We start from the raw sequence: 975,175 nt of genomic DNA on the forward strand, positions 1-975,175 counted from the left end.
TGCCTGCTTACCCCATCAGACCAGTCCGTTAGACTTTCATTTCAGCTTTAATTTCACTTCATCCATTCATTCGTTCACTCATATTCAGCATTGACTCTCTTAGTCACTGGAGATGTAGAAATGCATAAAATCATGTTTGATTTCCTGGGAACTTACATTCTAGTGGGTAGTTGACAATAAACAGATAGAGAACTAAATATTTAAGTTAACATCATAAAGTGCTATGAAGAAAGCGAAAGTATGTGTGGAGATAAAGAATTACAGAGAGTGGACAGGGAAGGCCTCTCCAAAGAGGTATTGTTGGAACGGAACTATTTTTAAAGTAAAGGAATGAGATCGATGAATGTTTGGTGAAAAGGTGAGCTAAGAAGGCAGAAGACCAAGTGCAAATGTTTTGAGACGGGAAAATGTGAGTGTGGCAGGAGAGCATGAGTGAAGCAGCTGCGCAAGTCCTGACTGAGGCCCAGTGGTGGTGATGGTGAGGTGAGAAGTTGTCACACCTGAGACATCAGTGGAAGACAGGATTGGCTGCTGTAGGATGAGAGCAAAAGGGGGATCGAGGGTGCCCCCAGCTCTTTAGCCTGAACTGTGAGTGAATGGAATGACCATTTTTGAAGGTGGAGAGATTAAATGAGGAACAAGTTTGGGAGTGGATGTTACATACCCAAATAGAGAAGTCCCACAGGCGGCAGGATTCTTGGATCTGCAGTTCAGAGGAAAGATGGGAAATAGAAATATGAAGTGGATGGTCCAGTGACCAGGTGACATTTTGCCAGAAGAGGCATGAAGACCCTGCCTTAGAGTACTCCTTACCAGGCATGTCGATTATATTTACTTTAAAAATGTCTTCTGTTTTCCCAAATAACTATATTTCTTAGCTATCCTTTTTTAATTTTAATTTTAATTTTTTAAATTTGAGACGGAGCCTCGCTCTTTCACCAGGCTGGAGTGCTGTGGTGCAATCTTGGCTCATTGCAACCTCCGCCTTCTGGGTTCAAGCGATTCTCTTGCCTCAGACTCCCAAGTAGCTGGGACCACAGGCACGTGCCACCACGCCCGGCTAATTTTTTGTAATTTTAGTAGAGACGAGGTTTCGCCGTATTAGCCAGGATGGTCTCAAACTCCTGACCTCATGATCTGCCCGCCTCGGCCTCCCAAATTGCTGGGATTACAGGACTGAGCCACCGCGCCCGGCCTTATTTCGGTTTTTTTAAGAGACAGGATCTTTCTCTGTCACATAGGCTGGAGTGCAGTGGTACAATCACAGCTTTCTGAAATGCAGTGGTGTGATCACAGCTCACTGAAGCCTTGAACTCCTGGCCTCAAGCAATCCTCCTGCCTCAGCCTCCCAAGTAGCTGGGACTAGAGGTGTGTGTGCCACCATGACTGGCTATTTTTTTAATTATTTTTTATAGAGACAAGGTCTCATCAAAGAGGCTGGTCTCAAACTCCTGGCCTTAAGCAAACCTTCTGTCTTGGCCTCCCAAAGCACTGGGATTGCAGGTGTGAGCCACCACACTCATCCTAGATTTCATTTCTACTTGATCGTATTACATATCAATTTCTAGTTAGTGTATTTCGGGAGAAAAAAAAGCAGAATTTTAAACATTCTAAAATTTTAGCTTTTTCCTGCTGTGGACTATTCCCCTCGAGAGAGACTGAATCCGTGGATATTTATATAGTGTCAGACTCACGATAGTCTCTAGAAAGACTTTATTTAAGCTCATCAAAAATCTGTTTATTTATCTAGAGTGTCCTAGCTGTTAAACATAAAATGGCCATCGAGAGTCACCACGGAATTGAGGAAAGCCTCTAGGATGAAAGATCAATTCCAAAGAGTAAAAAGAACTTGGTAACATTGGCTCCTTGTGACAGATATTGTGACAAATGTGCCATTCTAATTCAAGCTGTTAATACCAGGAGAAACCGGGTGTGGGGTAGAGAAGAACGCTTTGTACTACCTTTGTAATTTTTCTGTGACATTAAAGCTATTCTAAAATAAAAATCTTATTTAAAAAAAAGAACTTGGAGAAGCAGAGTTAATGCACAGAGGAGAAGGAAAAACATAACATTGATATGTTCAGGGACAAAAGAAGAATATATTGTATTCAGGAGAAAACAGCCTATGATATATAAAGGAACATTTAGATAAGAAAGAGCTTTGGGGGCTGGACGTGGTGGCTCACGCCTGTAATCCCAGCACTTTGGGAAGCTGAGGCAGGTGGATCGCTTGAGCTCAGGAGTTTGAGACCAGCCTTGGCGACATGGTGAAACCCTGTCTCTACAAAAAATACAAAAGTTAGCTGGAGACGGCAGTGTGTGCCTGCAGTCCCAGCTACTTGGGAGGCTGAGGTGGGAGGATCGTTTGAGCCCTAGAAATCGAGACTGCAGCGAGCTGTGATTGCGCCACTGCACTCCAGCCTGGGTTACAGAGTGAGACCCTGTTTCAAAAAAAAAAAAAAAAAAAAAGAAAGAAAGAAAAAAAGAAAAAAAGAAAGGAAAGAAAATTTCTTTAAGTCTCTCATAAATCTACAGTATTTTGGCATACATGTAGTTTTGAATACACACCCTTGACTCCATTCCTGAAACTTTTCCTTAGATGTCTTTTAAGTGCCTTCAGTTCATCATGAGGTTTTTCAATGTAGGGGTATAAAACTGAGTTATTCAGACTAAGTTTAAAATAACTTGTAGTTCATTTATTTATCCACCGGCATATTTTCCCGTTTGCATCAGAGCCTCACTCGCATTCCCATCCCTTGTCCTTCTGCATACTCACTCTAATGCCTTTGAGTATACTTGTAGCTTTGCAAGACATACAGTGCCATTCAGTGTCCCAATTAGTCATGTAAAATTTAAAAAATGAGGTTCAGTCCACCCCAAGATAGCTCTAGTCCTGTGGCCCAACAAAGCCATTGAAGACCCTAGTTCCTTTGAGATCCTTGCTCTGCTACCTACCAGAATATTAACTTCCATTTAAGACCAATATCAAGATCATCTGAAGGCCAACATTCCTCACTGGTTATAAGACATCAGTCAACAGTCACCGGTTCTGTATGATTGCATTTACGCCTAGGCAAAGAGAGACTGGTTTCCTGAGGTTTTTCTTAAAAGCAAGTAACCAGCTTTCTCAGAGACTCTCAGAGCCCGGCTCAAATCTCAGAGACTCAAATTGGCTTAGCTCTGCCCATCCCTGAATCAATCAATGTAAAGAAAGGAAGGAATGATCCTAACAAGGTCCACCTTGGAGCTGTAATCTATCACTTAGATGGTACCATTGCTACCCAATGGGAAGGATAGAATGAGTATTGGGAGTCACAATCCTCTAAAGCCACCTCACTGTCTCCCTGACTTTATTTTGCTTTCCTCCAATTCATACAACACAGCAACCGTCTGACTGTGTAACGCATCACTTATAACCCTTCCATGGTATGGTAGCTGGTCTTCAAAGATGGCCCTCCCACTTAATTATACCATCTAGTATTCAACCTTGAATCTGGGTTGTGTCAGTATTTGCTTTTGACCAGTACAGTATAGTGGAAATGATGCCATGTGACTTCCAAAAGCAGATAATAAAAAAACCTTACTGGCTCTGCCTGAGACTCTAGAAACACTTTTTCAGGATATCCCCTCTAGGAAACTAGTCTCCATACTGTGAGATGCCCCAGCCACAGGAAGCAGCCATGTGTAGGCACAGTGATTGACAGCCCCAGCTGAGCTCCCAGCAGCAGCTGGCATCAATCACCAGCCGTGTCAGTGAACCACCCTGGACATCCTGCCCAGCTGAGCATTCGGATGACTGCAGCCCCCAGCCAAGCCTTCACATGACTTCCCCGACTGACACCTCTCCCTATGTGAGACCTCAACTGAGAACCATCCAGCTGAGCATGGTCAACCTACAGGACTGGGATAGATAATATTACATTGTTGCTATTAAACTGTTGCTTTATGCCATTAAGTTTTGGCATAAAGTAACAGTTTAATATTATCTACCCCAGTCGTGGGATAAAACACCCTCTGAGAACTCTAACTTTAGAATGGCATAAAACCCCCTCTTAGAAATCTGCACTGCTTTGTTTCACATGATGAAACCTAAGGACTTTATTGTGTATGAATGGACTAACATCTGCCTTCTCCATAGATCAAAGATTGGAGCTGGGACTATATATGTATATGTATATTTTTGTTTGTTTATTTGCTTTGTTTTGTTTTGGTTTGAGAGGGAGTCTCACTGTCACCCAGCCTGGAATGCAATGGTGCGATCTCAGCTCACTGCAGCCTCTGCCTCCTGGGTTCAAGCGATTCTCCTTCCTCAGCCTCCTGAGTAGCTGGGACTACAGGCATGTGCCACCACACCTGGCAAATTTTTGTATTTTTAGTAGCGACGTGGTTTCACCCTGTTGGTCAGGCTGGTCTGAAACTCCTGACCTCAAGCAATTCACCCGATTTGGCCTCCCAAAGTGCTGGGATTACAGTCATAAGCCACCTCGCCCAGCAGGGACAATATTTTTGTTACTGTATTCTCAAATATCTAGAAGATAATAAAGAATTATTAAATAAATGAGCACCTGTTTTGCTCCCTTAACTCCACCCACACCTGTCTATGATAAACACACATGTCATTTAAAAAAGTTATTTTGGACCCTAAGTCCTGAAAATGTTCAACAGGGTGGTCTTAAATGGCCCATAAACTAAATTCCGTTTTGCTTAAATAGGAGCTTATTTTATGCTTGGAGAAATTTACAAGTTTCAGTTCAGGATACTACAAATAAGCAATTTATGATGATACAGAATCATCTCCCAAATCTTGCATTACTATGTCACACACTTTTTAAAAAGTCTAGATTAACATGTTTAGACGACCCTCCCTTAAGGATGAACTAAGTTGATTGTCTAACTGATGTATTTCATTAATATGCCCAACTGCTAGTGCTTAGGGATGACCAGTGAGGAGGTTTTTGGGGGAATTAAATCTTAGTATTGTCTGGGCGCGGTGGCTCATGCCTATAATCCCAACGCTTTGGGAGGCCGAGGCGGATGGATCACGAGGTCAGAAGTTCGAGATCAGACTGGCCAACATAGTGAAACCCCGTCTCTACTAAAAATACAAAAGTTAGCCAGGCACGATGGCGTGCGCCTGTAGTCCCAGCTACTCGGGAGGCTGAGGCAGAAGAATCGCTTGAACCCGGGAGGCGGAGGTGTGATGAGCTGAGATCGTGTCACTGCGCTCCAGCCTGGGCAACAGAGGGGGACTCCATGTCAAAAAAAAAAAAAAAAAAAATCCTAGTATTGGAGGAGGTCTTGAAAGTTAGAGTCTTTGGTAGTGGACAAATACTCTACACATAGATGTTAAAAACAATCTTTTCATACTCTATTATAAAAAAGTGGAAACATCATTCAAAGTTATGGCTGGCTGTTATGAATGTTTCTCCTACACATACTATCTGTGTGACCTTGGGTGGGTTGCATAACCTCTCTGGACCTAGTTTCTTCAACTGTCAAATGGAGATAAGACTGTGGATTGGGCGAAATTAGTACCTGCAATGTGCTGAGGACGGGGCTGGCCCTAAGAGAGTGCTGACTGCGGGCTTTTTATCCCAGTGTCTATCACGGCAGCAGGATCTCGATGCACAGTCACTAAAAACACGGTGTTCAAGGTCTGAACCCAGACTCCATGGCTTAACCGGCTCTAAGACTGTCGATAAATTATTTAACTTCTCTAAACCTCTGTTTTCTCATCCATGAAATGGGGATATTAATAGCTACCTGATGAAATGAAGATTGGATGAAATCAAGCTGTGGCTGTTAGCACCTGGCACACTGTACCTCCCTCCATCCAGGAATGCCAGGCCACAGCTTGTATGACTGTTGGGCAGGAAGGACCTTAGGAAGCCATCGAGTTCAAGTTCTGTCATTTTTCAGAGGCAAGAAGCCACGGCCTGAGGGAGAGGGGATGAAGTGACTTGTTCGAAGGCACCCAGTGGAGACAGAGACAAGTAGAAACCGTGTTATAAATGAAAACAATCATGTATAGCTGTGTTCTATGATAACATCTACATTTCCACTGTGTTACTTTGCAGTGGCATGGTGCCTTTGATTCCAGAATTTGGAAACATTTCCTGTTATCCTGCTGTTACTCAATGGGATACAGAGAAGCAGGCATGAACTTGTCCCAATCACCAGCCCCCTTACCCCTCAACTGTCTTTTAGTAACGTTGTCACAGACAGTGGGTCCTCTGTGGAGGAGGGGCTCAGCACTGGGGGACCTCTGCCCCTTAGGGCCTGGGGCAGAGGCTGCTGGGGCCAGGAGTCCTGGCTTCTTTCAAATGACTGTATTGGTTTTTCATGAAAATTAGTTGCTTAAAAATCAGCAATCTTTAATACTACTATTGTGCATCTAAAGAGAATATCTACAAAGAGTGTCAAAGGCGGAATCTGATACATATTTGGAATGTGGAAAATGGTCCCAGTGCCTCACCTCCCTTGGAGGCTCATTGAGACAAACCTGGAGGGGGGTCATGAGCGACCACTGAGTGACCCCCCCAGGGAGCTGGGCCGCTCCAGGACCTGACACGCCTCTCTGGGGCGTCTGGGGCAACTCACCGTCACAGCAGAGTGCTGGAGCTCTGCCTCTCACATGAGAAGCTGTTGCTTAGTGTGGCTGCTCCTGAACTGGGCATTGCAGGAGACCCTGATGCTCTGTCTCTGGATCAACCCAGACCTGCTCCAGTTCAGCTGGGGAAATCCCCTCCGCCTCCTGAAAGAACAGAGTCTCACTCACTTTTCAAGTCTGAGTGCCACTTTATTTTTATAAAGAAAACAACATTTCATCTACGTCTAATTTCCACAACAAAGAAAATAAATCTAGTTTCCTGTGGAAGGAAGAGAGTGAAGATTCACACGGCCAAGGAGACAAAGTTAACAATCAAACTGCTTATAGGACACTTTAATCATGAATTTCAACTGCTAAAACGAACACATGTAAGAGGAAAAAAAATCCCATTTCCATGTTTAACTCTGCTGGCCACACCAGACAGAACAGCCAACCTAAAGTGACTAGGTCCTTGGGCCTCAGTGAAAGGAAATTTGATTTTGAGGTGACCTTCCGATCCTGCAGGGTCTGTGCTTAGGGTCAGAGGAGAGCCAGAGGCTGCGGGAGGGGTTAGGCGTTTGGGTTTAAATTCCGTGACCACGCCCCCTGCTTTCTGTCCTTGCCACACAGGAACAGAGCAGGACTCGCCTCCTGGGCCATTGCAGGGAACAAAGGAGATGGCACCTAGTGAGTGCTTAGGACCACACCTGGCACATAGGCCTTTGCTATTATTATGATGTCCCAGAAGAATCCTAATGTTTCAAAATGAAAACTTTCCACAAAAAAAAAAAAAAAATCTCTCTACATTTTAACTTTCATTTTGCTTTCTGTTCATCTGATTTTCAACATACTCACGATACTTCTGACTTTTGAGTACCTGTCACATTTTAGGCTTGATGACGGGAGATTTATTGTAGCTCATCTCCATTACTCCTCACAACAAAGAATAACTTCACAAGGTGCGTAGGGTTTCAGACTAGGAAAGTGGAACTGTGAGCTGGCATTGGTCAGGGACACTGTCCTGGAGCAGATAAGACTCAAGTTGGGTCATTTGGGAGGTGGAAGGTGACTGAGAAGGGCTGGGTAGAGGGTTGGCAGAGGAAGTTTTCCAGGGGAAGGGAACGGCCTGGGCAAAGGCGCGGAGGCAGGGGTGGGTCACCGTTTACCTGCTCAGCCAGGCCACCTTCCCCAGGGAAGAAATCAAAGCTCCCCAGATCCGCCAGCGGTCTCTGAATGCCACTGATAAATTCAGTTGCCCAGGCGTCTCCTATTCCTGTTCTACTGGCTGAGATGGGTAACTTGGCCTGAAATGCAGAAAGTAGCTTTTCAAAGGCCTTTAGCATGTCCATTTTAGCATGACTTACACGCATGTTCAACCGAGTCTTTATAGATTTTATGCATTAGAATACATTACCTATATATTCATATATCTACACACACCTACATATATTTACACACTCATGTATGTGTGAGGTATATATACATAGCTATCAATATTCTATTGGTGCACTACTACAGGTATCTTCAGGGTAATAAAATATCCTGATATAAGAAGGTTTTGCTTTAATAACTCTGTCTCTCCCTTCTTCCATCTCTTCTTTCTTTCCTCTCCTTCCCATCTAATACATTTCTTCGTTAGAGGAAGGTCCTGAGCATGAAATAATTGAGTCAATCCTGCTTGTTAGATTGTCAAGGATCATGGGGCTCTGGACCCAGCTTGGGTTCCAGATGTGGCATGAGCATGGAGGAAGACAGAATTAAAATTGGGTTCTCTTGAGAGGGTTCACATTTGGGGGAGCTGGGCTGTGGAAGGAGGCCACAGTCAGCAGAAAGCACAGGAGAACCAATATAACCCAAGACCAGTGAGATGGATTGGCCTCAAGTCCTAGCTTTAAGGCTGTCAGCACATTAAGAAATCCCTGTTCTTTTGGTTTACTCATCTGTACAATGGGGATGGATAATCATGAAGATAAAATAGGTAAATAAGAAGTACCTAGCAGGAAGTAATAGACAGTAATGATTAGCAGGTGCTGTTATCATTAGACAAGTTCCAGATTGAATGGGGACAGGAAGGCAGGGAGCCTTTGCCAGAGCCAGCTCAGGGAGTGACTGTCTCCTGGTGATCCAGCAAGATCCCCTGCCAAGATAGGACCAGACATGCCCATATGTGGCTTCGTCAGGTCGCCTGGGATGAAGAAAGCATTCACACATCGTCTGGATATAAAACGGCTGGTGGATGAGAAAAAAGGAACAGGTTTATGATTTCAGCTCCCTTCTTCCTTCCTGCATGTCAGGGTTAGGGTTAGACTGAGTTGGATCCTGTGAAAGGAAATTAAAATTTGAGACCCCAAACTCATATAGCCAAAGGGAAAAGTAAAGCTGGGAACTGGGTCACGCAAACCTCCCTCCCCCTTTTGCCTCCTAAATAAGATGGCTACAAGATGAAAAGCTCCTTGCCTCCGCCATATTTTGCCCACAAGGAAATTCCTAGTGAGCTGTTAACATTTCACCATGACAGTGTAAATTCCTAGCTTATGATTACAGACGCAGTCACCCCTGGCCCACCAGACACAAATGCATATGGGATTGTTTCCCTGCTCTGTTTTCTCCATGTTATCTTATGTAAAATACAGATTCCCTGCATTTTTCCTCTGCCCCATTTGTCTATGTTATCTTATGTAAAAATGCAGATTCACTGAACCAGACAAAAAGGCATGAATGACTATTTTTCCCTACCCGCCTCTTACATGAAAATTATGTACTTCTCAATATATCGCCCTTTCCCCTTTAAATTTGGAGCCCTCAAAATCATCTTCGGAGAAAGGCATAGACCTGTCTCCCAGGCACGTCCTTAACTTTGGCAAATAAATTTCCTAAAATGATTGAGACTTGCCTCGTCGTTTTTCTCAATTGAAAATCCCATTAGATCTTTAACACAAAACTCCATTGTACTTTGTGTTTGAAACCTCAAGCTCCCAAATGGAGTTGCTGGTTATTTATGCCACTGGCTGGAAGACATTAACGACCACTGTTGCTTCACTCCAACTGTGTGAGTGTCCAGGTGCGTGGTCACGCTTGTCTGAACCCAGACAGCATCTTCTTTGGGTGGGAAAAGTTGAAGGAGCCAAGGAAAGGAGGCGTGTCCTTTGGCTTCTTGAATATCTTGATTAGGATCAAGTCCCGGGGTTTCTGGAGTAAAAACACGGGAGAGCTACAAGGAGCAGAACGAGTTCGACAGCATCAAATCTCCTTTGCTGGACTCCTTTGAGCCCGATTTCCTAACAGCAGGTTTGCACAATAGCCTCCAGGAGGTTACAGGGCTACCCATTTTCCCACTGTGTTCCCTTTTCATTCCTGGGATTAAATACGGGTTTAAACCCTGGAAAATCTGTTCCAGAGTAAGCGGTTTCCCCATTCCAAACCATTGCTATGGACACATGAGTGCTGAAACCTTTCAGGATTCCTGAGGGAATGAGCAGGTGGTTAGAAATGTACTGACTGGCTGGGTGTGGTGGTTCACACCTATAGTCCCAGCACTTTGGGAGGCCGAGAAGGGTGGATCACTTGAGGTCGGGAGTTTGAGACCAGCCTGGCCAGCATGGAGAAACCCCGTCTCTACTAAAAATACAAAAAATTAGCTGGGTGTGGTGGCGGGCGCCTGTAATCCCAGCTACTTGGGAGGCTGAGGCAGGAGAATTGCTTGAACCCGGGAGGCAGAGGTTGCAGTGAGCTGAGATCACACCACTGCACTCCAGCCTGGGCGACAGAGCAAGACTCAGTCTCAAAAAATAAAATAAAATAAAATAAAATAAAATAAAAATAAAGTACTGACTAATAAAATAAAATAAAATAAAATAAAATAAAATAAAATAAAGGTACTGACTAACATGCATTGCTGGCCCTACTTCTTCTCTCCCTGTAAGGAGAATTGGCCATGTAATCACCATAAAAATAAAGAGGGCACAATATTGTTGGTGCCTTTGCTCCTCTAGTTATGTTGTTATTCTACACATCCTTGTTGTAAAAGACTCAAGGCATGATTAAGGGTATAGAAGAAAACACAGGGCTTTTTTACCCACACGCCTATTGTCACTTCCCTTCCCAGCAGAGGCAAACACTTAACATTTGGTGTGTCTATCCTGGGATCTTTTTCAAAGAATTTACGTTCATATTTATGGGTACATTCACCTATGTCTTTTACAAAAACATCAATGTTACCTTACCACACTTTTACATTTATTCAGAAACATGTGGCCAGGTGCTGTGGCTCATGCCTGTAATCCCAGCACTTTGGAAGGCTGAGGCAGGAGGATTGCTTGAGCCCAGGAGTTCAAGACCAACCTGGGCAACATGGTGAGACCCCCATCTCTACCAAAAATTGAAAAAATTAGCCGGGTATCATGGCACACACCTATAGTCCCAGCTACTCGGGAGGCTGAGGTGAGAGAATTGCTTGAGCCCAGGAGTTGAGGCTGCAATGAGCTGAGATGGTGCCACTGCACTCCAGTGTGAGCAACAGAGCAAGACCTTGCCTCAAAAACAAGCTAGCTAACTAACTAGCTAACTAACTAGCTAACTAACCAGCTAACTAATGAAATGTGTGGCAGGGACTGTGAGGAAGATAAAATGGTAAGAAAACTAGACCCAGTCTTCATGGCACTGTTTAGGGCAGGAGACAGAGATGAATCCCAAATCGCACACACACAGACCGTCCTCTGGCAGGCACAATCCAGGAGCAGAGGAGACAGTGCTCCCAGTGTCTGGGGGAACAGCATATGCACAGGGCTTTCAGGGAACTGAGCAGGCAGAGGGCCAGGGCAAGGCGAGGCAGAAAATGTTCTGGAGCTTCAGCTTCCTTTTTAAAGGTGAAAAATGTCTTTGAGACACTTCCTTGTCAGTATCAATATGACAGGGCATTTGGATAGCTTTCTTGTCGCAGACAAAAGCTGCACAGGAGATTTTGCAAGAAATGAGTCAGATTGGGAAACTAGGTCGATGCTCCAAGCATTGGGGGTGTGTAAGAGAAAGAGGGAAACCAGCACGCCCTGTGGGGAGGGGTGAGTCATCCATTCACCCGTTCAATAGGTACTTCCTGAGCACCTAGTGTATGCCAGGCACTGCTTTGGGTCCTGAGAAGGCAGCAGTAAAGAAAGCCCTCGTGGAGACCATCAGTAAAGGAGGTGAGACACATGGGAAGACAAGTAGTCAGGAATTAATAGACCTGGTACGGTGGCTCATGCCTGTAATCCCAGAGCTTTGGGAGGTCAATGCAGGAGGATCGCTCAAGACCAGAGTTTAGGACCAGCCTGGGCAGCATAGCAAGACCCCATCTCTACATAAAATAAATGATCACAGTGGTGTGCACTTGTAGTCCCAGCTACTTGGGAAGCTGAAGCAGGAGGACTGATGGAGCCTAGGAGGTCAAGGCTGCAGTGACCTGAGATTGCACCACCTCACTCCGGCCTGGGGAACAGAGTGAGACCCTGTTTCTAAACAAAAACAAAAACAAAGAATTAATAAGTAGAGTTGGAGTTGATTGCTATTCTCACGAGCCTCCTGAATTTTTTTCTTTTAGTAACTCAAATCTGGGCTAAGGAAAAATGATAAACAGAGGTACTGGCCACAGGGAGCGGAAAAATCCAAAACACGACTAAGAAATTCGGCTTTGGATGAGGTCATTGTTATGTGCCGAATTTTGTCTCCTCAAATTCACATGTTGAAGTCCTGAGCCCCAGTACCTCAGAATGTGACTGTATTTGGAGGCAGGGCCTCTAAAGAGGTAAGTTAAAACAGGGTCATTAGCCTGTAATCCCAGCCCTTTAGGAGGCTGAGGCGGGCGGATCACCTGAGGTTGGGAGTTCGAGACCCACCCCCGCCTCCCAAAGTCCTGGGATTACAGGTGTGAGCCACCACACCTGGCCCTAATTTTCCTCTTATATGAAGTTATCTTGACTGTCTAGTCTTTAATGTCTGGCTCCCAAAGAGGTGCAATAACAATGGACACCCATCCCTTTGTGTCTCTGTGATCAGAAGTAGCAATCACTAATCAGACCACAGATCCCCAGTAGTTGCAGAATAGGGATTTTTTTGCCTACCCTGGTTCCTGCAGGCTGTGTGCAAGTTGCTTCAGGAACATGTACACAGCTGCCTGCCAGGGTCTGGGGGGCTGGTGGTGGTGGTGGGCAGCTGCTATTGTGTTAGGAGATGAAATCGACCAAAATCAACTACAAGTAATCCCAGCCTTCCCCTGGAAGTTAGAAGCCTTCAATAGACTCTAGATTTTCAAAATACTACATCAGAAAGATTCCGCCAGTGCAGTTGTTGTCTCGGTGGGGAGACAGACTCCGGGTGCCTCCTACTCTGCCATCTACCCAGAATTCTCTCAGGAGCTCAGTCACTTTTGCACAAGTGGAGGAGCAAAGCCACTTCTGAGTGGAGCCACAGCAAAGCTTCCTGACACCCCGCTGTGTCCCTCCATGTACTCTCCACTCACAGAAGTAGCACCTCATCCATCACACTGAGCTGGCCAGGGCCCATTGTGGTTAACACAGGGAAGACAGTGGTAGCAGGTGGAGTGGCCTAACAAGGAGGCTAGAGCCCTGGCTCTGCTGCAAACTGGCTGGGTGACTTTGAACTGGCCTTCACTTTCTCATTTGTAAGATGTAGTCGCTGGAGTCAAAATCATTGGAGAACCTGAATAAAGCTGTATTCAGGCCCACCAGATGATACAGCCATCCTGTGACCAGGAGAGCACCTTAAGGATAGAAGGCTTATGTTAAGTTTTGTGCAACAGAAATATAGAGGAGCCTGGGCTCCACTGCCCATTTTTGGGTTTCTTTTCTTAGAGAGAAAATAATTTGGGGTCCCTGTGACAGTGGCTTATGTATTTTTTTTATTGTCTGCCCCCTTCCTGCCCCACGGGAATAAGAATTTGCCTAAATGTCTAGTAGAACGCTTGGCACAAAAGAAATGCTCAATAAATATTTTAAAAGCAGTTTTGTTGAGATATTCACTTACTATACAATTCACTCATTTAAAGTATATGCTTTTAGTATATTCACAGAGTTGGGCATAGAGTCTCACTCTGTCACCCAGGCTGGAGTGCAGTGGTGGGATCTTGGCTCACTGCAACCTCTGCCTCCCGGGTTCAAGCAATTCTCGTGCCTCAGCCTCCTGAGTAGCTGGGATTACAGACGCCCGCCACCACGCCTGGCTAAGTTTTGTATTTTTAGTAGAGACTGGGCTTCACCATTTTGCCCAGGCTGGTCTCAAACTCCTGACCTCAGGTGATCTGCCCGCTTCAGCGTCCCAAAGTGCTGGGATTATAAGCACATTAAATTTTAGAGTGTTTTTATTACCCTCAGAAGACACATCATGCCCCTTCTCCATCACCCTCCACCCCAGCCATTCCTACTAAATCCTAGGAAAACACTAGTCTACTTTCTTTCTTTCTATATTTGTCTATCCTGAGCATTTCATATAAATGGAATCATGCAATATATAGTCTTTTGTGACGGCTTCTTTCACTCAGCAGAATGTTTTCAGATTTGTCCATGTTGTGGCACAGATCAGTACTTCATTCCATTTGATAGCTGAATAATATTCCACTGGATGGATATACCCTCTTTTTTTTTTTGAGATGGAGTTTCACTCTTGTCACCCAGGCTGGAGTGCAATGGTACAATCTCAGCTCACTGCAACCTCTGCCTCCCAGGTTCAAGCAATTCTCCTGCCTCAGCATCCCAAGTAGCTGGGATTCAGGTGCCCACCACCATGCCTGGCTAATTTTTGTATTTTTAGTAGAGATGGGGTTTCACCACATTGGCCAGGCTGGTCTCGAACTCCTGACCTCAGGTGATCCTCCCGCCTCGGCCTCCCAAAGTGCTGGGATTACAGGTGTGAGCCACTGCGCCCGACCGGGAAATACCCTCTTTTGTTTGTCCATTCATCATTTAGACATTTGGGTTGTTTGGACTTTTTGGCTATGATGAATAATGCTGCTGTGAACATTGTGTAGACATACATTTTCAATTCTCTTGCAGATCTAGGAGTGAAACTCTGGGCTATAGAGTAACTCTGTTCAGACTTTTGAGGAACTGCCAGAATTTTTTCCTACACCAACTGCACCATTGTATCTTCCTCCCAGAAGAGTATGAGGTTTCTAATTTCTCTATAGTCTTGACAAGACATGTTGTTATCTGTCTCAATAAATGTTTTGTGACCCATGAACGAATGAAGGGGAGGGACCGGAACAATGCAAAAAGGATGCTGAGATAAGAAGGGATTGAGATAAACCTGTGAGAATGGGGAGCAGGGGGAGGGGAGAGCAAGCAGAGACCGGGCTGGGTGTAGGGAAGGCTGGAGGAAAGTGAGGTGTGAACAGGGAACATGTGAAGTAACGGGAAGGACAAAAGCACATTCTCCATATGGTTGCATTCTTTTAAGTTTACTGAAGTATGACCTGGATATGATCTATCTTGTGAATGTTCTGCATGTACTGGAAAAGAACGTGGATTCTACTCTTTTTGGGTGCTTATGTTGTAATTGTCCTATGTATTGCACATATATCCAAGACCCTATATGACAATGTTATCATTTTTATTTTAATTGTCATACATATTTTAAAGGACTTAAGCAGAGAAAAATTATTATATTCACTTACATAGTTAGTATTTCTTTTGCTCTTCCTTCTTTCCTGAAGTTCTCATTTTTCCTTGAGCATCATTTCACTTTCATCTGAAGCAATTCCTTTAGTCTTTCTTTTAGAGCATGTCGGCTGGTGACAAATTCTTAGTTTCCTTTCATCTGAGAATAGAACAATTTTGCCTTCATTCCTGAAGGATATTGTAACTGGATATAGATTTCTAGGTTTACTTCATTTTTTCTAGCACTTACAAAACATTCCAGCCAGGCACCGTGGCTCACACCTGTAATCCCAGCACTTTGGGAGGCAAAGGTGAGCGGATCACCTGAGGTCAGGAGTTCAAGACCAGCCTGACCAACATGGTAAAACCCAATCTCTACTAAAAATACAAAATTAACTGGGCATGGTGGCGCATGCCTGTAATCCCAGCTACTTGGGAGGCTGAAGCAGAAGAATTGCTTGAACCTGGGAGGTGGAGGTTGCAGTGAGCCAAGATCTCGCCACTGCACTCCAGCCTCGGTGACAGAGCAAGACTCCATCTCAAAAACAAAAACAAAAACAAAAACACAAAAAAACATTCCACTGTCTTCTGACCTCCATGGTTTCAATGAGAAACATGTATCATTCAGATTACTGTTCCTCTATGTGTAATGCATTATTTTTCTGTTTTTTTTTTTCTATAGTTTCCAGCAGTTTGATTGTGATACATTGAACATGGGTTTATTTGAATTTGCCAAGTTTTTTGAATCCTAATATTGGGAAATTTTCAGCTGCTATTACAAAACAATTATTTTTTTATCTACCACAATCTTTCTCTTCTTTTCTGGGATGTCAATGACATAAATATTAAACTTTTTGGCTTTGTCTAACAGGTTTTTGAGGCTGTATTCCTTTTTTTGTTTTTCAATCTTTTTTTCTGTCTAATGTATTTCAATCCATGTATTTTTCTATTGCTGCACAACAAATTACAATAAATGTAATGACCTGAAACAAGATGTACATTTATGATCTCATGGTTTCTATGGGTCAGGAATCCAGACACAATTCAGGTGGGTCTTCTGCTCAGTTCTTCATAAAGTTGTAATCAAAGTGCTGGTCAGGGTGTGTTCTCATCTGGAGGCTTGACTGGGGAAGCATCTACTTTTAAGTTCATTCCTGTTGTTGGCAAAATTTATTTTCTTGCAGCTGTATAACTTTTTGCTAACAATCAACTGGAGTCTACCTTCAGATCCTAGAGGCCATCTGCTTTTATTTGTCATGTGAGCTTTGTCAACCTGACTACTTACTTCACCAAATGCTGCAGGAGACTCTGTATCTTTAGTCTGCTAGCAGGATGGAGTCTAATACAATGTAATGCAATCACAGCTGTGACATCTTGTCATCTTTAGCATATTCTATAGGCTAAAAGGAAGTCACAAGTCCCATCCACACTTAAGGGGAGAGGTATATAAGAGCATACCAGAAGACAGGGGTCACTGGAGAGATCACCTCAGGGTCTGCCTGTCAGAGTCCACCCTCTGTCTCCAATGCTTCATACTAGTTCCTGTGTAAAAAATACATCCATCCTTTCCCAAGGTCCCCAAGAGTTTCATCCCATTGTAGCATCAGCTGAAAATCCAAAATCTCTTTATTTAAATCAAGTCAAGGTGGTACAGATGAGGCTCCTGAGTCTAATCTATTAAATGTAGCTCTTAGGGCATAATTCCTCTTTTCCATGTGTAGATCTGTGAAAATAAAGAGACAAGTTATCTGCCCCAAACTTACTCAAAATATAATAGTTAGGCAGGCGAAGCATTACAACTGTAGACATTCTGGTTTAAAAGGGGAAAAATGGAAGATTAAAAAGGAGTCACTGATCCATCAAAGTTCTGAAGTCCAGCCAGGCAAAATGTTGGAAGTTCCTCAATTAGGTTTCAAGTCTTCCAGGTCTTGGCTCCAGCTCTTGGCTCTTGATTCTGTCCTCTGAGTCATCCTTTATTATTTTGTGAAAGGATGATGAGAAAGAGAAGCCTTCTCTTGGAATTCATTCTATTCACATCAAGCATGCAATTTCAGGTTTCAAGCTGTTTTGAATCCAGGCCAGAGGATTCCAAAGGAAAAACAAATCCAAGAACTTCATGGCTGCATTGTTCTTACTTGGGCTCTAATCTCCTACAGTGTTCCTGCCATCATCTACTTTTCAGAGTCCATAGACAGTCGCTTCATTCAATCCAAGGTTTGAGCTGCATGCTATCGCAGAGATAGGGTATTGTGCTTATTCCATCTTCACCAGAACCAAAACCATCAATTATTTATCTAAAACATTTAAAAATAGAATAGACAGTAAATTTACATGGTACAGAAGAGTGAAAATCCTCTGTTTGCACTGTCTGCCACTTCTCAGTTCCCTTCTCTGGAGGCTAGCAATGTTGTTAATTTCCAATGTATTTGTTCAAAGAAAATTTACACATATGCATGCAAATACTAGTATAAACTTTGTGTCCCTCCTTTTCACAAAAAGTTGCACACTATATACTGTTAGACGTTTTGCTTTTTTTTTTTTTTTTTTGCTTTTTTCAACATGATGGAGATTAATCCATCAATACGGCAGCATTTTCTTGATGTCTTATATATGGCTGCTTAGTATTCCATTGTGTTGAAGTACTAAGATCTGTTTAACTATTTACTACCCTGAAAACAAAGCCACAGTGAATAATAAACTTACCCACACATTCTTCCAAACAAGTAAGAGTTTATTTGTAGTATAAATTCTTACAAGTGGAATGGTTTAGTGAAAGAGTATGGTGAGTTTCTAATTGTTGTAGATATGGTCAAAATTTCCTAAGAGTTCATATCAAGTTATATCCCCTCCCCCCACAATCTGGGAGAGTCCCTGTTTCCCCACATCCCTGTTAACACAGCAAACTATTATAGTTTTAATCTAAAAATATTGTAGTGTCATTGTATTGGCAAACTTCCTTTTAATAGAGATAAAATCATCCATATGATAAAGTTGAAAATATTACATTTAATAAAGTGAGTACTCCTGTGAAATCTCCATCCAGATCAAGTAAGAGAATACCACCAATCCACCAGAAGGCCCTCAGCTTCCCTCTTGGTTATCAACCCTCCCCAAAATAGCTACTCTTCTGAGTCTATTACTGTGGAAAGTTTGCCTACTCTTGAGAGTGTATCAGTAGAATCATGCACTACGGGCCTTTGGACATCTGGCTTTTCCCCTCCTTAGTATTATGTGTGAGAGGTTTATTTATGTTGCTGCATGTAGCAATATTTTATCATTGTTGCTGCATTCCTTCATGTGAATGCAAAATACTTGTAAAATATATTCTCCTCTTGATAGATGTCTGTATTATTTTGTTTCTTGGCAAGCACAAAATAATGTGCTATGAACATTTGTGTCCATGTCTTCTAGTCTATATATCTAGGCATTTGTATTGTGTTGCCAGGGGCAGAGTCACTGCATTCTAAGGGACACATACGTTCAGCTTCAAAAGATGCTGCGACTCAGTTTCCAAAACAGTTTTTATCAATTTACTTTCTCCCTAGAAATGTGTGGAAGTTCCAGTTCCTCAACACCCTCACTGACTTGGCATTTCCTGTCTTTTAAATTCTAGCCATTTTGGTGGTCCTGTGGTGGTATCACACTGAGGTTTTAATTTGTGTCTCCCTGATGAAGGTAAAGTTGATATCTCTAAGGCGGTGCCTGCCTTTTTCTCGTTGGTTGTATGTATGCATGCGTATACACTCATAAAGTACATTATACATAAAAGGCATATAATTTGTATATTTTGTATACCCATAACTGATGTCTAGATACACCCTGGATATGAGCCTTTACATAGACACATGAATTGCTAATATCTTCTACTCAGAGACTGGTCTTTTTGTTCTCTTTTGGTCAATGGAAGCTCTTAATTTAAGGTACTTCAATTTATTGTGTCTTCCTTTAAAATTGGTAGTTTTTGTGTTTTATTTGAGGAAACTGCCTATCTCAAGTTCATCACAATCATCTCCTAAGTTTCCTTTTAAATGTTTAATACTTCACCTTTAGATTTATCATCCACATAAAATTTAGAATGTATTGACAGTGTGAGAACCCTAAAACATGAGCTCCACTTAATTCCTTTCTGCCACTTGTGATATTATCATTTATGTCCACATATATTTTAAAGCCCTTGTTATGACTGCTGTTTGAATAGTCACTGTTTATTTAGACTTATCCCTATATTGGCCATATATTGGTTCTCTTTATTCTTTTTTTTTTTTTTTGAGACGGAGTCTCGCTCTGTCGCCCAGGCTGGAGTGCAGTGGCGCCATCTCAGCTCACTACAAGCTCCGCCTCCCGGGTTTACGCCATTCTCCTGCCTCAGCCTCCCAAGTAGCTGGGACTACAGGCGCCCGCCACCTCGCCCGGCTAGTTTTTTGTATTTTTTAGTAGAGACGGGGTTTCACCGTGTTAGCCAAGATGGTCTCGATCTCCTGACCTCGTGATCCACCCGTCTCGGCCTCCCAAAGTGCTGGGATTACAGGCTTGAGCCACCGCGCCCGGCCGGTTCTCTTTATTCTTTTCTGCATTAACATATTTTCATCTATAATCCCTTCTGACTCAAAACTTCCTTTTAGTATTTCTTTTAGTGTAGGCCTGTGGAGGTGAATTTTTTTTTTAACTTTTTGCTTGTGTGAAAAGCTTTAACCACTTTCATTTTTGAAGTACAGGTGACTCTTGAACAACATGGGTTTGAACTATGCAGGCCCACTTACATATAGATTTTCTTCCATCGCTGTCACCCTGAGACAGCGAGACCAAGCCCTCTTCCTCCTTCTCCTCCTCACCTACTCTATGTGAAGATAACAGGATAAAGACTTGTAAGATAAACTACTTCCACTTAATAGTAGATATAGTTTCTCTTTCTTGCCATTTTCTTCTTTTTTTTTTTTTTTTGAGATGGAGTCTCGCTCTGTCGCCCAGGCTGGAGCGCAGTGGTGTGATCTCGGCCCACCGCAAGCTCTGCCTCCTGGGTTCACGCCATTCTCCTGCCTCAGCCTCCTGAGTAGCTGGGGCCACAGGCACCTGCCACCACACCCGGCTAATTTTTTTTTGTATTTTTAGTAGAGACGGGGTTTCACCGTGTTAGCCAGGATGGTCTCGATCTCCTGACCTCATGATGCACCTGCCTCGGCCTCCCAAAGTGTTGGGATTACAGGTGTGAGCCACCATGCCTGCCCCTCTTACCATTTTCTTAATACCATTTTCTTTCTTTAGCTTACTTTATTGTAAGAATACAGTATAGAATAAATGTAACATACAAAATATGTATTAATCAACTGTTTATATTATGGGTAAGTTTCCAGTCAGTAGTAGTTAAGTGGTTAAGTTTCTGGGGAGTCAAAAGTTATAGATTTTCGACTCCATGAGGCATCAGCAGCCCAGCCCCTGCATCACACTAGGGTATAGGATTATAAGCTGACAGTTTCATTAAAGTACCTCAAAGATGTCATTCCATTATTTTCTCACTTTCATGATTTTTTGAGGAAAAGTCTTATTGTTGTTTCTTGGAAAGCAAAGTGTCCCCACCCTCACCCAGACCCATTCTCATGAATTTGCAGCAGTTTAGTAAGATAAGCCTAGGTGTGGTCCTGTATTTATTAGGTTCAAGGTTTGTAGAACTTCCGAGCACTACAGAAGTTATGTAGAGTATCTTTACTCTGTGGTTCGATATTAATTTTGGAAAATTCTTGGCCAGTATTTCTAACATTGCCTTTGTTCAATTCTCTCTTCACTCCCCTTGTACTCCAATACGTTCATGTTATACATTTTCACTGTTTTCATGTGGTACTTTGATAATTTTCTGTATTTCCCATTCCTTCCTCCATTGGTCTGTCTGAAATATTTGTATTCATTCATTTTCCTGTCCACTAATCCTTTCTTTTGGGTTTACCCTATAGTTAAACCCATGTATTGGATCACTATTTCCAATGATGTGTTTGTGTGCTATAATTACCATGTGTGATGGCCATGAGAATGCACCCCTCTCTCCAGCTGCAGGGAGTGTAACTGACCATTGGTTTCCACAACTGCGCTCTGACATCTATCACTGTGTTTGTGCCAACGCTGTGATTCCCACAGGCTGCTCCCAGCCAATGGCTGAGCTCAGCAGGGATAGGACGCTGGCCTGACTCTGAGAGATGGGGAGCTGATTGGACAGGAGAGTGTGGCTTAAGAACACTCAATATCCTTGGCAAACATGCCTTAAAACTGTGCTGCAGCCAAAAGTCCTTCTACGTAATCTTCCTTCGCTTCCTCCTTTCTTCTCCCAGGGACACAGGAGAAGGATTTTCCCAACGGATTTCTGGTTAATTTATCCTATCTAGATGTGTTATTGAATACGGTATCCTGAAAAGATGCATGGTTTTCAAATTTTCAATATTTGTGTATGTGCGTGTGGTGTGCATGTGCATGTGTATGTGTGTGGAGTGTATATGTAGTTGTATTTTTGTGTGTGGGGTTGTATGTACATGTGTGTGCGCACGTCTATGTGTGGGGGTGCATATGTGTGTTTGTATTTGTGTGTGGTATGTGCATGTGTGTGTTGGGGGCTGTACCGGGGGTGGTGGAGAATGAAAGGACACACACAAAGACAAAGACACACAGAGAACATGGCGGCCGCGCTCAGAGCCTCCGCCTCACTTTATTTATACTCCATAAACCTCACGTCAGCAGAAAGAATGCAATGCAAAACAAACTTTCTTTTCCCACATGTAACCTTTTACTCAGTTCCTTGTTTCTATGCTCTTTCTTATCTGCCCGCCTTCTTGGCGCCTACAGGAGTTCATTAAAAGTTCAACTGGAGATGCTGTCCTTGAGCCCTATCTATTCTCAGCATACTGTTTTCAAAGGCCCCTGCATTTTTTCCCTTTTAATTTTGTTTTGCCTCAATCCTAAAAAGGTAGCCCATATTTGTTTCTGTGTTTTCTTTTGTTTTTGGAGGCGACGGAGGGAGCATCGAATCACCAAAAGAAGTAGACCCAAACTAAGTGCCCAAAGCAATATACTTCTAGAGATTGTAGAAATCCATGTTTTCATCTGGGTCCATGGGTTAAAGGCAGCAAGGCGCTGCCCCAGCTCCTGCAGGGTTACAGTTCCAGACAACACATGTAATTGTTGTCGAAATGCTTCAGAAATGTTCTGAGTGAGCTCTTGAATGTCCAAACTAATATTTTTATGGCCAACTAATAATTTTCGGATTACAGTCCAATTTTGAGAGATGTTAAAAGGCACAGGCGTTACACAAAATTGAGTGGAATTCCAATCACATTGTAATGTTACTCGAGTACTGAGTACAGTGAGCTGATCTCCAAGCCATGTCAATGCTTGCTCCATGTTGTCCAATCTTTCAGCAAGTTGAGAATCAATGTTTCATTGTTGAAGCCATAACCGGTGAGATTGTTTATGCCATTGCTGCACAAATTCAGCATTTTGTATGCTTTGATGAAGAGCAAGTCCTGCTACGGCCGCAGTGGAGGCGATGGCAACAAAACTCATCACCGAGGCAATTATAAGTCCAAGGGCACGGCGGGTTCGCTGAAGAGAAGTCCAAATATAAGTTTCAAGAGGTGATGCCCCCCACGGTCGCGTAAGGTTAACAGGTAGCCAAATTTCCTTACGAGCCCTGAGGATATAAATATCCCCAGCAAAGTTGTGCCACCAGGAATGATTGAGGCAAGACAAAAATGTACACATATCTGTACAATTAACAATCCCCATATCATTATCCCATGTCAAATTCCCTGCTAATAATAGGTAGGGCTTACGGACACAAGCAATAATATATCGAGAGGTATTTCGATATAACTGAATATAAAAGGAGTTAGTTGGGTTAGAAAGATTAAGGGACATATTCCCCACAAAAGTGCTAATGGCATCGCCTGCAGCTAACAACTTCCAAAGATGACTCTGTACTTGTAAAGAGTGTCTAAGATGTGGCATAGGTGGCGACAGGCCTCCTTCACGCCAAACCAAGGTTTCATTACCATCAGCAGCAATACTTTTATTTACCCGGTGCCATTTCAAAGGTATGTGACTAAATTTTGTTTGAAAATCACCGTGTACACTCCAATCAGTTATTTGCATACCATTGTATTCTAATAAAATCCAGGGTTTAGTTCCCCTACATTGTTGCCATTCCAATACCTCTATATTAGGGGAAACCTCTGGAATAGGACAAACAGGTAAAGAACTAGGAATAGTCTCATTACTATATACAATATGATTATACTGAAAACTTCTAGTTACAATAATAACAGTATTAGCAGCCACATGACTATGATTATAGCGAACAGCCCAAGCTTCATGCGATTTTCGGAGACAATGAGGACTATTTCCCATACATATTGGAAGTCCTTCCACACCAAATTGGTATGTGTTGTTTATAATTCCCGTTTGCCGTTCTATATTGTCTTTGTCTATATAGGGGGACGGCATCCAAGTAGTGTCATTGGTGAAAACCTTAATTTCTACCTCTCCCCAGGCGACTCCTTGATACAAGGGTGGAAAGGGAATATAAGCCAATATTCATACAAAGCCTCACTAAGAGAAATAAGTCCCCCGCCGAGGCACATCCAACGAAGGAAGAAATGCATGCTGAATCCAATTTTCTTTTCAACAGGGTTTCAATCGCCTTATAGGAAACCACTCAGGTCCGCTCCCTGTAAGGACAAGAGCATATCCCCGTCCCTGCTTTAGAACTTGGCCCTGTACATACTTATCTTCTTCATTAGGATACCAGACCTTTAAATTGTCAGCAGGGACTATCACCGAGGGAGGTGAGGAAAGATGAGTTACGGCAGTGGAGTCTTGCAATTGTCTCCACTGATTCAAAAAATTTAAAGTAAAAAGAACCTTCAAAATCTGGTTTCTGGGGGGCTCATTTTTTCCTTTTTGTTTTAATAGTTGAGTTTTTAAAGTTAAATTTGCATGCTCAATGATGGCTTGACCTTGACTGTTGCCAGGGATCCCGGTGATATGTTGAATATTGTATTGCTGTAAGAAAACTTGTAATTTATGAGAGACATAGGCAGGGGCATTATCAGTTTTAAGTATAAGAGGAATGCCCATGATAGCGAAACAAGCTAAGAGATGTGTAATAACAGAATCAGCTTTCTCAGATGGCAACGGAGTGGCCCATTGAAAATGAGAAAAAGTATCAATGGTATGATGAACATATTTTAATCGTCCAAAAGAAGGAATATGTATAACATCCATTTGCCAAATTTGATTAACTTGAGTACCTCTCGGATTAACTTCAGGATGGAAAGATGGAATGCTCAAAGGAGCACAGGAAGGACAAGCTCGAATAAGAGAACGAGCTTGTTTACGAGTTAAATGAAACTGTCGTTGAAGGCCAGAACTATTAGTGTGATGTAGAGCATGTTCTTGTTCTGCAGCCTGCAAGTGGCTAATTAGAAGTGAATCAATCTGAGTATTACCATGAACTAATGGTCCAGGAAGTTGAGAATGAGAACGAAGATGAGTGATGAATAAAGGAGCTTGACGTTGGCTCAAAGTAGAAAATAACAAGGAAAAGAGTTTCTGAAGAGAAGAAGTAGCACAAAGAGGTAAAGTGGCCTGAGAAATATAAGAAGTAACATAAACGGTATATTGAGAATCACTAACAATATTACAACCAGTAGTAGGGAAATCAAGTAAGACCATGAGAATAGTAAACAATTCTCCCTGTTGCACTGAGGGATAAGGATAAACTGTAACTCGAGATTGATGAACACTCCAATATCCAGCCTTACTATTGCTACTAGCATTGGTAAAAAAGGTAGGACCTTGAACAGGAAATACAGAGATTGGTGAAAAAGGCAACACAGAATGTTGCCTAAAAAATGAAAAGATCGGAGATTTAGGATATTGGGTAGAAAATTGTCCAACAAAAGAAGCGCAAGCAACTTGCCAAGAATCAGAAGTTGCAAGAAGATGAGTGATCTGACTATCAGTGAATTGAGAAATAATTACGGAAGGATCTCCTCCCCAAAGTTGTCGACAACGATGTCGTCCTTTGATGATCAGTTCAGCTAAACGATCAATATAAATAGTTAAGCGTTTAGATGTTTTATTGGACAAAAAGATCCATTCTAGCGGCCGATTGGTCTGATGAATCATTCCTGTAGGAGAATGCAAAGTATGAAATAAACAAAGGGAAAGGGGAACATCAGGAAGGATATAATGTAAATGGGCCTTTTGAAGTTGCTCTTCCACAAGCTGGAGTTCCTGTAAAGCCAAAGGAGTTAAATGACGTGAGCTGTCTAAGTGACTGTCTCCTTCTAGAATAGAAAAAAGATGTTGTAACTGATATGTTGGTATTCCTAAAACAGGACGCATCCAATTAATGTCTCCTAGAAGCTTTTGAAAATCATTTAATGTTTTTAAATGATCACGTCGAATTTGAATTCTTTGGGGTCGAATATTTTGCGCCCCCAAGGTATAGCCTAAATATTGAATAGGAAAATCTAGTTGAATTTTTTTCTTGAGCAATATTAAGTGAATAAAAGGAAAGCTGAGTTTATAATGATACAAAAGCATCTTGCTGCTTTTCTCTGGTGGGTGCAGCAAGAAGAATGTCATCCATATAATGATATAAAAGAACAGAAGGATGACGCTTTCGAACAGGATCCAAGGCCCTATGGACAAATTCTTGACACAAGGTAGGGCTGTTTAACATACCTTGAGGTAAAACTTTCCATTGATATTGAGAAAGTGGTTGTGAATTATTAAAAACAGGGACAGAAAAGGCAAACTGCTCACAATCTTTTTGATCCAAAGGAATAGAAAAAAAAAATCTCTTAAATCAATAACCATGAGCACCCAGTCTTGAGGAATCATAGAAGGATTAGGAAGGCCAGGTTGTAAAGATCCCATAGGTTGAATACATGCATTAATAGCATGAAGATCTGTTAATAATCTCCATTTTCCATTCTTTTTCTTTATGACAAAGACAGGGGAATTCCATGGAGAAGTACTAGGCTCTACATGGCCTAAGGATAATTGTTCCTGAACTAAGTTTTCCAAGGCTTCAAGCTTTTCACGTGTTAAAGGCCACTGTTCAACCCATACAGGAATATTAGTTTTCCACTTTAAGGGAAGGGCTTGAGGCTGCTGAACAGTGGCTACATGTTTAAAGACTTTTTAAGGGGGTTGTAGCCCATGCGGAACATCATATTGTTGGCAGAATTAGAAACATGAGGAATAGAAACAAAAGCTCCAAATTGTTGTAATAAATTTCGCCCCCATAAATTTAGGGCAATAGGAACAATATAAAATTGGACTTGGGCCATTTGACCATTTGGCCCTCGACAATTCAAAGATTGGGAACTTTGATACACCTCTGAAGTGGAACCTAATCCAGTAAGAGACACAGCAACAGGCTGTTTAGGCCATTGTAAAGGCCATTGGTCAGAGGCAATAATGGAAACATTAGCTCCTGTATCTACCAAGCCCTGAAAAATTTGTCCCTCTATTTCGAGAGAAAACAAGGGTTTTTGTTGAGTTACTAACGTTTCCCAAAAAATATGTTTACCTGTGCTTCCAAAACCTCCAGTTCTTTTTTGCTTTCGTGAAGGAAACTGAAAATAGGGTAATAAAAGGAGCTGTGCAATTCGTTGCCCCTCTTTAAGGGATATGGGTTTATGAGCCTGTGCCATAATTTGAATTTCTCCTTTATAATCAGAATTTATAACACCCAAATGAACTTGTAAACTCTTTAAAATACTACTACTACGTCTTATAAGCAATCCAACAGTATGTGGAGGTAATGGCCCAAAAATACCTGTAGGCAATTTAACAACTCCCATTTCTGGGATGAGTTCAACAGCCTGTAAAATTGACACATCAGCAGCAGCGCTACCAGAAGTAGCGGAAAAAAGTTGAGTTAGTGAAAATCGGGGGTTAACATTGATTGATTTGCCTGCTGATGTTGGTAACCCGAGCTGATTGGAAATTGCAAATGAAGAGGGCTTGTATTGTTGCTGGGGCCCCAAGCTGAAGGGCCCCTCTGCAAGTTTCCTGATTCGGAGGTTAAATGGTTACCGTATTTGTCTACTTTAGAGTGACATCGGTTAGTCCAGTGTCGCCCTTTGCCACAACGGCGACAGAGCTCAGTGGGAAGCTTTTTAAATCCTGTTTTAGGGGAGTCACTCTTATTAAGTAACTTACGACACTCCTTTTTAAAATGACTAGTCTTTCCACATTGAAAACAGACCCCCCTTTTTGCCATGAGTACTTTAGATAAAGCTCTAGCAAACAATTGTGCGTTATAGGCAGCCCCTCCCACTCCGGCACAGGCTCTAATAAAATCTTCTATTTGCAAATTTCCAGCAGCCTTTAGAGGGCGCAACAACCTCTGACATTCTTGATTAGCATTTTCAAAAGCTAGTGTGGTTATCAGAATTTTGCTTGCTGTCCCATTACCCACAGTTTTCATTACAGCATCTTGGAGCCGAGCAACAAAATCAGGGTATGGTTCGTTAGCACCTTGTAAAATCTTAACAAAAGACAAAGCAGTTTTTCCCGATGGTTCTACTTTACACCAAGCTTTAAAAAAAAGTCCTTTAACTTGTGATAATGCTATGTCATCGAGCCCAGATTGAGCCACGGTAACAAACTGGCTAGTACCTGTTAATTGCTCCTCTGTTGGTCCTGGAGGATTTCTAGCAGCATTGCGGCAGGCCTGTTCTTTGGCATCCTCCAGCCACCAACTACGTAACTGGAGCCACTGAGAACGGTCCAAAACAGCCTTCCCCAAAGTCTCCCAATCAATAGGCAAAAATAAATTTTCAGAGGAGAAAGAGTCTAAAAGCCCCATGACAAATGGAGATTGAGGGCCATAATTAGCAATAACTGCCTTCATTTCTTTAAGGAACTTAAATTGAAGGACATTATACTGCACATTCACACCTCCTTGAGGAAATTGATCATTAGGGCCAAAAGGTTGCCTAGTAATGGGGAACAATTGTAAAAGATCCTCATCCTCTTGAGAATCCAATACCTTAATTACAGCTTTAGCAGTAGAAGCAGGGACAGTAAAAACCGTGCCTGAACGAGGCAACATTTCCACCGGCGGTGGTGGTGGTGGAAAACTATCCTCCTCTGCCGCTTTAGGTGCTGGCAGGGATGGATGAGCCACGGGAAAAGTAAAAACAGGAGTGGCTGGAGGAGTAGGGTGAGGGGGAGATAACTGCAATTGCAAAATTTGTTGTAACAATTGAACAACGGGCTGAAGCTCCTTTTGAATTTTTGATTCCTTTTCCTGAGACACATCATTGTGCAAAGGACCTTCCCCCTCAGTTACAGAATTATCTAAAGGAGGGGAAATAGCTATCGGAGACTTCAAAGATTCCTCATCTTTACCCTCCTTTTTCAGAATCTGTCTCTAAGAGCTCCAAAGCCTGAGTAATAGAGGCACAGAGAGCCCACAAAGGTGCCGGCATTACATCACCGCGCTGATGCGCTTGACGAAGGGTCTTAACAACCTGTTGCCAATCTCGTTTATTTAACTGGACTTCAGTTTGATATTGAAACCAATCACAATGTTGTTCCACATGAGCAAACAATTTCCGCAAAGTTCTCTCTTTTGTATCAACTCCAATTGAAAGTAAAAGCCCTTGTAATAATCTTAAATATTCTGAGGCCAAGGAACTGGAATTCCCCATAATGAAAGCTTAAGAAGGTTCCCCTTAATAATATCCAGGCCTTACCGGCCCCTAGGGGGTTCCCCTTCTTGTTCTCCCCTACTCACCCGTGCTGACCCTGCTCGCTGCGCCACTTGTTGGGGGCCGTACCGGGGGTGGTGGAGAATGAAAGGACACACACAAAGACAAAGACACACAGAGAACATGGCGGCCGCGCTCAGAGCCTCCGCCTCACTTTATTTATACTCCATAAACCTCACGTCAGCAGAAAGAATGCAATGCAAAACAAACTTTCTTTTCCCACATGTAACCTTTTACTCAGTTCCTTGTTTCTATGCTCTTTCTTATCTGCCCGCCTTCTTGGCGCCTACAGGAGTTCATTAAAAGTTCAACTGGAGATGCTGTCCTTGAGCCCTATCTATTCTCAGCATACTGTTTTCAAAGGCCCCTGCATGTGTGTGTGTGCGGGGTGTGTATGTGTGTTTATATTTGTGTGTGGTTTTTATGTGCATGTATGTGGGGTGTGTTTGTATTTGTGTGTGGTGTGTATGTGCATGTGTGTGGGTGTGCATGTTTATGTGTGCAGGGTGTGTATGTGTGTTTGAATTTGTGTGTGGTGTGTATGTGCATGTGTGTGTGTGTGTGTGGTGTGTATGTGCATGAGTGTATATGTGCATGTGCATGTGTGGGGGGGTGTGTATGAGTGTCTGTACTTATATGTGATGTGTATGTGCATGCGTGTGTGTGTGCATGTGTGCACGTGCCCAGTTCTCTCTGCTGAGAGGGCCCAGAAGAATGACAGGCCAGAAACAATGAGCTCACATACAGCAAGCATACATTGTTTTCTGAATATCACTCTCCACAAAGGAAACAAGGGTCCTTGGAAAATGCCTGATTCCAAACATGGGACAGAGAAGAGACAAGATAACTCAACACATCTTATGCCAGAAAGTAATTAAGTGCCCGACAATATTGGAGCTTGTGAAAGGACACAGGAGTTGGCCTGAACTCTCTCTCGCCAATCAATAGGAGATAACTGGCTGGAGGAGATGTTATAGGGTAAAGGTCTGTGTCCTCCCCAAATTCATGTTTTGTAGCCCTATCTGTCACCCAGTGTAAGGGTATTGGAGGTGAGGCCACAGGGCTGTAATTAAGATTAGATGCAGTCATGAGGGTGGGACCCTGAAGATGGGATTATTGATCTTATAAGAAGAGACACCAGAGAACTTGCAATCCAATCGCTCTCAATCTCTCTCCCCACAAGCACAATGAAGAGGACACGTGAGCACACAAGTGAGACAGTTTCCACCTAGAAGCCAGAAGAAGAGGCCTCAGAATGATATCTACCTTGCCAGCACCTTGATCTTAGACTTATGGTCTCCAGAACTGTGAGAAATAAAATGTTATTGTGTTAATGACCCAGTCTATGGTATGTTCTTACAGCAGCCAGAGTGGACTAAGATAGGAGACAATTAAGCATCAAAATAAACATTCACAAGAATAAAATAAAATAGGAGCCTATGAGTACATACTTATGTAAATTAATGAATAAATAATAAATGAGAGAAAAGGAAAAACTATTCCTTGCAGAGAAAACCAATTAATAAATGAGAAGGAATGATGTCTGTAGGGCTCTGCATTGCAAGCATCATAGCAACACATGATTCAGGTTAAAAAGAACAGTGGATGAGCCAGGCGCAGTGGCTCACGCCTATAATCCCAGCACTCTGGGAGGCCGAGGCAGGCGGATCACCTGAGGTCAGAAGTTCAAGACCAGCCTGGCCGTGGTGAAACTCTGTCTCTACTAAAAATACAAAAAATTAGCCGGGCATGGTGGTGTGCACCTGTAATCCCAGCTACTCACGAGGCTGAGGCAGGAGAATAGCTTGAATCTGGGAGGGGGAGGTTGCAGTGAACCGAGATCGTGCCTTTGCGCTCCAGCCCAGGCAACAAGAGCAAAACTCCATCTCAAAACAAAACAAAACAAAACAAAACAGTGGATGAAAGTGTGTGACAAAGGCCAGGATATCTTAGCCTTCACATATTTCCCCATAAAACAGTTTATTAGTTACAAATGGAAAAAAAGGAAACTTACAGTGGAGAAACCTAGTGAATATCTCCTTAACCCAATAGTCAAAGTTCCTATTACCAAACTGAGGCAAACGGACCCCATGGGACCCCAAGGCACATGGCCTGAGAGGTAAGTGCCGCCCTACAGGGTGAGCTGAGGACAGAACACCAGTTTTATGATAATCCTCCCCAAACACCTTAACGTGAATCATGTAGACAGGCCAGACTAACTCAAACAAAATAACTGGTCTGTATTCTTCAAACTTTCAAGGTCATAAAAGACAAAGACAGCCTAAGGAATATCTTTACATTAGAGGATAGTGATGAAGAATATTACTGGGACAATGGACAAAATTTGAATACGGACTGTGCTTTCGTTAGTATCATGTCAATGTTGAATTTCCAGGTTTTTATCCTTGTACTGCTGTTATGCAAGAAATGTCTTTGTTCTCAAGTATTTGAGGGGTAACAGGGCAGAGTATCTGTAGATTATTACATACATATGTTATATATATAATGTAAATATATGTGTGGATGTGCATATATATATAGAGAGAGAGAATAACAAAGTAAATAGGGCAAAATATAGAAGGTCTTTGTATTATTCTTATACTTTTCTGCAATTGTGAAATTATATCAAGATTAAAGATTGAAGATTATCAAAAGAAATACCTCAACAAAGAAAAACAGAAAAAAGCTTATAACAATTTCTGCTTTTCATATATAAATATTAAATATATATGATATAAATATATTATATATAACATATATTTCACATATATTATATATGAAAAGCAGAAACTGTATATACATACAACTGTATATATATTAATACATCTATATATTTATATTCCACACCCCTCTGAAGTTTCATAATTCAAAGGCCATGCTGAATGATCAAGTATCACAACGCCATCACCAAAATGCCCCTCCCCGATTTGTCCCATCCTATAGTCCAGGGATGGCTTCCTCCTTTCCCACAGGCCAGCTCATTGTAGATGGGCGACCATCCAGCCTGCACGCTGAGCCTTCACGTTTAACTGCCACCTGTGCCAGAGCTCCCTGGAACTCCAGGGCAGGAGCCTTGCAGCCGCTGGGAGCAGCCGTTGGCCTAACAGCAGCAGCTCCTCCAGGTTGTTGGAGAACTACAAATAGACTATCAGGCCTCCTTCTTCCGCTAAGATCTTGAAATCTCCCCAGGCAGGGAAGCCCTTGGATTGTGGCGTCACCAACAGCAAAAAGAGAGCTTCCTTATTCTGTAGGGTGATCAATTACAAGCCCTTGCAGAATTCCTCAGGAAGGATATCAAGACCTACATCCTCAATTCTTTCCCTATTCATTTTTCAGTAACAGCCTGCGATGCTTTTAAAACATGTCATAAAAAGCCTGTGTACTTATAGCTGGGTTTCTGCTTTCAAGTGAAGTTTTCTTTTTATTTATGAAACAAATTTCTATATTCTTTAAAAAATTGTGACAGGAAGTGGTGCTTTGAAATACAGGTAGCACTATGTTTAAAACATGTCATAAAATTAATGAGTTAGGGTCGGGCGCGGTGGCTCACACCTGTAATCCCAGCACTTTGGGAGGCCGAGGCGGGCAGATCACCTGAGTTCGAGACCAGCCTGGCCAACATGGTGAAACCCCATCTCTACTAAAAATGCAAAAATTTGCCGGGTGTGGTGGTGTGAGCCTGTAATCCCACCTACTAGGGAGGCTGAGGCAGGAGAGCTGCTTGAACCCGGGAGATGGAAGTTGCAGTGAGCCGAGTTTGTGCCACTGTACTCCAGCCAAGACTCCGTCTCAAAGAAAAAAAAAAAATCACACAAACACAAATTAATGAATTAGGAAATTAACTGGGTGTATAACTCCTAAACATTCTTCAGTTCACTTTCCTGATTTATCAATGTTAAGGCTTTGACTGAGACTTAAAACTAATGTTTGTGTGTGTACTTATATACAGGCGCACACACATATAAATACAGTTTTATCATGTTTTGTAACGTCCAGGCTCACAAAACTCCTAGAACTTTAGCGCCTGATTTGGCACCTAAGGACTTTGTGATCCCAATGCCTGTGCTGTTTCACTGTTTACAGAAAAGCCTGCACTAGAAAATACTTTTTCTCCTAAAAGCCTTTCATAACCATGCATCACATGTATGTATATTTGAGACGCAGCCTTGGTTTCAACAAGCTCCCTATAATTACATGTAATATAAAAGCATCCTAATTGAGCCCGACAAAGTCTGTAGATCAGATCCAAAGAAATACGCTTTCCAAGTACATGAAGTTTAGTTGCAAGGGAATCTGTGGTATTTCCTCTTACGATAAGAATACAAGATGCTGTTAAGTTTTGTTTTAGCAACAGAAATAATCAAAATTGTGTAACTGATTTCTCTGTGGCACATCTTTTCTAAGGAAATTAGTGTAGGAATTGATTTTGATAGAGAAGTCGCAGTGCCACCAGTGTTGCTGCCTTCATGAAAATCACATGGCTGGAGGAGGAGGTGAGGGTGTGGTCCTTACTGCATTCTGTTAGTCCAAACTGTGTCCACCCTTTTGCAGGCCTTGGTCAAAGTGAAACCTTCCAAGAGGGTTCGGGCGGTATGAGACATCCTGCCTAACCACTGACCACAAGGCAGACAAAGGCTCAGCTGAAGAAATATCCCCATTACATCCTGCAGCAAACAGCCAAGGAACATCCCTATCACATCCCATTGGGAAAAGGGCCAAACCACCTGATCATAGGAACATCTTATCAATATCTTGCCGGGCAGCAAGCCGCACTGACCAGACGCCTCCCACCTCGGTCTATAAAGTACCTCAGCCTGTAAGTGGAGGTGGGCTCTGGCATGAAGCTAGTCCCCCACCTCTGCAGATTTATGCTGGACGTAAATGCCTGCATTTACTGTTGATCTGCCCCCTCTTTCTCTCTGTGTCTTTCTTTAACCCTCGCCTTCCCTTCAAAACCTAACACATTCTACCTGTGTTTGATCAAGAACTCTTATCAGAGTTCCACTCCAGCATATGCTGGGATCATCTGGCATTTTAGTTCAAGATTGCTTTTATCTACTGACAGTATTTTAGACTTAACCATAAGTTGCTGCTTATGTTGTTGGCATTCTTGTGTCCTACCTTCCCCTCTTTCTTGAATCCAGTTTGTGTTTTGCACTAGAGAGAAGCTGCTTGATGAATTCTTTCTGAAAAGTCTGTATGTAGTGAATTTTCTATCTTTTTGAATGCCCCAAAGTGTCTTTAGTTTGCTTTTACACTTGAATTATCATTTGCCAGCCTTAGAACCTTTGAGGAAGTGATGAGACTAATCATCTGAGTGACTGGTCGGTCCCTCTGGAGATGGGGGTTTCATGTGGTTACATTAATAAATGGTGTCCATGGTACACAATGCTCACCAGTAAACTATTTCAAGATGTGCTCAGTGTAGAATTTCAGTGCCTATGTTAAAATTTAAAGTAATCTCTAACTAAGAAAACAAAATTTTAAATAGTACTCATTCTTAATCAAGCAAAAACACTGTTTTTGCCCATAAAAGAATTAACATTTTCTCCAACTATACAATCTAAATTTAGAAAATAGTCTATTCCCAACCAATGTGTCTTAAATCTGGCCAGTCACTTCAGAGTTTCTAAGAGCTTTGTGAAGATCCAGGTTTATACATTTTGCTATTATCTCTATGTTTTTACTCTTTTCTATTGGTAGTAAATTATTTTTTATGACTCTTTAAAGAGTCATATGTTAAAACCTACTGTAGTGTCTCTTTTCTATATACATATTTAGGTTGTTTTACTTTTTCCACATTTGCATTGTGTGTGTGTGTGTGTGTATATATATACATATATATTCCCCCCCACCCCCACAGGCTCTTGCTCTGTTGCCCAGGCTGGAGTCCAGTGGCATGATCTCAGTTCATTGCAACCTCCACCTCCCAGGTTCAAGCGATTCTCCTGGCTCAGCCTCCCAAGTAGCTGAGATTACAGGTGCCTGCCACCATGCCCGGCTAATTTTTGTATTTTGAGCCAAGATGGGGTTTCACCATGTTGGCCAGGCTGGTCTTGAACTCCTGACCTCAAGTGATCCGCCTGCCTCAGCCTCCCTAAGTGCTGGGATTACAGGCATGAGCCATCACACCCGGCTTATGTATATTTTTTAAAGAAGCACCTCTCTTCAATGCTTTTGTTGGTTAGTGGAGAATTTCCTTTCGTTCTTACTATAAAAATAGGGAAAATTAAGCTTTAACAGTGTGAATGATAATTATGCAAATAGTCAATAAATGTGGCTAATGAATACATTAGAATGGTGTAATATTGGAGGGTAAAAGGGGGAAAAAAAACCAAAATTGAAACCAGAGTAAAAATGCAACACTGGTTTTCTACATAAACATGCTCCAAAAGTCATTGAATGAGCTAAGGAGATATATGAGCCTTTGAGGGCCGGCTTTCATGCCTAAAGCGCTGTTCACTTAACTGGAGTCATTAACGTTTGGATCAACTTCAATTCAAGAAGCTGAATTACAAAGCCAGAAGCTTTTTATGTTACATGTGATCCAGTTATAAGACCAGTGTAGTTTATTGAACGTGAAAAGGAAAAGGCAATGCTCAGTATGTGAATGGTGCAGTGTAAAAAGCTGCTGCATAGCATCTGTGCAGCGTTTCAGAACACACATATTACCTCTTAGGCTCTGGGCCATGCAGATCACACATTTGCCCAAAAGTAGGTACGTATGTGAATCAAGTGGAAGAGAGTATACACATATTCATTTATTTGCTCCATTATTTTTGTTCCCCATGAAACAAATCCCAGTGTAGTTTCGTCAGATTACCCTTAATGGCATGCTGTTTAAATATGAAATTCAGTTTGACTGAGGATTCTAACCCCTTTAGTCCCACATTCCAGTTATGTAGGATCCAATTATAGGTCAGTCTCTATCAGCTATCAGCACTTAATGACATGTTCCCTTCTTTCTGCCTCTTTAAGTGAAATGAATGCCAAAGAGAAGTACCAGTCTGACCTGTGGTTAGAAATCGAACACCTGAATAAGGGTGAGGTGCTCAGATCGAGAAGGGTGTGGGGCTAATTGTCATCCAAATCGGGACCACTTGTACCACACTTTCTTAGTCCATTTGGCCACCAGAGAGCCAGCTTACCATGCAGCTGTGAGAATAGCTCCCATAAGCCAGCCTAGGGATACTGCCTGTGTGTGTGTGTGTGTGTGTGTGTGTGTGTGTGATCTTTTTTTTTCTTGTGAGACAGAGTCTCACTCTGTCGCCCAGGCTGGAGTGCAGTGGCGTGATCTTGGCTCACTACAACCTCTGCCTTCCGGTTCAAGTGATTCTTGTGCCTCAGCTTCCTGAGTAGCTGGGATTATAGGCGCCTGACACCATGCCCAGCTAATTTTTGTATTTTTAGTAGAAACAAGGTTTCGCCATGTTAGCCAGGCTGGTCTCAAACTCCTGACCTCAGGTGATTCGCCCACCTTGGCCTCCCAAAGTGCTGGGATTACAGGCGTGAACCACCACACCTGGCTGTGTCTCATCTTTTCAAATAAAATGTGAAAAAGCCATTTTTTTGCTTTTATTTTTAACACTACAGAGGTCTTTCTATGATAGTAAAAACAAAATATTTTGTTTTAAGTGGAACTACCTTTTTTTAATACCAGGAAATATTTCATAAAAATATTTTTTGTAATTGGTTACAGTTTTAAATTTCACGCCAGGTTTTACTTCCCAGTTTTGGGATGCTCCCATGTATCCAGCATGAGACAAAGCTGTCCCGGCAATATGAAAGTGTTTCCACGGGGCATGGTGGCTCACGCCTGTAATCCCAGCACCATGGGAAGCCAAGGTGGGTGGATCTCTTGAGGTCAGGAGTTCGAGACCAGCCTGGCCAATTTGATAAAACCACGTCTCTATTAAAAATACAAAATAGCCAGGCATGGTGGTGTGCACCTACAATCCCAGCTACTTGGGAAGCTGAGGCAGGAGAATTGCCTGAACCCAGGAGGTGGAGGTTGTAGTGAGCTGAGCTCATGCCACTGCACTCCAGCCTTGGCGACAGAGTGAGACTGTCTCAAAATAAATAAATAAATAAATAATAATAAAGAGAAAATAAAGTGTTTTATGTTCAAATTGGTGGTCATTTTTCCATTATGAATGAGTGGCCCATCTACTATCTGTATGCGTTCCCTGCTGTGGTACACATTGGACTGGATCAGGGTGGGGTAGGCCTCCCCAGGCTGATGAATCTCCGGGGATGGGGGCCGATTAATGAAGAATTTAGGCTAGGAAAGCAGTGGTTGTCCAATTAATATGTACAGATTTACTTTTTCATGGACAACAGAAGAAACAGTGATTCAGTTGAACTAACTTGTCCCTGTGGGTGCTGCAGGTCAAATCCCTCAATTATGGCAGGTCAAATTTCTCAGTTGTGATCAACCCCTACAGGTCAAATTCAAATTTGTTTTCTTTAGTGGTTTGATTTTTGGGAACATTTTTTATTTGAATTGAGAAAATTTTCATTTAACCTCTCCCAATGGATTGATGTTTATTTCAAGATACACTGCATCCCATACTACGAATTTTGGGCCATACTATAGTTGATACCTGCAATTTTTTGTCACAGAGTATGGAAGCATTACTTTGAACTGCATCCGATACAGCTTAGTGGTCCAGGTCATTACTTGCAAATCAACTAGTCCTGTTTAAGCCACAAAATCAAGTATCATTGCAGCTAAGAAGAGGGAAATATGGGTTTTTGATGTTGTAGAAACTACCCATCAACCAGCTAGTGGTTATGTGGAGCTCAGTAGTGACTCTTCCCAAACTCCACAGCCTATTTTGTAATGCATAGTTCTACCTTTTACGCTGATTCATGAGCTACTTGTCATAACATCCAGCGTCTTCTTGGTTTCCAACATGCTCAGGTTAACTATAATGATCCCAACTTCCATTTTGTGACACCTCATGGCACACATACCCCAAAACCAGAGTTAAATGTAAAGCAAAGTACAAGAGCATGAGAGCATTTTATTGTGATGTGTTGAACTCGTATTTGGCCAAATTCATGTGGTGTGATTGATTTGGAAATAATACTTTCAATTACCTTTCACCACATCTATCAGAACAATTTCCTGTGAACTAATATATTTTGACTTACGGTTTTAGTATGTTTTAGTACAAATATCCAGGGACAAATTCTTCAACCGAATACATCTGAGAGACAAATCATTCGGTTGATCTGAAACAGTTAAAGAGAACTCTATCTACTCTTGCAAAAATGAAAGCCAAGATAGGTTCTAATTCTAGAGAGGTGCCGAATATATTTCAGGTAGCTGTGGCCCCAGGGCAAGTGCTCCAACCATGAAGGCCTGGGCTAGCTACAGAACAACAGAGAAAGGGGACACTTGGAGTCTCAAAACATTGACTGCTGGGTCTGCTGACAGCTTGACATTTTTAAGAAGGATCCTAAGGGAGAAAGACGATTTCTGATCATAATGCTTTTGAAGTTAACATTTAACCCAGATTTTTATTTATTTATTTATTTATTTATTTATTTATTTATTTTTTGAGGCAGAGTCTCTCTCTGTCACCCAAGCTGGAGTGCAGTGGCGTGACTCTTTGCTCATTGCAACCTTCACCTCCTGGACTCAAGTGACCCTCCCACCTCTGCCTCCCAAGTAGCTGGGACTGCAGGTGCGCACTACCACACTCAGCTAATTTTTTTAATACATTTTTTGTGGACACAGGGTGTCACTATATTGCGTAGGCTGGTCTCGAACTCATGGGCTCAAGTGATCTATCTTGGTCTCCCAAAGTGATGGGGTTACAGGTATTAGCCAGTTTAACCTGCGCTTGGCCTAACTTAAGAGTTTCATTGTTCTCCATTATTTTCTTTTTGAATATTGCAGAGCAATAGCATGCTTTTGCAGTATCATGGCATTTCTGAACACAATGCCTTTCTGATCACTGTGCAATCATGTTATCAGAAAAGCTACTGGCAATGCTAATTGCTAAAGGCATGCTTGTTAGAGAAACTTAAAATTTGTGCTTTTTTCATCTCTAACATTTAACTACAAGTGTAGTCATTCTTTAAGACTTCAATTTGAATATCGCATATTTAAAATTAGTACAGTTGCTAATTTTAAATAAAATTAACAATGGGTAAAATATGGCATTTAAAAAAAATCCCTTAGAGGAATCGGAAGTTGGAAGTAGTTGGATACTTTATTCTATATAAATAATATCTTGATACCATGATGAAAGTTTTGCTTATAATTAAATATATTTGTTTTATGACTGCCTGTGTTCTTATGAAAGGTAGCTTAGGTTAAGAAGTGCCACACCAGGGAGCTGTGAGGACTAATGTGAACTGAATACTTGGAGTGCGGAAAAGCCAGCCTAGGGAAAGCAGCCATTGTTGGCCTGGCCAAATTTCTGAAATGTCCTTGGGTCTTCCAAAAAAGATTTCAGGATTTTAAAAAATGTAATGCCATTAGGGAAAAAAAGCAATGATTTGACACAGGGGAGTTAAATCATTCATGAAAACCGATATAATTTATTTTTGTACTTTCATTATAGGTCTACCACGAATTTGCTAAAAATGGTTTCATTTGACATGGAGAATGCTAAGATATATTGAATATATTTAATATATAAATAAACATGAACATATTTTGGTTTAAATATGAGCATGTGATAAATGTGATTACCTCTGAAAAATATGGTTTGAGAACAACTTTAAATAGATTAAGACTGGAAAAGGCAGGAACATTGGTTTCAATGTTTACCATTGCCTTCCAGGTGGAGAGCAGCAGGACTTGAGCCCATCTTTCTGGGTGCATTTTCATACAACTTGCAACACAATGGCTCAACGAGAAGTAAGGACTAAGCTTTATGAGCACATTCTACAGCCACCTCAGAATCACTCTGTCGTCCTAAAAATAGCATTTTCCTCTTGCACTCAAACTATTTTAATATAATTCCATGTTAGAGAACTGCGGACTTGATATAAACATGTAAGAAACAAGCAGGTATTGGTGGAAAGTAATGCTGACAGTTTATGTAAGTTGTAGACATATCTGTATTATAATCAAAATGACTAACAATATTTTACATTGTGAACTATGACACCTATACAGAAAAGTGCATAAAACACCTGTGTAGCCTCCACTCAGTTGAAGATGTGAAATGAGGCTGATGCCCCAGAAACATACCCCTCTAGGTTACAACCCCTCCCTCCCTGCTGGCAGGAACTGCTGCTCTGGTGCTCATGTTAATGACTGCCTTACTTTTTGTGATATTTTAATAACCTCTATATGCATGCCTACCTAAATAATATGATTTACTTTCACGGTGTATGTAAATGGAATCATACAGTAGATTTTTTTGTGTCATCCACACTAGGTTTGTAAATTTCATCCATGTTGTCGCATGCAGCAATAATTTGCCTGTTTTGCTATATAATATTTTATTACATGAATATTCCATAATTTTTTTTCATTCTATCATTGATGCACCTTTGGATATGTATCTGGCTCCAGTCAGGAAAATAGAAACGATGCCAGTTGTTTCAATAGAGACATTTTAAAACAGAGAACTGGTTAAGCAGGGATTGGAGGACTAAAAAGGCCCACAGCAAACAGGGAAGCCACACAGAAGCAGCAGCTGCGAGGAGCAGCTCTGGGCTGGAGAAACAAAACAGAGACGCCGGGCTCTCAGAACCTAGAAGCTTGGAAAAGGCGCAACCCAGACATCCGGGGCAACACCCCAAGGCTGGTTTTCAGGGTACAGAAAGAAAATGTGGACTGGAACTGACTGCTGCTGCCAGAATAAGGCGCTGCTGCCAGAAAGGAGGGCTCTGCAGGCAATCATAAATTACAGGGCTATTGTGCACTAGGGAGGAGGAAACACTAGGTTTTTCAGAGATGATAAACACTGGCTCTAAGTTGAGGCTAATTCCTGGGACCTAAAGCACCACTATTGTCCACCAGCCAGGTGTGTCGAGAGTTCCCTTGGGGACACAGCACTGAGCAGGACCCCTGTCCTGCCCCCCGCATCACGACATGCGGAGTCCCCTGTCCATTCATGTCGAGCTCCCTCATTACACAAAATGTTATTTAAAATGAAGGGTGGGTGCTTATAAAATCTTTCTGGGGGCCAAGCGTGGCGGCTCATGCCTGTAATCCCTGCACTTTGGGAAGACGAGGCAGGTGGATCAAGAGGTCAGGAGATCAAGACCATCCTGGCCAACATGGTGAAACCCCGTCTCTACTAAAATACAAATAATTAGCCGGCTGTAGTGGTGCTCACCTGTAGTCCCAGCTACAGGCTGGGGGGGCTGAGGCAGGGGAATCACTTGAACCCAGGAGGCGAGGCTGCAGTGAGCCAAGATCGTGCCACTGCCCTCCAGCCTGGTGACAGAGCAAGACTCCGTCTCAAAAAAAAGAAAAAAGAAAAAAACCTTTCTGGGCCTACAAAAGCAGGCTCTGAACTGAGCTCCCAGGAGCACCTCCTGCCCCAGCATTGCTGGGCCTGGACAGCAACCACCAGTGTTAGGAGAAGACGACACATTAGGAAGCTGCCACCACCATGCAACCCTCAGAGCCCGCAGCTGCTGCTGGGCTCAGGGCTGACACTGCCACCAGAGTCTGAGAAGCCAGGACGTCACCTACAGAATAAGAATGCTCCCGCTGCATTTGGAAGCCACCACTGTGGCCGTGACCTTCAATATCCACCTGGGAGCATCGACACCAGTAGAATAGATGCTCTGCATCCTGCACCTCTCCCTGCTGGACTCAAGAGTCTCACTCAAATTAATCGTATCAGTGGAACTTATATCAGGTCCAAAATGTTAGTTGCAAGGGAGTTGGGAAGTATAGATTTTAGCATTTCAGCCTCTACAATAGACAAAATTATAATGGAGGGTGAGGGAGTTGGCCCATGATGGCCACCACAATCCAGTCTCTATTTTGTCCAAAGAGCATGTGGGTTCTTGTCTCACACAACCCGTGTAGAAAAAGCCCCAAGAGCTTGTCCAGTGCCTTCTCAACAGAAGAAGGGTCCCCTCCACCTAGACTCACCGGAAGGTGTGGGCACAGCCTATGAAGGCCGTGTCTGGGTAAGTGTCAATATTTTGGATTTAAATAAACTCTAAAAAGTTTATTAATTACCTCTCACTTTGTGAGCATGTGTGTCATATATAATCTTTGTAATATACAATGTAAATTACATTATGTGCAATTGAAAATTTTTGTTCCATCCTAAGAAAATGACTTCACAGTGCAATATAGCTGTTCCCAGTAGGATATTTTGAAATGTTCCAAAGTTTTCTGCTGAGACCTTACCTTGTGATGAACAAATGGTGAAATCCCTATAAATGATGTAGCTTTGACTCTCCACCCACTATAACAAATTATGAGTCTAAACTGAAATCATCTTGAGAAATATTTAAAATCTGAGTTGAACGTGAGGCATGCTATCAAATTCGAATTTCATGTTTCCTAAAGGCAAAACTATGACTGTTATTTTAATTAATCACTAGTGCTAACTGAAACAGTATCAATTTTATTTTTACAACATAAAAGTCATTCATTCCTCAAAGGAATTGCTTTGTTTTTAGAATTTCATTTATGTTGTATAGTTCTGTTCTGTATCTTTAACAAGAAAAGTGACTTCTTGTCATAAATTTTTAATATTTTAATTTTACATGTAATAATTGGATAGTGTTTGATGTTTCCATTTGGATTACTTTCATTCATCTTTAAAACATCAAAACTAAAATTTCCAAAGAAAGCTGGAAGGAAGAAAGGCTGGTAGAGAGTGTTGGCTATGGTTTGTGACTTCAAACTCTTCCTGTATGATCTAAATGAAGAAAAAGATTGAAACCCAATGTCATAGTGAGTCAAGTGATTGATATGAGGTCAACTTTGTAAAGGAGAATTTTCCTAATCCCAAAATCTGTGAATAAAAATGCTTTCTGGGCCGGGCGCGGTAGCTTAAGCCTGTAATCCCAGCACTTTGGGAGGCCGAGACGGGTGGATCACGAGGTCAGGAGATCGAGACCATCCTGGCTAACACGGTGAAACCCAGTCTCTACTAAAAAAATACAAAAAACTAGCTGGGCGTGGTGGTGGGCGCCTGTAGTCCCAGCTACTCGGAAGGCTGAGGCAGGAGAATGGCATGAACCCGGGAGGCAGAGCTTCCAGTGAGCCGAGATCCGGCCACTGTACTCCAGCCTGGGCAACAGAGCGAGACTCTGTCTCAAAAAAAAAAAAAAAAAAAAAAAAAAGCTTTCTGATATTTTCTTTAAATGATGTCATTTAAATTTATGTTAAGCCTCCAATTTTCTCCATTGCCAAGTGAACTTTAACAGAGATTTTTTCCTAAAGTTTGCATCACCACCTTTGAGGTATAGATTATAATTTGGTGAGATGCTTATAAGAGTTTTTCAGCCAAGAGTTTATTTTCTGATTACGTATATGTATGCCTATGTGTATGTATGTATATAGTAAAAAAGGAAATAAACCTCAAAACCAGACATGAAAAACATTGAGATATAATTCATGTTCCATAAAATTCATTATTTTAAAAGTGTACTATCCACTGGTTGTTAGTATATTTACAAGATTGTGTAATCATCACCACAATCTAATTTTAGAACATTTTTATCACCCCAAAAAGAAACTCCATACTCATTAGCAGTCACCCGACATTACCCACTGTCCCCAGCCCCTCCCAACCACTACTCTCTTTTGCTTTCTGTCTCAATGGACTTGCCTGTTCTGGGCATTTCACGTAAATGGAATCATGCAACATGTGGTGTTTTGTTGCTGGCTTCTTTCATCTTTCATAATGTTTTCATGGTTCATCCATGAAGCTTGTACCAATCCTTCATTACTTCTTGTGGTTGATATCCATTATCAGATTGAGGAAGTTTTCTTCTATTCCTAGTTTGTTGAGTATTTTTATTTGGAAAGGGTGTTTGGTGTTGTCAAATACTTTTTCTGTGTCTACTGAGATGACCGTATGGATTTTTTTCCCTTTTATTCCATTGACATGTGCATTACATTGACTGGCTTTTGTATGTAGAACCAACCTTGCATTCCTGGGATAAATCTCACTTGGTCATGGGTTATAATCCCATTAAATGCTGTCAGATTGAGGTTGGTAGAATTTACTGAAGTTTTTTACTCTAAGTTCATACAAAATATTGATCTGTGGTTTTATTTTCTTGTGATATTTGTCTGGTTTTGGTATCAAGGTAACACTGACTCAGAGTAAGTTGAAAAGTATTCTCCCATCTTCTATTTTTGTTCATAATATTCCCTTATACTTCTTTTAATTTCTAAAAAGTCAGTAGTAATGTTCCCTTTTTTATTTCTGATTTTAGTAATTTGAGTCTTTTCTCACTTTTTTTCTAGGTCTAGCTAAAGGCTTGTCAATTTTGTTGATGTTTTCAATGAACCAACTTTGTTATTTTCACATTTCTTTACTATTTTTCTGTACTGTAGCTGATTAATTTCTACTCTAATCTTTATTGTTTCCTTCCTTCTGCTTGGTCTGCATTTAGTTTGCTTTTCTTTTTCTACTTTCTTTTCTTTTTTTTTTTTTGAGATGGAGTCTTGCCCTGTCACACAGGCTGGAGTGCAGTGACACAATCTTGGCTCACTGCAACCTCTGCCCCATGGGTTCAAGTGATTCTCAAGTCTCAGCCTCCAGAGTAGCTGGGATTACAGACATGTGTCACCACGCCTAGCTAAGTTTTGTATTTTCAGTAGAGATGGGGTTTCACCATGTTGACCAGGCTGGTTTTGAGCTCCTGACCTCTGGTGATCTGCTTGCCTTGGGCTCCCAAAGTGCTGGAATTACAGGTGTGAGCTATGGTGCCTGGCCATTTTTCCAGTTTCTTAAGGTTGACAGTTAGGCTACTGATTTGAGATTTTTCCTCTTTTTACATGTCAGTAATTATGCCTATAAATTTCCCTCTAAGCACTGCTTTTGCTGCATCCTATAAGATTTGTCATGTGGTGTTTTTGTTTTCATTATCTCAAAGTACTTTCCAATTTCCCTTTTGATTTCTTCTTTGACTCACTGGTTATTTAGGAGTATGTTGTTTAATTTTCACATATTTATGAATTCTCCTAATGTTTTTCTGTTACTGATTTCTGATTTCATTCCATTATGGTCAGAAACATACTCTGTATAATTGCAGTTCTTTTAAATGTATTGACTTTTTTATGGCCTAATATATGGTCTATCCTGAAGAATATTCCATGCACACCGAAGAATACATTCTGCTGTTTTGGGCAGAATGTCCTATGGATATCTTGTTATAGTGTTGTTCAAATTGATTTCCTTGCTTATCTTCTGCCTAGTTGTTATTTTCATTATTGAAAGTCAGGTATTGAAATCCCCAACTGTTTTATTTATTTATTTATTTATTTATTTATTTATTTATTTATTTTGAGACAGAGCTTTGCTCTTGTTGCCCAGGCTGGAGTGTAATGGCGTAATCTCGGCTCACTGCAACCTCCACCTCCCAGGTTCAAGCAATTCTCCTGCCTCAGCCTCCCAAGTAGCTGGGATTACAGGTGCCCACCCGCCACCAAGCCCGGCTAATTTTTGTATTTTTAGTAGAGACAGGGTTTTCATCATGTTGGCCAGGCTTATCTTGAACTCCTGACCTCACGTGATCCACCCTCAGCCTCCCAAAGTGTTGGGATTACAGGCCTGAGCCACCACACCCAGCTCCCAACTATTGTTTTTGAATTGTCTTTTTCTTTCTGCAGTTCTGTGGCTGACTTCTCACTGTGTCCTCACATGGCCTTTTCTGTGTGTATGCATATCCCTGGTGTCTTTTCCTGTTCTTATAACAATGTCAGGCATATTGTTTTAGTGCCCACACAAAGGACCTCATTTAACTTTAATTACATCTTTTTTTTTTGAGGCGGAATCTCACTCTGTCACCCAGGCTGGAGTGCAGTGGCACCATCTCGGCTCACTGCAAGCTCTGCCTCCCGGGAACACGCCATTCTCCTGCCTCAGCCTCCTGAGTAGCTGGGACTATAGGCGCCCGCCACCGCACCCGGCTAATTTTTTGTATTTTTAGTAGAGACGGGGTTTCACCGTGGTCTCAATCTCCTGACCTTGTGATCCGCCCTCCTCGGCCTCCCAAAGTGCTGGGATTACAGGCATGAGCCACCGCACCTGGCCTAATTACATCTTTAAAAGAGGTTCTATGTCCAAATATAGTCACATTGTGAAGTGTCCTGGGGGTTAGGACTTTAATGTATGCATGTTGGGGGAGCATAATTCAGTCCATAACAGTATTTTTCTCTCATCCCTTTAAATGCATTCTCCCACTGCCTTCTGGCCTCCATAGTTTTGGGAAGAATTCCTTTCTTAATCTTATTGAAGATCCTTTGTATATGATGAATTGCTTCTCTGTTGCTGCTTTCAAGATTTTTTTGTCGGCCGGGCGCGGTGGCTCACGCCTGTAATCCCAGCACTTTGGGAAGCCGAGGCGGGCGGATCACAAGGTCAGGAGATCGAGACCACGGTGAAACCCCATCTCTACTAAAAATACAAAAATTAGCCGGGCGCGGTTGTGGGCACCTGTAGTCCCAGCTACTCGGGAGGCTGAGGCAGGAGAATGGCGTGAACCCGGGAGGCGGAGCTTGCAGTGAGCCGAGATCGCGCCACTGCACTCCAGCCTGGGCGACAGAGCGAGACTCCGTCTCAAAAAAAAAAAAAAAAAAAAAAAAAAAGATTTTTTTGTCTTTCAACAAATTGTTTATGATATCTTGGAGTTTATGTTACTTGCAGTTTGTTGAGATTCATGGATGTTGTAGATTAATGTTTTTCATCAAATTTAGGAAATTCTCAGCCATTATTTCTTCAATTATTCTTTCTTTTCCTTTTTCTCTCTCCTCTCTCTCTGGGACTCCTTTATGTGTATTTTAGTATAGTTCATGTTGTCCTGTAGGTCTCTGAGGCTCTTTTCATTTTTATTCACTCTTTTCTCTTTCTTTTCATCAGATTGGTTAATCCTAATTGACCTATCTTCAAGTTCAGCAATTCTGTCTTCTGCCTGTTAAAATCTGCTGTTGAGCTTCAGTCATAAATTTTTTATTTCACTCATTATACTCTTCAATGTTAGGCTATTTTGTTGCTTTTATAATTTGTCTCTTACTGAATTTTTTTTATTGGTGAGACATTATGAGAATACTTTCCTTTAGTTCTTTCGTCATAGTTTCTTATAGCTCTTTGAACATATTTAAAATAAATGATTTAGGTCCTTGTCTAGTAAGTCCAGCATTTGAGTTTCCTCAGGAACTGCTCCTACTGACTTTTTTCCTGTGTTGCCAAACTTCCATGCTTCTTTGCATGTTTCATAATTTTTTGTTGTTGTTGAAAACTGGATTTTTTACATAATAAAAGTAGCAACTCAGGAACTCAGATTGCACTCCCTCTCTACAATTTGTCATTGCTTCTTGTAGTTTTTTGTTCATTTAATGGTATTTCTGAATTAATCTGTAAAGTCTTTATTCTTTGTCATGTGTGGTCACTATAGTCTCTACTTTGTTAGCTTAATGATCAGCTAATAATTGGTCAGAAGTTTCTTTAAACATTAGGAACTAATAAATCTTCCAGTCTTTGCTGAGGGGTTCCTTGTTTATATTGGGGCCCTCCTTCAGCACTCATCCAGGCAGGTTACGATTCTGTCTGAGCCTTCATGTTCTGTTGTGAAGAGCCTCAAGAACATTGGAAGAAATGTTGGCTAAAATCTTCCCAAATCTGGTGAAAAAATTAATCAACACATTGATGATAAGTAAGAGGTGAAACCTCATGGCCTTCGTAGGGTCTTCTTGAATTTGTGCACAGTCCCATGCATGTGAATGGCTGTCTAGATTCCCAGCAATATGTCAGAGATTTTCAAAGCCCCTATGGACCCCACATTCCTTAGCTTTCCCTTATATGGCTTTTTGTTAACCTATTGTTTTCCCCAACTTTTAAACACTGCCTCAGACATTTGTGATGTTAAAAATGCTTGTTTATAATTGTTTTCCATAAGTGTCCCCTGGGGAATAGAGTTTTCAAACTGAGAGAGCTCTGAGTCAGGTCAAACACACCAGGTCCTTTCCCCTCCCTTTTCCTCCCTTCTGTTCCCTCAGGTTCCCATGGCTTCTAGCATGCACTGTGAATGCAGGCTGCCATTTTAAGATTATTGAGGAGCTGGAGAGTGGAGCATGAGACTAGGGCAAGGTAAAACACCACAAAGCTTACTCTTCTTACCCGGATTTAGCTGTTTTTCTTGAATAAATCCTCAAGAGTGCCAAAAACTTTTGGTTAACTTACAGGGTGCTGAAGAAATTGATTCTGACACATTTTTCTAGTTTTCTAATTGCTTTTATGGAGGAGAGAATTTTCAGAGATCCTTACTCTCATTTTCACTGACATCACTTCAGACTCCCATGGAGTGTTTGATAAAGGATACTGAATCAGTGAACTTGTAGTGTACATATCCTAGTAAGGAAAATGCAGTATGGTTCCCTGTTACTTCTGGCTTTTCTGAATGTTGTAGGCCCCTCTACACTTTTCTCTCAGTGTCTCTTAACATCTGTCCTAGACCTTCTTGTCTTCCTCCTCTGCACACTCCTGGGTGATCTCATCCCTTCCTGAAGCTCCAGGTGTCACCTGTACAGTGATGGCTCAAGGACCTCTCAGCCCTAACTTTCTCCTTATGTGAGTCTCTACATTTATCCTAATTTTGAACTAACTTCCACTACTCATAAACTCTATATTCTTTATCTCAGCTAATGTCACCCTTCTCAGAAATTTGGCAGTGCCTTGTATGATTGGCACAGGAAACCAGATAATCTTGGAAGGTGACTTTAGAAAGATGAAAGAAGCAGTGGTTTTTTTCAAGTAATAAGATAATTTGGGAGGTTGTGTGTGTGTGTTTGGGGTAGGTGTTGGGGATCAGAGAAATGAAGGCATACTGAGGCCAAGGTCCACCTTTCAGTAGTCTATTCTTCAAGTGGGATGAGTGTCTGCACCAAGGTAGTGGCTATGAGAATGACAAAAGAAGAGATGGGAATGAGAAATATTACTCATTCACCTCATGAAATGTGGAATGTGACAGAAAAAAAGAAAATGGAAAGAAGAATAGTAGAGGACATTAAGGTTTTAATTCACTGAGACTGAGAGATTGAAATTAACATTGACAGTAATAAGGATATAAAAAAGAATGATTGTATTAGGGAAAAGAAATGAATTTCACTTTAGATGTTGAAGAAGTAGAAACATGTCAAGTGAACTGAATCAAAGAGATTTCTACTTTCAATCAAGATGGAGTAACAGGGATTATGTTTAACCTTCTAGTTGGAACAACCAAAAATTAATTTTGTGGTGCTGGACATTAATAAATGAAGGGCAGTGATTCCTGAAAAATGGGATGCAAGTGACTTGAATTCTGTATTTGCTCTAGGTTGCTCCACTGAGAGAGTTTTCAGTGCCAAATGTGGGAAGTAGAATCCCAAGCAGAACCAAATGAGCTCCTGAGTTGAGAGATGAAGGTGGGAGTCTGGGCTGACCAAGGCAGCCAGAATTCACATGACAGAGTACATGAAAGTGGAGAGCTGGGGAGAGCAGGAGAGGTGAGTGAGGGTGAGTGCTCACATGAGTGAGATGGCCCAGAACCCACAGAGAATCTCAGTCAAGGAGTCAACACATTACTCATCAGCACAGTCATGTGAGGAAACTATCAGGGGTTAGTAAAGGAACCACCAGAAAGAATTACAGGGAGTTGTGCCTGTTCCAACCAGCCAGACTGAAAACCTCAAGATTTGGTAGAATATCAGAGGGAGCGTCCTCAGTGATGGCAAATAATTAGCTTTCCACAAATGTTTTCTGGTCCCACCTAAGAAATATGAATTAATTCATTAATTAGAGACAGGGTCTTGCTCTGTCACCTGGGCTGGAGTGCGGTGGCATGATTGCAGCTCACTGCAGCCTCCACCACCTGGGCTCATGCAATCCTCCTACATCAGCCTCCTATTGGGCAAAATTCGGCCCCCGATATTTCACGTGGGTCCTTTTCTATTTTCCCTAAGTGTCGGCTGGTCTGAGAAATAATGGGAAAGAGTACAAAAGAGGAAATTTTAAAGCTGGGTGTCCCGGAGATACATCACATGTTGGCAGGTTCTGTGATGCCCCCTGAGCCATAAAACCAGCAAGTTTTTATTAGCAATTTTAAAGGGGAGGGAGTGCATGAATAGGGTGTGGGTCACAGAGATCACATGCTCCAGGGGTGACAAAAGATCACAAGGCAGGAGGTCAGGGGGGATCCCAAGGTCAGGGCAAAACTAGAATCACTAATTAACTTCCATGTCTAGCTGTGCACACATTGTCATTGATAAACAAGGTTCACAAGCAGAGAACCGGTCTGACTAGAATTCGCCAGGCTGGAATTTCCTAATCCTAGCAAGCCTGGGGGCACTGCAGGAGACTAGGGCATGTTTCATCCCTATCTACATCTGCATAAGGCAGACACCCTCAGAGTGGCCATTTCAGAGGCTTCCTCTGGGAATGCATTCTTTTCCCAGGGCTGTTAATTATTAATATTCCTTACTGGGGAAAGAATTCAGCAATATTTATCTTACCCATTTTCGGTAATAAGAGAAATATGGCTCTGTCCTGCCCGCCCACAGGCAGCCAGACTTTAAGGTTATCTTCCTTGTTCCCTGAAAATCAATGTTATCCTGTTCCTAAGGTGCTATATTTCATATTGTTCAAATACACATGCTCTACAAACAATTTGTGCAGTTAACACAATCATCACAGGGTCCTGAGCCAACATTCATCCTCAGTTTATGAAGATGATGGGATTAAGAGATTAAAGTAAAGACAGGCATAGTAAATCACAAGAGTATTGATTGGGGAAGTGATAAATGTCCATGAAATCTTCACAATTTATGTTCTTCTGCCATGGCTTCAGCCGGTCCCTCCGTTTGGGGTCCCTGACTTCCCGCAACAGCCTCCCAGGTAGTTGGGACTACAGGTGCATGCCATCATGCCCAACTAATGAAACAATTTTTTTTTTGTAGAGATGAGGCCTCTCTATGTTGCCCACGGTGTTCTCAAACTCTTGGCCTCCAGTAATCCTCTTCCCTAAGCCCCCAAAGTAAGTGCTGGGATTACAGGTAGGAGCCACTGTGTCTGTATTCATCTACAAATTTTGAAATCAAGACTTGAGGGAATGAACTCTTTCCAAATTGCTGCATTCCTATAAATGTAAAAATATCTAGTATTCAACAAGATAACATCTACTGTGTTAGGCATACCCAGCATGCAGAGAAACAGGAAAATGAGACACATCACGAATCAACCAATCAAAATCAATCCAGAGCTCACATAGATGTTGAATTAGCAGAAAAGAACATCAGAACAGTTATTATAACTATTTCATGCTTTCAAAAAGTTAAGTAGAGATATAGAAAATATAAAAAGATTCATGTCAAATTTTTAAAGATAAAAACTTTTTTTTTTCTTTTTTTTTAAAGATAGGGTCTGGCTTTGTCACCCAGACTGGAGTGTAGTGGCGTGATCTTGGCTCACTACAACCTCTGCCTCCCAGGCTTAAGCCATCCTCTTATTTCAGCCTCCTGAGTAGCTGGGACTACAGGCGTATGCCACCATGCCTGGCTAATTTTTGGAGACATGGGTTTTTGTCATGTTGCCCAGGCTGGTCTTGAACTCCTGAGCTCAAGTGATCAGCCCACCTCAGTCTCCCAAAGTGCTGGGATTACAGGTGTGAGCCACTATGCTGACCCAAAAACTCTTACTTAATTTGAGATGAAAAATACATGGAACATGATTAATGGCAGATTAAACATTGCCAAAGACAAGACATAGCAATAAAAACTATTCAAAAGGAAATAGAGAAAAAGGACTTTAAGAAACTAAACTGTAGAACACCTTCAAGTAGCCAATAATATGTGTAATTTCAGTCGAGACAAGACATAGCAATAAAAACTATTCAAAAGGAAATAGAGAAAAAGGACTTCAAGAAACTAAACTGTAGAACACCTTCAAGTAGCCAATAATATGTATAATTTCAGTCCCAGAAGGACTGAAAAAAGGAGGGACAGAAAAAATATTACAAGAGAAAAATGGCCAAAATGTTTTCAAATTTGATATAAACTATAAATCTCTTATCCAAGAAACTCAATAAAGCCCACCAATAAAAAATATTAAGAACTCCACAAAGATACATAGTAATCAAAGTACTGAACCCTAGTGATACAGGCATAGAGGGATGGGACACACCTTATGAGAGATTAGCAAAGTGAAGGATGCTGCCAGAGTTCTCATCACAGATACTGCAATCTGGGAGGATATGGACAAAATATTTTAAATATTAAAAGAGGAGATACTGTTAACTCTGAATTCTGTACCTAGTGTAAATAACTTTCCAAAATGAAGGTGACATAAAGATATATCTAAGCAAAAAAACCTGTAAGAATGTATCACCAGCAGACCTGCTCTATAGGAGATAAAATAGGAACTCCTCAGGCAGAAGATACCAGATAGAAATATTGATCTGTAATAAGGCATGAAGAGCTCTGGAAAGTAACTGTGTAGGAAGATGTATAAGACCCCTCCATTAAAAAATCTTGAAATGATAATTGAATTTTGTACAAAAATAACAACAGTGTTCTGTGTAGTTTGTAACTTATGTGTAAGTGAAATGCAGGACAACAATAGCAAAAGGTCAGGAAAGGGAAAATGAAAGCATGTTGCTGGAAGGTTCTTATACCACACATGAAATAAGATAATAACACATGAAAGTAGGCTGCAATAACTTACAGTTGTAAAGCAACCACTAAAATAACAGAACAAAAAGTTCTGTTATCATCATATAAGCCAACAAAGAAGCTGAGATGGAGTAACAACAACAAGAAACCAAAAGAGGGCATCGAAGAGGAAAGGGGAGCAAAGAACAGGTAGATTGAGTAAAAGATGAATAACAAGATGACGGGTGTAACCTAACCATTTCAAAAATCTTGTTAAATCTTCTAAGCATCCCAATTAAAAGGTAGAGATTGTCAGCTTTGATGAAAAAAATCAAGACACAAGTACATGCTGCCTGTAAGAAATTTTAAATATAAAGATACAAACACATTAAAAGATTGAAAAAGATTTATTGTGAATCAAATGAAAGCTAGAGTGGCTATATTCATGTCAGATAATGTAGACATCAGATAAAAGAATATTATCGGGGTGAAGAATGTTATTTTATAGGGAGAACAGGGTTGGTTTCTCAGGAGAACATAACAATTCTAAGAATAACAAGCTTCAACACAAATGAAACAAACACTGATAGAACTCAAAAGAGGAATAGAAAATTCCACAATTATAACTGGGGATTACAACACTCACTCTCAATAATTGGTAGAACAAGTAGAAAAAAATCAGTGTAGATAAAGCAGACTTAAACAAACCAAACTATCGAACAACTTGATTTGATTTGATTGATGTTATAAATCAGTCCACCTGACAATCACATAATATAAACTCCTTTCAAGCAAACTGAAGATGGAACATATTCTGCACCAGAAAGCAAGGCTCAAAATATTTGGAGTGATTTAGGTCGTATGAAGTATGCTCTCGGACCACACTGGAAATAAATTAGAAGCTAATAATGAAAACTTTTCTGGAAAAACATCAAGTATTAGAATGATAAATTACACATGTGTGCATATTGCAAGGGCTAAAGAAGATTTCAAAAAGAGAAATTAGAATACATTTTCAGCTAAGTGAGAGTGAAAACAGTATTTCAAAATGTGTGAGATTCTGATAAGGCAATATTTATAGGTAAAATTATGGGATTAAATGTATTACTAGAAAAGAGGACAGTTTTAGATCAATTAACTACCCCAGCTTCTGCCTTAATAATTAGGAACAGAAGAGCAAATTAAACACAAAATAAAACAGTTTTGGAAATACTAAGGATCAGAGTGAAAATCAATGAAAGAAAAAAATAGAGAAAAATCCATGAAACCAAATATTTATAAACCTCCAGCAGGCTCATCATCCAAACAAAAAAGAGATAAATTCCTAATATCAGGTATAAAAGAAATTATATCAGCACAGATTTTGTAAAAATTAAAAATGGAGTAAGGGAATACTGTGTACAATGTTACCCAATACATTTTATAATTGAGATGAAATGACAAATTTTTTGAAAGATACAAATTGCTATAGCTCACTCAAGAAGAATTAGATAATTGAGTAACTCTATATTTATTAAAGTAATTGAATTTTAATTAAATGCTCAGCCCACAAAGAAAACTCTAACCCCAAATTACTTCTTTGAGGTTTTCTGTTCAAACCTCTAAGGAAGAAATATTACCAATTCTATATAAACTCTTTCAGAAAATTGAAGAGCAGGAACCAGTTACCGACTTAGCAAAGCTAGACTAAGATGTTATTTTAAAAAAACTGTAAACGAATATTCTTTTTGAATTTAGATGTAAAAGTTCTTTACAAAATGTTAGCAAATCAGTTCCAACAATACATAAAAATTATATTGTACTGGCCGGGCACGGTGGCTCACGCCTGTAATCCCAGTACTTTGGGAGGCCGAGGCAGGCAGATCACAAGGTCAGGAGATTGAGACCATCCTGGCTAGCACATGAAACCCTGTCTCTAATAAAAATACAAAAAATTAGCCGGGCGTGGTGGTACGCGCCTGTAGTCCCAGCTACTTGGGAGGCAGAGGCAGGAGAATCGCTTGAACCCGGGAGGCAGAGGTTGCAGTGAGCCAAGATCACGCCACTGCACTCCAGCCTGGGTGACAGAGCGAGACTCAGTCTCAAAAAAAAATTATATTGTACCATGGGCAAATATAATATATCTCCGAATGGTTGGTTGAACATCCTCAAATCAGTCAATGTATTGCACCATATTAATAAATGAAAAAAGAAAATCATATGATCATGTCAATAGATGCAGTAAACACATTTGATGAAGTCATATATTACATCTAGAACATTTAGAAGGGAGCCTCCTCATCCTGATAAAAGCCATCTGTGAAAAATCCTACAGTTAATATCATTATTAGTAGCGAAAGACTTAATGCTTTCTCCTTTGTCTTATCAGGAACAAGACGGGATGTTTGCTCTCAGCACGCTTACTTAACAGTGTACTGGAAATCCTAGCCAGACAAGAAGCTGAAACAGAACACATCCAAAATAGAAAAAAAAAAAAAAAAAAAAAAAAAAAAACTACACACAGACGAAATGAACATCTACATAGAAAATTCAATATAAAACACAAAAAAGCTATTAGAAGTAATAAATGAGTTTAGCAAGGTTGCAGGATACATGAACAATATACAAAAACAATTGCATTTCTTTATACTAGCAACAAATAACCAGAAATTGGAATTTTAAAAGCAATGCCATTTAAAATAGCATCAAAATATATTAAACTCTCAGGAATAAACCTGACAAAAGATGTGCATGACCTGTACACTGAGAACTGTGGAATACTGAGAAAAATTAAAGAAAACCCAAATAAATGGAGATTGCACCACTGCGCTCCAGCTTGGCGACACAGTGAGACTCTGTCTTAAAAAAAAAATAAATAAATAAAATTTAAAACTTCTATTCTTTGAAATTTACTCAGAGAAGGAAACAGAAGCCATAGATTTGGGAAAAATATTTGCAAATCAAATATGACAAAAAAACTTGTATCCAGAATGTATGAAGAATTTTAAAAACTCAATAATAAGAAAATAAACAACCCAAATTTTACTTTGTTTTTTTTTTTGAGATGCAGTCTCGCTCTGCCACCCAGGCTGGTGTGCAATGGCACGATCTTGGCTCACTGTAATGTCTGCTTCTCAGGTTCAATTGATTCTCCCCCCTCAGTCTCTTCAAGTAGCTGGGATTACAGGCACCCGCCATCATGCTCGGCTAATTTCGTATTTTTGTAGAGACAGAGCTTCACCATGTTGGCCAGGCTGGTCTTGAACTCCTGACCTCAGGTGATCCACCCACCTTGGCCTCCCAAAGTGGTGAAATTACAGGTGTGAGCCACTGCTCCTGGCCTCAACCTAAATTTTAAAAATGGACAGAGTATTTGAACAGGTCCCTCAACGAAGAAGATACACGTGGCAAATAAGCACACCAATGGATGCTCAACACCACTAGTAGTAAGGGAATTCAATTACTACTTACTGGAGGCTAAGAGACCAGTTAGGGGGTAATGGAAGAAATTGTGGATTAAAATTATGTATGATAGAAGCTGTTAGGATGGAGAGGAGAGGATATGAGGAATAGAATTGCAAAAACTTCATACTTGGTTGGAAGTGGAAGTTGAGATGTAAGAGAATGAGCAGTGATTCTCAAATTTCCAACTTGAGCAAAGGAGTGGAGGTCACTGATAGATACTGAGATTGTGAAACACAAGGTGGAGCAGGTCTAGGTGGGTATGGAGGAAGGGATGTGATCATTGAAGTATTTTGTTTGTTGTTGTGTTGTTGCAATATTTTAAGTCAAATCCCTGGCATCGTGTTGTTCCATCTCTACACACTTTAACATGTATCACTAAAAGTAGGGACACTTTCTCCCATAATCACATTGCCGTGATCGCTCCTGAAGATATGCTCAGTGATTCTGATGATCATCCCACACACAGTGATTCTGCTGGTCATCCCATACATAGTCCACAGTCATATATACTTGATTATTACAAGTATGTCTCTTTTTGCGGTCTGTTTGTTGGAATCAGAATCCTGACAAGGTCCACCCTGCACACCACTTTCTCACAAAGGTCCCGTCATCCTGAGCAGTCTTCCCTGCCACTGACTTGTTCTCCTTCACAATGTCCCACAATCTGCACCTGTCTTTGTGCTCCCTCATGGTGCTTCTTCACTTCTTCTATGTCCTGAATTTTCTATAATGGGAAAGGAGCGCTAAGGCCTGGTCACAGGAACACTTCATGAACAGTACTGTGTGTGGCACACAATCTCTAGCCATCCCACCTGTCACACTAAAATTGATGACTCATTTTTGGTGATGTCAGCCTGACTCCTCAGACCGCTGAGTAAGCAGAGTGAGAAGGGAAGGGGCCTTCGACCAGTGGAAGACAAGCACAAACAACAGGGAAGAAGAATTCAGGGAAGTGGGGAAAATTGAGGGGGCAGCACCATGGGAGCTGAAGAAAGAAGGGTCGAGTGTCACTGGGCAGCCAAGAAGACAGAGACTGAAACAGGTCAGATGGTTTTCACAATTGATGGCTGATAACTTATATGAGAGCAGCTTTAATGGAGGGATTCAGGTATAAGATTGCCCTGGATGGAGTGTGAATAAGGGTGGGAAGCATAGGAATATCAATAACAATGTCAAGAATTTGGTTGTAAGACAAAGGAGAGAGATGGGAGACGTGAGCATAGGAAGAGGGATGTTGAAAAAAGATGTTGTGTTTATTCTGTGGTTGTTTTGATGGGAGACATCTTCACGCTAGGGGGTTGAATATTTAAAACCCAGAATGAGCTATTATTAACAAGGTAGAAAGTTCCAAAAATGTTTCTGGGTGGAAGGTTTCACTGCTTTGTTCATTAATTTCATATACTTGTCTAACTCTATACTATTCTCTTTTGTTGTGAGCTGAACTGGTCTAGGAGACACAGATTTTGAAATGTGATGAAATTACTCAATAAAGTTGCTGTTAGATGAAGGTGTCAGAACACATTTTTGTCAGACTTTGACCATACAAATTGAAGATACTGTATCATCTGACTCACGGGCATCACTTGTTTTTGTCTGTATTTATTTGAACTGTGTATATATTCCAAATTTTTTTTTGATGTAGTTTCTGTATGATAATACGAATATTGTAATGGGATTCTCCTGGGTTTCTAATCCAAAGTTTTTTTTAGAAAAATTAATTTGGGCTTAGCAGATAAAATTAATTGTGGGCCGGGCACAGTGGCTCATGCCTGTAATCCTAGCACTTTGGGAGGCCAAGGCAGGTGGATCATGAGGTCAGGAGATCGAGACAATCCTGGCTAACATGGTATAACCCTGTCACTACTAAAAATATAAAAAATTTAGCCAGGCGTGGTGGTGGGTGCCTGTAGTCCCAGCTACTCGGGAGGCTGAGGCAGGAGAATGGCGTAAACCCAGGAGTGAGCCGAGATGGCACCACTGTACTCCAGCCTGGGCTATAGAGCGAGACTGCGTCTCCGAAAAAAAGAATCATGAATACTATATGACTCCATTTGTTAGACCTTTTTGAAATGATAAAGTTTTAGAAATAGAAGTTACTGATTAGGGGTTAGGAAAGCAGGGGGAGGTAGGAAGGAGGGGCAGGGGGCTATAAAAGGGCTTGGGAGGGACTCCCCGATGGTCCTGGAACCATTCAGTATTTTGACTGTGGTGGTGGATACAGGAACTCACACAGGTGATAGAATTATACAGACATTAATACACACACAGTGAAAGCAAAACTAGGAAAATCTGCCTAAGATAGGTAGGTAGATGGAATCACATAATTTTAAGGTCAAATTATCTTGTTGAAGGGGACAGTCTGGGTCCACTCCGTGGAGTTCACATCAAAGATGTCCACTGCATTTTCACTGCGCACCGACCACCGAAGATTTAAGAGCAGTTAACGGCCAGGATATGTAGAGTATGCATAGCATGAGCCACCAAAAAGGAATTTTTAAAGGAAGAGTTAAAATAAGTGAGATTTTTTCCTACCTTCACCAGTATCAGCTGTGGGAAATACTTTCGGAAGGGCTGTCCCACCACATAAAACATTACATTTCCGCTTTTCCAGCGCTCTTTTTTTTTTTAAGACAGAATTTCCCTCTTGTTGCCCAGGCTGGAATGCAGTGGCATGATCTCGACTCACTGCAACCTCTGTTTCCCGGGTTCAAGCAATTCTCCCGCCTCAGCCTCCTGAGTAGCTGGGATTACAGGCACCTGTCACCACGCCTAGTTAATTTTTTGTATTTTTAGTAGAGATGGTTTCATCATGTTGGCCAGGCTGGTCTCAAACTCCTGACCTCAGGTGATCTGCCCGCCTAGGCCTCCCAAAGTACTGGGATTACAGGCGGAGCCACCGCACCTGGCCGGCTTTTCCAGCATTCTTAACGTGAGCCAGTCACATTTATTGCTTGATACAATGAATTCAAAAAGGAGATGAGTTATTTCAGAAGAACCTTTTAGTTACTAATGGCTTTTTAAAAGCCATTAAAAAAACTAAATGGCTTTTTATTGAGGTCAGTAATTTCAGATTTTTAAACCCATGATATTTATGTTTTTAAATTTCATCAATATAAATGGTTGAGTTTCTTTGAGACGGGGTCTTGATACACTGCCCAGACTGGTCTCAAACTCTCGGGCTCAAGCAATCCTCCCACCTCGGCCCTCTGAGTAACTGGGACTACAGGTGTGCGCCAGCACACCCAAGACTCAATATAAGATTGTATTTCCACTGGATTGATATTTTTCTTTTTTTTTTTTTAAGGCTACACTATTTGAAGGATGTGTTTTAAATAGAACTCTTAATAAAGCATTGTATATAAGCAAATATTATTGTAACAAACTTTTAAAGTATTTGTTGAAACGGTAGTCTTGTTTTTTGTTATTTTAGGCTGGACCCTTGAATAGTGAAAGATCCCTCAGTATTTTACATTTGGAGACAATCAGACCAATATATTTCAATAATAAGATGGCAAGTAAGAAACAACTTCTTCCTAGTAGAACCAGTTCTAAGAAACCGTTTTTCTAACTGACCATCCGAGGTCACAGAGCCGGCACGTGGAGACGCAAGATTTCAACCCAGGAGTGTCTGGCCTTAATATCTGTCCTCTTTACCCAAAGTTCCCCATGCACTCAGGGCAAATGTGGTTCTCCTGCAGCTAGCAGAGTTGTATAGATAAAAGCATTTACCTGTGGCACACTGCAGTCATTTTTCAGTGGGACTTCTCTCGGCGTGGAAGGACAGAGGCTTCTGTAACCACCGCTCACCATTTACAACGCTCATTCCTCTCCCAGCAGCACCTGGGTCTAGCAGTGCCCAGGCTACAGCGCACAGGGAGCCCGCCCGGGCCCGTGCCACGCCCCGCTCCAATTTCTCCCACTGACAGTTCAGACTCTAGTAGATCTGGAGTGGGAAAAAGCCACAATAAACTCATTTCTTTTCTCTTTTTTTTTTTTTTTTTTCTGGTTTTATTTATAGGATAGAATATCTAGCATTGGTGTCCTAAGGCTACTGTAACAAAAGGCCACAGACTGGGTGGTTTAAACAACAGAAACGCGTGGTCTCACAGCTCTGGAGGCCAGAAATCCGAGATCCAGGTGTCAGAGCAGAGCTGGTTCTCCCGAGGCTGTGAGGGAGGACCGGCTCAGGCCCTGCCAGCCTCTGTGGTTGCAGCCGTCTCTGGCCTGCCCTGGCTTGCAGAAGCGTCCCCCGATCTCTGCATTCTTCACATGGTGTTCTCTGTGTGTGTGCCCCCACATTTTCCCTTTTTATAAGGACACAATCATCGTGGGTTGGAGCCCACCCTAACGACCTCATCTTACCTCGATCACCTGCAACGACCCTGTTTCCAATTAAGGTCACATTCACAGGTGCTGGGAGTTAAGACTTTAACACCCTTTTGGGGGACAGAATGCAACCCTGTAATAAGCTGTCTTACTTTCGTTTTGGAGTCTAAGATGGTTTTGAGGTTTCTGCTTGACGGTTTTGTTTAGGTCTAGAAATTAAGACCTGAAACAGAGTGGGCCCCAGATTCGGGGATCCAGAGAAGAGTCGCGCCTTCCTCCAGAATCAGGAGAGGGGCCAGGGGAGACTCAGCCTTCCCTCCAGCAGGGGGCGGTGTGGGGCGAGGAAGCTTCAGCCTTAATGGCCCTGCTCGCCTCCCTTTCCTGCATTGGGTCTCAGAAACGCTTTGCTGCCTTAAAAGAATGACAGCTGTTTTCATTTGTAAAAAGCCTTGCCCTTTATGCTTAATTACCCTGCAGCATAACTGAATGCTCTAATACACTTAAGCTACAAAAATCTGGTAGGAGAAAAAAGTTAGCCTAGAAATGTGAGGTCAAATCAAAGTGGAAGCCCCAAGGCAATTGCTTTCTGCTTCCAGTGAAATGAGGTCATTTTGTAGGTACAAGCAGCAATAGAGTTATTTTTAAGTATTCCTTCGGTTGAACATTAAACCACCTATTAATGCTGTGTTTATGTTCTTGCTAAATTTTCCACAACAATTCACTTTAACTTTTAAAAACCACAACAGTCTAATTTTTGTGCAGTTCACAAACAACTGGAGATTAACAGATGGGAGGCATTTAACAATTTAAAGAACATTGCCGTTTTGTTTTAAAATTTATATAAATGAAGATGAGCTGGTATCACCAAAAGCAAATGGCCTGGCGAGTCCACAGCAGGCGGTGTGGCGTCAGCCTGATTCCCAAAGGGACAGGGACTCTGTCCAAGGGTCTGTGACCACCGTCCCTTCACTCGGGGGCCAGAGGACAACTCACAGGCCACATGATAACTGTTGTAATTTAGAAGAAAAAGAGAAATCTCTGAAACTCAGGCAGAAGCACCTGTTCCTTGCACTGAGCTGTCTTCTCCTTTTATGGTAGTGACTGAATTTAAGTGTAATACGTTGATTCATTTCTCTGTGAATGTGGAATAATTAATTTATTTTTTTTTTTTTTTGAGATGGAGTCTCACTCTGTCACCCAGGCTGGAGTGCAGTAGCGTGATCTCGGCTCACTGCAATCTCTGCCTCCTGGGTTCAAGCGATTCTCCTGCCTCAGCCTCCCAAGTAGCTGGGATTACAAGCATGTGGCGTCACACCTGGCTAATTTTGTATTTTTAGTAGAGGCGGGGTTTCACCATGTTGGCCAGGCTGGTCTCAAATTCCTGACCTCAGGTGATCCACCTGCCTCTACCTCCCAATGTACTGGGATTACAGGCATGAGCCACCACACCTGGCCTGGAATATTAACATTTGCTATGTAAGCCTCCACGTGATGCAAATGTAGAACAAATGCTCACATGCAATGTATGTCTCGTAATCATTCTGTGAACACATGAATAGCACTGAGTATGCACAGGGCTTGGTTCCTTCCTGACCCTGGGTCTGGAATCCTTTAAGATAACCTTGAGTCAACAAGCCATTAGTAGAGGGTGGTATTCTACAACTGACTAGGCAGAAAAATAGGCTGATCTTCTTTTGAGTTATAAATAAAAACACTTTGAAATAGTAGAAATTCTTTTAAACGAGCCATAATTATATGAAAAAATAATGGGGAAGAACTTCTTTGGTGTCTGTGGCTGTTAAAGACAACATGATTTTTACTAAAAACTAAGATAATTTTTAAAAATCCGTTGAGGAATGAATATTCTTAGCCATTTACCAAGTTTGTAATCAGACGTCTTCCATAAGCTACTGTTGAAAAAGTCACCAGTGCAATTTTGTCTTTGTCAAAGTTGATTGCAGTAGCACGCTATTTGTTTATTCATATCTAGAGTCATAATGTTCTTTTTTTTTTTTTTTTTTTTTTTTTTTTTTGAGATGGAGTCTCGCTCTTGTCGCCCAGACAGGAGTGCATACTCAGCCTCACAAGTAGCTGGGACTACAGGTGCCCGCGACCGCGACCGGCTAATATCTGTATGTTTTAGTAGAGACGGGGTTTCACCATGTTGGCCAGGCTGGTCTCGAACTCCCTACCTCAGGTGATCCACTCGCCTCGGCCTCCCAAAGTGCTGGGATTACAGGCGTGGGCCATTGCTCCCGGCCCATAATTTATAATAAAGTAGCAATTCCCAAAGTGCAACAGAAGCTCTTCTAATTTCAAACATGAAAATTACTGAAGTGTTTGTTTCAGCTGGTGCCTTCTGTTGTTTTCCTTTTCCATCTTCAAAGAAGACCTGGGACGGGAGCCAGCAGTCCTGCCTGTGCCCTGCCTCCACCCTGCCCTTCCTCATGCCCAAAGACGACAATGCCTTTGTTTCTCACCATCTATGTTATGCTGAGGTATTTCTATGCATATAATACCTCGTTCTGTTGCTTTTGAATTTTTTTCTACGAAAATTTCCTGGTTTTACCTTAATAATAAAAATAGTAACATGAACACCTCGAATCTGTTGTAAGCCTCAATTAGGATAAGGCGGTCCTAGGGAAATGGAAGCTTTATCTAGAGAAATGTGGGCATGGGGAATGTAGTCATTGTCTGGGGCAGTGGTTCTCAAAGTGAGATCCTTGCATCAGTAGCATCTACATCACCTGGGAATGGGTTAGACACAGAAACTAGGAACTCCGGGGGAAGGCTCAGGTGTCTGCGACTTCACAAGCTCCTTAGGGGATTCCGTGCAGGCTGCCGTTTGAGAACCACTGATCTAAGAAAATGGAGATTGGTTTTGGTGTAATAATGGAGATTGGTTTTGGTGTAGTATCAGCCTTGCTAGTAATTTAAGCCTTGTTTGGGGCAGTGGCTCTCCACTGTGAGCGATTTTGGCCAGTGAGGGTCACGGGCAAGGTCTGGAGACGAGTTTGGTTGCCACAGTTGGGCAGGTGGGCAGAGGCTCCCCAAACCGAGGAGTCAAATAATTCTCCAGCCCAAACTGTCAATAATGAGAGGGCTGAGAAATCCTGATCTAGAATAATGTGGGCCCAGGATAATTTAAGCCCCATCAGCTCCTATATAGGGGAAATGAGGCTGTAGTTAGGGTGACATAGGCCTCATCTAGTTTGACATAGTTTTTCTTTATAGTACTTTGTGCCTTACTCTGGGCACTGGGCCTTCCTTCGAAGCTTATCTAGGGAGACCCCTCTTTAGGGAAATTCACAAGGTGAGAGGTTCCTGTCTAGTCCCAGTGCCTTCGGTGAGGCCTCTGCTTCCGGAAGTCCAGCTGCTCCAACCTCTTTCTCAGTGGCTGGGGCGGCTGCTGGACATTCACGCCACCTTGTGGCCACCGGTGCCACAGCAGGTGCATTGCCTTCTTTGTGTCTCCTCATCATAATTGTTTACCAATAATGACTGATAAGAGTAACACCAACCCTTGTAGGATCCATGTGTTTCTTGGGAAGTGTTTTATAGAGAGTGGTTATTTATGAAAGGACGTCATCGGTAAAGTAACTTTGAGACTTTTATAAGTAAATGACCTACTCTTGCTCCCTTTTAAAAAATATTTACAAATACAATGATAATAAAACTCATTGCATGAAAGGGTTATGTCTGTTTCTAGGCAAGCACCTTATTGTGAAGGATTTAGTGAAAGGCAAAGATGATAACAAAAGTTTGAACATTGCTTATATAAATTCCTAATGTTTTATGGGACAATTTAAGTCAGAATAATAGTAACACCCAATCATTTTAAAGTACGTTTATTTCTTGCAAATATTTACTGAAAATAATTCATATGAAAGAGCTACCATTTTAGCTATTTTGGGATTCATATGACATAAAACTGTGACATTATAATTTTTTTTTTTTTTTTTTTTTGAGACAGAGTTTTACTCTGTTGCCCAGGCTGGAGTGCAATGACATGATCTCAGCTCACTGGAACTTCTGTCCCCTGGGTTCAAGTGATTCTTGTGCCTCAGCCTCCCGAGTAGCTGGGATTACAGGCACCCGCCACCGTGCCCAGATAATTTTTGTGTTTTTAGTGGAGACGGGGCTTCACCATGTTGGCCGGCCTGGTCTCGAACTCCTGACCTCAAGTAATCCGCCCGCCTCGGCCTCCCAAAGTGCTGGGATTACAAGAGTGGGCCACTGTGTCCAGCTGGCATTATAATTTTTAATAAACTTTATTGAGGTTGTAATCTAAACTTTAAAATGCATCTATTTTAAATGTACACTCAGTTGAGTTTTGAGAAATACATACATCCTATGGAAGTGGGACTGTGTTGAAGACACGCGGCATTTCCATTGCCCGAAAGGGTCCTTCCCACCCCTCTGTGGTCATTCTCCCCCCACTGGCCCCAGATAATACTGATCCTGTCACCACAGATTACCTTGCCTGTTCCGGAATTTAACATGACTGGAGTCATCAGTATGTATTGTGTTGTGTCTGCCTCATTTTGCTTGGAATAATGTTTCTGAGTTTCATTCATCTTGCTATGTGGCAGTAGTTTCCTTTGACTACTGAGTACTATTCTGTTGTATGGAAACACCAAAATTTTGTTTTTATTTTTACCTACTGATGGACATTTGAGCTGTTTCCAGTTATTGGCTGTTATTAGTAAAGATGCTATGAACATCTGTGTTACAAGTATTTATAGAGACATATGTTTCCACTTCTCAAGGGTAATTACTGATGAATAGAATTTCAGGTCTTATATTTACTATATATTTGCTTAATTACATGAGAAACGTTCAAATGACTACCAATTTATATTTCTACCAGGAATGTGTGATAGTTTCCATTAAATATATGACATCCTTGCTTTCTCATACAGAAATGTATGCTTGTCAATATTTGGTGTTTTTCTGGTGGTTTATTTTGGTAATTTTTGCTATGTTAATGGGTATGTAGTAGTATCCCATTATGATTTTAATTTGCATTTCCAGAGAACTAATGATGCTGAGAATCTTTTCATATGCTTATTGGTCTTTTTTATCTTCTTTTGTAAAATATCTGTTCAAAAAGACAATTTTACCTAGTCTTTTACAACTAAAATTGTGTGGATAATTATAGATTTATATCACATGCAGTTGTAAGAAATATCCCTTCGAATAAACTTTCCACCCCTCTCTCTCTCTCTCTACCTCAGTAACTCTTGGATTTGCCACTTGAAGGGTATTTTCTAGATCTTCTAGGCCTACTTCATTCTTTTTCATTTTTTTTCCCTTTTGTCTCCTCTGTGTATTTTCAATTAGCCTGTCTTCAAGCTCACTAAATCTCTTTTTTTTTTTTTTTTGAGACAGAGTCTTGCTCTGTCGACCAGACTAGAGAACAGTGGCCCAATCTCGGCTCACTGCAACCTCCGCCTTCCAGGTTCAAGCAATTCTGGTGCCTCAGCCTCCCTAGTACCTGGGATTACAGGCGCCTGTCACCACACCTGGCTAATTTTTTCATTTCTAGGAGAGATGGGGTTTCACCATGTTGGCCAGGGAGGTCTTGAACTCCTGATCTCAGGTGATCTGCCTGCCTCAGCCTCCCAAAGTGCTGGGATTACATGCGTGAGGCACGGGGCCTGGCCCCAAGCTCACTAATTCTTTCTCCTTCATGATCAATTCTGCTATTAAGAGATTCAGATGCGTTCTTCAGTATGTCAGTTGCATCTTTCAACTCCAGAATTTCTGCTTGATTTCAAAAAATCATTTCAATCTCTTTGTTAAATGTGTTGATAGGATTCTGAATTGCTTCTCTGTGTTATCTTGAATTTCCTTGAGTTTCCTCAAAACAGCTATTTTGAATTCTCTGAAAGATCACATATCTCCGTCTTTCTGGAATTGGCTCCTGGTGACGTATTTATCTGGTGAAGCCATGTTTTCCTGGAGAGTCTTGATGCTTGTGGATGTTTGGTAGTGTCTGCGCATTGAAGAGTTAGGAAGTGTCATCTTTGCCGTTGGGCTTGTTTGTATCCATCCTTTCTGAGAAAGCTTTCCAGGTATTCCATGGGACTTGGGTGTTGTGGTCTAAGCCATATCTGTATTAGGGGGCACCCCAAGCCCAGTAACTGTGATTCTTGCAGACTCATAGAAGCACTGCCTTGATGGTCTTGGGTAAGAGCCAGAAGAATTCACTGGATTTACATTTTGCATTTTAAATTTATCACCATTTAATTTCATGTAATATGATGCCAATTCAAGTATATTGTAAAAACTTTGTAACAATATATTTCCATTTCCTCCTCCCATATTTTGTGCTACTGCCATTCTTAGGAAAACCCCGAACTGTGTCTCCTCTGCATTCACACCAACACAACAATCCTCACAGAAGAGTTCTGAGACCCCAAGTATGTGGGGCTTTCTCCTCACCAGCAAGCGAGCAGTCACCTCTGCAGCGGGCACCAGCTGGACATCCTCCAGTTCAATTCCAACTCTATCTATCTGGAGATGGCATCAGATCCCACAAACAGGGCCCAGCCTGCAAGGCTGCCACTTCCCCACCCCCAGACACCAGTTGTAAGTCCAGGCCTCTGGAATTTCTAATCAACTGGCTTCAAGCTGGGCTTCCCACAGCCCCTCTATGGGTTTGATTAATTTGCCGGAGTGGCTCACAGAACTCAGAGAAAGGCTTATGTTACCAGTTTATTATGAAGGACATTTTAAAGGACGCAGATGGGCAGCTAGATGAAGAGATACACACGGGATGAGGTCTGGAAGGGTCCCAAGTGCGGGAGCTTCCGCCCATGTGGAGTCAGGGAGGGCCCCCTCTCCGCACGTGAATGAGTTCTTCATTTTTAGTTACCCATCATGTGTTCAGCTCTCCAGAAGCTTCCAAACCCTGTCTTCTTGGGTCTTTATATGGGGACTTTGTTGGATAGGCCTGATTGAAGCACGGGCGACTGTGTGGAAATGTGATTGGACAAAATGGTCCTAAACCCAGTAAGGCCGGTGTGTTCAGATTCTTCTTGGCCTCTCTGCAGCCTTCCTTCCTCCAGGGCATGGGACAAAACCCTCTTTGGAATGAGGGTCTCATGACTCACAGTCAGAGTCCTGCCGTGGGCGGGGGAAGGAAGGGCAGGAGAAGGTGTGAGAGAGAGATTCTGTTTACTGTCACAAGTGCTATAAGAGTTATGAACCAGGAACTGTGGATGAAAACATGTATGTGTGCGTTTCAATGACATGTCACAGCCATACTTTATTCATTCAGTTGTTTCTACATATGTTCTAAACACCATCATACTTTGTTATTATTTTTGCTTAAACAGTAAATTATTTCATAAAAAAAATTATGAAAAGCAAGACAAAAATATTTTATTTTTATCTGTATATTTGCCTTTTCTGTCACTCTTAATTCTTTGGTGTTTGGTAACGTGTTTTGTTTGTTTTATCTAGTGATGTACATTGATTTTTGAAGGGATAAGATAAGTTGCCTTGGGAAAAATTTCACTTTCTGGATTTGTTTAATGATTGTTATGTTCTTCTTCCTCTGTTGAATATTCTAGAGCTGGGAGAATATATCAGACATCTATTGTATATACAGTCGTCATGAAATAGTTATTTATATGCAAATGCCAGCTTTTCAAAAGCTGATGCCCATTTGTATAAATTTATGCTAGAATTTGCTAATACATTTGTTTCAGAAAGATTTGTGAAATCAGATAGTGATCTCATTAAATCTTAGTATCAGCATGGCACATATTAGATGCTAAATAAATGCTCCTGAGGTCAGTTTTACGATGAGAAGAAACGATGGCTTGGTAGGGCCCCATAAGGAATTTTGATTTCATTCCCCGTCCCTGACATTCCCACTGGTAGAATAGGTCCTTGGCTTTCACACCTATTTCCTTTTGGCATTCGAAATCAGAACCTCAGAAGCAAAATTAGGCTCCAGCTTTGGTTTAGAGTTTATCTTAGTAAACACAAAATATTGGTGTCAACATCTCCATAAAGGAACATGTTTTAATTGCTGTTAACATGAGAGAATAAGATGAATTCAGTTCATTCTTTGAACAAACTTTCCCCAGGCGTGTGCCTTGCTAGGATCTATCCCAGACAAGGAGGGCACAATTAGTGCCATTTCTCCTGGGCACTAATAGGCTGGGAAAAGAAAGATACTTCCAAGCAAAAGACTCCAATATAGTGAGATGAGCTTGATTTTAGAGGTAGTACAAGGAACCCTGGCTTCACAAGGAAAATAAGGCTTAGCTCTGCCTGTGCCTGAGCAAGGAGGTCGCCAGAGAAGAGATGATTGGGTTGAGTTTTGAAGGTAGGGTAGGAGTTTGGTATAAAGGGAAGGTTATTCCAGGTAAAATGACCAGCATTTGTAAAAGCAAACAGCAGCTGCTTTCAACTGGGGATGATTTTTCTGGGGCACATTTGGTAAAGTCTAAAGGTGTTTTGGTTATCAAAACTGGGGGGTGGGTATGCTATTGGCACGTGGTGGGTAGAGGCCAGGTCTGCTGCTAACATCCTACAGCGCACAGTCCAGGCCCCTACAACACAGCTCTCCAGCCCCGAGTGTAAATAACGCAGAGACTGAGAGACCCTGATGGGAGGCATGAAGCACTGTGGCTTGTTCTGAAAACTGTGTTTTGTGTGGTTGAAGTGTGCGGTGGATTGGTGAGGAAGGAGAGTCCGAGGAAAACGGGAGGACCTGAGACCCAGCAAATGGACCGGGTGCTGCAGCTGCTGCTCCTCGGCTCGGATCTCACCCCGAAGGAGACAGGAGTCACCGCAGTGCTTTTGGAGAACCAACATCAGCAGCACTCACACATGGCAAGGTTGCCCTGACAGTAATGCCCAGATGGATGGCAGAGCAGGGAGGCAGCTGCGGTAATTCAGGGCAGAGATGGGGAGGGTTTTAAAGAAGAGCAGTGAGACTTGGTGACCCTCTGACTGCAAGAAAGATGAAGTCACGGATGGCCGCTGGGTTCCTAGCGTGACGGCTGGGTGACTGTCCCCACGCACTGAGGCCAGCAACACCGCACAGAGGAGCAGGCCTCTGGCGGAAGGTGCTGAGCTTTGGAAGGTGAAACACATCTTGAGAATGAATAACGTGTCTAAGGTCGCCCGTGTGTGGACGACAGGGCCAGGAGGAAAACTCAGGGCTCTGTTGTTCTCTCTCTCGCAGTAAGTGACCAGAAACTTCGTAACAAAAGATTCACTGGGAAAATCCAGAGGAAGTTAGAGCCCAGCATCCAAACGTAGCTTGCTTTCGGCTTCCTCATCCCCTTTTCGGAGTCTTGCCTGGGTGCTCCCAAAGTCTCGACAGCACTAGTGGGAATGCGGCCAAACAATAAGGCTATTTTTTCTATACCACCGTGTTTTATTCTTTGGCTACTCTAATCTGTATCATCAATTCTCTGATTTTTTTCCGTGCAAAGGAGAAATAGTTAATAAGTCGATGGACAATGAAGTTGGCATTAATCCTCTGCAAAACTGCAAATGTGAGCTCACATACTCATGAGGCTTGTGCGTGGACAGGCTGTGCTGCCTCTGCGGGGCCCTCCTGCTTCTGCTCAAGGGCCAAGGAACAGTGCACCCCAGGGAAGCCTTCAACTGGCCCGGGGCCCGGGGTTTCAAGTGTGTGGATGTAGGAGCGGTAAGACCGTTGAGGTCTCACTCAACTCCACTTCTTGCTCCCCGCTCTGTGCCACCTTCCAGTCTTCCACACTCCTTTGAGAACAACAGAACAGGAGAAGGTCTCAGGTGAGCTGTTTAGGAACCACCTTGCTTTACAATGGCTTTTATAAGGGATTTCAAGGTCTGTACGTCCAAATGTAGACACAGAAATTGATGGGAATTAACCAGAGAAAACATAGAACTGATCAATCGCAAGGCAAAGTTGCCACGTAGACATACACAGGTCCTCTTGGTACCAAGCTATTTGTGAGCATGATGATAGCCAAGGCCATGAGGGATACTATGTGTTTAAAGATGTGCCTTGATGAGAAGCATAAACCTGACTGATTCCTCGTGGGAGAAAAAGAAAAGTGAAATCTGAAAAACGTCTTTGTGTAAGTCATGTAGCGACCGCCTTGCAGTGACGACCCTGAGCTCACACAGGCTGCTGTCCCTGCCGGCTCTTCAATGGAAGGGGAAGGCAGTGTGGCAGGCCAGAGCTCAGTACTGGCTTCCAGAGGTGGAGGTCGATGTCTTTATGATGTTCTTGCCTCTGGCGGGGATAAAGTCTAGACCACCTGCAGGGAGAATAGATGTCCATTAAGGTAGCAATACTTGTGATCTGCAAGTCTCTCGACAGCTTACGATCGTGTTCTCTGCAAAATGTTTCCACGCTTATCGTTCATGTTCCAAATCCCTGTGTGGTGGTGCATTTTCTCTCGTGGAAATTCCATTCTCACAAATGGAAACCATTTGCCTATGGCTTCCACCCACCAGTGGCTTGACTACAGACAAGTGTATTACCCATGTTTTTATTTATTTCTGTGTTCTTGGTGCTGTCGTATCTGGGGCCTCTCTGGCTGGGGACAGACTGCTCCTCCCAGGGCCAGCCAATTCTTAGAGGTGATAAACATGCCTTTCACAAGCAAATTAACTGCTCCTATAGGCTCCTCCTTCAACTACCTTCTTTATGTGGATGTTATCCTGCAGGCTAATATTCCCTCACCTGGTCACCCCAGGGCCAGGCACCGGACTGCTTGGGGTGGTGGCTCCCATATCACATCCATCCCCCTGCTCCCTGTAGGACAATGTCACCCTAACCCCCCCTCCCACCCTCTCAGCTCCTGCCACGTCCAGTTGGGCATCAGGTCTTTCTAGTTTTGCTCTTTTTAGGTCAAAACTACCAGTTTTTAACATTCTTAAATATGTTTCAAAGTTTTGTTTTCTCTCCCGAACCAGTTCAGCTGCCTCTTGCCCTGCTCAGCACATCTTTCACCTGAATGCTGCTCCTTCTGGAAAGCTGTCGCCTCCTCCCTATACCTAAGTGAGTATCTTCTTAGCACCAAATAGAGGACTTTGGGGACATGACTTCTTCCCATGTCTCCTTTTGAAACTCCTAGCGTGCTTCTATCCAGCAAAGATTTCCTGATAGCAATACAGTCCTCACTTTGCATAGTAGTCTGTGACCAGAAGATTGACCATGCAAGTCAAAACTATAAAGTGATCTTAATAATCAGTGGAAAAAATTATGAGTGTTCTGCAACCTTTGAATTTTTTTGTCCCAGCATTAACAAGTCTCTTACCATTGCATATTGTTTTCATACGAACACATGAAAACAAAACTCAGGAAAACGGATATTCATTTTGTATGTTGTAATTTAAAAGCATTAGACACATTGAGAATTAAAGTGTTTTATTTCTTTATAAAAAGGTATAATCCCAGCACTTTGGGAGGCCGAGGCGGGCAGATCACGAGGTCAGGAGGTCGAGACCATCCTGGCTAACACGGTGAAACCCTGTCTTTACTAAAAATACAAAAAAATTAGCCAGGCGAGGTGGCAGGCGCCTGTAGTCCCAGCTACTCGGGAGGCTGAGGCAGGAGAATGGCGTGAACCCGGGAGGCGGAGCTTGCAGTGAGCCAAGATCACGCCACTGCACTCCAGCCTGGGCGACAGAGTGAGACTCCGTCTCAAAAAAAAAAAAAAGTATCGAAAGCCAGGCTTGGTGGCCCCAGCCACCGCCTCCTGACCAGCAGTGTCAGCACCCCCAGAGGCAGCGCCACAGTGCCCTTTCCCTGAGGTCTGAACGGTACTTCCGGGGCTGTCACTCTTCCTTTCTTTCCTGCACTTTCATCTTTGTTGGCCAATCTGCTCTTCCAGTTGTTTATTTTTGTAACTTTCCGAGTGGGTTTATTACTGGGAACCTACGAAGCAAGACGACTACACGTGGTGTTTCCCCTACAGAAGCCAAACTGTGCTTGGGGAGGGGTTCTGAAGGGAGTGATGTGGTTGGTCACCGACCGCCACGTGCTCCTGGTGTTCATGTAGAGGTTGGCGGGCAGAGGCGCCAGCACCAATGTGTGCACTTTGAAGGCACGGTGATAACTGGAGTTTGAACTGTTACTAAACTAAACTGTGAGCATTCAGGGCAGTGAAATCTCTCCAAGAACCCCCTTCACGTCCAACCAACAGCCCCCCGGGCTGCAAGCGGCCCAGGACAGCTTTGAATGTGGCCCAACACAAATTTGTAAACTTTCTTAAAACATTATGAGGTTTTTTTGTGGGTTTCTTTTTTTTGCCATTTTTTTTCCTTTAGTTCATCAGCTTTTGTTAGTGTTAATGTATTTTATGTGCAGTCCAAGACAGTTCTTCTTCTTCCAATGTGGCCCAGGAAAGCCAAAAGATTGGGCACTCCTGATAACGTGTTTTGCTGGCGTCACTGGGTGCTGGGAGAATTGGGATCCTGCAGAGTGAGGACTGCCCAGGGGTGTGACATCTGCACAGTTACAGCTGAAAAGAGTTTCCTACAGTGGGGTTTACTGTCCACTGGGGACAGTGATGAGAAGAGTTCACCATGTAACTTTATTCTCAGGTGCAACTAAGTCCTGGACACATCCTGCTGTTCTGACACAGCTTCACTTCATGCTCTCACTGGGGCTACATGGACCTTGAACCCTGCCCCGTCAGCTTCTCCATTCCTCCTGACCTGTCGTGAGTCAAATCTGATGGCCTCATCCACAAAACCGATCCTTTTCTCTTTCCACTTGTCCTTCCTCATCTCAGTCCTCAGAGCCCATGCTGCCCCTGCCTCTGCATTTCACCAATTAGTGAAAACTACCATTTCTGGATCTTTCCAGTTAGACATAAAGTTCTCCAAGATCCAGAACTACCCTAGAATCTTCATTTATAGACTCTGCCTTTGCCATGTTTCCCACTTTGCAAATCTTAATACTATAGATGGTGCGAGCATCGGCCCAGCTATTCATTCAGGGAAGCCACTCAAGAAATGGATGACAAATTCTGTTGCAGCTTCTGCTGTGGGACTAGTCCCCGATTCCTTTCCCCATTGCTGTTGCTTTAGTGAAGGCAGTCATCTCTTTTTCAGGTCTCCGGTTCTGGCTTCCCTTTCAGCCACTGTCCACTATTCTGAAGCATTGCTTCTTTGACCTAAGTCTGATACGGCACATTCAGGCCTTACACGGATCGCTGTACAGACTCCCCATTAGCACAGCAGGGATCTTCAAGGAGGGTGTGAACAGCCCAGGGAATGCCCGGGATTATCTATTAAGGTGTGGAGAGGAAATTGTGGGAACTCTAATTACATTGATTGTCACCTAAACAATAAGCATTTTTAAAAAATTACTAGTGTTATATTAGTACACGATAGTATATGTGTCTAATGCATGCACATGTACAAATGAGCTATGATGTCCAAAATATGTTTACTGCTTGAGTTATCCCCAAAGTATAAGGCAAAACTAGAACTAAAATAGGCATACCTTACAGCAACTTGTTTAAATTTGCAACAATAAACATAGTAAGAATCACATCCTAAATGTGTTTTCCATGTCCTGTTTCTGAACCCCGTGAGTGCTGAGAAATGCACAGTTATAGGCATCAGTGTCATTCAGGGACGTGGCTGGGGTCCCCCAGGAGGAGTGGCAGCACTTGGGCCCTGTTCAGAGGACCCTGTACCACCATGTGATGGTGGACAACTGCAGCCACCTCATCTCGGCATGAGGGGACTTGACGGCGTGCATTTCCTTTTTTTTTTTTTTTTTTTTTGAGACAGAGTCTTACTCTGTCACCCAGGCTGGAGTGCAGTGGTGTGATCTTAGCTCACTGCAATCTCTGCCTCCCGGGTTCAAGTGATTCTTGTGCCTCAGCTTCCTGAGTAGCTGGGACTACAGGCGTGCACCACCACACCTGGCTTTTTTTTTTGTATTTTTAGTAGAGACAAGGTTTCGCCATGTTGGCCAGGCTGGTCTCGAGCTCCTAACCTCAGGTGATCCATCCACCTCGGCCTTCCAAAGTGCTGGGATTACAGGCATGAGCTCATACCTGGCTGCATTTCCTTTTTAATTGCAATGCATGTAGACCCATTTCTAAGCTCAGGGCTGTTCAACCCTGCAGCTTCCCCCTGCATGGTGTGGGATTCTCCTCCCTGGGGTGTGAGTCTATCTATGTGGCTAATAAACGGGTGCTCACCTCCTCCATGCAGTGTCAGGCATGTGTGTGCAGCCATCCCCCTAGGCCTAGGGCAGGAATCCTCCTGCCCCATGGGGTAAAGGGGAGGCACCTGAAACACTCTTCCCTCAGCAGCCACAGAGAGCCTGATAAACTTCAGAGCACGTGCTCTCCCGAAAATCCTCCAGTGGCCATTCCTCTCACCCAGCAGAGACACCTCCCTCGCCCACATCCATAGGCCGCACACAGCCTGGCCCTGTTACCTCCACTTCAACCCTCTGCGCTCACCTTCACTGACACTTGAGCCACAGTTCCTTCCTCCTGGGAAATAGCAGGCATTTATCCCTGCTGTCCCCCCGACCTGACATGCCCTTGCCACACATAGCCACGTCACCATCCTCACTCCCTTCACAGCCATATCCCAACATCAGCCTTTCCACAGCTTTTGCCATCACTCTCTCCAGCCCCCAGCTGGCACTCCATGTCCCTCATCCCGCCTTTCTCCTGCTCCATTTTCCTCCATAGAACTCCCTGCTGATGTGCCATGTACTCTACCGATTCATTTTGCTTTTCCTCTGTCTGCCCAACTGGAGGTAATTTTCTGCTCAGCAAAAATGTTTGTGGCTCACAAACAGTGTGGCCGTGTTCTAGCCTCCCTGCCCCATCTGCACTGCGCGTCTCCCCTTGCCCCTCCCCCGGCACAGCCAGGTCAGCTGTGGTTGCAGAAGGCTGTCCTTTGCATGTTGGCTCAGCCTACCCTGGGGCTGGGCCCAGGAAGCCCCAAGCCCAGAAGTCATTTTCACTGCCAGTGTGGACTTGCTGGATTAGCTCACCTACCAGAACCCTGCTGGATCATCTCCAAGAGCCAGTCTCAGGGACCCTGAGGCCGACTGTGGAGCAGCTGTCAACATGGTTTTGAAACGCTCAGCCATGTTAAAAGTGCTGGCAGCCGCTGCCTGCTGAGGCGCACGCGGCTACGGTATCTCACTTCTGTTACAGTAACATGGCTTTGCTTGAGGACGGGATGAAAGAATAAAGATGCAGCCTGGGCAACATAGTGAACCCCATCTCTACAAAAAGTAAAAAATTTAGCCAGGCATGCTGCACCTGTAGTCCCAGTGACTCGGGAGACTGAGGCGGGAGGATGGCTTGAGCTTGGGAGATCAAGGATGTTGTGAGCTGTGATCGCGCCACTGCACTCCAACCTGTGTGATAGAGCAAGACTCTGTCTCAAAAAAAAAAAAAAAGAAAAAGAAAAGAAAGAATAAAGGTTAATTCATCATCTTGGACATAAAAAATATTTTCTTGAGTGTTACTCAGATGTGTTTTTACTTCCTGCCCTTCCAAGAAAAATACTAGTGATGGTTCTGCCTCTTTCAGCTTGGAGAAGACCACCATGCCCGTAAATACGGAACAGTTAGGTCTGAGCAGGCGTAAAGAAAATCTCCATTGTGTGGTGTTCTCAGCACAGTTAGTCTGGAATGAGTAAACGTGTGTGAGGTAATTGCCATGCTTTGTGGCAATCAGACCTACAAAGGGGAAGGTCACAAATCACCCAGTAATACCACTTTGCACAAAGAAATTGGGAGTGTACATTTCTTTTTCTTCTTCTTTTTGCTTTGTTAGAAGTGGGTGTTCACTTTATCTCTGATGGCATGTGATTGTCATGAAGTCAGTCGTGATGATAGCTCTCAACTCCAAACTGCTGAGACCAGGGATTACCTCAGCCATCTATATCCTGCACACGGTGCCTAGCACTGGCTGGAGCTCAGCGAGTATTTGTTGAGTGAGTGAATCAATCCTATTTCGCCTTCTTGCCAGTTCTGGTCTGGGTGGTCGGTACTTTCCTTCCTGAGTATCGTGCAGACCCAGGTTTCTGGCGTCTGGGCTCATTGGCTGATGTGGGAGCAGCCTCTTCCTTTCTGCAGTGGGAATCACTATCCAGAGCCAGGTACAGGCCCCGGAGGAGGGTCCTATGGGGCCACAGGTCCAAGGCCCTCCAGTTCCCTTTGCCTGGCTGGGGTTTTGTGGAAGAGGAAAGCCAGTGTCCTGAAATGATTCCTTCCTCACTGCCATCAATACCGGAAATACTCCCAAGGGATTTAGAATCAGAAAAATCACATTTCTAAATTTTCTAAGATGAACATGTATAGCTTTTATACACAGAAAAACCATAGTAGAACACAAACACACATACAACCTCCCCTGAGTCTTGGGAAAGCTTGTCACTGGGGAGGTTAGCGGAAATTGCACACTTTTCTCTGCTAGCTGGTTAAAAGTCTTCAAAAACCCTGTCTGAATTTAATCTTAGGAAATGGAACTTCATAGATGGTTCAGGAATGTAAAGATTCACACATCACAAAATATTTCAATGTATTTGATGCCTGATAAACATGTAAATATCAGAGTGTTGTGTCTTTGCTTATGAGTTGTATATTTCTATTCGTTTTAATGGTTATCACGATTTTTTCAAAAGATCTTTAATGTAACAGTGATTATTTTGGGTTACTGTGTAAGAAAGCTATTTAGCCACTAGAGGGCAATGTGACACAGCACAAAGTAGGTCTTGGTTCAGCTGAAACCTTTACTTTTCAAAATGGGAACATACACCAGCCTGGCCAACATGGTGAAACCCAGTCTCTACCAAAAAAAATAATAATAATAATAAATAAATAAATAAATAAATACAAAAATTTGCCGGGCGCGGTGGCGGTCGCCTGTAATCCCAGCTACTCAGGAGGCTGAGGCAGGACAATCGCTTGAACCGGGGAGGCAGAGGTTGCAGTGAGCTGAGATCATGTCACTGCACTCCAGCCTGGGCAACAGAGCGAGACTCTGTCTCGAAACAAAAAACAAAAACAGAAACAAAACACAACAAAATGAGAAATCAAAATGGAATTTTAAGGAAGCAGGCACTTTTATATATGTCCATGTTAAAGTTCTAGAGCTGTTGATAAATATAAAAACAATAATTCTAAGTTATTTCAGTAGGATTTATTCATTGTTTTATTAATGCTTAATATTTTCCAATTCACCTTTCATGTATATGTATTCTATATAAAATTTGTATAAAATGGAGAATGACGTACTATCTAAAGTGTAAAAAACACATATACATGTATACATACACAGATATATAGATTTTGCTGTTGTAATTATAGAAGAAAACAATGACCTCGGTGCCATTACAAAAGCACTGGATTTTTCCACGTTTTTCTTTTCCTTAGGGACTCAGAGTTGCAATGAAGTGACTTTTGAAGGTTCTGTCTTGTAATATTGTTCTGCTGTTGTATAAATTCAAAAAGCCTTTGTAACAACAGACTATTCGAATTAATTTACCTGCATTTTTACTTTATTTTTGCTGAAGACCAGAGTTTTATTATTATTCAAATCAGACTTCCTGAGCATTTGGGGATCTAAGTGTTTTTTTTGTTTGTTTGTTTTTGTTTTTGTTTTTGTTTTGAGATGGAGTCTCACACTGTTACCTGGGCTGGAGTGCAATGGTGTCATCTTGGCTCACTGCAACCTCTGCTTCCTGGATTCAAGCAATTCTCCTGCCTCAGCCTCCTGAGTGTCTGGGATTACAGGTGCCTGCCACCACTCTCAGCTAATTTTTTGTATTTTTAGTAGAAACAGGATTTCACTATGTTGGCCAGGTTGGTCTCGATCTCCTGACCTTGTGATCTGCATCCCTCAGCCTCCCAAAGTGCTGGAATTACAGGTGTGAGCCACCGTGCCCGGCCTAAGTTTTTAAAGATAATTTGGTGGGAAGGGGCTAGGGAAGTGGGGAGTGCTGATTGATCAAGTTGGAGATGGAATCATAGGGGGTTGAAGTGAGGTTTCCTTGCCGTCTTCTGTTCCTGGGTGGGATCTCAGAACTGATTACCAGTCTAGGTGGTGTCAGCTGATTCATCTAGTGCAGGGTCTGCAAATTCCTTCCTGAGGTTAGCTAGGCCTATGCCCAGGAATGAACAAGGACAGCTTAAAGGTTAGAAGCAAGATGGAGTCGGTTAGGTCTGATCTTTCACTGTCATAATTTCCTCAGTTATAATTTTTGCAAAGACTGTTTCAATCCCTCCCTTAGGGTTTCATAGCACCTCATTTTTAAGGTGTGGGCTGTGAAGATGGGAAAAGGCCATTGATCGCTCTGGCTTCTTCCCACTGACAGGGACATAGTAGGCTAGGTGTTGACCCCAAGGTGAGAGGAGTGGAACTGCTTCGCAGCTATCTGAGCTGTTTAAGCGTACTCACACAGGCCAGGCTGAGGTTCCAAGGCTTTCATGACAAAGGCACTCATATTCTCATGTACAGTTTTAGTATGACATTTAAGCAAACAGTGTACAATAAGGTAAATAGTGAGTTCTAAAACAAAGAGTGCAATTACCAGCTTTAAAAGTAAAGATTTAAAAGCATTAGTTTGGGCACTTTTAGCCTCCCAAAATTTAGGATTCAGTCTAAATTGCAGAAAAAAAAAAAACAACTAACAACAGATGTACTGTAGTTTTTGAAACATAATTTTTCTCTCTTCAGTCCTTATTTTTATTAAATAAGGACCAATTTGTTTGTGAAATAAACTTTAGTTTTATTATACTTGGCATGATTATTTAAAAGCACAGCAAGAATAAGTATTTTTCACATAGGCCTTTTAAATTGGCTTTGATGTAACTCTGTATAAAGAGTCTCAGATAAGACTTTAAAGCCCATCCCAGCCATGGGTTTGTACCCTCAAATGCCTATGAGTTGGGTAAATTCCTCTCTTTTTGAGATCCCAAGATAACTTAAGATTCCTGGGCCTGTTGGAAAGTGACATTCTTTACTTACCGTAGGTTAGGAACCCTGTACAGGGATTGTGTAGACAAAGTATGAGGCCAGTTTTCCCTAGGGGTTTTTATTGGCTCTATAAGTCAAGTTTGATTCCTTAAACAAAAGCATGCCATTCCAGTCAAAGCCTTTGTAAAGTAACCATTTTCTCCAGTTGTGTCCTGTTGCAAAAGAAAACATTCTTAGTGCACTTATGCAAACAATTATGTTGCCATAAATTAAGAATACTTGCAAATAACTTCCAGATTCTGGAGAAATCAGGTAGAGAGAAACAAATATGCTCTAAAATTTTGTTCACAGGAGTATATTTTACTCAATTGTTAAAAGCTGTAAGTAGCTCAAAAGAAATGTTTTCTTGGCTCTGAAAAATGAAAAGAATCAGCCACGTTTTAAACAAAAAAAAGAAAAAAAAGCAAAGGAAAAGATTAGTTCGGTTTTCTATTAGCTCATTCCATTCAGTAAACTCCTGTTCTGTTTAATATTCATGAACATTTCAGCTTTCTATGAGAGTCCTAAACATTTTTTCCTTTATTCTAATGTTGCAATCTCCAAAGCTAGCAGAAACTTGCATTCAAGAACACCTGTCAAAGTTTTATAGCTGATTATAAAACCATCTTCTAAAGAGGATCAAAACAAGACAACAATTGTCTGTGGATGAGAAAACATTTTAGGGCAGCCACAGTCAAACACAATTGACACGAAAATTTGTAACCTCTGTGGCACACAATAATTTAAAATAGCAGTTATAATTATTACTGATAACGTATGCTAAGGCATATCAGAATTATAGGAATCTTACACAATTTTGAAACACATGCTAATAGCATATTAATATGAATATAACCCAAAGAAAGTTAAACAGCATCTTATAATTGGCTGTATTTCCTGCATGATTTTAATATATTAAATAAGCAGACTATGTCTTTTTGGACTGTAGGGGACCTATTGTTTTTTAATTTTGAATTTGATCTTGGCAGCTTTGTCAAATATCAAGGGTTTAAAACACTAGATGTCACAAAATAGAATCCTAGGTCACCATAAGTCATTTATTTAGCCAAAATGATGACTCACAAAGTTTTAAAAAGGAAAAAACCCTTAGTTTGATAGAAAAGAGACTCAGCTTCTCAAACTACAAGACCCAGTGAAGACAGCATGAGGCCAGTTGAATCGGTCCCTTCTCTCTCCCCTCCCTTTTTTGGGGTTTACTTAAAGGCAAACAAAATTTTTTCATTGTCTCTCAATATTACATAAGAATCTTTTTCAAAAGAAAAAACAAAATTTCATGTTTGCATTAGTGCATCTTTAATGCTAAAGCTAGTTTTTAGTAAAATTTAAAAAATCTATCCAGTTTTAATTAGTTTGACCATAAGTTAATGTTTTTATAAACCTTTTTTTTGAGACAGAGTCTCACTCTGTGGCCCAGGCTGGAGTGCAGTGGTGCAATCTTGGCTCACTGCAAGCTCCACCTCCCAGGTTCATGCCATTCTCCTGCCTCAGCCTCCTGAGTAGCTGGGACTACAGGCACCTGCCACCACACCTGGCTAATTTTTTGTATATTTAGTAGAGACAGCATTTCACCATGTTATCCAGGATGGTCTCGATCTCCTGACCTCATGATCCACCTGCCTCGGCCTCCCAAAGTGCTAGGATTAAAGGCATGAGCCACCGTGCCTGGCCTTTTATAACCCTTTACAATTTAGTTGTTGTTGTTTTTACAGAGCAGAACCATATTTTAAGAAAACTCTGTTGTGCTTTTATTCCAATGTTCAACTTATGGTAAAACTAACAAATACCCCTTTAACTTTAGCCAATATGTTTACACACAGAATCTCTTTTACAATTAATTTTTTATAAACCTTTCACAACTTGCTTAAACCTTTAGATTTTTCCAATCTCACTTAAAACAATACTTTAACCCTCTGAACTTGGGCAAGAAATCCATATTCCCATGCCTTCTTATAATCTTTTACCAAAAGTACATTCTCCTTTTCTTACACACCTTGCATGTGGAACTTTCTTCAGCAGCCTCAAATACCTGTTACACTGTTAACTCTGTGCAACTTCTATTTTTGGCGAAAAACCTGGTTAGTAAGCCATTTTAATGATGTACCAGGTGTGGAGCTTACGACAGACCCAGGACAGAAGTGCAGGTAAAGTCTGACTTTTTCCAGCATAGCTATGGGGTGTGGCTAACTCCACATGTACCCAGCACTTACCTAGCAGTAAAGCAGGCAAGTGTATAGTTATGAGTCATAGTGGCATTTTTATGAAGCATTTAGGCAGCCTAATAATCTTTAAATTGTACAACATTTCTTGCATAAATTCCCTTTCATGAATCCTATCATGACTTAGACCATTTATTACATGCTTGGACTTTCTGACTTGTTCTAAACATCTCTCTTTTTAAACAACCAGTCATTTCACTTTAGGATGAAAATTTACCATACAAGATCCTTTCTTATACAAAATATCTTTCCTTTATAACCTTCTTTGCATAGCTAGGGGGCTAATTTCACATGTCACCAGGCCTTATCTAGAATTTAATGACTCCAAGCTAGGTAAATTGAACAATTTTCAAAAGTTAAAGAAGTAGTTTATGATCTTAAAGCATTTAGCAAACCTAATATCAGACCCAATTTAGACTACATGTCTAAATTTTGAAGACATTTTTATTTTACCAATAATTTTTAAATCTGTCTTTATCACCAAAAGATTACTAAAGTTAGGTGAACTAAAGGGCATTAGTTTTAATTTATCTGGCAAAATATTTTATTTAAGTGCTTACTTTTCTTTAAACCAATTAATTATAGCTCTTTTATGTAAACATCACACACACAACATATATAAATACATAGACAAACAGGATCCACTAGTTGTAAGGTTTTTCATTTGCCAGTTCTTAAGTTTCCTAATGGGATTATTGGATTCAGGCTAGAGCCCTGTGAAAAACAGGGCTGGGAAAGCATGCAATTGCTAGGGCCTAATAAGCTGGCACAGCTGGAAGGCAAAACAGATCCCCCAAATTAAGGGTACCACTTTATATGGAATCCAGGATTCCCCCCAAAAGAGGGAAATACTACAGAAGAAGCTAGTGTAGTACTTCTACCCTGCATTCTTTTTTTTTTTTTTTTTTTTTTTGAGATGGAGTCTCACTCTGTTGCCCAGGCTGGAGTGCAGTGGCCAGATCTCATCTCACTGCAAGCTCCGCCTCCTGGGTTCATGCCATTCTCCTGCCTCAGCCTCCCGAGTAGCTGGGACTACAGGCGCCCGCCACCTCACCCGGCTAGTTTTTTGTATTTTTTAGTACAGACGGGGTTTCACTGTGTTAGCCAGGATGGTCTCAATCTCCTGACCTCGTGATCTGCCCGTCTCAGCCTCCCAAAGTGCTGGGATTACAGGCTTGAGCCACCGCGCCCGGCTCTACCCTGTATTCTATTGTAAGACAATCCAAAGCCAATCAGCCCATTTTGTAGTCAGCCCATCCCCCATGGAATTCTCATCTCTCAGTCAGTGTAGGGATGTTTTCATACCTTCTAGGTGGACAAGAGCACACTTCTCTGACCCAAGCATTCAAGGAGCCAAGTATCCCTCCTAATTGCCATTAGCAGTCCCTTATAGTATATTTCCTATCTGGCTATTACAAACCATGGCTGAAAGCTCTCCCATAATGTGAAGCAATTTTTGATATACCCAAAAGTTAAAAAAAAAAGTCAGTTAACATGATGTAAAATTGAACCGAGACTTAGATTTCGAGGGAGATCTATCAACTTTCAGTTCCTGGGGTTCCATAAGGAAAATGGAGATTTTTCCCAGAATGGGCTCTGTAGTGCCTCCTCTGTTTTTCCCTATGAATCCCAGGCTGTTAGAATTTATCTAGGTTCTCTCATGTGGGCTTCAAGAGTGGCAAGAAGAAAAAAATGGAGAAAAACAATATAGAAGAAAAAAAACTTTTTCCAGAAAGACATGAATCAAGAAGAGGAAAATATAAAGGCTTTTTACATAGATATTGTTTGGATACTTTATTTATTTATTTATTTTTGTGATCTGGTCTATGTTTTCCAGGCTTGTCTCAAACTCCTGAACTCAAGCAATCCTCCTGCTTTGGCCTCCTGAAGTACTGGGATTATAGGCATGAAAACAGATATCCAGGGTTACGTCACCCAACCCTGGATGTCTATTTTTAACTAAGCAGCTTTTAACCATTGAACTCTTTTGTTTAAAAAAAATCTTTAAAAATCTCTTATTACCAGACTCTAGTGAGGACAGCCAACATTTCTGGCTTTTGAATTCTATACCAGGTAACCTCTCACATGAAACTAATAAGTTTTAACTAAGGTTATACTTAACCATGAACTCACAAAATGTTTCAAAGAGATGGTAAGCAGTTTTTTGTTTTTTTTTTGAAAACAATATTTAGAATTTCCCCAGGGTAGTTCAGAGAAAGGAAAATTCAAGACAGGAAATCAGATGCTATCCATGGGCGGGGGGTGGGGGGGAATCCTCAAAAAATGGCAAAGTTACACAAATAACAAACCAGAAAGGAATCATTTCCAAAGCCAAGAACTGAACCAGGGGCAGCCACTGTCAAAAGACAAAAGCCTTGGTTACTGCATTAGAGCATTCAGCAGGTTCTGTTGCTCTTTCCAGAAGTAGCCTAGAGTAGCCAATTTCGAGCTTGCAAAGACTTTAAACTGCTCAAGATAATTTTTAGGGCTATGACATGAATCCCCAAATTCCTGTCTGTTGGATGGCAGAGACCAAGAGAAAGTATCCCCACATGGTCACAAGGTTAAGGTCTCAAGCACATAAAGCAAAAAGAGAGAAACATCATATGGCACTGGTCTCAGGGACCCCCAGCAAAGTTTATAAATTACCAGCTGCTAGGCTGGCTTAAAAAGCAGGCTTAAAGGGGTCCTAAGCCCACCTTCTCTCCTGTGATACCTCTCTCTCCATTAAAGAACAAAACAGAAAGACAAATTCTTAGCACAAAGTGCTCCAGATTTGCTACAGCCTAAGACTAGTCTCACAAATCCTTTTTTCTATTAATCAAACCTTTGCAGAGGAGACAAACAGTGATGTTTACCATTTGCATTCACCACCCCCCCAACAAACACACAGAGGGAGAAGGAGAGAGAGAGAGAGAGGAAGAGAAAGAGAGAGAGAGAGAGAGAGAGAGAGAGAGAGAGAGAGAGAATTGGTAAGAATTTCTTACCCTTTTTGTTTGCCAGCATACCAGGTTTCTGGGTTCCCTTTCTCTGCAGCTTTCAGAAGAACAGAGCAGCTTTGATGACCCTGCTCACTGTATTACAGCTATGGGAGCCAAGCCCCATTACAAAATAAAATCATCCTTTTCTGTTTGATGGAACCATAGGCAAAAGCTTCTCAATTTTGCAAGATACTGCCCAACAGGCTGCATAGGGAATCAAATCAATATTTTCCATCCCAGCCAAAGCAAAATACGTATAACAAAACGACACAAGTTACCTTGTTCAGCACCAATTTTGACCTGGCAAGGCTCAAACTTTCTCCTGTTGGCCCCTGTTATCTTTGATCCACTCCAGGTGGGGAGGGATGACTTTCAAATGGTAATTCAATGTGTAATCTCTGAGCAAGACAACAAACCTGACAAAAACAAGCAATGGGGAAAGGATTTCCTATTTAATACATGGTGTTGTGAGAACTGGCTAGTTATACACAGAAAATTGAAACTGGATATTTTCCTTACACCCTATAAAAAAACTAACTCAAGATAAATTAAAGTCTTAAATGTAAAAGCCAAAACTATAAAAACGCTAGAAAAAAATCTAGGCAATACCATTCAGGTCATAGACATGGGAAAATATTTTATGTTGAAATCGTCAAAAGCAATTGTAACAAAAGCAAAAATTGACAAATGGGACCTAATTAAACTAAAGAGCTTCTGCACAGCAAAGGAAACTATCATCAGAGTGAACAGGCAACCTACAGAATGGGAGAAAAATTTTGCAATCTATCCATCTGACAAAGGTCCAATATCCATAATCTGTAAGGAACTTAAGGAAGTTTACAAGAAGAAAACAAACAACCCCATTAAAAAGTGGGCAAAGGACATGAACAAACACTTCTCAAAAGAAGACATAGATGTGGCCAACAAACATATGGAAAATAGCTCAACATCACTGATCGTTAGAAAAATGGGAATCAAAACCAGAATGAGATACCATCACATGCTAGTCAGAATGGCAATTATTAAAAAGTCAAGAAAAACTGATGCTGGTGAGGTTGGGGAGAAATAGAAACACTTTTACGCTGTTGGCAGGAATGTAAATTAGTTCAACCATTGTGGGAGACATTGTGGCGATTCCTCAAAGATTTAGAACAGAAAATACCATTTGACCCAGCAATCCCATTACTGGGTATATACCCAAAGGAATATAAATCATTCTGTTATAAAGATAAATGCATGTATATATTCACTGCAGCACTGTTCACTGTAGCAAAGACATGGAACCAACCCAAATGCCCATCAATGATAGACTGGATAAAGAAAATGTGGTACATATACACCATGGAATGCTATACACCCATAAAAAAGAATGAGATCATCTCCTTTGCAGGGACATGGATGAAGCTGGAAGCCATTATCCTCAGCAAGCTAACACAGGAACAGAAAGCCAAACACCACATGTTCTCACTTATAAGTGAGAGCTGACCAAAGGAACACATGCACACAGGTATGGGAACAACACACTCTGGGGCCACTCAGAAGCAGGAGAGAGCATCAGAAAAAATAGATAATGCATGCCGGGCTTAATACCTGGATGATGGGTGGATAGGTGCAGCAAACCACCATGGTACACACTTACCTGTGTAACAAATCTGCACATCCTGCACATGTATCCTGAAAGTTAAAATAAAATAATAAAAAAATTAAAAATACACGAAAGATCTGAATAGACATCTCTCAAAAAAAGACATATGAATGGCAAACAGGTATACAAAAAGGTGCTTAACATCACTGACATCAGAGAAAGGCAATCAAAACTACAATGAGATATTATCTCAACCCAGTTAAAATGGCTTTTATCCAAAAGACAGGCAGTAACAAATACTGGCGAGGATGTGATGGGAACCCTCACACACTGTTGGTGGAAATGTGAGTCAGTACAACTTCTATGGAGAACTGCTTGGAGGTTCCTCAAAAAGTAAAACCAGAGCTACCATAGGATCCAGCAACCCCAATGCTGGGTACATACCCAGAAGAAAGCAAATCAGTATATTGAAGGGATACCCGCACTCCCATGTTCCTTCTAGCACTGTTCACAATAGCCAAGATTGGAAAGCAACCTAGTTAGTGTCCACCAACAAACGAATGGATAAAGAAAAGGTGGTGTACATACGCGGTGGAGCACTCTTCAGCCATAAAAGACAGTGAGAGCCTATCATTTGCAATAGCATGGATGGAACTGGCGGTCATTAAGTGAAATTAGGTAAAGAAAAACAAACAACCATGACATGTTCTCTCTTATTTGTGGGAGCTAAAAAGTAAACAGTCAAACTCATGGAGATACAGAGTGGAAGGATGGTTACTGGAGGCTGGGAAGGCACAGGCCGAGAGAGGTGGGGATGGTTAATGGATAAAAAAGGTAATTAGAAAGAATGAATAAAACCGAGTATTTGTAGTATTTGACAGCAACAGAATGCCTAGAGTCAATAATAATTTAATTGTACATTAAAAAAATAAAGAGTATAATTGGATGGGTTGTAACACAAAGGAAAAAGGTTGGAGGTGATGGACACCCCATTTACCATGCTGTAATGATCATGCACTGCAGGCTTGTATGGATCTCACATACCCCATTAACATAGACACCTACCGTGTGCCCACAAAAATAAATATTAAACTTTTAAAAAATTATGAAAATCGTCATCAAAATTCACAACGATCAATGAATATAAAAAATGTACATTCTATGTCTGAGTTGATGCAGGGCAAGAATGTATTAAGAGAGAAAGAACTGCAAACAAACAACATCCTGAGAGCAAGAAACCGGAGAAATAACAGAAACTCCAGGGAGAAGCCTAGATCTTAAAGAAGCGAGAAACTGAAGGACTGGCACAGAGATCTCCACAAAACCAGGTGACACTTGTGTTCCAGGAAACAGAATAGAAAAGGGACTCAGGGCTGTCTCTGACAGGTGAGCAGCTAGAGTGGGAGGGAGGGATCCGGGGGACCCAGGAGGGTGGAGGGACCCAGGGCTGGGAGCTGAGGGCGGGGCTGTGCTTCAGCCTCCTCCTCCCACTGCCCCTCCCCCTGCCCCCAGGAGCCCTTTGTGAGGAAGAGGCCCCAGCTCTGTGATGCAGGCCTGGGCCCCACTCCCTAGACCCAAAGGGGATGCCCAGCCCTCAGTTGCTTGAAGGCGACATTGCACTTCAGAGGAGAAAATGCTCTTTCCTCTGAAGAGCCCTAGTGCCACATGGCTGAGCCCCAGCTCCACTCCCTGGATGATGGATTTCATCCTCACCAGTGTGTGTGGCCTGGTGCTCCTCTACCTGTTACTTTCCTACCTCCACAGTGACCCGCCCTCACCCCCGCCCGGGAGGAAGAGGAGCAGCAGGGAGGTAAGGAGCCCTCAGCCCAGCCCCACAGAGAAAGAGTCTCTCTTCTTTTCCTCCCCTCATTTCCACTTTTCCCAAACAACGAGAGACGCTCCCACGATGGGAAATCTCGTCATCCCTCTAGGGCAGGGCAGGGCAGGCAGGGGGAGAGAGTGGGCGGAGGATTCCACCCCCAGCTCCCAGACCATCTGTGGGGTGCGCAGGGGGCGTCAGGGCAAAAACCAACACCAGACTCAGTGGCGACGACCAGGGTCAGGAGAGGAGTGAGGTCTCTGTGGGAGGAGAGGCCCCAGCCCTGCCTCATCACCCCCTTCCTGGGCCAGGTGCCTGGGGGCCCAGCCTCCTCTGTGTGATCTGGGTGTGATCTGGGAGCTGTGCTGAGCCCCCGAGAGCCTCCCACAACAGCCTGGATTCGCCTGTGGCTGCACCCCGGCCACAGCTGCTGCTTCCTCCTTCACCACAACCCCATGGTCCCGGCCTCCTCTCCATTCTCTTCCCAAGCAGAATCCTACCGGCAGCTCAGAGGCGCCTGCAGACCTGAGCCTGGGTGTGCCTTCAGGGGAGGAGCAGGGACTGGGAACAGCCGGGGCGGAGCCACACAGAAAACCCCTCCTTGCATTTTCCTAAGAAGGAAAACGGAAAACATTTCATTCACGATAAACATGAGTAAAAAGCACACACAGAGCTCCCTGAGCTAGAGGCAGGGCGCCGTGTCCTTCATGAGCACTGCATGTGTGCAGCTGGTCTGGGGAGAGGAGACTGAGAACTGGTCCCAGCCCCTCATCCTTTCTTGCCTCTCAGCCTCAAAGGGAGAGAAGGGGGAGGTCCAGGAGCAGAAAGAAGATCTCAGCTCTGAAAGGTGAGGCTCTGCTGCTCCCCGGGACTCCCCAGAGGTGACAGCATCGCCTGTGCCCGAGGAAGTCATTTGCAGAGGCCTGAGAGGGAAACTCCTGGGAGGGAAATCGGAACCTGGGGCCTCAGATTCCCTGTGGGAATGAAGCCGGGGGCCTGGGACCGGGATTGCCCATAAGGGGGCGGTGTGGGGAAGGGACCAAGGCCTGCGGGGATATGGGCGGAGGTCAGGGAGGCTCCAGGTCCATGTGGACAGCTGTGTACCTCGGCCATGGCTGACTCCTCTTTGAGACCACCCGTTTGCTCTCCCAACAAGATGGTTGTGACACCCATGAAGGGGTGGACTTGGAAGCGCTTTTTGCAAATGACAAAATGCTGCACAGTGGACACCTTCCTGTCACCATCAGGGCCATGTGTCCTTGGACACAGATGTGTGGGCTTCAGGGTCTAGTTCCCTGTGGTGGCCCCTAAAGAGACATCCACTCAGCCTCCGTGAGGTTCCCAGGCAGCGCCCTCTCCACCATAACCCTGTCTCCTGACTTCCAGCTTGCAGAAACCTCCTGAGGGAGCTGGAGGAGACTCGGGACCTGAACAACCTTCTGGAAAGGTGAGGAGCTTCCCCCTTCTCTCCATGTCCTCCTTCCTACCAGGGCCTCTGATGCAACCCTAGAGCCTGCTGGTGATCTGGGAGGGAGAGGTCCTGGGAAGAGGAGAGGAGAGGACTGAAGCCCTGGGGCAGGCTTAGGCAGAGCTTTGTGAAGTCAGCAGTGGGGGAGGTGGAGGAGCTGTAGGCCCCAGGTGCCCACCGCTCCTGGCTTCCTGGCCCCACCTGCCCCTGGCTGCAGCTTGTGCCTCTTGTCTCCTGCAGCCACCTGAGGAAGCTCGCTGGCGAGGGCGGCTCCCATCTGCCATTAGGTGGAGACCCCCCGGGTGACGTGTGCAAACCAGCGCCTGCTAAGGCCCACCAGCTGCATGGGAAATGCATGCCAGATCTGTCTCCCACCAGCTTGTCCCCAGCAGCTCCCCCAGCTCCTCTGGCCTCCACCCAGTCACCAGGTCCGATGACCTTCTCAGAGCCTTTTGGACCACACTCAACCCTGAGTGCCTCCGGGCCTCCAGAGCCCTTGCTTCCCCTAAAACACCCTGCATCCCGGCCACATGTGGTTTTTCCTCTTTCAACACAGCCGCATGGTCCCCTGACCTCTCTACCTCCACCCGACTCCAGCCTGGCTGGACTTCAGTGTGGCTCCACAACACGCCCCGTCCCCAAGAGCTCCCCTCTACACAGCCAGGGGCCGCCTTCTCCAACCAGGGTGATCTCTGGCCTTGGGCGCTCCAGCGATCCCATCTGGGACCTCTATTGCTGGAGGGAGGCTGCCACCACCTGGGGCCTCTCCACCTGTTCACATGGCAAATCCCAGCCACAGCATCTTCCCGACCAGCCCCTAGAGGCTTCCTTCTGGGGAGACCCCACACCCAGGCACGTGGAGGTAGGTGTGTGCACATTCATCCACCCTGACGTGCAGAAGCTGCTGGAGACTCTCATCGCCAAGAGAGCGCTGATGAAGATGTGGCAGGGGAAAGAAAGGGAACGGGCCAACCACCCGCAGATGACATCGCTGGGGAAGGAGTGGGACATCACGACTTTAGATCCCTTCTGGAACGTGTCAACTGAACCACAACAGCTGCCCCGTCCTCAGCAAGTCTCTGACGCCACAGCCGTGGGGGACCACTTGCAGCAGAAATGCAGCCAGCTTTTCTGGAACCTCCCATCTTTCAACAGCGAGTCCCTGGTAGCCACAGCCTGGGTTTCTAGCAAGCCTTCCTCACAGAATGCGCACTCCGTATCATTGGATGAAGCCTCCACTTCTCTTCCAGGTGAACCTGAGGTCGAGGTATCCTCAGAGCTTTCCCAGGCACTGCCTTCCTCACAGAATGCACACTCTGTATCATTGGATAAAGCCTCCACTTCTCTTCCAGGTGAACCTGAGGTTGAGGCATCCGCACAGCTTTCCCAAACACCGCCTTCCTCACAGAATGCACACTCTGTATCACTGGATAAAGCCTCCACTTTTCTTCCAGGTGGACCTGAGGTTGAGGTATCCTCAGAGCTTTCCCAGGCACCGCCTTCCTCACAGAATGCACACTCTGTATCATTGGATAAAGCCTCCACTTCTCTTCCAGGTGAACCTGAGGTCGAGGTATCCTCAGAGCTTTCCCAAACACCGCTTCCCACAGAATGCACACTCTGTATCTTGGATGAAGTCCTTCTCTTCCAGGTGAACCTGAGGTTGAGGTATCCTCAGAGCTTTCCCACACCGCCTCTCCTCACAGAATCACACTCTGTATCACTGGATGAAGCCTCCACTTCTGTTCCAGGTGGACCTGAGGTTGAGGTATCCTCAGAGCTTTCCCAGGCACCGCCTTCCTCACAGAATGCACACTCTGTATCATTGGATAAAGCCTCCACTTCTCTTCCAGGTGGACCTGAGGTTGAGGCATCCTCACAGCTTTCCCAGGCACCGCCCCAGCCCCACCACATGGCCCAGCCCCAACCTTTCACTCCAGCCTGGCCCCAGTCCCAGCCCCCGCCTTTGGCTGGGATCCAGACCCAGGCCCACCTCTCACCCCCTGTCCCAAGCCTACCGTGCTCTTCTCCACCCCAGATTAGGGACTGTGGGGCATCTTACCCGACAACCCAGGAGAAGACAGAGTCTGTCATCCCCACTGGAAAGGAGAATCTTGAATGGACCTTGAAGAAGCGACCAAAGTGGAAGAGGGTTTTGCCCTCTCTCCTCCAAAAGTCTCCGACTGTCCTGAGCCAGCCCACTGCCCACCTTCCCCAGGAGAGGCCAGCCTCCTGGAGCCCCAAGTCAGCCCCCATCCTTCCCGGGGTTGCCACCAGCCCTGAGCTCCCAGAGCACCGGTGGCAAGGAAGGAGTGCCATCCACCAGGAGCAGTCCTGTGGCCCTCCCAGCGGATTCCGGGCATCTGGGGACCTGCCGCCGCCTGAGGGGGAATTCCCAGGGAGGCCCCAGAGTCGGGCAGCAGACACGCAGGAGGCCCTCTTGCCCTCCCAGGCTTCTGGATTTGCAGGGAAGGGCAGGAAGGATGTGCAGAAGGCCGGGTTCAGGAGCTCCGGAAGGTTCTCTGGGAAAGGGTGCTTACGGTCCAAACTAGGGCCAGACCCAAGCCGGGATCGAGGCTCAGGAAGGACCTCAGTGAAGTTTCTGGAGGAAGACAAGGAGGAGGCGGAAGGTGACATGTGGAGGCCCTGGAAGTACCAATCAGTAAATTCTGCACCCAAGGACCCAGACAAGAAGCATCTGGAAAACAAGCTGCAAATCCATCTGGCCAGGAAGGTGGGGGAGATCAAAGAGGGCTGGATCCCCGTGCCTGTGCGTCGCTCCTGGCTCATGGTCAAATGTGCTGTTCCCCAGTCTGACGCCCACAGGAAACCTGGGAAGCTGGCATCCTGGAGGGGTGGGAAAGCCCACGCGAACACCTCCCGCGAGCTTTCCTTCCTCCAGCCCTGCACCCAGCAGATGCTGGAAGTGCATCTTCTAAGGTTCCGTGTGAGACACAGGTGGGGTCCAGACCTCCAGTCCCTGGAGCCCATAAATGTCTGGTCAGGTGAGGCTCAGGCCCCACCCTTCCCACAATCCACCTTTCCCCCCTGGGCCTCCTGGGAATCTCGGGACGAGTCTGCAGCCAACGTTCCCATTTTCCTGGGAAAACGTCCTCAGAACGGTCCAGGAGACAACAGAACAACAAGCAAGTCAGTCCTGATGGTGAGTGGCGCTCTCGCTTCCGCAGCACCTGAGCAGGAGGAAGCCCAGAGGCCCCTGAGAGGGTCCCAGTCAGCTGACACCCATGGGCGATCAGAGGCCTTTCCAAGTCGACATGAGGACAGGGGGTTTTCTCAGCCCCCCACATGCAGCCTTGTGGGCAGAACCTGGCAGAGCAGGACTGTCCTGGCATCCGGGAAACCCAAACCCAGACTAGAGGGGAGTATGGGTTCAGAAATGCCTGGGAACGAGGCAAGGTTTGAGAGTGAGAGCATGTCCCCAGGAGACGTGTGTAGTAGCAGAGCCCTGCAAGAGCTCAGCATAGGGTCCCAGTGGGCAAGGGCAGAAGATGCCCTGGAGGCACTGAAGGTGGGGGAGGAGAAGCCCCCCCGCTTGGGACGTCACCGTGGGAGCCAGTGTGAGGACAAGTTCAGGAAGCATTCAGGTGGATCTGAGGAGCACGGGGGCTCTGGGGACCACTGATAACCCCTCAGGGTCTACAATCTGTGTTGCTCAGGATCCAGAGCAGCTGCGCCTGAAAGCGCAGGTGGTCAATGAGATTGCGCTCCTAGTTCAGGTGGATTCAGAGGAGCAGCCACCAGGCCGTGCCTCGGGCGTCCTCCTCCAGGATGGAGCCATAGATCTGTGCCTTCCAGGCCGCCACGTGGACATGCTTCCCGCCACAGACAGGCTGCCCGCTCAGACCCCTCTGTCCACCCCCCAGAGTGTGTCCAGTAAGAACACGACAGTTTCCCAGGGGCCATGGGCCCTCCTATGGAAGGGAGGGGACAGCTCAGGGCAGCGGGAGCCTGGGAGCCCGAAAGCGAAGGCCCCACAGAAGAGTCAGAAGACGCTGGGCTCTGCGGACAAGGGCGAGGCCCGCAGGAGACCCAGACCAGGGGAGCAGGGACACGGCTCCAAGGGACCAAGGACCTCTGAAGCCAGTGGGAGGAGCCACTCTGCTCACACCAGGGAAATAGGAGACAAACAAGAAAGGAAATACAACCAGCCTCAGCCGGAGAAACGAGAGACGCCACCTGAAAGCCACTTCCGAAGAAAGATTGGTCACCATCCACGGGGTCTACACCCCAGGAAAACAGGCGCAGGGTGGGAAGACGTCCTGGAGAAAGGCAAGCCTGGGGCAGATGCTGTCCAGAGCTGGGGGTCTGGCCCAGCAAGGCTGTTTATGGACTGCATGGTTGATGAAGCCTGGACCATCAGCAGAGTTGTGGGGCAAATCCTGGTGGACAAACTGGGGCTTCCGTGGGGACGTGGTCCCTCAGACGTCAGTCGCCACAAAGGTGACCTCCACGCCCAGGAGAATGTGCCTTCCTGCGGCCACAGGGGTCACTGCCACCAGGAACATAGCAGAGAGATGAGAGCTCCGGCCTGCAGCCCCAAAGCCACCCCCAGGGGCCACCACTGTCCTGTCAAAAACAGGAACATCAGGGACAGAGACAGCAGATGGGCCCCACCTCCCCGGGAGCCTGTGTCCCCAGCTGGCTCCCACCACCACAGGCCACGAGTGGCAAGCGCCTCGGGTGGCCCCATCTGCGGCCGCTGGAACTGAGGTCTACACAGGGGTCTTGCCTCCTGAACCAGAGAAGGCTTCTTGCACGTCTCCTGGGGGCGACGGGGTTCTACTCAAATAAAACTGACACCTACACGTTAAGCCTGTCCTGCCTGGTGATCACAGCCATGTGTTCCCGACTTTGACAGAGAAGTTCCCAATACACTTGGTTTCCCTGCAGAGGTGGTGGCTTCTGTCTGTGCCATGCTAGGGCACAGGAAAGGGCTCAGCGTCCGCTCCTTCTGAGTGCGGCTTCCAGAATGGCTGTACCTGGAGGAGGCTGGCAGGGACGTGGAGGACCCCCTCTTCTCCCTGTCCAGGGAGAAACCGTGTCTGGTTTCCAAGCTGGATCACGACCCAGAGTCTTCAGGACGTGTAAGGACAGCAAACCCTATGGCGACCCCACCGGGTCTGGCTCACTGCATCCCCGTTCTCACTAAGGTAACTTCTGTACTGCTGTAGGGGCTGGGTCTGCAGGGGCCTCACGGCCTGAGGGGCTGGTAGGCTCCCCTGAGGCTGGAGCAGTGATGGATCCCAGCAGCCTCCCTGCCCCGTGGTAGCCTGGGAATGTGGGGGTGTCCTGTACTGGCCCTGGGTCAGAGGCGGGACAGCTCCTTCCCAGATGTCCTGGTGGGGAAGAGGTGACACCCTCCCCAGACCCTTCCCTGCCTGCTGAGTTCCGGGACGGACCTGGGCCCCGCCAGCACTTGGCTCAGCCTTGATAACACCGCTGGGTTTGCGTCTGGTGTCCCCTGTATCACTCTCCAGAGCAGTCTCCTGGCCACTAGTGTGGGGTGTCTGTTTCAGGAGGCACCCAGGGCTGCTGCCTGGCCCCCTGGCGGGACTCTGCGGTCAGGAACCACAGGAGGGGACCTAGGCCCAGGGTGGGAGGTGGGAGAAGAATCCGGGAAGACGAACATAAGTTCGCAAGTGCAGGATCCACAAGCTGCCCACAGCTGTAACCAGAGTCCTCACAGTCCGGTGATCATTACAAGTAAAAGTGGTCAGTGCCACTCCCAGGGCAGAGGGACCCAGAAGGCAAGGGCTGGCCTGGGTGACACAGCACATCTATAGCTCCAAGCCCAGGTGCTGGCAGGGGACACACTGGGCCTCAGAGGATCTGGTCACATGGTTCACAGGGAGAGTCCCCACAGGGCATGGTCCTGGGCTCCTCCATCCTGGTGCTGGGTCCCTCCTGGCCATCCCCAGAGAAGGCAGGAGCAAAGGCAGGAGCTGGTTCCCCAGAGGGCTCTGCCCAGGGAGAGGTCTGCACATGCAGGGGTTGTGGAGGCTGAGGACAAGGGGACAGGCCTGTACCCAGGCGTGGCGGGACCCATGCTGGAGACCTGTTTGGAAAAGGCCCTGGTGTCACTCTGGGCGCCCAGGCTACTGCTGGAGCCAAGTCCTGTCTGGGGTGGTGACCTGGGCAGCCCCAGTGTGGGCCCAAGATCTATGGGACCCCGGATCCTGGGACCTGCAGCAGAGGAGCCCCAGAGAGACCCCCATGTACACCCCACACTCAAAGATTCTCACATTCATAGAGATTTCAGAGATTCCCCATAGTGACCCCCAGAGACCCCAACAGAGAATCTGACTGCGATCCCCCCATGAAGACCCCCCAGAGGGACCTCCCCACAGAAACCCCTGACAGATTCACACAGAGGCCCTTCAAAACCTCCACGGAGACCCCCACGGAGACCCCCACGGTGACTCTAACAGAGACCTGCACAGAGAAATATATCAAGGTCGCTTTGCCACCCCCTCAAATCCCAAGCACTGCACTTGGTGAAAATGAGCGGCATCTACCTCATTCCAGCAGCGCTTTCTCCTGGCCGCCCTCTGCCCTCTTCTAGAGAAGATTCCGAGAGAAACCGAACAACAGAACAGCCTCCTCTGTCAGAGGGCGTCCGACTCACAGCGACCCCCGACCCGCCGGCAGACCCTTCCCCAGATCACCCAGGCCCAACCCCCGTGCTGATATAAAGGTGCAAGCGCTCCTGACAGAGCGGTGGGAGTTTCTCTGACGCTGTGCCTCCCAGGCCGCCCTCAGCCCCTCAGGCCGGGCTCCCCTCACTGCCAAGGGAATCCGCCCGCTTGTCTGGGTCGGTCTTGCTCATGGACTCCTCCTGCGGGCCTTGTGCTGGAGCACATGGAACAGGAAGGATCTCGGCTTGGACACAGCTTCCTCCGAAACCCTTCGACTCCCCTTCGAGGCCAGGCTGCCTGTGCTGGGTTCCCCGCCCTGGCCCTTTCCCCTGTGACAGCCTCTGCAGGCCTGGACATGTTTCTCCCAGAACCCTGAAAGCTTCTGGTGGGCCCGGTGAGGAGGGGGCGCGCCTGACCACACTCCCGCTACTGTCCTCTGTTATAAATTATTTCATAACATCTTAGTTAACGGGCACAGGGATCCATGCTTCCTTATCTGCCTCATACATAAGTTGCATCACTAAAATCATATTTTCATAAAGGGTCTTAACTCTTTCCAGTAGCTAATATAATGTGTCAAGGAAAATCTGTAAAAATAAAATGGCATTGATAGTTCAAATTTAGTGGTATAAAGAAATTTCCAGATTCAAATTATTCCATCTAAGTTACTTATTTTATAGGTGAAATATGAATGTTCTAGTAAGTTTTTTAATTCTTCAAAGTAAACTTCTGACGTTTAGAGAATACAAACTAAAAAGCAATTTTGCTTTAAAACATTCTTTCTAATGTGCCACAAATTCATTTTAAAAAACTATTACCAAAGAGGATATTTTTTAAGTAATTTAAATATACAACTTGCAACAGACACACATACTGTAAATCCACTCTTCTGCAAATGAGGAGCAGCTATATGTTTACCTTAACATCCAAAATGCTGAATCTATACAACGGGTTGCTTATTTACAACCACATGTAAAATAGGGTATTGATAAATAATTCTGCATGCGTATTTGTTCTGTTTGATCATTTTTAAAAATTATTGAAAAGAATTGAAAATCATCCAAAACATCATCTGTTTGAAAGGTGTTAGAAAAGAGAGGGTAGAAAAATAGGACTGCATTCTTATTGCCTAATGGTTTAACCTCAGTTATAAATACACACGTATTACACATATCTATGTGTGTATATGTGTGCACATGTCTGTATCCCCATACATACATATGTGTGTGTTGTAACATCATTCAATTAATATCATCCATTCTATCTTTTGCTGGAATACACTGTTTTTATTATTCTACAGAGCAGGGCACATCACAATTAATCTCTAGACTTGAAGCCCGAGTAACTATTCTCTCTCCAGCAGTTTCTGCCAGTTCTTGGGTTTAGAAATTTCCTCCCTGCTCACCTCCACTGGCAGCATGTCTATCTCACCTAAGGCCCCCTGGTTCCACTCCTAATGCTCCGAAAATGTGATGAGCATAAAGAGTTTTCCTCTCAGGAAAACAATAATGGCTCGATCACTGATTCATAAAGAAAGGTTAATCTATTTCATTTGTCTATTAACCTGGAAAAGCATATTGAATATTTTTCTTTTTTAGAATAAGTACAGGTACACATTGGTCTTTTACTGAAAATAAAAAAAAAATCATTAAAAAGTACATATAAATAAGAACAAAGTACTTTTATCTAGCCCTAGATCCCAATAATTTTTTAGAACTGTCTTTTCCTAAAAGGTTTATAGTAAAATCTTTTATATTTAAGTTTGCAAACCATTTCAAGTTAATTAGTGTATAAAGTGTGAGGTTTATACTGAGATTTTGAGCTTATAAATGTTTATTTGCTCCAGTAACATTTATTAAAATGACTATCCTTCCTCCTTCAATTGCTTTTGTACCATTGTCAAAATGAGTTGGGCATATTTGCTTGGATCAGTTTCTGAGTTCTTTATTCTGTTCAGCTGACTTATGTGTCCATCTCTCCACCAATATCATGTGCCTTTTCATATAAACTTAAAATAGGTTTATCTATATGCGTAAAAAATATGTGGCTGGGGTTTTGATATGAATGTCATTAAGTCTACCCATCCATCTGAAGACAGTTGACATCTTTGCTATCTTGAGTCTTCCAAACCATTAATAAGGTATGTGTGAATTTATTTAGTTCTTCTCTCAATTCTTTCATGTACATTTTGTAATTTTTGCCATCTTGATTCTGCATGTCTTGTCAGATTTATGCCTAAGTGTTTTCTTTAGAGCAATTGTAAAGGTATTTTCAGTTTCCACACACTCATTGTTAGTTCATAGAAATATGATGAATTTTGGAGGATGGATCATTTATCCTGTGAACTTGCTCAATATTATTATTTCTACAAGACTTTTTTAGTTTCTCTGAGACATTACGAAGACAATCGTGTCATCTGTAATAGAAGCCGCTTTCCTTCTTTTTTTTTTCAGTCAGTATGCCTTACTTGTTTGTTGCCCAATTGTGCTGACTAGAACTTTCGGTGCTCTGTCAAACAGCAGTGGTGAGAGCAGACGTCTCTGCCTTGTTTCCACCCTCAGGGGAAAACCATTCAGTCTTTCACCATTAAGTATGACATAGCTGTTTGTTTTTGATAAATATTCTTGATAAAGTTCAGGAAGTTTCCTTCTATTTCTATGTTTCTGGAAGTTTTTAATCATAAAACTGTGCTTTATTTTGGTAGATGTTTTTTCTGCATTAATTGAGATAGGTAGCATACATATTTTTGAATCATGTTTCTTTGTCCCAGTTGATATTCCTTGTGTTTTAATTGACACGTGTACATAATTTATATTTAAGATAACTGTAATATATATGTTAATGCCTAGATGTTCTACTTTATTTTCTGCTTGTTCATTCTCTTTTTCTTTCCTCTGCTGTCTTTCCTTACCTTCTGTGAGTTACTCAAATAGTTTTAGTATTACATAATGATTTCCTTATATAATTCTTTTAGTACATCTCTAAATAATTTTCTTACTATCTTTACCTTATTATCATTATTCATGTGTAACTGACCACAGTCAACTGGTATTGATGTTTTACCACTGTAAATGAAGTGTAGAAACCTTATTTCCATTTAGGTCCTTTTACCTGCCTTGTTTTTAAAAATAGAATTGCACTGAGTAACACATCTAATACACTGGATGCTGCAACAGGCGGTGTTATAATTTTTGTGCAAACATCAAATATGATTTTTAAAACTTCTGAGATGATGCATAACCTATGACATCCTTTTACATTTTTCCCATTCTCTTATTGTTTTCTTTCTGAAGTTCCAATCATTCTTCTGATATCATTTAGCTTCTGTTTAGAGGACTTACTTTTCACCTTTTTACGAAAAGTTTTGGTAAAACACAAATTGTGTCAGTTTTCCTTCACATAAGGATGCCTTTATTTCTCCTTCCTTTTTGAATGTTATTTTTGCTGGACATAGAATTTGCATTTGACAGTTTTTTTCTTTCAGGACATAAATGTTGGGACACTTCCTTGTATCCTACACTGTTTCAGATGAGAACTCTATTGCCATTTGAATTTGTATTTTTATAAGTCCGTATTGTTTTTTGGCAGGTAGGCTTTCAAGAATTTTTCTTTGTCTTCTGTTTTCAGAAGTTTTTATATAACACGTTTTAATATGCATTCCTTTAGGTTTATCTTATTTAGTATTTACTCAGCTACTTGATTCTATAGGTTTCTGTCTTTGTCAAAATTAAGATGTTTTCAGGTATCAGTTTACTGACTATTTTTCCAGTCCCGCTATTTCTTTCTACTCTCTTTCTTGGTCTCTGATGATACATAGACTCAATATTGTGATGCTGCCTGACAGGTCGCCAACGGTGTTCTCTGTTGTTTCGTTTCGTATCTATTTTTTCTCTTTTGTTCAGAATAGAATCAGTAAATCCTACTGATTTGTCCTCAAGTGTACTGATTCTATCTTCTGTCTTCTCCCCTTTACTATTAAGCTTACCCAGTGAAGTTTTATTTCAGTTGTCTTATTTTTTAATTCTTTAATTTCCATTTGGTTAATTCTTATAACTTCCATTTTTTTTTTGGTGGAGATTTTCAAGATTTACATGTGTTTCAAAAGAATTCCTAATTGCCTGCTGGTACCACCTCACTCAGTCTCATTGCAGCTGTGTCAGTGTGGAGGTTTGGTTCACCCCCGGTTCTACTGACACCAGAAGTGAGGGGGCGGGAATTGGAGATGATGCCACCTTGTCAGTGTGGTTGATTTGGGTGGCAGCAGAGGCTCAGCTTCCTGATGGACTTCAGTGACACCCGGTTAGGAAGGCGACACTAGCCTGCCTCACCCTGCCTCAGTCTCATTGTTGCTGCATGAGTTTGAGGCTAAGCTTACCTCTGGCACCTCCAGACACCACCTTGGCAAGGGAATTGTAGAACTGTCTGCTTTTGCCAGACAGGAAATGGAAGAACAGCTTCTTTCTTGGTCTGTTGACACCACCTTGATAGAAATACCGGAATGCCACCTTCTTTTGCAATGTGGAAGAGAGAAGATTTACCTCCCTGCTTGGCCCCCCGGACACCATCAGGCAAGGGAATCAGAGCACTGCTGCCGCCTTCCACTCCGTGGCAGTGAAGTGGATCATCAGCCCCACACTGGACTCCACTGAACTCTGGTGTTTGGGGGGTTTCCATAGATGTTTGGCTATAGTCAGGTGGGTATTCCTTGCTAGGCCATTATTTTCCAGGTTCTTTGGCTGAGACAACTGGGTTTTTGTTAGGTTTGGTTTTGTTGTGTGTGGTTTCTGGTTGGAGGCTTCTGCAGCATTCTCCCCAGGGCAGATGAGAAGAATAGGAAACCCAAGGAATGTACCACTGTGTCATTCCCCAGGGAGTCTGTCTTGCTTAGTATACTTTTCCAACATTTCCCGTGCTCATTTGTTGTTTTCTGCGCAGGGTTTCAGTTAGAACACAAAGGATGTGATAGTAATGAGGCTTCTCCAGCTGGGCTGAAAACAGATGTGTTTTTGTCTTAAAATCATAAGAGCAAGTATTTTTTAAAATACTTGAATAGGTTGGTGAGAATTCTGGGGAGAATTAACACACCACTGGGAAAGAAACATTTCTCAACACTGCAAGAAAAAGTCATTCCACAGCAGTGACAACTCCAGCTCACATAATCTACAACTGACTTACTCATTTGTTCTCACCTAGTGTCAGAATTATCATTTGTCCCTGTGATAAAATTACCAACCAAAGTGGAGTGTTTCTATGCAGCTTGTTTGGTCTTAACCTTAGAGAATCCAATCAAAATACCATTTTCCAAAGTGTCTTTGATCAGTTTCTTTTTCCTCCTGGAACCCTCTGACTTCCTGGTGGATTTTTTTTTTTTTTTTAATTTGCAAAAAATAAGGTGAGGTTTTGTGGTGTAGCATTTGGTAGGTTTTGAGAAACCCATAGAGACAGGTGTCCACCATCCAGCGCTACACACAACAGCTGCATCACCCTAAAATTCTCTGTGTGATGCGTTTGTGATCGACTCTTCCCTTTCTCCTAATTGTGGGCAACCTCTGATCTGTTTTCTCGACCTATAATTTTGCCTTCTCCAGAATGTTATACAAATGAAGTCATACAATATGTAGACATTTGGGGCTGACTTCTTTCACATAGCAAAATACATGTAAATTCATCTGTACTGCTGTGTAAGTGAATAGTCTGTTCCTTTTTATTACTGAATAGCAGTTGACGGTATTGACACAATAGTCTATCTGTTCACCTGTTGAAAATGTCTTGGTTAGGCCAGGCGCAGTGGCTCAGGCCTGTAATCCCAGCACTTTGGAAGGCCAAGGCAGGTGGATCACGAGGTCAGGAGATCGAGACCAGCCTGGCCAACATAGTAAAACCCCATCTCTACTAAAAATACAAAAAATTAGCCAGGCGTGGTGGTGGGCGCCTATAATACCAGCTACTTGGGAGGCCGAGGCAGGATAATTGCTTGAACCCAGGAGGCCGAGGTTGCAGTAAGCCAAGATCCTGACATTGCACTCCAGCCCAGGTGACAGTGTGAGACTCCATCTCAAAAAAGAAAAAAAAAAAAGAAAGATGTTTCCATTGTTTCCAGGATTTAGAGATTATAATTAGAGCTGCTAAAACATTTGCCTAGCCTATAGGCTCTCATGTGAACTTGTTTTCATTATACATTAATACATGTATAGGAATGGAATGGCTGAACCTCACACTAGACATCTGTTTTTCTTTATAAAAAGCTGCCAAATTATTTCCTAAAGTGACCGTGTCATTTTACATTCCCAACAATAATGAAAGAGAATTTTTGTTGCTGCACATCTTCAGGAATACTTGATATTTTAATTTTTTATTTCCGTTCTAAAGGCATGTAGTAGTATCCCATTATAGTTATGATTTGCATTTCCCTATTAATTTATAACAATAAACATGTTTTCATATGTTTATTTGCCATATGTCTGTCTTGAGATGTATGTGCTCAAGATTTTTGCTCATTTTAAATTGGATTGTTTGTTTTGTATTGTTGAGTTTTAAGAGTTCTTTATACATTCTGGATAAAAGCTTGTGTAAGATACGTGACTGATATGGTTTGGCTGTGTCTCCACTCAAATCTCATTTTGAAATGTAGTTCCTATGATCCCTATGTGTTGTGGGAGGGACCTGGCAGAAGGTAATAGAATCATGGAGGCAGGTTACCCCCATGCTACTGTTCTCATGATAGTGAGTGAGTTCTCATAAAATCTGATGGTTTTATATAGGGCTTTTCTTCCTTTGCTCAGCACTTCTCTCTCCTGCCACCATGTGAAGAACAACGTGTTTGCTCACCTTCTGTCATGATTGTAAATTTCCTGAGGCCCCCCCAAGCCATGTGGAACTGTGAGTCAATTAAACCTCTTTCCTTTATAAATTACCCAGTCTCATGTAGCTCTTTATAGTAGGGTGAGAACAGACTAATACAGTGACTTAATAATATTCTTCCCTGTTTGTTTTAGTTTTTTGCTCTTGTAATGGTTCTTTCATAGAATGAGCATTTTTAAATATGATAAAGTCTACTTTTTATTTTTTCTTTTATGGATTTTGTGTATGGTGTTTTATCTAAAAACTCATCAATGACCCCAAAGTCATACCTAATTTCCCCTGTTTAATGATAGTATTTTATTACTGTATACTTTACACTTTTATATGGTCTATTTCAGTCCACTTTTGTAAAAGGTGTAAAATATGCATTAAAGGTTCCTTTTTTCTTAAACATGGAGAGATCCCATTATTACATCCCTATTTATAGAATAGGTTATACTTTCTCCTTTTCCTCTGCACCTTTTTCAAAATGCAGTTGAATATATTTGTGTGAGTCTATTTCTGGGGTCTCCATTCATTCTGTTGGTCTATGTGTCCAGTGTTTTAACAATATTTTAACAAAACCACAATATTTTGAGAACTGTAGCACAATAGTAAGCCTTGTAATCAGTAGTTTATGTCTCTAACTTTGCTTTTTTCAGAAGTGCTTTGACTATTCTAGTTATTTTGTTTTCCATGTAAATTTTAGAATCTACTTGGTGATAGCTACAAAAAAAGAAAAGAAAAAAAAAGTACAGGAATTTTCATTGTTAATACAGGAACTCTACAGATAGAAATGGAAAAGACTGGCATCTTAACTATATGGAGACTCTGAATTCATAAATATTTCATTCCCCTCTTTTTACTTAAATTTTCTCTTATTTATTACATTTATATTTTGTAGTTTTCGGCATACAGATCCTGCACTTCGAAGTACTTAATTTTTGCTTCTATTTGAAATAGTAATTTAATTTTTTCAACTGTTAATTCCTGACACATCAGAAAATTATTGACATTCTTTATTCACCTTTGAAAATGAAACATTGTCAATTTCATGTATTTGTTATAGAAGCTTTTTGTAAATACTGTAGGATTGTGTATATTAACATTTGTTTTATCAGCAAATAGAGGCAGTTTTACTTCTTCCTTTGCAATATGTATGTTATTTGTTTCTTATTCCTGTCTTACTGCACTTTGCAAATCCTCTAATACAATACCGAATAGGACTTGTCCCAAGTCTTAAGGAAACAGTCATTCAGTCATCACCATTTAGTATACAGATTTAAACATATATCCTAAGTTCTTTTATTCCTAATTTTATGAAAGTTTTGGTCAGAAATAGATGTTGGATTTTATTGAGTGCTCTTTCTGCATCTCTCGAGATGGACATTGTAAAAATAGTCTTTCTATAGCAGATTACTTGGATTGGATTTTAATAGTGAATCAGTCTTATTTTTATTGGACATAATGAATCATCCTACATGGGTAGATGTTCAATTTGATGTCACAATATTTTGTTGATATTTTTTCATATATGTCCATGACTGATATTTGTCTATAGTTTTCTTTTCTCTCAATATCATTTTTTTGTTTTGGTGTTAGTGTAATGCTGGCCTTATAAAATGAATTAGGAGTCCTCTCATCTCATTTATTTTCTCTAAAAGATTGTGTACAGTCAAACTTTTTTATTCTTCAAATATTTGATAGAAATCAGCAGTGAAACAACATGTGACTAGATTTTTTGGTAGATTTTATTTACAAATGCAATTTCTTAATTAATACAGGACTATTGTTACCTGTTTCTTCTTCAGTGAGGTTTGGTAGTATGTGTTGTGTCTCTAGAGGAATTTTTTTTTAATCTCATCTGTTAGATTTGTGTGTGTAAAATTGTTTGTAGCATTATTTATTTATGGCATAGTGTGTATTGATATCTTGTCTTTCAGTTCTGCTGTTAGTAATCTGTACTCTCTCTCTTCCCTTTCCCTTTCTCTCTCGTTTGGTTTTCAATTTCACTTATTTCTGCCCAAATTGTTATTAGCTCCTTTCTTTAGTTTCTTAGATTTAAGTTGTTCTTCTTTCTCTATGTTCCTAAAGAAGAATCTTAGGCTACTGCGGTGAGATTTTTATTCTTTTCTAATATCCACATTTAATACTCTGCATTTCCGTCTAGGCACTTTTATACAGCAACTCACAAATTTTCATAGGAATTATTTTAATTTTCCTTATGTTCAGAATACTTTTTAATTTCCTTTGAGACTTCCTCATTGTCCTGTCGGTTATTTACAAGTGTGTCACTGTATTTCCAGAATTTGAGAATTTCCCAGAAATATTTGTTATTGATCTCTAGTTTATTATGCTCCAAGAATATCATGGTTCCTATTTTTAAAATTTATTATTGTTTATATAATGCCCTAAAATGTGGTTTGTACTTTTGCTGGATATTTCATGTTTATTGACTATCATGTGTTCTGCTATTCTGTAGAGTGTTCTGGGCATTTTTTTAGGTATCTTTTTTCTATCTTGTTACTCAAATAATCTTATTTGAGTATATATTTGAGAAATATATAAGAAATCTTATATATAATATAAGAAACATATAAGAAATCTTATATGTTTCTTATATATTTCTTATTGCTTTTCTGCCTACTTGTCCGATCATTTATCAAATGAGAAGTATTTAGTCTCTTATAACTGTATTTGTCTAATTCGCTTCCAGATTGATTAGTTTTTACCTGGTACGTTTTAAAGATCTTTTGTGAGGTACATTAGATTGTTATGTCTTCTTAGAGAATTGACCCCTTTATCATTTTGTGATGTCAGTTATTATAATCTCAAAAGGTCAGGTGTAATCTCATTGTGATTTTAAAACAACAACTTAAGATTGCAAATTAATATACTACCAATATGTAATTTTGGCTGTTTCTGTATTACTATCTGAAGGGAAGTGCAGTCAAGCAAGCCTCCAGATGTCTACAGAACATTAGAAAAAACTAATGGTAACTCACATATAGTAGTAGGCTACGTAGTTGGCTACTATGGAAATAGTTGTGTAGTACATTTGAGTTGAGCTATTATATATTTTCTTGTGATAATATCACTAATATGACTCATTATGAATGCACACTCACACATTTGAAGCTTATAATTTTTTGTTCAGCTCTACTGGTATTCTGAGCACTGTCATTAGTAAATCTTTTTGTTTGTTTGTTTTGACTTTGTTTTTAAACCAGAGTCAAACACTATTAAGATTCAATTTTGCATTCACAAAAGGATAAGAAGTTGTTCTGTGTCTCCAATTCAATTCCACAGCAATGTTTTTATGTTGGGATGAAAGGAGAAAAGTGGAAAAAGAAGAAGATGGCAAGGAATAGACATTTATTCATCTCTCCTTTCCTTAAAAGTAAACATTCTGGGATGATAAGCAAAATTCAAAATTGGAATTATGTAAAAGTTCCTCCAGACATTGAAGTGGTATCATTGTCTGGGGTAAATACTCAAGGCTCGTTGTCTCACGCTGTGGAAAATCAAGGGCACAGACACCCAAGAAGTGAGTTTAAGAGTGGAAGTTTAATAGGTGAAAGGAAGAGACGGGAGAATAGCTCTCTCTCCTGCAAAGAGGGAGGGACCCCCTCGTAGGTCTTCTGATTTTGTGGTGAAATGGTTCTTCCAGTTTTTTGTGGTGAAATTCACAGGGTTTTATAGACTAGCTTGAAGAGGCAGTGTCTGATTTACATAGGGCACTAGAGATTTGTTGAACCAGGTGTGCCATTTAAATAGTACACGAAGAAGCTGGCTGCCCAACCCTATCTTTTATTATGCAAATGGTTCTCTACCTGGCTGGCACCATGTTACCTGCTTCTTTACTGCACACGTGGTTACAAAGAAAAGGGAAAAGGGAGCTGCCATGTAGAACATACCTAGCCCCCAGGTAGCCCTTTCCTATTGGCACAGCTGCCGGTATTCACTTGTGTAAGCATCCAGCTTGCTTATCTATGTCTGCAGCTGGATTTTACAGGCTGCAGAGAAGCCTGTAAAATCTCTTTGTTAGAGAAGAAATGACTTTGGGGCTACTTTTTATTAAAAGGGAAACCTTGCCGAGGACTCCTTTTCCCTCACTAACTGCCCAAATAATTTCTTTTTAGCTCCTGTGTCAATATCATTCTTTAGAAGAGGTTGAAGAAATGACAAGCATGGCAGCAATAATGACAAAATGTAAACCCTTCCATCGAGCATCCAACAGAACTGACGGAACCCACAGCTCCTGCCCTCTTCGGAAGGTGAACAGAAGTGGAAAGTAAACATCAAACACCAGTTGCCTAGATCCATCACAGCTAACATAATATTGAGATGATTATCAATATATGTATCATGGGAGAGGAAAATGAATTGGGTTTATAAAGAAATCGAAATTCCAGTACAACTCCAAAATGGAAACCAACTTTTTAGGACTAATTATGGCAGTAGAATTGATGCATTATGAAAAATATAGTGAGAGCATTAGGGGAATTTGTCAATTGTTTCTTAATAAAAAAGTATTAAGTTTAAAAATCATCATCAATATTTTAAAAGGATAAAAGAAAGAAAAAGAAATGCACCTTAATTTTAAAATCATAGTGACTAGGAATATTAAGTGTGGAAAACGTCTCCAGATGGTGTCTCTAGGAAGGAATTTAGAAATAGTTTGTCTGACTCTGTGATTCTTTGGATGAATAAACCAAACCCAAAAAGGGGCCTGCATACACATAGTAAAGGTTCTTTCAGAAGTCTTATAATCTTCTATGGCTTTATTATAAAACTGTATTTCATGAAGTATCCAACTCCATAAATCAATAACATTTCCTCTCTAAATCCCCTTTTATTAACTAATGCCTTCAGGTGCATTATATTATAAAATTCACAGCTATAAAGGATAAATTTATGATTTTTCACACTGAAATCTATACTTGCCCACTTATATTCTTTACTTTCCCACATCCTCCTGTTTTCTTCTGTGCCATCCAAACTGTTCCAACCTCTGCCTGTTACCCTCTGCCTGCTAATTGTTTCCACATTTTCAGGTTATCTCTGTAGCAGTACCCCATTATCCTGGTACTAATTCCCCGTATTAGTCCGTTCTCACACTGCTATAAAGACATATCCAAGACTGGATAATTTATGAAGAAAAAAGGTATAACTGACTCACAGTTCTGCATGGCTAAGGAGACCTCAAGAAACTTAACAATTGTGGCAGAAGGCGAAGGGCAAGCAAGCAGCTTCTTCACAGGTGGCAGGAGAGAGAAAGAGTGGAAGCGGGGAAGTGTCACAATTTAAAAACCATTAGTTCTAGTGATAATTCACTCACTATCAGTCAGACTTCAGGAAGGGTATAACATTAGCAAGAAGTGACATGGGACACAGTCTGCAAGAGATGATGACCCATTCCCTGGGAACACTGCCTGACCAAGAAAACACCAGTGAGACACGTCCACCACAGGCTTCAGGAGCAGGAGCCAACTCACCTTCAGGGCTAAGGCTAGATAAAGCACCCGTCAGCAGACAGCAGCAAGCTGAGGACCTGCACGAGGGGCCAGCATACAGCATACAGCATACAGCAGGAGGTCTCCTCTCATCATCGAGGTCCTCAAGGGCAGGAGCCGCTTATGTAAATCCAGATCCATCTTGGAAAGAAGCAGGAAAAACACAAAGAAATCTGAGCACTCCTAGAAGGTGCTTGCCCATCCAATGGGGGCTACCAAATCTGACAGAGAAAAGGAACTACCTTGTCTGAGGGTGATTCTATAATTTGGTGTACTTGGTAGATTAAACTCACTGATGACTCCACCTCCCTGAAGGCTGTTGATAACACTGAAAACACATCTGGTTGATTCTAGTTTGTTTCACCTAGTAACTTGGGATCTATACAGGGGCCTGGAGACTTCTGAAGCTGGAGAGGACCATGAGGGAGTCAGAGCAGAGGAGTGCTTTGATTCTACATGATGACTCTATGGCAGCATCTGCACAAATCTGGTTTCAGAGCTTCTCCTCTCACATGCAACCATCCTGTATTTCAGACAAACTTTGATTTTAAAAAGTTACATGGCCACCAAGACAGTGTTTTGTGCATTATTACATGGGCATATTTTGCATAGATACTATTATGATTGGTATGTCCCATAGCACTGAACACTCACAGTGCATCTGCAGGGTCATTTGAATTAAAACAATCAGAAAACAATGGTGGCTTAAAAATAGAACATCTATTGGCCCTAAAAGATCTAGAGCCTTTTAGGGAGTACAAGTAAACAATTCAGGATCTGATGTGCAGATGCAAACATTTCCCTGGACTTCATGCACCTTTATAAAAATGTGGTTTTGAAGCCACTTCATTGTGATTTGAATTTCATGGTCTATTACTTGGGAACACAGGCCAACTCCATCAGGCTCCTGGCCTGTGAATGAAAGTTAGGAATACACAAGAACTATGATTTTGTTTTTTAAAAAATGAAGAAAAAGTTTACTATTATCACAAGATTTGCATCAAATGTTTTTGTGACATTCTGACTTATATCAGGAGTATATATGCTTCCAGATATTTTAAATTATTATTTGCTCTTTGCTCATATTTGTTGATAACAGATGAACACAGTCCATATTTTGGGGAAACATGCTCAATGGCTCAATATTAGAAAGGCTGAGAATTACAAGGTGAATAGAAAAAATCCAATCAGTTCCATTTGTCTGCATCCACCTTCTGTTGTGCAATAAATGATATAGTATTCTAAAATGTAACATTTGATAAAATTAAATTAAAAGCAATCTTATTTCCACTGTCTCCAATGGAGTCTTCCATCCATTTGGGCATTTTTGGCATTTTTGGGCATTAGAACCCATGATTTTCAGCATCTGACTTATGAACAGAGTAGCCCCTGTGTCTGGAAATGAGTGCTTCTGCAAGCATTTTTGGAAAAAAAAAAAATCTATATGCTTTTTCCTAGTCAATTTCTAGCAGCTTCTGGTAAGACCAAGCATCTCACCACGAAGCCTGCACTTACAGATCATGTGACTAAAGAGAATGTGGTACTGAGAGCTGGAAAACAGCATCATCTGAAATGCTGCTGAGCAAGCAGGATCAAGGATTACCAAGAGTAAAAATAGTTGTAAAAACAAAAGACTATCTTCACAAGCAAAATGTAGAATAAAAGCTCAGCATGGCTTACTCCAAAATAGTTTGTTGTTGTTTTACTTTTTTATTTTTATGTCTGTGTTTTTACTTTACTTTTTAAAAGATCTTTTTGTTTTAAAGATCTTTTTAATTGTACTTGGCATACAAAGTTTCTTAAGGAGATATTTGATAAGAAAAAAATGAAGATCAATATTATATAGCATGTCCTTATTTAGAATGCATGGATTTCAATAATCTTACTTTTGTAAGATAAATATTAAGTATCTTTAATCTGAGGAAATACTGAGGATAATTAAAATACTGATGAAAACACCCTGCATAACAATGAAACCCAATTTTCAAGAACTTTATATTTATATCTAATGGCATCGATTTTTTCAAGTAGCTTATATGTTTTACTTGTTAAAATATATGTTCAGGCATTTTCAGATGCTATATTTTGAGCAATTTATGTTCCTTTGTATAAAAACGTAAGACATATTACACCAGGGTGGATGTTTTCTTACACATGTTATCTGGAACCTAACTTCAGACTTCAAGGGGGGACTCTGGAGGAATCATAGATAGAGATTTCAAAAATAAACTCTGTGTTCATTTAACCCTATGTTGAGTGATGAAGGCAACCCATTATTATCTCTACAATCACCAGCTCTGTCATTAGGAAGCTCATAAAGAACAGTGAGGAGACCAGGAGTCGTAGTGTCCAGAGCCCCTCCGGCCCTGCCTCTCTGCTCTTGGTCCTTGGAAATGCCTGAACCTGCCCAGACTTCATCCCTATCGCTGCCCTCCACCTGTTTCTTTCTTCTATTTACAGTAGTTCCCACTATCTGCAGTTTTCTGTGGTTTCCCTTACCTAAGTACAGTATGAGATATTTAGAGAGAGACCACATTCACCTTACAGAGTACTATTACAGTTGCTCTGTTTTATTATTAGTTATTATTGTTAGTCTGCTACTGTGCCTAATTTATAAATTAAACTTTATCATGGGTATGTATGTATATGAGAAAACATAGTGTATACAGGACTTGGTACTATTCCATGTTTCAGGCATCTACTGTGGGTCTTGGAACTTACCTCCATAGTAAAGGGATGCCTAGTGTATTGCTATTGTTTTTCTTTTTCTTTTTCTTTCTTTCTTTCTTTCTTTCTTTCTTTCTTTCTTTCTTTCTTTCTTTCTTTCTTTCTTTCTTTCTTTCTTTTTTCTTTTTCTTTCTTTCTTTCTTTCTTTTTTTTTTTTTTTTTTTTTTTTTTTGAGATGGAGTCTCGCTCTGTTGCCCAGGCTGGAGTGCCTTTGTGTGATCTCGGCTCACTGCAAGCTCCACCTCCAGAGTTCACCCCATTCTCCTGCCTCAGCCTCCCGAGTAGCTGGGACTACAGGCGCCCACCACTGCGCCCACCACTGCGCCCAGCTAATTTTTTGTATTTTTTAGTAGAGACGGGGTTTCACCATGTTAGCCAGGATGGTCTCAATCTCCTGACCTTGTGATCCACCCGACTCGGCCTCCCAGAGTGCTGGGATTACAGGCGTGAGCCACTGCGCCCAGTCTGCTATTGTTTTTCTAATAAATATTTTATTATGCTTCATAAATCATAGAAAAAAACATAAAAATGTAAATACATAAATAAAGTGCATAGGTAAAAATATAAAATAGAAAACATAAAATGTGGAACACATTCTATTTGATTAATATTTGATGTGTGTTAAATCAGCGACATACTTTAAAACCATAAAATACCTTAAATATTAAGTTATTTTGAGTTTGAGGGGGTTATAAAGTGGCTAAATTTCTATATGTATGTAATCTAAAATCATATACAGACTTTTGTCAGTTTTCTGTGACAAGTATAATGTGTGATCAGCTAAAATTCTTAGCAAAAGTTGTGATATCCAGAACAATTCTAATTCTTAATAAAAATTCTAGAACCTTAAAGACTTTCTGAATAAATAAGAAATTAAGGTGATAAGAGAGATCACCTTCTTAAAACAACCTACAAATACTATAGCGTAGACCAAAAGATTTTAACCATATAATCATGCATTCTAATATTATTTTCAGCACTATATCACGCTCAGAATTTTCAAAAAGGCTGAAACTACTATATCTGAGGAGTCATCATCATTATTATAATCATCCACATTTTATACCCTCCATATTTTACTCCATAATAATCTAAACTGAAGAGAATTAATGTTAACCTTTGATTACAAAGCCAAAGGAAATGCCAATGGTTTCTAATAGGAAACACACACAGATAATCCTTCAGAAAGGATACTGATAAAGTATGCCATCTAAATCATTTTTTAGAAATGGGCATGGAGTCTGATAGTAATATCAAGGAATATTTAATGAAATGCACATTATATTTCATCAGAGCAGCAACACATATAAAAAATAAATGTCATCAACTGACTGCCATTCTCTTACAAAAGCTAATTTAAATTTAAATATGAAAAGAGTATTTATAGGTTAAAAATTTATTGGTCTGTGCAGCCTGATACAGAAGAAAAACTTTGAACTACCTTTTATAATTACTTCTTATCATTTTCAGAGTTATTAATTTTTAAAATTAAATATAATGAGAATCAGATGATCTTATACTTTGGGATATGTTTTGTTCTTAATATGTGTAAACTTCGCAGTGCCACAGTGCTGACTGCAGTAGAGCCTGAATCACAAGGGGATCCTCTCCCTGCAAATCAGGAACAGGCAAGTCCCTCGGGCTTGTTTAAACTAATGAAGTGCAGTGCTTACTTAATTTTCACAATCTTTTAACAACCACTGGAAAATGTGGATGTGAAGCTGATATTAGAGTAACTACCAGACCAAAATAGTTAATTTGATAATGTAACTATAGTGGAAATATGACTTCGAATGACACTATATTTTTACTGGGATATTAGAAATGATTTGAGCAATGCCTTGAGCAGAAATCTCAGGCCACAGATTGCTTCTTTATGATAAAAGACCTTGTCAGTGGACAATATGGGCATGATCTCCATCCTAACTCAATCTGTCTCTTCCCTACTAATCTATTTCATCATTGACTCGGTATGTGCATTTGATTTTTAAGTAACACAGTAAAATTCAAGCTATGCTGAAACTCTTATCTTTGAAATAGTATATAAAGAAAGAAAAACAATTCCACCGTGATATCTCTGTTATTTACAACAATGTATTCACATGGGGCACAGTTAATTTAATTAATTAATTTATTTATTTTTATTTTATTTTTTGAGACAGAGTCTCATTGTGTTGCCCAGGCTGGAGTACAATGGCGGGATCTCAGCTCACTGCAACCTCTGCCTCCTGGGTTCAAACAATTCTTGTGTCTCAACCTCCTGAGTAGCTAGGATTACAAGCACATGCCACCATGTCTGACTTTTTAAAATTTTTTTCCTTTTGAGGCAGAGCCTCGGGGCACAGTTAATTTTAAATGATATTTCCTGAATTGGTCAATCTTTAACAGAAAAATGAATCTACCCCTTTAAGTAGTGATTTTTAAGTGTATTAACTTATTTAATCCACTGAACTATTATTTATGCAGTAGAAAAAGTAATTTACTCAATGACACTTGAGCAGCATGAAATGGTTAATACGTCTCCAAAAAGTAAGCCATCATCTTCCTTCTCACTCAGTGAAGGATGGACATCCTTATTTTCAGCAGTAGCCTTCTCCTGTTCTCCAGGTAAAGTCTTGGGACAGGTGTCATTTTCCCAGGGTCTGCCATGGCATCTTCACATCCGTAGATGCTACATGGTGGCTTCTTTAGTTCTCCCAAGTGGCGATGACACTGGCTCATCTAATGGTTGTTTTAGCAATTCATCATCAGCTCACATGACTAGCCACCCTTCCACAGCCTGTTCTAAAATGGAAAAGGGATGGTATAATTGAAAATCATCTATAGCCTCCAATAATAACTCCCTTCTGACTTAGATCTCCATTATGAGCATTTACTTGCAATCAATAGAAAAGGAAGATATAAAAAAAATGATTTATAGTAAAAAAGAAGAAAGCTAGCAAACAATAATATGATGAACCCGCTTTCTTCAGTTCCATTAAAATGCTATATAATTAATTTTGAGCTATAGGAATGAAGATTAAGAATGAAAATAATTCTCTCTGAGAGAAAATCATGATAGATTAACAAGAAGACAATAGAAGACGTGCCGTGTCTTCAATTAAGACTGGAGGCCAGGCACGGTGGCTCATGCCTGTAATCCCAGGCATGGGAGGCTGAGGTGAGTGGATCATGAGGTCAGGGGTTCGAGACGAGACCAGCCCATCCAATATGGTAAAACCTCATTTCTACTAAAAATACAAAAATTAGCTGGGTGTGGTGGTGTGCACCTGCAGTCCCCGCCACTTGGGAGGCTGAAGCAGAAGAATCACTTGAACCTGGGAAGTGGAGATTGCAGTGAGCCGAGATCATGCCACTGTACTCCAGCCTGGGCAATAGAGCGAGACTCCGTCAAAAAAAAAAAAAAAAAGGCAAACCCAGGTCCATGGCTGCTGGACAGCTTCGAGAGGATGCAGAAAGAGGAGTGAGGCAAGGCAGAGGTCACTGGAACTTCACAGTGACCTGCAGAGAAGAACATCACATTCAGGTTCACACACTGATTAAAGCATCTCTTTCTTCTCCTCTTTATTTCTCTCTCTTAATTAGTTAACAAGCTAGGAAAATGCTAGAACTTGTTGTAAAATCAGTCTTGATCAGAGATGTGCTAGTAAATGTTTAACAACAGGCTCCTAAGGAAAATAAAACTCTTGATTTGCAACATTTGTCATTTTCTGTGGTGTAAATACTCCCATCATGGCCAATTAAAGCTATCAATTTGAAGTCACTGAACGTAAACTTGGAAAAAGATACACCACACCATCCCATTATACAGTAATTCTTCCATGCAAATACAAGATATGTAAACGACGGAAAGAGTACAGATGGAAGATGTCATAAAGTAAGTAGTAGGTGATGGGTTTTGAGAGTTCATTCCCTTTGTTTTTAATATGACTTACTTAATTGTAAGTTTGTACTTTAGCTTTTAACAATGGCTGTGTTTTAACAACTGGCTTGCAAAATTTATGAAAGGCTAATAATTGGCTCTGGCTAGTTACTAAAAATTGCTGCTAAAAATTGCAGCTAAAAATTGCAGCACATCACTACACAATGGAGAAATATTAGTGATATTTTTCCTTTAAGATCAGGAAGAGGACTTTAACAGGCATCATTGCTTCACTGAACACTGCGTTCAAAGTCCTATCCGTACATAGGAGAACATTTAAAAATAAAAGTACAATAATTGAATGAAAACAAAAGAGCAACAGTCATCATTTCCATGTGATGTGATTGTGTAGGTAGAAAATCCAAAAATAACTGACTAGCTATCAGTTCAACGTACAAAATCACTGTACTCCTAAACTCTATCCATACTTAGAAGTAAATTAAATACAATAGCCAACAGTAACAGAACATATGAAGTATCTAAGAATGAATCTTATAAAACTCTGCCAGACATTTATGAAGATTATTAAAATTGTCCTAAAAGACACAAAGAAGAAACTGGCTGGGTGCAGTGGCTTATGCCTGTAATCCCAGCATTTTGGGAGGCTGAGGTGGAAGGATTGCTTGAGCCCAGGAGTTTGAAACCAGCCTGGGCAATATAGCTAGACCTTGTCTCTACTAAAAAAAATAATAATAATAAAAAAGAAACTACATAAATGCAGCCTACAAGAATCACAAATAGGAAGGCTCAATATTTTGAAGGTATCAGTATTCCCTAATTTGATCTAAAGATTCACTGAAGGCCCAAGGAAAAGCCTACAAGGATTTTTTCTATAGAACGCGAAGAAGTGCCCTACATAGGTAGCTCAGAAGTCCTTAACATGGGGTACAAATATCATTTAGGAAGTCTGTAAACAAAAATTTAAAAACTACATCTTTATTTTCACTAACTTCTCCCTTTCTTCAATTATGACTGTAGACAAACCACACAAGCGTCGGCAGTGCCTGTGCACTGTGCACCAATATAAGTCACGGACATTTTCAAAGCAATCACTGCCGTGGCTTGTGAACTAGTGTTCAGTGTGTCAGAGCCAAAGCAGAGTCACTAATGTAAAGAAATCTCCGACAGCTGGGAAGGCCATGAACAAAGGGTTCTCACCTTGTATTTCTGATAATGAAAAAGACTACAAAACCACAACTTTGCCCAAAGGTTATCGCAACCTTACACAAAAAACACTTCTGCTAGGACATCTGCCCAGCAACTGCCTGTTCAACCTCAGACTGGCGTGATCCTTGTTATGGGTATGTTATTGATATAAATGTTCCACACATTATACAAATTCATAAAAATCTATGTGATCAGTCACCATTTTGATTGCTATGTTAAATATTTTCTCAAGTAATATCTGTATGGATATATTATTAATGTCAACATCCTAAAGATTATGTAAAATGTATAAAAGTCTGATGGTCATCACGTGATGTTGTCAGTCATAATTTTTGCTATGTTAAAATGACGCATGTAATAGAAATAACTAAATTTTCTTGTTGATTGGGAACTTTCATCAGATTTTAACCACGGTTATTCTGTTTTTGTCATCCACAGATACTGTTTTGAATACTTTTCTAAAAACATTTGCAATCAGGTCTAGTTCCAAAATTGCTTTTTATGGAAATGACTAGCAAACACTCTAAAACACAGACTCATGATAACTTAAAGATTAATGAACTAAATAAAACTTTCTAGAACTCTACTAAAGAAACTACCAGGTTCATAAAACTGCTAATCCAGACCAAGCAAAACAAAAACATTAGTTGCAAGAAATTACATGATGAAGATAAAATTTTTATGACTTTTATTTAAAACATTGTCGGATTTTTACTTAAATGTTTTGTTTTCCATATTTAAGAAAATTCTTTCTTGTTAACTATCTGCAGTTCCCCACAATGTGATAAAGTATACTTTTGTGAAGATGGAAGCCTGTGCTTTTTCTTCCTACTGATTCCTCCCAAGTTCTAAAACTATTTTTGAAAAGTCTTACTTTTGTTTATGTAAGTTCAATAACAGTCTCCTTTGCCTTTATAAGCAGGGTGCAACTGGAAATACTGGTTACATTACCAAGTTTTTGACTGGGATGTCATATTTAAGAAAGTGAGCAGAATGTCTGGCCTCAAGAGTTCCCAGTCTTACGATGAGTGAATAAAAGTTGTCACTTCTTGGCAGGCCCAAGAACCTTAAAACTATGTAAAATCTAAAACGTACCTTGGTTTGGCTTCCTAGCATCAATCACATTAAATCTGTGATTCTTCCATGACCAATACAGAGAGAAAAAGTTATGTTTCTAAAGAAAATTTTAATACACCTGTCATTGATTGTAAGCCTGTGTGTGGTTTTCAAGTTCTTATTATCTTCCTGTTGACTACACTAGATCCTAAATTTTCCTAACTTCCTCCAATATTTGCCTGTAACTCTCCAACTCAAAGGCTACACTATTTCTAAAGCCCTATAAGCTGAAACCACATACATTTTAAGCAATGAGCTTCATGCCTGGTGTATAGACCACATAAAAAAGTTCACCAAACCACCCAATGTCATGGCTACAAACCAGGAGAAATTAATGTTTCCACACTGTAGACAGCTTTTCCCAAGATGTCAGAACAAAACTCCTTAATGAGACTTACCCCCTTTATTGCTGCCTTTTTCACTTAGTAGGATAATGGTGTAATTAAAATTTCACAATCAATCACTTCCTCTTGGTTACTTCACAGAACCTAACCTAAAAAGATCCTTTAGTTTCCATTGGTTAAATAAAAGTGTCTGTGCTACTGCTAATACTACATGCTGTACCTGGATAATTCCTCTGGGAAAGTTGAAGTCACATACACAAAATAAGCAAACAAGCCACATGGTTACGACGGGTCTCACCTAATTACCTGTGGCAAATGATTTACTTAATTGGTTATCTCTAAGTGTAGGTTCATGGCTCAAAACCATTAGTAAACTAGAACTGTCATATTCCCATTAAGTTTACTTTGTATTTTCCCTTCTGAAACTTTATATGTTATTTGTTAAATTTTCATGGAAGTACAGCTCCTACAAAATAATGCTGGCCCAGAACTTTAAGATGACCACAAAAGACTACAGAGCAGACAAAATTGAGCTTAATAATGAACTCCAAGTAGACTTAGCCGAAGAGCCACTCTCTTCAAGGGTTTGACATTGACTCCTGCTCATCAATCACGCCCCCTACTGTGGCGCAAGATCAGCAACCGAAATGAGTCTGTCCTGGCATCAAGGAGCATCAAAATCAAACCACAGGATGATTGATAATGACGCTTTCAGAGAAATATCTTGATCAAAGAGGAAATATGAAAGTCATCAGATCACAGTGGAGTCATTAATGTAAAGAACACCGTGACAGACAGAGCAGGGAAGGCCATGAACAGAGGATTCTCATGTTTGTGTGCCTAATGATGAAAAAGACTTTACAGAGACCACAACCTTTCACAAAGGCCATCACAACCTATGCACACACACAAACACTTCTGCAAGGACATCTGCCCAGCAACTGCCTAACCTTGGACTGGCATCGCCCTTGTTACTAATCTTTGTAGCCAGTGGTAATTATTTGAAACAATTATGTAATCCTCCTTATTTTTTTCTTTAAAATCTTTTGTCTTCTTTTACCACCCTGACTACACACATAGTTTACTATGGCACATGTATTCCCACTGCAATGTTCTATCCCCAAATAAATATCTTTTAGAGAGACTCTGTTATTTAGGCTGACAGGCTGACAACCTCGAAATATTATTTCTGTTCCTCATTTACTTCAAAATAATAGTAGTTATGAAACATCCCTGTGTTTTGTTATTTAATGTACTAATAACTAAGGATGCCTATTATAATTTCTAATATATTGATATACGCATTTCAATATAATTGCTTTTCTTTGTAATCCTATGTACGTATTTTATGGATTTATAAGCATTACTCTGAGAAGGCGCTCACAGGCTTCAGTAAACTCTGAAAGGGATGGGGGCACAAAGAAGGGTTAAGAAGCTCCCACAGCAGGCATGTGCACTGGAAGTATGGAGTTGTTAAGTTATGACCGGGGCATTAAGAGCATTTCAGGAAATTCCAGAAGACTGGGGTTATCTTGAGGCACAGCCAGTGCTAACTGGAGGGTGAACATGGCGACTTCTCATGGGCACCAGCATGCCGGGCAAGGCAAGCTGCATTCTTCTCCTTGTAGGGAAGGAGGTCCCAGGAGCAGAATCAATTTCTTCAAAGCCACACAGCTGGTTGAGGGCAACTGCGGATTAACTGCATGAACTATGTAACAGGAGCCTGCTCCCTTTCCCAGCCTCGCCCCGGCTCTGCTCCTGTAAGAGTCTCCCAGATAGCCATGGCCCATGGTCCCGCCTCTGTCCCCTCTGCTCATAATCACGTCGGTTCGGTGTCCTCCCTTAGGTTACTGAGGGCCGGATCGGGAACCAGGCCTCTCATCTTGGGACATCTGTCAACTTCCCTAAGCCTAAGTTTTCTCATCTGTGTAATGGGAAAAATAATACAACTAATAGAGTTGCTGTGAGAATTAAGTGTTTGCTTTTCTTATTGTTGTTACGGTAAAACAAATCATCACACATTAATTCCCTTCAAATGAGTCTATTAGGAGACTTCCCCGTAGTGAGATACAGAAGGGAGCATTCACAGTTCCAAATCATATTGTCATTCTTTCCTCCAAAGCTTTTGTGATGTAATCTTTCCCTTGGAGGAATTTTTAAAATGATAATTTTCTTTATAACCCTAAGTTAAAGGCTTTAGAATCAATAATTAGTTGTTCCAGTTGACTCTAACAGTCAACTTTGAGAATGCATGTGGCAAAAACGAGGTGGCCACCTCCTACACGGTCCTTGGACAGAGACGTCGTCTCGGTGTTGCTAACTAATGACATCCATACAGGGGACACCCAAATGCCCTCTAAAAGCCACACTGACTGCTCCTTTCAATCTGAAAGGTCCATATTTTATGCTAAGGTTCCTGGATCAAAAAGTGATAAGACCTAATTTAATTTTACTTTTTCTGGAAACATTATAAAATATTTCAAATTCACTATATGAATATTATTCTTATCAATAATCTGACAAATAGTATTCTACTCCCCAAAAATAGATGAATCCTGAAGTACTTCAAATCTACAAGAATTATTCACAGATCATTTTAAACAAGGGAGATGGCAAAACAATTGTAAAAGATAACTATTTTTCGCTTTGGGAAAAAGCAAGCTGAGTATGAATAAGAAGCTTTTAAAAATTAGCATATGAAAATAGAGAACACTATAGTTAGCTAGGCTAAAGCTATGTTATTCATCTTCTTAATCACTACTCATATTCATTAAGAAATGATTGTATGGAATAATCTCAATTTTGGAATGCATCCACCCTTCAGAGGTTCAAAGGTATTCAAAGTCAGGTTTTCAGAGAAGCTAAAGACTCTAACGAGAAAGCAATGATCCATTATAATGCGTTTTACAGAAAAACAAATACATCACAATTGTTCATGACTTCTCCTTGATTCAGTTAAGATTGTTCGATGCATCCTTGCATGCGTTCTTCCATATACAATTCATGATTAAGAAATAGTCAAGCCTTGTCTCAGTATTTACACCTACTGTAATGCCATGTTAACCCATAGCCTACTGTTTGTCCTGCAAACAGAACAACATTAGACTGAAATAATAAAACAATTCTTCAGTTTTTGTTTTTAAAAATTATGTAAATATATATTTTTTTCCAGGTGAAATCTTAGAAATTTGGAACTTTCCACAGCTGGGAAAAATACAGTTGGCTTAGTCCTCCCAATCAAAGTGAGACAATCTCAGTGTTTTCCAGGCCCTTGATCTCCTTTTAGAACTATTTAATCTACCTTTCCTCTCAAACAAAAACATTTCCAAGCAGGATTTATTGATTAACTACAGCCCATCAGTAATAAGTTTGCTCTTAATTTCTTCAGCACTTTTCAAATCTGTCTATACACGATTCTATATAAATGGTATCTTTTCAGTAAGCATTATGTTCTGAACTGGATGAAAATTTTTTCAACACAGAAAATGCATGGTTTTCAGTCCTCAACACATCATAATGGAACCTATTCCCTGGAATGAAAACGAGTGTGTGTATAAACTGCCCTGGAGCTGGACTTCAACACTAGTTGCTTCTTCCAAGTGGACAGCCTCACGCCACATAACTTGCATTCCTTCACCACGCAGATTCCTGATCCCAGTCTTCACTGCTTTGGGGACCCCAATTCCGAACGTGGCCAAGTGTTCCGGGGCACTGACCAATCTCCAACCTTCAGATTCACTCCCAGGGGAGAGGAGGTGATGACCCCCTAAAACCCACATTACATTCAAGCTCATAAGCATGGTGAGCAGAACCCACTGGAGACTCTTGCGTGGTTCTGGGCACCCTGGCCTCCCCATCCACCTCTGTCCTCACCGGTCTCTGAGACACACAGAGGCTCCAGTTCATGTCTGCAGCTACCCTACGTGGTTTACACTTAGATGAGCCTGAACAACCCCATCAAACCCGACTCTGTGACCGTCAATATAGCCCAATATGGTAAGGAGGGGAGGGTAGAGGTGGCCTCTAATTTCTTGTTTGTTCCAGTAAGTTATGGAACAAACTTACTTATTATTCCAGTAAGTTATGGAACAAACTTACTTATTATTACATTCTAATAATAGCACAAGGTTATATTTTTGCCAAAAGAAAGAAACTACACATTGTGCCTGGTTCTTGACTAATTTACTTCGCACATATAGGTTTATGCCCAACCATTAGCAGAGACCAAACTGAAGTACTTTTGTTTTTACTTCTAGGCTTCCTTTCCTGCTGTGATAGATGTAAGGGAGGAGACCACCCTCATATCGTCTTATGCCCAATTTCTGCCTCCAAAGAAAGAAGAAGTAAAAACTAAAAGGCAGAAATGAATCCACAGGCAGACAGCCCAGCACCGCACCCTGGGCCTGGTAGTTAAAGATCGACCCCTGACCTAATTGGTTCTGTTATCTATAGATTACAGACATTGTATAGAAATGCACTGTGAAAATCCCTATCCTGTTTTGTTCTGATCTAATTACCGGTGCATGCAGCCCCTAGTCACGTACCCCCTGCTTGCTCAATCAATCACGACCCTCTCATGTGCACCCCCTTAGAGTTGTGAGCCCTTAAAAGGGACAAGAATTGCTCACTCGGGGAGCTTGGCTCTTGAGACAGGAGTCTTGCCGATGCCCCTGGCCGAATAAACCCCCTTCCTTCTTTAACTCAGTGTCTGAGGAGTTTTGTCTGCAGCTCGTCCTGCTACAGATGTACTTGTGACTTACTTCATAGGTTTGGATTATGGTAATTGCATTAACTGAGAGATGTTTCATGAATAGATTCAGATCCAGATGTTGCCTGTAAGGTCATTCCTCAGGCTGGTCCTAGTGGCCCATGCCTGTAATTCTAGCACCTTGGGAGGCCAAGGCAGGAGGATGACTTGAGCTCAGGAATTCAAACCAGCCTGGCAACATAGTGAGACCTTGTCTCTATTTTAACAAATTATTCCTCAGTGCTTAAGAATTCACTTTTAATCATAAATCAAATAGTAACACTATAAGAACAGTTTGTCATCAATTTTAAGGTTGCAATGTAGCAAAGTAATGCCCATCCATTGGAATTACTAGATTTCATTTTGTTTCACCCATTTCTTGTTTAGAAAAAGAAAGTGCAGCTCACTGCCAGTGCAGTATTCTTGGGGCAAACGGGAAGTGGGGTAAAGAAAATCATTGTTCTTATCATTAAATTACACCTCAACATTCCCTACACTGGAGTGGATTCATACTGGTAATGTTTCTTTTAAATCACATCATTTGTAAAATGCCTTTTTTTTTAAGTTTAAATTACAAAAATAGCATCTTCTAAATACTGAAATCCAAACAGCAGAGAAAATTTAGTTGGGCACATACTTGTTAATAAAAAGAGCCTTTTGTTTAACATCTAGTCTTGAAATCTGTGACGAATATACACAACTAGTTTTAAACAAAGATTTCTTCTTTATCAGTAACCTTGTGACTCAACTTGACTGAGGAAAGACATAAAAACTAAACTTTCAGGTTTTTCTTCCAATTATATGTCGGGAGCCTTAGCTCTTGCACTTAGCCCGGCAACTCGATCAAATGTATTGCTTTGTGGTCTTAAAATTGTGCAAAATCATGTGATTACAGAACCTTGAGAGAATCAAAACTCTGGGGAGAGAATTGTTCCTGTTTCCTTACTGATTGCCCTGCTTCGGTGCCTTAAGAGAAAAAGGATTTAGACCTGTTTGAAAGACAAATTTGTATAATCTCAATCATTAGTCACACATGGCCACTGAAAACATAGTCAGCAAACAGAACAGATTCCAAACGATGGGGGTGGTTCTAAAATCATAACCAGTGCCACTTTAATGAATCATTCTACTCATCTTGTAGGATCAGCATGTTTTTATAAAGAACCAGTATTTGCCTTTATTTCTTCTGCTTTCACTACACTGCCTGGCACATGATAAGCATTTGATAAAAGCCTCCTGAATTAACTTCACCACAAGTTGGATTGCCCTTTGTAACCCGAAATCTTGATATCTAAGTTATATTTCAATTCTGACATATACTGAGCTTAAAGCATTTAAACAGCCAAATTCATCACAGGAGGAGAACTATGCAGTTTTAATTTCCCAGGCTCAGACTGGGGTACAGATATGATAGTGGGAGGCAGGAAAACATAGATTAAGCAAAGCATTCTCTTTCTCCCTCACAGGAAAGGATCCATCAGGAAGCATTCGTTTCATAAGACATTCCTGTTCCTGACCTTCAACAAGGTCATTAAATTCCACAATCCATCACAATCAGGGATATTTTTCAGAAAGAATTCACAAGTTGAAAAAACAGAACATTTCTGCACTGGAAGAAAGCAACATTTCTAGACTCGTCAAGATTGTCCAGTTCTGTGCCAAGCAATACAGAGAAATAGGCAAAGCTGTGCTCCCTGGACACTGACACCCAAAAAACCCTTTCTCACATATTAAATTATGTGGAATATATGAATGAGATTTCAAGAGGTTCTGGCTAAAGGGAACTGGCTCCTGACGCTGCACTTGCTGGGCTCTCTGGGGCCCAAGCAGGCCTTCTGACCACTTCCAGGGGCATGGAATCCCTGCAGGTAAAGCAAGAGTCGTGGAACTTGAAAATGAATAAAAAAGCAGTGCCTGTGACCTTTTAAAAATTGACAATTCCCCACCCCCACTCCTGAAACTCTGATTTCCTATGTGCAATTTCCTGTGAGCCCCAACAAACCAGAGTATTTAGAATACTCTGACAAGGTATTCTGAATGACAAGGAAATGCACACTTCGGCCGGGAGCTGAGATCTCCAGCTCCATGGTGGGTGTCTCGCCTGGGCTTGGGGTCAGCTCAACGTGGGCCACTGGAGTGTGATCCAAACTGTACTTTCATCCTGGCAGTCCCAGGGTCTCAATTATATTCCGTGGTTGAGATCCCACTACTGGGAGAAAGGTGTGCAGTGTAAAGACACATTCAAGAATCCAAAGCCCCATTTACCTAGTGCTTGCGAAGACACACTGAGGCCACTTGGTGCTTGACTGGTATTGGTATTAGTCTTGCTCTAAATAGTCAGCTTTAAAAGTTTGTTGTTGTTGTTGTTGTTTGTTTGTTTGTTTGTTTGAGATGGAGTTTCGCTCTTGTTGCCCAGACTGGAGTACAATAGCATGATCTTGGCTCACTGCAACCTCCGCCTCCCGGGTTCAAGCAATTCTCCTGCTTCAGCCTCCTGAGTAGCTGGGATTACAGGCGTCCACCACCACATCTGGCTATTTTTTTAAAAAATATTTTTAGTAGAGATGGGGTTTTACCATGTTGGCCAGACTGGTCTCGAACTCCTCACCTCCAGTGATCCGCCCACCTCAGCCTCCCAAAGTGCTGGAATTACAGGCATGAGCCACCACACCTGGCCTAAAAGTTTTAACAATCCCTAACTTATTATCTGGAGAACTGCCTTGACTGCACATAAATCTGAAATATCAGCTTCAAGGAGCAAAATCTATTTTTCTAAACTCAAATTGCTACTGGCTTCTATAGAATTCTCAACTTCTATATTCAAATTGTTTAAAATGGTCACAAAGTAATCAAGTATGTATTATTTATATTTTTCTGCTCAGACATCTGTTAACATGAATTACCAAAATTTTGTAACTTCCAAAATTATATTAATTAGCTTGATTTAATAACTCCATATTGTATATATCAAACCATCACAATGTACCCCATAAATGTATATAGTTATATGTCAATTAAAAATAATATTTAAAACTCACAGCTACATTCTATAAATGTTGCTTCTAGATATGTCACCTTCTTAGAGAAACATATATTTCCCTGAGTGAATAATTTATTTTGCAACTTTGGAAAAAATTTTTATCCTGCGAGTATCTCAGTTTTTTCCACTGAAAACTGAAAATGAAATTATTTAATTCCCTCTCTATTATATTATTGTAGAATAATTGAAAATTGCTACACAATTTTTTTAAAACCCTATGAAGGACATACAAGGACTTAATGGTCATTTGTCTTTACAGGAAATATTTCTTCTAAGTGCCCATGTGACTTAAAAAACTTACAAACACTTAAAAACATTAACAATTGCTATTAAATTTGATCCATAAATATAAGAATTGTTGGATTTTCAGGGCAAAACTTAAGTCATGAGAATTTCTTGTTCATTGTCGTGGTAAGAACATTTTGGTGATTTCTAACTCTCTTATCCTTTGGGGATTCCCACAACGCATATGTTGGTCTGCTTGCTGGTGTCTCCTAGTCTTCTTGGGCACTATCCACTTTTCATTACTCTTTTTTCCTTTCCGTTCCTCCAACTCAATAATTTCAGTTGTGGTTTGCTCAGGTTTACTTCTTCTTTCTTCTGCTTGCTCAAATCTGCTTTTGAATCCTTCTAGTATATTATCATTACAGGCAGGATACTTTTTAGGTATACTTTAGATATACTACAGGTAGTATACTTTTTAGATATAGGAAGAATTTTTTGGTTCCCCCTTATAATTTTATATCTTTATTAATAATATGCTTATTTTTTCCAGGCATAACTTGTTTTGTTGTTCATGTCTTCCTTAACTCTTCGAGCATCTTTAAGACAACTGTTTTAAAGTATTTGTATAGTGTGTGTGTGACATCTGGGCTTCCGCAGGTTTTGTGCTGATTTATTTGGTATCATTCATGGGTTATAATTTCCTGTTTTGTTATATGCATTGCTTTTTGTTGTAGTTGTTGAAAACTGGACATTAAACCTTATAATGTAGGAACTCTGGAAATCAAAATTTCCCCCTTTTTCTGTGGCTTTATGGGCTTAAAAAAATTGTTATATGATGCCTCTGCGTTGGGACTAAATCTGAGTTGAGAACTTAAGGTCTTCATCATTTCTTTTCTGGGCTTGTTTCTTTCCTTTAGCATGCATGGTAGCTTCCTCAATTTCCCACATATGCAGTTGTTTCTGGAAGTTCAAAAAAACAGGTGTGGCCGGGCGCGGTGGCTCAAGCCTGTAATCCCAGCACTTTGGGAGGCCAAGACGGGCGGATCACGAGGTCAGGAGATCGAGACCATCCTGGCTAACACGGTGAAACCCCGTCTCTACTAAAAAAAAATACAAAAAAAATCTAGCCGGGCGAGGTGGCGGGCACCTGTAGTCCCAGCTACTTGGGAGGCTGAGGCAGGAGAATGGCGTAAACCCGGGAGGCGGAGCTTGCAGTGAGCTGAGATCCGGCCACTGCAGTCCAGCCTGGGCAACAGAGCAAGACTCCGTCTCAAAAAAAAAAAAAACAGGTGTAACTGCTTTAAATCTTCTAGGAGACATTTCAGGTGAATGCAGATTGGAACAGTGGTGACTAGCCTCCATGCCCACACCTCAGTGATCAGGGAAACATTCCACGATCTCAACACAGAGACCTGATATTTGCAGGGACAGGATTTTATTGCCCACCCTGGCTCCAGCAAGCTCCCTTGCCCCAAAATGTCAGTTATGACCCCCACAGCTGCCTGACATGGAACTGTGGTTGGTGATAGACAGCTGCCATTGTGCTGAAGGCTGAAATAGAGCAAACATTATCATAATTTAGCAGCCAATCTGTTCCCTGGGAGTTGCAAGTGTTCACATCAACTACAGAGTCCCGAAATATTCACTTCAGAGAGCCCCTTTCAGTATAATTGCTGTCCAGGAGGAAAGATGGATTCCTGGTGGGTGTGTCCTATTCTACCATTTTTCTTGACTTCACTCCCCTAAGGATCAATTTTAATAGAAAAGCACAATTATCCGTTTTTTTGTTTGTTTTTGGTTTTTTTTGAGACTCAGGTGACTCTCCTGCCTCAGCCACCAGAGTAGCTGAGACTACAAGTGTGCACCACCATACGTGGCTAGTTTTTAAATTATCTGTACAAATGGGGTCTCCCTATGTTGCCTAGGCTGGTCTGGAACTCCTGGACTCAAGTTGTCCTCCTGTCTCGGCCTCCCAAAGTCCTGAGATTACAGGCATGAGCCACAGGCCCCAGCCCATAATTAATCTTTGAAGCATATTGCTTTCTTTGTATTAGAGGACCTTATTTACTCCTCTTTTATTAAATTTAGATTTTCTATGTCTCTTTTTATTGGCATCCGGAAATAAATTTTTCTAACCTAGACAAAAATTTTCATTTTGATTAATCAGAAAATTACATTACACTAACATCCTAGTCAGTCAAGTATTTATGTGGTATTTTGGTCCTAGTTTGTGGGGTGACCGTAATCACTAGCTTTGCCATTACTGCCTTTAGAGTGTGAATTAACTATATATGTCTGAAGGTCTTTGGGGAGAGAACCTATGCTCTTGCCATTCTCATTTACTATTAGAGCAACAACTGTTTTCTGGGGACAGTCAGCTCAAATGGCTTCAAATTCTTAGTAACTCCACAGTAAAGAAAATAAGTGGATAAATATAGATTTCGGCGTGAAAATTCATAGATTTACCTTTTGTATTTTTTGCTTTTTTTGAAACAGGGTCTCACTCTGTCACCTAGGCTGGAGTGTAGCGATCACAAAGGCATCACACAGAGAAATTTAGGTTGATGCAGCTGCTCTGTGTAGTGCTGGGCGGTAGACACATGTCTCTATGGGTTTCTCAAAACCTACCACAAGCTACACCACACAAACTCACCTTTATTTTTTGCAAATTAAAAAAAAAAACATCAACCATAATATCAGAGTATTTCAGGAGGAAAAAGAAACTGATTAAAGACACTTTAGAAAATGTTGATTGGATACTCTAAGACAAAACAAACTTTATAGAAACACTCTACTTTAGTTGGTAATTTTGTTTATCACGGAGGCAAATGATATTTCTGACACTAGGCGAGAACAAATGAGTAAGTCAGTTGTAGATTATGTGAGCTGGAGTTGTCACTGCTGTGGAATGAGTTTTTCTTGCAGTGTTGTGAAATGTTTCTTTCCCAGTGGTGTGTTAATTCTCCCCAGAATTCTCACCAACCTATTCAAGTATTTTTTAAAATACTTGCTCTTATGATTTTAAGACAAAAACACATCTGTTTTCAGCCCAGCTGGAGAAGCCTCATTACTATCACATCCTTTGTGTTCTAACTGAAACCCTGCACAGAAAACAACAAACGAGCATGGGAAATGTTGGAAAAGTATACTAAGCAAGACAGACTCCCTGGGGAATGACACAGTGGCACATTCCTTGGGTTTCCTATTCTTCTCATCTGCCCTGGGGAGAATGCTGCAGAAGCCTCCAACCAGAAACCACCAATAGGCACAGAAAAAAACCAAAACCAAACCCAACAAAATCCTAACTCTTTTAACCAAAGAACATGGAAAAGAATGGCCTGGCAAGAAATGCCCACCTGACACCAGCCACACACCAATGGAAAAACCCCCCAAACACCATAGGTTAGTGGAGTCCAGTGTGGAGCTGATGATCCACTTCACTGCCACGGAGTGGAGGGCAGCAGCAGCACTCTGACTCCCTTGCCTGATGGTGTCTGCGGGGCCAGGCGGGGAGGCAAATCTCTCTTCACCTGGTGAAAGAAGGTAGCATTCTGATATTTCTTTTAGGTGATATCAACAGACCAACTAAGAAGCTGTTCTTCCATTTCCTGTCTGACAAAAGCAGACTGTTCTACATTCCTTCGCCAAGGTGATGTCTGGTGGTGCCAGAGGCAAGTTTAGCCTCAAACTCCTCAAACTCATGCAGCAACAGTGACATTGACTGAGGCAGGGTGAGGTAGGCTAGTGTCACCCTCCCCACCCTGCTGTCACTGGAGACCAGCAGGAAGCTGAGCCTCTGCTGCCACTCAAATCAACCAGACTGACAAAGTGTCGCATCTAGGCTAACTAGTACTCCAATTTCCCCCCACTTCCCGTGTCAGCAGGGCCCAGTGGTGAATTAAACCTCCATACTGAACCAGCTGAAATGAGACTGAGTGAGGTGGTACCGGCGGGCAATTATTAACAGGAATTCCTTTGAACCAAATGCAAATCTTGAAAATCTCAGCAAAACAAAAAGTAAGTTATAAGAATGAACCAATTGGAAATTATAGAATTAAAAAATACAGCTGAAATAAAACTTTACTGGGTAAACTTAATAGTAAAGGGGAGAAGACAGAAGATAGAATCAGTACACTTGAGGACAAATCAGTAGGACTTACTGATTCTAATCTGAACAAAAGAAAAAAAATAGATACAAAACAAAACAACAGAGAACAGCCTCAGGGACCTGTCAGACAGCATCACAATACTGAGTATATATATCATCAGAGACCCAGATGGAAAGTAGAAAGAAGTAGTGGGACTGGAAAAACAGTCAATAAATTGATATCTGAAAACATCTTAATTTTGACAGAGACAGAAATTTACAGAATCAAGTAGCTGAGTAAATCCTAAATAAGATAAACCCAAATAAATTCATATTGAAACATATCATATAAAAACTTCTGAAAACAAAAATTTTTGAAAGCCTGCCCCCAATCTGAAACCGTGTAGGACACAAGGAAGTGTCCCAACCTTTTTTATGTCCTGAAAGAAAAGAACTGTTAACTGCAAATTCTATGTCCAGCAAAAATAGCATTCAAAAAGGGAGAAATAAAAGCATCGTTATGTGAAGGAAAACTGACACAATTTGTTTTTTACCAAAACTCCTCTTAAAAATGTGAAAAGTCCTATTAACAGAAACCAAATGATATCAGAAGAATGACTGGAACTTCAGAAAGAAAAGAATAAGAGAATGGCAAAATGTAAAAAGATATAACAGGTTACGCATCATCTCAGAAGTTTTCAAAATCATATTCAGTGTTTTTGCAAAAATTATAACGCTGCCTGTAGAAGCATGCTGTGTATTAGATGTGTTACTCAGTGCAATTCGATTTTTAAAAACAAGGTGGGTAAAGGGACCTACATGAAAATAAGGTGTCTACACTTAATTTAAAGTGGTAAAACATCAATATCAGTTGACTTTGGTCAGTTACAAATGAATAATGATAATAAGGTAAAGACAGTAAGAAAATAATATAGAGATGTACTAGAAAACAATATAAAGAAATAATTATGTAATCCTAAAACTATTTCAGTAACTCACAGGAAGGTAAGAAAAAAGAGCAGAGGAAATAAAAAGAGAATGAACAAGCAGAAAATAAATTATAAAGTAGAACACCTAGGCCTTAACATATACATTACAGTTATCTTAAATATAAATTGTGAACACTTGTCAATTAAAGGACAAGGAATATCAACCTGGACAAACAAACATGATTCAAAAATATGTATGCTACTTACGTAATTGATGTAGAAAAAGCATTTGCCAAAGTATAGCACAGTTTTATGATAAAAACCTTCAGAAACCTACAAATAGAAGGAAACTTCCTGAACTTTATCAAGAGTATTTATCAAAAACCAACAGCTATGTCATACCTAATGGTGAAAGACTGAATGATTTTCCCCTGAGGGTGGAAACAAGGCAGAGACGTCTGCTCTCACCACTGCTATTTGACAGAGCACCGAAAGTTCTAGTTAGCACAATTGGGCAACAAACAAGTAAGGCATACTGACTGAAAAAAAAAAAAGAAAGAAGGAAAGCTGCCTCTATTGCAGATTACACAATTGTCTTTGTAATGTCTCAGAGAAACTAAAAAAGTCTTGTAGAAATAATAATAAGTTATTTAGCAAGTTCACAGGATAAATGATCCATCTTACAAAACTCATCATACTTCTATAAACTAACAACGAATGCATGGAAACTGAAAATACCTTTACCATTGCTCTAAAGAAAACACTTAGGCAGAAATCTGACAAGACATGCAGAATCAAGATGGCAAAAATTACAAAATGTGCATTAAAGAATTGAGAGAAGAACTAAATAAATTCACACATACCTTATTAATGGTTTGGAAGACTCAAGATAGCAAAGATGTCAATTATCTTTAAATTGATGTGTAGACTTAATGACATTCATATCAAAACCCCAGTTCGATTTTTTATGCATATAGATAAACTTATTTTAAGTTTATATGAAAAGGCACATGATATTGGTGGAGAGATGGACACACAGGTCGACAGAACAGAATACAGAACTCAGAAATGGACCCAAGCAAATATGCCCAACTCATTTTTCCAAACCCAAGAACTGGCAGAAACTGCTGGAGAGAGAATAGTTACTCAGGCTTCGAGTCTAGAGATTAATTGTGATGTGCCTGCTCTGTAGAATAATAAAAACAGTGTATTCCAGCAAACAATAGAACGGATGTTACTAATTGAATGATGTTACAACACACACATATGTATGTATGCGGATACAGACATGTGCACACATATCACACATAGATATGTGTGATATGTGTGTATTTACAACTGAGGTTAAACCGTTAGGCAATAAGAATGCAGTCCTATTTTTCTACACTCTCTTTTCTAACATCTTTCAAACAGATGATGTTTTGGAAGATTTTCAATTCTTTTCAATAATTAAAAAACTTTTCCAAAAGAACAAATACGCATGCTGAATTATTGTAATACCCTATTTTACATGTGGTTGTAAATAAGCAACCCGTTATATAGATTCAGCATTTTGGATGTTAAGGTAAACATATAGCTGCTCCTCATTTGCAGAAGAGTGGATTTACAGTATGTGTGTCTGTTGCAAGTTGTATATTTAAACTACTTAAAAATATATCCTGTTTGGTAATAGTTTTTTAAAATGAATTTGTGACACATTAGAAACAATGTTTTAAGGCAAAATTGCTTTTTAGTTTGTATTCTCTAAACATCAGAAGTCTACTTTGAAGAATTAAAAAACTTACTAGAGTATTCATATTTGACCTATAAAATAAGTAACTTAGATGGAATAATTTGAATCTGGAAATTTATTTATACCACTAAATTAGAACTATCAATGCCATTTTATTTTTACAGATTTTCTTTGACACATTATATTAGCTACTGAAAAGAGTTAAGACCCTTTATGAAAATATGATTTTAGTGATGCAACTTATGTATGAGGCAGATAAGGAAGCATGGATCCCTGTGCCCGTTAACTAAGATGTTATGAAATAATTTATAACAGAGGACAGTAGCGGGAGTGTGGTCAGGCGCGCCCCCTCCTCACCGGGCCCACCAGAAGCTTTCAGGGTTCTGGGAGAAACATGTCCAGGCCTGCAGAGGCTGTCACAGGGGAAAGGGCCAGGGCGGGGAACCCAGCACAGGCAGCCTGGCCTCGCAGGGAGTCGAAGGGTTTCGGAGGAAGCTATGTCCACGCCGAGATCCTTCCTGTTCCATGTGCTCCAGCACAAGGCCCGCAGGAGGAGTCCATGAGCAAGACCGACCCAGACGAGCGGGCGGATTCCCTTGGCAGTGAGGGGAGCCCGGCCTGAGGGGCTGAGGGCGGCCTGGGAGGCACAGCGTCAGAGAAACTCCCACCGCTCTGTCAGGAGCGCTTGCACCTTTATATCAGCACGGGGGTTGGGCCTGGGTGATCTGGGGAAGGGTCTGCCGGCGGGTCGGGGGGTCGCTGTGAGTCGGACGCCGTCTGACAGAGGAGGCTGTTCTGTTGTTGGGTTTCTCAGGGAATCTTCTCTAGAAGAGGGCAGAGGGCGGCCAGGAGAAAGCGCTGCTGGAATGAGGTAGATGCCGCTCGTTTTCACCAGGTGCAGTGCTTGGGATTTGAGGGGGTGGCAAAGTGACCTTGATATATTTCTCTGTGCAGGTCTCTGTTAGAGTCACCATGGGGATCTCTGTGGGGGTCTCCGTGTAGTTTTGAAGGGCCTCTGTGTGAGTCTGTCAGGGGTTTCTGTGGGGAGGTCCCTCTGGGGGGTCTTCATGGGGGGATCTCTGTCAGATTCTCTGTTGGGGTCTCTGGGGGTCACTATGGGGAATCTCTGGAATCTCTATGAATGTGGGAATCTTTGAGTGTGGGGTGTACATGGGGGTCTCTCTGGGGCTCCTCTGCTGCAGGTCCCATGATCCGGGGTCCCATAGATCTTGGGCCCACACTAGAGCTGCCCAGGTCACCACCCCAGACAGGACTTGGCTCCAGCAGTAGCCTGGGCACCCAGAGTGACACCAGGGTCTTTTCCAAACAGGTCTCCAGCATGGGTCCCGCCACGCCTGGGTACAGGCCTGTCCCCTTGTCCTCAGCCTCCACTACCCCTGCAGGTGCAGACCTCTCCCTGGGCAGAGCCCTCTGGGGAACCAGCTCCTGCCTTTGCTCCTGCCTTCCCTGGGGATGGCCAGGAGGGACCCAGCACCAGGACGGAGGAGCCCAGGACCGTGCCCTGTGGGGACTCTCCCTGTGAACCATGTGACCAGATCCTCTGAGGCCCAGTGTGTCCCCTGCCAGCAGCTGGGCTTGGAGCTATAGATGTGCTGTGTCACCCAGGCCAGCCCTTGCCTTCTGGGTCCCTTTGCCCTGGGAGTGGCACTGACCACTTTTACTTGTAATGATCACCGGACTGTGAGGACCCTGGTTACAGCTGTGGGCAGCTTGTGGATCCTGCACTTGCAAACTTATGTTCATCTTCCCAGATTCTTCTCCCACCTCCCACCCTGGGCCTAGGTCCCCTCCTGTGGTTCCTGACCGCAGAGTCCCACCAGGGGGCCAGGCAGCAGCCCTGGGTGCCTCCTGAAACAGACACCCCACACTAGTGGCCGGGAGACTGCTCTGGAGAGTGAGGCAGGGGACACCAGACGAAAACCCAGCGGTGTTATCAAGGCTGAGCCAAGTGCTGGCGGGGCCCAGGTCCGCCCCGGAACTCAGCAGGCAGGGAAGGGTCTGGGGAGGGTGTCACCTCTTCCCCACCAGGACATCTGGGAAGGAGCTGTCCCACCTCTGACCCAGGGCCAGTACAGGACACCCCACATTCCCAGGCTACCACGGGGCAGGGAGGCTGCTGGGATCCATCACTCCTCCAGCCTCAGGGGAGCCTACCAGCCCCTCAGGCCATGAGGCCCCTGCAGACCCAGCCCCTACAGCAGTACAGAAGTTACCTTAGTGAGAAGGGGGATGCAGTGAGCCAGACCCGGTGGGGTCGCCATAGGGTTTGCTGTCCTTACACGTCCTGAAGGCTCTGGGTCATGATCCAGCTTAGAAACCAGACAGGGTTTCTCCCTGGACAGGGAGAAGAGGGGGTCCTCCACGTCCCTGCCAGCCTCCTCCAGGTACAGCCATTCTGGAAGCCGCACTCAGAAGGAGCGGACGCTGAGCCCTTTCCTGTGCCCTAGCATGGCACAGACAGAAGCCACCACCTCTGCAGGGAAACCAAGTGTATTGGGAACTTCTCTGTGAAAGTCGGGAACACATGGCTGTGATCACCCAGGCAGGACAGGCTTAACGCGTAGGTGTCAGTTTTATTTGAGTAGAACCCCGTCGCCCCCAGGAGACGTGCAAGAAGCCTTCTCTGGTTCAAGAGGCAAGACCCCTGTGTAGACCTCAGTTCCAGCGGCCGCAGATGGGGCCACCCGAGGCGCTTGCCACTCGTGGCCTGTGGTGGTGGGGGCCAGCTGGGGACACAGGCTCCCGGGGAGGTGGGGCCCATCTGCTGTCTCTGTCCCTGATGTTCCTGTTTTTGACAGGACAGTGGTGGCCCCTGGGGGTGGCTTTGGGGCTGCAGGCCGGAGCTCTCATCTCTCTGCTATGTTCCTGGTGGCAGTGACCCCTGTGGCCGCAGGAAGGCACATTCTCCTGGGCGTGGAGGTCACCTTTGTGGCGACTGACGTCTGAGGGACCACGTCCCCACGGAAGCCCCAGTTTGTCCACCAGGATTTGCCCCACAACTCTGCTGATGGTCCAGGCTTCATCAACCATGCAGTCCATAAACAGCCTTGCTGGGCCAGACCCCCAGCTCTGGACAGCATCTGCCCCAGGCTTGCCTTTCTCCAGGACGTCTTCCCACCCTGCGCCTGTTTTCCTGGGGTGTAGACCCTGTGGATGGTGACCGATCTTTCTCCGGAAGTGGTTTTCAGGTGGCGTCTCTCGTTTCTCCGGCTGAGGCTGGTTGTATTTCCTTTCTTGTTTGTCTCCTATTTCCCTGGTGTGAGCAGAGTGGCTCCTCCCACTGGCTTCAGAGGTCCTTGGTCCCTTGGAGCCGTGTCCCTGCTCCCCTGGTCTGGGTCTCCTGCGGGCCTCGCCCTTGTCCGCAGAGCCCAGCGACTTCTGACTTTTCTGTGGGGCCTTTGCTTTCGGGCTCCCAGGCTCCCGCTGCCCTGGGCTGTCCCCTCCCTTCCATAGGAGGGCCCATGGCCCCTGAGAAGCCGTCGTGTTCTTATTGGACACACTCTGGGAGGTGGACAGAGGGGCCTGAACGGGCAGCCTGTCTGTGGCGGGCAGCATGTCCACGTGGCGGCCTGGAAGGCACAGATCTATGGCGCCATCCTGGAGGAGGACGCCCGAGGCACGGCCTGGCGGCTGCTCCTCTGAATCCACCTGAACTAGGAGCGCAATCTCATTGACCACCTGCGCTTTCAGGCGCAGCTGCTCTGGATCCTGAGCAACACAGATTGTAGACCCTGAGGGGTTATCAGTGGTCCCCAGAGCCCCTGTGCTCCTCAGATCCACCTGAATGCTTCCTGAACTTGTCCTCACACTGGCTCCCACGGTGACGTCCCAAGCGGGGGGCTTCTCCTCCCCCACCTTCAGTGCCTCCAGGGCATCTTCGGCCCTTGCCCACTGGGACCCTATGCTGAGCTCTTGCAGGGCTCTGCTACTACACACGTCTCCTGGGGACATGCTCTCACTCTCAAACCTTGCCTCGTTCCCAGGCATTTCTGAACCCATATTCCCCTCTAGTCTGGGTTTGGGTTTCCCGGATGCCAGGACAGTCCTGCTCTGCCAGGTTCTGCCCACAAGGCTGCATGTGGGGGGCTGAGAAAACCCCCTGTCCTCATGTCGACTTGGAAAGGCCTCTGATCGCCCATGGGTGTCAGCTGACTGGGACCCTCTCAGGGGCCTCTGGGCTTCCTCCTGCTCAGGTGGTGGGGAAGCGAGAGCGCCACTCACCATCAGGACTGACTTGCTTGTTGTTCTGTTGTCTCCTGGACCGTTCTGAGGACGTTTTCCCAGGAAAATGGGAACGTTGGCTGCAGACTCGTCCCGAGATTCCCAGGAGGCCCAGGGGGGAAAGGTGGATTGTGGGAAGGGTGGGTCCTGAGCCTCACCTGACCAGACATTTATGGGCTCCAGGGACTGGAGGTCTGGACCCCACCTGTGTCTCACACGGAACCTTAGAAGATGCACTTCCAGCATCTGCTGGGTGCAGGGCTGGAGGAAGGAAAGCTCCCGGGAGGTGTTCGCGTGGGCTTTCCCACCCCTCCAGGATGCCAGCTTCCCGGGTTTCCTGTGGGCGTCAGACTGGGGAACAGCACATTTGACCATGAGCCAGGAGCGACGCACAGGCACGGGGATCCAGCCCTCTTTGATCTCCCCCACCTTCCTGGCCAGATGGGTTTGCAGCTTGTTTTCCAGATGCTCCTTGTCTGGGTCCCTGGGTGCAGAATTTACTGATTGGTACTTCCAGGGCCTCCACATGTCACCTTCTGCCTCCTCCTCGTCTTCCTCCAGAAACTTCACTGAGGTCCTTCCTGAGCCTGGATCCCGGCTTGGGTCTGGCCCTAGTTTGGACCGTAAGCACCCTTTCCCAGAGAACCTTCCGGAGCTCCTGAACCCGGCCTTCTGCACATCCTTCCTGCCCTTCCCTGCAAATCCAGAAGCCTGGGAGGGCAAGAGGGCCTCCTGCGTGTCTGCTGCCCGACTCTGGGGCCTCCCTGGGAATTCCCCCTCACGCGGCGGCAGGTCCCCAGATGCCCGGAATCCGCTGGGAGGGCCACAGGACTGCTCCTGGTGGATGGCACTCCTTCCTTGCCACCGGTGCTCTGGGAGCTCAGGGCTGGTGGCAACCCCGGGAAGGATGGGGGCTGACTTGGGGCTCCAGGAGGCTGGCCTCTCCTGGGGAAGGTGGGCAGTGGGCTGGCTCAGGACAGTCGGAGACTTTTGGAGGAGAGAGGGCAAAACCCTCTTCCACTTTGGTCGCTTCTTCAAGGTCCATTCAAGATTCTCCTTTCCAGCGGGGATGACAGACTCTGTCTTCTCCTGGGTTGTCGGGTAAGATGCCCCACAGTCCCTAATCTGGGGTGGAGAAGAGCACGGTAGGCTTGGGACAGGGGGTGAGAGGTGGGCCTGGGTCTGGATCCCAGCCAAAGGCGGGGGCTGGGACTGGGGCCAGGCTGGAGTGAAAGGTTGGGGCTGGGCCATGTGGTGGGGCTGGGGCGGTGCCTGGGAAAGCTGTGAGGATGCCTCAACCTCAGGTCCACCTGGAAGAGAAGTGGAGGTTTTATCCAATGATACAGAGTGTGCATTCTGTGAGGAAGGTGGTGCCTGGGAAAGCTCTGAGGATACCTCAACCTCAGGTTCACCTGGAAGAGAAGTGGAGGCTTTATCCAATGATACAGAGTGTGCATTCTGTGAGGAAGGCGGTGCCTGGGAAAGCTGTGAGGATGCCTCAACCTCAGGTCCACCTGGAACAGAAGTAGAGGCTTTATCCAATGATACAGAGTGTGCATTCTGTGAGGAAGGCGGTGCCTGGGAAAGCTGTGCGGATGCCTCAACCTCAGGTTCACCTGGAAGAGAAGTGGAGGCTTTATCCAGTGATACAGAGTGTGCATTCTGTGAGGAAGGCAGTGCCTGGGAAAGCTCTGAGGATACCTCGACCTCAGGTTCACCTGGAAGAGAAGTGGAGGCTTCATCCAGTGATACAGAGTGTGCATTCTGTGAGGAAGACGGTGTTTGGGAAAGCTGTGAGGATACCTCGACCTCAGGTTCACCTGGAAGAGAAGTGGAGGCTTTATCCAATGATACAGAGTGTGCATTCTGTGAGGAAGGCGGTGCCTGGGAAAGCTCTGAGGATACCTCGACCTCAGGTCCACCTGGAAGAGAAGTGGAGGCTTCATCCAGTGATACGGAGTGCGCATTCTGTGAGGAAGGCTTGCTAGAAACCCAGGCTGTGGCTACCAGGGACTCGCTGTTGAAAGATGGGAGGTTCCAGAAAAGCTGGCTGCATTTCTGCTGCAAGTGGTCCCCCACCGCTGTGGCGTCAGAGACTTGCTGAGGACGGGGCAGCTGTTGTGGTTCAGTTGACACGTTCCAGAAGGGATCTAAAGTCGTGATGTCCCACTCCTTCCCCAGCGATGTCATCTGCGGGTGGTCGGCCCGTTCCCTTTCTTTCCCCTGCCACATCTTCATCAGTGCTCTCTTGGCGATGAGAGTCTCCAGCAGCTTCTGCACGTCAGGGTGGATGAATGTGCAGACACCTACCTCCACGTGCCTGGGTGTGGAGTCTCCCCAGAAGGAAGCCTCTAGGGGCTGGTCGGGAAGATGCTGTGGCTGGGATTTGCCATGTGAACAGGTGGAGAGGCCCCAGGTGGTGGCAGCCTCCCTCCAGCAATAGAGGTCCCAGATGGGATCGCTGGAGCGCCCAAGGCCAGAGATCACCCTGGTTGGAGAAGGCGGCCCCTGGCTGTGTAGAGGGGAGCTCTTGGGGACGGGGCGTGTTGTGGAGCCACACTGAAGTCCAGCCAGGCTGGAGTCGGGTGGAGGTAGAGAGGTCAGGGGACCATGCGGCTGTGTTGAAAGAGGAAAAACCACATGTGGCCGGGATGCAGGGTGTTTTAGGGGAAGCAAGGGCTCTGGAGGCCCGGAGGCACTCAGGGTTGAGTGTGGTCCAAAAGGCTCTGAGAAGATCATCGGACCTGGTGACTGGGTGGAGGCCAGAGGAACTGGGGGAGCTGCTGGGGACAAGCTGGTGGGAGACAGATCTGGCATGCATTTCCCATGCAGCTGGTGGGCCTTAGCAGGCGCTGGTTTGCACACGTCACCCGGGGGGTCTCCACCTAATGGCAGATGGGAGCCGCCCTCGCCAGCGAGCTTCCTCAGGTGGCTGCAGGAGACAAGAGGCACAAGCTGCAGCCAGGGGCAGGTGGGGCCAGGAAGCCAGGAGCGGTGGGCACCTGGGGCCTACAGCTCCTCCACCTCCCCCACTGCTGACTTCACAAAGCTCTGCCTAAGCCTGCCCCAGGGCTTCAGTCCTCTCCTCTCCTCTTCCCAGGACCTCTCCCTCCCAGATCACCAGCAGGCTCTAGGGTTGCATCAGAGGCCCTGGTAGGAAGGAGGACATGGAGAGAAGGGGGAAGCTCCTCACCTTTCCAGAAGGTTGTTCAGGTCCCGAGTCTCCTCCAGCTCCCTCAGGAGGTTTCTGCAAGCTGGAAGTCAGGAGACAGGGTTATGGTGGAGAGGGCGCTGCCTGGGAACCTCACGGAGGCTGAGTGGATGTCTCTTTAGGGGACACCACAGGGAACTAGACCCTGAAGCCCACACATCTGTGTCCAAGGACACATGGCCCTGATGGTGACAGGAAGGTGTCCACTGTGCAGCATTTTGTCATTTGCAAAAAGCGCTTCCACGTCCACCCCTTCATGGGTGTCACAACCATCTTGTTGGGAGAGCAAACGGGTGGTCTCAAAGAGGAGTCAGCCATGGCCGAGGTACACAGCTGTCCACATGGACCTGGAGCCTCCCTGACCTCCGCCCATATCCCGGCAGGCCTTGGTCCCTTCCCCACACCGACCCCTTATGGGCAATCCCGGTCCCAGGCCCCCGGCTTCATTCCCACAGGGAATCTGAGGCCCCAGGTTCCGATTTCCCTCCCAGGAGTTTCCCTCTCAGGCCTCTGCAAATGACTTCCTCGGGCACAGGCGATGCTGTCACCTCTGGGGAGTCCCGGGGAGCAGCAGAGCCTCACCTTTCAGAGCTGAGATCTTCTTTCTGCTCCTGGACCTCCCCCTTCTCTCCCTTTGAGGCTGAGAGGCAAGAAAGGATGAGGGGCTGGGACCAGTTCTCAGTCTCCTCTCCCCAGACCAGCTGCACACATGCAGTGCTCATGAAGGACACGGCGCCCTGCCTCTAGCTCAGGGAGCTCTGTGTGCGCTTTTCACTCATGTTTATCGTGAATGAAATGTTTTCCGTTTTCCTTCTTAGGAAAATGCAAGGAGGGGTTTTCTGTGTGGCTCCGCCCCGGCTGTTCCCAGTCCCTGCTCCTCCCCTGAAGGCACACCCAGGCTCAGGTCTGCAGGCGCCTCTGAGCTGCCGGTAGGATTCTGCTTGGGAAGAGAATGGAGAGGAGGCCGGGACCATGGGGTTGTGGTGAAGGAGGAAGCAGCAGCTGTGGCCGGGGTGCAGCCACAGGCGAATCCAGGCTGTTGTGGGAGGCTCTCGGGGGCTCAGCACAGCTCCCAGATCACACCCAGATCACACAGAGGAGGCTGGGCCCCCAGGCACCTGGCCCAGGAAGGGGGTGATGAGGCAGGGCTGGGGCCTCTCCTCCCACAGAGACCTCACTCCTCTCCTGACCCGGTCGTCGCCACTGAGTCTGGTGTTGGTTTTTGCCCTGACGCCCCCTGCGCACCCCACAGATGGTCTGGGAGCTGGGGGTGGAATCCTCCGCCCACTCTCACCCCTGCCTGCCCTGCCCTGCCCTAGAGGGATGACGAGATTTCCCATCGTGGGAGCGTCTCTCGTTGTTTGGGAAAAGTGGAAATGAGGGGAGGAAAAGAAGAGAGACTCTTTCTCTGTGGGGCTGGGCTGAGGGCTCCTTACCTCCCTGCTGCTCCTCTTCCTCCCGGGCGGGGGTGAGGGCGGGTCACTGTGGAGGTAGGAGAGTAACAGGTAGAGGAGCACCAGGCCACACACACTGGTGAGGATGAAATCCATCATCCAGGGAGTGGAGCTGGGGCTCAGCCATGTGGCACTAGGGCTCTTCAGAGGAAAGAGCATTTTCTCCATCTGAAGTGCAATGTCGCCTTCAAGCAACTGAGGGCTGGGCATCCCCTTTGGGTCTAGGGAGTGGGGCCCAGGCCTGCATCACAGAGCTGGGGCCTCTTCCTCACAAAGGGCTCCTGGGGGCAGGGGGAGGGGCAGTGGGAGGAGGAGGCTGAAGCACAGCCCCGCCCTCAGCTCCCAGCCCTGGGTCCCTCCACCCTCCTGGGTCCCCCGGATCCCTCCCTCCCACTCTAGCTGCTCACCTGTCAGAGACAGCCCTGAGTCCCTTTTCCATTCTGTTCTGAAACACAGGTGTCACCTGGCTCTCCTTATACCTTGGAGATCCAGGCCTGAGCCCACCCATTTCATAGCCTTTGAAACTCTGAAATTCTCTTAGCAATCTAGGTGGTTTCCTAAGGATTATTTTAGAATCTCCTGTTTTCGTAATTTTCCCACACCCTATGTTTTCTACTTTCGTCACCCCAGAATAGAACTTTTAAATTCATAAAACTAAAAAATATAATAAAAACAAATAAATTAAACCTCCAAATGACATTTTTATGTTAGGAACATAATTGTGAGTTACCAACTTATGGAGCTTGCTGTAACAAAACCTCAAACACTTCGTTATTTTCAAAGCAATAATTAAGCCTTTACTTATTCTCTTTAGATCTTTCATATGTTGTCCTGATCCATTTTTTCTTTCTCTGCCCCAAATACAGTCCTCACTCTCCTAAGTGTTGGAACATGTGTGCTCCACCATAAGCCAGGAGTGGTTTGGGGTGATCTGAGGTCCAGCTCCTTTGGGTGGAGAGCAGGGCTGGGCACTTCATGCCAGGCTGGAGTCCAGTGTTCAGCAGCCTCTTCTGATATCACTCATGTCCTCCGTACATACTCTTTTTTTTTTGAAGCGGAGTCTCACTCTGTCGCTCAGGCTGGAATGCAGTGGCACAATCTCGTCTCACTGCAACCTTCCCCTCCTGGGTTCAAGCGATTCTCCTGCCTCAGCCTACCGAGTAGCTGGGACTGCAGGTGTGTGCCACCATGCCCAGCTAATTTTTGTATCTTTATTAGAGACTGGGTTTCACCATATTGGCCAGGCTGGTCCTGAACTCCTGACCTTGTGATCCGCCCGCCTCGGCCTCCCGTTCGTATTCTTTGCTCCACAATGTGTCCTGTTTTTCACCTCCTGCCTGCTCCAGACCATTGGGGCCTCGTGTCTGGCCCGTACCTGATAGGTAGGGTACTTTGAGCCCTGGAGGAAATGTTCTCATTATACTATTAGACGTCTTTTGGGCATCTGAAACTCAGGATTAGAGATTGCACTTTTTAATCACTGTGTGATACATTTATTCAATACTTGAAAAGTGGCCTTGAAAATCATGTATATCTTTGTCATGCGTTCTATGTAGCCTCAATGGGAGTGAGACCATCTGAGTTTATTTGGGTCTGTTCTCATGAATATGCACCTTCAAGAGCACATCTGCTTTATCTACTGCTGCTTTTATCTGTCTACAGTCTCTTCCTCCTTTGTGAGATTGTCCCTGGGGAGACATGACACTCCCTAATGTGTTAACTGGGTTAACTGGCAAGAGTGGAGACCCCAGTGACGCCTGCTAGGATCACTGGGAAGTATGGCGGTAAGTTCTGCTTCATTTGCAGGGAGCCTAAGCCTGAGAAGTGGGTCTCATCTTGACCTGCACAACTGGGCTTGGGCATGCAAGGAATTGCCCCACCACAGGCCACTGCCAGGTCAGTAGGTACGCTCTTTGTGAGGAACAGGAACTGGAGATCAGAGACAACTGGTTCACATCAGCTCCACATTTAGGGAAAAGATTCGTGTTAGGTTCCATTCCTCCTCAAACCTGATGTTCGCCTTTCTGGATAAACGAGAGGACCGTGTGGGTGTGGGGGTTCCCGGTCTCTGGTGGGCTGTGTGCATGTCTCCATCCATGCGCCTCTGTTCCCTCCACAGACTTCACTCTGCAGGCTCAACTCTCAACTGCTGTTCATCCAACCACCCACCCACCTGCCTGCTGCAACGAGGGCGAGGCTTCCCAGTGCCAGGCCCTTGCTCCTACTGCTGCAGGGAAATGAACCTCATGGCCTTGCCTTGACAACCACCCCCCAACCACACACACACTTTCAGACACGGTGGTGCCCACAACAGACCCCTGGGGGCCTTTGTGGGACACCACACCTGCTTGGGAAGAACTGGGCCTCTCATCTCCCCTGGGCCGACCTGGGAGCCTTCTTTTGCCTTCCTGCCTTTGTCAGCCCGTGTTTTACTACAGCCGATTGCTGTTCCTCACGGTGCCTGTAGGACCCTCCTTCCTGCACACCACAACCCCTGGTCCTCAGGCATCTCCAGAGTCCTGGGAGTATTCCTGGGCTCTGGTGTGGACTGGAGTTGCAGCTTTGATCTCACCCCAGGTTTCCACTGCAGGGAAGCAGAGGAAAGGGGAAGAATTCCTTAGAAAATGAGAGTGAGGCCGGGCGCGGTGGCTCACGCCTGTAATCCCAGCACTTTGGGAGGCCGAGGCAGGCGGATCACAAGGTCAGGAGATCGAGACCATCCTGATTAACACGGTGAAACCCCGTCTCTACTAAAAATATAAAAAATTAGCCAGGTGTGGTGGCGGGCACCTATAGTCCCAGCTACTCAGGAGGCTGAGGCAGGAGAATGGCGTGAACCCGGGAGGCGGAGCTTGCAGTGAGCCGAGATCCCGCCACTGCACTCCAGCCTGGGCAACAGAGCAAGACTCTGACTCAAAAAAAAAAAAAAAAAAGAAAAGAAAATGAGAGTGAATTTCTCTTTGGAAGAACAGCTTTCCCCCGCCCCCCATAGTCTCTGATCATCCTTAAGTATTTAAAACAAACAAATATACCCACACAGGCACTTCCTATGGTGAAGCTTAACTTCCTGCAAATATCTCTCATGTTGCAAACATATGAAATGCATGCACCTCACCTGCACAACCTTATCATAGTCAATGTCTGTCTGTCTCAGTAGAGACCTTGAGGTACCTTTCCTAGTGTGTTTTGATTGTCAACCTTTGTGGACCCCTGTGCATTCATGCTTCCCTAACTTCTGCATGAGGAAAACAGATAGGGGAATGCGGGCTAGCAGGAGAGTGCTGCGAGTGTGTGTCTGGTGGGCAAGAAAGAATGATCATCCTGCTGACAGTCTTCCTTTGGACTTCATAGTTAATCTGGAAATGTGCTTGAAGAACAGTGGAAACACTTACTGAGTACGGATTGTTGATTCTATGAACTCTTTGGTACACCTAAATGCTTAGGCATCCAAATTTTATAGTTATTATGCAATTATACATGCACACACTTACAGATTATAGGAAGACAATTTTTTATATGATAAAAAAGATAATCTTGGTTATACCAACAGACAAATTGTTCTTATTGACTGGGCATGGTGGCTCACCCCTGTAATCCTAGCATTTTTGGGAGGCTGAGGTGGGTGAATCACCTGAGGTCAGGAGTTTGATACCAGCCTGGCCAACATGGTGAAACCCCATCTCTACTAAAAATACAAAAATTAGCCAGGCATGGTGGTGGGTGCCTGTAATCCCAGCTACTCGGGAGGCTGAGGCAGGAGATTTGCTTATGCCTGAGAGGCGGAGGTTGCAGTGAGCTGAGATTGTGCCACTGCACTCCAGTCTGGCGGACAGAGTAAATTTATTTCCAATGTATACATATTTTCTTTTCTTTTTTTTTTGAGACGGAGTCTCGTTCTGTCGCCCAGGCTGGAGTGCAGTGGCCGGATCTCAGCTCACTGCAAACTCCGCCTCCCGGGTTTACGCCATTCTCCTGCCTCAGCCTCCCGAGTAGCTGGGACTACAGGCGCCTGCCACCTCGCCCGGCTAGTTTTTTGTATTTTTTAGTAGAGACGGGGTTTCACCGGGTTAGCCAGGATGGTCTTGATCTCCTGACCTCGTGATCTGCCCGTCTCAGCCTCCCAAAGTGCTGGGATTACAGGCTTGAGCCACCATGCCCAGCCTGCATATTTTCTATCACAGAAGAATTTGCTGCATAGTTAACTCAGTTAGTAATCACCAAACTCAAACAAATACATCCTTAATTAGTTGAACGAAGATCTTTTAGTGGAGCTATAACTCAAACTCAAGGCTACTGTATTGCCAAATAGCAAGTGGTTTAGTGGAACTAAGAAACAGGAGCATAGCAAGGAAGCTGGTGGTTACAGTGGGAAGTTATTTATTCACTTTATACTTACTTATGCAGCACTTATGAAGAATCAAGTAGAGTTCTAAGTACCTTTAAAATGTAAATCTTTGAATATTTAAATAAGAAAAGCTGAAGTATGGGATAAATAATGTATACCTGTAGGGTCTGAGGCACAAAGGGCATCACCAGCATGTCTGGAAAACAGAATTACTGTTAGGCGTGAGTCAAACTGTAGCTCTGCATTTTGATGAATCATTCTTACCGGCAAGTTCCTACTATATTACTTTTCACCAAAACACGTTGTGCACTTACCGTTTCTGAAGAGGCCATGCATGTCAACTCTTCTTTGCAGTTTTGATCAAATTTTTCCTTCTGCCTCTTCCCCATAGTTCTATAACCTCTAAGCCATGTGTCTTAGTCCGTACAGACTGCTATAACAAAGCACCATAAACGGTGTTATAGGACCAACAGGTGCATATGCCCACTACACAGTAACAGACCAATTACACCGAGACAGCAAGCGCTGTAGCAGAGAACGAGTTTAATGATCACAGGGATGGAGCAAGGAGATGAGTGGAGACCCTCAAACCCATCTTCCGGAGGAGTTCTGAGCTGGGGTTTTTAAGGAGATTGTGGAGAGTGAGGGATAGAAGATTGGGGTTGTTGACCGGTCCGGGAAAGGAGGGTGAAACCATCAGGGTGTACAAGCTGCGTTCTTTGCTGAGTCAGCTCCTGTGGGGTTCTTCAGACCCACTGGCATCAGTCGTTGCATTTGTATGCAGGACCCAGCAGACTCCCTCACCTGGAAAACAACATTTTATAATGTTCAAGTTGCTGCCTATAGAGCAGTTATGGGGACTGTAATCTCTGTGACGCTGAGGCAATCGGCATGAAACAACTATGAGGAAGGGGGACAGAGAGCAGCTGCCCTCGTGGTTTACGCTGAATGTGCTGCAAGCTTTGCTTATTTTCATTTCTCCCCCTCCCCTCCTCCCTAATTAATTTTATAAAGTTTATAGGGATGGATTCAACAGGGTGACTTATAAACAACAGAAATGTATTTCTCACTGTTGTGGAGACCGAGAGGTCCAGGATGGGGACACCAGCAGATTTGGTATCTGGTGGGGTCCTGCTTTCTAGTTCATACATGACTGACTTTTCACTGTGTCCTCGTGTTGAAGAAGAAATAACTGAGCTCCCTTGGGCTTCTTTCAGAAGGGCACTAATCCCATTCATGTGGGCTCCACCCTCACACCCTAATCACTTCCCAAAGGCCGCATTTTCTAATACCATCACCTTGGGGGTTAGGATTTCAATACAACAATTTAGGAGGAACACACACATTCAGCACCTTGATTCAAAGTTTAGTTCTCTAAAAATGTCTTTGCGGAGAATTTCAGAGAACCTAGAGTAAATTTCCACATGTGCATCATTCCATTTCCCCTTGTAACGTCTGTTAAACCACTTAGTGGCAAGGGCTTGGTGGCAGAATCATCTACTGTTATGTCTAACTCTTTGATGATACGGCAGACCTCTGGAGAACAGAAGCTATTTTGGATAAAACGCCTGTTCAAGTTCAAGCAGCATAGAGGTACCTTGAGTTTCTGTGAACCTAGGCCTTTTTTTTTTTTTTTTCCAGGCAAGGCCCTATTAGGGTTGGAGACCTTTGAGAAACACCTTCAACACAGACCCCCCACCCCAGCAATCCCTCCAAAGACCTACACGGAGACCCCAAAGAGATACCCAGAGACCCACACAGACAGCCAGAGACCCAGAGACCTCCACAGAGATCCCCATGGAGACCCACACAAACACCTCCGCAGAGACCCCACGGAAATTCACACAGAGACCTTCGGGAGAGACCCACACAGAGATGCCCAGAAACTCACACAGAGATTCACTAGTGACCCACACACAGATCTCCACAGAGACCCCCCAGAGACCCACAGAGGGACCCCACCAGAGACCCCTACAGAGATTTCCCCACAGAAATCCGCACAGTGACTGTGAGAGAGGCGCTACAGAGACCCACACAGAGACTTGAGAGACCCCCAGGGACTTACACAGAGACCCCCCCCACAGAGATCTCCCAGAGACCCATGCAGCTACCTCCACAGAGAACCCCACAGAGACCCTCAGAGACCTCCACAGAGGCTCACATTGAGAGACCTCTGCCTGAGACTCAAACCCAGAGAGAACTCAGAGACCTGGCACTGAGAGCTCCCCAAGGACTTCCTTACAGGAGACTTGGAGATGAGCATGAGGTCTTTCTTTTTTTTGTTTTTTGTTTTTTTTTTTGAGACGGAGTCTCGCTGTGTCACCCAGGCTGGAGTGCAGTGGTGCGATCTCGGCTCACTGCAAGCTCCGCCTCCTGGGTTTACGCCATTCTCCCGCCTCAGCCTCCGAGTAGCTGGGACTACAGGCGCCCGCCACCGCGCCCGGCTAGTTTTTTGTATTTTTAGTAGAGACGGGGTTTTACCATGTTAGCCAGGATGGTCTCGATCTCCTGACCTCGTGATCCACCCGCCTCGGCCTCCCAAAGTGCTGGGATTACAGGGTTGAGCCACCGCGCCCGGCCGAGCATGAGGTCTTTCAATGCAGAGACCTCCCGCGGAGAGTGCCTCTCTCTGCACCACACAGGCGTCTCCCAGAGCCCTCTTAGGAAGACATCATGCAGCCTCCCGGACCTTCCAGAAACCTCACAGACTCCCTCAGAGACCTCACAAGGAGTCCTCACACGAGAGACTCACAGAGACCTCCCCAGACACCTTGCACAGAGACACCAGGCAGTGACCTCCCACAGGGACCACACATGGCCACCAGGCACTCACACAGTGACCTCCCACAGGACCTCCTGAGCACAGACCCATAAACCTCTTCACAGAAGCCTGGCCCAGAGCTCTACAGACTTCCAGAGAGTTCCCCACAGAACTCACCTCAGAACACACAGAGGCCTCCCATGGGCCTCCCAGAGACCTGTCACTGAAGCCTCCCTCATTAACACCTGGGGCCTGAATCTCTTCTAATCAGCCACACCCACCAACCGTGGCTTCTGATCCCTACAAGTTCAGCAGTAGGAGGGTGAGGGGGATGGAGTAGAAGGGCAAGAGAAACACCTGTGTTGGGCACTGGGCTGCCAGGAACCCCTGATGGTAGGGGTTTATAGCAGCTGGACTTCATAGGAGCATTCTGTGCCACTGCCAGGGGTCTTGAGCCTGCCCTTCCTTGTCAGGGGAAGCACTTCCTCTGGCTAGTTCCCATAGTTGCCCTATCAACCTCCTCATCATCAGGCAGTACCCTATCTGTAGCCATCCTCCTCCCCTTAGAACCTGGCTTTGAAGCTGGGCCCACTTTTGCTCTAACCTGGTGGGGGGTGAGCAGTTATTCCTGATGCAGCCTCTTCTCTGCTGCTGCTGCCACTCATCCAGCCCTATCTTCCAGGATGGCTCGAGGATGTTTCCCCAAAAGCCAGGGGAACAAGGGTAGGTTCTCAAAGTTGGTCCCTGGGTGCCCCTTGTGGAGGCAGGGGCAGAGGTACACAGAACACCAAGAACACGGAAAACCCAGGCACCCCTCCCTTGTCACTCCCCAAGTTGCTGCAAATGCTCCATGCACTCCCCTCCCGTCCAGGTCCTGCCTGGGTGGTCCAGGGCCTCCTGTTGTGTTAAGTCTTCCAGCTGCTATAAAGCAACCTAAATTCATGAAATTTTTCTTTCCCATTTTCAATTAACTTTGTTGCCTGCTTCTACCAGTTTATTTAAAAGAGCATTTGTGGTCCCAGGAAAACAGAACTCAGATATAAGTTTTTAAAATTTTATATAAATTTGGAAATGTAAAGACTTAAGCTTAACTCTTATTACTATTTATGTAATATTGGCACTTGCCTCTACAGATATTTGCCAATTTCTCTCTCTTTCCTCTTCACCAAAATTAGAAGATATGTTTAGAATTAGCTGTGAACATAGTTCAATGTGCTGTGGTAGAGAGTCCCTGCATGCTCTGCCTGGACTGCCCCTGCCTTCTCTCTAGGACCATCTATACCTCCCTATTCTCCAGACAGCTAAAGTCCTCTGGGTCAACTCCAGCGCTGCAGACAGCATCCATTCTTAGAGGCTATGGACTATGCCATTCTGGTGGTTAGAAGTTTTGAACAATATCCATGCTGATCTGTCTTTGTTTAAAATTTTGATATTTTGAAGTTCATCATGGAGTTTTTGCCTAAATTTGTGTCCTTGGAAATACTGCATTAAAATATTATTTGTCTTGACTACCAATTTTTTTTACTCCCCTTAAATTATGCACATGACTCTTATTTGAGTCACTCTAGTCTTTGCCCATCCTCATCTGCCTTAGTGTTCAATTTTCACATGGTTGGAGCTATTCACTGTTTCATGGAAACCATTAAAATAGTGAGAATGGTGTCAGGTGCTGCTGGACACACAGACTGTGATGTTGTAAAATATGTATTTGGTCTTTGACCCTGTTTCTTGGCATACAACTCTTAAAATCCTTAGCATCTCCACAGTGATGTCTTTTTGTATGTTAATGAGTTGACTGGTGGCTGAAGGCCCCTAGATAACTTCAGGATGAGACAGGCCCTGGGAAGACTGGGGCTGGATTAGAGGGTTGAGACTCTCAGCCCCAACCTCCTGCGAGGGGAGAGGAGCTGAAGGTGAGGTGATCACCAACGTCCAGTGGTTTAATCATTCATGCCCACATCATGAAGCCTCCGTAAAAGCCCAAAAGGTCAGGACTGGGAGAGCTTCCAAACAGCTAAACCCTTGGAAGTTCCTGAAGGGTGGTGCACCCAGTGAGGGCATGGAAGTTCCATGCCCCTTCCTATACTTCACCCTACATGTCTTTTCTCTGTATCCTTTGTAATATTATTTATCATGTTGCAGAAAATCAAGAGAACAAGAGAGATCTCCGGGTAAAGCAGGAGAATCTTTATTGAGTGCACTCAGACCCAGCGGACTCAACATCCAAAGACTGGACCCCGAACAAAGACAGGTTTTTGCTTATACACCTACTCCTAAGTGGTGTGAACATGAATGTACAGAAGCAAGACAAAGGCAGTTAATCAAACTAAGACAGGTTCATAACTCAGGTCTACATATACTCCTTGCTATTCAGTCCAGATGGTCATTATCTAGATTGGTTCAAAGGAGTTTTGCAAAGACTCATATTGCGATCCCCACCATAGCACCAGCTGGTTGCAAGCTAGACCTGCTCAGGCATGTCTGGTAACCTTTGCTATACTGCTTAGATGAAAAGGCAGGAACCTACAATCATTAACTATAGGAAAAACAGGAACTCATACAACTTACAGAGCAAGGAGCAAGGTAGAGTTACATAGCAGAGGGGATAGGATTTAAGGGGAGGTTTGCTTATACTCAAAGGAGAGATAGGAGAATTTAATCTCCTCCTATTCTTATGTTAAGGGAGTGCTGGGAGAGTCTTCAGAACACAATCCTTTGAGCTCTGACCCTTAGATAACATTATTGAAACTTTGCCTGTTACGGCCTTTGAGATGAGCCAGCCTAATACAGGCAGCTTGTTTTTGCCCTTTTAATTTTTATTTCTCCTTTCTTTCGTTAATATCCCACCTCAGTAATAAACCAGTAAACATAAAAGTGCTTTAGAATTTATTGGGGACAGGCTTGTAGTTGCCCTAAAAAGAACTGGCTCCTGCAGAGGCTTGAAAACGCCAGGCTCAGGGCCAGGGGTTGGTCTCCCTTGCTGTTGAGCTGATCTGGGCAGAGTTTTCCCCGGGGTTGGGTTGGTGGAGTGTGGGTGGGGCCCTCATTTTGGGGCACCTGGGGACACTTCTTTGCTAGCCTGCCATATTACCCCATAGGAGCCTGTACATGCCTGGACTCTGGGTGACACAGGGGACATGGGGACAGGCATTGGCAACCACTCTTGCCCACTGGTGCCCACAGGCACGGGAAGCAGGCAGCACATGTCCATGCCCAGCTGCCAGGGTTGCATTTTCACCAAGGTCTATGTAGATGGAAACATTCTGCTCCCCTCCAAATTCATTCATCCATCTTTCACTCATTCATTCATTGATGACCAACAGATCTTCAGAGTGCCTACCATGCTCTGCACCCTATGCTAGGCACACTGCTGAAGCTGCTATTCTAGAACATTCTGATTCTCAGCTCCTTCTGTCTCACCTCCCCCCTGCCTCGCCCCCACCGCCCATCACCCTCACTCCCTCCACCAGCTCACAGCACCCTCTTCAGCAGAGGCAGCCCCAGGAACATTTCTGAGAGATGGTGGAGAAAGCTACGGGGAGGTTCCTCCTCCTTCTCCTTCTGATCCCTTTCTCTCTCTCACCTTCTGTTTCTCCCACTCCCTCTCTGTTTCTCTTCTCTCTTCCTTTCTCGTTAACTGGGTCCACCTCCTCCTCCTCTCCCCATCCCTCTCCTTTCTTCTCTCTCTCCTCCTCCTTCCCCTTCTGATCCCTTCCTCTGGTTCTCCCTCTTTCCAGATCTCTGTCTCCCTCCTCTCTGTCTTTCTCCCCTCTCTGCTTCTTCTCCAGTCTTACACACACACACACATACACAGAGAGAGACACACACACACACCCCATAGCTGTCATCGCCTGAGATAACTGCAGCACAGACATGAACCTGATCTGAGGCTCAGCGTGTGAGGGGAATGAAGAGGCCCCTAAGATGCTTCTGAGCGTGTGGCCCACGTGCCCATCCCTTCTCATCTCCGTCTGCAGCACCACCCTTTCGGCACCCCCAGCAGCCTGGACCCTGGGGCTGGGAGGAAGGTGGGGCTGTGCTGGTGCAGGGGCTGGGCCCTGCTCAGGAGGCGGCATCAGGAGGAGGCTATGTCAGGAGAGTGGTCTATGTGAGCTTGGGCTGTGTCTAGCACAGCCATCACCAGGGTCTCTAGAGATGTGTGTGGGTGGATGGGATGACATGGCCAGCTGCGTCCTGGCAGGTGAGCCTCACCACCCCTCCCCTGATGGCCCAGCTCAGCCACTGACAGCTGGAGTTTGGGAGGAAGGAGGCTCCACTTTGCTCTGACAGACATCATTGCAGGCCTGAGGTTGTTCTGATGAGGGCGGGGCCCACATGCAGAGGGCACGGACCCTTCTCCTCACCTCCTGTGGTGAGCCAAGCCTCAGGCCAGTGTCCAGTCAGGGCCTCCTATGGGTTGCCTGTGTGCCAGGCTGGTCAAGGCAGCACCTGGAGGGATAGAGCCTGCCTAGCCCCATGGGGGCAGAGGGGCAGGAGCCTCCACCTGGGAACAAAGGCCCTGTGGGATCCGAGCTGCTGAGCCAGGCGGTCTCTGTTTCTGTTCCCATGGCCACCTCCACCCCCAGACCTAAGTATCAGATGCCAGGATGGACAGCAGCCAGTAAGCATGCCCGGTTCAGCCTCCCTGATGGATCTGTCCAGGCTCACATGAGACCATAAAAGGCAGTCCCAGCAAGCCTGGCTGCTACGTCCTTCTCTACCTTCTTGGGGGCTGCAGGCCCCTGCATTTCATTATCTTGGCATCAAAAAATAAGCGACAACAGCTCTGTCTACTTCTTTTGTGGGGGAGAAAAGTGCTCAGAAAACTGAGCCAACAGCAAGGCTTTGCATTTGAGCGGCTCTGCCAACTTCCAATGATTGTTCGAGGAAGCCAGTGGAGGGGAAGTGGGTGCCCTATGTTGAAATGGGATGAGGCTGGGGCCTGGGATGGACTTGAGGGATGGGAGGTGGCAGAGCCAGTGAGGGGGTCGGAAAGCTCCCTCTGGTAGGCCCAGTGTGACCTGTGGAAAGGAAAGAGGCAAAGCAAAGCCGCCTTCGCCGATCTGACTGCCAAACCCGAGTGTTTTATGCTGTGCCCTGCAGGGCTGGCACCATTATCCAATAAAGTCTCCATTTAGGATAAAGCAGTTGACCTGTTTTGAGAAATCTGATACATGGCAAAGCTTTCTGAGATACCATCTGAGATTTAAGATTGGAAATCTCTGCATCAGCCTGTCATTTTGTAACAACGGTCGGTGGTCAGGAAATTTCCCGTAGACCTTCCTTCTGTGATATGTTGAGGTTTCAAACGGAATTGGGTGGCAGGTTGTGGTTGTAAAGATATGTAGCCAGATGGGCTGAGGTAGGAGGCACTCTCTCAAGCTCCTACATCCCCCGGTGAGGGCGAAGGGGAGCTTCCATTTCCCATAACAAAAGAAAAACTTCGGCCAAATTAAATTTATAGGAGTTTAACTGAGCAATGAATGATTTGCCTTATTTGAACATGGTTCGAATAGTTGGCTGCATTTAACTGACCAAAACTCGGTGATTGGCACAAGTGTAGGCTATGATCTGTTTACACCTCCGCTTGTTATAGTTCACAAAGTACAGAGAAACCTTTAGGCCGAACTTAAATATGTAAGGAGGCAGCTTCAGGCTAAACCTCATTTAACACCCACAACAAGCAAACCGATGGAACTCGAGGCCCCAAGGCAGATCTGGCTGGAAATCCAGCCACCTTCAGCAAAGGGTTAAACAAATGAATGGGTGACCGATGCCTGATCAGTTACCAAAGACAATCATGATATTTGGGGGACATCTTTGGTGAGGGTTTCTTGGGAGAGAACAGCCTGATGTCAGGCCCCTGGAGGAAGATAGCATCCTGCATGCCCCGAGGAGCTGAGCGTGCCTCAGTCGCGGGCCTGAGGCTGCTCTGCTCTCCCTGGGAACCTGGACTATGGTTAGGGGCACAGGTGACAGGAAAGGGCCTGACCGTACCCTGCTCTGGGGTCACACGAACCCTCCCCACACCCTCCTCAGTACTGAGACAAGGACACATCCTCAGCCTCCGCACAGACCTGGCAGCCTCACCCGGCCTGCCGACCCTAGAACAGCGGACCCCCAGGCCTCCCAGTTCTCCCTTGGCCGCCACCCTAGCCCTGGGTTTCCCTCCCCAGCTCCAGGTGCCTGCGAGGGCTGAAGGCTCAGGGTCCACTTCTCCCACTGGAGCGGCACCCAGGAAGAGTCTCTGTCCCCCAGCTTAGTTCTCTGCACCTCAGAGCTGGGAAGAGGTTTGCAGAACTGGTGGTTGTCTAGGAGCAGGAATGTGCTTCCTAGGCTGGGCACAGTGACTCACACCTGTAATCCCAGCACTTTGGGAGGCTAAGGTGGGTGGAGCACTTAAGCCCAAGAGTTGGAGACCAGAATGGGCAACATGGCAAAACCCCGTCTCTACTAAAAATACAAAACTTAGCCAGGTGTGGTACATGCCTGTAATCCAGCTACTCAGGAGGCTGAGGCAGGAGAATCACTTAAGCCCAGGAAGCAGAGGTGGCAGTGAGCTGAGATCGTGCCATTGCACTCCAGCCTGGGTGACACGGCCAGACTCCTCAAAAAAGGAGAATGTGCTGCCTCCATGGGAAAGGCTGGGCTCTCTTTAACCTCCCCCAAAAAGTTGTGTATGTGTAGAGAGTGTGTGAAGTGTGATGGATGTGGTATGTGATGTGTGGTGTGTGGTGTGGGTGGTGTGTGTGTGGTATGAATGTGTACATGTGGTGTGTATGTGATGTGTGAGGTGCATGTGTGTTGCATGAGTGTCGTATGGTAGCGTGTGGTATGAGTGTGTTGTGTATGGCGTGTGCAGAGTATGTGTGGTAGAGTGTGTGTGGTGGGTGTTGTGTGTGGTGTGTGTGGTGGGTGTTGTGTGTGGTGTGTGTGCTCTGTGTGTGATAAGGTGTGTGTGTGGTGGGTGGTGTGTGTGGTGTGTGTGCTCTGTGTGTGCTAAGGTGTGTGTGTGGTGGGTGGTGTGTGTGGTATGTGATACGTGTGGTGTATGTATGTGGTATTTGTGGTGTGTGTGGTGTGGTGTGTGTTGTGTGTTTGTGGTATGTGTGGTGTGCATGTGGTGTGCCAGTGTGTGTGTGGGGTGTGTGTTGTGTTGTGCCAGTCTGTGTGGGGTGTGTTGTGTTGTGTGTGTGGTGTGTGGTTTGTGTGTTGTGTGTGTGTGTCATGTCGTGTGCCTGTGTTTTATGTGTATGTGTTGTGTGTGTGTGGTGTGGTTTGCCTGGTTTGGTGTGGTTGGTGTGGTTTGCGTGTGGTGTGGTTTATATTGTGTGTGATGTGTGTGTCATGTGCCTGTGTGGTGTGTGTGTGTGGTGTATGTTGTGGTTGTGTATGTGTGGTGTGTGTAGTGTGTGTTGTGTGTATGTGTGTTGTGTGTGGTTTTGGTGTGTATTGTGTTTTGTGTGTATGGTGTGTGTGCGTGTGTGGTTTGTGTGAGATATGTGTTGTGTGTGGTTTGTGTGTTGTGTGTGTTGTGTGTTGTGTGTGGTGTGCATTGTGTGTGGTGTGTCTTGTGTGTGGTGTGTATTGTGTGTGTGTGGTGTGTGTGTGGTATGTACTGTGAGGTGTGTGTTGTATGTTGTGTGTGTGGTGTGTGTGTGGTATGTACTGTGAGGTGTGTGTTGTATGTTGTGTGTGTGGTGTGCCTATGTGGTGTGTGTGTGGTGTGTATTGTGTGTGTGTGGTGTGTGTGTGGTGTGTGTGCGGTGTGTGTGTGCCTATGTGGTGTGTGTGTGGTGTGTATTGTGTGTGTGTGGTGTGTGTGTGGTTGGTATGTACTGTGTGTGAGGTGTGTGTTGTATGTTGTGTGTGTGGTGTGTGTGTGGTGTAGGGTGTGTGTGTGGGGTGTGTGTTGTGTGTGTGATTTGTGGTGTATATGTGGTGTGGTGTGTGTTTGTGGTGTGTGTGTGTGCAGTGTGATGTGGTGTGTGCAGGTCGTGTGTATGTGTGTGTGTGTCTGAGAGAGAGAGGGAGACAGAAGGGAGGTTAGATTTTGAGGCTCAACGACTCATGTCACAAGCGGTAGCGTGTCCCTGGATGGACATGGCTCTGGGTGTGTGGTGATGGTGGGGTTTGCGTCCTCCTGACCCGCCGTGCTGTGATCCAGAAGTGCTGCGTCAGGGTCCTAGCCCTCTTTGGTGTGGGGCAGCCGGGCCTCAGCCCTCCATGGCATCTCCCCGGGGGGCATGCAGGCGCTGGGAGGCTGAGCTGGGAAGGAGGGCGCCTGGCCTCTGCCTCTTCCCCTTCTCCCGAGGTGAGCTGAGGTTAGGGCCCTGCCTGGCACCGCTCCTCTCCAGCAGCTCTGCCTGTGTGTCTTGCTGCAGAGTCTGGCCCCGTGGAGGCTCATCTGCTCCATCCAGCCTCTGAGTAAGGCACTCCCTGTCCCTCAGCCATCTTCTCTCTTCTCCTCCAGATGCACCGGTCTGTAGAGTACTGTCTGCTTGACCCGCCCCACCATGGGCTAAGTTTTGAAGGGAAAGGAGGCCTGCAAATTTGCAGATGTGAGTCAAGCTACCCCCAAATCATCTGGTGCCTTGGGCCTTGGTTCCTAAGGAATGATGTCTACAAAAACAACACAGCACTGACTACTGTGGCTTCTGGCACTGGCAAGGCGGGAGGCAGGGGCTTCGTGAGCCTGGCTGGCTATAACTGGGCATGTGGACTTTTTATCTTGCCAGGTCACAGCCGTGGAGCTGGCCTAGTCCATAAGTGGACAGCTGCCTGTACCACGCAAGGTTTCACTTCTAGAGAGGCAGGGTCCTGGCAGAGGGCCTTGGGCCTGGCCTTGGGGAGGGAGAGCCCTCACAAGCAGTGCCATCCCTCAGGTGCCCAGTGGGGTCCGAGGAGGGTCCTAGCCATGTGCTGGTGGGCTTCAGAGGCCTTGGTGGGCAGGTGGGGCAAGGACCCAGTTGTAGACAAAGAGCGTTTTCAGTACCCTTCCTCCCGGCAGGGATAGGGGCCTGCCGAGAATCCAGGTGTGTTACTGGGGCAGGCCTGATGGGCAGGGCCAGGTCAGCTCCTCTAGGCTCCATTTTACACGCAGGCCGAGGGGGCATGTGGACCCTTGCTCTGGATTCGGGGGGTTCCTGCAGGCTCCACAGCCAAGCCCTCCGCATGGTCTCCAGTTGGCTTAATATACAGGCAGGAGGAGGCTTCCCTGGAAGGTAAGTTTTAGGTCTGAGAAATTCCACAGCAAGGGGCAATGCAAACAGTGAGGGAGATGGGCGGGAAACGGCTGCTCACAAGCGTGTCGGGACCATGTTCTACACAGAGACCCTGCTCAATCCAGAAAGCTCTGAGAGGACACGCCACTTAGGGGCTCTGGAGGTTGGCATGTGCCCTGGCGTTGTAGAGGGCACATTCTCAGAATGGATGTCTTACTCAGGGAGCTTTTCCGCTGATGGTGATCTCAGGTCATGGAGGTGAGCCACAGGCACTGACTGGCTGGCCCTGCTTGAAAGCAAAGCCAGAAGAGCTTCCCTGCCAACCTTCCTTCTCTCAGATCCCCCCAAGTCTGTGATGACTTTGGAAGCACTGAGTCCTGGGTTCTGGAAGCTTGTTGTGCCTGGGATAATTGCTCTATGGACCAAAGCTTGGCTTGTTTTCTAAGCCCTGTGGGTTTTAGGCAAGTTTTTGACAAAAGATTTTTTTTTCTTTTTCTTTTCAGACGAAGTCTCGCTCTTGTCCCCCAGGCTGGAGTGCAATGGCACAACCTTGGCTCACTGCAACCTCTGCCTCCTGGGTTCAAGCAATTCTCCTGCCTCAGCCTCCCAAGTAGCTGGGATTACAGGCACACACCACCAGGCCTGGCTAATTCTTGTGTGTTTTAGGTAGAGATGGGGTTTCACCATGTTGGCCAGGCTGGTCTCGAACTCCTGACTTCAGGTGATCTGCCTGCCTTGGCCTCCCAAAGTGCTGGGATTACAGGTGTGAGCCACCGTGCCTGGCCGACAAGGATTTATGCAAATTTGTATTTCTGCTAGCTTTAGATGAGAGCCTTGATAACAGTAGAGCGTCTTGTTAAGTTCTATCTGGAATGTGTGTCATTTCACTGGATTTAGACAAGGCTTTATACCTTTGAATGACAGGGTGGGTTACTGTCAGGTGTCTCCTAGAGCTTCTCACCCCAGCCTTCATTTTACTCTCCCAGGCGTTTATTTTGAGCCAAAGTGCAGCAGTATAAAAATGGATTTTGCTCTTTTGGTGGCTGGCTATGGCTATGAAGGAGCAGAACTGAATAAAAATAAATACTGGTTGGTGAAGAACAGGCATAAATTGCCAAAAATACTTCTATTTGAAATTCAAATTCTTGTTTAGAATCAGTATTTTGGATACAGGTCTTAGATTCTTTATCCTATTTAGGTTAAACACAGAATGTTAACGTTTGATTATACCATTAAGATATTGTCACAAGTGGTATCAAGGTAATATTTTTACCTTTGCATTGCTAAATTCTGAAATTTTTCTTAATCTTGAAACATATCTGGCTGAAAAACATCCAATTATTTTTCTCCCTCTGATTTTGCAGTTCTGTGAAAGGCCACAGATGGGATGGAAGTTACGTGTAGGTTATGACTCAAGAATGTATAAAGGATGAACAAAAACATTGGCCTCTCCTGATTCTTTCTGCTAAGCCTGTGGCCTCTCGCACACTGTTTAAGTTGGGTCTTCCTGTTAATTGCCCAGTAGATTTTATTGCTGGAAAACCTGCTTTTCTTTCAGCTGGAGTGAAGACTGGGACATGTGTGGCTACATACAGATGGCCAGAGACCGGAATAACAACTGCAGAGTCGCCACGCTGGCCACCCTTCCTATTGTGTGAGCTGATGGACGGTGAAGACGAAGGACTTGACTGGGGATGGCACATACATGGGAGGACTTCATCTGAAATCTACCAGCCCCTGCTGTAGGATGCACACTGGCATCACTGAAGATCCAAGGGTGATTTGAATTCTGTGACATTTTCATACTGGCATATGTTACCACTATTTTGATTACTGCTATAACCAGCTTTGCATTATTGATTCACTGAATGGCTTTAGATTGTTTTTGCTTTAAAAGGATGGATAAAATTTTACCTGTTTAAATAAAACTTAATTTCACTTGGAGTGGAGGGACTTCTTTCTGTTTTTGACGTTTTGACATTCGGTAGTGTAGTCAAGCATGTAACTGGGCTCTAAAGATGGAACTGCTGTGCTGGAGGTTCACTAGGAGGAAGAGTGGGTGGCCTTCTCACTCTTCTACGAACAGATACGCAGATCTCATGTCAGTTGCCCAGTGGCTATGTCTGACCCAATCTTTGATTGGACAGAAAACGGACAAATGACCTATGAGGACAAAGGAAACCTGTGGTCTTTGCAGTGGAGGCAGGACAGGGCACTAAGGCATTGTCAAGGCTGTTTGTCTTTGGGTCCTCAAGGGACACGGGATAAACTCCAGCGTTTGCGGCTGAGCTTCAAAGGTGGTGTGCTGGCTTTGGAAGGTGGAGGACCAGATGAGAGAACCAGAAATGAGGATCTATGGCTGCATTTAAACCAAGCTGCCCTATCCCTGAATAATTTCTTAATAAATAGGAACAACTTCCCAGATTGTACTAGCTTAAAAAGCACATAGTTTCATCATCTGTATGTTTTCAACAATCTCATGTTCCCCCTCAAGAAATATAAACAATAAGTGGAAGTGTTTAGTGAATAGACTCTATATCCCAGAGGAGGGTAACCAGGTACACAGCGGAGTCTCAGCTCACAAAGCCTCCAGCAGGCTCTGCTCAGGTCCATTTGGATTGGACCACGTGCCTTGCTGGGCTCTCCTGGGTGGTCCCTCCTGAGTACTTGCTAAAATTTCACACTTTTTGACCTAAAATGACAAGTGTGGCATCTGAAGTGAAATTCTTTGGATTTTGTAATGAAAATAGCCAGTGTGGTAGCAAGAAGACTTGGGAGACTCCAAAGCTAAATCTATTGTACTGATTGGGACCTAGGTTTGATATAATTTGAATTTATGCAGCATCCGCTATGTGCAGGTCATCACCACAGTGGAAGAGACAGGCCCTGACCTCAAGGAGCTGCAACTATTAGAGAGAGGGAGGTCATCAGGGAGGGCCTCCAGGAGGAAGGGAATGCAGACATCAGCCAGAGCAGCAGTCAATATGAGAAGGTGAAGAAGTCAGCATCTTAGCAGAGACTAGCACGTCAGCAACCCTGAGTCAAGACCCTGTGGTGAGAGACCCTGAGGAAGTGACTGCATCCAGGGTTTGGGTGACGAAGCTTGCCCAGTGGAGAGTTTGGACACAGGGGAACCACTGAGGGGGCGGACGCAGTGAACAGACTGTTCCAGTTCTTTCTTTCTGTCAAACTACCCAGAAACCCAGTGGCTTGGAAGAAACATCTTTCACATCTGTCTGGACTCAGCTGCATGGTTTTTACACAGAGGTCTCTATCAGTGCTGGAGACGTCGTAGGCTTGACTGCACTGGACATCAGTGAGGCTCACTCACATGGCTGGCCACAGATGCTGGTGTCAGCTGGATGTTCATCTTGAGCTGTTGACCAGAGCACCTGCTTGGGGCCCCTCCATGGCTTGGGCTTCCCATGCATCAACACTGGGAAATACATGTATATATGTATTCGAGGTCCATAAACTGAAAACACTGAATTTCGGCCAGGCGTGGTGGCTCGTGCCTGTAATCCCAGCACTTTGGGAGGCCGAGGCGGGTGGATCACCTGAGGTCAGGAGTTCAAGACCAGCCTGACCAACATGTGTTTCTACTAAACACAAAAAATCAGCCAGGCGTGTTGGTGCATGCCTGTAATCCCAGCTACTTGGGAGGCTGAGGCAGGAGAATCACTTGAACCCGGGAGGTGGAGGTTGAGGTTGCAGTGAGCCAAGAATGTACCTTTGCAATCAAGCCTGGGCAAGAAGAGCAAAACTCCATCTAAAAAAATAAAAATAAAAATGAAAAACCACTGAATTTCATCAATGTTAATGATCACCTCTATTGGTAAAAAAAAAAAAAAAAAAAATTAATCATAAAAAGTATTACCAGGAGATTTGGTCTCATTCCTTTTATATTACATTTAAAAAGTTTCATAATTCACATATTTAAATTTTTTTTTCATATTTACACTTTCAACAAGTATGTATTAAGCACATTTTATTAGGTCGTGCTGTGCTGGGTTTGGGGACATAAAAGTGAAGCGAATACTCACACTCCCTTCCCACGGAGCTCCTGTTCCCAAGTGAACAAGCAGAAGGCAGAGCAAAGCCTGGAACAAACCACGTGCAAGTGCCGCACTGGCGAGGCTCTAACGGGAGCCCAAGGGCAGTCGGGGCACACGCCAGGGATGTGCCGCCCTCTAGGAATCAGGGCAGGTCTGATCAAGGACCATCTGATCCCTTTTTTTTCTTTCTTTCTTTTTTCTTTTGTTTTCATTTTTCAACTTTTACTTTACAGTCAGGAGTACATGCGCAGGTTTGCTACAGGGGCATATTGTATGATGCTGAGGTTTGGAATATGAATGAATCTGTCACCCAGACAGTGAGCATAGTACTCAATAGACAGTTAGTTTTATTTCAACCCTTCCCCCCTCCCTCCTTCTCCCTCTTGTATTCCTCAATGTCTATTGTTCCAATTTTTATGTTCATGAATGCTCATTGTTTAGCTCCCACTTATTAGTGAGAACATGTCATTTTTATTTTCCGTTTCTGCATTAGTTTGCTTAAGATAATGGTTTCCAGCTGCATTCATGTTGCTGGAAAGGACATGATTTTGTTCTTTTTTATGGCTGCGTAGTGTTCCATGGTGTATGTGTACCACAGTTTCTTTATCCAGTCCACTGTTGATTGGCACCTGGGTTGATTCTATGTCTGCTATTGAGAATAGTGCTGTGATGAACATATGTGGGCATGCGTCTTTTTAGTAGAATGATTCATTTTCCATGGGTATATATCAGCAGTTGATGTTGGCTATTTATCTTATATCTTGTGAGCACAATAGTTGACAGGCAGAGACAGACAACAATCAAATAAACAAATGTAGAGTAATTAAGGCCACTGATTTTGAAATGGAAGAGTTCTGGGTTTCAATCATGGTTCAGCTTCTTAACAGCCATGCAACTTTGGGCAAGGCACTTAAACTTGTAGAACTCCCATTTCCTCACCTGTAAAAGGGAAATTTAAAATGTGAGTACTCTGAAGATTAAAGGGGATAACTCAGTGATGCTTAGTATACAATCCCCAGTCCCCAGCATAGAGCCACTACTATTCTTCTTAAAGGTGTTTTGTAACCTAAGAGTGCCCCTATATCATTGAAACACCCTGGTTGGGGTCTTACCTTGAGATAGATCACTGAAGATTTTAGATAGAATTGTCAGAAAACACAGGAAAGTAATATGCCATGTGACAGGCCCTTGAGACCTGGGGAGAGCTGGTCATCTGAGGTCTTAGGACAGAGCAGAGATGGACAAGTTAGGGACACAGGACCATAAACATGACCTGGAGCCATGCTAACACGCTGCCTCTGCTAAGCTCTCTGCTACGGTTTGATGTATGATTAAAAAACCCCTGTGCCTGAGGGTTTCTCAGCTAAACGAGTTCTCCTCATCATTGCATTCTGCCCTGTTTATCCTTGGTTATTGAAACCCATATATGCGTGATGTGCTGTAATAGGTCAACCATGAACACCTTATCCGGCTAAAATCCAATCTTGCCAGCCAGTGACCCATCTAGGAAGCTTGTGTTCTTCCCCACCTTCTTTTGCATTCTCTCAGAAGCACAAGCATGTCAAAAAGCACTTTCTTGACTATTAGCAAGAAAATAACTTTCTCGACTTCTAACGGACTGATCATCGACTGTGTTCTGCTGGCAAACTGGAGTTGAAGCACACATGAATGAACGTTTGCCTTAAAACGTCAGTCACTGAAAGACAGCCTTGGAGCCGTGCTGATGACCTGTACCTGGCCCTGCTTGTGTCATTCATGAGGGTTTCCTTGTCCTGATAGAGAAACTGAAACCCCCATGCCAGCCCACATTTGCCCAAAGCAGCAACGGGGATACTCATCACACCATCATGTCCCATCTTATCTTTTTTCTTAGTTTAAAAATGATTCCATTTCTACAGGATCAGTACTTACTTACGAGGGGAGCAGGGCTAATGCCCTTGACTTAGTTGTACTGACTCCTCATTAGATGGGGAATGTGTCAGTATTTTCAGCAAACCTTGAATGTGATGAAACATTTGCTAAACTGTCTCCCAGTTTCAGAACAAGCTAACACACTCAGGGGCTCTATTTACAGCAATTGGGTGGAGTCAGGAGTGGGAACACATCTTGCACTGTCACCTTGATTAACAATAGCTCTGACTTGTGGGAGGACGGTCAAGTCCTGTCTCCTGTAACATGGGGCAGTGATGGGTCAGGGTCATGGCTCCTGCATTTGGGTGAAGCCTTCTCATCACTTTTAGACAAACAAGTGCAGGACGACCGCAGGCCTCCCCACTTCCATCAGCATCCTCCCAACTCCCCCTGACGTCCCTCATGAAGCTCCCCACTGATTCAGAGATCTCGTCCTGAGGGGCTAAAAGAAACATTCATTAACCCATCTAGAAAGTCATGAATAATTCATGAATTACATTGAATTCATCCCTAGTATAACTATCTTCAGAAATTCAGACTTGGTAACCCATTAAAACATCAAAATAGTCAAAAATATTTATATCCACAATGAGTTCTTAATAAATGCCCAATGCAGAACAATATAAATTAAACCAAAAAAGTACAAATTTTGTGCATTGACAGGGGATGTGGGGGGAATATAGCATGTTTGTGTGTGATCAAAACTTTTTATCAGCTTTAAATAGCCTATCATAACTATAAATTTTTAAATGTAAGCTCCAGAGTAACCAAAGAGAAAAAAATTATACCACCAGATATGTCAATGAAATAAAGGAATCAAAGCTTATCAGTACAGAAACTCACCAAACCATAAAGGAAACAATAAAAGAAGAAACAAAAGATCTACAAAACAACCAGAAAATAATTAACAAAATGACAGAAGTAACTTCAGATATAGAGTGGCCGAATGGTTTTTCATACATGTTTCCCTAGTCCAGACACCCAAGAGTATGTCCTTCTCTAGGGCATAAGAAAATCTAGAGTTATATTTAGGATATCATAATGTGTGGGGAAGAGTGGACCGAGCTGGCATGCTCACAATGACCAAATTATGTTGGTCACATTTTAATCCAATACATTGATCCACAATTAACTTGTAAATAAATAAAGTACTTGCTTTCTAGACACATTCCAGGAAGACCAGAGAAACTGACTTTTATCTATATGGAATAATCCACTGGCAAATTTCTTTTAGGATAGACCAAAGCTGATCTAGAACATAATCTTTACATAGCTGGATCCTTCCCATCAGACGAGAAAGAACATCTGGGTTGAAAGGCTCCATTAGAAGAGCAATGTGGGATGGTGCTGTGCTGACAACTGGTAGTCCCTGCCCTACATCTTTGTAGAGGACTGGAGCCCAGAGTGGGCCATGGTCAACTTATATGTTGAAGTGAAGACCTCCTTCTAGGTGTGCATGTGCTTATTACAGATATGCCACGGTGTGAAGTACCCCAGGACTACAGGAATAAATAAGAATACATGCTGTATCCATGATCATGAGGCACACAGGCCAGAGTGCCAGCTGTGGAATAGCACAGCTCGGGTCCAAAGCCTGGCTGGGCCATGACCACCTGAATGACCTGAGTAATGAGCTCAGACAAATTTGTAAAAAGAAGTGGAGGCCCTGCCTGCCAGCGGGCTATGCGGTAAGAGGCAGCATCCAGTCAGGTCAGGGCACCGTGTCCTCTCCTTGGAAACCTGCTCAGCGAGGCTGGAGGTCCTCAAGGCCACGGCAGCCATGGAGAAGGCGGGCCTGGCTCCAGGCGGCACAGAAGCACTGGACAGGTGCCCCGGGGGAGCCTGGCGGGATCTGGCTCGTCCTGCGCTCTGCTTCCAGGTTCTGGCCCTGTAAACCGACGTATAGGGCCAAGACAGGGCCATTATGTGTCAGCCAGTGCCTGGGTCAGGCGCCAGGCAGGAAGGACTCTGGCAGATCAGCCCCACAATGCCCACAGCCCTACAGGGTGGCCCATCCAGGGCCACACACCTGCCCCCAGAAGCAGGACGTCCCTGAGGCTAGAGAGTCCAGCTGGACCGGTGGAGGGGCCTCATCCTTTGCCCTTTGACTCCTCTTGTAGGCGCCCTCACTGGGCACCTGCACACTCCTCCACACCCTGGCTCTGTCACCAGTCCCATTGTGATGTCATAAGCTCCCAGGTGCCCAGTGCGCACCCAGCCACAGAAAAGTGGGTGACTTAGGAGTATCCTCTCCACTTCTGACCCCTAGTTTCGTCCGCGCACAACTTGCTCAAAATGGGCAACTCGCTAAGCATATTTTGTTCCTGGTTCCGCCGCAGGTCCCGGCGAGGCCGTCGGCAACGTGCTCGTCTAAACGTATTTTGTTCCTGGTTCCAGCGCAGGTTCTGGCCACACCATTGGCATCGTGCTCGTCTTGTCTGTGAGGCCTTCCCAGCTGGCTGGGCTCACCCTGCGGCTCCTGCACCTATGCCTGCCCCTGGAACCCTGGGCTGTTCCCGATTCCTCTTCTACCCTCAGCGACATCCTGGGCCTTCTTTTCCAGCCAGGTGGGACAGCGCCCCTACGAGGCTGTGTCTTCTCCCTCAGAACAGAGGCACCCCACCGAGGGTCCCGCCTCCTGTGGTCTGGAGCCCCCCCTCAAGGAAGAAACCCGTGCTGTCTGCTCGCAACTCCATGATGTTCGGACACCCCAGCACCGTGAGGATCCCTCGTCTCAGATGCAAGTTTAACCTCCGACTGCCTTCATTAGATGAGCAGGTGATCCCAGCCAGGCTCCCGAAGACAGAAGAAGAGCCCGAAGAACCAATGGAAGTGGATCAGGTAGAGACCCAGGGGCAGGAGGATGAGAAAAGGGGCCCCTGTAGCAATGGGGAAGCAGCTTCCACCTCTAGGCCCCTGGAGACTCAGGGAAACCTCACTTCCTCCTGGTGCAGTCCCAGGCCCTTGGAGGGAAATGTCCATCTCAAGAGCTTGACAAAAAAGAACCAGAGTGACAAGGCCCAGGTGCATGCAGTGAGTTTCTACTCCAAGGGCCATGGAGTCTCCAGCTCACACAGCCCTGCTGGAGGCATCCTTCCCTTTGGGAAGCCTGACCCAGCTCCAACAGTGCTCCCTGCCCCAGTTCCAACAGTGCTCCCTGCCCCAGTTCCAACAGTGCTCCCTGCCCGAGTTCCAGCAGTGCTCCCTGCCCCAGTTCCGGGCTGCTCCCTGTGGCCAAAGAAGGCGGCCTTGAAGGTGCTGGGTAAAGACCACCTGCCCAGCTCTCCAGCGTTGCTTATGCGGGGGAAGGACATGCAGCGCAAAGATCCTCCAGCTCTAGGATCAAGTAGCTCTTCTCCACTCAGAGCTGCCGGCCACGAGTCCCGCAAAAGAAAGCTGTCAAGGTCACCGCTGCCGCTGCCACCGACCCCTCCCCTGCAACTGAGGTGGGATAGAGACGAGCTGCCCCCACCCGCTAAGCTTCCCTGCCTGTCTCCTGAGGCACTGTTAGAGCTGGGTCAGGCTTCCCAAAGGGAAGGACGCCTCCAGCTGGGCAACATGGATAAGAACATGGGGGTGTTAAGTAGAACATCAAAATCCAGGAGACGAAAACAGCCCCTTGGGAGGAGAAAGAAGATACGGCAGCGCAGGCGCCGTGGCTCACGCCTGTAGTCCAGCACTTTGGGAGGCTAAGGCAGGTGGATCACGAGGTCAAGAGATCAAGACCTGAGGAGCATCTCTGCCTGGTCCCTGTACCATCTGGGAAGTAAGGAGCGCCTCTGCCCGGCCGCCTCACAGTCTGGGAAGTGAGGAGGGCCTCTGCCTGGCCACTGCTGGGTCTGGGAGGTGAGGAGCGGCTCTGCCCAGCGCCACCCCCCCACCCCACTGTATGGGAAGTGAGGAGCATCTCTGCTTGGCCGTCTGACAATCTGGGAGGTGAGGAGCACCTCTGCCTGGCCACCAACTCGTCTGGGAGGTGAGGAGCGCCTCTGCCTAGCACCACCCCCCCACCCCACTGTATGGGAAGTGAGGAGCATCTCTGCTTGGCGACCTCACAATCTGGGAGGTGAGGAGCACCTCTGCCTGGCCACCAACTTGTCTGGGAGGTGAGGAGCGCCTCTGCCCAGCGTCACCCCCCGACCCCACTGTATGGGAAGTCAGGAGGGTCTCTGCTTGGCCACCAACCTGTCTGGGAGGTGAGGAGCACCTCTGCTTGGCCACCAACCCGTCTGGGAGGTGAGGAGCGCCTCTGCCCAGCTTCACCCCCCGACCCCACTGTATGGGAAGTGAGGAGGGTCTCTGCTTGGCGACCTCACAATCTGGGAGGTGAGGAGCACCTCTGCCTGGCCATCAACTCGTCTGGGAGGTGAGGAGCACCTCTGCCCAGCGCCACCCCCCCCCACCCCACTGTATGGGAAGTGAGGAGGGTCTCTGCTTGGCCACCAACCCGTCTGGGAGGTGAGGAGCGCCTCTGCCCAGCGCCACCCCCACCAACCCCACTGTATAGGAAGTGAGGAGCATCTCTGCTTGGCCGCCTCACAGTCTGGGAGGTGAGGAGCACCTCTGCCTGGCCACCAACCCGTCTGGGAGGTGAGGAGCGGCTCTGCCTGGCCACCAACCCGTCTGGGAGGTGAGGAGCGCCTCTGCCCACCCACACCACCGTCTGGGAAGTGGGGAGCCTCTCTGCCCCTGCTGCTGTGCAACCCTCCAAGTGTGAAGTGACATCCTTGTGTGTGATATTTCTGCCTTCCCCAAGTTTGCATTTTCGACATTAAAGTTTACATTTATTTATTTATTTATTTATTTTATTTATTTATTTATTTTTAGATGGAGTCTCACTCTGTCGCCGGGGCTGGAGTACAGTGGCGTGATCACAGCTCACTGCAAGCTCCGCCACCGGTGTTCAAGCGATTCTCTTGCCTTAGCCTCCTGAGTAGCTGGGATTGTGGGCACACACCACCATGCCAGGCTAATTTTTTTTTTTTTTTTGTACTTTTAGTAGAGACGCAGTTTCACCATGTTGGTCAGGCTAGTCTCAAACTCCTGACCTTGTGATCTGCCCACCTCGGTCTCCCAAAGTGCTGGGATTACAGGCTTGAGCCACCACACCCAGCTCAAGTTTACTTTTTAATTAAAAAATAAAAAATAATAAAAAACGACAACAAGAAAACAGACAGATAGAGACGGTCCTGGACAACACAGTGAAACACCTTCTCCACTGAAAATGCAAAAATTAGCCGGGCGTGGCGGCGGGCGCCTGTAGTCCCAGTTACTTGGGAAGCTGAGGCAGAAGAATGGCTTGAACCTGGGAGGCGGAGGTTGCAGTGAGCCGAGATTGCACCACTGCACTCCAGCTTGGCGACAAAGCGAGATTCCGTCTCAAAAAAAAAAAAAAAAAATAGTAAGACATGGGAAACTGCAGTGCCACCCAGCCTGCCCCTGCTGTCTCCACACCTGCTGAGACTCCCTACCCTTGGCCACCTACACTTCACAGATCCCGGCTCCTCCTCCTACCTCTGACTTGACCCACGTGGCTGCTGGGTCCCTCACCCTGCCTGTCCCTCCACCTTTGCCCACACCAAGAATTGAGTAAAATTTGATAGCCATAATTCCTAACTCTCCCCCTGGCTCCTCCTGCTGACCTTACCCCCATTTGGGGGGTTCGGCCTTATGAGAAAGGAGGCTGCTCTCATTCAGCTACAGTTTCAGTGCCTCTGACCTCTCACCCCTGCCCAATACCTCCTAGCCCCGCATCTTTCTCCTTCCAGCCTCCCTTCAGAAGGTAGCCTCCTACACCCATATGTGTGCATTCCTCTCCTCCTCTTTCTTCCCCTACTCCTCTTCCAGCCCCTTCCACTGGGATCCCTGCTATCACCCATCAGCTGTTGAATTCCACAGCAGCCATTTCCACCATCACAGCAAGGGCATCTGACCACCTGACCTTGCAGCCCCCTTTAGGCCCTCAGCTCTTTGCTATGGACATGACTCCCGCTACTAACGCTGTGGCTTTCAGATCTTCACCAAGCTCCAGAGTGAGCAGTCTCTTAATTTCCCAAATTCAATGCACAGTAGAGGCACCCTGGAAAGACATCGGCCTCCGTCTGCCTGGCTACATTCATATTCTCCAGCCCCACCCCTCGGCCCACACTTGGGACCCCCTGATGGGCAGCAATGAAAAGCCTGTGTCCCCAGTGCCCCTGTTTTTCCGAGCCTTCCCATCAGGGCTCCTCCAGGCACCTCCAGTTTAGGGAGCCGCACCTCTGCAACATCCTCCCCCAGAACAGATGGTAGGGACGGCACCACAACTCCTGCGACTGGACACAATTAGGGTTCTCATTCAGAAAGAGCACCTGAGGCCCACTGGTACACACAGGTGGTACGATGGGGAACAAATAAGAAGCAAGTCTCCCTCCACATATGGTCCCCATGAATGGACATTCCTCCTGGAGGAAGGGGCTCAGTCCCTTGAAGTTAAATTTAAGCTGCTCTCTCCTTATAGAAGCCAGAGGCCCAAAACCTCAAAGTGTGTGTATGTCTGTGTGTGTGTGCCTGTGTGTGTGTGTTGGAGGGTGTGGGACTGATGAGCCCAATCAGAACCACAGTGTATTTGAGACACTCCCCTGTGGGCAGAAGCAGCGCCAGCTTGTCATCATCAGCTGTGCCCTCCCCGGCTTGACTGTTAATCTGGCTGACCCGAGTCCCCAGCCAGGTCTCTCTTCTTTGAACTGGCAGGATGCCCGCTGCTCTTTACAGGTGCCCGTCTTCCCCTTGCCCATTTACTTTGACGGGCCCTTCTCTCTCCTGATTGTGTGTATTAAAACCTTATTCTTGTTGCTCTGCCTCTGCTCATGTGTCTATATATTTTATAATATATATAATATATTTTAATTTTTTATTAAATATTATATGTATTAATTATATGTAACCTGAAAACTAGATATAAAGAATGTAGGCATGTAGATATCTTGCAACAATGAAACCGAAAGAAACTTGCAGATCAACAAATGTAGGGACCTCATAAAATTCAAATGACAATTTTAATGTAATGGAACAAAGGCAGAACAGTCACTCCCCTCCACAGTGAGAAAATGGAGCTCCCTGCCCACGTGCAGACTCTCCTGAGATCCGCCTGTTGGCGCCATGCTTTGCAGTAACTGGATGCTTCCACCACTTGTTCCTATGTAAGTTACACAGAGGCTTCCTTTGTACATCCTGTAATGAAATCTTTTGGCCTTCACTTGGTGAGAACACAATATTTCATATTAACTCCCTGTGCATTCTTTTTTTAAAAAGAATTTCTCTATAACAAAGAAAATGTCACACCCTGGCATAAAAAAAAACGTTAAATAGATTAAAATGCAGGCCTTGAGAGGGTATGGAAGCTCTCTGTTAAGTCAATCATCTAAATGAACCAAAATATGTTGATCTTCATCGGTTATTCACATCTCCAGCAATATGACACTGTAGGCATCTGATCTCCTCCATTAACATTTTATTTACAAAATCAGGCTTCAGGCCAAAGCTGAGTGAGTGCTGCTGAGTGACTCAGCCCCTACAACCGGAAGCATAAACTTCAGCCCTGACCACAGCAGAGGAAAGGCTGGTGCTCCCCTCACCTTGAGTGCTCATTTGATGGAGAAGGGCTGGGCCTGGGCCCTACCCATCACAGTGCTGGTCCTAGTCCCTGCCCACACATGGTCTGATCTTCTGTGATCATGCAGTATAAAGGTACTAGAGCTCAAGGATTGCATCTAACTCCTGCACCCTGGATCCCTGCCAGATGTCTATATGCTGGCCCAGAAGGCTATGTGCCCTGGGGACTTAGAAAGGTCACATGATTCAGCTGGGCGCAGTGGCTCAGGCCTGTAATCCCAGCACTTTGAGAGGCCGAAGTGGGCAGATCAACTGAGGTTGGGGGTTCGAGACCAGCCTGATCAACATGGTGAAATCCCGTCTCTACTAAAAATACAAAATTAGCCAAGCATGGTAGCGGATGCCTGTAATCCCAGCTAGCTACTCAGGAGGCTGAGGCAGGAGAACCACTTGAACCTTGGAGGCGGAGGTTGTGGTGAGCCGAGATCGTGTCATTGCACCCGAGCCTAAGCGAGACAAGAGCAAAACTCTGTCTCAAAACAAAACAAAACAAAACAAAACAAAACACCAGAAAGAAATTTCATATGATTCCTGTCTCTATGAGCTTCTCCTGATAAACACATCTCCAGTAACCTCAGGGCGGGCAGGGTGGGGGAGTACGGGGCGATCATATTTTCAGGGCATTCCTTATTGATGCAAGACACTGAGAACCACTACCTAAAATATTTGAAAAAGTTTACTGCAATGATATTTGAAGAACCTATATAAAATAACTAAACAAACATAAAAACGTAATTGAATTTTACTTGAATATGTTCACAGTATAAACTTTAAAGTATATAAAATGAAAATGATAAGAAGAACACGTGCAAACACTTGGAAATTAAAATGTACATTTTTAGGCTGGACACGGTGGCTCACGACTGTAATCCCAGCACTTTGGGAGGCCAAGGCAGGTGGATCACCAAGTCAGGAGTTTGAGAACAGCCTGGCCAACATGGAGAAACCACGTCTCGACTAAAAATACAAAAATTAGGCAGGCATGGTGCCACGCACCTGTAATCCCAGCTACTTGGGAGGCTGAGGTAGGAGAATCACTTAAACCTAGGAGGCGGAGCTTGCAGTGAGCCAAGATCGCGCCACTGCACTCCAGCCTGGGCAACAGAGCGAGACTCTGTCTCAACAACAACAACAAAAAATGAACATTTTTAAATTGATTAAAGAGGAAGTTCTGAGGAAAATTTAAAAAGGCATAGAACTGAATTAATATAAAAATAAAATATATAAAATGTGATAAGATCCTGATAAAGCATTGCTAGTGGAAAATTAAATGGCATTGAATGCTTATATTTGAAAAAACAAAGGTCTAAAATCAATAATATACACTTTCACATAAAGAAACCTCTCTAGAAAGGGCGAAATAAAACAGAACCATGAAGAAGGAAGGAAATAATAAAACACTATAACCAAGAAGAATTTTTTCCAGAAACGTAAGGCTGGTTCAATACTCAAAAATTATCAGTGTAATCCACTATATTAACAATTTAAAGGAGAAAACAAAAATGGTCACATCAATTAAGGCGGAAAAAGCATTTGGCAAAATTCAACATGACTTATGTTAAAAATTTTTAGCAGACTAAGAATAGAAGCTCACAACCTCAACCTAATAAAGAACACCTACAAAAAACTAAAAGCTAACATCATGCTTAATGGTGAAAGAATTAATGCTTTTCTCCTAAGTTCCAAAATGAGGCCAGAAGGTCCTTTCTCATCTTCTTTTCAACTTAGGACTGTAGGTCCTAACCAGTGCAGTATGACAAGAAATGGAAATGAAGACATACAGGTTAGAAAAGAAGAAATATTACCATTAATATTGATGGATGACATGATTGCCTATATAGAAAATATCAAGGAATCTGCAAGAAAACTCTTAATAAATGATGATATATTACTTTATCAAAGTCTAAGGATACAAGAGCAATATATAAACATGAATCATATTTCCAAATACTAACAATGAACAACTTGAAACAAAAACTAAAAACAATGTCATACACAACAGTTCCCCCAAATTGAAATATTTTGGATGTAAATTTTAATGTGATAAAAGCAAGATAATTATAATGAAAGGAACCAAACAAGACCTAAATAAGTGGAGAGACATACTACTTTCATAGATTGGAAGACTCAGTATTGTAAAACATCAACTCCCAACATTTGTTTTTTTCAATATAGAGAAGCTTATTCCAAAATGTGTATGGAAAGGTAAAGAAATTAGAATAGCTAAAACAATTTTGGGAAGACAGAATAAAGTTGGAGGATATTAAGACTTGCCACAAAGCTATAGTATAAGACAGTGTGGTACTGTGGAAGAACAGATATATTGTTCAATGAACAGGGTAAAAGAATGCAGAAACTGACACACACAAAAACAAAAAACTGATATTTCACAAAAGTAGAAAAGCACTATAATGGAAAAAGGAATTGTATTTCTAACAAATACACAAGTTAACTAATATCAATAAAAAGTTTACTGCAATGATATTTGAAGAACCTATATAAAATAACTAAACAAATGAATCAGATTTAAATGTACACTTTAGTACACTTTTAGTACCTTTTAGTTCCCTTTTTTGGGTTGAAAGCGAGACATGATACACTGGGCAAAAGGAACAGAGGTAAAGAGGTCGTTTGTGTAAGGCTCTGTGTTTATCTAGCTGGTAGTTAGACTGTCTTTACTGTTTGGTGTTGCTGTAGGTGTCAGAGGCAAAATTTACTCTTGTATCCTTGTTAGTATCTCCCCTGTTGTCTTTGAGTTTCCCTAGAGACTCCTTATTAAATAAGTGCTGAGACAGTCAATTCCTTCCATTATAATTCCCTTATTATACAAAAGTCCTACTGACGTGGTGGTGAGGTGCTTATATGGGAGAAGAAATGTTCCATAGTCCTGTGATTAGGTCGCAGGCACAGTGCACAGTGAGCCTATGCTCCCAGGCTGTGACCTGCACACGTGCTTCTCAGTAGCCCGTGTCCCTGGTGGGACAGGAAGGCACAGGGAATTGGAGTTTAACACGTCTCTTTCCCGAAGTCAGTTAGGTTCGGATAAAACCCCAATACATTAGGCTCTGCTAAAAATAGTTTCTCTTAAGGATAGGCTTTAGGAAAGTAGAACTAATGTTCTGCTCTTATTTCAAAATGGTTACTTTTCCCATCGTCCTGTCAAAATCAGGAGGGGATTTTTCTCTGATCTACACCCTGAGAATCCGGTAAGGCTACTGAAGGTAAAACTCCTGAAAGTTGAGGCTCTCCTAAGACTGGATGTGGAGTTTTTAACTGTCAAGCTCATCCACGTTGAACCTTCAGCACTTTGACAATTACAGTTTTTAGGTTTTCCTACCCCAGGATTGGCTCCAATGGCCAGCTTTTACATCTCAGCTTCCCTTCAGATTAACTGGGATTCTCTGTATCTGCCTGTCTCCAGTTTTGAGGATCGTAGTTTGCCCTGTGACCTCAATTCTCTGACGGATCTAAGAAGAGTTGTTGATTTTCAGTTTATTCAGCTTTTTTTTTTCTTGGTTTGAGAGTGGGAGTGATGACTTCCAAGCTTCTTATACTCAAGTCGTTCATTGATCTTGGTTCATTTCATTTCCCTCCCATAGCTTGTCTGGGGATGACTTTGGCAACAAAAGTAGCAGCCCATGCCAGGGCACCATCTGGGAAAAGAGGGTGGCCCTGATCATGCCTCTAGGGCCCCTCCATGCCCCACTCCAGTCTCTCTCTTCGGGAGTGGATATCTGAGGCTCACTTTGTGGACAGGTCAGAGTAAGCCTCCCTCAGGTGTCTGAGGCTTGGATAACAGGCGTCTTGGGTGCAGTCTGTGGGACTGGAAAGAACAGTGTTTGAGCTCTCTCAAGAGAGATCTGAGTTTCAATTTCTGTTTCACTACATACTACTCATGATATCTTTAAAAAGCCACTCAACCCTGGCCAGGCGCGGTGGCTCACGCCTGTATTCCCAGCACTTTGGGAGGTGGAGGTGGGCAGATCATGAGGTCAGGAGATCGAGACTATCCTGGCTAACATGGTGAAACCCCGTCTTTTCTAAAAATACAAAAAATTAGCCGGGCGTGGTGGCAGGTGCCTGTAGTCCCAGCTACTTGGGAGGCTGAGGCAGGAGAATGGCGTGAACCCGGGAGGCGGAGCTTGCAGTGAGCGGAGATGGCGCCACTGAACTCCAACCTCGGCAACAGAGCGAGACTCCATCTCAAAAACAAAAAAAGCTACTCAACCCCTACAGGCTGCAGTTTATCTTTACAAAGAAACTAAACCAGGATAAGGATACTGAGCACTTACGTTGGTTTCAAGTAATAGGGAAACTGTGTGGGAACGGAGACTTGGTTGATCTGTCGTGTGGACTAGGTTATGTATCCCCCTCCTTCGGTTTAGAGGCCTGAAAGCATCCGGGAGGACAGGAAATCACCTAACCCCTGGAATGAGGTGTGTAACAGGCAGGCCCTCAGGACACAGCCAGCCTGCAGCTGCCACAAAGGAGGAGAATAGTGGCTCTGGGGCCAGTGGAGTGGCTAATACTCTAAACAGAACTGCCCAAGCTCCCCCAGCCTCGTGGAGAACATGCGTGGAGCACATGCTGTCTTGGTAACTCACTGACCTCTCAGAGTCCTGAGCAGCCCTGCTGTGAGACCCCATAACTGAGCTTACCACCAGGGGAGGCAGCACTTTCTCTTCCACTTCCAGAGACCGCTGAGCTCCAAGGCTGGACGCTATTAGCGGACATATTACTAGGCATAGCAGTACCTCAGTGGTGGAACTCTGATCAGAGGCAGGACTGCTGGAAATGCCCCTACAGGAGTGGATACTTTGCAGACACTTTCTTCAGGCCTTACAATATTATTTTGGGATGAGAGTTCCTGCATGAGTAATAGAGGGTTTAAGCCGTGAGGTCCTGGTGTTGACGTGTGTGTGAGTCCATCTGTGCCCCTTGCCTGTGAGGGTACAGGAAATGTGGCCAATACCAAGACTGGGGACAATGTGCACTGGACCTTTTGGATGGTGCCTTGTCCACATGGACATGTGCTAAATGGGAGCTCTCCCGTTTTCTTGTGGCCTCTGAAGGCTGGGGGTAGGCTGTGCTGAGACCTCTAGGAGTCCTGCTGGCTGCACAGGGCTGTGTCCAGCAGGCTTGCAGGAAGGACGGCCTAGGACACTATTTTGAGGCTTATTGCTGGGGCACCTGGGTCAGCTAAGTAAATAAGGTAATACCAGGCTCTACCACCTGGAGGAGTGCAGACTTTCTGGGGCAGGGTTCGCCAAGGGCCTTGGACAGGAAGGAGCAGGTTGATGCGGGACTCGGGGCTGGGGAGATGGGCAGTGGGTCAGGTGCCTGCAGACGTGGGGAAAGCAGGGCCTATGGGACAGGTGAGGAGGAGCAGGAATTGTTCCTAGGAGCAGAGCTCTGAGCACGGCTGACCTAGACCTCGGCTTTTGGCCTGGCATCGGGACCCTTTTCCATCGGCTTCTGTCAGTCGTTCCCAGACCCTCATGTTTTGAAAGCACTCTAGCTGCAGGCCGGAACCCTCTTCTGGCTGGGATCCTGCTCCTCAGTCCTGCTCCATTACTTGGTGCACCAGCCACTTCCCTTTCCTGTCTCCACTGGGAGTCGAACCTCCCCCTCCACGCCCCAGGAGCACTGTTCCTCTGCTTCAGAGAAGCCCTTGCTCCCTGGCACTGTGGACACCAGGTGTGGTTTCAGCTCCTCTGAAGGCCTGGGTGCTTCCTGGGGCAGGAGCAGTGTGAATGCAGACTGACCCCTTCCCTCCCAGCTGGTGGCCTCAGCTCCCTCAGCATCCCTAGTGACCCCCACCCCTGCTTTCCTCCTAGGAGCCCACAGTTGAGATTCTCTCTGTGAGGTCGCAGGTTTCTGCCCTGGGAGTCAGACAATGAATCCTATGGAAAAGGCAAGCACTAAGGAGCAGGAGGGGCCTGGGATGGCGGTGCGGGGTGGAGGAGGAGCAGATGACTTTTATTGGGTTTGGTTTTGTGTTGCCAAGCTTGATTTGGGGAATGGCAGTTGACAGACAGAAAAGCCAGGATTAGGAACCATTTAGAGGGACAGTGGGCTGGGGAGAGGGAGGGTCCAGCATGGACACCCAGGCCTGAGCAGAGAGAAGGGGTCAAGGGGCTCTGTGGTCATCACAGGGTCTGCCATGGGGCCCTGAGAGTAAGTGGCAGCAGGAGCCAGGTGTGTGGCAGCACAAGGGCTGCGCAGGGCCCAGGCAGGCCAGCAGCCCTCAGAGGCTTGGGTGGAGAGCGGGTGTGAGGAGCCAACGCGGGGTCAGGAAGAGGGGTGAGCCTCATGACTTCGTCGATCCAGTTGGTGAAGTAGGTGACCCTGGTGAAGATGCTGGGGTAGGCAGGATGCCAGCAGTCCAGGCCCCAGCTGGCCAGCCCAACCAGGACCCAGGCACTGGGGAGGTAGCAGACTAGAGGCCCCCCGGAATCACCCTGCGGACAAAGAAAGAAGAGTCAGCTTTGGGGGCTGAGTGTGTCTGAGACACCGGGTGGCACAGTCGGATGCTCTGCCTCCGCTCTCTGAGTCAGGGTCCCGCTGCAGACCCACCAGATAGAAATCTCCAGGCATCAAGCTCCTGAGCCGACCCTCAGGACAATCATGGATCTGAATCTATTAGCACGTGAACCCACCCTCTGCCCTCTACACCCGGAACAACACACTGCTTGAGGCCTAGAGGGGACAGCTGGATGTACAGGGCCTGAGAGGAGCCGAGTCTGCTGGCAAAGTGCAGCCAGCTGAAAGCTCTGCGCAGAGCACAGCTCTTGTGAACCCTAAGCTGCAGCAGAGCATCCCCTCCGGGGGCCCCTTCCTTTTTTTGTTCATTTGGGCCTTTGGTTTTCTCTCAACTTTTTGGTAAAGTATCTTTAGAAAGTGCCCATGCCCAGGCCCCGTGGAGACAGTCCACATCACTAGGGAAGCAGGCAGCGGTCTCCAGAAAGTTGCTGGGAGTTACTGGAGTCCTGAAATGCTGTCAGGGTGAGATCCTGCAGTTGAAAGCCCCCTATATCATGGGCCAAAAAGTGAGACCCAAAGAAAGGGTCTCATCCAGGCATGGTAGTTCACGCCTGTAATCCCAGCACGTTGGGAGGCCGAGACAGGCGGATCACGAGGTCAAGAGATCGAGACCATCCTGGCCAACATGGTGAAACCTTGTCTCTACTAAAAATACAAAAATTAGCTGGGCGTGGTGGCATGTGCCTGTACTCCCAGCTACTCGGGAGGCTGAGGCAGGAGAATTGCTTGAACCCAGGAGGCAGAGGTTCCAGTGAGCCAAGAACATGCCACTACACTCCAGCGTGGCAACAGAGCGAGACTCTGAAAGAAAGAAAGAGAAAGAAAGAAAGAAAGGAAAGAAGGAGGGAGGGAGAGAGGGAGGGAGGGAGGGAGGGAGAGAGAGAGAGAAAAGAGAGAAAGAAAGAAAGAAAGAAAGAAAGAAAGAAAGAAAGAAAGAAAGAAAGAAAGAAAGAAGGAAGGAAGGAAGGAAGGAAGGAAGGAAGGAAGGAAGGAAGGAAGGAAGGAAAGAAGGAAGGGAAGGAAGGAAGGAAGGAAGGAAAGAAAGGAAGGAAGGAAGGAAAGAAAGAGAGAGAAAGAAAGAGAGAGAAAGAAAGAAAGAAAGAGAGAGAAAGAAGAAAGAAGAAAAGAAAAAGAAAAAAGGGGAAGGGGAAGGGGAAAGGGTCTCATCTTCAGGGTGGTGGGAGGCAGGGCCCACAGCCGGCTCTTCCACCCATTAGTCCAGTGTGCATCTGGGGCATCCAGTGCAGGCACTGCTCTTGGGAAACACGGGGAGAAGACAAACCCCCTCCCCATGGTGCTTAGATAAATAAGCCAACCGACCCTATGGAAGTGGGAGGACATTTCATATCCATGGATCACAAAAAGCTTTCCTGAGCTTACACTGAAAGTAGGAAACAGAACCCACTCTGTGAGGTCCAGAAGAGAGGGCCCAGTTGGTACAAACCAGGAGAGGACGGGGCAAGCCTTGCGGTAGGGAGCGAGCGGGCAGAAGGAGGTCCCAGAGCCACAGAGGGGCGGCTTGGAGAACTGTATGTTGGAGGGTGGGGGACACAGCAGCTGTTTAAACCATCAGTCTGGTGCCATGTAGAGAAAGAATAGTTGCTGAGCACCAGGTAGAGAGGAGGGACCAGGGAGGCAACTACAGGAGGGAAGAAATGGTCAGATTTGGGATGGCATTTTGAAGGAGGAGCCAAAGGACTTGTGGACTCTGGCCTTTTCTCACAACCAGGGAAAAGGTGTGGAGACAAAAGGAAGAAGGCTGAGAACTCGGCTCCGGGGTCTCCAGCACTGAGAGGCTGGGAGGCCCAGCCCACCTCAGGCCCTGTACATACAGCTGTCCCCTCTAGGCTTCAAGCACTGCGTTGTCCCAGGGGTAGAGGGCAGAGGGTGGGTCCACGTGTGATAGATTCAGATCCATAATTATCCACTCCGAGGGTAAGCTCAGGAGCTTGATGCCTGGAGATTTCTATCTGGTGGGTCTGCAGTGGGACCCTGACTCAGACAGCAGAGGCACAGAGCGTCCGACCGTGCCACCTGGTGTCTCAGACACACTCAGCCCCCGCCCCCGAAGCTAACTCCTCTTTCTTTGTGCTCAGGGTGATTCAGGGGGGCCTCCAGTCTGCTATCTCCCCAGAGGCAGCTGGTAGCAAAAAGTGGGAGTGGAGTGGCTGGCGCCTGGCAGCAGGAGCTGAGCGCAACACACGCTGATGCGTCAAGGGAGCAGTGACTCTGGCAAGGCAGAGGCTGCGGACAAAGTGGCTCTGGTGGCATGAGAGGGACAAGCCTGGATTGGGTGATTCAGTGCAGTCAGCCCTGGGAGAAGTCGTCAGGGAAGAAACGTGGAGAAATGGGCAGTAGCTGGGGGAGATTTTTGCCATGGCTTGACGTGGGAGGCATGAGAGGGAGAGCAGGGGACACAGGAGCAGGGGAAAGGCCCTAGCGACCCAGTGCTCAAGGATGGGCTGGCCCAGGGTGAGCCATCAGGGCAAGGGGGAGAGACTTGGCAGATCGGGGTGGGCAGATGTGGGGCCAAGAGGAGCGAGCTTCTCATTGCTTCATCTTCTCCGTTTGATGAGAAGCAAGACAGCACACTGACAGGGAGGGGCCTGGGCTGGGGGAGTGGAGGCCAGGGGAGAGAGAGGGGGTGACATGGTGCCGTCACTAAAGAATGCTCCCGGCCGGGCGCGGTGGCTCAAGCCTGTAATCCTAGCACTTTGGGAGGCCGAGACGGGTGGATCACGAGGTCAGGAGATCGAGACCATCCTGGCTAATACGGTGAAACCCCGTCTCTACTAAAAAATACAAAAAACTAGCCGGGCGAGGTGGCGGGCGCCTGTAGTCCCAGCTACTCGGGAGGCTGAGGCAGGAGAATGGCGGGAACCCGGGAGGCGGAGCTTGCAGTGAGCTGAGATCCGGCCACTGCACTCCAGCCGGGGTGACAGAGCGAGACTCCGTCTCAAAAAAAAAAAAAAAAAAAAAAAAGAATGCTCCCAAAGACATCCACATTCTCATCCCTGGAACCTGTGACTGTGTTATCTTACATGGCATAGGGGATTTTGCAGCTGGAGTGAAGACTCTTGAGATGGGAGATTATTCTGGAGTGTCTCAAAAGGCCCAACATCATCACAAAGTTCTTTATAAGGGAAGGCAGGAGGCAGGAGGGTCAGAGTCAGAGGAGGAGATATGACAACAGACACAGAGGTCACACTGACAGCTTTGAAGACGGAGAAAGAGACCACGAGCCCAGGAGTGCAGGCGGCCTCTAGAAGTTGGAGAAGGAAATTGAATCTCCTCTAGATTCTCCAGAAGAAAACCCAACCCTGCTGACACCTTGATTTTAGACTTTTGACCTCTAGAACTGCAAGACAATAGACATCTGTGGTCTCAGCTGCCCAGGTGGTGGGGATTTGCTCCTGCAGCCCTGGCAAATTCATGCCCGGGGTCTTCTTGGGAGTGGAAAGTGCCTTCGCTGTCTCAGATCCGCCCTCAGTGCTTCCCTCCTCGGAGTACCCACCCAGCTTGTTTGAGGGCAAGAGGAGGCCTGGTCCTCCAGACAATGGTCCCTGGCTACTCCAGGCCTCAGCGATCCATGCAGGTGAACCACCAACATCACGCTTGATTCTGGGCCAGTCTGGGAGAGATGGGAAGGACTCCAACGGTCTCCTGGCCCTGACCCCTGGGAGCTCTGAGTAGGCAGAGGAAGTTCCAACATTAATGACTACTGTGGAGACAGAGGAAGCCACGTGTAACTTGGTGGGCCTGGTGGTGAATTCCACATTGAGTGAAAGGGTAGGTCTAAGATAGGCCCAGAAGAATGAGTGCAACTTAGATAGAGGAAAACAGGCAAGGCCAAGAACATGGAAGCCAACACTTATTAAGCACTTGCTTAATGCCAGGCATGGTGCTACATTTTCTACAGGAACCTTATGAAGTGGAGGCTGTTAGCAAGCCCACTGCACAGGTGAGAAAACTTGGCTAAGGTCACAGCACATGCAAGTGACAGAGTGAAGACTGCAACCAGCTCTGTCCTGCCCGCAGTCTGAGCACTGAGTCACCCTGCAGCTCTGTCTCTCCTCAAAGCTGTTTTTGCGTGCCGCATGCAGGGAAGAGAAGAGAGCCACGGGATGGAGGCGGGGACCACAGCAGACGACTCAGCAGGAGATGAATCCTCATGGAATCTCACAGACAGGCAGTGGTGGCTGAAAGGCTCAGGAGATGTCCACCTCAGCGGTGTTCTCAGCCTGGGCAAGGAACTAGAGGGCACTGTGGGATGTCCAGCAGGCAGGTAAAGTGTGCTGGCCCTGAGGCTCCAGGGACACGGCCTTCGCAAGAGAGGCTGCTGGAGAACAAGGCTGGAAGGGAGCTGGACTAAGGACTTGTTGGCTGAGCTCCACCAGGGCTGGGCATTGGGCAGGCTCCCTTCTCCCCCTGGGGTACAGATGACTCTGTGAGGAGAAGGGGCCAGGCCACAGCCAGAAAGGAGGAACAATAAAGTATGTGGATGTGGACAGGAAACCAAGAAGCCTGGAGCTGGCTCCCGCTGGGCAGGCAGATGGGCCGAGCTCCCTCCCACTACTCAGCTAGCCTGCCTGGCGATATTGAAAACAGTGCTGCCAATGAACCCTTCCCATGGGCCGGGGGATTCAGGGCTCAGACTAGGGGGCAGGAGAGACCTGGTGCTAGTTTTCAATCTATAGTTTTGCTAGCATTGTGGCCTTAGACCATTTCCAAGGGCTTGCCATAACACACTGCCACCACCTTGGTGGCTTAGAAGCAACAGAAATGTATTCTCTCACAGTTCTGGAGGCCACAAATCTGAAATCAGCTTCCAGAATGCCTGTGCTTCCAGGGACACACTACCTCCAAAGGCTCTAGGGGAGGAACCTCCTTTGGCTATTCTGACTTCTGGCAGCACAGGCATTCCTTGGCTTGTGGTGGCATCCCTGCCCTCTCCATGTCTGTCCGCACATGGCCATCTTCTCCATGTGTATCTCTATGGCCTCTTCCCCTCTTTTAAGGACACCAGTCATTGAATTTAGGGCCCACCCTAAATCCAGGATGGGTTCATCTTGAGATTCTTAACTAATTACATCCATAAAGATCCTATTTCCAAATAAGGTCACACTCTGAGGTTCCAAGTGGATGCTATTCTTCCAACCACCTCATGGAGGAGGCCTTGGAATCCTGACACAGCTGATGAGGACCCAGGCTCAGGAGGTGAAGAGAATATCCCAGGTCACAGGGCAGGCACATGTGGTGAAGCGATGTCTCTCATTCCAGGGTCCCAGCGCTTTCCTGTCTGCCCCACAGTGGTGTCTATGCAAAAGCTCAGCCCACAGATGCCAGCTCAGGAGGCTACAACCTGTGGGAGAGGTTGTGGAGGCAGGGTTGGCCTTGGAGTCACAACACCTGGGCCCAGGTTGTGCTGCCTCACTTAGACTAACCACTTTTCCTCCCTGGGCCTCAATTCAATGAACTTATGTACAGAATATATAAAGAGCTCCTAGAAGAAAAAGACAGACAACCCAACAGAAAAATGAGAGGAGAAAAAGGACTTGAAGGGAAACTTCATAGAAGATATCTAATAATAATAAACATACAAAAAATTTTAAGCCAAAAACCACTACACACTCACCAAAATGGCCAAAATCAGAAAAGATGAAAAAGAATAAATGTTGGTGAAAAAAGAAGCTCTCATCCTCTGCTAGAGGGAAGGCTGTTTGCCATCCTCTGCCACAGCTGAACACACAGACACACCTTTTTATCTAGCAACTCTACTCATGGGCTTCTATGTAATAAAATATATTCCTCTGTGCCCCAAAGACAAATACAAACATGTACATAGCACAGCTACTCATAATACCTCCAACTTGGAAACTACTCACATACTTATCCAGTGTAGAATTCAGTTCACACAACAGCACGCTATAGAGCAATGAGAAGGAACACACCGTAACAACGTGTATAGTATGGACGAATCTCAGAAATACACTGTTAGGACACGAAAGACTGCTGACTGTAAATTCCACTTACAGGAAGTTCAGAATACAAGGTGTTAAAAGTGAAGATGTTGGTTACCCTTGGGTGTTAGTGATAAGGAGGCACATGGGTGCTTCTAAGGTGCTGGTCACATGTGTCAGTGTAGGAAAGTTCATCAAACTATATACTTATTAATTATGTACTCTCGTGTGTATATATTATGCTTTAATGAAAAGTTTAAAATATATTAAAAAATGCTGTTTGAGGATCCTTCCAGCAGATGTCCCTGCTGCGATGGGCTGGGGAAGGGGCTAGTCTAGGGGAGACTTCTGAGGGATGGAGCCCAGGAGGACACGCAGAGGAGAGGAAACAGGAAGTCCACGGGACTCCACAAAGAGAGCGGAGGCAACACAGAGACCCGTCCCGAGGGAAACTGAGGCCAAGAGAATATGCAAAGGAAGAGTGGAAATGACCTTACTCACTTTGCAGATGGACTTTCCTGTCGAGAAGTCCCCCACACACAGCATCTCCTCATGCACAGCGTAGGTCTCGCCTTGGCCAGTTCTTTGCCCATATAAGGTATTACAGAGTGTGTTCTCAATGAGGCCCACCTTGCCCTCCTGGAGAGAGAAGGGTGGTGACAGTTGCACTGCAGAGATAAGGGGGAGGTCAGTGACATGCCCTGTAGGTTAACTAAGAAAGCTCAGGCTACTCAGAGCCCCTACTCTGCCTGACTGCTAACCACAATCCCCCAAATGTAGGTTTTCTCAGAACTGCTGAGCTTTAAACGCTGCTTCACTCTGCTACCCATCCTTGATAAGCTTCTCTTCTTTTTCTCAAACCTTTGCACATAGTCATCCTATTCCTTCTACCTCTCTCATAGCAATAGATCACACCTCTTATTCTACAAGAGGCAAATCCCACCAACACATGACTCATTTATTGGGACTTAGCAACTATTCACTGACCAACTTATCCTTTCATGAACTGTCCTATCCATTCTCCCTCCATCCATCACTAACCTTTCTTCTCCACCCATCATCCCATCCACTCATTCACCCATTCCTCCATCTACCTATCTTCCCACACATGCCCATTCATCCACTCACTTTTCACACATTTGCCCATCCATCCATCCTTTCATCCATCTCTCCATTGAGCCTTCCATCACTCATCCACCTATCCTGCTCTCCACCTATTGACACATCCATCCACTTCATCCTTCCCCCCTCACCAATCCTTCTATCTACACATCTATCCAAACATCTATCTACCAACTCAAATATCATCCATCCATCCACCCATCCATCCACTTATCCCTCCATCCATGCAGTAACCCATCCTTCTATCCATCTATTATCCATCCATTTATCCATCCCTCCATCCATCCATCCACCCTTTTACTAACCCAATCACTGATCTATTCACTCATCTATTCAGCTATCCTGGTGCTGTCTTTTACATGCTAATGATATAGATAATTTTTAGTAGAAAGTGACAGATTATATGAAATAATAAAGAAGTTTAAAAATATTTTAGATTAAGTGATATGAAGAAAATAAAACAGGAAGATGTGATAGAGGGGGTTGCTTATTTTAGCTCATATGATTAAGTAAAACCGAGAAAAAAAAGCTGAATAGTAAATGCAAAGAAGTGATTCATGCAAAGATTAGAACGACAAGCAAGCTAAGAAAAACAAAACAAAACAAAACAAAACAAAAAAAACAGCAGCTAAAGGCCCGAGATAGAAATAGCCTTGAGATATTCAAGGAGTACCCAGGAGGCCCAAGAGGATGGGGTGGGGTATGTGAAGGCTGCAGTAAAAGATGTGGTATGTAATGGCTGCAGTGAAAAATGAAGAATGGAAAGGGTGCATTGGAAGGTGAGATATGTCATTGACTGCAGCAGGAGATGGGGTATGTGAAGGGTGCAGTTGAGATGGGGGATATGAAGGGTGCAGTGGGAGGTGGGGGATGTGAAGGGTGCAGTGGGAGGTGGGGGATGTGAAGGGTGCAGTGGGAGATGGGGGATATGAAGGGCCCAGTGGGAAGTGGGGGATGTGAAGGGCTCAGTGGAGGTGGGGGATGTGAAGGGTGCAGTGGGAGATGGAGGATGTGAAGGGTGCCGTGGGAGGTGGGGGATGTAAAGGGTGCAGTGGAGGTGGGGGATGTGAAGGGTGCAGTGGGAGATGGAGGATGTGAAGGGTGCAGTGGGAGGTGGGGGATGTGAAGGGTGCAGTGGGAGGTGGAGGATGTGAAGGGTGCTGGGATTGCAGGCGTGAGCCACCAGGCCTGGCCGGGTGTCTGGATTTCATTCTAGGCACAAATGAGAAGTTACTGTAGAGTATTGAACAGGGAAGTGACATGACTAATATTTAAAGTAACACTGACATCCACGTGGAGCCTAAAGTGGGGGCACAGAAGAATGGAAGCTGGGTGACCAGTTCTGAAGTTAGAGGCAAGAAATGCTGGTCTATCAGTGTCATGCAGCACAATGGTACCAGCCCAGGAGCGCCAGTTGGGATATTAAAACAAGTATATATTGCTTCTACCCTCAAGTCATAACCAGTTGTGTGTGTGAATGCTGGGAGCCAGCCAGCAGATGATCAGGGAAAGCCCCCTCCATCTAGTAGTCAAAGGTCATGGATGCTGGCAGAGCCCCACTCAGTGAAGACATATTCTATCAAAAATACATACAGCACCTCTGTTGAGAAATACTGACCCTACACATAATTAAACATATGTTCTTCCTTTTTCCCCTTAACATCATACCATAAGCATTTCCCTAAACGATAAACACTCCTTTCTTCAATAAACACTCTTGTGTATAAGTCTTTGCCTACATTTCTTTTCTACCCATCTAACAGTGAAAACACACACGACTCTCTCCTCCGTTATTCAGTCACGTCACAAGACTGTGAAGTAGATGAGTGGCCCAGGTTAGGATAAGAGCAAAGTGAGGTTCAGAGGTGGTCAACAGTTCTACGTCGCAGTCATTCTAATGGGATCACGCAGCCTCCGAGTGCAGAGGCACCACGTGTTTTCTCTCCACTCTTCCCAAGCACCTTCCCAAGCAAGGGACGATCCAAGTGTGTGGTGGTGACCTAGAATGGGCCAGCCCCCAAGCATGTCTTTGGAGTTCAGTTGAGTCATCTCAGACCCATGACTGTTTAAAACCTTACAAGAGTGGCTCACGCCTGTAATCCCAGCACTTTGGGAGGCCAAGGCGGGCAGATCACCTGAGATCAGGAGTTCAAGACCAGCCTGACCAACATGGAGAAACCCCGTCTCTACTAAAAAGACAACATTAGCCAGGCTTGGTGGTGTACGCCTGTAATGCCAGCTACTCGAGAGGCTGAGGCAGGAGAATCGCTTGAACCGGGGAGGAGGAGGTTGCAGTGAGCCGAGATCATGCCACTGTACTCCAGCCTAGGTGACAGAGCGAGACTCCATCTCAATAAATAAATAAATAAATAAATAAAACCTTAAAATGAAGAACCACGAAGACTCAAAGAACCCAGATTCTGGATTCGCAAAAGTTTAAGATTCCCAGACTTTCAGAGCCTGGGACTCAAAGCTACGGGATCACACTTTCAGAACTAGAAGGGCCCCAGTGTGGTGGTCCTCACCTTACCGGTCATGGAAATGAGGCACAGAGGGCCAAGTCCAGTGGCTTCCTCTTTGCCTGGCTAAGCCATCCTTCCTTCTTCCCCTTCACCTCCCTCTCCCTCCCACCCCTCCTCCTCCCGCCTCTCCCACACCCCCTCACGGTCTTCAGTGAGCATTCCCCAGCCGGTTATCCAACAGGACACGTTACTGGGCAGCTGCGTGTCCTGGGATGGGAGGCAGGCGGGGACAACGTAGGAAGTGAAGTTCACAGGCAGGTGCAGCTGCAACATGGCAATGTCACTCCCAAAGGGGTGGAGCTTCTCAAAGTCTGGATGGGTGATGATCTGGTGCACAGACATCTTCTGGGTGTGCTGGGTTTGATGATACAGTTGGGTGTTTCCCAACAGAACCTGATAGTTCTCCGGGGCCTGGGATTTGCTGGAGGAGGAAGGGCCCATTTTTACCATCCTCTGGGAGTGTGGGGCAGCACTCTCTTCTTACATCCACGTGTAACTGCCCACACACCCCTGGGTCCTTCTCCCCGAACATGATTCCAGGTAGCTTTGTATCCCCCTTTCTGAGTCAGGAGCTTTTCTTTCTTTGAGGCTAATGGATATTCTACTCACAACCTCAGGACATGTGGCCTCCCCAGTACACCCTTAAATCAGAGGAGCAGAGAATCCTAGTGCCAGAAAAGTCCTTGGCAGAGTCATCACATCGAGCCCTTTTATTTTACACAAGAGGAGCTCTGGCTTAATTCTGGCTCCAGCCTGACCCTTCTGAAGGCTACCTATGACCCGCTTCCTGGCCTGACCACCTTTCCTGCCCTCCCCAAGGGTGTCTTCCCCACTGTTGTGAGCACTCACAAAGGATTTGTTCAATGTCCAGATGAGTGCATGAAACTGGTGCTCTCCTTGTTCCTGAACACAGGTGATGAAACTTCTGACCTTTGTGACTTTGTTCACATGGGTCAGCCACCAGGAAAGCCCTCGCCACACTCCCCATGCCAAAGCCTCCCCTTCTGGCAAGTGCCTGCAGCTCCTCGTCCTCCCTCAAGACTGCAGCGTCTCTCTGGATGCCCCGGCCTCACGTCAGCTCTTCTCACCCATTGTGGGCTTTCTCTCCTGCATCCTGCTTGTTGGAGTTTGTGCCTCGCCTTCCCATAGAGACCCCTTCACTTGGGGTCTTGCCACACCCTGTGCCATAGAGGGTCTTGGGTGGTGTGACACACGGGAGATGCTCACAGCGCCCAGTTGGAACCTCAAAGCCACTAAGTGCCCAAGCTGACTCCATACCTCTCCCTCTGGGTCCCTCCATGACCGTTGAGAAGCTGGGCACAGAGTCAGGTTCAGGAGGGTCAGAGGAGTTGCACCCCTGACTGTCCACGTCATTCTCCAGGGTCAGGGGGCCCCATTCTTTCCACCCATGCATGCACTCTGGCACAGCTCCTTCCAGGCATACAGTTTTACAGAAAAAAAAGCATTGCCTGGCTGCTGGCTACACGCAGAGTCCCCAGTCCCTGCCTGGAGTCTGACTCACAAGAGCATGGTGGACACTGAAGAGAAACCTGCAGGCGGCCAGCACAGACACTGCCAATGCTCTCAGGCATGTCTCGGTTGAACAGACAGACAGGGGCCAGGGAACTCCCTGCCAGCGTTGAGGATGAAGGATGAGGAGGATCTGGGCAGATGGAGGGACAGTGGGTGGAGAGTGGGGGGGACAGTCGTGGTGGAGAGGACTGCAGGTCAAAGGCAGGCACTGCGTCAGTTTGGTGGCAGCAGACTTGCCCAGAGCAAAGCCCAGAGGAGAAAGGCATAAACCCCCCAGCCCGCTAACCCTCGTCCCTTGCATCTTCCTCCCCATCAGCCCCTCTGCTGGGGCCCAGGGAAGGAGGACTCACTTGAGAAAGCAGTGGGCTGTCGACACCAGCCAGCGGGAGTCGATGAGGACAGCTCCACAGAGGTGCGAGCTCCTATACAGCAGGCTGGCCTGCCATGGCCACTGACCAGCTGCTGCGTCCCGGCCACCGTAGATCTTCCCCACCACCTTAGGCTTCCCACACACTGTGGAGACACCCCGGTCCACCTGTTAGAGACACTAGTGGTGCCCATGAATGCCACCCCAGTGAGGCCTCTGCTCTCTTCACAGATGGGAAAACCAAGGCCAAAGAATAGGTGACCTGGCCAAAATGACTGAGGGCTTCCCCAGCGTCTGCCTTCTATGGCCACTACCAGGACCAGATGATAGAGTACAACTGAGCAGGCTCTGTGGGAATGAGGGCCCAGGGGTCTGGCAGGCAGGGCAAGGCTGACCCAGGGTGGCCACAGCAGCTCATCCGGACCTGCCAAGGACTGGTGGACTGGAATCCAGCCCTGGGACTTTATTTTCCTCCATCAGAACACCTGTATGCCTACTTTACAGATCAAAGAACTGAAGGTCTCAGGGGTGTCCAAGTGGCTGTGCCCCCTGCATCTCACTCCAGTATCCCAGGGAGAGAGATTCTCAGGCAGGAGTCTGTTGTGCTGTGTGACTTGGGGAAACTTGCTCCCCCTCTCTGATTCCTGATCTTCTATTTTTAGAAGGTGAGGGGATGTGGCTGATGTGGACAACTTTGGTTCTGAGACTCACACCTGGGAGGGGAGCTGTGGGCCTAGACCCCTGAGACCCAGCGTCCTGATCCCTGGCCTACGCTTCCAGGCCTCAAGAAGGGGACATGAGACCCCAGGGCCCACCCTACTCCCAGTGCCCAGCAGCAGTCCTGGTGCTGTCTCCCTCCACCCAGCCCCCACACCAGGTCCTGGTGCCCCGTCCAGTTCTGTGGGCCCCACACTCAGTCCTGGGACCGAGACGGGCAGCCTGACCCACCTTGCTTGATGTCGTTTCTGGAGCCACCTGGTTGGGAGGGGAGGGGAGCCAGACAACGGATTCGGTTGACTTCGGGCCCTGGCACCAGGCCCAGAGCCCCGCCCTCCTCCCCACCGCCTCCGGCCTGCGGTTCCCCCATCTCTCCGTGACGCCCGCCTCTCCCGGACACTCCTCACCCCACCCGGTCTTGCCGAGCCCTCGACCCCTGCCCCCGTGGCCCAGTGGCCCCCTCAAATGCCCCCTGCCCCCTGCCCCCTGCCTCCGAGGCCGGCTCGGCCCCACGCCCTCTGCTTCACACGGACCTTGGGCTCTGACTGCGGGCTCCCGGCCCTGCTGCGCCCCCAAGCTCTCTTCGGCCGCCCCCGAGCTCTCTCTGGTCTCCCCCGGAGCGTGCGAGGGGCTGGGGGCGCGGGACGGTGGGGCAGGGGCGGCCTCTGGGCTCAGGAGCAGCAGCGGCAGCAGAGACCAGAGCAGGGGCCCCGGCTGGGCTCCGGTCCGCGTTGACCCCACACCCATCGCCTGACGCAAGGGCAGAAGGAAGGGGAGCTGGAGCCGACCCTGACCCCCGAAACAGGCGGTGACTCCCAGCCCTGGCTCCTGGGAAACAGGTCCTGACCTCGCCCTGACCCCAGCCCCAGACTGGCGCTGAACCCAGTCCCTAACCCCGTCCCAAGACAGCCCCTGACCCCGCCCTGACCCGCCCCGTGTCCGACCCCTGACACCCAGGAAGCAGTCTTTTGCCAGAGAATTCCTTAGGCAGCCGCAGGTCCCAGAACAAAGGAGAGGGTGAAAGCTGCCGGGAGCTTGTCCTTCTCTCCACTAGGGAGACAACTCACAGTCTCCAAAACGCATCTCCTTTCTGGGAACTCTTTATCTCGGCACCTTGAAAGCTGTCATCTCGCCTAGTGTTCTGGGCTCCAGTTGCCTTTTCTAGATAGCTGAGGAAGAGGTGGAGAACTGGGGCCAAGACTTGTCAAGAGTTTCCAAGGGCAATTTGGGGAAAAGATGAGAGGAGGACGTGAACATCTGTCCCCAGCTGGTTCATTGACTTACCCCCGTAATCTTAGCACTTTGGGAAGCCAAGACGGGAGGTTCACCTTGAGGCCAGTAGTTCAAGACCAGCCTGGGCAACATAGCAAGACCTCCCCATCTCAACTCAGAAAAAAATAATAATAAAATAAAATAAAATAAAAACAGCTGTCCCTAGGTGGAAGAGGCTTGGGGTTTCTCTTAGGAATACCTGTTTCATGGAACTGCGGGGACGACACCAGTCCCCTGGTCTGAGTTGGCAGCACAGCTCCACTGCACAGCCGTGCGGGTTGAGAGTAGTTTCAATGTCCACCCTCCTGGAGCCATGCTGCTCAGAAGGAATATTGTCTGAGCCACATATGTAACCTTAAATTTTACAGTAACAACATTCAACTAGAAAGAAATAGGTGAAATTGATTTTAATATTTTTTATTTTACCCAATATGTCAAAAAATTATTGTTTCCACATATAATGCAGGTAAAAATCATCGAGATAGTTCACATTCTGTTTTCCATGGTAAGTCTCCAAAATGTGGTGTGTGTCGTGTTGTCTACTCACAGCACAGCTCAATTCGGCCTCGCCATGTTCAGGTGCACAATCATCGTGTGTGGCCCAGGGCTGCTGTCCTGGACAGCACAGGACAAGTGAACACAAACTCCCTCCTTGCTCTTCTCCTCCCACACCTGCTAGCCTGTGAGAGGAGAAAGCAGCCCTTCCTGGGTTCAGTGTGATAGTTCATGGTGGCTGAGACGGGCCCGAATCCCAGGGCTGCTCTGAGGGAAGGAGCTCAGTCTGGACTCTGGCCTCCGCTCTTGAAGAAATGGAGATGTGGTCGGGCGTGGTGGCTCACGCCTGTAATCGTGTGGTGGCTCACGCCTGTATTCCCAGCACTTTGGGAGGCCGAATTGGGGGGATCACGAGGTCAGGAGATCAAGACTATCCTGGCTAACATGGTGAAACCCCGTCTCTACTAAAAATACAAAAAATTAGCCGGCCTGGTGGCGGGCACCTGTAGTCCCAGCTACCCAGGAGGTTGAGGCAGAAGAATGGCGTGAACCTGGGAGGTGGAGCTTGCAGTGAGCCCAGATCACGCCACTGCACTCCAGCGTGGGGGAGAGAGCAAGACTCCGTCTCAAAAAAATAAAAAATTAAAAAATTTAAAGAAAGACTGTTAGGGGAGCCAGAGATCATCTCTAGCCCCCCTTTTAGTTCTCAGTGGGCTCTTCATCTGGATCTAGAAACCAAATTGACACCAGGCAGATTGGGTTTTTTTTATATATAACAAATCATTTTTATTTCTTTTAACCTATTATTTATTCATTTATTTTGAGACAGGGTCTCTGTTGCCTGGGCTGGCATGAAGTGGTTCGATCACAGCTCACTGCAGCTTTGATCTCCTGGGCTCAAGTGGTCCTCCCACCTCAACCTCCTGAATAGCTGGGACTACAAACACATACCACACCCATCTAATTATTTTTATTTTTTGTAGAGATGGGGTCTCACTGTGTTGCCCAGGTTGGTCTCGAACCCCTAAGCCTCAAGTAAGCCTCCTGTCTTGGCCTCCCACAATGTTGGGATTACAGACACGAGCCACTGCCCATCCTGAGAGCGGGTAGATTAACAAAAGAAAAGTATACAAATTTCATTAGTTTTACACGAACATGAGGATCTTTACAAGAGCGTGAAGTCTGAAGAAGTGGCCAAAGCAAGATGCTTTTACACTTTTTAGATAAAGAGCGATAAATTTAAGAAAAAACGACGGGACAAAGATAATCTGGCAACAGGCAGTAAGTTTCCCAGGGGAGTCACTAGGAGGTATGGGGGGTGTCAAACTAGTGAAAGACAAGGGTTATTCATTAAGTATATTTATTTAGGTCCATTGCGGCCTCCGGTTCCCAGTTTCTGGGGATAGGGCTCTTGATTCACCCTGGTATGGCGAGGGTGCCCCTTCCAGAGGAAACTTTATGGCTTGTTTCATGCAAGAAGAGACACGTCAGCTTGCCCTTTCTGAAACTACAGTTTCTCCAATATTATCAACTCAAAATAATCAATATACCAATCTGACATATTTGGGATGGCACATCCTTCACTCCTTCATTTCCTTGGCTTGGAACTTCACTAGACGTTTTTGAACATTAAAATCTGAGTTGGTAGCTGTGGAAAGAAGAGTTGAGTTAGTAGCTCTATCACAGGGATCTGAAAAGGGAGAGAAGAGCATCGATTAGGGGAGTGGACAAACAGAAGAGAACAATCTAAGCACAGTTTCCACACTGCAGCAAGCCAGCCTCCCCTTGCTGGGAGGAGGTTTGTCCAAGAAAATGTTTTAGCCTCACTTATTTCATGAAAAACGTTCGTCTTGTCTTTTAAGACATGTCGATTAGACTCTATATGTCCAGAACAATTTACATGAAGTCAGTATATTTTCATTCTTTTTTATTATTTATTTATTTATTTATTTATTTTTTTGAGACAGGGTCTTGCTCTGCCACCCAGGCTGGAATACAGTGGCATGCTCATGGCTCACTGCAGCCTTGACCTCCAGGGCTCAAATAATCTTCCCATCTCAGCCTCCCTAGTAACTGGAACTACAGGTGCATGCATGCCACCACACCTGGCTAATTTTTGTATTTTCTGTGGGGATGGGGTCTCACTATGTTACCCAGGCTAGCCTCAAAATCCCAGGCTTCACCAACACGCCTGCCTCAGCCTCTCGAAGTGCTAGGATTACAAGGATTAGAAGCGTGAGCCACCACGCCTGGCTAGCCTCTCAATATTGAATAGAACTCTGCCCCATTGGTGATCAGGTGACCACCCAGGTCCTGGAGCCTGACCATTCCTGCCTGCTTGTATGAACAAGGGTAGTGGCTGGCCCCTCTGCTTCTGCAGCCCCCTTGCTGAGGCGGCTGGTTGCTCTCAGAGCTAGCTAAGGTCACCAACTTGGTTTTGTGGGACATGCACAAGCCCTAAGTAGCCATGCGCTGCTCTGAGAGGGCTCACCCTGCCTTGGGCCAGACTCCATCACTGGCCAGGGCCACAGCAGTCTTGGTTTCCTCCAAGGTCATGGCTGGAGTGCCCATGGCACCTCTGGTGTCTCTCTCCTACAGGGGCTTCATTTGATGCTGGGCTGGACACCTCTGGATTTCAGGCTTGGGGCGTTTGAGGGGGCTGTGTCCCATAGGAGGTCAGCATGAGGACATAGGACATGCTGTTGGCTGGCCAGAGCTATCAGGATGACACACACACCCTCCCCTCCAGAGGCCTCCAAGTCTCCAGCTTCCCTGTGGATGCTGGTTTCAGCTGGCTGAGGGGCTGTCTGGGGCTTCCAGGCACTTGCAGGGTAGGCTGCTGTCCTGGCTCCTTCCAGACCACGGAATTCCATTGCAGTAACTAACCACCAAACAATGAGTGGTTTGTCCTGGGCTGGGGGCAGGCAGGCCAGACCCTGAGCCCCTAGGGCCCCCAGAGAAAGGCCTGTGGCCCCAGGCTCTTTGGAGACCCCCTGGTGCCACTGAGGGCCTCAGCCATGGGGACAGCCCAGCCAGGTGAGGGTTGGGCAGGACCAGGCTCCTGTTTTCCTGGGACTACCTTTATGGGCTGCTGGGCCAAGGAAAGCCAGCCCATGCTCTCTGGGGAGGGTCTCCAGGCTGGGGGAGGCCAGCAGAGGCCTGGGGGCTGAGACACTCGCTCCAGGCCAAGGGCCATCCTGGGGACTCTTCAGGTTTCCCTGAAAGGAAAGGAGGCTCGGTCAGCTTCTCCACCCAGCCCATCTGACCCTCGCAGGGATGGGACCCATGGACCTGGATCCCTGGAGTCCTCGTGGTCCCTGCATAGCCCTCCTGAGTGACACTGAGGACACTGCTGCGGGCCCTGATCCCAGAGCGAAGGGTGTGTGCCATCCGGGGATGGGAGCTTTCGGGGCATCTCAGGCTGCTCCTGGGACAGCCCCATGGGGTTCAGGTGGCTCAGTCTCCCTGATTCACACCCTCGCCCTCACCTCTGCTTCAGCCCTGATTCAGAGCAGGTGGGAGAGGCCTTAACTGTCATCCAACCCACTTGCCACCTAACCTGGGGCCTCTCTCCACCGTGGGTAACATGCCCCCAGGGCACTGGGCTCCCCCTGTCCTCTGGAGCCCCCTCTGCCCTCTGTCCTTTCCAAGCCAGGCCTGGACCGTTCCCACACTCAGTGGAACCCTCACTTCTGCCCCTTGGCCCAGGGTCCCACCTCTGCCCTTTCCCTGAATCCTGTCTCTGAACACTGGTTCTTGCTGCTCTGTGGCTCAGGGCTTGTCCTGACCCCCTTGGAGGGGTGCTCAGGAGTGAGGGGTCCCTGTTGCTCTCTGGGGGGCTGCTGCAGCTCCTGGATGGTCTGAAGGCTCCTGTGCCCTTCAGGTGGCCCTCAAGGGTGTGGAGGAGGGGCTCAGTGGTGTCCGGCCTACATCGCCCATCTCCTCTTCGAGGCATATCCAGTAACCTCTCGGTCAGCACCTGGCCGGAGGCTGAGCCAGGAGGGGCTCGGTGGTGTCCGGCCTACATCGCCCATCTCCTCTTCGAGGCATATCCAGTAGCCTCTTGGTCAGCACCTGGCCGGAGGCTGAGCCGGGAGGGACTCGGTGGTGTCCGGCCTACATCGCCCATCTCCTCTTCGAGGCATATCCAGTAGCCTCTTGGTCAGCACCTGGCCGGAGGCCAAGCCTGCCTGGTTTTCAGAAGCTTCTTGGAGTACAGGAGGAGGAGGAGAAGAAGAGGAAGGCCTAGGAAGCAGAGCTTGGGGTACCCCAGGCACTCCCCACTGTTTTCTGCTCCAGATGGTGAAGCAGGAGGGCACCTCAGGCTGGAGCCCCCTGGGGGCAGGTTGCACTTTATTCTTTGAAGCTGTGCCAGGGAGGCCTGTGGGTGCCTCAGCACCACGTGTCCATCCGGGCCTAGGCCTGGGATAGCATGTTCTATAGAAACCCATCCAGGGACAGCCTCAGGAGGTGTTCTAGGCATGGGGGTGGGCATCAGGCTGGGAAGGGCCCTCTGGGAGGGGCCAGTGCCCAAACCCTGCTCCCTCCCTGGTGCTTTGCACTGAGCAGCTGCTGGATCACCTGCCCTTGGGGGTACAGTTGTGCACAGGAAGCCACAACTGGTGGGAAGCCTGGCCAGGGAAGCACCCACCACACTCCTTTTATCTGTGTTGTGTCGGTGGTGAGCCTGGTGTCTGGGAGGACCCGTGGTGCCCTGCCCAGCCCACCAAATGGGGCAGGGACAGAAGGCACTATGGCTTTAAGTTCCCATCACTGGGCCAGTGTAGCCATCACCTGGCCCAGCTGTGAGGCCCCATGGGCAGCTGTCCATCCACAGCGTCTGGCAGGTTTTTGCTGGTCAGCAGCTGAGCCAGTGCCAAGAAGGCCTCCTTCTCCTTGGGGAACATCAGCAGGACAACAGCGACCTGGCTCACACCCTGGCAGTAGCCCATCTCCTGCAAGAGTCAAAGTCACTGTGTCAGAACCTCACGTGGCAGGGCAGAGGTCACCTGGGAGGACAGACCTCACCTGAGAGATCTGAGGTCACCTGGGAGGCCTAAGGTCACCTGAGAGGCCCCCACCTCAGGCCTTGCAGGATTTGACACTAGGCACCCTTCTCCTGACAGAATAGACCCAAAGCACACAAAATAAAGCCTGCTGCCTAGAAAAGAGACAAAAGAATGTTGTGTTTGTTTTGTGCTAATGCTGTTTAATTTTGTAGCAAACCGTGACAGTGCTGGTCTTAAACTCCTGGACTCAAGTGATCCTCCTGCCTTGGTCTCCCAAAGTGCTGGGATTACAGGCATGAGTCATTGTGTCCGGCCACCTGCTCATCTTTCGTTGAGATTTGGGCATCTGAAAAAACAGTCATCTCTCTTAGCCTTTATAGACTGGCTTTGTGAAAAGGAACAGCATCAACCCATTAGTTTAGCTGGAGATCTTGGGGACCTCTTGAATCTTTTCTAGGGATGTAACTTCTCTGGGTTTGTGTAATTTCCTGAAGAGGTTTGCCCCTGTTTCTTTTTAAGGAACTCATAATTTCTTGCTCCCCTTGGTATCTGTTTATGATACTAGCTCCTGCAGTGCTGTAACAAGGCTATACCTCTCACATTTGTTCTCAGCAGCCCCCAGTCATCCAAAGTACGACACTGTTCCTGTCAGTGCTCCGAGTCACATGAACAGAAATCCGTCCTGTGGTCAGCCCCACTATAAGCCAGAACATGGGACATACATTCCACTCTACTCTTTCCCTCTTGAGAAAGAAGGTGCAAGTGGGAGATACTTCCAGATTGTGCCGCACTGTGCGTGGTACTGGGAGAACCTATGGTATGCAAACGTAATGGACTTTCTCACCTGCTTCAAATCAGCTCTTCTTGCTTCTACGTTCACCTGGGGTATTGCAACTTTTTAACTCATTTCTGAAAAGTTCTCACAAAGGCAATTTGGTCCATATAGTGTTAAGTCAGTGTCTCTATGGGAGAATGAGGGTCTGGGGCTTATTTTTTTTAGTTTTTAGTTTTTGAGACGGAATCTTGCTTTGTCTCCCAGGCTGGAGTGCAGTGGTGCAACCTCAGCTCACTGCAACCTCCGCTTCCTGGGTTCAAGCGATTCTCTTGCCTCAGCCTCCTGAGTAGCTGGGATTACAGGAATGTGACACCATGCTCGGCTAATTTTTGTATTTTTAGTAGAAATGGGGTTTCACCATGTTGGCCAGGCTAGTCTCAAACTCCTGACCTCGTGATCCGCCACCTCAGTCTCCCAAAGAGATGGGATTACAGGTGTGAGCCACCACGCTCGGCAGGGCTATTAACATTTTGCCATCTTGCTGATGTCACTCACCACTGTTTTTTCATCACTTTACTTTCTGTTACTACAAGATGTTCCAGACTCATCTCGTACATTCCCAGCTCCAGCTCTAGAATCAGCGATTTTTCCCAGGGAAACCTAGTTCCCTTCACGGGAAAATTGCTTTAGGAACCACGATCTCAGCGGGGTTGCTGCCACTTGGTAGAGCACAAGACCCAGTAACTCCCTAAGAGTACATGGGAGATAATTTTAAGACCGAATTCATGTCTGAAAATGTCTTTAACTTCATATTTGTTTGATAATTTGGTTGTGTAGAATATAGTTAGAAAACTTTCCCCGAAGAATTGGGGAGATTCTCTTCTTGCTGTGTTGCTGAGAAATCAAATCCTTACTAAATTGTTCTGTGGTCCCAGAGGTTGAAAAGAAAAATCCTTACTAATTGCTAATCTTTTCTATATCCCTTTTGCTTTTTTCTTTCTAGAAACTTAGTCTTCTCTTTATGTTCTGAAATTTCTGTTATGTGCCTTGGGAGTGAGTCTATTTTCATGCATTGTGCTAGACATTTGAAGTATCTTTCACTCTGGCTGTAAGTTCTGCAAAATTTGTTTACATTAATTATAATTTTCTGACCTTATTTTTCTTCTTTCTGGAATTCCTACAATTTGGATACTGGAACTCCTGGACTCTAACTTATGTACAATATCTCTTTTCTCCCACCTTATATATTTAATCTATCTAGCATTTGGAAAATTTCAACACTATTTTCCAATGATTTTTTTTTCATTTATATTGTCTTATATTAACAGGAACATGTTTTTTCTCCTCTTGAGATTTTCATGTTTTGTAGCATTGTTATTTTATAGATGTAGTATCTTGTAACTCTTAGGATACTAACACATTTGGCAGGGGGAATGTTCTTCTCACTGCATCGTTTGATTCCTCAAAGTTGCTTTGGTTTTCTCTTTTGGTTTTGGATTAGAGGCTTTCACTACATCTCTGGTAATTCTAGATGGGAGTCTCCTGAATAAGAGATTGGGGGCTAAACACTGACCTGAGTATGGGTGGGACTTCTCAACTTCAAAGTTCATTGTTCAGAGTGAGCCTTTTTCCCAGGCAATACTTGGTGTCAATCTTTTATATTCTTCTTTGGTATAGTGGACAGTATATATAAAGCCACTTAATCTTGTTTCCAGTACAGTACTGTGTGTAAAGGAATTTGGCCTTGCCCTTGGGATGTTATGCTACATAGGAATGCCTTTGTTTACCTGGGGATCCTGGGTCATACTGAATAGCCTTGACAATACGATTTATGGCTGGGGTGGGACAAATCTATATAGTCTTATAGTGGTGGGGTATAACACATCAAAAATACCAACGTGATTCAGGGTGGAGGTTTTGGGTCATGCACTATCAGCTGACCTAGAGACTGATTAACCACATGGACAATCAATCATGGATATGTAAAGCACCCTCAATAAACACTCTGGGTTCCAAGGCTTGGGTGAACTTCCCTAGCTGGCAATGCTCTGTGCATACTGTCACACATTGATGCCAGTAGAGTAATGCTTTCTGACTTCAGAGAGACAGGACAACAGCTGTCTTTGGTACTTCTCCTGGGCTCTGCCCTCTCCTCTTCCTTTGGCTGATTTTGATCTTTAACATTTCCCTGTCATTAACTGTAACCATGAATACAAAGCTTTCATTGAGTTCTGTGAGTCCTTCTAGCAAATTATCTAACCTGAGGGTTGGTTTTAGGAATCCTCCAGGCTTAGAAGTACTCGCCTTCCATTCACTCTGACTTCTACCAACCAGTCCCTTTTTACCTTCCAGATGCCAACTGTGGCGGGGTGGGGTTGGGGGTGGGAATAAAGAGTTGCTTAGCAACATGGAAATGGGAGAAGCCATAAGGCTTCCCAGTGTTGATGTGATCTTCCCTATTTCCAGGCCTCTTCCACCTTTCATCCCAGGGGTAACTGGTGCTGTGAATTCTGAAATGTAAATAAGTTTATTAGTTTCTCCATTGATTTAGAATTGGGGTTTCCTGGGTCTACCAAGTTAGTTAACACCATCTATCTGCTTTCCAACTCCCCAAATTCTGGTTGTTTCCTCTATTTTCTCCAACTTGTGGGTTTTTGTGTGAATGCATCTGCTGTAGCAGCCATAGGGATGCACCATTCAGATCTCCCTTCAAAGTTATCTGATGTGAAGAGTGCAGTTGGTACTTTCAGATCCATCAGGGCATTTGTGCAAAGGCCACGCTCCCCTTGGTCTCCTCCCAGACACTGACTTGAGGAAGTCAGCGGAACAAAGCCAGGCTATTTCTACCCAATTCTGAACTCTACTAAAAGGAATCCTTGCCTGGGAACTCTCCATTGGCCTGGCCGACTTTGTCTTAGAGTTGCACTGCAGTCTGAGTTTTTGCTAATCAATCTTTGTTTTCTCTTGTTACAGGTGTCAGACCCACACTGGAGTCTGAAGGCTCTCTCGACCTACGCCTGCTCCATCTCTGGTTTATCCTCCAGTTGTGTTTCCTCTAATAAATTCTTGCACATCTAACTTTGTCATGTCATCTGCTTCTTTGAGGACTCAAATGATCACCCAGAATTTTGGGAAGAAGTTTTATTAGATATCTAGTCCACTGTCTTAACACAGAAACCACTGTGAAGTTTTTACGTTCTTCAAAGATGACACATTTCAAGTTTCATCTATCTGTGGGAGAATGAATTACTTTCAACACATTTATATCTGAGTTTGTTTATTGTTCTGATTTACTGAAACTTAAAATATTCCATCAAATTATCCAGGAAAATCCAGGTGGCAGAAATATATAATATGTCCATTTCATCAAGAGGTCTCAAATTTTAAGAGGCCAGAAAATGATATATATACTATGCCATTTAAATCACTTCTACCTTCTATACTGAAGAACTCAAGTATAGAAATAAACTGTGGTGCTGAGGTAACACTGTAACCTGCTCCCAACATGACTGCATAGGTGTCTAAGGTTAAGTGTGAAGATTACTGTGAGGTCTCAAGTTACTTAACTCATCAATCCCATTTGTATTTCAATCCAAGCAGCATATTTTACATGCACCTGAAGGAAACATCTTCAGTGTGTTCATGTGTGTGTCTATGTGCAATCAGGGAAAGGCTGACTGAACAACACTGAAAGGGCATGCTAGAAGTCTGCTGTTGTTGGTAATACAGAAACATACACAGTCTTCATATTCAAAGTCTTCACGGGGATGTCTTCTGTAATTTCTAGAATGGAAAGAAAAAGTTGAAAAAAAAACAGTATTTTACCTATTGGGGGTGAATATTTAAAAAAAAGTTAACTGCTGTGTAGTAAGGAATTTGGCCTTAACCTAAGAGTTCTGCCCTTTGCCCCAGCTCCTGAGTGGAATCTCTAAATCCTTGGAATTTCTTAGTAGGAGTCTTTGTTTCTCATGGTGGGCACATTCACCAAACCTGACAGTTGTTGCTAATGAGGTGATTCAGTGTAGTGTTGGCCACGACAGAAAGACAAAGTATACGATTTAGGATGAGGACGCTGGGTCGCATGGTATTATCAGCTGAGAAAGACAGCAATCATGCCTAGAGAATGAAACCTCAAAAGAAACTGACACCAAGGCTCAAGTGAGCTTCCCTGGTTGGTACTACAGTCTCTGTGTTGTCAGATTAAGGGATGGGAGAAAGAAACATTATCCATGACTCCAGGGGTATCTCCCTCTTGCTCTCACTGGTTCTAATGTGTATCCTTTCCCTCCCCTAATTCAAACCATGAGTGTAATACCTTTCCGTGAGTCTGAGTCCTCCCAGCAGGTTACTGAACCTGAGAGTGGTTTAGGAAAATCCCTGGAACTTGCAGTTGGTGCCAGCAGTGATGGGGGTCTGATGTGGATCCTTTACTGAGTTCATAGAACCCTAACTCTGTGCAGGTGGAGTCAGATTTTGGACAGACTCCTGGAGCCTTCTGGAGGACTATGCCATCACTTCACAGTTTGGCTAACTCTGGGTACTACCAAGATGGTTATTTTTCTTCATAAACAGATACTTCCTATGTCTACAAGAAAAGCCCAGAAGCTGTGCCAACTCAGTATCCCAGATATGTGGTTTCAAAATATGATTCTCTATAATTTGAAGAACAGCTATTTTCTATGTCTGGAGAAATAAGAGTACATAATAAGCCTAGGACATGTTTGCTATGTGAGAAAGCAAGAATTTACCAAAGACAAAGGATCATGTTAAAGAATACATGATCCAATATGGCCAATAAGGAAAACTCTGAGCATCCAAAAATATAACCCAAATGCAATTGATTAAAACACAGTGAATATACCACTCAAAAAGAAAACAAAGAAAAGAGAAAATTTAAAGTTATCTGCCTACTGTGGAGCATTTTGCTTCTAGTCAGATCTGAATTTAAAGCAAACAGATGACCTTTCTTTAAAAATAGCTCTTCTCCTACCTAGCAGGCAATCCCAGATGTGAGAACACTCTCAAAGCTACTTCCTTAATCGATAATCACAGGACCTGGAGATGATGTTTAGAGTTTAGTGGAGCAAGCAAGAAGACATTTAAGAGTTTCTAAAATGGTCAACATTTTGTGGCTCTTCTAATTTATCAAGTTACTGATACTTTATGAAAGACAATTCTGAGAGAAAAGGCATAATGAAAATGAAGCTACAGACACTAGATTGGAAAGATACTGAATTAGAAAAAGTTCCATCTTTGTGGTAATCTTAGGTAAATCACTAAACCTTTAAAAGCTCTCACCTACTAAACTTTTGCCTAGCTAACATCACAGATAAAGAGAATTTCACAGAAAGGCAGCAGAGAATACAGAAAGGTTATGTGAACTGCAGGTAGTATTATAAATACATAATTCACACAGACACGATTCTACCCCTGACCAGCTTCAATCATGCCACTGCATTTACATGCAAGAACAAGTGAGAGACAAATGTCATCTTCAGCTCCACTGCACAACAGTACTTGGTGACCAATGGATCTGAGAGACAAGAAAAGAGTTATGAATTATCTCTAAAGTTTTATATAAGCTTATCAGAATAGAAAGCTACATTATTAGATGATCTACTACCATACCACAATGAAAGAGCCAAGTGTGTTCGAGGGAGAGTGAAAAAAGCCTTTGATAGAGTGAAAGACTCATGGACAGAATTAGCAAGACAGGAAAGGACAGAATCACCAGAGCAGGAAGGATCTTGGGTGGAAGGGAAGATTCTGAAGCATAAGAGAATACGGAGCTTTGGGGGCTCTAAGCGAAGGAACAAAATCGAGGCAGGAATGTTCATGAAGACAGCTCCGGCGGAAGAGTACAGCCTGCAGACTCGTGACTTTGATGGACGATGAGGCCCGAAACTAGATGAGAGGGAAAACGACCAAGGAGAGTCACTGAAAATAAACCCAGGGAGGGAAAGAGGAACCCAAGAAGAAACAGAGCTTTAGTATTTAACATTATGACAGAAAATTTACAAGTATGATATGCAACTAAATTAAAAAAAAAATAGCTGCACAGGAAGAAAATGGGAGAATTCCACAGGCCAAAAATAATGACTCCCATGGGGTCTGGTGGCCTAATGCTTTGGGCACTAAAGAGCTAGGAAAGCAGGGAAAGAAACGCCTCTGGTGTATACACACTGGGAAGTCCAACAAATCTCTGCTGAAGAAACTGGAACTTCCAGCCAAAGGGTCGGTCTGAGTAAGTGCCTTCACCACAAGAGAAAAAGTGAAGAGAATGTAATCGGTTAATAATGGCCTTTCAAAGATACGCCCAGGTTCTAAATTCCCAGGAGCTGTGAATGTAACTTTATTTGGAAAAAGAGGAAACAGAAGAGAAGGAGGCAACGTGACCACAGAGTCAGAGACTGAAGTGATGTGGCCACAATTTAAGGGATGCCTGGAGCCACCAGAAGCTAGAAGAATAAGGAATTCTCCCACAGAGACTTCAGAGAGACTGTGGCCTTTCTGACAGCCTAATTTCAGTGTCTGGCCTCCAAGGCTGTGAGAAAACAAACCTGCTGACTTGAGCCACCCCGTTTGTGGAAATCTGTTGCAGCAGCCACAGACACCATACAGAGAGAACCGCCTCACTTAGCTTTGTTTTGCAGTAGGGATATACAGATCCTGTCTCCATCAGAACTCCTGGCCTTTGTGTATGACTGGGAAAGTCATAGCTTTTTTTTTTTTTTGAGACGGAGTTTAACTCTTGTCATCCAGGCTGGAGTGCAGTGGCCAGGCTGGTCTTGAACTCCGCCCACCTCAGCCTCCCAAAGTGCTGGGATTACAGGAGTGAACCACCACGCCTACCCAGTCAGTCACAGCTTTCTTAACATTCTCCCTATGGTCCAAAATAATTTAGTTTAAAGTGGGTCTGGGTTGACAGTGTCTCCAAGGAACTAGACATATGCTTCTTAAAACTGGGCTTCAACAGAAACATAACAGAACAAGCAAAGCAGATGGGCAATGTAAATAGAAAGATGGAAACTCTAAGAAAGAACAGAACGGGCTGGGTGTGGTGGCTCACACCTGTAATCCCAGCACTTTGGGAAGCCAGGAGTTCGAGACCAGCCTGGCCAACATGGTGAAACCCTGTGCCTACTAAAATTACAAAAATTAGCTGCGCATGGTGGCTACTCGGGAGGCTGAGGCAGGAGAATCACTTGAACCCAGGAGGTAGAGGTTACAATGAGCTGGGATCGTGCCACTGCACTGCAGCCTGGGCAACAAGAGTAAAACTCTTGTCTCAAAAAAAAAAAAAAAAAAAAAAAAAAGAAAATGGTAGAAATCAGGAGGCAGGGGTGTGGTGGTTCAAGCTTGTAATCCCAACACTTTGGGAGGCCAAGGTGGGAGGATCACTTGAAGCCAGGAGTTCAAAAACGATCAGCCTGGACCTTATAGAGAGGCCTTATCCCTACAAAAAAATTTTAAAATTAGCTGGGCATGGTGGCACGTGCCTATAGCCCTAGCTAGGAAGGCTGAGGTGGGAGGATTGCTGGAGCCCAGGAGTTTGAGGCTGCAGTGAGCTGTGATTGAGCCACTGCACTCCAGCCTGCATGACAGAATAAGACCAAGTCTAAAAAAAAAAAAAATTCAAAACACTGTAACAGAAATAAAGACTGCCTTACACCAAAAAATGTACACCTAGGGAAATCACAGTTAAACTGCAGAAAGTAAAAACAAAGGGAAAATCTTCCGGAAGCAGAGAAAAGACGCACCTCACCTGCAGAAGAACAAGGGTAAGATAAAAAAGCCAAAAGTATCCAGAATGTAGCATATAAGGACAAAAGGAGGGGAAATAGGAAAAGAGAATAAGAGGCAGGATAGAGTGAGCAAGTCCATCTAAAACATGTCTAAACAAGGTGTTAGAAGGAGAGAACACTAGAGAGAATGAATAAGAGGTAAGTTGGACAAGATGTCTGGCAATTTTCCACAAGTGCCAAAAGACACAAATACTGATGCAGAAAGCCCAATAAATCCCAGGCTATCAGGTGTCACAAATAAAAGGATGGGATGGTAAAAGTTTTGAGTTGAGATGTCAAGAATGGGTATAAACAGAAAAAAGCAGATCCCACAAAGGGAAGCTGTCGGGGGAAGTGATTGCAGTGGCAGCAATATTAAAGTGAAGACGTTTGATGTGTAGCAGGATTACAGAACGAAACTCAGAGGGTAGGCTAAGGATGTCAACAGAGAAGCTGACAGAGCAGCCACAGAAGCTGAAATCTCTGAAGTGAATAGTGCTAAGTGGGAGAACGGGAGGAGGAGAAAATACGCTACCTGACACCAGCTAGTGCAAGTCGCCATCCTTAATTTCTATTTTCTAGATAATAGAATGTGGAATATGTCAACTGATGACCTAGCTCTTCACAGTTATGTGTCTCAAGGAGAAAATGCAGGTAAGCATGTTTTATAAACTGCAGGTAAGCATGTTTTATAAACTCCCTTTATAAAGGGAGGTATAATGTCAGCTGTAAGTTTCCTTCAGGCTATTTTACAACCTTGTGATAATTTTGACTTTCGGGAAAAAGAACAGTTTTAGGGTCAGCAAACATGCTAATTTACCTAGAAGCATGTATTTTTAATAACATACACATGTAGTTTTTAGATTTAGCAAAAAGTAATTATCCTTTTAATTGCTATTAAAAAATTATATTATTGACTGGGCGCCATGGCTCACGCCTATAATCCCAGCACTTTGGGAGGCCGAGGCAAGCAGATCACCTGAGGTCAGGAGTTTGAGATCAGCCTGGCCAACATGGTGAAACTCCATCTTTACTAACAATACAAAAATGAGCCAGGCGTGGTGGCGGGCGCCTGTATTCCCAGCTACTCGGGAGGCTGAGGCAGGAGAATCCCTGTTGCTGGGTTGAAGCCCCGGGCCTGAACCCGGGAGGTGGAGGTTGTAGTAAGCCAAGATTGTGCCACTGCACTCCTGGGAGACAAAGTGAGACTCAGTCTCAAAAAAAATGGAAAGGAAAGAAAATTATATTATGGTAAATTTCTGGGGAAAGAATAACAAAACAGGATTACAATAGTACTATCTTACACGTATATGCTACAAATGGTTAATGGCATCAAAATCTACTTTCAACAAAAACAAAAAACTTACGGTCCATAATCTCCTTACCTTGCGTTTGGGTCTCATTCAGAAACAGCTTTAGCTTCCTGCTCCGAAGGCCAAACACCTTGGCTGCTTCATACAGAAGACCTTGGTGGGTGAGTCCATTCTGCCCAAGCGGGTTTTCAAGCAGGAGAGTGCCCACTGTCCCCATTAAACACTCTAAGGAAGAAAGAACAAACTGGATTAAATCTCGAGAGTTCACCCTCCATCTCCAATAGAGGTGGCCACTGCGGACAGCTCTAACAGGCAGTGCTGAGGCCAGCAGCGGGTCCAGGAGGATGAGTGTGACCGCTGGAGATGCGGTCCATGCAGACACAGCTCTGAATATTTCATAGAGGTGAAGGGGAAGGGGAAAAAGAAAAAGAAAAAGAAAAACAAAACTTAGATAAAAGCCCAGCAGCTTGTGGGGCAGATACTCAGTACACAGTCAAGTGAGGAGCCCGAAGACTTCAGTACAAACGTGCACAACGAGGATCCTAAAATATCAGGAAAGTATACAAGTTTTCAGAACATTTTCTGCAGAAAAGAAAGTAAAATTAGAGATTAAAATGTTCTGGCACTCAAACAATTTAATTATCATTTTTACCTAACCAATTTTTTCATTTCCTAACCATGCCAGATGGATGAGAGTCTCTATAACACACCAAAAGAAAAGCCTGTGGTTGCTCCCCAAAGCAGCGGGGGAGCCCACACTTTAAAGCAATACTTTGAAGCCGACTAGAAATATACACATATTTGAATATTAAAGACAACCTCAATGCCCAGCACCCCACAATCTGCCCGCTGTGGGGAGGCACATACCTTGTGGCTCTGCATTCAGGAGCTGTAGGTTGATATACTGACAAAGAAGAGTACTAGAACTGCTGATCAGAGAGGGAGCCGATCCTGCAGTCACACAAAGTGTTTTTCCACTAAGACTCAGTAGGTCGGTTTCGTTTTGTATTTCTAAAAATAACAACAACAATTCTTTCAGGGTTAATGAACAATTCAAAACTGAAGTCATTCAATTTTTCCTATTTAACTATCATGTATCTTTTTACAACAATGCTTTCCACTTAATTTCTGTTTATCAAAAGCCATTGCCTTTTCTATAAAACCAGCCTTTAATGATATGCAATGGTAGGAAATCTTAATGTTGTAAAATAAATATCGTAATATTCATAATCTGAAATACAGGGCAAATTGTTTTCTCTATTTTAGTATTTTCTCTGCATAATACAGCTCCTCTTAAAATTTCCTCCTATATCAGAATCTCAAGCTTCACCACGAAAAGCTTACATTAAAAAATGCTAATTACAGTCAGAAGATGTTATTTGACGCAGGAACAGATGTGGAAAAAAGCATGATACACAGAACATATGCAGCGTAATTTCATTTAGAGAACATTAAATGTTGCTTGGGAATGCATGCACAGGCAGATGACTGCTAATGGTTGTGATACAGGACAGGCCCACAGGGCAGCCTCCAAATATTGAGTGGAAATGGCAAGTATGAGACTAGGCTGGGGCACTGGCTCAGAGGAACCTGCTGCACCAGTGGCTAGATGCCCATTCTCAGCCTAGGCCCACATGGTCTCTTCTCTCAACCACAGGTGTGGCCTTATAGGAAGTCTTCCAGGACTGGCTGGCAGAGAAAGAAGACATTTTAGGGCTCGCTGCGTAGGGCTTACTGCACAATACGCTGTACCATCCGAAGTAGACAATTACAGTCTTACGGCCCTGTTCTGACTCTGGGTAGCCCTGAAGAATAGTGATGGGTGGAAATCCTACCAATGGGCACAACTTCATTCAGTGCAGCCGGCTGGTCATTTTGCTCGGAGAAACAGCTAGGAGTAGATCTACACTGATTCACGGACACTGGCCAATAGCTGGACTAAATGAGAACAGCCAGGGACTCAAAGAACAGAATTAGAAAACTGGTGACAAGGAAGTTAGGGCAAGAGGTATGTGGACAGATCTCTTCAAATCTGTCAGAATGAGAATTTTAAAATGGGTGGGGCTGGGCACAGTGGCTCACACCTGTAATCCCAGCACTCCGGGAGGCAGAAAGGGGAGGACTGCTTGAGGCCAGAAGATTGAGACCAGCCTGGGCAATACAGCAAGATCTCCTCTCTACAAAAAAGAAAAGAAGTAGCCAGGCATGGTGGCATGTATCTGTACTCCTAGCTACTTTGGAGGCTGAGGTGGGAGGATTGCTCGAGCCCAGAAGTTTGAGGTTACATTGAGCTATGACTGAGCCACTGTACTCCAGCCTGAGTGATAGAGTGAGACCCTGTCTCTAAAAAATAAAAAAAAAAATTCAGTGGACATGACCTACTCTGCCGCCAGCCACTTCTGCCCTTGCCCAATGGATGGATGAACAAAGGGGCCACCCAGGCATGGGCTCCGCAACATTACTTCCATCCCCTAAGGTTGATTTTCCTACAGTTGCTACTGTGTATCCCAACTACCAACAGTGGGGACCATTACCTGAGCTTTCAATATAGTGTTATTGCCAGGAAAGACGAGCCAGACTCTCCATGGCAGCTTGGTTATACTGCAGTTTCCATTATGGGAAAAGGCAGTGATTTGGTCTTACTGGAACACACTCCTTTTGGACATGGATTTGCCACTGTCACCCATAATGCTTCGGTCAAACCCACCATCCATGGACGCGGAGAATGTCTTATTCACCAACAGAGCACTCCACATAGCATTGCTTCTGACCAGAGAACTCATTTTTCAGCAAATGAAGTGTGGCATGACATGTTAATATATATTAGCCAATTCTTATTTTTCCACTCTCTTATTTCCTTACCATATAACACGAAATATTTTAACAGGTTAACCTTGTATCTCAGTAAAGTTAAAGAATAGCAAAAAGGGGAGGTATGGCTCAGCTAGAAGAGAAATCAACATCACCCAAAGAAGGATAAGGTAACTTTCTATCTTGTTTTGGGTAATGAAGTTAGCATCTTTGAAGCAGTACAAGAAAGAGTTGAAAGTGTGATTTTTAAACTACTAGGGTCTTTATTTGGAAGTTAAATATGGTTTAAAGAGCCATGTATACATGTCAAGATCACAATGAGGTGAACTATGGTGGTTTCATCCTGTGTCAATGCAGCTAAGCTAAAACTATTTCCCAGGTTCTCTGTCTGACCTGGTTCTGGGTAATGGCTTGATCACAGAGAAATCTACACAGGATTTGGAAGGTAGAAGTTTAGTAACAGTCATTATGCTAAACAGGCTAACATGGGGCCCGTGCCCTTGGTTTTCTCAGGTTGCTGTGGATCTGTCGACTTGTTCAGTGGGACAGTGAGCAGCCCACGCTCCTGCCTCTGCTCTTCCAACTTCCAGGCCAGGAATGTGTGCAACTCTTTGGAAAAGTACACCAGCAGTTTCTTCTGCAAGACACCGGACTGTCAGTGTCAGATGCGGTCAGAGAGATGTGCACTCCAGCCTGTTTTTGCTTTTCTCTACTTCTCATCCTACAGTGACTTTAGGCAGAGATCCAGCTTTCCCCTGACTTACACACCACCTTGGTGGAACCCGGTTAGAGATTTTTCTCAGACCTCTAACTTGCTACCTTCTTGTAGACCTTTACTTGCTTTCTCCCACATTGCTTTTGCTTCTCCTATCCAACCTTTAATGGATACAATAGCAAACAGTTTTCCAGTGGTTCCAACAATTCATAATCCAGCAGTGAATGAGGGTTCCTATTATGCAATATCCCTGACAACATTTGAGTCTGTCATATTCTTCTAGTTTTTGCCAATCTGGTGGCAGTTAATAGTACCTCACTGTGGTACTACCTTGAAAGTTCCTGATTACCATTAAGATGTACCCGTTGTTCCTTAGTCGGCCATTTGCATTTCTTCTTTTAAGTTATTTAAAAGTTTCTGAAAATGAGCATTCAGATTCATAAAATGAGTATTAGTTTTCTGAGGCTGCCACAGTAAAATCCCACAAACTGCAGGGGGCTAGGGAATAAAAATAAAAGAAATTTACTGTCTCAAAGTTCTGGAGGTCAGAAGTCTGAAATTAAAGTGTTGGCAGATGTGCTCCCTCTGAAACCTGTAGGTGAATCCGTTTTTGCCTCTTCCTAGCTTCTGGAGGCTCCTGGCAATCTTGGTTGTTTCTTGGCTTGCAGCTGTGTGTAACTCCAATCTCTGCCTTTGTCACTACATGGCATTCTCTCTGTGTGTCCCTATGTCTTCATATGGCCACCTTCTTATAAGGACAACTGTCATACCGGATTAGGGGCCCACGCTACTCCAGTATGACCTCATCCTAACTAGTTACATCTACGATAATCCTATTTCCAAAGGTCACATTTAGACATACAAGGGGTTAGGACACATCTTTTTTTTTTTTTTTTCCAGAGGTCACATTCAATACATAATAGTGGGAGAATGCATCTATAATTCTTTAAAAAATTTTCATGTTTGCTTTATTGAGAATCCAGATTTAGTGAGATCCAGGCATTGTGTTTAATAAAGTTAAAACTCACGGTTGGGTGTGGTAGCTCACACCTGGAATCCCAGCACTTTGGGAGGCCAAGGCAGGGGGATTGCTTAAGGCCCTGGGTTCAAGACCAGACTGGGCAATACAGTGACTTGGTCTCTCCAAAAAAAAATTAAATAAAATTAGCCAAGCGTGGTGGTGCATGCCTGTAGTCCCAGTTACTTGGAAGGTCAAGGCAGGAGAATTACTTGAGCCCAGGAGGTGGAGGCTGCAGTGAGCCATGACTGCATCACTGTACTCCAGCATGGGTGACAGAGTGAGACCCTGTCTCAAAAACAAAAACAACCTCACAAGGGAGGACTCTGAAGGCTGAAGTCCACCAGCTGGCTAACAGGTGACAGGGAAGGATTAGAACCATTAAGCCCAGGGTTTTCAGTCACATCATACAATGAGAAGGCATGAACAGACACTGCTGGCAGGCACTGCTGAAGAGCTGGGCCCTGACTCAAGAGAGTCAGGAAAAATGCAAAAGTTATATAGTACAACTGACAGCAAATTAAGACCTTCACCAATCCATCTCAAGTCAAAGGACACAGGCTCCTCTCACTTTCCACATACCTGTTTCATCATGGAAGACAGCCAGCTCTGTATTTTTCACACCAAAAATGCTAGTGACAACACTCTTCAGCTTTAAAAGGTCCAACCTATTATCACCTTTTGGATTTTCCAGGAGCAACACTCCACCTAAAAAGTCACAAAAACGACACCTCAATCAGACAAATAAAACTGAAAAGAAAATGTTAAATTTGGAGGAAAAGGGATACAAAGGGGTTCAAGCCCTAATTATCTTCCTTTTCTCCCAACTATACACTATATATATGTGTATATATTACTTATTATATATATAAGAGCATACCAAGGATGGAGATATATATATATGTACAGTGTATATATTGCATATATACTATATAGCATATATATATCTCCATCCTTGGCATGTGTTTTGGCAATCCTTGGTAGACATGGTCCAGGCATAGAACTCTACCAGGCAATCTGTTCTTGTCTTTTTCTAGATTAAAATCTTTGTATTCATGATTCTTATTTTTGATTCTCATTTTTCATTTTGTGCCATTTGTATATCCCCACAGGTCAGGATGGGCCCCGATGTTGATTTATTCCGCACCTTAGATTCATGTACAGATATTTACTTTATTAATATATTGGAACATTTTGAGTTAACTGTAGAGCCAAATGCACATAGTGAGATACCACGGGCCCTTTACCCAGTTTCCCCCAATAGTGACATTTTACAAAACTACAGTATATACCACAACCGGCATACTGACGTTGATGCAATCCACCGATCCTATTCAGACTGCCTCAGTTTTACTTTTACTCATTGGGGCATGTGTACGTGTGGGTATGTTTAGTTCTATGCAATTTTATCACTCGTGTAAAATCCTGTACCCATCCCCATCATTAAGATAGAGAGTAGTTCTGCCACCATGAGAATCCTTGTGTTGCCTTTTAATATCCATACCCAACTCCCTTCCAGGCTCACTCCCTCCTTAACCCCTGGCAAACAACAGTCTCCATTTCCATAATTTTATCATTTAAAACATGTTATGTAAATGCAATTATACAGTATGGAACCTTTTGGGACTTTTTTCAGTTGGCATCAATTTCTTTTCTTTTTCTTTTTTTGAGATGGAGTTTAGCTCTATCACCCAGGCTAGGGTCCAGCAGTGCGATTTCGGCTCACTGCAACGTCTGCCCCCCGGATTCAACAGATTCTCGTGTCTCAACCTCCCAAGTAGCTGGGATTACAAGCACCCACCACCACACCTGGCTAATTTTTGTATTTTTTCAGTAAAGATGGGGTTTTACCATGTTGGCCAGGCTGATCTCAAATTCCTGACCTCAGGTGATCTGACTGCCTCGGCCTCCCAAAGTGCTGGGATTACAGGCGTGAGCATCTGTGCCTGGCCTCAGCTGGCATCAATTTCTAAGGATTAAAATAAGTTGCTGTGCTAATTGATAGTTGTTCCTTCTTATTGCTATGTAATGTTCTATGATATGGATATACCACAGTTTAGCCATTTATCTGCTGAAGAATATCTGGGTTGTTTATAGTTTGGTGCTATTATGAATACAAGTACTATATACGTTGATGTGGCAATGAACATAGTTTTCAGTTCTCTGGGATAAACACCTAGGAGTGCAACTGCTGAGTCATTATAGAAAGCACATATTTAGTTTTCTGGTAATGCCAAACTATTTTCCAGAGTGATCATACCATTCTATATTCCCACCAGCAATGTATGAGATGCAGCATTTGGTGCTGTCACTACTTTCAATTTTAGTCACTCTGATAGGTGTGTATTAAGACGTCAATGTAATTTCAACTTGAATTTTCCTAATGGCTAATGACATTAAATATTGTCATGTACATTTCTGTCATTTGTATATTCCCTTTGGTAAATGTCTGTTCATATCTCCACCCCATTTTCTAACTGGATTTTTCTTTACTGTTGAGATTTAAAAGATCTTTACATATTCTAGAGACGTCTTTTGTCAAATATGTTGTTTTATAAAGATTTTCTCCCAGTCCGTAGCTTGTCTTTCATCCTTTTATAGGATGTTCAAAGCAAAACCTAAATTTTCAGTTAGTTAAATGTATCACTTTTCCCTTTTACGGACAGTGCTTTTGTGTCAAGGCTTGAAAACTCTCTGTTTAATGTTTAAATGAAAAATCTTAAGACATTTCCAAAAGCACTAGTAGAACACTTTGGCCACTGAAGCAAGTAACCTTAATTTATTCCATCTGCTGGGAACATACTTTAGATTCAGCTATTGTTTCATAAAACTAGTGTGTTTTATATTACAGTACCTGGTACATGGCTACAGTTTTCAAAAGAAAGCTAAGAAATCTGCTTGTCTGTATGTTTATATATGCCTGTGCATGTAGGTATGTTACATATATGTGTTCTTTTTCTTTTTTTTGAGATGCAGTTTTGCTCATTGCCCAGGCTGGAGTGCAATGGCACGATCTCAGCTCACTGCAACCTCCACTTCCCGGGTTCAAGTGATTCTCCTGCTTCAGCCTCTCGAGTAGTTGGCATTACAGACATGTGCCACCATGCCCAGCTAATTTTGTATTTTTTTTTTTTTTTTTAGTAGACATGGAGTTTCTCCATGTTGGTCAGGCTGGTCTTGAACTTCTGACCTCAGGTGATCCGCCTGCATCAGCCTCCAAAAATGCTGGGATTACAGGCTTGAGCTACCGCACCCAGCCATGAGTTATTTTTCTACCTCCAGATGGTATGGTCAAAAATTAATTCATAAAAGATTTCTATTTAATAGATTTAAAGAAAAATAAGCATTTCACATAAATTAAGTATTCTCTCAGCAACACAGAAACCAACACAAATGCTTTTCAAGTTCATGTGACTTGGGTAAGAATACATAATGCAGATATACAACTTTTAAATCCTACCAGGATTTACTATCAAATAAGTTTATGTTACCTCCACTTGATATTTATAATTATAGAACTGAGTTCAATCTATGAACAAATGTGCAAGTGGGTGCCAGTATCCATTACTTTACGTTTACTGAGCACAGCGGTAAAACAAAAAAACCCCATCTATTAAACTTTTTAGGATTCTTGTTTTTGTGAAGACTGCCAAACATACACATGCTGTAAAAGTAGCTAACAGAGAAATAACTTGATGGTAGCTAGCTCTGTTTGTGTTATGTCTACTCAAAAATAGCTCCCCATTGGTAATTTACACCCTTAGGGTTTTGCTAATTTAAATGATGAATATTCATTGGATGTGTGTTTGTTGAGAGAAAAAGACTAATTTTTGCCCTAAAGTAGAATGACTTGTTTCACAGTAAGAGAAAGGAAGAATTTAATCCAAAACAGAACGGATATAAGAAAGTTGTAGTAGGTTTGTGGAAGAGAAATCTTGGAAAAGGAATTTTACGTGTGGTCAAGCTGGCTAAGATCTGAATGAATTTATTTATAAGTTATCAAAATAATAAGCCTTAATAATACCAGCACTTTGGGAGGGTGAGGTAGGAGGATTGCTTGAGGCCAGGAGTTCAAGACCAGCCTGGGGAGTCGTAGTGAGACACTGTCTTTACAGAAAAGAAAACAGAGAAACAGAGTCCCCTCTATTAAAACTGCTCAGGTCTTTTTATAACTGTGTAACTTTCTATATTTGCCTTTGAATACTTTTAATTATCACGCTGGTTAAATGAGTGACTATAGTTTCAGTGACCTGAAATCCTATTAATCAAGTGTTTTAAGCCTTTGACATTTTTTACTAGCTTCCCAAAATCAAACTCTAAACTTAATTCTTTCTGACCTCGAGCTAACTTTGGGAGCTTCCAGAGGCACCCCGAAATATCTCAAGAGAATTCTCTTTCATTATGAAGAGAAATAGTAAACAAGTCAGACTTATTTGACTATGTTAGATCTGCATAGGAAGCACTGTTAAATAAGAAATGATGTTTAACCTTCTTTGAGTTAATTTGTACAAATAATGTGTTCCAGAAATTGTGTGCAATTCCTAGAAATCTGATAGACCTGGTCTAATGTTATCAGTACAATTCTAGTTACCTTAAAATGCTATATACCACAGAAATAACTAAACTTCCTTGTCAATTGCAACATTACTATAATGAACTCTCATCGGATATTTAACCATGACCATTTAAAGTCTTGTCATCCAACGACAGCTAATTGTTTTACTCTGGTACTTTCCTGAAAGCTATTGTAAGCAACTGTGAATCTAAAGTGTTTCATCTCTGAGGAGATACAACGGAAAGGACTCTGACAAGTACAGGTTTCTGGTGTTACGGTCACACCATTGGACTGGGTAACAATTTCTAGAACTCTAGTGAAGTAATTAACTAATTCATGATGCCGTCACAATGGCAATGACATTTTAACCTGAGTTTGGGAGGGGACACTCAAACCACAGCAGGATAGAAGAGACATTTTTACTATATTGAATCTTCTCATCCATAAACATGTCTCTCCACTTATTTAGATTTTGTCTGATTTTTTTCATCACTATTTTGTGGTTTTCAGTATACAAGTCCTAACATGTTTTATTAGGTTTACATCTGAATATCTTTTTTTGTGGAGAGAAGGTCTCACTCTGTGGCCCAGGCTGGAATATAGTGGCATGATCATGGCTCACTGCAGCCTCTATCTCCTAGGCTCAAGTGATCCTCCCACCTCAGCCTCCTAAGTAGCTGGGACTAAAGGCGAACACCACCACACTTGCCTAGTTTATTTCTTGTAGAGATGGGGTCTCACTTTGTTGCCCAGGCTGGTCTCGAACTCCTGGACTAAAGTAATCCTCCAGCCTAAGCCTCCCAAAGTGCTGGGAATACACGTGTGAACCACCACGCCTGGCCTAGCATCTTTTTTTAAGTGACTGTAAATGATATCACACTTTTAATTTCATTGCCCACTTGCTCATTGCTAGTATAGATTGCTAGTATGAAATAAAATTCATTTTTGTATGTTTATCTTATATCCTGTGACTCAAAAGTTTTCTTTTTTTATAAGCGATATGATTTTTATTCAATTACTTTGGAAACCCAATTAATGCTTAAATCCAAAGGGTACAGAAAAAGGCCAAACATTTAAAAATAACAGATTTAATGATGATTTGTATGGGTTTTTTTCCTCATAATATGAATGCTTTCAGCAGGACAGTAAATTGCAAAACATATCAAATCATATTAAGGCAGAAGACCAAGCTGTGGCTGCATTTAAAGCTATTCCTAGGAAAATAACCTTGGAGTTGGGAGCTCTTCTTCCCAGATGTCTGGTCAACTGACTCAGGAATGGCCAGTCCTGGAGTCAGTAGATGGGAGAAAAGGCCCTGCCTCTCTTATCACTGCTCATGCTGCTGGCCCTCTGTGACGAGAACACTGTTCTTTTTTTTTTTTTTTTTTGAGACGGAATCTTGCTCTGTAGCCCGGGCTGGAGTGCAGTGGCCGGATCTCAGCTCACTGCAAGCTCCGCCTCCCGGGTTTAGGCCATTCTCCTGCCTCAGCCTCCGGAGTAGCTGGGACTACAGGCGCCCGCCACCTCGCCCGGCTAGTTTTTTGTATTTTTAGTAGAGACGGGGTTTCACGGTGTTAGCCAGGATGGTCTCGATCTCCTGACCTCGTGATCCGCCCGTCTCGGCCTCCCAAAGTGCTGGGATTACAGGCTTGAGCCACCGCGCCCGGCGGAGAACACTGTTCTTGTTTACATTACTCATTCACACCACTGACCATCCATCTGACTCCTTCTACAGGGTAACCTGAGACAGCCAGGATGTTGGCAGGGATGGACCAGCTCAATGCCATACATCACTGAAGTTGCACAGCAGTTCAGGGAACCATGTACTGTCTGAGACATCATCACAGGTCTAAATAAACACACAACCATCATGGGAGCAGCTGGCGTGGGAAGACCAATATGGTGATCCCAGGTCACATCTTAAAACCAGGCAATATGATGTTTTTTTTTTTTTTTTTTTTTTTTTTGAGATGGAGTTTCATTCTTGTTGCCCAGGCTAGAGTGCAGTGGCACGATCTCGGCTCACTGCAACCTCCGCCTCCCAGGTTCAAGTGATTCTCCTGCCTCAGCCTCCTGAGTAGCTGGGACTACAGATGACCACCACCATGCCTAATGTTTTGTATTTTTTTGACGGGGTTTCACCATGTTGGCCAGGCTGGTCTTGAACTCCTGACCTCAGGTGATCCACCTGCCTCAGATCCCAAAGTGTTGGGATTACAGGCGCGAGCCACCAAGCCTGGTCTATTTTTTTAGGTGTTTGTATGTACACTCCTTATGATTTTCTATAGAGGAAGCTTTATTCCTTTATCTGCATGACTTTTATTTCCTTTTCTTGCCATGGTCCACTGGCTAGAACTTCCAGTACAATGTCGAATATGAGTTGTGATTGCCTTGTTACTGATTTTAGGTAGAAAGAATTCACGCTTTCCCCATTAGGTAGAATGGTAGCTGTAGGATTTTTGCAAAATGCTCATTATCCAGTCTACAAAATTCTCTTCTCTTCCTATTTTTGTGAGGATTTTCATCATGAATGGGTGTTGAATTTGATCAAATGCTTTTTCTGAATCAACTGCTACAGTCATGTAATCTTTTAGTCTGATAATATGATAATTACATTGATTTTTTTTTTTTTTTTGAGATAGAGTCTCTGTCACTCAGGCTGGAGTACAGTGGTGCGATCTTGGCTCACTGCAACCTCTGCCTCCCGGGTTCAAGCGACTCTCCTGCCTCAGCCTCCTGAGTAGCTGGGATTACAGGCGTGTGCCATCATGCCTGGCTAATTTTTGTCTTTTTAGTAGAGACGGGGTTTCACCATGTTGGTCAGGCTGGTCTTGAACTCCTGACCTTGTGATCTGCCCGCCTCAGCCTACCAAAGTGCTGGCATTACAGGCGTGAGTCACCGCACCCAGGCTACATTGATTTTTATTTTATTTTATTTTATTTTATTTTATTTTTTGAGACGGAGTCTCGCTCTGTTGCCCAGGCTGGAGTGCAGTGGCCGAATATCAGCTCACTGCAAGCTCCACCTCCTGGGTTTACGCCATTCTCCTGCCTCAGCCTCCCGAGTAGCTGGGACTATAGGCGCCTGCCACCTCGCCCGGCTATTTTTTTGTATTTTTTAGTAGAGACGGGGTTTCATCGTGTTAGCCAGGATGGTCTCGATCTCCTGACCTCGTGATCCTCCCGTCTTGGCCTCCCAAAGTGCTGGGATTACAGGCTTGAGCCACCGCGCCCGGCCTACATTGATTTTTAAATACTGAGCCAGCCTTGCATCCCTGGAATAAATCCTACTTGGTGATGGTGCATAATTCTTTGTATATATAGCTGAATTAATTTATATTCATGAGGAATATCTGTTTTCTATCTTTTTTTTTTCTTTTTTGAGATGGAGTCTCAGTGTTGTTGGCCTGGGCTGGAGTGCAATGGCACGATCTCGGCTCACAGCAACCTCTGCCTCCTGGGTTCCAGCCATTCTCCTGCCTCAGCCTCCTGAGTAGGCTGAGATTACAGGCGCCCGCTACCAGGTTCAGCTAATTTTTGTGTTTTTAGTAGAGATGGTGTTTCACCATGTTGGCCAGGCTGGTCTCCAACTCCTGACCTCAGGTGATCCACCCGCCTCAGCCTCCCGAAGTGCTGGAATTACAGGCATAAGCCACCGTACCCGGTCTATCTTTTCTCTTAATATTGTCTCTATTTGGTTTTGGTAGCAGGTTAATAACCACATAAAATGAGTGAACTGTTCCTTCCTCTTCTATTTTCTGGAAGAGTCTGTATAGAACTGGTATTAATTCTGGTAAGAATTCTCCAGTGAAACTGGGCCTGGAGATTAGTTCAGAGATTTTAAATTACGAATTCAGTCTCCTTAACAGGGCCATTAAAATTATCTATTTCATATTGTGTGAGTTGTAGTAGTTTGTGCTTTTTAAAACAAGGTTCACTTCAGGCCAGGAACAGTGGCTCATGCCTGTAATCCCAGAACTTTGGGAGGCCAAGGAGGGCCAGATCACTTGGGGCCAGGAATTTGAGATCAGCCTGGCCAACAGGGTGAAACCCCACCTTTACCAAAAGCACAAAAATTTGTCGGGCATGGTGTGGCATACCTGTAATCCCAGCTACTCGGGAGGCTGAGGCGTGAGAATCACTTGAACCCAGGAGGTGGAGGTTGCAGTGAGCTGAGTTTGCATCACTGCACTCCAGCCTGGGTGACAGGTATCCAAGTTGTCAAACTTACATATGGAGATTATTCACAGTATTTGCATTATCTTCTTGATTCTGGTAATCTGTATTGATAATTCTTTTTATTCCTGATATGCAACTGTGTCTTCTTTTTTCTTTATTAGTCTGACTAGAGGTTTATTAATTTTGCTGAATTTTTTGGTAAGAACCAGATTTTTATATCATTAATGTTCTCTATCGTTTGTTTTCAATTGCACTGATTTCTTCTCTTATTTTTATGTTTTTCCTTCTTCTTACTTTGCATTTATTTTGCTTTTTTTCCTATCTAGTTTCTTGAGTTTAGACCTTAAGTTATGATTTAAAACCATCTTTCTTTCAGTTCTTAGTGCAACAGATTTCCGTCTCAGGACCACTTTAGCCACATTCCACATATTTTGATGTCGTATTTTCCTTTTCACTCAGTTCTATGTTTCTTTTCCTCTTGAGACTTTTTCCCTAATCATGGATAATTTAAAAGTATGTTGTTTATTTTTAAGAATGTGGAGATTTTCCTTTTATTATTCTATTACTAATTAATAGTTTGATTCTACTGTGGTCAGAGAACACACTCTGGTTTCAACTGTATTAATTGGTTGGGGTTTGTTTTATGGCCCAGGTTACAATGTATCTTAGCAAAGTTCTGTGAGAGCTCGAAAATAATTTATATTTTATAATTTATATTCTGCTATTTTTGGGTGAGGTGATTACTGAAAAACGTACGCTGAAGTCTCCAACTATAGTTACAGATTTGTCTATTTCTCCTTTAATGTCTGTATCTTTTTATTTCATATATTTTGTAGCTCTTTTGTTAGATGCATATAAATTTAGGATCACTGTTTTCTTTGTGTACTGACACTTCTATCATTATTTAATGCCCCTGGTAATTTTCTTTGCTCTGAAGTCTGTTTCATCTAATACAAACATGACCATTCCTGCTTCTTTTGATTAATGTTTGCATAGTATTTTTCTACCCTTTTACTTTCAACTCACCTGTATCATTATATTTGAAGTTTCTCATAGACAGCATATACTTGGCGAGTGTGTTTTTAACAACCTGCCAATCTTTGATTTGTTCTGTTTGTTTTTCTGAGACAGAGTCTCACTCTGTCACCCAGTCTGGAGTACAGGAGCGCGATCTTGGCTCAATGCAACCTCCGCCTCCCGGGTTCAAGCGATTCTCCTGTCTCAGCCTCCTGAGTAGCTGAGATTACAGGCGCCGCCACCACGCCCTTAACTGTTTCACACATACCTTAACTGACACTGCAGAGGAGGTGCTGGTGGTATGTGGCCTCATTGCTGCCACGCATTTGTAAATGGGAGGGATGCCTTGTTACTGCCCAGAAGGGATGGAAATCTAGGCTTTCCATGTGGCCTCCACTGATGCCGCCAGGCAGAGGGGCTCATTGCTGCCCCCCACTAGAATGAAAGTCCTAGCTCTCTACTTTGTCTTCTCTGATACCCCTGTGACAGGGGAGGGGTCCTCAGCTTGGCAAGGGTGAAGTCCAGGCTCCCCACTTGGCCTTGGCTGATGTGGGTGGTGGTAGGGCCATAGTTTTTTCTATGGTATCTGGCTAGAGTAGAGCAGTTACTGTTTCAAAATTTTCTGTCTTGCTAGGCTGCCCATCTCTTGATCCTTTGTCAAGGGAGCAGAATTTTTGTTGAGGCTTTTTTGGGTCTGTACTTGACACTTCCAGGTTGCCAGCTTCTTAAGTTCCAAGTTTGAGTATAAGAGGCAGAAAAGAAAACCCAGAACTTACTACTTTTAGGTCAGTTGCTTACAAGGTCCTCAGCTGGTCTGCTTTCTTCCTTACATCTGTGAGTCTTCTTCTGCTTGTTTTTATCTATACTGTCCAGGCTGTTTAGATGTATTTAGCAGGAGGAATAGGGAAAACTATATCTGCTTCATGCTTCCACAAGCGTAAGTCCAATCATTTACTTTAGTGGATTCATTTTTCTTTTTCTTTCTTTTTTCTTTGGTGAGACAAGTCTTGCTTTGTCACCCAGGCTGGAGTGCAATGGTGTGATCTCAGCTCACTGCAACCTCCACCTCCCAGGTTCAAGAAATTCTCATGCTTTAGCCTCTCGAGTAGCTGGGATTACAGGTACCTGCCACCATGTCTGGCTAATTTTTGTATTTTTAGTAGAGACGGGGTTTCACCATGTTGATCAGGTCTTGAACTCCTGAGTAATCCACTCGCCTCGGCCTTCCAAAGTGCTGGGATTACAGGTGAGAGCCACCGCGCCTGGCTGTTTTTTTTTTTAAATTGAGGCAGGGTCTTATTATGTTGGCCAGGTTAGTGTTGAACTCTTGGCCTCAAGCAATCCTCTCACCTTGGCTTCCACAAGTGGTAGGATTACAGGCATGAGCCACTGCATCTCGCCTAGTGAATTCATTTTGATGACAATTAAGAAGAAAAAGTTACCTATTAAATATGATTAAATAATTCTTCCAATTCCCTTAAAAACATCCATAAGTTTTTTGGGTTGTTTTTTCACATCCATAAATATAACTAAAAAAAAGTCATACAAATTATGGAATTTACTCTTACCTTGTTCACTGCCATTTGCACAAATGTTAAGATTGACATATGCACAAGCAGGACCAGGAAGGGAAGATCCTCTGGTGAGTGTAATTTCCAGTTCAGATCCCTTCAACTAAGCACATGAGAACATATGACTGAGTAACTGTGACATCTGACTGCAATGTGCCACACCATCACGTGACACAGTGACTTCTCAGTAACAACAAGAGCTGTATACAACTCATAACATATTCAATCTCATTACTCAAAGTATCAAAAGCTACAATTTATATCCCATTTTTCTTCTCTTTTTATCCTGGTCTCTTAAAAATATATGCTCACTAAACCAAGTCAAATAATTACACAATATGCAAAATAGAAAATGAAACTACTCTGCAACTCGTCTCACTGAAAAAATAAACAGCCACCGTCAGCCCCTCCTTGTCTTGTCCTGCTTGTCTCATAGAATGAGACAGGAGAAAATGATTAAATAAGTGACTGAGATACACTTTAAATGATCAACTTTTTTTTTTTTTTTTTTTTTTTTTGAGTCAGGGTCTTGCTCTGTCACCCAGGCTGGAGCGCAGTGATGCGATCTCGGCTCACTGCAACCCCCACCTCCTGTGTTCAAGTGATTCTTCTGCCTCAGCCTCCCGAGTAGCTGGGAATACAGGCATGCACCACCATGCCCAGCTAATTTTTGCATTTTTAGTAGAGATGGGGTTTCACCATCTTTCACCCAGGCTGGTCTCGCACTCTTGACCTCAAGCGATCTGCCCAACTTGGCCTCCCGAAGAACTGGGATTACAGGTGTGAGCCACTGTGCCCAGCCTAAATGATCTACTTCTAAGTTATAAGCCAGTATCTTCCCTACCTTTAATATCATACTTTCATAAGTATATCTAAAATTCCTAGATGTAACAACAGAAATGCTACTGTGATTTTTCTTTTTTGGTACTGTACTTTTATGGAGAACCCACTACCAGAAGAGTTAAATGTTTCTCAAGCCAATTGCTGTTTACTTTTAATGATAATTACCAGAATCCACACACTGCCTTTCCTAGTTTTAGAAAAAACAGGCTCACATAGCCATTTTATTTCCAGGCAAAGCTCATGTACCCTCCTGGCTACGTTCCTCAAGAGAACTGTTGTGAAAACAGTTCTGTCTTCCTTCCCTGCTCCATCTTTTCTGGGCTTCCACTCTCTGACTCTCCCCACTACTGTCCAGAGCAATACTTCACGACTGAGAGCTGTGCCAATCTCTACTGTGGGACAGAATATCAGCACATGAGCACGTCAAGTCAAACCTAATATAAACTCTTTAGCAGTTCAATGGAGCTCAGGACTCACCTGTGTTTTTTCTTGAATAAGGACTTTATCTGATGGAGAAACTGGATAGGGTTTCAAGGGAGCTTTTATGGTGGCAAATATGAACTCTGTGTGGCTTTCAATAACATTATTCAGATATCTTCCTTCCGACTTCGCTTTATAGTACACTGTGATTTCATCAGTTGGAACCAGACTGCACTGAAAGCACACACAGAAAATCTTAAAAGGGAAGTACATTCTATTAATCAGAACTGAAGGAAGGTACTGTAGAACAAGGGCTATGGATCCCATGCTGAATCATCACAGAAGGGCAGTCACCCTTCCCTGCCTGCTGGGTGATCTGTAAGACTAACTGCATTGCAGTATACGATTAGCTTTGTGTCCTTTTCACCACCCTTTGGGGACAGGGCATGTTTCTTTTCCTAGCACAATCAGTACCTCATGAATGTTGAAACCAAGAAATAATTTAGAACCCACTTACAAAGCTCTGAACTGATTCAGAGATCATAAGCACCCACTTACCTGCTGGAACAGCTTCCTCAGACCCTGAACTGTCTGGGAAAAAAGCTGTATGGTAGCTGTCACTGCCCTCTGCAGGGCAAGAAATTCATGATTCTCTCACTAGCAGGGGCTTTCCAGCCCCTCTGCTCTCCAGGATGAGCTCTGTGCATATTCCTCAGCTCTCTAATAAGGAAAAACTACGCAACTCTGTCCAGATCCGGGAACCTCCCCTAAGCTAGAAGCCTGTCTATGCTGACTACACCTCTGCCCTTCTGCAAAGATACTATCACCTCTGATTACCTTCTGCCCCAGCCACAGGGGCTGTTTTGTAGAAGCCCAACGGAGATCAAAAAATAAAAAATAAAAAAAGGATGGGAAAATGCACAGGCTGGCTGAAAGCTACAATTTGGGAGTGAACACATGGGGAGAGGAAGAGGAGTGCCTTTCCTGCAGAATGCACTCCAAATGACTATAGATTAGCGACTGTCATGCACTGATCACTATGGCTTGTACTACCTGCCTCTCCTATCTTCCCCCAACAACCAAAACAAACAAAAAGCTAAAACGGTAGCTTGTTCTTAACTGACTGACTAACCTTTTTGCGAAGTTTCTGTATGCGATTGATGACTTCCCGAGCCATTCCTTCATCTACCATTGACTGGTCAGGAGTGACATCTAAGAGGACCAAAGCCTGTGGGGATGAACAGTGCACACCATGACAATCAAATAAGGAGAAACACTTCTTCCCAATTCAGCAAAATGTTATTTAAATCTTGAGAGTCTATAATGCAGCACTATTCTTTCACACAAATGAGCAAAAGCAATAAAATTAATCTAGTTTATCATTCAGGTACTTCTTCATAATCAGCTAGTCCTCCATTTCTGGAGAAAGGTGTGCAGGTTTTTGTTTCTTCTTTTTTTTGTAGGGCGCTGCTCACAGGAGATGCCCTGGGACCACCTCTTATCAGAGTCCCCTAACATGACTCTGCTTTTTGACCATCTAAGAAATAGTATCAACTCTTCTAATAAGTAAGATCAATAATCATGAAGCCCTTGGAGCAGCACAGCTTTTCAGGCCACAAAAAATGGATCAAACGCCTCAGAGCAGTCAACTCCAAGTGACTTTCTTATACCATGACCCCTGTGATCTTCAGGTTTGTCAGAATGACTCAAAACAAATTATACGATGGACCACGAAACTTTTTATGACTTAAACTGCCATATTTTTGCTAAGGTTAAAGTTTCTATCTCATCTATGCTGAAGGTTGCTGATTATGATGTAGCAATAATGACAGTACCACTTCTGTTACATAGCACATTGCAGAGTAAAATACACTCTACAAAAGACTTGTACATTAGGCCTCATCTCATTTACCTTTGAGCAAACAGAGAAGAAATGACTCGGCCAGGCGCAATGGCTCACGCCTGTAATCCCAGCACTTTGGGAGGCCAAGGCTGGTGAATCACGAGGTCAGGAAGTCGAGGCCATCCTGGCTAACATGGTGAAACCCTGTCTCTACTAAAAATAAAAAAAGTTAGCCGGGTGTGGTGGCGGATGCCTGTAGTCCCAGCTACTCGGGGGGCTGAGGCGGAAGAATAGCGTGTGCCTGGGAGGCGGAGGTTGTAGTGATCCGAGACCACGCCACTGCACTCCAGCGTGGGAAACAGAGTGAGACTCTGTTTCAAAAAAAAAAAAAAAAGGAAATGACTCACTTCACAAAGGCATCAGAGGTAATGAAATGGATGATAAACTCAAAACTCCAGTCAGTGCAGGGCCACTACAACATGTAAACCATGTCAAGAAACATCACATGATGACACTTTTGTAAGTGTGGACAACTTTTCAGGCCCCTAACATCTGCTGTAACAAGGAAGAACTGCCCACTGTCAGTGTTTAGAAACCCCCTTCTTGCCTTCCCCTGCCTTCTTTCCCAGCTATGATACCTCCGACTCCTTGCCACTGTCTTCCCATGTAGAGTTCTGTACACATCTAACTTAAGCGCCTGGGTAAAGGACTGAGCAGCTCGGCTTTCCTTTATGGAGGTGCTGCTCTACCTTCCCCTGCACATGGTATGCTAAGCACAGAGGGACCCCTGCAATATCCCCAAACCCACATGTGAGATCTTAACAACTATGCTGACTGGGGATGTGTGGTCATGACTGCAAAGCGATAGCCTCTTCTCCAACATGGCAAAAAATAATGACCCCGGAATCTAAAACAGCCTGCATATTCTCTTCAAGGAGTGTTCCCTGACCACTTTCCCTCTATACCAATTTCTGGATAGTAGCCCTCTGTGTACTTATTTCTACCAGATAACTTACCAGGTAGAATACTAAGAACTGGCTTAATTTCAGGTGTCCTTGACTGACTCGTCTTAAAGGGTTCATTTTTGTGTAAGCCCACACTTGGGACAATTACATGTAGAAATCACAAAATGCTTATGTATTCATTAAACAAATGCATATGTTAAGGGTATAATAATATATTAGTTTAGCAAAGCCAATCTAAACCACGTAACTGGTTTATTTTTACCCTGACACAAGCTGTCAATGCAATCAGGAAAGGAATAGGCAAATACTTTCTCCTCTTAGGCTCTCATTTCTTGGTAAAGAAATGTTCTAGGAAACAGAAAAATACCTGAGCATCTGAGTGTGCTTCAAACTGCGCAGTCCCACCTGTGGCCTGATCAAAGGTGTACATGAGGCGGATGTCTTCATCATGCAGTTCATGGCCTTCCACAACAATGGTCCCTATGGAGAAGCCGCTACACTGTTAATCAGCTTCCCCTCCTCTTCAAGCTGCCCCACTACCTATGTATTATGCCCCTTTTTGATGAAAATTTCACAACAGCAAAGCCACAGAGGCTTCAAGAGATCATTTCCCTCTGACTCATGTCATGGTTGTAGCCAAGATAGGACAAACTTTCTTTAGATTACACTATGTTACCTTGAAGACAGTTAAGTCATCACCAGTATCTACTGTTTTATATAAATTCTCAGGTCCAAAGACATGACAAAGCTAAGAGAAGGCACCAAGAGGCAACAAATGCTCACCATACACAGAGCAGCAGGACATAATGAAGAAAACACAGTCTTTACAGAGAAAGTGAACTTAGGTCCACTATTTGCTGGTTGCATGACATGGTGTTCTGGTACCTGCTGAGCAAGGTGTGGGGAGGCTAAAATGAGACAGGCAGTGTGCAGTACTGAGCATCACGCCTGTCCAGGGAGGCCGTGCACAGTACTGAGCATCACGCCTGTCCAGGGAGGCCGTGCACAGTACTGAGCATCACGCCTGTCCAGGGAGGCAGAAATGTGCACAGCTGCTGATGACAACACCCCTGCCGATAGGGAGGCCCACTGTCGTCACTGATGATGACCTTCTTGGGCTCTGAGAACCAGGGTGTCATTTTTATGTTTACTTTGTCACTGTGTTCTGAAGATGATCCTGTTTTCCATCAGTGCAGAACAGTCCACTCAGAAACTAGGCTTTCAATTTCAAATAAGGTTTATCTCAGGAATTTTTGATGCTTTGGCTATCTGGCGAAACAATTTAGATTTGTGACTTGAAGGCTCGTAACACTGTTATTTTAATATTTTGAGTTGATTAGTAACTAGTAGTAACTTGAGTTTTAGCTGCTAATGTCTTATGTTTTATTAATCCTATCTAAATATTTGGGGAATCCTAGGGACAGTTCCCCCAATTTCCTTAGCCACTCATCTGATTTATGAATCCTCAAATCTCTCTTCTCAAGACATCTCCCAGCTTATGATCTTCAACTTCAGAGGAAGCCCTAAAAATAAATAGCTTGTGCCCTAGGATAGTTACAGGATGTCAGACAGCCACACTCAGACCATGTATGACTCTAATCATGGCAGAGCCGCAAATTTCTGGGCACCCTGAAATGCTCTGTATAGGGGTGGCAAGATGGGGCTGATTTCCCTTTCCTAATCCCATCATTTGGCTAGGTACCCCACACACTGTTTTTATATTACCCTACACTTTCCCTTTATAATAATTATCAAAACCATAATTATTTTCCCAAATCTTCAATGTCAGCAAGCATCATGAGAGTAAGGAGAAAATCATCCTAGGCTCCAGGGATCCTCCCACTTCAGCCTCCAGAGTAACTGGGATGGCAGGCGCATACTACCACACCTGGCTAAGTGTGCCCAGCTGTTTTCTTTCTAAACAGTAAGAATTATTTATAATAAACATTTTTATCAACAGGAAAGTTTTATTTAAGAAAAGGATGGCCGGGCGCAGTGACGCACACCTGTAATCCCAGCACTTTGGGGGGCCAAGGTGGGTGGATCACCTGGGGTCAGGAGTTAGAGACCAGCCTGGCCAACATGGCAAAACCCTGTTTCGACTAAAAATACAACAATTAGCCAGGCGTGATAGTGCACAAGCTGTCAACAGTATCAGGAAAGGCATAGGCAAATACTTTCTCCTCTTATGCTCTCATCTCTTGGTAATCCCAGCTACTTGGGAGGCTGAGGCAGGAGAATCACCTGAACATGGGAGGCAGAGGTTGCAGTGAGCTGAGATTGTGCCACTGCACTCCAGGCTAGATGACAGAGTGAGATTCTGTCAAGAGGAGAGAAGAGAGAAAAGAGAAGAAAGAGAAGAAAAGAGAAGAAAAGAAAAGAGAAAACAAAAGAGAAAAGGAAAGGATGTGAGTGATATTAAAAGTCAAACAGTAGCCTAAAAAATACCCCTCAGCCTGAGGACATGAATGGTGCCCTTGCCTATGTAGACACCTACCAGTCTTCTGGAATTGCTCCAGTTCCTCATTGCTCAACTGCTTGATGGACGTCATCACTGCCTTAAAGGCTCCCTTCAGACGCTTCCCCAGGACCATGTGATCTGGTTCTGCCCTTAGTCGAATGCCATACTTGTTTTTATCTGTAGACAGTGTAACTTTTCGAACATTCAATTCCTACAGTTAGTGCACAAGAGGAAACAAAACTGAGAAATGGAAACATATGTTACACAAAAACATATGTCCAGAGTAGCATTATTCCTAAGAGCCAGAAAGTAAGAACACCTCAAGTGTCCATCAACTGTGAATGGATAAACAAAATGCGGCATACACATGCAATAGAATATTTGGCAATATGAAGGACCAAAGCACTCATACATGCTACTACACAAATTAATGTGAAACATTATGCTAGGTGAAATATGCCAGACATAAATATTACAAATTGTATGATTCCACTTATATGAAATGTTCAGAGAAGGCAAATCCAGAGACAGCAAATAGGTCCATGGATGCCGGGAAATGGTCAGATATTGAGGGGAAAATGGTGTGTGAATGCTAATGAATACTGGGTTTCTTTCTGGGATGATGAAAATGTTCTACAACTGTGGTATGGTTGTACAGTTCTATAAATATGTTTAAAAAGCAGTGACTTGTATGGTAAGAAGAAAATGCTTGTTATGAAGATCTATCAAGACAGTTGAGCCTAACAGAAAAAGGACTCCAGAACCAGAAATATAAACTTCAGCCCTCAGAGGTAACCTCTGTGCAAGCAATTTCAGAGAACCACAAGGTTAACTCTCAACTAAGCGGAAGATCAGTTAAACAGAACGCTTCATGCTTCCGTCATGCTACTGAGGATTACTGAGGTGGCAGGGATGGTGATGGTGCAGCAGCAGATGGGAAAATGAGAACAATAGCTTGAAGCAATTAATACGGAATGGTTAGTTTTGCCATGATATTTGGCTACATTAATTAATCTCATTTTAAGTGAAGTAATTAATTTTTAAAATTTTCAGCTGGATGTGGTGGTGAAAACCTGTAATCCTAGCACTTCGGGAGGCTGAGGTGAGAGGATCACTTGAGCTCAGGAGTTAGAGACCAGCCCGGGCAACATGGCGAAACTCCATTTCTACAAAAGCCTGTACTATTATGCCTAATTGCAGCCATTTGGGAGGCTGAGGTGGGAGGATTACCCGAGCCCAGGAGATGGAGGCTGTAGTGAGCCAAGATCACATCACTGCACTCCAGCCTGGGTGACAGAGCGAGACTCTTGTCTCAAAAAAAAAAAAAAAATTATATTTTATGCATATCCACAGATACTAATTTCAGAATTTACAATCTAACTTTTGGTTTCTAATATTCTCTGGAATTTTCAAGCAACTGAAAACCAAATATAGAAATTAACATTTTCTACAATAATGATTTTAAGTATTACCTGTGAAAAGAATAAACAATGAAATTTTAAAAAATACTTGTTTTGTATCATCACAAAGAAGATAAGGTAAAACATATTTGTTTTTAAAACATCATGGAATAAAGATGTTTTAAAATATCATGGAATAAAAATGTTTAGGAAAACAACTGACACTATAATCTAAACTTTGACCCCAAAACTCCACTTCTGGAATCTATCCAATATCCACACACTGATACACGCATATATATACACACATAGCTTTTGTTTGTAATCAGAAACCTAAACTTCAAACAACAGGAGAGTAATTAAATAAATCATGAAGTAGCCAGGAAGTGAGACTCCAGGGAGAGATGGGGTGGAGAGAGGCTCACTATGCTAGTGCTTCGACTTTTACATGCGAGGTCACTTGTCACTTGCATAATTTGGAGGAACAAAGTTTCTTTGGTAGTTATCAAAAAGTACTTCAGAAGGCCAGGCACAGTGGCTCATGCCTGTAATCCCAGCACTTTGGGAGGCCGAGGCGGGCAGATCACTTGAGGTCAGGAGTTTGAGACTAGCCTGGCCAACATGATAAAACCCCATTCTCTACTAAAAATACAAAAGTTAGCTGGGCGTGGTGGTGAGTGCCTGTAATCCCAGCTACTTGGGAGGCTGAGACAGGAGAATTGCTTGAACCCAGGAGGTGGAGGTTGTGGTAAGGCACCACTGCACTCCAGCCTGGGTGACAGAGTGAGAGACTCTGTCGAAAGAAAAGTAAAGTAAAGGAGAAGGAAAAGGAGGAGAAGGAAAGGACAGAACAGAGAAGAACAGAACAGAAGAGAACTTCAGGGAAGTGAATGAAGATGATAGATGATAGGTAAAGAAATTCATTGATCTTGAAATATTTTTAAAAGAATTATAACAAATTTATGTTGATTCCAAACACAGTGTAAAATATCATGGATTATTACATTTGTTATGAATATACTAATAAAAATAAATTATACGGTCATTATGTACTTTGAGGATTTTTCATCAAAATAATGTTCTAAGTCTTTCTGTACCAAAAACAGACAAATCATCTACCTTACCTCAATGATATACTTCTCCAAAGACTTGATATCTTTAAGAGCTTCTGGATCTTGATGGATAACCACGATTTCTTTCAAAGGATACTAGGAGGAAAAGGGAGGGGAAAGTTCACTCAGGAGCCAGTCCTCTAAACTGAAGAAAAATGGAATATTAAATGTTTATTTGAATCTCAAGCTCTAGACTAGTCAGGCTGGGCTAGTACTAAGTCATTCACACTCTCACTGCAGAAAAGGAAGAAGGCCATTGGTGGAAGCTCTCTATATTAAGAAAGCATTCCAAAGACTTAATTATTTAGGTCTGTGCCATGTAAAATAGAAGTAAAATTTCAAACCTTTATGGGAATGGTTTTTCGGTCTCTGATCACTCTTCCAAGTTCAATCACAGACTGCATCTGAGACATTGCACTCTCTGTTTTCCTGTCAATCAATTCTTCTCTGAGTGGTAGAGGTAGGAATATGAAAGAGATTAGATTTAAAAGGAGAAAATTGAAGGTACTAGGCATGCATAAAAGAGGAAGAGGGTCAGGCTAGAGAAGGGTGGCTAGGCCCTCCTAGTGAAGCACCGGGGGAAGGGCGGTGCAGTACCTGCCGCTCAGCACCCAGCACCTCCCCAAGGGGCCCCCATGGGTCATGCCCACACCCCACCTGCTGCAGCTCTACAAAGGGGTTCCACACCAAGCATCCCTGCTACCATGTACCAAAGTGGGCCCCATCCTGCAGCCTGAGGAGTTCATGTCAGCTGGGGTGGGAGGCAAGGCACAGATGGAGCTGAAGCAGGGAAATGCCTCCTCTCCCCAACATGTCTGAGCAAGTCTCCCCTCCTTGGCACAGGTGAGGCTTATTTCTATTTGATTCCTACCGAACACGGGGCAGCATGAGGTAGTGGATGCTGAGTGTGTCCTTGTCCTGAACAGAAACAGGGTCAATCAGCACCTTTAGATTCTGGTACATCAATTCAGTGAGAAAAGGTGTGTAGGGAGCCTGTATGAACACACAGGACATCATGTCAGTCATCAACAACTTATCTCATTTATACTCAGAAACAACTAAACATGTTAGAGAATGACACAGTAATATGCACCAAAAGGGGCATGAGGCTACAAAACATGCTCTGTGAATGAGAAATGGCCTCATATCCCTGAAGCATAGCTGCAGGACTATAGCTAGAAAAACCTAAAGCACCTCTAGAATTCTGAAGGATGTCTAAAACAGAAAGAGGAGCACCTAATGATGTATCAGCCAAGTCAATATGCACAGAGGACTGACTGTCCCAAACCTCAGAAACCTCATCTGTAAACTGGGGAAAATATCCCCTGCTTCACAGGATGAAGGTGATGAGATCAGGCATGGAGAGCACCAGGCACAGGACTTTGTACAAAGCAGATTTTCGTTCGGTTAAGGAATAAATAGGAGTCTTATAGCATGGAGTAGCAGAAACAGGATAAAAAGAACTAAAGTTGGAGCCGTTTCACTTTTATATTATTTAACTAATATCTGACCTGATAGGAACATATATCAAACTACTACTTGCATGTCTTCCTCTCAATGCTAAGTTAAAGTATCGTTTGTGATATATATATATATATTTACTCAGACAGGTATTAGCTGAAGAACCTCCCTGTTACTCACAATTATGGCAATCCACATTAAGATGAGCTATGTCTTACTTTGAACTGTAGATCCTCGTTCTAGAGCCAAGGGCCCTGACATATATTGTACTGCCAGAGATTGTAAGAAAGAATCTAGTATTTCTTAGTCCTTACTTAACATGTATAAAGCTAACAAGATTTCTGAAAAGGAACTAGAGCTATAAGGTGTTATAAAACTTACATTTCTATTTTTGGCAGAATAATACAGGATAGATATAAACAGAGGATACTGCAGCAAGTGGGTGCCGAAGGCAGCCCATAGGCCAAAGGGTACTAGAAAGAAGGCAATCATCTTACCATAAGTCTGCAAAGAGAAAGCAGAACACTAAACAAGGTTTCTAGGGCCATGACACAATCCTCCATCCCATTTTCACCCTAATGAATAAAAAGCAGACATAAACATTAAACTGCTAAAGTGTTTATCATTAAAAAAATAAGTTTATTAAAAAGAGGCAATCTTCAAAGAGCATGCAGCATACAGACAGGACAAGAGACAGAGAAAGGAGAAAGGGCCACGACCACAGGCCATCTAGGGTCGGTGCCATCAGGGTGGCCCTGCAGGGCAGTGCAGGAGGCCTGGCAAGGATGTGCACCTGCTGTTCCACTGACTATCCCCATCTGAGGTGAGCTGATAGGAAAGCAAAGCCTAACTGCAGGACCCGAAAGCTGAAGGTAGAATGGATCTACCCACAACAGACAGAAACAATTGCTAACTGAAAACTTTAAAGTACCTTTAAATAAGATTTCTTATATTAAAAAAGTATACACTGTGTATTAAAAAAAAAATGCCAATTCATTGTAGGAACAACAAAGATAATAAAAAAATTTCAACCATAACTAAGTGATCCAGAGACAACTACTGTAAGCATCTTAGCCTATGTCCTTCGAGATACATCTGTGCAAAAATGAAATTACAGTTGTGTTACAGGCTTTTATTAATGCATTTTAAGACATAACTGGCCAGGCACAGTGGTTCACATCTGTAATACCAGTACTTTGAGAGGCTGAGGCCAGTGGATCACCCGAGGTCAGAAGTCTGAGACCAGCCTTCTCTGCTAAAATACAGAGAAGGTGAAATCCTGTCTCTGCTAAAAATACAAAAATTAGCCAGGCGTGGTGGCAGGAGCCTGTAGTCCCAGCTACTCACAAGGTTGAGGCAGGAGAATCGTTTGAACCCGGGAGGCGGAGGTTGCAGTAAGCCGAGATCATGCCACTGCACTCCAGCCTGGGTGACAAGAGTGAAACTCCATCTCAAAAAAAAAAAAAAAAAAAAAAAGAAAAAGAAAGACATATCTAATGGGTAGTGGGAGCCTTCACTGGGCCTACAGTAAAGAGACCTCGCTCTCTCTACTATGCATCATTGTTATTTACGTACCTGGCTTAAGTCCTGAGACCAGGACCTATGCTCTGCTCATCCCAAACCCCCAACAGCTATAGGAGTTCTGTACAGAGCAAATAACTGACTCCCTTGTGGTAAAAGGAAGTACCCCTCTCAATATTAAAGTCGTATCTGCCAATATTTTTATAAAATATTTGCATGATTTTATTTTGAATTTTAAGAGGTCTGCTTGGTGTAGTCCTGTTTGTGCCCTGACATTCTCCCTCCAATATAACATGTACATAATTGCGTTGTGAAAATAATGCAAATGACTTTTAGAACTTATAGATCCCTATCCCTCAAACGACAAATACAGTTAAAATGCAATGTAAAAGGAAAAGAAAAACAAAGCTTCAAAAACTGAGAGCATTTGAAAATGTTCCTCTCCCTTCTGGCTATTCTCATATTTCTTCTACTTTCAAACTTCATACACTTTTTGCTTTTCCCAACAATAGTCTGCACTTACCTTCAATCTTCTGCGGTTCATTCTAACATACCAATTGGTCAGAATATCCACAAACTTGACCAGGCGAGGCACCACAGTATAAAGCCTATAAGCTAAAAGTAAGACAAGTCAATCAGGCAGCAAGTGGGTTACCAGGCATCTGCGGTGGGGAGAGGGCTGGATACAACAAAGAATGGGCAGCTCCTTCCATCCAAGGGCCTCTACTTACTAAGGAGAAAAGAACCAAAATGAAGCAATCACATAAAGACTGTTTGAGGATGTGCTACACGGCAGTCAGGGTGTTTAGGGGTGCACACAAAAAAACCACCATGTGAGTCACATGCGAATTCCCACTGGTCAGTGAGAAAAGGCAAAAATTCCAGTATGTGTGGATCAAAGTCCAAGGCTGTCCACTACACAACTGTAGGAAGTGCCATTTACACGGAGTTGTGCAATTTGACAGCATCAACAATGCCCAACTTCTTTCCATTGTATTACACTGTACTTCAACTAAAAGTCGAAAAGCACAAATCAGATGTCAAGAGGCACAGCATAGGCCAGTGATTCTCAAACAATAGCAATTTTGCCCTGCGGGAAACATTTGTCAATGTCTGGAGAAACAGTTTGCATGTCACAACTTGGAGGGTAGCATGGTGCTACTGGAATCTAATGGGTGGACCCCAGGGATGCTCCTCAGTTATAATGCACAGCACAGCCCCACCACAGAGGATGATCTGGCCCAAACTGTCCACAGTGCGGCAGTTGAGAAACTCTGACACAGGCTATGAATAAAACAGAACTGGCCTTCTAAACATTAAAACAGTTGAGTAAAAACAGCAACAGAGGGAGTGAAGGTCTTGAGGCATTAGGAGGATTTGAAGGGTTCCCTGAGAAACTCAGAGATCAAGTAGGAAAGAAAGGGTGTCTAGCCAATTGTGTCTGAGGCATGGCTTATTTTAAGGATTCTCATTCACCTCCCCTTTAATTCACAGTCTTTGTTGCATAAAAACAAACACCAAAAACAAAAAGAATAAGACCAACCCACTTAGAAACAAATACAACTTATAATAATGCAAAGAGTCCAGGGAGTGTTAACGAGGCTTCTGGTCTAGGCTAAGACATGAGAAGTTGCAACAGGCAGAGCTGCTCTCTGCTGCTTTTCACAAAGACCAGAATTCAGGTGCCAGTGGGCTGAGCTCCAGGCCAGAGTTGTTAGTTGGTCACACTTTCTTCCACAGGTGATTTCAGTAACTGAGTCCTGTCTAAATGATTTCTAGGGTTCACGGCACTTTTTATCTTCCAGGAAGCTCAGCATTCCTATGTTCTGGTTTCAACTCTGAGGGAGTAAATGAACCCAAATGAACCCCACATACAAAGAATAAACACACAACACACGGGGCATTCCTATGTTCTGGTTTCAACTCTGAGGGAGTAAATGAACCCAAATGAACCCCACATACAAAGAATAAACACACAACACACGGGGCATTCCTATGTTCTGGTTTCAACTCTGAGGGAGTAAATGAACCCAAATGAACCCCACATACAAAGAATAAACACACAACACACGGGGCATTCCTATGTTCTGGTTTCAACTCTGAGGGAGTAAATGAACCCAAATGAACCCCACATACAAAGAATAAACACACAACACACGGGGATAACAGCAGCAGCCACTACCCAGGCCACCACCACCCTGTGAGGCAAGTCCTCTCACACCCACAGTGCTGCTGAGGGAGTGGAGGACATGAAGCTGACAGGCTGGCAGAGCTGGGACTTAAACACGACCCACAAAACATGGCTGCCGACCTCTAGTTTCCAGGCAGACCAGGCTCCAGCCAGGATACACACTCTCCAGACCCAGCTTCACAGGAGGTCATGGCAGCTGGTGCCCAAATATTGAAGGGGCTCGGGCAACAATCCCATTTCCCGCCCACTCGTATCACTCAGGAGGGAAAAGCAGACACAGGTGTGCGCAGGTCTGGGGAGAGTGTGCTGGGCTCCCAGCGCCCTCACCAGGGCAGCAATCAGCCTCACTCACTTCCATCTTCATCTATGTCTATTTGAGCAACAGCTGGACTGTCGTGATCCTTCCACATGTTTAACAAGGTGGATAAATCCTTTAGCAGTCCTTTTGTGCTAAGTGGGGCAGCACCGCCCACTCCAGGGAGCAGCATGTGACCGTATCTAGGTTAATGGTGAAACCCAGGTCTGTGGCGGCCACTGCTCCTGCCCAACAGCAGCAGGAACCACAGGGCCCTGTGAGGGTGGATTTGTCTTGCCCTCTTTGGCCCTCATTGTGACCCAGGGCCTCTGCCCACCCACTTTAACGGATTGTCTGAGGTGTCCCAGATTTCTCACCTGGACCTACGGTTGTGACTATCTCAAACCTTAAGGAAGGCAACGCAACGTACTTTTTGAATCTCTGTAAAATTACCCAACAAACTCACTGTTGTTAGTTAATAGAAATACAGCAAAATGTCCATTTCATTATTGCTCTTCTGACTTTTCTAATTTTTCTGGAAAAGAAGGGGACTATTTAGTAAAGAAAATAGACCTAAAAATAAGTTATAAATGCATTAATAACAAGTATTATTTATTGAGTACCTATTATCTGCCAGCTACTTTATGGAAATCGTCTCTACTCAAGCCTTACAAACACTACTGGGTATTCTGCAGATAAAGAAACTGAAGGTTAAGATAGAATGAGTAACAGTGGCATCTGATGGCACAATGGGGTGATTACAGTCAACAACAATTTCTTGTACATTTAAAAACAACTAGAAGGGTATAATTGGGATGTTTGCAACACAAAGATATGATAAATGCTTGAGGTGATGGATATCTCATTTACCCTGATGTGATTATTACACACTGTATGCCTATATAAAAATATCTCCTGTACCCCATAAATATATACATCTACTATCTATCCATTAAAAAAAAAAAAGGAAATTGATGGTCAGACTTTTGGCAACTCTGTGGATTGGGAACAAGTGGTAGAGCTGGGCTCTGAACCCATGGCTATCCAGCTCCAAAGCTCTTCTGTGGAGTGCTGAGACCGCCAGGACACCCCTAAACACAGAATTCCCCAGGGCTTTTTTTTTTTTTTTTTAAAAGATGGAGTTTCACTCTTGTTGCCCAGGCAGTGGTGCAATCTCGACTCACTGCAGCCTCCGCCTCCCACATGGTTCAAGCAATTCTCCTGCCTCAGCCTCCTGAGTAGCTGGGATTACAGGCACCTGCCTCCATGGCCAGCTTTTTTTTTTTTTTTTTAAATATATTTTTAGTAGACACGGGGTTTCGCCATGTTGGCCAGGCTGGTCTCAAGTTCCTGACCTCAGGTGACCTGCCTGCCTTGGCCTCCCAAAGTGCTGGGGATTACAGGTGTGAGCCACCACACCAGGCCAGAAGTCCGCAGGGTCTTGAAACAAAGGCATCACGACAATTAACAAGCCTTAACAAAACTATATGAGAGGTAAAAGGAAACAGTTAATTTTCTGTATCTCTCAATATTTCCACTATTAAATATCAAAAGGGCAGTTACAAAGAGAAGAGTCCTTATTCCTGGGAGGACAGACCAAGAGAGACTCACCTGCCATTTCAGTTTCAAAGAAGCCAATGAGAGACTGCATGAAGGACAGGATCCACCGGTCTGTAATGTTGGGGCTTTCTCTAACAGTGTTCTCATTGTAGAGAAATTCTATTTCTTCCTCCTAGGAATGAACAATTAATGAAATACTTGCACACTTGGGAAGAAAGTTACTATGAGGAAATAAACTTCTTAAATCACTTAAACAAAAATAAAAAAATCCCAGACCCTACTGGCAATGTGAATTTCTGATTTTTAGCAATATTTTCAAGATAAGCACCAACGTGGGACATTAACCCCTCAATTAATTAATCATGTTTTTGAGTAAACTGAAGACAGTTTAAGAAAACATTACTTCTCTGCACCAAAGAGTAATTATGAATTGAGAGATATTCTAAAATCTTGTCAGAAAGTGTAGGGTTATTACTTTAAACCTCAGGAAGGAAGGACAGTAAACCTGTCTAGCATTGAATGATTGTCCACAAACTGAAAATGAGTACTGGAAAACAATTTCCATGCTAAGGCTGTTCATTTTACCCAGAAAGTTCTATCCCACTCCTTTTGCTTTGCAAAATCCTCCTTGATCTTAAGTCCTTGCTCCACAAACAGAACTCACGTCCTGCTTTGTTTCTCTGGCAGCACCACAACCAGGCTGGCAGGGCAGTGATAATGTGACTCTTCCTCTGGGTTTAAGCCCCTGATCATGGAGTCTGTGTCTTGCTAGTATGTTCAGATGGGCCCTGGCTGTAGGGAGCTTTGACCCCGCCTGTATTCCTGAGTCCCACACCAGTGGAGGCCTGCAGAGTGCACCTGCCCAAGGACTGTGGGCCCTACTTGGCAGAGAACCACATGCAGGAAAGGTGGCAGGGCTGCAGAGAGGAGGAAAGCTGGGATCCTGGGGAAGATGATAATGCCCTTCTCAATTCCTGGGGAAAGGTTACTCTGAGAGCCTCAGGTGAACAAGATGTGTCCTCTTTAGCAGAACAACCAGAGACCAAGGAGAGGAGAAGGAAGTGACCTGCCTGCTGGAGTGGGATAACAAGAGTTCATTTTTCCAACCAGCTTTTTGAACTGCTCAAGCAGGAATAACATCTCACTTTCATTCAATGGTTATTTACTTACAAGCAATTTTACTTGTAAGGTGCTGGAGATCAGATGTGCAGTATCGGATCCCTGACCCCAAATCAGGTCTTGAAAGCCCACATAGGAACATGTGCAATGAAGGTGATGATGGCCCCTGACAGTGGTCAGTTGTGGGGCATGGAAGGTGGCTCTAGAGCAAGGGCTTCTGAGGTGAGAAAGTAATCCCGCGTGTGGAGGTGACTGCCCTTGAAGTACACTTCCACATATCTCATGACTGTTATTTGTGACCCTAACAACCCACTGAAAACTCCATCAAGAACTGCTATCACTCTCAGATTAGCCCAAATGCCACCCCACTGAGGGGGCTTCTCTGACCAACCATCTCAAGTGGCCAGCCCTAGCTAGCCTGTGACTCCGCCTTCACTGGGTGGTCTCTCTAAAAGTAGCTGACTCTTTACTATCTCTCCCAATTCCCACTCCACTGGTTCCACAAAGGGAGGGGCGTCTCACTCAACATGGTGTTTCTGGAATCAAGAACCGGCTGACTAGGCTTGGCGCAGTGGCTCATGCCTGTAATCCCAGCCTTTTTGGGAGGCCAAGAAGGGTGGATCACCTGAGATCTGGAGTTCGAGACCAGTCTGGCCAACATGATGAAACCAAGTCTCCACTAAAAATACAAAAAATTAGCCAGGCATGCTGGTGGGTGCCTGTAATCCCAGCTATTGGGGAGCCTGAGGCAGTGCCCGAACCCAGGAGGCAGAGGTTGCAGTGAGCCGAGATCGTGCTACTGCAATCCAGTCTGGGTGACAAGACTGAGACTCTGCCTTAAAAAACTGGTCGACTAAACAACTATATGACATAACTCTTTTGCAGGCTAGGGCCCAAGGTCTCGGCATAGCCCGGACCCTAGATCCCTTCCGCACCTGCACGTATGACCTCCCCATGGCTGTAAGTTACCCCAGCATCAGGCAGCAGAGAACAGCAGCTCTGAAGTCTCTCACAGTTTGGTGAAGGGAGCGCTATGGAGACTCGGCAGGTATACGTGCAGCCCTGTACAGCCCATACCTTCTGAAGCCTCAGAACGTTCTGGATTAAGAAGCGATAGGCATTGTACCATGGGAGCAGTACATCCTTAAGGACATCCCGCACACCCTCCTCTTTAAAGCGGAGGTTTTCTGCTCTCACCACAGGGGAGTTAATCAGATACAATCTGGAAGAGGGAGAAAAATCAGAAAAGGTACTTAGACAGTAAACCAATTATTACTACTTGACATATTGAGAGAGCAAGATGAAAATCAGTCCTATTTTCTACAAAAGGGGGAAACTATAAATACTCTTTGAGTGGTCAATTTAAAACTCACAAAACTCACTCTCACTTTCTGTAAGAGACCTACCAAATTATAAAAGGTATATATAATCTGACACCAAAATATGGCACTGTATAGCACACAAATGCATCTTATGCCACTCTCACTGCAGGACCAATGGGGTACACCAGCACTAAGAGGAAGGCTGGCCTGGTCCTTGTCAAAAGCCACTGATTCCCTCCCATGGACACGACCTGCACATCCGCTGCTTGCAGAGAGAGGGACTCACAAGGAGGTGCCTTCACACAGCACAGTCTTGACATCTAGTGGCCAGAGCTTAGGGATACTGCTAAACATCCTACAAAGAATTACCACCACAAAGAATTACCCAGCCCAAATGGCCAGCGGTGCCAAGGGTGAGTCTAAGAGACAGTGGAGAGTTGGGGGTGAGCTCCACTAATGGCTCCTGGGCAACACAGGTACTGTGTGAAAGTGCTGAGTCACAGGCCTGGGCATTGGTCTCATGCCTAGGACATAGGGATGCTGAACAAGATCTCTAGGTCCCTTTCAACTTGAACACTGTGTGATTTCATGATTATAGCTACCTCAAGCAGTGGCTCTAATTTCTCCAAAAGCTTTTTAATATTAGTTTTTTATTACCTCTAGCATAGATATATCTCATATGGCTCTGTAAGCACAAAAGTAAAATAAATGATGAAAGAGAATTCTAACATCCACAAGACAGGGAACCTAGAAAGAAAGTAAGGCAGAGGCAATCAGCATCTAGCCTGGGGAGGACTTGGACAACTCAACAACACCCAACACAGGTTCTCTTCCTCAAATAGACCTATAGTTTAAAAATGCCTTTATTATTTAGAAAACTATTTTGGGGGTTTAAAATCAACAACCATACCAACACAACATCCAAATAACAGAGATATGTTGCTAAAAACCTAACTATAAACCAAATCTAAGAATAATGACCAACAGTATAGGAGATGCTTACATAAAAAAACAACAGATACACACAAGGCAAAGCACTGGTTTGTACCTGAGGGCATCAGCACCATACTTCTGGATGATGGAAACTGGATCTGGATAATTCTTTTTCCGTTTACTCATTTTTTGGCCATCACTTGTAAAACAAAAGGGAGATGCCAATTAAGTAAATCAGTATCACATACGACCTTGATATAAGGATACAAATCATTTGCAAACAGGAATATACAAAAGGAAATGGGAAGGAGTAACTTAGACAGAAGTTAGTGCTACCAGGCCGGGCATGGTGGCTCACACCTGTAATTCCAGCACTTTGGGAGGCTGAGGTGGGCGGATCACCTGAGGTCAGGAGTTCGAGACCATTCTGGCCAAATGGTGAAACCCTGTCTCTACTAAAAATACAGGAATTAGCTGGGCATGGTGGCGCACATTTGTAATCCCCACTACTGGGGAGGCTGAGGCAGGAGAATTGCCTGAACCCAGGAGGCAGACTGCAGGGAGCCAAGATGGCGCCACTGCACTCTAGCCTGGGCAGCAGAGCAAGACTCTATCTCCAAAAACAAACAAACAAACAAACAAACAAACAAACAGTGTTAAGGTACAATGGTAAGATATTTTGTTAATATTTGCAAACTTCGTTTTGAATATCATAGTAAGTCCATGAGGAAGCTTCGGGGCAGACTGAAGCAGAAAGATGTGTCAGAATATATTCCAGAGAAATGAAAACTTACATTATCATAAAAACCTATAAACAATTGTTCACAACAGCTTTATTCACAATTGCCAAACGTTAGAAGCAACCCAGATGTCCTTCAAGAGGTAGATGATCAAACAAAGCATGGCATATCCATAATACAGAATGCTATTTATCCATGGAAAGGAATGAACTATTGGTATGTGCAGACATCTGAAATCTCAATGGAATTATGTGGATTGAACAAAAGCCAGCCAGGTGCAGTGGCTCATGCCTGTAATCCCAGCACTTTGGGAGGCTGAGGCAGGTGGATCACCTGAGCTCAGGAGCTCGAGACCAGTCTGCCAACATGGTGAAACCCTGTCTCTACCAAAAATACAAAATATTAGCTGGGTGTGGTGATTCATGCCTGTGGTCCCAGCTACTTGGGAGGCCGAGATCGTGCCACTGCACTCCAGCCTGAGTGACAGAGTGAGACTCTGTCTCAAAAAAAAGAAAGAAAAGCCAATCCTCCCAAGTTAGTTACTGTATAATTCTATTTATATAACATTCTGGAAATGACAAAATTAGAGATGGAGAAAAAAACAGTGGTTGCCAGGGATTGGGGATGACAGTGGGAAGGTAGGAGGGGAAGGCAATGTAGGAAGTGAGCCTTTGATGTTGAATTCATTCAGTAACTTGACCATGCTGGTGGATACGAGACCCTACACATGTGATAGCTGTATACACATTAATGTGCATAAGCAAATAAGTATATGTAAAACTAGGGAAATCTGAATAAGACTGGTGGGCTATATCAATATCCTGGTTGTGATATATACCATAGTTTTGCAAAATATGTGACCACTATGGAAACTGGGCAAAGAATTTAAGGGATCTCTATTATTTTTCATGATTGCATGCAAATCTACAATGATCTCAATACAATTTTCCTTTTTTTTTTTTTTGAGATGGAGCCTCACTCTATCACCCAGGCTAGAGTGCACTGGCGTGATCTTAGCTCACTCCAATCTCTGCCTCCCAGGTTCAAGCGATTCTTGTGCCTCAGCCTGCAGTAGCTGGGGATACAGGTGTGTGCCACTGCACCCACTAATTTTGTATTTTTAGTAGAGACGGGGGTTTTACCAAGTTGGCCAGGCTGGTCTCCAATTCCTGACCTCATGTGATCTGCCCACCGTGGCCTCCCAAAGTGCTGGGATTACAAGCGTGAGCCATAGCACCCAGCCCTCAAAACAATTTTCAATTAAAAAAAAAAAAAAAGCAGCACACATACTACAGAGGCAGACTGCCTGGGTTCAAAATTTGCACTTATCACTCATTTGCTGTGTGTCCTTTGGCAAGGTGCTTTTTCCTGTCCCTCAGATTCCTCAAAGGTTACAATGGGATAATTATAGGACCCATCCAAATGGTTCTGGGGATGAGTTAAAATGTGAAAAATGAGTTAAAATGTGAAAATGCACACAGTGGGGCCTGGCAAAAATAAGGATGTACAAAAAAAATAAGGATGCACAAAATGTTAGGTGACATCCTCTTTCTTCTCACACAGCATAAAAAGCAGGATTTTTATGGGTAAATATTTCATTTTGAAATTTTTATTTATGTTTATTTTTATTCTTAATGACTAGAGGTAATAAAGTAAAGGAAAAATGAGACTTCCTTATAAAATTAAAAAGCAGGAAACAATGCCCACTGGGAGGAAGTTTCAGATGAGGGGAAGAATGGGATCTGGTGGCAGAGCACCTGGGTCAAGCCTAGTGTGGCTGTCACTAGCTTTGATCCTGGGCACCTGTGGTCTCTAGAACTCATAGCTTCCTCATGTGTTAAAAAAAAGGACAACAAAATCTACATGAAAGGACCGATGTACAGATTAAACAAGATCTATAAACAAAAGTACTTCATAAAATAATAAGTTTAGTAAATGCTATTTTATTACTAGTAATATCACTAGTAGCACTGTTACTAGTAATAGCTCAATCTGAAAGTCCTCCCCTTCCTCCTCCTCCATCAGGCTTAGCTCTCACACACTCCTTCTTGAGAAACAGTGGAGACAAATCTCCACCTATCACTACAACAAAGTTGACTGCTCGCACACACTCCTTCCTAAGAAACAGTGGAGACAGAGCTCCACCTGTCACTACAACAAAGTTGACTTACCTTGCCAGGACGAGCCCATTCACAATTACGTTCTTGAAAGGCGGTTGTCCAAAGAGGGCCGTGGACAGCACCAGCAGGGTATAAAACCTGAAAAAAAAAACCCCAAATGGTTCAATAAAAATAGAAATGAAGTCCAAGCATAAGAAAGAAACTGTATTTATTCATTGAACTGAATTTCTATTTTTGGTAAGTCTTACTTCTTGATAATCACTTAAAGCAATGATTCTTAACACTGGTTACTGAAAAAAAACGGAGACACAGGACCCACCAGAGACCAATCAAATTACTGTCTATGATTTGAAAAAAACATCCAAATAAAGGTCTGGAGTGATTTACTGACCATTTCTCTGTTACCAGGTCTCCCAGGAAGTCTGTGTGGAGAGCCACATGGCAGCACTGGGTGGCCTCTCAGGACCACCCAGAAGCACCTAGCTGAAAATGAGGGATGGGTGTTGAATTTGGCACAAGATCATATGGAAAAAACAATTTGATGACAAAAGATGCAAAATGCACTCTCATCCAAGTGATAAGGCAGACTAGAAAATGCTTTTATTCTGTAAAATGCTGTGTACCTCATTCATGTGCTAGCTAACTTGTTCCCCAAATGAACTCATATACCTGACCACTTTCCCGGGGGTGATGCTCTTCTGCTTCTCTGACCTAGTCCTGCACCCTAAGAACATCAAGGGACATGAGCTGAGGAGACCAGACCCCATGGTTAACATAAACACCGAACCAGATATCCCTCCCAGTTCTAAAGGAGAGTTGGGAGGAGCCCTGGTGCCCAGGAGAGGCAGCCCAGGCCTCAGGGATGGAGAAGGAGGCAGGTAGCAAGGACACGGGACCCACATGAGGACTGTTACCAGCTAACAGACTTTGCTATTCCTCAAAGGAACAAGCTCATTGGTAAGGCATCTAGCCCTTTCTAAAAACAGAATTTGTTCTGGGTAGCTGTTCCTATAGATAAAAAGGACTGGAATCTGAAGACAGCACATTCCAGGACTCGAAGACTTGAACTCAATGATTACCCAAAGTCGTCAAAGAGAAAAAATGACACCAACAATTCCTTAAACATACCCCTGCAGAAACATTACTATGAATATATAATTAAAACCTGGGCTGGGCGCAATGGCTCATGCCTGTAATCCCAGCACTTTGGGAGGCTGAGACGGGTGGGTCACTTGAGGTCAGGAGTTCGAGACCAGCCTGGCCAACATGGTGAAACCTCGTCTCCACTAAAACTACAAAAATTAGCTGGGCGTGGTGGTCCATGCTTGTAGACCCAGCTACTTAGGGGAGGGTGATGCAGAAGAATTGCTTGAACCCAGGAGGTGGAGGTTGCAGTGAGCCGAGATCACACCACTGCACTCCAGCCTGGGCAGAGTGCAAGATTCCGTCTCAAAAAAAAAAAAAAGTAAATAAAACCTGGCCCAGCAAAAGCCCACCCATGAAAAGAAAGTAATTCACCTTTTTCCAATTAAGGAACTGCTTTACATAAGGCATTAGATAAAAATCAATGCCCAAATCCTCCCCCATATGTATATTTTAAAAAATCTGGATTTGTTTAGAATGTTGATTTATAAGGCTAGCCTCAATATCTGAGCACACTACCAACTATCCCTCAAATTTCTAGCACCCAATCTACTGTCTTTTATGCCAATACTCATTAAACATTTGAGTAAATGATCTGACGTAAGCTAAGAACACATATTGTTTTTTATCATTTAAACGTCCAGTATAACATATATATTCCAAAATGCCAGCGAGATAACTCAAATTGTAAAACTACAGCCCTATTGTAGTGGGAGATTCCTACTCAAAAGGCACTTTAATGTCCGTGCTTGGTGGTTGGGGGGAGAGGGCAGGAATGTAGCCTGTCTTACTTGCCACAATCTCTCCATCACCCAGTAGATAAATGGCAGCGACTTAGTAAAACACTCCCTAAATAAAATGAAATCAAGAAAACATGTGATGAAAGAACAAGGGGGCATACCATCCTCTGGTTTGGTCGATGCCCTCGGCAATGAAGTCTGCAGGAAAAGCATCCTCAAACTCCCTCTTGTTTTCAAACGGGTAATGAACCTGAGCATAGGGCATGCTCCCACTCTCAAACCAACAGTCAAACACTTCAGAGACGCGGTGCAAGGATCCCTTTCCACAGCGTGAAGGAATGGTCAGGTGGTCAACGCTAACAAACAGAAAAGTAGCCATTTCTATTAACTGTAAGCATAACAGAACTTGCAGTTTAATTGCTAATTACACAAAACCCTGACAAGACATCATACACACTTGCAAACAGAAATATCAGCAATTCTCAAAGTCTTTCAGAGCGCGCCATGAATCCTCCATCTCAAAGGTTATGAACCATTCACCTCACATTTCACAAGACAAAGGCCACAATACTGCCATATGACATGAGTCATCAACAAAGTAATTCATCAAGCTAGTCTTCCATGTGTGTCTCTGTAATCTGCTAGAGACCAGGTCTTAATAGGAGAACGATAAAACTGAAGTGAATCGAACATTTAGAAACTGACCTCTCTCTGTGGAGATCTGAGATCTTTGCTCCTGACAGTTCTTCAAGTTCTGCCACTGACCCAACGCATACTACCTGTCAAAAACAAAGTTCAACAGCAGGAGCTCCTCAGAGCCAAACAGAGCATACTGAGTTAATTGATGTAACATGCATGTTTAGTGTGAGAGACTGATGATTTTCCTTTTCCTTTTTTTTGAGACAGGGTCTCACTCCCATTGTCCAGGCTGGAGTGCAGTGGCACAATCACAGCTCACCGCAGCCTTAGCTTCCTGGGCTCAGGTGATCCTCTCACCTCAGCCTCCCAAGTAGCTGGGGCTACAGGCAGGCGCCACCACGCCCAGCTAATTTTTTGTATTTTTAGTAGAGACAGCGTTTCGCCATGCTGCCCAGGCTGGTCTCAAACTCTTGGACTCAAGCTATCAGCTGGCCTCAGCCTCTCAGAGTGCTGGGATTACAGGCATGAGCCACCCAGCCTGAGACTGATGATTTTCTATAAAGGCACATTAACACACCACTCTGGGCTGAAGGATAGTATTCGCTAATGTGGCTTCTCTCTCATGAAAGGCACAGCTTAGTCTTAGTCTCTGAAGAGACCAGGGTTGACACCGCTCCTTTGTTTCCACCCAACATCAGAGGGAGTCCCTACCTAGAGAGAATCTTAAACATTCATAGCCATACTCTCAATGGGTATTAGGGTTTATTATGTGCAAATCGTCAAAGTAACCGGCATAAGTGAAACATCTTAGATTATTTCTCTAAGGCATCTTAGTTTCCTCCTGGCACCTGAATCTGGCTCATTAATCTAGAATCTTCTCAAGAAAAAGCTAGAGCTAAATTATAGTTGTACAGTACTTAGTGGTAGGAATACATTCTGAGAAATGCATTGTTAGGGTGATTTCATTAGGCAAACATCACAGTACACTTACATAAACCTAGATGGGATGGCCTAAAACACATCTAGGCTATATGGTGGAGCCTATTACTTCTAGGCTACAAACCTGTATAGCATGTGGCTGTACTGAATTCTGCAGGCAACTGTAACACTATGGCAAGTGCTCTGGTTTTCATATGGTTTGTCCCCAGCCACTCTCATGTTGAAATTTAATCCCCAGTGTGGCAGTATTGACAGATGGGGCCCGATGGGAGGCGTCTGGGTCACAGGGTGCATCCCTCATGAACAGACTAATGCAGTGAGTTAGTTCTCACTCTATTAGCTCCTGTGAGAGCTGACTGTTAAAAAGAGCCTGCCCCTACCCCACCACCCCTGTTTCTTCTCTTGCCATGTGATCTCTGCATACTCTGGCTCCTGTCCAGCCCTCCATCATAAGTGGATGCAGCCTGAGGTCCTCCCCAGATGCAGATGTCTAGTCTTGAACTTTCCAGTCATCCAGAATCATAAGCCAAATAAACTATTTTTCTTTATAAATTATCCAGCCTCAGGTATTCCTTTGTAGCAACACTAAACAGACTAAAACAGGAAGTATTTGAATTTCCAAACATTATGAAACACAGAAAAAGTACAGTAACCATATGGTATCATAATCTTGTGGGACCACTGTCATATATGTGGTCTGTCACTGACTGAATGACATTATGTGGCACATGACTATATTGTGCTTGGACCCAATCAAAGCAATCAGACAAAGCCACAGGATGCTAGGATTATGTCCAAGTAAAGAGCTGAGAGATGGGGCAGGCTGGGGCACTCAGAATGGAGGAATCATCTGATAAGGGCCACACCAGGAGGAGCTGCTGTGGGTTCTCACCCAGGGAGCTTCTGTTCCTAGTAAACACTGGTGACCTCTTTCTCTGCCCTTCCTGTTCAGTCCTGAAAAGTCTTCTGATTCAGCTACTTCACTGCTGCCTTTCACCTTGATTCACCAAGGTCCCCAGGGTGCTGCTGCTCGTCACTGCTACAATGCTGTCAGCTTTGGACAGAAGGACAAACACAGAGATCTACCTGTATAGTAAATCCTCACCTAATGTCACAGAGAGGTCCCAGTAGCTGGGACTAACTGGTGTGCACTAATTTAACAAACGTTTTTGTAGAGATGGCACCTCACTATGTTGCCTAGGCTGGTCTCAAGTATCTGGCCTCAAGCGATCCTCCTGCCTTGGCCTCCCTAAGTGCTGAGATTACATGTGGGAGCTATCACACCCGGCCTAAAGTCACAGTTATCAAGAACCTCTGCATGACATTAAGTGAGGACATAGTATATGCACACATCTATATATCCACACACATCCTCTTATTCATTTGATTTTAGAAGTTAAAGGTCTGTAATGCTTTGGTAAATTTCTTTTCAAATTTTCTTTTTTTATCATCTATGAAGTCAGTTTAACCATAAGCTAATAACACACCTTAATGCAGGGGGAAGAAAAGACAGAGAAACACAAGAAAAAAACATTTAAAGTGTAGATTTCCCTGAGAAAATTGTATCCTTCCATTTTTACAGAAGAAAGTTTTATAACTTGCAGTTAATTCAAGGAAAAAAAGTAAAAAAACCCTAAAAACAGATTATCTTATGTCATGATTATAGAAAGCAATAAAGAGGAAAAAAGAGAAATAAGAAGGGGGCAAAGAAAAAAAAAAAACCCTATTCTTTTAAACCACATTCAGATTTCATGAACAAAATGCTTTAGCAAAAATCAACACAAGGAAATACTGCCCTGCCTCACCTCCTCAAAGTCATCGCTGACCCACAGTGGGATAGGTGTGCCCCAGTATCTGTTTCTGGAAACTGCCCAGTCACGTGCATCTTTCAGCCAATTTCCAAATCGTTTTTCTCGTACCAACTCTGGGACCCTGCAATAAACAGATCACACAACCAATCACGTAAGAACATCAGTAATTCAAACATGGAAAAAGCCAAAATGTAAATAATATTCACAGGAGCCTCTGTATAACGCTTTGTGGACCCAACACTCTGGAAACGTGGCACTCACTGCAAAGAGAACGTCTTCTAAATGGACAGCACAGCATACGCAACAGTTTGTGCTGCCATCAATGACCTACATCCAATAGATAACCCCACAGCACACAGGCCTCCCATGTCCTCTTCTTCAACTGGAGTACGGCTGCCACATACCTCTAACCAGTCACCCTAACTCTAGCCAGCCTCATCCCATACAACTCTAGTCTTCACATTGTCCTCACCATAGCAGTTTTACTGAACTCATTAAGCAAAGGCCAACAGGCCAGGGGACTGGTAGCTGCTCTAGCAGCCCTCTCTACAGTCTCCTCTGGTCATTCTTGGTCTTGAATTTCAGGCTTTGGCAATGAGGCAAGTTCCCTAGAATCCTTCTCACTTAACTGGCCTTGCCTGCCCTCTACCACGAAGCCTTCCTCCCCTCTGCATCCATCCTCTTGCATCCCTCCCACTGCCAGTACTCTCCATTCCTTGAGGTTCAGCTTTGCAGAAATCCTTTTCAAGCACAAGGCTGAGTCAGGGTAGGCTACCAGACCTCCCCTTCTTCTCTTGGGCACTGCAGTTACTGCCCTGTACTTCAAAGATCAGTTTATATGCCTGCACCCCCTTGAGGCTATCTTACTAATATTCTATATCTAGTAACTTACACATTAGGGCAACTAATTAGCTTACTAGCTCTAAAAATGAAAAGCTGTCTTTTGAGAAATCAGGACCACTCTGCTAAGAAATATTAGAAAACTACAGTTTATAACTATTTCCTTTGCTGCCCTGAGATTCTCCCTATTCTCCTAAACTCAAATACAGTTTTCTAGAGTCTAGTTGGGTCCTTCTGAGAAGTAAGAGTGGTGATTACTTTTAAAACTCATAGTGAAAATATTCATCTGAAATACAAAGGTTGAAGCCTTGCTTCATTTTGTACCCAGAGGCTGAAATGATACCTCTTGGGCTATCACCTGCAGGACACATATCAGCTGTGGAAAGCAAAGGCTTCTGTGCTTGGAGCTTATCCATACAGTCAGGCACAGGGTACATCATCCACTGCAGGACTGACAAGAGTAAGTACAAATGGGTTTTGCAGGTATCTGAAAATAATGTTTACTCTGAAAATGACTATTATTGAAGGCTAGCAAACTCTGGCAGTACAGCCATATTTTTCCAAGGTCATTTCATTCCATAAATCAAATAAATGGTAGTTTATCATTTCCAATGAGTTTAAAAAGAAAAATACTCCCTTACATACTTTATCACAAGAAGGATGTTACTTCTGTTATGTAACATTATTTGAATTACTTTGTGTTCCTAAACACACAGAATAAAAGATAGCTATTATAATACACAATAAAAGATGGTTATTAAAATTATAACTTGGGGGAAGTATAAACCACACTTAACTAACCACATGACAAAAGACACTGTGAAGAAACACATCTTACTGCTCACCAGTAGCACAGGTCATTGTTCTTTAGGAGCTGGTCCACCATGTTCTCCACTCGCACAAACCAGCTGGGCACTGCTTTGTAAATCAGAGGAGTGTCTGATCTGGGGAAGCAGAAACACAGACATAGCTGCTCAGGCTGACAATAGTAGGCACTAGGGTAAGACTGCCTTTTCATGTCTTATTCACAGCATCATCACTTACTTGGCCTTCTGCTAATATTCATTTTTGTTATAGATAAAATCATCTAAGACTTCAAAATTGGCCATCTCTTTCCACAATAGTAAGAAAGGCAAAAACTAATACAAGAACTAGACCAGAAAAAAAAAAGTTCTGCTAGTGACAATTATCTAAGAAACAATGTCAACTTCAACTTCAGCATAGAAGAGGCAATGTGGAAACCAAACATGATGCAACCGAACACTTCATTTTCACCCAGACTTTTATAACGTGGTCTTACAGTAAACATTAAAATCACATTAAATTTTTCAATAAATTCTGTTACAAAATTTTAGAGATGTTTCTCATCCTAAAAAAAGTGTGGCCACAACACAAAACAGATTTGTACAGGTCTATTTTTCTCACACAGTTCCTTAGGACAGCAACAATTTTAGCCATTCATAAAACTCTCCTAGACCAGGCACTGTGGCTCATGCCTGCAATCTCAGCACTTTGGGAGGACAAGGTGGGAGGATCATTTGAGCCCAGTAGTTTGAGACCAGCCTGGACAACATGGGGAAACCTCATTTCTATAAGAAATGCAAAAAAGAGCTGGGTGTGATGGCACCACCTATATAGTTCCAGCTACTCCAGAAGCTAAGGTGGGAGGATTGCTTAAACTGGGAGGCGGAGGGTGTAGTGAGCCATGACTGCGCCACAGCATTCCAGCCTGGGTGACAGAGTGAGACCCTGTCTCAAAACAACAACAAAATACAAACAAAAAACCCAACTCTCCTAAAAATGAAATAAGAAGGTGGCTTCCCAAATCGACTCTAAAGGATAGAAATGAGATGAACACCACAATATGATGGAATGTGCACATATAGTAAGTGTAAGCACAGACTGGAAGCTCTAGCTACAACACAGTCTTTGTTTCTTCTGACCTCCAGCAAAAAGGGTAGCTGTGAGTGAAGGTGCTGGCAACCAGAAGTCGGCCTTGTTCCTTCAAAGTCCTGATGATACTTTTGTCAGCATCCTATTAAAAAAAAATTAAAATTTAGCCATTAAAACATACTACAATACTTAGGAACAATAGATTACTAGAATCTGATACCTTGTTACGAATAAAAGACATAAATAACAAATATTACTATTTTTAGTAACTAACTTTAAGCAATTTTCAAGTACATTCCACAACATTTAAGGTCATACAGTTTTCGATCTGAAATGATTACCCCAAGGTCACAAAGTTGCTTCATGAGGCATAAACTGGAGTTTTTCTGATCTCTCCCCGTGAAATTTCAGCATGCTTCCTCTAAAGATATGAGACCCTCTGAACATAACTGATAACATCTATCTTTACTGATTTTATGTGATGACAAAACTAAATAAAAACAACTTCCTAAAATTACAATACAATTATAAATGATGATAGAGACAAATCAGAAGTAACAGACACCCTTCTATGCCATATGGATTACAGACCTTCACATACTGTCCTGCGAAATCTGTCACCTCCGCTGTGAAGCAGCCTGAAGCATCCACAGGGCAAACGGGGAGTGAGTCTTTCCGAATAATGTTAAAGTCCATACAGATCCGATAGTCATCCTGAGAAAAGGCAAAAGGGAGGGAAGAATAAAACAGTTTATGTATGGGTGTGAGCATGAGGTAATAGATTCCCAAGGTAATTGTTCTATATTGTAACATATACATGTCATCAGCTTTGTCCTATAAACTGAAGGTAACTCAAGACCATTCGGAGAATCAGAGCCCCACAGTTGGACAGGGGTTAGATCATCCAGCCCAGTCTTCTCAAGTATTATTTCCCAGACCTCCATATGTAGCAGAGTATCCACTAAATAAGACAGACGACGTACTTCAATTTTTTAAGTAAAGGAATTCAGAAAGCAAAGGAATAAAAGAATGGCTACTCCATAGGCAGAGCAGCCACACAGGAATGTTTTAAAACTAAACCAAATTTGATTTATAACAGCAGCATGCACATCTGAAAAACCTAAATACACACAAATATAAGGCATGGTCCGTTAGTATTACATGGCGCTTGATGTACATTTGGATTTGCACCCTCTCAAGGAAGACCCCAAAGGATGGCAACACTGATCCTTTGAAAAGTATTTACTTTTCAAATAAGCAAACTGTGTCTCAATTGGCATTGCTTATACCATGATGCTTCAGGAATATATTTTGAAGACTGTTTACAATAATTAGAGCAAATACTTAGCAAAGCGCTATGTGAGACAGTATTCTGAGCACTTTACACACGCTCACTTAAACCTCACAATGCTCTTAGACAAAGTGGCATGAAAAACAAACCAACAAAACACTTCACAATGATCCTGCAAAGAAGGCAGACAGATGTTCTATGTTTTCACCAGGCGCTCCCCTCGCACTAACTAGCAATCATTCCTATTTTACAGATAGGAAAGTCAAGGTACCAAGAGATAACTCAGCTGTGAAGCAGCAATGCTAGGATTCAAAACCAAACAGCTTGGCTCCAGAGTCTATAGTCTTCATCACTGTGCTATGATGCCTAAATACAAAATTAAAGAGACTGCCTTATGTTGGTGAAACCACACTCTGGGTTGACACCAAGACAAGCTGGAAAGCTGACACGCTTCCATCTGGATCTGTGTTCACCTCTCCCTGTGCTGAGGCTGACTGGTGTGGTGTCATGTGGGTGGACAGGGAAAGCCCCTAGTGTAGCAATTTGAACCACTGAGTGTGGAGCAAGTAACTTTACCCAGTGCATTAAGCTAAAAGCAGCATTCCTGAATGCATCCAGAACTAGTGATGTTCAACTGATGACGCACAAGTGCAAAGACTCTGCAGAGATCAAACACTACCTTGCCTGGTGAAGACAAGCGCAACGGAAGGCCTCTCAGAAAATGTTTACCAAGGCTGGGTGTGGTGGCTCACGCCTGTCATCTCAGCACTTTGGGAGGCCAAGGCGTCAGATCACCTGAGGTCAGAAGTTCGAGACCAGCCTGGCCAACATGGCGAAACCCTGTCTCTACTAAATATACAAAAAATTAGCCAGGCATGGTGGCAGGTGCCTAAAATCCCAGCTACTTGGGAGGTTGAGGCAGGAGAATCGCTTGAACCTGGGAGGCAGAGGTTGCTGTGAGCCGAGATCACACTGTTGCACTCCAGCCTGGGCAACAGATGGAGACCCCTCTCAAAAAAAAAAAAAAAAAAAAAAAAAGTTTTCCAAATGGCGTTAAAGGCTATAAAGAATGAATCATCTATAACATTAACATGCACAGCATTCAGAATAGATATATGAGATATAACTCTAGAGTTAATGACAAACACCTATATTTAACAAAGAATACACGCAAGTATAAGGCATGGTCTGTTAGGAGATCTGTCAGGAGGCTAAAGCAGGAGAATCACTTGAATTCAGGAGACAGAAGTTGCAGTGAGCTGAGATCCTGCTACTGCACTCCAGCCTGGGTGACAGAGCAAGACTCCAGCTCAAAAAAAAAAAAAAAAAAATCCCTAAACTACAATTCAAAACCAAGAAGTTACCTTTTTATTATCTACTAACAGTGGGGTAACCATACCAGTTAATTGACCCTAAAATTATTATGAACAATATTTGACTAGTTCCTAAAACTCTTAAGTAGTATTATCAAGAATGCTTCCTTCCATCAAAATGGACCAGGTATTAGGTGATTATTAAGGAACTGCTGACTTTATTGGATATAAATAACAATGGCACAGTGGCTATACTGAAAATAAAAGTCCTTATCAGTCAGAGATGCAGCTAGAATTACTTATACATGAAAGACATGAGGTTGAGGATTTGCTTCTAAATCCTCCAGCCAAAATAAAAATGTGTGGTACTGTACAGAGGAACAAAACAAGAGAGATTACCTAAACGTTGAGAGTTAATGCAGCTGGATGATGTGAAAAAAAGAATCTATTATAATATTTTCTTCTGTGTATGTTTCAAGATTTCCATAATAAAAACTCAAGTGATGGTTACACTAAAAGCCCAGACTTTACTACTATACAACATATCGATGTTAAAAAAATTGCACTTGTACCCTCTACTTCTATAAAAATAATAAAATCCTAGAAATTAAGCATGAAAGCAAAATGGTAAATGAGGGCAGACTACTGTCACTGCCTTTTAGAACAAAGTCACATTTCCAATCCCTCTCACTGTCAAAACGATCAAGACTAGAGGAATGTGTATGCAGGTGCTACACCATGCTACGGAGGAGGCAAAGGAAGTCCAGAAAGGCCGGGTAACTCACCCAGGAACTGCCCGTTAGTGGCAGCACGATGATTTAAGGTGAGAGGTGGTTTACTGTAAAGCATGTGCCTTTATGTTATTCTGTTTCTATTCACACACAAATTACATGAAAAGGAATGTGTTTTCAGAAAAATTATTCTGGTCAAAATATAAAATTAACTGTAGAGTACTGTTTCGAGGGGAGAGGTCAGATTCCCCCTTCTGAACATTTAATTGAGAACACAGCAGAAGTGATGGGAATGGTCTGTATCTTGGTGGCTGAGACAACTGCATGTCTCTAGATGCCTGTGAAAACTCACAGAACTGCACACCAAAAAGAGTTTACTGGATTTGGCCCACTCTTTCCAGAAATCAGCTCGGGATGAAAGGGAATTGCAGATACAAATTTTACAAGCCATCTTGCAGGCAGTGAGCCAGCAAAGAGGCCTACCTGGTGACCCAACGTGATGAGACACAGGACACCGTATCTATGAAAAGTGGCTACCGACATACTTCTCAAATACATTTGCCAGACTTATGCTACTCACAGCACCAAAGTAAGGAGCTTGGTGGACAACCCCTGTGCCTTCTTCTTCCTTCACGTAGTTGTCAACCAGCACAGTGAAAGCGCCATTCTCTTTACACTGGAAAGAAAGGACAGTTGGCTTCAGGGATGAAATATTAATGTGTTACAATGTTAACTTTGTAACAGTTTTTCCTAAGAACCTGAAAACACTTTTAACAGGTAAAATTATTTTCAGAAATAGAAAAGAATAATTCAGGCTGGGAAGAAACATGCTAACTCAACACATTTTTTCCCATAAATAAAAAGTTACCACTTACAAATGAAATAATTATCTGGAGACTGGCATATAAAAATTTCTAATTTCCTTGGTTACAAACTGATGTTTTTCATCAGTTCTCTCTCTCCCAACTTTTTGCTCCCAGTATGTAGTTTAGGATACAGTCTCAGAAAGCATGGTCCCTAAATTGTTCACTTCCTGGTACATTTTCAATCACTTCATATGTTTCGCTTCTCTTTTTCCGTTTGACTCAGCTCAAGTTATTCAGTCATAAAGGCAAATCTTGAAAGGAACAGGTGGGAGCCACGAGTAGTAAGTTCTACTTACAGGTACTCCACCACCTTAATACTCAGGGGAAAAGTATTCCATTTCATTTTCTTTGCAACAGCAATATCATCACGTTAATACATATAATGCTAACAGACCTACTCTTCCTACTTTTATCTCTTTACATTTCTTTCCACAAACCCTTGTTTCTACCAAACTGGCCCTCTGATGTCCTTCCTTTTTGCATTGGTAAAAAGTACTTTCACGAATGATTTTCACATTTAACTCCTATAATCCTGTGAACAAGCTATTAGTATTTCCATGTCTTAAAAATATTCTGGCTGTACTTGCATTTCACAGATGAGCAAACTCAGAACAAAGATTAAATTTAGTCTTATCCACATCACATAACTAACAGTGATGAAGCCAGGACCTGGAACAGGTCTTCTGGCTGCAAATACAATGTTATTTTCAATTACATCACAGTACTTGGTTTCTTTGGAACTTAAAACTAAACTTGAAAAATAACCATAAAATTTTAATTGCTGTAACTCAAATCACCTTGAAACATTTTAGAAGTTATGGTATGACAGGTGCTAAAACTTCAATAGTTTAAACAGAAAGACAGAATACATGGGTCTTTAGAATTACATGTATACTTAGTTACATGTTCTATACTTAGAAGCAGTATAGACAAAATCACTGCATCTTGTCTCAGGGTCTACTTTGGGCCTACCCAGGCCGTGGTTGGGCTGCTTCCACCCAGGTCAGTAGATACCAACCACCAGGAGCCGCAGTGCTGCTCCATAGGCAGTGTCCGCTGACACAGCTTCCCTTGATACTTCAGAACAAGTATATTTCAGTGAACATCAGATGATTCTGTCCTGGGTCAAACGATTTATAGTACCTGTCTAAAGTCACCGAAGGTTTCAGGTAGTTAGGTAAAGTTTATTTAGTGAGTAGGTGTTATTCAACTTATATGTACCAAGTGCATATTCCAGACAGACCTCTACTTAACCTAAAGTTCCTGTCTAGTGTGTCCACGTGTATTTTCTCAGGGGGTTGATTTTTTGGGTTCTCAACAGGTTTTGTGATTCAGAAAGGTAAAGAGTCACTGATCCAGTGGAAGAGATTTTAGATAATAAAAAAAAAAACACAACATAAACCAAAGTATGTTAAGCTATATGATAGGAGAATGGAATGAAGTAATGACATTTTCCAAGGGAGAAACCAAAGATGCATTTCAGAAAACTTTCAGATGACATCTGAGTTCAGACTGGAAGGGTGAGTTAACTCAGCAGATAGCAACATAAAGAAAAGATGAAGACTTCTAAAATGGTAGGAAAACTTAATGAAAAAAAAAAAAAAGGCAGGGAAGCAGGAAAGGGAAGAGCCAGTTTGACTGAATAAAGGATACGTCTAAAGTAATGTGGAAGGATGAAGTCAGGAAGCAGGTCTGCCGCACACTGACTGGGGAGAGCACGTCCCGAATGCTGGGAAGTAACTAATGCTTGTAGGGAGGAATGGGATGAGGGCAGAGCATATGTAAATCCACTGGGCAGCAACATGGGAGGAGGAAGAAGGCTATTATGTAGGCAATGAGAAATGTGGGAAAACACTCAAGAGGCACAAAAGTGAAGAGGCAGGTAACAGACACACTGTGGATAGGGCCCAAACCACAGAGGTCTCCTGAATCAATCAGACTTGTCCCACATGGAACATAAACAACAGAGGGTTCAGCGAACATTTTTTTCTGGGATGGGATGTAAGTGATATGTCTAGTTGATTATTATTTCCACATAACCATAAGGCCAGGTCTGCTCATTATCTCATTTCAAGACCTTTAAATAAGGATAGAGGAATTCCTCCTTGACATTATTCTTTTGGTGAGAGTGTGGGAGTGGTGACAACAGGGTTTGCAACTGTAGCTGTGGATTCTTCATTGTCAGAAAATAAAACCACATAAAACAACTTTATGACTCTGAAGAAACTAAGGTGCTAAATGTATGAGCTCTGTCGTGGTGCCTAGATTTAAAACACCTGCCTCATTAACCTCCTGGAAATAAAATTGTGTTTATCTTTACACACAGTGTTACTGTGATTTACTATCTTAACTTTGTCAAAACAAACAAACAAACAAACAAACACCTCAATAAATACCCTGGGTGGTATGTAGACTACATGCAATAAAAATATACACCTAAAAATCCAATCAAATGTAAAGTGATTTCTCATACAACTTGAGAAAAATGTTCAAATAAAAAATCCCAGCTTGGCCGGGTGTGGTGGCTCATGCCTGTAAACCCAGCACTTTGAGAGGCCAATGCGGGTGGATCACGAGGTCAGGAGTTCAAGACCAGCCTGGCCAAGATGGTGAAACCCCGTCTCTACTAAAAAGTACAAAAATTACAGCACGCCTGTAATCCCAGGTGCTTGGGAGGCTGAGGCAGGAGAATCCCTTGAACCAGGGGGACAGAGGTTGCAGTGAGACAAGATCGTGCCGTTGCACTCCAGCCTGGACGACAGAGCAAGACTGTCTGAAAAACAACAACAAAAAATCCCAGTCAGGCACAGTAGCTCACGCTTGTAATCCCAGGAGTTCAAGACCAGCCTGGGTAACATAGCGAGATTCTGTCTCTACAAAAAATTAAAAACTTAGCCAGGTGTGGTGGTGTGTGCCAGTAGTCCCAGCTACTTGAGATGGGCAGGGGAATCACTTGAGCCCAAGAGGTCAAGGTTGCAGTAAGCCGTAATCGTGCCACTGCACTCCAACCTGGGGGACAGAGGGACAGAGGAGACCCTGTTTAAAAAAAAAAAAAAATCCTCTAAAACAAAAAAGCAACACAAACAATTTAATTTTGTTGGCACTAAAGCAGACTTTCTGGATTCAAGTACACTCATAGAAGCAATGTCAATTCCACTTATCACAACACTCCAGCTATCAAATAATCAGATTGTGGAGGGCCCCCACAGTAGCGGTCCCTAAGCTTACCTTCATGAAATAGTCAAACAGGGGCCTGTACTTCTTGCCTTTAAGATAGGAACCAGGAAATCTAGAAAAGGAGAAGGGTAAACTCACAATTAGATTAAAATCAAATATGACGCTACAGCCACATCAAGCTACCACTCCCCTCTGGTTTACTGGCTTCTTAGCCCTAGCCATTAATGCTGTAATGTGTGACTGCAAAGTATTAGTATTAGTACTTCAAACTAAATGTGAATAATGCAAGCTTTTGGATAATAAAGCTTCTCTCTTTTTAAAACTAAAGACACACACACAGACACATGCACACACACACACACACAGAGCAACTATTTGAATATTCACCTTTCAAGGATCTCATAGTCACTCTCCAATTTATAAAGGGCTGACAATCTGGCTTCCATTAAAATGAATAATTTTCCTCTGGCAACATCTATGAGAAAAAGGAAAAATGTGGACTTGGGTTATATTCTGAATTTGGCTGATTCTAAAGTATACATCAAGCATACTGTTTTCCTAAGAAGCTCCTGTACCATGTGCCTCTGGTGTGCCCAGTACTCACAGAGAAATACTGCAAAGAACACTAGGGTATACTGCTTCCCAAACATGAAAATGACAAAAACATCAAATGCACGTAGGCAGTCGGCAGTTATTATTTATTGCTCAGATATCCATTTTAAGTAAATCGTCATTTTTTCCTTCATAGGGTAAACATGTCAATGTTTAAAAATAACACTGACAAAGTAGCTCACAAAGTGCGTGCCACATATTATCATCCCCTCTCAGACATTCTCATTTGGGTATCTATTGATCCAGATATTTTTCTATGTATATACTAACAAACATACATGTAAATATGTAAGTTCTTTTTATTTTTTTAATTGAGGTAATATTCTATCTGGTTTTGCAGCTTTTCACTTAAACTGTCAACATCCTGCCATGTATTAGCAGATACAGACTTTTCTCATTCTTTTGAAGAGCTCTATAGGATTCCATTTTATAGAGGTATGAGTTATTTCTAACAAGTTGACAGACACTTAAATTGTTTTCAAATTTTCACTACTATGAATACTGGGATAATGAACGTCCTTGATGTATCTGTGTACTCTTATTGTAAGTGTTTCTGGAGGATATCGGGGGCATCCTAGGAAAAGAAAAGCTGGAGCCAATGTATGAACAATTAAAACTTTGATACTGAAAATCTAGGCCAATTTAAACCCTCACTCATAAGTTATATTACATATCTGAGATTTACTATAGCCTATGTCATATATTTAGTTCACTATAAGTCTCTATGGGTCATTGCAAAAGCCTTTGCAATTTATTGAAAAACTACTACGAATAAGGCTGCCACGCCCTAGCTCTGACCTCACAGGAACTTCATTGTAAGTGGAGCCCACATTTTCTGATAAAACTCAAAGTCTGTCAAGCACAAGAGTTATACACAGGTAGATGGGTGATGTGTCTTGAGATCTCAGTCAGATGGCTGCTGAGATTGTCAAGCTCACTGTAGAATGGCCAGTGACCCACCAGTGACACCGAGAAATTGTGCAGATGGGACTGTCCTTGCTCCAGAGAAGCAGCTGCAGACACCTGAGCCAGGTCTCTTTGTGGCCAATAGCTCTTTCCAGCAGGTCAACTCTTAGTCCTATTTGCTCCCAGGAAAGAACAAATAAAAAACTCCCTCTGTACCTTTTTTCTGATACCTAATCTTTTCCCATTCCTTTCTCAGTATTTTTCCCTTGTCAGCACAAGCTATTGTTCAATTAAGTTGACTGTTTTAATACAACTATTTAAAAGAATCATGGTAACCATTCTTACAGAGCATTAAATACATCTACCATGTTGTGTAATCATTACTATTATCAATACCCCAAACCTTTTCATTTTCCTATACTGAAACTCTGTACTCATTAATAACAGTAACTCCCCCTTCCCTACCAGCCTCTGTCAACCACCATTCTACTAGTCTTTGCTCTCTGAATTTCACTTCTCGATACCTCATCATGCAGTATCTGTCTTTTGGTGACTGGCTCATTTTAATTAGCATAATATCCTCCAGGTTCATTCAAGGATTAGCCTGTATCAGAATTCCCTTCCTTTTTTAGGCTGAATAATATTCCATCATATGTAAATACCCTATTTGGTTTATTCATTTATCCAATGAGAGACACTTGGGTTGCTTCTATCTTTTGACTATCGAGAATAATGCTACTTTGAACATGGGTGTCCAAGTAACCGTTCAAGACTCCTTTCAATTCTTTGGGGAAAACACCCAGAAGTGAAATTGCTGGGCCACAGTGTTAATTCCATTCAGCTTTCTGAAGAAATGTTACTGTTTTCCACAGCAGCTGCACCATACCCTTTTTCCTGACAATGAGTTTTTCTTTTTCTTTTACCGCCACAAAACTATCCAAACCTGAAGGTATATTTGTTCACAAAGTACCAAACTTCTTTTTAAATCTTGGAAAGGCCCTTGTTGAGACTGGTAACTCTCTACCAGGGGACATTTGAAAGGCAGAAAGTTCTCAAGTTCTGGTACCAATTACTAGTAACGACGTGATGCCACATCGCTGAATCTTAGATTCTTCATCTGTCACAGGGGCATGGTGTGGAAAAACATACTATAAACGGGAAATTATAAGAAAATTTTATGTTCTACTTTTTACGTCTCTGTATTATTTTGATTGTTGTGTTAGTTCTCAATTAGAAGGGAAAACAAATGTTTGAGGTTATTTTTCTAACTAAGTCAGCTTCTTTTCAAATAATTCTATTCTTCATGCAAAAAGAAAGCTTTCACATTTTCCAAAATATAAAATTATCTTATCCATACTAATCATAAGTAACCAGTCTCCCACTTACCTTTAATCTTCACATATTGCATTTCTGGATTGACACAGACAGCAAGGTTACTAGGTAGAGTCCAGGGAGTGGTTGTCCAAGCAACTAAAGATACAGTTTCATCTTCTTCCAAAGGGAACGTTACAAATACTGAAGGATCTTGAACATCCTAAAATAAATTGAGGTAAAGTATTGTTTTACAAATCCACAATAACAGACACCTAAGAAAAAGGAACTGATCCTAAAGAGGAATAAAATAAACACATGATTCTTGTGCCTCAGCCTCTCGAGTAGCTGGGATTACAGGTGCGTGTCACCACATGTGGTTAATTTTTCTATTTTTAGTAGAGATGGGGTTACCCCATATTGGTCAGGCTGATCTCAAACTCCTGACCTCAGGTGATTCTCCCACCTCAGCCTCCCAAAGTGCTGGGATTACAGGTCTGAGTCACCGGGCCTGGCCTCTGGTAACTTTTTAAAGTAATGTCTAAGGAGGAACATATGATGGAGGTTTCAGTATTATGATTATTTTATAAGTTCATGAAGAGTTAGATCAAAAAGATAACTGTTCTGGAATATGGTTATCTTTATGCCCAAAATACCAAAAAGATCCTACTAAAGCAACACATACATGAAATTGTAATAAACCCATATAAATTCAGCTTATTAAATAAGAACAAGATTGTCTCCAACTTTGTGGCAATGTTTCAATACAAAAATATCAAGGATTTAAAAATAAATAGCTCTAAAGTAGAAAAAAAAAATCAATCCCCAACAAAAACAAACTGCAATTTAAACAAAGTGACACGAGAGCTGTTAGTCACACGTAAAACATCAGACAAACCTGAAATAAGGGACACTACTATTGGCCTGTACGTCCTCAAATATGTCAGTATTATGAAGCATAAAGAGACTAAAGAGTTGTTTAAGATTAAAGAAGGCTGGAGATAAACCACTGCATGAAGCACAGGATGCAGGTCTTTTTTTTTCTTTCTTTCTTTTTAACTACAAAGGACACTGCTAGGATAAGCAGAACCCAATAAGACCTACACATGAGGTAATATAGTATCAGTGTTAATTTTCTAACTCCAGTTATTTCAAACAATGTTATTGGTTTTAGGAAATATGTAGTTTTTAGAGGGAATGGACCATAATTCCCGCAACTTACTCTCAAAGGGTACTATGCCCCACTCCCATAAAAACAGAGAATAAAGCGAATGTGGTAAAAGGTTAACATTTAGGGAATCTAGCTGAAGGATATAAAGAACTCTACTTTTCTGTGAGTTTGAAACTACGTCAAAATTAATTTTTTTTCTTTTCTTTTTTTTTTAGACAGAGTGTCACTCTGTCACCCAGGTTGGAGTGCAGTGACGTGATCTCAGCTCACTGCAACCCCCGCCTCCTGGGTTCAAGCATTCTCCTGCCTCAGCTTCCTGAATAGCTGGGACCACAGGTGCGCACCACCACGCCGAGCTAATTTTTGTAAAAAATTAAAATGTTTTAGGCAGGGCACGGTGGCTCATGCCTATAATCCTGGCACTTTGGGAGGCCAAGACAGGAGGATTGCACGAGCTCTGGAGTTTGAGACCAGCTGGGGCAATATAGTACGACCCTGTCTCTACAAAAATAAAAAAAAAATTATCTGAGCGTGGTGATGCACATCTGTGGTCCCAGCTACTCAGGAGGGTGAGGCTGGAGGATCATTTGAACCCAGGAGGTCAAGGCTGCAGTGAGCTGTGTTTGCACCACTGCATTCCAGCCTGGGTGACAGACTGAAATCCCATCTCTAAAAATAAATAAAAGTTTTAAGCCAAAACACATATATATACACACACACACACGTATATATACATATACATACACATATATATATATTTTTGAGACAGAGTCTAACTCTGTCACCCAGGCTGGCGGGAAGTAGCACACTTTTGGCTCACTGTAGCCTCAACTTCCTGGGCTCACATCATTCTTACTTCAGCCTCTGGAGTAGTTGGAACTAAAGGTTCATGCCACCACTCACAGCTAATTTTTGTAATTTTAGTAAAGATGGGGTTTTGCCATGTTGCCCAGGCCGTTCTTGAACTCCTGGACTCGAGCAATCCACCCAACTAGGCCTCCAAAAGTGGGGGGATTTCAGGTGTGAGCCACTGTACTTGGCCAAGTCAAAAAAATTTTAAAAACCATTGGTTAACAACCAATACACAGACCACTTAGAACAGAGGTCAGCAATGGCCGGGCGCGGTAGCTCACACCTGTAATCCCAGCACTTTGGGAGGCTGAGGTGGGTGGATCATGAGGTCAGGAGATCGAGACCATCCTGGCTAACACAGCGAAACCCCGTCTCTACTAAAAATACAAAAAATTAGCCAGGCGTGATGGTGGGCACCTGTAGTCCCAGCTACTTGGGAGGCTGAGGCAGGAGAATGGCATGAACCCGGGAGGCAGAGCTTACAGTGAGCCGACACCACGCCACTGCACTCCAGCCTGGGCGACAGAGCGAAACTCCGTCTCAAAAAAAAAAAAGAAAAAAAAGAATAGAGGTCAGCAAACTATGTCCCTCGGGCCAAATCTGGCTCATCACTTGTTTTCATGCAGTGGGTAAGCAAAGAATGGTGACAAAATTGAGAACATTTTGCCTGAAAAGCCTAAAATATTTAATTTGCAGAAGAAAGTTTCCCAACCCTAGTATTAGAACTAAACATAAGTATGCTCTGTGACTCAGCTGGGCACAGTGACTCACGCCTATAATACCAGCACTTTGGGAGGCTGAGGCAGGTGGATCAACTGAGGTAAGGAGTTCAAGATCAGCCTGGCCAAGATGGAGAAACCGTGTCTCAACTAAAATTACAAAACTTAGCTGCGCGTGCTGGCAGGCACCTATAATCCCAGCTACTCGGGAGGTTGAGGCAGGAGAATTGCTCGAATCTAGGAGGAGGTTACAGTGAGCTGAGATCACACCACCGTACTTCAGCCTGGGCATCAGAGTAAGACTCCATCTCAAAAAAAATAAAAATCAAAACAAACAATACTCTGACTCAATAATTCCACTACTTGTTATATAACCAACGGAAAAGTGTACAAAACCTAAAAAGACAACAGTCACCATGTGTTTAAGTCTTGGTAGATCCTGATTGAAAAAAAAACAAAAAATAAAATATAACCCCTTGGGAAATGATTAAACCATTAGAAATATGAACTGATGATGTTCAGGAATTAAATAATTCAATAATATTAAATTAAAAATATTAAAGGTAGCTGGGTGCAGTGGCTGACACTTACAATCCCAGCACTTTGGGAGGCCAAGGCAGGTGGACTGCTTGAGCCCAAGAATTCAAGACCAGCCCATGCAACATGGTGAAACCGTCTCTACAGAAACACATAAATTAGCTAGGTATGGTGTATGTTCCTGTAGTCCCAGCTACTCAGGGGGCTGAAATGGGAAATTACTCGAGCTCGGGAGGTCAAGACTCCGGTTGGCCGAGATCACGCCACTGCACTCCAGCCTGGGTGACAAAGTGAGACTCTATCTCAAGAACAACAACAACAACAACAAAAAGGGAATTGCTAATGACTTTTTAAGGTGTGACAATGAATGCTAATATGGTAATGTTTAAAGAAGATAAAGATTATTTATGAAAGATCTATATTGGATTATTTCTTGATGAAATAATATATCTGGAATTTGTTTCAAAATTGGGAGGAAAGTGGGAAAGAATACGTGTATGAATGAGGCAAAATTAGCCAGTCATTGGTTGCTGGGGGCCTTAATGGGTCTACAGAAATTAATTATACCATTCTGTCTACTTTTACATGTCCCTGAAACTGCCCACATTCAAGTGTTTTTAAAAAGCAACCAAATAGACTGGGCGCAGTCTCTCACGCCTGTAATCCCAACACTTTGAGGCCAAGGTGGGTGGATCACAAGGTCAGAGTTCAAGACCAGCCTGGCCAAGATGGTGAAACCCTGTCTCTACTAAAAATGCGTGGTGGTGGGCACCTGTACTCCCAGCTACTCCGGAGGCTGAGGCAGAGAACTGCTTGAATCCGGTAGGCGGAGGTTGCAGTGAGCCGAGATCACGCCACTGCACTGTAGCCTGGGTGACAGAGCAAGACTCCGTCTCAAAAAAAACAACTAAATATATATTAAGATTTGACAAAGGTAAGCCTTGGAAACCTTGTGTTTACTGCATTATTCTCTACCCTGTTAAGTGCTTAAAATATTTTACTGAAAAAATACAAACATGAGCACAATCAGAGAGGTAGTAAGGAGATAACAGAAATCATCATACCTGCCTTACAAGGATTTACAAAGATCAAACAGGATATGTGAAAGCATTCTATAAATAAAAAGTGCTTTGAAAGGCAAATTTTACTAATGTAATTTTCAAACCTAGGCCATGAAACAAGAATTCCAAACAAGTCAACATCCTTTAAAAACAGTGGGTCAGATAAACTTTCAAAATGGAAAACAACTCAGTATACACACATGAGAAGAGAAAGTTCACATTTCAGAAGACTCACTAGTATTTAATATCTGTCTAGATACGGTATAACAGTACACCCTGTAAACATCAAACACGTCTCAACACCTCAATCATACCAATAACAACAACTGATTCTATTTCATCAGAAGAGAGATAAATACCATTTGGCATCTCAAATTAATTTTTTTCCAAATACCGTTAACAAATAAATGGTATCATGAGGTTCCAGATAAGGCATAAAATTACCCAGCCTTTAAGAAATGATGACTACAGGGAAGTATGTCAAAGCTGGACTTGTTAACCCAACAGAGAGGAACAAAAATACGGTTAAAACAAGCAAAACCTATCACATTAAGACACATCATAAATCCAATGTGGAAAAAAAATCCCTCATCTTAACAGAGCCTTAGTATACTAACTGGCAATGTTTTCAGCACTCAGAAAGAACTGGCCAAAGTGACTGATGTTGTGGGCAACATTCCACATTGGGTGTACTTGGGAATACCTACTGTGATCATAACTATTCAACTTCCACCTACAGAACTCAATGCTGAATAATGTCTCTACATTTCACGTACCTTGTAATTCTGGTGTGACTCGAAGTTGGACAGTGGAGTGTTACATGCCGTAGAGAAGGGCATGACTTTCACACCTCTATAAACAAGGCCTTTATCATAGAGTTGTTTGAAGACCCACCTGGTAAGAGATGGAGTTTCACAATTACATAACCAAAATTCTATTTCTGAAAAAGCAATCACTTACACCATTTTCTGTTTGGAGTTTCTGTCTGCCAAATAAGTGAAAAAACAATGTCTTCCATTGGGAGACTGGTGGGTAAATTATAACAGATCAATATAGTAAGACATCAGGTAGACATTAAAATGCTAGTATCTACTGATATCAAATGATGTTTAAGACATAATGTTAACTAAGAGAAGCAATTGGCAGGCTGGGCGCAGGGGCTCACGTCTGTAATCCCAGCACTTCGAGAGGCCAAGGTGGATCACCTAGGTCAGAAGTTCGAGACCAGCCTGGCCAACAACGTGAAACCCCATCTCTACTAAAAATACAAAAATTAGCCAAGCATGGTGGTGGGTGCCTGTAATCCCAGCTACTGAGGAGGCTGAAGCAGCAGAATCGCTTGAACCTGAGAGGCAGAGGTCACAGTGAGCCAAGACTGCGCCACTGCCCTCCAGCCTGGGTAACTGAGTGAGACTCAGTCTCAAAAAAATAACAAGAAAAGTCCTACATTCAATAACAAACCTGTTGCCAAAGATTTTCAGAGAAATAATGATGGACTCAAAAATAAACTGATTCATGCTAGTGCACTTCTCCAATAATCAATACAACAGAATATTTATAGAATATTTATGATATTTACAATTTTAAATAAACCTACCAGACAGATTCCATGAATTGTGGATACAGAGTTTTGTAGTCATTGTCAAAGTCAATCCATCGGCCAAGTCTGCTAACAGTAGACTTTAAACATTAATATTAGAATAGTATTAGACAATGATATTTATACATCAACGTTTGTTTACTTCTATTGTCACCACATATAAAAATTTTGGGAAAATAGAATAATCAATGGTACAAGTAAATCTATATTGCCAACAACATACTATGTAAGGTTAAGAACCAGTTTTCTTGGCATTCATTCTACATGCACAAAATGTTATTTACAAGTATAAATATTCATTTATAAAAGTCTACCAAAACCAACACTTGGCAAATATCACAGGTATAATTATTACTGGCAAAAACCATCCATGGATGTTAAAATTAATAAGTGAATGTATGACAAGAAAAAGAATATTTGGAAAGAACCTCCCCACAATATACTTATTAATTACAAAGGAAAAACTACAACTTTACAAAGCAGAAAGCTGACAGCACCTTAACCAAGTGAACAAAGTTATCACCATCAATGAGACATAACAACAACACATGCCACCTGATACGATGCACTGAGAAGGGCACAGCATCACTTCTGTGGCATTGTCACAAAAAATGCATAACCTAAATCGGGAAACCTCAGACACTGAGGGACATTCTAGAAAATAGCTGCTCTGCAATCTTCAAAAGTGAGAAGGCCATGAAAGACAAAAGACTAAATAAATGTTCCACACTCAAGAAGACTAAAAAGACACGACAACTGAAGGCAGTATGTGATTGGTCAGAAATAAAAATTAATGGGGCAACTGCTTTTGAAAATTCTATTAATAGTATGGTTACTGAAGATGTTAGCAGCTGGGAAAGATGGATGAAGGATATAGGGGAACTCATCATACTACTTTTTCAATTGTTTAGTAAGTCAAATTATTTCAAAATGAAAAGTTAAAAAATTGAAAAAAGTATTTGAGAAAAAAAGAAAAGGCCTATATATCTACATTATACTTATCAGATTTTTCCCTATTGGTGATCATTCAAGAAAGTTAGATCAATTTAGGCACACAGAAGTCAGAAAAGAGATGGTTCAGTCTAAGCTAACAGTTTAAGTAACAGGGTTGAAGGTGGAAGCTAATACTTTTTCTACAAAAAATAAATTAATAAAAAAAGCACAAGGGACCACAAACCATTTCAATGCCCATTTAATAACTACATTTTCTGTTCATTCTACTGAAAATAACCCAACATACCCTCCACTCAGCAGAATATCTCATCACAATTGCTCGGCACTGATTGTTATACTCTGTAATCCCCATTTTGGCCACATCCTCTGGTCCTCTGATTCCCAGTGTCTTATCAATTTCATACTCCTGAAAATTTGTGATAAGATTGTTACCACTCTGCCCAATGAAAACAACTGCAACTATGCAACTCTAGAAAACAAAACAAATCAAACTACAAATACTATAGAAATGAAGTAGAAGGTCTGACAGTCAACATTCATCATACTTGAACATATTACATGAAATCTAATGCTTATTAAAAAATCAGAAAATTATAAAGCTGGATACTCAAACATACCACAGGTAAGCCATGACAATCCCATCCAAATCTTCTGTCAACATGAAACCCACTCTGGTGAGCATATCTTGTAACTATATCTTTAATTGTACCCGCAAGTATATGTCCATAGTGAGGCAGTCCAGTCGCAAAAGGAGGACCATCATAGAAGGTAAATCTAAGAGGTAATAAAAATATATTAAGTCATTTAAAAACAATCAAAATTTAAAGCATTTTTCTATAGATAGCTGTTGTCATAGTGGAGTCTTTAGGAAGGAGAAAAGCAGCAAGGTCAGGAGACATATTGACAGACATAATTGATTTGATATTTACTGGTGGTCCTGCCTTCAGAAAGGCTATAATTGTGGTAAAGCTGCAGAGACCTCCATTTGATTATTCATTTTTCATTTATTAGTTTCATGACATAAGGCAAGTTATTTATCCTGATCTTGAGTTATCTCATCAGTAAAATAGGGGAATAAACCCCTCTCTCATAAAGTTTTTGACCAGAGGAGATATACAATGAAAACAGTGATGACTAGTCTCTTTCAGGTGAATGAGGACTACTATAGTAGCCTTCTATGGGGTACTTAGGTATAAGTGCCTATATGAGGGTGGTGATGAAGATAAAGGTGGAAAGAGGGTGACACAGAGGGTGACATAAATTTTACTCAAATGACCTTTTAAAGAAACCAAATTTACCCTAATAACTGAGAACTCATTCATTCAATGTATATCTACTACTGAGTACCCATTATACAGACAGCTGGGGGACTCTGGGAATAGAAAGATTAATGAAGAGTATCTGCTTTAGGCCACGCATGGTGGTTACACTTGTAATTCCAGTACTTTGATAGGCCGAAGCAGGTGGATCACTTGACGTCAGGAGTCTGAGACCAGCCTGGGCAACATGGTGAAATCCCGTTTCTACTAAAAATACAAAAATTAGCCAGCGTGGTGGCAGGCGCCTGTAATCCCAGCTGAGGCAGGAGAATCACTTGCATCCGGGAGGTGGATGTAGCAGTGAGCAGAGACTGCGCCACTGCACTCCAGCCTGGGTGACAGAACAAGACTCAATCTCAAAAACAAAACAAAAAAAAGAGAGTATCTGCTTTAATGGAATTCAGTCTAAAAAATGACTATTATTAAGGACTTTCTCTTAACCTAAAAAATTCACATACTTTGGTTTATGTTTTGATTGCTTTAAGCATTCCTGAAAACAATTAAATTCAGTCCAAAACTCCAAGATTTTCTCTTCTTCCGCAGGAAAATTTATGTTTTCTGGAACTTGTTGAACCATTTTGTTGCTGCAAAAGAAATCAAATTTATTAGTGTCAAAAGAGAAATCTAGGAATAACAGAGTACCATATTACTAATGTGGGTGTATATTGATGTACAATTTACATACTGTAATGTACGAAGTGTACAATTCAGTCGCTTTTTAGCACATTTACAAGGTAGTATAACTAGTAATATCTAATTTCAAAACGTTTTCAACCTCCCCTCCCCACCAAAACACCCCAAAACCATTAGTAGTCACTCCCCACTCTTTCTTCTCCATAGCCAGTGGCAACGATTTATCTTCTTTCTGCCCCTGTAGATTTACCTATTCTGGACATTTCATATAAATGTGAAAATTTGTAAGAATCATCTATATGTGGCCTATTGCATCTGGTTTCCGTAATATGTATTCGTACTTCATTACTTTTGATAGCTGAACAGTATTTCATTTCATGAATATGCCACAGTTTGTTTATCCATTCATCATTTCCTGAATACCTGTATTGTTTCCACTTTTTGATAATTGTGAACAACGCTGCTATGAACATTCATGTATAAAATTTTGTGTGGATCCATGTTTTCATTTCTCTTGTGTTTGTAGCTAGAAGAAGAATTTCTGGGTCACATGATAATTCTGTATTTAACTTTCTGAGATAATGCCAAAATGTTTTCCAAAGTGACTGTACTATTTTACATTCCCTCAGCAGTGAATGAGGATTCTAATTTCTTCAGATCCTACCCAGCACATCTTATTGTCCATCTTTGGATTACAGTCATTCTAGGAGACGTTAAGTAGTATCTCCTGGTTTTGATTTGCATTTCCTTAGGGACTAATGATGCTGAGTGTCTTTCCATGTGCTTATGGGCCATTTGTGTATCCACTTTGGACACATACTTATTTATCCTCTGCCAATTTTCTAACTGGGCTCTTTTTGTGGTTGGGTTTTAAGGGTTATTTATATACTCTGGATATAAATCCTTTATCAGATATATGATTTATAAAAAGTTGTCTCCTGCTCTGTGGGCCATCTTTTTATTTTCTTGATGGCATTTTCTGAAGCACAAAGATTTTTAATTTTAACGATGCCCAATTCGTCTATTTTTAGTTTTGCTGCTTGAGCTTTTGGTGTCATCTAATAAACCATTACCTAAACAAGGTTACAGATTTTTTGCTTACATTTAGGCCACAAATCATTTTGAGTTATCTTTGTATATGGTGTGAGGGAGGGGTACACAGTATTATTTAATATTCAGTAATGGTAGACAATGTTTCCAAAAGTAAGCAAGAAAATCTCGGCAATTCTATCTGATGGTGCAAAAAACTCATTGATAATCTGAAGAAAAATATCTCAAAGTAACTAAGAATTTTCTTACCTACACTCACATGACAGAAATCAGTTCTCTTGAAGTAACTTCATATTCTCTTTGAGGAAAACTGGTAAAACTTTAAAAATCTTAAAGCTAAAAAGATGAGAATCTCACATTCGAATATAGATTCCAGTTTTTTATTTTACCCTTTTTTATTGCTTACTCACGATTTTTATGAAGGATGAGTCCTATACCTTTCTGGTTTAGTCCCGTGAGAAAAATCTTAAAGTGTCTTTTAAAATGTTTTGCTAATAACCTCATGCAGAGACACTTGATCAATCTGCGACTTAAGTATCTAGTGAGCCACCCTTGAGACTTTTCCTTCTCAAAGTCTATTTACATTTACTTAACAATTCTAACAAGGTGGGTGACAAGCTTTCCAAGTCAATATCAGATTAGAGTGGGATAGAATTGCTAATAAGAGAACAAACAGAGAAGATAAAAAATCTTAAGTACTCAAGAACCGCAACAGTCCAGGGTAATAAACTCTACAGGAAAAGACACACTACTACATACCTCAAACAATTTTGAAAGCATCAAAACATCATAGTCTAAGCAAGTTATTGATTCAAGTTATCACACACAAAAAAAAGTCTGTGAAAGTAGTATCTTGGCCGGGGGCGGTGGCTCAAGCCTGTAATCCCAGCATTTTGGGAGGCCGGGACGGGCGGATCACGAGATCAAGAGATCGAGACCATCCTGGCTAACATGGTGAAACCCCGTCTTTACTAAAAAAATACAAAAAACTAGGCAGGCGCCTGTAGTCCCAGCTACTCCGGAGGCTGAGGCAGCCTAAACCCGGGAGGCAGAGCTTGCAGTGAGCTGAGATCCGGCCACTGCACTCCAGCCCAGGTGACAGAGCGAGTCTCCGTCTCAAAAAAAAAAAAAAGAAAGTAGTATCTTTCATTTTCTTTTACCCTCATTAATTTTTCAGATGTGTGAGTGCCTCTAAGTTTAAGAAAAAACGGGACAAGAACAGTTGGGCTGTTTAACTAACTGAAATAGCTATTTCCTATCACAGTACACCATTAAAAGGTATTAAATGGAAGTTGTAAGGCATTTTAGATCTTCAACTCTTACTATAACCTCTAGCCTTTCAAGGACCAAAGTAAGTGTTTGTGCATTTACTGATTTATTTAGGTTCACTGGGTACCTTATCAGAGGCCAACTCAGACTTATGGGATTGTTATCTGAAGACTAACAGACTTTGAGATACCAACACATTCTAATCTCTTCAAGGCTGGTCCTACTATGGCCCACATCTATGGGAGCTTATTAGAGATGCAGACTTACCAGCCTCACCTCACACCTAGGAGTCAGAACCTGCATTTTAACAAGATCCTGAGGGGATGAGCATTCACATCACAGTCTGAACAACACCACTCGTGCACTGTTCTGACAATTATTCAGGAATATCTATCTGATTTTTTGTTTTTGAGAAAATAAGATTTAAGCTTTCTGAGAAAAGTACCATTACTTTTTTTTTTTTTTTTGAGACAGTGTCTCACTCTGTCACCCAGGCTGGAGTGCAGTGGCACAAACACGGCTCACTGCAGCCTTGACCTCCCTGAGTTCAGGTGATCCTCCCAGCTTAGCCTCCCAAGTAGCTAGGACTACAGTTATGCATCACCATCACCACACTCAGTTTTTTTTTTTTTTTTCTTTTTTGGAGAGGGATGGTTTGTAGAGACAGGGTTTTGCCATGTTGCCCCAGCTGGTCTTCAACTCCTGGGCTGGGATCCTCTTGTGCCGGCCTCCCAAAGGGCTGGCATTACAGGCGTGAGCCACTAGGCCTGGCCAGCTCACTCAGCTTTTACTGTGTTTTTTAGGGAGTCTCTACTTTCCTCAAAGATTAAGAATCACTGCACTATTATGCCAAGCATAAAGACTCAGTATAACAGTATTGTCTATTCAGGAAGAACCATGTACCAGTGACCGGGCTATGGCGGCTGCTGAGGAGAAGCAGCCTCCATGCATAAATCACAGGATTGCTATGGCCCATCGAATCCACTGGAGAGCTGTATATGCACAACAGCATCCAGCAACCACAGGGCAGGGGACAGGGCATGTTAACCTTGCACAACAACCTTCTTGTGCAGAGGGACGCCATCCTCTTTGCTTCCCTCTTATTATAATCCAGGCCCTTCACTCTTTCCCTCTCCACAACTCCTTCAGGTCATCTTAACCTCAACTTCCTGTTCAGCAATTTCGAGACCACCTTCCTTGATATTCACTACATATTATTCACATTAATTCATATTATTTTGCCTTAATATATTTTGGAAACACACACTAAAACCATGATAATTCTTTCCACAATTGCTTCCCTTTTTAACTCTACCGTATTAGCGTTTCCAGTACTCTTCCCATTACCTAGGCATAACATTTTTGAGTCACCCCGACACTGCTCAGAAGATACACACATCCAAGTAATCATCAAGTCATGTGGATCCTACCTATAAGTCTATTTCTGTTGCCCCTTTTCATTCTCCTCTAAATCAATTTCTGCTTCCCCTTTTATTCTCAGGTCTTCATAATCTATTAAGTCAAATGTAACCTGAAGGTGGGACCATCTCAAACGTTTCTTCAATTTAGTTATATCCTATTAACATAGACTCCACAGGTATACTCACGCAAATGTACAAAATATGTATACAATGACATTCACCGAATAATTGTTTCTGCAGGCAAATAACTGAAAACAATTTAAATAGGGTGACTGAAGTAAATTACGGTACATCAAACTCAGCCATTAAAGGTAATAAATTAGGACATATAAAAAAAGTACTGCCTATAAAGTCACAGCTATACCAATTTATACTATGTATATCATTCTCAAAAGATTGTACTCATTTCAAACACCACTCATTCAAAAAGGCGACCATAAATTCCTAAGGCTGGAAACGAACGAATGGCAAGCCCCGAAGAAACACGTTCTTTTAAAAATTAAATCTTGTGCTACTGTTTCGGGGCTGTAACGCGTGCGTGACCCTCACCTTTGAGGGCCGGATCCTGCAGGGAAGAAAAAGCGTACCTGAGGGGCCCCCCGTGCCTGGACGGCCCCGGAGGCCAGCAAGCCTGGAAGAAATTCTCCCAGCGTCCAAGCTGCGACCCGGCGCGTGGAGGTGATGCAACGCGCTGAAAATGCGGGATCCAGGGAAGGCGGCCAGCTTCGCACCGGCCAATCAGTGCGCGCTGCCTGACACCTGCCAACAAGCCAGGCGCCGATTGGTCACGGCGGACATGATTACGCCCACTCGTCCGTCTGGTGCGACGGTGGTGCTTGGTGGCTTTGCGGCTCCGCCTGGAAAACGAACCGGCGCTGAGTGCGGAGCTGTGCGTGCGGGTGGTGTCCGTTCCGGTAGTTTAGACCGAGGTCGCCCTCGGGTTGTGGACAAGTCTGTGTAGGTGAAGGCCCACTGGGAAGGGGCGCCGAGGTCGGGGCTTCATCTTGTTTGCGTTTGTATTTATCTGACTGGACACTTCGTACCTAAAATTCATATCGACAAACAGCAATTTCCGGAGAGATGGCTTTAATAATTATACTTTTGGGCCCTGAGCCGCTGACCCCAAAGCTGCTTCTCCTATCATAAATGGCTACGTGAAACGATAATAACAAAAGGGAAGGAAGGGCCTGACAACCAGGTTTAAAAGTTTTCTTGTATTTTACTTAAAATGTTTCCGGTAATGAAAACATTGCAGAAACAATTTTTTTAAGAAGCGGTCTCATTCTGTCGCCCAGGCGGAGTGCAGTGGCACGGTCATGGCTCACTGCAGCCTCGACCTCCCCGGGTCAGATGATCCTCGCATCTCATCCCTGGCCAAGTAGCTGGGACTACAGGCTAGCGCCACCACGCCCGGCTAATTTTTGTATTTTCTTTAGCAACGGGGTCTTGCTGTGTTGCCTAGGCTGCTCTCAAACTTGTGGGCTCAAGCGATCTGCCTGCCTCAGCCTCCCTAAGTGTTGGGATTACAGGCATGAGCCACTGCACCCGGCCTGCATACTTATTTTCATTGCTATGAGTCTGCTTGGTACCTTACTGATCTGCTGGTTAAAATCTGGAGCCTTGCAAAGGGCAGTAGGCCTCGGGCTTTGGCCCCAGAGCCTCTAAAGGAAATTCTGGATCTTGCCAATCAATATAGTAGTTCAATTACTGCTTATTGTATCCATTAGAGGGATATGAAAAATTGATCTGGCCTAGAATAGGTAGAATGCAGTATCTTATTAAGTTTAGGAACATTTTGATAGTCTGTTTAGTATATATTCTACTTTACTTACCATCTTGGCCCTGTGTGTGTGAAGGATTAAAGTGGTTTCATGTCCTCCATCACGGGTAACTCAATGTTCCATGACTATACTCACATAACGTACATAATTTAGTAGCTGCAAATCTTGTTAATTAACTGAAAGTATTTGGAATGTGTTTGAAGTTTTCACATTCCTGCCACCTTGTTTGGTTCAATTTTGTCACCTATCCAGAGAGCCCAGATTAGAGCCAGACAGAGGGCTCTTGGACAAATGTGAGGTAGGCCAAGTCTAATTATTTAAAAATTTTATTGAGAAACATTTATATTAATAGTACTATTGTGTTGGAAATAATGCTCAAAATCCTAAGGAAATTGAACATTCAAAAAGGATTTTCAGCGAAGCAATTTACTTCTGTGCAGAGGGGTGCTTATTCTTGGCCAGTCACCATGAGAGCACACCAGAACAAAGGGGCACGAGAGCCTTTCCCCCCTGACGCAAACCCTGCCCCTGTACCTTTTCTCCATTGGCTGGAGTTGGGCCTCACAATCTAAACTAACCCTGCTTGGTGAAACATTTTAACTTTCTTTAGATAAGGTGGGCACGTAAGAGACCGGAAAGGGGGAAGGGGTGTGTAGTGAGCTAGAGAGCTGGTCTCTCCAGATAAGGAAAGCAACGTGAGCTGGTACTGATAACACCTGGCACTGTGGCCTGTCTGGGCATGTAACAAAGGCAGAAAGGAAGGAAAAAGGGAGGAGGGAGGTACTATGAATTAAAGAATAAAGGATTGATCAGGCTATTTGAAGAGAAACCTCATCATGTCCCACAGTTGGAAGGTATGGGAAGACTAAATCTAGAAAAAGTTAAGCAAATGAAAAAATTCCAGCCAGAAAGTTAACTGTAGTCAAAATATATTACTTGGACTGAAGAGGAGAATAATTTTTTCACGTCTTCAGAATATGTAGTGTCTGGTAGTGAAAAATCAAGAAATCAGAGCATAAGCATGTTAGGTAGAAACATGGAGATAAATACTAGAGAAATTAAATTGCTGAAGGTGATTTTATCTGGGGAGCAGGAACTGGGGGTGGGAAAGGCTAGTTGATGTTACTTGTCTGCTTGTGAAGCATGTGCCGGATTTAAATTATGGCCACACATTCTGACACTCCTCCCACTGAGAAGTGAGGATCTGTGTCCCCTCCCTTTCAGTCTGGTTGGGTGTGTGTGTCAGTTTAAACCTATAGAATCAGTGAGGTGACTCTGAGCCAGTTTTTGAGCCAAGCCTTAAGAGACTGGCAGCATCTGCTTCCTGCCTCTGAGAATACTTGCTCCTAGAGCTTTGTTGCCATGCTGTAAGGAAGCCCATGAACAGGGACTGAGTGGGCCATATTAGAAGCAGATCCTGTAGCCCTGGCTGAACCACCCCAATGAAAGCACACAGAGCACAGATCAGCAGTCCTAATGAGTTTTGACCAAATTGCAGTATTTGTGAGTAAATGACTGTTACTGAGATGATTTCCTATGCAGCAGTAGAAAATAAGGTATAAACTGTGATCTACATCAAGAGAAGGTAGAACGTGTGAATTATTTATCCTGCTGTGTAGTTGTCCCCACTCTCCTTGAAGTCTGAAGTTTTGGAAACCTAGGAATCCAGAATGACTCTTCAAGTTACTTAGTTCCTTGGACCCTTATTTAAAACACATACTGAGCATAAGCACTGGGGACATAATGGTTAACACACCAGATGAAATCCCAACAGTTAAAGAGTTTATATTCAGCATAGGTAAATCAATAAATACTAATTTTAGGTACACACATCATGGCTCAATGATAGGCCCTCGGAACTGTCTATGTAATACTATTTTTTTTTTCTTTAAATGGAGTCTCACACTGTCACCCAGGCTGGTGTGTAGTGGTGTGATCTCGGCACTGCAACCTCTGCCTCCTGGGTTCAAGTGATCTCCTATGTCAGCCTCCTGAGTAGCTGGCATTACAGGTGTGAGCCACCACACCCAGCTAATTTTTGTATTTTTAGTAGAGACGAGGTTTCGCCATGTTGTCCAGGCTGGTCTTGAACTCCTGACCTCAGGTGATCTGCCCACCTCGGCCTCCCAAAGTACTAAGATTAGAGGTTTGAGCCACTGTGCTGGGCCTATAGAATACTATTTCACACAGAGCCCACTTTGATAGGAGGCATGTCTTGAAATCTAGGCAGGTTGGTTTATTTAATGTAATATTAAATCTGTTTCCCTATTTGGGCTCAGGGTCCTGACTCCTAATTGTGACTACCTATCTTTCAGACACTTGGTATTTTTCATAAGCTTTTGGCTAATTAGAATTTTGGGATTGGTCTGCATCTAGATATTGTTCCCTAATTCCTAGAGGCCAATGACAAGATAACTCTGTATTTGGCTTCCTCTCCTGGTCCTCACAGAACTCTTATATGATATTGGTCTGCAATGTCCTATATTTCAGTTAGCTATTCACCAAAACGCAAGTATAAAACTCAACGTTGACTTGTAATTCATCAGCTTAAACAAAAATGACAAAATGGAAGGTGTATTTGACATAATCAGAAATAAACATTTCAAATAGCCTATAATTCACACAAAGCTTAGGCTAGAAAATACAAGTACTTTGACCCATTTATTAAAAAAGGCTTCATGTAAACCTTGCATGAGAAGATGTCCATTAGTTACTCAGGATAGAGGGCAGAGATTATATACAAAAAGTATTTTCGAGGACTATCTTGTGCTTCCTTTTTTAAGAAGTGGAATTTAATTTTCTGAAGTAACTAGGAAGAAATGCAGAGGAGTTCCATAGAAAAAGATGGCAACCAGAATGATATTCCATCAGCCAGATTTTTAAAATTCCTTCACTCTGAAATTTCTTCTTTGTCAGCTAAAACTATTTTCTGAGTCAGTTTCCTTAGGTAAGCCTTGTTCACATTCAGTATCAAAACCAACTGACATTTATTATTTTGGTTTCATTTTCCTTTTTGCATCTTTATGTTTCTTCCGACAATCCTAGGGGGAAAAAAAGGCTTTGTTAATAATAAACAAATTGTTTTTAAGATGTTCAGTAGATAGCAGTAAAACTTAGGTTATTCTCACTGTCAGGGCTGTGGAAACCTATTTTGAAAGTGCTGTTTTGAAATCAACAGGGCATATTGGCATTTTTGGCATTAAGTGTTTATAATGGGAACTACAATTCAGTCTTGAAAAATCTGATGCTTTCCTGTTACTTTATAGACTTGGCTGGACTCTGGGACCAGTCACTCAATTGAGCCAGTCTGCGGTCTCCTCACCTATACCATTCATGAGTTCCCTTTCAGCACTGTAATTCTAGATAGACAACAACATGTCTATTTTAGGAAATAACATGGAGAAACACTCACTCACCATACGCAGGTTGTTTGTTCTGGCCTCCCAAGAGTTCCTGCTAATATTACTTCCTACTCCTCTCCAGAATAAGTCAGAACCTACTAGGGGAAAAACAAGAAAGATGAGGCAGCAAACTACTAAAATGGGTAATATTCTAAGTGTTGGCATTATCAAGGTCTCCAATTCTAGTTAAGATCATTCTTTTCCCTCAGTTTCTACTTATTTTTAAAAATTAGTATTCTTTCTTTCCAAATGAAAAATATGGTATTGCTTTTACTGTTTATATATATCATTTACTATTATGAAACTTTGTTTATGCTAGGCTTTAAGAAATGAGTTCACCAACATCCTGAGTTTTCACATGGACTTTTATGGTACTAAAAACTTAGGGGTTTTGTATGCCTAACATCTAAGGAAGCCCCTGGAACAAAACAAGCCTTTGCTGATGAGAATGAGTGGGCAAAGAAAGTGGTGAGTGGGGAGTTCTCAGTCCTTGACAGCTTTACAAGTTAACATTCATCAGTGTGAACAAACGGGGTTAAACCACATGACACTACCAATGGTCAAAATTCCTGGATGTGAATTATTGTAGCTGTACTATTACCTGTTCCATGTACGTGATTTGATGAAAAAAATGGACTGACCTTGAAGTCTTTCATCATTCTTAGAGAAAAAGAAAAATCTAGTGGTCTCTTTCTCAAGTAATGGTGCTTCTCTGAAAAGAAAGAGGACAAAGGGAGAGAGAGAGAGAAAAACAGATAGGTATTGGTTGGTTTAATTTCAATATTTAAGAATATATTCAAAACATAAATACACTATTTCTTAAGTATATCTTTTATTTTTTTTTCTTTTCCCTCTAGAATCCAGGGGAGCAGTACTCTTAAATATATCTGCTTTGTATTTTGCACATTTTGCCCTGAGTTAAAATAACCCTCCCTCTAACGTTCTTCTATCTGAAGCTTTGATAATGAAGACTTGTTTAAGTAGAACCTCTATCCTTCCTGTGTTGGTTGCTGATACTCTCACTCCCGTCACTGCTACCCCAGTTGCCAGTGCCTCCTATGGGTAGGCATCCAGTCAACTGCAGCATCCTGTTTCCAGACCAGTGACTTCACTGTCAGGCTACCTTCCCTTTTCTGTGCACATCCTATCTTCCCCTTAGTGCTATCCAAATCTCATGGAAAAGGAAACACACTCTCCATTACAAAAAGGCTAGAGAACACTCTGACACTGAGATGGCCAGGCGCAGTGGCTCATGCCTGTAATCCTAGCACTTTGGGAGGCTGAGGCGGGTGGATTACTTGAGGTCAGGAGTTCAGATCCAGCCTGGCCAACATAGTGAAACCTCGTCTCTACTAAAAATACAAAAATTAGCCGGGTGTGGTGGCGTGTGCCTGTAATCCCAGCTACTTCGGAGGCTGAGACAGGAGAATCGCTTGAATCTAGGAGGTGGAGGTTGCAGTGAGCTGAGATCATGCCATTGCACTCCAACCTGGGTAACAGAGCGAGACTCCATTTCAAAAAAAAAAAAAAAAAAAAGCGGAGATAAGAAAATTTAGTTGTCATGTGAGCAGAAGCTAAAATATTTCTAAACATGTCTAATTCAGATTTTACAAATTATGAACTATGCCTGCAAAGAAACAAATTGCTTACCCAGGACTGGACTTTCTGTGATCTGTTTCTTCAGTAACATCTTCCTCTTCTGAACTGCTGTCTTGGAAACGAGGGTCTTCCTGCCAGACAATCTTTCCAGGTTTCACTGTTTCGACTCTGTAGGTCTCTATATCATTACGACAACAAAAGATGGTGGGATTGTAACTCCACAGCCAAGTATTTCTGAACACATTCATTTGATTACTTTTACCATGTAGACATATCTAAAGTTCCAATATGTTAATCATTAATTTAAAATCGTATCAAAAAATAGGTAGTATCATCTTCTTAGATTTTTCAAATATTTTCAGAAGCTACTATGATAATTTTGGCATCGCTAGAATGATCTGATAAGGACAGCAGTAATATAAAAAAGTATAAAAACTAAAGGTTTACAAATGAGCTATATAATTTTTTAAAATGACACCTAAAATAACCATGGCATCTGTGCTAGCATGAGAAACCTAAAATATAACATGATACAGGGAAATCAGGTTTCCCTCTTGTCTATAAATGAGAAAAGGAATATGTCTTTACATTTTCAGTGCCCAAAACTTTTTGCTAGAACTGCTGAAAAAACTACTGCTATAAGATCAAGACAATCACCTCGCAAGTCTTCAAAATTTCCCAGGTACTTAAAAAACATCTTTCAAGTTGCTGGTGTCTTTAGGACTCATTTCAAGGTCAATTTCTCACGTTTTGCTCTCAAAGTTAGAAAAATTATAGTTACTATTTATATCATGCCAACTCTACTCAACAGTTTAGACAAGAAAATGAAGTCTTATTTGCAATAATTTTTGAACAACTACTAGATTGTCATACTTCCTTTTAAAGTACCACAGAGTTGGTACTATCTGCTAGTGAACCGAGATCGCACCACTGCACTCCAGCCTGGGTGACAGAGACTCCGTCTCAAAAAAAAAAAAATTGTTATCTACCAAACACATGTATGGTATTTTAACTGCTGATCTTTAAAGTAGAATCATTGTAGTTAGGTATGTGTGTATTCTGTATACGTATTGCTTGCTGTTACGGTGAACTGCCAGAAAGCTTGAACCCTGGGTGAGGAATAGCTCAGGTGTTTTTTAACCTGTGGCCCATGTTGGCCTTTAGAGGTAAATCTCTAGAAATGAAATGCAAAACTGTATGTACTAGTGTTTATTCTTCTCTCTAGGTTCTGGCAAATCTTCAGGGATAAACTGTGCAATAACTGGCATATTGATGATATGGCATATTTGTATAAAACCAAGGTTACTTTTATCTTATGTGTAACACTAGTTTTCCATAAGTCATAGCATCTTCAGCTTCATTTAAGATACAAAGTTATTTAAATATATGAATTACCATACTTCTTCCTGACTTTTTACTTAACAGAAAAGATGCTGTACCTTATTCTCTGGCTTCCCTTCATATGGAAGCTAGTAGAAGTTTGCTTCCTTAAATGCAAAAATAGTTTCTATCACAGCTTCAGGAACATCGTGTTTATGCTCCTGTGACACTAAATCTCAAATTATCTAGGTAGAAGAAAGAATCCTTTCTTAAGCTGACATTAAATCGGTTACACTTAATGCAGATTCAATCAATTAAGTTCAAACTGACTAAAATCAAAAAGTATGGGAAAAAAGAAAAGTACCTTCCTTTATGTCTTTAATGTCCGAATCAAAAAAGGAGAATGTGAACCCGCTGGGCTGCTCAGCGCCACTGGTCAGAGCTGCAGGGCCCTGGATTTCCTCAGGTTTCTCTTTAGCACAGTCCTCATTCCAGGGTGTGTCCTCTTCCTTTTCACTGGTATATTTTGTAGTTTGGAATATTTCTTTCAGATCCATAGCAATATTATAATACATTTCTTTAGACACCTCAGGTAGCTTCTCAGCTTCCTCCCTTTTCTTTTTTCGTTTTGCTTTACTGAAATGACATATATAGACATGTGCATCAAAAGAAACAAGTTTTGGGAAATTTCCAGAAATCAGGAAAAGAAAAAATCCTGGACAACTTTAATTCTGCCCTTTCAACAACCAGGATATAAAACTCTACTAATAGACAAATAAAATAAATAAAACTCTACATATAAAACTCTACTAATAGAAGTAAAATCTTGACCAATAAGCTTTTTTTACACAAATCTCAAACAGCTGCATGAATCATATTCTATCATCCTCTGAACTACATTCAGAAATTATGCCTAAACTATACAGCTAGGTGTAAGGAAGGACATCACTTAGCTTTACTAGGCCTCAGTTTCCTCATAGGCAAAATGAAAACTGTAGGCCACATGACTCCTAAGATACTGGGAATTTTACCAATATCTGGTAAAACTGTAAATCAGTTATAGAAATGAATTATAAATATGTATAGTTTCTTTTGAAATGAAATTTTTGTTACCATGAATCTATCTGCTCTATATTTAAGAATGAATATGCTTTTCTCTTTGATCTTGGACAAAAAGTTACATGGCAGTTTCCAATACTGAATTTTGAACTAAGAAAATATTAAAATTCTTTTTCCTTTAAGACCAGGCCAAAATTTGTAATGTATTACCTAAAATAATAAGTGAACAGGATATCCAAATAACCCTTCTTAGTGGTAGAGACCATCTCAAAGAGAGAAACTTTTAATATTTCAGTAAATACACCAATCTGGTTAGGTTTTAAGACAGATATACTTCTTATGACACCAAGCTCTATAAAAAATGGTAGGCAGTTCCAAGTGATTTTCATTTAACCACCACATGGTGGCTTTAAAATTTGTCCAAAAACTCTTTGTTACTTCTTCCTTCAAGAGGTGGAAGTTAATTCCCTCATCCCTTGAGTGTGAGCTGGACTTAGTGACTCTTTTAATGGACAGAGTAAGGCAAATGTCATGATACATAACTTCTGAGACTAAGATCACAGCAAAAGCCAGAAGGACCTTGAAAAAACTGTTAGTAGAAACCATATGGCCGGGCACGGTGGCTCAAGCTTGTAATCCCAGCACTTTGGGAGGCCGAGACGGGCGGATCACGAGGTCAGGAGATGGAGACCATCCTGGCTAACACGGTGAAACCCCGTCTCTACTAAAAAATACAAAAAACTAGCCGGGCGAGGTGGCGGGCGCCTGTGGTCCCAGCTACTCAGGAGGCTGAGGCAGGAGAATGGCATAAACCCGGGAGGCGGAGCTTGCAGTGAGCTGAGATCCGGCCACTGCACTCCAGCCTGGGCAACAGCGAGACTCCGTCACAAAAACAAAACAAAACAAAACAAACAAACAAAAAAAGAAACCATATGGTCTTTGAGGAGGTTGCAGATAAGGGCTTAAGAGAAAAATAAGGTAAATCCTGTTGGAAACTGGAGAAGAGGGAATGCTTGTAATACAGTGGTAGAAAGTTTAGTAACACTGTCAACTGCATTGTGTGTACTGTGGAAAATGGAAAATGTACCTAATTAGCTGGGTGATCTAGCTAAGGAGATGTCCAGGAAGTGTTACAGGTATATTCTGGTTTCATCCTACTGATTACAGTAAAATAGGAGAGAATGAAACTAAAGGGAGGAATATTTTTTTAAAGGGAACTAGGAATTCATGGTTTTGAAGACTCCTAATCTCCAGAAGGCAAATGACATGAAATTTAAGAAAGGGCTTCTAAGCAAAGATCGACTCTATGACAGCCTTAGAAAAACATGGTCTAAAGAAGGGGTTGACAAACTATGGTCCATGGGCCAAGTCCAGGCTACTGCCTACTTATGTCTGAACTGCAAGTTAAGAAATTTTTCTTTTTTATCATTTGAAATGACGGGGAAAAACAAACACCATTTCATGACATGGAAAAATTATATGAAATGAAAATTTCAGTGTCCATTAATAGTTTTATCAGCACACAGCCTTGCTCATTTCTTTACATATTGTCTGTGGCTGCTTTTCTTTTACAAAGGTAGAGGGGAGTCTTCACAGCAGAGACGATCTGGCCTGCAAAGCCTTATCTACTATCTTGCCTGTCACAGAAAAATTTATAGACCTCGGTCTAAAAATAAAACAAAATTCTTTGTTAAGACCCTAAAAAGAGATAAGAAGCTTCCAACTGTTACCCAGGAACAGTGGTGCACACCTGTAGTTCCGGCTACGTGGGAGGCTGAGGTGGGAGGATCACTTGAGCCCCGGTGTTCAAGGCTACAGTGAGCTATGATTATGCCACTGCACTACAGCCAGGTGACAGAGCAAGACCCTGTCTCTAAGATTTTACAAAAAAGAAAATAAACTTTAATTGTTCAAACAATAGGGTTTCTATGGAGGTTAGAGGCATTATCTCTCAGCAGTTTCAGTAGAAGCCCAAGGTTAAAAAAACAACAAAAAAGGCTTATCGCAAAATGATATGTGTGCCTTTCATCTAACAGAGTGAATTCCAAGAAGATTCAGATAAACTATGAAGATTTTAAGAGAATTATATTATCAGAACTACCACTAGACTGGACTGGTAGGTACAGGAACATTTCAAAATGAATAGGCTTTTGGACTCCCAAATTTCCTTTTTTTTTTTTTTTTTTTTTTTTGAGACGGAGTCTCGCTCTGTCGCCCAGGCTGGAGTGCAGTGGCGCGATCTCGGCTCACTGCAAGCTCCGCCTCCCGGGTTCATGCCATTCTCCTGCCTCAGCCTCCTAAGTAGCTGGGACTACAGGCGCCTGCCACCGTGCCCGGCTAATTTTTTGTATTTTTAGTAGAGACGGGGTTTCACCGTGGTCTCGATCTCCTGACCTTGTGATCCGCCCGCCTCGGCCTCCCAAAGTGCTGGGATTACAGGCGTGAGCCACCGCGCCCGGCCTGGACTCCCAAATTTCTATAAGCAAAAAGCAGGTTGAGAAAACTACTCAGCTGTAAACCTGTGCCAGCACTTATGAAAAGAGAAGGATGATCCAGAAAACGGAGTCAGGAAGAATTATTCCTAGGCCCTCAGTCCTAATCAAAGACCTTCCAACATTTGTCTCTCTAGATTTCAGAGTTACTATGGATATGTGACTCCTTTGTGCCTGTTTTCCTTCATTGAACAGTACCTATAGTGGCTATCCAATGCCTGTTCCACCACTCTATATTGGAGGAAGGGTAGATAACTTGCTTTTTTAGTTCGTAGGTCGTCTTATCAAACAGAACTGCGCTCAAGGTACTGTACTTAAGGAGTAACAGAGAAGCTTCATCTGTACCTAGATCTGATTTGAATGATGATATCCTGGATTTTGAGCTGATGTAAAGGGATGAGGCTTCTTAGGAGTATAGGGAAGGGGTCAACATAGCCGTATTTGTTCCATTGTCTGAAATACGGATTATCTGAAATAATACACAAATATCCTACATTGGAGGGAATATTAATATGACTTCTATTTTAGTCTAAAATGTGATTCTTTTTAAAAGAATCCTTTAATTTTGGAACAATTTTAGGTTTACAGAAAGTTACAAAAATAGTAGAGTTCCTAAATAGCCTTCACTTTGGTTTCCCTAATGTAATTTTGTATGTATGTAACTATGTAACTGTATGTAACTGGAATATAATTGTCAAAATTAAAAGATTAACATTGGTAGATTACCACTAACTAAACTCAGACATCGTTTTGATTTCACCAATTTCTCCACAAATTGTCTTTTTTGTTTCAAGATTCAGTTCAGGATACCACATTGCCTTTTGTGATTTTCGTGGCTACTAGCAGTTGGAAAATGAAGGATTTAAACCAAGCTGTTACTGGTTGCTCTATATATTCCCCATATTTATCCAACTGACTGCACATCTATAGGAAGCAGAAGCTCCTACCACACTAGATGGTTGAAAGGTTGCCCCCCAAAAGCTATGTCCATGTCCTAATTCCTGAAACCTGTGAATGTTAACATTATTTAGATAAGGAGTCTTGCAGAGATATTAAGGTAAGGGTCCTGACATAAACCATCCAGGATTATCCAAGTGGGCCCTGAATGCTATCACAAGTGTCCTTATAAGAGGCACAAAGAGGAGAGACAGACAGAAAAGAAGAGGCCATGTGAAGATAGAAGCAAAAATGAGAGTAATGTGGTCTCAAAGCCAAGGAACACCAAAGGATTGGTGGCAGTCACTAGAAACTAGGAGAGGCATAAAACGGCTTTGTTTCCCTGAACCTCTAGAAGGAACATAGCCCGTTCAGTATCTTAATTTGGGACTTCTAGGTTCCAGAACTGTAAAGAAATAAATTTTGTGATTTTAAGTAACTAAGTTTATGGTAGTTACAGAATTCACAAGAAACTAATACAAATAAAAGGCATACTAGAGTAGGAGTACATATCATTTATCCTCTGTCAAAAGGTAAGAACTCCTCCACCACATCAATAATTTCTCTCTAACTCTACCTGCACTACCCCTACCCCACCAATCTTAATACAGTGGGACCAATGAGTAGGATATTGGTTCCTATCTACATTTTTAATTGTCTGAAATGAGATTAATTTACCTGATCTATTGCTAAAAGAAGTAGCTCTATTTACCTTTCTTTTGGTTTATCATCTCTTTTTCTTTCGTAAGTGGCATGGTCTTGCTTCGTTGGATCATAATGTATGATGTCCCTACATAAAAAAAGGAGGGCAGGTTGGAAGAGAGAAAACAGAACACTAATACAAAAAGTAAATAGCAAATTATAATTCAGCACTAGGAAGATTCTAATTTTGCAGCAATAAGAAGCCACATGACATCAAAGAAGATAACGAGGATCTTACTAAAAATAATATATACTTCTTTTTTTTTTTTTTTTTTGGAGATGGAGACTCGCTGTGTTGCCCAGGCTGGAGTGCAATGCCATGATCTTGGCTCACTGCAACCTCTGCCTTCCAAGTTCAAGCGATTCTCCTGCCTCAGCCTCCCAAGTAGCTGGGATTACAGGCATGCACCACCACACCCGGCTAATTTTTATATTTTTAGTAGAGACGGGGTTTCAGCATGTTGGCCAGGCTGGTCTCCAACTCTTGATCTCAGGTGATCCGCCTGCCTCAGCTTCCCAAAGTGCTAGGATTATAGGTGTGAGAAACCGCGCCTGGCTGAAAAAATATTTTAAACTACCTACTTTTGAGATTTCCTGGATTTTTTTTAGCTTTTAAAATGATTTTAAATATACTAAAATACATACAGGTAAAATGATATACTATCTGAGATTTGCATAAAACATTTCATTGTGTAAAGCAGGGACTGGATAAAGGTATAGAAGAAAACACTGGTCACATGTTGGTGACTGTAAAAGCTAGGTAATGGTGTACAGGGCTTTCATTACGTTAGTCTCTCTAAATTGCATGCCTGAAAATTTCCATAACAGTTACATTTATATAAATAGTTTTACAGTTACTATTTAAACTGTTTTCCAATTGTTTCACTAATGAAAGCGATGCTGCTATGACATCTAAGGGTATAAATACAGAAATAATTTAAGATTAGTTCCTTGAAGTGAATCATTGGGTCAAAGGTAAGTATATTTGTAAGGCTCTGATACATATTGCCAGCTGCCTTCCCAGGGCATTAAAAGAGACCTAGTTTTAAATTGAGTTCAAGAAGACATTTATGGCAAAGGATGATGTGGTAGAATGGGATGGAACATAAAACATACTTAAATTTCTTAGCAGCTACTGATCCTTTGTTTGTAGAATTGCTTAAGTTGATTTGCAAAACACTTTGTACAACATTCAGGGCTTTCTTCTTTTCTTCCGCAAGCTCTTCTTCCTCAGCCGTTTTCTTTTCATTTACCTCTTTGAGGGAAAGGGATAATTACTAATCTCTTGGAAAAAACAGCCTGAGAAGTCTCAATCATCAAATATTTACCAAGTACCTAAACATGTACAAAATCCATTAAGACAGGAAGAAGAAAAGTTTAACCTCATTTCACTAACCTCCATATCCCAAGACCCTCAGCCATAGCAAACTCAGAAAGTCTGCATGACCAGATAATGAAAAGTCCTACTTCTGTTCCTAATTATGAAACAATCTGAATTTAATGGCTTTCAGTAGCAAGTCTAAAACTTTTAAGGTAAAGATTGGCAAATGTAATAGAGCAAGATACTAATAACTACAGTGATTCTAGACTCTTTGATTTTTTTAGCATTCTAAACATAATCTAAATTATGTAAATCTAAAAATGATAAAGACAGTGAAAAATGGTAATGGTATATCTGACAATATTAGTGGATAGTTGTTTCAGTCTTTGATTCAATAACAAGTATTATGGGAAAACAACCATATGCCCTACACATACCAAGGCATCATGGAATTTTACAAGCTACTATCCTCAACTACTACAAACAGACAAAATATCAGAGAATAAAGTTAAACAGCTAGTTTGGATTATAGAAATACAAAAGTAGTTAAGCCTGTATGACTTTCAACTTACTGCAGGATATAAATAACCAACTAACAGAAACTAGAATAAAATGCTGATTTAAGTACTCTACAGGGATGCCCCCAAAGTTTCTAAGAGTTCAAAGGAAGTTGAGGTAGTGTTTAACTGAATCAAAAAATGCTTTATAAGCTAGGTAGAGTTATGAGGTAAGAAAGATAAAGTTGAATCCCTAGAGGTAGTAGGAAAGCATGCTAGGTGTTGGAAACAAAATGAACACATATATTGAAATAATAAAGTACAAAAAGTTTACATTGCGTTAAGTTGAAACATGGAACTGCTAATTTCAACAACTTTTAACTATCAAAAACATCAATTTAAATTTTAATCTAATAACCATTAGGGAAGTAGAATATAATGCTGAAAAAGGCTCAAGGTGATATAGGCTGGCTGTGTTGCTTACTTGAGACACAATATTGTGCCTCAAAATTTGGGAAGTGATCAGGTGCAGTGGCTCCATGCCTATAATCTCAGCACTTTGGGAAGCTGAGGCAGGAGGATCACTTGATGCCAGGAGTTTTGAGAACAGCCTGGGCAACACAGCGAGACCCTGTCTCTGGAAAAAAAAAAAAATTAGCTGGACATGGTGCCACGTGCCTGTAGTCCTAGCTACTAGAGAGACTGAGTTTGAGGTTACAGTAAGCTATGACTGTGCCACTGCACTCCAGCCTGAGGAACACAGTGAGATCCTGTCTCCAGAAAAGTAAAAAATGTTGAGAAGGAAAGAAACAAACAACGGAGGTTCTAAGAATGGACACGCCATCAACACAGAAAGGTTGAGAAGAGCTGGTTTGGACTTGCTGAGTTTTAACACAAACTCAGGGAAGTCTGTGGAAAATATCCAACAGGCATTGATGACCAGTTGTTAGCTCAGCAGAACAGCAAGGAAGAAAGAAGACCCAAATTTGAAAAACAGTCACGTGCAAGTGAAGGCTAAAGTTATAGGGACTTACGGAACCCTGGGAAGAACCCATTATTGGAGGCAACAGAAAAATTAGGAATCAAGAGTTAAGAAAACCAGGAAGTTATGCAATTGGAAGCAAAGTGAACATTTCAAGAAGGGATGATCAACAGTGACATATGCTGTAGGTTAGCTGAAGAGGATGTCATTGGAGACAATGCCACTGCACTTGGAGAACAAATTGTTTATGGCTTTGATGGAACACATACCCAAAGAGTTGTAAGAAAACAGACAAAATTGGCAGAAGAAAATAACCTCTCTGTACCTTCTAAATGAAGGTTATTCTCCAGGTTCTGTTCATTCTTGTGTTTTCTTTTTTTTTTTTTTTTTGAGACGGAGTCTGGCTCTGTCGCCCAGGCCGGAGTGCAGTGGCCGGATCTCAGCTCACTGCAAGCTCCGGCTCCCAGGTTCACGCCATTCTCCTGCCTCAGCCTCCCGAGTAGCTGGGACTACAGGCGCCCGCCACCTTGCCTGGCTAGTTTTTTGTATTTTTTTTAGTAGAGACGGGGTTTCACTGTGTTAGCCAGGATGGTCTCGATCTCCTGACCTCGTGATCCACCCATCTCGGCCTCCCAAAGTGCTGGGATTACAGGCTTGAGCCACCGCGCCCGGCCTATTCTTGTGTTTTCAACATGGAGTTTTGAGTGAGAAAGTCAGGTAGAATACAATGCTGGAAAGAGCTCAAGGTGATGGAGGCTGGCTGTGCTGCTTCTTGCAGAATAGACAGACACTGTGCTTTCAAAAGTTGGAAAAGGGCCAGGTACAGTGGCTCATGCCTATAATCTCAGCACTGAAACAGAATTTGGGAGGACCCTAGAGAATTCATTTTAAACCTCTCTGAACCTTGGTTTCCTGAAACAGTCCAATACTGTTAATAATCACCTCAAAGAATTGAGAAGATCAAATCACAGATTGTTTTCAATAAAAAGCCAACTGCTACTGAATTAGATGTGATTTACTTTTTCACTTCAAATTTAGAACTGAAAGAGAGATGGAGTAGAAACTTGAAAACTGGCATGGTTAGAGGAATGGCTTTTTTGGGACCACAAGACCTAACTGTGAGTAGAAAAAGGAAGAAGCTAGAAGGGGAAGAATGAAAATGCCAGTGATGAAAGGGGTAATAGGAAGTAGGAATGGTGAGGATTAAAATGCAGATTAGATTAATTCAGGAAGGATAAAAAAAAAGAAGTGCAGAGAAGTTCTGAGATTAGGAGAGGGAATTAGGGAGCTCATTCAAGCCAGCTACGTAGGAGGTAAGGTGTTTTTAAAAGGGTAAGAGGAGAAGATCCTGTAGAAAAAGTTTGGAAGTACTGCTGTGAAAAATGCTATAGTAAGTGAAAGAAGTAGAATTAGGATGCTTCTGATAGCATCATTACTCTTAGATACATTCAAATAGGGATAAATTCAAGTAGAATGGCATTCCATGATACACAGCTTTAAAACACAATCTGCACCAGGTATGCACATTGGAGGACGATGAACACTCTTCCTTTTAGAAAGCCAGGAGTGACTTAACCATCTTCCATGGCTTCACCCAGAACCTGCTGATCAACTGACACAGGCTGCCAGGTAGGAAACTCAACTTCTTCTCATACCAAGGATGGGATAGAGGAAAATGGGACCTTTGGTGGATGCTATTTATTCCTTTCCTTTCTGGCAGCTCGAAGTAATTAAATTTTCCTAAATTACTATGTAAAAACTTAGTATTAACTATACACTTGATTATAAACTCCTCAATCCAATGTCTTGAGATGGAGAGTTTCTTCATGTGTTAAATAAAGGAGGTACACTAGGTGATTTCTCAGTGTCCCCAGATATGACATCAGGACTCTGGACAATGAAGCATTTACCTTCCTGTTCCTCTTCACTGTCACTTTCTAGAAATCGAGAGTCCATGCGGAATCTGTCATCAGTGCCAAAGTGCGACTGTAAATCCATGAGCTACACAGACAGAAAACATACATAATTGATAGCCACATTCCCAAGAAATTGCTTCTGACGAAGACTGTCAATGTACACCTCCCCACACACTGAAATTCACTACATTAAGATGTTTGCCTACCTCCTTCTACCTATGAACCAATCAGAGAGGATCACAGAAGACTCACTCCCCAAATAAACACCCCGATGCTATAATGTAGGTTAAGGTTTGCCTGCATTTACTCAGATTTAAGGGCTATGTCAAAAAATAAGGACATGTCGCAAGTTTAATTATTTTCAGTCTTCACTAACCTTCTGTCCCGCTCTGCCCTCAAACTGAGGTTTAATTTTGAACCTATTACTGTCATCTTCAGAATCAGATTCCTCATCATCACTGCTATCAAACAGCTTCCCAGATGTTTTACCCACAGACTCCTGTGAAGAAACACAAACGTTTATTAATAGCAGAGGCAAACAAGTAGCATTTCCTTCATAAGGTAATCTTCTCCCTCACATTGAAAGCCAATAACCCAGACTCATCTACCAGGAATGAGTAAATGGTGGGTCAGGTGGAAATTCCTGACTCAGTGAAATCTAACTGGCCTCTGGGATCACTAATCCAGAGGCTCCCCAGTGAAGCCTGGATTTGGGGAGGTAGTTATTACATGCAAGAACAGTTTCTGTAGTGTTTCACTAATATTGATGTCATGCTGCAGATGCTGTGGAGAATACAGGTTCATATATAAAAATCTCCAAAACCCCTTAGTCTCAATGTGTGGTGACCTGGCAAGCCCTGGGTCTCATTGGGGCTCTCAGGAGGGTTTTATGTTGAGATTGGCAGTTGTTTATGATGTGGATCTGCAGAAGTAGATGAATGTCCACAGGGACATCCTGAACTTCTTTCTTTTACCCTTTCCTCTCCCGGATGGCTCTGCTCCTGAGTCGATGTCTCCTCTGTTTCACATTCACTGTCAGAACCGAAGATGATGTGCGTTGGCTTATCCTCTGGATGACCATCCTAGGGAGGCCATCAAAAGCATTGCATCTTAAAAAGATTGATGACGAAGACTCCAAAAGCAATTGCAGCAAAATCCAAAATCAACAAGTGGGATCTAATTAAACTAAAGAGTTTCTGCACAGCAAAAGAAACTATCAACAAAGTAAACAGACAATGTACAGAATGGGAGAAAATATTTGCAAACTATGCATCTGACAAAGGTCTGATACCCAGAATCTATAAGGAACTTAAATCAATAAGCAAAAAAACAAACAACCCTAGTAAAAAAATGGGCAAAGGACACAGCAGACACTTCTCAAAAGACATACACGGCCAACAAGCATACAAAAAAAATGCTCAACATCACTGATCATTAGAGGAATGCAAATCAAAACCACAATGAGATACCATCTTACACCAGTCAGAATGGCTATTACTACAAAGTCAAAATATAACAGATGCTGGCAAGGTTGCAGAGAAAGGGAAATACTTATATACTGCTGGTGGGAATGTGAATTCATTCTCCCACAGTGGAAAGCAGTTTGGCGATTTCTCAAAGAACTAAAAACTATGATTTGACCTAGCAACCCCATTAGTGAATATTTGCCTAAAGGAATATAAATCATTCTACCATAAAGACACATGCATACATATGTTTGTTGGAGTACTATTCATATTCATTGGAGTACTATCGGAGTACTATTCAGCAAAGACACGGAATCAACCTAGATGCCCATCAATGGTGGACTGGATAAAGAAAATGTGGTACACGGGCCCCACGGAATACTATGAAGTCATAAAAAAAGAATGCAATCATGTCCCTTGCAGCCACATTGATGGTGCTGGAGGTTATTATCCTAAACAAATTAAGACAGGAACAGAAAACCAAATACTGCATGTTCTCACTTATAAGTGGGAGTTAAACGTTGAGTACACATAGGGGAGCAGTAGGCCAGGTACAGTGGTTGACACCTAATATCCCAGCACTTTGGAAGGCCAAGGCAGGCTGATTGCTTGAGCTTAGGAGTTCGAGGCCAGCCTAGGTGACATGTTGAAACCCCATGTCTACAAAAATACAAAAATTAGCTGGGCATGGTGGCATGTGACTGTAGTCCCAGCTACTCAGCAGGCTGAGGTGGGAAAACTGCTTGAGCCTGGGAGGTGGAGGTTGCAGTGAGCTGAGATCATACCACTGCACTCCAGGGTGACAGAGTGAGACCCTGTTTAAAAAAAAAAAGGGGGGGGGACAATCAAAACTGGAGTCTACTTGAGGGTGGAGGGTGGGAGGACAGTGAGGATTGAAAAGTTACCTATTGGGCCAGACACAGTGGCTCACACCTGTAATCCCAACACTCTGGGAGGCCAAGGCAGGCGGATCACCTGAGGTCAGGAATTTGAGACCAGCCTGACCAACATGGTGAAACCCCATCTCTACCACAAATATAAAAATTAGCTGGGTGTAGTGGCAGGTGCCTGTAATTCCAGCTTCTCAGGAGGCTGAGGCAGGAGAATTGCTTGAACCTGGGAGGCGGAGATTGCAGTGAGCCGAGATCACACCATTGCACTCCAGCCTGGGCAACAAGAGCGAAACTCCATCTCAAAAAAAAAAAAAAAGGAAAAGAAAAGAAAAGAAAAACCACCTATTGGGTACTATGCTGATTATCTGTGTATCTGGGTAACAAAATAATCTGTACACCAAACTTCCAAGACATGCAGCTTACCTATGTAACAAACCTGCATCTATACCCCCAGAACCTAAAATAAATATTGGAAGAAAAAAAAAAGCATTGCGGCTTAAAACAACCCAATCTCAAACTGAGTATGTCTAAACCTATCACTCCCTTCCCCTGCCAAGTCTACTTCCTGCCCTTTTTCCTTATCTAGTGAATGCCATCACCACCTGTTTATTTGCCCAAGACTGAAACTTACAATTCCTCTTTCTATCCCTATCCAGTTATCACTAAGTCCTAGCAATTAAACTTCTTGGTATCAATTCAATCAATCTATTCCATTGCTGTTCTCATGGTTTTGACTTTCCACCTCCCCAAAGGCTCTCCTTGGTTCCAGATGGACCCATTCGATTTGTTTTCATCATAGTCTGAAGGATCTCTTCCCAAACAGAGGTTGACAAACTTTTTCTGTAAAAGGCCAGACTAAATATTTTAGGCTTTGCAGGCCACATATGGTCTTTGTTCTGTATTTAAAAACTATTTTTAGCTTGAAGGCTGTACATAAATAGGTCATGGGCTGCACGGCCTTTGAGGTGTAGTCTGTCAACTACTGTTCCAAAATACACAATTAAAATTCTTCTCTCCTTCGCTTAATCTTCTCTCCTTTGCTTAAAATTCTTCACTCCCTTTTCATTTTATGAACAAAATCAAACCACTAGCCTCATTTCTTGCCACCTCATGCTGCATAAGTTTTAGTTACACCAACTGAAAACATTCACCCTTGTATAAATGTTCCTTTTTCCTAGAATGAATGCCTTTCTGCTCCCTTCCCACCCTTTCGCCTGGGCCTGACCAATTCCCACAGATCTTTTCCTACTACTCAGCTCAGACTATAGAAGCTCCCAACTGACTTGGTGTGTCTCCTGTGTGCTGCCAGGGCACATGGGCACAATCTCCTCCTGGCCCTGTGTAACTGAACTGTGACTGTCAGCATGCCACGCCATGAGCCAAAAACTGTATGAAAGGCAAGATCATCATCTTCATACTATAAATCTGGCACTTACTATCAAGGTGTACTTAACAATTGTTAGAAGAATGAACAAAAGCCCGTTACAGTAAATCTTGAAGACTTGGCAAGGTATAAATCACTTGACAAGTGACTTATATGTAAATTCAGACACATTTGAATACATTACTTAACTATATCAGGTATAGCTTCTAAATGAAAGAAAATTATAAAGAAAATTTCAGATAAACCAGATGAACAAGTTAACTCAAGAACCAAAACATGAAACTGGTGAACACCAGGACAATCAGCTCTATGGAGGCACACCTCACTTCATGGGAAGGAAAAGCTGGCCTTTGTGAATTCTTGTTAAATCCATACATTGAAAATACACTCACCAACTTTGCCAGAGCATTATGCACCAGCTTCTTCTGCACTTCTTTTGCTTTTTGCCTCGCTTCCAAGGCTGCCAAACGCTTCTCATTGTCTTCAGCATGCTTACCTTTAGCACTCAGATCTGACGAATTACTAATAGAAAGTGAGAAATCAGTTTTGATTTCCCAAGTGTCCTTGGATGAGACCTTTGGTGATTTCTTGAGAGATGTGAGGCTGCTTGAATCAGACCTCTCTTCCTCTGAAGCTTCTGTCTTTGTGGTACTATGGCAGCTGTCTTTGTCAAAGCCTATGTTGTGAGTCTTTGCACTAAGACTTAAGGACTTCTTACCTTCTAATGGCCCAGAAATAGGATTCATACTTCTGTTTTCAGAACTTCTAGGGGATACTGCCTTGCGATCCTGGCTCTCAAAAGTGGTCTGTCTTTTTTGAGGCTGAATATAGTTTGGGCCATTCACCTTCTTTGCACGTTGGCATGGAGTCAGTTCACCTGATGAGCCATTAACATATGGGGACCCATCTTCCATGGATATGATACTGGGATCCTCATGTTTCATGGAATTCTGATCTTTATTAATATTGTTAGAGGCAACATTGTCTTTCAAGGATTTTTTCATCGACTCCTTTTCATATAGACAGCCTACTCCCTTGAAAGCCTGGAATTTTGGCTTTAAATTGTTTTCCTTTGGTTTCTGTTTGCCACAGGTGTTCTCTCCTTCTAACAGGGAAGCCACAATCTCCTCAGGATGAATACACTGTTGGCCTCTGCGGAGGCAAGTGGGAGCCTTGGGGCTTTTGGAGCCTCTGTCAAACTTGCACTGGGTGGTGGTTTCTGGTCCATCACTCTCAGTATCTCCATTTGGAACCTTCAGATCACTGCCAGCCAATTGTTCCAAATCAGCTAAAGTGAGATTCACACGAAGGCAGTTTTTCATCATGGCATTATACTCCTCATCTCCTTCAGAGTCAGCTAATTCTGATGCAGAATCAGCATCTTCACTGCTACTGGAGTTAGAGGGAGATTTACGATTAAGAGACTTTAATCCATGACCAAGGGCTGACTCTACATTGCTTTTTCTTTTTTGTAGTTTAATACAGTGATCAGAAAGCTCACAGTTTTCTCTATTTTTCAAAGAAGTTTTCTTTGTAGATTTTTCCATTTGTGAAAATTTTGTACTGTTTTTGACCTTAGCAACATTTTTTTTCATTGCAATGATTTCATCTGTATCTCCTGAGTCATACTCAGTATCATTTCTCATAATATCATCATCACTATCATGGCAAGAGACATTATTTTTGATACCTAAACCTATTAAAGAATGCAGTTTGTGAATGCCTGATTTGAAATCATCCCTTACAACTTCAAAAGGTTCATTTTCAGATTCATTTATTGAGGGTTGTGTAGTTCTCTGCAGGTTTTCCTCTTTTGCAATCATCATTCTCAATTCATCTTCAGAATCAATATCATCATCAGAAATGCTATTTCTCTTCTTGGCAGTTTCCAAGCCAGAAGTCTTAAAAGGTAGATTTTTAAGTTTCTGAGTATCAGAAACAGGTACAGGAGATGATTTAGAAGGAGTAATGGAATCACAAGTTCTTTTCTCTGCAGCCTGTTGCTGTGTTAAGGGTGGTCTCTCTATTACCCTCCTGGGCCTTGTACTCATGGCCAGAGACCCAATGGAACTCTCATCCTTCTGCACTTTTATCACCTTCTTGGGAGGGCCATGAAAGTCAGAGAACTCTCCTCGCCGTTTCTTACTCATAGGGTCATTCCCTCCTTCTAATTCCCAAGTCAGGCTGGATATAGGAATGGTGTTTGTGAAATCCTCCCCTATCTTCTTTAGGTTGTGGCAGTATTTTGAGGGATCATATTTTATGACGTTACGCAAGTCAAGAAACAAAACTAAAGCACTTGGTTTTAGGAAAACTTATCAATCTTTGACACAAAAATTACTGCTTAATCTCAAATAAGTCATTTTACCCCCCCTTTCAGTTTCCTGTAAAAGAAAATGAGGGCTTAATTAGGTTACCTTTCAGGGTCTAAGAAATTGAGCTTTCTATGACATTTTCTGAGTTAAAGTCTAGTATCACCACTATTAATTGGCAGAAATTACTCGGACTGTAGATAGCTATTATAGCAAACCTATTCAGATTATATTATAGGTACACAGGTCTCAGGACTATTTTCTGTAAATCACAGAAATCCATCCATCGAGCTGATACAGTAAAGCAAAGTTCTGGGTTCAGGAGAACCCGGAGGACATGGCCCCGTGTGTGTGTTTTTTTTTTTTTTTTTTTTTTTTTTTTTTTTTAAATTTATTTATTATTATTATACTTTAAGTTGTAGGGTACATGTGCATAACATGCAGGTTTGTTACATATGTACCGTGTGTGTCCTTTACTCTCAAACTCTTTTGGCTATTTCTGTCTTCTCAGTTCTTACTCATCCTAACTGATTCTCCTAGCACAATAACGTCCACTTCACATGAACTCACTCTCTGCAATCATTTTTAGGTCTTTATTAGAAAGCTGGGCTGGGCACGGTGGCTCACGCCTGTAATCCCAGCACTTTGGGAGGCAGCAGTGGGCAGATTACATAAGCCCAGGAGTTCGAGACCAGCCTGGGCAACATGGTGAGACCCCGTCTTAAAAATAAAAATTAGGCCGGGCGCGGTGGCTCAAGCCTGTAATCCCAGCACTTTGGGAGGCCGAGACGGGCGGATCACTAGGTCAGGAGATCGAGACCATCCTGGCTAACATGGTGAAACCCCGTCTCTACTAAAAAATACAAAAAAACTAGCCGGGCGAGGCGGCGGGCGCCTGTAGTCCCAGCTACTCGGGAGGCTGAGGCAGGAGAATGGCGTAAACCCGGGGGGCGGAGCTTGCAGTGAGCTGAGATCCGGCCACTGCACTCCAGCCCGGGCGACAGAGCCAGACTCCGTCTCAAAAAAAAAAAATAAATAAAAATAAATAAAAATTAAAAATTAAAAAAAAATCCAATAAATCTTTACCAGGACTATGTTGACATTATCCAGGAAAGATTCTAGTTAACATCGATGTGTTGTAATGATGGCTGTCATTTGCAGATTCCCTAAAGCATGTGAATAGATAAGTATTAAGGTGCTTTAAGCTATCACTCTTTTTTGTTTTGAGACAGGGTCTCACTGCTGCCCAGGCTGGAGTGCCATGGCATGATCGTGGCTCAATACAGCTTCAACCTTCCAGGCTCAAGTGATCCTCCCAACTCAGCCTCTCCAGTAGCAGGGACCACAGGCATGTGCCACTGGGCCCAGCCTGAATTTTCTTTTATTAATATTTTTTGTAGAGTTAGAGTCTCACTATGTTGCCTATACTGGTCTCCAACACCTGGGCTCAAGTGATCCTCCAGTGGCCTCCCAAAGTGCTGGGATTACAGGTGGGAGCCACTGCACCGCACCTTAAGCGATTACTCTTAAAAGTCCCTTTGTCCAGTAACTACTTATACATGTCAGTTATATGTGAGGTGTGGCAAAAAGTGTCTATTGTCTCTACTGTCCTTCAATGTTTTCCTCTTTGCCATCAGCAGCTGCCATTGGTGGAAAGCTGGAAAGTGGAAAAGAAGAAATCAGTACTTTCTTAACTTTGAGCCACCTGTAGGGAGGGCAGAAGTCATAGCTACGTCCAGTGCAACTAGGGCCTGGATTCCGGTAGTGGCTTCAGTGGCACAGTAGCTGTGAGCTCTGAGGACACACGTTTTTGCTTCTCTAGTCCCAAGGGGGTAGTGGTTTATTGCAGTTGTCAATCAGTGGGCAATCTGACCTTTGGCTTTTGCTCCTCCAGCACTTGTTTAACTAACTGCATATACTATATTCCCTCTGTTTGAAACACCTGCTACTGTTTCCCTTACTGACTGACACCAAGGTTAAAAGCCAAAGAATACATCAAGACGGCTGGGTGCGGTGGCTCACGCCTGTAATCCCAGCACTTTGGGAGGCCAAGGTGGGCAGATCATGAGGTCAGGAGATCAAGACCATCCTGGCCAACATGGTGAAACCCCATCTCTACTAAAAATACAAAAAATTAGCCAGGCATGGTGGCACACACCTGTAGTCCCAGCTACTTGGGAGGCTGAGGCAGGGGAATTACTTGAACCTGGGAGGCAGAGGATGCAGTGAGCCAAGATCATGCCACTGCACTCCAGCCTGGAGGACAGAGCAAGACTCTGTCTCAAAAAAAAAAAAAAAAAGAAAAAAAGAGAAAAAAAAGAATATATCAAGACACACTGCTCAGAATTCCATGATACCGGTCTTCAAGGTCTTAGACAATGTGACCTCATTGAATAGGCATTAGAATTTGCTCACACTCTGCTCCAAACAATTTCTCAACCCACCATCCTCCTGCTTGTCCACGTATTTTTATCTACTATTCCTACTCCCTGGACTACTTCCCATCACTTCTGTTAATTCACAACCTACCTGAATTCTAAAGCCTTCTTTAATGATGGTCTCCGGGTCTCTCACGCCTCTTTAGCTCCTTCAGCAATGGCTTTGAATCCATGTATGACAATATGAATACATTAATAAACCAACCTGCCTCTTTGGCACTCATCATTTGAATTACTTAATTGTATAAAACCTCAATCCATTTTCTCATGCTCTAATTGTTTCATACATGTAGGTGAGTACCAAGAAACTGGGAACATGCAAACAAACACCTAAAGATTCATTGATAGAGACAGTGAAATGCTAAAGGTATTTTACAAGTATCCATCACTGTGGTAAATAGTTACTTTGACAGGTCAAAGGATATTTTACGTTTATGTTGATTTTTAAGGTGAAGAACAGGTAAGACTCTTCCAAATTTGCTCACAACCCAATTCTAAAAGAAAAAGAAAAAGAATTTATTTACTATATGTGACACAAATGGAAAAGATTTAATAACAATATTAGGTAAATACAACAAAAAAATCAGTGGGCTATGATTACTGTTGGGTTTACTTTTCTGACAATGAGTTACCAAAGAGAAAAATTGTGAGAGGAAAGGAAAAAAAAAAAGGGAGATTTGGAGCAGCTATCAATCCCAAAGTAAACCATGTAGGATGGTTTACAAAAAACACAGGCTGCTAATTTAAACAGGCAAACTTGGGACCTGCCTGTATTCTTGGCTACCTATGTCCCTTGAAAGTCCACCTCTGCTTGAGTTTTGATTTTTCTCTGTAAAATGACAGAGAACTATGCTTAACTAAGAGTTGTAAATGCACCTTGAAAAATCATAAAGTCCTATCTATGTTAATTGCCTCAAGAAAGGGGAAAAGAGGAACTGGTTTTAGACATGACACCCACGATCACATGATCTCAGGCATCGGTTCCCAAGACCATGTGATTGGCTCAGGCTACAGAGGAGACTCACCTTATGCCCTGGCACTTCTGTCCCTGGCACAGCTTTCATATGGAAATCCACTCCTCCTATCTTTTCTAACAAGTTGGTGTTATCTGTTGTTGATTTTTCTTTCTTAGCTTTTGCTTCCTCTCTCTCTTGGGCCAATCTGAATCAAAAAGAAAATACAAATAAAAGAGTCAAAACAATCAGCCACGTAAAATGGCTATTTCACTTTAGGTGAGCCTAAATGAGCACTATAAAGTAAACAGCTTTGTAGTACTAAAAACCAAAATAAAACAAAAATGCTTTGTTAGTAGCATAATAGTTTACCTACTTATCTGAACATACAATGTTTTTATTGTAGAATGCTGGAAGACAGAACCGTGAAGAACACAAAACATATTCCGTATCCCTCATCCTATTGTTAATATTTTATCTACTTAACTTCATCTTTGTTCTATATGTAAATATACACATTTTATAATGTAATCCAAATATCATAAGCACAGTTGGGTACACTTCATTTACCAACTTATACATTCTTTGAAAACATCACTATGATTGCTGCACAACATGCCTTTCCATCGATCTACTGTAGTTTATTGACCAGTCCCTTACCACCAGCAACTGAGCAATACAGGGTTGGACAGCAGTGAGAAGCTGTGCTGTCAGGGCTGTCCCACCACAGCACGAGAGTTCTTTTCCTAGCCCACCCTCTACAGTCAGTCTCCTGAATCCCTGACATGCATGCTCACACCTGTGCTCTGCTCCAGTGGATGTCCCAGTTCCCCTTTATGGAAGACCAAGACTATGGATCGCAAGTTCTCTCAATTTCCCCCTTTCAATTTATACGTTTGACATTTTATGTTGTTTCTCTCCATTCACTCTTCCCCATGACGAAGGTATCTTTTGGAGCCCAATTTGTTAGGTCTTGATTATCTGTATCCTCCTAATGAGGAGAATGCCACCTCTTCTGATTCAAATCACCGCCGCCGTCTTCAAGCCTGGACAACTGCACAGAGCAGTCCTCACTGGCCTCTTTGCCTCTGTCTCCTTTATGTCCCAGAAAAACCATCAGACCCATGCTTCTCAGGCATATTCACGCAGATACTCCAAGCAGCAGCACTGTGTGTTCAACCTGCTCAGCATGGGGCCCCAGTGCCTGCACACAGTAGGCTGGCAACTGCTGCTGGAATGAAAGGTATATAACCACCCTGTTCACAGTCTGAGGCTTCAGCTGAAGAACAAAATCAAATTCTCACCTTTTCCATAAGACCAGTCCCCAAAACATGCCTCAAAGTAGCTGCTTGCCACTTGTTTTAGAATATATCTGTTCTTGTTACATTTCATTGGTCTGGAACAATCTTATCAACTCTCCTGGTCATTCTATCTTTTTCTTTTTTCTTTTTTGGAGACAAGAGTTTCACTCTTGTTGCCCAGGCTGGAGTGCAATGGCACAATGTAGGCTCAGTACAACCTCTGCCTCCCAGGTTCAAGTGATTCTCCTGCCTCAGCCTCCCAAGTAGCTGGGATTACAGGTGCCCATGACCACACCCGGCTAATTTTTGTATTTTTAGTAGAGACGGGGTTTCACCACATTACCCAGGCTGGTCTTGAACTCCTGACCTCAGGTGATCCACCTGCCTTGGCCTCCCAAAGTGCTGGGATTACAGGCGTGAGCCACTGTGCCCGGCCTCTATCTGCATATTCTTAAATTGTTTCCTATTTTGAAAACTCCCCAACTAACAATACCTTTTCTTCCTGAAAATACCTTTAGGATTTTAAAAGCTCTAACGGCTTTTATAATACATTGTCTTGTTCTTAAATCACTTGCATAATCACTCTTATGCCTGTCATACAGTGATCTCCTATTTTCTTTATATTTTTGTATGACACCAGCGTTAATAGTCAAAATCAACATAAGCAATTCAGAAGTCTACTAAAATTTAAATGCAGACAATGCTAAGATTCTGCAACTCCATTTTCTGATATAAACCTAGTGAAACACCTGCATATACATAGGATACGTGCTCTAGGATCATCTACAACCATGAAAAAGTAGAAACAGTCATCAGTGGGAAGGGACCACTACACTGTGGTATAACCATTTTCTGAAATAGTACTAACAATTGTTATAAAGGGAGAAGATCTACATTGCTACAAAAGGGTGTGTTAACAAAGAACAAATAAGTACATATATACTTTTATAGCTTATTACATACATACGTAAATGCACGAAATTATCCTTTTTGTTGGTGTCTGGCGTGAAGGGATTCAGAGTTCAAAGGGATTTCAGCTCTACTTATAACGTTTGAATTTGTTAAGAATATAATACCATATTACTTGATAATTTGAAATAATATATAAAACCACTTACAATATTAAAAAAAAATAGGGTTTAAATCCATGTGAAGCAAAACTTACCTGTGCAAAAAGCTTTCTTTTGCTAGTTGAATTTGTAATGTTCCACCTTTCCATTTTGTTTTATTTAAAACAGACATACCTATAAAGTAAAGAATTATTACTCAAGTACATGGCAATGAAAAATATTTCAGCTTGTGCTTTTTCTAATTATTTAGTATCAAGAACAGTAGGCTTGTTTATCACAGAGATCCACGGGAAGTGGAAGAAAAGAAATGAGACCTGGAGAGAGGGAGCCTAGGCTCTTGTCTCATGTTGACAACTTACCAAGAGTCTTTACACTCCCTGTCTCACAGTGTTACTAGATTGGAATGAGGCAAAACGTGTAAAAAGTAAAGCAAAATTCATTTGCAATTTGTTTATAAACAAATGTCAGGAACCTCTGAATAACTGACATTTAATGTATATTTTATTGTTATTTCCTATAACTATAAAACAATCATCTTTTCAGGTGAATCAGAGGACACTCTGGAATCCTACAGCACCTTAATTTTATTTACCACCTCATACTAATTATCACTGTAGAACTTGTAGATGAATTAACTGTGAGTAACTGAACTGTTTGAATTACTATGCCCTAGTAATTGATTTCTCTGAGTATCTGCTATCAGCTTCCTTAATAATACCATTAACAGAATTTTGTAGGTGGTAGATACTATACTAAATACAAATGTATCATTTATTTTTGAGACCGAGTGTCCCTCTGTCGCCCAGGCTGGAGTGCAGTGGCACGATCTTGGCTCACTGCAACCTCTGCCTCCCCAGTGATTGTCCTGCCTCAGCCTCCCAAGTAGCTGGGATTACAGGTGCCTGCCACCAAACTTAGCTAATTTTTGTATTTTTAGTAAAGATGGGGTTTCACCATGTTGGCCAGGCTGGTCTCAAACTCCTGACCTCAAGTGATCCACCTGCCTTAGCCTCCTAAAGTGTTGCAAATGTATCATTTAATTTAATTATCACAGAAATATTATGAGGCAAGCACTATCTTCTGTCATTCATCACATAAGCAAACTGGGGCTGAGAAGTTTAAATAACTGCCACAGGTCACAAAGCCTAGTTATGTATTCTTAACCACAACTTCACATTTGTCACATATATTCCTCACTGAAAAATAGAATAAAGCATTCTTTTTGCAAATGAAATTACGAAAGACTGATTGCCCTCTTCCTCTATTAGCATGTTCCCTTTACTTATTTTCTGTGTCTTTTTTCACTTTTTGGCCTCCAAATAACTAGAATATGCTACTGTGTCAGTGGCAGTATGGATTATCTCCCGTTCTTCATCGAAGGCCACTGTTTTCCCTTGACTTTACTAAACTTATCAACAAGAGATTTCACAATTTCAAGGATATGGTCTTACAAGGGTGTATTGTAAAGCTCCCTCCTTAAGAGTGTTTAGTGACAAGGATTAGCTCCCAAAGAAATGATCAGACTGAAGGGGAATGTGGCATGATATTCAGTGGGATATATGTAACAGGCAGTTTCTATGAAAGTTTGATTCCTTGTCCAAAATATTTGAGAATAGCAGTTTTAAGTAAACTTACTAGCAAGTGCTACCATGTCCGCTGATGCCAAATGCAATGGACCTAAACCTGCTGAGTCAAACGATACTGGAATTCTCTTGATCAACTGCTGTCCCTCTAGATAACATAAAAACGGCTGTGGAGGTTTAGGCTTAGAACCAAAGGTATTCCAAGTTACAGAGTGATACAAACTGGCAAATAGTATAGAAAATTTATGATGATCTTACATTTTTTCAGGTCTGCTTCTGCTACACTGATGTTGATATATGCAAAGACTTTCTGTGGGTTTCCTAAAAAAAAAAAACCAAAAACCAAAACACAATTTATTTAAATTTTTATCCAGAGAGCAATGTAAAAATGGTTGTTTCTAAATTAAAAAAAAAAAAAATTAGTTCTTGAAAACTTATTCTTTCAAGCATAAACCTGGTTTTTTATTTATTGGCTATAAAAATAAGCATGATTATCAAAATATTCCAAAAAATAAGAAGAAAATGTACAGTAGTCAGTTAAGGAAACATTTTGATTGTATGCTAGTGATAGTCTACTTAATGGGACACTTAATCAATGTTAGAAAATTCTAGCTCTCAAAACTGGAAGTTAACATGTTTCTGAAATCAGATGTTTAGAATTTAGAATTTTTTCTTATTTCAGAAATGAATTCTGGTCAAGTTCCACATCACACATTGTATCTCCAAAACATCACTGAAAACTTTTGGTGTTCAGAGCTAACATTTATCTTGGGGTCGTTTTATTTTCTAGTACTTAACCTGAGTTATGTCTGCCTATAACTACCCAGTGAAGGACCATAAATTTACCTTGGTCATCTTTCCGTGTGATGATCTCCACATCCGAAACTTCTCCAAATCTGCTGAACTGATTTTGTAGGTCTGCCTCAGAAATGTTCTGGCTAAGGCCACCCACATAAAGGCGCTTCGTCTCTCTGTTCACTTTCATGAAGGCTGGTCATATACTTGGTGTGTTCTAGTGGGAAAAGTAATTTTCTGTATACAGAGAAGAGTTCTTTCCCTTAGTTCTTCTAAAATCTAACAAAACTACTACTTCCTCTGAACCGTCTGTATCAAATCCGTCTCCTGGATCTGTATTTCACTTCCGATTGTATTGCTTCCAAATTTTAGTCTTGGAGGTTTTGCCGAAGCCCTACATCCACATTTTTCATGAATGTACTTTGGAACAGCAACCCTATACCCATATAGATACAGGTCCAGAGGTTTTTTTCCTCCAAATGGCCATAATATTACTCTATCCCTCTTAATGTTACGTATTCACGTTTTTAGATGTTTTTCCTTGATTCATTCATACATTCATTTACTGTCTGTAACAAAGGCTGATAGAAACAGGATGTAGCAGGTAATGCACTAAAAGATAAAAAGAGCTAGTCTATCTCTTCCTAATAGTCTTCGCCCCCAACCTACTCACTCCAGCCTTCTTTCTCCGGGAAGACCCAAAGAAGTGAATACAGAGGCTAGGAGCTCCTGGAGCTCCTCATAGTCACAAAAGAATTAAACAAATGGCACAATATTATGTCACAATAAAAGTGCTGCAAAGTGGGGTTCAGTCACAAAGATCAAGTGATATAGCGAATACAGACTTGTGTTTTTGCTACGTGCCTGCATTGTACAAAGTAGTTTGCACGTTTCCCACTTTTCAGAAGAACAGAAGAAGTTAAGTCACTTTCCCAATGCCATACCGAAAATTAGTGAATCCAGGATTATAATGCAGGTCTAACTTCAGAACTTGGAATTCTTAACACTATACTATGAAGGTTGCTGGATCACAGGAGACTCAGGAAAACTTTTCCAGAGGTACTAGGGCCCATCATATCTCTCATTTCGTTTAGCAACCGGCAGGCTCTCAGCTCTCGCCCTGCCCTTCCCCAACAGCTGAGACTCTTTCCAAACGAGACTCCCAACCAGCGTCCCCACATGGCATATATTCTGGGCAGAGCTCCGGCCTACCTCTTCCTGACAGTCTCCGCCCCCAGCCTACCCACCGCAGTCTTCTTTCTCCGAGAATTCCCAGAGAAGTGAAGAGAGAGGCTAGGAAACGGCCCTGCGACTTCTCATGCTTGAAACCCACTCCTCACCACGTCGTTCACCTAACGCCAGCGCCGCTGCAGCACCTAACTTCTGGTCACATGTCCCAACGGACCATCCTCTCTTCCTTCCTACTCGATTTCCAATCCAGCCTCCTAAGGTTCCGTTACCACAATTCAGTTCCCAAGAGCTTTTAATTTCCTTTCCCGTCCTCCCACCTTCCCTGACGCCTCCGTCACCTCCCCCTCAACGACCGCAAAAAAGCCCAAACCAAAATCCCCTAGTTTCTATTGAACACTATCGCTGTGTGTACCAATTCCTGGACTAGGTCGGCCTAAGTGAGGAAGTAGGGGGAAAAAAAATAAAGAGACACTCCCCTCCACGTGATCCCAGCCCTGCCTCTTCAGTGACGCACGCGGCCGGGCGGCTCCAAGGCTGCCGGCTGGGGTGAGCAGCGGAGCACTTGGGCTTGGAGTAGCAAAGAACACGCTCTCCCGAGAAAGTATAGGCACTGATTAGACAGCCAGGGAAACGTGTGTAGGGAAGTCGAGGACCCAGGCTCTCGGGCGAGCGTGTAGTTGGACGGACAGGGCCGCGGGGGTCACGCGGGGCTCTCCCGCCTCCCCTCCGCGTGAGCTCCGGGATGGTCCGCGCCGGGAGCGCGCGCGAGGCTTGAAGCGCCGGTGAAGCGCTCAGGTCCGAGTGACAGCGGCGCTGCCTGGCAGGCTCGGGTGAGCAACGCGCCATGGACGCAGAGCTGGCAGAGGAGCGCGTCTTGCAAGCTGAGATCGCGGCGGTGCGGCGAGCGTGTGAGAACCCACCGGCGCCCTGGGAAGAGAAGTCCAGAGTCCAGTACGTGACCCCCCAAGTTCCCTAGGCTCCGCTGACCGGCGTTCCCGGGCCAGGCGGGTGAATCTCGGCCTCCTACTCCCAGCCCCAAAATGTGGGCATGAACTGGTGTTGATCCTTTCATGACAATGGCCTAGAGTTGGGAGCAGCTCGTACGGCGCCCTGCTGTAAACGCCTTGCAGATTATTAGCTCGTTTAATCGCAGTCGTCTGTGTGGATGACTGACAAGGAGAAAGTCTTGACTATGTCCCTAGCTAGATAGTTCCGCCTCCAGTAAGCAGAGGTATCTCTAGTGGGGATTTAGTAACTCCGTTTGATTTCATGGCATTTGTTTTTAATGGGTCAGCTAACCATGGCAAGTGATACTGACTTTTTGTTTACGATGACATAAAAATTCCTTTGAAAAATAACTTCGGTAAAAAAGTAAGTTGATATCAAGAAGAGTGGTTAATATAGCCTGTAGGAGAATTTGACATTCCTCTAAGGTAGGTGCTACTGTTGGCCCTGTTTCATAGTTGAAGATACTGAGGCTCAGAGGGGTTAGGTAGCTCGTCCAAGGTTCCAGAGAAAGGAATTGTCAGAGATGGATTAGGAACCCAAAAATTTAACCCCAAAGTCTGGGCACTTCTGCTTTGTTGAAGGAGAGGGAGAGAAAAGCTCTGCAGCCGTAATTATGTATCATCATCTCAAACATGGAAGCCTCGCGAAAACAAACTATCTTCAATTTTTGAGTCAAGACTAATTTGACACAGGTGCAGAGAGAATGAGATTTTTTTTTATTTATTTATTTATTTATTTATTTTTCCTGAGCTAACTGGAGAAGAATTGGTAGAAGATGGGAAGGAGGAGATCTACAGAAAATGTCTGCGTGCGGTCGTGAAAGTAGAGGAAGCTGTGACTGGTAAAAGGGAGAGGAAACAGGTGTGCCCCTCCTCGAGTGAGAGTCATTGTGTTAAAGACCGTTGCTACTTGAGGTGTGCTCCGCAGATGGGATGCTTTAGCATCACCTGGCGGTTTGTTAGAGCGACATCCTGACCAACTGAATCAGAATCTGCATTTAAAAAAAGATCCCCTGCCCTGACAGATGATGTGTGTGCACACTTTGAAGTTTAAAAACTGGGGAAAAGTGTTTTCTTTACTAGCCACAAGATTTCATTAGTCCACATGGTAAAGTAGTGTCAACTGAAAAATCATGAGATCTGCAAATTTTGAGAGACTGTTTCTTAAAAAGGGTTGCAGCCTGCAAAGTGGCCATCCTGACAGGCTGGGAAGCATAGTCTCAGGCAAAGCAGAAAGGCCCGCACTTTGGAAGAGGAGGGGTTGGGGCAGGGATTTATGATGGATGAGTGGGCTATGTATACACATTACAACAGGTTATAGGAGGGGCTATGAATATTCACAAAGGGAGATGTGCTCACGTGTACTGAATAAACATGCATATTACATACATTCCATGTTCATTTTGGGGAACTGACTTAACATTTAAATGCATTACAATTAGGCCCTGTATGTCAAAAGTTGAAGGAGGGAAGCAAAGGTACTTAAGTACACAGGCTTTGTAAACCTGTTAGAACAAGTCCATGGTTGGTGATCTTATCAAAAGAAAAATTTTTGAAATTATTCTCTTGTCCTATCAAAGCCTGTGGAACACGGGAATCAGTTAGCATCTGGTGGTGGATGAACTGCAATTATTTCAATATTGCTTATCTGGAGGCCAGTGCTTGTTTAGCCACTAGAGAAAAAAAAAACATTGTGGCAGTTAGAACATAGTTCATTTTTTTTGGAGACAGAATTTCGCTCTTTTTGCCCAGGCTGGAGTGCAATGGCGCGATCTTGGCTCACCGCAACCTCCGCCTCCCGGTTTCAAGCGATTCTCCTGCCTCAGCCTCCCGAGTAGCTGGGATTACAGGCATGCGCCACCACCCCGGCTAATTTTGTGTTTTTAGTAGACGTGGGGTTTCTCCATGTTGGTCAGGCTGGTCTTGAACTCCCGACCTCAGGTGATCCACCTGCCTCAGCCTCCCAAAGTGATAGTTCATTCTTTTAAGTGTAGGGGGTATGTGACTTAATCCTTGCCTGGCATGGCCTTAGGTCTTGTTTATAATTTGGTATCTTATTGCCACAGAGTCTGTTCTGCAACTCTTACGATCTCTGTTTTAACATTAATGCTGGTCAGTTGTGTCTATCCCAAATAGGAAGGGCTTTAATGAGGTGTGTCTGACCTCCCGTCCTGTCATGGTTAAGAGCTGAGTTTTTAAGGTTTCTTTGGGGTCCCCTTGACCAAGAGGGAGTCGGTTTGGGTGATTGTGGGGGTGGGGTAGGATTTTATTTTTAGTTCTTAGTAAATTATTTATATAATCTGGAACTTCTCAGTGGTTAAATTGGAAAGTCAGATGAGTCCATATTGTGGGAGACATTAAATGTCAGTTCAGGGTGTTTGGACTTAACCGTGAGGTTTCTTTTCACTATAGTGGAGGAGGAGGATTGGGACCTGTGTACCAAGCTATTTTTTTAAGTGATTGTAAGTGGTTGGATGGATTGGAGGTAGGAAAATTGTAGCTAAATTATTCAGCTATATCCATGTGTCCACACTGTGGCGCCAAATTGCCTGCTTTCAAATCCTGTCTCTGCTATTGGCCGAGTGATCTTGGTTAAGTGAGCTCCCACTTTCTGTGCTTCAGTTTCCTCCGTGGTAAAATTATACCCAAGTTTTTGGGTTGCTGTGAGGACTAATTGAGTTAATATATGTAGTTCATTTAGAAGAGTACTTGCCTCATAATACTAACTAACACTTAGTAGACCATTGACCTTTAAACTTGTGTATAGATTCATTTTAAAGGAAAACAAATTCTTGCAAGCTCCTAATTCTGACAAATTTTTATGCTGTGAAGACCGACTTACCAATAATAAAACCACAAAGTGAATAAAATTCAGACAAATCCAAAATAGCTCAAACTAACATCGTTAGTTGAAATACACAAATATTTTGCTCAAACTAAATAGCTGCTATGAATAAGAATATGCAGATTTTCTTTTTGTGGCAAAATATACGTAAGATTTACTGTTTTAACCATTGTTAAGTGTTCAGCTCAATGGCATTAAACACTTGCACATTGTTGTACTGCCATCACCACTGTTCATCTTCAGAACTTTTTCAACTCCCCAAACTGAAACACCATACCTATGAAACACAAACTCCCTACTGGCCACTCTGACAACTGCAGGTTCTTTTTTGAGTTCTGCATATCCAGCCTTTAATGATGACTTGGTTCTCTTACCATTTTGCTCTATTGGAAATACCTTGAAATTTTCATTCATAGCTTGCTGTGACATTTGGTGTTCACTTGTCAGAAGCTCATTTATATTTATGGCTTTTTTTTTTTGGAGACGGAATTTCGGAGTGTGGTGGTGCGATCTCAGCTCACTGCAACCTCCGCCTCCCAAGTTCAAGCGAGTCTCCTGCCTCAGCCTCCCGAGTAGCTGGGATTACAGGCACCCACCACCACGCCCAGCTAATTTTTTGTATTTTTAGTAGAGTCAGAGTTTTGCCATGTTGGGCAGGCTAGTCTTGAACTCCTGACCTCAGGTGATCTGCCCACCTCAGCATCCCAAAGTTCTGGGATTACAGGCGTGAGCCACCATGCCCAGCCGCTCATCATTTATATAGGAAATTTATCTCTGTTCTTTTTTCTTTTTCTTTTTTGTTTTGTTTTTTGAGACAGGGTCTCACTCTGTTGCCCAGGCTGAAGTGCAGCGGCATGATTATGACTCACTGCAACCTCCACCTCCCATGCTCAAGCAACCATCCTGCCTTAGTGACCCTCTACCAGCCAAGTAGTTGGGACTGAAGGCATGGCATCTGCCACTACGCCCAGATAATTTGTTGTGTGTGTGTGTGTGTGTGTGTGTGTGTATTTTTTGGTAGACATGGGGTTTTGCCATGTTTTCCAGACTGGTCTGGAACTCCTGGGCTGCCTCAGCCTCCCAAAGTGCTGGGATTACAGGAGTGAGTCGCTGCACCCACTCTGTTCTTTTTTCCTTGACTTCTATATTTAATGTAATTTGTGGGGGCATCAGTCTACGATGGCAAATGCAAAAGAGGCTGTGGTAGTTTCATGATACGGGATATACTTACGTTAACATTTTAAATTAGCATTAAAACAAAATTTGAAACAATTTTTACAGATTGGGTTCTCAGTGTGAAGACTATAGCATTAGATTATTCTGTGTAGAGATGGTGTAAGGTCATAATAGCATTGGCTAATGTAGTAGAATTAGAAATACAAAAGGAAGAATAGTTATGTGAGGAGCAGAAAGGATGGCAGTAAGTCCAGATGTCAGGCAAGTGAAGGAGCCAAGGATAACTTCCAAGGTCTGGAGCCTGACATACCAAGAGAAAGGTTTTATTATTAACAAATGTAGGGTAATTTAGAGGAAAAGCAGATTCCAAGAGAAACCATTTGGTGAGATATCAAGCTAGATCTACCTTGCAGGAAGAAGAGATATATGGTTAGAGGTATATTTTAAGAGTTACTGGCATAGAGGAGCTAAGGCTAATCAGTTAGTGTTCCTGCAGAATGGAAGAATACATATTTAGAACAGCAGAAGTAAGAGTGTTTGGGTTTTCCTCTAATGTTGGAGACAAGAAGCCGACCCAAGATCTAATGAGAATTGGGATAATTATGCCCAAGAATCTAAGGAAGGGATGTTTTAAGCTGGCAGGAAAAGTCAATAGTGTAGAATGTAGCAGAGTGTTTAAAGGAAATAATGGATGACAAAAAATAAAATACCATCTAACACAATTATTAGCTAAAATTTCTTCTTTTTAAAAAGTTTTTAAAATTTTTTTTTTTTTTTTCCCCTGGAGACAGAGTCTTACTCTGTTGCCTAGGCTGGAGTGCAGTGGCGTGATCTTGGCTCACTGCAACCTCTGCCTCCCAGACTCAAGCAATTCTCCTGCCTCAGCCTCCTGGGTAGCTGGGATTACAGGCACCTGCCACCACGCCAGGCTAATTTTTTGCTTTTTTTTTTTTTTTTTTGAGACGGAGTCTCGCTCTGTCACCCAGGGTGGAGTGCAGTGGCCGGATCTCAGCTCACTGCAAGCTCCGCCTCCCGGGTTTACGCCATTCTCCTGCCTCAGCCTCCCGAGTAGCTGGGACTACAGGCGCCTGCCACCTCGCCCGGCTAAGGTTTTGTATTTTTAGTAGAGATGGGGTTTCACTGTGTTAGCCAGGATGGTCTCGATCTCCTGACCTCGTGATCCGCCCGTCTCGGCCTCCCAGGCTTGAGCCACCGCGCCCGGCCTAATTTTTTGCATTTTTAGTAGACAAGAGATTTCACCATGTTGGCCAGGATGGTCTCAAATTCCTGACCTCAAGTGACCCACCTGCCTTGGCCTCCCAAAGTGCTGGGATTACAGGCGTGAGCCACTGTACCAAGCTAACTAAAATTTCTTTTTTTTTTTTTTTTTTTTTTTTTTTTGAGATGGAGTCTCGCTGTGTCGCCCAGGCTGGAGTGCAGTGGCCTGATCTCAGCTCACTGCAAGCTCCGCCTCCCGGGTTCACGCCATTCTCCTGCCTCAGCCTCCCGAGTAGCTGGGACTACAGGCGCCCGCCACCTCGCCCGGCTAGTTTTTTGTAGTTTTAGTAGAGATGGGGTTTCACTGTGTTCACCAGGATGGTCTCGATCTCCTGACCTCGTGATCCACCCGTCTCAGCCTCCCAAAGTGCTGGGATTACAGGCTTGAGCCACCGCACCCGGCCCTAAAATTTCATTCTTGTTCTCAAGGAAAATATATTTGTATGTTCTCAATGAAGAATGTCTAGCTATAGTGATGTTTAAAGAGATTTGCTATTTCTTTTCCCTAAAAAACTCTTTCTTACTATAAAATGTTCTGTGATGTTTACTTTTAGAAATTAAAGTTAGCTAATTGATTTTATTTTTTAATTTCTTTTTTTTTTTTTTTTGAGATGGTGTCTCGCTCTGTCACCCAGGCTGGAGTGCAGTGGCGCAATCTCTGCTCACTGCAAGCTCCGCCTCCCGGGTTCATGCCGTTCTCCTGCCTCAGCCTCCCGAGTAGCTGGGACTACAGGCACCCGCCATCACGCCTGGCTAATTTTTTGTATTTTTAGTAGAGACAGGGTTTCACCATGTTAACCAGGATGGTCTCGATCTCCTGACCTCATGATCCACCTGCCTCGGCCTCCCAAAGTGCTGGGATTACAGGTGTGAGCCACTGTGCCCGGCCTATTTTTTTAATTTCAAGACATCTTTTAAAATAATTTGAGAGGTAGGAATTTAGGCTGGAATTTCATGGGTCAGAACTCACATTGTAATTTTACAAAGTACTCCTGTTATAATTTATTTTAAAAGTATTTCTAATAGGTGGAAATTTGGAAGTATAATTTGGTTACATATGTTTTTTGTTGAAATTAAAGATTGTGGGCCGGGCATGGTGGCTCACGCCTATAATCCAACATGCTGGGAGGCTGAGGCTTGAAGCCAGGAGTTTAAGACCAGCCTGGGTAATAAAGCAAAACCCTGTCTCTACAAAAAGGAAAAAGAAATTAACTAGGCACAGTGGCACACCTGTGGTCCCAGCTACTCAGGAGGATCCTTGGAGCCTGGGAGTTCAAGGCTACAGTGCACTATGATTACACCCCTGCGCTCTAGCCCAGGTGACAGCGAGAGACCCCATCTCTTTAAAAAAAAAAAAAAAAAAGGCAGTGTTAGTAACCACACTGGTTTTGAGAAAATTCTTTTTTTCTTTTTTTCTTTTTAATGGGGGAAGGGGACTTAATAGGAAGAGAGTAAGAGGGACAAAATGGGAATGCTTTGAGGAAAATGGGGGTATTAGATGAAACACATGTTAGTAATTGGAGTGATTGTTTTTGTTATTTGCCTTTTAGAAAATCTTTTCAAGCCATACACCAATTCACTTCGGAAGGATGGAAGTCTTCAAAAGATCTGAAGAATCAGCTTGGACATTTAGAATCAGAACTTTCATTTCTAAGTACGCTTACTGGCATCAATATAAGAAATTACTCCAGGCAGACAGAAGACCTAACAAGCACTGAGATGGCAGAAAAGAGTAAGCATTTTTTAAAAATCTAGACATAGTATTGAAGCTTTCCTTATTATGCATAAGAAATTGGTTGTCATACTGGATTGAGAAAATGTGGCACATATACACCATGGAATACTATGCAGCCATTAAAAAGAATGAGTTCATGTTCTTTGTAGGGACATGGATGAAGCTGGAAACCATCATTCTCAGCAAACTATCGCAAGGACAGAAAACCAAACACCGCATGTTCTCACTCATAGGTGGGAATTGAACAATGAGATCACTTGGACACAGGAAGGGGAACATCACACACTGGGGCTTGTCATGGGGTGGGAGAAGTGGGGGATAGTATTAGGAGATATACCTAATGTAAATGATGAGTTAATGGGTGCAGCACACCAACATGGCACACGTATACATATGTAACAAACCTGCACATTGTGCACATGTACCCTAGACCTTAAAGTATAATAATTAAAAAAAAATTTGGTTGTCGTAATATTGAATTAAAATTCTACAAGGTAAGTATTTGAAAGTATGGTTGTGGTAAACATGTTTACTCACATATCTTTTGAACATCACGGTGTTCAAAAAGCTGCCTGGGCCAGGCCCCGTGGCCGTGCCTGTAATCCCAGCTTTTGGGAGGCTGAGGCGTGTGGATCACCTAAGGTCAGGAGTTTGAGACCAGCCTGGCCAACATGGTGAAACTCTGTCTCTACTAAAGATGCAAAAATTAGCCGGATGTGGTGGTGGGCACCTGTAATCTAAGCCACTTGGGAGGCTGAGCCAGGAGAATCACTTGACCCTGGGAGGTGGAAGTTGAAGTGAGCCGAGATTGTGCTGTTGCACTCCACCCTGGGGGACAGAGCAAGACTCCATTTAAAAAAAATAAAAATAAATAAGCTGCCTGAGGTAAATATTAAAGAACAGACAGAGTTTCTTTTTCTCTTTTACCTTCTCTCCTTCCTGATGGAGAAGAACAGACACAGTTTCTATCATTAAGTACCTTAATAGTCAAGTAAATACTAATAAGTGAATAAACAACAGCACCATTAATTTATACATCTTAGGAGTTGTTCAGCACTGACATGAAAGCTGCCAAGATAAATGTTTTAGCAGCTGGACCTTTTGCCGGAAGGAAAGTTTCGGGTCCCAGTGACTAGATTTTATTGCCAAAGATCTGTGATGCACTAAGAGATAAAGGGAAGCTACTGCAGCTGTGCAACTGGATGTCAAGAACTTTGGTTGTCAAGAATAACATTCCCAAAAGCAGAAATCATTTTTCGTGTGTTTCCTGACTTTTCCACTGAAAATAACCCTCGTGACAGGGGAGAGGGTCTTGGGCAGCCACTGCGGGGTGACTGAATTACATATAGAAATAGAGTGATGGGATTTGGAGACTTAAATTACTTGAAAGGAAGAGATGGAATGCAGAGAGAATAGAGAATGAGGATAGGCCGAGTATAAGACTTTTACTAGCTGAAAAGCTGCAGCACGAAGAGTAGGCGTAGAGTCATGACAAAGCTAATGTGGTTTGAATGGGAGATTTCAGACAGGGACATCACAAGAGTTGAAATGCTTTTTTTTCTGTCTGTGAGTAATATGTGCTTATTTTAGCAAACTTGGAAAAACACAAAAATTATAAAGAAGAAATACCATTTTAAAGCCAGAAATCTAAGTAGTTGTAGGAATTTCTTGAAATTAATTGTGAAGTAATTTAGCAAGAGTAATGGCATGGGAAGAGAAATATCTTGTTTTTTATTTTTTTGTTGTTCTTTTTTTCTTTGTTTTTTTTTTTTGTTTGTTTGTTTTGTTTTTTTTTGAGATGGAGTTTTGCATTGTCACCCAGACTGGGGTGCAGTGGTGTAATCTCAGTTCCCTGCAGCCTCCACCTCTCAGGTTCAAGTGATTCCCCTGCCTCAGCCTTCAGAGTAGCTGGGATTGTAGGTGCGTGCCATCATGCCCGGCTAATTTTTATATTTTTGGTAGAAATGGGGTTTCACCATGTTGGCCAGGCTGGTCTCGAACTCCTGACCTCAGGTGGTCTGCCCGCCTTGGCCTCCCAAAGTGCTGAGATTACAGGCATGAGCCACTGAGCCCAGTCTATGAAAAATATTTTGAACAGGAAAATAGTAATACAAACTGACAGTAATAGGCATATGTAGTATAATCTGCATGTGAAAGGGTTCTATCAGAATAAGCCTTGTGACGATGTAGTGTCGGTGTCACTGGTTTTCCGATATTTCTGTTTCTCTTTTTCACAAGCATTGCATAATTTCATAAAGAAGTTAAACAGCTGTTAGGCTTCACAGGTTAAAAATGCTTGAAAGCCTTGTCATCAAAGACTGTATTTTCTTATGTCACATTTTATGTTTGTTATGACACGTAAAAAAGTTCCCAGGCAAAAGTGAATAGTTGTTCCTAACAGAAGTGATACAATATTATTCAAAATGGTTTTTCTAATACTACTGTATTTTGAGGCTTTTTAATCTATTAAACTGAGAACAAAACAGTTTGATTTAGTGGATGTGTTTGGTGACGTATGATGCCATCAAATCTTTAATTAATCAGATAATTACTGTGTCTGGCCCAGGCACTTGGCCAAATGCTATTTGAAGTCATTATCATTTTCCATAGCTATTAATTGGGCAGACACAGTTTCTGTGGTGTGTTAATGAATGTAGCTGAAGCTAGGTAATCAAATGATCTTGATTTCCTTCAAAATAATCATGTGTAAAGAATGTAGACTTTATTGCAGCTATGCTTTTATTTCTCCAAACATTTTTAGAACTCTTCTTTTGGAATTTCCTTTAGTGCCTATGATGATTCTTTTAAATTCTCCATTTTGATTCTGTAAGAGTCAGTTTACAAACTAAGTAATGGAATTTGGAGTCCAAAATTAAGTGTTACCGCAAAGTAATGAGAGTAGTTTTTTTGTTGTTGTTTTTTGGGTTTTTTGTTTGTTTGTTTTTGAGACAGAGTCTTGCCCTGTCGCCCAGGCTGGAGTGCAGTGGTGCAGTCTCAGCTCACTGCAGCCTCCACCTAGTGGGTTCAAGCAGTTCTCCTGCCTTCGCCTCCCATGTAGCGGGGACTACAGGCGCACTCTGCCGTGCCTGGCTAATTTTTGCATTTTTAGTAGAGACAGGGTTTCACCACATTGGCCAGGATGATCTTGATCTCCTGACCTCGTGATCCACCTGCCTTGGCCTCCCAAAGTGCTGGGATTACAGGTGTGACCCACTGTGCCCGGCCGAGAGTAGTTTTTTAATTTATAGTTTTTATTCTTGTCTTTTAATGAGCTTTAAATGTATGTTGTTAAAAACATGTGGATGGGCTTGATACATGGATTGATGGTTTTGAAGGACTGATCCTCTTCTGTGGTCCTTAAACTTTGTTAAAAATACACCCTTACTCATTATTTAAAAATAAAAATCAGGCCAGGTGCAGTGGCTCACGCCTGTAATCCCAGCACTTTGGGAGGCCGAGGTGGGCGGGTCACTTGAGGTCAGGAGTTTAAGACCAGCCTGGCTAACATGGTAAAACCCCGTCTCTACTAAAAATACAAAAATTAGCTAGGCATGGTGGTGCGTTCCTGTAGTCCCAGCTGCTCGAGTAGCTGAGGCAGGAGAATGGCTTGAAGCTGGGAGGTGGAGGTTGCAGTGAGCTGAGATTGCACCACTGCGCTTCAGCCTTGATGACAGTGAGACCCTGTCTCAAAAAAACAAAAACAAAAACAAAAAACTAAAAAACCGGTGTGGTGGCTCACGCCTGTAGTCCCAGCACTTTGGGAAGCCAAAACGGGTGAATCACTTGAGGTCAGGAGTTCGAGACCAGCCTCGCCAACATGGTGAAGTCTGTCTCTACTAAAAACACAAAAATTAGCGGGCCATGGTGGGGCATGTCTGTATTCCAAGCTGCTCGGGAGGCAGAGGTTGCAGTGATCGGAGATGCTGCCACCACACTCCAGCTTGGGCGACAGAACGAGACTCCATCTCAAAAGTAAAAAATAAAATAAAAATCAGTGTGTTCAAGTAAAAAAGCATCAAACTGAAAATTTATCATACTACATATATGTATATGCAATTTATGTATGCATAGTGTTCCATAAAGAAAAAATAAAACCTGTACATAAAAAAAGCCTGGAGACTGGAGAGATTAGTAAGTCTCTCTGGGTCTGATTTCTTATGTGCAAAATAAAGTGGTTGCCGTAGATTACTTCCAGGATTCCATCTGCATTTTTTCTTTACCACATTTTTGGCATATTTATTTTTATGGACAAAGCCTAAGGTCATCTAGATTTTCTCCTATATTATCTTCTAGGAGTTTTAGTTTTGTATTTTATATGTAGAACTGTAATAAATTTTGAGTTAATTTTTGTGAAAGGTATAAAGTCAGTGTCTAGATTTTTTTTTTTTTCGCATGTGGATGTTCAGTTGTTCCAGCACCTTTTATTGAAAAGACTATCCTTTCTCCATTGAACTGCCTTTGTTCCTTTGTCAAAGATCAGTTGACTATATCTGTGTGAGTCTATTTCTAGACTTTCTCTTCTGTTCTGTTGACCTATTTGTCTACTCTTTCACTAATACCATACTTTCTTGATTACTGTAGCTTTATAGTAAGTCTCTAAATCAGGTCGTTTAAGTTCTTAAACTTTTAGTAAGTCTCTAAATCAGGTCGTTTAAGTTCTTAAACTTTCTTTTGGCCGGGCGCGGTGGCTCACACCTGTAATCCCAGCACTTTGGGAGGCCTAGACGGGCGGATCACGAGGTCAGGAGATCAAGACCATTCTGGCTAACATGGTGAAACTCCATCTCTACTAAAAATACAAAAAAATTAGCCGAGCGAGGTGGCGGGCGCCTGTAGTCCCAGCTACTCGGGAGGCTGAGGCAGAAGAATGGCATGAACCCGGGAGGCGGAGCTTGCAGTGAGCTGAGATCAGGCCACTGCACTCCAGCCTGGGCGACAGAGCAAGATCCGTCTCAAAACAAAAAACAAAAACTCTTGAAAATTATTCTGGCTCTTCTGAGTTTTTGCCATTCCATGTAAACTTGATAATCATTTTGTTGATATCCAGAAAGTAACTTGCTGGAATTTTGATTGGATTGTATTGAATGTACAGATCAAAGTTGGGAAGAACTGACATCTTAACCGTAGTGAGTCTTCCATAGCCATTTATTTAAACAATTCCACATCTAATCCATGATTAAGCATTGCATCTAGCTGTTATGTCTCTTTAGTCTTAATCTGGTCAATCTTCTCTGTCTCTTACGACATTGACATATTTGAAGACCACTTGTATTATAGATTGTTCTTCAATCTCTTTTTTTCCTGATAGTTTCCTCTTAATGACATTCCTGTGCAATTTTGGCAGGAAAACTATGAAAGTGATGTTTTGCTCTTACCAGTACATCTAATTAGGAGGCAAATTATGTCCGTTTGTACCATTCTGTCTTTTTTTCCTAACTGCTTATTGAACAAACCTTTAACCAGTCTTCCTATTTTGAGCCCCAGGTTCACCTCCTATAAAGGTACTTGGTGCTGCTGATTCATAGTAACCCATCTGGTATTCTGCTGTGTAAATGGACTTGCTTCTGGGTTTTCCTCATTTGCTGGCTTAGGTTTCAGTTTTCCTGGCTCTACCAGGTCACTTTCACTTGTCCATGTGCTATCTAGTTCATCCATCTGATTTCCAGCTTCTCAAATCCAGTTGTTCTTATTTTTCCTGTTCCCTTTATCCTTGTAGAATCATGCCCTTCTAAAAGTAACGTTATTAGCAAAACTAGATGACTACATGAAGTCAGGATCATGCCTACTTACCTCTTGGGGGTAGGGTATAGCCTGGGAAAGGACATTAAGGAACCTTACAGGTTCTATAAAATTCTTGTGGCATGATCTGAGTGGTAGTTACCTGGACAACCACATGTGTAAAAAGAAATATTGAGCTGTATACTTAAGAATAGGGCATTTTATGGAGGCCGGGTGCAGTGGCTCAAGCCTGTAAACCCAGCACTTTGGGAGGCCGAGACGGGCGGATCACGAGGTCAGGAGATTGAGAACATCCTGGCTAACACGGTGAAACCCTGTCTCTACTAAAAAATACAAAAAACTAGCCGGGCGAGGTGGCGGGCGCCTGTAGTCCCAGCTACTTGGGAGGCTGAGGCAGGAGAATGGCGTAAACCCGGGAGGCGGAGCTTGCAGTGAGCTGATATCTGGCCACTGCACTCCAGCCTGGGTGACAGAGTGAGACTACGTCTCAAAAAAAAAAAAAAAAAAAGGATAGGGCATTTTATGCATTCAAATGTATGCATGTTATATCTCAAAAATGTCATTTATCACTGTCATTTTAGTGCAGTTTTGAGAAATAGCAGAGGTAAACGCATGGATTCAATTTACTGCCTTTAAAAACTAGGTAGTGTTAGAAAAATAAAAACCATTGAACAGTTAACATGATTCAAATTTGTCTAGGGTTATACTAGTACATTTCTACTTCTTACCATAACTTTTGGTATAGTTGAAAACTTGGCCAGGTGCGGTGACTCATGCCTATAATCCCAGCACTTTGGGAGGCCGAGGTGGGTGGATCACCTGAGGTCAGAAGTTTGAGACCAGCCTGACCAGTATGGTGAAACCCTGTCTCTACTAAAAATACAAAAAATTAACTGGATGTGGTGGCGCACACCTGTAATCCCAGCTAATCAGGAGGCTGAGGCAGGAGAATTGCTTGAACCTGGGAGGTGGAGGTTACAGCGAGCCAAGATTGCGCCATTGCACTCCAGCCCAGGCAACAAGAGCGAAACTCAGTCTGGAAAAAAAAAAGAAAACTAGAAACACAAGTTATCATTAATTTTATTTTGCAAAGATAATCAATTTGGTTTACATTCTTCCAGAGTTTTTCAATGTAATTGCTAATGCAGACTTTCACACATATACCTACATGTATTGTAGATATTCACACAAAATTAAATAATAGGCATTTGAAGAGAATGGTTATTTGCAAACAAAATATTTGTTTTTCTGGTTTACAGGTATAAGAAAAGTTCTACAGAGACACAGATTATCAGGAAATTGCCACATGGTTACATTTCAACTTGAATTTCAGATTCTGGAAATTCAGGTAAATTAAGAAGCATGTTGTGATAACAGAGGTACTTCTGCTATGACAAACAATTCCCACACCCCAGCCTTCAACAGTGGTGGATCTGAAGAGGAGTTCATGAGCCAGGGCCCCCATTCATAGCACATTTGTGCAAAGTGGTACATTTTCAAAATTTCAGGTGTTAATAGCCCAGCAACTGCATACGGTAGTGTTGCTGTGAAAGCCATAGGTGATTTATTGAAGGACAGGTGGCAAGATGCTCCTGGGCTCCCAGTGCAATTCCATGAGATTGTGGGAATAGTCCTGGGTGTCATCAGTAGTTAGGTGATATGCCAGCCACCTAATATCTATTAGTTACCTGTTGCTGCTTCATCAATCTCCATAATATTTAGCATTTTAAAACAACCCAAAATAGGCCAAACATGGTGGCTCATACCTGTAGTCTCAGCATTTTGGGAGGCCAAGGCAGGAGGATTGCTTGAGCCCAGGAGTTTGAGACCAGCGTGGGCAATGTAGTGAGACCCTGTCCCTACAAAAAAATTAAAAATTAGCCAGGCGTGGTGGTGTGCACCTGAGCTCCCAGCTACTCCAGAGGCTGAGGTGGAAGGATTCCTTGAGCCTAAGAGATCGAGGCTACAGTGAGCTGTGATTGTGCCACTGTACTCGAGCCTGGGTAACAGAGTGAGACTCTGTCACACATACAAAAAAACAACCAAAAATACAATCATCCCTCAGTGTCTGTGAGGGACTGGTTCCAGGACTCCCTGTAGTACCAAAATCCATGGATGCTCAAGTCCCTTATATAAGATGGTGTAGTATTTGTCTATAATGTACACACATCCTCCTTTATACTTTAAATCATCTCTAGATTACTTCTAATACCCAATACAATGTAAATGCTGTGAAATGGTTACTGTAGTATATTGTTTAGGGAATAATTATGAGAAAAACAACTTGCACGTGTTCAGTACAGATGCAACCATCTGCATCTGTAGATTTTTTTTTCAAATATTTTTGGTCTGCAGTTGGTCAGTCTATGAATGTAGAACCATAGATAGGGAGGGCTGACTATGTGTATTAATTATCTCACCTATTTTCTGTGGGTCAGGAATTTTGGAGCCACTCAGTTGGGTGTCTTTGCTCAGGGCCTCTCATGAGGTTGTGGTCATCTGGGACCACAGCCATCTGAATGCTCCTTGGGGCTGGATGATCTTGCACATTGTACTGAACTGCTGAGACACAACAAAGGGAGGAAGATTCATTTGGCTAAGACCTTCACATAATATCAGGAAGCAGGAAAGCAAAAGCAGACAGAATGATAATAAGTAAACCCACTGGCCAGGGTGCAGCAGAACACGGCTCAACCACCTTCAAAGGCTGACTCCAAGAAAAGTTGAAAGCCGGAGAAAGCAGTTGAAAGAGGAGAAAGCAGTTTCAACCAGTTGGTTTTGCCAGTTGGGCCAACGGAATGTGTGCAAAGAGGAGGAACAGAACAGGGAAGGGCAGTGAGGCTGCGTTGACCTCAGCTCATCAGATAACTAAAGTGGTGTAGAGTATTTATTGTAACTGAGTCCTGTGGACAAGCTGCATGCTTATATTCAGGGTCATGTGCCAGTATTCCTTATCCTTTTCATCAGTGTCCTTAGCCACAAAAATTGTCCCAAGTTTCCCATTTAGTATGAGACAGGAGTTGGTTATGGAGTCAGGACCTTTCCTCCTTCTGTGTCAGATAGCCACTCCCTAACTAGTCCCAAGGATTTGGTACAGTTACCTGGGTTTGGAAGTTTTGCTTCTCTTTGCAATCCAAGTCTCCATTTGCTATTACTGGCTCTGGCAGGCTGAGGATGGGCTAGGGGTTGTCTAGACCCCCTCATTTGATGGCAAAGCTCCTAGCTTGTACTCATCTTAGAGTATCACTCTTACACTGCCAAAGTGACCAAGAAAAGGTGCCGTGTAGCATTGCCAAGGCCAGTTGAGCGGGATACAAAACACATTTCAGCATGTTCAGTGTGTCAAGGGCATGGGTGGACATGCCCCTAAATGGCTCTAGGGGACTGACATTGTTCCCACATGGGCCCTAGGCCTTGGGGATGTACACGGTCACCAAGGAGATATCACATGACCACAAAGATCATTTGCTGAAGACTAAAGCAGAGAATGGATCCAAATGGATTGGTATTATTTAGGCTGGACAACCTGTGCCACCACCCCAGGCTTTTCCTTTAGGCGGCTGCTGGACTCCTGGATGTTGTCCCTTTGTAAAAGGTTTCATAGTCTGACTGACTATATTTTCTTTCTTTGTGGCTGATGTGAACTTGACCTGAGAGTGGTAATCTACTGAATGCTCTTCTGTATGCTGGCATCCATTAATGGGCCAAGCTTGCAACCCATAGCAGGTTGGTGGAATCATAATCCCGTGGTCCACTTCCATCTCCAAAAACGTCTGCACTCTAGTATATATGTCCAGGAAACTGCTCAGGGGAATCCTAGCAGCCTTGGGGTCTTGCAGGCTTTTTCTACTGTAAGAGTTCATCTTTTTCACAGTTGCCTCATAGGTTATGTGGAGAGAAGCTCCGTTGTGGGCAGAATTAGTCTTGTCCTTGAGAGGCTTGTCCACAAATCTAAGTGAGAAGGGAAAGATTATCCTCTGACATTGAGGTGGATGAGCTTCTTAGTGGAGTTGTACCTTCCAGGATGGGTTGTACCCTAAGATTGATTGGTATGCTTCTTAGTGGGGCTATGGCCTGAGACATAACGTAGACTATAGTATCCAACATAGACTGCAATATCTTCACTTTATTTAAGTTGCATACTTCAGTCACCTTAAACCTCTGATGGAAAGTATCAGATAGTAATTTGATGCCTTCCTGAGTCAGATAAGGATGAGGTCACGGTGTAGAAGACATTTTTGATAATGTGATATGCTCCTGAAGAATGACTGCTGCCTGACCAGAGTCATTCCCGGCATGAACTACCGCGTGGTTTGGCCCTGCTGGGCCTGGGTAACCACCCCAGGACAGCACAAACAGGGCAGAAGCCAGGCAATGGATGTCCTGCCACTTAGGTCCTGCAACCCCTGCTGCTGTGGCCACACTCTGCCTCCTACCAGACAGTGTTGGCACTGACCCAGACCTCAACAGTATTTTACGCTAATATTCTCATCCTCGTGCCACGAAAGCATGATTGAAAATTTTGTGACCGTTTGGTAATGGCCTAAGCTTACACTGTTAGCTCACATCTGAATGAATTAGAATCAGTTGAGCTGTGCCTCACAGAAAACTTAAAAATAAAGGTACTAGAAGTATATTTCTCTATTACTTAAGTAAACTTGTATGTTTTCAAGGGCTAATAGGGTGGTTTTATGATAATCAGGTTCTACCATCAGCCACACATGGCTTCAAGTCATGGTGCAATGATCATATTAGCATTTCGGGTATCAGGAAGAGGATGGGCAAAGAAAGGCTCACCTGTTCTTTTAAAGGACACTTTCTGGAAAGTGTACACTCATCATTTTCACTTATGTTCTATTGGCCAACAAATTCATATAAAGGATGCTGGAAATTTAATCTTCATTATGCTTGGCCATATGGCCAATGAAAAACTGGGACAAGAAAAAAGTATAAATAGAGGAGACCACTAGCAGTTTCTGTCCTATATGCTTTAGGGGATGCAGGGGGAAAAAAAAATCTAAGGAGAGGGACTGTTGATATATTCTTTGAAAGACGTAGAACCTAGTAATTGCTGAGTCTCTAAAGAGAGATGAGTTGTCATTGTTCACGTTTAAAAGTGTGTAGGTGTTTTGGGACTGATTGGTTTTACTAACAAAGTGCTACAGAAAGAGTTTGTTCTCCCTGGCTGTGTTAAGAACTCTCACTTTCTCTCTGAGCCTTTTAGATTTTGTGATTCTTCTTGAAGACCAGACTGGTAAACAAGGTGTTGGAAGAAATTACAGACAGCTCTGTAATCATCAGGGTTTTTGGAGTCAGTTGTGTGAGAGGCACCAAGAGTTCTTACTTGGGGAGGGAAAAACAATTGCTTACAATTCTGACATAATAACCTGATGAAAAGTTTTTGAAATTTTTATTATTTAATGGTAAATTCTAGCGTATTCTATACCAACTTGTGTATGTATGCCTTTAGGAACATATCTAGTAGAATTGCTGAGTCAAAGGAAACTTATAAATTCTGATTGATAGTGGCAAATTGCCTTCTAAATAGTTTTACCATTTTACATACTGAGCACAGTTCTACATTTTTGCTGTGAAGACTGATAAAAAAAAATGACAGAGCAACCTTGTGTGTTCTAAAACATTTTTTAAAAATAAAATTTCCACTAGAGGGAGAGGTTTAGCTATCTGAAAATTAAAAAGTAATCTAAATAGTAAAACCCTCAATTTACAGAATATTGTTGTAATAAAGTTATATTAATATAATATTTGAACTAAACATGACCTCAAATCATGTTAATAGAATGTTAGAACACAACGATGACTTATAGTTTGTCTGGGTCAACCCTATTATTTTATAAGTAAATGGATCCAGAGAGTTTGAATGATTACTCATGTTGGTGCAGCTATTGTTGTCCAAGGTGGTTGGGACATAGAGCTCTGTTGGCCAGATTTACTTTCTGGTGTTCTTAGTAGTACATTTGTGAAGAGTTGTAAGGCCATCAGAATTAACATTTATCAGCCTTTCATAATCCAAGCAATATAGTCAATTAGATGGGTAGGAGTTTGTGGGGAAAGTGGCAGGTTAAGTATGTTTCCATAACTTCTGTCCCAATGAAATGAACAAAATTATTCAAAAAATAAGCAATTTTTTTAAATGGAAGAGAATACAATTCCATTATCACAGGCTCCAAAGGAAATCTGTTTGATATTAATGACATTTGATTCTAGACACTGAAATCCGATACAGGGTGCTTCATCAGGGGTTTATAAGTTTTACAAAGTTAGGCTGGCCACAGTGGCTCACGCCTATAATCCCAGCGCTGAGGGAAGCCAAGGCAGGAGGATAGCTTGAGCCCAGGAATTAGAAGCCAGCCTGGGCAACATAGTGAGACCTTGCTCTAAAAAAAAAAAAAAAATTTTTTTAATTAAAAAAAATTAGCCAGGCTTGGTGGCTCACATATATAGTCCTAGCCACTTGGGAGGCTGAGACAGGAGGATTGCTTGAGTCCACTAATTCAAGGTTACAATGAGCTGTGATTGAACCACTGCATTCCAGCCTGGGCAATAGACCAAAACTCTGTCTTAAAAAAAAAAGGACCAACTTAATGGCACCCTTTTCCTAAAGATCTCTACCCATGATCCTTCAGTTGTAGAGGAGAATGAGAACTGCGGGCTTAAATGGACCATAGTAGAAAGGAATGTGCTGCTGAGACTCATGTAGGGGCTTTGAGGTCAGATTGTTTATAAGGTCTCTTCCCTTATTTACCAACTGGGGAGAACTGACCTAGTTAGCAGTACCACAAGCAGGGGAGAGATGGAAAAACAATATTTTGAAGTCAGCTTTTGAGTTGTTGAACAGGATTCTATAACCCAAACAAAAAAAATTTTTTTGCCTATCCTAATGGATGAAAAGCTGAAATCTAACATGTATCTACACATACCTGACCAAGAGACCAGATGTGCCCCTGAGACTTTTTCTTTCCTTTTCCTTTCTTTCGTCTCTTTTTTTTTTCTGGTAACAGTTTTATTGAGATATAATTCACATACCATATAACTTACCAGTTTAAAGTGTATAGTTCAGTATTTTTTTTAAGATATAATTTATTTGGAATACAAGCTTTGTTTCACAAGTTTATTATTATTATTATTGTTACTCTTTTCGAGACTGAGTCTTGCTCTGTTGCACAGGCTCGCTACAACCTCCGCCTCCCAGGTTCAAGCGATTCTCCTGCCTCAGCCTCCCGAGTAGCTGGGATTATAGACGCCCACCACCACGCCCAGCTAATTTTTTGTATTTTTAGTAGAGACGGGGTTTCCCCATGTTGGCCAGGATGGTCTCGAACTCCTGACCGCCTCGGCCTCCCAAAGTGCTGGTATTACAGGTGTGAGTCACTGCTCCCGGCCAAGAAACCCTATATTCTTTACCTGTCACCCTTCAATTCCCCCTTCTTTCACCCAACCACAAAGAACCAGTTTTCTCTCTCTGGATTTGCTTATTTTGGACATTTCATAGAAATAGAGTTATATAATATGTGGTCTATGTTGTCTGGCTTCTTTTACTTAGCATAATGTTTTCAAGGCCCATCCACGCTTTGGCATTTATCATTGTGGAGATGGGGTCTCACTGTGTTGCCCAGGCTGGTCTTGAACTTCTGGGCTTAGGTAATCCTGCCTCAGCCTCCCAAAGTGTTGGGATTAGAGACATGAGCCACTATGTTCAGCCCTATGTACAAGTTTTTAAGTGGACTTAAGTTTCTGTTTTGTGGGGATGTATAACCAGGAGTGGAATTGCCAGGTCAAATGGAACTACTAATGGTGACGAATGATGTTGAGCATCTTTTCATGTGCTTATTGGCCATTCATGTATCATCTTTGGAGACACGTCTATTCAGATCTTTGGCCCAGTTTTAAATTGGGTTATCTTTTTTAAAATTGAGCTGTAAGAGTGCTTCTGGAATTTATGTGTTGATTAGAAATGGTGGTAGGATGCCCACAGAGAGCTTACTTCAACTGCACCTTCTCTTGGTAATTTCTACCCTTCCCTCAAGCAGATGAAAAACTAAGCAATGACTATAAGCCATCAGTATCTCTTTCTCCAACAGCTCAGCATATTACGGGGCAATCAGATAGTACCTAGAGATGTAGGAAAGAGAGTCAAGGAGTTTCCACTCACTGTAGTCTTAGGAAATAGCAAAAATGCTGGATTTACTGCTGTTCGTAACAAATCGGAGCCACAGAGTTCAGAGCACAAAGATGGAACGGGGCCGGGTGTGGTGGCTCATGCCTGTTATCCCGGCACTTTGGGAGGCCAAGGCGGGTGGATCATGAGGTCAGGAGATCGAGACCATCCTGGCTCACACGGTGAAACCCCGTCTCTACTAAAAATACAAAAAATTAGCCGGGCGTGGTGGCGGGTGCCCATATTCCCAGCTACTCGGGAGGCTGAGGCAGGAGAATGGCGTGAACACGGGAGGCAGAGCTTGCAGTGAGCCGAGACTGAGCCACCGCACTCCAGCCTGGGCGACAGAGCGAGACTCCGTCTCAAAAAAAAAAAAAAAAGGTGGAATGGAGTTCTTTCATCATCATATCGGGCAATGTGATTTAAAATCACAGCAAAAATGCTAACATTAAAAGAAAGGAAGTTAAAGAAATGCAGACAAATTCAATTAAGAATAATTAATCCAGGAAATAAAACAGCATGCTATATAAAAGCTGTTCTGACTCTCAAAGTATAAAGAAAATTGAGTAAGAGAAAAAGCTGAGAGAAAAAGAAAAGAATAAAATGATTATAGTACTGAAAGCTACATTATCAGTATAAGGGAATTGAATATGGAGGATATGCTTGAGAAAACTCATCTGTGAAAGCAATTGAAAGGAAGATAATAAATCTAGAAGACAGACAATGGAGAGCCAATATATGATTTTTCCAAAAACAAGAAGAGCAAAAAAAGTAAAGAGAAATTATGGGCAAATACATAATAGAAGAAATTTTACTAAAGTAAAAGGGAAAACCTGAATCTGCAGATCAAAATAGTTTAACAATCCCCATCATTGAGTATACAGTTGTTTTTGTTTTCTGTGATAAGTAGTACTGTTATGAATATATTTATTCATAGATCTTTGTCTTCATTTCTCATTACAGTGCTTACGGATAGATTCTCAGAAGTTAAATTACTGGGACAGAGATTAGGAATATCTTTAAGATATGCATTGTCACAGTGATTTCTAAAAGGGTTATGCTAGGTTTCAGTATATTTACTAGGATTAACATTTTTAGTCTTTGCTAATTTTATAGGTAGAAATGGCATCTTGTCGGCCGGGTGCAGTGGCTCACGCCTGTAATCCCAGCACTTTGGGAGGCAGAGATGGGGGGATCACGAAGTCAAGAGATTGAGACCATCCTGGCCGACGTGGTGAAACCCCGTCTCTACTAAAAATACAAAAATTAGCTGGGCATGGTGGCAGGCACCTGTAGTCCCAGCTACTGGGGAGGCTGAGGCAGAAGAATCGCTTAAATCCGGGAGGCAGAGGTTGCAGTGAGCTGAGATCGCACCACTGCGCTCCAGGCTGGCAACAGAGCGAGACTCTGTCTCCAAAAAAAAAAAGGGCATCTTATCTTATTGTTTTAATTTACAGTTATTACTGGCGAGATTGAACTTACTTTCTTTTTTTTTTTGTGGAGATGGAGTCTCGCTCTGTCACCAGGCTGGAGTGCAGTGGTGCGATCTCGGCTCACTGCAACCTCTGCCTCCTGGATTCAAGCGATTTTTCTGTCTCAGCCTCCCAAGTAGCTGGGATTACAGGCGCCTGCCATCACGCCCAACTAATTTTTTGTGTTTTTAGTAGAGACGGGCTTTCATCATTTTGGCCAGACTGATCTCAAATGCCTGACCTCAGGTGATTCGCCCACCTCGGCCTCCCAAAGTGCTAATAGGCATGAGCAACCATGCCTGCTTGAGATCGAACATTTTCGTACATGTAAATTGTTTTTCACTTCTGAATTTTTAGTTCATATCCTTTTCCTTTTCCATATCCCTTTGTCACGTTTATGGTAAATACTTAGTTTATTGCTTCTCTTTTATTATAAAGTCATTTTTTTACTTTGCTATTTTGTGTTTTTATTTAATCATATTTGCTAATTTTTTTCTAATTTTGCTTAGAAAGTCTTTCTTCACTTAATAAATTAAGTTTGTATTTTCTCCTCACATTGTTTCAGTGTTTAATTTACATAAGTAATTCATTTGGAGTTCATTTTGGTTTTTGTTATAGAATAAGGATCTGACTTCATTCTTTTAATAACCAATATTTTTGGTTTCATTTCTTGATTACTCTTTCCTTTTATTTGGTGGCATTTCATTTTGCATATTTCAAAAGTATTTTTGTCTTTTTGGAGTTTACCATGCTTTGATACATAAATTTTATCTTTATTTTAGAATAAGGAGAGATTATCTTCTGCTGTTACTGACCTCAACATAATAATGGAGCCCACAGAATGCTCAGAATTAAGTGAATTTGTGTCTAGGTAAGCTATTTAACAAACTTATTTAGAGAAAGAAAGTAAATTTACACTTTACAGTTTTAAGTTTACCTTCTCCTTTTCTTAGTAAGTAAATAAGTCTTCTCTGAAAGTATAACACCACTATTGTGGCTTATATTTAAGCCCGTATTCTCTATATCTATCATTCTTTCATTTAGTTTATATTTATTGCACATTCACTATCTGCTGGGTATTAAAATGTGAGCAAAAAAAAGATACAATCCCCAGTCCTCATGGGATTGACAGTCTAGTGGAGAAGTCAGGTATTAATCAAATAATGGCAGAAGTAAATATAAAATTATGGCTGCATTAAATGCTATAGAGGAGAGTTACATAATGCTGTTGAAGTATATATCAGGAATTTTTGTTTTTTATTATTTCTATATTTTGTTTTTAAATTAGTGATGGGGTCTCACTATGTTGCCCAGGTTGGTCTCAAACTCCTACGCTCAAGCAGTCCTCCTGCCTTAGCCTCCCAAACTGTTTATCAGGAATTTGACCAGCAGAAAGAACATGATATCATTTCCTGAAGCTTGAGCTGACATCTGAAGAATGAGTAGGTGTGAACTAACAAAGAGGGCATAACTTTGCTGGGCACTGTGCCAGCAGGGAGCATGGCATCTGTGAGCAATTGACGCAGGACCACAGTGGCAGGTGGAGGCAAGAGCCTAGGAGAGTGGTGTAAGATGAGGCTAGGAAATTAGGTGAGGTCCATACTACCAGGAATTTGGTATAAAAAGTTTTATTACAACCCCAGGACCAAGTGAAACTATTGAAAAGTTTTGAGCGGGGCCTGAGGAAAGCAAAAGTATGGCATCATAGAAAGAATTATTCTGGATGCTATAGGGAAATGGAATGAAGGGGTGCAATCATTGATACAAACGAGTCAATGACTAATCTTTTAAAACAGTTCAGGCAAGAGAAGTTTGTAGTTTGGACTGAAATGATGGTACTTAGCTAGATGGATTTGGGGGATAATTAGGGAGTAAAAATCAGTGGGCGTGGGATTGCTTGAGTAAAAGGGATTAGAGGTCATTCACAGGAGATGACTCTTTGATTATGGTGGTTCTGTCTGCTGTTAAGGGAAGGTTGGAAGAGTACCATTGTCAGGTGAGATTATGACTTTATTTTGGACATATGGGACTTGAGTGCCTTTGAAAACACTGAAATAAAAATGAGAAAGAGGCAGCACAGAAGAGGTGGGGGTGGGATATATAGAACACTGGAATTATCTTCTATTGGGTAGGAATTAAAGCCTTGAGCAGGAATGAGATTGCTTATGAAGGAATACAGAGTGAAACTAGAAAAGGCCCTAGAACTGAGCCTTGAGGAATTCTAAAATATACTGACTGAATAGAAGGGAAGGATCCTGCAAAGGAATTAGAAAAGGAACTATTTGAGAAGTAGGGAGAATACCAAGAAAAGTGTTGTATCATGGCAGAGATCACATATTTCCTTTTGTTCAGACCATGGTTTGGAAGTAGCATCTGCTATTTGGAAATACAAAAGGAAGAATAGTGAGATATCTCTCTTCCTGTAATAATGAGCATATTATCGTTACTTAATAAATACTTAATCTCAGCTTCTTGGGCAATGTTTTAGACTGGGTTCCCATTTTGTGGAGAGTGACTGGTATTTTAGAAAGGGTGCTGAACATAGGTCAGAAGACCTGGATTTTAGTCCAGATTCAATTACCTTGTGTAAGTTGCTTCTCTTGGAGTTTCTTTCTTCTTTATCTCTGCTGTTATGCAATTTAAATGTTATATGCCTAGTTATGAATTTAGTTTTTCATTATAGATCTGTAGTTTTTTGAACAGGATTGGTATCTTTAGGTTTTGAAAAATATTTAGTCATTATTTTATTGACTCTTGCTTCTACCTTGATCTTCCCTTATCACAGTCTACCTTCACTTTAAATAGTAAACATTTCACATGTACTATAAGAACAGCAGTATACTTTCCATTTATTTTCCTTCAACTATTGTATTATTATTGTCATACAATTGTCATACACTTTTACATGTTTCAAATGTCTCAGGGCATTGTTACTATTTTTGCCTTAGACTGTCAATTATTTTTTAAAGCAATTAAAAATAAGACAAAACTTGTTTTGTATTTTTGAGATAGAGTCTTACTCTGTCATCCAGGCTGGAGTGGAATGGCATGATCTCGGCTCACTGCAACCTCCGCCTCCCAAGTTCAAGCAATTCTCCTGCCTCAGCCTCCTGAGTAGCTGGGATTACAGGCATCCAGCCACCATGCCCAGCTAATTTTCTTTCTTTCTTTTTTTTTTTGTTTTTCTTTTTTTGCATTTTTGGTAGAGACAGGGTTTCACCACGTTGACCAGGCTGGTCTTGACCTCCTGACCTCAAATGATCCACCCACCATGGCCTCCCAAAGTGCCAGGATTACAGGTGTGAGCCACCATGCCTGGCTTATAAAACATGTTTTTGTATATTTATCTTCATTTTTTCATTTCCAACATTCTTCATTTCTTTATATTGATTCAGATTTCTAACTGCTATGCTCCTTCTTCCTTGAGAACTTCTTTAACTTTTTTTTTTTTTTTGAGACAGAATTTCACTCTTTTTGCCCAGGCTGGAGTGCAATGGCACAATCTCAGCTCACTGCAACCTCTGCCTCCCGGGTTCAAGTGAATTTCCTGCCTCACCCTCCCAAGTAGCTGGAACTACAGGTGTGTACCACCACACCCGGCTGATTTTGTGTTTTTAGTAGAAACGAGGTTGATCAGGCTGGTCTCAAACTCCTGACCTCAGGTGATCCACTGAACTCAGCCTTCCAAACTGCTGGGATTGCAGGCGTGAGCCACCACACCCGACCCTTTAACATTTCTTACTGTGCTGGTCTGTTGGCCGTAGTATCTATCAGCTTTTGTTTCTCTGGAAAGGTCTTAATTTTGCCTTCATTTTTTTGAAAGATATTTTTGCTGGCCATAGAATTCTGAGTAGATAGGCTTTTAAAAAGTATATGTATTTAAACATACTCTTTCATAATCTGGATTGCATAGGTTGTGACAAAAAGTCTGCGATGATTGTTGTCTTTATTTTTCTGTATTAGTGTGTCTTGTGTGTGTACTTGGGACAGCCTTAAATCTTTCTCTTAATTTTGCATTTTTGTAGTTTGTGCTATGTTTAGGGTATATTTGTGTGAAAATTATCAACCATGTCTTTTAAAGTATTTATTTTGCCCTGTGTCATTCTAATGACACATAAGTTAGACTGTTTGACATATTGTCCCAGCATTTGGATGCTCAGCTCTATTTCTCTCATGCCTTTTTTTCTTTGTATTTCAGTATGGATAAGTTCTATTAGCCTATCTGCAACTTAGCAGAGTCTTTCCTCTGTTGAAGTACTGTTTGCCAGGGGGCCCTTTTAAGGAGATCTTTATCTTGCTTTTAATGCTTTTTATTTCTTGTGTTTTCATATTTCCTGGTTGGACGTAACAGAGTTTGTTTATTCATTTACCCATTGAAGGATATCTGGGTTATTTTCAGTTTTTGGTGAATATAGCATATTATAGTTATATATACATTTTTTTTTTTTTTTAGATGGAGTCTCGCCCTGTCACCAGGCTGGAGTGCTGTGGTGTGATATCAGCTCACTGCAACCTCCGACTCCCTGGTTCAAGCGATTCTCCTGCCTCAGCCTCCCAAGTAGCTGTGATTACAGGCATGCACCACCACCCCTAGCTAATTTTTGTATTTTTAGTAGAGACAAGGTTTCACCATGTTGGCCAGGATTGTCTCAATCTCCTGACCTCATGATCTGCCCACCTCGGTCTCCCAAAGTGCTGAGATTACAGGCGTGAGCCACCATGCCTGGCCTATATATACATTTATGTAGCATATTATAGTGTATAATATAGCATATTATCTTTATATATGTGTATATATATACACACACACATGCATTCATGCCGCTACATTCATATGCTATAAATATGTATATTATGTACACAAACACACATGTATATGCTGCTGTGAACATTCACTAGAGGTTTTTGTGTGAATATAAGTTTTCTTTAGGGTACATAACCAGAAGTGGAATTGCTGAGTCATATAAGAGTATGTTTAAATTTATAATAAACTGCCAAACCATTTTCCAGAATAACCATATTGTTTTGTATTCCCACCAGTAATATGTGAGAATGACTGTTAATATTTTTGTGAATTAATTTCTGATGGTCACCTAATTTTAGATTTAATAGTCCCAGGAATTTATTGTTAGAATAAAATCTTGGAATTTTTATCCTAAATTTATCTTTATGTTCGCTTTATACTTGAGAAGGAGACATTTGGAGTTATTTTTGTTTCCTGACTACTTTAGTTGAAATTGAAATGGGTTACTGCCAACATTTTATGAAAGAAATCCATGACATCTGTTTTACATTTAGTGAAGTTTGGACTTTGCTTAGGAAAAATAAATGAATTACAGTCATTCTTACAGCTGTGAGAGCCAACACCCACACCCACACACAAAATTTCTTTCTATATGGAAAACTCTTATGTGCTGTAGTACAGTATCCTTTATGAAGATGCAAATGGAAGAATGAAGGAATTGTGAATCTTTTAAAGTTCACTGTAAAAGAACAGTCTTTTCCTCTGTGTGTGTGTTTAAACTTGAGTCATCATAGCTTTTAAGATTATTTTCATGGCTTACTCCCTCATCACATGATTAAGAGTTTATTTTTTGCTCACTTGTTTGATGGAGAACGAAATATCATGTCACTGTGGCCTTTAAGCACAAATGAACTAATTTCTCCTCTTTATAGGCCCATACTCTTTGGAAAACAATTTTTTTCAGATGTTAAAATAATTTTTAAAATAGTTATTAGACTGACTTTTAACACATAATCTCCAGTGTTCCCTATAAAGTACACGCTTATGCAGCTTTGTGTTAATTCAACTATTATTTTATGTTCTTTGTTTTCAGTGAATCTACTTGGTTATTTTGGTCCTGTACTGCCCTTTCTTGCCTTCCTTTAGATTATTTAATTTTTTTCCTATTTTTTTTATTTGGCAAAATACTTGCAAAATCTACCAACTCAGCCATGTTAAAGAGTACACTTCAATAATAGTAAATACATTCATTATGTTGTACAGCCATCACCACTGTCCATCAACATAACTCTTTCCTCTTTTAAAACAGAAACTTTGGCCGGGCGCGGTGGCTCACACCTATAATACCAGCATTTTGGGAGGCTGATGCAGGCAGATCACGAGGTCAGGAGTTCAAATCCAGCATGGTGAAATCCTGTCTCTACTAAAAATATGAAAGTTAGCCGGGCATGGTGGCACATGCCTGTAGTCCCAGCTACTCAGGAGACTGAGGCAGGAGACTTGCTTGAACCTGGGAGGCAGAGGTTGTGGTGAGCCGAGATAGCACCACTGCACTCCAGCCTGGGTGACAGAGTGAGACTCTGTCTCAAAAAAACAAACAAACAAAAAAAACAGAAACTTTGTACACATAAACAATAACTCCCACTTCCTCCCTCTCCTCATCCTCTTCATCCTCTAGCAACCACCATACTACTTTCTGTCTGTGTGATTTTGATTAAGTACTTCATATAAGTGGAATCATATAGTATTTGCCTTTTTTCTTTAGATAGAGTCTCGCTCTGTTGCCCAGACTGGAGTGGAATGGCGTGATCTTGGCTCACTGTAACCTCCACCTCACCAGCGATTCTCCTGCCTCAGCCTCCCAAGTAGCTGAGATTACAGGCACCCGCCACTACGCCCAGCTAATTTTTGTATTTTTAGTAGAGATGGGGTTTTGCCATGTTGGCCAGGCTGGTCTTGAACTCCTGACCTCAGGTGATCTAGCCATCTTGGCCTCCCAAAGTGCTGGGATTACAGGCACGAGCCACCATGCCTGGCCAGTATTTGCCTTTTTTGACTGGCTTGTTTCGCTGAGCATAATGTCAAGGTTCATCCACGTGGCATAAGTCAGAATTTTTTTCTTTTTCTTTTCCTTGTTTTTTTTTTTTAAAGCACTACGTAAGCTTTATTTGCACCATCTATATAAGATAGTCCTGGCCATGAGTGGTGGCTCATACCTGCAATCCCAGCACGTTGGGAGGCCAAGGTGGGCAGATCACCTGAAGTCATGAGTTGGAGACAAGCCTGGCCAACATCTGTACTAAAAATACAAAAATTAGCTGGGTGTGGTGGCAGGCGCCTGTATTCCCAGCCACTCGGGAGGCTGAGGCACGAAAATCGCTTGAACTGGGGAGGCGGAGGTTGCAATGAACCAAGATTGTGCCACTGCACTCCTCTGGGTGACAGAGCAAGACACCATCTGAAAAAACAAAAAACCAAAAAAACCTAAGATACTTCTATGAATCTGTCCCATTGAGAGAAGACAGGACCTTTTCTCTCAAACCTGTTGCTTAAAGCCTGTGTGTGTGTGTTTGTGTGTATGTATATGTATATGGGAGTTTATTAAATATTCACTCATGTGATCACGAGGTCCCACAATAGTCTGTCTGCAGGCTGAGGAGCAAGGCGAGCCAGCCTGAGTTCCAAAACTGAAAAACTTGGAGTCCAGTATTCAAGGGCAGGAAGCATCCACCACGGGAGAAAAATATAGGCTGGGAGGCTAGGCCAGTCTCACCTTTTCACATGTTTCTGCCTGCTTTATATTCACTGGCAGCTGATTAGATGGTGCCCATCCAGATTAAGGGTGAGTCTGCCTTCTCCAGCCCACTGTCGGAAATGTTAATCTCCTTTGGCAACACCCTCACAGACGCATCTAGGATTAATACTGTGTATCCTTCAATCTAGTTGACACTTAGTATTAACCATGACAAGTCCACCCCTTGTCAACTTGAACCTATACACATCTCCTAAGATCATACATAATCTTCAAATAAAGGTAATAATAATCATAATTACGCCTAACATAATAAAACTATCCTTCATAAAACCAGAAACTCACCAATCCCCAACCCAAATACTATTACATAAAGTTAACAATACTTAAATGCTGATATGAAGTCAATAATTTGTATGTCACATGATAAAGGAAAAAGGAAATAAAATGAAGATACTTTCTTAGTACAAGTGTATACATGCACAAACATGTTTTTAACGAAAGGAGAAGGAAGTACTCATGACAATTACAATCCCCGTTTCTGCAGCTGGTCACGTGGTCGTAGCTGGTATTGATGACTACCTTCTTGGATTGGGCTGCTGTAGTTTCCTGTTAACCTTAATCACTGAGCATGGTAATACTAAGAGAAGCCCTGATGGATCTCCGGTATTCCATGCATACTCTTCCTTACCTCTGTTGTGAAGTAGCAGAATGATTTCATTTCGATATTCTAGGTCAGTCACCCAGCCAACACTGTAACTCCTTTCTTAGCCTGTTGTCTTAAATGTAGGAGGAGCCCAAAGTGTCCAGGTGGCAATCTTAACTTCTAGTTTAGTGGGATCTTTGTTGTGTCTCCTGGTGGCAGCGTTTCTCCCTCTGGAACTGAGACCTCTAGGCCAGCAGAATGTAGTGTCAAAGGAACAGGAAGCAAAAATTTTGCCAGTAGATCACTAGGGGTGATGGTGAGTGGTGCCACTTCAACTTCCACCCCTTCATTCCTGGACCCATGAATCTTGGCTGTGGAAGAAACAGTACCACATATTGGATGCTGATCCAGAGCATACACGGCCTTCTGGAGAACTTTGCCACAGCCTTGCAAAGTATTGCCACATAGTTGGCATTGTAATTTTGACTTCAAAAGGCCATTCTACTGTTCTGTCAATCAAGCTGCTTCAGGATGATGGGGAACATGGTTAGACAAGTGAATTCCATGAGCATGCGCCCACTGCTACACTTCTTTAGCTGTAAAGTGAGTGCCTTCATCAGAGCCAATGCTGTGTGGCATACCATGACAGTGGATAAGGCATTCCGTGAGTCCACGGATGGTAGTCTTGGCAGAAGCATTGCCTGCAGTATAGCAAACCCATATCCGGAGTAAGTGTCTATTCCAGTGAGAACAAACCTCTGCCCTTTCCATGATGGAATAGGCCCGATATAATCAACCTGCCATCAGGTAGCTAGCTGATCACCCCAAAGAATGGTGCCATATTGGGGGGCTCAGTGTTGGTCTGTGCTGCTGGCAAATTGGCCTTGTCAGCCTTGGTGAGTGGAAGTCCTTGTTGCTGAGCCATGCATAACCTTCATCCCTGCCACCATGGCCACTTTACTTTGTTCATGGGCCCACTGATCAATGATAGGGGTGGCTGGGGAAAGAGGCTGAGTAGTGGGTTATCCTATCCACTTGATTATCCATCCTATCCACTTAAAAATGCTAAAGGAAGGGGTCTCACTGTATTGCCCAGGCTGGTCTTGAACTCCTGCACTCTTGCTGTCCTCCTGCCTTGTCCTCCCAAAGTGCTGGGATTACAAGCATGAGCCACCACACATGTCCTTGCAAATCCATTTTATGCCACTTTAACTGAAAAAAAGTTGGAAAGACCTGTGTTTCTTTACAGCTCTGTCCCCTATCAGGGGAACCCACCCCCAATATTTCAACGTAGGTTCTTTCCATATGTTCTAAGAGTCTATTTCTTAATAAGTCTTCAGATTACTGTCTAGTGTCCTTTCTTTCACTCTACAGAATTCTCTTGACTATTTGTTACAGAGAAAGTTAAATGATAACCAACTCCTTCAGTTTTTGTTTACCTGAGAATGTTTTAATTTCTCCTGTACTTTTTTATTTTTTATTTTTCTTTTCTCCAGCCACATCCCTTTGATCATCTCCCTCATTATTAATATTATTATTATTATTATTATTATTTTGAGACGAAATTTCACTCTTGTTGCCCAGGCTGGAGTTCAGTGGTGCAATCTCATCTCACCGCGACCTCTGCCTCCCGGGTTCAAGTGATTCTCCTACCTCAGCCTCCCAAGTAGCTGGGATTACAGGCATGTGTCACCACGCCCAGCTAATTTTGTATTTTTAGTGGAGAGGGGGATTCTCCATGTTGGTCAGGCTGATCTCGAACTCCTGACCTCAGGTGATCCGCCTGCCTTGGCCTCCCAAAGTGTTGCGATTATAGGCATGAGCCATCACGCCCAGCCTTCTTTTCTATTTATTTGTATCCCTTGTGTTTTGTTGTTGTTGTTGTTGTTGTTGTTGAAAAGGACTCATTTGAACCTAATAATGTGGTAACCCCCAAAGTCAGATTCTCCCTCTTTCCCAGGCTTTTTTGTTATTGTTATTATTTTTATTTGTTTATTTATTCATATTTCGTAGGCCACCTCTGTGCCAGGGATTAACCTGAGGTATAAACTTAAGGTCCTCTCAGTTTGTTTCTGGGCCTGAAGCTTTCCATGGGTATGTGCAGTCTCTTACAGAATCTCCCCTTAGATGCGGTTATTTGTCAATGTCCTAGTCTTGATTGTTTGGCTCTTAGGGAAAATGAAGAAAATGAAGGTGGGGAAAAAAAGGGCTCTGGCCTTTTAATTCCCCTGGAAATCACTTCAACTGTAGGAAGCAGGGTTTTCAAAAGTATGGGGATGTGTAACTACAATGGCTGCCTGACTCTTTGTCTACACTTCCATAATGAGAAGCAGCAGTGACCAAAACACAGATCCCTTATGGCTGGAGGACAGGGTCCTTCTTTTTTTTTTTTTTTTGGCTTGCTCTGCCTTCCATAAGCTGTGTGTAAGCTGCTCTGGTTATACTCACATGACTGCCTGCCAGGGGGGTGGGGGTGAAGAAATGGGTAGCTGCTGCTACACTAAGAGCTGAAATTTACTAAAATTAATCACAATTTACCATCCAAGCCCTTCTCCAAGCCTTTCCCTGGATGTTGCCAGCCTTCATTAGACTAAGAGTTTCTAAATGGTTGTATCAGACAGATTCTGCCAGTGAAATTGTTATGTAAGCGGAGAGATGGAATTTTGGTACTTCCTATTCTGTCATCTTCTCAAAACCCTCTCCTTTAAATATATTTTAATATTCTCTTTTAATTTATTTCATTCATGTTTTGGCTATATTTGTGTTATTCTTTATTGGTTGCTGTTGGGATTGCAACATACATAACCTAACTTTTAACAGTCTATTTAGATTTGATACTTTACCACTGCAATTATAGTCTTGTAGTCCTATAACCACATGGTTCACTTCCCCTCCCTGCTTCATATGGTAGTTTTCATGTGAATTATATTCACATGTATGTGCTGAAAAACTCCATTAGTCCAATCTGGGCAACAAAGGAAGACCCTATCTCTACAAAAACAACAACAGCAGAAATAGCTTATTGTGGTGGAGTTCACTTGTACTCCCGGCTGCTTGGTAGGCTGAGGTAGGAGAGTTACTTGAGCCCAGGAGTTTGACAGGGCAGTGAGCCATGATTATGCTATTGTGTTTTAGCCTGGGAGACTGAGTGAGACCCTGTCTCAAAAATAGTAATAATAATAACCCTGTTAGATAACATTATGTTTTACTTCAACCATCATACGTACTTTAAGTAACTTAAGAAAAGGCTAATAGTTTGTCATATTTATCCAGATTTTTTTGAGACGGAGTCTCGCTGTCACCCAGGCTGGAGTGCAGTGGCGCGATCTCAGCTCACTGCAAGCTCTGCCTCCCAGGTTCACGCCATTCTCCTGCCTCAGCCTCCAGAGTTGCTGGGACTACAGGCGCCCACCACCACACCCGGCTAATTTTTTTTGTAATTTTTAGTAGAGATGGGGTTTCACCGTGTTAGCCAGGATGGTCTCAATCTCCTGACCTTGTGATCTGCCCGCCTCAGCCTCCCGAAGTGCTGGGATTACAGGCGTGAGCCACCATGCCCAGCCATGTTTATCAAGATTTTTAATGTTTCTGTTGCTGTTCTTGATATGGAGCCTTTTTAGGACACGTTGCATATATCGTGGCTCATTTCCCATAAATACTTAAGTGTGCATTTTTATTATTTTATTTTACTTTATTTATTTAGTTTTTGAGACGGATTCTCACTCTGTTGCCCAGGCTGGAGTGCAGTGGGAAGATCTTGGCTCACTGCAACCTCTTACAGGCGCGTACCACCACGTCTGGCTAATTTTTGTATTGTTAGTAGAGACGGGGTTTCACCATATTAGCCAGGCTGGTCTCGAACCCCTGACCTCAAGTGATCTGCACAACTCAGCCTCCTAAAGTGTTGGGACTACAGGCATGAGCCACCGTACCTGGCCTTATTTTATTTTGTTATGTTATGTTATGTTATGTTATGTTACGTTAAGTTACGTTACGTTACGTTACGTTATGTTGGAGATGGAGTCTTGCTCTGTTGCCCAGGCTGGAGTACAGTGGCACAGTCTCAGCTCACTGCAACCTCCGCTCCCTGGGTTCAATTCTCCTGCTTCAGCCTCCTGAGTAACTGGGATTACAGGCATGCACCGCCACGACCGGCTAATTTTTTTGTATTTTTAGTAGAGATGGGGTTTCACCATGCTGGCCAGGCTGGTCTCAATCTCCTGACCTCAAGTGATCCACCCACCTTGGTCTCCCAAAGTGCTGGGATTACAGGCATGAGCCACCGCACCCAGCTCAAGTGTGCAGTTTTAAGTTTAGAGATATTCCCTTATATAATTACAGTGCAGTGATCGACTTCATAAATTGTCATTGATATGATACTTTTATCTAATATGCTTTCCATAATCCAGTTTTCTTAGTTGATCTCATAATATCTTATATTGCATCTTCTTTCTCCTTGAATTATATGATGTAGTCTAAAGTCAAGTATTGCATTTAGTTGTCATGTCTCTTTAGTCTCCTTTAATCTGGAGTTATTGCCTAGCCTTTGCCATGTTTCACTTTGTCATCTTTTTAAAAAGCTCTTCCTACAACCAGCCTGAGCAACAGAGCAAGGCTCCATCTCTTCAAAAAGTTAAAAAAAAAAAAAAAATTAGCCTGGCATAGTGGTGCATGCCTATAGTTCTAGCTATCTGAGGGTCTGAGGCAAGAGGATCATTTGAGGCTGCAGTGAGCTATGATCATGCTACTGCATTCCAGCCTGGGCCACAGGGCAAGACTTGTCTCTAAAAACAAAAGTTCTTTCCACGTTTTTGTTTGTTTCTTTTTCTTTCTACTTTTTTCCCCCAATAAAATGTTTCTTATTTTGCCTTTGATCTTCTGTTGTGGTCAGTTGAGGCTCTGCCTTCTTAGGCAAATTCTGTATAGATGATATTTTGTCCTTCTCAGCATAGCTGTCCCTCATAGGTGATACTAAGTTTTTCACTCAATGAAACTGTTATATTTCTCCACTGTATGATAACTAATTTTTTCTCCCTTGGCTCTAATATGCAATCTGTGGGGACACACTTGATGACCACGCAGTTACTACTCTTTATTAATATTCCTTCCTCAATTTAGCATCTACTGATGATTCTTGCCTTATCTACTCGCTACTGTGATGTTTGCAAAATGATGATTTTTCAACTCTAGCGCTTACTTCCTCCACATTTCTCAATAGGCATTTGGCATTATGCTTAAGAAATAGATCACCATTCTCTATGTATGTGTATATATCTATATTTATAATATGTATGGATTCATTTTTTTTTTTTCCCAACGATTTATAATTTCTTCTCTTCTTATTTATTTTGGTGCTCAAACTATACCGGATTTGATCAGAGGGAATCTCTTTAAGCTGGCTCCTGAATCCATGTGTTAATTCCTTATTATATTTTTGAGCACTTCCTCATATTCTGTCAATAAAAGATTTTTCCAGGCTCACGATATACCTGTCCTGCCCTAGGTGTAGATTCAGCAATTTTTCTGAGGAACCAGAGTTTCTTTTAGTGGGAAATGGTATTAGAGACTAAGATCTGATACTAGGTCTGTTCATTGCTATTGGAGTGTCTTTGCTTCTTGGTTCTTTCAACAAACAGTACTAGAAAATATGTTTTTATACATATATATACACACACACACAAACCTGTATATAAGAAATCATGATTCATAAAATATTCATGTGCACTAATAGTCATGTGCCGCATAACTACTTTTTGATCAGTGACAGACTGCATATACCAAGGTAGTTTCATGATTACATTACTGTATTTTACTGTACTTTTCCTATATTTAGATATGTTAAATGCACAAATATTTAACATTGTTTTACAACTGCCTACAGCATTTAGTACTGTAATGCTGTATAGGTTTATAGCCTAGGAGTAATTGGCCATACTATATAGCCTAGGTTTGCAGTAGGCTGTACCATTTAGGTTTGTGTAAGTACACTGTATGATGTTCCTATAGTAAAGAAATCATCTGACAATGCATTTATCAGAATGTATCCCTGTCGTTAAGCTACACATGATTTACAAAATCGTGACTGTACACCAAGGCGTCCAGTTCTACTCCAGCTTATCCCCAGTTTATAGTATGTATGTGTTTATATACATACTATCATTTCACATTTCTACATCCTTTCTTCCATATTGAGAAACTTGGCTCCTAGAAATATCAACAAAGTTATTCATTTGCTCAATCCTATTGGTTTTTTGTTTGTTTTTGAGATGAGGTGTCACTCTGTCGCCCAGGCTGGAGTGCAGTGGTGCAAACTTGGCTCACTGCAACCTCCGCTTCTCAGGCTCAAGTCATCCTCCTACCTCAGCCTCCTGAATAGCTGGAACTACAGGCACGCACCACCACGCCCAGCTAATTTTTTGTATTTTTGGTAGAGATGGGTTTTGGCCATGTTGTCCAGGCTGGTCTTGAACTCTTGGGCTCAGGCGATCCATCTACTTTGGCCTCCCAAAGTGCTGGGATTATAGGCATGAGCCACTGTACTCAGCCAATCCTATTGTTTTTTGTAGTGAAGGCCTGCTTTTTTTTTTTTTTTTCCCCAATTAAAAAATTTTTTTTCTTAGAGATAGGGGTCTCACTATGTGGCCCAGGCTGGTCTCACACTCCTGGGCTCAAGCGGTCATCCTGCCTTGGCCTCGCAAAGTGCTGGGATTACAAATGTGAGCCATTGTGCCCGGCCCAATGTTCTGCTTTTAATGGATTTTTTAGCTTTTTCTATGATTTTGGCCTTAAAAGTCTTTATTTCATTTTTGGTTTTGAAAGATATCATTCGGGGTATAGAATCCTTGGTTGATTGTTTTGGTTCTTTGAGTTTTTTCTCCTGAGTACTTTAGAGGTATTTGTCCATTGTCTTGTGGCTTAACAGTACATTTGCTGTGCTTCTTCTTTATGTTCCCCTGTATGATGGAACTGGTTGTTGTGTTGGATACACAACTCTATTCATTTGGTCAAAATCATAAAATTAAGAAAAAGAGTGAATTTTACTGTATGTAAACTTTTAAATAAATAAATACATGTATGTTAAAAGCATATTATACACTTTGCATTGTATTAGTCTCTAAGAATAGAATGATGAACAAGATAATTTTCAATTTTATGAAGCTTACAACCTAGTGTATGTGCAAAACCAATGATACATGGTAATTGATGGTAGAGTAAGTGCTATGGGAATATAAATGCATACAATGTCTACTCTAGGGGAGAGGGAGGGGTGGTATTAGCCCCAGGTCACCTAGGAGAGTGCCTTGTACATGGTTGGTGTTCAAACAGTTCTTGAGTGAATCATCTAACAAACCACTTGAAAATATAAGACCTGAAGTTAAGCAGAGATTAGACAGACAAGTCACTAGTATTCTTTCATTTATCCAACAGTTATGTGTTGCCTATTCTGCAGCCAAGCACCATCGTTGTGCTTAATATGTAGCAGTGAACAAAAGAAAAATCCGTCTTCATAAATTCAAGAGGTTTATTTTCTAGTAGGGGAAACAGGCAATAAACAAAACAGATAAGTAAAATAAATAATATATTAGATATCGATAAGTGGTGGGGAGAAAATAAACTAGGATAGGAGATTGCGATGCACAGGAGGAGGGAAGGTACCATTTTTAAATAGCTTGATTGGGGAAGGCCTCATTGAGAATGCGACATAGGAGTACATGGAGGAGGTTGCCTGGCCTGATCATGTCAGTTGGTTATCAACCCTAGGTACTCTCTAAAAATGTATCAAAAATGTAGCAAATTATGCCTTGCATTATAACTACTCCTTTTTATTTTATTTTATTTTATTTTTTCTTTCTTTTTTTTTGAGACAGAGTCTCATGCTGTCACTCACGCTAGAGTGCAGGGGCACAATCTTGGCTCACTGCAACCTCCACGTGCTGGGTTCAAGCGATTCTCCTGCCTCAGCCTCCTGAGCAGCTGGGATTGCAGGCATCCACCACCATGCCCTACTAATTTTTGTATTCTTAGTAGAGATGGGGTTTCACCACGTTGGCCAGATTGGTCTCAAACCTGTGACCTTAGGTGATCCACCCCGTCTCGGCCTCACAAAGTGCTGGGATTATAGGTGTGAGCCACTGTGCCCAGCCTATAACTATTCTTATCCTCGTATAAATTATAAATTTGTGATAATGAGGACAGTGTATCTTTATTTCATTTCTTTTTTTTTTTTCCTTAAACTAATGACTAACAGCATTGAATTAGAAAAAGTGTTTAATCTCTGTGGAGTTATCTGCAAAATGAAAGAACTGGATAGAATTATTTCCAGGGTTCACCGGGCGCGGTGGCTCACACCTGTAATCCCAGCACTTTGGGAGGCCGAGGTGGGCGGATCACAAGGTCAGGAGATTGAGACCATCCTGGCTAACAAGGTGAAACCCCGTCTCTACTAAAAATACAAAAAAAATTAGCCAGGCGTGGTGGTGGGCGCCTGTAGTCCCAGCTACTCGGGAGGCTGAGGCAGGAGAATGGTGTGAACCCGGGAGGCGGAGCTGGCAGTGAGCCAAGACAGTGCCACTGCACTCCAGCCTGGGTGACAGAACGAGACTCTGTCTCCAAAAAAAAAAAAAAAAAAAAAGAATTTCCAGGGGTCTGTCCCATTCTAAAACCTTATAAATTTATGAATTAAAGAATAAAATATATCTGAGAAATGATGGAATTTACTGGAATTGGAATGATGGAACTGTAGAAGAACATCCATAACTTAGATCTCTTCTTTATAACATGGGATGATTGCCAGCACTTGGGGAATCCTTCTCAGTGAAACCAGATAGACAAAAAACAATGCTGCTTTGGGCCACCCACTAGACATGAAATTACTTCATTTTACAGATTGTGTATTGTTTGGTATTACTTGTGGCACAGATTCCTAAATTCCTTTAGTGAGTATATATGCCCACCACTATTTACAGATCACTCAACTGATCTTGTTAGAGTCCTCAGTAATGAATTTTATGTGCCAGATGCTTTCTTCAGTATTTGTGGTCTTTTTCTTTTTAAAAAGGCATTATTTTTAAAATAAAGCACAGAAAAGTATAAAAAGTTATACCTGGAAGGGATTTGGGAAGAAATTATTCCTCTGATTAATCATTGTAGGCAAATAGGAGTGAATGATTATTATACACACATGCTCATTTTTTCAAACATCTGAGACTGTTTTGAGGACGTTGTTTGAGAGGATCACGATTCAGTTAGTTCAGTACTGACTTCCCCAAGAACTCTCATGGAATTCTGGCAGGTTGAACATCTATAATCTGAAATCCAGACTGCTCTAAAATCTGACATTTTTTGATTGCTGACATGATTACCTTAAGTGGAAAATTCCACACCTGACTTGTGACAGGTTGCAGTCAAACCGCAGGTGTACAACACAGTTCATTCAACATCCTCAAGGGAAAAAGACCCTCCCAGCTCCCTTCAGCTGTGGTAGCAGCATGCATTCATAACAAAACAAGAAATCATGTCAGATTCTAAAATCAAAGCTAGATTAATAAGACAAAAACTGTTGTTAATGAGGCAGATAACTGTGGAGGAAACATTTATTTTGTTTTTATGTATTCATTTATTTTTTGACACAGAGTCTCACTCTGTCTCTCAGGCTGGAGTGCAGTGGCACCATCTAGGCTCACGGCAACCTCCACCTCTGGGGTTCAAGCAATTCTCCTGTCTCAGCCTCCCGAGTAGCTGGACTTATAGACACACGCCACCACACCCAGCTAATTTTTGTATTTTTATTAGAGACATGGTTTCGCCGTGTTGGGTAGGCTGGTCTAGAACTTCTGTCCTCAAGTGATCTGCCCGCCTCAGCCTCCCAGAGTGCTGGGATTACAGGCATGAGCCACCGTGCCCAGCCTTTGGAGGAAACATTTAAAAATGGTTCTACAGGAGCCATCCAGCAGAATGCCTCCTCATCCCTAGAGAACCCATTTCTTGGTCCCACAACTGCTTCTTATGTTTCTTCTCACCTAAAAAAATAAAATACGGTATACAGTAACATTTTATTTTATTTTATTTATTTTTTGAGACGCAGTTTCAGTCTTGTTGCTCAGGCTGGAGTGCAATGTTGCGATCTTGGCTCACTGCAACCTCTGCCTCCCAGGTTCAAGCGATTCTCCTGCCTCAGCCTTCCGAGTATCATGCCCAGCTAATTTTTGTATTTTTAGTAGAGATGGGGTTTTACCACATTGGCCAGTCTGTTCTCAAATTCCTGACATCAGGTGATTCACTCACCTCGGCCTCCCAAAGCACTGGGATTACAGGCGTGAGCTACCGCACTTGGCATACAGTAACATTTTAATCAAAACACAGCATCATAGGTGGAGACTGGAAGCCTACCATTGTTAGTTGTTGCCATTTGTTTTCTTTGTTGTTTTTTTTTGGAGACAGAGTCTCACTCTGTCGCCAGGCTCGAGTGCAGTGGCGTGATCTCAGCTCACTGCAAGCTTCGCCTCCCGGGTTCATGCCATTCTCCTGCCTCAAGCTCCGCCTCCCGGGTTCATGCCATTCTCCTGCCTCAGCCTCACGAGTAGCTGGGACTACAGAGGCCCGCCACTACGCCCAGCTAATTTTTTGTATTTTAGTAGAGACGGGGTTTCACCGTGTTAGCCAGGAGGGTCTCAATCTCCTGACCTCGTGATCCACCCGCCACGGCCTCCCAAGTACTGGGATTACAGGCTTGAGCCACTGCGCCTGGCCAGTTGTTGCTGTTTTTTAGAAGCTGGTAACTGGTAATTTGGTGATACTGCACTGCATACATTATTTTTTCACTATTTAATGACATGTCATTTTTTTACTGTTAAGTTCTTATGTGTGAATAAGTTAAGAAAATTATTGCTTATTGGTATCATAAATTCAGTATCAGGAATGATGATGATGCTAAGTAACCACAGATCATCCACATGGGTGGCTGAGATAGTGACACCTTTGTTTTCTCATGGATCATTGTACACAAACTTTGTTTCACACACAAAATTATTTAAAATATTGTGTAAAATTACCTCTAAGACCTGGACACTGTCCCCAAGAGATCTCATTATATACATGCAAATATTCCAAAATCTGAAAAAAAATCAAAATCTGAAACGCTTCTGGTACCATTTTTGGATAAGGGATACTCAGCCTGTATTCCAGCTTCCAATAATTTTATCAAAATTAGCTTCAAAGCAGCTTCATGGGGCCATTTATTCAACGATCAAGAGCTGCATCAAATTAACCACCTCCATAAAAACATAACTATAGCTGCTGTGAAGACCAATTTCATGAGGTCTCTGGGAAGCAGTCCCAATGAGTTCATCATCTGTTACAGAACCTTTTGAGTGATCAGATGTGGAGAAACTAAATCTCACCTCTGTATATTGTATATCTATATATTGTGGATAGTTTTTTTGGCTACTAACAGGAATCAGCAGCTTACATTTGACATATATCTACGTTCATATGCACTGCATGGTTAATATTTAAAAGTTAAAAATAAATGGCCCAGGTGCAGTGGCTCATGCCTGTACTCCTAATGGTTTGGGAGGCTAAGATGGGTGGATCGCTTGAGCCCAGGAGTTTATGACCAGTGTTGGGAACATAGTGAGACCCTGTCTCTACAAAAAAAGAAATTGAAAAAAATTTGCCAGGTCTGCCTGCCTGTAGTTGTAGCTGCTCAGGAGGCTGACATGGGAGGGTCACTTGAGCTCAGGAACTCCAGGTTACAGTGAGTTATGATCATGCCACTGCACTCCAGGCTAGGTGACAGAGCAACACACTCTCTCTAAAAATAAATGGAGCCTATTTTAATAGCTTTTATTATTATTAACAAATAATATAGTGAAGCTAACAGATTAAGAGACAATTGCCATTAAAAACGTAGTTACAGTTCACAAGAGGGAGAGGCACACCACACCACAGGGGCCACATGAGGAGCACTGGGGTCAGTCAAGAGACAAATAGGAGAGGGGAATCTATGGGCAAGAGCTTTTATTGTGGTTTCTGTGGGAAGGAATGGTTGAGGCAGCGTAAGCTGGTTTAAGCTGGGCTTGTTTGAATAATTTCAGTGGGCTCTGGGGCAGAGCCTAGTTAACTCTCTTGCACATGGCCCTGGGGTGATTACAGCAGGTGGATACTGGAGAGAACTGGTAAAGAGAGAACCTGGTAAAGGAGGTGTTTGGAGGTGTGGATTCTGGGTTGGTTGTTTTGCATTTGAAAAGCTCACTCAAGGGCAAATTGTTGATTATCTCTAGAGATTGGCTAGGATTGCACTGAATTGCTAGATTGCTTTAGACAATATGGTCATTTTAACAGTATTCTTCAAAGCAGTGAGCCTGGGATGTGCATGAGATGACTCATTTGTTATTGGTGTATAGAAACACTACTGATTTTTGTACATTGATTTTGTCCTGCAACTTAACTGAATTCATTGATCAAATCTAAGAGTTTCTTGGTAGAGTCTAGGTTTTTCTAGATATAAGATCATATAAGCAAAAAGAGACAATTTCACCTTCCTCTTTTCCAATTGGGATGCCTTTTATTTCTTTCCTTTGCCTTATTGCTCTGGCTAGGACTAGGCATATGTTGAATAGGAGTGGTAGAAGTCTTATTCTAGTTTCTAGAGGAAAGGCTTTCAACTTTCCCCTGTTCCTTATGATGTTAGCTTGGGTTTTTTGTATGTAACCTGTATTATTTTGAGGTATATGCCCTCCGTGCTTAATTTGTTAAGTGTTTGAATCCTGGGAGGGTGTTGAATTTTATCAAATGCTTTTTCTGCATCAATTGAGATTATATTTTTTCCTTATATCTTATAGATGTGATATATTACATTTATTGATTTGTATATGTTGAATCATCCTTGCATCCTTGGTATAAATTACATCTGATTGTGATATATTTCTGATGTGCTGTTTGGTTTGGTTTGCTAATTACTTTGTTGAAGATTTTGCATCCGTGTTCATCAGGAATATGGGACTGTAGTTTTCTTATGGTTGTGTGTCCTTAACTGGTTTTAGTATCAGGGTAATGCTGGCCTCTTGCAGTGAGTTAGGGAGAATTCTCTCCTCTTTGATGATGTAAGAATAGTTTCAGGAGGATTAATATTAGTTCTTCTATGTATATGTGATAGAATTCGGCTGTTACTCCTTCTGGTCCTGGTCTTTTCTATGTTAGGAGACTTTTTATTGTTTTTTTTGTTTTGTTTTGTTTTTTTGAGATGGAGTCTCACTCTGTCTCCCAGGCTGGAGTGCAGTAGTGGCACGATCTCGGCTCCCTGCAACCTCCACTTTCCAGGTTCAAAGAATTCTCCTGCCTCAGCCTCCTGAGTAGCTGTGATTACAGGCACTTACCATCATGCCCAGCTATTTTTTTTTTTTTTTTTTTTTTAAATTTTTAGTAGAGATGGGTTTTACCATGTTGGCCGGGCTCAGCCTCCTGAGTAGCTGTGATTACAGGCACTTACCATCATGCCCAGCTATTTTTTTTTTTTTTTTTTTTTTTCTTTTTCTTTTTTTTTTTTTTTTTTTTTAAATTTTTAGTAGAGATGGGTTTTACCATGTTGGCCGGGCTGGTCTCAAACTCCTGACCTCAGGTGATCGTCCTGCCTAGGCCTCCCAAAGTGCTAGGATTACAGGTGTGAGCCATGATGCCCAGCTATTTTGTATTCGTTTTCTTTATTTTTTGTTTTATTCTTCCATTACTGCCTTCTTCTGTGTTTAATTGATTTTTGTAGTGTACTATTTGATTCTCTTCTCCTTTCCTTATCGATGTATTCTTTAGTTATTTTCTTTTCTTTTTCTTTTTCTTTTTTTTTTTTTTTTTAGACAGAATTTGACTCTTGTTGTCCAGGCTGGAGTGCAATGGCATGATCTTGGCTCACTGCAACCTCTGCCCCCTGGGTTCAAGCAGTTCTCCTGCCTCAGCCTCCCGAGCAGCTGGGATTACAGGCATGCGCCACCACACCCAGCTAATTTTTGTATTTTTAGTAGAGACGGGGTTTCTCCATGTTGGTCAGGCTGGTCTTGAACTCCCAACCTCAGGTGATCCGCCCATCTCAGCCTCCCAATCTTTAGTTATTTTCTTAGTGGATACCTTGAGAATTACAGGTAATATCTTAAACTTATAACAACCTAGTTTAAATGAATACTAAACTAGATTGGTATTAATAATACCTTTTAAAACTCTGCTTTTTATATCTCTGTTTCTCCCCCTTATATTGTGATTGTCACAGATTACATCTTTATACATTGTTTGACCATTAACATAGATTTGTAATTTTTGTTTTATGCATTTGTCTTTAAATCATATGGGAAAAAGAGGGCTTATTAATCAAAATACAATGATACTTTCTTTATTATTTACCTTATCAGAAGGAGATTTTGGGCTGAGACAATGGGGTTTTCTAAATATACAATCATGTCATCTGTAAGGGACAATTTGATTCCTTTTCCTAACTGAATATAACCATTGTTCATTATTTCTGTGTATGGTTTTCAATTACTGTCCAGTGTTTTTTCCTTTCAGCCTAAAGAATTCCCATGAGCATTTTTTTGTAGGTCAAGTCTACAAGTAACAGACCTCAGCTTTCTTTAATCAGGGAATGTCTTAATTTTTATTGCCTTTGTAAGAGATACTTTTGCTGGATATCAGTCTCAGGATTCTCTTTGGAGTTCAACAGATTTACCATAATGTTTCTTGATGTGGATCTCTTTGAGGTTATCCAGTTTGCAGTTTATGCACTTCTTGGATGTGTATATTAACTTTTTCATCCAGAGGGATTTGACTGTTATTTCTCAAGATATAATTTCAGCTCCCATTTTTTTTCAACTTTCCTTCTTTGACTTTCATTATGTATATGTTAGTACTTTTCTGGGTGTCCCACAAGTCTCTTAGGCTCTGTTTAAAGAACATCTTTATTTCTTTTTTCTTCATTCAGGAGCAGGTTGTTCTTTCCATGTAGTTGAGCGGTTTTGATTGAGTTTCTTAGTCCTGAGTTCTAGTTTGATTGCACTGTGGTCTGAGAGACAGTTTTATAATTTCTGTTCTTGTACATTTGCTGAGGAGTGCTTTACTTTCAATTTTGGAGTAAGTACTGGTAGTATATTCTGTTGATTTGGGGTGGAGAGTTCTGTAGATGTCTATTAGGTCTGCTTGCTGCAGAGATGAGTTCAATTCCTGGATATCCTTGTTAACTTTCTGTCTCGTTGATTTCTAATGTTGACACTCCCATTATTATTGTATGGGAGTCTAAGTCTCTTTGTAAGTCTCTAAGATGAATCTGGGTGCTCCTGTATTGGGTGCGTATATATTTAGGATAGTTAGCTCTTCCTGTTGAATTGATCCCTTTACCATTATGTAATGGCCTTCTTTGTCTCTTTTGATCTTTGATGGTTTAAAGTCATTCATTCATTTCTTTTAGTAAGTGGTGCTGAGAAGACTGTTGATTTGGGGTGGAGAGTTCTGTAGATGTCTATTAGGTCTTTATCTCGTTGATCTGTCTAATGTTGACTTTGCTTTATGAATCTGGGTGCTCCTGTATTGGGTGCGTATATATTTAGGATAGTTAGCTCTTCCTGTTGAATTGATCCCTTTACCATTATTAATGGCCTTCTTTGTCTCTTTTGGAGAGACTAGTATAGCAACCCCCGCTTTTTTTTGTTCTCCATTTGCTTGGTAGATCTTTTATTTTGAGCCTATGTATGTCTTGACTTTATCCAGTTTGCCAGTCTGTGTCTTTTAATTGGAGCTACATTCATTTTTTGGTCATTAGTTGATGCACTGATTCTTTTTTTTTTTTTTTTTTTTTTTTTTTGAGAGACGGAGTCTTGCTCTGTTGCCCAGGCTGGAGTGCAGTGGTGTGATCTTGGCTCACTGCAACCTCTGCCTCCTGGGTTCAAGGGATTCTTGTGCCTCAGCCTCCCGAGTAGCTGGGATTACAGGCACATGCCACCACGCCCAGCTAATTTTTGTATTTTTTTAATAGAGACTGGGTTTCACCATATTGGCTAGGCTGGTCTCAAATTCCTGACCTTGTGATCTGCCCACCTCGGTCTCCCAAAGTGCTGGGATTACAGGCATGAGCCACCACGCCCAGCCATTTTTACTGATTCTTATGCCCACTCAAATCTGCTGTTGAGCCCCTTTAGTGAATTTTTCATTTCATTTGTTGTACTTTTCAGTTCTAAAATTTCTATTTCTTTTAAAAAAATTTCTCTCTTTATGGACATTTCCTGTTTGTTGCATACTTTGTTCTCTTGATTTTTCTTGAGTTCTCTAAACATATTTAAGGCAGTTGATTTAAAGTCATAGCCTAGTAATTCCACTAGTCATTCTCAGGATAAGTTTCTGTTAATTTCTTTTTTTTTTTTTCTGTGACTGGGCCATATTTTCTTTTTTCTTTGCATGCTTAGGTTTTGTTATTGTCATTAAATACTGTACATTTTGAATATTATGATGGGCAAAAAGGAAAAAAGAAAAAAGGATATCGTCTCCAGGTCTATGCATTTTGTTTCTGTATGGGGACACTACTTTAGTGCTGAGCCAGGTCTTTCACAACCCTGCCTTAGTCCTGTCCTTAGCCTAGTGATTAGCCAGAGGTTGAAGTTATGCTCCCCTCAGTTCTCTTCTAAGCATGCATTCTGCCCTGAGCATTCAGTGGCTTTCTAGTTCCCTGGTATACTTGAGCGCTTTTTCCAAGACTTTATCCCCCAAAGATTCTCATTCCCTACCTTTTCTTCTCTTGGCTTTCCACATATCTGTTGTTTGTCTCAACTGTTCTTTTGCCCTACATAGCAGCGACATGTTAATTTGCCTTTTAGTATTTTTGAAAAATATCCCCTGTGTAGCTATGTCTTCATGTTGTCTGGGGTAATACTCAAGGTTCATTGTCCCACAGCCACCAAAAACCGGGATGTGAACATACCAGGGTGAGGTTAAGAGTGGACATTTAATACGTGAAAGAAGGAGAAGAACTGTCTGCACAGAGAGGGGTCCTGGAGAAAATGGGTTGCTATCGGGAGAACTCACTCCTGATGTTTAACGTGGGTTCTTTTCTATTTCCTAAGTGTCTCGGCTGGGTTGAGAAATAAAGGGAAAGAGCACAAGAGAGAGAAATTTAAAGCTGGGTGTCCGGGGAGACATCACATGTTGGCAGGATCCGTGATGTTCCCCGAGCCATAAAACCAGCAAGTTTTTATTAGTGATTTTCAAAAGGCGAGGGAGTGCACAAATAGGGTGTGAGTCACAGAGATCACATACTTCACGAGGTAATAAAATATCACAAAGCAAATGGAGGCAGGGCGAGATCACAGGACCACCAGATGAGGTAAAATTAAAATTGCTAATGAAGTTTCAGGCACGCATTGTCATAGATAACATCTTACAAGGAAACAGGGTTTGAGAGCAGGTAACCTGTCTGACCATAATTTATTAGGTGGGAATTTACTCATCCTAGTAAGTCTGGGAGCACTATAGGAGACCAGGGCTTATTTCATCCCTTCGGCTTCGACTGTAAAAGACAACGCCTTTAAAAAGGTTGTCTGTAAGCCTACCTTCAGGGCGCATTCTCTTTCTCAGGGATGTTCCTTGCTGAGAAAAATAATTCAGTGATATTTCTCCTATTTGCTTATGAAAGAGGAGGAATATAGCTCTGTTCCGTCCGGCTCACCAGCGGCCAGTTCAAAGTTACCTCTCTTGTTCCCTGAACATCGCTGTTATCCTCTTCTTTTTTTTAAGATGCCCAGATTTCATATTCAAACACACATGCTCTACAATTTGTGCAGTTGACACAATCACAGGGTCCTGAGGCGACATTAATCCTCCTCAGCTTACAAAGATGACGAGATTAAGAGATTAAAGTAAAGACAGTTATAGGAAATCACAAGGATATTCATTGAGGAAGTGATAAGTGTCCGTGAAATCTTCACAATTTATGTTCAGAGATTACAGTAATGACAGGTGTAAGAAATTATAAAAGTATTAATTTGGGGAACTAATAAATGTCCATGAAATCTTCACAATTTATGTCATTCTGCTACAGCTTCAGTCGGTCCCTCCGTTCGGGGTCCCTGACTTCCTGCAACAGGTTGCCACTTCTGCAGTCAAATGCAGGTTTTACAGATGAGCTTGAGGAGGCAGTGTCTGATTTACATAGGGCATGAAAAATTGGTGGGACCAGGTGTGCCACTTGCATAGGATGTGAAGAAGCTGGCTGCCCCACCCTAATCTTTTATTATGCAGATGGATTCTCTACCGGGCCAGCTCCATGTTGCCTGCTTTTTTACTGTACACGTGGTGACAAAGAAAAGGGAAGATGGAGACCAGGCACAGTGGCTCACGCCTGTAATCCCAACACTTTGGGAGGCCAAAGTGGGCAGATCGCCTGAGGTTGGGAGTTCGAGACCTGCCTGGCCAATATGGTGAAACCCTGTCTCTACTAAATACACAGAAAAATTAGCCAGGCATCATGGTGCACGCCTGTAATCCCAGCTGCTTGGGAGGCTGAGGCAGGAGAATCACTTGAACTAAGGAAGCAGAGGTTTTGGTGAGCGGAGATCGCACCACTGCACTCCAGTCTGAGCGACAGAGTGAGACTTTGTCTCAAAAAAAAAAAAAAAGGGCAAGATGGAGCCTGTATGTTTAAACATACCTGGCTTCCAGGGCTAGTAATTCCGCTAGTCATTCAAAAGGATAAGTTTCCAGGGCTACCTGGAAGCCAGGTGTGTTACAGTAAAAAAGCAGGCAACATGGAGCTGGCCCGGTAGAGAATCCATCTGCATAATGAAAGATTAGGATGGGGCGGCCAGCTTCTTCACATCCTATGCAAGTGGCACACCTGGTCTGACCAATTTTTCATGTCCTATGTAAATCAGACACTGCCTCCTTTTCTATTGCACAGCCTTTACTTGTGCAGGCTTCCAGCTTGCTTATCTATGTTTGCAGCTCTATTTTTCAGGCTGCTCTTTGTTAGAAAAGAAATGATTTGGGGGCTGCTTTTTATTAAAAGGGAAGCCTTGCTTGAGGGCTCCTTAACCCTCACTATCTACCTAAATAATTTCTTTCTAGCTCCAGTATCAATTGCAACAAAGTTCTGACTTAGCTGAAATGCACTCAGACCCTTGAATCAAAACAGTTCCTTGGGAATGAGGTCTCTTTTACTTGGGAGCCAAGTCAAGACAAACAATTCCTTGGGAATGGGATCCCTTTGACTGTTGTCAGGATTAGGTTCTCAGGCTAGTAAAGTAGCATGCTATCTTTAAGACTGCTACTGTGGCCAGGTGGGGAGTGTGGCAAGGGTATTTTAAAATACTACAAAGTGCTCTTACCCTTTTTCAGTTGCCCTTTTCCTGATTGTTTTCTTAGTTGTAAGCTTTTTACTCCCTTCCCACATTCCAGTAAAAGTGGTTCTGACAGCTATGCAATAGTTTTCAGTGTTTCTGAGACAGGATGACCCCTAGCACTTCCTATTTTGCCATTTTTTTTTTGTTGTTGTTGTTCTTATTGATGCATTTCTAAGTCAAAAGCACACCCCAGCCCACTTTAGTCTGTAGTTCAATATCCTGTTGTGGTCTGCCCCACTCATGTACTATCCCAAGGCCAATGTGAATTCTGGAAATTATTCTACACTATAATTCAGTTCTCAGTATTTTTTTCTATGTAGATTCTGGTTCGTTCTATGTATGGGTTATTTAGGACTTCATAAACAGATGTAAAAGATTCTTGTCTGAAGGCTGCTCTTCTCTGATTCTCCCTTATCTCTTCTTGGGATGACTTACGTGCAGGGTGTGGAAAGTTAACACAGCACCCCACTGTGTGTGCAGCTGCCATGTTGGTCGAGAACAGAAATGACATCCTTTCTTTGCTTATGTTTGCTTGGTGTTAGGTGGGCGTTGCTGACAAAGCTTCCTCTCTCAGTCTTTCTGGTAGCAGTACCCGTTTGGGAGGTGAGGACTCTGCTTTGCCTGCTTTTCTTATTGTTGGCAGTGATAGTCGACAGGCTTCACACCTCAGCCTCTGTGGCTAAAGTGCCTGATTAGGAGTGAAAGGGGCACAGCTCCTCTTTGGCATTAGGATTCCCTTCTGCCAGGCCTGTTTCTTTTCATCTTGCACGATCTCCATTGGCTAGAGGGAATGGTCTTTCCCGAGGCTTTTGGGGTTGTTGTTGTTGTTAATGTACCCTTTGGTAATTCCGGGTTGCAGTTTGCTCCTGTGTACAGACTGGGATATACAGAAGGCAAAAATAAATCCTAAGGAATTCATTTCCAGGTCCTCCCTTGATTCCTGAAGACTCTACCTGACCTGCTTTCTTCTTTCCACATTTCAGAGTTTCTGATGTTTGCTTTATGTGCTGTGTCCATGGTTTTAAATTATAGGTAATGGAAGCATTGGGGTAGAATATGCTTACTCTATCATGACTGGTACAGGAACTCAGCTCCCGCAATCATTTATCAAATGAATGATTAAATGATACGTGGTGCTTGCCTTCAAGTTACTTGTGGTGTATGTGGCTTACATTATTAATATAGATGTACTATTAAGAGAATTAAGACTCATTCCTGTGAGAGTTCTCATAGGCAAAGGAATGAGATTATTTCTAGCTGTTAGGGAATAGGATATGTGGTGTGGTGGTGTGGTGATTGTTCTGACAAGGGTTCTCTGTCACCAGCTGGACGTCCTGCAGCTCAGTTCGGTTCTCACACTAACAGACCCTCCAGGTTACAGGCAGAGGTCTTCACCAAGAGTGTCTCCACTTCACACTCCAGCTGCAAGTGTCAGGGTCCACCTGCAGTCAGGACCAACTGGCCATAAATTCTGGAGTTCCCACAAATCTCTCAGGTTTAATAACTTACTAGAACCACTCACAGAACTTAATGAAAACACTATACTTATAATTAGCATTTTATTATGAAGGATACAACCCAGACACAGCCAAATGGAAGTAATGCGTAGATGAAGGTCTGGGGGTTGGGGAGACAGAGATTCCTTGTGGAATCCAGGCACATTATCCTCCCAGCACATCAGTGTATTCACCAACCAGGAAGCTCTGCCATGCTCCTGGTTAGCCCTCAAATGATGTGTTTGGTGATGTGTTCGATGTGTTTTCCTGGTGAAGCGCCTCCAGTCTGCAATATGTAGGAACCACTATGAGACAGCTCATTAGCATAACAAAGACACATCTATTACTCAGGAAGTTCCAAAGGTTTTAAAGCACTATGCCAGAAACTGGCACTTACATACTGTCTATTCTTCATTATTCTTTATTATACTATAGTCATCAAATAAAATTTCAGAGAATGTGGCATTTGAGTGATTTGAATAATAGGTAGACTTAAACATTTGAAAATGGGGAAAGGGGTGTTCTAGGCTGAGAAAGTAGCATTAGCAGTCACACCAGAGGAACACACACACACAAGTGCAGGAATTGATATGTAGAACTACATCAAGTAGTTTTTGGTTTTAGTGTAGGATACATGAAAAGGAAAAATAAGAAATAAAGCTAGATTGGGTCTATCATTTAATGATATTTATTAATCAGAGAATCATTTATTCCTACAGAGCAGAAGACAGAAAAGATCTGTTCATGTTTTTTCGAAGCCTGCATTTTTTTGTGGAGTGGTTTGAATATCGTAAGCGCACGTTTAAACATTTCAAGGTAAAGTCTGAACTTTTTGAATTTAAACATATATGGAAAACAAAGCTGATATTAGTTGGGGATTCATCCATACATCCTTTTCTTAAAAGCTTTCAAACAGTAGAAAATATTCTCATTGACTTTTGGAATTTGCGATTATTTGGCATAACTGGAGGAGGATTACTTCTGTACAAATTGGCACACAGTTTATATTGTGGAATGTCTTGAAAGAAGTGTGGTTATATTCAAATTTATTTAAAATGCACATTTTGAAAAACCATTCTTTCAAGAGTACTTGAAGGAAAACAACAAATGTTAATAAAGAATGTCATCACAGCAGGCTTATCATGTAGTGGTATACTGCTAACTTCCTGAGCCAGACTCTGTGTTTTCAGCTTCTCAATTGTACATTTCGAGTTTAAATACCAAAGCCTGATTCTTGTGAAGTAATGCTTCCTAAAGCCTGATATGGGTACCTTAAAGTACTTCTTTTTATTCCCTTTCTTTGTTTTCGGGCATAACTGAAATTAAGTTTGGTTGCATTGTAATACCTCGGGTTCTACTCATTTGGATAGCATCAAATTATTGACAGCATTAATCCACACAGAAACCAGTTCCGAAAGTCAACTTAAATAATATTTCAAGGTTCAGATTCCCTCAAAAGCCTAACCAGGTCATGACTATTGTTTTTAGGACTTGTACTAACTCTCCTTTATTTGGGATTCTATTGTTTTTTATTATTATTTATTCTGTTTGGTTGAGCTGATAAAATCTGTCAGGCCTAGGATTTTTTTCCACAAAGAAACATGGGCAGTTCTGTACTACAGTACCTTGAGGTGTTCTCATGATTTTGTTATATTTTATCATATGTAGTCTTGTGCCAGAAAAATTAAATATTTCTGCTTCGCAAGTGGTACAATACAGTAATGACGAGGGAGTGTGCTGGCTGTTACGGTAATAAATGAATCACCTAATGTTGCTGTTTCCTTATGCATTTGAATGGGTGATGGAAAATGGGAGCACTAGTCTCCGTTTCCAAAGCTGATTTGACTCTATGTGCTTTCCAGGCAGGTATGGAGGTATAATTGGTGTATTTTTCCTATAGAGGGTAGAGACCTTCTAGGAGCTGGTCTTTGCTAGTTTTAACATTACTAGGGTGGAAAAAACCAATCACATTGTTCTGTAACCATCACCAATATCCACAATGTTTTGTAACCATCACCACTATCCTTCTCCAGAAGTTTTTCATCATCCCAAACTGAAACATACCCATTAAACATTAGCTCCTCATTCCTGCCTTCTCTTAGCGCTTGCTACCACTGTTCTGTTTTTTGTTTCTATGAATTTTAGTATTCTAGGTATCTCATATATGTGGATTGACCTTTCACTTAGCATAATGTCCTCAAAGTTTCTCTATGTCATAGCAAGTGTCAGATTTCTTTTTTTTTTTTTTTTTTTTTTGAGACAGGGTCTCACTATGTCACCCAGGCTGTAGTCCGGTGTTGCAATCACAGCTCATGGCAGTTTCGACTGTCCCTGGCTCAGGTGATCCTCCCACCTCAGCCTCCCAGGTAGCTGGGACTCCAGGCGCCTGCCACCATGTCAGCTAATTTATGTATTTTTTGTAGAGATGCAGTTTCGCCATGTTGCCCAGGCTGGTCTCGAACTACTGGGCTCAAGCAATTCACCTATCTTGGCCTCCCAAGCCCAGTGCCCTCCCCCTGCCTTTTTTTTTTTTTTTATTAAGGCTGGATCATATTCCATTAAATGTATATACATTTTGTTTATCCATTCATTTGCTGATGGGCACTGGTTGTTTTTACTTTTTGGCTATTGTGAATAATCCAGCCGTGAACATTAGTGTACTAATATCTGTTTGCGCCCCTTTCAATTCTTTTAAGTGTAATTATATACCTGGAAATAGAATTGCTGGATCATAAGGTAATTCTATGTTTAATTATTTGAAGAACCGCATACTCTTTTCCACAGTGCTTGTACCATTTTACACCAGCAAAGCACAAGTACTTCAGTTTCTCTACAACTACTTTAATAACTGTTATTTTCTGCTTTTTTTTTTTTTTTTTTTGGCTATAGCCAACCTAGTGGGTAGGAAGTGATAACTCATTGTGGTTTTGATTTACATCTTCCTAATGGTTAGTGATGTTAAACATATTTTTATGTGCTGGTTGGCCGTTTGTATATCTTTGAGGAAATGTCTCTGCAAGTCCTTGGCCCATTTTTGAATTGGGTTGTTTTCTGTTGTTGAATTGTAGAGTTATTTATATATTCTAGATATTAATTGCTTCTTAAATATATGATTTCAGAATACTTTCTCTGGGTTGTCTTTTGACTCTTGATAGTGCCCTTTGATGAAGAGAAATTTTTAATTTTTAAAATTTATTTTTAATTGACTAATAGTAATTTTACATATTCATAGGGTACATAGTGATGTTTCAATATGTATAATGTAGAGTGATCAGATCAGGGTAATTAGCATTTCCATCAGTTTAAACATTTACCCTTTCTTTGTGTTGGGAACCATCAGTATCTTCTAGCTATTTGAAACTATACCTTATTGTTAACTGTAGTCATCTTACAATGGTATAGAACTTATTCCTCCTACCTAACTGTAATTTTGTATCCTTTAACAAATCTCTCCCAAAAGTTTTCAATTTCGATGGAGACCATTTTATCTATTCTTTCTTTTTTACCTGTGTTTTTGGTGACAAATCCAAGTAATTTCATGCCAAATTCAATCTCATAAAGGTTTTCCTCTATATTTTCCTCTAAGAATTGTATAATTTAGCCCTTAAGTTTAGGTCTTTTAGTTCGTTTTTTAATATTACATAAGGTAGGTGTCCAACATCATTCTTTTGTATATGGATATCCAGTTTTCCCAGCACCATTGTTGAAGAGACTGGCGTTCTCCACTGAATGGTCTTTGTACTTATGTTGAAAAGTATCTGACCCTATTTGGAAGGGTTTATTTCTGGGCTATTTAATTTATTCTATTGGTCTGTATGTCTGTACTTATGCTAGTACCACACTGTTTTCTTTTTTTTTTTTAGACAGAGTCTTGCTCTGTTGCCCAGGCTGGAGTGCAGTGGTGCCATCTCAGCTCGCTGCAACCTCTGCCTCCTGGTCAAGTGATTCTCCTGCCTCAGCCTCCCAGTAGCTGGGATTACAGGCACCTGCCACCACACCTGGCTAATTTTTTGGAATTTTTAGTAGAGACGGAGCTTAACCATGTTGGCCAGGCTGGTCTCGAACTCCTGACCTCAAGTGATTGGCCCACTTCAGCCTCACAAAGTGCTGGGATTACAGGTGTGAGCCACTGCGCTCAGCCACACACTGTTTTCATTACTGTATCTGTGTTGTAAATGTTGAAGTTAGGAAATATGAGTCTTCTATCTTTATTCTTCTTTTCAAGATGGGAGTCTCTTGAGGTTCCATATGAATTTTAAGGTGAATTCTTTTTTATTTGTGTGAAAGCATCATTGAGATTTTGATGGCAACTGTGTTCAGTCTGCATATCATATCAGATAGTATTGTTGTATTAACAACATTAAATCTTCCCATCCATAAACACAAGATACCTTTCCATTTATGTATGTCTTTAGTTTTTTTCAGCAATGTAAGAAGTAAATTATTTTAAAATTTAAAGCCTCTTTAATTATTAGTGTCAAGAATGAAACATTATGAATATAATGGAGACAGCATATTTTTACTTTCTGTAATGATTTCCTCTGATATCTTCTGGATCTTGGTGGTATAATTTGTATTGTTTATTTTGTTTTATTTGTGATTTAAGGTTGTGTATATGAAGGTGTAAGGTATGCATGTTCATATCCTCTTATCTAGAAATCCCCAAATTATTTCTTTAATTCTAGAATTCATACCTTTTACCAATGCTCTTTCTCACTTATCATCATCTTATCTAAAACTACTGACTTTTGAATTTTTTCTTAATCTGAGAGTTATTTTATGGTGTTTTGTTCCATAAGTTTTATCATAAAAATAATATAAGAATACATTATTTTTCTGAAAACTAGAAAGATGACATTCAATATTATGACAGTTTAAAGATTCAATTTTTCCAAATAAAACAGAACCCTTCTATTTAGATGGATTTTATTTTGCAATATTTATTGTATATTCAATTCAAATGTGCTCACTATCGGGCTAGGCAATTGAAAGTATAAAGTATGAAGCTGCATTTTGCGCTCTCAGTGAGGTTTAAGTCACAGGGAAATGAGGCATGCACACAAAATAATGAGAAAGTAGTATAATAGTTATGATCATTATTTATCAAAATAAGTGAACAAGCTAATAATCATTGTTAGAATAATAATTGTAGTCTTAGATCTCAGATGCTTTAATGAAAAATGTTATCTTCAGGTGAACTGACAAATGGGGAGATAATAGAAAAACATCTGACATTCTAGGTAGGGAAAAAAAACAGAAGCAAATGCTTAAAAATAGGAATAAGTATGTATTCTGGGAATAGCACACAGAGACAACTTGATTTCAATACTTACTTTATGATGGAAATAATGTTTGTACTTTTATTTACACAGTCCAGACTCATATTTCTAAAACACTGATAATTTTGCGTTTAACTTCAGTGCAATGTGTAGACTAATACTTTTAGTGGGGAACAAGCGAGAGGAATGTTATTTTAGAAACTTTACTCTGGCAGCACTGAGTCATCATAAACTATTACTCTCCGATAGAATACTTGACTCTTGCAGTTAGTCATATCAGTTTATCTGACCTAGGTTTATCATGAGTAATCAGTTTATCATGAGTAATCAGAAAGTTACTCAGAAGCTTTATTGTGAATATTCACTTTGTTACAGTGAACGTGGATGTGTATGGGTGGGAAGGTAGTGTGCACTAGCACCACAGAATGTTCTGTTTTCATCTTATGTTTGAACTAATTTATTGATGAGATTCTCATTTCTATAGTATAAAAGGAAAATATTTTGCAGTTATCTCATATTTGAAAGACTTTGCCATAGAGAACTTTATGGTTACCCTCTCGGAAATGGATGAACTTTTCGTTATTTCTTATAAGCATATTGGTTTTGGCCTGCTTGACTTTAAAACTTTTTTTTGGTAGACTTAGAATGTTAATATTTAGATAGAGAAAATATTTTACTGAAGACATTAACTGTGTGACCAGAAAGTAAAATAACTTGAACATTTCTGTATTAGCTTTTATCAGAGAATAACGTTTATTTTATTTGGAAAGTTTTCCTAAATATGAGACTATCCCCTATTTCTCAGACTAAGTGAAAATTTAATAAAATAGCTGCCTTGATAGGAGGAAAACAGAGTTCTTACTTCATAAGGAATAATGTATGAATCATAAAAGAAGAATGAGTGATCATGGGAAACATTTAGCTTTTCAAAGTTTCTGGAACACGTACCTTAAATGCTTTTGGGATCCAGTAAAGGCCAGGAAAGGCAAAGAGTTGAAAGTTTCTTGGATTTATCCTCTTACTTACATCATTAGTAATAGGAATAATGCATCTCAAATTTGGGCATTTATATAAAAACATGATTTTTAAATGGTAGTCTAGTATAAACTAGGATTTTGTAATGCTGTTTAAATATTTTCATATTACTTTGTTTTGAACATAGACATTCAGTCTTACTTTTTACTTATATGTAAGAGTTTTAACATCCTTGCTTAAAATATCAAATTCCTTCTAAATGGGATACAAAGTTAATATTAAACCAATACTTAAGTTCCTTTACACATTGTTGAGACAGACTATAAATGTATGTGTACTTTAGTTTATATGTTGTACTGATAGAGGTTAAAAGTATGACCCTATTGGTAATCTTTTTAAGCAAATGAAACTGTTTGGATGCTTTCCCAGGACAACTGGATTGCCCTCCAGGCGTATCTCTTCAATGCGGTCCCGGATGTAACTGGTGTCATTAGCCTTGCAGAATGTGTCATCTGTAATTGAAGCTATGTTGTTAAACTGAAAAAAAAAGAGGAAAAAATTATTCAGAAATCTGAAATCAACCTTTCATATGCTATATAATGGGTAAAGGAAACCTAAGTCAGAGGTGTGAGTGCCCCCTCACTTCAAATCCTTGTGTCAGATTAATTAGGAAATACTCAAATGTACACCTGGAGACAAATACAATCAAGAGCAGACTTCACACCTACTGTGCGGGTCTACTTGTTATGCTCTGGATGGAATCTGGACTTCTGGGAAGAAATTTCATGAGCCTAGTCTTTTTGATAGGCAGGCATTCAGCTATCACACTACTACAGTGATCTAACCAAACTTTGTATGTGAATAAGTGAGGTTCCCAATGAGTCACAGGATTTTGACTCATAGGTAATTAGAGTCAGATATTGTGAAAGGAACCATCATACCTGAAGGTGAATTACACGTAGACTTTCTGGTAAATTAAGAGGCACGGATTCCAGGGCATTATGGTCCAAGTAGAGGAAAGTGAGGTTATTCAGTTTCTATAAGGAAAATTTCATGTGAGTGTTATTGAGGTTCTGTACATTCTTTCACAGGATTCAAGCAATATGTATGTGCATATGAGTATGTGATTATATATACAGACTTGCATATCGATATAAATACATCAGTTGTATCAATTGTTCATATGGTAGTTTCTTGTTTGGGTTTTTTTCTGGCTTCACGTGTAGTGTATTTTGATCCTTTATGATGGCCAGTGGAGCTCTGCCACATACCCCACCTTTCTGTCCATTCATCTGATATCTGAATATCCAGCTCTAATGCCAACTTTTGGTACTCTTTGGGTTTGTCTTGATAGGAGCTAATGAGGTGAGTCCCTACGTGGGATTGAATTTTGACCCTGGTGCTGCCGTACCCTCTCCTGTACCTCTGGAGTTTCCCATCTCAGTTCCACCAATTTCTAGCTAAGTGGTTACTCCTTAGAAATGTGTGTGCTTGTATTTTTTTAGTAGAGACGGGGTTTCACCTTGTTAGCCAGGATGGTCTCGATCTCCTGACCTCGTGATCTGCCTGCCTCAGCCTCCCAAAGTGCTGGGATCACAGGCATGAGCCACTGCGCCCAGCCTAAAAAAATTTTTTAAATTAGCCAGACGTGGTGGCAGGCACCTGTAGTCCCAGCTCCTAGGGAGGCTGAGGCAGGAGAATGGTGTGAACCCGGGAGGTGGAGCTTGCAGTGAGCCCAGATCGCACCACTGCACTCCAGCCTGGGCGACAGAGTGAGACCCTGTCTCAAAAACAAACAAAAAAAGAAATGTGTGTGCTTAGCCAGGTGTGGTGGTCCATGCCCGTAATCCCAATTTTTGGGAGGCCAATGCGGGCGGATCACTTGAAGTCAGGAGTTCGAGACCAACCTGGCCAACATGGCGAAACCCCATTTCTACTAAAAATACAAAAATTAAGCAGGTGTGGTAGTGCATGCCTGTAATCCCAGCTACTAGGGGGCCTAAGCGAGGCAGGAGAATTGCTTGAACCCAGGGGGTGGAGGTTGCAGTGAGCCGAGATTGTGCCCCTGCACTCCAGCCTGGGCCACAGAACGAGACTCCATCTCAAGAAAGAAAAAAAGAGTGTGTGCTTAGCAAGATGTTTTCCAAAGCAGTTTAGTAAGCAGCTTGATGCAGGTTTTTTTCCCTAAGGGCTTAATATTGGATTATTCTTCATGATCAGTAACCTATTATTGTGTATAATTGTAATTTCCCCTGACATTACTCTTTTACCTTATCTTCAATATGCATCCTGTGCTAGATTTTGCTAATTCTTTTCTGTGTTGCTATTTTAATACTTTCTTAAGCATCTTACCCTTCCACCATATGGGCATCAAGCTCTGGTCTTCCCAGTCAGTCTCATTTACATGAGTTAGAATAACCTAATTCTACTAGTGACTGTAGCAGCCTAGGACATTAAACAAAACTACAGGGCAGCTGAGTTTATTATTTTCTTTTCTTTTTTTTTAGAGATGGAGTCTCGCTGTATTGCCCAGGCTGTAGTGCAGTGGCATGATCTCGGCTCACTGCAACCTCCGCCTCCCAGGTTCAAGCAATTCTCCTGCCTTAGCCTCCCAAGAAGCTAGGACTACAGGTGCCCACCACCACACCCGGCTAATTTTTTGTATTTTAGTAGAGACAGAGTTTCACCATGTTGCTCAGGCTGGTCTCGAACTCCTGAGCTCAGGCAGTCCGCCCGGCTTAGCCACCCAAAGTGCTAGGATTACAGGCATGAGCCACTGTGCCTGGCCAAGTATATTATTTTCATACCAAGTTGTCATAAATCCCATCTGTAATTCCTGTGTAAACCCCAGAATATTCAAACGTTCTTTTTGTGAAATGTTGATCAACTCCTTTTCTTTTTTTTTTTGAGACTGAGTCTTGCTTTGTGGCCCAGGCTGGAGTGCAGTGGTGCAATCTCAGCAGCTCACTGCAACCTCTGCCTCCCAGGTTCAAGCGATTCTCGTGCCTCAGCCTCCCAAGTAGCTGGGATTACAGGTGCCCACCACCATGCCTAGGTAATTTTTGTATTTTTAGTAGAGACAGAGTTTCACCATGTTGGCCAGGCTGGTCCTGAACTCCTGACCTCAAGTGATCCGCCTGCCTCAGCCTCCTAAAGTGCTGGGATTACAGGCGTGAGTCATTGAACCTGGCCTGATCAGCTTTTATAGGTTTTTAACATGTCTGTTATTCAAAGAGTGACCAACTCAAATTAATATTTTCAAATTACAACTTTAAAACAAAAAAAGGCCAGGCACGATGGCTCATGCCTGTAATCCTAGCACTTTGGGAGGCCGAGGTGGGCAGATCACCTGAGGTCAGGAGTTTGAGACCAGCCTGGCCCAACTCCCATCTCTACTAAAAGTACAAAAATTAGCCGGGTGTGGTGGTGCCTCCCAGCTACTTGGGAGACTGAAGCAGGAGAATTGCTCAAACCTGGGAGGCGGAGGTTGCAGTAAGCCAAGATCGCACCACTGCACTCCAGCCTGGGCGACAGAGCAAGACTCCATCTCAAAAAAAAAAAAAAAGGTGTTTCTGCTTTTAAAAAGTACCCTAAGAGTCCCTTAACTTCTGAGTTCCTTATAAGAAACATCAGATGAACTCTGATGTAACTTTAAAATGTCCCTTAAAGTTGATAAAAGATACCTTAATTGTAATGAAAAATGAAAAAATGGACTATTTCTACACTTTCTAACAGATTGTACATTTTTGACAGAATTTACTTGTGTGTGATTATCATATACTTTATGATAATGAATATTTGATAGTTTTAGGTCCTTTCCGAGGTTACCTTTAGAAACAAGAAACCTTGCCTTTTGAATGAGGTTATGTCTGTTACCAGGAGTGGCATGATCATCATTTTATCTGGGGAATGATTACATCAGAGCTATGGAAATCCTGGGCTAAAGTGATTACTTCTGTAGACCATGCATTTTGAGACAAATTGTCTACCTAAACCAAAATAGATTACCTTACCTTTTTCCTACATAATATTTCCTTGAATTGTTAAATTAAGAAAGGTATTTAATTCTTACTACATAAAAAATTTTGTATTACATGGTATCATGAAATTCAAAGGAAAATCTCCCTATGGAATTTCATAGTCTAGTATTTTTAAATATTAAAAGTTAAATTCAGTATTTACTTTTGGATCTTTATGTTTTTCTGGTATTTATAATTTGCTGACATTGTGAGGAAAAGGAAACACAGGAGTGTCCCATTTTGAGCTTTTGTAGACTGTAAGTGCCATGAGGGGGCCAACCATGTCTGTCTAAATAAATATTTGCTGTGTGAACAAGTGAAAAAATGAGAAACAAAATAGTCCCATGAAATAAAATAAAGGTTATATATTTTAGCTGAGATATGGGTATAAGCTGGGCTGAATGAGCCTAATAGGATGGTTATTTATTATGTAAATAATGTCTTCATTTATTAAATCAAAATAGTTTTTAAGTGTAATCAAAATACAATTCTAGACCAAAGCTTCTCTTTTATCTATCATATTGTCACTCATACTATGCTTAGTTTTACTATAAGATACTTACTTTGAATGCATTTGCTTTGATTCCCCTACTCTTGATTTTGTTGTATTTTGCATTAAATAAAGTGAGTTTGGGAGGAAGAACTGGAAGTTTTAGTAGTTGATTTTCAGCAAGTGAAAGTTCTTCTAACAGAGAAAGTTTTGAAAAAGTACCGTCTTCTATATCTTCTATCAAATTTCCCGTAAAATCGAGTCTTCTTAAGTTAGCTAGAGGGAAAAATATACAAAAAACAACTAAATAACTAAAATTCTTATTGTATGGACTGAAGAAAAGCATTTGTTTAACAGATCACTCAAGCATCTTTCATTTTTAGTGCCTGGTAGATCACTGAACACCTCTTTGTGCCTGAAATTGATGCACTTTCTGACTGTAGTCCTAGAATCTCAGGTTTGAAAGTGATCTTAAAGTTAATCGAGTCTTTTCATCTTTCTCTGTTCAAATTCCTCAGGATGGTCAGGCAGTTTGAAAGAAATTCTTATTTCAAATCATGGAAAGTAAGTATTACATTTGGTTGGAATCATGTAATATTTTTTGATTTTTTTGTTGGCATGTTGCATTGTGATTCTGAGTATGTTATCTTAATCTTAATCTCTCTATGCCTTATCGCTTAACAACAACAAAGACAAAGATGTTCCCTGATTTGTTAAAGTGACACAGATTGAGAGAGAAATTCAGTGTGTGTGTGTGTGTGTGTGTGTACTTGCGTGTGCATCACTTATATCTGGGATAATTAGGAAATACAATTGTTTCTTATTCACAGGAATCGTGTTCTATACAATTACCACAAGTGCTGAATGTGTAAATACTGAACCATTATTCCTAGGAGAAATACAGGGTTATGTTCCTGTGAGCCTCTGGTCACACATTTCCATCAACTAATTAGTACATAACTTTTTGTGTTTTTGCTTAAGGACCCTTGGCTTAATATATATTGTTGAATCATTAATATTGCAGTGTAACTCAATATGCCTGAACAAACCTTATCTAACATATTTTCCCTGTAGGCATGTTACAGCCTTTTTGTGCTTGGGGATGTTAGACGTCACTTCAGCACCATGTGTTGGGTCATGTTAAACAGCAAAATCAGGCCAGGTGCGGTGGCTTATGCCTGTAATCCCAGCACTTTGGCAGGCCAAGGTGGGCGGATCACTTGAGGTCAGGAGTTCGAGGCCAGCCTGGCAAACATAGCACAACCTCATCTCTATTAAAAGTACAATAAAAAAATTAGCCAGGTGTGGTGGCATATGCCTGTAGTCTCAGCTACTCGGGAGGCTGAGGGACAAGAATCCCTTGAACCCAGGAGGCAGAGGCTGCAGTGAGTCGAGATCACACCCCTGCACTCCAGCCTGGGCGACAGAGCGAGACCCTGTCTCAAACAAAAACACCTCCCAAAAAAACAAAACTCAATAAACAGCAAAATCATAAACACAAAGCACAAAAATGTGAAAAACATGTCATTAAATAGACTGTGAACGGTCTATTTATTTACAGTATGAAAACCGGAACATTTATTTACAGTATGAAAACCGGAACAGAAGACAGTGTTACCTTGTTCAGCCTCAGATGGGAATGTGCATGTCAAGTAATTCAAATTTTTTGCCACTCTGAGCGTGTCTGAGAATGACCATGAAAGCACCATGTGTATTAATTTTGGGATTATAAATAAATTTTAGCAAGTGGGTATTCACAAATACAGAATCCACAAATAACAAGGATCAACTATACTTCAGTCCACATTCGGGAGCTATCAGCGGCAGCATGACTCTGGTTACGGTTAATCTCATAAATGTATAGTGGGGCCAGTATGCATTTCTTGGTGTGATTTTTTTCAGAACTCTTGACGACGATATTAGGAGTCTAGAAAACTGACAAGAAATTAGTGATCTAGGACTGGGATTTGGTGCCGCAGAAATGGAGCATTCTGGTGTGCTTATGGCAACACTCTAATTGAGTTAAGGTTTGCTAGAAGTTCAAGATTGATAATGACCTGGTAAGGAATTAAATTCCACTGTTCTCAACACTATTTCCATATTAGAATCATCCAAGGAGTTTGTTTTTAATGATGTTGCCTGGGCCCTACCCCAGATCTGAATTACAACCCCTGGGAAGTAGGACCTAGTATCAGTATTTAAAAAATACTTCCCTGCCGGGCGCAGTGGCTCATGCCTGTAATCCCAGCACTTTGGGAGGCCTAGGCGGGTGGATCACAAAGTCAGGAGTTTGAGACCAGCCTGGCCAACATGGTGAAACCCCATGTCTACTAAAAATACAAATATTAGCCAGGTGTGGTGGCACGCACCTCAGCTACTCGAGAGACTGAGACAGGAGAACCACTTAAACCTGGGAGACAGAGGTTGCAGTGAGCCAAGATCACGCCACTGCACTCCAGCCTGGGTGACAGAGCAAGACTCCATCTCGGGGTGGGGCAAGAAAAAAAAAAAAACACTTCCCAAGATATTTTTAATATGCAGCCAGGTTTAAGAACCATTAAAGTAAGAAAAAGCGGTTTCTGTGTTTTTTTTAGTGCAGGTAGAAAATAAAACATTGTGGTTGGAAAAGCATCCCAGTTATATTGGTGTTGCTCAGTGTCAGAGCAACGGATCTTGAAGTATTGGAGTTGAGAAGATATAGTTGCCCATGTGTTAGATGGGCTGTCGTCATAGACAGTGAGGTCGCCAGTAAACAAAGATCACAGGGTCTGTCTAAGTGGAAAGATGATTCACCAACAAATGAATGGACTTTTGTGAAACATGTTTGATATTTATATACTCCAGGTGACAAACCTATGTGTGATAGGCAGCAACTATATAGAAACTTGTATTTATATGAGTTAAATACTAATAATCATATTTCAGTTTAACTTACGTATGTCTGCAAAATCTTTGGCAGTCAGCTTTTTAATTTTGTTGAATCGTGCGTAAAGATAGGCTGATTCCTTTGGCAAGGGTGGTACAGTATCAATGTCAACTTCTTCACAGTATACAGAGCCACTTAAACAAACACACAGCAGACACGTGGGCATTTCTAAATTGGGAAATAAAATCATAAAAATATGAACGATAGTTTGAAAATATTTCGCCTCTAGTAGTAAAATTATTGCTATTATGAATGCTATTACTAATTTGAAGAGATGTTTTACAGAATCATAAGAAAGATAGTCATGGTAACTCGTTACCTATGTTGTCTTGATAATTCACCAGAATAGTGTTTGAGAATCTCTTTTTATTTTGTTTTACTGGTAATTGCTTAATTGTTGAATTGATTGACAGTTACATTTCCTTATTTGAAAACCAAAAAAATTTACAAAGCGGGAGTTGAGGTAAACATAAGCTTGATTTATTAAGTTTGATGTGTGAGAAACATATTTCAGACTGGTGACAGTAGCTAGATTTTAGTAACCACTAGTTAAATAAGGAAACCATTAACTTGAAAATTAGAGTAATCGTAGGCACTGTTTGGATCCCTTAGCACCCCAAGTCATTTATTACTTTACTTGTCATGCCTCTTGGAACATTTCTTAATCTTTGTTTTTTATACCTTTTTCTGTTTTTGAAAAGTGTAGAGCTTTTTTTTTTTCTTTAGTTTTATTTTTCAGGGCATTTATTCTGCAGAATGCCTTTCAGTTGACAGAGGTTTCTCATTTTTGGCAGGAGTACCATGGATCCTCAGTGCTGTGTGTCCAAAAGCACATGATATCTGTTTATCCCATTCCTGATAATATCTTTGGTCACTTGTTTCAAGTAGTTTGTGCCGTGTTGCCCACTGAGTAAAGTTAATATTTTTTCACTTCATAACTAATAAGTAATTCTGGAGAAGTACTTTGAGAATCTAAATGTCTAGTGTGACATTGTACTTTCATATGCTAGTTTTAGCATCCATTGATGATTCTTACCTGAATCATTTGTGAGTAACCAAATAGTGATTGTCTAATTCCATCATTCCTTCTATATTTGTTAGTTGGCACTCTCTTCTTATTTTTTTATATCAATATGAACTTGTTTTATATATTTTGATATATTTTATTATTTATTTAATTACATATTTTTGAGACAGAGTCTTGCCCTGTTGCTCAGGCTGGAGTGTAGTGGTGTGATCTTGGCTCACTGCAACCTCCACCTCCCCAGTTCAAGCAATTCTTCTGCCTCAGCTCCTGAGTAGCTGGGATTACTGGCGTATGCCACCACACATGGCTATTTTTTTTTATTTTTTTGAATTTTTAATATAGACAAGTTTTCACCATGTTGGCCAGGCTGGTCTCAAACATTACCTCAAGTGATCTGCCTGCCTCTGTCTCCCGAAGTGCTAGGATTACAGACGTGAGCCACCACACCTGACCTGTTTTGATATATTTTAAATATATTAAATAAACATGCCAAATTTTATTTTTTGAATTTTTTTATTTTTTTCTAGACGAAGTCTTGCTCCATCACCCAGGCTGGAGTACAGTGGCGTGATCTTGGCTCACTGCAGTCTCCGCCTCCTGGGTTCAAGCAGGAGCCTCCCAAGTATCTGGGATTACAGGCATGTGCCATCATGCCCAGCTAATTTTTTTGTATTTTTAGTAGAGACTGGGTTTCACCATGTTGGCCAGGCTAGTTTAGAACTCCTGACCTCAGGTGATCTACCTGCCTCAGCCTCCCAAAGTGCTAGGATTATAGGTGTGAGCCACCACGCCCAGCCTATTTTTTGAAATTTTAATTGATATTTTCATTTCAACATGCATTGTGTCCCATGAGTCATAATCCATGTTTATTTTAATAATCAAATCGTCACAGATTAGGCAGTGAGTGCCCTTTCAAGCTTTTTTTCCTGCTACAGCTTTTTGTGGTTAGTTGACTTACAATTGATTGCATGTATTTAAATTGTACAAAATATACGATTTTTACATATGTATACCCCCATGAAACCTTCACTACAAGTGAGTTAATTAACATAACTGTCACTCCAAAAAGTTTTCTCCTGCCCTTTGGTAATCTCTCCCTCCCACTCTTATCCTCGAACAATGACTGACCTGCTTTTGGTCAGTATACATTAGTTTGCATTTAAGAGAATTTTATAGTAAAAGAATCATGTAGTATCTACTCGCTTTTCTGGCTTCTTTCACTCTGCATTATTATTTTGAGTTTCAATCTGTATCAGTAGTTCATTCTTCTTTATTACTCAGTAGTATTCAATTGTCTCAGTATATACAATTTACATGGTCATTTCCTATGGACATTGGGTTGTTTCCAGGTTTTCACTATTTCAAAGAAATTTATGTGTAAGTTTGTGTGGACTTATGCTTTCATTTCTCTTGGGTAAGTACCTAAGGAGTGGAATGACTGGGTCTTATTATAAATGTATGTTTTATCTTTTGAAGAAAGTGTCAAATTATTTTCCAAAGGACTGTGCCATTTTACATTCCTACCAGCAGCATATGAGAGTTCCAGCTGCTCCACATCCTTGCCAAAATTTGGTATGGTCTGGCTTTTTAATTTTAGCAGTTGAAATGTAGGGCATGTTATAGTATCTCATTGTGTTTTAATTTGCATTCTCTGATAACTAATGGTGTTAACATCTTTTCATGTCCTTGTTTGGCATCCATATATTTTCTTTGATGACTTATCTTTTTTTTTTTTTTTCCTCTTACTAGTTTTCCTTTTGGAAATGAAACATTTTAAATTTCAATGAAGAACAGTTGGTTCCTTTATAATTCATGGTTTCTGTGTTGTATTTAGGAAATGTTTGCCGACCACCAAGATTTGACACTTTATTTTATTCTAGAAGTTGTATAGCTTAAGATCTTTACCTTTAGGTATGCGGTATACTTTGGGCTAATTTTTATATATGGTGCCAGGAAGGGTTAAGATTCTTTTTTGAAACATTTTCCTATAGTTGTCTGGTTCTTTCAGCACCATTTTTGAAAAAGATTATTCTTTCCCCATTGAATTGTGTTGTCACATTGTCAAGAACTAGTTGGTTACTTCATGCTAGCCTGTTTCTGGATTCTATTTTGTTCTGTTGATCCACTTCAACATTTTTATGCCAATACTGCAGTGTCTTGATTCCTGTACCTTTATAATAGTCTTGTTAGTATAAATCCTGCAACTTCCTTCTTCTTCAATGTGGTTTAGACTATTCTAGGTCCTATATATATATATATATATATTTTTTTTTTTTTTTTTTGAGACGGAGTCTTGCTCTGTCGCCCAAGCTGGAGTGCAGTGGCGCGATCCTGGCTCACTGCAAGCTCCGCCTCCTGGGTTCACGCCATTCTCCTGCCCCAGCCTCCCGAGTAGCTGGGACTACAGGCACCCGCCACTGCGCCCGGCTCATTTTTTTGTATTTTTAGTAGAGACGGGGTTTCACCGTGGTCTCGATCTCCTGACCTTGTGATCCGCCTGCCTCGGCCTCCCAAAGTGCTGGGATTACAGGCGTGAGCCACCGCGCCCGGCCTATCCTTTATATTTTTAGATATATTTTAGAATCAGTTTGTTAATTAAACAAACAAAAAAACCTATTAGGATTTTGATTGGGATTGTGTTGAATTTCTAAATTTGGGGAAAACTGACATCTTAATGATATTGAGTCTTCCAGACCTTGAACATAATACATTTCTCCTCATATGTAGTTCTTCCTTAATTTCTCTTAGCATTATCTAGATTTCAGTGTACAGATCTTACATACTTTTTTTTTTTTTTTTTTTTTTGAGACAAGATCTCACGCAGTCACCCAGGGTGGAGTGCAGTTGCATGATCATGGTTCACTGCAAACCTTGACCTCCTGGGCTCAAGTGATCCTCCTGCCTCAGCCTCTCAAGTAACTGGGACTACAGGTTTGTGCCACCACACCTGGCTTTTTCTTGGTTAAAATTTTTGTAGAGACATGGTGTCACTATGTTGCCCAAGCTGGTCTCAAACTCCTGAGGTCAAGCAGTCCTCTTGCCTTCGCCTTCCAATAAACATCTTTTATATCTATTTCTTTCATATGTTTTGATGGATTTAAAAACATTTTGTCGGGAGGCTGGGTGCAGTGTCTCAGGTGTGTAATCTCGGCACTTTTGGAGGCTGAGGCGGGCAGATCATTTGAGTCTAGAAGTTTGAGACCAACCTGGGCAACATGGTGAAACCTCATCTCTACAAAAAATACAAAAATGAGCCAGTGTGGTGGCACGTGCCTGTAGTCCCAGCTACTTGGGAGGCTGAGGCAGGAGGATTGCTGGAGCCTGGGAGGTCAAGACTGCAGTGAGCCATGATCATGCCACTGTACTTCAGCCTGGGTAACAGAGCAAGACCCTGTCTCAAAAAAAAAAAAAAAAAAAAAAAAAAAAAAAAATTCCCTCATTATTCTTTGAGAACTTCCTTATTTTCTAAAATAGCAAGATGTCCCAAACTAACCTTGCATTTTTCCTGCCCAACCCTGAAATCAGCTATCTCTTCAGAAAGCATTGGGGTTTTTTTTTTGGTTTGTTCATTTGTTTTTGAGACAGAGTTTTGCTCTGTCACCCAGGCTGGAGTGCAGTGGCGCAGTCTCGTCTCACTGCAACTCTGCCTGTTGAGTTCAAGTGATGCTCCTACCTCAGCCTCCCAAGTAGCTGAGATTACAGACGTGTACCACCATGCCCAGCTAATTTTTTTTTGTTGTTGTATTTTTAGTAGAGACGGGGTTCCACCATGTTGGCCAGGCTTGTCTCAAACTCCTGACTTCAGGTGATCCACCTGCCTCGGCCTCCCAAAGTGCTGATATTACAGGCATGAGCTATCACACCCGGCCACCATTGGTGTCTTTTAGTGGAGAATGGTATTAGAAACCAAGATGTAGGTGCTGAGTGTGCTCATTGCCATTGAGATCAATGTTGCTTCTAGGCTCTTTCAGCAGAGACAGCTAGGAAATAAATGTGTGTGTTTATTTGTCTCTTTCTCCATAGATAATACACATACATGCAACATATATGGATAGAAACATATACAATATACATGCATATGTATAACATATACTAATGTGTATACATATACACACATAGAGATAAACAGATAAACATTTCTATATTTCTGTATCTCTTTATATATGCAAACCCCGAGTTAATACTAGTATCTTCTATTCCAAACCGACTCCACAGCGTTCTTTCTAGCCTTCTGCCTTTCCATATTTGTAATGTTTCCCTGACAGTGAGGAACCTGGCTCTCATTATTTACAATATATTTACTTAGTTCTGGCACACTCATTAAGTAGTTCCAATATTGCTAAGTCGTAACACTGTGCATAGCAAACCTACTCACTGGAGCTTCGTATTTGTTTGTAGTTCTTTTTTGTCCTTAGCCTGAAGGTATATAGGCAAAATGCTGTGTTTAACAGTTACTTAGAGTTTTTTCCTCCTTTGGTGTGTTATTAATTTGAAATATAATTAAGTTTATGTTTGTATGTTTGTATTCCAGTTTGGGTTCTTTTTACCTTATTCTTGTTGATTTCATTTATATATGTATTTGGTTTTTTGACTGTACGAAACAGCATTGTTCTAAAAATTAAATCTACATTAAAAAGTGTATATGCAGAGAACTGCCATCCCCTCTCCCCCAATTTCTTTTTAGCCTGTATTTATTTTCACAGAAATAAGCAGATACATATATGTTTTCTTATATCCTTTTCTTTCTTACATGAAAGACGACATATTATAGATATTCTTTTACACTTTGTTTTTTTTTTCACATAGTGTATCCTGGAAATCACTCCATGTTAATTCTTAGAGATCTTCCTCATTCATTTTTACAACTGCATAGTATTCTCTTCTGTTGGATTTACCCTTGTTTATTCAACTACTCTTCAGTATTTGGGCAGTTAAATTATTTCTGATATTTTGCAGTTGCATGCAATGCTTTAGTGATTTTGCATTTGTATTTTATTTTGGAGTATATCATCAAGATAAATTTCTCAAAGTTGGCCAGGTGCAGTGGCTCATGCCTGTAATACCAGCACTTTGGGAGGCCAAGGCAGGAGGATCACTTGAGGTCAGGAGTTCAAGATCAGCCTGACCAACATGATGAAACCTGTCTCTACTAAAAATATAAAAATTAATCTGGCATGCACATGCCTGTAATCTCAGCTACTTGGGAGGCTGAGGCAGGAGAATCGCTTGAGCCCAAATGGCAGAGGTTGCCGTGAGCCGAGATCATAATGCTGTACACTAGCCTGAGAGTGAGACTCTGTCTCAAAAAATAAACACTCAAAGTTGGTTCTTTCTTTTTTTTTTTTTTTTTTTTTTTTTTGAGACGGAGTCTCGCTCTGTCGCCCAGGCTGGAGTGCAGTGGCCGGATCTCAGCTCACTGCAAGCTCCGCCTCCCGGGTTTACATCATTCTCCTGCCTCAGCCTCCCGAGTAGCTGGGACTACAGGCGCCCGCCGCCTCACCCGGCTAGCTTTTTTTGTATTTTTTAAGTAGAGACGGGGTTTCACCGTGTTAGCCAGGATGGTCTCGATCTCCTGACCTCGTGATCCGCCCGTCTCGGCCTCCCAAAGTGCTGGGATTACAGGCTTGAGCCACCGCGCCCGGCCTCAAAGTTGGTTCTTATGTCAAAAAGTAAATGCATTTTTTATTTTGTTGGATATTGCCAAGTTCCTGTCCAAAAGCATTGTGCTGATTTGCCTTCCTGCTGTCGTGTATGAGTGTCTTACCCCAGAGCCTTGCTCATGGAATATATTAATGTGTTGTCATACGTCAGTTTTTTCAATCAGGTAGGTTAAAAATGGTATCTCAATGTAATTTTAATTTGTATGTCTCTGTGTGAGATTGAACATTTATTTGGGTCAAATCGTTTAAATTATCTTGTGAATTGTCATTTTTCCAGTGGATTTTTGGTTAATCTCTTTTCTTTGATTTTTAAGAGTGCTTTATAAAATTAGAGATACTAGCTCTTTATTTTTAGTTATATTATCTGTTAGCTCTTTAGTTATACTATTTATCTGTAGTATATGTTGCAAATATTTTTCACAGTTTTTAGTTGCCTTTGACTTTGTCACAGGTATTTGTAGGGTCAAATTTATTGTTCTTTTCTATTGTTGTCTCTGGATTTTGAGGCGCCCTGCACCCAGATTATTTTCTAGTACTTGTATGGTTTCATTTTATACATTCAGATTGCTAATCTATTTGGAGTTTATTTTTGTGTAAGGTATGGATCTAAATGGACCCCTCTTCAAATGGCTTTTTCTCCCAGCACCATTTTTTTAAAATACCATTTTTGCTTCAGTGATTTGGGTTGGTACCTTTAGTATGTACTGAATTTTCAAGTGTATTTTTGTCTGTTTCTGGACTTTCTATTCTATTTCATTGATCTTTTTGTCTATTCATATACCAGTATCACACTTTTTAAAGTATAGAGTTTTATAATATATTTTAATGTGTAATACATCTGATTCCTACATATACTTGTCATTGTTCACTGTTTCCCTTGCTATTTGTTATATGTTGTTCCATATGAATTCTAGAATCCGTTTTTCCAGCTTCATAAAAAAATTTATTGGTAATTTTAGTTGGATTGTTTAACATTTATAAATTTAGAAAGAACTGACATCTTTTTGATTTTGAGTCATTCTATCCAAGAAGAAGGGCTGTCTTTTGTTTTTTGTTTGTTTTGTTTTGTTTTTTTGTTTTTTTGAGACGGAGTCTCGCTCTGTCGCCCAGGCTGGAGTACAGTGGTGCGACCTTAGCTCACCGCAACCTCCGCCTCCCGGGTTCAAGCAATTCTCTGCCTCAACTTCCCGAGGAGCTGGGATTACAGGCACCCGCCACCACGCCTGGCTAATTTTTTGTATTTTTAGTAGAGACAGTGTTTCACCATCTTGACCAGACTGGTCTTGAACTCCTGACCTCGTGATCCACCCACCTCAGCCTCCCAAAGTACTGGGATTACAGGCGAGAGCCACCACGCCCAGCCTGGGATGTCTTTAAATTTATTCAAATCTATTTTTACTATCATACTTCTCGTTTTTTAAGCTTTATTTTCTGTTATGGTTCATTTTCATTTTATTGTAGCAATATAGAAATTAATATGTGGTTTTTGTCATGTTTTCATGTGAAATAACGTTCCGTGATAGAGTAAGAGTAAACCAATACACAGGAATTATTAAGTAGGACTTGTAATTTGTTATTTCATGACAAGTTTTCTATTGTTGTAATTGAAATGTATGTGATAATTATTGAAGTATATGTATGTTTCTGTTCTGTGAGTTTCTTAAAGGCAGTAATTATATTTACCGTATACTGAGGCTGTACATTGTATTTGGCAAATAATCCTTGTTTAAGTATTTCTTGAATAGATTTTATATGGACAGAAACCACACTTTGTGGAGGCTAAGCTTTGGTTGTTCTCAAAAGTTCTCATTCCACATTTGTCACTTACAATGTGGGATGGCAAATGGTGTGCACTCCCAGTACACCTGTTTGACTTTATCATTGGAAACAAAATTCCACTGTTTGTATTTACTGTATCTTGAGTCAGTTTTTGATTACCACAAGGAATAAAGTCCATTATAGCTATTTATAAAGGATCCATTTGAAAAATATTTAGATGATACTTACCATCATTTTCTTTCCTGGGAGGTAATGGTGTTATTGCCTCATCTTTTTGTAATTGAAGACTTTTCTCATTGGGTATTATCACAGTTTCTTTTTCCTATTGGAAAAATAAAAGTTTGTTACCTAGCTTGATTAAGTCTGTGTTACTGTAAAACCGAGGGATCACAGGCACCTTCTCGTAGTTACAATTAGTGGCATTTCTTTTGTGCTCCATTAGGCTTTCATACATATTTCCATTTTATCATTTATTAAATTACAGTGTAAATATTTTTTAGCTTGTTTTTATTCTAGACTATGAGCTCCTTGAGTAAAAGAACTGGGTGTTTTTGTTTTTATATCTCCAGTAGCTATACTCAGTGCTTAATAAATATTGAACTTATTGAAATTCCAAATGAAAGCTGGGTGAGAATTCCCTGAATTGGAATGAAAGTTTTTCTGAAGTGAAACTATTCCTCAAGGGTCTTGTCTGAACTGAGTTTCTCATTCAGATTCTACCATTTTGAGCAAGACTAGAGCTCTAGCCATGTCACAAGTATAAACTACTGATTAAGGTCTTTAGGTCTCTTCTTGGGGTGACCCTTTAATTACCTATATCCCTCCATTAAGCCCTGGCTCTTGGAGCCCTTTTATTCCAGCTTACCTTATCTACCCTTAACACCTAATGGTGTAGGCCTTTAATTCTGGGGAAATTGGAGTAGATATAATTTAAATCCTCTCTTTCCTATTGTTGGAGAGTACGTTTTCTGCCATTGGATTACAGTGTATTATGTGGTGTCCTATTCTTTCTGTCCTTTGTAAGCATGTTCCATTTTAGTCTTGGTCTTGACTCCTGACTCTGCCCTTCACCTTCATTCTCCCATTTGTGAGGTGGTTGAACTTCTTCCCTCTACTCTGTGTTTGCACATCAAGTCCTGTTGGATTCTACTCCACTCCACAAATATCTTAAATCCTGCATTTATAGTAAGATAAAGAAACTTCTAAAGCCCTGTAAAGAGAAGAATCAGAGAGAAAAATCATCTCTAAACTCTTTGGGGATCAGGGAATCTTCAAAGTGTTTTTAATAGATTCAAATCATCCAAGTGAGCCAGTAGCCTATGTTATGATGGGCTTTTTTTTTTCTTTAACTTGAAGCTATAATTAGTAATACCTATCCTTTGTGTCTTAGTGATGGGCAAAAATAATGCTATCATATTAAAAGCATTAACTGAAAGAAAGAAACTGTGGTGTTAACATTTGCTCATCGTGTACCCCTGCAAAAAAAGAAAAGAGAAAGTAGCAGTTGTAACTGGTCAATGTTACAGTCTTTATCATCCAATTTATAGTGGAGAAGAACTTCTGAAACAATCAGTATTGTTATATATTTGGCTGAATTTCTCATTTTCCAGTGTATATGTGTATGTGTCATACATAGTGGGCAACAGATACTAATGTGCTGTATTAACTTTTTCCTTATCCAGCATTCATTTCTGTGTGTCAAGAAAACCACAAGTAATTACTTTGTCCATAAAGGTGGAGAATGAATGATGGGGTATAACGTCACCCCTGCAGTGTTAACTCAATGACAGTTACAGTTACTTGGTACAAATTGATAGAGGGTCTAAACTGTTAAAACTGATTTAAAAAGAAAGTCCTATATCGAGTAGGTTTTCAGTTTTTGGTACTGTATGTAGATGGCATATATAAATTATTGTGGAATGCTATTGATACCAAAATAACCAGTACTCTTTTATTTATTTTCTTAAAATTGTTTTCTATAATAATAACCTTAAGCTGATAATTCATCTTTATTTCTCCATATACACATTTCTGCTAATTTATTTTTGAAGGCAACACAACGTTGCAAATATAGGGCATTGTGTAATATTACTTAATATATAAATTACAACTGGTCAGAGACCATCTTAAAGTCTAGTTTTCTTTAAGTTTTATTTTTTGGTTACTATAGATAATGTTTGGTTACCATAGGTACCATTTATTAATTTGAAAAGCATACATACTCTAAAAATATAATCTTAGGGACAATTATTATGAATTCATTTGAATCATTTAAAGTGATTTTCCCTTCCCCTTACCTTATCAGACACATTCAGGAAAAACAAAAACATGCATTTAAATGGGCAGTATTTTAGAAGCTAAATTTAGAGTAGAAATAAAGTACCTTAATATTTTTTCCATCCAGGTATTTATCCTCATAATCTTGGCTAAATATGGATTCTTCAAAATTATCTGTTCCATAATCATAGATAATGCGTGAGTCCTGCTGAGTTGGTGGTGCTGGCTTTATCAGAGGCACAAACAGTAACAGGAGAAGTGTAGACTGCAGAGTCTTCATTTTAGCAAAAATCAAGGTGACTGGAAGTTAATAAACTAGTGGCCTGCTGACTGTGGGACAAAACTCTCTTTTTCCCTGGAAATAAAAATTCAGACCATCGAAGCAATATTTAAAAGCTTAGAGGATGTTTTGGCAGGGTGTGCGCAGTAAGGGCCAGAGAACAGTATTTAACCCTTAGTGATCTTTAATTAGATGCCAGCAGTTTTTACATATCAGTGAGCATTCTGAAAAATAGTTTCGGAAAATAGTTTTATTTCTTCTCTATCAGAAATTCAAGAAAGATTGTTAATTTTAAGTTTCTTAATTAAGTGCCTTCAACAGACATACTAATATTTAATTGAAATATTCTTAGGATACCTGTAGTATAAATAGTTAAAATGAAGTCCCAAGATCCTGTCTCATGTGAGTTAAAAATATCATATTTCAACTTAGCTACTTTATAAGAACTCTTGATTTGTATTGGTATGAACAGAAACAAGTTCCAAGAAAAGTTTTAAAACTTAAATTTAACATTATGAAAAATAGTCATTAACACCTTTAGGTGGTACAGAATATAGGAAAAGCCATACATTTTAAATTTTCTTGGTTTTGTAATTTTAATAGGTGATCACAATTTTTAGTTAATAGTATTGTATTTTTAATTTAAACTATGAAAACTGAAAGAATAGTATTGCAGGCTGGAGGAAATACCGAACTTTAATCAAAGAACTTTGAGGAATGTAATAGAAAAGATTCCTTTAGGCTCATCAACGGATTTTCTCTGGTGGGTGCACATTTCAGACTTTTTCTTAAGTAACTTCAAACAGAATCACTCAGAGTTGCTGATGCTGCATTATAGATGCCAGTTTGTCAAAAATCCAGAGGTTGAAAATGAAGAATAAAATGGATTTGTGACTTTTGCAGCACCCTATTCTTGCCTGCGTGGATGTTAAAGTTATGCGATGATATACATAAGTACTTGTTAAAAATTAATTGTTTGAGGTAACTGAAACTTAAACCAGAGATGGCCTTTACATTTTTAAGCCTATTAGTTGAGTCACACTTTAACAAACAATATTTAAAATAATATATGAAAAGTAAGCCTACCGTTGTAGCTGTTTTGAAGTTTTTTGTGGTTTTCCTCAATAGATGTTCATGTCTGTGCATTAGCCCCAAGTAGGAGGGTGAATGAGAAAAGCTATGGCTTGATTTCAAACTGCTGAGTAAAATTTCAGGGCCCAGCAGCTTTAAGAACAGTTTCCATGTGATAGAGATCTTTGCCAGCATTCTTTCTCTAGGGTGAAATGCAGTGTGTTGTACTAGAGAACTGTGCTTAAGATATTTGTTGTAACTGCTACACTCAGTCCGCTTCAACTAATTGACTCTAAACTTGTGTCATTTTATTATTGTGTAATAAACATTCGTGTTTTGGTGAATATTAGTTTATGAAAATGATATAAAGTCTTCCTTTTCATTTTGGTGATTTCCCAGGAGATTTAACATCTGCTTTTTGAATGAAATAGAACACCAAATGAAAACATAGTCCATGTTGTTAATCTTATGAGAATTAAAAATACTGCCCTAATACCGTAATTAATGTATAGCCAAGAAATTTCCAGTGTAAAAATTAGTTTTAAGACAAATTATTTTATAGTTTTGTCATTTGGGGTTTTTCTCCCCTTTATTTTAGTTACATATAAGAAAAACTGATCCATAAAAATTAGCTTTTTAAAAGTAAATTCAATTTATAGTTTTTGAGGTTGATAGTAAAAGATACTTTTGTTTGCTGAATGAAAGAAACTTTATAAAATTACTTTAATATTGAAATTGGGTTTTAAAAGTTAAAGTGGCATTGTAGATACCATACAAGCAACTCTGAAGATGTTTTTAAAGAGTCACTTTTAAAAAGTTCCTCCTTGGTGCTTTTAACAATCAAATTAACATTTTCTTCTTTAATCTAAAAATTTAACAAATATGGATATATATTTTATTAAAATAGAAAATGAAAGAATACCAATTTGTTTTCTAGTCAAAATTGTTTTAGAACCTTTCAAATCAAAGCTTAAATAAACTAAGACTTGAATACTGACGTTTTTATTTGAATGTGAATTATCTTAAGTTTAGTTGTGATATTGTCTGGCTTGAGTTGATATAAATTGTTGGTTTTATGACTTCAAGGATACAATAAAACTTTTTAAAGACTGTGAAATATATAATAATGAAACAACAGACATTGATTTGTTTTGTATTGTGTGGCAGGTTAACAAGATATTGACAAGTAAGCTGGATAGATACCATGTGTCCAAATTTAGAGAATCTTAGAGATTCATAGTTTCATTAATGGTACACTTTGATACCTTGTACTACAGAAAATTATTTTGTGAGGAACAACTTTCCTTGAAAAGTTATGACCAGTGAATACAATGTTATTAGCATTCACTCATTTAATAAAAGTTTATTGAATGCCAGTTCTGTGCCAGGACTTCAGACACGTGAACTCAGATAAGCAAACTTCAGTTTCTTCCCTCAAGGAACATTTATAGCCTCTAAGTCAGCAGGAAAAGCAGCAAACAAGCAGCTAGAATACATGGTAGGGCTTGCTACACAGAAATATGCAGAGTTCTGTGATAACCTGGGAGAAGCCACAAACTGACTGGGGGTCAAGGAGACTGCACCCAAACTGACTTCTATAGAGAGGATAGGAGAGGAGGGTATGCACAGGTGATGAGGTATTGTAGGCAAGGGGAGCATCACGTGCTCCCCTTGGGGAGGGGATGGGGGTAGATCATTTAGAAAATTTGTAACTTGTTTTGCATACTGCTGGAGCTTGGAGGGAGAGAGAGAAGTAGTCAGGGGAATGGACCATATTAAGAGATGCGACTAGACAGGGGGAATAGAGGTTGGATTACAGAAAGTATTTTATATCCTGCTAAAGTATTTGGGCTTTAGTCTGCAGTCAGTGAGAGACCATGTAGAGATTTTTAAGCCAGTGATGACTTAAATATGATCCTGTTTGCATTTTAGAAACATTCCTCTGATGTTGCATTGCTGAAGAATACCACTGTTCATCTATTGTAGTGGTTATTTATTACTGTGTGAAAAATATCACAATGGAATGGCTTAGTTAAAATAACACATTTATTATCTCACAGTTTCTGTGGGTCAGGAATTTGGCGTGTCTTTGCTTGATTGTCTGCTTCAGGATCTGCATTTGAAGTGCATCTGGTGCTGCAGCCTCACTTCAGGGGTTGAGTAGGGAAGGATACAATTCGAAGCCCATGTAGCTGTTGGCAGCACTCAGTTCCTTGCAGAATGTGAGACTGTGGACTTAAGTTTCTTGCTAGCTGTTGACTGATGGCCTCCCTCAGTTCCTTGCCATGTGACTTCCTCCACAGGGCAGCTCACAACATTGCAGCCTGCGTCTTAGCTAGAGAAGGAAATAGTCTAGCAAGATGGGCATTACCTGCACTTCTGATACCAACAGCAAGTTCAGGGGATTCCCAGAACCACTCTTTTTACATTTGATAATTCCCTAGAAGAACTCTCAGAACTCACTGAAGACCATTATACTCGTGGTTATGGTTTATATAGAGAAAGGATACACCCTAAAATCAGCCAAAGGGAGAGATGCATAGGGGCAGTGTCTAGAAGCCTCCAGATTTGAGACTTCTATTGTTCTCTGGATGCATTGCCTTACTCATGTTGATATGTGACAGTGTACGTGGGGTATTGCCAACCAGGCAAGCTTATTCTCAGTGTTCAGAGTTTTTATTGGGGCTTTATTAATAGGCTTGCTTGATTGATTGATTGAATCCAGCCTCCTGGTCCACTGACACTGCATAACCCAAATCCCTTATCCTACATCACATGGTTGGTCTTCCTGGCATAGCCACCTCAACCTTAAGACTATCAGGTGTGGCTGATGTCACCCTAAACAAAAACACTCCTACCAGAAATGACATAGATCACCTCTCAGAAGCCAAGGCAAAGCCCAGACCTCTCTTTAGGTAAAGCCAAAATCTTTACTACACAGTACTCAATATAAAATGCTTGAAACTGAGGTGATTTTCTATTCCAGAGAGAAATGAATGCTGATAGAAAGCTATTTAGCTTTTACTGCACAGGAGTAAAAGATGAAAGCTGCCTCATGCTCAAGAGCAGGCATTGTATCCAAAGATGAAAGAATCTTCTTTGTGGAATTCTTTTTATGAAGGCAAGGTCTTGCTCTGTCACCCAAGCTGGAGTGTAGTGGCACGATCATGACTCTCTGCAGCCTCAACTTCGTGGGCCCAAATGCACCACCATGCCCGGCTAATTAAAAAAAAAAAAAAAAAATTGTAGAGACGGGGGGGTCTCCTTATGTTACCCAGGCTGGTCTTGAACTTTTGGCCTAAAGTGATCCACCTTGACCTCTGCAGAGTTATTTTAGGTGACCCTATTGTATTATCTTTGGTGCCTTATAGGGGATTTATTTTATTTGGTCTGTTGGCAACCAAAAAATGTGTTGAATGGAGTTTTGGAAACAAGAGTTTCCAGGGAAAAAGTATTTTTGGGGAGTGGTTTAATTCTGATAGAGACCGTATAACCTCCGAGTGGATTAGCTTTCAATCAATGCTACAAACTGGAAGATTCTTTTCCCTACCTTCATCTTCATTCTCTAACTTTGTAGGAAATAGTTTGGTTTAAAAGTCAGGACACCTGAGTTTCAGTGTTTGTTTGTTTGTTTGTTTTTGTTTGTTTGTTTTCGAGACGGAGTCTTGCTCTGTCGCCAGACTGGAGTCCAGTGGCGCAATCTCAGCTCACTGTAACCTCCACCTCCCAGGTTCAAGCAGTTCTCCTGCCTCAGGCTCCCGAGTAGCTGAGACTACAGGTGTGTGCCATCATACCCAGCTAATTTTTGTATTTTCAGTAGAGACAAGGTTTCACCATGTTAGCCAGGATGGTCTCGATCTCTTGACCTCGTGATCTGCCCGCCTCGGCCTCCCAAAGTGCTGGGATTACAGGCATGAGCCACTGCACCCAGCTGAGTTCTAGTTTTGATTCTTCGTGAACCTTCCCCTGATCTTGGGCAAGTTCTTTAACGTTTTAGGCCACAGTTTTTTTATCTATTGAACTTTTATCTATTGAATCTGGTTACTATAGAGTTCCTCAGCCTCTGCACTATTGACATTTTGAACCTGATAATTCTCTGTTGTGGGGGCTGTCCTGTGTGCATTGTAGGATGTTTAGCAGTACCTCTGCCCTCTACCCACTAGATGCTAATAGTTGCACCCCACCTCCACCCCCACTTTGTGATGACCAAAAATGTCTCCAGACATTGCCAGCTGTCCACTAATGGGTGGGGATTGGGGAATCAAAATCATTGCTATTGAGAACTGCTGAGTTATTAGATACACGTAGACCCTTTTAAATACAGCATTCTGGATTTTGTGGAAAGTCTGTGGTTTGGATCTCCATCTTAAATCTCATACTTATGCTTGAAGCCTAATTGTTTGTTCAAACAAGAAATATGAGAACCCATGTATTTTACTTCCCAGACTAAAGGGTCAAATTTATATGGAGAGGAATTATGACTCAATGTAAGGAAGAACTCATGTTAAAATTATATCTTATTTGTTAATTTAGTTTTTCTCAGTAGTACATAAATCTCTGTATAGTGAATTCATAACCTAAACATGTAAAGTGATGCAAGATGTGTCCATGATGTTACGATATTTACAACTAGGCAGATTTATAACTTGGCATAGTTATATCTATTTAGGATATTGGAACATATAAGAAACTTCAGATGTTTAGCCGTTATGATTTAATTTTGTTTCCAGCTGCTCTTATGCTTTATTTCCAAGATGTAGAAGAAATGGATTTAGAATCAGGAAACCAGGGTTTTAGGTCTAGCCATCCTTGGGGACATATGAATTCTTAAAACAGAAAAATTATATGGAACAGACAAGGTTTATTTCTTCTATTTTCTTTTTTACCTCATGGAGCTGGTTAAGTGTACATCTGTATTTTAGTTTAGTGCTCCCAGGCTTGAGAAATCGAGTGAAAATGTGTAATGTTTCAGGTAATACTTAAACATTGACTGAACATTCTCAACCAGTATTATCGTGAACAAATTTATGAAGTATCCTTCTTAAAATTTCCTTTCTAAAAGTTAAATATATGTTCATTTTGCATTTATATTTGTTAATTAAACTTGGGTTTATAGTGCAACTTGGGCTTATTTGTTAATAGTTACAGTTTAGCCTATTAGCTAACATAACTAAATACTTGGTAGTATAATGAGAAAAATAATAAATGAATTTTCACATTTTTATTTCCTGCTGTAAATATCAAATTAACTGGTTTAGTCTGTACCTCTGATAGGTAACTGTGCAGTCTTGATGTACTATTTGAAGAAAATACTTTATTCATTGTCTCCCAGGGAAAGCATTGAGGTTTTTCTTTGTTTTGTTTTGTTTTTTGTTTGTTTTGAGACGGAGTCTCGCTCAGTCACCCAAGCTGGAGCTCAGTGGTGCGATCTCGGCTTACTGCAACCTCTGCCTCCTGGGTTCAAGCAATTCTCCTGTCTCAGCCTCCCAAGTAGCTGGGACTACAAGTGCGTACCACCGCGCCCGGCTGATGTTTTATATTTTTAGTAGAGACAGGGTTTCACCATGTTAGCCAGGATGGTCTCAATCTCCTGACCTCGTGTTTCACCCACCTCAGCCTCCCAAAGTGCTGGGATTACAGGCATGAGCCACCATGCCCAGCCTCATTGTTTTGTTTTTAATAAAAAGACTTAGGCAGGTTTGAGTTAAGGCATTTTCAAGTACCAAAAAGTGATTGTTAATCTGTCTCCTCATTGGGCCCTGAGCTAGTGGACGTGGGATGCATTTATTTATATGCACTTTTAGAGGGAGGAGCCAGAGCAGAGTTAAACTGTTCTTGCTAATAAACAGGAGGAGTTTGACCACACTCTGGGGCAGGGAAGCCAGCAACCCAGTGCCTTGTGAGGGGGTGGAGGGAACCCTGCCATCCTCACCCTGGTGGGCCGTCCCGATGGTGCTTTGAAAAGCTGCAGTATCCAGTAGTGATTGTGAAGTTGTGAGATACATGATTTAAGCACCCTAATGAAACCCTTCATAGTCTCTCTTGTCCACTAATCTTTTGTATGAGTAAAATGTTGGAAGGAACCCAAAGAGATGCTTACTCTGTTTTGTGTGCCAGGAAAAACAGTGTGAGCACCCAGGAGTGTGCAGCATCTGAATCTGGGGGCTGCTGGGCCAGATGTGCTACAGTGAGCCTTACTGTTTACTTGATACCTGCAACTCATGTGCACATTGTGTGTTTTATTGTATCTATTATTTATAAGGACCATATGGAAACCATCTTTTTTTTTAAACAAAGAAAGATACAAACTAAATAATTCACTCAAAGTCACCTAGCTTAAAAGTGTCCTGTTATGCTTTATACCCACATAGCTCTTGTATGAGATTCCTTTTTTCTTTCTTTCTTTCTTTTTTTTTTGAGACAGTCTTGCTCTGTTTCCCAGGCTGGAGTGCAGTGGTGCGATCTTGGCTCACGGCAAGCTCCGCCTCCCGGGTTCACGCCTTTCTCCTGCCTCAGCCTCCCCAGTGGCTGGGACTATAGGCGCCGCCACCACACCCGGCTAATTTTTTGTATTTTTAGTAGAGACGGGGTTTCACCGTGTTAGCCAGGATGGTCTCAATCTCCTGACCTCGTGATCTGCCCGCCTCGGCCTCCCAGCATGCTGGGATTACAGGCGTGAGCCACCGCGCCCGGCCAGATTCCTTGTTTTGAATTGCTAAATTTGTTTTTGTTTTTTGAAGCAGGATCTCACCCTGACACCCAGGCTGGTGTGCAGTGGCGTGGTCTCATTTCACTGCAACGTCCACTTGCTAGGCTCAGACGATCGTCCCACCTCATTCTCCCAAGTAGTTGGGACTACAGGCATGGGCCACCGTGCCTGGCTAATTGTTCTATTTTTAGTAGACGCAGAGTTTCGCCATGTTGCCCAGGCTGGTCTAGAACTCCTGGGCTCAAACCATCAGCCCACCTCAGCCTCCCAAAGTGCTGGTATTACAGGTGTAAGCCACCATGCCAGGCCAGAACTGCTAAATTTGAATTGCAATTTTATTATTTGCTAAGGCTGTTATTTGAGAATTGAAATGTATTTTCTTTTATTCGTTTAGAAGGAGATACAAATTGAAACTCCAGAGCTCTGAAAAAGGAAGGGTTTTCAATCTTTTAAACTGTACAAGAAGTGAAACAAGTAATTACCATGTCTTTATATTAACCCCCGTCAGGAGCTTGTTCTCTCCACTTTTGCCAGTCAATTCCTGCCACACATTAACTTTTTCCTGGGAGCCTTCAACTACTTCTCCAGGTCCTCACCAGATGTGAAAGTTATGGTGTCTGTGCTTATACAGTTTTTCATAGTTATTGCCACTTTAGCATTTTATTTCTTCCTTATGTTAGAGTGAGTTGTTTGATCTTCTCTTTATTAAATTCTTCAAATAACTGTTTTATTGAGATAAGTCACATTCAATACAATTCATCCTTTTAAAGTACATAATTTAATTTATTTTTATTTTTATTTATTTATTTATTTTTTGAGAGACGGGGTCTCACTCTATTGCCAGACTGGAGTGCAGAGGCGCAATCATGGCTCACTGCAACCTTGGTCTCCGGGGCTCAAGCAATCTTTCTGCTTCAGCCTTTCGAATAGCTAAGACTGCAAGCATGCACCACCATGCCTGGCTAATTTTTAATTTTTTTGTAGACAGGTTTTCACTGTGTTGCCTAGGCTGGTCTTGAACTTCTGGCCTCAAGCAATTCTCCCACCTCGGTCTCCCAGAGCACTGAGATTGCAGATATGAGCCACTGCACCTAGCCTAAAGTATACAACTTAATAGTGCCTAGTGTTTTTGGATTTGTACAACCATCACCACAGTCAATTTTGGAATATTTTCATTACTCCAGAAAAGAAACCATATACCCATTAGCAGTTCTCACTTTCCCCCATTCCTATGCTCCCCAGCTCTAGGCAACCAATAGTCTTTGTCTCCATGGATTTCCCAGTTCTGGACATTTCATATAGATGGAATCATACAATTTGTGTCTTTTTACGACTGACTTCTTTCACTGAGCGTAATGTTTTCAAGGTTTATCCATGTTGTAGCATATGTCAGTGCTTCATTACTTTTTATTGCTGAATAATATTCCACTATATGGATATATCACATTTTGTGTATCCATTAATGGACATTTGGGTGGTTTATCCATTAATGGACATCTGGCCTCCCAGGGTGTTGGGATTACAGGCGTGAGCCACCGCGCCCAGCCATATATAACTAACTTTTTAAAGAACTTCCATACTGCTCTCCAAAGCAGCTGCAGCATTTACATCCAAAGGTGTATGAAGGCTCCAGTTTTTCCACTTCTTGCCAACACTTGTTATTTGTCTGCCTTTTGATTTCAGCTATCCTAGTGAGCACGTAGTGGTATCTCATCTATTTGAGTTTCCCTAATGGCTTTAAATTACTCTAGGTTAGAAATTGTCTTATCTTTATTTTCTAAAACACTCATAGTATTTTCCACATGTTAACTCATAATGTTTGAATTTATACCCTGTATTTAAAAATTGCAAGAAAAGGGAGGTGGGCCTTAAGATTTTTTTTTAACCTCTGTTGAAAGTGTGCTTTGCCCATATCGTGGCATCATAGTTGCACGTCGTACTTTGTTTATTGATCCCTTATTGCCAAGCCCTATATAAGAAAGGACTTGATGAATGTTGATTAGATGAATGAATGGAGTCTTGTTCATATTCATCCTGGATTCTTGAGTTTGTCCCTGGGAACAGATGGGTGTTCTGGTTCTGATAATGCTAATAATCTCCTCAAAGATATAAACAGCATTAAAGACTTCACTTTAAACTGGTGTTCCCAGAAAAAAAAAAAGACTTGAAAGCTTGAAAACTACTTCTGAAATATAGTTTGACTTGTCTGTCTGTTGCATATTGTCAGAATTGTTATCATTTGTATAGGCAGCCCTACATTGTTATCTGTCCCTTATCTGAGAAATTCTGTGAAACGTTAGCATGGTATATCAAGAGAGTTCATCACAGCAGTTAGATAATCACCATTGTAAGGCACACTTAAAATACTTAAAAATAATACATTAATGAAAAAGTGATTTTTAAGGTTTTAAAGGTGTTAAAACCTGTCATTCAAATTATAAAGGAACTGTATTCAATTTTAGCTTTACTGTAGATATTGGCTGATAAGCATCAAGTGTTTAATATTATCATTAGAACTTTATTTTGCCAACATTTAATCTTGTGAACAAAGCAGTTATTTCTTTGCAAATCATTTTGTAACAAAGAAGCCTTTCTATGGTTGTATTTATTACAAAAACATTTATCCCAGTTAAAATGCAACACAATAACATTGTTTTGGATAGTTGCTAAAATTTGCTAAAATACCAATTGCGGTGAGATAGTTTGTGTCTTTTAGTTGTCCAAATGCAGCTTTATAATTTTGTTGTTTTGGTACTTTGAGGCAAAAAGATTAGTTAATTTTGTGAATCTGTATGCCTTGGGTCCTTAGTAACTGAATGGCCTCTTACAAATCAAAAATATTATTCTATGCACTGTGTGGTGAGATAGCGGGATGGATGCCGTAATGATGAGATCCCAAACACCAGTGTGAAAGCTTTTCCGGAGAAGAGGTCAAAGAAAATGGTCTATTCCTTAAATGAATGCTTGTTACATTAATATGCCCTCCTGTCATTCAAATATTGTCCTCAGAGTGATCAAAAAGGTCATGACCTCTGGGTCTTTACTGCTAATGCTACTTCCTTCCTCATTTTTAGAAAAATTACTGTTAATAGAAATGATACACTCGCTTTTTTTAACATGATATTTCTGTATTTTAAAAAAGTGTAAGAAACCATTAACATTTATGATTCTCACTTGTCATTCTAATTTATATTTTTAAAGATTTACATTATTTTGAGTAAGTTCTATCCTATGAAATGATGCAGATGTCACCAACTTAAATTCAATTCTGATCTTATACATAATTCTAAATATATTACTTTGAGTAATACATGTTTACTTAGATTTACTATATTAAGTATAGATTCTGTGAAGTCATAAGTGTATACCTATATGATTTCTTGCTATTCTTGATTTCCATAATAATGAGGGTCAAAGTGCCCTTCTGCTCCTTCTTGTTCTGGGCTCTCATGAGCGTTGTCAGGATCATCGTGATCTTCACTTTCATCATCATCGTCTTGAAATCTCCTGAAAACTTGTGTCTTTAGTTGTATTGTTTGACCATTAGTGCTTCTTTGTTCACCATAATAAATAGTATGTATATGAGGGAAGCAGAAGAAGATGTATGAGTTTATTGGTTCCTTTAGTTTATTTTGGTCCACACGAATGTATGTTAAATGGTGGTGATGCAATGGGTCAATAGAAGGACACATCACTGTAAGATTCATCTCTGAAAGAAATAAATTAAAAATTAATCTTGCTTTATAAGGTATAATCCATCGTTATGACCATAATTCTGTGTTAGATTTTATGTTGTATGGGATATAATTAATTAAAATACTTATAAATTGAATTAGATTTCTTTTTTACATTAATCAAATAATAAAAAGAAAATTAAATTATAAATGAGTTTTGTATTACCAAAATATATATGGCTTCATTGGCTTTTCTGATTAATAAAGTCCTAGTAGAACAATCTCAAAAAAATTATCTACAATCTCACTACTTAGGATACTCATATTTCTTCATATACTCTATTATTTATCTCTCTATATATTTTATGTATATATATATACACACACACACATATATATATATATATATATATATATATATATATTTTTTTTTTTTTTTTGAGACAGTTTTGCTCTGTTATCCAGGCCAGAAAGCAGTTGCATGATCTCAGCTCATAGCAACCTCCGGGTTCAAGCAACTCTCATGCCTTGGCCTCCCAAGTAGCTGGGAGTACAGGCGCACGTCACCATGCCTGGCTAATTTTTTTGTTTTTAGTAGAGATGGGACTTCACCGTATTGACCAGGCTCGCCTCGAACTCCTGGCCTCAAGTGATTCACCCTACCCGCCTCAGCCTCCCAAAGTGCTCTGATTTCAGGCATGAGCCACTGTGCCCAGCCTATTTCTCAATATTTAAGGCAATACAATTTAATAGAAAGGACTATAAACTGAATAGCACACATTTCTCTGGGGCAAATTTCTGCCATTCCCTCAAGCAACTTCAAAACAACCATTTTCCACAATGTCTAAAGCATAGCTTATTAAATATTTTTTTCCTTAAAAGATGAGAATTCCATTCTTTCTCTCTTTAAAACACAATAAAAGTCTACATACTTTCTATATCATTATTTTGTAGGTATAGGTGTTCCAAATTTCTTGGAATATAGAATGCTTGCTTCAATTTGTTGTGTCCAACACTGAGTTCTACAAGGTTGGGAAGATTAAAAATATTATATGGGATGTCTTGTAGTTTGTTGTGTGACAGTCTTAAAGCATGAAGTTTTGGAAGTTTGTCGAAGTATTTTTCGGGTATAGAAGAAATGGAATTATTTTCTAAAGACAGATACATAAGTGAAGAAGGCAAACCAGGAGGCATGGATTCTAATCTGTTATTGCAGAGGTTGAGCTGCATTAGTTTTTCCATTTTGGCAAAGATTTTGTCTTTTAGCAGAGAATCATGAAGATGATTATAACAGAGATCAAGCATGGTCAAGTTTACTAGCCCATCCATGGCATTTGTCTGCAGTTTGGAGATTTCATTGTAACCAAGAAGGAGTCTTTCCAGAGATTTAGGAAGAGGAAATGGAAATTCTTCTAAATTGTTATGCTCTAGATGAAGTTGTAGTAGATTTGGAAGCTTAGCAAACACACCATAATCAATCTTTTGAGATTTAATTTTGTTGTAGCTGAGGTTAATTTCTTTAAGATAAGTTGCATTGATGAATGAATTTGCAGTCACGGCCTCAATTTCATTGAACTGAAGGTAGAGTTGCTGAATGTGCCTTGGAATATTTGGGATAGCCTTGAGTTTGCGATTATCACAGTACATTGATGATGGAAAGTTAGTTGGACAGAAGCATTCACTGACACAGCCTAAAGTATACTGATGAAAAGGAACTCCGTAGTCTACATTTTGACGAAATGGGAATCCTGTTTGATAATCATCATCTGGCTCTTGGTCATAGTCTTCATCCCACTGATAAGTTTCATATTGGCAATGTACTTTGACTCCAAGAAAGAAGAAAATAACAAATATTGGACTTAAAAAACCCATCTTCTTCTTCTTCTTCTTTTTTTCTATTGCAAGGAGAAAAGGAAACATTGTGGAGAAAGTGAGTAAACTCAATACGCTTTGTATAAATTGACAGTTATGTGAAATGTATTATACCTATGTCTGTATATAAAAGAATATCCAGAAAGAATGGGCAGTGCTCAAACCAAAATTTTTTTCTTTCTTTTTTTGTGACAGTGTCTCCTCTGTCGCCCAGGCTGGGGTACAGTGGCATGATCTCAGCTCACTGCAACTTCTGCCTCCCAGGTTCAAGCGATTCTCGTGCCTCAGCCTCCCGAGTAGCTGGGACTACAGGAGCACACCACCATGCCCGGCTTATTTTTGTATTTTTTAGTAGAGACAAGGTTTCGTTATGTTGCCCAGGCTGGTCTCAAACTCCTGACCTCAAGGGATACTCCAGCCTCAGCCTCCCAAAGTGCTGGGATAACAGGTGTGAGTCACCACGCCCAGCCTCAAACCAAAATTAATGTTTAAGTACCAATGAGGTGAGATTTTTTTTTCTTTGTTTTCTTTTTCTTTTTTTTTTTTTTTTTTTTTTTTTTTTTTTGAGGTGGAGTCTTGCCTCATCACCCAGGTTGGAGTGCAGTGGCGCAGTCTTGGCTCACTTCAACCTCTGCCTCCCCGGTTCAAGTGATTCTCCTGCTTCAGCCTCCCGAGTAGCTGGAACTACAGGCACGTGCCACTACACTCAGCTAATTTTTGTATTGTTAGTAGAGACGGGGTTTCTCCATCTTGACCAGGCTGATCTCTAACTCCTGATCTCAGGTGATCCACCCACTTTGACCTCTCAAAGTGCTGGGATTACAGGCGTGAGCCACCACGCCTGGCCGAGATTTTTTTTTTTTTAAAGTCACATATTACACTGAACTCGAGTCAAAAGTCTGGTATACTAGACTTTCTACCAAGTAACCATCTTTTAAGAGTCCCAGTTTATCTTGCTTACTAGAGTATAGATCTATGATGATAGCATGACATCATTCAACTACAGTCTGATCCCTCCACTATAAATGCTGGGTGTTCTTTGGAATTACCTGATCCTTTAATGATGGTCACTGCCTGGGGGAGGAGAGACCTTTATTTTAGTTAGAGAGCTTTTGCCTGGGAGATTCTACAACTTTTATTTGTTTTCGCCCTTCAGAAGAACATGAAATGCTCCCTTTTATGTGATAATTTCAGATATTTAGAAATAGTATTCATGTTTCCTTTTAATATTTTCTGTCCAAAACTAATTGCACCATCAAATTTTCCTCATGAAACAGTTTCCAGAATCCAATTATTTAGTCTCTGACTCTGCTTGAATAACTACTTTAAATCCTAAAGACGTACAATGTTTACGTTCTACAAAATTCAAGTGTCTTTACATTTTTCTTCCTCGCTTCCTTTTTTCCATTAATAGATTTAAGTTAAGTTTTGGATATACAAATATTATTAAAAACACACTGTCCCTGTCTCCCGGGAGTTTAAAGTCTGGTGGAGGATCAGATACATATGCAGCAGAATGCAGGAGGAGGATATTGTGTGGAGCAGGATTGCAAGGGGGCACACTTCACAATGAACACTCGGTGCTGAAACTTGAAGTTCTAGGGAAGGGTCAGTTGTGTCCCAGATGAGAAGCCTGAAACCTACATTTCATTTCTGTCACTTAACATATCTGCCTCTTGCCTCATCAATAAAAGAAGAATTGCAGTTATAGCTGAATTATACCTTGGCTGCTTATCTGCTTATCTTGTATGTTGCCTTGTGTCTTTTTTTTTTTTTTTCCTTGAGATGGAGTCTTGCTCTGTTGCCCAGGCTGGAGTGCAGTGGTGTGATCTTGGCTCACTGCAGCCACCACCTCCTGGGTTTAAGCAATTCTCCTGCCTCAGCCTCCCCAGTAGCTGGGATTACAAGCACGCTCCACCACACCTGGCTAATTTTTGTATTTTTAGTAGGGACGGGGTTTCACCATGTTGACCAGGCTGGTCTCGAACTCCTGACCTCATGATCCACCCACCTTGGCCTCCCAAAGTGCTGAGCCACTGCACCCAGCCTCCTTGTGTCATATCTTGCCTGCTTATCCCACCTGGTTGTTGTTAGCATTGTATGAGCTATGCATGTACGAGTACTTTGCATGTTGAAAACTGCTGTCCAGATGAAATGAATGTATCGTTTAGGGAAAACGTTTAAAAAAATCCTACCTCTTTTATTCTGAGACCTTTCTACTTTTCCTATCCAGGATTTCATGAGAGAATGAGTTTCCTAAAAAATTGTTGCATATAATGAAATGACTTATCTCCTGTTCATCTAGAATGGTTCTATTTTTCATCATTGGTATAATTGAGAGAATAATTACTTAAGTTATTTTCTTTGACAGAACCTCATTTGAGAAAGGTTAAGAAACATCTCAGTTTCTTGTTCTTTTCTTGTCAGAAATTATAAATGTATAAATGTAACTATTATGTGTATTTGGGATTTGAAGTAGTTATTCAGGTGAAGTCAGAGACCCTTGAGCTCTTTTCCACCAGTGATACTCTCCTTCATTCTTCCTCACCGTTTGCTCCCATGCGCCCGCATCCTGGGTTTTGTCATTGCTCTTACTGGAACCCTTCATACTCTCCATTTTGAGTATTCCACACTCAGACCACTATCTCTATGTAGTAACTCCAGCTGCAATAATTCTTCAATTTCAGTGGAACCTCAGCTATTGATTCTACTATTTTTCACTGTCCCTCATCCATCCTTGCCAACATTGTCAGTTCCTTCTTACCAACTTAGACCCCATAGTTCATCACTATCGTTGCTCTTTTGCACATGCCCTAAACTTTCTGGCTCCTTCAATCTGCCAGACTCCAACTCTGGTTACTCCAATTCTCCACCTACTCACAGCCTGACTGTCACAGCTGATTGTAACTAAAGAAAAGCAGGAGCATGGTGACTGGTCTCACTCTCAATTTAAGACCACTAACCTCAAGTGCTGTCCTGCTGCATTTCCTTAGACCATCCTCTTTCCCTCTCTTCTATGCTACTGTTTTGTAACTTTCCTCTCTCAAGTCTCTAATAACTCATTCCCCATTATTATTTTTGGGTGATGACCTTACTTCTTTTTTTTAAGTCGAGAAAATAGGATCAAGATATCATTTATTTCTATTTTCTTATATTTATCCCTACCAAAAGAAAATGCCAAAATAGCAATGGTTGTTTTTTTTTTTTAACAGTATGTGCTTTTGAAACTTATGACGTTTCTTTGTGCGACTCTATTACATCCACTTTTCTTTCTGTTCTGTGAGATTTGTGGAAGATGTGGCATTTGACCTAGACTTTGAAGGAGTGTTGAGGTTCTCATAGAGGGAGGTGAGGAAGAAGATCTCTAGATAGAAGAGATAAGCAAAAACATAGAAGCAACAGATGGTGATGTGTTTGGGGTATGTGGTTAGTTAACTCTTGAAGGAGCAAAATAAGACTATTAAATCCAGATCTGAAGGGATTAGCCTAACTTTTTTTTCTGAGACAGAGTCTCGCTCTGTCACCCAGGCTGGAGCGCAGTGGTGCACTCTTGGCTCACCCTCCGTCTCCTGGGCCCAAGTGACTCTCTTGCTTCAGCCTCCGAGTAGCTGGGATTACAGATGCATGCCACCACATCTGGCTATTTTTTTTTTTTTTTTTTTATAGAGACACGGTTTTGCCATGTTGCTCAGGCTGGTCATGAACTTCTGGGCCCAACCAGTCTGCCCCCCACTCAGCCTTTACTTGAACATTTTGCCTAATCAAAAGTTTAATGTAACTTTTTTACCAAAGTGCTGGGATTACAGGCATGAGCCACCACACTTGGCCTTGGAGGGCCTAAATTCTGACCTAAGGAATTTGCACTCTGGGAATGAATGCTTAATTTAATGAATTAACATATTTAGGCTGTGATTTCACACTACAGTCAGTGTTCACGGGTGAAAAAGTAGAGAATCTTGGAAGGAGATAGAATTAAGGAGTTACGGTCTTATACCAAAGGGCAGTGTTCAGAGCAGGCTCTCCTTGCTGGGCTGGAAGCTCCCAGTGGGTCTGCTTGGAAATGCTTATTCACCTACTACTTTACCATATGTGAACATGCTTAGTGAAGCACTTTACAAATATTAGTAGTTAGTTTGATTGGGTTATATCAGTTTATAGTTATCTTGAATTATTTCTAGCGGTGAGGCACTATGCTAAGTTGGTGGAGAATACAGAAATGAAGAAGACATGAAACCATAGTCCCTTCTGTAAAGAGCAAACAGCTTAGTGGAAGAGAGAGAGACAACAAAGTGAACCCTAATCTAAGGCAGAGGGTAATGTTGTTTATAGCAGAGACAGGCAATGCTGTGGGGCCAGCGGCTTACCTCAGCTACAGAGGGACGGGAAAGTCTTTTGTAGACATCATTTGACTAAGACTTTGGGAGATTAATAGGAATGGATATAGAATATTCGATACATTTTATACTCATTGATGATATTTTACATATAATTTTATAATATTTTCTTGTACTCATTATAGTACAACATATTAACTTTTTATTTTTGGAGACAGAGCCTCGCTCTGTCACCCAGGCTGGGGCGCGATGGCACGATCTCCACTTACTGCAACCTCCGCCTCCCAGCCTTAAGTGATTCTTGTGCCTCAGCCTCCTGAGTGGCTGGGATTACAGGTGTGCATCACCACAACTGGCTACACTGTTTTGTATTTTTAGTTAAGACAGGATTTTGCCATGTTGGCCAGCCTGGTCTCGAACTCCTGACCTCAGGTGGTCCGCCCACCTCTGCCTCCCAAAGTGCTGAGATTACAGGTGTGAGCCACTGCGCCTGGCTGAAAACTCAGCTTGATTTTTATCCTTTTGTTGAGAACATTAGCTCATCATCAGTTAGCAACCTTACATTTGAGAATTAGAGTCTGTTGTTGAACAACTATGAAAAATTTTGGGGAAAAAAGAAGAAGGCCTTGAATCAAGACATCATGATTAGGGCGTCTTTGAAAATAAAGAGATTCTTAATGTTGTCTGCTTTCGGTCTTTGTGAGCACCTAAGAAGAAAGTCTTTCCTTGAGGAACAATTTGTCTTCTAAACCTGAACTTATCTTAAACATCCTTGTCCTCCTCCCTCCACGTTTCTAACCATGTAGTACAATCTTGTCCCACTCCCTTTGATTAAGTGCAGTTTTCTGGTCTGAAATCCATCCTGTTTTCATCTATATGCTCATTATTTTCTATGCCTCTTACTCTTTCCCCATGATGATTTCCCATGTTACAACAATCACTTATTTTATCCAAATTTTTCATTCCCCAACTAATCTCTTCTCAGTCATTTGCTAAACATATTTTTGTTACTTCTGCTTTTCACATTCTACGATCTATGCCTTGTTCTCTATAGGATAACTCACAGCAGTATTGTATACTTCATTGTCGATCATCTCATTTCCTGATATCTTTTAACAGAATCTAGTACAATGCAGTGTTATAAGTGCTCAAAGATTTGTTGGATGAATGATTAGGTTAATAAGCTATAGGTTAAGTCTTGCAAATGCTTCCCTCCACTAATGTTGGTTATTCCTAGACATTTATTTCACCATGGTAATTTCTTCAAATGAACATATTCATGAGAGCTTGACCGTTCCTTTTTCTATTGAATATTTCTTCATCACAATATACTGTATTCCTCACTTTCCTAGTACATTGTGTAGTAGGAAAATAACAAATGTGAAAAAGAATGGAACAAAGTAAAATATATATATTACCAGTTTTCAATGTGAATTTTTCATATTATAGCAATAAAAGCATCTGTGTCATAACGTTTCTCTTACTTGGAGAAAAGCACTTATGTGTTCATCAAGAAAAGTTTTAATTGAAATTACTAATGAGGTATAATTTACTTGTTCAGGAAAACTTTAAAGTAAAAGCCTCATAACATTTTATTATGTTAAAGACATAATTGTTTTTATTTGTATGCCATAGAAATTAGCATATAAGAAAGCAAATATTATATAATTTAGATTTTTCCAAAAAAGTTCTAAATTTTAATTTTGTAAAATTCTTTTGCTATTAAAAGTACGATTACCTCAGTTATTTTTAGCCATAATACATTTAAATCTTAATTAACTAAAACCCAAAGTAACTAGATCCTTCAGTAGACTAGACAGAGGATCTGTATCTTCCCTTTGAGAAAGAAGTAAATGAAAAGACAAACATTCTATATCAGGGATTTAGTCAGTAGAGAAATTTGGAGGAAATCTTGAGTGAAATTTGTACAAATGCCCATCAACCCCCCAACCGGAATCACTAGCATTGCTCAGCTGTATGCCTCAAAGGCATTAGCTGGTTCTTTGTTACTTATAATTCATAGAGAAAAAGAGACCTAAGGAAGAGGAAGAGATTGATTCCTTTAACATGAGAATCTCTCCTTTCATTCAAAGTAAAAAAAAAAAAAAAATCTAAACAAAGATTTTTTGTTGGGTAAATCTTAAATGAGAAAGTTAAACTCATTATACTACTTTACTTGAACATTTTGCCTAATCAAAAGCTTAATGTAACTTTTTTACCAAATTTTGCTTCCAAAAAATATGCTTTTATAATAGATGCAGTCTATTTTAATATTAAGCAAATCCAATATACTTTTTAAATTTTAACAGTAGGAATACATTCTTAAAAAATTGAAAATTATTTTATTATCATACCTGTTCAATTTGCTTTAGTTTTCAGGGGTTGATGAATTTGTAAATCCTTTAAATGAATCAGAAATTCCTAAATTCTTTAACTGAGTCTTTTAAAAATCCACAGTAACTCTGTGTCCAGACAGGGCTGTCTCTTGAATTACTGTAGCAATTTAAGCAAATACAATCTTCTTGGAAAACACTTGGGTTGAATTAAAATTATGTATTTCTTTTCATGACATGAAACTTTGTGGACTGAAATTAAGATGCTTGTGTTCTTGGTCAGATTTATGTGGCTTACTTCTTTCTTTTCCCCTTAATTTTGGTTTGAGGTGTGGCAAGAATTTCCTCTAATGTGAAAGGCAAACAAAACTAAATGAAACAGCATGTACTGATTACTGTTTTTATTTTCATTTTCATGCCAAAGAATTCTTCAAATTAAGGCCCACTGTGACAGGGAACTCCAGTGTCTCAGCAACTTAAGGTGGAACTCAAAATTTCTTTTTTTATTTTTTGAGGTGGAGTCTCGCTTTGCCGCCCAGGCCAGAGTACAGTGGTGCAACCTTGGCTCACCGCAACCTCCACCTCCTGGGTTCAAGCGATTCTCCTGCCTCAGCCTCCCAAGTAGCTGGGATTACAGGCATGAGCCACCACGCCCGGCTAATTTTTTGTATTTTTAGTAGAGATGGGGTTTCACCATGTTGACCAGGCTGGTCTTGAACTCCTGACCTCAGGTGATCCTCCCGCCTCCGCCTTCCAAAGTGCTGGGATTACAAACGTGAGCCACCACGCCTGTCCTGGAACTCAAAATTTCTTGAGTCGCTTGGTTGTTCAACACCTAGGTTCACATCAGTACTTTGTTAAAACAAGGAATCAGGATTAGAAACATATAACATTTTGCATTCGGTTTATTTTTAAAAGGCACTGGATTGTTGTTGCTTACACAGATTAAGTATATAACTTTTCTATACAAAGGCTTACATCCTCATTTTTATCAGCTATCTCATTTCTCCTCTTGTTTGCAGATGTACCCACTAGAATGCCTTCTAATATCCTTTGAGATAAAATTAGTCAGTTGGTTGCACTCCAAAGGTATATCTCCAATTTGCCTGTTTTTAGTATTGCACAAAATAATTTTGTAGTATTGAATAAAATAGAATGAAAAGCTTATGTTGCTCAATAGCTATTGCCTTCATTTTGTAGATTTGGAAAATTTCTTCATTTCATAGAGCTGTCTCTCCTGATTAGTAAGAGTTAACTGTTTTTAATGTTTAATTTTTACACTGTTTTCGTATTCTAAACAGAGAGTTGACTTGTGTCTTTTGGCAGTGGACTCAGAGTTCATTTTGGGGGGAATTCTTAAGCTTTTACAAACTAATAAGATAAAGTGAATCCTGGAGTTCGTTTTGTTTCCTCAAAAAAGTGTTTTCCATTAGCTTTTTACAAAGAACTCACAAGATTTATTTTGTTAAACTTTGCATTTAAGAAAAGTATACAGTGTTTCAAGTGATGCTTTGGCAGTTGTAAAAATCTAGTCTATTATTGGAGACATTGGTATGAAAAACGTGGCAGACCACATTTGAGCCAAGATTCCATCTTGTTACTGATCTTTTCCATATGTTTTCTGTTAGTGTCTTTGTTCTTAAAACTCAAGCTTTCACTAAGGAAAAGAGAACAAATCTGTGTACTTTTTTCAAAAATGGTTTTATGTGCCTTCACGGTCCTTTTGGAAGATTAACTTAAAATCAACAGCCTAATGTTTATATAACTTCTCATTAACTCTGTGATTTGGATTTACAATATTGATTGTTATTCATGTTTTTAACAAATGTGAGAAAAAATTATCAGTAGGTAATTAGAGCACACAGAATAAAAAATGTCTAGAAAATTTAAACTGATTGGCAATGTCTATCTAGGAGGTTTAAGGTGGCAAGGGATGGGAATGCAGGGAGGTGGTGGTTAGAGTCAGGCCTTAAAGGAAAAAATAGGCAATATGAGTTTGTAATAGTTCACTGTTTTAGTTAAGTGGTTATAATTGTAGCAGTTGGGGAGAAAATGAGTTGAATTGTTGAAAAGTGTAAATTATGTGCTATGATTATACTTTGATTGAAATAGATTCAGTATCTCAAAGCTGAGTGACATAGGACTGGCTAGGAAAGGCCCTCCTGAGACTTGCTTAATTAACAATATAAGCATTACAATTTTCTGTGCATTTGTTCCACTTTATTTATTAGGCATCTACTTTGTGCAAATTTTAGGCGCTTGGGACTCAGCAGTGAAATTCTCTGTTGTTACAGAGAAGGAAAACAGAAAATAAATGTAAATAATCATAAAATGCAGCATATAAACAAGGTAGAGTGCAATGGAAGAGAATAATGCAAGGTAAAGGGATAAAAATGAGGCATTGGGGTACGGGTCAACAGTTCAGGCATCGCTGTATGTGGGGACTGGAATGGAACAATTAAGTTATGGTGTTATGCCCAGACTGTTTGTTCCCCAAAGAAGACCACCAGAGTCCAGAGTCAAAGCCAAGCGGCAAGGATCTTTACTACAAGTTCGAACTTGGTCCCTCCTTTACACAGTATATAAGAGGGCCCTGAACAATGCGAGCGTTTGCTTTTTATAGCCCGAAAGTTGCAGGGGAACAAAGAAATTCTTTTGGCTCCTGCGCTTTCAGTAACCTTGAATGGCTGTCCCCTTATCGGAGACTTTCCAGGTGGTGTTTATACTGGGCTCAGGGAGTTTGAGAGATATATGGTGGTGGGATGGGAGGATGGGATGTGTCTGTGCTAGGCTCAGGGAGTTTCGAGCCCGGGGCTGAGGAATGTGCCTTTCATTCCCCCCTTCTTTTCTGGTATGGCAGATGGTGAGAGCCAAGTGTCTCACTGTTGGAGTGGGAGTTACAAATAAATAAGCGAGGTGAGGTGGTGACAGTGATCCATGTGGTAATAGATTAGAGTTGAAGACATCAGTATGAACTCATATTTAGCTTAATGCAGCTGGTTAAAAGGGAAATGTAGTTATGTTATATATACATAGTACACACATAGACCTCCTTGCTCTGTTGGCTGAGAGAGCCTACAAGCAGGAGCGTTTTAAGCAGCAGCAAACACAGTCAAAGCCCAGATCTTGGTTTCTAACATCATTTTCCAGTAAAAGGAACCAGGGCTGCTCCTTGGAGAAATGGCTGATTCCAGGAGGACTGGAGCAAGGAAAGTAGGAGATGGGCCTGGAGCATTGCACAGTACCAGAAAAAGGACACTCAGCAAAGAAAGAGATCTGGGGAGTCTCTGTTCTACTCAGTTTTGCTGTGAACCTAAAACTGCTCTAAAAAATAACATCTGTTAATCTTTGTTGTTGTTGTTGAGACAGAGTCTCACTTTGTCGCCCAGGCTGGAGTGCAGTGGCACTGTCTTGGCTCACTGCAGCCTCCACCTCCTGGGTTCAAGCGATTCTCCTGCCTCAGCCTCCCGAGTAACTGGGATTACAGGCATGTGCCACCATGTCCGGCTAATTTTGTATTTTCAGTAGAATCGGGGTTTTTCCATGTTGGTCAGGCAGATCTCGAACTCCCTACCTCAGGCAGTCTGCCCACTTCAGCCTCCCAAAGTGCTGGGATTGCAGGCATGAGCCACCATGCCCTGCCTATTAATATTTTTAAAAGGGTAGGCAGACACTATTTTAGGTAGTTTAGATATTTAGAACTGAATATGGTGACGGGGCAAGCCAAGTTGGTATCAGAGTGGTGACAGGCCAGCTTGGCTGATGCCTAGTGATCTAGGAGGAGGGAGTCGGTGGTACTCTCACAGGTAGCCAGTGTCAGGGTCAAGGCAGACATATGCCTGGAAGTAACCACCTCTCAGCATTCTAAATGGAATCAAGTTTGTAAGGCAGATAATAACACTTAGCTGATGAACTACTTCTATCGGAAAGGCCACTTGGGCAGCCCTATAGAAACAATCCAAACATTAATTGCAGTCAGTCTCTTGGTCTGTCTGCTCCCAGGGGACTATGAGGAGCCCCTGAATTCATGACCCATACTCACAAGGTTTCTTGGCCATCATCATTCACATTTTCTGTAAATGGTGCCCCCATCCCAACCCTGACCACTCTCTTGTGTAAGCCAGAAGTTTGGGAGTCCTTTAAATTAGTGCCTTCTCAAGTGTAGTAGGAGGTCCATCAGCATCAGAATTACCAGAGCTGCTTATTAAAAATTCAGGTTCCAGCATCTTTATATACTCTAGATCTACAAAATCAGAACCTCTGAGCATGGGCTCAGAAACTTCCATTTTAAACAGGTGTCCCAGGTCCCACCAAACCTTGAGAACCACTAATGTAAATACTTCTCCCTGACTTTCAAATTGAATCTGTTGGTGAATCTTTTGTGTTCTACACCCAAATATCTGTTTGGTCTGACTTTGTCTCATACCACGACTGCCATCATCTCAAACCCGGGTGCTCTGGGTAGGGTCTTGACTATGTTCACAGATATCCTTCTCCAAGCAGTTTTTTAGCTGTCTGCATAAAAATCAGACTGCACACTGTCTCTGCTTAAACTTCCTTGTTTCTACTTGTTACTTGTTTCTACTTACTACTTCCAGTGATGCTTTATTTTTAAAAAGTAAATTCCAAACACTGATCTTCAAGATTGGGGATGATCTGACCTTGGCCTACCACTTGCCCATTCTTGGAATGTTCAGTTTGCATTACTGCTGGTTTCTGCACTGTTCCCACACTGGCTTCTTTTTGAGACTCACATTGCCATGTTTCTGTCTCACTATGACCTTTGAAAGAGCATCTCTGTCTGTTGAGGATACTAGGCCTCTGTACCTCTTATTCTCGTTGTTAGCTAACTCTTATCTTTAGGACATCAGCTTATCCCAGCTGCAATTAATGATGAATGTAATTATTTGTCTGCTTTCTCCTTTCTGACAAGATTCTTTTATGAGCTGCCATGTCCTCAAACTGTCTGTCAATAGTGGTTGCTCAATAAATATTGTTTGAATGAATGAATGAATGCACAGTACCTTCCAATGCGTATCTTCTCCTGCATTTTCTGAAGATGTTTTTAATTTCCTGCCTGTTGGAGGAAAGGTGCCTCCAGACAATGGCCTCTATCACTTCAGGGGAACAATCTTACTGTCACCTCCCAGACCTTACCTGGTGAACTCATCAGCAGGCCTCATAGGCCCTGTATGTGGAACCAACTTTTATTAACACAAAAGCATGAATACAGAAACACTGAAAACAGAAGACAATCAGTGAATACTTGGCTAAAGTCTACAGAACACAACGAAGGGAAAGAACAAACGACTGTTATGCTTAACTCAGCATTTGAATCACCTGAATATAATCTTGTCATTTTCAGGCCAAGTGAGGTGGCTCACGCCTGTAATCCCAGCACCTTGGGAGGCTGAGGAGGGCGGATTACCTGAGGTCAGGAGTTTCAGACTAGTCTGGCCAACATGGTGAAACCTTGTCTGTACTAAAAATACAAAAATTAGCCAGGTATGGTGGTAGGCGCCTGTAATCCCAGCTACTCGGGAGGTTGAGGCAGGGGAATTCCTTGAACCCAGGAGACGGAGGTTGCAGTGAGCCAAGATCACACCGTTGCACTCCAGCCTGGGTGACAAGAATGAAACTCCATCTCAAAATCATCATCATCATCATCATCTTGTCATTTTCTTGTGAATTTCTTCCAGAGATATCTTATACATATAGAAGCAAATACATATATTTAGAAATCATTATTTCTCAAGAAGCATTCCTGCATGAAATTCGAGATGTTTCTACTCTTTTCCTAATGTAAACATTGGTGCAGCTAATATACTTTTATAAGGGACTGCACATGTGTGCTAGTGTGTCTGAGGGGTGCATCTTCAGGCACAGATATGATTATTCTCCTCAGAGGCCCTTCCAAGTGGCACTCCCAGCTGTTAAATCCTCTGCATACCATTTATCAGGTTTTAATCTTTCAGTGATCCGGTAGGTTAAAATGGTATCTCATAGTTGAGTTCTTATTTCTCTTACTATGGATCTAGTTGAATATCTCTTATATTTTACAGCCCTGTATGCTGCTTTTTCTGGAACTGCTTGTATCTTTTACTTTTGTTTCTACTGTATTGTAGTCTTTCACTTAATGACTTTTAGGAGTTCTTTATGCATAAGGGAAACTATGTGCTATGACTTATAACTATTATTTTTCAATTTGTAGTTTGCTTTTGATGGTTTTGCCATGAAGACTTTTTGTTACGTCACTGGGTTTATCCATCTCTTCTCTGTTTTTTTTTTTGTTTTTTTTTTTAAAGATGAAGTCATTCAAGTGATTCTCCTGCCTCAGTCGCCCAAGTAGCTGGGATTACAGGTGCACACCAGCGCCTGGCCAGTTTCTTTCTTTTCTTTTTTTCTTTTTTTTTTTTGAGACGGAGTCTTGCTCAGTCACCCAGGCTGGAGTGCGGTGGCGCGATCTCAGCTCACTGCAAGCTCCGCCTCCCGGGTTCTCGCCATTCTCCTGCCTCAGCCTCCCGAGTAGCTGGGACTACAGGCGCCCGCCACTGCGCCCGGCTAGTTTTTTGTATTTTTAGTAGAGACGGGGTTTCACCGTGTTAGACAGGATGGTCTCGATCTCCCGACCTCGTGATCCGCCCGTCTCGGCCTCCCAAAGTGCTGGGATTACAGGCTTGAGCCACCGCGCCCGGCCTATTTTCAAATTTTTTAAAAAAATTTGCATTTGAAAATCTGGTATGTTTAGTGTTTACAGTACTTGTTAAGTATGAGATGCAATCCCACTGAATATTTTGCTGACATTAATTGAATAGTCCACCTTTCCCCTATCAAATTTGAAATGCCACTGTTTCCATACACTAGATTTCTTTAACTGTTGAAGGCATTTCTTGACATTATATTATTTCCCTTTGACATGCTTGTCGATTGATGCATTGTTGGCATTTGATGTGGATAAGGGTACGTTTGTTTAGATCTCATTAATACTTAATACTTGGTATTCTCTAAACTTTTTCCAATTTGATAAGTATTCAATGGCAATACATTGTGATTTTAACTTCCATTGGCCTGCCTACTAAAGAGAGTGAACATCTTTTCAAATGTTTTTCAGACATTTGGATTTTCTCTTCTGATGTGTGCCTGTTGATGTTTTTTACTCATTTTTCTTTTCTTTTCTTTTTTCCGATACAGAGTCTTGCTCTGTCACCCAGGCTAGGGTGCAGTGGCACGATGTTGGCTCACTGCAGCCTCTGCCTCCCAGGTTCAAGCAATTCTTCTGTCTCAGCCTCCCGAGTAGCTGGGATTACATGTGCCCACCACCACGCCCAGCTAATTTTTGTATTTTTAGTAGAGATAGGGTTTCACCATGTTGGCCAGGCTGGTCTTAAAACTCCTGACGTCGTGATCTGCCCACCTCAGCCTCCTAAAGTGCTGGGATTACGGGCATTACCACTGCGCCCGGCCTTTACTCATTTTTCTGTTACGTAATTTTTTAAAATTGATTTTTACAGATTCATTATATCTCATAGATACTAACCTCTTGCTGGTTATACCTATGACTCTGTGTTACAGGTTTTCAGTTGATTCTCTTGAATTTTTTAGGCACATGTGGTTCATATGAAAATGGTAATTTTGGCCGGGCTCAGTGGCTCACGCCTGTAATCCCAGCACTTTGGGAAGCTGAGGCAGGTGGATCACCTGAGGTCAGGAGTTCGAGACCAGCCTGGCCAACATGGCAAAACCTGGTCTCTACTAAAAAGATAAAAATTAGCTGGGCATGGTGATGGGCGCCTGTAATCCCAGCCGCTCGGGAGGCTGAGGCAGGAGAATCGCTTGAACCTGGGAGGCAGAGGTTGCAGTGAAACTCCATCTCAAAAAAAAAAAGAAAAAAGAATATGGTAATTTGACCTTCTCTTTAATTGCTTTTGAGAGACTAGCTGTTTGTTTGAAAGACATTTTGTAAATCTTTAGTATCTAGACAGCTGGACTATTTATTGTTTGGTCTTTCAGTTAGCTCCTATAAACCACATGAGATGAAAGTACATTTCAAATCAATAAGCCACATGACAACAAAACTAGAAGATATCATAGAATCCTCGCCAAATAAGGAGGGTTGGGTATAAAAGCCAGCACACAACCAATCACAGGCTGCAGAAAAAGCAAGAGAGCACTCATAGGCACGGGGAGTAGCCAGTACTCCACCCTCACAGAAGCAAAGTCCCAAAATTATATACACAATTAAAAAATGATTTTCTACATAATTAATTCAAAGTTTCCTCTACAATGACTAGTACTGAGTACTTTGTACTTTTAGAAATCACATTTTCAGGACTAGGAAAGGGTGGAAAGATGCATTTTACTTGGTGAAATCATTGGGAAATACTTTTGTTGTTGAGGAGGTGCAGATAGAAGTAGACCCTTTAATTTGGGGAATACATAATCCATCGTATTAGATAATTGGAGGAAAGGGCAGGAAAAAGATACAAAAACCTTTTGGACTTGAATCTTTCATGGTATTGATTTATTTTTTCTTCGATTAAATAAAAAAGATACCCTGAGATACCACAAAGCAAAAAGGCATTTGGGGAGTGCCTTAGTTCATCTTTTGCTACTATAACAGAATACCACACACTGAATAATTTATAATGAACAGGAATTTATTTCCTCACAGTTCTAGAGATTGCGAAGTCCAAGATCAAGGCACCAGCATTTGGCAAGGGACTTCTTGCTGGGTTAAAGAGAGCAAGAGGGGGTGGTTCCACTCCTGTAATAACAGCATCAGATAACCTAAATACTTCTTAAAGTTCCCACCTCTTAATACTGTTATGATGGCAGTTAGGTTTCAACATGATTTTTGGAGGAGACAAACATTAAAACCATAACAAGGAAGGAGGAGTAAATTCCTCCCGCAATCACTTTTCTGTTTGACTGGTACTTGGTACACACAGTGAGTCTCCCTAATTACATTTGGTTTTTTTGTAAGGCAGCCTGATACCTTTTTTTCTTCTCTAATGTGGGTAAAAGGTACATTAAGCAGAAAGATTACCTTCTATAAGTTAATAAGGGATTATATAGTTTGAGATACATTTATAAAACATTATTATAAAACATCTGGAATGTTTTATAAATGATTGCTATGAAAACAATGAAAATTTAATTACAAAAATGTACCCTAGGCTGGGTGTGGTAGCTCACGGCCTGTAATCCCAGCACTTTGGGAGGCCGAAGCAGGCGGATCACTTGAGGTCAGAAGTTCAAGACCAGTGTGGTCAACATGGCAAAACCCCAACTCTACTAAAACTACAAAAATTAGCTGGGCTCAGTGGTGCATGCCTGTAATCCCAGCTACTTGGGAGGCTAAGGCAGGAGAATCACTTGAACCCGGGAAGCAGAGGTTGCAGTGAGCCAAGATTGTACCATCACACTCCAGCCTGGGTGACAGAGCAAGACTTCATCTTAAAAAAAAAAAACAAGTATACATTTTTTTAAACATCAACTGTTTAAAATACACATATCTTACACTTTGTGCTCACCTTCCTTTAAATATCATTCCCAAAGCACAGTAATTCTAGCTTTGCAAAGATTGAAGTCAGTGTACAAAAATCAATGTTATTTCTATATACTAGAATGAATAATTGGAGACCGGGCGTGGTGGTTCACCCCTGTAATCCCAACACTTTGGGAGGCCGAGGTCGGTGGATCACACGGTCAGGAGTTCAAGACCAGCCTGGCCAATGTGGTGAAACCCCATCTCTACGAAAAATACAAAAATTAGCTGGGCGTGGTGGCGCATACCTGTAGTCCCAGCTACTTGGGAGGCTGAGGCAGAAGAATCGCTTGAACCCAGTAGACCAAGGTTGTAGTGAGCCGAGATTGTGCCCCTGCATTTCAGCCTGGGCGACTGGGCGAGACTCCTTCTCAAAAAAAAGAAAAAGAATGAATAATTGGAGATGGAAATATTTAGTTAACATCTAATAAGATTTGTGTAAGAATTGCATGCTGAAAATTGCAAACATTGAGGAAGATCTAAATAAAGCATTGGCAAAAGGATAGACACTTGAGCAGTGGAATAAAGTTCAGATATAGGCTTACAAATTTCTGATTAATTTATTTTTGCCAAAGGTAAGTCAGCGGAGAAAGAATCATGTTTTTAACAAATATTGGGATAAAATCTCATTCAGAAAAGTAAAACTTAAAAAAAAAGGAATTGTTGCCGGGCGCGGTGGCTCAAGCCTGTAATCCCAGCACTTTGGGAGGCCAAGACGGGCGGATCACGAGGTCAGGAGATCGAGACCATCCTGGCTAACACAGTGAAACCCCGTCTCTACTAAAAATACAAAAAAAAAAACTTAGCCGGGCGCGGTGGCAGGCGCCTGTAGTCCCAGCTACTCGGGAGGCTGAGGCAGGAGAATGGCGTGAACCTGGGAGGCGGAGCTTACAGTGAGCTGAGATCCGGCCACTGCACTCCAGCCTAGGTGACAGAGCGAGACTCCGTCTCAAAAAAAAAAAAAAAGGAATTGTTAAATTTGGAGGAAAACATCCAGAGATGCAAGACGGTTCAAACCTTAATATTTTAAAGTTTTCTGAGCCTGGTGCGGTGGCTCACACCTGTAATCCCAGCACTTTGGGAGCCTGAAGCGGGCAGATCACTTGAGGTCAGGAGTTCAAGAAGTTCAAGACCAGCTGGGTGACATGGTGAAACCCCATCTCTATTAAAAATACAAAATTAGTGTAGCATGGTGGTGTACGCCTGTAATCCCAGCTACTCAGGAGGCTGAGGCAGGAGAATTGCTTGAACCTGGGAGGTGGAGATTGCAGTGAGCCAAGATCACGCCCCTGCACTCCAGCCTAGACAGCAGAGCGAGACTCCCATCTCAAAAATAAAATACAAAGTATACTGTACACTGTGTACAACCTTATATGTGTTTTGGCAGTGCTTGGTAGACATAGTCCAGGGATGAAACTCTCATCAGGCAATCTACAGTCATCTTTTTCAAGATTCAGATGTTTGTCTTTATAACCCTTATTTTTCATTTTGTTTTATTTATAAATCCCCAAGGTTGAGAGTGATTAAAAATACTGTCTGACCATTTTATAAAACCATTCTCAAGTGGGCCCTGGTGTTGATTTCTCCTATTACCTTAGATTCTACTGCAATCATTTACTTTTTAATGAAAAATGTTATTTTGATTTCATTATTGAGTCACATGCAGTTATGAGAAATAATACAGAAAGATCCCATGTACCTTTTACCCAGTTTCCCCTAATGATAACATCTTGCAAAACTGTGGTACAGTATTACAATCAGGATGTTGAAGTTGAGATAGTAGAATTATAGAACATTTTTATCCCTGCAAGAGTTTAACATGTTGCCCTTTTATAGGTACATAAATCTCTTGCTCTTCCCCCTTCACCTTTAGCCCCTGGCAACCACTAATCTTTTCTCAATTTTTACAGTTTTGATATTTCAGGAATGTTATAGAAATGGAATCATACAATATATAACCTTTTGGAAATGTGTCACTAAACGTAATTCTCTGAGGATTCATTTGAGGTGCTGCATGTATCACTGGTTTATTCCTTTTTATTACTGAGTGATATTCCATGAAATAGATGTACCACTGTTGGTTTAACTGTCCACTGAAAAAACATCTAGGCTGCCTCCAGTTTGGGCTAATACTAATAAACTTGTTCTAAACATTCATGTACAGGTTTTTGTGTCAACATGAGTCTTCATTTCTCTTGGGTACATGCCCCGAGTATAATTGCTGGGTCATACGGTAAGTGCATGTTTAGTTTTTAAAAACATGCCAAACTATTTTCCAAAACAGCTGTACCATTTTACATTCCCACGAACAGCGTATGAGTGATTCAGTTTCTCGACATCCTCACTAGCATTTGATGTTTTAACACATTTTTATTTTAGCCATTCTAATAGGTATGTAGTGATATATTACTGTGGTTTTAATTTGCATTTCCCAAGTAGCTAATGATGTTCAGAATCTTTTCATGTGCTTATTTGCTATCTGTGTATTCTCTTTAGTGAAATGTCTGTTCGTGTCCTTTGCCCATTTTCCCATTGAATTGTTCATTTGCTATTGCGTTTCATGAGTTCTAGATACTAGAACTAGGAGTACCTTTGTAGGATATGTAGTTTGCAAAGATTTTCTCCATTCTGTTGCATGCCTTTTCATCTTCTTAGCATCTTTCAGAGAGCAAAAGTTTTAAATTTTGGTGAAGTCCAGTTTATTGATTCTTTTTTTCTTTTATGGATCATGCTTTTGTTGTCATATCTAAGAACTCTTTACAAAATCCTAGCTCTCAAAGATTTTCATCTATGTTATTTTCTAAAAGTATAGCTTGACATTTTACTTTTATGATTCATTTTGAGTTAATGTTTATATAGGGTTTGAGAGGTTTTTTTATGGATATTCAATTGCTCTGGTACCATTTTTTTAAAAGACTGTCTTTCCTTCAGTAATTGCTTTGGTGCCTATGTCAAAAATAAATTGTCTGCACTCAATGCTATATCTGGCTTTTCTTTTTCAGTTCTCTTTATTTATATGTCTGTCTTCCTGACAACACAACCTAGTCTTGATTACTATAGTTGTATCATAAGTCTTGAAATCAAGTAGAATGATTTTTCTCACTGTATTCTTTTTTCAGAATTATTTTGGCTGTTCTAGTTCCTTTGCCTTTCTTTATAAATTTTAGAATGATCTTGTCTGTGTCTATAAGAAATCTGGCCACGTGTGGTGGCTCACACTTGTAATCCCAGCACTTTGGGAGGCTAAGGCAGGCGGATCACTTGAGGACAGGAGTTCAAGACCAGCCTGGCCAACATGGTGAAACCCCATCTCTACTAAAAATACAAAAAAATTAGCCGGGCATGGTGGCAGGTGCCTGTAAACCCAGCTACTCAGGAGGCTGAGACAGGAGAATCACTCAAACCCAGGGGGCAGAGTTTGCAGTGAGCAGAGCTCATGCCTTTGCAATCCTGCCTGGGCAAGAAGAGGGAAACTCCGTCTCAAAAATAAATAAAGTAAATATTGCTGGGATTTTGGTAGGAATTACATTAAAACTGTATATCAATTTGCCCTTTTCTTTTCTTTTCTTTTTTTTTTTTTTTTTGAGGCAGAGTCTCGCTATGTTACCCAGGCTGGAGTGCAGTGGCACGATCTGGGCTCACTGCAAGCTCCGCCTTCCGGGTTCACGCCATTCTCCTGCCTCAGCCTCCTGAGTAGCTGGGACTACAGGTGCCCGCCACCATTCCTGGCTAATTTTTTGTATTTTTGGTAGAGGCAGGGTTTCACTGTGTTAGCCAGGATGGTCTCGATCTCCTGACCTAGTGATCTGCCCACCTCGGCCTCCCAAAGTGCTGGGATTACAAGCATAAGCCTCCACACCCAGCCCCCAGTTTGCCTTTTTTAATTGGGTTTTTGTCTTATTATACGTTGTAAGGGTTCTTTTATATTCTGGATATAAGTCCTTTATCAAATATATAGCTTGTAATATTTTTCTTCTAGTGTATGATTAGTCTTTTTCTTTCTTTTTGTCTTTTTTCTTTTCTTTTTTTTTTTTTTTTTTTTTTTTTGACAGAGGCTTGCTTTGTTGCCCAGGCTGGAATGCAGTAGTAGGTTCTTGGTTCACTGAAACTTCCGCCTCCTGGGCTCAAGTAATCTTCCCACCTCAGCCTCCCGAGTAGCTGAGACCACAGGCATATGCCATCACACCCAGCTAATTTTTGTATTTTTTGTAGAGAGGGTTTTGCCATGTTGCTCAAGCTGATCTTGAATTCCTGGGCTTAAGCGATCCACTCTCCTCCCAAAGTGTTGGGATTACAGGCATGAGCCCTTGTGCCCAGGCTTTTCATCTTCTTAATAGCCTTTTGACACATAAATATTAATTTTATAAAGTCTAATTTATAAATTATCTTTTGGAGACACTGTCTTACTGTTGCCCAGGCTGGTGTGCAGTGGCGCAATCACAACTTACTGCAACTTTAACCTCCCAGGCTCAAGTGATCCTCCCACCTCAACCTCCAGTGATTCTCCCTCCTCAGCATCTCGAGTAGCTGAGACCACAGACATGTGCCTCCACACCTGGCTAATTTTTTTTATTGTTTGTAGAGATGAGGTCTCCCTATGTCGCCCAGTCTGGTCTTGAACTCCTAGGCTCAAGCAATCCTCCCACCTCAGCTTCCCATAGTGCTGGGATTACAGACGTCAGCCACTGCACTGGGACCAGTTTATGAATTTTTAACTTTTATTATTCATGCTTTTGGTATCAAGTCTAAGAACTCTTTGCCTAAGGTCTTAAATATTTTTTCCTGTTTCTTTCAGAAGTTTTATAAGTTTTATCTCTTATGTTTAGGTCTATGATCTACTTTGATTTAATTTTTGTGTGTGGTGTGAGATTAGGATCTAAGTTCACTTTTTTGCATATGAATATCCAATTGTCTCTGCACCATTTGTTAAAAAGACAATTGTTAAAAGTTGTCTTTTAACTTTTTTAATTTTAACTTTTTAATTGTCTTTAAAAAGACAATTGTAAAAAGACATGTTAAAAAGTTCTGTTCTATTGATCTGTGTGTCTGCCTTATACCAGTCTCACGCTCTCCTAATTAGGGTAGTTTTACAGTAAGTTTTGCCATTGGGGAGTATACATCCTCTAATTTTGTTGTTCTTTTTCCAAATTGTTTTCACTGTTGTAAGTCCTTTGCATTTTCATATAATTTTTGAGATTGGTGTGTCTACATCTACCATCATAAGATTTCATGATGATTGAGTGCTTAGTATTTAAACATTGCATTTAAACTGCTTCATTTTTGACTGGGTGTGGTGGTTCTTGCCTGGAATCCCAGCACCGTGAGAGGCCAAGGCAGGTGGATCACTTGAGGTCAGGAGTTTGAGGCCAGCCTGGCCAACATGGTGAAACCCCGTCGCTACTAAAAATATAAAAGTTAACTGGGCATGGTGGCATGTGCCTGTAATCTCAGCTTCTTGGGAGGCTGAGGTGGGAGAATCTCCTGAACCTGGGAGGCAGAGGTTGCAAAGCCGAGGTTGCATTACTGCATTGCAGCCTGGGTGACAGCGAGACTCCATCTCAGTCAACCAACCAATCAATCAATCAATCAATCAATAATCTGCTTCATTTGTTATTGTTACATGGTATGACCTTAGTAAATGCGTGGTGCTGTTCTTTTGTTCTTATTAAGGTTTTCCAGTACGGTGAAGTGACTTAGATTCTTTCGTATATGAAGCACAATTCTGTTTGTCCTAGTTTTCAAATATTTCATCTTTTTGTTTTCCTAAGTATTTTTATTAGTCAGATTCTGTGTTGTTATTTTTTCTTCTAGTTAGATGTTATTATCTAAATTTTTAAAATATAATTAGCAGTGGTTTAAGACTATTTTAAAGTAGACCTGGCTTTGATGTCTTTATTTTCAGACTTCTATAACTTATTAGAATAAGACTGCCCTCCCATGGTGAAAATTAGGTAATTTTTTTCAGTAAATTTAATGGGCTTATTTTTGGAAAAAATCGTTTAAAATGCGTACATTTTTAAAATATGTGGGAAATAAGCAATAAGCTATTCTGTGTTTCCAAATAAACAGAAATTGTAGAAACCGCCCCCCCGCCCCCCGGCCCACACTAGCTATGAAGTCACAGTGGCTGACTGTGGGAGGCCCTGGCCACAGCTTTTCATGAGTTGGTGGTCTTAAGTCACCTGTCTCTCTGGAGAATCAGTTTTATAATCTTAAAATGAAGAGGTTTCAATGAGGCTGCTCCACATCTAAACTTGTGTGGCTCCTTTGGCTTTCTATGCCACCTTCTGTTTGTCTTCCTCTTATTTTATGGGATATCACTTTGTATCTAGTCCTCTTTCTCAATCCCATGTTAAAATTCTTGGAATGCCCTTGTGTCTTATTGGTCTGATCCCCTCTATATTTTCTGTAGAATTATGTAATATTGCCACAAGTACCATTTGGGTGAAAGGAACTCTTTGGTCTTCAAAGTATTGAAATGATTGTAAGTATGGATAAGCATGGTGAATATAGAGAATCTGTTACTTACGTTTATTCAGATTAATAGTTGCAGTGGCCTCCCCTTATCCACAGTTTTGCTTTCCCCCATTTTAGTTACCCGTGGTCAACCATGGTCCAAAAATATTAAATGGAAAATTCCAGAAATAAATAATTCATAAATTTCAAATTGCATGCTCTTTTGAGTAGCCCGATGAAGTCCCGTGTTGTCCAGCTCTGTCTAGCCCAGGACATAAATCATCCCTTTGTGGAACATATCCACACTATATATACTCCCTTCCCGTTAGTCACTTAGGGTTATTAGATCACCTGTCATGGTATCCTAGTGCTTATGTTGTAGTAACCCTTATGTCAAAGAGAATCTGTAACAAGGGTGTCCAATCTTCTGGCTTCCCTGGACCACGTTGGAAGAATAAGAATTGTCATGGGCCACACATAAAACACACTAACACTAGTGATAGCTGATGAGTTTAAATAAATAAATAAATAAATCCTGGAAAAACTCATCATGTTTTAAGAAAGTTTATGAATTTGCGTTGGGCCACATTCAAAGCCATCCTGGGCTGCAGTGGGCCATGGCTATGGGTTGGACAAGCTTGATCTATAAAGTGCTTCCCTTAAGTGAAAAGGTAAATGTTCTCAATTAATAAGGAAAGAAAAAGAATGGTGTGGTGAGAGTGCTAAGACCACATCTCCTATCTGTAAAATTGTGAAGAAGGAAAAAGAAACTAGTTTATTTTCTTGTTGTACCTCAGACTGAAAGTTATGATCACAATTCATGCATAAGTATTTAGTTAAGAGGGAAAAGGCATTAAATCTGTGAGTGGAAGACGTGAGCAGAAATGTGTTTTGGTTGACAACAATCAGGTTTTGTACTTGCTGTGGTTTTAGGCATCTACAGGGGATGTCTTAAAACATATCCCCCATGGTAAAACCAAGACTGTTGTTCAGTAAGTCCTCATTTATCATCAGTGGGTTCTTTGAAACTGAGACTTTAAGTGAAATGACATATAATGAAACCGATTTTACCATAGGCTAATTGTTACCAAACAAGTGTTAAGTTCCTGTGGCATATTTCTGGTTATAAAATTGTCACCGAACTTCCTAATAAAGACGCAAAACATATCTAATATTAAACATTGAAATAAATGTGAGCTATATGTATGTTTAAGAAAAGGTTAATAAAAAACAAGTACATGAATTTTCATCTTTTATTAGTCATACTTTTGGATGTTAGTTACATGACATGTAACTACAGTGTTAAAATTAATCAAGCTACATATTTATCATCTATGTACTTTTCTATACATATATTAAACATCAATAGAAAATTTATAAGAAGTCAATATGGATTCAACTACTAATTTATAGGAAATGCAGCGGACAGAGGAATATGTTAAAGTACACCACAAGTACGCAATCAGGAAAATCTAGACTGTGGGAAATGCCTGGTGAAGCAAACAACTTGGTTTCTCCATCAGATTAAATGTAAGGAAGAAAAAAAGGGATGAAGGGGAAATGTATAGGTTGAAAAAGACTTAAAAGGTATATTGACCAGGTGCAGTTGCTCACACCTGTAATCCCCACACTTTGAGAGGCCGAGGCAGGTGGATCACTTGAGCCCAGGAGTTCAAGACCAGCCTGAGCAACATAACAAGACTCCACCTCTACAAAAAATACAAAAATTAGCCTGGCGTGGTAGCGCGTGCCTGTAGTCCCAGCTGCTCAGGAGGCTGAGGCACGAGAATCACTTGAACCGTGGAGGTGGAGGTTGCAGTGAGCCGAGATCGCACCACTGCACTCCAGCCTGGGTGCCAGAGTGAGACTCTTAGGAAACAAAGCAAAACAAAACAAAGACTTAAAACATATATCAGCTTATGACATCTGTGTGCCCTTGTTTGGATACTGACTCAAACAGACAAAGGAGTTTAAAAATTGTGGAATAGTTGGCAAGTTGAACATTTGGTGAGTTTGATGATATAAGGAAATAGTGTCAATTATTTTTTGGTATGGTAATTGTATTGTAGTTAATGTTTTAAAAAGTAGAGGGAGGTATTCTTTCTAAGGCCAAAATAACCCCTACACCAAAATTTGACAAGAGCATCACAAGAAAATAAAATTGTAGGCCAGTAAACCACAAATAGTAAATAAAACATTGTAAGTTAAAATTTAGATATATATAAAAATGAGGCTGGGCACAGTGGCTCACACCTATAATCCTAGCACTTTGGGAGGCCAAGGTGGGCAAATCTCCGGAGGTCAGGCGTTCGAGACCAGCCAGACCAACATGGAGAAAACCCATCTCTACTAAAAATTTAAAAATTCGCCAAGCATGGTGGCGCATGCCTGTAATCCCAGCCACTTGGGAGGCTGAGGCAGGAGAATCACTTGAACCTGGGAAGCAGAGGTTGCAGTGAGCCGAGATTGTGCCATTGCACTCCAGCCTGGACAACAAGAATTAAAATCTGTCTCAAAAAAAAAGAAAAAAAGAGATACTCCATTATGATCAAGTGGGATTTGTACCAGGAACTCCAAATTGGTTTGAAAAAGCCCATTGTGATTCATAATATTAACAGAATAAAAGAAAATTATATGAACATCTTAGTAAATAAAAAACATTTGATATGGCTGGGCGCAGTGGCTCACACCTGTAATCCCAGCACTTTGGGAGGCCAAGGTGGGCAGATCATGAGGTCAGGAGATCGAGACCATCCTGGCTAAAACAGTGAAACCCCATCTCTACTAAAAATACAAAAAAAAAAAAAAAGTAGGCATGGTGGCGGCGCCTGTAGTCCCAGCTACTCGGGAGGCTGAGGCAGGAGAATGGCGTGAACCCGGGAGGTGGAGCTTGCGGTGAGCCAAGATTGCGCCACTGCACTCCACCAGCCTGAGTGACAGTGCGAGACTCTGTCTCAAAAAAAAAAAAAAAAAAAAAAAAATTGATACAATTAAACACACCATTATCATGATGAAAATGTTTAGGAAGGTGACTTAATTTGATAGAGGGTATCTACAAAAATACCACTAACATAACATGAGGAAATACTCAACTCTTCTCACCAAAATTGAGAACAAGATAAGAATGTCTACTTTCATCACTCCTATTCAGGTTTATACTGGAGCTCCTAGCAGTGAGATACAGAAAAGAAGAAATAAAAGGTACAAAAGTAGGGAAAAAAGGAATAAAAACTAACTTTAATTACAGTAGACATAATTTTATTTATGAAATCCCAAAAGAATATACAAGCAAACTATTAGAATTAATAAGTGAATTTAGCAAGACTACTGATTATAATTTCAATATAAAAATATCAATTTTTACCATATACTACCAATACATAATTGGAAAATAAAACTTTAAAAGATCATTTATAATAGCATCTGAGCTGTCACCAACCTGGGGTAACTAAAAAAAATGGTGTAAGACTTTTATCAGAACACTACAAAAAGAAGAATATAGCAGATAAAAACACATTGTGTTCCTAAGGTGTGAATAAAGTTTTTTTCTTTTCCTTCACTAATAAGCATTATTCAGTGATTTCATTTAGAAAAATATATTGAACCAAGGCAGCATGTTAGCCTTGGGGAGGGGGAGAGAAGATGCAAAGATGACTAACACACAGTCCTTGCAACCAAGATTTCTAAAATCCTCTGGAGAATATGAAAGAACAGACCAAGCTGGGCAACAGAGTGGGGCTCTGTCTCTTAAAAAAAAAAAAAAAAAAAGAGAGAGAGAGAGAGAAAGAGGGAGGGAGAGAAAGAAAGAGAAAAAAAGGAATGAAGAGATGGAGAGAAAAAGGGAGGGCTGGAAGAATAGTCAACTATGTATTCATCTCAGCTCAGTAAATCAACACTTTACAGAAGATAAAGTAAACAGAGTAGCTACCTGTGGGGACATCTGGCCTTCTAAATGTTTCAAAACAAAGGAATGAGTTTCTTGCATGACTCAGCTTCGAGCTTAACTTTTCCTCTTTAACATAGTGTAGCAAACCCCAAACTTTTTGGCACCAGGGACCAGTTTTGTGGAATACAGTTTTTCCACAGATGGGCATGAGGAAGGAGGGAATGGTTTCAGGGTGATTCAGTTGCATTACATTTATTGTGCACTTTGTTTCTATTATTACATTGTAATATATAATGAAATAATTATACAGATCACCATAGTGCAGAATCAATAGGAACCCTAAGCTTGTTTTCCTGCAACTAGATGGTCCCACCTGGGGGTGATGGAAGATAGTGACAGGTCATCGGACAGTAGATTCTCATAAGGAGCGTACAACCTAGATCCCTCACATGTGCAGTTCATAATAGGGTTTGCGCTCCTATGAGAATCTAATGCCACTGCTGATTTGACAGTAGGTGGAGCTCAGGCAGTAACACAAGCAATGGGAAGTGGCTGTAGATACAGATGAAGCTTCACTCACTTGCCCACTGCTCACCTCCTGCTGTGTATTCCAGTTCGTACCAGTTATGGTCCATGACCCTAGGGTTGTAGACCCCAGGCATAGTGAATTTGGGGTCTGGAGATTTTATTTTACTTTCACATATTCCAATAAGAATGTGATTGTGATACAGTGACTGAGGATAAAAAGGAAGGAATGGATGCAAGAAGCATGAGAAGGTAGGGCAGGATCTGGCACCCGACTGTCCGTAGAGATGCAGGAAGATTAGAAATCAGCTGAGCAACTCCTAGAAGTTTAGAACCTGCACAGCTAGGAGGAAAAACAGAGTTAATAGGGACCTTATGAGTTTGAAGGAAATTGTTTATGATGTTCATTTTGATTGAGTTTTATGCCACCAGATGTTTAAGTTTGCTTGTGAAAATTTGCTACTTGTGAATGAGGTAAGTGTTTGAGATGTGGATTTTGAAGGACTCACCCTAAAGGTAATGATTACAATGGATGAAATTGTTAGGGAATAGAGAGAAGATACCAAGTGAAGGATATTGGGGAACACTGCCACTAAAGGACAAACGGGAAAGCATAATGTGTGTTAGCAAAGTTGTAATCGCCCAAGGGTTTCTTCCAGCCAGCTGCACAAATGAAGACCACAGCATTGTAGTAAAGAAAGAGTTTAATAGTCACAAGGCTGGCCACACCACGCGGGAGATGGAGTTAGTACGCAAATCATCTTGTGGGTTAGGGGTTTTTCTTTTTTTCTTTCTTTCTTTTTCTTTTTCTTTTTTTTTTTTTTTGAGACAGAGTCTTGGTCTGTCACCCAGGAGGCTGGTGTGTAGTGGCACAATCTCTGCTCATTGCAACCTCCGCCTCCCAGGTTCAAGCAATTCTCCTGCCTCAGCCTCCCAAGTAGCTGGGATTACAGGTGCCCACCACTATACCCAGCTAATTTTTTGTATTTTTGGTAGAGACGAGGTTTCACCATTTTGGCCAGGCTGGTTTCGAACTCCTGAGGGTTAGGGGATTTTCAAAGGCAGTTTTGGGGAAGTCGTCAGGGAGGCAAGGCTTGCTGCAGGTTGGTTGGGGCAGAGATGAAATCCTATGATTTCATCTGGATTGGAAGGTTCAAGTGAAGCCATAGTTGTCAGCCATGCAAAAACACCTGGAAAGGTATCTCAAAAAGCCAGTCCACAATAGTTATATTATTTGCAGGCACAGCTGACAATCTATGTCTACACCTTAGCAGAATCAGTCTCCTCTCTTCCCCAAGTTCATGGCCTTTCATTAGCTTTGCAAAAGAAGATGAGTTTTGGGCAAGGTCTGTTATCATTTAAACTATAGCCTAAATGTCTTCCAAAGTTAGCTCAGCCCAATAGCACAGTAATAATTTAAGGAAAGGGAAGATGGAGGCTGGGTTAGCTCAGATCTTTTTTACTGTCATAATTTTCTCATTGATATATTTGCAAAGGCGATTTCAAAGTGAACAGAGATTTTCAAGAAAAATAGTGTGTCATCATAGTTAAAAGCAAGGAACTAGACTGCTGTATTCAAATCCCAGATCTGCCACAAGTGATTTAATTTCCTTAGCTCCTATACCTAAAAAAACAGATATAAGTAAAGGTACCTCATAGGGTTGTTATAAGGATTAAAAGTAAGGCATTTATAAGAATGTCTGAAAATGTTATTTAAACATCAGTGGTATGTTTTGGATCTGTCCCCACCCAAATCTCATGTCAAATTTTAATCTCCAGTGTTGGAGGTGGGGCCTGGTGGTAGGTGATTGGATCATCGGGGTGGATTTTCCCCTTGGAGCAGTTCTGGTGATAGTAAGTGAGTTGTCATGAAATCTGGTCGTTTAAAAGTGTGTGGCACCTCCCCTTTCTCCAGCCATGTGGAATGCTGCTCCCCCTTCTCCTTCCACCATCATTGGAAGCTTCCTGAGGCCTCCCCGGAAGCAAACTCCACCATGCTTCCTATACAGCCTGCAGAACCATAAGCTAGTTAAACATTGTTTCTTTATAAATTACCCAGTGTCGGGTATTTCTTTATAGCAGTTCGAGAATGGACTAATAAAATCAGCTATTATTGTTTAATGTTATTTGTATAAGATAATTTTGGTAAAATAGATTCAGGAGAATTGTTAGGTCAGCTGCAACAGATTAAGGTTCATGTGAGTAGAAAGGTAATACTGAGGTAAGGCAATTCTTTCAAAAAGTAATGGAATTGTGAATGAAAGAGAAATATTATGGCAGCTTAAGGGAGAACAAAATTGAAATTTTTTTTAAAAAGCTTTTGGAATGCTGGGTGTGGTAGCTCATGCCTATAATCCCATCCACTCTGGAGTCTGAGGCAGGAAGATTGCTTAAGCCTAAGAGTTTGAGACCAGCCTGGACAATTTGTGGAGACACCTCATCTCAGGAAAAAAAAAAAAAAAAAAAATGTTTTAGTGACTTCTAAATACCTCATGATAAAGAAAATCACTTCAGTAATTTAGTCCGTCATAAACCCAGTAAATAGTAAGTCACTTGTTTTCAGTCTTTAATGGATTTTTCCAGTGGCTAATATTTTGTATTCACCATAAAATATGTTTGTGGCAGTAAATGTTAATGCAGTTTTGGTTGTTTATGATTTTTATTAGTGATTTGTTTTTTGCAAACTTAAAACCAAAAATGGCTAACAGCTGTAAGATGGAAAATACAAACATAAACCTCAGTAAATTAATTGCAGGGATTTCAAGAATCATTTCCAGTATTTTAAAATTTTGGTTTTGTCGTTTCTTTTTATAAAAAGATTAACTTAGCTACTTCAAATTCCACTATTCAGATCATAGATAAATCTGTTTTTTATTCTAACCTTAGTGTTTACCTTATGATTTTAATGATTAATTTCAAGATGTTGGGTTTTTTCAATGTCAATAAACATTTTTTACTTTTACATGTGTTCTTATAAGTGCCATGATATCACAATTTTTTGTTACATTGTAGAAAAGTTTATTTTGTTTATAAACAATTGAAACTTCAGAATATTTTAATTTTTGTGTGATTATTATAGTATTGTTTTCTTTTATCTTTAAGGACTTCATGATCTTTTATTTTTCTTTGTAAATGTTTATGGTTTACAAAGCATTGCATATATATTTTTATCATTTATTCTTCATAGCAACCTTGTTCAGTGTTGTCACCCCTACCCTTTATAGGTGAGGAAGCAGGCTCAAAGAGGTGGTGACTTGCCCAAGACTATAAATGGAACTGGATTTCCAAGTCAAAGTTCTGCAACCCTGGGCACTACTGGTTGTAGCACTACTGGTAGTTAACCTTTATTATTAAAATCATACTATCATCATCCCTCTACTCATACCATGATCTTCCCTCGTTTTTTGCTCAAAAAAGTAGCAGTTTTGTTCTAGGTTTCCAGATATGTCATTTTAGAAGTTGACTAACTTTCCTGTAAAGCTGTTGTTTGCAACCTGCTGAGATTTTGCCCTACCTTCCACCACTCCCCTCAGTGACATTTGTCAATATGTGGAGAAATTGATTGTCAGAACTGTAGAGGAGAGGTAGAGGGGAGGATGGGCGCAGTGGCTCACGCCTGTAATCCTAATACTTTAGGAGGCTAAGACTTGGAGGATTACTTGTAGCCAGGAGTTCAATATTAGCCTGGGCAACAAAGTGAGACCCTGTCTCCACAAAAACTTAGCTGAGCACAGTGGTATGCACTTGTAGTCCCAGCTACTTGGAAGCCTGAAGCAGGAGGATTGCTTGAACCTAGGAGTTTGTGGCTACAGTAAGCTATGATCACACTGCTGCACTGCAGCCTGGGCAACAGAGCAAGACTCTGTCTCTTAACAAAATAAAAAACAAAAACCTGTGGGGGACAGGGGATGCAGGTGTTACTGCCATCTAGTGTGTAGAGACCAGGGTGCTACTAAAAGATGTACAGGGCAGCCCCTGCCACAAAGAATGACCAAAATGAGTGACCACAAAATGAATGACCACAAAGAATGACCGAAATGTCAAGGGAGCCAAAATTGAGTAACTCCACTCTGAAGAGTATATTTACCCGTTCTTAATCTCGAAATCCAAACCCTCCATCTCTTGTATATCTGTAATGTTATTCTTTCCCCCTCGCCCCCAAATTATTTAAAATCTTGTTTTTGAGGTAGTTTAATATAAAGGTGATTATCTTTCATAGCATGGGAATTACACGGTGTATTTTAGTATTGTTATTAAGAATTTACGGCCGGGCGCGGTGGCTCAAGCCTGTAATCCCAGCACTTTGGGAGGCCGAGATGGGCGGATCACGAGGTCAGGAGATCGAGACCATCCTGGCTAACACGGTGAAACCCCGTCTCTACTAAGAAATACAAAAAACTAGCCGGGCGAGGTGGCAGCGCCTGTAGTCCCAGCTACTCGGGAGGCTGAGGCCGGAGAATGGCGGGAACCCGGGAGGCGGAGCTTGCAGTGAGCTGAGATCCGGCCACTGCACTCCAGCCTGGGCTACAGAGCGAGACTCCGTCTCAAAAAAAAAAAAAAAAAAAAAAAAAAAAAAAGAATTTACATTAGGCCAGACTCAGTGGCTCACACCTGTAATCCCAGCACTTTGGGAGGCAGAGGCGGGCAGATCACGAGGTCAGGAGTTTGAGACTAGCCTAGCCAGCGTGGTGAAACCCCGTCTCTACTAAAGATACAAAAAATTAGCTGGGCATAGTGGCACGTGCCTGTAATCCCAGCTACTTGGGGGGCTGGGGCAGGAGAATCGCTTGAACCTGGGAGGCGGAGGTTGCAGTGAGCCGAGATCAGGCCGCTCCACTCCATCCAGCCTGGGCTACATACAGGGCGGATTCCATCTCAAAACAAAACAAAAAATAATAATAATTTATATTAATACTGCTCTTAAAATGTTATATATAGATTAGAGTTTTCTGAAGAATAGTTTATGTTGCTGGGTGAGTGAAGAAAAATAAGATCAAAGCACAAATATTTTATTTCAAACCAATATTTTTAATGAAAATTTCCCTGTTTTCTGATTTTACTTATGTTGAATGCCAATAAGAAATACATAAAGAACTCTGAGCATTTATATAGAGCTTTCAGTTTCTGTCTGTTTAATTTGATGTTCTGCTTATTCAATTATACTATATGTGTTTCTCAGAGTTACCCAGTCCATACATATTTGAAGAGACAATTTGGTGTAGAATTGTTAGTGTCCAGGCTCTTCCAAGCAAGATCTTCCAAAGGGATATCTCAAAAATATTCCTTAGAGTTGAAGTGGCAATGTTATATAGCCTAACAATTTTCATACTATTAAAAGCTTATAATAGCTGATCATTAAAATGCAGGTTACAGATTTTATATAAACACTACACATTTTACAGAGATTTTTAAATCAGGTTATAATAATTAAAAAAAAAAAAAAGCGTTTGCTATAGCCCCAAATCAGCTCTTATGAGTAACATCTATCAAGTTGGTAATGAACATTTACTGAAGGCTTTATTTTAAGAAATTAAACATAAAGTTTTAAACATAAAGATGGACTCTAAGATATGATAAGGTAATTTCAATAAGATTATATCAAATCATACTTCAAGATGATTAAAAATATTACAGTACTACCCAAGTTATTAAAGAATAAGAATAGTATAATGTACTCTTCACATTACTGTCTTTGTTAATTGTTTTTCTAACAGCAAATGAAAGAGCTCAAATTTTGCTAAGTCAAGCATTCCATTTACAGTACAGTTCTTTTTAAAATATGCTTGATAACAAAGTGTTAAATACTGAATGTCTTACTTCTTTGTTATAAAGAAAAGAATGGGCAAGCATGAGATTTATGTAAGATCATTTGTACGCAAAAAGAAACTGCAGTAGATGCTTGTTTCTCTTAACCCTTATGTATCAATAGTTTGGCAAAATTCTGTTGAAATTTCTTGTCATAAAATGTCAGTGGACTTACCACTTGAGAATAGATATTTGCTTGTATATATAATACTACCATTATTAATAGAGTTCAAGTATTCCAAATGTAAGGATTTTTGAATCTTATATTAAATGGACATTACCAATTACTAATTATTACATTCCAAAGTTCCCAAGCTGAACACTCATTCTGCTCAAAACACAACGAAATGTTGCAGGTTGCATTTCCCAGTATTTCACCGGGTTGTTGAATAAACTTATTGCACTGTATAAAGATTTCTTCATCTTTGGCACTGTTGGACAGAAGTCATTTACTCCCACTCTTGCAATCGAATTAGAATGAAGGAAGATTATCTGTTGTAGTAGGAAAAAAGAAAGGATTAAAAATACCCAGTAAATGTAAATGGAAGATACTCTGTAGTCACCATTTGTTTATGGGTTTATTCCTCTGTTTATTTTACATCGGCTTGAATGTATTTCCAGGTAAAGTAGATGTACTCACTTATGCATGTTAAATACCTATTATAACAACTCAAACTCATATGTTGTACACAAAAGTGTTGGGGAAGGACTCCTGCCAAGGCCTAGAGCATGCCCAGCTAATTTTTTCATTTTTAGTAGAGATGAGGTTTCATCATGTTGGCCAGACTGGTCTTGAACTTCTGACCTCAAGTGATCCGCCTTCCTTGGCTTCCCAAAATGCTGGGATTACAGGCATGAACCACTGTGCCTGGCTCTGCCTGGTCACATGGGTCACTGTCTCTGTCTCACTCCAGATAGATCAATAGATAGTAGATAGATACATACATACATACATACATGCATGCATACATACATAATGTTTACTTATATATAATACATATATACATATTTTTAAATATACATATATATGTGTATATATATGGTTACTTCAGTGCCATATTTACAATAATGAATTTAAAACATTAGAAATGATCAGAAGAATGAAATTTAATGCTGCAAGAATTAGGCTCACAATATGATTGTGAAGAATTATTAGCTGGCATTTTCTGTGACCAAAGGAGAATTTTTGTAAGTTGTTTTATAGAAAGATCTATCAACATCTTAAATGCATAATTGTAATATAGCATCAGCAGTTGAAATCAATCTTATGTACACCAGTGGACAAGTCACAATTTTATAGGCCGTGTACATGTCTTTTTAAGTTAAATTCTTACTCAAAAAGTGTCGTAAATAGAGGAACTTTCCTTCGTTCCCTTTAACAGCCCTTCTAATTCCTTCTTTGGCCTTTTTTGGTAACAGTGAGATTTCTGGGAAATAAAAGCAATCTACTTCACTGACAGCATTTTGGTATGCTGAAGAGCAGAAGCCTTTTGCTGGCCAAAGTGGGATATCTTCCCTGGCTGTTGTTACCTGTAGATTCTGCCTTGATGTATTAGTAAGACTGATACAAGCCCAATCATGAAAATTCTAGGCATTGCTAAAACATTTAAGTTTGGTGTTCAGTCCCCCAGCTGCTCAATATCAGTGCAAGGTATAGTTTACCATAGTACTGATCTCACTGGGAACGAAAACCTGCTGGACATCAGTGTGTTTACTTTGTGGGCATTCACTGAAGTGTATGCTTATGACTTGTGTTCTTCTGTTTGTGTTATCATTCTATTCATTTAATTAATGCTAGCAAGAGTATAGGTAGATTTAAGAGAGACCAGAAGCTGGAAGCAGAGTTGTGGAGCAAATGAAGCAGAAATGACATCAGGGATGGGGCAGCTTAAGAGAGGATAGACTCAAGTTGTAGTCACCAGCTAAACAGACATCCAAATGCAGCATTTGGAAAAGTCAAAGCAAAAGTTGTCACCTTGAAATTGGCACCTGCCTATATTGCATCCATTTTGATGGTTTGTATCTCAAAGGAGTACAGTGAACGAAACTTGTTTAAAGATACATTGGAAAGAAATAGAGAAGAGGCAAAGTGGCTTGATGCCCAGTTTTGTTCTCAAGCTCCTTTGAAGGTGGAAACTTTTGTTCTTGGGAAGATTTAAATCTTTATTAGATTCTCCGAGAAATCTGTGACCCCTCCCAGCCAGTTAAGAGTTGTCAAATTGGAAGGAAAAGATTTCTAATAATGAATAACAACAAACGACAAAATAGGAACTCATGATGCTCCAGATGGTGACTTTAAATTGGTTATATACTGTATTCTGGTTGGAATGTTTTTTAAAAACATATACATGTCTATCCTGGCACCAGACTGAAAGCGAAAATACTGGGAGCCTAATCCTCGTGCTGTGCCTTGAGAAATGTTTCCAGATCAAAAGAACATGTGACCCTACTCCCTGTCCTCCTGACTAGTCCTGCCTCTGCAGAGCCACCCCTGCCCTAAAATCTGAAATTAACTGTGCCGGTGGTTTTGCCACAATGTCCTGAGCAGTTTCAACAGGAGAAACCAAAAGACAGAAATGGATCCTGAGCTTTCTTGTGACGCCGACGTAGAAACCATTCTCCTAAAGCTCTCCTACTTCTTAAAACACCTCATGCAACCTGGAGAGTCATTATGTTTGAATCACCCTTGCTGCTTACTTGGTCTTTGCTTGAGGTATGCTAAAGTGTGTTATAAAAACTAAAGAAAATACTGATACCTACTGAACACAAGTAGAATGTTTTACCTGGAGGTATTTCAACTCTGGTAATCCTGAAGGGATTTTTTTTAGTTTATTGTTTTCCAAATGTATTTCTCTCACACGTGGTATGTTAGCAAGACTCCCATTTTCGATATCTGTGATTTTGTTGTTTCCTAGGCCCAGCCTAAAAATGATATAAAATGCATCAAGTCTTACATAGATAGTTCAAACTAGTTAGAATATAAGCCAGTCCTATTTATATATATGTTCAGACAAAGATATTTCACGACTTTATTTAATAACGTATTTTCAGTATGTAACAACCATCTCCCAGTTTTGTTAGAAAATTCTTTAACCTAAATTTAACAAAAGGGAAATTTGAAAAGTCATTTTCTTCTTTTCACTTGATTTGCCGCTATCAGCAGAGTTGGTAATAATGTTGGTTCTTTTTTTTTTTTTTTTTTTTTTTTTTTGAGACGGAGTCTCGCTCTGTTGCCCGGGGAGTACAGTGGCACGATCTCGGCTCACTGCAAGCTCTGCCTCCTGGGTTCAAACGATTCTCCTGCCTCAGCCTCCCGAGTAGCTGGGATTACAGGCACCCTCCACCATGCCTGGCTAATTTTTGTTTTACCATGTTGGCCAGGCTGGTCTCGAACTCTTGACCTTGTGATCCACCCGCCTTAGCCTCCTGAAGTGCTGGGATTACAGGCGTGAGCCACCTCACCCAGCCAATGGTGGTTCTTTCTAGTTTTCCCTTCACACTCTCCAGTTCCAGCAGCAGTGGGCTAAACAGACAGTGATCTCTACCAGGGTCCCTGTGCACATTCTCCAGGAGGTATCATTCTAAGTTAAAATTTTGGGAATTTTTACCTTTGTAGTTCTTTGTATCGTTTAAAATCCTCAAGTTCCACTGTTGAAATTTTATTGTAATCTAAATGAAGCTCCAATAAAGTTGGTGGTAAGCCTAATAAGAAGAGAAAGATATATGTTAAGTCAAGTATAACCAAGCCCCATTGTCTATTTGTTTACTTTTCAAGTTGCAGATTATGGATTTAGGCAACTTTTTAGGTACTTGCTCTTTTTTTTTTTTTGAGACTGAGTTTCACTCTTGTTGCCCAGGATGGATTGCAGTGCTGCAATATCGGCTTACTGCAACCTCCATCTCCCGGGTTCAAGCAGTTCTTCTGCCTCAGCCTCCTGAGTAGCTGGGATTACAGGTACGCACCACCATAACTGGCTAATTTTTTGTATTTCTTAGTAGAGATGGGGTTTCACCATGTTGGCCAGGCTGGTTTCGAACCCCTGACCTCAGGTGATCCACCCGCCTTGGCCTCCCAAAGTGCTGGGATTACAGGCTTGAGCCACCACACCCGGCCTGATACTTAGTATTTATTAACTTCTTATTATGGTAAAATTGTAACCATTCATAAAAATAGAAACTAGTATTATGAACCACCATGCTCAGCTTCAACAGTTATCTCCATTTTTCCTATCTTGTTTCATCTCCTTTATTAATTATTTATTGACTTGTTTATCTGTTTTTATTTTGCCACATTTCTTTTGCTGGAGTATTTAAAGTCAAATCTTATACATAATGTCATTTCATCTATAAAATCTTCAACTGGATGTCTGTAACTGATAAGGTCATCTTGTTTTTTTTTTTTTCTTTGACATAACCACCCTGTTAATATCACATCTAACAAAATTAATAAATTTTTTACTGTCATTTAATATAGTAAAGTTTCCCCAGTTGTCTCAAATATGTCATTTTACAGTTGATTTGTTCAAGTTAGGATTAAATGAAGTTTACAGAATACATTTGTTTCTTATCGCTCTTGAAATCTCTCTTAATGTACAACATACTCCCTCCTTTTTTCTCCCTCTTCTGTTGATTTATTTCTATATTATTAATTTGTTTGAGACACTCCTTTTGTGGATTTGGCTGACAGCTTCCATGTAATATCATTTATCAGAATCCTTTAACTTCTTCCTGTGCCCTGGTAGTCAGATCCAGAGATGCATTCAGATAGAAGTAAATCAGCCTTTCACCTGAAGGTCTTAGCATTCATGCACAATTTTTGCCTAGATCCATTCTCTCATTAGGAATTGGAAAATGGTGACTTCCTGATGTCATTCTTTATGGATTAGCTGGAACTCTTCTCTAAAGAATTTTCTTTCATTAATTATTTGGTTACTTTGTAAGATTATTTTTACAGAAAAGGCAGCAAAACTTGATTGTTTCAAGTAATGAATTCATGCAATGCCCGGAGGTGACCAGTTAAGGTTTTTTGTATGTTTTTTTTTGTTGTTTGTTTTTTTAAACACGATTATAAACATGGATTTTTACTCTGTTTGATATGTTCAGGTCATTGCAGTATTTATTCTTCCTTTTCTTTTCTTTTTTCTTTTTCTTCTTTTTTTTTTTTTTTTTTGTGGCAGGGTCTCACTCCGTCACCCAGGCTGGAGTGTAGTAGCACAGTCTTAGCTCACTGCAACCTCCGCCTCCCAGGTTCAACTGATTCTCTTGCCTCAGCCTCCCAAGTAGCTGGGACTACAGGCGTGCACCACCATACCCAGCTAATTTTTGCATTTTTAGTAGAGATGGGGTTTCATCATGTTGGCCAGACTGGTCTTGAACTCCTGATCTCAAGTGATATGCCTGCCTTGGCCTCCCAAAATGCTGAGATTACAGGCATGAACCACTGTGCCTGGCTCTGTTCTTTCAATTAGCAGTAGTTTTCTGTAAACTAAGTGTATCTGTAGTACCCCCGCACATGGCAGGTGCCCAGTGAATAAAATTACTCCTTCTCTTCTCACGGGGGCATATCCTGACCCCCACTCTCCCCAGATGAACTAAAGCTGGAGTAAAAGGGACTGACCAGAAGGTTCCGTCAAACCTGATTTTGTTAGTCCTATATACAAAGTATTATTTGTTAACCCAAGTATCTGGTTAGCTAGCTGGAAAATGCTTTCCTCCTTTCAACTCTTGATGAAATATTTCCTTTCTATATTAGCAATAAAGACTGATGAAGATAATTGAAACATCCTTATGAATAGCAATAATGGTCTTCATGACTGAATTTATTTTGATAACAGAATCTACTTTGAATTTTAAAATAAACTAGGGAGCAGAAAAATAATTCTTCTAAACTGAGAAGGTTCTAATTTCTTGAATTGTGATTAATTGAGCTTAATTGTATTTATGGAATGATTATATGGACCCTCCAGTATGTAAATAAAAGTTCTGTCCTCAAAGACATTATATTCTAATTGAGCGGATCCATCATACATACAAAAATCACGGAAAAATAGCTGATGCAATGTGCCAGCCTGTTCTAGAATAGGTTGTACAAAGTCAGAAGGGAGAAATCTCTGGGAGAGGACTTGTAGAAGTTGAGGGAACTGTTGTGTCCCTTAGGAAATGAGGAAGGTGGGTAACCAGAGAGAAGAGTGAAGTGTAGCCTCTAGGGTAATCGAGCAGAGGTGTGAATTTGGCAGAAACTCAGTAACTGCTGACAAATGTTAGCACACTTTTGTACTGGAATTTCTATTCCCACCCTGTCTTCACACAGGTCTCCTTCTTCCCCACACAGTATCATTATGCAGTAGAACTTCCTGAACGAATAGGAAAGAAGACATTTTCTTCCTGTCCACATGATAACTTGTTGGGTCTGGTGAGGACCCTCAGGATATCTACATCCTTTCATCTTGCCACAGAGGGTAATATTGACTGGATTATGCCACGCAGGCAGTCAGCTTTCACAGGTTAGTGAATTCTGAATGTCAAAGGGATTTGAAGGAATAGTTATTTAAGTTGAGAGATTTGATTCCAATTTAAATTTCTAAAGATTCCTTTTGGCTTTGAAAGAATCTTGAAAACTTCATGAGAAAGTTAAACCTTTACTTTTCAGATACACTTTGAAATATAAAGAGAATTTTATAGTGTAGCAAAGTCTTCTGGTGTGAACATAAAGAATGGCCAGGCCGGGCACGGTGGCTCAAGCCTGTAATCCCAGCACTTTGGGAGGCCAAGGTGGCAGATTACAAGGTCAGGAGATTGAGACCATCCTGGCCAACATGGTGAAACCACGTCTCTACTAAAAATACAGAAATATGGCCGGGCGCGGTGGCTCAAGCCTGTAATCCCAGCACTTTGGGAGGCCGAGACGGGCGGATCACGAGGTCAGGAGATCGAGACCATCCTGGCTAACACGGTGAAACCCCGTCTCTACTAAAAAAATACAAAAAACTAGCCGGGCGAGGTGGTGGGCGCCTGTAGTCCCAGCTACTTGGGAGGCTGAGGCAGGAGAATGGCGTAAACCCGGGAGGCGGAGCTTGCAGTGAGCTGAGATCTGGCCACTGCACTCCAGCCTGGGTGACAGAGCGAGACTCCATCTCAAAAAAAAAAAAAAAAAAGAATGGTCATGCCAGGAGATGCGGCCTGGAACAGCAGCTCCCTCCTCCAGCCCTGTAGGCTGCCCTCCTCACGTCCCTCTCCCTTCTTCTTTTCCTTGTCTTCACTCTCCTTTACTGGATGTCAGCTTCCAGCATATGAAAGGGATTTTATGTGTTTAACTTATTGGATAGCATTTGCATTTTTTGTTGTTTTTCTAAAATGGGAAGGTAAATGTAACATTTTTGGTTTCTTGTAGAAAAACATCCACCTCCTTTAAAGCTAGACTAAGATGGTTTTTTGGATTTGTATAGTTCTGAATTAAACTGTTGTGTTCCTGGATAGAAAAATTATCTTTCCTCTTTTACTTTAGATGATCTTTAGGTGACCTCTTTTACTTAAGATGATCTTTAGGTCTCGATTAATAATAACAGCTTTACTATGTCTTTTAAATTCTCTATGTATGTTTGTTTTATTGATCTTCTGGGTCAGCTGAGTAGATTAGAGGGAGTCGTGATGAAGTTGCTGCTTTAACTCATGGATACTGAAAGAGAGTTGTTGGAAAGTAAAAATATGTTGTTAATCGTAGGGGTTATTTTTGACCCAGTTAGTCATCAAAGCAAAGAGAGTGTGTGCCCTTGTTGGGAATAAGGAAAGCAAGACTTTGAGCAAGAGTTCCAAGAAAGGCAATCCTATGCAGCTAATCATCAGACAGGGAGCTTGGAAGTAATGGGTTAGAACACTGGCCATCTGGCAGACTTAAGGAACATTCTACTTGAGGTGCTAGCCTTGGGTCACACAAAGCCATGATAAAGAGCACAGTGCTCATCTTGGTAATGATTATGTCATAGGTGGTCACTTCCTATCTGCTAGATGTTGTCCCCAAACCTTTCTGTGTATTGTTCTATTAATCTTCACGGTATACCTGGGAAGAAGCTGGATGCCATTCCTGCCAGAGCCAGGGGCTGCCCAGTCTGGCCTCATAGGCTTCACCTCAAATTGCGGCTAAATGCCTGGGGACAGGGGCTCTTGCCCCATCTATCTTTCTCTGCTTTCTTCTGTATAGATTTCCCACCTCTAACAGGTACTTCACAGAATGACAGGTATAAATGAGTAAATGTCAGGAAAGAGAAGGAAAATTAAACATTCATTGCTTCTTAGTGTTTATTCTTAGTGGAGTAAAAAAAAATTATGGCTTAATTCTGTCAGGAAAAAAAAGCACTACATATGGCATTTTATGTGTGTGTAGACTACATTGACCAGATTTACTGGTGCAAGGATTTCTAGTTGCAGTGTATACTGTACAGTTTCCAATATTAGATTTAATCGTTACTGAAAGGTGACAACTTTAAAATACCATATCTTAGATAAAGTAAATACAAACCTTTAGGAACTGAGGTCAGTTTTGCTTCTGCAATTCTGATATGGAACACCGTCACCCCTTCAAATGCCCCTGGCTCTATCCCATTATTATCAAGAGGATTTGCACTCATTTCTGTCGGAGGAGAATGACATGACTTAGCACACATAGGTTGTACATAAAGGAAACTCGCAGTGCAGAGAGACACATCCCAAGAATGAATATCCCAAGAAGCGTGACCTTCGTCTAGGCTCATTCTCACTCAGTATATCTGCTTCTGTCTATCTACTGTCCTTTCTGTCAGCAACAGAAAAATACTGCTTTGTATTATGTAAACTGGAATATATGAGAAGTTCACTATTACTCACTTTGAATTACCAAATCAGTGACATTTTCACTCTCCTCCAACCATGAGCACAATTAAGGTTTTTTTATTATAATAGTGCATCAAAAAAGATCGTCCTTCATATAATCCAAAATGCTTACATTTTTCTGTGTACATTTTTGTGTCTTAAACTTTTTAAAATTGTAAGTCAATTATAAATTATTGTTTTGTTAGCAGAAATATAACTTTGAAGAAATGCCAGTAAGTGAGGCCAGGCACTTGGTTGAATTAAATGAATAAATGAATTAGTATTATTGGTTATGAATTTTGAATGGATATTATAGGGAGATGGCATGGTTATATGATGGGTGTTAGAAATAAAATCAGGTAGAGTTGTAAATATAAGACAAAAAATTCCTCACATCGATAATCTTAAAGCAGATAACCAAATGTTAGGTGCACATTCTAAATAATATCCGAACTAATTTTGTATATTATATTTGAGTAGCTTATGCAATACATTAAAAATACTACCTTTAAATTAAATAAGAATAATTTATATTTTATTAATTAGGGTCTGGTCAGAGACAGAAACCACGCTAAGTCTTTCAAAGGAGGTTCTTTTTTTTTTAAATGGAGTTTCACTCTGTCACCCAGGCTAGAGTGCAGTGGCACAATCTCGGCTCACTGCAACCTCCGCCTCCTGGGTTCAAGCAATTCTCCTGCCTCAGCCTCCCAAGTAGCTGAGATTACAGGCACCCATCACCATGCCTGGCTAATTTTTGTATTTTTAGTAGAGACGGGGTTTTACCATGTTGGCCACGCTAGTCTCAAACTCCTGACCTCAGGTGATCCGCCCGCCTTGGCCTCCCAAAGTGCTGGGATTACAGGCGTGAGCCACCAAGCCTGGCCTCAAAGGAGGTTCTTGAGGGAAAGAGAGACAGTATTACAAAGGTCATATTTTCTTTAAGTGCTAAAAATTTTGTTGGACATTTTAATTGATTTATAAATGGCTTATCTAGGCAAAGATTATTATATTTAAACATTAATTTTGGAAATTATTCTTAATAGTGGCGATAAAGTGTTCTACATCTGTTTGTTATAATTTCAAGATGTCCCATTCATTTGAAAAACTTACCTAAAACATGTAAAGCATTCATTCCTTTGAATGTGTCCTTTTGTATTTTCTTAACTTTATTTTCATGAATTCTGAGTTCTGCTAATGATTTGGGAAGATTAAGTGGTATTTCACTTAGTTGATTGTGGGACAAATATAGCCTTCGCAACTTCTTTGTGGTTAGAAAGGCTTTTGGGTGAATCTTTGTTAGCTTGTTGTTGTTCAGGATCAGACCCTTGATCAAGCATAGAAAGTTACACAATATTAGGAAGTGGATTTAATTTACCAGTATTCTACAGTGATTAGCCAATCATGGAAATCAGTATAATTTATATCATTGGTGTACTAGATCACCCATGTAAAAAATTTCCCAGCCCAATCTAAGCTTTAAAAAAATTTTTACTAATGAGTTAGAAAAGTGCAGAGCTTTAATAATTAATGTTGTGCCATTGGTTTAGATAGAAGTGCATCTTTTAAACCTTTGAATAGATAATACATTCGTATGGTTAAGGCTTCAGCCTCTACTCAGCCTCCTATTTCCCTTCAGGGAAGTGACCAACGATACTATCTTTATCTTATCTTAAAATCTGTTTACTCTACAAAACTATGTTTAGTGCACACCAAATATACTTTTGCATGATTTTGTCTACTTTGAAAACCTCACTTCTTTCATATTTACTGATGTTTACCATTTCTCCCAGAACAGAGACCTGAAAGGAAAAAACTCCTACAAAGTACCCTCAGCATTCTGGCATATTTTACATATTGGGGAGATAGTAATGGATCCTGAGAAATGACTCAATCTCTGATCAGTTTTTTGGATATTTCTCAGGGCAATAAGACAGCATCCTCCAGAGGGGGTCTAGTAACTCCAGAGAGTAAAAAGAGCTCGTACCAGTGTGAGTGTGCTCTCTGCTACCAAGTCCTTTGCAACATGTCCAAGGGTGCGTGGCTGCTTGGGTGACCAACCATCTCAGTCTGCCCAGATCATGAGGTTATGGGATGTGGGAATTTCAGAACCAAAACTGGGAATGTCCTAGGCAAACTGGGACATGTTGGTAACACTGATAACGATTTGCATTGCAAAATGAACATAGCTCAGTTCTTTACTCATTGCCAGATTATTCAGAGAGAATTTTCTATGTTTACCAAGATTGATGACAGGTCACTGAGCGTCTTCAGGACCTTTCTGTCCCTCTTTACCAATCCAGGTCATCTGATTTTCTCAAGGAGCAGCTCTAGATTCATTCATTTTATGATTTTGTTCTCAAATTCATTTCACAAAAATCTCCCTTTGTTTCCAGACTGGAAAAATATGCCTCACTGGTATTACTCACGTTGTTGTTGTTTTTCCATGGCAGAAATACACATTTTGGTTGCTCAGTAAACTCCTTTTATCTGCACGTTTCCTCATCTCACTCTTGGCCCTTTGTGCTTTCCTTTTCTCACCCTCCGGAAATTCCAGATAGATCACTATTGCTAAAAGTTTCACCAAGAAAGGATAAGCCTAGGAGAAGAGGTGAAACTACATTTTGTTACCAACTGGTAAAATATCCTCGTTTCTGAGTGTGTGATGCCAACTGAAAGTATCTTCTCTTTTCCTTTGGTTACACTGAAAAATGAGGCGAGGGGAATTTAACAACTTGGTGGATCATCGAGATGGTTTGTGAATCCTCTCTTGACTCCATGAGGTAAATTTAGCTGGAATTATTACTCTCCTTTTAGTGAAGAGGAAATGCATAAAGTGAAGAAAGGTGACTTGCCTATGCCATCCAACAAGTGAGGGTTAGAGAGGCCCCACCACAAAGTGAACCTGTGCGTCAGTGAGATCCAAGTCTAGTGCATTGGGCTTTTGTTAGTTTGTTTTTCCTGATTAAAACATGCAGTTGTTGGAACTGTGTAAAAGGAAGGAAAAGTAATACACAACTGTGTAAGAGGTTTTGCGCAGGACTAGTAAGAGCCGCGCCACACGGCGGACTGCCCTGCATGGTGAGCTGGCTAAGTGATCCAGTTAAACTGCACTCCCAGTGCCGACTTGGTGGTCACAGAGCCTCCAATTCATCATTAACAAACAGTGTAAGGACAGAAGATGAGAAGAACCTAGCCATTCAGTAGTAGGACAGTGATTCATGCCACATGTGTCTGATAATGGCTGGAAGTGAGCTGGGAGGGCTGTGAGTGTGTTCAGTGATTTTGCTCTGACTGTATCATTCTTTGTGTAAGAACCCGAGTGCCAAATAAGCAGCTAAAACATAACACAGAGAATTTGTAGAATGTCTAAAATATAGTTTGAGTCTCTTAAAAGACATATATAAGGTGATACTATAATTATATAAATGTTTTGTAATTATATGGTATACCCACAATTCAAATATAAAGCATTTTATTCTTTTTTTAATACTTTTATATATTTTTTAAAGTACTTTAAAAAGTGATTTACGGCCGGGCGCGGTGGCTCAAGCCTGTAATCCCAGCACTTTGAGAGGCCGAGACGGGCGGATCACGAGGTCAGGAGATCGAGACCATCCTGGCTAACACGGTGAAACCCCATCTCTACTAAAAAATACAAAAAACTAGCCGGGCGAGGTGGCGGGTGCCTGTGGTCCCAGCTACTCGGGAGGCTGAGGCAGGAGAATGGCGTAAAACCTGGGAGGCAGAGCTTGCAGTGAGCTGAGATCCGGCCACTGCACTCCAGCCTGGGCGACAGAGCCAGACTCAGTCTCAAAAAAAAAAAAAAAAAAAGTGATTTACATTAGTACACCCGGTCAGTCGGGTCAGTCTGCTAATAGTAGCTTGGCAGTAATACTACTTAACAGCTGGGGGCTTCCCCACCATTGCTCTGTACCTGACATGCATTTCTCAGAGAAAATCAAGTAGGTCTAAGAAAGATCCTGATACCTTTTAGTTTCTCATTTTCTGGTGAATAACAAGAATACATATGGGCTAAGTCCCTGGAATGCTCCTAAAATGTAATAAAATAATGATATGACAGATTTAAAACTTTCATAGCCCCAGTATTAAATATGCCATTAGTTATTATTCTTGTGGTTATCTAAGCTGCAAAGGGGTTGAAGAAGTGGTAAACACATCAACAGGCTGTATTTCCAACTTCTGATGGTAGAATAATGGCCTTGCCATTCTCCCAAAGATTCTGTGGCCTAAAGTTAGTGGGTGGACTGGGTGAATCCTCAGCAGAATCCATTGTGTCATTTCTGATTGTCTTAGTGTTTTAGTGAGACCTAACTTATAAATATACACTCTTCTAGTTGCTCTTTTATATTGATATGGAGCCTTACCAGATCTGAGCTGCCTGCACACTTTGAAAGTGAAAACAGCAGACAAGGTGCTGGCTACCTGACAGTGCAGTGTGAGAGCTGGATTTTGCAGGGAGGCTTAATGCGAGGATTGAGCATCCCTCAGTCTGCCTTAAGTATGATCAGCATACATGCCTCGATCCCAGGGTGACATGGAGGAAGGGATGGGCCAGAGGGTCCACTGCACTGACCCAGGGTGACAGGGAGGTTTGGTGACCCCTCATCTCTCAGCCACAGGAACAGAGCCAGGCCTGCATGGTAGCAAGGGGCTAGTATGGTTATGGTATTTTCTACCCTGTTCTCTTAGTTTTAGCTTACCTAGAGATGACAGACTTTAAATTTGCTTTCTCCAGCACAGCCTGAGAGTGTGGGGAAATGGCCTGGAATAGCCAGGCCTGGCTTACCGCCTCAGATGATACAGAACCAGAGCTCTTCCTCTAACACCACGCCGGAGTCAGCAGGCAGGAGCTGTGCTGAGGGGAGGTGGTGATACTTCCACAGCTGTGGCGGGGGAAATGAGGCGCTCCTCCAAACCCAATTTCAGACTAAGTCAGAAATTTTACTTGCTAAAATCTAGAAACTTCAAAATGGTTTTTTGGTTTGTTTTTGTTTTCGAGACAGGGTCTTACCGTGTCACCCAGGCTGGAGTGCAGTGGCATAGTCACAGCTCACTGCAACCTCTACCTCCCAGTTAAGACTACATGCACCACCACCATGCCAACTAATTTTATATTTTTTAAAGAGGTGGAGTCTTGTTATGTTGCCCAGGCTGATCTCGAACTCTTGGGCTCGAGTGATCCACCCGCCTCAGCCTCCCAAAGTGCTGGGATTATAGGCATGAGCCAGCCCAAAATGTTAAACGTGGAAGTAGTAATCTTTTAACTCCTAGAATATTAAAATGATACTAATATAGTAAAGAAAAAATTCTTTTCCTCTTTAAAGATCCAATAAAGAAGCCATACGTGTATATATTAATCAATCAGATATATTCTATGTGCCGCTGTTAGAGATTTGTGGTGTCTTCACACGTTTGGGTAGAGATTTCTTACACTGTTTGCTAATGATTGTTGTAAGTAATTGTTTTCTTGTTCATTTTAATGTATAGTGACTGTTACTACCTGAATAGATTGTAAGCTTATTTGAGGACCATTAAGGTCAGCCCACTGCCTTTTACATGGCTATTACTTAATAAACATCCATTGAATTAGACTATTAATTGAATGAAATCTGTAATTTTTAATTGACTAGAACCCTGTTGAATGCAGGGATTTTTGTCATTCTTTACGTACAGAAAAGTAATACTTGTTTATACTAACATAGTATAATTAATCATTACAGCAAAGATTATATAATTAATCATTATAGCAAAGAGTTTTCACTTAAATCTTTGAAAGTATGAGGATATATTCTTACATAAAGCGAAGTGAGTCCTTTAAAATCATTTTCTTTGATTTCCTTAATTTTATTGTTTTGAAGATCAACCATTCGAGTATCAAATGGAATGTTGGTTGGGACTGAGGTCAAACCTTAGAAAGAAACAAACATATTATATAGTAGAGAATCATGCTGAAGATGAGATTACTAATATGATAGAAACACATTTTTTCAAACCCATGATTATCATCAAGTTACACATGACTTAACCGTCATAACAGATGACCAAAAAAACATTGTTTTGGGGGAAGACCTCAGGACCTTTTTGAGTAACTTACTAATTTTTACAAGGTGTCTAGATTGGTATAGCTATCACCACTCATCCCCTCTAAGGTGGAATAAAAGGTGATAAATTGGAGCTGCCCTGGTGGCTGTGAGAAAGAAGGTGATCAACCACTGAGGTGCAGCTTCTGTTGATGTACCTTTGGCTGAGGAATATTAGCTTTCTTTGCAAATTTCCAGGCTGTTATAGTGCTAAATTGGAGCATATGGGTCTTGATAATTTTTCCTTCTTTCTTTTTTTTTTTTTTTTTGAGATGGAGTCTCGCTCTGTTGCCCAGGTTGGAGTGCAGTGGTGTGATCTTGGCTCACTGCAACCTCCACCTCCCAGGTTTGAGCAGTTCTCCTGTCTCAGTCTTCTGAGTAGCTGGGATTACAGGCGTGTGCCACCACGCCTGGCTAATTTTTGTATTTTTAGTATAGACGAGGTTTCACTATGTTGGTCAGGCTGGTCTCAGACTCCTGACCTCACGATCCGCCCGACTGGGCCTCCTAAAGTGCTGGGATTACAGTTGTGAGCCCCTGCGCCCGGCCGGGTCTTGATCATTTTAAGAAGCCTTAGAAAGTTGTGTTTAGAAAATAGAAAAATTAGATTTTTTTCATGTATATTACCAAAAACTTTGCCACCCATTTCCTTTAATTAATTCTTCTAATTAGTTGCAAATTCTTTGATTTCCACATGCTGATTCATACATAATTCTTTTTTTTTTTTTTTTTTCTTGAGACAATCTTGCTCTGTCGCCCTGGCTGGAGTGCAGTGGCACCATCTCAACTCACTGCAACCTCCGCCCCCTGGGTTCTAGTAATTCTCCTGTCTTAGCCTCCCGAGTAGCTAGGATGTGTACCACCATGCCTGGCTAATTGTTGTATTTTTAGTAGACACAGCGTTTTGTCATGTTGGCCAGGCTAGTCTCGAACTCCTGGACTCAAGTTATCCTCCTGCCTTGGCCTAGATGTCAGTACACTTTTGATAGAACCGTCCTCACTCCTGAAGTATAGTCATACATTTAATAGCCAAAAATTGAAGAATTGAAAATCTAGTATTTGAATATCAACATTCTATCCTACAGCTCTGTATACTTTTCCTTTCCATACTTTAAAATTGGCCAGGCGTGGTGGCTTACACCTGTAATCCCAGCACTTTGGGAGGCCAAGATGGGTGGATCACTTGAGGTCAGGAGTTGTAAGACCAGCCTGACCAACATGGTGAAACCCCGTCTCTACTAAAAATACAAAAATTAGCTGGGCCTTGTTACACATGCCTGTAGTCCCAGCTACTCGGGAGGCTGAGGCAGGAGAATCGCCTAAACCCAGGAGGCAGAGGTTGCAGCGAGCCAAGATAGTGCCATTGCACTCCAACCTGGGTGACAGAGTGAGACTCTATCTCAAAAATAATAATAATAATAAAACAGGCCGGACGCCGTGGCTCACGCCTGTAATCCCAGCACTTTCAGAGGCCGAGGCAGGCGAATCACGAGGTCAGGAGATCGAGACCATCATGGCTAACACGATGAAACCCCATCTCTACTAAAAAATACAAAAAAATTAGCCGGGCGTGGTGGCAGGCATCTATAGTCCCAGCTAGTCGGGAGGCTGAGGCAGGAGAATGGCGTGAACCTGGGAGGCGGAGCTTGCAGTGAGCGGAGATCGCACCACTGCACTCCAGCCTGGGCGACAGAGCAAGACTCTGTCTCAAAAAACAAAAGTAGTAGTAATAATAATAATAATAATAATAATAAAATAAAATTGACACTCAAGAAATTTAACTCTATATGGGAAGAAAAGGGGGTTAACTTGATAAATTAGCAAGGTAGAGGGGCAGTTCTGTTTGTTAGAATAGATTTATTTTGCCATTTTTATGAACACAGGAAATTATTTTGGTTTTAGAAAATGAAGTGGAAGTCTTATAGGAAACTGGAGGTTCTGCAGAAGGGATCCTCCTAGTAACACAGATTTTGACAAACCTACTCCTGCCCTGCCCCTGTTGAAACTGAAGTTCTGAAAAGAGTTTCATCTCCTGAGGGAGGAAGAGTGATAAGGGCCCAGACCCTTTTTATGGTCATGTTTTGGGGGAGGTAGGGTGGTTGCGGCAGCATGCTGATGGCATGTCTGACTGTCACAGATATCCTTAGGTGGATTTTGTTTACTAGAGTTTTTTCAAAGCTAAATGTTCGGGAGACTGTGTGATGGGAACACCAGATTCCTGCCATGAGGTAGGTTGGGCTTCTCAGGTCTTTGGTGACAAGTACTGGAGCAGTTTCATGCAATGTCTCATCCAAGGTCTAAATGTTGGAAGCATATGACTGCTCTGCCGTGGCACATATGGAGGCTAGCACGTGGGGGTGGTCTGCACTAAAGATAAATGTGTCCTTATTCGCCATCTTACCCAGAACCAACCCAATTTACATCTAGTGGAGTCATAGCAGATACACATATTTTTATCTGGAATTTTGACTTACAAAGTGCTTTAACATGCACCCATTCTGCAGACTGATAGCAGGTAATGTTTTTTCTTGTCTGAGATGCAGTTTAGTACAATAGTACGTTCTCGTATTCCCTGACTAACCTCTTCTCGCACCCACCATCTGTCTCAGCTTCTGCATTTCTTGTTCCTGCTGCTTTTTCCACAGTCATTCTGCATGAACAGGTTTTCTCAAACAGTACTTGAATCTTAATCTCTTTCTCATGAGAATTCCATAGGTAAAGCGTAAGACCTATTTCATTAGACTTTACTAGTAAGTCTAGCTCATATTAGTCTCCCCTTTTCCTGAATGCTTTTTGTTCGCCTCTCATTTTGTCATATAATGACAAACTTCATTAAGGTCTCTAGAGTAGATTATTATAAGCTTTAACTCTTGCCATGAATGCTATGGCAGTAGGAAGCAAGTCTAATGCTTTTCAAGACATCTGCTCATATAGACTCATGAAGTGACCCTGTTGGGCCATCAGCCCTTGAGTGGGAGTTGTGTGCCAAACCTTGACCTCCATAGTGGGGTCAGTCTCAGCTGTCCCCTCTTGGAAATAACTGAGGGCAACAACTCTTGCTATGCATTGCCATCATGTCCCCTCCCTGAACAGGGCATGGGTGTGCTCTTGAGTGCTCCTTCGTTAGAAGTATTAAAGAAAATACTCAGCAAAGAATTATAAATTTTAAAAAGACTTTATCCACTTTTTTCTTAGGCAGTTTTAAACCCACATTGTTAAAAAGCAAATAAAGCATTATCTTTAAAAGGTCTAGATTAGAGATTTCACAAGCTTTCTGTAACTCGTTTCATTGTTCTAGACACGCAGCTTATTTTGTTATCATGGGGTTTTACTCAAAAGTACAGTCTCAACCTGCTAACACCCTGAGATAGAGCTGCATGTGATGTCCATTCTCTCTGAAGGGAATTAAAATTAAATGCCTTGATTTAACTGGGGAAGAGAAGAAAATGTTCTATGTACAACATTCCCTTAGTTTTCCTCTGATTTTCTTAATTTTAAAAATAAGTTTGGATGTACTTTGAGGTTTGCTGTACTTTCCACCTGAAAACTTAAATGAAAAAAATCTTGTACAATCAGTGAGATTATTTTTGAAATTTCTGTGAAGACTTTTTCCATCCTTCAAATTGTCAGAATAGCATTATTATTCTTCAAAACAAAATTGGCTTATATTCTTACCTAAATCTGAGCAATGTACAACTCGTGAATAGCACTGACATCCAAATGGACACATTGGAAACAGATCAAATGGGAAAAAAGGGATTCTTGGCTCTCTTGTTGGAAAAAGAGAGTTGTCCTCCTCCTCCTCCTCATCATCATCATCTGTGTCTTCCATATCCTTCAGCATCATATTCTTCAATGCCATGTGTGAAGGGCTAAAGAAGGGTTTGGCAGAGCACAAACCCAGGAATAATAGGAGCACATACTCCTTCATGGTGTCTTAGTGTAGATCGGTCTAGGACTAAACAGAAATTGGATATTAAGTTTAAATGGATATAATTCCTGCATATATACATTACTCAGTTCCGGCAAGAGTGCAATGAAATTACATTTTTATCAATTGCTTAGCTAATGTGAGAGTAAATTTATAAAGATTTTTGGAAGACAATTCAGCAATGTGCATTGGGAACTCTAAAAATATCTCTGTTTTTCAGATAGTAATTTTACTTTTTGGAATGTAGTCTCAGGAAACATTTCTAAAGTGCACAAAGATGTTCATCACAGAAGTATAATAGCAGAAATATTTGAGACAATTATAATGGTTACAAGGGAATAGTAAAATAAAAGAGTATATTCCATGAAATATTTTGGAACCCACAAAATGCTTGCAAAGACATTTTAAAATATGAGATATTATCTTTTGTGAAATGAAAAAAAGCAAATATAAAAAATCCGTAAACTGTATACTTACAAACACTCAGAAACAACCAAAAACAAACCTGGCAGGAATATACCTGATTGATGATAAACTCTGGTTACTAGAACCATAGATGACTTGTGTTTTCCTTTTTCCTTTAACTTTCATAATGAGCAATGAGTATTACCTTTATAATGAAAAAGCTAATAAACATGTTAGAAACAGATTATCTTACCTAACTCTGTATTCCCAAAATCTTTCTATTGCCTTAATGTATTCAGTGTCCCTGAAGGAGGAGTGTCTTCATTGTCTCCTTAGACAACATCTGGAATTTTTCCTTAACTGATTTCTCTCCACCTTTCCCAACCTCACTCTCATAGTTGGTCACTTTTTCCACAAGTGGTATATTTTTCCTTCTAATCTGTTCCATTGTCTAATGTTTGATCCAAACTGTCTGATGTCCAGACTGTTCTTTCTTACTCGTCTTTCCACTGAGTTCTGTCTGTTTGTTTGTTTGTTTTGGTTTTGGGGGACCAGGTTGCTTTCAGCTGCGTTTTTTAAATGCACACAAAACAGAACTATACAAACAAGAACCTTCAGAGCATAGATTTATTGCCATATTTACATATCACAATTTTTAAATTGTCATCTGTGAAATGTGTATATTCTTCAAAATTTTCAAAAATTAAAAACATGGAATTATTCGAAATAGATGCATCCTAGAGATGCTTGCTGGTGAAACTGAGTCGTGGCAAGAGGGCATCCACTCACCACCACAGCAGAGGGCTCCGCAGACCCTAACAGTCAACCAGGCTACAGTCACCTAAATAGTCCACCAGGCATGCCATTGCCCGCCATTGCCCAAGTGCCAGAGAGCAGCTGAGCTGCAAAAGACTTACATAATCAGCTGGGATTGGCGCAGCCTCAGGAAGACCTACCCCTCCAAATCCCAACTGGTTACAATTTCCCAGAACCAAAAAATCAACTTCAACATCCCTCCACGGGCCTGCTTTTTCCTGGATTTAAAAATCAAGAATGAATTCATTAACTTAATTAATATCTTCATTTATATGTGGTATGTCTTTTTTAATCACCAGACAAGGGCTAGAATGTCCTACTGTCATTAGTTATTAACCTGATGATTATTTAATTCCTCATATGCTCCAAAAATCTAAATGGTGGCATGAACATTTGCCCACTGGGTAGCTGGATGGCACTGGTCAGGTATGTGTGATATTCCTATGATAATCCACACTAATGCTAGGAAAGAGATTACAGAACAGATCTGAGAATGGCAAGAGTTTTTTATATTTTAATAATCCTATCCTGATTCCCATTTCAAAACTGGCCCTAGCCTCCCATCTGTACACTACTTTGTGGAGGTGTCAATTCAGATGTTATTCTAGACTCATCCCTCATAGGAAATGAGGTGTAAAGAGCTTAAGTGACTCGCCCAAAGTCACCTACCAAATATAAATGGAGCCAGAGCTAGGGCTCATGTGTCCCAACTCCCTGTTCTGTGCTGCCTTCTGCTCCAGCTCATGTGGGGGGACTCAGTTGTTTTATCCAGAAATCTCGTGGCTTCCTGGGCATACTCTGTCATTTCTTGTTATCTAACCAGTATACAAATTCCTGTCCTGTATACATCTGTACATAAAGAAGCACCTGTGTAGCTTGGACTGGAAGGTAGAGAATAGAATGATTTGTGAGGTCAGATTTGTGCAGTACAGGGTGAGAGATTGTGCCGGCAACACAAGGTCCAGTGGCTTCTGTTGGAGAGCCCCAGGTGGAAATCACCAACTGTGGCTGACCACTGTTCTGTAGCAGGTGTGGGGTGTCCCTGCTGGCAGGCAGGTTGATGTTTCGTATTCCAGTCATTCTGGGAATCCTGTATGGGGTCCTGGTAAAGGTTACTGGGGGCTTCCTTTTCAATATCACTTTGTCCCTGACACATTGTCTCTGTTCCTTGGCTGGCTATCTGACTTTGACTCATTATGTGTTTTGACTTAGGGCTGTTGTGTGGCTCCTGACTCCTTAAGGTTTAGTGCCCAGGTTTGCCTCAACCTTCAAAATACTCATTCCCTAGAAAAGTCAGCTCTTGGTCCTTAGCTAAATCAAAGTTGGCCCCTGATTCCAGTTTATTCTGTAACATTCTTGCATTACAGCTCTGTCTTCTAGGTGTACAGCTACCCTTGACCTTGTCTGACCTTGGCAACAAGAAGCTATAGAATTATAATGTCATTTGAGGTCCTGTTTCTGGCTTTCTTTGAGGTTGCTGGAGTTATTCAGTGGGCATTTACCAAGCACGCACTGTACCCCAGGCAGTGTCACTTGTCAGAATTCTGAATCTCTTAAAGTAGAGCACACCTTCCTCCCCATCCTCTTCTCTCCCTCACTTCCCTACTCAAAAATAAAAAACCCACAACTCCTGGTCAACTACTGTCAGGTAAATATGAGATCGTAAAGTTAACACTTGAATGTCAGGTGCATTAATAGAAAAACTAAAAAATAAAATGCGTAGATTAGTAAATAGACAATGTAAACCTTATATACTGTGACTTATGGGGTAGGAATAGGGGTGTGGGGCTTTAATACTAGATGTGTGGTACCCAGAGCTTTGAAAGTAAAATTCTTCACCATGTCTGTCTACGCATAACCCTCAGTTTACTGTTTGAGACCAGTAGAACTAAAGACATTTATAAAAACATATATTCATATGAAAAAAAGATTGAAATAGAATATACAAACCTGGCAAGAGGGATAATGGGATTATAAGCAAAGCATTTTTTTCTTCCCATGCATAGTTTTTTAATTATGTTGCTTTTAAAATATTTTAAATGTCAGTCCGCCAGCAGAATTTTCTTTGCTTTATTACTACATATACTGCTGTCTTTTCCTACCACTTTTGGTAGGAGTTGGTATAATCAAAGGTTTCCCGTACACACTATTCTCACCTATCTCTAGCCAAAAGTCAAACAATAGCACCTACTTGGGAAATTGTTTTGGGGTTCACAATTTCTTGAGGCTTAATCATATTTGTTCTGGTCAATGGGAAATGAAGATTTTGATAAGGTTATTTTTTAAGTTGGTTGATCTGTTTTGTTTGTTTTTTGGGTTGTTTGTTTGAGATGAAGTCACTCTGTCGCCCAGGCTGGAGTACAGTTGCACCGTCTTGGCTCACTGCAACCTCCACATCCCAGGTTCAAGTGATCCTCCCACCTCAGCCTTCCAAGTAGCTGGGATAACAGGCATGTGCCATCATGCCTGGCTAATTTTTTGTATTTTTGTAGAGACGGGGTTTCACCATGTTGGCCAGGCAGGTCTTGAACTCCTGACCTTAAGTGATCCACCCATCTTGGCCTCCCAAAGTGTGCCACTGTGTGAGCCACTGTACCCAGCGTGATTGTTTTAGTTTAAGCATTTTTCCATAGAATCTTTGAACTATATGGACTTTATGTTCCCAGTCTGGACCGGAAAAACCTATTTAACAGATAATATATCCAAAATGCAGAAACCAAAAACTATGGAACTTAAAAAAAAAAAAAGTAAAACACCAGGAATGTGTTAGAGATCCAAAGTGGGGTGCCAAGAACACGTCGTGGTGTTCCTTGTGGCCTGGCAGTGGGAGCAAGGACTGGCCTCGGCTCCTTTGCACACCACATAATGGTTTCCCAGATGCCTTCAGCCTCGTGCCACTGTCAGAAGAGGCTTCCACAGTACTGAGTTGAGGTTCAGGATGAGGAACGGGATCACGTGTGAGGAGCAGAACTGACAGTTGAGAGGAGAAGGAGAAGGTACACAGGGCAGGGAAGGCAGGGAGTGGAACAGTAGTGGGCCTGCTTTTTTCCACATCCCCGCCTCAGGGCTGCTGACCAGCCCCCCAGTGGCATCAGGAGAAGCATTGTCTCTCCTCTTTTCTGAGACTGATAAGTTACTGCCCTTAATCAAAACTGAGGTAAAATGAAAACATGAAATGGAGACTTCTGTCTGCAAGTTTTAGGCAGTAGCATTATCTGTAGTTGTTGGGAAGCATTCCAGTTGCCGAGCAGTGGAGGCAGCCATTTTTATATAGCAGTTGGGCCCTTTCCTGGAGAGTAAGAGATGGAGACCTTTGAAACAGGAGTTCTTCCTGGTGGTGAAGGTTCCAGAACATTCTGGAACAGGGAGCATATCCATGCTGCTTGAATAACTCCAGGGAGAGGATACTGCCTCAAGGCAGCATCTTCCACAGTTGCCCATCCATGGCTGTTAGGAAAGATTATTTTATATGGAAACTCAAAAATGCCTTCTGGAAAATTCATTTCTCTCTGCTAGTTCTGTCTTCTGTTAGCCTTATACAATTAATCTAATCTTTTGCATTCTTGTATCCTGGTTGCTTGCAAAGAAAAAAGGCCAATCTTGATTCCATGAGGAATTTGTTATTTACACTCTTTACCTGAGTCTCTTGCTGGGTCTCTTCCACCACTTTGTTAGTAAGTACAAGTTAAGGATAGGTCCTAAACCTCCCCCAGTTCAGTGTGCAACTGTTTACCAATAGGAAAATAATGGAATGTCTAGGAGGGAAACCTAGATAGCAGTATTTTTTCTTATTATTCAGAAAAAATGTAGAGAATATTTTATGTCATTTAAAATGATATGACTTTTGCTTGTTTTGAGTTTATGAATGAGGTATAACCTCTGTTTTATTAGTTTTGGCAGTATTCAGATTATTCTATTTTTAAAACCTTTAAAAATATTAAATCTTCTCAGGAATACTCAATATTTCCCTGATTTAGACCAGTTTTGCCAGTGTTTTCCACTCATGGAAAGCTTTGGATTTTGGTTTCAAGTCTCTCTTAATCAGAATACTATTTGGAGTGTTCTTCCAGTGCTACTGCTGTTACTAATAAATCATAGCAGCCTAGAGCCAAGAGAGGCCTTTGAGACCTTCCCCCCACGGCCGTCTTTTACTGAGAAAAAGCTGAGGCAATGAGTGTCCAGAACTGGCTGGAGGTGGTGGAGCTGAGGGCTGGCCTCCTCACTGCTTGTTGGTTGTGCTTTTCACTAGACTGCATGTCCTCCTAAATGGATTTTAATCTCATAGTTACTTCCAGACAGTAAACAGACTTTCCTCTGGAAAAGCCTAGTTAAGGAGGTTTGGCCAAGGTCTTAAAAGAGTTCATAACATATGGACTGGAAATATAGCTTAAGAAGCACATAAGCTTTCTTTTTTCCATTTAACTGGTCTACAAACTTAGAATGGAAAGTTTGTCTAAGTGAAATGGTATTTCCTCTCAGACACTATTATTAGGTAAATAAGTCACTGTGCTTTTAAATCCCATGTTTAAAGGCCCGCTTGGCAACCTTTCCCTTGATTTAAACATGCCTATCAGTTCACAGGTACCAGTAGCAGATTTCAGTATATAAATGTGATGTAACATACTCCATATATTTCACAGAAGGAATCCAAACCAAATTCAGATATAATCAAGGCACAGCCTTGTAAGCTAACAAATGAGTTAGAAGTCCAAGCATGCATTTGGAAACTTATTCACAGTACCATTTGTTCGTGGATACTGACAAAGGTAGCACTTTCCTTAAAAAGCAGTTAATTTTACCTTAGAAGTATAACTAGCATTCTGACGAAGCATTCTGGCTGTTTTTCCTTTTATACTAATTTTTCCCTTCACTAATTTTTCCATATGTCTAGCAACCAAGCTACTGTCTTAAAAAACGAAATCTCCCTCTCCATTTTTATGATGTTTCCCACAGTGCTTCAAGACTTGTACTTGTAAAGTTAATCGTTTTTGTCTCAAACCTCAGATCAATTATCAGAATATTTGTTTTTAATTGAGTAGTTAGTTGTAACAGAAGACTATATATCCTCTGTTCTTTCCACTACTACACTATACTCCTTAATGCCAAAAAACAAACTAAAAACATCAGGATCCTTTTATGTGTGTGGGCTTGTGCTTGATTTTTCTTTCTTTTTTTATTTCTTTCTTTTAACAACTTGATTCTTGGATTTAAACAACTTTATTTTTAGGGAAATATAACCCCCTCAGGTTCTTTATGACTCAGTCCCTACACCATGTGGCCACTGTTTCTTGGGTGCCACACCTCTGAATAGATTAACATGAAAGAATGCTGTGCACTATTTAGGTTACTAGGGAGTAGAATATTGAATACATTGCTTAAATTTTTTAATCTAAAATTTAATCAGAAATTTACTTTGAGAGTGGACAAAGGAAATCTTTGAAAGTGTTAAATTCTGACTGTATATATGCTGTGAAAATTTCCTAATCTTTCATATTGAATATAGTGCTAGCTGAACTATTGCTAATAAGTATTCTTTCTTGGAATTGTATAGATTTCCATTTAAACTTTTCAGTGCCATTTCATTATAATAAGGAAGACATTTATCAAGGAAAAATATGAATATTCAAATGTATAAGTAAAAATGACATTTCAGTAATTCACACATTTTAAATACACATTCGACAATATTTTAAATATTGAAAAATATATTTACTGTTTCATTTAATATAGCTGTGATATCCCCAAACTTCATGATCATTATTGTAGCAATGTTATTTTCCTAGATAAACACACAAGATGTTTATTTAAATGACTTTTAAAATCAATCATGTTAACATTTATGATAAAGCATAATGACAGGTTTTCACTTAGCTGGAAAAAAAAGTCACATAATTATATTTAAAATAAATTATAGATAAGACATAAAACTAGAATAATTTTAGGTACAAATTTAGGTTTATATTTAAATGCTGATTTTTAAGAAATTATAGAGATAAGCTTTGGACTTTATCATATGATTTATAAGCATTTATTAATAACATTAATGTCTCCTTAGTACTGACTATAAAGTATACATTGGTACATGTAAGATAGACATGAAACATACCTGTCAGAAGAGAGTAGTCCTCCTAAAAGTAGAAGTTATCCACCATGTACTACTTATCTATAATGTAAATGTTCTCAGACACTGTGTAAGAAGAAAAGATGAGGAGGTATTACATTTAAAAGAAAAAAAACACCCTTCAACACAGTCCTGGTGTGGCTGCACCCTGGGTGATACTGGAATAAACTGCTCCCACAGATTAGTCCATGTTAGTACTGAGGAGCAAGATTAAAACTTGTTACTGCTCATGTGTTTTCCATCACTGTTTGTATCGTAGCCAAGACTTCTAGCTAAACTCTAGACGTCTACTGGAAGATTCTGAAGAAAAAAAAAAAGTTTAATAATGCATGGCAACTGGCCATTGAAAGTGCAGTCGGAGTCATTCAAGAAATACCTAGTTTTAAAAATACAAGATTCTTAAGTGAATGAATATTTGTAAATTACAATTTCAAAAGTTACTCAACCTGTATAGACTAATAAAATATTTATCAATCTGAATAAAGGATACCAACATTACTGAAGTATATACCCAAACTTCAGATGTACCTGAGAAAGAACAATGCCTTTTTTTTCTTCTAATGACTGTAGCTATTGCATTATGCGTACTTCTCCAGACTTTTTTTTTAAGCTTTTGGCACTGCTATAGGCATGTCAGGGAAACTGTGTATGAGGCTCCATGAACTGCTCCCTGGACTCAACATATGTGATATAACACAGCCACACATGCATGTCCAAGTAACACCCTCTTAGGATGCATACAACCTTCCCTTTTCAAGAAAGTATTAGCTGTGGCCTCACTGACATTTAGGGAGACTTAGAGCAGGGAAGATGCTATTCCCTGAAAAGAAATCATTATTTGTACTCCTTTTTCCACTCATCCCCAAGAGACTGCCCAATTCTATATCAACTAAGACCTTCAAAAGACGACAGTTTTCTTTTTTTTTTTTTTGAGATGGAGTCTCGCTCTGTCGCCCAGGCTGGAGTACAGTGGCACAATCTTGGCTCACTGCAAGCTCTGCCTCCTGGGTTCATGCCATTCTCCTGCCTCAGCCTCCCGAGTAGCTGGGACTGCAGGCGCCCGCCACCACACCCGGCTAATTTTTTTTTGTTTGTTTTTTTAGTAGAGATGGTGTTTCATTGTGTTAGCTAGGATGGTCTCGATCTTCTGACCTCGTGATCTGCCCGCCTCGGCCTTCCAAAGTGCTGGGATTACAGGCGTGAGCCACCACGGCCGGACTGAGAGAGGGCAGTTTTCTAACCTTAGTGGCAAGGACTCACTGTTGCAAGTGACCCCGATGGATCTTCCCAACTGTTGTATAGATTTGGAGGCCAGTGAAGAGCTTTTCCAGTGGGTTAGAAGACTTGTTCTCTCCTGTCATCAAGAATCTGACCATCGTTTGTTCCCTCTCTCCAGAGAAATGGCACACATTGTGTTAAACAAGGCAGCTACAGTCCTAAAGAATACATTTGCCTCAGATGTGCACAGCAGCTAGCTATGTGTTCATCCTTCCCTCACTTAAATAAAGTACTCCTCCTTGGACCTCCAAGCTGACAGTTCCAGGCAGCTCACTAGTCCCGTTAGTGGACCTCAGTGTAGCTCAGGCCCCGTCCTAGCCCTGCAGCACCTAGGGAATGGCGCCCCCCTGTTTGGTTTAGAATGCTCATATTCTCATTTATTCAAGTATGTTTTAGTTGCAGATGTATCTGTTAACTGGATGAATTGGGAACATCATGAAAATATGAACTGGATTTTTAAAATCTTTGTATCCAGAGCATCTAGTGTTTGCCTAAATTCCTTCAGAACACAGTCATAAACAGGAAGCCCTAGGGTCAAATTCAGTTTGTCCTGCACAGTGTTTTGTTTTTGAACTGTTTATTGAAGTGTATGTTACCAAAAAAAAAAAAAAAATTGGTACAACTCAATTAATTTTTACAAAATGACCCCAATCAAGAAATCCTAGCCTCATACTCCATTCTCATACATCCAGAATCCCTCCTCATACTCCTCAAGTCACAGCCTGAGTTCAGCACCATAGGTTATTTCTTGAATTTTATATAAATGGAATCATACTGTGCATTCTCTTTTGCATCTGGCTTTTTTCATTCAGTGACATGCTTTTGAGATCCATTCATGTCATTGTGATATACGGCAGTTCATTCTCATCACTGTGTAGTATTCTCATATATGAGTAAGCCACAAGTTGTTTATATATTCAACTAGATTAAGTACCTTTTGGAGAGCTACTATGAACGTTCCTCAGTCTGTCATTTGGGGGTCATATGCCTATGTATTTTTGTTAGGTGAAATTGCTGTATTTAAAAATAAGATTTCAACTTCTCTTTAAAAATTAGGCTTTGCCAGTCCGTGATTTCTGGTTTTGCATGGCAACTGTTGTCTCTGGGACATGTGTTTTTCACTTCTATACTCACAGGATGTTGTCCATGTCACCCACCCAAGCCACTCCTCAGTCGAGTTGCCTGTGTGGCCTTTCTGGGTGCAGTTTTGCCACCCATGTCTAGAGAGATAGGAGGCAGTTCCTGTAAGGTTGTTTCTAAATATATGTTACAGCTACTTTTCCTTGATATTTTGCTTCGATCTTTGGGCAGAGGGCCCAGGGAAAGAAATAGGCCCTGGAATAAGATGCTGGGTTTAGGGTAGTATATTCGGCTTATTACTCTGTTCTGCAGATAATGTAGACATGCAGGCCTCAGGCACCGCCCTCCACCATCTTGGGGCTGTGGCTTGGAAAGCTTTGCCTCACACTTGCCAGAGATGGTGCAGCAGGCACGAACATGCCTGAGTTTATCCCCACCCTTTTCCAGGTTATCATTCCAAATGAAGCAGTGTACCTCTTCTTCCCTCAAGTATTGTGAGGAGAAAACCTTCCATTTTTGTTTCCTAAAGGGGTCCTATGGCGGGGACCTAGTTCTTTTCTCCATGTTTGTTTGTTGTTGTTTTTATTGTTCTATTTTTGCCTCATTGAGCCTTGGTCTAAATAATGAAGAACTAGTTGCATTATAACAGCATGTTTAGGAATCACAAATAATCTACATTATGTTACAAACACAAAGATAAATTACAAAACTGAAAAAGTAATATTCTCAGTACTGACAGTTTATGAATAAAAATATTGATTGCCATAAAAGAAACTTTAATGGAAATTTATTTTCCTTTGGTCTTATATATGCTAACCATTGTGAAAATAAAAATAAATTGCCTAATCTAAGCTGTCATATGATTTCTCACACCCTTTCCAGAACTTCTCCTGGTCTAGACATGGACAGCAGTGGTCAAAGTCCAAACACAAATAAGAACAGGGGAGGACCTTGAAACTGTCTCATGCAAATAAAAGATTGATTGATTGACAGAGTCTCACTCTGTCACCCAGGCTGGAGTGCAGTGGTACAATCATAGCTCAAACTCCTGGGCTCAAGCAGTTGTCCCACCTCGGCCTCCAAAGTGCTGAGATTCCAGGTGGGAACCACCTGCACACAGCCCAAATGAAAAGGTTTGATAGGCGAGGCAGGAGCTATAGGAGCAGCATGTGTCAGGAGTATATTGAGGGGCATACACACACCTGCCAAAAATTAGGCAGTTTGAATTTTCTGATGTCCTTTTGCCAGTGTCTGGTGTCCTTCACGTTCTAAATGAATTGGAATAGATTGTACAATGTTCTCTTATAGTAGTAGCTACAAGAAAGGCCGTCCACCCATCCATTCATTCAACAAATAGTGTAAGTGCTATGGAGAGAAGCAGGATGGGGGTGGGACTGTCAGGGGTACCCTCCCTGTCAGGTGACAGTCACAAGACCTGAGGGCTGTGAGGGAGTTAGCCATGCCATACAAGCACCCACTTTAAGAATGTTCTAGGCCACTGAATCCTAGGATGTAAATATGCATAACATAGGGATTTTTGTATAGTAGATGCTTTAAAAAAACTTCTGTGAAGGGATAAATGATTAAGATTTCATGGGTTTTGATGTTCAAGTATCCCTCATGGTGGACTAGGCACTTTGGTTTCTAATGAATTTACTTTGTACTGTAGGTTGTGACCCAGGGGCAGTATTCAGCCTGCAGATTGTTTGGAGTATATAGTATTTTTAAAAACCAGGAAATTTGATGTCAAAGTCCAAGTTTACAATGTATTTTGAAAAATATGAGCTGGAAACACTGACCCTGACGTCCTGTGTAGCAGCAATTTGCTGAGCACGTAGGCCCTCCATGGTTCTCTGCTGCCCTGACCTCCTCTTACCCTCTCCTCACAGCTCTTCTGTTGCAGGGACTGGCTTCTGCTGTGTCATGTGGCTGAGCTCACTCTGTCATCCTACTTAAAGTTTCTAGTTCTGAAAAATGAATTATAATAAATTGTCACTGAATGTTCATTCAGTTGAGTTTATGAAAAATGAAGGACTTATATAATTCTGTTTATTATATTTTGCATGTATCAATTTTTTTTTTTTCGACACAGAGTCTTGTTCTGTCGCCCAGGCTGGAGTGCAGTGGCACAATCTCAGCTCACTGCAACCTCTGCCTCCTGAGTTTAAGCAATTCTGCCTCAGCCTCCTGAGTAACTGGGATTACAGGTGCAGCCCACCACGCCTGGCTAATTTTTGTGTTTTTCGTAGAGACGGGGTTTTGCCATGTTGGCCAGGCTGGTCTCGAGTTCCTGACCTCAGGTGATCCGCCCGCCTCGGCCTCCCAAAGTGCTAGGATTACAGGCGTGAGCCACCGCACCCAGCTGTGTCAAATATTTTTAACGAATGTCTGAAGTCAGTTTGCTTTGAGGAATCTGTACAAGTAATGGTTTTGTTTTAAATAAATTTCTTACCTCTTTCCAGTGAGCAGACCTGGGAGCAGTGAGCACATCTGGTTTCCAGATCTGTGTTTCTAAATACTGTTTCCCACTAAGGGCACCAGGACTCCTTGGAAAAATGGCCCATAAAAGGTCTGGACCAGAGAAATAAAGGTGTCTGAAAAAGTTTCTTGTACCAAGAAGTGTGAAAGTTTGCAGAGTTTACCAAGGACTCCGAAAAGGAACATAGAAGCCACCATGAAGGGGCAGCTTGAGCATCTCAAAAAAATAAAAAACAGTGGATTATAACACATACGATACTAAATCCTTGTTATAATAACAGAGAAAAGAAGGTTAAAAGGATCAGAGTTTTTCCTTACAGATGAATGTCAACTAATGAATGCAGAAGGAATAACAGAAAATCACCACAGTGAAACCTCCAATATAATAATTGATTTAAGGAAAGATAATCAAGGGAAGCTAAAACAATTAAGTCAGCCTCAGCAACACAGTGAGATCCTGTCTCTACAAAAAATAAAATAGACCAGACATGGTGGCACACACCTATAGTCCCAGCTACTGGGGAGGCTGAGGTGGGCGAATCACTTGAGGCTGGGAGGTCGAGGCTTCAGTGATCACACCACTGCACTCCAGCCTGGGTGACAAAGCCAGACCCTGTCTCAAGAAATAAGTAAATATATAACACCATTAGGTCAGAGTTTGCTCGATAGCAAGAATCTGTACTTTGAGTACCCATACAACCATTGTATTTTTCACTTTCGGTACAGCATTCAGTAAATTACTTGAGCTAGTCAGCGCTTTATTATAAAATCGGCTTCACGTTAGATGATTTTGCCAACTGAAGAATAATATAGTGTTCTGAGCCCATGTACGTAGCTTAGGCTGAGCTATGACATTAGATGAAGGTGAGGTGTATTAAATACATTTTGACCTATGATATTTTCAACTTATGGTGGGTTTATCAGGATGTAACCCATCATAAGTCAGAGAGCATCTGTATTATTCATTGGTGAATATAGGTGAAGGATATGTAGGTGCTCATTGTGAACTTAAACTTTTCTGTGTCCTTGAAAATATTACCAAATAAAGGGGGAATAAATGCTAAATAATTGGAGCAGATAAGGCAGTTTGCCTTAAATTAACTTTAACTCTTTGATTTATCCTTCACTCTAGTGAAATATTTACCACCAAATTTATTTTAAGTTAATTAAGATGTTACCCTAGACAGGGATTCTTAACTTGGGTATATGAATACCTAGAGAATTTGTGGAAAGACTTTATGAGTCTTTTGATACATGCCAAGTGTTTTTATATATGGATTTTTCTGCATGGAGGATCCGTTATAGCTTTCACCATATTTTCAAAGGGGTCCATCCTTCAAATAGTTAAGAACTGCTGCCCTAGTATAGATTTACAGTTTATAATTTTTTTTTATTCTGAGTGTCACAATACTAGTTAAATTCACTTTCCAAATGATTCACATATACATTTGATATTTGTGAATGTAATTCCCAGTTTAGGCAAAACAAATGAACCTTCAGCAGATTCCAACTTATAAAAAGATTTGCTTATATCAGTTGATAGTTTAATGTAAGTTTATTTGACCACAGAGATTCTGTTACTTAGAAACACACCAGAACATTTTAATAACATGATGTATTCCTTTTCTTTTCCAAACTAATACGTATTTAGTGTAATCACATGTTATTTTTAATACAGTCCTGCTTTCCCTTGCGTGGATTCACATTCTTCACATTTTATACAAAGGAAAAAATACGCTAGACTAAGTTTTAATTTTATCCACTTTCATATAGAAAAGGGAACATAACTTCACAGAAGAAATGGTCATGCTTTTATGATTTAGTTGTATCACCACTAAAGTTTACTTACTGAGTTTAGAACATTTATTCCTTTGCAAATAACAGTATGTGACAGACTGAACTCCAGCAGGGCTTACATTCTCAAATGCTCCTGTTCACCTTGTAGTAAAAGACATGTCATAAGCTGAAGCCTTAAGACATGTAGAATCAAACATGGACTAATTCAGGATTACACAGTTTGCAGGAGATTTTCCTCTTAAAACCTTTTACAAATGCCTTTGATTCTGTTGGACTAGTTTCAATTGAGCTGATGGTCATAGGGCCAGAAATGAATACGAAAGGATCAAACTTGCTAGGGAAGCCTCTGCCCAAAGCTTGCCACATGGGCTACAGATGGAAAGGCCTGGGTTTGCCAGTGCAGACTGTCTTGCTATACCGTTGGAGACTCATTCAGGGGTTATTTCTAAGGGAAGAATTCATTTATAGGACAGGCTCATTGATCAGATACTTCTCTAGTTTGGCTGACTGTTTTAAATACAATTTTCCCCCTTTTTAGATATTATAAGTAATCACAGTGAATCACACAAATCAAACTTAATTTTCTTTCCTATGGTCAGGATCTTTTTTTTTTAATCTTATGATGAGATGTCATTTACAATCTCTGAGTTCCAGTTTCCTCACCCTCTTGGCCCCCTCAGCCTGGAGATCCTGCTCAGATGTTTGTGTATACCGTGGTTCACTCTGTTCCGTGTCCTGGATGTGATCATACAGTAACACAGTAGAAAGGCAGTCAAACTCAGGTTTTGCTGTTAATTTCCCACCTACTCCTCAGGAGAGCCATGCTGTTGCCAAGGTTGCAGGGTCCCCGCTGGACCCCCACGGGCCCACAGAGTCCAAGGGGTTTACTTCTGGCGCTCTGCAGAGCATGTGTGCAGAGCCCTGTCTTAGTATACTAGACCCACTCCTTTTTCCACTGTATTTCCACCAATCTAAGAAATCAGTTATTTTAAATAATTAATATTCACCATACTCAGAGGCCTGGAAGCCTTGAGCAAGTTAAGTAACTTCCTGCTCACCAGTTTCCTGTAGTTTATCCCTGGAAACATTGACACTCACCTTTTTTTCTGCCCTATGCCCAGCACCTCCACAGGATATCCACTTGTTTAGTCTTCCCATCAGCCCTGGGAGGCAGATGTTGTTTCCTGATTTTGTGCACGAAGAAACTAGAACTCTAAGTAACTTGGCCAGGTCCGTGGCTAGTACTGATTCTAGTTCAGAGCCAAGATACTCATTATTGTTTTTTTAACTACAAGAGAGGAATCTCCATGTTTCACAGACTTTGGGGGCTTAAGGCCCGTAATGGTCATTTGGTGTTAAGTTAGAGCTGGGCAGAAACTTCTTTTCATGGGTACTTTCAATATTTTTGAATTTTAAGTCCATCAAGGTTCTGAATTTACATGCAAACATGGATAGATAAATAGTTCAGTCATCTGTCAGTCTGTAAATGTTTCTGCCATGAGGACATTTTCTATCCTTTTTCTAAAGAAGGGAAAGAGGTGGAATCAATATCATAAAGGGTTTTACTCCACCCTTTGAAGTTTCACTTCAACAGCAGAATTTGAGTATTTCATTCTTTTAAGTCAGCATCTTAGGAACATAGTAATTTATGGTATGTTTAAATGATGGCTTTGGAAGGCATAGTCAGTGTTGCTATTATGCAGAGCAATCAGATTGATTACTAAGTATTACCAGTTGTCAAAGCATAACTTAATTGTTTAAAAAATATACTTAGCTTTCTGAGGTCCTTGTCAGAAATATTAATAACATAAATGATTCCCTTTTAATTTTGTGACCCTATATAAATCTTTTTCTGCTCAGTTTCTAAGTTTTTCTGTGAAAATCCTTAAATTTTGCAGGTTCCTTTCTTTTTTATTTAGGAGTAATGTCAACTTTGGATAATATCAACTCTTTGGGTAATATAACTCGTAAGCCGAACCAGTTTTGACTGGGAGATGAAGGAGATGGAACTCTTTATTCAAGAGCCATTTTAGCACCTACTTTGCACAAAATTCAGGGGGTTAAGAAATGAGTCGTCTCTGTTCTGTTAAGTTTTACAGTCTTTTTGGGGAAACAAGCTATACCCCTCAACCCAGCTATGTACAAAACCCGCATACACAGAGAAGTAATCAATACCTAACTAATAATTCCAGATAACCATTATGTAGGACCTAACTAATAACACTAAAGAGGTAATCACTGCAGATCTACCTAATAATACCAGGTTTGTCCTGGGCAGCAGCACAGCTGCTGAATGGCGGGGGTTTTGTGGGGTTGGGGGTCCTGAGGAACTAGGCTTTTAGGTGCAACTCATCCTGTGCTTGGAACCTGGCTCTGAAAGGTGAAAGGCTCAAGTCAGATGGAGACTGCAGTGAACTTGGCTTCTGTGTCCCTCCCTTGAAGCTGAGGGTCGGCGCCCGTCAGAGTTTGGCTCAACTGCCCCTGTCTTGTCAGGCCCCTTCAGGTGTACGTCCTTGCCTGTGCATTCAGCTTTGACCCCATACTTTCCCGTCTTTCCTGTCCTCTCCTTGTCTTGCCTGACCCCCATGGTGACACCCCAAGTTCAGCATTCTCTCACAGATGGCCCCTTTCTCTCAACTTCTCAGCAGCTTTATGAGAATCAGCAGTTTCTTCTTTGGTCCCTTCTTTTCCGTCTGTCCCTTATCTGGCAAGATCACTATTCACTGAATTCCTTTTGGTGTCTCTAGTATCTGTGCAGTGAAGGCCGTCACTCTCTTTCTAGATATTTGCAGTGGGTAGTTCTTTTTCCTTTCTTAACTTATTTCTTTCATGGAACACTTCATGCTTCAGCATTTTTCAGTGGTACGCTGCATTTCTCATCGCCTTGAATCTGGTCTAATTCCTGACCTGAGGAGCCCTCGTCTTGCCTCTCCTTTCCTGCCATAATGAGGCTAGACTCCTGACCAGTGAGCCCAGACGTGAGCCCCTCCATTTCCTTGCCTCACTGATTCACATTCCTGTTTCAAAGTCCATTGATCTTTCTCCCCTGAACCACGTGTATGTGTTGTATGGTTTAGTGTTAATTATATCCTGTATTATATCACAGTCATCTTTTGTTACTCCCCACCTAAATTAGTCAAATTAGAGAAACCATTTTTGCCTAAACCACTATGCTTAACACAAATATGCTACCAAAAATTTGGGGTTTTATCCTTTAGCTATATACCTGTAATTTGTGGCTTAAATTTTCATATACTTATGCCGAGTCTAAAATAATCTTAAAACAAACATTGTCATAATTTGTTAACATTTCCAAGTCAATTTAAAGATTTATAATACGTATTATTAGCCGTTACGGGAATAATTATGTGTGAATGGGAATAATCGTCTTGATGACCCCTGGAGGTGTCCATGACAACTAGAGGACACCGTGCATATTTCAACTGTACAACATTGTAGATAGTTTTTTTCTGTTTTAATGAAAGCAATCATCGTAAGGAGTAATTAACTTTGACTTAATGAGAATGGCTTCTGAGGAGATGTACGTGGAGCCATTTGATGATGCCATTTGAAGGAGAGGTGGTTTTGAGTATCTTCCTCCCCTCGTTAGCAACACCTGCCATACCACATGCCCTGTACCCTCCGGTTGAGCATCAGCCACTCAGGTTCGGACCTTTTATTAGGCAGCCTGCCACTCTTGGGTGCCCTAGACTTTCCATCCAAACTCTAAGGTAGAGACAGCTTGGTTCAGCAGGAGGAACACCAGCCTCAGAGTCAGAAGATGCAGGGGAAGTCCAGACTTAGCCACATATTCCCTGTTGTTCTCATGTGCCACCTGCCCTCGCTGAGCCCCAGCGTCATCACCTGACCTGCAAGGAGGTTGGTGAGCTTGCAGCACGGTGCTCGTTCCTACAGAAGCTTGTCCACTAGCCATTTAAGGTGGTCAGGGGCCCAGCAGTCTGCTCAGGGCTGATGTCACCCCGCTGCACTGGTGCTCAGAAGGAAAACCTGGCAGCCTCTTCCTAAGGCCGAGCCTCTTCAGCCTGGATGCTCCGGGAATGCAGGCGGAGCTGGAGAAAGGGAAGAGAAGGCTGCATGTTCTTCATGGATTTTAAAACCTAGTGTGTCATTTAGATAGTACCTAGTTTGTTGATTGTAAGAAGAAAAGGGAGATGGGAGTCAACACTTTCTGATGAGAGCAAAGCTGCTTTGTTTGAAGAGAGAGGTCTGTTCACTTCCTTATCAGTGACACGAAACCCCAATGAACCTTGTCTGAAAACTACTGATCTGTTCCACACATGTTATTTTATAATTGAATCAAATGAACCCCAAAGAAGTAAAATGACTGAATAATTATTGGAGAACAAGATGGGCTCCCAAGTCTCTTGGTTCCTGGTATAGTTATTTCCTTATACCAGGTTCTGTATGTCTTTCACTAAATCATTTCTTTAGTGCTGCTTATAATATTTTTATTGATAATAAGCCAAATCTCAAAGTTATACTGTTCCTTGTATATATACACAAAGACAAGACACACCATTTATATTTTTAGATCATGGCTAGACCAGGACTTCTTTAGTGTATATGTGTGTTAGTAATTATAGTGTAATTTTTGAAGCCAAACAGAACATCTGTTTTTTAGTACATTATATTGTGAAGAGTGTTTGCTATAAGGACATTTATCACTTTTTTATGGAATTAAAACTTCCCATCCAGAACATCATGAAATTTCAGGGCTGAACAAGTTCCATGCTAGCCATGTTTTAAAAATTATAAAATCAGTTGAAATAAGTACAACTTCCACTTAAGAAAAAAAGCTTCAGTCGGTCATTCCGATTTTCATTTTTCTTTGGGATTCTGCTGCTAGAGCAGAGGTGAGAAGAGACATGCACAGCAAGCCCACAGTGTGCCTGCAGGGTCTGGCACGGGTCTGGATCTGCTGTTACTCCAGGCCATTGAGGGTGGCCGTAGTCTCCTGGCAGCCATCAGGCACCAGTGTGCTCATTGTATTGTCACCCATTTTACTGACTGCACAGCACTTGCCTGCTTACTTACTTGTCTGCTTGATTTCCTGCTTATTGCCTCTACCAGAGAGGAAAGCCCCATCTGCTCTGTTTGTCACTGTCTCTAGAACAGCATCTGAAACACAACTGAATAAAATCAGACTAAGAAATGAATGAATTGAGTGGTTCAGTATCTGTCTCTGCGTCATCCCAGGATGCTAGTTCTGCTGACTCACCTTATTCAGTTTGAGCCCCCTTTAATACTAATTTTGTTTACAGCTTAGATTGCCTTAAACCATTTATGTCAATGCGTTTATATTCATACATCAAGAAGTATTGCACAAATGCAATACTTGTTAAATGGATGTGTAACCTTATCTTCTTGTTTTTACCTGTCTCTTAAATTGAACTTGGCCAATTTAAAATTAGTAATGCTCCTTCATTCCTAAACTGATTACAAAGCTCAACTTTTGTTCCATAAAATCCTGTTTTTCTTCCTAACAACCTGCTATAAGTCTTTGACCCTTCAGTCTAACAGTTATCTTCATATTATTATTGTTGTTCATGTTATAATCACTGAATCCTGCCTATTAAGAAAGGGCTTAGAAAGTAGGCTTAGAAGTAACATGGAGTAAGTCTGGCCGGGTGCAGTGACTCACACCTGTAATCCCAGCACTTTGGGAGGCCAAGGTGGGCTTATCACAAGGTCAAGAGATCGAGACTATCCTGGCCAACATAGTAAAACCCTGTCTCTACTAAAAATACAAAAATTAGCTGGGCGTGGTGGCATACGCCTGTAGTCCCAGCTACTTGGGAGGCTGAAGCAGGAGAATCGCTTGAACCCAGGAGGCAGAGGTTGCAGTGAGCCAAGATTGCACCACTGCACTCCAGCCTGGTGACAGAGCAAGACTCCATCTAAAAAAAAAAAAAAAGAAAAAGAAGTAACATTATGGAATAAGTCAAACTTTTCACACTCATGAAATTGAAAGTCACCCATGAAATTGTCAATTGTGGTTGGCTATGCTGGTTCCTTTCAGTTTTATATGAGATAATAACTGCATTCATACTTTCCAAAATGCTTTACATTCTTTTCTGGTTCTTATAATAGCTTTGTAAAGTGGGGATGGAAGGTTCCTAGAGTGGTGAAAGAAGTATTAAATGATTAAATAACTAAAGCTTAAAAAATTAGAGAAACCTATGCAATGAGGCCAACACTGGCACTTAAGTTCCTAGCCAAGACATAAAACCAAGAGTAACAAAAGAAGTCAACATAGTTTCTATATATGTCTTATAAATTACTTTAGCAATACAAAGATAAAAGATCATTATGTTAAAAAATTTTAATATATGGTTTTGGTAGGGCCAATACATAGTAAAGACATAGCTTTATGTTCAATTGAACGGAATAAAATGATATATTTCAGTAAATTAAGGCAAAGGAGATAGATGCTATGACCAGTGGTGCAAAATTTTTCAAAAATTTATACATTAGATTTACCTTTACAAGGTTATAGTCAAGAATAATTAACTTGTATTTTAAGCAGACTCTACTGCTTTTCAAAAAATGTTTTAATCTCGAGTGAAGAATGGTGAAAGTAATCTTAATATACTGTTTAACTTTAAATTTAACTTTAAACTTTTAGAATTATAGAAAAGTTTCAAAAATGTATAGAATTCATGCACACCCTTCTGCCAGCTTTCCTTAATGTTAACAATGTACATAACCATAATATGATTTTCAAAACCAAGAAATTAACATTATAGTAGTGTTTTCATTTTACACATGTAATTAATGGAAGAAATGAAAGCTACCTCAATACTTAGTTATATTTATACCAGTAATTATAGCCCAGGGCCTTATAAGAAATTAACAAATTATTGTTTTAACAGAATAATAAACAACACTTATTCATAAATTCTGCCTGCTTTTTTTCTTGTCATTATGCTTCTTAATCTTGAACCAAAAGATAAATAACTTTTAAAGGGACTTACAGAGTTCTCAGCTAACACCAGTACTCAAGTTGATTATAAAGGTTGTGTTTATTTTGTTCCAGACTCTTCTGGTCTAGCTCAGTATGCATGATATCCTATTCTAGTGAGATGACCTCTTTCTAAAGGTGGGAAACTGAGAGATTTTACCTTTACTATTAATAAAACTCCTAGAGACTATGCCTTTTAGGTATATTTTGGTTGTTCATCTGTGTATTAGTGAATCAGATTGACTAGTATATAATGATACTGAGAATAACCGGAGGATTATGTCTCTTGTTAATGACAAATGCAGCTACTACAAATACATGAGTAAAGTTTATAAACAGCAAAGGAAAACTTGGAATTACTTGATGTTTTGTGGTTTAAGAACAATACTTGAATATGATCTTATGCATGAAAATGTGTAAGATGGTATTTCTCTAATTTTAATGTAATTGTTTTCGAGATGAAGATGTTCCAGATTTGAGTCGTCATCCTCTTCAGCATTGCAAATTTCTTCTGGAAGAATGTTCCTAAGGAAAAATAGACATGCAAGTCACACATGGTCCAAGTAATAATCTGCCTTCATTTAGGAGTTAAGTTTAACATTTGTTAAAAAAATTATTTTGTTCTTAAAATAAAGTTGAATCCTTATATTATAGACCAGAATAAATTCCAACTACGTCAAAGATCCAAATGTGAAAGATGAAGCCATAGAAGCACTCGAACAGACCGTGGTCACACCCTCTGACTCGGGAGATTCTTCCTATATGTGATTTGAAAACCAGAAGCACTGAATGAAAAGATTTAAAATTTACTACAGGGTTTAAAAAGAAAGTGCAAAGTTAAACAACATGACAAAGAAGGAGAGAGTAACTTATATCACAGATACAAAGGCTTCCTAAGAATCTAGGAGGAAAATGGAAAATGCTCAACTTCATTCATAAGAAAAATGTAAATTGAAACTTTACTGGCATACCACTTTTTATTTATGAGGTTTGCAAAAAAAAAAAATCCAAAAACTCATTAACATATTCTAATAGTGAGCCTGGACCAATCAGATACCACTGAAGGGAATGCAAAATGGTGCACCCCCTCTGGAGAGGAATTTGGTGATATCTAGCAAAATTACATATGCACTTTACCCTTTGCACTCTGCATTCCCTCTCCTAGGATTTTATCCCAAAGTTAAACTGGAAGAAAACAAAATGACATTTATACAAACTTATCTTTTGTGGCATTATTTTTAGCAGTAAGAGTGGAAACAAATGTCTATCAATAATGAACTGATTGAATAAAATATAGTATATCTGCATAATATTCAGTTGTAAAAAGGAATGAAGAAATTCTCTACATACTGATGTGGAGTGATATACTGATACTTTTAAAAAGCAAAGGGTAGGCTGGGCGTGGTGGCTCACACCTGTCATCCCAGCACTTTGGGAGGCCGAGGCGGGTGGATCACCTGAGGTCAGGAGTTCAAGACCAGCCAGACCAACATGAAGAAACCCCATCTCTACTGAAAATACAAAATTAGCCGGGCATGGTGGTGTATGCCTGTAATCCCAGCTATTTGGGAGGCTGAGGTAAGAGAACTGCTTGAACCTGGGAGGTGGAGGTTGCGGTGAGCCAAGATCATGCCATTGCACTCCAGCCTGGGCAGCAAGAGTGAAACTCTGTCTCAAAAAAAAAGAAAAAAGAAAAACAAATGGTAGAAAAAATACACATACCCCATAAGGTTTGTTTGTTTGTTTTTTATGTCATTTTCTTATATCTTATATTTCTTTATTATTATTATTATACTTTAAGTTCTAGACCGCTCCAAATCTTATGTTGAAATGTGATCCCCAGTGTTGGAGGTGGTGCTTAATGGGAGGTGTTTGGGTCATGGGGGCAGATCACTCATAAATAGATAAATATCCTCTCTAGGATCAGGGGAGTGAGTGAGTTCTTGTTCTATTAATTCCCATAAGAGCCTAGCACCTCCCCATTCTTTTTTGCCTCCTCTCTTGCCATGTAATCTCTACACACTCCATCTCCCCTTCCACCATGAGTGGAAGCAGCCTGAAGGCCATCACCAGATGCAGATGCCAGTGCCATGCTGCTTGCACTGCCTGAAGAACCATGAGCGAAATAAACCTTTTCTCTTTACAAATTACCCAGCCTTGGGCATTACTTTATAGCATCAGAACTGGACTAAGACCTATATAGAGAGAAAACTGCCCTTTTGTGTAATAATTTGTATAATAATTATGGATGGGGATGGGGAAATATGTATATGTATGTAGGCTTCTGTTTGCAAAAATAAATACTGGAAGGATAAACTAGAAATTTAAAAATTTAACCCATAGGAAGGGGCCGGGCGCGGTGGCTCACGCCTGTAATCCCAGCACTTTGGGAGGCCGAGGCGGGCGGATCACAAGGTCAGGAGATCGAGACCACGGTGAAACCCCGTCTCTACTAAAAATACAAAAAATTAGCTGGGCGTGGTTGTGGGCGCCTGTAGTCCCAGCTACTCGGGAGGCTGAGGCAGGAGAATGGCGTGAACCCGGGAGGCGGAGCTTGCAGTGAGCCGAGATCACGCCACTGCACTCCAGCCTGGGCGACAGAGCGAGACTCCGTCTCAGAAAAAAAAAAAAAAAAAAAAAAAAAAAAAAAAAAAAAAATTTAACCCATAGGAAGGATCATACAGTGTACGACAGACAATCCCAGAAGGACGACTTCTCTTAATTCAACTTCTTACACAGTTTTGACTTTGGAATTATAAATATTTAACACAGTCAAAAGTAATATTCAAAAAGAAAAAAGCAATTTCTAAAAACCAAAAACTAAATAACATGTCTGAATATTAACTTGTTGGCATATCACAGGGGAAACCGCTGTATTTCAGCTGTACATGTTTAGTGGAACTTATTCTAAAGACAAATAGAGCTACCAAAAAATAATAAACTTAAAGCTTTTATTATTAGCAGTAATAATGATGTCATTTTGAAACAATTGTTTACATATTGTAAGATCATCCAAGTTAATGTTGGGAACCTAGATTTTCAGTGTAAAAGAAACAAGTTTTAATAAAAGGAATTAATATTAAATGACGTTAAATTTGATTTGGGAATGTCAATCTGAACTTATTTTCTTTTCAAAATACGGAATTTCGTGGCAGTCCACTGAAAGGCCTCAATACAATAGCAACACAATTGAAAGGGCCACGGCTGGTTCCTACTTGGGGCTTCTCAATACTATTCCCCAAAGAAAGGGGCCAGGCCCTTTGGAGGAAGGTCTGTAGTAGGGAATGCAGAAAGTAAGCCCGAGGCCCACGTGTGCCCAAAAGCAAGTGAGCAGACACAAGAGCCAGTTTGAATAACGACCATTGTCCAGATACAGGACGGTTTAAGAATAATGACTGCAACTGATTGAAGCATAACTGCTTACATGAAAGCGTAAGTGTATATTGATTCACCAGAAAAAGAGAGAACCCTTAAACAAAATAAAGCAAAAACATTTAGGCTCCAATTTCTTACTCCCACTTGTGGCTTAAAGGAAAGAACTAAGCTTTTTTCTTGCCTTTCAGAGTGACAAAGCAGCCCTAGTTGATGAGCAAAAAAATTTTTTACAGCAGAATTCCAGCTAATAAGCATGAGAAGCATGGAAAAAATAGAAATTCATCATTTTGTTACCCCTAATGAAGTAAGAATCAGACAACATTCATCTATGAGTGAAACCATTGGTTCAGTGATGGAAGAGTAAGTTTGTCGTAGGAGATACCAGGCTGTGACCACCTCAGCCCACTGATCAATTTTAGAATCACAAAAAGTGGGATAAACATTAAACGCTTTCTGATGCAGTGCAGTATGAAGCATATGGCACAACCTGTGAAGTATTTTTGCAAAAAAATTTTGAAACTGAATTTTACAAAGCCTTCCCAAGCCCCATCTCTTCTTCCAGTACCTTTAAAAACTCGAACTTTTCTGTGTTTTTGTTTTGTTTTCTTTTTGTAGGCATTTAGTTTATTTGGACTTTTAGAGAAGGGGAAAGACTAAGAGGCATAATTCTCAGGGACGGAACAACAAGGTTATTGTCTCCCTCACTGCCAATTATAAAGACCCTACTGACAAAATATTCTGGATTACTTCTCAAGACACTCATGCCATCTAGGCAGGAGTGATGATTCAGTATATAAGCTGAATACACGCAGAAAAATGTGTTCCCAAAAGTAGGGAAAGTGAGTCTCAATAAATGTTTTCAGAAATTTGACTTCAGAAAAATCTAGATAGAAGCAGTTTTAATTTTAGCATATATTTAGGTACTATGCTCTACAGATTTATTTATTTACATATGGAGGTGGGAGTAGTAACATAATCTAGTGCTTTGAAGACTTATCTGAAACTGTCTCTAAAGTTCTAAGTGTTATATAATAATAATCTGTTAATTTTTCTTTTTTTTTTTTTTTTTTTTTTTTTTTTGAGATGGAGTCTCACTCTGTTACCCAGGCCGGAATGCAGTGGCGTGATCCTGGCTCACTGCAACCTCTGCCTCCCAGGTTCAAACATTCTCCCACCTCAGCCTTCCGACTAGCTGGCATTACAGACATGCACCACCAAGCCCTGTTAATTTTTGTATTTTTAGTAGAAACGAGGTTTCACCATGTTGGCCAGGCTGGCCTCGAACTCTTGACCTCAGGTGACCCGCCCACTTTGGCCTCCCAAAGTGCTGGAATTATAGGCATGAACCACTGCACCTGGCTGAAAGATGTTTTAGCTATGGAAATTTATAAACATGTGCAAAAGTAGGAAAAACCTCTAATGAATCCTCACATACCTGTCATCCACCTTCAGTAATTACTAACATTTGCCAATCTTGTTTAATCCAACCCCTTAGCACCATTTTTTTTTTCCTTAACATAAATCCCAGAGATCATGTCATGGTTATTTTATCATATATTTTGCCAACCAAGATTTAAACAGACACTTGAAAAAGCCAAAATTTACCGTATCTTGTTGTTGTTCAGCCTCAGAAAATGTAGTGCTTTCATTTCTTGTATCCCAGGTGGTACAGACTTTAAGTCATTGTGATCCAGAAATAATTCTCTCAGGGAATGATATGCCCCATAGAAGGAGACACGGTCCATGCCATCATCAGCAAGTTTGTTAAATGACAGGTACAAGTATTCCAGGCCTGGTTCCATGTGACCAAACACATAGCCAGGGATCCGTTCAATCTGGTTCCCGAGGAGCACGAGGTGCAGCAAGGACTTGGGTAGATAGGACGGGACGTGATAGAGCTTATTGTATGAGAGATCAATGGATTCTAGATTTCTGCAACAAAGAAAAAAGTAAACAGGGTAGGGACATCAGGATGGTGATCATCAGCTCTAAATTTTGATAAGGCCAGTCTTGATGCTGGTCCATTTTCCTATAAGCACCCAGTTTGTAGTGAAGATTCCAAATAGGAACTTTTCCAGGTATAGCCAGCCCTAGTCTCTTGCACCAAGGTGCATGTCCTTACCAGTGTGCCATACTGCCTCCCAGCTATGTGAATCCTTGCGAGGGAGCATCAGAGACTAGGAGGGAAAAACTCATATCCCTGGAGGCAATACTGAGGCCCAAAGACTAAAATATCTGTAAGGTTGATGTGTTGAATCCAAAATGAAATTCCATGAATCCCAGCATACATCGAAATGCCTATCTGTAAAGTTGTCTCTGGTTCCAGCAAGGAAGTTTGGTTTGTTTGGCTTGTTTTGGTTCCCCTTCCCCTACGTTTTCATTCCACATTTGATTTGATGACCTGGCACACCTGAGACTTGAGGTGAGCCTGAGGGATCTAGAAAATGCTGTTAATCATCTAGAAGATCTGGGAAACGTGGTGAACTCACTGGTTTGTTTCAGGAACCCCACCTGAGTCTCTTAAGGCTTCTGCCTCACACCCTCTTTTCACCTGATAAAGACTCCTCTGCCCACAGTGGACTCAGTGCCACATGCTGCTGAGCCCAGTTGGCCTCTCCATCCTGTTTCTGAATGACCCACGTCCCCGACTGTGTTACTTAGGCACATAGTTCCAGGACACGCAATCCCAGATCCCAGTTGTCTGCTGGATTTGCTGCAGGGCTTGCTTCTGACTCCCTCCCCCTTCACTGAGAGCTACAGCCAGAGGTTGCTGATTCTTGTCCAGGAAGATGGAGTCTACTTTTGGCCTCCACTGTTAGGCCAAGCATTCTTCAGTCTATTTTGTAAGAGTTGAGGTGAAGAAATAGTTTGGAGAAAAGAAGGCTGTGTAGTGTAGGAGAACAGGCCTGGGCTCTGAAGCCTGGTGCTTCCACTTAATGATGATGAGGAGAAGGAGTCTGGCAGATTTCTTTCTCACTGTGTGCAGGGGATTATCTCATTCAAACCTGCTGACAACCTGTGAGGTAGACAGAGCTAGAGTGGCATTTGACCAGTAGTGGGCAGACCTCAAAGTCAGACAGCTGGGGCTCAGTTTTTGCTAGCTCAGCACTTGGCATATGATAGGGTGTCCAGTATGCAGTATGGTGACAACAGCAGTAGTAACTGTAATAATCCTAACACCAGTCATGCAATGCACAGGTTGGAAATTGCATGAAGGAGCCCACTCTGGAGATAGGGTAAGGGTTCACTAAGAAACGATTCTGTCTCCGAGCCCTTCAGTATCATCACCTCCCTCACTTATCCCATTCCCAGGTTTCCTACTCTGTTTAATAATGACAAGTGGAAGAAATAGTTCAATAAAATTTAAATTGTAGCATGTACTTACTCTTGATTTATCCAGGCTAAAGGAGCAATCCTATTTTCTTCAATTTTGTTATAACGTAGTACAATGACATTGATCTTTCTGGTATGATTGAAACAAATTTCAGTTATTTCTTCAATTTGGTTATTTTCTAGGTATAATTCCTATAATTAAGAGAAAAGACTATTATTTTTCTTTTGTGTTAGTTGATATGTTCAGTTTCATGAAGACTAAAATAGTAACATAGACTGTTGTCATTAGTATTATCTAAAGAGTCTTTCACTGCTCTTTCAAGTAAGCTTGTGTTTTTAAGTTGTCTTTTTTTTTTTTTTTTTTTTTTTTTTTTTTGAGATGGGGTCTCACTTTGTCACACAGGATGGAGTGCAGGGGCACAAACACGGCTCACTGCAGCCTTGACCTCCCAGGCTCAAGTGATCCTACCACTTCAGTCCCACAAGTGACTGAGACTACAGGTATGCACCACCAAGCCTGGCTAATTTTTATATTTTTTGTAGAGACAGGATCTCACCATGTTGTTCAAGCTGGTCTCGAACTCCTAAGCTCAGGTAATCTACCCGCCTTGGCCTCCCAAAGTGCTGGATTTACAGGAAAGTTGTCAAATTTTATAACTAATTAGTGAAATAAAACACACTGTCTGTCATGGTTATGGAATCAAATGAATTTTATTTAAAATGTATTAGCCATATTATGTTGCAAGAAATGGCATACCATAATAATTATACAAGACTCGCTACTTTATAATACTTATTCACATAAATTATCTCATTTGGGCTTTAAAAACTGAAAAGTAGACAAAAATTATTGTCTCTACTTACCAGTGGAGTTAAGTTGGGCCTGGAGAGACAGGGAGGCTCACCTGCAGTTACGTGACTAATGCTGAGAGGGGCTTGTCCTAGCCGAGCCTCCAGTCCCAGACTGCCTGTTTCCTACTACTTCATGTGGTCTATAATATTTTAGTCTTATATTTTTAGATTTGCTTTTCTTATAATTAATTTAAAGTTAATTAAGAGTCTTAATTTACAACCAAGGAGAAGTTTGCTAGAACTGTTAGTAAGTTTTTAATAGCTAGCTGCCTTCAAGTTAAGTTTAGTTGGCATTAGAGGGAGTTTTTCATTAAAGGATCTGCATTATAAAAATTCTCCTTGTTCTCTTGTTAGAATTCAGAAGTAGAACTGGCTTATATCTTTAGTGTCACCTTCTATTCCACCTGTGAGAATTTCCCTCTTTGTTAATTTTGGCATTTGTTAGAAATTAGTAAAGCAATTTTCAACTTTTTGCTTTTACCTGCATATGTATTTAGGAGGTGAGCTAGATCAGTCAGAGACTAGTTAAATAAATCCTGGCACACCTGTCCATATGTTGAAACATCTGCAGCTGTAGGAAAGAATAACATGCGGCAGCCTTGAGGCTGCATGGTTAAGTGAGGCAGGTGTACAGCAGTGGCTTTAGAAGGATTTATAGTATGTGCCATGCATTTGTGCACTTGTATGCCCAGTGCTTTGCAGACTGGTAGGAATGGGTCTCTTTGGAGAGAGAGAAGCCAGGCTCAGAGTGGGGCACATTGCTCTTTTGTATTATCCTCATTGTGTATGTATGTTTTTTAACATGTGTATGCATTATCTATTTAAATTTTAATTTTTTAATTATTAATTTCTGGCCCTGCCCCACAAAGAATCTGACGTAGCATGTCTGGGATAGGTCCCAAGAGTCTGTATTTCTTAAGAACCCAGGAGACTCTGATAGAAAGCCAGGTACTGATAAATGTCAGTGTTACATAACTCTGTCACTTAATCTGGAAATAGGAAGAAGAGGAAGGGTGGTAGCCATGACAGCCACATAAGATCACCATAGATGATCCTCTTTTCTGGCTTGTTGGGGCTGAAGCCGGGAGATGCTGCATCCTGACTTCTGGCTGGATGATCATGTGGTGTAGGAGAAACGGAGCTTAGTAAGAAAACCTGTGTTCCCACAGGGTCTGCCAGTATGTATAGACTCTCTGGACCTCAGTGTTCTTTTTGGCGGGCGGGGTGGGGTGTGGTTTGTAGAGACAGAGTCCCTCTGTGTTGCCCAGGCTGGAGTGCAGTGGTACGATCCTAGCTTACTGCAGCCTCAAACTCCTGGGCTCAAGTGATCCTCCACCTCAGCCTCCTGAGCAGCTACGACTACAGGTGTGCACCACCATGCCTGGCTAGTTTTTTAAAAAATATACTTTTTAGAGACAGGACCTCAGTATGTTGCCCAGACTACTCTCAAACTCCTGGCCTCAAGCCATCTTCCTGCCTCCCAGAGTGCTGGTATTACTGGTGTGAGCCACTGCACAGTCCACCTCAGTGTTTTTAATGCAGGAAATGAGGGGTGTTGACATTCATCAGCCAAAGACCCTCTGGAGCACATCCTGCAGCAAGGAGACCACACATCTGGGGACCTGTGGGGCATCTCTAGAGGATAATAAAGCAAGACTGGAGTTTGGGGCCTGGAGTTAGTCACAGGACAGTTTTGGTAGGAATTAGGTCAAAACTTGTAAGCTACAGAGTTGCTGGAACAGTCAGAGGCCTTCTTTGTACAACACTTGTATCCATGCAAGTTACTGTTAGGTCAGAGTGTCTGTGATTTTGCCTGGAATTTGTCAGTGGACACTCTGTTGCGGTTAGTACCTGTTTGAGCTTCTGTGATGAGCGTCACATTTCTGGATTGGGACAGTATACACTGTCTCGAGAGGCAGAGTACCTCATAGAAGTTGTGGTTTCATTTAAATTCTCAATTCCTTTCTCCCATTTCCCCCAAGAGCTGTCAGAAGTACCATTTTTCACTTTATCAGGTGTCTCGACTAGTAATTATAATTTCGATTCAGAATTTTGTATTGCTTGAAGAAAAAACAATGCTTAAATTATAGGAAATTCTGCATACAGCATGAAACTAGAGTTTAATTTACATCACAATAGTCTTAAAATATATTTTGTTGTATACCATATTTAAAATATAATACATTTAAAGCATCAAAAGAAATATATTGTTACCTCAATAGAAGCAGGAAGACCCTGTGGTATAATTCTAAATTTATTTTTTCCCAGACGCAAGTAGGCTAGGCTCTTCAAAGGTTTGAAAGCTAAAGGATCGACATTGACTTCACTGAGATTATTTCCTTCCAGTTCTAAGGTGACCAGTTGATATAAGTCTATAAAAAATAAAAGTATTAGAATATTAGAATAATTGAAAAACCATGCAGATTTTTGTAGGCTTTTGAAATGTCATGTGAAATGGCCAGTTTATTTGCAGGGCAAATACAGTTTTTTTTAAAACCTTTGTATCCTCCTATAAAGTCTTTTCTTAAGTACTTTGTACATCCCAGATGCTCAATTCAACCAGCACTAAATGCATGGTCCAGTAGTGAGGCAGACCCGAAAAAAATCATTGAAATGCTAGGTGCTAACAATATGTGTAAGGAACAGAAGCAAGAGAAAAGAGAGGGAGGAAGATAGGAAAGAGAGGCAGAGGAGTTTCCATAGAAGTTGTGGTGGCTGAACAGGGATTTGGAATTCAGATAGGAAAGGAAGAGAAAGTTGTGGACAGTCATTGGAAACATTGCAAAGACACAGATGTATGAAATGGCAGCATAATAGGCAATGGGGTGGGTGGAAGTTTAATGCAATGAGGGATTTTTTTTTCCAGGACACAAAAAAGAACACTTTCCCTGGCTCACCCTCAGTCTCTGAACAAGGGAGTCAGAAGTAAACCAGAGCAGTGAATTCCCATCATAGTTACTCACTTGTTGGCACAGAGTGCAGCCAAATGGAAGCTTTGAGAGAATGATGATCAAAAATTCTCCACGCATTCAGATTGAACTAGCAAGAAAGGCCTTTATACAAACAAGTTTTTTTTCTACTTTGTTTCTACTAGTCTCAGGAGTGGTATGATCCAGGTCAAATGGAAGCTCCATGCTGCAAAATGGACAGCTCAGCAATGACAATACCCAGAGGCATCTGAATCAGAGGTTCAGGGTGTGGCCAAAATTCCCAGATTAGGGGATGTTTTCTATTCAACCCCCTTCATGGGCATTGCACCGAATGCCATGTGGGACTCAGTTCTGTTCTTAGGCAACAGCAAAGACAGTTGCATCAAGAATAGAAATAATAAATGCTGGAAGATTATAAGAAGAAAAAGCAGTGTAGATGTGAGTGGTATGAAAGTGCCAGTCTCCTACAGACAGAAAGATTGAGATAGAAGTAGGAGGAACTTCCAGGCTGTAATAGCCAGCTGAGCACATGTAGCTGAAAGACCATGTGGGTTGTTCAGGGGGAGAGGAGACTAGCCCTGGTGTGGCTGTGCACAGTGGAGTGAAGGTTGGTGTTCAGACACAAGTATACTGGGAGGGCCTTTTTTTAGTTTATTTTATTTTAATTTATTTAGAGACAGAGTGTCGCTCTGTCGCCCAAGCTGGAGTGCAATAGCATGGTCTTGGCTCACTGCAACCTCCACCTCCCAGGTTCAAGCGATTCTTCTGCCTCAGTCTCCCGAGTAGCTGATTGCAGGCACCCACCACCACACCCAGCTAATTCTGGGAGGGCCTTTGCACCCTGGACAACAACGTCTGGCTCTCATTCTCAAGGCAGCAAGAGGTTAACCTGGTGGTGGTCCTTAGGATTAATGGAAGTGCTGAGCAACAGGAAGTAGCCAGGCCAGCCAGTAAATTGTGATAAGTGGTTATATTTCCTCATATTCGCTTTCATTTCCAAAACTAAAGGTACTGAGAATCTGACGTCTTTCTCTAGTAAATAGGTGAAGTTTTGAAACGCAGTGGAAGTTTTTCTTTGAAAAATAGGTAACAGAAATGAACTAATGGCCATTACATGACTGAGAGAAAAAGAGAGAAACAGTACAAATTCAGGACACTGTGTTTTCTTTTGCAGTTATTCTCTGGTATATATAGGAAATAGGAGGTAACAGGAAATAGGATGGTGCTAGAGTGTTTCTTGTAGGTGAGACTTGAGGTAGATGTTGAAAGGATTCATGGACAGGAAACAGGAAGTCTTCCATGGTGGGTGGTACCATGACAGGTTGTGGACATGGCAGGTGCCTCGATGTTCCTGGCAGGCAGCATCACATGGTCATCCACTAGAGCAACCTCCAGGGCTCCTACTTCGGTTGTTTCAGTCATTAGTGACAACAAAAATGCTTTTAAAGCATGCCTGGTTTTCCTCTGCTGTCCCTCCCTCCACCTTTCACACCTCTCTCAATTTTAAGTCCTTCCCTTTCTCCATAACACATGTGCACATCTCAGGTGGACTCTGCTCCTCCTGCAGGTAAATTCCCTGCCCTTCAGCAAGGTGTGTGCAGCCCCTGGTGTTACTCATTGCCTGCCCTTCACCTTCACTGTGCCTGCTTGCAGGTCCCACAGTATCGCAAATTGTCTCATTTATTTGCACCTTTGTGCTGTTTTCTCTCCCTGGCATGCCCTCCTTCCCCCTCTCTGGAGCTATAATCTGAAAGGTCATGAGTGAGGAGCCGCCCCAAGAGAGATGACAGAAGAGCAGTGGGCCACCTGCTTCCACACAGAAGCAGGGTGGCCTCATAGCATTCCTGGCAGCCAGCCTGACCATCCACAGCATCAGGACTCCCAGCCAGGGGGAGCCCAGCACCCAAGGGACCGGTACAGCAGTAGCTCTTAGAACTCAGCCCACCCAGGGAGTGCAGCAGGGGTATCTGGGCCGGAGGACAGAAAGCATTGCCGGCATGGAGCCGAGGCTCCTCGTTGCTCAGACTGTGGAGAAAGGCGGGCTAAGAAAGGCAGGCAGACAGCCCACTCACCCTGACTTCCTGTCAACACTCTGGGAATCTAGAAGCGTTTGTGAGTGAGGGAGAAGAGTACTCTTTAAGGCAGTTCCAGGGGTGTGTGAAAGCACCTTCACAATCAGGAGTGCATGTTTTATAACACCTCATTCTGATAACCCAACTAAAAATGTGACTGACTTGTAGTTCATATACAGCCTGTTAGTACAGTTGTTCTAGATTGCTGGTACCCTTTGGTCTTCAGCAGTTAGAAATTGAATTTTCTAATGTCTTTCCCATTTGGCACTCTCCATCAAAATTTGTGTTTATTAATGTTTTTCTGTGTGTCCTGAAATCCATCTGGAAATTGAGTATTTCCATAACTAATCCTCAGATTTGGCAATTCTCATTATTATTGTTCTTTTCTCAGTACCAGAAGTGTTTTGTTCCTGTGAAGTTTTTTGGGACCTACAGGAAACAATTGGATTGTTTCATTCCTTTAAAGGCTTTGTTTAATAAATAACTTAATGAATAAAAACATAATATGTTTCAAAGCAAGTAAACAGACAGTGTTGAGCACTAACCTCAAGAGCTATGCTAGACTATTAGGAAGATAAAAAGAAAAGGTAGGCAGTCCTTGTCTCAAAAAAGTACACAGTACAATCAAAGGCATTAGCTAGAATTCATGAAAAGTAAAATGTGATAAAGCCTCTTTTATACAGAGTCACATATGATGTCTTCAGCTATCTAGCACAGTCCAGAAACAGGCAGAAGAGGAGCCAGTGCCAGCAATGTCAAGTGCACAGAATGTAGGGCACCCTCACTAAAGGCTGTCGGAAAGCTAGGCCACAGGGGGAGCCGTGCATCCACATGCCGTGGGGTGTGGAGTTAGCAGGACTTCAGTGCCATACGAGTACAGAAGTTCCAGCCCAAGCCCTCTCAGGACAAAATTGCCAAAGCCAAAGTTAACACCATGAAGAGCATGTGCTTTCTTTGTAGGACAGCATCTCAGCCTCATATGCAGTGCCCGTTTATTCATATTTCATGCATAATTCCCATGTGCTTAGTTTTGTCTTTAGGTTCCAACCCATGATAAATGAAAATAGCAAGTTGTATGGAGGCAGCAAGAGTTGTGGGTGGGGTGTATTGACCATCAGAGTGATAAAGGAGATCCAGTCAACAAGCCATGGCACTAGTTAGTCACTTTGAAGAACCGACAAAATTGTCGATCCAGAATGCAAAACGCATGGCGTTGTGGGGAATATGTAGTATAATTCTTCAGATATTTTGGATTTGTAGTAAATTTATTGTCTTGTGAATAATAAGAACCTGGAATCATTGAGAAACAATGTTATTCATGGGTAAGGTACAAAGATAACAGGTACTTTAAAATTCATTTTACGTTTTGCCAATTAATAGTTAAAAGAAGTTTTAACAACTCAAATGGTTAAGTGACCTAAAAATATTTACTATTTATTCATTTGGCAATACTGTAAATAAAATTTCTATACCACTATATAAGAAAGATTATAAGGAAGCATATCATTGAAAAACAAATATTAAATACCTGATAAACTTTCTTTATCAATAGCCTGAAGATTGTTCTCATTGATTTTAAGTTCTTCTAATGTAGATGGCAATTCTGAAGGAATCTGTATCAAATTATTTCCATCCATATTCAAACGCGTTAACTTCTTCAGAAGCTTAAAAAGCAAATCTCAAAGTTACTTTTTTATCTAGTCACAGCTGTGCAGTCACATTTCACATAAGGGTCGTTTTGAAGCACTGACTGAAAGTCTCACAAACTATCTTTCCTTAGGCTTAGACAGTAATATCCAGGCCACACAGCAAACCCCATATTCCCCCTGCCAGGTTGATATTGATGCTGGTAGTAGCATTGATTCTCAGGGATTTTCAACAGACTACATTTGATTATTTTGTAGCTTACTCACCATGTTTATATTGCAGCTTTTTAGAAAGTGAGAGAAAGCTGCCATAACTACTGGATTGGTCGTTCTTGCTAGATCTTAGGTTTCCACTTTTTCAGCAATACACAGAAATTTCATGAAATCATGCAGTAATCTGAAGCTGTCATGGATGCTAACAATTAAGATAGCAATCAATCCTTTTAACATACTTGTAAACCTCAGTTTTTTATCTACTCCAGAAAGGTCATAAAATGACACTAATTACTGTGGAAATTTTTCTTTTTTTTTTTTTTTTTTTTTTTTTTTTTTTTGAGACGGAGTCTCGCTCTGTCACCCAGGCTGGAGTGCAGTGGCCGGATCTCAGCTCACTGCAAGCTCTGCCTCCCGGGTTTACGCCATTCTCCTGCCTCAGCCTCCCGAGTAGCTGGAACTACAGGCGCCTGCCACCTCGCCCAGCTAGTTTTTTGTATTTTTTAGTAGAGACGGGGTTTCACCGTGTTAGCCAGGACGGTCTCGATCTCCTGACCTCATGATCCGCCCGTCTCGGCCTCCCTAAGTGCTGGGATTACAGGCTTGAGCCACCGCGCCTGGCCAACTGTGGAAATTTTTCAAAACTAAGGACTACAGATGTTACAAGCTATTCCTATATGGCATCCAGTTGACTGTCTGGAAAAGTATCTTTTCACATTTGTAGTTGTGTGTTCATTGATCAAACCTACCCTCTACCACCAAAAGTGGGGAACTGTGGTTAGGTAGATTTTAGTAAAGTCCCATGGAATGATTCACCTCTCCAGTGATCATATTCAAATTTCAACAGTTTCGGAATGGGACAGAGAATTCCAAAGCAAGAAAAGGAGGTGATCTCCTACAATGTTTTTCTCTTGGTCAAATATAGGGAAAGGACCCCCTAATGCTAGCCATTTTCTAGGAGAAGGATGGATAGCACGAAGTAGATCTAGGATGTGAATGTGGAACCCTCTTATCTGCCAGCCTAGACTCCAGATAAGAAACAGGAACTGAGAATATAAGAGGCCAGTGATTTGTCTGAAGAGTGGGTGGAAGACCCAGAAGACTGCCCAAGGGAGTAACAGTTTCACCTAGTAAAATATAATGTGCTTTATTTATGGCTTTTCAAACACACACATTTATGAGTTGTTTTTTGTTTTTTGTTTTTTTAACAAACATAAACCCCTTCTCTCTTAACTCTTAAATTCCTTGAATTCTGTCTTCTTTCCTCCTTTTTGTTTTTTGAGACAGAGTCTGCCTCTGTCGCCCAGGCTGGAGTGCAATGGCGCAATCTCGGCTCACTGCAACCTCTGCCTCTCAAATTCAAGCAATTCTCCTGCCTCAGACTCCCTAGTAGCTGGGACTACAGGCGCATGCCACCACACTCGGCTAAATTTTGTATTTTTAATAGAGACGGGGTTTCACCATGTTGGCCAGGCTGGTCTCAAACTCCTGACCTCGTGATCCACCCATCTCAGCCTCCCAAAGTGCTGGGATTACAGGTATGAGCCACTGCGCCTGGCCCGTTTATATATATATATAAAATTAGTTCAATCTGTATCTTTCAAAGGTTTATTCTATGCTGTTTCCTGTTCTCTCTCTTTCCCTCTTCTTTTCCAAGCTATCCCTAGTTTTTATCTGAGCCTGTCTGTTTTTCCAGAACCCCCTTCTGCCAAAGTATCCTCCATCAGGTTTTGTTCATTGCACGAAGCAAAACAAACAAAAAAAGGAAGCCGTGTCTTGCTGGCCTGAAAAATGTTAATAGAGTTTCCAGATAGGCTCAATTTATTTCCAGAAAATACTTCGTATGCTAAGAGACCAGATTTTAGCATGTTTTCAGTTACTTGGGGAGAAACTACTCCATAAATTAAAATCATTAGTTTTGTCACTAATGCTATTGTTGGTGCCCTTATGGCAAAGCTAAAAGTATGTAAAATAATAAACTATATTCAAGAGAAAACTTGAATGCAGTTTAGGAACATCAGAGAGGAAACTTTCTTAGAAGAAAACTACCAATTAGAAGCATTTTCCTTTTCCTCCCTTCCCCATCTCCAACCAGTGCAAGTCATAGTGAAGCCATTCGTCCAAATAGACAAATCAGAGCATGTATTTACCTTGAATGCTTTTGGACCTATGCCTGGAGAAGTGATATTATTTTTGCTCAGATCAAGCCTTTCCAAATTTGGTAATCCATTAAATGCTTCATCTGGGATGGAGGCGATGGAATTGCCTAGGACATACAGCGGTTATGTTTTAGGCATGTGTGCATATACATACATGTACACACATGTATGGGCGTGTGTGCATAGATTTCAAGAGAGAGCTTTGTCTGGAGGAGAAAGCAATACTCAGAACAAGGACAGAATATATATTATATAACCAAAGTATGTTCAGAAAAGTAACAGGCTGGAAATAGATAGTTTAACATAGTTGACATTTTCTCTCTAAGGATTCATCAGGCTGTAAGTATATCATGGTTTAGATGAAGATGCTTAACACAGCCAGAATGTGGTCTGCTGGAGAGTACTGGTAACATTGTGCATTTACAATAAAGGTGTGGACGGTTATACAGAAACTGATTTTTAGTCTTCATATTCTCCCATAGCCATTTTCTTGGACTAGAAGCATGCCTCTGTTTTTGTCCATGAATGCTCATGCAAATCACTCACCTCCTCTGAGCCTGTCTCCATCTCTGCATACGAAGCTGGGGGAGATCATCTCCAAGACTCTCTGACATCTAATGTTATGCCTCTATGGCTTCAATCTGCAAAGGTTCCTATATGCCCTAATTTTATGGGTTTTTGTTTTAACATTTAGTTAAGTTCAGTAGTCGATTTTTAAACCCAGAAAGTGAGCGTACCAATAGTACATACCATAAAAGTCACGGGGTGACCTTCTTATAAAACCGTAACAGTGTAGCTCAGTGTGGGTCATTTATCTTTTCCAAGACTTCAGACTTTCACAGATTGGGTTTTCTTAGGGCAGAGCATACCTGGTGCACAGGCCACAGGAGGAAGGGGCGTTGCTGAGCATGAGAGGAATTCCTTAGGTGATCATATAAAAGTAGGATGAAATCCTTTGTCAGAAAGGCCACGGAAGCTTCTATTATGTTTGACACTGGCAGTGTGCTGTCACCAATGGCCATCCCTGCACAAATGTGTTGACCTTTTCAGCTCCCCTCACCCCAGCATCTCCAGAGCCACCCCTGGCATAGGGGCCTCATTACCCAGACGAAGGCTCCTGCTGTTCCCAGCACCCAAAGTGTCCCCACCAGCCAGCCTGTCACACCTGGTCCTGCTGTTCTTCTACTCAGAGCCCTCCCTGGTGGTCCGATGGAAACATGGGCAAAAGGTCTAGATGACCACATTCCCACTAGAATGTCAAAAACGAGGGGAAAAAAGCAACTGACAGTACCAAGTGCTGGCAGGCTGCAGAGAGGCAGGAGCTCCCCAGCATGCAGGTGGGAAAGGAGCAGCCACCTTAGAGAACTGTCGGGCAGTTTCTTATAAACTTAAACATGTATTTACCATATCAGCAGTCCCACTCCTGGGCATTGCCCTGGAGAAATGAAGACTTAGGTCCACACAAACATTTGTACATGGATGTTTATAGCAACGTTATACATAATCACCCCAAACTGGAAACAACTCAGATGACGTATACCTGGTAGGAAACCATGGCCCATCCACATGATGGAACACTACTTGGCAGAAGAGAGGAATGAACTACTGATACACAAAACAAAATGCGTGGCTCTCAAAAACATTAGAAACCAGACTGAAAGGGCTATGTATTGTATGATTCCATTTATGTAACACTCTGGAAAAGGCAAAACTGTAGAGACAGAAAACAGATCAGTGTTCTTTGGTGGCCAGTGACTGCTGGAGGGGGAAACAAGGAATTCTGGGGAGTGACAGAATGTCCTATATCTTACTTTTGGTGGTGGCTACATGACAATGTGCATTTGTCAAAACTCAGAACTTATGTACTAAAAATAAGTTTTACTACATACAAATTATACCTCATGAAAGCTGATTTTTAAGAAACATCAGTAGGAAATCATCATTTGATTTGGAGGAGTTTGCTTTATACCTGATTGCTATTCTGCAGTAAATAGCTATCTTTTCTGCAAAGTTTATATATTTGAAGATTATGAAATTAGTCTATTCAGGATCAATTTTTAGGATGAAATTAAAATATAATCTTCATAGAGCAATGAGAATCGTTCATTTTTTTTTTTTTAAGAGACAGGATCTCACTCTGTTGCCTAGACTGGTTTCAAACTACTGGGCTAAAGCCATTCCCCCACCTCAACCTCCTTAGTAGCTGGGACTACAGGTGTATACAACTGCACTTGCCTAAGAGTCATTTACTTTTTTTTTTTTTTTTTTTTTTGAGATGGAGTCTTGCTCAGTTGCCCAGGCTAGAGTACAGTGGCTCAATCTCAGCTCACTGCAACCTCCGCCTCCTGGATTCAAACGATTCTCCTGCCTCAGCCTTCTGAGGAGCTGGGATTACATGCATGCCCTACCACACCCGGCTAATTTTTGTATTTTTGGTAGAGATGGGGTTTCGCCATATTGTCCAGGCTGGTCTCGAACCCCTGACCTCAGGTAATCTGGCCACCTCAGCCTCTCAAAGTGCTGAGATTACAGGCATGAGCCACCATGCCCAACTGCTAAGAGTCATTTACTTCTAAAGCACAAAATAAAGCAGAAGTGAACATCTCTTACCAGTGAGCTCCAGACTTGTTATCTGTGGTGCTGTGAGTGGTGGTATCTGGGTGAGCATGGCGTTGATGCAGCTGATGGTCCTGTAGGACAGAGAGCACCCACTTGGCAGGCGCAGTGTGCCTCTGGGAGGAGCAGGAAGTGGGGATCGAGAGGGCATTCGGAACGTATCTCCTCTTACCGGGTCCTCCTCGTCTTCCTCCTCCTCCTCATCCTCCTCACCCTCCTCCTCCTCCTCCTCCTCCTCCTCCTCCCTTCCTTGGCGTTGCTGCTGGTGTGCCAGCCTCCTCTCCTCTCCAGGCCTCTGCTTTCTGTCTCCTCCTCTGCTGTCCCCCTCACTGTAAAGTTGCCTCTGATTTCTAGATTCAGGGGTCTCTGTCTTTTGCTCTGTATCTTCTTTCATTGCTTCATCCTCCTCAGATTGAAGTGCTGCTTTTCTTACTATTTGGTCCATTCCCACCTGAGGAGGTGGCAGTTGCTTATGAAGTAAATTGGTAGGTTCTCTTTGTTCTGAAGAATCACCAGAAAATTCATTTCTATCATTTAATGCTATACCACTGAGTAGAGAATAGGAGACTAATGACCACGCAAGGATGAGGTAGCAGAGATAAGTTGATGATATTAATAAAAGAAAAAATCATAACAAAAATGAGATTAGTAAATATTATTCCCTCCAAGTATTTGAGTGCAATTTAAAGATGAAATGCACCTTGAAATTTTTGCTTAAAAAGTTTTAATAGTCACTTTATTTCTATTTTGTAAGATCTCTTACATTTTTTTCACCTGTGGACCTTAATACTAATTTTTATATTAAATAACTTAATGCTTATTTTTGCTAACATATCATGCTACCTGGTGACTAAGGAGGGAATAATATTGCCACATGAGGCAAAATGGTAAGCAATCCTGTTGTGAGATTGTGTTATAATCAGATGTGATACCTTTATAATAGATACTGTTCTGTTCACTAGGGCTATTGCTAATCTGAGAATTTGTAGACTGTTTACCAGACATTAAAAAAGTGAAACAGGTGTATATTTTAATTGCTTATAGCAGTGAAACCAACTTTTGTTATAGATTTGTCACTATTTTTGTCCCTGGCATCCTAGTGTCATCCTCTGAAATTCAGAGTTATAGAGAGAAAGTTGTCCTCCTCCTCTCTCTCAGATTCTATACTTAAATCGTCTTTACTACCTGAGACCTACAAATGACGTTCTGGACTTAAGTGATGTTGCTTTAACTTAGACATATGCACAGGAGTGCTGTTTATCCTTCCATGACGGTGGGAGTAGAATAAATGATAGTAGACAGTGAATCTACATTTATATTCAGCTGTTAAATCTTTGGCAGAAAGTGGGGAAGACAAGACAAAGACTAGATTCAAATTCACTCTCTGAGTAAACAGTTCTAGGAAGAACTGATTTCACAGTGCATAAATTTTTTTTTTTTCCCCTGAGACAGAGTCTTGCTCTGTCGCCCAGGCTGGAATGCAGTGGCATGATCTCGGCTCACTTCACCCTCTGCCTCCCGGGTTCAAGCGATTCTCCTGCCTCAACCTCCCAAGTAGCTTGGATTACAGGCACCCCGCCACTATGCCAGGCTAATTTTTGTATTTTTAGTAGAGATGGGGTTTCACCGTGTTGACTAGGCTGGTCTCGAACACGTGACCCATTGTGATCCTCCCGCCTCAGCCTCCCCAAGTGCTGGGATTACAGGTGTGAACTACCGTACCCAGCCAGGGTGCATACATTTTCTTTCATCAAGATTTATAAATTTACTTAATCATCTGCCTACTCTTATTTAATACTATATATAAACTACTCCCGAAAAGAACTCAGGAAATATAATTATTTGGAGAAATTACTTGAGATATCAATTCAGTATGTATTATAAAGTCTGTGAGTTTTTTCACATCTCTAGCAAAACATGCAGAAGGAGAATAGGAAAAAGTTAGTAAAAGGAAACTAAAGCTATCATATTGAAACATTTAAAATCCTTCCTGTATATCCAAGTTTATTTTTCCAAAATAACTACATTTCAAGAATACTCCAAGTCTTTTGAAAAAATGTCTGAGAATTTGTGACTCTTACTTTGTAAACCTTGTATTTATTTCACTCCAAGGAATCCGTTTCATTGAACACTTTTTTCCTAACTCTCTTTAAACGTTAGTGAAATATTTGGTAGTATAAAGCAAAACACAATTTCTAAAACGTCAAAAGTTTTTCCTGGCAGGAGACTTTTGTAGACACCTACCCTGTGATCATCTGTGTGCATGGGAGCAATCTACCTCGGTTATAGACAAGAGAAGATGTCCCTATCCCTTCCCAGCCAAGTATTTAACAAGTATTTATTTGCTTATTTTCATAAGGTGTTGGTTAGGCTTTTCTCAGAGGAGACTGGGCCTCCCGGGAAGGGTCCTTCATTCAGTCAGGTATGAGCCTCATTGGAGAAGGGGTCCATGAGCAGCCAACAAAACCCATGCTGTGATCTCCTGCACACAGAAGGGCCACGTGAGAAAATCATGCTTCAGGCTACACTTCTGCATTTTCCTGGGATTATCCAAGCAGGGATGTGGGTTCCTGTGCTGCCTTTGAGTGGCTGGGTATAGCCAGAGGGCTGGGGCTTTATTCTCTTTAGATGCAAATCACTCTTCCTTTGTTTACCCTGGCTTCACGGTGATAAAGCCATGTTGGGGTGGATTAAGTGGGATAATGCACACATAGACCAAAGCAGAGCCCTTAACTCAGTAAGAATTCAGGGTCTGTTAGTTGTAGAAATTCTCTTACCGTACCTCTAAAGCTGAGAGTCAAATGTGGAATGTAATCTCATCCAAGTTTACTGAATCTGATAGAGCTAGAACTATAAAGCCACAGTCTATTATTTATAACCCCTACCATGCATTTTCCCAGATATTTTCTATGTTAATCAACATTCTGCCAATATTTTAAGTACTCAGATGACTAACGTATCATAATTTTAATCTAAAATTAGTAACAAAAACAAATGGAAGTTAAAGATCAATCACACACTGATATTTTGCTTAGCTAAATCTCTATACCAGTAGCAGAGCAGACAGGGCAGCATTCCCCTTCAGGTATAACTGTCTGGGGGCACCTCTGGGGATGGCACATGGTTTCATCACAAAGCACTCTTCCATCTGAGCAGAGGCAGGTAGTGCAGGGCTCAGGGGACCACACAGCTTTGTTGTACATGGTTATGCCCTTTACCAAACAGTGTCCCTTCTTTCCTAGAAGAAAACAAAAGCACAAATTTAAATTTCTTATGTGGTTACCAGCAACTGTGAATGGAAGTAAACACAATGTGAAGTCAGACTGCTCTGACCACACAAGAGTAGAATTCTACGTGCATTCATGTGTAGGGTAAAAATGTCATATAGACAAGAAATGCTGAAATGCTTTTCACAGGCTCTCCTCTCAGCCCCTTCACTTAGGCTCTAAGAGTGAACTCCCTCATGGTAACTTGGGGCTGAACTGCACTTCCATTTTGTATCCATCAGGGTAGATTAAATTATACAACAGCAACAAACAATCCCCAAATCTCAGTTATTTTTCATTTATACTTTGTGTCTAATGTGGGGACACAGGGGCTCAGCTCATCATATTCACTCAGGATTCATCTATAAGTAGGCTGTCCCGATCACTGCGATAGTGGGAATGTGAGGTTACAAATCACACTTGAACTCTAAAAGTGTCTAATTACACTGACCAATGCAAATTGTATGGCCACACCAAACTTCCAAAGCCACCAGCCAATCCAGTTCCATCATGTGATCGGAGAGCTGAGCTAGCACTAATGACAAGCTCACAGCCCACCCTTGATGTGCACATGGGAATAGGTGAAACCAGACAGCATGCTTCTATGGTGCTTCTCAGTGAGACACTGAGCTATCTTTTTTATGGTTTATTATGCTATTGAAATATTCACATACTATAATATTCACCCTTTTAAAGTGTATAATACTGTCTGGGCGCGGTGGCTCATGCCTGTAATCCCACCACTTTGGGAGGCTGAGGCGGGTGGATCACTTGAGACCAAGAGTTTGAGACCAGCCTGGGCAACATGGTGAAACCCCATCTCTAAAAGCTGAGGCATGAGAATCACTTGAACCCAGGAGGTGAAGGTTGCAGTGAGCCAAGATCGTTCCACTGCACTCCAGCCTGGGCGACAGAGCAAGACTCTGTCTCTAAATAAATAAATAAACAAATAAAGTGCATGATGCAGTGCATATATTCATTTTCCGACATACAAGATTGCAGATATGTGGATAAGTGTATCAGCTAAGCAGACCGTTAGAAAGCTGAGGAGAATATTAGGGGGGATGTTTTTCTTCCAATCCAGGTGTCATTCCAGATAACTTTCCTCCATCTGAGCCACTAACCCCAAGTTCCACCCCCAAATGAGCCTCTCAACGTTAGTCCCCTTCTTTCCCCGACCACTAACTCAGCCCAATTCAGGCCCTACCCATCTCTCATTTGGATACTTGCAATAGGCTAATCCCACCTACCCAGTTGCTCCTCTGAACAAAAATACACATATGAGTTTCTTCCGGGTTATCAAAAGCACGCTATCAAAATGTCCATGGCCATTTTTTTTTTGCAGAAATGGAAAAGCGGATCCTTAAATTCATTTGGAACTATAGGGGATCCCAAATAACCAAAGCAATCTTGAGAAAAAAGAACAAAGTTGGAGATCTCACACTTCCAGATTTCAAAACGCTCACTACAAAGACACAATAATCAGCTTTTGTCAGTGTGATACTAGTATAAGGATAGACATATAGGCCAGTGGAACATTGAAAGTCGGACATACATCTGTGAACAACTGATTTTCAAGAAAGGTGTCAAGACCATTCAGTGGAGGAAAGAACAATCTTCAACAACTGGTGCTGGGACAACACCAGCAAAAGAATGAAGCTGAATCCCTGCCTTTCACCAAATACAAACATTAGCTTAAAATGGATCAAAGACCTAATATATCTTATATTTAGACCTTTGCTCTAAATATAAGAGGTAAGACTACAACACTCTTAGAAAAATCCATAGGGGTAAATCTTTATAACCTCATATTTGGCAGTGGATTCTTAGATATGACACCTAAAGAAAAAGATAAATTAGACTTTATCAAAATTTAAAATTTGGTGCATCAAAGGACATTGTTAAGAAAGGGAAAAGACAGTATACACAATGGGAGAAAATATGTGAAATCATATATCTGATAAGGTCCTGATATCCAGAATATTCATAAAGAACTCTTATAACTGAATTACAGAAAGGCAATGCGATTAAAAAATGGGCAAAACTTGCCCAATACAGTGGCTCTCGCCTGTAATTCCAGCACTTTGGGAGGCCAAGGAGGGAAGATTTCTTGAGGCCAGGAATTTGACACCAGCCTGGACAACATAATGGGATGCTGTCTCTACAGAAAAAGTTAAAAAGTTAGCCAGGTGCGGTGGTGCATTCTTGTAGTCCCAGCTACTTGGGAAGCTGAGGCAGAGGATCACTGAAGCCCAGGAGTTCAAGACTGCAGTGAGCTATGATTGTACCACTGTATTCCAGCCTGGGCAGTAGAGCAAGACCCCATCTCTTAAGAAAGAAATAGGCATAGGAGTTGAATATGCAGATAGACAACATGCACATAAAAAGATGCTTAACATCATTAGTTGTTAGGGAAATGCAAATCAAAACCACAATGAGATACCACTTCATAAAAGAACAGCTATAATTAAAAATAAATAGTTGTTGGCAGGAATGTAGAGAAAGTGGAATCCTCTTCCATTGCTGGTGGATATATAACAGTGTAGCCACTTTGGAAAACATTTGGCAGTTCATCAATAAATTAAATATAGAATTACCAAATGGCCCAACAGTTCTCCTCCTAAGTATATACCCAAAAGAATTGAAAATAGGTGTTGAAATAAAACTTACATTAATGCTCATAGCTGTGCTATTCATGATAGCCAAAAGGTAGAAACAGCCCAGATGTTCATCAACTGATAAGCAATATGGATAAACAAATATGGTATAGCCATACAATGGAATATTATTCAGCCATAAAAAGGAATGAAGTTCTGATACAGGCTAACTATAGATGAACTTTAAAAACATTATACTAAGTAAAGAAGTTAGATACACAAGGCTACATATTATGTGATTCCATTTACATGAAATTTCCAGAATAGGCAAATTCATAGACACAGAATAGATTAGTGGTTGCCAAGGGCTGGGAGTGGGGAGAAATGAGGAGTTTAGGTACAGAGTTTCCTTTTGGTGGGATGAAAATGTTCAGAAACAAGATAGTAGTGATGGTTGCACAATATTGTGACTGTACTAAATGCTATTGAATTGTACACTTTAAAATGGATGAAATGGTAAATTTTGTGTTATGTGTGGTGATACAATCAAAAAGTACTGTAAAATCACTGGAAAATATTTTTGGACAATTTGGAAATGCTTAGTATATATCTTCTGTACTTTTATGCATATATGCTTACATATACAAACTTTTTTTTACACAAGTTTGAGATCACGTTATGAATACTTCTTTTTCGGCTTTTTCGTTTTCCATTATTATAGCTTAGCTATCTTTCCACTTAACTAAAAATATTGACCTCATCATTCTTTAGCAGTTATGAGTACATTATTATTACAATTTTTTAAAGTTGATTTCTCTTCCTTTCTTTTCCCAATCATGTTGTAAGTGTGGCTTAAATTGCCTATTTTCAGGATAATTGTATATTATTTCTGTTAAATTCATGGAAATAACTAATGAAGAAGCATTTAGCTGTATTGAGACAATATATGAAATACTGGCCACAGAACATCATATGGTGATATTTTCTGTTATTCTTTTGAAAGTTTTATTTAATGGTAACATGCCTATAATACTTTTTTCTTCCAAATTTGGAAAAATGTAAACCATTTAATACTAGTTTTTATAAATGCCTAATTGAAATCTTTAGCAGAATTTTTAGTCACTTAAATCTTTTAAATGTCAGTGGCTTAACCTATATAAAATGAATTCAGTGGCTTTAATTCTATTTGTGGTTGAAAATTTTTGGTTGAAAATATGTAATAGCCATATGTTCACAGAATCATCTGAATAATTTATTTCTGTATTCTAGATGATCTATTGTTATAAATGGAAAAGCAGTTTATAAATGTTTATGTATGTTATCTATGTTAGGATTACAACTATTTAAAATATATGCATAGTAAACATACTGGAAAGAAATAAACCAAAATGATAACTATGATTTTGTAAATATAGTGGTGGGATAAGTAACTTTTGTCTAATAATTTTGTATTATAAATATGTTCCTTAAGCTGCTTTTGGTTTTTTGGGGGTGTTTTGTTTTGTTTTGTTTTTAATCTTGAGACAGAGTCTTGCTCTGTCGCCCAGGCTGGAGTGCAGTGGCATTATGTCTGCTCACTGCAACCTCCGCCTCCCAGGTTCAAGTGATTCTCCTGCCTCAGCCTCCCAAGTAGCTGGGATTACAGGCACACGCCACCACACCCAGCTAATTTTTTGTATTTTTAGTAGAGATGGGGTTTCACCATGTTGGCCAGGCTGGTCTCAAACTCCTGACCTCGTGATCTGCCCACCTCAGCCTCCCAAAGTGCTGGGATTACAGGTGTGAGCCACCGCACCTGGCCCCATTTTTAAAAATTATTTTAAAATGTATGTTTGTAGATTAAACCAAAAAGTAATATAATAACCTGGATTTTTCTTTAGAAGATTATCTTCATGGAGATGTTCTCCCTCTCTCCCTCTCTCCCTCTCTCCTTCTCTTTCCCCATACCATCTCTCACCCTCCTCCCTCCTTCTGTCTCTCTCTTATATTGTTCTCTTACCTGGTAACACATTATAACTTGATTCTACTCCAGGAAAACTTGAAAAAGATTCAAACTTTTCCTCCATGCCGTAATCAAAGTTAACAACAGGAAATCGTGCTACTGGTGTAAAAATTGTTGTTTGCGGAGTTCCAAGCTGTCTGTTTGATCTGTGCTTGTGTGAGGTTGAACTTTTCCTCAGCCTTCTGTGATAGATCTTCCTCCTTTGCTTCCTAGGAATTTCTTCATTTTGTCCAAAGTCAGTTTGAAAAATGATAAGCAGAAAAAAACAAAACAAAACTGCAATCTTCATGTTTGATTTTTTTTCACCAGCTAATTTCTAGAATGAAACAATATTTGAAAGTTAGTGGTGACTAAATTTTTACCTCTGAAAATTGGCTTATATATTTGCTTGTATGCCTCAGTAGGCAAGTCTTTGAGAAATTACACTTATGATATATGGGCTATATGCTACAGTATTATTGCCAAATCATAATTTGGAATTCTTCTATCAGAATCAAAAAACTTTTTTTTTTTTTTTTTTTCATAGAGACGAGGTTTTGCTCCATCACCCAGGCTGGAGTGCGGTGGTTCAGTCATGACTCACTGCAGCCTTGAACTCCTGGGCTCAAGCAGTCTTCCTGCATTGGCTTCCCAAAGTGCTGGGATTACAGCATGAGTCACCATGCCTGGCCAGAACCTTTTTGCATCTTACCTTTATCTTTAGACCAGGAATTAGAAACCTTTTTCTATAAAGGGCCGGATAGTATATATTTGAGGCATCATAGGCTACACCTTCCCTGTCATAACTATTCAGCTCTGTCATTGTAGCATGAAAGCATCCATAGTCATATGTTGGGGACCAGCCTCAACACCACCCATAGGGTACCCAAAGCCCAGTGGTGACAAAGGAAGAGAAGAGACAGGTTAAGATTTTATAAAGGTGGGAGCCAGGAGGCCAGTTGCAAAATGGGGGCTGCAAAAGGCCCAGAGTTCTGATCTCCACACTATTTGTTGAGTACAATCACTTAGATCTAAGAAGCAGATGTTTAGGGCGAAACAGTGAAAGGGAGGCAGTGTGTCATAGGCGTAATCTATAGCAATAGCAGTTTCAATGAATCTCCTTTGTGCTTAAATAGCATATCTTTAACTTATTGGGGAGTAGCTAATGGGAGCGGGCTTAACTAGGAGCCTGTATGTCTGTCCACATTTCAATGTTTCAAAGGAGTGTCTTTCTCCTGTAGCACAGTGTTTATAGATAAGAGAGCAGGTTGCACTCAGAGCATGGGGACATAATGGCAATAGGAAGGCTTTCCTCCTCAGAGTTCTCTTGTGGCTTTCCACAACTTACTGTCCCATATTTTTATGGCCCGTTTATGCAGGCACCCCATAAGCCTTTTTCCCAACAACAGTATGTAAACAAATGAGCGCAGATGTGTTCCAGGGAAACTCTCATTACCAGTAACGGTGGTGGATCAGACATGGCCCCCGCTCTGGGCTCTGATGTTCTGCAGGTTTTCAAAGATTACTTGGGAGATTTCTCTCCGCCTGTTTGCTAAGACGTTCTATGACTGATGTAATCCACAACCCATTTTCCCAGCCGTTCTGTTTTGTGCTTTTATTCTCTACCTTTAGAATTGTCTGGGGGGAAGGGCATGATGATACCATATAAAAATAACGGTCAGCAGCATCAGTTATAAGGAGGTAAGAGTCAGGAAGAGTAACTCTTTAATTAGCTGGTCTCAGGGTTAGTACAGGGCCTTGCACATAGTAAAGCTGAAAAACATTTAAGAAATGAATCTTTAGGCACTCTTGGTACAGTAGTAGCATTATGGTCAGACAGACTGGCGCAATTCCTGTGAGTCTGGTGGCCAGAGACAGGAGAAACCTTCACCAAGGTGTTGCAGCAGCTGTCATCAAAGGATTCACTCAGCCAATCTCTCTTGGCCTAAAGTTAGTCCTACAAAGGAAGGTTGGCAGTTTTGACTGCCTCTCAGAATTTTACAGCTACGAAACACACATATACACACACACACCCCTACACCCCTTGCAGCTTTCCTCCTGCTCTCTCCTCAGGTCCACTCACTGTCAGTGTTCCCCAAGATGAAGAGCCTTCTTTACACAGCCCAGTATGGAGGAGAAACTAAAACCCCAGGTATCATAAGAACCCAGATCACAACAGATTCGCCGCTCTTATCTTTTTAATGAGCATTTAAAGTATTTGGTGATTCTAGAAGGTTAAAGTAACTAACTTGCTCAGTGATGAAATTTATTTCAATTCTCACAGGCATGCCTTGGTCTCCTTCACCAACCAGAACAAAACTGTGATGGGAAGGAATGGTAAAACATTCAAGGTGATGTTACATACAGAGATTAATACACTAAACTGCAAAGGAGAGGCACTGAAGGATTAAGAGATAAGAAGTGGCCATAGACTGCTAACCCAGTCGTCTTGTTGGAACCTTAGAAAATACCTGAGAGGCCAGGCACTGTGGCTTCTGCCTATAATCTCAGCCCTATAGGAGGCCGAAACCAAGGTGGGAGGATTGCTTGAGGCCAGGAGTTTAAGACCAGAGTAAGGAACATAGCAAGACCTTGTCTCAACTAAAACATAAAAACTTAGCTGGGCATGGTGGTGCATGCCTGTAGTCCTAGCTACTCAGGAGGCTGAGGCAAGAGGCTCAGGAGGCTCACTTGAGCTCAGAAGTTCAAGGTTGCAGTGAGCAGCGATTACAGCACTGTACTCCAGCCTGGGTAACAGCAGAGACAGACTGTCTCAAAAGAAAAAAAAAAACAAAAAAACAAAAACTGAGAGACCCTACAAGCATTTGACTCAATCTTTCTGTCTGACCACTTGACCAAAGAAAGTACAGTCATGTACCACATAATGACTTTTTTGTCAGTGACAGATTGCATATACCATAATGGTCCCAAAAGATTATAATGGAGCTGAAAAATTCTTATTGCCTAGAGATGTCACAGCATCATAACATAACACATTACTCATGTGTTTGTGGTGATGCTGGTATAAACAAACCTACTGCACTGCCAGTCATATAAAAATACAGCACAGGCTGGGCACGGTGGCTCAAGCCTGTAATCCCAGCACTTTGGGAGGCCAAGGTGGGTGGATCACTTGAGGTCAGGAGTTCGAGACCAGCCCAGCCAACATGGTGAAACCCTGTCTCTACTAAAAATACAAAATTGGCTGAGTGTGGTGGTACACGCCTGTAATCCCAGCAACTCGGGAGGCTGAGGCAGGAGAATCACTTAAACCCAGGAGGCGGAGGTTGCACTGAGTAGCTAGGAGTACAGGCATGCACCACCATGCCCAGAGTGCAGAGAGACTCCGTCTCAAAAAAAAAAAAAAGAAAAAAGTACAGCACATACAATTATGTACAGTACATAATACTTTAATATATGACTATATTACTGGTTTATGTATTTACTATTTATCAGTTTTAGAGTACACTCCTTCTACCTATTAAAAAAAAAAACATTAACTGTGCAACAGCCTGAGGTGGTTCCTTCAGGAGGTATTTCAGAAGAAGGCATTATCATGAGTGTTGTTACCCATGAAGACCTTCCAGTGGGACAAGATGTGGAGGTGGAAGACAGTGATATTGATGATCTAGACCTGATGCAGGCCTAGGCTAATGCATGTTTGCCTGTTTTTAACAAAAACAGTTAGCAAAAAAGTTAAAATAGAAAAATAGAAAAAAAGCTTATAGAATTATGCTACAAGGAAAATATTTTTGTACAACTGTACAATGTATTTGTGTTTTAAGCCAAGTGTTATTAAGAAGGAATTTTTTTAAATTCTTGAAACAAATTAAGATGAAAACAGCACACCAAAACCTATGAGATATATCAAAAGCACTACTAAGAGGGAAATTTACAGCAATAAACACCTACATCAACAAGTAGAAAAACTTTATATAAACAACCTAATAATGCATCTTAAAGAACTAGAAAAGGAAGAGCAAACCAAACCCAAAATTAGTTACAAAAAAGAAATATTAAAGATCAGAACAGAAACCAAAAAAACTGTAGAAAAGATAAACGAAAAGTTTTCTGAAACGATTTAAAAAATCAAGCCTTTAGACAAAGAAAAAAAAGAGAGGAATGCTATTACAAAAGAGTCAGTTTTTAAAAAAATAAAAAGTATATAAAGTTAAATTACAATAAGCTAAGGCTAATTTATTGAAGAAATAAAAAAACTTTTTTATAAATTTAGTAGAGTCTTAGTGTACAGTGTTTATAAAATCTACAGTAGTGTATAGTAATGTCCTAGGCCTTCACACTCACTGACTCACCGGAGTGACCTCCAGTCCTCCAAGCTCCATTCATGGTAAGTACTCTATATAGTGTACCCTTTTTAAATTCTTTTAGACCATATTCTAACCATACTTTTCCTATATTTAGATATGTTTATTTTTTATTTATTTAGAGACAGGGTCTGGCTCTGCCACCCAGGCTGGAGTGCAGTGGCGCCATCTCAGCTCACTACAACCTCCGCTTCCTGGGCTCAAGCCAGTCTCACACCTCGGCCTCCCAAGTAGCTGGGACTGCAGGCACATGCTACCATGCCCAGCTGATTTTTATATTTTTTTTGTAAAGACGGGATCTCACTATGTTACCCAGGCAGGTCTCAAACTCCTGAGCTCAAGTGATTCACCCACCTCAGCCTCACAAAATGCTAGGATTACAGGCATGAGCCCCCACACCTGGCTTTAGATATGTTTAGATACACAAATTCCATTCTGTTCCAGTTGCCTACAGTTTTCAGTACAGTCACAGGCTGTACAGGTTTGTAGCCTAGGAGCAATAGGCTCTATCATATAGCCTAGGTGTATAGTAGGTTGTCCCATCTAGGTTCGTGTAAGTACACTTTATGATGTACAACAACGAAATCATCTAACATCACATTTCTCAGAATGCATCCCTGTCGCTAAGTGACATATGACTGTAATTTGTTGATATGCAGATTCTTAGAAGTCCACTTCACAACCTAAGACAAGCTGTGGAAATTCCAAGCATATCTAAATTGAAAACCATGAGCATGAGCTCAGGGTAATGCATGCCTTCCTCAAGCCACAGTGTCTACCACCCAAATGTTTAGGAAATGCGGGGTCATCCGTGCTAAGTCTTGGCAAATATTGTGATTGTTTCTTAGTAGAAACCTATAATGGTATTAGCAAACATATGGCTGCCATCCTGGGTCCTCGGCCTAGGTACAAATGTCACTAACTGACCCATTTTTGACATTCTGCATACAGTATATCACCTGAAGGCCAAGAAAATGAGCATGGTTTTGTGGAGATCACCTTCCCTGTATTGCCATAACAACATTCCTACTAGTTTGACAACTAGTAACCAGAGTGGCTCCATGAAGTAGAATGATACTCTAGGAAGCGACCATGATGTAATTTCACAGACTTTTGGAGAGTCTGTGAAGCTACATCATGGTCGCTTCCTAGAGAATCGTTCAGCCATTACACCAGTATTATGACAAAACTTATCAAATCTGACTCCCAGTCAACATGGAGTAATAGGGACCACGTATACCTTCCCACCTGAAACAACTTAAAAGTAGAACAATATATATGAAGCATTTTCCAAATATTAAACAAAGAGCAGTCCAGGTCAGTGATCCCTGAGAGGGGATGCAAATCAAATGCCTGGAGAGACCTGTGACTGACCTGCTTCCTCCCTCAAGGGAGTTGCAGGGAGGGGAACACAGGCAGAGTCCAGCAGTCTGCCTGAGTTGAAAAGATAGAGTTGGAAATCTGAGGACACCAAAGAGACTAGTGTTCCTAGGGCAGAGTACAGAGAGGTGAGAGCTAACCCAGAGAAACCCTTCCAGAGATGTGAAGTCTTCCACTGAATACTGGATAACACATATATGTAAGTAAACTTATTAATACTTGAGACTGGGAAAAGAACTAACCTAAAGGACAAAGCGGGGGGTGGGGGGGAGGAGTAAAAAAAAATGGTCTCTGGAGCTTAAAAAGACCAGGAAGAGTTTGTGTTCCACCAGTCAGAGTGGAAAACCTTACAATTCACAGGGCATCTGGTAGAGTACTCAGAAGAGCATTAACTCAGTAGAGGAAAATAATTAGCCCTAGGCTAAAGGCTGCTGTAATCTCATTTAATAAAGCTTAAAAGCAAGCCTTTCTGAAAGAACTAAACTGTGTACAGTAACTTGACAGTGTCTCAGAGAACCCAACAAATGTTTTAGGATCCAATGTAAATTTACCAGGTACACAAAGAATCAGGGAAAGTTGACCCCTAATGGGAAAAATCAGTTTATTGAAACCAATTCAGAAATGACAGTGCTGATATACTAATTAGGTCTTTAAAAATCACTATACCTATATTCTGTATGTTCAAGAAGGTAGAGGAAAGATTAACCATGTAATGTGGAAACATAGAAGATATTTTTTAAAAACCCAAATCAAACTTTTAAAGATGAAAACTACAATGTGAGAGAGAAAAAAATACATGACAAGGGATGAATAGCAGATTAGACATTACCAAAAATAATTGGTGAACTTGTTTTCAAAAACTGCAAAAAGAAATAGACAAATCTACAATTATCCTCCAAAATTTCAACACTTTTATCCCAAATATTAGTTTCAAAAATAGTAGACAGATTACAAATTAAATTCAGATGCCTCTACATATCTATTAAATGTCTAAAACCCAAAACACTGGCAACACCCAGTGCTGGTGAGTGTGTGGAGCAACTGTCTCATTCAGTGCTGGTGGGAATGCAAAATGCTACAGCCACTTTGGAAGACACTTTGGCAGTTTCTTATAAAACTAAACACTCTTTCCATACAACCCAGCAATCGTGCCCCTTGGTATTTACCCAAATAAGATGAAAATCTATGTCCACACAAAAACCTGCACACAGATATGTATAGCAGCTTTTTTCATAATTGCCAAAACTTAGAAACAAGCAACATGTTCTTCAATAGGTGAATGGATAAACAAACTATGGTATATTCAGACAATGGAACATTATTCAACACCAAAAAGAAATGAGCCATGATGCCATGAAAAAACGTGGAGGAACCTTAAATGCATATAATATATAACTAAATGAAATAAGCCAACCTGAGATGGCATATGTATGATTTCAACTCTATGACATTCTAGAAAGGGCAAAACTATGCAAACTATAAAAGAATAGTGGATTTGGGGTGGGGAGGGATGAATAGGTGGAACACAGAGGATTCTTAGGGCAGTGAAACTCTTCTAATACAGTATAGTCAGCCCTTTATATCACAGGTTTTGCATCTGGATTCAACCAACCATGAGTGAAAAATGTAGTTTGGCCTATGTAGCATTTGTGCTGAACATATGCAGACTTTTTTTTTCTTGTCATTGTCCCCTAAATGATACAGCGTAACAACTACTTACATAGCCTTTACAGTGTATTAGGTGTAAGTAATCTAGAGATTATTTAAAGTATACAGGAGGATATATGTGTATTATATGCAAATACTATACCATTTTACTTAAGGAACTTGAGCAGCCTCAGATTTTGGTATCCTTGAGGGCTCCTGGAACCAGTCCCCCAAGGATACCAATGGACAACAGTACTATAAAGGTGGGTACATGTCATTAAAAATTAGTAAAAACCCAAGACAGAGTAACAAGAGTGAACCCTAACGTAAACTATGGACCTGTGGGTGGTAATGATATGTCAGCATAGATTTATCCAGGGTGTGAGATTTCGATAGTGGGGGAAAAGCACATATGAGAACTCTGTACTTTCCACTCAGTTTGCTCTGAATCTAAAAAGGCTCTGAAAAAAGTCTGTTAAAAAAAATTAGTAGTCATTTTATGCCAAGAAAAAGTAATTAATATTTTTTAATTAGTAGATAGAATATCAGTCCAGATTTTAAAGACTTTAATACTATCAACCTATTTGTCCAAATTGTCCTAATAATTTGCCTTGTTTGTCCTAATGATTGTAGGTATGTACAAATTTAGAGTCGTTATATCTTTCTGGTGCATTTGTCAGTAGGTAGATACTTTCAGTGTCTCTGGGAGTGCTTTTGCTGTAAGATCTACTTTGTCTAATATTAATGTAGCTGCATTTTTTTTTCTTTTTTGACTTTTTAGATTCAGGAGGGTTGTATGCAGGTTTGTTACCTGAGTATGTTATGTGATACTGAAATTTGAGATATGAATGATCCCATCACTCAGGCACTGAGCATAGCACACAACAGTTTTTCAATCCTTGTTCCTTTCCCTCCCTTCCTCCCGTGTCTATTGTTGCCATCTTTATGTCCATGAGTACCTAATGGACTTAGTTCCTAGTTATAAGGGAGAACATGTGGTCTTTGGTTTTCTGCTCCTGCATGTAGTTGCTTTCTTTTGGTTAATGTCTGCAAAATATATGTTTTGCTTTCAGCCTTTCTATGTTTTTGTATTTTCAGTATACTTCCTATTAGTGGCATTTTAATTCAGTTTAACAATTTTTGTCTTGAACTGGAACATTTAGGCTGTTTATATTTAATGTAAAATTTAATATGTTTGAGTTGAAATATACTTTATATTTGCTTTTTATTTGTCCTACATATTCTATGTTCCTTTTTCTGTTTTCTTTCTTTTTAATTGGTTGCTTGGTTTTTATGATTTCATTAGTAATTATACACTTTTTTTTTTTTTTTTGAGACGGAGTCTTACTTTTTCACCCAGGCCAGATTGCAGTGGCACTATCTCGGCTCACTGCAAGCTCTGCCTCCCGGGTTCATGCCATTCTCCTGCCTCAGCCTCCCGAGTAGCTGGGACTCCAGGCGCCTGCCGCCACGCCTGGCTAATTTTTTGTATTTTTAGTAGAGACGGGGTTTCACCGTGTTAGCCAGGATGGTCTCGATCTCCTGACCTCGTGATCCACCTGCCTCAGCCTCCCGAAGTGCTGGGATTACAGGCGTGAGCCACCACGCCTGGCCAGTTATACACTTTTTATCATTCTCTTCTTTGTAGAGATTACCACATACATCCTTGACTTACCAAAGTCCTAATATAAATTAGTACCTTTACCTCTTCCTGGACAATACAAGAACCAGGATGAACTTCAACTCCATTTATGCCATCCCAGTATGTATTCTATTTCAGTTCTGTGTTTTAATTATATATGTATTTTTAAACCCTCAAAATATTATTATTATTTTGTCAAAGTTCATTTAGATAAGATTTTTCATCCTCATCACTATTAACATTTTGCACCAGAGGCCAGGCACGGTGGCTCACGCCTGTAATCCCAGGACTTTGGGAGGCCGAGGTGGGCGGATCACAAGGTCAAGAGATTGAGACCATCCGGCTAACATGTGAAACCCTGTCTCTACTAAAAATACAAAAAATTAACTGGGTGTGGTGGCGGGTGCGTGTAGTCCCAGCTACTCAGGTGGCTGAGGTAGGAGAATTGCTTGAACCCGAGAGGCGGAGGTTGCAGCAAGCTGAGATCGTGCCACTGCACTCCAGCCTGGGTGACAGAGCGAGACTCAGTCTCAAAAAAAAAAAAAGAAAAAGAAAAAAAAAATTTGCGCCAGATAATTCTTTTTTTGTGGGGAGCTGCCCTGTATATTATAAGCTATTGCTCAGCAATCCGTGGCCTCTGCCCACTAATTACCATTAGTACCTTCCTCCTAGTTGTGACAACCAAAAATATTTCCAGGCATTACCGAATGTAACCTGCGCCTCAGTTGAGAATCACGTGTTTAGATTTACCTAAACATTTATCATTTGATTTTCCTTCGTTCCTTCCTAATCTCCATTCTTCTATTAGGATTATTTTTTTATTGACTGAAGAACACCTTCTAATAATTCGTTTTGTGCACATGTGTTGATCAGTTCTTTTTGTTTACCTGAAAGGATGTATTTGTTAGATAACACATTCTGGGTTGACAAGTGTTTTCTTTCAGCATTTTGAAGATACAGTTGATTTTTACCCCCCACACTTTCATTTGCTTCCTAGCTTCCAGTATTTTATTGTTGCCTTCTTCCCACCTACTTTTCTTTTTCTTTTTTTATTTAATTTAATTTAATTTTTATTTATTTTATTTTATTTTTATTTTTTTGAGATGAGGTCTCACTAAACAGGCTGACCTTGAACTCCTTAGGCTAAAGCGATCCACCTGGCTCAGTCTTTCGAGTGGCTGGGACTACGGGCGTGAATTACCACACCCGGCCTGAAGATGCAATTTCTGTGTCTTCTTTTTCCCATTGTTTCTTTTGAGAAATCATCTCTCCATCTAATTTTTTCACCTTTAAAAGTAATTTTTTTTTTTACTCTCGCTGTTTTTAAGATATTCTCATTGTCTTTGGTTTTCAGCTGTTTCACTCTGTGTACAAAGATAGAATTTTCTTGCTTTTAGCCTATTTGGCACTTCTTGAATTTGTGGCCTGATGTTGTTCATCACATTTGGAAACTTCTCAGCCCTTAACTGTATAAATAGTACATTCTCTTTTCCCTTTTTTCATTCTTTCTATAACTACAGGTACTTTGTTATTAGCTTCCTCATTGTCTTTAATGTCACTTTCCCCCCATTTGTATTTTTTGTTCTTCTATCACTTCAATGATTCATCCTGGTTATTCTCTGATCTTCCAGTTCGTTGATACTCTCTTCATGTGTGATTTATCTGCTATTAAACCTATCCATTGACTTCCTTGTTCTTTTATTGTATTTTCTAGTTTTCAAGTTTTCAGTATGTTCTTTTTATTTCCAATTCTTCGCTAAAAATTTTAATCTCATCTTTTATTTTTTTAAACATATTAAAAATATTTGTTTCAAAGTCTGTGTCTGAAGACTAGGTTTTCCGGATCCTCTATGTGTCTATTTCGGTTGTCTCTTATTTCTTTAGGTTTTTAGCCATGTTTTGTCTCTTCATATACCTGATGACCTTTGATGGAGTGCCGAATATTGTATATGAAAATATTTGAGGATTTGCATCTGTTTCAGGCGTAAGGTTAAGTACATTATTAATCGAATATTGAGTGATTTGAAGCTGGGCTTCACCATATCCAATTAATAATTATGCTTTGGGCTGGGTGCAGTGGCTCACGCCTGTAATCCCAGCACTTTGGGAGGCCAAGGCGGGCAGATCACAAGGTCAGGAGTTCGAGACCAGCCTAGCCAATATGGTGAAACCCCGTCTCTATTAAAAATACAAAAAAAAAATTAGCTGGGCATAGTGGCATGTGCCTGTAGTCCCAGATACTCAGGAGGCTGAGGCAGGAGAATCACTTGAACCTGGGAGGTAGAGGTTGCAGTGAGCCGAGATCACACCACTGCACTCCAGCCTGGGTGATAGAGCGAGACTCCGTCTCTCTCTCTCTCTATATATATATGCTTTGGGTCCACTTAACTTTTCCTACCATCCCCCACTGCTTGTTTGCCTCCATTTTGTTTGTTTCTCTCTGTCCTCCTGAGGCTATTTTAAAGGTCTACTAATCTTCTCAACCACCTCTTCTGGAATCCAGATGCTTCTAGAAGAAAAACTGTTCTAAACCTCTCTGGGTTTCAGTCCTATCCCAAATATTGACCCTGTTGTTTTTCTCACCCTTTCTGGTTATTCTCAGCAGGTCTAATGATCTGACTTGCCTTGTCTGCCATTATCAGAAGGAGAAGCTCCCTCAGATTCCTTTTATTTCTTGCAGAAATATATCCTTTTTTTCTCAGAGAATGTTGTAAGTTGTAAAATTTTGTGCTCTTATTAAAGATCGGAAAATATCGTTGTTTAATTGGAAACAGAATTATGGTTTCAAAATCATTCTAATCATTTTTCTTTAATACCTTGTAGATATTTGTCCATTATTTTCTTATATTTAGTGTTGCTGAGGAGAAATTTGACTTGAATCTGATTCTCATCCCTTTGTAAGAAATTTTTTTTTCTTTCTATAGAAATTTTTTTCAAATTTTCAACATATCTTTGATATTTGGAAGTTTTACCTTGCTAAAAGAATGGAATGTACCTTGGTATAGGTTGTTATTGTTGTTAAATGTATCCTTCTTGGGATCTTTTAACCAAAAACTTCTTTCCTATACAAGCTGTCTTCAACTCTGTTTTCTCTCATGACTGTTCAAGGGTACATTTTCCCTCTTAAAATTCATTCCCATCTTCTCTTTGTCTGTGAAGGACTCCTCAGAGTGTCTGTCCCACCAGGGGCTGCCCATTTTACTTCCTAGTGTAGCTGTATATTCGTGTATTTATTTGTTTGTAATATATCTTGTATTATTTCAAGGGATTTGGTGAGAGGGGAAGAGGGCACAAGGTCAGCTCAGTCTCCTCTCTTGAATCTCAGTAGTTCTTTTTATAACTTCATCTGCCAGAATCATCTTCCTCTAGTCAGGTTTCACTTAGTTCATAGTCTGACTTTCGCCACATCACCTTTGTTCAACAAATGGCAGTCTCTAAAGTATCTTCATGTCAGCATATAACCTTTCTTCAGTATATATATACATTAATTGCTGCAGTCATTTGAAAACCATTACTATAGGTCATTGAAATGACCTGTATTTCATAGGTCATTTGAACAACTTTTTGCAATCTACTTTAGTTTTAGAAAAATTAACGTGCAGCATGTAAAGAAGGACCAAATCCATTAGCTGATTGGCACCTGAAATCATAAAAGTCAATTCAGAGAGCAAAGTAGTATGTTGGAAGGGAATAACAACAGCAGCAGGGGAAAGCAATATGAAAACCTGAACTGAGAGACAAAGTGAAACTAGAATTTGCTGAGTGGCTGGGCCTGTGGGCTCCGATGGATATCATAAGTGCTCTGCAATGCATGAAATGTATACATTTAAATTTTCTTGCTTTAACAATCATATGTGCAGACCCTCCCTCCTGTTGTGAGGAGTCAGGGCCTAGACCTCAGGGCTCCAGAGTTAAACTCTCATGAGGGTCTCAGGCATCCTGTTGTCCTGAAGCCTCCTGAAAGCACTCACTTATGGGGCATTGCCTGATTGAGTGCTTAGGAGTGAATGTGCCAGCTGCAGCCAGACTGAGCACACCCCTCTCTCCCAGTATCCTCATTCTGGAAACTACCTCTCTTTCTTTTCCCCCCCAAACTGACTCACTTTTACTTACCCAGAAATCTAAGTAGATACATACAGAAACAAATTTACAGAGCTATTTTAATTTTTACAAAATCAGTATCTAAACAGTCTCACTACAGTGTTTAAATACATTTTAGGAAATGGTCTCTCAATACTAATTTTACTATTAATGGTTAGGCCTTCGTTATTTTCATTGATATGATATACAGAATTTTACTTTGCACTTAATATTTGCTTTCATAAACAACTTCGTAATTGAGTGTATGCCTCCTAGAGGTAAATTTTCTGGGATTCCAATCATAGTATCATTTTTATCAAGTAATTTTTTTCCTTCTAGCACTTACTGTGTTTATCCCAACATTAAATATTATTTATAAACCTTGATTAACTTATTTTTCTTCATTTAAAATTTTTCACCAATTGTCTTAAGTAAACTTTAAAAATATTAATTTAGAATTTTAAAATTCTACATGAAGTCATGAGATGTCTGTTATCTCTTTTCACTTCAACAGGTTTAAAATGAAAAATATTTCGAATTATTTATGTTCTTTTAGGACTTAAAAATTAAGAATAATATTTTCAAACCAATTTATACTTCTATTGAACACAGAATTCCACCTAAACATATAAAAATAATTTAATACTAAGTCTACAAGGTCTGAAATACTTGGGAAGTACATCGTGAAAAAAACAAACAATAATGCATACTTTGAACTTTAAAAATCTATTAGTAACGAGCTAATTTACTCAAGAGTTTAAACATAGTTGCGAAATAAAATACCCAAATATTAAAACCATTCCACATGCTAAGTAGAAACTTAAAATTTAAAACTTTTTTACCTGGAAATCTAAACTAAGTAGGCTTTGCTTGGTGTCATTTAAGTCTCCAGCTGAAAATGAAACAAAATCAGAGCTTTCTTTAAAAACAAAGAAAGGACAGAAGGGAATGTTGAAAAGTGTTTGCTGAACTTCTTAGTAAAATCTAAAATAACTGCCTCCCTTGGGGATAAATGCCTTTCAGTTTTTGTGCAGAAAATCAGCCAAGAAAGTAACCAGGGAAAATGGTTACCAAGGGAAATATTTTTTTTAATCATAAGAAAAGTAGAAAACAGCAGTGGGTGTGGGGAAAGAGCATTTTGTTTGTAGGCTGAAAAGGCAGAGTTGGAAGCATAAAAATGAGCTTGATTAAGAAATCTGTGGTTTTCATAGACTATTTGCATTAAAAAGTTGAAGGCTTATACTAGCCAGCATGATGTCACTTGAGCTTTATCAGATTATAGGGATGATATTCTCGTCAGCTAAAGGCTGTATATATCTGGAATCTATTTTAATGTGGATTAATAATATTTAACTCATCTGCCCGCCCACCTCGATCTCACCCACAATATTAACAAAACAACAACATGGTTACGTATTAATGTCAGTGGAAATTATGTAACTTCTAACCATTAAATAATAGAAAGAAAATGTGAAAGGGAGCTGTGTGGCTCCTAATTACCTGTTAACTCTGGCAAATTAGTTGTGTACTTTGGCCTCAGTTTCTTTATCTGCAAATGAGAAGTTAGAGACAGATCAGGATTCCAAGTGCAACCTTACTGTTTATGAGGGACCTTGAGTAAGTTACTTAATGTTTCTGACCAAAGTTTACTCTTCTGTAAAACTAGGGTGATACCTTTCAAATTTTTCTGAAAATAAAAGGAATAACATATATGAAGGGCCTAACTCAGTGCCTGTCCTAGACTAGGTAATTTTGGAACTATTTTTTAATTTTTTTTTTTTTTTTTTTTTTGAGACGGAGTTTTTGCTCTGTTGCCCAGGCTGGAGTGCAATAGCGCGGTCTCGGCTCACTGCAACCTCCGCCTCCCAGGTTCAAGGGATTCTCCTGCCTCAGCCTCCCGAGTAGCTGGGATTAAAGGCACCCGCCACCATTCCAGATTAATTTTTGTATTTTTTTAGTAGAGATGGGGTTTTACCATGTTGGCCAGGCTGGTCTCGAACTCTTGACCTCATGTGATCCACCCACCTCAACCTCCCAAAGTGCTGGGATTATAGGCATGAGCCACCGCACCCGGCCTTAAATTCTTATATCCGTATTTCAGGGGTCTAAATCATTTGGCAAAGAGGAGCTAAATATTTGTTTAAATGACGTGGTTAGACTGAATCAGGATTTTGTAAAATGACCTAGATAGACTGAATCAAGATAAGGGATTAAATACATAAGCCACTCAACTTCCTAAAAATAAGGAAAATGATACTTATTTTTTAAAATGTAAAACTGACTGAGCGTAGTGGCTCACACCTGTAATCCCAGAACTTTGGGAGGCTGAGACGTGTGGCTTACCTGAGGTTAGGAGTTTGAGACCAGCCTGGCCAACATGTGAAACCTGGTCTCTACCAGCAGTACAAAAATTAGCCGAGCATGGTGGCACACACCTGTAGTCCCAGCTTCTCAGGAGGCTGAGGTAGGAGCATCACTTGAACCCAGGAGGCGGAGGTTGCAGTGAGCCAAGATTGCGCCATTGCGCTCCAGCCTGGGCGACAGAGCGAGACTACATCTCAAAAAAAAGAAAAGAAAAAGAATGAGTCCACAAATGAGCAAATACCATTAAACAGGCAGTTCATAGAAGAGGAAATGTCAGTGGTCAATAAAACAGAAGAAGAAAATTTCTCAACTTCAGTAACAGTCAAGAAAAGTAAATTAAAACAGGAAGGTTATTTTTTCACTATCATAGTGAGATGTTGCTGACAAAACTTCGGGGGTAGAAAAATTACCCAAATAATGTCAATGCTCAATCAAGCTTGAAGACCACTGCTAATCAAAAATCATGGCCTGATTTGAAATACATACATTGTTTTTTGGGGGAAAAAAAAGTTGATGATATGCTGTGTTGGCCACTGTGTAGGGAAAACAGAAACTCTCCTCTTCCTTGAGGACAACTGAACAGTAGCTATACTGTCTGTCCTAGCATTTCACCTCTAGGAACCCATTGTAGAAACACCTCTTTCGGTACAAAAGTGTGCCTTCAAGGAAGTCCTCTGAAGTACTGTAAGCATGGATTAAAAAAAAAAAGCCCAGTTGTGTATTGCTAGAGAACAATGTGGGCTTACCATAAAGCTATTTGGAGAAACAGAAGTAATTCCATTAATACCACCATGCATAGTTGTCCACGCTATACCAGGAATAAAGAGATTTTCAAAACTGTACACGTATTATGATCTTACCTTCTTTTGAGGTGTGTAATTTAGCATTTTACTAGAGAACAAATTGGAAGGAATAAACAACAAAATATTAACAGTAATTATAGGGAGACTTTTACTATGTACTTCTATATTTGTATCCTGTTGTGAGCTTTGTATAATCAGATCAGAAAAGAATAACTTTTAAAAAGAATACAATCAAAAAAGAAGTAACTCTTAAAGTAACAGCACTGAGGAATACCAGTAATTACCATGATGAGATTGACAAAGTTGCAGAAAACTAAATTTTATAATTTTTGAGGTTCCTGCTCTAAAATTTTGTGGTTTAATGGACTGTTACATGAGTCCTTTTGCAGAAACTATTTTAACCACACTAGTACATGGAAAATGCTGGTATTATGGTTTCTCCTACCCCCTTTATTATTACAGGCATGATTATGTCCCAAAACTTGGTTCTGACAACACTCTGCAGGAATGTGGTGTTGGTCACCAAACAACATGAGCAGAGTGAGCATTACCCGTGCCACAGGGCCATCTGCCTATGAAGATTTAGACTCTAGGACATTTATTTCAGGTGATACTTGTTTTAAGTAAAGTCACCTTTTCAGTGTTTTCCCTGATGGTCTAGATTACCAATAAGGATGCAACTGTCTACCATATGACAACTTTGTAGATATTAATACCCAAATAAAGGTAACTTCTGGAAATTTTAAGTAGGGCCATACTCAGAAATTAGTTTTACCTTGTTCAGCCCGAATAAGGAGGCCTAAAGCTGTGCCTACAACCCCTGCCCATGCACCGAATAATAGGTACAATGTTCTGGTATCTTTATGGTTAGTTGAGAAGCGTCAATGGTTGGCGAACATAAGTGGAGTAGGGGGAGGTAAAATGGCTGAGTAAAGCATTAGACTGTAAATCTAAGGACAGGCTAAACCTCTTTTTACCAGCCCAGAGGTGACTTTCATGTTGAATTGCAAATTCAAAGCAGCAGCTTAAATCCTGCCAGGCTTCTCCTGCCTTCCCCACCTCCCCCCACCACCCCCACACGGCGGGAGAAGTAGATTGAAGCCAGTTGATTAGGATATTTAGCTGTTAACTAAATTTTTATGGGTTTGAGTCCCATTTATCTAGTAAGGGCTTAGCTTAATTAAAGTGATTGATTTGCGTTCAGTTGATGCAGAGTAGAGTTTTGCAGTCCTTGGGTTTGTAGAAATTAACTATAGCCTACTTACTAAGGGCTTTGAAGGCTCTTGGTCTTGTTGAACCTAAATTTCTAGAAGATAAGCAGGGTTAGTGGGGAGATTGGTAGGAGGAAGATGGAGAGGATGGTAAGTGCAGGGAGGAGTAGTATGGACTTCGTTCTAGGACTGACCTTCTCTTTCTTGGCCCATAGTTCAAATGCCTTTTAAACTATAGTCAAGTGTGACAGTTGCTTCATTTACTGTAGCTGAACTTACTTTCCCAGTGGAATATTACATTTCAGTGGAGTAATGATATATAAGTATCCCACAACTCATTCAACCATGCCCCTATTGATGGACATTTGGGTTGTTTCCCCTTTCCCCCTCAAATAGAGTGGGCTTTTTCCATCTGGGTGCACATTTCCAGGTTGCTTTCCAAAAAGGTTGTAGTAGATAATGTATACTCTCACCAGAAATAGATAAAATGCCCATTTCCCTGCCACTTTATTTTTTAAATAGTTTTCACATTTTCGAATGGTTAATACATATAAGTGGCATAAATTTTTACAGTGCACAGTTAAAATTTCAGTTTTCTATATTCAATACTGATAGACTGATACCAACCTTCCCACTGAAGTAATTAAGAAATGAGATCAGCCAGGCGCGGTGCCTCACGCCTATAATCCCTGCACTCTGGGAGGCCAAGGCTGGCGGATCATAAGCTCAGGAGATTGAGACCATCCTGGTTAACATGGTGAAACCCTGTCTCTACTACAAATACAAAAAATTAGCCGGGCAAGGTGGCATGCGCCAGTAGTCCCAGCTACTCGGGAGGCTGAGGCAGGAGAATCCCTTGAATCCGTGGGGCAAAAGTTGCAGTGAGCCGAGATCATGCCACTGCACTTCAGCCTGGGCGACAGAGCAACTCTGTCTCAAAAAAAAAAAGAAATGAGATCACATCTTAAAATCATCAATGAAGGCTGGGGACAGTGGCTCATGCCTGTAATCCCAACACTCTAGGAGGCCGAGGTGGGTGGATCACAAGGTCAGGAGTTCAAGACCAGCCTGGCCAACATAGTGAAACGCTGTCGCTACTAAAAATACAAAAATTAGCCGGGTATGGTGGCACGCGCCTATAGTCCCAGCTACTTGGGAGGCTGAGGCACGAGAATCGCTTGAACCTGGGAGGCGGAGGTTGTGGGGAGCTGAGATCGTGCCACTGCACTCTAGTCTGGGCAACAGAGCAAGACTCAGTCTCAAAAAAAAAAAAAAACCATCAGTGAAGTGAAACTATAATGAGGAATCACTGGGCCTAGATCAGGAGATAACTGTGAGCAGCCTTTTGCCTTGTGAGCGTTTGCTAAAAATATCAATAAAGTAAAAAACAAATATGAGGGAGAAAAGATTGAGAAAGCCAAAAGTTGGGGATTTTTTGTTTTTAAAAAAATTTATCGGCTGGGGGCGGTGGCTCATGCCTGTAATCCCAGCACTTTGGGAGGCCGAGGTGGGCGGATCACAAGGTCAGGAGTTCGAGACCAGCCTCGCCAACATGGCGAAACCCCATCTCTACTAAAAATACAAAATTAGCCTGGTGTGGTGGCCGGTGCCTGTAGTCCCAGCTACTCAGAAGGCTGAGGCAGGACAATCACTTGAACCCAGGAGACGGAGGTTGCAGTGAACCAAGATTGCACCACTGCACTCCAGCCTGGGTGACAGAGCGAGACTCCATCTCAAAATAAAATAAAAATTATCATCTCAAATACTTACCATTTATTCCTCCTGTCTAACTAAAACATTGTGCCCTTTGACTAATAGCTCCCCATTTCCCCCAGTCACTAGCCTCTGGCAACCACTATTCTACTCTGCCTCTGAGTTCAATTTTTTGTTGTTGTTTTGTTTTTTTTGAGATGGAGTGGTGCCATCTCGGCTCACTGCAACCTCCATCCTCCACCGCTACCCCCGCCCCCCCCACCCCCCACCCCCGGTTCAGGCAATTCTCCTGCCTCAGCCTCGTGAGTAGCTGGAATCACAGGCGCCTACCACTGTGCCCAGCTAATTTGAGTTAGATTTTTTAAGATTCCATATATAAGTGCGATCATGCAGTATTTGCCTTTCTGTGCCTGGCTTGTTTCACTTAGCTTAATGTCCTCCAGGTTCATCCATGTTGTCACAAATAACAGAATTTGCTGCCTTTCATATATACATTTTCTTTATTCATTCGCTGATGGACACTTAGGTTGATTCCATATCCTGGCTCTGGTGAATAATGCTGCAGTAAACATGGGAGTTCAGTTGTCTCTTTAACATACTGATTTTATTTCCTTTTTTTTTTTTTTTTTTTTTTTTTGAGACGGTCACCTAGGCTAGAGTACAGTGGCACAATCTTGGCTCACTGCAACCTCCACCTCCCTGGTTCAGGTGATTCTCCTGCCTCAGCCTCATGAGTAGCTGGGATTACAAGCTTCCACCACTGCACCTAGCTAATTTTTGTATTTTTAATAGAGATGGGGTTTCACCAAAATTTTAATCTGTGTTCAACAGAAGTATAAATTGGTTTGAAAATACTATTCTTAATTTTTAAGTCCTAAAAGAACATAAATAATTCAAAATATTTTTCATTTTAAACCTGTTGAATGAAGTGAAAAGAGATAATAGACATCTCATGACTCCTGACCTCATGATCCACACACCTCAGCCTCCCAAAGTGCTGGGATTACAGGCATGAGCCACTGCACCCAGCCTGTGATTTTATTCCCTTTGAGATTAGTGGGATTGTTAGATCATCTGGTAGTTCTACTTTTTAAATTTTTGAGGAACCTCCATACAGTTTTATATAATGGCTCTTCTCTTAAAGGGAGATGTATTCTCAAGTCCTTTGCCTATTTTTTTGATTGGGTTATTTGTTTTCTTGCTATTTAGTTGAGTTCCTTATATATTTTGGATATTATCTCCTTATTAGATATATAGTTGGCAAATATTTTCTCCCATTTTGTAGGTTTTCCCTTAACTCTGTTGATTATTTCCTTTGCTGTGTAGATATTTCTTAATTTGATATAATCCTATATGTCTATTTTTGCTTTTGTTGCCTGTGCTTTTGGGATTATGTTCAAAAAATCATTGCCTAAACCAATACCATAGAGCATTTCCCCTGTGTTTTCTTTTCTTTTTTTTTTTTTTTTTTTTTTTGAGATGGAGTCCTGCTCTGTCGCCAGGCTATAGTGCAGTGGCATGATCTTGGCTCACTGCAGTCTCTGCCTCCCAGGTTCAAGTAATTCCCCTGACTCAGCCTCCCCAGTAGCTGGGACTATAGGCATGCACCACCTCACCCAGCTAATTTTATGTATTTTAGTAGAGACAGGGTTTCACCATGTTGGCCAGGATGGTCTCGATCTCCTGACCTCGTGATCCACCCGCCTCGGCCTCCCAAAGTGCTGGGATTACAGGCGTGAGCCACCGTGCCTGGCTCCCTATGTTTTCTTCTAGTAGTTTCATCATTTATAGTTCTTACATTTAATTCATTAATCTATTTTGAGTTGATTTTTGTTTATGGTGTGAGATAAGGATCAACTTCATTCTTTTACATGTGGATATCCAGTTTTCTCAGCACCATTTATTGAAGAAACTTCTTTCCCCATTGTGTCTCTTGGCACTTTTGTCAAAAACCAGTTCACTGTAAATGCATGGATTTATTTCTTGGCTCTTATTCTGTTCCATTGGTCTCTGTCGGTTTTTATGCCAATACTATGCTGTTTGGACTACTATAGCTTTGTAGTATATTTTGATGTCAGGTGGTATAATGCCTCCAACTTTGTTTTCTTTGATCAAGATGGCATTGGTGCCAGCATGGTGGCTCACACCTGTAATCCAAGCACTTTGGGAGGCCAAGGCAGGTGGATCACTTGAGGTCAGGAGTTCAAGACCAGCCTGGCCAACATGGTGAAATCCCATCTCTATCAAAAAATACAAAAATTAGCTGGGCATGGTGGTACACACCTGTAGTCTCAGCTACTCAGGAGGCTGAGGCAGAAGAATCACTTGCATCTGGGAGGTGGAGGTTGCAGTGAGCCGAGATCTCACCACTGCACTTCAGCCTGGGTGACAGAGTAAAACCCTGTCTCAAAAAAAAAAAAAAAAAGGGATTGCATTGCCTACTCAGGGTCTTTTGTGATTCCTTTTGAATTTTATGATTGTTTTTCTGTTTCTGTTAAGAATGACATTGAAAAACATGTTGAAATTTCGATAGGAATTACATAAAATCTGTAGAACACTTTGGGTAGTATAGTCATTCTAACAATATTAACGCTTCTAATCCATGAACAAGAGGTATCTTTTCATTTACTTATGTCTTAAGTTTATTTCATCAGCGATTTATAGGTTTCAGTGTAGAGATCTTTCTCCTCCTTGGCTATGTTTATTCTTAAGTATTTTGTTATTATGTAGCTATTGTAAATTTTCTTGATTTCTTTTTCATGTAGTTTAGTTAGTATATAGAAAAGCTACTGATTTTTGTATGTTGATTTTGTATTTTGCAAACTTTATTGAATTCGTTTATCAGTTCTAACAGTTTTTTGGTGGAGTCTTTAGAATTTTCTCTATATAAGATATCATCTGCAAACAGAGAAAATGCAACTTTATCCTTTCCATTTTGGATATTTTTTATTTCTTTCTCTTATCTAATTGCTGTGGCTAGGACTTCTAGTTTTATGTTGAATAGAAGTTGCATGAGTCAGCACCATTGTCTCATTCCTGATCTTAGAGGAAAAGCTTTCAGCTTTTCATTGTTAAGTATGACATACTTACTGTGCACTTGTCATAAATGACCTGTATTGGGCTTGGCGTGGTGGCTCATGCATATAATCCCAGCACTTTGGGAGGCTGAGTCAGGTGCATCACTTGAGGTCAAGAGTTCGAGGCCAGCCTGGTTAACTTGACAAAACCCCGTCTCTACTAAAAATACAAAAATTAGCCAGGCGTGCTGGCACATGCCTGTAAACCCAGCTGTTTGGGAGGTTGAGGCATGAGAATCGCTTAAACCTTGGAGGCAGAGGTTGCAGTGAGCCACAGTTGCACCACTGCACTCCAGCCTGGGTGACAGAGCAAGACTCCATCTCAAAAAAATAAATAAATGGCCTTTATTTATGTTGAGGTACATTCTTTATATAGCTAATTTGTTGAGGATTTTTTTTTTTTAATATCATGAAAGGTGTTGAATTTTGTCAAATATTCTGCATTCCAAAGTTGTTTTTTAAAAAACAAAACTAGTAGAAGCTGTAGCAAGACTGATGTATGAAAAAAAGGGAGAAAGCGTGGTTCACCAATGTGAGGACTAGACAAACTGCTACCACCACAATTTTTTTTTTTTTTTTTTTTTTTTTTTTTTTTTTTGAGATGGAGTTTCACCGTTGTTGCCCAGGCTGGAGTGCAGTGGCGCAACCTCGGCTCACTGCAACCTCTGCCTCCTGGGTTCAAGCAATTCTCCTGCCTCAGCCTCCGGACTAGCTGGGAGTACAGGCACATGCCACCACGCCCAGCTATTTTTTTTTTTTTTGTATTTTTAGTAGAGATGTGGTTTCACCATGTTGGTCAGGCTAGTCTCAAACTCCTGACCTCAGGTGATCCACCTGCCTCAGCCTCCCAGAGTACTGGGATTACCAGTGTGAGCCACCACATCCAGCTTACAAATTCTTAAAGCATTTAAAGGAAAGTAAGAACATATTATGAACAATTTTATGCCAGTACATTGATGTATTTAGATTACATGAATAATTTCCTGAAAAAACACAACTTAACAAAATTGTCACAAGAAGAATCAGAAAATCCAAATTGTCTATAACTATTGAGGACATTGAGTCCATAATTGCAAACCTTCCCACAAGAAATAATACCACAGGTCTCTATATTCTTCACAAATGAATTCTACCGGTTTTTTAAGACCAGCATAACTATATTACAAACTGACAGGGACATTACAAGAAAGGAAAATTTCACAGGTCAGTCTCACTAATGAATAGAGATTTTAAAATACATATAAGCAGACCAAATCCAACAATATATAAATAATATATTATGACTATACTGGGTTTATTCAAGAACTAGCGGCTTAATTTAAGTGTAAAAGTCCAAACACTTTGTGATCATCTTAACAGATGCCAAAAAAAAAAAAAAAGTTTGATGAAATTCAACAGCCATTGGTGTTTTGAAAAGAATAAAGAAAGCAAATGTTTACCATACTAGGAATATAAGGAACATCTTTAGTCTGACAGATCATCTACAAAAAAACAACATACTTCAACTGCTAGCTATGTCCCCAAGAGAAGTGAAAACATACATAAGTCCACGTGAAAACTTGAGCATTAATTGTTCATAGCTACACTATTCACAACAGCTAAAATTTAGAAACAACCTAATGTTTATCAACTGATGAATGCATGCACAAAATGCTGCATATCCATACAAGGGAATATTATTTGGTAATAAAAAGGAATGTCATACTGACACATGCTGAATGTGTCACCACGTAGATGAACCTCAAAAACATTACATGCAGTAAAAGAAGCCAGTCACAGAAGACCACATATTGAATGATTTCATTTGTATGAAATGTCCAAAATAGACAAATCCATTGAGAAAGTACATTAGTGGTTGCCTGAAATGAAGGGGGTAAGAAGATAGGGAATGACTGTTAATGGGTACAGGGTTTCTTTATGGAGTGACTAAAATGTTCTAAAAATAGTGGTGATGGCCCTAACTAGGAATATACTAAAAACCACAGAATTGTATATTTTAAAGTATGCATTTTATGGTGTGTAAATTATATCTCGAGAAAGCTGTTATTTTTTTAAATGGTGAAATATTGACAGTTTTCCCTTTCTGAGAACAAAACAGTGATGCCCACTGAAGGCCCTGGCCAGTGTGGTAAAGCAAGAAAAAGAAGAGAAACAGTTTTTCCTTCATTTTCTTATGGGAAAAGAGAAGTAAAGGAAGAAAAAAACTGTTACTATTCCCAGATTATGTGGATGTGTATGTAAAAATTCAGATTAATTACTAAAATTATCTTTAGAGTTTTCCAGACACACAATTAATATATAAAAATAAATAGTGTTTATTTTTAAATAACACTTTAAATAATCTTAGCTACTCGGGAGGCTAAGGCAGGAGTCACTTGAACCCGGAGGCGGAGGTTGCAGTGAGCTGAGATTGCACCACTGCACTCCAGCCTGGGTGACAGAGCGAGACTCTGTCTCAAAAAAAAAAAAAGAAAAGAAAAAAGTGTCATTGGATGATGCTGGGTGCTGAAGTCTTGGTAAGAGGGAATAATCTAATGAAATCGTTCAGTAAAAATAAACAGCCTCCCAGAGGTCCAGAGTGCTGCTGCATGTGTGTCACTAGGAAGGTTCATGGTCCTCTCTGTGTAATCCACCATGCTGATGGTTCTGCTTTGTGGGGTCTTCCACTGCTTTGGCATCATGAAAGCTCTCTTGCTGGTACTTTCTCTGCTCAATGGAGCTCTGCTTCAAAGAAGATCAGATGGTAAATTAATGTGAAAATTGATGCCCGTCAAATTCATTAGGATTAAGACAAAATCATTATTTCAGCTCAGCAAAGGGAAGAGAAGGACACCTGAAATGTGAGAGTCCCAATTAGGGGCCTGTCTACCCCATACTTGCCAGGATATTAAACATTTTATTACTGCATGTGATCACTGATGTTGGGCAAAACAACACAAATGCAGTACATCAACTATCAGATTGGAAATATATTTTAATAAAAAGTTATACTGACTAGAAATTAAAAAATAATTGTGTCTTTATATAGTGAGATAATGAAGTTAAAGAAAGGATGTGTAAATATCGAGTAGTTAAGAATAAAAGTAACAAAAAATAAGCAAGATATCCTCAGAGAAAATTATAAAATTTTGAGAGAAATTAAAGCTTAAATATGGGAATTGGGAGATACCATACTCAGTGAGTAGAACATTCAATGTTGCAGAGATAACATTTGTCCTTACACTGATCTTAGAGTTGGTGAAATTCAAATCACAATCCTAGCAGTTCACGTGTGTGTGTGTGTGTGCGCTAGAACTTGACAAATTCTAAACTCTATAGGGAAATGTAAAGGCCAAAGAAAAGCCAAGACATTCCTGAAGAAGAACAAGGTTATAAGACTTTCTATCCCAAATATCAACACTGAATATAAACAAGCTACAGTAATTAAGGCAATTTGGTAGTGATGGAAGGATAAACAACCGACAGCGGCACAGAAAGAGAGCAAAATAGTCATTCACGTGTAGCTACTCGACTTTCTCACGTGAATGGTTTCAGGAAACTGCGGAGGGAGACGGAGAAGAGACCAAACAGACCACTCGTAGGAAAACAGGCTGTGGACTTGCTCTGTTGTGCTCTAGAGACTAGAACTGGAATCAATGGACAGAAACTACAAGCAGGCTGATTTGGGCTTAATTAGAAAAAGAACAAACTTTCTCATAACCAGATCTGTCCAGCTGAGCTACTTAATGAGGTGCCAGGGCCACAGGACAAGAATGAGTTGAGTAAAAACTAGATGAAGCCGACCCAGTGGCTCACGCCTGTAATTCCAGCACTTTGGGAGGCTGAGGCGGGTGGCTCACTTGATATTAGGAGTTCGAGACCAGCCTGGCCAGCATGGTGAAACCCCGACTCTACTAAAAATATGAAAAGTAGCTGGGCATTGTGGCGCATGCCTGTAGTCTCAGCCACTCAGGAGGTTGAGGCGGGAGAATCGCTTCAACCCAGGAGGCGGAGGTTACAGTGAGCCAAGATCACGCCACTGCACTCCGGCCTGAGCGAGAGAGCATGACTCCATCTCAAAAAAAAAAAAAAAAAAAAAACCTAGGCCGGGCGCAGTGGCTCAAGCCTGTAATCCCAGCACTGTGGGAGGCCGAGACGGGTGGATCACAAGGTCAGGAGATCGAGACCATCCTGGCTAACACGGTGAAACCCAGTCTCTACTTAAAAAAAACTAGCCGGGCGATGTGGCGGGCGCCTTAGTCCCAGTTACTTGGGAGGCTGAGGCAGGAGAATAGCATAAACCCAGGAGGCGGAGCTTGCAGTGAGCTGAGATCTGGCCACTGCACTCCAGCCTGGGTGACAGAGCGAGACTCCGTCTCAAAAAAAAAAAAAAAAAAAAAAAAAAAAAACTAGATGACATTCTATTGAGAATTTTGCCGAAGGAATTTCCCAGACACTGGACTAGATATCATTTTATCAATAGGGTCTGTGCTGCTTTGATTCTGCCTCCCTAAGATAGTGTTCTTAGGCAGTGGAGAACATAGATGTACGTTCTGTCTCTGAGCACTTCTCTTACTCCCTGAGCAAAGTTTGTTCAGGAGCCAGGCTTAGTAATAATGGCCAGTGTGGACAAAGTACAGTACAGTTACAGGCTGGATTCTGGGTCTGGTTCTTCCATCCATAGTTCTTCCAAGCCACTAGCGTCTGGAGCCTTTCCTTGAAGTCGCAGGTGACTAAAACAGACGCTGAATCTCTGTACTCAGCATGATATCAGAGACAGGACACATTGATGGATTCCCCTGCATTCAGTCTAGAAGTGGAAACAAACTCATTTGAACAAACGGTGTCATTGGGCCGGGCGTGGTGGCTCACGCCTGTAATCCCAGCACTTTGGAAGGCTGAGGCGGGCGGCGGGCGGATCATGAGGTCAGGAGATCGAGACCATCCTGGCAAAGATGGTGAAACCCCGTCTCTACTAAAAATACAAAAAATTAGCCAGGCGTGGTGGCGTGCACCTGTAGTCCCAGCTACTCAGGAGGCTGAGGCAGGAGAGTCACTTGAACCCGAGAGGCGGAGCTTGTAGTGAGCCGAGATCACGCCACTGCATGCCAGCCTGGGTGACAGGGCGAGACTCTGTCTCAAAAAAAAATAATAATAAAAAAAGTGGTATCACTGGAGGATGCTGGGTGCTGAAGTCTTGGTAAGAGGGTATAATCTAATGAAATCGTTCAGTTTCTTTTGTTTTTGAGAATTAGACTGTAAGATATGACATTTGATATAACAAGTTTTCTTGAGACCTGTTATTTTTTTGTTTAGACTTTGTTTGATTTCCTGTCCTGCTGCAGTAATATTCAGTCCGGGAGGCTGGAAGTATTTCTAGATAGCTGTGCATGTGAAGGGATGTAGGGGTTGAGGCAAGAGTACAAATGAAGGTTCATATATGATATTCCAAATGTGTAAAAGTTACACCTCAAGCCAACAAGCAGTTAAATAAATTATGTTTTATTCTCTTATCTTGAAAAGTATCCTTCATAACAACTTGGAAGGCCAGGTTCCAATTTAGAATCCTGAACTCCTCAGGATTCACTTACACCAAAACATGGTGGCTCAGGAAGGAGCCAGTACACAGCCCACCACACTTTTCTACCCTATGTCATGACATGTTTGTGCCTCCAGGCCCTTTCCCCAGCTCTGTATGAGCAGCTACCCTCTGGCCCTGGGGTTACCTGCACACGCAGTGTTGTCTGTCTTCAGGGTGACAGAGCCAGGGAAGAGGAATGCATAAGCCCTGGAAACAAAGTTATTTGGGCAGAGAATTCCAGGCTGCCAGATACTCAGAGCATTTCCTGGGGAGGTGACTGTGGCACATAGACATCTTGCTTAGTGGCCAAGCGGAGCCCATGTCACAAACCCCTCTTGTCCAAGTTTAAGTGTGATGCTGGGATTGGAAGCCAGGAATTATCATGAGTGGAAGCCATAGTTTCAGGCAAAAAAATTTGGGCGAGAAATATATAGTACTGTTATATAGTAAGGTGTTAGGTATAGAGGTCTTATTGTGATATAGCATACTTCCCCAAAATGATGTCCTATGCTTTTTGTTTTGATTTTTGAGACACAGTCTTGCTCTGTCACCCAAGCTGGACTGTAGTGGCACAACCACGGCTTACTGTAGCCTCAACCTCTCAGGCTGAAACAATCCTCTCACCTTAGCCTGCCAAATATCTGGGACTACGGGCACATACCACCACACCTGGCTTATTTTATTTTATTTTATTTTATTTTATTGTTTTATTTTTCCATAAGTTATTGGGGTACAGATGGTATTTGGTTACATGAGTAAGTTCTTTAGTGGTGATTTGTGAGATTTTGGTGTACCATCACCTGAGCAGTATTCACTGCACCCTATTTGTAGTCTTTTATCCCTCATCCCCTCCCACTCTTCCCCACAACTCTCCAAAGTCCATTGTATCATTCTTATGCCCTTGCATCCTCATAGCTTAGCTCCCACATATCAGTAAGAACATACGATGTTTGGTTTTCCATTCCTAAGTAACTTCACTTAGAATAATAGTCTCCAGTCTCATCCAGGTCACTGCAAATGCTGTTAATTCATTCCTTTTTATGGCTCCATAGTATTATATATATATGGAATATATATATATATTTGATATGGTGTGTGTGTGTGTAAGTATATATATGATATGGTATACACACACACACCACAGTTTCTTTATCCACTCGTTGATTGATGGGCATTTGGGTTGGTTCCATGATTTTGCAGTTGTGAGTTGTGCTGCTATAAACATGCATGTCTAAGTATCTTTTTTGAATAGTGACTTCCTTTTCCTCTAGGTAGATACCCAGTAGTGGGACTGCTGGATCAAATGGTGGTTCTACTTTTAGTTCTTTAAGGAATCTCCACACCGTTTTCATAGTGGCTGCACTAGGTTCCATTCCCACCAGCACTGTTCACCACATCCATGCCAACATCAACTGTTTTTTGATTTTTTGATTATGGCCATTATTGTAGGAGTAAGGTGGTATCACATTGTGGTTTTGATTTACATTTCTCTGATTATTAGTGATGTTGAGCGTTTTTTCATATGTTTACTGACCATTTGTATATCTTCTTTTGAAAATTGTCTATTCATGTCCTTGGCCCACTTTTTGATAGGATTGTTTGTTTTTTTTCTTCCTGATTTGTTTGAGTTCGTTGTAGATTCTGGATATTAGTGCTTTGTCAGATGTATAGATTGTGGGGATTTTCTCCCACTCGGTAGGTTGTCTGTTTACTCTGTTGAGTGTTCCTCTTGCCATGCAAAAGCTCTTTAGTTTAATTAGGTCCCAGCTATTTATCTTTGTTTTTATTGCATTTCCTTTTGGGTTCTTGGTCATGAAATCCTTGCCTAGGCCAATGTCTACTTATTTATTTTATTTTTTTCTTCTTTTTTTCTTTTTCTTTTTCTTTTTATTATTTTTTCTTTTTTTTTAAGCCAATGTCTACAAGGGTTTTTCCAATGTTATCTTCTAGAATTTTTATAGTTTCAGGTCTTAGGTTTAAGTCTTTAATCCATCTTGAGTTGATTTTTGTATAAGATAAGAGACGAGGATCCAGTTTTATTCTCCTGCATGTGGCTCACCAATTATCTCAGCACCATTTGTTGAAAAGGGTGTCCTTTCCCCGCTTCATGTTTTTGCTTTGTCGAAGATCAGTTGGCTGTAAGTATTTGGGTTTATTTCTGGGTTGTCTTTTCTGTTCCATTGGTCTATATGCCTATTTTTATACTGGTACTATGTTGTTTTGGTGACTGTGGCCTTATATTATAGTTTGAAATTAGGTAATGTGATGCCTCCAGATTTGTTCTTTTTGCTTAGTCTTACTTTGGTTGTGTGGGCTCTTTTTTGGTTCCATGTGAATTTTAGAATTGTTTTTTCTAATTCTGTGAAGGATGGTGGTATTTTGAGGGGAATTGCATTGGATTTGTAGATTGCTTTTGGCAGTATGGTCATTTTCACAATATTGAGTCTACCATCCATGAGCATGGGATGTGTTTCCATTTGTTTGTGTCATCTGTGATTTCTTTCAGCAGCATTTTGTAGTTTTCCTTGTAGAGGTCTTTCGACTCCTTGGTTGGGTATATTCCTAAATATTTTATTTTATTTTATTGCAGTTATTGTAAAAGGGGTTGAGTTCTTGATTTAATTCTCCACCTGGTCCCTGTTAGTCTATAGAAGAGCTACTGATTTGTATACATTAATCTTGTATCTGGAAACTTTGCTGAATTCTTTGATCAGTTCTAGGAGCTTTCTGGAGGAGTCCTTAGGGTTTTCAAGGTAAACGATCATATCATCAGCAAACAGTGACAGTTTGACTTCCTCTTTACCAATTTGGACGCCCTTTATTTCTTTCTCTTGTCTGATTGCTCTGGCTAGGACTTCCAGTACTATGTTAAAGAGGAGTGGTGAGAGTGGGCCTCCTTGTCTCGTTCCAATTCTCAGAGAGAGTGCTTTCAACTTTTCCCCATTCAGTATTATGTTGGCTGTGGGTTTGTCATATGGTTTTTATTACATTTAGGTATGTCCCTTGTATGCCGATTTTGCTGAGAGTTTTAATCATAAAGGGATGCTGGATTTTGTCGAATGTTTTTTCTGCATCTGTTGAGATTATGTGATTTTTGTTTTTAATTCTTTCTTTCTCTTTCCTTCTTTCCTTCCTTCTTTCCTTCCTTCTTTCCTTCCTTCCTTCCTTCTTTCCTTCCTTCTTTCCTTCTTTCCTTCCTTCTTTACTTCCTTCTTTCTTTCCTTCCTTCCTTCCTTTCTTCCTTCTTCCTTCTTCCTCTCCTCTCCTCTCCTCTCCTCTCCTCTCCTCTCCTCTCCTCTCCTCTCCTCTCCTCTTTCTTGTCTTGAGACAGAGTTTCACTCTTGTTGCCCAGGCTGGAGTGCAGTGGAGCAATCTTGGCTCACTGCAACTTCTGCCTCCCAGGTTCATGATTCTCCTGCCTCAGCTTCCCAAGTGGCTGGGATTACAGGCATGTGCCACCACTCCCAGCTAAGTTTTTGTATTTAGTGGAGATGGGGTTTCAGCATTTTGATCAGTCTGGTCTTGAATTTCTGACCTCAGGTGATCCACCCGCCTCACCCTCCCAAAGTGCTGGGACTACAGGCGTTAGCCACTGCGCCCTGCTGTTGTTTTTAATTCTGCTTATGTGGTGTATTATGTTTATTGACTTGCATATGTTAAACCATCCCTGCATCCCTGGTATGAAACCTACTTGATCATGGTGGATTATCTTTTTGATATGTTGTGGGATTCTATTAGCTAGTATTTTGTGCTTTTGTTTTGTTTTCTTTTCCAAGATGGAGTCTTGATCTGTCACCCAGGCCGGAGTGCAGTGGCACGATCTTGGCTTCCTGCAACCTCCACCTCCCGGCTTCAAGTAGTTCTCCTGCCTCAGCCTCCCAAACTGCTGAGATTATAGGCACCTGCCACTGCACCCAGCTAATTTTTGTTTTTTTAGTAGAAATGGGGTTTCACCATGTTGGCCAGGCTGGTCTCTAACTCCTGACCTCGTGATCCACCCGCCTCGGCCTCCCAAAGTACTGAGATTACAGGCGTGAGCCACTGCGCCCAGCCTTCAGTTACCTAGTATTTTGTTATTGATTTTAGTATCAATGTCCATCAAGGATATTGGTCTGTATTGTTTGTTGTTGTTGTTGTTTTGTCCTTTCCTGGTTTTAATATTAAGGTGATGCTGGCTTCATAGAATGAGTTAGGGAAGGTTCCTTCTTTATCTTTTGGTATAGTGTGAAAAGGATTGGTACCAATTTTTCTTTGAATGTCTGGTAGAATTCTGCTGTGAATCCATCTGGTTTTGGACTTTTTTTGGTTGGCAATTTTTTTTTTTTTTTTAATGGAGTTTCACTCTTGTTGCCCAGGCTGGAGTACAATGGTGCGATCTCGGCTCACTGCAACCTCCGCCTCCCAGGTGCAAGCAATTCTCCTACCTCAGCCTCCCGAGTAGCTGGGATTACAGATGCGTACCACCACGCCTGGCTATTTTTAGTAGAAACGGGATTTCACCATGTTAGCTAGGCTGGTCTTGAACTCCTGACCTCAGGTGATCTACCCGTCTCAGCCTCCCAAAGTGCTGGGATTACAGGCATGAACCACTGCACCCGGCCAGTAATTTTTTAATTACCATTTCAGTCTTGCTGCTTGTTACTGGTCTGTTCAGGTTATCTAATTCTTCCTGATTTTAGCTAGGAAGACTGTATTTTTCCAGGAACTTATTCATCTCTTCTAGGTTTTCCGTTGTATGTGTGTATAGGTATTCATAGTAGCCTTGAATGATCTTTTGTATTTGAGTGGAGTCAGTTGTAATGTCTCCTGTTGTATTTTTTAGTGAAGTTATTTGGATTTTCTCTCTTCTTTTCTTGGTTAATCTTGCTAATGGTCTATCAATTTTATTTATCTTTTCAAAGAACTAGCTTTTTGTTTCATTTATCATTTTTAATTTTTTTTGTTTATGTTTCAGTTTCATTTAATTCTGCTCTGATCTTGGTTATTTCCTTTCTTCTGCCGGGTTTGTGTTTGGTTTGTTCTTATTTCTCTAGTTCCTTGAGTTGTGACCTTAGATTGTCTGTGCTCTTTCAGACTTTTTGATGTAGGTGTTTAGGGCTGTGAACTTTCCTCTTAGCACGACCTTTGCTATATCCCAGAGGTTTTGATAGGTTGTGTCATTATTGTCATTCGGTTAGAAGAATTTTTAAATTTCCATCTTGATTTCATTTTTGACCCAGTGCTCATTCAGGAGCAGGTTAATTTCCATGTATTTACATGGTTTTGAAGTTTCCTTTTGGAATTGATTTCCAATTTTATTCCACTGTGGTCTAAGAGAGTGTTGGATATAATTTCAATTTTTAAAAATTTATTGAGGCTCATTTTATGACCTATCATATGGTCTGTCTTGGAGAAAGTTCCATGTGCTCTTGAATAGAATGTGTGTTCTGCAGTTGATGGATGAAATGTTCTGTATATATATCTGTTAATCCATTTGTTCCAAGGTATTAGAACAAGTACTGAAATTCCCCACTATTATTGTGTTGCTGTCTATCTCATTTCTTAGGTCTATTACTAATTGTTTTATAAATTTGGGAGCACCAGTGTTGTTAGGTGCGTATATATTTAGAATTACGGTATTTTCCTGTTGGACAAGGCCTTTTACCATTATATAATGTCCCTCCTTGTCTCTTTTAACCGCTGTTGCTTTAAAGTTTGTTTTGTCTGATATAAGAATAGCTACCCTTGCTCGCTTTTGGTGTCTATTTGCATGAAATGCCTTTTTCTACCCCTTTATTTTAAGTGTATATGAGTCCTTATGTGTTAAGTGAGTCTCCTGAAGGCAACAGATAGTTGGTTAGTGAGTTCTTATCTACTCTGCTGTTCTGTATCTTTTAAGTGGAGCACTTAGTCCATTTACCATTGCATCCATCCTGCTCTTTGTTGCCTGTGTAGTTTGTGGGTTTTTTGTTTTTTGCTTTTTAGCTTGTATTTTTGTTTTATAGGTCCTGTGTGATTTATGCTTTAAAGAGATTCCATTGTCATGTATTTCCAGGACTTGTTTCAAGATTTAGAGTTCCTTTTAGCAGGTCTTGTAGTGGTGGCTTAGTAATGGCGAATTCTCTCAGCATTTGTTTGTCTGAAAACAACTATCTTTCCCTCACATGTGACGCTGAGTTTCGCGGAATACAAAATTCTTGGCTGATAATTGTTTTGTTTGAGGAGTAGGGCCCCAATCCCTTCTAGCTTTTAGGGTTTCTGCTGAGAAATCTGCTATTAATGTGATAAGTTTTCCTTTATAGGTTACCCAGTGCTTCTGTCTCACAGCTCTTAAGATTCTTTCCTTCATCTTAACTTTGGATAATCTGATGACAATGTGCCTTAGGCAAAGATCTTTTTGCGATGAATTTCCCAGGTTTTCTTTGTGCTTCTTGTATTTGGATATCTGGCCCTCTAGCTAGGCTGGGGAAGTTTTCCTCAATTATTCCCCCAAATATGTTTTTCAAGCTTTTAGAATTCTCTTCCTCCTCAGGAACACCAGTTATTCTTAGGTTTGGTCGTTTAGCATAATCCCAGACTTCTTGGAGGCTTTGTTCTTATATTCTTATTCTTTTTCCTTTGTCTTTGTTGGACTGGGTTTATTCAAAGACCTTGTCTTTGAGCTCTGAATTTCTTTCTTCTACTTCTTCAGTTCCATTGCTGAGACTTTCCAGAGCATTTCGCATTTTTGTTGTTGTTGTTGTTGTTTTGGAGACAGAGTCTCGCTCTGTCGCCAGTCTGGAGTGCAGTGGTGCAATCTCGTCTCACTGCAACCTCCGCCTTCCGGGTTCAAGCAATTCTGCTGCCTCAGCCTCCCGAGTAGCTGGGACTACAGGCATGTACCACCACACCCGACTAATTTTTGTATTTTTGGTTTTTTTTTGTTTTTTGTTGTTTTTTTTTTTTTGAGACGGAGTCTCGCTCTGTGGCCCAGGCTGGAGTGCAGTGGCCGGATCTCAGCTCACTGCAAGCTCTGCCTCCCGGGTTCACGCCATTCTCTTGCCTCAGCCTCCCAAGTAGCTGGGACTACAGGCGCTCACCACCTCGCCTGGCTAATTTTTTGTATTTTTTGGTAGAGATGGGGTTTCACCGTGTTAGCCAGGATAGTCTCGATCTCCCGACCTCGTGATCCGCCCGTCTCGGCCTCCCAAAGTGCTGGGATAATTTTTGTATTTTTTTTAGTAGAGACAGGGTTTCAACATGTTGGCCAGGATGGTCTCAATCTCCTGCCCTCATGATCCACCCACCTCGGCCTCCCAAAGTGCTGGGATTACAGGTGTGAGCCACCGTGCCTGGCCTGCATTTCGCATTTCTAAAAGTGTGTCCAAAGTTTCCTAAATTTTGTATTGTTTTTTCTTTAAGCTATCTATTTCATTGAATATTTTTCCCTTCACTTCTTGTATCATTTTTTTGGATTTCCTTGCTTTGGGCTTTGCCGTTCTCTGGTCCCTCCCTGATTAGCTTAATAACTAACCTCCTGAATTCTTTTTCAGGTAAATCAGGGATTTCTTCTTGGTTTGGATCCATTGCTGGTGAACTAGTGTGATTTTTGGGGAGTGCTGAAGAACCTTGTTTTGTCGTATTACCAGGGTTGGTTTTCTGGCTCCTTCTCATTTGGGTAGGTTCTATCAGAGGGAAGGTCTAGGGCTGAAGGCTGTTGTTCAGATTCTTTTGTCCCACGGGGTGTTCCTTTGATGTAGTACTCTCCTCCTTTGCCTATGGATGTGGCTTCCTGTGAGCCGAACTTCAGTGATTATTGTCTTTCTTCTGGGTCTAGCCAACCAGCGAATCTACCCGACTCCAGGCTGGTACGGGGGATTGTCTGTATAGAGTCTTGTGATATGAACTGCATATGGGTCTCTCATTCTGGTGGAGGTGGCAGAGGGTGCAGTGGGCTCCATGAGGGTCCTTTGGTGGTTTAGTGCTCTAGTTTTGTGCTGGTTGGCCTCCTGCCAAGAGGTGGTGCTTCCTGGAAAGCATCAGCTGTAGTAGTGTGGAAAGGGACCAGTGTCCTAGAACTCCCAAGATGGTAGGCCCTTTGTCTTCAGCTACCAGGGTGGATAGGAAAGGACCATCAGGTGGCGACAGGCTTGGTGTGTTTGAGCTCTCCTTGGGTGGGTCTTGCTGCGGCTGCTGTGGGGAATGGGGTTAGACTCCCAGGTCACTGGAGTCGTGTACCTAAGAGGATTATGGCTGCCTCTGCTGAGTCATGGAGGTTGTCAGGGAAGTGGGGGAAAGCCAGCAGTCATAGGCCTCACCCAGTTCCCACGCAAACTGAAGGGCAGTTCCCCCACCGCCCAACAGCCCCAAGTCTGTTTCCAAGCAGAGGGCAAGAGGGGCTTGAAAACTTGCCCGAGGCTGTCCGCCTCCCAGCTGCCAAAGAAAAGGGCTCTTCCCCTGCCTCTGAAGTCTGCACACCGGATTCACACCCTCCTCCCCAGTTCTGGCCAGAAGGCTTCTTGCCCATTCAAATTGTTACAAAGTTCGGCTGGAGAATTCCTTCTCCCTGTGGAGTTTTACCCCCTGCTCCTCTGGCCACCCTCCCGATGGATCCCTGTGGTGTCAGGCAGGAATGGGCTGCTTGGGGACCCAACGAGCTCCCAGGGCTTTTCTGCTGCTTCCTCTACCCCTGTATTTCACTCGGCTCTCTAACTTGACTCAGCTGTAAGTTAAGTCGGAAACTTCTCCTGCAAACAGACCTTCAGCTTCTCCAGTGGGGTGTGTGTTTAGGAGAGGAGGGCCTCCCTTTCCCACTTCTGCATTTGGGGCACTCACAGTAGTTAGGGTGTCTCCCGAGTCCTGCAGGAGCAGTCCGTTTCCCTCAGAGGGTCTGTGGGTCCTCTTGGGATTGCCAATTTGTTCTTGCAGTCGATCTGGAGCTAAAATTCACAATGCAAGCCTACGGATGTTGGTCTCTCTGGAGCTATAATTTAGTCCTGCCTCCTGTCTGCCATGATCCCCTCCATCTCCTACATTTTTTTTTTTTAATTTTTTTTCATGGAGATGGGGGTCTCACTATGTTGCCAGGGCTGGTCTCAAACTCCTGGGCTCAAGTGATCCTCCTGCCTTAGCCTCCCAAAGTTTTGGGATTACAGGCATGAGCCACCGTGCCTGCTGTCCTATGTTTTTAAATGTATTTTGCTGATGAAATAAGGGAAGCTCTACCATAAATGTAACATAAGGAAACCAATCTGGGCCTGGCACAATGGCTTATGCCTGTAATCCCAGCGCTTCGGAAGGCTAAAGCACAAGGATCGCTTGAGCAACAAAACAAGACCCCATCTCTGCAAAACATTTAGAAATTAGCTGGGCAAGGTGGCACGTATCTATAGTCACTGCTACTTGGGAGTCTGAGGTGGGAGGATCAGTCACTTGAGCCCAATAGTTCAAGGCTGCAGTGAGCTATGATTATACCATTGCACTCCAGCCTGAGTGACACAGCAAGACCCTGTCTCTAAAAGAAATGAAACAAAATGCAAGAAAATAGAAGAAAAAAAAAAATCTGTCATAGTCTAGTTTGGCAGAAACAAAAAACAAACTAGATAAACATGTGAGTGGCCAGTAGGTTCTCATATCATGACTGAAGAAAGCATCACCATGAACTTGTCCATTACAGCAAAAGATCATATATCAACATTAAAGGATGAGAAACTTAGTCATGAATCCCTTGGTGTTGCATCATGAAGTTTGCCATCTAGTCTTGGGTATGAACCCATAACTACCCAGTTTCCTTCCTTTTGGACATGACCCAAAGCTGATTGCAAAGTCTTAATTAGACTAAACTATCTAGCATTACATTAGAGCCCAAGTGTTCAGTGGTAGACAGCAACTGTGTGCCCGTGGGGTCACTGTGGAGCCTGTCTTGAATCAGGAGCATGGCAGTTTGTATAATCTTAATCTGTTCTTAGCCTACTTAAGCATCCATCAGCCAAAAATAATCTTCCTACATCCTGTTTGGCTGTCCTCAAACTGCTTTTATTCCTTCATCCCATTCTCTACTCCATTTATTTACAAAGTAATCTACAGGAAATGCCTCTATGTATTCACCTTCCATTTATTCCTTATTCTACCACATTTCTGCTTCTGCATTTATGGCTCTCAGAAAACTGCAGTCTCAAAAGTCGCAGTGGCTCCAGACCTATCTATGCAGCCTTCCTTTTCCTTGTCTTTTTTTTTTCTTTTTAAGTTGGTTACCCAATTCTTGGAAGTCAATCTGCTCTTCTACTTTTCTGACTTTTTTTCTCAGTACCTCATACTGGTTCCCCTCCACCACGACCTTCGTCCATGTCTTAAATGTTGATGCTCCCCAGGTTTCCTCTTGGCCCTCTTCTCTTCCCATTCTTGCTGTCCCCCATGATCTGCTTCATTCATTAAATAAGCATAAGTGAGCCCCTCCATTAATCACATTGCTTTAATATATGCTAATGGGTTACATACCAGTTTTAAGTTCTGAGCTCTTTCCTGAGCTTCATACACAGCTTAAATTGCCAGCTTCCATTTGGTCACCTTGGCTTTGATTTCTTCCAAGCACTACCTTAGCACATCTATAAGAACAAGCCATACTGTCATCCCTGTTCCTCCCCCAACCCCTCAAACTTGTTATTCCTTTAATATCCCTTATTGTAGATAATTCATGGAACAGCAGAAATGCAAGATTTACCTAACAATTGGTTTTAGGTCTGGGTTTTAACATTTAGCTTTTTATACGTTTGGGCTTGGATGGATATAGTGAGTTTATATTATGTCCCTACAGCAGGAAATTGTTTTTGCTTATCTAAACCAACCTGTTTTAACACTTGTAATATTCTGGCAAGAGTTCAGGAAGAGTTTAAATTACAGGAGAAACTTTGTACAAAGAAAACCACATTTGGTATTTATAGTTTAATTGTTTTTCTTAAAGACTACATTAAGTCATTTTTTACCATAACGGTGTGCATTCAAAGCTAAAATTGTTATTTATGTTATTCAGCATTGGAGTAGTTTTGTAGAGTTTCAAAGTAACCTAAGAGTAGACATTTTGGGTATGCTTATTGGCAGAATCGGATTCTTACATGTTCCTACATACGGTATACCTGCCAGATGATAGGGAGAGCCAGATGGGAGAGAAACAAAGAAGTCAGCATGAATGAGCACCTACTGGCTGCCAGATGCCAGGCTAACTGAAAAGTCACTGGTCAGCGCTTCTTGCCCCCACAACAGACATTGAAAGACACGTATTCAGAAGCCTTTGAGATGGAAAGTAGATGGCTTGAGTGCCTGAATTTGGTGACAGATCACTGTGAAAGAGTCAGAACTGGAGCTCAGATCTCAGCTAGGCCACTTGCCTCACAGTGAGTATTGCATAAAGTCACATTTCCCTTCTTCTGGAACTCAGTTTTCTTTCTTTCTTTTTTTTTTTTTTTTTTTTTTTTTTTTCTTAAGACCAAGTTTTGCTCTTGTTTCCCAGGCTGGAGTGCAGTGGCATGATCTCGGCTCACTGCAACCGCCACCTCCCAGGTTCAAGCAATTCTCCTGCCTCAGCCTCCTGAGTAGCTGGGATTACAGGCGCCCACCACCATGCCCAGCTAATTTTTTGTATTTTTAGTAGAGACGGGGTTTCACCATGTTGGCCAGGCTGGTCTTGACCTCCTGACCTCGGGTGATCCACTCGCCTCAGCCTCCCAAAGTGCTGGGATTGCAGGCATGAGCCACCGTGCCCTGCCCCAGTTTTCTTATCTTTAAAGTGAGACCATTAGAGATGTCATAGGTTATTTCTCTTTCACATTGTAGGGTGTGGTGGTCTGGGTTTGGGAAGCAGGCAGCCACAGCCACAGCCTCCAGAACTGTTCTTTTCCCTACAATTTTCCTTCTGCAAACCCTGAAACCCATGCTTAGCGTGAGGTTTATGAGAAAATTACACATATGGTAGTTTTAACATTTGCTGGGAATGGGGATTCTTTTCCACTGATACACTGTCTGAAGGAGATGGCTGTAAACCAGAGTGACCACAATATTTACAAAAGTATTTAATGAAAAAGATGACTTTGGCAACTGATGTAACCCATCATTTATGGGGGGGATAAAGAGAAGTTCACTTGAGGTTTAATAAATCAAAACATAGTGTTTGTCCACAGCCTCATTTTTTCCCCATTACTGGAAGATGATATCATCATTTTCATTTCCATTAGAATCTTTTAGCGTCCAGGGGGATGAAAAATTAATATTAGCTGGTTTTATTGTGCCATTTTTATTTTTAAAGACAATTTTAGTTTTAATTTTACCAGATATGTGAATGGGGCTTTCAAACTGTACCCGAGGATTCATGGCATTTTTATAAGAATTGTAGTGTGGAAATGACTGACTTTTCTTTTATGTGTACAAGGATTATTCTTTTAAAGCCTCAAGCCTCCAGTTTTTGGTAGCCTGCTCTTTTCCTCAATCCCTGACTTAAATATCAAGCCTTTGAAGAAGCGTTCTCCAGCTTCACGCTGCTCCCATAGCACCCTACTTACGCTGCTACACCAGGACTGATTTCTCTCTGCTTTATGTTATGAATGGCAGTTACCATCTGTTTTCCCCAAACAGTACATAAATTCTTTGAGGACTTACACGTATGTGTATCAGTATATCATTTTTATTGAGTGCATCTTGAGTGTAATAATAAAGCATGGCTCTTACAGTCTATTAGAGTCAGTAGTCTATACGAAGGGATCAAATTAGTGCCTCTGTGTGAAACAGTGTGATCATTTCTGTGACTGCAGAAATGTGAAGTTATTTTGGAAATCTACAGGAGAGTACACATCTAGAGTTGTTAAAGAATTAGAAAATGATTTAGCAGCATTCAACAGATGATCTTCCTTCAAGCACTCAAATTATTTTGGTTTTTACCAAAAGAATTGGTGAGAGTGAGAGAAACTCCCACTCTCTTGTGTCTCCCTTCTTAATCTCTTTGACTGGTTCCTCCTCCTCCCTCCCCCTCCTCCTCCCCCCTCCTTCTCCTCCCTCCCCCTCCTCCTCCCCCTCCTTCTCCTCCCCCTCCTCCTCCTCCTCCTCCTCCCTCCTCCCCCCTCTCCACCCCTCATCCTCTTCCTCCTCACAAGTGGGGTGGTGTGAACACGATTGTGAGGCTAGAGGGTTGAGTGCAGGAAAGAAGTGGCCAGATCACAACAGGCTTTGGAAATGACAGTAAAGGTTTGGGACCCAAAGGCTACAGGGGAGGAACATAACCAGGTCTGCATGGTGAGGGGGGAATTATTTATTTATGTATTTATTTACTTAGCCAGTTACATAGCAACAGGTCTGCATTTTGGAAAAATCACAGATTGTAATGTGGTGTATGAAGTGAATGGAGGGATCAAGTCTAGAGGGCACCATTTAAAAGTTACTGCATTTGCCTGGGCACAGTGGCTAACTCCTGTAATCCCAGCACTTAGGGAGGCCAAGGCAGGCAGATCACTTGAAGCTAGGAGTTGAAGACCAGCCTGGCCAACATGAAGATACCCTGTCTCTACTAAAAACTACAAAAATTTAGCCAGGTGTGATGGCACACACCTGTAATCCCAGCTGCTCGGGAGGCTGAGGCACAAGAATCACTTGAGCCTGGGAGGCAGAGGCTGCGGTGAGCCAAGATTACAGCACTGCACTCTATCCTGGGCAACAGAACAAGACTCTATCTCAAAAAAATAAAATAAAATAAAATAAATACAGGTTACTGCAGAAAATTATTTCCTTACCAAGGTAGGGGGAATTCAAGATATCATTAGGAGGTAAAATCAACAGGACTTAAGATTTAGTTGGATGTAGGGAAAAGGAAGGAAGAGTAAGCAAATATATGAAGCCCAGGTTTTTGGCATGAGCAAGTGCATGGTAGGACAGCTATTTCCTGAGGTAAACACAGGTTTATGGAGAAAGATAATATAATCCATTCTGTGGATCAAAAGAGAAACCTGAACTAGAGATAAAAGATCCCTCAGAATGTGTGAATGGTACTGAAGCCACAAAACTGGATGAGATCATAGACCGTGATATATAACCAGGCCATCTGGCAAGGTTTACAGAAATTACAGGAACTAAAAGAAGATAATTTTAAAACTCTCCAAAATAAGCAGTTTCACACATTGTTGATAGAAATGTGAATTGATAGACTCTTTATGTAGGTCATTTTATCAGCCTTTACTAAATGTTAAGCCATTCTACTTCTAGGAATCTGCCCTACAAAAATGTTTGTACAAATGTACAAAAATCTCTTACTTATTCATTTGTAGTATATAAAATAGTAAAAAAAAAAAAAAAAAAAAAAAAAAATACAATTAACCCAAATGATTATCAATAGAAGATTAGTTAAATCACAATATATCAGAGGATTCTGGGGAGATGGCAGACTAGGAAGCACCAGGAATCTATCTCCCTACCTCAACAACAATTGCATTGGCAGAATCCATCTGATGTAACTATTTTTGAACTCTGGAGTCTATTCAAGGCTTGCAACTTCTACAGTAGGGGTGTCCAGTGTTTTGGCTTCCCTGGGTCACACTGGAAGAAGAACTGTCTTGGGCCACACATAAAATACGCTAACACTATGATAGCTGATGAGCTAAAAAAAAAATCTCATAATGTTTTAAGAAAGTTTACAAATTTTGTGTTGGGCCGCATTCAAAGTCATCCTGGACTGCGTGCAGCCCACAGGCCATGGGTTAGACAAACTCGTTCTACAGGAAGACTAGGTCAGTAAATTGTGGTTAATTCTGGTCAATTTCAGTTCTTAGCAAAGTAGTAGCCACCCAGCCCCAGGGCAGGCAGCTGTGCATCGGTTCCTGGAGTAACCTGCAGACAATTTTTTGGGGCCAGCACTACTATCCTCCAAATATCAGAGATTTGTGCTCTGATTGCTGTTTCTGATCACAGAGATACAGACAAAGAGGTAGGTGACTACTGTTGCAACTTCCAGAGGATTTAAAGGGCTAGCACCCCCTCCCCACTCTCATTTTTTTTCTCTTTCCCCTTTTGGAAACCACACATTAAAGACTAGGAGGATTCAAAAGCAACTGCATATACAGGGACAATTAAAAAGTGACCACACATGCTCAGGGAAAGGTATTGGGCAGAATACACCTGAGAAAACCTTAAGTTTACACCTCAGGCTGCTCCCTGGCACAGAGACAACCTACAACAATCAGTAAAACAAAAATAATAAAAACAGCAAACCATAGGGAAGGAAAAGGGTCTGATTCTTAGTGTTACCATATTCTTAGATTCAAATGTCCAGTTTTCAACAATAAAATTATAAGACATACAAAGAAACCGTCGGGCGTAGTGGCTCATGCCTCTAATCCCAGCACTTTGGGAGTCTGAGGCAGGTAGATCACGAGGTCAGGAGTTCAAGACCATCCTGCTCAACATGGTGAAACCCTGGTCTTTACTAAAAATACAAAAATTAGCCAGGTGTGGTGGCGCACACCTGTAATCCCAGATACTCGGGAGGCTGAGGCAGGGAATTTGCTTGAACCCAGGAGTCAGGGGTTGCAGTGAGCCGAGGTGGCGCCACTGCACTCCAGCCTAGGCGACAGAGCGAGACTCCATCTCAAAAAAAAAAAAAAAAAAGACATACAAAGAAACGTAAAAGTATAGCCTTTCAAAGGAAAAAAATAAATAGAAACTGTCCATGAAGAAAACCTGATGGCAGATGATCTACTAAAGACTTGTAAAAACTGTCTAAAGATGCTCAAAGAACTGAAGTAAGATCTGGAGAAAGTCAAGATAATGATGCATGAACTAAATGGAAATGGCAACGCAGAGATACTAAGTCTAAAACCAGAAAGAAATTTTGGAGCTGAGAACTACAATAACTGAAATGAAAAATTCACTAAAGGGATTCAAAGGCCAATTTGAGCAGATAGAAGAAATAATCAGCAAATTTGGAGATAGGGCAATGGAAATTATCAATTCTTAAGTATAGAAATAAGAAAGACTGCAGAAGAATGAACAGAGCATAAGAGACTTGTGGTACACCCTGAAGAGGATCAACTTATGCACTGTGCGAGTCTCAGAAGAAGACAAGAAAGAGAAAGGAACAGAAAGAACATCTGAAGAATTGATGGCTGAAAACTTCCCAAATTTGTTGAACAACATGAATATAAACATCCGAGTTCAACAAACTCCAATAAGAAGAATTCAAAGATACACCCGTGCAAAACAGAAACTTGAAAGCAGCACACATAAGACATCCTTAATAAGATTGTCAGTGGATTTCTCAGATACTTTGGAGGGCAGAAGGCACTGGGCTGACATTTTCAAAGTGCTAAAAGCAAACAAAAGAATACAGTATCCAGTAAAACTCTCTTTCAAAAGTGAAGGAGAAATTAAGACATTCTCAGATGAACAAAAGCTGAGGGAGTCTGTTACCACTACATCTGTCCTGCAAGAAATTTTTTTTTTTTTTTTGAGTCTCTCTCTGTCGCCCAGGTTGGAGTACAGTGGCGCGATCTCGGCTCACTGCAAGCTCTGCCTCCCGGGTTCACGCCATTCTCCTGCCTCAGCCTCCCGAGTAGCTGGGACTACAGGCGCCCACCACCATGCCCAGCTAATTTTTTGTATTTTTAATAGAGACAGGGTTTCACCATGTTAGCCTGGATGGTCTCAATCTCCTGACCTCGTGATCCACCCGCCTCAGCCTCCCAAAGTGCTGGAATTACAGGCGTGAGCCACTGTGCCCGGCCTGCAAGAAATATTTAAGGGAGTCCTACAGGGTGAAATGAAAGGACCATAGACAGCAACTCAAGACAACATGAAGAAATAAAGATCTCAATAAGGCAAATATATGAGCAATTATAAAAGCTTATAGTGTTGTAACAACTGTTTATGATTCCACTTTTCGTTTTCAACATGATTATAAGAGACTAATACTTTTGTATTTTTAAAATTGACAATTGTACATTATTTATGGGGTATGCAGTTATGTGAGATATATATGTATAATGGTTAGTGATTAGATTAATTAGCATATCCATCATCTGAAACATTTATCATTTCTTTGTGTTATAACATTCAATATCCTTCTAGCTACTTGAAAATAAATATATTAACTATAATCATCCTACAGTAGTATAAAACACTAGAACTTATTACACTTTAAAAATATTAGTCTAAAAGCTAATATTATTATAATTTTGGTTTGTAACCTCAGACACTGCTTTCTATATAATTTAAGAGACTAATGTATTTCAAAGAATTTGTAGCTTGTGTTTTGGGACTCAGTATGCATAAAGATGTAATTTTGTGACAGAGCTGTTAAAGTAACAGAGTTTAGGTGTGTTATTTAAGTTAAAGTGGTATAAATTCCATTTAGACTGTTACAACTTTGGGATCTTAAATGTAATTTCCAAGGTAACCGCAAAGCAAATAACTACAGAACATGTACAAAAGGAAACAAGAAAGGAGCTTAAATACCTCACTAGAAAAAGCCAACCAAACACAAAGGAAAAGGTAATACAGGAAATGGACAAAATGGCTATAAGGAATATATAAAACAAACTGCAAAATGACAAAAACAAATCCTTCCCTTATCAGTAATTACTTTAAATGTAACTAGATTAAACTCTCCAATCAAAAGACAAGATTCGCAGAATGTATTTTTTAAATGATATAACTATAGGCTGTCTATAAGAGGAAATAGTTAAATTATGTTTACAGATTATGTGATCTATATGTAAAAAATTAAGGATTCTACCCCAAAAAACCTGTGAAAACAAATAAATTCAGCAAAGTAGCAGAATACAAAGTGAACACACTAAAATTGGTTAGAAAAACAAAAACAAAAATGGGTTGCATTTCTATACACTAACAATGAACAATCTGGAAAGGAAATTACAAAAACAATTTATGATATTGTTACAATATCATAAAAAAGAATGAAATACCTAGGAATTAACCAAGAAGGTGAAAGATTTGTGCAATGAAAACTTCAAAACATTGCTGAAAGAAAATAAAGACGACATAAATCAGTGGAAACACATCCCAAATTCATGGATTGGAAGACTCTGTGTTAAGATGTCAGTACTACTCAAAGCGATCTACAGATTCAATGAAATCTCTATCAAAATCCCAGTGATGTTTTTCACAGAAATAGAAAAACTCATTCTAAAATTCACATGGAATCTCAAGGGACCCTGAATAGCCAAAACAGTCTTCAAAAAGAACAAAGCTGGAGGACTCACAGTTCTTGATTTCAAAACTTACTACAAAGCTACAATAATCAAAACAATGTAGGACTGATGTAAAGACAGACATTGGCTAATGGAATAGAATACAGAGCCCAAAATGAACCATCCCATACTTAGTCAAATTAATTTTGACTAATGTGCCAAGACCATTCAATGGGGAAATGACATTCATTTAACACATGGTGTCAGGAAATCTGGATATCTACATGCAAAAGTATGAAGTTGGAACCTTACCTAACACCATATATAAAAATTAACTCAAAATGGGCCGGGCGCGGTGGCTCAAGCCTGTAATCCCAGCACTTCGGGAGGCCGAGACGGGCGGATCACGAGGTCAGGAGATCAAGACCATCCTGGCTAACACGGTGAAACCCCGTCTCTACTAAAAATACAGAAAATTAGCCGGGCGTGATGGCGGGCGCCTGTAGTCCCAGCTACTCGGAGGCTGAGGCGGGAGAATGGCGTGAACCCGGGAGGCGGAGCTTGCAGTGAGCCGAGGTCGCGCCACTGCACTCCAGCCTGGGCGACAGAGCGAGACTCCGTCTCAAAAAAAAAAAAAAAAAAAATTAACTCAAAATGGATCAAAGAGCTACATGTAAAAGTGTAATAGTCTTAGAAGCAGGAAAAGCTTCACTGCATTGGATTTGGCAAGTGATTTCTTAGATATGACAGCAAAGATATAGTCAGCATAAGGAAAAGAAACAGATTGGACTTAGTGAAAATGTAAAAGTTTTGTGTAATCCCAGCTACTCGGGGGGCTGAGGCAGGAGAATCGCTTGAACCTGGGAGGTGGAGGTTGTAGTGAGCTGAGATTGCGCCACTGCTCTCCAGCCTGGGTGACAGAGTGAGACTCCGTTTCCAAAAAATAAAAAATAAAAGAATGTCTCCTATCCAAAAAACAAAATAACAAGCACTGGCAAGAAAGAAAAATTAGAACCCTTGCACACTGTTATAGTAGGAATATAAAACGGTACAGCTGCTGTAGAAAACGGAAGAGCAGTTCCTAAGAAAATTAAAAATAGAATTACCCTATGATCCAGTGATTTCACTTGAGGTATATACCAGAATAATTAAAGCAGGGTCTTCAGATATTTCTACCCCTGTGTTCACAGCAGCATTATTCACCATAGCTATAACATTGGAAGCAATCCAAGTGTTCATCAAAGGATGAATAGATAAACAAATGCGGTCTGTCCATATAATGAAATATTATTCAGCTTAAAAAGGAAGGAAATTCTGATATGTGCTACAAAATGGATGAAGTTTGTGGACATTATGCTAAGTGATATAGCCAGTCACAAAAAGACAAATACTGTATGATTTTACTTACATGAGGTACTTAGAGTAGTCTAAATTAGAGATTTAGGGTGGTTGCTAAAGGCAAAGGGAGGAAGGAATGGGGAGTCAGTGTTTAATAGGTGTCAAGTTTAAATTTTACAAGAGGAAAAGAGTTATGGAAATGGATGGTGGTGATGGTTGCACAACATTATGAATATATTTAATACCACTAAACTGTACACTTAAAAGTGGTTAAGATAAATTTTATGTTATCTGTATTTTACAACAATAATTTTTAAAAATCATAATGCATGCCTGTTTGTTGATGTGGGATATTTATTACGGGATGTGTATATCTATTGATATCTTATCTATTTAAATCTTAAATAATCTTAATGCATTACATGTCTATACATAATGGCTTAAATATGAGGCTGTGTCTCAGCCTCTCCCAAAGTGGGATTATTACAGGCATGAGCCACCATGCCAGGCCAGAATATATCTTGGAAACAGTAAATAAGTGGTAGGTATGGCAGGTAAAGACAGACAACTCAGTAGGAAAATGGGTAAGCAATTTGATCAGACCGTTGCACCAAAAAAACTCACAAAATTCAAATGACAAGTAAACTAATGTAAGTGTTAAATCCATTAATAAAAGAAAAGCAATTTTAAATCATTATGATATTCCATAGCATACCTACCAGAATGGTGGGTATTAAAAAGAATATTTAAAAGACTAATTGCCAATTATTAGGATATGGGGCAATAGATATTCTCATATACTGCTGATGGAACTGTAAACTGACACAAATACTTTGATATTATCTGTAAAATTTGAAGATTCACATATCCCTAGGTATGTATATATATATATGTATATCCAAAGAAACATGTGCACATGTATATCAAGACATATGCACAGGGGCTCGGTGCAGTGGCTCACACCTGTAATCCCAGCACTTTGGGAGGTTGAGACAGGCAGATCACTTGAGGCCAGGAGTTCAAGACCAGCCTGGCCAACATGGCAAAACCCTGTCTCTACTAAAAATACAAAATATTAGCTGGGCATGGTGGCGGGCACCTGTAGTCCTTGCTACTCTGAAGGCTGTGATGTATTCTTATTATGAAATACCATTTAGAATTGAGAAGAACAACAGCATAGAGCTACATACAACATCATAAATGAACCTCCCAAACAAAATACTGAGCAATACAAGTCAAAATGTATGTTTTATGATTCTATATACATAAAGTTTAGAAATAGGCAAAAAAATAAACTTCCTTGTTTAGGGTTGCACACTTAAGTAGGGAAAAATACCTAAGGGAAAAAAAAAAGCAAGGAAGATATTTGTATAAAAATCAAGATAGCTGGGCATAGTGTTATGCCCCTATAGTCCCAGCTACTCAGAAGCTAAGTAGGAAGATTGAGCCCAGGAGTTCAAGTCTAGCCCAGGCAACATAGCGAGACCCCATCTTTTAAAAATAAATACATAAATAAATATCAAGATACTTACTACTTTAGCAGAAAGTGAGAGGTATATGATGGGGAAAAGGAATGCCAGGGGACTTCTGGGGTGTTGGCAAGATTCTGTTAAGCCATATTACATTTTATGTTTTTTTCCTGCATTCTATAAGACATACATTATATTTTATGTATTAAAAAAATCTGTATCAAGAAACCAAATAAGATCCAAACAAAAAATATAAATTTTAATCATTATGAGATTACAGTTTAATCATTATGAGATTACAATCACACCTAAATACAATTTAATGGAACTTCAGTTACCAAAGATGAGACGAACATCTTTGAAGCATCCAAAAGGAATGAATTGGCTATATTGGCAAACTCTGATCCTTCAACAGCAGCAATGGAAACCAGGAAGCAATAGACTGGTAGCTTCAGTACTCTCACAGGAAATAATATCAGACTTCCTATACCCAACAAATACTCTCTTTCAGAATGAAAGTGAAATAAAGAGAATGTTAGATAAATAGAAACTGAGAGAATTTACCTCAATAGACACACATTTTAGAATGAAAGGATCATCTTCAAGTAGAAGGAAAATGATCCAGGAAGGAAGGTTTGAGATGCAAGAAGGAATAAAAAGCAAAGAATATGGTAAATATGTCAAACAGTGACTGTATAACATAATCATAATGATGCCATATGAGAGGCTTTTTAAGCTAGAATTCAAAAATACATAGTAATACAAGGTTGCTTGAAATGAAAATATCTGAATTATTGTGTTCAAGAGGAGGACTGAGACATGGATTTGTTTAGACTTTAATGAGTACAGATGATAAAATGTCTAAGGTAACCACTTAACAAAAATAAGGTTTATGACTTTTCAACTAACACGGGGAAAATACGTGGTGTTTTTTTGTTTTGTTTTGTTTTTGAGACAGGATCTCTGTCACCCAGGCTGGAGTGCAGTGGCATGATCTCAGCTCATTGAAGCCTCAACCTCCTGAGCTCAAGTAATCCTCCCACCTCAACCTCACAAGTAGCTGGGACTACAGGCACATGCCACAATGCCTGGCTAATTTTTTTTTTTTTTTTTTTTTTTTGTAGAATCAGAGTTTTGCCATGTTGCCCAGGCTGGTCTCGAACTTCTGAGCTCAGGTGACCTGCTTGCCTTGGCCTGCCAGAGTGCTGGGATTACAGGCGTGAACCACCACACCTGGCCCAAAGACATATTTTTAAAAAGGTAATAAAGAAAGCAAAAAGGAAAAAATAATTTTAAAATAATTTAAAAAGTCAATTGTTGTGGGACTTCCAGATAGAACAGAATGAAGAGGTCAGTGACCTCTTCCCAAGATAAAAATTGTAAAACTGAAAAATTCATTAAAATAATTGCTTAGGGCCCTGGAGATTGATGAAAGGTAAAGAAAAAAATAACGTGGAGCGCAATTCTGCCCTTTCTTTTATTATCTGTGTTCAATAACGGTGTCCTAGATAGTCTTTCTGGGGAAAAAAAAGACACCCATCCCCATTCCACATTCCTCATTGTCACTAAGTAATGGAATAGAAATGACTGTTGTAGTTGTTAAGACTCTTTTTGGTGGCAAGTAATAGAAACAACACTTCAAATAAGCCCTAGTACACAAGGGGATGTACTGGAAGGGCACTGAAGAATATCCTGCTCTCAAAGGGCAGGAAGAGTAGAGCGACTCCCTAGGGCCTGGGAAAAGGAATGGGGATACCCTTGTGGCCCACCCAGTCTTCAGATTCTCTATCTTGCTTTCTTTTTCTGAGGTCTTGTGTTCCCTTAGCCCCACCACTTTCTGTAAGTCTACCTCACTCTCCTCTCCCAAAAGGTGTTGTCTTCTGCAGAACAGCTTTCACTGTGTTTGACAGGCACATGGCAAAATGACACGTCTATGTGTCTTCAGTTTAAGCAATTTCCAAGACTGGTGGTCAGATTCTCAATGTGAAGTTTCTCCAAGACAGTCTGATTGGGTCATCTTGGGTCATGTGTCCATCCTTGGTCTCATCAATTATTATCTGTGGGGTCAAGGTCAAATTGTACAAGCATGGCTGGGTGGTGTTGATATACACTAGTATAGAGTTAAACATATTCAGCAGAAGAATATTCATGTAGACTACCCTATAAAAAGCCTTTGTAACAAAGAGAAAAGTTAGTGTTTAGTATAACTTTATTCAGTCAAGATGCATTTATCTTTACTTCCTGAATAGAACATCCTTTGTATTGTTGGACTGCTTTACTGTGTAACCTAGTGCAAGCTTTGTACCTGTTAATCTGTCAGTATTTATTGGTTTGATTATTTTCTCTTTGTTTCATTCACTTATAGCATATTGGTAAATGCTTACAGGGATCTTGTAGTTTTCAGCTGTATCTCACAAGTGTCATTCTTAAATTAATATATGAGGTTCAAAGACTATGGGTGCCTTATTCATTCTTAGCATTTTTTTCTAAATATATGCTTAAATTACAGAGAAGTGGGGGGGGGGGTTTTTTTCTTTTTTTTGGAGGGTAGATTAAAACTATCAGTTATACTTAGACAAAGTCCTCAGTGGATAAGAGTTGTGTCACATTCAAATTTTTCAAGCAGGCTTTAGTGAAACAAACAATATTTTCACTATGAAATCACCAGCATGCTAGCTGGAAGAGCTGTGCCATCATCTGTTTATGATGGTATGCCATTTGGTATCTATAATTCACAGCAGTAAAGGTAAAATTTAAATGTTTGCATACTGAAAATTGCTTCTTTATGTCTTTGGAGAAGAGTATTAGCAACAGTTGGGTATGTGGTAATAACTAAGCTTTCTGTCTATGAGTTGATGGCTCTCCTTAGTTCAGGTTCTTACCCATTACTAAGCCCCATGCAAGCATTATGCTATCAAATATAACCAAAGGCCAAATGACAACACCAGGATTAGTTCCACTTCCTCAGAATGTGTCAGGGACCTGGCCACACCTCACCCCAACCATCCCCCAGTGCCAGCCTGGCCCATTTCATGAGGTACCATTCAAATAACTCCCGTCTGCAGCAATACAAATACTTCCCAAACAAGCCCCTGGCGGCAGCGACTCCCAGCATTCATTGGCTTTTCCATTTACTCTTGCTTCCCAAAATCAGATGAGGGTGTTGCCTAAGTATGTGTTTCACGTAGCGTTTTGTTTATTTTATTGTTTGTGTCTATGTTTGCTTTTTTTTTTTTTTTTTTTTGAGACAGGGTCTTACTCTATCACCCTGGCTAGAGTGTAGCGGCACCATCATGGCTCACTGCAGCCTTGACTTCCCAGGCTCAAACAGTCCTCCCCCTTAGCCTTCAGAGTAGCTAGGACACAGGTACGCGCCACTATGCCTGGCTAATTTTGACATTTTTGAAAGAGACAGGGTCTCTCTATTTTGCCCAGGCAGGTCTCAAACTCCTGGGCTCAAGCCACCCTTCCACCTCAGCCTCCTAAAGTGCTGGGATATGCCTGGCTGTAAGTTCGTTTTAACCAATTAGTGGTATTGTTCATTCAGCAGGCTCTTATGTGTGAGGAACTGCAGTAGTTGCTTCTGTCTTGGGCCAAGTGTCTTCCCTAAAGCTCTAGAGTCTTTAACTTAAAACATCTATATAACATTTTCCCTATTTTTCCTTTCTTGTTTACATTTATTTCTCAATTGTTCTTCCATAATTCCCAGTTTCACGAATTTCTTTTAAATTTTCTTTAGCTTTTTCATTTGTAGGCCATGTACATTCGTACATTCATGAATTCAGCAAATGTTTATCAAGCGCCTACTATGTGCCGAGGTATTATGCTAGCAGTAACAAATTGCATGTTATATAGTTGTTTCAGTGCTTCAGTATTTGGTTGAAGCAACAAATATATACACCTAACTGTAACCACAAGTGATTGCTATACTCTACAGATTATATGGGGACACAGTAGAGGAAGCAGGGAGATTTCCTGAAGAGATGGCATTTGAGTAGAATGACAAGAATGTTTACAGGTGATGCCTGAAGGAAGACTGCTCACTAGGACTGGGCTGTAATATTAGAAGCAAAGGCTAGAAAGTAAGTTTGGAGAAATGTTACAGAGGACCTTGAGTACCACATTTTAGAAATATAGTCTTCATTCTAGGCTCTTAAAAAACCACTTTATATTTTTGAGGGGGGATAGTGACATGAAATCACTCATGTTTAAGGAGGATAATTTTGGAGATTTGTAAATGATAGAGAATCAAAAGTCTGGCTCCATTTTTGATAGTTGGCTATCCATTCACCAGTTGATGAGAATTTGAGTAGTTAGAACTTGTCTATACCAAATAAAGCTGCTGTAAACATTCATGTGCAAGTCTTTGTATGGACTTGGTTTCATTTCTCATGGTTAGATTTCTAGGAGTGGAATTACTGGTTGTATGGCAAGCTTATGTTTACAGTTTAAGAAACTGCCAAACCAAAGAAAATGGGCAAGTAGGGCACTCAAAGAATCAGTATCTCCTCTGAAACCACCATAAACTGCCAAAAATTGACAAAATAAACTTTCGGAACTCTGGAATCTAAAATTGACAGAATAAACTTTCAGAATTTTCAGAACACTTGCAACCACTGGGCAAGTGCTTGGTGAAGAAAAGGCATATGAATTCCAGTGAAAGTATTAATATTATGGTGTTTTCACTGGGCTATCATCTATCCTTCCCTAGCACAGCAGGAGTGGCTGTGACAATAGCAGCTCATGTTCTTGGTATAGCTTGCTTGGTACCAAGGGATGAGGGATGAATATAGACCTTCTTTAAAAACTGTGGTTGTTCATTCTGACCTGTCTGCTGGTTCCTGAAGGGACTAGTGCAGAGGCTGACCTTTGTCCCACCACCCCCTCATGAGTTGGAGTAGCTTTCTGGGAAGTGGTAGCATCTGTAGAAAAAAATTTTTTTTTTTGGAGACAGAGTTTCGCTTTTGTCGCCCAGGCTGGAGTGCAGTGGTGCGATCTCGGCTCACTGCAACCTCCGCCTCCCAGGTTCAGGCGATTCTCCTGCCTCAGCCTCCCAAGTAGCTGGGACTACAGGCATACACCACCATGCTCGGCTAATTTTGTACTTCTAATAGAAACGGGGTTTCACCATGTTGGCCAGGCTGTTCTGAAACTCCTGGCCTAAGGTGATCCGCCTGCCTTGACCTCCCAAAGTGCTGGGATTACAGGCATAAGCCACCATACCCAGCCTCATGCACTACCCATGCCTGTCTGGGGCAAGGGATGGTGGACTAGAGCAAGCAGCAAAAAATCCAAAAACCTTGGAAGGAGGAGGCTGGGGGAAGTTTGTTGGGGGACATGGGCTTGGAAGGACCATGCATATACCAGGGAAAAAAAGAGTACAACATACCTGCCCAGTATTGGGTGCATACTCAGAAAAGACCTAAGAGGAGGCTAGCTTTGCGCCTCTGCTGGAGCAAGTAGCAGGTGAGGGCTAAGGCAGAGTTATAAGCAGACTGCTATAGCTTTGAGGGAGTGCCCCTCTCAGAGCCAAACTGGAAAGACCGGGAGAATCAAAATTTTTTAAATTTTCTTTTGGTCTCCAGACATCTAAGAAAATCTCCCTCAGGTCACTGGCTTACCAATGAGATATTGTAACAAAGACTTCACTGACCACACACAAACAGGAATACAGTCTGTGCAAATGATTTGGACAAGTTGTTAAGCAGACAACTGCAGCCCTCAGCAATCAACAACAGCAAACCCTGAGGACAGGGGAGCATTTGGTTCCCAGAGTCACTGCATTCTAGTATTCAAAATACCTGGTGTTCAACAACAAGAAAAATACAGGGCATAGAAAGAAACATGAAAGAATGTCCCATTTGGCCTGGGGAAAGAGGGGTGGGGCAGAGGAATGACAGAAATCATCTCTGAGGAAACCCAGCATTGGACTTACTAGACAAACACTTTTAATCAACAACTGTCCTAAATATGCTCAGAGGAAAAAAAAAAAGTAACAGGAAAACAAAGTATGAACAAAATGAGATATAATGAGACAGAAATTATAAAAAGGGGGCCCAGGTGGAGGCAGTGGCTCACGCCTGTAATCCCAGCACTTTGGGAGGCCGAGGCAGGCAAATCACCTGAGATCAGGAGTTCAAGACCAGCCTGACCAACATGGAGAAACCCCGTCTCTACTAAAAATACAAAATTAGCCAGGCGTTGTGGCGTTTGCCTGTAATCCCAGCTACTTGGGAGGCTGAGACAGGAGAGTCGCTTGAACCTGGGAGGCGGAGGTTGTGGTGAGCCGAGGTCGTGCCATTGCGCTCCAGCCTGGGCAACAAGAGCAAAACTCCGTCTCAAAAAAAAAAAAAAAGGTGGGGGGGAGATGGGGGACCAATCAAACTGTAGTATTTGCACACAATGGAATATTATTCAGGCATAAAAAGGAGTGAAATACTGATGAACCTTGAAAATTGTATGCTAAATAAGCCAGACACAAAAGGTCACATATTATATGATTCCATTTATATGAAGTATCCACAATAGATAAATCCATAGAAATAGAGAAATTAGATTGGCGGGTGGTGGTTGTTGGGGCCAAGGGAGGCAGGTATTGGGATTAACTGCTTAGTGGGAACCGCTTATTTTGGAGTGATCAGAATGTTTTGGAAACAGAGGTGGTGGCTGCACAACACTGAGAATGTAGTAAATGTCACCTAATTGATCACTTTAAAATAGTTACTTTTGAGCCAGGCACGGTGGCTCACGCCTATAATCCCAGCACTTTGGGAGGCCAAGGTGGGTGGATTGCTTGAGGTCAGGAGTTCAAGACCAGACTGGCCAACATGGCGAAACCCGTCTCTACCAACAATATAAAAATTAGCTGGTTGGCCGGGCGCGGTGGCTCAAGCCTGTAATCCCAGCACTTTGGGAGGCCGAGGCGGGTGGATCACGAGGTCAGGAGATCGAGACTATCCTGGCTAACATGGTGAAACCCCGTCTCTACTAAAAATACAAAAAACTAGCTGGGCGTGGTGGCGGGCGCCTGTAGTCTCAGCTACTTGGGAGGCTGAGGCGGGAGAATGGCGTGAACCCGGGAGGCGGAGCTTGCAGTGAGCCGAGATCACGCCACTGCACTCCAACCTGGGAGACACAGCAAGACTCTGTCTCAAAAAAAAAAAAAAAAAAAAAAAAAAAAAAAAAAGTTAGCTGGGCATGTTGGAGCAAGGCATGGTGGTAGGTGCCTGTGATCCCAGCTACTTGGGAGGCTGAGGGAGGAGAATCGCTTGAACCCGGGAGGCAGAGGTTGCAGTGAGCCAAGATTGTGCCACTGCACTCCAGCCTGGGTGACAGAGCAAGAAGACTCTTTCTCAAAAAATAAAATAGGCCCGGCATTGTGCCTCACGCCTGTAATCCCAGCACTTTGGGAGGCCGAGGCGGGCAGATCACCTGAGGTCGGGAGTTCAAGACCAGCCTGACCAACATGGAGAAACCCTGTCTTTACTAAAAATACAAAATTGGTCGGGTGCGGTGGCTCACACCGGTAATCCCAGCACTTTGGGAGGTCGAGGTGGGCTGATCACGAGGTCAGGAGTTTGAGACCAGCCCGGCCAACATGTCGAAACCCCGTCTCTACTAAAAATACAAAAAATTAGCTGGGTGTGGTGGCACATGCCTATAATCCCAGCTACTAGGGAGACTGAGACAGGAGAATCACTTGAACCTGGGAGGCGGAGGTTGTGGTGAGCCAAGATCGTGCCATTGCACTCCAGCCTAAGCAACAAGAGTGAAACGCCGTCTCAAAAAACTAAAATAATAAAATAAAGTAGTTACTTTTATGTCATGTGAATTTCACCAAAGTATAAAAATAAAAATGTAAAGAGAGAAAGAGCAACTGTGAGCTTTAAAAGGCTTTTCTCTGTTGTAACGTCTCCCTTCCCATCCCATCACCTAACCCCCAGGATATGGGCTCAGGGAAAAGTGTTTTTGAAGACAGAATAGATCTGTATAATGCTTAGTCGAAATCTTCTGTAAACCCGTAAGAGAATCACATCACACCCATTAAAATAGCTGTAATCAACAAAACAGACAATAGCAAGTGCAGGTGAGAATGTAAAGAAGGTGGAACCTTGGCCAAGTGCTTTCCTGGAAGAAGCTCCAATATTGGGCCCCCCCCCAGGGTTAGGGATGTAGGAAGATGAGAGATAAAGGCATTCTCCTTGCCAAAGTTAGTAAATCCCTAGTGTGAGACCCCCATGAGAGGTGAATGTATGTGGGGTTATGAATAAATAAAATAGCTGCATTACTACGAAATTTAAGGGGACAAATATAGCTCTGCTTTATATGCAAATGTATCATTTCAGAATTTATAAAGGACATTAAAAAATTGAAAGGCACCAGGGGCAATGGCCCACACCTTTAATCCCAACACTTTGGGAGGATGAGGTGGGCAGATTACCTGAGCCCAGGAGTTCAAGACGAGCCGGAGCAATATGGTAAAACCCTGTCTCTACCAAAAATACAAAAAAAACAAAATTAGCGGGGCGTGGTGCACAGTCCCCGTGCACCACTACTAGGGAAGCTGAGGTGGGAGAATTGCTTGAATCCCAGAGGCGGAGGTTGCAGTGAGTTCAGATTATGCCACTGCACTCCAGCCTGGGCAACAGCGAGACCCTGTCTCAAAAAAAAAAAAAAATTTTTTTTTTTAAAAAAGGAAACTACCAAATAGTTTTATAAAATGACTGTACCATTTTATAATGCACCAAAAAAATGTGTGTAAGTAAGACCTGCAGGGGAAAAAAAAATCCAAACCATGCTTATTGGAAGATACGCCCTTGTCTGTCGATCGTAACCCAAGAAAAGTCATACTAATGTGTCTGAAATTGGTAGGTTCTTGGTCTCACTGACTTCAAGAATGAAGCTGCGGACCCTTGCGGTGAGTGTTACAGTTCTTAAAGATCGTAGTCTAGAGTTTGTTCCTTCAGATGTTCAGATGTGTCCGCAGTTTCTTCCTTCTGGTGGGTTCCTGGTCTCACTGGCCTCAGGAGTGTTAGGAGTGAAGCTGCAGACCCTCGCAGTGAGTGTTACAGCTCATAAGGGCGGCATGGACCCAGCAAGCGAGCAGCAGTAAGATTTATTGTAAAGTGCAAAAGAACAAAGGTTCCACACTGTGGAAGGAGACCTGGGCGAGTTGCCCGTGGGTGGCTTAGGCAGCCTGCTTTTTTATTCTCTTATCTGGCCCCCACCCACATCCTGCTGATTGGTCCATTTTACAGAGATCTGATTGGTGTATTTACAAACCTTGAACTAGATACAGAGTGCTGATTGGTGCTTTTACAATCCCTTAGCTAGACATAAAATTTATTCAAGTCCCCACCAGACTAAGGAGCCCAGCTGGCTTCATCTAGTGGATCCTGCACTGGTGGAGCTCCCTGGAAGTCTCGTGCCATGCACCAGCACTTCTCAGCCTCTGGGCGGTTGATGGGACTGGGTGCCTGGGCGCAGTGGCCAGCGCTGGTCGGGGAGGCTCAGGCCATGCAGGCGCCCACCGTGGGGCGGGGTCGAGGGGCGTGTTTCGGCCATGGCTGGCTGCAGGTCCCGAGCCCTGCCCTGCAGGGAGGTAGCTGAGGCCCCACAAGAACTGGAGGGCAGTGCCAGCGGGCTGGCACTGCTGGGGCACCTGGTGCACTCTGTGCAGCTGCTGGCCTAGGTGCTAAGCCCCTCATTGCCCCGGGCTGGCGGTGCCGGCTGGCCGCTCCGTGTGCAGGGCCCACCGAGCCGGCACCCGCTGGAACTCACGCTGGCTCACGAGCGCCACGCAGCCCCAGTTCCCGCCCGCGCCTCTACCTCCACACCTCCCCACAAGCACAGGGAGGCAGCTCCGGCCTCGGCCAGCCCAGAGAGGGGCTCCTGCAGTGCCGTGGCGGGCTGAAGGGCTCCTCAAACGCCACCAGACAGGCCTAGGAGGCGCCTAAAGTGAGGGCTGCTAGCACGTTGTCACCTCTCACTGAGTTCTCAGAAGGGCATTCCCACATTCTTGAAATTACATGGACATTCTCATACATGTTGGCTGTATCAACAGTACGTGAAGTTCCACCTTCTTTACATTTTTATCTGCACTCTATGTTGTCTGTTTTGTTGATTACAGCTATTTTAATGGTGTGAAGTGATTCTCTTATGCATTTATGGAAGATTTCAACTAAGCATTATACAGACCTGTTTTCTTATTTACAGCTATTTTATTTTGAGCTTTTAATGATAGTTCAAATTGTTGAATGCCTTTTTAACTACTTTATCTTACAAAGTCGTAATTTAAATTGAAGATAATCATATGTTCACATTTCCTGACTCTATCAGTTTTTATTCACCCTTTAATTATGATGTTTCTATTATGTTTAAAATACTGTATTCATCTGAAAAACTCAAACTACACAGTATCATCCCTGCTCCCCCACGCCCACCTCCCAAAAAGAGGCCTCATTATTTCTTCTCCCCACTTTATAATAACATCATTATCACATTCACATACAAAGGATGTGGAACAGAAAATACCCAAAGAGCTTTGCAAATGCTCCTGGAGGGCACTGGCAGGCACTGGTAGAGCCAGTTCTCTAATGGTGTGTCAGTGGTGAGGCACAGTTCACCAAAGGGCTTTAACAGGCTTTAATTATATTAACACAACAAATTGTTAACTACTTGTTCTAAGGTTTTTTTCAAACTTTATTTTCTTCTCAATGCATTCTCTTGCTTTATGCCACTATAAAACATATCTGGTTAGCATTCAGCACTTACGACACTTGTAAATAAAGAATCCTCTTTCTGGTCGGGCACAGTGGCTCACGTCTGTAATCCCAGCACTTTGGGAGGCTGAGGCGGGCGAATCACAAGGTCAGTAGTTCAAGACCAGCCTGGCCAACAGGGTGAAACCCCGTCTCTACTGAAAATAACAAAAATTAGCTGGGCGTGGTGGTGGGTGGCTGTAATCCCAGCTACTAGGGAGGCTGAGGCAGGAGAATTGCTTGAACCTGGGAGGCAGAGGTTGCAGTGAGCTGAGATTGCACCACTGCACTCTAGCCCAGGCAACAGTGCGAGACTCCATCTCAAAAAGAGAAGAAAAAAAAAAAGAAAAGAATCCTCTTTCTGTTACAAATGTGTGAATAAACGCTATGCTTAAATATATTTGATTTTAAAAACAGTGTAGAATTCGTATTTGTCTGAGGCCGAAGTATGACTTTTAGGAAATTGGAATCTGTCCTTTGGCTATTTTGTCTTTAAGAAGCTGACAGCTTGACTCTCTTGGCCCACACTCTCTGTTTCCATTTCCTCCTGCGGGCCAGTGCTGCATAATCAAAGTTAGACAGTTGTTATGCAAGCCTCCTGGTCTCAGGGGCCCTTATCCCTGTCCAGCCCTTAAACACGTCTCTGTTTCCAAATAAATACAAGAACTGTACAATCCCTTTCCATGTCTTTGGTCAGCCTTGGCTTCTGGAAATTAGTGTGTTTCTTCAACTGTTATTTAAACGTGCAAGTTAGCTGAATTCTTAATAGAAGGAGATTTTGAAAGATAAATAGACAGCTCACAAACATCAAAACAAATGTGTATAACTAATATCTGCATGGAACAGAGATTTCTAATCTGCAGCTTTTGGCCTGTTTATTCAAACGTGATGCAACTAATTCTAGTGGAACAAAATCTTGTGGACCATAGTTTCAGGATAGAGAAGTATTAAGCAATTGAAGTTTTGAATAAATGAGCCAAAAGGGAGTCAACATTAAAGTGTTTATACTTTCAGATAAGTTTAAACTTTTCCACTCATTGAAATACCAAGAGAATGGGAATGCACTGAAAACATTATTCAGAGCACACCAAAAAACAATAAAAAAGTGTGCATAAAATAAGACCTGCAGGGGAAAAAAAAAGAATCCAAACCATACTTATAGGAAGATATGCCCTTGTCTGTCAACCCTAACTCAAGAAAAGACACACTGACTTGCCAGAACGGCATTCCAGATACCACAGTATTAACAAAGGCTTGCAGATTGCCCATCTTAATCCAGGAAAATCACAGGAAATAAAATAGATGATATGTTCTTTGTAACAAATCCTGGAGAGTCTGTCCGCAATGTTTCATTTATGGTCACTGTTCTTTAGGATAAGATAAATATGACAGAGCTAGAAGAGATCCAGAAAGAGGAAGTAAAGTCACCAAGACGGCTACAGAGCTTCCAGATGAGAAAAAGAAAAAGCATTCTGCAAAGTGGAAGGGTAACAGCAGAAGGCATCTTGGCACTCATCACAATTTTAAAATTAAATTTAATTTATTTCATTATTTGTTATCTGTCTTTTCCACCAAATTTTATGCTTCATGAGGTCAGGAATACTATCTTTTTTTTTTTTTTTTTTGAGATGGAGTCTTGCATTGTCCCAGGCTGGAGTGCAGTGGCGCCATCTTGGCTCACTGCAAGCTCCGCCTCCTGGGTTCACGCCATTCTCCTGCCTCAGCCTCCTGAGTAGCTGGGACTACAGGCGCCCAGCACCTCGCCCAGCTAATTTTTTGTATTTTTAGTAGAGGCGGGGTTTCACTGTGTTAGCCAGGATGGTCTCGATCTGACCTTATGATCCGCCTGCCTCGGCCTCCCAAAGTGCTGGGATTATAGGTGTGAGCCACGGCGCCTGGCCTACTGTCTTATTTTTTAACTTTTCATTGAAATATAGACATACAGAAAAGGGCATATATAGACACATATACATATATAAATGTATATCAAAATGTATATACAGTTTGATAGTTTTTCACAAAATGAACTTGTATGACCACCACTCTCATCAGGAAGCAGAGCATGAACAGCCCCAGAGCATGAAGCCCCTTCACTCCTTTCCATTCATTCTCCTGCCCAGGGTGAGCACTGCTGGCTTCGGACAGCAGGGATCCACTAGCCTGCTCTAGGACCTGATGTGGATGAAATCCAGCCGTGCCTAGTGTTCTGTGCTGGCCTTCCTTCGCTCCCTGTTGTTTTTGGTGAGGTATCCACATGGTAATTTTTGATCATTCATCTCATTGCTGTATAGTATTCCATTGTGTGGATATACCACAAAGTCTTTGTCCATCATACTGTTCCTGGGTATTTCTCAGTTCTGGCACTATGAACAGTAGTGCTATGAGCATTGCAAACACGGGTGCAGATTTCTGTTGGGTGGAATTGCTGAATCATGTCATATACATAAGCTCAGCTTTGGTACCTATTTCTGAACAGTTTTCCAAAGCAGCTGTAACAGTTCACACTCTCACCAGCAGTGTACGAGGGTTCCATTTGCTCACACCTGTTTCAACACTGGTTTTGTTAGTCGTTTTTAGCCAGTTGGGTGTGTGTGTCGTGGTATACCATTGTGGTTTTAGTTTGTACTCCCCTGATGATGCACAGTTATTTTGTTCATCAGTATATACCCAGCGTTTAACATCATGTCTGTGCTTTTTATTAAGGCTCTTTCTGTACAAGTGAGAGAGGATGGGACAGAAACCCAACTTAAGTTGGCTTAAACGAAAAGGAACGTTAGTGGCTCCTGTAGCTAGTAGAGAGGCTGGAGTAGCTCAGACAACCAGAGCTGCTGACCCTGGGGCTGGAGGCTTCTCTCCCACTGTGTGAGCCTCCCAGCAGCCCTGGCATCATCTGCCCCAAGCATCCACCTCTCAATCCCAGGTGGCAGGAGGCCCCCGGGGAGCCACACTCTGTGTGTAAGATGCTGAGAGTGCTGTGAAGAGGTGAGCCGGCTCCTGGGCAAAGGTGAGAAGGATTTGTCACCAGCAGAAGGGAGATGAGAAGGCTCACTGGACAAAGAAAAACAGGCTTCTGACAGACCACCATGGTATCACACCCAGGAGATATACTCCATAATATCATTTTGAATGAATGAATGAGTCAGCCCAAGCTTATGTTGCGCAGGCCATCGACAGGGTGAACCAGAAATATTTTTACTGAAATTACTCTAGGAAAGCAAAGCCCTTTTAGGACAGCAAAGGATTTTCTTTCCTTCTGCCCTCATTTCCCCTAATTCAAGAGCTATTTTATGTTGAAATATGAATAGCTGTAAGATGTTTTGCCAATTCATGGATGATCTGTACAGAAATGAATAAATGAAAGAGTGGTGTTTGCTACTCTCCTGTTATCTGTTTTGAGTTTTAAGTCAAGCCCATAATAAGCTGGTTCCTTCCTCCTGCCTGGGCCAACAATGAAAGCGAACAGTGATTAGAGTTTGGCAGAGCTGGTTTATGTGGTCTGTGGCCAGACTACAAGGCGAGTGTTATTTTGAGACCCAAATAAAAACTATAAATGTTTTTCTTTAAATTCTTTCGGTAAAAAATGGGAGCCACTTATTAAAATAAGCAAGCATAATACTTAAATTGGTAGCAGTAGATAAAGGGAACCTGGGAGAGAAGCCAAGAATATAGGTACACTTTGCTTCCTTTCTTACGAATCTCAAAGGTAATATGATAGATGGGAATCCTGGAACAGAAGGACATTAAGGCAAAACTGAGGAAATCTGAATGAAATTTGGACTTTAGTCATAGTAGTGATGCAGCAATCTTGGTTCATTAATTATAACAAACATCCCACACTAATGGAAGATGCTAATAACAAAGGAATAACAGGGGAAACTGGGTGTGGGATATGTAAGGACTCTGTATTGTCTTTGCAATTTTCCTGTCAATGTAAAACTGTTTTAAAAAGTAGTTAAAGAAAAAACAAGTGAGGGCCTCGGAGGAGCCTGTGCAGGGAGGCTCCTGGAGCTTCAGCTTTATTAGTTTCGGGGTCAGCCCACCTCTGGTCTCCCTCCATTCTAATCAGCGGGATCACGGGAAACCTAAACTTTTCTTGAGAAAGGCACCTTGAGCAGGTGACCCCACGAGCAGGTGGCCGGCTGCTGCTTCCACTTCTGGCTCTGGGCCACCGGTACAGCATGGCGTGTCTGAGCCTTGTTTTTCTTATTTTAAAAAATGGGCATAATTTTATATCTCCGCCTCATAAAGGTGTTCCGTGATTCAATATTTAAAAGATCTTTCCACACTAGAACTACTATGCAAATGGAATAAATTATCATTGTCCTTTGGACTACTTTGCTGAGACTTTTCATTGCCCTCAAGTTTTAAATCTCTGCCTAGTATTATTTTATTTTATTTTTCCTTAACCATCAGCTCTTGATGTTAATACAAAATTTCAACTTAAAATTTCATTTGTGGCCAGGCACAGTAGCTAACACCTGTAATCCCAGCACTTTGGGAGGCCAGGGGTGGAGGGATCACTTGAGGCCAGGAGTTTGAGACCATCCTGGACAACATAGTAAGACCCCATGTCTACAAACATTTTTATAAACTTTTAAAAATTAAAAAAAGTTTTCATTTTTGTAAGTTATTTGTGCCCTATTTTTCTATGTCCTGGATGTGAGAGGTTGCTTTTTTTTTTTTTTTTGAGATGGAGTTTTGCTCTTGTTGCCCAGGCTAGAGTGCATTGACACGATCTCGGCTCACTGCAACCTCCACCTCTCAGGTTCAAGCGATTCTCCTGCCTCAGCCTCCCAAGTAGCTGGGATTACAGACGCAAGCCACCAAGCCCAGCTAATTTTTTGTATTTTTAGTAGAGACGGGGTTTCACTATGTTGGCCTGACTGGTCTTGAACTCCTGCCCTCAGGCAATCCACCCACCGTGGCCTCCCAAAGTGCTGGGATTACAGGCATGAGCCACCGCGCCCAGCCACATTGCTGTTTTTCTAAGGACATGTGTTGACTTCATGGATTGTTTATTGATTTTTTGGCGATAAGGTCTCACTCTCTCATCCAGGCTAGAGTGCACTGGCACAAACATGGCTCACTGCAGCCTCAACCACCTGGGCTCAACCAATCCTCCCACCTCAGCCTCCCATGTAGCTGGGACCACAAGCATGCACCACCACACCCAGCTAATTTTTTGATTTTTTATAGAGATGGGGATCTTACTTTGTTGCCCAAACTGGTCCTGAACTCCTGGCCTCAAGCGGTCCTCCTGCCTCACACTCCCAAGGTGCTGAGATTACAGGCATGAACTCCCAAGTCTGGTCGGTGTGTGTGTGTTTGTTTTTGATGGAGTCTCGCTCTGTCGCCCAGGCTGGAGTGCAGTGGCACCATCTCAGCTCACTGCAGCCTCCGTCTCCTGGGTTCAAGCGATTCTCCTGCCTCAGCCTCCCTAGTAGCTGGGATGACAGGCATGCACCACCATGCCTGGGTGATTTATTTTCAGTAGAGACAGGGTTTCACCATGTTGGCCAGGCTGGTCTAGAACTCCTGATCTCAGGCAATCTGCCCACCTCGGCCTCCCAAAGTGCTAGGATTACAGGCGTGAGCCACCACGTCCAGCCCATTTCCTCCCATTTTAAAAAAACTGAAAGCATTTAACGTAAGACTCTGAAGTACAAGTTTGAACATACATCATTGGCTTTATTTATAAAATATAGTGTAAATATTATTTAAACTTTAAATTCTATACCCAAACTGTTCATCAAGTATGAGGGAAAATTAAACACATTGTTAAACATGAAAGTCCTCAAAAAATGGCAGATTGAAACATACAGCATTTTTCAGGCACCCTGCCAAAACCTTTCTAAAATGACAGTAAAAAGGTGTTCTGTTCGTTTGTTTGTTTGTTTTGAGACAGAGTCTTGCTCTGTTGCCCAGGCTGGAATGCAGTGGTGTGATCCTACCTCACTGTAATCCAGAATTCCTGGGTTCAAGTGATCCTCTTGCTTAAGCCTTCCAAGTAGCTAGGGCTACAGGCACACACCACGCCTAATTTTTACAATTTTTTGTAGAAATGGGGTCTCACTATGTCGCCCAGACTAGTTAGTTTTTAAAAGACATAAATGCACAGATAAATAGGGCCAAGCCAAGCCCTGGAGTTCAAGGCCAGCCTAAGCAACATAGTAAGACCCTGTGTCAAAAAAGAAAGAAAAAAAAATAGGTGGGAAGAAGGCAGCAATACAATATTGGAAGCTAGAAAGTGTGGTATTTGATTAAAACGAGAGAAAGCCTTGAGGAAGGCTGATGTGTTTTATAGAATTCCAATTTGCTCAGAAATGGGAGGCATCAAGTACATTGGAAAGTAGGGACAGGATTGAGAAGAATTAGTCGGAAGTCCATACGGGAGGCAGAAAGGCTCTCCCGCACCCCAGCTTCCATCCCCACCATGATAGCAGCGATCTATTAATAAAAAAACGATGGTAAGAGCCAGAGAGGTTCTGGACTCTGGGCTCCACTGTGGCTTTTTTAAAATAATCTTCCTCTATAATACTTCCTCTAAGTATTTTTAATAAAAAAATTAGGCATAGGAAGTTTCTTTTACTAGATCAGGGGTCTTCACGGTTGAGACTTGGCCGTATTCATGTCTGGCACTAGATTGGGAATAAGTGAGCAAACTTTTTAGGGGCAATTATGTTTCCCAACAAAAATGTTTTTTCGGCTACCATCGAAGTCAGTTGCCAGCACTGAATTATGCTGCTACAAATTGATTGTGATAAAACTTGACCTGTATACTACAACTATATGTGAGCTTAGAGATGTTATCTCGTAGAATGTTTATGAACTCAGGTTTTGGAATCTGTTTCCCTTAGGTTTTAATCAGTTTACTAGCTGTGTAATCTTCAGCAAGTTATCTTAATTATTCTGAGCCTTAGTTTCATTAAAATTATACTGAAGATTTCATACGACCACTGTGAGGATTGAATGAGCTAGTGCAAGTCGACTGCACAGGGCCTGCAAGAATGAAGGGCTCCAAACTGGGATAGGGACAGGAGTGGGAGTGATTTGTCATGTGAAAAAGAACGTGAAGACCTCAAGAGTGCCTTCCCATCTCAGAATCTCCTTTATTCCATGAAAAAGTTTAAATGGGATCATAATTTTAAATTACAATTAGTTTCAATGTTTTTAGACAGCATTACTTTGAGATTTATGAAATAATGAGAGTTTAAACCTTAATTATAAAATATTCTGTGTATATCTGGAATATTACTTTCATTATCTGTTATAATTACATATGAATAATTACATAAAGAGAAAATTGTGGAATTATCTCTAAGGAGTTTCTAGCATTTACTGTTATATTTATATGTGTGTATATTTAGCTTCTTTATTATCACTTCTGACTATTTTAAAATAAACCAACTTGGCTCACATTTTTACATTAGTGGTCTAGGAGAGAAGTGAATTCCTTTTCAAAGCATAAAATTACTACATGATTAACTTTCACTGATAATCTTAAAAACAGAACTACTTCTAGGACTTACATTCCAATCTGAAGCGTTCTCTGTTTTCTCTAGTAATCTTAATGGGAAGTTGGTTTTTTATGGGTAAATTTGCCTTTAGAGTGATTGCAGGGTGCATGTTTCTAAGGTGTATAAATACCAACTTGCTTGAGTAATTTTCCCCTTTCCATTCTAAAGTGGGAAAGTATAGAAGAATCATATTTGTAACTTTTATTCATTTTTAGGATTCCCACATCCCTTTGTTCCTTCTTTTAGTTCCGTTTTCTAGACAAAGTGTTTATGGCCAAACGTCCACATCGTCATCTCTCCCAGCACCAATTCTGATTTCCCAAAAAGGGCTAAGGTTTGTTTTCAAACTGGTTTTAGGTGGCACTCTTTGGGTGTGTGGATTTTGTGAGTCACAGGGCTCCTCTCTGTCTGGGCTGGCCAACGGCAGGGGCCAGCTCTCACCCCCCACGGCCATGGGTCCCTCTGAGGAGTGAAGGAGGGGAGAAGGTGGGCATGTGAGGGCGAGTTGGCCTCATCCCCACAAGCCCAGCACAGTAGTCCCTGCTCCTCTGAGCTTTCTGTAATCACTCTAGGAAAGCGGCAGTGATTTCCAGTGAGAAGACCCTCCACAGAGTGTCCGGAATAGTGGGAATCTAGAGGATGTGTCAGGAGGGAGAAATTACATGGGAAAATAACTTGTCTTGGGTTTTCGTGGGGGCGTGATGTGACATGACATGGGCAGAGGCAGCGCTGGGTCCCACCCTGCACTGTGTGCAGAAGGGTCCGGTGGGAACAGGTCGGGAGGCATCCCACTGGCCGGTCCACATGGCCAGCTCGGAACACACTGTTTCCTGTCTCCTGAGACAGAAATTGGTATGAGAAGCAAAGATTACAAAGATTACAGATAAATGAAACTTAAATATTCAATTATAAAACAAGTAACAAAGTTTTGTTTTTTTTTTTTTTTGAGGAATTTTTCTAGCTTAACAGAATTAAAATGAACTATGATAAAACACAGCAAAAACTACAAGGAGGCCAGGCGCAATGGCTCACACCTGTAATCCCAGCACTTTGGTAGGCCGAGGCAGGTGGATCACTTGAGCTCAGGAGTTCAAGATCAACCTGGTCAACATAGTGAAACCCCATCTCTACTAAAACTTAGCGGGGCATGGTGGTAGGCACCTGTAATCCCAGCTACTAGGGAGGCTGAGGCAGGAGAATCGTTTGAACCCGGGAGGTGGAGGCTGCAGTGAGCTGAGATCGCACCACTGCCCTCCAGCCTGGGAGTGGAGTGAATTCCACACCCAGAGCAAGACTCTGTGTCCAAAAAAAAAAAAAAAAAAAAAAAAAAACAAGACAAGGAAACAGAAATACGGTTGAGAATAAAGGGATTTCTGTTGGAATTTCATCCCTAGAGCTTCGAAAACCATTTTACTATTCAGAAGCACAGAAATGGCACCCAAACCAGGCCCTGAAAGGAGTCCAGGAAAAGAAAAAGAAAAAAGTCCATCTTAGGCTTAGGGGCTAAGGTCACATGGGACAAACATCCCCCTCCAACGCCAGCCCCTGGCTAGACTATCACTGCACCATACAGGAGGGACTGTGTGGCCAGTGGTTGGTTTTTTGTTTTTGTTTTTTGTTTTTTGTTTTTGTTTTGAGATGGAGTATCCCTCTGTCACCCAGGCTGGAATGCAGCAGCGTGATCTCGGCTCACTGCAACCTCTGCCTTCCAGGTTCAAGTGATTCTCCTACCTCAGCCTCCTGAGTAGCTGGGACTATAGGCTCCTGCCACCACACCTGGCTAATTTTTGTATTTTTGGTAGAGATGGGGTTTCACCATGTTGGCCAGGCTGGTCTTGAACTCCTGACCTCAGGTGATCCACCTGCCTCGGCCTCCCAAAGTGCTGGGATTACAGGTGTGAGCCACCACGGCCGGCCCAGTGGTTGTTTTTTAATCTGCTTTCCTCGTTTCTCAGGGTCACTTCCCAAGAGAAAGCACTATTAAAAGTCTGGTGTAGCTCCCACTAGATGTTTCTCCATTTACGAGACATGGTCAGATTACTTTCCCCCTAGGCTGTGGCCTCCTACCGCCTCTTTTGGTTTATCTGTGTCTCCTGAACATCCAAACTGCCTGGAGCTCCACGGGCTTCCTTGGGGGACCAGTGGGACCCACCTCCCCTGGTCTTTCTGGGTCTGTGTCTTCTGCAAAGGGTCAAGGAGTCTGCTCTGCAGCCGTGTAGTCTGCTCAGTCACTAAGTTCAGCACAAAAGCAGCCACAGACTATATATACCTAAGTGAGGGTGGCTGTGTGCCCATCAAACTTTATTACAGACACTGAAATTTGAAGTTTGCATTTCATGTAATTGTCACATGTCATGAAACGTTTGGAGTTCTTCATGTTTAGCCTGAGGTTCCATATAAGAACAGAAGGGCGTGGGATCTGGCTTGTGGCCTGTCCTTTGCTGTCTCCTACCCTGGCTCTCTTCCTTTCCATACAGGCCCATTATTCATGCTTGCATTTGCTCTGTTTATTAAAATTCCCCAGCTCTTCGTTTTAAAAATGTCATTGGGGTATATTTCCAATAGAGTGGCTCTCTCAACTCTGAGTTCTCTGGTTCTTCCCAAGTCTGCACAAACAAGAAAAGTTGGGTGAAGGGAGGATGGAGGCTCCCAGCTTGTCTGTTCTGCAAAGGTCTGGAGATGAGGTAAATGCTGAGGGCTGGGCCGCCCCACTGGGGCTGGGGCACATGGAGAATGTTTGGCACAAGCCCTTGCGAGGGTTCTGGGGCATCAGTCACGGCCAGAAAGACAGCACAAGTCATGCCCGTACTGGGCCGGGTGGGCCATCCCTTCCGGTGGGGCTTGTGTTTTTGCTCCTGTGGCAAAGTGCTGCAATGACATTCCAACTCTCCCAGGTTTATGCCCCACCATGGGTTTGGAATAGAGAGGCTTTTCTGGTTGTTTGTTTTACTAAGCAACATTTAGGACACATTTTTTAACTCCCTGTGGACAAGCAATCCTTCTAACAGAGCTCCTCAGCTGTTCCCAGTTATTTTTGTAGATGGTTTCATGGACGGTGCAGGTCCCTTGAGGGGTCCTTCCTGGACACCCATGTTCATCCACTGAGGGCATCTGATCTCTGACTTCTGTCCCCACATAGGGTCAGACAAGTAGGTCTGACGCCTCCTAAGCCAGCAAGCTGCTGTGCTCCCTTGTTTTTTTACCAACCAGACCACTCTTGGGGGCAGACGTGTGTGTCGCTAGGTCTGTGTTTGCGTGTCCGAGCCTCAGGACCACGTCCAGGAAAGTTAGGCTAATATGGTTTACAGGAGGTAATTCAGCCGCACAGCCACTGCATTCCGTTCTGCTTGTGTCACTACATGGACCTATTTACTTCAAAAACACAAACAGAGTCTAGAAAAACTGGTTAAAAATCCACACAATTAGACTTGGAGATAGAGTCTTTCCATCCTGTATGTAATCAAAAGATTTAAAAGTCAGGCACCTTTTGTCAGGCCTTGTAGACTGGGGATTTCTGTTAACATTTCAGTTGGACGCTGTGTCCGTGAGGGACTGTCTTCTGCTAGTTGTGCCAATCAGGAAATTTCCAAAGGGGGCTTCTGGTGCTGCCGGCGATTAGTTGTTACTTCAAATGATTGTGATGATGCAAAGCACTCGAATAGCCAGTCCTTTCCATGTTAGAGCTCTTGAGAATCTGAAAACCCCATCCCACCTCCCCCACGGAGGCGCCAGCCCTCATTTAAACGCTACGCTGTGACCAAAAGGACAAAGGTGCCTGACCGGGTATTAGGCCTGGGAAAGTCTCAGTGTCAGATAAATGACTACGTTGTGTCAGCTCCATGTCATGCTCCATGTGTCCACAGAGGAGCGGGCTGGGAGGGGACAGCAGGCACTCTTGCGAGACTGTAAATCGGCTGATCAAACAAGGCCATGCACTGAGGGTGAAGGGACACAGTCTTTCCCCAACAGCAAAGTGACAGATGTCAAAGGAGCTGGACTGAGGTGTCTGGGAGAGCTCGTGCCCGTGTGTTTTGAATATGGGTGTGCACAGACGGGTGGAAGTGGCTGCAGTGGCTCATGCACCTGCACACACCAGTGCGTCCTTCCTAGCTCTTTCCACTGACGGGCCCTAGAAGCAATGAAGCTCCGGGAGCAACGAGCCCAGGTCCTGGTTTGTAAATACTGTCAGCTCCTTTGATTCCAGAGCTGGGCAGGGAAGTACAAAATGAGCTCAGAACAGCGGATGATGCCAGAGAGCAGGAAGACCTCAAAGAATGGTGGGGCTGTGTCAGAACCAGGAGTAGTTTACAGGAGCTCATACTGGCCAGACCTGGGGGCTTGAGCATCACAACCAGTAGTGATCTTAAACAGGTTACAGCCTGTGGAATAAACAAGTGACTGTGAGTGGATACTGATACAAATGAATAAGGGAAAAGGAGAAGCTCTTTCTGCTGGTAGAAAATCAACAGATACGGGAGGAATCATGGAAACGGAAAGCCACCTTTTGGGACCCTCACTGTCATTGGTGTTGCCATGAGCCATCGTAGGGTCTCAGACTCGGGGGTGGACAGTGGTCTCAGGACATCCCATGGAGCACAGTGGTGGGGCCACGTCCGAGACGCACAGGCAGCATTTCCATGGGGCTCCAAACCTGGCATCATCTCAGCATGGACATGTAGCGTTAGGCCCAGATTCAGCTAGATTCAGCCATCGGTGGTGCCAGCAGCTACACCCAGGCTGTCAAGACCAGCCATGCTGGGGCCTGAGGGGACAAGGGAGGAGAGACGCAGTTGGGACAGCTGGGGACATCTGAAGGGGCATGTTCTGGTTTGGAGAGGTATGTTTTGGTCACGGAGGAGATGTGCTCAGTTGGGGAAGAACCCTGTGTGTATCCAGGGGCGAGGGGCACCATGTCTCAGCATGGCGCAACACAGAGGGAGGTGACAGGCGGTGTGAACAGGCGGCAGCTTCTCATTCTCCTCGTGTACTGTTTCTGTAAATTCAAAATTACACTCAATGTTAAACTTTTTTTTTGCAGACAGAGCCTTGCTCTGTCACCAGGCTGGAGTGCAGTGGTGCAATCTCGGCTCACTGCAACCTCTGCCTCCTGGGTTCAAGCGATTCTCCTGCCTTAGCCTCCTGAGTAGATGGGATTACAGACTCCCGCCACCACGCCCAGCAAATTTTTGTCTTTTTAGTAGAGATGGGGTTTCACCATGTTGGCCAGGATGGTCTCGATCTCCTGACCTCGTGATCTGCTCGCCTTGGCCTCCCAAGGTGCTGGGATTACAGGCATGAGCCACCACACCCGGCCTCAAATTAAACTTTAAAAACACAACTGAGGCTCAGAGAGTTTAAAAGGGATTTCTCAAAGTCATATAGCCAATCAGCAGCTAAGTGGGCTGAGGTAGGACCAAGGCCCCTTGTCCTGGGCAGAGCAGCTGCACTGGCCCCAGGGCCCCGGCAGTACCTGTTCACTTGGTAATGGTTTTGATTGTCTAACACAAGTGAGATCATACACATGGTAACATGTGGAGAACCTAGACCAGTGTCTGGCACAGAGGTACCTTTGTATTTGTCAGTTTTCTTTCTGAAATGAGGGTAGATCATTGTTCTTCCCAGTGCTCCTGCTGTAGGCATTTCTAAACCTTTCTGAAGTTTGTCACACTTCTCTCAGAAGTCTTGTGCATGGAGAGCAGCACTCAGCTCTGATCACCCCCGACATACCTCTCCTGCCTTACCCCACAAAAAGTACCTCATCTGCACCCCTGCCCCGGAGGTCAGAAACTCTCCACGCCCCACATCCAGCAAGCCCTGATGCCACACCCCCAGAGCACATCCGTCACTCCAGTGTCACTCAGCCATGGTCCCCCTGCTTTCTCCCATATCTCACCCACCTGCCCAGTCCACTCTCCACGCAGCAATCAGTGTGATCCTTTCCAAACGACATCAGGTGGGGGTCTGGGGACCAGCCTGTGTGTCCTGGCCCTGCCCTGCTCCCAACTTCATCCTTGCCCTTCTCCCCAGCACCAGCAGGCGGTAACGGGACTGATGTGCATTCTGAAGGAATCACTCACTGCTCCCAGTTTTGGAGCTCTTATTAATGAACATTTGCATGCAGTTTTTTTGTATGGACATATGTTTTCCTTTCTCTTGGGTAAATATGTAGGAGTAGAATTGCTGGATCACATAGTAGGTGTATGTTTAATGTATGTTTAATGGGTTTAATGTGGCAAGAAGCTGCCAAATTTATCCAGTTCCTAGCAGCAGTGTATGTTAGTTCCAGTTGTTCTACATCTTCACCAGAACTTAGTATTGCTCTCTTTTTTATTTTAGCCATTCTGATGGGTATGTTGTGGCATCACCTTGTGGTTTTAATTTGCAATTCCCTAATGACTAATGATGTATCTTCTGCACATTTAACCAAATAAGAGATGTGCAAAACATACGTCACTAGTTTGGTTTAAATCCTTTGCCCATTATTTAAAATTGGGTTGTTAATCTTCTTTTTACTGAGTTGTGTCCTTCATATATTCTGGATACAAGTTTTTGCCAATATTTTCACTCAGTCTGAGGTTGGCCTTTTTCTTTTTCTTCTTCTTTACAATGGCTTTTAAGAGTAGTAGTTTCTAATTATGATGAAGCCAGTCTGTCAATTACCTAATTCATTTTTCTCTTATGGTCACTGCTTTTTTATTTATTTAGTTTTATTTATTTATTTTTTGAGATGGAGTTTTGCTCTTGTTGCCCAGGCTGGAGTGCAATGGCGCGATATCAGCTCACTGCAACCTCTGGCTCCCAGGTTCAAGCAATTCTCCTGCCTCAGCCTTTGGAGTAGGTGGGATTACAGGCGTGTGACACCATGCCCAGCTCATTTTTTTATTATTAGTAGAGACGGGTTTTACCATGTTGGCCAGGCTGGTCTCAAACTCCTGACCTCAGGTGATCTACCCACCTCAGCCTCCCAAAGTGCTGGGATTACAAGCATGAGCCACCATGCCTGGCCTGCTTTTTTATTTCAGAAATCTTTGGCTAACCCATAATTACACGGATTTACTCCTATGTTTTCTCTCAGAAGTTTTACAGTTTTAGCCCTTACATGTCCCTTTTTTGAGACCAGAGTCTCAGTCACCCAGGCTGGAGGGCAGTGATGCAATCCTGGCTCACTGCAACCTCCACCTCCCAGTTCAAGCAATTCTCGTGCCTCAGCCCCTCAAGTAGCTGGAATTACAGGCACATGCAACAGGCACATGGCTAATTTTATATTTTTAGTAGAGAAGGGGTTACACCATGAGACCATGTTGGCAAGGCTGGTCTCGAACTCCTGGCCTCAAGTGATCCACCTGCCTTGGCCGCCCAAAGTGCCATAATTACCAGTGTGAACCACTGCGCCCAGCCCCTTACATTTCTATGTATGATTCATTAGAGTAAATTTTTGTGTATGGTATACAGTAAGCACTGAAGTTCATTTTTTTTTTTTAACATGTGGATATCCAGTTGGCCCAGTGCCAGTTACTGAACCATCTAAGGTAAATTTTGCCAGCATCTTATGCCACGGTGTGACCTCACTGATGTCATCTCTCTATAAACCAGAGTATCTTTCAAAACAGAAAATGTTACTAACATGCAAATGAAACCAAGATGATTGAATGGGGGAAGGAAGAGTCTTTTCAACAATTGGTTCTCAGATAACTGGATATTCACGGATAAAAGAATGAAGCTGGACCCCTACCTCACACCATATATAAAAATTAACTCAAAATGGATCAAAGACCTAACTTTAAGAGCTAAAAATGTAAAAACTCTTAGAATTAGACATAAATACAAATCTCTGTGACTGTGAATTAGGTTATGGTTTCTTAGCTATGACACCAAAAGCACAAGCAGTAAGCAAAAAGAAAAAACTTAAATTGGACTTCATCAAAATGAAAAACTTTGTACTTCAAGTGACACCATTAAAGAAATAACAAGACAGCTCACAGAATGAGAGAATATTTTTTAACACATATAGTGACTTGTTCCAGAATATATAAAGAGCTATTACAATTCAGTAACTAAAAGATAACCCAATTTAAAAATAGGCAAAGGGGCCAGGTGTAGTGGCTCACACCTATAATCTCAGCGCTATGAAGGCCGAGGCAGGCAGATCGCTTGAGCCCAGGAGTTCAAGACCAGCCTGGGCAACACGGCAAAACCCCGTCGCTACAAAAAAATACAAAAATTAGCCAGGTGTGGTGGCATGCGCCTATAGTCCCAGCAACTTGGGATGCTGAGGTGGGAGAATTGCTTGAGCCTGGGAGGTAGAGACTGCAGTGAACCAAGACTGCACCACCACACTCCAGCCTGGGAGACAGAGTAAGACTCTGTTTAAAAAAAATAAATAAAAATTGGCAAAACATCTGAATAAACATTTCTCCAAAGAAGGTATACAAATGGCCAGTAAGCACATAAGAGAAAAGCAAATCAAAATCACAACCAACTCATGGCCAAAGTGTTGATGGGGCTATGGAGAAATCAGAACTCTCATACACTGCTGATGGCATTATAAAAACAGTGCAGCCACTGTGGGAAACAGTTTGGCAACTCCTCAATGGTTGGAGAGTTATTATATGACCCAGAAATCCCACTCCTAGATATATAACCAAGGGAAATGAAAATACGTATGTGCAAAACTTATACACAAATGTTATGAACAGTAATGCTATGAGCATTATTTCAAAAAGCCAAAAAGGGCAAGGCACAGTGGCTCACGCCTGTAATCCCAACACTTTGGGAGGCCAAGGCGGGCAGATCATGAGGTCAGGAGATCGAGAGCATCCTGGCCAACATGGTGAAATGCCATTTCTACTAAAAATACAAAAATTAGTCAGGTGTGGTAGCATGCACCTGTAGTCCCAGCTACTCGGGAGACTGAGGTAGGAGAATCACTTGAACCCAGGAGTGCCTGTAGTCCCAGCTACCCAGGAAGCTGAGGCAGGACAATTGCTTGAATCCAGGAGGCAAAGGCTGCAGTGAGCCAAGATCGCACCACTGCACTCCAGCCTGGGCGACAGAGCAAGACTCGTTCTCAAAATAATGATGATAATAATAATTTTTTTTTTTTTAAAAAAAAAAAAATCAAATACCAAAAAGTAAAAACCACCCAAAAGTCTGTTAGTTGATCATTGGATAAACAAAATGTGGCACATAAAAGACCATATATAATTCCATTTGTATGAAATGTCTTGAATAGAGAAGTTTTATAGTTTTAGCCCTTACATTTCTATGATTCATTAGAATAAATTTTTGTATTCGGTGTGCAGTAAGCATTGAAGTTCATTTTTTTATCATGTGGATATCCAGTTGGCCCAGTGCCAGTTACTGAGGAGTCTAGGGTGAGTTTTGCCAGCATTTTATGCCACGGTGTAACCTCACTGATGTCATCTCTCAATAGACCAGAGTATCTTTCAAAACAGAAAATGTTACTAAAATACAAATGAAAGCAAGACATAAAGTAGCCTGGGTGGTTGCTTACGGCTGTACTGGGAGGGTGGGTGAAGGGGACTAGGGGCAATAGCTAAAGGGTCCATTAGGGGGTGATGAAATGTTGTGGAATTAGAAAGTGGTGATGGTTGCACCACCTTGTGAGTATACTAGTACCCACTGAATTACACACTTTAAAGGAATTATGTCTCATATAATTTATATGAATTTATCTCAGTTCTTTAAAAGTCACTGAATCGGCCAGACATAATTTTTGGGAAAATATTAAAGTCAAGATGAGTTAACGTATCTGTGGACACTCCAGGGTAGACTTAAACTCAGGATTCAAGTTTTCCCATTTGTTTAAGTGGGAGACATAGCATTCCTCTTTGGTATTGCACTGAAATATAATACAAGGTTGGTTTTCTGTAAAGCTCTGCTAAAAATTCTATTCCCTTTGGACTAGCATCCGGCAGCTATTGCAACAGCACAGCGGGTCTCAGGTGTAAAACTGGGGCTGGATATCAAATTGCCAACATTCTCACAGCCGCCATCTTTCTATCATAACATCAGGAGAGCTCTCAAATGCAGACTCCCCACATACGGCAACCAGCTGAACAAACACCACTTGAATCGCTGCCTCAGCATTTCCAGCTTAAGACCAGCTTTCCCATGGAAGGCTGGGGGCTCCAGAGGGGAAGCGCCAGTGCCTGCCAACCAGTTAGTGTGCACGACGAGGTCCCCTCCCAACAGCCACCCCTACATCACCACCTTCCTGACAATATCCACGGAAGCACAGGCGTCCTGCTCATTTCCCGTATAAGCCAGAACTCTCAGGGCTGTGCAGGTCCCTCAGATGCACTCGAAGAGCCACAGGTCCAAGACTGTCCCACGGGGGCTCAGCCAGGTGCCTTCCTTCTCTGGGCCTCGGTTTTAAACGTGACACATCTAAGGAGCTTTCCAGATAAGGCTTATGATTTTCCAATTCACTGTTTTTGTGTAACTATTTGTCATGGAAAGCATTCAAAAATATATGGTACATACCTCTTCCTCATCAGCGCATGTTTGCCTTAACTCTTTCTTGCCAATTTGGTCATCTTCTATCCACGTCAAATACAGTCATTTATAAAACTCGACTGCTGATGGGATGTGCTGACTTTAGGCCTAATGACCTCAAGCCCACTCTGTCTTGAGTTGTATATAACTAGTGTACCCCTGTTCACAGCTTTTCCATCCTCTCTCCCCACCTGTACACGTCTGCCAATGAGACCCATCCTTTCTATTTCAAGTCATCAGTGACCGTGACCTTGGCTAAACGAATGGGGCATTAACTTCCACAAAAGAACCTTTGCACACAGTCCCACAAAAGCCCTCCAGAAACATGCACTGTGTGCCTGACCTCTTCCTAATGTCAGCGTTTCTACCTGACTTTCTTTTACAAACTAAAGGGAGTAAGGTACACTTTAATTTTTTAGTGAAAGCATCTCATTTAAACCCCTTTTTGCTCACAAGGAGAGGTGAGGAGAGGCCCAGGGAGGCAGAGAGCTGCTCCATCTGCTCCCTTGTGCTTGGAGGCTGAGCCTTGGGCCCCACGTTGGAGCTGGCCCAGGCCCCAGCCGTTCCAACGCGTCCCAAGTGCTGCCGCTGAGCCAGCCTGGAAGCTGAGCTGCCACGTTCACAGGCTCTCCTTTACGGTCCTCAAGCAGTTGTGATTAATTTGGAAGAAGCTGCGGTTTAAAAATCAACCAACACTTTCCACTTAAATCACTTAGGTATACATTTTCTTATGGAAACTGTTGTGCTGAAGTTAGTAATTGTAAGCTTCCGCCAGGCCCCTCTCAGCCTGTGGTGGGTGCAGATGGTGCTGTGACGCGCCTTCGCTGTGTTAGGCCCACACGCGCAGGGTGAGGGCCTCCCACACTGGCGAGAGCTCAGCGATGCAGGGGCTGCTGCTTTTAAAAACTCGGTCACGCCGTTGTCCCCACACAACCCCATTCAGCAGAGCCGATCTGGTTCAATCCGGCAAGTCTCTGGAGCAGCAGGAAGGCGCTGTCACTGCAGTTCCAGCCTGCTCCCTTGCCTTGTGTCCTCGGACTAGCTGTCAGGCCGGATGCTTCTCAGGGGAAACCTCCCCTCACTATCCTTCCCTAAGGCCTGGGGAGGCCACAGTGCTTTTTAATCATGGCAGGGCTTGCATGGGACTTAAGCAGCACCCCCAGGCTGCCCTTTCTACATCAGTCGCTGTGAGAGGACAGAAAGGAAAGCATGTCTGGCAGACTGGCCCTAGGACCTCGACCTCTCACGCGGAGCCTGCCATGAAAGTCTCCTGTCACCCCGACCCTGCAAGCTGTTCTCACAAGAGCAGACAAAAAGACAAGTTTTTTCGTGTGTGTGTTTTTGTTTTTGTTTCTGAGATGCAGTTTCGCTCGTCGCCCAGGCTGGATGGAGTGCAGTGGCGTGATCTCGGCTCCCTGCAGCCTCTGCCTCCTGGGTTCAAGGGATTCTCCTGCCTCAGCCTCCCAAGTAGCTGGGATTACAGGCGCCCACCACCACGCCCAGCTAATTTTTTTTTATCTTTAGTAGAGACTGGCTTTCACCATGTTGGCCAGGCTGGTCTTGAACTCCTGACCTCAGGTGGTCCGCCCTCCTTGGCCTCCCAAAGTGCCGGGATTACAGGTGTGAGCCGCCCACCGCACCCAGCCAAAGACACACGTTTTGTTTGTTTGAGACGGAGTTTCGCTCTGTCGCCCAGGCTGGAGGGCAGTGGTACAGTCTTGGCTCACTGCAACCTCCACCTCACAGGTTCAAGCGATTCTCTTGCCTCAGCCTCCTGAGTAGCTGGGACTACTGGCGCATGCCACCAGGCCCGGCTAATTTTTGTATTTTTACTAGAGACAGGGTTTCACTATGTTGGCCAGGATGGTCTTAATCTCTTGACCTCGTGATCCGCCCACCTCAGCCTCCTAAAGTGCTGGGATTACAGGCGTGAGCCACCGCACCCAGCCCAAAAAGACAAGTTTTTAAGAACTGAGAGAATACGGCCACCATTACTTTTATCAGTTTTGAATATGTATCATCTGTTCAGGTTCCAGTAAGCAAACTGTTGTGGTTTGATCTAAATTCGCGGGTCGGTTCTGGTAGAGCTAGAGGCTACCGGGTCCTGCTGTAAGTAACAGAAACAAGCAGACGTGTCCAGAATTTTCACAGCCCATGGGGGAAACCAGACTCTCCCAGAACTGCAAGCCTAGAAATCTGTGAGATTCCACTCGATCTCCCTGCTTTCAGGAGGAGGCTTTTGACAATAAAATGCCATCTCATCATGAAGCTTTCACTAAGGCAGGGCCTTTCCCTTATTGCAGTGGGAGCTGCGACACCACTGGGCACAGTGAGGGTACCAGAGTGGGCTCCTGCCCATGCCCAGGATGGTGTGTGGGCTGGGCGCCACTGGGGTGAGTCCTGAGGATGGACAGGCGAGGGGCGTCCAGGCCCGGCCACAGCCCTCACGGAGCCTCAGCTCAAAGGGCTTTTCAGGTCAGATGCTAAAACCCTGCAAAAAACAGCTGCTTTCCAGCAAGGAGCCTGGCGCCTCCACTTGGGAATCCTCTGACCAGTCCTCCCCAGACCATCCAGGTTGTGACGGACAAGGGTAGAGCAAGGAGCCATCCCAGGTGGAAGGGGTGTGGGGAAACCTGTGAGATGAGAATGCAGCTGTAGGGTGGTTGTGTACCATGTTCATGCTGGGGAAGCAGCAGTCATGGGAGCCTGGAGGTTGTGGAGAGACCTACAGTGGGGCAGACGTGTGACAGCAAGGGCAGGAGGGGCAGTCGGCGCCCGTGGGTGCTGTGTGAACACTTGGACCCCGATTTTCACTGGACACCTGGAACGGCGCCCCGTGCCCCTCCCACGGCCCCTTTCTCCTCACCAGTGGATCTGTCTGTAACCGTTTCTTCTCCCCATGCAGGAAAAGTACCCAGATGCCGTGTACCTCTCGGAGGGGCCCTCCTCCTGCTCCATGGGGATCCGCAGTGCCAGCCAGCCAGGGTGAGTCTGTGCAGGCCACAGGGCCTCCCATTTCCTGTTAAAACAAGGATTCTAAGCAGGAGACCACCTAAGTAGGACTCTAAGTAGTAAACCACCTAACCAAGAACTAAAGGTCCTCGGTTGGAGGAATCAGTGGTCCCAGCAGGTATGCCCAGCGTGGGGGTGCGGGCAGCTGGAGCTCTGGAGGATGTGCTGGGCCGCAGGGGGAAAATGCCAGTCCTGGGGCCCGCCCCAGGACTTATGGGATCAAGGAAGGGAGGCTTGGAGAAAGTGGAGATGCTTGTGGATCTGCTGTTACTTAGAAATCGAAGGGAAGAAGCCAGGGGTGAGTGGAAAACCCCAAAGCAGTGAGAAGAAACAAGACAGGCTCAGGGCCCTGACTGCACAGCCCATCCCTCCACCAGCCCCGGCGCCACCCTGGCCTGTGCTGTGTTCTCCATCCTCTTCCCTTGGCTGTGCATGTGTGGACATGTGTCCATCTGGGTGTGCTTTTATGACCTGTGTGTGAAGGCCTCAACTCAACTGGTTTCCAAGCTTTAAAATCGTGTGGTCCTTAGGCAGGCTTCTGGGACTTGCCTTTGTCACCCTCACCTCCTCCAGGGTCATGAGCAGCTGCAGTGCAGTTTGGCTGCTCATCCTCCCAGAGGGGATCATGCACGGGCTCTTGCTGCGCTCTTCAGCTCTGGAGCATGTGGCGTCTTTGTTCTGGCTCACACCTCCTGGCACACACTACACAAGCTTCTCCTGGGCTCAACTGCCTAGAAATGAAATTCCTGGGTGCATGTTCAGCTTTCTGTCAGTGCCAGATTATTTCCAAAGTGGCTTGTCCATGTCTGCTCCCACCAGTAATTTTGAAGTTTCTGTTGCTCCGTGTTCTGTACTTCGCTGGTCTACTGATGTTTGCCAATGCAGTGCGGACAGAGCAGCACTGTCCTGTGGTCCTGGTTCCATCTGCCTGTGCTACTGACCGTGCCTCTTCTTCGCTGTGGGCCACGGTTGCTAGGAGCAGGGGAGCCCAGCATGGGGAAATGGACACCAGGAACAACTCATGGTTGCTCATCTTTTTGCCAGATTTCAAAAAGCACAGAATGACATGTTTTATCGCTTTTTCAGGTTTGAATTAGTCATTGTTTGGAGGATACAAATAGATGAAGACGGGAAGGTTTTTCCAAAGCTGGATCTTCTCACCAAAGTCCCACAGCGAGGTAGGTCCCTGGGTGTGGCTGCTCTAGGTGACTTCTCAACATGCCCAGCAAAGCCACCTGCCTATTTCCTCTGGGTTTCAAAGGGCAAGAATCAAAAATTGGAAATCTCATTAATGTACTTTGTCTATCAATTTTTAAATATTTTTACCAATAATCACTCAAAAAGAACATGAGAAGGGATTGCTGAACATGAGAAGGGATTGCTGCCCCAAAGCCCTCCCGGGCTGAATGCACAGGGAATGTGCCTCGAGCCATCGGGTGAGGCCTCCACGCACGCCATCTCCTCGCCCGCCACTAGCACGTCCCATCCCATGCAGCCCGTCAGGAGGAGGGCAGGGTCTTGGTGAGGTCCATGCCAGCAGAAAACAAAAACCAAAAGCTGCCACCTTGAAGTTTCTTACCCGGTTTAACGTTTTCTTTCTAGCCCTGGAGCTGGACAAGAACAGAGCCATAGAAGCCGCTCCTCTCGGCTTCCGAACCCTGCTCGGAGTGCTTGGAATCGAAGCTGCTCTGGAAAGCTTGATAAAATCGCTTTGTGCAGAGGAGAACAACTAGTTCTAAAACAGTGAACGGGAGGGTTAAGATGCTGCGCGGAGGAGCATGCAATTTTATTGAATATAAACATTTGCTATTTTCCACTTAGAACCACACCCTGAAGACATGCTGTCTATGCAGTTATGGCACATTATATGGAAATTCTCATGACATGAAAAATAAATACAGCTAGTTAAGTATAAAATGCCAAATAAAAGTGACATGTACAATGTGGTTTATAAAAATAAGCTTAACATCTGAGAGAATGTACCAAGTGGTCGTGTGTCCTCAGATGTGTGGGGAGGACCCATCCCCCCACCCACCGTGGCCTCACACCGAGTCCACCTTGGACATGGCAGCCACATTGCTCAGCTGGGAGAAGCCACCCTTATCCTGGTTCCTGCCTCCTGGGGGCTCTGGAGATGGATGCCTGTGGCACCTCATTTTTAAACTGTCCTTAGCAGCCCAGGGGAGCCACGCCCACGCTCCCTACCTCCCCCAGGTCCGCACAGTGGCACTGAGAGGCAGTCTCGGCAAGTCCTCACACTGTTCTTGGTCTTCCACAAGAAAGTGGAGCTGTCAGCTTAGTAACAAGAATGGCCTAAGACAGCAAAGACAGCAGGGCCAGGGCGTGAGGAATGAGGTCCTTTATGAGAGACCCCCCTGCAGAGCCTAAGTGCTACACTGATCGTCCCGGATGTGCCGTAAGAACCGTGACATCATCATCAGTCGCCCATTTAGCATTGTTTGTTAGTATCTGTGAACACGTGTTGTCTCAAACCAATCAGGGCTGCCATGACTACACAGCAGCAGCAGTTTCCAGAACGTGCCAGAAACGCATCCACAGCAGTGGCACCCACTGCTCAGGGGCTCCTCACAGCCCGGGCTGGTGGGAGCCAAGACCAGACAGAGTGGGGGTCCACCTGTTTTCTCTTCTCCCTCAAATACAGGCTGTTTTCACTGTGTCTAGTCCAGCCCTGTCTGGGCCCTGTGCTAGGCAATAACTCTTGCAGCCCTGAAGGACCTCGGGAGCCCAGCCCACCTTCCCATGGACTGGGGTTCCCTCTCATGTGCACTTGAACCCAGGACCCAGCATCCTCCACACACCGTGACACTGGGCAAAATCATCCCAAACAAGGCTGCCCCAGCCCCAGCCCAGCAACAGTGAACTCCCTTGGGTCAAGACAGTACTCACAGCCACTCCCTCCACACTTCCTCCACACTTCCCAGAGCCTGTGGCCCGTCTGTGAGCTCCATGCACTTCACTTAGGTGAGTCTCCAAAGCCCCCATCCCGGCACACAGGACCCGTGTGTATGAGACGGTGTCATTTGAAGTGAGAAGCAAACAGTAAAAGTGTCCAGTTGTGTAAGTATCTTTTTGCACCTCTGAGTGTAGAATTAGAATATGACAGAATTGAACAATAAATTCTAGAAGAGTTGCCTTGATTCAAACAAGTATAATTCTCAAGTTATCACAAAATTTCCCACAAAAATTTACAATCAGCAAAATAGTTCCCTTATTTCTCATGTATAATTTTCATATAATTCCATGGTTTCGCTAATATTATATGTTACAATAAGCCTCCATTAGTCCCTCAAAACGATGATATAAATAAGTCTGTACAACCTAGCATAGAATAAAAAACTGAAACCAAGATTCCCAACGTTTTTCATAGCAGCCGGGCACACTTTGGTGACCCCAACGAGAACCCTCTCGGCAGCAGCCAGGAGCTGTTCACCTTCCGGAAGCAGGGCCTGTGGCAGCCTGACAGGGAGAGGCCACGGGGCCCAAAAACTCAATGCGTCTCAAGGCAAACCCGAGGGAGGAACTCGGTCCGGGAGGAAGAGAGAACTCGTTCCTCAACCAGCCCAGACACTGGAGTGTCAGGAAAGCACTGAGCTGTTGGGGCACACATCCCAGCCCGGCCCCAGCAGCTCAGCCAGTCACAGCTCCACCTCCAACTTCTACAGCAGCAATTTTTAGTGGGAAAGAACAACTCATCTCCCCCTCATGTGAAAGATTAAATTGTAAAGCAAAAAAAAAAAGGTCAATGCTCGCATGAGTGGTGTCCATCCTGACCTGAGTCTTGCGCTCCCTGCTGCCCCGTGTGGAACCACGGGCTTCAGCACCTCCACAGGGACCCTGAGTCTACACTGCTCAGAACCGGCGTCTGCACGACCACGAGGTCACGCTCTGCAGCAGGGAACCACCTAAAAACCTGTGTTGATATGTGGCTTGCACTGAAAAGTGACCATGTAACTCAGCTGGGGAAAGTTCCAGTAGTATCCATGTTTTCTTAAAAGTTCAAACTGTAAAATGTATGTGACAATTCAAGTTTTCTATGTTAGGAGTCTGGTGGTAGCAGATCCAAACCTTGGGTCTTAGAATAAGGCTTTTAGCATTAGAGAATCAGACATGAGCCCTGGTTGGGAAGGAAGATCTATCCAGAAGGTCTTCCCAGGGCTTAACGGACACTTCCATATTAAGAGTGTGAGCAGCTTCCTGGGACACAGCATGTCCTACATTCCTTGTCCAGGAAGATGTTCCCAGTGCTCTTCAATTCCATGTCTCCAAGAGGCAATCCCACCTCAACAGGGGTTAAAAGCAAAAACATTCACAACCAAAGCTCACCCAACACAACAGAAAATAGCTCTATCATTCAACCTTCACATTCTGTGTTCAAGTTTCAAAGACACTGCAGGGAAAGGGTTAGACCTTGTGGAGAACTAACGTGCAATCTTCGCTTTCCTTGAACCGAGTCGACATCACAGCATTGTCTTTGGCACATACAGTCTTTGAATAATAGTTGACGATCTTGCCGTCCAGTTTATACTGATGCGGAATGCTCTCGTAGGGCTTGAGGTCAAGGTCCAGCACAGACACAGAGAAGGCAAACCTGGACCTCGATGAAGGAACGACAGGCCTTTGATCAGAGCTGCAAGTAAAAAATACCATTTCAGGATACACAAGCCTCCCATTCATTTCCCTCCCTCCCGTTCTCTCTCCCTTCCTTCTTTCAACTAGTATGGGTTTTTTTTATATTTTTCTTTGACTTCTGCAAAGTTAGATAAATCAATCTCTTTTAAAAGAGAAGTGAATGGCCTCACACCCCAGCTCACAAAAAGCACTCGTTCTGTGCATCTGTGCGTGTGGACAGCTGTCTGCGCTGGCTGTGTGCACCAGCACGCAAAGCTTCCTCAGGCCAGTGCACCCCACCATACCAGGCGAGAGAGGGTTAAAGGACTGAAAGATGGAAAAGTAATTATGTGGATCATGTGAGCAGTGTTCCCCCAGCCCAGTGGTATAAACGAACGCTGAAAAGTCCCTTTATCATGAGCCAAGTATTACAAAACCCAAGAAAAAGTAAAAAGTAGATCTGGCCATTCCAGCGCCAAATGGATGAAACGTCGACAAGCCGCCTCCTGTGCCTCTCTGGCTGCTGAGAAACGCAGGCTCCTTTGGTTCACGTCTGAAGAGATCTGGTTTCTCATTTTATTCTCAAATTTTATCTTCAGTCCTTTGTATTTTGCTTCTCAGGGCTTAGTTTTGTGGTTTTAATAAACATCAGAAGTCATGTGCTTATAACAAGATGTGAATAATTATTTGCCCTGAAAAACACGTTTAGGATCACTCCGAGTGCTGAATTCTGCTGTGTGTCCCGCTTTTCATCTCAGGGCACACAGCACTCAAGTCACTGGCTAAATAAGTGACCTAAGCTCAGTTCAGTCCAAGAGAAGTATCCTGGGTTCTGGTGTCCCAATGTTTACTACTCTTCGAGATTTAGAAGATTTAGAAATCAACAAACCAAACCCCAACTTCAAAGGCTCCTGCCGAGGAGAGGAAATACTGATGAGCACGTCCCTGCTGTGAGTGACGCTGCTCACCACGGCCTCGGCGCTCACTGCCACCTGCCCCAGAATCCTGTTTGTAGGAAAAACGAATCCCTGACTCAGCTGCTGGGGTCAGTAACTATTCTCGCCTGAAGAGTAAACAGCAAATAACTCGTTTACAGATGAAGGTCGTGAGCCTCCTCCAGAAGCTGGAAGGCGCCTGCAGCTCCCCCCAAGGGGCCACATTTTATTGTGAGAACCACAGAAGCCCAAGGCGCCCCTCGGTTCTGAGGCCTGAGACCCAAGCTTGGTGCACCTGGGCTGAAACAGTCACATCCCCAGCCCATGACTAGGGCTACATATTTTAAAGGACACCTCAATTAATTTCTCAGAAGCAGCACCTGACATGACCATGGGTGTAAAGACAGGAAGGATGTTCCAGGCAGCTCCCGGGGAGGGTCTGACTACCTGGGTCAACTACAAGCTAGCTCCATGGGAGCCAACGGCAGTGACCAGCGGGCACCAGCTCCTGACACAGAAATGCTCTTCTTCCTGTCAGCACCCCGGAGTTCAAGACTGGGCAAGAGGCTCCAGGGACACACATGTCGCTTTGTGCCACAAGTGTGCCCTCCAGCAGCCTTGGAGAATGAGGCTCAGGTGGCCTTCTGGCTGCAGGGGGTGCTGCCCTTGCCTGGAAGGCCATTCTCCAGGACACCGACCCGCTGGGGGTTGCCGGGAATCGGGGTGGAGAAGCCAAGGCCGCGCACTGTGTTTCAAACGGGAGGTCGAGAGGAGCAGCAGGGTTTAGGCACGGGAAGCCGTGGCGGCTCTCTCCACAGTTCCAAATTCCCAAAGGGGCAAAGCTCTGCAGCGACAGGAAGGCAGATCCAACTTGAGACATTTTCCTTTATGACAGGGCAGAAACAGTAGCACAGAGCTGGAGAAGCCTTTATTTTAGGGGGTGTAAGAAGTTGAAATGTGGTCAGTCTATCTGTGAGCTGTAAATTAAAGTCTAGGGATCTAAATTTAGTCTCAGGTCTACCAGGCATCTCAAGATGCCAAGACGACTCATGAGAAATCCCAGCCTTGGCTTGTCCCTAGGCCTCTAGAGCACCACAGTCACTGGGACTTCACAGGTGCGGCCACTGTGCACACCTTCCTGGAAGCAGGCCCAGCCCCACATGCCATGTTCTCATGTTCTCGGAGGAGAAGCCTCTCTGAGATCCTCTCCTTTTGTTAAGAAAGGCCTGGCTAGAGTGCTTTGTGCCGGATGATTCCCGTTCCTTCACCCCAGGTCTAAGCCGTGTGGCTCAGCACTTCGGGACACACGCTCTCCTCCCAGTGTCGTTTCTGCTGAGCAGCTGGTCGTGAGGACCCGGGCCCTCACCTTTCCCCGGGTGCTGCGTTTCCATTTTGACATCACTGACCAGGCATTAAGAGATTCCCAGGTGCTAGGCGAGGTGAGTAACACCTTTCACAGCCCACCTGAGCACCCCGCATCCCAGCACATCTCTGTTGCCCGGCTGCATCCTTGGTCCGGGGGGCTGCTGAACAGTGGTATTCTTGTGGGTTTTCTCTCTTCGACCACCACCAGCTTAATCCAGCTAAGGAATTCCTCATAACTTAGCCCTGTAGGTATTTCCTTAGGGGATAACAGGAGTTTTTTCAACTAAATAGAACCACCTTTTTTCTACTTCAGTTATGCCCTATCATGTTCCTCAGTATTTCATATTGGAAAGTAAACAATTGTGTGCCTGCCAGGGAACAGGAATCCTGGGAACTGTTTAGTTCAAAAGCACCGGGAAAATGAATGGCTGGCAGCCAGCAACCAAGGTCATCTTGACCCAGGAACACATGTTAGAAGAATGTGGAACATTCCGCAAATACAGGGTGCAGGGTTTGGCACCCCTGAAGATCAGTGATGGAGATGCTGTCTAACGACGATGAGATTATCAGTTTCATCCTGAGTTCCCAGAAACAGAGGGGACTGAACAAAAACCAGTGGCATTAGGGAGAAGGCTGCGCACAGGCCGGTTATTCAGAGGAGGAAGCAGAAGAAAATGTGCGCCTCACAGGCTTTCAAATGACTATGGTAGTAAAAAGGCAGGTGCACCACGCTGGCACCGTGGGAAACCAAGGAACAAGGGCCACAGGCACCCACGCATCTCAGGGACTGGCTTTCTTTGAGGGAATGGAATGGGCAGCTCATTGTCCACATTGTTTCTGAGCTCTTGGAGTATTTTCTTAGAAAACAGTAACTTTCAATGTAATAACAACCTTTTTAAGATACTCTCCATAAATCTGTCTTTCGACCGAATTACAAGCTTCTAGAGGGCGAGAGCTGTAAGCCCCATGACGTCACGTAGGCCAAGGAGTCCCTAAGTATGGGGAAACCAGCTGTCCTATTAACAATTAACCAGCTGTCCATAAAACCCCGCGAGACCCAGGCTGCATGCCCTGCAGTGGGCGCCTCACCTGGCATCCTGCAGACAGGGGGACAGCGCAATCATGATGGAGCAGTCCTTGGCAGTCATGGCGACGCGGTACTGCTGCACCTGCAGGGGCAGGAAAGATCAGCTTCAGGTCACACAGGAAGCCTCTGCCCCCCACACAACCCTCCTTCCCCGTAGCCAAGTGCGGGAACTGCTTCCTGCCTCAGAACCTGAGGGTGGGATTAGGAGCGTGGGCCACAGCGAGCAGGGGCGTCAGGAGGTCGCCCTGTGAGGGCACCTGGGCCAGCCCTCAGCCCCACGGGGCTGCTCGGAGGCCGGCACCGCCCCCTGACCTCTCACAGCAAGCGGTGTGGGACCCCAACTCCGGACCCTGAAACGGATGATCCATCTTCAGCAAGGTCCCCACAGTCGGCCTTTGGAAGGAAAGGCAGTGAGCCACCTGAGCCCCGCATGTTGGCCACACTCAGAGTGTCGAGCGAGCATCACTCGACACCCGCGGGAAGGGTGCACAGGGCGTTCGGCAAGGCGTCACTTAGCACGACATTCCCTCCGGAACGTCACAGTCACCAGAGACAACTGCAGACGGCCACCCTTCCACAGGTTGTGTGTGTGTTAACTCACTCCACCCTCACAGCAGCCCGACAGGGCAGCTCGGCCGGCGTCGCGCTTTACAGACAAGCAACAGACACAGACATCACTTGTCCGTCGTCATTGGCAGGGCAGGGACTCAAACCCGGTACGCTGGCTCTGACATCTGCACTCTTCAACACATGCTCCAAGCTATGTGGGTCTGTCCATACTGACCAGAGACAGCTCAACACACACCACACTGTCAGAGCTGACACACGTAAAGCCGTACACATGCTCACATGTGTGACGCAGGCAGGGAGGGAGGTGAAGGACGCTCACAGCTGTCCCTCTACAGAGCGGAATGTGAGGCACTCTCTCCCCTTCCTTCTTTGGACTTTCACATCCGGTTTGGATTGTTTTAGACTGCATAGCTCTCACTTTCACAAAAATAAACAGCTGTTAAAAAAAAAAAAGTAGCCGGGCGCGGTGGCTCAAGCCTGTAATCCCAGCACTTTGGGAGGCCGAGGCGGGTGGATCACGAGGTCAGGAGATCGAGACTATCCTGGCTAACATGGTGAAACCCCGTCTCTACTAAAAATATAAAAAAAACTAGCCGGGCGTGGTGGCGGGCGCCTGTAGTCTCAGCTACTTGGGAGGCTGAGGCGGGAGAATGGCGTGAACCCGGGAGGCGGAGCTTGCAGTGAGCCGAGATCACGCCACTGCACTCCAGCCTGGGAGACACAGCGAGACTCCGTCTCAAAAAAAAAAAAGTAATTGGGCCTCACATGTCACTGGCCTCAATATTTCTACTGATGACAGACCATCATCTCCTGTCTCCCTTTTAACCGCTCCCCTCAACTGCATATAACCCGGAGGATATGGCCTTTGAAAACATCCAAGCTGCAACTTCCAAAGGGCAGGACTGGGCGAGAGGGAGTGGGAAGAACCTCAAAGCACGGATTGAGCTCAGGCCCGCACACTGTTGTTGGGGCCTGAGAAAACCTTTCACAGCAGATGGAAATGAGCAGCTCCTATCCTTACACTCTATTCAGTTAGCTACGAAATCAGCTATCTCCCAGAGTACAGAAACACCCCAGTCCAAAAGAATTACTAAATATAAGAAAGAAGTGTAAAACATGTACTACATCCTTAGTGTACTGCAAAAGCCTTTCTAAGAGGCAAAACCCAGAAGCCATTAAGGTCTCTCAACATTTGAAAATGTAAAATTGCCAGGCGCAGTGGCTCAAGCCTGTAATCCCAGCATTTTGAGAGGCCAAGGCAGGTGAATCACCTGAGGTCGGGAGTTTGAGACCAGTCTGACCAACATGGAGAAACCCTGTCTCTACTAAAAATATAAAACTAGCCAGATGTGGTGGCGCAGGCCTGTAATCCCAGCTACTTGGGAGGCTGATGCAGGAGAATTGCTTGAACCCGGGAGGCGGAGGTTGCGGTGAGCCAAGATCGCACCACCGCACTCCAGCCTGGGCAACAAGAGCAAAACTCTGTCTCAAAAATAAAAATAAATAAAAATAAAATTAAATTAAAAAGCCTTAGCAGGGCCAAGTGTAGTGGTTCACACCTATAATCACAGCACTTTGGGAGATGGAGGAGGGAGGATCACTGGAGCCCAGGAGTTTGAGACCCTATCTCAATAATAAGTCAACGAATGAATAAAAAGTTTTTATATAACACAGTCATAATTCAAAGGCAAAAGATAAATGAAAGACTGGGAGAAAATATTTGCAACATGTAACAGAGTATCAATGTCAGGAATATGTAAAGTGTAAGAAATCAATATGAAAAAACTATCCCCAAAAGTGGACCACATAAATTGACAAAAGGAATATATATATATATGTGTGTGTGTGTATGTGTATATATATGTGTGCATATATATGTATATATATGTATGTGTGTGTGTGTAAATATATATATATATATGAAAAGATGTTCAATCTTACTAAAATCAAGGAAATGCAAATTATAACAATGAAGTATTTTCCAGGCATCAGATGGGGAGAATTACACACACAACACACACACACAGTCGGCCCTTGGTGTCTGAGAATTCCAGATGCACAATCTGCAGATATGGAGGACTTAACTGGGGTACTTGAGCATCCTCAGATTTTGGTGTGTGTGTGTCATAAAATGAAGAGGTTAGACTTCCACTTCGTGTAATGCGAGAATAGGTAGTTGAGGCCAATAAATTGCAGAGGCTGCCGGGCGCGGTGGCTCACGCCTGTAATCCCAGCGCTTTGGGAGGCCGAGGCGGGCGGATCACAAGGTCAGGAGATCGAGACCACGGTGAAACCCCGTCTCTACTAAAAATACAAAAAATTAGCCGGGCGCGGTTGTGGGCGCCTGTAGTCCCAGCTACTCGGGAGGCTGAGGCAGGAGAATGGCGTGAACCCGGGAGGCGGAGCTTGCAGTGAGCCGAGATCGCGCCACTGCACTCCAGCCTGGGTGACAGAGCGAGACTCCGTCTCAAAAAATAAATAAATAAATAAATAAATAAATAAATAAATTGCAGAGGCCAACTAAAAAAGCTAGACAAAATATCTGCTTGAAGGCAGAGCTAACAAGTCAGGGAAGAACTGCTAGAATAGGGAAGGACAAAGGTATCTGGATCTGCTTTTCCAAGAGAGGGTAGTGATAATTCCACAGTTGACTGAGAGGAACTTTTAACCAAACTTCAGGGCTATGGGGACAGTAACCGTCATGACCCCCTTCTTTGGATTAGTACTCAAAATACTGCCCTTTTAAGAGTAGAAGTGAGGCCAGGTACAGTGGCTCATGCCTGTAATCCCAATACTTTGGGAGCCCAAGGCAGCCAGATGACTTGAGCTTAGGGGTTTCAGACCAGCCTGGGCAACATAGCAAAACCCTGTTTCTACAAAAATTAGCCAGGTGTAGTGGTGCACGCCTGTAGTCCCAGCTACTCAGGGAGGCTGAGGTGGGAGGATCACTTGAGCCCAGGAGGTGAAGACTGCAGGGAGGTGATGATTGCTGTGAGCTGAGATCGCACAACTGCACTCCAGCCTGGGAGACAGAGGAGACCCAGTCTCAAAAAAAAAAAGAGTAGAAGTGAGCCAAAGTCAACAGGCCCTACCAGGAATTACAGTTTTACTTCAAAGAGACCAAACCATCAAAAATGAATTAAAATGACTCCAGCTGCTAGTGTTTCCCAGGCCTCTGATAGAAACAAACCTAAAATTCTCTCGAGGCCTATGATCCTAGGCCTCAAGTTACTTCTAAAATAATTGTTCAAATACAATTTCTAGCACACAAGCAAAACTATGCAGACACAAGGAGACAGGATGACATGAATGGAAACCAGCAAAAATAAAACCACGATGGGGGAGAAGGTCTGTGGGAAGCTACATACTCCACTTGATTTTGCTGAGAACCTACAACTGCTCTAAAAAACAAGTCTATTAAAAGAAAAAGGTGCCATTGAAAAAAGAAAAACCCACAATAGTAGAAAGAAACACACATGCATGGATTCCAACTATTGGAGGTGCCAGGCACACATGCTGTATCAAAGACAAAACTGAGAACTTCAGGGAGAACTGGAAATGATAAAAATGAATCATTCAGAGATTCTAGAACAAAAAAGATGCAGAAATAGACATTAAGAATTCAACAGATTAAACAGCAGAGAAGAAAAAACTGAAGACATGCAGGTGGATGGGGATAATTTCAATCAATGTAACAATGATTGACAGAAGACCAACTAGCATTTCTCCTAATTGTGGTTCCCCTTGTGGTGGTATAGCTAGGGTTACAAGGAGGGAACAGTTATCCTTGCTGTAGCTCTAGGTGAAGAACTGGCAAAACCAACGTTTGGCATACGCTGAGGGGCAGCTAACTACTATGGTCCAAAGAGTTTGAAGTCTCTTCCACTGTTTCTTCCAAAACACCTGCAATTCCCACATTATTCACTCTTTTTAAAATGCAAATGTTATTTAGGAAGCATAACACTACCACATTAACTAGTTTTCTAAACCGAGTTGAGTTTTCTAAACCTGAAGATACGGGTTGGACAAAAAGAGGTAATAATTTGGGGTCAAGGAACAAGGCAGAGGTAAGAAAATGGGAAAGCTAAAGATACCAGATAAACTGGAAGACAGACCACAAGAACATACCCAGAATGAAGCATGGAAAGGATACAACCGAGAAAAGATAAAGCAAAGGCTACAAGACATAGAAAAGTAAGAGAATGTGTCCAACATACTTGTAATTAGAATCCAAAAGAAAAGAGGAAAAAGGCCACGCACAGTGGCTCACGCCTGTCCCAGCACTTTGGAAGGTCACGGCAGGAGGCCTTGAGTTTGAGAACAGCCTGGGCAACATAGCAAGACTTCATCTCTTAAAAAATAAAATAACATTTTAAAAAGCCGGGCATGCTGGCATGCTTCTGTAGCTAGTCAGGAGGCTAAGGCAGGAGGATCCCCTGAGCCCAGGAGTTTGAGGCTATGATGAACTATGATCATGCCATTGCACTCCGGCCTGGGTGACAGAGTTAGACCCCATCTCTCACAAAAATTAAAATAAAGATAAATAAAACAGGAAATGGGCAAAAACAAGACAAAATTAAGGCTAATATTTTCCTAAAATGAAAAAAAGACATCAAGCCACAGATTCTAGAAAGCCTCCAAAAATATCATTTATACATACCATGAAACAAAAATTAAGAACTCATCACCAGCCGACCTACACTAAAGGAAATATTAAAGAGTGCTCTCCAGACAAGAACAAAATGATCCCATATATATATATACACACACACACACACACACACACACACACTCAGAGATACAGGCCAGAATGAAGGGCAACGTGGGAAATAAATACATGGGTAAATGAATAATGCCTGTAATAAAAAAAATTAAGAATGTCTCCTTAAGTTTAAAATAATAAAATACACAACAACAATAACAATGGAAGTCAGGAGCAGCAGTAAAATGTACTCTAAGAACCTTGCATTGTCCAAGAAGAGGGTAAAAGTACTAAATAATATTAGACTTTAATAAGCCAACTGCTTGCTGGCAATAACTAAAATAACCACTAGAAAAAAAGTAAAGGCCTCTACAACTTCCAAGCAGAGCGGGGACACGGAATGATAAATAAAAAATAAGCCAAAGTCCCAGCTATTCGAGAGGCGGAAGCAAGAGAATGGCGTGAACCCGGGAGGCGGAGCTTGCAGTGAGCCAAGATGGCGCTACTGTACTCCAGCCTGGGCGACAGAGCGAGACTCCGCCTCAATAAATAAACAAATAAGCCAAAAGACTGTCCGAGAAGAGAAACAGAAACCTAAAATAGGTAAGAAAAATTTTTTTAAATTTAAGCTGTAGTGTAAGTCTAATAAAATAACAAAGACAGAATGTCAGAATGAATAAAAAACCAAACCCAATTATATGACACATTTTAAATACAAAAACAGAAGGTTAAAAATGAAAGGATGGAAAAAGATACATAGTGCAAATATGAAACCAAAGAACCTAGAGAAGTTCCATTACAATCAGTCAAAGGAAACAAAAAGTATAACCAGAGATAAAGGACACTTGAAACTGATTAAATGATTACATGGACATATTATGTAATGGTAAAAAGAAAAAATAAAAATAAAAATTTAAAGGAAATGGTAAATGACACCAAAATGAACATTTTAATTCACCAGGAAGATGTAACAGTTCTAACTCTGAGGCAGCTAATAGCATAGCCTCAAGATAAGTAAGAATAGGCAAATTCAAAATTATCATGGAAAGTTTCTGGCCATACTTCTTACGGAACAAGCAGACAATATAATCATTACGATTACAGATCTGAACAAAACAATTAATTTAGCCTAATAGGCAGATTAAAATGCCATACCCAACGTTTGATAAGACACTACCTTTTCTTTTTTTTTTCTTTTTGAGATGGAGTTTCGCTCTTGTTGCCTAGGCTAGAGTGCAATGGCGTGATCGCAGCTCACTGCAACCTCCGCCTCCCAGGTTCAAGGGATTCTCCTACCTCAGCCTCCCGAGTGGCTAGGATTACAGGCGCCCACCACCATGTCTGGCTAATTTTTGTATTTTTAGTAGAGACAGCATGTCACCTTGTTGACCAGGCTGGTCTCGAACTCCTGACCTCAGGTGATTCACCCACCTCAGCCTCCCAAAGTGCTGGGATTACAGGCGTGAGCTACCATGCCCAGCCAAGAAGACACTACCTTTTCAAGCACACATAGAAACATTATTTTTAAAAATTAATAAAGCCACAAAAAATTTCAAAGGATCAAATGGCAATCTCAACAAATGCCACAGGATCCCTTAGACTCTATTCTCACTCCAATGTAATTTTGCTAGTAATCAATACAAAAAAGATAACAAGAACTCTCACATGCTTACTAATTAATTCCCTTCTAAATATTTCCATGAGTCACAGAAGAAATGTTCATTGTTATCAGAGTATATTTTAATTGAATATTGAAAGTACAGCTTGTGAAATGTGGCCAAAGCCATTTTTAGAGGAATATATAGCTTTAAATACACATTTTAGAACAAAGAAGGTGCTGAAACTTGGATAAGCATCCATATCAGGAAGAAGTTACAAAAGGAAAAAATTAGCCTAATAGAAAAAAGGAAATGATCAAGAATTAATCAAACAGAAAACAATCATACAGTACAAATGGATCAAAAGTTGATTCTTAGGAAACTAAACTCTTGGTGGGAATGATTAAGAGTGTCTTAGCCCCTTCAGGCTGCTATCACAAAATGCCCAAAACTGGAAGCTTATAAACAACAGAAACTTATTTCTCACAGTTCTAGAGGCTGGGATGTCCAAGACCAAGGCACTAGCAGATCTGCTATCTGGGGAGAGCCGACTTATCGACAGCCCTCTTTCCACTGTCACCTCACATGGTGAAAGGGGCTGGCTTGCGCTCTGGGGTTTCTTGTATAAAGGCCTGAATTCAAATCATGAGGGCTCCACCCTCATGACCTAATCACCTCCCAGAGGCCCCACCTCCTAACACCATCACCTTCAGAGTTAGGATTTCAACATATAAATTTGGCGGCAGGGCAGGAGGGTAAAACATTCAGACAGTAGCAGAGAGGGAGAGAAATCAAGTATCAGACATCTGCAATAAAAGAGCATACTTCAGATCCTATAAAACATGACAAGATAATAAAATAATATTGCCCAACAAATCATATGCCAAAATTCTGAAAACAGAAAACAGAAAAAATTTATAGAAAAATGCAACTTACTAAAATTTGAAACTTTCCTACAAAGACAACTAGGGGGCCTAGCTGGTTTCACATCTGATTCTACAAAGCATTTAAGTCAGAAATAATACCATTCCTTTGTTTTTTGTTTTTTTTTTGAGACAGGGTCTTGTTCTGTTGCCCAGGCTGGAGCACAGTTGTACCATCACAGCTTACCTATAGCCTTGACCTGCAGGGCTCAAGTGATCCTTCCATCTCAGCCTCTCAAGTGGGTGAGACTACAGGTATGCATCGCCATACTTGGCTGATTTTTTATTATTTTTAGTATAGACGAGGTCTCACTATGTTGCCCAGGCTATTCTTGAACTCCTGAGCTCAAGTGGTCCTCCCACCTTGGCCTCCTTTCAAAGTGTTGGGATTACAGGCGTGAGCCACTGAACCCGGCCGTTGTTAATCCACCTCTTCCAGGGAACAGAGAACGAATAAACAGACGATCTTTTAAGTGTTTTATGGGCAGGCCTAGGCCTCGACACCAGGGCTGAACACAGTGCAAAAAGAGAAAGCACAGTTCTTATCACTCATAAACATCTGCAAAAATCCCTAAACAAAATACTAGCAAACCCAATAGCATCATGCAGAGAAAGAACACATCACAACAGATTGCGCAATTCACCACATTAACAGAAAATATTTTGATCATATGATCATCTCAATAGAAATAGAAAAGGCATTGATAAAGTTCAACATCTGCTCCTGATTTTTAAAAATCCTCTTAATAAATCAGGAAAAGAAGGGAACAAACGTTTTTAATCTGATGTCAGCCACTTAAGGAAAAACAAAAAAAACCTACAATAAACAATTTACTTGATGGTAAAATGCTTTTGAGATTTGGAACAAGACTAAAATTCATACTCTCACAAATTAACTATATAAAGTGAAGTAAAATAAAGAAGTGAAAGGTATAAATATTGGGAAGGGAAAACATCAAATTCACAGACTATGATTACATATAAAGAAAATCCAAAAGAAACTATAATCGTTAGGATTAATATAAGTGAGCAAAGTTGATGTATCCAAGGTCAAAACAGAAAAACCAGTTTCATTACTGCATAATCAAACAAACACTTTTAAAGTAAGATCTTTTTAAAGATGCCATTTACATCTAAAACCATCAAATAACGTGAAATTAATATAAGACCTCTCTGAAGAGAACCATAAAACATTTTTATCAGAATAATGTATATATAAAAGTTTAAATGTCCATGTTGGAAGACTCAGTATTGTATAGATTTCAACACTCGTCATTATTTTAATGCTACACCATGAAAATCTCAATGGCTTTTTTTTTTAGTTTTTAATTTTTGTGGGACAGCAGTTTGTTTGTGCTTTTCCTGCAGAACTGAGTGAGGTGATTCTCAAATTCATGTAGATATGCAAAAGGTTGAGAACAGCCAAGATATGCTTGAAGAAGACAGAAGGATTTGTCAGATATCAAGGCTTGTTATGACTCTATAGTGTTCATAATTGCATGATGCCAGGAAAATTCCATTTGAAAAGGAAATAAAACCCCACCTCCTGCCATTTCAAAAATCAGTTTCAGACAGTCACCCAACAAAATGTGAAAGATAAAACAACAAACTTTCTAAAGATACAGTAGGAAAATATCTTTAGGACTTTAAGGCAGAGAAAGACTTCTTAAATGGGAAAAAGACTGGTAAATTAGGCTACCTTAACATTATGAAGCGTTCTTATAAGGACTCCATTAACAGTCAAAAGACAGGCTACATAGTGGGAAAAGATACCTACTGGACACAAAATTGACAAAGGGCTTCTATCCAGAACATACAAAGAATGCCTTCAAATCAGTAAGAAAAAGACAACTCTACCAAAAAACGAGCAAGAGACTTAAAGTGTGACTTAAATAGATCACAAAAGGAAAAATCCAATAAACATATTAGAAGGTACTTAATCTCATCACAAGATACCACTACACACACACCAGAATGGCTGAAATTCAGAAGACCCAAAACTAAGTGTAAGAGATGGTGCGGAGCACAGGTGACTCCTAACCTGTTGCAGGGAACATAATCAGGTAAAACTGTTTTACAGTAGCTACTAAAACTAAGTATACTCACCCCTGTGGCCCAGAAATCCCACTCCTAGGGATATATCCAAGAGAAATGCGTGCACATGTACACAAAATCTGTGCAAGAATATTCTTAACGGCCAAAAACTAGGAACAACCCAAATGTTCATAAAACAGCAGAACAGGTAAACTGTAGTACACTAAGTCCTCACTTAATGTCATCACTAGGTTCTTGGCAAACTGTGACTTGAAGCCAAACAATGTATAACAAAACTAGGCCAGGCACAGTGGCTCACACCTGTAATCCCAGCACTTCGGGACGCAAAGGCGGGAGGACTACTTGAGCCCAGGAGATGGAGACCAGCCTGAGCAACATAATAAGACTGCATCTCTACAAAACATTTAAGAAATTAGCCAGGCGTGCCGGGCACAGTGGCTCACACCTGTAATCCCAGCACTTTGGGAGGCTGAGGCGGGTGGATCACAAGGTCAGGAGTTCCAGACCAGCCTGGCCAACATGGTGAAACCCCATCTCTACTAAAAAATACAAAAATTAGCAGGTGCTTGTAATCCCAGCTACTCAGGAGGCTGAGTATTGCTTGAACCCGGGAGGCGGAGGTTGCAGTGAGCTGAGATCGCACCACTGCGCTCCAGCCTGGGTGACAGAGCAAGACTCCAGCTCAAAAGAAAAGAAAGAAGGAAATTAGACAGGCGTGGTGACACATGTCTGTGCTTCCCAGCGACCTGTGAGGCTGAGGTGGGGGCATCACCTACCTGAGCCCAGGAGGTCAAGGCTGCAGTGAGCCATGATCGTGCCAGTGCACTCTAGCCTGGACGATGGAATGAAACTCTGTCTCAAAAAAAACAAAAAAACAAAACCATTTTTTTCTCATCATTATAATAAAACAACATTGAACAAAATGATGTTATTTGAGGACCTGCGGTATAGGTCACTTCACTCAAAGTCACAGTTTCCAAGAACCCGTCAATGATGTTGAGAAAGGACTTACTATATATCCATTCATGGATCGCTCTAAAGTAAATAGAAATGTGGCAGTGGGTGCACTAGCAAAGGTGAATCTCATAAATGTTATACAGAGCTAAAAACAAACAAACAGAAGACACGAGCATATACAGCATGATCTCGTATGTCAAGTTCAAAAACAGGACTGACTAAACTACAGGGATACAAGTCAGTACAATAGTTAACCCTGGGAGGAAGGAGAAAGGCCTGGTTGGATGGGACAACAGGAATTCTGATCGCTGCCAGTGTTCCATGTCCAAATATAAGTGGTGGTTCCATAAGAATTTTTACTTTGTGACAAGTCAGTGGGTTGTATATTTTTTTCTGTATTTGCTGTTACTTCACAATGATTAATGAAGCAAAAGTTTAGAAAACTAAAATAAAAAATTTAAGTATTCGTAATATCTAGTGTTTGCAAGGGCATGGGGAAACTGTCTTCAATTGTTGCAAGAAGGAATATAATTAGTAAAATCTTTTGGGGAGGACAATGTGACAGGATCTATCAAAAATAAACCCTGCAACTTTAAATCTAAAAATCTGTCTTACAGAAATGCTACGTTAAGTGCACAAAGGTAGATGCACAAACATGTGAATGTCAACATTAATACCAACAAATTAATATCAACACCTAAGTAACTAACAATCGTGTGAACACACTAAAGAGACAGGATTATGGAGGACATCCAACAGCCCTTCTACAAAACAACCAGATCCCTGAAACCGCTCCTTTTAACGTATTGTTGGGCTTACATAAGGTAAGGAAAATCCCTAACTGAACTCCCTCTCTTCTCACCACCCACCCACAAAGAGCTGCAACTAGAGTTTTGAGCATGAAGCAACTGGTAAGGCTGAGCTGTCCTATAGGACACTGATTCTAGCAATAAACCACAGGGTAGAGGATCTATCTAAACCAGAGACTCTTCTCCTTTGCCAAGGATCCCTATCCTCTCTGGAAGAAGGCATCCCCTATTTGGGTCTCCAGGATTCCTGTAGATTAAGATCAAACAAATCAACAAGGCAAACAAAATCAAGCATGGCAACATGGATGAGTCAAACAAAATAAGAGATTTTTCTTTTTTTACCACCAAGGTTTTATTGTATCTGACATCAGAATATAAAATAACTTCATAAATTGCTTAAAGAAATAAAAGATAGAACTTTGAAATAGACAAGCCACAAGGAACTAGCAAAAAATACGAAAGAGATGTGAAAACAAACCAAATGGAACTTTCAGAAATTAAAGATAGAACTACTGAAATGGGGCCGGGCGTGGTGGCTCAGGCCTGTGATCCCAGCACTTTGGGAGGCCGAGACGGGCGGATCACGAGGTCAGGAGATCGAGACCATCCTGGCTAACATGGTGAAACCCCGTCTCTACTAAAAATACAAAAAAACTAGCCGGGCGAGGTGGCGGGCGCCTGTAGTCCCAGCTACTCGGGAGGCTGAGGCAGGAGAATGGCGTAAACCCGGGAGGCGGAGCTTGCAGTGAGCTGAGATCCGGCCACTGCACTCCAGCCTGGGCGACAGAGCGAGACTCCGTCTCAAAAAAAAAAAAAAAAAAAGAACTACTGAAATGGGGCCGGGTGCAGTGGCTCACGCCTGTAATCCCAGCACTTTGGGAGGCCGAGGAGGATGGATCACAAGGTCAGGAGATCAAGACCATCCTAGCTAACACAATGAAACCCCATCTCTACTAAAAATACAAAAAAGTAGCCAGGCGTGGTGGCAGGCGCCTGTAGTCCCAGCTACTTGGGAGGCTGAGGCAGGAGAATGGCATGAACCCGGGAGGCGGTGCTTGCAGTGAGTCAAGATTGCGACTCTGCACTCCAGCCTGGGCGACAGAGCGAGACTCCATCTCAAAAAGAAAAAGAAAAAGAAAAGAACGACTGAAATGGAAAACTCAACAAACAAGTGAAATGGCAGATTAGACACAGCTGAAGAAAGAATCAATGAACTGAAGATAGGGCCAAAAAAAGAAAAGCACCTGGAATGTAGCACAAGGAGACACAGAGATTAAAAATATGAAAGAGCAGTTAAGATGTGTGGAAGATAAAATAAGGTTTGACATACGTCAAATTAGAGTCCCAGAAGAAGTGAATATAATGGAGAAGAGAAAATATTTGAGAAAATTACTGAGAATTTTTGAGAACTAATAAAAGACATAAATCTACAAATAGAGAAAGCATAACATACACCAAACAGGAAAAATAAAAAGCACAGCACACCCAAATTACATTGCACTGAAATGTCAAAAGGACAAGAAAGAGGGAGAGAAGACCTTAAAAGCAGCCAGAGAGGACAGACAGATTACCTACTGAGCAAGTACACACTAACAAAAGACATCTTAACAGCAAAAACCAGATGTTGTATGAAACGTTTAAGTGCTATAAAGAAAAAAAAAAAACCCCAGAAATCAACCCCTTCTGTGCACCCAGAAAAAAATTAGTTTCAAAATTGTGGCAAAATATAAATATATTCAGATACAGAGGAATTTACCAAAAACCCTTCACTAATACAGCTTCTAAAGAATATTCTTCAACAAGAGGAAGAAAAGTATAAATATCTGTAGGCCAATAAATTAGACAACTTAGATCAACTGAACACTTCCCTAAAAAGACACAAACTACCAAAACTGACTTAAAAGCAGACAATATGATTAGACCTATAACAAAGAAAATGAATTAAAAATCAAAAAACTATCCACAAAGAAAAGCCCAGACTCGGATGGCTTCACTAGTGAATTCTGTCAAATATTTAAAGAAGAATTAACACCAATCCTTCTCAACTTCTTCCAAAAAATAGAAGAGGCTGGAACACACCAACTCATTCTATGAGGCCAGTGTTACACCCTGATCCCAAAATCAAAGATACCACAAGAAAATGAAACTACACACTAAGAATATGGATGTAAGAATCCTCAATAAAATAATCAAAAACTGAATCCAGCGACATATAAGAAGGACAAGACACCATGGACCAAGTGGGATTTAGCCCAGAAATGCAAAGTTGGTTTTAACATCCAAAAATAAATTTATGTGATACACCACATTAACAGAATAAAGGACAAAAACCACATGATAATCTCAAATGATACAGAAAAGGCATCTAACAGAATCCAACATGCTTTCAGAATAAAAACACTCAGCAAATCAGGAAGAGAAGGGAACTGCTTCAAACTGATAAAGGAATTGACAAAAACAGCTAACATCACACATGATGATGAAAGACTGACTGAACACTGTCCCCATAAGACCAAGAACAAATCAGGGATGTCTACTCCTACTATTTTCATTCAACATTGCTCTAGTCAGGAAATTACACAAGAAAAATAAATCAAAGGCATCCAAATTGGAAAGGAAGAAGCAAAACTCTCTCTATTCACACATGATCTTAAATAGAATCCTTAAAACATCCATTAAAAAACTATTAGAACATACAAACTCGGCAACGATGCAGGCTACAAGATCAATATACAAAATCAAATTGTATTTCTACACCTGATTACACCTGTAATACGCAATCTGAAAATGGAATTCAGAAAACAATTCCATTTACAACAGCATTAAAAAGAAAATATTTTAGAAATAAGTTTAACAAAGAAGCATAAAACCTTAGTTTGACACTCTGAAAACTAAATAATAATGTCAAAAGAAAACCAAGATCTAAATAAATGGAAAAGCATCCCATGTTCATAGATCAAAAGACTTACTGCCCAAGGTGACTCAAAGATTCCCCAAGTCCCTATGAGAATCCCAGCTGGCTTCTTTGTAGAAGAAGCTGATTCTAAAATTCATATGGAATTACAAGAGGCTCCAAATAGTCAAAACAATCTTGAAAACAAAGATCAAAGTTAGAGAACTCACACTTCCCCATTTCAAAACCTACTAAAAAGCAGTAGTACTCAAGACAGGGTACTGGCATTAAGTGCAGACATATAGATCAATGAAACACAACTGAGCATCCAGAAATAAACCCAGACATCTATGGTCAACTGATTTTCAAAAAGGATGTTAAGACCACTCAACGGGGAAAGAATAGTCTCCTCAACAAATGGTGCTGACCAGGTGTGGTGGCTCACAACTGTAATCCCAGTACTCTGGGAGGCTGAGGCAGGCAGATCACCTGAGGCCAGGAGTTCAAGACAAGCCTGGCCAACATGGCAAAACCCTGTCTCTAGTAAAAATACAAAAAATTAGCCGGGCATGGTGGTGCATGCCTGTAGTCCCAGCTACTGAGGAGGCTGAGGCAGGAGAATCACTTGAACCTGAGAGGCAGAGGTTGTTGCAATGAGTCGAGGTTGTGCCACTGCACTCCAGCCTGGGTGACAGAGAGAGACTCTGTCTCAAAAAAAACAAAGGTGAGACAACTGTATATCTACATGGAAAAGGCTGATGTTGGAGCTGGGCATTATGGTGCACACCTGTAGTCCCAGCTACAGGGGCAGTTGAGGCAGGAGGACTACTTGAGCCCAGGAGTTTGAAGCTGCAGTGAGCTACGAACACACCACTGCACTTCAGCCTGTGTGACAGACCAAGATTCTGTCTGAAAAAAAGAAGAGTGATGTTGGACCTCTACCTGAAATCACATACAAAATTAATTCAGAATGGATCAAACACCTAACTATAAGAGCTAAAACTATAAAACTGTTAAAAGGGAACATGGGAAATCTTCATGCCCTTAGATTTATTTAGCAATGAATTCCTAGATATGGCACCAAAAGTATGAACAACCTAAGAAAAACTAAACTGTACTTCAACAAAATTAAAAATGTTTGTATATCTAAGATATTACCAAGAAAGTAAAAAGACAACAGAATAGAGAAAATATTTGCCAATCATGTATCTGATAAGGGTCTAGTAGCCAGAATACACAAAGAATTCTCAACAAGATAAATGACACTATCAAAAAGTGGGCAAAGGGGGCTGGGCACGGTGGTTGACACCTGTAATCCCAGCACTTTGGGAGGCCAAGGTGGGTGGATCGCTTGAGCTCAGGAGTTCAAGACCAGCCTGGGCAACATTGTGAAACCTTGTCTCTAACAAAATACAAAAAATTAGCCAGGTGTGCACTGTAAGTGTGCACTTACAGTTAGCCCCAGCTACTCAGGAGGCTGAGATCGCACTACTGCACTTCAGCCTGGGTGACAGAGAGAGACCCTATCTCAAAAAAAAAAAAAAAAAAAAAAAAAAGGTGGGCAAAGGATCTGAATAGACATTTCTCTGAAAAAGATCTATAAGTGGGCAACAAGCACATGAAAAGATGCTCTTAGTCTTCAGGGAAATGCAAATCAAAACTACAAGATACCACTGCCCACCCTCGAGAACAGCTAAAATCAAAAGGACAGGTAATAACAAGCGTTATTGAGTGTTGCTGAAGATGTGAAAAAAATAAACACACCTTTATACACTGCTGGTGGGAAGATCGAACCATACAGCAATTTTGGAAAAGTCTGCCCAGGTCCTCAAAAATTTAGACATAAAAGTGCCACTGGACCTAGCAATTCCACTCCTAGGCATATTACCTCAGAAAAGTGAAAACGCACGTCCATGCAAAAAAACCTGTACCCAAATATTGATAGCAGCATTGAGGATAACAGCCAAAAAGCAAAAACAGCCCAAATGTCCATCAATGGATGAATGGATATGTCCACCCCATGGACTATTACTGAGCCATGGAAAGGAATGAAGTACTGATCATGCCACAACATGGATGAACCTTGAAGACATCAGGCTAAGTGAAAGAAGCCAGCCACAACAATCACACATTCAGTGACTCTGTTTATAGGCAATATTTGGAAGAGACAAGTCTACAGAAAGCAGACAGGTGGTTGTTTAGGGCTGGGGATCATGGGGAGACAATAGGATGATGGCTAAAGGATACAGGGTTTTTACTGAAGTGATACAAATCTAAAATCCACTGTGCTGATGGTTGCACTTATCTTTCAATACAGTGAAACCACTGCACTGAACCCTTTAAGTGGGTAAACTGTATAGTATATAAATTACATCTCAATAAAGTCACAGAAAAAAAGGAAAATGGAGAAAGATCTAAGCTCCAAGAATGTTAGGCAGTGATAGGGAAAACCACATGGATAAATCTAAAAAAAAAACCTGTGTAAAATAATACCCTAAATTATGACTTAAAAAAAAAAAAACAAAGACAAACAGAATACAAAACAATACTGCACGTAAGTTTGGAGAGATAACTGGAATTAAGTGTCCCAAGTCCTTATATTGTGTGGGGACTCGGAGTATGAAATAACTGATTAGACTTTAAATATGCAGGATCAAACAGGACAAGACACCAAAAAAGGGAAACAGGACTAACTTCCAAATACATAGAGCAAAAAATGGAATAAAAAACTAATAAGCAAAAGTACACAGAGGTCAGAAAACTATGGGCTGGGGGCCAAATGCAGCCCACCACCTCCTGTTTTTGTTTTCCTGGAACTCAGCCCCACTCATGTTTTCTCCATGGATCCTTGTGAGCTACAGTGGCAAGGCAGGGTACCTGCAACAGGGACCAGACATTACAAATGTCTGCTGAACCCTGCTACCAGATACTACACAACAGACAAAAGCAAGAGTTACTGGGGGCTTCGGTCTCCTGAGCATTGAAATGAAGACAATATTCCCTCTTTTCTTCAGAGGTACACGGTTCAATTTTTTTTTTTTTTTTTTTTTTTTTTTTGAGATGGACTCTCGCTCTGTCACCCAGGCTGGAGTGCAGTGGCGCAATCTTGGCTCACTGCAGCCTCCGCCTCCCAGGTTCAAGCAATTCTTCTGCCTCAGCCTCCTGAGTAGCTGGAACTACAGGCGTGCACCACCATGCCTGGCTAATTTTTGTATTTTTAGTAGAGACAAAGTTTTGCCATGTTGACCAGGCTGGTCTCAACTGATCCACCTGCCTCAGCCTCCCACAGTGTTGGGATTACAGGCGTGAGCTGCCGCGCCCAGCCTACAGGGTTCAATTCGATAAACAATATGAGTGCAAGAACTTCTGTGTAGGAAGGAATGTCCTCAGCCTACTCCCCAGCTTCAGCTTCACAATTACCCTCTTCAGGTTCAATTACCAGAAGCTAACTTCCTACAAGAGAAAAAGCAGGCCCTTCTATGACAGCACGGAGAGTCCTCAAGCCACGTTTCTCCCACAAGTAACATCTTGCAAAACTACAATATCACAGCAAGGTGAGTGATGCTGATACAATCCACAATCTTATTCAGATATCTCGGGTTTTACATATATGCAAGTGTGTACGTGCGAGAGTGTGTGTGTGATCACACGTAGGTTCATGCAACCACCACCACAGTCAAGATACAGAACAGTATGGTCACCGTAAGGATCCCCTGGTTTGACCTTTTATAACCACATCTACCTCCCTTGCTCCTCCTTGCCAACCCCTGGCAACCACTCATCTTTGTCATTCAAGGATGTTATACACACAGAATCATTTAGTGTGACCTCTGGGGATTGGTTTTTGTCACCAACAAAGTCCCCTGGAGATCCACCTGGGCTGTTTAGCAAGAGTCCGTTCCTTTTTGGCGCTGAGCAGAGTTCTGTGGTGTGAATGCACGGTCTGTCTGACCCGCTGGAGGTCACCGTGGAAAGACACAGGGGCGGCTTCCAGTTTTTAGCTGTTACAAAGAGAGCTGCTGTGAACATTTCCGTACAGGTTTTTTGGTGAGTGTCAGTCTTCATTTCTCTGGGATAAATGCCCAGGAGCGCAAGTACAGGGTGGTTGCATGTTTAGTGCGTAGGAACCTCCCAAACTGTTTCCCAGAGTGACTGTGTCCTTTCCATCCCCATCAACAACAGATGAGAGATCCAGTTTCTCTGCACCTGTTGGTGGTGTTTCAATGCCTTCATCTTAGCCATTCTGTTAGTTAAGTGACGGCTGCTTTAGCTGCTTATAAGACTACATTTACATACAAGGTTAGAAGATTAAAGTAAAATTAAAAAGTAAACCATACTTATTTTGTGGAAAACTGAAAAATACAGAAATACATAAAAAAGGAAATAAAGTCCTGTTTCTTTTCTTGGGAAAAACCCGCCATGCTGCTGTTTATTATACCTAAATCAACGCACCCAAGTGGCAGGCAGCACGAGGCAGGTGCCCTGCTTTCTTCTCACCTGGAACCCTCCTCACCAGGGTGACAATTCTGCCCTGGGCCTCTGCTAACATCCCTGTGGCCCTTCGCGTCAGAGGCTCACCTGAGGCTCTACCAGGCATCCTCAGGCCTCCTCAAAACATTGACAGCTGCAGCCCCACTAAAGAAAGCACCGAGGACTCTTTCCCAAGTGTGAGCCACGGACACGTCAACGGGACAGGGGAAGCAGGTCCCAGGGCTCCAGGCAGCAGCACACGCACACGCAGGGGGGAGCACCAGCTCGCTCCAGAACAGGTTTCCTCACTGCTTATTGTCCTGTGAAGGCTTTGGCAGCCTAGTACAGCCTATGGGCCTCTCTCAGAATAACTTTTTTTTGAGATGGAGTCTCGCTCTGTCACCCAGGCTAGAATGCAGTGGTGCAATCTCGGTTCACTATAACCTCTGCCTCCCAGGTTCAAGTGATTCTCCTGCCTCAGCCTCCCAAGTAGTTGGGACTACAGGCGCCCGCCACCACGCCCGCTTAATTTTTTGGTATTTTTAGTAGAGACGGGGTTTGCCTGTGTCAGCCAGGATGGTCTCGATCTCCTGACCTCTTGATCTACCCACCTCGGCCTCCCAAAGTGCTGGGATTACAGGCGTGAGCCACCACGCCCAGCCCAGGATAACATTTTTAAACGTGTAATATAAAATACAGGTGGCAAAAATGTAAAATGCCAATTTTTTTTTTTTTTTTTTTTTTTTTTTTTTTGAGACAGGGGCTTGCTCTGTCCCCCAGGCTGGAGCACGGCAGTATGATCACAGTTCCCTGCAGCCTTGACTGCATCCTCCTGCCTCGGCCTCCCAAGTAGCTGGGACTCTAAGCACATGCCGCTATGTCCAGCTAATTTTTGTATTTTTCTTTTGCAGAGATGGGCGTCTCACTATGTTAACCAGGCTGGCTTCCAACTTCTGGTTTTAAGTAATTCTCCCACCTCAGCTTCCCAAAGTGCTGAGCCAAAATATTTTTAAAAACAAATGTATTCCATACTAATATGCAACATTTCATGCAGTGATGAATAAACCACATCTCGAAGCGTCTGCAGCTACAGTGTGAGACGGAAAGTCTGTTTTTTTATTCTCTTAGTGGCAAAGTCCTGGGTCCTGATGAACCCACAGGCTCATTGCCACCTTCGTAATGGAAAGAAATGCTAAATTCCAGGTACAGCTTAGTGAAAATGAAGATGCCATTTTTTTCCTATCCAAGCTCATGGAGCTCTGAATTTCACAGACCCAGGAAGTGCAGGGCCAGTCCTCTTCCCTAAGAGACCCCTGCAGGCTGTCCCTTGGCCTCGGTTCTAAGGGAAAGAAGCTGCCCGCATCCAGCCGGGGCAGGGCAGAGACACAGGTGGGGTCCCAGGGCCCTGGCGAGGGCCTTGCAGCAAGGGATGGTTGGCAGAGAGCCTGTTACGGGCTGCTGAGAAGGCACACAGATGGACTGCAGATTGGCCGCCCCTGGGGCCTGATCCCACCAGGAACGGGCCAGGGCAGAATTCAACCTAGGGAAATTCCCCTTAAAACCTAAATGTACCACCACCTGCCCCGGTTCATCTGGGAGAAACTTCAGCCACTTTGTTTACATCCCAGGTTTTCTGCTTTAAACCTCAGGGGTAGGTAATGGAAAAAAAAAAAATTAGTGCTAAGAATCTAAGCATCACACAACAAGTTTTTGGATGGGTCTGCCAACCTTCGTTAACGCAAAGGCCACTGTCCCGTCATCCTCGGTGGAAAGGTCAAGCAGCTTCTGGTAAAATGCTTCATCATAAGGCCCATCTATTTGTAAGGTTTTTCTGAAGAAGAAAGCACAATAAAAACAGGATGACAACGCCGCACAGAGGTTGTTTCTTAAACTGCTAACACAGTCTACAAAGCCCAGCACCACTAAACATCACACATTTTGTTTTGAAAAACACCTAACAGATGTATCTCCCTCATGTTAAACATCAAGGTTTTAAACAGAACTTAGCAAGACCAGAACCAGGGAGCCTTGAAGCTGAGCCTTCTCCTGTTCATGACAAGTAGCATCCTGAGTCAGAGACACAAGTGAATTCCAGCGAGGAAGGAAGAGGATCCTGGCCCCAACTGGACACCGCGGGTGTGGACCCCAGTGACTGGCACCGAAAGCCCACGACAGAGGCTCAGCTGACACAGAAGGGCCTGCAGGATGCTGCTCAGCCGTGGAGCAACACTGCCCTCTGCAGGCTCGTCCCCAACCTGGGGTTTCGAATTAGCAGGCTCACAGATGAGCTTTCTTCTCCAGAAAGCAGTAAGTGACCCTGTTCCTCCTTCACAAGGCACTACATTCCAGAGCCAGGCCTCGGCGCCGGGGAGCAGAGGATTGGGGCTGGGAGTGGCCGGTGTGCTTCGTCCTCCTGGGAAGCTGTGCCCTGGGAGGCACGTTCTTACCCTGCCCACCCCCACAGTCTCCTCTCAGGGCTGCCCAAGACGGGGACCACCCGACCTCACCTCTCCTCAGGAAACTCTTCTAGGTATCGCTCAACCCGGTTGTACAGAGGGTAGAGGCCTTCGATGTCCAGCAGGTCCAACATCTGCACCTGGAGGGTTTTGTACAGAAGACAGCCCTTCGGTAACCCCGAGCGCTCTGGGGTGTTTTTTCCTACCGAGAACATCAGGGGAAAACGAGAGCACGTTGATTATCAAAGAACGTGGAGGGAGACACAGGCCGGCGCAGACCGCAGGGCTCATCCTGGGCTCCGCCATACGGGCATCGCCACAGGCAAGGACTGGACCCTGGACTGGCGCTAAGGACAGATGAGATGACGCTCCCGCCTCACAGAGCTGCTGGAGCTGGAGCGAGCCTGGACCACACTGGATGCACCAGGCCAAGCACAAAGCAGAGAGCAAGAAACGCATACGTCCTGCCTCGTGCCTCTCCTCTCCCAACACAACTCTCAGAATGTCTTTTAGATTCTACCACAGCAGCCCTGGAAGTCACTTTATGATCTAAGTTTAGATATAATCCTCATTTTAAGTCAGGACACAAAATTTCTTTCTTCTCTCTTTTTTTTTTTTTTTTTTTTTTGAGACAGAGTCTTACTCTCTGTGGCCCAGCCTGGAGTGCAGTGGCGCGATCTTGACCCACTGCAACTGCAAGGCAGGGAATTTCTAAAGATCCTGCTGACATCCTAAATCTGCAAGACCACTACCGGAGGACAACCCCAGGACACTGTCTGCAGAGTCCAGAGCCACGAGCCCACAGTGAGAGGCAGGGAAGACCTGGGCTGGCAACAGGCGCAAGCTCAGAACCAGCCACAGAGAGCCACAGACGGGTCAAAGCCACTGACAAGGACCTGTTATATCGTAGGACAGAGGCAGAAACAAAACTCCACTTGCCACTCACAGTTGTCTGGCACCTGTGCTGTACCGGCTGCCAAGTGAGCTTGGGAGGTACCAAGTCCCAGATCATCTCCTCCCACTGAAGGGAGCAACCATCTCCCACAAAGAACCAAACTATAGGCAAAGACACAGTAAGAAAGGTGTCCGTGCAGGGGGAAAACTGTAGTCACCTGCAGATGTCTGTAGGACCCGACACGAAAATGCCAACTTGCAGGAGAACGGGAGTAAAAGCTCACATGCCCAACTAGAGGGGATTTGTTAAAATTACAGCAGATCCATACATGGTCACTAAAAGTTGAATAAAATGCATGTGATCACCAGGCGCTGTGGCTTACGCCTGTAATCCCAGCTCTCTGGGAGGCCAAGGCCGGCAGATTGCTCAAGTCCAGGAGTTCAAGACCAGCCTGGGCAATATGGAGAAACCCCATCTCTACAAAAAAAAAAAAAAAAAAAAAAAAAAAAAAAATTAGCTAGACGTGGTCGTGCGTGTTTATACTCCCAGCTACTCAGAAGGCTGAGGCAGGAGGATCCCTTGAGCCCAGGAGGTGGAGGTTGCAGTGAGCCAAGTTCACACCACGCACTCCAGCCTGGGCAACAGAACCTTGTCTTTAAAAGAATAATAATAAAAAAAGAACATACATATGTGGTGATACAGATACAGATTTATGCTAATTAAGTAAAGAAAGTCAGGTTACAAAATGACATGTAGAGTATGATCTTATTGTTTTAAACTGCACATCCCAGCAGTTGGGGCCCAGCTCCACTCCCTTCTGTCTGTGTCCATGTCCAAAAAGGTCTGCAGGAGCCCTGGGGTGCTGTGGCGCCTCCTGTTGGTGCCCCCAGACCACCTCAGCAACTGGTGCCATCTGTCGTTCCAGACACAGTCTGCTTCCTTAAAAGCAGTTATGTGCCCAGATTATAGGCATAATTTTAACAAAATTTTCTGAAATGATCAGGAATCACTTTCATAACAAGAAAAAAAAAAACCCCACAAAGTTCATTTGTAATAAGAAAACATGGTGGCTCATGCCTGTAATCCCAGCACTTTGGGAGTCCAAGGCAGGCAGATTGCTTGAGGTCAGGAGTTCGAGACCAGCCTGGCCAATAAGGCGAAACTGTCTTTACTAAAAATACAAACATTAGGTGTGACAGTGCACACCTGTACTCGGGAGGCTGAGGCAGGAGAATTGCCTGAACCTAGGAGGCGGAGGTTGCAGTGAGCCGAGATCACACAACTGCACTCTGGCCTGGGTAAATACAGTAAGATCCTGTCTTGAAAAAACAAAAGAAAAAATTGGCACAGATAGCAGAAAAGAAGGCAGGGCTTAGGGTGTGGGTGGGTTTCTGGTTGCACACAAGCAGGACTGCTGTCTTCAAACTATCTCAGGCTCCCAGAGACCATGGGGTCTCCAAGGGCTGCCAAGAATCACAGGCAGCGTCAGCTCATGAGACGTCAGGACACGCAGCAGCAGCCAGGGCCCGGCTCCTATCTGCAAGGAAGGTGTCCTGCATTTCAAAGTCCCCACGGGTCTATGTCTTCACCCCAGACTTGTGAAGACACCCCATTGTGGTAGGACCCAGCCCTGAAGGATTTCTGTGCCTCAATTCTCCCCATCTAAGGAACAAGCCAAGGAAAACCTGTCCCCACGGTTGCAATGAGGCTCCAACATGATAGAAAACATGGTTGAAAACATTCAACAAACCAGAGAGGACCACAACATATGGATGATATTCTGGAGGGAAATCCTACAGCCCAAATGTGTCCTGCTATTTACAGATACAGATAAAAGGCAAGAAAGGGAATCTGCATCTGGGGGTGAGAGGCGGCGAAGCTCCGTGCTGGGAGCCCTGGTGTAACCAGGTGGCATCCCCCAGATCCCCCAGGAGGCTCTGCTGACCGCCTGGCCACCCATGGAGACTGCAGAGTCCCAAGGCCCCTGTGGCCCCCACCGCCTACCTGGGGAAGGCTGGGCCCTACCTTGGCAGCGAAGGCTCCTGCTGAAAGGGCTGGCTTCACAGACTCGCGGGCCTTGGGGCCCGAGCCCCAGTCTTAGGGTGCCTGCCCGGCCCTTGTCCGAGCCGCTCAGCAGCACCCGTGTGATCACGTGCACCAGCTCCCTGATCACAGCCCTTGTGCAGTGGGGCCCACTGGCCAGGCCGTTAGAAGGGAAGAAGAACGGCTTCAGGTGGTGTGCAAGCTCACTCCAGTCAGCCACAGGGCTCCGGGCATCTTTGCAGCCATAAATCAGCTCACCATTCTTCAGGCAGGGAAAAGAGAGAGGGAAACGTCAAACCACCAAGCTTGTAGGAAAAGAACTCAGTCCTCACCACCAGCAGGCCAGGCAGTGGGTGAAAGCCAAGGGCCCTGATGCTGTCGACCCAGTCTGGGGCCACTGCATACTCCGGCTCCTCCAGGGAAATCCACCCTCACGGGCTGTGCTATCAACCAAGCACCAAACGTCAAGACATGAAAAGGAAGGAAAGTTTCAAAAACTAAAGAGCAATGCCCTGGCCTGACCACCGCCCCCCAGACAATGATCCACAGTACCTTCAGAAGCCGAGAGCAAATGCTCACCACAAGTGACAAACTCCCAAAGCCACCAGCCCAGTTACTCAAGAACCTGAGGGCCTTGGCTCTGGCCCTGAGCAGACAAACATGAGGACAGCCGTCAGCACCAGCACCGCAAACAAGTGTGTCCTGGGGTTCAGGCCACACCCAGGGTGACCCCAGTGCTGGTTGGTACAGCTGAGCCAGATGGTGGGAGAAGCTGCTGGCATTTGCTGGCTTAAATGAAGCCCAGCAAAGAAACTCCTTACATCATCATCAACATTCAGGTTCACACGTTCCCAGGGTACAGGCAATGACATCTGCTGCCGTGCCTGGGGGAGTCAACACATGACTCATGGGGGTCTGGGGGGTGCCCAGGAGAAAGGCCCCTGACAGCGGCCAACCCCAGGAAAGTACCAACTCTTTAAACCTGATTTATTTATTTATTTATTTATGTATTTTTAAAACCATTTTTTAATGTTTTTGAGACAAGGTCTCACCCTGTTGCCCAGGCTAGAGTGCAATGGAGCAATCAAAGCTCACTACAGCCTTCAACTCCCAGGCTCAAGTAATCCTCCCACCTCAGACTCCTAAGTAGCTGGGAACACAGGTGCAAACCACCACGCCCAGCTAATTTTTTGATTTTTTTGTAGAGACAGGGTTTTGCTATGTTACCCAGGCTGGTCTTGAACTTCTGGCCTCAGCAATCCGTCTACCTCAGTCTCCCAAAATGCTGGGATTACAGGTGTGAGCCACCACACCTGGCCCACACCTGGAACTTCAGAGCTTTCAGGGTTTTCTGCCTTGCTGGCTTTTAATACTGAACCGGACGAGATCGGCGGGAGAGCTGATGAAACGCACAGTAGGTAACATGCCTTGGCGGCGTGACGTGTTATCTTAAATCATTCTGCATCCCTTCTCTTAATCCATCCCCTTTTCAACTCTTTTGAAACAATCCTAATCCTCGGGACTTTTCCATGCTGATTTTAACAGAAGCAGCAGACAGCCAGAGTTCCAGAGACCTTAGGTGCAGGTCAGATGGGGCCAGAAAAGGGTCCACCTGGGATAATATGCCAGCCTTATGATAGGCTTCAAACAAATCCCTGATGAAACAGAATGTATCTTCAGGGTTTAAATATTGAGTTTATAAAAATAAATTATATAAACATGAAATAAAAGCTACTGTGAAATATGCCATCCTTTCCTGGATTTGGGAAGGTGGAGGCAGACGGGGAATGAAGCCGATTCACTTGCCCAGCAGCCAGCACCATGGGTTTCCAACCAAGACCTGGGGAGGCAGGTCAAGAGCAGGCCCCACCTGCCCAGTGCTGAGAGGCAGCCAGCCAGGCAGCAGGACACCACCACATGCAGCAGCAAGGAGAGGGGCCAGGGCTTCCGGTTCGCCAGTCGCCTCATCCAGACCACGGCACATAGGAAGCTGACAGGCCCACGCTCAATAGCCCTGCCTCCTCTGAAGGATCCACCTTCGATGGCTGTCAGCTCCTGCAGGGAGTCCAGGACTCTGTCCCCAGGTGTCACTTATGTGTGATCATGAGACTACAACTGGGACTGAGGTGATGACAACGGGGACCCCAGAGGATGCATGTCCAACATGGGCCCGGCACTCTGACTGCCACCCAGGCCTGCCCTGCCCTACATCTCATCCCCTCCCTCCCCAACAGCCTCTCCTCTGCAGATGCCCCAATCCTGCCTGGCCCCACCCCCACCTCCTCTCCCTTGGACACCACTGCCAGCAGCAGGCCAGATGATGCCAGCCCAGATAGGGCTAGAGTCATCCTCACCCACGGTTCACCCATTTGCTCATCAGGGGAGACCAAGGCCCACCCCGCAATTGTTGGGGCTTTGGTCAAGCACCGCAGGGTCATGGACAACCCAGGGTCACTCAGATGCTGTGTTTGTGGAATCGTGCTCAGAAAAAGGTCAGGGAAAGACAGGTCTGGAACTGGAAGGTCCCAGGTGATGAGTGAACCAGTCGGGGTATGAGGACCCCAAAGGGGATGTCCAGCACACACGACGTGCAGCCCAGCCCAACACCCTCATCTGTGAGGTCACTTGAACCTTCGCCGGCCCCACCCTGAAACCACCGTAGAATCAAAGCAGCTCTTACCTTAAATATCTTCAAGTTGTTCTGTGCCTCCTGCAGCAAACTCTTCAAGGCAAAGTGCATTCTCTGTTTGTTTCTAAAAGGGAAAAGTGTTAACATGCTTTAAAAGCAGCTGGAACTGACCTGTCCCTGCACACACACCTGCTCGTGGCTCAGAGGACAAGCCAGGTATTTTCCTAGGGGCCGCTGGGAAACCTAGGGTCCAGCTGGGTCCAAACAGTGACATTCTCTCCTCACTACAGCCCCACCATGGGCTCCCTCCCCGGACGGTCACAGACACAGCTCCACAGCCTGACACGCGCTCACTAAAGATGTGGGGGTTGGCCCTGACCCCAGGCCTTCGGGAGATGTGAGGGACCCAACTGAGGCACGGGAGTGGGAACCCCACCAGCCGCACCACAGCCCGACCCGAGAGGGGTTATGGGCTGCTCTGCCTCCCTTGTTCCTCCTGCCGCAACTTCCAAAGGCTCAGGGGTGGCAGGAGACCTGTGACGGGCCATGAAGGGAGTGCCGGGAGCCAGGGAGAGGCTAGAGCCCCAGGGAGCCCTCGCCCTGCAAGCGAGGAGCTGCAAGGCTGGCCTCCTCCCCCACCCCCACAGAGGAACCTCTGGAGGCCAAGCTGCCCATGCAAGCACGCGAGCCTGACCCTGCCAGTGGGGACAGCCCATGAGCACGCATTCAGAAAGGCTCCCAGTATCCACGCACTCTCTAGCTGACTCCTAAAAGCCTGCATTCTACAACATTCCAGGGAGGGTTCCCTACTTATGTTCTGACACATGAATAAATTCTCAACAATGAATCTTTATTACTGAATGCTTCACAATTCACAGCCTTTAGGTGCACAGGGAAATCCACATGGGACCCACGCGTGAGCGCACCGCCAGCCTCGCTGAAGCCTTGGAGCGAGCGGTGTTGGTGCCGCCTTCTGAACGAGCATTCCCAGTGTCTGTGAACTTTTTAACTTCCAAAGACAACTCTGTGTCCAATCTTTGTTCCAGGAAGTTTGCAAGGGCATCTAACCGAAAGCACTGACATGGCGGCCAGGCGCGCACACAGAGGCAGTGCTGAGCGCCGACAAGGGCAGGGGCACAGAATGAATGGCTGGAGGGCAGCGGGGGAGGAAAGAGGAAGGAAACTCACGCAGCGGAGTAAGAAAACTCGGACTCACCAGAACAGCTCTGCAGTAATGGGGGTCCCAGGGAGGGAAAGGAGATTGGAAAGAGGAGCTGTGTGCTGATCAAAAAGGACAGCAAAGGCTCACAAATCTACATCGCCCTGTGGCCAGGGACTCTCTCCTGGGGGTGTGACGAGGGGGGGGGGCCTGAATCGGGGCAGGGCACTGCCATGAGTCCCAGGTCCCACCTCCCTCCACCTGCTCCCACCCTCAGCCCTGCCTGCTCCCTCTGCTGCCCCTTCTGCCCCAGGGCCTGCTCGCCAGGCCCCCAGGCCCCGCTGCGGACTGACCTTCCCCAGCTCCCAGCCACTACCGCCTTCCTGACCACACAGGCTCTGGCAGGACCGGAGTCTGAGCTGACCCAGGAAAGTAGTGTGCAGGATGCACAGCAAAGCTCTGAAGGCTGGGGAGCGTGGAGGCAGCGCCAAGGTGGGCAGCAGAGCCCAGGCACCTGGTCGGAGGCTGCAAGCAGGCCCTGCCGGGGCAGAAATGGCCACCACAGCAGCAGACTTTTTAATATCCACAGAGGAGGCAGAGATCCAAGGTACAAACAACCAAACTATGAAGGCCCAGACTGAGGCCTGGAGGTCAAGGCTGAGCACCAGTTGATTTCTGACACAAGTAGAAGACAAATCTGATCACAATTCGGATGAGGGAACAACCAAAAGTGAGCAAGCACCTCAAACAGTGAGCACAGAGACAAGGCGCGGAGCACAAAGCCACAAGCGTCTACAGCGCTGATGGCAAAAGAGAGCCCTGAAGACAGAACACGGCCCTCCCCTGCTTCCTACCTCATGAAACACCCCCCACCAGGCACTGGCCCCCGCCCCACTCATCTCCAGGGAACGTGACACAAGGGGGCAAAGGAGAAGCGTTCTCTTACCCTGAGTAGAGATCAAGGGGACAGTATCTGCTGATCTGCCTCCACTTCCCAGTGGCTACCTGTGAAAACACCAACAGGAGGGCATGAGGTGACTGGCGCTGGTGACTGCACTGTGCCAGCCGAACATAGAACAGCATCAGTGATGAAGACAATGAAGACGAGCTGCAGCCTTGCCCCGGAAAAGGTGCCACCACCTCTGCAGGTGCACATCGCTAAGTGGGGGAGGGAGCCACTTGACTTCCATTCAAAGAAACCTTGGCCCCATCTGTGAGATATGAGATGGCGTGGCCCCCAGGCCAGCCCTTCACAGGAGCAGGGAAGACAGCGGCAAACACCTTCAAATTACATGGCTAAATTTTGGTAATGAGAGTAACAAACCTTCAGAAGTTACAATATCCAGTAACAGGGAAGGTGTCCTTAACAAGAAATTTCATGTTGCCAGTGGGAAGATAAGTTGGCATAACATTTTGAAAGGCAACTTGCTGGTATCCACCAAACTTTAAAATGTTTATGTTCCCTGACTCAGCAAATCTACAAGGAACCTAGAAGAACTAGCACAGGGCAAAGGTACAGAGACAAGAATGTGCACTGCAGCCTTCCTGCCAACAGCAAACCCTGAAACCAAGAGAGACACTCATCAGTAGGGAAATGACTAAATAAATCACAGCCCATCCACTAGTGGGGCCAGCACACAGCAAGCAATTTATTGAATGAAGAAATGCACAAATGATATGCAGCCACTACCAGAAAGAGGTAGAGTTAAAAGTCACAAAAATTTATTCAAAGGAAAAAAGCAACTGGCAGAACAATGGATACAGTGTAACGTCAATTTTGTTTTTTTTTTTTTTTTAAAAAAAAAAGCTTATGTGCAAATATCCATGCATATATCCAAATATGCACTGAAAAAGCCCTAAAGAATATATCACAATCCTCAAGGATTAAATGAAAAAAGCAATTAGAAAAAGTACATATGGCATGACCCCATTTTTGCTTTGCAAGAGTGTGTGTGTGCACGTACAGGCATGTAAACATTAGAACACGTGGACAGACATCACTTCATTTCCACCTGAATTACATGCATATTTTTGTGGGCACAGAAAGAAGTCTGGAAAGATATGCAAATATATCTGACAATATGAGTTGCCTGGGAAGGCAGGTTATCCAATTCATGCCATGTCATATGTTACCAGTTATATGAGCAGGTAGTGCTTTATAGTAAAAAGTATTTCTTAAACATCTGTCACATATGTTGAAAGTGAATGGTGATCATGAAAATCGCATCCTAAGGGATATGGCTCACAGACTGTCTTTCCCCTAAGAGCTCAGATAGTAATCACACCACAAAGAAAAGAACGGGTGATGTTGGTGAAATAGTGGAGCAATGACCTCCAGAAATTCTCTCCTCTGTAAAGGCAATCAGAAAACCGGTTAAAAAAAAATGTCAGAATCAAAAATTTTTGAACTCTGGAAATTGACCATAGACTTGCAACAATCCAGGACACATTTATTCAAGAAAAACAGCTAAATCTAAGCAAGATCAGTGAGCTTGTTGGCACTTTAAATGCCATATTCCCATCCCCGTATCTCTAGCTCCAAGGGAACCTTGAAAACCAACAGCCGCAATCACAGTGAAAACCAGCTGCCCAACAGCCACAGAGGGCGCAGATGAGGGCAGGACATCTCCAAAGCCTCGTTCTCTGACAATCACTATTTGACCTGTCTCTGGATTCCCGGAAAGATCACGCTTGCAAGGCTGTCTTCACTGACCTGGCTCAGAACTCACCCGTGCAGGAGGCCTTTTAACTGCCGGCATGTGTCGAAAACGTTTAGAGGCAATTGTTTAACTTCATGGTTTCCTTGGAAGGTGAATAAAAGGGCAAACAATAGGCTAACCAAAGCCAAAAAGAAAAAGCTGAGTAACGAGATGTACATAGAAACTCTGAAAGCTCCAACATACACCTAGGAATCTAGAAAGTCATGCAAAGACCCAGAAAAGAACGGAGAAGGCCCTAAGCTCTCACTTGAGCTGATCTGAGGCTCCGGGGAAGTGAAGGGCAAAGGCAAAGTTATCAAACACCCTAGTGAGTACTGAGTGGGCCCAAGACACAAACAGAGCCCCGCAGCAAAGACTAGGAGACTTCCTCATTCTGGAATGCCTGCCAGTTAAGAAAACATCTATGGACCCACTCACTGCCCACTAAGCTAACTGAGCAGACTTTACTGGCCACATATGACGACGAACACAGACTTCACAAACTTAGCGCAGAGAAGTCCCTAAACAAACAGTAACAACTACAAGCAGCAGCAATAAAAAATCCTGGAGAGGGAGTAGAATCTAATTCCAGAGGGGCCACATTATATTATTTCAAATGCCCACTTTCAACCTATCATCACAAAAGACGCAAAGAAACAAGAAAGTACTGCCCATATACAAGAAAAAAGACAATCACGAGGCTGCCCCTGAGGAAGCCCAGACACTGGACTTACTAGACAAAGACTTCAATCAACTATTTTAAATACGCTTAGAGCTAAAGGAAACTAGGGACAAAGAACTAAAAGCAACAAGGAGAACAATGTCTTAACAAATAGAGAATATCAATAGAGAGGTAGAAATTATAAAAAGGAACCAAAAAGAAATTCTGGCCGGGCATGGTGGCTCACGCCTATAATCCCAGCATTTTGGGAGGCCAAGGTAGACACACTGCCCAAGCTGAGGCATTCGAGACCAGCCTGGGCAACATGGTGAAACCCTGTCCTACAAAAAATTCAAAAACTAGTTGGATACGGTGGGGTGTGCCTGTAGTCCCAGCTCGGTGGGGGCTGAGGCAGGAAGATGGCCTGAGTTCAGGGGTCAGGCTGCAGTGAGTCATGTTCATGCCACTGCAGTCCACTCTGGGTGACAGAGCAAGACCCTGTCTAAAAAGAAAAAAAAGAAAGAAAGAAATTCTTTAGTTGAAAAGTACAGTAACTAAAATGAAAAAGTAACTAGAGGGGCTCAAGAACAGACTTGAGTAGGCAGAAGAGAAAATGGTTGAATTTTAGGATAGAGACCAAGAGATCTACAGCTAGACACACCAGAATCAAACTGTCACAGGACAAAGACAAAGAGAGAATCTTAAAAAGCAGAAAGGGAGAAGTGGCTCATCCATACAAAGCACCTTCCCTAAGATTAACAGCTGATTCCTCATTAGAAACCATGCAGGCCAGGAGGAGGCAGGATCATGACATATCCTCGGTGCTAAAAGAAAGACTGCCATCCAAGAATTCTAGATCTCCCAAGACTATCCTTTGAAAATGAAGAAGAAATTAAGACATTGCCCAAATAAACTGTAACTAAAAGAATTTATTGCTAGCAAACCTATCTTACAAGAATTACTAAAGGGGGTCCTTTCGGCTGAAATAAAGGATACTAGATAGTAACTAAAATCCACAGGAAGAAACAAAGAGCATCAGTAAAGGTAACTACCTAGGCAAATATAAAAGAGGATATAAACACATTTTGTAATTCTTGTTTCTCTATATAATTTAAGAGACAACTGCATAAGGTTGATACAAATCTGTATCAACCAGAACATGATGTAGAAACATCCAATTTGTATCCCAGTAACAGCACAAAGGTTGGGGGAGGGAGCAAGGCTTTAGAGGAGCAAAGCTTTTGTCTATGATTGAAATGGAGTTGGTATGAACCTGAACTAGACTGTTGAGGTTATTATGTTAAATTAATACTCAGAGCAATGAGATAGAAAATCAACAAGAATGAAGGCTTGAACAACACTATGAACCAACCAGACCTAACACACCTATAGAAAACTCCACCCAGCAACAGCAGGCTACACACTCTGCCCAAGCAAACATGGAACAGTCTTGAGGAAGAACCTTACGTTAAACCACCAAACAAGTCTCAATACATTTTAAGAGTGAAATCGTGCAAACAATATTCTCCAAACACAGTGAAATGAAACTAGAAATCAGTAACAAAAGGAAATTTGACTCACAAATATGTAAAAAGTAAACACTCCTAATTATCAATGGGTCAAAGAAGAAAGCAAAAGAGAAATCAGAGAATGAATTAAGATAAAATGAAAACACAACATACCAAAATTTATGGGATGAAGAGAAAGCAGTTAAAGATTTATTAAAAGAATGATCTTAAATGAATAACCTAACTTTCTACAATAAAAAGCTAGAGGCCAGGCACAGTGGCTCACGCCTGTAATCCCAGCGCTCTGGGAGGCCAAGGCGGGCGGATCACAAGGTCAGGAGATCAAGACCATCCTGGCTAACACGGTGAAACCCCATCTCTACTAAAAATACAAAAAGTTAGTCGGGCGTGGTGGCGGGCGCCTGTAGTCCCAGATACTCACTGCACTCCAGCCTGGGCGACACAGTGAGACTCCATCTCAAAAATAAATAAATAAATAAATAAATAAATAAATAAATAAATAAATAAAGCTAGAAAAAAAATAACACACTAAGCCCAATCCAAGCACAGGGAAGGAAACAGTGAAGATTAAAGTGAAGACAAATGAAATAGAAAATGGGGGAGAGTGAGCAGAAAAATGAACAAAACCAAAAGTTGTTTCTTTGAAAAGATCAACAAATACGACACAATCCTTTGGCTAGACCAAGGAAAGACAGAAACCAAATTACTAAATTCAGATATGAAGAAGGGGACACTACTACTGACCTGTATGCCAACAAATTAGATGGAAATGGACAAATTCCTAGTAACACACAATTACCAAAAAACCCACTCAAGAAATAGAGAATCTCAACAGATTGGTAACAAGAGACTGAATCAGTAATCAAAAATCTTCTAACAAAGAAAATCCCAGGACAAAATGCCTTCACTAGTGAATTCTACCAAACATTTCAAGAAGAATCAATACCAATACTGAAACTCTTTCAAAAAACTGGAGAGTGAAAAAAAAATAATTCCTAACTCATTCCATGAAGCCAGTTATTACCCTAGTACCAAAGTCAGAGAAGGTATCACTAGAAAACTACACACCAACATCCCTTATCATTCAAAAACCCTCAGCAAAACCTAGCAAACTCAATTCAGCAGCATATAAAAGTATCATACACCATGAGCAACTGGGATTTGTACCAGAAATGCAAGGTTAGTCCAACATGCAAAAACCAATGTAATATGCCAGATTAATATAGAAAGAGGAAGATATCTTGCTTTGAAGTGATAAAAATGTCAGCAACTAGATAGAAGTGATGATTGCACGACCTTGTGAAGAGACTAAAACCACTGAATTATATATTTTAAAAAGAGTGAATCTGGCGAACACAGGCCGGGTGCAGTGGCTCACACCAGCACTTTGGGAGGCCAAGGCAGGTGGACTGCTTGAGTCCAGGAGGTGGAGGCTGCAGTGAGTATGATTCCATCACTGCACTCCAGCCTGACAGGGTGACAGAGACCCTGTCTCCAAATTTAAAAAATAAAAAAGGTGAACATGAATCACTTTGTGAAATGAAATGTCAACTAAAAATATCCGCATTTTCTTTTACTCTTCTGAAAACTGTGTGTGCCCATGCCTCAGCCCAGATCCCCGGCATGCAGCTAGAGTAGCCCACGGCTGGGCGTTGGCTCTCCTCACCTTGAGGTGCTGGTGCATGCAGTAACGACAGACCTTATGCTTCATCTCATGCGTGACATCACTCGAGAAAGGAATAAACCCACATTTTGGCTGTAAAATAAATAAGGAGAAAAAACATTTAGGAAGAAATCACGTACCTCTAAATAGACATATCACTGACTACAAGATAATGAGTGCAGCAAGATAATTACGCATAAATGGCCCCAGAAGCTGTTTTCATTTGCACCTCCCAGTGGGAACAACACTTCCTGCATCAGATCACACAAACATCTCTGCTAGAGGACCCACAGCCGGAACGCTCACTGGGGAGGGTCAGCGGCGCCCTACACTAGCGCAACACAAGCACAACACACAGTAGCTTTGTGCTTTTATTCAAGAATGTCACTGCAAGACTCTAGAAGAGATGGACCCAGGACTCCCAGCTCCAAGAAGCAGAACCATTGTTCCCGCTGACACTAGCACATGGCCCGACAGGGGCCCATCTGATAGCTGCTAGGCTCCCAGAAGGTCAAGGAAGCCCCATGCCCTCTAAAAGCTGCAGCCTCTGAGCATACACAACACACAGGCCTGCACTGAGCCTTGGGCACTGGAGATGGTGGCTGGGGAAGCAGAACATCCACCCACAAGTGAGGAGGATCAGGAGGCATGAGCTCAGGCCAGGAGTGTGACCCAGAAATCACGGCCTTTGAGTTGGAGGAGGCACGTGTGAGGCAGCTTCCTGAGGGACTCTGACAGCCACCCCTGACGTGGGCAGCAGAGAGCTGAAGCAAGGGGGCCCCTGGCCCAAGCAGCCCCCACTACCTGGCACCACAGAATTTCAGGACTCCTGGCCATGACACACCAGTGCCTCTGAGGATCACACTGGCCTTTGTGCCTCCAGGAAAATCCGTCCTGAGCAGGACACGGGGAGCTTCCCAGTCTAGAGGGCAACCTGCGGATGGGGCTCCTGCAGCACAGCAAACAGCAGCCAAGCACCAAGCAGGCATGGCCAGCAGGGAGGGGCACAGAGGAAGGCCCCAGGGGACCATGGCAAGCCATGCCCTCTGAGCAAAACGGGGTGGGGGGACCCAACACGCTTCCCTCTGGTGACCCACAACCAGGGCTTGTTGTAGCCCAGGCATACAGGGTGGGTGACCCTCGACCAGGGCTTATTTTAGCCCCGGCACGCAGGGTGGGTGAGGTCTCCTGTCATGAACTACCAGGAATGAGCCTGAACCTGGGGTCTGGGAGCCCTGGCAGGAACCAGAATGCAGGCGGGGGCTGTGGAAGGAGAGAAGCAAGTGGAGTTTCCAGGAGCCGAGAGTGCCTACCACTCACTTCAGTGGGAACTGGAACCCAAGGCACAGGACTCTCAGACTCACTGCCCAGGACTGACCTTTCCCCCTTACCCACACCATCTGCCCCTCGACAGGTCACCTTAATCTCTACACACAGAATGGGCCGGTGCTCTGCAAAGCGGTAGGTTTGAAGTCTGGTTAAATTGGGAAGGCACATAGCGTAACCACTGAGAGTGTCCAGGTCCTTGTCACAGCGAGACTCTGGAAAACAGAGCAAGGGTCATACAGAGCAAAGTCAGTGAGAGAGATGAGATGATCCCTGCCCAAAACACGCCCCACCTTGTCCCTGGTTCCAGGGGGCATCTCTGTGCCTGATGAAAACCTCATGTTTCCCTGGAGATTGTGGAACACCAAGAGTAACAACATGGTTAAGGCCAGGCACGGTGGCTCACACCTGTTATCCCAGCACTTTGGGAGGCCGAGGCAGGTGGATCACGAGGTCACGAGTTCAAGACTAGCCTGGCCAACATAGTGAAACCCCGTCTCTACTAAAAATACAAAAATTAGCCAGGCATGGTGGCATGTGCCTATGGTAGCAGCTACTTGGGAGGCTGAAACAGAATTGCTTGAACCCTGGAGACGGAGGTTGTGGTGAGCCGAGATCGTGCTACTGCACTCCAGCCTGGGCAACAGAGCGAGACTATCTCAAAAAAAAAAAAAAAAAAAGAAAGAAAATAAAAAAAAAGGTGGGCACGGTGGCTCACGCCTGTAATCCCAACACCCAACACTTTGGGAGGCCAAGGTGGGCAGATCATGAGGTCAAGAGATAGAGACCATCCTGGCCAACATAGTGAAACCCCGTCTCTACTAAAAATACAAAAAATTAACTGGGCGTGGTGGCAGGCGCCTGTAGTCCCAGGTACTCGGGAGGCTGAGGCAGGAGAATCGCTTGAACCAGAGAGGCAGAGGGGGTTGCAGTGAGCCCAGATCGCGCACCACTGCACTCCAGCCTGGCGACGGAGTTAAGACTCCATCTCAAAAAAAAAAAAAAAGAAAAAAAAAAAAAAAAAAATAACGTGGTTTATGTAGGGGGTAGTTTCAGGCCTTGTGGTATCGGTTCAAGCTATGGAGGGGCTGGAGACTGCAGTCAGCCACACGGATGGTCAGCCATGTCGATGTGCCTGAGCCCCAATGAAAACTCTGGACACCAGCCTGGTGGGCACACTCCACGAGTGTGTCACACATAGTCGATGGGAGAGTGAATACTGCCCACACCACCCCTAGGGAGAGGACCCAGAAGCTCATGCCAGGTCTCTCCCGGACCCCACCCCTGCACCTCTCCCCTTGTCTGGTTCCATCTTTATCCTTTTCCTGTAATAAACCATAACCATGAGTAAAACAGTGAGTTCTGTTGGTCCTTCTAGCATATTATCAATCCTGAGGGTGGTCTTGGGGATGGTCCCCTAATTCCACAACACCCTTAGCCCAGGAACTTGAAGAGGACGGGGCTGCAGGCTCTACCTTCTTTCACATCTAGGCCCTTCCCAGTCCCCAGTGCTCCAATATTTCCCCAGCACCAAATCTGCTGGAAGCCGTGGTATGTACAGAACCAAACAAGCCTGGGCTCCAGGCACCCCAGGGACAGGCTTTCCTCCTTTAACATAATGAGCCTTACTCCAAGTCTGGTTCTTATCACTGGCGTGATAAACCTCCCATGGTTGTTATGAAATGGCAGGCTGAGCAGCAGAGCACCCTGGAGCCGGGCTCAGACCGCATTCACTGAGAGGAAGAACTGGAGCCTAGCCACTGTCCTGTGGCCTTCCCGCCTCCTCAGCCTTTCCTGCAGTGTGCAGCCCATTCCTCCCTGCTCCAGCCAGAGACTGCAGACCCACAGAACGGTTGCTTCCATTTTCCAAATCAAATCAGGAAAAAATTTTATACTGGCCAATTCCACACCCTCATTGCCTGGCTGTGCTCTGGGCAGAGGCATTTCCACCCTCAACTCATGAAATTTATCTCTTTGATCACTGATTGAAAAAAAAACCTTTGACCTGGTTCCTGTCCGTAAGGCCATCAGCAAGTGCAGAAAAGGGAGTGGGTGGGGATGGAGGAGAAAGGGAGAGGCTAAGGGATGGGAGGGGATTGGGGAAGGACAGCATGAGGATGGGGAAGGTGATGCCACAGAAGGCCCCTAGATTCCCTGTTCCTCAGAAGGACATGGACCTAGCCTAGACTCCGGTTGGGGGCAGCTTCCAGGGCTGCAGACCCTCCTGGGCCAGGCCCTCCCTCCTGAAGCTCAGGTCACCTCAGTTTCCTTTTGCCTCTCCCAGGCCTCTGGGAACCTTTCCCTTTCTTAAGTCTGCCCCAGACCCTCCACCTCCAGCTCTTCCCTCATGCTTTTTTCTGTGGTATTAATTGGTTCTTTCTTGTTTGTTTGTTTGAGACGGAGTCTTGCTCTGTCACCTGGGGTTGGAGTACAGTGGCGTGATCTCAGCTAACTGAAATCTCTGCCTCCCAGGTTCCAGTGATTCTCCTGCCTCAACCTCCCGAGTAGCTGGGATTACAGGCGCCCGCCACTACGCCCAGCTAATTTTTGCATATATATATATACACACACACACACACATATACACACACATATACATACAAACATATATACACACATATATATACATATATACACATATATACATACATACATATATATGTATTTTTTTTTTTTAGTAGAGAAAGTGTTTCACCATGTTAGTCAGGCTGGTCTCAAACTCCTGACCTCAGGTGATGTGCCCGCCTCAGTCTCCCAAAGTGCTGGGATTATAGGCGAGAGCCACCGCACCTGCCTTTACTGGTTCTTCATCACATATTCTGTGCAGTGCTCTGGTTTCCTGATACAGAAAATTGTAACCATGAGCTCCCAGGATTTCTGTCCCTGATAATGAAGTTTCTGGCAAAAGAATTACTGAAAATTGGCTGGGCGTGGTGGCTCACACCTGTAATCCCAGCACTTTGGGAGGCCAAGGTGGGCGGATCATGAGATCAGGAGATCGAGACCATCCTGGTTAACACAATAAAACCCTGTCTCTACTAAAAATACAAAAAATTAGCTGGGCATGGTGGTGGGCGCCTGTAGTCCCAGCTACTCAGGAGGCTGAGGCAGGAGAATGGTGTGAACCTGGGAGGTGGAGCTTGCAGTGAGCCAAGATCACACCACTGCACTCCAGCCTGGGTGACAGAGCAAGACTCCAGCTCAAAAAAAAAAAAAAAAAAAAAAAAGAAAAGAATTACTGAAAACTGCATATACCTAACATGGACAATCATTTCAAATGGAATATTTTAAATTACAAACAATATTTGTAAGTTAAACACCCTTACCTGGTCTTTCAGATTGTATCTTTAAACAAAGCTGTTTCACAAACTCTAAAGGTAGCTGAACGACTTCCTGTAAGAAAACACACAAAATTCTCAGGGTGAATTGCACAATGACATGAACACAATGCCACAGAAATGCAGGCCTAAAAGGAGGCTAGTTGAGCTGTAGGTTTTTATGCACTCCAGCCTGGGCATGTGACTCCGTCTCAAAAAAAAAAAAAAAAAAAAAAAAAAAAAAAAAAAAAAAAAAAAATTATGTGTAATTTGTAATATTTTTTAAAGTTTACTGCTTAAAAAAATCAGTGTGCAGGTTTTGGGAATAAAAGCTGCTCTATTATTTTCAAGACATGTCCAGGTTAAACAGAGACACGAACATTTCACTGCAATCGGTGGTCAGCTCTCAGAATGGCGGGGCCCACGGTGGTGACCAGCCTCAAGGTCAGTGTCTCTCGCCACCAAGCACCCCTTCCGAGCCCCTTTCTAGTCTTCACAGCATTTATGGACCCACAGCAGTTCTTAGACAACATGGAAGACCCTTACTGACCACTCAGACGACCTGAGGACCTCACGCTTCCACCTGAGGAGCAGCTCAGCATCTGAAGAATCACTTATTTCAGGAAGGTGGCCTGTGCCTCCTCAGCCCTGGAGGATGCGGCATAACCAGCATTGTCCTCCACATGGCTCTTCTATGCAGTTTCCCAGATGAAAGGTTTTTATTTAAGCCACATTGCTTACCATCTCCCCATCCTCTCGTGTTTCTAGAGTGGCAGAATTGCGACTTCTGAAAAAGTCCCAAAGGGACACAGGAGATCTACTAGGCTAAGAACGGTGGGATCCTGCCCACAGAGACCATGCCTTCCCCACCCTGCGCCGTCACACCCATGCCCCTCCACCACCACCCTATCCACTCCCAGTCAGCTGCGCCAGTTTCACTTGCGATTTGTCATTTACCTAAACATGTTATAAACCAACAAAATGTGACTTATTATAAACTTAGTACAGAATTAGGTAAGGTGACACAATGGACAAGAGTGGGGAATGTAAACATTCGAAAATTTGTAAATTGAGGATGAGCGCGTTGGCTCACGCCTGTAATCCCAGCACTTTGGGAGGTCAAGGCAGGTGGATCACAAGGTCAGGAGTTCGAGACCAGCCTGACCAACATGGTGAAACCACATCTCTCCCAAAAATACAAAATTAGCCGGGTGTGGTGGCGCACGCCTATAGTCCCAGCTACTCAGGAGGCTGAGGCAGGAGAATTGCTTGAACCCGGGAGGCGGAGGCTGCAGTGAGCTGAGATCACGCCACTCCAGCCCGGGCGACAGAGCGAGACTGTCTCAAAAACAGAAACAAAAACAAAAACAAAAAAAAATTCGTAAACTGGATTATCTCCAGGAAGTCCAAGTTCTGGCTCCACTTCAAAGAAAGCAAAAGCACAAAAGGCGTGGATGCCGACTCTGGATGCTGACTCTGGATGCCTCGCGTGTGAGAACCATCGCCCAGAACCACACGAGGCCCTCACTCTGCCTTGGCCCCCACCCCACAGCACATACTACTGGGAGACACAGCAGCCACGCAGGTCTCAGGTCCACATACAGGGCAATGACCCTCCACACCACTGTCTGCCCACGCACGGCCTGAACTCACAGTCACCCAGGTGAAAAGCAGACCTGGGTTTATTTCCAACAGCTGTAAATCATTGATTTTATAATAAGCATATCTGTGTTTAAAGTCAAAATAAAATGCTGGCCTGGTACAGTGGCTCACACCTATAATCCCAGCACTTTGGGAGGACAAGGCAGGCTGATCACTTGAGCCCAAGAGTTCAAGACCAGCATGCCCAACATGGTGAAACCCAGTTCCCACAAAAAAAAAAAAAAAAAAAAAAAAAAAAAAACCTAAAATTAGCTGGGTGTGGTGGTGCACACCAGTAGTCCCAGCTACTCGGGTGGGGGTCTGAGACAGGAGAATCACTTGAGTCTGGGAGGTCGAGGCTGCAGTGAGCCATGATCGCATCACTGCACTCCAGCCTGGGTGACAGAGCAAGATAGAAGACAAACAAATACTGACAGTAAGCATCCTCTTACAAGTCCAACTACATTGGCAAGTGTGGACCACACCACCATCCAACCATGTGAGGACGCACCAACCAGCTCCTGCACAAGGCATTCACCTAAGAGGACCAGAGGGAAAGCCCACAGAAGTCCCCTCCTGGACTGTCCCCTGGAATTCCCACAGAACTCCTGTAACCTGGGTGCTGAGATGTGGGAGGACCTCCAGGCGTCACCCTCTAAATGGCAAAGGGACAACTGCTCAGAAGGACAAGGAGCCGCCAGCCTGGCTGTCCCTTCACTCCTCATGTCCCCTGCCTGAAAACTGGGCCACAGCACAGAACTAACTGTCAGCATGTGAGGTTCCAGCAGAGCTGAGGCTGGCGCCAGAGAGCGTCCAACGTCACCAGGATTTGGCCCACAGCAGCAGCAAGCTGGAACTTCCGAGCCTTCAGGTTCCTCCAGTATGTAAGTAGCAACAGTGGAGGAACAAGACAAGCAGCTTCTGCTCCTTCCCCGTTTCCTAAACTCTCCAGCTCCCAGACCCAGCACTGGAGATAGGCTCAGACCAGCGTCACACCCACCGGGCAGGGCCAGGAGCCAGGGTGTGGCTGTCCCTGTCTCTGTCATCACAGGGCTGGTTGTATCTTGCCTCACAGCCAGCAGGAGGGAAACGCTGCGCTTTGCCCAACTCGCCCATACCTCTGTTCTTCCCTCACGTGGCCCTGTGTGGCCCTGCAGACGCAGCCACCCTGAGGGGGACATCGTCAGCCTGAAATGGGCTCTGCCCACTTTCCCACTGCTCCAGAGCCCAGCGGCGTCCTACTGGGACACATTCACCTGCAGCGCAAACAAGCTCTGCTTCACTTTGTCGGTATCTTAAGGCGGAGGAAATGCACTCACAGGCGGCCTTGTGGGTTGAGCCCTGTTTGCTGTGGGTTCATTTACTGTGACCCTTCCCACTGAGGACAAACCCAAAGTCAGACTGCTGATTGCTGGAAATGCTCCCCGTCCTGTCCCCTCCCTCAGAGCAGTCCCCAACGCTCACTCCACCAGGTAGCCAAGGGACCTCGAGTCTAATCCCATGCCCCTGGCCAACAAGGGCCATCACCACATGAGTCTTCCGGTCACAGAGGCTTCTGGTGGATCTCACCTCTAAGAATGTTCCTTCCTCAAGGAGAAAACTGGTCACAGCACAGAACCGTCCAAGGGATATGCCCAGGGGAAAAAACTGCATGAATCTTCCTAACAGGGGACCTCCAAATGCTCCCAACACCACAACAGTGCAGTGAACAGGCTGGAGAAAAGTCACGCGCCCACAGCGGCTGGAGAAGGGTGGGGCCCAGGGGCCTGTCCAGGCCTCAAAATCACAGATCTGCTCAGAGCACAGCCCCAGGCAAGAGGTGAGCCAGGGCTGGCAACCCTGGTCCCATTCCCACAGATCCCAGCCCAGGTGGCAACACCCAGAGGCTCCCACAGCTTTTCTCTAAACCCCAGCTTTTAACATTCATTGAGCAGCTAAGGCCCTTCCTGGGTGTGATGAGCCGCACCCAGGACGGCCCCAGCAGGCCCTGCCACCCTCCCATGTTGGGCGTCCTGTGTTCAAAGGTGCCCAGGGGCAGAGAGCAAAGCCATTCCTTGAGGCTTAGTGGCACTGGATGCTGCTCAAGAGCCCTCACCCTGCAGGAGCTTCCAGGGGGGCCAGCAGAGACGGGTCCTGGGCAGCAGGGGCTCATGTGGGCCCTCTGAACCCCAGGCTTCTCAGCTAGGAAAGAGAAACTGCAGTAGCCGCTCCGCTGCCACCCAGCACAGCAAATGAGAAACACTTGGAGACTAGCTGGATGCGGGTTATCATTAACCACAAAGTTCCAGAAGATCACCGGGAAGTTGGCAGTATTGACGCAAAACATACCCAAGAATTCAGACATGAATAAAAAGCACTTACCCCACAATGAACATAGTTCTCCCCCAAAAACTCCTTCATGACATTTTTGCCAAAGTCCACTATGTTCTGCAGGTGTTGAAATATCTCTTCCGAGGTCTGTAAGAGACAACCACAAGAAAGCCTTCATGATGGGACCTCCCGATGGAGCCTTGCTTGAGGGGAGAGGCAAAAACCACCACAGACTGCCACAAGCAGAGGGGACGTCCCAGCCACAGACAGAACCCGAGTGACGGCCCTCAGACCCAGGGGAAGGTCTCCAGTGCCCCGCCTCACCAGCGTCCCTCCCCAGCCATGCCACCCTCCCCAGCCCAGACTTGGGAAGGTAGCAGTCTGAGGACCGCACTGCTGCCGCCTCCCGTCTGCCCTTCTCCCAAAGCGGCCCCTAAACGTGCCTTCCAAGGAATGTGACTTTGAAAACCTCTGACATCTCACATCTCAATCTCTAAAGAGATTTTACTCTTTAGCCTCTAAATGTAGAATATTCTTTCCCCAGTCAGAGGTTCTTAAAGAATCAGTAAGGTGATGAAACTGGTTGAGATAGAAATCATCCCCATGTCCCTCAACCTGTCTCAAAGGTGAGAAGCCCAGAGGGCCCCTGGTAGGCTGCTCCTGGAAGACATCCACAAAGGCTGGCCTGGCAGTCTTGCTGCTCCCTGCGGGGCACCTGCCTTTGTGGGTGCTCATCCAGGGCAGGCCCGGAGGTGCCCAGTGCCTGGCTCATGCTTGAGAAGGTCCCAGGACTGTGCAGTTGCCCTGTGCCCCCGTAGCCTCTGGAGAACCTGCTGCCCACACGGTCACAGCACGTGCAGGTGTCCCGTGGCTGTGCAACAAAACCAGTCCGAACTAAGCCTGACAGAAAACTCCAGAACACACCCAGTAGCCCGGTACAGCTGCGGTCACAGCTTCTGACAAAAAAAAAACCCTGGCCAGGCACAGTGGCTCACACCTGTAATCCCAGCACTTTGGGAGGTCGAGCCAGGCGGATCATCTGAGGTCAGGAGTTCAAGACTAGCCTGGTCAACATGGTGAAATCCTGTTTCTACTAAAAATACAAAAATTAGCCAGGCGTGGTGGCAGGCACCTGTAATCCTAGCTACTCAGGAGACTGAGGCAGGAGAATCACTTGAACCCTGGAGGCAGAGGTTGCGGTGAGCCGAGACCGTACCACTGCACTCCAGCCTGGGCGGCAGGGCGAGACTCTGTCTCAAAAAAGAAAAAGACCCCCTGGTCAACAGAAAAGTGACCACTCAAGTCTCCACTGATCACACAGTGTGTCACATTATGTCATTTACAGAGGAAATGTAGCCAACTGCTGGCAGACACTGCCCCGCTCACATCTGTGGATACAGATCTGACAGGGTCCACAGAGGCCAGGCCTTGGGGGAGTCAAGGTCAGGGTGGTTTGGGCTCTGCAGCCACTGAATTCGGCAAAGAAGGAGACAGAGAAGGCTGGAGGCAGCCACAGGGACTTTGTTTCCATGGGATGCATTCCACAAACCAAAACCACCTTGGCCTGTTTTTCTTCAGCAGCTGAGGCAGAAACCGGAAGACAGTGGGGCCTTCCTATCCTCCCCTGCCTGCCCACCCCGACCCCACACCCACTGTGGCCCCACCAACAGCAGCTTTCTCCCATGGCTCTCTCCCCTCTTTCTATTGTGCCCACGCGGCAACTGTCACCTCCACCCACCACAACCCCCCGGCCTCCCTTTCTGTGACCTCTACCTCAGATGCTCCAACCTGCCATCTCCCAGGAGCCCTCAAGGGGCAGTGACTCATCACCCCCTTACCCTCGCCCAAGCCAGCCTCCGCCTGCCCCACAGTGGAACAGCCACCGTCCAGGAGCTCACCCCCAGCTCAGCTGCACGTGTCCCCTCACAGGACCCACACACATCAGATGGGGAGCAGAGAAGGGCCATTAATGCAGGAAGCCTCCGCGACTCAGTATGCACCCCAGGACCGACAGAGATTTGCACAGCAAGTTGCAACTCAGTGGTCAAAAACGAAAGGGCAATGCTTTTTTACGGGTGGTCCATGGCATTTTGCTTGGATGACTCACAGAAAAGAAACCTAACAACTCCCTTCCACCGCAATGTTTAACACAGACAGTCTACCACAGCACTGGAGACTCTATTTTCATAGATACAATTCCACAGATGGGAAAACTGAGGCAGCAGGTGCTAAGGAACTCGGCAAGGCAAAGGTTGCCTGGTCCTGGGGTCCTCGCCACAAGCAGGGCCCTCTGAGCAGGACCTACGTGCCAGGCTAGGGCAGCTCCTGGCTGAGGGCCACATGGACTACCACAGTGACACACAGGTCAACATGCTGGGCCCAGTCAGTTTTACATCAGGAATGATGGACACACCACTTCCTGCACTGAATGCTTGTATCATCTTTGAATCCTACAATTAGCATCAATATTTCTACATCGGAAAAAAGAAATCAGAGTTTTCTTAAATAATTGATGTAATGTCTGGGTGAAAACCCACCCACCTTACCTTCTTCCTATTTGGAGGAAACTTCAGAAACCGCAGCACGACACAGCGCTGTTAGAAAATAACACACATCTGATGAGTATTTGCTCAAAGCCAAGGCACAAGGTGTCGGTCAGTTTGGGGGTCCCATCCTCAGGGGACAAAGCCCACAGTGAGGCTCCACGGCAAGGAGGCTGGGAAGCCCCCAGGGCAGAGAGGCCAGGGCTGGGACCCAGCGAGGGCACACTGGGCAGCGGGACAACCAGGAACCTCCAGCCTCTGACCCACCAGCCCCTCCCAGGACTTGATCTTAAGGAAAGAAATAAAATGGAAATAACCTAAATGCCCAACAATGAGATGGTTTAAACACAGTGGCACACATTTCAAACCATGTAATACCAGTCAATGACTGATAAGAAAGATCAGTATTTACAGACACAGACGTGTGGTCATCACAAACTGCTAAATGAAAAAAGCTACCGAACAGGGCTTATGGAATGAGCCAATTTTCATAAAAAGAGAAACACACGTGCACACACACACATATGGGTGTAATTCTATTTATATAAAGCTCAAAAAACAGGTAACACTGACCCCTTGTGCCCACCCCTTGGGTGTGCATGAATAGTTGCCGAGGAAGGTTCTAGAAGGGACTGGTCAGAGGATTACGGGTCCGCTTACTTTGTGATAATTAAGCTATACCCATGATCTGAGTACTTTTCTGTAGATTTGTTACACTTCAAGTTTTTAAAATAAAAATGTTTAAATAAAATAAGTATGATGTGTCTACATCAAAAGGTCTGAAAGGACATTCGGCGTAAGTTTAACAACATCTCCAAGTAGCAATGATTATGATAACTTCTTTTTAATTTATCTTTATTTTGAATATTTCAATTTGTTAAATGTTCAAAAAATACATTCTAAGAACATATATATGTACGAAGGAGAACGCGCCTGGGAGGGGCTCTAGCTGCAGTGCAAGGGTGGGGGGTCCAACGCCCTGGGTAGCACCCCTGCTGAGGCCACAGGGCAAAGCCTAAGCAGGAGGGAGGAAGCAGGCTGCACTGAAGACGGCTTAGAAAGGGCCATTTTCTAGATCAAAAGATGCCTAAGGAGCAACAAAGGCCCTATGGAGACCAAGCCAGACTCCCCCGCCCGCTCCCCACAGCCCTATTTAGACAATGTACGTTGTTGCTCTTAAATCCCAGGCACCCGGCCCCCTGGGCTCCTCCGACTGAGCTCCAGTTCCCAGCCAGTGCCATGCTCCTGGCTCGCTATGCTGCAGATAGCTGTCCCCTCCTTGAGCCCCAAGCTGAGACCTGGGGAAGCCAAGATCAAGGCATGCATGCTACCGCTGTCCCCTCCCAAGCTGAAGGCAGGCATCAACAATCAATCATGGGAATCGACTGGCTAAGGATCATTTTAACGGAACTATAATTCCACCACAATTTAAGGAAAGGCAGAAGTTGATCGACAGAAGTCCCAACTCGACAGCTCTCCAGAAGCTCGCTCCCTTAAAAGTGTGTTTGCTCCTCACCTACACATGATGGTGTGTGCTATTTCAGTGTGCCTGACCTGCCCTCCAACAATTAGGCACAGTATAGCTCTCCACCGATGGCAGGCATTCAGCGATGCCCTGCTAGTGATGTGTAAGTGTGATTGAGGGTCATGCTTGAAAATCAACACAATTGGCCAGGCGCGGTGGCTCATGCCTGTAATCCCAGCACTTTGGGAGGCCGAGACGGGCGGATCACAAGGTCAGCAGATCGAGACCATCCTGGTTAACACGGTGAAACCCCGTCTCTACTAAAAAATACAAAAAACTAGCCAGGCGAGGTGGCGGGCGCCTGTAGTCCCAGCTACTCGGGAGGCTGAGCCAGGAGAATGGCGTAAACCCGGGAGGCGGAGCTTGCAGTGAGCTGAGATCCGGCCACTGCACTCCAGCCTGGGCGACAGAGCTAGACTCCGTCTCAAAAAAAAAAAAAAAAAAAAAAAAAAAAAATCAACACAATAAGAAAATATATTACATTAAATCCCTGATTAGTGTAAACTGACCCAGGCTGCCATGGTGCAAGCTCTCACCCTGTCCCTCACACAGGGCAAACCCCGCCACCCACAGGGACCAAGCTTACTCACCTGCCAGACTGCATGCACAGAGCTCTGTGGCACCTACAGGAAAGCAAGGCCTCTCTCAGTTTCTCACAGAAATAACTCATAAGCTGCACAATGGACTTTTGTAGCAAAGCAGTCCTGAGCAGTCCTGGGCAGGGTGACGCCAGGCCGAGACACACGAGCTTTCTCTTCGCAGAAATTCCCCACTGTAGCCTCAGAGGAAGGAGCTCAGTGGGCCCATGAAGAGAAATGCCAACTACAAGAACATAGGACCCCCTCCCCTGGCAGCATTCACCTGCTAATACGGACTCAGCTTTCCAAAGTTCCCTGCCACTCTGTTGCCAGGAAAGGCGGGAACAACTGGTCTTTTCTGTCTATTTATAAATGGAAATTATAAATTTCCTATGATTATTGCATACAAAACTACTCAAAGTATAATTCAGAAAGCCATTATCTGGCTTATGAAGAAAAATTTTTTAAAAATAAGTTGAACAGGGCACTATACGAAGAAAAACCATACACAGGTCCCAGGAGAAAAAGATGTCGGCCTAAATGATTGCAGGCCTTAGGCCTCAGTCCTTGTGGATAATAAAGTAGCACCACTCTTCCCGCTAGCACTTATTAATTATTATTGCAATAGCCAGCAGGTGCTAGTACCAGTGCTTCAGGGCCCACGATACACTCCTAAAGTCCATCATCTCCAGCCGTCTCTCCCTCTAAGGTGGGCAACTGAGTCCTGGTTGACAGAATGAGGGAAGATCACGTGGGGTGAAGCCAAGTTTAGAGGAGGGCCTGGACCCTGGGAGGTTCTCAGCGTCTTTCCGGTGGCCAGGCTCCTCGCTGCTACTGAGTCACCAGCAGGGGCTGGGGGCATTGGGTACTGTGCTGCCCCCAAGAGAGGGCATGGACACAAGCCTTCCAAGCCTGGGCAGAGAAGCCCAAAGCGGCCCTCCCGCTCAGCCCTCCCAGCCCCTTCCTCACATTTCCTCCATCACCACATCCACACACAGTGGCTTGACCTCCCTGCTGTCACTCACGGGAAATCTCCTGCTATCCCTTCCCATTACGGAGCCCAAGAGCCACAGCCAACCAAGGAAACCTGAATACAATGATTCGTCCATTTCAAGGGAAACTGCTTTCTCCACCCACCCATTTATGATCCAAAAACTATCACGAGAAATCTACCCACCCACACACCCCCAGGGGAACCACAGCATCAGCCAGTTTTCATTAATACCAAAACTCAGACACATTCAGCTCACCTATCCTCTACAGCCCATGCCAACTGCCCCATGTGAGGCGCCTGATCAGGCTGGGCTGGCTGAGGTGGGTGGTCCCCAAGATGTGCCAGGCTGAGGGCTTCAGTAATGCATAGGCCATAGGGCCCTACTCCCCTCATGCAGGCAGCTGGCAGGAAACAGGTGAACACACACCATAGCAGCTCTCATTAGCAGAAAGACACAATGAGTCCAAGGGGCACCCATGGCTGGGGAAGGGGGGTGAACACAGCCACCTGGGGGACTTCCCATGAAGGAGGGGGCAAGAACCAACACCCCAGCAGGCTCTGAGCTCCTGCCAGCTCACCACGTCTTTACCAGCTACGGAGATAATGACACTATTCCTCTTTCAAAAAGTATCCGAAACCAGATATTTGAAGCTTACCTTCTTCTTAACGTCTAGAATAAAATGTTGAAAGTGAAGAAAAAGGGCCAGGCACGGTGGCTCATGCCTGTAATCCCAGTACTTTGGGAGGCCCAGGCAGGCGGATCACCTGAGGTCGGGAGTTCGAGACCAGCCTGACCGACATGGAGAAACCCTGTCTCTACTAAAAATACAAAATTAGCCAGGCGTGGTGACGCACGCCTGTAATCCCAGCTACTCGGGAGGCTGAAGCAGAATCGCTTGAACCCAGCAGGCGGAGGTTGCGGTGAGCCAAGATTGCACCATTGCACTCCAGCCTGGGCAACAAGAGCCAAACTCCCTCTCAAAAAACAAAAAAAAAGTGAAGCAAAAGGGTTAAGATTGCAAGGGAAGAACTTGACACTTCTGCAGTCTGAGGGCTGGGGTGTTTCTTAACAAGAGCAATGCTAGACCAAAGCCCAAGCTGCACCTTCATTCTTGGTAACAGGGAAGCTACTGCCTTGGAAAATTCGATGAAAATCAAGGATTTTAACAAGTCAAAAACACCAAGCAATAGGAAGAACAAGAGGAGTGATGCATTTATACACACACACTAAATAACCCCAAGATTTAAAAAGTTAAGGGACACAACTGGTCACTTACAAAAGTGGCAAAAAGCATTTCGATAAAAATCCCTTCCTGGGCTGCAGCGGGAGGGCAGGCGGCACGGCCGTGTGGAAAGCGATTTGCAACATGTGCCAAGGAGCCTGATTCACCCAAGAGCCCAGCCTGAGCAGCAGAAGCCCAAAGACGTGTGTACGAAGACTTTCGGCAAAACCCACCCACGAGGACGGCCAACGCAACACTGGGAACCCCTGAGCATCCTACAAGACGTGCATGAGGAGTTTCTACATATTTGTGCTATAAAATTAAGTGAAAAAAATCCCAAAACAGAAACAGATACGTAGTATTCTTAACTACCTAATAAAAGCAAAATACAGTCATGGATCACATAACGACACTTGGGTCAGCGATGGACTGCATGAAACAATGGTGTGTCCCATAGGATTATAATACCACAGTTTCTACGTTTAGATTCCCATTGTATCCCACTTCCCATTGTGTCCCAACGGCCTGCAGCACTCAGTCCAGAACCATGCTGCATGGGTCTGAGGACTAGGACTGAGGACTAGGAGCCACAGGCTGCCCCATACAGCCTGGGCGTGAGGCAGGCTCTACCATCTAGGTGTGTTCATATGACATCATCACCTAACAATGCAGCTCTCAGAGTGCATCCCTGGTGCGAAGCGATGCTTGACAATAAGTAGAAAAAGACTAGAAGAAAGTGCGCCAAAGTGTTAACAAAAGTTGTTCTCTTCATAGACAAATACTGGGTGTTTTCCACTTCCTTCCTTCTGATATTCTATGTTTTCAGAGAGAAGCAACAATTGGTGTTAAATAAAAATAGAAGGCCACAAAAACCCTAATACATTAAAAGGGACACCTGCCAATGGGAAGCCTGAGGGGCACCTCATGGGTGGAATTAAAGCTACTAACTAGAAGAGCGTCTCAGGACAGATGAGGAGAGACTTTCCTGTCACCCACGGAGGACTCACTCTGGAGGGGTATCGCTCACAAAACCAGCTGTTCCAGAGATCGGTCAAAGGACAAGGACCAAGGTCAAGTCTTCCATCAGGCTGAGGAGATAAACTGAAGCTGAGATCAGACGACTTTTGTGGGAAGGGAAGATAGAAAAAGAGAACAGCAGCAGGGGTCACCCCTCAGGATGCTGCCCCAGCCTTCTAGAAGCGACGCTCAGCTCCAGCTTCTCCTGAACTGTGAAGATGACTCCCAGGCAGGGGCCATGGGGGATCCCAAATGTCCAGTCCCAAGAGGCTGCCCTCCCTGTACACCCTCCTCACCTCACCCCCGCAGCTCCAGCTCCAGCTCTGTCCCAGCCAGAGGAAGGCTGCCCAGGGTCCGTCAGTCACTGGGGGCAGGAGGTGCCGAAGTCCACCTCTGCAACCCAGAAAGGGACGTCCAGTACGCGTAGGACCATGGAGGGAACAAGAAGCAGGGCTTACGGTACTGGGCTCCAACAGGAGGTGCTCCCAAGGGTGAGCTTGGCTTCACTGGGAATGCGTGGCCTCAGACAGAAATCCAAAGCCCATTTGACATGGGATGAAGATGTGACATTGCCAAGATACCTGTGGAGGATGGGAGCCCAGTACTCTGCAGGCAAGAGCAAGGAGGCCAGACTGGAGACAGCCGGTGGGCAGGGAGCAGTAGGTGCTGGCCCCTTGTCCAACCCGTATGGGGCACATCCTTCTCAAGCCTCAGCAACTCCATCCTGACCTCATGGTGTCCTCTGCAGGACTGAAGCAGGCGCAGGTGTGGGCCATGGGGGAGGCCACCCACGCACACAACACTCAGAACATGGGGAGGCCTGTGGGGATGGGCACATCTGGTGTGTGGGGCTGACCCTACAGGCACAGAAAGCCTGGCCACCTGTAAAAGGAAGCAGAGCTGCCTAGAGGCCCATAGTGAGGGCCACAGGGAAGTGTGAACAAGCCCTGGCCCTCAGATCTCCCAACTGCTTGGCAACAAGGCAGGAGTGGCCGGGCCCTAGGCACAGCCTTGCTCTCTGCAGACACAGCAATGATGCTTTTCTCACCCTCCTGGATAGCAGTTCTCAGAAGACAGAGGAAGTCACTGGGGAGCTTCACTCTGACTGAATTCTGACCAAGAAGGAGGCTCAGTAAGGCAGAAGGAAAGTGGCTGTGTCACCTCAGAAGGTGTAAAAGTAGGAGGTGAGCCAAGGCCAAACCGACAAACCCCTGTGCACGAGAGGCACCGTCACAGGCTGACAGTCACCAAAAAGCAGACCTCACCACGCAACTGCAGATACAAAGACGGGAATAAACAAAGAGCGAGCCATAAGCACAGCTCTCCAATGAGCTCAGCTGAGACGAGAAGGAACCTCACTAGGAAAGAAGCCACATCAGCTGCGTCAGCCCAGAACGCCATTAAAAATCCCAAATGCAGAATACATCACTGGTTTAAACAAAATGCTGGCAGTAACAGAAAGCTAAGACTATTTCAACTAGGTCCAGCTAAAAATTGTAAAAGGGAGCGGCCAAGGGCTTGGCATATGTTATATGGTCAGAAAAAAACAGAGAACATAAATGTATGTGCTTCCAGCATCCACAGTAGGAAGTATGGCCCAGTTAACAGCCCTGCAGGACTGCACAATGGCTTTCCACTTAACCTGTTCTAAGTGATTCTGTAATGGATATCTTTGTGTACAAGATCTTTATTTACATTTCTAATTATCTCTTAGAACGGACTACCAGAACAGAAATTAGTAAATCAAAGAGTATTAACTTTTTAAAAATTAATCTTTTTCCTGAGTATCATACCTATCCATTGCAGGAAATCTAGAAAACACTTAAAAAACAAAAGAAAAGTAAAAGCAATTCAGGATACTACCAGTCACAGCCACTTAGAACATTTTCATGTATTTTCTTCCAATCATTTTGTAATTATAACCACATTATGTATCTTCTTTTGTAACCTGCTTTTTCCACATAACATTGTAAACAGGTCTTCATATGAATGACTTAATCCATCCACTACAAAATAATCATCTAAATTATTAAAATTTTGATATACAAAATAATGCTGTATGGCAAAAAAGTATATATACACACACACACACACACATATGTATATGTATATATATATGATCTATGGACCAGAAATCTTAAAACACAAGATGAGAAGAGAAACAGTAAGAGGGCACCTGACTGCTTCAACTTTTCACCTTCAATGCCCGGACAAATATCCCAGGCACCAAACAGGTACCAAAGGGACACCAAAACTCCCCAGGCACCAAAACAATTTGCAGAAATGATCTGAAGCTCTCAGACTCTCAGAAAGGTCACGAAACTGGAACAACTGGAAGTGAGCAGCTTTGTCCACACGTGATCAATGTTCTTTGCTGGTAAGCCAACTAAATGGCAAAGTCTTTCATGTCACCTCTGTCAGTAAGAAGGAAAACATCATGATGGCTTAGTGTCACGACAGGAGTGGGCCCCCTTCTGCCCCTGCTCCCCAAGGCTGAGGTGGTCCGGAAGGGGCTCAGTGCCCTAGACAAGTGCACGATCCAGATCTAAAGACACCTAGGAGATGGAATGACAAACCAAACCTAAAGTGACCTTCACAGGACAGGACACTGAGCCAAAACCAACAAGCTGAAGGTGAAGGAGGCAGGTGCAGGCGTAACACGGGAGAGAAATCCTGTGGCAGTGCATAAAGGGGCAGTCTGTGGACTTCACTAACCTGAGATGTGGTCACTAGCCCAAGTACTGCACCTTCAGGCTGCAACAAGGAAACTGCCCAGATGAGAAGTTCCCCCAACCAAGGAGCCCCCACAGGGTCAGTGTCTGAGGTTCCAAACACCCACCAGGGAACATGCCAGGCTGCTGAGAGCCTCTCAAGCATGCCACAGGGTCCACACCACACAAGGCAGAGAACACCATCGTTACCTGCGCCTGGGAAAGTTCAGGTGCACAACCATCCCAGAGGCAGTATGCAAACTGACAGGCAAAATGAGAATCGTCCTGGGCCGTCTCTGAGTGGAAAGGCCTTGGGGAAGCTAACCACCTTCTGTCAGGAACACCTTTAAATGCCTCTCTATGGCTGGCCTGCTGTTTACCTTCCTGCCCACCCTGAGCACACCCTCCTATAGCCCACACCTCGCTCCTCCATCCCCAGGCCTCATTTCCTACAAGTACTGCGCTGTACAGAAGGCTCTCTCTCATCCCATGTTTGCAAACTGCAGGAAGAACGTCACTGTGCTCCTTCTAGTGCGGACAGCCAATGACCATGCAGATCTCCTTACCTAGACCCTCGGCTCCTGCAGGACCGGCGCAGGCTGGCTGAAGGTGAATCATGTTCTCACGGTGGAGGGGATGGGGGTCAGCACAGGACTCATTAGGGACATTTCAATTCTGAGAGGAGCTGATGCCCTCTCAGAGAAAGCAACCCTCTCCTTTCCTGGAAAAACTGGGCAAAGGCCTCCCTCTCTCTCGGACTGAATGAGGTGGATCTAAGGAGTTGAGCAGAGTAGCACGGTCCACCTGCTCCCACACCCAGCTGCAGGGAGGCCGGGCGCATGCTCAGCATCCACAGGACCACAGACTCCTCCTGTTCTCCCTCACCCATCTTCTATCCCACTGACACATACCCGCTGCTCAAACTCAACAGTTCCTAAAAAGCTGCCTTCCAGGAATTGTTCTCTCCTCCTTGGTCCACAGCCTGAGCAAATACACCACAGGGCAGAGCTGGTGGGCTCAGCTTGGTTCAGGTTACCATATCAGGCACAGGCTCCATCTGACCTTAACTTGATGGGAAACATTTTCTCATGAGATTACCTGCAGTGATAATCTTCAATTTCAAATGATGAGCTAAAAACAACAACCAAACAGGAATGCGTACAGTAAAGCAAATTTAGATTTAAAACAAAGAATGAGGCTGGGTACAGCGGCTCACGCCTGTAATCCCAGCACTTTGGGAGGCTGAGGCGGGCGGGTCATTTGAGGTCCGGAGTTTGAAACCAGTCTGGCTAACATGGTGAAACCCCATCTCTACTAAAAATACAAAAAAAGCAGCCAGGCATGGTGGCAGGTGCCTGTAATTCCAGCTACTTGGGAGGCTGAGGCAGATGAATTGCTTGAACCGAGGAGGCAGAGGTTGCAGTGAACCAAGATTGCACCACCGCACTCTCTCTGCCTGGGAGACAGAGGAAGACTCCATCTCAAAAAAAAGAACGAATAGTATAGGTCTAGAATAGCCTCGTGGCTGTAGGTAAATTTGAAAAGGTGAAAGAAAAAATAAACAATCAACCTGGTGCGGTGGCTCATGCCTGTAATCCCAGCACTTTGGGAGGCCGAAGTGGGTGGATCACTGGAAGTCAGGAGTTTGAGACCAGCCTGGCCAACATGGTGAAACCTCATCTTTACTAAAAATACAAAAATTAGCTGGACATGGTGGCGCAAGCCTGTGATCCCAGCTACTCAGGAGGCTGAGGCAGGATAATTGCTTGAACCCAGGAGGCAGAGGTTGCAGTGAGCCGAGATCGCGCCATTGCACTCCAGCCTGGGCAACAGAATGAGACTCCAATTCTAAATAGATAAATAAATAAAAATAAACAAGCATTACAATCAGAGCTGTGCAACAGGGTAGGGCCAGGCTGCCCTGGAGATGCCTGCTCAGGAAAGGGGGTGGACTCAGGGAAGAGGGTGGACACGCACTTGTCGGGAACATGCAGAGGGATCCCAGTGCCAGAGGCAACTGTGTCAAAGCCTCTGCTCTTTCAACATGGGTGTCCTTTTGCTCCAAGCCTGAAACTTGCTGCTTCATCTGCCACTACTTTTGAAACTTAATATATCAGCCCTCACTAAAGAAAACCTTAGGTTTACCTAAAATGCAGAGATACATCTAATCTTACCAAGGAATTGGAAGATTAGTATTTGTTTTGGGAAAGGATTCAGGGGATCGGCACAGTAATCCAACATCAGGACTCAAGCGGAAATATCCCTCACTTTCCCCAACAGCTGACTACACAAGAGAACGACAGCTTCAGGTTAGCCTGGTCCATTATTAATTCACCTAAAGATCTTGAGCAAAGCTTATAGTCTCTGCTCTTTAGTTCCCTGTGCTAAAGAGCAACAAAATCCAAAGGCACAACCTGGGGACTACCTGGGTGTTTGCAGCTTACACTACAGCTGACCAATGCATCCAGCATAGGAACAACAGAAGCAAGGCAGGACTCCACTGCCTACATCATCCCTGACAAGCTGTTGGACTGGGGTAGTGCCCTCAACCTCTCTTATTTTCACTTTATCTATCTGTCCAAGGGGATGATAATTATCACTTGCTAAGCATAACTTGATGGGTTCCTGCATAACTGATCTTACCAACAATCCCACAAAGTGAATTCTATTAGTAGTTCCACTTCACAAATGTCAACACTGAGCCTCCACCAGGCAGTGGTAGAACTGAGATTCCTGTGCCTTTAACACCCATGCTCTAACTCCTCCCTACATGACACCTATCCTCGCCTCCCTCACACCCCTCCCCCCTTCCAGCCGGCCACATTCCTGCGTGCTTGTACCAGACAGCAAAAGGTCAAAGAGATCTGGGCCCTCACACAGACCCACATCCTTCACTCTTGGATTCACCTTTGCGAGATCTTACTGCAGTTTCTAAAACTTTCACCCTCATTGAATTCAGGTGAAACCCTTCAAATTCTAAAAGGTTGAGAAGGGACCTGTGGGTAACATCCCCTTACTATTAACAGCACAGCAATTCCGTAGTCTCACGAGGCCGAACTCTTTTGGTGCTGAGAGTAACAGCACTGTGGGCACTCTGCTTCTTCCTCCAGTGCTGGCCGGGCCCTCTGTCCCAGCTAAGCCTCCGCCCCACTGCGGCCTGGCAGTCCGGCGGGCATCCAGGCGGGAGGCGGCACCGCGTGAGGCTGAGAGCGGCAACGACGGGGCGTGGAGGGGGCCGTGGAACTGACTCTGACGGGGAACGGGAATACTGAGGGAACGAGAGACCGGCCAGGAGAGGGATCTGGGGGAATGGGAGACTGACCCAGTAGAGAGGAGATATTGGGTGATGAGGAACCCACGGGGTAGGGGGGAATTCCGGAGACCGGCCGGGGAGGAGGAAGGTACCAGGAGGACGTCGAACCGACCATGCTGGGGAAACGGATACTGGGGGCGGGGTGATACCGGCCGTCGGAGTGAGGTACCGGACCTGCGCCGCACGTCCGCCGCTCACCTGCGCGTGGGCCACCACCAGGCTCTTATTGCCTTCTCCGTGGTACCCCCATTCATTCTCGTCCATCTTCCCCTCTTCCATGCCCAGGCGCAGCCCTGGCGCCTCGCGGGCTGGGACGCGGGGACGCGAGCTGGGGGCCGCCCGCCTCGCTGGGCACCAGCCGCTGCCGTCGGGGGAGGAGCGCCTGTCAGCTGCCGCCCCCGCTCGACCCTGCGGCGGCTACTAGCAAGCTGCGGCCGCCGGAAGCCACGCCCCCGGCGCCTGCCATGACGGAGTCGGGCAACTTCCGGGTTCGTGACCACTTTCCTTACATTGATCGCGACGGTGGATGGGCCGGCGGCCATTTTAGGTACTGGTAGAGTGACTCATTTCCGGAACGCGGTCTTGGGAATCGGAAGAGAAGCTTCCGGCCTCGGCGCCGGATGTGTAGCTGGCGGGAGAAGCCGGCGGCTTTTCGGCGCCCGGTAGTGACCGGCTCTGCCCGGGTGGCCCGGTTGTCTGGGTCTCGGGACCGCTTAGTCGCGGGACCCCAGCAAAGCTCTTGGGGTCTCTGAGTCTCAGCTTTTTCTTCTGTAGAATAGGGTGTTAACTCATCGTACATGTCACGGGGATACCCAACGCAGTCATTTCGATGGTCCTGTGAGGTAGAGAACATTGTCCAACATTCCACGCGAGGAAACGTGGCTTGGCGACACGACTGGACTCCCCAGCCCCGCTTTTGCCCGAAGACTTCGAGGGACGCAGTTGGAGCGCGAGGCTCCTGCTTGGCGGTGAGGCAGAGGACCGACGACCGTCCTGCTCCTAAATTCACTGATGCGGCGGCAAGAATGGCACCGCTTCATAAAGCTACCGCGTTTCCCAAACTCTTAGTCTCAGGACCATTTTATACTCATAAACATGAAGGCCCCAAGCTTTTGCTTATGGGGGTTACAGCTATCAATGTTACCACATTGTAAGTTAAAATGCTTTAAAGTTTGTTGTTTGTTTCGTTTAAAAGTAAACAGCCGGGCGCGGTAGCTCACGCCTGTAATCCCAGCACTTTGGGAGGCCGAGGCGGGCGGATCACCTGAGGTCAGGAGTTCGAGACCAGCCTGGCCAACATGGTGAAACCCTGCCTCTACTAAAAATACAAAAATTAGCCGGGTGTGTTGGCGCACGCCTGTAATCCCAGCTACTCCGGAGGCTGAGGCAAGAGAATCACTTGAACCCAGGAAGCGGAGGTTGCGGTAAGCCAACGTGGCACCACTGCACTCCAGCCTGGGCAACAGAGTGAGACTCCGTCTCAAAAAAAAAAAAAAAAAAGTAAACATTACATTCCCCGCCCACCACCAAAATAAAGGAGTGGTACTGTTTTACACTTTTGTGAATCTTTTTAAAATCTGATCTAATAGGTTGTCACATGTGCTTCAGCATTCGGTCTGCTGCAATATATTGCATTGGTTGACATATACATTGTAAAGAACATCTACAGTTATGTAGTTCAAAAAGAGAGGACCTGCAGACCCAACTTTGAGAACGGCTGGGCACCTTGCCAGGCCTTGGGAATTGTAGTGAAATCAGGCCAGTGACTCAGGAAAATGAGCTGAAGGCTTTGAGCATCTCTTTCCCCTATTTTAGGCCTCAAAAGGGAGGCTGGGGCCGGGCATGGTGACTCACGCCTGTAATCCCAGCATTCTGGGAGGCTGAGGTGGGTGGATCGCTTGAGCTTAGGAATTCCAAACCAGCCTGGGCCACATGGTGAAACCCCATCTCTACAAAAAATTAGCTGGGTGTGGTATGTGTGCCTGTAGCCCCAGCTACTTGCAGGGCTGAGGCGGGAGGATCGCTTGCGCCGGGGAGGTTGAGGCTGCAGTGAGCCCTGATGAAGCCACTGCACTTTAGCCTGGGTGACAAAGTGAGATCCTGTCTCAAAAAAAAAAAAGTGGGGGAGGCCAGGCGCGGTGGCTCACGCCTGTAATCCCAGCACTTTGGGAGGCCAAGGCGGGCGGATCACAAGGTCAGGAGTTTGAAACCAGCCTGGCCAATATGGTGAAACCCCATCTCTACTAAAAATACAAAAATTAGCTGGGTGTGGTGGCACACGCCTGTAGTCCCACCTATTCGGGAGGCTGAGGCAGAAGAATCGCTTGAACCCGGGAGGTGGAGGTTGCAGTGAGCCCAGATTGTGCCACTGCACTCCAGCCAGGGCAACAGAGTGAGACTCCGTCTCAAAAAGAAAAAAGGAGGGGGTTGGCGGGGGGAAGCTGGGTGGGAGATTGCTCAGGACCCTCCACAGGGATGGTTGAGAAATGGTGGCAGAAACAGCCGCTCCTGGAGGTAAGTAATCCCTGAGAGAGAGGACCTTAGGACTCACAAAATTCAGTCCTTCCCACACCCCTACAAGGCCACGGGAGCTTAAACATGACTGCAATTGAGTTTCTCAGCAGCCTGCAAAAGGAGAATTGGGGTGAGATTAAATAATATATTAAGCATTAAATTATTTCCTTGAAACCTCTAAGGTGCTGGAAATGTTCTGTATCTTGATTCCCCCCGCCCCATGGAGGTGTATTATATCCCTGATACTTTAAAATTGACATTATATGGTGATTGAAAAGCAGATTCATGCTGGGGACGGTGGCTCACGGCTGTAATCGCAACACTTCGGGAGGCCTAGGTGAGGGGATCACTTTGAGTTCAGGACTCCAAGACCAGCCTGGCCAACATGGTGAAACCCATCTCTACAAAAAATAACACAAATTTATCAGGGCATGGTGGTACACACCTGTAGTTGCAGTTACTCAGGAGACTGAGGTTGGAGGATCGTTTGAGCCCAGAAAGTGGAGGTTGCAGTGAGCTGAGAGCACATCACTGCACTCCAGCCTGGTTGACAGAGCCAGACCCTTCTCAAAAAGAGGTTTTTTTAAATTCAAATTTGGTTTTATCATTCTTTTTAAATTCACAGGTAATAGCACCTGGGCAGACCATGCCATTTCCCCTCCTCAACTCGGGTGCTTTGAAAGAAATGTGGGGGGCCGGGTGTGATGGCTCCCACCTGTAATCCCAGCACTTTGGGAGACCAAGGTGGCTGGATCACCTGAGGCCAGGAGTTCAAGACCTGGCCAACATGGTGAAACCCTGTCTCTACTAAAAATACAAAAATTAGTTGGGTGTGGTGGCATGTGCCTGTAATCCCAGCTACTGGGGAGGCTGAAGCGGGAGAATTGCATCAATCTGGGAGGTGGGGCTGCAGTGAGCTGAGATCCTGCCACTGCACTCCAGCCTGGGTGACTGCAAGACTCCGTCTCAAAAAAAAAAAAAAAAAAAAAAAAAAAAACACAATATGGGGATGAACAGTGGGAATGCAGAGGAGAGGGTTCCCATCTGAGGAGGCTGGAAGAAAAGGCTGGAAAAGAATCATGAGAAACAAATGTCTGTGGTTTAAGCCACACAGCCTATGGTATTTTGTCATGGCAGTCTGAGCCAAGAGAGGGAGCAATTTAATTAGATGTGTTATGCTCTTCCATCTAAGTCCGATATAGACTGCCAGCACTGTTAGTGCTTTCTCCTTTCGTGTTAAAAAGGAAAGATAGAGGAAGGGAGGGAAGAAGAAAGGATGGAGAAGAGAACAGAAAAGTAAAATGAAAATGTCTTCCAACCATATTGAAAAGCTATCCAGGGCCGGGCACAGTGGCTCACGCCTGTAATCCCAGCACTTTGGGAGACCGAGGCACGCAGATCACAAGGTCAGGAGATCGAGACCAGCATGGCCAATATGGTGAAACCCCGTCTCTACTAAAAATACAAAAATCAGCCAGGCGTGGTGGCAGATGTCTGTAGTCCCAGCTACTCGGGAGGCTGAGGCAGGAGAATAGCTTCAACCCAGGAGGCGGGGGTTACAGTGAGCCGAGATCGCACCACTGCACTCCAGCATGGGCAATAGAGCGAGTCTCCGTCTCAAAAGAAAAAAAAAGAAAAAAGAAAAGCATTGATAATTGTGGAGTACCAAGTAATGAGTTCTTACTCTACTATTGCTATTTTTATGTGTGTTCAGGATTTTCCTAAGAAAGTATGTGAGACCACGTGTTGCCACGATCTGGCATGGCATGATAAGAAGGGCACTTCACCTCTGTGGCGTTTCCCCCCAACCCATAAGCCCTTTCTAATCATTAGAGAACATTAAACAAACCCAAATTGAGGGACAGTTCACACAGTTCTTAATGAGGGGATGAGAGACCAACCAGGAGAAGGAAGGATCTGGGGGAATGGGAGACTGACCCAGACTAACCGGGACTTCAGAACTGCCATGATCATGGAAGAGAAGGATAAACTGAGGAAGTGTCACAGATCAGGGAACCCTAAGGAGACACGACGACTCAATATGGGGTCTTGGATTGGATCCTGGAACAGAAATGGACATTGATGGGAAAACACATAAAATCCAAATAAAACCTAAAGTTTAGTTAATAGTAGCATACTAATGTAAGTTGTTTTGTTTGGGCCTATGTGCCAGTTATGTGTGTTCACTTTGGGGGAGGCTGGTGAAGAGCCCATAGGAACTCAGTACTATCTTTACAACATTTCTGTAAATCTAAAGTAATCCCAAAATAAAAAGTTCATTTACAGAAAAAGAAGACACTCGTTGTTCAGCTCCTTTCATAATTAATTGAAATTCAAATTATGAAGTGTCGGCCAGGCACAGTGGCTCACGCCTGTAATCCCAACACTTTGGGAGGCCCAGGTGAGTGGATCACTTGAAGTCAGGAGTTCGAGACCAGCCTGGCCAACATGGCGAAACTCCAACTCTACTAAAAATACAAAAACTAACCAGGCATGGTGGCAGTCGCCTGTAATCCCAGCTACTAGGGAGGCTGAGGCAGGAGAATTGCTTGAACCCAGGAGGTGGAGGTTGCAGTGAGCCAAGATCGCACTACTGCACTCCAGCCTGGGTGATAGCAAGACTCCGTCTCAAAAACAAAAACAAACAAATAATGAAGTGTCTCATACATCAGTGTGGTGAAACAGTCTTAGGCAGTGTTTGCCATGGGTGATGGGGAGGGGACGGACAGCACACGTATGCACTGCTGGTGAGGGTGGGGATGCATTGCAATGTTAAAGTTCAGTTTTGCCATATTATTAAAAGTAATGACGCTAATCTCACTTGACTCATCTCCACAGCTAGAAATTTAATCCTATGGAACTCTCCCTTAAATACTCAGAGATATGTACAGGATGTTCATACAGACAGGAGTGATGACAGGACTTGGTTTTTAGCTCAGGACACTTCAGGATGGCCTCCTCAACCCGTGTTCTAACAGTTCCCAGATGACTCTCAGAATCACTGAATGGTGACATACTCAGAAAAACCATACAGCCAGTAAAAATATACGTTAGGCCTGTTTTGTACTGACCTGAAAGATGTTCAAGGCCTACAGTTAAGTAAAACAAATGTGTGAGAGTGTATATAAATGAAACAAAAAAGGAAAAGAGATTATTAGTCCCTCTGGAAAGAGGGAAGTGGGAAGAACTGGGGGAGGAAATTCACTTTCCTCTTTTTTTTTTTTTTTGAGTCGGAGTCTCACACTGTTGCCTGGGCTGAAGTGCAGTGGCTCAATCTCAGCTCACTGCAACCTCCACCTCCCAGGTTCACGCCATTCTCCTGCCTCAGCCTCCCAAGTAGCTGGGATTACAGGCATGTGCCGCTACGCCTGGCTAATTTTTTGTATTTTTAGTAGAGACGGGGTTTCACTATGTTGGCCAGGCTGGTCTCAAACTCCTGACTTCGTGATCCGCCCACCTCAGCCTCCCAAAGTGTTGGGATTACAGGCGTGAGCCACTGCACTGGGCCAACTTTCCTCTTACATTTATATATTGTTGACTCTTTCCCAGAGAATATATTCATGTACCACTTCTCTAAAATTTCACAAAATGAATAAATCCTCACACATTTCTTAAATAAGGTAGATCTGGGTCTATGTTTTGATATGCAAGATGGCCATGATACATTGTGAAACACAGGAACAAATGTTTGTGTTTGAATAGAAAAGAAAACAAGGAATATGTGTCTTATTGTTAACTGAGATTTTCTTTGGCGATGTGCACTGATGATGCTACATGATTCTGTAACATTTGAATTTTGCATAAAAGATGTGACTTACCTCTCTAATTAGAAACAAGAACGGAGCCCGGATGCAGCACTCAGGATGCCCAGCCAGATGGAACTGGGACATATTTCCTGAGGGCGGACTCATATATTTGGGTCACCTGAACCTGCCATGGAATAAGACCCTGCTGTCCTGAGGCAACCCCACCAATTCTGAGCAGTCCTCCCAGTATGGTGAGTCAGGGGCCTTAGCACATGGCTCCTCCCCACGCAGGAATACAAAGATGGGCATGCCTGTTACCTGGATTAGCAGTCACTTTCCTGGGGTCTTGTCAGAGTGTCAGCTCCCCATTCTCTGCCTTAGTACATTTTGTGCTGCTGTGACAGAATACCACAGATTGGCTAATTTATAATGTCCAGAAACTAATTGCTCACAATTCTGGAGGCCGGGAAATCTAGTATCAAGATGTCAGCATCTGGCAAGGGCCTTGCTGTGTCATCGCATGGGAGGCATCCCATGGCAGAAGGGTAAAGAGAGAGTTAGGAAAAGATAGAACTTGCGCTTTGATTTTTTTATATCTTTTTTTTTTTTTTTTTTTTTTTTTGGTAGTACAGAGGTCTTTTATTTTTGTGGTACCTATTATGCCATAAATTCGGAGGGAATGGGTACCAGCAGCTCGGGCTCCTTCCCACTGGCTCTCGCAAAGTGTGCTTCTCTGGGTGGAGCAGGCTGGCGCTTCAGTTGAACCCAAGTACCTTTCTCTTTGACTTCCTCCTTCTTCTGATCATTTTCCTTCACTGTCTCGGCTATCTTGGCTCTTAGAGAGCTTAATGTGCTCAATACGCACATTAATTCTCTTGGCAAGAATCTTGCCCTTGTTTACAACAATGCCAACAGCATGCTGAGTAACACTGTAGACTGCTCCAGTTTTGCCACGGTAACATTTGTGAGCATTCCTTTTTGAACAGTACCTATTCTTTTGATGTCTACAATATCACCTTTCATATAGATTTGCATGTATGTGGGCAAAGGAATAACTCCCTGTTTTCTAAAAGGCTTAGATAACATATACTGGGTCCCTCTTCTCTTCCCTTTGTGCTCACCATTTTGGCAAATTACTGGAAGATGGTGCTTCCAGCCAAAAGGCCGAACTTGTCCATTTGTAATGGCATTAATCCCACCCATGAGGACACAGCCCTTATGACCTAATTACTTTTTTTTTTTTTTGAAATGGAGTCTTGCTCTATCGCCCAGGCTGGAATGCAGAGGCACAATCTCGGCTCGCTGCAACCTCTGCCCTGCGGGTTCAAGTGATTCTCCTGCCTCAGCCTTCTGAGTAGCTGGGACTATAGGCACGTGCCACCACGCCCGGCTAATTTTTGTATTTTTAATAGAAATGGGGTTTCACCATGTTGGCCAGGCTGGTCTCAAACTTCTGGGCTCCAGTGATCCACCCACCTCAGCCTCCCAAAGTGCTGGGATTACAGGCATGAACCACCGCACCCAGCCCCTAATTACCTTTTAAACATCCCACCTCTTAATACTGTTACGATGGCAGATAAATTTCAACACAAGTTTTAGAGGGGACAATCACAGCACCTGCCCTGCGTCTACCTCTCTCTTACACTCCAGGAAAATGCTCTCCAGGGTGACAGTCCAATGTTAGAGTTCAGTTTGGCCGTATTATTAAAATTAATGCAGCTCATCTCAGTTAACTCATCATTTCAACAGCTAGAAATTTAATCCAGTGAAACTCAGTGCTGCAGCATAATTGGGGATGCTCCAACTCCACCCCAATGAGGGCATCCCATAGCATTAGCATCATCTTCGACTTAGACAAGACAGAAAAAAAATACAGTCCATCAGAGAAAAGACTGACATCTTTGTCTATATTTAAAATTAAACCTCAGACAGGCCCAGTGGCTCATGCCCATAATCCCAGCACTTTGTGAGGCTGAGTTAAGAGGATCACTTTAGGCCAGGAGTTCAAGACCAGCCTGGGCAACACAGCGAGACCCTATCGCTACAAAAAAAAAAAAATTTTTTTTAATTAACTAGGCATGATGGCACACCCATAGTCACAACTACTGAGGAGGCTAAGGCAGAAGGGTCACTGGAGCCCAGAAGTTCAAGGATACAGTAATCTGTGATTGCACTACTGCATTCCATCCTGGGCAACAGAGTGAGACCCTGTCACAGAAAAAAAGGTAAAATCTCAAGGTAGCAGAACAGTCAAATTCACAGAGACAGGAAGTAGAATGATGGCTGCCAGAGGCTGGGGGAGGGAGGAATGGGGAGCCAGCTTTTAATGGATTCAGAGTTTCGGTTTTGCAAGATGAGGAAAGTTCTAGAGATTAATGGTGGTGATGGTTGCACAATATTATGAATGTACTTAATGCCACCAAACTGTATACTTAAAAGTGGTTAAGGCCAGGCACGGTGGCTCACGCTTATAATCCCAGCACTTTGGGAGGCCAAGGCAGGCAGATCACCTGAGGCCAGGAGTTCGAGACCAGCCTGGCCACCATGGCGAAACCCCGTCTCTACTAAAAATACAAAAATTATCTGGGCGTGGTGGCAGGCGCCTGTAATCCCAGCTACTCGGGAGGCTGAGGCAAGAGAATCGCTTGAACCTGGGAGATGGAGGCCACAGTGAGCCGAGATCGTACCACTGCACTCCAGCCTGGGCAACAAGAGCGAAACTCCATCTCAAAAAAAAAAAAGAGAAAAAAGTGGTTAAAATGGTAAATTTTATGTTATGAATATTTTATTGCAATAAAAAATTAAAATCTGTGCACAACAGAATCTACATAACCACAATCTACATAACTGTCAAAAAAAGATAGCAAGTAGATACCTAAATTATCCATCAAAGATAGAGTATGCAGTCATTGCAAAGAATAGAGTGATCTTCAAGATACAGCAAGTGAAAAAGAAAGCTAGGACACTATGAATATTGTTACCATTTGTATGAAAATATACAACATACACACATATTTTGACAGGCATGCATAGAATATCTCTGGAAAGATACATTAAAAAAAATTGGTAACAGTTACATACCAGGAGTAGAATGGGTGGTGGCCAAAAAGAAAAACACAGCTCACTGTACTCTATAACCTTTTTTCCTTTTTGAATTTTATACACACATGTGTACATATTTTACCTATTAAAAATAAATATAAGAGGACTCCTGGTTTCCAGTCCAGTCTCAAAAAATAGCAAGTGACAGAGAAGCGTGAGGAGGGAGTGTTAATGAGGTAGGGCACTATGGCAAGACAAAGGCTGGCAGCGTCTGTTCCGGGCAGGACTTTGAAGGTCAGAGACGGACACCATGCTTATGGGGACAGAGCAGTCCTGCAGGCTGGGTGGGGTGTTAGGCCTGGAGAGAGCCCTTGGGCCTTGTGACATATTTCCCTGGTGCGGCTAAGGTGGAGGAGAGAAGGGCCCCAGCCATCCCCTACTGTGCCCAGAAGGACACCCTTCTCCTCATGTTTCCTGGGCAGAGCCTCTGTAGGCAACTCTGTAGCTGAGAGAAGGATCGAGAAACATCATAGCAAGCCTGGAGTTCATCAGGCTTGAAACTGGCCACAGAGCACCACCGATGAGGCTGGAGTGGGAGCCACTGAAGCAATGAGGATGTGCTCCCACCGCAGGTTTCAGAGAGTAACAGGCAGAGGCTTCGTAGAACACAGACCGCAGACCTTGGGTGCGGACGGGGGACTGTAGGAAGGGTTAGTACAGAGTGAAGCTCTGAAGGGTTGGAAGAGAGGAGGCCAAGAGAGGCCACACGGAGGCACCAGGGAGCTTGCATGGGCACCCCACTAAAGAAGCAGGCACAGGCCAGCCACCTGCTGGGGTGGAGGAGGGAGGAGCCCTTGGGAACCTTCCAGAGGACTGATGGGAACAGTGATGGCAGGTCTCAGGCAGACAGAAACGTCTTGAGTCACAGGGTTATGCAAGTGCTGTAGGCAGCAGTGATAAAGAGCTGGATTATGGCGTAGGCAGGCTTGGCCAGCAGGACTCATGACCCTCTCTGTGCCCAAGAGAGAGACTGTACAAGAATGTGTCACCATCCATGCATACGAAGCCAATGCCTGCACCCCAAGGCCTCCGGCACCCTGGTGTGGTTTCCAGGCACTGGGTGGGTTGCAGGGGGACCTGCCAGGAAAGGCTGGGAGACACCCAGGGGTGGAGAATGGGGCAAGGGCCAGCCCACACCAGGTGCCAAAAACTACGGGATGCTTCCGGGGCGGGGACCATGGGGGCCCACGAGCAAGCAGGCTGTGGGGAACTAAAACTGACCAGACCTCCCTTGGGGCCCCACTTGGCTCCAGGAAGATGCTCCTACTTGCAGGACCAAGGAGAAGCAGAGTCCCCCAGGGATGGAAGTTAGAGGAGGTGACAGGCAGGGCTGGGCAGATGGAAGGAAGGGGGTGCCTGGCTTAGGGCGGTTCCCTGGGGAGGCCTCTGCCCAGGGCATCCTCCGTGAAGATGTTTGGGACCCAGCCCCTTGCTGAGCCTTACTTCTCTTCCCTCTTGCAAGTTCCCACTCCAGGGGAAGTATGTCTTTCCCCAGCCCAGCGGACAACCCCAGTGAGTTCTGTCCTTGGCCTCTTGCAAGGGGACCCACCTCAAGTTAGCACTGTACAGATCCAGCCACGCTGCTTACAATCAGCCCCAACACACAGAAATGACTCTCAGCCCTCAGGAATGTCAACCTGCTTCACCACATCTGCAGCCAGTGAATAATTGTATTATCAAAATAATTAGAAAACAGCTAAAACTAGCAGGCTACAGAGTCCCTGGATTTGCTGGTCAAAGGCTTGGTTCTATAGCTCTCTGATGAGAAAAAAATGTTCCAAATATAAACACTTGACAATAACCACTGCTGGAGAGGCCATGAGATAACAAACATCCTTCTCGTACACTGTAGAGTGTAGTCTTACCTAGTGCAATCCTTCCAGGGACAGTTTGGCAATATCTATTAAAATAAAAAGTGTGCAAACACCCTTTCAGCGAAATTTATCCTAGATACGCCTTCGTATCAAGATAAATGCAGCTCTTTCCTCTACGCCAGGGTTTCTCAATCTCCACACTACTGACATTTGGATCAAGGAATTCTGAGTTGCGGAAGGCATTGTTCTTGGCATTGTAGGATGCTGTGATGGTGAATTTCATGTGTTAACCTGACTGGGTGTGTCTCTGAGGGTGTTTCTGGATGAGATTAACATTTGAATTGGCAGGCTGGATGTTTTAGTCCATTTGGGCTGCTATAATAAAATACTAGACTGAGTGGTTTATCAACTACAGAAATGTGTTTTCCTAGTCCTGGAGGCTGGGGAGTCCAAGATCAAGGAGCTGGTGGATTTGGCATGCAGAGAGGGCCCCTTCCTCATAGAGAGCACCTTCTTGCTGTGTCCCCACATGGTGGAAGGGGCAGGTGGTGGAGGGGAAAGGGGGCTCTCTGAGGCCTCCTTTATTAGGGCACCGATCCCATTCCCAAGACTCCTCCCCATGACCCAATCGTCTCCCGAATACCCCCGTCTCCTAATACCATCACCTTGGGGTTGCTTCCACATTGAATTTTGGGGGGACACAGACATTCAGACCACAGCACTGAGTGAAGCCGACAGTCCTCTGCAAGGCAGACAGGCCTCATCTCTCAGGTCAAAGGCCTGAATGGAACATAAATGGTCTCCTCCCCTAAGTAAGAGGAAACTCCTCCTCCCTGAGGCCTTCTAACTGGGACATCAGCTTTTTCCTGTCTTTGGACTCAAACTGAAACATCTCCTCCTCCTGGGTCTCGAGCCTGCCAGCCTCTGGCCTGGAACACACATCAGTGTCCCTGGGTCTCGTCTGCAGATCTTGGGACTCACCAGCCTCCACAGTTGCTTGAGCCAAGTCCTTACAATAGATCTCTTTCGGCCGGGCGCGGTGGCTCAAGCCTGTAATCCCAGCACTCTGGGAGGCCGAGACGGGCGGATCACGAGGTCAGGAGATCGAGACCATCCTGGCTAACACGGTGAAACCCCGTCTCTACTAAAAAAATACAAAAAACTAGCCGGGTGAGGTGGCGGGCGCCTGTAGTCCCAGCTACTGGGGAGGCTGAGGCAGGAGAATGGCGTAGACCCGGGAGGCGGAGCTTGCAGTGAGCTGAGATCCGGCCACTGCACTCCAGCCTGGGCAACAGAGCGAGACTCCGTCTCAAAAAAAAAAACAAAAAAAAAAAAAAAACAGAGATCTCTTTCTCTGCATATATCCGTAGAACCGGTTCTGTTTCTCTGGACAACCCCAGCTCACACAGATGGTGAGCAGCACTCCTGGGATTCACTCACTAGATGCCAACAGCCACCCCCAGCCCCCAGTTGTAACAACCAGAAGTGTCTCCAAAATGTCCTAGATGGACTTGGGGGAAAATTTCCTGGGTGAGAACTAACACTGTACACATGTTCCCAGGAGGGACAGTAAACTCCCTTGTCCAGGGCCTGCGTAGGGAGGTCCTGCATCTTACCCTGAGTGAGGAAGATTGGGAGCTCCAATGGGCGTGGGGGCCAGATGGACAGAAGGCAGACGAGAAGTGACACAGAGAAAAGGCCGGGCCGGGCACAGTGGCTCATGCCTGTAATCCCAGCACTTTGGGAGGCTGAGGAGGGCAGATCATGACGTCAGGAGATCAAGACCATCCTGGCTAATCCAGTGGAACCCCATCTCTACTAAAAATACAAAAAAGTAGCTGGGCGAGGTGGCGGGCGCCTGTAGTCCCAGCTACTCGGGAGGCTGAGGCAGGAGAATGGCGTGAACCCGGGAGGCGGAGCTTGCAGTGAGCTGAGATCGCCCCGCAGCACTCCAGTCTGGGCGACTGAACGGGAGTCCATCTCAAAAAAAAAAAAAAAAAAAAAAAAAGAAAAAGAAAAGGCCAGCCACAGCACAGCATGACTAGGACACTTGTGACACCCAGAGTTGTGGGGCTAAAGCCATATCCACTGAACCTACAGAGAGCTATGCCAAGGCAGCTGTAAAACGGCACCCACTGTAGAACTTCCTATGAGCAAAACTGGAAACCAGCTGTGTGGCTGTCAGCAGGGACTGACCGGTCACCCTGCAGTGCGAGCGTGTGTCGGAGGGACACTCTGCAGCCATTCATAGAAAACAGGGAGACCCTCCACGGCAGTGAGCAAAACCTCCAGGTGCAAGACAACAAGTAAAGTGTGGTGCCTTCCGGGCCAGGAGTGGTGGTTCACGCCTGTAATCCCCACACTTTGGGAGGCCGAAGTGGGTGGATGACTTGAGGTCAGGAGTTTGAGATCAGCCTGGCCAACATGGTGAAATCACATCTCTACTAAAAATACAAAATGTAGCTGGGTGTGGTGGTGCTCGCCTGTAATCCCAGTTACTCGGGAGGCTGAGGCAGGAAAATCACTTGAACTCAGGAGGCAGAGGTTGCAGTGAGCTGAGATCGCACCACTGCACTCCAGCCTGGGTGACAGAGTGAGACTCTGTCTCAAAAAACAAACAAATAAATAAATAAATAAATGTTGGTGCCTTCTGGTTGCATTTTTAGGAAAGGATGTGTAGAAAAAATATTGCGAAGTTAACATAAGAAACTGTCGACACAAGCTTTTTTCAGAGAGGAGATGGACAATGTATTGTAACATATTTAACCATTCTCTTGCATTCCTTTTTCACTTTTTGAGATTAAGGATGTGATCTTAGCAATGGCATTATGCACTATTTCTTTCTTATGCTTTTCTGTGCTAAAATCCAACAAACAAAACTTATAGTCCCAGCTTTTTTAAAATTAATTTATTTTTTTGAGACAGAATCTTGATCTGTCACCCAGGCTGGAGTGCAGTGGCATGATCTCAGCTCACTGCAACCTCTGCCTCCTGGGTTCAAATGATTCTGCTGCCTTAGCCTCCTGAGTAGCTGGGATTACAGGCGCCCAGCACCTCACCCAGCTACTTTTTTTTTTTTTTAAATTTTTAGTAGAGATGGGGTTTTACCATGATAGCCAGGCTGTTCTCAAACTCGTGGCCTCAAGTGACCCACCCACCTTGGCCTCCTAAAGTGCTGGGTTTACAGACATGAGCCACCATGCCTGGCCTACCAAGCTGACTTTATACAGTGATGCAAAGGATAAGGCCCAGGAGACACACTTGGAGAACAAACCTGGAGACATGCACAGCCTGATTTCAAAACTCACCACAAAACTTCAGTAATTAAGATAGTATCGTTTTGGGGCCGGGTGGGGCCAGGTGTGGTGACCTATGCCTATAATTCCAGTGCTTTGAGAGTCAGAGGCAGGAGGGTCACTTGAGCTCAGGAGTTCAAGACCAGCCTGAGCAACACAGTGAGACCCTATCTCAAAATAAAAAAGTTAGTCAGGCTGTGGTCCCAGCTACTCAGGAGGCTGAGGTGTGAGGATCACTTGAGCCCAAGAGTTAGAGACTGCAGTGAGCTATGATCATGCCACTGCACTCCAGTCTGGGTGACAGAGCAAGACCTTGCCTCAAAAAAAAAAAAAAAAAAAAAAAAAAAAATTCTTTTCAACAAAACATACCATTAAGAAAAGAGGCCGGTCGCTGTGGCTCACGCCTGTAATCCCAGCACTTTGGGAGGCCGAGGCCGGCGGATCACGAGGTTAGGAGATAGAGATTAGCCTGGCCAATATGGTGAAACCCTGTCTCTACTAAAAATACAAAAATTAGCCGGGCATGGTGGCGGGCGCCTGTAGTCCCAGCTACTCAGGAGGCTGAGGCAGGAGAATAGCTCGAACCTGGGAGGTGGAGGTTACAGTGAGCCGAGATGGTGCCATTGCACTCCAGCCTGGGCAACAGAGTGAGACTCCGTCTCAAAAAAAAAAAAAAGAAAAAGAAATGAAGGCTGGGTGCGGTGGCTCACGCCTGTAAACCCAGCACTTTGGGAGGCCGAGGCAGGCGGATCATGAGGTCAGGAGTTCAAGACAAGCCTGGAGTGAGCCGAGATCACGCCACTGCACCCCAGCCTGGATGACGGAGCAAGACTCTGTCTCAAAAAAAAAGAAAAAAAAAGAAAAAGAAAAGAAAAGACAAGCTACAGACTGGGAGAAAGTACCCTATGTATCTCTCGCACAACAGGAACTCAAATCCAGAGAAAAACAAACTCTTACAATAGTAAGACAAGTAACACACCCACAGATTTTCTCACTGAAGGCAAAAGGCCTGCCACCTCACAACTATAAATTACAAATGTCAGATAACAATTAAAATGTGCTGCACCTTCAGTTGGTAGAGAAATGCAAATCAAAACCACAAGAGACTACTACACACCCACCAGAGGAGCCAAAATTAAGAAGACCAATGGCCGGGCCCGGTGGCTCATGCCTGTAATCCCAGCACTGTGGGAGGCCAAGGTGGGCGGATCACCTGAGGTCAGGCGTTTGAGACCAGGCTGGCCAACATGACAAAACTCCTTCTCTACTAAAAATACAAAAATTATCAGGGCATGGTGGCGTATGCCTGTAATCCCAGCTACTTGGGAGGCTGAAGCAGGAGAACTGCTTGAATCCAGGAAGTTGCAGTGACCCAAGATGGTGCCATTGCACTCCATCCTGGTGACAGAGCAAGACTCCATTTCAAAAAAAAGAAGGCCAGTGACGCCAAAGGCTGGAGAAGATACAAAGCCACCAGAGGCCTCACACAGTGGTGGTGCGAGTGGACGCTGCGCAGCCACGGGTAGAGAATCACTGGGAAGTTTCAGACAAAGCTCAAGGTACACTTAACCCACAACTCTGCAGTTTACTTCCACTCCTAGGTATTTACCCAAGGGAAATGAAACCTACGTCCCAACAAATATCTATAACTGAATGTTCACAACGTTTTTATTTTTGATAGTCCCCAACCGGAAACTATCTAAATGCGCGTCAGTGGATGAGTGGATAAGGTATGCAAAACACTGCTCTGCAGTCATGAGGCAGAGACTACTGGTGCGTACAACACCCATGAATCTCAGAAACATGGTGAGCAAAAGAAACAGCAAAAGTCAGGCCGGGCGCGGTGGCTCAAGCCTGTAATCCCAGTACTTTGGGAGGCCGCGGCGGGTGGATCACGAAGTCAGGAGATCGAGACCATCCTGGCTAACATGGTGAAACCCCATCTCTACTAAAAATACAAAAAACTAGCCGGGCGTGGTGGCGGGCGCCTGTAGTCCCAGCTACTCGGAGGCTGAGGCAGGAGAATGGCGGGAACCCGGGAGGCGGAGCTTGCAGTGAGCCGAGATCGCGCCACTGCACTCCAGCCTGGGCGACACAGCGAGACTCCGTCTCAAAAAAAAAAAAAAAAAAAAAAAGAAACAGCAAAAGTCAAACCCAACAGAAGGCAGATCAGTGGTTGCCTGGGACCGGGGGCAGGGACTGACCTCAAAGGGCACCGGTGGGTTTTGTGGAGTTACGGACATGTTCTCTATCTTTATTGAGGTGCTGGTTACACTTATCAAAAGAGATCAAACTGAACTTACATGGGTGCATTTTCTCCTACGTATATCTTAATAAAGTTAATTTTAAAAAAAATCCAGGTCAGCTGGGTGTGGTGGCTCATGCCTGTATAATCCTAGCACCTTGAGAGGCCAAGGCAGGAGGATCACCTGAGGCCAGGAGTTTGAGACCGGCCTAGGCAATATAGCAAGACTCCATCTCTAAAAAAAAATTTTTTTTTTGAGACAGGGTCTCACTCTCTTGCCCAGGCTGGAGTGCATTGCCGTGATCTTGGCTTACTGCAGCCTCAGCCTCCTAGGCTCAAGTGATCCTCCCACCTCAGCCTCCCTAGTAGCTGGGACTACAGGCATGTGCCAGCACACTCAGCTAATTCTTGTACTTTTTTGTAGAGATGGGGTTTTACTGTGTTGCCTAGGCTGGTCTCGAACTCCTGGACTCAAGCAATCCGCCCTCCTTGGCCTCCCAAAATGCTGGGATTACAGGCGTGAGCCACTGCACCCAGGCACATTTTTTTTTTTTTTAATTAGCCAGGTGCAGTGGCATAAGCCTATAGTCCCAGCTTCTCGGGAGGCTGAGGTGGGAGGATCACTTGGGCCCAGGAGGTCAAGGCTGCAGTAAGCTATGATGGCACCAATGCACTCCAGCCTGAGCAACAGAGCAAGACTGCATCAAGCAAATAAACAAAACAAAACAAAACAAAACCATGTTGGTAAGTACTTAAAAATCTGAAAAGACCAGTGTTCGTTGGGGATGATGTGGAGCAAAGTGGACTCCCCCTCTGGTGGCAGTGGGAAGCAGTACAGCCACTGTGAGAGGACATATCCTCCATAAAGGGGACCTGCCCACTCCTACTCCTGGAGCACCTGCTGCACATGGATGCCCAGGGCCAGAGCACGGTGATTGTGGCAGCCCTGTTTATGACAGCAAAGCCTGGAAATGACCCAGACAATCATTAACAGGGACACACTCAAACAAAGAAATACTATACAGCTGTAAACACGGACAACAGCGTCAGATGCCCATATGAAACAAACTCACCAATATAATGCTGAATTTAAAAATCAAATTGCAACAGAGTACAGGAGACGGATAACATTCATACAAAGTTCAGGCTGGGCGCGGTGGCTCACGCCTGTAATCCCAGCACTTTGGGAGGCTGAGGCGGGCAGATCGCAAGGTCAAGAGATCGAGACCATCCTGGCTAACACAATGAAACCCCGTCTCTACTAAAAATACAAAAAAAATTAGCCAGGCGTGGTGGCGGGCGCCTGTGGTCCCAGCTACTGGGGAGGCTGAGGCAGGAGAATGGTGTGAACCCAGGAGGTGGAGGTTGCAGTCAGCCGAGATCGCGCCACTGCACTCCAGCCTGGGCAACAGAGCGAGACTCCGTCTCAAAATAAATAAATAAATAAAAGAAGTTCAAAACCTGTAAAACTAAACAAAATTGTTTGGGGACTACACATTGGTAGTAGTCAACCCAAATTGAGGAAAGGGGCGTGCACAATGCACACAGGAGAAGCTGGGAGGGGGTGGGGGGTAGGTCTACTCCTTCTTTTTTTTTTTTTTTTTTTTTGAGACGGAGTCTCGCTCTGTCACCCAGGCTGGAGTGCAGTGGCCAGATCTCAGCTCACTGCAAGCTCCGCCTCCCGGGTTCAGATTCTCCTGCCTCAGCCTCCCGAGTAGCTGGGACAGGGGCCACCTTGCCCGGGTTTTTGTATTTTTAGTAGAGACGGGGTTTCACCGTGTTAGCCAGGATGGTCTCGATCTCCTGACCTCATGATCCGCCCGTCTCGGCCTCCCAAAGTTCTGGGATTACAGGCTTGAGCCACCGCGCCCGGCCTGGTCTACTCCTTCTTAAGTTGGATGGCGGGTGTTTGCTTCACTATGCCATAGCCCTTATCTGTTACTGTGTATTTATGTTATTAACAAAGGGGGAAGTAGAGGTCTGAGATGACCCCCCCTTTTTTTTTGAGAGAGTCTCACTCTGTCACCCAGGCTGGAGTGCAGTGGCGTGATCTCGGCTCACTGCAACCTCCAACTCCCAGGATCAAGAGATTCTCCTGCCCCACCCTCCTGAATAGCTGGGATTACAGGTGTCCACCACCACACCTGGCTAATTTTTGTATTTTTAGTAGAGACAAGGTTTCACCATATTGGCCAGGCTGGTCTCAAACTCCTGACCTCAGGTGATCCAGCCGCCTTGGCCTCCCTGAGTGCTGGGATTATAGACATGAGCCACTGTGCCTGGCCTTCAGATGACCCCTTAAACCCATGATGCTGGCAGTGTGCTGAGCCATGGTACACACAGGAAGCAGCAGCAGCTCACAGCAGCTCTCTGCACCCCAAGGATGCTTCTCAGGGGTCTGGTTTGCGTCTGGACCTCAGTTGTCTCTTATTACCTTCAGGATGTCTTGAAATGAGCTCCGACATCCCATTGCAAAATTCATTTTAATTCACTTCATTTCAGCTCCGTTGTAGGAGGATGCCCTGAAAGCAAACAGCCAATGCCCTCCCAACAAATGCACACATGGTGCACCCCTGAAAGAAGTGGAAAGTGGGAGTCCAGTGTTCATATGAGCTGCAAGTCCCAGCTACCAGATGAAATAACCAGGGGCGACCCAAACAGCCACCACAGAAACTCCCACTGAAGTGCCACGGGACCCGGAAATCACACGGTCATTTGTGCTCAGGCTATGGATCTGCAGCCTGGGCCTCAGGAGGGCTCCTGAGTGGGAAACTGGGGATGGACACGCCTGGTGGAGGAGGGAGGGAAGTTAGGGTGCACGGCTTGTCCTTTCACAGTGCTGGGGTTAAGTCAGTAGAAATGCATTTCTGGACCTCAGCTTATTATGCCTCAATAAAAGTTTAATTTATTGTTGGCCGGGCATGGTGGCTCACGCCTGTAATCCCAGCACTTTGGGAGGCAAAGGCGGGCGGATCATGAGGTCAGGAGATGGAGACCATCCTGGCTAACATGCTGAAAACCCGTCTCTACTAAAAATAAAAAAAAATTAGCCAGGCATGGTGGCGGGCGCCTGTAGTCCCAGCTGCTCGGGAGGCTGAAGCAGGAGAATGGCGTGAACCCAGGAGGCAGAGCTTGCAGTGAGCGGAGATTGCGCCACTGCACTCCAGCCTGGGTGACAGAGCGAGACTCCGTCTCAAAAAAAAAAAAAAAGTTTAATTTATTGTCTAGTAATATTTTTTTTTTTTTACAAGCCAAACTGGGCCTTGGGAAACTGCCCACTTGGACAGGGCACCAGCCAGTTTCCCTCAAGAGCAATTGCCTTTGGACAAGGCTGAGTCAGGGATCCGGGCATACTCTTCCCCCTCTCCAGGCCAGGAGATCAGAGGGTCCTCTGGTGCAGACACAGCCCCTCATGGCTCACCCGGCCCCTGCAAATGCACCTGCTGTCCTGGCATAGATGCTGCAGGAGTCTAGCAGCCATGCTGACAAGGCAGCTCAGAGCCCAGGGACCAAATAGGCACGGGAGGTGGTCTGTGGTAAAAATGGTGGTCTTTGGAGTTGGGCAGTGGTCTGTGGTGAGGGTGAGATGGTCTCTGGTGAAGGTGATGATCGGTGGTGAGGGTGTTGGTCTGTGGTGAGGGCGTTGGCCTGTGGTGAGGGTAGTGGTCTCTGGTGAGGGTGGTGGTCTGTGGTGTGGGTAGTAGACTTCTGGGAATGGGTGGTGGTCTCTGATGAGGGTGGTAGTCTCTGGTGAGGGTGTTTGTCTCTGGTGAGGGTGGTGGTCTGTGGTGGGGGTGGTGGTCTGTGGTGGGGGTGGTGGTCTCTGGTGAGGGTGGTGGTCCATGGTGGGGGTGGCGGTCCCTGGTGGGGGTGGCGGTCCCTGGTGGGGGTGGCGGTCCTGGTGGGGGTGGCGGTCTCTGGTGGGGGTGTTGGTCTGTGGTGGGGGTGGTGGTCTGTGGTGGGGGTGTTGGTCTGTGGTGAGGGTGGTGGTCTGTGGTGGGGGTGGTGGTCTGTGGTGGGGTGTTGGTCTGTGAGATGGTGTTGGTCTGTGGTGAGGGTGTTGGTCTGTGGTGGGGGTGTTGGTCTGTGGTGAGGGTGGTGGTCTGTGGTCAGGGTGGTGGTCTCTGGTGAGGGTGGTGGTCTGTGGTGGGGGTGTTGATCTGTGGTGGGGGTGTTGGTCTGTGGTGAGGATGTTGGTCTGTGGAGAGGGTGGTGGTCTGTGGTACAGTGGTAGTCTTTGGGGTATGGGTGTTGGTCTGTGGTGGGGGTGTTGGTCTGTGAGAGAGTGGTGGTCTGGTCTGTGGTGAGGGTGGTGGTCTGTGGTGGGGGTGTTGGTCTGTGGTGGGGGTGTTGGTCTGTGAGAGGGTGTTGGTCTGTGGTGAGGGTGTTGGTCTGTGGTGGGGGTGTTGGTCTGTGGTGAGGGTGTTGGTCTGTGGAGAGGGTAGTGGTCTGTGGTACAGTGGTAGTCTTTGGGGTATGGGTGGTGGTCTGTGGTGGGGGTGTTGGTCTGTGAGAGGGTGGTGGTCTGGTCTGTGGTGAGGGTGGTGGTCTGTGGTGGGGGTGTTGGTCTGTGGTGGGGGTGTTGATCTGTGGTGAGGATGTTGGTCTGTGGTGGGGGGTGTTGGTCTGTGGTGGGGGTGTTGGTCTGTGGTGGGGGTGTTGTGGTCTGTGGTGAGGGTGGTGGTCTGTGGTGGGGGTGTTGGTCTGTGAGAGGGTGTTGGTCTGTGGTGAGGGTGTTGGTCTGTGGTGGGGGTGTTGGTCTGTGGTGAGGGTGGTGGTCTGTGGTCAGGGTGGTGGTCTCTGGTGAGGGTGGTGGTCTGTGGTGGGGGTGTTGATCTGTGGTGGGGGTGTTGGTCTGTGGTGAGGTGTTGGTCTGTGGAGAGGGTGGTGGTCTGTGGTACAGTGGTAGTCTTTGGGGTATGGGTGTTGGTCTGTGGTGGGGGTGTTGGTCTGTGAGAGGGTGGTGGTCTGTGGTGAGGGTGTTGGTCTGTGGTGGGTGTGTGTGGTCTGTGGTGGGGGTGTTGGTCTGTGGTGAGGGTGGTGGGCTGTGGTCAGGGTGGTGGTCTCTGGTGAGGGTGGTGGTCTGTGGTGGGGGTGTTGATCTGTGGTGGGGGTGTTGGTCTGTGGTGAGGGTGTTGGTCTGTGGTGAGGGTGTTGGTCTGTGGTGGGGGTGGGGTGTTGGTCTGTGGTGGGGGTGTTGGTCTGTGGTGAGGGTGGTGGTCTGTGGTCAGGGTGGTGGTCTCTGGTGAGGGTGGTGGTCTGTGGTGGGGGTGTTGATCTGTGGTGGGGGGTGTTGGTCTGTGGTGACGATGTTGGTCTGTGGAGAGGGTGGTGGTCTGTGGTACAGTGGTAGTCTTTGGGGTATGGGTGTTGGTCTGTGGTGGGGGTGTTGGTCTGTGAGAGGGTGGTGGTCTGTGTTGAGGGTGTTGGTCTGTGGTGGGTGTGTTGGTCTGTGGTGGGGGTGTTGGTCTGTGGTGAGGGTGGTGGGCTATGGTCAGGGTGGTGGTCTCTGGTGAGGGTGGTGGTCTGTGGTGGGGGTGTTGATCTGTGGTGGGGGTGTTGGTCTGTGGTGAGGGTGTTGGTCTGTGGAGAGGGTGGTGGTCTGTGGTACAGTGGTAGTCTTTGGGGTATGGGTGGTGGTCTGTGGTGGGGGTGTTGGTCTGTGGTGAGAATGTTGGTCTGTGGTGGGGGTGTTGGTCTGTGGTGAGGATGTTGGTCTGTGGTGGGGGTGTTGGTCTGTGGTGGGGGTGTTGATCTGTGGTGGGGGTGGTGGTCTGTGGTGAGGGTGGTGGTCTGTGGTGAGGGTAGTGGTCTGTGGTGAGGGTGGTGGTCTGTGGTGAGGGTGGCAGTCTTCTGGGAATGGGTGGTAGTCTGTGGCGAGAGTAGTAGTCTTTGGGGTATGGGTGATGGTCTATGGTGAGGGTGGTAGTCTGTGGTGTGGGTGATGGTCTGTGGTGAGGATGTTGGTCTGTGGTGAGGGTGGTGGTCTGTGGCATGGGTGGTAGTCTGGGAATGGGTGGTAGTCTGTGGTGAGGGTGGTAGTCTTTGGGGTATGGGTGATGGATGGTCTGTGGTATGGGTGGTGGTCTGTGGTGTGGTGGTGGTCTTTGGGGTATGGCTGATGGTCTATGGTGAGGATGATGGTCTGTGGTGAGGGTGGTGGTCTGTGGTGAGGGTGGTGGTCTGTGGTGGGGGTGTTGGTCTGTGGTGAGGGTGTTGGTCTGTGGTGGGGGTGTTGGTCTGTGGTGGGGGTGTGTTGATCTGTGGTGGGGGGTGGTCTGTGGTGAGGGTGGTGGTCTGTGGTGAGGATGTTGGTCTGTGGTGGGGGTGTTGGTTTGTGGTGGGGGTGTTGATCTGTGGTGAGGATGTTGGTCTGTGGTGGCGGTGTTGGTCTGTGGTGGGGGTGTTGATCTGTGGTGGGGGGGTGGTCTGTGGTGAGGGTGGTGGTCTGTGGTGAGGGTAGTGGTCTCTGGTGAGGGTGGTGGTCTGTGGTGTGGGTGGTAGTCTTTGGGGTATGGGTGATGGATGGTCTGTGGTATGGGTGGTGGTGGTCTTTGGGGTAGGGGTGATGGTCTATGGTGAGGGTGTGGTCTGCCCAGTGCCTCTTTTCCCTACATCTGACAACACCCAGGCCTTTCCATCTGGAAATATGCCCCTTGCCCACTCTGAGCTCAGATCTCCTGGTAACACCGATTTCATCCCTGCGTGGGGCCAGGAGCATGTGACCTGGGCCAGGGCAACCAGAGAATCCTCTTTTACAGCTGCCAGTTTAAGGATGGACATGTGCCTTCAGTCAGGCTGACCAGCATTTCCACTGCCTCTCAATTCTGGGCCTTTCACGTGAATTACCTAGAAACTGAGAAAAAGCGTGGCCTCAAGCAGCAGTGGGCTTTTCCATGAGGAGGACTCTTCCAAGTTGTGCTGGGACGTTGTGATTCTTTATTTTTAAATTTGTTGTAGAGACGGAGTCTCACTATGTTGCCCAGGCTGGTCTTGAACTCCTGGTCTCCAAGTATGTTCCCCTTCCTTGGCTCCCAAAGTGCTGGGATTGCAGGCGTGAGCCACCGCACCCAGCTGACTGTGATTCTTGAACTGATGCCTGTGATACACTGGGACATAGTCCACACGCCCGTCAGCAGCAGGATTAGGGCACCTGGAGAAAACTGCAGTGGGAGTGTGAGCTCTTCCAGGGGGGCTGCAGAACAGCCTCAAGGAAAGCAGCGCCCTCCTACTGCAGCTTGTCTGTCTCAAAGTGGACAGGAAGTGAGCCCTTCTGCCCTTGGCCTGCGAGCCCAGGTGGCAGAGGATCCTATCATCTGTAGGCTTGCAGAGGGAACACAGTGCTTACATCCCTGGCATCTCTACCCTCTGAACCCACCGCAGAGTAGTCACAGAATCTGAGTGGAATGATCCCACCCCAGCTGCTGGGGGACCGTCATTAGCCTCAGCCAAATCAGGCTCCTCCCTCCTCCCACCATGGATTGTTCTGCACATGGCATTCCTTTTCCTGGTAGACAGGAGACCCAAGAAGGTTCATGAGTAAGGCCCAATTTTTGTTTTCTGGGCGTAGAGAAAGGGGTATCTGTCTTCCTGGATGGTGTGACGTGGCAGTGGGAGGCCTGGAGCTCGTCTGCAACTCACCCACCCTCAGGGATGAAGCTACGAGTGGAGGAGGGCGGAGAGCTGCGGCACAACAGGGCCAGAGCCCTGAACAAGCTGCACCTGGAGCCCGACTGTCTTCTGAATGTCCAGACACGCACCCATGCATTTCGCCATCATTTAAGCTGGTTGTCAGTTACCTGCAACCAAGAGCATCCTCATGGACAGAGTTGGAAAAGTTGATGTCTCAACCTTAAGGTGAAGTTAGTGATATCTGAGGCAGGGTGGGAGGAACCAGTATGGCCGTTAGAATTGGAGCAAGAGGGAAGCCCGATGCCCCAGCCTCCTCCTAGAGCATCTCCTTGTTGAGGAAAACAACAATCACCTTGATTGTGAGAAGCATGACAATGCCACTTGGGAGCAAGACGCTGACTAGCGGCACCTCCTTTCACACTGTTTCAGAAGCCAAGAGAGAGGCTATAAACCAAGGGCTGGGGTTACAGTCTGAGTATCAGGGTCCATTGCTGGGAGGTGCAGGAGGTTCTCAGGCCTGGTCCTACAAGCAAGCTTCTTGGCTTTGGTTATCAGTTCTCAGAATTCAACAAATTCAGATAGTTTACATGCCTTACTTCTGAGGTTCACACATGTTGTATCATAAAAAAACCAAATGGTATTTCATCACACTGACATACCACATTGTTTCTATGCATCCATCTGTGGACGGACCACTGGGTTTTCCATTTTTTGGCTATTATGAATAATGATGGTTATTTTATGGCTATTATAAACATCCATGTACAAGCCTTTTAAAAAATTTTTTCCAATTTTAATTTTATGGGTACATAGTAGGTGCATATATTTATGGGGTACATAAGATAATTTGATACACAAATGCAATGTGTAATAATCACATCAGGGTAAATAGGGTATCCATCACCTCAACCATTTATCATTTCTTTGTGTTACAAACATTCCAATTATACTTAGGTTTTTTGTGTGTTGTGTGTGTGTGTGTGTATGTGTTGTTTTGTTTTTTGTTTGTTTTGTTTTTTGAGACTGAGTCTCACTCTTGTCGCCCAGGCTAGATTGCAATGGCACGATCTCGGCTCACTGCAACCTCCGCCTCCTGGCTTCAAGCAATTCTCCTGCCTCAGCCTCCCGAGTAGCTGGGATTACAGGATCCACCACCGTGTCCGGCTACTTTTTTTGTATTTTTGGTAGAGACGGGGTTTCACTATGTTGACCAGGCTGGTCTCGAACTCCTGACCTCAGGTGATTTGCCCGCCTCAGCCTCCCAAAGTGCTGGGATTACAGGCATGAGCCACTGCACCCAGCTCTATGCTTATTTTAAAATGTATAATAAACTATTGTTGACTGTAGTCACCCTGTTTTGCCATCAAATACGGTCTTTTCCTTCTTTCTTTTTTTTTTTTTTTTTTTACCCATTAATTATCCCCACACTCCAACCCCCACAACCCTTCCCTGACTCTGGTAACCATCCTTCTATTCTCTATCTCCTAGAGTTCCAGTTCAATTGTTTTGATTTTTAGATCCCACAAATAAGTGAGAACATGCAATATTTGTCTTTCTGTGTCTGTCTTATTTCACTTAACCAGTTCCATCCATGTTGTTGCAAATGACAGGATCTCATTCTTTTCTATAGCTGAATAGCATTCTATTGTGTATAAGAACCACGTTTTCTTTTTCCCTTTTTTTTTTTTTTTTTTTGAGATGGAGTCTCACTCTGTTGCCCAAGCTGGAGTGCAGTTGTATGATCTCAGCTCACTGCAACCTCCGCCTCCCAGGTTCAAGAAATTCTGCCTCAGTCTCCCCAGTTGCTGGGACTACAGGTGCACACCACCACGCCCGGCTAAGTTTTTGTATTTTAAGTAGACAGGTTTTCACTATGTTAGCTAGGATGGTCTCGATCTCCTGACCTTGTGATCTGCCTGCCTCAGCCTCCCAAAGTGCTGGGATTACAGGAGTGAGCCACCGTCCCCAGCCAGTTTTAGATCTTATAATACATTTAATTTAATTCCATTGTGTTATGAGAGCACATTTTGTATGATCTCTGTTCTTTTAAATGTGGGAGGGTGACCTCAAAATGTGGTCTATCTTGATGAATGTTTGATATAGCTTGAGATGAATGTGTATTTTGCTATTGTTAGATGAAGTATTCTATAAATGTTAAATTAGATCCAGTTGACTGTTGGTGCTATTCAGTCCAACTGTATCCATGATTGTAATTTTATGTGTCAACTTGACTGGGTCACAGTGCCCAGATATGTGATCAAACATTACTCTGGATGTTTCTGTGAGGGTGTTTTGGATGAGATTAATGGTTTCTGTTTTGTTTTGCTTTTTGAGACAGAGTCTTGTTCTGTTGCCCAGGCTGGAGTGCAGCGGTGCAATCTCAGTTCCCTGCAACCTCTGCCTCCCAGGTTCAATCGAATCTCCTGCCTCAGCCTCCCGAGTAGCTGGGACAACAGGCACATACCACCACGAATGGGTAACGTTTGTATTTTCAGTAGAGATGGGGTTTTACCATGTTGACCAAGCTGGTCTCGAACTCCTGACCTCAAGTGATCTGCCCGTTTTGGCCTCCCAAAGTGCTGAGATTACAGGTGTGAGCCAGCACGCCCAGCAGATTAATGTTTACATCGGTGGACTTTGAATAAAGATTGCCCTCCAGGGAGTGGGTGGGCCTCATCCAATCAGTTGAAGGCATGAGCAGAACAAAAAGACTAACTTCCCCAGAATACGAGTGAATTCTCTAGCAGTCTGCCTTCAGACTTGAACTGTAACATTGCATCATCCACTGGTCTCCAGCCTGCTGACCCACTGTGCAGATTTTGGATTTTGGACTTGCCAGACTCTCTCTCTCTCCCTCCTTCCCTCTCTCATATATATATATATGTCTCATATATGTGTATGTGTGTATATATGTAATATGTACACACACATACATACGTTTGTATACACACACACACACACTATTGAGTCTGAGTCTGTTTCTCTGGAGAACCACCATTAATACGATGTCCTTACTGACTTTGGCCTGCTAGATCTGTCAATTGCTTTCAATTACAATTAGAGGAGTGGCGAAGTCTCCAACCGTAATAGCTGATTCATCTATTTTTCCTTGCAGTTTTGCCAGTTTTCGCCTCACATTGTTTGGTGCTGTTGATAAACACACACGTGTTAAGGATTGCTATGTTTTCCTGGAGAATTGACCCCTTTATCGTTAATATAATGTGCCTCTTTATTCCTGATAATTTTCCTTACTCTGAAGTCTACTGTATCTGAAGTTAATATAGCTACTCCTGCTTTCTCTTGACTAGTGTTAGCATGGTATATTTTTCTCCATCCCTTTATTCTTTTTCCCTTTCACTTTACTGTGTGTGGTAAAATATACATAACAGAAAATTCCCTTTTATTTTTTGAGACAGAGTCTCGCTCTGTTGCCAGGCTGGAGTGCAGTGGTGCAATCTCGGCTCACTGCAACCTCTGCCTCCCAGGTTCAAGTGATTCTCCTGCCTCAGCCTCCCGAGTAGCTGGGACTACAGGCGCATGCCACCATGCCTACCTAATTTCTGTATCTTTAGTAGAGACGGAGTTTTACCATGTTGGCCAGGACGGTCTCAATCTCTTGACCTCGTGATCCGCCTTCCCTGGCCTCCTAAAGTGCTGGGGTTACAGGCATGAGCCACCATGCCCGGCCTAGAAAATTACCATTTTAACCATTTTACATGTACAATTCAGTGGCCTTAAGCACATGCACAATGTTGTGTAACCATCACCACCATCCATTTTCACAACTTCATCATCCCTAACAGAAACCCTGTACCCATCAAACTCCCCATTTCCTCCCTCTCCCCAGGGCCCTAGTAACCTCCATTATACTTTCTTTTTCTAAGAATGTCCCTATTCTATTTTCACATGTAAGTGGAATCATACAATATCATTTTGTGTCTGGCTTGTTTCACTTAGCCAGTGTTTTCAAGGTTGATCCATGTTGTAGCTTGTATCAGAATTTCATTCCTTTTTATGATTGAATAATATTTGGTTGTATGTATACCCACGTTTTAAAAATGTATTCATCTGTTGATGGACATGTGGACATTCATCTCTCTATGAACATTAGTATACAGGTATCTGTTTGAGTCCTTGCTTTCAATGTTTTTGTGTATTTAGCTAGAAGTGGATTTGCTGGGTCATAGAGTAAATCTATTTATAACTTTTTAAGGAATTGCCAAACTGTTTCCAAAGTGGCTGTACCATTTTATATTCCCACCAGCAATATTCAAGGATTTCAATTTCTCCACATTTTTGCTCCCTGCTGACACTTATTTTCTGTTTTTATTTTTAAATAATAGCCATCTGCCAGCCTGGGCAACATGGTGAAATCTCATCTCTACTAAAATACAAAAAATTGGCTGGAGTGGCAGTGTGCACCTGTAAGTCCCAGCTACTCGGGAGGCTGAGGTAGGAGAACTGCTTGAACCCGGCAGGCAGAGGTTGCAGTGAGCCAAGATCACGCCACTGCATTCCAGCCTGGGCGACACAGTGAGAATCCGTCTCCATTAAAACAAAAAACAAAACAAAAAACAAAACAAAAAAAAACCCATCCTAATGCGTGTGACACACATCCTTTTACTTTTAATCGATTTGTGTCTATAAAAAATCCACTTTAAATATAAAGACAAAAACAGATTAAAAGTAAAGGAATGCACTTCACATGCACTAGGATGGCTATCATTAAAATAAAATTCATGGGTAGGGCAAGTACTATGTAATAAAACATCCCCTATTTCTCACTCCCATCCCTTAAAACATTGCTGACATTCATGTTACTTATCCATAAGCTATAATCACCAAATACATTTTTACTATTATTATTTTGAGCAAACTTAGAGATCCATTAAGAGTAAAAATTATTTTATCTTATCTTCATTTTTTCTTTTTTTTTTTTTTTTTTTTGAGATAAAGTCTCACTCTATTGCCCAGGCTGGAGTGTACTGGTGCGATCTCAGCTCACTACAAGCTCCGCCTGCCGGGTTCACGCCATTCTCCCGCCTCAGCCTCCCAAGTAGCTGGGACTACAGGCTCCCGCCACCACACCCAGCTAATTTTTTGTATTTTTAGTAGAGATGGGGTTTCACCATTCACAGGATGATCTCGATCTCCTGACCTTGTGATCCGCCTGCCTCGGCCTCCCAAAGTGCTGGGATTACAGGTGTGAGCCACCGCGCCCTGGCCCATTTTTTTTTTTTTTTTTTTTTTTTTCTTGAGACGGAGTCTCAGTATCGTGCGATCTCAGCTCATCGCAATCTCTGCCTCCCGGTTCACACCATTCTCCTGCCTCAGCCTCCTAAGTAGCTGGGACTACAGGTGCCCGCCACTACGCCGGCTAATTTTTGCATTTTTAGTAGAGATGGGGTTTCAACGTGTTAGGATGGTCTCAATCTCCTGACCTCATGATCTGCCTGCCTCAGCCTCCCAAAGTGCTGGGATTACAGGTGTGAGCCACCGCACCTGGCCCATTTTTTCCTTTTCTAACGCTATTGTTTCCTTACGTAGATCCAAGTTTTAAACCTGTATCATTTTCCTTCTCAATGAAGAACTTTAAACATTCTTTGCAAGGCAGGTCTACTGGTGATAAATTCCGTAAGTTTTTGTTTATGTGAGAAAGTATTTATCCTCCACTTTTGAAGGATAGTTTCACTGGATACAAAAGTCTAAGTTTGTAATTTTGTTTGTTTTCCTCGGAAAACTTTGTATCACTCTAATCTCTTCTTGTTTGCAAGGCTTTTGAAGAGAAGTCTGAGGTAATTCTTACCTCTGTTCCTCTGTAGGTAAGGTGTTTTTTCCCTCTGGCTTCTTTCAATATTTCCTCCTTGTCTTTTGTTTTCTGGTATGTCTGGGTGTAGATTGTTTGGCACATATCCTGCTTGGTATTCTTGTGAGCTTTCTAGATCTGTGGTTAGGAATCTGTCATTAATTTTTTTAAATTCTCAATTATTACTTCAAATACTTTCTCTGTTCCCTTTTCTCTTTCTTCTCCTTCTGGTATTCCAATTACATGTATGCTACACATTTTGTAATTGTACCAAAGTTCTTGGATATTGTATTCCATTTGTTCATTCATTTTTCTCTTTGCTTTTCCATTTTGGAAATTTCTGTTGACATGTGTTGAAGCTCACTGATTCTTTTCTTGACAATGTCCAGTCTATTAATAAGCCCATCAAAAGCTTTCTTTACTTCTGTTATAGTGGTTTTTACGTCTACTATCCCCTTTTGATTCTTTGAGTTTCTATTCCTTTGCTTACATTACCCATCTGTTCTTGCACATTGTTCACTTTTGCCATTAGAACCCTTACCATGTTATTCATACTTATTTTAAATTCCCAGTCTAATAATTCCACAATCTCTGCCATACCTGAGTCTAGTTCTGCTGCTTGCTTTGTCTCTTGAGACTGTGTTTTCTACCTTTTAGCATGCCTTGTAATTTTTTGTTGAAAGCCAGACATAATATATTGGGTAAAATAAACTGAGGAAAATGCGCCTCTAGTGTGAGGTTTTATGTTTATTTGGCTAGAAGTTAGGCTGTGTTTACTGTTTGGCATAGCTATAGGTGTCCAAGGCTAAATTCTCTCTCTCTCTTTTTTTTGTCTCCCCTGTTGTCTTTAGATTTCCCTGGAGACTTCTTAATAGCGTCTGAGCCTTGCAGTTCTTTCCACTGTAATCCCTAATCCTTTGGGGGTTTGTTTTTTGTTTTTGTTTTTTGTTTTGTTTTGTTTTTGAGATGGAGTCTCACTCTTGTCACCCAGGCTAGAGTGCAGTCGTGTGATCTTGGCTCACTGCAACCTCCGTCTCCCAGGTTCAAGCAATTCTCCTGCCTCAGCCTCCCAAGTAGCTAGGACTACAGGCACATGCCACCATGTCCAGCTACTTGTTGTATTTTTAGTAGAGATGGGCTTTTGCCATGTTGGCCAGGTTGGTCTCAAATGCCTGACCTTGTGAACCACCAACCTCGGCCTCCCAAGTGCTGGGATTACAGGTGCGAGCCACTAAGCCCGGCCATCCCTTGTTATTATTAAACAGGAGCCCAACTGATGTGGTGGTAAAGTATCAGGGAATGATAAATGATCTATAATGCCATGGTTATGTCAGTCTTTTGGTGGGTCTGGGCTCCCTGGGATGTTGCAGTCATAAGTGCTTTTGGCTTTTTTCCTTCCTTAGATGGGACAGGAGGGCTACATAGAGCTGATGTTAGGAATTTCCATCTTTCCAAGGTAGTGAGGCTCTGTTGAAACAGTTTCCCTTAAGGGCAGGTCTTTGTTAAAGAGAAGAGAGAGCTCTGGGCATATTGCAACATAGCTACTTTCCTCTTGCCTGCCAGTAGCAGGACACTTTTCTTTGATCTAAGTCTAAGAACTTGAGGGGCTGCTGGTGGTAAAGTTTACAAAGCACCGATTAATGCAAGTATCCTTGTTTTACCTCCTATCTAGGGAGAAGGCAACCAGCCTTTCACCATTGAGTATAATGTTAGGTGTGGGTTTTTCATAAATGCCCTTTGTCAGTCACACTGATGAAATTCCCTTCCATTCTTGGTTTTCTGAGGTTTTTTTAATTATAAAAGAGTTAGATTTTGTCAAATACTTTTTTTATATCAACTGAAATAATCATGTGGTCTTCTTTTTCTTCATTCTGTTAATGCGGTGTATTACATGGATTTTCTTATGTTGAACTATGCTTGCATTCCTGTAATAAATCTTACTTTGTCATATTGTATAATACTTTTAATATTCTGTTATATTGAGTTTGCCATTATTTTATTGAGAATTGTTTTACATTTACAGTCATACGGAAATATTGTGGGGTTTTTTTTTGTGGTGTCTTTAGGTAGCTTTGGTATACATGTAATAATTGCTCCACAAAATGAGTTAAAAAGTCTTCCTTTTTAGAGAAGAAAGACGTTTTTAAAAAGGAGAATTGGTATTCATTATTATTATTATTATTATTTTTTTTTAAAGACAGAATTTTGTTCTTGTTGCTCAGCTTGGAGTGCAATGGCATGATCTCAGCTCACTGCAACCTCCGCCTCTTGGATTCAAGCGAATTCTCCTGCCTCAGCCTCCCAGTAGCTCGGATTACAGGCATGTGCCACCACGCCTGGCTAATTTTTTTGTATTTTTAGTAGAGACAGGGTTTCTCCATGTTGGTCAGGCTGGTCTCAAACTCTCAACCTCAGGTGATCCACCTGCCTCGGTCTCCCAAAGTGCTGGGATTACAGGTGCCTGGCCAGTGTTCATTATTCTTTAAGTGTTTTGTAGACTTCAATAAGAAAGTCCTATAGTTTGGATTTTTTTTTTTTTTTTTAGGGAGGTTTTAAATTACTGATTTAATCTCTTTACATATTATAGGTTTTTTCATTTTTTATATTTCATCTTGAGTCAGTTTTGATAATTTGTGTGTTTCTAGGAAGTTGTCTATTTCATGTAGATTATCTAATTTGTTGGTGTTCATAGTTTTTTCTCTTACATTTCATTTCTGTAAGGTTGATAGTAATGTCTCCACTTCTATTGCTGATTCTAGTTATTCACATTTCTTTTTTTCTTTGTCAGTAAAGCTAAAGGTTTGTAGATTTGTTATTTTTATTTATTTATTTTTTCTGGAGACAAGAGTCTCACTCTGTCACCCAAGCTGGAGTGCAGTGGTGTGATCTCAGGTCAACCTCCACCTCCCAGGTTCAAGCGATTCTTGTGCCTCAGCCTCCCAGGTAGCTGGGATTACAGGCACCCGCCACCACACCCGAGTAATTTTTTGTATTTTTAGTAGAGACAGGGTTTCACCATGTTGGCCAGGCTGGTCTCAAATTCCTGACCTCAGGTGATCTACCTGCCTTGACCTCTCAAAGTGCTGGGATTACAGGTATGAGCCACCACACCGGCCTTATTCATTGACTTTTTAATTGTAGTCATTCTGACTGGTGTGAGACGGTATTTCATTGTGGTTTTGATTTGCCTTTCTCTAATGATTAGTGATGTTGAGCACTTTTTCATATACTTGTTGGCAAAGTGTATGTCTTCTTTTGAGAAGTGACTGTTCATGTCCTTTGCCCATTTTTTAATGGGGTTATTTGTTTGTTGCTTGTTGATCTGTTTAAGTTCCTTATAGATTCTGGATATTAGATCTTTATCAGATGCATAGTTTCTGGGTATTTTCACTCATTCTCTAGGCTGTCTGCTTATACTATTGATTGTTTCTTTTGCTATGCAGAGGTTCTTTAATTTAATTAGGTCCCACTTGTCAATTTTTGTTTTTATTGCAACTGCTTTTGGAGTCTGTGTCAGGAAATCTTTGCCAAGGCCAATGTCCAGAATAGGATTTCCTAGATTTTCTTCTAGAGTTTTTATAGTTTTAGGTTCTTATATTTAAGTCTTTAATTCATGGAGTTTTCTTAATACGGTGAAAGGAAGGGGCCTAGTTTCAATCTTCTACATATGGCTAGCCAGTTATCCTAGCACCATTTACTGAATAGGGAGTCCTTTCCCTATTGCTTGTTATTGTCAGTTTTTCAAAGATCAGATGGTTGTAGGCGTGTGGCTTTATTTCTGAGTTCTCTAACCTGTTCCACTGGTTTATGTGGTCTGTTTTTGTACCAGTACCATGTTGTTTTGGTTACTGTAGCCTTGTAGCATAGTTTGAAATAGGTAGTGTGAAGCCTTGGGCTTTGTTCTTTTTGCTTAGGATTGCTTTGGCTATTCAAGCTCGTTTGGTTCCATATGAATTTTAGAATCGTTTTTTCTAATTCTGTGACAAATGGTGTTGGTAGTTTGATAAGAATAGCATTGAATCTATAAATTGCTTTGGGAAGTATGGCCATTTTAACAATACTGACTCTTCCTATACATGAGCATGGAACGTTTTTCCATTTGTTTGTGTCATCTCTGATTTCTTTTAGCAGTGTTTTATAATTCTTATTGTAGAGATCTCTTACCTCCCTGGTTAGCTGTATTCCTAGGTTGTTTTTTTTGTTTTTGTTTTTGTTTTTGAGACAAAGAGTCCTGCTCTGCCGCCCAGTCTAGAGTGCACTGGCACCATCTTGGCTCACTGCAACCTCCACCTCCCAGGTTCCAGCAATTCTCCTGCCTCAGCCTCCCAAGTAGCTGGGATTACAAGCGCCCACCACCACACCCAGCTAATTTTTTTATTTTTAGTAGAGACGGGGTTTCACTATGTTGGCCAGGCTGGTCTTCAACTCCTGACCTCAGGTGATCCACCCACCTCAGCCTCCCAAAGTGCTAGGATTACAGGCATAAGCCACTGTGCCCGGCTGGTATTTAAACCAACCTTGCATCCCAGCAGTAAAGCTTACTTGATCATAGTGGATTAGCTCTTCAATGTGCTGCTGGATTCAATTTGCTAGTGTTTTGCTGAGGATTTTTGCATCGAATTTTATCAGGGATATTAGCTTAAATTTTTATTTTTTCACTGTGTCTTAGGTTCTGGTATCAGAATGATTCTGGCCTCATAGAACAAACCAGGGAGGAGTCCCTTCTCCTCAATTTTTAATAATTGTTTCAGTAGGATTTGTACCAGCTCTTCTTTACATGTCTGGTAGAATTCAGCTGTGAATCCATCTGATCCAGGGCTTTTTCTGGTTGGTAGGTTTGTTGTTGTTGTTACTATTGATTCAATTTTGGAACTTGTTATTGGTCTGTTCAAATATTCAACTTCTTCCTGGTTCAATATCGGTAGGTTAAATGTTTACAGCAATTTATCCATTTCTTCTAGGCTTTGTTTCTGGATGATTTCATGGGGCCAAGGCTCAGCTCTGCACTCCCAGGCTGAGTGCTCTAAACCTGAGGGTGCTGGGACCAGAACTGCAGCCTTTTTCTCTGGCCCCACTAGGTTCAGCGTCTGCTGCACTGGTGGGGCTGAGGTTTTCCCAGTCTCCTGGCAATAACAGTTTCTGAGGGTTTCTTGTATTTCAGTGGGGCCCGTGGTAATGGCACTGTTGTCATTTCCAATTGTGTTTCTTTGGATCTTCTCTTTTTTCTTTATTACTCTAGCTAGAGGTCTATGAGTCTCATTTATTCTTTCAAAGAACCAACTTTTGGTTTCATTGATCTTTTATATGGATTTTCGCATGTCAACTTTGTTCACTTCAGCTCTGATTTTGGTTATTTCTTTTCTTGTACTGGCTTTAGGGATGGTTTGCTCTTGTTTTTCTAGTTCCTCTAAGTGTGATGTTAGGTTGTTAATTTGAAATCTTTCTGACGTTTTGATGTGGGTGCTTACAGCTATAAACTTTCCTCTTACCACTGCTTTAGCTGTGTCCCAGATATTCTGGTATGTTGCATCCTTGTTTTCAATAGTTTCAAAGAGTTTCTTGATTTCTGCCTTAATTTCATCCTTTACCCAAAGTAATTCAGGAGCCAGTGGTTTAATTTCCATGTAATAGTATGGTATTGAGAGATCTTCTTGTTGTTAATTTATATTTATTGCACTGTGGTTGAGAGTGTGGTTGTTAGGATTTTTTTTTTAACTTGTGACTAGAATTGCTTTATGACTGAGTGTGCAGTCAATCTTAGAGCATGTGCCATGTGTACATAAGAACAGAAAAATGTATATTCTGTTGTTGGGTGGAGCATTCTGTAGATGTCTGTTAGGTCCATTTGGTGAAGTGTTGAGTTTAGGTCCCAAATATCTTTATTAGTTTTCTGTCTCAATGTGTCCAACACTGTCAGTAGGGTGTTGAAGTCTCCCACTATTATTATGTGGTTATTTAAGTCTCTTTGTAGGTCTCTAATAACTTGTTTTATGAATCTGGGTGCTCCAGTTTGGGATGCATATATATATAGGATAGTTGAATTGAACTCTTTTATCATTATGGAATGTCCTTCCTTGTCCTTTTTGAGCATTGTTGGTTTACATTTTGTCTGAAGTAAGAATAGTAACTCTTGTTCTTTTTGGTTTTTCTCTTTGCTTGATAGATCTTTCTCCATTGCTTTACTTTGAGTTTATGGGTGTCATGCATATAAGATGGGTCTCTCTCTTTTTAAATTCTTTCACTATGTTGCCTAGGCTGGTCTTCAACTCCTGGGCTCAAGTGATCACCCTGCTTTGTCCTCCTAAAGTGCTGGGATTAGAGATGTGAGCCACCACTCCTGCCAAGAGATGGGTCTCTTGAAGACAGCATACAGTTGGGTCTTGCTTCTTTATCCAATTTGCCACTCTGTGCCTTTTAAGTGGGACGTTTTCCTCATCTACATTCAAGGTTAATATTGATATGTGAGGTTGTTACATAGACTTGATTGTACAGTTGCTTTATAGTGTCAGTGGGCCATGTGTTTTTATGGTGGCAGGCAACGGTCTTTCGTTTTGTATTCCATGTTTAGCACTCCCTTAAGGACCTCTTGTAAGGCAGTCTGGTAATAATGAATTTCCTTAGTGTTTGCTTGTGTAAAAAGGATTTTATTTATCCTCTGCTTATGACGCTTAATTTAACTGGATATGACATCCTTGGTTGGAATTTTGTTTCTTTAAGGATGCTGAATATATTTCCCCAATCTCTTCTTGTTTGTAAGGTTTCTGCTGAAAAGTCTGTTAGCCTGATGGGGTTCCCCTTGTATGTGACCTGCCCCTTCTCTCTAGCTGCCTTTAACATTTCTCCTTTTGTGTTGACCTCAGAGAATCTACTGAGTATGTGTCTTGGGGATCGTTGTCTGATATAGTATCTTTCTAGGATGCTCCAAATTTCCTTAATTTCCATGCCAATCTCTACTGAGGTTGAGGAAATTTTGGGGCCAATATCCTCAAATATGTTTTCCAAGTTGCTTGCTCTCTCTTTCTGGGATGCCAATCGTATAGGTTTGGTCTCTTTACATAATCCCATATTCCTCAGAGGCTTTGTTCATTAAAAATTTTTCTTCATTTTTGTCTGAGTTGATTTGAAGAACTGATCTGTGAGCTCTGAGATTCTTTCCTCAAGTTGGTCTATTCTGCTGTTAATACTTCTGATTGTATTATGAACTTATAGCAAGTTTTTCAGCTCTAGATCAGTTTGATTCTTTATAAAATGGCTATTTCATCTTTCAGCTCTTGTATGATTTTATTGGATTCCTTAAGATTCCTTGGATTGCCTTTCAACTTCCTCCTGAATCTGAATGATCTTTGTTGCCATCCAGATTCTGAATTCTATGTCATTTCAGCTATTTCAGTGTGATTAAGGACCACTGCTGGGGATCTAATATGGTTGTTTGGAGTTAAGAAGACATTCTGGCTGTTAGAGTTGCCATAGTTCTTCCACCGGTTCTTTCTCATCTGTGTAGGGTGATGTTTACTTAATGTTTGAAGTTGCTGTCCTCTGAATGGGACTTTTTGCTTTTATATTCTTTGATGCTCTTGAGAATTTAACTATGGTATAAGTTAGGTTTAGTCAATTGGCTTTGTTTCTGGATGATTTCATGGGGCCAAGGCTCAGCTCTGCACTCCCAGGCTGAGTGCTCTACACCTGAGGGTGCTGGGACCAGACCTGCAGCCTTTTTCTCTGGCCCCACTAGGTTCAGCATCTGCTGCATTGGTGGGGCTGAGGTTTTCCCAGTCTCCTGGCAAAAACATCCTTATGGAGGGGGGCTGGTAAAAGTGATTTCATGGGGCACTGACAGGGTGATAGGCGTCCCCATGTGTACACACTAGAGGCAGGGCAGTGGTGCGTCTCACACACATGCACCAGTGGCAGGTCCCACCTGTGGCATGCAAATTTCTTTTCAGGATTTTCCATGTACAGCTGACCCTTGAACAATGCAGACGTTAGGGATGCCAACCCCTGCCCCTGCAATCAAGTTAAACATCCACATACAAGTTTTGACTCCCTGAAATCTTAACTAGAAGCCTTAATGATAATATAAACAGTTGATTAACACATATTTTCTGTTATATGTGTCATACGCTATATTCTTACAATAAAGTAATCTAGAGAAAAGAAAATGTTATTAAGGTTATAAGGAAGAGAAAATGCATTTATAGTAATGTATAATATTTATCAATACCATAAGTTTACAATGTCTGTTTACAAGATGAAGCATTATGGTGGGCAACTGCAATTGCAAACCTCAATCTATAGTACACATTAAGCAATTCAACTTTTTCTTGTAACGTCATGACTTTTCTGCTTCTTGGGGGAACTTTCAGCATAACTGGTGGCATTTCATATGGATCTCAAGTTGTTATTCAAGGTTTATGGTATTGGACCAAACATGATGAAAAATATGTGAAGACTGTGAAAGACCACTTTTTTCTCTGATACGTTACTGGAGAGATGAACTGCTCACATAGAGGTGATTAGCATCAGATGGCATTTTAAGCAGACAATCAAAGCACATAAGTTCACTGCAATAGAAAGAGGAGGTCGCTATGAAATTATTACAGTAGTACAGTATGCACTACAGTTAATCTTATGCCATTATGATTTACTATTGCATCTTTATGCTTATTTATATTTCTCTTGACTGTGAATGACACTATGTACAGTCTTTATCTGCATACATTTTGGTAAAGTTTATGTTTGTGTATATTTTATGATAGTCAATTATAAAATAAACTAATATCAGCATATATTTTAGGCATTCATGACCTATCTTTCATTTACGTTTTTCAATATTTCTTTTTTTTCTTTTTTGAGACGGAGTCTTGCTCTGTCGCCCAGGCTGGAGTGCAGTGGCCGGATCTCAGCTCACTGCAAGCTCCACCTCCCGGGTTTACGCCATTCTCCTGCCTCAGCCTCCCGAGTAGCTGGGACTACAGGCACCCGCCACCTCGCCCAGCTAGTTTTTTGTATTTTTCAGTAGAGACGGGGTTTCACCAGGTTAGCCAGGATGGTCTCGATCTCCTGACCTCGTGATCCGCCCGTCTCGGCCTCCCAAAGTGCTGGGATTACAGGCTTGAGCCACCGCGCCTGGCCAAGTTTTTCAATATTTCTAAACTACATAGTCTGCCTGTGAGATTTTGCAAGTTGTCACAAATCACCAAAAAAATTTTCCAATATATTTATTGAAAAAAATCCATGTATTGTGGCCAGGCTCAGTGGCTCATGTCTGTAATCCCAGCACTTTGGGAGGCTGAGGCAGGTAGATTGCTTAAGCTCAGGAGTTCAAGACTAGCCTGGGCAACACGGTGAAACCCCATCTCTTCAAAAAAATACAAAAATTAGCTGGGCCTGGTGGTGTGGGCCTGGAGAGACTCAGGAGGCTGAGGCAGGAGGATGGCTTGAGCCCAGGAGGTAGAGGTTGCAGTGAGCTGAGATTGCACCACTGTACTATAGCCCAGGCAAAAGAGCCAACCCTGTCTCAAAAAAAAAAAAAAAAAAAAAAAAGAAAAAGAAAGAAAGAAAGAAAAGGAAAAAAGAAAGCCAGGCACGGTGACTCAGGCCTGTAATCCCAGCACTTTGGGAGTCTGAGGCAGGGAGATCACTTGAGGCCAGGAGTTAGAGGCAAGCTTGGGCAACGTGGTGAAACCCTGCGTCTACAAAAAATACAAAAATTAGCCAGGCATGGTGGCATACACCTGTGGTCCCAACTACTCAGGAGGCTGAGGTGTGAGAAGCACTTGAGCCTGGGAGGCAGAGGTTGCAGTGAGCTGTGATTATGCCACTGCACTACAGCCTGCGTCAGAGAGAGACCCTGTCTCAAAATAAAATTTTTAAAAAGTCACTGTACCATTCCCCAGGTCATTCAGATTTTCCATATTATTTTCTAAGAGTTGTATAGTTCTGCATTTTACATTTAGGTCTGGAATCCATGTTAATTTTTTGTGAAGAATATGAAGTCTTTGCCTAAAATCAGTTTTTGCATGTGGAAGACCAGTTGTTCCAGCACCATTTGTTAAAAAGATTGTCTTTTCTCTGCTATACTTTCTTTGTTCCTTTCTCAAACATCAGTTGACTATAGTTGTGTGGGTCTATTTCCAGGCTCTCCATTCTGTTTGTCTATGCTTTTGCCAATACCACACTGACCATACTGTCTTGATTACTGTAGTTTTATAATCTTTAAGACATAGTAGTATCAGGCCTTTGGCTTTGTTCCTCTCCTTCAATATTGAGCTGGCTATTCTCTCCATATGAACTTTAGAATTAGTGCGTCAATATCCACAAAATAACTTGTTCTAATTTTGACTGGGATTATATTGATTCTATAAATCAAGTTAAAGACCGACATTTCGACAATATTGGGTATTCCTACCGATGAATATAAAGTATCATTATTTTTTCTGATTTCTTTAATCAGTTTTCTAGTTTTCCTCACATAGATCTAATATATTTTGTTAGATTTATACCTAATTATTTCATTTGGGGGGATAGTAATGTAAACGGTGTTATGTATTTAATTTCAAATTCCACTTGTCCATTGCTGGTATATAAGAAAGCAACTGATTTTTGTATATTAACCTTGTATCCTACCGTCGGCCTATAATTGCTTATTGGTTCCAGGAGGTTTTTGTTGTTGTTCTTTCAGGTCTTCTATATAAACAATTATGTCATCTGCATATAACAGTTTTATTTTTTCCTTCCCAATCTGGATACCATTTATTTATTTATTGTTTATTTATTTGTTGAGACAGGGTCACCCAGGCTGAAGCGCAATAGTGGGACTACAGGTCCGTGCCACCATGCCCAGATAATTTTTGTACCTTTTGTAAAGACAGGGTTTCACTACGTTGCCCAGGCTGGTCTAGAACTCCTGGGTTCAAGTGATCTGCCCAAACTACTGTGATTACAGGCATGAGCCACTGTCCCCAGCCCCTCTCCCCCTTTTTTGAGTCTTATTGCATTAGCTAGGACTTCCAGTACAATACTGAAAAGAACTGGTGAGAGGGGACATCCTTGCCTTTGTTCCTGGTCTTAGTGGGAAAACTTGAGGTCTCTCACCATTAATTACGACGTTAGTTGTATTTTGCTGATGTACTTTTTATGAAATTGAAGAAAGTTCCCCTCTAGAGTTTTCCTTTTTTTTTTTTTTTTTTTGAGACGGAGTCTCACTCTGTCGCCCAGGCTGGAGTGCAGTGGCACGATTTCAGCTCACTGCAAGCTCCACCTTTCAGGTTCATGCCATTCTCCGGCCTCAGCCTCCCAAGTAGCTGGGATTACAGGCGCCCGCCACCCCGCCCGGCTAAGTTTTTGTATTTTTAGTAGAGACGGGGTTTCACCGTGTTAGCCAGGATGGTCTCGATCTCCTGACCTCGTGATCTGCCCACCTCAGCCTCCCAAAGTGCTGGGATTACAGGTGTGAGCCACCGCACCCAGCGAGAGTTTTTCTTTTTAATCATAAATGGGGTTGGATTTTGCCAAATGCTTTTTCTGAGTTTATTGATAGGATAGGATTTTTCTTCTTTACCCTGTTTATGTGATGGATTACATGGATTGATTGTCCAATTTTGACACAGCTTTGTACACCTGAGATAAATTCTCCTTGGTCACAGAGCATAATTCTTTTTATACATTTTTGGATTTGATTTGCTAATATTTTGTTGAGGACTTTTGCATCTTTGTTCATTAGAAATACTGGTTTGTCATTTTCTTTTCTGTTAATGTCTTTGTCTGGTTTTGATAACAGGGCAATGCTGGCTTCATAGAAAGTGTTAGGAAGTTTCCCCTCTGCTTCTATCTTCTGGAACAGATTGTAAAGGATTGGTATAATTGTTTCCTTAAATGTGTGGCAGAGGCCAGGCGCAGTGGCTCACGCCTGTAATCCCAACACTTTGGGAGGCCGAGATGGGCAGATCAGTTGAGGTCAAGAGTTTGAGACCAGCCTGGCCCAACATGGTGAAACCCTATCTCTACTAAAAATATAAAAATTAGCTGGGCGTGGTGATGTGCACCTGTAATCCCACGTACTCGGGCAGCTGAGGCGGGAGAATCACTTGAACCCAGGAGGCGGAGGTTGTAGTGAGCCGAGATCACACCACTGCACTCCAGCCTGGGCATAGAGCAAAACTCCATCTCAAAAAAAAAAAAAAAAAAAAAAAAAAAAAAGTGTGGTAGAATTCACTAGTAAACCCATGTGGGCCTTGCACTTACGTTCTGAAAGTTTTTGATTACTGATTTGTTTTTAATAGATATAAGCCCATTGTCTATTTCTTCTTGTGTTCTGGCAGATTGAGTCTTTCAAAAAATGGGTCTGTTTCATGGAGGTTATTGAATTTGTGGACACAGACTTGTTTATAGCATTCCTTTATTAGTCTTTTGATGTCCATATGATCTGCAGGGATGTCCCCTTGTTCATTTCTGACATTTGTAGTTTGTCTTTTTTCTCAAATAGCTTGAATAGAAGTTTTCCATTAAAAAAAATCTTTTCAAAGAACCAACTTTGGGTCTTATTAATTTTGATTTCCTGTTTCCAATTTCATTGATTTCTGCTCTACTTTTCCTTTTCTTCTGCTTACCACAGATCTAAAATTGTTCTTTTCCTACCTTCTTAAAGTAGGTGTGTATTCATTTTACATCTTTTTTCTTTTCTAATATGTGCAACTCAATAGAATACATTTCCCTCAATGCACTGCTTTAGCCGTGTTCTAAACTTGTAAGTTGTACTTTCATCTTCATTTAGTTCAAAGTCTTTTAAACTTTATCTTGAGATTTCTTCTGTGATCATGTACTACTCAGAGTTATGCTGTTTCACCTCCAAGTATTGGGGGACTTTCCAGCTATCTTTCTGTTGATTTCTAGTTTAATTCGCCTGTGATTCTGGGAGCAGACATTTCATGATTTATTTCCTTTTCAATTTATGAAGGTGTGTCTCATGGCCCAGATATGGTATATCTTAGTGAATGTCCCATGTGAGCTTGACAAGAAAGTGTATTCTGCTTCTGTTGGATAGAGCAGTCTGTCAAGTCAATTATATAAAGTTGATTGATGGTGTTGAGCTCAACGATGTCCTTACTGATTTTTTTGCTTGCCGGATTTGTTCATTTCAGATAGAGCAGTGCTGAAGATTCCAACTATAAGTTAATTTGTCTGTTTTTCTTTGCAGTTCTAAGAGTTTTTACCTTATGTATTTCGGTACTGTACAGTTAGGTGCATCCATATGAAGGACTGTTGCCTACTTGGAGAACTGATCCTGTTCTCAGTATGTAATGCCCCTCTTTATTGCTGATAACTTTCCTTGCTCTAAGTCTGCTCTGTCTAAAATAATATAGCTACTCCCACTTTCTTTGATTAGCGTTAGTATGGTATACCCTTCCCCATCCCTTAACTTTTAATTGACACGTTTTAAAGTAGGTTTCTTGTAGACAACTGCTGTGGTTTGAATGTGGTCTGTTCCTGACAAAACTCGTGTTGAAATCTGATCCTCAACGTGACAGTGTTGGGATGTGGGGACTAGTGGGAGGTAGGTATTTGGGTCACAGGAGTAGATCCATCATAAACAGATTAATGCCCTTCTCTGGAGGTGTGTTCTTGCTTGTGTGGGAATAGATTAGCTTCCTTGAGAGTGGGTTGCTGAAGTGTGGCTTCCTTAGTTCTCTCTCTTGCTTCTCCTCTTGATGTGTGATCTCTTTGTACATGCCAACTCTCTGCCATGAGCTGAAGCAGCCTAAGGCCCCCAACAGATGTGGCTGCCCAATCTTGAACCTTCCACATCATAATCATGGGTCAAATACCTAAATACCAGAATACCGAGGCCCAGCCTCAGGCATTCATTGTTAAAACAACACAAAATGGACTAAGACAACAACATATACTCTTGATTTTTCATCCACTTTGACTTTTTTTTTTTTTTTTTTTGCGAAGGAGTCTCACTCTGTTGCCCAGGCTGGAGTGCAGTGGTGCAATCTCAGCTCACTGCAACCTCCACCTCCCAGGTTCAAGTGATTCTCTTGCCTCACCCTCCTGAATAGCTGGGATTACAGGAACACACCACCACACCTGGCTAATTTTTGTATTTTTAGTAGAGACAGGTTTCACCATGTTGCCAGGCTGGTCATGAACTCCTGACTTCAAGTGACCCACTCGCCTTGGCCTCCCAAAGTGCTGGGATTATAGGCATGAGCCACTGCCCACGGCCAACAATCTTTTTACTATCCTTTTTCTTTCTGTAAGGTCATTATTAATGTCCCCACTCTCATTCTTGATTTTAGCATTTACACCATTGATGTTTAAAGTGATAATTGATAAGGTTGGATTAATTTCTACCATTTGTCACTGTCTTCTATTGTTGCCCTTATTCTTTGTTTCCACTTTTATTTTCCACTTTTTCTTTTTTGCCTTTTGTGGTTTTAATTGGGCATTTCATATGTGTCTTAGTCCATTACAGCATAAAAACAAAATAGACTGGCTTACAAACATCAGAAGTTTCTTTCTCCCCTCCCTCCCTCCCTCTCTCTCCCTCTCTTTCTTTCTTTCTGAGATGGAGTCTCACTCTGTCGCCCAGGCTGGAGTGCAGTGGCACGATCACAGCTCACTGCAAGTTCCGCCTCCCAGGCTCACGCCATTCTCCTGCCTCAGCCTCTCGAGTAGCTGGGACTACAGGCGCCCACCACCATACCCGGCTAACTTTTATATTTTTAGTAGAGACGGGATTTCACCGTGTTAGCCAGGATGGTCTCGATCTCCTAACCTCGTGATCCGCCCACCTCGGCCTCCCACAGTGCTGGGATTACAGGCATAAGCCAATGTGCCCGGCCCAGAAGTTTATTTCTAGCATTTCTGGAGGATGGGAAATCCAAAATCAAGGTGCCAGCAGACCTAGCTCACTCCTTGGGGCAGAGAAAGTCATCTTTTCACTGTAACTTCAGATGGTGGAAGGGAAGAACACACTCTGTAGGTTTTGTTTTGTTTCTGTTGTTGCTGTCATTTTTAGATAAAGGCACTTTTCTCATCAGGACAGCTCTGACCTCATGACCTAATCACCACCTAAAGGCTCCACTTTGTAATCCCAGCACTTTTGGGGTTAGAATTTCAACGTATGAATTTTGAGGGAACACATTTAGACTCCTAGCATTCCACCATGCTCCCCTCAAATTCATGTCTGTCACAAGCAAAATACATTAATTCCATCCTAACAGCCCCCAAACTCTTAAAACATTCCAGCACCAACTCCAAAGTCTCCAGTTCAGAGTTTCATCTAAATCAGTTATAGGTGAGACTGAAAGTATGATTCATTCTGAGGCACAATGTTCTCTAGCTGTGAAACAAACATGTTCTGTGCTTCCAAAATACAACGGTGGGACGGGCATAGGGTAGACATTTCCATTTTAAAAGGGAGAAATAGGAAAGAAGAAAACAGTGACTGGTCCCAAGTAAGTCTGAAACCCAACAGAGGAAACAACATGGAATCTTAAACGGCTTGAGAATAATCATTGGCTCAATGTTCTGCCCTCCAGGCCCACTAAGATGATAGTGCCACCTTCAGGACACAATGTGGTAGCAGTCCTGCCCCTGAGGCAGCCATGTGCTTGTGCCTTGCTCCTACCTCCACAGTAGCTCTGTGCCTGGGTCACGCATCTGAGGCGCCCCTGGAAACTCCCACTGGTGGCTCTACTGGTCTCTGGACTCATGGGCCTAGTGGGGGCCCTCTATAGTGACCCTTCCCCTGCAGTGATTCTCTGCCTCGGCCCCATAGCTCTCTTGGGGCATCCTTTTAATTCTGGGGGAAGATAGCCATGCCCCCACATCTTTTCACTCAGGGCCCGTGATGGGATGGGTAGCTCTGATGATCTCAGAAATGTCTTTGGGGTCATTCTTCCATTGCCTTGGAAATTAGGTCCTTGCTTCTGTTTATAGATGGTAGACCAATCTTTCTCTTAACACCTGGCTTTCACTGAGATGGGTCAATCCATACTAATCACCTCATCAAAGAGTTACTTGGCCAGACCCTTTCCTCTGGAACAAGGTTTTTCATTTTTTCCAATATGGATATGCTGAGTTTTCCAAATTTTTGAGTTCTGCTTCCCTTCTGATCAGCAATTCTAAATTATCTTTCTTCTCTCATTTTACTATAAACAATTAAAAGGAACCAGGCTGCCTCTTCAACAGTTTGCTCAGAAATAGCTCCAGCTAAAGATCTAAGCTTGCAGTGAGCCGAGATCGTGCCACTGCACTCCAGCCTGGGTGGCAGAGCGAGGCTCCATCTAAAAACAAAAACAGAAAACAAAAAAAATAGCTCCAGCTAAAGATCTAATCACTCACAGGGCTACCTGCCGCAAAACACTAGAACACAAACACAATTCAGCCAAGTTCTTTGCCACTTCATAACAAAGATGGCCCTTCTTACAGTCTCCAGTAATAGGTTCTTCACTCCACAGAGTCCTCTGTATCTGAGTCTTCTCAACTTTGGGTACAGTGGTTTGGCCTGTGAGCTCACTTCTCTGATGGATCTTTAACAAGTTATTTTTCCTGTTTAGCTTTTCCCTTGTTAGGATGGAGTAATGAATTCTAAGCACCTTACATACCAGGCCAGAAACTGAAATTCCTGTTGGAAGATTTTTGATTACTGAGTCAGTCTTTTGTTATATGCCTATTATTTATTTCCTTTAGAGTCAGTTTTGTGAGTCTGTGTGATTCTAGTGATTTGGCATTTCATCGTGTGCCTATGTTTTTTAGCATTGTTATGTTTTCTCATAATCCTTTTTCTTTCTGTAAGGTCATTATTAATGTCCCCACTGTCATTCTTGATTTAGTAATTTGATCCTCTGTTTTTCTTCAACAGTCTAGATAAAGGTTTGCCACTGGCTGTTTATCTTTTTAAGGAAACAACTTTTGGGTTGGTTTTCTCTCCAGGTTTTCTATTTCATTTATATCCACACTCTAATCTTTTTTTTTTTTTTTTTTTTTTTTTTTTTTGAGTTCCTGTCCCCAGGCTGGAGTGCAGTGGCGCTATCTCGGCTCACTGCAAGCTTCCTGGGTTTAGATGATCCTGCCTCATATCCTGAGTAGCTTGGGACTATGTAATTTTTTGTATTTTTAGTTTTCATTATATTATTCCGCCCGCCTCTGTCCCAAAGTGCTGGGATTACAGGCGTGAGCCACCGCGCCCCTTAACACTAATTTTACTGTAAAATCATATAGTTGTATGTAATTGTTCACAATTTTCCTAATGTTTTCATTTTTTATTTTAGTAACTTTTTTTCTTGTTCTACCTAAAGGTCTGTCAGTTTTGTTTATAACAACTTGTGGTTTTGTTGATTTTTGCCATTTGCCCCCATTCCCTATTTCATTTATTGGTGGTGTAATCTTTACTATTTCCTTCTTACTGCCTGCTTTGGGCTGTTTCTCTTTTTCTAGTTTTTTAAGGTTGGGAGGTTAGGTTATTGATTTCAGATCTCTCTACCTTTTGTATGGTATCTTCTTTTTTTTTTTTTTTTTTTTTTTTTTTTGAGACAGAGTCTCGCTCTGTCGCCCAGGCTGGAGTGCAGTGGCCGGATCTCAGCTCACTGCAAGCTCCGCCTCCCGGGTTCACGCCATTCTCCTGCCTCAGCCTCCCGAGTAGCTGGGACTACAGGCGCCCGCCACCACGCCCGGCTAGTTTTTTGTATTTTTTTAGTAGAGACGGGGTTTCACCGTGTTAGCCAGGATGGTCTCGATCTCCCGACCTCGTGATCCGCCCGTCTCGGCCTCCCAAAGTGCTGGGATTACAGGCTTGAGCCACCGCGCCCGGCCTGTATGGTATCTTCTTTGACTCACTGTTTATTGGGAAGTATGTTGTTTTATTTCCACATATTTATGACTTTTCCAAATTTCATTGTTATTTCTAACTTTATTCCACTGTCACTGGAGAATATAACTAGTATAATTCCAATCTTCTTACATTTGAGACTTGTCCCTTAAAATGGGTTCTAGACTGGAGAACGTTACATATGCATTTAATATGTATTCTGTTTGGAGTGTTCTATAGATGTCTGCTAGGTCTAGCTGTCTTATAGTCCTGTTCAAGTATTCTATTTCTTTTCTGATCTTGTCTTGTTTTTCTAGCCATTATTAAAAGTGGGGTATTGAAACTCCCACCCACTATTGTTGAGCTATTTCTCCCTTTAATTTGGCCAACTTTTGCTTTATATATTTTGGGGTTCCTGTTTGGTGCATGTATGTTTATGGTTGTTGTATCTTCCTGGTGAATTGACTCTTATCATTACATGATGTCCTCCTTTGCCTTGCATAATAATTTTTGCCTTAAAGTCAATTTGGTCCAACATTAGCATAGCGGCCACCTGTACTCTTCTTTGGTTACTGTTGTATGGGGTATCTTTTTCCATCCTCTTACTCTTCTTTGTGTCTTTGAATCTAAAATGAGACACCTCTAAACGCACAGTTGGATCATGGTATGCTAAATCAATGCAGTTTTTTGTTAAGAAAATCTATCAAAGCTCCATGTGTCTATTGTATGCTTCCATTTACAAGTACAGAAATAGGTAAAAGTGACCTGCATTGTCAGAGTCAAGGAGTTAGCCCTGGGAGGAGTGGGTGCAGAAAACATCAGGACTTCTGGGGGATATCCTCACTTGCCTTTCCTCTGAGTGCTGGCTACACAGTGTGACACTATTCAGCTTGCAAAAATCCAGTCAGCCAGTGGACACTTTTATTTGCACTTTAATGTATGTGTGCTATACTTCACAAAAACTTTGAAGAAGCAAACCTGATGTGGGATGTCTGTTCTCCTGGGAGGCTTTGTGGGAAGAAGGCAGCCCAGTGACTCACCAGGACTAGCAGACACCCTATTAATTTGTGCTGCTGAAGGATAAATACTTCCTAAAAAGCATATGAGGATAGGGGTATACTAGTTACACAGCTGTGTTCGCTGTGTGCAAATTCGTTCTGTATATTAGGATGTGCACACTTTCCTGGATGCAAATTACACTCTGTTAGTAATTTGACTTAAAATTATCTTCTCCACAGGACAAAGACCTAGATCCATGGCCTGTGTCCAAAGCACTGGTGATGATGATGACAGTAAGAACCATATTAGCACCAATCATCAATTGAGTACCTGCTGCATGCTGGTACCAAGGGCTTGATGAAGCTTCACAACCACCTATACAAGAGGCACTATTTTGTCCCCACCTAACAGATGGGGAAGCTGACGCTCAGAGAGCTAAGGCAGCCAGTTACCAAATGGTGGTGATTCAATCATCAGTCCAGCTCTCAAGTCCATGCTGTTGTTGCCAGCTCTAGTAATCTGCCGGGAAGTAGGGGTGAAAACACTGCAGGGAGATGGAAGATGCAGAGGAAATGGAGACCACCCTCTCCCAGAGGCAAGGCTGAGCAGAAGGCCTTTCAGCATGGACTGTCCCCCTCTGCAAACTCCTGAGACCCCACCCACACGAGAGGCTGCTGCTCCATCCTTGAAACTGAAGACTGTGTTCAAGGACCCAGAAGATGAGGATAGGGGGAGGGCAGACTCAGTGTCTGGATGCCTGTGCCAATCAAATACACCACCAGGCAGAAGCGAGCTAGGCCACACTGGGCCATGCACAAGTGTGGGAGTGGAAGGCACAGACACTGTCCCTGGAAAGGAGCCTGCCCCACAGGGCCCTGATACCTTAGACCTCCCTTCTCCTTGAGGGTCTTCTAGATCAGTCGAGGGCTTTCTTTTCAACCTTTTCCAGGAGTTGGACAACTGCCTCTTTTACTCCATCAGAAAGAATGGTTTAAACAGAAAACAAGTCCCAACAGCTGCTACTAAAGCAGAAGAGTATCATCAAGGGCTGGAGGTTCTGCAGTGACAGTGAAGCGAGGAAGGGTGGTATGGCAGTGAGACTTCAGTAAGATGGCGGGGTCCTGGGGAAGTGGCATGGCAGCGAGACTCTAGCCTGCGATGGCTTTCCAGAGGGAAGCCACACATGAGTGAAGCCACATAGGCCTGAGTGAGGCAGTCGGATGAGGAGGTGGCAGGAGTGTGCCCTGGTATTTACTGTCCCCTTTTCATACCCAAAAGCAATCATATGAACATGCCCACTGTATGTGTGTATATATTCCTACAGACAAATGTGATTCCTGGGTTCAGAGAGTGAGAGTTTAGACAGCAAAGGATTCTACGTCATCTGAATCCCTGCCTCCTCATCAGGATGGCGCAGGCTACTCCTTGTTTCAGTCTATGTATACACGATGTGTTCTCACCACCACGCTGCTGTGGCTTCAAACCTGATGCTGCACCTCAGAAGACCCTTGAGGAGGACAGAGGCATAAGGCGTCAGGGCGCTGGGGGCAGGCCTCTGTCCAGGGGGCACTGTCTGTGATCTCCACTCCCACAAATGTCGCATGGCCCAGTGTGGCCTGGCTCACTTCTGCCTGGTGGTGTATTTGATTGGCACAGGCACCCAGACACCAACTCTACCCTTTCTCTACCCTCATCTTCTGGGTCCTTGAACACATTCCTGCTTCAGGGATGGAGTGACAGCCTCCCCACATATACGTGACCCCTCCCCCCTCTCCTGAAGGTGGACCCCAGGCTGCTTCCAGCTCCCACTACCAGGGTTACTTGCGAGGCTGGCTTTATTGCTGCTGTTGTCTGAGGCAGTGGAATTACTGTGCCTTGCTTAAACCACAGTCATCTGGAGCACGGAGTCAGAACAACCACAGAGAACAAACATGTGCTTTGTCTTTTTATTATTCTTTATTGGTCCTACCAATGTGACTCTTTACCCAGGCCCACTGTTCCTATGCGCACTGGCTTTGTAGGCATTCACATCACATGTCTGTGTCCTGAAAATCTCAATTAATTTCTCCTTCCTATTCCTTTTCCATGCTCTGCCTCATTTTCTCAGAAATTGAAGGCATTTAATTATTACTATTTTTTTGTTTGGGTCTGTGTAAAGGTTCCTTGGCAGGAGAACATGCATATGACTTTAAAATAAAGACCAACATTCTGACACTAAGGTAATGCACAGAAAAAATACAGTACTCAGACATCGTTGCAAATAAATACCCCATACAGATGAAGTTATCTCAAATGTAACAATATTTCTTATGAATCAACACTGTAACGGAAGGTAAAAATAGGAGTCCCTACAACTAGGAATAAGAAATGCTTATTCCAGGAAACAGAATTCTTTTATTTTTGTCATTATATTATTATAATTTTTCCTTTTTTGGAGAAGGAAGGACAGTTTTTCTTCCTCCAAGAGTACCAATTTGACCACTCCCACGAACCTCACTCAGCAAACAAAACAGGATGTAGACCTGGTTTACTAAGGAGTTTTAATGAGTTCTGTTTCCTGAAATTAACAGTGATTAGTTACACCAAGCAAGAGAAGATATAATGTCTCGCTTTCACATTTGCAAAGAATACTATGGCTAACCCTCGTCCCCTACTGCGCATGCCAACAGAGCGTCGGCCCTCCTGACACCCTCAGCTCTTCACAAACGTGGCGTTCATACAGCTTGCTCAGCTTGTCCCAGAAGGTCCATTTGGTTCCCAAAGCACACTCAAGGTTTTGTGTTTGCTTTCATTTTCTAAGCCCCTGAATTTGCAAGTAAAGAATCACTGACTAACAGAATTTTGCACAATGACTGTTTTCTTTCCCTCAATGAAGATGCCCAGGTCCGGGTGTGAGGAGCGCCTGCCTCACCTGCTGTCCACGCTGGCCTTCGGCATGCCCACTAGCTCTTCCCTGCTCGCTTTCAAGAATGATCTACGCTGGGACACCTCCCTTAACTGATGAAGGCACTACTGGCAATGATTACTAACAAAAAGGTGTTGAAAGAGAACACCCTAAAAATCGACGACTGTAGAATTTTCTAAGTGTACCACAATTTGGCACAACAACCAGAGTAACAAAACAATTCCAATTTGGAATTTTATTGGTACAGTTGTATAAAATTCTGTTAATCAGTCATGCTTCACAATGTCCTAAAACCCAGAAAATTCTGGAATTTGTAGGTAATACTACTCATTCAATAATTTATCTTTTTTTTTTCAAGTGCCTATTACTGTTTTAACCAGAGCAAAGGTCAAGTTTTCTTCTTGTTACATTGAACTATTCCTAAGAATAATAATAATACAATATGAAAAACCCCAGAATCTGAATACCCTGGATTTCTTAATGAACATGGCATTTAAAATCTGTAATTTCAAACATGAACCACAATGCCGTATGATCTAAAGGCTGCTGAACCACAGCGTGGATACACGTAGCCGGGCTCCTTGCTGGGTCAAAGCACTCATCTCCGAGTCTAAAGCTACACGCTACGGAGCACACAGCTCTGCCTCGTGCTGACACCAGACAAACACAGTGGGAGCTGAGGCGGACAGCTACAGGACCACGAGCATAGACCACGGCACCTGAGACCGTCTCTATGCGAGGAATTAAGGAAGCAAATATAATATCAAAATATCAAAAGTGCACAGGTTGATCGGATAAAAAAAGAACATGTGTAACAAGGAGCCCCGCGGTGGGCGTTTCCAGCGGGCTCCTGGCGAGCCTGGCAGCCAGGGAAGAAGGGTCTTCGGCCCATACAGAGGCCTTTCCACGCAGCAGCTCGCAGCATGCTCAACATTAAAGCTTTTTTTCCTCCCATTAAAAACTTGGGGAATGCTATTTTGAAAAGAATTGCAGTGGTATATCCAAAAAGTTTCTAAGTGGGCTTTTAGGTTGCCCTTCCTTCCTCCTTGTGGGCCACGAGAGGGAAGGGGAGGGGGCTGCAGTGTGACAGGGCTGGGTGGCCAAGTCCTCCTGGCAGCTACTCTACAGCTGAAAACGGGAGAAAAGAGAGCGTTAGAAAGCGGTCATCAGTCGCTTCCTGTTTATCTGACAACTGAAGCTCTCCACGTGCTGGGAGGGTGCGAGCACGTTAGTTGGCAGAAGAGAAGACCTGCATGTGTTAGGGGGAGCCCAGTGGCTTGAGTGTCTGCAAAGCCCCTTAGGAGTATGGAGAGAAGCTGTGTGCCAGGCTTGCAAGGAGAGGGCAAAGCACGTGCAGGGTGAGCATGCCAGCAGTCATCCCACTGCGAGTCTTGCTGGGGCAGGGGGATCTGGACCCAGGATGAACACGCAGGGAACATAACATGGGCCTGTCCTGGAGTCTGGAGAGGACCGAGACATACTCGGCACCAAAGGGAAGAGCACGCAGGGTAGACAGCTGTGGGAGCGGGCAACACGGTCTCTCACCAGGTAACTCGAATGCCTCTTCCGCATGAGAGACAAGGCAAGCAGCCTGCAGGGGAGAAGACTGCAGCCTCAAGTCCAGCTGGTTCCACGGGGTGATCGGGAGAAAAATACTGATAAAAGTTCTGCTCAGAATGTGGGAAGGCAGGCGGCCTGATGCCAAAGCTCTGGTGTGGATGGAGCCTCTGGAAATGGGAGAGCCCTACAGCTACCTTTCCTCTTTCTCTGTTGCCATTCCCCAAATTGCACTAAATAAAGAGACCTAAACATCTCCTACCTGTGAATCCTGACAATTGGCCCTGGCCCCATGCAAAGCTTTCCCAGCACCAGGCTAGGCTCTGGCTACAACTGTGGGTGTCCAACCCAGCCAAGCCCCTGGTGGCTCAGACTTCAGGCTAGGGTTTTCAAAGCCCCATGTCTTTGGGACTGAACCCCCTAAGGACAGCCAGATAATTGGCTGCTGAGGTCACCCCAAGTACAAAAGGACAGGCTCTGCACTGAGGACCAAGGTCTGGCCAGGCACTTGGACAGCTTTTCTCATGAAAAATGAAAACCTGGGGCCTTGGGCCCTGCCCATTTGTCACCTCACAGGCCACTAGACAAGCATCCTGATCTCAGAAATGTAAAACCGAGCTCTGGATTCCTGGGTTATGGTCAGCTGTGTCTCTGCCATGTGTGTCTGGCCAGCAGAATACAGGGACTCAGGGCTGCTCTTCTCTGGGCTTGGGGAAGAAATTCTGCACTTCTGTACTGAATATGATTTGCAGTGAGATAGTGCATAAACTACAACATAATCCTTTCCATGAAACTATGCCAAGTGCAGAGCCGTCCTCTGAAGCAGTACCTATACGGCAAGCTGGAACCTCCTAAAACTGCTTTCTAGCGCTGACATTAGACACATGCGAGGAACATGCAAGTTTCAACTCAGGTTCTGCCCCATTTGGGTGCTGAGGGAGCAGGACCAGGACTCCTTCCCTTGGGTTTCCCCAAGGGTGCCCAGGGCTTAGAAGATGCTTTCATCACACATCTGCTGCAAGAATGTGCAGCTCTATCCCCACCTCTGACCCCCACCTACGAGAGCAGCTGAGGACTGGGTGCTCCTGAGGGGGCTTTGAGGAGTGAGAAGCGACACAAAGCTCTCACAAGTGTCCTGCTGATGCACACGCCCCATGGCGCCTCGGCTAGAATCCTACCCTCTGTGCATTAGTCACGTTAAGATTGACCTAGCGCCGCTGTCCCGCTGCTGCTGGGTTAGTTGAGGTGAAGCAGATGTTAGCTGCAGCGTGCGGCGCCCCACAGCCCCTAATCACAGTAAATGCTGTGCTTCTCGCTGCAGAACACCTGGTTGGCCAGCCCGGTGCCCTCGGCCCTGTCGCTGGCACAGGCGCAGGCGTGACTTACGCTCGGGGTGGCTGGCTTGGCCTTCGGGGCAGCTTTGGTGCGGCCACGCCGGGTCTGCTCATGGTCCAGCTCGAGCAGCTCCAGCCGCTGGGTCAGTGCCAGCTTCTGCTGGATGGCCATGCGCAGCAGCGAGTTCAGCGTCTTCTTCTCGTCCTCGGCGGCCGCCAGCTGCCGCTGCATCTCATCCAGTTGTGTGATGTACTCGTCACACCTGTGGGTACCAAAAACATGACTGAGGAGTGGGCAGAGCCGAGCAGAGGAGAGCAGGGCAGGGCCTGTGCAGCCCTTTGAGAGGCCTGCACCAGAGCCATCCTTCGGTGTGGCCTCTGGACTGGAGGGTGGGGGTGGGGGAGAATTATTCTGGCTTATTTTAGCACAGGCTTTGCTCGGACAAATCCCTGATAAGGGTGAGAGGGAGGCTTGGGCCCAGGCAGGGCAGCCCTATGAGGCTGGCTTGAGTTTTGTGGTTTTGTAGGGGAGGGGCTGCTGTGCTCATTCAGCAGCATGTAGTGCTTACAGAGAGGCTATGCCCCTCAGTGACTGGGCTGCTTCTAGGAGGTGCGCTCCCCACTTAAAAGGCCTCGAGGTGGCCTGGGGCATCAAGACATGGAGATGCCATGGCTTCTAGGGTGTGGACGTAAACCTAAGCAGGACTGGGCTTGTTCCCAAGGTCGATGCTTCGTCAGTCTGTGCTGAGCACTGACCGGAGCCAAGGAACCATGTGTGTGGATGCCATCGATAGCTTCATCCCAAAACCCGGTGCGGAGCTGTGGGAGGGTGTGATGTGTCCCTGGATGCCCTTCCTCCACATGTCCCATATGGGTGGGGCTTGGTAGAGACACAGGGCGGGTTAAACCCCGGGGCTCCCAGGGTGGTAAGGCTGTGCAGGCACTGAGCGCAGCCCTACCCTGCCCACACGCACCCCACCCTGCCTGTCCCCACCTGCCAGGAACTGGCCCTTGGATAGCACCCTCTCCAAGGACTCTGCTGCCCACCCTTTTGAGGACACACACTGAGCTGTGATCCTTGCAGGTTCAAAATCTTGGCTCCATCTGAAAAGTTAACTTTTAAAATAAAACAAATTTTAAAAGGTAGGGTTTACATGCCAGATGCTGAGAAACTGTGGAATTTTTTCCCAAGCCCCAGAAAGACAAGACGCTTCCAGAGAAACCCTGGGCCTCTTCCTAGTCCATACCCCACCCTGGCAGGGCCTGCAGGGATACCGAGAAACTGGGAGTGCCTGGCACCAGGCTTGAGAGAAGCAGGCCCTATGTGCAGTTCCCACCCTGTCCAGCTCAGATCCTCAGCTTGCTCACCCACAAAAAGGAAACATCTAGGTTATCTGCTGCGCCCATGGTGGGCCTGGCTGTCCCCCATGCAGGGATGGCCCCATGGTGCTATCCCAATATGACCCAGCAGGTGGCACTACCCATCTCTGGAAGATGAAAGACAGATGGGGGCACCTGTCAGGGAGCACCTGGGAAGATGCTGGAACCAGGACCTGCCCCCCAGAGGCCCATGAACACCTAGGGAGCCTCGATTCCCAGCCTTGGGGTCTGACTCCCAGCCAGGGAGGGGTGTGCACCCACCAGGGGCAGCCCACCCAGAGCCCACTACTAAGAGACCCACCACAGAGGAGGAAGGAAAGCTGGTCTCCTCCAAGCCCCAAGGCCCTCTCCTCACCTTCCCCAGATTGGCAAAGTGGAGGATGGGAGGTGAGTACCCAGTGGTCACAATGACGCAGAGGTACAGGGCTATGCACAGAGGTGGGACCCGAACTGTGGACCCCAGCAGTGACCTGCTCCAGCCAGGAGGGTAATCCTCCTTCTGATTCTACAAACATAAATGCATACTTGTGCCATATGGCCAAGTTCTTGGGGGCGAATACCTCATGAGAGAAAAGGCCAGGACTCCTCTGTCACCTGTTGGCCCCAAGTAAGTCCCTGGAAATGTTGGATCCAAGGGGTGGGAGCCCAAGCACCCCCTGAAGCTCCGCAACTCTGGCCCATCCACTCCAGGATCTGCTCTCCTCAGCCCCTCTGCCCTCAGTCTCCATATATGCAAAGCAGAGGCAAGCCTGGGCCTGCTGTGCTTTCAATCACAGCAAAATCGAATCAGCGCCACAGAACCAGGCTCCTGGGGGCTGGGCTAGGTGTGAAAGGAACAGAAAAAGGATCACACACGCTCTGCTATCCCCGGCCACATGTGGTCACCTGCCAGGCATGCGCTACGCTCCAGCACCTGCTTGCGTGACCTCGAAGGAAACTGAGGTGACCTCGGAGGAAACCAACCCCATGTGGCCCCCATATCGCCTCACCCTTTCTTGTCACCAACTTGAGCACCAGTATGCCAGAGATGTGCCAGGGGCCATGCTTCCCCAACCTTGTACCATGTTGGCCCCAATGGAGCTGGGCACAGCCACTGACTAGGCAGGGCTGCAGGCCTCAGTATAAGGCAGTGAGAGGCTAAGGGTTTCAGAGCAAGTGCTGAGGACAGCTGGCCTCAGGGAAGGGGAGGGCCCGACAGCAGCACGGTTACCTGGTGGCAAACATGGCACGCAGCGAGGAGAAGGTGGCTGCGTCCTCCTTGAGGGCCTTGAGCTCATTGCGCAGCTTCATCATGGTCTCGGTAACCATGGCCTTCTCATTCTCATACTTGCTCTTCAGGTTGGCAAGGGCCACCTCGGCTGTCTGGGGTACAGATGTGTAGGGTAGAAAAGTGAGAGGCGTGAAGTCATCCTAGAGGTGCTCTGGGAGTAGGACGGGGAGCCCTGGTCTGAAGTGGTGGCGGTGCCTGGGAAGAGAGCTCCTGGGAGGCCCCTCCCTCTGACAAACCCTGGGGATGGACTCCAGCAGCTACGCCATGGGGAGTCCCACCTGCTGATTCTGACTGGCAGAGGAGGGACTGCCCCCAAACCTGCCTACGGGACCCCCACAAAGCCCCACAATCACTCTCCACAGCTCAGACTACGGCTCTCACACGTTTTCCCGCCAGCATCAGGAAGCACTATGAGGCAGTCACAGTGAGTGAATGGCAGCGGCATTTCTCACTGGCTGAGCGGCTCTGCTGAGGGGCCCTCACGCCCACCTGCCTGCTCCACCCTCCCAGCTGGGGGCCCTGAGCAGGGGAGGGCAGGCGGCCAAGCTACTGTGGGCTGGCTTTGCCTGGTGGTGACGCAGGCCTGGGGGGCCCCGTGGCAGGGGTAGGAAGGAGGCCAAGGGGAAACACCCTGAGGCCAGCAGTGGGTGACAAGTGGCCCTGCCGCCTGGCGTCTCACCTGCTTGTTGGCCTTGAGCACAGTGCGCAGCGTGGTGATCTGCTCCCGCTTGGTGCTGAGCAGCGACTTCAGCTTGAGGATCTCCTCCATGAGCGCCTCCTTGTCCTTGTCCACAGCAGGGCCCAGCTCCTGAGAAGCAATGCGCTGGCGTGACAGCTCCGTGGTGCGGTCCACGGCTGCCTGCAGGTGCTTGATCTGGTCGCGGATGATAGCAATCAGGTTGTAGATGTTCATGGGCTCCCGGCGTGGGTCACTCAGGGGTGACGGCAGTGAGGAGCCAGGTGAGGGGCTACTGTCCCCGCTCCCGCCATCGGCTCGGCCGGCCTCAGGAGCCAGCAGCCCCTTGGGTAGGAGGATGGGTGAGCGGCGGCCGCGCCCCTCAGGGCTGGTGCGGCCCCCGGGGCTGGTGTGGCCGGCCCCGCCCTGGCCCTCGCGGTAGTAGTCCAGCATGACACGGTTGGGCGTCTCATTGTTGCACATGCACACATGGTGGTAGAGATTGGCCAGCTCCTCACTGAAGGTCACCAGCTCATCCTGGGCCACACTCAGGCTGCCCTGCGTCTCACCAGCGACGTCGCTCACCTTCTTCAGCTCCTTCTCCAGCCGGGCCAGTAGCTCGCGGTCCTGGCGGCTGGCCTTCTCCAGCAGGGAGACCTTTTCCATGAGCGCCTGGCCCTCAGCCTCGTAGCGGCCCTTCTCCTCGGCATGCTGGGCCTCACGAGCCTCGTGCGTGCTGCGCAGCACCTTGAGCTGCTCACGGAGCTCACCAGCCTCAGCCACGGCCACGTGGTACTTGCAGGCCAAGATCTCGGGCCCGTTGATGTCCACCTCGTAGTAGTCGCCGTCCTCATGGCTGTCACGGTCCTTCTCATTGTCCAGGGCCGTCTGCCGCTCCTTGCCGGCCTGCAGGCGCCGCAGGGCACTCAGATTCTCTGTGAGGCGGGTCACCTTCTCCTGCTGTTCTGACAGGGATCCCCGCGTGTGCTCCAGCTGCTTCTGTGTGTCCTGCAGCGTCACCAGCAGGCCTGCCTTTTCCCGCTCCATCTGCAAAGGCACAGGCAGCAGGACACCACGTCAGTTGCTATGGACTCCGAGAGCTTGGAGGACCCCCAGGATGGCCCAGTGACATCCCACCCCACGTCAGGGCAGGCTGTGAGCCCCAGGTTCCTTGGTCATGCTGTCAGTGAGGTGGACAGAGACACACAGGGTGTGGAAAGGATAGAACTCATGCTGGGCCCTCAGAACACTGCCCGTCACCAGTAACGGTGGTCACCCTCAACGCAGGCTCTTTCCCCACTCATGCTACAAGGGATCTGGGCTCAGAAAGTGGAGCTCTAGGCTGGCTGGGTGTGTAGTCGGGAATATTAGTGCCCTAGCCCTCTGCTTCAGAGGACGGGACTCTGTTGCCTTGGATCAACAGGGTCCACGTCCCAGGAGATGAGCCCATGTATGACCCTGGTGGGCCCCTCTGACACCTGGCCTGTGTGCAGGGACCACATGTGGGGCCAGTGTCTCATCACTTCACCCTGACACCACGTAGGTAACAGGGGAGCAATGTGGGTGCTGTAGTGCCAGGAAACCACTTCTCTGGGACTCTTCTATGTGTGCTCCTGGAGTTCCATTTATGGTAAGGAAGCAGGAGATAAAATCAATGTAAGGAAAAGGGAACGTTAACATCAGCAGAGTCAGGCAGGCACTGCTCAGTGAGCCCTGCAGGGCTGGAGTGGGCACAGTGTGCCGAAGGCCCCGCTGCCTGCTCACCTGCATAAGCTGCTGCTTCAGCTTCTGGATCTCGGAGAGGTTGAGCTCACTGAGTAGGTCGGAGACGAGACTAGGGGAGGGCGGTGCAAGGCCCTCCTTCTTGGGCGTGGAGGTCTTGTTGTCCAGTGGCAGCTTGGCCAGGCCGCCGTGCTCAAAGCCATTGACCAGGGCCTCGGCATCGTTGTTGGGCTCAGCAGCATCGTCACTGAACTTGAGGCCATCCAGTGAGACGTGCAGGTGGCTGGTGTAGAAGGAATCATTGATGCTCATGTAGTGTGACAGCTCCTTGCGCAGGCTGTTCTTCTGCTCGCGCTCCGTCTTCAGCGTCTCCAGTGCCTCCTCCAGCTGCCGCTCTGAGATCTCCTTGAGGCGGATGGCATCCTCCAGCTGGCTGTTGAGGTACTCGGTCTCCTCCTCCAGACGCTTGATCTCATGCTTGAGGCCCTCAAACTCCACCTGGGAAAAGAAGTCAACGCTCTTGCGTCAAGGCAACATGGAAGCTCCTTTTAGGCCCCATAAATGAAGAAAACACATCAGCACACCAACTCCAGCCACCCATGAAGCACAAGGTGAAACGCCAGGTGAAGTGCCATCCTGGGAAGGGAGGGAGCCCGTCCAGGCCAAGACTACTTCCCCTGCTCAGAGATGTGGATGCTAACAAGGTTCCAGGGCATGAGATGTGAATGCAACGAAAGCCTCAGCCCAACCCACCCACCTTGGGATCAGCAGACATTGGGAAGGCAACACAAATGTCTGAGGTGGCCCCAAGCCAGGACTGTACATGTGGAGATGCACCAAGAACAACACACATCCACCCATAGAAGGCTGCCAACCTTGTATTAAGTCATTCACAAATATTACCAAGTGCATGCTGATTTAAAATTTTATAAAGTTATTTAATTAACATTAACAGTTAACTAAATATCTTAAGATACATAAAAATGCATTTCAATGTGCGCTGTGATCATGACTTCTAATCCTATTTCAAAATGAAGGAACAGAAACTCCCAAGGCAGAACATCTCAGCTACTAAACCTCCACACGCACATGACACCCAGACCTGGAGGAGCTCGAAGGTAGGTGGGAAAAGCAACATCAAAGTCTTGTCTCCATGAAAATCGTATTTGCAGGTGGACAAGGCAAAAGTAGATAGAAAATGATGCCTGATGTGGAGGTTCAGAATTTGTGGGCAATTTCTAAAACGATTTCTTATTTTTCTGTAATATTTGGGCAAAAATATCAGAAACAAACCAGTAACAGGAAGTGCTGAGCACGTCTCTGCGGTCTTGGGTCGGAAGGGACACCTACTACCACATCCAAGGTGTGCTCACAGGTGGTGGGTGGAGCCCTCGGTCTCAGCACGCAAATGGGGAGGTGAGGAATCCCAGACAGGGAGAGACTCAGACTCCACCGAGCGCCAACCCGAGGACAGGGTCGCCTCAAGCCTCAGTGTCGCTTCTCCTAAGGCCACTGTGCGCTGGGCTCTGCCAACAGCAGCACCAACGACCAAATGGTACTTACAATGTAGACAGCGGCTAAGACTGTTCATGTGCACGAGCTGTCACAGAGGGACCAGGCTAGGAGCTCTGCACAAACACATGAGCTTCCTCCTCCGGGCACAAATACCACATTCCCTGATGGTGAGACTCAGAGGATTTCGGTGGTAGAGGATTTGAGGAAAGCAAGGAAGACATCCATGGCATTCTGGGGGAAGTTTTGGGGTTTCCTGAGAGAAAAGACTCCCATTCCCCACCATGCAGGATTGTGGCTCTTGGAGACAGAAGAGCAAGTTCAGGCCTTGAGTGGCAGCAGAACAGCAGAGCACGTGATAATTTAGTCACATCACAGAAAGAAGGGACCCTCCTCATTCATCTCTGTCACAGGCAGAGACCCTGCTCATCCCTGTCAGAGAGGGGTCCCTCTGAGACCTCATAAGAGACAGAGGGGTGTCTGTTCATCCCCATCAGAGAGAGGACCTTCCTCGTCCCTGTCACAGGCAGAGACACGGGAATACTGCAGGCCTCATGGTCAGCACGCGATGGGGGAAAGAGTCTCAAAGTCCAGTCTGGGGTTTTCCGGTGTAACCTCTTCATCACCTCTCAGATTTTTGTTTTCATTTTTGTTGGCTGGGACACCTCAGCCTGGCCAATGTTAGCAAACACTGCAGCCAGAGTTTCATCTTTTGGAGGGTCTGGGTCCCACCAAGTGTACCCTCTGCCTCCCCAGTGGGAAAGCTGGCCCTGGGCCTCAGGTGTGCGGAATGAGACAGGAACCCTTCTCAACAGGGAGAGGCCTCGAGGCCCAGTTAACCCGCGTGCCACCTCCACCCCACAGGCCCAAGACTCGCCTGGTTCTGTCTGAGCACAGACACTTGCTTCTGCAGGCTGATGTTCTCCTCCTCCAGCTCTGAGTAGTCCTGCAGCAGGCGAGCTTCCCGGAATTTGTACTCCTTGATGTCATCCCGCAGGCGGCCACGCTGGATCTCCACATTCTGGTTGATCTGTTGAGGGAGAGGGAAAGGCAGGTGTGAGCAGCCTCCACAGGGCACGAGAGGAGCTCAGAACAGGCAGGCACGCCATGGCTAGCCACACAGCCAGAACTCAAGAGCCCAGGCTTGCAGGTGCTAGTATGACTGCCTGGAAAGGAGAAGGAGCCCAGAGCAGTGTGCCAGAGTGCACGGCGGACTACAAAGTTTCCAGAGTAAATCCCCTCAGCCCTTCTCAGCTGGGAACCCCTGACAAGTGACTACCTGCTCCAACCCTTGGCTTCTTCATCTTTACATTAAAATGGGGTTAAAAGTAGTTCCTGCCTTCTATTATTGGGCATGTACACAGTAGTGTGCAGGTGGGCATATAAATGGTATAGTGCTGTGGCAAACAGCCTGCAGGTGCTGAAACTGTTAAACACAGAGTGTCGACCCCAGAGAAATGCACACATGCCCACAGAGAAACTGGTCCACAAATGTTCACAGCAGCAGCGTTCATTTTGCCAAAAGGTGGAAGCAGCCCAAGTGTTCATCGACTGACGAATGAATAAACAAAATGTGGTCTCTCCACAATGGAATGTTGTTCAGCCACAATAAGGAATGACGTATTGACACATGCTACAACATGAATGACCCGTGAACACAGTCTGCTGAGTGAAAGAACGCCTGTCACGAGAGGCCATGCATTGTATGATTCTATTTCCATGAAATGTCCAGAATAGGCAAATTCATAGAGACAGAAAGTAGGTTAGTGGCTGCTAGGAGCTGGGGAGGGAGATGGGGAGTGACTGAAACAGGTTTTCTTTTTGGAGCAATGAACTGTTCTAAGATTGTGGAATGGTGCACATATATGTGACTCTAATAAAATATACCGAATTGTACACCTTATGTGGGTGAACTATATGAGACATAAATTATCTCAATAAAGCTGTTAAAATTTAGTTTGGGTTGTAAGTTGCCCATAAGGAGCCAAGAGATGTCATGGGAGAGGCTTGTGCAGGGTTGGGGCGAACAGGATGCAATCAAGGCAGAATTCCAACTTGCTGCCATAAGCCAGGGACCTGGGCCCCTCAGCCGCTGCCCTAGCAACATTCAGGGATGTTTCTTCTTTGTGATGGGAGCTGGCCTGTATATTACATGTTTAGCATATCCCTGACCTCTGCCCACCAGACAGCCATCTCCTCTCCAGACATTGCCAATGTCCCCCAGGGACAAAATCATCCCCTTGACAAACTCTCTATCTCCTCCCTGTACTCTGCTGACCCAGCTGCCTCCCTGTGTATCTGCAAAGGCCTGGCTCCCCAGACCACCACCACCCCTGCTCCAAAGCCCTCCTGGACTCTCAGCCAGAAGCCCTGTCCCTCTTGCGGGCCCCACAGCTTCGTCCACCTCTTGCACTGTTCTCTTGGCTCATGCTATGGTTTCTCCTGGTCACATGTGTGTGCTCATCTGAATGGAACATGCTTTATAGACAAGATTCCAAGATCCCACGCAAGTACACACAAAACAGTCATACTGGGTTAGCAAAATGAAATAGGACATCCCTCCCCAAAACAAAGGAAAAAAGGAATGCAACAGAGAGGGAAGAGAGTCAGCGATATAGAGCAAGTAGTACTGACAAATGCTTATTATTCACAAAGATTACACTTAAAATCCACAGCAAATGGACACAGACATAGTCCTCTCATTGTAAGTGATCCAAGTAAGTGACAGAAAGCTGACACCAAAAGAAACAGAGATACCATACAGGGAGGAAGAGAAGGCCTGGCAAAGCCTCGTACCAGAGGAGAAAGTGAGCAAGCTGCATGCTGGGATGAAGGGAGAGAAAGCTGCACCAGCACAGCCACCACCAGGGCCAGGCCCCACAGTGGCTACACGAGGAGTGGATGGGGAGTGGGCAGGGTCTCCAGCCTCTCTCCTGTTAGTGAGACTGCAGCGAGTGCAGCGCTCCCCACGAGTGTGCCTAGCGGAGCTACACAAGCCAAGTCACACCCAGGCTCTCCACACCCCAGCTGGGGACTTGGGCACCTCTATGCCAGAAAAGTTTCTCCAATTCCTGCTTTTTCCTTGCTAACCAGCAAGCAAGCAGTCTGCAACAGGTGTGCAAACATGTGCCACCTGATTCAACGCAGTCACCCAGCTGGCTCCTCAGGTGGAGTGGAAGCTGAGGGGAAGGTCTAAGTCCCAGCAACTCTCCCAGGCCTGCCAGTCAAGATCAACAAACCTAGAAGGTGCTCCAGGCAGTGGGAAGAGAGGGCCAAGAAGCTTCCATGTGCCTGGGCAGAGAGACAGTGCCATGCCCAACTAAAGACTGAAGCAGAGAGCCTGGCTGGATGCCTCATAGCATTAGGGTCCCCCAGAGGCACACACGAGATTTCTGTTCCCTTGGCAGTGCCCATGTGAGTCCTCAGGGTCCTTCACCACCTGGCCCAGGCAAGGTGTACTAGGAGTTCTGCCTTGCACCATTGCCAAACCCAGAACACAGAGGCACACCCATGTCAAATGCTGGCCTGGCCATACCATGCCGTGGGTGACTATGGCACCATCTCTGCTGATGCTGTAGGACACAAACACTGTGCTTTCATGCCCACACCACTGGGCGTAGGCAGCCAGGCTCATCTGGCCTGCCACGTAGCACCTCCATCCAGCACACGCCCAATTGCCAAGGGCTCAAACAGGCTGACTGGTCGCCATGGGGTTTAGTTTTCCCTCAAGTAAGCACCTTCTCCCAGTGAGCCTGTCTGATGTCAGCCCAAAGGAGTACAGGGGACAAACTCTGCTGTGTGTGGCCGAGCAGCCCAGATGAAGGAGGTGGGCGCACAGGCCTGTAGCTGACCACCAGGGTCCCATCTCAGCTCCCCTTCTATGGGATCCCCACACCTCAGACGGCTCATCAGCAAGCAGGGTGTGACAACTGCCTGCTTCAAGGAGCCACTCCGCAGGGGGTCGGCTGCCGTCTCTCCTGTCCCCACCAGACCTCAACCCCAGGACACTCTCATCTCTGCCTTGACGGCCTAGGCCAGCCCCTTCACCCTACTCCTTCTTGGGGCAAATATGAAGAAAGATCTTGGTGTGTGTGTGAGACCTGGCTCTGACCCCAGGCCTCCTGTGGCTCTCTGGGCCTCTGATTCCCCATCTGGGAAATGGAGCCACATCCCCACTAAGGCCCCATCCAGGTCAGTCCTCAGAAGCTCCCCCACCTGCCAGGGGCCGGGGCAGGAAAGATGCTCTCACGAGCAGCAGAGAAGCTGGAGGACCTGCCCACATGTGGGGCCCACACATACACAGCGATTAGAGTCAAGATCTGAAAAGCACCTCTCCTCTACCAGCCAGGACACCTTAGGCACATGGTGGAACCTTGCAAACCTCTGTTTCTTCACATCTGACAAGATACCAGTAGGGTCACCAGAAGGACCAGGTCTGAGGCAATCAGAACTGTCCAACACATGCCAAGTATGTTTGTTACTGTAAAGCTTCACAGGTCCTCATGGTGTGTTGGGGTGTGGAGGTGGACAGACAACCAGTTGACACAAGGGAGGAAAAAGGGGAAGGGCTGTTGAGGGTAGCAGGGTGGTGGGTCAAAGGATACAATGAAGGTTGTTTTATCGTCAAATGTACCCTTTCTGACCCATGAGATGTGAGCCTTGGGCAGTGATTGGGCAAAGCCACGTTGGGGGGTAGGGGAGCATGGAGGAGCTTGGCACAGTGGCTCAGAACAGCAGGCAGCAGAAGACAAGAGTTGTGCACGGCTGGGACTGGTGGTGGTGAGACAAGGTCAGTCCTAGAGATGCTCCACCCCAACCAGGTACCCAAGGCGAGGACCTGGGATGGTTCCTACAGCTCTGCAGCAAGCCAGGGCAGGGACACGGGCATGGGGGACACAGCATGCCCAGGCACCCAGGCAGGGACCCTCAGGAGAGAGAGGGAAGGCTGAGGGGTGTGCAGGGAGTGTCAGGATTTCCTCCTGAAGCACAAACAGAACCACAGAAATCCTCTCTTCCCCACAAGACCTGCAGCATCTTTAACTTGCTGTGCTCATTTCCAGTCTCACCTGAAGCCAGCAGGGCCACCCAGCCCTCTTTGGCCTCTGCCACCAGAGATAGGTCTCTTGGAAGAGACAAGGAGTGGAATGTGCTGGGCTAGGGAGAAAGCACCTGCACACGCTTTTCAGGAATAGAGGGGCCAGACAGATGGCAGCTGGGGCAGCCAAGGATACATCTCTCCAGCCACACAGCCCCTCCTCCCACTGACCAGAGGGCTCCTTGTGGAAGGAAATGAGATCATGTACTGCCGCTTCAGAATCTGAGACTCGCCACCCTGACTCCAAGCCAAGCTCCTCCCTGGACCCCTAGGGCCTCAGCGATCTCTGACCTCTCATTCCTACCGCTGCTGGCACCGAGGGCAGTATCCTTCAGTACTGGCATGCTAAGCCAACCGCAGCAGCCCTAATCACTGCACACCCTCAGGGCCTATGCCCTGCTGACCTCCAGTAAGATTATCTGCTGCAGAGGGTGGGGCTCCTGTGGCAGGAACAAGGGTCCACAAGTGCTCCGACAATGTGGGGAGAAGGAGCTGTGGGGCGAAGGAGCTGTGGGGCATCCTCTACAAGGGGCTTCAGAGACTGTCGGTTTACAGACGGGGAAACTGAGGCCAGGACTAACGATAAGGCCTAGGCCAGGCCCCAAGTCTCAGTGAAAGGCAAAGTCAGTATCAGCCCATTCCCAACCGACTGGTGCTCCACTCCTCCAGCCATTCCCAATGAGAACTTGGGGCTGACCCTCAAAGGCCACGGCCAGGAGGACTACAGCTCACTTGTCAACTTCCAGCTCCACTTGCAGAACCCAGGGACCATCCCACCTCCATCTTGGTGATGGGGCCTCATCCTTCCTCAGAGGGCATTGGCCCCTCTTGCCCCCATGACAGGCATCTCAGCCCCACTTTTGTCCCCACAGCCCACTCCCCGTGTAACCACCAAACCCAAGCTGAACCCTGCCTCCTTCAGGGCCCCACCCAGGCCTGCGGGACTCGCCCGACACTCCTCCTGCCCTTGGCTCAGCCCCACAGTGAACATGCCCCTGCCCCAGGGACAGGCACGGGGTACGGCTCTCCCCTGATATCTGCCACATGCCTTCTAGGAGAATGAGACTTTCCTCATGCTGTGTCCTCAGGTTCACAGACACCGAGGCCCCAGCAGGGCTCAATTAAAATACGTGCCAGTCAGTGAGGAAAGACACTCAGGGGCTCACTCAACCTTCCCTGAGCCTCCTGTTCAAGCCAGCGAGACTCACCTCCCACCTGCCCCAGTGGAAGACTCTCCTCCTCCTGGTGGCTCACACTGCACAGGCTCCACGCCCCACAGCAAACCTCCCAAATCCTGCTTTAGCCATATCGTTCCCCTGGGCTCCCCAATCCTCCCCGACTCCAGGGCCTAAGTGTCAGGGCCATGAGCAGCTGGTCCTGTGGCCTTTGTGCCTGTCAGGGCCCAAGAGCCAAGCTGGTTCCTCTGACTTCATGTTCACAAGCTCATGGACGGACACCACAGTTTCATTTCTAGATGCAGAGCCTGTGCCATGTACCCATGGCTGTCCATGGGTACCCAGGACTCCAACAGGCTCTAGTGCCAGGGACCACTCACCCAGACCCTCCCTGCAGGCACTCTGCTGTGCACAAGGCAGGGGTGTGGCCGCTGGGGCCACTGGCGGTGGTCTCCACCCCTAATTCTCAGACACGCACATCCTACCTCGAGTCTCCATGGAATATTTGGAGTTTGTGTTCTTATTACAGTTGGGCATAATGCAGGCCCTGAATGACACAAAACATTCCCAGGGCAGGGGGGAGTCCAATGACGAGGAGTGCCCCATGGGCATCAGCCCTTAGCCTCCACGAGTGGCTAACCGCACCCCTCCCTGACTGACCACCTCTCTGCTCTGGACTTGCTCATGGGACTTGCTTCACTAGTGAGATGGAAGCAAGCCAGATGCAGCGGAACTCGTGGGTCCATCTCTCTCCCTTCTGCCACATGGGCAGTGGAGGATGAGACAAGGAAAGCAAGACAGCCCAGCCAGCTGCAGCATCCCCAGAAGCCAGCCCAGCCCAGCCACCCACCAGGCACACCTGCTATGTGACCCTGGTGGCACTACTGCAGCCACAGAGTAGGCCCCTCCTCACCCCCTCACCTCCTTCAGCTCCTGGGCCACGGAGGCCAGGCGTTCATTCTCCGACTGCGTGTTGGTGAGGACATTGCGCAACTGCTTCAGCTCCGTCTGCAGCTCTAGCACCTTCCGCACGTAGTACTGCTCCTTGGAGGCCGACTCCTGGATCAGGCTCTCCTCCCGGCTCTCTCCGTCAGCAGCCACCTTCTTGTGATTCGTGTGTGCTTGTCCAAAGGCCTGCATCAGGAGACAAAACACTTGTCAGGTGGGCCTCCCAGGGGCACTGAAGGATAGAGACTCAGCTCACAGGCGACATTCATGCTGCAGAACAACAGCAACAACGATGGGGACTGTGGGCCTGAAGGGAGGGCCCCCGCCCTGGGAGGTGCATCTGTGACGTGCCTATGGTTTGCACACATGCAAACGCAACAAGCTGCACCCAAGATTCATTTGCTTCACCAAAATAAGAGAAAGCCTGGTCTCTGAGGAACAGTGTCTGCACTGGCAAGACAAGTACTGGAGTCAGGGAGCCGCAGCGGGCACGTGTGACAGCAGCTGGGGCCCGCGGAGGGAGCTCCCACACAGCTCCTACCTCCTCCCACTCCAGATGGCACGCCAGCCACCACATATGAAGGGCAGAGGGAGTCTGTCCATCCTGCTGCCTGATGCTGGCTCATCCTTCACGCCTGGGAGAGACCTGGACTGAGCAGTCAGAGCCCCAGTCCCAAGGACGGCAGTGATGGTAAGAATTAGACAGAGGCCAGCACAGTGTGCCACCCACTCTGCCTAGTTCCTGGCTCAGAGGCCAACATACCAGCATGTTCCAGAGGGGTGAGGAACAAGGGGGGCGGGGGCTGCATGTGGCAAAGAAGTGTAGGGCCCTGGGGCTCAGGGAGGAGACCTTATGGGTGAGATCGACCAGAAAGGCGTGCTCGCCTAGCCCAGGGTGACCACCTGCCCACGCACCCGAGAGACGACAGCTGTGTCATGTCCATGCCCAAAAACCCAGGCCAGCCGGCTTCCCATCGTGTATACCCCAGGCGAGTGGCCCAGCCTCCAAGCAGGTGCCATCGCCCTCCTTCCCTCCCACTGCCCACTACCCCCGCATAGCTGGCATGGCAGGACAGGGCTTCCATGGGTAGAGGGCAGAGGGCCCGCAGTGTGTCACCCCGAGCAGCCCCTGTCTCACTGGCCACTCCACCACAGAGTTCTTGAGGGAGACCTTATCTTTTTACGGTAATCCTGGCTCATGGCAGAAAACAAGATCAAGAGAGATGCAACTGAAAGTGGATGACTTTTTTTCCCTAAGAGAGAAAAAGGAGCATTTTTTCACTCATTTACTATTCAATATTAAATCTAAGAATTCAGTTCAAGAAAATAGGGAAAATGTACAAAACCATGAATAAGGATGTTACTAAGCAGGACAGTTTCTAATTTCAAGAAATCAAAGCAAAGAGTAACTCATTTCCTCCCACCAGGAGACTGGCAAAAGAAACCAGGGTCTAGTCTGAGTCCAGAGTCTCATGGGACCAATAGGGGAATCAAGGGGAAGACAGACTGATCTCACAGCACTGTGAGGATCACAGGATCCTGCCTGGAAGAGCACACATGTGCTGTGGCAGGTGTGGTGACATGTGCTATAAGGTATGTGTTGTGTGTGTGTGTCTCGCATGGTGTTGTGGGGGACACCCCTAAACAAGGCTAACAGGACAACACAGCCCAGCAGGAAGACTGGTGCTGGCACTGGGACTCCACCTGGGGACTCGGGACTGTCATGGACACTCCTGCTGTGGATGTACAGACGTCCATGGCACCCACACTTCTGCGGAGGCTGGGTCTTGCTCACCTGCCCCACCCATCAACACAACACCACTCTGTGGAAGATGTCCGTTCTTCCACAAGGCAGTCGGGTCAGCGCCGTGATTTCTGCTCTGTTCTTATCCTAGTCCCAAGGAAGGACCGAATCATGATGTCTACACAGCACCTGATCCACCCTGCCCAGCCCCAGGCCACAAGAATGGAAACCAGACATGGAACTGGCCCCAACTGTGGGCTCCCCACCCAAGTGGCAGCCAGGCCCCAAGTCCCTCACTGAGTGAGGGGCCCACAGGCTGCAGGCGGCATGGGCAGCACCAGACCATCTGGGCCTTCTGACAAGCAGGCGGGACCCAACTGAAGGGTCCAGCACACATGGCTGCTCAGAATACGCCCACAAGCCTGGAGCTGGGGATGCACACATCACCTCAGAAGCTTTCTCCAGGTATGACAGCTAAATGCCATGACACGACATTCAAGTCCGGGCCTCCTGGCCTGAGACCTGGATCTTTTCCTTTGCTTAAGCTCCCAGCCCGGGGCCCATGAACACTCCTAGGCAGCTTTTCAAACACACTGAGATAGAGACTTCCGCCTACAGCCAAGACAAGATTGTTGCAGAAATTAGGACTACCTTCTCTGTGAAAACTTAAAAAAAAAAAAAAAACACAGACAATGACAGAATATAAATAAATAATAAGCAGTGGTTTTCACGTCATGGGCACTAGATAGTGAGGGACAGATCAGGGGAGTTCCAGGAGCCCCCTCCACCAAGAGAACTTCCCAGCCATGGAAAAATGGGAGACTGAGTCAAGGCGTGGCAGACCCTGTCAAGGAGGGACTGGAAGATGGCAGCAGGGCAGCCAAGCTAGGCAGACCTGCACACAGAGGGCCAGAATCTCCACTGAGGACCAGGCAGCACAGAGCTGAGGAAGTCACTGAAGGACCACCGAGAGGGGCAGAGAAAGCAATCCCCACCATTTACACCAGCCAAAAACAGCACCTGCTCCCACCAGCCACAGGAGAGCCCTCCTGATGCACAGGCAGCAGGGGAGCACTCCCAGGGCCTGACAAAATTCGTCTGGATTAAATCTGCTCTGATACCACAGAGTAAAGCTTAAAGACAAAACCTGAAAGGACCGATCTGATTCCAAGTCACTTAACTACATCCCAGAACAAAGCTCAAGAACACATGAAGGAATACAAAAACATCCATCTCCCAACAGGTGAGGTCCACTGCCCGGCATTCCATCACTAACCACTGAGTAGGCAAAGGTGTACGAATGAGGAAGACAGAAAAAGATCCAGATAGAACTTCTAGAGACGAAAAGTACAGCGGATGGGATTCACAGCAGATAAAACAATGCAGAAGAAAAGATTAGTCAACTTGAAAAACCACAGCAAACTATCCAAAATGAAACACAGAGAAAAAAGGCTAAAAGACAAAAGCAAAACTCGAACAGAGCATTGGTGAAGTATGACACAATTTCAGGAAGTCTTACATAAGGACTAATTGGAGTCCCCAAAGGAGAAAAACAGGAAAATAAAAAAGAAATTGAAGAAATCAGAGCTGAAAATTTTCCAAATTTCATGAAAATTATAAACCCACAGACATCAGCAGCTTGTCAACCCAAGCACAAGAAATATGAAGAAAACTACACCAAGGCATAACATAAAATTGTTTAAAACCAATTTTACAATAAAAATATTAAAATCAGCCAGAAGAAAAAGGATACATGACTCAAGAGGAGCAAAGTTAAATGACAGCTGATTTCTCTAACAAGCCAGGAGACAGTGGAACAACATCTTTTAAACGGCAAAACAAAAAAACTTAACTAGAATGATATACTCACTGAAAACTGTTCACAAATAGAGATGAAATACTTCAGACGTACAAAAGCTGAAAGAATTTATCAACAGCAGATCTGCATTGGTATTTAAAGATATGTTAAATAAAATCCTTCAGGCAGAAGAAAAATAATACCATATGGAATCTATATCTACATGGAAGAAATGGTAATTAAATAGGCAAACATAAAATACTTATTTTTATTATTTAAATCTCTTTAAAAGATAATTAACTTGAAATTCAATACAATCCCTACCAAAATTCCAAAAGCCTTTTTAGCAGAAACGGAAAAGCTGATTTTCAAATTCATATGGAATTGCAAAGGGCCTAGAGGATCTAAAACAACATTCAAAGAGAGTAACAAAGTGAGAAAACTCACAATTTCAAAACTTAATACAAAGCTACAGTGATCAAAACAATGTGGTACTGGTGTAAAGATATAGAGACCAACGGGATAGAATAGAGTCCAGAAATAAACCCTTATATATATGGTCAATTGATTTTTGGCAAGGGTACAAAAATAATTTGATGTTAAAGAATAGTTTTTCGGCCAGGCGTGGTGGCTCACGCTTGTAATCCCAGCACTTTGGGAGGCCGAGGCAGGCGGATCACTAGGTCAGGAGTTTGAGACCAGCCTGGCCAACACAGCGAGACCCCGTCTCTACTAAAAATAAAAAAAATTAGCTGGGCGTGGTAGCGGGTGCCTGTAATCCCAGCTTCTTGGGAAGCTGAGGCAGGAGAATGGTTTGAACTCGGGAGGCAGAGGTTGCAGTGAGCTGAGATCACCCCACTGTACTCCAAGCTGTGCGCCAGAGGGAAAAAAAAAAAAAAAAAGGTTTTCAACAAATGATGCTGGGGGCAAGTAGCTATATATATGCAAAATAATGAAGCTGAACCCCTACCTCACATTATACACAAAAATTAACTCAAAATGAATCAAATACCTAAATATAAGAACTAAAACTATAAAACTTTCAGAAGATAATGTAGGGATTAATCTTCATGACCTGGGATTTGGCCATGAATTCTTAGATATGACACCAAAAACGTTAACTAACAACAGCAAAAAATTAGTCACTTGAACTTCATCAGAATTAAAAACCTCATACATCAAAGGACATAATCAAGTGAAAAGACAACCTACACCATAAAAGAAATGTTTTCAGATTACCTATCTGATAAGGATATGGTATCCAGATCATATAAAAAAACTCTTACAACTCAATAAAAAGATAAACAACTGGCTGGGCGCGGTGGCTCACGCCTATAATCCCTGCACTTTGCGAGGCTGAGACAGGTAGATCACCTGAGGTCAGGAGTTCAAGACCAGTCTGGCCAACATGATAAAACCCCATCTCTACTAAAAATACAAAAAAATCCGCTGGGTGTGATAATCCTGTAATCCCAGCTACTCAGGAGGCTGAGGCAGGACATCCACTATGGAGGTTGCAGTGAGCCGAGATCATGCCACTGCACTCCAGCCTGGGCAATAACAGCGAAACTCTGTCTCAAAAAAAAAAAAAAAAAAAAAAAAAAAAGACACACAACCTAATTAAAAAATGAATAGGCCAGGCACAGTGGCTCATGCCTGTAATCCCAGCACTTTGGGAGGCTGGGGCGGGCAGATCATGAGGTCAGGAGATCGAGACCACAAAATTGAGGCACAACAGAGTTCAATGCTTGCCAAGGGTGCACAGTATGGGATGGTGCAGGGCTGGAGACAGAAGGCTGGCAGAATACGCCTCAGGATGGAAAACAGGGCAGTAAGGATCCTGTCCAACAGATGAGCCCAGTGCCCCACCCTACCCCTACTCCTAGGAGATAGAGAAGGCAGGCCAGGTACCAGGGGCACCTGTGAGCACGAGCCCATCTGTGCCCACCACCCCCATCTCAGGGAAGCACAGCCAACATTCCCTGCTAGCACCTCTGAAATAAGCTGCAGCGGCAGGGCTATGTGACTGTGGTGGGCGCCAATCACAATGTGCCTCAATTTCCTCATGTGAAACCTGCGTTAATAATGTCACCAATCTGAGCTTAGTGCTGTGGAGGAGATTTAGTCAGTTAACGTAATTCACTTACCAGAGTCTATGTGGCCTCCTCCTCCACCCATCCCCTGATGATAGGAGCTTTAAAATACAGGTTCAGGGAGTTACTCCTTGTTCTCCTCTCTAGGGCTCCCACTGCCTTTCGGATGCCCAAGAAGGAGCCAGCTCCTCCAGAGTCAGCATATCTCTGACTCAGGATGTGGCTGAGGCTATTGTCACTGGACCAGTGTTAACATGCTGAGATCCTGACAACCCCAGTGTGGGGGCAGCGCATGGGAGGCTGGGTGGCTTTAGAATGAGCCCATAGCAGATGCTTAGGCCCCCATCAACCCCCCAGCAGAGGCTGAAATCCAGAAACAGAAGCTGGACGATGAAGGAAGAGTAAAAGATTACGACCAACAACGGGTTACGGTTACCCCTGTGGTTTTCATTCTTTCCTGACGCCAGTACCAGCAAAGCTCCCTGTTATCACCTGGGCACTCCCACCACCTTAGAACAACTCTTCAAGCGTTACTTTCTGTGAAAGTAAAACTAAGTCTATGCTGGAATGGCTGAGACCCTGGCCTGTGCCTAGTGCAGAGGAGGAAATAGTGGCAGGTGATCAGAGCCTGGGAGGACGGGGAAGTGCGCCAGGTGGAAGGAAGAGCAAAGCAAGAGGTAAGACAAGGTGAGGCCAGAAGGAGAACTAGGTCCTCATACCAGGGCCTCTGAACCTCTGGACAAGAATCTCTTTCCCTCCCTCCTCAGCCACGTAGGCCTCCAGCTTTGCCGAGGTACCCCACTGTGCAAGAGGCACTGCCCTGCCTGCCCACTTCCCAGCGGCACAGCAGGAGAGCCAATGGGTATATGCACACCTGAAGCCAGGCTGCCTGGGCCCACGTCCTGGCTCTGCCACTGGTCAGCTATGACTTGGTGAGCTCCTCCCTCACTGTGCCTGTCTGTCAAAGGGGCTACGGGGTCAAGTTCCCATAGTTGGGCGTGTGTAAGCCGACCCTGATGCCAAGGCAGCATGGGCATCGGGTCAGGGTCATTCACAATCACCCCATTTATGAGAAGTGGCAGGGCTTGAAGAGCAGCCCCAGGCCAGTGCCTGCCCCCTCCCACCTGCCACAAGGTTGGTCCCTGATGGTCCCCACAAGGCCAGGTGCTGGCTCCAAAGTGGCCTCACTGTCCTTTTTCACATGCAAGATGCCCTTACTCTGTAGTCAGCCAGTGGGGCTGCCTGGCTCTGTGGCAACTACCTAATTACAGTTCCCTCAGCTACAAAGGAAAGTCACCCCACTCCCTCTCCACTCTCAAGAGAGAATGTGTGTATCTCCACAATAAGAGCTGGCCATCAGCCCTAGCTAGTAGAGGTTGACCCTTCAGTCTCCGGACAAACCTGTACAGGGCGTGGAAACAGGTCTGCACAGGAAACTGAACCAACCCCACTTGCCGACCTTCCACTGGGGTCTGGCTCCCTGGAGAAGGCCTACACCACCAGGGCAAGGAACCAGGCCTCTAGGCAGGGCTGTCCCAGGGAATTCTCTTTCATCCTAAACCAGTTTGGCCATCTGATACAACAGGAACAACACTTGCCAAGCCAGGAGAGCCAGCCTCAGCATTCCAATGAGGCAGGACTTGTTCCAGGATGCAGTTTCCACAACAAAACTGGGAGCCTCAATTCCTTCATCTGCTAGGCTGATCCAGCACCACCCACTGACAGCCAGCTGGTCCCACACTTGTCCCTGAAGGTCCACGATGCCTGCATGAGGGTGGGCCCAGCCTCCTGGGAACGGCTGGGCCTGGGCATCCCAGGAATCCCACTAGTCCTAGCCTGGCTGCCTCCGCTGGGCCCTCCCACCACCTGCTAAGGTAGAGACACTGTTGGGCTCCTTGTCAGGGCTGGTCCAAGCAGGGGAAAGGCCTGATCCTCATCCACTTGACGGGCTGTGAATACCCTCTGCTCAGCACCCATCTTCCTACCCAGGCTTGTTGAAAAATCCCAGGGACTGGCTTCACCATCCCCTCAATGTTTACTAACAGCACTTATTAGTGCTTACTGCATGCCTGGTCTCTGGTAGGTACTGGGACAACAGACTATCAGGCCTCCCAAGACCCAAGTCTGAGGGCCTGTAGCCCAGATAGTCAATTGAGACCACAAATCCTCCCACCCTGGGGAACCACAGGATGATAAAACTCTCTATTCCCCCCAACCACAGTGAGGAGCCCCTGAAGTGCTGGTCAACTCTTTACTGTTTTGAAGCAGTATTCCTATCAGAAGTTCGCACTTGGCGGGCAGGGAGGCATAGCCTTTGGAGGAAGACCCGACCCCCGACCACGGTTTTACTCCTTGTGAGAGGGAAGAGGCAAAGAAATCTGCAAAGCCAGGAAACAGCAGTTCAAGTCCAGCACCCACCTCCTTCACAATCATGCAGTCAGTAAATACTAGCAAATGATGAACTTGCCCCCCAAAAACTGCCACAACAAGCCACAGGGCTTCAACACCTGATGGGGTCAAAGGGAAATCAGGTGTTTCCGAGGCCTTAAAAGGAGCTGGGGTGGTCTGCAGGACATGAGAAGACCTGGAGGCCTCAGACGCTTGTGTCTATACACCTTGCTCCACTCCGGGCAGCTCTGCATGTGCTGTTCAGAGTCCTGTCCCGCATAGCCAGGACTCCACAGGAGTCCAAGTGGCATCAAGCCTTATTACAGTCATGAGGGTGCTCAGGCCTATCAAGCTGACATAAATACAAGCTCAACAATATTATTATGAGATAAAGAATTTAGGCCAGGCGCACTGGCTCACGCCTGTAATCCAGCACTTTGGGAGGCTGAGGCCTGATCACGAGGTCAGGAGATCGAGACCATCCTGGCTAACACGGTGAAACTCCGTCTCTAATAAAAAAATACAAAAAAATTAGCTGGGTGTGGTGGCGGGTGCCTGTAGTCCCAGCTACTTGGGAGGCTGAGGCAGGAGAACGGCCTGAACCCGGGAGGCGGAGCTTGAAGTGAGCTGAGATCATGCCACTGCACTCCAGCCTGGGCGACAGAGTGAGATTCCGCCTCAAAAAAAAAAAAAAAAAAAAAAAAAAAGAATTTATAGCATTATGACATTAAACTCTCTCATAGATTAATCAAACCTATCGTGACCCAAACAGCCTAGTATAAAATACATCAAAATGTCAACCACGCAGAGGGAGAGATCCAGGCTCTGCAATAGCCAGCAAATCAGAACTGGCACAGACACCAGGACTCAGGGCATAAGGAAATGATACCACAAGAGGATACAGAATGACATCAGAGCAATCTAAAAAAGGAAGAAATTCCATTTATGTGTAGGTGCACCACAGGAGAACAAATAAAAGACGGTATTTCATGTAAGTTTTCTGTAAATCTGAAACTGTTCTAAAAAATATATGCTGTAAAAAGTTAGCATACACTCAAACATGAAAATTGAAAAATGATCTCTTAAATACATCTGTATTAGAGAGGGTATACAGAACAAACCAACAGGAAACCAAATAAACAAAAAATAGAAAAAAAATCATATGAAAACTTCAGAATCACGGCCAAAGCAGTACTGTGCGGGGGGTTGCGGGGGATTGCACTAAAAATAAATAATGATAAAAAGAAACAGTCTCTCTAGACTGGGATTGCAGAAACTGAATAAAGTAACAAGCAGAAGTCTCACAAAGGGGAAGTGATACAACAAAAACCCAGAAACAAAAGAAAAAGCAAAGCAACCATGTTCATGTATTTTTTTAACCCGCTAGTGACTGTATTCAGGTTGGTAAGTCTGTGCAAAGTACATACCCCTAAATCAGGGAACTGAACACTTACCAACGTGAGGACTGAGCTACCACATCGCTGGTTCCACCCCACAGCCATTGGCAAGATGGGCATCGGCACCAGCAGGCCTGCCTCATGGGAGAACTGACACAGGGAGTGCGTGCCCAGGAGGGAGTCTGGGTGCTGTGTAGCACAGCAGGTCTTGAGCTCCGACCTTGGCCTAAAGTGTCCCTGTCCACATCCATATTCACTCAAACAAATAATGAGAAAGGAAAACAGAAAGACATGCCTTATCTGTTCTTGATGTATCTGTTGAACATTCCCGTTGAGTTTGCTGAGTTTGTAATGTCCTCTCTAAGGCAGAAGAAAAGACATTACAAACTCAACAGGAATGTTCAACAGGTATGTCATGAACTTACCTGCTAGTTTCAACAGATCTTCCCTTCCAATGGGCAGGGACTCATGGACCAACTCCATGCCCAACACGGATGCAAAAAACTGACAAAATCTTAGCAAACAGAAGTAACAATTTACCTTAAGAGTTACTGTGATCAGAAGACCTTGCCCAAGAACATAAAACCAGGGTAAACCAATTCAATTTTAAAAATCTATATTCAGCATCTGCTATGAAACAAGATAGGCCAACAAGTAAGTAAACCATATAGACAGACTGAAGGCAAGCTACCAATATTTCTGCCACAAACTCATATTTTAAAAGGAATTAAAAATGTCATCTATGCTAATATGCTTTACCATAATTTAGCCTGAACTCTTCTCAACTGAAGCACTTGAAAAATGGATGTGGTAATTTTTTTTTCTTTCTAAATGTCATAAAAAGAGCATCAATAGAGTAAATCTACCTGGATAGATTTAAAACAAAAGCAAACATAGCAAATAATGGAATGCATTAATAAATAATGGAGAAGCATTGGTAAATGAAGATGCATTTGAGTTACCCACCCTCCCCTTAAAAGGAGAAGGCAGGACTACACTCTTCATCACACTCAAAAAACATCGGAAGAGGGAAAAAAAGCATACCGCTAAATTCCTATTTTTTTGCAAGTGATGATTTTGTCTAGAAAATGCACTAAGAAACATCCTCAAAAAAGTCAGAGATCTCAAATACACCAAGATACCCACAAAACCCTCCCAAATTAAACTGTTGAGTTATGTACGCAAAAGAAGAGCAATTACATTTATAATCTTGACCTAAAAAATTAACCCCCAGATATTAACTTAACTAGAAACATGAGATTTATCCAAAGAAAATTATAAAAATACTAATGAGAAAGACAGAGGGTAAGTTGGAAGGTAAGATTCCTCGAGTTGTCATGTAGATTCATGTGATATGGATACCACAGCTACAGACCTGGAAGAAAGCTGCCTCAAATCTTCTGGGGATTACTTCAGAATAATAGTGAAATTTACCTCAAAGATTTAGCAAGCAAAAAGACTCTCCTGCTTACCTCCATTAAAAAATGTTAAAAAGACATAATTCACGTCATAATATCCACCCTTTTAAAGTGGTTTTCAGTGGTTTTTAGTACATTCACAGAGTTGGGTGAACATCACCATTAATTCCACATTTCTATCACCCTCCAAAGAAACCCTGTCCCCATTAGCATTACTCTTCAGCTCTCCCCACTGCCATCCTGAAAACCAATCTATCTTCCATCTCTATGAATGTGTCTATTCTGGACATTTCAGTCTTTTGTGACTGGCCTCTTCACTTAGCACAATGTTTTCAAGGTTCGCCCATGTTGTAGTATGTATGAGAATTCCCTTCCCTTTCATGGTCAAATAATATTCCATTGTATGAACAGATCACATTTGTTTATCCATTCATCATTTGATGGACACTTGGGTTGTTTCCACTTTTAGGCTATTATGAGTGGAACCGCTAGGTCATGTGGTATCTCTAACTTTTTTTGAGGAACTGCCAAATTTTCCACAAGGGCTATCCCATTTTATGTTCCCACTAGCAACACAGGAGGATTCCAATTTTGCCACATCCTCTCCAGGACTTCTTACTGTCTATTTTTTGGTCACAACCATCCCAGTGGGTATGAGAGCTCTTCCTATTTTCTTTCTTTGGAAGACAGGGTCTCGCTCTGTCACCCAGACTGGAGTGTAGTGGTGAGATCATAGCTCCCTTCAGCCTTGACCTCCTGGGCCCAAGCAATCCTTCTGCCTCAGCCTCCTGAGTGGCTGGAACCACAGGCACGTGCCACCATGCCAGCTTTTTTTTTCGAAATGGGGTCTCACTATGTTGCCCATGCTAGTCTTGAACTCCCGGGTTCAAGTGAACCTCCTACTTTGGCCTCCAAAAGTGTTGGGATTATAGGCACAAGACACCGTGCTCAGCCTCTTTCCATTTTATTAAAAAAAGTATTAGTAACAACAATAGCCACCACTCTGGTAGTCTCCTTAAGTATATTATTTCACTTAATGCCTATCTCAAAGTTCTCAGGAGAATCTGTGTTCCCATTTTATGGAGGAAGAAACTAAGGCTCCAAGAGGCCAAGGTTGTGACAAGGCAGAGACACAGATGGAAGACAGCCATCTCTGCCTGCTCCATGCTGGGTCTTTCTGCTGCATCACTGGGTCAGAACTACTGCCTGATGGCAAAGGGCTTCATATCCTGAATATATAAAGATCTCCTACACATACATAAGAAAAAGGCAGACACCCAATAAGAACACTGGAAGAAGGTCTTGAAGAGGCTCTTTACAAAAGAGGCTCTCCAAACGGCCAGTAAACACAGGAAAACGTACATGGGGAATGCAACTTACCACCAGAAAGAGCTACTGTGACATGCTGATCAGAATGGCTAGTATGTAAATTAATAACACATCAAGTGTCTGCGGTGAGGATGGAGAGGACAGGGGCTTGCCACACACTCCTGTGCTCCTCTAGAAGAAAGCCTGCCCTGTGTCACCCTAGCCAGTCCATCCAGCAGAAACAGGCATCGGCCACCCCATGAGTGTTCTGACAGCTGAAAACAACCCTAAGGCCGCTCCACCTGACAGTGGGTGAGGAAGGTGTGGTATGTCCACACAAACGAATCCCATGTAGCAATGAGTGCCAATAACCTACAAATACAAGCAGCAATGAGGATCAGTCTCACAATACTGAGGGAACACACAAAAAAGTACAGTGCAGCTCCCTCTATCAGATGTCCAAACCAGGGGAGATATCATCTCTGCTGTCAAAAGCCAGAATGATCACACCTTGACAGGGCTCAGACAGCAGTTCTGGGAAGCTGTAACATGCAACTTCTTGATCTGCTGGTAGCTACATGGGTGCACTTACTTTGATAATTTGTCAAACTATACAATTATGATTTTTATAGTTTCCATATTTACCTTACGCTCCAGTAAATGTTTATTTTTATTAAAAATTAGTGAAATATGAAAACTATCAAAAGCATTATGAATAGGGTTTAAAAATAAATTATATCCTGATTTAAAAAAAGGAGAAACAAAATGATCTCTGAAATACAATAATGAAATAGAATCAACCTATTAAAAAAAATCCTGAAGCAACCCAGCAATAAGCACACAGTATCTGAAACGCTATCCGAATGCATAGCACTCGCGAGATGAGCTCAGGGCCTTAGCTACTATTACTACTGGGCATTAAAAAGAAAAGATGCCGGGCGCGGTGGCTCATGCCTGTAATCCCAGCACTCTGAGAGGCCAAGGCGGGCAGATCACAAGGTCAGGAGATCGAGACCATCCTGGCTAACACAGTGAAACCCCGTCTCTACAAAAAAAATACAAAAAATTAGCCGGGCATGGTGGCGGGTGCCTGCAGTCCCAGCTACTCAGGAGGCTGAGGCAGGACAATAGCATGAACCCAGGAGGCGGAGCTTGCAGTGAGCCGAGATTGCGCCACTGCACTCCAGCGTGGGCGACAGAGCAAGACTCCATATCAAAAGCAAAAAAAGAAAAAGAAAAGCTGCAGAATATCAAATGTACCCAAGGGATGATGTATTTGCCAACATACACACGTGCACTTAAAATCTATACATTTTACTATATGTAATACTAGTTTAAAAGATTAATAAAACCCCAAACCAAACATATCACAGGGAGTTAAATTACTTGTTATTCATGAAATAGAGAGTAACAGAAACAAGACAAAAGATCAAATTTTCATAAATGAACTTCAGCAAAAACCTGATACAAGAACAAAGGATCAGGTCAGGAAATGGTGGCAGGAAATGGACTTCAGATTTACACAGGGCCAGATGCTTCAGATCACCGCACAAACAGATGTACAGCCTTGCTAGCAATTTGGGAAAACAACTTACAGCAGCTATAAACACCAGCAGAAACAGAGTCACAGGGCACACTGGGATGGGGGATGGAGGGCTCCAGGGCCAGGAGGGAGGTATAGTTGGGAGATGGATGTGAGATGAGCTAGAACCTCTGCCTACTGTTCAGCCCAGTAATGACCCAGATCCAAGACAGGGTAGAGGCAGTGTGGCGACGGGAGAAGGGGATCCACCTAACTAAGGGTGGGGACAGGGGAGGGGGGGTCCTCTGTCCTGAGGCATCTTCACTGGCCCTGCTCTGTCCAGATGTCTTCCCAGCCTTGGGCTGCCGTCAGCACCTCTCCAGCTCTGATGTGGGCCCAGAGGGAGGAAGACAGAGGACAACACAGTTGTTAACAGACAAGAGGACTCTGGGTGCCCAGGGGAGGAGGGCAATAACCCCAAGGCACCACTGCACTTCACAGTTTGTACCAACGTAAGCTCATTAGCTTCTCTCACAGGAGGTATTAGCTCCTCTCACAAGTGAGAAACTGAACTCTGAGAACACACATCTCCATAAACGGTTCCCCAAGAGGGTCTGAAGAGAAAGCAAGAAAGAGGAGGCTGATAATCCAGAAGTGGCTGGGCCTGGGCCTGGGCCTGGGCCTGGACCCCGGCCCACAGTGCTCAACTGTCTGATCAGTTCCCCAACCCTGCTTGCTCCTCAGAATCACCTGGAGAACTGGAAACTCCCATTCCTAGGTGCATGAACATCTGGGACTCAGTCCTTCCTGGTCTTGGCCTGGAACCCAGAAAGCTTGGGCTCACTGTGGGGACTGCCTGACACTTGAGATCTGGCTGAAGCCAGTCATAGTGGTCCCTGGGCCCCACCTCCCACAATTTATGGAGATCATTTCCTTCCGGACACACGGTCCCTCCCTCCCTAGAAGCAGGTTACCTGAGGTAGCAAAGCATGAGTAAAAGGACTAGCCTTCCTGCTGGGATGTGTTGACATGTGAACACAGAGGGGAGAGGGGCTTGCTGCAGGTACCACCCAAGAAAGATGGAAGCACTGGCCAGGTGTGATGGCTCACGCCTGTAATCCCAGCACTTTGGGAGGCCGAGGTGGGCAGATCACTTGAGGTCAGGAGTTTAAGACCAGCCTGGCCAACATGGCAAAACCCTGTCTCTACTAAATAATACAAAAATTAGCTGGGTGTGGTGGCGGACGCCTGTGATTCCAACCATTCGGGAGGCTGAGGCAGGGAGAATGGTGTGAACCCGGGAGGCAGAGGTTGCAGTGAGCCAAGATCACGCCACTGCACTCCAGCCTGGGTGATAAAGTGAGACACCGCATGGTCTCCAAAGAAATAGGGAAGCACATGCCACATGTCCACACCAAGTATGGTGCATTCACAACGCCCAGCGCCCAACAATAGGTGGAAGGCAGTAACTCTGGTGCGATGACACAGTGGATGATGCTCAGCAGCCGGAAAACTCACTCCTCATGCAAGTAACTGTCGTGATGGCTCTTAGAGAAGCCAGACCCAAAGGGCCATACACCAACTATGAAGAAAGCTAATCGCTGTAGAAGGCAGGCAGTGCACTGCTGGGTGGACAGGAAGGGTCTGAGCACTTCAGGGTAACCTGCACCATGGGGCAGCCACACATGAGCACGCAACTGCACAACCGCATGTGGTCTTACAGGCAAATCATACCTCAATTTAAAACTGAGAGCTGCACAAAACAATCATCTAGTCAGCAGCCAGAGCTGCTCTGGAAATGTCTGCCTGTTGAGGTCAAAGGCCACCCTAAAAAATGCAGCCTGGACTAAAATGGGGCTCAGCCCTGCCTCACAGTGAATCACACCAACGTGGAAGGTGGGTGGCGGGGGTCTCCCAGCAGCTTCTGGAGAAAGGCCACCAGTTTGGTGGTGCTGCCAAGCTCCCACACAGACAGACCTTCTGGATGACTTCCCTGGTGGGTCCCCAGTAGGCCAAATCTCAGAGCCAGTATGTCGCTGGGAGCCAAGAGAGTGAATGGACTTGTCCACCACCTGCCCCACCACCAACAGCAGTCTCAGGCCTGACCCCTCCTAGGTGCTGACCCCTGGCATCTTGGCCTAGTGCGGGAGGCTGGGCAGCTCTGTGGAGAAGCCCTTTGCCCAGGCCCCTGGCTATGCTGGGAAGTGGGTCTGCATGCCTGTATGCTTTCTTCCAAAGTCCCCGCCAGGCTCCTGGGTGAGGTCCTGACCTCCAACTCTTTCATAGCCACACATGAAACAGCTCCAGGGGCATGGCTCAGGACAGTGGGGTCAGCAGGGAGTCAGCAGGGAGGGCCAGACCCACTGGGCAGGATGGGAAAGTCCAGCAGCTGTCCCAGGACAGCAGAATTCCCCCCAGCCCAACACTACCCTCGCTTCAGCCAGCACCCCCATCACTTTAGCTCGCAGATGCTGAGAAACAGGTCAGGCAGGAGGCCGGGCCGACCATCCAGATACACACACAGTGTGGGTGCGGCAAGGCTTCTCACACGGGAAGGGTTCAGGCCTGTCCTTGTGGACAGGTGGACACCCACGTCTACCACACATCTGCACCTCCTTAGCGAGTGCAGGAGCGGAGTGAGGAGCCCATGCCCAGCAAGTGGCAAGGCTCAGGAAGCATCTGTGGCATGAATGAAGGACAGACAGGGGGACCTACGGACACAGCTGGGAGGTGACAGGCCCCACACCAGAAGTGGGTAGACAGCACGGCAGGTCCAGGGAATAGCCAGATGCTAGCGTGCTGAGAGTGCAGAGAGGCGCTGGATGTGGCTCAGTGAGGCAAGGACTGCAGGGAATTCCAGGGGTACAGGGTGGGCAGGCCTTGGAGGTTCTTCTGGGGCATCTCCCCTTTGACCCTCTCTCTCCAGCCAGTGGAGGGGACACACCCTAGGGACTCAGCGGCAGGAATGGCTCCCAGGCTCGCCCCTGCCCTGGGTCTTCCCTTTGCTCATGCACACTCCAGAGAGGGTCAGGGAGGCACCCCAAGTTCTCCACTTGAGGGGCTGCACCCCCTCCAGGGCTGAATCACACACGACATGCAGAGCAGGGAGGATTCAGACTCCCGGGTGTAAACTGCAATGACAGGATGGTGCTCCCACATGCATCTTTCCCCTGCGATCATTCTGGAAGTGTAAACACTCCTGTGACTGATTTCATAGGTCTGAGTGTGGCCCCTGAGCTTTAGAATTTTTGAAAGTCCCCCAGTGACCCTGGGGTGCAAGCAAACTAGCCAGCTCCACATGCTTCTACTGGAACCCAAGTCAGCTAAGAAGCCAGAACTAGACCTGTTGACTACCTGGGTCCCTCACAGACCCAACGACCCACCCAATGGGATCCCATGGGTGTTATGTGGGAGACCCCACCTCACCACCCCTCAGCCAGCTCTTCCCACCCACCCCCAGCTGGGTGGGGATGCTCCAGGAACGCCCACCACCATCACCAAACCAACTTCCTCCTCTCTTTACTCAAAAGGTACTTCCCTAAGCAGACACGGGCAACAAAGGATGTGGGGTCCAGGGCCCCCAGGAGCGGACAGAGGTGAGTGTGAATCATGTGTCTTCACACAAGCCCTGCAAAGTAAAAACCTTTATCGCTCCCTTTCACGGGTGAACAAACTGAGAGGATCAACAAGGTGAGATGATTCATCTGAGTGGCACCATAAGGTTTCTTACTCCAAAATCCATTTTTCTTCTTTGCAGCAGGATGGTTCCCAGAGGAAGTGGTACACGGAGGGGGAAGGGGGTAACAGGAGGGGGGGCAAGAGGTAGAGGTGGTCCCTGAGGAACTCAGACAGCCTCACCTGGCAGGTAGACAGGGAGGAGGAAGGAGGCCCAGGAACACTCAAGCAGGAGCCTGGGAAAGATGCAGGAGTCCCTACAAGAGAGGGTGGTGCCTCTTGGGGACTGGGGTCCAGGTCAGGAAGAGAGAGTGGGGCCTCCAGGCCAGGAGACAGCACCCACCCACCTCTGCCAGCCTATATCCATCAGGCTGGGCACCGCAGGACCAGCCCAGGCCCAAGCCCCTCTGCAGACCCATCTGTCCCTCACACCACAGGAGGCTGAGGGGTGCTGGCCCACCCTTCCCACTGTGTGGCTTTGGAACTGCATTTCCCCAAGGAGTACTTACACTTGTGGATGTAGGGATCGCTAGGACTGAGGGCTGAGAGGCACCCACACAGGGAACACTGTAGGGCTGTGGCGCTTGTCACCAGCCTCTGCCTACCCACGGCCCCTCCTCTGTAAGGCCCACATCAATCGGAAGCAGCCATCCCATCGCCAACCGCGAACCCCAGCTGCCCTGGGCAATGTCCAAATGCTAAGCTGCTTTTAGAAAACTGGGAATTCATCCCTGGGCAGGAGGGATTTAGCCAGAATTGGGTGCCATTTAGAGAAGATTACACCCTAATTGCCCCAGTGTCAGCAGACAGGCTTCTGGCCAGCTGCGCCCAGGGCTGGCAAAGGTCCCCACAGACCCTGGCTCCCCCGCCCAAGGACACAGAAGCCAGTCCTGGGGCCTGGGGACCAGCCCTCATCTTCCATGGCAGCTGGCTGCCCTGACACAAATCTCCATTCAACAGCTTGTAGTCAGGGCAGGAGGGGACAGCTTGGGGGCCCTGCCAGGCAGCTGTCCAGACCACATCTGTTCCAAGTGAGGGGCGGATGGCACAGTGGGCACAGCAGCCTGGGCCAGGCTGGGTTGAAAACCACAGGAGAGCATGGCTGTAGCCCGGGTTTTCTCCTCACTTCATCTCTAACCCTCATCACACTTCTTCACCTTATTAGTACTGTTTTAGAAAGAGACGCCAGCAAGGTTCACAATCAGCAAGTAGCAGGAGACTCTTACGCCTTGCAATCTCCTTGCAATCCCCAGAGTTCTTCCCACCACAGGACGAACTATGAGGGTGCAGCCTGAGGAGAGGGAACTCTTGTTCAGTGCTGGCGGAAACAGAAAATGGTATTCACATTTGGAAGAGTCTAGCAGTTTCTCATAAAGCTAAATACAGTCTTATCATAAAATCCAGCGATCAGACTCTTCAGGTATTTACCCAAATGGTTTGAAAACTTAGGTCTACATTAGAACTTGTATGTGAATGTTTAAAGCAGCTTTATTCATATTTGCCAAAAAGCAGAAGCAACTAAGATGTCTTTCCGTAGGTGAACAGATACACTGTGGTTCACCCAGATAATATTATTATGACTTAAGAAGAAAAAAAGAGCAGTCAAGCCACTAAAAAAATGGATAAATCTTAAGTGCATAATGCTAAGTGAAAGAAGCCAGTCTGAAAAGGGCCACATACAGTATAATTACAATTATGTGACATTCTGGAAAAGGCAAAACCATATGATATGTTAAGAAGATCAGTGGTAGGCCGGGCGCGGTGGCTCAAGCCTGTAATCCCAGCACTTTGGGAGGCCGAGATGGGTGGATCACGAGGTCAGGAGATCGAGACCATCCTGGATAAAACGGTGAAACCCCGTCTCTACTAAAAAAAAATACAAAAAAATAGCCGGGCGAGGTGGTGGGCGCCTGTAGTCCCAGCTACTTGGGAGGCTGAGGCAGGAGAATGGCGTGAACCCGGGAGGCGGAGCTTGCAGTGAGCTGAGATCCGGCCACTGCACTCCAGCCTGGGCGACAGAGCGAGACTCCGTCTCAAAAAAAAAAAAAAAAAAAAAAAAAAAGAAGATCAGTGGTTGCCAGAGGTTGATGGGGGTGGATTTAAACAGGTGAAGCATAGGGTTGTTTTTTTTTTTTAAGGCAGTAAAACTGTTCTGTATGATCCTGTAATGGTAGATAAACGCCACTGTATTTATAAAAACAAACAGTGAACCTTAATATATTAGTATGTGAACTGTTTTACAAAATCATTTGGGAGATCAAGGGATCCTGGACTGGAATGTAGAATGTAACAAAATAATCTAATTGTATTACAAATGTATCAAACAACCTCACTGAAGGGGATGGGAGAATAAAGCACTAACTTAAGCAACTCTTTTTTTTCTTAATTTGTTTTTTTGAAACAGTCTCGCTCTGTCAACCAGCCTGGAGTGCAGTGGCGAGATCTCAGCTCACTGCAACCTCTGCCTCTTGGGTTCAAGCAATTCTCCTGCCTCAGCCTCCCAAGTAGGTGGGACTACAGGCACACACCACCAAGCCTGGCTAATTTTTGTTTTTTTTTAGTAGACAGGGTTTCACCATGTTGGCCACGTGGTTGGTTGTTTTTTTTTTTTTTTTGAGACAAGTCTCTGTCTTCCAGGTTGGAGTGCATGGTGCAATCTCGGCTCACTGCAACCTCGGCTTCCTGGGTTCAAGCGATTCTCGTGCCTCAGCCTCCCCCAGGTAACTGGGACTGCGGACGCCCAATTTTTGCATTTTTAGTAGAGACAGGTTTTCGCCATGTTGACCAGGCTGGTCTTGAACCTCTGATCTCAGGCAATTGGTCCTCCTTGGCCTCCCAAAGTGCTGGGATTACAGGTGTGAGCCACTGAGCCCAGCCCTAACTTAAGTAACTTTGGAAATAAGTAGAGTCTATAATACTAAAGGCAAAAGAAGTATATAAAAGCACTGTAGTTGATAAAATTGTTTTCCATGGGGACCCAGGTTAACAGTTCTGTTACCGCTGTACATGTAAACTGGAATGAAACAATTAAGTTACTGGATGGTGGATGGTGGGAGCCAAGTGTCTCACTGTTGGGAGTGGGAGGTTACAGATAAGCAAGGGAAGATGGTAAGAACGATCCATGTGGTAATGGATTAGAGTTCATAACATCAGCATGAACTCATGGTTAACTAAATATACATATAGGTATATTTACTGACATGTGTATATACATGGTGTTAGTATACACTAACTGCATTTTTTTTCTTTTGAGATGGAGTTTTGCTCCTGTTGCCCAGGCTGGAGTGTAATGATGTGATCTCGGCTCACTGCAACCTCCGTCTCCTGGGTTGAAGTGATTCTCCTGCCTCAGCCTTCCGGGTAGCTGGGATTAAAGGGGCCCACCACCACACCCAGCTAATTTTTGTATTTTTAGTAGAGACGAGGTTTCGCCATGTTGGTCAGGCTGGTCTCGAACTCCTGACCTCAGGTGATCCGCCCAGCTTGGCCTCCCAAAGTGCTGGGATTACAGGCATGAATCACTGCGCCCGGCCACTAACTGCATTTTCAAAACAATTTCCTTGTTCTGTAGCTGACAGGCCTTAAATCAAAGACACCCTAATAGCAATGAGCACACCTAGCAAACAGATCTTGGTTTCTAACATCTTTTTTTTTTTTTTTTTTTTTTTGAGACAGAGTCTCGCTTAGTCGCCCAGGCTGGAGTGCAATGGCGCTATCTCGGCTCACTGCAAGCTCCGCCTCCCGGGTTCACGCCATTCTCCTGCCTCAGCCTCCCGAGTAGCTGGGACTACAGGTGCCCGCCGCCTCGCCCGGCTAGTTTTTTGCATTTTTAGTAGAGACGGGGTTTCACCGTGTTAGCCAGGATGGTCTCGATCTCCTGACCTCGTGATCCGCCCGCCTCGGCCTCCCAAAGTGCTGGGATTACAGGCGTGAGCCACCGCGCCCGGCTTAAGTTTCTAACATCTTTCTCAACTAAAGAAACCAGGGCTTCTTGGGGTAAATAGCTGATTCTAGGACTGAGGCAGGAAACAGATAAGTCTGCAACATCTTGTAGTGCCAGAAAGAAAGGAAGAACTTAAAAAAAAAAAAAAAAAAAAAAGCACCACGATGTGGTATATTAAAGGGGGTCTAAGACATCTGAAAGAGCTCTCAAGAGCCAAAGCTGGAGCAACTTGAGCAACAAAATGAGGTAATGCTGGATTATAACCCAAATAACAAAATAAACTTTTATGGGCTGGGCACAGTGGCTCATGCCTGCAATCCCAGCACTTTGGAAGGCCAAGATAGGAGAAGCACATGAGCCAAGGAGTTGAAGATGAGTGTGGGCAACATAGTGAGATCCTGTACCTACTAAAAAAATTAAAAAATCAGCTAGGGGTGGTGGCATATGCCTATAGTCTTGGCTGTTGGGGAGACTGAGGTGGAAAGATCATTTGAGCCCAGGAGGACAAAAGCTGCAGTGAGTCACGATCACACCACTGCACTCCAGCCTGGGCGACAGAGTGAGACTCTGTCTCACAAAAAATAAATAAAATAAACTTTCATGAGTCTACATTGATAAAATAAACAAGAGTGGGAGGGAGGGAAAAGTCTCCCACGCAAAAAAAATTGCAAATAATTTATGTAGATATCACCCTGCCCTCAAAGAGGTGGAGCAAACTCCCTACTCAAGTGTGGGCTATGCACAGTAATTTCCTTCCCAAGAATACAGCAGGGACAGGAAGAGAAAGAATAACTTTACAGTGGCGGTCAAGTGATCAAGGTCAACAGCAGCAGTGACAGGTCATGTTGACAATACACACTCTTGATATGTGATGAGAAAGGCATTTACTTCTGTGATCTTCTTCCCCCAAACCGATAATCTCAATCCAACCATGAGAAAAAACATCAGACAAATTCCGAGGGAAAAACACTCTACTAAACACCTGACCAATCCTCCTGAAAACTGTCAAGGTCATCAAAAACAGGGAAGGTCTGAGAAACTATCAGTCAACTGGAGCCTCAGGAGACACGACAAATACATGTAATGTGATATCCGAGACAATACTTGTGACAGAAAAAGGACATCAGGTAAAAACTAAGGCAATCTGAATAAAGTATTCATAATAATGCCGTGATATTGGTTCATCCATTGTAACAAATATACCACACTAATGTACAATATTATAATAATAAGGGGGCAGTTGGGTGTGGGGTATACAGGAACTCTGTACTATTTTTGAAATTTTTCTGTAATCCCAGCACTTTGGGAGGCCGAGACGGGTGGATCACGAGGTCAGGAGATCGAGACCATCCTGGCTAACACGGTGAAACCCCGTCTCTACTAAAAAATACAAAAAACTAGCTGGGTGAGTTGGCAGGCGCCTGTAGTCCCAGCTACTCGGGAGGCTGAGGCAGGAGAATGGCGTAAACCCGGGAGGCGGAGCTTGCAGTGAGCTGAGATCCGGCCACTGCACTCCAGCCCGGGCGACAGAGCGAGACTCCGTCTCAAAAACAAACAAAAACAAAAACAAAAGAAATTCTTCTACAAAACTAAAAATTTTCTAAGTAGTTCATTTTTAAAAAATAATGATTAAAAGGCAGCACAGTTTTTATTTTATTTTTTGAGACAGAGTCTCGCTCTGTTGCCCAGGCTGGAGTACAGTGGTACGATCTCGGCTCACCTCAGGCTCCACCTTCTGGGTTCACGCCATTCTCCTGACTCAGTCTCCCGAGTAGCTGGGACTACAGGCACCCGCCACCATGCCCAGCAAATTTTTTTGTATTTTTAGTAGAGATGGGGTTTCACCGTTTTAGCCAGGATGGTCTCGATCTCCCGACCTCATGATCCGCCCACCTCAGCCTCCCAAAGTGCTGGGATTACAGGCGTGAGCCACCGCGTCCAGCCGGCAGCACACTTTTATACATGTTCAATGGCTTAAAGACACATACGTCTGTAAATAAAAGAGAAAGACAAGGGTAAAGTGTATGGCAGGGACAGATAAAGTGGGAATCTCCGCCTACCGGCACCCTCCACAGCATGAGAATAGAATAGCGGGGGCTAATGCCAGCACAGTATGAAAGGGGACAGGACAGGCCACACATGGCGCTGTCTTTAAAGTGACAAGGCCTGTAATCCTAGCAGCTTGCTGGGCAGAGGTGGACTGACTGCCTGAACTCAGGAGTTCGAGACCAGCCTGGGCAACATGGTAAAACCCCATCTCTACTAAAATACAAAAAATTAGCTGAGTGTGGCAGCGTGCGCCTATAGTCCCAACTATTTGGGAGGCTGAGGTAGGAGAATTGCTTGAACTCAGGAGGCAGAGATCACATTGAGCCAAGATCACGCCACTGCACTCCAGCCCAGGCAACAGAGCAAGGCTGTCTCCAGACAAACAAAAAAAAATGACAAGGCCTTCAACCAAATGCAACCTGCAGATCCTGCCTGGCTTCTGAAGCAAACAAAGCAACTGTAAAATGAAATTTATGAGCCAAACTGGGGAAGTCCAAACACTGACTGGACAACAGATGACACTAAAGAATTTTTGTTAGTTTCTTAGGTGTGAAAATTCAACAATGGTTAAGTTTTATAAGAAAAGATTCGGCCGGGCGCGGTGGCTCAAGCCTGTAATCCCAGCACTTTGGGAGGCCGAGACAGGCGGATCACGAGGTCAGGAGATCGAGACCATCCTGGCTAACACGGTGAAACCCCGTCTCTACTAAAAAATACAAAAAACTAGCCGGGCGAGGTGGCGGGCGCCTGTAGTCCCAGCTACTCGGGAGGCTGAGGCAGGAGAATGGCGTGAACCCGGGAGGCGGAGCTTGCAGTGAGCTGAAATCCGGCCACTGCACTCCAGCCTGGGTGACAGAGCGAGACTCCGTCTCAAAAAAAAAAAAAAGAAAAGATTCTAATTAGCCGGGCGAGGTGGCGGGCGCCTGTAGTCCCAGCTACTCTGGAGGCTGAGGCAGGAGAATGGCGTGAACCCGGGAGGCGGAGCTTGCAGTGAGCTGAAATCCGGCCACTGCACTCCAGCCTGGACGACAGAGCGAGACTCCCTCTCGAAAAAAAAAAAAAAAAAAAGAAAATATTCTATTTTCTTAGCAAAACAACAGATATACTTACAGAAACAGCCACACAAGATGAACTGCAGTAAAGAAATAAGACTGGCCACAACTGCAAACTGCAGGTGCAGGGCAGGAGCACACGTGGACTCACCGTATTATTCTCTCCACCTTTGGTTATGTCTAAAACGTCCAACAAAGAAGGTGGCTTTAAAAAATGAGTAAAGGCCAGGTGCGGTGGCTCACGCCTGTAATCCCAGCACTTTGGGAGGCCAAAGTGAAAGGATCATCTGAGGTCAGAAGTTTGAGACCAGCCTGACCAACGTGGTGAAACCTCGTCTCTACTAAAAATACAAAAATTAGCCAGGCACGGTAGCGGATGCCTGTAATTCCAGCTACTTGGGAGGCTAAGGCAGGAGAATTGCTTGAACCCAGGAGGCAGAGTTTGCAGTGAGCCGAGATCACGCCACTGCACTCCATGCTGGGCAACAGAGCTAGACTCTGTCTCTAATAATAATAATAATAATAATAATAAATAAATAACGAGTAAACGGCCAGGTGCGGTGGCTCACGCCTGTAATCCCAGCACTTTGGGAGGCTGGGGCAGGCAGATCACCTGAGGTCAGGAGTTTGAGACCAGCCTGGCTAACATGGAGAAACCCCCTCTCTACTAAAAATACAAAAATTAGCCAGGTGTAGTGGCACACGCCTGTAATCCCAGCTACTCAGGAGGCTGAGGCATGAGAATCGCTTGAACCCGGGAAGCGGAGGTTACAGTGAGCCGAGATTGAGCTACTGTACTCCAGCCTGGGCAACAGAGCAAGACTCCGTCTCAAAAAAAAAGCAAACCATAGATGAGGTGTGGTAGCTCACATCTCTAATCCCAACACTTTGGGAGGCCAAGGCAGGAGAACTGCTCGAGCCCAGGAGTTCAAGACCAGCCTGGGCAACATAGTGACACCCTGTCTCTACCAAAAAATAAAAATAAAAATAATAATAATAATAATAAATTTAAAAGCCAACTATAAAAAGCAAACCATGACAATTTTTTCATATAATAACACAACAGCATGAGCCAGAAGTACCACAGAAGCTCTGGATCCACAGAAACCTTCCTGTCTTTATTCATTTGAATTAAACCTGCTTTTCTCTCAGAGTAGCAACAAACTATCTTTAATAAAAAACAACTATTACAGACACACAAAGTCTTTCCCCTGTTTGATGGTGTCTTGTACACATCACACACTCACAAGGGAAGAAGAGCTGGCAGGGAGAAACACTCAGTGCTCCCTACATTTGTCCTGCACCATCTACACAGGTCCTATTGACACTGTTCTCTCCACTTTCTGCTGTTCTTAAAGCAAACGCATGATTTTTAAAACACAGTAGCTTCTACAAAAGAAGCTAGGCCCCCAGTGGCTTCCTCCTAACCCTAACCCTAACCCTAACCCTAACCCTGGCCTGCGATGCCCTGAGGGTGGCAAGGGGTGCCTGCTTGCCACTCAGTCCCCATCTCTCCATCCACCTCCCACAGCAGAGCAGAGCCCAGCTTGGGACAGCAGGGTTTGAGCCCAAGGTGGCAGCTAGGCAGCCACATTGGGCCCTCTCCTGCTCCGGAGTTCAGCTTCAGGGGCCACACTCTGAACGCTAGACAACACAGGGTCTAGGGCCAATGCTTTACCTGTCAAAGCCTGCATAGTCCTGGCCAGCCCTGGCTACCAGCCACCACCACCTCAAACAGCTGGTGTACTGTCTGAGAAGAAACCAAATCTTTCTTACCCCCGATGTGTGTGACAGTTTCATCTGGTCCACGTGCATGGGGAAGCAGGTCTGACTGACTGGGGGATGCCCAAAACTGACAAAGAAACTGATCTCCTCCCTCAAAGGAAGGGACTGTGGTCCCTAAGTGACAGGGGAGACCTAGCAGGAATCCTATATGGACCTAGGCAGGATGTTCAGACACAAGGGCACAGGGACACCCCTCCCCGACCTTCGGGGCTCACAGAGCACTGGGCCAAGGTAAGCAGCATCATTATTAACCCATTATGGCCCAGGCAGCGGCTCATCTAGGGCCGCAAGCTCCTGGGAGACCAGGCAGGGCCCAGACTCCCACTGTGGAGTCAGTATGGAGTCCACAGGGACAGACATCATATAGTCGGTCCTACTCAGGTGGTGCCAGGCACCCCCAGGGGCCCAGAGGCTCCCAGTACTAGGCCTGGCTTTCCTCCGGATCCACCTGCTAAGCCACAAAGCATGCTCGCTTGGCGTCCCCAAAGACGAGCTGCTCCATCACAGCTGTGCCTGCCTTGAATCCCGTGGAGGGTGCCAGGTCCACGCCTCCACATGCTGGCAGGGCTGGCCTGAAGCACACCATCCGCATGCCTAGGGCTGGGCAGACTCCCTGGCCAGGTCCCAGGATGACTGAGATATACAAGTGCCCAGTCGCCAGGCCCTGCAGGAAGAAATAGCAACAGGGCTCGAGGTGGGAGTTTCAGACATTTTTAAAAGTGTAAGGGTCCCTAAATATTCCTTCATGATCCCCTGCCCCACATTCTAAAAGTGGGAAAGAGAGGCCCGGGGGGCAGAGAGTTGCCCAACAATTAAGTGACAACAGTGTGGCCACAGGGTCATCATCTTTGGATGCCTATAGCTGCCTCGCTCCCACTGTCAGACCCATCTGTGCTTCAAGGATTCACAGGGCCCCAGCTCCCACCCACGCCAGGCTTCTTCATACCAACTGCCACCACCCAGCCCCCTGAAAGGCCCTTGGGTCTCCCAGAGCCTCCCTGCTCCCAACAGCCTTCTGTTCAGAAACGGACACAAGGATGTTCTCAGGGGTTATCAGAGGAATGGGAGAATCCCACACTTGCTTTAACCAAGACCAGGACTTTTCCTGTTCTGGAAGCAAACAATCAAGGAGGCTGGGCCTCACCCCCGGTGACTCTGCAGAGGAACCTCCTGGAGGATCCTCTGCCAATCCCCCTGTTGCCCCCACTTCCTGCAGCTGCCCAGGTGCTGGGAACAGGGCTCGGCAAGTGCAGAAGGCAGCAGGCAGGGGAACTTTAGAGGCACCCAAAAAGCTTGAAGGGCAGGTGGGACTTCTAAGACGAAGGGTGAATGTGGGCACAGGAGAGGTAGGGCAGTCCCAAGCCAGCCTGTAGGGGCATGAGACAATGCTTAGGGCAGCCCCACGGAGATGGCAATGGAAGCCACTTGAGACTGAGCAGGGACAAGGACGAGAACGGGGAGAAGCTGCAGGTGCAGCAGCAAGGAGACAGAGACCTGAGTGAGGCATGAGATTCAGTCCGCAGAAGACCTACAAAGCACTTGCTGCGTGTTGGGTGCTGTGCCCAGTCCAACACCCAATTCCACCCACATGCACCTCTCAGACAAGGACAATGATGCTCCAGAGCTTGGCACTATGGCACCGAGGTGGTACACCAAGGCAGTGAGGGTGTCCAGACCTCCTCTCTGAGCCTGAGCTCAGGTGGAGTCAAGACTGTTCCCAGACCTCCCCCATTATCCTCCCCTGACCATGAGGACCACATGGGCACCTAGCCTCAGTCCACCTAGCTACGGTCCCTGCTTGTGCCCTGGAAGCAGGAGCTGCCACCTCAGCACACCTGTCCTCTTTTTTTTTTTTTTTTTTTGAGACGGAGTCTTGCGCTGTCGCCCAGGCTGGAGCGCAGTGGCCGGATCTCAGCTCACTGCAAGCTCCACCTCCCGGGTTTACGCCATTCTCCTGCCTCAGCTTCCTGAGCAGCTGGGACTACAGGCGCCCGCCACCTCGCCCGGCTAGTTTTTTGTATTTTTTAGTAGAGATGGGGTTTCACCGTGTTAGCCAGGATGGTCTCGATCTCCTGACCTCGTGATCCACCCGTCTCGGCCTCCCAAAGTGCTGGGACTACAGGCTTGAGCCACCGCACCCAGTCCACCTGTCCTCTTAAAGCTGCAGCTGAGAACACAGGGCAAAGTGTCCCACGGCCATGCAGGACCAGGAACACCAGGTTGCTGACCAAAGCCCATCTAATTATCTTCCCCACCATTCCAGGGAGAGGAAGGGAAAGGGTGCAGTGGGAACTGGGACAGATATGGCTCTTATTGAGTTAGACTCCAGAAATCACTAGCAGAATGATTAGGCAAAATCAACCAGGGAGCACCCTCCTCACTCATGGCCTCAGCCAGCACCGTGCTATGATGTCGGCAGGACACAGACACATCCCCCATTGCATGAGAAAGGCAACAGGACTGGCACTGTCTCCCATTCACCACCACAAGACCCTCCTCAGCTCTGATGAGAAACCCACACACTGGAACCAGCAGGCCAGCATCCTTCCCTCAACGATCCTGTTAGCTACAAATGCAGGGCAGGAGCACAAGCAACTCCATTTGGAGCACAATCTGTTAGTAACTAAATGCACTTTAGTTCAAGAAATAAAGTTTTTTAAAGATTTAAGGTGGTACACCTCTCTACAGGAGAAGAAAAAAACCCACAATTATTGTCTCCTTAAATCTTGTGGTTTTTTTGTTTTTTTTTTTTTTTTTTTTTTTTTTTTTTTTTGAGACGGAGTCTCGCTCTGTCACCCAGGCTGGAGTGCAGTGGCCGGATCTCAGCTCACTGCAAGCTCTGCCTCCCGGGTTCACGCCATTCTCCTGCCTCAGCCTCCCGAGTAGCTGGGACTACAGGCGCCTGCCACCTCGCCCGGCTAAGTTTTTGTATTTTTAGTAGAGACGGGGTTTCACTGTGTTAGCCAGGATGGTCTCGATCTCCTGACCTCGTGATCCGCCCGTCTCGGCCTCCCAAAGTGCTGGGATTACAGGCTTGAGCCACCGCGCCCGGCCAATCTTGTGGGTTTTTTTTAAATAAAGAGTTAATATTTTCAACTATGATATTGACCATAATTAAATAGGTTAGCTAGAGCCTGTGTTGGCACAAGTGTGAGGAATAGGTATGCTGTTGATGGGGGGTGAACTGGTACAAACTTTTTGGCAACATTTACTGAAACTGAAATGCTGATGCACATTCCTCTAGACTCTGCTAAAGACTTTGGGCAGAAACATTCTTATCCCACCTTACAAAGGAGAACTAGGCTCTGAACAGAGCAGTAATTTGTCCAAGGCCATGTGACCAGTACACGGGGAAGCCAGGTGGTGACAAAAAACAATAGGCAAGCAGATGCCTAAAGAGCACCCACAGAAACAGATACACTCTCTTCCCGATTCTGCTAGGGACTCACCCTCCAGATACATGCCACGAAAATGCCAAGATTCTTCACTGTGCCGAAACATTTGTGTCAGAATAGCAAAGAGCTGACAAACGAAGGGCATCAAAGTGGGGACAAGTTAGGTCAGCAACAATTCCTTCTCACAGAGGACACTGCCAAACCCAAGCTGTGGACAGAGACAGGGACTATAGAGGCTGCCCAGGAGCGGCTCACGATGCACTTGGTAGGAGGAAGAGGGCTGCTTCTCTGTGTGCAGAGGGGAAAGTGCTCGAACAGACAGTGCAGCCTGCTGGAGAGGGTGAGCCCCGCTACAGGAGACCAGAATCCGGCTGAGGCCACTCCCACTCCATATTCTCAGAGCCCCCGGCCTCCCTGTCACACGCCCCACCCTAAGATGAGGACTTTTGCAAGAGCGGCCGCATCTCACCCCTCTTGTAGCTCCAGCGCCACTGCAGCATGGATTGCAGAAGGCGCCGATACCTGTTGACAGACAACAGACTGGAGTCCTGAGGGTCATGGGGAAGGACCCAGTTCCTGCTGGCCCAGGGTCAGCCACTGACTGGTACTAACTGAGCACCTGCTCTGCCCACACATTGACTTCAACACCTGCTTGGATTCAATCTGTCCTCTCCACAGAGGGGGGTCATACTGGTCTCCTCAGACAAGGGGGAGGCAAGGAAGGCTGCAAATGGTTTAGGCACCTGTCTGGGCTGACTCGGAGCAGAGGTGCCAGCTGATAAGCCTGGAAACCAAGAGCCAAGGGCTCACCAGGTCACAGTCAAGTGGGGGAAGGGAGCACACCACCAGGCTATACTCCTGACCCCACACGGGTCCTTTCCAAATACATGACACTCACAACAATCCTTTCTGGGTACGCAGTACTGCACTCCCATTTTGCAGAGGGGGGAAGCTAAGGCTCAGGGAGCGCCTCTACCCAAAGCCACATCACTAGCAAGGAGCAGAGCCTGGATCCAAACCCTGGTGTCTCCTCCCAGAAAGCAACTCCTGCCAACAACGCTATGGAGTCAGGGAAGGGGAGAAGAGAAGCTGGGGAAGGACTGTCCAGGTCTCCCGCTGCCCTGCCGCCTGGAGACCCTCGACCAGCCTGGCGGTCTAACCTCCCCTCCCCACAGTGGGAATGACACAGACCACTGACGTCTCCGTCCAAGAGGAACACAGCCAGCCACAGCGAGGGGAAGGGCCTGAGATGGGGGGCTGGACAGGAAGTGGGCCAGGGAAGTCATGCTAGCTGGTGGGAGCGCAATCCCCGCAATGAGGACAGAGCGCTGGGCCTGGGGCAAGGGTACTGGGGGACCCATGCCAAGGGCAACCTCCACGTGCAACCCCGAGCCCCTACTCACTTAGGCCGCTGTCCACGACCTTTCCCCACCTCAGAGGCACTCATGAAACAAGCAGAAACGCTCCGAAAGTAGCTGCGCCCAGAGAGAGGAAGTGATTTGTCTGAAGGTGACAGAGCCGCAGCCACTCAGACCCAGGCCCATCATCGGCCTCTCCCAGCGGGTCACCAGCATCCGTGGCCTCAGCTCTCGGCTCAGCCACTGCCCTCCCAACCCCACCCCACGCTCAGACACACCCGGAACAGCGACCACCGCAGAGCATCAGCCCTTACGAAGCCCCGCCCCGCCCGGGCCGCCCAGGTCCCCACAGAAGCAGGCGGGCAGCTGCAGGAGGCGACAGGGCGCCCGGACCCCTGCATTAGCGGCGTCTGCAACGGACGCTGCACCGGCTCGCTAGCCAAGGCCGGGCCCACTCCCACATACTGCCCGGGTCCCCGGCTCTGGGCCCGTGCCCCCTCCGCCCACCCCTGCCGGCCCCCGCTTGGCAAGCTGACCTTGGCCGCCCTGGTGCCAGGGACGACGCCCACAGGCCCCGGCGCCGGGCGGGGGTCGCGGGGCAGGGCGGCTCGGCTCACCTCCTTGAGCTGCTCCATCTCGCCGCGGATAGCCTCATAGTCCACCTCGAGTTCCTCGAACTGCAGCTTAAGCTGGTGCTTCTCCTCGAGCACCGCCAGCCCGTACTCGGCCGCCTGGATCTTCTCACGCGTGGTCTCGGCCAGCTCGTGGGACAGCCGCTTCACCTCGGCGCGCAACCACTCGGGCTGCGCCTCCATCACCAGCCGCGCGTACTCCTCCTCCTCCGACGGCGCCGACATGGTGGCCGAGGGCCGAGCCGGCTCCCACCGAGACTCTCGCAGGCCGGGCCCTCCTCAGCCGCCACCGCCGCCGCTGCTGCCGCCGCCCTGCCCCGACGGCCGCCCGCCCGCCCGCGCCGCCGCACGGCTCCTCCCCTCCGGCGCGCGGAGCCCGCTGGGGGCTGGAGTCCAGCCCGCGCTCCGACTACAAGATCCATCGTGCCCGGCGCCCGCCCGGCCCCCGCCTATGATTGGCCCATGACCTGTGAGGGGCGGGCCCTCGGGCGCAGCCACTGACGCCGATGTCGCCCAGGGGACTGTGGGGACAGTAGTCCCGCTCGCGCACCGACTACAAGGCCCGTCCAGCCCCGCGCCCACCCGTCCCCGGCCATGATTGGCCCGCGCCGTCAGCGTCAGAGCCGGATGCACCGGCGCCTTGCAGTCCCCTGGACGGCGGTCGAGTGGGCGCGGCCCCGCGGCCTTCCCAGCACTCAGAGCCGGGGACACTGCTCAGCCGCCGCGCCTCGCTCTCCCCTGTGCCTCTGGCAGCCGGCGGCCACGCGGGGTGGCAAGACGGCTGCCGGGAGCGCCCCAGGGGAGGCGGGTGCGGGCGGCGGGACTGGGCTCCCGACCCTGGGGCGTACAATGCGGACAGAGCCCAGGCGGCCGCGAGCGAGAAGCGCATCCGAGAGCGCGGGCGAACGGCTGCTGCTGGAAACCTGGGGACGGTGTGACGCATGCTCTGTGCAGACGTCTGGGGGCGGGAGGAGGACGGGCCAGCAGGGGGCGCCCAGGGGCCAGCGGGAACCTCAGCGCTGCCCCTCAGTCCTTCAAGGTCTATTTCTTGGAAATAAAGACATTTCCATTAATACAGGGTCATAAACGTGGTAAATACAATTGTTGTCTCCGCATCTATTTTTAGGCCTGACTTAAGTTATTTGAAAGCCAGTCGTACCCTTCGCCTTGGCGTAGGTAACACTTCTCCTCCGTATATGGTGATGTGTGAGATAGCCCGTTTATTCCTTATCTCATTGACCTATAGCGCAACACACCCCACAGCTGCTGACCGCCATAGCACCTAATGACCAGTATCGGGGTACTGCAAATGAGCTCACCCTTCCCTCGTGTTTTCTTTAACCAGTTCACAGCCCCCAAGGGAAATCCTAAAGGATGATTCCCAAGGACCCTAGCACAGGCATAGTCCCTTCCTTCCCACCGTCTCTCACTGCCCCTCCCCACCTGCTTGTCCGCCTCCCTTAGGCGTCCCTAACCTCTCCGGGACCTAACAATAATAAATTTCCTCTGTTTTGTGCCTTTTCATTTAACTTCCTCATTGTAGCTCACCAGGCCCCCACACCCATTCGGTTCTCCTAGAGAGTGGCTATCTTGGCTTATGGTCACTCTCAAGACCAAATTAGAAGCCATAACAGCAGAAATCACAGCACACAGGGTCCTGACACTATCTAATGCACAGTCCACACTCTAATGGCACGAGGACCCAACACCATACCGGAGAGTTTCAGTATTATTTTTCTGGGCCAGGATCCAGTTGCATTCAGTCGTCAGGTTTCCTGAGTCTCCTTTGATTGACCTTTCTGAGGCGTGCAGTGCACACCGGTATATGCTCATGGGGAGATGAGGTGATGCGTTTCTGGCAGGACTCTCACTGAGGTGTTGCTGAGTTTTCAGAACACCAGCTGGGAGACGCATAATGTCGATTTGCATCTCTCTGATCGATGCTGGGATTTTCTTTGGTAATTAGTGTCGTGAGTGAAGACTTTGCAACCATAGATATAGCCTATCACTCCTCAAACCTTGACCCACTAATTTTGGCATTCAAGACTACTTCTTGCCTGAAATAATTATTACCATACTGGCTGTTTTGTTGTTGTTGTTGTTGTTGTTGTTGTTGTTTTGAGAGAGAGTCTGGCTCTGTCCCCAGGCTGGAGTGCATTGGCGCAATATCGGCTCACTGCAACCTCTGCCTCCCGGATTCAAGTGATTCTCCTGCCTCAACCTCCCAAGTAGCTGGAACTACAGGTGCATGCCACTATGCCCAGCTAATTTTTGTAATTTTTTTTTTTTTTAGTAGAGACAGGGTTTCACCATGTTGGCCAGGATGGTCTGGATCTCTTGACCTCGTAATCTGCCTGCCTGGGCCTCACAAAGTGTTGGAATGACAGGCGTGAGCCACCATGCCCGGCCATACTGGCTGCTTTTCTGTTTCCATCAGTCCTTCTCCATTTATGAGTTGCCTTTGTACTGAGGCAGCTATACCTTCTCATTTATTCCCTTCTCTCTCATTCATTAGCAGTGTGGATCCATGAATTCTTGTTTTACTCCATGGGTTACAATCCATTACTTTCCTTACTTGCTTTGATGCTCAAATGGTAGCAGATTTGGCCTGTGGGAGCTCTCCAAGCTGGCTCCATGTCTTCAAAACATCGTAATTTGTTATTATTGTTATTACTTCCTTGATATCTGATGCCAGTTGTTCCAAGATCATCTTGTGCTCTCCATGTCCCAGACCTGAAATCAATTATTTCCTCAAGGAGCCCTGATTCTTTTTAGTGTTTTGTTTGTCTGAGGAGAATGTGTCATAGTTTGACTTGTGAAATTAACTAATCAGTTGTAGTAGGAATAGGATGACCAAGCGGCCTGGCTTGCCTCGGACTGTCTTGGGCTGGGCAAATTGTTAATGAGTGGGACAGCTCCTAGTGTAAAGAAGGAACAAGCCTTGTTTGAGTGTGTACTTAACAAGGGAGGGACTGATGCCCCACAGTGACTTGCCCAAGGTCACACAGCCTCAGGGCAACACCTGCACCTGATCCAGCCTGATCTGACTCCAACCGCCCCAGCCCCACCCACACCTTCCCATGGGGCAGGTCTGAGGAGGGATGGAGAAGGACCGTGGGGGTCCCACGCAGAGAGTGACCATGGCGCTTTGAACTTGGAGACAGGTAGTGGTGGTGGAAGGGAGGCCAGGGAAGGCTTCAGGAACATTCTGTTACAGGTAGGGGCTCTCCTAGGTGCTGGGGGCAGAGGGTCTGTCACTACCCTTGTGGGCTTCCTTCTGGCCGGAGGGAGAGCTCTGGGTGGGAGTTGCAGTGTGTGACGGGGTGGAGTGGATCAGGACAGCCTTCCCTGAGAAGACACCTGAGGGAGGCGCAGAGGATGCACAGGAATTGGCCAGCCCAAGGCTGCAGGAATAGGGGGCTGGCAAGCATAAGAGAAGCAGGGTGGTCCCGGCAGCAGATAACGAGCCACCTCTTACTGAGCTCTGCCTGTGTCCCCAACATTACCAGGTATGTGACATACATCTTCTCATTCAATCTTCACAATACCCTGAGGGGTAGAAATGATGCCACCTTCTTTTCCTCAAGTCTATCTGTCTCTGGCCAGACTCTTCTCCAAAGTTACACCATCAAGCTGTCACTCTGAAGTCAAGCCGCTTCTCTCCAACATCCAGCCATAGTCCCCGACATCCAGCCATAGTCCCCGACATCCAGCCATAGTCCCTGACATCCAGCCATTCTCTCCAACATCCAGCCATAGTCCCCAACATCCAGCCATAGTCCCCGACATCCAGCCATAGTCCCCGACATCCAGCCATAGTCCCTGACATCCAGCCATTCTCTCCGACATCCAGCCATAGTCCCCAACATCCAGCCATAGTCCCTGACATCCAGCCATAGTCCCTGACATCTAGCCATTCTCTCCAACATCCAGCCATAGTCCCCGACATCCAGCCATAGTCCCCGACATCCAGCCATAGTCCCCGACATCCAGCTGCTTCTCCTCTCTGCTGGCTGAGCCTGGGGTCCTTATAGGCACAGGATGGGGCAGGGCGGAGCCATGGGTGGTTTAGGAAAGGGCAACATTTAAGTGGGAAACAGATACAAGTTCTCATTTTGTGCTGCGGTTTCAGGCCTTTCAGCTTAATAGTAAGGCTTCACCAGGGACCCGCCCTTTTCTGCCTGGAATTTCTCTGACCCCCCCACCCCCTCCCTGTCCCTATCACCTGGACCATTACCGTCACCCCCTCACTGCCTCCTTGGCTCCTCCTTCCCCTAGGCTTCTCTCACAGCAGGGCAGCCAAGAGTTTCCTTAGACCCAAGTCAGGTTCCATTCCCACTCTGCTCGAAACCCTCGCAGAGTCAAAGCCAAATCATCACAGCTACCTTCAAGGCCCTGCACACTCAAGTGTGGCTCTTCCCCTACCTCTTCCTTCCCCTCTCCTCTTGTGTAGCTCTTGTAAACCAAAAAGTGTCTGAGACAAGTCTTCATCAACTCAGAAAGTGTATTTTGCCAAGGTTAAGGATGCATCCATGACACAGCCTCAGGAGGTCCTGATGACATGTGCCCAGGGTGGTCGAGGTACAGCTTACTTTTATACATTTTTGGGAGACATAATGTCAGAGACATTTGAGCCAGAGCCAACTCCATCTTGAATAGGGGCTGAGTAAAATAAGGCTGAGACCTGCTGGGCAGCATTCCCAGGAGGCTAGGCATTCTAAGTCACAGGATGAGACAGGAGGTCAGCACAAGATACAGGTCACAAAGACCTTGCTGATAAAACAGGTTGCAGTAAAGAAGCCAGACAATGCCGGGCATGGTGGCTCACACCTTTAATCCCAGCACTTTGGGAGGCCAAGGCAGGCAGATCACCTGAGGTCAGGAGTTTGAGACCAACCTGGCCAACATGGTGAAACCCCGTCTCTACTAAAAAAATACAAAAATTAGCCGGGAGTGGTGGTGGACATCTGTAATCCCAGTTACTCAGGAGGCTGAGACAGGAGAACTGCTTGAACCCGAGAGGCAGAGTTTGCAGTGAACCGAGATCACGCCACTGCACTCCAGCCTGGGTGACAGAACGAGACTCTGTCTCAAAAAAAAAGAAGCCAGACAAAACCCATCAAAACCAAGATGGCAATAAAAGTGACCTCTAGTCATCCTCACTGCTCATTATGTGCTAGTTATAATGCATTAGCATGCTAAAAGGCACTCCCACCAGCGCCATGACAGTTTACAAATGCCATGGCAACGTCAGGAAGTTACCCTATATGGTCTAACAAGGGGATGAACCCTCAGTTCTGCAGAGTGCCCACCACTTCCTCAGAAAACTCATGAATAATCCACCCCTTCTTTAGCATATAATCAAGAAATGACTGTAAGTATCCTTAGTCAAGCAGTCCATACCGCTGCTCTGCCTGTGGAGTAGCCACTCTTTATTCCTTTACTTTCCTAATAAACTTGCTTTCGCTTTACTCTATGGACTCACCCAGAATTCTTTTTTGCACAAGGTCCAGGAACCCTCTCTTGGGGTCTGGGTCAGAACCCCTTTCCAGTAACAGTGATACATCAATCAATATATGTAAGATTTGCATTGGTTCCATCTAGAAGGGTGGGACAACTTGAAGCATGCAAGGGGTGGGGGGTCTTCCAGGTCATAGGCAGATTTAAACATATTCTGACTGCAATCGGTTGAAGAGTTATTTATGATCAGTAGAAAGGAATATCTGGTTTGTGATCAGGGGTTGTAAAGGCTGAGGTTTTATCATGCATATGAAACCTTTAAATAGCAGGCTTTAGAGATAATAGACTGTAAATGTTTCTTATCAGACTTAAGGTTTGTGTTGATGTAAACCCTGGACATGTCCAACCCCCACTTCCTGTCATGGCCTGAACAGGTTAGTCTTTCAGGTTAAATTTTAGAATGCCCTGGCTGAGGAGGAAGTTCATTCAGATGGTTGGGCGGGTCTTCAAATTTTATTTTTGGTAACACCCTCATGGCTGTAGGCTGTAGACTCCCTTCCCCGGTTCTATTTCCCTCCCTCTGTTGCATACTGTATGGTGTGCATATTCACCTTTGTACACTTTTGTCCCCCTAGAAGGTCAGCTCTAGGAGGGCAGGAGCTTTGACGAGGCCTAGTGAGTCTTTGGGCCCATATCAGGGACACCAGCCAAGGTCCCTTAGGGGTCAGGGCTCAGCGGATACAGACCAGGCTGGGCTCACCATGCACCACTTCCTGGACACAAGCGCCCTCCACCAGGAAGGCGGGACACACAAGATAACAGAGGCGACCTTGACTTCGGCAGAGGTGGGAGGGAGAGAGGCTTGAAGGGTGTCAGGGAACAGCCCGGTGGCTCCCTCTAGGAGAAATGGACCGCTTAGCTGGGGCCTGGCAACAAAACGGGAAGTGATGTTCACCCAACCAAGCTGCTCGGCCTTTGTAAATAAACAAAGGCTCCCCAGGGGCCCAGGCAAAGGCTGGCAGTGCCCTCACACACAGACATGCCCAGACTCAAACCTAACTTGGTGTGTGGTCACTCTGGCAGCTCAGCCTCCCCTTCCTCACTGTTCCCTGGAGAGCTCTGCCTACCCACGTAAGCCCCTTCCTCTGTCTCCTCTCTGCTCCTCACTGGCTGAGGAACAAAACCATCTCCCCAACAGGTGATGGCCTGCCAGGTGTATGTGGCTTGGGCCACCCTCATGGTGGGTCACATAGCAGCCTCCACACTTTCATGCTGTATGACGTCAAAGGATCTTTGGCACAGGTCGGGCATGATGGCTCACGCCTGTAATCCCAGCACTTTGAGACGCCGGGGTGGGTGAATCACCTGAGGTCAGGGGTTCAAGGGCAGCCTGGCCAACATGGTGAAGCCCTGTCTCTACTAAAATACAAAAATGAGCTGGGCATGGTGGTGGACACCTGTATCCCAGCTACTCTGGGACTATTCCCAGCTAGGCTGAGGCAGGAGAATCACTTGAACCTGGGAGGTGGAGATTTCAGTGAGCTGAGATCGCACCACTGCACTCCAGCCTGGGCGACAGAGCAAGACTCTGTCTCAAAGAAAAAAAAGAAAGATCTTTGGCCCAAATGTCATGCATTCGATAAACTCCTCCTCTGTGCTAGGAGTTTCGACACAGTAATGATGATGTGGCAGGCCAGGTCTCACTAACAGTAGAACAGGCAGGCCTCCAGAACCACTGCTTCAGCCCTGACTGAATGGTTAGATGTTAAAGGCTGAAAGGGCCAGTGCTCCTACAAAATGGCTGGAATGTAACAGAAGCCCTCCAAGAGTCTTGCCCGGGCCTCTCCTGGGCCTTGAAACATGTCAAGACAATGAAGGAATTCTTACATTCCTCCTACCAGGACCCGTTTAGGATTAAGCAAGTTTTATTGGGGGTCTAAAGAAACTCCCCAGACCTCCATACCTTAGCTGGAGACAAGATAAAGGTAATGAGCCCCGGTGCCAGCACCTATCTAGATCAAGTAGATGAGTCTCTGGAGAAAGGTCTCCAGGACCCACACATTTTTGTTGTTGTTGTTGTCGTTGTTTGAGACAAAGTCTCACTCTGTCACTCAGGCTGGAGTGCAGTGGTGTGATCTTGGCTTACTGCAACTTCCGCCTCCCGAGTTCAAGCAATTCTTCTGTCTCAGCCTCCAGAGTAGCTAGGACTACAGGTGCACGCCACCACGTCTAGCTAATTTTTGTATTTTCAGTAGAGATGGGGTTTCACCACATTGGTCAGGCTGATCTCGAACTCCTGACCTCAGGTGATCCACCCACCTCGGCCTCCCAAAGTGCTGGGATTATAGGCGTGAGCCACTGTGCCCGGCCGACCCACACCTTAGTTGTAGATTACAAGGAATCCATCACTTGGGTCTTTAGACAAATGCACACTAGAAAGTAGACATATAGCTTAGAAGGTATATAAGCACTGGAAAAGCTTTGTAACTTTGAGTTGGTCTGGTGAATTGCCCCTGCCCTTCTCCCTGTACCTGTTTACAGAAATAAACTCTCTTATTTCCCAGGTCATCTGCATCTCGTTACTGGACCATGAGTACAAGCAGCCCGACCCTCAGTTCAGTCCAGGAACAATGATGGTGGTGAAGGCCCCATATGTGCTGAGCATTTACCCTGCTCCAAGCCCTATGTCTAGCAATTGCAAATAATCACTATCTTTCTTAAGCCTCACAAACAAGTTACAAGGCAGGTACCACTGTTTTCATTTTATAGACCAGGAAACTGAAGCACAATAAGGTAGATGACTTGTCCAAGATATCATAGGGTATAACTGGAGAAGCCCAGGATCTGAACCCTGGTCCATGTGACTCCAGATCCCAGCTCCCTGCCCGCCAGCCTTCCCTGGGTGCAGCAGGACACAGCCCAGCCCTCAAGGATTCATGTTGCAGATGGAACAGACGTCAGTGGCTGACTCTGCTGCACTCTGGAGCCTGGGAGGGGCAACACTCCACCTGGAGAACTCGGAAGGTGGCACAGAATGGGGGACAGTGGGTTGCATCTCGAAGGAGCAGGTTTCTGCCAGTCATGGAAAATACGCTCCAGAGAGAAGTCCCCAGGGACACAAAAATGTGGAATCATGGATGAGTGTGGCCTGGGGATAAATTCAGGGAAGAGGAGCAAGACGGAGTGTGTGTGCTGGGATTACAGGCGTGAGCCACCGCAACCGACCCGCTTCGACTATTTTGAATGCTGTTGTGAAAATGGCTATATAAGTAACTGCTTGAGGCTCTACTTTCAATTCTTTTGAGGATGTACCTAGAAGTGGAATTGCTGGGTCATATAGTAATTTTGTTTGGCTTTTTGCAGAATCGCCATGTTTTTTATAGCCGCTGCACCATTTTACATTGCCAGCAACAAGGTACAAGGCCTTCAATTTCTCCAAATTCTCATCAGTACTTGTGACTTCCATTTTAAAAATAACTGTCCCAGGCTGGGCATGGTGGTTCACGCCTGTAATCCCAGCACTTTGGGAGGCTGAGGCGGGTGGATCACGAGGTCAGGAGATGGAGACCATCCTGGCTAACATGGTAAAACCCTAGCTCTACTAAAAATACAAAAAAATTAGCTGGGCGTGGTGGCGGGTGCCTGTAGTCCCAGCTACTCGGGAGGCTGAGGCAGAATGGCGTGAACCTGGGAGTCGGAGCTTGCAGTGAGCCGAGATCGTGCCACTGCACCCCAGCCTGGGCTATAGAGCGAGACCCTGTCTCAAAAACAAAACGAAACAAAACAAAAAAACTGTCCCAGTGGGTGAGAGGTGGTATCTCATGGTTTTGATTTGTATAGTTTGGAATCATTACATTTCCCTAATGATCAATCGATATTGAACATCTTTTCAGGTGCTTATTTGCCATTTGTGTTTCTTCTTTGAAGAAAATGTGTGGGAAACTGGATGAAGGGTACTTTTCATAACCTCTGTCTTTACTGGGGTTTTCTATTTGTTGATTCATTGCCATAATCCATTCTTTTGCTTATTTAAATAGGGGTTTCTTTAGCTTTTTGAACTTCTTTGCAACAGCTGCTTTGCTTTGAAGCCTCTGTTTGCTGAATCCAATATCTGAGGACTGTCAGACACAATTTCTATTGAATTCTCTTTTTTCTGAGGATGGGTCTTTGTATGTCTTATAATGTTTTGTTGAATACTTGATATTTGAGATAATGTATTGAAGCAACTCTGGATTCCCCCTCTTGTGCACTATTGTTTTTGTTTTGTTTGTTTGTGAACTCTGTCTTCTCAGCAATGTGTGGCTGCTTTCTTCTTATTTTTATGTTTAAGCCTGCTTCCTAGGTTCTGCAACTGTGACTTCATACATTAGCATTCAGTTGGAGGTTAGTCAGACTATGCTCATAGCCAATGAGGCTTCCACACTGTGCTGATGGATCTGCAATTTGGCAGAGGAGCACCTTTTAACCACAGGCCACATTCAAGTCTACTCTAGCTATTAGATTCCACTAGGATCTCTTGCGTCTTCTCCGCATATATAGTCACATTCAGTTGGCCAGAGATGCATGCGTGGCTTCAGCTCAATCCAATCTTTGTCACACATGTGCTCATCCTCCTCTCAATGTGGCATATGTGAGAGTTTATCAAGGCCTCTATTGCTGTCTCACCACCTGGAACTCCCTAGTAAAACCTTATCTATCCTTTTGGTTCATTTCTTGTTCAAAAAAGATCTGAGTTTAGGCCAGGCACAGCGGATCATGCCTGTAATCCCAGCACTTTGGGATGCTGAGGTGGGCAGGTTATTTAAAGTCAGGAGATCGAGACCAGCCTGGCCAATATGGCGAAACCCTGTCTCTACGAAAACCACAAAAATTAGCTGAGTGTGGTGGTGCATGCCTGTAATCCAAGCTACTGGAGAGGCTGAGGCAGAATTGCTTGAACCCAGGAGGTAGAGGTTGCAGTGAGTGGAGATGGCCCAATTGCATTCCAGCCTGGGCAACAGAGTGAGACTGTTTCTCAAATAAACAAACAAACCAACAAACAAAAAAGGTCTGACTTCAGGTTAGCAGAGCTGCTAGACATCCCTGATCACTTGTCAGTGAGATCCAATTTAGCTGACAATATTTAAATCAAGTGACATCCCTCTGGTAGTGTAATCAAAGGTAATAGTTTCTTTATCTGCCCCTACATTCATCAAATTAAACAGTGTTGGGAAGTTATGACAGTTTCCCCAGGTAGGAACATCACAGACTTTTGCTATTTGCACCCACATTTAAGCAAACCTTCCTTCCTTCCTTCCTTCCTTCCTTCCTTCCTTCCTTCCTTCCTTCCTTCCTTCTTGTATAGTTTGGAATCATTACACCGGGAAAAATGGAAGAAAGATACACACCCTAACACCCACAGGTCTTCCTCTCTAGGCAGTAGCATGACTTTCTACTTTCTTTATCAGCTAAATCTGGCTGCCTGTAATAGATTTCAAAAAAAGGGCATGAAGCTTGCCCTCTCTCTTCATTCCTTTGAAAAGTGATTTTAGGCCGGGCGCGGTGGCTCAAGCCTGTAATCCCAGCACTTTGGGAGGCCGAGGCGGGCGGATCACAAGGTCAGGAGATCGAGACCACAGTGAAACCCCGTCTCTACTAAAAATACAAAAAATTAGCCGGGCGCGGTGGCGGGCGCCTGTAGTCCCAGCTACTCAGGAGGCTGAGGCAGGAGAATGGCGGGAACCCGGGAGGCGGAGCTTGCAGTGAGCCGAGATCGCGCCACTGCACTCCAGCCTGGGCAACAGCGTGAGACTCCGTCTCAAAAAAAAAAAAAAAAAAAAAAAAAAAAAGAAAAGTGATTTTGCAGCTCCTCCCAGTAAGAACTGGAGTCTGTTTCTTCATGCCTTGATTCTGGACTGCCCTCTTGAATTATTTTCACCAACAGGATGTGGCAAAAGTGATGTTGTGTTAGTTTTCAGCCTGGGCCTCAGGAGATTTTAAACCCTCTTACTCTCTTACAGAAACTGTCTCAGCTATTATGAACACAAGCCTGGGCTAGTCTGTCAGATGATGAGAAGCACTTGGTGCATCACCCACAACACCCCAGCAGATTGACAGCCATTTGAGTGAGGTTATCCTGGACCATCCAGCTGATGCAGGTGCATGACTAAAAACACTCTTGTCATTCTAATGCACTAGTTTTGGGGTGATTGGTTATGCAGCTGTAGCTAACTAATACACTGACCCTGGTTTTGCTCATTGGGAGGCTCTCCTCTGTCCATTGATCTCTAGGTCGCGTCTAAGCTGGACAGTGAGTAGGATGACTCAGGGACTGCCCTTCTCTACTAGTCTGCTCTTGGCGTTGGGTCCCATGTCATCATCACAGGATTGCCTAATAGCAGGATTTGGCAAACTAGAGCTCATGGGTAACATCCAGGCTGCCGCCTGTTTTTGTAAATAAAGTTTTATCAAAATATGGGTGGATCACGTGAGGTCAGGAGTTTGAGACCAGCCTGGCCAACATGGTGAAACCCTGTCTCTACTAAAAACACAAAAATTAGTCAGGTGTGGTGGTGTGTGCCTGTAGCCCCCACTACCTGGGAAGCTGAGACAGGAGAATCACTTGAACCCAGGAGGCAGAGGTTGCAGTGAGCCAAGATCCCGCCACCACACTCCAGCCTGGGCAGCAGAGTGAGACTCTGGCTCAAAACAAAAAAGAAAAGAAAAAAAGAAATATCGTTGCTGTGGTCTGAATGTTTGTCTTCCCCCAAATTCATATGTTGAAACTTAATCCCTCACAGGATAGTATTAAGAGGTGGGGCCTTTAGGTCATGAGGACTCTCTCCTCATGAGTGTGATTAGTGCCCTTATAAAGGAGGTTTGAGGAAGCTCTTTTGCCCTTCTGCCAAGCGAGGATGCACAGAAAGTGCCATCCACGAATAACAGGCCCTCACCAGACACCGAATCTGCTGGTGCCTTGATCTTGGACTTTCCAGCCTCCTGAACCGTGAGCAATAAATGTCTGTGGTTTATAAATTACTTTATCTAAGGCATTCCGTTACAGCAGTCCAAGTGGACTGAGACAACAATCATGCTTATTGTTTCTTTTGTCTATGGCTGCTGTCCTCCTGGCAGAGTTGAGTAGTTGTGACAGAAAACACATAGCCTGCAAAACTTAAAATATTTACTATCTTGCCCTTTATAGAAAAAGTTTGCTGACTCTTGCCCTACAGGATAATGATCACAAGGATTTCTCTCAAAATACAAGTTTCTTTCAAACCTGTAAATCATATAAACTATCTGAATTTATTGAAGAGCTAATAACCTAAATCAAAAAGCTTACTGAGGCCGGGCTCAGTGGCTCATGCCTGTAATCCCAGCACTTTGGGAGGCCGAGGTGGGCAGATCACAAGGTCAGGAGTTCGAGACCAGCCTGGCCAATATGGTGAAACCCCATCTCTACTAAAACTACAAATATTAGGCTGGGCGCAGTGGCTCATGCCTATAATCCCAACACTTTGGGAGGCCGAGGCAAGTGGATCACGAGGTCAGGAGTCCGAGACCAGCCTGGCCAACATGGCAAAACCCCATCTCTACTAAAAATACAAAAATTAGCCAGGCACGGTGGTCTGTACCTGTAATCCTAGCTACTCTGAAGGCTGAGGCAGGAGAATCACTCAAACCCAGCAGGCAGAGGTTGCAGTGAGCTGAGATCGTACCACTGCACTCCAGCCTGGGCGATAGGGCAAGAGTCCATCTCAAAAAAAAAAAAAAAAAAAAAGAAAGAAAAGCTTACTGAGTCTTAGGTTATGAAGCTAGGAATCTAAGAATCTCCTCTATCCCAGCAATCAGATATTCTGACTTTAGCTGTTGCTTTAATAGCCTTGGTTTAGTATATCTCTGAAACAGTGGCCTTGCAAAGGAGGCACCAACTAGTCAGTATTGCTCTCAAACTGCATCTTCATGCTCCTCACAATCAAGGTTACTGTCCTCTTTCTCAACAAGTAGGTACTTTAGGAGACTGGAGGATGAGGCTTCCTTCTTGTCCCAATTTTAAACTGCAGTAGTAGTTTCTACCACACTGCCTTAGATATCACTATCACCTTGAGGTGGAGACATCAACTTTTTCAACTATGCCAATTAGGGTGCTTCTAGCTCAGTGCTAAATGACTCTCCCAGTGGCAGCAGTTGTGGAATATTTCAACATCAGGGCTGCCTGAGCTGATAAATAATAGTTGGAGTAAACAATAGCCTAACCATCAAGGTTAAAAGGAAAATTTGAGGAATGAGGTGTCCATGGGACCTTGAAAGGCACCAACATATTCCTGAAGATCTGGGAGGCCATGTGCATGCCCAGGGCTGTATGCAGCAGTGTGCATGCTCAGGAAAGACATGAGAAGGTCTCACCTCTGACTGAACATGAGGATATGCACAAGCAGGAAGTGAAGGCTAAGGCGGAGCTTAAACCATCTGGCTGAGTGGCGAAGGCATTCCCCAATGCACATATAGAGCCTCCTGGCAAAGACTTGGAGACTTACTGGTTCCAGGCATTTACAGAAACATGTGTCAAATCATTACTTGACCACTGTGATGGTTAGTTTTGTGTGTCAACTTGGCTAGGCTATAGTACCTCAATGTAACTTCAATCAATATAGTACTTCAATCAAACACTAATCCAGGTGTTGCTGTGATGGTACTTTGTAGATATGGTTAATACCTACAACCAGTTGACATTAAGGAGATTATTCTGCATACTGTGGATGAGTGTCATCTAAAGTGTCATCTAACCAATTGAAAGGTCTTAAAAGCAAAATTTGTTTCCCTGAAGAAGAAATTCTGCTATAAGACCACAGCATTAACTCTTGCCCAAGATTTTCCAGGCTGCCCTACAAAATTCAGCATAAGTCAGCAGCAAAAGCCAGTTCTATGAAGTAAATATCTTTATCTTTTTATCTATCTGTCTGTCTATCTGTCTACCATCTACTTATTTACCTATCTTATCTGTCCTACTGGTTCTGTTTCTCTGGAGAATTCTGACTGATATAGACTTTGGCACCAAGAGTGTATCTAGAGGTATCTAGAGGAACAGAATATTAAGGAGGATGAGCTTTCTTTCTTTCTTCCTTTTCTTTCTTTCTTTTTTTTTTTTTTAGATAGAATTTCACTCTGTCACCCAGGCTCCCGAGTAGCTGGGACTATAGGTGCATGCTAACATGCCTGGCTAATTTTTGTATTTTTAGTAGAGACAGGGGTTTCCTCATGTTGGCCAGGCTGGTCTCGAACTCCTGACATCAAGTGATCCACCTGCCTCAGCCTCCCAAAGTGCTGGGATTACAGGCATGAGCCACTGTACCCCGTCTTAAGGATGAGCTTTCTTCATTAACTCTAGGGTATCTAGAATTGGTTCTCAATTTGATTATATTTGAAGACACTGATGACTCTATTTCTGGCAGTAAAGACAACACTGATAATCCATTGTGTGATCTGGCAATACATATATAACAAATATCACCCTTTGATACTCCTAATCAAATATTTACAGGCGGTAAGGTTCTGGGTGATCACGTATTTGATATCTTGGAACATTTTAATCAAACTAACTGCTGTGATTTGATGTGTCCCCTATTGTTCATGATTGGAAACTCGATCCCCAATCTGGCAGTGGTAGGAGGTGGGGTCTAATGAGAGGTGATTAGGCCATGAGGCCAGAGTGAATGAATTAATGCTATTATCCCAGGGGAGGATTTGTTATAAAAGAGGGAGTTCAGCTGCTATTTATTCTCTCTCTTCCTCTTCTGCTTTCTGCCATGAGAAGATGATGCAGCAAGAAGGTCCTTGTCAGATGCCAGCCACTAGATCTGGAACTTCCCAGCTCTGGAAACATGAGCCAATACATTTCTGTTATTATAAATTACTCAGTCTCGGGTATTACATAATAGGAGCACAAAATGGACAAAAACACTGGCAAATATAATGATATTGGTTGGTTGCTAATTGCATGGGAAAAGTGGGGAAAGAGGAAAAGGACCCTAGGGATCTGAATTCCCAACTCAAGCTCTGTATAAATGACCTGAAAGCTTCAATGTCTGCTCTGGCAAAAACCCTTATCTTCGGTAGCCACAGAGATGAGATTGCTAAGAGTCAAACCCAGAGTCTCATCCTACAATCAGGTGAGTTACAAAGCAAACTGATTTTCCAATCCTCCATGGTGTCTGATGCTAAAGCATTCATTGGGAATGAATGGGATCCTGAAAATTGAGATGGTGCTATGGTTTGGATGTTTGTCCCTTCCAAATCTCATGATAAAATTTGATCAAAATGTTGGACGTGGGGCCTAATGGGAGGTGTTTGGGTCATGGGGGTGAATGCCTCATGAACAGAGTAATGCCCTCCCTTGTGGGTGAGTGAGTTCTCTATTAGTTCCTGCAAGAGCTGGTTGTTAAAAAGAGACTGAAACCTCTTTCTCTTTTCTTTTCTCTTCTTTTGCCATGTGGTCTCTGCACTCACGGGCTTCCCTTTGCCTTCTGCCATGAGTGGAAGCAGCCTCAGCAGCTGAGACCTATCGGGAGATGATGCCAAATCTTGAACTTTCCAACCATCAGAACGATGAGCCAAATAAACCTTTTTTCTTTAGAAACTACCTAGCTTTGGCCGGGCACGGTGGCTCAAGCCTGTAATCCCAGCACTTTGGGAGGCCGAGACGGGCGGATCACGAGGTCAGGAGATCGAGACCATCCTGGCTGACACAGTGAAACCCCGTCTCTACTAAAAAATACAAAAAAACTAGCCGGGCGAGGTGGCGGGCGCCTGTAGTCCCAGCTACTCAGGAGGCTGAGGCAGGAGAATGGCGTGAACCCGGGAGGCGGAGCTTGCAGTGAGCCAAGATCACGCCACTGCACTCCAGCCTGGGCGGCAGAGCGAGACTCTGTCTCAAAAAAAAAAAAAAAAAAAAAAAAAAAAGAAACTACCTAGCTTCAGGTATCCCTTTATAGCAACACTAAATGTTCTAAGACAGATGGAGACATATGGGGAGATCTGGATGAAGCTGGGGACATTAAATTTCTAAATTTGGAGGTGTTTTCTTTGCCAGTAGAAGCTGTTCCACCTACATCTGAGGAGAGTAATTCTGCTTTGTTTGAGGAAACTGTAATGGCTCCCTGAGAAAATTGCCTTACAAAACATTGCTAATTTTCCTCAGGACCCACGCATCCACCTATCACCACCTGTCTTTGCATCTACACCTATAACTAGAATCACTCTAAGCAGGCCTTGAAAGATGAGGCACAAAGTATGACCCCCAAGGATATGCGTTACACTTCAAATGAAATACATGATTTTTCCAGTTTATACAGACAGAAATATGGAGAATATGTGTTGCCACAAAACAGAGATTCTAGACTCAGTGTTGTGGCTCAGATGGATGGAAAGAACTCTAATGTTTGGTTGGTTAATTGGCTGAAACATGAACCAAAAGGTGACCTGCACTAAATGAAGTTGAAGTGTCAGAACTGCCTTGGTATATTCTAGTAGAAGGTATCCAGAGGCTCAGGGAGACTGGAGTGGTAGAGTGGATTTGTTATGTAAGACTGGCTTCTCCACCCCTGGTGGGTTCAGAGAACATACCTTTAACCATGATTGTGAGAAATAAATTTGTGAGGGAGTCCCAGCATCTTTGAAAACCTACGTGGTTGCTTTTATCTGTAGGTAAAAATTACAGTGAGAACTGCTGCCACTGAGTTGGGAAACCTAAATCCACTTAGGTAATTGGATCCTAGGATGGCAGGAGCCAAGGGGAGGCACTTAATTGCCAAAGGCAAGGTGGGTGGGGTTGCTATAATGAACAGCAGAATCAAAGCAGCAATCAGAATATTCTGACTCGCTCAGACCTATGATGTTGACTAGCTGATGATGGTGTTGCTAGAAGTGAAACAGACAGGAAGCCTACTACATTCTTATTTGATCTGCGTAAGCAGAAGAGTTCTAGGTCAGGTAAACGGAAGTCTAACTTGAATTACCAGAGCAGAGAGTCATGGTCCCTCAAGTAATGCCCAGACTTGAGCCAGTTTACAGACGCTGAACCCTTTGAATGAAGGAGAATCCAGGTCACCTTGAAGAAGGAGTCGGCTACGTTGTCAAAAATGTAAAACGGTTTATCTTTCTTCCAGCCTTCCCTAAAGGGACCCCATCGCCTTTCATCAGGGTGACTGCACTATGGGAAGGGAAATAATCAGACTTTTTGGGGATTGCTGGGCACCAGCTCTGAAGTGACATGAATTCCAGGAGAACTAAAATGTCACTGTCATCCATTAGCCCGAGCAGAGTCTTATGGAGGTTAGGTGATCAATGGAGTATTAGCTCAGGTCCTTCTCCTAGTGGGTCCAGTGGGCCACTGAACTCATCCTGTGGTTATTTCTCCAGTTCTAGAATGCATAACATTGGAATAGACATGCACAGCAACTGGCAGAATTCCTGTATTGATTCCCTGACCTGTGGAGTGAGGGCCACTATGGTGGGACAGGCCACTAGAATTATCTCTAACTAGGAAAATAGTAAGCCAAAAGTAGTACTGTATCCCTGGAGGGATTGCAGAGATTAATGCCACCACCAAGGACTTGAAAGATGCAGGGATGGTGATTCTGCTATCATCCCCCATTCAAATCACTTCTTTGGCCAGTGTAGAAGACAGATGGGGCTTGAAGAATGACAGTGGATTATCTTAAGTTTAACTGGTTGTCAACTCTAATTGCAGCTGTTGTTCTGATGTGTTGTTGTTGCTTGAGCAAATTAACACAACCCCCGGTACTTGGTAGGCAGCTATTGATCCTTCCAATTTTTTTTCCCCTCAATAGCTGCTCACAAAGACCACCAGAAGCAGTTTGTTTCCAGTTGGCAAGGCCAGAAATACACCTTCACTATGCTACCTCAGGGCATCTCATCTCTCCAGCTCTATGTCCCTCTCTGCTTCTGGTGACGCCTGCCTAGGTCTAAGGGGTCTTGTGCAGAAAGTCTCTAATGGTCATCACTGGGACAGCTTTTCCCTACTCTGCTGTCCATCATGTGGCCCTGTCTTCCACCCTAAGGGATCTTGGTACATTGTGGGCAGGGCTCTGCTGACAGTAATGTTTTGATAACCAAATGGTACTTATGACTTAGGACAATTGCTATTGTTACAGAAACAGCAGGGGTTCAGTCTAGGTCCTGTTACTCACCACACAGGAAGCCAACCACTGAGACAACAAGTAGTGCCAAGGAAAAAGGCTTTAATTGGGTGCTGCAGCCGAGTAGATGGATGCTCAGTCTCAAGTCCATCTTCCTGACTGACTAAAACCAGGAATTTATATAGCAGGCAAGAAATGTGACAATGTGTAAGAAAACAGAAACTTGGGAAGGCCAGGAAGTGATCATGGCGAATGAGGCCTCCATCATCTGGTGTCCCTCACACTCCCAGGCTGGAGTACAGTGGCACGACCCCGGCTCACTGCGACCTCTACCTCCCAGGCTCAAGCAATTCTCCTGCCTCAGCTCCTGAGTAGCTGGGACTATGCGTGCACGCAACCACACCTGGCTAATTTTTTTTTTTTTCGTATTTTTAGTAGAGACAGGGTTTCACCATGTTGGTTAGGCTGGTTTTGAACTCCTAACCTCAAGTGATCCTCCTGCCTCAGCCTCTTAAAGTGTTGGGATTACAGGCGTGAGCCATAGTGCCCGGCCTATGACCATTTAACAAGCACAAACTATAACAGCAAGCCTCGGATGGAAAGCCAGGGGGCTTTCTAATTTACTTTTATGTAATTCCATGGTGATTAGAGAATACATTTTGTATGAATTAAATTATTTTAAATTTATTAAGACTTGTTTTATGGCTCAGGATATGGTCTATCTTGGTAAATGTTCCATGGTCACTTAAAAATAATGCATTCTGGCCTGGTGCGGTGGCTCATGTCTGTAATCCCAGCACTTTGGGAGGCTGAGGCTGGCAGATCATTTGAGGTCAGGAGTTCAAGACCGGCCTGGCCAACATGATGAAACCCTGTATCTACTAAAAAGTACAAAAAATTAGCCGGGTGTGGTGGTGCACACTTGTAGTCCCAGTTACTTGGGAGGCTGAGGCAGGAGAATCGCTTGAACCCAGGAAGCAGAGGTTGCAGTAAGCTGAGATCACTCTATTGCACTCCAGTCCAGCCTAGGCAACAAGAGCATAATTCTGTCTCAAGAAAAGAAAAGAAAAGAAAAAAAAAGGGGCCGGGCACAGTGGCTTATGCCTGTAATCCCCGCACTTTGGAAGGCCAAGGTGGGCAGATCATGAGGTCAGGAGATAGAGACCATCCTGGCTAACACTGTGAAACCCTGTCTCTACTAAAAATACAAAAAATAAGCTGGATGTGGTGGCGAGTGCCTGTAGTCCCAGCTACTCGGGAGGCTGAAGCAGGAGAATGGTGTGAACCCAGGAGGCGGAGCTTGCAGTGAGCCAAGATTGTGCCACTGCACTCCAGCCTGGGTGACAGTGCGAGACTCCATCTCAAAGAAAAAAAAAAAAGCATTCCTACTGTTGTCAGGTGGAGTAGTTCATTAATGTTAATTAGATCAAGTTGATTGATAATATTATTCAAGTCTTCTATGTCCTTGCTGATTTTTTTCTATCTATTCATTCTTTTAATTGTTGAGAGAGGGATGTTGGAATCTCTGATTATTATTGTGGATTTTTCTATTTCTCCTTGCAGATTTCAATCTGACATCATTTTCTTCTGCCTGACGGACTTTTTAAAAAAATTTCTGGCGCCCGCCACCATGCCCGGCTAATTTTTTGTATTTTTAGTGGAGACGGGGTTTCACCGTGTTACCTTGTTAGCCAGGATGGTCTTGATCTCCTGACCTTGTGATCCGCCTGCCTCAGCCTCTCAAAGTGCTGGGATTACAGGCATCAGCCACCACGCCTGGCCTCCTCTGGCTGCTCTTAAGATTTTTCTCTTTATCACAGGTTTTAAGCAGCAATTTGATTATGACGTGTTTGGTGCTGTTTTCTTCTATTTTATGTTGCACGTGAAGTTGATCGAGCTTCTTGGATCTCTGGGTTTAAAGCGGCGTTTCTCAACCTCAGTCCTATGGGGCCTGGGGGAGGCTGTCCTGTGCACTCTAGGAAGTTTAATAGCATTCCTGGTCTCTACCTATGAAAGGCAGGTGGTATTCCCCAGTTGTGACAACCAAAAATGACTCTGGACATTGCCAAATGTTCTCATGGGGAAAATAATCCTCCGTTGGGAACCACTGGTTTAGAGTTTTTTAGATCAGGTTTGGGAAATTTGGGGCTATTTCTTCAATAATGTTCCCTTTCTCTATTCTCTCTTGCAGGAACTCCAACTCCACATGTATTAGTATGACTGAATTTGTCCAATGACTCACTGATGCTCCATTAATTTTCTTAAGTCTTTTTAGTGTTTCGTTTTAGACAGTTTCTATTACTATTTCTTCAAATTCACCAGTCTTTTCTTCTGCATTGTCTAATCTTCTGTTAATCCTATCCAGTGTATTTTTCAACTCAGATATTGTGTTTTCACCTCAAACAGTTTGATGTGGGTCTCTTTAAAATTTCCTACACTCCTGCTAACGTGTTTGATTTTTGTGGAACATATGGAAAACAGTTATGATCATTATTTCAATGTCTTTATCTGCTAGTTCCAATATCTGTGTCATTTCTGGGTCTATTTATATTAAGATATTTCTTCTCATTATGAGTCTTAGTTTCCTATTCCTTTGCATGCCAAACATTGTGGATTTTACCTTGCTAGTGCTGGCTCCTTTTGAATTCCTATGAATATTAGTGAATAGTATTCAAGGATGCAGTTAAGTTACTTGGAAACAGCTTGATCTTCCCAACTGTTATGCTCTTCAGCTATGTCATGTGAGATTAGAGAAGCCTTTATTCAGGGACTAATTTCACCATTTCCAAGTACCCTATCTGATGCCCATGAAGTAAGAGGTTTTCTTCTCTGGCTGGTGGGAGCAGCAGGAACTATTCCTGTCCTATGGATCTCTGAGGTTTGTTCTCTCTGCTTCTTCTTTTTTTTTTTTTTTTTTTGAGACAGAGTCTCACTCTCTCACCCAGGCTGGAGTGCAGTGGTGTGACTCGGCTCACTGCAACCTGTATCTCCCAAACTCAAGACCTCTTCCCACCTCAGCTTCCCGAGTAGCTGGGATTACCGGTGCCCGCCGCCACACCTGGCTACTTTTTTTTGTATTTTTAGCAGAGACTGGGTTTTGCCATGTTGGCCAGGTTGGTCTTGAACTCCGACCTCAGGTGATCTGCCCACCTTGGCATCCCAAAGTGCTGGAATTACTGGCGTAGGCCACCGCGCGCAGCCTCTCTGCTTCTTTCTGGTGGCTCTTTCCCCAGCCTCAGGTGATCTCCCTCGCACTAAGTACACTGCTTAGCACCCAGCTGAGGCCTCAAAAGGGACCCTCCGGAATCGTTCAGAGCTTTCTCTTCATCTGCACAGCTTTCTTCTCTTAGGTACCCTGCCCTGGGAACTCTCTCTCCTTAGCCTGCCCAGGCTCCCAACGCCCTGTTCTCAATGCCAGCAGACCACCAGCTCCCCCTAGAGTCTCTTCCTGGACATGCACCCTGGATGCTGTCTCCAGGCCATGAGCTCTCCTCTCCCAGGACACTGTTCACCACCCTCCAAGGACCAGTGTCGGAAAAGAACAGTTTCATCTGTTTTTGTTTATTTTTTACAGGCTGGAAGGCAAATCTGGTCCCTGTTATTCCATATTGAAAGCTTAAACCATTCTTTAAATGCTTAATTTCATGTTAACTTTAATTTTTATATCTTTTTTAAAAAAGTGTTTTCTGTTTCTATTTTAAAAGTGTCTATAGAGGGCTGGGCGTGGTGGCTCACACCTGTAATCCTAGCACTTTGGGAGGCCGAGGTGGGCAGATCACCTGAGGTCAGGTGTTCGAGACTGGCCTGGCTAACATGGTGAAACCCCATCTCTACCAAAAATACAAAAATTAGCTGGGTGTGGTGGCGCATGCCTGTTATCCCAGCTACTTGGAAGGCTGAGGCAGGAGAATCACTTGAACCCGGGAGGCGGAGGTTGCAGTGAGATGAGACTGTGCCACTGAGCTCCAGCCTGGGTGACAGAGTGAGACTCTGTGTGTGTGTATATATATATACACACACATACATACATACACGTGTGTGTGTGTGTGTGTATCTATATATTTTTTAAAGTCTGTGGAGATCTAACTCTGAGCACAGTTTAAAAATTATTTACAGTTTAAAAAACCTGGCAGATTTAACCTTTTTGTTTAAGTGCATAAAAACAGCAAGAAGGGGTTATCTAATTAGGATTTGATGTACCTTAGTATAGGAAATAAATTGTGAGTATTCATAGGTTGTACAGTTATCTTTCTACAGATTAATATGTCCCATTTTCAACACCTAATGTTTATAAAAGAATTCCAGGCCAGGCATGGTGGCTCACGCCTGTAATCCCAGAATTTTGTGAGGCCAAGACAGGCAGATCACGAGGTCAAGAGATCAAGACCATCCTGGCCAACATGGTGAAACCCCGTCTCTACTAAAAATACAAAAATTAGCCAGTGTGGTGTCACATGCCTGTAATCCCAGCTACTGGGGAGGCTGAGGCAGCAGAATCGATTGAACTCAGGAGGTGGAGTTTGCAGTAAGCCGAAATCGTGCCACTGCACTCCAGCCTGGAGACAGAGCGAGACTCTGTCTCAAGAAAAAAAAAAAAAAAAAAGAATTACAAATACTTTCTGTAAGAGTGTGCACCTGCTTCCTGAGATGCACACTTTTAAATGATTTCTAATTTTTAATATTTCCATAAACATGTTTCATGTAATGCATATATGGCTGACCTCACAGAAGTAGCTGACACATTACAGATGGCTCTGAAGTGGATCATGGTGGGGGAAAAGTAAGACTTCAGGCTGTATTATTTTAAAACTCCATACAGTATGCTCGCTTTTAAGCTAAAATAAAATGTAATGTTTTTGTGTGGGTTTTAATATGTGTAGCTGAAATATGATCTATTTTTGAAGACCACAGACATTTACAAAGAAAAACTAAAAGAAGCAGTCTTTGTACCATTTTAGGATGGTAGGTAGTGCTCTCTCTCTCTCTCTCTCTCTTCCAATGACAAGATTTTAAAATCATTTTTAGATTTTGTGAGTTAACTTTCCTGTCTAGATTTTGGGAAGTAGAAAGAAAGTGAAGCTTCTAGCTGGAAAGGAGCTGTCAAGTGGGCCACTTGCTGAGTACTGAAAACAATGGAAAGGTACCATGTAGGCTAACACAAAATTCATTGCAGACACTGAATATATTAATAGGAAATTTTAGCAGAACTTATGAGAAAGACAGTGTCTAAGTTGAGAGCTTGCCTAGTCTTTTCAGCACCACTGAATGGCCTTAATTTTTTTTTTTTTTTTTTTTTTTGAGACAGAGTCTCGCTCTGTCACCCAGGCTGGAGTGCAGTGGCCGGATCTCAGCTCACTGCAAGCTCCGCCTCCCAGGTTTACACTATTCTCCTGCCTCAGCCTCCCAAGTAGCTGGGACTACAGGTGCCCGCCACCTCGCCTGGCTAGTTTTTTGTATTTTTTAGTAGAGATGGGGTTTCACCGTGTTAGCCAGGATGGTCTCGAGCTCCTGACCTCGTGATCTGCCCGCCTTAGCCTCCCAAAGTGCTGGGATTACAGGCTTGAGCCACCGCACCCGGCTGGCCTTAATGTTTTAAGTAGAGACGGGAGGATCCCTCACCTTCACTACCTGTCATTCCATCTCCCAAAATTCAGATGTAAGACAACTTTAGGAGTTTACGTTTTTCCTATGAAGTAATGAAGTATACTGTTAGGAGTTAAAGTCATCTTTGAATTTAGGTTTCATACTGGACTTTGCTTTCTTCCCTTCTCAGTCCCAGCCAGTGGAACTTAGTCTTCTGGGGTCAACCCAAACCTAGGTCAGATGGTGTAAACATGTGTCATCAGTTGAGGCTGCTATAGCAAAATACCACATGCTGTGCTTAAACAAAAGAAATTTACTCCCTTGCAGTTCTAGAGGATGGAAGTTCAAGATCAAGGTGCCAGCAAGGTCGGGTTCTGGTGAGGGCTCTCTGCTTGGCTTGTAGTGGCAGCTTTCTCACTGTGTCCTCACAATGGGTTGAGAGAGAGCTCGGGCACCTGCATGCTAGCTCTCAGGTGTGTCGCTCTTCTTATAAGGACACTAATCCCATCGTTAAAAAAAAAAATCTTTATTGATTTAGTGAGACAGAGTCTCGCTCTGTCTCCCAGGCTGGAGTGCAGTGGTGTGATCTCAGCTCACCGCAACCTAGGCCTCCTGGTTTCAAGCAATTCTTGTGCCTCAGCCTCCCAAGTAGCTGGAATTACAGGTGTGCACCACCACACCTAGCTAATTTTTTGTTGTTGTTATTGTTTGTTTTTTGTTTTCTGAGGTAGAGTCTTGCTCTGTCGCCCAGGCTGGAGTGCAGTGGCACGATCTCGGCTCACTGCAAGCTCCGCCTCCCGGGTTCACGCCATTCTCCTGCCTCAGCCTCCTGAGTAGCTGGGACTACAGGCGCCCACCACCAATGCCCAGCTAAATTTTTTGTATTTTTAGTAGAGACGGGGTTTCACTGTGTTAGCCAGGATGGTCTCGATCTCCTGACCTCATGATCCGCCCGCCTTGGCCTCCCAAAGTGCTGGGATTACAGGCTTGAGCCACCGCGCCCGGCCTGTATTTTTAGTAAAGATGGGACTTTGCCATGTTGGCCAGGCTGGTCTCAAACTCCTGGCCTCAAGTGATCCACCCACCTCTGTCTCCCAAAGTGCTGAGATTACAGGTGTGAGCCTCCATGTCATCATTAAGGCCGTACTGTCATGATCTCAGTGGTTGATGGGTTGATGGAATTAAGGTGAAAATATGGAAGAAAATAGGAATATTTGAATGGACTTTATGTGAAGTGGTTGCACCTCCTTTACCTGAATGTGTTTACAGGATGGATATTATGTCTGACTGGGGAACATGTCTGTATCTAGTATTGTGAAGCAGATGGCACGGACGTTTGCCCTTCGGCCAATATTAATTGGACACACTAAAGGGGAACCCATGGGCCCGAGCCCAAACAGGCTGTTAATTTGAAAAAGTATGAAACACTTGGTGAGCAAAGAGATTTTCACTTTAATGACCTGTTGGATTGGAGGCTGGAATCCTGGCACTATGTTCTCTGTGCAACAGCATTGTGCATGAGTGCCACCCAGTGGTGACCACTGGGATTTTGGACCAGGAAATCCCCAGACCTGGTAGGTAGTAGCTTGCGATTGAGCATTAATTGAAACTGCCCCTAAGACTGAAGGACATACTCTAGTCTTAAAGCCTGAAATACACATGTTGTCTTGTGGGATGGCAGAGATACACTTCAATAAAGAAGGCAGTGCTTAGCAGAGTTCTATAATACAACTGAAATGGTTTCTACAGGAGCATGATACTGAGGGAATGCAAGGAGGGCTTTTCCCCTGGGGCTGGTTTCGGAACCAGCTGAGGACCTACCAGGTCTGTGGCGTCACAGAGGGTGCCCTGTGAACACTTCTCAATGGACAACAAAGAGCTATTTGGTTTGTGGTTGGCAGTTTCAAGGTGGGTGGACAACATCCAGATCTGAAGGCCACTACATTGTGAGCAATAATGGGAAAACTCACGTTGAAAAAGGCAAGAACAAATCAGCCCAGCGAGATGAACTGCATGCTGCATTTCTTGCTGTGACGAAAGAATGGAACAATCATAAGAGCCTGTGTTTTGGTTTTTACTGACTCGTGGGCCATGGCCAATGGCCTGGCCACGGGACCAGGCAGAGGGTGATGGCAAACTGGGCTGTGAAAGGGATGCCCACGTGGAGCACAGCACTGCAGGAATTTGAGGGGCACATTAAAGTAGGTCATGTCAATGCCCACCTGAAGAACCCCTCCCAGGATGTGTGGTCAGATCCGGTAGGTGGATATCCTGATGAACAAACTTGAGGTGGCCACCTGGGTTCAACAAAGGAGTGGGCGACAGTGCAGGGATGGGCTGCTCAGAAACATGTCCCTCCTGCACCCTCAGAGACACAAATGCCAACAAGAACTGTCTTGACGACAAGAAGATGGAGACCGCAGGTGTCTAAGGGGCGGATTCCCCAGCAGGAGAAGACCCCACATGCAGCTGGCAGGTGGACTGTACGGGACCCCTGCTGGTAGCCCTGGAGGGAGTTTAAAAATGGGTTCTGGCAGGAATAGACACGTACTCCGGACTGAGCTTTACCTACCCAGTGGCAGATGCAAATGCTTAAGATACTATAAAAGTACTGAGCAGAAGACACTGTATCAATGTGTGTCACTAAGTTACATACCTTCGGACCAAGGAACACACTTTACAACCCACACAGGGCAAGGAGACTTCCCATCAAATGGGTATATCATGCTGCACATTATCCTCAGAGCAGTTTGTGAGAGAATTGAAATGGGCAATGGAAACATTTGTTATCTTACATGGGGAGAGACAAAAGCATGAAGGCTTACACACCTCCATGCATGTGTGCTCACACTTAACATGTGGGGGTCAAGGAGGGTTCCCACTAGATAGATCCCTCCACTCTCGGAGTGATCTGGGGAAGATGGCCGGGAAGGATGCTGCTATCACTATGCAGTTCTTCCTAACAGCACCTCAACTTTCTTGTTTCCCACCTGATGAAAAGAGCCTGAAATCAGGCCCGTCAGCCACCAGTGTTGGAAGCATCTGCTACTGGGGAGGTAAAGCTCACACCACCATGCCCAGATATTTTTTTTTATTTTTAGTAGAGACAGGGTTTCACCATGATGGCCAGACTGGTCTCGAACTCCTGACCTTGTGATCTGCTGGCCTTGGCCTCCCAAAGTGCTGGGATTACAGGCATGAGCCACTGCACCCGGCTGGAAGCAAGAATGATTCTTAAGTGAGAAACAGTTGCTGTATCTTTCAACATTTGTGTCAGAAATCCTGAAGGTCTGATGGGATGGCTATGCCTCCACTGCATCTGGCAAATCAGAGGTGGTGACTGAGTGCAGCTGTATCTCCTGGTGGTCAGGGCAGCCTCCCAGTTTGTCTCTATACAGCCCTACCGTACATGACTGAAATGGCCCTGGGGGAGGCACTTGCTGGAGTAGGGTTGCTGCTGGTCATCTGGACCTACACAGTGGATGAATCTAACATCCCTTCGTCCTTTCTAAAGGTGTAAAAGTTTGGGTGAAAATCAATGACAAATGGAGAGAAGGAGAAATAGTAGCTGAAGACAAAGGAATGAATAAATGGGTTATGCAATGAGAGAAACCCAACAATACATTGGTGCCTTGAAGTAAGCTCAGAGCAAGGGAATGATATTGTCTCTTAGCACAGTTATACCAGATGCCTGAAAGGGTAAACTTGTATGTTTGTCAAAACCATCCCCGCTTTAGGAATCTGATGAAGTTGAATGGCAGCCTGCAAACCTAGTGACATCACTGTCAGCGACACTGTGGTCACACGATGATGAGCAAGTGGAACTCTAGCATCTTTCAACTGTGACTTTTCAAGGTACATCTATGACAAAGGATATCATCTGGGAAGGGGTTTTTGGGAACTACTCCCTATTGGGGCATCACACTGCTTGGTGTATGATTGCTGGCTGACTGACTCCTGTGTAACTATAAACCCTGGTGATCAGAGACTTACAAAGGTCCCCCCGGTTATCTTGAACATCATAGAATGGTGGCCTGCCCAACATGCCACAGTGTGCTCTGCACAGACACAAATCACCCTGTTCTGTGAACAGAAAGCTCCTACACAAACCAGGAAAAACCACTGGGATTCTGATAGAACTAAAGAGTAGGCATCACCTGGTGGGTCCAAATTCCCCAGGAGAGCATCCTCTCCATGCACAAGGAAGACAATGGAAACCTCTATGACATATTCAGACTAAATGACAATGAGGTGTGACCACCACTTATACAATGCAAGTATGGGAAAACCCAATACTTTTGGGTAATGAAACATGTATCCTAACTGCACTCAGCCACGAGGACACAGTGGCAACAGCATGCATGGTGGCCTGAACACTGGCCCACCAGACAGAAAAGGGCCTTAGGCTTAGGCTTAGGCTTCATGGGATGAGCTGAATTTGCCTTTTTTTTTTTTTTTTTTTTTGAGAGAGAGTCTCACTCTTGTTGCCCAGGCTGGAGTGCAATGGGGTGGCCTTGGCTCTCTGTAACCTCTGCCTCCCAGGTTCAAGCGATTCTCCTGCCTCAGCCTCCCCAATAGCTGGGATTACAGGCACCCGCCACCACGCCCAGCTAATTTTTGTATTTAGGAGAGATGAGGTTTCACCATATCGGCCAGGCTGGTCTCAAAATCCTGACCTCAAATGATCTGCCTGCCTCGGCCTCCCAAAGTGCTGGGATTACAGGTGTGAGCCACCGCGCCCAGCCTGAATTTGCTTTTGATGAGGAGCAGCACTCGGGGGGAAAGATTTATTGGAAAAAAAAAAAAAAGCAGATTAGAGGCAGCAATGGGTAGGAGTCAGCCTGGGAAGATGATGAGGCTTTGGTGAAGTGGGTTGGGTAATGTTGGGTAAAGCTAGCACCCAGTGTTGGAAAGGGCTTCTCCCTACATCCAGCAGGGTTCCTTGACTATCCGTTACAGATGGAGGCCAAAGTGGCCATGGGGCAGTGGCCCTCTGCCCTGATTGCTGAGGCTCAAGGGGCCCACCTGTGGGAATCGTATGGGTCTCCAAACCTATGGAAGCTCTCTGAGAGCTCTTGCAACTTGGACCAATGCACTCTGCTCTGGATAACCCACATCCTGTAGTATAATCAGCAGGAAAAGGAACTAGTCTGAATACCACCCACATCTCTGTAGGAGAGAGGATGTGAGTCCCGCTGTATAACGGAAGCCAGTCTTGCAGTACAAGCCTGTGAACTAAGACAAGGTGACTGGCTTTGAAACCCAGGAATTACCAAGTCATGGCCAATTGTTTTTTTTTTTTTTGAGACGGAGTTTTGCTCTGTCTCCCAGGCTGGAGTGCAGTGGCACGATCTCTGCTCACTGCAACCTCCACCTCCCAGGTCCAAGAGATTCTTCTGCAAGCCTCCTGAGTAGCTGGGACCACAGGCGTGTGCCACCATGCCCGGCTAATTTTTGTGTTTTTAGTACAGATGGGGTTTTACCATATTGGCCAGGCTGGTTTTGAACTCCTGACCTCATGATCCGCCCACCTTGGCCTCCCAAAGTGCTGGGATTACAGGCATGAGCCACCGCACCTGGCCTGTCATGGCCAACTGTAATGATGCCTGGTCATAATAATATGTGGCATTTGAACATGGGCAGATTCTGTTGGAAAGGCCTAGCAAATAGCACTGAAATTATGACTGATTTATTCTGTGGTGAAGCTAAATTGTGCCATGACCATACTGCAGTGTGATACAGCACTGGCATCGTTGGTAACATTCAACTATCCTACATATATAAGTCATATGATAATCTGATGTTGATGACCAAAGATATTGGGAGATTGAGTTAAAGCCTCCTGAGGACGTAATATCACTGGAAAATCACTGGCTTTTGGAAGAACTGGATTTAGTTAACCACCAGCTAATTTCTGTGCTAAAGAGTCTATAGGAGGCTATCATAAGGTACAAATAGCAGTAGAGCAAGGGGGAACTGAATAATCAAATTAGTACAGAAATTTGAAAATGTATGTAATGGCTTTATAGGACGGATTACTTATTTCCTTCAATCTAGCCCTACCCCATCCTGGCTCAACTACATTTCAGGCACATTCACACTGATACTATTGCTGTCTGCTACACAAATTCTGTACTAAATGTAGATGCTTAAACAAATATAACTGTCCTGCAGTAAGAGAGTCAGCCTAAGTATCACGGAGGTGGCCTGTGCAGACTCAGGGGGCTGATTCAGTAGGCTTGGTGGGGCTCAAACTTGCACATTCAGGCTGGGTGCAGTGGCTCACGCCTGTAGCCCCAGCACTTTGGGAGGCCAAGGTGGGCAGATCACCTGAGGCCAGGAGTTCAAGACCAATCTGGCCAACATGGCGAAACCCTGTCTCTACTAAAAATACAAAAAATTAGCTGGGCATAGTGGTGGCACACGCCTGTAATCCCAGCTACTCAGGGGGCTGAGGCAGGAGAATTGCTTGAACCCGGGAGGTGGAGGCTGCAGTGAGCCGAGATTACACCACTGCACTCCAGCATGAGCAGCAAGAGGGAAACTGTCTCAAAACAAAAACAAAAACAAACAAACAAAAAAAACTTTCACCTTCCAAAGAAAGGAATGGCCTGGACTGGCTTCTGATTTTGTATCTTGCAACTTTGCTGAATTCATGTAGTAGTTCTAAGTTTCTTTGTGGAATCTTTAGGATTTCTGTGTATAAGATCATGTCATCTATGAAAAGACATAATTTTACTTCTTTCTTTCCAATTTAGATGTCTTTTATTTCCCTTTCTTGCCTAGTTGCTCTGGGCAGAACTTCCACTATTGTGTGAAAGAGAAATGACAAAAGGGCATCCTTGTTTTCTCATCTTAGCATAAAAGCTTTTAGTCTTTTGTCATTCTGTAGAATGTTTGCTGTGGGTTTAACAGATTGTTTTTTATCAGTTGAAGGAGTTCCCCTCTATTCCTAATTTATTGAGTGTTTTTGTTTTGTTTTGACAGTGTCTCCTCTGTCACCCAGGCTGGAGTGCAGTGGCCTCCTGGGTTCAGGCAATTCTCCTGCCTCAGCCTCCTGAGTAATTGGGACTACAGGTGTGTGCCACCACGTCTGGCTAATTTTTTTCTTTTTTTTTTTTTTAGTAGAGATGACGTTTCACCATGTTGGCCAGGATGGTCTTGACTTCCTGACCTCATGATCTTCCCACCTCGACCTCCCAAAGTGCTGGCGTTATAGGCGTGAGCCAGTGCACCCGGCCTATTGAGTGTTTTTATTATGAAAAGGTGTTGAGTTTTGTTACATGCTTTTCCTGCATCTATGGAGACGATTGTGTGGGTTTTCTCCTTCATTCTTGGTTTTCATGTGTGCATCTACTCTCGCATTCCTGGAATAAATCCCACCCAGTCATGGTGCTTACTCTTTTAAATACGCTGCTGAATTTAGTTTGTTAGCTTTTTTGAGGATTTTTGAATCTATATTCATAAGGGATATTGATCTGTAGTTTTCTTGTGGTGTTTTTTTCTGGCTTTAGCATCAGGGTAATACTGGCCTCACAGAATGACAGAATGACTTAGGAAGTGTTCCCCTCTTTTCTGTTTTTTTGAAGAGTTTAAGGATTGGCTTTGACAGTTAGCCTAGGCTTTCTTGCTGCAATTCTTTTTTCAATGTTTGGTAGAATTCACCAGTGAAGCTATTTGGTATGAAGTTATTTATTGCTGCACTTTTCTTTGTTGGGAGGTTTTTTTGTTTTTGTGTTTGTTTGTTTTTGAGACAGAGTCTTGTTTTGTTGCCCAGGCTGGAGTGCAGTGGCACCATCTCGGCTCACTGCAGCCTCTACTTCCGGGATTCAAGTGATTCTCCTGCCTCAGCCTCCCGTGTAGCTGGGATCACAGGTGCACACCACCACGCCTGGCTAATTTTTGTATTTTTAGTAGAGATGGGGTTTTGCCACGTTGGCCAGGCTGGGCTCAAACTCCTGACCTCAAGTGATCTGCCCACCTCAGCTTCCCAAAAAGCTGGGATTACAGGCATGACTCACCGTGCCTAGCTGTTGGGAGGTTTCTGATTATTGATCCAATCTCTGATATAGTTTGGATGTCCCCTCCAAATCTCACGTTGAGATGTAATCCCCAGTGTTGGAAGTGAGGCCTAATAGGAGGTGTTTGGGTCACGGGGGTGGACCCCACATGTCTTGGTGCTGCCCTCACCGTAATGAGTGAGTTCTTGTGAGATCTGGTTGTTTAATGTGTGGCACCTCCACCCTCTCTCCCTCTTGTTCTTGCTTTCTTCATGCAAAGGGCCTGCTCCTGCTCCATGCCTTCTGCCATGAGTCAAAGCTCCCTGAGACCTCCCAGAAGCCAAGCAGATGCTGGCACCATGCTTGTACAGCCTGCAGAACAGCGAGCCAATTTCACCTCTTTTCTTCATAACCTACCCAGTCTCAGGTATTTCCTTTTTCTTTTCTTTTCTTTTTTCTTTCTTTTTTTTTTTTCTGAGACAGGGTCTCGCTCTATTGCCAGACTGGAGTGTAGTGGCACAATCTTAGCTCACTGCAACCTCCCTGTCCTGCGTTCAAGTGGTTCTTCTGCCCCAGCCTCCTGACTGGCTGGGATTACAGGCACGTGCCACCATGCCCAGCTAATTTTTAGTAGAGATGGGGTCTCACCATGTTGGCTAGGCTGGTCTCGAACTCCTGGCTTCAATTGATCCACCCGCCTCAGCCTCCCAAAGTGCTGGGATTACAGGTGTGAGCCACCACGCCTGGCCAGGTGTTTTTTTTTATAGCAATGCAAGAATGGATTGATACAATCTCCCTACTAGTTGTAGGTCTGTTTGGATTTCCTGTTTCTTCTTGAGTTGGTTTTTGTAGTTGGTGTCTTTCTAGACATTTATCCACTTCACCTAAGTTATCAACTTTATTGGTGTAAAATTGTTCATAGTACTATCTTATAATCTCTTATAATCCTTTTCATTTCTGTCAAATCAATAGTGATATCCTCACTTTCATTTCTGATTTTAGTAATTTGAGGCTTCTTTTGTTTTCTTTATCCATTTAGCTAACATTTCATTCCTTTTGTTGATCTTTTAAAGAACCAACTTTTGATATTGTTGATTTTCTCAATTGTTTTTCTATTCTCTATTTTATTTGTTTTCACTCTAATCTTTATTATTTCTTATCTTCTGCTAGCTTTGGATTTGGTCTCCTTGTTTTTCTAGTTCCTTAAGGTATACAGTTCGCTTTTAAATTTTGAGGTCCTCCTTCTTTGTTAATGTCTGCATTCACAGCTGTCCATTTCCCTCTTAGCACTGCTTTCACTGCATACCATAAGTCTTGATATGTGTGGCTTTTGTTTTCATTTGTCTCAAGGTATTTTCTGACTTCCCTTATGATTTCTTCTTTGACCCACTGGTTGTTTAAGAGTATATTGTTGGCCGGGTGCAGTGGTTCACACCTGTAATCCCAGCACCTTGGGAAGCCGAAGCGGGCAGATCACAAGGTCAGGAGATTGAGACCATCCTGGCTAACACGGTGAAATCCCGCCTCTACTAAAAACACAAAAACAAAATTAGCCGGGCATGGTGGTGGGTGCCTGTAGTCCCAGCTACTCAGGAGGCTGAGGTGGGAGAATGGCATGAACCCGGGAGGCAAAGCTTGCAGTAGGCCCAGATCGTGCCACTGCACTCCAGCCCAGGCAACAGAGCGAGACTCTGTCTCAAAAAACAAACAAAAACCCGGGAGGCGGAGCTTGCAGTGAGCCGAGATCACGCCACTGCACTCCAGCCTGGGAGACACAGCGAGACTCCGTCTCAAAACAAACAAACAAACAAACAAAAAGAATATATCATTTAGGCCGGGCATGGTGGCTCACATCCGTAATCCCAGCACTTTGGGAGGCCAAGGCAGGTGGATCACAAGGTCACGGGTTCGAGACCAGCCTGAACAACATGGTGAAACCCTGTCTCTACTAAAAATACAAAATTAGCCGGGTGTGGTGGCACACGCCTGTAATCCTAGCTACTCAGGGGGTTGAGGCAGGAGAATTGCTTGAACTTGGGAGGCAGAGGTTGCAGTGAGCTGAGATCATGCCATTGTACTCTAGCCTGGGCAACAAGAGTGAAACTCCATCTAAAAAAAAAAAAGAAAGAGTATATTGTTTAAATTTTCACATAGTTCTGAAAATTTCAGTTTCCTTATGTTACTGATTTTTAGTTTCATTCCATTTCAAACAGAAAAATATACTTTGATTTCAAACTTTTTTTTTTTTTTTTTTTTTTTTTTTTAGACAGAGTTGCTCTATCCCTCAGGCTGGAGGAGTGCAGTGGTGCGATCTTGGCTCACTGCAACCTCTGCCTCCCAGGTTCAAACAATTCTCCTGCCTCAGACTCCCAAGTAGCTGGGACTACAGCCATATGCCACCACGCCTGGCTAATTTTTTTGTATTTGTAGTAGAGACAGGGTTTCACCGTATTGGTCAGGCTAGTCTCGAACTCCTGACCTCAAATGATCCGCCCAGCTCAGTCTCCCAAAGTGCTGGTATTACAGGCATGAGTTACCACGCCCGGCCCAAACTTTTAAAATATATTAAGATTTGTTTTGTGCTCCTTGGCTGATATTAGTCTGTATCCTTTAGCTCTAATAAAACAGTAACCAGGTGTATAACAGCTTTTCTGGATTATCCAAGTCATTCTAGTGAATCATTAAACCTTAGTGTGCTCATGGGGAAACTCCAGATACAAAGACCTAGAAAGAAAACTGTTAAATAGAAGTGGTGAGAGTGGGCATCCTTATCTTGTTCCAGCTCTGTACACTAGTACAACCACGATGGAAAACAGTGTGAAGATTCCTTAAAGAACTAAAAGTAGAACTACCATTTGATCCAGCAATCCCACTACTGGGTATCTACCCAGAGGAAAGGAAGTCATTATATACATAAGGTACTTGCGCATAGATGTTTATAGCAGCACAGTTCACAAGTGCAAAAATGTGGAACCAACCCAAATGCCCATCAATCAATGAGTGGATAAAGAAACTGTGGTGTATATATATGATGGAATATTACTCAGCCATAAAAAGGAATGCATTAAAGGCATTCACAGCAACCTGGATGGGATTGGAGACTATTATCCTAAGTGAAGTAACTCAGGAATGGAATACCAAACATCGTATGTTGTCACTCATAAGTAGGAGCTAAGCTATGAGGGTGCAAAGGCATAAGAATGACACAGTGGACTTTGGGGACTAAGGGAGAAAGAGTGGGAAGAGGTTGAGGGATAAAAGACTACAAACTGGGTTCAGTGTGCGCTGCTCAGGTGATGGGTGCACCAAAATCTCACAAATCACCACTAAAGAACTTACTCGTGTAACCAAACACCACCTATTCCCCAAAACCTATGGAAATAAAAAATTTCTTTAAAAAGAAAGAAAATTGGGCCAGGCGCAGTGGCTCATGCCTGTAATCCCAGCACTTTGGGAGGCTGAGGCGGGTGGATCACGAGGTCAGGAGATCGAGACCATCCTGGCTAACACGGTGAAACCCCATCTCTACTAAAAATACAAAAAATTAGCCAGGCATGGTGGCGGGTGCCTGTAGTCCCAGCTACGCGGGAGGCTGAGGCAGGAGAATGGTGTGAACCCGGGAGGTGGAGCTTGCAGTGAGCTGAGATCGCCCCACTGCCCTCCAGCCTGGGCGACGGAGCGAGACTCCATTTCAAAGAAAGAAAGAAAGAAAACTGTCAAACAGAAAACATGAACAAATACTTGAACAAATAGAAAAACTACCAAGTTCTCTGATGGGAAGACTCAAAATAATGAAAATTCCAAATCTCCCGGAGTTATTTCCTAGATTAAAATCAGTCCTAACAAAAATGCCATTAGGAATTTTTTTTTTTTTTTTTTTTTTTTTTTTTTTTTTTTTTTTGAGACTGAGTCTGGCTCTGTCGCCCAGGCTGGAGTGCAGTGGCCGGATCTCAGCTCACTGCAAGCTCCACCTCCCGGGTTTACGCCATTCTCCTGCCTCAGCCTCCCGAGTAGCTGGGACCACAGGCGCCCGCCACCTCGCCCGGCTAGTTTTTTGTATTTTTTTTTAGTAGAGACGGGGTTTCACCGTGTCAGCCAGGATGGTCTCGATCTCCTGACCTTGTGATCCGCCCGTCTCAGCCTCCCAAAGTGCTGGGATTACAGGCTTGAGCCACCGCGCCCGGCTAGGAATTTTTTAAACTAGCTAAGGTAACTAACTATATGATTTATATTGGGGGTTTGACGAAGGAAAGTAAGATACTCAGGACATTTTTGAAAGGGAACAGCAGGTGGGAACCTAAGATATCAAAGCCTACTGCAATGCTTAGTACTTTAAACAACATGAAACTCATATGCAAATAGACACCCAACTGGAACAGAATAGAAAGTCCAAAAATTCCCAAGTACATACAGAATTTAAAATATGACAAAGATGGTACTTCAAATATATATGTTGCTGGGCAAATTGAATATCTGTTTTGCAAAAAAAGAAAGAGAGAGAGAGAGAAGGAAGGAAGAAGGAAAGAGAAAGAAAAAAGCAAAGAAAGAAATAAAGAGAGAAAGAAAGAAACAGGCCAGGCGTGGTGGCTCATGGGTGGATCACCTGAGGTCAGGAGTTCGAGAACAGCCTGGTCAACATGGCGAAATCCCGTCTTTACTAAAAATACAAAAATTAGCTGGGTGTGGTGACAGGTGCCTATAATCCCAGCTACTCAGGAGGCTGAGGCTGAGGCAGGAGAATCGTTTGAACCTGGGAGGCAGAGGTTGCAGTGAGCTGAGATCACTCCAACCTGGGGGATAGAGCAAGACTCTGTCTCCAAAATAAAATAAAATAAAATAAAAAGAAAATAAGCAAATCTGTGCTTCATGCTATATACAGAGCACCACAGATTCAAATGTAAAACTCCCACAAAAATTAGTGGAACATGACTTGACGTAAGACTTTTCTAACTATGACAAAAACCCCAGAAACTCTAAAAAGAAAAACTTGATGCATTTGGCTACATTGGAATGAAAAACCTCTACTTAGTAAAAATCTCATCGGCAAAGTCAAAAGACAAATGACCAACTGGGAAAATGTGCAACTCATTTTACAATCAAGGGGCGATATGCTTAATATATAGAGTTCTATATCAATCAAGACTAATACCCAACAGGAAACTGAGCAAAGGATATAATGTTCTCAAAGCTTGAGTGGCTTGGTTCTGATTGCACTCTTGCCATTTGCCATAATTTGCTTCAGGCAGCCACTGGTTCAAAGAGGATGAGAGGTTTATGAGACAAATTGGAACCTGTTATATGGCTAGGAGTCAATCCTGGGTGTCTTACAGCTCCAAGGAGAGCTACTTGGCTGAGCACAGACGGTGTCTACCAAACTGCAGTGGATCCTCAGTCCTGTGAGTGAGAAGTGGTATGGTAATCAGCACCATCACAGCAATAGCCAATTAACGCACCTGTGAAATAACAGATTACAAGCATATTAATGGCAGGATTTTTTTTTTTTTTTTTTTTTAAAAACAATTATGTGGAAAAACTAAACGTCCCCCAAGAAGTGGTCATAAATTATGACCAGTCCATACAATGGATTTCTACACAAGGAAAGATAATAAAGAAGCTCTGTGTTTACTGATAGGGAAAGTTCTCCAAATTAGTTGCCAAGTGAAAAAGGAAAACCACAGAGTAGAGTGTATGGTGTACTGCTGCTTGTGTTTTAAAAGAAGGAAAGGGGAGACAAATGAATTTATACTGACTTATGTATTCCCTGAAAAAAGGTCTCTGGAAAAATAAAGTGATAACTCTGCTTCTTGATGGAGGGATAGGAACTGGGCAAATGGACAGGGGTGGAGATTAAAACTAGAGTTATTAGAGTTATTTAGAAGTAAAGTTTAAGAAAAGTAATCTAGGCCGGGCGCGGTGGCTCAAGCCTGTAATCCCAGCACTTTGGGAGGCCGAGACAGGCGGATCACGAGGTCAGGAGATCGAGACCATCCTGGCTAACACAATGAAACCCCGTCTCCACTAAAAATACAAAAAAATTAGCCGGGCGTGGTGGCGGCGCCTGTAGTCCCAGCTACTCGGGAGGCTGAGGCAGGAGAATGGCGGGAACCCGGGAGGCGGAGCTTGCAGTGAGCCGAGATCGCGCCACTGCACTCCAGCCTGGGCGACAGAGCGAGACTCCGCCTCAAAAAAAAAAAAAAAAAAAAAAAAAAAAAGAAAAGTAATCTAATAGTTGATAAGCTTACTTTTTTTTCTTTCCCCCCAACACCTTGAGACGGAGTCTCCCTCGGTCGCCCAGGCCGGAGTGCAATGGCACGATCTCGGCTCACTGCAACCTCCGCCTCTTAGGTTCAAGCAATTCTCCCGCCTCAGCCTCCCAAGTAGCTGGGATTGCAGGCATTCGCCACTATGCCCAGCTGATTTTTGGTTTTTGGTTTTTTTTTTTTTGAGATGGAGTCTTGTTCTGTCCCCCAGGCTGGAGTGCAGTGGCACAATCTCGGCTCACTGCAACTTCTACCTCCCGGGTTCAAGCAATTCTCCTGCCTCAGCCTCCTGAGTAGCTGGGATTACAGGCACACACCACCATGCCCAGCTAATTTTTTGTTGTTGTTGTATTTTCAGTAGAGATGGGTTTTCACCATGTTGGCCAGGCTGGTCTTGAACTCCTGACCTCAGGTGATCCACCCACCTCGGCTTCCTGAAGTGCTGGGATTACAGGCGTGAACCACCGGGCCCAGCCAACTTACTTTTCAGTAAGAGAAAAAAATGAAAAGGCCAGGAAGAACATTTTTCATTAAGAGTATACTTCTGGATGGCTGGGCGTGGTGGCTCAAGTCTGTAATCCCAGCACTTTGGGAGGCCGAGACGGGCGGATCACGAGGTCGGGAGATCGAGACCATCCTGGCTAACACGGTGAAACCCCGTCTCTACTAAAAAAATACAAAAAACTAGCCGGGCGAGGTGGCGGGCGCCTGTAGTCCCAGCTACTCGGGAGGCTGAGGCAGGAGAATGGCGTGAACCCGGGAGGCGGAGCTTGCAGTGAGCTGAGATCCGGCCACTGCACTCCAGCCTGGGCGGCAGGCGAGACTCTGTCTCAAAAAAAAAAAAAAAAAAAAAAAAAAGAGTATACTTTTGGCCAGTCGTGGTGGCTCACGCCTGTAATCCCAGCACTTTGGGAGACCGAGGCAGGAGGATCATAATGTCAGGCGTTTGAGACCAGCCTGGCCAACATGGTGAAACCCCGTCTCTACTGAAAATACAAAAAAATTAGCCAGGCGTGGTGATGCAAGCCTGTAATCCCAGCTACCCGGGAGGCTGAAGCAGGAGAATTGCTTGAACCTGGGAGGCAGAGATTGCAGTGAGCTGAGATCACACCACTATACTCCAGCTTGGGCAACAGAGCGAGATTTACATCTCAAAAAAAAAAAAAAAAAAACAACATCAGAACCCTGTGGGACAGCTGGTACTCACTGTGCATCATGGTCCTGGAGCTGCCACCTCCATTCTCACACCCTGCTGTTCCCCAGGTCCCTGCTCTGGCCCCAGATTCATTCTCAGGAAGCGCTCTCACTACCACTTCCTGCTCCTGTTGCTACAACAGACATTGCTAATTGATCCCTGCGCAGGCTGCAGAGAAAGCTGCAGAGTCCTTCATGCAGCCATCAGGGCAGCCAGTGCTGGTCAAGCTCGTCTTCAAAATGATCCCCACCTGCAATCTGGCTCATGACGGTGTCCACCTGAACTTCCTGTCTTTGCACATTCTGTTCCGACGTCTGAAATGCTTGTCCCAGCCTCCCTCTAGCTGATTGGTATTCATCCTCATCCTTTAAGACTCAAGAGCCTCCCTCTAGGAAGCCTTTGCTGCCCCATCCAGATCCAGTGCTTGCTCAACTGTAGTGCTCACACTCACTTCCCCTGAGACCCTCTTCCCACTGTTTTACAGTGGTTAGGCCACATTATCACCTGCTCTGTTAGACCGAGGTGCTGGGGGGCTGGGACCCCTTCCTTCTCCCCGTTCCTTAGTCAGGGTGGTTTCATGGGCCTGTGACCTGTGCAGTCCCAGGGCCTCAGGCTTAGGAAGGCCCTGCACTTGGCTTAATGCTCTGCTGTCACCATCTCATGATTCTTAATACTTTTATCTTTTTTTTTTTTTTTTTTTTTTTTTGAGACGGAGTCTCACTCTGTCGCCCAGGCTGGAGTGCAGTGGCCGGATCTCAGCTCACTGCAAGCTCCGCCTCCCGGGTTTACGCCATTCTCCGGCCTCAGCCTCCCGAGTAGCTGGGACTACAGGCGCCCGCCACCTCGCCCGGCTAGTTTTTTGTATTTTTAGTAGAGACGGGGTTTCACCATGTTAGCCAGGATGGTCTCGATCTCCTGACCTTGTGATCCGCCCGTCTCGGCCTCCCAAAGTGCTGGGATTACAGGCTTGAGCCACCGCGCCCGGCAATACTTTTATCTTTGAGCCTGTGCTTTAGAGGTCAAGTCCAATGGGGTGTTGGTCATGCACTGGTCACCAACTGCCTTCCTGCCTCCCTAGGACAATTTCTTGGTGGCTCCATCCTCTTCTTCTTGGTGCCAGGTCCTGCCCATCCTCCCCTTCTAGCCTGGAAACCCTGCCTACGTCTGCCCGGGGCAGCAACAGGGTCCTGTTGAGCCAAGAAGGTTGGGTGCAGGTGCCAGAGGGTCGAGTCAGGTATGTACGCTCTGCGACATCTGGGGACAGGGACAGGCAACACTGCAGCTATCTAGACTCTGAGTTTTGGGGGTTGCCTGTGTGCCAGGGGTTGGGGTGATGGCTGTGGGAAGGGGAAAGGCCACCTTGACTTCCTCAGAGCCCACCGGGCTGCCAGGGGGGTGCCCAGCAGCCATGGAACCAGAGTCAGAGGGCGGCTGGGTGACCTGGCCATGAGGATAGACTCCCTTCGAGTTCCCCATGCCCAGGAGCTGGGGTGCCCTCTTCTCTTTCCAACCTTCTAGAATTCAGCTTGCATTTGTCTCTTCTGTCTGGCTTCAGGCATTCTACATGCAGAAGGTGCTACAAAATACAAATTGTAGAACTTTGGTGATTCTGCATGCGAGTTAAGTGCCTTATGTTTGCATCTAAAACCAGCACTGTGCAACGTAAAGATTCACAGGAAAAACCGTGCTAATTATTTAGAATTCTAAGTTTTCTTTATTTCAGATGAAGTTAAATAGCAAACATAAACACTGTGAAAAGTCAAGAGAGAGACCATAGCAGGAGAAGAAGGCTTTATATGGCACTCTTCTACTTTTTAAACATTGGGTGTGGCTGGAGTTTTCATTTTTCACTGGGGTCCACAAATCTTATAATCGGCTCTCCCGCTGCCCTCAGTGCCAGGTGGAGAGCAGATTCTGGAGACTGTTGAATGAACTTGGACACACGTATTACTTTAGCCAAGCCCACTCTGCCCGTGGCCCGGAAATGGACACCTCAGGGGCCTGTGTGCGATGCCGCTGTCCTGGCCCCAGGCTGCCGCTGCACTGTGCAGAGAAGGGTGGAGGCTCTCAGGGACGCCTCTCTGGGAACTCAACTGTGACAGTATTTGCAATGAGCAAAGACATCCGAGATGCAGGGAGGCAGCCTTCCCTGGGGATTGACCTGGAAGAGGGTGAGATTCTAGGAGGATGGCATCACCTCCATGGCAACCCTTGCCAAAAGTCAGAAATCCAGGCCTGCAGGCTGTGGGTGCTGATGCCCTGTAGCTCTGTTCTGCCCAAGCTCTGCAGAAAGGTCTATTTCTAGCCAGAATTTTTTTTTTTTTTTTTAAACAACAGATCAGTTCCTATTACAGGTAGAAGGCTTCAGGATTAAAAAAAAAAAAGTCTGTAGGATGTAATACTGTTCCTTAATGGGAATCATTTGTTCACATAAATGATTATTTACTGATATTTCGTTCTGTCTCTCAACACGGAGTCATATTTACTTTAGGGTTTTTTTGTTTGGTTTGGTTTTGGTTTTTTTGAGTCAGGGTCTTACTCTGTCACCCAGGCTGGAGGGCAGTGGTGCTATCATAGTTCACTGCAGCCTCGAACTCCTGGGTTCAAACAATCCTCCCACCTCAGCCTCCTAAAGCGCTGAGAATACAGGTGTGAGCCCCCAAGCCTGACTGACTAGGTTTTCTTTTAAGCATTAAGTGGTTACAAAGCTGCAGTTCCTATAATTCACTCTTGAGCCCAAATCCCACCCTCTCTATGCCCCGTCTTTCCCCAGAGAAAACCAGTGTTATGAATTTGCCTTCTCTGCAGTCCACGCTGCCTTCCTTCTCCAGCATGTGTTCCCAATGTGTTCATTTCCAAATTCACAGGAATGCATTCGCACCGTAGTTAATGTTTTGAACTTGCTTCACTCCACAATGTTATGTTAGTTAATTCATCCCTACTGAGATGTGTAGATTTACTTTATTCATTTTTACTGTGTTATATTGTATTCCATTTTACTAATACACCATGAAGTATTAATTTCTCCTCTAGATTATGGACGTCTGACCTTTCACGATTAAAGACACTGTTTCCGTGAATATTCTTGTGCTGGTGGCCTTGTGAGAGAGTGCTGGCTGTTCCTGCTATTTTCCTGCTCTTTACAAGAGATACTAACACCACAAACATTTCCCAAAAATTAAAAATAGCAAGAAGCTATTGAAAATATCTTTCTGCCAACAAGTTTGTGAACAGAGAGGAAATAGATAATAGGCCTCCAATCTCTCCTGCCTCTTCCGTTGTTGCATCTCTCTGGTCTCTTGTTTTCTTTTCTTTTTCTTTTTCTTTTTCTTTTTGAGAGACAGGAGTCTTTCTCTGTTGCCCAGGAGGAGTGCAGTGGTGCAGTCTCGGCTCACCACAACCTCCGCCTCCTGGGTTCAAGCGATTCTCCTACCTCAGCCTCCTGAATAGCTGGGACTACAGGTGTGTGCCACCACACCCAGCTAATTTTTGTATTTTTAGTAGAGACAAGGTTTCACCATGTTGGCCAGGCTGGTCTCAAACTCCTGACCTCAAGTGATCCACCTGCCTCGGCCTCCCAAAGTGTTGAGATGACAGGCGTGAGCCACCATGCCCAGCCTCTTGTTTTCTTTTAAATATTTTAGATTCCCACAGTATCCAGCGAAACTCCAAAGCAAAATTTCATGTGAAAACAGAGAAAGCTCCCAGGATTTTAAGGAAATTATTTGCAGTGATGCCTTTCAGGGGGAAGCTGCTCTTGGCTTCTCAGCGTCCACGTCATCCTGAGAAAGGACCGTTGGTGGCATTACCAGGTTCCAAAGAGAAATACCTAAAGGCCAGGTCATGTCTGTGCCTGTGCCATGCCTTAGCACTGTGCAGGAAAGTCAACTTTTCATTTCAGAAGCCACCTTTCATCTTCAGGAATAGAAACAGCAGAGCTATTTCCTACTACAGAAAAGCTTGGTGTTTTTACAACTGAGGAGCAGAACAGAATCACCAAGGGAGCTGGTGGCCTAGGAAACTTCAGTGGCTGCTGGACCCTGCGCCCTCCTTGGCATCTTGCTCACCTCCTCCTTCCTGTCTGTCCCTCTCATCCTCACGGTTTTGTGTTCAGCATCACTACATACCCCTAGTCTGCTGATGAATGGCCAGTGGACAGAGGCCTTGGAGGAATGAACTTGACCTTCCCGTGCAGTTTGGAGAGGCACCTAGGGGAGAGGCCAGAGAATCCCAGCTGGAGGGGAAGTTACGCTGCCCTCAGGATCCTGGTGGGAGGGTCCTGCTCTGTGGCCGCCCTTGCGAAGAACCATTCCTGTGAGAAGCTGGTCTAAGGACACAGAGCCTAGGTCCTGGCCCGAGCCCGGCCACCTCTTGTGTTCATTTGTTCTTTCATTCTACAAACTGTGGGTTCCCGTGCTGTGCCTGGGACCATCCGGCCCTCAGAATGCATCAGTGAGGAAGCTGGCTTTGTGCTCAGGGCATTCTCGCTCTCCTGGAACGGAGCGATGGTCACCCTAGTCTGGGGAGGACCCACTACTGGCTGGGCCTTCCTTATGGCAGCCCTGTGAGAGCAAGATTCTGTTACAATGCCCATTCTGCAGATGCAAAGCTGGTGGCCCAGAGTGAAGAGGCCTAAGGCCACGTGGTGGTCAGAGGCAGGACTCTGAGGGTGTGCAGCTTGTGCCTTCTGCTTCCCTGAGTGGTCCAATATGCGAAGCTGAACCCCAACCCCATCTCTGGTGCAGGAGGGTGTGAAGTTTCTTAAAGCCTAGAGCTGCCAACCCTGTGAGCACCATCCATTTACTCAGCAAATGCTCTATGGCCCTCAAGCCACATTACAGGGGAGAAGCATGGCTGAGTGGAAAGCACGTGAGTTAGACATCTCATCCAGCCTTCATCATTGAAGAGCAGGTGAATTTTTTTGTTTGTTTGTTTTTTGATAGGGTCTTGCTCTGTCGCCCAGGCTGGAGTGCAGTGGCTCAATCATGGCTCACTGCAACCTCTGCCTCCCAGGTCAAGCGATCCTCCTGCCTCAGCCCCCTGAGTAACTGGGACTACAGGCATGCACCACCATGCTCAGCTAATTTTTGTATTTTTAAACATTTTCTGTAGAGACGGGGTTTTGCCATATTGCATAGGCTGGTCTTGAACTCCTGGACCCAAGTGATCCGCCCACCTCGGCCTCCCAAAGTGCTGGGATTACAGGCGTGGGCCACAGCGCCAGGCTGAGTTATTCAAGCCTTAGTTTTTTCCTCTGTAAAGTGGGGGATCTAAGGATTTTATGAGGCTCCACAGAAATGACACGTGTAACCTGCCTGGTGTGTATATGCCACAGGAAACATCAGCACTATGATTGCAATATTTTTGTCTCCTCCAAAACTCATTACATTTCATGTTGAAATTTAATCCCCAATATGACAGTATTGAGAGGTGGGGCCTTTAAGAGATGAATGGGTTAATCCATTAATGGGTTATTGTGGGAATGGGACTGGTGGTTTTATAAGAAGAGGAAGACAACCATGAGTAAGTACATCAGCATGCTTTGTGCCCTCACCATGCGATGGCCTGGGCCACCTTGGGACTCCACAGAGAGTCCCCATCAGCAAGAAAACCCTCACCAGACTTGGCCCCTTTTCCTTGGATTTATCAGCCTCTATAATTGTAAGAAATATATATTTTTAATATATTACCCAATTTCAGGTTTTCTGTTATAAGCAACAACAACAAAAACAGACTAAATCAGCACCTTCCCTTTTCTGAAGGTTCAGGTTGCCCTGTCAGTCATTGACTGAGGTCTGAGGAAGGGGAAGTCTGATGGTCAGGGTGAGCTGGTAGCAGCCAGTGCTCTCTGCAGCTGGCGGGTGGGGGGTGGGGTCACTGACCGATACAGGGTATCTGTGCAGGGCTCCAATTTAAACAATCCCAACCTCAAGTCCTGAAGACCTCTTGGTTTGTATTTTCCCATCCAGAGAAGAGGTCACCATCCAATGGTGTATAATAAATCTAGAGATGTGTAACACATTACCCCCAAACTTAGTGGCTTGAAACAACAATAAACATTTATCATCCACCCCAGTTTCTAAGGGTGAAAAGTTCAGATGCAACTTAGTAGGATGGCTGCAGCTCAGGGTCTTTCATGAGACTGCAGTCAGATGATGGCTGGGGCTGTGGACTCATCTGAAGGCTTGACTGTGGCTGATGATACACTTCCAAGGTGACTCACTCACGGCCACTTGGTGCTGGCTGTTGGCCCAGTTTTTCCCCACATGGGCCTCTCAATGGGGCCCCTTGAGCATCCTTACAAAACGGTGACTGGTTCATCTCAGAGTGAGTGACCCAGAAAACAGGCAGCTAGGCAGAAGGTATTCTTTTTATGACCAAACCCAATAGTTGTATCATATCACACCTACCACATTTGCTTGGTTACAAGTGAATCACTAAGCCCAGCACACATGCAGGGGGAGGTGAACCAGGCTCCACTTTTTGGAGAGAAGAATGTCAAAGAATCTGTGGATATATTTTAAAGCCACTGCACATGGTTTCTCTTTGTTCCTCATTTCCAAGCCAGTTTCTTTTTTTTTTTTTTTTTTTGAGACAGAGTCTCACTCTGTCACCCAGGCTGGAGTACAGTGGCCGGATCTCAGCTCACTGCAAGCTCCGCCTCCCGGGTTTACGCCATTCTCCTGCCTCAGCCTCCCGAGTAGCTGGGACTACAGGCGCCCGCCACCTCACCTGGCTAGTTTTTTTGTATTTTTAGTAGAGACGGGGTTTCACCGTGTTAGCCCGGATGGTCTTGATCTCCTGACCTCGTGATCCGCCCGTCTCGGCCTCCCAAAGTGCTGGGATTACAGGCTTGAGCCACCGCGCCTGGCCTCCAGTTTCTTCCCCACAGCCCCCAACTCCACCACAGGTCCAGTGCTGGAATTCCCTCTGAGCAGGAACTTGCCGAAGGGTTTGAATGTCTATCAGCTGTTTTCTTTCTATCAATGTTTCCAACTTGCTAATAAGGTAGCATGTGTTTAGACTATTGAACACTTCCTAAAACCATTTCCTCTTGGGGTTTCTAAAATGTAGGGCAATCTAAATCAGAGAGATTAATGGGAGAAATCGTTGTTTCACCTGTGTAAAGTAATCCAGGGTTCTGCCAGGCAGGGCCTCGGAGGTCACCTCCCTTGTTTCCAGCCTGCATATTCATTCATTGTCTTCTTCTGTCTTTTAACTCATCTCACCAGGTTAGTCTGAAACACCTCAACCACAAATGTTGAAGGGGGTTTTGACTCTAAAGGGTCTTCAAGGTTAGATTTGATTTAAGGAGTAAAACTCCCTAACCAGAAGTTGTCTGCAGAGCTTCTGTGCCTCAGGCACAGGGACGCACAGGCTGCAGTCTCTGTCCTGGGCACCATGGCACGGGGTGGACTCAGCAGTGTCACTGGAGTTTCCTGGAGTTTCCTGTTTAGGGGTGGCTGTGGACTCTCCAGGCGAGGCCCAGAACAGTGGTTCAGGGTGTATTTGCTGAACCTGTGCTTCCCCCTGGGATGGGGCTCCTGCGCCTGGAAAAATACTATCTGTGATGAAATCTAAGAAGGCCAAGGACTTGTTGTTTATTAAGCACCTTCTGTGTACTAGGTGCTTAGTGAGGGGTCACACATGGAATTCTCAACAATGATAGGGACAGGTTGGGAGGAATATGGTCCTCACTTCAAGGGGGACAGCACAGAAGCGCGGCGAGGTGGGGGCTGTGTGGTCGGGCGGGTCCCACCACAGACTGGCCCACACATGCTGTCCACCAGGCAAGAGGGCAGGGCCTTGCTGTGTGGGGTTGCTCACTAGCCAGGGCACAGGGGCCTTCCGTGTGCTGGCTTGTCTGAGCCTCCCAGCAGCCCGAGACGGGGGGCCACACAGAGAAGACCCCATAGCCCAGAAAGGGACTCACCCGCCCCGGTCATACAGCCAGGGGCAGAGTGGGTTTGGGAACTCCAACTGCCTGGCTCCAGTGCTCCTGGAGAGCCTGGGGGGCCCCAACTCGCTCTTGGAGCTGGCTTTTTCCCCTTCACCTGACCCAGAGTCAGAAACTGGAGAATTTTATTTCCGGCACCTCTGTGGGGCCTGAGTGTTAGGGAGGAAGAGCTGAGCTGCTTTTGTGAAGTCGTGTCCCCTCCCTCCTCTGGACTCACAGTTGCATTTCTGGCCCGGAGGACTCGGGCTTGGTGTGAAGAAATTGCCCACACCCCAGTGTGTCTGGCCGATCTCACTGGTCCCAAGTGGTTTCTCCCTGAGTGCTCACAGCAACTCCCAGAGGCAGGGGAGGGGTGCATCTGTTTTACAGATGGGAAGCTGAGGCTTTTGTGAGGCCACCAAGTTTTTGCTGCAGGGTGGGGGCTCAGACTTAGTGGCGAGCCTTTATAGGGGCTCTCTTGGGTAGAGCTAGATACTGCTAAGTAAAGCAAGTGCGGCCCACATTCACTGTCACATAAGTCCCCAGTAACACACAGATTTAGCAAAGGTCTCAGGACACCTTCCTGAGGGTCTAGACTTTGCCTCAGAATCCTCTTAATACTAAATTCCAGCCACAAGCTCTTTGCAACATCCTCTCTTCCTTGACCTCTTGGCCTCCCTGAGATCTGTGGATCTGTGGCTATGCCCTTGCCCACATGGCTCTCATCCTCCTCCTTTCCCTGGCCTCCTGAAGTTCTGCCCATCTTCAGTCCATCCACCTCCTCCCTCTCTCCCTCCCTCCATCCTCCTCCAGCAGGGTAAATCTCAGAAGAAGGGAAGAACTTTTCCCCTGCACTCAGCCCCTTTCCTGCCCCCCACCACTATCTGGATGAATTTCAACCTCCTTGGTTGGGCTCCGCCTTGCCTTGTGTTCCAGTGGGGAACCTCGTGAGGTCCCCCAGCTCTCGCCCTGGGCCATCCCTGCAGCCTTTGCTCTCTTCTCTGTGACCTGTGTTGACCTCTCCTGACATCTGCTGGTTACTCCCTCATCCCTTGAGTCTCCCTTTTGGCCCAGCCCCCAGTCTGGCAGCCAGACAGTCTTTGAAACCTGTAGTTATCAGGACCCTGCTGCTTAAAACCTACAGGGGCTTCCCACAGCTCTCAGAATAGAACCCAGGCCTCTTCCTGATCTGATGAAGACCCCAGGGCTGGTCTCAGCACCTTCTTTGGTCTCATCTCCCACCAGGCTGGCTCCTGCCTCAGGGCCTTAGCACCTGCTCTTCCCTCCGTCCTTCCCTCCTTCCTGTATCTTTTTTTTTTTTTTTTTTTTTGAGACAGAGTCTCGCTCTGTTGCCCAGGCTGGAGTGCAGTGTGTGATCTCAGCTCAATGCAACCTCTGCCTCCCAGGTTCAAGTGATCCTCTTGCCTCAGCCTCAGCCTCCCAAGTAGCTGGGATTACAGTCACTGCCACTGCCCCTGGCTGATTTTTGAATTTTTAGTAGATACAGGGTTTTACTGTCTTAGCCAGGATGGTCTTGATCTCCTGACCTCATGATGCGCCTGCCTCGGCCTCCCAAAGTTCTCCCAAAGGGGTGAGCGACCATGACCAGTCAAATAGCTTTTGTCTTAAAGGCTGAACTGAATTCTTTGTTGCTAGAACTTACAGAAAAGTTGTCAAACTAGTGCCAAGGATTCCCTGTGGGTATTTCTCACCCAGCTTCCCCCAGCGTGAACCCTTACAGAAAAGAGTACAATGATCAAAAGGAGGATATTTACATTAGTACAAAGTTATTAACTAACTCCTGACCTTTCTTGAATTTCACCAAATTGTCCACTAAGTGTTCTTTTTCTGTCTAGGCTCCCACCCTGCGTTGTGTCATTATTTCTCCTGGGTCATCCCCAGTTTGTAACGGTGCCTTGGCCTTTCCTTGTCAATGGTGATTTGGATTAAAGAGTCCTGAGCAGCTATCTTTGCAGAGTGCCCCTCAGTTTGTGCTTGCCCTGTGTCTTCTCATGACTGAAGTAAGCTTTGTATCTTTGGCGGGAATACCACGGAAATGATATGCCCTTCTTGGTGCATCCTACTGAGAGGCCCAGAATGTCCGTGCGTCTGATACTAGCCATGTGAACCTTGACCACTGGGTTAAGTTGATGAAATTTCTCCACTGTACACTTTGACGAAATTTCTCCACTTTATAGTTACCATCTTTCTTTTTGTAGTTCAGTATCTTGAGGGAGACTGTGCACATTCCATTCCCCCCAAAATTTCACCCACTAATTTTTGCCTCTACTGTGGCATTATGTCTGCAGCCTTTATTCCTGGTGTTTGCCTGTCAGCAATGTTTCTATCTTCATTTCTTCATTGGAATTCTGTGAAGAAGCATCATCTCTTCTCCATTTGTTTATTGACTTTTTTTCCATTACTAACATCGGCATGATGGATATTCTATTCTGTGGGTGAAAAATCTAATATCATCCTTTATTTTGTTGCTCAAATTATTCCATCCTTGGCAATTAGGAGCTTCTTTAGGTTGGGTCCTGTTTGGACAAATTCCTTCCTTCCTTCCTTCCTTCCTTCCTTCCTTCCTTCCTTCCTTCCTTTTCTCCTCCCTCCCTCCCTTCCTTCTTTCCTCCTTCCTTCCTTCCTCCCTCCCTTGCTTCCTCCCTCCCTTCCTTCCTCCCTCCCCTCCTTTCCTTCTTTCTCTTAGTACCTCTTCACTTTCTGGTATACAAGATGCTCCAGGCTCATCTTCTATGTTCTCTGCCCCAGCCCTGGAGTCAGTCACTTCCCCTGAGAACTCTGATTTCTATTACTGGAAATTGGTGCTTAGGGACCAAGCTCTGGGCACAAGGGGTGCTCATTGTTATAGGGTGTCATTGTTTGGTCGCTCTGATGAACAGAGCCCATTTAAATGTTGTCAGTTGTCTGAGCTGTCCTGTCTGCAGGGTCCTGTGTGGTCCCAGTACAGCAGTGATATGTCTATTTAGTGTCTTGCTAATGGAAGCTGCTGGGTTGCAGATGAAGGAAGCCCCATCCAAGCCCCAACCAGGCTGGTTGGTTGAAGGAAGCCCACTAAACAAGGGTGGCAGTGGCACCCCCTCAGTGAGGGTGGCAGAGGGACCTGGGCCTGACCCACCACACAGTGTGGGAAACCTGGAGGCTTTTCTGGGCCCCAATTCCCTCTTGGGTGGAACTTGAGCTTGTGCTAGATGAATGTGGAGGGCAGGACCCTTGAGGTCTTCCAGGCCTGAGACATAGCACATAGTCAGATTCAGTGGTCCAGTGCACTATCACCACCATCACCCTCCACTGGGCCCTTGGCCAGGTCTGGGGTCTCCCTAAGGTGCAGGGGCAATGGCAGCAGCCCCTCAAAGAGCTACTGTAGGGCTGACACCAGTATGCACGCCAGACTCTTGGGAGAGGGTTGGAGCATGGAGTTCACACAGCACAGGAAACTGTGGTGGGGACCTTCACTCTGGCCAGTACCTGAAGGTGAACATCAGAGCATCTCCTAGGACAAGAAGGGGTGAGGTCCAGGTGTGCCCAGGGTCAAAGAAGGGGTGGTTGTGGAGATCCACTCTGGGTTAGGGCAGTGTTGGGCTGCAGAGGTGGAGCAGACAGCTGGAGGATGTTGGGATTGGCTGTATTAAAGAAAAAATATTCCCGTTGCTTGTTAAAACCCTATAAGGCCAACTTTATTCAGGCCCATTGAGATAGGTACGGGGTCTTGTAGTGGAAGAGAGATATTTGGCTCAGCTCCAAACACAGCATGGACCACTGGAGATTGAGAGCCAAGGGCAGGGTGGGGGTTGCTGGATGGAGAATGACAAAGGGAAAACAGCAGGAGGAAGGGCGATTCTGGCTTAAGTCACCTAACAGGATTGTTGCTGAAAGCCAGCCACAGTGACCAGATAGCACCCAGGGTGTGGCAGGGGATGGGGCGTCTGGCCAGTTAGTGAGGGTGACCAGAAGACTGAGGGTGGAGTATTCTGGCAAAATTGGACTTAGTAGGATCCTTGCTAAAATTGGACAATGTAGGCCAGGCTCACTGGCTCACGCCTGTAATTCTAGCACTTTGGGAGACTGAGGTGGGCAGATCAGCTGAGGTCAGGAGTTTGAGACCAGCCTGGCCAACATGGTGAAACCCCCTATCTACTAAAAATACAAAAATTAGCCGGCCATGGTGGCAGGTGCCTGTAATCCCAGCTACTTGGGAGGCTTAGGCAGGAGAATTGCTTGAACCCTGGAGGTGGAGGTTGCAGTGAGCCGAGATTGCACCACTGCACTCCAGTCTGGGCTACAGAGGGAAACTCCATCTCAAAAAAATTGGTCAATGCAGAGACAAACAGAAATCCCCAAATCAGGACTTGGTTGAAAGACAGTTCAGTGGAGCCCGAGTAGAGTCTGGTTAAGGAGAGAACCTTGTCAGCTGCCCTCATGACTTGGGGCCTGGAGTCTTTTCCACAAAGTCCGACGTCAAAGCTAAGAGGACACGAGGCCAGTGACTTGACTGGGCTTCTGGGTCCCCTGATGCCAAGTGGAAAAAGTGTCTGAAGTTGAGGTTTTGTAACATACTGTTTACCAAGGCTGAGTTGGCACGGGTCTTAAACACCATATTCCCAGAACATTGACAGGCCGATGCTGCCCTTACCATCATTCTGCCACGGGCCTGTACACAGACCAGCAGCTGTGAGCAGGGAGCCTGCCTCAGCCGGGTGGAAACACTGTGTTTCCCTGTGTTTAGGTCCCGTGGGTTTGCACAGCTGGTAATGATAGGATTGGGGATCTGGGATGCATCATCCCGGAGTGCTGGAGCCTTGGGCGGAGCTGGAAAGTGGAGCTGCAGGGACAGAGTAGGGAGGCAGTGAGGCCCCAACAGGGAGGGCCCTGGTTGCAAGGAGACATCATTTCATCATTTTGCAAGTGAGGTCCCCCAGAGGGAGTTTCTGGAGCGATGCAGGTGTCAGTAAAGCATCTTTCCCACATTCTGGATGTCTGGCAAGTCTACCCTCCCTGGTGTCCCTTACCCGGCTGTGGCGGCCACCAGCACTGTCCTGCCAGCATCCTCAGGTCTGACTACTGTGTTCCAGGAGCCATCACCACTGAAAATTAAAACTGCCATCCCCTCCAGATGCAGTCCAGAAGGCAGGGGGCAACCTGGGCTAGGTAGCAGGGTGCTCCTTGAGGCCACCTGGGGAAGAGCATTCTCCTTCAGGGACCCTGGTGTCCCCAGGGGCTGACGGGGCTACACCGATTCAGCTCCAGAGCCTACCAGGGCTAGCACTGAGGTCAGAGAGCCCAGGAGCCCAGAAAAGAGAATCTTGGAGCTCCCATGTCCAGGGACACTCACTGCCCACCCTCACCCAGAACCGCTGTTCCCGAAGGATTTTACGCATTGCTGATGGAGACGAGCCAAGTGGATCAAGCAGTCTTCATGACGGGAATAGAGGGGCTGCTGTGGGGCGCCCTTGATGGCCAGCTGTGGGGCCTTGGCTGGGCCATGCCCTCCTCTGAGTCTCAGTTTCCTCACCTGTGGAACAGAGTTAATGATGGACCACCCAGGAGCAAATGATAGCCTTGTGTGAGGGCCTGGCATGTACAAAGTATTTAGAACTAGGTATTCATCATATATTCCACATACAGATGGACATGCAGTTATTTTGTAAAGAGTTCTTATTTAATTCCAATTTGTTGTGTAACACTTTACTCCTTCCCTTTGACCAGTTGCTACAGAAAGCAAATTCTGTTTTGCGGTAGGCTTTCACCTCCGGCCGCTGCACAGTGCGTTGTATGTCCCGGTAGGTTCTTCAGCATCTCGGAGGGAGGCTGCCATTTCTGGGCTGCTGGGCCCTAGCAGGTCTGACACAGCCAGTGCCCTGTGGCCGCATGCCCAGATGCTGAAACTTGTTCCTGGCTCAGCAGTTTGGAAAGAGTTGGTGCCACTACCTGTTCCTTCTCCTCCAGAATCAGACGGGAGGGTGGGGGCTAGCAGGAGCGGGTGTGAGACTGTCCACTGGGGCGACAGGAAGCTGCAATTGATACTTCCGCTGTGAAATGTCACAAGCTTGTGGCTGAAAGCTACAAAGAAAGGGGAACGTGTCCAGCCCTCTGAGATGAGGCACTGGCACCTTTGTGCTCCTAGGCAGCAAAGGAGGACTTTCTTATTGGTGCAGGCAGCCACTTGGATATTTAAAAACCTGATAAATAAAGCTTGGAATTGAAGTGTTTCTGCATTTTTCTGGGGGAAATCCACATTGCTCAAACCTCAAGTGAAGGCACCTTTTCTTTGCTGAGACTTTTTAATTTTATTTTATTTTTGAGATGGAGTCTCACTCTGTTGCGCAGTCTGGAGTGCAATGGCGTGATCTCAGCTCACTCCAACCTCTGTCTCCCAGGTTCAAGTGATTCTCCTGCCTCAGCCTCCCCAGTAGCTGGGATTACAGGTGTGAGTCACCACACCTGGCTAGTTCTTGTATTTTTAGTAGAGACGAGGTTTCACCATGTTGGCCAGGCTCGTCTCGAACTCCTGACCTCAAGTGATTCGCCTGCCTCGGCCTCCCAAAGTGCTGGGATTGTAGTCGTAAACCACCATGCCTGGCCTTGCTAAGGCTTTTGAACACAAAAGTTGCCATGGGCTCAGGCTATTTAGGGCTGAGTTCCACGGTACCATGTGGCCGACACTTTCCGTGGCAGGCCAGGGACCACCTTCTGGGGCAGGACTTGGGGCTGACCTGGACATGTTGTAGCTCTCACTCTCCTTAGTGTTTTAGAAGTCATGAAACAGCCATTCTCTGAGAGGTGTGTGAGAGTTTTGGGTGAAAAAACCCAGATTTTGATAATTAAATGAAACTGCCTAGGGAAAGTACCTGGAACATAATGGATACTTCGAAAACAAAGGAAATCCCTTGTTTTTTATTTTTATGTTTTATTTTTCCTGTTTTTTGTTTATTACATATTTTTCTTTCTCTCTCTCTCTCTCTTTTTTTTTTTTTTTTTTTTTTTGAGACAGAGTCTCACTGTATTGCCCAGGCTGGAGTGCAGTGGCGCAATCTCTGAATTGCGCAATCACTGAAGCTCCGCCTCCCTCCTGGGTTCACACCATTCTCCTGCCTCAGCCTCCCAAGTAGCTGGGACTACAGGCACCCGCCACCTCACCAGGCTAATTTTTTGTATTTTTATTAGAGATGGGGTTTCACTGTGTTAGCCAGGATGGTCTTGATCTCCTGATTGTGTGATCTGCCCACCTTGGCCTCCCAAAGTGCTGGGATTACAGGCGTGAGCCACTGTGCCCGGCCTATTATACATTTCTCATCACAACAAAAGAAAACAAGAAGAATATCTGCACAGAGTCCCACAACACACTCTGTCCTCTCCACGCGTGCAGAAATAGTTTTGACCAGGTGGTAATTGCAGCTTTCATGATTCTGTTTTTATTCTTTGCAGTGTTTTCCTATGTTGCCACATAACACTCCTGATTATTTTAACAGCCACATGACATTTTGTGCATCAGCTCTTCAGGAGCAAAAGACCATTTAGTGAGACGAAGGCATTTTTCCTAGACCACAAGTCTATGTTTTTATTTGTGGGATTCTTCCCGGCACAGCGAAGGCCAGATCAGGACAGCTAGAGTGAGGAACCCGGAGTTGTCTCCACAGGAAGGGATGAGAAGCACAGGATTCCCCTGGTCCTGAGAGCCATCCCCGGGCATGGCCTGTTGGTCCAGACACTGCGTGGGAAGTCACCTACCATGCAGGCACATAGTGACCAACTGGCAGCCCTGTGAGGCTGACCCTGTGGGACTGGGGTACAGGCTGCTGCCACACCGCTGGTTCTTGCCCAACGCAAGTCCCAAGAACAAACCAGAAACGCGGACCCACAGGAGGTCCTCAGCTTGACAGAACTGAGCTCCCCTTGTAAGAACAAGGGGTCTAGGCCGGGTGTGGTGACTCATACCTGTAATCCCAGCTACTCTGGAGGCTGAGGCAGGAGAATCATTTGAACCCGGGAGGCAGAGATGGCAGTGAGCCGAGATGGCACCACTGCACTGCAGCCTGGGCAACAGAGTGAGACACCATCCCAAGAATAAAAAAAGAAAAAAAGAACAAGGGGTCCGGAGGGTCTTGGGTCCACATGCTCTGGGTGGTGTGTGGCGTCCTGGGTTTACAGGAATTTCTCCATCCCTCTGTAAGATGGGCGTGTGGGAGTGTAAAAATGAGCCATTGTTCACGGTGCCTTGAGCGCATCCGGGCAGAGTGGGGTCTGTGGGTCAGGGCTCGGTGAGAGAGAGGCGTCCGTCGGAGAAGGGAAAAAGTGCTCGATTGCTGGTTTCTACCCATGTCTACTTCCTATCAGGGACTGCAAGGGCAGAGAGTAGAGAAGCACCAGCAAAGAACTGGCTGGGACCCAAGAAGGACTGGGTGGGAAGAATCCCATGGCCATAGGAGAACACTTATTAAAAGCAAAAAGGTTGCGATATGTTTCAGGGTGAGAAAAACACACCTAAAACAACAGGCATGGTAGAGTCTGATTAAAAAATAAAAAGCACATGTAAATACCGGAGTAGTAGAATGGTACCAGCTGGCATGAATAGAGCAATAAGGGGGAGTTGGGCCATGGGTGTATTTGTGTCCCACGGAATTCTCTGGCAATGCCGAAGGAGGCTCAGCTAGAAGATGTAGAAGATGTCCACTTTACAGTTGAGGGTAAGATGTCCCTCGCTTGAGGCGTGGGCCGAGGCTTAGACCTCGGTTTTGGCACTTAGGGACATCCTTTTCCTTCAAAATATTTTCTCTTCATTGCTTTTTCTCCTTCCTTCCTTCTTTCCTTCCTTCCTTCCTCCCTCCCTCCCTCCCTCCCTCCCTCCCTCCCTTCCTTCCTTCCTTCCTTCCTTCCTAGGCAGAGTCTCTCTGTCACCCAGGTTGGATGGAGTGCAGTGGTGCAACCTCGGCTCATTGCAACCTCCGCCTCCTGGGTTCAAGCGATTTGAACATCATACACATACTGCTGAGACCAGCTCAGCTGGGGAGACCCTAACTCAGCAGCGCTAGAGGAATTAAAGACACACACACAGAAATATAGAGTGTGGAGTGGGAAATCAAGAGTCTCACAGCCTTCAGAGCTGAAAGTCTCGAATAGAGATTTACCCACATATTTATTGACAGCAAGCCAGTGATAAGCATTGTTTCTATAGATTACAGATTAATTAAAAGTATTCTTTATGGGAAATAAAGGGATGGATAGTTATCAGCAGCAGGAGCATGTCCTTAAGGCACAGATCGCTCATGCTATTGTTTGTAGTTTAAGAATGCCTTTAAGCGGTCTTCTGCCCTGGGGGGGCCAGGTGTTCCCTGCCCTCATTCCGGCAAACCCACAACCTTCAGCGTGGACGTCATGGCCATCATGAACATGTCACAGTGCTGCAGAGATTTCTGAAGCACTGTGGGCTGGGGGCCAGTTTATGGCTAGATTTTAGGGCCTATTCCCAACACATACCACAACACAACACACACCACATAAACCATACATGCACCATGCATACCACACACTACACATTGCACACACACCGCCATACCACACACACATCATACACAACATACCACATACACAACACAGCGCATCCATACCACACCACACAAAAACCACAAAACATACCATACACACATCACATCCCACACACAACACACACACACAACACAACACACATACACTACAAAGCGCATCACACACACCATACATCAGATACATCATGCACAGCCTACCACACATACACATACCACATATACATGCCACACGCTGCACACACACCGCACACACAAGCATGCACAGCGCACACACACGTCACACACACGCACAGGCACGCACAGGCTCTGCACCAAGACCTCTCCCAGCAAGAGCCTATTTCCCACTCTACCCTCTCTAAGCCTGGAGGAAAGTGCTCACGCCTAAAAAGGCGTTTCCTTGTGGTGAAGGAGCAAAGAAAGTTCCTGCTGCCCCAGGACACTCTAGAAAAGTCTGGCAGAGGTAATGGCTCCCGGTAGAGGTGTCAGGAAAAATAAACAGCATTTCCCCCTTGGCCTGAGGGACCCGCTCGGCCCGCAGCCCCCAGCCCTCGTTGCCATGGAGAGCGGCCTGCGCACCCGGGCCGGCGCCCCCAGCCCTCCCACGGACTCTCCGCGGGCGGCTTTGTCAGGGCTCAGCGCGTCCCTGCAGCTGCGAGGGGAGGAGGAGACGCGGCGGCTGCCTGTGGGTGCCGCGGCCCTTCGGGGCGGGCCGGGGAGGCGGGACCGCTCCTCGGAACCCCAGAGACTTAGTGCTGGGCTGATTGGGGCGGGAAGCGCAGCGCGGCCCTCCGGGTCCCCAGGGAGACCCCAGCCTCCTGCCGCCCACTGTGAGCGACGGCTCCGGGGCTCCTCTGGAAGCGGCTCCTGCAAGCCCCGAGTTCGCCTGTGCGGAGCTGGGGGAGCCTCCGACTTCCCTGTTTGCTTTGTAAATGGTTTCCGTCCCTAGAGGAAGGCGGTGAGTAGGTTCATTGCAAAAGGTGGAGATTTTCGTTGGTTTCAGGTGGCTTTGAGATCCTGTGTGGGGTAATTTTTCTGGGTGTCCGGGGCTGAGCAGGGCTTCTCCAGGGGGCGGGCTGGCGGGAGCCCTCTGAAGGAGGAGGAGGTGACTGCCTGGTGTGTAGTTTGAAAAGGGGTTTTAATCGGCTTTCTGCCCCCTCCTGAGCACAGCCCAGGGGAGACTGAGCTGAAGAAGACCACCTGGGCAGTCCTCGCGGTGGGTGCTGGGGCCCCTGGCTCTGGAACAGGATTCTCTAGGATACCTGCTGAATGAGAAGTGCTAGGCTGGACTGTGATGAGACCTGTTTTATTTCTGGATTTCTTCACCCCTGCCCATTCTTCCCATTTCTTTTCAAATGGATGGGAAAAGAAAATAGTCTGCTTGAAAAAAAGAACACATGTCATTGCCTGGGCGATTGCCATGGCAACGGAGACCCCATGTCAGATGCTGGGATTGTCTTTTCTTTTTGTTACCTTACTCTTACCACTCGGCATTTCCCCTAAGTGTCACCTCTTGTAAGGGAGAAAACAAAACCAGGGTGAAAGCGGGTGCTTTGGCGCTGCTAGGCAAAAGTTTGAGGTTCATTAAGACCTCCGGTTCTTCGGATAGACATGGGTGGAAAGAGGCCGCAAGGCCGGCCGTGCCCCTTTTCGTGGTTGGTGTCTCTGGTCCTTGCGGATCCAGGTTGTCCCGGCTCTTTGACTGCATGTTTCCTGTGCTCTGTGTCTGTGAATCAGGACAGTTAGAATGTTGTCATTTTCTGGGATGGCTGGGAAATACAGGTATCACTGCCTAAAATCAGTTTGAGGTGTAAATGATGAGTGTGTGTGTGTTGCATCTATGTATGTGTGTGCACAGGATTTAATGTTGTGAACTATTAGGATGACAGCAAACCCCAGCCCCAGTGAGGTGGACCCTCTCTTTCATATTGTGCAGAAAAGTTACACATTTCTCAGCAGCAGGGAAACCTGGCTGCTTTCTGGCCGCTGCCCATGGCTCTTCTTCCCAGGCCCTTGTGTTGGGGCAGCGGGTGGTCAGCTGAAGGCCAGCTGGCTTTGGACACAACGCCTTCTCTGTGTTGTGCCCAGGGTCCCAGCTCATTCACTGAGAGTCAGCGGCTCACACCATCTGTTCTGGGGTTGGGCTGTGTCCCAAGTGCCCCTCCTCATCCTCAGACCTCAGGACTCACTGGGCAGAGGTTGGGCTGGGGCTGGAGGCCTCAGTTTCCTTATCTGCAAAATGAGGGTTATGACAGCTCATCCCTTGGGCCTTTAGTTGGGCTCCTGGGGGACTGTAGGCTTCTCCAAACGCATCATGGTACTGGCTTTTCTCTGGACACCCCAGAGAGGGGGTCACACATGATCTGGGGGAGATCAGAGCAGGACACATCCTCCTGTCACCATGGAGCACATGTGCTGAGGGACTGGTGCCTGGAAAGGGAAGCAATGTGGAAGGAAATCTGGCCCCATCCTGTGGACCAGTGCCTCAGTTTCTCCATTTGTAAGTGGGGTCATGTGTCACCCCCTGGTGGCTTGCTCTTGGGTGAAAGAGCCGAAGACTGCATTTTCACTGTGTGTGACCTGTATGGAAGCCTCTCATCCGCGACAGTGTCTGACAAGCACCTGCCGGTCTGCAGTGGGGCGTCCGTCCACTCTGGCTATGGGGGAGATGTGGGCCCATTTCCCCATCATCCCTGCGTGTCCAAGCTCATGAGTACCAGTGCTGACTCAGTCCTGCAGCATCAGTTCAGCCTTGGGGTGTCCTCATTCTCCAGGACATCCCAAGGAGGGATATCCAGCATCTCTCCTTGAGGGTCCCACCCTCAGGGACAGGATGGGTTTGGGTGGTAGCCATGGCTCTGCAGTCTCAGGTTGCCGAGGGCCACCAGGCAGCAGCTCTTGGCCCTGAGTGTATCTGTGTGGGCCAAGAAGGGGCGAGGTGCTTGTGTGTGCAGAAATGTGCCAGTAAGGACAGGGGAGACTCAGGCTTCCTCCACAGCACCCTTGTCAGGGTGTGCCTGTGGGGGTGGGGCTCCCTCCTCCCACCACAACCCTCTGAGGAGCTCTCCCTGTCCTGTTGGCCAAGGAGCTCTGTGCCCACCGGCAGGGGCTCAACTAACCAACCAACTAACCAAGCAACGAATTCATCAACTCCCTTTCTTTTCTGTTTTCACCCTTTCCTCCTACTCCCTTCTTTTCCTCCCTTCCTTCCCCCCTCTCTTCTTTCCTTCCTCTTTTTTCCCCTTTTCTCCTCCCTTCATCTGTTCACCTGTTATTCCAGAAACGATCTGGTTCAGCATAGAGTGCAAAGGATAAAAAGAAGCAGATGGGGCCGGGCACGTTGGCTCACACCTGTAATCCCAGCACTTTGGGAGGCCGAGGCAGGTGGATCATGAGGTCAGGAGATTGAGACCATCCTGGCTAACATGGTGAAACCCCGCCTGTACTAAAAATACGAAAAATTAGTCGGGCGTGGTGGCGGGCGCCTGTAGTCCCAGCTGAGGCAGGAGAATGGCGTGAACCCAGGAGACAGAGGTTGCAGTGAGCTGAGATCGTGCCACTGCACTCCAGCCTGAGTGACAGAGCGAGATTCCATCTCAAAAAAAAAAAAAAAAAAAAAGAAGAAGCAAATGGGTGAAAAGTAAGAGCAGGAAGAGCAGGTTGGATTTGCCAGGCAGAACTTGTCATGGGGATGATGAAGTCTGAGGACACTGAGCAGGCTCCGGCCCCATGCGGCTTGGCAGTCCCTGCTCACAGAGGCCTGGACTTGGACCAACACTCCTGGGCCCCTGACTGAGGGTGGGGAAAGAAGGGGTCACACATGATTCAGGAGGGGTTCATTCAAGGCTGGCAAATGTAGCCCGAGTCCCTTCTGACCCCTGGTAGGGCCCTCATGAACTGTGGAGGCTGTGGTAGTCTGTGGCTAGAGTGCCTGGTGACATTTGCTCTAAAGAATTAAATCCCGATGTAGATGAGTCCACCCAGGAGGGATCTGTGGATAACAGCCGCTAAGTGACCTGGGGACGGCTGCCTTTTCTGCCTAGGCAGATGGAAGTGGAGCCAGGATCCTTGTTTTGCCACATCCCCTGCATGCTGACGAGGAGACGGGCAGCAGATGTGGCCCCATCCAGTGCTGGAGATTTGCTTCTCCCCGAGATCTGGCTGCCCCTGGCCTGCCTGGGCCCTGAGGAGAATGAGGAGAGGCAAGGGTGCCTAGAAGAAAGGTCACAGAGGTTGAGGGAGCCCTGCAGGCTGAGGATTGTGGGCAGGGGCTACTGAGACACCAGGTTGCTCTGGGGGTCCCGCTCTAGGGCTAGTGTGTTCATGAGGGAATTCCAACAGGCCTTTTAGGAATGTGGGGCTTTTAGAAGGAAAATGGTGGCTGTTTGTGGTGGCTCCCACCTGCAATCCCAGCACTTTGGGAGGCCGAGGTGGGAGGATCAGGAGGTCAGGAAATCGAGACCATCCTGGCTAACATGGTGAAACCCTGTCTCTACTACAAATACAAAAAATTAGCTGGGTGTTATGGCAGGCGCCTGTAGTCCCAGCTACTCAGGAGGCTGAGGCAGGAGAATGGAGTGAACTCGGGAGGCGGAGCTTGTAGTGAGCCGAGATTGTGCCACTGTGCTCCAGCCTGGGTGACAGAGCGAGACTCTGTCTCAAAAAAAAAAAAAAAAAAAAAGAAGAAGGAAAATGGTGTATAGCATACTAATATGTGCTTGTTGAATGAATATATGAAGAAGGCCTTGTATTTTTCTGGTTACTGATATCCAGTAATTCTAAGTATTCCTAGCTTGTCTTCTCTGGGTAAATTATTTTGCTTTTCAGAATATGCCAGCTAGACACAACCCGTAAGGTAGAATTTTTCACTGAAATGTGTCTTACATGGAACTTGTAACTTCCTAAAATAAAGTTATGTAGCCGAACAGGATGGCTCACGCCTGTAATCCCAGCACTTTGAGAGGCCGAGGTGGGTGGATGACTTGAGCCCGCAGTTCGAGACCAGCTGGACAACATGGTGAAACCCTTCTCTGCAAAAAAATACAAAAATAAGCCAGGTGTGGTGGCACACGCATGTAGTACCAGCTACTCGGGAGACTGAGGTGGCAGGATTGCTTGAACCCAGAGGTTGAGGCTGTAGTGAGCCATGATTGTGCCACTGTGCTCTAGCCTGGGTGACAGAGTGAGACCCTGTCTCAAAAAAAAATTGATTAATTAATTAAAGTTGTGTAGAGTTGGCGAGACGTGGGGTTGTGTCTGAGCATGCTCATGTTCTTGGTCCTTGAAACGCTGGTGCCCGCAGGATTCATGTAGCTGCGGAGGTGGTAAACTGAAGGAATAAAACTGCTGGCCTTTGCCCATGCAAAGTAGGTGCAAAGTAGGCTTGGGGGGATCCCAGTCAGAAGACCCTGACTTTACAGCCGCAGAGAGGATGCCCCTGGCCCCCAGTTCCAGGGCAGGCAAAATCTGAGGGGCTAAGATCTTCAGTGGCAAAAGGGGCATCTGGTTCTTTGACCCTCTCCCTGATCCTGCTTTTAATCAAGTTCCAAAAAATTTTGTCTGCAAAACAAACTGTGCTGCATAAGAAATAATTCGTTGCCCTAATTCGTCCATTAGACTTCACACTTGACTCCCCACGGGCTTCTTAATATCCCTGGTTTCCAGCTCATGGGAGTCGATGCAGGGGGTGACCAGAGCACATCTCTGTTTATTTTCAAGTATGCAAAGGATATATGCGCATATCACTGTTGAAAATTAAAAAAAAAAATTTTTTTTGAGACGGAGTCTCGCTCTGTCACCCAGGCTGGAGTGCAGTGACATGATCTCAGCTCACTACAAGCTCCGCCTCCCGGGTTCCCACCATTCTCCTGCCTCAGCCTCCTGAATAGCTGGGACTGCAGGCGCCCACCACCACGCCCAGCTAATTTTTTGTATTTTTTAGTAGAGACGGGGTTTCATCTTGTTAGCCAGGATGGTCTCGATCTCCTGACCTCGTGATCCTCCCACCTCGGCCTCCCAAAGTGCTGGGATTACAAGCGTGAGCCACGGCGCCCGGCCCAAAAATCAAAATGTTTTGAAGCCGAAGCGCCCCCCACCCCATCCTGTACCCTCCAATCCTAAGGCCCTCCTTAACATGAAGGTTGAGCAAGTGTGGCTCAGATCTCTCCTTCCTTCCCCCTCTTCCTCCTTCTCTTCCTTCCTCTCTCCCTCTCTTCTTTCTCCCTTTCCTTGTTTCTCTCCTTCCTTCCTTTTCTCTTTCCTTCCCCTTCCCTCCCTCCTTCCTTTTTTTCTCCTTTAGAATAGTGCTGCTGTGATCACCCTCAGGTGCCTCCAATTCTAACCTTTCTGGGTACTTTCTCCCCCCAGGTCTCCCAGCTCAGCATCTGCCCTTAAAGGAAACCTAAATGAACATGTGCTGTTGCATTCTGAATAGCCTCTGGTTGATCAGGAGCTTAGACTAAGGACTGAATAGTAAAGGGTGGATCCAAGTGATTGTGAGAATACCACTTGGCAGAATGTGATGTCTGGATTGGACATGGAGTGCATAGGAAGGGACCCCGCACTTCCCTGGGTATATGAGTGTTTCTGGTTGACGCTGTGCAGCTGCCCCATAACAATGCTGGAATTATCCTTTATTCAGGGCCTGATTGAGTGGGGGTGTGGCCACCCCTTTATTGCCTTATTTTTTTAATGTATATCATTCTCTATTTACACATTGATAATTTTTTCCGACAGGGTAAAAAAAAATGCACCAGACGCAGCACTTTCGTGTAAGTATAGACACATCAGGGCTCTTTGTCAAGGATAAGAAACAATCGCTCCCACTTCAGGCTCTAATGTTGTCATAGCCAACTGCCAGAACTGCTCTGTAATTACGTCTCCTGAGTGGAAAACTCTCAAAATGCCTCTTGGTCTAAGAGTTTGAAGCTGGGATTGCCTCTCCACTTTGGCTAAGATGACTAAAGCATCACATATTTTTAGAGCAACTTTTAAGAAGTGAGGTATGGTGAGTGATGACTAGCGAGCTCCTCACTGCTCACACTGTAGCATTTTACACGCATTTTCCCAGGGAGCCCCCAGGAACCTGGCATCCAGGGATATTTTCCTCGTGTTGGGGTGAAGGGGCTCACACAATGTCACCTGCACACGGGCCTCACAGTTCCAGATCTGGGCTTGTCCACCCTCCCAGCTGCCTGCTCAGGAGGAAGGCAGGTAAAGTTAAGGGCAGTGCCAAGGTTTAGGAAATATTGTCTGTCTTTGGACCAAATGTAATTTCAGTTTAAAGTAACCTAGAAAATGTTTTGCAAAAAATGTGTTTTCAGAAAGCAGAATTACACTCAGTATCCCTTCTTTTTTTGGTTTGTCAACCACATTTTTCCTTAGAGAGATTTAGGACAGCTAAGTAGAAATTAAATTTTCCATATGTAAACAGGCATGGAGACAGCTGGCTTTCATTGGGCAATAGTTCCCAGCTGGGAATCTCCAATGAGCAATGAGCGATTTCGATTCTTGTATTTTTAAACAGGTTGGCTTTCCTCCCAATTGCAAATATAAATGTTCCTGGTAGAAATTTGTATGTTACTGAGAAGCATCAAGAAGCAAATGAAAATTCCCAGAAGCTCACCACCCAGAGACGGTCACCCTGAGGGTTTCACACAGCCTCTGTCTGGGGAGCCTTCGTTTCCTTCTGTCTTGTCTATTGTTAGGTCACATGTTCAGTAGGATTTGTCTTGGAGCCTGAACGCTGACAAAGGTGCACCACCCCCCAACCCCATCCAAAGCCACATGGGAATGACTCCTCTGGTCCCACCCACTTCCGGCCCTGGCTAGTGTGTTATTTTTGTGGCTTTCCCCTGTCTTGTCAAAAGAATGAGAGTAACTCAACGTGGATACTTTGTCCAAACCTTGGGTCTCAAGGGTTCTGGGAAGGATCTAAGACCTGTGGTTCTCGGTTCCCAAAAGCAGGCAGGTGATTGGAGAAGCAGCTGGGCTCTGAGTCCTGTGCCCATGTGGCCCAAGTGACTGGCTGTGACCCTAATAAGTGAGCAGAAGGGCAGGGGCCGGGGTCACCTTGCACAGGAGGAGTGGAAGCCGTAAGTGTCTCTGCAGGCTAGAGCCGCTCCTTCCTCAGGGGCCATCTCCCGAGCCTGCAGAGTATTCTTGTGTCCTAGGAGCCGCTCAGCAAATGGTTGTTGACTGACTGAGTGACAGCACTTTGGCCTCTCTGAACCTCAGTGTCCTGGTTATTGAATGGGACTCTTACTTCCAAGCTCTTTACTCCCCTGAGCCCCTGGTCCCCTGGTTCCCCTTTGTCCTGCACCTCAGGCTGTGTCCTAGAGACCAGCCGCCTCAGCTGCATCTCGTTAGGCTCTGAGTGTCGTGGCCTTAACAGTTCCTCCACCTCTCTGAACCACAGCTTTGTCTTCTGGAAAAGGAGAAATGAGAGGATGCTTGGAGCATCGTTGCCTGCATTCATGGAACTCATGGTCTGCCTGGAGAGTGATGGTGATATGGTGTCTGTGTGTCCAAGAGCCAGGTGCACCCAGAGGGAAACTCTAAAGCTGGTGTGGCCAGGGGCGGCCAAGAAGCAGAGAGAACAGGGTCCGTGACGGTGGGGAGAGGTGCTCCCAACCATTGCCGAGGCCGGGAATGAGGCTGGGAGGCTGCAAGGACCGGGTTCCAGCCGGGCCAACTCTGACATGACGCTGAGGATTCCAGTGTTACTGTGAGTCACTTGTCAGCTCACTGCTTCTCTTAAGAGCCAAGGGATGGCCAGGCGCAGTGGCTCACGCTTGTAATCCCGGCACTTTGGGAGGCTGAGGTGAGGTGTAATCACCTGAGGTCGGGAGTTCGAGACCAGCCTGACCAACATGGAGAAACCCCATCTCTACTAAAAAAAAAAAAAAAAAAAAAAACAACAACAACAACAACAAAATTAGCCAGGCATGGTGGCGCATGCCTGTAATCCCAGCTACCCAGGAGGCTGAGGCAACCTGGGGAACAAGAACAAAACTCCCTGTCAAAAAGAAAAAAAAGAAAAAAAGAGCCAAGGGATGCCACTAGCTGGTTGTTTAATTAAACTTTTTATTTTGAAATGACTGTATAGACACATAACAGATAATGCAGAGACACTATGGGTCTTTACCCAGGAGTTCCCAGTGGTGACAGCTTGCAAAACGATATAGCTCGGACATTGACACTGGTACAGTCAAGACACAGAGCAGCACCAGCACAGGGAGCCTCCTGCAGCCCTTTGATGTCCACACCTGCTCCCTGCCTGCCCCGGACAGCAGCCAATCTGTTCTGTTTCTACAATTTTGTCATTTTGAGAATGTTTTATAAATGGAATCATATAGCATGTAACCTTTTGAAATTATCCTTTTTCCACCAGCATAATCCCTTGGGATTTGTCTAAGGGAATTCATCCAGGGGAATCATCACACATCTCGGCTGCTGTGTGTGTCAGTAGTGTTTCCTTGTTATTGCTGAGTGCTGTTGTGTGGCATGGATGTACCATAGTTCATGTGTAAATGGCAACACAGTTTTCATCTCCGTGTCTGCATGTTCATTGCCAGTATATACAAATTCAAGTGATTTTTGCGACTTGATTTTGTATCCCTGACCTTGCTAAATTCACATACTAGTTCTGGGAGGTTTTTTTTTTTTTCTGTTTCTTGGCATTTTCTTTGTAGACAATCATGTCATCTGCAAACGTGGACAATTTTATTTCTTCCTTTCTGCTCAGCGTGCATTTTCTTTTCTGTTCTTGTTTTATTGCGCTGTCTAGAACCTTCTCCACTATGTTGAATAAGAGTGGTGAGAGCAGGCGTCTTTGCCTTCTTCTCACTTTAGGGGACTATTATGGGCCTGACTATGTCCCTGCAAAATACACGTTGAAGCCCTAATCCCCAGGACCTCCGAATGTAACTGTATTGGAGACAGGGCCTTTAGAGAGGTAATGAAGTTAAAATGAGGTGCTGAGAGTGGGTGCTGATCTGTCATGACTGGTGTCCAATAGAAAGAGCTGAGGACTCACAGAGGGACAACCACGTGAGGACACAGGGAGACGATGGCTGCTTGTAAGCCAGGGAGAGAGGCCTCAGGAGAAACCGACCCTGCCAACACCTTGATCTCAGAGTTCCAGCCTCCAGGAACATGAGAAAGTAAATTTTCGACCTTTCGGCCACCTAGCCAGTGGGACTTTGTTATAGCAACCCACGGTAAACTAAGACACTGCCCTTCAGAGCGCCACAGGGCACCTCTGTTCTGACTTCAGAAACTAGTTCCGCCTGACTTTGAACTTCATCTAACAGTCTTTTGTGTCTGGCTTCGAGATCCATCCATATAATTGCTTTTTTTTTTTTTGAGGCAGAGTCTTACTGTGTCTCCCAGGCTGGAGTGCAGTGGTGCAATCACAGCTCACTGCAACCTTGACCTCCGGGGCTCAAGCAATCTCCTGCCACAGCCTCTGAGTAGTTGGGACTACAGGCACATGCCACCACCCCCAGCTCTACATCACTGTTATGTCAATGGCTTACTCCTTTTTATTGCTGAATCCTGTTCTATCTATATTATGGCTGCACCATACTTTGCTTATAACGCATTCTCCGGTTGTCAGACACTTGGGTCGTTTCCAGCTTCGAGTTATGAATACAGCTGCTCTGCACATTTGGGTACAGGTCTTTGTGTGAACAGATGTTTTCTTTTCTCTTGGGTAGATACCTAGAAGTGCAATTGCTGGGTCATAGGGAAGGTGTATATTTAACTGTGAGAAAATGCCAAACAGTTTTCCAAAGTGGTTGTGCAGTTTTCTGCTCCCATCAGCATGAGAGTTTCGCACTGAGGGTTACGTTTGCGCCACATCCTTGCCAGCACATGGCATTGTCAGTCTTTTTCACTGTAGCCATTCTGCTGGGACTGGAATCATTCCTCAGTGCGGTTTCTAGTTTCCCTGGTGGCCGCAGTGTTGCCCACCAGCTCGTGTACTTACTGTCTATTTAGGTAACTTAAGTCAAATGCTTGTTCCAGTTTTTTGTTTCTCATTTTAAAAATGGAATCGTTTGTCCTTTTTTTAATTATTGACTTGTAGGAATCTTTATGTATTCTGAACACAAATCTTTTATCAGATATATGTATTGCAAATGTTTTCTCCAAATCTGTGATTTACCTTTGAAATTTTCTTTTCTTTTCTTTTTTTATTTTGAGACAGAGTCTCGCTCTGTTGCCCAGGCTGGATGCAGTAGCATGATCTCTGCTCACTGCAGCCTCCACTTACCAGGTTCAAGTGATTCTCCTGCCTCCGCCTCCAGAGTAGCTGGGATTACAGGTGTGTACCACTATGCCCGGCTAATTGTTGTATTTTTGTGGAGATGAAGTTTCACCATGTAGGCCAGGCTGGTCTTGAACTCCTGACCTCAGGTGATCTGCCCACCTCAGCCTCCCAAAGTGGTGGGATTACAGGCATGAGCCACAGCACCCCGCTGCCTTTGAATTTTTTTTTAATATTTAATTTTTTTTTTTTTTTTTTTTTGAGATAGGGTCTCATTCTGTCACCCAGGCTGGAGTGCAGTGGCATGATTTCAGCTCACTGCAACCTCCGCCTCCCAGGTTCGAGTGATTCTCCTGCCTCAGCCTCCCAAGTAGCTGGGATTACAGGTGCGTACCACCACGCCCAGCTAATTTTTGTATTTTTGGTAGAGACAGGGTTTCTCTATGTTGGCCAGGCTGGTCTCCAACTCCTGACCTCAGGTGGCCTTCCAAAATGTTGGAATTACAGGCGTGAGCCACCATGCCTGGCCTTAAAGACTTAATTTTTTTAATGGCAGTTTTACATTCACAGTAAAATTGAGAGGAAGGTACAGAGATTTCCTATATATTCCCTGACCCCACACATTCATAGACACTCCCTTTATCAGCATCCTCCCCAGAGGAGACGTTTGTTGTAACTGATGAACCTGCCTTGACATATCATTGTCACTCAGAGTCCATATGTGGCCGGCCTTTTCATGTTCCTAATGGTGCCTTTCCATAAGCAGAAGTTTTCTATGTTGATGAAACATATTTTCGTGTTGAAGAAGTTGTTTACCAAGTCTTTTGTGTGTGTGGCTTAGTGCCTTTTGTACCCCAAGAAATCATTACCAATGTCAAATTCATGAATATTTTCAGCTATGTGTTTTTAGAAGCTTTATAGTTTTAGCATTCACAATGAAGGTTTTGGTTCATTTCTAGCTATTTTCTGTGTATAGTGTGAGTAAGCAGTCAAGGTTCATTTTTTGGTAGGACTATCTAAATGTTCCATCACTGTTTGTTGAAAGGACTTATCTTTCCCTATTGATGTGTGCTGGCACCGTCATTGAAAATCAGTTGAACAAATGAATGAAAATCTATTAGTTCATTGATTTCCATTGATTTATCCTTATGTTGATACCACATTGTCTTGCTTTTGAAATTTATTTTATTATTTATTTATTTTTGAGACGGAGTCTCACTCTGTTGCCCAGGCTGGAGTGCAGTGGCGCGATCTTGGCTCACTGCAGCCTCCACCTCCCGGGTTCAAGAAATTCTCCTGGGCCGGGCATGGTGGCTCAAGCCTGTAATCCCAGCACTTTGGGAGGCCGAGATGGGTGGATCATGAGGTCAGGAGATCGAGACCATCCTGGCTAACACGGTGAAACCCCGTCTCTACTAAAAAATACAAAAAAAACTAGCCGGGTGAGGTGGCGGGCGCCTGTAGTCCCAGCTACTCGGGAGGCTGAGGCAGGAGAATGGCGTGAACCCGAGAGGCGGAGCTTGCAGTGAGCTGAGATCCGGCCACTGCACTCCAGCCTGGGAGACAGAGCGAGACTCCGTCTCAAAAAAAAAAAAAGAAATTCTCCTGCCTCAGCCTCTCGAGTAGCTGGGACTACAGGTGCCCACCGCCATGTCCGGCTAATTTTTTTGTATTTTTAGTAGAAACGGGGTTTCACCGTGTTGCCCAGGCTGGTCACGAACTGCTGAGCTCAGGCAATCCACCCACCTTGGCCTTCCAAAGTGCTGGGATTACAGGTGGGAGCCACTGTGCCTGGCCGAAATTTATTTTATTATAATAATTATTTTATTAATGAAAATAATTACTATAATAATATTATTTTAGTTAACAAAATATAATTACTATAGTAAGTCTTGAAATAGGGTAATTGGTTGAACTAGTTCTCTGTTGTTAGACCTTCAGCACATCTCTGACATTGGGCAAGGCTCGGTGGCTCATGCCTGTAAATCCCAGCACTTTGCAGGGCTGAGGTAGGTGGATAGCTTGAGCCCGAGAGTTCAAGGTCAGCCTGGGAAACATAGCCGGAGTCCGTCTCTGCAAATGATAAAAACTTAGCCAGGCATAGTGGCACACCTGTGGTCCCAGATACTCAGGAGGCGGAGATGGGAGGATCCCTTGAGCACAGGAGGTCGAGGCTACAGTGAGTCGTGATAGGTCCAGTGCATTTCAGCCTGGGCAACAGAGGGAAACTCTGTCTCAAAACAAAAACAAAAACAAAAACAAACAAACAAAAAAACAGCCCTAATAAGACTGTACAAAATGTCCTTGCTCATTTGTGTGGGTGTTTTGGAAGGTTGACGGCTAAAGCGAGTGTCCCTTATATCTGCATGTCCTATGTCCTTGTGTCCCCATGCCCCCAAGTCCCCATCACAAGTCCAAGACCACACGTCCCCACGTCCCCTGTACCCCATGTCCTCATTTCTCTAAGTCCATGTGGCTCCACATTCCTCATGTCTGCATTTTCTCATTCCTCACGTCCCCATAACCTCCACATCTCGATATTCTTCATGTCCCCATGTCCCTCACGTCCCCGAGTCCCTGTGTTCCCGTGTCTCCATATTCCCATGTCTCCATGTCCTCATGCCCCATATCTCCATATTCTTCATGTCTCCATGTCCCATATCCCCATTTTCCCATGTCATGTCCCCGTGTCCTCATGTCCTCATGTCCCTATGTCTTCAGGTTCCCATGTCCACTTGTCCTCACGTCCCCATGTCTCCATGACCTCCACTCCCCATGCTCTCGTGTCCCCAAATGCCCATATCCTCATGTCCTCTATGTCCTGTCATGTCGCCATGTCTGCATGTCTCCATATCCCTCGTGTCCCCAAGTCCCCCATCCCCACGTCCTCATTCCCCCATGAAGACTCCTCCTATCCCCACGTCCTCATGTCTCCCATAAACCAGCCCAGAGCAGGGTTTGCCTTATGCTGTGTGCTTGGTAAACATGAGCTGCCTTCCTCCTTAAACCTTCCATTTAAAGGCCGCAGAATCAACATGTGTAAGATGGCTTCCCTGAAAAAATGCACCCCAAGTGTCACTACTAGACGTCAGGTGGACACTTTCCCCCACAGCGAATAAACTGGTGGCAACCCTGGGAAGGAATGGGGTGTAACAGTCAGGGCCAGCTGGCTGCTGTAACAGTCCCAGGCTTAGTCATAGTCCAGTGCTTGCAATGGGAGAGTTGTGGGGGCTCTGTTCCATGCAGTCAGATGGGGAGCACTTGCCCACCAGGAGAGGGGCCCAGGGAGAGCACTCACCCACCAGGGGAGAGCCCCTAGGCCAGGTGAGAGAAATTAGGCCAGGGGATGCTAAACAGGGTAGAGCCCCTGGGCCTCCCTCCTGGTGAGTGGGTGTTCCCCCTTGACCTCTCTCCTAGTGGGTTATCCTCCCAGGCCTCTCTCCTGGTGGGTGGACCCTCTCCCCAGATCTCTCTCCTGGTGGGTGGACCCTCCACCCAGGCCTCTCTCCTGGTGAGTGGATGCTCCCCCTGGGCCTCCCTCCTGGTGAGTGAGTGCTCCTCCAGGACTCTCTCCTGGTGAGTGGGTGCTCCCCCTGGGGCTCCCTCCTGGTGAGTGGGTGCTCCTCCAGGACTCTCTCCTGGTGAGTGGGTGCTCCCCCGGGCCTCCCTCCTGGTGAGTGGGTGCTCCTCCAGGACTCTCTCCTGGTGAGTGGGTGCTCCCCCTGGGGCTCCCTCCTGGTGAGTGGGTGCTCCTCCAGGACTCTCTCCTGGTGAGTGGGTGCTCCCCCGGGCCTCCCTCCTGGTGAGTGGGTGCTCCTCCAGGACTCTCTCCTGGTGAGTGGATGCTCCCCCGGGGCTCTCTCCTGGTGAGTGGGTGCTCCTCCAGGATTCTCTCCTATTGGATGCTCCCCCTGGGACTCTCTCCTGGTGAGTGGGTGCTCCTCCAGGCCTCTCTCCTAGTGGGTGCTCCCCCTGGGACTCTTTTCTGGTGGGCAGGCACTCCCCCTGGTTGAGAGTTCCCTGCTCGTAGGCTCTCTCCATCCTGGCCTCTGTGGTCCCACACAGGTCCCTCTGGGTCCTGGACTTCAGAGCTCCTCTACCTGGCCATTGCCAGCTTTCCTGGAAGACAGGGCTGGGGGTCCCTGGGACAAAGCAGGAGTCCCGGGGAAACCCCCTTTCTCATCAGAGGCACCCACCCCTCATGAAGTGAGCCGCCTGGGGGAGGATGAGCAGTACCCCTGAGGGATAGGCTGAGGGACACTGGAGGCACAGGGCCTTCTCTGCAGAGCCTCTGACTCCATGAAGTTATTCAGGGGCTTTGAGATTGAATGGCACCCATGGATTATCACTGTGGCCCCCAGGAGCCCTCCATGGGTTGGGTAGTGTGGCCAGGAAAGCCTCTTCAAGGAGAGGGCATTGAGGCAGAGAGCTGAGGGGCCTGAGTGACCCAGGGGACAGTGGTCCAGGCTGAGGGAGTAGCAAATAGGAAGGCCCTGAGGCAGGTGCCTGCAGGAGCCCTCCAGGGTAGAGGACTCATTTGAGCCATTGGAACATGAGTGAAATAACTGGTGAAAGAAATTGGAATATGTGTTACTATTTCCTGGTGGCCACTTCTCCCCACCAGGCTGATCCCACCATCCCCCAACTTCAGGTCACCCCTTGCCCTTTTTCCTGATGAAAATACTACATCACTGTAAAACAACAGTAAACACTTAACTCTAGTTTTGATGGGTCAGGAATTGGGGTGTGGCTTGGCTATGGCTTGGGGATCTCTCATGAAGCTGCAGATGGTGGCTGGGGCTGCAGTGTCATCTGAAGGCCTGACTGAAACTGAGGATCATTTCCAAGGTGACTCATTCACTCATCGCAAGTTGTTGCTGGCTGCTGGCTGGGGACCTCAGTTCCTCTCCACATGGGCCTCTCTGCAGGGCTGCTTGAGCATCCTCACAACATGGCAGCCGGCTCCCCCAGAGTGAGTGATTCAGGAAGGAAGGGCAAAAGCTGCAGTGTTATGTATGGCCTGGCCTTGGAAGTCACCTTCATCATTTCTGTAATGTCCTATTGTATAGTAGTGTTCATAGGTCAGCTCTATTCACAGTGGGAGAGGCAGATGACCAGCAGTTGATGATGACTGGGCCATTGTGGGGCTGGCTGCCACAAACATGTTTCTTTTTGAATGATGTCACTCCCAGGTGGAGGCACCTCTTCCTCCCACTCACCCCCACCAGGGACGACAGGACACTTGGCCTCAGTTCTACTTTCAAGCCACAAACCCCTCCCCATCCTCTTTTTGTCCTTCACCTACCACAACTCCTCACTTTTCAGGTCATCACAGCCAGCCTGCTGCTGTGCTGCCAGAATTTATCTTGACCTTCTTAGGACGACAGTTGTGTATTCCTGGTGGACCTGGGTTTGTATCCCTGGCACTAATGGGACCCCACTGCTGGCCTTCTGGTACAGGGGACGTCTGTAAAGGAGAAGGCTGAACCAGGTGGTGGTGGCAGGCACTGCTGTCCTTCCTGGCCTGGGCTGGCAGCATCTGGATGGTCCAGGGCTGTCTCCTCAAGGGGCAGGAGTCAAGACTCCAGGGCCCGGGCATTGACGGCACAGCCACGGTGATTCAGATGTTGGTGGCTGGGATCCCTTGAGTACCTGCCATGGGCAAAGCCCTCATTTCTTACAAAAACTCCACCACGTGCATCCCACATTTTCTCCATTTCGTGGAGGAAGAATGGAGCTTCAAGAAGTTCATCAATGGCTGGGCGTGGTGGTTCATGCCTGTAATCCCAGCACTTTAGGAGGCCGAGGCAGACAGATCACCTGAGGTCAGGAATTGAGACCAGCCTGGCTAACAGTCTCTATTAAAAATACAAAAAATTAGTTGGGCATTGTGGTGGGTGCCTATAATCCCAGCTACTAGGAAGGATGAGGCAGGAGAATCTTTGAAACCGGAAGGTGGAGGTTGAAGTGAGCTGAGATTGCGCCACTGCACTCCAATAGAGTGAGGCTCTGTCTCAAAAAAATAAAATAAAATAAAATAAAATAAAATAAAATAAAATAAAATAAAACATAAAAAAGAAGAAGTTCAGCTATGTGACTGAGGCCACAGCACCCATGCATCTGAGCTCAGGTGACACTGTCCACCCCATCCTTGTCACAGCTGGGTGTAGCTCTGCATCCTTACATAGGCAGGGAACTAGGGGACAAACTCCACATCATCTTGGCCTTTAGCTTTTGGGAGGGGGGGCACACCACTGTGTCCCGAGCCTCAGTTTCCCTGTTGTCAGACGGGGATAACCATACAGCCCCTCATATGGGCATGAAGGGGCCTCATGAGCAACCACCCACAGGGCACCTGTGGCAGCGCCTGGCACAGGGAAACTGAGGCTCAGAGAAATTGCTTTTATTTGTTTATTATTTTTTTTATTTTATTTTTATTTTTAAAGTTTTGAGACGGAGTCTCGCTCTGTCACCCAGGCTGGAGTGCAGTGGCCGGATCTCAGCTCACTGCAAGCTCCGCCTCCCGGGTTTACGCCATTCTCCTGCCTCAGCCTCCCGAGTAGCTGGGACCAGAGGCACCCGCCACCTCGCCCGGCTAGTTTTTTGTATTTTTTAGTAGAGACGGGGTTTCACCGTGTTAGCCAGGATGGTCTCAATCTCCTGACCTCGTGATCCGCCCGTCTCGGCCTCCCAAAGTGCTGGGATTACAGGCTGGAGCCACCGCGCCCGGCCGCTTTTATTTATTTATTTATTATTTTATTTTTATTTTTATTGAGATGGAGTCTCTTTCTGTCCCCCAGGCTGGAGTGCAGTGGCACAATCTCAGTTCACTGCAACCTCCACCTCTGGGGTTTGAGCGGTCCTCCTGCCTCAGCCTCCCTAGTAGCTGGGATTACAAGCATGCGCCACAACGCCCAGCTGATTTTTGTATTTTTAGTAGAGATGGGGTTTCACCAAGTTGGCCGGACTGGTCTCAAACCCCTGACCTCAAGTGATCCTCCCTCCTCGGCCTCCCAAAGTGCTGGGATTTCAGGCATGAGCCACATGCCCAGCTGAGAAATTGCTTTAAAAAAAAAAATGAATTTAAGGCTGGATTAACAAGCTTTATTAAAATTGAGTCAGACTTTGCACTCTAAGTCTTTCAGGACCTGGTGTTATTATTTATTGATTCTTTCCCTAAAACAATGAGGGTGTCCTCCTGGTGGGGCTGCTTAGCAGGGCAGGTGCTGGGCCTGCTGGAGCTGCACTCGCGGGTCAGGTCTCCCAGGAAACATCTTGAAATATCTGTTTGCTGGAGGTCTCTTCACTTTCTAACTTGTGACCATTTCATTGTTCCCAACCAAGAGGGTCTGAGGAAGCCTCTGATGGTGTTTCTGGGCTCACTCTGGGCTTGTCTGGTCTAGGGCCGGCCCCCTCACTCCCTGCTGGGCCCCTCCTCCCTGAAGATCTACACAGCAGATCTACTCACAATAGTCCACCCAGCAGAAGCAGGAGGGTGGTGGTTGTGGGTCCTCTGTGCGCAGCCCTGTTAACCTTTAAACCAGCACGGCTGCCGCGGCTGTGAGCCGAGCGCCTGGTCAGTGGAGAGCTGTGGATTGCATGCTTGTTTGCTGTTGCCCCGCCACCCTGCAAGTTGCACCTTCTAGAACCAGCAAGCCAAGCTCCTCTCACCCCAGCAGAATGATGCGGAAATGCAAATACACCATCATGTTGTGACCCATATTGCGAAAATTAGAAAGAAGGAAGTTGTGTTTCGCTATTGCACGAAGTTCAGCCCGGAGGAGAAACTCGCTCGCCTTCGGAAGACAGGTGAGTGGGGCTGGCCCTGAGGTCTTGGCGGAGCCCTGAGATCTGACTGGTTTTGTGGAACTTTGGGGTGGTGGGAGCATTCAGGGCAGGAGCCATTTGAGGGAGACGGATGTTTTCAAGGCAGGAAGTGGCTGTGGTGGCACGGAATGGTGTCTTGTTTTTGTTCTGTCGTCTTTCTCTGGGTTCCTGGAGCGTGATGTGTAAAAATTCAGAGTTATTATGGGCCTCAAATGGCAAGTGTGAAAAGCCTTTGTAAACTGCCTGGGACAGTGCTGGGACAGTGTTGCCTATCATCTGGGGGTGGCTCAGGCTCTCACAAGATGAACGGTGCCTGCCTGTGTCCCCATCAAAGTCTGGCAGGGGCCCAAGCCCAAGGCTGACCAGATACAGGGAGCCTTTTTCCATCAGCTGGCGGTGCACCAGCCAGGGCATCGAGACCACGGCCAGACCTTCTCATGTCACCCAGGCCTTGGGGGCTGGGGGCCGGGGGCAGTGTGAGCCTTCCTCTGCCTGAGCAGAGGAGGGTGGTCCCAGACCTGTCCTGGGGCTAGGCTTTCCCACACAGTGTGGCTCCAGAAGCTTCCCCTGCACTCTGCAGTTTAGATATTAGCAGATGTGGGCCTGTGTAGTATGGGGCTATGAGGAAGGAGTGCCGCGCCCACCGAAGCCTCCTCGCACCCCGTGCAGTGCCTGGCAGTGTGGGACAGTGGCGGGGCCACCTCAAGAGGTGCGTGGACTGATGGCAGGGTCCCAGCGACAGTGGCGGCACAACCCGACGCCACGGTGATTGTGCCCACTGTGCAGAGGGGGCCCAAGGGGCAGGGGCATGTTCGGGTTGCACAGCATGGCCACACTCATCTGTAAAGTGGGGACTGAGTTGTGCCAGGCTCACTGTAGTTCGGGACTGGACACGCTCAGCAGGTACCGCTGCCATTCAGATCAGTGCTTGCCAATGCCCAGGGCGGATGCTGGTCAGCCATTCTTGCAGGGAGAAAACCGAGGCACAGAGCTGACTTGCCCTGGCCCCCCCAGCCTGCAAAATGTCTGACTGAGCCCCAGTACAAATCTTCACAACTTGCTCCGTGGCCCCAGAGCCGGGTGGGGCTAGCCAGCTGCGTGTGAAACGGAGGAAGTGGTTTGTCCCCAGCTGGGCTATTACAGGAGGCCGGAGGAGGCCCCGGCTCCACTCCTCAGGGGGCTGAGGTCCGCGTCTACACAGAAACCAGCACTACCCCATGTGCAAGACCCCTCGGAGCTACACCAGGCTGAGTGCGCCGCACACAGAGGCCTGCAGCCGTGTTGTGCAGAGGTTAGAGCTGAAGTGACCTTTTCCTGAGAAGCCTCACTGCTGTACAAGGACGGGCCTGACCTTCCTGGCTGCACAGGTCTGCACCCCTTGAGGACTCCCAGGTTAGTCCTTGGACTGAAAGAGTGACCCAAGAGTCACTGCTGCATGTGCTGGGAGCTCCCAATGCATCCTCCCCACCTGCCCCGATGGGTCTGTCCGGAGCCCTGTTTACAGATAGGGAAACTGAGGCCTCTCAGTAAGGGCAGTGCTGGGCAGGTGTGAAACCTAGACAAGGATGAGACTGGGCTTGTGGAACAAGGAGGCTCGGAGGCAAGCATGTGCTGAAAACAATGAACGAGGACAAGAGGAAGAGCAGCGCCGGGCACTGTGGTGCCTGCCTGGCCCTGGGCAGGACGACCATCAGCTGTGGGGACTGAGCCAGTCAGGAAGGAAGCAGGACATGAGGACCTTCATTCGTCCCTTACATTTCTCCCTGTGTGCTGCCTTCTCTTTTCTGCAGATATTGTGGGTCCTGGTAGGTGACAAGGGGCCCATTGTCTGAGGAGGGAGACAGGGACATGAGACTTTCATGGTTGGATCTGGCTGGCTGCAAGGACAGTGCAGGGCAGGCCCTGTGTGAAATGGGGGCCGTCACGTCTGGGCCTGGGGACAAGCTGCCTGATGCCTGGTGACACGAACTTGCACCTGTGGTGCCTCTGTCCCCACACGTAAGATGAACACGTGAGCTTCCCCACTCCCTCCTTCTGAGCTTGCCGCCTGCCGGTGAGTGTCCCTGGTCTCAGGAAAGTAGCCCACAGGCAAATGGTTGCTGCATTTCCCCAAAAGCAAGTATTGAACTCCTAACAATAATCCCAGCCCTCCAGGATGGGGCGCCCCACTCTGTGCCACAAGGTGTGCTGTCCCCCAGCCCCACCTCCCAGGTGGGGGCACCGCAGACTCAGGCCTGGAGGCTGCACCCGTGGGTCCTGCCCGGGGCCCACCCCACCTGGGGGTCTGTGTGAGGCCTCTGCCCAGGGTGCCAGTCTTCTGAGGAGCAACGGTGGCTGTGCATGTGGACCAAGGAAGGAAGGCAAGAGTACGTGAACAGGGGCTGAGCTCCACAGCCTCAGAAAGGGACACTAACGATCCCACCTCCCCCTGGACGCCCCCAGCTGGGCAGGGAGGTTGAAAAGGAGGCTGGCCTGGTGCAGGGCCTTGCCCTTCGCACCTTGTCATTTTGGTGTGAATTCAAAAAACTTTTCATGAAAATCTTCTGAAATCCATACCTTTAAAAAAAGTTTTCTTTTTTAAAATGGCAGTAAAATACGCGTAACCTAAAGCATAGCACTTTCATCTTCTTTTTTTTTTTGAGATGGAGTCTCACTGTCTCCCAGGCTGGAGTGCAGTGGCGCGATCTCGGCTCAGTGCAGCCTCCACCTCCCGGGTTCAAGCGATTCTCCTGCCTCAGCTTCCCAAGTAGCTGGGATTACAGGTGGCTGCCACCAAGCTAATTTTTTGTATTTTTAGTAGAGACGGGGTTTTACCATATTGGTCAGGCTGGTCTCGAACTTCTGACCTCAGGTGATCCACCGGCCTTGGCCTCTCAAAGTTTTGGGATTACAGGCGTCAGCCACCACACCTGGCCTCCTTCATTGTTTTTAAGTGATCAGTACAGTGCCCTCAGCACATTCATGTTGCTGTGCAACCATCACTGCCGTCCATCTCCAGAGTGTCTTCACCTTCCCAGTCTGAAACTCTGTCCCTGTTAAACCCTCTCCATTCCCTCCCCTGGCCCTGGCATCCGCCATTCTGGTTTCTGTCTCTGAATTTGACTCCTCAAGGACCTCACGTAGGTGGAATCACACAGGATTTGTCCCTTTGTGACTGGCTTATTTCACTTAGCATAATGTCCTCAGGGTTCACCCCTGTTGTGTCATGGGTCAGAATTTCCTCCTGATTTATTAATTTATTTATGAGACGGAGTCTCTGTCGCCAGGCTGGAGTGCAGTGGCGCGATCTTGGCTCACTGCTACCTCTGCCTCCCGTGTTCAAGCTATTTTCCTGCCTCAGCCTCCCAAGTAGCTGGGACTATAGGCGCCCGCCATCATGCCCGGCTAATTTTTGTATTTTTAGTAGAGACAGGGTTTCACCATGTTGACCAGGCTGGTCTCGATCTCTTGACCTTGTGATCTGCCCGCCTCGGCCTCCCAAGGTGCTGGGATTACAGGCGGGAGCCACTGCGCTCCGCTCGGCCTCCTTCTGTTTAAGGCCGAACATGATTCTGTTCTGTGGAGAGGCCACCTTTTCTTTATCCAGATATCTATGAATGGACACTTGAGCGGCTTTCACCCTTTGTCTATTGTAGGGAATGCTGCTGTGTATGTGGGTGTACAAGTACCTGTTTAAGACCCTGCTTTCAAAACTTTTGGGAGAAACATTCTTGACTTGATGGACTCACATTGGAAACTGGTGTTGGAGTAAATGTGGCTGCCCTAAGAAAAGCTGCCACACCCTTGGGAGAGGTAGACACCCCCTGCCCACCAGCCCCCAGTCCCAGGCTGTCCAGCCTGTCCTCCCACTCCACAGTCACAGCGTCGTGCCAGGGCTATGGTTCATGAAGAGTCACACAGTCTTAAACGGTAGAGGTAACGTGTAAAGGTGGTAGTGTGAGCCGTATTTGTGAGTGTCTGCTCATGGCATGCCTGCAAACGGGCAGGTGCTGCATTGATCCGCCTCCTCTTCTCCCTGCTCAGCTTGCCCTCGCCTCCCGCCCTCTCCGAGGTCCCTCTGACCCCCACCCCAATTCAGGAGCATGTGGCACCTCACTGAGTTCTCAGCAGAGATAATGGAGACGCCCCCTCTATCCACGCCCACAGCAGACAGGGCATTTCCCAGGCTGAGACCCCAAGGTAATTACTCTGTGCTTCCAGGCACCTCTGGGTCACAAAGTGGCTTTAATTTATTTGTTTATTTATTTTGACACGGAGTCTTGCTCTGTGGCCCAGGCTGAAGTGCAGTGGTGCGATCTCCTCACTGCAACCTCCGCCTCATGGGTACAAGCAATTCTCGTGTCTCAGCCTCCAGAGTAGCTTACAGGTGCAAGCCATCACGCCCAGCTAATTTTTGTATTTTTAGTAGAGATGAGGTTTCACCATATTGGTCAATCTGGTCTCGAACTCCTACCTCAGGTGGAGGTCTCCCAAAGTGCCTCGGCCTCCCAAAGTGCTGGGATTGCGGGTGTGAGCCACTGCACCCAGCCTGGTGGCTTTAATTGATTGCCATCAGCCATTACACCTGGGCATGGCCAGGGTGCCCTGGGCCTTGCTCACTGTGGGTGGCCTCAGTGGGTTTGGGACCTCAAGGCACTGAAGTTAAGCCAGGGAGAAGCCATATGGGGACCAGCAGACATGGGCAGTACACATGGTTTATTGTATCACCTGGAGGCACTTACAGTATTGCCTGGATTCTCTATTGCAAGGTAACGCTCAAGGGAGATCTTGTCATCATCCCTCATGATTCTGGGCCACCTGGGTGCAGCAGGCAGCTCTCGCCCACAGGGCTGGGACCCATTGCAAAGGCTTCCCCCAAAGGCTTCAGGCCTGGCTGCCACTTGCTGTTGGCAGGGATGCCTCCGCATGCCTCTCTACGTGGCCCGGGCTCCCTCACAGCGAGGCGCTGGTTTCCAAGGACAAGAGCCTGGAGCTGTCTTCCCTCCTGACCTGGTCTCCCGTATGCTGCCCTCTCTAGTTACAGCGAGTCTCTTAGGGCCTCTGTATTTAGGGGAGGGATGTCAGAGTCCGCTTTTATATTGAAGGGGCGTCAAAGAATATATGGCAGTTTAAAAACCACCACTAACACGTTTGTTGCTCCCCCCACATAACATGCCGTTGTTATGGAGCCTTCTGTGTGCCGGGGGCCACTGGGCCACTCCAGCGACAGGACAGGGGAGGTCCCTGCCTGCTAGGTGCCAGGCAGCCCAGTGGACAGGTGCCGTGGTGGGTTTCTTTCAGAGGGGAGGGGACTCCCTCACGGCCCCCAGGAAGGGACATCTGGTGGCAGGTAGAGCTGGGTGGTAGGCAGACTGGTGGCCCATCTGTGGGACCAGCCCTGCCCATCTGGGGGGGCCGCCGCACTGTGGAGGGACATGGGGCGGGGCCAGAGCACTTCACCCCCTGCTCACTGGCTGCTGTGATGGAGACACATGAACAGTTCTAGGATGCCCTGGATTCTGGGGCATTCTTAATTTTTTCAGGTTTGTGGATTTCCTCGTGCTAGGTGGTGGCAGCCCCGAGTGTCTGGGACCTGTTTCCTGGCTGAGTCCACAGTGGGCATGGCTCACCTGGGTCAGCAGCTCCAGCCTTGCTCACCTCAGGCGGCTCAGGGCTTCCTAAAAGGAGAGCTGAGGTGGTGGGGTACAGAGAACTGACCTCGGCTCCCTCAATGCCCCTGTGGAAACGTAGGCATAGCCCTGGGTGGATCAGAGTGACCCAAACACACAGGCTTCCAGCACCTGTGTGCCAGGGCCAGCCTGTCTGAGCCTCGGCTTCCTCATATGAAGGACTGAAATGTCCCCTGCAAATGTGAGAAAGGGCTCAGCACTGACCCTGTGCATGGGTGTGCATGGGTGTACTTGTATTATATGTGTGTATGCATTGTCAACCTAAAATAATCAAGAGAATCACAATATAGTCTAAAGAGAGTTTATTCAAGCACAAGGTTGAGGACTGCAGCCAGGGAGACACTTCCAAGTTGCTTCAGGGAATGTCTGGAGAACAAAAGAGAGGCTCAAGTGTTTAAAGAAAGGATGAATCAGGAGAGGGGGTGGTGACCGTTGTTCATCAGGAACTCTCATTGGTTCACAGAAATAACACTGGTTAGTGGTTGGCCAGTCACTGTTGAACTACAGGGAATGTGGCATTTTAGGGTTACTTGGCATCTGTTAGTCTAGAGCCTGCATAGCAAGTGGTTTCAGGAGGGACCCATTTTGCTCGATGGGGAGTGACACGTGACTGTGTTGCATTCCGGCGCCTCTCGACGCCTGATTATATAAAGGGGCTGGCATTCCTCAGATAAAGGTCTTTTTATTTTTCAGCATACATGTGCACACATGTGTATGTATGTACACATGTGCGCTTGTATATGCATGTGTGCACCTTGCTTTGAAGGCCAGGCAGTGGCCACACCAGCCCAGGAGGGTTGCTGCTGGTAAAGCCTTTGGCCGCAGAGGGGCTCTGCCCAGCTACACTTCCCAAAGTGGCTCCTCCCTCTCCTGCCCCTCTATCCAGCTTTGTTTGTCTGTTCTCATTACCTCTTTTATTTTAAAACAACACATACTCTGTAAAAAGTCCCTGCAACTGGGCCGGGTACAGTGGTTCATGCCTGTAATCCCAGCACTTTGGGAGGCCGAGGCGGGTGGATCACGAGGTCAGGAGATCGAGACTATCCTGGCTAACACAGTGAAACCCTGTCTCTACTAAAAATACAAAAAAAAAAAAAAAAAAATTAGCCAGGCATGGTGGCAGGTGCCTGTAGTCCCAGCTACTCGGGAGGTTGAGGCAGGAGAATGGCATGAACCCGGGAGGCGGAGCTTGCAGTGAGCCGAGATCGCACCACTGCACTCCAGCCTGAGCGACAGAACAAGACTCTGTCTCAAAAAAAAAAAAAAAAGTCCCTGCAACAGAATAGAAGGAAGTGAAGTGACAATTAGGGGCTCCTCAACCCAGGTTGCCCCCACCAAGGGCACCCTAAAAGCCTCACTTTTAATTTGATTTCCTTTGTAAAGACCCTGTCTCCAAACATGTCTTCATTTTGAGTTACTGGGGGCTAGGACTTCAGTGTGTGAATTGGGGGGACCGACAGGATCCATAACACAGGTGTTGGCAATGCAGAGTTGCAAACGCAAAGCTGGAGGTGAGTGTCCTTCATTTGTTTTGGTTCTTCTGCTCTTGGACAAAAGCCCTTCCAAGACGGGAGTGATTTAAGGGCCTCCGATAAGCACAGTGCACCTCTCTCCTCTGGACAGGATGTCCGGGGGCCGGGCTGCTTGAGCCTCCCAGGCTGCAACCACACACCTCCTCACCTCTCCTCAAGATCCATCCTCCCTTCTGTGGTAAGGAAAATGATGCTCAGGAATGTCTGAAGTTCACCAAGTTTGTACAGTTCAAAGGCGATAAGGGTGGGATTTTTCTTTTCCTTTTTTTTCTTTTTTTTGAGACAGAGTCTGGCTCTGTCCCCCAGGCTGGAGTGCAGTGGCGAGATCTCTGTTCATTGCAACCTCCACCTCCCGGGTTCAAGTGATTCTCCTGCCTCAGCCTTTTCTAGTAGCTGGGATTACAGGAGCCCCCGACCATACCTGGCTAGGGTGACATTTTCTTGATCAGCCCTGTGAGGTATACTTGGCATACCATTGATGCATATGTTTAAAGTGTACAGTTGGATAAACTTTGACATGGGGTATGCTTGTGAAATTATCACCACACTCAAGGTAATGAGTATGTGTGCAACATCCCTCAAAGCTCTTGTGCTCTTTTGTAAGCACCCTCCACCCCACCAGCCCCCTCACCCCCCAGTCACCTCCAGTCCCCTCCCCATTCACCCCCCTCCCCCACGCCAATCCCATAGCCCCTCCCCTTCCTTCCAGGCACCCAATGATCTGCTTCCTAGCACCATAGGCTACTTTGCACTTCCTAGAATTCCGTAGTAATGAGAAAACACTGTAGGTCTTCTTTGGCTCCTTTTGTTCAGCATAATTATTTCTAGATTCATCTGCGTTCTACTCTCTTTTTAAAACTGGTCTGAAAGATCTGGCTGGACGTGGTGGCTCATGCCTGTAATCCCAGCACTTTGGGAGGCTGAGGTGGGAGGATCACTAGAGGTCAGGAGTTCGACACCAGCCTGGCCAACATGGTGAAAACCTATCTCTACTAAAAAAAAATACAAAAATTAGCCAAGCGTGGTGGTGGGCGCCTGTAATCCCAGCTACTCAGGAGGCTGAGGTGGGAGAATCACTTGAACCCAGCCCAGGAGGCGGAGGTTGCAGTGAACATAGATTGTGTCACTGAATTCTAGCCTGGGCGACAGAGTGAGACTCCATCTCAAAAAAAAAAAAAAAAAAAAAAATGGTCTGAAAGATCATTAGATGTAGGTTTAGAATTAGCATGATTATTTTCCTGAAATGGTTGTAGAATTCACCAGTGAAGATCTCTGCGCCTGAAGTTCTCTATGTGGGAAAAGTTTTAACTACAAGGATTTTTTGTGCTTACTTTATACTGAGCTTCTTAGATGTGTAGATTTATAGCTTCCATCAAATCTAGAAAACTTGTCATTATTTCCTCAAATATTTTTTCTGTCCACCCCTTTTTGAGACTCCAATTACACATGTATTACACTACTTGAAGTTTTCCCACATTTCGCTGTTGCTCAGTTTTCTCTGTGTGTGTTTCATTTTGGGTAGTTTCTGTTCTTGTCTCTTCAAATTCACTAGTTTTTCTTCTACAATGTTGAATTGGTTGTTAATTCCTTCCAGTGTGTTTTTGGTCTCACACTTTGTAGTTTTCATCTCTGGAAGTTTAATGTGGGCCTTCTTACATCCTCCATGTCTCTACTGGATTTTGGAACATAGTAGGACACAGACATGATAGCAGTTTTGAATGTCCCTTTTTGCTGATTCTAACATCTGTGTTAGTTATGTGTTTATATTGAATTTTTTCTCTTCATTATGTATAGTCCCTTTTATGCCTGGTAATTTTTTTTTCTTTTTTTTTTTTTTTTCTTTTTGAAACAGAGTCTTGCTCTGTCGCCCAGGCTAGAGTACAGTTGCACAATCTCAGCTCACCGCAACATCCGCCTCCTGGGTTCAAGCAATTCTCCTGCCTCAGCCTCCTGAGCAGCTGGGATTATAGGCACGCACTACCATGCCTGGCTGATTTTTGTATTTTTAGTAGAGAGGGGGTTTCTCCATGTTGGCCAGGCTGGTCTCGAACTCCCGACCTCAAGTGATCCATCTGCCTTGGCCTCCCAAAGTTCTGGGATTACAGGTGTGAGCCACTGTGCCCGGTCTATGCCTGGTGATTTTTGATTAGATGCCAGACTATGGGAATTTTACCTTGCCGTGCACTACATATTTTTGTAGTTCTATATTTTTTAGCTTTGTTCAGGGATGCAGTTGTGTAAACATGTGGACTTCCTGTTAAGGTTTGTTAATATTTGCTAGGTGGGACCAGAGCAGTGATCACTGCAGGGCTAATTATCCATCGTTCCTGAAGCAAGACCCTCTGAGTATTCAATGCAATGCCCCGTGAACTGTGGGGTTTTTCGGGCTGGCTGGTGGGCACAGGCGTGTTCCTGCCCTGTGAAAGCTCCCTGTGGTCCTTGCAGGCAGTTCTTACTCTGGCCTCATGTGCTCTCCCCGCTATACACATGCTGAACGGTCCTTGAGGGGTCCCTCTGAGATCTCCAGGTTCTCTGTCTGTGTGCAGTTCTCTCCTCTTCAGGGCGCCATGCTGTGGACTCTGGCCACCTTAGTCTTCTGGGCCTCCCAGTTTTGTCTTTTCAACTCAGAGAGTCCACTGGGCCCCATAGGGCTCCCCTTCCCTGATCCATGGTCCAGAAATGGTCTCTGGGCAGTGAGCTGGGACAATAGGAGGGCTCACCTCATTCATTCCCGTCTCTCAGGGACCACGGTGTTTTATTGCTTTGTGTAGAGCCTTGTAAACCTCTCTCGTAGGTTTTGTCCATGTTTGTTGTTGTTGTTCCAGGTGAGAGTAAATCTGGTTTCTATTACTCCATCCTGACCAGAACCCTAATTCCCCTGAGATGGGGTTGAACCAGGCTCTGTCTTGCCAGACAGCTACCTTTGAACACACTGAGGCTGAGCGCAGCTCACATTCCATCCGGTGTATTTTTATTGCTGTGCCACGTTTGACCTCTGGAAACCTGAGTTTATCTCTTGTGCTATGAGAAGAATGCGGCAAAACATGTATTTTCTGTTCAGAAATCTTAATATTGCCCCCCATTGAATTCGTTAGGAATGCGGCAGTAGCCAATCATAAATGCCCACCTGAGTGATTCTGGAGTCATTTAAAGAAACATCCACTCAAAAGTGGTTTTGCCCCAAGAGAGCGAGCACTCAGGAGCCTGTGCGGGGTGGAGGTGCTCCACCGTGGAGCTGGTTGGCATCCACAGCCACTGGGACGCTGCCAGAGCCCAGGCCTGCGTCACACCCTGCCCAGAGGCACACCTGCCTGCTCAAGGCAGCCAGGGCTGGCTCACGGTGTGCCTGTCACTGTGTGAAGCCTGTTTCTTCACTGCCTCGTCTTTATTCTGCTTTGTAAGTGAGGCAGGAGCATGAAAAGCTGCTGGCAGAGGAATATCTAAGTGTGAGTGTGAGTGCGTGTGTGTGAGTGAGTGTGAACCAGCCCATCGGTGTGAGTGTTTGAGGGAGCCTCTCTGTGTGTGCCTGGGGGAGGGTGTGAGGTGTGGGCTGGGGAGGGGCCTGGCGATGCCCACCGGCTCGCCTCACACTGGACAGTGCCTGCACCTTCAAGGTGACCCTTCCCCTGGGCCGCAGGATGCTACATGGCCAGGGACAAGCTCAGCCCTGACCCCAGAGTTTCCAGCCGAGCAAGACACTGCCCACCCCACAGTGAATGGCTGCTGGTGCAGGCCCCACCCTTTGGAGGTGTTGTGTGCCAGCCTGGGGGCTGAGGATATGGCTCTGCAGACTGCCATGCCCCAGTCCTGGGATCCACTCTGCTGGTCGGTGGCATAGAGCTTCCCTCCTCCACACCCCCCTAGAGCCGGGCCTCTGGCTGCTCCAAATGCCAGTTGGAGAAGGTGGTTTTCTTTCTCTTCTAATGTCTTTTCAGTACCTCCTAAATGGCTCTACTTTGAACCTGCTGGGCAAGGAAAAGATTTTCAAGGAAACCATCTACTGTGTGCGAGCCCCTGCCGGCCAATCCCAGACCCCAGCGCGGAGCCAGGCGCCTGTGCCTGCCAACCCTCAGCACCCTCCTCGGAGAGGCTGGTGGCATCAGGTATGGGGATAAGTGACCGCCGCTTGCAGCCCCTAGGCTCCTCGGCAGCTGCGTCTTGGGTTCAAGAGGATGATTTTGAGGGATGACAGTTTCCCTCTAGGCCCATCTCACCTTTGCTTCTCCTCAGAGGCGCCCGGTGAATTCTCTGTGCACTTAGAATTGACATTTGAATTTGGTCCATGAGAGGTGTGGTGGGCCAGTGGGAGGTGGCTCCAGTGCACAGGAGGGAGGAGGAGTTTTGGGGCAAAGACCTTGGTCCACATCCTCTGGTGAGACCCACCTCCTGCCCCAGCCCTCCCCTGAGGGAGATAGTGGACCCCTGGGGGCTGTTTTCTGACCTGTCCAGCAGGCAGTGGTGGGGAGGAGGAGGAGGAGGAGGACACTGGCCTCACATCCTGGGAGTATCAGAGGATTGAAAAGCACCACGGATGCGCTATAAACAGAAGCCACTGTGTTCCTGTTGGTTATGGTCACTACCTTGAGCATCTATTTGAATTTATTGAACAGCAGATAGCTTCACACCACAGGGTTACTTTTTTTTTTATGCAGAAGAAACTTAATTTTAAAAGAAAATGTTTTCCACTTTCTGTTCTCTAAAAGCCTGTCTGTACAAGACCCAACTGAAGCTGACCAGGGTATTCACACTTCACACACAGCCCCCAGCCCACCTGCTCGAGGCTTTGGGTGGGGGGTAGAGGGTACTGCCTGGGGGCTGCATTTGGGGTTTGCACCTGAGGGGGCTGGTCCATGCCTGGCTAGCACTGACTCTGTCTTGTTTCTCGCCTACAGGAAACCCCTGGCCAGCCTCCACCTGAGCCCAGTGACCTCAGCTTTAAGGATGGAGTCAGGCAGGGGGTCCTCAACCCCTCCAGGACCCATTGCTGCCCTAGGGGTGCCAGATACTGGACCTGGCAGTTCCTCCCTGGGGAAGCTCCAAGCGCTCCCCGTCGGGCCCAGGGCCCACTGTGGGGATCCTGGCAGCCCAGCTGCAGCAGGGGACGGCTCTCTAGACACGGGCCCCACGGGAGAGCAGAGTGGTAGCTTAAAGATCCCCAACCGGGACAGCGGGATCGACAGTCCATCCTCCAGTGTGGCTGGAGAGAACTTCCCCTGCGAGGAGGGCTTGGAGGCTGGCCCAAGCCCCACTGTGCTGGGGGCACACCCAGAGATGACCCTGGACAGCCAGGTCCCGAAGGTCACCCCCCAGGAGGAGGCTGACAGCGACGTGGGTGAGGAACCTGACCCTGAGAACACCCCCCAGAAGGCTGACGAGGACGCCAGCCTGGCCCAGGTAGGCTTCCCCTTCTCTGTCCCCGCTGCAGGCTGCAGGCCTTTCCTTGGGAGGGTTTTGAGACTTTTAGTGGGCGTCACCCCACACCTTGTTTCCAGGAATGTGGCACATAGGCTCGTGCCGTGTGCAAGGGGAGGTCCTGGGATGCAGTGTGCCCGAGAAAATCCTGTGGGAAGAATCCATGCAGGTCAGGCCAAGCCTACCTGACCTTGAGCAGTGACCTCAGTCCTGAGCCTCAGTTTCCACAACTGCGCAGTGGGCACCTCCCGACCCTGGGAAGGTATGATGGTCAGTCCTGCCGGTGGTGCTGCCAAAGCTGCCCTTTGTACAGTGCTCACTGCCGACTTTATAAAACTCCTGGGAGGAGACAGTGTGAGTGGGGAAACTGTTTTCCTCAATGGGAAACTGAGGCACAGAGCGCATGGTACCTGGCCGGGGTCATCCATGGGGTGTGGCACAGGCTGGGTGCTCTGTGCTCTTCAGGACACAGTGGGGCAGGACCCGTGAGGCCCGCAGTGCAGTGTGGAGACCAGAGCAGACAGTTCCCACAACACGATGGGGCTGCATTGAGGGAGATTGTTTGCGTTCTCATTAGCATTTATGGGGCTCTTGGCTCGGTGCTGGGGTCTTGGGGAGATGGAGAGGCGGCGGATGGCCTCAGGCTAAGAGAAACTGTGGGTATGGGGCACAGCATGGGTAAGCTGCCAAGTGACCAGGTCATGGGAGCGTTTTGCGGGTCAGGCTTGCTGGCGCCTGCATGGGGACGCTGGTGGCTGACACGGGTACCATCAGGAGGCAGGCTGGGCAGGTGAAGGGAAGCCCGGTGCCTGGACCACTGGGAGCCGGCTTCATGGAGACGAGGCCAGGGCTGTGTTCAATGGAGGCTTTATTATCACTCAGGTGTAGGAAGGATCAGGAGACCACTGCCATTGACAAGATAGTTTGTCATCCTCAGTTTCCAAGAGAAAGGGGCACATCACACCACACCGTGGGGCCACAGGGAAGCCCAGGGTCAGTCAGGAGGCAGAGGGTTCAAGGGGAAACTGTGGGCCTGAGACGGTAATATGGTTTCCGCAGGAAGGAACGGGCAAGGCAGGGTAAGCGGGCTGAGGATTGCTTGGTGTGAATGATTTCACTGGGTTCTGGGGCACAGGGGCTGTCCCTGGCTGTCTGGTACCCACCCTGGGGTGAGGAGGGCAGGGGCATATGGCCTGGAGTGTGAGGGTCCCATAGAAGGGGGGTGGGTGTGGGCTCTGTGGGGGTTGGTGGGCATTGGAAAGGCGAGTTTGCAGGGCAAGCCTGGGCCTTTACTCTCTCTAGAATTGGCTACCCTGGGAGGGGCAGTCCCTCTACGGTCAGAAAGGTCCAGATGTCAGCACATCAGAACACAGACAACAGAAGGCCTGGTGAGTCCTGGCCACGCCACCCACAGCTCCAGGGGTGTCCCAAGCAGGCTGTCCAGTCTCCTGAGTGCCGGGGACAGTGCAGACCCAGGCCCAGCCCCTCAGGTTCTGAGGTGTGCACAGGGCCAGGCTTGTGCGGGGAAGGCCCAGGTCCTGGTGTCTGCAATAGGAAGTTTCCAGCGCTTGCTCCGGTGCTTCTGTCGCTGATGGGAACGAGTTTGTCTCCTCCCTTGTGGGATGCCTTGACAGAGGGCAGTCTGTCACACTCCGGCTGGTCCTCAGGGCAAGGCACCACACAGGATCTTTGGGACCCGGAGTCTCCTCTGCCCCACCCTGAGGAAGAACAGGGGTCTGATGTTGTGGGTGATGTAGGGGAACACACGCCAAGCCAGTGAGCCAGGCTCTGTGCTGTGAAGAATTAGCCAGAAGCAACCTAGAACGTGATACAGGAAAGGCATTGGGGAAAGGTTAAGGATGCTTCAGCAGCACACTTCTTGTTCCCGAAATCACCCAGCTCTCGGGGAACGTGGGGTTGCCTGGGTCAGGCATGAACCTGCCACTCACCTGGAGACAGCAGGAGCCCTGGGTCTGGAGCCACACAGCAGGGCAGGCAGGGCTGGGCTGGCATCCCTAAACCAACAGGGGGGTTTGGCCCCTTCCAACTCTGTCAGTAACACTGTTTCAGGAGGACTCTCCACCCAGCCCACCCTGGCCTTCATGTTTTTTGTTTGTTTGTTTGTTTGTTTTTGAGACAGAGTTTTGCTCTGTTGCCCAGGCTGGAGTGCAGTGGCACGATCTTGGCTCACTGCAACCTCTGCCTCCTGGGTTCAACCAATTATCTGCCTCAGCTTCCCGAGTAGCTGGGATTACAGGCGCCCACCACCATGCCTGGCTAATTTTTTGTATTTTTAGTAGAGACAGGGTTTCACCATCTTGGCCAGGTTAATCTTGAACTCCTGACCTCGTGATCCATCCGTCTTGGCCTCCCAAAGTGCTTGGATTACAGGCTTGAGCCACTGGGCCCAGCCTGCCTTTATGTTTTTAAAAGGAGTTTCTTTCAAGGTTAGGTAAAATAAGGGAGGCTCAATTAGACTTAAATGTTTAACATCTTGCATTCCTGTCCTTGGTACATGGTGGGGTGAGGCCTCATGAGTGTTGGGGACACCGCTAGCTTGTCTGTCCTTTCAGCATTGTTCATGGGGAAACTGGAGAGTGGGGGCTTTTTTTTCACAAATACGGAAATCGAGGCACAGAGGGGTTGAGTTATGAGTATGGGATCAAGATGTTCCAGGCTAAGCCCTCATCTCTCCCTGGTTTCCCCTTAGGCCTGTCCCTGTGAAGGCATCCCCTGGGCAACCCACTTTGCTCACCAGAACCTGGGAGGTCTCCATGCCCTGCTGCAGTGTTCCCCCACCCCCGCCCCTCCCGCTCTGAGGCTGGATCCCTCAGTCCCTCAGGAACTGTGCTCTCCTCTCTATTCCCATAGCCCCATCCCACCTGGCAACCCCCTGGTAGCATCCCCTCACCTCCACGCAGCTATCAGAAAACTCCCCTCTTCTTCCCATCGCCTGGGCACTGAGGCCTGATTTGAAGGCCCCAGGCTGGTGCACACGCCGCCCCAGGCTGGTACAGATGCCTCCCCAGCCTCATCCCACCACCAGCCGCAGAAAGGGCCTCTTTCTTTGCTAGGGACTCAGATCTGTGCCACCTGCCCAGGGGTCTGCAGGAAATCTGCCCGTGGGATTCTGGATCGCCCTGCCCGTGGGTGTCACCCTGGCTAGTTGCCTTGTGCAATTTCCCCACTAACCTGCAGCTGCTGAAAGGGATTCACATGGCCTCTGCCCCGAGGTGTGGGTCACAAGGACTCAGGACCCAGTCTGTAAATGAACACGAGTAAGCCAACCCCAGATTGTCGAATAAGGTGAAAAACGCAAATCCAAGACGAAAGCATTTTTTCACAGATAGGTTTGAGCAGGGTTCATTATTGGAGGTCTGGCCCCGGGTGTAGGGGAATGTGGCTCCATCTGGAGACCAACGGCTGCCTCAGGATGCAAACTTCTTGCGCCTTCTCTGTATAAGGCATTTGACAGACCAAGCGCGAGGAGGCCACTCAGCGACCAAGGGAAAGGGGCAGGAGCACCCAGAGGCCAGGCTGCAGAGGGGCTGCAGCCAGCAGTCAGCAGGGCCCCTGGCTGCGCCCCTGGGATACTCCTTTTTCTTTTTCTTTCCTTTCCCCTTTCCCCATGCTTTAGCTTAAGCAGCCTGGTGTGCTAAAATTATAACACAGGAGGCTGTAGGGAAGGCTGAAGCTCAGTGATAGATTGTCATTTAACCCTGTAAACTAAAAATAAAATCCTGTGCCCCCCACCAACTGAACAAACCCCCTCATGGCCAAGGGGACCCCAGAAAAACCTTAAAAACTTCAGTTCCCAGCTGTGATGGGATGGGAGGTCAGACACACCTGGTTCAACTTCCTTCCTTTTGTAGTTTACACACAACTGAGCAGCATTAATCTTTTTTTTTTTTTTTTTTTTTTTTTTTTTTGAGACGGAGTCTCGCTGTGTCGCCCAGGCTGGAGTGCAGTGGCCGGATCTCAGCTCACTGCCAGCTCTGCCTCCCGGGTTTTTATGCCATTCTCCTGCCTCAGCCTCCCGAGTAGCTGGGACTACAGGTGCCCGCCGCCTCGCCCAGCTAGTTTTTTGTATTTTTTAGTAGAGACGGGGTTTCACCGTGTTAGCCAGGATGGTCTCGAACTCCTGACCTCGTGATCCGCCCGTCTCGGCCTCCCAAAGTGCTGGGATTACAGGCTTGAGCCACCGCGCCCGGCCGAGCAGCATTAATCTTAAAACAGAGATCAGAAGACTGACAGAATAGACTCCGTGGCAATAAGATACCAAATTGTAAATAGGACCTGGCAAGTGTACACACCATACACTTAAAGAATAAACTATATTCTGGCCGGGTGCAGTGGCTCACGCCTGTAATCCCAGCACTTTGGGAGGCCGAGGCGGGTGGATCACCTGAGGTCGGGAGTTTGACACAGCCTGACCTACATGGAGAAAACCCGTCTCTACTAAAAATACAAAATTAGCCGGGTATGGTGGTGCATGCCCGTAATCTCAGCTACTTGGGAGGCTGAGGCAGGAGAATAGCTTGAACACAGGAGGCAGAGGTTGCGGTGAGCCAATATCGCGCCATTCATGCCAGCCTGGGCAACAAGAACGAAACTCCGTCTCAAAAAAAAAAAAAAAAAAAAAAAAAAAAGAATAAACTATATTCTGATAGCCACAAGGTATTTTCTTTTTCTTTAGCAGCTAAACAGGCAATAAGCAATATTAAAACAACTGTAGCTCCACCAGATGCTGACTGACCCCCCCACCGCCCACCCCCCACCCCACCCCCATTCCAGCAGTTATAACTGCAGCCTTGATTGGACAAAAGACTGATTCAGTAACTTTCTTTCAATAAGATCACTGACTATGTATGGACTAGCTCTGGCCAGTTTGCAGAGGCTGCCCACTTGCGTGCATTTGTGTCCTGAAAAGACCTTTTAGCATATAGAGCCTGACTGTAATACATTTAAATGTTAAGGCTCCACCCCAAGGTGAACATGAGTTGCATGTTACACGTACCTTCCCCTCCCCTCCCCTCCCCTTCCCTCCCCTCCTCTCCCCTCCCCTCCTCTCCCCCCCCTGCCCTCCCCTTCCCCTTCCCTTCCCTTGAGACAGAATCTCACCCTTCCTTTCCTTGAGATGGAATCTCATTATATTGCCCAGGCTCATCTCAAACTCCTGGCCTCAAGTGATCCTCCTGCCTTGGCTTCCCAAAATGTCAGGATTACAGCTGCAGGCCACCATGCCCAGCACCAGCTGATTTTTTTGTGTTCATTTTGTATCCTGTAACCTTACTGAATTGGTCCATTAGTCCTACCAGTTTTTAATGGAATCTTCAGGATTTTCTACTATAAAATCATGTCATCTGTGAACAGAACTAATTGTACTTCTTCCTTTGTAATTTGGATGACTTTTCTTCCTTTTCCTTTCCTAATTGCTCTGGCTAGGACTTCCCATACTATATTGAATAGAAGTGGTGAGAGTGGGCATCTTTGTCTTATTTCTAATCTTAGAGGAAAAGCTTTTAGTTTTTCACCATTGAATATGATGTTAGCTGTGGGCTTCTCATACATGGGCTTTATTATATTGAGGTAGTTGCATTCTGTTCCTGGTTTGTTGAGTGTTTTTATCATGAGAGCATGTTGAATCCTTTCAAATGCTTTTTCTGCATCAGTTGAGATGACCATGTGGCTTTTGTCCTTCATTCTCTTAATGTGGTGTATTACATTCATTGATTTTTGTTATGTTGAACCAGAGTTGCATTCCAGGAATAAACTTGGTCATGGTAATTAATCCTTTCAATGTACTGTTGAATTTCATTTCTTAGTATTTTGTTGAGGACTTTTGCATCAATATTCATCAGGGATATTGGCCCGTAGTTTTATTTTCCTGTATTGTCTTTGTATGGCTTTGGTATCAGGATAATGCTGGCCTTACTGAATGAGCTTGGAAGTATGCCTTCCTCTTCAATTTTTTTGGAAGAATTTCAGGAGGATTGGTTTTATTTCTTTTGAAATGTTTATAGAATCCATCAGTGAAGCCATCTGGTCCTGGACGTTTGTTTGGAGGTTCTTTATTACTAATCCAATCTGCATACTCATGATTGCTCTTTCAGATTTTCTATTTCTTCATGATTCAGTCTTCCTAGGTTGTGTGTTTCTAGGAATTTACCCATTACTGTTCACAGTATTCTCTTACAGTCTTTTTATTTCTGTGGCATCTCTTGTAATGTCCCCTCTTTCATTTTAGTTTAGTCTTCTCTCTCTTTTATTTTGAGGCAGTCTATTTAAAAATCACAACATTTAGAAAAAAATCTATACATTTAGACAGTAGAATAGATTTTTTTTTTTTTTTTTTTTGAGATGGAGTCTCACTCACTCTGCTGCCGAGGGTAGAGTATAGTGGTGCGATCTCAGCTAACTGCAACCTCCACCTCCTGGGTTCAAGCAATTCTCCTGCCCCAGCCTCCTGAGTAGCTGAGATTACAGGTGTATGCCACCACACCCAGCTAATTTTTGTATTTTTAGTAGAGATGAAGTTTCGCCATTTCGGCCAGGGTTATCTCAAATTCCTGGCCTCAGGCGATCCACCTGCCTCAGCCTCCCAAGTGCTGGGATTACAGGTGTGAGCCACCATTCCCAGCCTTCTTTTTCTTAGTTAACCTAGCTAAATGTTTGTCAATTTTTTTGCTCTTTTCAAAAAGCCAACTTTTCATGTTGTTGGTTTTCCTATTGTCTTTCTATTCTCTATTGCAGATCCCTGTATGTATATAGATATCTCTTTATGTCCGATCTTTATTACTTCCTTCCTCCTGCTATCTTCAGTTTCAGTTTACTCTTCTCTTTTGAGTTTCTTGATGTGTAGAGTTAGGTTGTTGATTCAAGGTTTTTCTTTTTTAAAAAATGTACATATTTATAACTGTAAAATTTCCTCTTAGCACTGCTTTTACTGCATTCCATAGGTATGTTATTATTTCATTTTTTTCTTTTATCCATTGGTTGTTTACGAATGTGTTGTTTAGACCAGGTGCAGTGGCTCACTCCTGTAATTCCAGCACTTTGGGAGGCTGAGGCAGGTGGAGGGCCTGAGGTCAGGAGTTTGAGACCAGCCTGGCCAACATGGTGAAACCCTGTCTCTACTAAAAATACAAAAATTAGCCAGGCGTGGTAGTGGGCACCTGTAATCTCAGTTACCCAAGAGTCGGAGGCAGGAGAATTGCTTGAACTGGGGAAGTGGAGGTTGTAGTGAGCCTAGATCCCACCACCATACCTGGGTGCCAGAGTAAGACTCCATCTCAAAAGAAAAAAAAGAAAAAAAAATGTGTTGTTTAATTTGCACATGTCTGTGGATTTTCATTGTGTTATTGAATTCTAGTTTCCTTCCATTGTGATTGAAAAAGATAGTTTGGGCCAGGCGCGGTGGCTCACACCTGTAATCCCAGCACTTTGGGAGGCTGAGGCGGGCAGATCACGAGGTCAGGAGATCGGGACCATCCTGGCTTACATGGTGAAACCCCGTCTCTACTAAAAATACAAAAAATTAGCCAGGCATGGTGGCGCACACTTGTAGTCCCAGCTACTCGGGAGGCTGAGGCAGGAGAATGGCATGAACCTGGGAGGCGGAGCTTGCAGTGGGCTGAGATTGTGCCACTGCACTCCAGCCTGGGTGACAGAGCAAAACTCCATCTCAAAAAAAAAAAAAAAAGGAAAGAAAGAAAAAGATAGTTTGTGTAATTTTAGTCTTTGTGTGTTTGTTGAGACTTGTTTTATGTCTACTATGATCCATCCTGGATAATGTTTCAGGTACACTTGAGAAGAACGTATATCGTGCTGTTTTGGGGCACCGTGTTCTGTAATTGTTTGGGTCAACTGGCTGTAGAGTTGTTCAAGTTCTCTATTTCCTTATTGATCTTCTGTCTGTTTATTCTATTGGTTTATTGAAAGTGGGATATTAAAGTCTCCTAATATTATTTTGCTGCTATTTCTTCCTTCAATTCTACCAAAGTTTCCTTCATATATTTAGGAGCTCTGAGGTTTGGTGCATGAATATTTATCACTGTTACATCTTTTTGGTGACTTGACCTTTTTAACACTATATAATGTCCTTCTTTGCTTCTTGTAACAGTTATTTTTTTTTCCACTTGGCAGCAGTGATTCTTTTTTTTAAAGTGTCAGATACTTGCTGTACATGTGCCTGAGTTACATAGTGATGTTTTGATACATATAATACATAGTTATTAGATCATGGCAATTAACATAGCCATCATTTCAAACATTTATCATTTCTTTGTGTTGGGAACATTCAATACCCTCCTTCTAGCTATTGAAACTATATACTCTACGATTGTTAACTATCATCCTCCTACAGTGTCATAGAACACTGGAAATTACTCCTTTTATCTATCTGCGATTTTATATCCTTTAACAAATCTCTCCCTATCCCTCTCTTTCTCCTACCCTTCCTAGTCTCTAGTATGCTCTGCTGTACTTTTTACTTCTGGGAGATCAACTTTTTTTTAGCTTCCACTAAAAGCTAAATGAGTGAGAATACGTGGTGTTTAACTTTCTGTTCCTGGCTTATTTTGCTTGACTAAATGTCCTCTAATTCCATTCATGTTGCCACAAATGACAGGATTTCATATTTTTATGACTCAGTAGTATGACATTGTCTATATATACCACATTTTCCTTATCCACTCGTCTGTTGTTGGGCACCCGGGTTGATTCCATATCTTGACTGCTGTGAATAGTGCTGAAATAAATAAACATGGAGGTGCAGCTGTCCCTTCAATATACTGAGTTCCCTTCCTTCGGATAAATGTCCAATAGTGTGATTGCTGGATCATATGGTAGTTCTATGGTTTTTCTTTTAAAAAATTTTAGTTTTTTAATGTATTCATTCTTTTTTTCCTTTTCTTTTCTTTTTTTTTTTTTTTTTTGAGACAGAGTCTTGCTCTGTCACCCAGGCTAGAGCGCAGTGGCAAGATCACTGTTCATGCAGTTAGCTCCTGTTCTGCTTGATATTCACGAACATTTCAGCTCTCCATAAGAGTCCTGAAAGTTTTTCCTCTATTCTAATATCATAATCTCCAAAGTTATCAGAAACCTGCATTTAGGAGCACCTGTTAGAGTCCTATAGCTGACTATAAAAACCACCTTTTGGCCAGGCACGGTGACTCATGCCTGTAATCCTAGCACTTTGGGAGGGTAAGGCAAATGGTTCACCTGAGGTCAGGGGTTCAAGACCAGCCTGGCCGACATGGCCAAATCCTGTCTCTACTAAAAATACAAAAATTAGCTGGGCATGGTGGTGCTTGCCTATAATCCCTGCTACTTGGGAGACTGAGGCAGGAGAATTGCTTGAACCTGGGAGGCAGGTTGCAGTGAGCCAAGATCGTGCCACTGCACTCCAACCTGGGCAACAGAGTGAGACTGTCTTTAAAAAAAAAAAAAAAAAACTCACCTTTTAAAGAGGATTAAAACAAGCCAACAATTGTCTGTGGATGACAAAAAATCTTATGGTGCCACAATCAAAGACACAATCAAAAAAGACGTTTGTTATCTCTGTGGCACACTAATTTTAACATAACAATTATTATTAGTGATAACATACTAAATTATATCATAATTATAGAAGTTTTGCGTAATTTTGGAACATGTACCAATAACACATTTATAAGGAGCAGAATAATGCTGTAATAAAACTCTGTTGTGCTTTTATTCCAATGTTCAATTTATGGAAAAACTGAATACTCCTTTAACTCTAGCCAATATGGTCACATACAGAATTTCTTTTACAAGATTAATTTTAACAAACCTTCCACAACTTGCTTTAACCTTTATCTTTATCATATATAATTTAAAACCATCCTTTAACCCTCTAAACTAGGCAAAAATATCCATATTTCCATGCCTTCTTATAATCTTTTACCAAAATCACATTCTGCTTTTCCCACACACCTTACATGTAAACTGTTTTTCCAGTAGTGTCAAGTACACATTACACTGTTAACTCTTAGCAACTTTTACGTTTGGTGAAAACCCTGGTAAGTAAGCAATTCTAATTATGCACTAGGTTTGGAGCCTAGGACACCCAACAGAAATGCAGATAAGGTTTGACTCTTTCCAGCATGGATATGGGGATACAGTTAACTCTGTATGTCCCCAGGCCTTACCTAGCTGTAAAGCAGGCAAGTTGTACAGTTAAGGGTCATGATCACAGTTTATAAAGTGTTTTACAATTTGCACTGACCATCTACAGCATGCTTGGACTTTCTGACTTGACCTAAACATCTCTCTTTTAAACAACCAGTTATTTTACTTTGGGACAAGAATTTACCATACAAAATCCTTTTCATACAAAATCACTTTTCTTTATAAACTTCCTTACCAACAATACCTTTACCTTTATAACCTTTGAATTAGACAAAGTAATTTCTTTCCGTTAGGAAGTTATGGTTTGTACTACATGTTGCTGTATCAGTCCTGTGAAGCAGGGAGCAGACAAAGAGGTTATCTACATACTGTAGAAGGTATCCCCCTTTGAGAGATGCCTTGGTTAGATTTTTGCTAGGGTTTGTCCAAATAAGTGTGGGCTATTTCTAAATCCCTGAGGTTGGACTGTCCAGGTTAAGGTTATTGGTTAAAGATTTAGGTAGCTTTCCCGGGAGAAATAGAGCTATTAGAGAGAAAGATGAATTCAGAGGTCAGGTAAATATTAAGCAAGCACCCATCTAAGAAAGTATATATTTGCCCCAAAGAGGTGTAGGGTATTTAGACACTAGCAGGGACTGGTGTGAAAGTGATAATTGGTCTCTTAAATAATATAAAGGGGTGTGAATCTTTTTTTTTTTTTTTTGGAAGGAGGGAGTGCTATTTGCCCACATTACCTGACTGCATTTGGAGAAGAATTGCTCAGAAGAGATTAGCACAGAGTAGGCAGCTCTTGAACCCAAAAGGGAAATTTATAATTTTATTTGCTGCCTCCAGAGTCACCCTTGGCTTTGCCCTGTTAGTGCCAATGTCTGATTTGAAAGCCAGCTGGAGCAGAGAGCTCTCTAGCTCAAGGCCATCAGGGGCTGGGATTCCGTCCTGGGACCCCTTCAGCCTTTGAAGCAGTCCCATTTCCAGTGGCCAAGCTTTTGGCAGAGGGGGCAAACCATGTGAAGTTTCCTCCCGTTTGTCCCACTGGGACAGTTTGCCTTCCAGTGGCCTGGCTTCCCACTCCAATGGCAGTTACCTGGAGGAGTGTCCTTAGGGCAACCTGGAGGAGGCTGGTGGGCTTGCAGGGCAGCCAGTAGTTAAGCCTGCCTCTGGTCCCTGCATTTTTCCTTTTTCTTAGCCCTGTCCTCCTTATTCTACTCCCAGTTATAAAAGACTGAGGAGGTGACTTTGAGGATTTCCTGCATAGGGACACTGGGTTCTGAGGCTGACTTTTGTAATTTAGTCCCAGTCAATTTTGAAGAAAAACAGTATTACAAAGAAAACCTAGTTTTTCTATTTTTGTTTGTTTTTTGACAGAGTTTTGCTCTTATTGCCCAGGCTGGAGTGCAGTGGCACAATCTCAGGTCACTGTAATCCACCTCCCGAGTTCAAGTGATTCTCCTGCCTCAGCCTCCGAAGTATCTGGGATTACGGGTGCCTGCCACCATGCCTGGCTAATTTTTTGTATTTGGTAGAAACAGGGTTTCACCATGTTGGTCAGGCTGGTCTCAAACTCCTCACCTCAGGTGATCCACCCACCTCGGCCTCCCAAAGTGCTGGGATTACAAGCATGAGCCACGGTGCCGGGACCATTTTTCTGTTTTAAGGTTTGGGGGATCAAACTTTTCCCACATTTTGGGAATGCATCTGAGGGGTGTGTCCTGTGGTGTGGAGATATGATTACCCATCTGTGAAGACAGAACAGAGGAGAAAACAGGTAAAAGGTGTCCCTTCTTACTTTCCTATTATCCTGAATAGGGCATCCCCCATTCATCCTTAGGGTTCCAGAATGAACTGGTCTTACTGTGTACCCTAAACCTTGGTCCCATTTCATCACAATTACCCACTTGAGAACAGAGGAGATACCAGAGTGAACAGCGGGCCCCCTGCTCATCTTGGGGTTCTGCAATGTCTTACCTTGTACCCCTAACCTTGCCTTCGTCTCTGTTTTAGTGATAATCTATTAGCCTTTATCTCTGTCCTATGGGTCTCTTGTGCCTGTGGCTTTCAGCTGGCCTATATCCTTATCTCCATGACCTTATAGTGACTCTTGCTTGGAGCATTCTGGCAACAAAGTGATGATCTCTTTTCTCAGGTCCCATTTCTCATGTTCTTCAAGTAGATGAGAAGCCTGTTTTTCAGCTAACTGCCACAAGGGGGCTGACTCCCCTCCCTGCAAATATGACCTTGAAGGTCTTGATGCATGTTGAGAAGGATGTGGAAGTGATTAGAGAAATGGAGGCTACAGGAGGAAGTGGGAGGAGGGGAGAGGAATACTCATGGAAAACCTTCATATGCTCACAAAAATAGCAGCCCTTCCATTTGAGAGGGCGATGTTTATTTTCCCTCCTGACATAAACGAAGAACCTCTGGAGGACTTGGTGCTTGGGGTAAGAACTTGCAATGGCAAAGGAAGAATGTTCCCTCCTCCCAAAAAGTGCTAACTCAAAAAAGCAAGTAGGCAGGGTTCTTAAAGGGCCACAGAGTGAGGCCCTGTGCCCGCAGACAAACTGCTTCAAAAGCCACTGGAAAACTTGGCCCTGGGGTATAACAGGAATGAAAAGCATGTGGTAAGTCATAAGGAGCTGGCAGAGCCAGGGTTCCAATTAGTGTCTGTCCTGACCATGTGCCAGTAGTCAGGGGAAGGGTTAGAGGTCATCCGAGCTGGTAGGGTAAAACCAAGTATAAATCTCAGGGCATATCCCCAAGGGAGCCTGTGTCTTTGCTGCCACACAAATGCAGCAAGAGCCACGGGTGCATGAATAACAGGGAGTGTGTGTTTAAGAAGTCAAGTGACATGCAAAGTGAAAACAAAGTGGCAGACTTGCCCCCAAGGCAGACAGTCCAGTGAGTGCACAAGCCATTTCAGAATACACACAGAGAAAACAGGAGAATAGGCAGTATGGGTTTTTGGAAAAGAACCAATTTTAGTTGAAAAAGCAGAGGAGGCCAGGTGCAGTGGCTCATGCCTGTAATCCCAGCACTTTGGGAGGCCAGGGCGGGTGGATCATGAGGTCAGGAGATTGAGACCATCCTGGCTAACACAGTAAAACACCGTCTCTACTAAAAATACAAAAAATTAGCCAAGCGTGGTGATGGGTGCCTGTAGTCCCAGCTACTCGGGAGGCTGAGGCAGAAGAATGGTGTGAACCCAGGAGGCGGAGCTTGCAGTGAGTTGAGATAGTGCCACTGTAGTCTAGCCTGGACGACAGAGCAAGACTCTGTCTCAAAAAAAAAAAAAAAAAAAGGCCGGGCGCGGTGGCTCAAGCCTGTAATCCCAGCACTTTGGGAGGCCGAGACGGGCGGATCACGAGGTCAGGAGTTCGAGACCATCCTGGCTAACACGGTGAAACCCCGTCTCTACTAAAAAATACAAAAAACTAGCCGGGCGAGGTGGTGGGCGCCTGTAGTCCCGGCTACTCGGGAGGCTGAGGCAGGAGAATGGCGTAAAAACCCGGGAGGCGGAGCTTGCAGTGAGCTGAGATCCGGCCACTGCACTCCACCCTGGGCGACATAGCGAGACTCGTCTCAAAAAAAAAAAAAAAAAAAAAAAAAAAAAAAGCAGAGGAAACAACAGACATTGCATGGTGTTAGGCTTTAGCCCTGCCACTCTCGTGAGCCTCCTGTCTAGGAGGGCCATGGGTGCCTCAGTTCTACTCAGTTCAGACTCCAAGGTCCCTTCTCTCTGACTTGAGAGATTCAAGTGCTCCATTTAACCTTTGACTTAGGGTGATTCTGTACTGGCATGCTTCCAGGGGGTTACATCCCTTCTCCCCTGATTCTTTTGTGTGGTGGGCTGTCTGCATGCCCAGTGGCCCGCCAGCACTTGGGAGGGGCCGTATGCATAGTGTGTTTACTGGAGTTGTGAGCATGCTCACTTGAGGCGTTCTCCCTGTACCAGTCAAGAGTTCCTAGAAGGTCATATACCAATTACACTCCACCATTTCGCCCCTTAGTGCGCATGCATGAGCCCATTTATCCAACTCCTGAGATCTTATCAGGAAGCTGATTACCTGTTTCAAGTTTTTCTATCTATCTGGAGACTGCCTTTCCCTGGTGCTGGCTGCTACCAATTATTATTTTAGAGAGGCTGTTTAGCAACCACCTGACCAATGCAGGATTTTTTGCTCTTTAGTTCAGCTAAAATCCGGGTTTTTGTCTCATTACCAGGAAAACTTAGGCATGAGGACACATTGAAGGGTGAGCAGGGCAGATTTATTAGGCAAAAAGAAAGCTCTCAGCAAAGAAAGAGGGGGTCCTGCTAACAGGCTACCACCTCACAGATTGAATACCAGGCCACCACACAGTAGTTGAAGAGGCCAGGCTCCTCCCCTGCATGAGGCATGAATTCCTGGTAGCTCCACCCCACTTCCCCAGTGCCTGTGGGCCTCCAGTCCATTGTGGGCATGCCCAGGCAAGACCCTGCGCAGGTTCCCTTACCTACACAAAATCATCTGGCATAGGCCAGGCGCGGTGGCTCACACCTGTAATCCCAGCACTTTGGGAGGCTGAGGCGGGTGGATCACGAGGTCAGGAGATGGAGACCATCCTGGCTAATATGGTGAAACTCCATCTCTAATAAAAACACAAAAAAATTTAGCCAGACGTGGTGGTGGGCACCTGTAGCCCCAGCTACTCGGGAGGCTGAGGCAGGAGAATGGCGTGAACCCGGGAAGCGGAGCTTGCAGTGAGCCGAGATCGCACCACTGTAGTCCAGCCTGGGCAACAGAGCAAGACTCCGCCTCAAAAAAAAAAAAAAAAAATCTGGCATAAATGCTTGCGGGGCAGATTGGAGATTCTCCAGGGACCCTTTCTTATCTGCCTTCTGCATCTATCAAGACCATCGCTGATGATGGTCACCCGATATTCCTGGTGTGGCGGGGAGCCTGCTGCCCTGCTCATGTCTGCCTGGCTACCTACCTTACGCTAATCTGCCATGTTGACTTCTGATTAATCATAGTTCCAGGAATGCCTCTAAGATTTCTATCTTATTACTGTTCCTTGTATAAGAGCAAGTATTTATTGTAAATCTTACCCTTAGGTCATGACAACTTTGATGTTATCATAAACACATATTTACCATAAATCCTGCTGTTACGCTGTGATAAATACAACATTCTTGACTTTCCCCAAGGGGTTGATTTCAGTGTCCTACACATTCCTTCTGAAGCACTGTATACCCTTTCCCTATGGCATATAAGTCCTGGGTTTGGGGGTTGATAGTGTGAGGATCCACCTGTTTTGTGGCCACTCAAGACACATCTCCTGTCTGTAACGTCCCCAATAAATCACCCTCTGCTGAGAAACTACATGAGTCTGCCTTGTTCTTTGGTTTCTCAACTCCTTCAGCATTTGGGGGTCTCTGCATGCACAGCCCTTTCATGAAACATTATCTGCTTCAATTTCTTTCATCAGTGTTTTTTTGTTTTGTTTTGTTTTGTTTTTGAGATGGAGTCTTGCTCCGTCGCCCAGGCTGGAGTGCAATGGCTCAGTCTAGGCTCACTGCAACCTCTGCCTCCCAGATTCAAGCAATTCTCCTGCCTCAGCCTCCCAAGTAGCTGGGACTACAAGTGCGTGCCACCACACCCAGATAATTTTTGTATTTTTAGTAGAGACAGGGTTTCACCATGTTGGCCAGGCTGGTCTCAAACCCCTGACCTCTCTTTTTTTTCTTTTTGAGACTGAGTCTCTGTCACCCAGGCTGGAGTGCAGTGGTGCAGTCTCAGCTCACTGCAAGCTCTGCCTCCCGGGTTCACGCCATTCTCCTGCCTCAGCCTCCCGAGTAGCTGGGACTACAGGTGCCCACCACCACGCCCAGCTAATTTTTTTGTATTTTTATAGTACAAACGGGGTTTCACCATGTTAGCCAGGATGGTCTCGATCTCCTGACCTCGTGATCTGCCCGCCTCAGCCTCCCAAAGTGCTGAGATTAAAGGTGTGAGCCACTGCACGCAGCCAACCCCTGACCTCTTGATCCGCCCACCTTGGCCTCCCAAAGTGCTGAAGTTACAGGCGTGAGCCACCGCACCCGGCTCATCAGTGTTTTTTTAGTTTTCTTTTGTAAACCAAAAAGTATCTGAGACTGGTTTCAATCAATTTAGAAGTTTATTTTGCCAAGGTTGAGGTTATGCTTGGAAGAAATAAACATGGAATCATAGAAAAACAGTCTGTGGCCTGTGCCTTTCTCCAAAGAGGACTTTGAAGGCTTCAGTATTTAAAGGGGAAAAGTGGACTGGAGGGGAGAAAGGGAGGGTATGTTAATCCACATGTTGCAAGAGACAAGAAGCTGGTAGGGGAATAGTCAATTATGTATTCATCTGGTGCTCAGTAAATCGGCACTTTACATAAGGTGGGGTAAACATAGGGCAGCCACCTGTGGAGATATTTAACCTTTCATCTATAGCTGTCTGCTTAGGAACAAAAGGAAAGGCAGTTTCTTGCATGACTCAGCTTTCAGCTTAATTTTTTTCTTTTGGTATCATGAATTGGGGTCCTGAGTTTTTGTTTTCCTTTTGCACCTTGTAGAGGTTTTTTTTTTTTTTTTTTTTTTTATCTCCTTCATTACATTTATTCTTAGGTATTTATTTTTCAGTTATTGTATATGAGATTGCCCTCTTGATTTCTTTTTCAGCTGGTTTGTTGTTTGTGTGTAGAAACACTACTGTTGTTCATATATTGATTTTGTGCCTTGCAACTTTATGAAATTTATCAGTTCTAAGAATTTTGTGATAGAGTATAGGTTTTCCTATATATATAAGATCACATCAGCTAGGTGTAGTGGCTCACACCTGTAATCCCAGAACTTTGGGAGGCTGAGATGGAAGGATTGCTTGAGTCAAGGAATTCAAGACCAGCTTGAGCAACATAGTGAGACCTTGTCTATACAAAAAAATAAAAAAGTTAGCTAGGCATGGTGGTGCAGGCAACAAAGTGAGGCCCTGTATGAAAAAAACAAAAAAGATAGTATCATCTGCAAACAGGGACAATTTGATTTCCTCTATTCTCATTTGGATGCCTTTTATTTCTTTCTCTTGCCTAACTGTTCTGGCTAAAACTTCCAGTAGTATGTTGAATAATAGTGGGGAAAGTGGGCATCTTTGTCTTTTTCCAATTCTTAGAGGAGAAGCTTTCAGCTTTTCTCATTCAGTAAGATGTTAGCTGTGGGTTTCTCACATATGGGCTCTATTATTTTGAGGTATATTTCTTCTATACCTAGTTTGTTGAGGATTTTTATAATAAAGGGATGCTGAATTTTATCAAATGCTGTCTCAGCATATATTAAAATGATCATATGGTTTTTGTTCTTAGTTCTGTGAATGTGATGTATCACATTTATTGATTTGTGCATATTGAACCATCCTTGCATCCTGGGATAAATCCCACTTGATTCTAGTTTATCTTTTTCATGTGCTGTTGGATTTGGTTTGCAGGTATTTTGAGGATTTTTTCATCTATTTTCATCAGGGATATTGGCCTATAGTTTTCTTTTTAGTTGTGTCTTTTCCTGGTTTTCATATCAAGGTTTTGATGACCTTATAAAATGAGTTAGGAAGAATTTCCTCTGCTTCAATTTTTTGGAATAGTTTGATAATTGGTATCAATTGTTCTTTATAGGTTCAGTAGAATTCACTGGTGAACCCATTGGGTCCTGGACTTTTTTTGTTTGGAGATTTGTTTGTTTTTGAGACAGAGTCTCACCCTGTCACCCAGGCTGAAGTGCAGTGGTGCAATCTTGGCTCACCACAACCTCTGCCTCCCTAGCTCAAACTATTCTCCTGCGTCAGCCTCCCGAGGAGCTGGGACTGCAGGCACCCACCACCACACCCAGCTAATTTATATGTTTTTTGTAGAGATGGGGTTTCACCATGTTGCCCAGGCTGGTCTCAAACTCCTAGACTCAAGCAGTATGCCAGCCTTGGCCTCCCACAGTGCTGAGATTACAGGTGTAAGCCATTGTAAGGGCCGCCTGGCCCTTAAATTTCATTCTTAATTTCTTCCTTCATCCATTGGTCATTCAGGAGCATGTTATTTAATTTCCGTATATTGATATAGCTTTGACTGTTTCTCTTGTTATTGATGTCTGGTTTTATTCCATTGTGGTAAGATAAGATACCTAATATAATTTTGATTTAAAAAAAAATTTGAGGCTTGTTTTGTGTCCTAATATATTGTCAGTCCTGGAGAATGTTCCATGTGTTCATGAGAAAAATGTGTATTCTGCAGTTGTTGGGTGAAATGTTCTGTAAGTGTCTGTTAGGTCCATTTGTTCTATGGTGTAGTTTAAATCTGATGTATCTTTGATTTGCTGTCTAGATGATCTATCTAGTACCGCGAATGAGGTGTTGAAGTCTCCAACCATTATTGTGTTGGAGATCTATCTTTCCCTTTATATCTAATAATATTTACTTTCTATATCTAGGTGCTCTGGTATTCAGTGCATATATATTTATAATTATATTCTCCTCCTGAATTAATCCCTTTATTATGTAATGCCTTTCTTTGTTTATTTTTATAGTTTTTGACTTGAAGTCTTCTTCATCTGATATAAGTATAGCTACTCCTGCTTGTTTTGGGTTTCTGTTTACATGGACTATGTCTTTTCACCCTTGACTTTCAGTTTATGTGTGTCTTTACAGGTAAGGGGAGTTTCTTGTAGACAGCATATAGTTGGGTCTTGGTTTTTTGATCCATTCAGCTAGTTTATCTTTTAAATGGAGGAATTTAATCTATTTACATTCAAGATTATTATTGATTGGTGAGAACTTAACTCCTGTCATTTTATTGATTGCATTCTGGTTGTTTTGTATATCTTTTGTTACTTACCTCCTCTCATTATTTATTTTTGTAGTTGGATGGTTTTCTGCAGTGAAGGTTTGATTCATTTCTTTCCTTCTTTGTGTATCAGCTTTATCAGTGAGTTTTATAGTTTTACATGTTCTCACGATGGTGTTTATTGTCTTTTCACTTCCAGATATAAGACTGTCTTGAGCATTTCTTTTTTTTTTTTTTTTTTTTTTTTGAGACGGAGTCTCGCTCTGTCCCCCTGGCTAGAGTGCAGTGGTGCGATCTCGGCTCACTGCAAGCTCCGCCTCCCGGGTTCACGCCATTCTCCTGCCTCAGCCTCCTGAGTAGCTGGGACTACAGGCACCCGCCACTGTGCCCGGCTAATTTTTTGTATTTTTAGTAGAGACGGGGTTTCACCATGGTCTTGATCTCCTGACCTTGTGATCCGCCTGCCTCGGCCTCCCAAAGTGCTGGGATTACAGGCGTGAACCACCACGCCCGGCCGAGCATTTCTTATAAGACTGGTCTAGTGGTGATGAATTCCCTTAGTTTTTGCTTGTCGGTTAAAGATTTTATTCCTCCTTCCTTTCTGAAGAATAGCTGGGAGGATTGCTTGAGCTCCTCCTGGGTTGGAATGGCAGACTGTTCTTTTAGCTGAAAGTGTGGCAGTGAGGGTTGGTTTCCCTGCTGTGCAGGAACAGAGTCACAGCTGATCCTGGGCCCAAGCTCTATGCAGCTGGGGCTGTGGCATTCAACCACTCATGTGGTCTTTGTGGAATGGAGATGGAGCCCCAATGCTGGAGAGGTACAGTAGCTACTGCCTGGAGCACTCTGGAGGTGGCTCTGGTCTCAGGATGGTGCCATGCCACAGCAGCCTGGTTCACAGTGGGTGCTTGGGGGGGTGGGGCATGTACACTTTGTGATCCTAATCTGGGCGATGTAGCTGTGCGAATTCTCACAGCTCTCCAAACTGGGCTTGGGGCTTGCAAGGAATGTGGGATTCTCTCATGTTGTACTTTTTCCCTGCAAAGGAATGTCCCTCCTGACTCTGGATAGATGCTATCTGGTTGGAGGGAGATGGGACCACTAGAGGTTGGGTGCCTCCACACTGCTCTCCCAGTCATCACAGGTTCATCTCTACTCCACCACTCACTCCAGCGCCAGCCAAATCTTAGTTTTTTGTGCCTTAGTCTTTTCCTGGGATGAGGGGAATGCCAGGTGTTTCTACTCAGCCATCTTACTGCTGTCACTCTCCTTCTTTTTTTTTGGTACAAGGTCTCACTATGTTGCCCAGGATAGCCTCGAACTCCTGGGCTTAAGTGACCCACCTCAACCTCCTGAGTAGGTGGGACTATAGGTGTACACCATTGCATCCAGCCTTGTAACAATTTTTGCTGTGAAGTCTATTTTATCTAAGTATGGCCACTCCTGCTCTCTTTTGGTTACCATTTGCACAAAATATCTTTTTCCATCCTGTCACTTTAAGCCTATATGTGTCCTTATATCTAAAGAGAGTCTCTTGTCAACAGTATATAGTTGGAGGCTGTTATTTTTAATCCATTCAGCCACTCTGTCTTTTTTTTCTTTTTTTTGAGATGGAGTCTTACTCTGTTGCCCAGACTGGAGTGCAGTGGCACAATCTCAGTTCACTGTAACCTCTGCCTCTTGGGTTCCAGTGATTCTCCTGCCTCAGCCCCCTGAATAGCTGGGATTACAGGTGTGTGCCACCATGCCCGGCTACTTTTTGTATTTTTAGTAGAGATGGGGTTTTACCATGTTGGTCAGGCTGTCCTCAAACTCCTGACCTCATGATCCCCCCACCTTGGCCTCCCAAAGTGCTGGGATTACAGGCGTGAACCACCATGCCCAGCCGCCAATATGTCTTTTGATTGGGAAGTTTAATCCATTTACATTTAAAGTAGTTACTGATAGGAAAGGACCATTTGGTTGTTTTCTGTATGTCTTATAGGTTTTTTGTGTCCCTCCTTTACTCTCTTACTGCCTTTCTTTGTGTTTCATTGATTTTTTTGTAGTGATACAGTTTTATTTCCTTCTCATTTCCTTTTTTATCTGTAGATATTTTATTTGTGGTTACCATTGCAATTACTTAAAACATTTTTTTTTTTTTTTTTTTTTTTTGAGACGGAGTCTCGCTCTGTTGCCCAGGCTGGAGTGCAGTGGCGCGATCTCGGCTCACTGCAAGCTCCGCCTCCCGGGTTCACGCCATTCTCCTGCCTCAGCCTCCCAAGTAGCTGGGACTACAGGCGCCCACAACCGCGCCCGGCTAATTTTTTGTATTTTTAGTAGAGACGGGGTTTCACCGTGGTCTCGATCTCCTGACCTTGTGATCCGCCCGCCTCGGCCTCCCAAAGTGCTGAGATTACAGGTGTGAGCCACCGCGCCCGGCTGCAATTACTTAAAACATTTTAAAGTCATAGCATTCTATTTTAAACTAATAACAACTTCAATCACATGCAAAAACTCTTACAATTTCACTTCCCTCTCCCTACTGTTATTGATATCATGAGTTCATCTTTATTTATTCGTATAGATTTAAATGTTTAAATGTTTTTGTAATTTAAATTCTATGCACCAAAAGGACAATAGTACAAATTATCGTATTTATCCATGTGTTCACCTTTACTAAGAACCTTATATTATCATGTGGTTTCATGTTGCTTTTTACCATCCTTTTGTTTCAACATAAAGGACCCCTTAATCTTTTTTATTTTAGAGCAGATTTAATGGTAAAGAACTCCCTCAGCTTTTGTTTAACTGGAAAAGTATTTATTTCTCCATTTTTTTTTTTTTTTTTTTTTTGAGATGGAGTCTCGCTCTGTCACCCAGGCTGGAGTGCAGTGGCCAGATCTCAGCTCACTACAAGCTCCACCTCCCGGGTTTATGCCATTCTCCTGCCTCAGCCTCCCGAGTAGCTGGGACTACAGGCGCCCGCCACCTCGCCTGGCTAGTTTTTTGTATTTTTTAGTACAGACGGGGTTTCACCATGTTAGTCAGGATGGTCTTGATCTCCTGACCTCGTGATCCGCCTGTCTCAGCCTCCCAAAGTGCTGGGATTACAGGCTTGAGCCACCGCGCCCGGCCTGTTTCTCCATTTTTGAAGGACAGTTTTGTCAAATACAATATTCTTAGTTGACAGTTGTTTTTTTTCCTTTGAGCACGTTGAATGTATCCTCCCTCTACCTTCTGGTTTGCAAAGTTACCACTGACAAATCCTCTGATAATCTTATGGAAGACCCTTATGTGAGACAAATTACTTTTCTCTCACTGCTTTCAAGATTTTCTTTGTATATTTGACTTTAGACAGTTATATAGTGTCTTGATATGGTTCTCTGTTGATTTACTCCAGTTGGAGGTCTTTGAGATTCATGAATTTTTAAGTCCATTGCTTTCCTCAAATTGGGGAAATTTTCAGCCATTATTTCTGTAAATAAACTCTTTGCCCCTTTCTCTCTCTTCTCCTTTGGAACTTACATGTGCATATATTGATCTACTTGATAGTGGCCCATACATCCCTTAGGCTCTCCTTGCTCTTCTTCTTCTTTTTTTTTTTTTTTCTTATCTGACTCTCTGATTTCAAATGACCTCTCTTCAAGTTTGCTGACTTTTTCTTCTGCCTGATCAAGTCTGCTGTCAAACCCCTCTTAAAAATTTATCGGTTCAGTTAAAGTGTATTTCAGCTCCAGAATGTCTGGTTTGTCCTTTTTAATAGTTTCTGTCTCTTTGTTGATATTCTCACTTTGTTCATGCATCATTTCCTGATTTTGTTTTTTAGTCATCTATCTGTTCGCTTTTATCTCATTGAGCATCTTTATGACAACTATTTAGATGTTTTTTTTCTCAAGCAGCTCATAGATCTGTGTTTCCTTAGGATCAGTTTTGGAGTTTTTTATTTTGTTCCTTTGATTGGGCTACATTTTTCTGTTTCTTTGTAGCTAATTTTATTTTGCTCTCCAATATATTTTGAGGTGGTTGCTGCAACTGCTCTGTAGTCAAAGGCCCAGGAGGGTGGAGTTATCTTTGGGCTAGAGAGGCTTTTGGGGGACTGCCAGAAACTACTGTGCTTTTCCCAAAATCTTCCATGCGAATATCATCTATGAGAACTGAGCACCACATTGCCATCACAGTGGCCCCCTCCTGTCCCCGCTCCTGCCCCTGTGGCCTCCTGCCGCCCCCATGGTCCCTGGTTCTCCTGCACACAGTGGCAGCCTGTTAGGTGCCGATTCCCCAAGACTCATCTTCCCCAGGTGAGCTGCATCTCTTCTCTCCACAGCACTCTGGCCCGCAGAAGCTTCTCCACATTGCCCAGGAGCTCCTGCACACCGAGGAGACCTATGTGAGGCGGCTGCACCTGCTGGACCAGGTAGCCCACATGGCTTGGGGGCCCACCTTAGTCCACTCCCAGAGTTTCAGTTGGCAGTTTCAGTATCTCTTAGCGTTGGCTGGGCATTACAGGTGCAGTATGAATGACTTAAATACTAAAACTCAGACAAATTTAAGTCTGGTCTACAAACTTTTTTTTTTTTTTCTTTTGAGACAGAGTCTCATTCTGTCGCCCAGGCTGGAGTTCAGTGGTGAGATCTTGGCTCACTGCAACCTTCGCCTCTTGGGTTCAAGTGATTCTCCTGTCTCAGCCTCCCAAGTAGCTGGGACTACAGGCACATGCCACTATGCCTGGCTAATTTTTGTATTTATAGTAGAGATGGGGTTTCACCACATTGGTCAGGCTGGTCTTGAACTCCTGACCTCAGGTGATCCACCAGCCTCGGCCTCCCAAAGTGCTGGATTACAGGTGTGAACCAGCACGCCCATCCTAGAAACTTATTTTTTGTTTTCAGTGCTTATGGCTCTGAGGAAAAGGCTTTGCCAAGTCACCTGTGGGACATTTCATCCTGGCAGCTGCATGATCTGAGCATGTACATGGCTTCTGGATGTTTTTCTGCATAAATAGTCGGGACAGGGGTTGCCACTCATCCCTATCCACATGACAATGTAGGGTTTATGAGCTCAGGAAATAAAGCACCTGTGGAAGCCGGGGTTTTGACAGACGGTGCTGCTGCTGTTTTTATCTGAGGAGATAGAAAAGGAAGTCTGAACCTTCCATTTCGCGTGAGAGGTGGCTGAGGAAAGATGTCCTTCCCTGTCCTCAGGGGACTGTCCCTGCCGCACCCACATTCCTAAGTCATAAGTGAGCTTGCATTAAGACCATGAGAGTGTCTGAACCAGTTCGATGAAAAGGGAGGACAATAATTCTGAAGTTCATTAAGAAAACACAAGGTGGCAGCAGCGGCCCCTCCCGAGCGCCCTCACCTGTGGCCGAAGCGGGACGCAGCTGTGCTCAGCGGAAGAGGCTCACTGGCCACACGTGGGCTTCTCTATGCTCAGGTTTTCTGCACCAGGCTGACGGATGCGGGGATCCCTCCAGAAGTCATCACGGGCATATTCTCTAACATCTCTTCCATCCACCGCTTCCACGGGCAGTTCCTGCTGCCGGAGCTGAAGACGCGGATCACGGAGGAGTGGTGAGTACCGTCTGCGGATGCCCGTGGGGCCCCTCAAGTGGTCTCTAGACCTGGGTTCATGTGCCTGAGAGCCAGGCAAGCGCTGGGGGACTGTCCCATGGTGGCTGGGCGCCTCCCTTCTCTGCACGGTCTGGGTCCGGTCCAGACTCCACCCCTTCCTGGTTGGTGACCTTGACCGGCCACTTACGGTCTCCAAGGCTTAGTTCCTGAGAAAGCAGATGATGCGGAATGAAGGGCTTTTAACGCCCCCCTCGGGGCTCTGAAACTAAAATGAGGTTTGACATCTGGAAACACCACACAGTGGATAATGCTAGTTGGTTTTCTTTTCCCTCCTAGCTTATACTCCACCTTTGTTTTAAAAATGCTATTTTTCCCCCTCAACAGTGGACATCAGATCCTCCTCCTGCTGTCCCTGGGGCCTGTCCCTCCGTCCCACTAATGCTTCTGTTCATTAGCAGAGGGACAGCTCAGTGCAAGTCACAATTCATGAAACTTCCCAGGCGTGGCCCCCAGGCTCATCAGTTCGCCACGTTGCGTGTTACCTTTCCCCTCATTCTGGGTGCCGCTGCTGTTTGACTTAGGGTCTCTGCTGCCTGCCCCGTTCGCAGGCCCGGCTTCCCTCTGCATCAGGAGCCAGGCCCTTCTGTGTCCCACAAGCCCATTCTCCAAGCTGCAGCCCAGGAGACCACAGAGGCTTGGCTGGAATGGGAAGGCAGGGGGAGCCTTTTCACCTGTTGCTCAGGGAGGCACTATGTCAATTCATAAATCTGTACAAGGACATGGTCCAGCTGCCGAGCAGGTTACATTGTGTCCCCAAGGCAGTCAGGACTGGATGCGGCCTTCTGGTTGACAAAATCCATGCTTGCTAGAGACAGGTTTTCTCCTGCAAGGCCCTGGAGACTGCTAACTCATGAGCGCACCTGTGACCTCCTCTGCTCCTTTTATAACAGCACAGGGGTCCGATGACTTAGCCACCCTGCCCTTTGGATCTTTAAATTAAATGTATGAGTGCAGTTCAGTCACGCCTCAGTGATGGCTTTGTGCTGGTGGCTTTTTTCTTTCTTTTTGAAACAGTCCTAAGGACAAAGACGATTAGTATATGTTTCTGTTTCTTGAAAATTATTTGCAAATCCCTGTCCAAAGCAGCTTTTTTCATTATCAGTACTACAAAGAGTTACTTTCCCCAGGACTTTGCCAGCATTGAATAGAACCATTGTTTCTAATCTTTGCCCATTTAAAAGGAGCATAATGGTATTTTGTTGGTTCTCTTTGATAGCTGTGGTTCATCATTCAGGTGATTCTGCTACTACTGCTCTCTCCTGTGTCTGGGGCACTGGTTCTAAGCTTGCAGCTTGCGCTTTCAACTGTTTTACAGGCACCTTTCATTTAACTGCCCTGTTAACTATTTTCTACTCTACATGACATAGGGGAGGAAACTAAAGCTCAGAGAGGGTGACCAATTTGCTCACCATCACACAGAGCTGGCCGCCACCCCACACTCCCCTTGTGGAGTTCATGTCCACTAACCTCGGAGCCCCCATTGCACCCAGCTATTTCTCTGATGATTCACTTCTCCGCGAAGGGACACAAACCCACGGCTCGGGGACATCCTGCAGAAGCTGGCCCCATTCCTAAAGATGTACGGCGAGTACGTTAAGAACTTTGACCGAGCCGTGGGGCTGGTGAGCACGTGGACCCAGCGCTCCCCGCTGTTTAAGGACGTCATCCACAGCATCCAGGTAAGGCGGGCAGCGGGAGTGTGGACATGGATGTTCTCAAGACGCACAGAGCCCGGTGTTTTATTTAAAAAAAAAAAAAAATATATATATATATATATATATATATAAACTCCAAAAAGTAATATATGACATTACTGAAATTTTGGAACATAGAGAAAATTAGGAAAATTATGAGATGTGTCCAGATGCTCTGTTGTTGCTTTGAGCATTACAATAACTCCCAGAGACGAATCAGCATTCCCATTGGAAAATTGTGGCTCAAGAGGCTGTGCAAGCTGCAGCATCACAAGCTATTATCTGATGGAACCTGAATTCAAAGGACAGTCTGATTCCACAGTGTCCCTCGATATCTAGTGCAGGCATTTTTGTTTATATGTTACATTGCTTTTTTCTTTTTCGCTTTCTGCTAACAGCCTCCTCATAGCCCTGGCTGCTCTTATCTCCTGTAGGGTTGGTCTCTTTCTTCTTGATTCACAAGGCTTTTATATGCTAAGAACATCAACTGCTTTCTCTCATGCATGTCACAGATTATTTTCCCCCATCTTTTATTTTTTATTTTATTCTTTTATTGAGACAGCGTCTCACTCTGTCGCCCAGGCTGGAGTGCAGTGGCACGATCTCGGCTCACTACAAGCTCTGCCTCCTGGGTTCGCACCATTCTTCTGCCTCAGCCTCCGGAGTAGCTGGGACTACAGGCGCCCGCCACCATGCCCGGCTAATTTTTTTGTATTTTTAGTAGAGATGGGGTTTCACCGTGTTAGCCAGGATGTCTCGATCTCCTGCCCTCGTGATCCACCCGCCTCGGCCTCCCAAAGTGCTGGGATTACAGGTGTGAGCCACCACGCCCGGCCCAGAATTTTTTATTTTTAAGTACTTCCTCTCACCACTTCTTAAAATGTAAAGCTTATTTTTAAATGCATTTCCCACTACCCAAGACTGTATAACCCCATCTCTACTAAAAATACAAAAATTAGCTGGGCGTGGCAAGCCTATAGTCCCAGCTACTCTGAAGGCTGATTCAGGACAGTGGGTTGAACCGAGAGGCAGAGGTTGCAGTGAGCTGAGATTGTGCCACTGCAGTCCAGCCTGGACAACAGAGAGAGACTGTCCCCCAGACCCCCCACCGTTAAAAAAAAAAAGAAAGAAAAAAAACCACACAAAATTCGGATTAATTTGGTTTTCTTCCCGGGTTGCCAATCAAGCTGGCAACTCCCATCTAGGCTTCAGAATGAATTAAGGGAAGGGCATACTCTATGTAGACACTGAGACAGTGAAATTAGTCACATGGCCACGTGGCGTAATGATACGTGTGTGCTGTCGAGCTTGAATGAGCCCTTCCAGGGTGCAGCGAACAGTCACTCTCCTGGCACAGGCTGTGGTCCTCTGTCCATCCCTGGCAGACCCCGTTCTTGGGTCCAGCAAACCCTTAGGAGGCTAGACACTTTCTGGATTGGGATGCAGACACGTCTGCAGCAGCTACTGCAGCACTGCCATGTCCTGGATGATGTCTGCCTGGGGACACTTGAGGCAGACATGGTCCCGGTTGCAGGCCAGCCACTGGTCTGCACATCCCCTCACTGTAGGCAGGTTGGGCACAGGGCCAGGCAGGCTGTGGAGAGGGCTCTCCGCCGGGACTCAGTACTGTCCAGCCATTCTCTGAAGGTGACTTTGCCCCCCCGGGGATCCCAGGCCATATCTGCAGACATTGGTGGTGCGCCCAGCATCTGGTGGGTCCAGGGATGCTGCAAAACACGTTGCAGTGGACAGGATGGCTCACTGCAGAGAATTCTCTGACCTGAGTGTCCATAGTGCCCAGGGTGAGAAGCCCTGGCATGGACAAAACAGGATCGCGTGACAGTCAAGTTTCCCGTGGCCTTTTGCAGGTTTCCTTCCTTTATTCCGAAGCATATTTTAAACTTTAAACTTTTATTTTGAAATAACTTTAAACCTTTACAGGAAAGTTGCAAAAATGCCAAATTGTTATGCACTATTAACATTTTGTTAATAGTCTTACTTTATTATTCTCTCTAAACTCCTACAAATGATGATGACTTTTGAGCGTTTCGAGACTAAGTTGCAGACACCGTAACCCTTTGTCACTAAATGTGAACAAGGATATTCTCTTGCGTACTCCCAGCTCAGTGATCAAAATCGGGGATTTTACACAGACGTCCTGGTGCTGTCTACTCCGCAGCCCACACTCAGATGTCACCGATTGTCCCAATAACGTTCTTGTTTTCTGGTCCATAACCCAGCCCAGGGCTGCACATTGCTCTCATGATTGTGTTTGGCTTCCTGGGTCTGGAGCAGGCCTAGGTCCTTGTCTTTTTGAGGGGTGCAGGCTAGTTACTTGTAGACTGCCTGCTTGGGCTTTTCTGCTGTTTGTCCAGTTTGACTGAGGCTGTGCCTTTTCCCAGAGTGAGGCTGTGTTCTTCTCCCTGCGTTCTGCCTGGTGGCTCAGTCTCTGCGTCCTGGGGATATTGACTTGATTAAGGGCGTGTCTGCCAGGACTCCTCAGGTGAAGCTGGGTTTTTCCCCCAATTAATACGTTTCTTGGCCAGGCGCAGAAGCTTACGCCTGTAATCCCAGCACTTTCGGAGGCCGAGGTGGGTAGATCACCTGAGGTCAGAAGTTCGAGACCAGCCTGGGCAACATAGTGAGACCCCCCCCCATCTCTACTAAAAATACAAGAATTAGCTGGGTGTGGTGGCACACACACGCCTGTAATCCCAGCTACTCGGGAGGCTGAGATAGGATAACTGCTTGAGCCAGGGAGGCAGAGGCTGTAGTGAGCCAAGATCACTCCACTACATTCCAGCCTGGACGATAGAGCAAGACTCCATTAAAAAAAAAAAAAAAAAAAAAAGGTTTCAGCCAGGTGTGATGGCTCACACCTATAATCCCAACACTTTGGGAGGCCGAGATAGGCAGATCACGAGGTCAGGAGTTCGAGACCAGCCTGACTGACATGGTGAAACCCTGTCTCTACTAAAAAATACAAAAATTAGCCAGGTGTGATGGTGGGTGCCTGTAATCCCAGTTACTCAGGAGGCTGAGGCAGGAGAATCACTTGAACCTGGGAGGCGGAGGTTGCAGTGAGCTGAGATGGCGCCATTGCACTTCAGCCTGGAAAATAGCGAGAGTCCGTCAAAAGAAAGAAAGAAAGAGAGAGAGAGAGAGGGAGGGAGGAAGGAAGGAAGGAAGGAAGGAAGGGAGGAAGGAAGAATAAAAACAAGTTTCTTGTAGGGAGATACTTGGAGATTATGTCAATATGTTGCCGGAAACAGTCGCTTTTATGAAGATTTGGGTTTATCTCACCCTGTTGTATCCCAGGCATTTTTGAGCTCATCTGAGCTGGAAGCCATTCTGTTCTGGGCCCTGAGCCGGGTGAGGGTGGTTGAGACCCTCAAGTTGCTGGCAGGTGGGTGGGGAAGCTGGTGGACAGGATGACAGCGGCAGCAGGCCCTCACAGGCTGCCCAATGGGCATCGTCAGGGGGAGGCAGAGGCAAAGTGGCCCGGGCAGGAGGACCCGAGTGGGGACCACAGAGGTGACAGGGTGGCAGCATTCAGCACATGTGTCTGGGGTTCGGGTACCAGACGGAGACATGGCAGCAAGGAGGTGCTGCAGGGTGGGAGGCAGGCACGGGGAGCCGGTGAGCAGTGCTGGGCACGGGTGGGGCGCAAGGGTCTCAGCACCCGACTGGAGCACTGGTGCGTTTATGTCGAGCGCGATCTGCAGGAGGACTCCCCAGCGGCTTCTAGGCATGAGGACGGGCCCTGGCCCGATTCCCAGTGGGGAGAGTTGGGCGAAGCTCTGCCTGATTTCTCAGCAGAGGGGTCAAGGGAGCCCTGCATAGGCCCACGGGTGGATGGGGAGTAGGGAGAACCCACTCTTGAGAGGAGACAGTCCCGTCCAGGCATTTATTTTCTCCACCGAGGATGCATGTAAGAGAGCCAGCTCTGGGCCAAGGGCCATAGCCTGGGGTTCCAGTCCTTGCTCCATTGGTCAGTCTCTCCGAGCCTCAGTTTCCCCCATTGTAAAGTGTGGTCTGTGCCAGCCATGTCTTGAAGGGCAGTCAGTTCCGGGCAGCCAGTTCCAGGCAGCCTCCTGGGGCTGTGGTGGCCAGAAGCTGTGGCGGGGCCGGCGTCCACACACGTGTCCTTGGGGTGCCCCATGCTCCCTCTGTCCCCACAGAAGCAGGAGGTGTGTGGAAACCTGACGCTGCAGCACCACATGCTGGAGCCCGTGCAGAGGGTCCCCCGGTATGAGCTGCTGCTCAAGGACTATCTGAAGAGGCTCCCGGAGGATGCCCCAGACCGGAAGGACGCGGAGAGTAAGCTGGGGCCAAGGGCTCCCAGGAGGGCACAGGGGCACCTGCCAAGAACTGTGGGAGTGGGGAGAGAGGGGGAGAGAGAGTCGTGGGGTCGTGGGGGTAGGGGAGAGAGAAACAGACCAGAGGGAAAGAGACAGAGACAGGGGAGGGAGAGAGATGGAGACAGAGAGAGAGATAAGGAGACATTGGGGAAAGAGAGGGAGAGGGAGGGAGAAATAGAGGGGAGGAGAGAGAGACACACAGACAGAGGAAGGAGAGAGAGAGAAAGAGAGAGAAAAAGTGAGACCCCTAACAGCCCAGGAAGGGACTTAGTGTCTTTGAGGGCAGAGAAAAATCTCCCCTGCTTGAAGTATGCGGGTAAACATTGGTCTAGGGAAGGTGCTACTAAATGCTGGCCCCGTTCAGAGCTTAGGCCCCAGAAATGGGCCTTATGGGGCTGGTGGGGGCTGCTCCTGGTCCAGTCACTGCCTGGTGTGGCTGGCAGGTAGCCCGGGCAGGCGTCTGCAGGATTGTGGGAGCCCCCTGCCTGGTATTGGCCCCAGCAGAAGGGATGTGTCTGCAGGGTCAGAGGCAGGGTCACCCCCTTCCTCTGGGCCAGTCCTCTAGAGTAGCCCAGGCACCATAGGAAAGGCCGACAGCAGAGACAGATCCTCTCTCTGGAGGCAGCTGCCCTGGAGCCCCTCAGGCAAGCAAAAATGGAGCCACCGTGGCCCCAGGCTGAACCCAGTCTTCCTCCTGCAGGGTCCTTGGAGCTCATCTCCACAGCCGCCAACCACTCTAATGCTGCCATTCGGAAAGTGGTGAGTGTGGGGCTCTGGCGGGGACCAGCAGGGTGGTGAGCAACAGTGAGGGCCGGGGGCCCTTGTGGGCCAGCCCTTCGCCCCCATCCTTCGGGGGGCTCCATGAGTGACTCCTTTACTCCTCTACTCCCGTCCCCAGGGGGGTGAGCTGGACAGCCCCACCCCTTGCTATGATAGATCTGTGTCCGTGGTGAGTTATTTAACGCTCTATGCCTTAGTTTCCCCATCTATAAAATGGGAGCCCTGACAGCCCGTCTCATTGGGCATCTGTGGAGACTAAAAGAATCACTCTGGCCGGGCGCGGTGGCTCACACCTGTAATCCCAGCACTTTGGGAGGCCGAGGCGGGCGGATCACGAGGTCAGGAGATCGAGACCATCCTGGCTAACATGGTGAAACCCCGTCTCTCCTAAAAATACAAAAAATTGGGCATGGTGGCGGGCACCTGTAGTCCCAGCTGCTCGGGTGGTTGAGGCAGGAGAATGGCATGAACCCGGGAGGCGGAGCTTGCAGTGAGCCGAGATCCCACCACTGCACTCCAGCCTGGGCGACAGAGCCAGACTCCATCTCAAAAAAAAAAAAAAAAAGAAAGAAAGAAAAAAAAAAAAAAGAATAAACAAAAACCAGGAAAAAAAAAAAAAAGGAATTTCCTTTGTTTTCTAAGTATCCATTATGTTCCAGGTACTTCCCCTAGGCAGTTTCATTTAATTATCCAAATCCAGGTCTTTTCTCCCAAAACTCACACACCTCTCAGAGAATGGCTGTTTCATGACCACTAAAACGCTAAAGACAGTGAGAGCTGCAACATATCCAGGGTCAGCCCCAAGTCCTGCCCCACAAAGCGGTCTCCGGCCTGCCCCAGACAGTGTCGGCCACGTGGTACCGTGGAACTCAGCCCTAGATGGCCTGAGCCCATGGCAACTTTTGTGTTCAAAAGCCTCAGCAAGGCCAGGCAGGGTGGCTCACGGCTGTACTCCCAGCACTTTGGGAGGCCGAGGCGGGCAAATCACTTGAGGTCAGGAGTTCGAGACCAGCCTGGCCAACATGGTGAAACCCATCTCTACTAAAAATACAAAAATTAGGCGTGGTGGCGCGCACCTGTAAGCCACTGGGTGTGGGGGAGCACTCCACATAGAATGCTCAGAACAGGACCTGGTGCAGGAAGTGTCAGTGCTCAGTGTTACTGTCATTCATTCACTCACTAAAGGTGCATTAGTCCCTTCATGGACTGGCTCTGTGCTCACCCAGCCCCCTAGGACATGACAGGTGCACACCCAGCCCTCCTACTGCACACCAGGTGCTTGCCCAGCCCTCCCAGTACATGCCAGGTGCATACAGTTCTCCACTATTAGACACTAGCTGCACACGCAGCCCCCCAGTACGTACCAGGTTCACACCCAGCCCCCGGTACACACCAGCTGCACACCCAGCCCCCAGTAGTGGGCAGGTGCACAGCCAGCTCCCCTGTGTATATACCAGGTACCTGCCCATTCCCCCAGTTCTCAAAAGACCCTCACCCCTACCCTGGTCTGCTCCTCTAAGCTCTCTGCTGCTGGCTCCTCTAGTGCCTCCCACACCCTGTGCCCACTTGCACCTACCTGCATTGGTGCCGGAGACAGAAGGGTCAGCCAAACCCACCTGCCTCCAGGGTATACAGGCTGAGATCACTCAGGTCCAAGGACGGGGCTTCTGAGGCACGGCAGGTCCAGACTCGGACACGTGACTGTTGTCGAGGTTGCTGCAGGCTCAGCTCTGCCTTCCGCTGCACTGGCATCCGGCTCAAAGCTGGGCCATGAGCTTTGACCTCGTCCCATCGCACTTCTGGGTGCTGGTTACCCACGTGACCACCCCAGCAGTCACCATGGCCAGGGAAAGGTGACATATGGATTGTCCGAGTCTGGGTCTCAGACACTCAACTGACCTCTCTGTGCCTCAGTTTCCTTGTCTGTAAAATGACGATAACAATGGCACTCACCTCACTAGGTGAGTTAAAACGTGTATCATATGTAGAACAGCACCTGGCTCACAGCATGGTTAGCTCTGTTGCTGTTTATCATTGTTACTATGTTCTGCATGGCGAACTCCTAGTCATCCTTCAATACTCAACTCAAACATCACTCTGATTTCCCTCCCACCCCTGTCAGTAGCTCATTGTCCTCTCTGGATTCTGAGCCACAGTTGCAGGGAAGGGCTCCGCGTATCTCTAGGTTACCAGCCACTTTCACAGACCTTTGGTGCCTGAGCCCCATGTCTCTTGCAGGAGAAAATGCACAAGCTCTTGGAGGTGTACGAGCAGCTGGGTGGGGAAGAGGACATTGTCAACCCGGCCAATGAGCTGATCAAGGAGGGCCAAATCCAGAAGCTGTCAGCCAAGAACGGCACCGCCCAGGACCGCCACCTCTTCCTGGTGAGCCTGGCTCCTGCCAGCCCAGCCGCAGAGCCTCCCTTGCCATTTGTCTCAAGCCCAGGGCAGTGCCAGCAGGGCTCTGGCTGCCCAAGGACATGGCTCTTCTGTGGCCTCTCCTACTGGGACTCTGGCTCCCTCTCAGACCCTCAGCATCCCTTCCCTAGCCACAGGGAGCCTCGCTTCTCCACATCCAGACACCAGACTTTTGCCAGCGGCTTCTCCCCATTTGCTGCAAATATCTCATTGTTTAATCCCTCAGAGCCAATACCTCTTTCCTCCCCAGAATTGAGCAGACTCCAGCTTGTAGCAACCAGGAGAGCACAGAGAACTGTAGCAGCAAATCATGTTTTCAACTATTCCTAAGCCAAACCCTGGCCGGGAGGGAGGGGAAGGCGGAATGGAAGTGTAATTCGAGACCCACCCCGGGTGCCGTGGCGCAGTAGAAACAGATATGGTTCTTCTTTCCTCCTCTATTTTCCTCTAGCTTCTAATTCTCCTTAAATAAACAATTATTTCTTTGAAAGTTTTTTTTTAAGTTTTTAAAAATTATGTTAACTAAAACTCATTTTTGCTTTACAATTCTGAGTTTTGACTAATACAGTTGTGACCACAATCAAGTTACAGAACAGTTTTTTGGTTTTTGTTTTTTTTTTTTTAAGACACAGTCTCGCTCTGTCTCCCAGGCTGGAGTGCAGTGGCTCAATCTCGGCTCACTGTAACCTCCACCTCCCGGGTTTAAGCAATCGTCCTGCCTCAGCCTCCCGAGTAGCTGGGATTACAGGCACGTGCCACCACACCGGCTAATTTTTGTATTTTTAGTAGACACAGGGTTCACCATGTTGGCCAGGCTGCTCTCGAACTCCTGACCTCAGGTGATCCACCCACCCAAAGTGCTGGGATTACAGGTGTGAGCCACTGCGCCTGGCCAAGTTACAGAACAGTTTGATCACTGCCCCCCTCCCACCAAAATTCCCTTGTCCCACCCCTTTGTGGGCAAGTGCTCCCCTGCCCTGGCAACCATGGATCTCTTCTTTGTTGCTAGAATTTTGCCTTTCCTGAATGTCACATCAATGCCATGAGATGAGTCTGGCTCCTTTAGCTCCCCATGTGGGTTTGAGAGATTCATCCGTTTTGGTGAATGTATCAGTAGCTCATTCAAAAGTTTTGGTTTGGCTGGATGTGGTGGCTCACGCCTGTAATCCCAGCACTTTGGGAGGCTGAGGTGGGCGGATCACCTGAGGTCAGGAGTTCGAGACCAGCCTGGCCAACATAGTGAAACCCCATCTCTACTAAAAATATAAAAATTAGCCAGGCGTGGTAGCACCTGCCTGTAATTCCAGCTACTCGGAAGGCTGAGGCAGGAAAAGCTCTTAAATACGGGAGGTGGAGGTTGCAGTGAGCCAAGATTGTGCCATTGCACTTCAGCCTGGGCAACAAGAGCAAGACTCCGTCTCAAAAAAAAAAAAAAAAAAAAAAAAAATTTGTTTTTTTGATTATACAATTAGCTCATATTCATGGTTTAAAAATTTAAAAATAGAAATGAACAAAAATAAAGCTAGTGACTAGAGTCTCCTCACTCAAAGATGTAACCGTAGTTAAAATTACTGCACATATCTTTTAAAAATATTTTTCACTTTATAACATTAAAAAAAATGAAAAGATCTCATGAAGCTCACTGGGGCTCTTGGGGGTGGCCTGCGGGCAGCTCCCGTTCCTCACCTGTGCCATCCCTCTTGCAGTTCAACAGCATGATCCTTTACTGCGTGCCCAAGCTACGGCTCATGGGCCAGAAGTTCAGCGTCCGGGAGAAGATGGACATCTCAGGCCTTCAGGTGGGTGAGCTCCTCCATCTCAAACCTGTACCCCTGGAAGGGGCACTGAGCAGGGCTGGGAACACCGGGCTCTGGCTGCTGAGACACTCACCTCTGTGCAGCCTGGCACCCCTGCCTGCTTTTCCAAGCCACAGACCCCATCTGTGACCAAGGCATCGTCTCAGTCCTGGTGCCCCAGGCCGGAAGGGCAGGATTCCATCCCTCTCTGCTTCGCCCACCTGCCACGTTGCTGCCAACTCCCCTTTCTGCAGAGCCTTGGAGGATGCAGGGGGCAGTAGGGATGGCACCAGGACCTGGACCGAACCCTGTCACCTCTAAGACTGGGACTCGGGGCCCTATTTACAAACAAAAACATGAAGCCCAGGGTTGCAGGGAGAAATCCTGGCTGGGGCAAGGGCCTGCTTCCCTTCCCTGGTTCCTGGGTCCCGAGCTCTTTCCTGTCCTCCTGCACCGGAGCTGGGGGAGGGTTCCAGGCAGATCTGTAGAATGGTCCAGAATGACTTTTTTTTTTTGAGACGGAGTCTCGCTCTGTCGCCTAGGCTGGAGTGCAATGGCGTGATCTTGGCTCACTGTAATCTCCACCTCCTGGGTTTGTTGGAACCGAACTGTCGATTCCTTCCTGGGCAGGGGTCGCCGCGAAGGATCACCGACACGAGATTCACAGCAGAGAGTTATTTATTACTAGCGCGCTAGGGTCCCAAGTTCTAAGTTGGCCCTGGGACCCCGAGTGCTTGTAACAGGTTGTTTATATAGGCAAACACAAGTTCAAACACAGCTTAAGGCGCGAAATTCAAACAAAGCTTTAGGCGCGTGGTAATTGGGTCTAGCTATGGCCTGAGCAAGGTGTCTTGTTCTAATTGGTTAGAGCAGGACCTTATGAGGTTTTTTTTTCTTGGAGTTGCTGATTCCGGGAACTTCGAGGCAGGGTGGGACCCCCGGAATTGGCAGGGTGGGACCCCATGGGGTTGTTTCCCGGAATTGGCAGGGTGGGACCCTATCAGGGTGGGACCCTATCCAGGCAGGGTGGGACCCTATCCAGAGCCACCTGGTGTTAATTTTTTCTATGTGAGGCCTAGTTTCTAAGTTTTATGAGGCCTAGTTTCAGGTTCAAGGGATTCTCCTGCCTCACCCTCGCGAGCAGCTCCAATTACAGGTGCACGCCACCATGCCCAACTAATTTTTGTATTTTTAGTAGAGACGGGATTTCGCCATGTTTGCCAGGCTGGTCTCGAACTCCTGACCTTGTGATCCACCCACCTCAGCCTCCCAAAGTGCTGGGATTACAGGCGTGAGCCACCGCGCCCAGCCTAGTTAGTCATTATTTTTAATGGTAGTTCTTAACCTGGAGTACAATGGCGTGATCTCGGCTCACTGCAATCTCCACCTCCTGGGTTCAAGGGATTCTCCTGCCTCACCCTCCCGAGTAGTTGTGATTATAGGTGCATGCCACCATGCCCAGCCAATTTTTGTATTTTTAGTAGAGACAGGGTTTCACCATGTTGGTCAGGCTGTTCTCAAACTCTTGACCTCATGATCCACCCGCCTCAGCCTCCCAAAGTGCTGGGATTACAGGCGTCAGCCACCATGCCCAGCCATGACTGATTTTTTATAGAGAAACACTAGAAAAGTGGTTTCTTCTAACTACTGTAAAAAGCCAGGCATGTAGTTTTAGTGGCTCACGCCTACAATCCTAGCACTTTGGGAGGCTGAGGCAGGAGGATCACTTGAACCCAGTTCAGGACCAGCCTTGGCAATGTAGTAAAACTGTGTCTCTATAAAAAATAAAAAATTAGCCAGGCATGGTGGTGCACATCTCTATTTCCAGCTACTTGGGAGGCTGAGGTGGGAGGATTGCTTGAGCCCAGGAGGTCAAGGCTGCATGATTGTGCCACTCACTGCACTCCAGCTTGGCTGACAGGGCAAGACCCTGTCTCAAAAATAACTTAAAAAAAATAATAAAACAACCTTAAAAAAAGGTATTTTCTCTAGTTAGTCTTTTATTTCTTAACCCGAATTCAGAGAATTTCAAGGTAAGACGGGATTTTTGGTGGCATTAAGCAAATGACTACATATTTTGATTTAGCAAATGTTTTTGGAGCACCCATTCATTCAAAGCCCTCTCAACTCCCACTGCAATGAGACACGGAATAGGTGTGAGCTACCGCGCCCAGCCGTGGTCTCTGTGGTCTCATCCTGATGGAAGAGGATGGAATTTGAGGCTGTGGTTCTGTGAAGAAGTGACCCCATTTTCATTAGTTCTGGGCACGCATTGTCCTATTTACATCTCATCTCAGGGCGCACCTGCTCAGGGGCGCAGACTCTACAGGGTGGCTAAGGCCATCCTTGCTCTTCTCATCAGGTCCCTTTCCATCCTAAGGGGACGTGGCTGCTGTAGGGGGGCAGTGCCAGTGGTGCCTGTGGGGAATGGCTTGGCTTCGAGGAGGATGGATGGGGGCGACATGGGGAGGAAACCTGACAGGCTGGGTGTCGGGGGATGGATTTGGTCAGCAGAGTTCCAAGCACAGAAGATGAGCGGTCGCAGCTGTGTCTGAGCAGGGTGGGAGGCCCGCTGTTCCCGGTGGACCAGCTCATGCAGCAGCCACGGTGACCTGGGCCTCTGCGCCCCTCTCCCTGAGCACTGTGGGGCTGCAGGCTCACCTCTGCTACCTCCTCGGGGAAACACTTCTAAAGTCAGAAAACGTGAGGCTGGAGTTAAGGACCCGCTAAAATGACCAGCTGGGGTTTGCTTTGTTCTTTGTTCTTGCCCCTTCAGGTGCAGGATATCGTCAAGCCGAACACAGCACATACATTTATCATAACGGGAAGGAAAAGGTCCCTGGAGCTGCAGACGCGGTACGGAACGGGCTGTTTCTAGTGAATGTCTTTGACCTCATGTCTTCTTTTTCTAAACTGGATAACCTGCAATATATTTTTATTTATGTATGGCTTAAAATTTAACAGTACTCTTACCCAAACACCAGGGTGCCGTCTAGGTCCTGCTGCTTGCTGCACAGAAAGCCAATCACTGAGATGATTATTGCCAAGGAAGAAGCTTTAATTGGCCAAGGAGATGGGAACTCCGTCTCAAATCCATCTCCCTGACCAGCTAAAACTAGGGACACATACAGCAGGGAAGAAATGTAACAATGTGTAAGAAAACAGGAACTGGGGGGGCAAGGAAGCAATCATGATGGATAAAGGGTCTGGGCATCTCATTGTCTGGATGTGGTGACCTGGTGAGTTTCAGTCCGTTGATGGTTTTTTTGAGAGGCCTTAAGGTTACTGAGGAAGGAACTCAGATAAAACAAATGTTAACTTTCTTTTTTTTTTTTTTTTTTTTTTTTTGAGACGGAGTCTCGCTCTGTCGCCCAGGCTGGAGTGCAGTGGCCGGATCTCAGCTCACTGCAAGCTCCGCCTCCCGGGTTCACGCCATTCTCCGGCCTCAGCCTCCCGAGTAGCTGGGACTACAGGCGCCCGCCACCTCGCCCGGCTAGTTTTTTGTATTTCTTAATAGAGACGGGGTTTCACCGTGTTAGCCAGGATGGTTTCGATCTCCTGACCTCGTGATCCGCCCGTCTCGGCCTCCCAAAGTGCTGGGATTACAGGCTTGAGCCACCGCGCCCGGCCAAAACAAATGTTAACTTTCAAGCTTGAAGACTGGAAGGGTCAATTTGTATGTTTATCGGAAGAACTATCGATAGGATGATCAGGGCCCTTTCAGTACCAAGGGAAGTTGATGAAAATTAAGCCTCTGCCCACCTCCTGTTCAGCAGGCCCAGCACATTCTTAGTCCTCTCTTGAGTATTCTTCTAGGATTTTCTTTTCTTTCTTTTTTTTTTGAGACAGAGTTTCGCTCTTGTTGCCCAGGCTGGAGTGCAGTGGCGCAATCTCAGTTCACGGCAACCTCTGCCTCCCAGGTTTAAGTGATTCTCCTGCCTCAGCCTCCTGGGTAGCTGGGATTACAGGCGCCCGTCACCACACCTGGCTAATTTCTTGTTTGAGTGAAACCCCAGCGGGGTTTCACCATGTTGGCCAGGCTGGTCTCGCACTCTTGACCTCAAGTGATCCACCCACCGACTTGGGCTCCCAAAGTGCTGGGATTACAGGTGTTAGCCACTGCGCCTGGCCCCTTCTAGGATTTTCTATGCACATGCACCTGTATCTACGTTTTAAATCACAGATGGCTGTTTATACCTGTCCTGCATCTTGCTTTTTCACTTAATTTGTCAAGAATCATCCCATATCTGCACACCATTCCTAAAGCAACATAATTTTCCATTAATGATCATTAGCTAGTTCCCACTGACGAGGACCTGGGCTCCTCCTGAACCTGGCCATCACAAATGGTGCTGCAAGCAGTGTCCTTGTTTTTAGGTGTTTCTGCATATGTGTAGTTGTAGCCATCAGATAGATTGCTGACGTAGAATTGCTGGTCACAGGGTAGTGCATCTGTTTGAAATTTTGGTGGCTGTTGTCATACTACCCTTTAAGGTGATGTCAGGCTGTGCTCTGACTAGCCATATATGGGAGTTCTGTTCTCCCACAGCCCACCAACAGTGGGATCTTCGTAATGACCCATTATGGTCCAAGGAGGCATTGAATTACAGCCACTGCAGAGGGCTCCACGTGGCTCACCTGGCCCCACCAGGCCACAAGTGTTTTGAGGCCCTTGGGGACAATCTTCCCATCCTTGAGCTGCGTTGACAAGCCAGTGCGTGGCTCGGGTGTGCTGCAGGGCTGAGAGAGGGCTGGTCATTTAGAGTCAGTATCCAAGACTGGATTAATACAAGACTGTTTTGGTTTTATAGGACAGAGGAAGAGAAGAAAGAATGGATTCAGGTGAAGCTTCTAAACTTGTAAAGTAACCAAACGACCAAGTGATTGAACAGTAAGGCCATTTATGTTGGGACAGAGGGTGGGGGCCCCGGCCTCCGGGACTGCTGGCCCTGTGCTGCACCCTGCAGGGATGCAGTGACCACACTGTGCCTTCATAAGCACCTTCAGATGTCACAGGCCTTTCAACCCATTCATTTGTTTGAGAGCCCCCAAATAAACATGAACAGGCCTGGTGGAGTCACAGGCCAGGTTCCCCGCTCAGGGTGGATCTCCTCAATCTGGACAGCTCGAAGGGGAGACCACATCATTGGTAGCAGGGAAAGGAGATGGCCAGTGGCCTGGGCATTGTTCCGGGAACGCCAGGGCCCGTCCTCGGGACAGAGGCAGGCGTATCCTTCCTGCGGGTAGCGTCCTCCCACACCCCTTGATGGTCCTCCCTGTTGTGTTGCTGTGTCCAGATCATCCAGGCCACCATTGAGAAGCACAAGCAGAACAGTGAGACCTTCAAGGCTTTCGGTGGCGCCTTCAGCCAGGATGAGGACCCCAGCCTCTCTCCAGACGTGCCTGTGAGTCAGTGGCCCGGGGTGCAGAGGGGCCTCCAGGGGACAGGCTGCCTGCGGAGAGCAGAAGGCGCTGGCATCTGGGTGGACAGCCCGACCTCCAGGCTTTCCTCCTGCTGTACCAGGGACCAGGACAGCGGGCGCTCCCTTGCGTTAAAAGAAAAACTTCGGACAAATTAAATGTAACAATTTAATTGAGCAAACAACTATTCGTGGATGGGACAGCACCTGCCCCCTACAACCCTTGAGACCAGAATAGGTCCAGAGAGCCTCCTCTGCTGCTGTGTGGTCGGAGAGGATGTATGGACAGAAAAGGGAAAGTGAAGCCCAGAAGCAGCTGGGTTGGTTACAGCTCCGCGTTTGCCGTGTTTGACGTGGTTTGAAGCGTCGGCCACCTTTCCATGGCAGCTTTAGACTGAACTTAATTTCACCCCTACCCACCCTCCACTAAGTGCCTGCTGCAGCCTGCTGGGCCCCAGGCCCGTGGTCAGTGCCCAGGTGGGCGGGAAAGCAGGATGTGGCCGTGGAGGAAGTGCTCCCGCATGACCTGTTTGGTTGTCTGGTGCCTTCTGCACAGCATCCTATGCACCAAGGAATGTTACATCATCCCCATGGAAACTGAGTCTCAGAGAAGCTCGGTGACATGGGTTGTGGACCCGGCGTCACAGGGCTGTGGTGCACTGCCCACATACCACTCTGGCCCAGGACGGCCCATGACTGCAGACACCTTTCTGTGACTGTATTTTCCCCCCAGTGCCCCCATGCCCTGGGAGATGGTGGCTCAGAGCCCCTTGGGGGAAGCAGTAGGAGCATCTCACTCCCCATCCTCATGTGGAGCTGCCCCAAGGGCCCAGGGGGATTTCATGTGGAGACTTAGGCTGGGAAAGAGGCAGGGCTACAGGGTCCTTGCCCAGAAGCCTGGCCAGGGAGTCAGGGCTGCAGCCCCAGGACCAAGCCTCGGCCATTTCTCCCCGCTGGGCTTCCCTGGAGTCAGGGAGAGAGGATTGGGTGAGGAGGCTGATGTCTGCCCACTGCAAGGAAGGCCCTGGAGACACTGGCCCTGGACAAGGCATAGGGGTTGGAACTGTAGCAAGGACACATCCGGGGAGGCACCCAGGAGAGATGCTGCCCTGAGCCCTATGCCAGGCCCTCTGCTCCAGCCTTCACGGGGGTACCGGGCATGACTCAGAGTTAGGGTGCCCCAACTCTCGCCGCCTGACCCAGACCCCGCAGGCCCGAATCCCAACTCCAGGCTGGCTCTGCCCTCTGTACCACCTCCATGGGTCTGCCTGGCACAGCCCACCTCCCCCATATCCACTTCATATTTGTATCAAGTCCACTAGGTTTTTTCTGCTTTCTGCATTCACTTTGTAAGAACTTTGCATCATCCAGAAAGGAAGAGTCCTGGGACTGCCTTGAGTGGAGGTGACCTGGGAATGTGAGACACTGAGCCTGGCTGTCCTTAAAGCTGGCCAAGCCCTTTCTATCCAGAGGCTGAGCCCAGAGCCTCACTCTGCTGAGAAAGTGGGGGCTGCAGAGACTCTCCACAAAGAGCCCTGGAGGATGAGAGAGAACCCAAAGGGACCCTCCTCACTGGGTGACTTGGTGTGAATTAGAGCCCCTGATCAGGGTGGGCCAAAGGGAGGCGTCACCCACCAGCCACCCACCACACTGGCAGATGCTCCTAGGAGAGGCCTCCAGCTCAGGCCAGGCCCAGGGAGGAAGCAGCTTCCCCAAAGGCACAGCAAATCCTAGGCCTGGGAATTCCTGCTCCTGAGCCTGCCCTCAATGCATGGGGGTGCTGGGGGCTTCAGGAACTGTCCCCGCTGCACAGGGGCTGTGTGGCCCTGGAACTCCTCTCACTCGGCCTCTGTGTCCCTTCCAGATCACGAGCACCAGCCCTCTGGAGTCTGTGGTGACCACCGAAGGCGGTTCAGGTGCAGCAGGGGTAAGTGCCATATGCTCAGCGGTCAGCAGGGGTGAGAGGCGGAGCAGGGGGTCAGACCAGGATGACCTGTAGGGAAGATGGAGAGGGAGGGTCAGACCGGGGCCTCCTGGAGGCTGAGGGCTGAGGGGCCAGCCTGTCCTGCTCACTGTGCCTGGGGGCCTGGGTGTGTGGAGGTAAAGCCATGTCTGAGTCCAGGCTCTGATGACTTGTGTGGTCACTGCAGAGGACTCTGTGAGGCAGGCACGCGGAGGCCTGTCAATGTGGGGATGTCCATTACCTAGTTGGAGGTGGTCACACAGCTGGGCACACATGTGAGAATCCTCTGAGCTCCAGGTGAACATTTCTGCTCTTAACATGTGTGAATCGTCCCATAAAGCGTGTATTGACAGTGCAAGGTCCTCAGGAGGCTCAGTAACACAGAGGACTGCTTAGTCCTTCACCCCAAGCTGCGGCCAGGGAGGCCTGAGCCTCCCTGCCTCTCCCCGTCTGTGTTCTCTTGTGCCTTATGGCAGCCAGCCCACAAGGGTGCTGCTCCGGCCAGGCAGGCTGTGTCCACGCACCCGCCTGCCAGGGGATGTGCTGTAGGAACTGGGATGAGGCCTGCCTCCTCCATTTAATCCGGGAAGTTAAAGAGGATGAGGGCCAAGAGCATCTGTACTGGAGCCATCATCATTGGCGCCCAGGCCCGGCACTCACCGATGCTGACAGCAACATCACCCTGGAGCACCCCATGTGGCTGCTGCACCCAGACGCGGGAGGGCAATTCTCCAGGCGCTTCGCCTTCCCCTATGCTGTGCAGGCTCAGAAATGACGTGGCCCCAGATGGCTGCCCTAGCCCCACCCCAGACAGGGGTCTGTCCAAGTGGGCTGGCCGCTGGCCGCCGCCTCCCATGACCTGAACTTTACCAGGCCCCACCCATCGTGATCTGGGCTGGCCCGGCGTTGGGAAACCATGAAGAAACTCAGGAGGCCTCGGGAAGGATGTAGTGCTTCGGAGGCACAATGGAGTGCGCAGGCGTGGGGGGACTTCCAAATACATCCCAACAGGCAAGAGGAGAGACCCCCAGATTCACAAAGCACAGCCACCTGGCCTCTGCAGAGCAGACAGGCACCCTGCAGGGACAGCTTATTAACACTAAAATGAGGAAGTCTGACAGCCTGCGGGGAAGTGGTCCCCTGGCCTCCTAGGAGAAAATCTCCTCTCACTTGTCTCTCCTTCTGTCTGGCCTCACCCTGCTTCCTGGCCACCCTCCCTGGAGATGCCCTGGGCTCCCCTTGCCCTGCCAGGCCCCAGGGATTTGACATCTGCTGTTTGCTCTGTCCAAGTCTATGAAGCCCCGTAGCCTGCCCCAGGGGTCCCTGATAAAAATGTCTCAGTGACAGGAGTCTGCCCGTCGGCAACTTGGTTTTTTTTGAGACGGCGTCTCATTCTGTTGCCCAGGCTGGAGTGCAGTGGCGTGATCTCAGCTCACTTCAAGCTCTGCCTCCCGGCTTTACACACCATTCTCCTGCCTCAGCCTCCTGTAGTAGCTGGGACTACAGGCGCCTGCCACCACGCCCGGCTAATTTTTTGTATATATATATATTTTTTTTCAGTAGAGATGGGGTTTCACTGTGTTAGCCAGGCTGGTCTCGATCTCCTGACCTCGTAATCTGCCCTCCTTGGCCTCCCAAAGTGCTGGGATTACAGGTGTGAGCCACTGCACCCAGCCTTTTTTTTTTTTTTTTGAGACGAAGTGTCGCTGTGTCACCCAGGCTGGAGTGCAGTGGCACAATCTCGGCTCACTGCAACCTCCACTTCCCAGGTCCAAGCAATCCTCCTGCCTCAGCTCCCGAGTAGCTGGGACTACAGGTGCCGCCACCACACCCAGCTAATTTTTTATATTTTTAGTAGAGACGGGGTTTCACCATGTTGGCCAGGATGGTCTCAATCTCTTGACCTCATGATCTGCCCACCTCAGCTGGGATTACAGGCGAGAGCCACCATGCCCGGCCTGACGGGAATCCGCCCATCAGCAACTTTTCATATCGCCAGCAGTAAGTGAGAGGCTGGCTGTGCCCCAGACTCACAGAGCTCTTCAGTCCCTTTTCTGGAGCAGTAAGGAAAGTTATGAAAAGCAATGTGTCCTCATGGTGTGAGTGCAGCCACAGAAGCGTGAGCTGCCCACCGTGGACACACAATCTCAGGGTCACAGTGGGGACGTGACAGCCCACACCCGTGTGTATGAGGCACTGCCTGATCAGCCCCACTGCCTGGCATCCCACAGCCAGGGCAGGCATCCCTGACAGTTTCCATGGTGACGTCCTGGCACAGAGCACTGCCTCCCACACATACAGCTCACGTAAGGAGTGAGCTAGGCTGGCCTCCGCTCGATGACCCTCCATGTCCAGCCCCAGGCCCTGGGCCAGGCTTATGGAGGCATCCATGGTCACAGTCCCGCCGCAGAGGCATCAAGACTCAGTGAGAGCCACCTGTCCTTTGTGAGTGCGTCTGTCCTGTGTGTGAGCCCACAGGCCCTGGAGAGGCACCTTCAGTGTCTTGGGGAGGCAAGGAAGCAGAAGTGGGTGGAGGCCACGTGCTGAGGGAGGCCCTGGGTGGGCAGGACCTGGGTGGGCTGTAGAAACAGCAGGAGCCCGGGCCTGGCTGAGGGGATCCACACAGGGTGTCTGAGTGTGGTCCTGGGGAGTCGAACCCTGGGTTGGTGCCTGGACAGGAGAATGTTCTAGCTGGAAGAACCTGCAAGGCCATGGTTTAAAATGTTTTCACTTGTGGGAAGACACAGCTTGGAGATGGCCTTGGAGCAGGGCTTTGAGGCGCTGCTGGCCACACAGGCAATGCCCCTATTGGTCCCCTGCTTCCATCACAGGCGAGAAGGCAACTGGGGCTCGGGGCCTCAGTCAGTGTCCGGGCATCTGCTGGACCAGGCTGTGGCCAGCAGACCCGCTGTGCCTCCATGGGTGCGCCCAGCTGGGTGGACAGTGCCGCCTGCCCCACTCCCTGTACTTCCCCTGGCTCAGGGCCCAGCTGCCTCAGGTTCTGCAGCAGCCCAGGGAGCCAGGTGCTCAGGGCCACAATTCCAGTTCCAGTCTCTTGTCTCTGTCCCTTACCCACACCAAGCCAGGGCTGGGCCCACGACAGACCACCGAACAACAGACCTCAGCTCCAGCCCAGGGCCCCACGGCGTCCCTACCCCCAGTGGATGTGGCCTGACCTGGCCGTGTGTTCCTCACTGGTGGCTTCCTGTGAGCAAAAACAGCAGAGTTGAGACTGTGGTGGGAGCTGGGACAGCTCAGTGTCGGCGTCGAGCTGCACAGGGTGAATGTGGTGTGATGGAGGTGAGCTCAGTGTGCATTTTACAAAGCACTCAAAAGCAAGTTCATCCTCTTATCCACAACAGTGATTTTTGCTACAGTATACCAAACTTAAACTTACTTCCTGAGCCCGATTTCTTCAGTGGTATAGTCCCTGTAAGCCCCTTTCCTAAGAGAAGCTACGCCCAAGCCAGGAAGTTTTGCAAGGGGCCTTGCAGAATTCAAAGGCTTCCCTGATGGGCAAGCATCAAGTTGCTCTTAACAGAAACACAAAATGTCAGAATCCGGAAGGTCTCTTAGGGTCTCAGACCCACCGTGGGTGACACATGAACCCCTCCAAGGTGCCAGCGAGGCATCAGAGGGCACCCTCGACAGGGCAGTGCCAGGGCCTCTTCTCAGGCACTGCTCCTTCTCAGGCACTGCCCCTCCTGGGACAAGGCCGCACCCTGTGTCTACCCTCGGGGCTCCAGGGCAAGGCTGTCACGAGGGGCATGGCCTCAGGCCTCAGCCCAGCCACCCTCCTGTCGGAACAGCCCCAGGCAGTACCTGTGCCCCACAGCCCACGTCCCCTGCTGGGTCATTTCTAGTATCTGATGAAACTGACTTGTTTTCATCAGGGCCACTTACTGGGCTCCAATTCTATGTAACTCAGCTGTGCCCCCCATTCCTGGATGTGCAGCTCAATTTACTCAAGAAAAATTGCTGGAGGGGGCAGCCCTGTTGACGCTTGGTGGAGACCACTTTCTGGGTTAACGCTGGTGTGTTTTGGGCACTTTGGGGGTGAAGTCACTCAGTCAGATACTGAGGAAGCCACAGTTCTCCATCTTCCTGGAGAGACTTGGGCCCAGCTTTTCTGGTATCCTGACATACACAACGAAAACCTGAGCTCCCTTCTTTGGGTCAACCTGTGTGGTAACTTCATCCACAAAGGGGCATGTGCACGGCCGAGAGACCATCCCTGGCTACTCAGATGGGCCTCTTGCCCCTCAGCCACTGGGTCATGCCTACAGATTCTGCCACACCTTGATGACGGGAGCTGGAGGGTTGGCCTCGGTGGGCTGTGGGCCTCAGCTCCATGGGAGCTGGTGCAGGGCCAGGACCCACCCCGAGTGCTCAGCTCAGCTCCATAGCTGAGAAGAATTGCCAGATAAAGGAAGCCAGTGGGACTCCCGGCACTGCCCCAGCCCTGAGCCACACTCGCTGCTTCCAGAATTGTCATCTGTCCCTTCACTGGGACCTGGTCCCCGCTGGTCTTCAAAGGCCAAGCTCTTGCTGTGCACCCAGCCCCGCAGGTACCTGTCCTCCTACATGGCTGTTCTTCACTCCTCCAGCCCCTGCTGCCCCCTGCCCCATGGGCATGCCGTGTGCTATTCTCAGCTGCTATGCAGTGCTGCCCCTGGGTGCCGTGGCAGGGGTCCCCCTTCTGGGGTCCTCACGAGCAGGCAGTTCTGGGCTGAGGTGCACATCGGGGCCGCCCTTCCACCAATCCCAGCCTCTCTGGATGCCCACCTGGAGAACAGGTTTTCACTACCAGGTCAGTGATGCCCATTCCCCGCCTAGTGTGCTTGGAGCCCCCACTGGGGTCTTGAGCATAAGAAAAACTGCAGAAGGAGCTGAGGCCGCCTCACCTGTGTCTTTGGCACAAGGCCCATTCATCAGAGGTGCTGGGGGCTGCAGCACAGTGAGTGAGCGTCCCTGTCACCCTCAAAGGAGCCAGCCCTGCCCTTGGGTTCCTGTGCCAAACCGGCCGGGTGCTTGGGGGACCTGCAGGTGGGCCAGTGAAGGGGGACCACAGACCAGGCCACACAGCTGGAAGTGCCCGGCCAGAATGTGCCCGGAGGCACTGGTGTCCATGTGTTTTGGCTGCCAGAACAAAATACTACCTGAGGCTGAAGTCTGAGATCAAGGTGTGGGCAGGGCTGGTTTCTCCTGAGGCCTCTCCTTGGCTTGGAGATGTCAGTTTCCTCCCTGTGTCCACACACGGTCTTCTCTCTGTCTCTGTGTCCTCATCTCTTCTTACAAAGACACCAGTAACATTGAATCAGTGCCCAACCGAAGACCTCATTTTAACTTAGTGTCTCTTTAAACACCCTGTCTCCAAATATAGTCACATTTTCAGAGATACTGGGAATTAAATTTTCAACATATGAATCCGGGGGGACACAGTTCAGCCCATCCCAGCCTCCAATGCTTATGCCCAATCTGAGCCACCCTTTTCTTGCTTCTTCACCCTCAACCAGTTCAGTTCATCTTTTTCTTTCTTTCTTTTTTTTTTTTTTTTTTTTATTTTTTGAGTTGGGATGTCATGTCCTCCAGGCTGGAGTGTGGTGGTGTGATCACAACTCACTGTAGCCTCAACCTCCCGGGCTCAAGTGATCCTCCCACCTAAGCCCCCCACATATCTGGGACTGCAGGCACATGCCACCACGGCGCTAATTTTTTGAATTTTTGTTGAGACACAGGGTCTCACTATGTTGCCCAGATTGGTCTCGAACTTCTGGCCTCAAGCAACCCTCCCGCCTCCCAAAGTGCTGGAATTACATGCGCAAGCCACGGCGCCTGGCCCTTTCTCCTTGAACCTGAAGAGTTTCTGTTAAATTTTTTTTAAGTGTATGTTGTTCAGCGTTTTCCTATGGCAGTTTTGGACCCACACAAGTGGCGATAACTGCAGTGAGCGTCCCTCCCCAGCTCCAGACACCTCAGTCTGGTGCTGTTCTTACGGCCCCTTGGCCCCCAGCCCCGCCACACACACACACACACACACACACACACACACACACACACACACTTCTGTTTACTGTATTTTTTTTTTTTTTTTTTTTTTTTGAGACGGAGTCTCACTCTGTCGCCCAGGCTGGAGTGCAGTGGCTGGATCTCAGCTCACTGCAAATTCTGCCCCCCGGGTTCACACTATTCTCCTGCCTCAGCCTCCCGAGTAGCTGGGACTACAGGCGCCCGCCACCTCGCCCGGCTAGTTTTTTGTATTTTGTAGTAGAGACAGGGTTTCACCGTGTTAGCCAGGATGGTCTCGATCTCCTGACCTTGTGATCTGCCCGTCTCGGCCTCCCAAAGTGCTGGGATTACAGGCGTGAGCCACCGCGCCCGGCCTTCTGTTTACTGTAATATTTTAAAGCCTATCCCAGACCTGTTTTTATTCTGTGCAGCTATACTAATGGTTAGCTTATTTTAGGTAATTTTCTTTTAAACAGAAAAAAAAAAAAAAAGAAAAGAAAGAAAAACACCACCTGCGGGCTTCAGTTTCCCTGACTGGAGAGGCCGAGATCAACATTTCTAGGGGCAGCTCCAGCTCTGACATCCTGGGGAGCGGGAGACATAGCTTTGCCTTTTCCTAAAGTCTTAAGGGTGTTTTCTGCGCCCATAACAAAGTATCTCAAGGGAGGCGCCTCCTCCCCAGAGAGGAAATGCTGGGTGTGGACCAAGCTTCAAAAGCCCAGGAAGTTATTTCATCAAATGATGAGGCCTTTCCAGGGCTGCAGGCTATAACATGAAAGGGTAATTAGCTTCACCGGGGCCTATTGTGGGGTGGGGGGAGCAGGGAGGGATAGCATTAGGAGATATACCTAATGTAAATGATGAGTTAATGGGTGCAGCACACCAACATGGCACATGTGTACATATGTAACAAACCTACACGTTGTGCACATGTACCCTAGAACTTAAAAAATACATAAAAAAAAAAAAATTCACAAGTTGAAAAAAAGAAAGGGTAATTAGCCACTTGCCAAAGTGGCGGTTTTATGTACTGTGATGAGGCTTAGGGCCCAGGGACCAGTCACTCATCCCATTTTACAGGTGAGGAAACTGAGGCTTAGAAAGGAGAGGTGAGTCATCCAGGGTCTCATGGCTGACAGGAGGCAGGAGCCTGGGGTCTCTCCACCTTGCACGGTTCATAATCAGACAGGGAAACCAAGGCTGGGCTGGGCAGCCCCAGGATACACCTGCTGCAGCCTCCACACCACCTTCCTCTATAGGCAGTTCAGGCAACAGGAGACAGAGGGAGGTACAGCTCTTCATGGCTTCCTCACATGTCCTCCCAGATGTTTTTTTGAGTCTCGCTCTGTTGCCCAGGCTGGAGAGCAATGGTGCGATCTTGACTCACTGCATCACTGCAACCTCCGCCTCCTGGGTTGAAGCGATTCTCCTGCCTCAGCCTCCCGAGTAGCTGGGATTACAGGCACCCACTACCACTGCCACTACCACACCCTGCTATATTTTTGTATTTTTTTTTAGTAGAGACGGGGTTTCACCATGTTGGCCAGGCTGGTCTCAAACTCCTGACCTCAAGTGATCTGCCCGCCTCAGCCTCCCAAAGTGCTGGGATTACAGGTGTGAGCCACTGCCTCCAGCCTCCCCCTAAAATGTTGCCATGCTTGTCTGCACACTCAGGCATGTGGGTGTACACCTATATTCATCCATGTGGCATGCCTGGAGGGTGTGGCCCCCCGGTGCCCAGTATAGAGCAGGCATGTGGCCACATGGCTCGGGTTGCGGGCAGGGGTGCCTCTGTCCCCAAGGCTGCAGGCCGTGGCTGTGCTGCCCACTGCCCACCCTAGTAAGCGCTGTGTTCCTCAGCTGTGGCTCCTTTCAATAGTTTCTCAGATGCACCAGATAAAGTCATTGGCCAGGTTGTTCCAAACATGAAGATCTTGACCCACTTACAATCTTTACTCGGTGCAATGGGCACAGGCAGTCGCTTGGGGGGTGAGGGAGGGAAGAGAGACGGGGCCGACTTGGCTCTTCACTTCATTCCCTTCTGCATGTTCCACTTTTTGCCTTGAGCCTGTGTGGCTTTTACAGTCACGAGAGCTGCCACTCCACTGCCGTGTGGGGTAGGGTGCACACATGACTCGGAAGCTGATGGCATCTATTTGCCTCCTTGTAGCTCGAGCCCAGAAAACTATCCTCTAAGACCAGACGTGACAAGGAGAAGCAGAGCTGTAAGAGCTGTGGCGAGACCTTCAACTCCATCACGAAGAGGAGGCATCACTGCAAGCTATGCGGGGCGGTGAGTCCCAGGAGAGGGGGACAGGGACAGGAGGCCACTCTGCTCCGACAGAGCAGCTGAGTCCTCACCAGCAGCACACCAGCCCTGCACAGAAGAGCTTCCTGATCCTGGCTCATGGATATAGATGCCCTTGAGTGCAAAACTGTCCTGTCCAAAGTAGAATCTGATCACTTTTCTCTGGTCAGCTCTGGTGTTCAACAAACACTCCTTGTGGTTGGAAAAGTGCTGGATTGGGAACCACAGAACCCCTAGCTGGGTGACCTTGAGAACAAGGAGATGATAGTCCTCATTCCTTGCAGGGTGTATTGGAGATGGGTGAAGGGTGTGGCTGTGCTAGGAGCTTTGCCCCAGCGCTCTAGTGGTGCTGAAGGCCTGGTGGGCCCATGTGATGAAGCAGTGCCTCCAACTGGCACCCCAGCTGCACACCATCTCCATTCCCCTCACTCCAAAGCCCTTTCTCCTGAGAGTGGAGAAAATTCAATGCTTAATGTTGAATGTAAAAGTATCGCTGAGGAAGGAACTGATGATTTAAGTATCTTTAGGTTAAGAGGTTAAAGTTGAATCTATGTCAGCAACTGGATCTCAACACAGAATTCTTTGGTGTTTTTCCAAAGGGCGCCAGCAACTTGTGCCTGAAGCAGTTGGTGTTACTTGTCATACCTTTGCCACATGGCGGGAGGCAGCAGGGGGAGGGGAATAAGTGGATGAGTCCTTGGAAGGATGGATGATGGATGGATAGGTGGGTAGAAGGATGGATGAAAGGATGAGTGGATGGAGAGGTGGGTGAATGGATAGGTAGATGGATGGATGGATGGATGGATGGATGGATGGATGGATGGATGGATGGATGGATGGGGAGATGGATGGAGGGATGGATGGATAGGTGGGTAGTTAGATAAATGGCATATGGAAGTGTGAATGGAAGTGGATATATAGGAAGTATAAATGGATGACTAGAGAATTGATGGATGGATGGATGAATATACAAATAGTTGGATGGCATACAGAAGTATGGATGGATGGATGAAGGATAGATGGTAGAGGATGGATAGATGAATGGTTGGATGGATGGATGAATGGATGAGTGGATAATGAATGGGTGGGTGGAGGGATGGATGGGTGGATGAAGGGATGATGGATGGATGGATGATGGATGGATGAATGGATGGTAGAGGATGGATGGGCAGGTAAGTGTGAAATGTGATCTGTACCTCTTAAAGAACTCTCAGTTTGGGGCCCAGTTTATACTCCAGAATTGGGGGATTTAACTTAAACCTGGTTTCCCCATCAGACCTGAGGAGAATCTGTTGCTTTAAGAGCCATCCTCAGAATATATGGCCAGGCCCCTGCTCAGCTCTAGGCCTCAGGCTTTGTGACCACTCAGGATCAGAAGCTGCAGCCTCTGTTAATCTTCTTTGGAGTGGGCGTCCTCATGGCCAACCTGGACTTCCCCGCACAGCAGAGGTGGCTCGGTGCCCTCACTGACGTCACTGCATCTCCATGTCAGCCTGCTGGGGCTTAGCTTTCATTGCCTTGGTTTGCCCAGTATTCCTGCTTCCTCACACAAGAAGTGATAGAGAAAAGATAAATTCCAAAAATAAATAAAATCCTCGTAAAAGTAGGACTCCAGAACAGGGTGCCTTCCATCTACTTAAAAAGCGCAATCTCCCCGCTGCTGTGGCTCCTGAGACCTTCGATATGAGCTCAGTGTTTGAGTGCCGTGGTCCCTTAGCAGCCGGTGCCCGCAGGTTTAGGTTCAAACTAGAATTTCCCAAGGTTTGAACAAGGATCTCCAAGTCCTCTGCAATATTCGGTACACGGGGCAGGATGGAACAGGAGAAGCAGATGCAGAAGTGGGTGTGGGTGGCCCTGAGGCAGCAGGAGCCTCTGTGTGCTGGGAAAAGGATCCAGCAGAGGGAGGGGGACCGAGGCAGAGAGAGACAGGACCACCGACGGGACGCAGCTGGAGGGGCCAGAGGAGGGGGGACAAGGGGGCCTGCCAGGAGTGTCCAGGGTAGGAAAAGCTCGAAAAGTCACTGAGGAGCACTCCTTGGCTACATCCCCACGCTCCACCCATGCATCTGAGTCACCACTGTACACACAGACCATGACGACTTCATCCATCCATCTGCCAGTGGACACAGGCTGCTTCCAGCTTTTGGCTATTGTGAATAACGCTGCTATGGACATGAATGTACAAACGTCCCTTCAGATCCTCCTTTCAGTTCTTTTGGGTACATGCCCCGAGTGGAACTGTTGCCTCGTATGGTAACTCTGTGTTTAACTCTGTGGGAAGCAGAGGAGCCACCCTACTGCTTCCCACAGAGGCTGCGCCAGCTTGCTTCCCACCAATAGTGCAAGGATTCCGATCTCTCCACATCGTGCCAACACTATTTTCTTTTCGTTGCTGTTGTCACTGTTGGTCTGGAAGATAGCCGTGCTGAGGGGTGAGAGGTGGTTTCTGGTTGTGAATTTGATTTGCATTTCCCTGATGGCCAGTGATGGGGTGTCTTCCCGTGTGCTTGGCGGCTCTTCCCACTCTTCCTCCCATGCACACAGACTCCTGGACTCTGGACCCTCCAGGACAGGAGGGTGGATACCAGATGCCCAGCAGGGTCAGCCTTGCTCTCTGCCCTCAGACAGGATTCCCCCCTTCACGTCAAGGAGAAGCCCTTACGCCTCCCCACACTGTGTTAAGTCTCCTCCCGCCCACTCCACCTCTCCTCTGGCCTCTTCCTGGATAATCCTCTGCCCCAGGGTGCTGGGGTCACAGGTGCCCTCTGTTTGGCAGGTCATCTGTGGGAAGTGCTCCGAGTTCAAGGCCGAGAACAGCCGGCAGAGCCGCGTCTGCAGAGAGTGTTTCCTGACACAGCCAGTGGCCCCCGAGAGCCCCAGCCCCGAGGCTCCGGCCGAGCCCAAGCAGAGCACAGAGGTGGGTGCTCCCAGCTCCTGCTGCCCTCCTGGCAGTGTGGCAGAGCCTCCAGACACCTGCTTCTGTGCCCAGCAGCTCCAGCTGCCTCTGCTTTCGGGCGTCCTGGGGCCAGGACAGATGTGGGTGTGTCTCAGTGGGGCCCCCAGGCTGGGAACACACTCGGAAGATCCCGTGTGTGCACACTGGCTTCTCAGGACCAGCCACAGCCAAGGCTTGGGAACCATTTGCATCTAGGAGTTAGATGGGAACAAGTGTCACTCCTGGTCACCTGGTTGGAGGGCATGGATTGAAGCTGCCCTCAAGTCCAGGCCTTGAGGCCCATCTGAGGGGAGACACTGCCCTTGTCTCGGCCTGCCTCACCTCCAGCTGTCAGAGGGTGAGCAGGGCCCTGGAGGCAGGCACCCCCTCCTCCTCCTCCCGCTCCCCTTCTCCTCCTCCTCTTCCCCCTCCTTCCTCTCCCTCTGCGTCCCTGTCTTTCTCCTTCTCCTCTCCCTCCTCCTCCTGCTCCCTCTCCTCCTCCCCATCTTCTTCTCCCCCACACTCCTCTCCTTCTCTTCCTCTGTTCCTCCTCCACTCCTCTTTCTGAGAGTGGCTGCTGCTTTCCCTGCATTCTTTCCTCAAGAACACAGTCTATTCTGGGGTGTTGCAGGAAAGCTGAAAAAGAAAACGTGAGCTTCCAGAAAAGCGCATCGCCCTTTCTCTGCACTCGACACAGCCTGCGGTTCGCAGTGCCGGCTGCACGCTGTGGTCTCCTGGGAAGCTTCTAGTGTTCATTTCCCTCGTGGAGGCTCAGTGAGGTGATCGGGGGGTCAGTGTGTTTTCAGGGTCCCAGCTGCTCTGACTTACAGCTGTGGTTGGAGCCCTGACCTAGGTCCTCGGTCTCAGAAGTCAAGGATGTAAGTCTATTAGGACTGAGCGTTGAATGGTCTCGATGGTGAAGAAGGACCTTGCTCTGCCCACTGAGCTCCCTCATGCCTGCAATTTAAATACCGAGGTGTGTTCTGAGAGCACCAGGTCCTTGGGGTACGGGCCTCCAGGGTCCTGTAAGGTGGACTCTGGCCTCGAAGGGGGGCCCAGGTCTGAGGGGTCCAGCTCTGGCAGGGGGTGTCTAAGCCATGTCCAAATGGTGGACAGTAGCTCCAACAGTGACACGACAGAGGGAGGGCCTGTGTGTGGCACGTGTGGTGTGTGTGTGCTATGTGTGCATGCACACGCGTGTATACGGTGTGTGTAGAACTGACACGCGTGAAGTCCCTGTCCCGTGACCCACCCTCAGGTACTTGCTGTTGGGTTTTCCTGTGATTTTGATGTGTCCTGACCCAGCATATGGACACCCTCCCCTTAGAGAGCCCTGCCTGCAAACCCCGCCTGATACCACACACGCCTACGTCCTGCAGGCTTCTAGTGACCCTTGGAAGCCGGGTGAGGCTGGTCCCCGTCTCTGTGCAGGCCTTGGCCAGGTCTCCACAGCCAGCTCCTCCCAAGCAGTGGCCCTGGCCCTGCCCCAGCCTCCTCAGAACAGGGCGTGACCGCTGCAGGCGAGACTGCCCCTAACCTGTGTCTTTGTATCCCCAGAAGACACCCGCTGCAGACCCCCAGCCCAGCCTGCTCTGCGGCCCCCTGCAGCTGTCAGACAGCGGTGAGACCTGGAGCGAGGTGTGGGCCGCCATCCCCACGTCGGATCCCCAGGTGCTGCACCTGCAGGGAGGCAGCCAGGTACGTGTCCCCACGGCCCCAGGCCCTTGGGCCAGCAGCCCAGAGCCTCAGGCCTGAGGCTCCCACAGCAGGCCTGTGCCACCAGCTGGGGCCCACCTGCTTGAGCAGTGTCACCTGGGGCCTCAGTTTCCCCAGCAGCGCAGGATTCCCTCTGCTCCCCAGTCACAGGAGACAGAACCTACTGGCACCTGGGTGGACCCCAGAGCCAGCCAGGGTGCAAGGAGGGGTGGGCCAAGGGGGCACAAAGGGTGGCCAGGAGCCACAGAACCTGTCAGGTGAGACTCAGGAACCCACACAGCCCTGGCCTGGCCCCTTGGAGCCCCAGTTGCTGCTCTGTCACAGGGACTGGCCTGTCCTGCCTCGCCTCCCCAGGGGCCAGAGAGCCCAAAGGAGGCCATGGAGTCTGGGGGTCTGGTGAGAGGGGCAAGGCATCCCCTCCCCTATATCCTCCCTCGGGGAGAACCAGTGGGTCCCCCCAACTGTCCTCCTGTTGACAAAGGCAGTGCAGGCACAGCCACCAGGCCCCTCGGGCTCAGCACCTGCCTTGTGTTACAAGGGTCTGGGAGTGGCTTCCTGGGAGAGGCCCCTGTCACTGAGGTGAGCCCGAGGCCGGGAAGCTGAGGCACCGCTGACCATCTGCTCCTCTGCTGCAGGACGGCCGGCTGCCCCGCACCATCCCTCTCCCCGGCTGCAAACTGAGTGTGCCGGACCCTGAGGAGAGGCTGGACTCCGGGCATGTGTGGAAGCTGCAGTGGGCCAAGCAATCCTGGTACCTGAGCGCCCCCTCCGCAGAGCTGCAGCAGCGATGGCTGGAGACCCTGAACACTGCTGCCCGTGGGGACACGGCCCAGGACAGCCCGGGGACCCTGCAGCCTCAGGTCCCTATGGGCACAGCTGCTCCGTGAGCTGAGTCTCCCGCTGCCCTGCACTCCACCACATCGGGCCTGTGGTCTCCTGGGAGGTGGCGTCAGAGGCCAGATGAAGAGCGCCCTGGACTGCTGAGGGTGGGCCAACAGCCCAGAGCTCAGGATACTTGGCTTTGGAGGGAAGGAAACTGAGGCCCAGAGAGGGGCAGCCACTGGCCAAGGGTCACCCAGCAAGTCTTGGCTAAGAGCCTGGCCTCCAGCCCCAGCAGTGTGGCCCAGAGCAGGGGCCGACTGCCACAGTAACCATCATCCATACGGGTCGTGTGGTGATGCTGGCCCAGAAGGCAGAAGGAGGCAGCATGGGCACTGCCAGGGACAGCCACATCCGGCCGGTCTGCAGTGTGGTCCACCCCCGCCTCTGCCCAGCCTGTCTACACCGTGTGAGCTGAATCATGACTCGCTTCCCACCTCCCTTCTCTGTCCTCTCCTGAAGTCCTGCCTCCAGCCCCCAGGAGGTGGACCTGCCGCGTCCTAGCTGGACTCACGGTTCCTAAATAACTGCACTCGGAAGCTCTGCTGGGACTTACCCCAGCCACTGAGTGGCAGATGCATGAGATTTGTGGCTGTTCCTGATGCTGGTGGCACACAGTGCTTATCTGCATAAATAAACACTGGCCACCGGCAGTGGCGCAGCCTCAGTGCTCTCTCCTGAGCCCCTCAGCGGGGTCCCCCCACAAGGTGGGCTGACTGATAAAAGGTTGAGGGATAAGGGTGATGGAACCACACACCGCCTGGAGAGCAGTTCTGCATCTGTTGTCCTGCCCGGGGTGGGCAGATGGCAGGTGAAGATGGCCAGGCTCAGAGATGGGGAGGGTGGGGTGCAGGGCACTCAAGATGGTGCCAGTGGGGACCTTGCAGAGGCCACTGGGGTGCGGGTGCTCTTTGCACCAGAGCCCCAAAGGCCTCTGGGAGAGCGTGGGGGAATTTAGGGACCAGTGATAGGGGATGCTCACTGGTCAGGACCCCCACTCCTCTAATATCCATATAGCACCATGTGGAGACACCTAGGAAGACATGCAGGGCACCTACGGGGGCTGAGAGGGAAGGGGAGGAGCCAGAAATGGGAGACTGATCCCAGGTGGGGGGCAGGTGAGCTGGGAACACGGGTTGGGGGGACAGCTGAGATGGGGGCACAGGTGAGTGGGGGACAGCTGAGATGGCACAGGTGAGTGGGGGACAGCTGAGATGGCACAGGTGAGTGGGGGACAGCTGAGATGGCACAGGTGAGTGGGGGACAGCTGAGATGGCACAGGTGAGTGGGGCAGCTGAGATGGCACAGGTGAGTGGGGGACAGCTGAGATGGGGGCACAGCTGAGATGGGGGCACAGGTGAGTGGGGGACAGCTGAGATGGGGGCACAGCTGAGATGGGGGCACAGGTGAGTGGGGGACAGCTGAGATGGGGGCACAGCTGAGATGGGGGCACAGGTGAGTGGGGGACAGCTGAGATGGCACAGGTGAGTGGGGGACAGCTGAGATGGGGGCACAGGTGAGTGGGGGACAGCTGAGATGGGGGCACAGGTGAGTGGGGGACAGCTGAGATGGGGGCACAGGTGAGTGGGGGACGGCTGAGATGGGGGCACAGGTGAGTGGGGGACAGCTGAGATGGCACAGGTGAGTGGGGGACAGCTGAGATGGGGGCACAGCTGAGATGGGGGCACAGGTGAGTGGGGGACAGCTGAGATGGCACAGGTGAGTGGGGGACAGCTGAGATGGGGGCACAGGTGAGTGGGGGACAGCTGAGATGGGGGCACAGGTGAGTGGGGGACGGCTGAGATGGGGGCACAGGTGAGTGGGGGACAGCTGAGATGGCACAGGTGAGTGGGGGACAGCTGAGATGGGGGCACAGCTGAGATGGGGGCACAGGTGAGTGGGGGACAGCTGAGATGGGGGCACAGGTGAGTGGGGGACAGCTGAGATGGCACAGGTGAGTGGGGGACAGCTGAGATGGCACAGGTGAGTGGGGGACAGCTGAGATGGGGGCACAGCTGAGATGGGGGCACAGCTGAGATGGGGGCACAGGTGAGTGGGGGACAGCTGAGATGGGGGCACAGGTGAGTGGGGGACAGCTGAGATGGGGGCACAGGTGAGAGATGGCACAGGTGAGTGGGGGACAGCTGAGATGGGGGCACAGGTGAGGGCGAGGGTGAGCTCCCACAAGCTCTAGCTGGGCCATGCTTGGATGCTGCAGCCACTGCACACGGAGCCCCTGCTGGCTACCCGGGCCTCTGCCACTGCTTCCCACACTGTGCTGGATGTTCTCGTCCCACTTCACACAGAGGAAACTGAGGCTCAGGCATGCTAAACAACGTGCATGCTTCCACACTGGACAGGCCCACCGGGGGAGATGGGATCAGACCCTCCTAGCGGCACAGAGGTGCCCCGACCGGCTCCAGCTGCTGCTCAAGGAAGCAGCAAAGCCCCTCACCCCGCTAGGGACAGGGGTGGAGGAGGCCTCAAGGGGACCCCAGCTGCTGGCCCTGCCTTCTGCCCTGCAGATCTGAGCTCTGACCCACATTCATCCCCTACGGAGCAGTGGCAGAGCCGCTCCCTCACACACATCTACTGAGCATCCGCGGCAGCCCTCATGAGGCCCTTCTTTGAAGGGTCAGGACTCCGTCCTCTGCCTGCTCCAGTAGTTCCATTTCTGCCATCTCACCACAGCCCCAGGAAATCCCCACTTGACAGCTGAGGAAACTGAGTCAGAGAGGGGACACCCCAGAGCCCCACAGCTCTGGCACTGAGCAGGCACCTGGAATTGGCCTGCCGGGCATGGTGATTCCAGCAGGGCAGGGGTCTGCTGGGGCCGAAGACTGTGCTGTGGGGGTCGCCATGGTGAGTCCCCTAGCCTCAAGCCCTCTGTCTTGCACCCACCAGCCTGGCTAGTCCACTGGGAGGCAGGGACAAGGTGCGTCACCGCAGGTCTGGGGCAGGGCGTGCCCCCGGACTCTGCCACCTGCTGCGAGGCCAGTCCTGATGGGAGCTTGTTTGCTGTCATACTGGTGGCTGTAGGCTGTTGTTCCCACTTTTTCCAAAAGAGGAAGCTGAGGCTCAGACAGGGGCAGTGAGAGGCCTCCGGCATGCAGAGCCTACGTGCTGTGCCCTTACAGATCCGGCCTTCCTAGGGTCTGTCCTCAGAGACCCCTCCTGTGGGACACCCCACCAAAGATGCTGCTGGGGAGCTGGCTGCCACGGGGGCCTCCACACCGGGGCGTCGGTGCTGCCTGGGCCTGGCCTCTCGCCACACACTGCCCCACCCCCCGTTCCGGCCCTCCCACCCCACAGTCCAGGGCTTGGGCACACTCCACTGCCCATTAATGGAGTGGCGGAGCCTGGACGCACGCTGGCTTTTGGCCTCTTTACCATCTTCCCTGCCCTTTCTCCCCAAGGCCGCCGCCTCCAGAGGCATAAGAGACCACTCCCTGGGTTGGGGGAAGGGATGCCTGTGGCTGAGTGGGAGGTAGCTCCTGGTGTCTCGGGCCTGAAGAACGTGGAACGGGGCAGCACAGAGTCTGGGGAGTCCATCGCCACAGGAGTCAGGGAGGGACTGGGCTGGGGGCCCTTCTGAGGCTCCCCCGCACGCTAGCCTGCAGGATGGGGGCTCCTGGTACCAGCCCAAGGGCTAAGGTTGGAGCACAGTGGACACCAGAGCTGAAAGGCTTTCACAGGTGCAAGTGGTGGTGGGCGGTGAGAGGAAACCAGGACAGAGGGGAAGGAGTGTGCTTCTGCCATGGGCAGGTTCCCCACCCGGCACACCCCACCTTACTAGGCCCAGAGCAGGGTGCTGGCTGCAGCCTGGCAGTCCTGGGGAAGATGAATGAGCTTCCAGGAGGGCCTGCTGCAAGCCCAGTGCTCCCCAGCTGCCTGAGAGGAGAATGATGACTGAGAAGGCGTTTTCGCAGCAGTGAAACTGAGACCCAGAGAGGGAAGTGCACGTTCCCAAGGTCACGCAGTGAGTTAGGGGCTATCTAGGATTCCCTCATTCTTTTTTTTTTTTTTTTTTTTTTTTTTTCAGATGGAGTCTCGCTCTGTCACCCAGGCTTGGAGTGCAGTGGTGCGATCTCAGCTCACTGCACCCTCCGCCTCAGCCTCCCCAGTAATTGGGATTACAGGTGCACACCACCACACTTAGCTAATTTTTGTATTCTTAGTAGGGATGGGGTTTCACCATGTTGGCCAGGCTGGTCTGGAATTCCTGACCTCAGGGGATCTACCCGCCTCGGCCTCCCAAATTGCTGGGATTACAGGCATGAGCCACTGCATCCGGCCCCTAATTTACTTTTCTTCCATTTGCTCATGCACCAGGTACTGCTAGCAGACTCTTTGGGGGCTCAGCCTGGGCCACCACACAGAGGAGGCGGGCCTCCTGAGTGCCCTGTCCCATAGGGAAGTGCACTGAGCATCATTTGGACTTCTGGGATAGGGGACCAAACACCACCTGTAGCCCCAGGCACAGTTACACTTTCAGCCCCATCACCAGGCTGCAGCTACCTGGCCTTCAGAACTACCAGCCTCCTTTCCTCCTGGGGCCTTGGCACATGCTGTTCCCTGGGCCTGGGGGCTCCTCCTGCAGGGCTTCGTGGGCCACCTCCTCAACACTCACTGTGCTCAGACGCCGCCTCCGCAGACAGCTCTCCAGCCTCTCCACTTGTTTGTTTAGCCATTTGCTCTCTGGTTTAACCTCTCTTTTCCCACGTAGATTAGAAGCTCCGAGAGGGCAGAAAGCAGCCCCTCTAGCAGTGCCTGGCCCACAGCAGGTGCTCAGTGAATACCTGTCCATAGCCTTGGAAAGGCTCAGTAACTCCTGCCTTGCCATAGGGGCCCTGAGCACTTTGGGTCTGGGATCCTCATTTTATAGATGGGAAAGTAGAGCCTGTCTGAGGTCATAAAGCCCAGTGCTCGTCTGCCTCACTCACCGTCCTGGGTCTCGGGGACATCAGAGTCAGCTCCTTCTCAGATGGTTGGTCCTGTTGTAAACACGGGCACACTAAGACCCAAACAAGCGTCCATGTCCCCAGGACATGGGCAGAGGGAGACTGGGATGCAGGTCAGTCCAATTCCCGCTGTGCCTGCCTCCCACCATCCCACGGAGGCAGCAGGATCCGCAGCAGGACAGCACCTCTGAAAAGCCACTGGCCCCCACAAGCCCCAGCCTAAGAGGGCGGCTTACCCCAGAGGCCAGAGCCCAGGCCTTTGGGTAGTCCCAGCCCTGCCCTCCCTGCAGCCATGGAGGCCTCCAGAACTCTGTCTTATCACCAGCTGCCCCAGGAACATCTCCCACTTTCCAGAATCCAAGCCCCTCTGAGCAGCCAGTTCTGGCACTGAGCATGCAGGAAGAACGGTGGGCTCACCTTCCCTTGGGGCTGCATGCTGTGTTTCTGCCCACAAACTCCCTCTGGATGATCCCTCCAGGGCCATCCAGGGGGAGCTTTGGGCCCAGTGGTTCCTGGGGGCGGCTGCATCATGACCCCACAGCCCATTCCTTCAGGCACCCACCCCAAGACACCCTACTTTCTGGGCCCCAGTAGGCAGGGCCAGTGGTGGTTGGCTCTGAAGCTGAAATACTATGTCCATGCAGGCAGCGCCTGGCACTGGGCAGGTATGGTCCAGGCCCCTCCACCTTCCCCTCAGGACCTCCCTCTCGCCCCAGGTTGAAGCAGTTATGGTTCCTGAGGGGCACCTGTTGGTCTCTGCAGCAGCTGGCTGCAACAAGAGGCCAGGCTGCTCCCTGCCCACAACATCATTCACATCGTTACTCTGGATGGAGGATTCCTCCCCATATACTGGGGAGAAAACTGAGGTTGAGGAAAGGGACCCGCTGGAGCCACAGGCTCCGTCTACCTCCAGGGCTCCTCCTGCAGTTCCAGGGGTGTTACATAAAGCTGAAGGTCTGGGTGGGCCAAAAAGGGAGGCAGGGCAGGCCATCGGGGAGCAACCAGGCAGGCACCCCACATTCTGCACATTCTATCCTGGAAAGCAGCCGCCTGGGCCGCCCGGCCTCAGGGCCTACCCCGCTGTCCTCACACTGCCTTGGTGGATTTATGGGCTCAGTGCCCTGCGCCTAGGTGGGAAGCTCTGACAGAGGCTCCTGCAAGCCTCCGGAAGGCTGCAGCTTAGCCAGGATGACAACGGTGTGGTCGGACAGCAGCCACATGCCATCTCCCAGCTGTCGGGCTCCATGGCCCCTGAATCCCTCGTGCGCTAAGGCCCCTTCCAGCTGGGCCACAGGAGGTGCAGGCCTTAGTGTTGCCTTGGACATGAGTGTTCCCGGGGTCCCTGACGGCAGCAGCCTGCCCACTTCCACGCTTCTGTCCTTGCTCCCTTGGGCTTCCTCCCACCCTGTTGAGGGATGCCCAGCACTGGCCCCAGGCTGGACTCAGCCCTTCCTGTCTAGCCAGGGCGGGGCAAACACAAGGCTGTGCCCTGGAGGCTTGGGGACAGCAATGGGTATCATCACCTAAGAGAGAAAGAGCTGGAGGCTGGGTGTGTGTCAGCTGAGCCCCGAATTTCTGGAAAGTGAAGGTGTTTCAGGAAGACTCCACTTCGGGGGCCTGTGACTCGACCCGAGCCAATCAGCATCCCCATTCCCTTGGCCACAGTGATTGGTTTGCAAGGTCACATGGCCCAAGATGGCCTCCCCACCCCCCCACCCCCCATGGCAGGAGGGAGCCTGGCTGCTGAGCTTGGACGGCCATCTTGGAACCGGAAGAGCCTCCCAGTGAGACCCAAACAGAGGTGGGAGGAAGTCAGATCTCTGGTTTCATCTGGAGTAGTTAGTCATGAGTCAATAAATGTCACGTGGAGTCAGATTTTCTGCTAACTGCTGTCCTTCTCCACCCAGCAGCCACTGTTTTGCATGGATCAGCCTCTGCTCTCCAAAATGTCCTGCCTGGGCCATATTTCCCCCACCCAGCATCCAGGCTCATAGCATCTCTTCCTCTTTTCTGCCGGGGCCAGGCCTGGCCCCCTCGGAAAGCTTAGTTAGTCTTCAGTGCCCCAGTGCTGCCCACTGTAAATTCTACACACAACTTCCTCATGAATCTCAGTCTCAGAAAGGAAGCTTGGCTTTCCCTTCACCTTATCAAAACTCACGTAAATTATCCACCCCTGGCTAGGCGCGGTGGCTCACACTGTAATCCCAGCACTTTGGGAGGCCAAGGCAGGCGGATCACCTGAGGTCAGGAGTTTGAGACCAGCTTGGCCAACGTGGTGAAATCCCATCTCTACTAAAAATACAAAAACATCATCCAGGCATGGTGGTGGATGCCTGTAATCCCAGCTACTCAGGAGACTGAGGCAGGAGAATTGCTTGAGGCGGAGGTTGCAGTGAGCCGTGATTGCACCACTGCACTCCAGTCTGGGCAATAAAGCAAGACTCCATCTCAAAAAAAAAAAGATCCACCCCTTCCAACAACATCTGTTCCGAAGAGACATTGAAAAACTGCAGACACCTGAACAGCCCATTCACATTTAAGAAAAATCATGGCTGGCGCGATGGCTCATGCCAGTAAAGCATTTTGGGAGGCCGAGGCAGGCGGATCACGAGGTCAAGAGATCGAGACCATCCTGGCCAACATGGTGAAACCTTATCTCTTTTTTTTTTTTGAGACGGAGTCTCGCTCTGTCACCCGGGCTGGAGTGCAGTGGCCGGATCTCAGCTCACTGCAAGATCCGCCTCCCGGGTTCACGCCATTCTCCTGCCTCAGCCTCCCGAGTAGCTGGGACTACAGGCGCCCGCCACTTCGCCCGGCTAGTTTTTTGTAGTTTTTAGTAGAGACGGGGTTTCACCGTGTTAGCCAGGATGGTCTCGATCTCCTGACCTCGTGATCCGCCCGTCTTGGCCTCCCAAAGTGCTGGGATTACAGGCTTGAGCCACCGCGCCCAGCTGTGAAACCTTATCTCTACTAAAAATATGAAAATCAACTGGGCATGGTGGTGCGTGCCTATAGTCCCACCTACTCGGGAGGCTGAGGCAGGAGAATCGCTTGAACCTGGGAGGCAGAGGTTGCAGTGAGCCGAGATCGCGCCACTGCACTGCAGCCTGGTGACAAAGCGAGACTCCATCTCAAAAAAAAAAAAAAAAAAAAAAGAAAAGGAAAATAAAAATTATGTTGGGGTATAGTCTCAAAGCACTCCTCTTCCCGCAGTCATGAAGTGAATATTTTGCTCTGTGAGACAAGAGTATTCTCTCCTCTGCCCTCAACAAAACCTCAGAGGAAAGGGCTACTGCCCTCACCTGCACGGAGAGAAGTACTCTGCGGCTCAGCATGGGGAGGCCATGCCTGAGGCGTGTTCTCCCATAGCAGGCCCTGCTATGTAGATTTCAATGTAAGGAGTTTATTTGGGAGGTGATCTAGGAAACCGAGTAGGGGAGTGGAGATTGAGGCAGAGAAAGGCTGAAAGTCAATACAAGGTACAGTGTGTTGAATAATGTCACCTCCAAATTCCATGTCCATCCAGAACCTCAGCACGTGGCCTGATTTGGAACTGGGATGTAATTTGTTAAGTTAAGATGAGGTCACTGTTTGTGACTTAAGTGAGGCATTTAGGTCAGGTTCGGTTTAGTCAGTGGGGGACCTCAGACCAAAATGGCAAAAGGATTGAGTTTCTAATTCACAAAGCCCAGGAAGCAGAGGGCAGCATGCTTCACAAGGCCCATGGGAAAGGGAGGGGACGTCTGGGACACGTGCTCAGCAGCAGGTAAGGAGAAAGAGAGGGGGATCTGGGGGCCAAAGCCTTTACTGGGGTCCAGGGTGTTATCTACGTGGGTTTCCCAAGTCAGGGGCTCACTGGTTGATTTAAAGGAAGCATGAGGGTAAGCACCGGAACTTGGCTACATTGTCAAGTTCACCAGACTTAAAGCAGAAGTAAGGTGATCCTGCTGTTCAGAGTATGAGACCTTATATCCAAAATGCAAAAACAGGAACTGCGTGGAGACTGTGTCCAAATATATAGCTCAGGTGTGACAAGCCAGCGACAGGACGAGATGGATGTTGAGGCAGCATTAATATGAATGAGAGTTGTAACAGCCACATTAGATTAGGATAGCGCCTAAATCCAATGATTTTTGCCCCTGTAAGAAAAGAAAAGGGCCAGGTGCGGTGGCTCACACCTGTAATCCCAGCACTTTGGAAGGCCAAGGTGGGTGGATCATGAGGTCAGGAGATCGAGACCAGCCTGCCCAACATGGTGAAACCCCGTCTCTACTAAAAATACAAGAAGTATCCGATGTGGTGGCGCACGGCTGTAGTCCCAGCTACTGGGGAGGCTGAGGCAGGAGAATCACTTGAATCCAGGAAGTGGAGGTTGCAGTGAGCCAAGATCACGCCACTACACTCTAGCCTGGGCGACAGAGCAAGACTCCGTCTCGAAAAAAAAGAGGAGAGATACACACAGGGAAGAAGGCCATGGGAGGGCAGAGGCAGAGATTGGAGTGACGCCTCTACAAGCCAAAGGATATCAAGGATTTCTGGGAGTCACCAGAAACTAGGAAGACGCAAGGAAGGATCCTCCTCCCCTAGAGCTTTCAAAGGGGTCTTGGCCCTGCCAACACCTAGATTTTAGACTCCTGGCCTCCAGAACTGTGAGAGAATTAATTTGTATGGTAGCCCTAGAAAACTAATACAGATTTTGCACCAGGAAGTGAGGTGCTGTTGTGACAAATTTTTGAAAATGCAAAAGTAGCTTTGGAGTTGAGTAATGGGTAGAAGCTGGAAGAGTTTTGAGGTGCTTGATAGAAAAAGCCCAGATGGCCTTCAAGTGCTTGTTGGTAGAAAAGTGGACATTTATTTAAGGTACTCCTCATGAGGATTAGAAATCAAAGAAAAAATATAGAGAAATCTATCGTCTTTTTTTTTTTTTTTTTGAGAAAAGAGTCTCACTCTTGTTGCCCAGGCTGGAGTACAAATGGTATGATCTCGGCTCACTGCAGCCTCTGCCTCCCAGGTTCAAGCGATTCTCCTGCGTCAGCCTCCCAAGTAGCTGGGATTACAGGCGCCCACCACCACGCCTGGCTAATTCTTTGTATTTTCAGTAGAGACAGAGTTTCACCATGTTGGCCAGGCTGGTCTCGAACTACTGACCTCAGGTGATCCACCTGGCTTGGCCTCCCAAAGTGATGGGATTACAGGCATGAGTCATCACACCTGATCAAAATCTATCATCTTAAATAATATATATGTCATGAAGAACAGGCCAGGTGCAGTGGCTCACACCTGTAATCTCAGCACTTTGGGGGACCGAGGCAGGCAGATCAAGAGGTCACGAGTTCAAGACTAGCCTGACCAATATGGTAAAACCCCGTCTCTACTAAAAATATGAAAATTAGTTGGGTGCGGTGGCATGCGCCTGTAGTCCCAGTTACTGGGGAGGCTGAGGCAGGAGAATCACTTAAACCCAGGAGGCAGAGGTTGCAGTGAGCTGAGATCGCACCACTGCACTCTAGCCTGGGCAACAGAGCGAACTTCATCTCAAAAAAAAAAAAAAGAACAGAATGTTCGTAGAAATATGAACATCACAGGTGCTTCTGGTGAGGCCTTAGAAGAGAGTAAGGAACATGCTATTGGAAAGAGGAGGAAAAGTGATCTGTGTTATAGAGTGGTAGAGAAGTTGGCTGAACTACATTCTAGTGTTGGGTAGAAAGTAGGAGATTTCCAAACGGTGTGGAAGGTGTGGCCTGGTTTGTTTTTGCTGCTTGTAGCAATTTATCTCTTTTAAGAGAAAAGAGATAAATCGAGGAAGGAACTGTTAAGCAAAAAGGAACTGTACTTGGTAATCTGGGAAGCCCTTAGCCTGTCCAGATTGCTAAAATTAGCAGATTCACTATTGAGAAAGTGTGGAAAGAAAGTGTGAAGATAACACCAAGGGTGTTGCTGGACATTTTGTTAAAGACATTATGAATGTGACTCGTGGATCCAATCAGCCATCTCAGTGGAACTGAGGAATAGAGATGAGGTTATCCAGGAATGATCTGTGGATAGAGCCTCTTGTCTGATGGCATGGGTCCCTGTAAACTACACAGGAGACCAACAAGATTTCTGAGAATGTTGCACCAGCAGAAACACTGCCAGCCTGAATTGAAAGGCGGGGGGCCAGGTGCGGTGGCTCACGCCTGTAATCTCAGCACTTTGGGAGGCTGAGGCAGGCAGATCATGAGGTCAGGAGATCAAGACCATCCTGGCTAACATGGTGAAACCCCCGTCTCTACTAAAAAAAAATACAAAAATTTAGCCAGGCCTGATGGTGGGTGCCTGTAGTCCCAGCTACTCGGGAGGCTGAGGCAGGAGAATGGCGTGAACCCAGGAGGCGGAGCTTGCAGTGAGCCGAGATCACACCAGTGCACTCCAGCCTGGGCGACAGAGTGGGACTCCGTCTTTTTTTTTTTTTTTTTTTTTTTTTTTTGATACGGAGTCTCGCTCTGTAGCCCAGGCTGGAGTGCAGTGGCCGGATATCAGCTCACTGCAAGCTCCGCCTCCCGGGTTCACGCCATTCTCCGGCCTCAGCCTCCCGAGTAGCTGGGACTACAGGCGCCCGCCACCTCGCCCGGCTAGTTTTTTTTGTATTTCTTAGTAGAGACGGGGTTTCACCGTGTTATCCAGGATGGTCTCGATCTCCTGACCTCTTGATCCACCCGTCTCGGCCTCCCAAAGTGCTGGGATTACAGGCTTGAGCCACCGCGCCCGGCCGGACTCCGTCTTTAAAAAAAAAAAAAAAAAGAGGCCGGGCGCGGTGGCTCACGCTTGTAATCCCAGCACTTTGGGAGGCCGAGACGGGTGGATCACGAGGTCAGGAGATCGAGACCATCCTGGCTAACACGGTGAAACCCCGTCTCTACTAAAAAATACAAAAAACTAGCCGGGTGAGTTGGCGGGCGCCTGTAGTCCCAGCTACTCGGGAGGCTGAGGCAGGAGAATGGCGTGAACCCGGGAGGCGGAGCTTGCAGTGAGCTGAGATCGCGCCACTGCACTCCAGCCTGGGCGACAGAGCCAGACTCCGTCTCAAAAAAAAAAAAAAAAGAAAAGAAAAAAGAAAGGCATGGAGATGGGATGAAATGAAGGAAGAATGCCTTGGAGGACAGCAGGCATGGATGCAGAGACAGGCTAGGGGTGGGCCTGCGGGGGGCAGGTGGCAGGAGGGTGGCTGCTGCTGCTGCCAAGGCCCCAGAGTGCAGGGCCAACAACACAGTCCCAGAGGACAGAACACTGAGCCACTGAGGATTATTTTCAGATCGTGAAACCTAATGGAACTTGCCTGCTGGGTCTCAGACTTACTCAGGACCAAGAGACCCTTTTGTTTCTTCCCTTTCTCCCTTTTTATTTATTTATTTGTTGTTGTTGTTGTTTGTTTGTTTGTTTTTTGAGATGGAGTCTTGCTCTGTCGCCCAGGCTGGAGTGCAGTGGCGCGATCTTGGCTCACTGCAAACTCCACCTCCCAGGTTCTTGCCATTCTCCTGCCTCAGCCTCCCGAGTAGCTGGGACTACAGGCGCCGCCACCACGCCCAGCTAATTTTTTGTATTTTTAGTAGAGATGGAGTTTCACTGTGTTAGCCAGGATGGTCTCGATCTCCTGACCTCGTGATCCACCCACCTCGGCCTCCCAAAGTGCTGGGATTACAGGTGTGAACCACCGCGCCCGGCTCCTTTTCTCCCTTTTGGAATGTGCTCAGACTTTGGAGGATATTGGGATGAGGTGAATGCATTTTGAACAAGGGACCACAGCGACCTTTAGGGGTTCCCACTGTAGTGAGTTGAATAGTGTACCCACAAATTTATGTCTGCCTGGAACATCAGAATGTGATTTTATTTGGAAATAAGATCTTTGCAGGTATAGTTAGATATAGAAGTCATACTGAATTAGGATGGGCCATAAATCCGATAATTAGTGTCCCGATAAGAAGAGAAGACACAGAGATGTGGTGGTGGAGGTAGGGATTGAAGTGGTGCAGCTACAAGCCAAGGAGTACCAAGAATGCCTTTGTTTTGAGACCCCGATTTGTGGTACTTTGTTGCAGGGACCCTGGAACACTAACACACAGGGTGGGTAGCTAAGCAACTAGGTCTGGAGGCAACTGGAACTTAGTCTGCAGGGGAGTCTGGTAGCTACTACTCCATCCCTCCAGTTAATAGCCCCAGAACACATCTGCTGATGAACAAAGTTGGGTTTGCAGACTTGCGGCAATGAGCGGGAGCACATGCGTTGGGAAAGCTTAGGGCGTTGCAGTGGGATGCTGTTAGGGAGGATGTGGAGTAGGATTTGGGCTGTGTTAGGTGGTTTTGAGGGGGGTTCAGAAGCCAGTCTGCATTGGATGCTATTAGGAGCAATGCTATGCTTGGGTATCTTAATACATTCCATCAGAAAGCAGAGGAATGAAATGAGGCTCAAACTGCAATTGGTATGAAACAGCAGCCACTTGTATCACCCAGGATGTTGGTATTGTCTTTCCAGTGACTTTTTCCTTTTTTTTTTTTTTTTTTTTTTTTTTTGAGACGAAGTCTCGCTCTGTCACCCAGGTGGAGTGCAATGGCACAATCTCAGCTCACTGCAACCTCTGCCTCCCGGGTTCAAACAATTCTGCTGCCTCAGCCTTTCAAGTAGCTGGGATTACAGGTACCCACCACCATGCCCAGCTAGTTTTTGTATTTTTTAGTAGAGACAGGGTTTTGCCATGTTAGCCAGGCTGGTCTTGGCTGAACTCCTGGGCTCAAGGTTATCCACCTGCATCAGCCTCCCAAAGTGGTGGGATTACAGGCGTGAGCCACCACACTTGGCCTGTGACTTTGACTTTGTTTTTTCTGTGCCAAGACAAGATGTTGAAGTGATCTTGTCTGATACTGATGCCCTGGGAGACTGTTTATGTTCAACAGGAGCGGTGAATGCCAATTCAGTTCTGGCTTCTCACAGGGTAGACAGTCACCCCGGTACCATCCAGCTGGGCATTTACCCTCCAATACCTCGGAGACACTTGGAGACACTGGTTGAGGGCTTCTCTAGGGACCATTCATCATTCTCCCACGTTTCCGGCCTGCCCTGCCTGAGCAGAGGGACTTTGGACCTGTTTGAAGATGATTCTGGTTTTGTTATTATTCAGGTATGGTGAGGCCAGCAGACCAGTAGACAACTACCATTGAGAAGATAGCTTGCTATCACAGATCCAAAGTGGAAGAGGCCTCCAGCCTCGCAGGGCCACACAGGGAAGCCCCAGGGTTGGTCAGCAGGCAGAGGGAATGGAGGGACGGTGGGCCGGAGCCTTTACTGTGGTTTTGCAGGAAGGTGTGGGCAAGGCAGGGTAAGCCGGCTGAGTACTGGCAGGTGCGAATCATTTCCGTGGGCTCTGGGGCACGGAGGCTCTTGCTGATTGTCTGGCACCTGCCTCGGGGTGAGGAGTGCAGGGGGATGGTGGCCCGGAGTGTGGGAGCCCCGGATAGGCGGTGTAGCATGTGGGCTCTGGGTTGGTTTGCATTTGAAAGGTGTGATCACAGCCAAGTCCTTTACTCTCTCTAGGGACGGGCTATCCCTGGGAGGGGCCGTCACTCCAGGGTCAGCAAGTCCCCAAGATGTCAAAGCATCAGAATACAGAAAATAAAAAGTATGATTAATACAGGCCCCCAGAGGGAGTCTCCAGCAGCTGGAAGTTGGGCTGAGGGCCCCCCGAGTGGGCATGGCTGAGGCGACATGGCAGGCACAGACGGCATCTGCTACAGGTGACCACCCCAAAGTCAGCTGGCTCGGGACCAGGGTTTGAGCTCAGGATGGCCTGAAGCCAAATTCCATATTATGAACTAGAGCTCAATTTGGTGAGCGGAGAGAAATGAACAACAGGTGTTTTCCAGTGTCATCGCCCGCATTACCTATTCGGACTGTCTCATTTGCATGTTCCTCAGACCCTCACCGGTGCCTGCTCTGTGCCCGGCCCCACGCTGGGCTCTGGGGCCACAGAGATGAGTCAGGCATGGTTCCTGCCCTTGAGGTATGATTTGTCTGCAGGGGATTTGAGGAGGGAGCAAACCTGTGGTCCAGCCCCACCCAGCCTGGATGGCTAGGGAATCCTTGCTGGAGAACGTGGTGCCCGAGCTGAGCACTGAAGCACTAGCAGGGCCACAGAGCTGAGCAGAGCGGGCAGGAAAGTCACTGCAGCTGGAACACTGTGGGGACAGGGCTGGGGCAGGAAGTTCACTGCAGCTGGAACACTGCAGGGACAGGCTGGGGGAGGGGGTCTCCTGCTTCACTGGGGAGTGAGGACTTTGCTCCTGGGCCCTGTGGATTTGGGAGACCTCCAGGGCCAGCAGCATGGAGCACAGAGACAGGCAGAGCCCGTCAGTGTTAATGAGTGTATGGAATAAAATTGGGAAGCAGCCAGGTGCGGTGGCTCATGCCTGTAATCCCAGCACTTTGGGAGGCTGAGGTGGGCGGATCATAAGGTCAAGAGATCCAGACCATCCTCGCCAGCATGGTCTCTACTAAAAATACGAAAATTAGCTGGGCATGGTGGCACACACCTGTAGTCCCAGCTACTCGGGAGGCTGAGGCAGGAGAATTGCTTGAACCCAAGAGGCAGTGGTTGCAGTGAGCCGAGATCATGCCACTGTACTCCAGCCTGGCGACAGAGCAAGACTCCGTCTCAAAAAAAAAAAAAAAAAAAAAAAAAAAAAAAAAAAAAAAATCAGGAAGCAAGGGGAAGGACTTTTGACTCCACGGAAGAGCCGGGCAGGGGCCTGTTCACAGAACCATTTCTTGAAGTCTGACTTCCAGAGGCAGTGGCCGTTTGCACTACAGGTGGTCTGTAGCGCAGGACCAGTACGCTCTTACCCCCTGAAGGCTGCAGTGACACGATCCCCACCAAGGATCGCCATGTTCCGTTGAGCAGGTCATCCGCTACACAGAGGCACTGAGGAATGTGTACATACATTGAGATGCAGCCCATGTACCACCCTCAGGGATGTGGCCTTCTCCAAATGTGTACAAAGTCACCAAAGGGGCTAGCTTTGGCCCTCTCCTTGCCCTCTGCAATGCTCTCTGAGGAGCTGAGAATGAGGTGGTTTCCGGGAGGGCTCAGGATCATAGGGGTTGAAGGAGACAAGAAAGAAAAGAGCACAGGGGGCTGGGAGTGGTGGCTCACTCCTGTAATCCCAGCACTTTGGGAAGCTGAGGCAGGCGGATCACTTGAGATCAGGAATTTGATACCAGCCTGGCCGACATGATGAAAGCCCGTCTCTACTAAAATACAAAAATTAGCTGGGTGTGGTGGTTCTTGCCTGTAATCCCAGCTACCGGGGAGGCTGAGCCAGGAGAATCGCTTGAACCTGGGAGGCAGAGGTTGCAGTGAACTGAGATCATGCCACTGCACTCCAGCCTGGGCAACAGAGTAAGATTCTGTCTCAAAAAAATAAAAAAGAAAAGAGCGCAGGGAGACCCTGGATGGCGCTGTGAGCTTGGACCCACCTGGGCTAAGCCAGGCCTCAGGGAAAAAACAAACTGCCATCATCGGATTTATATGCGCTCATGACTGGCTACGAAATATGGTCTTGTCTCTGGTAATGGGGTGCACCTGCCTGCCCCCACAGACAGCGTCCTTATAGCTCAGAAGTACAGACCAATGAAACGAACATTCCTCTAAAGAGTTTAGCAAATATGGATAGGCACTAAGAACAAGCACCCCACCTGTATCTCCATCCAGTAATAACACCACACACTTAGCACCCTCCAGCCATCCATGTGTTTGGATCTGTCTGTATATGTGTGTGTCTGTGTTTTATCAAAAAATAATGGGGGCCAGGCGCTGTGGCTCACACCTGTAATCCCAGCACTTTGGGAGGCCCAGGCAGGCAGATCACAAGGTCAGGAGATCAAGACCATCCTGGCTAACATGATGAAACTCTGTCTCTACTAAAAACACAAAAAGTTAGCTGGGCATGGTGGCGGGCGCCTGCAGTCCCAGCTACTCGGGAGGCTGAGGCAGGAGAATGGCGTGAACCCGGGAGGCGGAGCTTGCAGTGAGCCAAGATGGCACCACTGCACTCCAGCCTGGGCAACAGAGCGAGACTCTGTCTCAAAAAAAATAATAACAAAAGGCAAAAAAAGAAAATAAAAGTCATGGGATCATGTGTACATTTCGGGTCTGAGCCTGATCTTGGCGTTCTAATGAGGAGCGGCTTCTGGAGCTCAGGTGCACAGCAGATACTCAAGAAGTGGCTGACAACAACCTGGCCTGGTGCTTCTATCCAGAGCACAGGGCTTGGCCCTCTGGCGGCCCTTCAATTTGCTGACACTTCCATTGAAAGTGAGGTCTTTGTTTCTACTCCTTGACTCTGAGCCCTATGCTTGGTGAAAATGATGTAACAGCAGTGTCGTTTCTGGGCCGAGGCCTTGAGAAGCTGGCAGCTTCCACTTCCTGTCCTCTGGAATGCTTGCTCCTGGAAAGCCAGCCAGCATGCTGTGAGAAAGCTCAAGCCGCCCTGGGAGAGTAGTCAACAGCCGGCACCAACGCGTCAGCCTGCGATCAGCCGGCCTGGGAATGGAGCTCTGCTCCAGCTGAACCTCCCCAGGGAGCAGAGACCAGATGCTGGGTCCTGCCTAAATTGCAGGTTCGTGAGCAAAGGAAAGGATTATTGCCATTCTAAGAAGTATCTGTGGTTATCCAGTGACAGGTACAGAGATACTGGAACCCTCGCCCAGCCAAGTGCCTCTGCCTGGCCACAGTGTTGAGGGTGATCCATCCTGGGATGAGATGTTAGGATCCCGGGAGACAGCCTTGCCCTGCCTCTAGGACTGTGAGCTGCAAGGTCTTTGCTCAGAACCTGGAAGCTGCAGCATCCGTGATGGGGTGGATGAGGCCAATAGACAGAGGAACGCATGCTGAGCGATGGGGAGACAGATGGAGTCCTACAGACACCTTTCCCTCATCACCCATAACCTGCCTCCTTATTCACCCATGGGTTTAACTTGGGTTTTTGTCCCCTGCAACTAAAGTAGCCACTTAGCAAATACGTGACTCACAGGCTTAAGCCTCCGTTTCCCGTCTGTAAAATGGGGATGGTGAAGCCCTCATCAATGGTAACTGAGTGATTATTAGAAAACTGGAGCTGCCAACGCAGGCAGAGGGAGAGGCGAGTGTAGACGGGGAGCCGCCAGCAGCCCTTCCTGCTCTTCACTTTCCTCCAGAGATGGCAGCAAAGCTCCATCTATCATGGGCTCCACCCTTGGCCCTGGGACAGGAGTCCTGGCATGCCCATTTTTTGTTGGGAGTGGGAGGAAACTGAGGCAAGGAGAGCCCAAGTCACATGCCCAGGTCCCACAGGCTGACCCCAGACAGGCTCCAAAGCCTGGTTTGTAGGGAGACTCTCCCCTCGCCGCAGGCCTCAGTCTCCCCATCTGTAACACAGGAGACTTCCAAGGAGCTTCCTAAGGCTGAGTTCCTCTGATGTCTCTGTATGGATGAGCCTCAGCCATCCTTACAGGCCACTGAGAGGCCACCCGGGGGCCATATCCAGATGGAACCCTTGCCCCCGCTGGGGGGCCGCAGGATTGCCTCCTCCAAAGATATAAGCCAGGCGGTAGACCAGGGAACCTGAGCGACCCCAGCAGACACTCTGAGCTTCAGCGGCATGGCTGCCAGACACACTGCACCCGCCCCGGGCTGTCAGGACCCTCCGATTCAGCCCTTTTTAAGAGGAGGTGGTGGCCGGGCGCGGTGGCTCAAGCCTGTAATCCCAGCACTTTGGGAGGCCGAGACGGGCGGATCACGAGGTCGGGAGATCGAGACCATCCTGGTTAACACGGTGAAACCCCGTCTCTACTAAAAAATACAAAAAACTAGCCGGGCGAGGTGGCGGGCGCCTGTAGTCCCAGCTACTCGGGAGGCTGAGGCAGGAGAATGGCGTGAACCCGGGAGGCGGAGCTTGCAGTGAGCTGAGATCCGGCCACTGCACTCCAGCCTGGGTGACAGAGCGAGACTCCGTCTCAAAAAAAAAAAAAAAAAAAAAAGGAGGTGGGGAAACTGGAGCCCAGGGGGTACGGGCTTACCTGAGGCCACCAGAGGGCTGGTAAAGAGGCAGGACTAAAACACACTGAGCCTGGCAGCTGGTGAGGGCTGAGCAGCCACTGCTCTGTCGGGGGCAGGGTGGGAGCTGGCAGGAAGCCTGTGGGGAGGGAGGAGGCGAGGCTCTCATGCTTCTCCAGTGACCAGGCACTTGGGGGCCCATGCTGCTCGCTGTGCAGGTGCCGGGCATCAAAGAAGCTTAACTGGCTCTTGAGCATTAAGCCTCGGGCTGCCCTTGACCCACCTGTGCACCCCCTGACCTGCCAGCTTAGCTGGGAACAGCTCCAGGCCAATGGAAGCACAACCCCCCACCTGAAATCCTATGCTTGGTTGTAAGTCCTCAGAGCATGGTAATGCTGTGTAATCCTAGCAGCCGAGGACCCCGGTCAGTCCACATCTTTCCTGACAAGTGAACATCAGAATGGTCGTGGGAAATTTTGCAATAGTTTACATTTACAAAGCATTTAAAATCCTTGTTTCTTATCAGAGAATAGATACATGCTCATTGTGGGAAGTTCAGAAAGTACAAAAGGAGTTGAGGGGTGGGAAAAAGATGAGCCGCTATCTGCCAGCCCAGCAGTGGCCGGGCAAAGGCCCTGGCTTGTAGGATGAGGATCGGGGGAGCAGCCCCTGGCCAGAGTTTGTCCCTCCTAGGCCCAGCTGTATCCCAGCTTCTGAACTGGCCTGGCATGCAGTATGTGCTTGGTAGTACCTGTTCCATGAACCTGTCATTCCTTCTGCCCTCCGGGCGCCTTGCTTTGTGTCTCTGAGTCACCATTTCTTTTTTTTTTTTTTTTTTGAGACGGAGTCTTGCTCTGTAGCCCGGGCTGGAGTGCAGTGGCCGGATCTCAGCTCACTGCAAGCTCCGCCTCCCGGGTTTACGCCATTCTCCTGCCTCAGCCTCCGGAGTAGCTGGGACTACAGGCGCCCGCCACCTCGCCCGGCTAGTTTTTTGTATTTTTAGTAGAGACGGGGTTTCACGGTGTTAGCCAGGATAGTCTCGATCTCCTGACCTCGTGATCCGCCCGTCTCGGCCTCCCAAAGTGCTGGGATTACAGGCTTGAGCCACCGCGCCCGGCCCTGAGTCACCATTTCTGAACCTGAGGGCGGCGGCTCAATGTCATGTCACCCGGGCTGACTGATCTATTTGTGCAGGCTGCGGCCAGGTAGGACGGTCTGATGGTCAGAGCTCAGGCCGCAGCAGCGGAGTACCCCTGGGGAGGGGCCTTTGTCGCTGTGCACAGTGGGGACAGGGCTCTTGCCTTGCTTTAGGAGGATAAGTGGTGTGTGTTGAGGGCTCCAGATGGCCTAGCAGAAAACATTTTTGGGAAAATTGTTTTCTCTGCAAACATCTGGCCTATTAGAACTGCAACCTCAGGTTACTTTTTTTTTTTTTTTCTTGTTTTGCTTTTAGTTTTTAAAAGGTAATACAGTTTTTAAAAAGAGAGGATACCCATGAGGCCACCAGTGCTTCCCTGACTCTTATCATTTTGCAAAAGAACTTTCTGGACGTGGTCTATTGTGAGAGGTTTTCAGGACAAAAATCTCATTTTCTATTGAGTAAAAACTAAAATCAAGAATAAAGCAAAAAAGTGGCTCACACCTGTAATCCCAGCACTTTGAGAGGCCAAGGAGGGTGCGTCACCTGAGGTCAGGAGTTCAAGACCAGCCTGACCAACATGGTGAAACCCTGTTTCTACTAAAATACAAAAATTAACTGGGCGTGGTGGTGCACGCCTGTAATCCCAGCTACTCAGGAGGTTGAGGCAGGAGAATTGCATGAACCCAGGAGTAGAGGTTGCAGTGAGCCGAGCTCATGCCACTGCGATCCAGCCTGGGTGACAGAGCAAGACTTTGCCAAAAAAAGGAAAGCAAAACAAAATGTTTTAGATTTCCACAATTATTATCTAATTTTAGAAAAACTCGTCAAGCCAAGAACTCTGTCACCACCAGACTCCTGCATGGGCCCCCTCCCAGGCCACCATGGCCCATGGGTGCTGAGTCAGGCAAACCAAGGGTTGAGGAAGACTTCCTGGGGGTGGCAACACCTCAGCTAAGGTCTGAGGAAAGAGGAAACCCCCAAGCCAGACCTTCACCTTCCCCTGGAAACCTCTGGCAGCGCATGAGACCCCCATGTTACAGAGTGGAACACTGAGCCCCAGGGCTGGCAGGCCTCCCCCGCCTCCCAGGTTCCATCCAACAAGCATCCACTGACAGTGCACTGTGTGCTCCCAGTTGCAAATGGAGCTGGGAAGAGGCTGCGACTTTGGTCAGTTCCTCAGGCTGTGACTGACTCTGCTTCCTTCTCCCGACCTGCCTTGTCAGCAGTCCATCCGTTCCTCCTAGCCTCCTCCCCTGCCTCTTTAGCAGGGGAGCCCATATTTTTTTGTTTTGTTTTGTTTTGTTTTGTTTTTTGAGACACAGTCTCCCTCTGTCACCCAGGCTGGAGTGCAGTGGTGCAATCTCAGATCACTGCAACCTCTGCCTCCTAGGTTCAAGCAATTTTCGTGCCTTGGCCTCCCGAGTAGCTGGGATTACTGGTGTATCTGACCTCAAGTGATCCTCTTGGCCACAATCGGCCACATGTCCATAGCTCTACACCTGGCCACATGTCCTCTTCGTTTCAGAGACGTGACACAGGCTGACCAGGCCTTAAGGACAGGTGGCACGAAATGGCTCTGACAGGGAGTGCCATCAGGGAGGGCTCCATGGAGGAGGAGGGTGAGGAAGGCAAAGAGACACACTCAGGCAGGCGAAGCCCAAGCACTGCTCCCAGTTTGTGCCTAGACTTGGAGAGTCTGGGAAACCAGGCAACTAGGAGAGCTGGGTGGGTGGGCCAAGCTCAAATGCTGACGGGGCCTTGGCAGTCCAGTTCAGAGGCCACCACTCCATCCTGAGCACATCACGGTCTCTCACTTGCCTTGAGAGGGTGGCAGGACCACGTCCACCCCTCAGATGAGAACACGAAGACTCAGTGCAAGGGTGCCCACCCCTGCCCCAGGGATCAGGGAAGCCTCTCAGAGAGCCATGGTTCCCACCATGGAAGGGGGCACCCCAGGCGGTTGTCCTTGGTGGGCCCATGCCGTTCCTTCCACGTGCCTCAGTTTCGCCCATGTGTGTGGCTGGAATTGCTGGGCTTTGTAAGAGCAAACCATTCCAAGGGCCTGGGAAAAGGTGGACAAGATGGCCCTGATCAGGGTTCAAATGGGTGACAGGCCCACCTCCAGAACCAGGCTCAGATCCCTCCCACAGCTCCTGAAGATGGCCTTTTGGCAGCAAATGGGTGTTCTGAGCCACAGCAAGGCATACTGTTTCCAGTGGAAAGGACATGACAGAGGTCCTTAGGCCACCTCCAGGTCCCCTAACAGTACAAATGGAGGCCCAGCGCCACAAGCCTAAACGTCCACAACCCAACTAAGCGACAGACTGCTCAGAAAAACATGCTCTGTCCTCCTTGATCCCACCTGTCAGGGGCTGAACTGTGTCCCCCAAAATCTATGTTTAAGTCCTAATCCTCAGTACCTCCAAATATGACCTTATTTGGAGACAAGGTCTTTACAGACTCTTTTTTAAAGTAACTGGGACTACAGGCACGCACCACCACACCCAGCTAATTTTTGTATTTTTAGTAGGGACAGGGTTTCACTATGTTGACCAGGCTGGTCACGAACTCCTGACCTTACGATCCACCTGCCTCCGCCTCCCAATGTGCTGGGATTACAGGTGTGAGCCACTGTGCCCTGCCGGTCTTTACAGACTCTTTATAGGGTCTTAAGTTAAGATGAGGACATTACGATGGGCACTAATCTAATATGACTGGTGTCCTTAGAAGAGAGATGTGAACACAGAGAGACACAGCGAAAGCACCGTGTGTAGACAGGAGTTAAGTTTCCACCAGCCAAGGAACTGCCAGAAGCTGGAAGATGCAAGGAAGGCTGTTCTCCTGGAGTTTCTGGAGGGATTGTAGGCCTGCCGACACCCTGATCTCAGACTTCTGGCCTCCTGAACCATAAGACAATAAATTTCTGTTGTTCTCAGGCACCCAGTCTGTGGTACTATGTTACACAGCTCTAGGAAACACACTTCCTAAATGGCCAGGTGTTTAGCATTTGAGGAGTCCTGAAGGCCTGGGCCACAGCGTGGTGGCTTAAGGAGCTGCAGGCAGCCTAGTGTTTTCCATCGCCACCTAGCTCCACCCAGCAATTGCAGGGCTGCCCCAGACCTCCCTCCCAGCCCTGTCCATGCACCTACAGGCAGTGGCCCTCCGCCCAGTGGTGCATGGTGGGCAAAACCAGAGAAAGGACCACACAGGCCTGAGAGATGGGTTAGGGGCCACTTGGCAAGACATTCTGGGGTCCCAGAGCGTGGTCTGCAGTGGGCACCGCTGATGGTCCTGGCGCTTCCCGACACGGCGGAAGAACACACATGCTGGGTTTTGAATAAAGGAGCTTGAAGTAAGCCATCGTGTGTGACCCACAAGGGCAAGGAGGAAGAAGATATCAGGGGTGACGCCAACCCTGATGGTGAAAGGGGGAGGGCCCCTCACGTTTCACACTGGACCTCAGCTTTGGAGGGCTCGGAAAGCAGAGGTGGGGAGGGGCTGCCCTGCTGGAACCCCGCTTCATGGTCCACCTGAACATCCACACTCTTCATGGTCACCTGCCAGGCACTCTGGAGATAGCCTGGCCCACCTGAGCCACCTTCTGCACTCCTGCAGGCATGCCTCAGCCAGCTGCTCTGGGCTTCTGCTGCCACACATTGCCAAACCAGGGCCTTTGCTCCTGCTGTTCCCTCTGCCAGGATTGCCTTTGCCAGCTCCACAGGGATAGGCACGGCTCAGGTGGCCTCCCACAAGCAGCCCAAGATCCAGGATGTCTGAGGCCTGACATCACACCCCACCCTTTGGTGGTGGTTTGGGAAGGGGGCTAAGCCTGAGTTGGGTGGCGTCAGGGAGAGAGAAAGAGCCCGGATCACAGCTCTGGGCCCGCTGCAGGTGGAGCTGAGTGGGAAGGGGAAGCCAGGAGAAAGGAGGCCTCCAGGTGCGTGTGGGCCCTGCAGCCAGACCCCAGGGCTGTGAATCCTGTTTCTCCCAGCTGGGGGCCCCTCAGTGAGAACCGAAGACAACAAGGGCACCCAGACCGCAGGGTGCCTCAGCAGGCCTGGCCCAGTGAGAGACAGGGAAAGAAGGCTGGGTCCACACAGGACTCTGGGGGGGAGTGGGGTGTGCGAGGGGCGGGCCGGGGAGGGGTTTTGCTCTTTGCCCTTTGGTACCGGCCGAATCCGGCACCCTGAGAAGGCAAAATCCTGCTCAAAAAATAAAAACATAGAAGTGCATGGAAAAACCACACTAGGAATGGAGGTGAGAACAGGGAGGGATGGGGGAAGGGTGTTAGGCAGAGGTAGCCGCGCGTGCAACGCCCCGGAGGAGCAACACTTTCCGCTCGGCCGCCGGCTTGGCCCGCTGGGTATTCGGGCTCCCCAGGGGACCCCGCCCCCGCCCGGACCTCGGTCCCAGCCCAAATGTGGGCGTGGTCTGTACGTTGCATGGCACCGCCCCTGGGCGGGCGCGGGAGGCGGGGCTTGTTGCGTCCCGCCCCTCACCCAGGTCCAGGTCCCGCCCCCACAAGCCCGGCTCACTGCCCTGGCAGACCCCGCCAAGCGCCTCGGAGCGCGCAGGATGCGCGGGGCGGCCGCCACCCTCCGTGGCAAGGCGAGGCCCCGGGGGCGGGCCGGGGTCACCACGCCTGCCCCAGGGAACCGCACAGGTGAGGGCTGAGGCCGAGTGGCCGCGTGCGGGGCTCTGCGCCCATTTCACAGACGGGAAAGCCGAGGGGAGGGGGTCGCGGGGCCGCACAACCGTGGGTGGGGGCCACAGCCTCGATCTGCCCCGAGTATGAACCTCCTCGACCCTCCGCCAGCCCAACAGGCGCCCTAGCGGAGCCGAAGCCTGGCAGCGAGCAGCAGCCCGCGCGCCCCTTCCCGAGTCGCCGCCGCGCCTTGGTCCCGGGCGCCTGCGGACACCGCGGCCGGCCAAGCCTCTCCACGCCGCAGGCTGCGGACCCCTCCGCGCCCCTCCGCGTCCCTCCGGGGGAAGTCGAAACCGGCCTCACCTGGCGGGCGGGCGGCGCGGAGGTGGGAGCGGGGAGCCCTCTCTGCGCCTGAGGGAGGTGTCATCTTCACGATTCCTTGGTGACCACCGCAGCTCCACTTTACAGATGGAGAAACTGAGCCTGCGAGAGGGGGGTGGCTGTCCGAGGTTATCCTATGGCCAGGCTTGGGATCGCCTCGGCTGTCTCCGAGGCTCAGAGGCCTCCGGAAGGAAGAGAGGCTGCTTTTTATTTTACTTTTAAGTGTTTGAATTCAAGAATGTGCTTAAAGAGCTTTCTGCTCCCGTGCCCAAGGCTCCGGGGTTCGAATGCTGGCCTTGCTCCTTGAATGATTATAAAGTCTAACCCTTGTAGAAATAGAACCAAACCGGAACTCGGGGTCTCTGATACCCCAAAAGCTTTTTTCCGTGGCCACTACCCACGAGCGTTAGGCCTGAGGGTCCTGGCTGTCTCGGGTGTTGCGGGGCTAAGGCTCAGCGCAGGAGGAAGCTGAAGCCCAGAGTGGGGTGGGCTGGACCAGGTCACGCCGTCAGCCCGCAGCCCCAGGGAACTGGCAGGAAGGTGGCAGGAGGCTGGCTTCCTCTCACAGATGGGGAAACTGCGGCTCAGGGAGCTAATTCACCGAGCAGAGCTCCGCAACTCGGCAACGTGGGCGCTGAGACTCGTTCCTGGCGCTGGTGGATTTGGTTTGTTTAGTTTGACTCTCTGGCAGCCTAATGTCCAGAGTCCCTAATTTGGTGTTGGGGTGATGAGCACTTTTGCTCCTGTGTTTGAGCAAGGCCTGCCCAGGGCCTGGTACTGCCTTAGGAGCCCCTTCTACTGGCACAACAGCCTGGAGGAGTGGGTGCCAATGCCCTTTGGATAGCCTTGAGTTGCCCAAGGTCAGCCCAAGGCCAGGGAGTATCTGGAAGCTCTGGCATATTTGCATACAAAAGGTTGTTTGCCTTGGAATTTGTGCTGGGAATGGAGCTTAGTCTGGCACCTTGTGCTCTTGTTCATCCTCCCTGGCCCTGGCTCTGCCTCTGACCACCATGACCACTTCCCAGGCACTGGCCCCCTTGTTGGAGTTTTGGGTTAGAATCCCCCTGTGACCTGGGGTGAGTCGCTGCACCTCTGTGCCTCAGTTTCCCCATGTTCCCCAGTTTCCCCACTGTATACCTGCCCCCAAGCTTGTGGACAGGCCCAGTGGAGCCCCGGGAGGATACTTGTTCTGGTGCAGGGCTGATGCCATCATCTGGACTCCATCACTCTCCTGCCATGAGATCTCAGTTTCTTGATCTGTGAAATGTGCTGTGAAGTGAGAGGCTAGGGGGTTGGGAGTCTTTGGAGAGGATTTGACACTAAAACACCACTGGCCAGGAGTGGTGGCTCATGCCTCTAATCCCACACTTTGGGAGGCTGAGGCGGGCGGATTGCTTGAGTCCAGGAGCTCGAAACCAACCTGGGTAACATAGCAAGACCTCATTCTACAAAAAATGCAAAAAAAAAAAAAATGAGCCGAGCATGGTGGCATGTGCCTGTAGTCCCAGTTATTCTGGAGGCTGAAAGGTGGAAGGATTGCTTTAGCTCAGAGTTCGAGGCTACAGTGAGCTGTGATCATCTCACTGCACTCCACCCTGGGCAACCAGAGTGAGATTCTGTCTCAAAACAAAACAAAAACCAAAAACACAGCATGGGCATGTGTGTTTTTCCCACCATCTTTAAAATGGGACCATTACCACCGGCTTTCCTAGAGTAGCTATGAAGAGCACAGTAGCGCAGACACACTTGTCTTCCTGGGAGGCAGGAAGTGGTCTTCCCTCATCTCCCATGAGCGCCCTGGGAGAAGGGCAGCGTGCGGGGGAGACTAGCTCAGAGTAGGAGTTTATCATGTTTATTGTATGACTGGCCCCTGGCCCTGCTCCCAGGTCAGCCCCAGCACTCCCTGATCTGGGAGATTGTCCAGGAAAGCAGGGTTCCAGTGGCTGTAGGTAACCCCCTGGCATCCCTGGAAGGGCCTTGGAGGAAGGGCCTGGAGAGGGGGGGTAGCAGGAGGCGTGCTCTGCCGGTACCTTCTTGGCTTCACCCCTGAACTCCTGCCCCAGAACTGGACTGTGTCCATTTTACAGAGGAGAAATTGAGACCCCGTCAATGCCTGTGTAAGTCAAAGCGAGGCGGACATGCCCCGTGATGCCTGTTTACGGCCTCCTGCCACCCATCGGCATTGACAGAGCAGCTGGTAGAAGACACAGGTTCCCGGAGCCTCGGTTTTCCACCAGGGATGTGGGGGTCACGTTCCTCATTTGGAGTTAGCCCAGCTGTGTTCTGGAGGATTGTGAGCTTTCCACGTCCTAAGGCCACCCTGCTGCTCAGCCTGGAGATGGAAGGCTGCAGTGGCTCTGAAGCCTGTGCCCACCCTCCATGTGCAGATGGGCTCAGAGAGGGCAGTTGACTTACCTGAAGACACACAACCAGGGCTGTGGGCCACCTACATGTAGTGTTGGGGCCAGGCCCTGTCCCCACTGCCAGGGTCTTGGGGGTCCTATTCTCAAAGCACCTCTGTGTGCACAAGTCACCCCCTTTAAACTCTGAGAAATTCCTCTGAAGGTTCCTGTTTCACATTTGGGGGAACTGAGACCCAGATTGAGGTCACACAGGGACTCACTGGCAGGTGGGGATCGAGTCTAGGTGAGACTGGGTCCACAGCCTGCCTCTATCACTCGGGTGCCCTCTCTTCCACAGCCTCAGCCAGCATAAAGGGGAACATAGTTACTTGGCCGCATAGCAGGCGAGGTCAGGGTATAGGGGCTGTGTGGAGAATCCCAGGAGGGAGGATGGAAGGGCTGACCTGGGGTCCAAGGTTCTAGATAAAAGATTAACAAGTACGGATTGTTCTCAGACGCCTGACTGGTCTCATGGGCTGGGAGGATGAGGACCCACCCGGTCAGGCCTGCCCGCCTCCGTACATAAGGCCAGAGAGGGAGGAAGCACAGCTGCGGTAGGTGGCCGGGCAGAGGCGCAGGTGCGGCGTGTGGGCTGAGGGCCGCTCAGGCATCCCACAGGTGTGCCCCTGAGGTACCCATTGGCCCTCTCCACCTGCCCCTGAGTCGTGGGAGGGCCAGGCAGGGCCTCATGTGTTTGATTTTGTACCTTGTTTGCATCAAATCGGGTTTCTGTTGTTTTTCCCTCTAAGATTTACATGCAAAGGGATCTAAAGGGTGCCAGGTAAGAAATGCCCCAGCGCTGGGCCGGCAGATCAAGGGCAGCCACAAGCAAGGGCTGGGGAACAGCAGGCAGGTAGGGTGGGGCTGGAGGGCAGGACAGATCCAGGGAGGCAAGGCCTCTGCCTCCAGCTTTGGGGAGGAGACATCCTCAAAGACAGCTGGGGTGTGGGGTCCCCTGCAGGGATCAGGCACAGGAGGGCCATCTGCGGGCAGCTGAGAGTTCATGAGTATTTGAAGCAGGGGAGGGGACAGGTGGGATCTGCCTCTCAGGCACCGGGCATGGGGAGGGGCTCAGGAGGTCGGTGAGGGGTGGCCCTGGGTCCCCTGGGAGTCCTGGAGTCTCTCTGTGAGCAGGACCTGGCTGTGTGGCGGTTAGAGCCACGGGTGATCCACCAGCTCCATCCTCATGCCTTGGTGATTTCTTGGAATGCCCCTGGGAGTTGGGTGCAGGTAGACTTCATAGACCATAGCTCCTGGCACTGTGCTGCCTGCCTGCCCCATCCTGGCTGTGAGTTTGCTGTGAATCCTATGGAATCCTGGCTGTGAGTTCGCTGTGAATCCTATGGAAAGGGCTACCCCATGGGGACAGGAGTGCAGGCTCCTACCCTTGGCACTGCCATTGTGCAGCCAGGGGCCTTGGGCAGGTTTATGGGCCTCAGTTTCCTCATCTGGAAAATGGAGCCAGCCCAGAGACAGTGTTTCCTGACCTCCCAGGCTCAGGAAAGGAGTGCAGGAGACCCCACTGGGGCCTGGAGGGTTGAAGGTCCCCTGTATACTGCAGACTTTGGGGATCAGGGACTAAGGGCTAAAGTTTTCCTGGGTTTCATGGACCTTGGGGATTGAGGCCCAGGGCCCCAGTAGGGCTCATGTCCTGGGCTGCTCAAGCCCTGACCTAGGGAGTGATCCTGTGCACCAGATCCTGTTCCAAGGTCTCCATAGGGCAGTCCTGCTCCTCTCAGACCCCAGGAGGGCAAGTCACCAGTTTTGCAGACGGAGAAGTTGAGACTGAGCCAGGCGAGAAATCCAGGTCCAGGACCTGCTGCTGGGAAGGGTCTTGTCAGGATCAGATCCTGGGAACCTATTGATTAGCCTTCCAGGAAACCTGCCCACCCAACTGGGGGCTAAGACCAGGGCATTCCCTGTCAGTGCAGCAGCAGAGGCCACAGGAACATGACTTTGCCTCCCCGTGCCCTCTTGGCTGAGGGCTTAAAGGAGGTTGGACCTCTCGGCTGCTCTGAGGAGGCAGATCAGGGCTGTGAGCGTTCAGTGAGGACTCACCCTGCCCTCCCTCCTACCAGTAACTTTCCCAGACCCTCTGCTTGACTTGTGAAGGAAAGCCATTCCAGCAGGGCACTTACATTAGGACCTGGCATGAGACCCTCCTGGTCAGCTGGCTAGAAATGGAGGGTCTGACCCCAGGACTGCATTTAAGGCCCCCCAGCCCCACCAGGCACCATCCTTCTCTGCTCATGTGCAGTTAGGGGGCTGGCATCAATTGTACTGGGCTTGTACTCCAAATCGTTTTATACTTCTGTTTGAGTTTTTAATTTGACAGCACATCCCGGACTTCTTGTAGGTCAGTCTTACCGCGCTGGCTGGTCCCCTTTCTTTGGTTGTGGGTGGTGACTTCACCTTTTTTTTTATCTTTTTTGAGACAGAGTCTCACTCTGTCAACCAGGCTAGAGTGCAGTGGTGTGATCTTGGCTCACTGCAGCCTCTGCCTCCCGGTTCAAGCAATTCTCCTGCCTCGGCCTCCCAAATAGCTGGGACTACAGGTGCACACTGCCACACCCCGCTAATTTTTATTTTTTTAGTAGAGATGGGGTTTCACCATGTTGGCCAGGATGGTTTTGATCTCCTGATCTTGTGATCCGCCCACCTTGGCCTCCCAAAGTGCTGGGATTACAGGTGGGAGCCACCGCACCCAGCCGACTTCACCCTTCATCCCCCATGTCTGTGAGGCTCAATGATGCAGGCAGGACAGGCTCTGGGGATGCTGGGAAGGGGCCATGCTTGCCCCCTTGTTGATGCCTTTCACTGTGACATGTAATCCACTACCTGCAGTTGCCGTCTGAGGACAAAAGCCCTCACTATAGCAGAACCTGGCGGCTGAGAACACAGGATGTGGCTTTTGACAGATGAAGTGTGAACCAAGACAAGACCTTGGTTGACCTCAGACATGCCTAGGCGAGAGCCGACTGGTCAACCTCAGACATGGCTAGTCATGAACTCCCCACCCGGCTCAGCACAACATGTGGGCGGGCAGGGGCAGGGGCTGCTCCTCCTCCTTTTTTATTTTTTATTTTTTGAGATGGAGTCTCACTCTGTCACCCAGGCTGGAGTGCAGTGGCACGATCTCGGCTCACTGCAAGCTCCGCCTCCCGGGTTCACACCATTCTCCTGCCTCAGCCTCCCGAGTAGCTGGGACTACAGGTGCCCGCCACCATGCCCGGCTAATTTTTTGTATTTTTAGTAGAGACGGGGTTTCACTGTGTTAGCCAGGATGGTCTCAATCTCCTGACCTTGTGATCCGCCCGCCTCAGCCTCCCAAAGTGCTGGGATTACAGGCGTGAGCCGCCGCGCCCATCCGAGGAGCTGCTCCTTGTAAGACACACTTAGAGGAAGTCAGTTGTAGAGGTGGCCTTGCTGGGATGATCATCATTTCATCCAGTCCTTGCCCCCACCCTGCCTGCTGTGGTATTTGTAGGTGGAGAAGTGACCAGGCTCTTCTGGAAAAGCCGGGCTGACCCTCAAACCCAGGTCTTCTGGCTCCAGAGCTGGGCCTGGCTGCCTCGGGTGCATGGCAGGCCCTGGTAGTCATGTCTGTCTTGTTTGAGAGAAAGCTGTGTTCCTGCAGTGACACACAGTCTCAATAGAATAAGTCTCGAGGATCAGCCCAGTGCCCAGACGGTTCAGCAGTGGTTAGTGTCTGGGTCCTGGATGGGGAGTGGTATGGCTGCCCCTTCCCTGGGACCCCAGTGGGTGGGAAGGAGATGTGCCCAGGCGATTAGTTACATGTCAGCAGTGGGGATGCTCAAGGTCTTCCCCGAGCATTTTTCTTTTGAACATGCGGCAGAGTTGAAATAATTTTTTGCCTGGACATGCACCAGCTCGATTCCACCCTTCGCATTTCACTGTGCCTGCTTTCTCACATCTGTCTCCATACCTTGGTCCACCCTTCCAGGCATCTCATTATTCTAATGAAGTTATCGTTTTATTTTTAAAGAATGAATTCACGTTCATCCATTCATCTTCTCACTGGGCAGACACAGCCAGGCACTTGTTGTGGGTGCTGGGTACACTCACCCTCGCCAACCTCCCCTCCCATCCGCCAATGGCTACTCCCAAACCTATGGCTGGTGGGGCCTCCTCTCTGCAAGGGCCACAGTGGACTGGGAAGCCACAGAAGAATGCAGAAGTCGCAGCTCTAAATTAAGGACTGGGAAGTGTTGGCCGCCTGGCTGCCCTGGAGAAGGGGCCACGTGGCCAGCCCGTGGCTGCCCTGCTGTGTCTGCCAGGGCTCCAGAATCCCATAGCCACCTCCTTGGCCAGAAGAACAGTGCATATCCAGATCCCAAGATCCTGAAAAAGCAAAGTGGTTTCTGGCCCTTGGGGAGTGCTGATCACGACTCTTGTCTGTGAGGTCAGGCTGCCAGTCCTCCATTCATTTGTTCTTGCATTCATTCATTTATTCATTCCTACACTGATATCTGCAGATACGGAGCGTGGTAGTTGATGAAGAGCCCAACCCTGGAGACAGAATTCAAGTCCTAGCTGTGCCACTGGGAGCTAGGTGACCCAAGGCCAGCGAGAGTCAGTCCAGGGTTATAGGAAATAGCCCAGGCCAGAGGTTAGAGCTGTACCTGGCACAGGTAATGCTCAGTGTCAGCTGTCATTGACCCAGCATCCCTGGGCGGTTCTGCCTCCTGCTGACTCCAGTCCTGCCCACTGTCCCCTCCATCCCCTGGAAGGGCAGGGCAGCTCCTCAGGCCCTCCCCACTCTGTGTACCACCCCTAGAAATTGTGCACCCCTCCCCTGCAGCCTCCCTAATCTGAAGGGCTGGTCTTTTTAACTCTGACAGAGATAAGAAGCAAAAAAAAGAGTATCTTCAGTTGCTTTTTTGTTTCTTTTTGAGATGGAGTCTTGCTCTGTCGCCCAGGCTGGAATGCAGTGGCATGATCTTGGCTCACTGCAATCTCCACCTCCCAGGTTCAAGGGATTCTTCTGTCTCAGCCTCTGAAGTAGCTGGGACTACAGGCTCACACCACCATGCCCAGCTAATTTTTGTATTTTTAGTAGAGACAGGTTTTCACCATATTGGTCAGGCGGGTCTCAAACTCCTGACCTCATGATCTGCCTGCCTCGGCCTCCCGAAGTGCTGGGATTACAGGTGTGAGCCACTGTGCCCAGCTAAGTAGCTTCAGTTTTAAATGTGCATTTCTTTAATTGACATATTTTCCCCATGATTCTTTAAACAACTTTACCGGGCTATAATTCACATACCACACCATATAATTTACCTATTTAAATCATAGAACTGAGTAGTTTTTGTACATTCATAGATACGTGCTACCATCACTCCAGTCAATTTTTTTTTTTTTTTTTTTTTTTGAGACAGAGTCACTCTGTTGCCTTGGCTGGAGTGCAGTGGCACAATCTTGGCTCACTGCGACCTCCTCCTCCTGGGTTCAAGTGATTCTCCTGCCTCAGCCTCCCAAGTAGCTGGGATTACAGGTGCCCACCACCACACCTGGCTAATTTTCATATTTTGAGTAGAGATAGAGTTTCACCCTATTGGCCAGGCTGGTCTCAAAACTCCTAACCTCAAGTAGTCCACCTACCTCGGCCTCCCAAAGTCCTGGATTACAAGCGTGAGCCAGTGCGCCCAGCCAGCCCTTGGTATTGCCTGTCTTTTTGACAGACTTCTTTGTGGTTTTGATTTGTATTTCCCTGAAGGTTAATAATTTTGAGAATCTTCTTGTGCTTATTGGCTGCTAACTTATCTTTTTCAGAGAAATGTCTGTTCAGATCCTTTGGCCATTTAAAAATTTTGTCGTCTTATTATAATTGAGTTGTAATAATTCTTTATATGTTCTAGACACATGCCTCTTATCAGATACATGATTTGCAAGTATTTTCTCCCTGTTGGTAAGTTATCTTTTCACTTTATTGAATGTGTCCTTTAAAGCACAAACATTTTTCATTTTGATGAAGTCCTGTTTGAATGTGTCCTTTAAAGCACAAACATTTTTCATTTTGATGAAGTCCTGTTTTTCTTTTTCTTTTGGTGTTTGTCTTTGGTGTTAGACCTAAGAAACCATTGCCAAAGTTCACAAAGATTTTCCCCTCTGTTTTCTTCTAAGAGTTTCATAGTTTTAGCTCTTACTTTTAGGTCTTTGATTCATTTTAATTTTAGTGTATGGTATGAGCTAGGGGTCCAGCTTCAGTTGTCCCAGCATCAATTTGTTGAAAAACTATTCCTTTCCCATTTAATTATCTTGGTACCCTTGTTGAAAAGCATTTGACTGTACATGTAAGGGTTTATTTCTGCATTCTCAGTTCTATTCTGTTGGCCTTTATGTCTGTCCTTATGATAGTACCACACTGTTTTGATTACTCTAGCTTTGTAATAAGTTTTGAATTTGGTAAGTGTGAACCCTCCAACTTTGTTCTTTTTCAAGAGTGTTTCGGCTATTCTAGGTCTTTTGCATTTCCATATGAGCTTTAGGATCAGCTTGTTGATTTCTAGAAAGAAAGCAGTTGGATTCTGATAAAGATTTTGTTGAATCTGTATATCAGTTTGAGGAATACAGTAGATTCAACGAATACAGTAGATTCAATGAATGCAGTAGATTCAATGAATATAGTAGATACAATGCATATAGTAGATACAATGTATCCAAGGGGGATACATTCCAAGACCCCTCAGTGCATGCCTGAAACTTCAGATACTATATACGTTGTTTTTTTTTTCCTAAACACATGTACCTATGATGTTTAATTTATAAATTAAGCACAGTGAAAGATTAATGATAGCTCGTAATAAGTTATACCAATTATAACAATATATTGTAATGAGAGTAATGTGAATGTGGTCTCTCTCTCTCTCTCTCTAAATATCTTAATAGACGGTACTCACCCTTCTTGTGATGATGTGAGATGATAAAATGCCTACATGATGAGATGAAGTGAGATGAAATACATAGGCCTTGTGATGGAATGGGAAATTCCAGAAATAATTTGTAAGTTTTACACTGTGAGCCACTCTGGGTATTTTGACGAAATCTCACCCATCCTGCTCCACCCCGCCTGGGATTGCTGTGAGTCACTTAGTAGCCCTCTGGGTTATCAGATCCCCTGATACTGCAGTGTTTGTGTTCAAGCAACTCTCATTTTACTTAATAATGGCCCCAAAGCACAACTGTTGTGAGGTAACTATTTTCTGATTGTGGAACCACCACCGGTAACTGAAACCATGGAATGTGAAAACAAGGATAAGGAGGGACTACCATAATATGTTGCCATCATAACAATATTAAGTCTCCTGATCCATGAGCATGGGATGTTTTCCCATTTATTTAGGTCTTTAATTTCTTTCAACAACGTTTTGTAGTTTTCAGAGTTATGTTTTGCACTTCTGTTATTAAATTTGTAACATTCTTTTTGATGCTATTGTATAAAATGTTTTTCTTAATTTTCAATTTGCTCCCTGCTACTGTACAGAAATACATTTGACTTGTGTATGTTGACCTGGTATTCTACAACCTTGCTGAACTCATTTCTATTTATAATAGCTTTTAGTGGATTTCTGAGGCTTTTCTACATATATACAAAATCATGTCATCTAATGGAGATTGTTTTACTTCTTCCTTTTTTTTTTTTTTGTTTTTGTTTTTGTTTTTTTGAGATGGAGTCTCACTTTGTTGCCCAGGCTGGAGTGCAGTGGTACAATTTCGGCTCACTGCAACCTCTGCTTCCTGGGATCAGGCGATTCTCCTGCTTCAGCCTCCCAAGTAGCTGGGATTACAGACATGTGCCACCCACACCCGGTTAATTTTTGTATTTTAGTAAAGATGGGGTTTCACCATGTTGGCCAGGCTAGTCTTGAACTCCTGACCTCAATTGATCCACTGCCTCGGCCTCCCAAAGTGCTGGGATTCTCAGGTATGAGCCACCGTGCCTGGCAGAGCCATTTGTCTTTCTTTTCTAACTTCCCCATTTTGTTGTGATTTTTGTCATTGGCTTATTAATATCTAAGTGCTGTTTATGTAGAGAAGATACAAATCTCCTATTACATATATGTTACAAATGTAAGAATCTCAGACACTGCATCTAGCGGTGGCTCCCTCCCTGCTATCAGTGGGCATTTGGGCAAGTGAGTCCACCTCTTTGAGCCTTATCTGTAATCATGCAGATAAGGAATGCGGGGTGCTCTTGAACAAAATATTCCATCCATACATGCATTGTTATTGTTAGTAGCTGTGCGAATGCTGAGGATCTATGCATAGACAGGGAGCCATCAGAATGACCCTGCCCAGGCCAGAGGCTGGCCTTCCCCAGATACTGAAGGGGCAGAAAGGATGGGGACAGCCCGGGGATGAAGAGCCAGGTGGCTGCGGTTGACCCTGGCAGAACCATAAACTGGCTATGTGACCTCAGTGTCCCTGAGCCATGGTTTCTGGGGCTGCAGAATGGGGGAGGCAGCTCTTCCAAGGACAGTGTGGCTCCTGCCCTCATGTGTACCAGGCACAGCCACCTTCCAGATGCCTTCCAGACACCTCATTTCCTCCACATTCCAGTCCAAGGTGGGCACAACAGCTGTGCTGACGTTGACGCCGGGGCAGGCTCCCTTGCCTGGGCCCCCAAATGCGTGTGGTGGAGGTGGCCTAGGAGCCCCACAGGCTGGATCCTGTGTGTTCGTTTAGGTACTGTCGCCCGACAGCTGCTGAAGCGCTCAGCACAGAGTACAGCCTGGGCATTATTCTTCCTTCTATTATTATTGTTGCTGCTGATATTCCTACTTTTGTTATTGTCACCTTGGGGCCCCGAGTGGGCCAGGCAGAATCCCAAGCGCTAAATAGGGCACTGGGCTGAGACGTGTTGCTGAAGCTTTGTATCAGATTTGAGCCAGTCCACTTAACAAATCCACAAAAAAACAGTGGCCTAACTCCAGTTGGAGTTTATTTCTGTCTCTTCTTAGGATCCGAGAGGTTGCTCCGCCCCTTCACACGTCCACCGTCTTTGCTCCCTGTATTAGTCAGGGTTCTCTAGAGGGACAGGACTAATAGGATAGATGTATATATAAAGGGGAGTTTATTAAGGAGTACTGACTCAAACGATAACAAGGTGAAGTCCCACAATAAGCTGCCTGCAAGCTGAGGAACAAGGAAGCCAGTCCGAGTCCCAGAACCTCAAAAGTAGAGAAGACAGTGCAGCCTTCAGTCTGTGGCTAAAGGCCCGAGAGCCCTTGGCAAGCCACTGGTGTAAGTCCAAGAATCCAAAAGCTGAAGAACTTAGAGTCTGATGTTCAAGGGCAGGAAGCATCCAACATGGGAGAAAGATGGAGGCCAGAAGATTGAGCCAGTCTAGTCCTTCCACATTCCTCTGCCTGCTTTTAGTCTAGCCTCACTGGCAGCTGATTAGATGGTGCCCACCAGATTAAGGGTGGGTCTACTTCTCCCAGTCCACCGACTCAAATGTTAATCTCCTTTGGCAACACCCTCACAGACACACCCAGGGACGATACTTGCATCCTTCCGTTCAACCAAGTTGACACTCAGTATTAACCATCACACTCCCCAATGCAGAATTGGCACAGCATCTATGCTCACACCTCATTGGCCAGGTTCAGTCACATGACAGCTCCCTGGAGGGCAGGTTGGGAAATGTAGTTTTCAGTGGTGATCACATTTCCAGCTGCAACTCTGGAATGGGGAGAAGGGTTACTAGAGGCATCCGCAGCCAGGAGTGGGAACTAGAGTGGAAGCTGCCCAGGATGAGGTGAGATGGGGCAGATGCTACCCCCTGGGCTTGGCCATCAGGTGGGGCTCCCGACACAGTGTGCTGGGTCCCAGTTCCATCCCTACCACCTTCCCGCTGAGTGACCTTGGGCATGCCACTGAGCTTTGCTGTGCCTCAGTTTCCCCATCTGTAAGCTAGGGGTAGACCACCCTCCTCATAGGGCTATAATGCAGTACGGCACCCATTAGGCCCCCAGTGTTGTTTGTGTTAGATCAGTCCCTCCCCCATCCCTCCCAGAAAAGTACACCAACCATAAGCCCCTCCCACACCTCTTCCTCCCTTACTAGCAAGTGTCCTCAGGGCAGAAGCAGTGTAGCCTGACCTTCCCAAAGTGGTGGGGCATGTCTGCCTCAACCCCTGCTGAGGGCCACCCCTGCCTCCACACTCTCACCCTCAGCATCTCAGCTTGTTAAGGCCCTGGGGTCCTCAGTGATGCAGAGGCCAGGGCAGGGGGACCACTGGGTGCTGCTGGGGAGTAGGTCAATGTGACCTGGCCAGCTACAGCCAAATGCCATCCTTTACTGTCACTGCCATGGCACAGAGCCTCTGGTAACCTCCACTTTTGCCAGATCCCAGACCAGATTTCCGGACCTGGCCTGAAGCCCAGCTCTGCTGATGCCCGTTAATAGCCGTGGCACACATGGCTGGGGCAAGGGGTGGCGTGACCTCTCTGAGCCTCAGTTTCCCCCTAGATGGGCTTGTGAATTCAGATGTGGGGTAAGAAATGGAGTGGTAGGTCTTGCAGATGAAGACCTTGCCTGGGCACACAGCCAGCCCACGTGACTGTTCCTGGGCGGAGGTGAATAAATCTGGGGGATGGTATGCAGCCTACTTCAGATGTCTTTGGTAAACATTTTAAAATTAGAGTCCACAGAGTTTGCTGGCGAGTTGGTTGTGGATTGAGAAAGTAGGTTTCAAGGTTTAGGGCCCAAGCAACTGAAGGATGGAGGGACTGCTGATTTAAATTAAAGTTATAATAGGAGAAGCCACATGGTGAGCAGGTTTGGGGAGCTCAGAAGTTTGGCTAGGTCTCATCTCAGGCTCGGTGGGCAGTGGGACTTCCATGCCTGGTACCCAGGGCACGGTCCTGGCTGGAGATATAGCACACAGAGGACAGAGGAAGGTCATAGCAGGTCAGTGTGGAATATTGGAGTCCCTCAGACTCTGCATGCCCCAGCTTTTGTCTCCACCATCACCCCCATCTCTGGGTGTCAGTCTCTGTCTGTGCAGAGGGAGACAGACACAGAGATGCTTAGGTGGCCCTTCACTGCTGTCCCAGTCAGTCTCTGCCTCTGCAAATGCCATGAATCAGCACGGCCTGCTGTCCCTGTTCTTTTTTTTTTTTTAATTTGAAATGGAGTCTCACTCTGTTGTCCAGGCTGGAATGCAGTGGCGCAATCTCAGCTCATCGCAAGCTCCGCTTCCTGGGTTCATGCCATTCTCCTGTCTCAGCCTCCTGAGTAGCTGGGACTACAGGCGCCTGCCACCATGCCCAGCTAATTATTTTTTTATTTTTAGTAGAGACTGCGTTTCACTGTGTTAGCCAGGATGGTCTCAATCTCCTGACCTTGTGATCTGCCCACCTCAGCCTCCCAAAGTGCTGGGATTACAGGCGTGAGCCACCACACCCAGCCTGTCCCTGTTCTTTACCTGTGATGGACCAGCGGTCCACTGTCAATGCCCAAAAATCAGGACATACCAGATAAGCAGGAGGAAGAGCCTCTTGCATCTGGACACCAGGAGACCTGCTCGAGGATGTCTTTAGCAGTTTCATTGAACATCCTTGACACCCAGAGGCAACTCAGATGTGGGGAACAGGGACACACACTGAGGCCCATCTGCACAATGGAACACTTCACTGCTGTGAAAAGTAACCAGCTGCTGATACATGCATAGCACAACAACTCATAGGCATTGTATGTGTATGAATGTGTGTGAAGTTAGCCCAGAGCCTCCTTGTCTGGTTCTGAGTATTCCCTCAGCATAAGAGCTATGTGACTGCAGAAACTGTCATAAGACCCTCTGCCCGGTTCGCTCATCTGTCGATGGGGATAGTGATGGTTCTCCTTGGGTAGGCTGCTGTGCCGATAGATGATGGCACATGTAAGGCAGGTGCAACGGCGTCTAGCCACAGTAATCTTCTCAGTCCCAGCTGTTGTCGTCATTAGAATTTTATAAAAATTCTTGATTGCTGCTGCATCCAGAGCATCTCTGTGTCCTTATTTAAGAACGTCACTGGCCAGGCATGGTGGCTCACGTCTCTAATCCCAGCACTTTGGGAGGCCACAGCGGGCGGATCACAAGGTTAGGAGGTCGAGACCAGCTTGGCCAACGTGGTGAAACCCTGTCTCTACTAAAAATACAGAAAATTAGCCAGGCGTGGTCGCACACTCCTGTAATCCCAGCTACTCGGGAGGGTGAGGCAAGAGAATCGCTTGAACCCGAGAGGCAGAGGTTGTTGTGAGCTGAGATCGCGCCATTGCACATTCCAGCCTGGGCGACAGGGTGAGACTCTGTCTAAAAAAAAAACAAACAAAATAAGAACATCACTGTAAGTGCTCCCTGGTATTTTACTGTCTGGATGGACCTGGGTGAGGGAATCATTCCCTTCTGGGGGAGACGTGGGTTGTTTCAGCCTTTCTCTATTACGTATGGTTCTGAGGTGGGCTTCCCCGTAATCTTGGCAGCAGATCCTTTTTTTTTTTTTTTGAGACGGAGTCTTGCTCTGTCGCCAGGCTGGAGTGCAGGAGTGCAGTGGTGTGATCTTGGCTCACTGCAACTTCCAACTCCCTGGTTCAAGCATTTCTCCCACCTCAGCCTCCCAAGTAGCTGGGATTACAGGCATGCACCACCACACCCAGCTAATTTTTGTATTTTTAGTAGAGATGGGGTTTCACCATGTTGGCCAGGCTGGTCTCAATCTCCTGACCTCGTGATCCGCCTACCTTGGCCTCCCAAAGTGCTGGGATTACAAATGTGAGCCACCGTGCCCGGCCAGCAGATTCTTATTTCCTGTGGCTGAGGGTGCATATGCAACATAGGGTGCTTAACGAATTTACCAAACGCTGTGCAGAAAGGTTGGATCTGTACCCCAGCCGGGGTACAGGGCTTCCCAGGCCCTGCCAGCTTGCACATTGTTTTCTTTTTGCCTTCACCTCACTGATGCAGGAAAAATGAGCTCTCCCTTGAATCAGCATTTACTCAGTTGCCTGTGGGTCTGCATTTTTCATGACTGTGGGCCATTGGTGTCCTTGCGAATTGCTTGTTCACACATTAGAACTTGTTTTTTTTTTTAAAACGGAAAATTCAGTTTTCATTGATGTGTAAGACCTCTTTATAAATTAAGACTGTCGAACCAACCTTTGTCCTGTGCTTTCCAAATATCCTTTCCCGAATTTTTCACCTGAGTTGGTTGTTTTCCATTATTAGGGAGCCTCAGAAGCTTTTGCTTTCTGCTTTGTATGCAGTGAAATCTGTTGCTCTCTCTCTCTGTCCCTCTTGTTTTTTTCGTTCTGATTTCTGCCTTTGGAACTGTGTTTAGGTCATAATCAAAGGCCATGCCTCAGTGTCTCAGGGAAGGTATATTTGCTTTTATTGCCTTCTAACATGTGTTTCTTTTTTTTAACGCTCCAATCCTCAACGTCTAGAGTGTACTTCCTGGAGGGATCCAGCTCTGCATTGTCCCTGGGTCTGGATGACCCCATGTGACCTCTAGAGCATCCAATGGCCTTTGGAGCCGCACCCCACCCCTGTGCTCCCCAATGCTGTGCCAGCTCCTCCCTCCAGGGTCCTGCCCAGCCCCGCCCTGCGTGCCCACCCCCCATGCCTCACACCTGCCTCTCTCCCCAGGCACCTGCGCTCAGCTGCGGCTACCCCCGCAAGCCACCTTCCAAGTCCTTCGTGGCGATGGTGCTTCCGTGGGGACCGTGCTCATGTTCCACTGCCCCTCCAACCACCAGATGGTGGGGTCTGGGCTCCTCACCTGCACCTGGAAGGGGAGCATCGCTGAGTGGTCTTCAGGGTCTCCAGTGTGCAAACGTAAGGACCCCTCTCTCAGCTTGGTAGCTCTGGGGGTGGGGGATGGCCCCAAATCCTGTCATGGGGATGGTGCGGGTGGGGATGGCGCGGGTGGGGATGGCGCGGGTGGGGATGGTGTGGGTGGGGATGGCATGGGTGTCTACTCACAAGGGCTAGGCCAGTGTGTAGGATCCCGTTCCCAACACTGACAGCCTGCTTACATATCAGCAGCCAGCTGGTGGCCCTCAACCCTCCCAGTGCCATGTTGGCAGCGTGGACCCGAAGCCTAGCAGCGGGCCCCCAATCCTGGCTCTGCTACTGACTTAGCCCCTCACTGCCAAGAGGCTGCGCAAGCTCTCTGAGCCAGCACGTTTTCATCTGTTAAGCAGGAAACTATGTTCATTCATTCATTCATTCATTCATTCATTCATTCATGTACATGTGGACATGGCAAACTTTAATAGGCTATTTCATGTATCAGGAATGCTAAGTACTGGCAACACAGGAGGTCATGATGTGCCTGGCCCTGGAGCTCCCAGTCTATGGGAGGAGATGGTTTTCTGGTTGTATTTGTTGTAAAGGTGTTGGAGGGTCCACAAGGTAGTCCCTTTTCAGTGCCCAGAATGCCACTTCCAGAATGAAGCCATGTGTATTATGTTCATGTGTTTTGTGCATGAAAAGGGCTCAGAGTCAAATATAGTTTGGCAGCTTCTGGGTTTTTATGCTGCAGGACTTCTCAGAATCTTTCAAATGTCCACATGCTGGTGATGCTCTGAGAATGCGAGTGTTAGGATTAGATTTTGAGAGGCAGAAAACCCAAAATGCTAGGATTAACTATGATGGAGCTCAACCTTCAGGGTGGGCAGGCAGGCCTGTGTGGGCTCCACGGCAGTGGGAGCCAGGCCCATTCCCTGGCATGGCTCTGCTGGGCATGCCCTCAGCCTCATGATTCAAGGTGGCAGCAGCTGTGTTCCAGGCAGCTGTTATGGGGTGAGGGGCCCTGGGGCCAAAGGGCAGGCCCCAGTATCTCAGGGAAGGTTCTTAGAAGTTGTCCCACATCACTTCTTATCCTCCACTGGCCAGAACATGGTCCTGTGACCACTGGGAAATGTAGTCTCCATTCTGGGTGGCCAGCATCCACTATGGAGCATGGGAAATGGGGACCAGGGGACAGGGCCGTGGCCCCTACTAGGGGAGTACATGATGTTGCTCAAATTAGGATTCTGGGGCCTTTTTTAGCCAGAACATCCAGTAGAATCTGATGGAACTAGTGTTTGGAGCCTAGCTGAGGTCACACAGCAGATACATAGTATTTTGGGCCTTCCTGGAAAGTGACCTGAGAAGGAATGTAGGCCCCCTGAAGAATGTTGCCACCTTGGGGCATTGTGAGAACCCAGACCATGGACTGGGCAAGGCCTCCTCAGCACTGTCTGTTGTCACCTCCTCTCTGTGGCCTGCCCTTCCTTCATTCCTCAGGCAGGACTCCATTGGGTAGGAGCCACGGAGGCCATCACTCTGAACTCCCTGCCAGAGCTTCTCTAACTGGCCGCTCTGCAAACTCCTACACACCCTACAAAACCCTGCTCAAATACCCTCTTCAATTAGCTACTCTGCATACTCCTACACACCCTGCTCAAATACCTGCTTCTTGGGGAGAGTCTTCTCTGATAGCCCCACCTCCAAATATAGTTTGCACAGATCCTTGCCTCAGCCCCCAGCACCTCACTGCCCCCTTACCATGCAACAGGGCTCACTGAGGGCTGCTCGGGCCCTGTACACACCCAGGCCCTGCCCCTACCACCCCTGAGATCCCCAACCCCTGGGCCAGGCAGATCTGGGCAAACCTCGCCCAGGAGCTGTGGTTGTCTCCCACACAGTGGTGCCACCACACGAGACCTTTGGCTTCAGGGTGGCCGTGATTGCCTCCATCGTGAGCTGCGCCATCATCCTGCTTATGTCCATGGCCTTCCTCACCTGCTGCCTCCTCAAGTGCATGAAGAAGAGTGAGCGGCGGCGCTCTGACAGGTATGGTGGCCTCATGGTCTCGGGGTCCTCCCGGGAGGCGCCTCTTGGCACCATGGGAGGAGGAAAGGGCAGAGTGTTTCATGGGAACCCCGGCACTGCCCTCAGGGCACGCACCCGTTCCTACCACTGCTCTGAGCCTGCGTCTCACCAAGTGCTGCTCCTGGCCCATGCAGCAGCCACGGGCAGCATCACAGCCGGGGAGCATGTGGGCCTCTGAGGCCCTGCTCTTAGGCCAGGCCATGGGTTCATGGGGGATTGTTTTTTTTTTTTGGTTTTTTTTTTTTTGAGATGGAGTGTTGCTCTATCGCCCAGGCTGGAGGACAGTAGCGTGATCTCAGCTCGCTACAACCTCTACCTCCTGGGTTCAAGCAATTCTCCTGCCTCAGCCTTCCTAGAAGCTGGGGTTACAGGTATGCACCACCACACTTGGCTAATTTTTTGTATTTTTCGTGGAGATGGGGTTTCACCATGTTGGCCAGGCTGGTCTCGAACTCCTGATCAGGTGATCCACCTGGTGATCTGCCTCCCAAAGTGCTGGGATTACAGGCGTGAGCCACCGCGGCCAGGCTGGGATTGTTTTATTCTTAAACCTGCACACATATGCAGTATGCACTCTGCTGTGTTAACGGCCTGCAGGGCTGTCACACACACCCCCTAAACCTTGAGGGGGAGTCACTGTCACTGGAGGTGGAGGGCTGGTTAGCTGTAGCCCACCAGTGAAGTCCAGCTCCCTGTCAGGTTTTTTCCCCGTGGTAATTTATTATTATTTTTTGTTTTTATTTTTTATTGGAGTAAAATATCAATACATCAGACTTACCTTTTTAACGTCTACAGTTCAGTGGCGTTAAGTATGTTCCCGACGTCGTGCAGCCATTAGCACTGTCTAGCCCTAGAACTTCCCACCACCTGTATTTGTGAGTAAAGTTTTATTGGAACACAGCCATGTTCATCGTCTACTGGTGTGTGGCTGCTTTTGGGCTGCAGCGGCAGAGCTTAGCTGTGGGAGAAATCATGTGTCTCACCGCACCTAAAACATCCACTGCCCAGCTCTTTGAGAGGTTTGCCAGCCTGCGCTGGTCCTGCAGACGGTGCCGTGGGCCTACATGGAGCCCGTTTTCACCGCTGTCGGGGACACACGTGCATGCTTAGAGTCCTTCCTCCCAAACTCTCCTCCAGGTCAGCCCAGCTGTGGTCCCAGCTGAGAGATGAGGACTTGGAGACAGTGCAGGCCGCATACCTTGGCCTCAAGCACTTCAACAAACCCGTGAGCAGGTCCAGCCAGGCGCACGACAACCACAGCTTCACCACGTGAGCCCGGGTCTGGGTGGGGGGCATGCTGGGGGACAAGGGGTCCAGCTGGGTCAGGCCCCGGGCTGCCTGCTGCTCCCACATGCTGAGAGCCTGAGAACACCTGGCCCACCCAGAACCTTAACTCCCATCTCTAAAACAAGAGGCTGGGGGTCCTTGCAGCCCTCTGTCCTGACTAACGTTCTAGGACTCAGAACTGCCCCCCAGATTGTTTTCATCTGGAGGGTCCATCCTCCCGGGAAGCTGAAGCTTCTGCACACCTGTGTTCCCTCCACCCACACCCAGCGGGGCTCTGCACTGAGCTTCAGGCACTTGCTCTCCCTCCCGCGCTCTCTCCCTCTCCTTTCTCTCTCTCTTAATACACACATACTTTTTTTTTGCCCTGAACCAATACAAGGACATTCTTTTTCTGAGTCCAGAAATCTAATACTGATTGGCCAGGCGTGGTGGCTCACACCTGTAATCCCAGCAGTATGGGAGGCTGAGGTGGGAGGATCACCTGAGGTCAGGAGTTCGAGACCGCCAGGCCAAATCCCATCTCTACTAAAAACACAAACATTAGCTGGGTGGTGGCGTGTGGCTTTAATCCCGGCTACTCAGGAGGCAGAGACAGGAGAATCACTTGAACCCAGGAGGCGGAGGCTGCAGTGAGCCAAGTTTGCGCCACTGCACTCTAGCCTGGGCAACAGAGCAAGACTCCGTCCCAAAAAAAATAAAAACCAACAGAAATCTAATATTGATTGCACGTGGCCTGTCGAGTGGAGAACGTCTCAGTGTGGTGAGCAGCATTGAGCGTGCCTACCCTTTGGTCCATAATCACACGCAGCGCTCAGCTGCCAGGTCTCTGGGCTCCTTAAATGGGTACGGGCCTTCAGATTTTCATGGTGTAGTCCTCTGAGGGCTCCAGGCCAGTGGGCCCATGCAGAGGTCCTGTCTGGATCTGTCTGGGGTTTCTGTGTGACCAGGGCCAGCTGTGCACTTCTGGTACAGGGCTGTGTGTGCAGATCACAGACATGGGCCAGGCCGCCCCAAGACGCCACATGGAATGGGGTCTCTTGGCTGAGGCGAAGCCCCCCAGATCCCTCCACTGTCAGAGCCTGAGGAAGGGGCTCTGCAAGCGTCCCTCCACTGTCTCAGCTTCCTCCGACTCATGGTCTCAGCGTGCAAGGGTGATCCTGCCAGATCTGCTCTTGCCTTGGGCATTACAGAATGGTGATTTTGTTCATTCTGTTGCACTTCTGACATTCCTTCTATCAAGGATGAGGATGAGCTGTTTTTTTCTTCCCTTTTTTTCTTTCGATTTTGTTTTGTTGTTTTAGCATCACATGAACTCATGAATATTCTTTTCTGAAACTTTTATTTTGGGAAAAGTTCACAAATACACAAAAGTAGAATATCGTCACGGATCTCCTGTCCCTGCCTCCCATTCTCACGGTTACCAGCTCAGCCAGGCCACCTCATTCATGCCCCTTCCCCTGCATTATTTTCAAGCACACTTTTTGTGGGCTCCAGTTGTTCTTGGCAGTGGGAGCTGTGCCAAGCCATGGCCTGTGTCCTTCTGATCCATCCCCATCAGTGTGTGAGTGCTTCCTGCCTTGCACAGGATGTCCCAGGCCCATCTCGTGCTTTCTGTGCCCAGCTCCGTGGTTCGCCACTGCTCCAGGAGCCCTGTTTCTCTGGGTGGAGAACAGCGCTTAGACGCCGGGCTCCGGGAAGCCATCGAGACGACATCATTGAGCTTGTGTTCCCTTCCTTCAGGCCCTCCCGCTGGAGCCTTTCAAGCCTGCAGTGCACTTGGTCCCAGCCCTCATGGCCTCACTGTATGACTGTAACAGCTCCATGCCTCGGTGTCCTCATGTGTAAAGTGAGGATTGCAGTAGCGCCCACCCTTTCAAGTTGTTGAGGTTACCTGAGTCCAGGTGTGTGCCTCTCTCGCCAGGCCCAGGGGCGAGCTCAGTGAATACTGGCTGTTAGTGTCGTTGCCACTCTTACGACCTTATGCAGACAGGGAAACTGAGGCACAGGAGGTGGTGATCTGTGCGGCCCTGGGTTGCACACCCCATGCTGGGTCTAGCCAACACCTGCAGGGAAGGAATTCACCTTTCTGTCTCCTTTCCTGGTGCTTCAGGTGTGTATTACATCAACACGGATGTAGCAGAAACGCTGCTATCGAGACTTCTGCACTTAGCAACACGCTCCCGGCCACCACGGTGGTCTGAGGCCTCCAGGCTATCATTCCTTACAGCAGCCCATTATTCCAAAGCTTCCAGCATCTGCTAGACCGTCCCCTGCTGAGTGGCCAGGCGTGGTCCGTGTCTTTTTGCTTAGTGCTGCTTTTCTTTTCAAGACCACAACTCTTGGAGGTGATCCTAGGACTCGATTGTTTAGGCCCAACAGTCTGAATATTTTATGACCACATTATTTCCCTGGGAGCTCTGGTACGAGTGAGTGTGGCCATGTTTTTCTGGTAACTGCATCATCACTGAGTGCTGACCATTTGTTTATCATTTGTTTCTTACAGTAGCTACAAGTTGTGTGGGTGGTTTCCGTCAGCATTTCTTTGATAAATGTCAAGGAAGAATGTTTTCTCCAGCCTTGGCTCACCAGTGCCATTGCTGGCATTAGTCATTTTCTCATTTTCTCTGCTGAATTACCTCCTAATGTTTTGTTCCATGTGTTGTGGGAGGGCACCTGACCCATCGATTGGCTATAAATTTATTAGGCCTCTTTCCTTTTTTTTTTTTTTTTTGAGATGGAGTCTCACTCTGTCGCCCAGGCTGGAGTGCAGTGGTGCGATCTCGGCTCACTGCAAGTTCCGCCTCCCGGATTCACACCATTCTTCTGCTCAGCCTCCCGAGTAGCTGGGACCAAAGGCGCCCGCCACCACGCCTGGCTAATATTTTGTATTTTTAGTATAGACAGGGTTTCACCGTGTTAGCCAGGATGGTCTCCATCTCCTGACCTCATGGTCTGCCCACCTCAGCCTCCCAAAGTGCTGGGATTACAGGTGTGAGCCACCATGCCCAGCTCCTCTTTTTTTTTTTTTTTTAAGACAGTCTCACTATGTCGCCCAGGCTGGAGTGCAGTAGTGCTATCTCGGCTCACTATAACCTCCGCTTCCTGGGTTCAAGCAATTCTCCTGCCTCAGCCTCCTGAGTAGCTGGGACTATAGGCGCGTGCCAGCATATCCGACTAATTTTTGTATTTTTAGTAGAGATGGAGTTTCACCATGTTGGCCAGGATGGTCTCAAACTCCTGGTCTCAAGCAATCCACCCGTCTCAGCCTCCCAAAGTGTAATCCCAAAGTGCTGGGATTACAGGTGTGAGCCACCATGCCTGGCCCCCTTTCCTTTTTATTTTAGTTTTGTTGGGGCCATGGTGGCTAATGCCTTTCCTTTTGGGTAGTGAGATATCCAAAGCCAGTTTCAGAGCTCCTCCATTGCCCCACCTGTGATCCCACTCCCCATTACTGAGACCACATCATCCTGTGTCATAACTGGGAAAAGTGCCCATGGAATGGGGGAAGGAATAATTGCCTCTCAAGGCAACATGGTGTCCGGGATGATGGCAGCCACAGCTGCTGCTGCTGCTGCAGGGGCTTTGCTGGCCAGAGGGGCTCCCAGGGGTGCCGTTTGGGGCCACACGTCTGCCTGGTCCCAGCGCCACAGACACCGTCTCTTCCACTGCAGGAACTTGCGCAGTATGTGGTCGGACGTGCGCGTCCCGTCCAAGAGTGACCACAGATCTGTGTACAGAGCTGTGTTCACCTCCCAGGGGAGTGAGACAGCCAGGGCGGGAGGGAGGCACCCTGACAGGGCTGTGAGAGGCTGGAGGAGGCCAGCTTGGGGGACTCTGATAGTCAGCTCAAGAGGCAGGAAGTGGTGGTGAGGCTGAGGGGGGTTGGGAGGGGGACGCTTCGGGCAGAGCCCTTTCCCAGAGCTCTCGCACACATGGGGACCTCGAGCACTCAGCCTAGCTTCGTGGGGACTCAGAGAAGCCAGGTCCTGCCCAGGACTTCACAGCCAATGGAGGCAGAGTTCCCTGAGTCCCCAGCCCTGGGCCCCGGGCTGCCAGGCAGGATCCTCGGGATCTGCCTGTCCTGGGACTGCCCACCCCTCAGGCAGGGCCCAGGCTACCTCCATAGATGGTAAATTTCCTTGAGCAAGGTGAGGTTTGCCTCTTGACCTTGTTTTTATTTCATAAGTACTTCTCAGAAGTTGCAATGTGACAGGCACTGTTCTGAACTCTTTCAAATATTAACTCTTTTCACCTAGGGGTGGGTACTACTTTTATCCCATTTTCCAGGTGAAGAACCGTCAGATTAAGAAACCTGTATAGACTCCCACACAACCAGTAAAAGAGGCTGGGTGAAGTCAGTCTGGCTCCTGGCTCCCCGAAGCTCCCTTTTGTCTCCACCAGTTATTGATTCTTTAACTTACTCATTGCATAAGCAGATCATTTCTTATTTCCTACTACTTACTAGAGTTTTTCTGAGAATTAGTTGTGGGTGGGAGCTGTGGTCCAGGAAGGCTTCCTGGAAGAGGTGATGCCGGAAGTGAAAGGACTAAGAGGGCCTGCTTTGGGAGGGGAGAGAGACAGCCTCTGAGAGGAGGAAAGGGCAAACGGCTGGAGGTGGGAGCCGCCAGGCAGCCCACATGGAGCAGAGGCCAGTGTGCGTGGAAGCTAGAGATGGGGCAGGGCCAAGGTCTGGTCAGCCTGGGGAATGGCTTGGTTTTTGTCTGGGGGGTGGGAGAGCCACGAGAGGACGGAGGATGGAGCAGGTGGGTGATCCAGCTCCTGGCCACCAAAGAGGCAGGCCTGGCAGGAGGGAACATGTCTTCCCCTTGACCTCCTTCTCCCCAGCATCCCTCCTCTGCCCGGGACGTCCCAGGCCCTGGCCAGGCAGCTGGGTTTCTGGTGGTTTCTGCACACTCTGAATGAGTCCCAGGAAGTCCCTTCCCACACCTTAGAGGGGCGAGTGTCTGACTCCTGGGCCACACCCTGGTTATGTGGATGAAGAACCCACTTGCCAACAGGGCCCAGCAGGGAGATGGAATGGCCTCTGTGCACCTTAGGGTGCAGGGCAGCTCCTGGCAGGAGGAAGCGAGCTCCCCAGTGCTCAGGTCGACAGTTGCCCAAGGCCCACTGAAGGCCCAGGGCCTGGGTACCTGGGAAGGTATGGAGTTGGGGGTTAAACCCTATCTACACTCTTTTGCCAACTCATGCCTCCTCTCTCCACAGAGACCATGTTGAGAGCACCAGCAAGCTGGCCAGTGTGACCCGCAGCGTGGACAAGGACCCTGGGATCCCCAGAGCTCTGAGCCTCAGTGGCTCCTCCAGCTCGCCCCAAGCCCAGGTGATGGTGCATATGGCGAACCCCAGACAGCCCCTGCCTGCCTCTGGGCTGGCCACAGGAATGCCACAAAAGCCCGCAGCATATGCCCTAGGGTGACCGTGCAGTGAGGCTGGCGCCCATGCTCCACAATGGGAGGCCAGACTCACCCCACCAGCCAGTCAGCTGCAACTCCACATGAACTCCACATGCGTCCAGCTCGAGACTAATGAGTGGAATCAGCTTCCGGGTGTAGGGACCCCTTGGGGGGCCGAGCTGACATCCAAGGCTGAGGACCCCAGCGGGAGTGTTCTGTTCCGACATATCCTGGCTGTGACGAGTTTTATAGTTATGGACTACTTGAAACTACTACTGAGGGTAATTTACCAGCTGTGGCCTCCCACTAACTAGTATTCCTTTAAAGAGACTGGGAAATGTTTTAAGCAAATCTAGTTTTGTATAATAACATAAGAAAATAGCAATAAACTTCTTTTCAGCAACTACAGATGGCTACCTCAACATCTTCCTCCACAGGAAGGAAGCTTCCAAGGAAGGACCCATGGACGGTTCTGCATCTGTTGTCTGTAAAAGTGCAGATGAGGGGTATGAAGTAAAACTACATCATTATATCTAATACTGAAAAATATAAAGGTTGGTTGATGTTAGAGTCTGCAGAGGAGACTTCCCTTTTTTTGTTTGTTTTCAGGACTAGTTTCTGTTCAACTCTGAAGAAAAAAATCTGGTATTGATTAGTGAGGAAGGAGTGTACTGTGGCGTGACTGACGTGTCTTAGTCACGGCCAGGTCTCCTTGGCCAAAACAGGTCCATTCAGTCAGTCAGTGGGGCTTAAGATTTTATTTCACAGCCATAGCACCCCCATGTGGCAGCCTCGTGGCCTGGGCTTCCTCACAACATGGCAGCCAGTGTTCAAGGTGGAGTTGCAATGTGAGCACCAGGTGGAGGTCATTTTGCCTTTCAGGTCCCGGCCTCAGAAGTCATGCTGTGTCTGTTCACTGGGAGTCGAGTGGGCCGTCTAATCAAGGGGTGGAGAGTTGGACTCCCCTGCTAGGTGGGAAGAGTGCTGACTGGTGAGAAGACAATTGGCAGACACACTTTACAACCATCACAGTCACCTTTTTTTTTTTTTTTTTTTCTGAGACAAGGTCTTACTCTCGCCCAGGCTGGAGTGCAGTAGCGCGATCTTGGCTCGCTGCAACCTCCGCCTCCGGGGTTCAAGCATCACAGTCACCTTTAACCCAATCACTTGTCAAAGCAATTTTATAAAAGGTGATTAATTTTGGTCGGGCACGGTGGCTCACACCTGTAATCCCAGCACTTTGTGAGGCCGAGGCGGGCGGATCACCTGAGGTAAGGAGTGTGAAACCAGCCTGACCAATGTGATGAAACCACGTCTCTACTAAAAGTACAAAGATTAGCTGGGCATGGAGGCGTGCTCCTGTAATCCCAGCTCCTTGGGAGGCTGAAACAGGAGAATTGCTTGAACCTGGGAGGTGGAGGTTGCAGTGAGCTGAGATGGTGCCATTGCACTCCAGCCTGGGCAACAAGAGTGAAACTCCGTCTCAAAAAAAAAAAAAGACTAATTTCTTCCTCTCCCAGCTTCACTCCCAGAGGGGTTATTTGTATTGCAGGCCTGTGTGTACATAGCCATGCCTACTGCAGGCGTGGTTTTAGCCATTTCTGCCTGCTGCTGCACCTGTTGTTTGCTTCTACTTAAAATGAACTCAGAGCTCATTCTGTAGCTCTCCGCCCTACCCTCTCTCTCACCTCTGAGCCCCCCATTTGTCCCGGGCCAGTTAAAACTACACCTTCAGCCTCCCATAATTCGGGGTGTGACCTGTCTCTGGCCATTGAGAAAAGCCACTGGGTTTGCCCTTTGATCTCTCCTGCTTCCTGCCTGAAGCCCAGCAGCCACGTTGGGGCCATGAGGAAGAGGAGCCAAAGGTCGGGAGGAAGAAGCCCTTACTCTGCATGGCTCCTTGCAGGCTGAAGCTACACTTGTCATGTCCCTTCGAACCAGATACTTTCCTGATTCGCGCTGCACAAAGTTGTCCATCTGACAGGTGTCCCATGATTTATGTGACACATCCCCAGCCAAGGGATGCTTGGGTGGTTTCACGTTTCTGGCCTTCACATTTCTAGACACCTTGATACTGGGATGCCGTTTCCTTTGGGTGGACTCCTGGAGCGGGATCGTGAGGCCAGAGACTGTGCCTGGCGGTTTCCTGTCAAGTGCTGGAGCGTCTCAGGGCCTCTGTGGGCACAAAGGGACACTGAGGCAGGGAAGCACGGATCCAGCCCTCGCCAGCCCAGTGCAGCTTTCCTCTGCTGGGGCTCCTGACAGGCTCAGGAGAGCTGTCCTTGACTTTTTTGTTTGTTTGTTTTTTGTGTTTTGTTTGTTTGTTTGTTTTGAGATGGAGTCTCGCTCTGTCGCCCAGGCTGGAGTGCAGTGGCCGGATCTCAGCTCACAGCAAGCTCTGCCTCCCAGGTTCACGTCATTCTCCTGCCTCAGCCTCCCAAGTAGCTGGGACTACAGGCGCCCGCCGCCACGCCTGGCTGATTTTTTTTGTATTTTTAGTAGAGACGGGGTTTCACCGTGTTAGCCAGAATGGTCTCGATCTCCTGACCTTGTGATCCGCCGGCCTGGGCCTCCCAAAGTGCTGGGATTACAGGCGTGAGCCACCGCGCCCTGCCTCTGCTTGGCTTTTATGGGAGTGGGAAGTGGTGCCTCTTGGCTGCAGGCCCCTGCGGACCGGTAGGCTAAGCAGCAGGTCAGGGTCAGGGTTGGTGGTGGCCCACAGGCCCAGGCTGCCACCGCTGATCTGGATACGGTCAGGGTCAGGGCTGGCGGTGGCCCACAGGCCCAGGCTGCCACCGCTGATCTGGATACCAGGGATATTGAATCACTTCTAGCTCCTTAAAGGACTTAAGCAGCACCAAGGTTTGGCGCTGTTGACAAAAGGCTCCGGGCTCTCCTGTTCTAAGTTCTAGTCCCCATTCAGCCCTTTCTACCACTAACCCCCGTTGTGAGGTGGGACCAGGTAGGTGGAGGCTGTAGATCACCACCATGCAGGACAGGACAGGCCAGGTGGCTGGAGCTAAGGGGAGCCCAGAGGCCTCCCTTGAAATTTGAGGAGCCTGCAAAGGGAGATGGGTGTTTTGCGCCCAGGTGGCTGACCCTGGGCTATTGGAGCAGAGAACAGGAGAACTGGGGTGAAGGGCTCTAGCTCCCAGTAGCTGACAGTTACAGAAATGGGTGTCCAGATGGCCATGGAGGGGCTGCACTGGGCAGGGGGGCCAGAGGGGAGGAAATGACATGGGGCGTGGCAGCACAAAGCCATTGCCCAGGGGAGCTGTGGGGCATGAGCCCCTCAGAGTGCAGCATGCTGGATCCCCCCACGTCTGCGCCATGGCCTAGGGGTCTCAGCTGGACCGAGAGATGGTACAGCCGGGGAGCAGAGAGCCGAGTACTCCTGCACGCATGGTCTGACAATGCGTGTAAGTGGACTTGGCTCTCTGGGCCTCTGGGATTTTTCTGGGGAGATTTGGGGCCAGCTCTCCCTTCACCTTGCTCCCAAGGCAAGGAGCTGGCCCCAAATCTCCCCAAAAAACCCTAGAGGCCCAATTCCCACTAGTACTGGGAACAAAGAAAAGGGACCGCCAACTGCTCTGATTTTCCTGGACACACCCCGCTCACTCCCACTGAAGGCCTTAGCACACGCTGTTCCCACTGCCTGGAACGCTTGGCCCTTGCTGGCCACATGGCACATTCCCACACTCACCTCAGCTCAAAAATCAGTAACTTTTGTTATTATTGTGTCCATCAGGACTAGTGAGGTTATGCGACTGAAACGAACAATCCCCTGAATCTCAGGGGTCAGACAACCAAGTTTATTTCCCACTTGCGCTCTGTGTCTCGGCTGGATTGGCAGGGGTGGGCTCCACTCCGTACAGTCACCAGGGACCCCGGCTGGTGGAGGAGCCCCCATTCCAGTGTGGGAGTCCACAGTCTGGTGGCAGGGGAAGAGGATACAATCCACAGACTCACGGCCTCTGTGCTAGGCCTAGGACGGAAGAGGATACAAGGGTAGGCGGTACTTGCACCAGCAATTAAATGCTCTGGCCTGGAGGGAGCACACATCTCTTCTGTTCATAATGTGTGGATCAGACTAAGCCACACCACAAAGTCACCGGGGGTCCCTCTCCAGGGGTGGTAAAGGAGTGGGGAAACAGCCGCGAGCAACATCCAGGCTACGATGGCATCCTTCTTGTCGTCTCCAGACCACTGAGGTCTCAGCTGCCTTTCAAATTCGGTGTTGGCGAGACCCATGTTTTTCAGTCGGGATGAAAGCTAAGTTATCAAAGAAACGTGACTCAGCCTTAAATGCAGGAATGGTGCCATTCTGAGAACCAGAAGGGGCTGAAAAGTTAGAGAATTAGCTTAAGGTGTCAAAAGGAGACATCTTTACTCAGTAGAACGTAAGTGACTGGGAAAAAATTCCTGTCTCCTGAACCAATTCTCAACAACTTGGTTACCTATGTGTTTCATTTTTCTATTGCTATACAGTGGATCACTCCAAAACTCAGTGGCTTAAAGCAGCAGCCGCTGCCGCCATGTTATCCTGCGTGCTCCTGGTTCTGAGGGCTTGCTGGGCGCAGCTAGGTGGTTCTGGCTGGTGCCTCTCACATGTGGTTGCAGTCAGATAGTGGCCGGGGCAGAATCTCCCAGACGCGTGTTCACTCACTGGATTTCAAGAGTGAGCAGCCCAAGAGACAGCAAGTGGGAGCTGCTGGCTCTGTGAGGCCTGAGCCTAGCACGATGTTCTATTGGTCAGGCAGTCCCAGAGCTCAGATTTGGATGACCCCAGACATCTCAAACTCAGCATGGACAGAGCAGAACTCAGTTTTCCTCCCTCCTTCCCTACCCCCAGGCCAGAGCCCTTCCCTTTCTCTCAGGCCCCACAGCCAGTCCTCCGGCAAGTCCTTTGGTGCATCCTCAAACTTCATCCAGAATCCACCCCTCCTCCCCACCTCAGAGCTGTGGGAGGGAGAAGCACCCTTGTCCTGGTTCAGGCCTCTCATCTGGACCATGAAAGTGGCCTCCTCATGGTCTCCCTGCCTCCAGTCAAGCCCCCGACCAGTCAACTTACACACAGCTACCAGAAGGTTTGTTTTGTAAATTATGGCAAAATACACGAAAAGTGTAACTTTTCTTTTGAGACAGTCTGCTCTGTCACTAAGGCTGGAGTACAGTGGCGTGATCATAGCTCACTGCCACCTCTACCTCCATGGCTCAAGGGATCCCACCTCAGCCTCCCAAGTAGCTAGGACTACAGACACGTGCCACCATGCCCAGCTAACTTTTTTACTTTTTTTTTTTTTTTGTACAGACAGGGTCTCACTATGTTGCCCAGGCTGGTCTTGAACTCCTGGCCTCAAGTGATCCTCCTGCTTTGGCCTTGCACAGTGCTGAGGTTACAGGTGTGATTACCATTTTAATCGTTTTAGGTAAACAGGTCAGTGGCATTAAGTGCATTCGCGTTGCTGTGCATCTGTCACCACCGTCGATCTCTAGAACTTTTTCATCTTCCCAGACGGAAACTCTGTCCCCATGGAACACTAATTCCCCATTCCCTCCTCCCCCAGGTGCCTGGCAGCCACCATCCAGTCTTCTGTTTCTATGAGTTTGATTACTTTAGATAGCTTGCATAGGTGGAGTCCCGCAGTATGTGTCTTTTTGTAACTAGACTATTTCACTTTGCATGGTGTCCCCAAGGTTCACCTTTGCTGTACAATGGGTCAGAATTTCCTTCCTTTTTAAGGCTGAATAAGGCCACATTTTGTGTATCCTTTCACCTGTTTTTTTGTTTGTTTGTTTGTTTGTTTTGAGATGCAGTCTCACTCCATCGCCCAGGCTTGAGTGCAGTGGCATGATCTTGGCTCATTGCAACCTCCGCCTCCCGGGTTCAAGTGATCCTCCTGCCTCAGCCTCCTGAGTTGCTGGGACTACAGGCGCCTGCCACCACGCCCAGCTAGTTTTTGTATTTTTACTAGAGATGGAGTTTCACCATGTTGGCCAGGGTGGTCTCAAACTCCTGACCTCAAGTGATCCACTCACCTCGGCCTCCTACAGTGCTGGGATTACAGATGTGAGCCACCGCCCAGCCTACCCATTCATCTCTTGATGGACACTTGGGTTGTATCCACCTCTTGGCTACTGTGAATCAGTGTGCAGATATCTCTTTTGAGACCCTGCTTTTAGTTATTTTGTGTATACAGAGGATTGTTAAAATATGTAAATCAGAGCAAATCACCATGCCCTTCCCCCAGCTTACAGCCCCCAAACCATGGGCTCCTAGCTGCCTGGCCTGTGTGACCCGGCCTAATATGCCCAGTCACTCCCTGTTATTGTTCCCCTTGCTCCACTCCAGCCACAACATCACATTGGCTGTCTCTCAGGCACAGCAGGTTCACTTCTGCCTCGAGGCTCCTGCGTGCCCTGTTTCATCTGGAACACTTCCCCAGCTATCATCTGGCTTCCTCAGTGCAGCTAGGCCTCTGCTCAGATGAATAGTACATTAGTTATTTATTGCCTTGGAACTGATTACCCCAAAACATGGGAGTTCAAACATAACAATCGCCATTTATTCTCTTTCACTTGGTGGGTCAAGAATTTGGGCTTTGCAGGGTGGTTCTGACTCAGGGTTTCTTATGCCACTGCAGTCAGATGTCAGCCAGGGTTGAGGTCTCATCTGAAGTCTCTACTGGGGCTTAGGATCCACTTCCAAGATGATTCCCTCTCTCACAGTGAGTCACTGCTGGTTGTTGGCTGGGGGCCTAGTTCCTCTCCACACAGGGCTCTCTGCAAGGCAGGTTGAGCATCCTTACAATATGGTGGCTGATTAGCCACAGAACAAGCTATCTGAAGATGCAAGGCTGAAACCATGATGCCTCTGTGACCCAGCCTCAGAAGTCACACCGTCACCCCTGCCACACTTCACTGGCCACACAGACCAGCCTGATTGACTGTGGGAGGAGTCTACACAAGGGCATGACCTGGAATGTGAGGATTGCTGGGGCCACCTTGGAGGCTGGCAACCTCACAGGCATCCTCTGCCTCTTTCTTGGCCTGACCCACCTCCCTAGCTCTTACTAGATCAACATGCAGATGTGTGTTTGTGTCCTCTGGTAACAGGGAAGCTCCATCAGGGGGATGGAACTTCCTGTCTTCCCTGTGATCCAGCTCTGGGTTGGGCATATGTTTAGGAGATATTGTTGAATGAATTAATCAGTGGCTGAATGGATAAATGATGGCCTCTGGCCATGTGAGAATGTGGGAGGAGAATGTCCTTGCTCCTCAGTGTTCAGGCCCTTCATCACCCACCATCACCTCTTGGCCTGGTTACAGTTGGCTTCAGCCATGAAGGTCTCCCACAGCCCATGGGGGCCTCGTGCCTCCTGCCCTGGCCTAGAAACACCGTCTTCAGCGTCAGCCTCTCAGGGAGGCCACCCTGTCATCTTTATAGCATCTGTCCTTGCCCTCCTATCCTTAACCCTAATTGTCAACAGAGCTATCTGTGTGCATTCATTAAGTGCCTCCTGCATGCCAGCCTTTGTGGAGTGAACACTACAGCACAGATAATGGTCAGTGGGGAAACCATCATAGGGCAAGGCTAGCGCTCTGAAGAACTGAGACTGGGGGTGGGGTGTGGTGGCGAGTGATGTGGTTCAGAAGGGCCAGACTCCAAGCGGGGGCGAGGATGCTAGGCAGGGAGCTGGGAAGAACATTCTGGGTGGTCACAGCACACATGAAGATTTGTAAATGGCAGAGGTGGCTGCTGGAGGAACAGGAAGGCTATGAGCCCGGGGTGGGAGAAGAGGACGGTCAGACTCAGTGTTATGGCCTGTGGCCGCCATGTGAGTACTGGGCTGTGGGGACAAGGATGGGGCACGTCTCACATCTCACAAGAGACGTGAGAAGGCAGCTGCCACCTTCCAAGCAAGAGATAACAGGGATGGTGGTCACCGAGGTGGGAGCAGGGCTGGGCTTGGAAGGCAGAGCCCACAGGTGCGGGGTGCAGGTGAGCAGAGGCCTGAGTGAGGAAAGGCTGGCCATAGGAAAACCAGGGGGAAGTGCCCCCACCCAACCCAATGCAAAGAACCCCTGTGGAAATTAGCTTTGCCTGCATAATTTTAAAATTCTGCCTGCTTTCTAACGAGATCAAGCATGTGAATGGCAAGAAAATCTGAAAGAAGCAAATAGTAAGGTGGAGGCCGTTCAGAGGAGCGGGTGTGTGTGTGTGTCAGCGCCCTAGCTTCTGTGACATTCACAAAGATTCTCTGCTTGACCAAACTTTAGTCAGGCTCCTGAACTTTCTCCTTGGCCATCTGTGAACTTCCTTGTAAAATCCAGTTTCAACAAAGAATCCTCCTAGTGAGTTTAGCAAGCACTCCCCACCCTGGATACCTGATCACCCTTGATACCCCATCAGGGTCCTCACCCGCACCATCCTCTGGGTGAGATCTTATCAGCCCAGGCTGTCTTTGCAAGAATTCTGTCAGCCGGAATCCCCTTCACCCCGATGTTTCCTCTTCCTAATTTTCCATCCTCAAAGCCGCCTCCTGTCCCAAGTGTCCTTGCTGTATTCGGAGTTGAGCCCAGTTCTCTGCTGATGTCTGTCTTCCCCTATCACAAGAGTCCTGAATAAAAATCTGTTTTTACATCTGTAACCACAGTCCAGCTCTGGTTTTTCTTTGACAGTGTCCAAGGGCGGGACTTCCTGTCACACCTCAGTTCACTCCTCCTAAGGGGCCCCCCGACTTTCCCAGGAACTCACTTTCCATTTGGGGTCCAGGCAGCCATAGCTGGCAAGAGCTAGCCAGAAGGGAGGATGCGTGTGCTATGCCTGGGGGAGGGGGAATGCCCAGGACCTGCCCTTTGACCATGGGGGTGTCCATGCCTGCTTGCAGCCCCCGTGGTGGGCATCTGGGCTGTAGACCCCTGGCTGCACTAACAGCTGTCCTGCTTTCTGCCGTGACCTCCCATCCCATAGGCTTGGAGGGCACATCCCAGAGGGCACAGGGCTTTGAGTCCCTGCATGCAGGATTGGGTTCCTTGAAGTAAATCCTCTTCAAACCCTCAGGTGGCTGAAGAGCAGCGACCTGTACTTGGGAGGCCACACCTGGCTGCCAGACTTTGGGCAAGGGGCTTCATGCTCGAAGCCTCAGTTTCCCTGTCCATCACATGGTCGGGGCAGTGCTGGGGGTGCAGGAGTGTTGTGAAGGTGGGATGCTAGCTTTCCCAAAAGGGGCTGGGGTCAGGGCTCCCTGAAGGTGGGCAGTGCATGGAGCCACTGTGGTCCCCACTGTGTCTCCCTTCCACTCTGTCCCCACCCTTATGGCTCTGACATCACTCAGGGGCAGGAGTGTGTGCAAAATAAACCCAGAGAGCTAAGTACTAGACGCCATAACGGTGTGATGGAGGCAGAAGAATTGGCGTCAGGCCACATCCCATCGGGGCAAAAGAGGCCCTCTGGGGAAGCCCCCTCTGGGTCCTCCAGGGGAGCACCTGGAGCCCAGAGCCAGCCTGGACTTACTCAGGCACACAAGCAAATGAGAGGCCTGGAGGGACCCACAGGCTGGGCCACTACCCTCCTGCCCTGGGACTGGCCCTGTTCACAGACCTGGGGCAGGCTGGGTCTGATGGCAGCCTGGCCTCCTGGGGAGTCTGGGCAGGGGCTCACCTTCAGTGTTTGGGGACAGGGGTGGCTGCTGTGTATGGCCATAACTGGGCCCCAAGAGTTCTGAGGTTTCCAGGTGACAACTGCACCCATTCTCCTGATGCCCCATATGCTGGCCCTGATGGGAGGTCATGGCACAGGGGAGAACTGAGGCACAGAGACAGACGGTGCATGAACTGCAGGGACCACAGTGCTGTCCGAGAAGGGGATACTGTGTTGGGCCCCGATTCTGGGTCAGGCTCCAGCATCTCATATTAGAGCTGCTATGAGGGAACGGCCCACACAGGCAGAGAAGGAAACGGGAGGGGTAGCTGCTGCTGCTGGCTGGGAAGGCGCTGCTTTGCTTCCCTTCACGGGTCTCCATCTCCTGGCTGGGGCCCAGTGCATTCACATCATATGGGGCTGGCGTCTTTTTGTGGTGGGCACCGGAGCTGGAAAGGCCAGAAAGCGGGAGGGAAGGTGGAGAGTTTGCCCGAGATCACTCATTTTACAGTCCAGGAAACTGAGGCTCAGGCAGGTTAAGTGACCTCCCTAGTTACGGTCACACTGCCAAGCTAGTGTCTTTTGAAGGTGGGGGACTGGGGTCCCCCAAGAAGGCGTGGCCACCCCCCTCCTCCCACCCCGAGGTCACACCGTTGAGTCCTTCTCCCCTGGATTTGGGAGAGCATCACTGGGCACTGTCTCCTTTGGCGGGTCCCTGTGGCGTACTGGACGCCAACCGGTCTTCTGCCCCAGGCCTGGCCCTATACTCCCCAGGGCCTGAATTTCTGTATGCCCCTGGATCAGTCACCTCCCCTCTCAGTCTGTTTCCTCAGCCAAAGGGTGGGGCGCGAGGCCGAGGGAGGGGCGGTGGACTGAGCCGGGTGCCGCCGGGCCACCTGGATCCCGACTCCGCCACCCAGCGCGGCAGCGCCCGGAAGGGCGGGCCCAAGACACACGGGGCCCCGGGCAGGAGCGGGCGCGGCCACGAAGGCGCGCGGCCGCCGTAGCTCTGGCAGCGGTGAGGGTGGGACTCGGACGCGGGCATGGCTCCAGTGATAGGCGGGGCTTAAGGCCGCTGCGACGGCGTTGTAGGCCCAGCAAGGGGAGGGACTCTGGGCCCCTCGCGGCGCCCTAACGGACCCTGGGAGGGGCGGGCGGGCGGTCCGGTGGCGCCCGCCCACGCCCGCAATGGCTGGGTATAGCAGGAAGGGGCGGGGCTCAGGGCCCCTGGACGCGCGGAGGCCGACGCCGCAGGGGAGCGGGACTCGAGTGAGGGGCTGGCCCAGGGCTCCTGGAGGCGCGGAAGCCGTGCCGGAGGAGGCAGGGCCCGAGTGAGGGGCGGGGCCCAGTGGGTCCTTGAAGCTTGGAAACCTTCGTCGGAGAGGGCGGGGTTCGGGTGCAGGGCGGGGCTCAGGACTCCTGGAGGCGCGGAAGCCGATTCCGGAGGGGGCGGGGCTCGAGTGAGGGGCAAGGCTCAAGGATCTTCGTAGCGGCCTATCCCAGGACGGCAAGGGGGCGGGATTCGAGTGAGGGGCGGAGTTTAGAGCCCTGGCGGCGCCGTAGTGGGCGTGGAAGGGGCGGGGCCTAGCGGGAAGGGGGCAGGGCTCGCCGAGGGGCGGGGTTTAGAGCCCCCGAGTCTACACCGCCGAAGCCGGGGGACGGGCCTAGCCAAAAGGGGCGGGCGAGGACGGCCCGCGGGCGGCGGTCACTGGAAAGGCTGTACTGGGCGGCTGACCGAGGGGCTGACGCGCGGAGGGGTAGACAGCTGGGGACTGCGGGCGGCGCTGTGTCCGTCGCCATGACAGGTGGGCACGGGGCTGGCTGGGCGGCAGGGATGCGGGCGCCCTGGATGGGTGGCCCGGCCGGAGGGTCCGGCTGTCTTGCGAGTTGCCTGCAGGCCGCGCCTGGGCTGCGGGGGCCGAGTGACCTTGGCCCGTCAGCTGCCGGTGGTGCGCGGGTGCACCCCTGCGAGGTGGTGGGTGTCCCGGGCTTCTGCCCGGCGGGGCCGTGCCAGCCGAGGCGGGGTGGGGCACGATGGGTGGTGGCCAGGTGCGGGGCCTGAAAAGGGCGGGGGCGACAAGACAGCTCCAGGGTGGGGCTGCACAGCCAGGGTCTGGGCTCGGCCACTGCCAGTCTGTGTGTTGGGAGGTGTCCCGTGGTGGGGAATTTGGTATGAAAGAGTAGGAGGTGGTAGAAATGACAACAGAGAGAATTCACAGCGGTCCTGCTATGATTCTGGTCACGGAAACAACGCTCCATCCTTGCAACCACCCCAACGACCTCGCAGCACAGGCGGTGCGTTCCTCGGCTGCGTGTGGTTTCTGTGGGACTCTTGGAGCCTCCCAGACTCTTTTGGGGGTCCACGACGGTCTTGCCCCTGTTTAGGCCTAAGGGAATCGGGGACAACGACTGTACCCTCCAGTGTTGTTGTGCTCCACACTAGTGGCCCCAGCCCAGCCTTCCTCCCCAGGGCCTCTCTGGGGACCTGCCCACCATCCTCCTGATCCCAAACAGGGTGACCCTGCTCTGTGGACCTTCCCCTGTTGGAGAAGCCCCATGAGGGTGATGGGCTGGTAAAGGACCCCATGGCAGCCCGGTCAGGAAGTATGGGGGTTCCCAGAAGCTGTACTTCATTCTCACTGTTCTGCTTCATGGAGCAGAATTGGCTCAGGGGCTCAGGTTGGCCCCAGAAGTCCCTAGTCCTCTCTCAGTGCTCTCACTTGAGTCTCACCCTAGGTCCTGCACACAAATAGGATCTCATGGGCTGGAAACTGACGACTTCCAGGACACCAGGTCAGAAGAGACTTCCAGCCTAGGCCACAAGAGACCCCCCAGCTGCCACCTGCTCCCCTTTGTCCTCCCTTCTAACCCTTCTTATTTGTGGCTCTCATATCTGAGCACTTACTGTGCATTGGACCCTATGTTGGGTGATTCCTGTCTGAAAATGATCAGATGGGGACCGGGCGCCGTTGCTCACGCCTGTAATCCCAGCATTTTGGGAGGCCCAGGCGGGTGGATCACAAAGTCAGGAGATCGAGACCATCCTGGCTAACATGGTGAAACCCCGTCTCTGCTAAAAATACAAAAAATTAGCCGGGCGTGGTAGCGGGCACCTGTAGTCCCAGCTACTGGGAAGGCTGAGGCAGGAGAATTTCTTGAACCCAGGAGGCGGAGCTTGCAGTGAGCCGAGATGGCGCCACTGCACTCCGGCCTGGAGGACAGAACAAGACTCCTTCTCAAAAAAAAAAAAAAAAAAGAAAGAAAGAAAATGATCAGATGGGGACACATGGAGTATCTTGTCTGTGTACAGATGGGGAAACAAAGTCAAATTGTGCCCTGCCCACGCTGGAATTCCTTAACTCCCTTCATGAGTTCATCAGAATGCGTGGGACACAACTCAGAGCTATGCTGGTCTCCAGGGAGCCCTGTCCCAGGGACTAGGTATTGGCAGAGCCTGAGGCCTTGCTGTCCATTGAGGAGCCTTCCTGCACAAAGGGACCCTGTCCCTTGCTCTCTGTCAGGGAAGCTTCCTTGCATAAGGGGACGCTGGAGCTGGGAGATCACATCAGGCAGGGGTCCCTGAAGGCTCTGATTGTAGGCCTCACCTTTTCCAATGTGTGCTTCCTACCTGCTGGGTCTACTCACTGGGCCTGGAGACATTCCCTCACAAGCCTTAGTCTTTGGCATGGAGAGCCAAGGCCCATGGAGCACAGCTCTGGGAGGGTCATATGAACAGCCCTGCAAGGCTGCAGACCCGTAGTCCCAGGCTCACCACCTCCCTGCACCAACTGGGGTCCTGCGTCGCGCCAGCCCTCGCTGCAAGCAGCGCATGTGAGCCAGTGCCTGCAGAATGCTGAGGAGGTGTCTGCGTGGGGCAGGTGCTTGACAAGTTACCCCCCTGGGCTGTGCCAGCGAGTGAGCAGTTTTAGTTGGGCTGAGCACTGAGACAAGGGGGGTCCTGGAAGAAATATGGGAGGGGGCTGGGCGCGGTGGCTCAAGCCTGTAATCAATCCCAGCACTTTGGGAGGCTGAGGCGGGCGGATCACAAGGTCAGGAGATTGAGACCATCCTGGCTAACACAGTGAAACCCCGTCTCTACTAAAAATACAAAAAAATTAGCTGGGCATGGTGGTGGGCGCCTGTAGTCCCAGCTACTCGGGAGGCTGAGGCAGGAGAATGGCGTGAACCCGGGAGGCGGAGCTTGCAGTGAGGGGAGATCACACCACTGCACTCCAGCCTGGGGGAGAGAGCAAGACTCCGTCAAAAAAAAAAAAAAAAAAAAAATTCGAGAGGGGAGGTTGATGCCCAAGTGTCTGGACTCCAACTGGTTGGGGATGACAGGAACTTCGGAAGCCCTCTTGCACGTAGGATAGCAAGGTGAACATGAATTAACCAGGTGGAAACCGAGGAACAGGTATTCTCAGCCTGGGGCAAGGTTCCCAGACAGGATGGTGCTGTTGGGGACTGCCACGCAGGAAGTCTCATGGGCCTGGAGGGCCGGGTGAGAGTGAGTGGGGCCAGCTCCCGCGGGGCCTCGAATGCCAGGCTGAGGGCATCTGTCTGAGCTGATAAGAAGGTTCATGTTGGGGTAATAGAGTGGGGGTCTATAGTCCTGGTGCCAGCTTGGCAAGAAGAAAGGGGATGTAGGGCATGGTGAAGGCTTGCCGGGTCTGTGCCAGAGCAAGCCATCTTCCTTTGTCCTATAAAAACAGTTCAGGGACTTGTTTATCGGGAGCTGGCACTGAGATGGTTTCGTTTCTCGTGCCTTTTCTGGCTTCTAAGTGCTGCGTGTTTGTGTGCACAACTCGCAACCACAGGAAGCACAGAGCCCCCGAGCCGCGGAGCCTGGCTTCAGCCCCCAGATCTTGCGGCCTGTGCCAGCTGACTCACGGCTCACGGTGACTCATGGCTGTGCAGCAGCGGAGGCTCCGCCTGGTTAGCGGCTTGCAGGGCAGCAGGAGGCCGCTACAGGATGCTGGCCACCGTCCACCTACCGTGCTTGCCCTTGGGCCTTGGACCATTCATTGCAGAACTCTTTTTTTTTTTTTTTGAGACAGAGTCTCACTCTGTCACCCAGGCTGGAGTGCAGTGGCGCTATCTTGACTCACTGCAACCTCTGCCTCCTGGGTTCAAGGAATTCTCCTACCTCAGCCTTCTGAGTAGCTGGGACTACAGGTGTGTGCCACCACGACCAGCTAATTTCTTTTGTATTTTTAGTAGACATGGGGTTTCACCGTGTTGGCCAGGCTGGTCTTGAACTCCTGACCTCATGATCCACCTGCCTCAGCCTCCCAAAGTGCTGGGATTATAGGCGTGAGCCACCGCGTCCGGCCTGCAGAACTCTTTAGTGAGCACCTAACTACTGGATTCTTAGCCAAGTGGGCAGTGCTGGGGAGGACAGCCTTGGGTCTGCTCTTGGTCTCTTGGTCTGGCAGGGAGTAGACTGCTGTCGCTGATTACAGTGAAGTCGCATGTTAATTAGAGAGGCAGAATGTCTGGATGTCAAGAGGTGGTCCTCAACACGGCTGTGCCTGGGCCTGGATCTTGATCTGTCACTTCGTGTCTGGTTGCAGTCTTGGGCAGGTACCTTATCGTCTCACTGTGCCTTAGTTTCCCTATCTGAAAACGGGGCTGGTGGTTGTCCCTATGTTGCAGGGCTGTTGGAAGGATGAAGGTTGTAGGTAGACGCAGGGCTCACAGAGTGCCAGACGTGTGGGATTGCTCTGTGAATCTTGGCTAATTCATCTTAGTTCTTTTAACTAGAGGACTGTAGGCGCTGGACCCAGACCGCCCAGCTAGGCCTGTCTGTGTGGCCTTGGCAGGTCACTTGACGTCCTTGCGCTCAGCTTCCTCACCATGGTGGGGCTGCTGGCAGGCTCAGTGCAGGTGAGGGCTGACTCAGCCCCCAGCCATCTGCCTCCCTGCGCGGCCCATGGCAAGTGGCTTCAGCCAGATGATAGGGTGGCTGATGGCCTCAATGTGGGCATCACCAGGGATCCTGTGAACCAGGATGGCCCCCCTGTTGTTCTCTGGAGGGCAGGTACCTGTGGGGTTAAGGATGTGTTTGCGGGGTTGCTTGGTGAATGCCAGCCCACACCCCTACACTGTGAGCCCCTGGAGGATGTGGATGGATCTGCCCATCGCTGTGGTCCCCAGCCCGGCGCAGGGCGAGCATGCTGAGATGGGCTGTTCTCACCTGGGCCTGGGTCTGTAGGGTCTGCACAGGGCCCCACAGAGCATGGTTGCTTTTGGGGCGGGTCCACATTCTGGGGGGCAGAAAGACCAGCCAGGAGGAAGTGGCAACTGGAAAGAGGCATGAGAAAGTAAAACAGTCTGTTGAGTCTGTGCCTCAAGGAGGAAACCCAAGAGGGGGCCCCGCTATGTCCAACACGATGACACTGTTTTTGTTTTGGTTTTTTCTTTGAGACAGTCTCACTGTTGCCCAGGCTGGAGTGCAGTGGCGCACTCTCGGCTCACTGCAACCTCTGCCTCCCAGGTTAAGCGATTCACCTGCCTCAGCCTCCCTAAGTGCTGGGATGACAGGCGTGAGCCACCACGCTCAGCCTTCGTTTCTTTTTAGCACTGAATAATATTCATTGTATGGATAAACCAGAGTTTATTTATCCATTTACATTTTTTTGTGAGAAAATATACAGAAACAAAATTTACCTTCTTACCCATTTTTCAGTGTACACTTCAGTGATACTAAATACACTCACAATGTTGTGCAGTTGTCACCACTGTCCATTTCCAGAGCTTCTTTATCATCCCAAACAGAAATCTGGTACCTATTAAACAATAACTGCCCTTTCTCCTTCTGCTCACACCTCCTGGTAATCTCTGTTCTATTTTCTGTCTGTATGAATTTGACTCCTCTAAGTACTTCATATAATTGGAATCATATAATATTTGTCCTTTTGTGCCGTGTTTATTGCACTTAGCATAATGTTTTCAAGGTTCATCTATGTTGTGACATCCATGTATCATAATTTCCTTCCTTTTTAGGGCTGAGTAATATTCTGTTGTACATAGGTATATACCACATTTTGATAATTCATTCATCTTCTGGTGAACATTTGCACTATTTCCATCTTTATTTTGAATAGTGCTGCTATGAAAACCAGTGTGCAAGTATCCATTTGAGTTCCTGCATTTATTTATTTATTTATTTATTTATTTATTTATTTATTTATTTAAGACAGAGTCTCACTTTGTTGCCCAGGCTGGAGTGCAGTGTTGTGATCTTGGCTTAGTGCAACCTCTGCCTCCTGGGTTCAAGTGATTCTCATGCCTCAACCCCCTGAATAGCTGGCACTACAGGCGAGTGCCACCATGCCTGGCTAGCTTTTTGTATTTAGTAGAGACGGGGCTTCGCCATGTTGGCCATGCTGGTCTTGAGCTCCTGACCTCAGGTGATCTGCCCAGCTTGGCCTCCCAAAGTGCTGGGATGACAGGCATGAGCCACCACCCCCGACTGAGTTCCTGCTTTTTGTTGTCTAAGGTATATACCTAGAAGAATTTCTGGATCACATGGTAATTCTTTTTTTTTTTTTTTTTTGAGACAGAGTCTCACCGTTGCCCAGGCTGGAGTACAGTGGTGCAATCTCAGTTCACTGCAACCTCTGCCGCCCAGGTTGAAGCGATTCTCCTGCCTCAGCCTCCCAAGTGGCTGGGATTACAGGCGCCTGCCATCCCACCTGGCTAATTTTTGTATTTTTAGTAGAGACCGGGTTTCACCATGTTAGCCAGGATGGTCTCGCTCTCCTGACCTCGTGATCTGCCTGCCTCGGCCTCCCAAAGTGCTGGGATTATAGGTGTGAGCCACCGTGCCCAACCATCATACGATAATTCTATGTTTAGATTTTTGAGGAACTGCCATACTGTTTTTTTCCACAGTGGCTGCACTATTTTACATTTTCAGCAGTAATGCCCATGAGTTTGAATTTCTCCATATCCTCACCAACATTTGTTATATTAATATATAGCTATCCTAATGAGTATGAAGCGATATCTCATTATGATTTTTATTTGAATTTCCTTAATGAGTAATCATGACCATTTTTTCTTTTTCTTTTTCTTGAGACTGAGTCTTGCTCTGTTTCCCAGACTGGAGTGCAGTGGCGCAATCTTGGCTCACTGCAACTTCCATCTCCTGGGTTCAAGTGATTCTCTTGCCTCAGCCTCCCAAGTAGTTGGGATTACAGGCACACACCACCATGCCCGGCTAATTATTGTGTTTTTAGTAGAGACAGGGTTTCTCCATGTTGACCAGGTCAGTCTCAAACTCCTGACCTTAGGTGATTTCAGGTGATCTGCCCGCCTCAGCCTCCCAAAGTGCTGGGATTACAGGCGGGAGCCACCGCGCCTGGCCTGATAAGCATTTTTTTGTGTGTTTGATGGCTAGTTGTATATTTTCTTTAGAGACGTGTCTATTCAAGTTCTTTGCTTATTTTTGAATTGGGTTCTTTGTGTCTTTTGCTGTTCAGTTGTAGGAGTTCTTTATAGAGTATGGATACTAATCCCTTATGAGATACATGCTTTGCAAATATTTCTCCCATTTATGTGAATGGTTTTTTCACTCTTTTTTTCCACTCTTTTAATTAAAAATAGGGTTTAATTCTAGACTCTCTTATTCTATGCCAGTGACCCATATGTCTGTCTTTATGATAGTACCACATTGTTTTCATTATTGTATCTTTTTACAGTAAGTTTGGAAAGCAGGAAATATGAGTCCTCCAACCCTGTTTTTTGTTTGTTTGTTTGTTTTTTAAGATTTTTTTTTCTTATTGGCTATACAGGTATTTTGTTTTGAAATTCTATATGAATTTTAGGATGGGTTTTTCTGTTTCTGCAAAAAACACTTGAGATTTTGATAGGGATTGCATTGAATCTGTAGATTGCTTTGGGTAGTGCTTGCAGCAATGTTTTGTGGCTTTCAGTGTACAAGATTTTTGCCTTCTTGATTAAATTTCTTCCTAAGTATTTTATTCTTTTCAATGCTATTATAAATTGAGTCGTTTTCTTAATTTTTGGATTGTTCATTGTTAGTATGTAGAGATGAAATATTTTTGTGTGTTGATTTTATATCTTGCAACCTTGCTGCATGCTTTTAATTAGCTCTAACTTCAAAGAAAAAGATTTTAGGATTTTCTATATATAAAATCATGTCATCTGTGAACAGAGAAAATATTACTTTTTCCTTTACAATTTGAATGCCTTTTATTCCCTTTTCCTTTTCTTGCCTAATTGCTCTGGTTGGAACTTCCAGTACTATGTTGAATATAAGTGGTAAGAGCAGACATCTTTATCTTGTTCCTGATCTTAAAGAAAAAGCTTTCAGTCTTTCACCATTAAGGTATGATGTTAGCTGTGGGCTTTTCATATAAAAATGTCCTTCAATATATGAGGTGGGATGATTCCAGGAATCCCCTCAAAATCATCTGAGGATGTTCAAATCCCTTATATAAAGTGCTATAATATTTGCACCTACACACATCCTTCCATATATTTTAAATTATCTCTAGGTTACTTATAATACCTAACACAATGTAAATGCTATGTAAATCGTTGTACTGTATTTTTAAAACTTGTATTTTTTGGCTGTAGTCTTATTTTGTATTGCTTTTCCCCAAATATTTTATATCTGCTGTTGATTTAATCCCTGGATATGGAACCTGCAGAGACAGAGTGCCAACTCTATGGCCTTTATCATGTTGATGAAGTTTCCTTCTGTCTTAGTCCATTTTGTGCTGCTATAACAGAACACTTGAAACTAGGGAATTTATAATGAGCAGAAATGTATAGGCTCATGCTTCTAGAGGTTTGGAAGTCCAAGATCAGGGAGCCAGCATCTGGTGAGGGTCTTCTTGCTGTGTTATCCCATGGTGGAAGGCAGAAGGGCTACAGAGAATGAGAGGGATTAAGAGGAAGAAAACAAACCTGAAACTTCAAGCCCTTTTGTAATTGGCATTAATCCATTCATGACGGTAGAGCCCTCATGACCTGTACACCTCCCATTAGGTTCTATCTCTCAGTGCTGTTACTTTGGGGATTAAGTTTCCAATACATGCTTGTTGACACATTCAAACCATACCATCTTCTAGACCTAATTAATTAAATATTTATATCAAGAAAGGATGTTGACATTTATCAAATGCTTTTTCTAAAACAACTGAAATGGCCATGTATTTTTTCCTTCATTCTATTAATGTATATTTCATTGATTGATTTTTGATTTTTACATGTCGAACCATCCTTGTATTCCAGGAACAAATCAATGTATACTTCTTTTAACATGCTGCTGAATTTGATTTGCTGGGTTTTGTTGATTTTTTCCATCAATATTCCTAAGGAGTATTGGTCTGTAGTCTTTTCCATTTTCTTTTTTCTCATAGAGACAAGGTCTTGCTGTATTGCCCAAGTGTGGTCTTGAATTCCTGGCATCAAGTGACTCTCCTGCCTCTCTCTCCCAAAGTGGTTTTCTTTTCTTGAAGCGACTTTGTCTGATTTTGGTATCAGGGTAAAGCTGACCTCACAGAATTAGTTATGAAGTGTTCCCTCCTCTTCAGTTTTTTTTGTAAGTTTGAGAAGGATTGGTATTAGTTCTTTACATTTATGGTAGAATTAACCAGCAAAGCTATCTGGTCCTGAGCTTTTCTTTCTTGAGATATTTTTCATTATTGATTTAATCTTACTAGTTATTGGTTAGATTTTCTATTTCTTCATGGTTTAGTTTTGGTGGATTGTGTTTTTCAGAATGTTTTCATTTCATTTAGGTTATCTAATTTGTTGGTATACAAATGTTCATAGTATTCTCTTACATTCCTTTTTATTTCTGTAAAGTTCATGGTAATGTCCTCACTTTTATTCCTGATACTAGTAATTTGAGTCTTCTCTTATTTTTCTTTGTCAGTCTAGCTAGTTTTGTCATTTTTATTGATATCATCAAAGAATCGACTTTGGTTTTCTTGATTTTTCTCCACTGTTTTTCGATTCTCTATTTCATTTGTCTTCACTCTAATCTTGATTATTTCCCTCCTTCTGTGAGCTTTGGGTTTAGTTTGCTCTTCAAGCTCTCTGGTCTTTAGTTTTTCCTTTTCTCACTCCTTAAAGTGTGATGTTAGGTTACTAAGATTTTTTATTAATATATGCATTTGCAACTATAATTTTCCCTCTCAGCACTGCTTTTGCTGCATCCCTTAGGTTTTGGCGTAGTGTAGGGGGTGCGTGTGTGTGGGTGTGGGTGTGTGTGTGTAGGTGTGTGTTTCCGCTTTTCTCATGTTACTTCCTAATTTCCCTCATGATTTCTCTTTTGACCCATTGGTTTTCTTGTTTGTTTGTTTGTTTGTTTGAGACAGAGTCTCGCTCTGTCATCCAGGCTGGAATGCAGTGGCACGAATTCAGCTCACTACAACCTCCACCTCCCAGGTTCAAGGAATTCTTGTGCCTCAGCCTCCCAGGTAGCTGGGATTACAAGCGTGTACCACCATGCCTGGCTAAGTTTTGTATTTTTAGTAGAGATAGGGTTTTGCCATGTTGGCCAGGCTGGTCCCAAACTCCTGGCCTCAAGTGATCTGCCTGCCTCAGCTTCCCAAAGTGCTGGGATTACAGGTGTGAGCCACCATGACTGGCACCCCACTGGCTATTTAATTTTTACATATTTGTGAATTTTTTAGTTTTCTATTATTGATTTCTAGCTTCATTGTGGGTGGTCAGAAAATATATTTTATATGATTTCAACCTTTTAAAATATATTAAAACTGGTTTTTGTGGCCACAAACTTGTTTTGCGGCCTATCTTGGGGAATGTTTCATGTGCACGTGAGAAAAATATCTATATTGTTGGATGGAGTGTTCTGTGTATGTCTACCAGGTATAATTGGCTTATGGTGTTGTTGAAGTCCTCTATTTCCTCATTTATCTTCTGTCTGGTGGTTCTGTCTCTTACTGAAAGTGGTGTTTTGAAGTCTCCAAATATTATTATAGAGGTATCTATTTCTCCCTTCAACTCTGCCAGTGTTTGCTTCATACATTTTGAAGCTCTGATATTTGGTGCATATATGTTTATAACTGTTGCATATTCTTGATGAATTTATCCTTTTATTAATACATAATATACTTTTTAATCTCTTGTAATAGTTTTTGACTTATAGTCTATTTTGCCTGATGTTAGTATAGTTACCTCATCTCTCTTTTGGTTACTATTTGTATGGGAATTTTTTTAGGTCCTTTCATTTTCAACTTCTTTGTGTCTTTAGATCTGAAGTGAGTCTTTTGTAGACAGCACTTAGTTGTCTCATATTTTAAAAATCCATTCTGCCAATCTATGCCTTTTGATAGGAAAATTTGGCTGGGCGCGGTAGCTCATGCCTATAATCCTAGCACTTTGGGAGGCCAAGGCAGGCAGATCACCTGAGGTCAGGAGTTTGACACCAGCCTGGCCAACATGGTGAAACCCTGTCTCTACTAAAAAAATACAAAAACCAGATGGGCATGGTGGCATACACCTGTAATCCCAGGGAGAATTGCTTGAACCCAGGAGGCAGAGGTTGCAGTGAGCCGAGATTGGGCCTCAGCACTCCAGCCTGGGCAACAGAGCAAGACTCTATCTCAAAAAAAAAAAAAAAGGAAAGTTTAACCTATTTACATTTGAATTAATTGCTGATAAGGAATGTGTTACTACTGCCATTTTGCTCTGTGTTTCCTGTATGTCTTGTAGCTTTTTTGACCCTCATTTATTCTATTACTGCCTTCTTTTGTGTTTTGTTCACTTTTTATAGCAACACATTTAGATTCCCTTCTCATTTTCCTCTGTGTTATGTTCTATAAATATTTTCTTTGTGTACATGGGGAAACAGGACAAGCTGCCACAAGTATGTAAGGTGATGCACATGTTCAGTCCCTGTGGGGATCCTGTGTGCCATCCTCTCCATGCCCTCCTGTCGTCACTCCACTGCTCAGCCTTAAAGATCTGTCATTCTAAGAAACATTCTTAATGGAAAAGTGGTACAATGATATTTTAATGGTGATTCTGGAAAAAAAAAAAAAGGCAAATGAAAAGCATTTCTAGCCCTCTGGGAGAACTCACTGGTTTACTGTTGGTAGAAGCTTCTTAAGGCCTTTCAGACACACTGTGTCCCATCGTGATCCCAGCACGGGCCACCCTGAGCCCTGTGTCCCTGTGTCTGTGCCAGTGTGAAGATCTGCAGAGCCCACGTCTGAGCATTCTTGATCTCGAACTCCTGAGCTCAAGTGATCTGCCCACCTTGGCCTCCCAAAATGTTGGTGTTACAGGGGTGAGCCATCGCACCTGGTCTGAGCCACCATGCCTGGCCCTGGGCATTCTGAGCCACCTGTGCCACCCTAGGCCCCAGCTATTTCCTGATGGCCCTGCAGGTGGCCCATGAAAAGTAGATTCTTAGCCCCTCTGAGTTTGATTTCTGTGGCGAGCTCTGTGAAAGTGGGTTTCCAGCACAACCCTTCACTTCCATCTTCTGGTGGGGCAGGTTGGCAGCAGGCAGGTTGGCAGGCCAGGGGCAGCTCTCAGCTGTGCAGTGCACACCACACGGGCTGGGATGGCTGTGATTCTGCGGGTGCACCCTCCTGGTGGGCACCCACTTTGGGGGTGATGCCCTCCTGTGGTGTCAGTACAAGGCTGTCGTCTCTGGTCCCCTTGGGCTGTGCTAGCTCATGCCCCTGTGCTGTCTGTTTTAGATCAGACGTATTGTGACCGCCTGGTGCAGGACACGCCTTTCCTGACAGGCCACGGGCGCTTGAGTGAGCAACAGGTGGACAGGATCATCCTCCAGCTGAACCGCTACTACCCACAGATCCTTACCAACAAGGAGGCGGAAAAGGTGCTGAGGAGGTGAGGGGGGTGCCCGAGACACTGCTCAGTTTCCCTTCCCTTCTGGGCTGGGAGAAGCTGGTGACCAGCCCTGGGTCATTCTCTCACGGGAATGACACACTAGGTATGTCAGGATTCAGAGGTGACATATCTGGACCTGGCTCCTAAGGCTGCCTGAGCTACAAACTGACCCTTTGGGGCCCTTTGGACCAAACAAGCCCAGAACGTCAGCTCTCTGTGCCTCAGTTTCTTCCTATGTCATTGGGTATGCTGTCCCCGAGTTGCTGGGAGATTATAGGAGATAACGTGACAATACATGAAGCACATGACAGTATAAGACTTGGAGGGAGGCGAGAAAGAGGGCGAGAGGGAGGGGTGAGGAGGGCAGAGGCAGAGGGAGAGCTGAAGTGGGATGGGGAACAGATAGTCCTGGCCCACCCTAGTGCCACAGTGCTTTGCATTCTGCATCTTTTGAAGGTTCAAAGTGGGCAAACAATTGCTTCCTTTTCTCTAATTTCTATGTTACTGTACGCGGCTGGAAAGCCCAGCATGTCACAGGTAGGCAACCGAGCTTCTAGGAAGGCAGATGCTGACCCACCCCATGGCCGTGCCACCGTCTGCCCCTCTCAGCAGTGCTGAGCGGGCTGGTTCCCTCGGAACCCCAGCTTCCCCATGTGTGAAGCAGACGCTGAGAGCCCTGCCTGGCAGGTGTGGTGTGGACTGACTGAGCTGAGCCGGGTAAATGCCTGCCCGAGAGCCCTTATCACCAGATGGCCCTGCAGCCCTGTGGGCACCGCGCCCATCACCCCATCTCACAGAGGTGATCCCAAGGCCCAAGAGGCAGCCGCTTGCCCGGGGCTGCTCATCTCAGGAGTGCCAGGCCATGTCCTGAGTTCATCCTATTGTTTGGGAAAGTGCCCAGGGCTGGTGGCTGTTGCTCTGTCACATGGCCCTGGCCTCTCAGAGCTGCAGAGCTGGAAACAGCAGGGTGGCTCTGCTGGAGATGGCATTTAAGATGCAATTCCTGGGCTCTGTCTTGGGAAGTCTGTCCTGCCCCATCACCCCAGTGCCAGGTGGCCCTGAGGGGACATTGGATGAGAGAGTTAGCCACACCCTGCCGACCCTGCCCACATCTGTGGCTCTGGCGCCCGCACTGAGCCACCTGTTCCTTAACAGCTATCACCAAGACCAGAGGGATGGGCAGTGAGTGCCAGAGACCCCTAGGCCTTCGGGGTACAGGTCCTGCCAGCCTCCTTCCCCTCTGGGTGACCCCAATTGAGTCCCTTCTCTTGGAGCTGTCATTTCCTCACGTGGCAGGGGGTCATGATGCAGGGCTATCCTTAGGGTTGGGGCATCTCCTGGCACAATGAGGTTGGCCCACAACAGAACACAAGTCAACACGGGCCCTGCTACTGGCTCAGGTGCTTCTTCCATTGTGAAGGTGATACAGTAATTTTAAAAGTTAGGAGCTCAAATCCATCTCTTATTATTGTAATTGAAGTCTAATGCATGTTCACTTTTAGAAAGTTTAGAAAGTTTCGGATGTTTATACAAGAAAAACCACATATTCCTTCCTCACAGACACCATAGCTTCTGCCACCCATCTGGCTGTCATTTCCACACTGCCATGGTTTTACTCGTTTCCTGTGGCCGTGTAGAATGGTATGCTGCCACCAGGTGGCAGCACTGGGCCACAGACTCCGGGTCCTGGCGGTCAAGGCCCAGTGGCCTGTCCACTGACCTTGAGAACCACACATTTCTCTGTCAGACACATCAAAAGAGCCAATACTTTTGTCACTCTTTTCTTTTTTTTTGAGATGGAGTCTGTCACCCAGGCTGGAGTGCAGTGGCGTGATCTCGGCTCAGTGCAACCTCTGCCTCCCAGTTTCCAGTGATCCTCTGGCCTCAGCCTCCCAAGTAGCTGGGATTAAACATGCACCACCATGCCTGGCTAATTTTGTGTACTCTTAGTAGAGATGGGGTTTCGCCATGTTGGCCAGGCTGGTGTCAAACTCCTGACCTCGAGCTCCTGATCTGCCTGCCTCAGCCTCCCAAAGTGCTGGGATTACAGGCATGAGCCATCGTGCTCAGCTTCAACTTATTTTTTAAAAACTTGAATCACATTCCTGTAGACTGCAAAATAACAGAAGTTAGCACTTATACCTCACTTCATTAATTCCCTGTCATAGCCTACCATGAGGGTTCATTATCCCCTTTTTACAAATGAAGAAACCAAGTCTCAGAGGGGTGGAGTAGCTGGCTGAGGTCACACAGGAAGCCACACTATGTCCTAACACTTGGAATGATGTCACCAGCCCTGTGCTTTCTTCTTTTTTTTTTTCTTTTTTTTTTTGAGACAGAGTCTTGCTCTGTTGCCCAGGCTGGAGTGCAGTGGCGCGATGTCAGCTCACTGCAAGCTCCGCCTCCCAGGTTCACGCCATTCTCCTGCCTCAGCCTCCCGAGTAGCCGGGACTACAGGCGCCCGCCACCACACCTGGCTAATTTTTTTGTATTTTCTAGTAGAGACGGGGTTTCACCGTGTTAGCCAGGATGGTCTCGATCTCCTGACCTCGTGATCCGCCTGCCTTGGCCTCCCAAAGTGCTGGGATTACAGGCGTGAGCCACTGTGCCCGGCCAGCCCTGTGATTTCTTTGTGACCGCTCCCGGCCTGTTTCCCAACCTCCCACCCCACAGGGAGTATGAGGAGTAGCAGTGATGCCTGTGACAGAGGCAATGCCAGGCACTATGTGGTGTGGGTAAGGAGCAGGGTGTCACAGGAGCTGCCATCCAGCAGGTGTCCTGACACTCAATGGGGAAGCTGAGGCTGGGGGCCTGACCTTGGTGCCCTGCCCTGACCCACAGCCAGCCCCCCTGGCCTGATCTTCCCTGGCACCCCCTTATACCCTCAGTTCCGGAACCCCAAGGCGTCCTTGTGTGTGCGGCTCTGTGACCTCCTGAGCCACCTGCAGCGGAGCGGCGAGCGGGACTGCCAGGAGTTCTACCGAGCCCTGTATATCCATGCCCAGCCCCTGCACAGCTGCCTGCCCAGCCGCCACGCTCTGCGTAAGTTCCACGTCCCCAACCATGCATGCTTGGTGCCGGCCCAGGGAGGGCACCCCAGCCTGCTGCTGATGCCATGGATGTTCTCCGTGACCTCCCAAGTCTGCTGCAGCCCAGGCCTGGCATCCCCTCTCGCCTCAGCCCTTCCCCAGAGGCCACCCTCAGCCCCGAGGGGAGAGTGTGGCAGGCACAGGCAGTGCGGATGTTGGTCTCTGTCTCCCACTTTCTCCATCTCTCTCTGTCATGGCAGTTTTCACACAGAAGGGGGCATCTTGTGCGTCCTCTCTTGCCCTTCCTTTTCTAGCCTCATTCCAGGGGGATCCCTTCCTGTCTGTGTGGACAGCAGCCTTGTTCCCACAGCTGCATAGCGCTCCTAGGCGGTCCCCGCTGGAATTACCCAACCCCATGATGAACCCTTTCATTGCTGCGATCTGCACACGTGTGGGGGTTTCCACAGGGCATGGTCAGGCCCGGATGGCTGGTCCGAAGCACATGCATTTCAGCTCTGAGGCTCCTGTCCTCAGGCAGTGTGCGCTCAGGCCCCGGGAGTCATGTGGATGCCAGTAGCCTGGGCCCACAGAGCTGCCGGGACGTTCAGGGCGCCTCAAGGTGAAGACGGCAACTCTGATCTGACGCCTCTGTGGCCAGGGCCCTAGGAGGAGGGGCTACCGCCCCGTGGCCCTCAAGCAACAGGACAGAGACCAGAGGGACTGGGTGGCTCACTCCAGGCTACTGGGCTGGGGTCTCTGAGCCCCCGGAGGCCTCCCCAGGCCTCACAGGACACAGTGCAGATGGTGGGCAGGGAGAGCTCGAGGGGAGGCCCAGCCCTGCAGGAGGGACTGGCTCTCCTTCCCGAGCCACGAGTATGCCACAGGGGGCTTTCCAAACCAGGCAGGGCCAAGCCTCGGCCCCACTGGAGGTGGAGCACCTTCTGTGGCTCCCGCGTGCCTTTAGGCCCGTCCAGCAGGTCTCAGGCTGGATAACCTCCGGGGGAGGCCTGGGCAGAAAGCTTCTGGCCCAGCTGCACCCAGTGAGGCAGCCACCAGGCCGGCAGCAGCCACGCTGTCCACAGTAATGTTCATGCCGCGTTTGGTGCCTGTGGCCACCAGGGTACAATGACCTTCCCCATGCCTGTGGCACTTGAAGTCACAGCAGCTGGACCACCGGAGAAGACCCAGACCGTGCATAGTTCCCTGAGGAGGGTTGGTCTCGGGTACCACGGCCTGGTCTGGCCTGGCGGCCCCAGGAGGCGGCAGTGGCCTTGGGCTTCCTACGGGGTGACGACCTTGCTCTCCGGCCCTGCCCATTGACTAACCATGCTCTGTGGTTTTGTTTCTAGAGAACTCAGATTGCACACAGCTAGACTCGGGCAGCCAGAGCGGCGAGCTGAGTGACAGGGGTAACGCCTCCCTGCTGCCCTCCCTCTCTCTCCCTCTCTTTCCCTCTCTCTTTACCCTCCCCAGGGCTCCATCTCCGCCTCAGGGGCTTCTCCACCCCAAGTGTGGCTCCATTCCTGGCCTTCTGTTGGTGACAGACCCCCTAAGGTGCTCGCTTGGGGGCTCTTCAGGCAGCACTTCAGCCTGGCACCCCCTCCCCTGCACAGCCCCCGAGCCTCAGGACCCCACCCCTCTGAGGCCCAGGGGAGCCCTGTTCACGCTGGTGTCTCCCCAGGACCCATGAGCTTCCTGGCTGGTCTGGGCCTTGCTGTGGGACTGGCCCTGCTCCTGTACTGCTATCCACCAGGTGGGTGCAGGTGGACCCTCACAGGGCTGGGCCTGCTTCCCCTCTGCCACCAAGCCAGGGCCCCAGACCCTGCCCAATTTGGGACCCCTTGGCCTCTCCACACCTCAGTGTCCACACTTGAGCAGTGGGATGGTGTCACCTTGCAGGGCTCATGAGAAATGGGATGTAAGGAGGCTCCCAGCGTCCACTGGCTCCTGCCACCCTTGGGAACCAGAAAATGATGACCCCTAGCGGGAGGAGGGGTGCAGCCAGGACTCTGGGTGTTACAAAGCCCTGCCACACCTGTGGCCTTGAGCCATGTGGGGCCCTTGAGCAGGTCACGTGCCCCAGGGCCTTGGGTCTCTCCACCAGCCACAGGCCTGATGCATAGGAGCCTCCCAGGGCCCGTCTACTGGCGCCCAGCCTGGCCTGCCCCGTCTCCCTTTTCTGTGATGCCTGAGTTTGTCGTGCTGGGAGGCCTACTGGGCGCGAGGACACAGGCACACATGGCAGGACTCAAGGCCCCTGGGTCACTTGGGTGGGAGCTGGGGGCTCTGGAATCTGCCCTAATTCTTGTCTTTTCAACTCAAGCCAAGACCATGACCGGGAGGGAGCACCCTGCCCCAGTGCCCGTTCCCACCCACCCCCGTGGGAGGGATGGAAACACAGAATTCACCTCTGGGACTGGCTCGTGAGCTTTTGCCTCCCCTTTTGTCTTTTAGACCCCAAGGGCCTGCCAGGGACCCGGCGCGTCCTCGGCTTCTCGCCTGTCATCATCGACAGACATGTCAGCCGCTACCTGCTGGCCTTCCTGGCAGATGACCTAGGGGGGCTCTGACAGACCCTGGACCCAGGGCCTCACCCGCCACTCAACCAAAGAGTCCTCCAGCCGACCCGCCAAGGGGACTGCTGCTGCTTTTTCTAAATGCTTATTTTTCATTATTTATAATTTGTGTAAAAAACACACCTCCGGCCGGGCACGGTGGCTCAAGCCTGTAATCCCAGCACTTTGGGAGGCCGAGGCGGGTGGATCACGAGGTCAGGAGACCGAGACCATCCTGGCTAACACGGTGAAACCCTGTCTGTACTGAAAATACAAAAAACTAGCCAGGCGAGGTGGCGGGCGCCTGTAGTCCCAGCTACTCGGGAGGCTGAGGCAGGAGAATGGCGTGAACCCGGGAGGCGGAGCTTGCAGTGAGCCGAGATCGCGCCACTGCACTCCAGCCTGGGCGACAGAGCGAGACTCCGTCTCAAAAAAACAAAAAAAAAAACAAAAAACACCTTCATCTTACCAGGTGCTGACCATATTAAATGTTCAAGTTCCCTCAGCCTGTCTCGTTCCTCAGTCTCAGGAGGGCTTCAGAGATGACGGCAGCTATGGCTGCTTCAGCTGGGACTGGCCCTGGTGTTCCCGGCATCTCCACATCCAGCTGCTGGCACAGACCCCCAGACAGGACGCCCCCAACATGGGCTCACCTGCCTCGGATAAGCCCCCGGGCACTGCCTCCCCACCTCAGATGTCCCCCACACTGCCACCTCCTCCCACCTGTGTGTCTCTCTCTGTCACACACACACACACACACTCTCTCTCTCTCTCTGGCTGCTGAGCCTGGGCCGGAGACCTGCTTCCCTCCCCTTGTCAGCTCCTCCCCCAAGCCTTTTAGTGGGGAAACGAGAATATTTGTCAACCCGCAGAATCATCATGAGTTTGCATTTTCCAGGGGGTTTCTGGAGGCACCCAGGCTTTGCCCCAGAAGGTGCTGGGGGCCCCTAACCCTGGGGTGATGCCACTGGCAGGGCGAGGCTATGAGTGCGGCTCCTGGAGGGACCATGCTCAGTCAGTCGCAGGGTCGCTGCGCATGTTACAGTGGGAACCAGGCTGACAGCGGAGTGTGGAGCTCCAGGACATGATGTCCCGTTACTGGGCGGCGCTGCTGCTTGCTCATCACAGTGCCTGCCCCTTCAGGGATCTGAGGGCCAGGGGCAAGGAAAGCCAGAGCCTCAGAGCCCTCCCACCTGCCAGGCTGCCACGCGCCCACTGAGTGGGGTGGCGGGGGGACAGCCCTAGCTGCCCTCTCCCTCCTCCACCCTGAGCCGCGGGGCCAGGGCCTGTGCTCCAGTCTCAGCCCGTTCGCCCACCTGTGAAATGGGATCCCTCCCTCGGGACTCCTCCTTGAGCGTGGGTTCTGTCACAGCCCCCCTGCCTCGGAAATCCTTTTAGGAATTGACCACCTTGCTCCAGGTGCCCCTCATGCCTGGGTAAAGGAGACACATACTTAGTGAAGGTGACAGGTGTCTGGGTGAAGGGTGTAGACAGGTGTGACTTGTCCCTGGAGAGCTAAGGAGGGGTCTCCAGGGACATTAACATTCTATTACGGCGTCAGCTGAAGGCAGGAAACCTCCGAGGCAGGCAGGGCACAGGCCGGTGTGTGGCCTGGGCAAGTCCTAGGTGGCCTGGCCAGAGGCCGTGGAGGACACACACACCTCAGGACTGCCTGACACCACCTGAGGCCCTGACTCCCCAGGCCCCGTGGGCAGGTGTCATTCCTCAGTGAGGGGCTGCCTGGCCCCAGGACTGCTGCCTTCCCTGTCCATCTGTGTGCACTCACCGCCCTGCCCCGAGGCCCACATCAGCCAGGTCCTGAGCCCCACTGTCCTTGGACTGCCCTCCCAGCGCCCAGCTACCCCCAGCTCCATCCCTGACCAACTGGACTCAAGCCTGGGTCTGAGTCTGTGACGTCCCTGACCACCAACCAGGCCCACTCTTGCATCTGCCGCCTCCCACCTGGTGGCTGCCCCACCCTTTGAGGCTGGAGCCTGGAGGAGGGAGAATGATAGGCACCCGTGTCTGGGCCTCAGCCACCCATCAGGCCCAGCCCTGCCAACCACCGGGCCAACCAGTTCCTGTGACCAGCAGTGAACTAGGTCCCCAGGGAGGGGAAGGCAGCCTTGGGCAGTGAGGCCCTCCTGGCTGTCCTGAGTCCCTGCTTCCACACTACATCCACAGATGGCCATGTCCTGTGCTTCCACACCTGTGCTGTGGGTGTTCAGGCAAAAACCATGCTGCTCCCTCAGCTTGGGACTCCTTACCAGCCCTGCCCATCAACTCATCCTTCAGGAATGCCACCTCCTCCAGGAAGCCCTCATGATACCCTAGTAAGAAGAGCAGTTTCCTCTGAGCTACTCCACCTGGACATGGGATGTTGTTCTCACATTCAGAACTGTGCAGGAGCTGGTAGGAGATGCTGGGGTCGAGGGAACTCCCATTACCAAAGCTTTGGTGTGAGGGAGGGGTTGTGGGAGAGCTAGAGGCGAAATGCAGGTTGTGAGAGTGAGTGAAGGAAAGCGGGGGGTATGAGGAAAGGGGTGTGAGGGATGGGCTGTGGATGAGGGAGGGAGATGAAGGAAGGGGAATGAGGGGGTGTGTGAGGTAGGTGAGGAAGGAGATAAGGGAGGGGGTGAAGGAGGGGTGGGGGGGTAAAGGAGGGGTGAGGGAGGGGTGAAGGAGGGAGGTGAAGGGGTGAGGGATAGGTGAGGGAAGGAGTTGGGGGAGGGAGGGGTGAGAGAGGGAGCGAGGAAGAGGGTGAGGGAAGGATGAGAGAGGGTTAGGGAGAGGTAAGGGAGGGAGGGGGTGAGGGAGGAGGTAAGGGAGGCGATGAGGGAGGGGTGAGGGGGGATAAGGGGGTGAAAAGAGAAGGATAAGGAAGGGGTGAGGGAGGGGTGAGGTATGGGTGAGGGAAGGGTGAGAGAGGGGTGAGGTATGGGTGAGGGAAGGGTGAGAGAGGGGTGAGGGTGAGGGAAGAATGAGAGAAGGTTAGGGAGAGGTAAGGGAGGGAAGGGGTGAGGGAGGAGGTAAGGGAGGTGATGAGGGAGGGGTGAGGGGTGATAAAGGGGTGAAAAGAGAGGGATAAGGAAGGGGTGAGGTATGGGTGAGGGAAGGATGAGAGAGGGGTGAAGGAGGGAAGTGGAAGTGGGTGAGGGAGAGGTGAGGGAAGGATTTGAGGGAGGAGGGAGAGAGTGAGGGAGGGGTGAGGGAGGGGTGAGGTATGGGTGAGGGAAGGGTGAGAGGGGTGAGGGTGAGGGAAGGATGAGAGAGGGGTGAAGAAGGGAAGTGGAAGTGGGTGAGGGAGAGGTGAGGGAAGGATTTGAGGGAGGAGGGAGAGAGTGAGGGAGGGGTGAGGGAGGGGTGAGGTATGGGTGAGGGAAGGGTGAGAGAGGGGTGAGGGAAGGATGAGAGAGGGGTGAAGGAGGGAAGTGGAAGTGGGTGAGGGAGAGGTGAGGGAAGGATTTGAGGGAGGAGGGAGAGAGTGAGGGAGGGGTGAGGGTGGGGGTAAGGAAGGGGTGAGGGAAGGGTGTTGGGGGGTGCCTAGGATGGAACCCAGGAGTGTATTTGTCACAGGTCAGCACTTGAGCTCAGAGCCCGGAAGTATAGCTGGGTCTTGCACAATCCGCGGTACCGGTCTGGGAGAAATGGCCCTGCTGACTACACACACAGACTGGGTTTTAGGGGTGCTGACGCGGCTTTCTTGTGCTGTTGCCTCCAGTTCTGCCGGCTCAGTGCCTTGTGACCGGGGCCAGCGGCTCCTCCGCAGAGGGCTCACAGGGGTCCTGCCCACTCAGTGCCTCTCACACCTCTGCACCAACCCGGGCCTCAGCAGCCACAGGGTTCTGGCCTTCCTTGGGTGAGCCCTGGACACCCCCCTCACACAGACAGGTTCAGAATCTGGGAAGGGGTCCAGCCTCTTGTGCGCCCTACTGTCCCCTGCACCTGAGGGGCACTCGGGAGATGGAGTACGAGAGGCATGCTGTTGTCACCACGGCCTGCTGGGGTCATGTCACAGCTCAGAGCCTTGGTTCCCCCAGCTGTAGGGTTAGCATGAGCATGGCAGGTGAGGAACACCCACCGTCCCGCAGCCTGGCTGGGCAAGTGCTGGATGGGTTGCGGTGGGACCCCAAATGGTGATCAGATCTGGGGAGGGGACCTAGCACTGCCTTGCAGAGGGGCGAGGGAGCGGGGGTTGGTCTCCACAGACCAGGCTGCAGCCACAAGTGTGGAGGGAGTGGGCTACGCTGGCCTAAAACTGGCCTACAGACAGCTGGTGGGAGAGCCCAGCTGTCCGCTGGCTGGAAGGACAAGGACGTGCTGGGCTGGGGGCCAAAGAGGCTGCAGCTGGTGGGGCAGCTTCCTGAGGTCACAGCAGGGCAGCAGCACCTGGAGTTAGTGTTTCCTCTAAAGTAAAGTATTTGAGAGAAAGAGAAGAAAAACATGAAAGCATTCAGACCCCTAATTTTTTTTTTTTTTTTTTTCTTTTTTGAGACGGAGTCTTGCTCTGTCGCCCAGGCTGGAATACAGTGGCGCGGTCTCGGCTCACTGCAAGTTCCACCTCCCAGGTTCAGGCCATTCTCCTGCCTCAGCCTCCCAAGTAGCTGGGACTACAGGCGCCTGCCACCATACCCAGCAAAATTTTTTTTTTGTTTTTTGGTATTTTTAGTAGAGATGGGGTTTCACCATGTTAGCCAGGATGGTCTCGATCTCCTGATCTAGTGATCCACCCATCTCTGCCTCCCAAAGTGCTGGGATTACAGGCATGAGCCACTGTGCCTGTTTTTTTTTT

The 975,175-nt window shown here is 45.2% G+C and overlaps 16 protein-coding genes, 3 long non-coding RNA genes and 1 other non-coding gene across 43 annotated transcripts; 7 read left to right on the top strand and 13 right to left on the bottom strand.

Moving 5' to 3' along the window:
* The first annotated feature begins 89,894 nt into the window (after positions 1-89,894).
* On the top strand, positions 89,895-94,455 carry LOC126937797 (spermatogenesis-associated protein 31E1-like). Its single transcript, XM_050761535.1, is given in 4 exon segments — positions 89,895-90,986; positions 91,089-91,190; positions 91,386-93,175; positions 93,177-94,455. Coding segments are annotated over 4 exon segments (4,077 nt in total). The 5' UTR covers positions 89,895-89,989; the 3' UTR covers positions 94,365-94,455.
* A 40,814-nt stretch (positions 94,456-135,269) lies between these two features.
* On the bottom strand, positions 135,270-141,797 carry SPATA31E1 (SPATA31 subfamily E member 1). 8 transcript variants are annotated; one of them, XM_050761533.1, is made up of 5 exons: positions 141,572-141,797; positions 140,718-140,775; positions 140,118-140,178; positions 138,632-139,856; positions 135,270-138,325 (listed from the first exon to the last, which is right to left on the bottom strand). In XM_050761533.1, exons 1-5 carry the CDS (start codon positions 141,755-141,757, stop codon positions 135,359-135,361), a joined length of 4,497 nt encoding a protein of 1,498 aa, XP_050617490.1. In that variant the 5' UTR covers positions 141,758-141,797; the 3' UTR covers positions 135,270-135,358. The 8 variants fall into 8 exon arrangements, with proteins under 8 accessions (XP_050617490.1, XP_050617489.1, XP_050617491.1 ...); XM_050761532.1 differs by having other exon boundaries at positions 135,270-138,427; XM_050761534.1 differs by having other exon boundaries at positions 135,270-138,234; positions 138,541-139,856.
* Positions 141,798-162,704: 20,907 nt separating this feature from the next.
* Positions 162,705-163,190, bottom strand: LOC126937813 (uncharacterized). The gene is made up of 2 exons (XR_007719857.1): positions 163,087-163,190; positions 162,705-162,913 (listed from the first exon to the last, which is right to left on the bottom strand). It is a non-coding gene; the product is annotated as an uncharacterized LOC126937813 (long non-coding RNA).
* A 2,914-nt stretch (positions 163,191-166,104) lies between these two features.
* Positions 166,105-167,564, top strand: LOC126937804 (putative UPF0607 protein ENSP00000382826). The gene has a single exon (XM_050761555.1). It carries the CDS (start codon positions 166,181-166,183, stop codon positions 167,555-167,557), a length of 1,377 nt encoding a protein of 458 aa, XP_050617512.1. The 5' UTR covers positions 166,105-166,180; the 3' UTR covers positions 167,558-167,564.
* Positions 167,565-177,489: 9,925 nt separating this feature from the next.
* On the bottom strand, positions 177,490-191,209 carry LOC126937806 (putative serine protease 47). Its single transcript, XM_050761557.1, has 6 exons — positions 190,836-191,209; positions 190,534-190,560; positions 189,569-189,731; positions 187,829-188,106; positions 184,543-184,709; positions 177,490-177,999 (listed from the first exon to the last, which is right to left on the bottom strand). The coding sequence occupies exons 1-6, from the start codon at positions 191,047-191,049 to the stop codon at positions 177,688-177,690; spliced, it is 1,161 nt and encodes a 386-aa protein (XP_050617514.1). The 5' UTR covers positions 191,050-191,209; the 3' UTR covers positions 177,490-177,687.
* Positions 191,210-201,113: 9,904 nt separating this feature from the next.
* IARS1 (isoleucyl-tRNA synthetase 1) lies at positions 201,114-276,648 on the bottom strand. 2 transcript variants are annotated; one of them, XM_050761536.1, is made up of 34 exons: positions 276,508-276,648; positions 272,006-272,131; positions 270,846-271,002; positions 270,515-270,634; positions 269,272-269,354; positions 268,451-268,568; positions 263,410-263,557; positions 260,893-260,980; positions 260,557-260,617; positions 257,043-257,138; positions 253,719-253,841; positions 253,178-253,269; positions 252,080-252,178; positions 250,389-250,515; positions 247,711-247,784; positions 247,167-247,361; positions 245,174-245,260; positions 242,378-242,461; positions 241,085-241,229; positions 238,940-239,060; positions 235,366-235,457; positions 233,819-233,896; positions 232,732-232,853; positions 232,205-232,307; positions 231,873-231,956; positions 229,385-229,559; positions 227,255-227,367; positions 225,212-225,307; positions 224,137-224,313; positions 222,814-222,919; positions 212,077-212,202; positions 207,818-207,961; positions 207,023-207,175; positions 201,114-201,636 (listed from the first exon to the last, which is right to left on the bottom strand). In XM_050761536.1, exons 2-34 carry the CDS (start codon positions 272,122-272,124, stop codon positions 201,554-201,556), a joined length of 3,789 nt encoding a protein of 1,262 aa, XP_050617493.1. In that variant the 5' UTR covers positions 272,125-272,131; positions 276,508-276,648; the 3' UTR covers positions 201,114-201,553. The 2 variants fall into 2 exon arrangements, with proteins under 2 accessions (XP_050617493.1, XP_050617494.1); XM_050761537.1 differs by having other exon boundaries at positions 276,470-276,604.
* Positions 275,395-275,527, bottom strand: LOC126938200 (small nucleolar RNA SNORA84). The gene has a single exon (XR_007720021.1). It is a non-coding gene; the product is annotated as a small nucleolar RNA SNORA84 (small nucleolar RNA).
* Positions 276,649-280,343: 3,695 nt separating the features above from the next.
* NOL8 (nucleolar protein 8) lies at positions 280,344-325,832 on the bottom strand. 5 transcript variants are annotated; one of them, XM_050761541.1, is made up of 18 exons: positions 325,758-325,832; positions 325,513-325,651; positions 308,173-308,338; positions 307,585-307,647; positions 305,839-305,917; positions 303,445-303,580; positions 302,845-302,913; positions 298,062-299,936; positions 294,901-295,008; positions 294,303-294,425; positions 293,921-294,011; positions 290,327-290,465; positions 289,221-289,298; positions 284,386-284,657; positions 282,753-282,879; positions 281,744-281,814; positions 281,118-281,200; positions 280,344-280,742 (listed from the first exon to the last, which is right to left on the bottom strand). In XM_050761541.1, exons 3-18 carry the CDS (start codon positions 308,309-308,311, stop codon positions 280,692-280,694), a joined length of 3,504 nt encoding a protein of 1,167 aa, XP_050617498.1. In that variant the 5' UTR covers positions 308,312-308,338; positions 325,513-325,651; positions 325,758-325,832; the 3' UTR covers positions 280,344-280,691. The 5 variants fall into 5 exon arrangements, with proteins under 5 accessions (XP_050617498.1, XP_050617495.1, XP_050617499.1 ...); XM_050761538.1 differs by lacking the exons at positions 325,513-325,651; positions 325,758-325,832 and adding an exon at positions 309,334-309,549; XM_050761542.1 differs by lacking the exons at positions 325,513-325,651; positions 325,758-325,832 and adding an exon at positions 309,334-309,548 and having other exon boundaries at positions 281,118-281,197.
* On the top strand, positions 309,619-583,310 carry CENPP (centromere protein P). Its single transcript, XM_050761561.1, has 8 exons — positions 309,619-310,263; positions 317,169-317,350; positions 324,352-324,440; positions 333,526-333,614; positions 362,465-362,561; positions 579,989-580,068; positions 581,182-581,273; positions 581,698-583,310. The coding sequence occupies exons 1-8, from the start codon at positions 310,157-310,159 to the stop codon at positions 581,826-581,828; spliced, it is 867 nt and encodes a 288-aa protein (XP_050617518.1). The 5' UTR covers positions 309,619-310,156; the 3' UTR covers positions 581,829-583,310.
* On the bottom strand, positions 366,655-387,758 carry OGN (osteoglycin). 2 transcript variants are annotated; one of them, XM_050761560.1, is made up of 7 exons: positions 387,544-387,758; positions 386,284-386,451; positions 384,129-384,222; positions 375,444-375,602; positions 372,582-372,784; positions 368,941-369,036; positions 366,655-368,536 (listed from the first exon to the last, which is right to left on the bottom strand). In XM_050761560.1, the coding sequence occupies exons 1-7, from the start codon at positions 387,721-387,723 to the stop codon at positions 368,366-368,368; spliced, it is 1,071 nt and encodes a 356-aa protein (XP_050617517.1). In that variant the 5' UTR covers positions 387,724-387,758; the 3' UTR covers positions 366,655-368,365. The 2 variants fall into 2 exon arrangements, with proteins under 2 accessions (XP_050617517.1, XP_050617516.1); XM_050761559.1 differs by having other exon boundaries at positions 386,284-386,532; positions 387,544-387,708.
* Positions 394,993-406,816, bottom strand: OMD (osteomodulin). Its single transcript, XM_050761556.1, has 3 exons — positions 406,472-406,816; positions 398,844-399,806; positions 394,993-397,946 (listed from the first exon to the last, which is right to left on the bottom strand). Exons 2-3 carry the CDS (start codon positions 399,781-399,783, stop codon positions 397,621-397,623), a joined length of 1,266 nt encoding a protein of 421 aa, XP_050617513.1. The 5' UTR covers positions 399,784-399,806; positions 406,472-406,816; the 3' UTR covers positions 394,993-397,620.
* ASPN (asporin) lies at positions 431,872-459,255 on the bottom strand. The gene is made up of 8 exons (XM_050761558.1): positions 458,873-459,255; positions 451,290-451,572; positions 447,330-447,442; positions 442,624-442,837; positions 441,185-441,295; positions 436,278-436,371; positions 435,453-435,591; positions 431,872-433,161 (listed from the first exon to the last, which is right to left on the bottom strand). Exons 2-8 carry the CDS (start codon positions 451,543-451,545, stop codon positions 432,964-432,966), a joined length of 1,125 nt encoding a protein of 374 aa, XP_050617515.1. The 5' UTR covers positions 451,546-451,572; positions 458,873-459,255; the 3' UTR covers positions 431,872-432,963.
* On the bottom strand, positions 471,849-513,587 carry ECM2 (extracellular matrix protein 2). 2 transcript variants are annotated; one of them, XM_050761553.1, is made up of 10 exons: positions 513,459-513,587; positions 499,561-499,879; positions 494,748-494,936; positions 491,693-492,199; positions 489,074-489,189; positions 486,593-486,728; positions 482,277-482,434; positions 479,263-479,402; positions 477,483-477,809; positions 471,849-473,027 (listed from the first exon to the last, which is right to left on the bottom strand). In XM_050761553.1, exons 2-10 carry the CDS (start codon positions 499,850-499,852, stop codon positions 472,859-472,861), a joined length of 2,034 nt encoding a protein of 677 aa, XP_050617510.1. In that variant the 5' UTR covers positions 499,853-499,879; positions 513,459-513,587; the 3' UTR covers positions 471,849-472,858. The 2 variants fall into 2 exon arrangements, with proteins under 2 accessions (XP_050617510.1, XP_050617509.1); XM_050761552.1 differs by having other exon boundaries at positions 491,693-492,265.
* On the top strand, positions 540,587-941,698 carry SUSD3 (sushi domain containing 3). 3 transcript variants are annotated; one of them, XM_050761562.1, is made up of 6 exons: positions 540,587-540,590; positions 915,845-915,944; positions 932,361-932,549; positions 934,406-934,553; positions 935,730-935,861; positions 941,103-941,698. In XM_050761562.1, exons 2-6 carry the CDS (start codon positions 915,857-915,859, stop codon positions 941,311-941,313), a joined length of 768 nt encoding a protein of 255 aa, XP_050617519.1. In that variant the 5' UTR covers positions 540,587-540,590; positions 915,845-915,856; the 3' UTR covers positions 941,314-941,698. The 3 variants fall into 3 exon arrangements, with proteins under 3 accessions (XP_050617519.1, XP_050617520.1, XP_050617521.1); XM_050761563.1 differs by lacking the exons at positions 540,587-540,590; positions 915,845-915,944 and adding exons at positions 924,594-924,638; positions 925,619-925,732; XM_050761564.1 differs by lacking the exons at positions 540,587-540,590; positions 915,845-915,944 and adding an exon at positions 925,536-925,732.
* Positions 583,245-645,873, bottom strand: IPPK (inositol-pentakisphosphate 2-kinase). The gene is made up of 13 exons (XM_050761554.1): positions 645,519-645,873; positions 633,963-634,010; positions 631,468-631,563; positions 627,475-627,541; positions 624,242-624,363; positions 622,826-622,915; positions 617,217-617,275; positions 615,163-615,235; positions 612,465-612,744; positions 609,596-609,746; positions 608,817-608,919; positions 588,114-588,193; positions 583,245-584,743 (listed from the first exon to the last, which is right to left on the bottom strand). The coding sequence occupies exons 1-13, from the start codon at positions 645,597-645,599 to the stop codon at positions 584,518-584,520; spliced, it is 1,476 nt and encodes a 491-aa protein (XP_050617511.1). The 5' UTR covers positions 645,600-645,873; the 3' UTR covers positions 583,245-584,517.
* On the bottom strand, positions 696,222-745,748 carry BICD2 (BICD cargo adaptor 2). 2 transcript variants are annotated; one of them, XM_050761544.1, is made up of 8 exons: positions 745,406-745,748; positions 713,837-714,049; positions 707,523-707,675; positions 705,176-705,631; positions 703,415-704,458; positions 702,676-702,827; positions 700,138-700,348; positions 696,222-698,322 (listed from the first exon to the last, which is right to left on the bottom strand). In XM_050761544.1, exons 1-8 carry the CDS (start codon positions 745,643-745,645, stop codon positions 698,317-698,319), a joined length of 2,475 nt encoding a protein of 824 aa, XP_050617501.1. In that variant the 5' UTR covers positions 745,646-745,748; the 3' UTR covers positions 696,222-698,316. The 2 variants fall into 2 exon arrangements, with proteins under 2 accessions (XP_050617501.1, XP_050617500.1); XM_050761543.1 differs by having other exon boundaries at positions 696,222-700,348.
* FGD3 (FYVE, RhoGEF and PH domain containing 3) lies at positions 802,916-891,772 on the top strand. Of its 6 annotated transcripts, none has more exons than XM_050761550.1 (18): positions 802,916-803,010; positions 832,780-832,947; positions 833,737-834,238; positions 857,532-857,621; positions 858,644-858,780; positions 860,363-860,519; positions 864,716-864,854; positions 865,596-865,654; positions 867,914-868,060; positions 869,800-869,892; positions 872,666-872,745; positions 874,701-874,731; positions 875,187-875,294; positions 877,174-877,236; positions 885,452-885,574; positions 888,366-888,506; positions 890,082-890,222; positions 890,876-891,772. In XM_050761550.1, the coding sequence occupies exons 3-18, from the start codon at positions 833,786-833,788 to the stop codon at positions 891,125-891,127; spliced, it is 2,214 nt and encodes a 737-aa protein (XP_050617507.1). In that variant the 5' UTR covers positions 802,916-803,010; positions 832,780-832,947; positions 833,737-833,785; the 3' UTR covers positions 891,128-891,772. The 6 variants fall into 6 exon arrangements, with proteins under 6 accessions (XP_050617507.1, XP_050617503.1, XP_050617508.1 ...); XM_050761546.1 differs by lacking the exon at positions 802,916-803,010 and adding an exon at positions 803,344-803,505; XM_050761551.1 differs by lacking the exon at positions 802,916-803,010 and adding an exon at positions 821,158-821,625 and having other exon boundaries at positions 890,085-890,222.
* On the top strand, positions 902,861-970,888 carry LOC126937816 (uncharacterized). Its single transcript, XR_007719859.1, has 2 exons — positions 902,861-902,929; positions 970,599-970,888. It is a non-coding gene; the product is annotated as an uncharacterized LOC126937816 (long non-coding RNA).
* Positions 947,810-951,784, bottom strand: LOC126937815 (uncharacterized). The gene is made up of 3 exons (XR_007719858.1): positions 951,585-951,784; positions 949,713-949,897; positions 947,810-948,073 (listed from the first exon to the last, which is right to left on the bottom strand). It is a non-coding gene; the product is annotated as an uncharacterized LOC126937815 (long non-coding RNA).
* On the top strand, positions 952,561-970,888 carry CARD19 (caspase recruitment domain family member 19). 2 transcript variants are annotated; one of them, XM_050761565.1, is made up of 6 exons: positions 952,561-952,738; positions 964,646-964,788; positions 967,688-967,841; positions 969,178-969,237; positions 969,510-969,581; positions 970,283-970,888. In XM_050761565.1, exons 1-6 carry the CDS (start codon positions 952,732-952,734, stop codon positions 970,396-970,398), a joined length of 552 nt encoding a protein of 183 aa, XP_050617522.1. In that variant the 5' UTR covers positions 952,561-952,731; the 3' UTR covers positions 970,399-970,888. The 2 variants fall into 2 exon arrangements, with proteins under 2 accessions (XP_050617522.1, XP_050617523.1); XM_050761566.1 differs by lacking the exon at positions 969,178-969,237.
* Positions 970,889-975,175: the final 4,287 nt, after the last annotated feature.

Source organism: Macaca thibetana, chromosome 15 (assembly GCF_024542745.1).
Source record: "Macaca thibetana thibetana isolate TM-01 chromosome 15, ASM2454274v1, whole genome shotgun sequence".
NCBI lineage: Eukaryota > Metazoa > Chordata > Mammalia > Primates > Cercopithecidae > Macaca > Macaca thibetana.

What these genes read in the sequence shown, in the direction of transcription:
- SPATA31E1 (XM_050761527.1), bottom strand. Translation starts at nt 141,757, where the DNA reads ATGGAGAAAATGCTCTTTCCTCTGAAGAGCCCTAGTGCCACATGGCTG. An exon ending in GAAGATCTCAGCTCTGAAAG is followed by an intron (nt 140,179 to 140,717) that starts GTGAGGCTCTGC and finishes CCTGACTTCCAG; the next exon opens with CTTGCAGAAACCTCCTGAGG. An exon ending in CTGAACAACCTTCTGGAAAG is followed by an intron (nt 139,857 to 140,117) that starts GTGAGGAGCTTC and finishes TGTCTCCTGCAG; the next exon opens with CCACCTGAGGAAGCTCGCTG.
- LOC126937804 (XM_050761555.1), top strand. Translation starts at nt 166,181, where the DNA reads ATGGGCAACTCGCTAAGCATATTTTGTTCCTGGTTCCGCCGCAGGTCC.
- LOC126937806 (XM_050761557.1), bottom strand. Translation starts at nt 191,049, where the DNA reads ATGGGTGTGGGGTCAACGCGGACCGGAGCCCAGCCGGGGCCCCTGCTC. An exon ending in GCCCGCAGTCAGAGCCCAAG is followed by an intron (nt 190,561 to 190,835) that starts GTCCGTGTGAAG and finishes CCTCCCAACCAG; the next exon opens with GTGGCTCCAGAAACGACATC. An exon ending in CAGGAAAGTCCATCTGCAAA is followed by an intron (nt 178,000 to 184,542) that starts GTGAGTAAGGTC and finishes CTTTGTCCGCAG; the next exon opens with GGTGATTCCGGGGGGCCTCT.
- IARS1 (XM_050761536.1), bottom strand. Translation starts at nt 272,124, where the DNA reads ATGGTTCAACAAGTTCCAGAAAACATAAATTTTCCTGCGGAAGAAGAG. An exon ending in ACGTTCTGAGGCTTCAGAAG is followed by an intron (nt 239,061 to 241,084) that starts GTATGGGCTGTA and finishes GTTCATTCCTAG; the next exon opens with GAGGAAGAAATAGAATTTCT. An exon ending in TACAGAAACTTCGCAAAAAG is followed by an intron (nt 224,314 to 225,211) that starts GTTAGTCAGTCA and finishes GTGTGCTTTCAG; the next exon opens with TGCAGTCTGGTTCCAACTGA.
- NOL8 (XM_050761541.1), bottom strand. Translation starts at nt 308,311, where the DNA reads ATGAAAGTGAACAGAGAGACGAAGCGCCTTTATGTGGGTGGCCTTAGC. An exon ending in AAAATCAACATAAACGTAAA is followed by an intron (nt 299,937 to 302,844) that starts ATATCCTTTGAC and finishes GACTTGCGTAAC; the next exon opens with GTCATAAAATATGATCCCTC. An exon ending in ATAATGCTCTGGCAAAGTTG is followed by an intron (nt 295,009 to 298,061) that starts GTGAGTGTATTT and finishes TGGCCTCCCTAG; the next exon opens with GATGGTCATCCAGAGGATAA.
- CENPP (XM_050761561.1), top strand. Translation starts at nt 310,157, where the DNA reads ATGGACGCAGAGCTGGCAGAGGAGCGCGTCTTGCAAGCTGAGATCGCG. An exon ending in GCACGTTTAAACATTTCAAG is followed by an intron (nt 362,562 to 579,988) that starts GTAAAGTCTGAA and finishes CTCCCCATGCAG; the next exon opens with GAAAAGTACCCAGATGCCGT. An exon ending in CACCAAAGTCCCACAGCGAG is followed by an intron (nt 581,274 to 581,697) that starts GTAGGTCCCTGG and finishes TTTTCTTTCTAG; the next exon opens with CCCTGGAGCTGGACAAGAAC.
- OGN (XM_050761560.1), bottom strand. Translation starts at nt 387,723, where the DNA reads ATGCTGGCAAAGATCTCTATCACATGGAAACTGTTCTTAAAGCTGCTG. An exon ending in TGGATGGAAAAAATATTAAG is followed by an intron (nt 384,223 to 386,283) that starts GTACTTTATTTC and finishes TTTTTCCAATAG; the next exon opens with GAAAAAGAAACTGTGATAAT. An exon ending in TCCCAGGAAAGAAAATGATG is followed by an intron (nt 375,603 to 384,128) that starts GTAAGTATCATC and finishes TTCCCAATTTAG; the next exon opens with AAATGCCCACGTGTCTGCTG.
- OMD (XM_050761556.1), bottom strand. Translation starts at nt 399,783, where the DNA reads ATGGGTTTTTTAAGTCCAATATTTGTTATTTTCTTCTTTCTTGGAGTC. An exon ending in ACAAAATAATGATATAGAAA is followed by an intron (nt 397,947 to 398,843) that starts GTATGTAGACTT and finishes TATTTCTTTCAG; the next exon opens with AGATGAATCTTACAGTGATG.
- ASPN (XM_050761558.1), bottom strand. Translation starts at nt 451,545, where the DNA reads ATGAAGGAGTATGTGCTCCTATTATTCCTGGGTTTGTGCTCTGCCAAA. An exon ending in TGTACATTGCTCAGATTTAG is followed by an intron (nt 447,443 to 451,289) that starts GTAAGAATATAA and finishes TTTCTTTCTAAG; the next exon opens with GTTTGACCTCAGTCCCAACC. An exon ending in GAATGCTTTACATGTTTTAG is followed by an intron (nt 441,296 to 442,623) that starts GTAAGTTTTTCA and finishes CTCCTCCGACAG; the next exon opens with AAATGAGTGCAAATCCTCTT.
- ECM2 (XM_050761552.1), bottom strand. Translation starts at nt 499,852, where the DNA reads ATGAAGATTGCAGTTTTGTTTTGTTTTTTTCTGCTTATCATTTTTCAA. An exon ending in AAGTTATAATGTGTTACCAG is followed by an intron (nt 494,937 to 499,560) that starts GTAAGAGAACAA and finishes GTTTTCTTCTAG; the next exon opens with GAAAGAAGGGACACTGTTTG. An exon ending in TGATAAAGAAAGTTTATCAG is followed by an intron (nt 482,435 to 486,592) that starts GTATTTAATATT and finishes TATTTTTTATAG; the next exon opens with ACTTATATCAACTGGTCACC.
- IPPK (XM_050761554.1), bottom strand. Translation starts at nt 645,599, where the DNA reads ATGGAAGAGGGGAAGATGGACGAGAATGAATGGGGGTACCACGGAGAA. An exon ending in TTCTGTGTGTAGAGATTAAG is followed by an intron (nt 622,916 to 624,241) that starts GTGACCTGTCGA and finishes TTTATTTTACAG; the next exon opens with CCAAAATGTGGGTTTATTCC. An exon ending in GCATGCACCAGCACCTCAAG is followed by an intron (nt 617,276 to 622,825) that starts GTGAGGAGAGCC and finishes GTGTTTTCACAG; the next exon opens with GTAGCCACTGGGAAGTGGAG.
- BICD2 (XM_050761543.1), bottom strand. Translation starts at nt 745,645, where the DNA reads ATGTCGGCGCCGTCGGAGGAGGAGGAGTACGCGCGGCTGGTGATGGAG. An exon ending in TGAAGCAGCAGCTTATGCAG is followed by an intron (nt 704,459 to 705,175) that starts GTGAGCAGGCAG and finishes GTGCCTTTGCAG; the next exon opens with ATGGAGCGGGAAAAGGCAGG. An exon ending in TGCTCAAGGCCAACAAGCAG is followed by an intron (nt 702,828 to 703,414) that starts GTGAGACGCCAG and finishes TCTGTACCCCAG; the next exon opens with ACAGCCGAGGTGGCCCTTGC.
- FGD3 (XM_050761550.1), top strand. Translation starts at nt 833,786, where the DNA reads ATGGAGTCAGGCAGGGGGTCCTCAACCCCTCCAGGACCCATTGCTGCC. An exon ending in AGACCGGAAGGACGCGGAGA is followed by an intron (nt 864,855 to 865,595) that starts GTAAGCTGGGGC and finishes TTCCTCCTGCAG; the next exon opens with GGTCCTTGGAGCTCATCTCC. An exon ending in AGGACCGCCACCTCTTCCTG is followed by an intron (nt 868,061 to 869,799) that starts GTGAGCCTGGCT and finishes TCCCTCTTGCAG; the next exon opens with TTCAACAGCATGATCCTTTA.
- SUSD3 (XM_050761562.1), top strand. Translation starts at nt 915,857, where the DNA reads ATGCGCGGGGCGGCCGCCACCCTCCGTGGCAAGGCGAGGCCCCGGGGG. An exon ending in TGCCCCAGGGAACCGCACAG is followed by an intron (nt 915,945 to 932,360) that starts GTGAGGGCTGAG and finishes CTCTCTCCCCAG; the next exon opens with GCACCTGCGCTCAGCTGCGG. An exon ending in GACAACCACAGCTTCACCAC is followed by an intron (nt 935,862 to 941,102) that starts GTGAGCCCGGGT and finishes CTCTCTCCACAG; the next exon opens with AGACCATGTTGAGAGCACCA.
- CARD19 (XM_050761565.1), top strand. An exon ending in CCAACAAGGAGGCGGAAAAG is followed by an intron (nt 964,789 to 967,687) that starts GTGCTGAGGAGG and finishes TTATACCCTCAG; the next exon opens with TTCCGGAACCCCAAGGCGTC. An exon ending in CCTGTACTGCTATCCACCAG is followed by an intron (nt 969,582 to 970,282) that starts GTGGGTGCAGGT and finishes TTTGTCTTTTAG; the next exon opens with ACCCCAAGGGCCTGCCAGGG.